We start from the raw sequence: 1,030,814 nt of genomic DNA, 5'->3' as shown, positions 1-1,030,814 counted from the left end.
AGACCATTCACTGTGAAAAACACATCTACGACACACCCCAGGGTCAGACCATTTACTGTGAGACAATCTCTACCACACTCCCCAGGGTCTGACCATTCACTGTGAAACACTCTCTGAAACACTCCCCAGCGTCAGCCCATTTACTGTGAGACAATCTCTACCACACTCCCCACGGTCTGATCATTTACTGTGAAACACTCTCTACCACACTCCGCAGGGTCAGAATTTTCACTGTGAGACACCACTCACCCTCACTCCCCAGGGTCAGACCAATAACTGTGAGACACTCTCTACCACACTCCGCAGCGTCAGACGATTCACTGTGAAAAACACACTCTACCACACTCCCCAGGGTCAGACCATTCACCGTTAAACACTCCTCACCCACAATGCCCAGAGTCTGACCATTCAGTCTGAAACACTCTCTACCACATTCCCCAGGGTCAGACCATTAACGATGAAACACTCCCACCCACACTCTCCAGCGTCAGACCATTTACTGAGAAAAACTCATCTACCACACTCCCCACTGTGAGACCATTTACTGTGAGACACTCTCTGCCATCCTCCCCAAGGTCAGAACATTCACTGTGAAAAACTCCTCATTCACACTCCCCAGGGTCAGACCATTCACTGTGAAACACTCTCTACTACACTCCGAAGCATCAGACCATTCACTGTGAAAAATACATCTACGACACTCCCCAGGGTCAGACCATTCACTCTGAAACACTCTCTACCACACTCCCCAGGGTCAGTCCATTCACTGTGAAACACTCTCTACCTCACTCCCAGTGTCAGACCATTCACTGAAAAACAGTGCTTACCCACACTCCCCAGGGTCAGACCACTCACTGTGAGACACTCCCTACCATACTCCCCAGGGTCAGACGTTACACAGTGAATCACTCTCTTCCACATTACCCAGGGTCAAACCATTCACATTTAAACAATCTCTTACCACACTCCCCAGGGTCTGACAATTCACTGTGAAACACTCCTCTACCACAATCCCCACGGTCAGACTATTTACTGTGGAACACTCTCTACCACACACCGCAGGGTCAGGCCTTTCACGGTGACAACCTCTCACCCAGACACCCCAGGGTCCGACCATTCAATCTGAAACACTCCCACCTACAATCTTCAGCGTCAGACCACTTACTGTGAAAAACTCATCTACCACACTCCCCACTGTCAGACCATTTACTGTGAGACACTCTCTGCCACCATCCCCAGGGTCAGAACATTCACTGTGAAAAACTCCTCACCTACACTTCCCAGGGTCAGACCATTCACTGTGAAACACTCTCTACCACACTCCGAAGCGATAGACCATTCACTGTGAAAAACACATCTACGACACTCCCTAGGGTCAGACCATTTACTCTGAAACACTCTCTGCCACACTCCCAGGGTTAAGCCTTTCACGGTGACAACCTCTCGCCCAGACACCCAGGGTCCGACCATTCACTGTGAAACACTCCTCACCCACACTCCTGAGGGTCAGACAATTCACTATGAAACACTTGTCTACCACACTCCCCAGGGTCAGACCATTCACTGTAAAACATTCCTCATCCACACTCCTCAGGGTCAGAGCATTCACCGTGAAACACTCTCTACCACACTCCTCAGGGTCAGGCCATTCACTCTGAAATACTCTCTACCACACTCCCCAGGGTCAGTCCATTCACTGTGAAACACTCTCTACCTCACTCCCAGTGTCAGACCATTCACTGAAAAACAGTGCTTACCCACACTCCCCAGGTTCAGACGACTCACTGTGAAACATTCGTCTACCACACGCCCCAGGGTCAGACAATTTACTGTGAGACAATCTCTACCACACTCCTCAGGGTCAGACCATTCACTGTGAAACACTCTCTACAACACTCCCCAGGGTCAGACCATTAACTGTGAAAAACACATCTAAAACACTACCCAGGGTCAGACCATTTACTGTGAGGCAATCTCTACCACACTCCCCAGGGTCAGATCATTTGCTGTGAAACACTCGCTACCACACTCCGCAGGGTCAGAATTTTCACTGTGAAACACCACTCACCCTCACTCCCCAGGGTCAGAGCATTGTCTGTGAAACACTCTCTACCACACACCGCAGCGTCAGACTATTCACTGTGAAAAACACATCTACAACACTCCCCAGGGTCAGACCATTTACTGTGAGACAATCTCTAGCACACTCCTCAGGGTCAGACCATTTACTGTGAAACACTCCCTGCCACACCCCCCTGGGTCAGGCCATTCACTGTGAAAATCTCTCACCCACAGACCCCAGGGTCCGATCATTCACTGTGAAACACTCCTCACCCGCACACCCCAGGGTCCGACCATTCACTGTGAAACACTGCTCACCCACACTCCTGAGGGTCAGACAATTCACTATGAAACACTCGTCTACCACACTCCCCAGGGTCAGACCATTCACTGTAAAACACTCTCTACATCACTCCCAAGGTCAGACCATTCACTGTAAAACATTCCTCATCCACACTCCCCAGGTTCAGACGACTCACTGTGAACATTCGTCTACCACACGCCCCAGGGTCAGACAATTTACTGTGAGACAATCTCTACCACACTCCCCAGGGTCAGACCATTAACTGTGAAAAACACATCTAAAACACTACCCAGGGTCAGACCATTCACTGTGAAACACTCTCTACCACACTCCCCAGGGTCAGACCATTAACTGTGAAAAACACATCTAAAACACTACCCAGGGTCAGACCATTTACTGTGAAACAATCTCTACCACACGCCCCAGGGTCAGACCATTCACTGTCATACAACCTCTACCACACTTCCCTGGGTCAGACCATTCAATGTTAAACACTCTCACCCACACTCCCCAGGGTCAGACGTTACACTGAGAATCACCCTCCACAATTATCCAGGGTCAGACCATTCACTTTTAAACAATCTCTTCCCCACTCCCCTGGGTCAGACCATTGACTCTGAAACAATCTCCACCATACTCCCCAGGTCAGACCATTTACTGTGAAACACTCGCTACCACAGTCCCAGGGTAAGGCCATTCACGGTGAAAAACACTCACACACACAACCCAGGGTCCGACCATTCACGGTGAATCACTCTCTATCACATTCCCCAGGGTCAGGCCATTCACTGTAAAACACCCTCTACCACACTCTGCAGCGTCAGACCAGTCACTGTGAAAAACACATCTACCACACTCCCCAGGCTCAGACCATTTAATGTGAGACAATCTCTCTCACACTCCCCAGGGTCAGACCATTTACTATGAATCACTCTCTGCCACCCTCCCATGGTCAGGCCATTCAAGATGAAAAACTCTCACCCACACACCCCAGGGTCCGACCATTCACTGTGAAACACTCCTCACCCACACTCCCAGGGTCAGACAATTCACTATGAAACACTCGTCTACCACACTCCCCAGGGTCAGACCATTCACTGTAAAACACTCTCTACATCACTCCCAAGGTCAGACCATTCACTGTAAAACATTCCTCATCCACACTCCTCAGGGTCAGAGCATTCACCGTGAAACACTCTCTACCAACACTCCTCAGGGTCAGGCCATTCACTCTGAAATACTCTCTACCACACTCCCCAGGGTCAGTCCATTCACTGTGAAACACTCTCTACCTCACTCCCAGTGTCAGACCATTCACTGAAAAACAGTGCTTACCCACACTCCCCAGGTTCAGACCACTCACTGTGAGACACTCCCTACCATACTCCCCAGGGTCAGACGTTACACAGTGAATCACTCTCTACCACATTACCCAGGGTCAAACCATTCACATTTAAACAATCTCTTACCACACTCCCCAGGGTCCGACAATTCGCTGTGAAAAACTCCTCACCCAAACTCCCCAGGGTCAGACCATTCACTGTGAAACACTCTCTGCCACACTCCCCAGGGTCCGGCCTTTCATTGTGACAACCTCTCATCCGACCATTCACTGTGAAACACTCCTCACCCATACTCCTCAGAGTCAGACAATTCACAGTGAAACATTCGTCTACCACACGCCCCAGGGTCAGACAATTTACTGTGAGACAATCTCTACCACACTCCTCAGGGTCAGACCATTCACTGTGAAACACTCTCTACAACACTCCCCAGGGTCAGACCATTAACTGTGAAAAACACATCTAAAACACTACCCAGGGTCAGACCATTCACTGTGAAACACTCTCTACTACACTCCCCAGGGTCAGACCATTAACTGTGAAAAAACACATCTAAAACACTACCCAGGGTCAGACCATTTACTGTGAAATAATCTCTACCACACGCCCCAGGGTCAGACCATTCACTGTCATACAACCTCTACCACACTCCCCTGGGTCAGACCGTTCACTGTTAAACACTCTCACCCACACTCCCCAGGGTCAGACGTTACACTGAGAATCACTCTCTACCACATTATCCAGGGTCAGACCATTCACTTTTAAACAATCTCTTCCCCACTCCCCTGGGTCAGACCATTGACTCTGAAACAATCTCCACCATACTCCCCAGGGTCAGACCATTTACTGTGAAACACTCGCTACCACAGTCCCAGGGTAAGGCCATTCACGGTGAAAAACACTCACACACACAACCCAGGGTCCGACCATTCACGGTGAATCACTCTCTATCACATTCCCCAGGGTCAGGACATTCACTGTAAAACACCCTCTACCACACTCTGCAGCGTCAGACCAGTCACTGTGAAAAACACGTCTACCACACTCCCCAGGCTCAGACCATTTAATGTGAGACAATCTCTCTCACACTCCCCAGGGTCAGACCATTTACTATGAATCACTCTCTGCCACCCTCCCCATGGTCAGGCCATTCAAGATGAAAAATTCTCACCCACACACCCCAGGGTCCGACCATTCACTGTAAAACATTCCTCACCCACACTCCCCAGGGTCAGGCCATTCACTGTGAAAAAATCTCTACCACACTCCCCAGGGTCATTCCATACACTGTGACACAATCTCACCCACACTTCCCACGGTCCGAAATTTCACTCTGAAAAACTCTCACACAAACTACCCAGGGTCAGACCATTGACTGTGATACAATCCAACTCACACTCCCCAGGGTCAGACAATTCACTGAGAAAAACTCCTCTACCACACTCCCCAGGGTCAGACCATTTACTGTGAAACAATCTCTACCACATTCCCCAGGGTCAGACCATTTACTGTCAAACAATCTCTACCACACTCCCCAGGGTCAGACCATTTACTGTGAAACACTCTCTACCACACTCCGCAGGGTCAGAATTTTCACTGTGAAGCACCCCTCACCCTCACTCCCCATGGTCAGAGGATTGTCTGTGAAACACTCTCTACCACACTCCACAGCGTCATACCATTCACTGTGAAAAACACATCTACAACACTCCCCAGGGTCAGACCATTTACTGTGAGACAATCTCTACCACACTCCTCAGGGTCAGACCATTTACTGTGAAACACTCTCTGCCACACCCCGCAGGGTCAGGCCATTCACGGTGAAAATCTCTCACCCACAGACCCCAGGGTCCGACCATTCACTCTGAAACACTCCTCACCCACACACCCCAGGGGTCCGACCATTCACTGTAAAACACTCCCACCCACAATCTTCAGCGTCAGACCACTTACTGTGAAAAACTCATCTACCACACTCCCCACTGTCAGACCATTTACTGTGAGACACTCTCTGCCACCATCCCCAGGGTCAGAACATTCACTGTGAGACACTCCCTACCATACTCCCCAGGATCAGACGTTACACTGTGAATCACTCTCCACCACATTACCCAGGGTCAGACCATTCACCTTTAAACAATCTCTTACCACACTCCCCAGGGTCCGACCATTGACTGTGAAACACTCCTCACCCACACTCCCCAGGGTCAGACCATGCACTGTGAAGCAGTCCTGATCCACACTCCCAGGGTCAAGCCATTCACTGTGAAAAACTCTCTACCACACTCCCCAGGATCAGACCATTCACTGTGAAACACTCCATGAAACATTCCCCAGGGTCAGACCATTTACTGTGAGACAATCTCTACCACACTCCCCAGGGTCAGATCATTTACTGTGAAACACTCTCTACCACACTCCCCAGGATCAGACCATTCACTGTGATACAATCTCACCCACACTTCCACGGTCAGACATTTCACTTTGAAAAACTCTCACACAAACTACCCAGAGTCAGACCATTGACTGTGATACAATCCAACACACACTCCCCAGGGTCAGACCATTTACTGAGAAAAACACATCTACCACACTTCCAGGGTCAGACCATTTACTGCGAGACAATCTCTACCACACTCCCCAGGGTCAGACCATTTACTGTGAAGCACTCTCTGAAACACTCCCCAGGGTCAGACCATTTACTGTGAGACAATGTCTACCACACTCTACCACACTTCCCATGGTCAGACCATTTACTGTGAAACACTCTCTACCACACTCCGCAGGGTCAGAGCTTTCACTGTGAAACACCCCTCACCCTCACTCCCTAGGGTCAGAGCATTGTCTGTGAAACACTCTCTACCACACTCCCCAGGTCAGACATTAACTGTGAAAAACACATCTAAAACACTGCCCAGGGTCAGACCATTTACTGTGAGACAATCTCTACCACACCTCCCAGGGTCAGGCCATTCATGGTGAAAATCTCTCACCCCACACACCCCAGGGTCCGACCATTCACGGTGAAACACTCCCACCCACAATCTTCATCGTAGTACCACTTACTGTGAAAAACTCATCTACCACACTCCCCACTGTCAGACCATTTACTGTGAGACATTCTCTGCCACCATCCCCAGGGTCAGAACATTCACTGTGAAAAATTCCTCACCCAAACTCCCCAGGGTCAGACCATTCACTGTGAAACACTCTCTGCCACACTCCCCAGGGTCCGGCCTTTCATTGTGACAACCTCTCATCCGACCATTCACTGTGAAACACTCCTCACCCATACTCCTCAGAGTCAGACAATTCACAGTGAAACACTCGTCTACCACACGCCCCAGGGTCAGACAATTTACTGTGAGACAATCTCTACCACACTCCTCAGGGTCAGACCATTCACTGTGAAACACTCTCTACCACACTCCTCAGGGTCAGACCATTAACTGTGAGACACTCTCCACCACACTCCACAGTGTCTGACCATTCACTGTGGAAAACACATCTAAAACACTCCCCAGGGTCAGACCATTTACTGTGAGACACTCTCTACCACACTCCGCAGCGCCAGACCATTCACTGTGAAAAACACATCTACAACACACCCCAGGTTCAGACCATTCACCGTTAAACACTCCTCACCCACAATCCCCAGAGTCTCACCATTCAGTGTGAAACACTCTCTACAACATTCCCCAGGGTCAGACCATTAACGGTGAAAAACTCATCTACCACACTCCCCACTGTCAGACCATTTACTGTGAGACACTCTCTGCCACTATCCCCAGGGTCAGAACATTCACTGTGAAAAACTCCTCACCCACACTCCCCAGGGTCAGACCATTTACTGTGAATCACTGTCTGCCACACTCCTCAGGGTCAGGCCATTCAAGATCCAAAACTCTCACCCACACACCCCAGGGTCCGACCATTCACTGTGAAACAATCTCTACCACACTCCACAGGGTCAGACCATTTACTGTGAAACACTCCCTGAAACACTCCCCAGGGTCAGACCATTTACTGTGAGACAATCTCTACCACACTCCCCAGGGTCAGACCATTTACTGTGAAACACTCTCTACCACACTCCGCAGGGTCAGAATTTTCACTGTGAAACACCCCTCACCCTCACTCCCCAGAGTCAGAGCATTGTCTGTGAAACACTCTCTACCACACTCCCCAGGGTCAGACCATTAACTGTGAGACACTCTCTACCACACTCCGCAGTGTCAGACCATTCACTGTGAAAAACTCCTCACCCACACTCCCCAGGCTCAGACCATTCACTGTGAAACACTCTCTAACACACTCCAAAGCGTCAGACCATTCAACTGTGAAAAACACATCTACGACACTCCCCAGGGTCAGACCATTTACTCTGAAACACTCTCTGCCACACTCCTCAGGGTCAGGCCTTTCACAGTGACAACCTCTCACCCAGATACTCCATGGTCCGACCATTCACTGTGAAACACTCCTCACCCACACGCCCCAGGGTCAGACCATTCACTGTCATACAACCTCTACCACACTTCCCAGGGTCACACCCCAGGGTCCGACCATTCACTGTGAAACACTCTCTATCTCACTCCCAGTGTCAGATCGTTCACTGTGAAACACTCTCACCCACACTCCCCAGGGTCAGACGTTACACTGTGAATCACTCCCTACCACATTACCAGCGTCAGACCATTCACATTTAAACAATCTCTACCACACTCCCCTGGGTCAGGCCATTGACTCTGAAACAATCTCCACCATACTCCCAGGGTCAGACCATTCACTGTCATACAACCTCTACCACACTTCCCAGGGTCAGACCATTCACTGTGAAACACTCTCTACCTCACTCCCAGGGTCAGGACCGTTCACTGTGAAACACTCTCACCCATACTCCCCAGGGTCAGACGTTACACTGTGAATCACTCCCTACCACATTACCCAATCGTCAGACCATTCACTTTTAAACAATCTCTACCACACTCCCCTGGGTAAGACCATTGACTCTGAAACAATCTCCATCATACTACCCAGGGTCAGACCATTTACTGTGAAACACTCGCTACAACAGTCCCAGGGTATGGCCATTCACGGTGAAAAACTCTCACACACACAACCCAGGGTCCGACCATTCACGGTGAATCACTCTCTATCACATTCCCCAGGGTCAGACCATTCACTATAAAACACCCTCTACCACACTCTGCAGCGTCAGACAGGTCACTGTGAAAAACATATCTACCACACTCCCCAGGCTCAGACCATTTAATGTGAGACACTCTCTTCCACACTCCCCAGGGTCTGACCATTTACTGTAAATCACTCTCTGCCACACTCCCCAGGGTCATGCCATTCAAGATGAAAAACACTCACCCACACACCCCAGGGTCCGACCATTCACTGTGAAACATTCCTCACCCACACTCTCCAGGGTCAGACCATGCACTGTGAAGCACTCCTCACCCACACTCCCCAGGGTCAGGCCATTCACTGTGAAACACTCTCACCCACATTCCCCAGGGTCAGACGTTACACTGTGAATCACTCTCTACCACATTACCCAGGGTCAGACCATTCACATTTAAACAATCTCTACCACACTCCCCTGGGTAAGACCATTGACTCTGAAACAATCTCCACCATACTCCCCAGGGTCAGACCATTTAATGTGAAACACTCGCTACAACAGTCCCAGGGTAAGGCCATTCACGGTGAAAAACTCTCACACACACAACCCAGGGTCCGACCATTCACGGTGAATCACTCTCTATCACATTCCCCAGGGTCAGACCATTCACTATAAAACACCCTCTACCACACTCTGCAGCGTCAGACCTGTCACTCTGAAAAGTACATCTACCACACTCCCCAGGTTCAGACCATTTAATGTGAGACAATCTCTTCCACACTCCCCAGGGTCAGACCATTTACTGTGAATCACTGTCTGCCACACTCTCAGGGTCAGGCCATTCAAGATGCAAAACTCTCACCCACACACCCAGGGTCCGACCATTCACTGTGAAACAATCTCTACCACACTCCACAGGGTCAGACATTTACTGAGAAACACTCCCTGAAACACTCCCCAGGGTCAGACCATTTACTGTGAGACAATCTCTACCACACTCCCCAGGGTCAGACCATTTACTGTGAAACACTCTCTACCACACTCCGCAGGGTCAGAATTTTCACTGTGAAACACCCCTCACCCTCACTCCCCAGAGTCAGAGCATTGTCTGTGAAACACTCTCTACCACACTCCCCAGGGTCAGACCATTAACTGTGAGACACTCTCTACCACACTCCGCAGTGTCAAACCATTCACTGTGAAAAACACATCTACAACACTCCTCAGGGTCAGACCATTTACTGTGAGACAATCTCTACCACACTCCTCAGGGTCAGACCATGTACTGTAAAACACTCCCTGCCGCACCCCCCTGGGTCAGGTCATTCACGGTGAAAATCTCTCACCCACAGACCCCAGGATCCGACCATTCACTGTGAAATACTCTTCACCCACACACACCAGGGTCCGACAATTCACTGTGAAACACTCCCACCTACAATCTTCAGCGTCAGACCACTTACTGTGAAAAACTCATCTACCACACTCCCCACTGTCAGACCATTTACTGTGAGACACTCTCTGCCACCATCCCCGGGGTCAGAACATTCACTGTGAAACACTCGCTACAACAATCCAGGGTAAGGCCATTCACGGTGAATCACTCTCTATCACATTCCCCAGGGTCAGACCATTCACTGTAAAACACCCTCTACCACACTCCACAGGTTCAGACCATTTAATGTGAGACAATCTCGCCCACTCTCCCAGGGTCAGTCAATCACTGAGAAAAACTCCTCTACCACACTCCCCACGGTCAGATCATTCATTGAGAAAACACATCTACCACACTCCCCAGGGTCAGACCATTTACTGTGAAACAATCTCTACCACACTCCCCAGGGTCAGACCATTCACTGTGAAACACTCCCTGAAACACTCCCCAGGGTCAGACCATTTACTGTGAGACAATCTCTACCACACTCCCCAGGGTCAGACCATTTACTGTGAAACACTCACTACAAAAGTCCCAGGGTAAGGCCATTCACGGTGAAAAACTCTCCCACACACAACCCAGGGTCCGACCATTGACGGTGAATCACTCTATATCACATTCCCCAGGGTCAGACCATTCACTGTAAAACACCCTCTACCACACTCTGCAGCGTCAGACCAGTCACTGTGAAAAACACATCTACCACACTCCCCAGGCTCAGACCATTTACTGTGAATCACTCACTGCCACACTCCCCAGGGTCAGACCATTTACTGTAAATCACTCTCTGCTACACTCCCCAGGGTCAGGCCATTCAAGATGAAAAACTCTCACCAACACACCCCAGGGTCCGACCATTCACTGTGAAACACTCCTCACCCACACTCCCCAGGGTCAGACCATGCACTGTGAAGCACTCCTCACCCACACTCCCCAGGGTCAGGCCATTCTCTGTGAAAGTCTCTCTACCACACTCCCCAGGGTCAGACCATTTAATGTGAGACAATCTCGCACACTCTCCCAAGGGTCAGACAATTCACTGAGAAAAACACATCTACCACACTCCCCAGGGTCAGACCATTTACTGTGAAACAATCTCTACCACACTCCGCAGGGTCAGACCATTTACTGTGAGGCAATCTCTACCACACTCCCCAGGGTCAGATCATTTGCTGTGAAACACTCGCTACCACACTCCGCAGGGTCAGAATTTTCACTGTGAAACACCACTCACCCTCACTCCCCAGGGTCAGAGCATTGTCTGTGAAACACTCTCTACCACACACCGCAGCGTCAGACTATTCACTGTGAAAAACACATCTACAACACTCCCCAGGGTCAGACCATTTACTGTGAGACAATCTCTAGCACACTCCTCAGGGTCAGACCATTTACTGTGAAACACTCCCTGCCACACCCCCCTGGGTCAGGCCATTCACGGTGAAAATCTCTCACCCACAGACCCCAGGGTCCGATCATTCACTGTGAAACACTCCTCACCCGCACACCCCAGGGTCCGACCATTCACTGTGAAACACTCCCACCCACAATCTTCAGCATCAGACCACTTACTGTTAAAAACTCATCTACCACACTCCCCACTGTCAGACCATTTGCTGTGAGACACTCTCTGCCACCATCCCCAGGGTCAGAACATTCACTGTGAAAAACTCCTCACCTACACTCCCCAGGGTCAGACCATTCACTGTGAAACACTCTCTACCACACTCCGAAGCGATAGACCATTCACTGTGAAAAACACATCTTCGACACTCCCTAGGGTCAGACCATTTACTCTGAAACACTCTCTGCCACACTCCCCAGGGTTAAGCCTTTCACGGTGACAACCTCTCGCCCAGACACCCCAGGGTCCGACCATTCACTGTGAAACACTGCTCACCCACACTCCTGAGGGTCAGACAATTCACTATGAAACACTCGTCTACCACACTCCCCAGGGTCAGACCATTCACTGTAAAACACTCTCTACATCACTCCCAGGGTCAGACCATTCACTGTAAAACATTCCTCATCCACACTCCTCAGGGTCAGAGCATTCACCGTGAAACACTCTCTACCACACTCCTCAGGGTCAGGCCATTCACTCTGAAATACTCTCTACCACACTCCCCAGGGTCAGTCCATTCACTGTGAAACACTCTCTACCTCACTCCCAGTGTCAGACCATTCACTGAAAAACAGTGCTTACCCACACTCCCCAGGTTCAGACGACTCACTGTGAAACATTCGTCTACCACACGCCCCAGGGTCAGACAATTTACTGTGAGACAATCTCTACCACACTCCCCAGGGTCAGACCATTAACTGTGAAAAACACATCTAAAACACTACCCAGGGTCAGACCATTCACTGTGAAACACTCTCTACCACACTCCCCAGGGTCAGACCATTAACTGTGAAAAACACATCTAAAACACTACCCAGGGTCAGACCATTTACTGTGAAACAATCTCTACCACACGCCCCAGGGTCAGACCATTCACTGTCATACAACCTCTACCACACTCCCCTGGGTCAGACCGTTCACTGTTAAACACTCTCACCCACACTCCCCAGGGTCAGACGTTACACTGAGAATCACTCTCTACCACATTATCCAGGGTCAGACCATTCACTTTTAAACAATCTCTTCCCCACTCCCCTGGGTCAGACCATTGACTCTGAAACAATCTCCACCATACTCCCCAGGGTCAGACCATTTACTGTGAAACACTCGCTACCACAGTCCCAGGGTAAGGCCATTCACGGTGAAAAACACTCACACACACAACCCAGGGTCCGACCATTCACGGTGAATCACTCTCTATCACATTCCCCAGGGTCAGGCCATTCACTGTAAAACACCCTCTACCACACTCTGCAGCGTCAGACCAGTCACTGTGAAAAACACATCTACCACACTCCCCAGGCTCAGACCATTTAATGTGAGACAATCTCTCTCACACTCCCCAGGGTCAGACCATTTACTATGAATCACTCTCTGCCACCCTCCCCATGGTCAGGCCATTCAAGATGAAAAATTCTCACCCACACACCCCAGGGTCCGACCATTCATTGTAAAACACTCCTCACCCACACTCCCCAGGGTCAGGCCATTCACTGTGAAAAAATCTCTACCACACTCCCCAGGGTCATTCCATACACTGTGACACAATCTCACCCACACTTCCCACGGTCCGAAATTTCACTCTGAAAAACTCTCACACAAACTACCCAGGGTCAGGCCATTGACTGTGATACAATCCAACTTACACTCCCCAGGGTCAGACAATTCACTGAGAAAAACTCCTCTACCACACTCCCCAGGGTCAGACCATTTACTGTGAAACAATCTCTACCACATTCCCCAGGGTCAGACCATTTACTGTCAAACAATCTCTACCACACTCCCCAGGGTCAGACCATTTACTGTGAAACACTCTCTACCACACTCCGCAGGGTCAGAATTTTCACTGTGAAGCACCCCTCACCCTCACTCCCCATGGTCAGAGGATTGTCTGTGAAACACTCTCTACCACACTCCACAGCGTCATACCATTCACTGTGAAAAACACATCTACAACACTCCCCAGGGTCAGACCATTTACTGTGAGACAATCTCTACCACACTCCTCAGGGTCAGACCATTTACTGTGAAACACTCTCTGCCACACCCCGCAGGGTCAGGCCATTCACGGTGAAAATCTCTCACCCACAGACCCCAGGGTCCGACCATTCACTCTGAAACACTCCTCACCCACACACCCCAGGGTCCGACCATTCACTGTAAAACACTCCCACCCACAATCTTCAGCGTCAGACCACTTACTGTGAAAAACTCATCTACCACACTCCCCACTGTCAGACCATTTACTGTGAGACACTCTCTGCCACCATCCCCAGGGTCAGAACATTCACTGTGAGACACTCCCTACCATACTCCCCAGGATCAGACGTTACACTGTGAATCACTCTCCACCACATTACCCAGGGTCAGACCATTCACCTTTAAACAATCTCTTACCACACTCCCCAGGGTCCGACCATTGACTGTGAAACACTCCTCACCCACACTCCCCAGGGTCAGACCATGCACTGTGAAGCAGTCCTGATCCACACTCCCCAGGGTCAAGCCATTCACTGTGAAAAACTCTCTACCACACTCCCCAGGATCAGACCATTCACTGTGAAACACTCCATGAAACATTCCCCAGGGTCAGACCAATTACTGTGAGACAATCTCTACCACACTCCCCAGGGTCAGATCATTTACTGTGAAACACTCTCTACCACACTCCCCAGGATCAGACCATTCACTGTGATACAATCTCACCCACACTTCCCACGGTCAGACATTTCACTTTGAAAAACTCTCACACAAACTACCCAGAGTCAGACCATTGACTGTGATACAATCCAACACACACTCCCCAGGGTCAGACCATTTACTGAGAAAAACACATCTACCACACTTCCCAGGGTCAGACCATTTACTGCGAGACAATCTCTACCACACTCCCCAGGGTCAGACCATTTACTGTGAAGCACTCTCTGAAACACTCCCCAGGGTCAGACCATTTACTGTGAGACAATGTCTACCACACTCTACCACACTTCCCATGGTCAGACCATTTACTGTGAAACACTCTCTGCCACACTCCGCAGGGTCAGAATTTTCACTGTGAAACACCCCTCACCCTCACTCCCCAGGTTCAGACGACTCACTGTGAGACACTCCCTACCATACTCCCCAGGGTCAGACGTTACACAGTGAATCACTCTCTACCACATTACCCAGGGTCAAACCATTCACATTTAAACAATCTCTTACCACACTCCCCAGGGTCCGACAATTCGCTGTGAAAAACTCCTCACCCAAACTCCCCAGGGTCAGACCATTCACTGTGAAACACTCTCTACCACACTCCTCAGGGTCAGGCCATTCACTCTGAAATACTCTCTACCACACTCCCCAGGGTCAGTCCATTCACTGTGAAACACTCTCTACCTCACTCCCAGTGTCAGACCATTCACTGAAAAACAGTGCTTACCCACACTCCCCAGGTTCAGACGACTCACTGTGAGACACTCCCTACCATACTCCCCAGGGTCAGACGTTACACAGTGAATCACTCTCTACCACATTACCCAGGGTCAAACCATTCACATTTAAACAATCTCTTACCACACTCCCCAGGGTCCGACAATTCGCTGTGAAAAACTCCTCACCCAAACTCCCCATGGTCAGACCATTCACTGTGAAACACTCTCTGCCACAATCCCCAGGGTCCGGCCTTTCATTGTGACAACCTCTCATCCGACCATTCACTGTGAAACACTCCTCACCCATACTCTTCAGAGTCAGACAATTCACAGTGAAACATTCGTCTACCACACGCCCCAGGGTCAGACAATTTACTGTGAGACAATCTCTACCACACTCCTCAGGGTCAGACCATTCACTGTGAAACACTCTCTACAACACTCCCCAGGGTCAGACCATTAACTGTGAAAAACACATCTAAAACACTACCCAGGGTCAGACCATTCACTGTGAAACACTCTCTACTACACTCCCCAGGGTCAGACCATTAACTGTGAAAAACACATCTAAAACACTACCCAGGGTCAGACCATTTACTGTGAAACAATCTCTACCACACGCCCCAGGGTCAGACCATTCACTGTCATACAACCTCTACCACACTCCGCTGGGTCAGACCGTTCACTGTTAAACACTCTCACCCACACTCCCCAGGGTCAGACGTTACACTGAGAATCACTCTCTACCACATTATCCAGGGTCAGACCATTCACTTTTAAACAATCTCTTCCCCAGTCCCCTGGGTCAGACCATTGACTCTGAAACAATCTCCACCATACTCCCCAGGGTCAGACCATTTACTGTGAAACACTCGCTACCACAGTCCCAGGGTAAGGCCATTCACGGTGAAAAACACTCACACACACAACCCAGGGTCCGACCATTCACGGTGAATCACTCTCTATCACATTCCCCAGGGTCAGGTCATTCACTGTAAAACACCCTCTACCACACTCTGCAGCGTCAGACCAGTCACTGTGAAAAACACATCTACCACACTCCCCAGGCTCAGACCATTTAATGTGAGACAATCTCTCTCACACTCCCCAGGGTCAGACCATTTACTATGAATCACTCTCTGCCACCCTCCCCATGGTCAGGCCATTCAAGATGAAAAATTCTCACCCACACACCCCAGGGTCCGACCATTCACTGTAAAACACTCCTCACCCACACTCCCCAGGGTCAGGCCATTCACTGTGAAAAAATCTCTACCACACTCCCCAGGGTCATTCCATACACTGTGACACAATCTCACCCACACTTCCCACGGTCCGAAATTTCACTCTGAAAAACTCTCACACAAACTACCCAGGGTCAGGCCATTGACTGTGATACAATCCAACTTACACTCCCCAGGGTCAGACAATTCACTGAGAAAAACTCCTCTACCACACTCCCCAGGGTCAGACCATTTACTGTGAAACAATCTCTACCACATTCCCCAGGGTCAGACCATTTACTGTCAAACAATCTCTACCACACTCCCCAGGGTCAGACCATTTACTGTGAAACACTCTCTACCACACTCCGCAGGGTCAGAATTTTCACTGTGAAGCACCCCTCACCCTCACTCCCCATGGTCAGAGGATTGTCTGTGAAACACTCTCTACCACACTCCACAGCGTCATACCATTCACTGTGAAAAACACATCTACAACACTCCCCAGGGTCAGACCATTTACTGTGAGACAATCTCTACCACACTCCTCAGGGTCAGACCATTTACTGTGAAACACTCTCTGCCACACCCCGCAGGGTCAGGCCATTCACGGTGAAAATCTCTCACCCACAGACCCCAGGGTCCGACCATTCACTCTGAAACACTCCTCACCCACACATCCCAGGGTCCAACGATTCACTGTGAAACACTCCTCACCCACACACCCCAGGGTCCGACCATTCACTGTAAAACACTCCCACCCACAATCTTCAGCGTCAGACCACTTACTGTGAAAAACTCATCTACCACACTCCCCACTGTCAGACCATTTACTGTGAGACACTCTCTGCCACCATCCCCAGGGTCAGAACATTCACTGTGAGACACTCCCTACCATACTCCCCAGGATCAGACGTTACACTGTGAATCACTCTCCACCACATTACCTAGGGTCAGACCATTCACCTTTAAACAATCTCTTACCACACTCCCCAGTGTCCGACCATTGACTGTGAAACACTCCTCACCCACACTCCCCAGGGTCAGACCATGCACTGTGAAGCAGTCCTGATCCACACTCCCCAGGGTCAAGCCATTCACTGTGAAAAACTCTCTACCACACTCCCCAGGATCAGACCATTCACTGTGAAACACTCCATGAAACATTCCCCAGGGTCAGACCATTTACTGTGAGACAATCTCCACCACACTCCCCAGGGTCAGATCATTTACTGTGAAACACTCTCTACCACACCCCGCAGGGTCAGGCCATTCACGGTGAAAATCTCTCACCCACAGACCCCAGGGTCCGACCATTCACTCTGAAACACTCCTCACCCACACATCCCAGGGTCCAACGATTCACTGTGAAACACTCCTCACCCACACACCCCAGGGTCCGACCATTCACTGTAAAACACTCCCACCCACAATCTTCAGCGTCAGACCACTTACTGTGAAAAACTCATCTACCACACTCCCCACTGTCAGACCATTTACTGTGAGACACTCTCTGCCACCATCCCCAGGGTCAGAACATTCACTGTGAGACACTCCCTACCATACTCCCCAGGATCAGACGTTACACTGTGAATCACTCTCCACCACATTACCCAGGGTCAGACCATTCACCTTTAAACAATCTCTTACCACACTCCCCAGTGTCCGACCATTGACTGTGAAACACTCCTCACCCACACTCCCCAGGGTCAGACCATGCACTGTTAAGCAGTCCTGATCCACACTCCCCAGGGTCAAGCCATTCACTGTGAAAAACTCTCTACCACACTCCCCAGGATCAGACAATTCACTGTGAAACACTCCATGAAACATTCCCCAGGGTCAGACCATTCACTGTGATACAATCTCACCCACACTTCCCACGGTCAGACATTTCACTTTGAAAAACTCTCACACAAACTACCCAGAGTCAGACCATTGACTGTGATACAATCCAACACACACTCCCCAGGGTCAGACCATTTACTGAGAAAAACACATCTACCACACTTCCCAGGGTCAGACCATTTACTGCGAGACAATCTCTACCACACTCCCCAGGGTCAGACCATTTACTGTGAAGTACTCTCTGAAACACTCCCCAGGGTCAGACCATTTACTGAGAAAAACACATCTACCACACTTCCCAGGGTCAGACCATTTACTGCGAGACAATCTCTACCACACTCCCCAGGGTCAGACCATTTACTGTGAAGTGCTCTCTGAAACACTCCCCAGGGTCAGACCATTTACTGTGAGACAATGTCTACCACACTCTACCACACTTCCCATGGTCAGACCATTTACTGTGAAACACTCTCTACCACACTCCGCAGGGTCAGAATTTTCACTGTGAAACACCCCTCACCCTCACTCCCCAGAGTCAGAGCATTGTCTGTGAAACACTCTCTACCACACTCCCCAGGGTCAGACCATTAACTGTGAGACACTCTCTACCACACTCCGCAGTGTCAAACCATTCACTGTGAAATACACATCTACAACACTCCTCAGGGTCAGACCATTTACTGTGAGACAATCTCTACCACACTCCTCAGGGTCAGACCATGTACTGTAAAACACTCCCTGCCGCACCCCCCTGGGTCAGGTCATTCACGGTGAAAATCTCTCACCCACAGACCCCAGGATCCGACCATTCACTGTGAAATACTCCTCACCCACACACACCAGGGTCCAACAATTCACTGTGAAACACTCCCACCTACAATCTTCAGCGTCAGACCACTTACTGTGAAAAACTCATCTACCACACTCCCCACTGTCAGACCATTTACTGTGAGACACTCTCTGCCACCATCCCCGGGGTCAGAACATTCACTGTGAAACACTCGCTACAACAATCCCAGGGTAAGGCCATTCACGGTGAATCACTCTCTATCACATTCCCCAGGGTCAGACCATTCACTGTAAAACACCCTCTACCACACTCCACAGGCTCAGACCATTTAATGTGAGACAATCTCGCCCACTCTCCCCAGGGTCAGTCAATTCACTGAGAAAAACTCCTTTACCACACTCCCCACGGTCAGATCATTCATTGAGAAAAACACATCTACCACACTCCCCAGGGTCAGACCATTTACTGTGAAACAATCTCTACCACACTCCCCAGCGTCAGACCATTCACTGTGAAACACTCCCTGAAACACTCCCCAGGGTCAGACCATTTACTGTGAGACAATCTCTACCACACTCCCCAGGGTCAGACCATTTACTGTGAAACACTCACTACAAAAGTCCCAGGGTAAGGCCATTCACGGTGAAAAACTCTCCCACACACAACCCAGGGTCCGACCATTGACGGTGAATCACTCTATATCACATTCCCCAGGGTCAGACCATTCACTGTAAAACACCCTCTACCACACTCTGCAGCGTCAGACCAGTCACTGTGAAAAACATATCTACCACACTCCCCAGGCTCAGACCATTTACTGTGAATCACTCACTGCCACACTCCCCAGGGTCAGACCATTTACTGTAAATCACTCTCTGCTACACTCCCCAGGGTCAGGCCATTCAAGATGAAAAACTCTCACCCACACACCCCAGGGTCCGACCATTCACTGTGAAACACTCCTCACCCACACTCCCCAGGGTCAGACCATGCACTGTGAAGCACTCCTCACCCACACTCCCCAGGGTCAGGCCATTCTCTGTGAAAGTCTCTCTACCACACTCCCCAGGGTCAGACCATTTAATGTGAGACAATCTCGCCCACTCTCCCAAGGGTCAGACAATTCACTGAGAAAAACACATCTACCACACTCCCCAGGGTCAGACCATTTACTGTGAAACAATCTCTACCACACTCCGCAGGGTCAGACCATTTACTGTGAGGCAATCTCTACCACACTCCCCAGGGTCAGATCATTTGCTGTGAAACACTCGCTACCACACTCCGCAGGGTCAGAATTTTCACTGTGAAACACCACTCACCCTCACTCCCCAGGGTCAGAGCATTGTCTGTGAAACACTCTCTACCACACACCGCAGCGTCAGACTATTCACTGTGAAAAACACATCTACAACACTCCCCAGGGTCAGACCATTTACTGTGAGACAATCTCTAGCACACTCCTCAGGGTCAGACCATTTACTGTGAAACACTCCCTGCCACACCCCCCTGGGTCAGGCCATTCACGGTGAAAATCTGTCACCCACAGACCCCAGGGTCCGACCATTCACTGTGAAACACTCCTCACCCGCACACCCCAGGGTCCGACCATTCACTGTGAAACACTCCCACCCACAATTTTCAGCATCAGACCACTTACTGTTAAAAACTCATCTACCACACTCCCCACTGTCAGACCATTTGCTGTGAGACACTCTCTGCCACCATCCCCAGGGTCAGAACATTCACTGTGAAAAACTCCTCACCTACACTCCCCAGGGTCCGACCATTCACTGTGAAACACTCTCTACCACACTCCGAAGCGATAGACCATTCACTGTGAAAAACACATCTTCGACACTCCCTAGGGTCAGACCATTTACTCTGAAACACTCTCTGCCACACTCCCCAGGGTTAAGCCTTTCACGGTGACAACCTCTCGCCCAGACACCCCAGGGTCCGACCATTCACTGTGAAACACTCCTCACCCACACTCCTGAGGGTCAGACAATTCACTATAAAACACTCGTCTACCACACTCCCCAGGGTCAGACCATTCACTGTAAAACACTCTCTACATCACTCCCAAGGTCAGACCATTCACTGTAAAACATTCCTCATCCACACTCCTCAGGGTCAGAGCATTCACCGTGAAACACTCTCTACCACACTCCTCAGGGTCAGGCCATTCACTCTGAAATACTCTCTACCACACTCCCCAGGGTCAGTCCATTCACTGTGAAACACTCTCTACCTCACTCCCAGTGTCAGTACATTCACTGAAAAACAGTGCTTACCCACACTCCCCAGGTTCAGACCACTCACTGTGAGACACTCCCTACCATACTCCCCAGGGTCAGACGTTACACAGTGAATCACTCTCTACCACATTACCCAGGGTCAAACCATTCACATTTAAACAATCTCTTACCACACTCCCCATGGTCCGACAATTCGCTGTGAAAAACTCCTCACCCAAACTCCCCAGGGTCAGACCATTCACTGTGAAACACTCTCTGCCACACTCCCCAGGGTCCGGCCTTTCATTGTGACAACCTCTCATCCGACCATTCACTGTGAAACACTCCTCACCCATACTCCTCAGAGTCAGACAATTCACAGTGAAACATTCGTCTACCACACGCCCCAGGGTCAGACAATTTACTGTGAGACAATCTCTACCACACTCCTCAGGGTCAGACCATTCACTGTGAAACACTCTCTACAACACTCCCCAGGGTCAGACCATTAACTGTGAAAAACACATCTAAAACACTACCCAGGGTCAGACCATTCACTGTGAAACACTCTCTACTACACTCCCCAGGGTCAGACCATTAACTGTGAAAAACACATCTAAAACACTACCCAGGGTCAGACCATTTACTGTGAAACAATCTCTACCACACGCCCCAGGGTCAGACCATTCACTGTCATACAACCTCTACCACACTCCCCTGGGTCAGACCGTTCACTGTTAAACACTCTCACCCACACTCCCCAGGGTCAGACGTTACACTGAGAATCACTCTCTACCACATTATCCAGGGTCAGACCATTCACTTTTAAACAATCTCTTCCCCACTCCCCTGGGTCAGACCATTGACTCTGAAACAATCTCCACCATACTCCCCAGGGTCAGACCATTTACTGTGAAACACTCGCTACCACAGTCCCAGGGTAAGGCCATTCACGGTGAAAAACACTCACACACACAACCCAGGGTCCGACCATTCACGGTGAATCACTCTCTATCACATTCCCCAGGGTCAGGCCATTCACTGTAAAACACCCCCTACCACACTCTGCAGCGTCAGACCAGTCACTGTGAAAAACACATCTACCACACTCCCCAGGCTCAGACCATTTAATGTGAGACAATCTCTCTCACACTCCCCAGGGTCAGACCATTTACTATGAATCACTTTCTGCCACCCTCCCCATGGTCAGGCCATTCAAGATGAAAAATTCTCACCCACACACCCCAGGGTCCGACCATTCACTGTAAAACACTCCTCACCCACACTCCCCAGGGTCAGGCCATTCACTGTGAAAAAATCTCTACCACACTCCCCAGGGTCATTCCATACACTGTGACACAATCTCACCCACACTTCCCACGGTCCGAAATTTCACTCTGAAAAACTCTCACACAAACTACCCAGGGTCAGGCCATTGACTGTGATACAATCCAATTTACACACCCCAGGGTCAGACAATTCACTGAGAAAAACTCCTCTACCACACTCCCCAGGGTCAGACCATTTACTGTGAAACAATCTCTAGCACATTCCCCAGGGTCAGACCATTTACTGTCAAACAATCTCTACCACACTCCCCAGGGTCAGACCATTTACTGTGAAACACTCTCTACCACACTCCGCAGGGTCAGAATTTTCACTGTGAAGCACCCCTCACCCTCACTCCCCATGGTCAGAGGATTGTCTGTGAAACACTCTCTACCACACTCCACAGCGTCATACCATTCACTGTGAAAAACACATCTACAACACTCCCCAGGGTCAGACCATTTACTGTGAGACAATCTCTACCACACTCCTCAGGGCCAGACCATTTACTGTGAAACACTCTCTGCCACACCCCGCAGGGTCAGGCCATTCACGGTGAAAATCTCTCACCCACAGACCCCAGGGTCCGACCATTCACTCTGAAACACTCCTCACCCACACATCCCAGGGTCCAACGATTCACTGTGAAACACTCCTCACCCACACACCCCAGGGTCCGACCATTCACTGTAAAACACTCCCACCCACAATCTTCAGCGTCAGACCACTTACTGTGAAAAACTCATCTACCACACTCCCCACTGTCAGACCATTTACTGTGAGACACTCTCTGCCACCATCCCCAGGGTCAGAACATTCACTGTGAGACACTCCCTACCATACTCCCCAGGATCAGACGTTACACTGTGAATCACTCTCCACCACATTACCCAGGGTCAGACCATTCACCTTTAAACAATCTCTTACCACACTCCCCAGGGTCCGACCATTGACTGTGAAACACTCCTCACCCACACTCCCCAGGGTCAGACCATGCACTGTGAAGCAGTCCTGATCCACACTCCCCAGGGTCAAGCCATTCACTGTGAAAAACTCTCTGCCACACTCCCCAGGGTCAGGCCATTCACTGTGAAACACCCCTCACCCACACTCCCCAGGGTCAGACCATGCACTGTGAAGCACTCATCACCCACACTCCCCAGGGTCAGGCAATTCACTGTGAAAAACTATCTACCACACTCCCCAGGATCAGACCATTCACTGTGAAACACTCCATGAAACATTCCCCAGGGTCAGACCATTTACTGTGAGACAATCTCTACCACACTCCCCAGGGTCAGATCATTTACTGTGAAACACTCTCTACCACACTCCCCAGGATCAGACCATTCACTGTGATACAATCTCACCCACACTTCCCACGGTCAGACATTTCACTTTGAAAAACTCTCACACAAACTACCCAGAGTCAGACCATTGACTGTGATACAATCCAACACACACTCCCCAGGGTCAGACCATTTACTGAGAAAAACACATCTACCACACTTCCCAGGGTCAGACCATTTACTGCGAGACAATCTCTACCACACTCCCCAGGGTCAGACCATTTACTGTGAAGCACTCTCTGAAACACTCCCCAGGGTCAGACCATTTACTGTGAGACAATGTCTACCACACTCTACCACACTTCCCATGGTCAGACCATTTACTGTGAAACACTCTCTACCACACTCCGCAGGGTCAGAGCTTTCACTGTGAAACACCCCTCACCCTCACTCCCTAGGGTCAGAGCATTGTCTGTGAAACACTCTCTACCACACTCCCCAGGGTCAGACCATTAACTGTGAAAAACACATCTAAAACACTCCCCAGGGTCAGACCATTTACTGTGAGACAATCTCTACCACACCTCCCAGGGTCAGGCCATTCATGGTGAAAATCTCTCACCCACACACCCCAGGGTCCGACCATTCACGGTGAAACACTCCCACCCACAATCTTCATCGTAGTACCACTTACTGTGAAAAACTCATCTACCACACTCCCCACTGTCAGACTATTTACTGTGAGACATTCTCTGCCACCATCCCCAGGGTCAGAACATTCACTGTGAAAAATTCCTCACCCAAACTCCCCAGGGTCAGACCATTCACTGTGAAACACTCTCTGCCACACTCCCCAGGGTCCGGCCTTTCATTGTGACAACCTCTCATCTGACCATTCACTGTGAAACACTCTTCACCCATACTCCTCAGAGTCAGACAATTCACAGTGAAACACTCGTCTACCACACGCCCCAGGGTCAGACAATTTACTGTGAGACAATCTCTACCACACTCCTCAGGGTCAGACCATTCACTGTGAAACACTCTCTACCACACTCCTCAGGGTCAGACCATTAACTGTGAGACACTCTCCACCACACTCCACAGTGTCTGACCATTCACTGTGGAAAACACATCTAAAACACTCCCCAGGGTCAGACCATTTACTGTGAGACACTCTCTACCACACTCCGCAGCGTCAGACCATTCACTGTGAAAAACACATCTACAACACACCCCAGGTTCAGACCATTCACCGTTAAACACTCCTCACCCACAATCCCCAGAGTCTCACCATTCAGTGTGAAACACTCTCTACAACATTCCCCAGGGTCAGACCATTAACGGTGAAACACTCCCACCCACACTCTCCAGCGTCAGACCATTTACTGTGAAAAACTCATCTACCACACTCCCCACTGTCAGACCATTTACTGTGAGACACTCTCTGCCACTATCCCCAGGGTCAGAACATTCACTGTGAAAAACTCCTCACCCACACTCCCCAGGGTCAGACCATTTACTGTGAATCACTGTCTGCCACACTCCTCAGGGTCAGGCCATTCAAGATGCAAAACTCTCACCCACACACCCCAGGGTCCGACCATTCACTGTGAAACAATCTCTACCACACTCCACAGGGTCAGACCATTTACTGTGAAACACTCCCTGAAACACTCCCCAGGGTCAGACCATTTACTGTGAGACAATCTCTACCACACTCCCCAGGGTCAGACCATTTACTGTGAAACACTCTCTACCACACTCCGCAGGGTCAGAATTTTCACTGTGAAACACCCCTCACCCTCACTCCCCAGAGTCAGAGCATTGTCTGTGAAACACTCTCTACCACACTCCCCAGGGTCAGACCATTAACTGTGAGACACTCTCTACCACACTCCGCAGTGTCAGACCATTCACTGTGAAAAACTCCTCACCCACACTCCCCAGGCTCAGACCATTCACTGTGAAACACTCTCTAACACACTCCAAAGCGTCAGACCATTCAACTGTGAAAAACACATCTACGACACTCCCCAGGGTCAGACCATTTACTCTGAAACACTCTCTGCCACACTCCTCAGGGTCAGGCCTTTCACAGTGACAACCTCTCACCCAGATACTCCATGGCCCGACCATTCACTGTGAAACACTCCTCACCCACACGCCCCAGGGTCAGACCATTCACTGTCATACAACCTCTACCACACTTCCCAGGGTCACACCCCAGGGTCCGACCATTCACTGTGAAACACTCTCTATCTCACTCCCAATGTCAGATCGTTCACTGTGAAACACTCTCACCCACACTCCCCAGGGTCAGACGTTACACTGTGAATCACTCCCTACCACATTACCAGCGTCAGACCATTCACATTTAAACAATCTCTACAACACTCCCCTGGGTCAGGCCATTGACTCTGAAACAATCTCCACCATACTCCCCAGGGTCAGACCATTCACTGTCATACAACCTCTACCACACTTCCCAGGGTCAGACCATTCACTGTGAAACACTCTCTACCTCACTCCCAGGGTCAGACCGTTCACTGTGAAACACTCTCACCCATACTCCCCAGGGTCAGACGTTACACTGTGAATCACTCCCTACCACATTACCCAATCGTCAGACCATTCACTTTTAAACAATCTCTACCACACTCCCCTGGGTAAGACCATTGACTCTGAAACAATCTCCATCATACTACCCAGGGTCAGACCATTTACTGTGAAACACTCGCTACAACAGTCCCAGGGTATGGCCATTCACGGTGAAAACCTCTCACACACACAACCCAGGGTCCGACCATTCACGGTGAATCACTCTCTATCACATTCCCCAGGGTCAGACCATTCACTATAAAACACCCTCTACCACACTCTGCAGCGTCAGACCAGTCACTGTGAAAAACACATCTACCACACTCCCCAGGCTCAGACCATTTAATGTGAGACACTCTCTTCCACACTCCCCAGGGTCTGACCATTTACTGTAAATCACTCTCTGCCACACTCCCCAGGGTCATGCCATTCAAGATGAAAAACACTCACCCACACACCCCAGGGTCCGACCATTCACTGTGAAACATTCCTCACCCACACTCTCCAGGGTCAGACCATGCACTGTGAAGCACTCCTCACCCACACTCCCCAGGGTCAGGCCATTCACTGTGAAACACTCTCACCCACATTCCCCAGGGTCAGACGTTACACTGTGAATCACTCTCTACCACATTACCCAGGGTCAGACCATTCACATTTAAACAATCTCTACCACACTCCCCTGGGTAAGACCATTGACTCTGAAACAATCTCCACCATACTCCCCAGGGTCAGACCATTTAATGTGAAACACTCGCTACAACAGTCCCAGGGTAAGGCCATTCACGGTGAAAAACTCTCACACACACAACCCAGGGTCCGACCATTCACGGTGAATCACTCTCTATCACATTCCCCAGGGTCAGACCATTCACTATAAAACACCCTCTACCACACTCTGCAGCATCAGACCTGTCACTCTGAAAAGTACATCTACCACACTCCCCAGGTTCAGACCATTTAATGTGAGACAATCTCTTCCACACTCCCCAGGGTCAGACCATTTACTGTGAATCACTGTCTGCCACACTCCTCAGGGTCAGGCCATTCAAGATGCAAAACTCTCACCCACACACCCCAGGGTCCGACCATTCACTGTGAAACAATCTCTACCACACTCCACAGGGTCAGACCATTTACTGAGAAACACTCCCTGAAACACTCCCCAGGGTCAGACCATTTACTGTGAGACAATCTCTACCACACTCCCCAGGGTCAGACCATTTACTGTGAAACACTCTCTACCACACTCCGCAGGGTCAGAATTTTCACTGTGAAACACCCCTCACCCTCACTCCCCAGAGTCAGAGCATTGTCTGTGAAACACTCTCTACCACACTCCCCAGGGTCAGACCATTAACTGTGAGACACTCTCTACCACACTCCGCAGTGTCAAACCATTCACTGTGAAAAACACATCTACAACACTCCTCAGGGTCAGACCATTTACTGTGAGACAATCTCTACCACACTCCTCAGGGTCAGACCATGTACTGTAAAACACTCCCTGCCGCACCCCCCTGGGTCAGGTCATTCACGGTGAAAATCTCTCACCCACAGACCCCAGGATCCGACCATTCACTGTGAAATACTCTTCACCCACACACACCAGGGTCCGACAATTCACTGTGAAACACTCCCACCTACAATCTTCAGCGTCAGACCACTTACTGTGAAAAACTCATCTACCACACTCCCCACTGTCAGACCATTTACTGTGAGACACTCTCTGCCACCATCCCCGGGGGCAGAACATTCACTGTGAAACACTCGCTACAACAATCCCAGGGTAAGGCCATTCACGGTGAATCACTCTCTATCACATTCCCCAGGGTCAGACCATTCACTGTAAAACACCCTCTACCACACTCCACAGGCTCAGACCATTTAATGTGAGACAATCTCGCCCACTCTCCCCAGGGTCAGACAATTCACTGAGAAAAACTCCTCTACCACACTCCCCACGGTCAGATCATTCATTGAGAAAAACACATCTACCACACTCCCCAGGGTCAGACCATTTACTGTGAAACAATCTCTACCACACTCCCCAGGGTCAGACCATTCACTGTGAAACACTCCCTGAAACACTCCCCAGGGTCAGACCATTTACTGTGAGACAATCTCTACCACACTCCCCAGGGTCAGATCATTTACTGTGAAACACTCTCTACCTCACTCCCCAGGGTGAGACCATTCAGTCTCATACAATCTCTACCGCACTCCTCAGGGTCAGACCATTCACTGTGAATCAATCTCTACCACATTCCCCAGGGTCGAACCATTCTCTGTGAAACAATCTCTACCACACTCGTCAGGGTCAGACCATTCACTGTGAGATACTCTCTACCACACTCCCCAGGGTCAGACCATTTACTGTGAATCACTCACTGCCACACTCCCCAGGGTCAGACCATTTACTGTGAATCACTCACTGCCACACTCCCCAGGGTCAGGGCATTCACGGTGAAAAACTCTCATCCACACACCCCAGGGTCCGACCATACACTGTCAAACACTCCTCATCCACACACCCCAGGGTCGACCATGCAATGTGAAACACTCCTCACCCACACTCCCCAGGGTCAGACCATGCACAGTGAAGCATTCCTTACCCACACTCCCTAGGATCAGGCCATTCTCTGTGAAAAATTCTCACCCACACACCCCAGGGTTCAACCACGCACTGTCAAACACTCTTCACCCACATTCACATCCACTGTGAAAAGCACATCTACGACATACCCCAGGGTCAGACCATTTACTGTGAGACAATCTCTACCACACTCCCCAGGGTCAGATCATTCACTGTGAAAAACTCCTCACCCACACTCCCCACAGTCAGACCATTCATTGAGAAAAACACATCTACCACACTCCCCAGGGTCAGACCATTTACTGTGAAACAATCTCTACAACACTCCCCAGGGTCAGACCATTTACTGTGAAACACTCCCTGACATACTCCCCAGGGTCAGACCATGTACTGTGAATCACTTTCTGCCTCACTCCCCAGGGTCAGGCCTTTCACGGTGGTAACCTCTCACCCAGACACCCCAGGGCCTGACAATTCACTGTGAAACACTCCTCACCCACACTCCTCAGGGTCAGACAATTCACTGTAAAACGCTCATCTACCACACGCCCCAGGATCAGACCATTCACTGTTAAACACTCCTTACCCACACTCCCTAGAGTCAGGCCATTCTCTGTGAAAAATTCTCACCCACACACCCCAGGGTTCGACCACGCACTGTCAAACAATCCTCATCCACACTCCCCAGGGTCAGACCATGCACTGTGAAGCACTCCTCACCCACACACGCCAGGGTCAGACCACTTACTGTGAGACAATCTCTACCACACTCCCCACGGTCAGACTATTTACTGTGAAACACTCCCTACCACATACCGCAGGGTCAGAATTTTCACTGTGAAGCACCCCTCACCCTCACTCCCCAGGGTCAGGCCATTAACTGTGAGATACTCTCTACCACACTCCGCAGCGTCAGACCATTCACTGTGAAAAACACATCTACGACATACCCCAGGGTCAAACCATTTACTGTGAGACAATCTCTACCACACTACCCAGGGTCAGATCATTCACTGTGAAAAACTCCTCACCCACACTCCCCAGAGTCAGACAATTCACTGTGAAAATGTCGTGCATCACACTCCCCACTGTCAGACCATTTACTGTGAGACACTCTCTGCCACTCTCCCCAGGGTCAGGACATTCACTGTGAAAAACTCCTCACCCACACTCCCCAGGGTCAGACCACTCATTGTAAAACACTCTCTACCACACTCCGAACCGTGAGACGATTCACTGTGAAAAACACATCTACAACACTCCCCAGGGTCAGACCATTTACTCTGAAACACTCTCTGCCACACTCTCCAGGGTCAGGACTTTCACGATGACAGCCTCTCACCCAGACACTCCAGGGTCTGACCATTCACTGTGAAACACTCCTCACCCACACTCCTCAGGGTCAGGCACTTCACTGTGAAACACTCGTCTACCACACGCCCCAGGGTCAGTCCATTCACTGTCATACAACCTCTACCACACTTCCCAGGGTCAGACCATACACTGTAAAACACTCTCTACCTCACTCCCAGGGTCAGACCATTCACTGTGAAACACTCTCACCCACACTCCCCAGGGTCAGATGTTACACTATGAATCACTCTCTACTACATTCCCCAGGGTCAGACCACTTACTGTGAAACACTCTCTACCACACTCCGCAGGGTCAGAATTTTCACTGTGAAACACCCCTCACCCTTACTCCCCAGGGTCAGACCATTAACTGTGAGACACTCTCTACCACACTCCGCAGCGTCAGACCATTCACTGTGAAAAACACATCTACAACACTCCCCAGGGTCAGACCATTTACTGTGAGACAATCTCTACCACACTCCTCAGGGTCAGAACATTTACTGTGAAACACTCTCTGCCACACGCCCCTGGGTCAGGTCATTCACAGTGAAAGTCTCTCACCCACAGACCCCAGGGTCCGACCATTCACTGTGAAACACTCCCACCTACAATCTTCAGCGTCAGACCACTTACTGTGAAAAACTCATCTACCACACTCCCCACTGTCAGACCATTTACTGTGAGACACTCTCTGCCACCATCCCCGGGGTCAGAACATTCACTGTGAAAAACTCGCTACAACAATCCCAGGGTAAGGCCATTCACGGTGAATCACTCTCTATCACATTCCCCAGGGTCAGACCATTCACTGTAAAACACCCTCTACCACACTCCCCAGACTCAGAACATTTAATATGAGACAATCTCTACCTCACTCCCCAGGGTCAGACCATTTACTGTGAAACACTCTCTACCACACTCCCCAGGGTCAGACCATTTACTGTGAAACACTCTCTACCTCACTCCCCAGGGTCAGACCATTCAGTCTCATACAATCTCTACCACACTCCCCAGGGTCAGACCATTCTCTGTGAAACACTCTCTACCTCACTCCCCAGGGTCAGACCATTCAGTCTCATACAATCTCTACCTCACTCCCCAGGGTCAGACCATTCACTGTGAAACAATCTCTACCACACTCCCCAGGGTCAGACCATTCTCTGTGAAACAATCTCTACCACACTCGTCAGGGTCAGACCATTCACTGTGAGATACTCCCTAGCATACACCCCAGGGTAAGACGTTACACTGTGAATCACTCTCTACAACACTCCCCAGGGTCAGACCATTCACTGTGAAAATCACATCTACCACACTCCCCAGGGTCAGACCATTTACTGTGAATCACTCACTGCCACACTCCTCAGGGTCAGGGCATTCAGGGTGAAAAACTCTCACCCACACACCCCAGGGTCCGACCATACACTGTCAAACACTCCTCATCCACACACCCCAGGGTCCGACCATACACTGTCAAACACTCCTCATCCACACACCCCAGGGTCGACCATGCACTGTGAAACACTCCTCACCCACAGTCCACAGGGTCAGACCATGCACTGTGAAGCACTCCTTACCCACACTCCCCAGGGTCAGGCCATTCACTGTGAAAAACTCTCACCCACACACCCCAGGGTCCGACCATACACTGTGAAGCACTCCTCACCCACACTCGCCAGGGTCAGACCACTTGCTGTGTGACAATCTCTACCACACTCCCCACGGTCAGACTATTTACTGTGAAACACTCCCTACCACATACCGCAGGGTCAGAATTTTCACTGTGAAACACCCCTCACCCTCACTCCCCAGGGTCAGACCATTAACTGTGAGATACTCTCTACCACACTCCGCAGCGTCAGACCATTCACTGTGAAAAACACATCTACGACATACCCCACTGTCAGACCATTTACTGTGAGACACTCTCTGCCACTCTCCCCAGGGTCAGGACATTCACTGTGAAAAACTCCTCACCCACACTCCCCAGGGTCAGACCACTCATTGTGAAACACTCTCTACCACACTCCGAAGTGTGAGACGATTCACTGTGAAAAACACATCTACAACACTCTCCAGGGTCAGACCATTTACTCTGAAACACTCTATGCCACACTCCCCAGGGTCAGGCCTTTCACGGTGACAACCTCTCACCCAGATACTCCAGGGTCCGACCATTCACTGTGAAACACTCTTCACCCACACTCCTCAGGGTCAGACACTTCACTGTGAAACACTCGTCTACCACACGCCCCAGGGTCAGTCCATTCACTGTCATACAACTTCTACCACACTTCCCAGGGTCAGACCGTTCACTGTGAAACACTCTCTACCTCACTCCCAGTGTCAGACCGTTCACTGTGAAACACTCTCACCCACACTCCCCAGGGTCAGACCATTCACTTTTAAACAATCTCTACCACACTCCCCTGGGTCAGACCATTGACTCTGAAACAATCTCCACCATACTCCCCAGGGTCAGATCATCCACTCTCATACAACCTCTACCACACTTCCCAGGGTCAGACCGTTCACTGTGAAACACTCTCACCCACACTCTCCAGGGTCAGACGTTACACTATGAATCACTCTCTACCACATTACCCAGGGTTAGGCCATTCAAGATGAAAAACTCTCACCCACACACCCCAGGGTCCGACCATTCACTGTGAAACACTCCTCACCCACACTCCCCAGGGTCAGGCAATTCACTGTGAAAAATTCTCTACCACACTCCCCAGGGTCAGACCATTCACTGTGAAACAATCTCTACCACACTCCACGGGGTCAGACAATTTACTGTGAAACACTCTCCACCACACTCTGCAGGGTCAGAATTTTCACTATGTAACACCCCTCACCCTCACTCCCCATGGTCAGAGCATTGCCTTTGAAACACTCTCTACCACACTCCCCAGGGTCAGACCATTAACTGTGAGACACCCTCTACCACACTCCGCAACGTCAGACCATTCACTGTGAAAAACACATCTACAACACTCCCCAGGGTCAGACCATTTACTGTGAGACAATCTCTACCACACTCCTCAGGGTCTGACCATTTACTGTGAAACACTCTCTGCCACACCCCCCTGGGTCAGGCCATTCACGGTGAAAGTCTCTCACCCACAGACCCCAGGGTCCGACCATTCACTGTGAAACACTCCTCACCCACACACCCCGGGGTCCGACCATTCACTGTGAAACACTCCTACCCACAATCTTCAGCGTCAGACCACTTACTGTGAAAAACTCATCTACCACACTCCCCACTGTCAGACCATTTACTGTGAAACACTCTCTACCACACTCCCCAGGGTCAGGCCTTTCACGGTGACAACCTCTCACCCAGACACCCCAGGGTCCGACCATTCACTGTGAAACACTCCTCACCCACACTCCTCAGGGTCAGACACTTCACTGTGAAACACTCGTCTACCACACGCCCCAGGGTCAGACAATTTACTGTGCGACAATCTCTACCACACTCCCCAGGGTCAGACCATTCACTGTGAAACACTCTACCATACTCCCGATGGTCAGTCAGTTGACTGTGAAACACTCCCTACCACACTCCCCAGGGTCAGACAGTTGACTGTGAAAATCTCGTATACCACACTCCCCAGGGTCAGACCAGTCATTGTGATACAATCTCTATCACACGCCCCAGGGCCAGAACATTCACTGTCAAACACTCGTCACCCACACTCCCCAGGGTCAGACAATTAACTGTGAAACTCTCATGACCCACACTCTCCAGGGTCAGACAATTCACTGTGCAACACTCTCACCCACACTCCCCAGGGTCAGACCATTGACTGTGAAACACTCTCACCCACACTCTCCAGGGTCAGACGATTCACTGGGAGTCATTCTCTAGCAAACTCTCAGGGTCAGACCATTCACTGTGAGACATTCTCTACCACACTCCCCAGCATCAGACCATTCACTGTGAAACACTCTCTACCACACTCCCCAGGGTCAGACCGTTCACTGTGAGACACTCCCTACCAGACTCCCCAGGGTCAGACGATACACTGTGAAACGCTTGTCTACCACACTCCCCACCGTCGGCCCATTCAATGTGAAGCACTGCTCACCCACACTCCCCAGAGTCACACCTTTAACTGTGAAACACTCGCACCCACTCTCCCCAGAGTCAGTCAATTCACTGTGAAAATGTCATGTACCACACGCCCCAGGGTAAGACCATTCACTGTGAAACACTCTCTAACACGCTCGCCAGGGTCAGACCATTCATTGTGTCACATTCTCTACCATGCTCCCCAGGGTTAGACCATTCACTGTGAAACAATCTCTACCACTGTCCCCAGGGTCAGACAATTCACTGTGAAACACTCTCACCCACACGTTCCAGGGTCAGACCATTCACTGTTAAACAGTCCTCACCCACACTCCCCAGGGTCAGACCATTCACTGTGAAATACTCTCTGCCACACTCCCCAGGGTCAGGCCATTTACTGTGAGACACGCTCTACCAGACTCCCCAGGGTCAGACCATTTACTGTGAAGCACTCTCTGCCACACTCCCCAGGGTCAGACCACTCACTGTGAAACACTCCTCACCTACACTCACAGCGTCAGACGATTCACTGTGAGACACTCTCTACCACACTCCCCAGGGTCAGACCATTCACTCTGAGACACTCTCTCCCACACGCCCCAGGGTCAGACGATTCACTGGGAGACATTCTCTCGCAAACTCCCCTGGGTTAGACCATTCACTGTGAAACACTCTCTACCACTCTCCCCAGGGTCAGACCATTCACTGTGAAACACTCCTTACCCACACTCCCCAGGGTCAGACAACTTACTGTGAAAATCGCGTGTACCACACTCCACAGGGTCAGACCATTCACTGTGAAACAATCTCTACCAATCTCCCAAGAGTCAGGACATTTACTGTGAAATACTTTCTACCTCACTCACCAGGGTCAGACCATTCACGGTGAAACACTCACCCATACTCCCCAACGTCAGACCATTCTCTGTGAAACACTCCACCTGGCCGATGGTCAGACAATTCATTGTGAAACACTATCTACCACTCTCCCCAGGGTCAGACAATTCACTGTGAAACACTTGTCTACCACACTCCCCACGGTCGGCCCATTCACTGTGAAGGACTCCTCAGCCACACTCCCCAGAGTCAGACCATTCACTGTGAAACACTCTCACCCACACTCCCCAGGGTCAGACTGTCCACTGTGAAATGCTCTCATCCACACTCCCCAGTGTCAGACCATTCACTGTGAAAGACTCTCTACCATAATCCCCAGGGTCAGACCATTGACTGTGAAGCACTCTCACCCACACTCCCCAGGGTCAGAACATTCACTGTGAGACAATCCCTACCAGACTCCCCAGGGTCAGACGATACACTGTGAATCACTCTCTACCACACTGCCCAGGGTCAGACCATTCACTGTGAAAAACTCTCTACCACACTCCCCAGGGTCAGACCATTCACTGTGAAAAACTCTCTACCACACTCCCCAGGGTCAGACCATTCACTGTGAAAAACTCTCTACCACACCCCCCAGGGTCAGACCATTGACTGTGAAACAATCTCTACCACACTCCCCAGGGTCTGACCATTCACCGTGAAGCACTCCTCATCCACACTTCCCAGGGTCAGACAATTCACTCTGATAATCTCATGTACCACACTCCCCAGGGTCAGAGCATTCACAGTGAAACACATCCTACCAGACTCCCCAGGGGCAGACCATTTACTGAGAAACATTCTCTGCCACACTCCCCAGGGTCAGATCATTCACAATGAAACACTCTCAACCACAGACCCCAGGGTTCAACCATTCACTGTGAAACACTACTAACCCACAGTCCCCAGGGTCAGACAATTCACTGTGAAACATTCGTCTAACTCACTTCCAGGGTCAAACCGTTCACTGTGAAACACTCTCTACCACATTCCCCAGTGTCAGACCATTCACTGTGAAACACTCCCTACCACACTCCCCAGGGTCAGACAGTTGACTGTGAAAATCTCGTATACCACACTCCCCAGGGTCAGACCAATCATTGTGATACAATCTCTATCACACGCCCCAGTGCCCGAACATTCACTGTCAAACACTCCTCACCCACACTCCCCAGGGTCAGACAATTCACGGTGCAACACTCTCACCCACACTCCCCAGGGTCAGACTGTTCACTGTGAAACACTCTCTACCACAATCCCCAGGGTCAGACCATTGACTGTGAAACACTCTCACCCACACTCCCCAGGGCCAGAACGTTCACTGTGAGACACTCCCTACCAGACTCCCCAGGGTCAGACGATACACTGTCAATCACTCTCTACCACACTCCCCAGTGTCTGACCAATCACTGTTAAACACTCCTTAGCCACACTCCCCAGGGTCAGACAATTCACTGTGAGACACTCCCTACCACATTCCCCAGGGTCAGACAATTTACTGTGAAACATTCTCCACCACACTCCCAGGGTCAGACCGTTCACTGTGAAACTCCCTCTACCACACTCCCCAGGGTCAGACAATTCATTGTGATACAATCTCTACCACACTCCTCAGGGTCGGACTGTTCACTGTGAAACTCTCTCTGCCACCACTCACCAGGGTCAGACCATTCACTGTGAAACTGTCGTGTACCACACTCCCCAGGGTCGGACCATTCATGTGAATCACTCTCTGTCACATTCCCCAGGGTCAGACCATTCACTGTGAAACACTCTGTACCACACTCCCAGGCTCAGACCATTGACTGTGAAACACTCTCTACCACACTCCCCAGGGTCAGACCATTCACTGTTAAACAGTCCTCACCCACACTCCCCAGGGTCGGACAATTCACTGTGAAACACTCTCACCCACACTCCCCAGGGTCAGACCATTCACTGTGAAACACTCTCTACCACACTCCCCACGTTCAGACCATTCACTGTGAAACCCTCTCTCACACACTACAGGGTCAGACCATTCACTGTTAAACAGTCCTCACCCACACTCTCCAGGGTCAGACCATTCACTGAAAAACACTCTCTACCAGACTCCCCAGGGTCTGACCATTGACTGTGAAACACTCTCACCCACACTCCCCAGGGTCAGACTGTTCACTGTGAAATACTCTCATCCACACTCCCCAGGGTCAGACCATTCACTGTGAAAATGTCGTGTACCACACGATCCAGGGTAAGACCATTCACTGTGCAACACTCTCACCCACCCACACTCCCCAGTGTCAGACCATTCACTGTGAAACAATCTCTACCACAGTCCCCAAGGTCAGACCATTCACTGTGAAACACTCTCTACCACACTCCCCAGGGTCAGACCGTTCACTGTGAGACACTCCCTACCAGACTCCCCAGGGTCAGACGATACACTGTGAATCACTCTCTCCCACATTCCCCAGGGTTAGACCATTGACTGTGAAACAATCTCTGCCACACTCCCCAGGGTCTGACCATTCACTGTGAAGCACTCCTCAACCACACTCCCCAGGGTCAGACAATTCACTGTGATAATCTCCTGTACTACACTCCCCAGGGTCACACCATACACTGTGAAACACATCCTACCACACTCCTCAGGGGCAGACCATTCATTGTGATACAATCTCTACCACACTCCCCAGGGTCAGACCATTCACTGTTAAACACTCCTCACCCACAAACCCCATTGTCTGAGCATTCACTTTGAAACACACTCTACCACACTCCCCAGGGTCAGGCCAGTCACGGTGAAAAACTCTCACCCATACCCACACTCCCCAGGGTCAGACAATTCACTGTGAAACGCTTGTCTACCACACTCCCCACCGTCGGCCCATTCAATGTGAAGCACTGCTCACCCACACTCCCCAGGGTCAGACCTTTAACTGTGAAACACTCGCACCCACACTCCTCAGGGTCAGACCTTTAACTGTGAAACACTCGCACCCACTCTCCCCAGAGTCAGTCAATTCACTGTGAAAATGTCATGTACCACACGCCCCAGGGTAAGACCATTCACTGTGAAACACTCTCTAACACGCTCGCCAGGGTCAGACCATTCACTGTGAAACACTCTGTACCATCACTCACCAGGGTCAGACGATTCACTGTGTCACATTCTCTACCATGCTCCCCAGGGTTAGACCATTCACTGTGAAACAATCTCTATCACTGTCCCCAGGGTCAAACAATTCACTGTGAAACACTCTCACCCACACGTTCCAGGGTCAGACCATTCACTGTTAAACAGTCCTCACCCACACTCCCCAGGGTCAGACCATTCACTGTGAAATACTCTCTGCCACACTCCCCAGGGTCAGGCCATTTACAGTGAGACACGCTCTACCAGACTCCCCAGGGTCAGACCATTTACTGTGAAGCACTCTCTGCCACACTCCCCAGGGTCAGACCACTCACTGTGAAACACTCCTCACCTACACTCACAGCGTCAGACGATTCACTGTGAGACATTCTCCACCACACTCCCGAGGGTCAGACAATTCACTCTGAGACACTCTCTCCCACACTCCCCAGGGTCAGACGATTCACTGGGAGACATTCTCTCGCACACTCCCCTGGGTTAGACCATTCACTGTGAAACACTCTCTACCACTCTCCCCAGGGTCAGACCATTCACTGTGAAACACTCCCTACCACACTCCCCAGGGTCAGACAATCCACTGTGAAAAACTCCTCTACCACACTCCCCATGGTTAGACCATTCATTGTGATACAATCTCTACGACACTCCCCAGGGTCAGACCGTTCACTGTGAAAGAGGCTGTACCATCACTCAACAGGGTCAACCATTCACGGTGAAACACTCTCTACCACACTCAGCAGGGTCAGACCATTCACGGTGAAACACTTTACTATACTCCCGATGGACAGACAATTCACTGTGACGCATTCTCTACCACGCTCCCCCGGGTTAGACAATTCACTGTGAAACACTGTCACCCACACTCCACAGGGTCAGGCAATTTACTGTTAAACACTCCTCACCCACACTCCCGAGTGTCTGACAATTCACTGCGAAACACTCTCAACCACACCCTCTAGCATCAGGTGATTCACTGTGAAACTTTCTCTACCACACTCCCCAGGGTCAGACCATTCACTGTGAAAATCTCGTATACCACACTCCCCAGGGTCAGACCATTCACTGTGAAACACTCTCTACCACACTCCCCAGGGTCAGACAGTTGACTGTGAAAATCTCGCATACCACACTCCCCAGGGTCAGACCAATCATTGTGATACAATCTCTATCACGCCCCAGGGCCCGAACATTCACTGTCAAACACTCCTCACCCACACTCCCCAGGGTCAGACAATTAACTGTGAAACTCTCGTGACCCACACTCCCCAGGGAAGACAATTCACTGTGAAACACTGTCACCCACACTCCACAGGGTCAGGCAATTTACTGTTAAACACTCCTCACCCACACTCCCGAGTGTCTGACAATTCACTGTGAAACACTCCCCACCACACCCTCTAGCATCAGGTGATTCACTGTGAAACTTTCTCTACCACACTCCCCAGGGTCAGACCATTCACTGTGAAACACTCTCTACCACACTTCCCAGGGTCAGGCCAGTCACAGTGAAAAACTCTCACCCACACACCCCAGGGTCAGACTGTTCACTGTGAAACACTCCTCTCCCACACTCCCCAGGGTCAGACTGTTCACTGTGAAATACTCTCATCCACACACCCCAGGGTCAGACTGTTCACTGTGAAATACTCTCATCCACACTCCCCAGGATCAGACCGTTCACTGTGAAACACTCTCTACCACACTCCCCACGTTCAGACCATTCACTGTGAAACCCTCTCTCACACACTTCCCAGGGTCAGACCATTCACTGTTAAACAGTCCTCACCCACACTCTCCAGGGTCAGACCATTCACTGAAAAACACTCTCTACCAGACTCCCCAGGGTCTGACCATTGACTGTGAATCACTCTCACCCACATTCCCCAGGGTCAGAGTGTTCACTGTGAAATACTCTCATCCACACTCCCCAGGGTCAGACCATTCACTGTGAAAATGTCGTGTACCACACAATCCAGGGTAAGACCATTCACTGTGCAACACTCTCACCCACCCACACTCCCCAGTGTCAGACCATTCACTGTGAAACAATCTCTACCACACTCCCCAGGGTCAGAGCATTCACAGTGAAACACATCCTACCAGACTCCCCAGGGGCAGACCATTTACTGAGAAACATTCTCTGCCACACTCGGCAGGATCAGGCCATTCATGCTGAAAAACTCTCACCCAGACACCCCAGGGTCCGACCATGCACTGTGAATCACTCTCACCCACACTCCCCAGGGTCTGACCATTTACTGTGAAATACTCTCTGCCACACACCCCAGGGTCAGATCATTCACAATGAAACACTCTCAACCACAGACCCCAGGGTTCAACCATTCACTGTGAAACACTACTAACCCACAGTCCCCAGGGTCAGACAATTCACTGTGAAACATTCGTCTAACTCACTTCCAGGGTCAAACCGTTCACTGTGAAACACTCTCTACCACATTCCCCAGTGTCAGACCATTCACTGTGAAACACTCCCTACCACACTCCCCAGGGTCAGACAGTTGACTGTGAAAATCTCGTATACCACATTCCCCAGGGTCAGACCAATCATTGTGATACAATCCCTATCACACGCCCCAGGGCCCGAACATTCACTGTCAAACACTCCTCACCCACAATCCCCAGGGTCAGACAATTAACTGTGAAACTCTCATGACCCACACTCCCCAGGGTCAGACAATTCACTGTGCAACACTCTCACCCACACTCCCCAGGGTCAGACTGTTCACTGTGAAACACTCTCTACCACAATCCCCAGGGTCAGACCATTGACTGTGAAACACTCTCACCCACACTCCCCAGGGTCAGAACGTTCACTGTGAGACACTCCCTACCAGACTCCCCAGGGTCAGACGATACACTGTCAATCACTCTCTACCACACTCCCCAGTGCCTGACCAATCACTGTGAAACACTCCTTAGCCACACTCCCCAGGGTCAGACAATTCACTGTGAAAATCTCATGTACCACACTCCCCAGGGTCAGACCATTCACTGTGAAACACTCCCTACCACAGTCCCCAGGGTCAGACCATTCATTGTGATACAATCTCTACCACAGTCCCAATGGTCAGACCATTCACTGTTAAACACTCCTCACCCACAAACCCCATTGTCTGAGCATTCACTTAGAAACACACTCTACCACACTTCCCAGGGTCAGGCCAGTCACAGTGAAAAACTCTCACCCACACACCCCAGGGTCCGACCGTTCACTGTGAAACACTCCTCTCCCACACTCCCCAGGGTCAGACTGTTCACTGTGAAATACTCTCATCCACACACCCCAGGGTCAGACTGTTCACTGTGAAATACTCTCATCCACACATCCCAGGGTCAGACCATTCACTGTGAGACACTCTCACCCACACTCCCCAGGGTCAGGCAATTAACTGTGAAACTCTCGTGACCCACACTCCTCAGGGTCAGACAATTCATTGTGAAACACTCTGTACCACACTCCCCAGGGTCAGACCATTCACTGTTAAACAGTCCTCACCCACACTCCCCAGGGTCGGACAATTCACTGTGAAACACTCCACACCCACACTCTCCAGGGTCAGACCATTCACTGAAAAACACTCTCTACCAGACTCCCCAGGGTCTGACCATTGACTGTGAAACACTCTCACCCACACTCCCCAGGGTCAGACTGTTCACTGTGAAATACTCTCATCCACACTCCCCAGGGTCAGACCATTCACTGTGAAAATGTCGTGTACCACACGACCCAGGGTAAGACCATTCACGGTGCAACACTCTCACCCACCCACACTCCCCAGTGTCAGACCATTCACTGTGAAACAATCTCTACCACAGTCCCCAAGGAAAGACCATTCACTGTGAAACACTCACTACCACACTACCCAGGGTCAGAGCATTCACAGTGAAACACATCCTACCAGACTCCCCAGGGGCAGACCATTTACTGAGAAACATTCTCTGCCACACTCCCCGGGATCAGGTCATTCACGCTGAAAAACTCTCACCCAGACACCCCAGGGTCCGACCATGCACTGTGAAACACTCCTCACCCGCACTCCCCAGGGTCAGACCGTTCACTGTGAAACACTCCTCTCCCACACTCCCCAGGGTCAGACTGTACACTGTGAAATACTCTCATCCACACACCCCAGGGTCAGACCATTCACTGTGAGACACTCTCACCCATACTCCCAGGGTCAGACCGTTCACTGTGAAACACTCACTACCACATTCCCCAGGGTCAGACCATTCACTTTGAAACTCCCTCTACCACACTCCCCAGGGTCAGACAATTTACTGTGAAACATTCTCCACCACACTCCCAGGGTCAGACCGTTCACTGTGAAACACTCTGTGCCATCACTCACCAGGGTCAGACCATTCATTGTGAAACAATCTCTACTACATTCCCCAGGGTCAGACAATTCACTGTGAAACACTCTCAGCCACACTTCCCAGGGTCAGACAATTAATTGTTAAACAGTCCTCACCCACACTCCCCAGGGTCAGATCATTCACTGTGAAACACTCTCACCCACACTCCGCAGGGTCAGACCATTTACTGAGAAACTCTCTCTGCCACACTCCACAGGGGCAGCTCATTCACTGTGAAACACTCTCACCCACACTCCCCAGGGTCAGAACTTTCACTGTGAAACACTCTCACCCACACTCCGCAGGGTCAGACCATTTACTGAGAAACTCTCTCTGCCACACTCCACAGGGCCAGGCCATTCTCGTTTAAAAACTCTCAACCACACACCCCAGGAACCGAAGATTCACTGTGAGACACTATCTACCAGATTCCACAGGGTCAGAAAAGTCACTGTGAAACACTCTCTACCACACTCCCCAGGGTCAGACCACTCACTGTGAAACATTCCTCACCCGCACTCCCCAGGGTCAGACCATTTACTGTGAAACACTCTGTACCACGAACGCCAGGGTCAGACTGTTGACTGTGACACACTCTCTGCCACACTCCTCAGGATCAGGCCATTCACGCTGAAAAACTCTCACCCACACACCCCAGCGTTTGACCATGCACTGTGAAACACTCCTCACCCGCACTCCCCAGGGTCAGACCGTTCACTGTGAAACACTCCTCTCCCACACTCCCCAGGGTCAGACTGTACACTGTGAAATACTCTCATCCACACACCCCAGGGTCAGACCATTCACTGTGAGACACTCTCACCCATACTCCCAGGGTCAGACCGTTCACTGTGAAACACTCACTACCACATTCCCCAGGGTCAGACCATTCACTTTGAAACTCCCTCTACCACACTCCCCAGGGTCAGACAATTTACTGTGAAACATTCTCCACCACACTCCCAGGGTCAGACCGTTCACTGTGAAACACTCTGTGCCATCACTCACCAGGGTCAGACCATTCATTGTGAAACAATCTCTACTACATTCCCCAGGGTCAGACAATTCACTGTGAAACACTCTCAGCCACACTTCCCAGGGTCAGACAATTAATTGTTAAACAGTCCTCACCCACACTCCCCAGGGTCAGATCATTCACTGTGAAACACTCTCACCCACACTCCGCAGGGTCAGACCATTTACTGAGAAACTCTCTCTGCCACACTCCACAGGGGCAGCTCATTCACTGTGAAACACTCTCACCCACACTCCCCAGGGTCAGAACTTTCACTGTGAAACACTCTCACCCACACTCCGCAGGGTCAGACCATTTACTGAGAAACTCTCTCTGCCACACTCCACAGGGCCAGGCCATTCTCGTTTAAAAACTCTCAACCACACACCCCAGGAACCGAAGATTCACTGTGAGACACTATCTACCAGATTCCACAGGGTCAGAAAAGTCACTGGGAAACACTCTCTACCACACTCCCCAGGGTCAGACCACTCACTGTGAAACATTCCTCACCCGCACTCCCCAGGGTCAGACCATTTACTGTGAAACACTCTGTACCACGAACGCCAGGGTCAGACTGTTGACTGTGACACACTCTCTGCCACACTCCTCAGGATCAGGCCATTCACGCTGAAAAACTCTCACCCACACACCCCAGCGTTTGACCATGCACTGTGAAACACTCCTTACCCACACTCCCCAGGGTCAGACAATTCACTGTGAAACACTCGCTACAACAATCCCAGGGTAAGGCCATTCACTGTGAAACACTCCCTACGCCACTCCCCAGGGTCAGACAATCCACTGTGAAAAACTCCTCTACCACACTCCCCATGGTTAGACCATTCATTGTGATACAATCTCTACGACACTCCCCAGGGTCAGACCGTTCACTGTGAAAGAGGCTGTACCATCACTCAACAGGGTCAACCATTCACGGTGAAACACTCTCTACCACACTCAGCAGGGTCAGACCATTCACGGTGAAACACTTTACTATACTCCCGATGGACAGACAATTCACTGTGACGCATTCTCTACCACGCTCCCCCGGGTTAGACAATTCACTGTGAAACACTGTCACCCACACTCCACAGGGTCAGGCAATTTACTGTTAAACACTCCTCACCCACACTCCCGAGTGTCTGACAATTCACTGTGAAACACTCTCTACCACACCCTCTAGCATCAGATGATTCACTGTGAAACTTTCTCTACCACACTCCCCAGGGTCAGACCATTCACTGTGAAACACTCTCTACCACACTCCCCAGGGTCAGACAGTTGACTGTGAAAATCTCGCATACCACACTCCCCAGGGTCAGACCAATCATTGTGATACAATCTCTATCACACGCCCCAGGGCCCGAACATTCACTGTCAAACACTCCTCACCCACACTCCCCAGGGTCAGACAATTAACTGTGAAACTCTCGTGACCCACACTCCCCAGGGAAGACAATTCACTGTGAAACACTGTCACCCACACTCCACAGGGTCAGGCAATTTACTGTTAAACACTCCTCACCCACACTCCCGAGTGTCTGACAATTCAGTGTGAAACACTCTCTACCACACCCTCTAGCATCAGGTGATTCACTGTGAAACTTTCTCTACCACACTCCCCAGGGTCAGACCATTCACTGTGAAAATCTCGTATACCACACTCCCCAGGGTCAGACCAATCATTGTGATACAACCTCTATCACACGCCCCAGGGCCCGAACATTTACTGTCAAACACTCCTCACCCACACTCCCCAGGGTCAGACAATTAACTGTGAAACTCTCGTGACCCACACTCCTCAGGGTCAGACAATTCATTGTGAAACACTCTGTACCACACTCCCCAGGGTCAGACCATTCACTGTTAAACAGTCCTCACCTATACTCCCCAGGGTCGGACAATTCACTGTGAAACACTCTGTACCACACTCCCAGGCTCAGACCATTGACTGTGAAACACTCTCTACCACACTCCCCAGGGTCAGACCATTCACTGTTGAACAGTCCTCACCCACAATCCCCAGGGTCAGACAATTCACTGTGAAACACTCTCACCCACACTCCCCAGGGTCAGACCATTCACTGTGAAACACTCTCTGCCACACTCCCCAGGGTCTGACCATTGACTGTGAAACACTCTCACCCACACTGCCCAGGGTCAGACTGTTCACTGTGAAATACTCTCATCCACACTCCCCAGGGTCAGACCATTCACTGTGAAAATGTCGTGTACCACACGACCCAGGGTAAGACCATTCACTGTGCAACAATCTCTACCACAGTCCCCAAGGTCAGACCATTCACTGTGAAACACTCACTACCACACTCCCCAGGGTCAGAGCATTCACAGTGAAACACATCCTACCAGACTCCCCAGGGACAGACCATTTACTGAGAAACATTCTCTGCCACACTCCCCAGGATCAGGCCATTCACGCTGAAAAACTCTCACCCAGACACCCCAGGGTCCGACCATGCACTGTGAAACACTCCTCACCCGCACTCCCCAGGTTCAGACCATTCACTGTAAAACACTCTCTACCAGACTCCCCAGGGTCTGACCATTTACTGTGAAATACTCTCTGCCACACTTCCCAAGGTCAGACAATTCACTCTGAGACACTCTCACCCACACTCCCCAGGGTCAGAACGTTCACTGTGAGACACTCCCTACCAGACTCCCCAGGGTCAGACGATACACTGTCAATCACTCTCTACCACACTCCCCAGTGCCTGACCAATCACTGTGAAACACTCCTTAGCCACACTCCCCAGGGTCAGACAATTCACTGTGAAAATCTCATGTACCACACTCCCCAGGGTCAGACCATTCACTGTGAAACACTCCCTACCACAGTCCCCAGGGTCAGACCGTTCATTGTGATGCAATCTCTACCACAGTCCCAATGGTCAGACCATTCACTGTTAAACACTCCTCACCCACAAACCCCATTGTCTGAGCATTCACTTAGAAACACACTCTACCACACTTCCCAGGGTCAGGCTGTGAAAAACTCTCACCCACACACCCCAGGGTCAGACTGTTCACTGTGAAACACTCCTCTCCCACACTCCCCAGGGTCAGACTGTTCACTGTGAAATACTCTCATCCACACACCCCAGGGTCAGACTGTTCACTGTGAAATACTCTCATCCACACTCCCCAGGATCAGACCGTTCACTGTGAAACACTCTCTCACACACTTCCCAGGGTCAGACCATTCACTGTTAAACAGTCCTCACCCACACTCTCCAGGGTCAGACCATTCACTGAAAAACACTCTCTACCAGACTCCCCAGGGTCTGACCATTGACTGTGAAAATGTCGTGTACCACACAATCCAGGGTAAGACCATTCACTGTGCAACACTCTCACCCACCCACACTCCCCAGTGTCAGACCATTCACTGTGAAACAATCTCTACCACACTCCCCAGGGTCAGAGCATTCACAGTGAAACACATCCTACCAGACTCCCCAGGGGCAGACCATTTACTGAGAAACATTCTCTGCCACACTCGGCAGGATCAGGCCATTCATGCTGAAAAACTCTCACCCAGACACCCCAGGGTCCGACCATGCACTGTGAATCACTCTCACCCACACTCCCCAGGGTCTGACCATTTACTGTGAAATACTCTCTGCCACACACCCCAGGGTCAGATCATTCACAATGAAACACTCTCAACCACAGACCCCAGGGTTCAACCATTCACTGTGAAACACTACTAACCCACAGTCCCCAGGGTCAGACAATTCACTGTGAAACATTCGTCTAACTCACTTCCAGGGTCAAACCGTTCACTGTGAAACACTCTCCACCACATTCCCCAGTGTCAGACCATTCACTGTGAAACACTCCCTACCACACTCCCCAGGGTCAGACAGTTGACTGTGAAAATCTCGTATACCACATTCCCCAGGGTCAGACCAATCATTGTGATACAATCCCTATCACACGCCCCAGGGCCCGAACATTCACTGTCAAACACTCCTCACCCACAATCCCCAGGGTCAGACAATTAACTGTGAAACTCTCATGACCCACACTCCCCAGGGTCAGACAATTCACTGTGCAACACTCTCACCCACACTCCCCAGGGTCAGACTGTTCACTGTGAAACACTCTCTACCACAATCCCCAGGGTCAGACCATTGACTGTGAAACACTCTCACCCACACTCCCCAGGGTCAGAACGTTCACTGTGAGACACTCCCTACCAGACTCCCCAGGGTCAGACGATACACTGTCAATCACTCTCTACCACACTCCCCAGTGCCTGACCAATCACTGTGAAACACTCCTTAGCCACACTCCCCAGGGTCAGACAATTCACTGTGAAAATCTCATGTACCACACTCCCCAGGGTCAGACCATTCACTGTGAAACACTCCCTACCACAGTCCCCAGGGTCAGACCGTTCATTGTGATGCAATCTCTACCACAGTCCCAATGGTCAGACCATTCACTGTTAAACACTCCTCACCCACAAACCCCATTGTCTGAGCATTCACTTAGAAACACACTCTACCACACTTCCCAGGGTCAGGCCAGTCACAGTGAAAAACTCTCACCCACACACCCCAGGGTCCGACCGTTCACTGTGAAACACTCCTCTCCCACACTCCCCAGGGTCAGACTGTTCACTGTGAAATACTCTCATCCACACACCCCAGGGTCAGACTGTTCACTGTGAAATACTCTCATCCACACATCCCAGGGTCAGACCATTCACTGTGAGACACTCTCACCCACACTCCCCAGGGTCAGGCAATTAACTGTGAAACTCTCGTGACCCACACTCCTCAGGGTCAGACAATTCATTGTGAAACACTCTGTACCACACACCCCAGGGTCAGACCATTCACTGTTAAACAGTCCTCACCCACACTCCCCAGGGTCGGACAATTCACTGTGAAACACTCCACACCCACACTCTCCAGGGTCAGACCATTCACTGAAAAACACTCTCTACCAGACTCCCCAGGGTCTGACCATTGACTGTGAAACACTCTCACCCACACTCCCCAGGGTCAGACTGTTCACTGTGAAATACTCTCATCCACACTCCCCAGGGTCAGACCATTCACTGTGAAAATGTCGTGTACCACACGACCCAGGGTAAGACCATTCACGGTGCAACACTCTCACCCACCCACACTCCCCAGTGTCAGACCATTCACTGTGAAACAATCTCTACCACAGTCCCCAAGGAAAGACCATTCACTGTGAAACACTCACTACCACACTACCCAGGGTCAGAGCATTCACAGTGAAACACATCCTACCAGACTCCCCAGGGGCAGACCATTTACTGAGAAACATTCTCTGCCACACTCCCCGGGATCAGGTCATTCACGCTGAAAAACTCTCACCCAGACACCCCAGGGTCCGACCATGCACTGTGAAACACTCCTCACCCGCACTCCCCAGGGTCAGACCGTTCACTGTGAAACACTCCTCTCCCACACTCCCCAGGGTCAGACTGTACACTGTGAAATACTCTCATCCACACACCCCAGGGTCAGACCATTCACTGTGAGACACTCTCACCCATACTCCCAGGGTCAGACCGTTCACTGTGAAACACTCACTACCACATTCCCCAGGGTCAGACCATTCACTTTGAAACTCCCTCTACCACACTCCCCAGGGTCAGACAATTTACTGTGAAACATTCTCCACCACACTCCCAGGGTCAGACCGTTCACTGTGAAACACTCTGTGCCATCACTCACCAGGGTCAGACCATTCATTGTGAAACAATCTCTACTACATTCCCCAGGGTCAGACAATTCACTGTGAAACACTCTCAGCCACACTTCCCAGGGTCAGACAATTAATTGTTAAACAGTCCTCACCCACACTCCCCAGGGTCAGATCATTCACTGTGAAACACTCTCACCCACACTCCGCAGGGTCAGACCATTTACTGAGAAACTCTCTCTGCCACACTCCACAGGGGCAGCTCATTCACTGTGAAACACTCTCACCCACACTCCCCAGGGTCAGAACTTTCACTGTGAAACACTCTCACCCACACTCCGCAGGGTCAGACCATTTACTGAGAAACTCTCTCTGCCACACTCCACAGGGCCAGGCCATTCTCGTTTAAAAACTCTCAACCACACACCCCAGGAACCGAAGATTCACTGTGAGACACTATCTACCAGATTCCACAGGGTCAGAAAAGTCACTGGGAAACACTCTCTACCACACTCCCCAGGGTCAGACCACTCACTGTGAAACATTCCTCACCCGCACTCCCCAGGGTCAGACCATTTACTGTGAAACACTCTGTACCACGAACGCCAGGGTCAGACTGTTGACTGTGACACACTCTCTGCCACACTCCTCAGGATCAGGCCATTCACGCTGAAAAACTCTCACCCACACACCCCAGCGTTTGACCATGCACTGTGAAACACTCCTTACCCGCACTCCCCAGGGTCAGACCGTTCACTGTGAAACACTCCTCTCCCACACTCCCCAGGGTCAGACTGTACACTGTGAAATACTCTCATCCACACACCCCAGGGTCAGACCATTCACTGTGAGACACTCTCACCCATACTCCCAGGGTCAGACCGTTCACTGTGAAACACTCACTACCACATTCCCCAGGGTCAGACCATTCACTTTGAAACTCCCTCTACCACACTCCCCAGGGTCAGACAATTTACTGTGAAACATTCTCCACCACACTCCCAGGGTCAGACCGTTCACTGTGAAACACTCTGTGCCATCACTCACCAGGGTCAGACCATTCATTGTGAAACAATCTCTACTACATTCCCCAGGGTCAGACAATTCACTGTGAAACACTCTCAGCCACACTTCCCAGGGTCAGACAATTAATTGTTAAACAGTCCTCACCCACACTCCCCAGGGTCAGATCATTCACTGTGAAACACTCTCACCCACACTCCGCAGGGTCAGACCATTTACTGAGAAACTCTCTCTGCCACACTCCACAGGGGCAGCTCATTCACTGTGAAACACTCTCACCCACACTCCCCAGGGTCAGATCATTCACTGTGAAACACTCTCACCCACACTCCGCAGGGTCAGTCCATTTACTGAGAAACTCTCTCTGCCACACTCCACAGGGCCAGGCCATTCTCGTTTAAAAACTCTCAACCACACACCCCAGGAACCGAAGATTCACTGTGAGACACTATCTACCAGATTCCACAGGGTCAGAAAAGTCACTGGGAAACACTCTCTACCACACTCCCCAGGGTCAGACCACTCACTGTGAAACCTTCCTCACCCGCACTCCCCAGGGTCAGACCATTTACTGTGAAACACTCTGTACCACGAACGCCAGGGTCAGACCGTTGACTGTGACACACTCTCTGCCACACTCCCCAGGATCAGGCCATTCACGCTGAAAAACTCTCACCCAGACACCCCAGGGTCCGACCATGCACTGTGAAACAATCCTCACCCACACTCCCCAGGGTCAGACCATTCACTGTAAAACACTCTCTACCAGACTCCCCAGGGTCTGACCATTTACTGTGAAATACTCTCTGCCACACTCCCCAGGGTCAGATCATTCACAATGAAACACTCTCAACCACAGACCCCAGGGTTCAACCATTCACTGTGAAACATTACTAACCCACAGTCCCCAGGGTCAGACAATTCACTGTGAAACATTCGTCTAACTCACTTCCAGGGTCAAACCGTTCACTGTGAAACACTCTCTACCACATTCCCCAGTGTCAGACCATTCACTGCGAAACACTCCCTACCACACTCCCCAGGGTCAGACAGTTGACTGTGAAAATCTCGTATACCACACTCCCCAAGGTCAGACCAATCATTGGATACAATCTCTATCACACGCCCCAGGGTCTGAACATTCACTGTCAAACACTCCTCACCCACACTCCCCAGGGTCAGACAATTAACTGTGAAACTCTCGTGACCCACACTCCCCAGGGAAGACAATTCACTGTGAAACACTGTCACCCACACTCCACAGGGTCAGGCAATTTACTGTTAAACACTCCTCACCCACACTCCCGAGTGTCTGACAATTCACTGTGAAACACTCCCCACCACACCCTCTAGCATCAGGTGATTCACTGTGAAACTTTCTCTACCACACTCCCCAGGGTCAGACCATTCACTGTGAAACACTCTCTACCACACTTCCCAGGGTCAGGCCAGTCACAGTGAAAAACTCTCACCCACACACCCCAGGGTCAGACTGTTCACTGTGAAACACTCCTCTCCCACACTCCCCAGGGTCAGACTGTTCACTGTGAAATACTCTCATCCACACACCCCAGGGTCAGACTGTTCACTGTGAAATACTCTCATCCACACTCCCCAGGATCAGACCGTTCACTGTGAAACACTCTCTACCACACTCCCCACGTTCAGACCATTCACTGTGAAACCCTCTCTCACACACTTCCCAGGGTCAGACCATTCACTGTTAAACAGTCCTCACCCACACTCTCCAGGGTCAGACCATTCACTGAAAAACACTCTCTACCAGACTCCCCAGGGTCTGACCATTGACTGTGAATCACTCTCACCCACATTCCCCAGGGTCAGAGTGTTCACTGTGAAATACTCTCATCCACACTCCCCAGGGTCAGACCATTCACTGTGAAAATGTCGTGTACCACACAATCCAGGGTAAGACCATTCACTGTGCAACACTCTCACCCACCCACACTCCCCAGTGTCAGACCATTCACTGTGAAACAATCTCTACCACACTCCCCAGGGTCAGAGCATTCACAGTGAAACACATCCTACCAGACTCCCCAGGGGCAGACCATTTACTGAGAAACATTCTCTGCCACACTCGGCAGGATCAGGCCATTCATGCTGAAAAACTCTCACCCAGACACCCCAGGGTCCGACCATGCACTGTGAATCACTCTCACCCACACTCCCCAGGGTCTGACCATTTACTGTGAAATACTCTCTGCCACACACCCCAGGGTCAGATCATTCACAATGAAACACTCTCAACCACAGACCCCAGGGTTCAACCATTCACTGTGAAACACTACTAACCCACAGTCCCCAGGGTCAGACAATTCACTGTGAAACATTCGTCTAACTCACTTCCAGGGTCAAACCGTTCACTGTGAAACACTCTCTACCACATTCCCCAGTGTCAGACCATTCACTGTGAAACACTCCCTACCACACTCCCCAGGGTCAGACAGTTGACTGTGAAAATCTCGTATACCACATTCCCCAGGGTCAGACCAATCATTGTGATACAATCCCTATCACACGCCCCAGGGCCCGAACATTCACTGTCAAACACTCCTCACCCACAATCCCCAGGGTCAGACAATTAACTGTGAAACTCTCATGACCCACACTCCCCAGGGTCAGACAATTCACTGTGCAACACTCTCACCCACACTCCCCAGGGTCAGACTGTTCACTGTGAAACACTCTCTACCACAATCCCCAGGGTCAGACCATTGACTGTGAAACACTCTCACCCACACTCCCCAGGGTCAGAACGTTCACTGTGAGACACTCCCTACCAGACTCCCCAGGGTCAGACGATACACTGTCAATCACTCTCTACCACACTCCCCAGTGCCTGACCAATCACTGTGAAACACTCCTTAGCCACACTCCCCAGGGTCAGACAATTCACTGTGAAAATCTCATGTACCACACTCCCCAGGGTCAGACCATTCACTGTGAAACACTCCCTACCACAGTCCCCAGGGTCAGACCATTCATTGTGATACAATCTCTACCACAGTCCCAATGGTCAGACCATTCACTGTTAAACACTCCTCACCCACAAACCCCATTGTCTGAGCATTCACTTAGAAACACACTCTACCACACTTCCCAGGGTCAGGCCAGTCACAGTGAAAAACTCTCACCCACACACCCCAGGGTCCGACCGTTCACTGTGAAACACTCCTCTCCCACACTCCCCAGGGTCAGACTGTTCACTGTGAAATACTCTCATCCACACACCCCAGGGTCAGACTGTTCACTGTGAAATACTCTCATCCACACATCCCAGGGTCAGACCATTCACTGTGAGACACTCTCACCCACACTCCCCAGGGTCAGGCAATTAACTGTGAAACTCTCGTGACCCACACTCCTCAGGGTCAGACAATTCATTGTGAAACACTCTGTACCACACTCCCCAGGGTCAGACCATTCACTGTTAAACAGTCCTCACCCACACTCCCCAGGGTCGGACAATTCACTGTGAAACACTCCACACCCACACTCTCCAGGGTCAGACCATTCACTGAAAAACACTCTCTACCAGACTCCCCAGGGTCTGACCATTGACTGTGAAACACTCTCACCCACACTCCCCAGGGTCAGACTGTTCACTGTGAAATACTCTCATCCACACTCCCCAGGGTCAGACCATTCACTGTGAAAATGTCGTGTACCACACGACCCAGGGTAAGACCATTCACGGTGCAACACTCTCACCCACCCACACTCCCCAGTGTCAGACCATTCACTGTGAAACAATCTCTACCACAGTCCCCAAGGAAAGACCATTCACTGTGAAACACTCACTACCACACTACCCAGGGTCAGAGCATTCACAGTGAAACACATCCTACCAGACTCCCCAGGGGCAGACCATTTACTGAGAAACATTCTCTGCCACACTCCCCGGGATCAGGTCATTCACGCTGAAAAACTCTCACCCAGACACCCCAGGGTCCGACCATGCACTGTGAAACACTCCTCACCCGCACTCCCCAGGGTCAGACCGTTCACTGTGAAACACTCCTCTCCCACACTCCCCAGGGTCAGACTGTACACTGTGAAATACTCTCATCCACACACCCCAGGGTCAGACCATTCACTGTGAGACACTCTCACCCATACTCCCAGGGTCAGACCGTTCACTGTGAAACACTCACTACCACATTCCCCAGGGTCAGACCATTCACTTTGAAACTCCCTCTACCACACTCCCCAGGGTCAGACAATTTACTGTGAAACATTCTCCACCACACTCCCAGGGTCAGACCGTTCACTGTGAAACACTCTGTGCCATCACTCACCAGGGTCAGACCATTCATTGTGAAACAATCTCTACTACATTCCCCAGGGTCAGACAATTCACTGTGAAACACTCTCAGCCACACTTCCCAGGGTCAGACAATTAATTGTTAAACAGTCCTCACCCACACTCCCCAGGGTCAGATCATTCACTGTGAAACACTCTCACCCACACTCCGCAGGGTCAGACCATTTACTGAGAAACTCTCTCTGCCACACTCCACAGGGGCAGCTCATTCACTGTGAAACACTCTCACCCACACTCCCCAGGGTCAGAACTTTCACTGTGAAACACTCTCACCCACACTCCGCAGGGTCAGACCATTTACTGAGAAACTCTCTCTGCCACACTCCACAGGGCCAGGCCATTCTCGTTTAAAAACTCTCAACCACACACCCCAGGAACCGAAGATTCACTGTGAGACACTATCTACCAGATTCCACAGGGTCAGAAAAGTCACTGTGAAACACTCTCTACCACACTCCCCAGGGTCAGACCACTCACTGTGAAACATTCCTCACCCGCACTCCCCAGGGTCAGACCATTTACTGTGAAACACTCTGTACCACGAACGCCAGGGTCAGACTGTTGACTGTGACACACTCTCTGCCACACTCCTCAGGATCAGGCCATTCACGCTGAAAAACTCTCACCCACACACCCCAGCGTTTGACCATGCACTGTGAAACACTCCTCACCCGCACTCCCCAGGGTCAGACCGTTCACTGTGAAACACTCCTCTCCCACACTCCCCAGGGTCAGACTGTACACTGTGAAATACTCTCATCCACACACCCCAGGGTCAGACCATTCACTGTGAGACACTCTCACCCATACTCCCAGGGTCAGACCGTTCACTGTGAAACACTCACTACCACATTCCCCAGGGTCAGACCATTCACTTTGAAACTCCCTCTACCACACTCCCCAGGGTCAGACAATTTACTGTGAAACATTCTCCACCACACTCCCAGGGTCAGACCGTTCACTGTGAAACACTCTGTGCCATCACTCACCAGGGTCAGACCATTCATTGTGAAACAATCTCTACTACATTCCCCAGGGTCAGACAATTCACTGTGAAACACTCTCAGCCACACTTCCCAGGGTCAGACAATTAATTGTTAAACAGTCCTCACCCACACTCCCCAGGGTCAGATCATTCACTGTGAAACACTCTCACCCACACTCCGCAGGGTCAGACCATTTACTGAGAAACTCTCTCTGCCACACTCCACAGGGGCAGCTCATTCACTGTGAAACACTCTCACCCACACTCCCCAGGGTCAGAACTTTCACTGTGAAACACTCTCACCCACACTCCGCAGGGTCAGACCATTTACTGAGAAACTCTCTCTGCCACACTCCACAGGGCCAGGCCATTCTCGTTTAAAAACTCTCAACCACACACCCCAGGAACCGAAGATTCACTGTGAGACACTATCTACCAGATTCCACAGGGTCAGAAAAGTCACTGGGAAACACTCTCTACCACACTCCCCAGGGTCAGACCACTCACTGTGAAACATTCCTCACCCGCACTCCCCAGGGTCAGACCATTTACTGTGAAACACTCTGTACCACGAACGCCAGGGTCAGACTGTTGACTGTGACACACTCTCTGCCACACTCCTCAGGATCAGGCCATTCACGCTGAAAAACTCTCACCCACACACCCCAGCGTTTGACCATGCACTGTGAAACACTCCTTACCCACACTCCCCAGGGTCAGACAATTCACTGTGAAACACTCGCTACAACAATCCCAGGGTAAGGCCATTCACTGTGAAACACTCCCTACGCCACTCCCCAGGGTCAGACAATCCACTGTGAAAAACTCCTCTACCACACTCCCCATGGTTAGACCATTCATTGTGATACAATCTCTACGACACTCCCCAGGGTCAGACCGTTCACTGTGAAAGAGGCTGTACCATCACTCAACAGGGTCAACCATTCACGGTGAAACACTCTCTACCACACTCAGCAGGGTCAGACCATTCACGGTGAAACACTTTACTATACTCCCGATGGACAGACAATTCACTGTGACGCATTCTCTACCACGCTCCCCCGGGTTAGACAATTCACTGTGAAACACTGTCACCCACACTCCACAGGGTCAGGCAATTTACTGTTAAACACTCCTCACCCACACTCCCGAGTGTCTGACAATTCACTGTGAAACACTCTCTACCACACCCTCTAGCATCAGATGATTCACTGTGAAACTTTCTCTACCACACTCCCCAGGGTCAGACCATTCACTGTGAAACACTCTCTACCACACTCCCCAGGGTCAGACAGTTGACTGTGAAAATCTCGCATACCACACTCCCCAGGGTCAGACCAATCATTGTGATACAATCTCTATCACACGCCCCAGGGCCCGAACATTCACTGTCAAACACTCCTCACCCACACTCCCCAGGGTCAGACAATTAACTGTGAAACTCTCGTGACCCACACTCCCCAGGGAAGACAATTCACTGTGAAACACTGTCACCCACACTCCACAGGGTCAGGCAATTTACTGTTAAACACTCCTCACCCACACTCCCGAGTGTCTGACAATTCAGTGTGAAACACTCTCTACCACACCCTCTAGCATCAGGTGATTCACTGTGAAACTTTCTCTACCACACTCCCCAGGGTCAGACCATTCACTGTGAAAATCTCGTATACCACACTCCCCAGGGTCAGACCAATCATTGTGATACAACCTCTATCACACGCCCCAGGGCCCGAACATTTACTGTCAAACACTCCTCACCCACACTCCCCAGGGTCAGACAATTAACTGTGAAACTCTCGTGACCCACACTCCTCAGGGTCAGACAATTCATTGTGAAACACTCTGTACCACACTCCCCAGGGTCAGACCATTCACTGTTAAACAGTCCTCACCTATACTCCCCAGGGTCGGACAATTCACTGTGAAACACTCTGTACCACACTCCCAGGCTCAGACCATTGACTGTGAAACACTCTCTACCACACTCCCCAGGGTCAGACCATTCACTGTTGAACAGTCCTCACCCACAATCCCCAGGGTCAGACAATTCACTGTGAAACACTCTCACCCACACTCCCCAGGGTCAGACCATTCACTGTGAAACACTCTCTGCCACACTCCCCAGGGTCTGACCATTGACTGTGAAACACTCTCACCCACACTGCCCAGGGTCAGACTGTTCACTGTGAAATACTCTCATCCACACTCCCCAGGGTCAGACCATTCACTGTGAAAATGTCGTGTACCACACGACCCAGGGTAAGACCATTCACTGTGCAACAATCTCTACCACAGTCCCCAAGGTCAGACCATTCACTGTGAAACACTCACTACCACACTCCCCAGGGTCAGAGCATTCACAGTGAAACACATCCTACCAGACTCCCCAGGGACAGACCATTTACTGAGAAACATTCTCTGCCACACTCCCCAGGATCAGGCCATTCACGCTGAAAAACTCTCACCCAGACACCCCAGGGTCCGACCATGCACTGTGAAACACTCCTCACCCGCACTCCCCAGGTTCAGACCATTCACTGTAAAACACTCTCTACCAGACTCCCCAGGGTCTGACCATTTACTGTGAAATACTCTCTGCCACACTTCCCAAGGTCAGACAATTCACTCTGAGACACTCTCACCCACACTCCCCAGGGTCAGAACGTTCACTGTGAGACACTCCCTACCAGACTCCCCAGGGTCAGACGATACACTGTCAATCACTCTCTACCACACTCCCCAGTGCCTGACCAATCACTGTGAAACACTCCTTAGCCACACTCCCCAGGGTCAGACAATTCACTGTGAAAATCTCATGTACCACACTCCCCAGGGTCAGACCATTCACTGTGAAACACTCCCTACCACAGTCCCCAGGGTCAGACCGTTCATTGTGATGCAATCTCTACCACAGTCCCAATGGTCAGACCATTCACTGTTAAACACTCCTCACCCACAAACCCCATTGTCTGAGCATTCACTTAGAAACACACTCTACCACACTTCCCAGGGTCAGGCCAGTCACAGTGAAAAACTCTCACCCACACACCCCAGGGTCAGACTGTTCACTGTGAAACACTCCTCTCCCACACTCCCCAGGGTCAGACTGTTCACTGTGAAATACTCTCATCCACACACCCCAGGGTCAGACTGTTCACTGTGAAATACTCTCATCCACACTCCCCAGGATCAGACCGTTCACTGTGAAACACTCTCTCACACACTTCCCAGGGTCAGACCATTCACTGTTAAACAGTCCTCACCCACACTCTCCAGGGTCAGACCATTCACTGAAAAACACTCTCTACCAGACTCCCCAGGGTCTGACCATTGACTGTGAAAATGTCGTGTACCACACAATCCAGGGTAAGACCATTCACTGTGCAACACTCTCACCCACCCACACTCCCCAGTGTCAGACCATTCACTGTGAAACAATCTCTACCACACTCCCCAGGGTCAGAGCATTCACAGTGAAACACATCCTACCAGACTCCCCAGGGGCAGACCATTTACTGAGAAACATTCTCTGCCACACTCGGCAGGATCAGGCCATTCATGCTGAAAAACTCTCACCCAGACACCCCAGGGTCCGACCATGCACTGTGAATCACTCTCACCCACACTCCCCAGGGTCTGACCATTTACTGTGAAATACTCTCTGCCACACACCCCAGGGTCAGATCATTCACAATGAAACACTCTCAACCACAGACCCCAGGGTTCAACCATTCACTGTGAAACACTACTAACCCACAGTCCCCAGGGTCAGACAATTCACTGTGAAACATTCGTCTAACTCACTTCCAGGGTCAAACCGTTCACTGTGAAACACTCTCCACCACATTCCCCAGTGTCAGACCATTCACTGTGAAACACTCCCTACCACACTCCCCAGGGTCAGACAGTTGACTGTGAAAATCTCGTATACCACATTCCCCAGGGTCAGACCAATCATTGTGATACAATCCCTATCACACGCCCCAGGGCCCGAACATTCACTGTCAAACACTCCTCACCCACAATCCCCAGGGTCAGACAATTAACTGTGAAACTCTCATGACCCACACTCCCCAGGGTCAGACAATTCACTGTGCAACACTCTCACCCACACTCCCCAGGGTCAGACTGTTCACTGTGAAACACTCTCTACCACAATCCCCAGGGTCAGACCATTGACTGTGAAACACTCTCACCCACACTCCCCAGGGTCAGAACGTTCACTGTGAGACACTCCCTACCAGACTCCCCAGGGTCAGACGATACACTGTCAATCACTCTCTACCACACTCCCCAGTGCCTGACCAATCACTGTGAAACACTCCTTAGCCACACTCCCCAGGGTCAGACAATTCACTGTGAAAATCTCATGTACCACACTCCCCAGGGTCAGACCATTCACTGTGAAACACTCCCTACCACAGTCCCCAGGGTCAGACCGTTCATTGTGATGCAATCTCTACCACAGTCCCAATGGTCAGACCATTCACTGTTAAACACTCCTCACCCACAAACCCCATTGTCTGAGCATTCACTTAGAAACACACTCTACCACACTTCCCAGGGTCAGGCCAGTCACAGTGAAAAACTCTCACCCACACACCCCAGGGTCCGACCGTTCACTGTGAAACACTCCTCTCCCACACTCCCCAGGGTCAGACTGTTCACTGTGAAATACTCTCATCCACACACCCCAGGGTCAGACTGTTCACTGTGAAATACTCTCATCCACACATCCCAGGGTCAGACCATTCACTGTGAGACACTCTCACCCACACTCCCCAGGGTCAGGCAATTAACTGTGAAACTCTCGTGACCCACACTCCTCAGGGTCAGACAATTCATTGTGAAACACTCTGTACCACACACCCCAGGGTCAGACCATTCACTGTTAAACAGTCCTCACCCACACTCCCCAGGGTCGGACAATTCACTGTGAAACACTCCACACCCACACTCTCCAGGGTCAGACCATTCACTGAAAAACACTCTCTACCAGACTCCCCAGGGTCTGACCATTGACTGTGAAACACTCTCACCCACACTCCCCAGGGTCAGACTGTTCACTGTGAAATACTCTCATCCACACTCCCCAGGGTCAGACCATTCACTGTGAAAATGTCGTGTACCACACGACCCAGGGTAAGACCATTCACGGTGCAACACTCTCACCCACCCACACTCCCCAGTGTCAGACCATTCACTGTGAAACAATCTCTACCACAGTCCCCAAGGAAAGACCATTCACTGTGAAACACTCACTACCACACTACCCAGGGTCAGAGCATTCACAGTGAAACACATCCTACCAGACTCCCCAGGGGCAGACCATTTACTGAGAAACATTCTCTGCCACACTCCCCGGGATCAGGTCATTCACGCTGAAAAACTCTCACCCAGACACCCCAGGGTCCGACCATGCACTGTGAAACACTCCTCACCCGCACTCCCCAGGGTCAGACCGTTCACTGTGAAACACTCCTCTCCCACACTCCCCAGGGTCAGACTGTACACTGTGAAATACTCTCATCCACACACCCCAGGGTCAGACCATTCACTGTGAGACACTCTCACCCATACTCCCAGGGTCAGACCGTTCACTGTGAAACACTCACTACCACATTCCCCAGGGTCAGACCATTCACTTTGAAACTCCCTCTACCACACTCCCCAGGGTCAGACAATTTACTGTGAAACATTCTCCACCACACTCCCAGGGTCAGACCGTTCACTGTGAAACACTCTGTGCCATCACTCACCAGGGTCAGACCATTCATTGTGAAACAATCTCTACTACATTCCCCAGGGTCAGACAATTCACTGTGAAACACTCTCAGCCACACTTCCCAGGGTCAGACAATTAATTGTTAAACAGTCCTCACCCACACTCCCCAGGGTCAGATCATTCACTGTGAAACACTCTCACCCACACTCCGCAGGGTCAGACCATTTACTGAGAAACTCTCTCTGCCACACTCCACAGGGGCAGCTCATTCACTGTGAAACACTCTCACCCACACTCCCCAGGGTCAGAACTTTCACTGTGAAACACTCTCACCCACACTCCGCAGGGTCAGACCATTTACTGAGAAACTCTCTCTGCCACACTCCACAGGGCCAGGCCATTCTCGTTTAAAACTCTCAACCACACACCCCAGGAACCGAAGATTCACTGTGAGACACTATCTACCAGATTCCACAGGGTCAGAAAGTCACTGTGAAACACTCTCTACCACACTCCCCAGGGTCAGACCACTCACTGTGAAACATTCCTCACCCGCACTCCCCAGGGTCAGACCATTTACTGTGAAACACTCTGTACCACGAACGCCAGGGTCAGACTGTTGACTGTGACACACTCTCTGCCACACTCCTCAGGATCAGGCCATTCACGCTGAAAAACTCTCACCCACACACCCCAGCGTTTGACCATGCACTGTGAAACACTCCTCACCCGCACTCCCCAGGGTCAGACCGTTCACTGTGAAACACTCCTCTCCCACACTCCCCAGGGTCAGACTGTACACTGTGAAATACTCTCATCCACACACCCCAGGGTCAGACCATTCACTGTGAGACACTCTCACCCATACTCCCACGGTCAGACCGTTCACTGTGAAACACTCACTACCACATTCCCCAGGGTCAGACCATTCACTTTGAAACTCCCTCTACCACACTCCCAGGGTCAGACAATTTACTGTGAAACATTCTCCACCACACTCCCAGGGTCAGACCGTTCACTGTGAAACACTCTGTGCCATCACTCACCAGGGTCCAGACCATTCATTGTGAAACAATCTCTACTACATTCCCCAGGGTCAGACAATTCACTGTGAAACACTCTCAGCCACACTTCCCAGGGTCAGACAATTAATTGTTAAACAGTCCTCACCCACACTCCCCAGGGTCAGATCATTCACTGTGAAACACTCTCACCCACACTCCGCAGGGTCAGACCATTTACTGAGAAACTCTCTCTGCCACCTCCACAGGGGCAGCTCATTCACTGTGAAACACTCTCACCCACACTCCCCAGGGTCAGATCATTCACTGTGAAACACTCTCACCCACACTCCGCAGGGTCAGTCCATTTACTGAGAAACTCTCTCTGCCACACTCCACAGGGCCAGGCCATTCTCGTTTAAAAACTCTCAACCACACACCCCAGAACCGAAGATTCACTGTGAGACACTATCTACCAGATTCCACAGGGTCAGAAAGTCACTGGGAAACACTCTCTACCACACTCCCCAGGTCAGACCACTCACTGTGAAACCTTCCTCACCCGCACTCCCCAGGGTCAGACCATTTACTGTGAAACACTCTGTACCACGAACGCCAGGGTCAGACCGTTGACTGTGACACACTCTCTGCCACACTCCCCAGGATCAGGCCATTCACGCTGAAAAACTCTCACCCAGACACCCCAGGGTCCGACCATGCACTGTGAAACAATCCTCACCCACACTCCCCAGGGTCAGACCATTCACTGTAAAACACTCTCTACCAGACTCCCCAGGGTCTGACCATTTACTGTGAAATACTCTCTGCCACACTCCCCAGGGTCAGATCATTCACAATGAAACACTCTCAACCACAGACCCCAGGGTTCAACCATTCACTGTGAAACATTACTAACCCACAGTCCCCAGGGTCAGACAATTCACTGTGAAACATTCGTCTAACTCACTTCCAGGGTCAAACCGTTCACTGTGAAACACTCTCTACCACATTCCCCAGTGTCAGACCATTCACTGCGAAACACTCCCTACCACACTCCCCAGGGTCAGACAGTTGACTGTGAAAATCTCGTATACCACACTCCCCAAGGTCAGACCAATCATTGGATACAATCTCTATCACACGCCCCAGGGTCTGAACATTCACTGTCAAACACTCCTCACTCATACTCCCCAGGGTCAGACAATTAACTGTGAAACTCTCATGACCCACACTCCCCAGGGTCAGACAATTCACGGTGCAACACTCTTACCCACACTCCCCAGGGTCAGAACGTTCACTGTGAGACACTCCCTACCAGACTCCCCAGGGTCAGACGATACACTGTCAATCACTCTCTACCACACTCCCCAGTGCCTGACCAATCACTGTGAAACACTCCTTAGCCACACTCCCCAGGGTCAGACCATTCACTGTGAAACACTCCCTACCACAGTCCCCAGGGTCAGACCGTTCATTGTGATACAATCTCTACCACAGTCCCAATGGTCAGACCATTCACTGTTAAACACTCCTCACCCACAAACCCCATTGTCTGAGCATTCACTTTGAAACACACTCTACCACACTTCCCAGGGTCAGGCCAGTCACAGTGAAAAACTCTCACCCACACACCCCAAGGTCAGACTGTTCACTGTGAAATACTCTCATCCACACACCCCAGGGTCAGTCCATTCACTGTTAAACAGTCCTCACCCACACTCCCCAGGGTCAGACCATTCACAGTGAAATACTCTCTGCCACACTCCCCAGGGTCAGAACACTCACTGTGAAACACTCCTCACCTACACTCCCCAGGGTCAGACGATTCACTGGGAGACATTCTCTCGCAAACTCCCCTGGGTTAGACCATTCACTGTGAAACACTCTGTACCACTCTCCCCAAGGTCAGACCATTCACTGTGAAACACTCTCTACCACTCTCCCCAGGGTCAGACCATTCACTGTGAAACACTCCTTACCCGCACTCCCCAGGGTCAGACAATTTACTGTGAAGATCGCGTGTACCACACTCCCCAGGGTCAGACCATTCACTGTGAAACAATCTCTACCAATCTCCCAAGAGTCAGGACATTTACTGTGAAATACTTTCTACCTCACTCACCAGGGTCAGACCATTCATGGTGAAACACTCACCCATACTCCCAAACATCAGACCATTCACTGTGAAACACTCTACCTGGCCGATGGTCAGACAATTCATTGTGAAACACTATCTACCACTCTCCCCAGGGTCAGACAATTCACTGTGAAACACTTGTCTACCACACTCCCCACGGTCGGCCCATTCACTGTGAAGGACTCCTCAGCCACACTCCCCAGAGTCAGACCATTCACTGTGAAACACTCTCACCCACACTCCCCAGGGTCAGACTGTCCACTGTGAAATACTCTCATCCACACTCCCCAGTGTCGGACCATTCACTGTGAAAGACTCTCTACCATAATCCCCAGGGTCAGACCATTGACTGTGAAACACTCTCACCCACACTCCCCAGGGTCAGAACATTCACTGTGAGACAATCCCTACCAGACTCCCCAGGGTCAGACGATACACTGTGAAAAACTCCCCAGGGTCAGACCATTCACTGGGAAACACTCTCTACCACACTCCCCACGGTCAGACCATTCACTGTGAAAAAATAATCTACCACACCCCCCAGGGTCAGACCATTGACTGTGAAACAATCTCTACCACACTCCCCAGGGTCTGACCATTCACTGTGAAGCACTCCTCATCCACACTTCCCAGGGTCAGACAATTCACTCTGATAATCTCATGTACCACACTCCCCAGGGTCAGAGCATTCACAGTGAAACACATCCTACCAGACTCCCCAGGGGCAGACCATTTACTGAGAAACATTCTCTGCCACACGCCCCAGGGTCAGATCATTCACAATGAAACACTCTCAACCACAGACCCCAGGGTTCAACCATTCACTGTGAAACACTACTAACCCACAGTCCCCAGGGTCAGACAATTCACTGTGAAACATTCGTCTAACTCACTTCCAGGGTCAAACCGTTCACTGTGAAACACTCTCTACCACATTCCCCAGTGTCAGACCATTCACTGTGAAACACTCCCTACCACACTCCCCAGGGTCAGACAGTTGACTGTGAAAATCTCGTATACCACACTCCCCAGGGTCAGACCAATCATTGTGATACAATCTCTATCACACGCCCCAGTGCCCGAACATTCACTGTCAAACACTCCTCACCCACACTCCCCAGGGTCAGACAATTAACTGTGAAACTCTCATGACCCACACTCCCCAGGGTCAGACAATTCACGGTGCAACACTCTCACCCACACTCCCCAGGGTCAGACTGTTCACTGTGAAACACTCTCTACCACAATCCCCAGGGTCAGACCATTGACTGTGAAACACTCTCACCCACACTCCCCAGGGTCAGACAATTCACGGTGCAACACTCTTACCCACACTCCCCAGGGTCAGAACGTTCACTGTGAGACACTCCCTACCAGACTCCCCAGGGTCAGACGATACACTGTCAATCACTCTCTACCACACTCCCCAGTGCCTGACCAATCACTGTGAAACACTCCTTAGCCACACTCCCCAGGGTCAGACCATTCACTGTGAAACACTCCCTACCACAGTCCCCAGGGTCAGACCGTTCATTGTGATACAATCTCTACCACAGTCCCAATGGTCAGACCATTCACTGTTAAACACTCCTCACCCACAAACCCCATTGTCTGAGCATTCACTTTGAAACACACTCTACCACACTTCCCAGGGTCAGGCCAGTCACAGTGAAAAACTCTCACCCACACACCCCAAGGTCAGACTGTTCACTGTGAAATACTCTCATCCACACACCCCAGGGTCAGTCCATTCACTGTTAAACAGTCCTCACCCACACTCCCCAGGGTCAGACCATTCACAGTGAAATACTCTCTGCCACACTCCCCAGGGTCAGAACACTCACTGTGAAACACTCCTCACCTACACTCCCCAGGGTCAGACGATTCACTGGGAGACATTCTCTCGCAAACTCCCCTGGGTTAGACCATTCACTGTGAAACACTCTGTACCACTCTCCCCAAGGTCAGACCATTCACTGTGAAACACTCTCTACCACTCTCCCCAGGGTCAGACCATTCACTGTGAAACACTCCTTACCCGCACTCCCCAGGGTCAGACAATTTACTGTGAAGATCGTGTGTACCACACTCCCCAGGGTCAGACCATTCACTGTGAAACAATCTCTACCAATCTCCCAAGAGTCAGGACATTTACTGTGAAATACTTTCTACCTCACTCACCAGGGTCAGACCATTCATGGTGAAACACTCACCCATACTCCCAAACATCAGACCATTCACTGTGAAACACTCTACCTGGCCGATGGTCAGACAATTCATTGTGAAACACTATCTACCACTCTCCCCAGGGTCAGACAATTCACTGTGAAACACTTGTCTACCACACTCCCCACGGTCGGCCCATTCACTGTGAAGGACTCCTCAGCCACACTCCCCAGAGTCAGACCATTCACTGTGAAACACTCTCACCCACACTCCCCAGGGTCAGACTGTCCACTGTGAAATACTCTCATCCACACTCCCCAGTGTCGGACCATTCACTGTGAAAGACTCTCTACCATAATCCCCAGGGTCAGACCATTGACTGTGAAACACTCTCACCCACACTCCCCAGGGTCAGAACATTCACTGTGAGACAATCCCTACCAGACTCCCCAGGGTCAGACGATACACTGTGAAAAACTCCCCAGGGTCAGACCATTCACTGGGAAACACTCTCTACCACACTCCCCACGGTCAGACCATTCACTGTGAAAAAATAATCTACCACACCCCCCAGGGTCAGACCATTGACTGTGAAACAATCTCTACCACACTCCCCAGGGTCTGACCATTCACTGTGAAGCACTCCTCATCCACACTTCCCAGGGTCAGACAATTCACTCTGATAATCTCATGTACCACACTCCCCAGGGTCAGAGCATTCACAGTGAAACACATCCTACCAGACTCCCCAGGGGCAGACCATTTACTGAGAAACATTCTCTGCCACACGCCCCAGGGTCAGATCATTCACAATGAAACACTCTCAACCACAGACCCCAGGGTTCAACCATTCACTGTGAAACACTACTAACCCACAGTCCCCAGGGTCAGACAATTCACTGTGAAACATTCGTCTAACTCACTTCCAGGGTCAAACCGTTCACTGTGAAACACTCTCTACCACATTCCCCAGTGTCAGACCATTCACTGTGAAACACTCCCTACCACACTCCCCAGGGTCAGACAGTTGACTGTGAAAATCTCGTATACCACACTCCCCAGGGTCAGACCAATCATTGTGATACAATCTCTATCACACGCCCCAGTGCCCGAACATTCACTGTCAAACACTCCTCACCCACACTCCCCAGGGTCAGACAATTAACTGTGAAACTCTCATGACCCACACTCCCCAGGGTCAGACAATTCACGGTGCAACACTCTCACCCACACTCCCCAGGGTCAGACTGTTCACTGTGAAACACTCTCTACCACAATCCCCAGGGTCAGACCATTGACTGTGAAACACTCTCACCCACACTCCCCAGGGTCAGACTGTTCACTGTGAAACTCCCTCTACCACACTCCCCAGGGCCAGACAATTCATTGTGATACAATCTCTACCACACTCCTCAGGGTCGGACTGTTCACTGTGAAACTCTCTCTGCCACCACTCACCAGGGTCAGACCATTCACTGTGAAACTGTCGTGTACCACACTCACCAGGGTCAGACCATTCACTGTGAAACAATCTCTACCACAGTCCCCATGGTCAGACCATTCACTGTGAAACACTCTCACCCACACTCCCCAGGGTCAGACTGTCCACTGTGAAATACTCTCATCCACACTCCCCAGTGTCGGACCATTCACTGTGAAAGACTCTCTACCATAATCCCCAGGGTCAGACCATTGACTGTGAAACACTCTCACCCACACTCCCCAGGGTCAGAACATTCACTGTGAGACAATCCCTACCAGACTCCCCAGGGTCAGACGATACACTGTGAAAAACTCCCCAGGGTCAGACCATTCACTGGGAAACACTCTCTACCACACTCCCCACGGTCAGACCATTCACTGTGAAAAAATAATCTACCACACCCCCCAGGGTCAGACCATTGACTGTGAAACAATCTCTACCACACTCCCCAGGGTCTGACCATTCACTGTGAAGCACTCCTCATCCACACTTCCCAGGGTCAGACAATTCACTCTGATAATCTCATGTACCACACTCCCCAGGGTCAGAGCATTCACAGTGAAACACATCCTACCAGACTCCCCAGGGGCAGACCATTTACTGAGAAACATTCTCTGCCACACGCCCCAGGGTCAGATCATTCACAATGAAACACTCTCAACCACAGACCCCAGGGTTCAACCATTCACTGTGAAACACTACTAACCCACAGTCCCCAGGGTCAGACAATTCACTGTGAAACATTCGTCTAACTCACTTCCAGGGTCAAACCGTTCACTGTGAAACACTCTCTACCACATTCCCCAGTGTCAGACCATTCACTGTGAAACACTCCCTACCACACTCCCCAGGGTCAGACAGTTGACTGTGAAAATCTCGTATACCACACTCCCCAGGGTCAGACCAATCATTGTGATACAATCTCTATCACACGCCCCAGTGCCCGAACATTCACTGTCAAACACTCCTCACCCACACTCCCCAGGGTCAGACAATTAACTGTGAAACTCTCATGACCCACACTCCCCAGGGTCAGACAATTCACGGTGCAACACTCTCACCCACACTCCCCAGGGTCAGACTGTTCACTGTGAAACACTCTCTACCACAATCCCCAGGGTCAGACCATTGACTGTGAAACACTCTCACCCACACTCCCCAGGGTCAGACTGTTCACTGTGAAACTCCCTCTACCACACTCCCCAGGGCCAGACAATTCATTGTGATACAATCTCTACCACACTCCTCAGGGTCGGACTGTTCACTGTGAAACTCTCTCTGCCACCACTCACCAGGGTCAGACCATTCACTGTGAAACTGTCGTGTACCACACTCACCAGGGTCAGACCATTCACTGTGAAACAATCTCTACCACAGTCCCCATGGTCAGACCATTCACTGTGAAACACTCTCTACCACACTCCCCAGGGTCAGACAATTCACTCTGAGACACTCTCACCCACACTCCCCAGGGTCAGACGATTCACTGTGAGTCATTCTCTAGCAAACTCCCCTGGGTTAGACCATTCACTGTGAAACACTCTCACCCACACTCCGCAGGGTCAGAACGTTCACTGTGAAACAATCTCTACCACAGTCCCCATGGTCAGACCATTCACTGTGAAACACTCTCTACCACACTCCCCAGGGTCAGATGATTCACTGTGAATAACTCTCTACCACACTCCCCAGTGTCAGACAATTCACTGTGAAAATCTCGTGTACCACACTCCCCAGGGTCAGACCATTCACTGTGAAACAATCTCTACCACAGTCCCCATGGTCAGACCATTCACTGTGAAACACTCTCTACCACACTCCCCAGGGTCAGACCGTTCACTGTGAGACACTCCCTACCAGACTCCCCAGGGTCAGACGATACACTGTGAATCACTCTCTCCCACACTCCCCAGGGTCTGACCATTCACTGTGAAGCACTCCTCACCCACACTCCCCAGGGTCAGATAATTCACTGTGATAATCTCGTGTACTACACTCCCCAGGGTCAGACAATTCACTGTGATAATCTCCTGTACTACACTCCCCAGGGTCACACCATACACTGTGAAACACATCCTACCACACTCCTCAGGGGCAGACCATTCATTGTGATACAATCTCTACCACACTCCCCAGGGTCAGACCATTCACTGTGAAACACTCTCTACCACACTCCCCAGGGTCAGACCATTCACTGTGAAACACTCCCTACCACAGTCCCAATGGTCAGACCATTCACTGTTAAACACTCCTCACCCACAAACCCCATTGTCTGAGCATTCACTTTGAAACACACTCTACCACACTTCCCAGGGTCAGGCCAGTCACAGTGAAAAACTCTCACCCACACACCCCAGGGTCCGACCGTTCACTGTGAAACACTCCTCACCCACACTCCCCAGGGTCAGACTGTTCACTGTGAAATACTCTCATCCACACACCCCAGGGTCAGACTGTTCACTGTGAGACACTCCCTACCACATTCCCCAGGGTTAGACCATTCACTTTGAAACTCCCTCTACCACACTCCCCAGGGTCAGACAATTTACTGTGAAACATTCTCCACCACACTCCCAGGGTCAGACCGTTCACTGTGAAACTCCCTCTACCACACTCCCCAGGGTCAGACAATTTACTGTGAAACATTCTCCACCACACTCCCAGGGTCAGACCGTTCACTGTGAAACACTCTGTGCCATCACTCACCAGGGTCAGACCATTCATTGTGAAACAATCTCTACCACATTCCCCAGGGTCAGACAATTCACTGTGAAACACTCTCAGCCACACTTCCCAGGGTCAGACAATTAATTGTTAAACAGTCCTCACCCACACTCCCCAGGGTCAGATCATTCACTGTGAAACACTCTCACCCACACTCCGCAGGGTCAGACCATTTACTGAGAAACTCTCTCTGCCACACTCCACAGGGGCAGCTCATTCACTGTGAAACACTCTCACCCACACTCCCCAGGGTCAGATCATTCACTGTGAAACACTCTCACCCACACTCCGCAGGGTCAGTCCATTTACTGAGAAACTCTCTCTGCCACACTCCACAGGGCCAGGCCATTCTCGTTTAAAAACTCTCAACCACACACCCCAGGAACCGAAGATTCACTGTGAGACACTATCTACCAGATTCCACAGGGTCAGAAAAGTCACTGGGAAACACTCTCTACCACACTCCCCAGGGTCAGACCACTCACTGTGAAACCTTCCTCACCCGCACTCCCCAGGGTCAGACCATTTACTGTGAAACACTCTGTACCACGAACGCCAGGGTCAGACCGTTGACTGTGACACACTCTCTGCCACACTCCCCAGGATCAGGCCATTCACGCTGAAAAACTCTCACCCAGACACCCCAGGGTCCGACCATGCACTGTGAAACAATCCTCACCCACACTCCCCAGGGTCAGACCATTCACTGTAAAACACTCTCTACCAGACTCCCCAGGGTCTGACCATTTACTGTGAAATACTCTCTGCCACACTCCCCAGGGTCAGATCATTCACAATGAAACACTCTCAACCACAGACCCCAGGGTTCAACCATTCACTGTGAAACATTACTAACCCACAGTCCCCAGGGTCAGACAATTCACTGTGAAACATTCGTCTAACTCACTTCCAGGGTCAAACCGTTCACTGTGAAACACTCTCTACCACATTCCCCAGTGTCAGACCATTCACTGCGAAACACTCCCTACCACACTCCCCAGGGTCAGACAGTTGACTGTGAAAATCTCGTATACCACACTCCCCAAGGTCAGACCAATCATTGGATACAATCTCTATCACACGCCCCAGGGTCTGAACATTCACTGTCAAACACTCCTCACTCATACTCCCCAGGGTCAGACAATTAACTGTGAAACTCTCATGACCCACACTCCCCAGGGTCAGACAATTCACGGTGCAACACTCTTACCCACACTCCCCAGGGTCAGAACGTTCACTGTGAGACACTCCCTACCAGACTCCCCAGGGTCAGACGATACACTGTCAATCACTCTCTACCACACTCCCCAGTGCCTGACCAATCACTGTGAAACACTCCTTAGCCACACTCCCCAGGGTCAGACCATTCACTGTGAAACACTCCCTACCACAGTCCCCAGGGTCAGACCGTTCATTGTGATACAATCTCTACCACAGTCCCAATGGTCAGACCATTCACTGTTAAACACTCCTCACCCACAAACCCCATTGTCTGAGCATTCACTTTGAAACACACTCTACCACACTTCCCAGGGTCAGGCCAGTCACAGTGAAAAACTCTCACCCACACACCCCAAGGTCAGACTGTTCACTGTGAAATACTCTCATCCACACACCCCAGGGTCAGTCCATTCACTGTTAAACAGTCCTCACCCACACTCCCCAGGGTCAGACCATTCACAGTGAAATACTCTCTGCCACACTCCCCAGGGTCAGAACACTCACTGTGAAACACTCCTCACCTACACTCCCCAGGGTCAGACGATTCACTGGGAGACATTCTCTCGCAAACTCCCCTGGGTTAGACCATTCACTGTGAAACACTCTGTACCACTCTCCCCAAGGTCAGACCATTCACTGTGAAACACTCTCTACCACTCTCCCCAGGGTCAGACCATTCACTGTGAAACACTCCTTACCCGCACTCCCCAGGGTCAGACAATTTACTGTGAAGATCGCGTGTACCACACTCCCCAGGGTCAGACCATTCACTGTGAAACAATCTCTACCAATCTCCCAAGAGTCAGGACATTTACTGTGAAATACTTTCTACCTCACTCACCAGGGTCAGACCATTCATGGTGAAACACTCACCCATACTCCCAAACGTCAGACCATTCACTGTGAAACACTCTACCTGGCCGATGGTCAGACAATTCATTGTGAAACACTATCTACCACTCTCCCCAGGGTCAGACAATTCACTGTGAAACACTTGTCTACCACACTCCCCACGGTCGGCCCATTCACTGTGAAGGACTCCTCAGCCACACTCCCCAGAGTCAGACCATTCACTGTGAAACACTCTCACCCACACTCCCCAGGGTCAGACTGTCCACTGTGAAATACTCTCATCCACACTCCCCAGTGTCGGACCATTCACTGTGAAAGACTCTCTACCATAATCCCCAGGGTCAGACCATTGACTGTGAAACACTCTCACCCACACTCCCCAGGGTCAGAACATTCACTGTGAGACAATCCCTACCAGACTCCCCAGGGTCAGACGATACACTGTGAAAAACTCCCCAGGGTCAGACCATTCACTGGGAAACACTCTCTACCACACTCCCCACGGTCAGACCATTCACTGTGAAAAAATAATCTACCACACCCCCCAGGGTCAGACCATTGACTGTGAAACAATCTCTACCACACTCCCCAGGGTCTGACCATTCACTGTGAAGCACTCCTCATCCACACTTCCCAGGGTCAGACAATTCACTCTGATAATCTCATGTACCACACTCCCCAGGGTCAGAGCATTCACAGTGAAACACATCCTACCAGACTCCCCAGGGGCAGACCATTTACTGAGAAACATTCTCTGCCACACGCCCCAGGGTCAGATCATTCACAATGAAACACTCTCAACCACAGACCCCAGGGTTCAACCATTCACTGTGAAACACTACTAACCCACAGTCCCCAGGGTCAGACAATTCACTGTGAAACATTCGTCTAACTCACTTCCAGGGTCAAACCGTTCACTGTGAAACACTCTCTACCACATTCCCCAGTGTCAGACCATTCACTGTGAAACACTCCCTACCACACTCCCCAGGGTCAGACAGTTGACTGTGAAAATCTCGTATACCACACTCCCCAGGGTCAGACCAATCATTGTGATACAATCTCTATCACACGCCCCAGTGCCCGAACATTCACTGTCAAACACTCCTCACCCACACTCCCCAGGGTCAGACAATTAACTGTGAAACTCTCATGACCCACACTCCCCAGGGTCAGACAATTCACGGTGCAACACTCTCACCCACACTCCCCAGGGTCAGACTGTTCACTGTGAAACACTCTCTACCACAATCCCCAGGGTCAGACCATTGACTGTGAAACACTCTCACCCACACTCCCCAGGGTCAGACTGTTCACTGTGAAACTCCCTCTACCACACTCCCCAGGGCCAGACAATTCATTGTGATACAATCTCTACCACACTCCTCAGGGTCGGACTGTTCACTGTGAAACTCTCTCTGCCACCACTCACCAGGGTCAGACCATTCACTGTGAAACTGTCGTGTACCACACTCACCAGGGTCAGACCATTCACTGTGAAACAATCTCTACCACAGTCCCCATGGTCAGACCATTCACTGTGAAACACTCTCTACCACACTCCCCAGGGTCAGACAATTCACTCTGAGACACTCTCACCCACACTCCCCAGGGTCAGACGATTCACTGTGAGTCATTCTCTAGCAAACTCCCCTGGGTTAGACCATTCACTGTGAAACAATCTCTACCACAGTCCCCATGGTCAGACCATTCACTGTGAAACACTCTCTACCACACTCCCCAGGGTCAGATGATTCACTGTGAATAACTCTCTACCACACTCCCCAGTGTCAGACAATTCACTGTGAAAATCTCGTGTACCACACTCCCCAGGGTCAGACCATTCACTGTGAAACAATCTCTACCACAGTCCCCATGGTCAGACCATTCACTGTGAAACACTCTCTACCACACTCCCCAGGGTCAGACCGTTCACTGTGAGACACTCCCTACCAGACTCCCCAGGGTCAGACGATACACTGTGAATCACTCTCTCCCACACTCCCCAGGGTCTGACCATTCACTGTGAAGCACTCCTCACCCACACTCCCCAGGGTCAGATAATTCACTGTGATAATCTTGTGTACTACACTCCCCAGGGTCAGACAATTCACTGTGATAATCTCCTGTACTACACTCCCCAGGGTCACACCATACACTGTGAAACACATCCTACCACACTCCTCAGGGGCAGACCATTCATTGTGATACAATCTCTACCACACTCCCCAGGGTCAGACCATTCACTGTGAAACACTCTCTACCACACTCCCCAGGGTCAGACCATTCACTGTGAAACACTCCCTACCACAGTCCCAATGGTCAGACCATTCACTGTTAAACACTCCTCACCCACAAACCCCATTGTCTGAGCATTCACTTTGAAACACACTCTACCACACTTCCCAGGGTCAGGCCAGTCACAGTGAAAAACTCTCACCCACACACCCCAGGGTCCGACCGTTCACTGTGAAACACTCCTCACCCACACTCCCCAGGGTCAGACTGTTCACTGTGAAATACTCTCATCCACACACCCCAGGGTCAGACTGTTCACTGTGAGACACTCCCTACCACATTCCCCAGGGTTAGACCATTCACTTTGAAACTCCCTCTACCACACTCCCCAGGGTCAGACAATTTACTGTGAAACATTCTCCACCACACTCCCAGGGTCAGACCGTTCACTGTGAAACTCCCTCTACCACACTCCCCAGGGTCAGACAATTTACTGTGAAACATTCTCCACCACACTCCCAGGGTCAGACCGTTCACTGTGAAACACTCTGTGCCATCACTCACCAGGGTCAGACCATTCATTGTGAAACAATCTCTACCACATTCCCCAGGGTCAGACAATTCACTGTGAAACACTCTCAGCCACACTTCCCAGGGTCAGACAATTAATTGTTAAACAGTCCTCACCCACACTCCCCAGGGTCAGATCATTCACTGTGAAACACTCTCACCCACACTCCGCAGGGTCAGACCATTTACTGAGAAACTCTCTCTGCCACACTCCACAGGGGCAGCTCATTCACTGTGAAACACTCTCACCCACACTCCCCAGGGTCAGATCATTCACTGTGAAACACTCTCACCCACACTCCGGGGGGGGGGGGGGGCGGGGGGGGGGGGGGGGGTCAGTCCATTTACTGAGAAACTCTCTCTGCCACACTCCACAGGGCCAGGCCATTCTCGTTTAAAAACTCTCAACCACACACCCCAGGAACCGAAGATTCACTGTGAGACACTATCTACCAGATTCCACAGGGTCAGAAAAGTCACTGGGAAACACTCTCTACCACACTCCCCAGGGTCAGACCACTCACTGTGAAACCTTCCTCACCCGCACTCCCCAGGGTCAGACCATTTACTGTGAAACACTCTGTACCACGAACGCCAGGGTCAGACCGTTGACTGTGACACACTCTCTGCCACACTCCCCAGGATCAGGCCATTCACGCTGAAAAACTCTCACCCAGACACCCCAGGGTCCGACCATGCACTGTGAAACAATCCTCACCCACACTCCCCAGGGTCAGACCATTCACTGTAAAACACTCTCTACCAGACTCCCCAGGGTCTGACCATTTACTGTGAAATACTCTCTGCCACACTCCCCAGGGTCAGATCATTCACAATGAAACACTCTCAACCACAGACCCCAGGGTTCAACCATTCACTGTGAAACATTACTAACCCACAGTCCCCAGGGTCAGACAATTCACTGTGAAACATTCGTCTAACTCACTTCCAGGGTCAAACCGTTCACTGTGAAACACTCTCTACCACATTCCCCAGTGTCAGACCATTCACTGCGAAACACTCCCTACCACACTCCCCAGGGTCAGACAGTTGACTGTGAAAATCTCGTATACCACACTCCCCAAGGTCAGACCAATCATTGGATACAATCTCTATCACACGCCCCCAGGGTCTGAACATTCACTGTCAAACACTCCTCACTCATACTCCCCAGGGTCAGACAATTAACTGTGAAACTCTCATGACCCACACTCCCCAGGGTCAGACAATTCACGGTGCAACACTCTTACCCACACTCCCCAGGGTCAGAACGTTCACTGTGAGACACTCCCTACCAGACTCCCCAGGGTCAGACGATACACTGTCAATCACTCTCTACCACACTCCCCAGTGCCTGACCAATCACTGTGAAACACTCCTTAGCCACACTCCCCAGGGTCAGACCATTCACTGTGAAACACTCCCTACCACAGTCCCCAGGGTCAGACCGTTCATTGTGATACAATCTCTACCACAGTCCCAATGGTCAGACCATTCACTGTTAAACACTCCTCACCCACAAACCCCATTGTCTGAGCATTCACTTAGAAACACACTCTACCGCACTTCCCAGGGTCAGGCCAGTCACAGTGAAAAACTCTCACCCACACACCCCAGGGTCCGACCGTTCACTGTGAAACACTCCTCACCCACACTCCCCAGGGTCAGACTGTTCACTGTGAAATACTCTCATCCACACACCCCAGGGTCAGACTGTTCACTGTGAAATACTCTCATCCACACACCCCAGGGTCAGACCATTCACTGTTAAACAGTCCTCACCCACACTCCCCAGGGTCAGACCATTCACAGTGAAATACTCTCTGCCACACTCCCCAGGGTCAAGCCATTTACTGTGAGACACGCTCTACCAGACTCCCCAGGGTCAGACCATTTACTGTGAAGCACTCTCTGCCACACTCCCCAGGGTCAGAACACTCACTGTGAAACACTCCTCACCTACACTCCCCAGGGTCAGACGATTCACTGGGAGACATTATCTCGCAAACTCCCCTGGGTTAGACCATTCACTGTGAAACACTCTGTACCACTCTCCCCAAGGTCAGACCATTCACTGTGAAACACTCTCTACCACTCTCACCAGGGTCAGACCATTCACTGTGAAACACTCCTTACCCGCACTCCCCAGGGTCAGACAATTTACTGTGAAGATCGCGTGTACCACACTCCACAGGGTCAGACCATTCACTGTGAAACAATCTCTACCAATCTCCCAAGAGTCAGGACATTTACTGTGAAATACTTTCTACCTCACTCACCAGGGTCAGACCATTCACGGTGAAACACTCACCCATACTCCCCAACGTCAGACCACTCACTGTGAAACACTCCACCTGGCCAATGGTCAGACAATTCATTGTGAAACACTATCTACCACTCTCCCCAGGGTCAGACAATTCACTGTGAAACACTTGTCTACCACACTCCCCACGGTCGGCCCATTCACTGTGAAGGACTCCTCAGCCACACTCCCCAGAGTCAGACCATTCACTGTGAAACACTCTCACCCACACTCCCCAGGGTCAGACTGTCCACTGTGAAATGCTCTCATCCACACTCCCCAGTGTCAGACCATTCACTGTGAAAGACTCTCTACCATAATCCCCAGGGTCAGACCATTGACTGTGAAGCACTCTCACCCACACTCCCCAGGGTCAGAACATTCACTGTGAGACAATCCCTACCAGACTCCCCAGGGTCAGACGATACACTGTGAATCACTCTCTACCACACTGCCCAGGGTCAGACCATTCACTGTGAAAAACTCTCTACCACACTCCCCAGGGTCAGACCATTCACTGGGAAACACTCTCTACCACACTCCCCACGGTCAGACCATTCACTGTGAAAAAATAATCTACCACACCCCCCAGGGTCAGACCATTGACTGTGAAACAATCTCTACCACACTCCCCAGGGTCTGACCATTCACTGTGAAGCACTCCTCATCCACACTTCCCAGGGTCAGACAATTCACTCTGATAATCTCATGTACCACACTCCCCAGGGTCAGAGCATTCACAGTGAAACACATCCTACCAGACTCCCCAGGGGCAGACCATTTACTGAGAAACATTCTCTGCCACACTCCCCAGGGTCAGATCATTCACAATGAAACACTCTCAACCACAGACCCCAGGGTTCAACCATTCACTGTGAAACACTACTAACCCACAGTCCCCAGGGTCAGACAATTCACTGTGAAACATTCGTCTAACTCACTTCCAGGGTCAAACCGTTCACTGTGAAACACTCTCTACCACATTCCCCAGTGTCAGACCATTCACTGTGAAACACTCCCTACCACACTCCCCAGGGTCAGACAGTTGACTGTGAAAATCTCGTATACCACACTCCCCAGGGTCAGACCAATCATTGTGATACAATCTCTATCACACGCCCCAGGGCCCGAACATTCACTGTCAAACACTCCTCACCCACGACTCCCCAGGGTCAGACAATTAACTGTGAAACTCTCATGACCCACACTCCCCAGGGTCAGACAATTCACTGTGCAACACTCTCACCCACACTCCCCAGGGTCAGACTGTTCACTGTGAAACTCCCTCTACCACACTCCCCAGGGCCAGACAATTCATTGTGATACAATCTCTACCACACTCCTCAGGGTCGGACTGTTCACTGTGAAACTCTCTCTGCCACCACTCACCAGGGTCAGACCATTCACTGTGAAACTGTCGTGTACCACACTCCCAGGGTCAGACCATTCATGTGAATCACTCTCTGCCACATACCCCAGGGTCAGACCATTCACTGTGAAACACTCTGTACCACACTCCCCAGTGTCAGACCATTCACTGTGAAACAATCTCTACCACAGTCCCCAAGGTCAGACCATTCGCTGTGAAACACTCTCTACCACACTCCCCAGGGTCAGACCGTTCACTGTGAGACACTCCTTACCAGACTCCCCAGGGTCAGACAATACACTGTGAATCACTCTCTCCCACATTCCCCAGGGTTAGACCATTGACTGTGAAACAATCTCTACCACACTCCCCCAGGGTCTGACCATTCACTGTGAAGCACTACTCAACCACACTCCCCAGGGTCAGACAATTCACTGTGATAATCTCGTGTACTACACTCCCCCAGGGTCACACCATACACTGTGAAACACATCCTACCACACTCCTCAGGGGCAGACCATTCATTGTGATACAATCTCTACCACACTCCCCAGGGTCAGACCATTCACTGTGAAACACTCCTCACCCACAAACCCCATTGTCTGAGCATTCACTTTGAAACACCCTCTACCACACTCCCCAGGGTCAGGCCAGTCACGGTGAAAAACTCTCACTCACACCCACACTCCCCAGGGTCAGACAATTCACTGTGAAACGCTTGTCTACCACACTCCCCACCGTCGGCCCATTCAATGTGAAGCACTGCTCACCCACACTCCCCAGGGTCACACCTTTAACTGTGAAACACTCGCACCCACTCTCCCCAGAGTCAGTCAATTCACTGTGAAAATGTCATGTACAACACGCCCCAGGGTAAGACCATTCACTGTGAAACACTCTCTAACACGCTCGCCAGGGTCAGACCATTCACTGTGAAACACTCTGTACCATCACTCACCAGGGTCAGACAATTCACTGTGTCACATTCTCTACCATGCTCCCCAGGGTTAGACCATTCACTGTGAAACAATCTCTACCACTGTCCCCAGGGTCAGACAATTCACTGTGAAACACTCTCACCCACACGTTCCAGGGTCAGACCATTCACTGTTAAACAGTCCTCACCCACACTCCCCAGGGTCAGACCATTCACTGTGAAATACTCTCTGCCACACTCCCCAGGGTCAGGCCATTTACTGTGAGACACGCTCTACCAGACTCCCCAGGGTCAGACCATTTACTGTGAAGCACTCTCTGCCACACTCCCCAGGGTCAGACCACTCACTGTGAAACACTCCTCACCTACACTCACAGCGTCAGACAATTCACTGTGAGACACTCTCTACCACACTCCCCAGGGTCAGACCATTCACTGTTAAACAGTCCTCACCCACACTCCCCAGGGTCAGACCATTCACAGTGAAATACTCTCTGCCACACTCCCCAGGGTCAAGCCATTTACTGTGAGACACGCTCTACCAGACTCCCCAGGGTCAGACCATTTACTGTGAAGCACTCTCTGCCACACTCCCCAGGGTCAGAACACTCACTGTGAAACACTCCTCACCTACACTCCCCAGGGTCAGACGATTCACTGGGAGACATTCTCTCGCAAACTCCCCTGGGTTAGACCATTCACTGTGAAACACTCACTACCACATTCCCCAGGGTCAGACCATTCACTTTGAAACTCCCTCTACCACACTCCCCAGGGTCAGACAATTTACTGTGAAACATTCTCCACCACACTCCCAGGGTCAGACCGTTCACTGTGAAACACTCTGTGCCATCACTCACCAGGGTCAGACCATTCATTGTGAAACAATCTCTACTACATTCCCCAGGGTCAGACAATTCACTGTGAAACACTCTCAGCCACACTTCCCAGGGTCAGACAATTAATTGTTAAACAGTCCTCACCCACACTCCCCAGGGTCAGATCATTCACTGTGAAACACTCTCACCCACACTCCGCAGGGTCAGACCATTTACTGAGAAACTCTCTCTGCCACACTCCACAGGGGCAGCTCATTCACTGTGAAACACTCTCACCCACACTCCCCAGGGTCAGAACTTTCACTGTGAAACACTCTCACCCACACTCCGCAGGGTCAGACCATTTACTGAGAAACTCTCTCTGCCACACTCCACAGGGCCAGGCCATTCTCGTTTAAAAACTCTCAACCACACACCCCAGGAACCGAAGATTCACTGTGAGACACTATCTACCAGATTCCACAGGGTCAGAAAAGTCACTGGGAAACACTCTCTACCACACTCCCCAGGGTCAGACCACTCACTGTGAAACATTCCTCACCCGCACTCCCCAGGGTCAGACCATTTACTGTGAAACACTCTGTACCACGAACGCCAGGGTCAGACTGTTGACTGTGACACACTCTCTGCCACACTCCTCAGGATCAGGCCATTCACGCTGAAAAACTCTCACCCACACACCCCAGCGTTTGACCATGCACTGTGAAACACTCCTTACCCACACTCCCCAGGGTCAGACAATTCACTGTGAAACACTCGCTACAACAATCCCAGGGTAAGGCCATTCACTGTGAAACACTCCCTACGCCACTCCCCAGGGTCAGACAATCCACTGTGAAAAACTCCTCTACCACACTCCCCATGGTTAGACCATTCATTGTGATACAATCTCTACGACACTCCCCAGGGTCAGACCGTTCACTGTGAAAGAGGCTGTACCATCACTCAACAGGGTCAACCATTCACGGTGAAACACTCTCTACCACACTCAGCAGGGTCAGACCATTCACGGTGAAACACTTTACTATACTCCCGATGGACAGACAATTCACTGTGACGCATTCTCTACCACGCTCCCCCGGGTTAGACAATTCACTGTGAAACACTGTCACCCACACTCCACAGGGTCAGGCAATTTACTGTTAAACACTCCTCACCCACACTCCCGAGTGTCTGACAATTCACTGTGAAACACTCTCTACCACACCCTCTAGCATCAGATGATTCACTGTGAAACTTTCTCTACCACACTCCCCAGGGTCAGACCATTCACTGTGAAACACTCTCTACCACACTCCCCAGGGTCAGACAGTTGACTGTGAAAATCTCGCATACCACACTCCCCAGGGTCAGACCAATCATTGTGATACAATCTCTATCACACGCCCCAGGGCCCGAACATTCACTGTCAAACACTCCTCACCCACACTCCCCAGGGTCAGACAATTAACTGTGAAACTCTCGTGACCCACACTCCCCAGGGAAGACAATTCACTGTGAAACACTGTCACCCACACTCCACAGGGTCAGGCAATTTACTGTTAAACACTCCTCACCCACACTCCCGAGTGTCTGACAATTCAGTGTGAAACACTCTCTACCACACCCTCTAGCATCAGGTGATTCACTGTGAAACTTTCTCTACCACACTCCCCAGGGTCAGACCATTCACTGTGAAAATCTCGTATACCACACTCCCCAGGGTCAGACCAATCATTGTGATACAACCTCTATCACACGCCCCAGGGCCCGAACATTTACTGTCAAACACTCCTCACCCACACTCCCCAGGGTCAGACAATTAACTGTGAAACTCTCGTGACCCACACTCCTCAGGGTCAGACAATTCATTGTGAAACACTCTGTACCACACTCCCCAGGGTCAGACCATTCACTGTTAAACAGTCCTCACCTATACTCCCCAGGGTCGGACAATTCACTGTGAAACACTCTGTACCACACTCCCAGGCTCAGACCATTGACTGTGAAACACTCTCTACCACACTCCCCAGGGTCAGACCATTCACTGTTGAACAGTCCTCACCCACAATCCCCAGGGTCAGACAATTCACTGTGAAACACTCTCACCCACACTCCCCAGGGTCAGACCATTCACTGTGAAACACTCTCTGCCACACTCCCCAGGGTCTGACCATTGACTGTGAAACACTCTCACCCACACTGCCCAGGGTCAGACTGTTCACTGTGAAATACTCTCATCCACACTCCCCAGGGTCAGACCATTCACTGTGAAAATGTCGTGTACCACACGACCCAGGGTAAGACCATTCACTGTGCAACAATCTCTACCACAGTCCCCAAGGTCAGACCATTCACTGTGAAACACTCACTACCACACTCCCCAGGGTCAGAGCATTCACAGTGAAACACATCCTACCAGACTCCCCAGGGACAGACCATTTACTGAGAAACATTCTCTGCCACACTCCCCAGGATCAGGCCATTCACGCTGAAAAACTCTCACCCAGACACCCCAGGGTCCGACCATGCACTGTGAAACACTCCTCACCCGCACTCCCCAGGTTCAGACCATTCACTGTAAAACACTCTCTACCAGACTCCCCAGGGTCTGACCATTTACTGTGAAATACTCTCTGCCACACTTCCCAAGGTCAGACAATTCACTCTGAGACACTCTCACCCACACTCCCCAGGGTCAGAACGTTCACTGTGAGACACTCCCTACCAGACTCCCCAGGGTCAGACGATACACTGTCAATCACTCTCTACCACACTCCCCAGTGCCTGACCAATCACTGTGAAACACTCCTTAGCCACACTCCCCAGGGTCAGACAATTCACTGTGAAAATCTCATGTACCACACTCCCCAGGGTCAGACCATTCACTGTGAAACACTCCCTACCACAGTCCCCAGGGTCAGACCGTTCATTGTGATGCAATCTCTACCACAGTCCCAATGGTCAGACCATTCACTGTTAAACACTCCTCACCCACAAACCCCATTGTCTGAGCATTCACTTAGAAACACACTCTACCACACTTCCCAGGGTCAGGCCAGTCACAGTGAAAAACTCTCACCCACACACCCCAGGGTCAGACTGTTCACTGTGAAACACTCCTCTCCCACACTCCCCAGGGTCAGACTGTTCACTGTGAAATACTCTCATCCACACACCCCAGGGTCAGACTGTTCACTGTGAAATACTCTCATCCACACTCCCCAGGATCAGACCGTTCACTGTGAAACACTCTCTCACACACTTCCCAGGGTCAGACCATTCACTGTTAAACAGTCCTCACCCACACTCTCCAGGGTCAGACCATTCACTGAAAAACACTCTCTACCAGACTCCCCAGGGTCTGACCATTGACTGTGAAAATGTCGTGTACCACACAATCCAGGGTAAGACCATTCACTGTGCAACACTCTCACCCACCCACACTCCCCAGTGTCAGACCATTCACTGTGAAACAATCTCTACCACACTCCCCAGGGTCAGAGCATTCACAGTGAAACACATCCTACCAGACTCCCCAGGGGCAGACCATTTACTGAGAAACATTCTCTGCCACACTCGGCAGGATCAGGCCATTCATGCTGAAAAACTCTCACCCAGACACCCCAGGGTCCGACCATGCACTGTGAATCACTCTCACCCACACTCCCCAGGGTCTGACCATTTACTGTGAAATACTCTCTGCCACACACCCCAGGGTCAGATCATTCACAATGAAACACTCTCAACCACAGACCCCAGGGTTCAACCATTCACTGTGAAACACTACTAACCCACAGTCCCCAGGGTCAGACAATTCACTGTGAAACATTCGTCTAACTCACTTCCAGGGTCAAACCGTTCACTGTGAAACACTCTCCACCACATTCCCCAGTGTCAGACCATTCACTGTGAAACACTCCCTACCACACTCCCCAGGGTCAGACAGTTGACTGTGAAAATCTCGTATACCACATTCCCCAGGGTCAGACCAATCATTGTGATACAATCCCTATCACACGCCCCAGGGCCCGAACATTCACTGTCAAACACTCCTCACCCACAATCCCCAGGGTCAGACAATTAACTGTGAAACTCTCATGACCCACACTCCCCAGGGTCAGACAATTCACTGTGCAACACTCTCACCCACACTCCCCAGGGTCAGACTGTTCACTGTGAAACACTCTCTACCACAATCCCCAGGGTCAGACCATTGACTGTGAAACACTCTCACCCACACTCCCCAGGGTCAGAACGTTCACTGTGAGACACTCCCTACCAGACTCCCCAGGGTCAGACGATACACTGTCAATCACTCTCTACCACACTCCCCAGTGCCTGACCAATCACTGTGAAACACTCCTTAGCCACACTCCCCAGGGTCAGACAATTCACTGTGAAAATCTCATGTACCACACTCCCCAGGGTCAGACCATTCACTGTGAAACACTCCCTACCACAGTCCCCAGGGTCAGACCGTTCATTGTGATGCAATCTCTACCACAGTCCCAATGGTCAGACCATTCACTGTTAAACACTCCTCACCCACAAACCCCATTGTCTGAGCATTCACTTAGAAACACACTCTACCACACTTCCCAGGGTCAGGCCAGTCACAGTGAAAAACTCTCACCCACACACCCCAGGGTCCGACCGTTCACTGTGAAACACTCCTCTCCCACACTCCCCAGGGTCAGACTGTTCACTGTGAAATACTCTCATCCACACACCCCAGGGTCAGACTGTTCACTGTGAAATACTCTCATCCACACATCCCAGGGTCAGACCATTCACTGTGAGACACTCTCACCCACACTCCCCAGGGTCAGGCAATTAACTGTGAAACTCTCGTGACCCACACTCCTCAGGGTCAGACAATTCATTGTGAAACACTCTGTACCACACACCCCAGGGTCAGACCATTCACTGTTAAACAGTCCTCACCCACACTCCCCAGGGTCGGACAATTCACTGTGAAACACTCCACACCCACACTCTCCAGGGTCAGACCATTCACTGAAAAACACTCTCTACCAGACTCCCCAGGGTCTGACCATTGACTGTGAAACACTCTCACCCACACTCCCCAGGGTCAGACTGTTCACTGTGAAATACTCTCATCCACACTCCCCAGGGTCAGACCATTCACTGTGAAAATGTCGTGTACCACACGACCCAGGGTAAGACCATTCACGGTGCAACACTCTCACCCACCCACACTCCCCAGTGTCAGACCATTCACTGTGAAACAATCTCTACCACAGTCCCCAAGGAAAGACCATTCACTGTGAAACACTCACTACCACACTACCCAGGGTCAGAGCATTCACAGTGAAACACATCCTACCAGACTCCCCAGGGGCAGACCATTTACTGAGAAACATTCTCTGCCACACTCCCCGGGATCAGGTCATTCACGCTGAAAAACTCTCACCCAGACACCCCAGGGTCCGACCATGCACTGTGAAACACTCCTCACCCGCACTCCCCAGGGTCAGACCGTTCACTGTGAAACACTCCTCTCCCACACTCCCCAGGGTCAGACTGTACACTGTGAAATACTCTCATCCACACACCCCAGGGTCAGACCATTCACTGTGAGACACTCTCACCCATACTCCCAGGGTCAGACCGTTCACTGTGAAACACTCACTACCACATTCCCCAGGGTCAGACCATTCACTTTGAAACTCCCTCTACCACACTCCCCAGGGTCAGACAATTTACTGTGAAACATTCTCCACCACACTCCCAGGGTCAGACCGTTCACTGTGAAACACTCTGTGCCATCACTCACCAGGGTCAGACCATTCATTGTGAAACAATCTCTACTACATTCCCCAGGGTCAGACAATTCACTGTGAAACACTCTCAGCCACACTTCCCAGGGTCAGACAATTAATTGTTAAACAGTCCTCACCCACACTCCCCAGGGTCAGATCATTCACTGTGAAACACTCTCACCCACACTCCGCAGGGTCAGACCATTTACTGAGAAACTCTCTCTGCCACACTCCACAGGGGCAGCTCATTCACTGTGAAACACTCTCACCCACACTCCCCAGGGTCAGAACTTTCACTGTGAAACACTCTCACCCACACTCCGCAGGGTCAGACCATTTACTGAGAAACTCTCTCTGCCGACACTCCACAGGGCCAGGCCATTCTCGTTTAAAAACTCTCAACCACACACCCCAGGAACCGAAGATTCACTGTGAGACACTATCTACCAGATTCCACAGGGTCAGAAAAGTCACTGTGAAACACTCTCTACCACACTCCCCAGGGTCAGACCACTCACTGTGAAACATTCCTCACCCGCACTCCCCAGGGTCAGACCATTTACTGTGAAACACTCTGTACCACGAACGCCAGGGTCAGACTGTTGACTGTGACACACTCTCTGCCACACTCCTCAGGATCAGGCCATTCACGCTGAAAAACTCTCACCCACACACCCCAGCGTTTGACCATGCACTGTGAAACACTCCTCACCCGCACTCCCCAGGGTCAGGACCGTTCACTGTGAAACACTCCTCTCCCACACTCCCCAGGGTCAGACTGTACACTGTGAAATACTCTCATCCACACACCCCAGGGTCAGACCATTCACTGTGAGACACTCTCACCCATACTCCCACGGTCAGACCGTTCACTGTGAAACACTCACTACCACATTCCCCAGGGTCAGACCATTCACTTTGAAACTCCCTCTACCACACTCCCCAGGGTCAGACAATTTACTGTGAAACATTCTCCACCACACTCCCAGGGTCAGACCGTTCACTGTGAAACACTCTGTGCCATCACTCACCAGGGTCAGACCATTCATTGTGAAACAATCTCTACTACATTCCCCAGGGTCAGACAATTCACTGTGAAACACTCTCAGCCACACTTCCCAGGGTCAGACAATTAATTGTTAAACAGTCCTCACCCACACTCCCCAGGGTCAGATCATTCACTGTGAAACACTCTCACCCACACTCCGCAGGGTCAGACCATTTACTGAGAAACTCTCTCTGCCACACTCCACAGGGGCAGCTCATTCACTGTGAAACACTCTCACCCACACTCCCCAGGGTCAGATCATTCACTGTGAAACACTCTCACCACACTCCGCAGGGTCAGTCCATTTACTGAGAAACTCTCTCTGCCACACTCCACAGGGCCAGGCATTCTCGTTTAAAAACTCTCAACCACACACCCCAGGAACCGAAGATTCACTGTGAGACACTATCTACCAGATTCCACAGGGTCAGAAAAGTCACTGGGAAACACTCTCTACCACACTCCCCAGGGTCAGACCACTCACTGTGAAACCTTCCTCACCCGCACTCCCCAGGGTCAGACCATTTACTGTGAAACACTCTGTACCACGAACGCCAGGGTCAGACCGTTGACTGTGACACACTCTCTGCCACACTCCCCAGGATCAGGCCATTCACGCTGAAAAACTCTCACCCAGACACCCCAGGGTCCGACCATGCACTGTGAAACAATCCTCACCCACACTCCCCAGGGTCAGACCATTCACTGTAAAACACTCTCTACCAGACTCCCCAGGGTCTGACCATTTACTGTGAAATACTCTCTGCCACACTCCCCAGGGTCAGATCATTCACAATGAAACACTCTCAACCACAGACCCCAGGGTTCAACCATTCACTGTGAAACATTACTAACCCACAGTCCCCAGGGTCAGACAATTCACTGTGAAACATTCGTCTAACTCACTTCCAGGGTCAAACCGTTCACTGTGAAACACTCTCTACCACATTCCCCAGTGTCAGACCATTCACTGCGAAACACTCCCTACCACACTCCCCAGGGTCAGACAGTTGACTGTGAAAATCTCGTATACCACACTCCCCAAGGTCAGACCAATCATTGGATACAATCTCTATCACACGCCCCAGGGTCTGAACATTCACTGTCAAACACTCCTCACTCATACTCCCCAGGGTCAGACAATTAACTGTGAAACTCTCATGACCCACACTCCCCAGGGTCAGACAATTCACGGTGCAACACTCTTACCCACACTCCCCAGGGTCAGAACGTTCACTGTGAGACACTCCCTACCAGACTCCCAGGGTCAGACGATACACTGTCAATCACTCTCTACCACACTCCCCAGTGCCTGACCAATCACTGTGAAACACTCCTTAGCCACACTCCCCAGGGTCAGACCATTCACTGTGAAACACTCCCTACCACAGTCCCCAGGGTCAGACCGTTCATTGTGATACAATCTCTACCACAGTCCCAATGGTCAGACCATTCACTGTTAAACACTCCTCACCCACAAACCCCATTGTCTGAGCATTCACTTTGAAACACACTCTACCACACTTCCCAGGGTCAGGCCAGTCACAGTGAAAAACTCTCACCCACACACCCCAAGGTCAGACTGTTCACTGTGAAATACTCTCATCCACACACCCCAGGGTCAGTCCATTCACTGTTAAACAGTCCTCACCCACACTCCCCAGGGTCAGACCATTCACAGTGAAATACTCTCTGCCACACTCCCCAGGGTCAGAACACTCACTGTGAAACACTCCTCACCTACACTCCCCAGGGTCAGACGATTCACTGGGAGACATTCTCTCGCAAACTCCCCTGGGTTAGACCATTCACTGTGAAACACTCTGTACCACTCTCCCCAAGGTCAGACCATTCACTGTGAAACACTCTCTACCACTCTCCCCAGGGTCAGACCATTCACTGTGAAACACTCCTTACCCGCACTCCCCAGGGTCAGACAATTTACTGTGAAGATCGCGTGTACCACACTCCCCAGGGTCAGACCATTCACTGTGAAACAATCTCTACCAATCTCCCAAGAGTCAGGACATTTACTGTGAAATACTTTCTACCTCACTCACCAGGGTCAGACCATTCATGGTGAAACACTCACCCATACTCCCAAACATCAGACCATTCACTGTGAAACACTCTACCTGGCCGATGGTCAGACAATTCATTGTGAAACACTATCTACCACTCTCCCCAGGGTCAGACAATTCACTGTGAAACACTTGTCTACCACACTCCCCACGGTCGGCCCATTCACTGTGAAGGACTCCTCAGCCACACTCCCCAGAGTCAGACCATTCACTGTGAAACACTCTCACCCACACTCCCCAGGGTCAGACTGTCCACTGTGAAATACTCTCATCCACACTCCCCAGTGTCGGACCATTCACTGTGAAAGACTCTCTACCATAATCCCCAGGGTCAGACCATTGACTGTGAAACACTCTCACCCACACTCCCCAGGGTCAGAACATTCACTGTGAGACAATCCCTACCAGACTCCCCAGGGTCAGACGATACACTGTGAAAAACTCCCCAGGGTCAGACCATTCACTGGGAAACACTCTCTACCACACTCCCCCACGGTCAGACCATTCACTGTGAAAAAATAATCTACCACACCCCCCAGGGTCAGACCATTGACTGTGAAACAATCTCTACCACACTCCCCAGGGTCTGACCATTCACTGTGAAGCACTCCTCATCCACACTTCCCAGGGTCAGACAATTCACTCTGATAATCTCATGTACCACACTCCCCAGGGTCAGAGCATTCACAGTGAAACACATCCTACCAGACTCCCCAGGGGCAGACCATTTACTGAGAAACATTCTCTGCCACACGCCCCAGGGTCAGATCATTCACAATGAAACACTCTCAACCACAGACCCCAGGGTTCAACCATTCACTGTGAAACACTACTAACCCACAGTCCCCAGGGTCAGACAATTCACTGTGAAACATTCGTCTAACTCACTTCCAGGGTCAAACCGTTCACTGTGAAACACTCTCTACCACATTCCCCAGTGTCAGACCATTCACTGTGAAACACTCCCTACCACACTCCCCAGGGTCAGACAGTTGACTGTGAAAATCTCGTATACCACACTCCCCAGGGTCAGACCAATCATTGTGATACAATCTCTATCACACGCCCCAGTGCCCGAACATTCACTGTCAAACACTCCTCACCCACACTCCCCAGGGTCAGACAATTAACTGTGAAACTCTCATGACCCACACTCCCCAGGGTCAGACAATTCACGGTGCAACACTCTCACCCACACTCCCCAGGGTCAGACTGTTCACTGTGAAACACTCTCTACCACAATCCCCAGGGTCAGACCATTGACTGTGAAACACTCTCACCCACACTCCCCAGGGTCAGACAATTCACGGTGCAACACTCTTACCCACACTCCCCAGGGTCAGAACGTTCACTGTGAGACACTCCCTACCAGACTCCCCAGGGTCAGACGATACACTGTCAATCACTCTCTACCACACTCCCCAGTGCCTGACCAATCACTGTGAAACACTCCTTAGCCACACTCCCCAGGGTCAGACCATTCACTGTGAAACACTCCCTACCACAGTCCCCAGGGTCAGACCGTTCATTGTGATACAATCTCTACCACAGTCCCAATGGTCAGACCATTCACTGTTAAACACTCCTCACCCACAAACCCCATTGTCTGAGCATTCACTTTGAAACACACTCTACCACACTTCCCAGGGTCAGGCCAGTCACAGTGAAAAACTCTCACCCACACACCCCAAGGTCAGACTGTTCACTGTGAAATACTCTCATCCACACACCCCAGGGTCAGTCCATTCACTGTTAAACAGTCCTCACCCACACTCCCCAGGGTCAGACCATTCACAGTGAAATACTCTCTGCCACACTCCCCAGGGTCAGAACACTCACTGTGAAACACTCCTCACCTACACTCCCCAGGGTCAGACGATTCACTGGGAGACATTCTCTCGCAAACTCCCCTGGGTTAGACCATTCACTGTGAAACACTCTGTACCACTCTCCCCAAGGTCAGACCATTCACTGTGAAACACTCTCTACCACTCTCCCCAGGGTCAGACCATTCACTGTGAAACACTCCTTACCCGCACTCCCCAGGGTCAGACAATTTACTGTGAAGATCGTGTGTACCACACTCCCCAGGGTCAGACCATTCACTGTGAAACAATCTCTACCAATCTCCCAAGAGTCAGGACATTTACTGTGAAATACTTTCTACCTCACTCACCAGGGTCAGACCATTCATGGTGAAACACTCACCCATACTCCCAAACATCAGACCATTCACTGTGAAACACTCTACCTGGCCGATGGTCAGACAATTCATTGTGAAACACTATCTACCACTCTCCCCAGGGTCAGACAATTCACTGTGAAACACTTGTCTACCACACTCCCCACGGTCGGCCCATTCACTGTGAAGGACTCCTCAGCCACACTCCCCAGAGTCAGACCATTCACTGTGAAACACTCTCACCCACACTCCCCAGGGTCAGACTGTCCACTGTGAAATACTCTCATCCACACTCCCCAGTGTCGGACCATTCACTGTGAAAGACTCTCTACCATAATCCCCAGGGTCAGACCATTGACTGTGAAACACTCTCACCCACACTCCCCAGGGTCAGAACATTCACTGTGAGACAATCCCTACCAGACTCCCCAGGGTCAGACGATACACTGTGAAAAACTCCCCAGGGTCAGACCATTCACTGGGAAACACTCTCTACCACACTCCCCACGGTCAGACCATTCACTGTGAAAAAATAATCTACCACACCCCCCAGGGTCAGACCATTGACTGTGAAACAATCTCTACCACACTCCCCAGGGTCTGACCATTCACTGTGAAGCACTCCTCATCCACACTTCCCAGGGTCAGACAATTCACTCTGATAATCTCATGTACCACACTCCCCAGGGTCAGAGCATTCACAGTGAAACACATCCTACCAGACTCCCCAGGGGCAGACCATTTACTGAGAAACATTCTCTGCCACACGCCCCAGGGTCAGATCATTCACAATGAAACACTCTCAACCACAGACCCCAGGGTTCAACCATTCACTGTGAAACACTACTAACCCACAGTCCCCAGGGTCAGACAATTCACTGTGAAACATTCGTCTAACTCACTTCCAGGGTCAAACCGTTCACTGTGAAACACTCTCTACCACATTCCCCAGTGTCAGACCATTCACTGTGAAACACTCCCTACCACACTCCCCAGGGTCAGACAGTTGACTGTGAAAATCTCGTATACCACACTCCCCAGGGTCAGACCAATCATTGTGATACAATCTCTATCACACGCCCCAGTGCCCGAACATTCACTGTCAAACACTCCTCACCCACACTCCCCAGGGTCAGACAATTAACTGTGAAACTCTCATGACCCACACTCCCCAGGGTCAGACAATTCACGGTGCAACACTCTCACCCACACTCCCCAGGGTCAGACTGTTCACTGTGAAACACTCTCTACCACAATCCCCAGGGTCAGACCATTGACTGTGAAACACTCTCACCCACACTCCCCAGGGTCAGACTGTTCACTGTGAAACTCCCTCTACCACACTCCCCAGGGCCAGACAATTCATTGTGATACAATCTCTACCACACTCCTCAGGGTCGGACTGTTCACTGTGAAACTCTCTCTGCCACCACTCACCAGGGTCAGACCATTCACTGTGAAACTGTCGTGTACCACACTCACCAGGGTCAGACCATTCACTGTGAAACAATCTCTACCACAGTCCCCATGGTCAGACCATTCACTGTGAAACACTCTCACCCACACTCCCCAGGGTCAGACTGTCCACTGTGAAATACTCTCATCCACACTCCCCAGTGTCGGACCATTCACTGTGAAAGACTCTCTACCATAATCCCAGGGTCAGACCATTGACTGTGAAACACTCTCACCCACACTCCCCAGGGTCAGAACATTCACTGTGAGACAATCCCTACCAGACTCCCCAGGGTCAGACGATACACTGTGAAAAACTCCCCAGGGTCAGACCATTCACTGGGAAACACTCTCTACCACACTCCCCACGGTCAGACCATTCACTGTGAAAAAATAATCTACCACACCCCCCAGGGTCAGACCATTGACTGTGAAACAATCTCTACCACACTCCCCAGGGTCTGACCATTCACTGTGAAGCACTCCTCATCCACACTTCCCAGGGTCAGACAATTCACTCTGATAATCTCATGTACCACACTCCCCAGGGTCAGAGCATTCACAGTGAAACACATCCTACCAGACTCCCCAGGGGCAGACCATTTACTGAGAAACATTCTCTGCCACACGCCCCAGGGTCAGATCATTCACAATGAAACACTCTCAACCACAGACCCCAGGGTTCAACCATTCACTGTGAAACACTACTAACCCACAGTCCCCAGGGTCAGACAATTCACTGTGAAACATTCGTCTAACTCACTTCCAGGGTCAAACCGTTCACTGTGAAACACTCTCTACCACATTCCCCAGTGTCAGACCATTCACTGTGAAACACTCCCTACCACACTCCCCAGGGTCAGACAGTTGACTGTGAAAATCTCGTATACCACACTCCCCAGGGTCAGACCAATCATTGTGATACAATCTCTATCACACGCCCCAGTGCCCGAACATTCACTGTCAAACACTCCTCACCCACACTCCCCAGGGTCAGACAATTAACTGTGAAACTCTCATGACCCACACTCCCCAGGGTCAGACAATTCACGGTGCAACACTCTCACCCACACTCCCCAGGGTCAGACTGTTCACTGTGAAACACTCTCTACCACAATCCCCAGGGTCAGACCATTGACTGTGAAACACTCTCACCCACACTCCCCAGGGTCAGACTGTTCACTGTGAAACTCCCTCTACCACACTCCCCAGGGCCAGACAATTCATTGTGATACAATCTCTACCACACTCCTCAGGGTCGGACTGTTCACTGTGAAACTCTCTCTGCCACCACTCACCAGGGTCAGACCATTCACTGTGAAACTGTCGTGTACCACACTCACCAGGGTCAGACCATTCACTGTGAAACAATCTCTACCACAGTCCCCATGGTCAGACCATTCACTGTGAAACACTCTCTACCACACTCCCCAGGGTCAGACAATTCACTCTGAGACACTCTCACCCACACTCCCCAGGGTCAGACGATTCACTGTGAGTCATTCTCTAGCAAACTCCCCTGGGTTAGACCATTCACTGTGAAACACTCTCACCCACACTCCGCAGGGTCAGAACGTTCACTGTGAAACAATCTCTACCACAGTCCCCATGGTCAGACCATTCACTGTGAAACACTCTCTACCACACTCCCTAGGGTCAGATGATTCACTGTGAATAACTCTCTACCACACTCCCCAGTGTCAGACAATTCACTGTGAAAATCTCGTGTACCACACTCCCCAGGGTCAGACCATTCACTGTGAAACAATCTCTACCACAGTCCCCATGGTCAGACCATTCACTGTGAAACACTCTCTACCACACTCCCCAGGGTCAGACCGTTCACTGTGAGACACTCCCTACCAGACTCCCCAGGGTCAGACGATACACTGTGAATCACTCTCTCCCACACTCCCCAGGGTCTGACCATTCACTGTGAAGCACTCCTCACCCACACTCCCCAGGGTCAGATAATTCACTGTGATAATCTCGTGTACTACACTCCCCAGGGTCAGACAATTCACTGTGATAATCTCCTGTACTACACTCCCCAGGGTCACACCATACACTGTGAAACACATCCTACCACACTCCTCAGGGGCAGACCATTCATTGTGATACAATCTCTACCACACTCCCCAGGGTCAGACCATTCACTGTGAAACACTCTCTACCACACTCCCCAGGGTCAGACCATTCACTGTGAAACACTCCCTACCACAGTCCCAATGGTCAGACCATTCACTGTTAAACACTCCTCACCCACAAACCCCATTGTCTGAGCATTCACTTTGAAACACACTCTACCACACTTCCCAGGGTCAGGCCAGTCACAGTGAAAAACTCTCACCCACACACCCCAGGGTCCGACCGTTCACTGTGAAACACTCCTCACCCACACTCCCCAGGGTCAGACTGTTCACTGTGAAATACTCTCATCCACACACCCCAGGGTCAGACTGTTCACTGTGAGACACTCCCTACCACATTCCCCAGGGTTAGACCATTCACTTTGAAACTCCCTCTACCACACTCCCCAGGGTCAGACAATTTACTGTGAAACATTCTCCACCACACTCCCAGGGTCAGACCGTTCACTGTGAAACTCCCTCTACCACACTCCCCAGGGTCAGACAATTTACTGTGAAACATTCTCCACCACACTCCCAGGGTCAGACCGTTCACTGTGAAACACTCTGTGCCATCACTCACCAGGGTCAGACCATTCATTGTGAAACAATCTCTACCACATTCCCCAGGGTCAGACAATTCACTGTGAAACACTCTCAGCCACACTTCCCAGGGTCAGACAATTAATTGTTAAACAGTCCTCACCCACACTCCCCAGGGTCAGATCATTCACTGTGAAACACTCTCACCCACACTCCGCAGGGTCAGACCATTTACTGAGAAACTCTCTCTGCCACACTCCACAGGGGCAGCTCATTCACTGTGAAACACTCTCACCCACACTCCCCAGGGTCAGATCATTCACTGTGAAACACTCTCACCCACACTCCGCAGGGTCAGTCCATTTACTGAGAAACTCTCTCTGCCACACTCCACAGGGCCAGGCCATTCTCGTTTAAAAACTCTCAACCACACACCCCAGGAACCGAAGATTCACTGTGAGACACTATCTACCAGATTCCACAGGGTCAGAAAAGTCACTGGGAAACACTCTCTACCACACTCCCCAGGGTCAGACCACTCACTGTGAAACCTTCCTCACCCGCACTCCCCAGGGTCAGACCATTTACTGTGAAACACTCTGTACCACGAACGCCAGGGTCAGACCGTTGACTGTGACACACTCTCTGCCACACTCCCCAGGATCAGGCCATTCACGCTGAAAAACTCTCACCCAGACACCCCAGGGTCCGACCATGCACTGTGAAACAATCCTCACCCACACTCCCCAGGGTCAGACCATTCACTGTAAAACACTCTCTACCAGACTCCCCAGGGTCTGACCATTTACTGTGAAATACTCTCTGCCACACTCCCCAGGGTCAGATCATTCACAATGAAACACTCTCAACCACAGACCCCAGGGTTCAACCATTCACTGTGAAACATTACTAACCCACAGTCCCCAGGGTCAGACAATTCACTGTGAAACATTCGTCTAACTCACTTCCAGGGTCAAACCGTTCACTGTGAAACACTCTCTACCACATTCCCCAGTGTCAGACCATTCACTGCGAAACACTCCCTACCACACTCCCCAGGGTCAGACAGTTGACTGTGAAAATCTCGTATACCACACTCCCCAAGGTCAGACCAATCATTGGATACAATCTCTATCACACGCCCCAGGGTCTGAACATTCACTGTCAAACACTCCTCACTCATACTCCCCAGGGTCAGACAATTAACTGTGAAACTCTCATGACCCACACTCCCCAGGGTCAGACAATTCACGGTGCAACACTCTTACCCACACTCCCCAGGGTCAGAACGTTCACTGTGAGACACTCCCTACCAGACTCCCCAGGGTCAGACGATACACTGTCAATCACTCTCTACCACACTCCCCAGTGCCTGACCAATCACTGTGAAACACTCCTTAGCCACACTCCCCAGGGTCAGACCATTCACTGTGAAACACTCCCTACCACAGTCCCCAGGGTCAGACCGTTCATTGTGATACAATCTCTACCACAGTCCCAATGGTCAGACCATTCACTGTTAAACACTCCTCACCCACAAACCCCATTGTCTGAGCATTCACTTTGAAACACACTCTACCACACTTCCCAGGGTCAGGCCAGTCACAGTGAAAAACTCTCACCCACACACCCCAAGGTCAGACTGTTCACTGTGAAATACTCTCATCCACACACCCCAGGGTCAGTCCATTCACTGTTAAACAGTCCTCACCCACACTCCCCAGGGTCAGACCATTCACAGTGAAATACTCTCTGCCACACTCCCCAGGGTCAGAACACTCACTGTGAAACACTCCTCACCTACACTCCCCAGGGTCAGACGATTCACTGGGAGACATTCTCTCGCAAACTCCCCTGGGTTAGACCATTCACTGTGAAACACTCTGTACCACTCTCCCCAAGGTCAGACCATTCACTGTGAAACACTCTCTACCACTCTCCCCAGGGTCAGACCATTCACTGTGAAACACTCCTTACCCGCACTCCCCAGGGTCAGACAATTTACTGTGAAGATCGCGTGTACCACACTCCCCAGGGTCAGACCATTCACTGTGAAACAATCTCTACCAATCTCCCAAGAGTCAGGACATTTACTGTGAAATACTTTCTACCTCACTCACCAGGGTCAGACCATTCATGGTGAAACACTCACCCATACTCCCAAACGTCAGACCATTCACTGTGAAACACTCTACCTGGCCGATGGTCAGACAATTCATTGTGAAACACTATCTACCACTCTCCCCAGGGTCAGACAATTCACTGTGAAACACTTGTCTACCACACTCCCCACGGTCGGCCCATTCACTGTGAAGGACTCCTCAGCCACACTCCCCAGAGTCAGACCATTCACTGTGAAACACTCTCACCCACACTCCCCAGGGTCAGACTGTCCACTGTGAAATACTCTCATCCACACTCCCCAGTGTCGGACCATTCACTGTGAAAGACTCTCTACCATAATCCCCAGGGTCAGACCATTGACTGTGAAACACTCTCACCCACACTCCCCAGGGTCAGAACATTCACTGTGAGACAATCCCTACCAGACTCCCCAGGGTCAGACGATACACTGTGAAAAACTCCCCAGGGTCAGACCATTCACTGGGAAACACTCTCTACCACACTCCCCACGGTCAGACCATTCACTGTGAAAAAATAATCTACCACACCCCCCAGGGTCAGACCATTGACTGTGAAACAATCTCTACCACACTCCCCAGGGTCTGACCATTCACTGTGAAGCACTCCTCATCCACACTTCCCAGGGTCAGACAATTCACTCTGATAATCTCATGTACCACACTCCCCAGGGTCAGAGCATTCACAGTGAAACACATCCTACCAGACTCCCCAGGGGCAGACCATTTACTGAGAAACATTCTCTGCCACACGCCCCAGGGTCAGATCATTCACAATGAAACACTCTCAACCACAGACCCCAGGGTTCAACCATTCACTGTGAAACACTACTAACCCACAGTCCCCAGGGTCAGACAATTCACTGTGAAACATTCGTCTAACTCACTTCCAGGGTCAAACCGTTCACTGTGAAACACTCTCTACCACATTCCCCAGTGTCAGACCATTCACTGTGAAACACTCCCTACCACACTCCCCAGGGTCAGACAGTTGACTGTGAAAATCTCGTATACCACACTCCCCAGGGTCAGACCAATCATTGTGATACAATCTCTATCACACGCCCCAGTGCCCGAACATTCACTGTCAAACACTCCTCACCCACACTCCCCAGGGTCAGACAATTAACTGTGAAACTCTCATGACCCACACTCCCCAGGGTCAGACAATTCACGGTGCAACACTCTCACCCACACTCCCCAGGGTCAGACTGTTCACTGTGAAACACTCTCTACCACAATCCCCAGGGTCAGACCATTGACTGTGAAACACTCTCACCCACACTCCCCAGGGTCAGACTGTTCACTGTGAAACTCCCTCTACCACACTCCCCAGGGCCAGACAATTCATTGTGATACAATCTCTACCACACTCCTCAGGGTCGGACTGTTCACTGTGAAACTCTCTCTGCCACCACTCACCAGGGTCAGACCATTCACTGTGAAACTGTCGTGTACCACACTCACCAGGGTCAGACCATTCACTGTGAAACAATCTCTACCACAGTCCCCATGGTCAGACCATTCACTGTGAAACACTCTCTACCACACTCCCCAGGGTCAGACAATTCACTCTGAGACACTCTCACCCACACTCCCCAGGGTCAGACGATTCACTGTGAGTCATTCTCTAGCAAACTCCCCTGGGTTAGACCATTCACTGTGAAACAATCTCTACCACAGTCCCCATGGTCAGACCATTCACTGTGAAACACTCTCTACCACACTCCCCAGGGTCAGATGATTCACTGTGAATAACTCTCTACCACACTCCCCAGTGTCAGACAATTCACTGTGAAAATCTCGTGTACCACACTCCCCAGGGTCAGACCATTCACTGTGAAACAATCTCTACCACAGTCCCCATGGTCAGACCATTCACTGTGAAACACTCTCTACCACACTCCCCAGGGTCAGACCGTTCACTGTGAGACACTCCCTACCAGACTCCCCAGGGTCAGACGATACACTGTGAATCACTCTCTCCCACACTCCCCAGGGTCTGACCATTCACTGTGAAGCACTCCTCACCCACACTCCCCAGGGTCAGATAATTCACTGTGATAATCTTGTGTACTACACTCCCCAGGGTCAGACAATTCACTGTGATAATCTCCTGTACTACACTCCCCAGGGTCACACCATACACTGTGAAACACATCCTACCACACTCCTCAGGGGCAGACCATTCATTGTGATACAATCTCTACCACACTCCCCAGGGTCAGACCATTCACTGTGAAACACTCTCTACCACACTCCCCAGGGTCAGACCATTCACTGTGAAACACTCCCTACCACAGTCCCAATGGTCAGACCATTCACTGTTAAACACTCCTCACCCACAAACCCCATTGTCTGAGCATTCACTTTGAAACACACTCTACCACACTTCCCAGGGTCAGGCCAGTCACAGTGAAAAACTCTCACCCACACACCCCAGGGTCCGACCGTTCACTGTGAAACACTCCTCACCCACACTCCCCAGGGTCAGACTGTTCACTGTGAAATACTCTCATCCACACACCCCAGGGTCAGACTGTTCACTGTGAGACACTCCCTACCACATTCCCCAGGGTTAGACCATTCACTTTGAAACTCCCTCTACCACACTCCCCAGGGTCAGACAATTTACTGTGAAACATTCTCCACCACACTCCCAGGGTCAGACCGTTCACTGTGAAACTCCCTCTACCACACTCCCCAGGGTCAGACAATTTACTGTGAAACATTCTCCACCACACTCCCAGGGTCAGACCGTTCACTGTGAAACACTCTGTGCCATCACTCACCAGGGTCAGACCATTCATTGTGAAACAATCTCTACCACATTCCCCAGGGTCAGACAATTCACTGTGAAACACTCTCAGCCACACTTCCCAGGGTCAGACAATTAATTGTTAAACAGTCCTCACCCACACTCCCCAGGGTCAGATCATTCACTGTGAAACACTCTCACCCACACTCCGCAGGGTCAGACCATTTACTGAGAAACTCTCTCTGCCACACTCCACAGGGGCAGCTCATTCACTGTGAAACACTCTCACCCACACTCCCCAGGGTCAGATCATTCACTGTGAAACACTCTCACCCACACTCCGCAGGGTCAGTCCATTTACTGAGAAACTCTCTCTGCCACACTCCACAGGGCCAGGCCATTCTCGTTTAAAAACTCTCAACCACACACCCCAGGAACCGAAGATTCACTGTGAGACACTATCTACCAGATTCCACAGGGTCAGAAAAGTCACTGGGAAACACTCTCTACCACACTCCCCAGGGTCAGACCACTCACTGTGAAACCTTCCTCACCCGCACTCCCCAGGGTCAGACCATTTACTGTGAAACACTCTGTACCACGAACGCCAGGGTCAGACCGTTGACTGTGACACACTCTCTGCCACACTCCCCAGGATCAGGCCATTCACGCTGAAAAACTCTCACCCAGACACCCCAGGGTCCGACCATGCACTGTGAAACAATCCTCACCCACACTCCCCAGGGTCAGACCATTCACTGTAAAACACTCTCTACCAGACTCCCCAGGGTCTGACCATTTACTGTGAAATACTCTCTGCCACACTCCCCAGGGTCAGATCATTCACAATGAAACACTCTCAACCACAGACCCCAGGGTTCAACCATTCACTGTGAAACATTACTAACCCACAGTCCCCAGGGTCAGACAATTCACTGTGAAACATTCGTCTAACTCACTTCCAGGGTCAAACCGTTCACTGTGAAACACTCTCTACCACATTCCCCAGTGTCAGACCATTCACTGCGAAACACTCCCTACCACACTCCCCAGGGTCAGACAGTTGACTGTGAAAATCTCGTATACCACACTCCCCAAGGTCAGACCAATCATTGGATACAATCTCTATCACACGCCCCAGGGTCTGAACATTCACTGTCAAACACTCCTCACTCATACTCCCCAGGGTCAGACAATTAACTGTGAAACTCTCATGACCCACACTCCCCAGGGTCAGACAATTCACGGTGCAACACTCTTACCCACACTCCCCAGGGTCAGAACGTTCACTGTGAGACACTCCCTACCAGACTCCCCAGGGTCAGACGATACACTGTCAATCACTCTCTACCACACTCCCCAGTGCCTGACCAATCACTGTGAAACACTCCTTAGCCACACTCCCCAGGGTCAGACCATTCACTGTGAAACACTCCCTACCACAGTCCCCAGGGTCAGACCGTTCATTGTGATACAATCTCTACCACAGTCCCAATGGTCAGACCATTCACTGTTAAACACTCCTCACCCACAAACCCCATTGTCTGAGCATTCACTTAGAAACACACTCTACCGCACTTCCCAGGGTCAGGCCAGTCACAGTGAAAAACTCTCACCCACACACCCCAGGGTCCGACCGTTCACTGTGAAACACTCCTCACCCACACTCCCCAGGGTCAGACTGTTCACTGTGAAATACTCTCATCCACACACCCCAGGGTCAGACTGTTCACTGTGAAATACTCTCATCCACACACCCCAGGGTCAGACCATTCACTGTTAAACAGTCCTCACCCACACTCCCCAGGGTCAGACCATTCACAGTGAAATACTCTCTGCCACACTCCCCAGGGTCAAGCCATTTACTGTGAGACACGCTCTACCAGACTCCCCAGGGTCAGACCATTTACTGTGAAGCACTCTCTGCCACACTCCCCAGGGTCAGAACACTCACTGTGAAACACTCCTCACCTACACTCCCCAGGGTCAGACGATTCACTGGGAGACATTATCTCGCAAACTCCCCTGGGTTAGACCATTCACTGTGAAACACTCTGTACCACTCTCCCCAAGGTCAGACCATTCACTGTGAAACACTCTCTACCACTCTCACCAGGGTCAGACCATTCACTGTGAAACACTCCTTACCCGCACTCCCCAGGGTCAGACAATTTACTGTGAAGATCGCGTGTACCACACTCCACAGGGTCAGACCATTCACTGTGAAACAATCTCTACCAATCTCCCAAGAGTCAGGACATTTACTGTGAAATACTTTCTACCTCACTCACCAGGGTCAGACCATTCACGGTGAAACACTCACCCATACTCCCCAACGTCAGACCACTCACTGTGAAACACTCCACCTGGCCAATGGTCAGACAATTCATTGTGAAACACTATCTACCACTCTCCCCAGGGTCAGACAATTCACTGTGAAACACTTGTCTACCACACTCCCCACGGTCGGCCCATTCACTGTGAAGGACTCCTCAGCCACACTCCCCAGAGTCAGACCATTCACTGTGAAACACTCTCACCCACACTCCCCAGGGTCAGACTGTCCACTGTGAAATGCTCTCATCCACACTCCCCAGTGTCAGACCATTCACTGTGAAAGACTCTCTACCATAATCCCCAGGGTCAGACCATTGACTGTGAAGCACTCTCACCCACACTCCCCAGGGTCAGAACATTCACTGTGAGACAATCCCTACCAGACTCCCCAGGGTCAGACGATACACTGTGAATCACTCTCTACCACACTGCCCAGGGTCAGACCATTCACTGTGAAAAACTCTCTACCACACTCCCCAGGGTCAGACCATTCACTGGGAAACACTCTCTACCACACTCCCCACGGTCAGACCATTCACTGTGAAAAAATAATCTACCACACCCCCCAGGGTCAGACCATTGACTGTGAAACAATCTCTACCACACTCCCCAGGGTCTGACCATTCACTGTGAAGCACTCCTCATCCACACTTCCCAGGGTCAGACAATTCACTCTGATAATCTCATGTACCACACTCCCCAGGGTCAGAGCATTCACAGTGAAACACATCCTACCAGACTCCCCAGGGGCAGACCATTTACTGAGAAACATTCTCTGCCACACTCCCCAGGGTCAGATCATTCACAATGAAACACTCTCAACCACAGACCCCAGGGTTCAACCATTCACTGTGAAACACTACTAACCCACAGTCCCCAGGGTCAGACAATTCACTGTGAAACATTCGTCTAACTCACTTCCAGGGTCAAACCGTTCACTGTGAAACACTCTCTACCACATTCCCCAGTGTCAGACCATTCACTGTGAAACACTCCCTACCACACTCCCCAGGGTCAGACAGTTGACTGTGAAAATCTCGTATACCACACTCCCCAGGGTCAGACCAATCATTGTGATACAATCTCTATCACACGCCCCAGGGCCCGAACATTCACTGTCAAACACTCCTCACCCACACTCCCCAGGGTCAGACAATTAACTGTGAAACTCTCATGACCCACACTCCCCAGGGTCAGACAATTCACTGTGCAACACTCTCACCCACACTCCCCAGGGTCAGACTGTTCACTGTGAAACTCCCTCTACCACACTCCCCAGGGCCAGACAATTCATTGTGATACAATCTCTACCACACTCCTCAGGGTCGGACTGTTCACTGTGAAACTCTCTCTGCCACCACTCACCAGGGTCAGACCATTCACTGTGAAACTGTCGTGTACCACACTCCCCAGGGTCAGACCATTCATGTGAATCACTCTCTGCCACATTCCCCAGGGTCAGACCATTCACTGTGAAACACTCTGTACCACACTCCCCAGTGTCAGACCATTCACTGTGAAACAATCTCTACCACAGTCCCCAAGGTCAGACCATTCGCTGTGAAACACTCTCTACCACACTCCCCAGGGTCAGACCGTTCACTGTGAGACACTCCTTACCAGACTCCCCAGGGTCAGACAATACACTGTGAATCACTCTCTCCCACATTCCCCAGGGTTAGACCATTGACTGTGAAACAATCTCTACCACACTCCCCAGGGTCTGACCATTCACTGTGAAGCACTCCTCAACCACACTCCCCAGGGTCAGACAATTCACTGTGATAATCTCGTGTACTACACTCCCCAGGGTCACACCATACACTGTGAAACACATCCTACCACACTCCTCAGGGGCAGACCATTCATTGTGATACAATCTCTACCACACTCCCCAGGGTCAGACCATTCACTGTGAAACACTCCTCACCCACAAACCCCATTGTCTGAGCATTCACTTTGAAACACCCTCTACCACACTCCCCAGGGTCAGGCCAGTCACGGTGAAAAACTCTCACTCACACCCACACTCCCCAGGGTCAGACAATTCACTGTGAAACGCTTGTCTACCACACTCCCCACCGTCGGCCCATTCAATGTGAAGCACTGCTCACCCACACTCCCCAGGGTCACACCTTTAACTGTGAAACACTCGCACCCACTCTCCCCAGAGTCAGTCAATTCACTGTGAAAATGTCATGTACAACACGCCCCAGGGTAAGACCATTCACTGTGAAACACTCTCTAACACGCTCGCCAGGGTCAGACCATTCACTGTGAAACACTCTGTACCATCACTCACCAGGGTCAGACAATTCACTGTGTCACATTCTCTACCATGCTCCCCAGGGTTAGACCATTCACTGTGAAACAATCTCTACCACTGTCCCCAGGGTCAGACAATTCACTGTGAAACACTCTCACCCACACGTTCCAGGGTCAGACCATTCACTGTTAAACAGTCCTCACCCACACTCCCCAGGGTCAGACCATTCACTGTGAAATACTCTCTGCCACACTCCCCAGGGTCAGGCCATTTACTGTGAGACACGCTCTACCAGACTCCCCAGGGTCAGACCATTTACTGTGAAGCACTCTCTGCCACACTCCCCAGGGTCAGACCACTCACTGTGAAACACTCCTCACCTACACTCACAGCGTCAGACAATTCACTGTGAGACACTCTCTACCACACTCCCCAGGGTCAGACCATTCACTGTTAAACAGTCCTCACCCACACTCCCCAGGGTCAGACCATTCACAGTGAAATACTCTCTGCCACACTCCCCAGGGTCAAGCCATTTACTGTGAGACACGCTCTACCAGACTCCCCAGGGTCAGACCATTTACTGTGAAGCACTCTCTGCCACACTCCCCAGGGTCAGAACACTCACTGTGAAACACTCCTCACCTACACTCCCCAGGGTCAGACGATTCACTGGGAGACATTCTCTCGCAAACTCCCCTGGGTTAGACCATTCACTGTGAAACACTCTGTACCACTCTCCCCAGGGTCAGACCATTCACTGTGAAACACTCTCTACCACTCTCCCCAGGGTCAGACCATTCACTGTGAAACACTCCTTACCCGCACTCCCCAGGGTCAGACAATTTACAGTGAAAATCGCGTGTACCACACTCCCCAGGGTCAGACCATTCACTGTGAAACAATCTCTACCAATCTCCCAAGAGTCAGGACATTTACTGTGAAATACTTTCTACCTCACTCACCAGGGTCAGACCATTCACGGTGAAACACTCACCCATACTCCCAAACGTCAGACCATTCACTGTGAAACACTCTACCTGGCCGATGGTCAGACAATTCATTGTGAAACACTATCTACCACTCTCCCCAGGGTCAGACAATTCACTGTGAAACACTTGTCTACCACACTCCCCACGGTCGGCCCATTCACTGTGAAGGACTCCTCAGCCACACTCCCCAGAGTCAGACCATTCACTGTGAAACACTCTCACCCACACTCCCCAGGGTCAGACCATTCACTGTGAAACACTCTCTACCACATTCCCCAGTGTCAGACCATTCACTGTGAAACACTCCCTACCACACTCCCCAGGGTCAGACAGTTGACTGTGAAAATCTCGTATACCACACTCCCCAGGGTCAGACCAATCATTGTGATACAATCTCTATCACACGCCCCAGGGCCCGAACATTCACTGTCAAACACTCCTCACCCACACTCCCCAGGGTCAGACAATTAACTGTGAAACTCTCATGACCCACACTCCCCAGGGTCAGACAATTCACTGTGCAACACTCTCACCCACACTCCCCAGGGTCAGACTGTTCACTGTGAAACTCCCTCTACCACACTCCCCAGGGCCAGACAATTCATTGTGATACAATCTCTACCACACTTCCCAGGGTCAGACTGTTCACTGTGAAACTCCCTCTACCACACTCCCCAGGGCCAGACAATTCATTGTGATACAATCTCTACCACACTCCTCAGGGTCGGACTGTTCACTGTGAAACTCTCTCTGCCACCACTCACCAGGGTCAGACCATTCACTGTGAAACTGTCGTGTACCACACTCCCCAGGGTCAGACCATTCATGTGAATCACTCTCTGCCACATTCCCCAGGGTCAGACCATTCACTGTGAAACACTCTCTACCACACTCCCCAGGGTCAGACCGTTCACTGTGAGACACTCCTTACCAGACTCCCCAGGGTCAGACAATACACTGTGAATCACTCTCTCCCACATTCCCCAGGGTTAGACCATTGACTGTGAAACAATCTCTACCACACTCCCCAGGGTCTGACCATTCACTGTGAAGCACTCCTCAACCACACTCCCCAGGGTCAGACAATTCACTGTGATAATCTCGTGTACTACACTCCCCAGGGTCACACCATACACTGTGAAACACATCCTACCACACTCCTCAGGGGCAGACCATTCATTGTGATACAATCTCTACCACACTCCCCAGGGTCAGACCATTCACTGTGAAACACTCCTCACCCACAAACCCCATTGTCTGAGCATTCACTTTGAAACACCCTCTACCACACTCCCCAGGGTCAGGCCAGTCACGGTGAAAAACTCTCACTCACACCCACACTCCCCAGGGTCAGACAATTCACTGTGAAACGCTTGTCTACCACACTCCCCACCGTCGGCCCATTCAATGTGAAGCACTGCTCACCCACACTCCCCAGGGTCACACCTTTAACTGTGAAACACTCGCACCCACTCTCCCCAGAGTCAGTCAATTCACTGTGAAAATGTCATGTACAACACGCCCCAGGGTAAGACCATTCACTGTGAAACACTCTCTAACACGCTCGCCAGGGTCAGACCATTCACTGTGAAACACTCTGTACCATCACTCACCAGGGTCAGACAATTCACTGTGTCACATTCTCTACCATGCTCCCCAGGGTTAGACCATTCACTGTGAAACAATCTCTACCACTGTCCCCAGGGTCAGACAATTCACTGTGAAACACTCTCACCCACACGTTCCAGGGTCAGACCATTCACTGTTAAACAGTCCTCACCCACACTCCCCAGGGTCAGACCATTCACTGTGAAATACTCTCTGCCACACTCCCCAGGGTCAGGCCATTTACTGTGAGACACGCTCTACCAGACTCCCCAGGGTCAGACCATTTACTGTGAAGCACTCTCTGCCACACTCCCCAGGGTCAGACCACTCACTGTGAAACACTCCTCACCTACACTCACAGCGTCAGACAATTCACTGTGAGACACTCTCTACCACACTCCCCAGGGTCAGACCATTCACTGTTAAACAGTCCTCACCCACACTCCCCAGGGTCAGACCATTCACAGTGAAATACTCTCTGCCACACTCCCCAGGGTCAAGCCATTTACTGTGAGACACGCTCTACCAGACTCCCCAGGGTCAGACCATTTACTGTGAAGCACTCTCTGCCACACTCCCCAGGGTCAGAACACTCACTGTGAAACACTCCTCACCTACACTCCCCAGGGTCAGACGATTCACTGGGAGACATTCTCTCGCAAACTCCCCTGGGTTAGACCATTCACTGTGAAACACTCTGTACCACTCTCCCCAGGGTCAGACCATTCACTGTGAAACACTCTCTACCACTCTCCCCAGGGTCAGACCATTCACTGTGAAACACTCCTTACCCGCACTCCCCAGGGTCAGACAATTTACAGTGAAAATCGCGTGTACCACACTCCCCAGGGTCAGACCATTCACTGTGAAACAATCTCTACCAATCTCCCAAGAGTCAGGACATTTACTGTGAAATACTTTCTACCTCACTCACCAGGGTCAGACCATTCACGGTGAAACACTCACCCATACTCCCAAACGTCAGACCATTCACTGTGAAACACTCTACCTGGCCGATGGTCAGACAATTCATTGTGAAACACTATCTACCACTCTCCCCAGGGTCAGACAATTCACTGTGAAACACTTGTCTACCACACTCCCCACGGTCGGCCCATTCACTGTGAAGGACTCCTCAGCCACACTCCCCAGAGTCAGACCATTCACTGTGAAACACTCTCACCCACACTCCCCAGGGTCAGACCATTCACTGGGAAACACTCTCTACCGCACTCCATACGGTCAGACCATTCACTGTGAAAAAATAATCTACCACACCCCCCAGGGTCAGACCATTGACTGTGAAACAATCTCTACCACACTCCCCAGGGTCTGACCATTCACTGTGAAGCACTCCTCACCCACACTTCCCAGGGTCAGACAATTCACTCTGATAATCTCATGTACCACACTCCCCAGGGTCAGAGCATTCACAGTGAAACACATCCTACCAGACTCCCCAGGGGCAGACCATTTACTGTGAAACAATCTCTACCACACTCCCCAGGGTCAGACCATTCACTGTGAAACACTCTCTACCACACTCCCCAGGGTCAGACCATTCACTGTGAAACACTCTCTACCACACTCCCCACGTTCAGACCATTCACTGTGAAAAAATAATCTACCACACCCCCCAGGGTCAGACCATTGACTGTGAAACAATCTCTACCACACTCCCCAGGGTCTGACCATTCACTGTGAAGCACTCCTCACCCACACTTCCCAGGGTCAGACAATTCACTCTGATAATCTCATGTACCACACTCCCCAGGGTCAGAGCATTCACAGTGAAACACATCCTACCAGACTCCCCAGGGGCAGACCATTTACTGAGAAACATTCTCTGCCACACTCCCCAGGATCAGGCCATTCACGCTGAAAAACTCTCACCCAGACACCCCAGGGTCCGACCATGCACTGTGAAACACTCCTCACCTACACTCCCCAGGGTCAGACAATTCACTGTGAAACACTCGTCTAACTCACTTCCAGGGTCAAAACATTCACTGTGAAACACTCTCTACCACTTTCCCCAGTGTCAGACCATTCACTGTTAAACAGTCCTCACTCACACTCCCCAGGATCAGACCATTCACTGTGAAAAAATCCTCTACTAGACTCCCCACGGTCAGACCATTCATTGTGATACAATCTCTACCACACTCCTCAAGGTCGGAAATTTCACTGTGAAACACTCTCTGCCACCACTCACCAGGGTCAGACCATTCACTGTGAAACACTCACCCACACTCCCCGAGGTCAGACCATTCACTGTGAAACACTTTACCATACGCCCAATGATCAGACATTTCACTGTGAAACACTCACTACCACACTCGCCAGCGTCAGACGATTCACTGTGAGACACTCTCTACCACACTCCCGAGGGTCAGACCATTCACTGTGAGACGTTCTCTACCACATTCCCCAGGGTCAGTCCATTCACTGTGAAACAATCTCTACCACACTCCCCAGTGTCTGACCATTCACTGTGAAACACTCCTTACCCACACTTCCCAGGGTCAGACAATTCACTTTGAAATACTCTCACCCACACTTCCCAGGGTCAGACAATTCACTGTGAAACACTCTCACCCACACTACCCTGGGTCAGACAATCCACTGTTAAACAGTCCTCACCCAGACTCCCCAGGGTCAGACCATTCACTGTGAAACACTCTCACACACACTCCTCAGGGTCAGACCATTCACTGTGAAACACTACTAACCCACAGTCCCCAGGGTCAGTCCATTCACTGTGAAACAATCTCTACCACACGCCCCAGGGTAAGACCATTCACTGTGCAACACTCTCTACCACACTCCCCATGGTCAGACAATTCACTCTGATAATCTCATGTATCACACTCCCCAGGGTCAGAGCATTCACAGTGAAACACATCCTACCAGACTCCCCAGGGGCAGACCATTTACTAAGAAACATTCTCTGCCACACTCCCCAGGATCAGGCCATTCACGCTGAAAAACTCTCACCCAGACACCCCAGGGTCCGACCATGCATTGTGAAACACTCCTCACCCACACTCCCCAGGGTCAGACAATTCACTGTGAAACACTCTCTGCCACCTTCCCCAGGGTCAGACCATTCACTGCGAAACACTCCTCACCCACACTCCCCACGGTCAGATAATTCACTGTGAGACACTCCCTACCAGTTTCCCCAGGGTCAGACCATTTACTGAGAAACACTCTCTGCCACACTCCCCAGGATCAGGCCATTCACGCTGAAAAACTCTCACCCAGACACCCCAGGGTCCGACCATGCACTGTGAAACACTCCTCACCCGCACTCCCCAGGGTCAGACCATTCACTGTGAGACACTCCCTACCAGTTTCCCCAGGGTCAGACCATTTACTGAGAAACACTCTCTGCCACACTCCCCAGGATCAGACAATTCATTGTGATACAATCTCACCCACACTCCTCAGGGTCGGACAGTTCACTGTGAAACTCTCTCTGCCACCACTCACCAGGGTCAGACCATTCACTGTGAAACTGTCGTGTACCACACTCCCCAGGGTCAGACCATTCATGTGAATCACTCTCTGCCCCCCAGGGTCAGACCATTCACTGTTAAACAGCCCTCACCCACACTTCCCAGGGTCAGACCATTCACTGTTAAACAGTCCTCACCCACACTCTCCAGGGTCAGACCATTCACTGAAAAATACTCTCTACCACACTCCCCAGGGTCAGACTGTTCACTGTGAAATACTCTCATCCACACTCCCCAGGGTCAGACCATTCACTGTGAAACACATCCTACCACACTCCCCAGGGTCAGACTGTTCACTGTGAGACACTCCCTACCAGACTCCCCAGGGTCAGACGATACACTGTGAATCACTCTCTCCCACATTCCCAGGGTTAGACCATTCACTGTGAAACAATCTCTACCACACTCCCCAGGGTCTGACCATTCACTGTGAAGCACTCCTCACCCACACTCCCCAGGGTCAGACAATTCACTGTGATAATCTCTTGTACTACACTCCCCAGGGTCAGACCATTCACTGTTAAACACTCCTCACCCACAAACCCCATTGTCTGAGTATTCACTTTGAAACACACTCTACCACACTCCCCAGGGTCAGGCCAGTCACGGTGAAAAACTCTCACCCACACACCCCAGGGTCCGAACGTTCACTGTGAAACACTCCTCACCCACACCCACACTCCCCAGGGTCAGACAATTCACTGTGAAACGCTTGTCTACCACACTCCCCACCATCGGCCCAATCACTGTGAAGCACTCCTCACCCACACTCCCCAGGGTCAGACCATTCACTGTGAAACACTTGCACCCACTCTCCCCAGAGTCAGTCAATTCACTGTGAAAATGTCATGTACCACACTCTCCAGGGTCAGACCATTCATGTGAAACACTCTGTACCACACTCCCAGGCTTAGACCATTGACTGTGAAACACTCTCTGCCACACTCCCCAGGGTCAGACCATTCACTGTTAAACAGTCCTCACCCACACTCCCCAGGGTCAGAGAAATCACTGTGAAACACTCTCACCCACTCTCCCCAGCGTCAGACCATTCACTGTGAAACACATCCTACCACACTCCCCAAGGTCAGACCGTTCACTCTGAGACACTCCCTACCAGACTCCCCAGGGTCAGTCCAGTCACGGTGAAAAACACTCACCCACACACCCCAGGGTCCAACCGTTCACTGTGAAACACTGCTCACTCACACCCACACTCCCCAGGGTCAGACAATTCACTGTGAAACGCTTGTCTACCACACTCCCCACCGTCGGCCCATTCACTGTGAAGCACTCCTCACCCACACTCCCCAGGGTCAGACCATTCACTGTGAAACACACCTCGCCCACACTCCCCAGGGTCAGAAGATACACTGTGAATCACGCTCTACCACATTCCCCAGGGTCAGACCTTTAACTGTGAAACACTCGCACCCACTCTCCCCAGAATCAGTCAATTCACTGTGAAACCACATGCCCCAGGGTAAGACCATTCACTGCGAAATACTCGCTACAACACTCCCCAGGGTCAGACCATTCATTGTGATACACCTCTATCACACTCACCAGGGTCAGACCATTTACTGTGAAAAAATAATCTACCACACATCCCAGGGCCTGAACATTCACTGTGAAACATCCCTCACCCACACTCCCCAGGGTCAGACAATTCACTATGAAACACTCTCTACCACACTCCCCAGGGTCAGACCATTCACTGAGAAACACTCTCTACCACTCTCCCCAGGGTCAGACCGTTCACTGTGAAACACTCCTCACCCACACACCCCAGATTCAGACAATTCACTGTGAAAATGTCGTGTACCACACTCCCCTGGGTCAGACTATTCACTGTGAATCACTCTCTACCACACTCCCCAGGGTCAGACCATTCACTGTAAAACACTCATCACCCACACACCCCAGATTCAGACAATTCACTGTGAAAATGTCGTGTACCACACTCCCCAGGGTCAGACTATTCACTGTGAATCACTCTCTACCACACTCTCCACGGTCAGACCATTCATTGTGATACAAACACTACCACACTCGCCAGGGTCAGACCATTCACGGTGAAACACTCAGCCACACTCCCCAACGTCAGACCATTCACTGTGAAACACTCTCACCCACACTTCCCAGGGACAGACTGTTCACTGTGAAATACTCTCATCCACACTGCCCAGGGTCAGACAGTTCACTGTGAGACACTCCCTACCAGTCTCCCCAGGGTCAGACCATTCACTGTGAAACACTCTCTACCACACTCCTCAGGTTCAGGCCGTTCACTGTGAAATATTCTGTACCACTCTCCCCAGAGTCAGGCCAATCATTGTGAAACACTCTCTACCACAGTCCCCAAGATCAGACCATTCCTGTGAAAATCTCATCTGCCACACACCCCAGGGTCTGTCCATCTACTGTGAGACACTCTCTACCACACTCCCCAGTGTCAGACCGTTCACTGTGAGACACTCCCTACCAGACTCCCCAGGGTCAGACTGTTCACTGTGAAACACTTGTCTACCACACTCCCCACGGTCGGCCAATTCACTGTGAAGCACACCTTGCCCAGATTCCCCAGGGGCAGAAGATATACTGTGAATCACGCTCTACCACATTCCCCAGGGTCAGACCTTTAACTGTGAAACACTCGCACCCACTTTCCCCAGAGTCAGACCATTCACTGTGAAACATTCCTCACCCACACTCCCCAGGGTCAGACCATTCATTGTGAAATACTCTCTTCCACACTCCCCAGGGTCAGGCCAGTCACGGTGAAAAACTCTCACCCACACACCCCAAGGTCCGACTGCTCACTGTGAAACATTCCTCACCCACACTCCCCAGGGTCAGTCAATTCACTGTGAAAACGTAGTGTACCACATGCCCCAGGGTCAGACCATTCACTGTGAAACACTCTCTAACACACTCCCCAGGGTCAGAGAATTCACTGTGAAACTCTCGTATACCACACTCCCCAGGGTCAGACCAATCATTGTGATACAATCTCTATCACACGCCCCAGGGTCAGACCATTCACTGTTTAACACTCCCCACCCACACACCCCATTGTCTGAGCAATCACTGTGAAACACTCTCTTCCACACTCCCTACCGTCAGACCATTCATTGTGAAAAAATAATCTACCACACTCCCCAGAGTCAGGCCAGTCACGGTGAAAAACTCTCACCCACACACCCAAGGGCCCGAACATTCTCTGTCAAACACTCCTCACCCACACTCCCCAGGGTCAGACCATTCACTGTGAAACAATCTCTGCCACGATCGCCAGGGTCAGACCATTCGCTGTGAAACACTCGTCACCCACACTCCCCAGGGTCAGACAATTCAATGTGAAACTCTCGTGACCAACACTCCCCAGGGTCAGACCATTCACTGTGAAACACTCCTCACCCACACTCCCCAGGGTCAGATCATTCACTGTGAAACGCTCTCCACCACACTCCCCAGGGTCAGACCGTTCACTGTGAGACACTCCTTACCAGATTCCCCAGGCTCAGACCATTAACTGTGAAACACTCTCTACCACACTCCCCAGGGTCAGACCATTTACTGTGAAACACCCTCTGCCACACTCCCCAGGGTCAGGCCATTTACTGTGAAACACCCTCTGCCACACTCCCCAGGGTCAGGCCATACACGTTGAAAAACACTCACCCACACTCCCCAGTGTCAGACAATTGACTGTGAAACACTCGTCTACCAAACCCCCCAGGGTTAGACCGTTCACTGTGAGACACTCCCTACCAGACTCCCCAGGGTCAAACCATTCACTGTGAAACACTCTCTACCACACTCCCCAGGGTCAGATGATACACTGTGAAACAATCTCTACCACACTCCCCTGGGTCTGACAATTCACTGTGAAACACTCCACACCCACACTTCCCAGGGTCAGACCATTCACTGTGAAACACTCGTCTACCACACTCCCCAGGGTCAGACCATTTACTGTGAAACACCCTCTGCCACACTCCCCAGGGTCAGGTCATACACGTTGAAAAACACTCACCCACACTCCCCAGGGTCAGACAATTCACTGTGAAACACTCGTCTACCAAACTCCCCAGGGTTAGACCGTTCACTGTGAGACACTCCCTACCAGACTCCCCAGGGTCAAACCATTCACTGTGAAACACTCTCTACCACACTCCCCAGGGTCAGATGATACACTGTGAAACAATCTCTACCACACTCCCCTGGGTCTGACAATTCACTGTGAAACACTCCACACCCACACTTCCCAGGGTCAGACCATTCACTGTGAAACACTCGTCTACCACACTCCCCAGGGTCAGGGAATACACGTTGAAAAACACTCACCCACACTCCCCAGGGTCAGACCATTCACTGTGAAACACTCGTCTACCACACTCCCCAGGGTCAGGGAATACACGCTGAAAAACACTCACCCACACTCCCCAGGGTCAGACCATTCACAGTGAAACACCCTATGCCACAATCCCCGGGGTCAGACCATTCACTGTGAAACACCCTGTACCACAATCCCCACGGGCAGACTATTCACTGTGAAACACTCTCTACCACACTCCCCAGGGTCAGACCACTCATTCTGAAATCCTCCTCACCCGCACTCCCCAGGGTCAGACAATTCACTGTGAGACACTCTCTACCACACTCCCCAGGGTCAGACCATTGATAGTGATACAATCTCTACCACACGCCCCAGGTTCAGGCCATTCACTGTGAAATACTCTCTACCACAGTCCCCAAGGTCAGACCATTCCTGTGAAAAACTAATCTACCACACACCCCAGGGACCGTCCATCTACTGTGAGACACTCTCTACCAGACTCCCCAGGGTCAGACCATTCAGTGTGAATCACTCTCTCCCCACATTCCCCTGGGTCAGACCATTCACTGTGAAACACTCCTCACCTACATTGCCCAGGGTCAGACCATTCACTGTGAAACACTCTCTGCCACACTCCCCAGGGTCAGGCCATTCACGGTGAAAAACTCTCACCCACACATCCCCGGGTCCGACCATTCACTGTGAAACGCTCCTCACCCACACTCTCCAGTGTCAGACAATTCACAGCGAAACACTCGTCTACCACAATAACCACGGTCAGACCACTCATTCTGAAACCCTCCTCACTCGCACTCCCCAGGGTTAGACAATTCACTGTGAAAATCTAGTGTACCACACGCCCCAGGATCAGAACATTCACTGTGAAACATTCTCTACCACACTCCCCAGGGTCAGACCATTTACTGTGAAACACTCCTCACCTACACTCCCCAGGGTCAGACCATTCACTGTGAAACCTCCTCACTCACACTCCCCAGGGTCAGACAATTCGCTGTGAGACATTCTCTCCCACACTCCCCAGGGTCAGATCACTCACTGTGAAACCCTCATCACCCACACTCCCGAGGGTTAGACCATTGAGTGTGAAACACTCTCTACCAGCCTCCCTAAGGTCAGACCATTTACTGTGAGAAACTCTCTACCAGACTCCCCAGGGTACACCATTCACTGTGAAACACTCTCTACCACATTCCCCAGGGTCAGACCATTCACTGTGAAACTCTCTCTACCACATTCCCCAGGGTCAGACCATTCACTGTGAAACTCCGTCTACCACACTCCCCAGGGTCAGACCATCCATTGTGATACCATCTCTACCACACTCCCCAGGGTCAGACCGTTGACCGTGAAATACTCTCTACCTCCACTCCCCAGGGTCAGACCATTCACTGTGAGACACTATCTCCCACACTCCCCAGGGTCAGACAATTCACTGTGAGACACTATCTCCCACACTCCCCAGGGTCCGACCACTCACTGTGAAACACTCCTCACCCACATTCCCCAGTGTCAGACCATTCACTGTTAAACACTCGTCTACCACAGGCCCCAGGATCAGAACACTGTGAAACCCTCTCACCCACAGACCCCAGGGTCAGACCATTCACTGTGAAACTCTCTCTACCACATTCCCCAGGGTCAGACCATTCACTGTGAAACTCCGTCTACCACACTCCCCAGGGTCAGACCATCCATTGTGATACCATCTCTACCACACTCCCCAGGGTCAGACCGTTGACCGTGAAATACTCTCTACCTCCACTCCCCAGGGTCAGACCATTCACTGTGAGACACTATCTCCCACACTCCCCAGGGTCAGACAATTCACTGTGAGACACTATCTCCCACACTCCCCAGGGTCCGACCACTCACTGTGAAACACTCCTCACCCACATTCCCCAGTGTCAGACCATTCACTGTTAAACACTCGTCTACCACACGCCCCAGGATCAGAACACTGTGAAACCCTCTCACCCACAGACCCCAGGGTCAGACCATTCACTGTGAAACACTCTCTACCACACTCCCCAGGGTCAGACCATCCATTGTGATACCATCTCTACCACACTCCCCAGGGTCAGACCGTTGACTGTGAACTACTCTCTACCACCACTACCCAGGGTCAGACCATTCACTGTGAAACACTCCTCACCCACACTCCCCAGGGTCAGACAATTCACTGTGAAACCCTCTTCACCTACACTCCCCAGGGTCAGACCATTCATTGTGAAACACTCCTCACCCACACTCCCCAGGGTCAGACAATTCACTGTGAAACACTCTCTACCACACTCCCCAGGGTCAGACCATTCGCTGTGAAACACTCCTCACCCACACTCCCCAGGGTCAGACAATTCAATGTGAAACTCTCGTGACCAACACTCCCCAGGGTCAGACCATTCACTGTGAAACAATCTCTACCACGATCGCCAGGGTCAGACCATTCGCTGTGAAACACTCCTCACCCACACTCCCCAGGGTCAGATCATTCACTGTGAAACGCTCTCCACCACACTCCCCAGGGTCAGACCGTTCACTGTGAGACACTCCCTACTAGATTCCCCAGGCTCAGACCATTAACTGTGAAACACTCTCTACCACACTCCCCAGGGTCAGACCATTTACTGTGAAACACCCTCTGCCACACTCCCCAGGGTCAGGCTATACACTTTGAAAAACACTCACCCACACTCCCCAGGATCAGACAATTCACTGTGAAACACTCGTCTACCAAACTCCCCAGGGTTAGACCGTTCACTGTGAGACACTCCCTACCAGACTCCCCAGGGTCAAACCATTCACTGTGAAACACTCTCTACCACACTCCCCAGGGTCAGATGATACACTGTGAAACACTCTCTACCACACTCCCCAGGGTCAGACCATTCACTGTGAAACCCTCATCACCCACACTCCCCAGGGTTAGACTATTGAGTGTGAAACACTCTCTACCAGTCTCCCTAAGGTCAGACCTTTTACTGTGAGAAACTCTCTACCAGACTCCCCAGGGTCAGACCATTCACTGTGAAACACTCTCTACCACATTCCCCAGGGTCAGACCATTCACTGTGAAACTCTCTCTACCACATTCCCCAGGGTCAGACCATTCACTGTGATACCATCTCTACCACACTCTCCAGGGTCAGACCGTTGACTGTGAAATACTCTCTACCTCCACTCCCCAGGGTCAGACCATTCACTGTGAAACACTCCTCACCCACACTCCCCAGGGTCAGACAATTCACTGTGAGACATTCTCTACCACACTCCCCAGGGTCAGACCACTCACTGTGAAACCCTCTTCACCTACACTCCCCAGGGTCAGACCATTCATTGTGAAACACTCCTCACCCACACTCCCCAGGGTCAGACAATTCACTGTGAAACACTCTGTACCACTCTCTCCAGGGTCAGAGCATTCACTGTTAATCACTCCTCACCCACAATCCCCAGGGTCAGACAATTCACTGTGAAACACTCTCTACCACACTCCCCAGGGTCAGAACATTCACTGTGAAACACTCTCTACCACACTCCCCAGGGTGAGACCATTCACTGTGAAATACTCTGCCACACTCCCCAGGGTGAGACCATTCACTGTGAAAATCTTGTGTACCACACTCCCCTGGGTCAGACCATTCACTGTCAGATCACTCCACTGTAAAAGCACATCTTTTATTGTCATCTGTAAACATACGTATTGTGCTGAGCACAATTACATCCTATTCATAGTTACAATGCGAACAACAGAAGCCTCGACTGTTTAGTCCCTCCACATGTAATATTTCGGCCATCCAATTAACCAGTCTGCTGAATCTTTCACTGTGTTCTCGCTGAGGTAGAGAATAAATTGTGCTTGTTCCAGGTGTGTTTCACCTCCCCCGTATAAATGCAGAGGACAGCTTTACCCTTTCATTCAAATCTTGTTGTAATATAAGCCAACGTTCTACCTGACTCCTGAATTGCCTTCCGTGTCTGGTTACATTCAGAGACTGGGGACAGAGACTTGTCATGTGGCAGATTCATTTAGGTCCTTGAGCGGAGTCTCATTAACTGGCTCAAAGCAGTCCTGAATTTGCTGCTCGGCCTGTGCTGCCCCGCTCTTTGTTCTCTTCGATGATGCTGTGCTCCTCAGTCTTGTCTGTACACAGGCAGGAGAAACAGAGCTAGTGCAGATAAATAATGGTGTGACAGACGTTCTTGACGGTGCTATGATGATGATGGAGAAACATAATTCATCCCCTTCTTTTGGTACATGTTCTGAAATGTCTTGCCACAGTCTCTACCTGCTCTGCTCAGTGATTCCTGGGATTTCTGGTTTTGTTTCAGATTTCCAGCACCTATAAAAAAATTGCAGCCATGGAAAGCCCAAGAAGGTTTTTGTACCCGAGGGAAACCTATTTCTTTCTTGCATAACTTACACACAGGAATATCCCACACTGTAATGAGCCAATGAGCAGGTAGCCTGCACTAGTGAGGAACAAATATTGGCCTGGGTACCAGGTATAACTCCTCTGCTCCTTTTGATAAATATTCTCTTCCCAAGAGACAGTGAGGGACAAGACCTGCTGAGCAATGCAGCTCTCCCCAGCGTGGCATCTGGAATATCAGAATGAGTGTTTGTGCTCAGCTCTGAACGGGCCAGCCCCACGACCTCCTGCCTGGGTGCTAATAGTCTTCTCACAGAGCCTGAGCTGAAAGCTGGCTGAAGTCGTGGCTCGGCTGACATCATCCACATTCCCAGCAAACCTCTGCAGAAATGTCCAACCCTAACAACGCAGGTGGGTGTGTGACAGGATTCTCCACAACCTCTGGAAGTACATCTACTTTATGGCAGAGTTTTATTTGCTGCTGGTAATCAGTCAGTGTTTTATTAAAGCGAGGTTCTCTGTACTCTGCTGAAGTAGTTCAAGATGGGGAGTGTTAATAGTTACCATCTACATCAGTCTTGAAATAAAGGAAGCCATTGACTGCAGAAAGTCCACAAACACTTGTGGTATCGTCAGGCCAGCCAAAACACGGGAGCCCTTCCCATCCTGCATCCGGGCTGCTTCAGCAAATCTGTTCATCGTGGGACGAAAACAAAGTGGTATTAACTGCAGAAGTGAAGGGCTGAGGTTTAGCAGACAGCTGACTCATAGGTACATCTGGTCTTCAGACAAAAGGCCTGCACCTGGGTCCCAGCAAAGCAGACGTGGAAGGAATGCGATTGATGTACTGCGACAAAAAATCACCTTCTCAAATACTGAAGCATAGCATGCAAAAAGACAAATCCTGTATCATCCAAACACACCCATCCACACAATCTAAACACACACACACACTCGCCCATCCACACAATCCACACACACACTCACCCATACACACAATCACCACACACACACACTCGCCCATACACACATTCCACACACACACACACACACACACACTCACCCATACACACATTCCACACACACACTCACCCATACACACAATCCACACACACACACACACACACACTCACCCATACACACTCACCCATACACACAATCCACACACACACACTCACCCATACACACAATCCACACACAGACACTCGCCCATACACACAATCCACACACTCACCCATACACACAATCCACACACTCGCCCATACACGCACTCACCCATACACACAATCACCACACACACACACTCGCCCATACACACATTCCACACACACACACACACACACACACACACACACTCACCCATACACACATTCCACACACACACTCACCCATACACACAATCCACACACACACACACACACACACACACTCACCCATACACACATTCCACACACACACTCACCCATACACACAATCCACACACACACACACACACACACACACTCACCCATACACACATTCCACACACACACTCACCCATACACACTCACCCATACACACAATCCACACACACACACTCACCCATACACACAATCCACACACAGACACTCGCCCATACACACAATCCACACACTCACCCATACACACAATCCACACACTCGCCCATACACGCACTCACCCATACACACAATCCACACACACACTCACCCATACACACAATCACCACACACACACACTCGCCCATACACACATTCCACACACACACACACACACACACACACACTCACCCATACACACATTCCACACACACACTCACCCATACACACAATCCACACACACACACACACACACTCACCCATACACACTCACCCATACACACAATCCACACACACACACTCACCCATACACACAATCCACACACAGACACTCGCCCATACACACAATCCACACACTCACCCATACACACAATCCACACACTCACACTCACCCATACACACAATCACCACACACACACACTCGCCCGTACACACATTCCACACACACACACACTCACCCATACACACTCACCCATACACACTCACCCATACACACATTCCACACACACACTCACCCATACACACAATCCACACACACACACTCACCCATACACACAATCCACACACAGACACTCGCCCATACACACAATCCACACACTCACCCATACACACAATCCACACACGCACTCACCCATACACACAATCACCACACACACACACTCGCCCATACACACATTCCACACACACACACACACACACACACACACACACACACTCACCCATACACACATTCCACACACACACTCACCCATACACACAATCCACACACACACACACACACACACACACACTCACCCATACACACATTCCACACACACACTCACCCATACACACAATCCACACACACACACACACACACACACTCACCCATACACACATTCCACACACACACTCACCCATACACACAATCCACACACACACACACACACACACACACACTCACCCATACACACTCACCCATACACACAATCCACACACACACACTCACCCATACACACAATCCACACGCAGACACTCGCCCATACACACAATCCACACACTCACCCATACACACAATCCACACACTCGCCCATACACGCACTCACCCATACACACAATCCACACACACACTCACCCATACACACAATCACCACACACACACACTCGCCCAAACACACATTCCACACACACACACACACACACTCACCCATACACACATTCCACACACACACTCACCCATACACACAATCCACACACACACACACACACACTCACCCATACACACTCACCCATACACACAATCCACACACACACACTCACCCATACACACAATCCACACACAGACACTCGCCCATACACACAATCCACACACTCACCCATACACACAATCCACACACTCACACTCACCCATACACACAATCACCACACACACACACTCGCCCATACACACATTCCACACACACACACACTCACCCCTACACACTCACCCATACACACAATCCACACACACACACTCACCCATACACACAATCCACACACAGACACTCGCCCATACACACAATCCACACACTCACCCATACACACAATCCACACACTCACACTCACCCATACACACAATCACCACACACACACTCATCCATACTCACATTCCACACACACACACCCATACACACAATCCACACACTCACACTCACCCATACACACAATCCACACACTCGCCCATACACACACTCACCCATACACACAATCCACACACACACTCACCCATACACACAATCACCACACACACACACTCGCCCATACACACATTCCACACACACACACACACACACACTCACCCATACACACATTCCACACACACACTCACCCATACACACAATCCACACACACACACTCACCCATACACACAATCCACACACAGACACTCACCCATACACACAATCCACACACTCACCCATACACACAATCCACACACTCACACTCACCCATACACACAATCCACACACACACACACTCACCCATACACACAATCCACACACTCACCCATACACACAATCCACACACACACACTCACCCATACGCACAATCCACACACACACTCACCCATACGCACAATCTACACACACACACTCGCCCATACACACAATCACCACACTCACACTCACCCATACACACAACCACCACACTCACACTCACCCATACACACAATCCACACACACACACTCGCCCATACACACAATCCACACACACACACTCACACACACACACACTCACCCATACACACATTGCACACACTCACCCATACACACAATCCAAACACACACACTCACCCATACACACAATCCACACACACACACTCACCCATACACACAATCACCACACTCACACTCACCCATACACACAACCACCACACTCACACTCACCCATACACACAATCCACATACACACACTCGCCCATACACACAATCCACACACACACACTCACACACACACTCACCCATACACACATTGCACACACTCACCCATACACACAATCCACACACACACACTCACCCATACACACATTCCACACACACACACCTATACACACAATACACACACACACACTCACCCATACACACAATCCACGCACTCGCCCATACACACACTCACCCATGCACACAATCCATACACACACACACTCACCCATACACACAATCCACACACACACACACTCGCCCATACACACAATCCACACACACACTCACCATACACACAATCCACACACACACACTCGCCCATACCCACAATCCACACACTCGCCCATCCACACACTCACCCATACCCACAATCCACACACACACTCACCCATACCCACAATCCACACACTCGCCCATACACACAATCCACACACACACACACTCACCCATACACACAATCCACAAACAAAAACTCGCCCATACACACAATCCACACACACACTCGCCCATACACACAATCCACACACACACACTCACCCATACACACAATCCACACACACACACTCACCCATACACACAATCCATACACACACACACTCACCCATACACACAATCCACACACACACACACTCGCCCATACACACAATCCACACACAAACTCACCCATACACACAATCCACACACACACACTCTCCCATACCCACAATCCACACACTCGCCCATCCACACACTCACCCATACCCACAATCCACACACACACTCACCCATACCCACAATCACCACACTCACACTCACCCATACACACAATCCACACACACACTCGCCCATACACACAATCCACACACACACACACTCACCCATACACACAATCCACACACACACACTCACCCATACACACAATCACCACACTCACCCATACACACACTCACCCATACACACAATCCACACACACACTCACCCATACACACAATCACCACACACACACTCATCCATACTCACATTCCACACACACACACTCACCCATACACACAATCCATACACACACACACTCACCCATACACACAATCCACACACACACACCCATACACACAATCCACACACTCACACTCACTCATACACACAATCCACACACTCGCCCATACACACACTCACCCATACACACAATCCACACACACACTCACCCATACACACAATCACCACACACACACTCGTCCATACACACATTCCACACACACACACACACACTCACCCATACACACATTCCACACACACACTCACCCATACACACAATTCACACACACACACTCACCCATACACACAATCCACACACAGACACTCGCCCATACACACAATCCACACACTCACCCATACACACAATCTACACACTCACACTCACCCATACACACAATCCACACACACACACACTCACCCATACACATAATCCACACACTCACCCATACACACAATCCACACACACTCACTCACCCATACGCACAATCCACACACACACACTCACCCATACGCACAATCCACACACACACTCACCCATACTCACATTTCACACACACTCACCCATACACACAATCCACACACACTCACCCATACACACAATCCACACACACACACTCACCCATACACACATTCCACACACACACACTCGCTCATACACACAATCCACACACTCGCCCATACACACAATCCACACACACACACTCGCCCATAATCACATTCCACACACACACTCGCCCATACACACAATCCACACACACACACTCACCCATAATCACATTCCACACTCACGCTCGCCCATACACACAATCCACACACTCGCCCATACACACAATCCACACACACGCACTCACCCATACCCACAATCCACACACACTCACCCATACACACAATCCACACACACACACTCACCCATACACACAATCCACACACACCCACCCACCCATACACACAATCCACACACTCACCCATACGCACAATCCACACACACTCACACTCACCCATACACACAATCCACACACACACTCACCCATACGCACAATCCACACACACACTCACCCATACTCACATTCCACACACACACACCCATACACACAATCCACACCCACACACTCACCCATACACACATTACACACACACACTCACCCATACACACAATCCACACACACACACTCACCCATACACACAATCCACACACTCACCCATACGCACAATCGACACACACACACCCACCCATACGCACAATCCACACACACACTCACCCATACTCACATTTCACACACACTCACCCATACACACAATCCATACACACTCACCCATACACACAATCCACACACACACTCACCCATACACACATTACACACACACACTCACCCATACACACAATCCACACACTCACCCATACGCACAATCCACACACACTCACACTCACCCATACACACAATCCACACACACACTCACCCATACGCACAATCCACACACACACTCACCCATACTCACATTCCACACACACACACCCATACACACAATCCACACCCACACACTCACCCATACACACATTACACACACACACTCACCCATACACACAATCCACACACACACACCCGCCCATACACACAATCCACACACTCACCCATACGCACAATCGACACACACACCCACCCATACGCACAATCCACACACACACTCACCCATACTCACATTTCACACACACTCACCCATACACACAATCCATACACACTCACCCATACACACAATCCACACACACACACTCACCCATACACACATTACACACACACACTCACCCATACACACAATCCACACACACACACTCACCCATACATACATTCCACACACACACACTCGCCCATACACACAATCCACACACTCACCCATACGTACAATCCACACACTCACACTCACCCGTACACACAATCCACACACACCCACCCTCCCATACACACAATCCACACACTCACCCATACGCACAATCCACACACACTCACACTCACCCATACACACAATCCACACACACACTCACCCATACTCACATTCCACACACACACACCCATACACACAATCCACACCCACACACTCACCCATACACACATTACACACACACACTCACCCATACACACAATCCACACACACACCCGCCCATACACACAATCCACACACTCACCCATACGCACAATCCACACACACACTCACCCATACTCACATTTCACACACACTCACCCATACACACAATCCATACACACTCACCCATACACACAATCCACACACACACACACTCACCCATACATACATTCCACACACACACACTCGCCCATACACACAATCCACACACTCACCCATACACACAATCCACACACTCACCCATACGCACAATCCACACACACACACTCACCCATACACACATTCCACACACACACACTCGCCCGTACACACAATCCACACACTCGGCCATACACACAATCCACACACTCACCCATACGCACAATCCACACACACACACTCACCCATACGTACAATCCACACACACACACACACTCGCCCATACACACAATCCACACACACACACTCACCCATAATCACATTCCACACACACGCTCGCCCATACACACAATCCACACACTCGCCCATACACACAATCCTCACACTCACCCATAATCACAATCCACACACACACACTCACCCATATGCACAATCCACACACACACTCACCCATACACACAATCTACACACACACACACCCATACACACAATCCACACACACACACTCACCCATACACACAATCCACACACACACTCACCTATACTCACATTCCACACACACACACCCATACACACAATTCACACCCACACACTCACCCATAATCACATTCCACACACACGCTCGCCCATACACACAATCCACACACTCGCCCATACACACAATCCTCACACTCACCCATACGCACAATCCACACACACACACTCACCCATATGCACAATCCACACACACACTCACCCATACACACAATCTACACACACACACACCCATACACACAATCCACACACACACACTCACCCATACACACAATCCACACACACACTCACCTATACTCACATTCCACACACACACACCCATACACACAATTCACACCCACACACTCACCCATACACACATTACACACACACACTCACCCATACACACAATCCACACACACACACCCGCCCATACACACAATCCACACACTCACCCATACGCACAATCCACACACACACATTCACCCATACGCACAATCCACACACACACCCACCCATACTCACATTTCACACACACTCACCCATACACACATTCCACACACACACACTCACCCATACACACAATCCACACACTCACCCATACGCACAGTCCACACACACACACTCACCCATACACACATTCCACACACACACACTCGCCCATACACACAATCCACACACTCGCCCATACACACAATCCACACACTCACCCATACGCACAATCCACACACACACACTCACCCATACACACAATCCATACACACACACTCACCCATACGCACAATCCACGCACACACACTCGTTCATACACACAATCCACACACACACTCACCCATAATCACATTCCACACACACGCTCGCCCATACACACAATCCACACACTCGCCCATACACACAATCCTCACACTCACCCATACACACAATCCACACACTCACCCATACGCACAATCCACACACACACACTCACCCATACGTACAATCCACACACACACACACACACTCGCCCATACACACAATCCACACACACACACTCACCCATAATCACATTCCACACACACGCTCGTCCATACACACAATCCACACACTCGCCCATACACACAATCCTCACACTCACCCATACGCACAATCCACACACACACACTCACCCATACGCACAATCCACACACACACACTCACCCATACACACAATCCACACACACACTCACCCATACACACAATCTACACACACACACACCCATACACACAATCCACACACACACACTCACCCATACACACAATCCACACACACACTCACCCATACTCACATTCCACACACACACACCCATACACACAATCCACACACACACACTCGCCCATAATCACATTCCACACACACACTCGCCCATACACACAATCCACACACACACACTCACCCATAATCACATTCCACACTCACGCTCGCCCATACACACAATCCACACACTCGCCCATACACACAATCCACACACACGCACTCACCCATACCCACAATCCACACACACTCACCCATACACACAATCCACACACACACACTCACCCATACACACAATCCACACACACCCACCCACCCATACACACAATCCACACACTCACCCATACGCACAATCCACACACACTCACACTCACCCATACACACAATCCACACACACACTCACCCATACGCACAATCCACACACACACTCACCCATACTCACATTCCACACACACACACCCATACACACAATCCACACCCACACACTCACCCATACACACATTACACACACACACTCACCCATACACACAATCCACACACACACACTCACCCATACACACAATCCACACACTCACCCATACGCACAATCGACACACACACACCCACCCATACGCACAATCCACACACACACTCACCCATACTCACATTTCACACACACTCACCCATACACACAATCCATACACACTCACCCATACACACAATCCACACACACACTCACCCATACACACATTACACACACACACTCACCCATACACACAATCCACACACTCACCCATACGCACAATCCACACACACTCACACTCACCCATACACACAATCCACACACACACTCACCCATACGCACAATCCACACACACACTCACCCATACTCACATTCCACACACACACACCCATACACACAATCCACACCCACACACTCACCCATACACACATTACACACACACACTCACCCATACACACAATCCACACACACACACCCGCCCATACACACAATCCACACACTCACCCATACGCACAATCGACACACACACCCACCCATACGCACAATCCACACACACACTCACCCATACTCACATTTCACACACACTCACCCATACACACAATCCATACACACTCACCCATACACACAATCCACACACACACACTCACCCATACACACATTACACACACACACTCACCCATACACACAATCCACACACACACACTCACCCATACATACATTCCACACACACACACTCGCCCATACACACAATCCACACACTCACCCATACGTACAATCCACACACTCACACTCACCCGTACACACAATCCACACACACCCACCCTCCCATACACACAATCCACACACTCACCCATACGCACAATCCACACACACTCACACTCACCCATACACACAATCCACACACACACTCACCCATACTCACATTCCACACACACACACCCATACACACAATCCACACCCACACACTCACCCATACACACATTACACACACACACTCACCCATACACACAATCCACACACACACACCCGCCCATACACACAATCCACACACTCACCCATACGCACAATCCACACACACACTCACCCATACTCACATTTCACACACACTCACCCATACACACAATCCATACACACTCACCCATACACACAATCCACACACACACACACTCACCCATACATACATTCCACACACACACACTCGCCCATACACACAATCCACACACTCACCCATACACACAATCCACACACTCACCCATACGCACAATCCACACACACACACTCACCCATACACACATTCCACACACACACACTCGCCCGTACACACAATCCACACACTCGGCCATACACACAATCCACACACTCACCCATACGCACAATCCACACACACACACTCACCCATACGTACAATCCACACACACACACACACTCGCCCATACACACAATCCACACACACACACTCACCCATAATCACATTCCACACACACGCTCGCCCATACACACAATCCACACACTCGCCCATACACACAATCCTCACACTCACCCATACGCACAATCCACACACACACACTCACCCATATGCACAATCCACACACACACTCACCCATACACACAATCTACACACACACACACCCATACACACAATCCACACACACACACTCACCCATACACACAATCCACACACACACTCACCTATACTCACATTCCACACACACACACCCATACACACAATTCACACCCACACACTCACCCATAATCACATTCCACACACACGCTCGCCCATACACACAATCCACACACTCGCCCATACACACAATCCTCACACTCACCCATACGCACAATCCACACACACACACTCACCCATATGCACAATCCACACACACACTCACCCATACACACAATCTACACACACACACACCCATACACACAATCCACACACACACACTCACCCATACACACAATCCACACACACACTCACCTATACTCACATTCCACACACACACACCCATACACACAATTCACACCCACACACTCACCCATACACACATTACACACACACACTCACCCATACACACAATCCACACACACACACCCGCCCATACACACAATCCACACACTCACCCATACGCACAATCCACACACACACATTCACCCATACGCACAATCCACACACACACCCACCCATACTCACATTTCACACACACTCACCCATACACACATTCCACACACACACACTCACCCATACACACAATCCACACACTCACCCATACGCACAGTCCACACACACACTCACCCATACACACATTCCACACACACACACTCGCCCATACACACAATCCACACACTCGCCCATACACACAATCCACACACTCACCCATACGCACAATCCACACACACACACTCACCCATACACACAATCCATACACACACACTCACCCATACGCACAATCCACGCACACACACTCGTTCATACACACAATCCACACACACACTCACCCATAATCACATTCCACACACACGCTCGCCCATACACACAATCCACACACTCGCCCATACACACAATCCTCACACTCACCCATACACACAATCCACACACTCACCCATACGCACAATCCACACACACACACTCACCCATACGTACAATCCACACACACACACACACACTCGCCCATACACACAATCCACACACACACACTCACCCATAATCACATTCCACACACACGCTCGTCCATACACACAATCCACACACTCGCCCATACACACAATCCTCACACTCACCCATACGCACAATCCACACACACACACTCACCCATACGCACAATCCACACACACACACTCACCCATACACACAATCCACACACACACTCACCCATACACACAATCTACACACACACACACCCATACACACAATCCACACACACACACTCACCCATACACACAATCCACACACACACTCACCCATACTCACATTCCACACACACACACCCATACACACAATCCACACCCACACACTCACCCATACACACATTACACACACACACTCACCCATACACACAATCCACACACACACACCCGCCCATACACACAATCCACACACTCACCCATACGCACAATCGACACACACACACCCACCCATACACACATTTCACACACACACACTCGCCCATACACACAATCCACACACTCGCCCATACACACAATCCACACACTCACCCATACGCACAATCCACACACACACACTCACCCATACACACAATCCATACACACACACTCACCCATATGCACAATCCACACACACACACTCGTTCATACACACAATCCACACACACACTCACCCATAATCACATTCCACACACACGCTCGCCCATACACACAATCCACACACTCGCCCATACACACAATCCTCACACTCACCCATACGCACAATCCACACACACACACTCACCCATACGCACAACCCACACACACACTCACCTATACACACAATCCACACACACACTCACCCATACACACAATCTACACACACACACCTATACATACTATCCACACACACACACTCACCCATACACACAATCCACACACACACTCACCCATACGCACAATCCACACACACACTCACCCATACACACAATCTACACACACACACACACCCATACACACAATCCACACACACACACTCACCCATACGCACAATCCACACACACACAGTCACCCATACACACAATCCACACACACACTCACCCATATGCACAATCCACACACACACTCACCCATACACACTATCCACACACACACTCAGCCATATCCACAATCCACACACACACTCACCCATATACACAATCCCACAATCCACACACACACACACACCCATATGCACAATCCACACACATACTCGCCCATACACACAATCCACACACTCGCCCATACACACAATCCACATACACACACACACACACAACCATACACACAATCCACACACGCACCCATACATACAAAATCCACACACACACTCACATCCACACACACACACACACACACACACACACACACACACACACACGCACACACACACACACTCATACACAATCCACACATAGAGTCCACACAACCACAAACAACCTGTATACATAGACACTCAAACACCATTCATGGTCTGGAGTTAGTGTACGTGTGGAGGCTGATGGTGACTGTGTCAGAGGCTTCTTCTCCCACATGATGGCTGTCTTCTCCATTCGGGGCCCACCGCAACAGGAGAAGGGGATATGTTGAGCTTGACAGCAGTAGGTAGGGATGGTCCTTTGCTCCATTGAAACTGTGCTGAACATCAACACCCAACTGTTTTCCTCAGTCCTCCGTCTGCAGCAAGCTTCCTGCAGGGTGAAGGCCCTTTTGTTGTTTAGTTCAACTCATGAGGCCTCATTCCAGCACAGGGGTCATTAATACTGTCTCCCCTCCACTCCTCTCTCTCCCCTCTCTGTTGCCTGAAGACCCTAGCACTAGGAGTGTAAGGCCTGCTGTCCAAAGCCTCTCTCAGTGTTCATTGCTAAAGCTCACACAGAGACACTTCATCAAGATATGTTGATGAATGTTTCTATGTTTCTATAACAAGATGGTCACATACCCCATAGAGTTGCACAACACTGAGTCAAACTTCAGGAGAGGAACAGGGAGCTCTTTCAAAGGAAATTAAACAAGAACTTTTTTTAACTGAAACTCATGGAGGGTGAAAGAGGGATTATTAGATTAATGACAACTGGAATTGCGTCACATGGGGATCTGCATCATCCAGGCCCTGAGGGAGAGCTGCTGCTGCTTCACTCCTTATGCATCAGTGGAAAGCAGGGGTGTGGGGTCGAGGTGGCACCCACTGTGCTTGACACCAGCCCTTTGTTGGGAGCTCCAGCCAGCACCTCTGGCTGGAGCGATGAAACCTTGCTTGACTGGTAGTGAGAGGTGCCCTCCCAATCAGACCTTTGCTGTACAGACAAAATATCTCCCCCCCCACACCCCTGTCCTCGGAACGACTGTGGAGGGGAGGAGACAGTCACCTAGCTCTTTGCAAAGTCAAAGTCCGGTATATTGTCATGTATACACAGGTGGGGCAAAAAAAATTACTTGCAGCAGAATTATAGACACATAGCATCATATAAGCGGCATTCACAATAAAACTATAAACTAAACATAAACATGTTTTGTACAGTTGTGACCTGTACAAAAGGGATGGGTTGTACTTGAATCTGAGGGGGACCAATATTCTTCAGGACAGGTTTACTAGAGCTTTTGGGAGTGGTTTAAACTAATATGGCAGGGGGATGGGAAACAGGATGATAGAGCTGAGGATGAGCCAGCAGGTTTACAAGTAGGTGATGGGTGTAACATGAATGTTAGGAAGGACAAGCCAATGATTGGGTACAAATGCAGACAGAGCAAAGAGCTAAATTGTACCACAGAGGCAAAATTCAAAAGGGTGAAGAATGCAGGACTGAAGGTGCTGTATTTAAATGTGCATAGCATTCAGAATAAAGTGGACAAACTCATGGTGCAATTACAGATTGGTCGGTATGGCGTTGTGGGCATCACTGGGTCATGGATGAAAGGAGGCCATAGTTGGGAGCTTGACATTAAAGGATATATTTTGTATCGAAAGGACAGGCAGGAAGGCATAGGGGGTGGTGTGGCTCTGTTGGTAAGAGATGGAATTACATCTTTAGAAAGAGGTGACATAGGGGCAGAGAATGTCAAATCTATGCAGGTGGAGTTAAGGAACTGCAAGGGTTAAAAAACCATTATGGGAATCATATACGGGCCTCCAAATAGTAGCCAGGATGTGGGATTGAGATTGCAAAGGGAGCTGGAAAAGGCTTGTAATAAGGATAATGACACAATTGTAATGGGAGACTTCAATATGCAAGGGGATTGGGAACATCAGGTTGATGTCAGATCGCAAGAGAGGGAGCTTTTTAGAGCAGCTTGTGCTTGAGCCTACTCAGGGAAAGGCTGTCATAGATTGGGGGTTGTGTAATAAGCCAGACCCTATTAAGCAGCTTAATTTAAAGGAACCCTTAGGATCATAATATGATTAAATTCATACTGCAGTTTGAGAGGGAGAAGCATAAGTCACATGTATCAGTATCGCAATGGAATAAAGGGAGTTACCGAGGTATGAGGGAGGAGCTTGCCCAGGTAGATTGGAGGAGGATGCTGGTGGGGATGATGGCAGAGCAGAGATGGCTGAAGTTTCTGGGAATAGCTGAGGATGAAGTTTCAGGGTACAAGGCGCAGGATAGATATATCCCACAGAAAAGTTCTCAAATGGCAGGGGAGGCAACCGTGGCTGACAAGGGAAGTTAAGGACTGCATAAAAGTGAAGGAAAGGGCATATAAGGTAGCAAAAGTGAGTGGGAAGTTGGATGATTGGGAAGCTTTCAAAATCCAACAAAAGGCAGCTAAAAAAGCTATAAGAAGGAAAAGATGAAATATTAGGGCAAACTAGCCAACAATATAAAGCAGGATACTAGAAGTTTTTTCAGTTATATGAAGAGTAAAAGGGAGGTGAGAGTTGATATTGGGCCACTGGAAAATGATGCTGGTGAGGTATTAATGGGGACAAAAAAATGGCAGATGATCTTAATTAGTACATTGCATCAGTCTTCGCTGTGGAAGACACTAGCAGTTTGTCAGAGGTCTATGAGTGTCAGGGAGCAGGAATGAGTGCCATTGCTATTACAAAGGAAAAAGTGCTAGGCTAACTCAAAGGTCCTAAGGTGGATAAGTCACCTGGACCAGACTGACTACATCTCAGAGTCCTGAGAGAGAGGTTGCTGAAGAGATAATGGATGCATTGGCCATTATCTTCAAGAATCACTTGATTCTGGGATAGTCCTGGAGGACGGTAGTGATAGGGGACTCAGTAGTGAGAAGAACAGACAGGAGATTCTGTGGATGTGAACGGGACACCCGAATGGTATGTTGCCTCCAAGGTGCCAGGGTCAGGGATGTCTCAGAACGTGTCCATGGAATTTCGGAGAGGGAGGGAGAGCAGTCAGATGCCTTGGTACATATCGGTACCAATGACACAGGAAAGAAAAGCAATGAGGTCCTGAAAAGAGACTTTAGAGAGCTAGGTAGAAAGCTGAGAAGCAGGACCTCCTGGGTAGTAATTTCTGGATTGCTGCCTGTGCCACGTGCCAGTGAGGGTAGAAACAGGATGATTTGGTAGATAAATGCGTGGCTGAGAAGCTGGTGCAGGGGGCAGGGCTTCAGGTTGTTGGATCACTGGGATCTCTTCTGGGGGATGTATGACCTGTTCAAAAGTGACAGGTTGCACCTGAACTCGAGAGGGAACCAATATTTCCCCAAGTTTGTTGGAGCTGTTGGGGAGGGTTTAAACTAATTTGGCAGGGGGGTGAGAAATGGAGTGAAGGGACTCAGGAAAGGACAGATGGTAAAAAAGTAAAGATAGCGTGCAGTCAGACTGTCAGGAAGGGCAGGCAGTTGATAGGACTTAGTTGCAGCCAACAGGCTGAGTGTCAAATCATTAGGGATGCAGAGTCAGAAAGGATAGCAAATACGGTACTCAAGGTGTTGTATCTAAATGCGCGTAGTATAAGAAATAAGGTGGATGATCTTGTTGCACTAATAGAGATTGCCAGGTATGATGTTGTGGCCATCACTGAATCGTGGCTGAAGGATGGTTGTAGTTGGGAACTGAATGACCAAGGTTACACGTTATATTGGAAGGATAGGAAGGTAGGCAGAGGGGGAGGTGTGGCTCTACTGGTAAGATATGGCATCAAATCAGTAGAAAAATGTGACATAGGATCGGAAGATATTGAATCCCTGTGGTTTGAGTTAAGAAACTGCAAGGGTAAAAGGACGTTGATGGCAGTTATATACAGGCCTCCCAACAGTGGCTGGGAGGTGGACCGCAGGTTACAACAGGTAATAGAAAAGGCAGGTCAATAGGGCAATGTTATGGTAGTCATGGGAGATTTTAACATGCAGGTCGATTGGGAAAATCAGCTTGGTAATGGATCTCAAGAGTGTGAGTTTGTTAGATGCCTAAGAGACAGCTTTTTAGAACAGTTTGTCATTGAGCCTACTAAGGGATACTGGATTGGGTGTTATGTAATGATCCAGAGGTGATTAGGGAGTTTAAGGTTAAAGAACCCTTAGGAACCAGTGATCACAATATGATTGTGTTCAACTTGAAATTTGATAGGGAGAAAGTAAAGTCTGATTTCAGTGGAGTAAGGGAAATTACAGTGGTACGAGAGAGGAGCTGGCCAAGGTAAATTGGAAGGAGGTGCTGGCAGGGATATCAGCAGAGGAGCAATGGCGCGCGTTTCTGGGAAAAATAGGAAGGTGCAGGACATGTGTATTCCAAAAATGAAGAAATATTAAAGGCCTATGACAACATGCCACACATGAGGCTGCTTACTAAGTTAAGACGCCATTGTATTACAGGAAAGTTATTAACATGGTTAGAGCATTGGCTGATTGGTAGCAGGCAGTGAGTGGGAATAAAAGGATCCTTTTCAGGTTGGCTGCCAGTGACTAGTGGTGTTCCACAGGAATCGGTGTTGTGACCACTTCTTTTAATGCTGTATATAAATGATTTAGATGATAGAACGATGGCTTTGTTGCCAAGTTTACAGATGATACAAAGATTGGTGGAGGGGCAGGTAGTGTTGAGGAAACAGGTAGGATGCAGAAGGACTTAGGCAGATAAGAAGAATGGGCAAGAGAGTGGCAAATGAAATACAATGTTGGAAAATGCATGGTCTACCACTTTGGTAGCAGACATAAATGTGCGGACTATTTTCTAAACAGGGAGAAAATCCAAAAATCTGAGATGCAGAGGGACTTTAGAAGGATGAGGAGAGGGGGATCTCATTGATACCTTTTGAATGCTGAAAGGCCTAGACAGAGTAGATGTGGAAAGGATGTTTCCCATGGTGAGAGAGTGTAGGACAAGAGGGCACAGCCTCAGGATAGAGGGGCGCCCTTTCAAAACAGAGATGCAGAGAAATTTCTTTAGCCAAAAGGTGGTGAATTTGTCGTATTTGTTGCCACATGCAGCTGTGGAGGCCAGGTTGTTGAGTGTATTTAAGGCAGAGATTGATAGGTTCTGGATTGGACATGGCATCAAACGTTACAGGGAGAAGGCCAGGAACTGGGGTTGCGGGGGAGATAGAAAAAAAAGGATTAGCCATGATTGAGTGGTGGAGCAGACTCAATGGGCCAGATGGCCTAATTCTGCTCCTATGTCTTATGACCTTATGGACTGAAAGATTGCAGATGTCACTCCACTCTTTAAGAAGGGAGGGAAGCAAAAGAAAAGAAATTATAGGCCAGTTAGCCTAACCTCAGTGGATGGGAAAGTGTTGGAGTCTATTATTAAGGACGAGGTTTCCAGGTACTTGGAGACTAATGATAAAATCAGTATGGTTTCTGTGAAGGGAAATCTGGCCAGTTAGAGTTTTTTGAGGAAGTAACAAGCAGGGTGGACAAAGGAGAGGCAGTGGATGTCGCTTACTTGGATTTTCAGAAGACATTTGATAAGGTGCCACACATGAGGCTGCTGAACAAGATCCAGTTGCATTACAGGAAAGATACTGGCATGGATAGAGGAATGGCTGACAGGTGGAGAGTGGAAATCAAAGGGTCCTTTTCTGGTCGGCTGCCAGGGACTAGTGGTGTTCTTCAGGGGTCAGTTTTAACATTGTTTGTTGATGATTTGGACAAAAAGAAATGATGAATTTGTGGTAATGTTTGTGGATGATATGAAGATAAGTGGAGGGGTAGGTAGTGCTGAGGAAGCAATGTGATTGCAACAGGACTTAGACCAATTGGAAGAAGGGGCAAACATGTGACTGATGGAATACAGTGTTGGGAAATGTACATTTTGACAAGAGGATCAATCATGCAGACAATTATCTAAATGGGGAGAAGGTTCAAATATCAGAGATGCAGAGGGACTTAGGAGTCCTCGTGCAAGACTCCCAGAAGCTAGCTTACAGGTTGAGTCTGTGGTAAAGAAGGCAAATGCAGTGTTGGTATTTATTTCAAGGGGAATAGAATATAAAAGCAAGGAAATAATGCTGAGGCTTTATAAGACACTAGTCAGGCTGAACTTGGAGTATTGTCAACTGTTTTGGGCTCCATATCTCAGAATGGCTGTGTTGACATTGGAGAGAGTCCAGAGGAGGTTCATGAGGCTGAGTCCAGGAATGAGTCCTCCAATTACCTGAAAATTGTGCCTGCCCTGGTATAAACTATTTTCAGCCTGCGACAAAATTCTCTGCCTATCCATTTAATCTACAACTCTTATTGACAAGAAGCTCAGAGACCTTGGCCTTGGTCCTGCCTTGTGCAGCTGGATGCTGGGCTTCCTGTCAGATCGCTGGCAGGTTGCAAGAGTAGGGTCCCTCACCTCCAACCTTCTGACTCTCAATACAGGAGCCCCTCGGAGCTATGTATTGAGTCCCCTCCTTTACTCCCTGTATACCCATGACTGTGTCGCCACCCACAGCTCTAATCTGCTAATTAAATTTGCTGACAGCACTACATTGATTGGCCTTATCTCAAACAATAACAAGGTGGGCTACAGGGAAGAAGTCATCACCCTGACACAGTGGTGTCAAGAAAACAACCTCTCCCTCAATGATACAAAAACAAAGGAGCTGGTTGTGGATTACAGGAGGAATGGAGACAGACTAACCCCCATTGACATCAATTGATCTGGGGTTGAGAGGGTAAACAGCTTTAAGTTCCTCAGCACCCACATCACTGAGGATCTCACGTGATCTGTACACACCAGCTGTGTGGTGAAAAAGGCATAATAGCACCTCTTTCACCTCATGTGGTTGAGGAAGTTTGGTATGGGCCCCCCAAATCCTAAGAACTTTCTACAGAAGGCACAATTATGAGCATCCTGACTGGCTGCATCACTGCCGGGTATGGGAACTGTACTTCCCTCAATCACAGTTCTCTGCAGAGAGTGGTGTGGATAGCCCAGCACATCTGTAGTTGTGAACTTCCCATGATTCAGGACGTTTACAAAGACAGGTGTGTAAAAAGGGCCCATAGGATCACTGGGGACCAAGTCACCCCAACCACAATCTATCCCAGCTGCTACCGTCCAGGAAACGGTACCGCAGCATAAAAGCCAGGACCAACAGGCTCCGGGACAGCTTCTTCCACCAGGCATCAGACTGACGAATTCACGCTGATTTGAGTGTACTCTACATTACATTGACTGTTCTATTTATTATAAATTACTATGATTGCACATTCCGATGGAGAGGTAACATAAAGATTTTTGCTCCTCATGTATGTGAAGGATGTAAGAAATAAAGTCAATTCAATTCAGTTATCATCTTGTACACGTATTAAGTCACCTGTCATCCAAAGAGAAAACCTCCAGCTTGCCCAGTGTATGCTCATAAGGCATGCTCTCTAATCCAGGTAGCATCCTAGTAAATCTCCACTGCACCCTCTTCATAGCTTCCACGCTATTCATACAATCAGGTGACCTGAATGCAACACTACGCATATTCCAAATGCAATCTAATAAGAATTTTATAGACCTACAACATTACCTTGGGCCTCTTGAAATAAATCCCCTGATTAATGAATGCTTACACACCATCCAACTTCTTAACCACCCTATCAACCAGCGCAGCAACTTTGAGGAATCTATGACCATGGACTTCAAGATATTGCTATTTCTCCAGAATACTGCCATTAACCCTGTACTCTAACTTCAAATTCGACCTTCCAAAGTGAATCACTGCACACTTCTTCAGGTTGAACTCCATCTGCCGCTCCTCAGCCCTAGATCTGTATCTTGTCAATGTTCTGTTGTAACCTATGACATTCTTCTACACTATCTACAGACGTACAACAGCACCACCTTTGTATCGTCTGCAAACTTACTAACCAACCCTTCCACTTCCTCATACAAGTCATTGATAAAAATCACTGAAGAACAGGGGTCCCAGAACATCATTGATTACCAACATCCAGACAGAAAATACACCACTTACAACAGCAAGCCAATTCCGAGTGCGTATCACTGAACATAGGAACAGATTTGAGGGATGACTAACTGCTGCTTCAGTCTCTTCTTGAGACTATCAATGACTACAAATTTCTTGACTCAACTTTCCTTTCATCTAGGAATTGAGCATACTAATAGTGGAGTAAAAATAACCTGTCTCATGATGGTCTGTTGTACCTCAAAACTTTCCTAATCAAGACTCAGACTAACTTTATGAATTGAATGCTGTCACTCATGGTAACATTGATTATCCTTCTGAGAGTGTATGATGTATTAGAGCCTGGATATTCCGGATTAGTTGCACATCTATTATGATGGAATGGTGGAGCAGACTCAATTGGCTGAATGGCCTAATTCTGCTCCTATGTCTTATGGTCTACGTGTTCAGGTTCCCAGAGTATACCCTACCCCAGAATAATTGGGTCACACAACATTGGGCTTGAATGAAGAAATGTTTATTGTAGGCTACATTTCAGATTTGCAAAGCTGTACCTAAATGTAACCCTCCAGTCTCGGGCAGCACATATTCGTCTAGGGGAAGACAACTTCTGGCCCCGCCAAACTGAGAAATCTCGTTCGTGTGGATGCTGCGTGATGTGTTGCCCGGTTACAAATCTGCGCCGCAAAATATCAGACAGTACACCATATGCAATTAAATAACTGAACTTTATAGATCTTAGTCTGAATACAGGGTTAGTAAAGAAAATAAAAAGAAAAAGGGCCCATTTTAAGAGAAAAGTCAAAAGTGCACATTGGAGCTCACTGACATGGCCATTCATCGACCATCGACCTCCTCCGAGTGTCACCGGCCTGCGGACCCTCGCTCCCAGTCCACTCCATCTGGTGGTCTACCAGCTCTCTCCACAGGAGTCTTCCTTCTTCTCTCGCCGACAGAAGACCGCGAAAATCCCTCTTCCAGACTCACAAGAAAGAACAACATTGGATAGTCCCCACATTCCAAAGCCCTGTTATCTCTAGTCACAACACAAACATTGCTGCTACAGAGAAACCATTACATTAGCAGTGAAACATTACAGCATGTTACACTCTCCCCCCACCAAATTTAGTCATGTCCTCATGACGTTGAGATAATTTGCCAACCCTTCCTGCAAAACACAAAGCCCAATCGAGGTGTAAAAGGCAGTGACATAGCTCCCCAGAATGGTAGGAGTCACGCTCTGTTCCCCTGGTGCTATGTAGGCCAGCCTATATGGTGGTCTCCTAATTCTGAGACCTCCAACCTCTTCATCTAACTCTTCTGGTTCAAACACTACTGGGGATACTTCTGGTCTACCTAGCGAGTCCTCCCAAGATCTATCACTTGTGCCCACCTACAACTCGGAGCCCTCTGTCCCGTGGCCAAACCCCACTTCCTCCCCGCAGAGCCCCGCTGCAACCCAGGCTGCCCATAGTTAGCACCCCCCCCCCCACTTCACCTGACTCAGCGGAAGGAGGGTCGGGAGTCTCTTCCTCAATCACTGGGGAGTTAGCGAAAGGCAGCATATACCACACATCCAGGTCCTCATCCTCTGAATCAGTATCCGTCTCAGGTAGGGGCCGGCCTAACCTCGTCCGCTGGGGGCCCTGCAGTGGCCCCGCGTTTCTGTAGAGTCCTCTACTATGTGTAGGCTCCAAGTCGGGCTCTGCGTCTACCTGCACCTCTTGACCTGGGGCAGCAGGTGGTTCCGATGGAGAATCTTGACAGGCCCATTCCCATCCTCTGGTTTCACCCGGAAAACCGGTAGGTTTGGCATCTGACTCTCCACCACATTGGGTGCAGCTGCCCAGCGGTCAGCCAGCTTGTGCTTTCCAGGTAGCCCTAAATTCCTTATGAGGACTCGGTCTCCCTGCAGGAGTTGGGAGAACCTCACCTTTTGATCGTACCTTCTCTTATTTCCTTGATTCTGCCGGGCAGCCGCGACTCCAGCTAATTCATAAGCCCTTTTCAACTCTCTTCTCATGTCGGACACGTGCTTCAGATAAGCCTTCAGTGGTAAGTCACTCTTGTCAGTCCCGAAACAGAGGTCAATGGGCAACCTCGCCTCACACCCAAACATCAGATAATATGGCAAGTATCCAGTAGCTGCATTTCATGTACAGTTGTAATTGTGAACCAGATGCCCAATATGTTGACTCCACCTGCTCTTCTTGCTGATCTCCAGGGTCCCGAGCATGTCTACCAAGATCCGATTAAACCTCTGAGGCTGAGGATCGCCCTGTGGGTGATAGGGAGTGGTCCTCGATTTCTCAAATCCCAGCATGCGCAGTAACTCATAGATGAGTCTGCTCTCGAAATCCCGCCCCTGATCTCTATGTATCTGCCTGAGAAGGCCATAATGCATGAAATACTTCTCCCATAACACTTTGCCACTGTAGGTGCCTTCTGGTCCTTGGTAGGAAAAGCCTGAGCATATCTAGTGTAGTGGTCTGGGTCCGTGATAACTATGACATTCGCCGTGTTGCTGGCATCGGGATCTATGGACAGGAAGTCAGGGTGCTAGAGCAGGGATCCAATAGCAGACCCAGTACTGAGCACACAGTGATATTAACTGTCAGGGTGCTGGAGCAGGGACCCAGTATATGAAATCTGTTATCTGTCAAGTAGGGTGCCGTGCACAATCCTGATTTGATGGAGACAGAAGTGAGAGCACGGAGGGACATCAGAAGAAACTTCTGAAATGCCTGCTTCACTGCCGCTGCTACTGTGTGGTCCAGAATCTCCGGAGGAGAAGGCCCTGAGTCCTCGGCTTTGTTTGTTGCTCGGCGGCCGGGGTGAGGTCGAAGCGCTCGGCAGAGGATGGTGCTCGGGATGCTGTATTGGAGGAGCTGGTCAGAGGCTCGAAGTTTTCGGACAGACTCAGAGTCGGCTGTGGTCAGGTGCTTCCAATGCATCGCCAGTTGTCGGCGCCTGGAGGTTTATGGCAGGGAGAGTTTCTCCCTTTTGCCACCTGCTATCAGGACTATCGGGAGTTAATCGGAACTTTGAGACTTCTTTCACCGTGCCCATGGTCTGCTCTTTATCAAATTATGGTATTGCTTTGCACTGCTGTAACTATAATTGTGTGGTCTTGTCAGTGTTAGTCTTTGGTTTGTCCTTTTTTTTGTGATATCACTCTGGAGGAACATTGTATCATTTCTTAATGCTTGCATTTCTAAATGACAATAAAAGAGGACTGAGTGTCCTCATAATCTAATCTAATCAATACTGTGCACACAGTGACATTAATTGAGTAACAAATCCCAAGATGCAAACAAAGTCAGCATCAAAATTCAGGCAGAGGTCAAAACATCCAGAGAAATCCAAAAACTAGAATCGGGAAACAGGTAGAGTCAATACTCAGACAGACAGAGTACAGGTACAAATGTTAGAAAGACTCAGAAAAATTCACTGGCATGATCTGGGAACAAACAGGTGAAAACACAGGACTGAAATACACTGAACAATAAACAGAGAGGCAGATGATAGGTGGAGCACAATGAGACACAGGTGGCAGCAATACAGGTAATAATGAGAAACAGGTGAGAGACGGAGTACTCAGTAATACAGGGGCCGGAATAGAGCAGGAGCACGTGGCAATACAAAACCACGGACTGACAGCTGGGGGAAAACACAAAAAGACAAAGTTCAACTGGACGTCCTGACACAGGAAATTCATACACACCAGGTCCAGGGGCCCCACACTCTGCAAGTGGGACAAGGGAGCTGCCCACGTAGGCAGTGTCTTCCTCCGTATGCATCGAATGCACGACTTACGGTATTCTTCAACCTCCAACTTCATTCGGGGCCAGTAAAACCGGTCTCTGAGCAATCCATAGGTCTTTTCCATCCCCAACTGTACAGAATCATCATGAAGTGACTTTAACGCAATCCTCCGATACTTCTCAGGCAGAACCAGCTGGCAACGCCGAGGTCGGCCTGGGGGGTGACGTGACCCGGTATAAGATCCGGTTCTTCAACTCCAAGTGAGGCCATTCCTTGCAGTAATGGAGGCACCGACAAATGTTTTGTCTTCTCTGCCTGAGCCATGTCTCCCTTTTCGACTGCTGCCCAAATGGTACCAATGCCCAGATCATCTCGCTGAGCAGCTGCCACTTCCCCAGAACTCAATTCTGGCAGCTAATTTGTCTTCAGAGTAGTCAGGTTACAATAATCTTGGGGAATGGCATCATCAGGAGCTCCCAATTGATCTACTGCTCACTCCTGCCCCTCCTTTCCCTCTGCCTTCACGGTGATGGAAAACTGACACATGACCTTCACCCCCAGGGAAGGAATGCTCTCCCACTCCTCGTCTCTGTCCAGTCCCTCATTCGCTTGTTGGGACAAAGCATCAACATCAATGTTCCTGCCTGTACTTCAGGATGAAATCACAGGCAGACAACGTCGCCAACCACCGATGGCCTATGGCATCCAGTTTCGCCGATGTCAGGATACAAGTGAAAGGATTGTTGTCTGTCCTCACCTCGAACTTGGCCCCGTAGAGGTGGTCACTCAGCTTATCCACTACCGCACATTTTAATGCCAGAAATTCCAATTTGTGCATGGGATAGCTTTTCTTGGAGGGCAACAGACTCCAGCTGACAAATGCAATGGGTCTCAACCCGGTGCCCTGGTCCTGATACAGGTCGCCCCCCAAGCCCTCCTGGCTGGCATCCGTGCGCAGTACATACGGCAATTGGGGGTCCACAAAAGCCAGCACCGGCGCATGGGTCAGCAGCTCCTTCAGCGACTGAAAGGCCTCTTCATAGTTTACATCCCACCTCGGTCCAAAGGGCTCCGACGGGTTAAGATACTCTTCATCCTCCTGTCTCTTTTCCCCCTCCCTTTCTTCCCCAAGGGAGGGTAACCACACAGAAGCTGATTCAACGGGTGACTCACTTTCGCGTAGTCTTTCATAAACCTTCAATAGTAACCACAGAGCTCGAGGAACGAGTGCAGAGTGCTCACAGTCTGGGGTCTTGGCCAAGCAGAAACTGCCTCTATCTTAGCTGGATCTGTAGCTACTCCATCCCATGAGACTAGCTCCCACAATTGTGACCCTCAGTCTCGCCCAGCACGTGTTCCTCTAGGGGAAGACAACTTCTGGCCCCGCCAAACTGAGAAATCTCGTTCGTGTGGATGCTGCGTGATGTGTTGCCCGGTTACAAATCTGCGCCGCAAAATATCAGACAGTACACACTATGTGCAATTAAATAACTGAACTTTATAGATCTTAGTCTGAATACAGGGTTAGTAAAGAAAATAAAAAGAAAAAGGGCCCATTTTAAGAGAAAAGTCAAAAGTGCACATTGGAGCTCACTGACACGGCCATTCATCGACCATCGACCTCCTCAGAGTGTCACCGGCCTGCGGACCCTCGCTCCCAGTCCACTCCATCTGGTGGTCTACTAGCTCTCTCCACAGGAGTCTTCCTTCTTCTCTCGCCGACGGAAGACCGCAAAAATCCCTCTTCCAGACTCACAAGAAAGAACAACATTGGATAGTCCCCACATTCCAAGCCCCGTTATCTCTAGTCATAACACAAACATTGCTGCTACAGAGAAACCATTACAGTGGTGAGTGGGGTGACTCAGAGGTCAGTGCTGGGCCTGCAGCTGTTTGCCATTTACATTGATGATTTGGAAGAGGGCACTAAGAGTAGCGTAGCAAAATTTGCTGATGACCTTAAACTGAGTGGAAAAGCAAATTGTACAGAGGATGTGGAGAGTCTGCAGAGGGATATAGATAAGTTAAGTGAGTGGGTTAAGGTCTGGCAGATGGAGTACAATGTTGGTAAATGCGAGATCATCCACTTTGGAAGGAATAATAGAAGAGCAGATTATTAATTAAATGGTGAAAGATTGCAGCGTGCTGTTGTGCAGAGGGACTTGGGAGTACTTGTTCATGAATCACAAAATGTTGGCTTGCAGGTAAAACAGGTTATTAAGAAGGCAAACAAAATGTTGGCCTTCATTGCTAGAGGGATTGAATTCAGGAGCAGGGAGGTTATGTTGTAACTGTACAGGGTACTGGTGAGGCCGCACCTGGAGTACTGTGTGCAGTTCTGGTCTCCATACCTGAGGAAGGATATACTGGCTTTGGAGGCAGTGCAGAGGAGGTTCACCAGGTTGATTCCAGAGATGAAGGGGTTAACCTATGAGGGGAGATTGAGTTGCCTGGGACTATACTCTCTGGAATTCAGAAGAATGAGAGGAGATCTTACAGAAACATACAAAATTTTGAAAGGGATAGATAAGATAGAAGTAGGAAAGTTGTTTCCATTGGTAGGTGAGACTAGAACTAGGGGACATTGCCTCAAGATTCAGGGGAAAAGATTTAGGACGGAGATGAGGAGAAACTGTTTTTCCCAGAGAGTGGTGAATCTGTGGGATTCTCTGCCCAGGGAAGCAGTTGAGGCTTCTTCACTAAATATATTTAAGGTGCAGTTAGATAGATTTTTACATAGTAGGGGAATTAAGGGTTATGGGGAAAAGGCAGGTAGATGGAGCTGAGTTTGCGGACAGATCAGCCATGATCTTATTGAATGGTGGGGCAGGCTCAATGGGCCGGATGGCCTACTCCTGCTCCTATTTCTTATGTTCTTAGCAGTGAAACATTACAGTGTGTTACATAAACTATAAGGCTGTGTGTTTTCAGTTAAAGGCAGTGGGCATCAGATTTCTCTGCATATGTCCCACTCTGGAGATAAGTCCAGGACCCAGGCAGTGCCTGATTCTTGGTAAAACTGTCCTTTGGATGAGATGTTAGACAGAGGCTCTGCCTGAACTTGCAGGACCAATGGTATTAGGTACAGTATCGTGGGTAAGGGCAGTTCAGTGCAATAGGTCACAGAACAGCCAATGTCTATGACTACAGAAGCCCAGCATATTGTGTTAATTTTATTGAAATGCTTTAATTCATAGAGGGCCTTTTACATCTCTTTCAGGATTTGAGAAATGTTTTACAGACAAATGAATAATTTTGGAAGTGTGGAGTCATTGGTAACATGACAGTCAATTTATTTACAGTAAGATACCACAAATAACTGCATGGTACTGACTGAAGAGCCGGTTTTTCTAGAGATACCTTTTTCCACTGGGACCATTAGGCCAGTAGGACCTGGCTTTTCCACACAAAAATTGCAGCAGATTTGTGTTTTGCTTTAGACTGTAGAGCAAAGAACTAGGGATTGCATTTTCCTTATCAATCTTGCTTTAACTTTCAAGGTCACACAACAGCAATCCAGCCCAGTCATTCAAGCCTGCTGTCCAATCAGAGAGAGGAGCTGTCAATGCTATGTGACTATCGCGGAATGTTCAGGCATTGGCTTATTTAACACATCACTGTTAGCGGTTTCCAGCCCAGCACTCCTTTAGCCAACACCCCTTTTACATTCCACTTCACTTACTTCACAACTGTAATTGCGTCAGGACACTTCGCAAATGATCCCCTATGAGTCTTAACTTCAGCTTTACTTTGGCATACTCCTTTGAAGATCTTTGGGCATTTATTAAAGATATATCTGCTGTGGTTCAGCAGGTCATCTCTTAGCCCTGGGCCGGGCAGCTGTGCGTACGAGGGTCACACCTTCCCCAGGGATGCAGAGTGGCGTTCCGTTCCACTCGGTGTTCCAGTGTCTTTTGCTATGGGACCACTCATTGTTGGAAGGGATATTTAAATTATTATCTCTTTCACCTACATGTAACTTTGGTCCTAAGGGACCATTTCAATCAACAATAGAAGCCACTTCTTATCCTTCAGTCAATGTCACCAGAGCAAATTCTCTGATCGTTACTAATTGTGGGATCCTGCTGGGATAATGAAAGGTGCTGTGGGAGCACAGGTCTTCCCTTTCTAATTCTTGGGTGAGGCTTCTAATTGTTGCTGACAGATTCTAATTGAACAAGCATTGAGATTAGCGCGATGCTATTGCAGCTCAGGGCACTCCAGAGTCCAATTCTGGAGCCATTCATTAAGGAATCTCTGTACGTCATTCCTGTGGAGTGTGTGGGTTTGCCCTAGATGTTCCAGTTTCCTCCCACCGTCCAAAGATGGACAGTGTACGCCATCGTAAATTGTCTTGTGATTAGATTCGGTTTAATCTGGGTTGTGATGTTGCTGGGGCAGTGTGACTCAAAGGGTCAGAAGGACCTGCTCCGTGTTGTATCACTAACTAACTAATTAAATAATTAACTACAGATATTGTATCACTAACTAACTAATTAAATAATTAACTACAGATGTTGTATCACTAACTAACTAATTAAGTAATTAACTACAGCTGCATTGTGAATTTTTAATCAGTGTTACAGGACAGAGCCTAAACAAGCCACCTTTATTATGGAAGATGCCCCTGATATTCAAATTGCTCCTGTATCTGGATGTGTGAGGGCTAAACAGTTTGCATCAGAACAAGACAATCCCCTCACCAATCTCCCTGCAGCCAATTACTGTCAATTTTCCTTGTGTGGCGATGGTCTAATTGGCCAGTGTAACTTGGCAGGGACTGTGAAAACTCTGTTTGTATTGAATAATACAACCACCAGAGACCCCATAACTCCCTCCGAGATATTCCCCAGGTATATTCCTCTGAACAGATACCCCAATTGCCACTCAGCATATTACGGAAAGGTGCAAAAACAATGGGTGTTTTTGTGGGTGACATCAATTTCCCCAATGTAGACTGGGACCTCCTTAGTGCAAGAGGTTAGATGGGGCAGGATTCGTTAGAGGTTTTCTTCAATTAGTATGTAGATAATCCAACTAGAGGAAGGGCCATATTGAACCTGGCCAGATATCTGACCATTCAGTGGTAAAGTACTTATGAAACAGTGATCCCAACTCCATAGGTTTTAAAGACGCAAACATGAGGAATTCTGCAGATGCTGGAAATTCAAGCAACACACATCAAAGTTGCTGGTGAACGCAGCAGGCCAGGTAGCATCTGTAGGAAGAGGTACAGTCGACGTTTCGGGCTGAGACTCTTCGTCAGGACTAACTAAAAGGAGAGCTAGTAAGAGATTTGAAAGTGGGAGGGGGAGGGGGAGATCCGAAATGATAGGAGAAGACAGGAGGGGGAGGGATGGAGCCAAGAGCTGGACAGGTGATTGGCAAAAGGGGATATGAGAGGATCATGGGACAGGAGGCCCAGAGAGAATGAAAAGGGGGAGGGGGGAAACCCAGAGGATGGGCAAAGGGTATAGTGAGAGGGACAGAGGGAGAAAAAAGAGAGAGAAAAAAAGAAAAAGAATATGTGTATATAAGTAAATAACGGATGGGGTACGAGGGGGAGGTGAGGCATTAGCAGAAGTTTGAGAAGTCAATGTTCATGCCATCAGGTTAGAGGCTACCCAGATGGAATATAAGGTGTTGTTCCTCCAACCTGAGTGTGGCTTCATCTTTACAGTAGAGAAGGCCATGGATAGGCATATCAGAATGGGAATGGGACGTGGAATTAAAATGTGTGGCTACTGGGAAATCCTGCTTTCTCTGGCGGACAGAGCGTAGGTGTTCAGCGAAACAATCCCCAGTCTGCGTCGGGTCTTGCCAATATATAGAAGGCCACATCGGGAGGTTTTAAGATGGCTATGAATATGGATGTGTATGGACCTTGCAGAAGACTGGGGTTGGGCAAATCTTCAGTGGAAGCAGGGACAATTAATTGGGAACAGCTGCATTTGGCAATTCCATATCTGCCATGTGGAGGCTGCTTAAGGACAAATTGCACAGAGAACAGGACAGATATGTTCCAATAAGAAAGAAGGAAGGAAGGTTAAGAATGGGAAGGTAAGGGAGCCTTGGGTGTCAAGAGAGGTTGTGAATTTAGTCACCAAGAAATGGAAAATTATGTAATATTTAGGAAGCAAACATGCCCATGAGTATTATAAAGAACCTAGAAAAGAATTCAAGAAGGAAATTAAGAGAGCCAGGAGAGGCTATGAAAACTTCTTGGCAAGTAGGATTAAAGAAATTACCAAGGCATTCCACACACATACCAAGAGCACAATGATAACTAGGGAGAGGTGTAGGACCACTAAAGGATTAAAAAAGGAACATGTGCTTAGAGGAAGGGGATGTGGGTGAGGTCTGAAATGAGTACTTTGTGTCACTATTTACCAAGGAGAAGGATGTGGAGGAAAGGGAAATCAGTGTGGAATGTGCTAGGGCATTTTGGGATAAAGAAAGGAGTAGTGTTGGGTGTCCTAAAGAACATGTATAAGTTCCATAGGCTTAATACCACGGCATTAAGAGAGGGAAGAGATGAGATTGCTGGGACTTTGACCAAGATCTATATGTCCACTCTAGCCATAGGTGAGGCTCCAGAGGACTGGTGAGTAGCCAGTGCTGTTCCATTTTTCACAAATGATGATCTACTGAGAGGGTGTGAGAGATCTTGGTTAGATGTCTCTTTCAGAATGAATCAGGTAAAATAAAATCAGGCCATATTTCAGTTATTAGAATACACAGAGATATAGTTTCTCAAACACAGTCTTGATGAGTATACAGGGTTGATGACAAAATATATTCTGCAGTGCAAAATATTTCAAACCAAGCTCCCAGAACAAACAGCCACATACTGAACTGGCAAAAGGACACACCGTCAGTGATCACAAAGCAACTGAATGACATTGTATTACCCAGCCACAGAAACTGACATAAAGATTAATCATCAGCACAACTCTTCCAGTGTGCCAGGCAGTTTTGTCTGAACTCATGTATGGTCAGCTTATTCTAAAAGGATTGGTGTACAGATCAACAATGCACGGTAATTAGTTTAATATTCTAGTGTTTTATTAAACTGAAGCATGATTTTGTGAAACAACAGGCCCATTGGATTGGTTGGTAGAGTAGGTATGAGCCCACTGGATTGGTTGGTAGAGTAGGTATGAGCCCACTGGATTGGTTGGTAGAGTAGGTATGAGCCCACTGGATTGGTTGGTAGAGTAGGTATGAGCCTATTGGATTGGTTGGTAGAGTAGGTATGAGCCCACTGGATTGGTTGGTAGAGTAGGTATGAGCCTGTTGGATTGGTTGGTAGAGTAGGTATGAGCCTATTGGATTGGTTGGTAGAGTAGGTATGAGCCCACTGGATTGGTTGGTAGAGTAGGTATGAGCCTATTGGATTGGTTGGTAGAGTAGGTATGAGCCCACTGGATTGGTTGGTAGAGTAGGTATGAGCCCACTGGATTGGTTGGTAGAGTAGGTATGAGCCTATTGGATTGGTTGGTAGAGTAGGTATGAGCCTACTGGATTGGTTGGTAGAGTAGGTATGAGCCTATTGGATTGGTTGGTAGAGTAGGTATGAGCCCACTGGATTGGTTGGTAGAGTAGGTATGAGCCCACTGGATTGATTGGTAGAGTAGGTATGAGCCCACTGGATTGGTTGGTAGAGTAGGTATGTAACCAGGCTGGTTCAAGGCACGGTGCAGCTGAGTTGGCAGCACACATCCAGTATGATATTAAAGGTTGCCATTCAACCAACCTCAGCACCTTTCTGTAGCGATGAAGGAAAATTTGCTATGATTTCTAGTCCTTATTGTTATCCAGAGAGACTACTGGAAAATTCATTTCAACGTCAGGGAGAAAGTTGTCATGTCAGCTCACTTCACTCACCAGAGCTAAATAGGGAGCCGTTGTAATAATGGCACAGTTGGATGAGGTTTCATAAACCAACCAATATCCATGACAAGAGATTGTGGATGCTGGACTCTGGAGTAATACATAAAATGCTGGAGGAACGCAACAGCATCTGATGCAAGTTTTAGACCTAAAATGTTGACAACTCATTTCCCCCACAGATGCTGCTCAACTGCTGAGTTTCTGCAGCAGATTGCTGCTCCACAACAGGGAAGACAGGGTAGACACAGAAAGCAAAGGCTTGTGTATCCATGAGAAAGGGCAACATGGACAGGAGCAGAAAGGGAGACTGGTGCACAAAGAATATTGAATTGCATTAGAGACCTTGTGACACATTACTGAAGGAAGGGCAGAGACCTTGTGACACATTACCGAAGACAGGGCAGAGACCTTGTGACACATTACTGAAGACAGGGCAGAGACCTTGTGACAAATTACTGAGCCGCAGGCGCTGCTTGGTGTAGCTGTTAGCGCAAAGCTATTTTGGCACCTTTCTGTAAGGAGTCTCTGTACGTCCTCCTCGTGGAACATGTGGGTTTTCCCCGGGTGCTCTCTGGTTTCCTGCAAAAGGCATACCAAAGGGTAGGTTAATTGGTCACTGTAAATTATTCTGTGATTAGGTTAGGGTAAGATTGGGGTTGTGGGGTTGCCGGGGTGACGTGGCTCTAAGTGCTGGGAGGGCCAACTCCACACTCATTCGATGAATAACACTCAATTGTGGAACATGGAGGAGATATTTGTCCCACTCTCTAAAAGCTGGGAAAAAGAGAAGGATTGGAGGGGCATCTAAAAGATGGAGAAGAGCAAACAGGTCTCAGGAGACAGTTCTGGAGCTTCAGTCAGCAGATAAAGGCACAGATGTCAAAAGTGGAGGACTTAAAATTGGGAATGATGAAGAGGTCAGAACTAGAGATGACAGTAGGACAAGAGATGTTATACAGTTTAGTCATGACAAGACTACAGAGTCATAAATAGCTTATAGAACCATGAAGAGGTTATAGAGTGTCAATGAGGTTTTCAACATTGTACAGCTAACCCTGAAGCTATATTCCTCAATTGCAAACCCTTTTATTCTACTTGAGAATTTATGTCTGTCATTTTGGCTGGTGTGTACATAACCCCACAAGCTAAAGTGCGCGAGGCATAACAAGTGCTTGCTCATCAAATTACAGAGGCAGAAAAAGCCTATCTGGACTCTTGTTATTATCACAGGCGATTTTAACCATGCTACTTTAAACCAAGAACTTCCCTCTTTTAACTAACAGATTAAATGTGCTACTAGAGAGGTAACATTCTGGATCATTGCTACGGCTTGATTAAAGATGCCTGTCACACCACATCCTGTGCCCCCTTGGACTTTCTGACCATGCTATGATCCAGCTCATTCCTGCTACAGGCAAAAACTGAAAACCACCAAGTTCACTAATAAAGTTCTAATAATATGTTCTGGTAAAGCCACAGAGATGCCAGGACTGCTTTGATTCCACTCACCAGGACTGGAAAGGAAGGGGGAAGAATGCAGAATATGAAGGTGGGGGGAGGGGAAGGAGAACAAGGTGGAAGGTGACAGGTGAAATCAGGTGAGGGGAAGGTGGTGGTTGGGAGAGGGGAAACGAAGTGAGGTGATCGGTGGAAAAGGTAAAGGGCTGAAGAAGAAGGAATCTTACAGAAAAGGAGAGTGGATCACGGGAGAAAAGGAAGGAGGAGGGGCTCCAGGGGGAGGAGATAGGCAGGCGAGGGGAAGAGAAAAGGTAACAGGGGACCCATAATATGGAGTGGAAGAAGAGAGAGGGTGGGTGTGGTAGAAATTACTGGAAGTTCGAGAAGTCAATGTTCATGCCATTAGGCTGGAGACTATCCAGACAGAATATAAGGTGTTACTCCTCAAATCTGAGAGTGACCTCATCATGGCAATAGAGGAAGCCATGTTGGAATGGGAATGGAGATTCGAATCAAAATGGTTGGCCATCAGGAAATGCTGTTGGTTGTGGACAGAACAAAGGTGCTTGAAAAAGCAGTTCCCCAATCTATGGTGGGCTTCATCGACATAGAGGAGCCACACCAGCTGCACCAGATACGGTAGATGATCCCAGCAGACTCACAGGTGAAGTTTTGCCTCACCTAGAAGGACCGAATGGAGATGAGGGAAGAGGTGAATGGACAGGTGTAACACTTTTCCTGCTTGCAGGATCAAGTGCCAGGAGAGAGATCACTGGGGAGGGATGAACGAACAAGGAAATCACAGAGAGCGGAGTGCGAGGGGGAGGTAAAGATGTTATGATATATCAGTCCATGGACTCCTCTATTACCATGATGAGGCCACTCTCATGTTGTGGAGCAACACCTTATATTCTGTCTGCTAGGTAGCCTCCAACCTGTCAGAATGAACACCAATTACTCTAACTTCTAGTCATTTCTCCCCTCCCCCAACTCTCTTCTTCCATTCCCCTTTCCCGGCCTCCTCTTATCTCTTTTCTTCTTCTCACCTGCCTATCACCTCCCTCTAGAGCCTCTCCCCTTTTTCTTTCTCCCATGGTTCACTCTCCTCTCTTATCAGATTCCTTCGTCTTCAGCCCTTTACTTCTCCTACCCATCACCTCCCAGGTTCTCACATTACTTTCCCCTCACTTGGCTTCACCTATCACCTTCTAGCTTGTACTCCTTACACCATCAGACCATAAGATATAGGAGCAGAACCAAGCCATTCAGCCCATCGAGTCTGCTCCACCATTTCATCATGGCTGATCCTGGATCCCATTCAACCCCATACACCATATCTTTTGATGCCCCAACCAATCAGGAATCTATCAACTTCCGCTTTTAATATACCGCAATCTGTGGCAAACCACTCTTTGGCCAAAAAAAATTCCTCCTTACTTCTGTCCTAAAACATTGCCCCTCAATTTTGAGGTTGTGCCCTCTAGTTCTGGATACCCTCACCAGAGGAAATATCCTCTCCACATCCACCCTATCGCTGCCGCTGCTACTGTGTGATCCAGGGTCTCTGGAGGAGAAGGCCCCGAGTCCTCGGCTTTGCTTGTTGCTTGGCGGCCGGGGCGGGGTCGAAGCGCTTGACAGAGATGGTGCTCGATGCTCAGTGTCGGAGACTCAAAGTTTTCGGACGGACTCAGAGTCGGCTGCTTCCAATGCATCGACAGTTGTCGGTGCCTGGAGGTTTATGGCAGGGAGAGTTTCTCCCTTTTGCCGCCTGCTAGTGGGGCTATCGGGAGTCGATTGGAACTTTGAGACTTTTTTTTACCGTGCCCATGGTCTGCTCTTTATCAAATTATGCTATTGCTTTGCACTGCTATAACTATATGTTATAATTATGTGGTCTTGTCAGTGTTAGTCTTTGGTTTGTCCTTTTTTTTTGTGATATCACTCTGGAGGAACATTGTATCATTTCTTAATGCATGTATACATGTCTAAGTGACAATAAAAGAGGACTGAGTGTCCTCATAATCTAATCTAAACTAATCTAGTCCTTTCAACATTCGGTAGGTTTCAATGAGATCCCCACATATTCTTTTAAATTCCAGTGAGTACAGGCCCAAAGCTGCCAAACGCTCCTCATATGTTAACCCCTTCATTCCTGGAATCATCCTCGAGAAACTACTCTGGACTCTCTCCAAAGACAATACATCCTTTCTGAGATATGGGGCCCCAAGCTGCTGACAATACTCCAAGTGCAGCCTGACTAGTGTCTTACAAAGCCTCAGCACTATCTCCTTGTTTTTATATTTTATTCCCCTTGAAATAAATGCCAACAATTGTATTTGCCTTCTTTACCACAGTCTCATCCTGTGAATTAACCTTCTGAAAATCTTGCATAAAAAGTCTTAAATCTCTTTGCACCTCTGATGTTTGAATTTTCTCCCCATTTAAATTATAGTCTGCACTATTGTTCCTTTTACCAAAATGCATTATCATACATTTCCCAGCACCGTATTCCATCTGCCACTTTTTGCCAATTCTTCAAATTTGTCTAAGTCCTGCTGCAAACTTAAGGTACTTAAATTCAGAATGCAAAATATCAAGGAGGTTGCTGGTCCTTACTCTGTCTCCCCTGCCATCCTTAAACACTGCACTGACCATATGTCTACAGTCTCTTAAACTATACACTGTTCCAACATGTTTCATGTAATCTGTCGTTATTCCAGTCACCAAAAAAAAAACAAAGATTACTGGACTCAATGATTACAGTCATAATGAAGACTTTTGAAAGACTAGTTACTTCATTTCTTAAATCCATAACTACAGAATTTCTAGATCCGTTGCAGTTTGCCTACAGAACAAACAGCTCTGTAGATGATGCAGTTAACACGGGTCTGGAGCTCATATTGTAGTGCCTCAGCTCCCTTGGTGTCAGAATTCTCTTCAATACCAAGATCCCAGAGCCTCTGCAAGAGAAACTTTCTAAACTTAACATTCAGAACCCAGGGGCTGGCGGATCACGATCTTCCTCTCTGACAGGAGGCCGTACGTGAGACAGGGCAAGGACATCTGCACTTCCCGCCCACTCAGTGCTGGTGTGCTATAGGGTGTATTCTTTCCTCTCTCCTATTTTCTCTATACACTGTAGGATTTTGTGAATAAAATATATGAGTCATTTTACATGCTTAACAAAAGTCGTAGTCCTTTACTTCCATTACAAACAAAACAAAAGCAGTCACTTTACACAGACAGCATCTCTTATAGTGAACACAACACCTCAATGATGGTGTTTGTAAATGTTTCTATTATGAACAGCCTGTCACCCCTTACTTTACCTGCACATGCACTCCCAGAATCCGCCAAAAGCAGCATTGTGCTAGTACTGGCCTGGCTTGGGTCGCAGTAACTGCAGGTGCCTCAGTCTTGTCCAGAGGTGTGCTGACACACACATGGCCATGTCTCGATGCAGGGAGTATGATAGTGGAACTATCCAGAGCCAGCCTAAGGTGATATACAGAAATACATTAAAATTTACCCTTCCTGTCTATCTACAATAGAAGTCTTTTCACCCCATTCCAAAACACGGAATGGGCCATCGTAAAGGGGTTTAAAAGCATGCTGATGTGCATCATATTAAAAATGAACACAGTAGAATGAAGGTCAACTGGACCCAGTGGTGCTGTACACCATGACAGGAGGTAGGAATAGGTGTAATAGAATTCGAGTTTACTGAGGAGGGCAGAGTGCTGCAGAGTTTCTGACCCGGCAGTTGTGGAGACAGGAATAAAATCTCCCAGCTGCCTGTACACCAACTGAGTTGCAGGGGACTGCAGGTTCTGTTTTGCAATTGTTCTGAGACCCAACAAGATACTTGGGAGATGATCATGCCAACACTCATCCATCAGTGAAGTCGTCAGAGCAGCCTTTAAGGAACGGTGAAACCGCTCATTGGACTGTGGGTGATATGCTATGGTGTGTGATGCAATTTAACTGTAAGGTTTTGGGCCATTGTGGCCCAGAGGGCTGATGTGAATTGGGGACTGCAGTCAGAAGAAATATCTCATGGGGTGCTGAACCAAGCGGCCCAGCTGTTGATGAATGTCAAGTCAGCCATCATCGATGCTAGAGGGACAACATCTGGCCACTGGTGGTATGGTCCCCCATGGTAAGGAGATGCATGAAACTGCGGTGGGGGAGGGGGGGCGGGCGGAAGAGGACCAACCGGGTCTACATTGATAAGGTCAAACCGTCAGTCAGGGACCTCAAAAGGTGCTGATGGTGCCAAACATGATGGTTAATTTTTGCCTGGCATATAACACAGGATGCACTTCAGTCTCACACAGCCTCCCTCAGGCTGTGCCACACAGGCTTTTTTCTTTCCAATATTTTTATTAGTTTCTACATAGAAGAATACAGAGTACAAGAAAGTATATATTAAAGGTCAAAAAAGATTAAAGAAATTAACAATTACATTATATCTATTCATAATAACAATCTCATTACCCCGTATTCATGTAAGTTAATCAATAGTTATATTGAAATATACTAATTTATTACAAAAAAGAAGAATCTAACCCCTACCAAGACCGAAGCTGTTTATTAAGGAGAAAAAAGGTAAATACTTTCTCATATAATAAAAAATAATAATAGCCAACATCTGAACTTAAACAATGAATTGAAGGTTTTGAAAATAATTCAGAAAAGGTCCCCACAATGTTTGAAAGTCTTGACAAGATTCAGAAATTGAACAAGGAGTCTTCTCTAAATCTAAGCATGACATAGCGTTGCATAATCATTGAGCATGAGTAGGAGGAAAAACATCTTTCCATTTAAACAAGAGGGCCCTCCTAGCTATAAGAGAGCTAAAGGACAAAATATGTAAATCAGATGTCTTCAACTTGATACCTTGTCCTGTAACAATACCGAATAGAGCCGTCAGAGGATCAGGCTTAAAATTGACTTTGAAAAGTAAAGAGAAAGTTTGAAAAACTTCTTTCCAATATTTTTCAAGACTCAGACAAGTCCAAAACATATGAATTAATGAAGCTTCTCCGTTATTACATCTGTCACAGTAGGGAGATATATCCGAATAAAAACGAGGTATCTTATCTTTAGTCATATGGACTCTATGTACCACCTTAAATTGTATGAGGGAATGGCGAGCACATAACGATGAAGTATTAACCAGTTTAAATATTTCATTCCAAGTTTCCTCAGATCTTGTTCCCAGAGATTCTTAATTTTGTCTAAAGGAACATTCCTCATCTGCAGTAACATACCATAAATATTAGATATTGAACCATTATGAAAAGGTGTCAAATTAAAAATTACGTCTAGTAAGTTCTTATCTGAGCTTATAGGAAATGTGCATAATTGTGATCTTAGAAAGTCTCTGATTTGTAAATATCTAAAAAAGTGAGTTTTGGGTAAGCTATATTTAGCTGACAATTGCTCAAATGAAAAAAGATTTCCTCCAACAAACAGATCCCCAAAACATTTAATACCTAACCTGTCCCATTCTTTGAAAACTAAATCAGCCATGGAGGGTTTAAAAGAAAGTTAGAATAAGTGGGACTTGAAAGGGAAAATCTCAATAAACCAAAGTGTTTTCTAAATTGTATCCAGATCCTCAGAGTATGTTTAACTATTAAATTATCAGTTAGTTTACTTACAAATAAAGGAAGAGAGGATCCAAGAAGAAAGATAATAGAGAATTTATTAACAGAGTTAGCTTCTAAAGAAACCCATACCAGACGGTCTACACAATTAATATAACATAGCCAAAACGTAAGATACGTATATTAACTGCCCAGTAATAAAACCTAAAATTAAGTAAGGCTAAACCTCCAGCCTTTTCAGATTTTTGAAGATGAACTTTATTTAATCGAGGACATTTACTTTTCCATTTATAAGACGACAAAATAGAATCAAGAGAGTCAAAAAAGGATGTAGGAATAATAACGGGTAAAGCCTGAAAAAGATATATAAATTTAGATAGAATATTCATTTTAATAGAATTAATTCGTCCAATCAACGATATTGAAAGAGGTGACCAATTTAATGATATCCTTTTTACATGGTTCAATAAAGTAAGAAAGTTTTCTTTAAACAGGTGTTTGTAATTTTTAGTGACTGTTACACCCAAATAAGTTAATTGATTCCTTACAATTTTAAAAGGGAGATTAGTATTAATTGATACCAAATTATTTAAAGGAAATAATTCACTCTTATGTAAGTTCAATTTACCTCCTAAAAACTGGCTAAAACGGGAGAGTAAAGAAAGTACGCAAGGTAACAAAGTCTCAATGTTAGAGATAAAAAGCAATATATCATCAGTGTAAAGCGAAATTTTGTGAGTAATACCTCTCCTTAAAATACCACAGGTATCATTAGATTCTCGAAAAGCAATGGCTAGGAGTTCTAAAGCTAAATCAAAGAGCAAAGGACTCAACAGACAACCTTGTCTAGTTCCGCGGTGAAGTTTAAATGGTTTGGAATTTTGAAAATTAGTAAGAACCCGAGCAGAAGGAGATAGATAAAGTAATATAATCCATTGAATAAAATCTGGTCCAAAATTAAATTTTTCTAAGGTTTTAAATAAATAATTCCATTCAACCCGATCGAAGGCCTTCTCAGCATCGAAGGATACCACACATTCCGATATGTCCTAAGATGGAGAGTACTATTACTACTACTACTAGTACGTCGACTCAGGCCTAGGGGGCCGGCGTCAGGCACGATAATGGACTCTCCACTTCTCCCTCTCCCTCATCAGTGTGTTCAGTTCATCTACATTAGCCGCGCCGCTGTCTTCTAGGGCCGTGCTGACCATAGTCTTGGGAGGGCACCCAGGGTTCATCCTCCCATGTTTGGGCTCCCATATGATGACTGGGCTGGCAGGTAGCTCGGGGTGGCGTAGACAGTGCCCCATTAGTTGCAGTCTTCATGCCTCGATTTTAGTGGTGAGCATTGGTAGGTCGTCATAGAGCTCGACATAGGAAAGTAAATAACATTTAATACATGGATTATATTAAAATGGGAATGTCAGTTTTTAATAAATCCAGTCTGATCATCAGAAATAATAGAAGGTAAAATATTTTCAATCCTATGAGCCAGAACTTTAGAAAGGATTTTAGAATCAACATTGAGTAATGAAATTGGTCTATATGAAGAGCATTCATTTGGGTCCTTTTTCTTTTTTAGGATAAGCCAAATAGAAGCTTCATAGAAAGATTGAGGCAAACTACCCAATTTGAAAGAATCCAAAAAGACTAAGTGTAACTGCGCTATAATTAACGAGGAAAAAGCCTTATAAAATTCTCCCGAAAATCCATCTGGACCCGGAGCCCTATCTGTAGAAAGTGCAGGGATATTTAATTGATCTAGAAAATTATTCATTACAGTATTATCTTAAGGGGAATTAGAACTATGAAGTTTAGAATAGAATTCTTTAAAGGTATCATTTATTTCAGAGTGACCAGTTGTCCTATCACCATTAGTTTTACAAATTTCTTTAATTTGTTGTTTAACTATAGAAGTTTTTAATTGGTTGGCCAATACTTTGCCTGATTTATCTCTGTGAATATAAAATTGAGTTTTATCTTTAAGAAGTTGAGTTTCAATTGGATATGTTAACAGAAGATCATATTCCGTTTTAACTTCAACACGTCTTTTATATAAAACAGGACCTGGAGTTATAGCATATTTTTGATCTAATTGTTTCAATTGATTGGCGTGGTTAATTCAGTTCTTTCTCTGTTAGCTTTATTCTTAACACTCGCAGTATAAGGAATAATTTGTCCTCTAATACAGGCCTTGAAAGTATCCCATACAATAAGATTAGAAGTCTCTTCCTTTTTATTCTCTTCAAAAAACGAAATAATATGCCTCTCTAGAAATTTTAAAAATTCCTTATCAGATAACAAAGTTGTATTAAAACGTCAAAATCTGTTTGTTTGAGGAAGACCAGAGAGATTTAAGGATAGAAATACAGGAGCATGATTTGAGACAGCAATCTCTTTATATTCACAGGAACGAACTGATGAAATCATTTGACTATTGATAAAAAAATAATCAATCCTGGAACATGTATGATGCACATGGGGGAAAAAATGAGTACTCCCTATCTAAAGGATGTAAAAAATGCCAAACAGCAACAATACCACACTTCAATAAAAAAGATCGAATAAACAAGGCTGATTTATTAAGAGACGCTGGTTTAGAAGATGATTGGTCTAAAATTGGGTCTAGCCAACAGTTAAAATATCCTCCCATCACCAGAGAATAAAGACTCAGATCTGGTAAAACCGAAAAAAGAAATGCTCAAAGAATCCTGGATCGTCTACATTTGGGGCATACACATTGGCAAATATTATTAATTTATTGTCTAGTTTTCCTGAAACTATAACAAAACGTCCATTGGTATCAGACACTGCTTTATGTTGGACAAAGGAAAGTGTATTATCTATAAGAATCAAAACTCCTCTAGATTTGGCCTGAAAAGAAGAATGAAAACAAAGTCTATTCCAATGGCTAAAAAAATGTAAATTATCACATGTGAGTGAGCATATTTGAGTTTTTTGTAAGAAAATAATAGGGATCTTAAATTTCCTAATTTTAGCAAAATTCTTATTATGATTAACAGGGTGATTTAACCCTTTCAAGTTAAAACTGAGTTAATTAATAGTTTGGTCCATTTTTAATAATATTTGAACGAAGGGATAAAATATAAGTTAAAACCAACTCATAAACCTTGAGAAATGGTAACTGAGCAACAAAAGTTAGCTAAAAATTCGAAAACAGCTTTAGATAAAAAAAACCATACCCCCACCCACCTCCCAAAGAAAGAAGGCCAACCAATAGAAAGCCAGCATCTACAACTACAGACAACTCCCCAAAAAACCTGGTGATCGCTCCAATTAGTTTCAAGGTTATTTATATTCCAACCTAGACAAAACAATATCCAAACAAGAAATTCAATTCTCGTATATCAAAATTAAAGTATTAAAAAATACAAAAGGAAATTAGTTACAAAGGTTTACCAAAAGTAAAAGATGCAATTATTCATACAGAAAGACATTAAACATTGATCTTATACCTTCATGAAAAAACAGACAAAACAGTTAGCCTTCAAATTTAAAAAAATTTTGTGCTTCAGCATTCAAACGAAGCCATTCGAAGGATCCATCCTTAATGAGATTCTCAGTCAAACTGGATAGCCAGGAGGCGGCTTGAAACCCTTGTTAAAAAAATCCAACAAAGCTTGTTTAAACTTAGCATGTTCCTGCATAACCTCAAGCAAATAACCTTTGAGGATCTTAATATTCCAACCTATAACCAATCATGCCCCTTCGACGGATCCGTGAATTGAAAGTTTCTCATTTAATCTTGTGTCTTCATGTAAAGACAAATTAAACAGCTAGCCTTCGGATTTTAAAAACCTTTGTGCTCCAACAGTTGGACTGAACCATTCCAAAGATCCATCTTTAAGTGTGATTCTGAGTCGGGCTGGGTTGCGAAGGGAAGGCTTGAAACCCTTGTTAAAAAACTTGGACATATCTTCTTTGAACTTAGCACATTCCTGCATAACCTCAGGTGAGTAATCTTCGACAATTCTAATCTTACGACCATTATAGTCAATCATGCCTCTTTGATGAGATTCGTGAATTAACAATTCCTTTGTTTTAAATTCATGAAAACAGATTATTACTGATCTTGGTCTATCTCCCTTAGGAGATGTAAACACGGGAGATCTGTGAACTTGATCAATCATAGGCAAAGATGTCAAAATTTCCGGAAATAATTCTTGCAAAAAGTTTGCAAAAAATTCCATAGGATGATGACCTTCGATTAATTCTTCGAGACCCAGAACCCGTAAGTTGTTTCTTCTACTTCTATTTTCCAGGTTGATAATCTTCTGTCCTAACTTTTCATTGGACTTCGATTGCTTTTCACAAAGCTTTTGCAATTCCTCCACTTCCGTTTCCAGACCACAAAATTGCTTCTTTTTTTTATACATTTATGGTGTTCATTAAGAGTTTGTTGAATATAATCCAATTTACCATCTATTTGTTTAAACAGAGTTGAATTGTTGAAACTTCTCAGAGGCTTATTGTGTATGACTTTGCAGCAAATCCATTATAGAATCCAAAGAAGCAGGGAGATCATCCTTTTTAGTACCTCTGGCACTCCTTGTAGTCATAATGAAAGAACATCACACTTAAAAAAGAAGTTTCAAGACAGGTTGGAAATAGCACAATAACTAAAGTTGGAGCAACAGCAGATTGCTGTTACTCCATCAGCCACCACCAGGAAATCTCCCAAGCTTTAAAGCAACCTGTTTCTGTGAAGCCTTCCCATCTGGATGCGAGAGGCCGTGAATAGACAATGGACAATGGACAATAGACAATAGGTGCAGGAGTAGGCCATTCAGCCCTTCGAGCCAGCACCGCCATTCACTGTGATCATGGCTGATCTTCCACAATCAGTATCCAGTTCCTGCCTTATCCCCATAACCTTTGATTCCACTATCTTTAAGAGCTCTATCCATCTCCTTCTTGAAAGCATCCAGAGACTTGGCCTCCATTGCCTTCTGAGGCAGAGCATTCCACATATCCACCACTCTCTGGGTGAAAAAGTTTTTCCTCAACTCCGTTCTAAATGGCCTACCCCTTATTTTTAAACTGTGGCTTCCGGTTCTGGACTCCCCCATCAGCAGGAACATGCTTCCTGCCTGCAGGGTGTCCAATCCCTTAATAATCTTATATGTTTCAATAAGATCCCATCTCAGCCTTCTAAATTCCAGAGTATACAAGCCCAGTGGCTCCAATCTTTCGACATATGACAGTCCCGCTGTCCCGGGAATTAACCGTGTGAACCTACGCTGCACTCCCTCAATAGCAAGAATGTCCTTCCTCAAATTTGGAGACCAAAACTGCACACAGTACTCTAGGTGTGGTCTCATCAGGGCCCTGTACAGCTGCAGAAGGACCTCTTTGCTCTTATACTCAATTCCCCTTGTTATGAAGGTCAGCATGCCATTAGCTTTCTTCACTGCCTGCTGTACCTGCATGCTTACTTTCAGTGACTGATGTACAAGAACACCTAGATCTCGTTGTACTTCCTCTTTTCCTAACTTGACTCCATTTAGATAATAATCTGCCTTCTTGTTCTTACCACCAAAGTGGATAACCTCACATTTATCCACATTAAACTGCATCTGCCGTGCATCTGCCCACTCACCCAGTCTGTCCAAGTCACCCTGCATTCTCATAACATCCTCCTCACATTTCACACTGCCACCCAGCTTTGTGTCATTGGCAAATTTGCTAATGTTACTTTTAATTCCCTCATCTAAATCATTAATATATATTGTAAACAGCTGCTGTCCCAGCACTGAACCCTGCGGTACCCCACTGGTCACTGCCTGCCATTCCGAAAGGGACTCGTTAATCGCTACTCTGTTTTCTGTCAGCCAGACAATTTTCAATCCATGTCAGTACTCTGCCCCCAATACCATGTGCCCTAATTTTGTCCACTAATCTCCTGTGTGGGACTTTATCAAAGGCTTTCTGAAAGTCCAGGTACACTACATCCACTGGCTCTCCCTTGTCCATTTTCATAGTTACATCCTCAAAAAATTCCAGAAGGTTAGTCAAGCACAATTTCCCCTTCGTAAATCCATGCTGACTCGGACCGATCCTGTTTCTGCTATCTGGATGCGTGGTAATTTCATCTTTTATAATTGCATCCAGCATCTTTCCCACCACCGACGTCAGGCTAACCAGTCTATAATTCCCTGTTTTCTCTCTTTCTCCCTTCTTGAAGAGAGGGACAACATTAGCCACCCTCCAATCCACAGGAACTGATCCTGAGTCTATAGAACATTAGAAAATGATTACCAATGCGTCCACGATTTCTAAAGCCACCTCCTTAAGTACCCTGGGATGCAGACCATCAGGTCCCGGGGACTTATCAGCTTTCAGACCCAACAGTCTATCCAACACCATTTCCTGCCTAATATAAATTTCCTTCAGTTCATCCATTACCCTAGGTCCTTTGGCCACTATTATATCTGGGAGATTGTTTGGAGTTAAAAACAGTATGCCTCCAGTTTGCAGGCACTGTGGGGTGAGTGCACCTGCATCCCCAAACTTGACATCAGCCAACCACAGGCCTGTGAATGCTGTCCTGTAAGCCCGGACCTCTGGATCAGTAACTTGGTCAGCATCCATGCTGACACAGCCAACCCCGATTGACGGCGGGCCACAAGAGGCAGACAGCCACAGCATTATTTTTCCTCTCGATGTTGGTTGTGAATTCTGAAGTGTAGTCCTGGTGGTGTTGCTGCCACGCAGACCAAGGGACTGGCGCTTTGGCCATGCGTGCATGGGGGGGGTTTGCGGTCAACGAACGCTGTGAAATGCTGATCCTCCAGTAGAAAACGAAAATGGCAGACAGCCAGATAGGGAGGCAGCATACAGAGAGGAGGTCATCATCCTGACACAGTGGTGTCAAGAAAACAACCTCTCCCTCAATGTCGCAAAAACAAAGGAGCTGGTTGTGGATCACAGGAGGAATGGAGACAGGCTAACCCCTATTGACATCAATTGATCTGGGGTTGAGAGGGTGAACAGCTTTAAGTTCCTCAGCATAAGCATCACTGAGGATCTCACGTGAACTGTTCATACCGAATGTGTGGTGAAAAAGGCACAACAGCACCTCTTTCACCTCAGACGGTTGAGGAAGTTGGGCCCCCAGATTCTAAGAACTTTCTACAGGGGCACAATTGAGAGCATCCTGACTGGCTGCATCACTGCCTGGTACGGGAACTGTACCTCCCTTAATCGCAGGTCTCTACAGCGAATGGTGTGGACAGCCCAGCCTATCTGTAGATGTGAACTTCCCATGATTCAGGACATTTACAAGGCATGTAAAAAGGGCCCGAAGGATCATTGGGGACCCCAATCACCCCAACCACAAACTGTTCCATGTGCTACCATCCTGGAAACGGTACCACAGCATAAAAGCCAGGACCAACAGGCTCCGAGACAGCTTCTGCCACCAGGGCATCAGACTGATACGATTCTATTTCTATGTTATATTGACTGTCCTGTTGTACGTACTATTTATTATAAATTACTATAAATTGCACATCGCACATTTAGACAGAGACATAACGTAAAGATTTTTACTGCTCATGTATGTGAAGGATGTAAGAAATAAAGTCAATTCCATTCAATTCAATTCTATCTGGGTGCATTGTGGCTTGGTGCGGTAACTGCTCTGCACGTGACACCTGCCCACACGAAACTGCAAAGAGTTGAGGGCTCATCATGGAAACACCATGTCCATACTTACCCTGCCCGAGTAAAGGTCCCTTTTCCCCTCTCCCATTGGGTAGAAGAAACAAAGGCCTGAAAGCACATTCCCACAGACACAAAGGCAGCATCTACCCCATTGTTATAAGACAATTGAATTATTCTACAGTACGATAAGATAGACTCTTCTCCCAACAATCTACCCGATTATGATCTTGCACCTGAACTGCACCTTCTCGACAGCTGTTGTGCTTTATTCTGCATTTTGTTATTGTTCTACTTTGTACTACCTTAATGTGCTGTGTACCGAAGGATATGCGAGACAAGCTTTTCACTGTATCTTGGTACATAGAAACATAGAAAATAGGTGCAGGAGTAGGCCGTTCGGCCCTTCGAGCCTGCACCGCCATTCAGTATGATCATGGCTGATCGTCCAACTCATACATATGTCAATAATAAAACAATTCTAATTCTAAATACAAAGATCATTTGACTTCCCTATGTTTTGCATATGGCCCATTGGAACAGCACTAAAGGAGCCATTGATGACGTGGAGCTTGCCTTGCGTGTGTACATATTCTAGTGTAATTGCAAGCTGTAATTTCTTTGACTGGAGTTGGGTCTCCTGGTTCTTAGGTGGAGATAATGAAGATTGAGTAGCGCCTTACTTGCTCTGTAGACCAGCTTCTTTCCAGAGTTGCAGTGAGGAAGGATGAGAAGATGACGGGAGCAATGGTAGAACTTTCGTTGACCCAATCTGCATTCGACTGGCTCTGTGGTGAACCTGTGGTTAACACCATGGCTTGCATGACAACAAGTAGTTGTGCAGAAGAGATGAATTTTCAATACAGCCATAGCTATCTTGAAGGCTTTGAAGGTCATATGTAGTGGTTGATGGTGCTTCCTACTTTGGTCTTGGATTTGACACACTGTGGAGTTTCTACACAGCAATTGAGAATCCAACAGCAACTCTGGGAGAAGGTGTTCCTTCACTGGAAGGAGGAAGCTAGAGGGGGGAACAATAGGGAAAACCCTTGGTAAATGCCACAAAGAAATTAGTTTACTTGAACTAACTGCACATCTGAGCTCTCAATATTACTCCACAGGCAGAGTCAACAGCATAAATATGTGATACTGCTGGGTATTCCAGGGATCATGGCTGTCAGCACACAGATGGATTATTACTTAACACAGCATTTTATTTTAAGATGTTTCTCATTCACATAGAGCTAAAGAGGAACACTGAGAATAGAGTGACCTGCACTATAGTGGGCAGGTATTTTCCTCCTGAATCAGAAAGTTGTGAGTTCAAACCCTTCTCAGATACTCGTTTTAAATATGATAAACCTACAATCTTGATTGAGGAGGTGACAAAGAACAGAGTCAATTGTATCTACATAAACACGTGTTTGATAAGTTCCCTCAAGGTAAGTTGATTGATAAGATAAGGATGCATGGGGTCCAGGGTGATTTACAGGCTTGTCCATAGAAGACAGAGGGGAGGAAGGCCATTATTCCGGCTGGAGGTCTGTGACCAGTGAAATTCCGCAAGATTCAGTGGTGGGACCTCTATCGTTTGTGATATATACCAACGATTTGCATGAAAATGTAGACAGGTGGGTTAGCAAGTTTATGGATGGCACCAAGATTGGTGGAGAGTGACAGTGTAAAGGACTATCAAATACAACAGGATATAGATCAGTTAAAGCTATGGGCAGAGGAGAGGCAGACAGAGTTTAACCTGGGTTAGTATGAGAGGTCAAATGCAAGGAGAAAGTATACAGTTGATGGTAGGCCCCTTAATAGCACTGGGGTACAGAGGGATCTGGAGTCGTGGTGCATAGTTCACTGAAAGGAAGGAAGTCATACTGTAGTGGGATAAATCTTTAGTCAGACCACACTTGAAGAATTGTCTGAAATACTGGTTGTCCGATTATAGGAAGGAGTTAGAATAGGATACCAGGCATAGCAGTGAAATCAAAGAGTTTGGTGGAGTTCAAGAGGCTTTCAGCCACACACGTGAATATTAAGGGAATAGAGGGATATGGATGATACACAGGACGAGGGCATTTGGTATAAATTGGCATCAAAATCAACACAAACTCATGGTTCAAGCAACCTGTCCAGTGCTGTATCATTCTGTTCTATAACTTGTCCAGTGCTGTACTGTTCTGTTCTATAACCTGTCCAGTGTTGTATCATTCTGCTCTATAACCTGTGTAGTGCCGTACTCTTCTGTTCTATAACCTGTCCAGTGTTGTATCATTCAGTTCTATAACCTGTCCAGTGCTGTACTCTTCTGTTCTATAACCTGTCCAGTGCTGTATCATTCTGTTCTATAACCTGTCCAGTGCTGTATCATTCTGTTCTATAACCTGTCCAGTGCCGTATCATTCTGCTCTATAACCTGTGTAGTGCCGTATCATTCTGCTCTATAACCTGTGTAGTGCCGTACTCTTCTGTTCTATAACCTGTCCAGTGTTGTATCATTCTTTTCTATAACCTGTCCAGTGCTATATCATTCTATTCTATGACCTGTCTAGTGCCGTATCGTTCTGTTCTATGACCTGTCCAGTGCTGTATTGTTCTGTTGCATAACCTGTCCAGTGCTGTACTGTTCTGTTGCATAACCTGTCCAGTGCTGTACTGTTCTGTAACCTGTCCAGTGCCATGTCGTCCTGTTTTGTAACCTGTCCAGTGCCGTGTCGTTCTGTTCTGTAACCTGTCCAGTGCTGTATCGTTCTGTTCTGTAACCTGTCCAGTGCTATATCATTCTGTTCTATAACCTGTCCAGTGCTGTATCGTTCTGTTCTATAACCTGTCCAGTGTTGTATCATTCTGCTCTATAACCTGTGTAGTGCCGTACTCTTCTGTTCTATAACCTGTCCAGTGTTGTATCATTCTGTTCTATAACCTGTCCAGTGCCGTATCATTCTGCTCTATAACCTGTGTAGTGCTGTACTCTTCTGTTCTATAACCTGTCCAGTGTTGTATCATTCTGTTCTATAACCTGTCCAGTGCTGTACTCTTCTGTTCTATAACCTGTCCAGTGCTGTATCATTCTGTTCTATAACCTGTCCAGTGCTGTATCATTCTGCTCTATAACCTGTGTAGTGCCGTACTCTTCTGTTCTATAACCTGTCCAGTGTTGTATCATTCTGTTCTATAACCTGTCCAGTGCCGTATCATTCTGCTCTATAACCTGTGTAGTGCCGTACTCTTCTGTTCTATAACCTGTCCAGTGTTGTATCATTCTGTTCTATAACCTGTCCAGTGCTGTATCATTCTGTTGCATAACCTGTCCAGTGCTGTATCATTCTGTTCTATAACCTGTCCAGTGCCGTATCATTCTGCTCTATAACCTGTGTAGTGCCGTACTCTTCTGTTCTATAACCTGTCCAGTGCTGTATCATTCTGTTCTATAACCTGTCCAGTGCTGTATCATTCTGTTCTGTAACCTGTCCAGTGCTGTATCATTCTTTTCTATAACCTGTCCAGTGCTATATCATTCTATTCTATGACCTGTCTAGTGCCATATCGTTCTGTTCTATGACCTGTCCAGTGCTGTACTGTTCTGTTGCATAACCTGTCCAGTGCTGTACTGTTCTGTAACCTGTCCAGTGCCATGTCGTCCTGTTTTGTAACCTGTCCAGTGCCGTGTCGTTCTGTTCTGTAACCTGTCCAGTGCTGTATCGTTCTGTTCTGTAACCTGTCCAGTGCTATATCATTCTGTTCTATAACCTGTCCAGTGCTGTATCGTTCTGTTCTATAACCTGTCCAGTGTTGTATCATTCTGCTCTATAACCTGTGTAGTGCCGTACTCTTCTGTTCTATAACCTGTCCAGTGTTGTATCATTCTGTTCTATAACCTGTCCAGTGCCGTATCATTCTGCTCTATAACCTGTGTAGTGCTGTACTCTTCTGTTCTATAACCTGTCCAGTGTTGTATCATTCTGTTCTATAACCTGTCCAGTGCTGTACTCTTCTGTTCTATAACCTGTCCAGTGCTGTATCATTCTGTTCTATAACCTGTCCAGTGCTGTATCATTCTGCTCTATAACCTGTGTAGTGCCGTACTCTTCTGTTCTATAACCTGTCCAGTGTTGTATCATTCTGTTCTATAACCTGTCCAGTGCCGTATCATTCTGCTCTATAACCTGTGTAGTGCCGTACTCTTCTGTTCTATAACCTGTCCAGTGTTGTATCATTCTGTTCTATAACCTGTCCAGTGCTGTATCATTCTGTTGCATAACCTGTCCAGTGCTGTATCATTCTGTTCTATAACCTGTCCAGTGCCGTATCATTCTGCTCTATAACCTGTGTAGTGCCGTACTCTTCTGTTCTATAACCTGTCCAGTGCTGTATCATTCTGTTCTATAACCTGTCCAGTGCTGTATCATTCTGTTCTGTAACCTGTCCAGTGCTGTATCATTCTTTTCTATAACCTGTCCAGTGCTATATCATTCTATTCTATGACCTGTCTAGTGCCATATCGTTCTGTTCTATGACCTGTCCAGTGCTGTATTGATCTGTTGCATAACTTGTCCAGTGCTGTACTGTTCTGTTGCATAACCTGTCCAGTGCTGTACTGTTCTGTAACCTGTCCAGTGCCATGTCGTTCTGTTTTGTAACCTGTCCAGTGCCGTGTCGTTCTGTTCTGTAACCTGTCCAGTGCTGTATCGTTCTGTTCTGTAACCTGTCCAGTGCTATATCATTCTGTTCTATAACCTGTCCAGTGCTGTATCGTTCTGTTCTATAACCTGCCCAGTGCTGTACAGTTCTGATCTATAACCTGCCCAGTGCTGTACAGTTCTGTGCTCTATCCAGTGCTGTAGCATTTTGTTGTATAACCTGTCCAGTGCTGTGTTCTAAATATTTTATTTATTTAGAGATACAGAACAGAATATGTCCTTCCAGCCCTTCAAGTGGAGGCACACCACCCAGCCCCAATTTAACCCCAACTTAATCATGTAACAAATTATTATGACCAATTAACCTATTAACTGGTACATTCATTTCAAGAGGTCTAGCGTTCAAGAGCAGGGATGTGATGCTGAGGCTTTATAAGGCACTACTGAGGCCTCACCTTGAGTATTGTGAACAGTTTTAGGCTCCTTATCTAAAAGATGTTGCTGGCATTGGAGAGGGTTCAGAGGAGGCTCACAAGGATGATTTTGGGAATGAAAGCGTTATCATACGAGGAACATTTGATAGCACTGGGCCTGTACTCACTGGAATTCTGAAGGATGAGGGGGAAAATCATTGAAACCTTTGGAATGTTGAAAGGCCTAGACAGATTAGATGTGGAAAAGATGTTTCCCATGGTGGGAGAGTCTAGGACAAGAGGGCACAGCCTCAGGATAGAGGGGCACCCTTTCAAAACAGAGATCCAGAGAAATTTCTTTAGCCAAAGCCTGGTGAGTTTGTGGAATTTGTTACCATAGGCAGTGGTGGAGAGCAGGTTGTTGGGTGTATTTAAGGCAAAGGTTGATAGGATCTTGATTGAACACGTCATCAAAGGTTATAGAGGGAAGGCCAGGGAGTTGGATGAGGGGCAAACAAAGGATCAGCTATGATTGAGTGGGGAGCAGAATTGATAGGCCAAATAGCCTAATTCTGCTCACATGTCTTATATTGAGAGCTCCCTACCATAATATTGACTCTCTACTGTAATCCTGTAGTATTGTAATATGGCGAGCTCGCAAGTAAGTCTTCAGATAAAATGTTAAACCCTGCCTTCTTTCTTGGGTGAACATTAAGTATTCAGAGCTGCTTTTTCCAATTAAGACCATGATGTACAGAGTAATCCCACCATTGCCGATTCTGAAACAGATGATCTGATCAGTATCATTGGCTGCTCCTGTACGCTTACTGTGACGCTGGATTCCTGTATTACAGTGGCAGCATGGCAAAAACTACTTCGCTGGGGGTGAAGAACCTTGGAATGGCACGAAGATGTGAGAGACACGCCAGGGTTTTGTCTCTATTCCTCTGACCATCTATTTCTGCTGGGATGTCATCAAGCAAGGAAATCACTACTCTGAGATGTTTTTGAAGGTGTAACCTGTTGATAAGCCATTTCTGTAATCAGTATGGGTAATGCAAGCAATAGTGCCCAGGTCTGCTGGAGTTGTATGGCACAGAGTCTATCAATCCCAGCTAGTCGTAGCTCTATGTTTTCCTACAAGTTGCCGAGAAGTCATGGGGGAAGGGAAGTGCACATACTGTTGAAAATGAAGGAAACCAGACTGCTGGGCTCCCTTTATATCCAGCAGGCGAACAGCAGGGACTCTCCGCAGCCCAGCTTTCCCCTGTCAGTAGCAGAATTCTTTCATGTATTCTCTCTCAGGCAGGCAATCTGATCCTGCTGAGCCAAGTCCACGCCATCCCACCAGCTTTATCGTTCTTACATCCAAGATCTTAATCTTCTGATAATAGAGTGGAAAAAAAGAGGTCCAGTTTAATAGTGCATTAGCTACCAGTGGAAAGCCTTTATGAGTAACTGATTTGCTCCACATCACAAATGCAAAGTGTAGGCAATCACTACAAAGCAACATATCTGTAACAATCCTAAAATCTAACGTCATGAGTGACTTGATGGCTTCCTAATGGCTTAATTTAATGGTCTTTTATTTGGACAAAGCGCCAGTCATAGTTTCCTAAATCATCTGCAAGATTTTTTAAAATCACTTTCAGCTCCATGGTGTGTCAGGTCTCCTCAGTGTTAGAAGCAGAGCCCAACTTTTGTCACAATTGCCTCTGACTTTTACCATATTTGCCAGCTTGTGTCTGACACCCAAAATACCTATTGTTTATCAGTCCCACTGTATTCAAACAACCAAAAAGAAAAGGAAAATAAAAAGGCAGTTTAGCATTCTTTCTGTATTTAATTTAATAAAATTAGTTATACTGAAATCCTAATAAATATTGAGTGGTTAAATCCAAAGAGCAGCAAATTAATTCATCTTGCACTTTAATTGGCTTGTTACTCCTATCTGAATTGCAGCTGCCGCATCACCTACTCTGAGAAGCATATATCAATCTGCCTCGTCTGCACCAGGTTATATTTCCCAGAGAAAAAAATTGTAGTGTTTCCTTTCTGTTTAACTTCCTTTTATGTGTAGAGAGAAGACAGTATTCTCGCAGAGAGAGGCGGCAGCAAAGTGGGCCCTGCTTTTATTCCATCAATGTGATTTCTCTTGCTGATTTCAACAGCGAAAGAACATTGAAACAAAGATGGCGCAGGTTAAGTTTGTGCAGGCGAATGTTATTTTAATATGCGCAGAGGAAAGATGGCGAAGGCTTTGGTTGGGGGGTGTGAGTGGGGAAAGAGAAAAAAGAAAGGTGCAGTTTTCACAATATAATGAAGAAACGCGTACAAGGCAAGGATTTCATTGTCAATAATACATAAACACAGATGAATTCTGTCTTTGGTTTGTTCATGGTTTTCACTCTGCACAGCAGGGATGTTCTTAAGAACTTGCCCTCTGCGTAATTTCTCTAAACAGAAGCCACAGACCTAGTGAGATGTGATTATATTCAGATCAGCTGTTCACTTCCTACGAAAAGTGTTATAATTTGAATCGATGGATAAGTCGTACATTTTCACGTTGCCGGGGAGTTATAAATACGCACTTATAACTATACCATTTTCTTGAGATGCTGGGTAGCTTTGCTGTTCAAAATATATTTAGTGATTGACAAGAACGTGTCTACTGCCTGCAGTCTCCGCAATAGCTCACCATGTTGTCTGCTAACCAGAAGATCAAAAATTATCGATTTCATGCAACTGCGTGCTCTGGATACGTAAGTAAGTTTTAAACGTGGCTAGTCCGTAAAAACATGAACAATACATTTTGTAAAAACAATAAATTGTCTGATTAATGTTGCATTTCAGGTGGGGTTCTTCGATTTTATTTTTAACAAGCTTTGACTTGAAATATTCTCACAAATTATTGAAACATTTTGTCGCAGTCCACATCTGCAGTCCCAGAATCCTTTGTGTATCTAATCTTTCTTGCATTTGCAATGTCTTCAATCTTTTCAAGGATTAAAGACTCAAAATGTGAGAGACAGAAAATAATAACTAAAAATTAGGGCATTCTTCTTTCGTATTTGGCAGCAAACAAGTAAAAAATATTTAACAGATAATGGGATATGAAAGTATTTCCCATTTTTCTTTTGATAATCATCGAAATACATCACATCCTTTTCATTATTTTTCTTTGTCAAGTTGGTTGCACGCTACTTTTGGTTTTAGTTCAAATATGCGGTGAACACAATATTCCAAACATGTGCTCTACCTTGAAATTAATTTCTAAATATTAGACTCCGGGACTGCTTTTCCAAAGCTGATCTTGGACATCTGAATAAAGGCATTGGTCATTGCCGCAGTCAGTCTCTTTGTGCGCAGGCGAGAGTATTTTACCAACTATTGCCGTACAGCATTCAGAAGGTACGTTTTCAGTTGCACAACTTTCAAAATATCGTAATTCTCTGTAGTCATAACATTTCAAATGATGAATATAAATTGAAAAACCGCATAGTGTGTTACAATACAAATATCACCCAATTGGAATTAATTAAAAACTATTCTTGGAACATTAGCGGAGTTAAATAGGGGGCTATGCGGAATTTATTAATAATCTTTACGTGAAGCTTACATAGCCCATGTCTGAAGACTTCCTTTCAATATTTATGCACAGTAGGTACCGAATGAAAATGTGAAATGCGTTTGATGATATGAATGACATAAAGTTTATTTGTCCTTAACATAAATGAAGATATTTATTAGGAGAAAAAGCACTATCTTGCTAAAACTACACATATGCTTTCAGAAATTTTATCTGCTTTGTAACCAAATTGAACATCTGCCATAGCTTTTTAAACAACTCTAAAACTTCATGTTTGTCTTCATCAGCACAGTTACATGCATTGTGGTAACATGAAATCTGTGAAATAAGTTTTATTATTTATTCTTAAGTGGTGTTTGTTCAACAGAAATTAATCATCATATCTCTACAACCTTTGATGCATTAGCATGGAGAAAGCTTTGTCAGTAAATGTGAATATTGTTAGTTCATTCAGGTAGGTCAAAGACATTAATACTTAGATACGTAAAAATATATCAATATGTGGTATCTAGTGAACAGTACAACAATGCTTCATAACAGTAGATCCATCAAAGGATAAATAGGGTTGGGGTAAATAATTTATTTTAAAGAATGTTAAGACATTCATAAGCTGTTTAATTGCTTTAGATATATAAATGTTTTTCAATTAGCTGTGTAGAATATTTTACAATTTTGAATAAAATGAGCAGTTAATACATTTAAGCAGAAATATTTGTGAGATACCATTCGTGATATACACGAATAATGTAACTTTACATTTTAAAATATTATTTTGTGTAATGTTTATGTCATAAAATACTATTCTCCTCGTTTTGCAGGTGTTGTGTCGTTTCTTTCCTGTTTTAGAGAATATATGTGATAAAATCTGTTTTTGCTTTAAACTATAGAGTAAAAGAGAGATTTTTTGACAATATTTTGCAGAAAGTTAAAAGGAACATATTTATAATCCTCGAAATAGCAAAGAACAGCAATATATGCCTGCAAAGCCTTCACTTAGCACTAGCAGAACTATTATAGTAAAATCTAAGCAGTACTATTTTTGGAGAGTTAATGCATAGGCAGTGTTGTTATTAACAAGTTTAGTAACAAAAGTTTTAAATACTGACTGATTTTATTGTTCCAACCTTCAGCATGCATGACATTGAGTTGAAACATAGTCTATGCTTAACTTGATTATTTTGCTCAGTATTACATTATATCTGAACCATCTTTAACCAAATATAACAATTTTGAATATTCAAATTTGAATAACCAAATGTTATATATTTAATGTTTCATGATAGCTAAAAATTCCAATTCCAAACATATTAACCTAAATTAGTAATTATAATAAGCAACTAATCTGATTCAATTACACATCTTGATGTGAGATACAATCTCTCTTTGTGGAACCAGAGGAAAATGTTACCGAATTTAGTTGGGCTATACTTAAAGCCAGTGTTGTAATGAATGAATATTATCATTGAAAAATTGTGGCAAATCTTACATTACAGTGAGAAATCACATAATCAATATTGAACATTAGCAACAAACGGTTATAATCACCCCCATTAGAATTAAATTATTAAATTAGAATTCACTAATATCATCAGTGAAAATACCATATGGGTACTATATTAATATGTTTAAGTTGGATGTGAGCTATGTCACAACCTATTGAAAATCATAGCGCATTAACAATCCTAATTCTGTATAATCCACAATGGCTCGGACTCACACATTCTCTCTGTGAGAAAATTGAATACTGGGAAAAACTATTTCAGAAATAACAATTTATTTTATAACTGATAAAACTCCCTCATGATCTTGATCACTTGATTATGTGGAGAGTATTCTGACAGGCTGCATCACTGTCTGGTATGGAGGAGCTATTGCACAGGACCGAAAGCTGCAGAAGGTTGTAAATCTAGTCAGCTTTATCTTGGGCACTAGCATACATAGTACCCAGGACTTCTTTAGGGAGTGGTGTCTCAGAAAGGCAGCATCCATTATTAAGGACCTCCAGCACCCAGGACATGCCATTTTCTCACTGTTACCATCAGGTAGGAGGTACAGAAGCCTGAAGGCACAAACTCAGCGATTCAGGAACAGCTTCTTCCCCTCTGCCATCTGATTCCTGAATGGACATTGAAGCTTTGGACACTACCTCACTTTTTTAATACACAGTATTTCTGTTATTGCACATTAAAAAAAAATCTATTCAATATACATAATTGATTTACTTGTTTATTTATTATGTTTTATTTTGATTTATTATTTTTTCTCTCTCTGTGCTAGATTATGTATTGCATTGAACTGCTGCTGCTAAGTTAACAAATTTCACATCACATGCTGGTGATGATAAAACTGATTCTGATCCTGATTAATCTCTGATCGCGGTATCTTACGTCAGATTCAGATTTACATGGAAACATACCAGCGCCAATGTTCTGTCACTCAAGTTTTTAAAGAATGAGAACTTCTATTAAGGGTCGGATCTTATGGCTTCCATGAAAGGACAATGCTATGGTTGGATGGAATTTAATCTTTCTTCGCATTGGATCACATACATTCACTTTAGACAAAAATAATTTATTTTCTTGTGAATCCTACCTTAAAAGATTTGCATTTATTTGGCGGTATTCAGGTCTGACGGTGTGATTTGCTGTGATGAAGCTCTTTCTCAAGTCTGATCATTGTTGCAGTGTAAGAGAGAATAGCAGCTATTTATGCTCAACAGGATTTCATAAATCAGTGTTACAAGAAGCAGACGATCCTGTAATGCTGGTCAGGAGATAGATAATGGGCTGTACACAGTTGAAAAAATACTGGCTGGACAGAGAGCTTTTCACTTTTTTATGAGCACTTTGTGAGTAGACAAGGCTCTGGTTTCACATCTCATGTGCATGATCCAGTCCTCCCTGCTGCACTCTATCTTTCTGCTCAAATCTCTGGCGCTGGAACTGATTCGACAACCTCCTAACCAACCGAAAAGCTACTTATCCATCACTGGGAACTTACCAACATATCAAAATAGGAGGCTTAGAAATCCATTATCTTCATCTAATCCTGGGTGATTTGGGAAATGTGCCTTGTCTGATTTATCTCATCTTGGAGATGCCAACAGAGGTCCAAGCTCTTCAAACTGAGAAATAGTTGTCAGAAGGCAGTAACCTCTTGCTAATCTTCTCCCATTATCTGGATGGAGGGCAGCAGCCGCAGAGAATCTTGACAGGAGGGAAAGATGGTGGGAAGAAAAGTAATTATTTAAATACAACTTCCAAAAAGATCTCAGTACAACACTCAGGAATGGAATAGGTTGTCAGCCAATCCATTTCATAACAAACACAAGGAGATTCATTGTCATTGGCTGTGACATGCTGCAGGTGTCCCTGATTGAGAGCCTGGATCACAACTTGTCATTTCCCACAGCGTGGAATCTCACGGGCTAACACCTATTATGTCATTTCATCGGACCGACTCAACAAACACTAATTGAACATCAAGAAGAAAACTGCTTGGAAACCTGAAATAAAGGCACGGCAGGTCAGACAGCATCTGTTGGGAGAGAACCCGGGTGTTCTGAAGGAGGGATATTGACCTGACAATTTTCTCCCTCTATAGATGCTCCTTGACCTGCAAAGTATTTCTGATACTTTCTGTTCTTATTTCAGAAATTCAGCATTGCGAGAGAGATTTCTACTTTAAAATTGCAAGTTCTTGAAAAATTGTGAAGGTTGGATTTGCATTAAATTACGAATTATCAAGGGAACAGTTGTTACAGTAAATACATGCTCTGGCATATGCTCCATCCTCACTTGTTCCAGGTCTAAACCGTGGCATTCCCTCTCCAACAGCACAGACGACCTCCACCAGGTCTGCAGCAGTTCATGAAGGCACTCACCCACCTTCTCAAGGGCAATTAATGCTGGCCTTGCCCGTGAGACATTGTTCTTTCAATAAGTTAATCTGCCACTCAACGTCAGACAGATTTTAAATTTATTATTCAACTTCATATACCTTTTAATTAACTTCTTGTGGCATAAAATTAAATTTTCAACACGTTGCCACAAATATATAAAAATCAAAATCTAAAACCTGCTCTAGTATTTCCCATATGAAATAATTTTGATCCCAGCTCCTAGTTCTGATGAAGGTTTCGTTTACCAGAGGTTATTCTTCGAGCATTTGTTCTGCTTTCGGAATCCTGCATCCGCATGTTTTTTTTTGTTTAGATTGTTGTTTTAATGTGTGATGTTTTCATGAGGGCTAAAGTAGAATTTATGCCATTATCAAATAGAGAAATTGAGACACAAGTACTTTTGGCTTTTTATCGTCCGAAAGCAGGATGTTGTTTTTCACCATTTAAAAATAAATCACTTTTGTTTTCGGTAGTAAGAATGTAACTTGGAAGGTATTTGAACGCCAGCAACAATGCTCCACGCACGCTCTCGTGTTTTCCTTTGTGTGAGAGGTTGTAACCGAAGCCTTTAAGCGAGTATTTCCGCAAATTTCCTCCAGCAAGGAATTCTTTCTCACGTACAAAGGATTTGAAAATAGTTGGAGCATTAAAAAAAAATGAACGAAACCGATTAACGATGCATATAACAAAACTTAAAATTGCCTAAAGTGCAAGGAATGCACTGAGTAGTTTTGTTTACCGTAACTCCGCAATACTTGCCGTCTTTTGTGTTGCAAAGCGAACTCTTTGAAGTTCGGAGTATACTTTTAAACTAAGTACAAAAAACCTCTCGATCTAGTAACAAACTTGTGCAAAAACTGTAAAAATGAATAAATAAATTGAAAGCAAGACAGTGCGAAAAATGGAGGCTGAGATGCGGACGGGGAATATAAACAGGACGAGGACTACCGCCCTTTTGCACAAGGCTGGAGTTTACAACTTGCGCACCTCGCCAGCCACTTCGCGAGCTGTTACCGGCATTTCAGCGCTCGGTGGGAGGCCGCAGCACCGCGCCCCGCGCCCCGCATTCAGCCGCTACCCCCGACCCGGGAACAGAGTTACCGGGGGAGGGGAGGGCAAAAAGAAGTAGAGTGGGAATGATAGATTCCTGACGCAGAACATAATTCTGTCTCTGATTAAAATGAAATATAATGTTCCATTTTATATTCTCTGATCTGACTGTTCTGGGAATCAATAGCTATAGGTCAAGTTTCTTCATCCGTGCAGTTGCCCAAAACCCCCTTCTTTGAGCTATTGGTTTAGCGCTGGCACTACTTGTCGCTGCGGAGGCGCACGACCGTGCAGTCGTCCCTTTAAAAGCAGCGCTCCTGCCGGTCGCCATTTTGGTTGGTGTGGGTGTCGGTGGCAGAGGCTGGCGGAGAGGGAGCGGCTGGATTCACGTCGTACGGTGAGGCTGGGTGCCGCTGATCGGCAGTCGCATGGCTGGGGGAAAACCCCTATCTAGGCCCCCGCGCAGAGGCCAGGTTTCGTCGTTGTTGCCGGCCCCGGGCGCCCAGAGTGTGATGACCAGGAGTAAGGCTGAACCCGGGAGGTGCGGCCTCAAGACGGACGGCCGCTCCAGTTCCTCCCGCGGGGCATGGGCGAAGGCACCGGGTCGCTCTCGGCGTCGGGGAAGTCGGGAAACCGGCCGTCCGGAGCGGGAGGAAGGAAGAAGGGCTATTTATCGGAGGGTGTGTGGGGGGAAGAAGAAAAGTGGGTACTTACGGGAATGGGGGACAAGGTGTTTACGGAGGGAGGGGTTGAAGAAGGGCACTGGGTGTTTACCTGGCGCTGGGTGTTGAGGGTATTGGACCAGACACTCACTTGGCCGGGGTCCTTACTGGAAACGACAGTGTATGTGTGGGTTGTTTATTTGTCCCTTGGCAGTCTATATTCATCTGGCCGGGGTGCAGGAGGTGTGATCCTGTGTAAGGGTACGATGAGGTGACGAGCGCTAGGTGCGGTTTTAGAGGACCTGGTTATGTTTTTTTTGGGTTGGGTTGCAAGTAATTTAAATACACATTGCCGAGGAGTTGTGGCGCACCTGCTCCGGCATGTCGGCATATATATGCTGTGGAAAGAAAAGGGATAGGTATTGTCCCGCCCCTTAAGGAAAATCCTGCTGGTGGAAGAAATAGTTTCAAATTATAACCAAACAGAGAATTTTTTAATGTATAGTTTTAAGTAGTGTCATCGTTCAAAGAGTAGGCTGATAATTTTGTACGCTGTTAATACAATATTTACATGTCCTTTTAAGTGGAATGGATTTGTTTCTGTTCAGTTCTTCCTCGGCGTTCCCAGTCTGCGAGTAACCATTAACCGAACCGTGAAGTGTATTAGAGAATTACCCACGATCTGGCCTTACCCAGGAAGGGCGCAGGTTGTGGCATGGATTTACTTTTTGGCTTGGAGCTGGACGGGGAAGTGTGTGATTTAAATTGCAGTGGGGCAAAATGAAACTTGCTCATTAACCTGGAGTTTGCATTTTAAAGGAGTTTTTGTTATTGAAGGTAGCTTCAGGTGCAATGTAAAATGCTTGGTTTAAGATCCATGCCTGAGTTCATTTGGACAGAAATAAATTTTAAAAGTTTGTGCCATTTTCTCTTGAAGTTCCTTAATGTTTTCTTGTGAATTAATTTCGTATGTCAGAGGTGAAAAAAATTTCTTGTCCAAGTTTAGTTGGAGGAAACTGATTTAATTCCTTGGGGAAATGTGTATGTAAGAATCTGAGTTTGAATTTGTTTTAATTTACATATTTAAGAAGTTTCATTAGTTTTAAGAATGGTTGGGAAAGCAAGGATATATTTTGAATAAGGAAGTAGTATATATTTCAGCGCATTCTGCTCCAAAATATGTAACTTTAATGTGAACACATTTGATTTATAACTGTTGAAATGTGGAGTTGTTGGGCTTGATGGTTTTCTTTGTGAAATTTTTGATGAAATTTGTTATGATATTTACCTGTTGCCTCAAAAATGTAACCACAAATTTTAAAATCTAAAAGGCTTATTTTTAACATTCTTGCAACCCCTTATATTTTCTGTGATCATAATTAAAGGTTTTAGTTTTGACTGTGGTTCATGGCATAATTTTATATGGTTCAATTATAAACAGTTCATTAAACAGATGTTTCCGATCTTCCAAATATCTCTTAGTTTTTGTTTGTGCTATTATTTATATTTGCATAGTTGCAAATTGTGCTCATACCTCACTAATTGAGGGATTCATTATTGAATGAATATTAGGCACTCTATATTCTGTGGTGCATTGCCCAGACATAGTTTTTGAAAATACTGCTTTACTGTAAAGGAGTGATGTAGGTCTGTGTTAAATTGGCTGAAAGTTGATTTTCATTTAGTTTAAATTAATTTTGTTGGAGCAACACATTTTAACATGTTTAAGTTTGGGATGTGGTTGGAGAGTACAAATGTATTTCTGGAAACTAGATGAACAAAACTTGCAACTCTTGGAGCTAAGTTTTCATTTTAACCCTCATTGCTTGTTTTGTCTTAATTCTCCCAATTGAATGTGAATTTCTAGAGAAAGTATTTAAAAAGAAAATCAGTGTAGTTTCACCATCATGAAGGTTACTTGAATCTAGTGCAATGTCACATCAGAGTTGTGTGAATTGAAAGCACATTACTGTTTTGTGTAACTTGAATTATCTCTGTCTAGTGTGATACTGCACAGGTATTTTGTACAGTTTGAAATCTAATTTTATTACTTATAACATAGATATTATTTATACATTATATAAAAATTTGAAATATGGCAGTTGAGAGAGTAAAAAGCCATTTTTGTTCTTGTTGCATTCTTGTAGCAAAAGTTAGGTGGTTCTGTCAAAAATAACCTGGAGAACAAACAACTCTGCTAAAGAGTTTGACTTACTTGTTAATAATGTCAGTGATTTTTACGAATGTAGTCACCTTTAGATAATTTGTTGCCAGGTAGGTAATTTGTTTTTCATTCTTTTACTACTTAATGTCTACATCAAGCTGGACAATTTTCATTGTGGCTAAGATTTCACAATGGTGCCTGGTAGACACAAATTCTAACTTCATTTAGCTGAACTGCTCAGTTATGCCATGTTGTCAATGTTGATAAAAACATTGGGCTTGAAAATATGGAATTCATTTAAAGTCTTTGGTCAGAGTATTTTGTTTAACTTGGTGGGGTTTTGAACTTTAATGTCTAGTCCAGACTGACAGGAGTGAAGTACCTTTTGACATAATGCACACCTGGTTGTTTACATAAAGGATTTTGAGCTGAAATTTCCACTATTTCCTTATTGAATTCTGCCTAATCTGAATTCCTTCAACTCTGAGTGTTCCTAATAGTTGCAGATTGTTTGTTCAAAGGAAACATTCCTTCAGCCAAGATTGCTGGCCTTTAATATCATTTGCTGTTGCATGCTACTTGACAGCCATATTTGACCATATGTAACTGCACGTCTTGTTTTCTTAAAGGCATAAACAAAGAAGCTTGAAACTTTAAACATAAACCAAGATGTGAAATGTTACCAGTAAGCTTTGGTTGGTGAAAGGATTGGTTTTGTTTGCAAATTGATTCAAATTTCATTAGATATGAGTTATTCATCTGTCTGTTCTGAGATGATACTATTTCTTTCTACTGTTCACTATTTTAAAAGAAATTCAGATTTGTAAATACTTTAAAGCCAAAATGTTCTCACATTTTCAGTAAAGGAGACTGATTTTTGGTGGATTGATAGGTGGACATTCATATGTAATCCTGGTTAGTACCAGACTTAGTGTCTGCAATTTGGTCAAATCTTTCTCTGCAAAAATGGACCTCATTGGAACATGTAATAATTGAAATAAACTGCTGAGATGCAGTTGAGCGGAAGCTAAATAAACAGGTGATAGAAGACTTGGAATGGCTTGTGTGTGCTTTAGGTTTTATGCTACGAAACTTCGGGAATGATTGGCCAAGGTATATTGTAGTGAGATGATATGGCGGATACTTCATATGGCCCTGGTAATGTATTTAAATGCAACACTCTTTTGAGGTAATGAAATGTAAATAGTTTCCAGCCTAGTTATCTTTATGCCTGTAAACAAAAAGTAGGTTGATGGCATCTGCCAGAAATACAGAGCAGAATATGTAGTTAATATAGCTCTGTGAAATATTTTGAAGTGAGTCAAAATTGATACAAACATACTATTTGCAAGCATACACCCTTTCAATATCTGAAAAAGTGGCCTTGGTAGGGTGCCTTGAACTGAATGTCTCAAGCATACAGGAATATTTTGCTATATGAAGGTTGCATAATGTTTGTGACAGAAGCCATTGAGCCTGTTCCTTTGCTGGTGAAACTGGGCCCTTCTTGGCCAAGCCCCTCATAATTTTATAATGCTCAATTAATTCTCCGCTCAAAAATAAAATACGTTTCAAAGTAAATAGTTCTAGCTTCTCCAATCTGAACATGGTTACATATGCCAATGAAGGAAACATATGAAATGTGGCATTGAGTACAAGAGTTAGGATGCCATGTTACACCTGTACAAAATGTTGGTTGGCTGTACTTAGTGTATTGTGTGTATTTCTGGTTGTCATATGCGAAGGATGTGATTAAGCTGAAGGCGCGGATTATATTGTTGCTGGGACTGGAGGGCGAATTGGGTAGATTAAGTGTTCACTGGAGGAAAGAAGGCTGAGGGGTGACTTTGTAGAGCTGTATGTCAGGGGCATAGAAAGGGTAGTTTTTTTTAAGGTGTGAAAGGGAAGATTTAAAGGAAGTCTGATGTCTGAGTCTTTACATTTAGAAAGTAGTAGGTATTGTCGTGGCTATTCCTCGGTCGAGGATGATGGTCTTCGTTCTGAAGTGGCCCACAGAGTGAAGACGCCTGTGCGCATATTTGTTTAACGTATACTTGATGTTGCACTCCAAGAAGCACACGATACTTCACAAATCAACCAACTGATTCCAATGGCATGGAAACCACGACGATTGGAGCTGATGGATTTGTTGCAGCCTTCATCTGCCTTCACAGCCGTTGAGTTCGAAGTAACTTCGTCCGCCTGTTCCACCGTTGAGGTCTTGGTTGGACTGTTCTTTGTCAGGGACCTCACCCTCGACCTTACCGCCATGGGTGACCCTACCAGGAGCATAGCTCCAGACGGCATCGCTCTCGGGATCACAGGACCACACAAGCTTCTCCACCATGACAAGGTGACAATCCACGGAGAAGGGTAGTGGTCCAGAATAGGTACATGAGAATGATCCTGGGAATGAAAGGTTTAATGTATGAGGAGTCACAAATAAGAGAGAATCTGCAGATGCTGGAAATCTGAGCAACACAAAATGCTGGAGGAACTCAGCAGACCAGGCAGCATCTGTGGGGGTGGGGGGGGGGAGTGCAGTCAACGTTTCAGACCGAGACCCTTCAGCAGGACTGTAGATGCTGCCTGGCCTGCTGAGTTCCTCTAGCATTTTGTGAATGTATGAGGAGTGTTTAACTCTGGGCCTGTATTTGAAGTTTAGAAGAATGAGAGGAATCTCATTGAAGCCTATTGAATATTGAAAGGCCTAGAGTGGATGTGAAAATGATGTTTCTTACAGTTGGGGAGTCCAGGACCAGAGGGGACAGCCTCAGAAAAGAAGGGTGTCCATTTGGAAAAGAAATGAGGTGTTTTTTTTGCCAAGAGGTTGATGAATCTGGAATTCATTGTTAAAAATGTCTTTGGAGGCCAATACATTGGGTATATTTAAAATGGAGGTTGGTTAGGCTCTTAATTAGTAGGAATATCAAAGGTTATGGGGAAAAGGCAGGACAATGGGGTTGAGAGCAATAATATATCGGCCATGACGGAGAGCCCTGATGGGCTGAATGGCCTGTATTTGGTCCTATGTCTTCTGGTTTGCATCATCTGAAAATGTCCATGATTATGCTCCTCTGTTTAAGAGTTAAATCATAATGTATACTGTGGGAAACAATGGACTGTGAGTACTGAGCCCCTTACAACCCCAACAAAAATGTTAAAAGCTTCCTGGCTTGAGCTAATTTTTGGATCCAGTTTTCCACACTCCCATTGAATTCATGGGCTTCTGCTCTTGAACATCTTGTTTTGTGAAACTGGTCAAAGGTCTTGCTGAAATCCATGGTTTTTGTGGCTCAGAGTTTCTTTGCATGCTGAAACTTTTACCACTATTTTTTGTAATCGTGAAGAAAACCTTTGTGCATGGGAATTAACTGTTTCAAAGTTGAATTCAGCCCTGGATAATTATTTTGTAAGCAGTTGGGATGGGATCATGGTGAACTAATAAAATGCAGACTGTCTCACTGATAATCTTGTCATCTTGGTATTAATTTTGTCAAGCTTTATTTTTAAAGATCAACTTCAGTTTGATTTTCAGAATTCAGTCGTCTAAGTTGTCATGCTAGTGTCGTTTGAACTGATTTCAAGTTAATCCAGACTGCTTTCATAGTTCATTTTCGTAATGGCTTCCTGCTTTGCTTTTTTTTAAGGCTGTAAAATTGATCTTTTTACAATGCCTACTTTATTTCAGAGAATGTTTAACTTGTGCCAATACCAGTGGAAGACTGCCTTTAAAGTTGTGGTTCTGGAAATCCAATCAGTATGGCACACTGGAAGGAATGTAGTGTTGTGCGCTTGCAGTGAGGTGTACAGAGACTGCTGGTCCTTTGAAGTTTGTAAGATGAATTCCATATGTGTGGAGGAGTAATGACATAACAGTGCAGAGTAATGCACATTGTTTGGACCTAAATGGTTTTAATACCACATTCTAATCACTATAGGGGCTTCAAGGATGTGGGTAGTTTGTAGTCATTGTAATATTTCTTACCTGGTCTGAGTGCCCTGCAAATACCTTAAGGGAAGTTAGAAAATGGATTCAGTATGTTTAATTGACTTAATTATGACCATCACTACAAAATTCACCAAGGTATATTTGTAATTTTCTTAATTACAATACCTTGATCTAAAATAGTATTATTGGCATAATTTTACATCCCGCACATCTGTCAGGGCATCTCTGCCCAGTTTGATTTTAGTTGACCTCAAGGCCGAAGGTTTTTTGATCTAAGTTCATTATTCTATTAGCTTGGTGACACCTTTAATGGTAACTTGCTATTTTACATTTTGTGTTTGCATCACTTAGGTTCCTTGAAAATATTTAACATTTGGAAAATTACAAAATGTGTTGAGGGTTTATTTAAATTTTGTGGATTGCTTTCCTGATACTTGTGTAACTTCAGTTACTCTTGAATATCATACTGTGTTATGTTGCACCGTGGAGGACTGGAGTGTTTTAGTTGGCATTCGGAGAGGAAATAGGTGCGACATGCTTTTAAAAACCTGTTTAGATTGTATTTTTAGAACAGGACTAGCAATCATTGCTGCTAAGATCATTGAGTTAATTTTCAAAGCAGAGAGGGGAAAACACGCAGAATATATTTTCTAATATCTGTCTGTATTCCTATTTGATGTGGCTTGTTAAGTATGCTATGTTTTTTTTGGTTCATACTTTTGTGGTAAGTGCGTACTGTCAAGAATTTCTGTAAAATGTAAAACTTGCCATGGAAAACTGGATGATTTTTCTCCTTTCTAATTCATGATTTCTTGTGCCTTGTTGTGTCCAGGGTCCTTTACTAACTTTTTAATCAAACCTTGTTGATTTGAAACAAAATGCTTTTCTGCTGAAGGTGGTTTTAGAATATGTATTCACTTTTGTTTCAGCTGAGAGATCGATCACAGGGTTCTGGCATAGTTTTGTTTTGGCAAATTTGTGCTGAAGTACTTCCGGGCTAGCCACGTTGCAGTGACTTGGGCCAGCATTCCTTTTCCCCCCAAACTTGGATTTCTGGAGGGCTTGTATCTTATGGTAAATGGCAAGTTGAATGTTTTCTGCTAATTTGCTACCTACTCAGTGAGTAAGTATTGTTCAGGGCAGTATACATTGGTCTTGCATACAATTGGATTTGAAAGTGGCTGGGGATATGGAATATAAAGTAGTTTTGACTGACACAGGATTTTGCATTGAAAACATTTTGTTCTTATTAGTAGCTTTAGTCATTATTTTATAACTAAAGCATTTTGAATGTAATACATCTGAATTTTCACAGAAGTGCTTCAGTTACTAAAAGTACTGTAAGTTGATTAACTAAAACATCGGTCAATTGTGACTGGGATTTATTTTTGTACCGGTTTAACTTGTACAGAATTCTAAATCTTGCCATTTCTGGTCTGTGGTGACAGTAAATTTTGGACCAAAGAATCAGAATCACAATCAAGTTTAATATTCCTGGCATGTGTCTTGAAATCTGTTTTGCGGCAGCAGTACAGTGCAATACATAATAAAAGAAACAAAGCTGTTTTTAAAAAAAATTTAAATAGTGGGAAAAGCAAAAAAGTAGTGAAGTAGTGTACATGGGTTTATTGAAAACTGACGGCAGAGGGGCGGAAGCTGTTCCTAAAATGTTATGTACAAGAGTACAAAGTAAATTTATTATTAAAGTATAATGTCGTCATGAGATCAATTTTCTTGTGAACATAATAAGTCTGAGAACTGTAATCAATGAAAGACCGTCCCCAACAGGATGGACTAACAACCAAAGTACAAAAGATGACAACTATGCAAATACAAAATAAAATAAAATATTGGGAACATGAGATGGAAGAATCCTTGAAGTGAGTCGATAGGTTGTGGGAGCAATTCAGTGATGAGGCAATTAAAGTTATCTCCTGGTTCAAGAGCCTGCTGGTTGAAGGGTAATAACTGTTCCTGAACCTGGTGGTGAGAGTCCTGAGGCTTCTGTATTTTTCTCAATGGCAGCGACAGGAAGTGAGCATGACCTGGGTGGATGCTGCTTTTGTATGACAGTGCTCCTTGTAGGGCATTACCTGTGATGAATTGGGTCATTTCCACTACCATTTTCCATTCAAGGCCATTGGAGTTTCCATATCAGGCTATGATGCAACCAATCAGTATACTGTTAACACAGGGGTCCCCAACTTTTTTTGCAACACGGACCAGTTTATTATTGACAGTATTCTTGCAGACCGGCTGGCGGGGGGGGGGGGGTGTTGCCAACGGACAAGAGTAGCAGTCAAATACTTTGTGTTTACCCCAAAAAAGACTACAATGACCATGAAACCTTGCGGGGGCACCAGTGCGCATGTGTGTACATGCTGATTTTTTTTCTACAAATCATTTTTGGCGATTCTGTTCGGGGGGGGGTTGGTAATCATGACTGGAATATAGGTGATAAGTGGCTAATACACTCAATTTCGTTTCTAAAAGGGTTTATCTAATGAATTTAATCAGCACATATTTTCCTCGCATGAATATAGTGATAAGTCAATTATCAGGGGAGGACAGAGGAGCTTGAAGTAAGTGTTGAACGACTTCCAGTAGAAGTGGTAGAGGCAGGTTCGATATTATCATTTAGAAAAATGGGATAGCTCTATGGACAGGAAAGGAATAGAGGGTTATGGGCTGAGTGCAGGTCGGTGGGACTAGGTGAGAGTAAGAGTTCGGCACGGACTAGAAGGGCCGAGATCGCCTGTTTCTGCGCTGTAATTGTTATATGGTTACATAAGTTATTTATAAGTCAATATCATCTTAACATTTTAAGTAACGTTTGGATATTAAACACACAGCACATATTTTCCCCGTATGAACATATAAAATCATTGCAACACACCAATGTCGCTGAATCAGTGGGAGCCCCGGGCTTGTTTCCCTGCAACAAGACGGTGCCATCGAGGGGTGACGGGAGACAGCGATACTCGAAGGGGGTTCCTTATGTCCAGTCTATTCCACAATTTAGTTTTCGTTGCATTCATTGCAGAAAACTCCGCTTCGCAGAGATATGATGTTGGAAATGGAAGCAACATTTTCACTGCTTTTGTGGCTATCTCAGGATATTTAGCCTTGACTTTGATCCAGAATGCTGGCAGAGATGTTATGTCAAACATACTTTTCAGCCCGTCATATGCAAGCTCAAGGAGTTGATCTTCCCGTGCTGACATGGATGACGCGCGGGTAATGACCTTGCGTGCGTTCAAGTTCAACAGTGCGTGACAGAGCATGGGAAAAGGAGCAGCTGACTCATATTGCCAAATCATATCGTTTCCTCGCAGCCTGGTAGCACATGCTTCGTGGCTTAGTAGTTGGGGACTGCTGTGTTAACACACCTATAGAAGTTTGTTGAAGTTTCAATGTCCTGGCGAATCGTCACAAACTTCTAAGGTAGAGGCACTGCCATGCTTTCTTTGTAAGTGCAGTTCTGCACTGGGCCCAAAACAGATCCCCTGAAATGATAGCACTGAAGAATTTAAAATTGCTGACTCTTTCTGCCTCCGATTCCTCCAGTGAGGACTGGCTCATGAGCCTCCGATTCCCTTCAGGCTCCTGTGCCACCATCTCATTGGTGGAGTCGAGAAGAGGGCATGTCCTGGGTGATGGGTACCAACTTTTTGAGGCATCTCCTTTTGATGTCCTGGATGCTGGGGAGGCTCGTGCCCATGATGGAGCTGGCGGGGTTTGCAGCTTCCTGCTGCTCTTTCTGATCCTGTGCAGTGGTCCTTCCAAACCAAACGATGATGCAGCCTGTTAGAATACACTGCGTGGCACAGCTGTAGAAGTGTGCGAGTCTTTAGTAACGTACTAATTCTCCTCAAACTCCTGAGTTACAGTCGCTGTCATATCGTCTTTGTAACTGCATCTACATATTGTGCTCAGGATAGATTTTCAGAGAAGCTCAAACTGCTCACTCTTTCCACCGCAGATCCCTTTCAGTGTGTGTGCGGGGGTGTTTCCTTAACTTTCTTTTGAAGTCCACGGTCTTGGTCTTACTGACAGAGTGCAGGGTGGTTATTGTGACACCATCCAGCTGATCTTTCCCACTCCTGTATGCTGCCTCGTCACCATCTAAAATTCCGCCAACAATAGCAGTGCCATTGGCAAATTTGTAAATGGTGTTTGAGCTGTGACTAGTCTCACAGTCGTCGGTGTAGAGCGCAACACCCGTCCTTTAAGTGCGCCAGTGTTGATTGTCAGTGAGGAGATGCTATTTCTGATCTGCACTGACTGTGGCCTCACGAGGACTAAGGATCCAGTTGTTGAGGGAAGAACCGAAGTCCAGATTTTGGAGCTTGTTGATTAGAACTGAGGTATGTTGACCACTGAGCTGTAATCAGTAACCAGCCTGACGTTGGTATTGCTGTTGTCTGGGTGGTACAAAGCAGAGTGGAGGGCCAGTGTTTTAGACCAGACCTATTGTGATAAGTAAATTGTAGTGGGTCCAGGTCCTTGCTTAGAAACATAGAAAATAGGTGCAGGAGTAGGCCATTCGGCCCTTCGAGCCTGCACCGCCATTTATTATGATCATGGCTGATCATCCAACTCAGAACACCGTCCCAGCCTTCCCTCCATACCCCCTGACCCCCGTAGCCACAAGGGCCATATCTAACTCCCTCTTAAATATAGCCAATGAACTGGCCTCAACTGTTTCCTGTGGCAGAGAATTCCACAGATTCACCACTTTCTGTGTGAAGAAGTTTTTCCTAATCTCGGTCCTAAAAGGCTTCCCCTCTATCCTCAAACTGTGACCCCTCGTTCTGGACTTCCCCAACATCGGGAACAATCTTCCTGCATCTAGCCTGTCCAATCCCTTTAGGATCTTATACGTTTCAATCAGATCCCCCCTCAATCTTCTAAATTCCAACGAGTACAAGCCCAGTTCATCCAGTCTTTCTTCATATGAAAGTCCTGCCATCCCAGGAATCAATCTGGTGAACCTTCTCTGTACTCCCTCTATGGCAAGGATGTCTTTCCTCAGATTAGGGGACCAAAGCTGCACACAATACTCCAGGTGTGATCTCACCAAGGCCTTGTACAACTGCAGTAGTACCTCCCTGCTCCTGTACTCAAATCCTCTCGCTATAAATGCCAGCATACCATTCACCTTTTTCACCGCCTGCTGTACCTGCATGCCCACTTTCAATGGTGTCTAATGACACCCAGGTCTCGTTGCACCTCCCCTTTTCCTAATCGGCCACCATTCAGATAATAATCTGTTTTCCTATTTTTGCCACCAAAGTGGATAACTTCACATTTATCCACATTAAATTGCATCTGCCATGAATTTGCCCACTCACCCAACCTATCCAAGTCACCCTGCATCCTCTTAGCATCCTCCTCACAGCTAACACTGCCACCCAGCTTCGTGTCATCCGCAAACTTGGAGATGCTGCATTTAATTCCGTCATCCAAGTCATTAATATATATTGTAAACAACTGGGGTCCCAGCACTGAGCCTTGCGGTACCCCACTAGTCACCGCCTGCCATTCTGAAAAGGTCCCGTTTATTCCCACTCTTTGCTTCCTGTCTGCTAACCAACTCTCCACCCACACCAATACCTTACCCCCAATACCGTGTGCTTTAAGTTTGCATACTAATCTCCTGTGTGGGACCTTGTCAAAAGCCTTCTGAAAATCCAAATATACCACATCCACTGGTTCTCCCCTATCCACTCTACTAGTTACATCCTCAAAAAATTCTATGAGATTCGTCAGACATGATTTTCCTTTCACAAATCCATGCTGACTTTGTCCGATGATTTCACCGCTTTCCAAATGTGCTGTTATCACATCCTTGATAACTGACTCCAGCAGTTAGAGAGGAATTGATTCTGTTCGTGGGCAAACTCTCAAAGTACTTCATCACACAACTGGACAATGGTTAAGGCAGTTCATGCTACTCTGCTTGGGCACGAATATGATTGTTGCCCTTTTAAAGCAGGTAGGATCCTCCAACTGCAGCAGTGAGATTGAAGATGTTCTTGCACACTCCCACAAGTTGGTGCAGGTTTTCAGTACCCTACCCAGATAAATCACCAGGGCTCTCCCTCTGAAAGATATTTTGCAGTCAGTCTCCAAGATAGACATCAGAATCACCAGATGTTAGAGGGATTCACACAGGTGTAGTTTTATTCTGCCTTTCAATACATGCATAAAAGGCATTGAGCTTATCTGGGATCGAAGCATCACACCCATTCATATTAGATTTTGCCTTATAAGAAGTAATATTCTGCAAACCCTGGCAGAGCTGACAAGAATCCTCTTAATTCAGTCTCTATCATCAGTCGGAATTGTTTCTTTGCTCTTTAAAATGATCGTCTGTGGTCTGTACTGTAGAAAAGAAGCATCCATCATCCGAGATCCTCACCACCAGATCATGCTCTTTCTTGCTGCTGGCATCAGGTAGAAGGTACAGGTGCCTCAGGACTCACACCGCTAGGTTCAAGAACAGTTACTACCCCTCAACCATCAGACTCTTGAACAAAAAAGGATAACTGATCTGCTTAAGCAGTCTTGTTATTGCTATTTGTATCTGCTTTTGCACAATTTGTTTACAGCATAGTTTCTGTTCTATAGATTTGCTAGGTATGCCCACAGAAAAAGAATCGCAGGGTTGTATGTGATGACATGTATGTAATCTGATAATTATACTTTGAACTTTGAGATCAAGCCCTCTGCAGACTATGAATCATCCACAGCTTTTGGTTTGGGTATGTTCACAAAGGCACACATCCACCCACACAGGTCTTGAAGTATGGCATATTATTTCAGATTTGAAGATGAATCCCTGAATATTGACTAGTTCACTGGCTCAAAGCAGTCCCTTAAGTGCTCCTCTGCCTCTCATGATCACACCTCTTGGTCTTTGCCACTGGTGCGTAGTCTTTATGTACACCAGAAATAGAAGTGCAGCTAGGTGATTGAACTTCACAAAGTGTGGGTGAAGGATGGCATGGTAAGTGTTGTTGATTGTGGTAAAACAGTGGTCAAGCGTGTAGGCTCCTCTGGTTCCACATGTGGTATGTTGGTGATAGTTGTTTCGAGAATTCTTCAAGCGGGCCTGATTGAAATGCACTGCAATGATAGGGGAGGCATCATGTGTACTGTTTTGTGACTACTGATCACAGTGCTCAGATCCTCCGGTTCCTGCCTGAAGTTGGACAGAGGTGCAGTGTACACCACTACCAGGATGATGATGGAAAACTTGGCAGATAAAATGGATGTCACTTGACAGCTATGACAGGTAGATGTTCCAGGTCGGGTGAGCAGAATAGACACAACCGCCATGTTTGTGCAGCAGAATGAATTAATCCATTGTAGACTCCACTTCTAATTTTGAAGGTTCAGCTGTTCAGTCTTTGTGGTGAACGGTGAACCCCTCAGGCTGCAGCATTGCCTCCAAAATGGGTTGTGTTTCTGTGAAGCATTCAACACTCCCTGACATCCCTGTGGTACTGCAATATTGCTAGGTCTTCAATTTTATTTTCCAGACTAGTTGGGAGTGGGGGTCTAAAGGCACTGTGTTTCAATCGTTCCTGCATCCCAGCATGCCTTCTGCACCTCCTTTTTCTTAACTGGGAACTGCATTCATGACACGGTTAGGAATATTTGATTGCCATCAGAGCTGCACGCAAAGAGTCTCCACTTACAGCCTTTTAAGATTCTGAGCTCTTAATTGTTCCTGTGGTTTTTAAATAGTTTCGACCATTGTTTTTTGAGGGGAACGCAAATAATTCCCACTGAATTCAAATTTTTTAATGCTTATCTAGCGTTCAGTTGTAGGGCTCAGTAAATACTTCTACACGTTCTTTTTACCTTCTTGGAATTTTTAACTGTTTCCCTTTTATGGAGCTTTTTTAGTAGCAGGCCTATCTGTCAGCTGGGGGACGAGGCAGCCTGTTGAAGAGTTCTTTTGCTGTTGGTTGTCAGCTTTTGTTCTCAGCATTCCAGGGTTTTTGGAGATCTGCCTTGCTTTGTGGCATGCTTCACTTTGTAAGGGGGTGGGGGCAAGAGCAGGAGTGCTGGTATAGACTCAGGATTCAAACTAATTGCTACTAGTTGATTTACTGGAAATTTGACTTCAAAAGAAAATTCTGGCTGTAGTGAGATGCATTCTTCATTTGTAACAATTGCCAAAATACATGGTTCAATTAGTTAGTTATTTTAAGAATAGGATTGGAAATTCTTGCTTTGGCGTTGATGGTGGAGTTTCATAGCCTAGCACAGATATTGTAGCTGAAATAAGTTAATTGTTTTTTCAAAAGTAATTTTCCAGATAGTAGAAATCTGAAATAACAAAAATGTTCGAAATGGTCTTGAGATTTTACAAAGAGAAGTGTAAGTTTCCTGTTGAAAACTTCAGATAGTGATCAACCTATAATGTTAACTGCCTGTCTCAAATTGTTGCCTGACTTTGTAACTTCTAGGGTGCTTTGGGACAGCCAAAAATGCTAATGTAATTTTAGGCAATGCAATTAAAATTGTACATCCCATTCTTAAAATCCTTAATTCCTAAATTACATTTCTAATCTGTAACTGAATTTCTACTGGCCTTATAGTTTGTTTTATTAATTTGATTCTGTGCTCTAACTAGAATTCACATTATGAAGATTCATGTATACACTATTCTATGGTGCTTTTTAAAAATAGATTTTGTATTCTCAAGCCTCTAGTATTTTACTCTAAAGTAACCTATTTACCATTTTATGCATTACTGACTACGCAGAGGAAAGCAGCGGAAACTGTACCAGTGATGCCTCCCTCCCTTGAAGCTCTAACGGCTTTTATGCATGCTTCGAAGCATGCAGCGCCATGCCAGCCGTGCAGTATAGCTCCACCCAGGTGAGCAGCCCTTGCGTGTGACAGCAGCAGATACAAGGAGGGCTCTGCCGAGTCAGCCCCCCTCCCATAAGGTGGCCAGGTCAGACAAGATCCCAGGCTGAGTACTGTACTCGGGGAGTGTGCACGCCAGCTTACTGTCTTCACTGGCATCTTCAACACTTCACTCTCCAGACTGCTGTCCCCACATGCTTCAAATTAACCATCTTCCCTGTACCAAAGGGATCAACCTCTGCCTTAAATATACCCAATGACCAGGCCAAATTCCTCATCTCTGTTCTAAATGGATGTCCCTCTATTCTGAGGGTATGTCCTCTGGTCCTAGACTCTTCCCCATTGGAAACATCCTCTCTACATCCACTCTATTTAGGCCTTCCAACATTTGGTAGGTTTCAATGCATTTCCTCTTGTTCTAAGTTCCAAGTAAATTTTATTATCAAAGTACATATATGTTCCCTTATATAACCTTGAGATTCATCTTCCTGTGGGTACGCTCAAATTACTAAAATAATAACTTTTATCAGAATCAATGAAAGACTGCCTAACTGGGACATTCAGCCAAAGTGCAGGAAGAAACAAACTGTTCAAATGCAACAAGAAGAAACAATAAATAAGCCATATCAAAACATAAGATGAAGAATCTTTGAAAGGGGGGCCATTGGTTGTGGGAACATTCCAGTGATGGGGCAAGTGAAATTGAGTGAAGTTATCCCCTTTGATTCAAGAGGCTAAAGGTTGAGGAGCAGTAACTGATCCTGAACCTGGTGGTGTGAATCCTGAGACTCTTGTACCTTCTCTTCTCATTCCTGCCATCAGGAAGAAGCCTGTCCTCGGTTGTGGGGGTCCCTTATGATGGATGCTGCTTTCCTGCGAGATGTGTTCAATGGTGGGGAGGACTTTACCCATGTTGGACTGTGGCATTTCTGCTAATTTTTGTGGGATTTTCCATTCAAAGGCATTGGTGTTTCCATACCAGATTGTGATGTAGCCAGTCAATATACTGTCCACTACACATCTATAGAAATTAGTCAAGTTTTAAATGTCATGCCAAATCTTCACAAACTCCTAAGGAAGTAGAGGTGCTGCTGTGCTTTCTTCATAATAGCACTTGCGTGCTGGCTCAGGGCAAGTCCTCTGAAATAACACCTTGGAATTTAAAGTTGCTAAACTCTCCAATGAGATCTGTCTCATTGACCTCCTGAGGTCTGTAATCAGTTTCTTGGTCTTGCTGACATTGAGAGGTTATGGCATCATTCAGTAAATACCTGAAAATAGAAGGAATAGAAATAGGTGGTATCAGCAAATTTGAATATTGCATTGGAGCAGTGCTTCGCCACACGTCATAATTATAAAGCAAGTAGAGCAGGGGATAAGTCCTTTTACAGCCTCTGTTTCCTCAACACTTCCTCCCCCTACCTATCTTTGTATTGTTTTCAAACTTGGCCACAGAGCCATCAATTCCATCACCCAAATCATCGTCATATGTAAAAAGAAGCAGTTCCAGTGCTGACCACTGTGGAACACCAGTAGTCATTGGCAGCCAACCAGAAAAGGCTCCCTTTAGTCCCACTCTTTGCCTCCTGTCAATCAGCCAATCCCCCTATCTATGCTAGTTTCTTTCCTGCAATTCCACTGGCTTTTATGTTAAGAGTCTTCATGTGCAGCACCTTGTCAAAGGCAGTCTTAAAAATCCAAGAACACAACATCCACCATTTCTCATTTGTCTTATGTTGTTTGTTGTTTCCTGAAAGAATTCAAACAGATTTGTCAGGATAAGTTTTCCTTTAAAGAAACCAAGCTGACTTTGGCCTATTTTCTCAAGTACCTTAAAGTACTGCGACCTCATTCTTAACAGTCAACGCCACTGGCCTGTAATTTCTTTTTTTCTCCCTCCCTTCGGAGTGACATTTGCAATTTTCCTGTCTTCTGAAACCATGAATGAAAGATCATTACTAATGTCTTCACAATCTCTTCAACTGCCTGTTTCAGAACGAAGGGTTGTAGTCCCACCTAGTTTAGGTGACTTGGACTTTTCAGCTTCCCAAGCACTTTCTCCCTAGTATTAGCAAATGCACTCACTTCTGCCCCCTGATACTCTCGAACTTGCCAATCAGTCAGTGTTCTATCCATGATGGTATCTTTCCATTAATGCCATGGACTCATATCTTGTTAAGCAGTCTCGTGTGCCACCATGTCAAATGCTTTCTGAAAATCCAAGTACACAACATCCACTGATTCTCCTTTGTCTCTGCTGCTTGATATTTCTTCAAAGAATTCTAACAAATTTGTCAGGCAAGATTTTCCCTTCAGGAATCCATGATAACTTTGGCCTATTATACCACGTGCCTCCTAAGTACCCTGAAACCACATCCTTAACAATCGACTCATCATTTTCCCAACCACTGAGGTCAGGCTAACTGGCCTATAATTTTCTTTCTTCTGCCTTCCTTTCATTTGCAATTTTGCTATCCTCTGGAATCATTCCAGGATCTTGATTTTTGAAAGATTATTACTAATGCCTCCACAATCTCTTCAGCTACCTCTTTCAGAACCCTGGGTGTACACAGTCTGGCCCAGGTGACTCATCTCCTTCACACCTTTCAGTTTCCAAGCACATTCTCCCTAGTAATAGCAACTGCACTCACTTCTACCCTTGACACTCTCAAAATTCTAGCATACAGCTAGTGTCTTCCACACTGAAGACAGATGCAATATACTTATTCAGTTCATTTGCCATTTCCTTGTCCACCAATATGACCTCTCCAGTGGTCTGATATCTACTGTCACCTCTCTTTACTCTTTATCCATATATTAAAAAAATTGATAATCCTCTTTGATATTGTTGGGAAGCTTACCTTCAAGTTTCATCTTTTCTCTCATGGCATTTTTAGTTACCTTGTGTTGGATTTTAAATGCTTCCCAATCCTGTAACTTACAACTAATTTTTTCTCTCTTGCCCCCTCTTTTGCTTTAATGTTTTTGATTTCCCTTAACAGCCATGGTTGCATCATCCTGTCTTTAGAGTACTACTTTGGGATATATATTGGGGTTCATGTTCTGGAGACAAAATAGAAAACTTAGCTATAGTGTATATGTTATTGTAGAGCAGTGTTCATTTCTTTTAATGAATCAAACTTGTGTTACCTTTTTTCATGTTTGTAGTGCTGAAATGTAGGTATGTTGATTATCATGGCAATGTTGCTGACAATAAGGGAATGTTAAGAGAACGAATGCTTAATATCTTTGGCTCTTAATTGTCAAGTATATTGTTAGGTTTAACAAATAGCATAAAACCTGGGTTCATTGCAATTAAGGGCAATAAATACCTGACTTGGCAGTGGAGTCATATCTGTGACAGAATGAATAAATGTTTCTATCTGCCCTCATGACTAATCAGTATCTGAGACTATTGTGCCATTTCCTTTTGGGAGAACACATGCATAACAAAATGATTACTCAGTCTTGTAGTAATCTTTATTTGCATTTATTTTGAATCTGTCTGTTGATTGAGTTGAGTGTATTACTTCACTGAAAAATTATGATTAATGTCCAGTAAGTTGATAATTTTGAATGGTTGTATAGCATTTGTTGCTGAGTGAGTAACCTATGTGAAATTAAATCTGTACATTGGAGTTGTGGATGGTGATTAATAAGGGTGTGGAGAGATTTTTGCAGTGGAATTCAAAACTGGGGGTGAAACTGATTTTAAGATCTAAACATGATTACCTTTTAAATGTCAGATAAAAGGAACTGCCATGTTAAAGTAGATCTGACTGAATTAGTAATAGCTGGTAATAAGTTGTGATAGAAGTATGTGCTGATTTGGGAATTTATATCGACTTAAGTCAAGTAAGCCATGCATACTTTCAAATGCTTATTAGGCTTGGTTCTTCTATTTTCAGGTATTTTGAGCTTGACCCCTCTGTATAGAAATCACATGTTGGAGAATTTGGAGAGATCAAACAGGAGTTTTTCATGCCTATCAATGTAAAATTCATAATTATCACCCCCTCAGCCTCCCGAATGATCTGAAGTTCATTCAGTTTCAGCGCCAATTCCTTAAGGCAGAGTGTTCGAAGCTTCAGGTTAAGTCATCGGGCGTCAGAGATCCCTGCTTTTCCCACATCCCCAAGAGGAGCATTCAACTGTCCAGCCTGACGTTCCCGCTCGATCATGGCTGACTTGTAGAATAAAGTATGACTGGTTTGGCTGGTTTGGTGCTTTTTAAATCAGTCTGCAGAATTCTTACATTTAGCATGTAAACAAAGTGTGACAGTTTGATAATCTAGCTACAAGCATCAATTAAGTTATTTTGATGGTGATCCTGCTTGTGATGTTTTGACAGCAGGTATGAGGGAATTCTGCCTCTTGTTTTCCTCCTTTAATGCAGATATCGAAGCCATTTGTAGTCCTGATGCTGTCTGACAGATTAAGACTGATTTATACTTGTGCGTACGGGCTGTGTGGTAGCCTACACAAGTGGCCTACGCCGTTGTGAGCATTTATACGTGTGTACTGGTGTGTCCGCGTCGCTCTGCAATTCACTGCCAAAACGCTCGTTGGCGGTGGGGTTTCTATGCCACTGTGTTGAGTTTCTTCCTGTACTCCAAACAATGGCGACTGAAACTGAGCGCATCATGTTGCAGTTGGAGCTAATAAATGTTGAACAAGAGTTCTTCTCTCTCAGTTCTGAAATGGCGGAGAAGCAGCAGCAACCGGAAATGCGTAAGAGGAAATGCGATGCTACCAAACGGACCAATCACAGTCGTTGCGGTCTGCGTTGCTGCGACGCGTTGTTACATTTTGGGAGAGGTGTGCGTTAGGCTACGGCGTACATTTGATGCAGAAGTATAAATTGGGCTTTAGTCAAATGTGCATGCTATTGAAACACTGCTCGCCCAGGCTCACTATCCCAGTAACATGTTCTTCCTGGGGACTTGTCTCTGCTGAAGTATGCCTGCTGGTTAGACATTTTCATTGGCTATTTGAATCAACTGGAAAATGGTATCACTATATGCATAGATACGTGGAGCAGTGAAAATGTGCATTTGGATGATGGCTATGTTTTAACTGGTGTAACAAATAGACAAGCAATTTCAAAACTTCCAAGTTTTGAAACTCTGTACTTTGGGCCAAAACTTAATTTATAACTACACTTACACTGCCAGTAATGGTAGTGGAGGCAGATAGCATTGTACCATACAAAATGGAGCTGGTTGAAAACCTGAGAGGAAATAATTTGCATGGGAATAGGGAGAGGGCAGGAAATCTGGCTAGCCTGATTGTTGTTGCCTCAAGCCAATATAGACATGACAGACCAGTGCCTTCCTGTGTGATGTAATTGCTCTATAAAAACCAGTGAATTCTATTTCTCTTGCACTACACCCTCCGCTCATTCCCCCTCCCCACTTCTGAGACCGAATACCCCTCCCCACCACCCACTTCTAAAAATGTTTTCGTAAATTTAAACACCAGAGTGATAGACATGTAGCTGGTGTTGAGCTGCTAGTAAGTGGAAAGGTGACCACTGTACTGGTTTTAGTCAGATATGCATGTACGTTTGTACTTTCAATATTTACTTTCATTGCCTACTGTTGTATTTAACCTCTTCTGATTTGCTTTGAGTCATCCAGTTTGCATAGAAAGCAGCGATGGAAATGAAGCTCAGAATCAGATTGATAATCACTGACATGCTGAAATAGTCTTGTGAGAACAGTACAGAGTTAAGCCATAAAAATCTAGAAATTACAACAATATTAGTGCAAAAAAAGGTAGTGTTCATGGGCATGAGAGGAAAAAATTTGTTCCTAAACTGAATGTTGGTCTTGAGGCTCCTGTATCTCCTCGGTGGTGTTAGTGAGAAGAGGTGGTGAGGGTCCTTAGTGATGGATATTGTCAGCTTGAGGTGGGAAGGGTTGTGCCTGTGATGAAGTCTACACCCTCTATGGCCTCTTGTGATATTGTGCATTGGAGCCTCCAGTCAGAATGCTTTCCTCAATTATTCTGTCATTAGGTAGAGCTTGCTAGTGTGCTGCCTTCATTGCATCAATGTATTGGGCCAATGAGAGATCTCTTGAAATGTTCACATTGAGGAGCTCAAAGTTCATCCTTTCCACTGCTGACCATTTGAAAGATTGTTGAGTGTTCTCCTGATTTCGCCTTCCTGAAGTTGTAAGCGGTTCCTTGGTTTGCTGAGGTTGACCGTGTATTGTTGGTCTCAACTAGCTGATTTAGCTAACATCTCTAATCCTTCATTGTCATGTAAGGTACTGCCAACAGCAGTGCAAATCATTAGTTGAAGTTTGAGCTGTGCTTAGCACAACAGTCATGAATGCACTTGCTTCCTAGGGAGAGATACTGCCAATCCAATTGATGTGGTGGCCTGAATCCAAATCTTATTGCCATACAGTATTGAGTGACTAAAAATATAAAACAAAATACAAGTGTCTTTTGCATTTGTTAAATTCTATTAGTACAAATTGCAGGAAAGATAGCAGGATTTATTGAAGATGGGCCGACTGGCAGGAGGAAGTGTCAATAAAGGGGCCTATTCTGGCTAGCTGTCAGTGACAAGTTCCAACAATTTAGATGACAGAATTAATGGCTTTGTGGTCAAGTTTGCAGACGATACAACAATATGAAGGGGTAGATAGTGTTGAAGAAGCAGGGTGTCTGCAGAAGGACTTGGACATATTGGGAGAATGGGGAAACAAGTGGCAGGTGGAGTATAGTACAGGTTAAAATATAGTATAGTTACACACTTTGGTAGAAGGAATAAAGGTGCTACATGTTCAGGGATAAAATTTAAAATTGACTTTTGATGCAAGCCTGGAATGTGGCTGCCAGGAAGATGGTAGAAACAGAACAATATTGTTTGCATATCAAATACATGCTGTTATTTATTTATGCACATTTTATTCTGTATCTTTCCTTTAACTTTTTTTAAAACACATTTTTTATCGTTGCTGAATGCTGTGTTTTGTTGCATGTCACACCACACCAGCAAATTGCTAATAGCTGTAAATCTATATGATGAATAAAGCTGATCCTTGACATTTGATGTGTTTGGTTAGGCAAATGAACTGTCAGAATGGAGGAATATATAGATCACGGTAGGCAAATTGGATCAGTTTGAACTGTCATCACATTTTTGATACAGAATTCATGGCTGAAGGACCTGTACTGTTCTGTTATATATCCTTCCATTTGCACATACTGAACAGAAGTTAGTGAGTTTTAAGTAGGATAACAAAATTTTGTAAAACACCAGAGGAGTTGTTCCCTCCTCGACCTAAAGACAGGATCACATTTGCAGACTCAATGTTTGAGGAAGTCAAATATTTGACCTCTGTGCCTGGTGATGAAATCTGTACGCGTTTCAAGTTACCAGCTTCTTTAGATAATGAATAAAATGATTTGAAGCAGTTTCCACCAGACTGATACCTTGATCAGTTGCAGATTAATTAGTGATGGGTTTATCAGATTGACACGATTGTTCATTAGGTGAAAAGACTTGTGTTGTCAAATTTATTACTAAATTGGCTCTTGTTAGAGAATTCGATTAGTTTGTGTTTGAATTTCCCTTCCATAGGTGTGTATTTTTCCAAGTCATGAACTGAAGCAGAATACTTATGTGAAAAGGATAGCTTGGTGATATTTTCCAGAGTATTACGTTTATGGCGTGTGCAGTATAGAATTACCACTGGTTGTAGTGATAATCTTAGTCATAGCTGTACAGCACAGTAACAGGCCTTTGACCCGCAATGTAAATGCTGACATTTTTGCCTTGCCTATTTGTTTGTCTAACAGGCCTAAGTGTAGTACAGGTCGACCGTCTATAATCCGGCACCATTGGGACCTGAAGAGTGTTGGACTAGTGGAAATGTCGAATTACAGGAGGATCACATTAAGCAACAGCTAACTGCCTCATCATACCATTAAAATATCATGTAAATCAGTACAAGTTAGATAATGAAACAGAAATATTAAATGAGTAGCAAGTGAAATTTTAGTGAAGTAATATACTGTACAGGCACAGATAAAATAAAGGGTGCAGGTAAACATACAGGAATTAACTTGTACAGAACAGTTGAGCACTTCTAAAGTAAGATGTTTAATATACCTTCAGGCAAAGTTACATGTTTGCAAGTGTGGGGTTGTCAGGATCATCAACGTCTTCATCTTGAAAAATGAGTGAAGCATCAGGAACTGGTGCTGAAACTGGCACGACAGTTTCTCCAAAAACTGTTGATGTTGGTGGCAACACATCTGGGTGAGCAGAAGCGGAAGTTGGAGAAAGGAGGTCTTCTATACGCCTCACTTCACACGACTGCCAGGCGGCCGGGGATTCGGCACTGGGCTCTTCCCTCTTCACTTGCAGTCACTGAGGGAATCCTTGTTAGTTTCTTTTCCTCCGCTTAGTAATATGCTTAAATTCAGCGGGTCTGATCTGAAGTCGTAGGCAGAAGAGAACAGAGTGCCCGTTGGGCGACGCCGGAGGGCAGTGCCGACTGCTGGCAGGTGGGCGGATACTGGGCGGCCGCACCTCACGAAAATGTTATTAATGCAGGAATCGCCTGTCTGTGCTTACAAGAGCGCACCAACATGTGAATAGATCTAGCGCAACCAAAACAATTGTCAGCAGATTGGTACGTTGGGCTGGGAAATTTGACATTACAGTTGTGCGGAAAATTTGAAATCTGTGCTGGATTATCGAAGGAACCAGATTACAGGTAGTCAGATTAGTGAAGGTCAACTGTAATTGTGTATATTTAAATTTTCACCTCTCACCTTATGATGATGCCTCTTGTTTCTGATACCCCAACCATAAGGGAAAATACTTTCACCATCTACTGTCTTCCATTATCAGGGTTCCCTTTGAACCACATACAACCTATTCAGTTTCTCCCCATAATTAGTCAACCTGGTGATTCTTCTCACTCCCCTTCATGTAAAAACTAATACTAAAACCTGCTTCAAAATTGATTTATTAAAATCATTTCAGACTTCAAAACATTGTGATGTAGACTATTAATGGGGGGGGGGAGATGACAGTGCTGCTGAGAACAGGGCAATAATGTCTTTCAGCACCTGTGCCCAGGTTCATTCCTGGCCTTGGGTGAATTCCGAGCATTCTTGCCATCACCATGTGGCTGTCCTCAGTGCTCTGGTTTCTTCCTACGTCCCAAAGACATGACTGCTGGTTAATGGCAATTGTAAATTGCCCTTAAATGTGGGTGGTAGAATCTAGGAGAATTGAGAATGTGGGTGGAGTAAAGATTAATATTGGAATTGGTTTATTATATAGAAGAAAAATTTGATATGAAATTATCTGTATGGGTGGATTGAAGAACTTAATTAACTTAGTAAAATGGGAAAGTACTGCACAATCTAGTGTTCGTTGCAGGAAACGTATAGTGCAGGTAGACATGGTGCAAAAAAACTGAGGTAGATTGAGGGTTACAGTTCATTTTTAATTTACAGGTGGTCCATTGAATAGCCGTTTTGAAATGACAGCTTCTATTTGGAGTCAGTGTAAATGAGTAGTTAATGATCAGCATATTTGAGGTATTTTTGTGTATTTCAATTACTAAATTATTGAGCATGCCATGTACCCTTTTTTTTTAAACTGATGGTACACTTTGAAGTCAACTGCATATCTTTTATGTCTTGGTGATCCTAAAGGCCTTCATTTGAACTGGTAGTGCAGTTTAATTTGGTTCATAACATTAGTCAAACTTAATAAATTCTGGTCATTATTTTGAATAATGTAAGCAGATCTTTTGTTTCCTCCCAAATTTTGTTTTTTTTTCATGGCGTTCTAATGGAATGGTTTGTTTGAAGCAAAAATAAATGCAGATGGTGAAAGTACGAAAACAGAAATGATGTGATATATACAGTGGACCAGGCAGCATTTATTGAGAGATCAAATAGTTAACTTGAGTCTTAAGTTTATGTGGAGCTTGAGAATGTTGGAGGTTACAAAAATTGGAGACTTTTCATAGTCCCGAGTCTAGTTTTTGTAGAAAAAATCCTGTTTTTTTTACTTGGAAAAAAATTTTGCATTAAGGGCATCTTTTAATAAAAAATACAATTTTTATCATTCAAAGAATGCATTTACCTTGCCAACTGTGTACCTGTGAGTAAAACCCTACTCCACGGAGACTATTTTGGATTCATTTGTATATATCTATGGACTTTTATTGGCCCTTCTATGTTGGGGGCATTCACAAATGCTGCTTCGGATTTTGCTTTGTGTTAAAATGTGACAAATGTCAGTATAATAATTCTATCAGAACTATAATTTGTCAATGTACAAAAATGATATTTATAAAACTGGTAAAGGCTAGTGTAAACTGTTTAGCAAATATTAAACCTCCAAGCAAGCATTTATTTACCACAATTTTGATTATCTGTTCGCTATGCTTTAATATTTTGGTATATAACATAATCTATCAAATCAGGAGAATTGTGTAGAAGTGATGGGCTATCAGTTAAATCTTAATGAGGATGCATTATATACTTACGCAATATTGAACTTTATATTTTGCCCATAGTCTTGTTGATGTGGTCTAGGGTGTTGTTCATATACTTGTCCAAAGTCATAACTGCTGCTGATGCAATGAGATGTGTTCTGATGAACGGTCTCGGCCCAAAACATCTACTGTTTACTCCTTTCCATAGATGGTGCCTGGCCTGCTGAGTTCCTCAGTCATGTCTTTGGGATGTAGGAAGAAACCAGAGCATTAAGGACAGCCACACGGTGATGGCAAAAATGCTCAGACATCACCCAAGGCCAGGCTGAGTGTGTTGAATGCAACAAGGTGAATTTGTTTGGATTGCAGGACAAGTGATTCTCAATGGTTCCTTGAATCCTGTTCTGAGTCCTGGCAAAGATTAAAGTTGGGCTCCACTGATCATTGGTGTACATGTATTCTCTACTTGTAATTGGTAGTTATTCTGTTGTTTTTGTATTTCAGGGATTGGAAGTAAAAGGCTAAGGCTGAATTGAGCTGAAGAGATGACTACATCAGGTACAGAATTTTTTGGCTTCTTGTGCCCCATATCTTCACAAGACAAAAGAGCAGAAGTGGGCCATTTGGCCCATCAAGTCTGCGCTGCCACTCCACCATGAGCTAAACTATTCTCCCATCTAGTTCCAATTTCCAGCTTTTTCCCCATATCCCTTGATACTCTGACTAAATAGATACCTGTCAATCTCCTCCTTAAACACTCTCACTGATTGGGCCTCCACAGCTGTATGTGGCAATGAATTCCACAAATCCACGACCCTCTGGCTGAAAAAATTTCTCCTCATCTCTGTTTTAAATGGATACCCTCAAATTCTAAGACTGTGTCCTCTTCTCCTGGACTCACCCACCAAGGGAAACAGCCTTTCCACATCTACTCTGTCCAACCCTTTCAACATTCGAAATGTTTCTATGAGATCCTCTCTCATTCTTCTATACTCTAATGAATACAGTCTAAGAGCCGACAAACGCTCCTCATATGTTAGCCCCTGTATTCCAGGAATCATCCTTGTAAATTTTCTATGAACTCTCTCCAACATCCAAACATCCCTTCTAAGATAGGGGACCCAAAACTGCACACAGTATTCCAAATGAGGTCTTACCAGTGCCCCATAGAGCCTCATCAACACCTCCTTACTCCTGCACACTATTCCTCTTAAAATGAATGCCAACATAGCATTCGCATTCCTTACTGCTGATCCAACCTGGTGGTTAACCTTTAGGGTATCCTGCACGAGGACCCCCAAGTCCCTTTGCACTTCCAATTTTTGAATTTTCTCCCTATCTAAATGATAATCTGTCGGATTATTTCTTCTTCCAAAATGTACAACTGTACGTTTCTCAACATTGTATCTCATCTGCCATTTCTTTGCCCACTCTGCTAAACTAACCAAGTCTCTTTGCAACCTTTCCGTTTCTTCAACAATTATACAATTAAAATCAGTCAGTTGGAGGTTTGATACATTTACATATTTTTGCTTGCTGGACTGGTTAATTCTGCGTACTGACTGCTGCTGCCTGGATCATCTGTGTGCCACTTGTTGCCTGGAAAGCTAGGTAGGATTATTGATTTTTAAAAAAAGAGTTTCTGTCAATCAATTTACATATACATATGCCACTGATTTTGGCATGAAAGCAGTTTGTTAGTCAAAATGTTAGGTTTCTCTGATTAGAGATAATTCAGTTCCAGAGTATGTAATTTTTCAGGATTTCAGTTGCTTTAAGTAGATTCACTTGTATTGATATACTATGCCTATATGCTGTCAGTGGGTGAGCCTCTAAGGCTTCAAGGGCTGGGAGACCTGAGACAAATGGGTGGTAATTTGTAATTGCTCCATTAGGAACTATGAAATGCAGCTTCATTGTATTTTACAACTGTAAAAAGAGCAGTTCAGCTCATTGAATCTATAATAGGTCTCAGTAATATGATCAATTCTGCTGAATTCATAATTCAGATGCCCCCCCCGACCCCAGCCCCAGGTTCTCCAGGGTTAGCAACCATCATGTCTTTAGGATGTGGGAGGAAACTAGAACATACCGGGAAACCAGCTGGTCACAGGTTGTGGATTTTTTTTTAAGTTGCTTCTGTCAATGCAGTTTACATACACTCATGCTACTGAGTACAAACTCGAAGGTACCGGTGGTCAGGATTGAACTGAAGTTGCTGGAGGTGTGTGAAAGCTGCATTACTGGCAATGCCACTGTGTTGACTAAAGTGGGGAATGGAGACACTAAGTTTTGGGTGAGTGGGAGGTTTGTGAGCTTGGTGAGTCAAGTGTGGGGCATAACAGCATGAATACTTAGCTGATAGCTGGCACGTTGGTGCGGGTTGGGGGAAGGGGTTTTGGTTTGAACCAGCAGAACTTATACTTTAGAACATCGGAGCAGAAGTCAGCCACTTGGCCTCTCTATCTTGTTGTGCCCTTTGATGAGATGGATGATCAGCCCCAGGCGCCATCTGTGTCAGCTTCCCATCATCCAGTAATGGTAATGTGCATCTCCATTTTATGATTGTTTCATCATTCGCTGCTTTTCCCCAGTGAAAGGGGCTACCCTTTCCAGTCCCTAAAGATCTGGCTTTAGTTAATAAGACTAAGTTAAGTTAATTTTAGTTAATTGTTCATCTAACCTTATGACGTAGAAATACATTTATTGAAGTCTGAAAGTCAGATAAGCCCCCGGTAATATGTTGAGATTTTGAGGTAGATCTGCATGTTGTCATTGTGCCGATCGGTTTGCTGGTTTGTAGGTATTGCACCCATGGTAGTATGCATAATGAAGGGAGGACCAACAATTTGTCCTGGTTTGTTGGGACTAATTGTACGTAGATCCATGAAGTGCTGACATTTCTGGAGATACTCTGAGCTAATTATACTGAGGTACATTAAGTAACAATGCATTGTAAATAAAATCTTCACTTTTTTCTACTTTGGGCAACAGCTGATTTGATGGAACTGGATATGGCCATGGAACCAGATCGTAAAGCCCAGGTCAGTCACTGGCAGCAGCAGTCATATTTGGATTCAGGCATCCATTCTGGGGCCACGACTACTGCTCCTTCACTAAGTGGCAAGGGTAATCCAGAAGAGGAGGAAGTGGATACCAGTCACGTGCTGTATGAATGGGAGCAGGGTTTCTCCCAGTCCTTCACACCAGAACAAGTAACTGGTAAGTATGATTCCTCAAATGTTTTTAAGTGCTACTGCTATAGTCAGTGATACAGAATTAGATTCCAGTGAATTGAAATAATTAATTGTCTTGTTCTTCAGATGTTCCATGGTGCAGTGGAATGACTTCATACTTTTCATTTAGTTAGTACTGGTTGAAATAGTGATTCATAGTTACATTTAGCTGTTTCACAAGTTTGATTTTTTTCCTTCCCAATTGTTATTATGTTCTCTTGTGACTTAGATATTGATGGACAGTATGCTATGACAAGAGCCCAGCGGGTTCGTGCTGCCATGTTCCCTGAAACACTAGATGAAGGCATGCAGATCCCATCCACACAGTTTGATGCAGCACATCCAACCAATGTGCAACGCTTAGCTGAACCTTCACAGATGCTGAAGCATGCTGTTGTTAACCTAATTAACTATCAGGATGATGCAGAACTGGCTACACGAGCTATACCTGAGCTGACAAAACTGCTCAATGATGAGGACCAGGTAAAGGAACCTTTATAACCTATTTATTTTATTTAATTATACAACACAGAGTAGGTCCTCCCAGCTCTTAGAGTCATGCCACCCCAGCAGCCCCCGACAAACCCAGTTAACCCTATCCTAATCACAGGACAATTTACAATGATTAATTTACCCAGGGATGACCTAGAAAAGACACCATACAGAAAAAACTTTGAACTTCAGGGGTCCCTAACAGTTGATTCCAACAACTTCCCAACCACTGATGTCAGGCTAACAGGTCTACAGTTTCCTTTCTGCTGCCTCCCACCCTTCTTAAATAGCGGAGTAACATTTGCAATTTTCCAGTCTTCTGGTACAATGCCAGAATCTGTCGATTCTTGTAAGATCATTGTTAATGCCTCCGCAGTCTCTGCAGCTTCTTCCTCTAGAACCCGAGGGTGCATTCCATCAGGCCCAGGTGATTTATCCACCCTCAGACCATTAAGCTTCCTGAGTACCTTCTCAGTCATAATTTTCACTGCACATACTTCACTTCCCTGACGTTCCTGAATGTCCGGTATACTGAAGGTGTCTTCCACTGTGAAGACTGATGCAAAATATGCATTCAGTTCCTCTGCCATCTCTGCGTCTCTCATTACAATATCTCCAGTGGTCATTTTCTGTTGGTCCTATATCTACCCTCAACTCTTTTACCTTTTATATATTTGAAGCTTTTAGTATCATCTTTGATATTAGTCGCCAGCTTCCTTTCATAATTCATCTTTTCCTTCCCAATCACCTCCTTAGTTTACTTGTGCAAATTCTTATAACCTTCCCAATCGTCTGTCTTCCCACTGGCTTTGGCTTCCTTGTATGCCCTCTCTCTTATTTTTATTTTGGCTCTGACTTCAGTTGTCTGCCACGGTAGTGTCCTCCTTATATTCGAAAATTTCTTCTTATTTGGAATATATGTGTCTTGCACTTTCCTCATTTTTCGCAGTCTAAAGTTGCTACTGATCCATAAACTTCTAATTTAATTGTAATTGAAATTTGAAGTCTACATCTACTATATGCAAATATCTTTTTAATTTGTATTTCTCCAGGTTGTGGTAAATAAAGCTGCTGTGATGGTCCATCAGCTGTCGAAGAAAGAAGCCTCTCGCCATGCCATTATGCGGTCCCCTCAGATGGTATCTGCTATTGTCCGTACCATGCAGAACACTAATGATGTAGAAACTGCACGCTGCACAGCTGGAACATTACATAATCTGTCACATCATCGTGAAGGCTTATTGGCCATCTTCAAATCTGGAGGCATCCCTGCTCTGGTGAAAATGCTGGGGTGGGTATTAGTTTAAAACTACTTTAAACCAAAACTATAGAACTGTATTTGTTGTTTCTTGTGGATGATAAGTATATCTTATAATGCATCATTTTTGTAACTCTGCCATCCATGTCAGTGTAGGCCTTTTCTAGTTTGCTCCTTATGCCACACACAAGGCAGAAAATGGACACTTTGTATCACTTTACAACTTCAATGAATGTTCACTGGGGGGGGGGAATGTAGACCTCAAAAACTACTTGGGTGGGCTATTGAATCCAAGTTCTCACTTAAATATTGTAGCATTAACAGATAAACTTGGATTAATTTTTGTAGATCTCCAGTGGATTCTGTTCTGTTCTACGCTATAACGACCCTTCACAATCTTCTGCTGCACCAGGAAGGAGCCAAGATGGCAGTGCGTTTGGCTGGCGGGTTGCAGAAAATGGTTGCCTTGCTAAATAAGACCAATGTCAAATTTCTGGCCATCACGACAGATTGCCTTCAGATTTTGGCATATGGCAACCAAGAAAGCAAAGTAAGTGCTTTAATAATAAAGCAGAAAGCAGCCATGTCTTAGCACATTTACACTAAAGGCCTTATTTGTTCTGTAGTTGATCATTCTGGCAAGTGGAGGGCCCCAGGCACTTGTCAACATCATGAGAACCTACACCTATGAGAAATTGTTGTGGACCACCAGCCGTGTACTCAAGGTGCTGTCTGTCTGCTCCAGCAATAAGCCAGCAATAGTGGAAGCTGGTGAGTGCCTCAGCTGCTCTGCTGTTATTCCTGTGATTTCAGGCAGGTCGATAACATTTTCATTATTTTGCACTCCTTTCTAGGTGGAATGCAGGCCCTTGGATTGCACCTTACAGACCCAAGTCAGCGACTTGTTCAGAATTGCCTCTGGACCTTGAGGAATCTGTCAGATGCTGCTACTAAGCAGGTAACAATGAATTAATTTTGATTTAAGTGTGAAAGGGAAGCTTGGGTTTCATAGCTTTCATAAGAATAATTCTTAAAGCTGAACATTAATTGTTTTCTAAATCAGTATCTGTATATCAGTGCAATTGAGTTAGATTTCAAAATGTGGACATTTAGTTGATTGTATTGGCCATACTTAACCAGGGATTAATGTTGAATAGGTAGTCCAACGTGTCACAGTATCTGGTGTTTTCTGATTATTTCTGGTAATTCAGATATCTTAAGGGCTCCTGTTGAATTACTTTCAAGCATCTTTTAATATTTATTTTGTTAGGAGGGAATGGAAGGTCTTCTTGGGACACTTGTTCAGCTCCTGGGATCAGATGATATCAATGTTGTGACATGTGCAGCAGGTATTCTCTCCAATCTGACATGTAACAACTACAAGAACAAGATGATGGTTTGTCAAGTTGGAGGTATTGAGGCTTTGGTCCGCACTGTCCTTCGAGCTGGTGACCGAGAAGATATCACTGAACCTGCCATTTGTGCCCTTCGTCATTTAACAAGTAGGCACCAAGATGCAGAGATGGCCCAAAATGCTGTCCGACTCCATTATGGGCTTCCTGTAGTAGTTAAACTCCTGCATCCTCCATCTCACTGGCCTCTGATTAAGGTAATTTCCTACAGATGAATTTTTCATTCATCTATGTGCACCATCTATGTTTTGGAAAATAAGGCTTGTGTTTATAAGGTGTTTCTTTAGGATTTTCCAATGAAGGAATGAAATATAGCCACTGATTTAATATAGGAAAGGTGTTAGCCAACATGCACATATCCTGACAGCAATAAGAAAATCATATTAGAGAGTTAGATATGAAAAAAAAACTGACCTGAACCAGAGAATATAGCAGGTTTGAGTCGGGTATCAAATATTCTAAGTTTAGTTAGATCTTGTTGAGCTTAGATTGAGTAGCTAGATTCTAAAGCAGGTGCTTCAGTAATGTTGAAAGAAATATTCCTGACTTGGGGATGACTATTTGCTATTAAGTAGTTTCGCAGGATTTTGTTCACCCTTGAGGGCATATGAAGCTCTTGACAGTGCTGCTTTTCCATGCTATTGCATTTTATGACAATAGTTTCTTGTCCCCTTAAATTTCTGCAATAGAGCATGACTGCTACCCTTTGAGGTACTAATTTAAAAATAGGATATACTGCTTTTGCAGCCTCTGCCCTCTGTCCATTTTTTGGTTTAAGATTTCTACTTGCGGAATCGGTTTCATACTTATTACCATGAAAGTCTCCTGTTTCACCAAAGACTTGCTGTCAGAGGATTTATCTCTCCAAATATCGGGGTTTTGTGGTTGGGCTGTACTTGTGAATACTTCCATCTCTATGGACAAGAATTAGCCATGAGGATCTCTAAGAACAAATATTGACCATGAGTTTCTATCAGAATTTGCTCTGCCTGTACAGCAGTTGCCCTTGGGAATTGAGTTCGCACTTTCCTGGTCTTTGAGCTTCGGCTTCAGAAACTGAGCTACACACAGCCCAACAAGTATTAGGTGCCAGTAAATTTGATACCTCGTGTTTTCCATGTTTAGCCAGTAAGACATCAGATAGGACTAGATTTCTCATTCTTGCACTTAATTTTATTCTTTGAGATTTTACCTCTTCAGTTGTGGTATAAGTGAGCTTTACTTCACGAAGTCCATTATAGCATCAAACTTGACATGAGTCATTCCATAATGTCATTTGCTTTACGATCCTTTCCACAAATTTACTGCATGAAATTCAGCTAGCAACTGAGAATACAGCTATACTTAATATGCCCAGTGGGGATATTTGAAACTGTATTGCTTGAAGCATTATATTGTTACTGAGAGATTTGGGAGCTTCACTTAACCATGGTTATGTACATTCTGGCTTCCTGATTTCTGCCTTGATTAGGCTACTGTTGGTCTGATCCGCAACTTGGCATTGTGTCCAGCTAACCATGCTCCACTTCGTGAGCAAGGTGCTATTCCGAGGTTGGTTCAACTGTTAGTGAGAGCACACCAGGATACTCAGCGCCGTACATCGATGGGAGGTACACAGCAGCAGTTTGTGGTGAGTTTATCTTTCAACACGCTTAAAAGTATATTCCAAATCATGGGAGTATATGGTTACAACTTCTGATTTTGATTTGGTAGGAGGGAGTGCGAATGGAGGAAATTGTGGAAGGTTGTACTGGAGCCCTTCATATTCTTGCCCGTGATGTTCACAACAGGATTGTTATTAGAGGACTTAATACCATTCCACTCTTTGTCCAGGTAATTTTTTTCCCTTATCATATGCTCCTGTAAAGTTTGAATTCGTCACTGGGTTGGTGGATGAATGGTGGCATCCTCTGGCAGGACCAGGTGGCCAGCATGGTTCAGGTGTAGACTGTGCAAGCTTTGTAGAATAAGCAGGTGTACAGTTATATTGCACTCCCTGGTGCTAATCCAAACTGTGTGGATGGTGTCAACAAAGTGCGGAAGTGGAATGGAACCCATGGATAAGGTGCTGAACCTTTTGGTCTTCCTCGTTAAATGTATTGACTACATTTTGTCCCACCAGTCTTACTGAATTTGATTCACCAAGCTTGTCCAGACATCAGTGATTGATCATGTTTCAATCTGATCTTTCCAATTTTTTTTATTAATTTATATATTAAGAATACAGAGTACAGGAAAAAATACATATATATCATTACATTAAACTAAATCGCATATAGACTCCTTACCCTATATTCATATAAGTCAATTAGTTCGTAACATTGAAAAATAATAATTTTATTGTATAGAAAAAAACTAACCCACTACTAAGACCGAAGCTGATTAGTTTAAAAAAAAGAAAGATTGTTGGTCATCATCTGCGCTTCAACAGCAAATCAAAGGTTTTGAAAATAATACAGAAAAGGTCCCCACAATGTTTGAAAGTCTTGATTAGATTCAAAGATTGAACATCGAATCTTCTCTAAATTTAAACATGACATCACATCACGTAACCATTGGACGTGAATAGGAGGGGCTGCATCTTTCCATTTAAGCAAAAGCGTCCTTCTGGCCATAAGAGACATAAAAGCCAAAATGTGCAAATCAGATGGCTCCAAAATAATATCCTTTCCTCCAACAATACCAAATAAAGCAGTCAAAGAATTAGGCTTGGAATTTACTTTAAAAAGCATCGACAAGGTTTGAAATACTTCTTTCCAATATTTTCCAAGACTCGGACATATCCAAAACATATGAATGAGTGAAGCTTCTCCATTATTACGTTTATCACAATACAGAGATATATCTAAATAAAAACGAGACAACTTATCCTTAGTCATGTGGGCCTCAATCTGATCTAAGGTTATGAACATGTTTAGACCACTGGCTGTTGGTATATACTCAGAATTCCACAATTTTATATTAGTTTTCATGCAGTAAACCAGTTTTTTTTCCCCTAGTGATGAGCCAACTTACAGGAAACAATTTTATATGTATGACCTGTCTTCTGTGAAATTTGAAAAAGTGTTGATTTCTGAGCATGTTATCATGATTCCTGCGGTGTATGCAGAGGTGGTTATCCATGCACGCAGCAGGCTCTCATTAACAGCAGTATGAAAATCCATCTGATTTCAGCTAAGTGATAACTTGAACAGAGTACCAGTGGGATATTTTATTTGAGAGATTGTTTAATGCCTGGTGATGTGATAAATCTTAAATCTGCACAACCAATTTTAAAAAGTGTTTCAGTCTGAAGTGTATGTTACAACAGCCATACACTGCACTCTTGTACCTCTGGGCAATTGTACCTGATCATATGAATTAAAAACAGTTAGCCGCTCAGCCCCTCAAGCCCAGTCTGCCAGTTAATGGGTGATGTGATTGTAACCAACTCCACCTTCCCATTTACCACTCCTATCTGCCTCTGTCTTTGTATTCAAAGCCTCTACTTCCACTACTCTTTAACAAAGAATTCCAGGGAATCATACTCAATAAAAGGGCCCAGTAATCTTGGAGACAATGACTTCTGTCTTAACTACTTTAGAAGTGGTGCCTTACAGTGGGCTCTTGTTTCTCCCCACGAGAAAGCATCTTGTTCACATCGCCCTGCTCAGACCCATCAGGGTGCAGTGTTTTTGTCTAGATGTCAATTACAAACATTGGCTGATCCATTTGGTGATTAGATAATTACAAAAATGCCTACTTAAATTTTAATCTTCGCGATGAATGAAATAACCTTTTGGTAAAATGTTTTCTTTCAGCTGCTGTACTCCCCAATCGAAAATATCCAGAGGGTGGCTGCTGGTGTGCTGTGCGAACTAGCTCAGGATAAAGAAGCAGCTGAAGCCATTGAGGCTGAAGGAGCAACCGCTCCGCTGACAGAGCTACTGCACTCAAGAAATGAGGGTGTTGGTGAGTGCAGTCTTCGGTTTGTTGGGAAACGGCTGTTTGTAAAAGACCTGACTGATTGCTGCCTATTAATGAGTATAACAAGGTGAATTGGACTGTTCTGCCAAATGAGCCAAGATTCCCATTAATGTGAATTTGCCACATCAAACTCCAAGCCCCTGGTGTGGTAATGTGATCTTTAATGATCCTATAATAGACATAATGGAATTTATGACACTAGACTTGCATATTGGATTCACAAACACGAGGAAATCTGCAGATGCTGGAATTTCAAGCAACACACAAAAGTTGCTGGTTAACACAGCAGGCCAGGCAGCATCTCTAGGAAGAGGTACAGTCGACGTTTCGGGCCGAGACCCTTCGTCAGGACTAACTGAAAGAAGAGCTAGTAAGAAATTTGAAAGTGGGAGGGGGAAGATTCAAAATGATAGGAGAAGACAGGAGGGGGACAGATGGAGCCAAGAACGGGACAGTTGATTGGCAAAAGGGTTATGAGGGGATCATGGTAGGAGGCCTAGGGAGAAAGGAAAGGGTGATGGGCGGGGGGGGGGGAAAGCCCAGAGGATGGGCAAGGAGTATAGTGAGAGGGACAGGGAGAAAGAGAGATTCTTTTTCTCTCTCTCCTTTTTCTCCCTCTGTCCCTCTCACTATGCCCCTTGCCCATCCTCTGGGCTTCCCCCCTCCTCCTTTTCTTTCTCCCTAGGCCTCCTCCCATAATCCTCTCATATCCCTTTTGCCAATCAACTGTCCAGCTCTTGGCTCCATCCCTCCCCCTCCTGTCTTCTCCTATCATTTTGAATCTTCCCCTCCCGCTCCCACTTCCAAATCTCTTACTAGCTCTTCTTTCAGTTAGTCCTGGCGAAGGGTCTCGGCCCGAAACGTCGACTGTACCTCTTCCTAGAGATGCTGCCTGGCCTGCTGCGTTCACCAGCAAATTTTACTTGCATATTGGATTCTGTATTCTCCTGCAGTTTGTGGGGTGCTAATGGCTTAACTGTTTAAGTACACCAGAAAATAGTAGGAGAAACAGACCACCTGCCCCACCATTCAGTATGATTGTGGCTGAGAATGGGCAAGAAAGTGGCAAATGAAATGCAATGTTAGAAAATGCATGGTCATGCACTTCAGTAGTAGAAATGTGTGACTATTTTCTAAATGGGGAGAATATCCAAAAAACCTGTGATGCAAAGGGACTTGGGAGTCATTGTGCAGAACAGCCTAAAGGTTAACTTGTAGTTAGAGTCAGTGGTGAGGAAGGTAAATGCAATGTTAGCATTCATTTCAAGAGGCCTAAAATACAAGAGCAGGTTGTCATGCTGAGGCTTTAAAAGGCTCTGGTGAGGTCTTACCTTGAGTACCGTCAGCCCTCCTTATCCGCGAGTTCCGCATGTGCGAATTCAGCCAACCACGAATCGGGAAAACCCGGAATTTCTCTCTCTAGCACTCGGAGAATTGTTCACCTCGCATCTCGTTCGTTTCCTACCTTGTTTCTGTGGAAAAAATGGCTCCTAAAAAGCAATTATGTGGTCAAAGCAATTCCTCAAAGGCTAAGAGGGAGTGTAAAGTGCTATTAGAAATATTAGACCTTTTGAAAAGTGGCATGTCACATTCCGAAGTGAGCTGCAAGGTCGGTAAGAACGAATCGAGCATTTGTACAATAAAGCAGAAAGAAGCTGAAATTCGTGCAAGTGTTAGTGCCAGGGATGGCTGGCTAGCTATGTAAAGCGCTACAGCCTCAAGAACTTAAAGATCACGGGAGAATTGGCATCGGCGTTCCCAGAAGAGCTACGATGATTGTGTCTGTACCAAACACATACAGACTTCTTTCCTTGTCATTATTCCCTGAACAATACAGCATAACAACTATTTACATAACACTTACAATATATTAGGTATTATAAGTCGACGGAACAGAAACACTGAAGGCGGCTGGTCCTATGCTGCCCTGGGTCCTAAAGTCCACCCGCACTGAGACAGGTTAAATAAGGGACTTGAGCACCGCGTTTCTTGGTATCCGTGGGGTGGGGGGTGGGGGGGTCTCAGAATCAGTCTCCCGCGGACAAGGAGGGCTGACTGTATTGTAAACAGTTTTGGGCTCCTCTGAGAAAAGATGTGCTGGTGTTGGAGAGGTTTCACAAGGATGATTCTGGGAATGAAAGGCGTATCATATGAGGAACGTTTGGCTCTGGGTGTGTACTCACTGGAATTTAGAAGGATTTTGGGGGGCGGGGGGAGGATCTCATTGAAACCTTTCGAATGTTGAAAGGGCTGGAGAGCGTAGATGTGGAAAGGATGTTTCCCATGTGGGAGAGTCTAGGACAAGAGGACACAGCCTCAGGATAGAGGGGTGTCCATTTGAAACACAAATTTCTTTAGCCAGGGGGTGGTGAATTTGTTACCACAGGCAGCTGTGGAGGGCAGATTGTTGAGTGTATTTAAGGCTGAGCTTAATAGGTTTTCAATTGGACACGGTATCAAAGGTTACGGGGGGGGGGGAAGGCCCGGGAGTGGGGCGGGGGTGGGGGGTGGAGGATCAGGCGTGATTAAATGGCGGAGCAGACTCTTTGTGCCAAATGGCAAAATCCTGCTCTTGTGTCTTCTGGTTTCAAGGCTGTTTGCCTTGAACTACTGGTTGGACCTGCTCGTTAGTATTGTGATTTATGTACTCAAGTCTGAGCTTCACCACTCATTTGCCATTATTTTCCATAACAGTAATCTGCCTTTTTGTCTAACTGAAGTGGATGACCATATTTCCCCACATTAAACTCTGTTTGCGAGTTGTTTTTTGCCCAGTCACAATGTTCTTATCACAGTATACTTTTTCACCTATTTTTGTATCATTGACAACTTTGAAAACCTTGCATTTTATTTCCTCCTTCAGGTCATTAATGGATATAGTGAACAATTGAGGGCCAAGAACCAATCATTTGGGCACACTCGTTACATCCTAGCAATCTGAATGGAACCTATTTTTTACTTCACTTTGTGACAGCCAGTTTTCAGTCCAGGCTGACCCACTTTCACCAGTACCTTTGCTCCTAATTTATGGATCAGCTTCTTATGTGGCATTATATCAAATGCCATTTGTTAGTTAAATGCATGACATCTACAGGTTACCCTCAATCAATTTCCAACCTTTCATAAAGCCATGTTGACCAAGTTTGATTGTACTCAGTTTATTTCCTCTGGTTTTTGTCTCTTGCATATGACAAACAATAGATGTTATACTCACTAACCTACAGTTCCCTGCCTTCTATCTTTTCAAATATGGGAGTCACATTGGCTGTCCTCCAATCTTTCCCCTATCCTTCTGGAGCTCAGCAAGTTTTGAAAAAATTCAGTCAGTGGGTCCACTTTGTCCCTAATCCTTGGGTGCAAAGAATTTAAATAGATTACTTTGGCGTTTACAAGAATGAAAGAGCAAGACCCTTAATAGATTGGACAAAATAGATATAAGGAGGATGTTTCTCTAACTGTGGTATCACAAAGCATGTCTTAAAATGGTTTGGTCATTCACAATGGATTCTTGAGAAATTCTTCACCCTGCTGTTGGTTTTTTATCCAAAAGAGCTTGGTATACTTAAGCCAGGTCCATATGTGAATCAAGGCATAATGGTTATTGCTCTTAAGAAATGCTGAGGTGAATATTCATGAAGTCAACAATAATGCAAGCTCCGGTAGCCAATTCATCCTTGTCTGTTTGTTATATCTTTAATAATTTTTTTGATATAAAGTTTTTTTTGGAACACCAGTGTGTGTTAAATATGGCAGATAAAATTGGAATGGTTTGTATGACCCCATCTTCTCTTTCCATAGCTACCTATGCTGCAGCTGTGCTGTTCCGTATGTCTGAAGACAAGCCACAAGATTATAAGAAGCGTCTGTCAGTTGAGCTTACGAGCTCTCTGTTTAGAACTGAGCCCATGGCTTGGAATGAGGTAAGGTTACCAGGACTGACTGGCCATGGATTGCACACTCACTTTTTGAATGCTAACTTAGCATTTTTAAAAACAACGGGTTAATATTATTGTGCGGGTTCACATTTTCCCATTGTTCCTTCAGGGGAAAATCGACAAGTGTTTGGAAGGTTATCTGCAATAGCAAATATAATGTTTCTTACAACTTTGTTCAAACAGACTGGAGATCTTGGAATTGACATGGGAAGCCAGGGGGAGCCTCTTGGATACCGCCCAGATGGTACGTCTGCTTTATCCCAGGAGTTAGTGTTTTAGCTATAGACTTCCAAAAAGAGCAAACAGAAATGATTAAGATATTCAAACTAATGAATATATAGGTGTACAAGATGATGAGAGGCATTGATCATCTGGATAGTCAGAGGCTTTTTCCCAGGGCTGAAATGGCTAGCACGAAAAGGCACAGTTTTAAGGTGCTTGGAAGTAGGTACAGAGGAGATGTCAGGGGTAAGTTTTTACGCAGAGTGGTGAGATCGTGTGATGGGCTGCTGGCAACAGTGGTGGAGGTGGATATGATCTTGTCTTTTAAGAGTCTCCTGGACAGGTACATGGAACTCAGAAAAAGAGAGGACTTTGGGTAACCCTAGGTAATTTCTAAGGTAGGGCACAGCTTTGTGGGCCAAGGGGCTTGTATCGTGCTGTTGTAGGTTTCCTATGTTTCTGTGAAACAGCATATTGCTATAGCTTTCCGTCACATTGGTCCCCGGGTGAACTGTAAGCTTACTTTTGAAATTATCTGATTTGTAATTCAGTGTTGAAGTTGGGTGAATTTAGACATTAGACCTTTCTCCTTTTAGAGCTATCCCCTTCGTAATGCGTTTTCATTTTCCCTACCTCTCATTTCTCCATACTAACCTTTTCTGTGCGTTTGCCCATCTGTTACAATCCTGCTCCAGTTTAGCACCAGCCTCTGAAGTTCACAAGTATTAAGTTTGGTGTCTACAAATTTAGAAATTGTTTTTTTCCCCCCGATTGTCTGATTCATTAATATGTATTTTAAAAATCTGGACACAGTCCCTGTGGAAATGCCATTATTATCTTTATTCTGTAAAGTAACTTCATGGCCCTTTGCTCTCAGGTTAGCTGGCATACACTTTAGAAACAGTTCACGGCGCTGCTAAGTTTTGCTCTTCTCTATGCATCTCCCTACGCCTTGCTCTCTTACATTTGTTGGTCACCTGTAGGATACACCCAGCTGTTGTGGCTCTGTTCCTGCCCATGCCACCATTCTCCAGCGCTAATACTGTTAATCAGCCATGCTTCTCCTTTTCTGTATCCTCCACTGGTGCTGTGTTAGCCACAATGCGTGTATGCAGCCACTGAAGTAAGAGGAAAGGCTGCTCAGCTCAGCCATGGACTAAGTGAGCAGGGAATGTAGCCTTGGTCTTGTCTTGGCTGAAGTGTTGGGAGGTAGGGAAATGTTTTCTCCATGTGATGTATTTATTGTCTAATTTGTTCTCTGCCTTTTTTGTTTGCCACCTTACCCCAACCACTTTCTTAAACCCTTTCATGAATGTAGATCCTAGTTTTCGTTCTTACCACCCAGGCGGCTATGGACAGGATACCATGGGCATTGACCCGATGATGGAACATGACATGAGTGGTCACCATCCTGGTGCTGAGTACCCAGTCGATGGGCTCCCAGACCTTGGACATGCCCAGGACTTGATGGATGGCCTTCCTCCTGGTGACAGTAATCAGCTGGCCTGGTTTGATACAGACTTGTAAATATAACCTGCATTATAGGTATGGCAATCATTTAAAGGTATGGGAAGATATCACCTTTACTATTTGGGTTTGCAACTTACAACTCCATTTAAATCTGTCAACTTTTTCTATTTGTAGTCACATAACTTCTTTTCTTCTTTCTGCAGTTGTACTGTCTGAATGAACTTGCATTGTGATTGGCCTGTAGAATTGCTGAGGGCTCAAGGGGTGGGCTAGTATCTCAGAAAGTGCCTGACACTAACGAAAAGCTCAGTTTCCTATGGGAACAGTCAAAGTAAACTTTTTGTTCTGGTCCTTGTGGTCGAGTATCAAAGCAAATGGATTTGGAAACGGCTGCCTACTTTTAAAGAATGCTGAAGATGGAACATTAAAAACTCTAGCCTTGCCTGTTAATTATTTTTATTATTTTTTTAAATCTCTGTAATTGTACTGATGTAGCTTGCTTTGAAGTAGAGTAGACCAGTAAATGATATTTTTTACACATAGTCTTGTAGTCTTAAGTTATAGTGGCATTGCAATAGCCGTTCTGATTTTTAAAATCTGAAGTAATTGTGTAGAGCACTAATTCATTCATAATAGATTTAATTGTACTCTGAAGTGTAACACTGTGTAGCTTTTTGTATAAAAATGTGAAATTAGATAAAAGTCCACTCTTAATACGAGCAGGTGAGATGGCGTGTTTGATCAATATTGCTTTATACTAGGGATTTTCAGAAGGGTTTAAGTAGAACTGTCATTTGGCAATGGTTGTAATAGTTTAATGAAAGGACACTCTTCCACCCACCTCTTCGGAGTTATTGTATTCTGCAACACATGCTTCATGGAAAAATGCGATTGTAGAAACAGAATTAAACTGGACTGATTTCATTTTTGTGTGAGTGGCTTAATTACTAGAGCACCAATATTAAGTTTATATGCAGTTTAAGGAACTTTGTCTCTTACATAATTTTATGTATAAGTTGATAAAATAAAAATGGTTGGAATTTGCTGTTGTCTGTCTTCAGGGTGTTTATTTGTACACAGTATATTCGTCATCTTTGACATTGACAACTGTTCCTCAATATGTGTAAAACTAAAATTCATCTTCACTTCACTCCAAATGCTACCAGCAGTTCCAATACAGGCATTTGAGTCAAGTATTCACCATCCCTTTACCTCTGTAAGTGCTGCAGAGCTTTAAGTTCTTCCAGCGGTATTCTTTCCTGTGGGAGTTATTTGCGTCCAACTTTTAAACCTGGAACGTGAGGTATCTTTGACATTTGCAACAGTTTGTTGCAAGTAAATTGTTTTATTACCACCACGTGTACAGTGGAAAAACTTTTATATGCTATGCAAATTGTTTCATTACAACAAGGTATTGAGGTACTACAAGGGAAAATAATAACAATGCAGAATAGTGTTATGATAAGATATAGAGGCAGAATTAGGCCATTTGACCTATTGAGTCTGCTCTGCCATTTCATCATGGCTGATCCATTTCCTCTCCCAAATCCCTTATTGTCCTGACCAATCAAGAATCTATCAACTTCTACCTTTAATATCCATAAAAACTTCGCTTCAGGATGGGTGGGTCGTTGATTAGGGTGGCTGCTTTACTGAGGCAGTCCATGGAGCGGAAGCTGGTTTCCATGATTGAATTTTTTGAGGATGTGACTAAACACATTGAAGGTAGAGTAGTAGATGTAGTGTATATGGATTTCAGCAAGGCATTTGATAAGGTACCCCATGCAAGGCTTATTGAGAAAGTAAGGAGGCATGGGATCCAAGAGACCTTGCTTTGTGGATCCAGAACTGGCTTGCCCACAGAAGGCAAAGAGTGGTTGTAGACGGGTCATATTCTGCATGGAGGTCGGTGACCAGTGGTGTCCCTCTGGTATCTCTGTGATTTTTATAAATGACCTGGATGAAGAAGTGGAGGGATGGGTTAGTAAATTTGCTGATGACACAATGGTTGAGGGTGTTGTGGATAGTGTGGAAGGCTGTCGGAGGTTACAGCGGGACATCAATAGGATGTAAAAACTGGGCTGAGAAGTGGCAGATGGACTTTCAACCAAGATAAGTATGAGCTGGTTCATTTTGGTGGGTCAAATATGGTAGAATAAAGTATTAACAGTAAAACTCTTGGCAGTGTGGAGGATCAGAGGGATCTTGGGATCTGTGTCCATAGGACACTCAAAGCTGCTGCACAGGTTGTCTGTGTGGTTAAGAAGGCATATGGTGTATTGGCCTTCAACCGTGGGATTGAGTTCAAGAGCCCAAAAGTAATGTTACAGCTATTTTGAACCCTGGTCAGACCCCAAATGGAGTACTATGCTCAGTTCTGGTCACCTCACTACAGGAAGGATGTGGAAACTATAGAAAGGGTGCAGAGGAGATTTACAAGGATGTTGCCTGGATTGGGGAGCATGCCCTATGAGAATAGGTTGAGTGAATTTGGCCTTTTCTCCTTGGAGTGACAGAGGATGGGAGGTCACCTGATAGTGTAGGATGAGAGGGCAGAGTTTTAAGGTGCTTGGAGGTAAGTACAGAGGAGAAGTCTGGGATAAGATTTTTTATGCAGTCTGGTGAATGCGTGGAACGGGCTGCTGGCGACTGTGGTGGAGGTGGATACGATAGGGTCTTTTAGGAGACTCCTGGATAGGTACATGGAGCTTAGAAAAATAGAGGGCTATCGGTAACACACATCAAAGTTGCTGGTGAATGCAGCAGCAACTTTGATATGTCTTGCTTGAATTTCCAGCATCTGCAGAATTCCTGTTGTTTGGGCTATGGGTAACCTGAGGTAACTTCTAAAGTAAGTACATGTATGGCACAGCATTGTGAGCTGAAGGGCCTGTATTGTGCTGCAGGTTTTCTATGTTTCCATGATGCACTGAGCTGTGTTCCCATCTGCAGTTTCTTGTGGTCATGAGCAGAGCATTTGCTGTACTGAACTGTGTGGGTGGAGTGGGAATCTCACTTAATATTGGAAAGCCGAGTCAGTGGATGTGGAGAGGATGTTTCCTACACTGGGGGAGCCTAGGACCAGAGAGCACAGCTCAGAATAGGATGTTCCTTTAAAACAAACATGAGGTGGAATTTCTTTGAAATCTGCGGAATTCATTGCTACAGATAGATTAGGAAGGGTGTAAAAGGACAAGGAGGAAAGGCAGGAGAATGGGGTTGAGGGATAGTAAATCAGTCATGGAATAACTTGGGCCAAATTCCACTCCTGTGTTGTGGTTTAATTGGGGGAGGGAGAATTGTGATGCTATTAGACAGGAACTTGGGAGGGCAAATTGGGAACAGACATAGAAATGTAGAAAATAGGTGCAGGAGTAGGCCATTCGGCCCTTCGAGCCTGCACCGCCATTTATGATCATGGCTGATCATCCAACTCAGAACCCTGCTCCAACGAGTACAAGCCCAGTTCATCCAGTCTTTCTTCATATGAAAGTCCTGCCATCCCAGGAATCAATCCGGTGAACCTTCTTTGTACTCCCTCTATGGCAAGGATGTCTTTCCTCAGATTAGGGGACCAAAACTGCACACAATACTCCAGGTGTGGTCTCACCAAGGCCTTGTACAACTGCAATAGTACCTCCCTGCTCCTGTACTCGAATCCTCTTGCTATAAATGCCAGCATACCATTTGCCTTTTTCACCACCTGCTGTACCTGCATGCCCACTTTCAATGACTGGTGTATAATGACACCCAGGTCTCATTGTACCTCCCCTTTTCCTAATCGGCCACCATTCAGATAATAATCTGTTTTCCTATTTTTGCCACCAAAGTGGATAACTTAACACTTGTCCACATTAAATTGCATCTGCCATGAATTTGCCCACTCACCCAACCTATCCAAGTCACTCTGCATCCTCTTAGAATCCTCCTCACAGCTAACACTGCCACCCAGCTTCGTGTCATCCGCAAACTTGGAGATGCTGCATTTAATCCCCTCATCCAAGTCATTAACATATATTGTAAACAACTGGGGTCCCAGCACTGAGCCTGCCATTCTGAAAAGGTCCCGTTTATTCCCACTCTTTGCTTCCTGTCTGCTAACCAATTCTCTATCCACATCAATACCTTACCCCCAATACCATGTGCTTTAAGTTTGCACACTAATCTCCTGTGTGGGACCTTGTCAAAAGTCTTTTGAAAATCCAAATATACCACATCCACTGGTTCTCCCCTATCCACTCTACTAGTTACATCCTCAAAAATTTCTATGAGATTTGTCAGACATGATTTTCCTTTCACAAATCCATGCTGACTTTGTCCGATGATTTCACCGCTTTCCAAATGTGCTGTTATCACATCTTTGATAACTGACTCCAGTAGTTTCCCCACCACTGACGTTAGGCTAACCGGTCTATAATTCCCCGGTTTCTCTCTCCCTCCTTTTTTAAAAAGTGGGGTTATATTAGCCACCCTCCAATCCTCAGGAACTAGTCCAGAATCTAATGAGTTTTGAAAAATTATCACTAATGCATCCACTATTTCTTGGGCTACTTCCTTAAGCACTCTGGGATGCAGACCATCTGGCCCTGGGGATTTATCTGCCTTCAATCCCTTCAATTTACCTAACACCACTTCCCTACTAACATGTATTTCGCTCAGTTCCTCCATCTCACTGGACCCTCTGTCCCCTACTATTTCTGGAAGATTATGTCCTCAGTGAAGACAGAACCAAAGTAGTTATTCAATTGGTCTGCCATGTCCTTGCTCCCCATAATCAATTCACCTGTTTCTGTCTGTAGGGGATATTTAGGAAGCTGCCCAACAGAAAAGCCGACATTCTTTAAGGGGCATTTGCATGGGGCTCTGGAAATATTAGTTCCACTGAGGCAGAGAAAGGAAGGTAGGGTGAAAGAACTGTAGTGGACAGATGTGGAACATCTTGTCAAGAAGATGAAAAAGATGACTTCAGGTTTAGGAAGCAAGGATCAAGCAGGGCTTTAGAGAGTTGCAAGGCAGTCAGAAAGGAGCTTAAGAAGGGACTTAGGAGAGATAGAAGGGGGCATGAGAAGACCTTAGTGAGCTGGGATTAAGGAAACAAAAGGACAGAAGGATAATGGCTTGGATGGTGGGACTGATCAGGAATAAAAGAGAGAATGTGCTTGGACTGAAAGGTAAGGGAGGTCCTTAATAGTTTGCTTCTGTATTCAGCAATGAGAGGTACTTTGTTTATGAAGGCACCATAAAACAGGCTGATGTGCTACAGCATGTCAATGCTGGAACTTCTGGAAAACATTGCAAGTCCCCAGGTTACTAAGGGAAATGAGGGAAGAGATTGCTGCGCCTTTGACAAGATCCCTCTGCATCCTCACTGGTGGTTGTAAATGATTGGAGGGTGGCAAATGTTACTCAAGAAAAGGAGTAGGGCTAAATCTGGGAATTATAAACCAGTGATTTTTTTTCCAGAGGTGGGCAAATTATTATTGGAGGTATTAATTATGAGCATTTGAAGAAGCATGGTCTGAAGTATAGGCAGCATAGCTTTGTTAGGGGCAGGACATGCCTTATGAGCCTGATTGAATTTTATGAGGTTGTGACAAAGTACCTTGAAGGTAGAGCAGTGAATATGATGTATGTAGATTTTTGTAAGGTGTTTGAGGCTCCCTGTGGTAGGCTCATTCAGAATGAAAATCATGGGATCTTTGCTGTGTGCATACAGAATTAGCTTGCCCCTAGAAGGTAGATGGTGTTTGTAAATGGAGCACATTCTGCCTGGAGGTCGGTGACCAGTCATGTTCTACGTGGATCTGTTCTAGGACCCCTACTCTTTAATTTTTATAAATAACTTGGGATTAGGAAGTGCAAGGGTGGGTTAGTAAGTTTGCAGGTGGCACGAAGGTTGGTGGAGTTATGGATGGTGGAAAAAGTAGTCATAGATTACAACGGAATATTGAATGCAGAGTTGGGCTGTGACAGATGGAATTCAACACAAGTGTGAAGTGATTCACCATGGAAGATCAAATTTGAAGACTGAAGTCAAAGTAATGGGAGGATACTTGGCAGTGTAGAGGAACAGAGGGATCTTGGGGCCCACATCCCTAGATCCCACAAAGTTGCCACACAAGTTAAGAGGTTTGTTGAGAAGGCATATGGTGTGTTGCTTTCATTAGTCAGGGAACTGAGTACAAGCACTGAGGATAATGTTGCAGCTCCATAAAACACTGGTTAGATCACACCTGAAATGTTTTCATTTCTGGTCACCTTATAGGAAGGATGTTAAAGCTTTGGAGAGGATGCAGAGAGATGCTGCTTGGATGAGAGCATGTCTTGTTGAGTGAGCAATGGCTTTTTTCACTGGAGCACAGGAGGACAAGAGGTATAGATTGAGTGGGCGACCAGAGACTTTCCCAGGGCATAATTTTAAGGTGGTTGGATAATAGTATAGGGTGATAATAAAGTTAGGTATCAAAAACAAGAAATCACTTGGCATTTGCTGCCAGTGGAGCTGATTGAATGAGACACAATCATTGTTTAATCAACAATGGGAGCTCTGCTGGGGGAGGTATGACTTATACAAAAAGGATGGGTTACACCTGAACCCAAAGGGGTCCAATATCCTAGTGGGCACATTTAATAGAACTGTTCGGGAGGGTTTAAACTAATTTGGCGGGGGTGGGGGGTGGGGAGAGAACCAGAGTGATAGGGTTGAGGAAGGGGAAAAGAGAAATAAAGATGGCTTGCAACTGAGATTATAGAAAGAACAAGCAGGAGATGAGGCTTAATCACAGCCAGTGGCATGAGTTACAGGGCAATGGAAGTGTGGTGCAGTTAAAACAGAAAGCAACAAATTTTGTGTGTATTTGAATGCACACAGCATAAGGAATAAAATGGACGATCTTGAAATTCATCTACAGATTGGCAAATATGAAGTTGTGGCCATCTCTGAAACTTGGTTAAAGGATGGCTTCCATTGGGAGCTGTACATCCAGGGATATATGGTGGATCAGAAAGATAGGTTAGTAGGCAGAGGGGGTGGTGTGGCTCTGTGTATAAGAAATATTAAATCATTAGAAAGAGATGACATGGGATTAGAAGGTGTAGAGTCTCCGTGGGTTGAGTTAAGAAATGGCAAGAGTAAAAGGACCCTAATGGCAGTTGTATGCGAGCCTCCAAACAGCAGCTAGGATGTAGATTTCAATTTACAGTAGGAGATAGAGAAAAGTGTGTCCGAAGGGCAATGTCATGATAATCGTTGGGAGATTTTAACATGAACGTGGATTGGGAAAACCAGGTTGGTACTGGACCTCAAGAAAGAATTTGTAGAATGTCAAATGGATGGCTTTTTAGAACAGGTTGTTGAGCCCACTAGGAGATCAGCTGTGCTGGATTGGGTGTTGTGCAATGATCTGAGGTGATAAGAGAGCTTAAGGTTAAGGAACCCTTAGGGAACAGTGATCACAATATGATTGAGTTCACTTTGAAATTTGAGGGAAAAAATAAAATCCAATGTGTCAGTATTTCAGTGGAATAAAGGAAATTACAATGGCATGAGAAGGGAGCTGGCCGAAATTGACTGGAAGGGAACATTTGCAGGAAGGACAGCAGAGCAGCAATGGCTGGAGTTTCTGTGAAAAATAAGGAAAGTGCAAGATGTATATTCCAAATAAGAAATTTTCAAAGGGAAGGACACTACTGTGGCTGACTAGTGAAGTCAGAGCCAAAGTAAAAACAAAAGAAAGGGCATATAAGGAAGCCAGAGCTAGTGGGAAGATAGAGAATTGGGAAACATTTAAAGACTCACAGAAGGAAACTAAGAAGGTCATTAGGAAGGAAAAGATGAATTATGAAAGAAAGCTGGTGACTAATATCAAAGAAGATACTAAAATCTTTAAGTATATAAAGAGTAAAAGAGTTGAGGGTAAATGTAGGACAAATACAAAATGAAGCTGGAGATATTGTAATGAAAGATGCAGAGATGGCAGAGGAACTGAATGTGTATTTTGCATCAGTCTTCACAGTGGAAGATATCTGCTAGTATAGTGGACATTCAAGAGTGTCAGGGAAGTCAGCACACATACAGATCAATACACGCCTAATAGCGCACGCAACGATGTGTTACTAAAACAAAGTAGTTCCTTATTGTAATGTGTGCTATACAGTACACTTATAGTTTATCAACTTTTATTTTACTGGGGCATTATGCTAAACAAATATGTTTACCCTTAACATACAAATGCCTACCATTTGTTTACTTAGCAACTTAATAATATCAAATTATAACAAAGTAACATCATAATATCAAACTATAACAAGCCTTTTTTTTTACTTTTGGTCTAAGACCCATTTATAACTCAAATCTCTGGGGGGTGGGGTCTTCTAGATTGTCCGGTACTGAAGCAAATAGGTCTTCACTCTATTGTCTGGGATAAGTTGAACAATCCACAAATTGGCAGGTTCCAGCCATAAAGAGTGGTCACCTCCATCTTGCAAAGATGGCGAAAGCAAAGTGAAATCCGTGAAAAGCTGAATGTTATTCTTAAAAATATTACAATCATCAAAACTGAGATGGCATTGGAAAGTGTCTTCAAATAGTGTGTTCTTCAGTCTGTCAATAAACTTGTTCGTTTTAATACAGATTTCCATATAAAAGTCATGAACAGTTGACCTCTGAGTATAGGGAATTAAGAAGATGTGCGCCTCCAACTTGGTAAGAGTTCTAGGCAGCAGATCGCCTCTGTATAATGAAGACTCCGTGCAGCTGCCCTAGATATACACGCATCTTTGTGCTATCACTTGTCTTCCTTACCCATATCTCATTTGTTTCAAATGATCTAATTACACAGCCAATCTTCGTATTCTCCTTAGATTCCAAACAGATAACCTGACCTTTATGATACCATCTCTTATCGTAATATAACTTTCCACCTTCTATCGTGCTTCATACCTTTGTGCTGGTAATTCAGCAGGAGTGCTGGGAAGATGCTCAGGAGAAGATGGAGATGCTGGTCTTTTTGGAGATTTAAGCTTATTGAGAGTTCGCAGATCTTCCATTATCTGTTCATCTGTTAACAAGTAATTTAACTGCGCAGGTGCAGATTTTCATCTTCTGTCTGTAATTGGAACAGGGTCATTAGGTCTCCTCCTTAGTTTCCTAGTCATTATTGGCTTTACCTCCATCGAATCTCCTGTGAGTTCCATTGTTAGCCTCTCATTCTCAATCATCTTTTTCTTTTCTTCCAACTCAATCTTATCTTCAAATTCCTTCACTGCTGCTTCCTTCTCTTTAATATAATTCCTTTCCACTTGTTCTGTCTCCAGGTGCAGAAAAAACTCTGCATTTCATATTCTTTCCTTGTATTGTTGATCTAGTTCCTTCATCCTTTTCTGATACTCCTGCAAAGTGCCTTCCTGTAACTGCTGTAGCTGTCTTTTGAGAGATGTCAATTTCTCCTGGTACATCTGCTCTTTCATGCTGTGAAGTTGCCGACAAGACAATTCACTTTCGTCAGAGTTGTTTTCATCAGAACTGCCTTCTTTCATTTTGTGTACATTGTATTTTCCTTTCTGGGGTTTCTTGTTTCTCTGTATTTTGCCCTTTTTCTGCTGTTGACTAGCTTTGCATATTCTGCCAATGTGACCCTGTTTGCCACAGTTTCTGCATTATTGTTTTTAAACCAACAGTTATCCAGTTCATGTGATCTGTTCCCACAACGGTAACATTTCTTTCCTTCAGTTCTGTTCAGTGACATTTTATTTGTGGCATATTCCAGAAGTGGGGAGTCCATCATCGTGCCTGACGCCGGCCCCCTAGGCCTGAGTCGACATAGTAGTAGTAGTATATTCCAGAGATTTTTGTTGTATCTTGGAAGTACCCCGTGCCGCTGTTTCCGTTGATATTTCAATGTTCAGCGCCTTCTCTAACGTAAGGTCTTTTTCACCCGGGAGCAGCTTCTGTGTGGTTTCACAGCGCATGCCACACACTAACCTGTCCCTCAATGAGTCCGATAGACCAGCTCCAAATTGACAATGTTCTGATAACTTGCGCAATTCAGCACAATATTCAGAAATGCTTTCATTTTTGCTCTGATTCTGATTGTGAAATTTAAATCTTTCAGCAATGACCAGTGGTTTGGGGTTTAAATGCTGTTGGAGAGCGTCTACTATTTGATTGTTTTGTCAGCTGGCTTTTCAGGGGTTAACAAGGTCCATAGCAGGCCGTATGTTTTTGTTCCCGTAATACTGAGTAAGACGCTGGCTGTCTTTTCATCCTTAACACCGTTAGCCTCACAATATAACTCCACTCTCTCAATGTAAGTTGCCCAGTCTTCAATGCCACTATCAAATGCTGTAATGGTTCCAATCATCGCCATCTTTGTTATGTTAATTAAGCCCAGTTCTCCACTTATTTTCCTTTTTGACTCACGTGTCCTTTTTGCTAGCGCCACAAGTGCACTCCGTCTAGGCGTGTGTGTCGCCCTTTTTATCTCCCTTCTGGGGCAGGCAGACCCTCAGCTCCTGGGGGTCAGAGCCGGCTGTGGTCTTGCCTGGACGTGCTGCGGCTCAGACTGCATCTCTTGGTCTCCCAACATTCCCGACCCCGGCTGTGCTCCCGCTTCCTTTCAGACTCGCGGCCTCACTCTGCCTCCTTCTCCCGCTCCTTGGCTTGTTCCTTGCACTCTTCTTCCAAGTGTTGTTATCAATTAAAACATGGTGTTCCGATATGATGTAGGTTCATTAACCTTGTCACCAATTTGTTGTGTATGCGGCCTGGTTACACAACAATACTATTAATAAAAACACTGGAGACGGAAGCTAAGGTTCATGGTTCTTTACTGGCAGAAACTGAACTTGGCACACGGCATACAGATCAATACGCGCCTAATAGCGCATGCAACAACGTGTTACTAAAACATAAAGTAGTCTCTTATTATAATGTGGGCTATACAATGCACATGCAATAAAGGGTAGCATGGTAGCGTAGTGGTTAGCACAATGCTTTACAGTAAAGGTGACCCTGACCCACGTTCAAATCCCACTGCTGCCTGTTTTGAGTTTGTACTTTCTCCCTGTGACGCATGGATTTCCTCTGCGTGCTCAGATTTCCTCCCACAGTGCTAAGACATGCTGGTTGGTAAGTTAATTGGTCATTGTAAATTGTCCCATGATTAGGCTAGAGTTAAATTGGGGGATTGCTGGGCAGCGTGGCTCAAGAGGTTGGAAGGACAGTATCTCAATTTTTTAAAAAAATGCAAATATAATACAATCATCTCTGTGGTAAAGCAAAACATTAATAACACCAACATTGTTTGCCTTAGCAGGGCCTGTTTGGATAGCAAAACTGCACTTTATGCCACAATCTAGAAAGCTATGGACTATGAGTAGGTAAATGAGAATGGTGTAATGGAATGGACCAAATGAGTGATTTGATCTGAAATCAGGAAAGATTTTTGCAGCATGTGGAAGAGAAAGGACAAATTTTGGTACTGTCATCAGTCAAAAATAAATAAATTGTTGTCTCTACTTGGAAGGTCTATAACGCCAGGTATAATTCAATAAAGTAACCTGGTGTGATACTGTTAAAGAAATTATTGTGTGATAGTAGGTCACCTTAACTTGCCTGACCAATCTTACAGCAGGTACAACATGTTAGGATTGAGATTAACTGTATCCATCTAAACCTGTGTTGCAGCATCACTCGGGCACCTTTCACCACTTGCCAATGGCCCTGATGTCATCACCAGGTTAGCACACTATTCCACTTACCCTGAATTTCTCTTGCACCTCTAGATCTCACAAGTCAGTTCAGTATCTATGCAAAGCAAGCTTCAATAGGTTGAAATAAAGGGGCTTAATTGAGCAATGTCCGTCCACTTGCTCCATCCAGCGTAAGGGAACATTCAATGGTGAGGCCCCACACCGACAAAAACCTGATAACTTCCAACAGGAAGTATTGCTAAAGGCAGATTGTCTCCGGTCAGAGCAGTCAAAATTCCACAGTGGATTTTAAGTGTATCTAATGTTCCAACACATTAGTATATAAATTAAATAATTAAATTAAAGTAATTCTAAAGATTTGGTTAATTAAAATACTGTGAAATAATTGAAAACATCAAAGTAAAAAGTAAACATTGATTATACTTGTGGAATTCACAGACTGAGAATCAAATGACTGAAAGACAGGTGAGTGAACCATTCAGTTCTGGTGCTTAGTGTCCGAGCCACTGACCATAAAGCTGGCTCCCAGGCTGTTCCAGGTGATTCTGGGACAGGTAAATTTCTTGACAGCTTGATTGGGCACACAACCCAGGCGTTTCCCTGTGATCACAACAAAATTATGGGCTTTCTTGGAAGCAATGGAGAGAGAATAGCCTTGATCTCAGTTTAATGGCTGCAGCAGCACCACGCTCCCTTGGCACCGTACCGCAACATCAATCCAGTCTCTGGCTTTGGACTCCTGGAGGTAACAACACAATCTAGAAATAAGCAAGTGGAAGTCACCAAACCATAACTGCTGTGGCAAATCTTTGAAGTCATTTCCAAAGCCAGTGGCTTGACCCAAAAGGAATTCACAGGTATGTTTCCAGGAATGGAGGACTTGAGTTGCAAGAAGAGACCAGATTAGCTGGGACTTTTCCCTGGATCAAAGGAGGCAGAGGGATGATCCTATAGACATTTTAAAAAGGGGCATGGATAAGGTACCCTTTCCCAGGGTACGGGTGTCTAAAACTAAAGAGCATAGGTCTGAAGAAGGGCTTCTCAATCTTCTTTTGTCCTGGGTCCTGGGGCACTAAGCAATCCATGGACTCCAGGGTGAGAGGGAAAAGAATTGAAAGGGCAGGTTTCACAAGCAGAGGGTGTTGAGTATATGGAATGAGCTGACAGGAAGTGGTAGAGGTGAGTACAAAAACCATATTTGAAAGGCATTTGGACACATAAATGGACAGGAAAGGTTAATAGGGTTATGAGGCAACTGGGACTAGCTCAGGAAGACATTGTTTGGCATAGATGAGTTGGACTGCAGTGCCTGTTTCTTTACTGTATGACCCTAAGAGTATGATACAGCCACAGCCAACTGCAGTCCCAACTAAATATCAAATAATAGTTGATTATAATGAGAACATGTAAGGAAGGTACATATAGAACCATAGAACATTACAGCACAGAAACAGGCCTTTTGGCCCTTCTTGGCTGTGCCGAACCATTTTCTGCCTAGTCCCACTGACCTGCACCTGGACCATATCCCTCCATACACCTCTCATCCATGTACCTGTCCAAGTTTTTCTTAAATGTTAAGAGTGAGCCCGCATTTACCACTTCATCTGGCAGCTCATTCCATATTCCCACCACTCTCTGTATGAAGAAGCCTCCTAATGTTCCCTTTAAACTTTTCCCCGTCACCCTTAACCCATGTCCTCTGGCTTTTTTCTCCCCTTGCCTCAGTGGAAAAACCCTACTTGCATTCACTCTATCTATACCCATCATAATTTTATATACCTCTATCGAATCTCCCCTCATTCTTCTACGCTGCAGGGAATAAAGTCCTAACCTATTCAATCTTTCTCTGTAACTGAGTTTCTCAAGTCCCGGCAACATCCTTATAAACCACCACTGCACTCTTTCAACATTAATATCCTTCCTGTAATTTGGTGACCAAAACTGCACACAATACTCCAGATTCGGCCTCACCAATGCCTTATACAATCTCACCATAACATTCCAACTCTTATACTCAATATAAAGGCCAACGTACCAAAAGCTCTCTTTACAACCCTATCTACCTGTGACACCACTTTTAGGGAATTTTGTATCTATTCCCAGATCCCTCTGTTCTACTGCACTCCTCAGTTCCCTACCATTTACCTTGTATGTTCTACCTTAGTTTGTCCTTCCTAAGTGCAATACCTCACACTTGTCCATATTAATTCCATCTGCCAATTTTCAGCCCATTTTTCCAGCTAGTCCAAATCCTTCTGCAAGCTTTGAAAAGCTTCCTCACTGTCCATTACACCCCTGATCTTTGTATCATCAGCAAATTTGCTGATCCAGTTTACCACATAATCATCCAGATCATTGATATAGATGACAAATAACAATGGCCCCAGCACTGATCCCTGTGGCACACCACTAGTCACAGGTCTCCACTCAGAGAAGCAATCCTCCACTACCACTCTCTGGCTTCTTCCATTAAGCCAATGTCTAATCCAATTTACTATCTCTCCATGTATACCTAAAGACTGAATCTTCCTAACAAACCTCCCATGTGGGACCTTGTCAAAGGCCTTACTGAAGTCCATGTAGACAACATCCACTGCCTTCCCTTCATCCACTTTCCTGGTAATCTCCTCGAAAAACTCTTAATAGATTGGTCAAACATGACCTACCACGCACAAAGCCATGTTTATCCCCCCTAATAAGTCCCCGTCTATCCAAATACTTGTAGATCCTACCTCTTAGTACTCCTTCCAATAATTTACGTACTACTGACGTCAAATTTACCGGCCCATAATTTCCCGGATTACTTTTAGAGCCTTTTTTAAACAACGGAACAATATGAGCTATTCTCCAATCCTCCGGCATCTCACCCGTAGATACCGACATTTTAAGGTGGATGAATTGAAAGTGCAGATTGTTATTAATGATTATGATATAGTTGGGATCACAGAGACATGGCTCCAGGGTGACCAAGGATGGGAGCTCAATGTTCAGGGATATTCGATATTCAGGAGGGATAGACATGAAGGAAAGGGAGGTGGGGTGGTGTTGCTGGTTAAAGAAGAGATTAACACAATAGAAAGGAAGGACATAAGCCAGGAAGATGTGGAATCGATATGGGTAGAGCTGCGTAACACTAAGGGGCAGAAGACGCTGGTGGGAGTTGTGTACAGGCCACCTAACAGTAGTAGTGAGGTCGGAGATGGTATTAAACAGGAAATTAGAAATGTGTGCAATAAAGGAACAGCAGTTATAATGGGTGACTTCAATCTACTTGTAGATTGGGTGAACCAAGTTGGTAAAGGTGCTGAGGAAGAGGATTTCTTGGATTGTATGGGCGATGGTTTTTTGAACCAACATGTCGAGGAACCAACTAGAGAGCAGGCTATTCTGGACTGGGTTTTGAGCAATGAGGAAGGGTTAATTAGCAATCTTGTCGTGAGAGGCCCCTTGGGTGAGAGTGACCATAATATGGTGGAATTCTTCATTAAGATGGAGAGTGGCATAGTTAATTCAGAAACAAAGGTTCTGAACTTAAAGAGGGGTAACTTTGAAGGTATGAGACGTGAATTAGCTAAGATAGACTGGCAAATGACACTTAAAGGATTGACGGTGGATATGCAATGGCAAGCATTTAAAGGTTGCATGGATGAACTACAACAATTGTTCATCCCAGTTTGGCAAAAGAATAAATCAAGGAAGGTAGTGCACCCCTGGCTGACAAGAGAAATTAGGGATAGTATCAATTCCAAAGAAGAAGCATACAAATTAGCCAGAGAAAGTGGCTCACCTGAGGACTGGGAGAAATTCAGAGTTCAGCAGAGGAGGACAAAGGGCTTAATTAGGAAGGGGAAAAAAGATTATGAGAGAAAACTGGCAGGGAACATGAAAACTGACTGTAAAAGCTTTTATAGATATGTAAAAAGGAAAAGACTGGTAAAGACAAATGTAGGTCCCCTACAGACAGAAACAGGTGAATTGATTATGGGGAGCAAGGACATGGCAGACCAATTGACTAATTACTTTGGTTCTGTTTTCACTAAGGAGGACATAAATAATCTTCCAGAAATAGCAGGGGACAGAGGGTCCAGTGAGATGGAGGAACTGAGCGAAATACATGTTAGTAGGGAAGTGGTGTTAGGTAAATTGAAGGGATTGAAGGCAGATAAATCCCCAGGGCCAGATGGTCTGCATCCTAGAGTGCTTAAGGAAGTAGCCCAAGAAATAGTGGATGCATTAGTGATAATTTTTCAAAACTCGTTAGATTCTGGACTAGTTCCTGAGGATTGGAGGGTGGCTAATGTAACCCCACTTTTTAAAAAAGGAGGGAGAGAGAAACTGGGGAATTATAGACCGGTTAGCCTAACGTCGGTGGTGGGGAAACTGCTGGAGTCAGTTATCAAAGATGTGACAACAGCACATTTGGAAAGCGGTGAAATGATCGGACAAAGTCAGCATGGATTTGTGAAAGGAAAATCTTGTCTGACGAATCTCATAGAATTTTTTGAGGATGTAACTAGTAGAGTGGATAGGGGAGAACCAGTGGATGTGGTATATTTGGATTTTCAAAAGACTTTTGACAAGGTCCCACACAGGAGATTAGTGTGCAAACTTAAAGCACATGGTATTGGGGGTAAGGTATTGATGTGGATGGAGAATTGGTTAGCAGACAGGAAGCAAAGAGTGGGAATAAATGGGACCTTTTCAGAATGGCAGGCGGTGACTAGTGGGGTACCGCAAGGCTCAGTGCTGGGACCCCAGTTGTTTACAATATATATTAATGACTTGGATGAGGGAATTAAATGCAGCATCTCCAAGTTTGCGGATGACATGAAGCTGGGCGGCAGTGTTAGCTGTGAGGAGGATGCTAAGACGATGCAGGGTGACTTGGATAGGTTGGGTGAGTGGGCAAATTCATGGCAGATGCAAATTAATGTGGATAAATGTGAAGTTATCCACTTTGGTGGCAAAAATAGGAAAACAGATTATTATCTGAATGGTGGCCGATTAGGAAAAGGGGAGGTGAAACGAGACCTGGGTGTCATTATACACCAGTCATTGAAAGTGGGCATGCAGGTACAACAGGCGGTGAAAAAGGCGAATGGTATGCTGGCATTTATAGCGAGAAGATTCGAGTACAGGAGCAGGGAGGTACTACTGCAGTTGTACAAGGCCTTGGTGAGACCACACCTGGAGTATTGTGTGCAGTTTTGGTCCCCTAATCTGAGGAAAGACATCCTTGCCATAGAGGGAGTACAAAGAAGGTTCACCAGATTGATTCCTGGGATGGCAGGACTTTCATATGAAGAAAGACTGGATGAACTGGGCTTGTACTCGTTGGAATTTAGAAGATTGAGGGGGGATCTGATTGAAACATATAAAATCCTAAAGGGATTGGACAGGCTAGATGCAGGAAGATTGTTCCCGATGTTGGGGAAGTCCAGAACGAGGGGCCACAGTTTGAGGATAAAGGGGAAGCCTTTTAGGACCGAGATTAGGAAAAACTTCTTCACACAAAGAGTGGTGAATCTGTGGAATTCTCTGCCACAGGAAACAGTTGAGGCCAGTTCATTGGCTATATTTAAGAGGGAGTTAGATATGGCCCTTGTGGCTATGGGGATCAGGGGGTATGGAGGGAAGGCTGGAGCAGGGTTCTGAGTTAGATGATCAGCCATGATCATAATAAATGGTGGTGCAGGCTCGAAGGGCCGAATGGCCTACTCCTGCACCTATTTTCTATGTTTCTATGTTTCTATGTATATCTGCCAGGGCCCCTGCAATTTCAACACTAGTCTCCTTCAAGGTCTGAGGGAATACCCTGTCAGGTCCTGGGGATTTATCTACTCTGATTTGCCTCAAGGTAGCAAGCACCTCCTCCTCCTCAATCCGTATAGGTTCCATGATCTCACTACTTGTTTGCCGTATTTCCATTGACTCCATGCCAGTTTCCTTAGTAAATACAGACACAAAAAAACCATTTAAGAACTCCCCCATTTCTTTTGGTTCCATACATAGCCGACCACTCTGATCTTCAAGAGAACCAATTTTATTCCTTACTATCGTTTTGCTCTTAATATATCTGTGGAAGCTCTTTGGATTATCCTTCACCTTGACTGCCAAAGCAACCTCATGTCTTCTTTTAGCCCTCCTGATTTCTTTCTTAAGTATTTTTTTTTGCACTTTTTATACCCCTCAAGCACCTTATTTGCTCCCTGTTTCCTATACATGTCATACATCTCTCTTCTTCTTTATCAGAGTTACCAAGGTTCCATATTCCTATTCACTTTGTCTTTAATCCTGATGGGAACATACAAACTCTGCACTCTCAAAATTTCTCCTTTGAAGGCCTCCCACTTACCAATCATATCCTTGCCAGAGAATAACCTGTCCCAATCCACGCTTTTTAGATCCTTTCTCATTTCTTCAAATTTAGCCTTTTTCCAGTTTAGAACCTCAACCTGAGGACCAGATCTATCTTTATCCATGATCAAGTTGAAACTAATAGTGTTATGATCACTGGAACCAAAGTGTTCCCCTACGCACACCTCTGTCACCTGTCCTAACTCGTTTCCTAATAGGAGATCTAATATAGCATCCTCTCTAGTTGGTATCTCTATATATTGATTTAGAAAACTTTCCTGAACACATTTTACAAACTCTAACCCATCTAGACCTTCAACAGTATGGGAGTCCCAATCAATATGTGGAAAATTAAAATCCCCTACTATCACAACTTTATATTTCCTGCAGTTGTCTGCTATCTCTCTGCAGATTTGGTCCTCCAATTCTCACTGACTATTGGGTGGTCTATAATATAACCCCTTTAATGTGGTCATACCTTTCCTGTTTCTCAGCTCCACCCATATGGCCTCGGTAGACAAGCCCTCTAATCTGTCCTGCCTGAGCACTGCTGTAACATTTTCCCTGACTAGCAATGCCACCCCACCACCCTTCACTCCTCTGCCTCTATCATGCCTGAAACATCGGAACCCTTGAAGTCCTGCCCTCCTGTATCCAAGTTTCACTAATGGCTATAATGTCGTAATTCCATGTGTCAATCCACACCCTCAGCTCATCAGCCTTCCCCACAATACTCCTTGCATTGAAATAGGCACAGCTCAGAAGATTATTATCACCACATACAACCCTTCTATTTGTCACTTTGCATGAACTTTTAACATCATTTATTTTCACCCAGTTCCATTATCTGCTCTGGCACTCTGGTTCCCATCCCCCTGCAAATCTACGTTTGTAGTTTAAACCCTCCCCAATAGCACGAACAAACCTCCCTTATCAACTTGTTTCCTTCTTCCAAAGCGACTGGCTCCCTGCTTACTGAGGACACCATGTTGTCTTGAGTGGTCTGACGTTACAGTTGATGTCACAGACACCCCAGAGTAGATCACAGGCTATACAGCAGATGTGGGACCCGTCAGACCATTTCAGGGAAACACGGCCAGACAGGGCATCTCTATGAGTACACTGGCCAAGCCGGAATTGTGACATCTGTCTGGCTCTGCATGGATATGGGGAAAGTAGAAACTGTTATTTCCAATCTATTTTACTTAAAATGATAAAGATGAATCAATAATGTTCCTGAAACACATATTTTCCTGACATACAGTATTTTGATGTTTGTTTCAGCAATGTGTTCTGGGAGTAATATACTGATGAATGAATGGAATCCTAGGAGCTGTCAGCCTCTCGATGACTGAAAGATTGATTGGTTGAAATGGTTTAAAATCAATTTATAAATTCCAGATCCAGAGCAGACAAAAAACTGAGACATCAACAGCAATCAAATTAATACACATTTATTCTCTGCCAAAGATGCTAATGATTATCCATTTGCATTGGAAAAGAGCAAAATTTCAGTAAACATTCATCCCCAAACAGAAATTCACAACTCTTCAAGTATCAGAACAATTCCAGCAGAATGGAAGTCTCTGTTACAGACTGACGAAAGAGCACATAAAAATAATTGCTGAGATATTTGCCTTTGGACAGTCATACTAAACATGCAAGCCAGGTTTCAACATTTCTATTCTGCTGACTTCAAGCATTACAAAATGCATATTATTGTATTTTGAGTATATTAATGTAATTGTATTTAGTTGGCTGAATTTTAGCTTCAGTTGTACCTTAATGATTTCAAAGAAGATTGCAAGATGTTTTTAAGAAGGAATATGTTTTAAATTATTTTTGATACAGTACCTTCCCTCCAACTCTACTTCAGTTTGCTTGAAGAAAACACCCTTGTTTTGGCTTTCCTTGAATCCCTGACAAAACCAGTCAAAGAACAAGACATTGGAATGTAACTCTCCTCTATCAAGACGCTCCTTTTATTTCACTTTCCGTCCTGACGGCTGTGAGTACCGATTCTGGAGTTGTCAGTGGTTCTGCGGTGCGGTGAGTGTGAGAATGCTGATGGTACTTGGTGATTATGGAGTCTCAAGTGAACAGAGATCCTGCAGCAGGTCAATGGCTCAATGGCCAGTGAGCTTCAGTATTTCAAAGGCTAACGATGCACTGGCAATATCGGCATGAGAACTAGGATAAGAACAAAGAAAATGCTGTCAGTGATTGAAACCACATCACACAGGACAGAATTAAACAGGTTTGTAGAGATTAATCCTGAAAGTACAATGATTTGGGTTTGTAGGGCAGCTGAATAACACCTCTGATCCTCTCTGTCTTACCGCTGAAACACCACATAGATAGAAAGCAGACCGATTTTCTGGCTGGAGAACACAGAAATAAGGGCCAGAGTCCAAAACATTAAAAAAAAAGTCTTTTGGAATTAAACTGGGGAACATTTGTACTTATAGGGGTGGGTGAAATTTGTAAGTTGCTTTTATATGCTGGAGTCTCAAGATCCCGCAGATAGTGGAAACTGTAGCAAAAAAAAAAGCTGGAAAAACTCAGTAGATCAGGCAACATCAATATGGTGAGTTTGTCCAGCAGTTTTGCTACTCAGTCAATTGCTAACTTTAAGCTGTGGCCTGACAGACTTTTGTTAAATAGAGTTACAATGTTTCATTCATAACCAAGCTTCATATTTAATGCCCACAGCAGTGAAATGAATTGCTTTATTGTACTTCCTTTCATTAGATATTCAACATGTTTATGAATTTGCTTTTCTTTCAGGAGCATGTAGATCTGAAAAACAGTTCATCTGTTTTTATCAATGGATCTTTCTGTACCCAGTGTAGAAACTAGAGTACTGTTCATGGGTGACCGACTGTGGCTGCGGACTTGGGGGTAGAGTTGCAGTGATCCACGAGGCTCTAGGGACTGCCTGCTGTGTGGGAACAGGTGAACATCAGACAGATCAAAGAACAGCTCGAGCAGGCAACTTACTCCCTTTCTCTGCTCTGAGGATGGGGAGAGCAGTGGTTCACTGACAGACTGAGCAGTTCCAAAAGCAAGCTCATCTATACATGGAGGATGGGGAGCAAAAAGAAACCAACGGTGACAAGCGACTCTATCATCTGGTGGGGCAGATAGACACAAGAGACTGCAGGTGCTGGGGTCCAGATCAACATATGAAATTCTGAAGGAATTCAGCAGTTCACCAGCATCTCGGGGCGGGGGGGGGGGCGGAGGGTGTGAAAGAATTGTCAACATTTTAGGCAGAGACCCTACATCACATCTATGTGTACACATATGTGCATGGGTTGTCTCCCTATTTAAGGAGGGATGTTGTGTAATAGAGATAAGGAAAATTGGGGATTATCCCATAAAGAAGGATTAAGCTGGCTGGGTTGGTACTCTCATGTGTTTAGCAGAATGTGAAGTGAACTTACTGAAACATACAATATCCTTTAGGAAAAGCGGTGATGAGGTTCTGCTGGTAAGGTGTCTAGAACCAGGAAAACCAAATTTAAAGGGTTAGGCAGCAGGATAACGAGAGGAAAAATTCTCTCACCCAGAGTGTCATGGATCTTTGGAATGTTCTATCCAAGAGAGTTAGTTGCAGAGGCTCAGTCACTGAGCATTCAAGACATCCATCAGTAGATGTTAGGATATCAGGGGATATGGAATTACTGCAGGAAAGTGGTACTGCAGTAGTTTTGCACTGTGCATCTTCGAGTGCACGGGTCTCTGAGTGTGGTCTTTGGTGAGCAAGGAGCTTTGGTGCGGAAGGCTCACAGAATCTCCTTAGCACTGACCTTTGGATTGGCATTGTGACGTTGCTAGTAGTCTTGGTATTGGGTGCTTGGTATTTCCATGTTTATAGTTCAAATTGTGGGAATAGATTGGATTACCATTTCAAAGGGCCCTTCCTAAATTAAAAGCATTGCTCCAATTTGACCAGTTTGAATGCCAGGCTTTGGAACGTAAGTGCCCATTGCATGTACAACACCTCTGTGAGGCTGAAGCTCCCATGGAGGTGGTCACTTTTAAAGGCATTCCCAGAGGCAGCTGGAGGACAGAAAGAAAACCAAGATTACAGCACTGTGGGTGGTTCAAATATATAAGGGGAAGGAGCAAGAGTACAAAGGACCAGTAGGGAGGCCTGATAATAAGGGGAGTAGACTTCTGTGGCCATGGATGTGAACCAAGGCCGATGGAACCTGGGTTACGGATGTCATAAAACAGTCCTAGGGAAAGGTAAACAACCAGATGTTGTCATCCACATTGGTACTGATGACATCAGTGAGAAGAGAGACGAGGTCTGTGATGTGGGTTCAGAGAGCTGGGTCACAAACTATAGAGCAGGGCCTGTAAGGTTGCAGCCTCTGGACTACCTGTGTTAGTGAGTCAATATGAATAGGAAGAGAGATGAATGTGTGGCTAAATGGGTTGTGTAGGAGAAAGCTATAGAGTTTTGTATTATCGGGAATGTCTCTGGGAGAGGTGGGACTTTTAGAAGCCGGATGGTTCTGCCTGAACTGAAATGGATCCAACATCCCTGCAGAGAGGTTTACAGAGTGTTTAAACTAATTTGGCAGGTGAACAGGACACAGGATGGCCCTACATGGAGGTACAGCCAAATAAAGAAAGAAAATGGAATCAGTCCAGTAAGCAGAGCAGACATGGGCATATACCGAGCCTATAAAAAGTTTTCATGTTTTACTGTTTTACATTGAAAACAGGATACTCTTAGAACAGAGAAGACTGAGGAATGGAGGTATACAAAATTGAGGGGTGTAGATGGGTAAATTCAGGCAGGTTTTTCCACTGAGGTTGGGTGGGACTACAACTAGAGGTCATGAGTTAAGGGAACATGAAGGGATACTTCCTCACTCCGAGGGTTGTGACGGTGTGGAATGAGCTACCAGCACAAGTGGTGCATGCGAACGCAATTTCAATGTTTAAGGGAAGTTTGGATAAGAGGAGCATGGAGGGCGATGATGGAGCAGGTTGATGGGAGTAGGCAATTTAAATGGTTTGGCATGAACTAGATAGGCTGAAGGACCTGTTTCTCTGTTGTAATTTTCTATGACTCTATAACGTTGAATCACAGTGGAATGAATTTGGCTTTTTTATGCTGATCAACAGAAAAAGACACACGTCAAAATGAAAACAGATCTCTGCAAAGTGATCTAAATTACAAATATAAAACACAAAATAATTGATTACATAAGTATTAACCCTCTTTAATACGACACACCAAATCACCACTGGTGCAGTTAATTGGTTTTAGAAGTCACATAATTAGTTAAATAGAGTGGAGATGTGTGCAGTCACAGTGTTTCAATTGATTGTAGTAAAAATACACCTGTATCTGGAAGGTTCAACTGCTGGTGAGTCAGTATCCTGGCAAAACCTACACTATGAAGACAAAAGAACACTCCAAGCAACTCTATGAAAAGGTTATTGAAAAGCACAAGCCAGGAGATGGATGCATGAAAATTTCTAAGTCACTGAATATCGCTTTGAGTACAGTTAAGTCAACCATCAAGAAATGGAAAGAATATGGCACAGCTGTAAATCTGCCTGGAGCAGGCCGTCCTCAAAAACTGGGTGACTGTACAAGAAGGGGACTAGTGAAGGAGGCCAACAACAGATCCATGACAGCTCTGGAGGAGTTACAAGCTTCAGTGGCTGAGATGGGAGAGTCTATGCATACAACAACTGTTGCCCGGGTGCTTCACCAATCGCAGCTTTATGGAAGAGTGGCAAAGAGAAAGCCAATGTTGAAAAAAAACACACATGAAATCTTGGCTAGAATTAGCCAGAAGGCATGTAGGAGACTCTGAAGTCAGCTCGAAGAAGGTTCTATTGTCTTATAAAACCAAAATTGAGCTTTTTGGCCATCAGACTAAATGTTATGTTTGGCGTAAGCCAAGCACTACACATCATCAAAAACGCATCATCCCTACCGTGAAGCATAGTGGTGGCTGCATCATGCTGTGGGGATGCTTCACTGCAGCAGGATCTGGAAGGCTTGTGAAGGTAGAGGGTAAAATAAATGTCACAAAATACAGAGGAAACCCTGTTGCAGTCTACAAGAAAACTGCGACATGGACAGTAACTCTGAGCATAAAGCCAAAGCTACACAGGGATTGGCTTAAAAACAACAAAGTTAATGTCCTGGAGTGGCTGAGTCAGAATCCAGACCTCAATCCAATCCAGAATTTGTGGCTGGATTTGAAAAGGGCTGTTCACTCATGGTCCCCATGCAATCTGACAGAGCTTGAGTAGTTTTGTAAAGAAGAATGGGGACAAATTGCAGTGTCCAGATGCGCGAAGCTGATAGAGACCTATGCACAAAGACTCAAGGCTGCAATTGTTGCTAAAGGTGCATTTTCTAAATACTAACTTGAAGAGGTGAGTAATTATGCAATCAATTATTTTGTATTTAGTAATTGTAATAAATTCTGACCAATTTGTAGACATTTGTTTTCACTTTGTCACGGAAGAGTGTCTTCTGTTGATCAGAGTCAAAAAAGCCAAATTAAATCCACTGAGATTCAATGCTGTAAAACAATAAAACATGAAAACTCCCAAGGGAGTGAGTACTTCTTATAGGCACTGAAAGATATGTATGAGGACTGGAAGGCTAAATTTATCCTTTTTAACACATGGAGTTTGACTGCTAAGGCAAAAAAACTTAAAAGTATTGATCAGTGTGAATTTGAAATGTGTGCAATTACTCTGATGTGGTTAAAAGAAGGGTGTTACTGGCAACTCAGTGTTTCAGGATACTTGAGTTTCAGCAGTAACATGCTGGGTGGGGAAGGGCTAAAAGAGAGGAGTACAGAATCCAGTACTGTGGTAACAAGGAAGGGCGTTGTCAAAAGTTCTTCAAACTGGGGAATTTGAAATGTAAAAGGTTCAGGAGGAATTTATGTGCATCCAGAAGAGTCTTTTGAACCAGTACAAATATTAACCATGATTTTCTTGGATGGGAAAGAAAGCTTTATTCCTGTGTGGAGAGAGTTCTTTAAGTGATAAGCATGTGGTTAGAAATGTTGCAGTAACCCAGTTGAAGTGGAATGCATGACTGATGTCACTGCAGCAAAGCTGTGGTGTGAATCTGTGCTTTGTGATTGATTTTAAGGTTCTCCTGGTGGTTTATAAAGCTCCCTGCTATATCGCAGACATTCTAACCCCTTATTCTACTTCCAGGTCCCTCAGGTCGGCTGACTTGGGGCTCCTGGCTGTCCCGCAATCTAAATTTAAGTTCGGGGTGACCACGCCTTTGCTGTTGTAGCCCCTAGACCAGGGGTGTCAAACTCATTTTAGGTCACGGGCCGGATTGAGCCAACTGCGACTTCATGCGGGCCGGATCAGTTGTGCGCGCACGTGTGCTCCCACAGCTTTCATTGCCTTTGATTTTTCAACCTGCTCTCATGTGTCTCAGTCTCTGCTATAACTACAAGGTGTTTCACTTTACCAATTTCATTTCTTATGTATAAGATTGCCTAGCAAGCATTATCTTTATGATTGGTATTAACTTATAGTCATAGGCTACGAGAAAGTTGTGATGAGAGAGAGAAAAACCGATGCTATTTTGGCTAAGATTGTTTTGGGAGCCACACCCTTTCCATTAATAACCATTTGAAATCGAACATTAGCAGACACAAATGTAGACCTAACGAAACAAATTGTAAATGTAGGCTACGCAACTGCATCTAATCTTTATTAGCCTGCTTCCAGCAATCAAATTCAGACAATGACCACAGTTAGCCTCTAATTTTTATTGAAGTGATCACACTTACAATAATAGAAGTCAGAAAATGAATGAATCACAATATTATGACACCCAATATTTCATAATGCATTTTGTTTACATGTCGCAGTGCATCGAAGAGTGTCACTCATTTTTCACTTGCTGCTTCCAGACACCTGACATCTCTTGGCTTTAACCAGCCTGTCAACATCAGGGACCAGTTTCTGAGCAGTTGTGATTTGTTAATGTTCATCATGGAGAACGCCTGCTCACAGAGATATGTTGTCCCCAACACGCAAAGGATCTTTGAGGCAAAGTCTGTCATCTTGGGGTACATCGGTCCCAGGTATTGATAGAATGAGTCCAGATCCACAGTCTCAAATTTATATTTCAAAGCCGAATTACACTGAATTTCAATTAGTTCCATTTGGAATTCCTCCGGCACATCTGATGCTGCGTTGACGGCAAACGGCGAGCAAAATAGTGAGAATTCCTTCTTGAGCTGAGTGAAGACTTGGAAACGATTCTGAAACTCACTTTTCAGCCGTGATATTTTGTCCTTGTACCTGTCCATGTTGTCATTATTCCCATGAGCGACACGCACAGACTGCAAAGAGGGGAAATGAGCTGGGTTGCTCTGGGATAGTTGCATCTCCCACAAGCCTAATTTAATTTGAAAGGCACAAATGCCGTCGTAGCATTCCGTAACAAGTTTGTTGCGGCCTTGCAAGTTAACATTAAGCACATTTAAGTGCTCTGTTATATCCACCAAAAAAGCAAGATCATGAAGCCAGTCTGGGTCATCCAACTCTGCCACTGGCTTCCCTTTCTCGTTCATGAATATTCCAATCTCCGCACGTAATTGAAGAAAAACGTCTGAGCACAATAAATATTCCCATTTGAGCTACATCAGTCACGTCGGTGCTCTCATCAATTGCAATAGAGAAGGCAATAAATTTCTTCACTTTGTCTTTTAGTTGACTGTTCAAATCTCCTGCAAGGTCCCCGATTCTCTCTGCCACAGTATTTCTTGACAAGCTGATATTACCAAAACCCTGTCTCAGGGCACACCAGCTCAGCCGCCGTCAGCATGCATGCTTTGATGAATTCCCCCTCTGAGTATGGCTTCGACGCAGCAGCTATGTTGTTGGCAATAATATCGCTGGCCTTGACATCATGAGTCTCTCGACTTCTGGTGAACACTGATTGCTGTTTTTTCAGAACTGCTTCAAGCTCGTTTACCTTTTGCGTTCTTGTCATATTTTTCTCCGTGTGACGTCTCATAGTGTCGTTTGATATTGTACTCTTTTGCCACGGCCGTTTGTTGTGAGAATATCAGACACACAGGTTTGCTGTTGACCTCACAGAAGGAAAAACGATCTTTCCAATTATCGTTGAATATCCGACCTTCGATGTCAACTTTTCTTGGAAAGCATTTTGAACCACAGCAGCAAACAGTCTCAGCCTTGCTACAGGTGTTACTTACCTGAGTACTCTGTGTGTTTATACTGTGTCTGACGACGTAAGTGGGACCCTAGTGGTCTTCAGTGCAGAGTGGTAGGTGCTGACGCAGAGCGGGTGGTTAACTGCCGCCTATTGTTTTCTAAGTACACACAACAAGCTGCCGGCGAAGCAGCCAGCACAGACAGCGGTGGGAGAGAGAGCGGTTGCTGTACAGATACATAATAAATGGTTGTGAATATACTTCTTTTTCCCCAAACAAGCCCGCGGGCCGGATGCAGCCCGTGGGCCGGTAGTTTGACACCCCTGCCCTAGACTGTGAACAGCATTCCCCTCCCTATCAGATCTGCCCCCTCCATTGACTCTTTTAAGTCCAGGCTCAAAACTTACCTTTATTCACTAGCGTTTGAATTTTCCTGATGTGGCTGATTTTTGGCTTGTGCCTAGGCTTGTGTGTTGTTTATTTTGTGCCTATAAGCTGTGTGCCTTGTTGTTTATATCTGTGTTTCTTGTAGTTGTGATTTTAGCTACCTTTTATGGCTTGTACAGCACTTTGGTCAACATGGGTTGTTTTTAAATGTGCTTTATAAATAAATTTGACTTGACTTGTGATTGGTGTGGGCTTCAGCTGCAGAAGATCTTTAAAGAAGGTGAAGAGTGATCCTCTATTGCTGGAGGGGCTTCTGAGCATCAGCTCCTGATGTCACTCATCTACCACTCTAGGGCAAATTTGCCCCAATTCATCACCTTGATCCAAAGCGGCTGCTCCATGCGTGGAGGTCACGCTACAAGGTTCACGTTTGTGCACTTGATGCATTGTTGCTCACACCTGGGAATTACACTTGCAGTGCGCCTCATCGTAGATTTATAAATCTAGCCACACGTAGTGTAGTATAATGCTGCTTCAATGTGTCATAGAATATACAGAACAGATAACCAGGGACTTTTTACAAGGGCAGAAATGGCAAATATGAGGGGGAATAATATCAAGCTGATTGGAGGAAAGTACAGGAGGGGATGTTAGAGGTAAGTTTTTTTTACACAGAGATGAGTGCATGAAATACTCTGCTAGGGGTGGTGGTAGAGGCAGATACATTAGGGACATTGAAGAAATGCTTAGATAGGTATATGGATGACAGAAACATGGCTATATAGGAGGGAAGGGTTAGGTTGATTTTAGAGTAGCTTTTAAGGTTGGCTCAATATTGTGTATTATACCGTAGTGTTTTACCTTTAGTGTCCATTTTATTAGATACCATTAGACCTAGGAGAAGAAGTAGGCCATTTGGCCCATTGAGTCTGGTCCACAATTTCATAATGGCTGACATATTATCTCCCTCATTTTCCTGCCTCCTCCTTATAACTTTGCACACCCTCATTAATCAAGAACCAACCAACCTCTGCATTGGATATACCAAATGACTTGCTTTTCACAGCTATCTGTGGCAAAGAATTCCACAGATTCACCACCCTATAGCTAAAGAATTTTTCCTCACCTCTAAATGGATGACCCTCAATTCTGAAATACTGAGGTTGGGCCATCTAGTCCTAGACTCCCCCACTATAGGAAACATCCTCTCCATGCCCACTCTATCCAGACCTTTTCAATATTCAATAGGTTTCAATGGGTTCTCCCCCCATTCTTCTAAACTCCAGTTTGTACAGGCCCAGAGCCATCAAATGCTCCTCATATGTTAACCCTTTTATTCCTGGCATCATTCTCATGAACCTCCTCTGGACTTTCTCCAAAGCCAGCACAACCCTTTCTTAGATAAGGGATCCAAACCTGCTCACAATACTCTTAAGTGTGGTCTGGCCAATGTAAATCCTCAGTATTATATCGTACTTTTGTATTCTGGTTTTCTCAAAATAAATGCTAACATTGCATTTGCCTTCCTTAACACTGATTCAACCTGCAAGTTAACCTTAGAGAATCCTGCACGAGAATTCCCAAGCCCTTTTGCACCTCTGATTTTTGAATTTTCTCCCCATTTATGTAATAGTCCATGCCCTTATTACTTCTGCCAAAGTGCATGACCATACACCTCCTTACATTATATTCCATCTGACACTTCGTGGCCCATTCTCCCAGTCTGTCTGTAAGTCCTTCTGCAGACACCCCACTTCCTCAACACTACCTGCCCTTCCACCAGTCTTAATATCGTCCACAAACTTGCCATCAATTCCTTCATTCAGATCAGTGATAATGTGAAAAGAAGCAGACCACACCAGCCCCAGTGGCACACCACTTGTCACCAGAAAAGACCCTGTTCATTCTGACTCTTTGCCACCTGCCAGTCAACCAATCCTCCATTGACTCTAGCATCTTTCTTATAATATCATGACTCTTATCTTGTTAAGCAGGCTCATGTGCAGTACCTTGTCAAAGGCCTTCTGAAAATCCAAATAAACAACACCCACTGACTGTCCTTGTCTATCCTGCTAAGCTTTCACAACTCTTCAGCCACCTCTTGCAGAATCTGGGTTGTGGTCCATCAGGTCCAGGTGACTTATCTACCTTCAGACCTTTCACCTTCACAAGCACCTTCTCCCTAGTAATGGCAACGCCACTCACTTCTGCCCCCCGACACTCTCGCATTTCTCGCATTCTGCTTGTGTCTTCCACAGTGAAGACCTGACACAAAATACTTATTATATGCAAACTTGAGAAAATCTGCAGATGCTGGAAATCCAAGCAACACACACAAAATGCTGCGGAAATTCAGCAGGCCAGGCAGCATCCATGGAAAAGAGCAACAGGGTCTCAGCCTGAAACGTCGACTGGTTGCTCTTTTCTAAGGATGCTGCCTGGCCTGATGAGTTTCTCTGGCATTCGGTGTGCGTTACCTGTTATCTGCCCTCCCTTTTGCTTTTATGTTGTCTTTGATTTCCCTTGTCAGCCATGATTGCCTCATCCTATGTTTAGAATAATTCTTCATCTTTGGGATGTATCTTTCCTGCACTTCCAAATTCCCCCAGAAACACCAGCCATTGCTGTTCTGTTGTCATCCCTGCTAGTGTCCCCTTCCAATCCACTTTGGTCAGCTCTTCTCCCATACCTCTGTAATCCACTTTACTCACTGTCATACTGAAGGACCCCACGCACTCTTCATATAAACTCTTCTCCCTTCTGCCATCTGGATAAAGGCACCGAAGCATTCAGGCTCTCGTGACCAGACTATGTAACAGTTTCTTCCCCCCAAGCCATCAGACACCTCAATACCCAGAGCCTGGCTTGACACCAACCTAATATACCCTCTACTGTGCCTACTGTCCTGTTTATTATTTATTGTAGTGCCTGCACTGTTTTGTGCTCTTTATGCAGTCCTGGGTAGGTCTGTAGTCTAGTGTAGTTGTGTGTTGTTTTACATAGTTCAGTGAAGTTTTTGTATTGTTTCATGTAGCAACATGGTCCTGGAAAACGTCTCATTTTTACTATGTTCTGTACCACCAGTTATGGTTGAAATGACAAAAGTGACTTGACTTGACCTGAATTATGGGTAACTACCTCCCTGTAGCTCCTATCTATCACCTCCTCATTCTTCCATATGAGCTGAAGGTCATTGAACTACAGATCCAGTTCCTTAACACAGTCCCTATGGAGCTGCAGCTCGATGCACTTCATGCAGATGTAATTAGCAGGGAGACTGGAGGTCTTCCAAATTTCCCACATCTCATACAAGTAACATACCACTATCTTCTGATCTATTTTCAGCACACTAGCTATGTACTGATAGAGATAAAAGAAAAACTTACTAGGAACGTTCTTACTTACTCAGAACCTCCGTCTGTGCGTGCCCAAGCCTGTTCTTGCATAAACCTGTTGAGCCAAACCAAATCAATCTAAGAATGCCCCACTCCACCAATGGCCGCCCCACCTACACCCCCTTTCTTTTTATTAGTCCCGCGTTGTTGCCCACTGAGGGGTAAAAAACTGAAAAGCACTTGAGCTCTTTTTAAACCTCGCACTGCATTGCCAATGATCGACCTCTCGCGCTGTTGACTGCCTGCCAAGATAAAAGCCAAAAAGGGCCTGAGCTCTTTTAAATCTTGCTCCGCATCACCAACAAACAACCTTTTGCACTGATTGCCCCCATTGAGAAAAACATACCTGTACATTTGCTCATTAATGCAAATATCTAACCACCCAATCGTGTGGCAGCGATTCAATGCATAAAAACATGCAGATATGCCCAAGAGGTTCAGTTGTTCAGACCAAACATCAGAATGGGGAAGAAACGTGCTCTAAGTAACTTTGACCGTGGAATGATTGTTGGTGCCAGATGGGGTGGTTTGAGTATCTTAGAAACAGCTGATCTTCTGGGATTTTCACACACAACAGTTCCGGAATTTACAGAAAATGGTGCGAGAAACAAAAAGAAAATCCAGTGAGCATCAGTTCTGTGGGTGAAAACATCTTTTTAATGAGAGTGGTCAGAGAAGAATGGCCAGACTGGTTTAAGTCAGCAGGAGGGCGACAGTAACTCAAATAAACACGTGACAAAAGTGGCGTTCAGAGGAGTGTCTCTGAATGCACAAAATGTTGAACCTTGAAGTGGACGGGCTACAGCAGCAGAAGATCACAAACATACACTCAGTGGCCACTTTATTTGGTACAGGAGGTACTTAATGTGTATAAATCAAATAAAATACATTCAAAATAGTGAGAGAGAGATAACAAACCCACATTGTTACGCAAGAAATTACATGCATAGTCCAAGTCCCTGAGCAACATGCAGATTGTTGGTACAGCTCCTGGCAATCCAGCCTGTCATACTGGTCAAACACTGGAGAGCAGCACTGATGGGAGAGGTGAGCTCCCAAATGAGCATGGACACGATGTTACATCGCCTCCAGTGTCTTCTCACTTGGACTGCAGAAGCAGGTAAGCCTGTGGTTTGAGGCCTAGTCCTCACTATAACCAAGGCCATGCTGCTGCCACGTCGCCTGTCTCTCCACCAAACAAGGAAACAGGCCTGCAGCATCTTACATTATCAATATCCAACAGGGTCTTGCAATGGCAAGAGAAACGTCCAAGTTGTACTGCTTTCGCACACCAACTCCGATGTCTTCAACATAGAAGGAAGCATAATTGTCTGCACCCATGTCAGCTCCTACTTTCTCCAGTCCGAGGACCGGCTTCTCCGTCTCCCGGCCCGAGTACCGGCTTCTCTGTCTCCCGGCCCGAGCACCGGCTTCTCCGTCTCCCGGCCCGAGCACCGGCTTCTCCGTCTCCCGGCCCGAGCACCGTCTGCTTTAACACTCCAGCTGGCTGCTCTGAATAATGAACAGGCCACTGACGTGATAGACCTGCTGTACCTATTGTACGTCATCTAAATTGGAGGAAGACCAGTTCTGGTGGTTTCAGAAAGGATCTGGCAGGTGTGGATTGCGATAGACTGTTTTCTGTCAAAGGTGCACTTGGTAAGTGGGAGGCGTTTAAAAGTGAAATTTTGAGAGCACAAAGTTTTATGTGACTGTCAGAATAAAAGGTAAAGAATAACAGGTGTGAGGAACCTTGATTTTCAAGACATATTGAGGCCCTGGTTAAGAAGAGAAAAGGAGGTGGATTGCAGGTATAGGCAGGTAGGAACAAATGAGGTACTTATGGAGTGTAAGAAATGCAAAAGAAGACTTAAGGGAGGGCTAAGGCATGAGGTTGCCATAGCAGACAAGGTGAAGGAGATTCCTGAGTGATTCCGTAGATATATTAAAGCGAAAGGATTGCAATCAACAAAATTGATCCCCTGGAAGACCGGGATGGTATGGTAATCGATTCCTGGAGGTAAAAGAGATGGGGGAGATCTTAAATGCATTTTTTGCATCTGTATTTACTCAGAAGACTATAGAAGTAAGGCAAAATGGCATGAACTTCACAGAATCCTTACAGATTACACATATAAGTGTTTGTTGTCTTGAGGCAAATCAGAGTGGATACATTCCCAGAGCCTGACAAGGTATTCCTTTGGACCATGCAGGAAGGAGGGCAGTGCAGAACTGTGGGGGCTCCAGCAGAGATATTTAACTCACCCTTAGCAACAGCTGAAATGCCAGAACATTGGGGGATTGCCAATGCTGTTCCGCTGTTTAAGAAAGCTCTAAAAATAAACCAGGAAATTATAGGCCGGAAATTGGACACCTACCTACAGGAAAGATGTAAATAAGATTGAAAGAGTACAGAGAAGATTTACAAGAAGTTTGCCAGGTCTGGGGGACCTGAGTTATATGGCAAGATTGTAAAGGTTAGGACTTTATTTCTTGGAACGTAGAATATTGAGAGGTTATTTGATAGAGATATAGGCAGGGTAAATGCAAGCAGGCTTTTTCCACTGAGGTTGGGTGAGATTACAACTAGAAGTCATGATTAAGGGTGAAGGGAGAACAATTTAAGGGGAACATGAATTAAATTCAGTCAGAGGGTTGTGAGACGGTGGAATGAGCTGCCCATGCAAGTGGAGCATGTGAGCTCGATTTCAACGTTAAGAGTCGTTTGGATAGGTGCATGGATGGCAGGACTATGGAGGGTTACGGTCCCGGTGCAGGTTGATGGGAATAGACAGTTTAAATGGGTCAGCGTGGACTGGATTGGCTAAGGACCTGCTTCTGCTCTTTACCTCTCTATGAACACAGGTGGCTGGAGCTTAATAGCATTACTCCAACCACCAAGCTACCATGACCCTGGGGAAAAGGTACTGGCTGTCCGTTCTACTGATCCATGTCATAATTTTTTCAGGTCTCCCTTCAGCCTCCATCATTCTAGAGTAAATAACCCTAGATAGTCCAGCCTCTCCTTTTATCACATGCCCTCTAATCCAGGCAGCATCCTGTTTAACCTCTTCCGCACCCATTCCCATGCCTCCATATCCTCCCTATAACAGGGCAACTCTGAGCACTTCCCAGCCTACAAGGCTGTAGATGACACACTGTCTCACAGCTCCAGAGACACTGGTTTGATCCTGGAGTGCACATGGGTCTTATTGGGATATTCTGGTTTTCAGTCATAACTCAAGTGAGGGAGGGGTTATAGATTAATTGGATGCTGTAAATAGTTCCTAGCATGCAGTTAGTGATGGAAACGGGGAGTTTATGAGAATACGTGGGGAGAATACAATAGGTTTATTGTAGAATTATTGTAAATGGGTGACTGTTTCTGTGCTATATCTAATGATCTATGCTATTATTTGTTGTTAAACATATAAACACTACCTTTGTCAAAGACACATGTGGGTTTGAAGAATTTTCATGCCCTTCTAGTACTTCAAAAATTGTTCAGTTTGCAATGGTACAAGTTCTATTCAGAAGTAGCAATCAGGAAACCTGCAACTGGCTACGAATGAAAGCACAAGCTTTGGGGAGCTTTCATCGTGCAGTTAATACTGACTTCCTGCTGCAATTAATCAAAGTCAGTCTCAGTAAAAAGCTGCAGGCTGGATCTTGTATAGTCTTACCCAGAACCAAGACACTTCAACAGACCCGAGTATGAATCTGGTACATTAAACAGAAGACGGATACTCATTCAAGGGTTTGTAAATTCCTTAAACCTCAGGGGCCTCACCTGGCACCTTGAGCCAGTCTTTTAAGGATTTCAACAAGAACGTCTCCTTCACTTCTGATGCCTTCTCCATGTCTTTCACTGGACATCACCTGAGTAACAAAACCAGAAAAACAACATTTGCCAAGTGAATGGGAGAGCGTTCACTGATAATATGAATCCATTTATGTGATATAAGAAACTGCTGGGACACCACTTCCTTGCTGGAATTTCAATGAAGGGGAAAGAAAAAATCCAAAATGATTTTAATACTATTCATATCTAGTAGGTTATAGCAGTTGTTATAGTAGAAGACTTTAACTTTCCATATATTGACTTGGACTCTCATACTATAAAAGGACTAGATGGGATAGAGTATTCAGGGAAGTTTTCTTAATCAGTACACAGAAGTTCCAATGAGAGAGTGACCAGTACTTGATCTGCTGTTGGGGAATGAGACAAGGCTGGTGACAGAGGTTTGTTTAGGTGAGCACTTTGCATCTAGAAACATAGAAAACCAACAGCACAATACAGGCCCATCGGCCCGCAAAGCTGTACCCAACATGTTCTTACCTGAGAAATTACCTAGGGTTACCCATTGTGCTCTATTTTTCTAAGCTCCATATACCTATCGAGGAGTCTCCTAAAGGACCCTATCGTATCCGCCTCCACCACCGTCGCCGGCAGCCCATTCCACACACTCACCACTCTCTGTGTAAAAAAACTTAACCTCGACTTCTCCTTTTACCTACTTCCAAGCACCTTGAATGTATCTCATGCTAGCCGTTTCAGCCCTGGGAAAAAGCCTCTGACTATCTACACGATCAATGCCTCTCATCTTATACACCCCTATCAGGTCACCTCTCATCCTCCATCGCTCCAAGGAGAAAAGGCCGAGTTCACTCAACCTATTCTCATAAGGCATGCTCCCCAATCCAGGCAATCCTTGTAAATCTCCTCTGTACCCTTTCTATGGTTTCCATATCCTTCCTGTAGTGAGGCGACCACAACTGAGCACAGTACTCCAAGTGGGGTCTGACCAGGGTCCTATACAGCTGCAACATTACCTCTCAGCTCTTAAACTCAATCCCGTGGTTGATGAAGGCCAATGCACCGTATGCCTTCTTAACCACAGAGTCAACCTGCGCAGCAGCTTTGAGTGTCCTATGGACTCGGACCCCAAGATCACTCTGATCCTCCACACTGCCAAGAGTCTTACCATTAAACTATATTCTGTCATCATATTTGACCTACCAAAATGAACCACTTCACACTTATCTGGGTTGAACACCATCTGCCACTTCTCAGCCCAGTTTGCATCCTATCAATGTCCCGCTGTAACCTCTGACAGCCCTCCACACTATCCACAACACCCCCAGCCTTTGTGTCATCAGCAAATTTACTAACCCATCCCTCCACTTCTTCATCCAGGTCATTTATAAAAATCACGAAGAGTAGGGGTCCCAGAACAGATCCCTAAGGTACACCACTGGTCACCGACCTCCATGCAGAATATGACCTGTCCACAACCACTCTTTGCCTTCTGTGGGCAAGCCAGTTCTGGATCCAAAAAGCAATGTCGCCTTGGATCCCATGCCTCCTTACTTTCTCAATAAGCCCTGCATGGGGTACCTTATCAAATGCCTTGCTGAAATCCATATACACTACATCTACGGCTCTACCTTCATCAATGTGTTTAGTTACATCCTCAAAAAATTCCATCAGGCTCGTAAGGCACGACCTGCCTTTGACAAAGCCATGCTGACTATTCCTAATCATATTATCCCTCTCCAAATGTTCAAAAATCCTGCCTCTCAGGGTCTTCTCCATTAACTTACCAACCACTGAAGTAAGATTCACTGGTCTATAATGTCCTGGGCTATCTCTATCCCTTTTCTTGAATAAGGGAACAACAGCCACAACACTCAAATCCCCCGGAATCTCTCCCGTCCTCACTGATGATGCAAAGATCATCGCCAGAGGCTCAGCAATCTCCTCCCTTGCCTCCCACAGTAGCCTGGGGTACATCTTGTCTGGTCCTGGTGACTTATCCAACTTGATGCTTTCCAAAAGCTCCAGTACATCCTCTTTTTTAATACCTACTTGCTCAAGCTTTTCAGTCCGCTGTAATTCATCCCTACAATAACCAAGGTCCTTTTTTGTAGTGAATACTGAAGCAAAGTATTCATTAAGTATCTTTGCTGTCTCCTCCGGTTCCATACACACTTTTCAACTGTCACCCTTGATTGGTCCTACTCTTTCACATCTTATCCTCTTGCTCTTCACAAACTTGTAGAATGCCTTGGGGTTTTCCTGAATCCTGTCCGCCAAGGCCTTCTCATGACCCCTTCTGGTTCTCCTAATTTCATTCTTAAGTTCCTTCCTGCTAGACTTATATTCTTCTAGATCTCTATCATTGCCTAGTCTTTTGAACCTTTCTAGTGATCACAATGCCATTAGTTTCAAAGTAAATATGCAAAAAGATAGGTCTGATAAGCGGGTTGAGATTTTTAAGTTGGAGAAAGGCCAATTTTGATGGTATCAGCAAAGATTTGGCAAGTGTGGATTGGGACATGGCCTGTTTTCTGGCAAATGTGAGCTTGGAAAGTGCGAGGCCTTTAAAAGTGAAATTTTGAGAGCACGAAGCTTTGTGTGCCTGTCAGGAAAAAAAAGCTAAAGATAACAGGTGTCGGGAAGCTTGGTTTTCAAGAGATATTAAGAAGAAAAAAATAGGAGGTGCATAGAAGGTACGGGCAGGTAGGAACAAATGAGGTATTTATGGAGTACAAGAAATTCAAGATAATGCTTAAGAAAGAAATCAGGGGGGCTAAAAGAAGGCATGAGGTCGCCTTAGCAGAGATGATGAAGGACAATCCTCAGGGAATCTACACATATGTTAAGAGCAAAATGATTGCAAAGGCCAAAATTGGTTCTCTGGAAGATCAGAATGTTAATCCATGTTTGGAGCCAAAAAAGATGAGTGAGATCTTCATACAGATGCAGAAGCTGCATTTACTCAGGAAACATACACAGAGTCTACAGAAGTAAGGCAAAATGGCATCAACTTCATCAACTCTTTACAGATTACAGAGGAGGAGGTGCTTGCTGTCTTGAGGCAAATCAGGGTGCATAAATCCCCCAGGGCCTGACAAGGTGAACCCTTGGACCCTGTGGGAGGCAAGTGCAGAAATTACGGGGGCCCTAGCAGTAATATTTAAATCATCCTTAGCGACAGGTGAAGTGCTGGAGGACTGGAAGATAGCCAACGATGTCCCACTGTTTAAGAAAGGCTCGAAAAATAGACCAGCAAATTTTAGGCCGCTGAGCCTGACATCAGTAGTGGGAAAACTATTGGAAGGTATGTGAGTATTTGGATAGATATAGACTGATTAAGGATAGTCAGCATGGCTTCATGCTTGATAGATTGTGTCTTACCAATCTTACAGAGCTTTTCGAGGAAGTTTCCAGGAAAGTAGATGAAGGCAAGTCAGTGGATGTTGCCCACATGCTGGTAATAAATTGGTAATAAATTTATTACCACCTACATGCTGGTAATAAATTGGATTAGACATTAGCTTTGCAGGAGAAGCCAAAGGGTGGTGGTAGATGGTTGCCTCTGTGAACAGAGGCCTGTGACTAGTGGAGTGCCGCAGAGATCAGTTCTGGATCTGTTGTTGTTTGTCATCTATATCAACGATCTGGATGATAATGTGGTTAACGGGATCAGCAAATTTGTAGATGCCAGCAAGAACAAGGTGCAGTGAACAGCGAGGAAGACTATCATAGCTTGCAGCAGGATCTGGATCAGCTGAACAAATGAGCTGAAAAATGGGAGATAGAATTGCAGACAAGTGTGAGGTGCTACACTTCATTTCAGTGGGACTAACCAGGGTAGGTCTTACACAGTGATTGATAGGACACTGAGGAGTGTGGTAGAACACAGAAATCTGGAAATACAGGCACATAATTCGTTGAAAGTGGTGTTAGAGCCTGACAGGGTTGTAAAGAAAGTTCTTGGCATATTGGCCTTCATAAATCGAAGTATTGAGTATAGGAAATGGGATGTTATGTGGAAGTTGTAAAAGATACTGGTAAGGCCTAATTTGGAGTATTGTGTGCAATTTTGGTAACCCACCTACAAGATAGATGTAAATAAGGTTGAAAGAGTACAGAGAAATTTACAAGGATGTTGCCCAGTCTGCAGGACCTGATTTATAAGAAAAAATTGTTTAGGTTAGTACTTTATTTCTTGGAACATAGAAGACTGAGAGGTTATTTGATAGTGGAAAAAGCCTTCTTGCATTTACCCTGGCTATACCTCTGAGGTTGGGTGGGATTACAACTAGAGTTCATGGGTTAAGGGTGAAACGTGAAAAGTTTAGTGGAAGTCAAAAGCAAAAGAGAGGGCATGATGTGGGAGCTGGTGGACTCATTGTGGTTCCTAGTGACCACATCTGCAGGAAGTGTTGGCTGCTTGAGGAACTCAGGCTCAACATTGATGACCTGGAATCTGAGCTTCAAACACCACAACACATCAGGGAGGGGGAGAGTTACCTGGATTCAGGAGGTAGGCACCATTAAATTAGCTGCCTCAAATTCGGTCTGTGGTCAGAGACAAGAGGGTGTGACTGCAAGTGAAGCAGGTAGTGGGATCCAAGAGACAGTACTGGAGGAGCCTCACCCCTTGATTTTGCCCAACAGATTTGAGATTATTGCTCCCTGTGAGGGTGACAGTGGGGGCTGTAGGAAGGATGAGCAACCGAACTGTGACACCATGGTACAGGGAGCCATTCAAGGGGGTGGGGGTGGGGAGAGAATAGAAACGTAATGGTAATTGGGGAGTAGACAAAGTTCTCTGTTGCAGGGATAGAGTGTCCCAGAGACTGTGCTGCCTGCCTGGTGCCCAGGTTAGGGACATCTCATCTGACCTGCAGAAGAATTTGCCATGAGAGGGGAAAGATCCAGTTGTTGTGGTCCATGGGGTATCCATGACATAGGTAGGACGAGGAAAGAGGTTCTGCTGAGGGAATTTGAGCAGCTAAGGACTAAATTAAAAAGCAGAACGAAAAATGGTGGTGATCTCTGGATTATTACCTGAGTCACATGCAAATTGGCACAGGTTTAAGAAGATTAGAGAGTTAAATGCATGGCTCGAGGATTGGTGTGGGAGAAGTGGGTTTGAATTCATGGGGAACTGGCACTAGTATTGGAGAAGGAGGGACTTGTTCCACTGGGACGGGCTCCATCTGAACTATGATGGGACCTGGATCCTGGCGAATCACTTAACTAGGGTTCTGGATAAGGCTTTAAACTAAATAATAAGGGGGTGGTTCAACAGATTGGAGAAGTATGGATAAAGTAAAAAAGAAAAGTGTGGATAAGAGAAAGTAAAAGCAGAAGTTAAAAAAGAGAAAAGTAAGGGTGGAGTGCAAAAGAGACAAAGGTTACTAGATTTTAAAGGCAGAATGAGTGGAAGAGCACTTCATCTGAATGCCCGTAGTATTTGTAACAAGGTCAATGAACTTGTGGCACAAATCAGTATAAAGTGGTATGGTTTAGTGGCCATTATATAAAATTGGTTGCAGTGTGGAAAGGATTAGGAATTAAATATCCAAGGATATCAGGTAATACGGAAGGATAGGCAGGAGGTAAGGGAGCTGGGGTAGTGCTCAATTAAGGGTGAGATCAGAACGAAAGTGAGAGACGACATAAGAGCTAAGGAGCAGAATGTTGAATCCATCTGGGTAGAGATTAGGAATAGTAAAGGGAAAAAAATCACTGGTGGGAGTTGTCTATAGGCCACCTAATAGTAACAGGCAATAACCTGGACACATCTGAGGCATGTAAGAATGGAACAGCAGTTATCGTATTTCACCGGCAGCCCCGGAGGGCCTCCCACTTATTCTACACCTCTCATGTCTCTTCACAGTGCCAGACTAGAGTCAAGCTCAACAGGGTCTTCTTTCCCCGCTGATTCTGCCAAGCCCGTTCCCTTGGCTGTGGTTTCGCTAGATAGTAGGTAGGGACGGTGGGAATCTCGTTCATCCATTCATGCGGGTCACTAATTAGATTACGAGGCATTTGGCTATTAAATACACATCAGCCAGAAGCTGATTAAGTGTACATTTCGTGGCTTTAAGTGTCAAGTCCACAGAATAAATGCATGGTCCCTACCTACCCTCAGCGGGGAATGGTTACTGCCCGGTGGAATGGGCTATCAGATTTGTCTTGATCGTACTCTCCCAAGGGTTGACAATGGGGGATGTGAAGCTTCTGATTTGCTTTTAAAGGAAAACGTGAGCTTTGTAAAGACCACTTGACATGCACCATGACTAAAAACACAGTAATGTGCCATTGTCGTGAATTTTACTCTATGTGCCTATCTTCTCTGAACATACCCGGACAAGCCAAGATACGCCAGGAAGTTATGGCACCCTCTCATGGCAAGCAGTCACACAGTGTTCCTTACCTGACTGTTGCCCATTTCCTCTATCCGTCCATGAATGTTTGCAAGGTGTCAATTGTCAGCCAGATCGTTAGACTGCAAATCTGCCTCGCAAACATCTTGGACCCCTTCAAGCTGATGAAGTTCAGCAACCTTTCATTTTCTTCTGACCAGAGACCCTTCGCTCCAACAACGAAACCAAAGTACTCCACTGATTCTGCACCTGTAAGTTCTCTTATCTGGTGTGTGAGGTGTTTGTACTTTCCCTCCTTCTCCTTCCACGCTCTTTCTAGGGACTGATGGTTGTCCTCATACCTATTGGTAATGTCGACTACGGCCGCTTTCCCTTTCTTCACTAAGATCAGGTCCGGCTTCCATAACGATCCGTCCTCTGCTCTAATATGAGGCTGGACATGCGCACCCCATCCATGCTTACAGACTTTGTCCTTCAACCTTTCCACCACCTTGTTGTCCCTCTTAATCCGGCTCCTTTTCACCTCCACGCATCACCTGGAGATGTGGGCCAGGGTCTCATATCTCCTGCAGGTTTTCACTCGTTCTTTGTCCCCTTTATTCCTTGTACACCATGTTGGATACTGTCCACATCTCAGCAGCAAAGCATCCACTATCTGGTAGCCCTTCCAGCCTTTGTGATTCTGCAGCCACCAATTGGACGGCTCGTTATTCCTGAAGTCTCTGATTCCTTATCTCTGTATAGTTAGCTGGGCCGATTTGTTGAATTCGGCCGTCCGCCAGTCTAACTCGAACTTGGGTGGCCCTCTCACCTCCTCTTCCATCATCTCCCCAAAGACGTCGTAACCTCCACCAGGAGCTCTCCGTCCGTCCACCATGTCAGACTCCTGCTCCCCCATGACATTCTTCAGCACCTCAAGACTAGCCAGACTCCTGATCTTAGCCTGGTTGTCCTCGTTGGCCATGGTGAACGATGCTTTGATAATCCTGTCCTCCGAGAGCTCCAACGCCAGCCTCTTCCTGACTACGGCTATCGGAATCAGTGCCTCCAGCTTTGGCAGGAACACCCCTCCGTCCTTATTCCGGGCATACAGTATTCCATCTGCTGCATCCTGGGGTAGGTGGAGGATCTCCTTTGCTGTTGTCCTGATCAGCCAGTCCAGATCTCTGAGTTCTGCGACGCTTCAATGAGGGTCAGATGGTAGTAGATCCTTAGAATCATAAACGTCCTCAGGAGCTCAATCTTCTGTAGTGGCTTGAGCTTCGCTGCCTTCAGACTGTGGAACCACTTATCCAATTTGTCGTTCCATCTGTCATCTCTAATACCACACCACGGGTCAATCTTCGCCCCGAGGTACTTTTCAGTATCTCTCGGTGGGACAAACTGTATGTTCTTCCCCTCCAGGCTCCATTCCTCCTTCGCGTTATACAAGTAGGTCTTCCTTTTGCATTCACAGTAAAAACCCTTCATCTTTCTCACATTCACCTCAAGTCCGGTTGCTCTGCAGAACCTGTTCAGGATCTCCAGGCTTTCCACCAGCCCTTCATCATAGGAGCTGCTTAGGAGTGCTATATCATCCGCAAATACCAGTGTCGTGCACCTGACACCTGCTCCCACTTCCACTCCTCTCCCGTCTCTTTCCAGTGTGCTTATCAGCGGGTCCATGGCAACGTTAAAGAGAACTGGTGACATGGGGTCTCCTTGTTTGACCCCTTTTCTCACAGCAATTTTTGTCAGTCCGTTCCTCGCTGACCTCCACCACCGATGTTGTGTTGGTGTACAGGTCTTCGACTAGCTTTCTGAACCACTGTGGCGTCCCCACTCTTGCTAGTGCCATCTGGATCAGCTTGTGGCCCACTGAGTCAAAGGCCTTCGCTAAATCCACAAACACCACTGACAGATCTTTAACTTGCACATAGATTGGGTGAATCAAGTTGGTCGGGGCAGTCTTGAGGAGGACTTCATAGAATGCATACATGATAGTTTTCTTGAACAGCATGTTACTGAACTGACAAGAAGACATGCTATCTTGGATCTGGTCTTGTGCAATGAGACAGGTACAATTAGCAATTTTGTAGTTAGGGATCCTCTTGGAAAGAGTGATCACAGTATAACTGAGTTTGTCATACAGATGGAGGGTGCAAAACCAGTGTATTATGCCTAAACAAGGGAGACTACAATGGGATGAGCGAAGAGTTGGATAGGCTAAACTGGGAACACAGGCTAGATGGTGGGATGGTTGAGGAACAGTGCAAGACTTTCAAAGAGATTTTTCACGGTGCTCAACAAAATTATATTCCAGTTAAAAGCAAGGACAGTAAGGGTGGGGAGAACCAGCCATGGATAACTAAGGAAATAAAGGAAGACATCAAACTAAAAGCTCGTGTGTATAAAGTCACCAAGAATAGTGGGAAATTGAAAGATTAGGAAAATTTTAAAAAGCAACAAAGAACCATGAAGTGGGCAATAAAGAAAGGGAAGATAGGTTATGAAAATAAACTAGCACAAAATATAAAAACGGATAGTCAAAGTTTTTATAATTATACAAAGCAGGAAAGAGTGGCCAAAGTGAATGTAGGTACTTTGAAGGACAAGAAGGGGAATTGATATTGGGTAATGAGGAAATAGCCGAGTCTTTGAATGACAATTTTGAGTTGGTTTTCATGGTGGAGGACATGTCTATCATGCCGAAGAGAGATGATATGGATGCGATGGGAGGTGAGGACCTGGATACAATAGCGATCACAAAAGAGGTACTGCTGAGCAAACTTGTGGACCTAAAGATAGACAAGTCCCCTGGTCCTGTTGGAATGCATCCCAGGGTACTGAAAGAAATGGCAGGAGTTGTAGTTGAGACTTTGATGATAATTTACAAAAATTCTCTGGACTCTGGTCAGGTCCTGGCAGATTGGAAGATGGCAAATGACATGCCACTGTTCAAAAAGGGATGTAGGGAAAAGGCAGGTAACTATCGGCCAGTTAGTTTAATATCTGTAATTGGAAGAATGCTTGAAGATATCATTAAGGAAGAAATAGTGAGGCACCTGGAAAGAAATGGATCCATCATGCAGCGTCGATTCATCAGAGGTAGATTTTGTTTGACAAAAATTCTTCGAGGATATAACAAACACATTGAATAAAGGGGAACAGCTGGACATTACTTACTTGGATTTCCAGAAGGCATTTGATAAGGTGCCACATAAAAGACTTGTCCATAAGATAAGGATGCATAGAATTGGGGGTGATGTATTAGCATGGATAGAAGATAGTTAACCAGAAGAAAAAGATGGGTTGGGATACATGGATGTTTCTCTGGTTGGAAATTAGTGGTGAGCAGTGTGCCACAGCTCGGTGCTGGGTCTGCAACTGTTTACAATATATATTAATGATCTGGAAGAGGGAACTGGGTGCAGTGTATCTAAATTTGATGTTGACTCTAAATTGAGTGGAAAAGCAAATTGTGCAGAGGATACAGAAAGACTGCAGAGAGATATACAGTGGCTTGCAAAAGTTTGGGCACCCCAGTCAAAATTTCTGTTACTGTGAATCGCTAAGCGAGTAAAAGATGACCTAATTTCCAAAATGCACAAAGTTAAAGATGACACATTTCTTTAATATTTTAAGCAAGATTACTTTTTTATTTCCATCTCTTACATTTTCAAAACAACAAAAAAGGAAAAGGGCCCGAAGCAAAAATTTAGGCACCCTGCATAGTCAGTACTTAGTAACACCCCCTTTGGCAAGTATCACAGCTTGTAAACGTTTCTGTAGCCAGCTAAGAGTCTTTCAATTCTTGTTTGGGGGTTTTTCTCACCCATTCTTCCTTGCAAAAGGCTTCTAGTTCTGTGAGATTCTTGGGTTGTCTTGCATGCACTGCTCTTTTGAGGTCTATCCACAGATTCTCGATGATGTTTAGGTCGGGGGACTGTGAGGGCCATGGCAAAACCTTCAGCTTGCGCCTCTTGAGGTAGTCCATTGTGGATTTTGAGGTGTGTTTGGGATCATTAACCTGTTGTAGAGCCATCCTCTTTTCATCTTTGGCTTTTTTACAGACGGTGTGATGTTTGCTTCCAGAATTTGCTGGTATTTAATTGAATTCATTCTTCCCTCTACCAGTGAAATGTTCCCCATGCCACTGGCTGCAACACAAGCCCAAAGCGTGATCGATCCACCCCTGTGCTTAACAGTTGGAGAGATGTTCTTTTCATGTAATTCTGCACCCATTTTTCTCCAAATATACCTTTGCTCATTGTGGCCAAAAAGATCTATTTTAACTTCATCAGTCCACAGGACTTGTTTCCAAAATGCATCAGGCTTGTTTAGATGTTCCTTTGCAAACTTCTGACGCTGAATTTTGTGGTGAGGACACAGGAAAGATTTTCTTCTGATGACTCTTCCATGAAGGTCATATTTGTGCAGGTGTCGCTGCACAGTAGAACAGTGCACCACCACTCCAGAGTCTGCTAAATCTTCCTGAACGCCTTTTGCAGTCAAATGGGGGTTTTGATGTGCCTTTCTAGCAATCCTACGAGCAGTTCTCTTGAAAAGTTTTCTTGGTCTTCCAGACCTCAACTTGACCTCCACTGTTCCTGTTAACTCCATTTCTTAATTACATTACAAACTGAGGAAATGGCCACCTGAAAATGCTTTGCTAAACAGCCTTCTCCTGCTTTGTGGGCATTATTTACTTTAATTTTCAGAGTTCTAGGCAGCTGCTTAGAGGAGCCCATGGCTGCTGATTGTTGGGACAAGGTTTGAGGAGTCAGGGTATTTATAAAGCTTTGAAATTTGCATCACTTGGCCTTTCCTAACGATGACTGTGAACAAGCCATAGCCCTAACAAGCTAATTAAGGTCTGAGACCTTGGTAAAAGTTATCTGAGAGCTCAAATCTCTTGGGGTGCCCAAACTTTTGCATAGTGCTCCTTTCCTTTTTTTTTACACTCTAAAATTGTACAAAACAAAAATAATACACTAATCTTGCTTAAAATGTTGAAAAGAATGTTTCATCTTTAACTTTATGACTTTTGGAGATCAGTTCATCTTCTGCTCACTTAACTATTCACAGTAACAGAAATTTTCACCAGGGGTGCCCAAACTTTTGCATACCAGTGTAGATAGGTTGAGTGAGTGGGCAAGGGTCTGGCAGATGGAGTACAATGTTGGGAAAATGCGTGATCATCCGTTTTGAAAGGAAAAATGGAAGATCAGATTATTATTTAAATGGTAAAAGATTGCAGCATGCTGCTGTGCAGAGGGATTTGGGAGTGCTTGTGCATGAATCACAAAAGGTTGGTTTGCAGGTGCAGCAGGCTGTCAAGAAGGCAAATGGAATGTTGGCCTTCACTGCTAGAGGGATTGAGTTTAAGAGCATGGAGGTCATGCTGCAACTGTACAGGGTACTGGTGAGGCCACATCTGGAGTACTGCTGTACTGGGTTTGGAGGCAGCGCAGAGGAGGTTCGCCAGGTTGAATCCAGAGCCGAGGGGGTTAGACTATGAGGACAGACTGAGTCGCCTGGGACTGTACTTGCTGGCATTCAGAAGGATGAGAGGACATGGAATTATTTTAGACAGCAAGGACCTATTTCCCTTTACCGAGAGGTCAATAATCTAGGATGTGTATTCAGGTGATTGGCAGAAGTGATAGGAAGGAGTTGAAGAATGATTCTTTCAAACAAAGTGTGGTGGAGACTGAAACTCACAGCCTGAAAGGGTGTTGGAGATGGGAAGTTTGGTTACACCTCACCATTGTGTGTCTACAGTTCAGTGGGTTTAGCCTTAAGAGGCCAACTGGTCTCCATCTCTTCCTGCAATGAACAAAAGCCTGGTCTTCAGCCTGTGAATACTGGTCAATTCTTCAGTCTGCATCTATCTGGTGACCATGCTGGAAATCATTACAGATGTCAGTAGGCTTGGCTGTGGTCAGAGCTCCAGTAGACTGAGAATGACAACTAATGTGTAGCTGCAAAAACTCAAAAGAAATGTGGAAAAAGACCTACTTCCTCAACATGGTAGAGATCCAAGGGAAGAGCAATCTGCTTTTTCTGGAGAATCTCAGAGATTTGGTCCCTTACAAAAGACATAACAGACCTTTCTCAGACACTAGAAACTGATATCAGACACTGGGAAAGATGCCTTCCTGGATCTAGATGCAAAACAAATCCAAGTGAACCTTCCTGATTTATTCATGGAATATAGGCTCTGCAGTCATTGAGTATCTCTGATTAGAGTAGTGGAGTTAATTTCCGTGTAAAAATACCAAACCAACAGACCAGTGTAAAATTTTCACTGCCACAGGTGTTGGATATCATCGGGTCCTGGAATTACAGAGTAGAGGAATGGGCCCTTAGGCCCACCATGCCCATGCTGACCTGTTCTCGTTGTGATGTCGTGAAAGTCTCCTCCACATTCAATTACAATAATCCCACTTGCAAACAGTAGGTCCATATTTTTTGTACACCTTGCCTATTTAAGTGTTTATCTCAAAGCATTTTAAACATAGTAAATGCATCTGATTCTAACACCTCCTCTGGCAATGAATTCCAGACATCAACCACTCTGTTTAAAAACCCGTTCCCTCAGATCCACTTTAAAATTCACTCCTCTCATCTTCAACCTTTGCCCATCTATAATGGGACAAACCTGTGAAAAAGTGGGAATAAACGGGACCTTTTCAGAATGGCAGGCGGTGACTAGTGGGGTACCGCAAGGCTCAGTGCTGGGACCCCAGTTGTTTACAATATATATTAATGACTTGGATGAGGGAATTAAATGCAGCATCTCCAAGTTTGCGGATGACACGAAGCTGGGTGGCACTGTTAGCTGTGAGGAGGATGCTAAGAGGATGCAGGGTGACTTGGATACGTTGGGCGAGTGGGCAAGTTCATGGCAGATGCAATTTAATGTGGACAAGTGTTAAGTTATCCACTTTGGTGGCAAAAATAGGAAAACAGATTATTATCTGAATGGTGGCCGATTAGAAAAAGGGGAGGTGCAACGAGACCTGGGTGTCATTATACACCAGTCATTGAAAGTGGCATGCAGGTACAGCAGGTGGTGAAAAAGGCGAATAGTATGCTGGCATTTATAGCGAGAGGATTCGAGTACAGGAGCAGGGAGGTACTACTGCAGTTGTACAAGGCCTTGGTGAGACCACACCTGGAGTATTGTGTGCAGTTTTGGTCCCCTAATCTGAGGAAAGACATCCTTGCCATAGAGGGAGTACAAAGAAGGTTCACCAGATTGATTCCTGGGATGGCAGGACTTTCATATGAAGAAAGACTGGATGAACTGGGCTTGTACTCGTTGGAATTTAGAAGATTGAGGGGGGATCTGATTGAAACATATAAGATCCTAAAGGGATTGGACAGGCTAGATGCAGGAAGATTGTTCCCGATGTTGGGGAAGTCCAGAACAAGGGGCCACAGTTTGAGGATAGAGGGGAAGCCTTTTAGGACTGAGATTAGGAAAAACTTCTTCACACAGAGAGTGGTGAATCTGTGGAATTCTCTGCCACAGGAAACAGTTGGGACCAGTTCATTGGCTATATTTAAGAGGGAGTTAGATATGGTCCTTGTGGCTACGGGGGTCAGGGGGTATGGAGGGAAGGCTGGGGCGGGGTTCTGAGTTGGATGATCAGCCATGATCATAATAAATGGCGGTGCAGGCTCGAAGGGCCGAATGGCCTACTCCTGCACCTATTTTCTATGTATGTTTCTATGTATGTTTCTAAATACTTTGACTATGCTCTTTTTTTCAGGTCAGCCCTCAGCCTCCTTCACTTCAGGGAAAACAAGTCCAGCCTATCCAATCCCTCCCCATAACTAAAGTACTCCAAATTCAGAAACATCCTACTGAACATCCTCTGCACTCTCCCTAGCACCGTAACACCCTTCCTATAGTGTGGTTATCAGAACTGCAGACAATACTCCCAAGTATGGTCCAAGCAGTGTCTGTAAAGTTGTAACATAACACCCCAACTTTTACATATTCTGTGTCCCGACATGTGACAGCATGTACCTTCTTCACTACATGTATGGCCGCTTTCTGGGAGCACTGGACTTCAACCTGAATGTCTGCCTGTTTAACAACATTCCTTAGCCCTACCACTTCCTACTTTAAAATATGACTTCCCAAAATGTATAATTTTGTAGTTGTCAGGATTAAATTCCATCATGTTTGGCAATCGTGTTTGCAAAGCTATGTGCTTTCTTCTAAATTTCACCTCTGTATTACTACATACATTTAACTTGGTTTGCAATTTGTATTACATTAGCCAGCCTCTCATTACCCCCTTTCTATCCTGATACAGCCTGTTCAGGCTTTTATTTTGAAAAATATCCCTGCCAACTTTTGTTCTGATTGTGCTGCCACCTTTACATTTGAAAGTAAGTTGGACCATGTAAGGAGAGCAGCCATTTTGTTTTGCCGAGGTTTTTAGTCAGACTGAAGCACATTTACACAATTTGATGTTGTCTTTGCGCCATTGTAAATCATTGTCTGTAAGCGTTGGCTTAGTTCATAAAGGAGAATGCTACCTGAGCAATATTTTGTGTTAATATTTAAGTAAAAGCTTATTCTGGTTATCGGTGTAGTGTTTGACCAGCCTTGGTAATTTAATGAATGCTTACATGATGCTAATCTTCTTGCATACTTTAAAATTCTGCTTACTCATTTTGTGTATAATTTTAGATAATTTACATGGGTCTAGCTTCATATATTACTAATTTCTTATGAAGGTGTGACTCAATCATCATATGTTTGCTGCATTAAGTACTTACAGTATTTTTCTGGTTTGTTCAGTTTTACACAATTGTATGCGTATGTGCTGTGCAAATTAAGCATCCAGAGCTTGGACTCTTGTGTTCAGTTGAGTGGAGTTTGGCCTCCTGCTGAATTGTGTACTTGCTACTCCACACACAAGAACAGCAGAGTAAAAGATGAGAATGCAGCTAGCCAGATAGCGCCCAAACACTCAATGGCAGTGAGTAACAAGCATTATGGATGAGAGGTACTCAAAACATCCAACATCACAGAAAAGACAAACCTCACCAGCAGAGCCTCTGACAACAGTTCTCACTGCAGTCCATTGTGATCGTTCAGATCATCAGTTGATACTGCAGAAGAACGAGCCAAAGCAAAGGCAGACGCTGCCCGAGCGCATGCTATGTTTGTAGAGAAGGAGGTTGCCATTAAAACAAATAAAGCTTGGATAGAGGCTAATTTGGAAGTGCTGCATCTTCAAAAAGAGGCAGCAGTTGCTATCATCTTGGCAGAGATACTAGGGGCAGCAGCAGAGCTAAAGAGAGAGGAGCTGTACAGGAGCTTGGATGGTATATCCTGACTGAGTGGAGTCTGCCTTACTTCTGAATTGTGTACTTGCTACTTCACACACAAGCAGACCAGTACATAGCCTGCAAGGTAAGTGTATACCCAGGGTACCAGTACAATTTAACAATGCAGGAAATACTCAGAGGGTCAAGGGTACAGAGAAACGCAGAGTTGAAGTTGCAGATCGATGACCCTGAAAACCTGTGCCAACCAACTGGCTGGAGTGTTTAAGGCCATCTTCAACCTCAAACTGTTGCAGTCTGAGGTTCCCACTGGGTTTCAATCATACTGCTGTTGAAGAAGAGCAGGGTGAACTGCCCCAGATACTATTGCCCAGAAGCACTCACGTCTACAATGATGAAGTGCGTTAAGTGGTTCTATCTAGCCCTATCAACTTTCGATAGGTTTCAAAGAGATCCCCCCACCCCCATCTAAATTCCAGCGAGTACAGACCCAGAGCCATCAATCGCTCCTTGTACGATAACCCTTTCATTCCTGACATCGTTCTTGTGAACCTCCTCTGAACCCTCTCCGATGTCAGCATATCCTTTCTTAATTAAGAGGCCCAAGACTGCTCAAGTGAGGCCATGCCAGTGCCTTAAAAAGCCTCAGCATTATATCCTTGCCCCTTACACTTATATTCCAGTCCTCTCAAAACGAATGCTAACACTGCATTTGCCTTCCTCACCACTGACTCAACCTGCAAATTAACCTTTAGGGAATCCTGCACGAGGACTCCCAAATCCCTTTGTACCTCAGATTTTTGAATTTTCTCCCCATATTAAAAACAGTCCATGCTGTTATTCCTTCTGCAAAGGTATGTGACCATAACACTATATTTCACCTGCCAAGTCCTTCTGTAGCCTCCCTGCTTCCTCAACACTACCTGTGCCTCCACATATCTTTGTATTGTCCACAAACCTGGCCCACAGAGTCACCAATTCTGACCATCCAAACTATTGACTTACAATGTAAAAAAAAGCGGTCCCAACGACAACACCTGTGGAACGTGGACCACTAGTCACTGGCAGCCAAGCAGAAAAGGCTCCCTTTTCTCACTCTTTCCCTCCTGCCAATCAGTCAGTGTTCTATCCATGATGGTATCCTTCCATTAATGCCATGGGCTCATATCTTGTTAAGCAGTCTCATGTGTGCCACCTGTCAAATGCTTTCTGAAAATCCAAGTACACAACATCCACTGATTCTCCTTTATCTATGCTGCTTGATATTTCTTCAAAGAATTCTAACAAATTTGTCAGGCAAGATTTTCCCTTCAGGAATCCATGATAACTTTGGCCTATTATAGCACGTGCCTCCTAAGTACCCCGAAACCACATCCTTAACAATCGACTCATCATTTTCCCAACCACTGAGGTCAGGCTAACTGGCCTATAATTTTCTTTTTTCTGCCTTCCTCTCATTTGCAGTTTTCCTGTCCTCTGGAACCATTCCAGAATCTATTGATTCTTGAAAAATCATTACTAATGCCTCCACAATCTCTTCAGCTACCTCTTTCAGAACCCTGGGTGTACACAGTCTGGTCCAGGTGACTCATCTCCTTCAGACCTTTCAGTTTCCAAGCACATTGTCCCTAGTCATAGCAACTGCACTCACTTCTACCCTTGACACTCTTAAAATCTCGAAGTGTCTTCCACAGTGAAGACTCATGCAAAATACTTATTCAGTTCATCTGCCAGTTCCTTGTCCACCCATTACTACCTCTTCAGTGCCATTTTCAAGCAGTCCAATATCTACTTTCGCCTCTCCTTTTCTATATCTGAAAAAAACTTCTGGTATCCTCTTTGGTTTTGTTGGCTAGCTGATGTTCAAATTTCATTTTTCCTTCCTTATTGCTTTTTTAGTTGCCTTCTGTTTTTTTTTCAAAGCTTCCCAATCTTCTAACTTCCCACTAATTTTTGCTCTTGCAACCTGAGATTACCCTCATTGTGACACGGGGTAACATGTTGGAATGGGAATGGGAAGTAGAATTAAAATGGATGGCCACTGGGAAATCCTGCCTATTGTGGATGGAATGAAGGTGTTCAACAAAAGTTTCCCAAACCACATTGGGTTTCACTGATGTAAAGGAGGCCGCAACGGGAGCACCAAGTACAGCAGATGACCCCGACAGATTTCCAGTTGAAATGTTACCTCACCTGGAAGGACGGTTTGGGGCCCTGAATGGTGGTGAGGGAGGTGTAGCACTTGTCCCGCTCTCAGGGATAAGTGCCAGGAAGAAGATCAGTGGGGAGGGACAAATGGACAAGGGAATAACAGAGAACGATCGATCCCTGCAGAAAGTGGAGAAAGGGTGGTGGGGGGTTGGGGGAGGAAGGAAAGAAAGATGTGTTTAGTGGTAGGATCCCATTGAAAATGGTCATGGAGAAATTTCATCTGTGTGGAAGAAAATCAGCAGTTCATGACTTTTCTTCATTTTACAAGGTTGTTTGAGATTAGATTTTAAAGTTGAAGCATTTGTAGTGTGGTTTTATGAGAGGACCTCCTATGTAGCCTCCTATTGAAGAAGACTATTTTATATTCATTTCCAATGCAGTGACTTTAGATTGAACCTTTCTTTCATAGATGAACATTAAGTGTTTGAAAAAGATGCAGACTTGAACCTACTGTGTACAACCTTAGAACATAGAACACAGCCTCCATAGAACTTTTGGCCTACACTTTTGTGCCAACTTTTTAAACTACTCCAAGATTAACCCTTTCCTCCCATATAGCCCTCCATTTTTCTTTCATCCCAGTGGCTATCTAAGTGTTTCCTACTGTCCCTAATATATCTGTCTGTACCACCACCCCAGCACCCAGCACTCTTTGTGCAATGAAACAGCCTCTGACAGTTTCCCCTTGTACTTCCCTCTTATCACCTTAAAATTATGCCCAGTGGGGGAAAAAGGCACTGGGTATTCATTCTATCAAAGAATGTTATCTTCTTATACACTTTTATCAAGTCACCCCTCATTCTTCTTCATTCTAACCTTTCCTAATAAGGGGGGGGGGACGTCCACTCAGACCATGAGAGGTCTGCATCGGGCACTTTCATGCCTCACAAGGAGCAGATTGGAAGTCTGTGTGGGGCGTCACTGCTCACACAGACACTAGAGCAATGTGTGGTTAAGTGCCTTGCTCAAGGACACAAAACACGCTGCCACAGCTGAAGCTTCAACTAGTAACCTTCAGATCACTAGACAAACGCCTTAACCTCTTGGCCACGTGCCAACACATAAGACATGTGTTTCCTAATAAGACATGCCCTCTAATCTAGGAAGCATCCTGGTAAATCTCCTCTGCATCTCTCTAAAGCTTCCACATCCTTCTTATAATGAGCAGAAATGAACACAATACTCCAATCCTGCTGAAGGGTCTTGGCCCAAAATGTTGACTGTACTTTTTTTCCACAGATGCTGCCTGTTGAGTTCCTCCAGCATTTTGTGTGTGTTGGCTGGATTTCCAGCATCTGCAGATTTTCTGTTTACAACTGGACAATTCTCCAAGTGTGGTCTAACCAATGTTTTACAGGGCTGCAATATTTGCATTTACTAGACAGTATAACAGTTAGTCATGGACTGGATGGGCCAAATTACCTGTTTCTGTGTGGTAAGACTTGGTGATTCTATGACTTTAAAAGCAAACGTGTTCATTTTCCTGCCATTTTTGTCAGGCACTGCACAACGTGTTCATACAGTGTTCAGCACAGGGAAAGCACAATTTGCCTCAAGGTGTAAAGTTGTTGACATCCAATGCAAAATTCCAGCGGCTGGAAATTACCTGCTACTTTTAATTCAAGCAGCTGCTTGACATCGATAAATCTGTTTGGCTCAGGAACTATGGCAGGAGAACTGTGCTTATAAGCTTACTTTCAAAACAATTATTTTTCCTTTTAACTTGGGAAGGGATAAGGGCAGGTCATTAAAAAATTTAAAGCTATATTTCAAAGCCATAATTATTTATTTGATCCTTTTAACTCTTTGAACATTACAGCAGAACATTCACGAGAACTGAAAAAATCCACAACAGATAATTCAACAACAAACCTGCTACCTGCATCCTTCAATCCTTCCAAGATTAATTTTAATGAAGAGTTTGACTTTATTTCAATGCTTTGAATTGAATTTTAAATATCTAAGCGACGTTTAAAATTTTTAATTGAAAATGGTGTCAGCTATGCTTCAGTGGTTAGCACTTCGGCCTTTCAGCGAAGTTCTATTCTGAGGAAGAGTAGCACTCTGATATCCCCTGCAATAATAATCCTGTTGTGTCTGTGCACAGCTACTTAGCGATTAAATAAAAGCATGCACGCGGGAGATGACTAACTGTTGTATTCACATTGCAGCGAGAGGGAGAATAGTGTACATGTGCAGACAACAGATCAATATGTAGTGCTGGGGGGGGGGGTGGTCATTGCTCTAAAAGAAATGGGTCCATACATTACATTTCCTCTCCTTTTATATTAATGCAACATAAAACTGTATATGTACAAAACATTCAATTTCCCTTTCATAAACCCATGTTCCAAATAAACATGTTTTCACAATAACAGTGCAGAACTAACTTTACTGTTCTAAAGATTCAGTTTTTTAAGTGGCACTCTTTCTTTCAGGATAGGGCCTCTGACCTGTGTTATGGCATCAGGTCTGGCAGGTGTCTTGTCAACGATAACGTTCTCATTATGTCTCTAGACCTGTGGAGTGGCATCATGTTTGGTTGGTTTCTTGTTTAAGACAACGCTCTGTTTCTGGTGCAAAGCTCCTCATACGATAAACCTTCCAATCCTGGAATCATTCTCAAAACCTCCTTTGAACCCTCACCAATATTAGCACATCCTTTCTTAGATAAGGGGCCCAAAACTGCTCACACTACTCTGTGAGGCCTTGCCAGAGCCTTATAAAGCCTCAACATTAAGTCCTTATTTTTATATTCTAGTTCTCTTTAAATGAATCTAACATTGCATTTGCCTTCTTCACCACCAACTCAAACGGCAATTAAGCTTCAGGGATTCCTGCATGAGGACTCCCAAGTCCCTTTGCACCTCGGACTTTTCAGATTTTTCCTTGTTTGGAAAATAGTCTATGCTTTTATTCCTTCTACTGAAGTGCATGACTCTCCACTTCCTGAAACTGTACTCCACTTGCCACTTCTCATCTCTCTAAGTCGTCCTTCAGCCATCCTGATTTCTCAACAATACCTGCCCCTCCACCTAAACAACTTGGCCATAAAGCTATCAATTCCGTCATTCCAATAATTGAGATAAAATGTAAAAAGCGGTTCCAACACCAACCCCTGCAGAACGCTGCCAGTCACTGGCAGCCAATCAGAAAAGGCTACCTTTATTCCCACCCTTTGCCTCCTGCCAATCAGCCAATCCTCTATCCATGTCAGTATCTTTCCTGTAATACCATAGGCTGTTAGCTTGCTAAGCAGCCTCATGTGTGGCACCTTGTCAAAGGCCTTTTGAAAATCCAAGTACACAACATCCATTGATTCTCCTCTGTCTGTCAATCTTGTTACTTCCTCAAAGAATGCAAACAGATTCGTCAGACAAGATATTCCCTGAAGGAAACTATCCTGATTTCTGCCCATTTTATCCTGTGCCTCCAAGTACACCAAAACCTCATCCTTAACAATTGACTCCAATATCTTCCCAACCACTGAAGTCAGGTTAACTGGCCTATAATTTCCTTTCTTCTGTATCCCTCTATAGTTGATGAGTGGTGTAACATTTGTAAATTTCCTGTCTTCTAGAACCATGCCCAAATCTGATGATTCTCGACACATCATTACTAATGCCTCCACAATCTCTTCACCTATCTCTTTCAGAGCCGTGGGGTGGAGACCATCTGGTGCAAGTAACTTATCTACCTTCAGACCTTTCAGCATTCCCAAACAACTTCTCCCTTGTAATTGCAAATGCACTAACTTCTGCCCCCTGACATTCTTGAACTTCCAGTATACTGCTAGTGTTTTCCATAGTCATAGTCATACTTTATTGATCCCGGGGGAAATTGGTTTTCGCTGCAGTTGCACCATAAATAATTAAATAGTAATAAAAGTCTTCCACAGTGAAGACTGATACAGAATAATTAACTCAGTTCATCTGCCATTTCCTTGTCTCCTAATACTATCTCCCTAACATCATTTTCCAGCGGTCCAGTATCTACTCTCACTTCTCTTTTACTCTTAAAATATCTGATAAAACTTTTGATATCCTCTTTGATATTATTGGCTAGCTTGCCTTCAATATTTCATCTTTTCCCTCTTTATGGCTTTTTTAGTTGCCTTCTGTTGGTTTTTTAAAAAATTCCCAATCTCTAAATTCCCACTAATTTTGGCTCTATTATATACCATCTCTTTTGCTTTTATGTTGGCCTTGACTTCCTTTATCAACCACAGTTGCGTCATCCTGCCTTTAGAAGACTTGTTTTTCTTTGAGATGTATCTATCCTGCGTTTTTCAAATTCCTCCCAGAATTTCCAACTATTGCTGCTGTGCCGTCATCTCTGCTAGAGTCTCCTAGAAATCAACTTTGGCCAGCTCCTCTCTCGTGACTCTGGAATTCCTTTTACTCCACTGTAAAACTGATACATTTGTCTTTAGCTTCTCTCTCTGAAAATGCCGGGTGAATTCTATCATATTATGATCACTGCCTCCTAAGGATTCTTTTATCTTCAGCTCCCTAATCAAATGTGGTTCATTACACAACACCCCATCCAGGACAGCTTTTTCCCTAGTGGGGTCAACCACAAGCTGCTCTGAGAAAAGGCAATCCTGTAGGCATTCTAGAAATTCTTTCTCTTGGCACCCAAAATCAGCACCATCTGATTTTCCCAATTACCTGCATATTGAAATCCCTCATGACTATTGTAACACTGCCCTTTTGACATGCATTTTCTTTCTTTCATTGTAATTTGTAGCCCACATCATGGCTATTATTCAGAGGCCTGAATAATTCCCACCGGGGTACTTTTTTAATCCTTGCATTTCCTTAATTCTACCCACAACAATTCTACATCTTCCGATCCTATGTCACCGTTTCTAAGAATGGCTCTGCCATCTTCATCAGGGATGATGCCTAGGCATGGCTAGTGCAGTAGTATACATACTCAACACCTGTCATCTGTCCATCCTGATTGGTTAGTCCTCAGCCAATCAGGTTTCTGCTGTCTCACCTTGTTTAAAATCATATTCCAGTCCTTACTTAGAGTTAGATCTTTGAATAACTGTGCGAACACTATTTTGAGACCTGTACAGTCTCCATGAGGAATTAAGATATTCCTATAATCCATCAGGAGGGATGGACGATAAGAGTTGAGTATATATACCACTGGACTAGACATGCATCCCTAGGCATCATCCCTGATGAAGATGGCAGAGTTTATCATCGAAACATTGGTTAAGAAGAGTTTATGTGTATCCTTGAATGTTAAGTTCCTAATATAATTTTCTTTCAGCCACTTATGACATTATGACATCTGCCACTTCTCAGCCCAGTTTTGCATCCTATCAACAACACACTGTAACCTCTGACAGCCCTCAACACTATCCACAACACCTCCAATCTTTGTGTCATCAGCAAATTTACTAACCCATCCCTCCACTTCCTCATCCAAGTCATTTATAAAAATCACAAACAGTAGGGGTCCCAGAACAGATTCCTGAGGCACACCACTGGTCACCAACCTCCATGCAGAATATGACCCATCTACAACCACTCTTTGCCTTCTGTGGGCAAGCTAGTTCTGGATCCAAAAAGCAACGTCCCCTTGGAACCCATGTCTCCTTACCTTCTCAATAAGCCTTGCATGGGGTACCTTATCAAATGCCTTGCTGAAATCCATATTCACTACATCTACTGCTCTACCTTCGTCAATGTGTTTAGCCATATCCTCAAAAAATTCAATCAAGCTCAAAAGGTACAACCTACCTTTCTCAAAGCCATGCTGATTATTTCTAATCATATTTTGCCTCTCAGGATCTTCTCCATCAATGTACCAACCACTGAAGTAAGACTCACTGGTCTATAATTTCCTGGGCTATCTCTACTCCCTTTCTTGAATAATAGAACAACTTCTGCAACCCTCCAATCCTCTGGAACCTCTCCCGTCCCCATTGATGATGCAAAGATCATCACCAGAGGCTCAGCAATCTCCTCCCTCACCTCCCACAATAGCCTGGGGAACACTTCATCCGGTCCTGGAGACTTATCCAACTTGATGCTTTCCAAAAGCTCCAGCACATCCTCTTTCCTAATATCTACATGCTCAAGCTTTTCAGTCCACTGTAAGTCATCCCTACAATCGCCAAAATCCTTTTCCGTAGGGAATACTGAAGCAAAGTACTCATTAAGTACCTCTGCTATTTCCTCCAGTTCCATACACACTTTACCACTGTCACACTTGATTGGTCCTATTATCTCACACCTTATCCTCTTTCTCTTCACATACTTGTAGAATGCCTTGGGGTTTTCCTTAATCCTGTTTGCCAAGGCCTTCTCATGGCCCCTTCTGGCTCTCCTAATTTCTTTTTTAGGCTTCTTGCTAGCCTTATAGTCTTCTAGATCTCTATCATTACCTAGTTTCTTGAATCTTTCATAAGCTCTTCTTTTCTTCTTGACTTGATTTACAACAGCCTTTGTACACCACAGTTCCTGTACCCTACCATCCTTTCCCTGTTTCATTGGAACATACCTATGCAGAACTCCACGCAATATCCCCTGAACATTTGCCACATTTCTTCCATACATTTCCCTGAGAACATCTGTTCCCAATTTATGCTTCCAAGTCCCTTCCTGATAGCCTCATATTTCCTCTTACTCCAATTAAACGCCTTCCTAACTTGTCTGTTCCTATCCCTCTCCAATGCTATGGTAAAGGAGATAGAATTGTGATCATAATCTCCAAAATGCTCTCCCACTGAGAGACCTGACACCTGACCAGGTTCATTTCCCAATACCAGATCAAGTACAGCCTCTCCTCTTGTAGGCTTACTTACATATTGTGTCAATAAACCTTCTTGATCACACCTAACAAACTTCTCCCCATCTAAACCCCTCGCTCTAGGGACATGCCAATCGATATTTGGGAAATTAAAATTAATATAAAGGACCTCACCTCCCTTCTTTGCCTCCCAGTTAACAGCTCCACTGACATTTGTGAGAGATGATCACCCACCATAAACAACAGCGAACCTCAGTCAGACTGGACTCCGCTGCTGGATGCCTTGTGGACTTCAGTGGCAGAGTAATCTGACAGACACCAGGATGCCACTATGTGGGATTTGTGCTGAGAAACAAATCCAGTATTCTCTGTTTTTGTGATATGCCCATGGAGGGATTGTCTGATTTAAATAGTTAAGATACTTCCCAAAGTGTAGGTTATACATTATTTATTAATTGTAGTTATTAAACCATGTGGATTTTTAAACATGATCTGCTAATGGAGTGTCATTGTTCTTTCCTGGTGAGTGAGTTGAGAATTAAAGTCTGTTTTTCACAACATGTTCAATTAATTTAATTAACAAATCAGGATAGATAAAGGGGACAAGGTTACAAATCTTGCAGCTAAGATGATATTACTATTTACAGCATGACAGATTGTCAGATGATGTCATGATTTCTCTATGCAGACATACTGTACATGGAAGAAAAAATCAAGCAAACCAGTGCACTGCACAGAATGAGCTGGTAGAGCTCATCGCTACAAATACTATTAGATTAGTGTTGGTACTGAAGAAAAGCTCCCTGTAAAGCACCATATCCCTCTTGAACTGATATTAATATTATACACTCTCCTGAGAAAAATTATATTGCTAAGGCATTGAAGATATATGTTAGGAAGATGTATTGTAAGTAGCTGATAGGTTGTGTGGTACCCAACCCCTCGTGTTCAGGGATGGGTTTTCCAGTTTGACAATGCAGTCCTAACATCTCTGAACCCCCTCTCCAGAACAGTTCATACTTCCATTCATACAAAGATAAGACTATTACCTCTACGACTCTTAATGACCCTATTGTGATTGCTATACCTTTCATCAACTCACAGAGTTAATAGGCTGTTAAACTATGGATCAGAACTGAAGAAGCCTCTCTGATGAGTGGTGAAACATTTTCTGGACAACATAGCCAGTCCAGTTGCTTTAATCTACTATTGCTTGATAAATTCACTGAGCAGCCTCCTCAACATTGTAGTAAGTTTCAGACTTATAATCAGTTCTATGCACAAGCGAGAGCAATGCATGGAACACAGAGAGACACAAGCTGCAAGGCTCTTTGCTGATGGTCACTGTTCTAAGTTTGCGACTGTATTAGTTTGCCTTCCTATTTCCACTTCTAGCTCTCTCTGAGCTCGTCTGCTGTTATAGTACCCATCCATGTTTTTCTAACCTTTTAGTCTTGACAAATGCAGCACACTCCTGGCTGACCGCCCACTTCCTATTTTGTTTCAAAATTTTTACCCTTTTTGCCCTTGCACTTCAGTCTTCCGGAGACCTTATTACTCTCTTTAGTGGAAACCCCTCCAGATCTACAACCTAACCAATCTGCACTTATTTCACTCCCTCATGTTGATGACCCACACAGGTGGTTTTAGCTACTCAGCTCTTAAACCCTGGAGTCCCCTTTTGAGAGCTCTTCATCTCAAAACCTGTCTTTGCACTTAGCAGATTTTCTTTGGTATTTTTAATTAATTTTTTGGACTCTGGGCTTCATTGGTGAGATCAGCATTGATTGCTCTTGGAGAATATGACAGTGAAGTGCCGTTGTTAGAGTAACAGCCACTGTGTCCATGACGATATTTTGTCAATCTACACTAATCGGATTCACCACCTTCTCTTGCAGCATGTTCCTTTAAAACTCATTCCTCTCACTCTAAACCTATACCTGTTGTTTTTGATATACCTACCATGGGAAAATGATTTTGACTGTCTACTTCATCTGCCCTATGTATGCCTTTCACAATCTTCTGTACTTCTATCAGATCACCTTTTCAGCCTACTTCACTCCAGGGAAAGCAATCCCAGTCTATCCCATCTCCAAAATGTAAAGTCCTCCAATCCAGGCAACATTCTGGTAAATCTCTTCTGCATCCCGTCCAGCACAATTACATCTTTCTTACACTGTGGTGACCAGAATTACAAAAAATGTCATTGGTTGAGCCTACCTAGTGTTTTGAGAAGCTGCAACGTAACCACCCAGTGTTAAGATTGTATGTCCCAATCTATGAGGGCAAGCATGGCACATGCATTCTTCACCACCCTGTCTACCTGTGTTGCTACTTTCAGGAGCTATGCTTGAATTCCAATGTCTCTCTGTTCATCGACATTCCGTTGTACCCAACCATTTACTGTATGTGTTCTACCCTTATCTGATTTTCCAAAATGCATCACTTCACATTGTTGGATTAAATTCCACCTTTCACTGAATTAACCAATGTTCAACTTTATTCACAACCTTCCTCACTGTTCATAACACCATTAATTGTTGTGCCTTCTTGACTTGCTCCAGTCAGGTGAAGGTGCTAATGGGGAGGGAGTTCCAGGATTTAGACTCATGAATGATTGGTGTTATAATTCCTTGTTTGGATAGCTTGTACACTGGTGGGATTATGCATGTGGAGGTGTTTCCATATATCTCTTGTACTCATCCTTCTCGAAGGTAGGAGTTATCCGTACCAGACCTTGCTCCGTGCAGGCATAGGCTGTCATTTGCTGAAGAGTTGTGAGTGGCTTTGAACATCGTTCAAGCATCTCTAAGAACTCCTGCAGTTACACCTTGGGGCTGGAATGATCGATTTCCAACAACTACGGCCATCATCCTTTATGTGAGTATGATTCCTACCACTGGAAGTTTTTCCCTTTGAAGCCACACTCAATCAAATGCTGCTCTGATGTCAAGGGAAGTCACTCTCATCTCACCTCTGTAATTCAGCTCTGTGGGCTATATTCGGACAAAGGCCAAGGTGAGATGTGGAACCAAGTGGTCCTGACAAAACCCAGCTGGGTATTGGTGAACAGATTGTTGATTAGTAAATGCCACCTGATAGTATTGTACATGACACCTTCAAGCATTTTACTGAGATACCTAATGCTGGTAAACAGCTGGATTTTGAGAAAATTTCTCAGATATGTCCTCTTCACAAAAGGACATATCTGCCTTTGTAAACAGGAGGTACTGTATCTGGAAAATTTTCAGATCAATGTCAGTGTGGTAACTATAGTGAAATAGCTTGACCAGAGACATAGCTAGTTATGGAGCACAGGCCTTCAGGAGTACTGCTGGAGATCTAGTGCCATCCCTTTCCTGTGCTCATTGTTCTAAGCCATTTCTTGAAGTCGTGCAAACTGTTACGATTGGCTTCTGTAATGGTGGAAATCTCAGGAGGTTTATCCTTTTGGCTGGCTGAACTTCATTGTAAATGCTACTTGGGATCTCCTGGGCTAACTGAGAAAGAGTGGTTGGCATTCCTGATCCTAATGATTTCTGCTTGCCTAGTCCTAGAGTCATACAGCACAGAAAAAGGCCCTTTTGCCCTACTCATCTATGTCAACCAAGATGCTGACCTCAGCTATTTACCTGCATTTGGCTCGTATCTCTTAATATCTTCAGCTCCCTGATCCACATTATGTGAAGCTCATTGGAATTTTTTTTTTAACCAGCACTAATCAAGTAAACCAGGGAGTGCAGATTGTGTCTGGGTGTGGATCCCAATGTTAGCCAATGGATAACTGTGCCAGTCTAACAGAAGGTCAAGGTATAGAAGAGTTCAATCCTGAAAGGTGTGTTTATAAATTTACTGCTAACAATGCTGATCTCTGCCGTTGTCCTTTGAAAAAGGGGGTGTCCAAGCTATAACTTTGAGAGGAGCTTTCCTGTTTCCTTTGTACACTTGTCCAATTAGACTGCATTCTGCCAGTTTGAAAGCAGAAGACATTTCTGACATGACACAGTTTTTGACCTCTAACAATAATCTTCATTTTACTCAGAAACATGAGCACAAGTGAGTTATTTAACCTTTGAGCTTGCTCTGCCATTCAATATGGTCATGGTTGATTGTCTATTTTAATACCATAATTCCACTCTCTCCCTACGGTACTTTTGTGTCTGCACATTGAGCTATTGTCTTCTCAAATATATTCAGCAACTTAGCCTCCAGTGCATTCTGTGGTAGAAAACTCTACAGTTTCACTACTCTCTGAGTGAAGACTTTTCTCTTCATCTTTGTCCTAAAAGTCTTACCCTGTATTGTGTAGAAATGCACACTCAGACACAATACAACCGTTAACTTTGTTCTCTCCTGCATGCATTTCTCAATAACTCTTCTGACCAGACAACTAAATTCAAGCTGGGAATCAAATCTCATTGATTAGATACTGTATTCATTCACCGGAATTTGCAATAATGAGTGGACATGTCCTAAGGTTTCCAATTAAATTAATTGTACGAATTTTAATCTTTAAACATTTTGAATTAACTTCTATTGATGCCTATTAAATTGTCTGATTTCAATAGCAGGTCTCTACTTGTAGACTTTTAACATAATGCCTGGGATAGACTTAAATTTCAGCATTTTTACATCTCCTCCACACTGAAACAGTGTCTCTGCAGATCATAATCCTCCCCACTTCACACAGCTCATTACAACTTAAAGGAGAACAGCGTTACATCTTTGATTCTTGTGATTCATTTTTTGACCCTCAACAGCAGCTGTTGGAAGTTTGGAAAACATGCAGCTGGCTTGAGCAGGATCCAAGCATTAGCAACAGGTTGTTTAAGTGATTAAAGAGGCAACATATTTGCCCTTGAGTTAGAAGGTCATATCTTCATAGACTCTAGAATGTAAACACAAGGAGCTATACATATACATTACTGAGGAGCTTTCATTCAAATACAGCATTTAAAAAACCTATCTACTGTCTTGGATGGATACAAAAGATCCTATCTCACTATTCTAATAAAAGCAGAGTGCTATCCTCGCTGTCCCAGAAATTTAGAGGCATAAGTCATATAGGCTCTTTGGCTCACTGACTCCATGTTTTCCATCAGCATTCTATTTACAATAATCCTACACTAATCCCATTTCAGTTTCCCCACATTCCCATCAACTTTTCCCAGATTCTATCATTCAACCAAACCCTAGGGGCAATTTATAATAACCTTGTGTATTAGGACCATGAGAGGAAACCGGAACACCAGTTGGAAATCAGTCTATAACGTAAACCAGCCTTCTCCCTATTAACTCCACTTTCTCCACTCAGGAAAGCAGACAACATATTCAAGGACCATTCCCAGCCCGGTCATTCTCTCTGTTCCTCCCTCCCATTAGGCAGAATTAGAATTGGAATACTGTCACATGTACCAAGATACAGTGAAAAGCTTGTCTTGCATACTGTTCATACAGATCAATTCATTAGACAGTGCATTGAGGTAGAACAAGGTAAAACAAGAACAGAATGCAGAATAAAGTCCAACAGCTACAGAGAAAATGCCATGCAGGTAGAAAATAAGGAGCAAGAGCATACCAAAAATGTATTGCGTGATTAACCTTCTATTTCATTGTATTAGGGAACTACTCAACAGTCATAACAGTGAGGTAGAAGCTGTCCTTGAGCCTGGTGTTTGAAAATATAAAATACCACGTTTGTTACCTACTTCATCAAGACCCATGTGGATGAGTGTGTGCCTTTGAGAGTATACTGGACACACCAAAACCAAAAACCGTGGATGAACCAGGAGATTTGTAGTCTGCTGAGGGATAGATCTGTGGCATTCAAGACCGGCAATCCAGAACTATACAAGAAGGCCAGGTACAACCTTCAGAAGACTATTTTAAGATCTGATTAAAGCTACAGATGGAATTGGATGCATGTCAGCTCAGGCAGTGTTTGCAGGTTGATTTGAAAGGGCAAAAATCATTCCAGTACCCAAGAAGAGCAGGGTGAGCTGCCTCAGTGACGAGAGCCCGGTTGCATTCACATCTATTGTGATGAAGTGCTGGTACTGGCCATAATCAACTCCTGCCGAAGCACAGACCTGGATTTTCTGCAATTTGTCTATTGCCACAATAGGTCCACAGCAGATGCAATCTCACTGGCTTTCCAGTTGAACTTAAGAAAGGAGCATTCACTGGCTTTTGGTATTTTTCCAGCGGTCCAGTCGAATCGGGAGAGAGGAGGCAACTCACAGGTCCATGAGTAAGATGTGAAAAAGGATTGTTCTTGCGCTTGCTTTATTTTTCCAGAGACCAAACCAAATTGGCAAGGGAAATGAAAATTAGGCAGAGACAAGCGGTGCGGCCATTGTGTGAGTGGACCAGTGTTAGAGCGGGAAGGCTTTGGCGAGAATAGGCTTAGGTTAGGGACGTATCTGCTAAGTTTCTTCTTCTTTATTCTTCGTCTGTTAGTACATCATGAAAGAAGTAAGGAAGGCTCCAGGGGCTGTGTTATGTTCTTTGTGCGAGATGTGGTAACTCTGAAAGACATTGAGCCTCCTGGATAACCACATCTGCACCAAGAGCACTGAGCTGCAGCTCTTCCGAGACTGTGTTAAGTAACTGGAGCTGTAGCTCGAAGACCTTCGTGTCATGCAGGAAAGTGAGGAGGTGATAGATAGAAGATACAGGGAGGTGGTCACCCCTAAATTGCAGAGGACTGGAAAATTGCAAATGTCACTCCACTGTTCAATAATGGAGGGGGGCAGACAAAAGGAAATATAGGCCAGTTAGCCTGACCTCAGTGGTTGGGAAGATGTTGAAGTTGATTGTTGAGGATGTGGTCTTGGGGTACATAGGCCAAAGTTAGCATTGTTTACTTAAGGGAAAACATTGCCTGACAAATCTGTTGCAATTTTTTCAGGCAATAACCAGCATAATAGAAAAAGGAGAATTGGTGGATGTCATGTACTTGGATTTTCAAAAGGCCTTTGACAAGGTGCCGCATATGAGGCTACTTAGCAAGATAAGAGCAATGGTATTACATGAAAGATACTAGCATGGATAGAGGATTGGCTGATTGGCAGGAGGCAAAGAATGGGAATAAAGGGAGCCTATTCTGACTGGTTGCCAGTGACAAGAGCTGCTGCACGGGGGTCTGCTTCTTTTTATGCTATATGTCAATGATTTGGATGACAAATTGATGGATTCATGACCATCTTTGCAGATGATACAAAGATAGGTTGAGGGGCAAGCAATGTTGAGAAAGCAGGGTGACTGCAGAAGAACTTGGACATACAAGGAAAATGGACAAACAGGTGGCAGATGGAGTACAGTGTTGGGAAGTGTATAGTCATGCACTTTGCTAGAAGGAATAAAACCATAGACTATTTACCAAACGGGGAGAAAAGTTCAAAAGTCCGAGGTGCAGTATTATCTAAAGGTTAACTTGCAGGTTGAGTTGGTAGTGAGGAAGGCAAATGCAATGTTAGCATTCATTTTGAGAGGACTAGAGTATGAAAACAAGGATGTAATGTTGAGACTTTATAAATCACTGGTGAGGCTTCACTTGGAGTATCGTGAGCAGTTTTGTCCCTTAGCTAAGAAAGGATGTGCTAACATTGGAGAGGTTTCAAAGGAGCTTCACAAAAATGATTCCAGGGATTAAAAGCTTATCATATGAGGAGCATTTGATGGCTCTGGACCTGTACTCACTGGAATTTAGAAGAATGGTGGGGGGGGGGGAATCTCATTGAAACTTATCGAATCTTGAAAGGCCTAGATGGAGTGGATTTGGAGAGGACCAGTGGGCACAACCTCAGGATAGGTGGACATCTATTTAGAAAGGAGCTGAGGAGGAATATTTTTTGACGGGATGGTGAATTTGTGGAATTTGTTGCCACAGGCAGCTGTGGAGGTAAGGTCATTGGGTGTATTTAAGGTGAAAACTCATAGATACATGATAAGTCAGGATGTGAAAGTTTATGGGGAGAAGGCAGGAGAATGGGGTTGAGAGGGAGATAGATCAGACATGATCAAATGGTGCAGCAGTCTCAATGGGCCAGATGAGCTAATTCTGCTTCAGTGTCTTATGTATTCATATAGATAATAGCAATATCTTGCCTGACAAATCTGTTGGCATTCTTTGAGGAAATAACAAGCTCGATAGACAAAAGAGAATCGGTGGATTTTGTGTACTTGGATTTTCAGAAGGCCTTTGACAAGGTACCACACATAAGGCTGCTTAACAAGCTACAAGCCCAAGGAATTACAGGAAAGATTTTAGCATGGATAAAACAGTGGCTGATTGACAGGAAGCAAAGAGTGGGGATAAAGGAAGCTTTTTCTCGTTGGCTGCTGTTGACCAGTGGTGTTCCACAGGGGTCTGTGTTGGGACCGATTCTTTTTACATTATATGTCAATAATGTGGCTGATGGAATTGATGACTTTATTGCAAAGTTAATAGATGATATTAAGATAGGTGGAGGGGCAAGTAGTTTTGAGAAAGTGGAGAGGCTACAGAAGGATTTAGACAGAATAGGACAATGGCAAAGAATAAGACCATCAGACCATAAGACATAGGAACAGAATTAGGCCATCTGGCCCATCAAGTCTGCTCCCCCATTCAATCTTGGCTGATCATTTTTTTCCCTCCTCAACCCCAGTTCCCGGCCTTCTCCCCCATAACATTTGATGCCACGTCCAACTAAGAACCTATCAATCTCTGCCTTAAATACACCCAGTGACCTGGCCTCCACAGCTGCATGTGGCAACAAATTCCACAAATTCACCACCCTTTGGCTGAAGAAATTTCTCCACATCTCTGTTTTGAAAAGGTGCCCCTCTATCCTGAGGCTGTGCCCTCTTGTCCTAGACTCTCCCACCATGGGAAACATCCCTTCCACATCTATTCAATCTAGGCCTTTCAACACTTGAAAGGTTTCAATGAGATCCCCCCCATCATTCTCCTGAAATTCAGCGATTCCGGACCCAGAGCCATCAAACGTTCCTCATATGATAACCCTTTCATTCCTGGAATCATCCTTGTGAACCTCCTCTAGACCCTCTCCAATGCCAGCACATCTTTCTAAGATGAGGAGCCCAAATGTTCACAAAATTCAAGATGAGGCCTCACCAGTGCCTTATAAACCCTCAGCATCACATCTTTGCTCTTGTATTCTGGACCTTTTGAAATGAGTGCTAATGGCAGATGGAATACTGTGTCGGTCATGCACTTTGGTAGAAGTAATGAAAGGGTTGACTATTTTCTAAATGGAGAGAAATTACAAAAAACAGAGATGCAAAGGGACTTGGGAGTCCTTGTGCAGGATTCCCTAAAGGTTAATTTGCCGATTGAGTCTGTGGTTAGGATGGCAAATGCAATGATAACATGACATCCTTACTTTTATACTCTAGTCCTCCTGAAATGAACACAGACTTTACAAGGCACTGGTGAGGCCTCACTTGGAGTATTGTGAGCAGTTTTGAACCCTTATCTAAGAAAAGATGTGCTGACGTTGGAGCGGGTGCTGCAAGTTAATTTACCTTATTCCATATACGGCGTGCATTCAAATATACCACCTTTAGTCCTGTATTAAAAGACCATAAGACATGAGAGCAGAATTAGGCCATTTGGCCCATCATATTCATCCTTTATGATTTTTGTCTGCCTTTTATGTTGCAGCTCATCCTGTTGACTGTCAATTTTGCCCTATCAACAGTCTCCCCTCACTATACATTGCCTCTGTTTGTAAACCAGCTACCTCATCTTCAGTGACATTATCTGCCTTTCCAACGATACTTCTTGCATTGAAATATACACAGCTCAGGGCAGTAGTCTCACCATGCTCAACCTTTTGATTCCTAACTTTTTCTGAGGTCTTACCAACATCTGCCTGCACAATCTCTCTACTAGCTGTTCTGGCACTCTGGTTCCCGTCCTCCTGTAACTCTAGTTTAATCCCCACTGTGCAGCATTAACAAACCATCCCTTCCATACAGGTCCCACCTTCCCTGGGAGAAAGCCCAATGATCCAAAAACCTTATGCCTTCCCTCCTACACCAACTCCTTAGCTACATATTAATCTCCCTCGTTCTAGCCTCACTAGCATGTGGACTGGTAGCAATCCTGAGATCACAACTCTGGAAGTCTTGCCCTTTAATTAGCACATAACTCCCTGAACTCCCTCTGCAGGAAATCGTCACTCGTCCTACCCATGTCATTGGCACCTATATGAACCAAGACTTCTAGCCATTCATCTTCCACTTAAGAATGCTGAGGACTCGATCTAAGATATATCCCAGACCCTTGCACCCGGGAGGCAATAATTCATCTGGGAATTTCATTCTCGCCCACAGAACCTGCTGTCTGTTCCCCTAACAAATCCCCTATCACCTCTTCTCACTCCTTCCCTGCTGAGTCACAGAGGCAGACTCAATGCCAGTCTGAGAGGATTATTAGCCTCCTCCTGTGTTACCTGAAGAGATTTTGGACCATTGGGCTCTCTTCCAGGGAAGGTGGGATTTGTAAAAATGGCTCTGTTTGCACCTGAATTTATGGGGGACTAATGTTCTTGCAGGAGGGTTTGTTAGTGCTGTTCCAGGGGTGTGGGGCAGGGGGTGGTGGTTTAAACCAAAGTTGCAGGGGGATGGGAACCAGAGTGTCAGAGTGGAGTAGTTGTGGGGAAAGTAGATGTTAAGCAGACAGAACCGGAAGGCTGAGAACGGTGAGACTATTGTTCTGAGTTGTGTCTACAAGGAGTATGGTAGGTAAGGCAGATAAACTTAGAGCTTGGATCAGAATCTGGTTTGATATGAATGGCACTTGTTGTGAAATTTGTAGTTTTGCAGCAGCAGTACATTGCAATACGTAGTAAAAACTGTAAATTACAATGAGATATATAGCAAAAAAGAGAAAAAATATTGAGGTAGTGTTTGTGGGTTCAATGTCTGTTCAGAAATCTGATGGCAGAAGGGAAGAAGCTATTGCTGTCTTGAATCATTGAGTGTGTGCCTTCAGGCTCCTGTACCTTCTCTTTGACGGTAGCAATGAGAAGAGGGCGTGTCCTGTGTGATGAGGGATGTCGCCTTTCTGAGGCATCGCTCTTTGAGGATGTCCTGAATGCTGGGGAGGCTTGTGCCCATGATGGAGTTGACTAAGTTTACAACCTTCTGTAGCTTACTTCAATCCTGTGCAGTGCCCCTCCACCCATACCATATGTGATGCAGCCAGATAGAAAGCTCTCCATGGTACATCAGTAGAAATTTGTGAGTGTCTTTGGTGGCATACTGTATCTCCTTAAACTCCTAACGAAGTATAGCCACTGTCACACTTCCTTTGTAACTGCATTGATATGTTGGGTCCAAGATAGATTATGAAAATTAACTAGCAAAAATATAAAAACTGATAGTAAAAGTTTTTATAATTATATAAAGCAGAAAAGGGTGTCTAAAGTGAATGGTGAATGTAGGTCCCACAGAGGACAAGAAGGGGGAACTGATATTGGGTAATAAGGAAATGGCAGACTATTTTGTGTTAGTCTTCACGGTGGAGGACGCGTCGAACATGCTGAAGAGAGATGATATGGATGTGATGGCAGGTGAGGATCTTGATACAATAGCTATCACTGAAGGAGTAGTGCTAAATAAACTTGTGGGCCTGAAGATAGACAAGTCCCCTGGTCCTAATAGAATGCATTCCAGGGTACTGAAAGAAATGACAGAGGTTATAGTAGAAGCTTTGGTGATAATTTACCAAAATTCTCTGGACTCTGGGCAGGTCCTGGCAGACTGGAAGAAGGCGAATACCACACCACTATTCAAAAAAGGATGTAGCAAAAGGCAGTTAACTATAGGCCAGTTAGTTTAACATCTGTAGTTGGGAAAATGCTTGAAGCTATCATTAAAGAAGAAATAGTGAAGCACCTGGAAAGAAATGGATCCATCAGGCAGACGCAGCATGGATTCAGCAAAGGCAGGTCCTGTTTGACAAACTTACTGGAGTTCTTTGAGGCTATAACAAGCGCAGTGGATAGAGGGGAACAGATGGATGTTATTTACTTGGATTTCCAGAAGGCATTCAACAAGGTATCGCATAAAAGACTTATCCATAAGTGGAGCAACACCTCATATACCATCTAGTAGTCTCCAGCCCCTCGGTATGAACATTGAATTCTCCAACTTCTGGTAATTCCCTCCCCCTCCCTTCCTCTATCCCTATTTCACTCTGCCCCCTCCCCCAGCTGCCTATCAGCTTCCTCTTGGTTCCGTCTCCTTCTACTACCCATTGTGTTTTCCCCTATTCCTTCTTCACCTTTCCTGCCTATCACCTCCCTGCCTCCCCTCCCCCACCCCTTTATCTTTCCCCTTACTGGTTTTTCACCTGGAACCTACCAGCCTTCTCCTTCCCACCCTCCCCCCACCTTCTTTATAGGGCCTCTGCCCCTTCCCTCTTCAGTCCTGACGAAGGGTTCCGGCCCGATATGTCGACTGATCGTTTCCACAGATGCTGCCCGACCTGCTGAGTTCCTCCAGCGTGTTGTGAGTGTTCCATAAGATAAGGATGCATAGAGTTTGGGGTGATGTATTAGCATGGATAGAGGATTGGTTAACTGATAGAAAACAGAGAGTTGGGATACATGGGTGTTACTCTGGTTGGCAATCAGTGGTGAGCGATGTGTCACAGGTGTCAGTGCTGGGCCCGCAACTGTTCACGGTATACATTAATGATCCGGAAGAAGGGGGCCGGGTGTAGTGTATCTAAGTTTTCTGATGACACTATATTGAGTGAAAAAGCAAACTGAGCAGAAGATACGGAAAGTCTGCAGAGAGATATAGATAGGTTAAGTGAGTGGGCAAGGTCTGGCAGATGGATTACAATATTGGTATATGTGAGGTTTTCCACTTTAGAAGGGAAAATGGAAGATCAAATTATTATTTAAATGGTAAAAAATTGCAGCACGAAAGACTTGGGAGTGCTTGTGCATGAATCACAAAAGGTTGGTTTGCAGGTGCAGCAGGCTATCAAGAAAGCAAACGCAATGTTGGGTTTCATTGCTAGAGGGATTGAATTTAAGAGCTGGGAGGTCATGCTGCAACTGTACAGGGTACTGGAGAGGCCGCACCTGGAGTAATGCGTGCAGTTCTGGTCTCCTTACTTGAGGAAGGATATACTGGCTTTGGAGGCAGTGAAGAGGAGGTTCACCAGGTTGATTTTAGAGATGAGGGGGTTAGACTATAAGGAGAGATTGAGTCACCTGGGACTGTACTCACTGGAATTCAGAAGGATGAGAGCAGTTCTCATAGAAAAACATAAAATTATGAAAGGGATAGATAAGATAGAGGCAGGAAAGTTGCTTCCACTGGTAGGTGAGACTAGAACTAGGGGACATCGCTTTAAGATTCGGGGTAGAAAATCTATGATGGAGATGAGGAGGAACTGCTTTTCCTAAAGAGTGGTGGATCTGTGGAATTCTCTGCCCACTGAAGCAGTGGAGGCTATCTCAGTAAATATATTTTCTGGCTCAGCGGGCCAAATGGCTTACTTCTGCTCCTATTTCTTATGTTCTTATGTTCTTTCCACAGCTGATCCCTCGACGAGGACTGGTGTGTGCTCCCTCATCCTACTATTTCTCAAGACCACAATCAATTCTTTGGTCTTACTGACATAGGGTGCAATGTTGTTGCTATGACACCATTCAACTAGCTGATCAATTTCAATCCTATATGCCTTCTCGTCACCATCAGAAATTCTGCCAAAAATAGCCGTGTTGTCAACAAATTTATAGATGGAATTTGAGCAGTGCCTAACCACACAGTCATGGGTGTAGACAGATTAGAGCAATGGGCTATGCACACATCTTTGAGGTGTGCCAGTGTTGGTTATCTGTGAGGTGGAGATGTTATTTCCAATATACAGAGATGGTGGTCTTCCAGTGAAGTAGTTGAGAATCTATTTACAGTGGGAGCTACCGAGGCCCAGGTTCCTGAGCTTTTTGATCAGGACTGTGGAATGATTGTGTTAATTGCTGAGCTGTAGTCAGTAAACAGCAATCTGACAGTGATCCAAGGCCACATTGAGATTGTGTCCACTGTAGACCTATGAGAGTGATAGGCAAATTGAAGTGGGTCAGGTCTTTGCTTAGGTACGAGTTGATTCAAGTCATGACCAACCTCTCAAAGCATTTCACCGCTGTAGGTGGGTGATAGTCCTTAAGGCAGCTCACACTGCTTTTCTAGGGCAGTGGTATGATTGTTGCCCTTTTGAAGCAGGTGAGAACTTCCAACTGTAGCAATGAGAGATTGAAAGTGTACTTGAACGTACCCGCCATTTGGTTGGCACAGGTTTTCTGTGCCCTGCAACATACACCACTGGGGCCTGTTACCTTGCAAGAGTTCCCTCTTGAAAGATGTTCTGACGTCAGCCTCTGAGACAGAGACCACAGGGTCCCCAGAGCTGTAGTTTTATTCTTCTTTTCAAAGCATGTATAAAACAAGCATTCAGCTCATCTGGGAGTGAATCATCACTCTCATTCAGCTCAGCTGAGAGTGAAGCATCACTCTCATTCAGCTCAGCTGAGAGTGAAGCATCGCTCTCATTCAGCTCATCTGGGAGTGAATCATCACTCTCATTCAGCTCAGCTGAGAGTGAATCATCACTCTCATTCAGCTCATCTCGGAGTGAATCATCGCTCTCATTCAGCTCATCTGGGAGTGAAGCATCACTCTCATTCAGCTCATCTGGGAGTGAATCATCACTCTCATTCAGCTCATCTGAGAGTGAATCATCACTCTCATTCAGCACATCTGGGAGTGAAGCATCGCTCTCATTCAGCTCATCTGGGAGTGAAGCATCACTCTCATTCAGCTCATCTCGGAGTGAAGCATCACTCTCATTCAGCTCAGCTGGGAGTGAAGCATCGCTCTCATTCAGCTCATCTGAGAGTGAATCATCACTCTCATTCAGCTCATCTGGGAGTGAAGCATCGCTCTCATTCAGCTCATCTGGGAGTGAATCATCACTCTCATTCAGCTCATCTGGGAGTGAAGCATCGCTCTCATTCAGCTCATCTGAGAGTGAATCATCACTCTCATTCAGCTCATCTGGGAGTGAAGCATCGCTCTCATTCAGCTCAGCTGAGAGTGATGCATCGCTCTCATTCAGCTCATCTGGGAGTGAATCATCACTCTCATTCAGCTCATCTCGGAGTGAATCATCACTCTCATTCAGCTCATCTGGGAGTGAAGCATCGCTCTCATTCAGCTCATCTCGGAGTGAATCATCACTCTCATTCAGCTCATCTGGGAGTGAAGCATCGCTCTCATTCAGCTCATCTGGGAGTGAAGCATCACTCTCATTCAGCTCAGCTGAGAGTGAAGCATCGCTCTCATTCAGCTCATCTGGGAGTGAATCATCACTCTCATTCAGCTCATCTGGGAGTGAATCATCACTCTCATTCAGCTCATCTGGGAGTGAAGCATCGCTCTCATTCAGCTCAGCTGAGAGTGAAGCATCGTTCTCATTCAGCTCATCTGGGAGTGAATCATCGCTACCATTCAGCTCATCTCGGAGTGAATCATCACTCTCATTCAGCTCAGCTGAGAGTGAAGCATCGCTGCCATTCAGCTCATCTGGGAGTGAATCATCACTCTCATTCAGCTCAGCTGAGAGTGAATCATCACTCTCATTCAACTCATCTGGGAGTGAAGCATCGTTCTCATTCAGCTCAGCTGAGAGTGAATCATCACTCTCATTCAGCTCAGCTGAGAGTGAAGCATCGCTCTAATTCAGCTCATCTGGGAGTGAATCATCACTCTCATTCAGCTCAGCTGAGAGTGAAGCATCGCTCTCATTCAGCTCATCTCGGAGTGAATCATCGCTCTCATTCAACTCATCTGGGAGTGATGCATCGCTCTCATTCAGCTCATCTGGGAGTGAATCATCACTCTCATTCAGCTCATCTCGGAGTGATGCATCGCTCTCATTCAGCTCATCTCGGAGTGAATCATCACTCTCATTCAGCTCATCTGGGAGTGAAGCATCGCTGCCATTCAGCTCATCTGGGAGTGAAGCATCGCTCTCATTCAGCTCATCTGGGAGTGAATCATCGCTCTCATTCAGCTCATCTGGGAGTGAAGCATCGCTCTCATTCAGCTCAGCTGAGAGTGAAGCATCGCTCTCATTCACCTCATCTGGGAGTGAAGCATCGCTCTCATTCAGCTCATCTGGGAGTGAATCATCACTCTCATTCAACTCATCTGGGAGTGAAGCATCACTCTCATTCAGCTCATCTCGGAGTGAATCATCACTCTCATTCAGCTCAGCTGAGAGTGAAGCATCGCTGCCATTCAGCTCATCTCAGAGTGAATCATCACTCTCATTCAGCTCATCTGGGAGTGAAGCATCACTCTCATTCAGCTCATCTCGGAGTGAATCATCACTCTCATTCAGCTCAGCTGAGAGTGAAGCATCGCTCTCATTCAGCTCATCTGGGAGTGAAGCATCGCTCTCATTCAGCTCATCTCGGAGTGAATCATCACTCTCATTCAGCTCAGCTGAGAGTGAAGCATCGCTCTCATTCAGCTCATCTGGGAGTGAAGCATCGCTCTCATTCAGCTCATCTCGGAGTGAATCATCACTCTCATTCAGCTCAGCTGAGAGTGAAGCATCGCTCTCATTCAGCTCATCTGGGAGTGAAGCATCGCTCTCATTCGGCTCATCTGGGAGTGAATCATCACTGTCATTCAGCTCATCTCGGAGTGAATCATCACTCTCATTCAGCTCAGCTGAGAGTGAAGCATCGCTCTCATTCAGCTCATCTCGGAGTGAATCATCACTCTCATTCAGCTCATCTGGGAGTGAAGCATCACTCTCATTCAGCTCATCTGGGAGTGAAGCATCACTCTCATTCAGCTCATCTCGGAGTGAATCATCACTCTCATTCAGCTCATCTGGGAGTGAATCATCACTCTCATTCAGCTCATCTCGGAGTGAATCATCACTCTCATTCAGCTCAGCTGAGAGTGAATCATCACTCTCATTCAGCTCAGCTGAGAGTGAATCATCACTCTCATTCAGCTCAGCTGAGAGTGAAGCATCGCTCTCATTCAGCTCATCTGGGAGTGATGCATCGCTCTCATTCAGCTCATCTGGGAGTGAAGCATCACTCTCATTCAGCTCATCTGGGAGTGAAGCATCGCTGCCATTCAGCTCAGCTGAGAGTGAAGCATCACTCTCATTCAGCTCATCTCGGAGTGAATCATCACTCTCATTCAGCTCAGCTGAGAGTGAAGCATCGCTCTCATTCAGCTCATCTGGGAGTGATGCATCGCTCTCATTCAGCTCATCTGGGAGTGATGCATCGCTCTCATTCAGCTCATCTCGGAGTGAATCATCACTCTCATTCAGCTCATCTCGGAGTGAATCATCGCTCTCATTCAGCTCATCTGGGAGTGATGCATCGCTCTCATTCAGCTCATCTGGGAGTGAAGCATCACTCTCATTCAGCTCATCTGGGAGTGAATCATCACTCTCATTCAGCTCATCTGGGAGTGATGCATCGCTCTCATTCAGCTCATCTCGGAGTGAATCATCACTCTCATTCAGCTCATCTCGGAGTGAATCATCGCTCTCATTCAGCTCATCTGGGAGTGAAGCATCGCTCTCATTCAGCTCATCTCGGAGTGAATCATCACTCTCATTCAGCTCATCTGGGAGTGAAGCATCGTTCTCATTCAGCTCATCTGGGAGTGATGCATCGCTCTCATTCAGCTCATCTCGGAGTGAATCATCACTCTCATTCAGCTCATCTGGGAGTGAAGCATCACTCTCATTCAGCTCATCTCGGAGTGAATCATCACTCTCATTCAGCTCAGCTGAGAGTGAAGCATCGCTCTCATTCAGCTCAGCTGAGAGTGAAGCATCGCTCTCATTCAGCTCAGCTGGGAGTGAAGCATCGCTCTCATTCAGCTCAGCTGAGAGTGAAGCATCGCTCTCATTCAGCTCAGCTGAGAGTGAAGCATCGCTCTCATTCAGCTCATCTGGGAGTGAATCATCACTCTCATTCAGCTCATCTCGGAGTGAATCATCACTCTCATTCAGCTCAGCTGAGAGTGAAGCATCACTCCCATTCAGCTCATCTGGGAGTGAAGCATCACTCTCATTCAGCTCATCTGGGAGTGAAGCATCACTCTCATTCAGCTCATCTCGGAGTGAATCATCACTCTCATTCAGCTCAGCTGAGAGTGAAGCATCGCTCTCATTCAGCTCATCTGGGAGTGAAGCATCGCTCTCATTCAGCTCATCTGGGAGTGAAGCATCACTCTCATTCAGCTCATCTGGGAGTGAAGCATCACTCTCATTCAGCTCATCTCGGAGTGAATCATCACTCTCATTCAGCTCATCTGGGAGTGATGCATCCCTCTCATTCAGCTCATCTGGGAGTGAATCATCACTCTCATTCAGCTCATCTGGGAGTGATGCATCACTCTCATTCAGCTCATCTGGGAGTGAATCATCACTCTCATTCAGCTCATCTGGGAGTGAAGCATCACTCTCATTCAGCTCAGCTGAGAGTGAAGCATCGCTCTCATTCAGCTCATCTCGGAGTGAATCATCACTCTCATTCAGCTCATCTGGGAGTGATGCATCCCTCTCATTCAGCTCATCTGGGAGTGAATCATCACTCTCATTCAGCTCATCTGGGAGTGATGCATCACTCTCATTCAGCTCATCTGGGAGTGAATCATCACTCTCATTCAGCTCATCTGGGAGTGAAGCATCACTCTCATTCAGCTCAGCTGAGAGTGAAGCATCGCTCTCATTCAGCTCATCTGGGAGTGAAGCATCGCTCTCATTCAGCTCAGCTGAGAGTGAAGCATCGTTCTCATTCAGCTCATCTGGGAGTGAAGCATCACTCTCATTCAGCTCAGCTGAGAGTGAAGCATCGCTCTCATTCAGCTCATCTGGGAGTGAATCATCACTCTCATTCAGCTCATCTCGGAGTGAATCATCACTCTCATTCAGCTCAGCTGAGAGTGAAGCATCACTCTCATTCAGCTCATCTGGGAGTGAAGCATCACTCTCATTCAGCTCATCTGGGAGTGAAGCATCACTCTCATTCAGCTCATCTCGGAGTGAATCATCACTCTCATTCAGCTCAGCTGAGAGTGAAGCATCACTCTCATTCAGCTCATCTGGGAGTGAAGCATCGCTCTCATTCAGCTCATCTGGGAGTGAAGCATCACTCTCATTCAGCTCATCTGGGAGTGAAGCATCACTCTCATTCAGCTCATCTCGGAGTGAATCATCACTCTCATTCAGCTCATCTGGGAGTGATGCATCCCTCTCATTCAGCTCATCTGGGAGTGAATCATCACTCTCATTCAGCTCATCTGGGAGTGATGCATCACTCTCATTCAGCTCATCTGGGAGTGAATCATCACTCTCATTCAGCTCATCTGGGAGTGAAGCATCACTCTCATTCAGCTCAGCTGAGAGTGAAGCATCACTCTCATTCAGCTCATCTCGGAGTGAATCATCACTCTCATTCAGCTCAGCTGAGAGTGAAGCATCGCTCTCATTCAGCTCATCTGGGAGTGAAGCATCGCTCTCATTCAGCTCATCTGGGAGTGAAGCATCACTCTCATTCAGCTCATCTGGGAGTGAAGCATCACTCTCATTCAGCTCATCTCGGAGTGAATCATCACTCTCATTCAGCTCATCTGGGAGTGATGCATCCCTCTCATTCAGCTCATCTGGGAGTGAATCATCACTCTCATTCAGCTCATCTGGGAGTGATGCATCACTCTCATTCAGCTCATCTGGGAGTGAATCATCACTCTCATTCAGCTCATCTGGGAGTGAAGCATCACTCTCATTCAGCTCAGCTGAGAGTGAAGCATCGCTCTCATTCAGCTCATCTGGGAGTGAAGCATCGCTCTCATTCAGCTCAGCTGAGAGTGAAGCATCGTTCTCATTCAGCTCATCTGGGAGTGAAGCATCACTCTCATTCAGCTCAGCTGAGAGTGAAGCATCGCTCTCATTCAGCTCATCTGGGAGTGAAGCATCCCTCTCATTCAGCTCATCTGGGAGTGATGCATCGCTCTCATTCAGCTCATCTGGGAGTGATGCATCGCTCTCATTCAGCTCATCTGGGAGTGAAGCATCGCTCTCATTCAGCTCAGCTGAGAGTGAAGCATCGTTCTCATTCAGCTCATCTGGGAGTGAAGCATCGCTCTCATTCAGCTCATCTCGGAGTGAATCATCACTCTCATTCAGCTCAGCTGAGAGTGAAGCATCCCTCTCATTCAGCTCATCTGGGAGTGAATCATCACTCTCATTCAGCTCATCTGGGAGTGATGCATCACTCTCATTCAGCTCATCTGGGAGTGAATCATCACTCTCATTCAGCTCATCTGGGAGTGAAGCATCACTCTCATTCAGCTCAGCTGAGAGTGAAGCATCGCTCTCATTCAGCTCATCTGGGAGTGAAGCATCGCTCTCATTCAGCTCAGCTGAGAGTGAAGCATCGTTCTCATTCAGCTCATCTGGGAGTGAAGCATCACTCTCATTCAGCTCAGCTGAGAGTGAAGCATCGCTCTCATTCAGCTCATCTGGGAGTGAAGCATCCCTCTCATTCAGCTCATCTGGGAGTGATGCATCGCTCTCATTCAGCTCATCTGGGAGTGATGCATCGCTCTCATTCAGCTCATCTGGGAGTGAAGCATCGCTCTCATTCAGCTCAGCTGAGAGTGAAGCATCGTTCTCATTCAGCTCATCTGGGAGTGAAGCATCGCTCTCATTCAGCTCATCTCGGAGTGAATCATCACTCTCATTCAGCTCAGCTGAGAGTGAAGCATCGTTCTCATTCAGCTCATCTGGGAGTGAAGCATCGCTCTCATTCAACTCATCTGGGAGTGATGCATCGCTCTCATTCAGCTCATCTGGGAGTGAAGCATCACTCTCATTCAGCTCATCTGGGAGTGAAGCATCGCTCTCATTCAGCTCATCTGGGAGTGAAGCATCGCTCTCATTCAGCTCATCTGGGAGTGAAGCATCGCTCTCATTCAGCTCATCTGGGAGTGAAGCATCGCTGCCATTCAGCTCATCTGGGAGTGAAGCATCGCTCTCATTCAGCTCATCTGGGAGTGAAGCATCGCTGCCATTCAGCTCATCTGGGAGTGAAGCCTCGCTCTCATTCAGCTCATCTGGGAGTGAAGCATCGCTGCCATTCAGCTCACCTGGGAGTGAAGCATCGCTCCCATTCAGCTCATCTGGGAGTGAAGCATCACTCTCATTCAGCTCACCTGGGAGTGAAGCATCGCTCTCATTCAGCTCATCTGGGAGTGAAGCATCGCTGGCATTCAGCTCATCTGGGAGTGAAGCATCGCTCTCATTCAGCTCATCTCGGAATGAATCATCGCTGGCCTTCAGCTCACCTGAGAGTGAATCATCACTTTTATTCAGCTCATCTGGGAGTGAAGCATCGCTCTCATTCAGCTCATCTGGGAGTGAAGCAGCACTCTCATTCAGCTCATCTGGGAGTGAATCATCACTCATTCAGCTCATCTCAGAGTGAATCATCACTCTCATTCAGCTCATCTGGGAGTGAAGCATCGCTGCCATTCAGCTCATCTGAGAGTGAAGATCGCTCTCATTCAGCACATCTGGAGTGAATCATCACTGTCATTCAGCTCATCTGGGAGTGATGCATCGCTCTCATTCAGCTCATCTGGGAGTGAAGCATCGCTCTCATTCAGCACATCTGGGAGTGAATCATCGCACTCATTCAGCTCATCTGGGAGTGAAGCATCGCTCTCATTCAGCTCATCTCAGAGTGAATCATCGCTCTCATTCAGCTCATCTGGGAGTGAAGCATCGCTCTCATTCAGCACATCTGGAGTGAATCATCACTGTCATTCAGCTCATCTGGGAGTGAAGCATCCCTCTCATTCAGCTCATCTGGGAGTGAATCATCGCACTCATTCAGCTCATCTGGGAGTGATGCATCGCTCTCATTCAGCTCATCTCAGAGTGAAGCATCGCTCTCATTCAGCACATCTGGGAGTGAAGCATCGCTCTCATTCAGCTCATCTGGGAGTGAAGCATCGCTGCCATTCAGCTCATCTGGGAGTGAATCATCGCTGGCATTCAGCTCATCTGGGAGTGAAGCATCGCTCTCATTCAGTTCATAAGGGAATGAAGCATCGCTCTCATTCAGCTCATCTGGGAGTGAAGCATCGCTCTCATTCAGCTCATCTGGGAGTGAGGCATCACTCTCATTCAGCTCATCTGGGAGTGAATCATCGCTGGCATTCAGCTCATCTGGGAGTGAAGCATCGCTGCCATTCAGCTCATCTGGGAGTGAAGCATCCCTCTCATTCAGCTCATCTGGGAGTGAAGCATCGCTATCATTCAGCACATCTGGGAGTGAAGCATCCCTCTCATTCAGCTCATCTGGGAGTGAAGCATCGCTGGCATTCAGCTCATCTGGGAGTGAAGCATCGCTCTCATTCAGCTCATCTGGGAGTGAAGCATCACTCTCATTCAGCTCATCTAGGAGTGAAGCATCGCTGGCATTCAGCTCATCTGGGAGTGAAGCATCGCTGGCATTCAGCTCATCTGGGAGTGAAGCATCGCTCTCATTCAGCTAATCTGGGAGTGAAGCATCGCTGGCATTCAGCTCATCTGGGAGTGAAGCATCGCTCTCATTCAGCTCATCTGGGAGTGAAGCATCGCTCTCATTCAGCTCATCTCAGAGTGAAGCATTGCTCTCATTCAGCTCATCTGGGAGTGAAGCATCGCTCTCATTCAGCTCATCTCAGAGTGAAGCATCGCTGGCATTCAGCTCATCTGGGAGTGAAGCATCGCTGGCATTCAGCTCATCTCGGAATGAATCATCGCTGGCCTTCAGCTCATCTGGGAGTGAAGCATCGCTAGCATTCAGCTCATCTCGGAGTGAATCATCGCTCTCATTCATGAATTAGGTTTCACTCTAAAGGAAGTAATAGCCTGCAAACCCTGCCAGAGTTAACATGCATCCAATTCTGCCTCTAACCTCAATCGGAATTGTTCTTTTGCTCTTCAGAGAGCCCTCTGTAAGTTATACCTGGCTTTCTTGTATATTCCTGGATCACCAGTCCTGAATGCCACAGGTCTAGCCCTCAGCAGACCACAAATCTCCTGGTTCATCCATGGCTTTCAGGATTTGGGAATGTACACACTCAACCACACAGGTTTTAATGAAGTCAGTGACAACTGTGGCATATTCATTCAGACTCAAAGATAAATTCCTAAATACCGTCCAATCCACTGACTCAAAGTAGACGTCTAAGCACTCCACTAAGCTTTCCTTGTCCTATCTTCTTGGTCCTCTCCACTGGTGCTGCAGTCTTCAGTCTCTGCGTATTCTCAGGGTGCAGAAGTCCAGCCAGGTGATCCGACTTCCCAAAGTGTGAGTGTGCAACGGTAAGGTAATCGTTCTTGATAGTAACATAACAACGGTCCAGTGTGGTGGCTCCTCTGGTCCCACAAGTGATATGTTGATGATAATTATTTAGAGACTTTTTCAAGCTGGCCTGGTTAAAATCCCACAAAATTATAGGGAAGGTATCAGCGTGCATGGTTTAATTACGTCGACACGTGGAATTATGATACACAATCAGCACCTGGAGTTATGATTCTGTTGCCATTAGTGAGACTTAGTTACAGGAGGGGCAGAGTCCATAAAACTGAGGCAAAACAGTCATGAACTGTAAGCAGATTACAGAAGAGAAGAATGTTCTCGATCTCTTCAACAACTTAGAACTCGCTGGCCCTGTGCCTCATTTTCACCATGGCATCCAGTCCCTACACACATCTATCCTCCAATCAAGAAGGCCTGAAAGCTCACTGCTTCTTGCTGGACAACAGACACAACCAGTTCCCCTCCATCTTTACCCTCCATTTGGCAAAACTGGTCCTCATTCTCAACAATTTCTCTTTCGTTTTGCTTTTAAAAATGCAAGGTGTAGCCATTAGTATCTACATGGGTCCCAGCTATGCCTATCTTTTCAGTGGCTACATGGAACAGTCCATGTTGCAAGCCTTCACTGGTAATGTTCCCCAACTCTTACTGTGCTACATTGATGACTGCATTGGTGCTGTTTCATGCAGCCATGCTGAGCTCATCAATTTCATCAACTTTGCCTCCACCTTCCACCCTGCCCTTAAATTCACCTGGTCCATTTTTGATACCTCTCTCTCCTTTCATGATCTCGTTGTCCCCATCTCTGGTGACAAACTGTCTTCTGATATATATATATATATATATATATATATAAATAAATAAAACATTTCTATGTTTCTATATCTTTTATAAACCTACTGGCTCTCATAACCAACTTGACTATATTTCTTCCCATCCTGTCACTTGTAAGAATGCCATTCCCTTTTCTCATTTCTTTCATCTCCGCCACATCTGTTCCCAAGATAAGGCTTTCCTTTCCAGGACATCAGAGATTTCCCTCCTTCTTCAAATGATAGAGTTTCCCTTCCTCCATCAATAACACTGCCCTTGCCTGCATCTCCACAATTTCCTGGACATCTGCCCTCATCCCATCTTTCTGCCACCTGAACAGGGGTAGAATTCCTCTTGTCCTCACCTACCACCCCTTGAGCCTCCGCAGCCAGTACATCATTCTTCACAACTTCCACAACCTTGAGCTGGATCCTGCCACTGAATCCCCTCTCACCTACCCCTCCCCCCCCCACCAATCTTTGCTTTCCACAGGGATTGCTATCTCCTTGATGCTCTAGTCCAGTAATCTCTCTCTCAGCATTTGCCTCTGCACCTGCCCATTCACCTCCATTCAGGGTCCCAAACAGTCCTTCCAGGTGAGGCAATACTTCACCTGCAAGTCTGCTGGGGTTGTCTACTGCATCCAGTGCTCCCATCGCGGCCTCCTACATATCAATGAGTGTCGGCGTAGATTGGGGTATTGCTTTGCTGAGCACTTTCACAACAAGCTGGACTTCCTGGTGGCCAACCATTTTAATTCCGAAGCTCATTCTCATTCCAACATAGCCTCCTCTAATGCCACGATGAGGCCACCCTCAGGATGGAGAAGCAACACCTCATATTCCGTCTGGGTAGACTCCAACCCAATGGCATGAACATTGATTTCTCTCATTTCCGGTAATGTTCCCTCTTCCTCCTTCCCTCTTCTACCATTCCCCATTAGGGCTCCCCTTTTACCTCTTCTCTTCTGACCAACTCATCACGGTGCCCCTTCTCTTTCCCTTTAACCCATGGTACATTCTCCTCTCCTATCAGATTCCTGCTTCTCCAGTCACCTTTTCCACCCATCACCTCCCAGCTTCTTACCTCATTCCCCTCCCGCACCCATCGGGCTTCACCAAACACCTTCCAGCTTGAATTCCTTTCCCTACCCCCACCCTCTTATTCTGGCTTCTTCTCCCTTCCTTTCTCGTCCTGATGAAGGGGGTCAGCCCGAAACGTCAACTATTTATTCATTTCTATTTTGTGTGTGTTCCTCTGGATTTCCAGCGTCTGCAGAATCTCTAGTGTTACAGGCGCTTGGGGTCTTGAGGTAAGTTCCCAGGGCCTGAGAAAGTGTACCCTTGGAACGTGTGCAGAAACTGCACGGGCACTGGCTGAGGTACTTTACTGTCCTTAGCCTTGGATGAGGTGTTCAAGGACCAGAGGATAGCTAATGTTGTTCAAGAACATCCCTAAGAATAATCCATGAAATTGTAGGCCAGTGAGCTTGGTATCAGCTGTGGGTAAGTTATTGCAAGGGATAAAATGTATAATATTTGGGGATAGACAGGGCCTGATTAGAGATAGACAGCATGGCTTTGTGCGTGGTAGGTCATGCTTAACTAATCTTGTAGAGCTTTTAGAGGAGGTTAACAGGAAAGTTGATGAAGGTTAAGGGTGAAAGTTAAAATATTTAAAGGGAACCTGAGGGGGATCTTCTTTATTCAGACGGTGGTGAGAGTGTGGAATGAGCTGCCAGAGGAAATGGTAGACACAAGTTCAATCGCAAAATTTGGGAGAAGTTTGGATAAGTACATGTATGGGAGAGGTATGGAGGACTATGGTCCAGGTGTGGGTTGATAGGACTAGGCAGAATAGCAGTTTGGTATGAACTCGATGGGCCTGTTTCTGTAGTGCTCTATGACTCCATGAATGTATCTGCATTCTTCCTGATTTAGTCATTTTTCCTAAACTGGCTGTGTTCTTTCAGTTTCTTTTGAAGACCCTGACCTGGAGTTACACGCTGACTACAGATCTTTGAGGGAATGGGACCTGCTCTCAGGGTTTCACAACCGACCGATGTTCATTGGCACTCCAAAGGCTCGGCCTAAAAGTCCGGCTTGGATTCGGTAGCCTGGAATCTCGGGGTTCTGGAGACAGGCGGATCGAGGGTCGGTGTCATGACAGGGGAACCATGTGTCGTTGGGGGAGTTGGGATATCTGGGGGTTGGGGGAGTTGGGATTTTTTGGGCACGGAGCGCGAAAAAAGTGACGTGGCGGACTTTTAACATCGTAAACCAGCGAGTTGTTTGTTATGTCTCCCTGCTCGCTGGGAAAATGTAGACATCTCTTTTTTCCTTATTAGGGAAAGGGAGAACCTGTGGTATGTTGAATACCGGGTGAAACGCAAAGTCCTTGGGGTAACTGTACGTCTGTGTCTTTGCTCACGTTTTGAGTGCTCAGTGGTGGTGCTGATGCTTTTTTTGCCAGTGGGGGGAGGGGGGATTGTTGCTCACTGCCGCTGGCACGTGGGGGGGAGCTGGGGGGGGTGCTTTGGGGTTCTAACATTTAAATGTTGTTCATTCTTTGGGGCACTCTGTTTTCATGGACGGTTGAGAGAAAAAGCATTTCAGGATGGAAAATGTATACATTTCTCTGACATTAAGTTGTACCTTTGAACCTTTGTGCCTTCACTACCACAGTTACAGAAGATAAGAATGCTTGACAATACAAACCATTAAGCTGAAAGACAGCTCCTATTCATCCCACTGTTATAAGACTCTCGAATGGATCTCTTGTACTATAAAGATGGACTCCTGATCTCTGAATTTATCTTGCCTGGCCCTCGTGTTTTATTGTCTGCCTGCAACTTTCTCTGCAATATTTTCTGTATTCTGTTAATGTACCTCGATGTACTTATGAACAGAATAATCTGTGGTATGGGCATACAAAAAAAGCCATTCACTGCATCTTAAAGCATGTAACAGTAATGAACCAATGACCAATTCGGTCATGGGGAGAACATGCAATGCCACACAGAGATGGCTCCTGGGAACGAGCACAAGTTAATGCTGGGGCACAGACAACTTGACTTGTGCTCATCACACAAATGTTTGGCAAATGAAGCAATGACATTGCAAAATTCCCAGCCATTTGACTTCTCCCCCACATCCACTGCTATTTGGCAAAGTAGTATTGTTTTTATCAGCACCAATCTGGATTCTGTTGCAAATAAAATATCTCATCTGTTTTTCTGCTAATATCCTAAAAAGCTTGCAGCATGAAAAAGTAAAAACATGTGGTTTAACAGATTACAGATTTTGCGATTATTTTAATTACTCTCCTTTACCGGCATAGACAATATGTCAAAGAAAACATTTGAAACCCAGGTCTCAGAGGCCAAAGAGTGGTCTACTATTGGCCAGTAACTAAGTTTTGAAGAACCTGGTGTCTCTGATTACAAACTCATATTTGAAACATCAGAAGACACTTGCTATTCGCTCCATTAGTCTCTGACAGATTTAATGTAACGCCAAGATCTGTAAGGTAGCTAAGATAAAACTATCATTTTGGTTCAGTTTTGCAGACAACACAATTAATAAGCCAGTTTTATTTCGGGAGAATGGAAATGAGTAGGTTTGAGGTGCAAGTTGATCTGTGCCTGTAGCAGGAAGACTATTGAGTATCATTTTCCTGTCGAACTGATGAGACTGAATAACTCCCTATCTTGATGGGAAGATTTGACTGTGGATCTTGAAATCTACCCTGTTGCCAAAGATGGCAGTGAGTAAGGGCAAATCATGATGGGGACAGCAAAGTTAGTAATTGATCACAGTAGTTCACTAAGAACCTATGATCAGTACTGGTTAGTTTAACACTGAATCAGTAGAGATTTTGTTAGTGGAGGTTTATTTGAGGAGTGCAAGAGGACTCTCCTTGGGTGTTAAATTAAATCAAGTTCCCAAGATCTTGCAAAGGGGAAAGAAGTTAGTTGATGTTATGTTAATGATAAGAATGCTTTACAATAGTGCAACAATTTCACTGGATTTCATGAAAAATAATAATGGAATGAGGTAAGAAGCTCTAAATTTAGAAAGTTATTGGAGTGCTAGGTCATGTATCTGAGAAATTAAATCTCAGGAAATGAGTGATTCAGAAGGCAAGTAATATGTTCGTCTTTCTTGAAAGAGGGTTGGGCAAAAAGAAAGTGTCTTGCCATGTTTATATAGAACTTTAGTGAAGCCATTCCTAAAGTGTTGTGTTCTGGTTTCCTACCAAAGGAATGTCTTATTTGCCTTGAATACCATGCAACTTAGATGCACAATACTGTTGGAACAAGTTCATCTTGCTTCTTTCGCTCTCTCTAATTATTTTTCTTAGCTCTTATGAGGTTTCTTAGAGGGGCACCAAAGGGACCTTGGTAAGCTTGTGTCTTACAAACCATTTACAGTGACTCCTGTGCTTCTCATTAATGGAGATACAAATGACATACTGAGCAATATTTTAGGTAGCAAAGAAATCCCAACAGATACAAAAGTATCTGCTAATAATAAAGCCAACCAACATATAGTTGGGGATAAGAACAGGAGTGATAGGGCTGAGGATGAGACTGTTGGTTTATAAGCAGGGGCAGCATGTAGTGAGACTGTCAAGAAGCTCAGGCAAACTGCAGTCAGTTGGACAAGTGCAGTGTAAATGGGGGAGAAAATCAAAAAAAGATGATGAATACAAGATTGAAGTAGTTATATTTGAATGCATGTAGTATACAGAATAAGATAGATGATCTTGTAGCACAGATAGAGATTCATAGGTATGAAGTTGTGGGCATTTCTGAGTGGTAAATGAAAGAAGATTATAGTTGGGAGTTTAGCATCCAAGGATACACATTGTATTGTAAAGACAGGCAGGCAGGCAGAGGGGATGGTGAGGCTCGGTTGGTAAGAGATGAAATCAACTCCTTAGAAATAGGTGACATAGGGTCAGAAGGTGCTGAATCATGTGGCTAGAGTTTACAAACTACAAGGGTAAAAAGCTCTAATGTGAATTATATACAGGCCTTCAAACAGTAGCCAGGATGTGGGTTACCAAATTACGATGGGAGATAGAAATGGCATCTCAAAAGGGCAATGTTAAAATAGTAATAGGGATTTCAATATGCAGACAGATTGGGAAAATTAGGTTGGTGCTGCATGCTGAGAGAGTATTTGTAGAATGCCTACGAAATGGCTTTTTAGAGCAGCTGCTGATTGAGCCCACTAGGGCAGCGGTCCCCAACCACCAGGCCGCGGACCGGTACCGGGCCGCAAAGCATGTGCTACCGGGCTGCGAGGAAATGATATGATTTGACGATGAGTCAGCTGCACCTTGCCTCATTCCCTATCACGCCCACTGTTGAGCTTGAACACACATGAGGTCATGACCCATGCGTCATCCATGTCAGCGCGGAAAGATCAACTCCTCGAGCTTGCAAATGACAGTGGGCTGAAAAGTATGTTTGACATAACATCTCTGCCGGCATTCTGGATCAAAGTCGAGGCTCAATATCCTAAGATCGCCACGAAAGCACTGAAAATATTGCTTTCATTTCCAACATTTTTCTAAGAAGCGGAGTTTTCTGCAACGAATGCAACGAAAACTAAATTGCGGGATAGACTGGACATAAGGAACCCCCTTCAAGTATCGCTGTCTCCCATCACCCCTCGATAGGACCGTCTTGTTGCAGGGAAACAAGCCCAGGGCTCCCACTGATTCAGCGATATTGGTGTGTTGCAATGATTTTATATGTTCATGCGGGGAAAATATGTGCTGTGTGTTTAATATCCAAACGTTACTTAAAATCTTATGATGCTATTGACTTACTTATATAACCCTATAACAATTACACCACGGAAACAGGCCATCTCGGCTCTTCCAGTCTGTGTTGACCGCTACTCTCACCTAGTCCCACCGACCTGCACTCAGCCCATAACCCTCCAGACTTTTCCTGTCCGTATAAATACCTATCCAATTTTTCTTTAGATGATAATATGGAACCTGCCTCTACCACTTCTGCTGGAAGTTCGTTCAACACTTACTTCAAGTTCCCCTGATAATTGACTTATCACTATATTCATGCAGGGAAAATATGTGCTGTGTGTTTAATATTAAATTAGTTAGATAAATCCTTTTAGAAACGAATTTGAGTGTATTAGCCACTTATCACTTATATTCCGGTCGTGATTAACACCCTCCCCCCCCCCGAACAGAATCGCCAAAAACAATTTCCAGAAGAAAAAGGCAAGTACATGCATGCACACTGGTGCCCGCGCAAGGCTTCATGGTCATTGTAGTTTTTCTTGGGGCAAGCTCAACAGATTTGACTGCTACTCTTGTCCATTGGCAACCCTACCGTCCCCCCCCTCCCGGTAGGCCGGTCTGCAAGAATATTTTCAATATTAAACCGGTCCGCATTGCAAAAAAGGTTGGAGACCCCTGCACTAAGGCATCAGCTATTCTGGATTGGGTGTTGTGTAATGAACCAGATTTGATTAGGGAGTTTAAGGCAAAGGAACCCTTATGAAACAGTGTTCATAATATGATAAAATTCACCATGCAGTTTGAGAGAGAGAAGCTAAAGTCAGATGTATCAGTATTACATTGGAGTTTCTGGGAGCAATTCAGAAGGTGCAGGATAGATACTGTACATCCCAAAGAAGAATTCTAAAGGCAGGATGATGCCACTTTGTCTGACAAGGGGCATCAAAACCAACATGAAAACAAAAATTAAAGGGAAGTTAGAGGATTGGCAAACTTCTAAAAACCAACAGAAGGCAACTAAAAATCCATAAGGGAAGAAAAGATGAAAAATGAAGGTAAGCTAGCCAAAACTATGAAAGAGGATGCCAAAAGTCTTTTCAGATATCTATAAAAAGAGGCAAGAGTAGATATTGGACTGCCAGAGGTCCAATCAACATCAGGAGCAAAGTTCTGCAAATTAAATAAAAGTACAGAAGGGGCAAGCAGGCTGGCCATTGTTGGGAGTAGGCCAGCGGTGAGAGTAGGAGTGTCAGGCTTTGACTCAAGAGGCTTCGACAAGAAGAGGCTGAACTCAAAAAAACAGGTTAGAAGATTTGGTCTTGGTGACCCATTGTACAGTGTAGGCAGGATGGCAGATATGGCAGATATGGCAGTGGAGTGCTCCTCCTGTAGGATGTGGGAATTCATGGAACCTGATAGTCTCCCTGATGACTACACCTGCGGGATGTGCAGCCACTTCCAGCTCATGAAAGACCACATTCAGGAGCTGGAGCTGGAGTTGGATGAACTTAGGATCATCTGGAAGATAGATACGACTTTTGAGCAGGTGGTTACACCCAGAGTGCAGAATTCGGGGAGTAGATGGGTGAACACTGAGAGAGGTAAAGGAAGAAAGAAGTCAGTGCAGGGTCTCCTTGTGTCCATTCCCCTCAGCAACAGGTAGACCCATTTGGATACCACTGAGGGGGATGCCCTATCTGGGCAAGGCAGCAGTAGCCTAAACAATACCACTGTGGTTGGCTATGAGCCTCAGAAGGGTAGGGTGAAGTCAGATGGAGCAATAGTCATAGGGGACTCGATAGTTAGGGGAACAGACAGGAGATTCTGTGGCAGCAAAAGAGACGCCAGGATAGTGTGTTGCCTCCCGGGTGCTAGGGTCCAGGATGTCGTTGAGAGGTTGCAGAATATTCTTGGGGGGGGGGGTGTGCAGCTGGAGGTCGTGGTACATGTTGGTACCAATGACATAGGCAGGAGAGGGGCAGTGAGTTTGGGGAGTTAGGAAAAAGGCTGAAGAGCAGGACCTCCAAGGTGGTAATCTCCGGATTACTCCCAATGCCACGAGCTGGGGAAGGTCAGAACTAGAAGATAACGCAGATGAATGAGTGGTTGAGGAGATGGTGCGGGGGCAGGATTTTAAGTTCTTGGATCGTTGGAACCTTTTCTGGGGAAGTGGTGACTTGTACAAATGGGACGGGTTGCTCCTGAACTGGAGGGAACCAATATCCTGGCCAGGAGGTTTGCTAATGCCATTAGGGAGGGTTTAAACTATATTTGCAGGAGGTTGGGAGCCAAAGTGAAGAGGCAGAGGATGAGGTATGGTGCACAAGTACAGGAAGTTTGTGAGAAAGGATAAGCAGATGACAGAGCAAAGATACACTCAGCCAGATGGTTTGGGATGTGTCTATTTCAATGCAAGGAGTTTCATTAGCAAGGCGGATGAACTTAGAGCGTGGATCAATACGTGGAACTATTATGTTGTGGACTTGAATGTCTCAGGTGCAGGATTGGCTGCTGAGTGTGCTGGGCTTTAGATGTTTCGAAAAGGACAGGGAGGAAGGCAAAAGGGTGGGGGAGTGGCATTGCTGATCAAGGATAGTATCACAGCTGCAGAAAAGGAGGAAGACATGGAGATTTTGTCTACTGAGTCATTGTGGGTGGAAGTCAGGGCAATAATTTTACTCAGTGTTTTTTATAGACCCCCGCAATGGTAACAGAGACATCAAGGAGCAGATAGGGAGGCACATTCTGAAACAGTGCAATAATAATAGGGTTGTTGTGACGGGTGATTTTAACTTTCCTAATATTGACTGGTATCTCCTTAGAGCAAGGGGTTTAGATAGGGTGGAGCTTGTTAGGTGTGTTCAGGAAGGTTTCCAGATGCACTATGTAGATAAGCCAACCAGAGGAGAGGCTGTACTTGATCTGGGATTGGGAAATGAACCTGGTCAGGTGTCAGATCTCTCAGTGGAAGAGCATTTTGGAGGTAGTGATCACAACTCTATCTTCGCTGGAGAGGGATAGGAGCAGACTGTTTAGGAAAACATTTAATCAGGGTAGGGGGAAATATGATGCTATTAGGCAGGAACTTGGGAGCATAAATTGGGAGCAGATGTTCTCAGGGAAATGCACAGCAGAAATGTGGCAAATATTCAGGGAACATTTGCATAGCATTCTGCATAGGTACAGTCCATTGAGGAAGGGAAAGGATGGTAGGGTAAAAGAACCATGGTGTATAAAGGATGCAGAAAATCTGGTTAAGAAAGGAAAAGCTTACGAAAGGTTCACAAAACTAGGTACTGTTAGAACTCTAGAAAATTAAAAGGGGCCATGAGAAGACCTTGGCAAGCAGGACTAAGAAAAACCCCAAGGCATTCTACAAGTACGTGAAGAACAAGAGGATGAGCCTGTGAGAATAGGACCAATCAGACGTGATAGTGGAAACGTGTATGGAGCTTAGGAGGTACTTAATGAATACTTTGCTTCAGTATTCACCAGTGAAAAGGACCTTGGCAATTGTGGGGATGACTTACAGCGGACTGAAACACTTGAGTGTATCGACATTAAGAAAGAGGATGTGCTGGAGCTTTTGAAAGGTATTAACTTCGATAAGTCACTTGACCAGATAAGATATACCCCAAGCTACTGTGGGAAGTGAAGGAGGAGATTGCTAAGCCTCTGGCAAAGATCTTTGCAGCATCTATAGGGACAGGAGAAGTATCAGAGGATTGGAAGTTGCAAACGTTGTTCCCTTGTTCAAGGTAGAGAGTAGAGATACCTCAAGAAAATATAGACCAGTGAGTCTTACTTCAGTGGTGGGCAATTTGTTGGAGAAGTTCCTGAGAGGAAGGGTTATAAGCATTTGGAGAGACATAATCTGATTAGGGATAGTCAGCATGGCTTTGTCAAGGGCAGGTCATGCCTTATGAAGCTGATTGAATTCTTTGAGGATGTAACAAAACTCATTGATGAAGGTAGAGCAGTGGATATATGGATTTCAGTAAGACATTTGATAAGATCCCCATGCAAGGCTCATTCAGAAAGTAATGAGGCATGGGGTCCAAGGAGACCTTGCTTTGTGGATCCAGAATTGGCTTTCCCACAGAAGGCCAAGGGTTCGTATTCTGCCTGGAGGTCGGTGACTGGCGGTGTTCTGCAGGGATCTGTTCTGGGACCCCTCCTCTGTGATTTTTATAAATGACCTGGATGAGGAAGTAGACAGATGGGTTAATAAGTTTGCTGATGACACAAAAGTTGGGGGTGTTGTGGATAGTCTGGAGGGTTGTCAGAGGTTACAGCAGGACATCGATAGGATACAGAACTGGGCTGAGAAGTGGTAGATGGAGTTCAACCCATTAAATGTGACATGGTTCATTTCGATAGGTCAAATTTGAAGACAGAATATAATATTAATGATAAGACACTTGACAGTGTGGACGATCCTGTGGATAGTCAGAGGCTTTTCCCAGGGCTGAAATAGCTAACATGAGGAGGCATAATTTTGAGATGCTTAGAAGTAGGTACAAGGGGAATGTCAAAGGTAAGTTTTTCACACAGAGTGGTAGGTGCGTGTCAGTATCAAAACTGAGTATTGTGAATAGTTTTGGGCTCTTATTTAAGAAAGGATGTGTTGATATTGGAGAGAGTTCAGAGGAGGTTCACGAGGATTGTTCCAGGAATAAAAGGGTTATCATATGAGGACCATTTGATGGCTCTGGGCCTGTATTCACTGGAATTTAGAAGAATGGAGGGGGGAACCTATCGAATGTTGAAAGGCCTCAATAGAGTAGATGTGAAGTGTCTGTTTTCTATGGTGGGTGAGTCTAGGACCATAGGGCACAGCCTCAGAATAGAGGGACGTCTACAGAGAATACAGATGAGGAGGGATTTCTTTAGCCAGAGGGTAGTGAATCTGTGGAATTTGTTGCCACAAGCAGCTGTGGAGATCAAGTCATTGGGTATATTTAAGCTGGAGGTTGATAGGTTCTTGATTAGTCAGGAAGAAGGCAGGAGAATGGAGTTGAGAGGGAAATGGATCAGGTGTGATGAAATGGCAGAGCAGAATCGATATGCTGAACGGCCTAATTCTGGGGCTATGTCTTATTGTCTGATATAGTTTAAAATGTTGTAGCAATATGCAGAAAGTGCTAAATAAATCTGTTTTTGCTGAAGGCCTTTACTGACTAGGAAGCCCAGGTCGATATTTCAACAGGATGTACCGGTGGGCTGTTCCTCTCCCTGCGATGCTCATCCTGGAAATTCTGTACCCATTAGTGTCAGGTTGATCGATCACGCCATATCTCTTTTGCCCTGGTTGATATGTCACAACTCCTTGGCTAAAGCTGCTCAACTGTGCAGTTCATTGCACCAGACTGCCTCCTGCCCACCCACCTGTTAGTTGAGGCAGTGGACTATATTTATTGTAAATAAAACTTGTGTTTTTCAAAAGTATGATCTCATTTATGCAGAGAAAATCACTTGCTATGTCTAGACTACCCATTGAATCTCAGAAAGTTTCCTTGATTTGTCAAAAAAAGGAAGATAAACAAGCGAACAGAAAAGTCTCAAATCATTCAAACTTGTGTGACAGTCGGAACTATTTAAAAGGTTATTAAAAATATACAATAATCTTTTGAAGATGCAACAGCTTTAGAGCACAGATAAAGTAACTCTCCTCACTACTTGCATTTGATGCAATTAACAATACAGTTTATATAACAGACTCACTGGTCTGGGATTATCAGCCCAAGATGAAGAATTCAAAGTCTGATCACTCCTGCTATTAAACTGTTCTCACAATCAGAGCAATGTGTCTTTCATGGCTGATAAGATAACTTTTGATTAAGCCTTTATGTAAATTTCTTTAATTTGTCAATTGCAAAACTGGTCAAATTCACCTGATAATGCATCTGGATCATTTTAAAGAATAAGGATTAACAAGAGTACATTTCTGCCTCCACTACCTTCAGTTCTAATTCCAAGGACAATTTGCAAGAAAACCAGCCACTGGAATATAAAACATCATTGATAACACACATCAAAGTTGCTGGTGAACGCAGGAGGCCAGGCAGCATCTCTAGGAAGAGGTACAGTCGACGTTTTGGACCGAGACCCTTCGTCAGGACTAAATGAAAGAAGAGCTGGTAAGAGATTTGAAAGTGGGAGGGGGAGGGGGAGATCCAAAATGATAGGAGAAGACAGAAGGGGGAGGGATGGAGCAGTGAGAGATGGTTTCACTGAACTCCTGTCGAAGAGAAGATTTAAACTTCTTCAGTGTAGGCATCACCGGAAGAGGCTTCGCAGTAGTGAATTTAAAAATGCAAACACAAGGAATTCTGCAGATGCTGGAAATTCAAGCAACACACATCAAAGTTGCTGGTGAACACAGCAGGCCAGGCAGCATCTCTAGGAAGAGGTACAGTCGACGTTTCAGGCCGAGACCCTTCGTCAGGACTAACTGAAAGAAGAGCTAGTAAGAAATTTGAAAGTGGGAGGGGGAGGGGGAGATCTGAAATGTTAGGAGAAGACAGGAGGGGGAGGGACGGAGCAGTGAGACCTGTTTAGACTCTAATGTAGCAGCACATAAGGTGCTTCAGTGGAGTGCACGAAACAATTTGACACCAAGCAGACGAAGAAGGACAGCCTTATAGGATAAAGTAAAGGTGGAAAGGAATAATAATAAATGAATTCCAGGGGGTTGGAACTAGACAGCTGTAAGACAATAGTGCAACGATATAATTCAGCGTCAACCAAGAAGGCTGCAGATATTTCTTAAGAAAGGTATGAATGCATTTTGGCTATTAAGAGAATCATGTGATATGGGGTCAGTGCAGGAAAATAGCACAAGGTGGAAGTTCAAAGTTCTAAGTACATTTATTATCCCAGTATGTATACTACATACAACCTTGAGATTCATCTTCTTGCAGGCAGGCACAAAACAGAGAAACACAATAAAACCCATTAAAACCCTACACAACAAAGACCTTGCTGAATGGTGGAACAGGTACCAGGGTCTGAATAGTCTGTTGCTGCTTCTAGCTCTTATGTTCTTTTACAGATAAGCACAAACTACATTTAAAAACAACACATAAATGCAAAATATCACAGTTTGAGACAGGTACAGTTCAAACCTCGAAATTATCATAAAAATCATCAGACGTTGGTTATCTGAAACACCAGAAATATTCAGTAGGTCAGGCAGCTTCTGTGGAACAGATTCCGCCTTCATTCTGTAATCCTTCCAAGAACAAAGTGGAAAGGAATAAGCTGCAGAAGTTGGAAATCAGAAGGTCAGGAAGCAACTGTGCAGAGAGAAACAGAGCTACTGTTGCACACTGACTCAGTTTTTTTTCTCTCTCCACAGATACTGCCCAGTTGCTGAGTTATCACCACCAGTCTCTGGTGAACAGAATGAAAGCTTACTCATTGCTCATGGTAGGGCATATTTCCTTAAGGCATAATGAGGGGCAACTTGTGCCTTCTCTCTCAAACACAGGACGTCAGATCAACCTGAGAAAGGTGAGAAAATTAATTTAAAAAGCAGAAAGAGATTCTGTATGAGATATTGAAAATTTGAAACCACCCTTACTTCAAACTGCATTGAATTTTGCTCAGCCCAGTCATGCTAATATCTGAATTATTTATGAAGGCAGCATTTCCACTTCTCTGTTGGATAGTCCTTATTTATTGAAAGTTCAAGAAAGGTCACATGCTAAAGGCAATGTGTCTCTTGGCCACTATATTTAGCAGGTTGGAACCGAACAATGTTTGTTAAATGTGAAGTAATGCATTAGGACTCCACAGGGAGTTGGGACAGGAAGATTAGCTCCACTCACTGGGATTCAGCTGACTATGGGCCATATTTTATCACTAATCTACTCTCTGCATAAATAGTTTTGATAAGCACGAATGCAACTTTCACTTCTAATAAATATGAAGATCCTGCAGAATAAGATTTTTTAAAACAGTCCCATTATAATTCCTTGGTGACTTCATTTATTAACTGAAAATACAAGTGCTTATTAGGAGAATGCTCATCAGTGATTACTTAGTCAGAACTGTAGAGTGCTGAGAAATAAACTGTCTATTCCAGTGAGAGAAACATAGAACAAGGTCTCCATTTGTTACATGTAATGTTGCTAAAGCAAAAGAGGAAAGCAGAAAGACCTGCATTTTGATAGCACCTTTCACATCTTTTCCAGAGAGCATTCTAGGCATAATGAATTTCTTTTGAAATGCAGTCAAATTGCACTTTCATCAGCTGCTACGATGTTGTGGGAATGGCAGCCAGTTTGCACATCACACACTCCCACAAAGGGCAAGGCGATGATGGCCAAGATATTAGATTGTGTTTATTTTGACACCATGTGATTGAAAATGTACTTACCATAGAGTGAAACATGATAGCAACCAGTTCCCTGTTACTTCACCCAAGCTGGAAATTCGATCAGGCACTAATTGCATCAAGTGTCAACAAGATTTTCATGCCAGTGAGACATCAAATTACCTTGTGCAAAATCCCTTGTGTAACATTCCTATTGGTTCACTGCAGAGGAAGTCAGATAATCTTGCCCCTGGAGCAACCATCTGAAGTCCTGGGACTACCAAGTTTTGTGAGCCAGCCAAAATAAAACACATATTTAACTTCTGCACTTCAAGGAAACTCTCATAACAGTAACAACCTCTGATTACTGATTTCCACTGCAACCTGTTGGTCCCAGCTCTTCCTCTCACCCGCCCCCCCCCGCCCCCAGTCTCTGGTCCTGAGGGATCTCAGGGGCCTGATAAAAGTCCCAATCTCTACCCTTCCTACCCAGACTGCGTCTTCATTTGGCCAACAGTTATTCTTCATCCAGTCCCATCTGATCACCAACCTTTCCCTCTCTATCTCCTCAATGCCATCCTACTCTCTTCAGACATCCTGTCTGATTTCCTGATTCTGGATTCGAGCACTGTTCAGTTACGTCAATACAATGAGCTCAGATGTATGTTTTATATCCAATTCAGAGAACTATCATTCTTTGTTTTAAAATTTCAGCTGAAGGCTGGCACCACTGGTGGTGTGTGTCTCTTAATACTTCAGATGCTGGCAGCCAAAACTTTTGCATTCAATTAGAAATAAATAAGGATTATAAGATTTAACAAAGACAGTATATAATGTGTGCAGCAATTATTCAACAGAGGAATGAATTACAATAAAGGCCTGCACTACCAATGAAATTCTGCACACCACAGTTGGATTATGCAGCGAGAGAGTTAAAAAGCAGCAAGTGGGGACAGTCGGGACATTCTACACACTGCAGTTTCCGAGGAGACACTAGATTGTACATAATTAGGTACTTGGCAAGGGTTAAAAAAAGGAGTTAGGTTTAAGCTGAGTGGCCATTGTAGGAGTGACCATAGTGAGATTGGGCGAGTGTTAGAGTGGGAGGCTCAGGCTTTGGCTGATTAAGGCTTCAGAGAGGAGAGGTGGAGGCTGTAGGTAGATTTTTTCATTTAATTTTTCTTTATTTATTTCTTATTGCATAGTTAGAGCAGTGGGGATACAAGGCAGGATAATGGAATGCTCCTCTTGCAGGAAGACGTCCAGTGTTCCTGAGAACTACACACGCAAGAAATGCATCCAGCTGCAGCTTCTTTCAGACTGTGTTAAGGAATTGGAATTGGAGCTGGAGCTGGGTGAACAGATCATTTGGGAGGTTGAGGACATACGGGGACAATAGGAATTCTGCAGGTGCTGGAAATTCAAGCAACACACATCAAAGTTGCTGGTGAACGCAGCAGGCCAGGCAGCATCTCTAAGAAGAGGTGCAGTCGACGTTTCAGGCTGAGACCCTTCGTCAGGACTCACGGGGAGATAGTTACACCTAAGGTGCAGGCCACAGGTCCCCCTGACTGTCAAGGGGGAAAGGCAGCCTGTGCAGACTACCCATTCAACAACAGATATACTACTTTGAATACTGTTGGTGGCGGGGGTGGGGGGTGGGGGGGGGTAGAGGAATGACCTAGCAGAGAAAAGCCACAGCAGTCAGGTCTCTGGCATTGAGACTGGCTGTGTGGCTCAGAAGGGGAGGACAGAGAAGAGGACTGCAGTCATGATAGGGAATTCTATAGAGAAGCAGACAGGATATTCTGTGGATGTGAAAGAGACACCCAGATGGTAAGTTGCCTTGCAGGTGCCAGGGTCAGGGATGACTTGGATCGGTTCCACAGCATGCTAAAGGGGGGAGTGAACAGCCGGATGTCATGATACATATTGGTACCAAACTCATAGGTAAGAAAAGGGAGGAGGTCTTGAAGAAAGAGTTTGGTAAAAAGCTGAAAAGCAAGACCTCCAGGGTAGTAATCTCTGTGTCAAGCACCAGTGAGAGTAAGAATAGAATGTTTTGACTGATGAATGCATGGCTGAGGAATTGGTGCAGGGGGCAGCACTTCAGATTCTGGGGAAGGTAAGACCTATACAAAAAGGATGGGTTACACCTGGTGCCACCATAGTGTATTGGTTAGTGCAACACTATCACAGCTTGAGGTGTTGGAGTTCCGGGTTCAAATCTGGTATCTTCTGTAAGCAAGTTCTTTTCTGTGTGCACGTAAGTTAATTGGTGATTGTAAATTTGTCCTGAGGGTTTCTGGACAGCAAGGTTCAAAAGGCATGGGGCCTATTCCATGCTGTATCTCTAAATAAGTAAATAAAATAACCCGAAGGGGACCAATATCCTTGCGGGGAAGTTTGCTAGAGACCTTGGGGAGGGTTTAAACTAGTTTGGCAGGGGGATGGGAAACGAAGTGATAGGGCTAAGGATGGGGTGGTTGGTATAAAAGTTGATGCAGTTTCCAGCGAGGTGGTGAGGAAGGACAGGCAGGTGATAGGACAAAATTGCAGTCAGTAGGAGGATTTGAAGTATAACGTAGCAGCATTATTGAAAACAGTGATGAATACAGTACTGAAGATGTTCTATTTGAATAGTATACAGAATGAATAGATGATCTTACAGCACACTTAGAGATTGGGAGGTGTGACGTTATGGGCATCACTGAGTTTTGGCTGAAAGAAGATCATAGATGGGAACTTAACATCTGAAGATGCACATTGTTTCAAAGGTGGGGGGGGTTAGCTCTATTGGTAAAAAATGAAATCAAATCCTTAGAAAGAGGACTGGAAAATGTAAAGTCCTGTGAGTAGAGTTAGTAGACTGCAAGGGTAAAAGGACCCTGATTAGATGCCATATACAGGTCTCTGAATAGGATGCGGGCTACAAATTACAACTGGAGATAGAAAAGGCTGCAGAAAGGGCAATGTTGTGATAATCATGGGGGATTTCAATATGCAGGTAGATTGGGAAAATCTGAGTGGTGTTGGATCCCGAGAGAGGGAATTTGTAGACTGCCTATGAGATGGCTTTTACCAGTAGCTTGTGGTTGAGCCCACTAGGGGAAAGGCAATTCTGGATTGGGTATTGTGTAATGAATCAGATTTGATTAGGGAGCTTAAGGTAAAGAAACTCTATGATTCAGTGACCATAATATGATAAAATTCACCCAGCAATTTGAGAGGCAGAAGTTAAAAGTCAGGTGCGTCAGAATTACAGTGCAGTAAAGGGAATTACAGAGGTACGAGAGAGGAGTTGGCCAAAGTTGATTGGAAGAGGACTCGCGTACAGGGATGATGGCAGAACAGCATAGGACTAGAATTTCTGGGAGAAATTTGGAAGTATTCTAAAGGGAGGATGATGCAACCGTGTGTGACAAGGGAAGTCATTGCCAGCATAAAGACCAAAGAGGGGCATATAATACGGCAAAAAAAGCCATAAGGGGAGGAGAGACAAAATACAAAGGTGAGCTAGCGAATAATGTAAAAGAGGACAACAGAAGTAATTTTCAGACATATAAAGAGTAAAATAGAGGTGAGACTGCACATCAGACTGCTGGAAAATGATGCTAAAAAGGTAGTATTAGAGGACAAAAAATGATGGACGAACTAAATAAATATTTCATGTGAGAAATTCAAGTGTCGTCAGGGAGTGTAGTTACTCTTACCAAGGAGAAGGTGCTTAGGCTGCTGGAGGGTTTGAAGGCAGATAAGTCACCTGGACCAGATGGTCTACACCCCAGGGTTCTGAAAGAGGTACCTGATGAGATTGTGGAGGCATTAGCAATGATCTTCCAAGAATCACTAGATTCTGGAATGGTTCCAGAGGACTGGGAAATTGCAAATGTCACTCCACTCTTCAAGAAGGGACAGAGGCAAAATAAAAGGAAATTATAGGTCAGTTAGTCTGATTTAGGTGGTTGGCAAAATGTTGGAGACCATTATTAAGGATGATGTCTCAGAGTACTTGGTGCCTCGAAATGATAAAATAGGCTGGTCAGCAAGGTTTTCTTAAAGGAGAAATCTTGTCTGACAAATCTGTTAGAATCTTTTGAGGAAATAACAGCCAGAATAGACAAAAAAAGTGTCAGTAGATGTTGCTTACTTGGATTTTTGGAAGGCTTTTGACAAGGTGCCTCACATGAGTCTGCTTAACATGATATTACAGGAAAGATACTAGCATAGACAGAAGATTAGCTGTACGCCAGGAGGCAAAGAGTGGGATTAAAGGGGGCTGGTTGGCTGCTGGCGACTAGGGATTGGTGTTGGGACCACTTCTTTTCATGTTGTATCTCAATGGATTGGAGGATGCAATTGCTGCCTCACTTGCATTATCCAGCATACGTTTACATTAATTTCATTCAGCGTTCCAATTAAATTATATATATTCATTTATATATTTTAGTAAAAGTTCACTAAACAGTAAACTTGTCATGGTCTATTCAGAAATGCCTGTGGTCCCCCCACTCTCTTGTTCTTTATTTGTAGCCCCTATGAAATCAGTCTTCACTCCTGGGAAGCCATATGGCCCATGTTGAGAACTACTGGATTAGAATAGAAAAACAAGGATGTAATGCTGACGCTTTATAAGGCAATAAGGCTAGATTGCAGTTGGGGTATTGTGAGCAATTTTGGGACCCTTTCCCAGGGAGAGATGTGCTGGCATTGGAGAGGTCCAGTGGAGGTTCATGAGAATCATTCCAGGAACGAAAGGTTTAATATATGAGCATCGTTTGATGGTGCTGGGCCTGCACTCTCTGGAGTTTGGAAGAATGGGTTGGGGGGGGGGAGGGGGAATTCTCATTGAAACCTATCGAATATTGAAAGGCCTAGATAAAGTGGATGTGGAGAGATTGTTTCCTATAGTGGGGGAGTCTACCACCAGAAGGAACAGCTTCAGAATAGAGGGCCATCCAAGATGAGGAGGACTTTCTTTAGCCAGAGGTCAGTGAATTTGTGGAATTCATCGCTACAGACAGCTGTGGAGGCCAAGTCTTTGGGATACGTAAAGCTGGGTAGGTATGTTCTTAATTAGTCAGGGTGTCAAAGGTTACAGGGAGAAGGCAGGAGAATGGGATTGAGAGGGATAATAAGTCAGCCATGATGGAATGTCAGAGCAGACTCGATGGGCCAAATGGCCTGTTTCTGCTCCTTTGTATTATTGGTGTCTTATAGAAATTTTACAATGGAATTAAAAAGCATTTTTACCCAAAGTTCTATGAATAGTGAAATTTTAAATCTTGGAACATGGAACTTGCTCATTTGTGTTTTGCTTTTGCGGGAAATAGACAGTACTTACAACTTTTACAAAAACTCCGCCCCCTTGTCTGCTGAAGGTACAGCCTACTAATGGTTGCAATGGACACCCATTGCCTTCCCACACAATGCTGGAGGAACTCAGCAGGCCAGGCAGCATCTATGGAAAAAAGTTCAGCTGATGTTTCGGGCCGAAACCCTTTGGCAGGACTGGAGAAAAAAAGCTGAGGAGTAGATTTGAAAGGTGGGGGGAGGGGGAGAGAGAAAGGTCAGGTGATAGGTGAAACTTGGAGGGGGAGGAATGAAGCAAAGAGCGAGGAAATTGATTGGTGAAAGAGACAGAAGGCCATGGAAGAAAGAAAAAAGGGGGATTGATAGGAGAACCAGAGAGAGGCGATGGGCGGGCAAGGAGATAACATGAGAGGGACAAGGGGATGGGAAATGGTGAAGGGGGGGTGTGGAGGCATTATTGGAAGTTTGAGAAATTGATGTTCATGCCATCAGGTTGGAGGCTACTCAAATGGAATATGAGGTGTTCTTCCTCCAACCTAAGTGTGGCCTTATCCCGACAGTGCAGGAGGCCATGGATGGACATATCGGAATGGGAAAGGGAAGTGGAAATAAAATGGATGACCACTGGGAGATCTCACTTGCTCTGACGGACAGAGCATAGATGCTCGGTGAAGCAGTCTCCCGATCTATGTCAGGTCTCACTGATATACAGAAGGCCACACCAGTAGCACCAAACACAGTACATGACCCCCAACAGACTCACAGGTGAAGTGTCGCCTCACCTGGAAGGACTGCTTGGGGCCTGGAACGGTAGTGAGGGAGGAGGTGTAGGGGCAGGTGTAGCACTTGTTCCACTTACAAGGATAAGTGTCAGGAGGGAGATCAGTGGGGAGGGACGAAGGAACAAGGGAGTTGTGTAGGGAGCAATCCCTGCAGAAAGGGGAGGGAAAGATGTGTTTGCTGGTGGGATCCAGTTGGAGATGGTGTAAGTTTTGGATAATTATGTGCTGGACTCTGAGGTGTCCCTCTCCCCTCCCTCCACCTTTCAAATCTACTCCTCAGCTCTTTTTCTCCAGTGTGTCGAAGGATTTTGGCCCAAAATGTCGACTATACTTTTTTCCATAGATGCTGCTTGGCCTGCTGAGTTCCTCTAGCATTTTGTGTGTATTGCTTGGATTTTCATCAGCCTCTGTGTCCAGCACATAATTCTCCGAAGCTTTTCCAAGCCTACTTCTTTGGCCAGAACTCTCCACACAGCACCGATGACCCCAACTCCCCATCTTCAACCCTCCTCCTCTTCCTGGACACGTCATCCTGGTCTTCTGCCTGCTCTAGACCTTTTCATTGCCAAATGCTGATGAGACATCAACCTCTCTACAACTCCAATCTCACTCCTTCTGAATGCTCTGCTCTCCTCTCCCTCCGCAGCAATCTTACCCTCACCATCAAACCCGCAGATTAGGGAGGTGTTGTAGCAGTCTGGCAAACTGACCTCTACCTTGCTGAGGCCCAGCGCCAACTCTCAAACACCTCCTCTTACTTACCCCTCGAACAAGACCCCACTAAGGAGCACCGGGCCATCGTCTCCCACACCATCACCAACCTTATTGACTCTGGGGATCTCCCACCTATTGCCATAAACCTCATAGTTCCCGCACCCTGCACCTCCCATTTCTAGAAACATAGAAAAACTACAGCACACTACAGGCCCTTCAGCCCACAATGCTGTGCTGAACATGTACTTACTTTAGAAATCACCTAGGGTTACACATAACCCTCTATTTTTCTAAACTCCATGTACCTATCCAGGAGTCTCTTAAAAGACCCTATCGTATCTGCCTCCACCACCATTGCCAGCAGCCCATTCCACGCACTCACCACTCACTGCGTAAAAAACGTACCCCTGCCATCTCCTCTGTACCTACTTCCAAGCACCTTAAAACTGTGCCCTCTCGTGTTAGCCCTGGGAAAAAGCCTCTGATTATCCACACCATCAATGTCTCTCATCATCTTATACACCTCTATCAGGTCACCTCTCATCCTCCACCGCTCCAAGGAGAAAAGGCTGAGTTCACAACCTATCATAAGGCATGCTCCCTAATCCAGGCAACATCCTTGTAAATTTCCTCTGCACCCGTTCTATAGTTTCCACATCCTTCCTGTAGTAAGGCGACTAGAACTGAGTGCAGTACTCCAAGTAGGGTCTGAACAGGGTCCTATATAGCTGTAACATTACCTCTCGGCTCTTAAACTCAATCCCACAGTTGATGAAGGCCAATACACCGTACGCCTATGCTTCCTGCACAAGATCCACAAACCCTCTTGTCCTGGTAGACTCATTGTTTCAGCATCTTCTTGCCCCACTGAACTCATATCTGCATACCTCAACTCTGTTTTATCTCCCATAGTTCAATCCCTTCCTACCTACATCCATGACACTTCACACTCTAGATTTTTTCAATGATTCAAGTTCCCTGGCTCCCATCATCTTATTTTCGCTATGGATGTCCAGTCCCTATACACCTCCAGCCCCCACCAGGAAGGCCTCAAAGCTCTCCGTTTCCTTCCAGACACCAGACCCAACCAGTTCCCCTCCATCACCAGTCTCTTCCACCTAGCTGAACTAGCTGAACCCAATCAGTTCCCCTCCACTATCACTCTCTTCCATCTAGCTGAACTTGTCCTCACTCGAAATAATTTCTCCTTTGGCTCCTCCCACTTTCTTCAAACAAAAGCTGTAGCCATGGGCACTTGCATGGGTCCCAGCTGTGTCTGCCTGTTTGTCAGCTATGTGGAACAATCCATGTTCCAGGCCTACATTGGTGTCCGTCCCCCAATTTTCTTATGCTACATCAACAACTGCATTGGTGCTGCTTCCTGCACCCTTGTTAAACTAGTCTACTTCATCAACTTTGCCTCTAACTTCCACCCTGCCCTCAAATTTACCTGGTCTATTTCTGACACCTCCCTCCCCTTTCTCAATCTCTCTGTCTCTATCTCTGGAGACAGCTTATCTACTGATGTCTATGATAAACCCAAGGACTCTCACAGCTACCTGGAATATACCTCTTCTCGCCCTGTTACTTGTAAAAACGCCATCCCCTTCTCTCAATTCCTCTATCTTCACCACACCTGCTCTCAGGATGAGGCTTTTCATTCTAGAATGAAGGAGATGACCTCCCTTTTCAAAAGACTTTGCCTCCTCCACCATCAATGCTGCCCTCAACCACATCTCTTCCATTTCACGCATGTCTGCTCTTACCCCATCTTCCTGCCACCCTACCAGGGATAGGGTTCCTCTAGTCCTCAACTACCACTCCATCAGCCTCCACGTTCAGCACATAATTCTCTGGAACTTCTGAAATCCCCAACGGGATCCCACCACCAAACACATCTTTCCCTCCTTCCCACTTTCCGCAGGGATTGCTCCCTACACGACTCCCTTGTCCAATTGTCCCTCCCCACTGATTCCCCTCCTGGTACTTATCCTTGCAAGCGGAACAAGTGCTACACCTGCCTCTACACCTCCTACCTCACTACCATTCAGGGCCCCAAACAGTCCTTCCAGGTGAGGCGGCATTTCCCCTGTGAGTCTGTTGGGGTCATACCGTATACTGTGTCTGGTGTTCCCAGTGTGGCCTCCTGTATGTTGGTGAGACTCAACGTAGATTGGGAGACCGCTTCGCCGAGCATCTTTGCTCCGTCTGCCGAAACAAGCGGGATCTCCCAGTGCCCACTCATTTTAATTCCATTTCCCATTCCTATTCCGACATATCAATCCATGGCCTTCTCAACTGTCACGATGAGGCCACACTAAAGTTGGAACACCTTGTATTCCGTCTGGGTAGCCACCAACCTGATGGCATGAACATCGATTCCTTGAACGTTCAGTAATGGCCACTCACCCCCACCCTCTGATTCACCAGTCCTCATCTCCTTTTCCCTATCTCACCTTATCTTCTTGTCTACCCATCGTGTCCCTCTGGTGCTCCTCCCCTTTTTCTTTTTCCCACGGCCTTCTATTCTCACCTTCTATCTCTTTCACCGTTCAACTCCCCAGCTATTTGTTTCATCCCTCCTCCTCCTGGTTCCACCCATTACCTTGTATTTCTCTCTCCCCTCCCCCAGCTTTTAAATCTGCTTTGCATCTTTCATCTCCAGTCCTGCCGAAAGATCTCAGCCCGAAACGTCGACTGTACCTTTCTCCATAGATGCCGCCTGGCCTGCTGAGTTCCTCCAGCGTGTTCCTTGTTAGTACTGTACATACCACTCAACGTCAGGAAACTTTACTTACCAGCCTTTTGATGACCCTAAGTAGAAGCTTCTGCTGTTTTGGATCTCTCCTACATTTCAGTGCTTCTGCAAGTGACTGCACATTTTCAGGAGACAGACTGTCTTGATTTTCACCTCCGTACAGCTGAAGGATGAGGGACAGAGAATGCAGAGAACTCTCCTGCACATCTGGGTCATCACTAGAGAGCTGAAGATTGACAGGGGCTAGTTAGAGCACAATTTAGATTAAGTATTTCTTACAGAGTAATGATTCCCTTCTCAAAACTGCTCCCACGTTCTCCTGTGATTGCACCTCCTCTCAAAAATTCAGAGGAAAAACGAATCACTCTTCCTTTAATGTTCCCGGCAATTGTAATCTTAATCTTCAATCTAAGACAACTATTGTCTCTGTCCTGAAATACATTGATAGACTTGCAACCTTCACCCCTCACTACATTATAAAACCTGCTTAATTACTTCTATTCTAGGTCATGAATTGTTCATCCTGTTTCTGCCTGGCCATGAAAATTTCGAGCATATTATTACATATTTGCAGCATTTGTAGTACTTTACTTTTAGGGAAATACCATTCTTATGGATTGTCTAGTGAAAAAACTGTCGATATTGTCGAGTTGAGTGGAAAGGCAGTAATTTTTCATCCCAGGGTTTGTGGAGGAAAGAAGATGGTAAAGCCGGTATACCAGTCTATTTTGTTTTGAGAGGCAGCATTATAAAGCACACTGCTCTGGGTGTTAAGCTATTAAAATGTCAGAGTAATCAACTACCCTGATCTTAGTCAGATGTGGATCATAGAAATTCATGGCTTAGAAGGAATCCACTCAACCCATCATGTACATTGTGAGCAAAATAGACTTTAGATTAATCCTACTTCCTAAGTCTTATTCCTCGTCCCTGCAGTTCATGGTTCTTCAAGGATTCATTCAGAGACTTTGTAAATGTGATAACGGTTTCTTCCTCCCTCATCCTGTCTGGCGTTCCAGAACCCCACTATTTTCTGAGTAAAGTAATTTTTCCTCAACATCTCACTACAATTAATTTAATGTCTTCACTCAAAGGGTGATGAACCTTTTTGGAATTATCTATCCAAGAGAATTGTGAAGGCTGAGAAAATGATTATATTCACAAAAGAAATGGTTAGATTTTTGTGTATTGAGATAAGTGATGAATATGAAGTTAATGTAGGACAGTGATGATCAGTAGTGGAGAGTCTCCCTTCGCTCCTATTTCTTGTGATCATGTGTTCCAGCTTAAACCTATTCCTTTTGATGTTATTCTGTATTCTGAAGACTTCAGGAACATCTCCTTCACTCCCATTCCTTTTTCCACCACGCTGGGAATCTACCACTCAATCCACAACCCTAGTTATGTGATTCACCGGGACCCTATACTCTATAATTCAATGCTCAATATGAATCATTCTATCTGCCCTTAACCAGAGAATTTAGGCTCACAAATGAACAACCTGATAACATGAGGTTTTCCACTGAGGTTGCATGAACTACAACTAAAGGTCATGTGTTAAGGGTGAAATGTTTAAGGGGAACATGATGGGGAACTTCTTCATTCAGAGGGTGGTGAGAGTGTGGAATGAGCTGCCAGAGCAAGCGGTGGATGTGGGTTCGATTTCAACATTTAAGAGAAATTTGGATAGGTACATGGATGAGTGGGGTATGGAGGGCTATGATCTGGGTACAGGCTATTGGGACTAGGCAAGTTAATAGTTCAGCATAGACTAGATAGGCCGAAGGGCCTGTTTCTGTGCTGTAGAGTTCTATACTCTACATCCAGTAGTTATTACAGTAATACTGGACAGTGAGTCACTAACTTCAAAGACAATGAAAAGAAGGGAAACTGGAAGGAAAATCGGAACTGCTATTTTCATCAAGTATCTATTTACCAGCTTCAAAATTTGTCAAGTAAAAATTGTTCCTAAACTGAATTATTTATCTCCTGGCTGTAAATAGAATGATATCATGCTTCGATTTAACTGAAGTCATTCTTCAGATAAAATTATACAGATTTTAAATAATTGTAGCCACTGCTTTGTGGAGGACTAGATACAGGATTGAGGCCACAAGAGTGACAACAGGAACTGTAGATCTCTTGTTCCATGTTCCAGTGGATGCCGGTGGAGTCATATCAAAATTCTGATTGAATACTCTTCAAGAACATGTTGCTGTGTCAGCCCAGCCACTGAATCAGTAAGCATTCTTAAATTATTTCATGCTGGTTTCCACTACCCTTAGATGAGTTGCAAAAATAGAGTCATTTCGGGTGTACCACTCTATTGAATTTGATTTTATCTAAATTTGAAAAAAAAAACAAAAATAATGTTTGTCATTAGAATCATAGAGTTATAGAAATGTACAACACAGAAACAGGCCCTTTGGCCCATCTAGTCCATGCTGAGCCATTTAAACTGCCTACTCCCATTGACCTGCACCTGGACCATAGCCCTCCTTTTCCTACCATCCATATACTTAAATGTTGAAATTGAGCTCACATGCACCACTTATGCTGACAGCTTGTTCCACGCTCTCACGACCATCTGAGCGAAGAGTGAATTATTGTTTAAAAAAACATAATTTATCTGAAATCTAGCTGAAAATTCTCGTTTCTGCTGATTCTACCTGTGAACAAGTTCAGTACATGTACACTTTGGCCAAAATCTCCTAAAGATTCCTTCGTACTAGAAAGGAAGCAATTTCTTACCAGTTGAATAAGCAGGCTAGTTAAGTTTGTCAGGGGTTTGTTGATAAGCAGAAGGTCTTCAGCAGCTTGGGTGTCCCCTCCCATGCCTGATTTTTGTGCCTTAGTGAGAAAATAGAAATAATATATTACAGTGTTTCCTCCTTTGAGGTACAAATGAGTGGCAGCAGTGATGAAAAATGTCAGTGGATGACAGCGAGAAACAAGCCATAGCATTTTCAGGATGGTCAAAATGTTTCAACCCATAATTAGTTTGCTATTCATTTATGGTATTTTATCAATATTTGCATAGAAAAAACGATCATCATCTGGCAACTTCTCAGACAGTAAAACATGACAAATAGAAACTGGGTGATAACAGGACGAGCATTTATGAAGGAAAGCAGTGATCTCATATGAATATGTTTAGAGCTAGGAAATTCAAAGCAATTGAAAAATAAATGCTGGCAATGATAGAAAACTTTAAAATATTTTAATCAAAAATAGCCCCTGACACTTCAAGAGAACCAGAGTCAGAATCAGGTTTAATATCACTGGCTTATGTCATGAAGTTTGTTGTTTTACACCCAGTGGATTCCAGTTAATTGGGATACATTGGGACCAGTACTTTTTGGCCCAATTAAGTGGCTGTCCCAATTAACTAAAGTTTCATGGAAATTATTTAAAGGTATAAAAAAGACAAACTACTGCTCAACTAAATAGCCATTTATATATTTAAATAAAGTATAGAACAAATTAGAATACTACCTCTACAGTACTATAAAACCGCGTATTAGTTCCTGATAGTTATCGATGGAGGAATTCATCTGACCAAAATCAGCGCAGACACCTAGTGCAGATAATGGACTGCCTTCATACAGTGCTTTAGTTGATTGCATCCTCCAAATCTCCATTTTCATTGTAACATTGTTGATACCTTCAAATTCTTCATTTCTAGTGAAACTGTTTCCTTTTCATTCACAGGCATTTCTGGCATTTTCAAGCCTGAATGTTTGGAGCCATGGTGAGCGAAACATTTCTGAACAGTCTAACTGCTTAACTCTCACCAACTCTCAGTGATAAGATCACTGCTTTTGAACACAAACAAATACAACTGACACTATTCAAGAACTGATTGTTCTAGCCATGGTGTAGTGTCTATTAGCCAACCATGTGCACATGACTGACGCTAGTTAGAAATTGTTTGGCAACAACTTCCTGCCCCAATTAAGAAGTATAATGTCCCAAATAAACAGTTATTTTCTTGATTTAATTTTTGTTCTTTAAGAGATGTCTCAAATAATTGGCTGCCCTGATTAACTGATGGCCAAATTAACTGGAATCTACTATATGAACAAGAGAAAATCTGCACTTGCTGAAAATCCAAGCAGCACACCCAAAATGCTGGAGGAACTCAGCAAGCTGGCAGCGTCTATGGAAAAGAGTACAGTTGATGTTTTTGGCCGAGACCCTTCATCAGTCCCGAAACGTTAACTATTTACTCTTTTCTATAGATGCTGCCTGGCGTGCTGAGTTCCTCCAGCATTTTGTGTGTGTTGCTTGGAATCTACTGCATACGTACTGTAAATTAAATTAAATCAGTAGTGCAAAAGGATGAGGAGAAACAACACTGCGGCAGTGTTCATGGGTTAATTGTCCATTCGGAAACTGATGAGGGAGTCTACAAGGGTTAATTGTCCATCCAGAGACTGATGAGGGAGTCTACAAGGGTTAATTGTCCATCCAGAAACTGATGAGGGATTCTACAAGGGTTAATTGTCCATTCAGAAACTGATCAGGGAGTCTACAAGGGTTAATTGTCCATTCAGAAACTGATGAGGGAGTCTACAAGGGTTAATTGTCCATTCAGAAACTGATGAGGGAGTCTACAAGGGTTAATTGTGCATTCAGAAATCTGTTGGTGAAGGGGAAGGAGCAATCTTGAGGTAGTGTAGATGGGTCCAATATCTATTTAGAAATCTGATGGCAGAGGGGAAGAAGCTGTTCCTGAACGCAGCAGTTGTATCTTCACATTCTGTACCTCCTTCGTGATGGAGCAATCAGAAGAGGGCATCTCCTGGCCGATGGGGGTCCTTAATGATGGATACTGTCTTTCTGAGATATTGCCATTTGAAGGTATCCTGGATGCTGGGGAGGCAAGTACCCATGACGGACCAAGCTGAGTTTGCAACTTTCTGCAGCTTTTTCTGATCCTGTGCAGTGGCCCTTCCAAACCAGACAATGATCCAACCTGTCAGAATGCTCTCCACAGTACATCTGTAGAAATTTGCTAGTCCTTGCTGATATACCAAATCTCCTCAAAATCCTAATGAAATGTAACCACTCTTGTGCCTTCTTTGTAATTGCATCAATATGTTAGGCCCCCGATCAATCTTCAGAGATGTAGATACCCAGGAACTTGAAACTACTCACCCTTTCCACTGTTGATTACTCGATGAGGACTAGTGTGTGTTCCCTTGACTTTCCTTCCTGAATCCACAATCAATTTATTGGTCTTACTGACACTGAGTGCAAGGTTGTTGTTGTGACACCACTCAACTAGCTGATCTATCTCACTCCTGTATGCCTCCTTGTTACGTCTGAAATTCTGCCAAAAGTAGTTGTATCATCGGCAAATTTATAGATGGTGTTTGAACCATGCAGTCTGGGTGTAGAGAGAGTAGAGCAGTGGACTAACCACGCACCCCTGAGGTGCACCAGTGTTGATTGTCAGCGAGGAGGAAATGTTATTTTCTATCTGCACAGATTGTGGTCCCTGATGAAGAAGTCAAGGATCCAGTTGCAGAGGGAGGTACAGAGACCCAAGCTTTGGAGCTTGTTGATTAGTACTGAGGGTTCAACACTGAGCTAACGTAGAAACCTGATGTAGCTATCGCTATTGTCCAAGAGGAGAGTGGAGAGCGAGTGAAATTGTATTCACCTTAAACCTACTGTGGTGACGGGCAAACCGCAACGGGTGAGGTCCTTGCTTAGGCAGAAGTTGATTCTGTCATGATCAACCTCTGGTAAACATAGAAACATACAAAGTAGGTGCAGGAGTAGGCCATTCGGCCCTTCGAACCTGCACTGCCATTCAGTATGATCATGGCTGATCATCCAACTCAGAACCCTGTACCAGCCTTCCCTCCATACCCCTGATCCCTTTAGCCACAAGGGCCATATCTAACTCCCTCTTAAATATAGCCAATGAACTGGCCTCAACTGTTTCCTGTGGCAGAGAATTCCACAGATTCACCACTCTCTGTGTGAAGAAGTTTTTCCTCACCCCGGTCCTAAAAAGCTTCCCCTTTATCCTCAAACTGTGGCCCCTCGTTCTGGACTTCCCCAGCATTGGGAACAATCTTCCTGCATCTAGCCTGTCCAATCCCTTTAGGATTTTATACGTTTCAATCAGATCCCCCCTCAATCTTCTAAATTCCAACGAGTATAACCCTAGTCGATCCAGTCTTTCATCATATGAAAGTCCTGCCATCCCAGGAATCAAACTGGTGAACCTTCTTTGTACTCCCTCAATGGCAAGGATGTCTTTCCTCGGATTAGGGGACCAAAACTGCACACAATACTCCAGGTGTGGTCTCACCAAGGCCTTGTACAACTGCAGTAGTACCTCCCTGCTCCTGTACTCGAATCCTCTTGCTATGAATGCCAGCATACCATTTGCCTTTTTCACTGCCTGCTGTACCTGCATGCCCACTTTCAATGACTGGTGTATAATGACACCCAGGTCTCGTTGCACTTCCCCTTTTCCTAATCGGCCACCATTCAGATAATAATCTGTTTTCCTGTTTTTGCCACCGAAGTGGATAACCTCACATTTATCCATATTAAGTTGCATCTGCCATGAATTTGCCCACTCACCTAACCTATCCAAGTCACACTGCATCCTCTTAGCATCCTCCTCACAGCTAACACTGCCACCCAGCTTCGTGTCATCCGCAAACTTGGAGATGCTGCATTTAATTCCCTCATGCAAGTCATTAATATATATTGTAAACAACTGGGGTCCCAGCACTGAGCCTTGCGGTACCCCACTAGTCACTGCCTGCCATTCTGTAAAGGTCCCGTTTATTCCCACTCTTTGCTTCCTGTCTGCCAATCAATTCTCTATCCACATCAATACCTTACCCCCAATACCATGTGCTTTAAGTTTGCACATTAATCTCCTGTGTGGGACCTTGTCAAAAGTCTTTTGAAAATCCAAATATACCACATCCACTGGTTCTCCCCTATCCACTCTACTAGTTACATCCTCAAAAAATTCTATGAGATTCGTCAGACATGATTTTCCTTTCACAAATCCATGCTGACTTTGTCTGTTGATTTCACCGCTTTCCAAATGTGCTGTTATCACATCTTTGATAACTGACTCTAGCATTTTCCCCACCACCGATGTTAGGCTAATCGGTCTATAATTCCCCGGTTTCTCTCTCCCTCCTTTTTTAAAAAGTGGAGTTACATTAGCCACCCTCCAATCCTCAGGAACTCGTCCAGAATTTAACGGGTTTTGAAAAATTATCACTAATGCATCCACTATTTCTTGGGCTACTTCCTTAAGCACTCTGGGATGCAGACTATCTGGCCCTGGGGATCTATCTGCCTTTAATCCCTTCAATTTACCTAACACCACTTCCTTACCCACATGTATTTTCCTCAGTTCCTCCATCTCACTGAACCCACAGTCCCCTACTATTTCGGGAAGATTATTTATGTCCTCCTTAGTGAAAACAGAACCAAAGTAGTTATTCAATTGGTCTGCCATGTCCTTGCTCCTCATAATCAATTCACCTGTTTCTGTCTGTAGGGGACCTACATTTGTCTTAACCAATCTTTTTCTTTTCACATATCTATAAAAGCTTTTACAGTCAGTTTTTATGTTCCCTGCCAGATTTCTCTCATAATCTTTTTTCCCCTTCCTAATTAAGCCCTTTGTCTTCCTCTGCTGGACTCTGAATTTCTCCTAGTCCTCAGGTGAGCCACTTTTTCTGGCTAATTTGTATGCTTCTTCTTTGGAATTGATACTATCCCTAATTTCCCTTGTCAGCCATGGGTGCACTACCTTCCCTGATTTGTTCTTTTGCCAAACTGGGATGAACAATTGTTGTAGTTCATCCATGCAACCTTTAAATGCTTGCCATTGCATATCCACCGTCAATCCTTTAAGCGTCATTTACCAGTCTATCTTAGCTAATTCACGTCTCATACCTTCAAAGTTACCCTTCTTTAAGTTCAGAACCTTTGTTTCTGTATTAACTATGTCACTCTCCATCTTAATGAAGAATTCCACCATATTATGGTCACTTTTACCCAATTATGGCCTCTCACGACATGATTGCTAATTAACTCTTCCTCATTGCTCAATACCCAGTCTAGAATAGCCTGCTCTCTAGTTGGTTCCTCGACATGTTGGTTCAAAAAACCATCCCGCATACATTCCAAGAAATCCTCTTCCTCAGCACCCTTACCAATTTGGTTCACCCAATCTATATGTAGATTGAAGTCACCCATTATAACTGCTGTTCCTTTATTGCACACATTTCTAATTTCCTGTTTAATACCATCCCCAACCTCTACTACTGTTAGGTGGTCTGTACACAACTCCCACCAGCGTCTTCTGCCCCTTAGTGTTATGCAGCTCTACTCATATCGATTCCACATCCTCCCGGCTAATGTCCTTCCTTTCTATTGCGTTAATCTCCTCTCTAACCAGCAATGCTACCCCACTTCCTTTTCTTTCATGTCTATCCCTCCTGAATATTGAATATCCCTGAATGTTGAGCTCCCATCCTTGGTCACCCTGGAGCCATGTCTCTGTGATCCCAACTATATCATATTCATTAATAATAATCTGCACTTTTAATTCATCCACCTTGTTACGAATGCTCCTTGCATTGACACACAAAGCCTTCAGGCTTGCTTTTACAACACTCTTAGCCCTTATACAATTATGTTGAAAAGTGGCCCTTTTTGATTTTTGCCCTGGATTTGCCAGCCTGCCACTTTTACTTTTCACCTTACTACTTTTTGCTTCTACCCTCATTTTATACCCCTCTGTCTCTCTGCACTGGTTCCCATCCCCCTGTTGTGAACTAACCTCCTCTCTCCTAGTCTCTTTAATTTGATTCCCACCCCCCAACCATTCTAGTTTAAAGTCACCTCAGTAGCCCTCGCAAATCTCCCCGCCAGGATATTGGTCCCCCTAGGGTTCAAGTGTAACCCGTCCTTTTTGTACAGGTCACACCTGCGCCAAAAGAGGTCCCAATGATCCAAAAACTTGAATCCCTGCCCCTTGCTCCAGTGGTACTTCATCACCGTAAATGCTTCTGGTTTGAGATGGCACTGGTGAAGCCTAACGGCTACTCACTAGCAGCAAATAAAACAAAAACAAGGAATACAACTAAATACTTTACTAATAACACTTTTTTATACAAAAAGATTTTTCAGGTATATGGAGGAATTTAAGGTGGGGGCTTATATGGGAGGCAGGGTTTGAGGGTCGGCACAACATTGTGGGCCGAAGGGCCTGTACTGTGCTGTACATGTTCTATGTTCTAAAATTTATGCTAAATGATCACTGCAAACAATGGAGAGGTGAGCAGAGGTGAGCAAAGGTGAGGCAGAGTTGAGAGTTGAAGTGTGCAGGTGCAAAGCAAAATCGAGGTGAGATTCAGGCATGTTTGAGGCAAAGTCGGGGTTGGCGGAGCAGAGGAGAGGCAAATTTGAGATTGCCCACCTAAATTGAGTAAACTGAGAGTGAGGTTTGAGTGATCTAAGCACCGGGCTGATTTGGAAAGTTCAGGTAGTGGCGGTGTCCAGAACCAGAGCATATCGATGCAATGGGGCCTGGATCCTTGTGCAAGGAACAACCCGATGTCTGGACAATTTAAAAGCCTGGCCAGATGGATTGAAAGGGCAGGACGTCGGGACAAGAGACAACGATTGGTTGGTTCTGCTCACTGTTCCACAACATTTACTCGGTTCTGCGCTGAACTGAGGTTTAGGCTATGGCCTGGTCTGGCTGCTGTAGGATCCGTGTCTGAGGTCTTCGTGATGTTTAATCGGCCCTGCACTGAACTGAAGCTGAGGCTGTGGCCTTCTTTGGCCTTCATAATATGGACTCTTTGTTCATAATGCTACTTGCTTACTTCTATTGTATGCACAATTTTTGTTTCTCTCTGCACACTGGCTGTTTGACAGCCTTCTTTTTTATGTGTTCTTCTGGGATTCTTTATTTTGTGGTTCCCTGTAAAAAGACAAACCTCAGGTTGTATAATGTATACATACTTTGAACTTTGAATTTTCATGTGATTGTAACTGGGTGATGGTCATAGAAGCAGCTCTTGGCACTGGTGTGATTGTCTCCCTTTTGAAGTAGGGTGGAAACCTCCCACTGCAGCAGTGTGTGATTGACGATGTTGTTGAACATTTTCTTCAGTTGGTTGGCATAGGTTTTCAGGGCCCTACCAGGTATACCGTCAGGGCCTGACGCTTTGCAACAGTTTACCCTCTTGAATGATGATCTGATGACAGCGTCTGAGACAGAGATCACACAAGTGGCATGCAAAAGTTTGGGCACCCCTGGTCAAAATTTCTGTTGCTGTGAATAGCTAAGCGAGTAAAAGATGAACTGATTTCCAAAAGGCATAAAGTTAAAGATGACACATTTCTTTAATATTTTAAGCACGGTTACTTTTTTATTTCCATCTTTTACAGTTTCAAAATAACAAAAAAGGAAAAGGGCCCGAAGCTAAAGTTTGGGCACCCTGCAAGGTCAGTACTTAATAACACTCCCTTTGGCAAGTATCACAGCTTTAAAATGCTTTTTTTAGCCAGATAAGAGTCTTTCAATTCTTGTTTGGGGGTTTTTCTCACCCATTCTTCCTTGCAAAAGGCTTCTAGTTCTGTGAGATTCTTGGGCTGTCTTGCGAGCACTGCTCTTTTGAGGTCTATCCACAGATTTTCAATGATGTTTCGGTCAGGGGACAGTGAGGGCCATGGCAAAACCTTCAGCTTGTGCCTCTTGAGGTAGTCCATTGTGGATTTCGAGGTGTGTTTAGGATCATTATCCTGTTGTAGAAGCCATCCTCTTTTCACCTTCAAGCAACACATATCAAAGTTGCTGGTCCTGACGAAGGGTCTCAGCCTGAAACGTCAACTGTACCTCTTCCTAGAGATGCTGCCTGGCCTGCTGCGTTCACCAGCAACTTTGATGTGTGTTGCTTGAATTTCCAGCATCTGCAGAATTCCTGTTGTTTACTCTTTTCACCTTCAGCGTTTTTACAGACGGTGTGATGTTTGCTTCCAGAATTTGCTGGTATTTAATTGAATTCATTCTTCCCTCTACCAGTCAAATGTTCCCCGTGCCACTGGCTGCAACACAAGCCCAAAGCATGATCGATCCACCCCCGTGCTTAACAGTTGGAGAGGGGTTCTTTTCATGAAATTCTGCACCCTTTTTTCTCCAAACATACCTTTGCTCATTGCGGCCAAAAAGTTCTATTTTAACTTCATCAGTCCACAGGACTTGTTTCCAAAATACATCAGGCTTGTTTAGATGTTCCTTTGCAAACTTCTGATGCTGAATTTTGTGGTGAGGACACAGGAAAGATTTTCTTCTGAAATATTTGTGCAGGTGTTGCTGCACAGTAGAACAGAGCACCACCACTCCAGAGTCTGCTAAGTCTTCCTGAAGATCTTTTGCAGTCAAACGGGAGTTTTGATTTGCCTTTCTAACAATCCTACGAGCAGTTCTCTCGGAAAGTTTTCATGGTCTTCCAGACCTCAACTTGACCTCCACCGTTCCTGTTAACTGCCATTTCTTAATTACATTACGAACTGAGGAAACGGCTACCTGAAAACACTTTGCTATTTTCTTACAGCCTTCTCCTGCTTTATGGGCATCATTTATTTTAATTTTCAGAGTGCTAGGCAGCTGCTTAGAGGAGCCCATGGCTGTTGATTGTTGGGACAAGGTTTGAGGAGTCAGGGTATCTATAAAGCTTTGAAATTTGCATCACCTGGCCTTTCCTAATGATGATTGTGAACAAGTCATAGCCCTAACAAGCTAATTAAGGTCTGAGACCTTGGTAAAAGTTATCTGAGAGCTCAAATCTCTTGGGGTGCCCAAACTTCTGCATGGTGCTCCTTCCCTTTTCTTTTCACTCTAAAATTGTACAAATCAAAATGAATACACTAATCTTGCTTAAAATGTTGAAAAGAATGTTTCATCTTTAACTTTATGACTTCTGGAGATCAGTTCAACTTCGAAATTTTGACTGGGGTGCTCAAACTTTTGCATGCCACTGTAGTGTTATTCGCCTTTCCAAAACATGCATAAAGACGTTGATCTCATCCAGGAAGGCATCATCACAGGCATTCATGACTTTCTGAATGAGCCTTCCATGGGAGAACTTGTGAGGCACAAACTTCCTCTCACAAAGCCACGTTGACCATCCCTAATCAGACTATACTTCTGCAAATGCTCATAATTCCTGACTCTAAGAACCTTCTCCAATCATTTGCCCACCACACACTGGTCTATACTTCCCAGGATTATCCCTATTACATTTCTTGAACAAAGGAATAAGATTTGTCGAAGTATGCAGGTGTTTCCAACAAGTGGACAGTCATAAGGCTGCAGGACTGGACGGCATCCCAGGGCGAGTACTCAGAGTGTACGTAGCACAAGTGGTAGGTGTGTTTACAGACATTTTTAATCTCTCCCTCTCCCAGTGTAGAGTGCTCTCCTGCTTCAAAACATCCAGCATTGTTCCAGTACCAAAAAAGACCAAGGTACCATGTCTGAATGACTAGTGTCCTGACACACTCACCTCAATAATAAGCAAATGCTTTGAGAAGCTGGTCAAGAACTACATCTGCAGCTTGCTGCCACCCACACTCACCCCACAATTGCCTACCAACACAACCGATCGACAGATGACACAATATTCACAGCTCTACACACTGTCCTTACACATCTGGTGAAAAAGGATGCTTATGTGAGAATGCTGTTCTTGGACTACAGTTCAGCATTCAACACCATAATTCCCTCCAGGCTCGACAAGAAGCTCAGAGACCTCGGCCTTCACCCTGCCTTGTGCATCTGGATCCTGGACTTCCTGTCAGATTGCCAGCAGCTTGTAAGAGTGGGCTTCCTCACCTCTGTCCATCTAACCCAACACAGGAGCCCCTCAGGGCTGTGTCCCAAGCCCCCTCCTTAACTCTCTGTGTATCCATGACTGTGTCACCACCCACAGTTCCAATATGCTAATTAAATTTGCTGACGACACTACATTGATTGGCCTAATCTCAGATAATAACAAGGTGACCTACAGAGAAGAAGTCATCACCCTGACACAGTGGTGTCAAGAAAACAACCTCTTCCTCAATGTGGCAAAAACAAAGGAGCTGGTTGTGGACTACAGGAGGAATGGAGACAGGCTAGCCCCTATTGAAATCAATGCATCTGGGGTTGAAAGGATGAACAGCTTTAAGTTCCTCAGTATAAACATCACTGAGGATCTCATGTGGTCTGTACATACCGGCTGTGTGATGAAAAAGGCACAACAGCGCCTCTTTTACCTCAGACAATTGAAGAAGTTTTGTATGGGTCCCCAAATCCTAAGAATTTTCTATAAGGGCACAATTGAGAGCATCCTGACTGGCTGCATCACTGCCTGGTATAGGAAATGACTTCCCTCAATCACAGGACTCTGCAGAGAGTGGTGCGGACAGCCCAGTGCATCTGTAGATGCGAACTTCCCACTATTCAGGACAGGTGTATAAACAAAGTTGCCTGGATTGGGGAGCATGCCCTATGAGAATAGGTTAAGTGAACTTAGCCTTTTCTTCCTGGAGAGACAGAGGATGAGAGGTGTCCTGATAGAGGCGTATAAGATGGGAGGCATTGATCATGTGGATAGTCAGAGGCTTTTTCCCAGGGTTGAAATGGCTAATATGAGAGAGCACAGTTTTAAGATGCTTGGAATTAGGTAACAGGAGATGTCAGGGGTAAGTTTATTATGCAGAGAGTGGTGAGTGTGTGGAATGGGCAGCCGGCAATGGAGGTGGAGGCGGATTCAATAGGGTCTTTTAAGTGACTCCTGGACAGGTACATGGAGCTTAGAAAACTAGAGGGCTATAGGTAACCTTAGGTAATTTCTAAATTAAGTACATGTTCGGCACAGCATTGTGGGCCGAAGGGCCTGTATTGTGCTGTAGTTTTTCTATTTTTCTGTTTCTAAACCTGGATGACAATGTAGATGGGTTGGGTAGTTAGCTCACAGACAATATAAAGATTGGTGGCATTGTAGAAAGTGTAGAAGATTGCCAAAGGATACAGCAGAATATAGTTCAGCCATAGATATGAATGGAGAAATGGCAGATGGAGTTTAATCTGGTGAGAGGTGAAGCATTGCACTTTGGGAGATCAAACGTAAAGGGACAGTAATGGCCAGATCTTTAACAGTGTTGATGTACAGAGGGATCTTGGGGTTGAAGTTCATAGCTCCATGAGAGTGACTACATAGCTTGGTAGTGTTAATGGGGTGTTTAGCAAGCTAGCCTTTACTAGTCAGGCACTGTGATCCAAAGTTAGGGGCTTATGTTGCAGCTTTATAAAACTCCAGTTAGGCCACATTGCATTCAATTCTGGTTATCCCATTAAAGGAAAGATATCAAGGTTTTGGACAGATGCAGAAGAGGTTGACCGGGATGCTGCCTGGATTAGAGGGCATGTGCTACAAGGAGAGGTTAGACAAATCCAGATTGTTTTCTCTAGCGTAGCAGAGGCTAGAGATCTAATGGAGGCTTATAAAATTATGCAAGACAAACATAGACTTCAGTTCTCCTCTTTCCTCTTTGTACCGTACCCCTGAATACACTACGCTCCAGTCTCTCTGTACCAATCCCAACCTTATCATCAAACCTGCAGGCAAACCTAGAGCTGTTGTAGTGTGGCGGACTGACCTCTGCCTTTCTGAGGACAGGCAGCAACTCTAAGAACACCTTCTCATATCTACTGCGTGAAGATGACCACACTGTCATCTGACACCATCACTGATCTCATCCACTTTGGAGAACTCCCATCGACTACCACATAGATCCCAGCTATGCCTGCCTTTTCATTGGCTACACAGAACAGTCCATGTTCCAAGCCTTCACTGGTAATATTCCCCAATTCTTCCTCCGCTACATTGATAACTCCATTGGTACCGCTTTATACACCCATGCTGAGCTTGTTAATTTAATTAACTTTGCCTCCCACTTCTACTCTGCCGTTAAATTCACTTGGTCCATTTCTAACATCCCCCGCCTCTTTCTTGAACTCTGTGTCTCCATTGCTGGAGACAAACTGTTTGTGGATATCTTTTATAAACTGATTCCCACTGTTACCTTGACCACACCTCTTCCCACCCTGTCTCCAGTAAAGATATTATTCCCTTGCATTGTCTTCACCACATCTGTTCCCAGGATGTGTTTTCCTTTTCCAGGACATTAGAGGTGTCCTCCTTCTTCATAGAACATGGTTTCCTTTCCTCCACCATTGATGCTGTCCTCACCTGCATCTCTTCCACTTCCCAAACATCTGCGCTCACCCCATCTTCCTGCCACCTTAATAGTGATAGAGTTCCTCTTGTCTGTACCTACCACCCCATGAACCTCCACATCCAGCACGTCATCCTCCGCAACTTCCGCCATCTCCAAAGGGATCCTACTACTAAACATATCTTACAACACCCCCTCTCTGCTTTCCACAGGGATTGCTCCCTTCGTGATTCCCTTGCCCATTCGTCCCACCCCACTATTCTTCCTCCCGTCTCTTATCCCTGCAATGGGCAAGTCACCTCCTCCCTCACCTCTATTCAGGGCCCTAAACAGTCCTACCAGGTGAGGCAACACTTCACCTTTGAATGTGCTGGGTCATCTATTGTTTCAGGTGCTCCCGACGTGACCTCCTCTACACTGGTGAGACCCATTGTAAATTGGGGAACTGTGTCCTTGAGCACATCTGCTCCATCCACCAAAAGCGTTACTTCCTTGTGACCGAACATTTAAATTCCGTTTCCCATTCTCATTCCATGACCTTCTCTTGTGCCACGGCGAGACCACCCCCAGGGTGAGGGGAGCAAATCCTTGTATTCCGCTTGGTTAGCCTCCAACCTGATAGCATGAATATCAATCTCTCCTTCTGGTAAAGAATTGAATTGAATTGACTTTATTTCTTACACCTTTCACATACATGAAGAGCAAAAATCTTTGTGTTACGTCTCTGTCTAAATGTGCAATGTGCAATCATAGTAATTTATAATAAATTGAACAGTCACTGTAACATAGCAATATACTCAAATCAGCATGAGTTAATCAGTCTGATGCCCTGGTGGAAGAAGCTGTCCAGGAGCCTGTTGGTCCTGGCTTTTATGCTGCAGTACCATTTCCTGGAAGGTAGCAGCTGGGATAGTTTGTGGTTTGGATGACTTGGGTCCCCAGTGATTTGTTTCTCCAATGAGCTGTTTCCCTCCACCTGCCCTCTTCTTCTATTCCCCACTCTGGTCTCTTCCCTCTTCTCACCTGCCTAACACCTCCCCTTGGGCCCCCTGCTCCTTCCCTTTCTCCTATGGTCCACTATTCTCTCCTGTCAGATTTCTTCCTATCCAGCCCTTTACCTTCCCCCTCCACCTGGCTTCACCTACTACCTTTTAGCTATCCTCCTTCCCCTCTCCCCACCTCCTATTGTGGCATCTTCCCCTTTCCTTTCCAGTCCTGAAGAAGGGTCTCACCCCGAATTGTTGACTGTTTATTCCTTTCCGTTGACACTGCCTGACCTGCTGAGTTCCTCCAGCATTTTATATGTGTTGGTCTGGATTTCCAGTATTTGCAGAATTTCTCATGTTAAAGATGGAGTAACAATTGGTATCTTTTGCCCCAGAGCCGAAATGTGTAATACTAGACAGCATGTATTTAAAGTGAGGGGGAGTAAATTCAAAGGAGATGTGTGGAGCAAGGTTTTTACATCGAGAGTGACTGGGTGACTGAAATAAGCCGCCGGGGTGGTGTGGAGGCAAATGTGATGGAGGCATTCAAGAGGGTTTGCATCTGCACAATAATGGATGGATAAAGGATAAAGGTTGAAAGGGTTAGTTCAGTTAGGCATTAATTACTATTTTAATTAGTTCAGCACAACACCATTGGATGAAGGGCCAGTTCCCTGTGCTGTGCTGTTTTGATGTCCTATCTGTCTCCACCATCACACTCGCAGTGCATTCCAGGCATCCACCCCTCTGAAAGAGGCCCTTCAGCCCCTCGTTCCCATCCTTACTATCAAGTGTCTATTTATGCTAATCCCAGAATTTGGTCCATTATTGAAAGTTAAATGGGGCAGCTGCTTATTTGGGGTAACTCTTAAAGAATAAAACCTAATTGAGAAATTAAACAGGATTCTCTTAGTTTATTTGGGACACTATGCTGCTTAATTGGGACAGGAGAATGTTGCTGAACAGTTTCTAACTAGTGTTAGTGGTGTGAGCAGAATTATCTGCAGCTTAATGTGAAAAAGACTAAGGAGCTGATGGTAGACCTGAGGAGAGCTAAGGTACCGGTGACCCCTGTTTCCATCCAGGGGGTCAGTGTGGATAAGGTGGAGGATTACCAATACCTGGGGATACGAATTGACAATAAACTGGACTGGTCAAAGAACACCGAGGCTGTCTACAAGAAGGGTCGAAGCCGTCTCTATTTCCTGAGGAGACTGAGGTCCTTTAACATCTGCCGGACGATGCTGAGGATGTTCTACGAGTCTGTGGTGGCCAGTGCTATCATGTTTGCTGTTGTGTGCTGGGGCAGCAGGCTGAGGGTAGCAGACACCAACAGAATCAACAAACTTATCCGTAAGGCCAGCGATGTTGTGGGGATGGAACTGGACTCTCTCACTGTGGTGTCTGAAAAGAGGATGCTGTCTAAGTTGCATGCCATCTTGGTCAATGTCTCCAATCCACTACATAATGTACTGGGTGGGCACAGGAGTACATTCAGCCAGAGACTCATTCTTCCGAGATGCAGCACAGAGCGTCATAGGAAGTCATTCCTGCCTGTGGCCATCAAACTGTACAACTTCTCCCTTGGAGGGTCAGACACCCTGAGCCAATAGGCTGGTCCTGGACTTATTTCATAATTTACTGGCATAATTTACACATTACTATCTAACTATTTATAGTACTATTACTATTTATTATTTATGGTGCTACTGTAATGAAAACCAATTTCCCCTGGGATCAATAAAGTATGACTATATGTTGACTTGTGCAGCTGTTAGACACTACACCGTGCTTAGAGCGAACAGATTTTAAAATAGTTTCAGTTACGTGTGTTTGTGTTTAAAAAGCAGTGAGTTTTATTACTGATAGTTGGCGAGAAATAAGCAGTAAGACAATTCAGAACTGTTTGCTCACCTCGGTTTCAAGATTTTAGGCTTGGAGATGCCAGAAACGACTGGGAGTGAAAATAAAACAATTTCACTACTTCAACAAGTTAGAAAGTATGGAGTATTTGAAGGAATTGACAATCACGTTTAACGTTACAATAAGAATGAAGATTTGGAGGATGCTTTGAATGAAGACAGTCTATTATCTGCACAAGGAGCCTGTGCTGATTTTGTTCATTTACAGTCAATCAAAAGATTATGGCAGTGTACGCTAGATGAATTCCTCTGTCAATAACTATTAGGAACTAATACTGTGTTATAGTACAGTAGTAATATCGGTAGTTCTAATTTGTTCCGTATTTCAATTAAATGCATAATTTATTACTCAGGTAAATGGTAGTGTGTCTTTTTTATACCTCTGACAACTTCCATGAAACTTTGGCTAATTGGGGCAGCCGCTTAATTGGGCCACACTGTACCGATTCCAAAGTGTCCCAGTTAACTGGAATCTACAATAATTGTATATAACATATTATGGGAGCAGCTGCCTACATCACCATTTAAGGCAGTCCCAGATATCCTTGGCAGATAAGATAGAATATCTTTTGAGATTCTCTATGTATTACACTATTTTATAAGTATTTTAACCCCCGGTTAAGATTTTTACTGCTATGTTGTAGGTATTTCATTTTAGCAGGTCTGTAAGAGCAGTCTGTTCTGCTTTTGGCATGTTTGGGTTTGAGCTAAAGATAAGAGGTTGTGATGTTCCTGCTTAGGAATGTAGTGTCATCCAATCAGGATGGCGGAACTGGGAGAGGTTCTGGAGGATGCTGGGTGGAGAGGTTTTTGTGACGGACACTACTGTGAGTCAATGTACTAAGGAGAGGTTTTTGTGACAGACACTACTGTGAGTCGAGGTCTTTTTGGCAGGAGCTGGGAGAAGACAGGAAGAAAGATGACTGAGGATGCTGTTCTTATTGCACAAGGTGCTTTGTGCAGATGAATAGCTTCAAGGAAGAAGCACCAATACTCCAATGGGGCAGCCTGTTTGTTTGAGCGACATTTGGAAGGTGGTACGTGCTCTCATGCAGACCGTAGTTGGAGCAGTGGGCTGAGTACACATCCCTGTGGAGTGCCAATGTTGATTGTCTGCAAGGTGGAGATGTTATTTCCAATCCATACAGATTGTGGTCTTCGGCTAGGAAGTTGAGGATACAGTTGCAGAGGGTGACACAGATGCCTGGGTTCTGTAGCTTTTTGATCAGGACTGTAGGAATAATGGTGTGATGATATTAAATGCTGAACTACAGTCAATAAACAGCATCCTGAAATAGGTATTTGCACTGTCCAGGTGATCCAAGGCTGCATGCAGAGCCATTGAGATCAAGTCTGCTGTAGACCTATTGTGGTGGTAGCCAAGACCAACCCCCTGAAGCATTTCATCACTGTAGATGTGAATGCTACTGGCCGATAGTTGTTAAGGCAGCTCACACTTCTCTTCTTCTGCACCAGTCTAATTGTTGCCCTTTTGAAGCAGGTGGGAACTTCCAACTGTAGCAGTGAGAGATTGCAAATGTCTTTGAATATTCCCGCCAGTTGGTTGGCACAGGTTTTCAGAGCCTTACCGGGTAAACATAGAAACATAGAAACATAGAAAATAGGTGCAGGAGTAGGCCATTCGGCCCTTCGAGCCTGCACCGCCATCTATTATGATCATGGCTGATCATCCAACTCAGAACACCGCCCCAGCCTTCCCTCTATACCCCCTGAACCCCGTAGCCACAAGGGCCATATCTAACTCCCTCTTAAATATAGCCAATGAACTGGCCTCAACTGCTTCCTGTGGCAGAGAATTCCACAGATTCACCACTCTCTGTGTGAAGAAGTTTTTCCTAATCTCGGTCCTAAAAGGCTTCCCCTCTATCCTCAAACTGTGACCCCTCGTTCTGGACTTCCCCAACATCGGGAACAATCCTCCTGCATCTAGCCTGTCCAATCCCTTTAGGATCTTATACGTTTCAATCAGATCCCCCCTCAATCTTCTAAATTCCAACGAGTACAAGCCCAGTTCATCCAGTCTTTCTTCATATGAAAGTCCTGCCATCCCAGGAATCAATCTGGTGAACCTTCTCTGTACTCCCTCTATGGCAAGGATGTGTTTCCTCAGATTAGGGGACCAAAACTGCACACAATACTCCAGGTGTGGTCTCACCAAGGCCTTGTACAACTGCAGTAGTACCTCCCTGCTCCTGTACTCAAATCCTCTCGCTATAAATGCCAGCATACCATTCGCCTTTTTCACCGCCTGCTGTACCTGCATGCCCACTTTCAATGACTGGTGTATAATGACACCCAGGTCTCGTTGCACCTCCCCTTTTCCTAATCGGCCACCATTCAGATAATAATCTGTTTTCCTATTTTTGCCACCAAAGTGGATAACTTCACATTTATCCACATTAAATTGCATCTGCCATGAATTTGCCCACTCACCCAACCTATCCAAGTCACCCTGCATCCTCTTAGCATCCTCCTCACAGCTAACACTGCCACCCAGCTTCGTGTCATCCGTAAACTTGGAGATGCTGCATTTAATTCCCTCACCCAAGTCATTAATATATATTGTAAACAACTGGGGTCCCAGCACTGAGCCTTGCGGTACCCCACTAGTCACCGCCTGCCATTCTGAAAAGGTCCCGTTTATTCCCACTCTTTGCTTCCTGTCTGCTAACCAATTCTCCACCCACACCAATACCTTCCCCCAATACCGTGTGCTTTAAGTTTGCACACTAATCTCCTGTGTGGGACCTTGTCAAAAGCCTTCTGAAAATCCAAATATACCACATCCACTGGTTCTCCCCTATCCACTCTACTAGTTACATCCTCAAAAGACCCCGTTGCCTTGCAAGGGTTCACCCTCTTGAAAGACTACCTGATATTGGCCTCTGAGACAGAGGTCACAGGGTCATTGGATGCTGTAGGGATCCTCATAGCTGTGGTTTTATTCTCCCTTTCGAAGCGAGTGTAAAAGGCACTGAGCTCATCTAGTAGTGAAGCTCTGCTGTCATCCATGATGTTGGGTTTGCTCTGAGGGAGAAATGTCCTGCAAGCCCTGCCAGAGTTGATGTGCATCTGATATCGCCTCCAACCTCCCCCGGAATTGGTTCTTGGCTCTTGAAATAGCCGTCTGCAAGTCATACCTGGTTTTCTTATGCAGACCTGGATCACCAGACTTAAATGCCACAGATCTAGCCCTCAGCAGACTATAAATCTCCTGGTTTATCCACGGCTTTTGGTTTGGGAATGTACAGTAGGTTTTCGTAGACACACGCTCATCCACACAGGTTTTAATGAAGTTGGTGACAACCGTGGCATACTCATTCAGGCTCAAAGATGAATCCCTGAATACAGTCCAGTCCAGTCCTGTAAGTGCTCCTGTGCTTCCCTGGTCTATATCTTCTTGGTCCTTACAACTGGTGTTTCAGTCTTCAGTCTCTGCCTATACTCAGGGCGCAGGAGTACAGCCAGGTGATCAGAGTTACCCAACTGTGGGTGTGGGATAGCATGGCAGGCACTGTTGAACTTAGTGTATCATTGGTCCAGTGTGTTACTTCCTCTGGTACTACAAGTGATATGTTGATAATAATTATTATTTAACATCTTTATCAAGCTGGCCTGTTTAAAATCCCCCAAAATGATGGGGCAGGCATCAGGATGTGCTGTTTCATGCCAGCTGATTTTATCACTCAGTTCATCTAGAGGCTGTTTGACATTGGCCTGGGATGGACACTGCTACCAAAAAAATTGATGAAATCTCCCATGGCAGGTAAAATAGGCAGCACTTAATTTCAAGGTGTTCCAGATCTGGTGAGGAATATTGCGACATCACCGACACATTAGTACACGATGAGGAGTTAATCATGAGGCATATATCTCCAACTCTGCTTTTGAGATACTTGACCAACCTATCTTGATGGTGTATTGTGAACCTGTCTATTCGAATCGTTGCACCCAGCACAGAAGGGGTTAACCAACATTCCATAAAACTAAGGTCCCTCTGAGATGATCAATTCTATTTACCAGAGGCTGTACGTTTGCAAGCAAGATAGTTAGTATCGAGAGTCGAAAACCTCATTTTTTTGAATGCACCATCAGACCAGCACGTTGATCCCTCTTTGATCGGCGGCATTTTAAAGGGGCAATGTGCAGGCCACAGTCCAGTCTATTTCTGTCAGTTTTAAGCAGCGATACGGCATTAAAACTTCATCACTGACAGTACACATCATAGATACAGTTATGGTTCTCAGCCGTAGCAGACTAAAGTGAGAACATTTGATGTTTTCCACCGTTTTCAATGAGAGCTGCTGTCCATGATGTTGGCTCTCCAGAAGTGGGAAAATTTGCCTACCATCACAAACAGAGAAAGAATTGCCTCTCTTCAAGATTCTATTGAATCTCTCCCCACTCATCTTAAACCTATGTCTTCTATTTCTTGATTGCTCAATCCTGAGAAAAAGAATGTGCAAATCAACCCCATCTATGCCCCTCATGATTTTATACAGTTCAATAATATCACCTCTCATTCCTGCAAAAAAAGTCCCAACTTGCTCAGCTTCTCTCCATAATTTAGTCTCGAGTCCCAGTGACATCCTTGTAAATGTCCTCTGTACTCTTTCCAGCTTAATGACATCATGCCCATAAAGACACCAACTCTGAATATAGTATTACAAATACAGCCTTACCAATGCTTAGTACAACTGCAACATAATATTTAATCTTCTACACTCAGTTCCCTGACTGATGAAGGCCAGCATGCCAAAAATCTTCTGCACCATGTTTACTCCCAGCTCCCTCTGTTTTGCAATACTCCCCAGAGCCTTACCAGTCACTGTGACAGTTTTACCCTCATTTATCTTCCCAAAATGCATCATCACATAGTCATAGTCATACTTTATTGATCCCAGAGGAAATTGCTTTTCATTACAGTCGCACCATAAATAATTAAATAGTAATAAAACCATAAATAGTTAAACAGTAATATGTAAATTATGGCAGGATAATTATGTAAATTATCACACATCTAAATTAAACTCCATTTGCAATTTCTTGGCCCATTTACCCAACTGATCAGGATCCCTTTGTAAATCCTGATAACCATCTTCACCTGTGTGCTTTTGAAACATAGACCATCTACAACAAGTATCTCAAACCAATATTATAGCTGCAAAGTCTTCCAAATCCACCTGAGTGTATCAGTGTCAGGGTCCTTTCCCAGGCCAATATTCCCAGAAATTAGGCTCAAATCTGATGGGCATGTAATATCCTCCACATGTCTGGTTTCAAACTCCCAAACAGGTGGTCTTTTCTGTGCATTATCACAGCAAGATCAGATGTAAAGAGAGAATGATTTAAGCATGTTCTCAAAATCTCCTTGAAAATCTACACCAACCCTGGAAAGCCCTGGTTTATTATCAAAATACAGAAGCCACTTTCAGAATGATGGCCTGTACTTCATTATTCATTGGAAGTACATAGTTGCTTGATGTTAATGTTTGAAGAGTACAATATCTCATAAGCTAACACCCCGTTCAACCAATCAAGTGCCTTCTGCTTTACCTGTGGCAGAGTCTGCAGGTTCCACATTGCCCTCATCAGGCACCTGAGAACCCGCAGAACTAGAGTGGAAGAAGGTTAACTCCTGAGCCTGTACCTAAGTAGAGGAAGGTTGGCCATGATCACTCACATGAAAAGGAAATAAAATACCAAAATTGAGAAAAATATTAGCTAAGCCTAAGAACAGGAAACTAGAAATTCAAACAGGAATGACTACATCATCTTACCTGCAAAGCAAAGCGGACAATACCGGATACGTGCTTTAACATCATGTGTAGTGTACCAATTAGGGATAACAACACACTGCTTGTAGTGTGCACATTTCGTTTATCATCCGTCGCTAGGTAGAGGGCTGTGACTTCAATTATTAAGTTGTGGATATGATCAACAAGACCTGCAGGAAGGGGAAAAAACAGCAATTAGCTGTGATATTTCAATACAGACCCATCGGCACTGATCTTTTCACACATACTACAAAGCATAATAGAGCTGATAGTTGTGTACATTAGAATTAACCGTAATGTTAACTATGCCCTGGTGCTCTGCTCTGTGCCACACTATCACCTCCACTCCTATGGCTGTTCTTGAGGATTACAATTAAATTGATATGACACACTTTGAAGTATTACTGAATCAACAAACTTCTGTAGGGGTTAACCTGAAACATCAACAGTTCCTTTGCCCCCCACCCCACAGATGCTGCTCAACTGCCTCAGGAAGGTGGCGTCCATCAATAAGGATCCCCACCACCCAGGCCATGCCCTCTTCTCACTGTTACCATCAGGAAGGAGGTTCAGGAGCCTGAAGGCACGCACTCGGCGATTCAGGAACAGCTTCCTCCCCTCTGCCATCTGATTCCTAAATGGACATTGAGCCCTTGGACACTACCTCACTACTTTTATTACTATATTATCTTAACTGTTTCATAAACATATATATACTTAATGTAGCTCAGTTGTTTTCCCTATATTTATTTATCATGTATTTCATTGTATTGCTGCTGTAATTTCACGACATATGCCAGTGATATTAAATCCGATTCTGATTCCTCCAGCAGACTGCGTGTTGCTCAATTCCTGCATTTGCAGCATCTTCTGTCACCAAAGAACTACTGGAGTTTGCTTTTGAGGATCTGATATATATATGAGAGTGTGGAATGAGCTGCCAGCGCAAAAGGTGCATGTGAGCTCAATTTAAACGTTTAGGAGAAGTTTGGATAGTAGAGGTATGGAGGGCTATGGTCCTAGTGCAGGTCAATGGGAGTAGGCAGTTTAAATGGTTTGGCATGGATTAGATGGGCTGAAGGGCTTGTTTCTGTACTGTACTTTTCAATGACTCTGACTATTATCAAAGCTTATTTCTAAAGCTATGCTTTCTCATACGTTGGGTTTGAAAAAAAAGATTACACCTCCTCCCCAAAAAACTACTGTAGGTAGAATCATATGCTTAGACCAATCCTTGAAGCACAGACACATCAAGTTCAAGTTCAATTTCCAACTCAATTTATTGTCATTGAACTGTACACATGCATACTGCCAAAACAAACCGATCCTCTGGACTAGGGTGCACAACACAGTACACAAAACTCACACACACAACACATAAAATAGTATTCTTTATAAAGTAATATCCTCCTGCAAGACCATCCACAGGGGCACCATTGACAGCACCCTGACTGACTGTATCACTGCACCAGCCTTGATCATTGGGCACTGCAGAGACTGGTATGGACAGCCCAGTGCATCTGTGGACGTGAATTTCCCTCCACTGAGGACATTCACAGCAGCTAGTGCGTAAAGATGGTCTGGAAAATCATCGGGGACACCAGTCACCCCAACCATAAACTGTTTTAGTTGCTTCCGTCTGGCAAACGGTACCGCAACATTAAAGCAACACACGTCAAAGTCAGACGAAGGGTCTCGGCCCAAAACGTCGACTGTACCTCTTCCTAGAGATGCTGCCTGGCCTGCTGTGTTCACCAGCAACTTTGATGTGTGTTGCTTGAATTTCCAGCATCTGCAGAATTCCTGTTGTTACCACAGCATTAAAGCCAGGATCAACAGGCTACAGGACAGCTTCTTTTTACAAGCCATTAGACGTATGAATTCACATGTCTATACACTGCAACGGAGTTGTAACACGAAGATTTTACTCCCTCATGTTGTGGGACGGATGTAAGATTTAAATAAATTCAAATTTTTACCACAAATAAATTAAGAAATAATAAGGTACATTTACAACACAAGTTAAAAAGTAAACAGTATAACACTACTGGGACTTCATGCACGATGAGACCTGGGTGATGCGCGGGAGTTCAGCGGTGTTACGGCCTGAAGAAAGAAGCTGTTTCTTATCCATGCTCTTTAAATTCTACTCAAATTTCATTCTGCCACGGGTGATCACATGTTGAATTACCAGATCTGTAAACTCTGGAATCTCATCTTTCATTATCCTTGCCATTCTTTCTCATTAAGGTATTCTGTAAAAGTGACACTTTTTTCAAGCTTTGCCATTTTGTTCTAATATGATCTGTGCGGTTCAGCATCAACTTCCTCTGCAGAATGTATTAAAGTCACAATATAAATGTTCAGTTCAGTGTTAGATTCAAATGGAAGATGTCACGCGTTGCTGGGTTGAATCAGCTCTTTATATGTTATATATTCAACATGGAAAAAGGTAATAGATTCATGAAGCGTCGTCGAGTCACAGAGAACAGCAACAGGCCATTTGGCCTTCCATGCCATCAAGTCAGACAGCATCTGGACAGTCAACATTTCAGGCTGAGACTCTTCATCTGCACTGAACCATGTGCTAGCAAATAGGAATAATATGGATGATTACATGGTGGTCAGCACGAACATGGTGTCACAACCACGGATTCGGCAGCGCAGTAGATATGGCAATTGCGCTTATGAATATGTATGTGTCAGCTAATTATTATTTCATTGTGATAGTATTTAACTCCATTCTTTTTGTTGTAGTGCTTGTGTAAGGGGTTTCTTCTTTTATGTTACTGCTGAGGCTAATCAAAATGGCTTCTTCGTTATGTTAGAATAAATGGCTTCTTTGTTATGTTAACTACTGAGAAAGTTCTCTCTCTAGCAGCTTGTTGGGTTACATTACTGATAAAGAGAATTGTATTCATTTGCTAACCAATTAGGATAGATGTTATTCTTTCTTGTGTGTCTGTAAGCTATTGTTTTTCGTGGGCTTTGGACCAGAAGGCATGATGGGGACAGGGAGAGGAGATGCGATGCTGTAAGCTGGGTGGTGGGACAGACCCCGAGTGGGAGTCCGAGGCCCAGGGTCTTCGGCGAGGAGAGGAGACGAAGACAGACTTGTGTGGAGTGTCTGGTCGACCACCGTGGTTGGTCCCAGGCGACGGGTCGAGGGGGTCGGAGGGGATCGAATGGTGGAAAGAAGACTCCATTACTTGAGCTCCAACTGTTGTGCACGAAGTGGTTGAACTTTGATAAGTTTGGCGCCTTTTACTTTCCTTTTATATTTTATCTCTATTAATTACCTAGTTCTAGTAAGATCTATAAAGTGTAATCATTTAATCGCATATGGTGTGCTGTCTGTTATTTGGCGTGGTGGGGTACATCATACAGCATCCACAAACTTGATTACCCAGTGTGGTGGGGCCGAAGGCTGCTCCCCCTAGATGACAGCGAGCTAAGCGAGCCTGAGGCTTACCAGGGGGCTACACTTGTCTTCTTCTTATCATGTACACGGACAGTATATACATGGCCCAGCCAGAACTGGACACATTTTTGTGGCTTGTTGTTGAATTCAGCAAGATCTGCAACAGTACAGGGTTCCTCTAGCAATGAGCATTGCAGGAGATGTTGTATAGTTCGTGGCTCAGTTCCACATTCACAAGTTGTCGGGCTGGTTGGATATCCCAATTTGCTTAGTGACACCTTTGAACGACCTACTCCAGTACTAAGTCTGTTAAGGCACTTCCAGGTTGCCCGGTGGCAATTAGCTCCTGGGGGAAGGCTTTCATCCAGTGGAATTTCCATCGCTTGGCGTTGTTTGAGACTGGTGAGCCGGTCTTTCCACAAGGTGATGTGCGCTTCAGATGGGGTTGATTGTAATGGAACAACACTGTTCATGAAGATCTTCCTTGACCTTAGGCGGCTGGGTGTAGGTGAGTGACCATGTAGAGGGTGCCTCTCATCTGATGTTTGACGGAGTCAGTCTTTCTTGCTGGCTACCGTTCTTCTCATATCAGGGGGAGCGATACCCGCCAGGATATATAGGCTGTTGGTTTTAAATAATCTGTGGTAAGTTGGCAGCTTGCATTCAGAATGGCATCCATCTTCAGTGCTTGTCCAGACTTGGACACAGCATAGCAATGCTTCGCTGCCATTTGCATTTGGCCTTGCCTGAGAAGTTGGACTGTCGAGTCAACAGATTGGCAGTATTCATTTTATATTTAGTTGTTCTTTTCAGCCGCAGTGTAGACCTTGTTTGCCATTTGAGAATTTTAGTTAACAGCCCTGTTTGGCCTAATGTTTATTGTTTTTTTTTCCCTTTAACATTGTTTGCATTAAAGTTTTGTGAGCTATCGACCTGCTTCAGTGTCTCTCACTCCGCACTTGGGCCATATCCAAAGCAGGTGACACATGGAGGACGAGAGGGTCTGTTGCTGTCCTCTGTGACTCTACTACTCAATGGCATGAAAACAGACTCTTTTGGCCACTGAGTCCACACTAAGCCATTAGTACCTACTTTACATTCGTCTTATGACTATCCATTCCTATCGACTTCCCCGGATTCCACCACACAGCTACAATGGCCAAGCCCCATGTCTTTGAGATGAAGGACGAAACGGAAGCAACTGGGGAAAAGCCATGCAGAACAGGGAGAACAGGACAATTGCACAGAGACAGATTCTGATATCAGCTTTCAACGAGGGCTGTTGGGGCTGTGAGGTAGCAGCATCCCACGGTGAATGTCGTTGGTTTTATCCAATCTCTCAAATTGTACCACCACACACTTACCATCTGTCATTGTTCTGCACATCTTACCAACTAATCAATATCACCCAGTAGCCTAAGACTACTCTTATTATCAACACCACCTCCAATTGTCATGTTATCTATGAAGTTACTAATCAACCCTCCTATATTCAGATCCAATCGTTAATTATCTGCATGTAACAGTGATGATCCCAGCATCGATCCTTGTGGTATACCACTGGCCATAAGCATCCAATCACAAAATACAACTTCCGCTCTCTGTTTTTTACTACCAAGCCAGTTTTGGATGTTTTCCAGCATGCTCTGGATCCTATGGGCTCTAACCCTGTAGACAAGTCTCCCAAGTTGGACGTTGTCCAAGGCCTTATTGAGGTCCATGTAGACTAATCAACCATACTGCCTTTGTCAGTACAATTTTTGCCGATCCTCCAGTCATCTAGCACCACATACAGTATGTAACCAGAAAAGAAAAATAATCTCTCAGGTGCCAGCTATCTCCTCCTTTTCTAACCACAGCATGTTGTGATACATCTCATCAAGACCAGGGGGTTTATCCATTTTTAAGCTTGCTAAGAAATCTTATATTTCCTTCTTTTTAATGATAACTTTCTAGAATATGGAGTATTTCATGCTTATCTTCACTCTCCTAATTTCTGTTTTAAATACTCTCTAGAGCCTCTACATTTCTGAAGGGACCCTCCCCTACCCATCACCTTTCAGTATTTATTCCTGCCCGTGAATGGTATTCCAGTGAGCAAAAGATCAGTAGGAGGGAAATTACTAAAGGGGATTGTAAAGGGCAGCATGCACTGTATTTGGAAAGGCAATGAATGATTAGGGATAGTCATCGTGGCTTTGTGTATGGCAACTGGTGGTCTCACCAATTTGATTGAGTTTATTTTTCAAGCACTAATGAAGAGGATTGATGAGGGCAGGGCAGTGGATGTTGTCCATATGGACTTTAGCAAGGCCTTTGGCAGGATCCTGTACGGTAGGTAGGCTGGTCTAAAAGGTTTGATCACATGGGACCCAGGGTGAGCTTGCCAATTGGATAAAAAAATGACAGTGGTGGGAGTCAGAGGGTTGTTTTATAGAATGAGGTCTGTGCTCCTTGAATCAGTGCGGCGGCACTTGTTTGTCAGCTATATTAATCTTGATGAGAATATAGTTGGCATGGCTAGTAAGTTGTGGATGCCACTAAAACAAGTGGTGCAGTGGATAGTGAAGAAGGTTGTTTAAGGATTTAGATGAACTGGGAAAGTAGGCAAAGAATGACGGGTGGAATGTGTGAGGTGTTGCACTTTGGTAGGTTAACCCAGGACAAGACGTACACAGGGCCACAGAGAACAGCAAGACCTATGAGAATAGAAAAAAAGAAAAAATCTGCAGAAGCTGGAAACCCAAACAACATGCACAAAATGCTGGAGGAACTTAGCAGGTCAGGCAGCATCTAGGAAAACAGTACAGTCGATGTTTCGTGCCGAAACCCTTGTAGAGAAAAAAGCTGAGGAGTAGATTTAAAAGGTGGGGAGGGGAGAGAGAAACACAAGATGACAGGTAAAACCTGAATGGGGAGGGGATGAAGTAAAGAGCTGGGAAGTAAATTGATGAAAGAGACAGAAGGCCACAGAAGAAGGAAAGGGGGAGGAGCACCAGAGGGAGGTGATGGGTGTCGGGATAAGGCCACACTTAGGTTGGAGGAACAACACCTTATATTCAGTTTGGGTAGCCTCCAACCTGATGGCGTGAATATTTCTCGAACTTCTGGTAATGCCCTGTAGTCCCTCTTCACTATTTCCCATCCCCTTTTCCCTCTCTCACCCTATCTCCTTGCCTGCCCATCATCTCCCTCTAGTGCTCGCCCCCCTCTTTTCTTTCTTCCATGGTCTTCTGTCTCTTTCACCAATTTACTTCCCAGCTCTTTACTTCATCCCTCCTCATTCAGTTTCACCTGTCACCGTGTGTTTATCTTTCCCCTCCCCCTACCTTTTAAATTTATTCCTCATTTTTTTCCCTCCAGTCCTGCCGAAGGGTTTCGGCCCAGAACGTTGATTGTACTCTTTTCCTAGATGCTGCCTGTCCTGCTGTGTTCCTCGAGCATTTTGTGTGTGTTCCTATGGGAAGAGAGCCATAGTTCCCTGACAGAGCAGACACAGGCAGACAGGGTGGTGGAGAAGGCACGCTGTATGTTTGCCTTCATTGGTCAGGGAATTCAGTTGGGATGCCATATACAATTTGTTGGTGAGAACTGTGCATAGTCTGGTTGCCCAGCTAGAGGAAGGATGTCATTGTGCTGAAAAAAGTCATTTCACATTTGCTCTAAACTCATTGCTTCACTTTTAAATGAAACTCCCACTTCAAACATTTCACATGTCTACAAATGTAGAACCTTTCAAAGAGTGGGGACATCAGGATAGATTAGATTAATGGATTATGAGGACACTCAGTCCTCGTTTATTGTCATTTAGAAATGTATACATGCATTAAGAAATGATACAATGTTCCTCCAGAGTGATATCACAAAAAAAACAGGACAAACCAAAGACTAACACTGACAAGACCACATAATTATAACATATAGGTACAGCAGTGCAAAGCAATACCATAATTTGATAAAGAACAGACCATGGGAACGGTAAAAAGAAGTCTCAAAGTTCTGATCAACTCCTGATAGTCCCCGATAGCACGTAGCAGAAGGGAGAAACTCTCTCTGCCATAAACCTCCAAGCACCGACAACTGTCGATGCATTGGAAGCACCCGACCCCAGCCGACTCTGAGTCCGTCCGAAAACTTCGAACCTCTGACCAGCCCTTCGACACCGAGCACCATCTCTGCCGAGCGCTTTGACCCTGTCCCGGCCGCCGAGCAACAAGCAAAGCCGAGGATTCAGGGCCTTCCCCTCCGGAGATTCTGGATCACACAGTAACAGCGGCAGAAAAAAAGGCATTTCAGAAGTTTCCCCAGATATTCCTCCGTTCCCTCACATCTGTCTTCATCAAATCAGAATTGTGCACGGCACCCTACTTGACAGATTACAGATATCATTCAACGGAGTGGCCGCGCAAGCTGTGTCGCGTCGCCATCTTCTCCTCCTCCCTGAGGGAGATCAACCCTCTCTTCATATTATTACATTTAAATAGCTGCATCATCACTTTTTTTTGGAGGGTAGAATAATGTGTTTGTTGGTGGTGGCTGAAGCTTTTATCAAATTGTGCTGCAAGTTCTTATTTACAGCTGATTGTTCTTATTTTCAGAACTTCAGATAGAGCCTGAATCACTTACATTGAATCATGTGCTTCAACCAGATTTATTGCGAAAGAAACTTTATTTCACCATGAGGAACATGCACCAGTAGACAGGATAATGGTCATTGTGAAAGATGGTGGCCTTCCAGACGTGACTTTTATTGAAAGAGGTGACAGGGACTCAATCAAACATAGTATCACTATTGTAGAAAGAATTGGAAAGTGCACTGTATGATGTACAATATTATTACATGATAATAAAACTAGTTTGTGAGATGTTGTAGATTCTGAGGCAGATAAGCCCCGATAAGAAATTGCTGCATCGAGGCTATCTGGACATGTATGACAACATTTAGCTAATTATAGAGCTTAAATATGTCAGCAACAGTATATAGGTATTAGTTAAAATGTAATTGTGAATATATGTGCACTCAGAATTAGCATGTCGATAACAGAGGCACTGGCATTTACTTAACCTATTCATATGCTACCTGTCATAAATATGGCAGATTGATTTTTAGCATTTCGCATTAGGATTCCAGCAGTAGACTTAAAGAGATGCCAGAGCCTGAGTTCAGAAAAGAGAACTTTTTCAGCAAAATCAATTTTGCCACTTCACAGTCATGGTAACATACAGTTCCTTGGATATGACATTAACCAATGAGGGATTAATTTTTGTGCTTTAAACCTTCACTTCAAAAGTAACTTGTTGGCTGAAAAGCATTTGGGAACACCCAGGGGACGAAAAGATGCTATATGAATACTTAATGGAAAGGAAGTAACGAGCAGCAACTGTAACAGAATCAATACAGCACAGAATGAGCACATTTGGCTGATCAAATCCATGCTGGCCCCTGTAATCTTTAAATTATTTTTCCTCAAGTGTCTATCCAATTTTCTTTCAAAGCAAAAGAAAGAACAAAAAGAACTGCAGTTGCTGGGAACACTGTTATCTGCATAGGGTCCATGAAGTTGATGCTGCTTTGCCTCACTTCTGTGTCTGTCTCCTGAGAACATACAGATGCAAAAAAATCCACTTAAGATGTTCTCCATCTACCTTGGCTCCACACATGGATTGCCATTCTCATCTTCCACCCTTGCACTCCTTTTCCTCTTTAACACTTCTGTAGAATCCCTTAGGATTCTCCTTCACCTTGTCTGCTAAGGCAACTTCAAGGCTTCTTAAAAACACAAACACGAGGAAATCTGCAGATGCTGGAATTTCAAGCAGCACACATGCAAATTGCTGGTGAACACAGCAGGCCAGGCAGCATCTATAGGAAGAGGTACAGTGTGTTGCTCAAGGCTTCTTTTAGCTTTCTTGATTTCTTTCTTAAGTGTCCTTTTGGATTTCTATACTCAATAAGTATCTAATTTGTTCCTACCTGCCTATACCAGCTGTGCACCTCCCTTTTTTTACTTAATCAGGGCTTCAATATCTCTTGAAAACCAAGGTTCTCTGCATCTGCTATCTTTATCTTTTATTCTAGCAGGCACATGCAAGCTTTGTACTTTCAAATGGCATTATAACACCTTAAGACATAGGAGCAGAATTAAGCCATTCAGCCCATCGAGTCTGCTCTGTCATTCCATTATGGCTGATCCCAGACACCACTCAACCCCATATACCTGCCTTCTCGCCATATCCTCTGATGCCCTGACTGATCAGGAAACTATCAATTTTCACTTTAAATATACCCACGGTCTTGGCCTCCACAGCTGTCTGTGGTAGAGCATTCTACAGATTTCCTGCACTCTGGCTAAACATTATTTCTCCTTACCTCTGTCCTAAAGGGTCACCCCTCAATTTTGAGGCTACACCGTCTAGTTCTGGACACCCCGACAATAGGAAACATCCTCTCCACATCCACCATATCCAGTCCTTTCAACATTCGGAAGGTTTCGAAGAGATCCCACTGCATTCTTCTAAATTCCAGTGAGTACAAGCCCAAACCTGCCAAACACTCCTCTTATATTAACCCCTTCATTCCTCGAATCATCTTTGTGAACCTCCTTTGGGCTCTCTCTAATGATAACACATCCTTTCTGAGATATGGGGCCAAAAACTGTTGACAATACTCCAACTAGTGTCTTATGAAGCTTCAACATTATCTCCTTGTTTTTATATTCTATTCCCCTTGAAATGAATGCCAACATTACATTTATGATTACTAGATGTATAGTGTTCCCGTAGACATACCTCTGTCACCGGTCCTGTTTGATTCCCTAGTAGCAGATTAAGCATCACACACTCTCTCATTGGGATTGCTATGTACTGATTAAGGAAACTTTACTGAACATTTGACTCTATCCCATCTAGTCCTTTTATAGTGTGGGAGCTCGTCTGCCTTTCCTACAATATTTCTTGCATCGAAATATATGCAGCTCAGGACACTATTTGCACCATGCTCAACCTTTTGATTCCTGTTTTCGTCTGAGGTCTTAACGACATTTACCTCTACAACCTCCTCACTAACTGTTCTAGCATTCTGGTTCTCAACACCCTACAACTCTACTTTCATCCCCCACCCCTTCTCCGTGCAATACTAGCAAACCTTCTCGCTAGGATGTTAGTCTCCTTCAAGTTCAGATGCAAACCTTCTCTTCTGTTCAGGTCCCACCTTCCCTAGAAAAGAGCCCTATGACCAAAAATCTGATGCTCTCCCTCCAACACCAATGCCTTGGCCACGTGTCAAAATGTATAATCTTCCTATTTCTGGCCTCATTAGCACATGGCACAGGAGACAATCCTAAGATCACAACCCTGGACGTCCATGCGCTAAGATCACAACCCTGGAGGTCCTGCCCTTTAACTTAGCACCTAACTCCCTGAATTCACTTTGCAGAACTTTGTCACTCTTTCTACCTATGTCGTTGGTATCTACATGGACCATGACCTCTGGCTGCTTACCCTCCCCCTCGAGAATGCTGAAAACTTGATCCAAGATGCCCCAGACCCTGGTACCCAGGAGGCAATATAACATCCGGGAATATCAGTCTCATCCACAGAACCTCCTTTCTGTTCCACTAACTGATGAATCCCCTATCACCACATCTCACTTCTTTTCCCCCCTTCTCTTCTGAGTCACAGAGCCAGACTCAGTGCCAGAGATCTGACCACTGTGACCTTCAAAGTAAAACAAGTTCAAAGTAAAATTTATTATCAGAGTACACACACGTTACCACATACAACCCTGAGATTCTGTTCCCTGCGTGCATACTTAGCAATCTATAGAACAGTAACCGTAAACAGGATCAATGAACATCAAACAGTACAAATGCAAGTATAAATAAATAGCAATTAATAACGAGCGTAAAATAACAAAATAAGGAGTCCTTAAAGTGAGACGATCGGTTGTGGAACACCAGAAATAGAATGGGTGTAGTTACCCTCTTTTGTTTGGGAGCCTGATGATTACCCCTCAGTAGTAACTGTTCTTGAACCTGGTGGTGTGAGTCCTGAGGGACTTGTACCATCTACCTGATGGCAGCAGCGAGAAAAGAGCATGGCCTGGATGGTGAGGATCTTTGATGATGGATGCTGCTTTTCTATGGCAACATTTCATGTAGATGTGCTCAATGGTTGGGAAAGCTTTACCACTGATGTACTGGGCTGAATCCACTACCTTTTGAAGGACTTTCTGCTGAAAGGCATTGGTGTTCCAATACCAGGCCTTTGTCAAGTCATCCCACCCAACATTATCCTAAGTGGTACACCTGCTGTTGAGGGGGTGGCCACAGGGGAAATCTGCACTGGCTGTTTAACCACTTTCCCCTTCCTGACTGTCACCCAGTTTCCTGTGTCCTGCACCTCAGGTGTAACTACCTCTCTATATGTCCTATCTATCACCTCCTTAGCCTCCTGAATGATCCCGAGTTCATCCAGTTCCAGCTCCAATTCCTTAACACGGATTGTTAGAAGCTACAACTGGATGCACTTCTTACAGGTATAGACATCAGGGACACTAGAGGTCTCCCTGCTTTCCCACATCCTGCAAGAGGAGCAATCAACTATTTGGGATGGTGGTGAATATAGAACTACCACGGCAACCACCCAGCCTGCATTCGCGCCTTAGTTAAGAGAGCACGAACATGCTGCAGCACCACTGAACTTCAGGCCAGGGAAGAGAAGCACTTATTCAATATGCTCCAGAAAAACAGTTACCCATGGAATTTCATCAGCAGATGCTTACTAAGGAGAGAAAATTGTGCAAAACTTACTCCACGCACATTGAAACGCACAACCCTTCCCTACATCAAAAATATCTCAGAAGTGACAACTCAACTGCTTGAACCTAATGGGATCACAATCACTCACAAACTTTATGGAAGCTTGTCTCAACAACCAAAGTACTAATAAGGACAGCAAACAAAAGCAATGTGTATAGGACCATCTGTAAAGACTGCAACAAGAACTACCTCGGCCAGACAAGATGTAAACTCTTAACTCATTTACCGGAACACAAACTGATCTCGGTACATGAAGACTAAGAAGGACACCGCCTTAACTGGGACACCACGGAAGTTCAGGCGCAGACAAATACAAAGCAAGCATGAGAATTTTTAGAAGCGTGGTTCTCTTCTGATAACTCTGTAAACAAACATATCGAAATAGCTGTCATCTGTGAACCCCTAAGTGCCAAAGAAACGCAAGCCAATAGAATTCAAAGGTCAACTGAAGGGTAGCCAATCAGGACCGAGGCAAGCAAATGAATATAAACATGAGCTCTCCCAGACAGAAGCACCAACAAGTGTGCACGGAGGATGTTATTCTGACTGGTGATGAATCGTCTGCAAGCTCGGCAAATACTTCAACATCAACGTGTTCAACTATCCTGCCTGACATGCCTACTGTTCTAACTGAGCAAATATAATGAGGAAAAACAATAAATAAACTGTGGGAAAAAAATTCTACAGACAGCTTTTTGCTTTCTCTCACTCAAGCCTCCCCTCACTGAAGACTCGAAGAACTAAAGTCCCAAATAACCACTCTAAGGTGGGAGGAGGAGATAGCAGCGCACTGCACGCGTGCAGCCCTCCGGTGAAAATGATATCGTATCCGTTAAATAGGGGCCGTGAACAATTCTGATTTGATGGAGACAGACGTGAAAGCACAGAGGAACATCTAGAGAAATTTCTGAAACGCAGGTTCGCTGCTGCAGTTACTGGGCGATCGAGAGTCTTCTGAGGGAAGGCCCCGAAATCCCCGGCTTTGCCTGCTGCTGGCGACTGAGGTTGAGGTCAAATCGCTCGGATAGAGATGGTGCTTGGTACTTGGTTTCGGAGGGCTGATCGGAGGCTCGAAGCTTTCGGACGACTCAGAGTCGGACTGTGGTCGGGCATGGCAGGGAGAGTTTTCTTCCTTCTCCCACCTGCGTGAGATGTGGGACATTTGAGAGACTTTGAACTTTTTTTACTGTGCCATGGACTGTACTTCATCAAGTTATGGTATTGTTGCACTGTTGTAACTATATGTTATAATTATGTGCTTTTGTTAGTTTTTTCAGTCTTGGTCTGTCCTGTGTTTTGTGATATCACACCGGAGGAAATATTGTATCATTTCTTAATGCATGCATTACTAAATGACAATAAAAGAGGACTGCGTGTCTTCATAATCTAACACTGTCCACTCTAACAATGGCTGCTCTGCTTCTCCCTGCCTTATTTTAATTTATTCTTGCAATCCTGATTGCTGATTGGCCACTGCTCAAAACACCAAACTGCCACGAGTTGATGTCTTATGTACTTAGTGAACCAGAGTGAGCAATGTTTTCTCACGCTTCAGGTCTCCAATTGTCCGCTGCTCAATTTCTGTCTCATATTCATGTGGTATCTTTAATATCCTAGGATAATCTCAAAGTAATTTTCAACTACATTTGAAGTGAGATTTGAAACCTAAATGTGATTGTTAATTAGTACAAAATAAAATCATAAGCATTGGTTAATGCCTCATCCAAAAGATGGCACATTGGTGCTAAAGTGAAGTACCTTAATTGATTACAAAGTTATTTCTCTAAAAATAACACCAACTCTCTCTTTTTCCAAAGTTGCTACTTTCTGTAAGTTGTGGTTGATTGCTCCCATCACCACCGTGAATGCCAGATCATAATTACTCTACAAAAATAGCTTCTCTCCACAACGTGCCTTTCAGAATCATAGCCACAGAGCTGTAGAACATAGTTACAGGCTTTTTGGTGCACCATCTCTATACTGAATATCAAGTACCCATCTACACAAATCTCATTTACATGCACTTGGTTTGTAACCTTCTCTAACTTGGCCATTCAAGTAGTCATATAGATACTTCTTAAATGTTGTGACAGCACCTACCTCTACCACCCACTCAGGGAGTGTGTTCCAGCCATCAACCGTCCTCTGTGTGAAAAAAATCCTTAGATCCCCTATAAACTTCTTAGCAATTACAGGTTTCCCCCGCCACCTGAAGATAGAGCGTTCCTATGAAACGGTTCGTAAGCCGAAATGTTGTAAAGCGAAGAAGCAATTACCATTTATTTATTTGGGAAAATTTTGTGAGCATTCACAGACCCAAAAATAACCTACCAAGTCATGCCAAATAACACATAAAACCTAAAATAACAGTAACGTATAGTAAAAGCAGGAATAATATGATAAATACACAGCCTATATAAAGTAGAAATACTTTTTCACAATCATTGCCGGCACTGTTCGCCGAAGCGAAAATCTCACACAAGCGCTGTTGGCAAAAACACTCTCTCCAGTAACCTTTAAGCGATGAAGCTGCCAAATCATACCAAATAACACGTAAAAATACACAGCCTATATAAAGTAGAAATAATGTATGTACAGTGTAGTATCACTTACTGGAATTGGGAAGACAGCGCCGAGCACACTGATGATGGTGTGTTAAACTGAGTCGTCTCAGGTTGGCTGGTGCAGTGGCCCCCACTCTCCCAGCTGCCAACCGATACATTGCTGCGAAGCATGCAGGGGTCCAGGGGTAGCTGGAAGACATACAGCACATCTTTAAGAAAAAAGCCGAAATAAACATGCTAATTAATTAGGTCCCACCCGCCATGTAATTGTCGGCCCAGATCAGTGCCGATTTCCGATTGCATCGCCTCTGATCTGGGCTGACAATTACGTGTCTGGCAGCACCTAATTAATTAGCATGTTTATTTCGGGCTTTTTCTTAAAGATGTGCTGTGTGCCTCCCGGATACTGCAGCATGCTTTGCAGCAATGTATCGGTCGGCGGCCTGGGTGTTGGGGTGGTGGGACACTGGGGTATCATCTCGTCATCTGTTTCCACTAGAGCAGGTGGCTCATCTTCTCCTATGACTGCCCACCTCGATGTCAAAAATCGAGGTTCGTCATCTGCTGTGGCTGATGTGGAAGGCTTGCTTGATTGCTGAGCCTCGCGCATTTTTCTATCATACAGTTGTTTGTAAGCACTCAAACCATCCTGCAAATATCCCCTAAACCCACGTACCTTTTCAAAATTAAAGTTGTACTTTATCATTGCAGCGAAAATCTCATGCAGTTGCTTCACGTTCATTTTGCTACTGCATTCGGTTTCGATTGTTGTCCTTTCCTCTTCCAATTGCATCAGCTCTTCATCTATCAGTTCTTGGTCATGGGATGCCAAAACCTCTTCAACATCATCTTCGTCAGCTTCCTCAAGCCAAACTCACTTAGTCCTTACTTCGTTCACCACGATCAAAATGCTTAATTAAGTGTAACACCCTTATGAGCTCTTTCAGGCATTTCCAATACCTCAGAACTCATCTTGCAAACGGCTGCTCACAGGCACGTGTTTAAGCAACGCCGGCGAGAATGCAGTTCCGAATCCGGGGGAGAGCGGCTGCTCGGGGCGCGCGCTGATTTTTTATTGCGTGCTGATTTTTTTTTGGTAACAGTGAAAACACCTTCTGTTAGCAGAAACAGGGTACTGATGTAGGTCTTTCGTAACAGTGAGGTTTTGTAAAGCGAACGTTCGAAAAGCGGGAGACACCTGTACCTTAAAAGCCAATCTCTCTTTCTTTCTTTCTAAATCTTTTTATTAATTTTCAAAATTATAAACACAGTAACAATGTTGATACAAAGAGATTGGAATAATCTTAATAAACATATACAAAAAAGATTTTAAGTAACATGGGTATAATAGACTTCCAAACTCATAACGAAATTAGTCATAAAGAGAAAAAAGAAATAAAAAGAAAAAATATATATAAACAAAGAACCCCCCCCCCACAAAAGAAAAAGAAAAAAAAAACTTAATACTAATCCCAAAAAAAAAGCAAACAGAACAAAGCAGGGCTAGACCAATATCTTGAATCAGACACGTTCAGTAATGTCATCAACTCCGCTCCTCTATTCATATATTTTAAGTTAATAAAGAAGATTTGGAAAGGTCAAATTACATCATATGAAAATGTTGCATAAAAGGTTTCCAAGTTTCTTCAAACTTAACCGAAGGATCAAAAATATCACCTCTAATTTTTTCTAAATTTAAACTTAATATAGTTTGGGAAAACCATTGGAATGTAGTAGGAGGATTGGTTTTCTTCCAGTTCAACAAAATAGGTCTTCTAGCCATCAAAGTAACAAATGTTATCATCCGACAGGCTGAAGAAGACAAAGATCTATGTTCTACCATTGGCAATCCAAAAATTGCCATAATAGGATGGGGTTGTAAATCAAAACATAGAACTGTTAAGATAATATCAAAAATATCCTTCCAATATTTTTCCAAAAGAGGACAGGACCAAAACATGTGAGCTAAAGAAGCCACCTCAGAGTGACATCTGTCACAAATAGCGTTTATATGGGAATAAAAACGGGCTAATTTATCTTTAGACATATGGGCTCTATGCACTACTTTAAATTGTATTAATGTATGTTTAGCACATATAGAGGTACTAACTAATTGAAAAAATTTATCCCATTTCTCTATAGGTAGACAAAGTAGAAGTTCCTGTTCCCATTCATTTTTAATTTTATCAGATATACCTGGCTGTAATTTCATAATTATATCATAGACAACTGCTATTAATCCCTTCTGGAAAGGATTTAAACCTAAAATTTCATCAGTGATATCAGTAGGATATGAAGTCGGAAAGGTAGGCAACATAGTATTTAAAAAATTTCTTATTTGTAAGTATTTAAAAAGACATAAAACAGTTATCTAGAAATAAGTCATGAAAACATGTTATACTTTTCGCTTTCCATATCAAAAAGGCTTGGTCCATAACACCAATCTCTCATTGTAACTGAAACATTTCATATATCCTGATGAATCAAAACAATCATGCCCTCCAAACATGTACAGTAACCAGAACTGTACACATTACTCCAGCTGTGGCTTGAATAATATCTTATAAAATAGTACCATCATTTCCTGACTCTTAATTGATGTGATCTATATGGATTTTAGTAAGGCATTTGACAAGGTTCCACACGGTAGGCTTATTCAGAAAGTTAGAAGGCATGGGATCCAGGGAAGTTTGGCCAGGTAGATTCAGAACTGGCTTGCCTGTAGAAGGCAGAGGGTTGTGGTGGAGGGAGTACATTCAGATTGGAGGATTGTGACTAGTGGTGTCCCACAAGGATCGGCTCTGGGACCTCTAATTTTCGTGATTTTTATTAACGACCTGGATGTGGGGGTAGAAGGGTGGGTTAGCGAGTTTGCATACGACACAAAGGTTGGTGGTGTTGTAGATAGTGTAGAGGATTGTCAAAGATTGCAGAGAGACATTGACAGGATGCAGAAGTGGACTGAGAAGTGGCAGATGGAGTTCAACCCGGAGAAGTGTGAGGTGGTACACTTTGGAAGGACAAACTTCAAGGCAGAGTACAAAATAAATGGTAGGTTACTTGGTAGTGTGGAGGAGCAGAGGGATCTGGGGGTACATGTCCACAGGTCCCTGAAGGTTGCCTCACAGGTAGATTGGGTAGTTAAGAAAGCTTATGGGGTGTTAGCTTTCATAAGTCGAGGGATAGAGTTTAAGAGTCGTAAACACATCGTAACATGAACTACAGAGTCCAATCCAGAGTTCAATGCAGCTCTATAAAACTCTGGTTAGGCCACACTTGGAGCACTGTGTCCAGTTCTGGTCGCCTCACTATAGGAAGGATGTGGAAGCATTGGAAAGGGTACAGAGGAGATTTATCAGGATGCTGCCTGGTTTAGAGAGTATGCATTATGATCAGAGATTAAGGGAGCTAGGGCTTTACTCTTTGGAGAGAAGGAGGATGAGAGGAGACATGATAGAGGTGTACAAGATAATAAGAGGAATAGATAGAGTGGATAGCCAGCGACTCTTCCCCAGGGCACCACTGCTCAATACAAGAGGACATGGCTTTAAGGTAAGGGGTGGGAAGTTCAAGGGGGATATTAGAGGAAGATTTTTTACTCAGAGACTGGTTGGTGTGTGGAATGCACTGCCTGAGTCAGTGGTGGAGGCAGATACACTAGTGAAGTTTAAGAGACTACTAGACAGGTATATGGAGGAATTTAAGGTGGGGGGTTCTATGGGAGACAGAGTTTGAGGGTCGGCACAACACTGTGGGTCGAAGGGCCTGTACTGTGCTGTACTATTCTATATTCTATGTTAATTTCTCCTGCTAATAAAGGCAAGTATTTCATATGTCTTCTTTAACATCGTATTGGCCTATGCTGTCATCTTCCAAGATTCTGGAATTTGTACCACTGGGTCGTTCTGTTTTTTTAACTCTCTCTAGGATCACGCTGACCATCTTTGATTAATTGCTGTCTTCTCAGGATACGGCCTGAAAGAGGAAATGCGCTTCTTCTTGTAATCTTTGATGCCTTTACTTATCAAAAACCTATCAATCCCCGCTTTAAATATACCCAGTAACTGGTGTCCACAGCTGAATGGGGCAATGAATCCTCAGGCTAAAGAAATTCTCTCTCATCTCTGATCTAACTGTATTCTGAATCCTTATATTCCGAGGCTGTGTCTTCTGATCCTAGATTCTCCCATCACTGGAAATATCCTCTCCATATCCACTCTATCTGGGCCTTTCAATATTTGGTAGTTCAATATCCAAATACATTCAATATCTGGACAGGCCTGGAGCGATCAAATGCTCCTCATATGTTAACCCTTTCATTCCTGGGAATGACGAAGATCGCAGCAGCAAACAACGTGGCCAAGGGCGACATCCTTCAGATAGTTCACAAAATGACTTCTTCTACCTCTTCTACATCTTATGTTTCTTTGAAATGTGGTTCTGCTATTGTTGAAGCCTGTGATCTACATTTTGGTGGTGTGTTTATGGGCCGGTTGAGGGATATGGCGCTTTGCTGTCTCCAAGGGTGATCAGCGAAGTTTCAAGCAAAGTGTGCAGCCTCAAGACCAAGAAGCCTGAAGACAGGGTGGGAGCCCATGATCAACTGCATTTCTCACTGATTAAAGTGTCGAGGAAGATTGAAATCATCAAAGCAAGGGTGGAACGCATGCGTGTGCTCAGCACTATCTATAAGCCTCTCATTTGTGTCTGCGTCTGATGGTCTCTCTCTCCCCCTCTCGCTTGCTGCTCCCAAGGGAAGGTCCCTGCATTTGAATAGCCTATCTCTGCCTCTTGCTCAATGCTGCAGGAGGATTGTGCTGGAGTCCTGGGTCTCGGGCAAGGTTTAATTGATGCAGTTTGTGGATTGGACTCTGTAGTTCATGTTATGATGTGTTTCTGTTTTATGGTTGCTCTGTTTTTCATTGTAATTTTGGGTGATTTTGATCGGGATTGTCTGCAGATCATGAATGACAATGCTAGATTAGATTCTACTGAGCTGAACTGAATATGCCAGGACTCTTTCAATTTTGTGTTTTATATTCAGTGTTTTTCACTCCTTTGTTTGCTGTTTGCATGATTTGTTTTTTTTTGCACCTTGCGGGGAGGGTGTTTAATGTTTCTCTTTGTTTCTGTGGGGAGGTTGTAAACTGCATACATACTTTGATAATGAATGTACTTCGAATCCTTAAATCATTCAAAGTAAATCCCCTCGGAACCCTAGAACTATTCTTGGTAAACCTTTTTTACACCCTTTCCAGGAGTTAACTTGCTAATAGAGAAAATTAGTTTATATATCAGGTCAATGTCAATGAGTTAAAATCATTTAACTCTTCTTCCTTATCCTAAACGTATGCCCTGTAGTTTCACACACTTCTGTCTACCCTATCTATATCTCTCATTATTTTGTACATCACTACAGGGACCCCCTCACACCTTCAGGTCAATGGATCACAAGTGCAATGTCTCATTATAAAAGCAACTTTCCATCTCAGCAAACTCCTTGATGAATCTCTTTGGCAACCTTTCCAATGCAACCACCTCCTTCTTATGGTGTAGTGATCTGAACTGTACACAGTTCTTCAGCTGTGCGGTAACCAAAGTTTAATAAACATTTAAAAGCACAGCAAAGTAAAATACCATGAAATCTGATTAATCAAAATAACATCTGGAAATCTGAAAAATAAATGTTGGAAACACTGTATATTTAGAAACATAAATGGACAGTTAGTATATTGCGTAACGTCCTTTACAGAACCAGCTGAACATCTTAGCTTACATATTAACATGTATTTCCAGATGACAATTAATCAGCTTTATATTTCAGTATTTTTGCTTTTAATTTTGTAATTTCATTTCCAGTTTTGTCATACTTTTTAAAGATCTGTTCATTTCATGGTGCAAAGAAATAGTTCTACAGTATTACAGAAATTTGTTTCCCTGTGGATGGTATTGCTATCCCATCCATCTCTGAGACACCAGCCAAGAGCTTGGGGAAGGTCTTTGGCTGCAGCCTAAGAGATGCGGCTGCCATCTGGAAGACCACCAAGGAATTAGAAGTCTGGCTCACCAGTGTGGACAAATCAGGCCTACCTGACAAGTTCAAGGCTTGGATCTACCAGCATGGTCTCCTCACCTGAATCCTCTGGCTCATGTGGTATATGAGGTACCTATATCAACAGTTGAGGCTCCTGAGAACAAGGTCAATGGCTACCTTCTAGATGGCCGGGCCTCCTACGTAATCTAAGCAGCATTGCACTATACGGGAAGAGAAATAAACTGCAGCTGTCCTTCGGCTGCCTGAATAAGGAATTCATGGTTTCCCATACAAGAGAATTGCTGCTGTGCAGAGATAACAGAGACCCCAAAGTTTCATGAGCAGGTAGGAAATAGAAGGCCAAGAACGTACTGGAGATGGCTGAGGCACAGGAATCTGGTTGGGACAGTGGTGACTGGACAGGTAGGGCTGGGCAGCTTCCCTTCAACCCGCATCAACTGGCTCAGTGCGGGGACAGACGCAAACCAATCCCGGAAGGGGTGTCAAGGAAGTGAGTTTCACCAGGATGGTAGGAATGGGGCAGCAGGGTGCTTGGACAAGGTGGGAGAGTGTGCTAAAGGGAAGATTTCCTGGTCCAACGTCTGGAAGGCAGAACCCCAGCACATCAAGTTCATGATCAAAGCTGTGTATGACATCCTGCCTAGTCCTGTGAACTTTTCTGCTTGGGGCAAGAGTGAACACCATCATATCTTCTCTGCCTTGGCAGAATGACCCTGGAACACATACTCAGCAGCTGTCCAAAAGCCTGGGGAGAGGGACGCTACCACTGGTGCCATAACCAGATGCTGAAGGCAGTTGCATAAAGTATCTCCTCAGCCATTAACAACAGTAGGCATCTCTGCCAACACAAAAAAGCCCTTTGTCAGAGCTGGAGACCAAGCACAGCCTCAGCCCAGATCACCAGTGTCTCACTGGCAACTGAAAGTTGGTCTTGGCAAACAACTAGCTCCTCAACTTCATCACATCATTATCACCAAGGCCTGACATGGTTATTGTCAGAAACCTCAAAGCAGGTGGTCATGGTAGAACTGGCAGTGCCTTGGGAAGACTGGATTGAGGAAGTGTTTGAGTGTACGACAGACAAATGCCAGGAGCTGGTAGAGCAGAGATGGGAGTGGAGTGCACAATGTGAGCCTATAGAGGTGGGGTGTAGAGATTTTGCTGGATGCTCGTTGTGCAGAACCTACTCTCTCCTTGGCATTACAGAAGCTGCAAGAAGAGCCATTAGGACTGTCACAGAGACTGCTGAGTGAGCTTCCAGATGGCTATGGATCAAGAGGTGTGACCTGTGGACCAGTGCTGCTGGGACACAAGCCAGGGTCTGATCAACCCTGGCTGGTTCGCCTGGGTGAGGGTGTCTGCTGTTGAAGGATCTGAAACACCTGATGACCCCAGGTTACATCACTAATGATGTGTCCCAGCACATCCTAGGATGCATCTCAGCATCAACCACATTATATAGACTTGCCTATTCTGTTAATTAGAATGGATCTGAGCTGACAGGTAGTGTGTGAATACTGCAAATCACAAGCAACCTAAAATAGAGTGAGAATGAAATCACAGTTACGGTATTCACAGGGAGCTGACTGAAATTTAATTGGAGAAAAAGAACATTGACTTTGATGGCTTTCTGATGTATTAGGTGATAGAATCCAAGGACTTGAAGAAGTCTTGATCTGTTAGTACAGTACATTTACTGGTGCTCACTTCAGGCAGAACAGCTCAGGTAGGAGTTGTGAATGGTTTGCCAATCAAATGACCAAGCTTGTCCTGGTTGCTGTTGAGACTCTTGAACCATACAGCATAGAAACTGTCCCATCAGGCCACAATACCCTAAACTGATATTTTTGTTCATCTACATCATCCTATTTGCCCATATTAGGACTGTATCCTTCTTTCTTTTCTTTTGGCATGTGCCTGCGTGCGTGCAAGTCTGTGCGTGTGCGTCTGCGTGCGTGCATGATGATGTCTTTTTCATGGCTTTTTACAAGGTGCGGAGCGAGTGAGAGACTGTGTGGTGTGCCACTCCTCACACAGACATTTTTTTGCAGTATTTTTCCCTTTTATTTTACGAGGTCGAGTTCCGATCTCGACACTCAACCCGGTACGGATGGAAAGTGTAGTCGGGAGCGGCCCTGACTGAGTTCAAACCTGGGAACCCCCGCTCCTGGGTCCGGCGCCAATGTCATTGCGCCACCAGCCGGCCCAGGACTGTATCCTTCTATGTCTTGCCTATTTAAATAGCTGTCTAATCACAGTGATTGTATCTAATTCCACAAACTCCTCCGGTAGCAAGTTCCTGACATCAACCACTCATTGTTGAAAAAAAATTATCCCTCAAAATCTCTTTAAAACTCCTTGCTGTCACCTCGCATCAATGCCCTCTTGTTTTTAGTCGAGAAGACTAGAATATAAAAGCAAGAACGTAATGCTGAAACTTTATAAGGCTTTGGTCAGAGCACATTTGTAAGCAATTTTGGACCCCATATCTAAGAAAGGACGTGCTGGCATTGGAGAGTGTCCAGAGGAGATTTACAAAAATGATCTCGGGAATGAAGCTGTTAACATACAAGGATAATTTGATGCCTCTGGGCCTGCACTTGGTGGAATTTAGAAGAATGGTGGTGGTGTGGGGAGGGGATTCTCATTGAAATGTACCACAATTGAAACACCCGGACAGAGTAGACTTGGAGAAGGTGTTGCCAATACTTGGAGAACCCAAGACCAAAGGGCACAGAATCAGAATAGGACATTCCTTTACAGCAGAGATGAGGAGGAATTGCTTTATGCAGAGGTTAGTGAATCTGTGGAATTCAGTGCCAATGACAGCTGTAAGTCATTGACAGCAAGTCATTGGGTATCATTAAAGCGAGGTTGATAGGTTCTTTATTAGTAAGGGAGTGAAAGGTTACAGGCAGAAAGCAGGAGAATGGGGTTGAGAGGGAAAATAAATCAGCCATGATTGAATGGCGGAGCAGACTCAATGGGTTGAATGGTCCAATTCAGCTCCCGTTTTATTGGCTTTATGGTCTAAACTGCTGGAGTAACTCAGCCGGTTGATCAGCATCTATGGAGAATTAATGCTACTTAAAGTTAATGCTTTCAGCTCGAAACTTTTGGACCTGAAATGTCGACGATTCCTTTCCTCGCACAGATGCTGCCTGACCTGCTGATTTTTTCCACCGAATTGTTTGCAGTCTAGATTTGAGCATCTGCAGCAACACATTGTGGTCAAATACAATCCAGCTGTTTCATTGACAGCGTCTCAAAGATGCCCAGTTATAAGTGGATCGAACTGTTCCTAATCTATCTGCTATATGCAGGGAAGCTGGGACTTTATTCTCCACAAACGTGGCACAGTGGCCACACTTGCTACACAGTCCCAGGCAGTCCCTTTGCATTGGTTCTTTTATCACCTGTTGAAGCCTAACCGGGGAGTTCTGCCCTTCAAGACATGGCCTGCTTGATGAGTCATGTAACTGACTTCTTTCACAATTGATCTCAACAGATGTCCCTTGGTTATAGCATTGCCTCATGAAATATTAACCTTATCATTGCTGGAGAAATGCAGAGGAAATTCACTGGGATGTTGCCAGACCAGAGAACCTGAGATAGCTAACGATGATAGTGTATTCAGGGAACTGCTGAGAAGAGGTTTGCAGATCCCAATATTGTGGCAAAATTTTGAATGATTTCTGATGCAGTGCAGTTTGCATTTGGAAATTTTGATCTTTTTTTTCCTCATGTTGACATCCTACAGTAGGAAACGACTGCAAAGCATCTGAGTAGGCAGTACAATGAAACAACTCCAGCTGTCTCGGGTGAATGGAGCTAGCATGGAGTTTCAATACTTCCCCTGCAATTCTGCCATTACAAGTTAACCAAAAGGTTTCCAATAAAAACAGACATAGTTTTGTTTTTTCCAATGGACAGGATAATTTTGATCTGCATTTTTAATTTTGTCCATAAGATTCACTACATTATTTGATACCTCGCCACAAGCATATCCTCAACCTCAACAATTTTTCCTCCAGCTCTTCACACATTCTCCAGATTTGAGGGGTAGCGATGGGCACCCAGCTATGCCTGCCTCTTCATCGGCTATGTAGAACAGCCCATGTTCCAAACCGTTCCCATTAATGCTCTCCAACTCTTCCTCTCCTACACTGATGACTGCATTGGCACAGCTTCACGCACCCATGCTCATCAATTTCATCAATTTTGCCCCTCACTTCCACCGTGCCCTTAAATTCACTTAACCCACTTCTGACACCTCCCTCTCCTTTCTTGATCTCTCTGGCTCCATCTCTGGAGACAAACTGTCAAACAACACCTTTTATAAACCTACCGATTCCCATGTTTATATTGACTATACCTCTTCCCACCCAGTCTCCTGTAAAAATGCTACTTTTCAGTTCCTTCTTCTCTGCCACATCTGTTCCCAGGATGTGGTTTTCCTTTCCAGGACATCAGTGATTCTACCACCAAACATATCTTCACCTCCCACCTCTCTGCTTTCTGTAGGTATTGCTCCCTCAAGATTCCCTTGTCCATTCGTCCCTTCCCACTAATCTTCCTCCATGCAATTATCCCTCGAGCAGCCAAAGTGTTACACCTGTCCATTCACCTCCTCTCTCACCTCCATTCAAGGTCCTAAACAGTCCTCCCAAGTGAGGCAACACTTCACCTGCGAATCTGCTGGGGTCATCTATTGTGTCTGGTGTTCCTGATGCAGCCTCCTCTCCTCTGGTGAGGCCTGTTGTAAATTGAGGGACTGCTTTGTGGAGCACTTCCACTGCATCCGCTAGAAGTGGAACTTCCGGTGGCCAAACATTTTAATTCCAATTCCCATTCCTGTTCCGACATCTCGTTCCATAGCCTCCTTTTGTGCCAAGATGAGACTTCCCTCAGGGTGGAGGAGGAACACCTTACTGCATCTTCTGTCTGGGTAGCCTTGAACCTGATGGCATGAGTATCAATTTCTCCTTCCGGTAATTTTCCCCTCTCCCTTCCCTATTCTTCTATTCCCCACTCTGGGCTCTTACCTCTTTTCACCTGCCTATCACCTCCCCCTGGCACTCTCCCCCTTTTCCTTCTCCCACGGTCCACTCTCCTCTCCTATCAGATTCCTTCCTCTCCAATCCTTTTCCTTTCCCACCCACCTGGCTTTACCTATCACCTTCTAGCTATCCTCCTTCCCCTCTCACCTCCTTTTTATTCTGGTGTCTTCCCTTTTCCTTTCCAGTCCTGAAGAAGGGTCTCATCTTAAAACGACTGGTTATTCCTCTTCATAGATTGGACTGGCTTACTGAGTTCTGCCTGCATTTTGTGTGTTGACATGCATTTTTTTTTGAATTATCACATAATCTTCCTGTGAAGCACCTTGGAATGCATTACTACATTAAAAATGCTTTTACAGCTGTCTGAAGATGCTTAAATGGCTCTGTGTAATGTCTCTATGTAATTGATGCCTGTGGAACAGTTGGACTGAAGGTAAATCAATTCTTTTATGTACAGCATCAACCGGACTGGAAACAGTAGTGAACTCTGACTGTTTTCATTTACTAATTAAGAAAATGATGCATTGAGGCTACGAATGCAGCCTATTTATAAATTTTACTGCATGTATTATTGCATTTTCTAAGACTATGTTTGCATTTTAAGATCACAAAACATGGTTTTTGGTGCTTGCATAAATCACTTTCAATACTTTAATCTGTTTTGAATATCTATCCCCCAGCTGCATTGGCATCTTCAAATTATGTACCAAACAAGGTAAATGAAAGGTAATGATTAGAACTTCATAGTAACACGAAAAATGCACTCATACTACATCATTATGGTGGGAATTATGGTGGGTAATTTACACACACTGAGCTTTCACAATCATGGTCAAGTAAGTAACCTTCCAGTGAGAGAAAACAGTGATCACAGCCCCAGAAGTTTTAAGACAGTTATGAATAAGGATAAATATGGCATAAAGGAGAGCTTTAAATAGGAGCAGGGCAAATTACAGGAGTATCAGGCAGGAACTAGTGCAGGGGCTCCCAAGCTGGGGTCCACGGATCCCTCGGTTAATGGTAAGGCTCCATGGTTGGGGACCCCTGAACTAGTGAAGTTGATTGGGAACAGCTGTTTTTGGGCAAGTTCACATCTGATGCATGGAGTATGTTTAAAGACCAACTACACAAACTACAGAACAGATATGTTATAGCAAGAAGTAAAGATAAGAATGGCAAGATATGAGGGAACTTGGAATATGAGAAGGGTGGTGAATTTTTATACGAAGGAAAAGGAAATGTATTTATGTATTAGGAAGCTAATGGAGCCCTTGAGGATTATAAAGAAACAAGAAAAGAACTCAAGAAGGGAATTGGAAGAGGCAGGAGGGGTCATGAAAAATCCTTAGTAAGTTTGATTAAAGAGCATCCCAAGTAATTCTATGCATACATGCAAGAGGATAACGAGGGAGAGGATAAAGAATGAAATATATGCTTGGAGATTGAAGATGTAGGCGAGGTCCTTTGCATTGGTATTTACCAAATAGACATATATGAGGGATTGTGAGAGTAGTCTAGAGTGTGCTGAAATGCGAAGGCATTTTGAGATAAAACAAGAGGTAGTGTTGGGTCTCTTGAAGAATGGTTAAGCCCACATCCTGACGGGATATACCACAGGTTACTGTGAGAGGCAAGAGGTGAGATTCCTAGGACCTTGACCAAGATCTTCATCTCCTCTCTAGCTACAGACAATATCCCAAAGCCCTGGCAAGTAGCGAATGGTGTAATGGTGTTCCATTGTTCAAGAAAGGAAATGGGAATAATTCTGGAAATTATAGATCAAAGAATCACGTGTCGGTGGCGGGAAGGTATTGTCATATGAGGGCGGGCACTCGGAATGGACCCAAATGCAAGACACAGACACTGAAGTACTAGGAACAGGACTAGGTGTGTCAAGAAAGCAAGAGAAATGGGGAACTAACGACGCTGGACAAGACACAGGCCCTGGACGAGACTTGGATACAAGGCCTGGGCTAGGACTAGACTAGGAAAGCGGGACCTGGACGAGGAACAAGGAACTTGAAATCTGGACAAGGACTCCTAGTCAGAGACTGGACAGGGACCCGGAACCTGGGTCTTGACTCGGGCTCGGACCCCGGATCTAGGCGAGGACTAGACATGGCTACAGGACGAGGAGCGGCAACAGGACTGGATGTGAGACTTCTGGACAGGACGAGGGAACCTCAGCACCGGGCTGGGTGAGGCACATGGACAGGATGAGAACACGAAGCTTTGACTTGGTTGAGGGAGAACAGGAACGCAGAGCCTTGGTCTTGATAGAACAGGAATATGGAACACAGAGCTGGGACCCCTCCTTGGGAACAGGACTTGGGGCCGGGGCTCTACACAGAGTCAGGACCCCTCCTAGGGAGCAGGACGTAGGGCCAGGACTCATACACAGAACACTGAGAGACAGATCTCCACTCAAGGTAGCAGCAAACAGCCAGACCTATCCAGCGGAGGTGAGGGCACAAAGAGATGGTTCTCAACACAAGGTAGCGGCAAACAGCCAGACCTACCTAGCAAAGGCGTGGATACAGAGACAGCTCCCAACTCAAGGTAGTGGCAAACGGCTGGACCTACCTAGCGATTGTGTGGACACAAAGAGACAGTTCCAAACAACGAAAGAGAGTTTCTTATCTAGACACAGAAAGGCTCCAGTCTTGCTCCAGCGGTAGAACTTGACAGCAATACAGGCGAGGACGCGGGCGAGGTTGCAGACAAGTCTTCAGGCAGAAGGGGAAGGGAAGAAGTCTTCAGGCAGAAGGGGAAGGGAAGAGAACAGTCCAGCAACTGAAGCTGAACCCAGGAGCTGTTTATGTAGCCAGCCCAAAATGAGAATCATGTACCTCAATTAATGCACCAGCAGAACAAGGGAAAACCGGAAAACCTGGAATAAGGATCGATGGACCAGTCCGTGAACTGGAATGCGGGCTTCACGGACCGGATCATGACAGGTATTTGGAATGAGATTTATAAGTACTTGGAAAATTATGGCCAAATTAAGGTTGGTCGGCATGGCTTTGCAGTGGGTCTTACTAGCTGATAAGAGTTTTTCAAGGAGGTGACAAAGATGACTAACAAAGATAGAGCTGTGGATTTATGGTGTAAGGTGTTTGACTTGATTATTTCTATTAAGAATTGGCTTGTCCATGGAAGACAAAGCATAGTGATTGACAAGACCTATTCTGGCTGGAGGTATGTGAATACAGGAATCTTTACTGCGACTTCTACTACTTGTGATAAACACTCAGTGGCCACTTTTTATTAGGTACACCTGTACCCTTGCTTGTTGATGCAAATATCTAATCAGCCAGTCATGTGGCAGCAACTCAATGCATGGTGAAGAGGTTCAGTTGTTGTTCAGACCAAACATCAGAATGGGAAAGAGATGTGATCTAAGTGACTTTGACTGTGGAATGAATGTAGAAATGAATGCTAGATGAGGTGGTTTGAGTATCCCAGAAGCTGCTGATCTTCTGGGATTTTCATGCACAACAGTCTCTGGAATTTACAGGAATAGTGCAAAAAAACAAAAACAAAAACAGTGAATCGCAGTTTTGTGGACAAAAGTGCTGAGTTAATGGAGAGAGGTCAGAAGTGAATGACCTCTGACAGGCTGACAGGAAGGTGACAGTAACTGAAATAACCATGTGTTACCACAGTGGTGGGGAAAGGAGAATCTCTGAATGCACAACACCTCAAACCTCGAAGTAGATGGGCTACAGCAGCAAAATACCCACTGGGTTCCACTCCTGTACCCAATAAAGACGCCACTGTGTGTATATATAAATGACTTGGATGAAAATGTGGATGGGTAGGTTAATAAATTCATGAGTGATGCCAAGATCGGTGGTGTTGTGGATAATTTAGAAGATCACCAAAGATACAGCAGAATACAGATCAGTTACGGAGGTGGGTGGGAAAATGGCAGATGGAATTTAATCAGGTCAAACTTGAGGTGCGGCACTTTGCAATATCAAATTTAAAGAGGCAGTACATCGTTAATGGCAGAACGCTTTAACAGTGCTGATGTACAGAGGAATCGTGGGCCCAAAGTGCATAGCTTCTTGAAAGTGTCTGTACTAAAAAGATAGATGGCATGCTTGCTGTCATTAGTCAAAGCACTTAGTTTAAAAGTCAGGAAGTTTAGTTGCAGGTTTATACTCTGATTAGGCGTATCTGGAGCACGGCATTCAATACTTGACCTGGAGAGCATGTGCTATAAGGAGAGGCTGAATACATTAAACAAAACTTAGGTTGCTTTCTCTGCAGGGCTGAGTTTGAAGCCTGGAGTTTAGGGTCCTATTATCAGTGAATTCGGTACTGGAGATCGAATCCCAAAAGTCGATCGGAACTCTGGAGGTCAAGGCCCAATGGCCGAGCCCTGGGTCTGTGAATCCACTGGGGAAGTCAGGAGCCCAATGTCTACGAGTCCACAAGTCCACTGGAGGCTGGAGACTCAAGAGGTGGCCTGTCCTGGGTTGGAGGAGTAGTGTATGACTGGGTGGAAAGGGGCTTATTTTGTTATTGTTTTGTTTCTGTTGTTGTTTATGTTGTTCTGCTGAATATTGTGGACATGCTATGTTGGCACAGAATATCTGGTGATACAGTGGGTTGCCCCCAGCACATCCTTAGGTTGTGTTGATTAATAATGCAAATTATGTGTTTTATTGTCTGTTGCTATATATATGTACATAAATAAATAAATCTGATTATGAGAATCTTGTATAAAGTTATGAGGGGCATGTCTTTCTCCCAGGATCAAATTCCACAGGGCATGAATGTAAGGTGAGATGAGCCAAGTTTAAGGGGGAGTGGGAAGTCAATTTTTTACGTACAGAATGGTGCATGCCTGGAATGGAATTTGAAGAAATGAGAAAGGATCTAAAAAGCGTGGATTGGGACAGCTTGTTCTCTGGCATGGATGTGATCGGTAGGTGGGAAGCCTTCAAAGCAGAAATTTTGAGAGTGCAGAATTTGTATGTTCCTGTCAGAATTAAAGGCAAAGTGAATAGGAATAAGGAACCTTGGTTCTTAAGGGATATTGCAACTCTGATAAAGAAGAAGAGGGAGTTGTATGACGTGTATAGGAAGCAGGGAGTAAATAAGGTGCTTGAGGAGTATAAGAAGTGCAAGAACATACTTAAGAAAGAAATCAGGAGGGCTAAAAGAAGACATGAGGTTGCCTTGGCAGTCAAAGTGAAGGATAATCCAAAGAGCTTTTACAGGTATATTAAGAGCAGAAGGATTGTAAGGGATAAAATTGGTCCTCTTGAAGATCAGAGTGGTCGGCTATGTGCGGAACCAAAGGAAATGGGGGAGATCTTAAATAGGTTTTTTGCGTCTGCGTTTACTAAGGAAACTGGCATGAAGTCTATGGAATTAAGGGAAACAAGTAGTGAGATCATGGAAACCGTACAGATCGAAAAGGAGGAGGTCCTTGCTGTCTTGAGGAAAATTAAAGTGGATAAATCCCCGGGACCTGACAGGGTGTTCCCTCGGACCTCGAAGGAGACTAGTGTTGAAATTGCAGGGGCCCTGGCTGAAATATTTAAAATGTCGCTGTCTACAGGTGAGGTGCCGGAGGATTGGAGAGTGGCTCATGTTGTTCCGTTGTTTAAAAAAGGATTGAAAAGTAATCTGGGAAATTATAGGCCAGTAAGTTTAACGTCGGTAGTAGGTAAGTTATTGGAGGGAGTACTAAGAGACAGAATCTACAAGCATTTGGATAGACTGGGACTTATTAGGGAGAGTCAACATGGCTTTGTGCATGGTAGGTCATGTTTGACCAATCTACTGGAGTTTTTCGAGGAGGTTACCAGGAAAGTGGATGAAGGGAAGGCAGTGGATATTGTCTACATGGACTTCAGTAAGGCCTTTGACAAGGTCCCCCATGGGAGGTTAGTTAGGAAAATTCAGTCGCTAGGTATACATGGAGAGGTGGTAAATTGGATTAGACATTGGCTCGATGGAAGAAGCCAGAGAGTGGTGGTAGAGAATTGCTTCTCTGAGTGGAGGCCTGTGACTAGTGGTGTGCCACAGGGATCAGTGCTGGGTCCATTGTTATTTGTCATCTATATCAATGATCTGGATGATAATGTGGTAAATTGGATCAGCAAGTTTGCTGATGAAACAAAAATTGGAGGTGTAGTAGACAGTGAGGAAGGTTTTCAGAGCCTGCAGAGGGACTTGGACCAGCTGGAAAAATGGGCTAAAAAATGGCAGATGGAGTTTAATACTGACAAGTGTGAGGTATTGCACGTTGGAAGGACAAACCAACGTAGAACCTACAGGGTTAATGGTAAGGCACTGAGGAGTGCAGTGGAACAGAGGGATCTGGGAATACAGATACAAAATTCCCTAAAAGTGGCGTCACAGGTAGATAGAGTTGTAAAGAGAGCTTTTGGTACATTGGCCTTTATTAGTCAAAGTATTGAGTATAAGAGCTGGAATGTTATGATGAGGTTGTATAAGGCATTGGTGAGGCCGAATCTGGAGTATTGTGTTCAGTTTTGGTCACCAAATTACAGGAAGGATATAAATAAGGTTGAAAGAGTGCAGAGAAGGTTTACAAGGATATTGCCGGGACTTGAGAAACTCAGTTACAGAGAAAGGTTGAATAGGTTGGGACTTTATTCCCTGGAGTGTAGAAGAATGAGGAGAGATTTGATAGAGGTATATAAAATTATGATGGGTATAGATAGAGTGAGTGCAAGCAGGTTTTTTCCACTGAGGCAAGGGGAGAAAAAAACCAGAGGACACGGGTTTAGGGTGAGGGGGGAAAAGTTTAAAGGAAACATTAGGGGGGCTTCTTCACACAGAGAGTGGTGGGAGTATGGAATGAGCTGCCAGATGAGGTGGTAAATGCGGGTTCTTTTTTAACATTTAAGAATAAATTGGACAGATACATGGATGGGAGGTGTATGGAGGGATATGGTCTGTGTGCAGGTCAGTGGGACTAGGCAGAAAATGGTTCAGCATAGCCAAGAAGGGCCAAAAGGCCTGTTTCTGTGCTGTAGTTTCTATGGTTTCTATGGAATGTGCTGCCAGAGGGAGTAGCACAGGCAAATTGATAGAGGTGTTCAAAAGGCTCTCAGATAGGCACATAAATGTGCAGGAAATGGAAGGCTATGAACATTGTCTAGGCACTAGAGATGACTTTAGTTAGGCATTTAATTGAGAGTTTAATTAGTTTGGCACAATTTTGTGGGCTTATTCCTGTGCTGCACTGTTCTATGTTCTATGTTGATGTGAGATGAATAGAACTAAATGAGCTCAAAATACCATTAGCTTTTTATTCATGCAACTTAATACATACTAGACAGCATATTGTTTAGAAATAGAAGGAACATTATTTCTTTCTATTTACTTCCCAAGCCCAATTCTTTCTCTTGAAAGCACTGATTCATAACAAGTTAAGATGTGGAATCCACAGGAATTGGCAACTATTAAATACCTTTTCTTATTGTCCATTTCAAGGTGACATTTACACAGTGTTTTTGCTTGGGCCTGTCAGCTTCACCAACAGATAAACATAAGATAGCAAGTAATGCACCTAACAAACAGGTGTAAAAATAACAGGGTTGTCATGGTGGAAGACTTTAATTTCCCAAATATCGATTGAAATGTCCCTAGAGCAAGGGGTTTAGATGTCCCCTAGAGCAAGAGGTTTAGATGTCCCTAGAGCAAGGGGTTTAGATGTCCCCTACGGGTTTGTTAGGTGTGTTCAGGAAGGTTTCCTGACACAATATGTAGGTAAGCCTACGAGAGGCTGTACTTGATCTGGTATTGGGAAATGAACCTGGTCAGGTGTCAGATCTCTCAGTGGGAGAGCATTTTGGAGATGGTGATCACAATTCTATCTCCTTTACCATAGTATTGGAGAGGGATTGGAACAGGTAAGTTAAGGAAGTGTTTAATTGGAGTAAGGAGAAATATGAAGCTATCAAGCAGGAACTTTGAAGCATAAATTGGGAACAGATGTTCTCAGGGAAATGTACTGAACTTCAGATCATTTGGGAGGCTGAGGGCTTGATAGACAGGACATACTGTGAGAAAGTTACACCCAAGGTGCAGGACACAGGATAGGGACCATCAGGACAGGGGATTCGCAGCCAGAGCAGTGTACCCCTGTGGCTGTTCCCCTTAATAACAGCAGGTGCACTGCTTCGGATACTGTTGGGGGAAGGAGAGGACATACTTTTGTGGAGAAAGGTGTTGGAAAGCCACAGCGTTCAGGTCCCTGGGGCTGAGACTGGCTCTATGTCTCAGAACGGAATGGGTGAAAAGGTAAGCTATAGTGATAAGCAATTCATTGGTTAAGGGGACAGAAAGGATGTTCTGTGGGTGATTCCGAGATTCCTGGGAGGTTAACTGCCTCCCAGGTGCCAGGGACAGGGCCATCTCTGATCCAGTCCTAGCATTCTTAAGTGGGAGGGTGAGCAGCTAGAGATCGCAGTCCACATCAGTATCAATGACATGGGTGGAATAGGTGACGAGGTCCTGCAAAGTGAGTTCAAGGAGTTAGGTGCTAAATTAAAGGACAGACCTCCAGGGTTGTGATCTCAGGATGCCAGTGAGGCCAGAAATAGGAAAATCATGCAGTTTAATACGTGGCTAAGGAGTTGGTGTAATGGTGCAGGTGGCTCTGAGCACATTTGCAAACAGAAACAGCGACACTGTCAGTCACATGACTTCAAACTTTACTTCAAAAAGACAGAGGCACTCAGTACGACAGCTTTGCCACATTCACTTGTTCAAATTCCAGCTGAAATACACAGGCAACAAAAAAGTTCACAGATAATTCATAAAGGCTTCAGATAAGATCCAAGGCTTCAGGCAAAAATCGGGCAAGCCAGTCCACAAAGCTAGATCCCAGTTAAGTCTTTTCACAGAACTGACACAGGCAAGTAATTCCACTAATCCTAGGAATTGATCCTAACAAGCAGAGCAAGCATCAAGACTGTGCAAGTGGTAGATGCAGCCACCAACCTTAAGCACCTCTCAATCATTCTCAGATGTCTTGTAATCCGATTGAGATTCCTCCTTGTGATGAGGGGTGAGGATCTCCACCCAGACAGATGACATCATTGCTCTTGCTGGGCACCTCGGGTGTTACAGCACCCCCCTCCCCACCAACTATGGCAGACTCCAGGCAGCCCAGGATGGTCTGGGTGATCCTGATGGAAATCTCTAATGAGGGAAGGGTCCAAGATGTGACCCAGGAGTGTTCCTCAGGACCGTAGCCTTCCCAAGCCGCAAGGTATAGGATACCTCAGGCCACCTGATGCAAGTTAAGCAGTCTCAGAACCGTGTAAGCTGGACCAAATGGTGGGGTGGAGCAGGGAAACAGGAGGAGACTGAGGACAGGTGAAAACTGGTTTAAATAGGGAGACATGGAAAACAGCTCACCCGGAGGGACCCCGGCAGGCCAGCTTGTAAGCCACTGGGTTACCCTGTCTCGCTAGCTTGAAAAGTCCGTCATAGCGAGGGAGAGTGTCTTGGAGTCTGTGTGGAGAGGCAGATGCTGCGTAGACAGCCAACACCCGCTGACCAAGTTGGAAGGAGGGAGCCGGTCTGTGTCTATGGTTGGCCTAGTGTTGTTGGCGTGCTGAGGCATGACTGAGTGCTGCGTGGGCCTTTCGCCAGGCCCTTCTGCACCTTACTACTACTGCCCCAGCAGAGTGAACAGCAACCTCTGGCTGCTGTCTCAGAAAAAATGGAGGAACAAAGGCATATTGGGTTTCAAAGGCTGACCTATCCATTGGTGTGTTGACCAGTTAATTGTGGGCCACTTCTGCCCATAGCAGCGTCGAGCTCTAAGTCCCCGGGTTGTCTGAGGTAAAACAGCGCAGGTTCTTCTCCAGCTCCTGATTGGCCCTCTCAGTTTTCCCACTGGACTGAGGATGAAAATCCGAAGACAAACTCACAGAGCTAAAGGCCTTCTAAAACCTGGAGGCAAACTGCGGGCCCCGGTGTGACACGATGTCCTCCGGAATTCCATGAGCCCACAGCACCTCTGTCACCGCAAGTCCGCCCTCTGCTTGGCTTGGATAGTGGAACAAAATGCACACCTTTGGAATAACAGTCAGCCACGACTAAGATGACTGTGTTACCTCACGGGGGAAGAGTCATGCCCCCACCTCAGGGCAAACAGTAGCTGGAACATAGAGTCACGCTAGCAGGCCCTTCCCTGAGTCAGGATCCGTCTGTTGGGCCTGCAGTGTTCCAGTGACAGTCACACTTGTCCCACCATCTGAGTAAGAGAAATGATGTTCTCAGCTTTGGGCTCCTGGGCAGATGCGTCGATTTGGCGTGACCGTGTACCTGCCTTCATATTCTTAGATCCTGGATGATATGGAAGGACAAACTCAAATCTGTTTAAAAAAAAACAGAGCTCACCTAGCTGGCTTGGATTTAATCGCTTTGCCTCCCTCAGAAACTGTAGGTTCTCATGGTCTGTCAGGATCTGGAAGGGATGGGCCGCCCCCTCCAGCCAGTGCTTCCACTCCTCCAGGGCAAGTTTGACGGCCAACAGCTCCCTGTCACTGTCTGTTCTGTGGGTGAACACTTTTGGGAGAAGGTACAAGGGTGGGTCTGACTGTCTACCGCAGATCTTTGTGACAATATTGCACCCACTCCCACATCAGAGGCATCCACCTCCACAGTCAATGGTTGAGTGGAGTCAGGGTGTGCCAGAATGGGAGCAGAAGTTAACCAGGATTTCAACTTTGCAAATGCTTCCTGGGCTGCAGGAGTCCACTAGATGTCAGTTCTGGCGCCACGGGTGAGCGCTGTTATCGGTGCTAGAACAGAGCTGAAATTCCGGGTGAAGCATCTATAAAAATTTGAGAACTTCAGAAAAAGCTGAACCTGTTTTAGAGTTGAGGGTTGGGGCCAGTTGAGAATGGCTTGGACCTTGGCCTGATCCATGGACACACCTGCAGGTGAGATCCAAACCCCAAAAATGAGGTATGAGACACATCAGACTCACATTTCTCAACTTGACGCACAGCTGGTTGCCCAGGAGATGCCGTAAAACTTGCGGACACGGAGGATGTCATCAAGGTACACAAAGGCTAACCAGTTCACCATGTCACGAAGAACATCGTTTATAGAGGCCAGAAAAACTGCTGGCCAGTTGGATAACCCAAAGGGCATGATCAGATAATTCATAGTGGCCACTCGGGGTGCTAAAAGCAGTTTCTCATTCATCCCTTTCCTTTAGTGAACTAAGTGGTAGGCATTATGGGGCAGGGACTGGTGAAGACAGTGGCCTCTCTGAGGAAGTCAAAGGTGGTTGATGGGAGTGGGAGGGGATACTTATTCTTAACAGTGACCCTGTTTAACCCCCTGCAATCGATACAGGGCCTCAGCCCTCCATCCTCCTTAAAACACACTAAAAATAAACCCTGCAGAGGCTGGTGGAGGGGCGAATGAGACCATTCTATAACACCTCGCCAATATACTCCTCCATTGCCCAAGTCTCAGGGACGGAGAGTGCGTAAACCAACCTCTGAGGGGCATTGCTCTGGGCAGCAAGTTAATGGCAAAATTGTAGAGCCCGTGCGGAGGCAGGGATGAGGCCTTGGAAAAACCTTCTGCCAAGTCGAGATATGGTTTGGTTCAGACCTCCAAAGACCTGACCTCTGTGTGTCCAATCCAGTCGCTGAATATTCATCCTCATCCTTCTCCTCTTCATCACTTTCACCATCTTGCCCATGTCCCTCCTCCTCTTCTGCACTGATTTCATCGGTGTCATCTTCCCCTTCTCTGGTCCTCCCAACAGTAAGACCTGGAGTGTCTCCCAATGAGAGCCGCCTTCCCTCAGACCGGGCAAACTGAGGACCATGAGCACGAAGGCATATTGAACCTAAAGCTAGGTGCTTTCTCACAGGGTCTACTGAAAAGAATGAAACCAGTTCAGAGTGATTTCCTATCGACGTTTTAACAGGTCTGGTCATGTGCTTGACTTTTTCTGACTCCAGAGGGCACCCACCTAAGGCTTGGACCAAGAGTGGATGAGGGCTGATCTTGATGGACAGGTTGAGCTGTCTGGACGAGATGAGGTCCATTAGGCTCCCCTCTGCAGCTGAATCCACCAGTGCTCGGGGCCAGACCTCATTCTTCTACGCCTCACCCCAGGTCAACTGTAGACGTGCGAGCAATCTAGACATTCTCACTAGTCCAATGGCCAGAGACCCTTGCTCTTCTGGTGAGCGCTGGCTTTTCCCTGAAGTTCTCTGGACACTGGGTGTGGAAGCAGCCAGTGCTACCATAGTAAAGGCACTTCCCCTGATGTCCTACAATCCCAGTCCTCTCGGGGAAGGCAAGACCGGCCCAGTTGCATCTTTAGGTTGAATGGCCCAAGCTGGGGGTGACCTCACAGGGGACAAGGCGGTACGTTCTCGAGCCCACTCTCTCTCACTTTTACGTTGGTCCAGTCAAATGGGTGTAGAAATCAACCCCCTCCCCTAGTCAAGACTGGCCAGCTCACCCTTCACTCTTTCAGACTGTCTATTATAAAAAGCTGCGAGGAGAGCCTCTCTTTCCAACCGCTCTCGGTTCCCAGAGTGCAAAATTCAATGGCACAAGTTGCTACTGTGTGGGACCCTGTTTCAGATTTGTCACCTCTCTGCTGCTTCTCGTACACTAACAGAATGGTCAAACACCTGGCACAGGGAGGTGGTGAATGTCTCCCGACTACCACATACAGCGGACTGCTGCTCCCGAAGAGCGGCTGCCCACTCAGGCGTTCGGCCAGAAAGAAGTGAGATCCTGTACTGTAGGTGACCTAGAGCCTCTGAGTGCGAAGCAGGTCGACTGCAGCTCACGACAAGAGAACACCGAGTCACAAAGCCACGGCATGTCTCTGGTGGGCCACCAAAGTTAGTTGGGTGAGAAGGGGGGTTCTCTGGAGTCAACGACCAATGAAGCTGGTTGCCGTGGTGTGTCACTCGTGGGACCTGTTGGGGCCGGAAGAGTTGCAGTCGCTGGAGCTGAGGGCGTTGGGAGATGGTCGGGCTCACAGCTCCTGGACCGCCTCTGCCACCTGTGGGTGGGTAGCTGTGAGCTGCTGCATTTGCTCTTGTTGTGCACCCAGGAAAGTCCCTGGTTGCTGAGCACCACTCGAAAGCTCTCATTGTCTGCTGCACTCATGTTGTGGCTCAGTCTTGCTATAACGGTGCAAGTGGGTCTGAGCATAAATGCAGACAGAGACAGTGCTGGTCAAATAACTTCAAACTTTACTTCAGCAGTTAGAGGTTCTCAGTACATCAGCTTTGTCACATTCACTTGTTTAACTTCCAAATAAAATACACAGGCAACTAAAAAGTTCACAGATAATTCACAAAAGCTTCAGATAAGATCCAAGGCTTCCAAACCTAATCAGGCAAGCCAGTCCACAAAACAAAGGGAGTGTTTCCTTATGCTCAATCCCAGCTAAGTCTTTTCACAGAACTGACACAGGTAAGTAATTCCACTAACCCGAGGAGCTGATTCTAACAAGCATCAAGACCGAGAAACTGATAGCCACAGCCACCAGTCTTAAACCTCCCAATCAGTCTCAGGTGTGTCTCGTAATACAATTGAGGTTCCTCCCAGTGATTAGGGGTGAGAATCACCTCCCAGACAGATAACATGGTTAGGGAGGCTGGCTGAGTTGGCTCAACTGGAAGCTGGCTGTGTTTTGCTTGATGTGTGAATGTGGTTTGGAACCTGTTGAGGGAAAGAGAGTGGGGAAGGAATGGAACTTGCTGGGAGGGGGTTGTGTGGGTCCGGTAATGGCTGACAAGATAAGAGACGGGGTTGAGGGAAAGAAAGTGGAGAAGGAGAGGGATAGAGACTTGGGACCAGAGGTAGGCAGCTGGGGAGAGGTGAATTATTGTGAAGGGAGAAATAAAGGGAATGAGGAGGTAGCGAGGGGTCAGATGAATTAAAAACCAAGACAAAGGGAATAAAAGAATAAGAAATGATAGTGGAGAAAGCTCTGAAAGTGAGGAAGATGAACAAGCTCAGAGAGGAGGTGTTGTCATAATTAGGTTTAATGAAAAGGCTCAGGGACATATGAAAAAAATTAACCCGTTTGTGCTAACAACAACTCTGACAAATAAGGTAGGGGAAATAGTATTTGCAAAAGTCCTTAATGATGGCAACTTATTGGTAAGATGTGCGAATGAGGAACAACTTGAGAAAGCACTCAAGCTAAAAGAGATAGGAAAATGCAAGGTGGAATACACTGGGAGGGTGGGAGCACAAAACAGTGGTTGTAAAGGAGTGATCACGGGGATACCAATGAGTATAAATATGGAGGAGATAAAGAGGAATATCAAAGGAGGGAAAGTAATTAATGTTCAAAGACTGAAAACAACAAAGGAGGGAGTGAAAAAGGAAAGTGAATCAGTATTGATTGAATTTGAAGAAGAAAGAGTGCCAAGGAAGGTGTTCCTGGGTTTCATGAGTTACCCAGTAAGGGCGTATGTGCTGAGGTGCTATAATTGTCAAAGGTTTGGACATGTGGCTAAAAACTGTAAAAGGCAGAGGAGATGTGCTAGATGTGGGGGTGATCAAGAATATGGAAAATGCGGAACAGGAGTTCAACCAAAATGCTGCGATTGTGGAGGAGCTCATAATGTTGCACATAGTGGGTGTGAGGTTGTCAGACGGGAGACTAAAATTCAAGAAATAAGAGTGAAAAGAAAGATCACATGCAGAAGCTGTAAGAACGTCAAGAGAACAGAATAATGCTCCCAATGAACAGGGAGCAATAGGGATACGAGAGATGTAACAAAGAACAAATGACAGGATTTATGTAGACAAAAAGGCTCTAGTAACATTCATTACAGGAGTGATTAATAGTACGGCTGAGGTAAAGTCAAAAAGTGACAAAATTCGGCTGGTGGTAAAAGCAGCAGTAAACCATTTAGGGTTAGTAGGACTGACATGGGAGGAAGTGAGGGAGAACCTCAGTAATCAGTCAAGCCAGGAAGTGTCATGTGTTGGTTAATACTAATTATGGTGATTCTTTTACAATGGAATGCAAGGAGCTTACTGGCCAATAGCCAGGAATTCAAGCACTTTATTAAAGAAATGGTTGTAAAACTGCATGTAGTGTGTATTCAGGAAACTTGGTTAAAACCAACTTTAGACTTTGTGGTATATGGGTATACAATGATAAGGAAAGATAGAAATCTAGGGGGAGGAGGGGGTTGTGCTATGTTAATCAAGCAAGGTATACCATATAGGGTACTGGAAAAAGGAGATGATCAGGAATACATAGTGGTGGAAATGTGGGAGAGAGGGGAGGGAGTGGTTATAATTAACTATTACAATCCATGTAAAAGGTTGGATTTGGACAGCCTATTAAAGATACAAGGACAAAACAGACATAAAGTAGTGTGGTGTGCAGATTTCAATGCTCATAGCACAATATGGGGGGATCAGATTACAGATCCAAATGAAAAGGTAATTGAAGATTTGATGGAAGAAAGGGATTTGGTGTGTATGAATGATGGTAGCGGCACAAGGATAGATATAACAACAGGAACTGAGTCAGTGTTAGATATTACGTTAGTGTCTAATACCTTGGCTGGCATTAGTAACTGGGGAGTTTGGACTGCTTCAACAGTAGGCAGTGATCACTACCCAGTTTTGTGTTCAGTGGGTGAAAGAGTTGAAGTAAGACCAGGTGGCGGAACCCCAAAGTGGGTGTTTGAAAAAGCTGATTGGGGTAAGTTCCAGAAATTGAGTGAAGAAGGGTTGATAAAGATTGATATTTCTGGAAATGTAGATGAATTAAACAGTCAGGTGACTTCAGTAATTATCATGGCAGCAAAAGGATCTATACCTAGGAGTAAAAATAGGATGAATAGAAAACTGGTACCATGGTGGACAGAGGAATGTTGTCAGGCTGTAAAAAACAGAAATCGAGCATTCAGGCTAGTTAAAAGAACCCATAATATGCAGCATTTGGTTCAATAAAAGAAAGCACAGGCAGTTGTGAGAAGAACTATACGTCAAGCTAAAAGGGCAAGTTGGAGGAGTTTTTGTGACAAGGTAGGAAGAACAACACCTGTGGGAGAGATATGGGGAATGATTAAGAGGATGGGAGGAGATAGAAGGGAATGGGAATATCCAGTAATGATATCTGAGGAGGAAACTGCAGTCTCCAGTAGGGATAAGGCTGAGGTCATGGCCAAGTCATTTGTACTGATACACAGTTCAGAAAATTTGTCTGAAGAAGGGAGAAGAAGAAGGGAAAGAATAATGAGCCAACATCCAGGTGTGTTAAGCAGGAGGGAAGGAACAGATGATATAATTAATGATCCATTTACATTAGCAGAAAGGGTGACAGCAATAAAGAGATCGAGACCAACCTCCCCAGGGAAAGATCTGAAATGCTCTGTGATGCTAAAAAATCTAGGAGAAGGAGCGCTCTTGAAGTTGCTGCATTTTTATAACAGAGTGTGGGAGGAGGGAAGATTACCAAGTGCATGGAAAGAAGCAGTAGTAATTCCAATAAGGAAGCCTGGCAAGGATCTGTCAAAACCCACTAGCTACAGACCAATTGCATTAACATCAAGTATATGTAAGATAATGGAAAGGATGATAACAGAAAGGTTATCATATGAGCTTGAGAAAAGGGGAATGCTGGCAAGTTATCGGAGTGGTTTTAGAAAGGGAAGGAATTCCATGGACTCAGTGATTATGTTAGAGACTGAAATAAGGAAGGCCCAGGCAAATAAAGAGTCAGTAGTGGCAGTGTTCTTTGACATTGAAAAAGCCTATGATATGATGTGGAAGGAAGGATTATTAATTAAACTGCACAAGATGGGGGTTGGTGGGAGAGTTTTTAATTGGATTAAAGATTTTTTGTTTGGTAGAAAAATTCAAGTTCGGATTGGATCAGAATTATCAAAACAGTACATAGTGGAAAATGGCACACCTCAAGGTAGTGTGATTAGCCTGTTACTTTTCATCATTATGATCAATGATGTCTTCACAAAGGTACCAGTGGATATAGGTAGGTCACTGTTTGCGGATGATGGGGCCTTGTGGAAAAGAGGCAGGAACATGGACCATATAATCAGGAAACTACAAGAAGCAATTGATGAAGTGGTGGAGTGGGGTTATGATTGAGGACGTAGATTTTCAGTAGACAAAACTCAAACTGTATTTTTTACTAGGAAAAGGGTTGAGGTAGGGAAGAAGTTAAGGATGTATGGGGTTGAATTAGAAAGGGTTGCATCATTTAAATTTCTGGGAGTTATATTTGATTCACGATTAACATGGGCAGACCATATCAGGAAAGTTGAGGAGAAATGTAAAAAAGTAATAAATGTGATGAGATGTTTGACTGGTAGGGAATGAGGAGCAAGTTGTTCAGCTTTGAAGAGAATGCATGTGGCTTTAGTAAGATCTGTATTGGATTATGGAAATATAGTATATGGATCAGCAGCTAGGTCTCTTATAAAGAAACTGGATGTGATTCAGGCTCAGGCCTTGAGAGTGTGCAGTGGGGCTTTTAAAACGTCACCATTGTCAGCCCTACAGGTGCAACTGATGGCAAACTACTGGGCTAACTTGCAGGGGCACAATGATTCTCACCCTACTAAAGGAGTGTTGCAGGAGTGCTGAGAAAATGGGAGGTTTCAGAGGGATACCCCTAGTCGGGTAGGGAATGATATCGCGAAAGAATGTGGAGTATTTGATCTGAGGATAAGTCCTTCAGTAGTTTATCCGGTTGTAGCTCCATGGAAGCTTGTATGGCCTGACATAGACTGGCATTTGTTAGAGGTAAAAAGGAAATAAAGATATAAAACAGATTTGGTAAATGCATTTAACTGTCATGTGATGGAAAAGTATAGTGATTATACTCACATTTATACGGATGGTGAGAAGGAACCTGAAACAGGAGTGACAGGGTTTGGGGTGGTAATACCAGCAAAAGAAATTGGAATCAGCAGAAGAACATCTAATAAGTTAGGGGTGTTTACAGTGGAGATGCTGGCAGTGTTGGTTGCGTTGCAATGGGTGCAGAAAGCCAGACAAGCCAAAGCATTGATATGTTCAGATTCATCCTCAGTTCTAGCAAGTTTAAGATCTTTTCACACAAACAGTCGGCAAGATGTACTTTATGAAGTCCTTCAGTTAGTTACAAGAATTGCAAATCAGGGAGGTCAGGTAAAATTTCTATGGGTTCCAGCACATGTAGGGGTGAAGGGGAATGAGAGGGTGGATGAGTTGGCAAAGAGGGCGTTAAAGAAAGAAAATGTGGAAATGCACATTAGTATCAGTAAAGCAGAGGTTAAGTGTGTAATCTGGGAAAAAGCCAACCGAATGTGGCAAGAAAGATGGGATAGGGAGGGGAAAGGGAGGCATTTATATCAAATACAAAAGAGTGTTGCAGTTACTAGGGTAGGTAATGGAAACAGAAGAGAGGAAATTGTGTGGACTAGGTTAAGGCTGGGGCATTGTGCATTAAACAAAACATTGAAAATGATAGGGAAACACCAGACAGGATTGTGTGAGGAATGTCAGGAAGAGGAGTCAGTAGAACATGGTAGTTTTGTGTTGCAGGAAGTGTGGGATACAGAGAGAGATGATGAGAAATAAATTAAGGGAGTTGCGGATGCAGGAATTCACATTAAAAGGATTGCTGGGCATGGGTGAGAGAGCACAAGTCCGGGTATTTTTAGCGTTTTTAAGGGGTACAGGGGTTTTTTATAGAATATGACGAATAAACAGGAATAGGATACTAGGATGGTCAAAGATGGGAGGGTGAAGTGTAGGTTTGTGTGTGTGTGTGCGTGTGCGCGCGATTGGGTGAAGGGATTTAGAATGTATGTCTAGTGCACATTCTGGAGCAGAGGGTGGTGGTAATGCACCATTAAACTGGATGCCAAGCGCCGTAAAACAAGATACAGAGAGAGAGAGAGAGAGAGAGAGAGAGAGACAGATGACATCATTGCTCTTGGAGGTGTCAGTGTCGCCTGGTGGGCGCTTCCAGTGTTACAGTTGGTGCAGGAAGGAGGACTTCAGATTTTTAGATCATCGGGCTTTCCTCCATGGAATGTGGGACCTGTACAAGAAATGATTTGCACCTGACTTATATCCTAGAAGAAAGGTTTGCTAGTGCTGCACAGGGGCGTGGGGGTGTTTAACTAGAGTTGCAGGGGGTTGGGAAGCAGCGCACCAGAATAGATAGTGGCGTGGCTGTGGAGAAGGAAGTTGTTAAGCCTACACGCAAAGTCAGGAAAAGACTGACTATGGTCTGAGCTGTGGGGAGCTAGTGCAGAAACTGCAGGGGCCTTAACAGAGATATTTAAAATGTCCTCAGCCATGGTTTGGAGGGTACCTGATGTTATTCCATTGTTTAAGAAAGGTTCTAAGAATAAGCCAGGTAATTATAGGCTGGCAAACCTTAAGGCTATGGTGGGAGAGTTATTGGAATTATTCTAAAAGATGGGATATATAAGTATTTGGATAGGGACGGATTAGGGATTGTCAAATGGCTCTCTGCTTGTGCCTAACCAATTTTATAGAGTTTTTCGAGAAAGTTATCCATATGACATGTCAATAAGACAAAGGAGCAGAAGTCGGCCATTCGGCCCATCAGGAAAGTTGATGAAGACAAGGTGGTGGATGATGTCTACATGGACCTTAGCAAGGCATTTGGCAAGGTCCTGCTTGGGAGGTTGGTCAAAAAGGTTCAGTTACTTGGCATTCAAGGTGAGGTAGCAAATTGGATTAAATATTGGCTTATATTGTTAAGGCTTCAGACAAAGTCACAAATCAAAAGGTTGAACGTGGTGGGAGTAATGCTTTGAGTTGTGTATATTTCAATGCAATAAGTATTGTAGGAAAGGCAGATGAGCTCAGGGCAAGGATCAAGACATGGAAGAATAATATTGTAGCCATTAAGTGAGACGGTTGCAGGAGGAGCAGGACTTGCAGCACACTACTCTGGGATTCCACTGTCTGAGACTGAGACGTGATAGATGGGAGGGATTAAAAGAAGAGGGCCAATGTTACTAGTCAGGCAAAATGTCAAAGTAGTGCTCAGTTAGGAAAGACTGAAGAACTTATCTAGTGAGGCTTTATGGGTGGAAATTAGGAATAAGAAAGATATGACCATGTTAATGGGGCTATATTATAGACCACCCAACAGTTCACGGGATTTAGAACAAATTGTAGAGCGATTGCAGACATGATTGTGATAGTAGATGACTCCAATATTTTAAAAGGACTAGATGGGATAGAGTTTGTCAAATGTGTTCAAGAAAGTTACATTCTGGAAGGTCCCAATGAGAGCGTGTAATACTTGATCTGCTATTAGGGAATAAGATAGGGCAGGTGACTGAAGTTTGTGTAGGGGAACATTTGCATCTCGAAAACATAATGCCATTAGTTTCAAGGTTATGGAAAAAAAGATAGTTCTGGTCCTCAGGTTGAGGTATTAAATTGTAGAAGAGCTAATTTTGATGGTGTCAGAAAATATCTAGCAAGTGTGGATTGGGCCAGGTTGGTTTCTGGCAAAGGTGTATTGGTAAGTGGAAGGTGTTCAAAAGTGAAATTTTGAGAGTACAAACCTTGTATGTGCCTGTTTGAATAAAAGGCAAGGAAAACAGGTTTAGGGAACCTTGGTTTTCAAGAAATATTAAGGTTCTGGTTTAAAAAAAAATGAGGAGGTGCATAGCAGGTATAGGCAAGTAGAAATAAATGAGGTACTTGAGGAGTATAAGAAATGTAAGAGAGCATTTAAGAAAGAAATCAGGAGGGCTAAAAGAAGGTATGAGGTTGCCCTAGCAGACAAGAACATGAATCCTAAGGGATTCGACAGATAAGTTAAGAGCAAATGGATTGCAAGGGATATCATTGGTCTTCTAGAAGATCAGAACGTGTGGAGCTAAAAGAGATTGGGAAGATCTTAAATTGATTTTTTTGTATCTGAATTTACTCAGGAGATAGACACAGAGTCTATAGAAGTGAGGCAAAGTAGCATCATGGACCCTATAAAAATTACAGAGGAGGAGGTGTTTGCTGTCTTGAGGGAAATTAGTTGGACAAATCCCCAAGGACTGACAAGATGTTCCCTTGGATTCTGTGGGAGGTAAGTGAAGAAACTACAGGGGCCCTACAGAGATATTTAAATCATCCTTAGTGATAGGCAAGGTTCCGGAGGATTGGAGGGTAGCTAATGTTCTGCTATTTAAGAAAGGCTCTAAGAATAAAATGGGAAATTACAGTCCAGTGAGTCTGACATCAGTATTGGGAAAATTATTGGAAGGTATTCTAAGGAACTGGATATATGAATATTTGGATAGACATGGACTGATTAGGGATAGTCAGCAAAGTTTTGTGCTTGGTAGGTCAAGTCAAGTATAGAGTTTTTTCAGGAAGCTACCAGGAAAGGTGATGAAGGCAAGGCAATGGATGTTTTCTACATAGATTTCAGCAAGGCATTTGACAAGTTTACGAATGGGAGGTCAGTCAAGAAGGTTCAGTTGCTCCGCATTCAAGATGCGGTAGTAAATTGGATTAGACAATGGCTTTGTGGGAGAAGCCAGGGAATGGTAGTAGATGGTTGCCTTTCCAACTGGAGGCCTGTGATTTGTGAAGTTCTGCAGGGATTGATGTTTGTTGTTTGTTTGATGTCCATTGTTGTTTGTCAATGATCTGGAGGATAATGTGGTTAACTAGATCAGCAAATTTGTGAATGGCACCAAGATTGCGGGTGTTGTGTACAGTGACGAGGGCTATCAAAACTTGCAGTGGGATCTGAACCAGCCGGAAAAATAGGCTGAAAAATGTCAAATGGAATTTAATGCAGACAAATGGGAGGACCAACCCGGATAGGTCTTACACAGCAAATGCTAGAGTACTGAGGTGTGGTAGAACAAAGGGATCTGGGAATATAGGTCCACAATTTATTGAAAGTGGCATCACAGGTAGATGGGTTCATAAAGAAAGCTTTTGGCACATAGACCTTCATAAATCGAAGTGCTGAATACAGGTGTTGGGATGTTATGTTGAAGTTGTATAAGACATCAGTGAGGCCTAATTTAGAGTATTGTTTGGATCGGTACAGGGATGGAAGAAGTATGGAGAACTATTGTCCAGGTGCAGGTCGCTGGGACTAGGCAATTTAAATGTTCGGCATGGACTAGATGGGCCAAAAGGCCTGTTTCTGTGCTGTCATTTTCTATTACTCTAGGTTATCATATTCTTGATTATCAAAGGGGTGAAAAATTATCATAGATAAACAGTAGAGCAGAGTAGAAATTATAAACAAATCAATCATAATTTTATTCAATGGATTGGTAGACTTTCATATCTGAGTGGCCTGCTCCTGCTCCAATTCACTCCCGAGTTCTAAACACAGTATTCAATGCAGAAAATTAAATCGACTGAAAGTTTTTTGTTTACATTTCTGGTGTCACTTACAAGCTTTAAAATTTTTTTAAAAATGCGAACGCTGACAGATTTAGAAATGAGCTTCAAGTTTTCAAAGCCTTGTGTGCTGTTCAATTGCCACTGACATTCAAAGATGTACTTGTAAATTAAATTACATTTTTATGAACTATTAGTTAACTCCAGTTCTGAAGAGAACTGACCCCACTGCCCCCAGAACCTTGACTTCAGAAGAGGGTTCAGAATTTGCAGAAAGGAAGTAGTGAATGTCTTAGAAGCAATCATCAGAACAGTAGAATGCTTCCCAATGCATGATACAGATCAAGAACTTATGGACTAACTCAACTAAAAATGTGAAAATATATTTTGAAATAATTTTAGTACGTTAAAACTAATGAAATAACAATACTAGGAATGATGACTTTTATGACTGAAATTTCAGATGGTCGATAGGTTAATTTTTAAAAGTCCTGTGTAAATATGTATTTGTGGTATATTCCAGCAGTTAAGCAAATTGTGATCAAGTGGAACATTCACCAAACCAACTTGCAAGAATTGCATATATTCTTCTCTGAACAGCTTAATATGAATCTGTGAAACATAATGTGCTTTTGATATGAAGCCAAAAAATATCATTAACATAAGGAGACAAAACCCACTGCATACCTTGCTTGTAAAGCAGTTCCATGTTGACATCCTTATAGGCAACTAAGTTGTTGATCAATAATACCACACTCTGGATGGCAGTACCTAGAAGATTATCTTGTTGTTCCTGTGAATGAGAAAAACAAGTTGATAGAAAAAGTTATAAATGCAATCCAAGAAGTATATAGGTTCATAGTCCGACAATACAGTAGATGAATGCTTGAAATCCACAGTCTGTGTACATATATGGTATTATAGGAAAAATACATCACGGGACGCCTTACAAAAACTAACTAACCTACCTGGTACATCCTTGGACTGTGGGAGGATATCAGGGCACCCGGGGAAAACCTAAGCATTCTGTAGAGAGGATGCTGTGTGGAAAAAGGGTTTAGCCCTTTCAACAACAACCAACTTTTCTGATTAAGGCGTTGCCAGCCTTATTGTTAACTCTGTTTCTCCTTCCACAGATGCTGAGTGCTTTAGTTTTTATTCCTGTTGCAGTCAACTGGTATCAACTTTCAGTTCAGTAAATTTTGGATTTTGCTCTCTATTCCAGTATCAAACCTATATATCAACATAGTACTAGTGCTGACCAGGAAATACCACTTCCTGCCATCTCCAGTCAGAAACACAATCACTTACCATCAGTTGATGATTTCAGTTCTTAAGCCAATATTTGATTCAATCTGACACTGATCCTTCTATTCCATGAGTCCAGTATTGTTAATCAACCTTTTATGTGGTGCTTTGTCAAATGCTTTCTTAAAATTCATGTGGCAAACTCCCAGCACAAACCTTTCATTAATATTCTCCATTGCTCAAAAAAAACCTCAATTAGATCATTCAGAATTTATATGGCTTTCACAAATCCATCTGACCCTCCTTTATAACTTAAACTTCATCAAGTGCTTACTAGTCTTTCTCTGATCACTTTTTCTAAAACCCTTACTCACCACCAATGATAACCTGAGTTGTCTCACTTAAGCCCAGTGAATCTGATCCGGGTTGCATCATGGCTGATTATTATCCCTCTCAGCTCTATTTTACTGCCTTCTCCCCATAATTTTTGATACCCTGACTAATTAAAAAAAAACCTATCAAACTCCATTTTAATTATACCCAATGACCTGGCCTCCACAGATGTCTGTGGCAATGAATTCCACAGATTCACCACCCTCTGGCTAAAGAAATTCCTTTTCATCTCTATTCTAAATGGATGTCCATCTGGTCTGAGGCTGTGCCCTCTGGCTCCAAACCTCCCACTATAGGAAACATCCTTTCTACATCCACTCTATCTTGGCCTTTCAATATTCAATAGGTTTCAATGAGATCCCCCCCTCATTCTTTTAAACTCAAGTGAGTACTTGCCCAGAGCCATCAAGTACTCCTCATACATTAACCCAATCATGCCTGGAATCATTCTCATGAACCTCCTCTGGACCCTCTACAATACCATCACATCTTTTAGATAAGGGGTTCAAAATTGCTCACAACTCCCCAAGTGCAGTCTGATCATTGCCTTGTTAAGCCTCAGCATTGCTTTTATATTCTAGTCCTCTTGAAATGAATGCTTACATTGCATTTGCCTTCCTTACCACCAACTCAACCTGCAAGTTACCCTTCATGTAATCCTACATGAGGACTCTCAAGACCATTTGCACCTCAGATTTTTGAATTTTCTGCCCATTTATGTAATAAATGTGTTGCGTCCTTGAGCAAGGCACTTAATCACACATTGCTCTGCGACGACACTGGTGCCAAGCTGTATGGGTCCTAATGCCCTTCCCTTGGACAACATTGGTGTCGTGGAGAGGGGAGACTTGCAGCATAGGCAACTGCTGGTCTTCCATACAACCCTGCCCAGGCCTGTGCTCTGGAGAGTGAAGACTTTCCAGGCGCAGATCCATGGTCTCGCAAGACTAACAGATATGTAATAATCCACACCTTTATTACTTCTGCCAAAGTGCATGACCATGCAGTTACCGGCATTATATTCCATCTGCCACTTTGCCCATTCTCCCAATCTGCCTCAGTCTTTCTGCAGACTCCCTGCTTCCTCAACACTACCTGTCCCTCCATCTATCTTCGTATCGTCTACAAAGCCATCAACTTCACCTTCAAAACACTGACATATAACGTGAAAAGAAGTGGTCACAATATCAACCCCTGTCGAACACTGCTAGTCACTGTCAGCCAACCAGTAAAAGCCCCCCTTAATTCCCACTCTTTGCCCCTGCCAGTCAGCCAATCTTCTATCCTTGCTAGTATCTCTCCTGTAATAACATGGGCTCTTTTCTTGTTAGGCAGCCTCATGTGCAGCACCTTCTGAAAATCCAAGTATATAACAACTATCCTATTTGCTATTTCCTCAAAGAATTCCAACAGATTTGTCAGGCATGATTTTGCCTTAAGGAACCATGCTGATATTTTCCTGTTTTATCATGTGCCTCCAATACCCAAAATCTCGTCAATAATAATGGACTCCAACATCTTGCCAATTACTGAAGTCAGGCTACCTGGCCTATAATTTCCTTTCTTCTGCTTCCTTCCCATCTTAAAGAGTGGATTGAGATTTGTAATTTTCCAGTCCTCTGGAACCATTCCAGAATCTAGTGATTCTTGAAAGATCATTATTAAAGCCTCCACAATCTCTACAGCTACCTCTTTCAGAAACCTGGGGTGGGCTATCGTCCATCTGGTCCGGGTGACTTATCTACCTTCAGACCTTTCAGTTTCCCAAGCGTCTTCTCCTTAGTAAGAGCAACTACGCTCACTTCTGCCCCCTGACACTCATAAATTTCTGGCATTCTGCGAGTGAAGACTGATGAAAAATACTTATTAAGTTCATCTGCCATTCCTTTGTCTCATATTACTATCTCTCCAGCATAATTTTCAGCAGTCTGATAACCATTCTTGCCTCTCTTTTACTCTTTATACATCTGATAAAACCTTTGGTATCCTCTTTTATACTATAGGCTAGCATACTTTCATATTTCATTTTTTCTGTCCTTATGGCTTTTTAGTTGCCTATTAAAAGCTTCTCAGTCCTCTAACTTCCCATACATTTTTGCTGTATTATACACACCCTTCTTTGCTCTTATGCTGTCTTTGACTTCCCTTGTCAGCAATGGTTGCATCATCCTCCCTTTGGTATACTTCTTCACCTTTGGGAGGAATCTATCCCACGTCTTCTGATTTGCTCCCAGAAACTCCAGCCACTGGCATCCTGCTGTATTGCTTGCTAGTGTCCCCTTCCAATCAACTTCGTCCATCTCCTCTCTCATGCCTCTATAATTCCATTTACTCAACCGTAATACTAACACATCTGACTTTAGCTTCTCCCTCTGAAACTGCAGGGTGAGTTCTATCATATTGTGACTACTGTCTCCTCAGGAATCCTTTACCTTAAGCTCCCTAATCAAATTGGGTTCATTACACAACACCCAATCTAGAATTGATGTTCCCCTACTGGAATGAACCACAAGCTGCTCTGAAACTCAATCTCTTAGACATTCTAATAAATTCTATTTATTGGGATCTAGCACTAGCCTGATTAGCCTTTATCAATCAGTTGCATTCACACCCATTGTGATGAAGTGCTTTGAGTGGTTGGTCATGCCAGAATCAACTGCTACCTAAGCTTGGACCTGGATCTGCTGCAATTTTCCTATCTACAGATATCAATAGGTCTACAGAGGATTCAACCTCGATGGCTCTCCACTCAGCCTTGAGTCAGATGGACAATAGCAATACCTATGTCAGGCTGCTGTTTACTGATTGCAGCTCAACATTCAGCACAATCAAACCCTCAGTTCAACTCAACAAGCTCCAGAACCTGGGCTTCTGTATCTCCTTCTGCAACTGGATTCTTAACTTCCTCACCAGGAGACCACAATCAGTGTGGATCAGAAATAATGTTTCCTCCTTGCTGCGAATGAACACTGACACACATCAAAGATGCATTCTTAGCCAACTGCTCTGTTTTCTCTACACCCCCAGCTGTATGACCAGGCAAAGGTTAAACAGTATCTATAAATTTTCCAATGGCTCAAATATGGTTGTCAGAATTTCAGATGGTGATAAGGAAGCATACAGGTGTGAGATAGATCAGCTGGTTGAACAGTGTCGCAACAACAACTATGTACTCAACATCAGTAAGACCAAGGAATTGATTGTGGACTTCAGGAAGCGGAACTCGAGGGAACACACACCAATCCTCAACATTGGATTAGAAGTGAAAAGGATGAGGAGTTTCAATTTCCTGATATTGGTATGGAGGGGCCACTGCACAGATCAGAAAATTGTAAACTCAGCCAGCTCGATCATGGGAACTCGCCTCCCTAGTGGTAAGGACAACTTCAAAAGGCAATGCCTCAAAAAGGTGTAAATTCATCATTAAGAATCCCCATCAACCAAGACATGCTCTCTTCTCATTGCTACCGTCGAGGAGGAGGTACAAGAATGGACAATGACCCCATGAATACTACCTCACTATTTTTTTGCTCACTTTTTGCACTATTTACTTAATTTTTAAACATATTTCTTATTGTAATTTAGTTTTTTCATTGTTATGCATTTGCAATGTACTGCTGCTGCAAAACAACAAATTTCCCAATATATGCCAGTGATATTAAACCTGATTCTGAATATATACCTGCATACTGAAATCCCCCATGACTATCATAACATTATGATAGTCCAAAGTTGACTGGAAAGGGGCATTTGCAGGAAGGACAGCACAGCAGCAACGGCTGGACTTTCTGCGAAAAATGAGGGAAGTACAAGACAGATATATTCCAAATAAGAAGAGATTTTCAAAGGGAAGAAGGACACTACCATGGCTGACAAGTGAAGTCAGAGCCAAAGTAAAAGCAAAAGAGAGGGCATACAAGGAAGCTAGAGCTAGTGGGAAGATGGAGGATTGGGGAGCTTTTAAAAACTTGCAGAAGGAAACTAAGAAGGTCATTTGGAAAAAATAGATGAATTATGAGAGGAAATTGGCGACTAATATCAAAGAAGATACTAAAAGCTTTTTTAAGTATATACAGTAAAGGGTAAAAGAGAGTCGAGGAAAGATATAGGACCAATACAAAATGACACTGGAGATATGGTAATGAGAGATGCAGAGGTGGCAGAAGAACTGAATGTGTATTTTGCATCAGTCTTCACAGTGGAAGACACCTTCAGTATACCGGACATTCAAGTGTGTCAGGGAAGTGAAGTTTGTGCAGTGAAAATTGCGACTGAGAAGGTCTGACTAACCTACCGGAAATCTTGAGGAAATTACAAGCAGGGTAGACAAAGGAGATGCAGTAGATGTGGTGTACTTGAATTTTCAGAAGGCCTTTGACAGGATGCCGCACATAAGGCTGCTTAGCAAGATAAGAGCCCATGGAACTACAGGGAAGTTACTAGCATGGTGGAGCATTGGCTGGCTGGCAGAAAACAGAGAGTGGGAATAAAAGGATTTATTCTATTCTATTCTGGCTGGCTGCTGGTTACCAGTGGAGTTCCACAGGGGTTGGTGTTGGGACCGCTGCTTTTTATGATGTATGTCAATGATTTGGACTACGGTATTAATGGATTTGTGGCTAATTTACTGATGATACAAAGATAGGTGGAGGAGCGGTAGTGTTGAGGAAACAGAGAGCCTGCAGAGAGACTTAGATAGTTTAGGGGAATGGGCAAAGAAGTGGCAAATGAAATACAATGTTGAAAAGTGTGTGGCCATGGACTTTGGTGGAAGAAATAAACGGGCAGACTATTATTTAGATGGGGAGAGAATTCAAAATGCAGAGATGCAAAGGGACTTGGGAGTCCTTGTGCAGGATATCCTAAAGGTTCACCTCCAGGTTGAGTCGGTTGTGAAGAAGGCAAATGCAATGTTGGCATTCATTTCTAGGAGCATAGAATATAAGAGCAGGGATGTGATGTTGAGGCTCTATAAGGCACTCGTGAGACCACACTTGGAGTATTGTGTGTGGTTTTGGGCTCTTAACTTTAGAAAGGATATACTGATTGTTAGAGTGAGTTTTTTTGGGTAGGTGATTTGTTTACACTTAAATGACTTTGGCCACTAGACTTCTATTTTAACTGTTTGACAAAGTGCTTTCTAAAAGGGTGTGAATACCAGATGCTTCTGGCGCCGTATATTGACCTGATGCTGTAGTTTCAAAGACAATATTATCTATACATTATGAACATTAATTGTCTTCTATGTTAGCACGGGAAATGCCAAATAAATGTATCGTAGACTTAACTTACATTCCTAAAGGCTGTGGATACCAACCCAGACATGTTGGCATCGGAAGGAAAGGATGGTGTGATATTTTGTATGTAGCTTCAATAGGATGCATTGTCTATGCATTGTCTATAACTTTTTAAGTAGAGATTGCCTTTGTGTTTAGCATATAAATATCAAGCCCACATTGAGATAGCAGACCTTTCTGCGGAAAGCGTCTCCGTCCGTATGATGCCTGCTGTACCTTGTGTCGAATAAAGAAGCTGCTTTGTATCTTCCAGTGACTCTGTCTCTGCGGGGATTTCATCCACGCTACAACATTGATATTGGAAAGGGTTCAGAGAAGATTCACAAAAATGATTCTAGGAATGAAAAGGTTACCGTATGAGGGGGGAATCTCATAGAAACATTCCGAATGTTAAAAGGCCTGAGCAGATTTGATATGGCAAAGTTATTTCCCATGGTAGGGGGTTTCTAAGACTTCAGGGTTGAAGGACGTCCATTTAGAACAGAGATGCGTAGAAATTACTTTAGTCAGAGGGTGGTAAATCTGTGGAATTTGTTGCCACGAGCAGCTGTGGAGGCCAAGTCATTGGGTGTATTTAAGGCAGAGATAGGTTCTTGATTAGCCAGGGCATCGAAGGGTGTGGGGTGAAGGTAGGGGAGTGGGGATGACTGGAAGAATTGGATCAGCGCATGGTTGAATGGCGGAGCAGGCTTGATGGGCCGAATGGCCTACTCCTGCTCCTATATCTTATGGTCTTATTCGTTTAACATGCCTTTTCTATCTCCCATTGTAATTTGTACTCCAGATCCTGGTTACTCTAGACAGGAGAGTCACACAAGTTCCTATCAGTACTGCGCCCCTCTTCTCTCCCCTCCTCTTCAGAGCCACAGAGCCAGATTCAGTGCCAAGGACCTGACTCCTGTGACTTTCCTTTGCTCGGTCATCCACCCCGTACAGTATCCAAAGCTGAGGGGAACAGTTACCTGTGTCCTGTACCTAATCCTAACAATTGTTGATCAATGCCCTCAGCCTCCAGAATGACCTGGAGTTCATCCAGTTACAGCTCTACTTCCTTAACATGGTCCGAAAGAAGCTACAGTTGGATGCATATTTTTCAGGTGTAATTGTCAGGGGTGCTGCAGGTCTCCATGCCTTCCCATATCCTGCAAGAGAAACATTCCACTATCTTGCCTGGCATCCTCACTGCTCTAACTGTGCAATAAGAAAGAAAGAAAAACCAAACAAAAAAATCTACCTGCAATCTTCGCCTCTCCTCTCCAAAGCCTGAGCTCCCACTCTAACAATGGCCCTGATATAAGCATCTTCACTGTCCAGATGTTCCAGGGTTGAGTGAATAGTCAATCAGTGAGATGCCAGCAAGGTCTTCAGTACTTGGCCAGATACCCTATCTGGGCCAGGTGCTTTCAATGCATTTACTCTCTTGAAGAATGCTCTCATGTCATCCTCAGACTGAAAACGTTGTGGGCTTCGGGAGTTTGTGAAGGAGCCTCCATGTTTTGTTGGTTAAATCGAACATAAAAGGCATTGAGCTTATCTGGGAGTGAAACTTTGTTGCTTGGTTTCACTTTAAGAGGTGATGGCATTCAATCTGTGCCACAGTTGTCGAGCATCCTCAGTCCAGAGTTGACACTTTGCATGTGAGATAGCTTTCTGGAGGTTGTACCTGGACCTCTTATATTCTACTCGGTCGTCAGAGCTGAATGCCACTGATCTGGCCCCCAGTAGATTGCGCATCTCTTGGTTCATACAGATCTTCTAGTTGTGGACGACTCTGAATGATTTTGTGGGTCATGCTCGCCCATGTCTTCATAAAGTATGTGGCAACCGTGGCATATCCCTGAATTGTCCTGAACATGGCTCAGTCTATTGACTCAAAGCAATTCCATATCTGTTCCTGCAACGTTGTTCCTGGACCTCATTGTTGTCCCTATCTCTGGTGCCTGACTCTTTAGCCTCTGCCTGTATGCAAGTAGGAGGAGGACGGCCAGGTGATCAGATTTCCCAAATTGCAATCTAGGGATTGAACCCACCATTCCAAATCATCGTAATAACAGTGGTAGAGTGCATTGGCACTGCTGGTGCTGCATTCATTGTTGATGATAATTGGGCAGAGATTTCTTCAAACAAGCCTGTTTAAAATCCCTGACAATGATTTGAAAGGCGTTGGGTAGACGGTTTCTTGTCTGGTACTCAAAACCTCGAGTGCTTGATTAACATCGGCGACTTAGTTATTACTGCTTGTGACATAGCAAGCAGACTGAACCTTGAATAACTAGCTTTATGTGAAAAACTAGCTGATCTCCTGCTCACTAAGCAACTGAGAAAGTAGTGCTGGTATTGCAACAGCACAGCACAGAAAACAAACATTTCATCCAATAAATCCATACTTCACTCAAACTTCTTTTCACCCTTATCGTCTCACACCATCAAATCCTTTCTCCTCGCCTGCATTTTGCTGCTTCCTAAATAGAAACATAGAAAATAGGTGCAGGAGTAGGCCATTCGGCCCTTCGAGCCTGCACCGCCATTCATTATGATCATGGCTGATCATCCAACTCAGAACCCCACCACAGCCTTCCCTCCATACCCCCTGACCCCCGTAGCCACAAGGGCCATATCTAACTCCCTCTTAAATATAGCCAATGAACTGGCCTCAACTGTTTCCTGTGGCAGAGAATTCCACAGATTCACCACTCTCTGTGTGAAGGAGTTTTTCCTAATCTCGGTCCTAAAAGGCTTCCCCTCTATCCTCATACTGTGACCCCTCGTTCTGGACTTCCCCAACATCGGGAACAATCTTCCTGCATCTAGCCTGTCCAATCCCTTTAGGATCTTATACGTTTCAATCAGATCCCCCCTCAATCTTCTAAATTCCAACGAGTACAAGCCCAGTTCATCCAGTCTTTCTTCATATGAAAGTCCTGCCATCCCAGGAATCAATCTGGTGAACCTTCTTTGTACTCCCTCTATGGCAAGGATGTGTTTCCTCAGATTAGGGGACCAAAACTGCACACAATACTCCAGGTGTGGTCTCACCAAGGCCTTGTACAACTGCAGTAGTACCTCCCTGCTCCTGTACTCGAATCCTCTCGCTATAAATGCCAGCATACCATTCGCCTTTTTCACCGCCTGCTGTACCTGCATGCCCACTTTCAATGACTGGTGTATAATGACACCCAGGTCTCGTTGCCTTTCCTGCCCCTGGTTACCTTGCAAGATTGACGAGGCTTTGTTTTCACTTTATTTTCTGTGGTTTTGAGATGACTGAGGTGTTGCAGATCACCCCAGGTGGGGTAGTAGTCGATCCAAAGGGTTGGTATGTAATGGGGCAGGTGAATGGCAAACATAAAAAGTGATGCAATTACTCCCTTTTCATTTGAACCCCCCTTTTACTGGGTGTCTTTAGAGATGCGACTTGCTATCCCCTGGCTAATAGCCACCGGACTCAGTGGTGAGAAAACCACCTTTCTCAAACTCTGCACGTCTAGGGTCAATATGATTTGGGTCCCACCAGAACAGGGATGTTGGGATGTCTCACCCACCTGAACCCCGATCTGTGTGAATACTGCCTCCATGCAATTAGCCGCCAGCAAGAAATAACAGAATGCACACTCAGCTTTACTGAACAGTTAGTTGAAAAAAGAAAAGGAAGAAATTAAAAACAGCCCATTGAGTTAACCAATCCAAATGTGTACCTAAGTTGGAGCTCATCTTGAAGTTGTCTTTAACTCACATGCTGGACCCATGGTCTACGTGAAAGCATGCACCACCTCCTGAATGTCGCTCGAAATCAATCTTCAACAAGTGGGCTCCTCCTCCTTGCAGCCATTCATCTGCACAAAGCACCTTGTGCAACAGGGATGGCATCCTCAGCCATCTTCCCTCCTGTCTTCTCCCAGCTCCCACCAAAAAAACACCTTGACCCACATCAGTGTCCATCACCAAAACCTCTTCACCCAACATTCTCTAGAAGCTTCTTCCAACTCCACCAACCTGATTGGCTGACATAACAACCCTAAGTTCAACAACATAGCCCCTTATTTTTAGCTCAAACCCAAACATGCTAAAAGCAGAACAGACTGCTCTTACAGAACAGCTGAAATGAAATACCTACAGCATAGCAGTAAAATCTTAACCGGGACATCACACACTGATCACGAAAGATAGGACAAATCCAGTTTCACTAATCAGTCTTTTCCCGATCATCAGCCTGTGGTATGTATTCACGAATAAACTGTTCATGCATAACCAGTGCGGATTTTAAAAGGACCACTTGATTTCTGTTAAAGCTTGTTTCTGTTCAAAGGAGCCGAGTTTCAGACATTAAATGAGAATGACATTGGCCACATGTGGCATCAAGGAAATTTGGTCAAGCTGAACTCAAATGCATCAAGGCAGAACGTTCTAGTGGTTGAAATCAAACCTGCTAAATGATGGTTGTGTTAGTTGAAAGTCAATCATCCTAGCCCGAGAACTTGACAGACAGGTGACAAGTAATGTTCATGTCAAAAAAGTACTGTGCAATGACCATCGCTAACAAGGCAATGTCTAAGGCATGTCAAGACATGGTTCCAGATGACTGGAAAATTGCAAATGTCGCTCCGTTCTTCAAGAAAGGAGGGAGGCAGAAGAAGGGAACTTATAGGCCAGTTAGCCTGACCTCAGTGGTTGGAGTCAATTGTTCAAGATGAGGCCTCCGGTTATTTGTAAGAACGTGATAAAATAGGCCAAAGGCAGCAAGTCCTCAAGGGAAAATCTTGCCTGATAAGTCTGTTGGAAGTCTTTGAGGAAGTAATAAGCAGGATAGACAAAGGAGAATCGATGGATCTTGTGTACTTCGATTTTCAGAAGATCTTAGACAAGGTGCTGTACGTGAGGCTGCTTAACAAGCTGAGAGCCCATGGTTATTACAGGAAACATAGATAGAGCATTGGCTGATCGGCAGGATGCAAAGAGTGGGCATAAAGGGAGCTTTCTCTGGTTGGCTGCTGGTGGACTAGTGGCGTTCTGCAGGGGTTGGTGTTGGGACTGTTTCTTTTAAAAGTCAGAATCAGGTTTATTATCACCGGCATGTGTCGTGAAATTTGTTAACTTAGCAGCAGCAGTTCAATGAAATATATAATATAGAAGAAAAAAAAGCAAAATAAAATAATAATTAAATAAATAAGTAAATCAATTACAGTATACATATATTGAATAGATTAAAAATTGTGCAAAAAACTGAAATAATATATATTAAAAAAGTGAGGTAGTGTCCAAGGGTTCAATGACCATTTAGGAATTGGATGGCAGAGGGGAAGAAACTATTCCTGAATCACTGTGTGTGTGCCTTCAGGCCTCTGTACCTCTTACCTGATGGTAACAGTGAGAAAAGGGCATGCCCTGGGTGCTGGAGGTCCTTAATAATGGACGCTGCCCTTCTGAGACACTGCTCCTTGAAGATGTCCTGGGTAATTTGTAGGCGATTACCCAAGATGGAGCTGACTGAATTTACAACCCTCTGTAGCTTTTTTCGGTTGGTCCTGTGCAGTAGCCCCTCCATTCCAGACAGTGATGCAGCCTGTCAAAATGCTCTCCACAGTACATCTGTAGAAATTTTTGAGTGTATTTGTTGACATATCAAATCTTTTCAAACTCCTAATAAAATATAGCTGCTGTCTTGCCTTCTCTATAATTGCATCGATTATGTTGGGACCTGGTTAGATCCTCAGAGATCTTGATACCCAGGAACTTGAAACTGCTCACTCTCTCCACTTCTGATCCCTCTATGAGGATTGGTATGTGTTCCTTCGTCTTACCCTTCCTGAAGTCCACAATCAGCTCTTTTGTCTTACTGACGTAGAGTGCCAGGTTGTTGCTGCGACACCACTCCACTAGTTGGCATATCTCACTCCTGTACACCCTCTCATCACCACCTGAGATTCTACCAATAATGGTTGTATCATCAGGAAATTTATAGAGGGTATTTGAGCTATGCCTAGCCACACAGTCATGTATATAGAGAGTAGAGCAGTGGTTATATATTAATGATTTGGATGATGGGATTGATGGCTTTGTTGCAAAGTTTGCAGATGATATGAAGACAGCTCGAGAGGCAGGTAGTGTTGAGGAAGCAGACAGACAGGAGGACTTAGACAGATTAGGAGAATGGGCCAAGAAGTGACAGACAGAATACAGTGTTAGGAGGTGTATGGGAATGCACTTTGGTAGAAGGAATAAAAGCATGAACTATTTTCTCAACAGGACGAAAGTTCAAAAATCTGAAGTCCAAAGGGATTTGGGAGTTCTCATACAGGAATCCCTAAGAGTTAACTCGCAGGTTGAGTCGGTGATGAGGAAGGCAAATGCAATGCTAGCATTCACTTCGAGAGGACTAGAATATAAAAGCTAGAATGTAATGATGAGGCTTTACAAGGCACTAGTGAGGCCTCACTTGAAGTTTTTGAGCAGTTTTGGGCCCTTTATCTAAGAAAAGATGTGCTGACGTTGGGAAGGGTTCAGAGGAAGTTGAGGAGAATGTTCCCCAGAATGAAAGGGCTATGATATGAGGAGCAGTTTGATGGCTCTGGGCCTGTACTCTCTGGAATTTAGAAGAATAATGGGAGATCTCATTGAAACCTATCAGTTGTTGAAAGGCACAGGTAGAGTACATGTGGAGAGGATGCTTCCTAAAGTGGGGGAAGTCTAGGATCAAGGAGCACAGCCTCAGAATAGATGGATGATGAGGAGGAATGTGGATGAGGAGGAATTTCTTTAGCCAGAGGGCGGTGAAGCCATGGAGGCCAGGTCAATGGGTGTACAAAAGGTGGAGGTTGATACGTTGTGAAAGGTAATGGGGAGAAGGCAGAAGAACTGGGCTGAGTACAAATCAGCTATGATGAAATAGGCTAAATGGCCTAATTCTGCTGCTGTATCTCATGGTCTAAGGTCTAACCATATACCTTGGACTTTGAATAACATTAACTCTTTGTCCCACCATCAACATCCTGGAGATCACCATTGACTAAAAATTCAATTGCATCACCCACATCAATACTGTGGCTACAAGGCTGAATCAGATTCAAACGATTCAGCACCCCAGTACTTAACAACCACTTAGAAAGAACAATTCTGGAGTGTGGTGGAATGCCTTCCACTGCTTGGATGTGTGCAACTAAAGTAATCCTCAGAAAGTTTGACAACATCGAAGAAAAGTGACCAGATCTATTGGGTCCCCATACGGTGCCCTTAACTCTCTCCCTCAGCCTCTGGTGCATTGTGGCAACCGGGTGAATGCGCTGAAACTACCCTGAAAACTGCCATCTGAAGCCTTGCATCATGAAGGAGGCCGACCGTTTTAAGTACATGGGTGCACTGTCACTTCATGTTCTCCGTCAAACTGCACACCATCCTGACTTAAAAGTAAATAATCACTGCTTCATTACGGATGAGTCTAAATCTATGTTGAATATTTTTAAATGAAGTGAGAATATCTTTGAACAAGGAGGATCAACAGGTTCAGCTTTATTCACCAAAGGCATTTACATGTATTAGGACCTTGCTGTGGCGTGCCAAAATTTATTTGATAATAGACAAGGCTGGAAGACCATAAGACATAGTAGTAGAATTAGACGACTTATTTCACTGAATCCTCTCTGCCATTCAATCATGGCTGACTTATTATACCTCTCAGTCCTGTTCTCCTGCCATCTGCCCATAACCTTTAACACCCTTACTAATCAACAGCTTATCAAGCTCCGCTTTAAATATACTCTCCCTATATAAATATACCCAGGGCAGCATGGTGACGTAGTGCTTAACACAACACTTTACAGTACCAGCAACCTGAGTTCAATTCCCACTGCTGCCTGAAAGAAGTCTGTACGTTCTCCCTGTGACCGCGTGGGTTAACCCGTGACCGCGTGGGTCTCCCTGTGACCGTGTGGGTCTCCCTGCGACCATGTGGGTTACCCCACGACTGTGTGGGTCTCCCTGCGACTGCGTGGGGTCTCCCTGTGATTGCGGGGGTCTCCCTGTGATCGCGTGGGTCTCCCCGTGACCGCGTGGGGTTCCCGTGACCGAGTGGGTTTCCCGTGACTGCGTGGGTTTCCCTGTGACCGTGTGGGTCTCCCTGCCACCGCGTGGGTCCCCCTGTGACTGCGTGGGTTCCCCTGTGACTGCGTGGGTTTCCCATGACTGCATGGGTTACCCTGCAACCGCGTGGGTTACCCTGAGACCGCGTAGGTCTCCCTGCAACCACGTGGGTCTCCCTGTGACTGCGTGGGTTTCCTCTGGGTCTTTTGGTTTCCTCCTACAGTCTAAAGATGTAGCAGTTTGTAGGTTAATTGATCATTGTAGAATGTTCCATGATTAGGCTGGGATTAAATCAGTAGTTGCTGGGCAGCGTGGCTGTATCTGTATCTCAATAAGTAAATAAATAATTTGGTGCCCACAGCCAAGAAGCAATGATTTACCGCCTTGTGGCTAAAGAAACTCTTCCTCGTCTCTATTTTTAAAGGGATGTTCTTGTATTCTGAGGCTGTGCGCCCTGGTTCTAGACTCCCCCACTACTGGAAACATCTTCTCCAAATCCACTCTATCTGGGACTGCTTGGCTATACTAATAGACCCAGCTCTAACCACATCACTGATGACAGTACAGTGGTTGGTCTCATCAGCAATGACGATGAGTCGGCACACAGAACTGAGGTAGAATGGCTTGTTCACACAACAACTTGAGTCTCAATGTGACAGGACTAAAGAAATGATTGTGGACTTCAGGAAGGTGCAGGCTGGACATCAATGTCTCCTCTACAGGGAGATTCAGGAGCACCAAGTTTCTTCAGGTGAACATCATGGACGATCACACCTGGTCCCTCAACACCAGCTCCTTAGCCAGGAAAGTACAGGAGACTGAGGTGAATGAGGCTCCCTGTCCCGACTCTAAGCACAATCTACTGGAACACCATCAAAAGTGTCCTGGGCAGATGAATTACTGTCTGGTATGGGAATTGCACGGAGTCTGACTATAAGACCTTGCAACAGGTTGTGAGGACCACTGAGAGAACCATCGTTTTCACCCCCCCTCCCTGCATTACGACATATACTGGAAGCATGGCTTTGCAAAACTCTCAGCATTATCAAGGATTCCTCCCATCCGTCTCACAATCTCTTTGACCTCCTACTGTGAGGCAGAAGGTACTGCAGTACAATAAAGACTGTTAGGCTGGGATCTTCCCCTAGACTGTGAGCTCTCTGAGTACCCTGGTACCACCCTGTACACATTATTTATGACAGTGGCAGTAGCATTAAATTGTTGTTTATTTAACTATATGTCATATATGCACTTTATGTAAACTTGCACACCTACTGATTTTTTAAATTGTTCATTAATATTGTGTTAATAACATTTTATGTGCTATATGTTTTGCACTTTGGTTCAGGAGGAGCATTGTTTCATTTAGTTATGTATGGTTGAGTGACAATGAACTTAAACTTGAGTACAGGTCCCCAGAGCCATCAAACTTAAGTCCTCAGAACATATAACATCTTCGGAAAGAATTACAGCTAATGTTTCAGGTCTGGGCTCCTCATTCAGAACTGCTCCTAGCTCTAAACCGCCACATCTCCATCTTAATACTTTGCCCAACACAATGGTGAACTTTTCCCCTACTTCCATGTCCATTCTTAAAAAAAAAACTGGGTAAGTAATTTCTCCAGAATTCTCACCAGAACTCAGTATTAACTCTTGTATTTTTGGCCTCTTGTCCTGTTCCGCATACAGAAAGAAACGTCTATCATTCGCAGTTCTTACATAATTTTACAGGTCTACTGTTGAACTAATTCATTTGTATGATTTATCCATACATATAAACTAAATCAATATTTAACCACTCAAATTTTCAAGCACAAAATTATTCCTCTAAGTGCTTCATACATTTCAAACTGAAGGCTATCTCAAGAGATATTTTGTTCATCTAAATAGGCTGAAATGTCAGCAGCATTATGCCTGATAAGATAATGATAGTGGAAAAGGTTTTAAAAAACACAAGGAAGTCTAAAATATCTGCAAGTCTACGTCACCAGTGAACTGGATCACGAAGATGCTGTGCGGTTAAGGCTTAATGTTTGGAGCGGGCACTCACCCCATGCTGCTGCCCACTACAGCCACTCAAGGAAGCTGCACAGTGTCGGAAGTGGTGTGCGAGGACGCAGAAGCATGGCAAACGTGCTGGTATTCACACAAGATTTAAAGTGGGTCCCTGCAAGCCCGCTCTCCTGACGATTCTATTTGCTAACATCTGATCCCTAGAAAATAAACTGGATTATCTGCATCTGCATCTGAACCAGTGGGAGATGAGGGACTGCTGCCCATTCATCCTGACAGAAACGTGGCTCCAGGACACCATTCCAGACTAGAAGGCTTAATCTTCATTTGGGCGGACAGAAATGCTGTGTCCTCCGGTAAGACCCGTGAAGGAGGTCAGTAAGAAGTGGCGTGTGATTGCCCTGGTAGTAACAGCCCACTGCTCACTGCAGATAGAGATTTTAATGGTGAATTGCAGGCCCGTCTACTTACTGAGGGAATTCTCTGCCATTGTGAATGTTGCTGGTTACATTCGCCTTCCCCCCATCCCTGCCACCTGTGCCAGCATTGGGGAAGCCCTACAGAAGCTCATCAGAAAGTGCAATCTGCAACCTTGAAGCCACTCACCCTGATGGTTTCTTTATTGTTGCTGGTGACTTCAATCATGCCAAATTAAAAAAAAGCCCTGCCAAATCAACTTCGCAACTAGAGGAGAGAATATATTAGATCTGGTCTACACTAATGCTCATGGAGCCTACAAGGCTGATTTCTGCCCTCACCTTGGGTACTCAGACCACATATCCATTTTGCTAATCCCTGCATACAGACTACTGGTTAAGTGAGTCAAACCAGTTTACAGGGAGATTAAGATTTGGCCAGAAGGTGCCACCTCAGCTTTGCAGGATTGTTTCGAAAGCACGGACTGGAGCATGCTCAGGGAGGTGGGATGAATATGTGGGATTGGTGACTGACTACATAGGAAAACGCATCGAGGACGTTACCATCATTAAGCACTACACTGCCAGAGCAAACCAGAAACCAAGGTCGACATCAGAGGCTCATGCACTGCTTAGGAATTGGGATACTGCCTTCAGATTGGGGTATAAAACAACTTTTAAGTTTAGTAAGAGCTGTGCTCTCCCATGCCATCAGGAAGGCAAAGTGAGAGTACTCACAGAAAATCTACAGGCGCCTTTGTGACACCAGGGACATGCAGTGCATGTTCTGAAAGTCCCTTTGACCTGAAAGATTAACTCTAACTCACTCTCCACAAATGTGTCAAACCTGCTAAACATTTCCAGCATTTTCCTTTTCATCATAGTATGCATTTCGTTTGCCACAGTCCCAAGGAGACACCGGATTGCTTGGAGGGAGCACGAGTTTAAAAGAAACAAGCAGGGACAGTCGGCACGTTTTGCGTGCCTCAGTCCTGAGAAGACACTGATTGTTTGGAGGGAGAGAGAGTTTAAAAAAAAGAGAGCAGAGGCAGTAAACACATTTGTTTGCTACAGTCATGAGGAAACATTGGATTGTGCATAATTAGGCATTTAGCAAGGTAAAAAAATAGTTAGGTTTATGCGGGGCAGCCATTGTGTATGTGGTCCTGCATTGAAGTGGGGATTTGAGGCTTTGGTTTATTGAGATTTTGGCGAGGAGGATCTAGGCCGTAGGTAGATTTTTTTTTTTATTTATTCTTTCTTTATTTTTTATTGCATATTTAGAGCAGTGGGGATCCATGGCAGGATACTGGAATGCTCCACTTGCGGGATGCGAGAAGGTAGGGAGATCTCCAGTGTTCGTGACTACACGTTCAAGAAGTGCATTCAGCTGCAGCTGCTAACAGACTGTGTTAAGGAGGTGGAGCTGGAACTGGGTGAACTCCAGATCATCCGGGAGGCTGAGAGGTTGATAGATAGGACGTACAGGGAGGTAGTTACACTCAGGGTGACGTTCAGGATTAGGAAAGGGGAAAGGGAGCCTGTACAGAGTACCCGTGTGGCACTTACGCTCAACAGCACTTTGGATACCGTTCAAGGGAATGATCTAGCAGAGGAACGCAACAGCAGTCTGGGCTAGAGCACTGAGTCTGGCTCTGCGGTTCAGAGGGGAGGTGGGGAGAAGGAGGAAAGCTATAGTGATAGGGGAAAAGAAAGGATGTTCAATGGATGAGAATGAGATTCCTGGGTGGTTTGTTGACTCCTGGACGCTAGGATCAGGGTCATCTCAGATCCAGTCCACAGCATTCTTAGCTGGGAGGGTGAGAAACCACAGAACGTGGTCCATGTTGGTACCAATGACATGGGTAGGAAGGGTGATGAGGTCCTGCTGAGTGGGTTCAGGGAGTTAGGTGCTAAGTTAAAGGACAGGACCTACGAGGTTGTGATCTCAGGATCGCTACCTATACCATGTGCTGGTGAGGCCAGAAATAAGAAAATTATCCAGTTTACCACAAGGCTACAGAGGGAGGGCTTCAGATTTCTGGATCATTTTGCTCTCTTCTAGGGAAGGTGGGATCAGTACAGAATGGATGGTTTGCACCTGAACTGGAAGGGCACTAACGTCCTAGCAGGAAGGTTTGCTGTGCTGCACGGGGTGGGGCGGGGGGGGAGTGGTTAAACTAGAGTTGCGTGGTGATGGTAACCACAGCACCAGAACAGATAGGAGAGCAGTCGTGGAGAAGCAGGATGCTGTTAAGCCTTAATACAAAATCAAGAATTGAAAAGTTGAGCATGGTGTGATTAATGTCCAGAGTTGCATATATTTCAATGCAAGGAGTACTGTTGGAAAGATGGATGAGCTTAAGGCACGGATCGGGACGTGGAATTACGGCATTGTAGCCTTTAGTGAGCCTCGGCTGCAGGAGGGGAAGGACTGGCAGCTTGGTGTTCTTGGGTTCCGTGGCTTCAGATGTGATAGAATGGGAGGGATTAAAGGGGGAGGGTGGCAATTACTGATTCAGGGAAAATGTCATAGCAGTGCTCCGTCACGACTGTTATCTACCAGCAGCAATAGATCACAAATGAGTCAGGTTTTGATGTTAAAACCACTATCTTTATTAGTATCTACTCCACATATAAACGATTAAATGAAATAAACAGTATTATGTGTGTATGTATATATATAGCTCCCAACTATCAAACTTGGGAAACAATGCTTAAAGTCTTAAGATGGTAAAGTAGAAAAGTTCAGTAATCCATGGAATAAGTGAGAGAGGGGAGAGATTTGTAAAATGTAGACAGAAGGCGATTACGAAGAAATTCCACAGGTTCCACGCTGGGTAAATGAAATAACAGTTGCCGAAGATCTTATCCGTCGAGTCGTTCCGAAATCCATTTAGAAATATCACCAGGTGACAGTCACAAGTGGTTACCACGTAACACCCCCACATCCAGGTAAGGGTTAACAACAGTGGTCCCACAGGATACTCCAACAAATCCACACATATGGATTATACGAAGTGACAGTCACACATCCGTTGTGCACTGCATGCCAATGATCTCCCCAATCTTTTGGGCGTAGGAGAGTTCCAACCCATAGTGATGACAAGCTAAAGTTCCAACAGCCTGTCTCTCTCTTTCTCTCCTTACAAACTGAAGGTCCCAGTGGTCTGTCACAACTTGCTATACTGATATCATAGTTCTGCCTCATCCAGGCGTCTCTTAAAGTGACAGTCCACAGTGAACGAAACCTGTGGTCTCGTAACAGGACAGACCCGAGAGCTCGTCTAGTGAGGCTTTATGACTAGAACTGAGGAATAAGAAAAGTATAACTACATTAATGGGATTACACACCAGTCCAGGGGATGTAGAAGAACAAATTTGTTGAGTGATCAAAGTTTGCTTTAAGAAACATTGAGATCATGATATTGTAACTTTCTATAGATTGAGTGAGAATCCCATGCTGTAAAAGGGCTAGATGGAAAAGAGTTTGTCAAATGTGTTCAGGAAAGGTTCCTTGATTGGCACATAGAAGTTCCAACTACAGAGAGTGTGATACTAGATCTCCAATTAGGGAATGAGACAGGGCAGGTGACAGAAGTTTGTGTAGGGAAACATTTTTCATTTAGTACTCATAATGCCATTAGTTTCAATGTAATTGTGGAAAAGGATAGCTCTGGGTCCTCAATTGTAAATTGGAGAAAGGCCAATTTTGATGGTATCAGAAAGTATCTGGCAAGTCAGGATTGAGACCGGTTGTTTTCTGGCAGAGGTGCACTTGGTAAGTGGGAGGCCTTCGAAAGTGAAATGTTCAGAGAACAGAGTTTGTATGTTCCTGTAAGAATAAAAGGCAAGGTTAACAGATTTAGAGAACCTTAGTTTTCGAGAGATATTGAGGCCCTGGTTGAGAGAAAGAAGGAGGTGTGTAGCGGGTATAGGCGGGCAGGAACAAATGAGGTACAGAAGGAGGATAAGAAATGCAAGAGAACACTCAAGAAGAAATCAGGAGTTTGCTCTAGCGGACAAGGTGAAGGTGAAAGAGAATCCTAAGGGTTTCTACAGATATGTTAAGAGCAAAAGGACAGCAAGGGAAGTTCAGAGTGGTAATTTATACATGGAGCCGAAAGAGATGGAGGAGGTCTTAAATGTATTTTTTGCATCAATATTTACTCGGGAGACTGACACAAGGTTTATCGATGTGAGACAACGCATAGCAAGGTCATAGACACCACACAGGTTACAGAGGAGGAGAGAATTATTGTTGTAAGGCAGATCAGGGTGGATAAGTCCCCAGAATCTGGCAGATCAGGGTGGATAAGTCCCCAGAATCTGTTCCCTCGGACTCTGTGAGAGGCCAATGCAGAAACTGCAGGGGCTCTGGAAAAGATATTTAAAACATCCTCAGCCATGAGTGAGGTGCAGGAGGATTGAAGAGTAACTAACGTTGTTCCATTGATTCAGAAAGGCTCTAAGAATAAGCCAAGGAATCACAGGCTGGTGAGCCTGACATCAGTAGTGGGAAAGTTATTGGAAGGTATTCTAAGGGAATGGATATATGAGTATTTGGACAAACAGATGGTTTAGGGATAGTCAGCATGGCTTTGCATGTGGTAAGTTGCGTCTAACCAGTCTTATAGGAGTTTTTAGAGGAAGTTACCAGGAAAGTTGATGAAAGCAGGACAGTAGATGTTGTCTACGTGGAGTTTAGCAAGGCCTTTGACAAAGTCAGCACCTACAGGAAGGATATAAATAATCAAAAGGGTGCAGAGAAAATATACAAAGATGTTGCCGGAACTTGAGGACTTGAGCTATAGGGAAAAGTTGAATAGGTTAGGACTGTATCCCTTAGTATGTAGAAGATTGAGGAGAGGTTTGATAAAGGTATACAAAATTATGAGGGGTAGACAGGGTAAATGCAAATTGACTTTTTCTACTGAGGTTGGGTGAGACTTGATGGGCGGAAGGTAAAAGGGTTAAGGGCACATGAGGGGAAACTTCTTCACTCAGAGTGTGGTGAGAGTGTGATGAGATGCCAGAGCAAATGGTGGATGAGAGGTCGATTTCAACATTGGATAAATTTGGATAGGTACATGGATGGAAGGAGTTTGGAAGGCTATAGTCTGGGTGCAGGTTGATGAGAGTAGGCAGATTAATAGTTTGGCATGGACTAGATGGGCCAAAGGGTCTGTTTCTGTGCTGTGGTGTTCTATGACTCTATGTGACAAGGTATACTAACCATAACAGAGTATAGGTCCACCCTTTGTGTCAATGACAGCAACTCCTCCCTTCCTGATAGGCTGAATGCCTTCTATGCACGATTTGATGCAATAAATGATGTGACATCGAGGAAAGCACCCTCTCTCCTCGTGGAACAGGTATCCTTTCTTGCCGTAGCTGAGGTGAAGCGCATACAAAGCTGTAGGCAACATACTTTACGTGTTCAGGTGCTGAGAGATTGTGCAGTACAGCTAACAGAGGTCATAACGGACATCTTTAAAGTATCTTTGCAACAGTCCACTGTCCCTGCAGGCTTCAAGGCAGCCACCATCATTGTTGTGCCCAAGAGAGCAACAACATCTGCCCTAAATGATTACTGCCCAGTGGCACCAACCTCAATAATCATGAAGTGCTTTGAGAGGCTGGTAATGGATCGTGTAAAATCGCACCTTTCAGCTACATTTGACTCTCTCCAGTTTGCCTACTGCTCAAACTGGTCCACTGATAATGTCATAACCTTGGCTTTCCACTCTTTCCTGTTGCACCTGGAAAATGATGCCTCATGCACAAGGATGTTGTTGATTGACTCCAGCTCAGTGTTTAATATGATCATCCCTCAGAGGCTGGTGGATAAACTGCCCTTGTCGGGACTCAGCATCTTTCTCTGTAACTGTACCTTGGACTTCTTGAGAGAAAGACCCCAGTCAGTCCGAGTTGGCAGCAACATCTCAAGTTCCATCACGCTAAGCACTGGTGCCTCCCAGGGCTGTGTGCTCAGCCTGCTGCTGACTCACGACTGCACTGCCAGATCCAGCTCAAGTGGCATCATCAAGTTTGCTGATGATTCCACAGAGGATGGCCTCATCAGCATACAGAGAGGAGCTAAAAAGGCTTGTGAAATGTTGTGATTGGTGTGGAAAGAGTGAAGAGCACAAAATTCCTTGATGTGCACAGAACAGATGATCTAACCTGGACCCACAATACCTCCTTATTAGTCAAGAAAGCACAGTAGCACCTAGACTGGGGTGTGCAAGACTCCCTGGCCCCACTCTAATAACTCTACATTAGCAATGGGGGTGTCCTGTATGGCTCAGTCATTGTGTGGTACAGAAGCTGCAAGGCATTGGGCTTCAAGTCTCTACAGAGGATAGTAAAAACTGCTCAGAAGATCACCAGGGTCTCCCTCCCCAGCCCTATGATTTGTGACATTCACTGGGAGTGTTGTACATGAAGGGCCTGACCGCCCATTCCACAATCTCTGTGACTCACTACCATCAGGAAGGAGATACAAGAACAGCAGGACTAGGATTGCCAGACTAGGTAACAGCTTCTTCCCCCAGGCCGTGAGACTAATAAATACCCTGCAACCACCGAGATGTTGTCACTAGTACAGTGGGCCGTTTACTGCTTCTGTTTACTGTTTACCTGTGCTGCACACTTCCCATGCGTTTTGAATTATACTCTATTAACTGATTTTATTTGTGGTAATATTTTTATGTGCTGTGTGTGATACATGTGCACCATGGTCCAGAGGAACGTTGTTTCATTTGGTTGTATACAGTATATGTACAGTCAGATGATAATAACTTGAAATTGAACCAAATTAAATTTGCTGTATGACAATTTTATTTAATTCTGTGCTGTTCCCCTTGCATAAATTGCTGAAATTACTGCTGTGTGTGATGTGACTCAGAGATATCCGACTAAAATTTATGTAAATGCAATACTCATGAAAGCAGTCCCCTCATTGTTGTGCAAGGACGATGTATGAAGAGTGCAGTAATCATACAGGTGAGGATCTTTTTCTAATTCCTTTTAGTCTTTTCTTTCAAATAGAGAGGCTCATAAAATATGCAGCCTTCAATTATTAAACAAATTGGCACTGATCACGACAGATGAGACAAAAGTGAACATTTTATATTAACAAAAAATATTGTACGATTGAATTCCTTTTATCACCTATCTGGTGTATTAATAACACTTTTTACACAAAGCCAAGTCTTTCTTTAAATGCTTGATATCTACTCAGTTTGAAAGCATGACATTTCTATTGTACTCTCAGAACAGGGATCTAACAAAAACATGAAAGTTGGTTGCTTTGAATTGACATGACCCATGCAGATAAGTTCTAATTAAATAATTTTAAATTGTTAACGGATGTTTTGACTTAACTTGCATTAGTTTAAAACTTGAGGATTTTGATTTTTCTACATTTCTCAAGATGAAGATCCAGTCATATATTGTATCCACTTCTTCATCTCAGCATGGTATCTACACAAGTATTTTATTGAATTAGATGTTACTTGGACCTGAAACCTTACTCTATTACTCTCCCCGCAGACAATCCTTGACCTGAATGTTTCCAACCTTCTTTTTGTATTTATTTAATTTTAAAGGAGGTTGAACTGCACGAAAAATAGACCATGAAAATAGATGTACTAGTGGAATGATAGATATTTACATGAATTTTATTCAGTCAACTCCAAATCACATTACACAAAACAACAATATTAGTAAAGATGAAATCTTATACTAAGAAGTGGGAAATGTAACCGTTTGGTGGGAAAAATGAGAGGAGGCAATACAAAGGGAACATGTGCATAGTTCATGATATGGTAAAACCGCAATGAGAAAGTAATTAAAATGTATATAGGATTCTGGTCTTTATTTACGAGCTAGATTTATGAGCATTTAGAGAAGCATAATCTGATTAGGGATAGTCATCATCTTTGTGAGGCGTAGGTCATGCCTTACAAACCTGACTGAATTCATTGAGAATATTACAGAGCACTTTGATGAAAGTGGAGTGTATACTGATTTTAGTAAGATGTTTGATAAGGTTCCCTGTGGTAGGATCATTCAGAAGAACAGGGGGCATGGGATCCAGGGAAACTTGGCTATGGACTTGCCCATAAAAGGCAGAGGGTGGTTGTAGATGGAACATATACTGCCTGGAGGTCAGTGACCAGTGGTGGTCTGCAGGGATCTGATCTGGGATCCCTGCTCTTTGTCATTTTTTATAAATAACTTGCACAAGGAAGTGGAAGGGTAGGTTGGTAAGTTTGCAGACGACACAAAGTGTTGGCGGTGTTGTGGGTAGTGCAGATCATCATAGATTACAACAGAACATTGATAGGATGCAGAGCTGGGCTGAGAAATGGCAGAAAAAGGTCACTCCAGAAAATCATACCCTCTAATCCAGGCAGCATCCTGATAAACTTCTTCTGCACATTTTTCACAAGCTCCTTCTTATACTGGTGTGACCAGAACTGCACACAATACTTCAAGTGTGGTCTGACTACAGTTTTATATACAGCATCTGCAGCATGACTTCCTTATTCTTATACTTATCAGCACCACAAATGAAGGCAAGCGGTCCATGCCCTTCTTTACTTCCTTATCCACTTACACAGCCACTTTCAGTGAACGATGGACCTGGAACTCAAGATTCCTCTGTAGACAAATGCTATTCAGGGGCCTACCATTAACTGTATACTTCCTCCTTTCACCTGACTTCGCAAAGTGCAACATCTTACATTTGACTCCATTGAACTTCATCTGCCAGTTTTCTGCCCATATCTCCTTAGTTGCTTCTTTCAATATTCAGAGATATACATTCATTGGCGACTTTATTAGGTAGACCTGTACACTTTTTTGTTAATGAAAATATTTAATTAACCAATCATATGGCAGCAACTCATTGCATAAAAGCATGCAGACATGGTCAAGAGGTTCAGTTGTTCAAACCAAATATCAGAATGGGGAAGAAATGTGATCTAAGTGACTTTGAACATGGAATGATTGTTGGTACTAGATGGGGTGGTTTGTGTATCTCAGAAATGGCTGATCTCCTGGGATTTTCATACAGAACAGTCTCCAGAATTTACAGAGAATGGTGTGAAAAACAAAAAAAAACATCCAGTGGCAGGTCTGTGAGCGAAAACACCTTGTTAATGAGCGAGGTCAGGAGAATAGCCAGACTGGTTTAAGCTGACAGGAAGGCGACAGTAACTGAAATAACCACGTGTTACAACAGTGATGTGCAGAAGAGCATCTCTGACCACACAACTCATCAAACCTTGAAGTGAATGGGCTACAACAACAGAAGACCACAGGAGTTATCGAATAAAGTGGCCACAGAGTGTATGTCATCAGGCCCTGGGGACGTATCCATCTTAATGCTTTTCAGAAGATCCTGCTTCTGAATTGTTAATCTCAAAATGTCCCAGCACATTAGCATGCCCCAGTCTGTCTTCACTATCATTAGTAAGTTCTTCTCTTTGATAAATTCCTACACAAAGTAAAAAGACAGAGCACATGGCGTTTAACTGAGACGAAAGTACTCTCAAGACCGTGAGAATGATACCATTAAGAAAGTCTTTGACTACAAGTACTTCGGGTCAAAAATGATGAGTTTGGAGAAGGACATAAAGATACGGAAGGCGCTGGCATGGAGGGCTATGAACGACATGAAGAAAATCTGGAAGTCGAACCTGACCAGAGGGCTTAAAAAGAGGATTTTCGTAGCAGTCATAGAGTCCATTCTCACGTACGGATGCGAGACGTGGACACTCACCAAGACGATGCGAAAGTCTCTAGGTGGTTGCTTTACACGATTGCTCCGGATGGCTCTTGACGTGAGTTGGCAACAGCACATGACGAACTTCAAGCTCTATAACAACCTACCGATGCTCAGCACTAAAATCGAGGCGAGAAGACTGCAACTAGTGGGGCACTGTCTACGCCACCCCGAGCTACCTGCCAGCGTAGTCATCATATGGGAGCCCAGGCACGGAAGGATGAACCCTGAGCGCCCTCCCAAGACTATGGTCAACACGCTCCTAGAAGACAGCAGCGCGGCTAATGTAGATGAACTGAACACACTGATGAGGGAGAGGGAGAAGTGGAGAGTCCATCCTCATGCCCAACGCCAGCCCCCTAGGCCTGAGTCCTCGTAGTAGTAGTAGTACACAAAGTACTCAATTAGTCATTTGCTCTGACTCCAAGCGCAAATACCATCCTTTGTCTTTGTCGGACCTAACCTCTCCTTGGTTGTCCTATTTTTGTTAATAGAAGCATAAAATGCCTTGGAAAGGAACATTAGGACTACTGGTATGACCACTCTGCATATGAAAGGTTAATGTACAGTATAGATAAATTAGAGAAACCAAGTTGTTCTCCTGAGAGGAGAAATGATAGCAGTGCCAGAAAGCACAAATTTAAGGTTCGAGTATTGGAGGTGAGAAGAATAATACAACACAGAAACCAACTCTTTGGCTAACCATGTACACACAACTACATTGCTCATCTACATTAATTCCATCAACCCACAATAAATTCATCTTCTTCTGTGCCATGCCTATTCAAGTGTCTATCTAAAGTTTTGTTAAATTTAGTAACTGTGAATTTAGTAAACTTCGCACGTTCCAGATATCATATACTTTCTGTATGGCAAACTTACCCCTCCAATCTCCTCTAAATCACCTTCCTGTTACTTTAAACCTACACCATAGAAACCATAGAACAACTACAGCACAGAAACAGGCCTTTTGGCCCTTCTTGGCTGTGCCGAACCATTTTCTGCCTAGTCCCACTGACCTGCACACAGACCATATCCCTCCATACACCTCTCACCCATGTATCTGTCCAATTTATTCTTAAAAGTTAAAAAAGAACCCGCATTTACCACCTCGTCTGGCAGCTCATTCCATACTCCCACCACTCTCTGTGTGAAGAAGCCCCCACTAATGTTCCCTTTAAACTTTTCCCCCCTCACCCTTAACCCATGTCCTCTGGTTTTTTTCTCCCCTTGTCTCAGTGGAAAAAGCCTGCTTGCATTCACTCTATCTATACCCATCATAATTTTATATACCTCTATCAAATCTCCCCTCATTCTTCTACGCTCCAGGGAATAAAGTCCTAACCTATTCAACCTTTCTCTGTAATTGAGTTTCTCAAGTCCCGGCAACATCCTTGTAAACCTTCTCTGCACTCTTTCTTTCTTTTGAAATCTTTTTATTAATTATTATTGAAAATCAACAACAGAGGAAAATACATCAAAATAATCAAGACAACATATCCATATGTAGAGTAAAAGTTAAACTATCAACCAGGCTGAACAGTATATCAATAATAATCAAAAAACAAAGTATTAAGTGTTTTTTTATGGAAAAGAGGAAAGAAAGAGAAAAAAGAATCCCTACTAACTAAAAGAGAGAAATCCCCTAATAACTAAAAAAAATGGGAAAAACACCCATTTGGAGCACAAACCCGGAGCTATACGCCATACAAGTTTCCATAAAAAAAAGACATCAATCCGCCAACCAAATCCATATACCCAAGCATCAGAAAAGGACCATCTTTATTAACTCAAATCAAATGATAACAATGGGCCAAAGAACCCCACCTTTTCTCGAAGTCAAATTTAGGATCAAAAGTTTGGCTTCTAATTTTTTCCAAACGAAGACATAACATCGCCTGAGAGAACCATTGTATCAAAGTGGGAGCAGAGGCATCTTTCCATTTTAATAAAATAGCCCTTCTAGCCAATAATGTGACAAATGCAATTACGTATTGGTCAGATATAGAAATACTGTGAATATGTTGAGGAATTATACCAAACAAAACTGTCAATTTATTAGGTTGTCAATTGATTCTTAAAGCTTTAGAGATTATAGAAAAAATAGATTTCCAAAATTGTTTCAATACAGAACACGATCAAAACATATGTGTCAATGTAGCTATCTCAGTTTTGTATCTATCACACTGACTATTTACATTAGGAAATATTTTAGACAATCTCTCCTTCGTCAAATAATAACGATGTACAATTTTAAACTGAATTAGAGAATGACTGGCACAAATTGAAGAAGAGTTAACCAGCTTCACCCATCCTCTGTTATCAAGGTCATATTAAGCTCTCTTTCCCAATCTTGCTTGATCTTAAGGATAATTATCCTGTTGTAATAGTAAATTATAAATTTTCCCAATAAAGCTTTTCACTAAAGGGTTCATTTTTAAAATAATGTCTAACAGGTCAGAATCTTGTATGTATGGAAAATTACTTAAATATTCTTGTAAAAAATGTCTGACCTAAAGATATTGCAAAAAATGTGAATATGAGAGAGAGTATTTAGTTACTAATTTCTCAAAGGACATCAATCGACCTTCTTGAAACAAGTCCATAAAGGAAAAAATTCCTTTATTCCTCCAAAGAGAAAAGGTAGGATCATTAAGTGAAAGTTTAAATAAATAGTTTCGATAAATTAAACTAAAAAGGTTAATTTTTCTCTGCACTCTTTCAACCTTATTAATATCTTTCCTGTAATTTGGTGACCAAAACTGAACACAACACTCAAGATTCGGCCTCACCAATGCCTTATACAACCTCATTATAACATTCCAGCTCTTATACTCAATACTTTGATTAATAAAGGCCAATGTACCAAAAGCTCTCTTTACGACCTTATCTACCTGTGACCCTCTTGTGTTTAATACCATTACCATGGAGAAAAAGATTCTATCTCTACTATCCATATCTTTCATAATTTTATTTTACCAAGTTACTCCTCAGCCTCTTTCAGGCCAGGAAAACAAGCCCAGACTATTATCTCTCCATAACTAAAGTACTCCAATTCGGATAACATCCTGGTGAATCTTCTCTGACTGTCTACAGCATATTATTATCCATCCGAACTTTGGATTCAATTAGCCAACCCACTTTAGATGCCATGTGTCTTGACCTTCTGACCATCTGCCTTTGGAAGTTGATGTGTGGGCACCATGGCCGGTTGAGCCCAAAGGTCTGCATCTGTGCTCTATTACTCTATGACTCCATCATGTGGGATTTCGTCAAAGGCTTACTGAAATCCATGCAGACAATGTCCACTGCCATTATCCTTCTCAATAATCTCAATCAATTTAGTGAGACAATTAGTGTTATAATTTATGTAATAAGGAACAGCTTTATTAAATATGTAATTAGGATTTGGATTCAATTAAAATAGATTTAATAGCAGCATTCCAAAAGGAAATTGATTTTTGACAGAGAAAAAAAATCAGAAAAATGGGTAAAGAACACAGGAGTGGGAATAATTGGATTGCCCTTAGAGCTTGCAGAGACCAGTCGGACAGAACAGCCTTCATCTAAGCATGTATCATTTTATTTATCAAATTGCTTCTGAAAGGCATTATTGAATCTATTCCCAGCATTCCTTTAGGCCCTGCACGCTCAATATGAGACCATAAGACCTAGGAACAGAATGAGGCAACTCAGCCCATTAAGTCTGCTCCACCACTCCATCATGGTTGATCTATTATTCCTCTTAATCCCATTCTCCTGCCTTCTTCCCGTGACCTTTGATACCATGCTGTTTAAGAACCTATCAACCTACTTCTAGCTAGATGCTGTATTCCATACGAACATATGGAACTCTACTTACTTATGACAAACATAAATTTAAAAGCTGGGATGAATCATTTTAACTCTGAGTGATCCTTAGTAGTTCCATAATATTTCAGTGGAGGTGGAGTTTTCCTCCTTATCCTGCTCAAGATTTAATGTCCGTTTTAATAAGCTGGGGCCATTGTGCCCGCACATGTTAATGTTTGGTGAACAATTAACTACTTAAAAACTTTACAAAATTCAACATTATAAGAAACTGTTGCTCTAACAACAGACTATGTTATAAATAGAGGCAAAGAAATTGCTTTCGGCTCTGCTCTTGGTGTAATAATTATCCAAAATGGTCTCATCATTACATAATTCTTACTGGAGCTGGCTTCCTGTGCAGACTTACGGAAAGGCTTTAATTCACACAGAGCAGCACATTGCTATTCAAGATGAAAATCCATGGCCCAGAAATGATATCATGACCAAAGCAGGTCAGATATCAATTTTGGAAGTGGAACAAGACTTTGCAGAATAGAGGTGTTGAAAAAGGAATTACACCTTAGTAGGGATGAAATAACATAATTTCTGAAGGGAGGAAAATGACTGAGGTACAAAGACCATTTTGAATGCAAGGCCAAGGACGTAGGGAACTGTACTCAAGGAATAACTGTATTCAGACATGGCAAGCAGGGAGAGAAAGCAAGAATTTTATAGTTTCAGGGCTAGAGCAGGATGAATTCTTGCAGGGGCATTTGTGATGTGGAATGATGTGGAGGGGTTGAGGAGGAAAAAACAAAGCAACAGAGATAGTTTAATTTAATGAACTCAGTCTACTTCTTCATAAACAGCCAGGATTGGCTGTGGAGCACCTCAGTACCTCAACACTGGCGCACCTCAACACTGGCACACCTCAGCACCTCAACACTGGCGCACCTCAGCACCTCAACACTGGCGCACCTCAGCACCTCAACACTGGAGCACCTCAACACTGGCACACCTCAGCACCTCAACACTGGCGCACCTCAGCACCTCAACACTGGCGCACCTCAGCACCTCAACACTGGAGCACCTCAGCACCTCAACATTGGCGCACCTCAGGGGTGTATGCTTAGCCCAGTGCTCTACTCTCTGTATACACATGACTGTGTGGCTAGGCATAGCTCAAGTACTTCTTTCTTTGCTTAACTCTGAGTGGAGTCATTGGGACGCTGTCATGACGGCATTTTTTTAGCAGGCTTTCTTATTTTTACGAGGCCGAGTTGCTAGCTCGACACTCAACCCAGCATGGATGGAAAGCGTGCAAGGGAGCCGGATGGATCCATCTACAAATATTCTGACGATACAACCTTTGTTGGTAGAATCTCAGATGACGACGAGAGGGCGTACAGGAGTGAGATATGCCAACTAGTGGAGTGGTGCCGCAGCAACAACCTGGCACTCAACATCAGTAAGACGAAAGAGCTGATTGTGGACTTCAGGAAGGGCATTATGTACAAGAGCTGATTGTGGACTTCAGGAAGGGCATTATGTACCCCTAGGGTTCATATTTTCTGTGGACTGTGACTTTAAAATGCCGGGAGAATGAGATTGACTTTTGGACACTGTTTGGGGGGGGGGGGGGGGGAGAGAGAGACAGAGAGAGAGAGAGAGAGAGAGAGAGAGAGATATGGAGTTATTTGATGGACAATCAATGTTATGGTTTCTCTGCAGCTTGTTTTGAATATACAAGGACACACAGACATACACAGTTAGAGTCAAGATGGATTTGCTCAATGAAAGACACCAGTGAGTCAGTCACTGGTTTAATCTTTCAGTAGCCCAAAAGGGATGAGTTGAGATCGATCCCGAGTATTGATAAATGACTCTCACAAGTTTTCTGCAACTAGAACAAGTTTGCAGGAAGAGAAGAGAGGAGAGATAGGTTTGAAACAGGAGAAACCTAGTGATAAAGAGATCACTGTTTGGACTCTCTCTCTAAGAAGGTGAGTTTGTTTCCACTCGACTACGAAAGTGTGATTGTCACGTAGTTAATCCACAGGAGTGGGATCTCTGGTGAGGGGAAAACCTTTGTGAATACCACGTGTGTGTTTACCCTTGTCTGGGTGTGGTAGTTCACTGAAGAAAGGCACCCCTGTGGCAAATCACTGTTGGAGTTATTTCGTATGTCGTGGAACTGGATAAGTGGCTACCATGTTGTGTGTTTGGGGTAACCTTGTGAAATCTACTGGTGTGTCGACCCTTGCCTGGGTGGTGGTTCCCTTGAAGAGGGTCCCCTTTGTGATAAGCTACTGTTGGTGATAATCCATATGTGGATTCATGTTTGAGTATCCTGTGGCCACCACTTTGAGATGTCCCGTAGCTGAATTCGGGTGTGGTACCACTTGTGTTGAAAGGATATTCGCTGAAGATCACTGTCAGTGATATTTTGTGTGTGGATTGGAACAACTTGGGAGATAAAACCTACTACTATTGTTATCTTGTATTGCTGTCGTGGAATCTGTGGAAGATCGACGTAATTGCCTTCTCACAACATTCGCCTTTGGATTACAAACACCTCACATTAATTAACCTGTGCATCTGAACTGAACTGACTTCGCTTACATACCATCGTAAGACTGTATCAATTACCACCTAAGTTTGAAGAAGTTTGGGTTTATATTTCCACACCTATATATATGCATAAGCTCTGTTAACCTGTTTGACTTATCTAGTTTTATATTACTGTATTGCGTAGTTACTAATAAAACAGAATTAGTTAACAGCAAAAACAGACTCCAGGTGTGTTCCATTTCTGCTGGTTCTTTTAACCCGTCCTGGGGTACGTAACAAGAGTAAAACGAAGGAACACATACTAATCCTCATAGAGGGATCAGAAGTGGACAGAGTGAGCAGCTTCAAGTTCCTGGTTGTCAAGATCTCTGAGGATCTAAGCTGGTACCAACATACTGATGTAGTCATAAAGAAGGCAAGACAGCGGCTATATTTTATTAGGAGGTTGAAGTGATTTGGAATGTCAACAAATACACTCAAAAACTTCTATAGTTGTACCATGGACAGCATTGTGACAGGCTGCATCACTGTCTGGTATGGAGGGGCTGCTGCACAGGACCAAAAGAAGCTGCATAAGGTTGTAGATCTAGTCAGCTCCATCTTGGGTACTAGCCTACAAAGTACCCAGGACATCTTTAGGGAGCGGTATCTCAGAAAGGCAGCATCCATTATTAAGGAATCCAGCACCCAGGGCATGCCCTTTTCTCACTGTTACCATCAGGTAGGAGATACAGAAGCCTGAAGGCACACACTCAGCAATTCAGGAACAGCTTCTTCCCCTCTGACATCCGATTCCTAAATGGACATTGAATCTTTGGACACTACCTCACTTTTTTTAATATGCAGTATTTCTGTTATTGCACATTTTTAAATAACCTATTCAATATGTGTAATTGATTTACTTGTTTATTTATTATAATGTTTTATTTTATTTATTATTATTTTTTCCTCTCTCTGCTAGATTATGTATTGCATTGAACTGCTGCTGCTAAGTTAACAAATTTCACGTCACATGCTGGTGATAATAAAGCCGATTCTGATTCGAGGATGGTCAGTGTCAACCACTTTGCAAGTGAGCTTGTCTCCAACAATCATGTCAGTACACTTGACCTCCTGCTCTGCCAATGGTGCAAGTAGCTTTGAAATGGGATGCCCAGTTATGAAGGTAATTGCTGTGAAAAGGTTTATTCTTTGTTTATATTATTATTGTCCTTATTTTGGTATTAAATATATTTCTAATAGTTTCTTTCAAATAATATTTTAAAATGATTTAAATCTATTTGAACTGTTGTTAAATTTCTGATTATCGGAGACACTAATAAACTAACAAAGGCCATTAGGGCACCCCTGTATTTGTTCGGGGTTTTTTGCGGTTTGAGATGATAATCCCAGCCAAGGCTCCAGGTTAATAGCTGACACAAAGCTGTAGAAGTTATGAAGTTATGTGCTGCAGTGGGAAAGTCACAGTGGATGAATGCAATTGGCAGTCATAGTATACATAATCAGACCCAATATTATTTTACTCTAATTTTAACTAATCAAGAAGGCACAGCAGCGTCTACACTTTCTGAGGAGACTGAGGCATGCAAGGCTTCCCAACACCATTTTAACAACTTTCTACATGAGCATGAGCAGACAGGCTGCATCATTGCAAGGTACAGAAGCTGCAAGGCATCAGACCGCAAGATCCTACAGAAGACAGTAAAATCCGGCCAGAGGATCATTAGTGTCTCCCTCCCCCAAGTTGTGACATTTTTCCAGCAGTGTTGCTGACAAAAGGCCCAAAGTATTGTTGAGGATCACTAGCACCCATCCCACAAGCTCCTTCACCCACTACCATCAGGAAGGAGGAGCAGAAGCATCAGGCCTGGAACTGCCAGACTGGGAACAGCTCAGGCTGTGAGACTGACGACTGCTGAGTACCCCGCCACCACCGCGGTCTCATCACAGGGCCAGTGAGCTCTTTACTGTTTACTGCTTGTTTGTGCTGTGCTTTACTAGATGCATTTCGAATTAAATTTTATTAACTTATTGATAATGTAGCATTTTGTTTTATGTGCTGTATGTATGTTGTGTGTGTGTATATATATATATATATATATATATATACATACATATATATACATATATATACATATACACACACACACACACACACACACACACACACAATCAGATGACAATAAACGAACTTGAATTTTTAATTTAGAGATACAGCGCGGAATAGTTTCTCCAGCCCTTCGAGCCTCACTGCCCAACAACCCACCAATTTAACCCTCGTCTAATCATGGGACAATTTACAATAACCAATTATCCTAGCAACCATCACGTGTTTGGGCTGTGGGAGGAAACTGGAGCACCCGGAGGAAACCCATGCGTTGATGGGGAAGACATACAAACTCTTCACAGGCGTCATTGGAATCGAACTCCAAACTCTGACACCCCTACTTGTATTAGCGCTGCACTAACCGCCTCGTTACCATGTGCAATAATGAAAGATGATTGATGAGGGTAGGGCAGTGGATGTTGTCCACATGGACTTTTAGTAAAGTACTTAACAAGGTCCCTCATGGTAAACTATATGATTAAAGGTATACAGGACATACAATGACTTAGTGGCTTTTATTTAAAACTGGCTTAGCCATAGGAAACTGAGAGTAGTGGTGAAGGAGTGTCATTCTGACTGAAGATTTGTGACCAGTGGTGTTCCAATGGGATTTGTGTTGGAACCTCTCTTTGGATAAATGATTTAAATGAAATGGTTTGCAGGGGGATGGGAACCAGAGTGATAGGTCAGAGGATGGGACAGTTGGTGTCAAGTTAGATACAGAGATCATTTAAGGAAGGATAGGCAATGGATAGGGCATAATTGTAGTCAGCTGGATGGGTTGCAATGTGTCTACTTTAATGTGAGAAACATCAAGAACAACTTAGAGCATGGGTCAGTAGACGGAACTATGATGTTGTGGCCATTTCACAAGGGCAGGAATAGCTGCTAGATGTTCCGGGGTTTTAGATGTTTCAAAAGGGACAAGGACGGAGGTAAAAGAGTTGGGGGAGTGGCATTGCTAATCAGGGATAGTATCACAACTGCAGAAAAGGAGGATGTCGTGGAGGGATCATCCACTGTGTCAGTTTGGCAGCAGGAAACAGGAACGGAGCAATGACTCTATTGGGAGTTTTCTATAAACAACCTCAACTTCTCAACAGCAACAGAGACACCAAGCCAGGGATCGGGTGGCAAATTTTGGAAAGATGCAAAGGTAACAGCCTTATTCGCATGGGAGACTTAAACTTCCCTATTTTCCTAATATTGTTTGGCACCTTCTTAGTGCAAAAGGTTTAGATGGGGCAGAATTTGCAAGGTGCATCCAGGAAGGATGATTGACGCAATATGTAGAAAGGGCAATTAGAAGAGAGGCAATGCCGGATCTGGTACCAGGCAATGAACCTGGTCACGTGACAGCTTTCTCAGTGGATGAGCACTTTGGAGACTGACCACAACTTCCCGACATTAGCCTTGCACAGTGATAACAGCAGATGGTATACAAAATGTTTAATGTAATCCAACCTCACTCCTGGTCCAGCAGTACAGGCATTGTATCTCTATCTGCAACAATTCATCCCCCAAACTCTCCTCGCCATCACTGAACTCTTCACTGTTTGCGGCAATAATTTAACACAATTTACCTTCAAAAAGGTATTTTCAGTGATGCTTTTAGTTGGATTTCTTAGCTTTCTGATGACCAGGAAGCTGTCGCACGCGTTTGGTAGTGCCATCTTCTGTTTGCAGATGACACACGAAGGTTGGTGGTGCTGTGGATGGTGTAGAACTTGCCAATGGGATGTTGATAGGATGTAATGCTGGACTGAGAAGTGGCAAATGGAGTCCAATCTGGAAAAGTATTAAGTGAAACACTTTGGGAAGTTGAATTTGAAGGCAGAATACAGGGTTAATGGCAGGATTCTTAGCAGTGTGAAGGAACAGGAGGATCTTGGGGTCCACATCCATAGATACAGAATGGCTTTTTGGAGCAGCTCATTGTTGAGACCCCTAGGGTATCAGCTACTCTGGATTGGGTGTTGTGCAATGAACTAAGACTGATTAGAGTGCTTCAGGTGAAGGTACCCTTAGGGCCAGTGATCATAATATGATAGAATTCACCGTGCAATTTGAGAAGGAGAAGTTAAGTCAGATGTATCGGTATTGCAGTAGAGTAAAGGGAATTACAGAGGCACGAGGGAGGAAGTGGCCAAAAATGATTGGAAAAGAACACTAGCAGGGATGATGGCAGAGCAGCAATGGCTGGAATTTCTGGGACAATTCGGAAGGCACAGGATATATACATCACAAAGAGGAAGAAGTATTCTGAAGGCAAGATGACACAACCAACCATGGCTGGCAAGAGAAGTCAAAGCCAATATAAAATTCAAAGAGAGAGTGCATAAAATAGAGTAAAACGTAGTGGGAAGTTAGAGGAATAGGAAGCTTTTAAAAACCAACAATCATAAATAAGGAAAAGATGGAATATGAAGATAAACTAACCAGTAATATTAAAAAGGATACCAATGTTTCTTCAGACATATAAAGTGCAAAAGAGAAGCGAGAGTGAATATTGGACTGCTGAAAAATGATGCTGGAGAGGCAGTAATGAAGGACGAGAAAATGGTGGGTGAACTTAATGAGTATTTTTCATCAGTCATCACTGTGGAGACACCAGCAGTATATCCAAAGTTCAAGAAGGTCAGGTGGCAGAAGTGTGTGAAGTTACCATTACTAGGGAGAAGGTTCTTGGGAAACTGAAAGGTCTAAAGGAGATAAGATGGTATATATCCCATAGTTCTAAAAGAGATGGCTGAAGAGATTATGAAGGCATTGGTAATGATCTTCCAAGAATCAGCTGATTCTGGCGTAGATTGGGAGGACTGGAAAACTGCAAATGTAACTCCACTCTTCGAGAAGGGAGAGAAGCAGGAAGAAAGGAAGTTATAGGCCACTTAGAGTGATCTCAGTGGCTGAGAAGATGCTGGAGTAGATTGTTAAGGATGTGGTTTCAGGGTTCTTGGAGACACATGATAAACAGACCAAACTCAGCATGGCTTCCTTAAGGGAAAATCTTGCTCGACAGATCTGTTGGAATTCTTTGAAAAAATAACAAGTAGTGAGGCCTCACTTGGAGTATTGTGAGCAGTTCTGGGCCTCATATCTAAGAAAGGATGTGTTGGCATTGGAGAGGGTTCAAAGAAGATTCACAAAAATGCCTCTGAGATTGAAAGGTTTGTCATATGAGGAGTGTTTGATGGCTCTGTGCCTCTACTCACTGGAATTCAGAAGAATCAGAGGTGACCTCATTGAAGCCTATCAAATGCTGAAAGGCCTTAATAGAGTGGATGTGGAGAGGATGTTTCCTGTGGTGGGGGAGTCTAAGACCAGAGGACACAGCCCATAATAGAGGGGTGTCCTTTTAAAATGGAGATGAGGAAGAATTCCTTTAGCCAGAGAGTGGTTAATCTGTGGAATTCATTGCCACAAGCAGTTGTGATGGCCAAGTCACTGGGTATATTTAAGGCACAGGTTGGTAGATACTTGATTAGTCAGAGCATAAGGGGATACAGGGAGAAGGCAGGAGATTGAGGCTGAGAGGGAAAATAGATCAGTCACGATGAACTGGAGGAGCGGACTTAATGGGCCAAATGGCCTAATTCTGCTCCTATATCTTATGATCTTATGGTCTTATACCTCAAAGTTGCAGCGCAAGTTGATAGGGCAATTAAGAAGGCATATGGCTTGCTGGCCTTCAATAGTCAGGGGTTTAAGTTCAAGAGTTGCAAGGTAATGCTGCAGCTCTATAAAACTCTGTTTTGACCACATTTGGAATATTTTGTTCAGTTCTGGTCACCTCATTATAGGAAGGATGTGAAGTTTTAGAGAGGGTCTAGAGAAGGTGTACCAGGATGCTGACTGGATTAGAAAGCATAGACTAAGTGAGCTAGGGCTTTCTATTTTTGAGCGAGGAGGATGAGAAGTTACTTGAAAGAGGTGTAAGAGGCATAGATCGAATGGACAGTCAAAGACCTTTTCCCAGGGTGGAAATGGCTAATATGTGGGGCATGATTGAAGGTGATTGGAGTTAAGTAGAAGGGATGCCAGAGGTAGAGTGATCAAAGTGTGGAATGCGCTGCCGGGGTAGTAGTCGAGGCAGATCCATTAGGGACATTTAGCAACCTCTTTGATAGGCACGTGGATGAAAGAAAAATGGAGGGTTATGTGGAAAGGTCAAATTAGTTTGATTTTAGGTTAAAGGATCTGCAGAACATCGTGGATCAAAGGGCTTGTACTGTGCTGTGCTGTTCCATGAAAATGTAGATAGACTCATTAGTAAGTTTGCCAAAGACACAAAAATTGGTAGCGTTGTAGACAGTGAGGAAAGTTTTCAAAGGATACGTCCGGATACAGATCGGTTTGAGATTTGGGTGGAGGGACGGCAGATGGAGTTTAATCCAGAAAAAAATGTGAGTTGTTATACTATGGTGGGTTGTGTGTAAGGGAAATATATACATTAAATGGCAGGATCCTTAGGAGAATTGATATACGGAGCGATCTTAGATAGGTAGATACTATATTGATCCCAAAGGAAATTACAGTGTCAGAGTAGTGTTACAAGTGAACAGATGTACAAATATAAGAAGAGAAGTATGAAAGAATAAAAAATAAGTAACCTCAAACAGATTGACAGGAGGGGTGTCATCATTTTCCCGGCTATTGGTTGACTCATTATGGATCCTAATGGCAGCGGGTAAGAATGACCTCATATAGCACTCTTCGGAGCAGTGCAGTTGTCTTAGTCTGTTACTGAAAGTGCTCCTCTGTTCAGCTAATGTGGCATGCAGAGAAACATTGTCCAGAATTGCAAGGATTTTCTGTAGGGTCCTTTGTTCTACCACTGCCTCCAATATGTCCAGTTGACTCTTATAAGAGAGCTAGCCTTTCTAATCAGTTTATTGAGCCTGTTGGCATAGCCTGTGTTGATGCCATTGTACTGGCATTAACAGACTGGTAGAACAATGAAGGAGAAGCCTATAATATTCAGAGCTGTGTGTCTGACATGGCTATAAGCAGCCTGTGGGGCCCCAATGTCTGACACACAGCTCTGAAGTTGCACAAACTGATCTGCCAGTCAGGCAGTCCGTTATCCAGGATACAGTGGAAGTTCCAACCTGCATTGAATAAAGCTTTTCCCCCAGCAATGAGGGCTGTATGGTATTGAAGGCATTTGATAAGTGAAAAAACATGATCCTCACATGACTCTGTTCAGCAGGTAGATGACAGCATCGTCAACTCCAAGGTACTCCTGGTAGGCAAACTGCTGGGGATCGAGGGCTGATCTGACCAGGGGTCGGAGGTAAGCCAGAACCAGCCTCTCTAGGGTCTTCATGATGTGTGAGGTCAGGGCCACTGGACGGTGGTCATTCAGGACTTTTGGTTGGCCCAGACTGAAAATGTGCTGGAGAACTCCACACAACTGCTAGCACACTCCCTCAGGACCTTGGGGTTCCCACCATCCGGTCCCAATGCTTTGCCATCTGAGTTTCCCCAGAGCCCTCCTCACGTGTTCAGTAGTGAAGGTGAGTCCATGATGACAGGGGAGTTGGTGGAAGTTGGGAGCTAGGGGAGGTGGAGATGGGGATGATAGCAGTCAGTATGTGAAGGTGTGGATGGTAGGTGCAGGGCAAGGACAGGCCTGTGTTGTTCATCCAAGTGTCGAACTGAAGTGGGGAGGAGGGAGGAGGGAGGGGGGAGGCATTGGAGTTGAGGAAGCATTGGCTGCATCAGTACCTGGACTGGTGTGCTTGGGGGGGGGGCAGTGAACAGGAGGGCAATTGGCAAACCTATTGAAGAATTGGCTTAATTCATTAGCCCATTCGTGGTTGCATTTCAAATCTCTACAGCTAGGCTGATCGAAGCTAGTGAGGATCTTTGTGCCTCTCCACACCTCCCGTGTGCTACTCTACATCTTGGGGTGTAAGTCCATAGCATTTTGAAAGTCGCAATATAAGCAGAGCTTTTTGTAAAGCAAGTGTGTAGCATGCTTTACCAACAGTCAGTGTATTAAAGTTGCAAAGTCATCTTGAAGCTGTGGAAGGAGTGCAGAGGACGTTCACCAGGAGCGTATTAGCAATAAAAAGAGGTTGGACAAGGTTGAAATGTTTTCTCTGTAACATCAGAGGCTGAGCGGAGACCTGAGTGAAGTTTATAAAATTATGAGAGGCATACGTAGAGCAGAAAGTCGAGAGTCTTTTTTCAAGGTAAAAATATCATATTCTAGAGGCCATGTCTCTAAAGTTAGAAGGAAAAGTTTTGAGAAGGTGTGAAAAGCAAATTTTTTTTTTACAGAGAGTGGTAGGCGTTTGGCACTTGCTGCCAGAGGTGGTGGTGGATACAGATATAAAAACTACATTTGAGTTGCAATTTGGATAGCGCAGGAACAGGTGGGGAATGGAGGGATATGGATTATACGCAGGCAGATGGGATTAGTTTACATTGGCATTATAGTTAGCACAAACATTATAAGTCGAGGGCCTGTCCTGCACTGTATTGTTCTACGTTCTTAGTAATGGTCAGTGGGATGAAACATTAACTCTGTTTCTCTGTTCTCAGATGTTATCTAACCTAATCCGTACTTCCGAAATTTGCAGCTTTTTACCAATTTCCAGCACCTGCTGTGTTTTGCTATTTCATATTTATTCCACTTGCTTTCCCCATTTGGATAATTTCCCCATATTTATTTCACCCTCAAAAAAGACTCTTAAGAAGAAGCTGCTTCTCTAAACCCTTACTGTTGGTGCTCATTTACTTTCCACCTCACTATCTTACTTCAAGAATACTTTCCATTTATCTATTGCCAGCAACTCTCACTGCTGCAGAATGACTTCATTTCCCTTTTGAAAGTACACCTGTTTACTTTGACAGTTTTGACAATGTGTGAAGCAGGTCAGGAGCTGTCAAGGGTACTCAGGAGCGAGAACCAGCCATTTTCAAACGGAATAACCTCGTGCTGGCATGGTGCTGGAAGACTGAGCCTGGGAAAACAATGAATGAACAGTGCTCTCCTGGGGCTGTCAGTCATCCAGCTCAGTAAGTAGTTGACACCAACCACAGCATTGCATTAGGTAATACATTTGGTGTCAGTGCTAAGAGAAAATCTAAGTGTCTCTCAGTGACAACTACTTGAATTGAATTGACTTTATTTCTTACATCCTTCACGTACATGAGGAGTAAAAATCTTTACATTACGTCTTCATCTAAATGTGCAATGTGCAATCATAGTAATTTATAACAAATTGAACAGTCAATGTAATATAGAGTACACTCAAATCAGCCTGAATTCATCAGTCTGATGCCTGGTGGAAGAAGCTGTCCCGGAGCCTGTTGGTCCTGGCTTTTATGCTGTGGTACCGTTTCCTGGATGGTAGCAGCCGGAATAGATTGTGGTTGGGGTGACTCGGGTCCCCAATGATCCTACAGACCCTTTTTACACACTTGTCTTTGTAAATGTCCTGAATCATGGGAAGTTCACAACTACAGATGTGCTGGGCTGTCCGTACCACTCTCTGCAGAGTCCTGTGATTAAGAGAGGTACAGTTCCCATACCCGGCAGTGATGCAGCCAGTCAGGATGCTCTGAATTGTGCCCCTGTAGAAAATTCTTAGGATTTGGGGGCCCATACCAAACTTCCTCAAGTGCCTGAGGTGAAAGAGGCGCTATTGTGCCTTTTTCACCACACAGCAGGTGTGTACAGACCACGTGAGGTCCTCAGTGATGTGGATGCTGAGGAACTTAAAGCTGTTTATCCTGTCAACTCCAGATCCATTGATGCCCGACTCCATTTCTCCTGTAATCCACAACCAGCTCCTTTGTTTTTGCGACATTGAGGGAGCGATGCACATGATTTGGATTACAGGTATACTGGGGTCAGTTGAGAATGTGAGGCTCTCAAACAGAGTGTGGAAAGTTGGAGAAGATACTGGAAGCCATGTAAGTCTACGTAGAGCAAATTTTCTGCCCTTTAGGTTTGAAAAAGACAAAGACCAACTTAAGAGAAAAAAATTTCAGGTCCTGCTTGGGTAATGAATGCCAGACTTATGTACAGCCTGTACATCTGAACCTGCATCTGGCAGCATAGATTTTCCAGTTGTTTTAGGGATGTAAATATCTTCTGCAACCTGTAAACTCAGTTTGTGGTCAAATTTCTAACTTGGGAACTGTCTGGCTTATGAACAGTTCACAGGGACAGACCTTGCCATAACCAGGGGAAGAGGTAAGTCACTGTAAAAAGACTTCCTTAAGGATTAAAATCTGAATTTCCAATATTAGTGCAACCAAGTACAACTCAGCATATTTTCCCTATTGACTGTAAATGAGTGGTTGCCACAGATCAGCAAGGTCTGGCTACTATCCTTTCTTTAAAGCCATATGCCAAAGTGCCCATTGCTCCTACAACTTTGAGAGACAGAGATTCTTCCTAACTTTCTCCTTTGTTTCTCTAGCGATCTTCTTGGTCCATAGCCATTTGATAGTTTAAGCCATTATAAGAATGACTTCTGTAACATGCTTGAAAAAATATTATTAGTTCAGAAATATTGCAGCATTCTACCAACAAGGACAGAAGCCATATGATGAAGTACTTTCTGTCAGGTAATAAAAGAGAAGTTGAATGGAAGAATGAAGGGGAGGGATTTGGGGAAGAGGGAGAGGGGTCTGAGGACAAGCAGGAGAGAAGCCAACTCATTAGTCCTGATGCAGGGCCTTGACCCAGAATGCTGACATCCCTTTGCCTTCACAGATCCTGCTTAACCTGCTGACTTCCTCCAGCAGTTTAGTTTTTAACTCCCCCACTCACGTATTTAACCTGCCTCTTCAAAAATGGTCATCTTAAATCCCAGCGTGTGAAGTTATATAATACTAAGACAAGAAAATATCTGGAACTCACCAATATAATCTGGAAAATATTGGGCACAACTTGACTTTCTTCAACGAATCTGAAAATGAAAATTATTAGCATTATATTAATTACAAGATGTAAATAGCTTCATTTTCATTAAAGGCACATTAAACTGCTGCTGAAATGAAAGGGTGTTCTGCCAAGATCTATTGAGAGCACTGACCCGTTACTAGAGCAGCTTGTAATTAAGCTTCTACATACCTAATAAAAGTGAGCAATGCCAGAGTTTATTAGAAATGACTTACTGCATGCCTTATTGATCAAAGTTAGTAAGTCAAGACATACTGTAGCACCAGCAATGGGTGAAAAATCAGTCAAGATTAAAATGTAAAAAAGGTACAAATTGTAAATGAGATAAAAACCTGGTTTTGCAACAAGGTTCTTAAGATATGCTAATAGAACAATTCTTTTACGAGAGATATATGAAGCCCATTTTTACCAGGCATTTCTAGAAACATGGTTGGTTAGCCCCTCGCTAACAAAGCAATGGGCTCAGCAGTGAGAAAACCACCTTTCTCAAACTCTGTCCATGTAGGGTCAATATGACCTGGGCCCCACCAGACTGGTGTTTCCCATCCTGAAACACTTTCGACCACAGAGACCCCAATCTGAGTGAATACTGTGTAAATGCTGCCCACTTGCACCTGACAGCAAAAAATAACAGATTGTACACTGCATACATTATAAAGAAAATATATTTACAAATTTCAGCTTTATCGAACAGTTAGTAAGAAAAAGAAAAGAAAAAAAAGGGCCCATTACAGTTAACACTGTCCAAATGTGCACAAAAGTTAGAAATCATCTTGAAGTTGTCTTTAACTCATGCGCTGGACCCACAGTCTGTGTGAAAGCACACACCACCTTCCAAATATTGCTCAAAATCCATCTCGAACAAATGGGCTCCCCCACAGGAGTATTGGTCCTTCCTCCTTGCAGCCATTCACCTGCACAAAGCACCTTGTGCAACAGGGACGGCATCCTCAACCATTTTCCCTCCTGTCTCTTCCCAGCTCCCGCCAAAACAACCTCAACCCACACTAGTGTCCGTCACCAAAACCTCTCTGCCCAGTGCTCTCTAGAACCTTCTCCCAATTCCACCATCCTGACTGGCTGACACAACACTCCTAACATGAATGACATAGTCCCTTATCTTTAGGTTCAAAAAGTGCTTAAGGCAGAATAGCCTGCTCTTACAGAACTGCTAAAATGAAATAGCTACAGCATAGCAGTAAAAATATTAACCAAGGTGTTACATATATCACAAACTTCATTTGGAAACTATATAAGAAAGTCACTTCAATTGTTGCTTTCTATGAGATCTCATTGCACACAGATTAGCTGAAGCAACGCTAACAAAAATAAAATTAATGTACAAGCATTGGACACACCAAAGGAAATAGAAAGTGTTATAATACTGAAAAACTTTTTTCATAACATGGGGGTCTAAAATGTCTAATCATCCAAGCAGCTGCAGCTTGCGGCTGATGATGAAAACATTAATTCAGTTCCCCACCACAACCCCATCTGGCTAGGTGGATGGGGATGATGTTCATATTACATTATATTATGGAAGGAGGCTACATGGTCTGGAGTATATGCCAGTCACCAGAGCTTTCCCTTCAGTCCAATGTCCTACATATTCCTCTGTAACCTCCTCTCCCACATGTCCATCAACAGCTGGTCCTTCTGTCACACACCAACACTCAATTTACAGCTGTCAGTTAGCCAAATCAAGTCTTCGCAGAGAAATCAGAGCGCCAGGAAAAGCCCACGTGGTCACAGGCAGAATATATAAACGCCACACAGACAATACTGGAGGTCAGGATTGAAGCTCAGTCACTGGAGATGTGAAGCAATGGCACCAACTTCTGTCCTGGCATGCAGACCTCCAAAAAACACTGATTGCATGCTAAGCCTGACATGGAACCGAAAGGTTTTACTTCTTTGCCCAGGAAAGAAAGAAACACCAAGCCACCCTTCATAGCATTGAGTAGTCCACATGCCCCTTCTACCTGGGATGAATTTCTAGCTCCCCAAGGCTGAGTGCTCAGCCCACTGCAGTTCACACTACTGAGGATTCACGACTGTGTCGCAGGATCCAGCTCAAACCCTGTCATCAGGTTTGCGGATGACACAACAGTGGCTGGACTTATCAAGAACGATGATGAGGCGGAGTATAGAGAGGAAGTGGAGCGGCTGGTGGATTGGTGTCAAAAGAATGTAGCGAAGACAAAGAAAATTATTGTGGATTTCTGGAAGGTGCAGACGAACCAGCCCTCTGTGAATACATGGAATTACATTAAGTGTATATTTACATGTGTGTGTGTGTATATATACATACACACATATGTAAACAAAATAGTTATACTAAATAAGTAGTGCAAAATAGAAGTAGTGAGGTAGTGTTCACAGATTCAATGTCCATTCAGAAATATGATGGCAGAGAGGAAGAAGCTGTTCCTGAATCACTGAGTCCTTCATGATGGTAGCAATGAGAAGAGGGCATGTCCTAGCTGATGGGGGTCCTTAATGATGAATGCCGCCTTTTTGAGGCATTGCTCCTTGAAGATGCCCTGGATGCTGTGGAGGCCAGTGCCCGTGATGGAGCTGACTGAGTTCACAAGTTTCTGCAGCTTCTTTCGATCTTGTGCAGAAGGTCCATGGGAGTGCAATGGTGAGGGAACCAGTAGGGAGATTAGTATCGGGAAGGGTGAGGTAACCTATGTGAGGATGGAAATTATATAATTTACTAACACTAGAAGATGATTCAGATGGAAGTCTCTGTCAGGAGTCCCAAAGTGGGTCATGAGATTTGGTCAGTACTCAGATCAAGGGATGGTGTTGTTGGAGAAAAGGTAAATTAAAGACATTATATTAGGGTTATAATCTAGTAATAAAAAATGTTTGTTTCAGAGTTACAATTGATTAGTCTAAACTCCTTTATTAGATTAGATTAGATAATTTTATTGGCAGTGTGCAACGAAATTCCTTATTTGTAGGGACTGTAATCCCTGGGAAACAATTTCAATCCATGGAGAACTGTTGAGGAAATTGAGACACAAGATGCTGAATTCTGGTGGAACAGACTATCTACTGGAGGAACTCAGCATCTTTGGGAGGAAAGGATCTGAACATTTCAGGTTGCAACACTGCATCCTGTGAGAGTGGAGAGGGGGAGGGTGGGACAGGAGCCCAAGATAGTTGGTGCCCTGAGGAGGGATGAAGCACGACTCGCAGGTTGCACCAAGTAGGTGGAGTTGGGAGACAGTTGTAGCTGGATGATGGAGTGAGGCGAGGGAAGCGGTGAGAGAAGATTAGAAACAGCTTTTGGAGGAAGATAAGCAGGAACTCAGAAGGCTACACGTGCTGAAATCTGAAAGTAAAGGACACAAGAATGGGAGCCATTAAGGAAGAGCCAAATGACAGATGGAACTAGAACCAGAGAGGGAGCAGGGCAGGGAGCACGTGGGTAAACTAAGTGTGTAGTTGGTGTATGGAATCAGGAGGGGAAGGGAGATGAGGATGGATAGTAGTGGGACTGGAGGAGGGTTTGAGAGAAAGGGGCAGAAGTGAAAGGACCAGGATTGGAATGAACATAGAACATAGAATATAGAAATCTACAGCACATTACAGGCCCCTCGGCACACAATGTTGTGCCGACCATGTAATCTACTCTAGAAACTGCCAGAATTTCCCTAGCGCACAGCCCTCTATTTTCCTAAGCTCTAAGCTATTTTTCTAACAGTCTCTTAAAAGACCCTGTTTTATCTGCTCCCACTGCAGCTGCCGGTAGTGCATTCCATGCACCCACCACTCTCTGCATAAAAGAACATACCCCTGACATCCCTTCAGTACAGTTCCTATTTCCAAGCACCTTGGAACAATGCCCCCTTGTGTTAGCCATTTCAGCCCTGGGAAAAATCCTCTGGCTATCCACACGATCAATGCCCCTCATCATCTTATACACCTACAAGAAGACAGAGAACAAGGGAAAAAGAATGGGGAGGGCTAGAAGTGGGGGGCAAGAAATGATTGAAGGAAGGATTATCTAATTTTGACCATCCCCACCAGGCTCTACCCAACCCTCCTCAAGTCTTCCCACTTTTGCCCCCTTTTCCTCACAGCCTCCTTCAGCTCTCCCTGCCCATCACCGTCTTTGTCCCCTTCCCCTCATAGTTCCATTCATTCCACTACATATATAGACCACTCACCAAACACATAGTTCACCCAGAGGCTTCTTCATCCCCTCCCCCTCCCTTATTTGATTCTGTTCCATCTGCCATTCACCTATTCCCAAATGTTCCCATTATCCCCTCCTATACTTACCAGACTCCAATACTGGCAACCCTTTGTGTTCCTGCTTTTAAACTCTCCAATCTGTTTCTGCAGTTATCTCCAATATTTATTTCCTCACCCCCCAACTTATTTTATTTTTACCTCTTTTATTTTTCTCTTTGTCTGCCTTTATCTGATTCACCTGCTAATGTCTCCTCACTCCACCATCTCCCATCCCTACACAGCACAAGCTGCTTATCATCTCACAGTCCAGTAATCACCTTGGGTTTCAGTCTTACCTTTTCCCTCTCCTCTATATACTGACCATCTTACCTCTCTTCTCTCAGTTCTAATGCAGGAATTCAACCCAAAATGTCTGCAATTCTTTTCATCCCTGAGATGTTGCTTGACTCCTTGAGTTACTCCAGCAGATTGTTGGAGTATTTCTAGAGTGAATTTCAGGTGAATTTCTAGAGCGCTATAAAACAATCCAGATAATATACTGCTATGAATTTGAATTTCAAGCAACTGTTTTTCAAATGATTAAAAGCTTGTCAGTGATAAAAATGTCATTTATGACTTCATATTTTCAGTTTAACAGACAAAGGCTACCATGATACTTAATTCTGGAAATACATTTGTGATGTCTTGTCAGCACTCCGGAACATTTTGGATTATGGAATTTCAGGTAACCGGTACTGAACCTGCAGCTTTCATTGAGAAGCGGCTTCTCTTATTATTAATTACACTCAGTCACCACTTTATTAGGTACACCTGTACACCTGCTCGTAATGCAAATATTTAATCATGTGGCAGCAATGAATAAAGATACTGTTGATCTCCTGGGATTTTCACACACAACAGTCTCTGGAGTTTACAGAGAATGGTGTGAAAAACAAAAAAACATCTAGTGAGCGGCAGTTCTCTGGGTGAAAATACCTTGTTAATGAGAAAAGTCAGAGGAAAATGGGCAGACTGGTTCAAGCTGACAGGAGGGCGACAGTAACTCAAATAACCATGTGTTACATCCGTGGTGTGCAGAAGAGATCTCTGAATTCACGTCAAACCTTAAAATAGATGGGCTACAGCAGCAGAAGACCACATCGGGTTCATTCCTGTATCCAAGTGGCACACCCAACCACCAATTTTGAACTTGTCTGACTTTCAAAAGAGATTTGCATTTAATTCACAGAGTAATGATAGTCTCTAAATCTGTTTTTGCAAAATAATGCATCTGTGGTCAGACAAACTGTGTCTTACACCAGTCTCTGAATCAGAAGTTTCAAAATTCCCCTTCTTATTAATACAGCTAACTAACGCGCATGAGTAATCAAAATAGCGCATACTCCTTTCTCTTATGGGATTTCACAACCTCCGCATTATTCTGAATACTGTAATAAAAACAGTATAAGCTAATGTATCTGGAGATCTCCCGATGAATAAAATACAAGAACTTCAAAGCAATTTAAAGAAACTGAAATAAGAGTTTGGTGCTGTTTGTTTTCATCAAAATCAAAACCTTTGTCTGAATAAAACCACTAGAATAGGAATTCAGTGCATTCAAAGACAGTCCAATGCCAAATGGGAAGCACTTGTGAAGATAGAACTCTGAGCAGCATACTATCTGGCTGTCATATGTCACAGTGAAGGCTGTACTTGTGCTTGACTCAGATACTATATTTGTTGCAGTCAATCCTCTGGAGATAACTGATATTGGTGGCAGTATTATACTATATTGGAGGTGGCAGACACATACCCCGAGCACAACATTATTGAATGAGATAGATGAAGCCATGTTAGGGAGAGATGGTAGCCAACATATTATTCTTTGGAAATGCCAAAGGCCAGTGGTAAAGCGGTTTGAAAGCAATACACTTCACGTGTAACCACCTACACACTCTTACGTTCCAATCACACTTACTCAGGTGCTCATTGTTGCCATAGGTGATCCATGTCATACAAATCATACAAATTCAAACACCAAAGGTAGAAATTCATCCTCAAATGCTTAATACCAAATACTTGATACAGTAAATGCACAACACACTATGCTTCTGAAATTTTGTTATTTGAAAATAATGTTGCTAATGACAAAGGACAAATTCTACCCACAATAGCCTTTCCTATAAGCAGATAAGACATTATGTCATTAGTACATTTATGTCATATATGTCACTTATATCATTCATCGGTGAACCACCCCATCTAACTGCTGCTGCAGAGTGCTACTCATTTACTAAGTTTTTTGGGGAGTTGGTAAAGCTACATTAAAGTAACAAATTTCCTTTCCTGATGTGCATTATACTTAGACTTTACCCTCATTGAAAACAACTTCAGTTTGAACATCAAATGATGGTTAAAATGTATCTGAAAAGTTGTCGCGAGACCTTCAGCAACAGGTCATTTTGTCAAACTGACTAAACCCCTTATCCACAGGATCATACCAAAATTCATTCCCCCATTTAAGCTTGTTTTTTTGCCTCCCTTGTGATTCTAATAACTAAAACTTTCTACCATTATTAGCATAATGACAACCTAAAGATAAATAAAAGCAAAAAAAAATTACAATAAACACTGAACAATACAGCACTGGATGAAACACTTTGGACCAACATGTCTGGTCCAACCACAAACTAATCCTATCTGTATCCCTCCATTCCCTGCCTGTTTATGTCTCTGTTTAAATGCCTCTTAAACTTTGCTATTGTATCAGCTTAGGTACCTTCCATGGCAGTGTGTTCCTGGTACCTACCACTTACCGTGTAAAAAACATGCTTTGCAAATCTCCTTTAAACTCACGCCCTCTCACTTTGAACACCTAACCTCTAATATTTTGTATTTCCAAATCTGGGAAAAATAGTCTACCTATGCCTCTCATAATTTTATAACCTTCTATCTCGTTTCCTCTCAGCTTCTGATGCTCCAGAGAACACAACCCAAATTTGTTTATATTTGTCTTATAGCTAACATTTTCTAATCATTATGCTTTCAGGCTAAAGTAGCCAACTGGATCCAACGTTATTGTTTATCTTTTATATTAAAGATTTAAATGATAATGTGGTAAACTGGATTAGCAAATTTGTAGATGACACCAAGTTTGGGGTGATGGAGAGTGAGGAGGGCTGTCAAAGTTTGAAGCGTGCTCTTGACTAACTGGGAAAATGGGCTAAAAATTGGCAAACGGAATTGTCCAGTGTAGGCTGTTGCACTTTTGGAGAACAAACTAGAGGACGACATACACAGTGAATGGTGGGACTCTGAGGTATTAGGTAGAACAAGGGGACTTGGAATACAGATTCATAATTACTCAAAAGTGGCATCGCAGGTAGATAGGTTCATAAAAAAAAGCTTTTGGCACATTGGTCTTCATAAATCAGGACACTGAGTATGGAGTTACGATGTTATGTTGCATATGTACAAGTAATTGGTGAGGTCAAATGTAGTGTACAGTATAGTGCATACTTCTGGTCACATACCTATAGGAAATCTATCAATAAGATTGAAAAAGTGCAGAGAAAATTTACAAGGATATTGCTTGGATCTGAGTGCCTCAGTTATAGGGAAAGGCTGCATAGGTGAGGGCTTTATTCCCTGCAGTGCAGCATAAGAACATCAGAAATAGGAGTCGGAGTTGGCCATCTGGCCCGTCGAGTCTGCTCCGCCATTCAATAAAATTATGGCTGATCTGGCCGTGGACTTGTCTCCACCCACCTGCCTTTTCCCCATAACCCTTAATTCCCCTACTTTACAAAAATCTATCCACCCTTGTCTTAAGTGTATTTACTGAGGTAGCCTCCACTGCTTCATTGGGCAGAGAATTTCACAGATTCACCTCTCTGGGAAAAGCAGTTCCTCTTCATCTCTGTCCTAAATCTATTCCCCCAAATCTTGAGGCTATGTCCCCTAGTTCTAGTCTCAGCTACCAGTGGAAACAACTTTCCTGCCTCTATCTTATCTATCCCTTTCATAATTTTATATGCTTCTCTAAGATCTCCCTTCATTCTTCAGAATTCCAGCAAGTACAGCCCCAGACAACTCAATCTCTCCTCATAGTCTAATCCTCTCATCTCTAGAATCACCTGGTGAACCTCCTCTGCACCGCCTCCAACGTCTGTATATCCTTCTTCAAGTAAGGGGACTGGAACTGCACACGGTACTCCAGGTGTGGCCTCCCCAGTACCCTGTACAGCTGCAGCATAACCTCCCAGCTCTTAAATTCAATCCCTCCGGCAATGAAGGCCAACATTCCGTTTGCCTTCTTGACAGCCTGCTGCAAATGCAAACCAACCTTTCGTGATTCATGCACAAGCACTCCCAAATCCCTCTGCACAGCAGCATGTTGTAAATTTTTACCATTTAAATAATAATCTGCTCTTTCAATTTTCCTTCCAAAGTGGATAACCTCACATTTACCAACATTGTACTCCATTTGCCAGACCCTTGCCCACTCACTAAACCTATCTATATCTCTCTGCAGACTCTCCGTATCTTCTGCACAATTTGCTTTTCCACTCAATTTAGTATAATCAGAAAACTTAGATACACTACACCCGGCCCCCTCTTCCAGATCGTTAATGTATACCGTGAACAAGTGCAGGCCCAGCACTGACCCCTGCGGCACACAGCTCACCACTGATTGCCAACCAGAGTAACACCCATGTATCCCAACTCTCCGCTCTCTATTAGTTAAACAATCCTCTATCCATTCTAATACATCACCCCCAACTCTATGCATTCTTATCTTATGGATACGTCTTTTATGTGGCAGCTTATCAAACGCCTTCTGGAAATCCAAGTAAATAACGTTCATCTGTTCCCCTCTATCCACTACACTTGTTATATTCTCAAAGAACTACAGTAAGTTTGTCAAACAGGACCTGTCTTTGCTGAATCCATGCTGCATCTGCCTGATGGATCCATTTCTTTCCAGATGCCTCGCTATTTCTTCTTTAATGATAGCTTCAAGCATTTTCCCAAATACAGATGTTAAATTAACCGGCCTATACTTAATCTGCCTTTTGCCTACATCCTTTTTTGGACAGTGGTGGGACATTCACTGTCTTCCGATCTGCCGGGACCTGCCTAGAGTCCAGAGAACTTTGGTAAATTATCACAGAAGCCTCTCCTATAACTTCTGCCATTTCTTTCAGTACTCTGGGATGCATTCCATCAGGACCAGGGGACTTATTTATCTTCAGGCCCACAAGTTTGCTCAGCACTACCTCCTTAGTGATAGCTATTGTATCGAGTTCCTCACCTCCCATTGCAACCATAACATCTTACTTTGGCATGTTAGATGCATCCTCCATTGTGAAGACCAACACAAAATAGTCATTCAAAGCCTCAGCCACTTCCTCATTATCCAATATCAATTTCCCCTTCTTGGCCTCCGAGGGACCTACGTTCACTTTAGATACCTTTTTCCACTTTATATAATTATAAAAACTTTTACAATCCGTTTTTATATTTTGTGCTAGTTTATTTTCATAATCCATCTTCCGAAGGGCCGAATGGCCTACTCCTGCACCTATTTTCTATGTTTCCCTTCCTTTATTGTTCGCTTAGTAGTACTTTGTTGTTTTTTTAAAGTTTTCCCAATCTTCCAGTTTCCCACTACTCTTGGCAACTTTGTATGCACGAGGTTTTAGTTTGATGCCTTCTTTTATTTCCTTAGTTTTCCAAGACTGGCTCTCCTTACCCTTAGGTCCTTGCTTTTAACTGGAATACTCTTTTGTTGAGCACTGTGAAAAATCTCTTCGGAAGTCTTCCACTGTTCCTGAACTGTTCCATCATATAGCCTCCTTCCCCAATACTGCTGCCAATTTCCCATGAATTCAAACCCACTTCTCCAAAACCAATCCTTGAACCATGCATTTAACTCTCCAATCTTCTTGACCTTATGCCAATTTGCAAATGGCTCAGGTAGTAATCCAGAGATTACTACCTTTTTGTTCTGCTCCTTAATTTAGTCCCTAGCTGCTCAAATTCCCCCAGCAGAAGCTCTTCTCTCATTCCACCTATGTCATTGGGACCCACGTGGACCATGAAAACTGGATCTTTCCCCTCCCACAACAGAATGAGGGGAGATCATACAGATGTATTCAAGATTATGAGGGGTATAGACAGGGTCCGAGATTGAAGGTCCAAGTATTTTAAAATCTGAAGTTCGTAATGCAATAAATAAGATGAAGAAAGGAAAGGCAGCAGGTCCTGATGAATTAGTAATAGAACAAATTATCGCCCTTGAAGATTATGAAATTGAAAAACTTACTGATTTAATCAATGACATTTATGAGACTGGAATAATACCAGAATAGATGAAAAAATCAGTATTTATCACTCTTCCTAAGAAACCTGGAGCAATAGAATGTGAATTACATAGGACCATAAGTTTAATGAGTCATATCACCAAGATACTTCGAAGAATTTTGATGACAAGAGCTAAAAGTAAGATACAAGCTGAAATAGGCAAAGAACAATGTGGTTTTGTGAAAGACAAAGGTACAAGAAACACGATATTGATGTTAAGGATACTATCAGAACGAGCTATTCAAGTGCAAGAAGATTTGTTTGTCTGTTTTATCGACTACACAAAAGCATTTGATAAAGTGAAGCACAATAAATTATTTGAAATATTACAGAAAACTCTAGATCTAGATTCGAAAGACCTCCGCCTAATCAGAAATCTGTACTGGGAACAAACTGCCGCTGTAAGAATAGATGGAGAAATGAGTCAGTTTACGAAAATCAAGAGAGGCGTTTGACAAGGGTGTGTTTTCTCCCCTGATTTATTTAATGTGTACAGTGAAACAATATTACAAAAAATAAGAGACATCTTGGAAATCAAAGTTGGCGGTGAAAACATCAATAATTTCAGATATGCAGATGACACTGTGTTAATTGCAAGTACGGAGGAAGAACTACAAAACTTAATTAATATAATTGCTGAAGAAAGTGCAAAAGTGGGTCTATCTATCAATTGCAAAAAGACAGAATGTATGGTGATACCCAAAAAGAAGGAGAATCCTATCTGCAGGCTGAGAATAAACGGGGAAGACATAAAACAAGTACAGAACTTTTGCTACTTAGGAAGCTGGGTGACATCAGATGGCAGGTGCGACATGGACAGCAAAAGAAGAATAGGGATGGCAAAAGACACCTTTACGAGAATGAAGAATATACTGACCAACACTAAACTAGGCATGACAACCCGCCTCAGAGTATCGAAATGTTATGTTTATCCAGTTATGTTATATGGCTCAGAATGTTGGATAATATCTAGTAACATGAGGAAACGAATTGAAGCAGCAGAGATGTGGTTTTTGAGGAGGATGCAAAGAATATCATGGACGAAATGAATATCTAATGAGGATGTCATGAACAGAGCAAACACAAAAAGAGAAATAATGTATGAGATCATGAAAAGGCAACGTAACTTCATTGGACATGTGATTAGGAAAGAAGAGTTAGAATGCACGGTAATTATGGGAAAGATTGAAGGGAAGAAAGCAAGAGGAAGACAAAGACAAATTATGATGGAGACAGCAGCCAGAGAACTGGAAATGAATACCAATGAGCTGATCCACTTGACCCAAGACAGGAGTGCGTGGGCCATGGCAGTCAAAGCTCAAACTGGGCACGGCACCTGATGATGATGATGATAGATAGGGTTAATACATGCAGGCTTTTCCCCTAATGATAGTTGAAACTGGAGCTAGAGGTAGTATGTTTAGGGTGAAAGATACAATATCTAAGGGAAATCTGAGGGGAAATGTCTTTAAATCAAGAGAGTGATGCGAGTATTGAAAAAGCTGCCAATGGAAGTAGTAGATGCAGGTTCAAATGTAACAGCTAAGAGAAGTTTTAATAGGTACGTGGATGAGAGAGATTTGGAAGGATATGGTTTGGGTGCAGGTTGATGGAATTGGCAGAAGAGCACTTTGGCACAGACTAGATGGGCCCAATGGCCTGTTTCTGTGCTGCAGTACCCCATGACTCTAATCCACACAAATATCCTGGTGAACCCCCACCACACACTCTCCAACATCTTCATGTGCGTCCTGAAATGTGACGATCAGAACGGCACACAATACTGCAAATATGAGCCTATTAGAGTTTCATACAACTGTAAGTTTTATTTTCTCACTTTCATATTCAATATCCTGACTAACGAATGCCATACAACTTACTTTGCCTTATTTACTCATGTGGCCACTTTCAAAGAACTATGGGCATGCACATCAAGATCCCATGGTTATCCATGCTCCTAAGGGTCCTGCCATTTACTGTATATTTATACTTTATAGTTTACTTTATACTTTATTGTCGCCAAACAATTGATACTAGAACGTACAATCATCATAGCGATATTTGATTCTGCACTTCCCGCTCCCTGGATTACAAATTGATAGTAAATATTAAAAATTTAAATTGTAAATCATAAATAGAAAATAGAAAAATGGAAAGTAAGGTAGTGCAAAAAAACCGAGATGCAGGTCCGCATATTTGGAGGGTACGGCCCAGATCCGGGTCAGGATCCGTTCAGCAGTCTTAGCACAGTTGGAAAGAAGCTGCTCCCAAATCTGGCCGTACGAGTCCTCAAGCTCCTGAGCCTTCTCCCGGAGAGAAGAGGGACGAAAAGTCTGTTGGCTGGGTGGGTTGTGTCCTTGATTATCCTGGCAGCACTGCTCCAACAGCAGGAGTCCAAGGACGGAAGATTGGTTTGTGTGATGTGCTGCGTCGTGTTCACGATCCTCTGCAGCTTCTTCCAGTCTTGGACAGGACAACTTCCATACCAAGTTGTGATGCAACCTAGAAGAATGCTTTCTACAGTGCATCTATAAAAAATTAGTGAGGGTTTTAGGGGACAGGCCAAATTTCTTTAGTTTCAGGAAGTAAAGGCACTGGTGGGCCTTCTTGGCAGTGGACTCTGCTTGGTTGGACCAAGTCAGGTCATTTGTGATATTGACCCTGAGGAACTTAAAGCTTTTGACCTGTTCCACTTGCGCACCACCGATGTAAGTTGGGTTGTGCGGTCCGCTACTCCTTCTGAAGTCAACAACCAATTCCTTCGTCTTGCTGACGTTGAGGGATAGGTTATTGTCTTCGCACCATGCCACCAGGCTCTTAATTTCCTCTCTGTACTCAAACGCATCATTACCCGAGATGTGGCCTACAATTGTTGTATCATCAGCAAACTTACATATTGAGTTTGATGGAAACTTGGCTACACAATCATGGGTGTACAGTGAGCACAGCAGGGGGCTGAGTACACAGCCTTGTGGGGCACCGGTGCTCAGAGTGATTGTAGATTGCCAGATCTGCAGCTGGATCTTCAACTTCCTCACAGACAGGACCCAGGTTGTGAAAATAGGGGACAAGCTCTCCTCTACAATCACTCTGAGCACCGGTGCCCCACAAGGCTGTGTACTCAGCCCCCTGCTGTACTCACTGTATTTTCTCTTGCATTTGACCTTCCGCAATGTGATACTTCATTCTCATCTGGGTTATTTTGCCATTTCTCTGCCTACATTTCTAACTGGTCTATATACTGCTGTATCTTTTGCCAACCTTTTGCACTAACCACAACCATGCCCAATTTTTGTGTTGTCTACATATTTACTAATCAGCCCATTACTGTACATACAAAATGCTGGAGAAACTCAGCAGGCCAAGCAGCATCTATGGAAAAGAGTAAACAGTTGACGTTTCGGGGCCGAGACCCTCCTTCAGGCATCTTTGAAAAGAGTAAACAGTCGATGTTTCGGGCCTAGACCCTTCTTCAGTTTTTTTCCCATAGACGCTGCCTGGCCTGCTGAATTCCTCCAGTATTTTGTGTGTGTCCCTTTGGATCTCCAGCATCTGCAGATTTTCTAGTGTTTGTACACCTACTGTAGATTTCCATCCAGATTGTTTATATTTAACAGTGGTCCTAGTACTGATCCCTGAAGAACTCTACTGGTCACAGAGTCCAGTCAGAATAATGCCCCACTATCTTCTAGGAACTCATGACATAACAAAGAAACGAACTTGAAGTGATAAAGTTCTTCAGCTTTGTAAACTGATCTACAACAGTTCGCAGCTCAGGCAGCAATTGAAAACACAATTATATGCTCCAGGACAGAAGACACAATATGCATAATTGACTTTAAGCACTAGTGATAAAGCAGTTTGACTTTTCTAACAAGATGCAACAAGATATCACCAATTGAGGAATATCAAGAGCTCTGGAATGTGTGGCATATGTTACTCACTAGCTCATTCCATTCATAGCACAAAGCATTTCAGTCATCTGCTGAATATAACAGTATCTTGCCATATAGAGAACCCAGATAGACAGCTGTAGATGCATTCTTTCAGAGAACATCAGAAACTTGGAATCCCAAATAAATTGGTTAACTTTCTTGCAAATACATAACGAGAATTACAGAGGGTCAAAATAACTGGTCACTAAAGAAGCAACAAGAGCAGTTCAGATGAGAATTTTATCCTTCCATCAGCCAACTGTTTAACGGGAGTTGACTGCACACTGGAGGGTAATTCATGGGATTTAAAGGGCATCTCCCTGGAAACAGCATCTCTGATAGCTCTGTGCTTAAACTGAGGAATTTTTTGAGGAATGAGCAGTATCTGCATTCCACAAAAGATCTGCTGTGCTTTATCTTGCACATGCTTTTAACATTGCTGTCACCAAAGCTGCTACTCCAAGCACCTTGCATATTATTTGTTTGGTGTTTCCTAAAGCATAGCCTGCCGAAAGTTAATGTTATTGATGATTATTGTGTCAACAGAAAGAATTGGTTGGAATGAAAATGCCTTTTATATTAACTGAAATTTTTTCTGACCAATGTTGGACAGAAAAAACTACAGTCTGCAAATCGGTGAATTTGAATGAATCAAGAACAGTGGAAGCAGACGGACCAATTGTCTTTGTTTCTGCCATATGCTTGGAGATGGAGGCTGCCATTTTGTGGAACTGTTTCACGTTCTCCATTTTGTGTGTTAGTTGTTTGGCTTGATCAGTGTTTTAAAGAAGGCCCAATAATTCCTCAGGTAATCTGCTGAACTAAGGATCATTTCCAAATAAGGAGTTATTTGTGATGTGTTCTTTGGTTGGATATAACATGCAGGTTTGTGAATGTTGGCCTGTGTGATTCAAGCTGATTGAGAACAAAGAGCCACATATTACTGATTGTCACTTATTGGGAAGAGGGCAATCAATGGATGCTGGCCTGGAGCAGAGTTAAAGGTCAGAAACATGATCTACAGACACTGACAATGGAATGCAATATTTGAATTGGTAAGAAATAGATATAAAAGCAGATGCTTTAAGTGTGTTGGCAGTGGTAACTCTGTATGAGAACAAGGATCGTGCATGTGAACCCCACGGATACATGGAGATTCGAAATGGAACATGTGGCCAGCAGCAGAAACTCCATTTTAACTGGTAATATCGTTTCTGTGTTTGACTGCTCATGGAAGGTCAGGAAAACTCGGTAGGTGTGCACACAGCTATTGATTGCGTAAGTTTACATGTTCTTTCGTTAGGACAATAAAGGTACTTGTCAGTAATTACAGATCTCTCTGTGCCTCTCTGATTATTATTACAAGGGTAGATTCGTGTAATACTAGCCATGGTACTGACATTACAATAGTGCCATCGTTTACAAGCAGAAACACAGGAAACTGCAGATACTGGAATCTGGTGCAAAAACAAGCAGCTGGAGGAACCTGGGTAGCAACTGTGGGGACAGAGGGATGGTTGATGGTTCATGTTGAGATCCTGCATCAAGACTGAGATCAGGGCAGTATAAAGAGATGAGAGGCAGGGATGAAGCATCACCTGGCAGGTGATAGGTGGACCCAGGCAAGGAGAGGGTGATGGACTGATGGAGCCAGGTGGGGGAGAGGAGGATGGAGGTAGAGACAAAGGATGAGTGAATTAATGGGACTGGCTACCATGTGGTTAAGTTATGGCAAAGTTGGTGGGAAGAACCTACATTCGTTACTTGTTTCAGATGTGGGTAAAGGGGGGGGGCTGCTGCTTGTTGACATTTGATGCACTTCAAGCTAGAAGTGTGTGCATGTTCCATATCCAAGAACTTACAGACACTGGGTGGATATAGCTTTATAAAAATTATAAAGATATATTGGAAATGCACCTCATTATGTTTTATGTGTTTTTATGTTTAGGCACAAAAAAAAGTCTCACCAAGAAACATTGAAATTAAAATGACCACTTCAAAAACATCAATTCATAATCCATAATAACACGAGAGAAAAAGTTACACTCTACATAATAACTATGACATTCCTTCAACATGTAATGAAAATAATACAATCGTGGTGTGAGCAGTATCACCATACTAGTGGAATATGTTGCTATCTCTGAAATGCTTCAAATAATATTGTAACATGCTGTAAGGTTTCACTGCTAATGTAGTGGCCTCTCTGTAATGTTTCACTGCAAAGGCTGAGGTAATGGTTTCTCTATAGCAGCAATGTTTGGGTTATGACTAGTGATAACAGGGCATGTTACCTAATGAGTGGGATGTTGTTCTTTCTTGTGTGTCTGACAGAGGGATTTTGCGGTTTTTGTTGGGGAGCAATGACGAGAGAGGACGCGAATGGAGAGAGTTGGTAGACCGCTGGATGGAGTGGACTGAGGAGCGAAGGTCCGAGGGTCGGCTACACTCGGAGGAGGTCGACGGGAACAAATGGATGAACTGTGAGCTCCAACGTTTGTGCATTAGACTGTTTCATGAAAATGGGCCCCTTTTCTTTTCTTTGTTTCTTTACTAACCACATAGTCAAATTAAGAATTATAAAGCTCAACCAGTTAATTGCATATTGTGTACTGTTTGTTATCTCGTGGTACTGATTTGTAACAGGAGACACATCGTACAGCATCCACCCAAACAAGATTTCTTAAGCTTGGCTGGGCCGGGGGCTATCATCCCCTAGATTAAGCTGTTAGCCGAATTGAGGGTTACAATTGTGGGGCTACGTTTGGGATTGATTTCGTTGGATGCTGTGTGATTACCCTGAGCATTGAACCAGTGGGGTAGTTACTCGTACTCTGGATGAATTGTTAACTCGTCTGTTAAGTCCTGTTAAAGTTGCGATTGTGGGTGGAGGTTTGATAAAATGACTGGCGCAGCTCTCATTTTAATGCAGACCAGCGCTGAGATTTCAAAGACAGGGTTCTATCGTTTCTGAGGAGTGAGGGGAAGGAGTGGTCGGATTTGAAATGTCTAGTTAGTTCCCGTCCCCCAGGGGAGAGTGAGAGTTCTGATTTAGTATCCACCCTTACCTCTCTGGTGAATAAATGGAAAAATGCTCAGGTTCAAAGCCCCGGTTATGGCAGGCTCTACCTATTCTCTGGAATTACGCCCACCCCTAAAGGGGAGGACTATGAGACTTGGGCGGAGCAGACTTCTCAGTTGTTAGATGAGTGGCAGTGCTCTGATGACGCAAAATGACAGAGATTGGTTGAGAGGTTGAGTGGGCGGGCTGCTGATGTTGTGAGAGCCGTCAGGTTGTGGTATACCCTGGCAACTATGAGTGATTACATACAAGCACTGGACAATGCTATTAGTACGACAGGAAGCCCAATGGAGCTCAGTACATGTGTCAGGAGAAGGGGGAGAAGCTTTCTGCTTATATTTTTCGGCAAGAGAGGCAGCTAAATTGCTTGCAGCGCAGAGGGGTCATTCAGGCGGCTGAGGTGGATCAGTTAAGAATGGATCAGATAGCCAAGGACACCCAGTCCCAAGGCCTGATTGCTTGGGGTCTCCGACAGTCTCGTAAGATGTGCCCCCTCCCTCTTTTGTTGAGTTGATCAGAGAGGTACGGGAAGAGGAGAAGGCATCGGAGGTGCAGGAAGCCTCCGTCAGCAGGGTACAGTCCTCGGGAGTGGTAGAGGTGATTGTGGCAGAGTTGAGAACGGAGATGTTTCGGCTATTGTCAGAGGTGTGGACACCCCCCACCGCCCCCACCATATGATGGAGCTGATAGAGGGGCGGATCCTCTAAGGGAATGGCCTGGTGTCTCTGGGGGAACACGTTCCCAGCAATGTACCAAGGAAAGCGAAACGCCCAGTTTCTGAAGGCTTGGTGGGACCATGCTCCAGTGTGTTGCTACAGATAAAGGGTACTTATGCTAAAGCCATACTTGACACCAGGTTGCAGGTTACATTGTTGTACCGTTCATTTTACAACTAGTATCTGAAGCATTTACCATTGAACCCATTCAGGGCACTGGAGATCTAGGGGCTTGGTGCTAGTGATTATCTGTACAATGGTTATTTGTCAGTGAAGTTGGAATTCTTGGAGGCTGATGTGGGAGTGTCTGAGGTCCTTGATACATTAGAGCTGGCTTGTCCGGACCCCGTTGAGAAGGGCGACATTTCAATTCTGGTGGGAGCCAACACTCCTCTTGTGAGGAGGGTCATGGGGGCCTGTAAGGAGAAGGCTGGCAAGGGCTTTCTGGGAACATTGTCTGTGCACCCGGTGTTTCGAGCTGCTTTTGAGGGAGTCAGTGGCTGCATTGGGCTGGATACCAAATTCAGATGAGGGACTGTGGGGTTCGTAAACACAAAATACTCTGCAGATGCTGGGGTCAAAGCAACATGCACAACACGCTGGAGGAACCCAGCAGGTCGGGCAGCATCCGTGGAAAAGATCGGTCGACGTTTCGGGCCGGAACCCTTCATCAGGACTGTAGAGGGAGGGGGCAGGGGCCCTATAAAGAAGGTGGGGGGAGGGTGGAAAGGAGAAGGCTGGTAGGTTTCAGGTGAAAAACCAGTAAGGGGAAAGATAAAGGGGTGGGGGAGGGGAAGCAGGGAGGTGATAGGCAGGAAAGGTGAAGAAGGAATAGGGGAAAACACAATGGGTAGTAGAAGGAGGCGGAACCATGAGGGAGGTAATAGGCAGCTGGGGGAGGGGGCAGAGTGAAACTGGGATGGGGGACGGGAGGGGGAGGGAATTACCGGAAGTTGGAGAATTCAATGTTCATACCAAGGGGCTGGAGACTACCCAGACGGTATATGAGGTGTTGCTCCTCCAACCTGAGTTTGGCCTCATCTTGGCAGTAGAGGAGGCCATATATGGATATATCTGAATGGGAATGTGAAGCAGAGTTGAAGTGGGTGGCAACCAGGAGATCCCATCTGTTGTGGCGAATGGAGAAGAGGTGCTCGACGAAGCGGTCCCCCAACCTGCGTCGGGTTTCACCGATGTAGAGGAGGCCGCACCGGGAGCACCGGATGCGATAAATAACCCCAATAAACTCACAAGTGAAGTGTTGCCTCACCTGGAAGGACGGTTTGGGGCCCGGAATGGTGGCAAGAGAGAAGGTGTAGGGACAGGTGTAGCATTTACGCTTACAGGGATAAGTGCCAGGTGGGAGATCCATGTGGACCAGGGAGTCGCAGAGGGACCGATCTCTGCAGAAAGCCGAAAGGGGTAGAGAGGGAACGATATGCTTAGTGCTGGGGACCTGTTGAAGGTGGCGAAGTTGCAGGGGATAATGTATTGGGTCTGGAGGCTGGTGGGGTGGTAGGTAAGGACAAGGGGAACTCTGTCCCTGTTGTGGTGGTGGGAGGATGGGGTGAAGGTTGAAGTGCGGAAAATGGAGGAGATGCGGGTGAGGGCATCATTGATGACGGCAGAAGGGAAACCACGATCCTTAAAGAAAGAGGATATTTCAGATGTCCTGAAATGGAAAGCCTCATCCTGGGAGCAGATGTGGTGGAGACGGATGAACTGGGAACAGGGAATAGCATTTTTGCATGTGGCAGGGTGGGAAGAGGTATAATCGAGGTAGTTTTGAGAGCCAGTGGGCTTATAGAAGACGTCAGTGGACAGTCTGTCACCAGAGATGGAGACTGAGAGATCGAAAAAGGGGAGAGAAGTGTCCGAGATGGACCAAGTGAATTTGAGGCTGGGTGGTTCACCCAGTCGAAGCCAGTGGTGGTACGGCTCAGGGAAGTAGCAAGAGTGATGGGGATCCCCAAATTTCCCGGAGTTCCTGACAGCAAAGCCCTCTTAGTGGGTGCTCCAGAAGACCACGAGGGGGAGTTGGGATTTCCTGCTGGGGTACTGGTGAGAACCGAACTGCAGAAGCCTTTGGTTGTGCAGGTGAGCAAGATGGCAGTGATTGTCAGGAACACTGCAAAGAGAGAGGTCACCTTCAAGTGGGGGATGCCCCGGCGCATCTTTTCCCAGTGACGGTAATGTCTAGTGTCTCTGTGAGACAAGCCAGGGAGAAACTATTGGAAAAAGTGGGAAAGTTGACCGCTGAGTCATTCAATTGCAGGGATTCTCCGGTTCCTGCGGGTTGGAAGAGGAGGACGGTGGAGAAAATGTTGAAGCTGGAAGGTGTCTTTTCCACTGACGAGTTTGATGTGGGTCGTTCCAAGAGCACGTGTCACACTATCCGGGTGACCGAGGATGCCCTGTTCAGAGAAGGGTTGCGGCAAATGGTCCCTGCAGAGGTAGAGGACATTTAGAAGCATTTGTGTAAGTTAAAGGAAGCTGGGATCATCACGAGTCCTGAAGCCCCTATGTTTCCCCAATAGTAGTGGCCTGAAAGAAGAAGAATGGGAAGGTACAGATGTGTGTGGGCTATAGGTCTCTGAACAGGCGCACCGTCCCTGACCTGCCTGTGTGGTGCGAAGTGGTTCAGTGTGCTGGACTTGAAGAGTGGATATTATCAGATCCCCATGAGTGAAGCCAACAAACAGAAAATGGCATTTATATGTCCCCTGGGAGTTTTCCAATTCGAAAGGATGCCTCAGGGCATCTCGGGAGCTCCTGCAACCTTCCAGTGGGTCATGGAGAAGACGGTGGTGGACATGAACTTGCTTGAGGTATTGGTGTATCTGAATGACCTCATAGTGTTTGGATCCACCTTGGAAGAACATGAAGCAAGGCTGCTGAAGGTGCTGGGCTGCCTGAAAGCTGAAGGGTTAAAACTTTCCCTGGACAAGTGCCAGTTCTGCCAAATATCTGTTAGCTATGTTGGGCACATAGTCTCATAGCTGGAGTAGATACAGATCCAGCTAAGATAGACGCTGGAGCTTGAAGAAACACTCAATATTTTAGGAACGGCTTCTTCCCCTCTGCCATCAGATTTGTGAACTATCAATATATGTACAAAACAACATGTCATGACATATGTCAGAGATAATAAACCTAATTTTGATTCTGATTCTGTTGCAATTTTATACTGCAAGTTGTCAATATTCTGTTTTACCATGAATATCAATATTTCCAGAATACAGTAAGATCCTTGGTACCAACAATAGACCAGTTTATAAGGAGAGAGGCAAAACATTGTGGCACTCCAGGAGATTGGTCAACAGCTTGCCCCAGAATTACTAGTGGCTAGCGCTACATATTGTTTTTGCTTTAAAATGTATTCATGGAACTATGGTGAGATGAATAAACTTTATTTGGGCTTCCAGCCGGGTACAGGTAATTGTTTATAATCAAATTCCAGTTCTTACTTAGAGTGAGACCTTACTCTTTGCTAAGATACTTTTCTTCTAGTTTTATTTCAATGGCTTTCTTTATCAGGCGGTCTCAAAAACCACTGTTGTGTCACAGTAGTTTTGTGCCGTCAAAGCCAATCCTATGGCCACTGAGAATGCAGTGTTCTGCTGCAACCGATTTCCCCAGGTAAACCAAAAGGATATACGTCTTGTGCTCCTTGATGCGGTTTCCACCATGCATCCCGTCTGGCCAAAGTACACTCTTCCGCATTCACAGGGAATCCTGTAAACACCAGCTAACCTGGGTCCCAGGTCATCTTCGACCTGCATAAGCTGTGATTTGAGCTTCCTTATGGATTTGTGTATTGTGTATTTCTTCAGGGCCCTGGCAATTCTTCCAGAAACCTTGGAAATATAGGGGAAACTGGCGGTAGAGATGGGTTCCTCCTTGTTGTTAGGTTTCCCGGTTTTTCTGTCAGCCCTTTTAAGAGCTCGATTAATTTCCTTCACCATTCTGTAGGAATGTCATGTGTAATCCTCTTATTTCCTTGGGGAGACTCTCAGGGTCCGAAAGTTTTTACATGGTTAATCAAAGTAGAGAGAACTGCTCTACCTTGGGAGGCGTGATGATGGCTGTTATTGTTGAGGTATAAGTCCGTGTGAATGGATTTTCAATAGACGCCATGTCCAAGGCTACCATCCAGTTTCTGTCATGCTAGAATGTCCAGGAACGAGAGGCACCCATTCTTCTCCATCTCCATTGTAAATTGAATGCTTGATGTACACTGTTCAGAAGTCATGGAACTGTTGGAGTGCCTGGAGTCCATTTGGCCAGACTACGAAGGTGTCAATGATATATTTGAAGAAGCATTTGGTGCGTAAGGGCAATGAACTCAGAGACCTCTCCTCAAAGTCCTCCATGTAGAAATTAGCAATAGCCTGTGACAAAGGCGAACACATGGCCAATCCGTCTGTCTGTTCCGAGTATTTCCCCTCATACAGGAAGTACGCCGATGTAAGGATGTGTTCAAAAAGGTCAGCGGTACCCTTATCACCTTGGCTACAGGAGGATCAAGCTGTCTTTAATGGGAACTCTCATGAACAGGAAGACCACGGCAAAACTGACCATATGTCCTGCAAGGTCAGGGGGATGTTGGTTATTGTTTTAAAGCAATCGGTCGAATTCGTGATGTGATTCTCAGCCCCCAACAAAGGGAGACAGCATGGTCGTTAAACGCTTAGCTAGGCAGTAAGTTGGAGAATCTATCCCACTGTCAACAGGCCTCATGGGAGAACCCTCCTTGTGTATCTTAGGGAGCTCATTAAGTCATTGTGGTATCATCGCCTGAGGCAGAAGTGTCTTGCATAGTGCCTACTGGCAGTCCAGATTTCTTCAGTAATGCACGGGATCCTGCTGAAGAATTCCTTAGGCGGGTTTGTCCAGAATCTGTTGGACTTTCCTGTGGGGTAGATTCTCTGACTTACTACCTCACAATAAATTTGGTACTTGAGATGAATGAGCTCTTCTTGTCCATCACCATGAACTAAATGCTTGCCACATTCGTGTCAGAAATGGGATTAGAAGTTGACGGTGAGATTGAAGAGCTATGATGTCAGATGGAGCACCTTAAGACTCAGGGAATGAGTCGAGGGACCAAGTGGTATGCCTCCCCCACCTCTGGGCTGGGCTCCTGAAGAGATGATGCTGACCTGGAGGGAGAACCTGGGAACTGAACAGTTCCCAGGGAACCCCGATAAGGCGAGTGTACCCAGGCTCCCAACCCGGGTTACATGGTGGAATGCATCACCTGCCTACCTTGCGGCCAGTGCCAGGGAACCCGAGATGCTACAGCCGTGGGAGGACGGGAACGCAGTAGGCACCTACGCCGCCGGAGAAAGAGGAGGACTAATGGGCCCCAGCAATTAATGCCACAAGGTCCACCCTGAATCCCTCCTGATACAATGGTACCAGCTGCCTGGAATCTATTCTGGCACAAGTCAAACTTGCTGCATGGCACAATGTGTTGATGTACAGGGGGATCTTGAGGTCCAAATACATAACTTCCTGGAAGTGGCCACACAAGTTGATCAGGTACCTCAATTAATAAATGCGTGCTTGCTTTTATTATTTGAGGCACTGATTTAAAGAGGTAAGTTACATTACAGCTTTACAGTTCAAATTTCAAAGTAAATTTGTTATCAAAGTGCAGATATGTTACCATATACAACCCTGAGATTCATTTTCTTGTGAGCATACACAGCAAATACAAAGAAACACCAAAAAGCAGCCAAAATAATAATAATACATAAATAAGCAGTAAATATTGAGAACATAAGATGAAGTATCCTTGAAAGTGAGTCCATAGTGTTGGGGTGAGTGAAGTTGCGTGAAGTTAACCTCTCTTGTTCAAGAGAGGTAATAACTGATCCCGAGCCTAGTGGTGTGGGTCCTGAGGCTCCTGTACTTCCTTCCTGATGGCAGCAGTGAGGAGAGAATATGACCTGGATGGTGAGAATCACTGATGATGGATGCTGCTTTCCTGTCACAGTGCTCCATGTAGATGTGCTCAGTGATGGGGAGGGCTTTACCTGTGATGGACTGGGCTGTATCTACTACTTTTTGTAGGCTTTTCCATTCAAGGGTATTGGTGTTTCCATATCAAGCCATATAGAACTCTGGTTAGGCTGTATCAAGCCATATAAAAATCTGGTTAGTCTGTATGTGGAGTTCTGTTTTCAATTCTAGTCACCCTATTATAGGAAAGCTGTGGAGGCTTTGGAGAGGGTGTGGATGTTGCCTGGACAAGAGGGCATATACTATATGGAGAGGTTTGACCTGTAATGATGGGGACTTGATGGAAGTTTTAAAAAAAAATCAGAGTTATAGAGTATATAACACGTGGTATTCTTTTTCTCAGGGTCAAAATATCTAATACCAGAGGGCATGTGTTTAAGAGGAGAGAGGGGAATTTAAAGGATATGTATGGGGCACGGTTTTTTTTATCACACGGAGCTTGGTGGGTACCTGGAATGCACTTCTGGAGATAGTGGCAGAGATAAACATGACAGAGGTGTTTAAGAGGCTCTTAGATAAGCATTTATTATGAGGAGAACGTAAATATATGGACCATGTACAGGCAGAAGGGATTTGTCTAATGAGGCATTATTACCTTAGTTAGTTGGCAGAAGATTATGGGCTGAAGGGCCTGTTCATATGCTGTAGTTCCATAAGTTAATATCTATAGCAAATACATTCCCTTCTTTAACTGCACGGCAAGAAAATAGCATATACATTCCATATATATATATCTATAGCATATACATTCCCTTCTTTAACTGTACGACAAGAAAATTGCTCTGTGTTACGGAGCTAAATTTGAGCTATGAATCTAAGTTGATTTCTGAAACAGCTGGGCCATCCAACACAATATATTCTCCTCTTTACCACCCTAAGAATGAATTGCCCCATTGAAATCACTCCCCTGTTCAAAAAGAATGTAGGCAAAAAATGGGTAACTATAGGCAAGTTAGTTCAATGTTTATAGTTGGGAAGTGCTTGAAGTGCATTAAGGAAGAAACGCAAGACATTGGAATAGATGTGGCTCCATCAGGCAGACACAGCATGGAATCATGAAGAGCAGGTGCTGTTTGACAATCTTCCTCGAGTGCATTGATGATATAATGAGCTCAGTGGATAGAGGGGAACAGTCGAATGTTGTATACCAGAATTTCTAGCTCTTCAATAAGGTGCTGCATCAAGGACATCCATAAGTTAAGGATGCATGAAGTTGAAAAAAGCTGAAGGTTAGCTTTATTTGTCACATGTACATTGAAACATACAGTGAAATGCATTGTGTGTGTTAAATCAAATCAAATCAGTGAGGATTACCTTGGCAAGGATGTAAGTGTTGCCATACTTCTGGTGTCAAAATAGCATGCCTATAGCTCAGTAACCTTAACCGTACAATGTTTGGAATGTGGGAGCACCTGGAGGAAACCATGCAGCCACGGAGAGAACAACAAATGTTTTGCAGACAGCGGTGGGAATTGCACTCCGATCTTACAGCTGCTGTTGAAGTCATGTTATGCTAAACGCTACACGACAGTGCTGCCCGCACAGTAGTGGACAGAAATCAGTAGAAGGCGGAGAGTCGGAATCAATGGCTTTTTCTCTGGTTGGCGATCAGTGGTGACCAGAGTGCCCCAAGGGTCAGCACTGGGGCTGCAACTGTTTAGAACTACATCAATGATCTGGAAGAGGGGGCAGAGTGTACCTTGTCTAAGTTTGCTGATGACACTAAATTGAGTGGAAAATTGGGAGAGTCTGCAGAGAGAAACAGATACATTCAGTGAGTAAGGGAGGAGGTCCTGAAAACAGACTACAGGGAGTTAGGAAGGAAGTTGAGAAGCAGGACCTCAAAGGTAGTAATCTCAGGATTACTGCCTGTGCCACCCGACCATGAGTATAGGAATAGAATGAGATGGAGGATAAATGTGTGGCTGAGGGATTGGAGTAGAAGGCAGGGATTCAGATTTCTATATCATTAGGACCTCTTTTGGGGCAGGTGTGACCTATACAAAAAGGACCGGTTGCACTTGAATCCCGGGGGAGCAATATCCTGGCAGGGAGGTTTGCAAAGGCTATTGGGGAGAGTTTAAACCAGAATTGCTGGGGGGTGGGAACTGAACTGAAGAGCTGGAGAAAGAGACGGTTGGCTCACAAATTGAGTAGGCTTGGAGACAGTGTGAAAGAGAGGATATGCAAGTGATAAAGAAGAGATGCACTCAGACCGATGGTTTGAGATGTGTCTATTTTAATCCAAGGAGTATTATGAACAAAGCGGATGAGCTTAGAGCATGGATCAGTACTTGGAGATATGATGTTGTGGCCATTACAACATAGCACAGGGGCAGGAATGATTACTTCAAGTGCCAGGCTTTAGCTGTTTCAGAAAGGACAGGGAGGGAGGCAAGAGAGGTGGGGGCATGGCATAGTTGATCAGAGATAGTGTCACAGCTGCAGAAAAGGAGGAAGACATGGACCAATTGTCTATGGAGTCTCTGTGGGTGGAAGTTAGGAACAGGAAGCAGGCAATTACTTTACTGGGTGTTTTTTATAGGCCACCCAACAGTAACAGGGACATCGAGGAGAAGATAGGGAGACAGATTCTGGAAAGGTGTAATAATAACAGGGTTGTTGTGGTGGGAGATTTTAATTTCCCTAATATCGATTGGCTTCTGCCTAGAGTGAGGGGTTCAGATGGGGTGGAGTTTGTTAGGTGTGTTCAGGAAGGTTGCTTGACACAATATGTAGATAAGCCTACAAGAGGAGAGGCTGTACTTGATCTGGGGAAATATAAGGCGATCAGGCAGGTACTTGGAAGCATAAATTGGAAACAGATGTTCTCAGGAAAACGTACTGAAGAAATGTGACAAATGTTCAAGGGATATTTGCGTAGAGCTCTGCATAGGTACGTTCCAATGAGACGGAAAGGATGGTAGGGTACAGGAACCGTGGTGTACAAAAGCTGTTGTAAATCTAGTCAAGAAAAGAGGAGCTTATGAAAGGTTCAAGAAACTAGGTAATGATAGAGATTTAGATTATAAGGCGAGCAGGAAGGGGCTTAAGAATGAAATTAGGAGAGCCAGAAGGGGCCATGAGAAGGCCTTGGTGGACAGGATTAAGGAAAACCCCAAGGCATTCTACAAGTATGCGAAGAGCAAGAGGATAAGATGTGAAAGAATAGGACCAATCAAGTGTGACAGTGGAAAAGTGTGTATGGAACCGGGGGAGATAGCAGAGGTACTTAACGAGTACTTTGCTTCAGTATTCACTACCGAAAAGGATCTTGGCGATCGTAGTGATGACTTTCAGCGGACTGAAGAGCTTGAGCATGTAGATATTAAGGAAAGGGATGTGATGGAGCTTTTGGAAAGCATCAAGTTGGATAAGTCACAAGGACTGGATGAGATGTACCGCAGGCTACTGCAGGAGGCGTGGGAGGAGATTTCTGTGTCTCTGGTGATGATCTTTGCATCATCAATGGGGATGGGAGAGATTCCAGGGGATGGGAGAGGTTCCAGAGGATTGGAGGGTTGCGGATGTTGTTCCTTTATTCAAGAAAGGGAGTAGAGATAGCCCTGGAAATTATGGACCAGTGAGTCTCATTTCAGTGGTTGATAAGTTGATGGAGAAGATCCAGCGAGGCAGGATTTATGAACATTTGGAGAGGTATAATATGATTAGGAATAGTAGGCATGGCTTCGTCAAAGGCAAGTCGTGCCTTACGAGCCTGATTGAATTTTGTGAGGATGTGACTAAACACATTGATGAAGGTAGAGATGTACTGTATATGGATTTCAGCAAGGCATTTGATAAGGTAACCCAAGGGGACATTGCTTTGTGGATCCAGAACTGGCCTGCCCACAGAAGGCAAAGAGTAGTTGTAGACGGGTCATATTCTGCATGGAGATCGGTGACCAGTGGTGTGCCTCAGGGATCTGTTCTGGGACCCTTACTCTTCGTGATCTTTATAAATGACCTGGATGAGGAAGTGGCAGGATGGGTTAGTAAATTTGCTGATGACACAAAGGTTAGAGGTGTTGTGGATAGTGTGGAGGGCTGTCAGAGGTTACAGCGGGACGTTGATAGGATGTAAAACTGGGCTGAGAAGTGGCAGATGGACCCAGATAAGTGTGAGGTGGTTCATTTTGGTAGGTCAAATATGATGGCAGAATATAGTATTAATGGTAAGACTCTTGGCAGTGTGGAGGATCAGAGGGATTTTAGGGTTCGAGTCCATAGGACACTCAAAGCTGCTGCGCAGGTGGGCACTGGTTAAGAAGGTGTATGGTGTATTGGCCTTCATGAACCGTGGTACTGAGTTCATGAGCCGAGAGGTAATGTTACAACTATATAGGACCCTAGTCAGACCTCACCTGGAGTAATGTGCTCAGTTCTGGTCGCTTCACTATAGGAAGGATGTGGAAACCATAGAAAGGGTGCAGAGGAGATTTACAAGGATGTTGCCTGGATTGGGGAGTATGTGTTATGAGAATAGGTTGAGTCAACTCGGCCTTTTTTCCTTGGAGCGAGGGAAGATGAGAGGTGACCTGATAGAGATGCACAAGATGATGAGAGGCATTGATCATGTGGATAGTCAGAGGCTTTTTCCCAGAGCTGAAATGGCTGACACGAGAGGGCACAGTTTTAAGGTGCTGGGGAGTAGGTACAGCGGAGGTGTCAGGGGTAAGTTTTTATGCAGAGAGTGGTGAGTGCGTGGAATGGGCTGCCGGTGACAGTGGTAGAGGCGGATATGATAGGGTCTTTTAAGAGACCCTAAGGTACATGGAGCTTAGAAAAATAGAGGGCTATAGGTAACCCTAGGTAATTTCTCAGGTAATGACATGTTCAGCACAGCTTTGTAGGCCAACGGGCCTGTATTGTGCTGTAGGTTTTCAATGTTTCTTTGTTTTTATGAGTGGACAAGGGTCTGGCAGATAAAGTACAATGTTGATAAATGTGAGGTTATCCAGTTTGGAAGGATCAGATCATTATTTAAATGGTGAAAGATTGTAGCAGCACTCTACTGCTGTGGTGAAGAGCAACTAAGGAGTGCTGGTGCATGAATCGCAGAAGGTTGGTTTGCAGGTGCAACAGGTTATCAAGAAGGCAAATGGAATGTGGCTTTTCATTGCTAGAGGGATTGAATTTAAGATCAGAGAGGTTATGCTGCTACCATACAGGGTACTGGTGAGGCTGCATCCGGAGTACTGTGTGCAGTTCTGGCCTCTTAACTTGAGGGCAAATATCCTAGCTTAGCAGGCACTGCAGAGGAGGTTCAATGTGTTGACCTTGAGATGAGGAGGTTAACCTATGAGGACAGAATGAGTCGGCCAGGACTATACTCACTGGAATTCAGAAGAATGAGAGGTATCTTATAGAAACATATAAAATTTTGAAAGGGATAGATAGGATAGAGGTAGGGAAGTTATTTCCACTGGTAAGTGAGACTAGAATTAGGAGAACATAAAACATCGAAAATAGAATAGTACAGCACATTACAGGCCCTTTGGCCAACAGTGTTGGTGCCGACCCTCAAACCCTGCCTCCTATATAACCCCCCCCCCACCTTAAATTCCTCCATATTACCTGTCTAGTAGTCTCCTAAACTTCACTAGTGTATCTGCCTCCACCACTGACTCAGGCAGTGCATTCCACGTACCAACCACTCTCTGAGTAAAAAACCTTCCTCTAATATCCCCCTTGAACTTCCCACCCCTTACCTTAAAGCCATGTCCTCTTGTATTGAGCAGTGGTGCCCTGGGGAAGAGGCGCTGGCTATCCACTCTATCTATTCCTCTTATTATCTTGTACACCTCTATCATGTCTCCTCTCATCCTCCTTCTCTCCAAAGAGTAAAGCCCTAGCTCCCTTAGTCTCTGATCATAATGCATACTCTCTAAACCAGGCAGCATCCTGGTCCCGGTAAATCTCTTCTGTACCCTTTCCAATGCTTCCACATCCTTCCTATAGTGAGGTGACCAGAACTGGACACAGTACTCCAAGTGTGGCCTAACCAGAGTTTTATAGAGCTGCATCACTACATCGCGACTCTTAAACTCTATCCCTCCACTTATGAAAGCTAACACCCTATAAGCTTTCTTAACTACCCTATCTACCTGTGAGGCAACTTTCAGGGATCTGTGGACATGTACCTCCAGATCCCTCTGCTCCTCCACACTACCAAGTATCCTGCCATTTACTTTGTACTCTGCCTTGGAGCTTGTCCTTCCAAAGTGTACCACCTCACACTTCTCTGGGTTGAACTCCATCTGCCACTTCTCAGCCCACTTCTGCATCCTATCAATGTCTCTCTGCAATCTTCGACAATCCTCTACACTATCTACAACACCACCAACTTTGTGTCGTCTGCAAACTTGCCAACCCACCCTTCTACCCCCACATCCAGGTTGTCAATAAAAATCACGAAAAGTAGAGGTCCCAGAACAGATCCTTGTTGGACACCACTAGTCACAATCCTCCAATCTGAATGTACTCCTTCCACCACCACCCTCTGTCTTCTGCAGGCAAGCCAATTCTGAATCCACCTGGCCAAACTTCCCTGGATCCCATGCCTTCTGACTTTCTAAATAAGCCTACCATGTGGAACCTTGTCAAATGCCTTACTAAAATCCAGATAGATCACATCCACTGCACTACCCCCATCTATATGCCTGGTCACCTCCTCAAAGAACTCTATCAGGCTTGTTAGACACGATCTGCCCTTCACAAAGCCATGCTGACTGTCAGTGATCAGACCATAATTCTCTAAATGCCCGTAGATCCTATCTCTAAGAATCTTTTCCAATAGCTTTCCCACCACAGGCGTAAGGCTCACTGGTCTATAACTACCCAGACTATCCCTACTACCTTTTTTGAACATTCGCCTCCCTCCAATGCTCTGGTACCATGCCCGTGGACAACGAGGACATAAAGATCCTAGCCAGAGGCTCAGCAATCTCTTCCCTCGCCTCATGGAGCAACCTGGGGAATATTCCGTCAGGCCCTGGGGAGTTATCTGTCCTAATGTATTTTAACAACTCCAACACCTCCTCTCCCTTAATATCAACGTGCTCCAGAACATCAACTTTCCTCATATTGTCCTCCCCATCATCGAGTTCCCTCTCATTGGTGAATACCGAACAGAAGTATTCATTGAGGACCTCGCTCACTTCCACAGCCTCCAGGCACATCTTCCCATCTTTATCTCTAATCGGTCCTACCTTCACTCCTTTTTTTCTTCACATAACTGAAGAATGCCTTGGTGTTTTCCTTTACCCTACTCGCCAAAGCCTTCTCATGCCCCCTTCTTGCTCTTCTCAGCCCCTTCTTAAGCTCCTTTCTTGCTTCCTTATATTCCTCAATAGATCCATCTGATCCTGGCTTCCTAAACCTCAAGTATGCTGCCTTCTTCCACCTGACTAGATTTTCCACCTCACTTGTCACCCGTGTTTCTTTCACCCTACCATTCTTTATCTTCCTCACTGGGACAAATTTATCCCTAACATCCTGCAAGAAATCTCTAAACATTGACCACATGTCTATAGTACATTTCCCTGCAAAAACATCATCCCAATTCACACCTGCAAGTTCTAGCCTTATAGCCTCATAATTTGCCTTCCCCAATTAAAAATTTTTCTGTCCTCTCTGGTTCTATCCTTTCCCATGATAATGCTAAAGGCCAGGGAGCAGTGGTCACTGTCCCCCAGATGCTCACCCACTGAGAGATCTGTGACCTGACCCGGTTCATTACCTAGTACTAGATCTAGTATGGCATTCCCCCTAGTCAGCCTGTCCACATACTGTGACAGGAATCCATCCTGGACACACTTAACAAACTCTGCCCCATCTAAACCCTTGGAACTGCTCAGGTGCCAATCAATATTAGGGAAGTTAAAGTCACCCATGATAACAACCCTGTTATTTTTGCACCTTTCCAAAATCTGCCTCCCAATCTGCTCCTCGGTATCTCTGCTGCTACCAGGGCGCCTATAGAATATCCCCAATAGAGTAACTGCTCCCTTCCTGTTCCTGACTTCCACCCACACTGACTCAAAATAGGATCCTACTACATTACCCACCCTTTCTGTAGCTGTAATAGTATCCCTGACCAGTAATGCCACCCCTCCTCCCCTTTTTCCGCCCTCTCTATCCCTTTTAAAGCATTGAAATCCAGGAATATTGAGAATCCATTCTTGCCCTGGTGCCAACAACAGGAATTCTGCAGATGCTGGAAATTCAAGCAGCACACATCAAAGTTGCTGGTGAACGCAGCAGGCCAGGCAGCATCTCTAGGAAGAGGTACAGTCGACGTTTCAGGCCGAGACCCTTCGTCAGGACTAACTGAAGGAAGAGTTAGTAAGAGATTTGAAGAGACTTCAAATACATCATAATTCCATGTATGTATCCAAGCTCTCAGTTCATCACCTTAAGATCACCTTAGGAGACAAAACCTCAAGATTCAGGGGAATAGATTTAACATGGAGAAGAGGAGAAACTGCTTTTACCAGAGAGTAGTGAATCTGTGGAATTCCCTGCCCAGTGAAGCAGTGGAGGCTAACTCATTAAACATATTTAAGACACAGTTAGATCGATTTTTGCCTATCAAGGGAATTAATAATTATGGGGAAAAGGCAGATGGATAGATCTCATATACACCAAGATCAGCATGATGGCAGAGCAAGCTCGACGGGCTAGATGGTTGGCTTCTGCTCCTGTTTCTTATGCTTTTACTGTATGTAACTGCATGACTATCTTAAATAGCTAAGAAGAACTGTTGGTTAAATTATCTGCTCTGCTTCTAGGTCATACCTAAATTAACAGTAAAGCTGCAGCTGCTTTCACTAAAATTCTTCAGTAACTGAAAATATAAGAGCGAAGTACTGGTGAAATCCACCTATTATTCATTTTATTAATTTACCCATTGACATTAAATATGGGATTTCCATGATAAAGCTTGACTGATGTTATAGGAAGATCTCAGAAAATTTCTGCATCATACCCCAAAACAGATTTTCAGTAATCTTTATTCAACAAACACAAAATGTTTATAGAATAGAGCATCTAGTGCAATAGAATGCTTTCCATATTGGAGTAAATTGTACCTTATTCTGTGACAAGCTCTTTCAGCTGGCTGCTGTTGTAGTCTGGTGGACTGACCTCTACCTTGCTGAGGCAATTCTCAGACACCTCCTCTTACTTTCCCCTTGAACAGGACCCCACTAAGGAACAGCAAGCTATTGTCTCCAACATCATCATGAACCTCATCGACTCTGGAGATCTCTCCCATCCACTGCCACCAACCTTATAGTTCCCTTACCCCGCACTGCTTGTTTCTACCACCTACCCAAGATCCATGAACCTGATTGTCCATATAGGCCCTTTGTTTTTGCCTGCTCCTGCCCCACAGAATTTGGCTGCATTTTGTTGCCCATGGTTCAGTCTCCTCCCACCTATATCTGTGACACTTCACATGCTCTTGATCACTTCAATCACTTTAGGTTCCCTTGCTCTGACTGTCCAATTTTCATTAAGGACGTTCCAGTCCCTCTATACTTCAATCCCTCATCAGGAATGTCTTAAAGCTCTCTGCTTTTTTTTTGGACAACAGACTTAACCAGTTCCCCACTACTGCCACTTTCCTCTATGTGGTGGAAATGGTTCTCACTCTCAATAATTTCCCCACTTTCTTCAAACTCAAGGCAGAGACATGGGCACCCGCTTAGTGTCCAGCTGTACCTGCTTTTTTGTTGGCTTCGTATTTCCAGCAACTCTATGCTACACTGATGACCACATTGGTGCTGTTTCCTGCACCCATGCTGAGCAATTTCATCAACTTTGCCTCCAGCTTTCACTCTGCCTTCCAATTTGCTTGGTCCAGCTTTGATACCTCCCTCCCATTTCTCAACCTCTTTGTCTCTATCTCTGGAGATAGATTATCCACTGATATCTTTTACAAACCTACTAACCTTTGCAGCTATTACATCTTTCCATCACGTCACTTGTAAAAACGCCATCCCCTTTCTCAGTTCCACTGTCTCTGCCTCATCTGTTCTCAGGATGAGGCTTTCCATTTTACAATACGTTTCCTCCTTATGAAAAAATGGGATTTCCCTCCCACCACTATTGATGCTGCTTTCATCCACATCTCCTCCGTTTCCCACACATCTGTCCTCACCGTCAAAACTGGGCTACAGTCCCTCTTGTCCTTATCTCGTACCTCACGAGCCTCCTTATCCAGCACTTCATTTACCATAACTTACACCATCTATGACTAAGCACATCTGCAACCACCCCCCCGACTCTTCACTTTTTGTAGAGATCATTCTTTACGTTACTCCCTGGTCCACTCGTCCCTCCCCACTGATCTTCCTCCTGGCACTTAATTATCTCTGCAAGTGGGACAAGTGTTACACCTGGTCCTACATTTCCTCCCTCAGGGCACCGAACAATCCTTCCAGGTGAGGCGAGACTTCACCTGCGAGTCTGTCAGGGACACATAGAAAACATAGAAACATAGAAAATAGGTGCAGAAGTAGGCCATTCGGCCCTTCGAGCCTGCACCACCATTCAGTACGATCATGGCTGATCATCCAACTCACAACCCTGTACCAGCCTTCCTTCCACACCCCCTGATCCCTTTAGCCACAAGGGCCATATCTAACTCCCTCTTAAATATAGCCAATGAACTGGCCTCAACTGTTTCCTGTGGCAGAGAATTCCACAGATTCACCACTCTCTGCGTGGAGAAGTTTTTCCTCATCTTGGTCCTAAAAGGCTTCCCCTTTATTCTCAAACTGTGATCCCTCGTTCTGGACTTCCCCAATATCGGGAACAATCTTCCTGCATCTAGTCTGTCCAATCCCTTTAGGATTTTATATGTTTCAATAAGATCCCCCCTCAATCTTCTAAATTCCAGCGAGTATAAGCCTAGTCGATCCAGTCTTTCATCATATGAAAGTCCTGCCATCCCAGGAATCAGACCACTCCTTCCCCTCGCTCCACAGAAACGAGAACAACTTACTGTATCCAGTGCTCCTGATGATGTCTCCTCCTCTACATCAGTGAGACCCACGTAGATTGGTGGACTGCTTCATCTCGCACCTTTGCTCCATCCACCACAAAATGTGGGCTTTCCTGGTGGCTACCTATTTCAATTCAAGTTCCCATGCCCATTCCCATTCTGTCCAAGGGCCTCCTCTACTACCACAATGAGACCACACTCAGGGTGGAGGAGCATTCTGACATGCATTCCACTACGTATCGGCTTTTGTGCAACTAGTAGCACTCTTGTCTCATTCAGAAGGTTACGTATACAACAGCCACATCCTAAACGAGACCACTGAAACCTGGGTCAGAAGAGCAATGCAGTCCTAGGAAAATATTGCTCACGTTGGACGAGACATTCAATCAAAATCTCTTACTCAGGCAAACATAAAAGATTCCATTGTACTATTTTGAAGATGACCTGGGAGCTGACTAATATCCTGTATGATAGTAATTCCTCACAACATTTAGTTACGGGGAATTTCAAAATGACAAATAAGTGTATTATCCGAGCAGGATGTCATGTAGCAAGGAAACAGGCTCTTCAGCCCAACTCATCCGTGCTGATCAAGATGACCGTGTTTGGCCCATAACTCTCTGAACATTTCCTGTCCATATACCAGTCCAAAGATCTTTTAAACATTGTAATTGTACCCATTTCAAACACTTCTTCCGGCAGCTTGTTCCATATACCTATCACCCTCTGTGTGAAACAGTTCTCCATCAGGTCTTTTTTAAACCTTTCTGCCTCACTTTAAAGTTACATGTCCTCTAGTTTTAGACTCCCCTATCTTAGGGAAAAGACTGACCACACACCTCACATGAATTTAGAAACTGCTATAAGGTCACTCTTCAGCCTCTTACCCTTCAGGGTTAAAAACGTCCCAGCCTATCCAGTCTATCCTTATAACTCAAGTCCTCCAATTCTGGTAACATCCTAGTGAATCCTTTCTGCACCCTTTCAAGCTTAATGACATTCTTCTGTTCTCCAAGCATGGCCTCAACAATCATTTGTACAGTTTGAATGCAACATCCCAATTTCTTTATGAAACACTCTGGTTTCCTTGGCTGCGTAAGCCTCGGGAAGACAATCTCCGTCCCCGACAAACGTGTGAGATTGAGGTGTGAGCCCCCCCGCCAATCCTTTCTGTGTGGATGCAGGGTAATTCGCTACCCTGTTACAAGTTAATGCCATGAAATAACACAGTACACTGCATATGATTAAAGGAATTATATTTATGAATGTTAACTAAAGAGTTAGTAAAGAATAACAAAAAGAAAAGGGCTCATTCTAATTAAACAGTCAAATGTGACAAGTTGGAGCTCATCTTGAACTTGTGTGTTACTCACACGCTGGGCCCTCGGTCAGTGTGAACACCCTCACCACCTTCTGAACGTCACTCACAATCCATCTCCAACAAACGGGTCTCCCACTGGATCATAGGCTGTGACTGGTTTTCCCCAGCATCTTCTCTCTTCATCTCCTCTCGATCAAAAGCCCAAGACCAACCTTATTGTCCCTCAACAAGAAAACCCTCCCGCTAGTTGGATGGCACACATTCCACATCGTCCCTTATCTTCAACAATAATCCAAACAGGCTGACAGCAGAACAGACTGATCTTACAGAGCTGTTAAATGAAATACCTACAGCATACCAGTAAAGATGTGAACTAGGGCATTATCCTCTCCTCCCTCCACAAATAGTCATGTCCTCCTGACTTTGAAATAACTTGTCATCCCGCCCTTAATAACACTGTTTTCAAAGGAATTTTGTGGTCAGAACCTCCAATCCATTTGTAAATGGTGGTGACATATCTCACTAGGGGGATAGTCGTAACCCCCTCTTCCCCAGCGGCCAGCTTATCGGGGGGATCTGCTGACTCTTTGAGACCTTCTTATCCCATCGTCTACGCTTTCAGTTTCAGACACTCCTTGGGATACTCCTGGTCTACATGGCGAGGCCTCCCCCGGTCTATTACTCGCGCCGTCCGGCAACTCAGGTCCCTCTGCCACCGGGCTGAGCTCAGCTTCAATCCCATTACTTTAGAACCCAGGCCCCCTTCAGGATCCAGCTGTAAACCTGCCTGTCCACAGATAGACCCCTGATTTCACCTGCCTCAGCGTGAGAAGGGTTGGGAGTCTCCTCCTCAACTAGTGGGGAGTTAGCAAAAGGCAGCATATGCCACACCCCCATTTCCTCATCCTCTGAATCCATATCCCATTCAGGGGCAGGGGCCGGCCTCACTTTCCTCCTGCTGGTCCTTCAGTCTCTCCACGTTACTGCAGAGTCTCCTTACTAGGTGTAGGGTCCAGGTTGGGCTCTGGGTCTAACTGCACCTCTTGTCCTGATGCAGAATCTTGACAGACCCATCCCCATCCTCTGCTTTCACCTGGAAAACTGGTACATTTGGCATCGACTCTCCACTACACAGGTCATGGCCGCCCAGTGGTCAGACAACTTAATGCTTCCCAGGTAGCCCCAAATTCCTTATGAGGACTTGGTCTCCAGGCATGAGGTGGGAGAATCTCACCTTTTGATCTTACCTCCTCTTATTTCCTTGATCCTGCTTGGCAGCCAAGACCTTAGCTAATTCATAAGCTTTTTTCAGCTCCCTTCTCATATCAGACACATATTTCAGATAAGTCTTCTCTTTATCAGCCTCACTCATGGGTATCTGGTAATACTCACTCCTCAATTCCAGCACACTGAACCACATCCCATCACTCAAGCAGGCCAGCACGACCTCGATTCTTGGGACTGTATACTGGCCGGGGACTGTACGCCTGTTCAGAGTCTGATAGTCCACCCACATTCAGACCTTCCCATTCTTCTTCCTGGCCACCACTTTTGGAGGTTTTCTGGACTCAGTGATGATCCTAGCTTCCTTCAACTCCCACAGATGCTGTCGAATGGCCACCACTTCTGCAGGTGCCAGTCGCCACGACCTTTCTCCGAATGGGGTGTCCTCTGTCATCGTCCAGCCCAGTGCAGACACACACTTCCTCAAGAGCAGCTCGGAACACAGGCTGAATGGACAATGTTTCAGAAAGCTCTCTCCAACTTTCTCCTTGCAGGCTCCCACTAGCTCCTGACAATAGGAGTATTTATCCCCCCAAGAATTGAAGCTTTTCCCCTCTCAACTGAACACTACCAAACCAGCACTATATATCAAGGACCTCAGCTACTCCCACATCTGCCTCCGAAAACTCCAGCTTCAAAGACAAGTAACCATCGTGCGGATAGTCATGCACACTGAGACCCCAGACCTCTGGCACACGGAGTGGCATTACTGGTAAATACGTCGAATACCGGTTGTAAAATGAACGGTACAGCAGAGTAACCTGAGAACCGGTGTCAAGTATGGCTCCAGTATGAATACCTCAATCCATAGTGATACACTGGAGACTGGCCCATTTGCTTTGGGGGTTCCTGGATATATTGTTGGGCACGTGTTCCCCCAGAGATGCCAGGCCGTTCCCTCACTGGGTCTCTCCAATTAGGTACCCAGGAGCTCACTCTCTGAGGGGTTTCCCCTCATTCACAGTCCCAGCTCAAGTGTCCCTCTTCACCACAGTTATAACAGACAATACCAGCCGTTCCCCTTCTCGCGGGATCCCGGCCACTAGCAGCGCTCTGCGTGGTCCGTCCCCTTAGGGGATCCACCTATCCACTCCGTCATACGAGGTGGGGTGCACACAGTAATAACAACCAGGACACCTCAGTCCTAAACTCCACTACGAGCTCCTTCACCACTCCCCGGGTTATCAGCGGATCATCAGTGTTCACCTCAGCCAAGGGGACCACTACCAAGGACTGTACCCTGCAGACAGAGCCCTCCCGTGCCTCCATTGCATTCTCCGCCTCTCTTACCTCTCTGATCAGCTCGACAAAGGAGGGAGGGGGCGCATCTTACGAGACATTCGGAGACCCCCAGCTATCAGATCCGGCGAATGGGCACCTTTTGCCACTAGATCCATTCTTAACTGATTCACCTCAGCCGTCTGAATGACCCCTCTATGTCACAAGCAATTTAGCTGCCCCTCTAGCAGAAAAATGTAAGCAGAAAACATCTACACCTTCTCCTGAAACCCTGTCATAAGCTCCAACGGGCTTCCTGTCACGCCAAACACCTTATCTAGCGCTTGCTTGTAGGCTGCAGGGGTAGCAAAGGGTTCTGTGTCTTTATGGATCTCGCTACGTCAGCAGCCCCTTCAAACTTTCAACCAATCGCTGTCTTTTTTCATCACCTGAACACCGCCAGTTGTCCAGCAACAGAGAGGTCTGCTTTGCCCAAGTCTCATGCTCCTCTTCCCTTTCAGGGGTGGGCATTATTCCCGAGAACAGGCTGAGCCTACGATAGCTGGGACTTTGAACCTGGGCACCTTGTCATTTATTCACCAGGGAGGTAAGGGCTGCTACCAACTCAGAATGCCCAGCCCTCGCTGGAGGACTCATTACATCCTCTACATCAGGCCATACCTTCCCCTTGCTCCGCAGAAACGAGAGCAACTTGTCTTTAAAGTCTCCGTCCCCCGCTACGGGAAACTCGACTCGCTCACCTTCACTCCCCTCCTCCCGGAAAGTATGGACAGCCCACGGCCCCTCTCTCCCAGGGCCCTAATAGTACCTCACCTTCACTCCCCTCCTCCCGGAAAGTATGGACAGCCCACGGCCCCTCTCTCCCAGGGCCCTAATAGTACCTCACCTTCACTCCCCTCCTCCCGGAAAGTATGGACAGCCCACGGCCCCTCTCTTCCAGGGCCCAATAGTACCTCACCTTCACTCCCCTCCTCCCGGAAAGTATGGACAGCCCACGGCCCCTCTCTCCCAGGTCCCCAATGGTACGTCACCTTCACTCCCCTCCTCCCAGAAAGTATGGACAGCCCACAGCCCCTCTCTCCCAGGGCCCCAAGAGTACTAGGCAGTTCTACTGCTGTTACGTCTGTGCTAGTCTGAACAAGAACAAAGTCTTTGCCCGCCATTTTATCAAACCTCCGCTCCACCCCATGCAGCGTCCATAACCATGTATTGTAATCACTTTACCAAACAATATTTTAACACAGACTTAAACACACAACCCACTGGATCAATGTTAAGGGCAATCACACAGCATCCAACGAAACTGATCCCAGACGCTATCCCCACAATGAAACACTCCGGTTCTATCGGCTGTGTAAGTCTCGGGAAGACTACCTCCAGCCCACCGAACGTGTGAGACCCCCCCCCAACCCCCTGTCTGTGTGGATGCTGCGTTATTTGCTACCCTGTTACAAGTTAGTGCCATGAAATGACAGACAGTTCACTGCATACAATTAAAGGAATTATATTTATGAATCTTAACTAAATGGTTGGTGAAGAATAACAAAAACAAAAAGACTCTTTCTAATTAAAGTCAAATGTGCACAAGTTGGAGCTCATCTTGAACTTCATGTCACTCACGCTCTGGGCCCTCGGTCAGTGTGAACACCCTCACCACCTTCCGAACGTCACTCGCAATCCAACTCAAACAAACGGGTCTCCCACCGGATTGTATGCTATGACCAGTTCTCCCCAGCGTCTTCTCTCTTCATCTCCTCTCAATCAAAGCCCAAGACCAACCAACCAACCACAAAAGCACACCCGCAAATTGGATGGCACACATTCCACATCATCCCTTTTCTTCATCAAAAACCCAAACAGGCTGAAAGAAGAACAGACCGATCTTACAGAGCTGCTGAAGGAAGTACCTGCAGCATAACAGTAAAGATGTGAACGAGGGCACTATATTTACTCAGTGATTGGACTGATGAAGGCAAATGTGCCAAATGCTTTCTTTACCATCTGTCCAATTCTGTCACCACTTCCAGGGAATTATGCACCTGTATTCCTAGGTTTCTGTTCTATAACACAGTCCAGGACCTACTTTTTACTATTACACTTCCGCCTAGTTTAATTGACCAAAATACAATACTTTGCACTTGTCAAAGTTAAATTTCCTTTGGCCCACTTCCCCAGTTGATCTAGATTCTGTTGTACTCTCAAGATAACTTTCTTCACTGTCCACTACAGTGCCAATTTTGGTCTCATTTGCAAACTTGCTAACAATGTTAACAACGTTTCTGCTACTTAGGAAAGGTGGGACGTAGAAAGGAAACTATAGATCTATTAGCCTGGCATCAGTGGTTGGGAAGTTGTTGGAATCAATTGTTAGGGATGAGATTACAGAGTACCTGGGGGCACATGACAAGACAGGCCAAAGCCAGCATGGTTTCCTGAAAGGAAAATCCTACCTGACTAACCTACTGCAATTATTTGAGGAAATTACAAGCAGGGTAGACAAAGGAGATGCAGTAGATGTGATGTACTTGGATTTTCAAAAGGATTTTGACAATGTGCCGCACATGAGGCTGCTTAGCAAGGTAAGAGCCCATGGAATTACAGGGGAGTTACTTGCATGGATGGAGTATTGGCTGGTTGGCAGAAAACAGAGAGTGGGTATAAAGGGATCCTATTCTGGCCGGTTACCAGTGAGTTCCACAGGGATCGGTGTTGGGACCGCTGCTTTTTATGATGTATGTCAATGATTTGGACTATGGGATTAATGGATTTGTGGCTAAATTTGCCAATCATACAAAGATAGGTGGAGGAGTGGGTAGTATTGAGGAAACAGAGAGCCTGCACAGAGACTTAGATAGTTTAGGTGAATGGGCGAAGAAGTGGCAAATGAAATACAATGTTGGGAAGCATATGGTCATGCACTTTGGTGGAAGAAATAAACAAGCAGACTATTATTTAGATGGTGAGAGGATTCAAAATGCAGAAATGCAAATAGACTTGGGAGTCCTTATGCAGGATGCCCTAAAGGTTAACCTCCAGGTTGAGTCGGTGGTGAAGAAGGCAAATGCAATGTTGGCATTCATTTCTAGAGGTATATAAGGTACTCGTGAGCGAAAACTGTATTGTGTGCAGTTTTGGGCTCCTTATTTTAGAAAGGATGTACTGACATTGGAGAGGGTTCAGAGAAGATTTATGAGAATGATTCCATGAATGAAAGGGTTACCGTATGAGGACATTCTGGCAGCTCTTGGGCTGTATTCCCTGGAGCTCAGGAGAATGAGGGGGGATCTCATAGAAACATTGTGAATGTTAAAAGGCCTGAACAGGTTAGATATGGCAAAGTTATTTCCCATGGTAGAGAAGTCCAGGACAAGAGGGCATGACTTCAGGATTGAAGGACGTACATTTAGAACTGAGATGCAAAGAAATTACTTTAGTCAGAGGGTGGTAAATCTGTGGAATTTGTTGCCATGGGCAGCTGTGGAGGCCAAGATATTGAATGTATTTAAGGTAGAGATAGATAAGTTCTTGTTTAGCCAGGGAATCAAAAGGTATGGGGAGAAGGCAGAGAAGTGGGGATGACTGGAAGAATTGGATCAGCCCATGATTGAATGGCAGAGCAGACTCGATGGGCTGAATGGCCTACTTCTGCTCCTATATCTTATGATCTTCATCCAGATCATTGGTACAAATGACAGTAGGCCTATCACTGATCCCTGCGAGACACCACTGATCACAGGCCTCCAATCTGAATAAATAGCCTTCATTATCACTGTTTCCTTCCACCAAATTAATTTTGTACCAACATATCTAGCTCACCCTGGATCTTATGTGATCTAACCATCTAGACTCTGTCAAAAATCTTGACCACATAGACCTCTACTGCTCTGTCTTCATCGTTCTTCTTTGCTACCTCTTTAAAATCTCAGTCAAAATTGTGAGGCATGATTTCCAATGCAAAAAGCCCCGCTAACCAAAAGCCTCATCAATACCTGCCTTTCTAAATGTTTGTAGATCCTGCCCATCAGAAACCCCTTCGATAATTTTCAGACCTCTGGAATTAGGGTCTCCATCCTGTAGCTCTCTGGCTTGTCCTTGTAGTTCTTGATTAAGGGCACAAATATTAGCCATCCTCCAGCATTTCAGTACCTGAGCCAAGGCTAAAGATGATGCGAATATCTTTGTTAAATATCTCTTCAATTTCTTTCCAGATTTCCCACAGCATGCTAAGGCACATTTGATCAGGGCCTGGGGTTTAATTTGTCAAAAGATGACATTAATTTGCTGTAAGACTGCCAGCAGCTCCTCTGTTGTTATGTGGAATACATTACTACTTATTCCCCTTAATTTGCGAGCTTCTATAACCTTCTCCACAGTAAATACTAGATACTCCACAGTAGATATTTATTTAAAACCTCACCCACCACCTCTGGCTCCAACACAGATGACTACAATGATTTCTAAGGGGACCTTCTCTTTCCTCTTTGCTCTAAATATATTTTACCTTATCTACCAAAGCTATCTGATGTCCTCTTTTTATTTCTACATCTCCTGTATTCAACGTAGCCCCTCTTGCCAGATATCTCTTTACCTGCAGTAAACTCACCCAATCAACCTTTGCAAGATTCAATCAAATATTATCACAATTTGCCTTGCCCCAATTTTGGATTTTAAATTGTGAAAAGGTCCTATTTTTCCATAACTATTTTATTAGAACTAGTAGAATTATAGTCAATGGTCCCAAGTGCTTGACCATTGACACTTCAGTCAGTTGTCCAGCCTCATTTCCCAAAAGAAGGTCCAATGTTACCTTCTCTAGCAGCGTCATTTATTTACCAGTATGGGAAAAAAAACCCTGAATGCACTTCACATATTCTGCCCCATCTAATCTCTTTGTACTATGCTAGTCCGAGGAAATAGGCGAGAAGTTCACCTACTATTAGGACCATCTTATACCTATAGTCATCTGTGATCTCCCTACATACAGTACCTGTACCTTTAATTTCTGCTCACTGTCAGAGCCTAGTGATGATGAAACTATGTACAGGGAGGAGGTCAAACACCTAGAGAGCTGGTGCAGGGATAACAACTTGATGCTTAATGTCACCAAAACCAAGGAGATGATGGTCTATTTCAGACGGTCTCAGCCTGAGCACACACCCCTCAGCATCAGTGGCTCCACAGTGGAGAGAGTGGAAAACATCAAGTTCCTTGGAGTGCAGATCTCGGACAATCTCACCTGGTCCAGGGACACCACTGGGATTGTGAAACGGGCCCAGCAGAGATTGCACTTTCTGAGGAAGCTTAAACAAGCATCACTCCCCACTAACATCTTAACTACATTCTACACAGGCGTGGTTGAGAGTGTGCTGACCTTTTGCATCACAACCTGGTACTCCAGCTGCAGTGCTGTCGACAAAAAAGCCTTGCAGAGGGTGGTTAGGGGAGCAGAGAAGGTTATTGGGGTCTCCCTACCTTCTGTCCAAGACCTCTTTCAGAGTCGATGCCTCCAGAAGACACGGTACATCATTAAAGACCCCTCACACCCTCTCCATGAACTGTTTGTTCTTCTGCCAGCAGGCAAACATTACAGGAGCATCAAAACTAAAACCACAAGGCTACTAAACAGCTTCCTCCCACAGGCAGTCAGACTGCTAAATATCTGCTCTACCTGACTCTGCTTTGGACACTTTTAACTTGCACTGGACACTTATAACTGATTTTAACTGACATGTGCCTGTTGTGTTTTACTATTTATTGTTATGTTTATTATTTAGTGTTGCGTTTGTTATGTTATGATTACACTGCCCCTGAGAAACGCTGTCTCATTCTGCCCTGAAGAGCTGATGTATGGTTAGAATGACAATAAAGTTTTTCGAATCTTGAATCTTGAATCTATAATACAATTCCACCAAAGTGACCATCCCCTTCTTATTCCTAAATTCTACCCATATAGTCTCGGAGGATGATAATCCAAGAATATCCTCCCTGGGTACTGACATGATGCTCTCTCTTACGAAAAACACAGCTCCCCTTTCTTTTATATCTCCCCCTCAACAGTCACGCCTATAGCACCTTCACTCTACAATAATGCCTCCCCCTCAGCCTGTAATATCCCAAGCCTATGTACAATTCATACCCTGAATTCAAGGTGGCACTGGCGATACACGGAGATGTTTAATTACTATTGCTGCAATCTGCAGCCTGTAATTCACCTTCAAGAAACATACTTATGAACCGTCAATGAAATAGCAATTTTACGATCCCCCGAAGGACTCAGTGAACTTGAAGGTCGGTCGTCACCAGAAGTGAGAGTGCCAGGGCAGAGTTCAAGCCAGACTAAAATCAGCATGAAACTACCTCTCAGCATTTTGTTCGCTAACGTGCAGTCACTGGGGAACAAGATAAAAGAGCTAAGGAAAGATTGCTACGTCGGAAAGAAATGAGGGATTGCTGTGTTCTCTGTTTCACTGAGGCATAGCTCACTCCCGGCATGTTGGATATAATGCTGCAGCCGAAGGGGTTCTAGGTCCACTAGAAGGACTGAGGTGCCAATTTGAAAAGGCAAGAGGTGGGGCACTGTGTTTCATGATAAACTCTTCATGGTGTTTGGACACAGTGGTCTCGTCACACTCTTGTTCTCCTGACCTAGAATATCTAATGATTAAGTGCCAATCGATCTAGTTACCAAGACAGGTGTAGTATGCAGACTACATACAGCCAGAGACAGATGTTAAGCAAGCACTTTATGTATTGAGTTCCGTGATCAGTAAACAAGAAACGACCTACCCCAACACCTTTCATGTTCCTGCCAGCGACTTCAATCAGGCTAGCTTGAGAAAAATCTCTGCCCGATTACCATTAACATATCAGGCGCAACACCCAGGGTCCCTACACACATGACCATTGCTGTACTCCCAATAGGAATGCTTATCATTCTATTTCTAGACCACATTTCGGGAAATCTGATCAGGCACAGGTTAAAGAGCATGGCACCAGAGGTAAGGACAATGAGGAAGTGGTCACAGCAGGCAGAGGAGCAGCTATGGGACTGCTTTGAGTTGGAGACTGGGACATGTCCAACGACCCTTCAGAGGGTCTGAATGAATACGCCACATTGATACAGACTTTATAAAGACACTCATGGATGAGTGTGTCTCCCCAACTTGAAGCTCTGGATGAACCAGAAGATTTGCATTCTGCTGAGGGTTAGATCAGGCAGAAAGGTCTGGCGACCAAGGAAAGTACAAGAGGTCGAGGTATGACCTCCAGAAAGCCATCTCACATGCGAAGTGGCAATTCCGGACCAAACCTGAGAGACAGAAGGCTGCTTGACAGCTGTGGCAGTGCTTGGACGCTATCAGCTCCTACAAAGTAAAACCAAGTGACATACAGTACATGGCAACAACGTTTCACTCCCAGATGAGTTCAATGCCTTTTATGCTTGCTTTGACTGACAGAAAATGAGGCACCTTCATGACCTCCCACAGCCCCTGATGACCCTGTGATTTCAGTCCTCGAGGCCGATAGGAATGCATCCTTCTGGAGGATGAACCTACGGAAAGCATCTGGCCCACACAGTGTACCTATCCGAGTACTGAAGACCTGTGCTAATCAACTGGCTAGAGTGTTGGCCGACATCCTTAACCTTCGGCAGTCTAACCTTCCCACCTGCTTCAAACAGGCTTCAATCATACTGGTGCCCAAGGAGAATGTGGTAACCTGCTTCAATGAATATCACCCAGTAGCACTTACATCCACTTTGATGAGGTGCTTTGAGGTTTGTCATGAAGCATATCAACTTCTGTCTGAGGAGTGACTTGGATCTACTCCAATTTGCCTACTGTCACAACAGGTCAACAGCAGATGCCATTTCACTGGCTCTTCAGTCAGTGAAGGTACAGACATCATGAGGCTCTTCATTGACTACACCTCTGTATTCAACACTATTATCCCCTCAAAACTAATCAGTAAGCTCCAAGATCCAGGCCTCAATACTACCTTGTACAAATGGATCCTCAATTTCCTCAGTCAGGCCCCAGTCAGTTCGGATTGGCAACAACACCTTCTCCACAATCACCATCAACACAGGTGCACAGCAAGGCTGTGTGCTTAACTCCCTCCTGTACTCACTTTATACTTAACGACTGTGAGGCTAAGTACAGCTCCAATACAACAGTCAAGTTTGCTGACGATACCACTATTGTTAGTCCATTTAAAGATGTTGATGAATCGTCATGTAGGAGGGTGATTGAACATCTGGCTGAATGGTGCCACAACAATGACCTCTCTCTCAACATCAGCAAAACCAAAGAGCTGATTATTGACTACAAGAGGAGGAAACTAGAGGTCCATGAACCAGTCCTGATCAGGAGATTAGAAGTGCAGAGGGTCAGTAACTTTAAATTCCTTGGCGTCATCATTTTAAAGCATCTGTCCTGACACCAACATGTAAGTGTAAATATAAAGAACACGCAGCAGCACCTCTACTTTCTTAGATATTTGCACAGATTCAACAATTCATTGAAAATTCTGACAAACTTTTATAGATGTACAGTGCAGAGTATCCTGACTAGTTGCATCATGGCCTGGTATGGAAACATTGATGCCCGTGAGCAGAAAGGCCTACAAGAATAATGGATACAGCCCAGTCCATCACAGGAAAAGTCCTTCCCACCATTGAGCACATCTATAAGAAGCACTGCCACAAGAAAAGCAACATTCATCGTTCAGGACTCCCACCATCCAGGCCATGATGCTGCTGCCTTCAGGAAGTTGGTACAGGAATCTTAGGACCCACGCCACCAGGTTCAGTAACAGTTATTGATCTTTAACCATCAGGCTCCTGAACCAGCGTGGGTCAGGCTCACTGACCTCACAGTGTACTGATTTCATAACCCATGGATTCACTGGTAAGGACTCTACAACTCGCGTTCTCAATATTGTTTATTTTTCTTTATTTTGTATTTGCAGTTTGTATTCTTGATTTTGTATTTGCAGTTTGCCCATTGATTGTTCGCTTGTCTTTCTGTGTAGTTTTTTCTTTGTATCTACTGTGAATGCCTGGTAGAAACTGAATCTCAAAGTGGTATATGGTGACATATGTGCTTTGACAGTAAACTTACTTTGAACTTGGAGTTCCTCTGCCTTGCCTGACAGGCTTCTTGTATTAAATAAACACAGTTCAGTCTGTTAGAGCTTCCTCACTCCCTGTCTTGCCCCTGCTTGTCCTGTCTACTGAACTTGCTCGCTTACTATTTAAATTTAATTCATCTTGCTCTTCTGCTACACTAGTGCTTTGGTCTTCACAACCCCCCCTCTTGTCAGACAGGCTTCACCCTCATAGAACATAGAACAGTACAGCACAGTACAGGCCCTTCGGCCCACAATGTTGTGCTGACCCTTAAACCCTGCCTCCCATATAACCCACTACCTTAAATTCCTCCATATACCTGTCTAGTAGTCTCTCAAATTTCCCAAATAGCATTCGCAAATCTTCGCATCAGGACAGCATCCCTCTTGCAGGTGCAGTCCATCCCTCTTGTACAGGTCACCTCTGCCTCAGAAGAAATCCCAATGATCCAGGAACTCCTCGGATCAGCTCTTCAGCCTTTTCCTTCAGGAGCACACAGCACAAGGAGCAATCTACACGTATTGCTTATCAGAGCGTGCTGTGTGTAATTGACTGCTGGACTATAATACACAGTATTTCAATGATTATAAAGTAATTTGGAAATTTTGGAAATCTTGGCAATTGCAAAATGCCAAGATTTCCTCTTAAATTTTCCATTATAGAAAATTCTTTTTGACATTCAGCTCCACTTCCCACTTTTTCCCATTGGTGTCCATGACTTTCAATTGTACTTGAAACATTCTACATAATCAATTCAATGTGCTACCTAGTTTACCTCTATAAAGTCCTACCAGCTTCTATAAATCAATCATTCACAAGATCCATATTATTTCTAAGTGTTTCTCTCCTTCATAGTGCAATGGAACTGGCAACAATGAGATAAAACTAAATGAAATGCCTTGGAAATCAAGATTTAATGTAGTTATGACCTTGTTTATGGAAAATGTCAGCCTTAAACAAGAAAATCTGTCAATAGGCTCGAACTATTACCTTCAAACCCCTCTAGCCCATGGTCTAATCTCATCAAGACAATGCAGCCAGAAGGAATGTCAATAACCCAATTCTTCATCAGCTTTGAAAGAAAACGCTAGCCCTATAAATTTCTTCTGCTTGTCAAAATCCACACATAGCCCTGTTGCAAAGGTGGGTGAACCCACTTCCCATCACTGTGTTAGTGTTCAGACTTCCTGGTCATACACACATTACATCCAAATGTTTACTCCTATCTACTTAACCTATTTATAAGAATGAGATAGTTAAAGTGACATGATAGCAATAGAACAGTGTTACTATTTGTGCTTTGTTTTGGTTTGCTCATTTCTACACATTCTTCTGCTCCACATTTCTAACACAGACACCCAATAGTCTTATGTTAAAAACTTTGGTTAGGTTGCATTTAGAGTATTTGTTGCCCCATTACAGGAAGGCTGGAGACTTGGGGATGGTGCAGAAGAGATTCTTTAGGATGCTGCCTGAAATGTAGAGCATTAGCTGTAAAAAGAGATCAGACAAACTTGGGTTATTTTCTCTGGGGTGGCAGAGGCTGATGGGAGACCTGGCAGAAGTTTATAAGATTGTGAGAGGCATAAATATGTTAAGATGGTCAGAATCTTTTTCCCAGGATGGAAATGTCAAACACTAGAGGGTATAGCTTTACGGTGAGAGAAGGAAAGCTTTAAGGAGATTCACTAGGCAAGTGTTTTTTTTTTACACAGAGTGTGGTAAGTCCATTGGATGCACTGCCAGGCAAGGTGGCAGAAACAGATAGGATAGTGACATTTAGTGATAGTGATAGTAGACAGATACATACACTTGCAGAGAATGGACAGATACAGACCATGTGCAGGCAGATCAGATTAGATTGACATCATGGTCAGCCAAAGGGCCTGATCCTGCACTGTTCTCAGTTCTGCTCTTCCCAAATGCAGCCTGACCTACCGAGTGTTTCCAAATTCATAAAAAGCATCTGAGGATGATTTTGAAACAGTATGTAAAGAACCTTAAAATAAATTCAGAACATTCAGCAGGTCAGGCTGCATTTGTGAAAAAAGAAACAAGGTTACTGTTTCATGTCAAAGCAGTTTCATTATTTTTGGTTTTGTTTTAGATTGTCAGCAGAAGCAGTTGAAAATTTTACTTATTTACATGTGCATTGTCCTACTAGGGAGGGGACTACTAGACTTTAGGGAATGAGGATGGGCAAATGATATGTGACTCGTTGGTCCCCTAGGCAGGGTCCTAAACTCGGGGAAGGCAGAATTCGATAGTATAGAACAAGACCTGGGAGTGGTTGATTGGGAACAGCTGCTGGAGGGGAAAACATCATACAATAAGTGGGAGACATTCAAAAACAAGAGTAAAGATTCAGAGACAGCCTGTAAAGATGAGAAGCAAAGATGGTAACTTTAAAGAACCCTGGCTAACAAAGCATATTGAAGGTTTAGAAATATAGAAGAAAACAAGAAATAAACTAGGAGGTTACAAAGCTGGCATGAAATGACCTTGGCAAGTAGGGTTAAGGAGAAACCTGAAATCTTTCTCACTATAGTACAGCTAAGGAAAGTGAAGATTCTCTGAGAGACTAAAGGGATAATCTATTTGTGGAGACAGGGGACATGAATGAGATCATCAGCATTTCCCAAATAGATGTATGCGGAGGTTACACAGACAAGTGAGGGGTTCTCCGATACCTTGGAACACAGCTGCATAGTGTTAAAATATTGGAGCATTTATCCTTGGGTGGATAAATCCCCAAGATCTAATGGATCTATTCCAGGATGCAAAAAGAATCAATGGAAGAGTTTGCTGGAGATTTTTGCATCTTCAATAACCTCGGGTGAGGTACCAGGAGAATGGAGGACAGTCAACAAGGGTTATACAAATGTGAGAGTGAAGAACTTAAAGGAGATATGAGGGTTAAAGTTTTTACACAAAAAACTGCGGTTATCGGGAATGAGTTGCCAGAAGAGAAGGTACAGACAGGTACAATTACAACATTTACAAAGGAATTTGAACAAGTACTTAGATAGGAAATGGGTCTAGTGCAGACAAATGTTATTAGTGTAGATTGACATCAAGGTCAGCACGGACAACAGGACTGAAGGTGTGCTGTAAATTCTATGATTCTATATAACTGACCAATGCTGAATGTTATCCCATCCAAACTAATTCCTAAATAATTGCTAAAGTCAGATTTTTTTAATATGCCTGCCTGTTTTGCTACAAATTAAAAAAGGCTTTGAACTCATCAAGGTACAATGCCGGAAATTAGAGTAATTTTGTTGCTAATCTTTGCACTGGCTGCAATAATTAAGTACCACAATCATCTGGCAGGTCAGATGTAGAGTAAAACTTGTCTAGCCAAACAAATGATGTAATTTGGCCTGATCTCATAAAAACATGGGATAGGCATATGGAACTCGCACGCAATGGCACTACAGTCGGTATGGGCAAGGTGGGCTGAAAAGCACCCTTTCCTGTGATGCATGAAGAGTGTTTGCTGCAGTTTAGAGAATGAGGAGGGATCTCACTGAAACCTATTAAATAGTGAAAGGCCTCGACAGAGTGGATGTAGAGAAGGTGTTTCCTGCAGTGGGGGAGTCTGGGACCAGAGGACACAGCTTCAGAATGGAGGGACATTTTGAACAAAGTCCATTTTGAACACAGATGAGAAGGAATTTCTTTAGGCAGAGGCCAGTGAATCTGTGGAATTCATTCCCATAGACTGCTGTGGAGACAAAGTCATTGGGTATACTTAAAGCGGAGGCTGATAAGATTCTTGATTAGTCAAGGCATCAATGGTTACAGGGAAAAGGCAGGAGAATGGAGTTGAGGGGAATAATAATCAGCCACGAAGGAATGGTGGGGCAGACTCAATGGGCCAAATGGCCCAATTCTGCTCCTATGGCTTATGGTTTTATGCATAACCTCTACGATTATAAGAAGAACTCAGCTGACAAAATTAAGCTCTCTATGTCCTGCGGTATGTATACAACAACTCAAATCTCACAATTGCTCAGAATTAAACTCCAGGCACTCATTTCCTAAGGAAATTTCATCAGAACTTTCTTACAAATTCTTTAAATACTGTCCTACATGGTGGAAAGGGCAGAGTGCAGTTGAAGCATCAATAGCTGATTTTTATGAAAAGCTGCATTAAGTTAAGCAAGTAAAAAACCAAAGGTGAGCTTTGGGGTATGAGCTAGCTGATTAATTGATTGATTATTTATTTATTGGTTGATTGATTGATTGAGATACAGCACCACCAATTTAACTATACCCTAATTATGGGACAATTTACAAGACGAATTAACCTCCCAACTTGCATGCCTTTGGAAAGTGGGAGGAAACTGGAGCACCCGGAAGAAATCCACAGGCTCACGGGGAGAATGTACAAACTCCTACAGACAGCGGCGGTTACACAAACTATAGTCTACATTGTATGACACACACAAAATGCTGGAGGAACTCAGCAGGCCAGGCAGCATCTATGGAAAAAAGTACAGTCAACATTTCGTGCCGAAACCCTTCGGCAGGACTGGAGAAACATGTATACATTTGTATACATAAATACGTTTGTTTTCCCTTTTATATCTAGTACCCTTTCTTCTCTGCAATCTTTAACTTTCCATCAAAACAAACTCTGGTTAATGTGTGAATATAGAGTGCCAGGAGGAAGGAACTGAAGTGTGGCATTTTCAATCTATGTGATAAATACTGAGGCACCTTCTACAGTGATGTTCAGCCAAGATAATGTCCAGGTCTGAAAGAAAGATACCTTCTTCTCTTCTATGACATCCCACATTTTTAGGCAAAATAGATTTAAAAAATCAAAATCCACCTTGTCACGAGAAAATCTGCAGATGCTGGAAATTCAAGCAACACACACAAAATGCTGGTGAACGCAGCAGGCCAGGCAGCATCTATAGGAAGAAGTACAGTCGACGTTTTGGATCGAGACCCTTCGTCAGGACTAACTGAAAGAAGAGATAGTAAGAGATTTTAAAGTGGGAGGGGGAGGGGGAGATCTGAAATGATAGGAGAAGACAGGAGGGGGAGGGATGGAGCCAAGAGCTGGACAGTTGATTGGCAAAATGGATACAAGGCTGGAGAAGGGGGAGTATCATGTGACAGAACGCCTTGGAAGAAAGAAAGGGGGAGGGGAGCACCAGAGGAGGATGAAGAACAGGCAAGGAGTCATTGTGAGAGGGAAGTAGAGAGAGAAAAATAAATAAACAAACAAATAAATAATAAATTAGGGATGGGTAAGAAGGGGAGGAGGGGCATTAACAGAAGTTAGAGAAATCAATGTTCATGCCATCAGGTTGGAGGCTACCCAGACGGAATATAAGGTGTTGTTCCTCCAACCTGAGTGTGGCTTCATCTCAACAGCAGAGGAGGCCATGGATCGACATATTGGAATGGAATATAGGACGTGGAATTAAAATGTGTGGCCACTGGGAGATCCTGCTTTCTCTGGCGGACAGAGCGTAGGTGTTCAGCAAAACAATCTCCCAGTCTGCGTCGGGTCTCACCAATATATAGAAGGCCACATCGGGAGCACCAGACACAGTATATCACCCCAGCCGACTCACAGGTGAAGTGTCGCCTCACCTGGAAGGACAGTCTGGGGCTCTGAATGGTGGTGAGGGAGGAAGTGTAAAGGCATGTGTAGCACTTGTTCCGCTTACAAGGATAAGTGCCAGGAGGGAGATTGGTGGGGTGGGATGGGGGTGGGGGACGAATGGACAAGGGAGTCGCGTAGGGAGCAATCCCTGCGGAAAGCGGGGTGGGGGGGGAGGGAAAGATGTGCTTAGTGGTGGGATCCCGTTGGAGGTGGCGGAAGTTACGGAGAATAATATGTTGGACACGGAGGCTGGTGGGGTGGTAGATGAGGACAAGAGGAACCCAATCCCTAGTGGGGTGGCGGGAGGATGGGGTGAGAGCAGATGTGTGTGAAATGGGGGAGATGTGTTTGAGGGCAGCGTTGAAGGTGGAGGAAGGGAAGGCCCTTTCTTTAAAAAAGGAGGACATCTCCTTCATCCTGGACTTCGGTTTCTATCAAGGAGGAATATAAAATACACACACCAGTGGATGGCCCCAGGAATTTCATAGGCCTAAGTAGAGTTTTGATTAATTTTACTTTATCTTCATGGGTAAAATTGAAGGCCATAGGTTTGTTCTCGATTTTAAAATTAATTATATAGTATACCGTACCCTACTTCCAGAGAAGTATTGGCCAATGATATTGGACTATGCCACAACACTACAATGAGGAAGGAAGATACTTTAAGGGGCATCTTTTAAAAAAACTGAAAGATGATGTAGTTCAAGGCACATTAAAGAAAGAAGGTAGAACAGTACCGCACAGGAGCAGGGTTTTCGTCCTAATATATCTACACTGACTATGAGGCCAAATTCAACTAATCCTATCTGACTGCTTTTTAAATGCTACTATCATATCTGCTTCCATCAACTCTCTTGGTAGCCTGTTCCAAGCACTTACTATTCTTTGTGTAAAATTAAACTTGCCTTCACATCTCCTCTAAACTTTCCAACCCTCGTCTTAAAACTACATCCTCCAGAGTTTGACAGAACCCCAACACTGATGACCTACCCTGATGTAGTATCAACCGTCTATTTCTCTTCATAGATACTGCCTGATCCAGGGCTTCTCCAGCATCTTGTGTTTTGCTGAAGATTCCAGCATCTGCAGTCCTTTGTGTTTCTACCTTGTCTATACTTCTCATAATCTAAAATACTATCAGGTCAACCTTCTGATGCTGAGGGCTGATTGACTTACTCTGAGCCCTATCTTCCCAGCAAACCGACAACCATTCACAAATGCAGCAATGATGGTAACAAATAATGAGCTGAGAAATACTTCCTCCTTTCCCATTTGCAATAAAAATATCATACCTTATGAAAACTGGACTGCAATCAGTCAGGGTGACAAGCAGCTTCAAGGCATAGAGAGGTACTGGATCAGGATCCATCAAGATCTGCTCATAACTGAAATAAAAAGAAAATCTAAAGTAGTTTGTGAAAAGAATATTTTTCCTTCACAGATTATCATTGGTAATTCATTCAGCTAACAGGCTACATTGCCTATCGTGCCAGTAAGCTCCGTATGGCTAGATATTTCAACATTCTAACTGAGTTCCTCATAAACCGATTGAGGTCAAACTTTACCTCAGCACTACTTTCTCTTTCTTTACTAGATCCAGATCCCACCTTTGTAGTCAAATATCTTCTCAGCCCTTTTAGGTAGAGAAATCCAATTGCAAAAAAAAGTCAACATGCTGTTTGCCTATTTAACTACAGGCTTGAAAACCTTTTATGATTTAGGCACCAGACCACCTAGATCACTCTGAACTTCACTCATTTGCAGTTTCTCTCCAATTAGATAATAATCTGTCATTTGACTCTACTTGCCCACATTAGACTCCACTTGTCAGGGTCCCTGGGTTATTCATGGTTTTAATGAGTAAATCAGCATGGAAACAGGCTACACACATCAAAGTTGCTGGTGAACGCAGCAGGCCAGGCAGCATCTCTAGGAAGAGGTACAGTCGACATTTCAGGCGGAGACCCTTCGTCAGGACTAACTGAAGGAAGAGTTAGTAAGAGATTTGAAAGTGGGAGGGGGAGGGGGAGATTCCAACCAGAGGTGGGTTTTCCCCCTAATTCCCATTGACTCTAGTTAGGGCACCTTGATGTCATACTCAGTCAAATGCTGCCTTGATGTCGATGACTATCACTGTCACCTCTCCTCTGGTATTTAGCTCTTTGGACCATGTTTGGACTAAGGAGGTGATAAGGTCAGGAGCTGAGTGGCCTTGACGTAACCCAATCTGAGCATCCGTAATCAGGTTATTGCTGAGTAGGTGCTGCATGATAGCACTGTTGCTGATCCCGTCCATTGCTTTGCTGATGGTTGAGAGTCGGCTGACAGGACGGTAACTGTCTAGGTGGGACTTGTCCCGTTTCTTGTGTACAGGACACACCTGGGCAATTTTCCACATTGCCGGGTAGATGCCGGTGTTCTAACTGTACTGGAGCAACTCGGCCAGTGGCACAGCAAGCTCTGGAGCACAAGTCTTCAGGACTATTGCCGGGATTCTGTCTGCGCCCATCGCCTTCATAGTGTCCAGTGCTTTCAGCCGTTTATTGATATCACGTGGAGTGAATCGGATTGGTTGCATACTGACATCTGGGATGCTGTTGGCTTCTGGACGAGGCCGAGCTGGATCATCTACTCGACACTTCTGACAGAAGATTGCTGCAAATGCCTCAGCCTTACCCTGTTCACAGGGGTGCTGGGCTCCTCTATCATCGAGGATGGGGATAGTTGTGCAGCCTCCTCCTCCAATGAGTTGTTGGATTGTCCACCAACACAGGGTAAATGCAAGCAAGCTTTTACAACTCAAGTTGGGTGACTCTAGAACTAAAGCTCATGGGTTAAGAGTTAAAGGTGAAATGTTTAAGACAGTGGTGAGAGTGTGGAATGAGCTGCCAGTGGAAGTGGTATAATGTGAGTTTGATTTCAACATTTAAGAAAAATTTGGACAGGTATCTGGCGGTCTGGAGGACTTTGGTACATATGCAGGCAGAATAATAGTTCTGCATAGACTAGATGGGCTGAAGGACTGGTTTCTGTGCTGTAATGTTCTATTACTGTACAATCTTGGCTGAGAAGAGAAGTGGAATATCTGGTCAAGAGGAAAAGGGAGGAAGAGTTTATGAAGAAGGATCAGACAGGGGTCTTGAGAGTGTAACACGCAGTAGGGTTTCACTGCTAATGTAATGGCCTCTCTGTAATGTTCCACTGTTGAGGTAATGGCTTCTCTGTGGCAGCAATGTTTGGGTTATGACTGGAGATAATGGGGCCTGCTAGCCAATTAGCAGGATGTTGTTCTTTCTTGCGTGTCTGGGAGCTGGGAATTCAGGGGTTTTTGGTCGGGGGGAGATGAGGAGAGAAGACACGAATGGAGAGAGTTGGTAGACCGCTGGACGGAGTGGACTGAGGAGCGATGGTCCAAAGGTCAGCGACGATCGGAGGAGGTCGATGGTGGACGAACGGCCTTATCAGTGAGCTCCACATTGCACAATAGACTGTTTCATGAGAATGGGCCCCTTTCTTTTTTGTTTCTTTACTGACCACACAGTCAAATTGAGAATTATAAAGCTTAATTGTTTAATCGCATATTGTGCATTGTTTGTTATTTTGGGGTACTGATTTGTAACGGGACACATTGCACAGCATCCATCCAAATGAGATTTTTTAAGTTTGGCCAGGACAGGGGCTATCATCCCCTATATTAAGCTGCTAGCGAAGCGAGAGTTACAAGATTTATAAGGTAGCCAGGAATGAGCTTAATCAGGTTCTTAGGAGAGTTAAAAGGTGACATAAGAAGGCCTTGGCTAGTAGAATTAAGGAAAACCTAAAGGCATTCTACAAGAACAGGATGATGACTAGTGAGGGTAAGAATGATCAGAGATGAAAGGGGAAATATGTGCCTGGAGTCAGAGAAGGTACGTGAGGTCCTTAATGAATACTTTGCTTCAATATTCACACTGACAAGGACCTTGATGACTGTGACGACAGCATAGATCAGGCTGGAATATGTTGACTTTAAGAGGATGCGTTGGAACGTTTCGGAACATTAGGATAGATAAGTCGCAGGGCTGTATGGGATATACAACTCCGCAAAGTAAGGGGAAGAAATTGATGCGCTTTTGTCATGATCCTTGTACCATGAAAGGCCACAGGAGTTGCACCAGAAGATTAAAGGGTTGAAACTGTTATTCCTTTGTTCACAAAAGGTACAGGGATAATCCTGGGAATTACAGACCAGTGAGTTTTAAATCAGTGGTGAGCGAAGTATGAGAGAGGATTCTTAGAGACAGCATGGCTTTGTGAGGGGCAACTCCTGCCTTACAAGCCTCATTGAATTCTTTAAGTAAGTGGTAAAACAAATTCATGAAAGTAGAGCAATGGATTTAGATTAAACATTAGCTTTATCACATGTATATTGAAACATACAGCGAAATGCGTGGTTTTCATCAATGACCAACACAGTCTGATGTCTGAGATGTGCTGCTGGCAGCCCACGAGAGTTACCATGCTTCTGATGCCAACATAGTGTACCCACAGCTTACTAACCCTAACCCATATGTCGTTAGAATGTGGGTGGCAACTGTGGCACCTGGAGGAAACCATGGGGAGAAGGTACAAACTCCTTACAGACAGGTCACTAGCACTGCAATAACATTATTCTAACAGCAAGATGTGGTGTATATGTATCTTAGTAAGGCATTCAACAAGATTTCACATTTCAAAAAGGATGGGATCCATGGAAAGTTTGCTGCTTGGAATCAGAATTGGCTTGCCCACAGAAGGTATTTGGTATTATTATTATTATTCCTCTCCGCGCCCTATGGCATGTTGGTCAGCAACCTTGCTGTTTGGTTCTTTAGCATTTTGTCTGGTTTTTTATGAAGTTGAGTTGATAGCTCGACGATCAACCCAGCACAGATAGAAAGCGTGCAAGGAGCTGGCCAGATTCGAACCCGGGACCTCTTGTCTCGAAGTCCTGTGCTGATGCCATCACACCTCCAGCTGGCTATTTGGTGGTAGTAGCTGGGGTGTATTCTGCCTGGAGGTTGGTGACCAGCAGAGTTCTGTAGGGATCTGTTCTGGGATTCCTGCTGTTTGTGAGTTTTTTAGAAATAACTTGGAAGGGCAGGTTAGTAAGTTTGCAAATGACATGAAAGTTGGTGGTATTATTGATAGTGTAGAAGATAGTCCTAGGTTACAATGAGAGATTGATAGGATACGGAGCTGGGCTAAGATGGAGTTCAGTCTGGAAAAGTGCGAAATGATTCACTCTGGAAAATTGAGCTTGAAGAACACAGGCCAAATAGCAGCATACTTAACGGTCTGGAGGAACAGAGGGATCCTGAGGTCCATGTCCATTTATCATGCATAGGCATGTGGTGCATTGGCTTTCATTAGTCAGAGGACTGATTTCAAGAACTGTGAGGTAATGTTGTAGCTTTATAAAACTCTGATTGCACCATACTAGGAATATTGTGTTCATTTCTGGTTGCCTCATTATAGGAAGGAAGTAGTAGTATTACAGAGAGTGCAAAGGAGATTTCTCAGGATGTTCCCTGGATTAGACAGCATGTCTTATGAGGAAAAGTTGAATGAGCTCGGGTTTTTCTCTTTGGAATGAAGGGGGATGAGAGGTTACTTGATAAAGGTGTATAAGATTATAAGAGACATAGATAGAGTGGACAGCCAGAACCTTTTCCAGGGTGGAAATGGCTATTATGAGAGGGCATCATTTTAACATGAATGGGGTAAAGGGGAGATGTCAGAGGTAGGTTTTTTTTACAGAGAGTGGTGGATATGTGGAATGTGCTACCTGGGGCAGGGTAAAGGCAAATACATTTAGATAGCACCATGGATGAAATAAACACGGAGGGCTATGTGTGAGTGAAGCATTAGGTTGATCTTGGAGTAGGTTAAAAATTCGGCACAACATTGTGACTAAAGGGTCTGTGCTATCCATTCTACATTCCAGATGGCCCACAACTCTCAGTGGGAATTTATCCCAGTTAGAATGAGGGATTCAATAAAAAAGAGGCGTCATCTGTAATTAACAAAGGAGGTCAAGAATACCATTAAATTGAAAAGCTCATCTGTTAATATGTATTTATGTATTTTAGATATTCGCTCTATTCCTAGTACTGCCATTCAGGGATGTACTCAATTCTTCCTTGAAGAATATTATTTCCTTGTCCCCTGTGCATCTCTGGCCCATGACTGTCCCAAGCAGAGAAAAAGCAATTGGAATTACATTGAGAACCCTAAAGCCATGCATGCAGAGCACAAAAAGCCTTGCCTAAGCAACAGAAGGAATGCACTCTCTGACAAACCAAAAATAATCATGTACCTCCTACCCCATCTGTGCAAAAATCTGCGAGTCCCACACCTAATTCATCAGCCAGTGCAGAACCCACAAAGTTAGAGTGGAATTAAGTAACCCTCAATCCAGCAGATTTGCATAAAGAAGGAAAAAAAAACAATGCTCATATGCTATTTCCCCCTTTCTTATCAAGTCCTGGCCCTCTTAAGTTAAATTCTGATTTTTTTTTCTGTCCCCAGGCATTTTGGCAACATAACAATCAACATCAAGCATTTGGCATGCTTGCCTTCATAAGCCAAGAAGCTCAGAATAAGAGTTGTGACATTCTGCTGCAGTTAGAAAACATCAGTTAGACTATATCTGGAGCTCTGATTGTCACACCACAGGAAGGATGTGAGCAATAAGGAGTATCCACATGAGATTACTAGGATGTTACCTGGAATAGTCTGAATTTATTCTCACTGGAACATAAGAGGCTAAACAGTGAACTTACAGAGGTTTATAGAATTATTAAGAGCTTAGTTTAAATAGATATAATAATTTTCCTATGCAGGGGAGTCTAGTACTAGAAGGCACATTTGAGAAAATACAGCAAAAATGTTAAAGAGATAGAACAGTACTTGAATAGGTCCTTTGGGTTCATGATACCAATTTAAACTCATCCCATCTGCCTGTATGTGATCTCCTTCCTGTTTATGTGTCTCTCTAAATGCCTCCTAAATATTGCTATCATATCTGTTTCTGCCACCTCATCTGGCAGTACATTCCAGGCAACCACCACTCTTTGCGTGTCAAAAAAAATAGTGCTTTGCAGATTTCCGCCCTGAAAAGAAAGACAATTTGCCTTATCTACAATATTGTACAAAAGTCTTAGGCACATATATATGGCTAGGGTGCCTAGGTCTTTTGCAGTACTGTATTTGTCAACGTGGAGAGGAGAGTGAGTTTGTAAACCTGGCAGGAGCAAAGGATGTTGTGGATGGTGAGGGTGGATCTCCGCAGAAGGGGCAGGGAAGGAGATGGAGGAGATGGTATGGATGCAGGCACACACACTCCTGAGACACCAGGCAAGATCATTTGATTCCAAACAATTGCTTTATTGATCATTACAGAATGCCTCTCTGGTGCTTCCTGCTCTCTTCTCTCTCCCTTCCCCTTTTCCCAACCATCATTCCCCTCTCTCTGCTCCCTTCCCACTCTCAGTCCACAATAGAGACCCATATCAGAATCAGGTTTACCATCACTCACATATGCCATGGAAGTTGAATTTTTTTCCCAACAGCAGAACAATGCAATACATAAAATTACCACGGTATTGTTCGAAAGTCTTAGGTACCCTAGCTACATACTGTATATATGCTTAAGACTTTTGCACAGCAATGTATATCTCATACCTTTATAGACTTTTGTCAAAACTCCCCTCAGCTCCAGAGCAAACAGTCAGGTTTCTTCAGTCTCTCTATATAGTCTGGACTCTGTAAACTAGGCAACGTCCTGGTGAATTTTACCAGCCACGGTCCTTTCACTCTACTGCCTTTATTTTCATGGTCATTGTTTCACTTTGCCTATCTCTGAGGTTTCACAAAATACCTAATTCCCAACTTGGTTCATTTTGCAAAGATGTCCTTGCAGCAGCTGTTAGAATGGGCCCACAGTATTTATTTCAATACAAGGCAATAATCTACCTACATTGTTAATATTCTGTGTATGCAGATAAAGAACCAACTGTTTGCTCTGTAGATTACGGGGTTCAGCAGGCATAAAGAATGAATTACATGCGAATTTATAATTTTAAACTTCACTATCAGGTCTGTCCAAATTTGGTCTGTGCTAAAATGAGACTTTACTACTGTTACATACCTCATAACTGACAGCCTGAAGCATCTTTAGGGGGCTCAGTCACTATAACCACTGGTCTCTGACACACGGTGTTATACTTGGTCCACTGCCCTGCACTGTTTGACTTGCACAGCTGCAACCAAATGGTCTCTACTTAACACTGATTTGATCTAAGGTGCTCCCTGATTATTTCCTTCTCCTTGTCAAATTCACACAGTTTGTGGATGGGAACCAATTTTGGACATGTATGCTTCCTCAGCATGGCATAGGGTCTTAAAATGTGATTAGGACACTTTTACATGTTAACAAAATTGATTTTGAGTGATCTAGAAAATGCAAGAATCTGAAATTTATACCTTGCCTGCCAGGAGGGGTCTCCATCCATTCAATTTTATGAAGCATTATTTCATTAGGACGAACATTCTTTATTAAGGAAAATTCTGTACTAAGGCAAATAATTAATGCACCATATCATGTGCACAAAATAAAATAATTTTGTACCATCATACAACTTCAGAGAATATCTTAGCTTTGATGTCTGATTTGCATTGGATCACAGGGCAGCTTGTGTGGCTGTGCGCAGGCTTTGTATTTCACTATGTAATACAGAAATAGAAATATAGACAAACAGTAGTCTTAGAATAACCCAGGAATATTTTCAATTGTTCTCATTACAATTTTCAGATCACTGGGGTAGCTTGCAGTCAAAAAAGTATAAATCAAAGCTGGCTTCCAGGTTCTTCCTTTTTAACATACTGCCAGCATCAAAGGCTCAGGCAATTCACATTAAGTGTAGAAAACTTCATCATGCAGAAACATTTCTCCAGAGTGTGTCAGCAATATTTTGACTGACAGAAAATTTGAAAGAGAAAGCCAATTACTAAAGATTTCAATATATGTAGCATATAACAGTTATTAAGCTTCCATCTTGTAACAAAATATATGTAAAGCATATTGCAAAGCTTAATTAACACATGCCTACAATTTAATCTTAATCCAACCTGATGAATATTGACAGGACAGTAGATATGGAATATCATTTTCTGGCAGGAAATATAAAATATCAAGTAGTGCAATATATGTAGCCCACAATTTGAAGCTTTAAGGGCTCCAAGTACTAGAGTATATTTCCTCCTCTCCATTTCCTCTTCTTATGGTGAAACTGCCAACATATGTCCCCTCTCTGCACATCCATCTAACATTAGTCTGTCCAAGTGCCCTTTGGTTCTTCCTTCCAGACAAACCTCCTTCACTACCTCAGAGTTCACTTGGCTGAACTTGTTTTCACACTGAAATATTCCTCCTTCAACTAATTATCACAAAATCCAAGCTGCCCATTTATCAGCCCACACCGCTGTGTAGAACATTTAGATACAGTATATCCTTCTCTTAATTCTGCACAGGCCCTCTCCGATCATTCTTTCCAGCAGATGAATGGACGTACTAGCACTGCTAACTACTTTTCTATATACCTAGAAGTTTACACCACCTTCCATCTCACTCTCACTTCACAAGGTCCGTTTCTGACTCTTCCCCTTCTTTACCAAACTTCTTACCTCTTTGGTCTCCCTCCATTTTTACAGTACCCCATTCTAACCTGTAAGAAACTACAGAATTGTGGATCATGGATACCTCTTTCAGTTTTCTGGAGCAGATCACCAGGCCAAGGAATTTATCTGCTTTCTGTGCCATTAACTCCCCCTGCCCTTTTCCCACTAATATTAATTGATTTTAATTCCTTATTTTCATTAGAATCTGGATTCCCCAGCATTTCTGGGAAGACGTTTGTGTCCTTTTCTGAATATATATTATAGAACATTGAACAGTACTACAAGGAATGGGCCCTCAGCCTTTGACGTCCGTACCGACCAAGATGTCAAACTAAACCAGTTCCATCTGCCTGCACATGGTCTATATCTGTTTATCCTCTGCTTGTTCACGTACCTTACTAAATTCCTATTATACATTACTGATATCATATCTGCATTCACCACCTCCTCTGGCACCACATTCTAGCCTCCTACCATTCGGCATAAAAAAAATGCTCTTTAAAGCTGATTTTAACTTTCTCATCTTCAAACGGTACCCTCTAATATTTGACAGTTCCACCCTGAAAAAATTACTCTGGCTGTCCACCCTATCTATGGTTCTCATAACTTTATAAACTTCTACCAGATCACTCCTTAGCCTACAACTCTAAGAGAAAATAACCCAAGTTTGTCCAACCTCTCCTATAGCTGATAACCCAAATAACAACGTGATGAATCTTTTCCATCCTCCATCCATACTAGTACCGTTCCTGTAATACTATGGGCTCTTATCCTGTTAAGCAGCCTCATGTGTGGCACGTGTCAAAGGCCTTCTGAAAATCCAAGTTCACAACATCCACTGATACTCTTTTGTTTATCATGCTTGTTATTCCTTCAAAGAATTCTAACAGAATTGACAGGCAGGATTTTCCCTTAAGGAAACCATGTTGACTATGGCCTATTTTATCATATGCCTCCATGTACCATAGGACCTCATCCTTAACAATTGACTCCAACATCATCCCAAACACTGAGGTCAGGCGAACAGGTCTACAATTTCTTTCTTCTATCTCCCTCCCTTCTTGAAAAGTGGAGTGACATTTGCAATTTTCCAGTCATCTGGAATCATGCCAGAATCTAGTGATTCAAGAAAGATCATTACTAATGCCTCCACAATCTCTCCAACAACCTCTTTCAGAACCCTTGGGTATAGTCCATCTGGTGCAGGTGACTTATCCACCTTCAGACCTTTCAGCATCCCAAGCTCCTTCTCACTTACTTCTGCCCACTGACACTCTCAAACTTCTGGCATACTGCTAGTGTCTTCCATAGTGAAAACTGATGCAAAATACTTTTTCAGTTTTTCTGTCATTTCCTTGTCCCCCAATACTGCCTATCCAGCAGCATTTTCCAGTGGCCTGATATCTACTCTCACCACTCTTTCACTATTTATACATTTGAGAAACCATTCTCTGGTATTACTGGTTAGCTTACCTTCATATTTCATTTCTTCCCTTCTTTGGCTTTTTTAGTTGTCTACTGTTGTTTTTTAAATGCCCATTAATTTTTGCTCAATGATATGCCCTATCATTTGCTTGTATGTTGGCTTTGACTTCCATTGTCATCTTGCCTTTAGCATACTTCTTCTTTGGGATGTATCTATCCTGCACCTTCAAAATTTCTCCCAGAAACACCAGCTATTGCTGCTTGCTGTCATCCCTGTTAAAGTCCCTTGCCAATCATCTCTGGCCTTTTCCTCTCTCATGTCTCTGTAGTTCCCTTTACTCCACTGTAATAATGATCCATTTGTTTTTAGTTTCTCCATCTCAAATTGCAGGGTGAATTCTATCATATTATGGTCATTCTCTCCTCAGGGTCCCTTTACCTTAAGATCCCTAATTAAACCCAGTTCATTACACAACACCCAATCCAGATAGCTGATTCATTGGTGGGATCAAACACTAGATGCTCAAAAAAGCCATCTTACAGGCATTCTACAGATTCTCTCTCTTGGGATCCAAAATCACCATCAACATAATTTTTTCTATCTACCTGCATACTGAAATCCCCTATGGCTATTGCAACATTGCCCTTTTGAAATGCATTTTCTATCTCCCACTGTAATTTGTAGCCCACATCCTGACTACTGTTTGGAGGCCTGCATATAACTCCCATGAGTGTCTTTTTACCCTTGCAGTTTCATAACTCTACCAAGAATGTTTCATCTTCCAATCCTGTATCACCTCTTTTTATGGATTTTTTTTTATCAACAGAGCCACCTCGCCCTCTCTGCCTACCTGCTTCTCTGTTTGCTTGGATGTTAATCTCCCAACTATAAACTTCTTTCGGCCATGATCCACTGATGCCCACAATGTCATACCTGCTAATCTCTTAACTGCACTACAAGATCATCTAGTTTATCCTGTATCCTGTGTGCATGCAAATATAATATGCCAATATATTCATCACCCTTTTTGATTTTGTCCCCATTACACTGCAGTTCACTCCACTGACTGCAATTTTGCCCTATCATCTGCCTGCCTTTCCTGGTTGTCTCACTACACAATGCCTCTGCTTGTAAACCAACTGGTCCATCTTCAGCCCTATCACTCGGTTTCATATTATTGTTCCTCTCCGCGCCTTGTTACCTTAACATTTTTTGTTTACTTTTTACGAGGCCGCGTTGCTAATTCAACACACAACGCTGCACAGATGGAAAGCATGCAGGGAGCCAGCTGGATTCGAACCCGGGACCACTCGCCTTGAAGTCTGGTGCAGATGCCACTACAACACCGGCCGGCTTTCAGTTTGCATCCCTTTGCCAAATTACTTTAAGCCCCTCCCCAACAACTCCTTGAGTTCAGGTGTAACCTGTCCCTTTTAGACAGATCATACCTTCCCCAGATCTGATGCCCCCTGCATCAGTTCCTCAGCCATGCATTCATCCGCTGAATCATCCTATTCTTATCCACATTGGTGCGTGGCAGAGGCAGCCAATCCAGAGATTACTACCCTAGAAGTCTGCTTTTCATCTTTCTACCTAGCTCCCTAATTTCCCTCTTCAGGACGTCCTCCCCTTTCCTCCCATTTCCTCCCAATGTTATTGGTCTGAATATGTACTGGAACTTTTGGCTGTTGACCCTTCCCCTTGAGAATGCCATGGACCCAATCCGAGATGTCCCCTGCCACATGGGAGGCAACATACCATTCGCGTGTCTCTAGCGCGTCCACTGAATCTCGTATCTACTCCTCTAGCTATGGAACTATGGAATCCCCTATCACTACTGCAGTCACCTTCTCCCCCTTTTCCCTTTTGAACCATAGTGCCAGAGACCCAGTCAATACAGCTTTCCCCGCTGGGTTGTTCCCCCCCACAACAGTATCCAAAATGGTATATTTATTATTGAGGGGGGACAGCCACAGGGGTACTCTGCACTGGATTCCCATTTCTTTTCTCTCTCCTGACAAGTCACCTGGGTACTTGCTTCCTGCAAATCAGGGTGACTACCTCCCTGTAGCTCCCACCAATCACCTCCTCAGTTTCCTATATGAGCCAAAGGTCATCAAGGTGCAGCTCCAGTTCCTTAACCCGTTTTCTGAGGAACTGCTGCTCGGTGCACCTGGTGCAGATGTGGAGGTCTCCCAGAGTTCTCACATCTCACACAAAAAACACAACACAGCCCCCGGAGCCATTCTCACTGCTCTATGTAGTAATAGAATTAGAAAGAAAAATGAAGAAGAAGAAGCTGAGCAGATACTTACCTTGCCCATGTCTGTTTTCACCGAAGCCTGATAAGCCAAAGCCACCCGAGTCTAACATTGGCCCACTCACACAATGGCCACTCTGCTTGTTCCTGCCTTATTTGCCCTTTTATTAAAAACTGCAACTCCTACTGTTTTTGATGAAAGCACTCTGAGAAGCATTTGGAATTTGTCAAAGTAATTCAGGTAAGTTTAAAAATAAAATCCAATGCCTTTAAACTTTTCTTGTCTTTAAATATTTCAAAACAAATTTACAACTATTTCATTAAAACTGTGCCCCAATTCTTGATTACTCCACTGAGGGAGACATATTTTGTTTCCACTTCATCAAGGCCCTTCATAATTTTATTCTCCTTAGTTACATCTCTTCTCTGTTGTTGACAACATCAGCATTGCAATACCTTTGCAACTGTCCTCCACACCCATCATAGTTCCATTGCATTCTTCCTGTTTCTTTTATATTTTTAGTGCCCTAACACCCAGCACAATTAGATGAGCTAATTTTGACAATGGAGCATTCACTTACTGAGGGAGCAGAGATTCTCGGATGAGGGACAGCCATTTGTTGTTTGTAGCAAGATACTCCTCTTTCTCTCCCAACATGGTCTCATGGTTTGCCACAACAGATACGGTTTCTGACAGCAATCGCAAGCTAAAGATCCGCCACTCCACTTCAAAAGTGCAGGCACATAAAAAGGAGATAATAAAAAGTCAGAAAACATGTAAGGCAGAGGTGATGGGAAATTTAATGACTACTGCACTTCATTTCTGGTCGTCCTTACCATTCTGACTAAGCACCAGAGACACTAAGGGAGGGAGAACACAGTCAACAATCTGAAAAGCAGAAACAAGCAAAGATTAAAGGAAAATGTGTGGCTAATTTGACTATATTAACTCAAATATAACACATTGGAAAGAATTGCCTTTACTTTGATGTATCTTGGCCAATTTTCATTGACATTTGTTCTTCTTTTCCTCAAAGATGCAGCCTCTTGCTGAGATATGATTTCACAGATCCTTACTCAATTGGGCACTGGTGTCATAAAGTCGTACAGCACAGGAGCAGGGCCTTTGGTCTAACTGGCCCATGCTAACCAAGATTCCCATCTGATGATAACATGGCATAGTCACTGCCAGAAGTGACTCTGTGAGGGCAAACTGTAACTGAACCTTCTTTCACAAACACAAGAACACTATTGCACTTTGGCAACCAGATAACAATTAGGAACAGTCGACATTCCTAGACTGCATCCACACTCATTGGTGGGAGCTCTTACACCATCCAACCTGCATCTGTTCCAAAACAAAGGCAAGGCTTGCCAATCTATACTCAGCTGTAGGCTTCATCACAGTATGGAGTTGTTCTTTTTGGAATGAAAGTATGATTCAATTGTGCTGTAACAAATAATCACAGCCTCACTGATCAACCTTAACCCTTTGAAGAGTCAAACAGGAACTGTGAAGCACTCTCTTCAAATTCAGATCCCTCCAAAGACTCATCTTCATTTTATCATTGCTTCATGGAAGCCATGCTGCTAAAACAGTCAAGTTCAGTGAAGTCCAGTGTCAAACGAGGCTCCACCATTGCCCCACTGCCACACCTAACTGTCAACAAAACTATCCAGGCCGTATAGCTAACCTTTAGCACTAATGAGAAATTGTTTAACTTGCAGCAACTACATTCCAGAACCAAGATTATTCAAACCTCGGTAGTTAAATCACAGTATGCAGACTATGTCTTGGACACAAAGGCTGACCTTCAAGCCAACTTCGTCCCTACTCTTCTGGTCATATCTGAAGGAGTAGTGAAGGCAAAGATCCACATCACAGTTAAAAGGTATATAGATGAGTTCCTAAAGTGTGAATTCTAGATGACAGGTTAAACAACCTATTATTCTGCCCTTTCAACAGGAGTACTGTACTATAGAATCCCAAAAGCAGCTCTATGTAACAGCAAATCAACGAGTACCACTCCCACCCTTCGACAATTCTTTCTTTCATTAGCTGTGAACTACAGTAAAAATTTTTGTTGGTAATTTTCTTTATGACAGTCTCATTACCTTAAATAAACATTTTTTGATATAATAATTTTCTCTCAGCAAGGTTATATCAAACTCAAATGCTGGTATGGCTCAATTTTTAAAAAAAGGGATGAGGTAAATGCAACACACATCAAAGTTGCTGGTGAACACAGCAGGCCAGGTAGCATCTGTAGGAAGAGGTACAGTCGACGTTTCAGGCTGAGACCCTTCGTCAGGACTAACTGAAGGAAGAGCTAGTAAGAGATTTGAAAGGGGGAGGGGGAGATCCAAAATGATAGAAGAAGACAGGAGGGGGAGGGATGGAGCCAAGAGCTAGACAGGTGATTGGCAAAGGGGATATGAGACGATCATGGGACAAGAAGCCCAGGGAGAAGGAAACGGGAGCGGGGGGAAAACCCAGAGGATGGGCAAGGGGTAAAGTCAGAGGGACAGAGGGAGAAAAAGGAGAGTGAGAGAAAGAATGTGTGTATGTAAATAATGGATGGGGTACGAGGGGGAGGTGGGACATTAGCGGAAGTTAGAGAAGTCAATGTTCATGCCATCAGGTTGGAGGCTACCCAGACTGAATATAAGGTGTTTTTGTATGTGTTGCTTGGATTTCCAGCATCTGCAGATTTTCTCTTGTTTGCGATTAGATTATTACTCTGGGAAAACTCTTCCAGGGATGCCTACCTTGAAGAAGTTTAAATCTTTCCTTCGACGGGAGTTCAGTGAAACCCTCTCTCACCGCTCCCCCACTGTGATTCCTGCTGACCGCGAGCTTACCCAGACCCACTGCTCTCCTTGCCCACCTATCACCTCCCTCTGGAGCTCCTTCCCCCTTTTTCTTTCTTCCATGGCCTTCTGTCTCTTTCACCAATCAACTTCCCAGCTCTTTACTTCATCCCCACCCCCCCAGGTTTCACCTGTCACCTGGTGTTTCTCTCTCCTCTTCTCCACCTTTTAATTCTACTCCTCAGCTTTTTTCCTCCAGTTCTACCTAAGAGTTTCGGCCCGAAATGTCAACCGTACCCCTCTCCATGGATGCTGCCTGGCCCGCTGAGTTCCTCCAGCATTTTTGTGTGTGTTGCTCGGATTTCCAGCATCTGCAGATTTTCTCTTGTTTGTGCCTGAAGTAGTGTGTCTGTTTTGGAAGTTGCTGTGAAATTATGCTTTGAATGCACATGAAGTTGCACCAGATGGGTTACAATCACAATAGAAATTAGAAATGGGATATCTATAACCTAATGCAAACACCATGTCCGAGGATTATAGACCAAACAGGAAGGACTACTGTTGATAATTCTGAAGGGAGCTGCTTGTGTTCAGCTATTCACTGACAAGTATGCTGATCCTCAGTGAATCTAGGTTGAACTCCAACATTCGTCCTTTCATTTATTATCTTGAGTATTCTGGTTCTTGACTCAGCATTGGAAGCAATCTTTCATTTCTTTGTCTATTAAAAATGTGTATAATCATTGTCTCATCAAATCTCTCAAACTTCTCCGCTTGGAGGAGAACAATCTAAAATTTCTCCAGTTACTGAATACTTCTGACTTAAAATATTCCAATCCAGCTGCCATTTGGTCAGCCTTTCAAGGAGAGCTGCATGGGTGTACTGGGACTACAGACAGAGCACTGGTGGGGAGCTCTTTGGCTAAGCTGAGTGAGTTGAAGAGGGTTTGGACAAGTAGAACTCCTTGAGACAGAGAAGAAGGATGAAGTGAATGCATGGTGTTACATGGTAGGTAATAAGAAGCAGACTGAATGAGAGGAACAAAAAGTCTATCAATAATACTCCTGCAAAAAGTCAAAGCCGAGGAAAATGGTGTTTACGAGCCAACTTCAAAGGTTGTTCATTTGAATACACAGATTATCTGCAACAAGATAAGTAAACTGGTTTCTAAAGCAGAGAATAAACATCTCAGAGACATCATTGACTAAGGCTGGACAAATCAGGATAAGGGAGATAATTTAAAATAGAGATATTTTAATATTTTAATAATATGAGGAAAATGCATTTAATTGACCCCAATAATAACTCATAATAGTCACCAGAAAACATTTCTCTCACATAGTTTAGCACCTGATTTCGACTCAGTTACTCGTGTAGAACAACCATCTTAGAAATTACCTGATAGAATTTAATATAAAATCCAGTTGTACAGCATACTTTGAGAATTCCTGTGCTGCTGCTACAAAAAGCTAATTTTCTTAGCATTTATAACCTTTGATGTATGCCCTTGACAACAATAAACTTGAACCTATTGGGAAATTCTATCAGCCTCTATTTATACAATTTAAAACATAGAAAAAGAACAGCTCTTTGACCTTCAATATTGAACTAATTAAACTAGTAATTAAATGCCGAATTAAACTAATCCCTTCTACGTACACAATGCCAATATCCTTCCATTCTCTACACATTCATGTGTCCCTCTAAGAGCCTTTTAAACCCATTTTGTCACATTTCCCTCCACTACTACCCCTGGCAGTAAATTCCAAGCACCCAACTATGTAAAAAGGTTTGCCCCATACATGCCCTTTCAACTTAAATGCATGCCCTTTAGTTTTCAACCTTTTCACTCTGGAGAAAAGATACCAGTTGCCTCCTCTACCTATGCCTCTCATAATCTTATAAATTTAGAATCTTTTAATCAGGTTTCCCATTAGATTATGAAACTCCAGAGAAAATAAGCTAAGTTTGTCCATATGCTCTCTAATCCAAGCAGCGTCCTGGTAAACCTCTTCTGCACTCTCTTCATGATCGTCACATCATTCCTATAATGGAATAAGAATTCAATGTAATACTCCATATATGGTCCAATCAAAATTTTATAAATCTGCAACATATATTCATGACTAATAATTGCATGCATGCCATATGCTTTTTCTACCACCCCATCAACTTGTGCAGCCACTTTCAGGAAGCTGTCAAATTGGACTCAACGACTCTTTCAAAATCAACACTGATCTGCCATTAACTGTATTCTGACCCTTTACAGTTGATTTCCCAAAGTGCAAAACCTCACACTTGCCAAGATTAAGCTCCGTGTGCCACTTCTCTGGTCTATATCTGCAAAAGACACATTTCTGATTGCATACTTTGGCAAGCTTCTACACTATCCACACCACTACCAATCTTTGCATCATCTGTTAACTTCCCAATAACCCATCCATGCTTTCATTTACATATAACAACAAAGGTCCCAGTATGGATCCTGTGGGACTTCACTAGTCACGGACCTCCAGTTGGAAAAAGTTCACCAACCACAGCCAAGTCACTGCAGATACCATGCATCTTATTTTCAGCGAGCCCACCATGAGGGACCTTGTCAAATGCCGTACTAAGATCAATGCAGACAACATCTGTCGTTCATCACCTTCATCATTCAAATAAACATGCATAGAATGCATGTGCATTCATGGGTGCATTTGCATCTAGTCAATTGATTTACAAAACACCAGTGCAGGAACTGGATTAGTCTAATGTGAGGACATGACTCTTATCAATCGGAAGACAAGAATTTTACTAAAGGATGCCATTCTATTCAGATGCAGTTTCCTTAAGAACTCTTGCCATAATAAATCACAATAACTTGCACTCATAAATCAAAGTATTGAGTATAGGAGTTGGGATGTTATGGGGAGGTTGTATAAGACATTGGTGAGGCCAAATTTGGAGTATTATGTACTGTTCTGGTCACCTAACTATAGGAAGGATATCAGTAAGATTGAAAGAGTGCAGAGAAGATTTACTAGGATGTTGCTGGGTCTTCAGGAGTTGAGTTACCGGGAAAGATTGAACAGGTTAGGACTTTATTCCTTGGAGCATAGAAGAATGAAGAGAGATTTGATAGAGGTTTACAAAATTATGAGGGGTAGACAGAGTAAATGTGAATAGGCTCTTTCCACTTACATTAGGAGAAATAACGAGAGGACATGGCTTTAGGGTGAAAGGGGAAAGGGGGAACATTAGGGGGAATTTCTTCACTCAGAGAGTGGTGGGAGTGTGGAATGAGCTGCCATCTGACATGGTAAATGCGGGCTCACTCAAGTTTTAAGAATAAATTGGATAGGTACATGGATGGGAGAGGTCTGGAAAATTATGGACTGGATGCAGGTCAATGGGACTAGCGGAATAATGTTTTGGCACAGACTAGAAGGGCCAAATGGCCTGTTTTCTGTGCTGTAGTGTTCTATGGTTCTAATAAAAATGCACAGAAGCAAAGTTGATTGCCAAAGTATAAGGTGCAAAATTAGGTTTTAATGCATACTATAACTTTTCAAAATATGTGTATTAGATACTACACTCCCAAAGCCTTGAACAAATCATTGTAGGAACCCAGCACAGAGCCCATTCAGTGTATGCCACTTCATGTTAAAGAACTCTCAGATGACTGCAGATAGGAATGTTATGCTGAGTGTGACATTGTGCACGGCAAGAAGAGTTGCTGCCACACAGCTCCTGCAACCTAGGTTCAATCCTCAACTTCAACGCACATTCTCAGTGTGATCACATGGGGTTTCCCTGGGTCTTCTCACATCCCAAGGACACACGGTTTGGTAGATTAATTTGCTACTGTAGATTACCACTAATCAGTAGGTGAGCGGTAAAATTTGGGGGAGTTAACCAGAATATCAGAATCAGAATCAGATTTATTATCACCAGCATGTGACATGAAATCTGTTAACTTAGCAGCAGCAGTTCAATGCAATGCATAATACAGCAGAGAGAGAAAAAAAACTAAATAAAACAAAATAATAAATAAACAAGTAAATCAATTACGTATATTGAATAGATTATTAAAAATGTGCAAAAACAGAAATACTATATATTAAAAAAGTGAGGTAGTGTCCAAAGCTTCAAAGTGCATTTAGGAATTGGAGGGCAGAGGGGAAGAAGCTGTTCCTGAATCGCTGAGTGTGTGCCTTCAGGCTTCTGTATCTCCTACCTGATGGTAACAGTGAGAAAAGAGCATGCCCTGGGTGCTGGAGGTCCTTAATAATAGATGCTGCCTTTCTGAGACACCGCTCCCTAAAGATGTCCTGAGTACTTTGTAGGCTACTGCCCAAGATGGAGCTGACTAGATCTGCATCTTCTTTCAGTCCTGTGCAGTAGCCTCTCCATTCTAGACAGTGATGCAGCCTGTCAGAATGCTCTCCACGATACAACTATAGAAGTTTTTGAGTGTGTTTGTGAACATGACAAATTGCTTCAAACTTCTAATAAAGTATAGCCGCTCTCTTGCCCTCTTTATGACTACATCAATGTGTTGGGACCAGGTTAGATCCTCAGAGATCTTGACACCCAGGAACTTGAAGCTGCTCACTTTCTCCACTTTTCTTTTGGCGCGTGCCTGTGTGCTTGCGAGTCTGTGCTGACGTCTCTTTCATGGCTTTTACAAGGTGTGGAGTGAGAGAGAGACTGTGTGGCGTGCCACTCCTCACACAGACATTTTCGCAGTATTTTTCCCTTTATTTGATGAGGTTGAGTTGTGATGGAAAGCGTATTTGGGAGCAGACCCGAATAGTTTAGAACCCGGGAACCTCCGCTCCCGGGTCCGGCACCGATGTCATTACGCCACCAGCTGGCTCACTCTCTCTACTTCTGATCCCTCTATGAGGATTGGTATGTGTTCCTTCGTCTTACCCTTCCTGAAGTCCACAATCAGCTCTTTCGTCTTACTGACACTGAGTGCCAGGTTGTTGCTGTGACACCACTCCACTAGTTGGCATATCTCACTCCTGTACACCCTCTCATCACCATCTGAGATTATACCAACAATGGTTGTATTGTCAGCAAATTTGTAGATGGTATTTGAACTATGCGTAGCCACACAGTCATGTGTATACAGACAGTAGAGCAGTGGGCCAAGCACACACCCCTGAGGTGCACCAGTGTTGATCGTCAGCGAAGAGGATATGTTATCACCAATCCGCATAGACTGTGGTCTTCCAGTTAGGAAGTCAAGGATCCAATTACAAAGGGAGGTACAGAGGCCCAGGTTGTGCAACTTCTCAATCAGGATTGTGGGAATGATGGTATTAAATGCTGAGCTATAGTCGATTAGCAGCATCCTGACGTAGATGTTTGTGTTGTCTAGGTGGTCTAAAGCCATGTGAAGAGCCATGGAGATTATTAAGACCAGTGTAAAATGGGTGAATCAAAGTGCCCAATCTCAATAGACAATAGACAATAGGTGCAGGAGTAGGCCATTCGGCCCTTTGAACCAGCACCACCATTCACTGTGATCATGGCTGATCGTCCACAAGTACCCTGTTCCTGCCTTCTCCCCATATCCCTTAACTCCACTATCTTTAAGAGCTTCTATCTACTTCTTGAAAGAATCCAGAGAATTGGCCTCCACTGTCTTCTGAGGCAGAGCATTCCACAGATCCACAACCCTCTGTGTGAAAAAGTTTCACATTCCTGAGTGTGGGGCTCAGGATCTACCCTGTGCCCAACACAATGATGCAATTACAAAGAAGGTGTTACTACGTTAGGAGTTTGAGGAGATTTGGTATGTAACCAAAGACTTTGGCAAATCTCTACAGATGTACTGTGGAGAGCATTTTAACAGGTTACACCGCTGCCTGGTATGGAGTGGCCACTGCACAGGTTTGGAAAGCTGCAGAAAATTGTTCAGTCAGCTCCACCACAGGCACTAGCCTCCTCAAGTTTGAGGACACCTTCAGAAGGCAATGTCTCAAAAAGGTATCATCCATTATTAAGGATCCGCACCATCCAGGACATGCTTCCTTTTCATTGCTACCATCACGGAGGAGTTACAGGAGCCTGAAAACACACACTCAACATCTCAGGAATAGCTTCTTCCTCTCCGCCATCAGATTTCTGAACAGACAATGAACCCATGTACATTACCTCACTATCCTGTCTCTCTTTTTGCACTACTTATTTAATATAATTTTATATATATATTTCTTACTGTAATTTATAGTGTTTTTTTATATATTGCACTGTACTGATGCCCCAAAACAACAAATGTCATGACATATGCAAGTGATATTAAACCTGATTCTAAAACTGAAATCTATCAAATTTTGAAAGACCTAGATAGAGTGGACATGAGAGAATGTCCTACAGAAAGGGAATCTAGAACCAGAGGGCACAACTTCAGAATAGAAGAACATCCCTTTAGAACAGAGATAACAAGGAATTTCTTCAGGGAGTGGATGATGAATCTGTGGACTTCATTGACTTAGAGGCCAAGTTATTGAGTATATTGAAAGTTTGATAAGTTCTTGATTAGTCGGGGCATCAAAAGTTATGAGGAGAAGGCAGGAGAATGGGGTTGAGTGGAATAACAAATCAGCCAAGTTGGAATGGCGGAGCAGGCAGCCTAATTCTGCTATGTTGATTTGTCTCGATTATGACTCAAATATTCTCCTCTCCAATCTTCATCCCCATAAAAATGTCTGCTCACACATATCTCTGGTGTCAGCCGTGAAACACGCCACGTCTGTTCTCCTCAATTGCTCTTGTTATTCAGATATCTCAAATTTAAGTTTCACCCAAAGATCTGTGGCTCTGTTTTGGTTCAACTATGTAAATCTCTCCATTCCCATAGCCCTGTAAGTACTCCCAATTCCTTCAACTCTGGGCTTCTGCCACCTGCACCACTGGGCAATTTTGATTTGAAGTAAGTTGGGGCGGCTTGCAGATAAACACTGAGCTGAACTGAATTTGCCTGGACTCTTTCCATTTTGTGTTTGATATTCTGTGCTCTTTCGCTCTTTTGTTATTTGCACCATTTTGTTTTGCACGTGGGGTGTGGTTTTGATGTTTTTTCTTTGAACGGTTCCATAGCTTTCTTTGTTTTGTGGATATCTGTGGGTAAGATGAATGTCAGGGTTGTATATTGCACACTTACTGGGGTACACATTTGGTCCATGATGACAGACAAGAAAAATTCGGTTATCTCCACTGCCCTGTTTATTGCGACAAGCACAGTAACAGACCAAGCTCAAAGACCCAGGGAGAGAACTACTCAGTCACAGACAGATGGGAGAGCTGATTATAACACACCCTGGTTGCAATCAGGGTGACCCACCAACACCCAAGTGAACAACTGTATAACAAACTAAAATGCAACAATAAATGAACTTGAACATGTCATCATAATTCCATGAACACATTTTATAACAGAACAACTAGTAGCACTGCTCAGCTGGCACTAGGTTGAGGAGGCATCATGGCGAGGTGCACCTCTGTCTTGGTGGAGCTCCACCTGTTGTACCATGTGGCAAGTATGTCTTGTGCCAGGTAAGGCTCCAGGTGTCTGGTAGAGTTGTTTCTGGGGAGTTTCAGGATGGGTCTTGTGGCTTTAATTGCTGGGGCCCGTTGGTCTTCCTCCTTCTCCGGCGGCTTTGCTGGTGCTTCCACGTTGCCCGTCATCCCAGCATCGTGGGTTCCCCACCACAGGTGGGTGATGCACACCGCCATATCCCCTGGGTTGAGGAGCCTAGGTACACATGCTCCGTCGGAGTTCCCTGGGAAGGTACGATGCTCGGACCCTAGATTTTCCGACTCTGGGTCGGTTTTCCTGGCCTAGCCTGGGAGTGCAGGGGATGCATACCCTTTGGTCCCTTGACTTATTCCCTGGATCTTAAGGTGCTCCATCTGATGTCGTAGCTCTTCAATTTCACCATCAATTTCTAATCCCACTCCTGACACCGATGTGGCAAGCATTGGTTCATGATGACAGAGGAGAAGAACGCGTTTATCTCCAGTGCTGTTTTTATTGCGACAAGCACAATAACAGCCCAAGCACAAAGACCCGGGGAGAGAACCAATCAGTCACGTACAAACAGGGATGGTGATTATTCCACACCCTGGTTACAGTCAGGTTGACCCACAAACACCCAAGGGAACCTGAGTGAAAATTTAACAATAAGTGAACTTGAACATCTCACCATAATTCCACGAATGCATTTTAAAACAAGAACAGTGCCTATGAGGAAAATCCATGTGTCCTGGCCTTCTAGCAAGCAAAGCTTCAGTAACCTATAGAAAGGGTATACAACTTCATTCCTGACCTGTGAATTGGTATCCTGTTTACCTGCACTGAAAATATTTTTATTTGCGTGGAGTACCTTATCACATATAGAAAATCAAAATATCTTTCGGTAACAAAATTGATATAATGTAAATAAAGTCTGTTCAAGTCAAGGCAAGTCAAGTTGCTTTTTATTGTCATTTTGACCATAAGCTGCTGGTACAGTACACAGTAAAAACAGAACAACGTTCCTCCAGGACCCTGGTGATACATGAAACAACACCAAAACTACACTAGACTACAGACCTGCACAGGACTGCATAAAGTGCACAAAACAGTGCAGGCACTACAATAAATAATAAATAAGACAATAGGCACAGTCGAGGACAAATTACAATATAATAATAAATGATGTAGATGTCAGTCTAGACTCTGAGTATTGAGGAGTCTGATGGCTTGGGGGAAGAAACTGTTGCAGAGTCTGGTTGTGAGAGTCCGAATGCTTCGGTACCTTTTGCCAGATGGCAGGAGGGAGAAGAGTTTGTATGAGGGATACCTGGGGCCCTTCATAATACTGTTGGCTTTACGGGTGCAGCGTGTGGTTTAAATGTCTGTAATGGCGGGAAGAGAGACCTGATGATCCCTTCAGCTGACCTCACTATCCGCTGCAGGGTCTTGCGATCCGAAACGGTGCAATTTCCGAACCAGGCAGTGAAGCAGCTGCTCAGGATGCTCTCAATACAGCCTCTGTAGAATGTGGTGAGGGTGGGGGGGTGGGAGATGGACTTTTCTCAGCCTTCGCAGAAAGTACAGATGCTGCTGGGCTTTCTTGGCTATGGAGCTGGTGTTGAGGGACCAGGTGAGATTCTCCACCAGGTGAACACCAAGAAATTTGGTGCTCTTAATGGTCTTAACAATCTTCCTGTGTGCCTCACTAAAACAAAACTGTCAAGTTGTGTTAATTTGTGTCACAGTTGAATCTTTGTTTTAGAATATTCTACCCCTCACTTGTTGGTTTCCTTTCAGGTCCCAGACAATAACTTGGCAGAACTATTTTTACCCCACAGATGAATGTATGAAAAATAAGGTATTAAGCCTCTCTGAAGTTTGGCAGCAACTTCAAAGTGATGTTGCTGATCAAAGAATCATGATAACACTGGTCAGTCAAGCACACATTGAGTAGATTGAACAGTGTTGTGACAGAGAGAATTCGGTGGGGGATGGTGGGAGAAGCAAACAGCCATGTTTACTGAGAAGAACTTGCTGGAGAGGAGAAAAGATTTGATTACCCTCAGCACTGTTCCTTGACAATATTTGTGCCCTGTCTAATCATTTGTTGCATTTGATCAAAAAGTAAATAAAATTATTTTTCATGATGCAGTAACCTAAATTCTCTCTGAATGGGAGGTTTCATAACTTTCTGTTATCTTATGAAACCCCTTTTTACTAGGCATCTCTAAAGATGTGGCTTGGTAGCCCCTGGCTAACAGCCACCAGACTCAGCATTAAGGGAACCACCTTTCTCTAACTCTATACGTCTAGGGTAGATATGACTTGGGTCCGGTCAAATCCATGAGGTTGTCTTGCACACCCAAACCCCGGTTTGTGAGCATATTGTGATTTACTACTCCATGCAATCATCTCCTGCAAGATACAACAAATTGTACACTGCATACAATTATAAAGAAAGTATATTTATGAATGTTAACTTACGCAGTTATTACCAGAGCATTACACTTACCAATTGATCATTTTGTTCCTTTGCCAAATTTTCTACAGTTCTTTGAGAGTGAAATAAACTGGGTAGATAAAGAGGATGGATAGATCATCTTGTCATCTTTCCTGATCAACAAGAAGTCAGGAAAGACATCCCAATTTACAAGCAGCAAGGCTGTGGGAGCGTGCAGTGTCCCTGCTGAAATTCTGAAACTAGTTGATTAAAAAAAAACTACAGTCACAGATTATTGCCCACATTAAGGAATGACAAGACATTCTAAGGGATCTTCGAGATGCTGTAATCATGACTGCCTTCAAGAAAGAAGACTCGTCCAACTGTGGTAACTATAGAGCTCCATGTTGCATACTACAGGGAAAGCCATTGCCACATCCACCTGAAATACCTCCTCTCAATGGCCAGAACACTGTTCTTCAAATTGCAATACCAGAAAAAGTACAGAGAGCAGCCATCAACCACTGGACATGGCCTTTCTCAACCTTACAAACATCTTGATTCCATCAACCAAGCGATAAGTGGAGCACTCTCCTCAAATTTAATCACAGAAAATTCTCTCCATTTTATACTTGCTTCTTGAAGATGTACAAGCTGTGAGTAAACCAGTGGGTCTCATCTGAATAAAAACTATAAAAGATTCCTGATGCAATCCTGAGAAACACAGGCCACCACCCCATATCTCAGGAGCCACCTCTCGATGAAGACATATATTGATGGTGGAATTACCATAATTTTGGAACGACTGAGGGAAAAGGTCCTGCACTCAGAATTGGCACAAAAGTCACTGTCTGTTGGGCAGTGGTGATCTTTGCTTTCCTCTGTGCACTTCAGATTTGCGCCATGTAGAGTTATCCTGCAGTAGGGCACAGAAACAGTCCCTTTGGCCGATCCTGTCCCTGCATCAATATTAATCCCATTCACTAGCACGGTCTCCAGCCTTCTGTGCCTTGGTGATTAGAGAGTATCTGCTTCCACTACCTCTACCACCGGGGTAGAGACGTTAGGAAAACCCATCCCTGAACAGAGGGGGTGGGATATGACACCTCCTATCAGCTACTTATAATGCAGTCCAAACATCTCTACCCTGGTGTCTCCACAACAGTTCACACCTCCAGTCATGCAAAGGTAAGACTAATAACCCTCTCATTCCCTCTACGACTCTTAACAACCTTCATGTGATTGCTCTACCTTTAAACAACTCACAGAATAAATAAGCTGGAAAACTAGCCACCATGGATCAGAATTGAAGAAGCCTTTTGGGTGAGTGATGAAATGTCTTCTAGAGAGCACATCAAGTCTAGCTGCCTTTATTTATTACTGCTTAAGACACAATGACCTGGATGACTGAGAACCTTCATAGACTTATCCTCTAGTTCAGGAGTCTGATGCTTAAGGTCTTGATCCTGATGGTATGAGTTCCGAGGCTGACCTGAGTGGTGTGGGTCCATGATGATGGAGGCTGCTTCGCTGCACAGCTTTCCATGTAGATGTGCTCAATGGTGGAGAGAGCTTCACCCGTGATTTCCACTACCTTTGTAAGATTTTCCGTTCAAGGGTGTTGGTGTTTCCATACCAGGCAGTGATACAGCCAGTCAATATACTCACCACTACACATCTATAGAAGCTTGTCAAAGTTTTAGATGTCACGCTGAATCTCTGAAACTCCTAGGGAAGTAGAGGTGCTGCCGTGTGATTTCTTCAGAATCACACTTACAAACATTTCTCATACAAATAGAGGGTGCAATAGTTTGATCTAAAATCAGTGTATTATGCTCAAACAATGGAGACTACAATGGGATGAAGGAGGATTTGGCAGTGTAGACTGGGAACACAGGCTATATGGTGGGACAGTTGAGGAACAGTGGAAGACTTTCAAGGGGATTTTTCACAGTGCTCAACAAAAGTATTTTCCAATTAAAAACAAAGTTGGGGAGAGCCAGCCTTGGATAACTAAGGAAATAAAGGAAGGCATCAAACTAAAAGCTCGTGCATACAAAGTCACCAAGAATAGAGAGAAACTGAAAGATTGGGAAAACTTTAAGAAGCAACAAAGAACCAATAAGCGAGCAATAAAGAAAGGGAAGCTAGATTATGAAAATAAACAAGCACAAAATATTAAAACAGATGGTAAAAGTTTTTATAATAAGTGGAAAAGGGTGGCTAAAGTGAACGCAGATTCCTTGGAGGACAAGAATGAGGAATTGATATTGGGTAATGTCGAAATGGTAGAGGCTTTGAATGACTATTTTATGTCGGTCTTCATGGTGGAGGACACATCTAACATGCCAAAGAGAGATGTTATGGATGCGATGTGAGGTGAGGACCTCAATACAATAGCTATCACTAAGAAGTTGGGTCTGAAAATAGATAATAAAACCCCTGGTCCTGGTGAAATGCACCCCAGGGTACTGAAATGGCAGAAGTAGTAAAGGCTTTGATGATAATTTACCAAAACTCTCTGGACTTGGGGCAGGTACTGGCAGATTGGAAGTCAGCGAATGTCCTGCCACTGTTCAAAATAAGGATGTAGGCAAAAGGCAGGTAACTATAGGCCAGGTAGTTTAACATCTGTAGTTGGGAAAATGCTTGAAGCTATCATTAAAGAAGAAATAGCGAGGCATCTGGAAAGAAATGGATCCATCAGGCAGATACAACATGGATTCAGCAAAGGCAGGTCCTGTTTGACAAACTTATGGAGTTCTTTGAAGATATAAGGAGTACAGTGGATAGAGGGGAACAAATGGGTGTTATTTACTTGGATTTCCAGAAGGATCAATAAAGTGCTGCCTAAAAGACTTATCCATAAGATAAGGATGCATAGAGTTTGGGGTGATGTATTAGCATGGATAGAGGATGGTTAACTAGTAGAAAGCAGAGAGTTGGGATACATGGGTGTTACTCTGGTTGGCAATCAGTGATGAGTGGTGTGCCGCAGGGGTCGCGATATACATTAATGATCTGAAAGAGGGGACCGAGTGTAGTGTATCTAAGTTTGCTGATGATACTAATTGAGTGGAAAAGCAAATTGTGCAGAAGATATAGAGAATTTGCAGAACGACGTAGATAGGTTAGCTGGCTGGTGGCGTAGTGGCATCAGTGCCGGACTTCGGAGTGAAGGCTCCCGAGTTCGAATCCAGCCGGCTCCTGTGCACACTTTCCATCCATGCTGGGTTGAACATCGAGCTAGCAACTCGACCTCATAAAAAAGAAATTGCCTGCTACAGAAACATCAACAGCAAAAAAGTTGATGGCCTATGCTCCCCATGAGTTGAAAGGCAATTTCTCTCTTTCTCTAAATAGGTTAATTGAGTGGGCAAGGGTCTGGCAGATGCAGTACAATGTTGGTAAATCTGACCTCATCCACTTTGGAAGGAAAAATGAAAGAGCAGATTATTATTTAAATGGTAAAATTTTGCAGCATGCTGCTGTGCAGAGGGACTTGGGAGTGCTTGTGCATGAATCACAAAAGGTTGGTTTGCAGGTGCAGCAGGCGGTCAAGAAGGCAAATGGAATGTTGGCCTTCATTGCTAGAGGGATTGAATTTCAGAGCATGGAGGTTATGCTGCAACTGTACAGGGGGACTGATGACGCCACACCTGGAGTACTGCATGCAGTTCTGGTCTCCTTACTTGAGGAAGGATATACTGGCTTGACTGGTGAGGAGGGTGGCTATACACCCTGCAGGATGAAAAACAATACCTGTCAAAGGGTGGATGAACCCTCTCGTAGGGTCAACGGCTATCTAGCAAACACGTGCCATGAAGTGCGGAAAGGGCATCGAAGCTTGGTCTGGCCATTCACTGCAACAGAACTTCCCTTAGCCATCTTGGACCCCACCATGCTGCTGGATTCGAGAGGGGACATCGAGAGGGTGGGTCTGGACCTGTGCAACCCCCTACTCCCTAAAATCCACTCACGCACACGCTGTTCCTTTCTGAGGAGTGGGGTACTGACTGAAAGGAACCATCATCATCCTATGGGATGGATAGCAAGAGAGAGACTGGCTTGGGAGGCGCTGTAGAGGAGGTTCACAAGGTTGATTCCAGAGATGAGGGGATTAGACTGTGAGGAGAGATTGAGTCACCTGGGACTATACTTGCTGGAATTCAGAAGAATGAGAGGAAATCTTATAGAAACATAAAATTACGACAGGGATAGATAGGATAAGAAAGTTATTTCCACTGGTAGGTGAGACTAGAACTAGGGGACATAGCCTTAAGATTTAGGACAGAGATGAGGAGGCACTGATTTTCCCAGAGAGGTGAATCTGTGGAATTCTCTGCCCAATGAAGCAGTGGAGGCTACCTCAGTAAATATATTTATGACAAGGCTGGAAAGATTTGTGCATAGTAGGGGAATTAAGGGCTATGGGGAAAAGGCAGGTAGGTGGAGATGAGTCCATGGCCAGATCAACCATCGAATAGTGGAGCAGGCTCAATGGCCAGTCGGCCTCCTGCTCCTGTTTCTTATGTTCTTATGTTGGGCCTGGGACAGGTCCTCTGAATTGATAACACTGAGGAATTTAAAGTTGCTGATCCTCTCCACCACTGATTCCCCGATGACCTCCAGTTTCCTACTCCTGAAGTCAATAATCAGCTTGTAAAGTTGTACCATAATTATATTCTGTTGTATGCTCAGCGAGAAAAGGCATGTATCCTGTAAGTCTTCTTCACCACCTTATTTATCTGTGCTGCCACATTCAGGTTCCTTAGATGTGTACACTGAGGTCTGTCTGTTGTTCAATGCATTCTATGGCCCTGCCACTCATTGTGTATGTCCTGCTTTTATTAAGTTTCAAAAAGTACGTCACCTGACACTAAATTCCATCTTTGATTGCTGTACCCATTTTACCAACTGATCAATATCATTCTGTCGTCAAGTCTGTTCACCTGCTTTCACATCTAAATTGTCAATATATGTATGTATGAAACTTGCACATACAGTACTGCTTACAGTTTCAGTCTTCATATTTCAGGAAAGATTGCATTAGGGTTACTTCAGAGAGGTTCACAAGAAATAAAGGGTTGATGTATGAGGAGTGGTAAACAGGAAGGACTCATTGAAATGATGAAGAATGAGAAGTGATCTTATTGAAACAAACAAGATTCTGTGAGGGATTAACAGTACGTGCTGAGAGGGTGTTTCTACTGTCAGAGTAATTGGCTGCAATAAGTAACTAGCTGTAAAGACCTCCTTTAATTAGAACTCGGCAACATTGTTTCAGAATAAGGGTTGCTTATTTCAGACGCAGGAGGAAAAGAATTTCTTCAGGAAAACTGATATTGAGACTAAAATTGTTCTGCCATATCATACTGGACACTGGAGCAGTGTCAAGGAATCAAATGGTTTTCATCTCCTTCCGTTTCTTTTGGAATCATGGAGTCACACAGCATGAGATGACACAAAGCTGGGTGACAGTGTGAAATGTGAGGAGGATGTTATGAGAATGCAGGGTGACTTGGACAGGTTGGGTGAGTGGGCAGATGCAGTTTAATGTGGATAAATGTGAGGTTATCCACTTTGGTGGCAAGAACAGGAAGGCAGATAACTATCTGAATGGTGTCAAGTTAGGAAGAGGGGAAGTACAACAAGATCTGGGTGTCCTTGTTCATCAGTCACTGAAAGTAAGCATACAGGTACAGCAGGCAGTGAAGAAAGCTAATGGCATGTTGACCTTCATAACAAGGGGAGTTGAGTATAGGAGCAAAGAGGTCCTTCTGCAGTTGTACAAGGCCCTGGTGAGACTGTGCAGTTTTGGTGTCCAAATTTGAGGAAGAACACCCTTGCTATGGAGGGAGTGCAGCGTAGGTTCACTGGGTTCCAGGGATGGCGGGAATGTCATATGTTGAAAGATTGAAGCGACTGGGCTTGTATACACTGGAATTTAGAAGGATGAGAGGGGATCTCGTTGAAACATATAAGATTATTAAGGGATTGGACACGCTAGAGGCAGGAAACATGTTCCCTATGTTGGGGGAGTCCAGAACCAGAGGCCACAGTTTAAGAATAAGGGGTAGGTCACTTAGAATTATTATTTCGTACATTATTATTGCACATTGGAAAATCATTGTGTATATTATTATTCTGTACTTCATTATTAGTCAAGTCTGCACACTGCTAAGTGTGTTTATAAATGTTGCTGCTGTAATGAAAGAATTTCTCATTCAGGATCAATAAAGTATTTGTTATTATTATTATCATCATCAATCAATCTCACTCCTGTATGCCTCCCCATTAATTCTGAAATTCTGCCAACAGTAGTTGAGTCATCAGCAAATTTATAGATGGTGTTTGTGCTGTACCTAGCCACACAGTCATTGGTGTAGGTATACAGCAGTAGCCTAAGCACACATCGTTGAGGTGTGCCAGTGTTGATTGTCAGTGAGGAAGAGAAGTTATTTCCGATCTGCACTGACTATGGTCTCCCGATGATGAAGTCAAAGATCTAGTTGCAGAGGGAGATACGGAGGCCCAGAATTTGGAGCTTGTTCATTGGTACTGAGAGAATGATGGAGATGAAGTGTCTCAACCTGAGTGTCAGCTATCCATTTCCCTCCACATAAAGGAGGTAATAGAGGGTATCACACATCAAAGTTGCTGATGAATGCAGCAGGCCAGGCAGCAACTTTGATGTGTGTTGCTTGAATTTCCAGCGTCTGCAGAATTCCTGTTGTTTAGGTAATAGAGGGTCATGGTTTATGTGTAGGCAAGTGTAATTAGTTTAATTTGGCATCATAGTTGGCCCTGCTAAATGACACTGTGATTCTTCAAAATAGCAGAACATTTAAGGAAATTCTTAGAATCTGCATAAACAGAAGAGAAGCAAATATCTTCCCAGAAAAGATGTAGGGAATCAATACTCTGAAGGAGAGCAGCAAATATCAAAATTAGTATAACTTAAAAAAATTGTCTCTTTATCCTGATTAGCTGCATTTTACAATTCTAATAAATACCATTTCAATAATGAATGCATTGCTTGTCATGTTTTGAAATTCTGTAGTTTATGGAACACTTCCTGAAAGATTAAACCCTCAAACTATAAAGTTTCAAAGTACATTTATTATCGAAGTACGTATATAGTGTACAATCCAGAGATCTCTCCTCCCACAGGCAGCCACGAAACAAAGAAACACCATGGAAACCATTTAAAGAAAGCATTGAACACCCAACATACGGAAACTGTCAACAGCAAACAAGTAACAGACAGAGTATTAAACATCAAACCACAGAGTCCCTGAAATTGTACTGGAGCCACAGCCACCAAGTCAGTTCAGTTTGGCGTTGTGTCAATGACTGCAGGCCTCAGCCGCAGAGCCAGTTCTGCGCCAAAGTGCCTCGATCAAATCATGCAAATAGCAGAAAAAGAGTAACCAGAAAAACATGGAACATGAACGGCAGAGTCCTTCAAAAACGAGTCCACAACCGTGAAGCACATTCAGCACTGAGGATTTTAAACATCAAACTGCCGACTCCACTAAAAAATAAGTCCCACAGCCACAAACTGTGTCGAAAATACACATGATTTTTAAAGCATCAACAATCATATTGGAAAATGCTGTAAATAGTCTAGCAATGTAAAAAGAATTTCCATGCAATGAATCTTTGAAAGAAATGTAAACTCTTAGATACTGTAGGTACATGGATCATTGAAAAATAGAGGACTATGTGGGAGTGAAGAGTTAGAGTAGAGTTTGTTAAAAAATGGACACATCATTCTGGACTGAAGGTCCTGTACTATGTCGTAGTGTTCTATGTTCTACATTGAATGAAACAAATAATCCTGAAGGCTAGAGGAAGGAGATAAAGGTCATTATTAACAAAGGGGAATATGCAGGTAGGTTCGCTGGCATAGTTCGGGAGGGTTTAAACTAATTTGCAAAGGGGATGGGACCCGGAGCGATAGAGCAGTGAAAGAAGTGCATGGAATAAAACCAAATCTAACATATAGAGAGGCTTTGAGGAAAGAGAAGCAGAATAAAGGGTATAAAGGTAGTAAGGCAGAAGGGCTGAAATGTGTGTACCTCAATGCAAGAAGCATCAGGAACAAAGGTGATGAACTGAGAGCTTGGATACATACATGGAATTATGATGTAGTGGCCATTACAGAGACTTGGCTGGCACCAGGGCAGGAATGGATTCTCAATATTCCCGGATTTCAGTGCTTTAAAAGGGATGGGGGGGGGAGGGGAGGAGGGGTGGCATTACTGGTCAGGGATACTATTATAGCTACAGAAAGGGTGGGTAATGTAGCAGGATCCTCTTTTGAGTCAATATGGGTGGAAGTCAGGAACAGGAAAGGAGCAGTTACTCTACTGGGGATATTCTATAGGTCCCCTGGTAGCAGCAGAGATACAGAGGAGCAGATTGGGAGGCAGATTTTGGAAAGGTGCAAAAATAACAGGGTCGTTATCATGGGTGACTTTAACTTCCGTAATATTGATTGGCACCTAATTAGTTCCAAGGGTTTAGATGGGGCAGAGTTTGTAAAGTGTGTCCAGGAGGGATTCCTGTCACAGTATGTGGACAGGCCGACTAGGGGGAATGCCATACTAGATCTAGTACTAGATAATGAACCGGGTCAGGTCACAGATCTCTCAGTGGGTGAGCATCTGGGGGACAGTGACCACTGCTCCCTGGCCTTTAGCATTATCATGGAAAAGGATAGAATCAAAGAGGACAGGAAAATTTTTAATTGGGGAAGGACAAATTATAAGGCTATAAGGCTAGAACCTGCGGGTGTGAATTGGGATGATGTTTTTGCAGGGAAAAAAACTATGGACATGTGGTCGATGTTTAGAGATCTCTTGCGGGATGCAAGGGATAAATTTGTCCCGGTGAGGAAGATAAAGAATGGAAGGGTGAAGGAACCATGGGTGACAAGTGAGGTGGAAAAGCTAGTCAGGTGGAAGAAGGCAGCATACATGAGGTTTAGGAAACAGGGATCAGATGGGTCTATTGAGGAATACAGGGAAGCAAGAAAGGAGCTGAAGAAGGGGCTGAGAAGAGCAAGAAGGGGGCATGAGAAGGCCTTGGCGAGTAGGGTAAAGGAAAACCCCAAGGCATTCTTCAATTATGTGAAGAAAAAAAGGATGACAGGAGTGAAGGTAGGACCGATTAGAGATAAAGGTGGGAAGATGTGCCTGGAGGCTGTGGAAGTGAGCGAGGTCCTCAATGAATACTTCTGTTCGGTATTCACCAATGAGAGGGAACTTCATGATGGTGAGGACAATATGAGTGAGGTTGATGTTCTGGAGCATGTTGGTATTAAGAGAGAGGAGGTGTTGGAGTTGTTAAAATACACTAGGACGGATAAGTCCCCGGGGCCTGACGGAATATTCCCCAGACTGCTCCATGAGATGAGGGAAAAGATTGCTGAGCCTCTGGCTAGGATCTTTATGTCCTCGTTGTCCACGGGCATGGTACCGGAGAATTGGAGGGAGGCTAATGTTGTCCCCTTGTTCAAAAAAGGTAGTAGGGTTAGTCCAGGTAATTATAGACCAGTGAGCCTTACGTCTGTGGTGGGAAAGCTGTTGGAAAAGATTCTTAGAAATAGAATCTATGGGCATTTAGAGAATCATGGTCTGATCAGGGGCAGTCAGCATGGCTTTGTGAAGGGCAGATCGTGTCTAACAAGCCTGATAGAGTTCTTTGAGGAGGTGACCAGGCATATAGATGAGGGTAGTGCAGTGGATGTGATCTATATGGGTTTTAGTAAGGCATTTGACAAAGTTCCACAGGGTAGGCTTATTCAGAAAGTCAGAAGGCATGGGATCCATGGAAGTTTGGCCAGGTGGATTCAGAATTGGCTTGCCTGCAGAAGGCAGAGGGTCGTGGTGGAGGGAGTACATTCAGATTGGAGGACTGTGACTAGTGGTGTCCCATAAGCATCTGTTCTGGGACATCTACTTTTCGTGATTTTTATTAACAACCTGGATGTGGGGGTAGAGGGGTGGGTTGGCAAGTTTGCAGACGACACAAAGGTTGGTGGTGTTGTGGATAGTGTAGAGGATTGCCGAAGATTGCAGAGAGACAGTGATAGGATGCCGAAGTGGGCTGAGAAGTGGCAGATGGAGTTCAACCCGGAGAAGTGTGAGGTGGTACACTTTGGAAGGACAAACTCCAAGGCAGAGTACAAAGTAAATGGCAGGATACTTGGTAGTGTGAAGGAGCAGAGGGATCTCGGGATACATGTCCACAAATCCCTGAAAGTTGCCTCACAGGTAGATAGGGTAGTTAAGAAAGCTTATGGGGTGTTAGTTTTCATAAGTCGAGGGACAGAGTTTAAGAGTTGCGATGTAATGATGCAGCTCTATAAAACTCTGGTTAGGCCACAATTGGAGTACTGTGTCTAGTTCTGGTCGCCTCACTGTAGGAAGGATGTGGAAGCATTGGAAAGGGTACAGAAGAGATTTACCAGGTTGCTGCCTGGTTTACAGAGTATGCATTATGATCAGGGATTAAGGGAGCTAGGGCTTTACTCTTTGGAGAGAAGGAGGATGAGAGGAGACATGATAGAGGCGTACAAGATAATGAGAGGAATAGATAGAGTGGATAGCCAGCGCCTCTTCCCTAGGGCACCATCGCTCAATACAAGAGGACATGGCTTTAAGGTAAGGGGTGGGAAGTTCAAGGGGGATATTAGAGGAAGGTTTTTTTACTCAGAGAGTGGTTGGTGTGTGGAATGCACTGCCTGTGTCAGTGGTGGAGGCAGATACACTAGTGAAGTTTAAGAGACTACTAGACAGGTATATGGAGGAATTTACAGTGGGGGTTTATATGGGAGGCAGGGTTTGAGGGTCGGCACAGCATTGTGGGCCGAAGGGCCTGTAATGTGCTGTAATTCTATGTTCTATGTGCGGAGGTGTAACCAGGAGAAAGAGAATGAAATTTGAAATTATCTGGAGAAGGAGAGAACCTGAATGCTGGAAATATGAAGTGACTGAGTTATGCTTGAGTTGTAACAAGCTGTTATAAGGTTTCAAAGGTTTCAAAGGTACATTTAATGTCACAGAAATGTATACAATATACATCCTGAAATGCTTTTTCTTCGCAACCATCCACGAAAACAGAGGAGTGTCCCAAAGAATGAATAACAGTTAAATGTTAGAGCCCCAAACCACACCCCCAGCTCCACCCTCCCTCCCATGTGTAAACAGCAGCAAAGCAACAATCCCTCCCCCCCACGAACAAAAAAGCATCAGCACCCCCACTGAGCACCCAAGCATGCAGCAAAGCATCAATAAAGTCACAGACTTGCAGTACCCCAAAGACTACTCATTCACCTGGTAATTCGACATACCACAGACTCTCTCTCTCCCTAATAAGGGAAAATGAGGTGTCTCTGTTCCACTGATTTACAATGTTAAAAGTCCGTTGTGTGCTTTTTCCAAGCTCTGTGCCCAAAGAACTCGGGTCTCTGGGCACACAGCCAGCAGCCAGCTTACCGCTTTTGATCTTCTGTCTCCCACGACACACTGATTCCCTGCAAAGGCACCGACCTCGAGTCCACCCGCCTCCAGAGCCACAAAATCTCAGAACTCTTTTTCTTGTAATTTATTTTTTTATTGAAATTTATCATCAAACAAACATTTCCATAAGATGTATTTCAGATATTGTACATATATATCATATAATGTCATGGTCCGGATCAGGGTCCCTTTAAATTTACCTTGTTTATGTTACGATCCGGACCATTGATTCCCTGTTTTCCCGTGTCCCTCGACTTCGGTGATTAGAGGCAATTAACACTCGGCTGAACCGGTAGTTTATAGTCTCTGGCTTTCAGCCGTTCGGCATGGGAGCGTCTGCAAAGTCATCCAAGGTACGGTGTGCCGATGTCATCTGGCCGGAGCAAGCCTAGTCTCTGCCGAAGCGAGTGCCGGTTATTCGCCTTTTCCTCACCGGAGCAACCCTGTTCAGTTACCTCGCCAAAGCGAGCCTGCAAAATTTCCTCACCGAGGTGGGTCCGTCAGTTAACCCGCCGGAGGGAATCAAGAACCGCTGTCTACTGTTCCCGGGCCGAGTCAAGATATCGCCACTACCCGGAGGCTCCAAGTCAAGTCCTGGCCCTGGCAGCATTCAAGCACCAAGTCCTGTCCTGGCCCTGGCGGCATTCAAGCATCAAGTCAAGTCCTGGCCCTGGCGGCTTCCCAGTTCTGAGTCAAGTCCTGGCCCTGGCGGTCTGTGATTCCTGTCCTACCCCCTTGTCTGAATCCCTTCTCTGCCCCTCTCGCCTCTAGCCCTCGTCTGCAGCCCCCGCCTGCACTTCGGTCTAGTTCCATCACCGGAGCTAGATAGGTACTGTCTGGCGTTCATTCGTGTTGGTCTTGTCTTGTCTTGTCCTCATCTCCGTGGGGGTAAGTCAGGCTGTCTTGCCGTTGCTCTACGGGGAGTCATGTCTTGTCTTGTCTTGTCTTGTCCTTGCCTCCATGGGGCAGGTCAGGCTGTCTTGCTGTTGCCCTGCGGGGGGTCATGTTCTGTCTTGTCTTGTGCTCGCCTCCGTGGGGTAAGTCAGGCTGTCTTGCCGTTGCTCCACGGGGAGTCATGTCTTGTCTTGTCTTGTCCTCGCCTCCGTGGGGCAGGTCAGGCCGTCTTGCTGTTGCCCCGGGGGGGGTCATGTTCTGTCTTGTCTTGTGCTCGCCTCCGTGGGGTAAGTCAGGCCATCTTGCCGATGCCCCGCAGAGTGTCATGAGTCCCGGCCCTATGTCCTGTACTCAAGGAGGGGTCCCGACTCTGTGTTCTGTGTATGTGTCCATGGTTCCATGTACCTGCTCCCCGAGACCGAGGCTCTGTGTTCCCATGTTCCTCCTCTCCCTAGCCCATGTCATGTCCTTGCCTGGTTCTGGGGTCCGAGCCCGAGGCAAGACCCAGGTACTGGGTCCTTGCCCAATCTTTGGCTCGGAGTCCATACCTAGCCTCTTCATGTCTCCTCTAGTTCTGGGAGCCAATTCCGAGTCCAAGCCCAGACCCTTGGTCCCAGCCTAGTCGTAGTCCTGAGTCCTTGTCCAGTTCGCTATTCCTGCTTCTGCTTTGCTCTCCTGGTATCGAACAATAAACTAAATTTTAATTAACCTCACAAGATGTGTCTTGCATTTGGGTCCACCCTTGCTCCCAAAGCCCCCGTCAGTGTGACATATAATCATATTTGCCACAAATCTCCACATAATATTTATCTGAGGTATACACTTATAGAGAAGAGAGGAAAGAAAGAACAAGCAAAAGGAGAGAACTATGTACAAGTAGGAAGTGATCTTTTTTTTACAACATATTCATTGATTTGTGAGAATAAAATCAGGCCTGTGAGGTGTTATGTAGTTGAACCATTTTTCCCAGCATGAATCAAATTGTTCCAACTTATGATTAACAGATGCTGTTATCTTCTCCATTTTGTAAATGTCCATTGTAATTTCCATCCATGCGTTTAAAGTTGGGCTCTCCTGTGATAACCATTTCCTGGTAAGGGTCTTTTTACCAGCCACCAGCAGTATATTCATTAAATATTTATCTCTTTTCAACCATTCTTGAGGTACATATCCAAAATATATGGTCTTACTTTCTAAAGGTATTTCACATTTAAAAATGTCTTGTAGGGCATTTTGTATCCCACTCCAATAGTCTTTGATAACGGGGCAATCCCAGAAAATATGATAATGGTTTGCATTTTGATTTCCACAATTTCTCCAGCAAACAGGGAGATTACTATTATAATGGGATTTCTGAGAGGGTGTAATAAAATATTTTATCAAGTTTTTCCATCCAAACTTCCTCCATTTCTGTGAGCTGGTACACTTCCTTCAATACCCCCATTGGGAGGAGAAGATGGCAGTGTGCAGCCCTCCGGTGAAAAGTGACATCGTATCTGTTAAATAGGGGCCGTGGACAATTCTGATTTGATGGAGAATGGACATGAAAGCACAGAGGAGCATCTGGAGAAATTTTTGAAATGCCTGTTCGCTGCTGTCGTTACTGTGTGGTTGTGAATCTTTCGGAGGGTAAGCCTCAAAATCCCCGGCCTTGCCTGCTTTTGGCGACCGAGAAGGAAGTCGAATCATTTGGACAGAGATAGCGCTCAGTACTCGGTGTCGGAGAGCTGATCAGAGCTCAAAGTTTTCGGATGACTCAGAGTCGGATTGTGGTCAGCATGGCAGGCAGAGTTCTTCCTTCTCCCGTGTGTGTGAGATGTGGGATATTTGAGAAACTTTGAACTTTACTATGCTCACAGACTTCTTCATCAAGTTACGGTATTGTTACACTGTTTGTAACTATATGTTATAATTATGTGGTTTTGTCAGTTTTTTTCAGTCTTGGTTTGTCCTGTGTTTTGTGATATCACACCGGAAGAAATAATGTTTCATTTCTTAATGCGTGCATTACTAAACGACAATAAAAGAGGACTACGTGCCTTCAAAATCATATATTGTCCATTCTTCCTCAGTTATAATTATCCCTCCTTCCTTCTCCCATTTTGTTTTAACGTATGAAGTCGAATGTGTTTTAAGATTTGACAAACCCTTATACTCGCTTGAAGTGATTCTACTACCGTTATCTGAATTATATGCTTTTCTAAATAGCTCTATCAGACATGTACTTGCCTTGGTTACATTTTTAACCCTCCTATTAACATACTATCACATCTGTAGATACCAATAAAAGTCTTGTTTTTCTAATGTGTTTCTCTTTAAGCATTTCAAAACTGAACAGTGTTCCTTCTTTCATTATATTGCAAATAGCTGTTATTCCTTTAGCTGTCCAGTCCTTAAATCTAGCATCCAGTTTATTCGGCGTAAAATCCGAGTCATATGCACACCATTTAAGAATTGCAATATCTCCCTCTAGTTTATATTCTTTTATAATAGTTTTCCATATTTTCAGAGTCCATTTCACCCATGGATTATCAATAGTATTTATGTACCTTTGTAGGTTGTTAACAGCCAAAATGGCCTTTATGGGAATGGGAAGTATCCCCTCCTCAATGTTTTTCCATTGAGCGTCATATGATGGGTTGCACCAACATATCACAGCTCTCAACCGTGCTGAAAAATAATAATCTCTAAGAGAAGGTAGGCCCCATCCCCCCTTTTCCTTGGCTAATTGCAAAGTTTTGAGATGAACTCTAGGCCTTTTACCTTGCCATATATATTTTCATAACATTTTGTTCCATTCATTGAATTGATTTTGGTTCATCTCTATTGGTAGGGTCTGAAAGAGATATAATAGTCTGGGCAATAGAGTCATTTTAATAGATTCAATCCTTGAACTGAGACTGAAAAAAGGAATTAGGTTCCATCTTGTTATATCTTCCTTAATTTTTTTATATGTAGGCTGATGATTGCATTTTGATAATTTTGACAAATCTTTTGGCATAATGATGCCCAAATATTTGAAAGACTGTTTGCCATGCCCAGGGATATCTACTTTCAATTTCTCTTGGTGGGCTATAGTTATATGAAAGTAGTTGGGTTTTATCTATGTTGATCTTGTATTCTGATAATTGGTCATATTGTTCAAAGGATTGCATCAATTTAAGTAAAGAGTATGTTGGTTGCCCTAGATAGATCAAAATGTCATCCGCATAACAGGCCAATTTATGCTCTATCCCTTTAATAGTAAATCCCCTGATATCTTCATTTTGTCTGATGTATTGAGCTAATGGTTCCAGATATAATGCGAAGACTAGCGGTGACCATGCACAACCCTGTCTCGTGCCCTTTTCTAGGGTAAACCTATTTAATAAATATCCATTGATTTTAATCCTAGCAGTAGGGTTGTCATATAGTGCCTGTATAGTTTTAATAATTGTGTCATGGAAACCAAGTCTATGTAAAACTCTGTAAAGAAAATTCCAATTAACCGAATCAAATGCCTTTTCAGCGTCCACGCTTATCACTATTGCTTCAATTTCATTTTTTTGTATATGATCCATAATGTGAAGTGTCCTTCGTATATTGTCTTGTGTTTGGCGTTGTTGTATAAAACCTGTCTGATCCTTATGTATCAGTATGGGTAAAAACTCTTCTAATCGTTTGGCCATGATGGAGGTAAATAATCTATAATCTACATTAACAACGATACTGGTCTAAATGACCCACATTCCATTTTATCCTTGCCTTCTTTCGGTATGCTGAGATTATCGCTTCCTTCCAGCTGGGAGGCATTTGTGCCTTTTTTAGAACCCAGTTCAGTGTGGGGAGTAAGACAGGAATTAACTCATTTTTAAATTATTTGTACCACTCTGCCGTATGCCCATCTGGTCCTGGTGACTTGCTTAATTTAAGCCTACTAATTGCAGTTTTTAGTTCAGCTTCAGTTACGTCAGCAGTCATCGTTCTATTTTGTTCTTTGCTTAAAGTGGGTAACTCTAGAGAATTCAGGAAGGTGTCAATTTGGGTTATGCTTCCCCTGGAACTTTGCAATATAGAGTTTTGTAAAATATTTCAAAAGCTTCTTGAATTTCACTTAGCTTATTTTTTATCATTTTTGTCCTTGGATCCCTAATTCTATGAATTGTATTTTCTGCTATCTCTTTCTTCAGTTCCCATGCCAGTATTTTCATAGACTTAAATCCACTTTCATAATGTCTCTGTTTCAGAAACATTAAATTTTTCCTGATTTCTTGCGTAGCCAAACTATTAAATTTAGTTGGACCAAAGACAGTGAATCTCATGCAGTGATGTTCTTGGGCTGAGGTGATTTGCTCACCAGTCACAATAATCGTCCTTTGTGCGACGTGTTATTGCACTCAAAGGAACATTCACATTGACTTCAATTTCACCAGAGCTCCTTGATGCCAATCTTTTTACCCATTTTTAAAAACACAATCACTTTCATCTCAGATCTTTTTACAGGGTTGTTACATAGTCTTCAACCAATTAGTCTTGTTGAAGCCCAAATCAAGTATCAGGGAACAAACGCTGTGAACTAATACTCTCAGTAACACTTTCTAGCTATTGATTGTAGACTAATTGACTAGCAATCAGATGGACTAGACTTATTCCACCTTTGTTTCACACACCCTCTCTGGGCAATTTTCCATACAGTATGACAGATGCCAGCATTGTAGCTGTACAGAATTAGTTTATGTAGTCGCATGGGTGGTGTACGTGTGTTTAGTAATACAGCTGGTATATTGTCTGGTCCCACAGTTTTTACAGTCTCTATTCATTTGTGATGTTTCTTGTGTCGTGTACAATGATCACAATCTTAAAACCTGGCAGTGTGATTGTAGGAAACTCAGAAAGACACCAGGTTGAAACATCCAGTCAACATTTCTGGCTGAAGATGACTGCAAATATTGTTTACTCTGCATATATTCCAGTAGCTTCAGAAGGCTAACTAAAGCAGTCCGCCTCTTAACCTTCCCACGCTTTCTACACTCTTCATTGAACGAAGGTTGGTCCATAGCAAAGTGAGGGATCTTAATGTAGTAGATTGTGATTAAAAAGAAATTGCTATTGTTAATGCAATGAAAAACTTGCTTGCTCTAACAATACAGAATATACAATAGGCATAAAATTATATCATACTCTACAGTGGAAAAAAGCAAATGTTTAGAAGTCATAGAGCCATATAACAATAAAGTACAGAAACAAGCCTTTCAGCTCATCTAGTCCATACAAAATTATTATTCTGCCTTTTACCATTGACCTGTACATGGACCATACCACTCCCATCCCATCCATGTACCTATATGAATTTCTCTTCAATGCGGAAATCGAAACAACATCCATCATTTTTGTTGGCAGCTCATTCCATGCTCTCACCACCTCCAAATGCAGAAGAACCCCCACACGTTGCTCTTAAATATTTTGCCTTTCATCCCTAACCAATGATCTCTAGTTGTAGTCTCATTCAACCTCAGTTGAAAAAGCCTGCTTGCATTTACCCTCTCTCCACCCCTCATAATTTTGTATACCCTCTGCCCATTTTCCTATACTCTAGGGAGTAAAGTCCTAACCAAGTCAACCTTTCCCTGTAACTTGGGTTCTCAAGCCCTGACAACATCCTTGTGAATTTTCTGTGCACTCTTTCAATCTTATTGATATCTTTCCTGTAGATAGATGACCAGAACTGCACATAATACCCCAAATTATGCCTCATCAACCTCTTATCCAACACCTCAAATTCCTGTACTTGATACATTGAATACAGGGGCGTGTTATATTGACATCAGAGTATGTGGCAACACTTGCAGGCTATTCCCAGCACATCCTTAACACAAACAACTTAATTAATTGTATCTTTTTACATACATATGATAAATAAATCTGCATCTATAGTTACTGAGATAGGGTTGTGCAGATAATTTAAAGTACCTGAAGGCCTGCAAAGTTTTTTGGAACACAATTTTATCTGCTTGGTCTGTTTAAAATCCTTTTAGCGTGGTAGTGGTGCCACATAAAACGGTGGAAGATCAGTAGAAGGCAAGATTTGTTCTGCCAACTAGCCATTGCAAGCAATTCTGCCATAGATGGTTGCATTTGGTAAAGGAAAGTCAAGTTGGCATTGGAACTATAAAAGAAGGATTACTTTATGTGATTACACAGGAGGGCTGAAGAAAAGTAGGATTTGAAATTGACGTCTCAAATATTTAATCAGGCGAGATGAGATTGCTGTTGCTGGAGCATCAGAAGTGACCCTAAAGTTAAAGTTAAACTCACTCAAGATAAGTTTTTAATTGATGCATTTATGTTAATAGCTTGTAATTAGGATTCCATTAATGTCTACAAAACTATGCCCAATGTGTTAATTTAAATGTAATGTGGTCAAGTGTGTTTTAAAAATGGAGTTATATCAGAGGTTCTACTCCAGTAAATTGAAGTTTAAACATGATATATGTTTAATTAAAACATCCAGCCCAAGGTCACCTCCCGTTGGGTTTCTTGATCTAGAGCTCTTGGCCGGCTGCCAAAATAATATCTGATCTCTGGCACTAAGTCTGTCTCTGTGGCTCAGAATAGATGGGAGGAGAAGAGGAGAGCAGTAGTGATAGTGGATTCCATAATTGGAAGAGCAGAGAGCAGATTCTGTGGATGTGAAAGAGACACATGGATGGCATGTTGTCTCCCAGGTGTCAGGGTTGGGGATGTCCAGAATTGGGTACACAGCATTCTATGGGGGGGGGGCGGGGAAAGAGCTGGAAGTCATGGTCCATATTGGCACCAATGACATAGGTAGGAAGAGGGAGAAGGTCCTGAAGAAAGAATATAGGTGGTTAGATAGAAAGCTGAAAAGCAGGACCTCCAAGGTAGAAATCTCTGGATTGCTGCCTGTGCCACGTACCAGTGAGGGTGAAAATAGGATGATTTGGCAGATAGATGTGTTGCTGAAGAATTGGTGCAGGAGGCAGTGTTTCTCTTCTGCCAGTATTATGACTTATATGAAAAGGGATGGCTTACACCTGAACCCTGAGGGGGACCACTGTCTTTACTTGAGCTTTTGGGGAAGATTTAAACTAATTTGGCAGCGGATGAGAACCAGAGTGATAGGGTTGAGGATGGGGCAGTTGGTATACAATTAGTATATGCAGTATGAAGTGATACTGTGAGAAAGGACAGGCAGATGATAGGACAAAATTGCAGTCAGTGCGATGAGTTAAAGTGTAACAGGGGGCCAAAATCAAAAAGAGTGATGAAGAATGGACAGAAGGTGTTATACTTGAATTCATACATTATATGGAATAAGGTGGATGTAACACAGTTCAAGATTGGCAGGTACGATGACGTGAGCGTCGCTAAATCTTGGCTGAAAGAAGATCATAGTTGGGAGCTTAACATCTAAGGATATTGAAAGGATAGGGTGGTGGGCAGAGGGGCTGGGGTGGCTCTGTTGGTAAAAAAAAAAATGAAATTAAATCCTTAGAAAGGGTTTTTTCTCCTTGGTGTATAAGATGATGAGAGGCATTGATTGTGTGGATAGTCAGAGGCTTTTTCCCAGGGTTAAAATGGCTAACACGAGAAGGCACAGTTTTAAGGTGCTTGGAAGTAGGTACAGAGGAGATGTCGGGGTAAGTTTTTTACGCAGACAGTGGTGAGTGCGTGGAATGGGCTGCCGGCGACGGTGGTGGAGGCAGATAGGATAAGAGTCTCCTGGATAGGTACACGGAGCTTGGAAAAATAGAGGGCTATGGGTAACCCTAGGTAATTTCTAAAGTAAGTACATGATAGGCACAGCATTGTGGGCCAAAGGGCCTGTATTGTGCTGTTTTCTGTGTTTCTAAAGGGGTAACATAAGATCGGAAGATGTAAAATCCCTTGTGGGTAGAGTTAAGAAACCGCAACAGTAAAAAGATCCTGATGGGGGTTATATATAGGCCTCTGAGCAGTAGCCAAGATGTGAGCTGCAATTTACAATGGGAGATAGAAAATACATGTTAAAAGGGTGATATTGCAATAGTCAGGGGGGATTTTAATATGCACGTAGATTGGAAAAATGGTTGGTGCTGGATCCCAACAGAAGGAATTTGTAGAATGCTTACAGGATGGCTTTTAGAACAGCTTGTTGTTGAGCACACTAAGGGAATGTCAATGGTGGATTGGGTGCTGTGTAATAACCTAGACTTGATTTGAGAGCTGAAGGTAAAGGAATCCTTAGGAGACAGTGATCATAATATGATAAGAGTTCACACTGCAGTTTGAGAAGGACAAACTAAAACAGGATGTATCAGTATTACAGAGGCATGACAGAGGAGCTGGCTAAAGTTGATTGGAAGGGGACACTAGCAGGGATGACAGCAGAACAGCAACAACTGAAGTTTCTGAGAGCATTTCGGAAGGTGCAGGAAAGATGCATCCCAAAGATGAAGAAATATTCTAAAGGGAAGATGAGGCTACCATGGCTCATCTGCCTCTACCACCACCACCACTCCTGGCAGAGTATTCCAAGCACCTACCATTCTCTATGTAAAAAAACCCTCTCTGATATTTCCTCTATACACTCCTCCAATCACCTTAAATTATGCCCCCTTGTATTAGCCAATTCTGCCCTCAGAAAAAGTCTTTGGCTATCCACTCTATCTATGCCTCTTATCATCTTGTACATGTCTATCTAATCACCTCTCATTCTCCTTTGCTCCAAAGTGAAAAGCCCTAGCTCACTCAACCTATCCTCATAAAAATTAAGACTTGTCCTAGGTATATTCTATTTGCATTCCCTGACCCACTTCATAAATTTGTGGGCGGGGTTAAGAAACTGCAAGGGCAAAAAAAACATTATAGGAATCATATATAGGCCCCCAAATTATAGCCAAGATGTGGGGTTGTTTGCAAAAGGGAGCTGGAAAGGGCATGTAATAAGAGTAATATCCCAATTGTAATGGGGACTTCAATATGCAAGGGGATTGGGAAAATCAGGTTGATTTCAGATTGAAGGAGAGAGAACTCATTGAATGCCTATGCAATGGCTTTTTAGAACAGCTTGTGCTCAACCCTGCTAGGTGAAAGGCCGTCTTAGATTGGGTGTTGTGTAATAACCCAGATCTTATCAGGAAGCTGAACGCAAAGGAACCCTTAGGAGGCAGTGATCATAATATGATTGAATTCATATTTCAGTTTGAGAAGTAGAAGCATAAGTCACATGTATCAGAATCACAATGGAATAAAGGGAATTTCAGAGGCATAAAAGAGAAGCTTGCCCAGGTGGATTGGAAGGGGATACTGGCAGGGATGACGGCAGAACAGAGGAGACAAAGTTTCCGAGAGTAGTTCACAAGGCACAGGATAGATGTGTCTCACAGAAGAAGACGTTCTCAAACGGCAGGGGTAGGCAACCGTAGCTGACAAAGAAAGTTAAGGACTGTATAAAAGCCAATGAAAGGGCATATAAGGTAGCAAAAGCGAGTGGGAAGTTGGATGATTGGGAAGCTTTTAAAATCTAACAAAAGGCAACTAAAAAAGCTATAAGGGAAATGATGAAATATGAGGGCAAAATACTCAATAATATAAAGCAGGACACTAAAAATTTTTCCAGTTATATAAAGAATAAAAGGGAAGTGAGAGTTGATATTGGATCACTGGAAAATAATGCTGATGAGTTAGTAATGGGGAACAAAGAAATGGCAGATGAACTTACTAAGCCCTTTCCTTCAGTCTTCACTGTGGAACCAGAGGTCTGTGAGTGTCAGGGAGCAGGAGAGAGAGCCAGTGCTATTTCAAAGAAAAAAATGCTAGGCAAACTGAAAGGTCTTAAGGTGGATAAGTCACCAGGACCAGCTGGACTACATCCCAGAGTTCTGAAAGAGGTTGCTGAAGAGATAACTAATAGTCATAGTCATAGTCATAGTCGTACTTTATTGATCCCGGGGGAAATTGGTTTTCGTTACAGTTGCACCATAAGTAATTAAGTGGTAATAAAACCATAAATAATTAAATAGTAATATGTAAATTATGCCAGGAAATAAGTCCAGGGCCAGCCTAACTAATGCTTTGGTCATGATCTTTCAAGAATCACTTGATTCTGACATGGTTCAGTAGGACTGGAAAATTGAAAATGTCACTCCACTCTTTAAGAAGGGAGGAAGACAAATGATAAAATAAGTCAAAGTCAGTATGGTTTCTGTGAAGAGAAATCTTGTTTGACAAACCTGTTAAGAGTTCTTTGAGGAATTAACAAGCAGGGTGGACAAAGGAGAGGCAGAGATCATCATGTACTTGGATCTTTAGAAGGCATTTGATAAGGTGCCACACATCAGGCTGTTTAACAAGATAAAATCCTATGATATTACAGGAAAGCAAATGGCATGGATAGAGGAATGGCTGACAGGCAGGAGGCAGTGAGTGGCAATAACGGGGGCCTTTTCTGATTGGCTGCCAGTGACTAGTGGTGTCCTCAGGGGTCAGTATTAGGACCGCTACTTTTCACATTATTTGTCAATGATTTAAATAATGGAATTGATGGCGTTGTGGTAAAGTCTGTGGATGATACAAAGATAGGTGAAGGGGTAGGTAGTGCTGAGGAAGCAATGCGATTGCAGCAGGACTTAGATGGGCAAAAAAGTGGCAGATGGAATACAGTGTTGGGAAATGTATGATAATACATTTTGGTAAAAAGAACAATAGATTATTATCTAAATGAGGAGAAGGTTCAAACATCAGAGGTGCAAAGGGACTTAGACGTCCTTGTGCAAGACTCCCAGAAGGTTAACTTACCGGTTGAGTCTCTGCTAAAGAAGGCAAATGCAACGTTGCCATTTATTTCAAGGAGAATAGAATATTATAGCGAGGGGATAATGCTGAGGTTTTATAAGACATAGTCGGCCTACCCTTCGACTGCTGTCAACAGTTTTGGGCCCCATATCTCATAAAGAATGTGTTGTCATTGGAGAGAGTCCAAAAGAGGTTCACGAGGATGATTCCAGGAGTGAAGGTGTTAACATATGAGGAGCATTTGGCAGCTTTGGGCCTGTACTCACTGGAATTTAGAGAAATGCAGGGGGATCTCATTGAAACCTACCAAATGTTGAAAGGACTAGATAAGGTGGATGTGGAGAGGATGCTTCCTATGGTGGGGTATCCAGAACTAAAGGGCACAGCCTTAAAATTGAAGGATGACCTTTTAGAACAGAGGTAAGGAGGAATTTTTTTAGCTAGAGTGTAATGGATTTGTGGAATCCTCTGCCACAGACTGCAGTGGAGGCCAAGTCCGTGGGGATATTTAAGGCGGAAGTTGATTGTTTCCTGATTGGTCAGGGCATCAGAAGTAAATGGTTGAAGGCAGGTGTATGGGATTGAGTACGAGAAGGCAGGTGTACGGGATCAGCCATAATGGAATGGCAGAGCAGACTCGATGAGCTGAATGGTCTAATTCTGCTCCTATGCCCTATGGTCTTACATCACCAATACTGGTGTCATCCACAAACTTGATAAACGTATGATCAACATTATTGCACAAATCATTATTATGTAAGACAAATGAATCCAGGATTGTACAGCACACCACTGGTCACAGTACCCAAATCTGAAAAACAACTCTCCAATACCATCTCCACTGGCTCCTTCCACCAATCCAATTTTCAATCCCATTGTGTAGCTCTCCCTGGATGTAATTTAACCTTGCAGACCACCCTGTCGTGTAGGACCTTATCAAAAGTCTTGCTAAGGACAACGCAGACCAAGTCTGCCCCCTTACCGTCATCAAACCTCTTGGTTGCTTCTTCAAGAAACTCGATCAAATTTATTAAACACTACTGCCCACGCACAAAGCCATTGCAACTATTTCTATTTAGTCCTTGCCTTTCCAAATGCTGGTACATTCTGCTCTTCATAACCCTCCCCAGAAACTTTCCCACTTCTGATCATAGGATCACTGCCCTGTTGTCCCCTGGAAGAAGAGTAGCCGTGGTCTATTCGATACCGACGTACCTAATAAAACGGTCACGAAGTGTATGTGCACGGTCTTCTGATGCTGTAGTCTATCCACATCACCCTTCAACAGGAAGAAGAGATGCTCTTCTGCACACTATTGTTGTAAAGCGTGATTATTTGAGTTCCTCTCGCCTTCCTGTCAGTTTGAACTAGTCTGGCCACTCTCCTTTACAAGGCATTTTCTGCCATAAAATTGTTGCTCACTGGAAGTTTTTTGGTTTGAGCACCATTTCCTGTAAACTCCAGAGACAGTTGTGCATGAAAATCCCAGGAGATCTGCAGTTCCTAAGATACTCAAACCACCCCATTGGGCACCAACAATCATTCCATGAACAAGTTATTTAAGATCACATTTCCTTCCCATTCTGCTATTTGATGTGAACAACAACTGAACCTCTTGATAAGTCTGCATGATTTTATGCATTGAGTTGCTGCCACATCATTAAGATAGAAATATAGAAACATAGAAAACATACAGCACAATACAGGCCCTTCGGCCCACAAAGCTGTGCCGAACATGTCCCTACCTTAGAACTACCTAGGCTTTACCCATAGCCCTCTATTTTTCTAAGCTCCATGTAGCTATCCAGGAGTCTCTTAAAAGACCCTATCATTTCCACCTCCACCACCGTCGCCAGCAGTCCATTCCACGCACTCACCACTCTCTGCGTAAAAAACCTACCCCTGACATCTCCTCTGTACCTACTTCCAAGCACCTTAAAACTATGCCATCTCGTGCTAGCCATTTCAGCCCTGGGGAAAAGCCTCTGACTATCCACATGATCAATGCCTCTTATTATCTTGTACACCTCTATCAGGTCACCTCTCATCCTCTGTTGCTCCAAGGAGAAAAAGTCAAGTTCACGGGATCTATTCTCATAAGGCATGCTCCCCAATCCAGGCAACATCCTTGTAAATCTCCTCTGCACCCTTTCTATGGTTTCCACATCCTTCCTGTAGTGAGGCGACCAGAATTGAGTACAGTACTCCAAGTGGGATCTCACCAGTGTCCTATATAGCTGCAACATTACCTCTCGGCTCTTAAACTCAATCCCACGGTTGATGAAGGCCAATGCACCGTATGCCTTCTTAACCACAGAGTCAACTTGCATTGCAGCTTTGAGTGTCCTATGGACTCAGACCCCAAGATCCCTCTGATCCTCCACACTGCCAAGAGTCTTACCATTAATGTTATATTCTGCCATCATATTTGACCTACCAAAATGAACCACCTCACACTTATCTGGGTTGAACTCCATCTGCCGTTTCTCAGCCCAGTTTTGCATCCTATCAATGGCTCATTGCAACCTCTGACAGCCTTCCACACTATCCACAACACCCTCAACCTTTGTGTCATCAGCAAATTTACTAACCCATCCCTCCACTTCCTCACCCAGGTCATTTATAAAAATCACAAAGAGTAGGGGCCCTACTGAGATAACTGATTAATTATTTGCATTAAAGAGCAGGTATACAGGAGGGCCAAATAAAGTGGCCACTTCGTGTCTAATACATAAAGTATATACTTTTCAGCTGTTTGAGCACCAGAGCTATACCGCATTTGAAGGTCAGCAGGGACTTTCTGCCGAATTTGAGATCATTGAGGTTAATCGGCACTTGGTAAGGGCCAGTAATGTGCTTCTCACATTTCCCTGATAGCTCTGTACGTCTGCGAGAAGCGTACCTGGGTACAGCTCCTCATTGGCCATGTTAGGGAATTGTAGCTGCAGCTGGATGACCTACGGCTCATTTGGGCGAATGAGGGGGTGATACGTAAGAGCTACAGGGAGCTAGCCACACCTGAGATGTGGTAAGCAGGTAGCTTGCAGGTGGGTGATTGTCAGGAGAGGAAAAGGGAATAGTCAGATACTAATTATTATGGAGCACGAACTCGAAGTGGACAAATATCCTTGGCAGGTTTACTCAAGCTGTTGGGGAGGGTTTGAACTGGTTTGGCAGAGGAATAGGAATCAAGAGTGATAGGTCAGATTACGGGGCAGTTAGTGTAAAGGTTTATAGAGTGTATAGACAGACTGTGAGGAAGGATAAGCAGCAGAATTGGCATAATTGCAGTCAGTTGGATGGGTTGAAATGTATCCATTTTAATTCAGGAAGTATCCAGACAAGGGCAATGAACCTCGAGCACACAAATAAGATGTTGCCATTACAGAGACTTGGCTGTCACAAGGGCAGGAATGCCTGCTGGATCTTTCAGGGTTTGGATGTTTCAAAGGGCAGAAGCAGGGAGGTAAAAGAGCTGGGGAGTGGCATTGCTAATAAGGGATAGTATCACAGCTCTAGAAAGGGAAGATGTCCTGGAGATTTCATCTACAAAGTCTATGTGGATGGAAAAAAGAGATACTAAGACACTGAGTTATCCTGACTTGATAGAGGTATACAAGATGATAAGAGGTATAGGTATAGAGGACAGCCAGAGATACTTTCCCAGGGTGGAAAAGGCTAATACCAGGGGGCATAACTTTAAGGTGTTTACAGGAAAGAATAGCAGGGTAAGTTAGACTTGATTTTTTTAACACAGAAAGTGGTAGGTGCACGGAATGAGTTACCAGGAATGACGATAGGGATACATTAGGGAAATTTAAAAGACTCTTAAATAGGTACATCGATGAAAGAAAAATAGAGAGCTATGCAGGAGAAGGGTTAGAAGGAGTAGGTTAAAGGGTCCGCACAACTGTGGGCCTAAGAGCCTTTACTGTGCTGTACTGTTATGTTCAATATCCCTTAATTCCTTAGCTTCCTTAACAAGATTTTCTTATTCATATCCCTTAGGAAGTGATATCTTGGAACATATCAAAATTATTATATGAATACTTCTTACCTGCATTTATCAGTAAATTGCTTGATTGCAGCTACCTACAACTGCCAGTCTTGATGTTAATTCTAACGGGAACACGCTGACCCTGAATTTTTCGAAAAGCTTTCCACCAGCAGTCCCTTTACTGGCAAGCAGCCTCTGCCAGTCAACGTTTGCAAATTCCCATTTCATACCTTAAAAAAATTGTCTTGTCCCACTCTAAGACTTTAACAATCATGTGCATACATATGCACGTGAAAACCAGATTTGGAACAGAAGAAAAACTGTGAAGCTGTGATAGTATTGTAGTTAACCTGGCAAGGAGGTTATCAGATCCAAAGTTGGAAGGAAGGCTTTTCAGATGTAATAATTAGCTTAGAGAAGAAAATAACAGAAACTAAGGAAGCAGAACCGGAGCAAATGTTGTCCAAAATGTTAGTACAGTACTTTAGGAGATGAACAGGCTATACCAGAGAGTGGTGCAGGCATGGCGGTGTGTATGTTTTGTGCAGAAGGATGTGAAGGATGTGGTAGTTCAGCAGCTAGCAATGGTAACTTCAGAAATCCAGTCTGGGGAAATGCTTGCTTACCTAACACCAAGGAGCTAGAACAGCTGTCGGAAGTTACAGGAAAATTATTAAAAAAAACTCGCAGGGGAAGCAATGGAAGGGACACTAGCTCAGCAGTAAACCATCTGTCTTGAGACAGAGGGGAAATGATGCAGGGGTGAGCTGAAGGGCAGAATGACTAATAATACCATCTTTCTGCCAAAAGGAAGTGAAGGCTTAATGAATACCGAGCTTGAATTGAAATGCTGATATATTGAAAAACATTAATTACAGTACCTCACTGAAAAACAACACATCTCTCATTGAAGAAAAAGGATATGAATCAGGATACTGGAAGTGTGAGGCAGCAGCTCAACTAATGGCATTACTCTGCCACCCAAGTGATCTACTGTCACCTCATTAACCTCATTCCCTAGAGCCCTGCAATAATTGTTTAGGTTTTCGAGAGCTGTTGGGAGTGGTTTAAACTAACACAGCAGAGGGATGGGAACCAGTACGATAGAGATGGGGATCAGCCAGCAGGTTTACATGAAGAATAATTTCAGGATGTATATTGTATACATTTCTCTGACATTAGATGTACCTATTGAAGTAAATGATGGGTGTAACATGGATGTAAGGAAGGACAAGCCAATGATCGGTTACAAATGCAGTCAGTGCAAAGAGTTAAAATGTACCACAGACGCAAAATTCAAAAGGGCAAAGAATTCATGACTGAAGCTTCTATCTTTAAATGCACATAGCATTCGGAACAAGGTGGACAAACTCATGGCGCAGTTAGAGATTGGTTGGTATGACGTTGCGGTATCACTGAGTCGTGGCTGAAAGAAGGCCATTGTTGGGAGTTTAACATCAAAGGATCTACTTTGTATCGAAAGGACAGGCAGAAAGGTGTGGCTCTGTTGGTAAGAAGTGGAATTACATCTTTAGAAAGAGGTGACATAGGGTCAAAGAATGTGGAATCGTTGTGGGTGGAGTTAAGAACCTGCAAGGGTAAAAAGAAATTATGGAAATCATATATAGGCCTCCAAATAGTAGCCAAGACCTGGAGTTGAGATTGCAAGTGGAGCTGGAACAGGCTTGTAATAAGGGGACTTATTAATGGGGGACGTCAACATGCAAAGGGATGAGGAAAATCAGGTTGATCTCGGATCGCAAGAGAGGGAATTTGTTGAATGCCTACAAGATGCCTTTTTAGAGCAGCTTGTGCTTGAGCTTACTCAGGGAAAGGCTTTCTTAGATTGGGTGTTGTGTGATAACCCAGATCTTGTCAGGAAGCTTAACGCAAAGGAACGCTTAGGAGGCAGTGATCAATTCATACTGCAATTTGAGAGGAAGGAGCATAAGTCACATGTATTTGTATCGTAACAGAATGAAGGGAATTACAGAAGCACGAGAGAGGAGCTTGCCCAGGTGCATTGGAAGGGGCTACTGGCAGGGATGACAGGAGAGCAGAGATGACTGAAAAAGTGCTAGGCAAACTCAAAGGTCTTAAATTTGATGTCACCTGGACCAGATGGACTACATCCTAGAGTCCTGAAAGAGGTTGCTGAAGAGATAATGGATGAATTAGTCATGATCTTTCAGGAATCACTTGATTCTGGAATGGTCCCAGAGAACTGTAAGATTGCAAATGTCACTCCACTCTTTAAGAAGGGAGGAAGGCAAAGGAAAGGAAATTATAGGCCAGTTAGCCTAACCTCAGTGGTTGGGAAAATGATGGAGTCTGTTATTAAGGATGAGGTTTCGAGGTATTTAGAGACTGATGATAAAATAAGTCAAAGTCAGCATGGTTTCTGTAAAGAGAGATCTCGTCTGTCAAATCTGTGAGAGTTCTTCGAGGAAGTAACAAGCAAAGTGGACAAAGTGGATGTAATTTACTTGGATTTTCAGAAGGTGTTTGAAAAGGTGCCACACATGAGCCTGCTTAACAAGATAAAATCCTATAGTGTTACAGGAAAGGTACTGGCATGGATAGCAGAATGGCTGATAGGTAGGAGGCAGCAATTAGGAATAGCGAGTGCCTTTTCTCGTTGGCTGTTGGTGACTAGTAGTGTTCCTCAGTGGTCAGTATTGGGATCGCTACTTTTCAAATTATTTGTCAATGATTTGGATAATGGAATTGATGGCTTTGTGGCGAAGCATGCAAGTGATACAAAGATAGGTGGAAGGGGTAGGTACTGCTGAAGAAGCAATGCCATTGCAGCAGGACTTAGAACAATTGGAAGAATGGGCAAAAAAGTGGCAGATGGAATACAATGTTGGGAAATGTATGGTAAAGCATTTTGGTAAAAGGAACAATGGTGTGGACTATTATCTAAATGGGGAGATGGTTCAAGCTTCAGATGTGCAAACGGAATTACGAGTCCTTGTGCAAGATTCCCAGGTTAATTTACAGGTTGAGTCTGTGGTAAAAAAGGAAATTGCAATGTTGACATTTATTTGAAGGGGAGTAGAATATAAAAGCAAGGAGATAATGCTGAGCCTTTATAGGACACTAATCAGCCAGCACTTAGATTATTGTTCACAGTTTGGGCCCATCTCTCATTGGAGAGAGTCCAGAGGAGGTTCACGAGGATGATTCTGGGAATGAAGGGGTTAACATAGGAGAAGCGTTTGGCAGCTTTGGGCCTGTACTCACTGGAATTTTGAAGAATGCGGGGCAATCTCATTGAAACCTACCGTGTTGAAAGGACTAGATAGGGTGGATGTGGAGAAGATGTTTCCTATGGTGGGGGTATCCAGAACTAGAGGGCACAGCCTCAAAATTGAGAGGTGACCTTTTAGCACAGAGGTGAGGTGGAATTTTGTAGCAAGAGAGTAATGAATTTGTGGAATGCTCTGCCAGAATCTGCAGTGGAGGCCAAGTCCATGGGTATATTTAAGGCGGAAGTTGGTTGTTTCCTGATTGGTCGGGGCATCAAAAGCAAATGGGAAGAAGGTAGGTGTATGGAGTTGAGTGGGATCCGGGATCAGCCATGATGGAATGGCAGAGCAGACTCGATGGGCTGAATGGCCTAATTCTGCTCCTAGGTCTTATGGACTTAGGTTCATTTCCTTCTGGAGTGTTACTGCTCAGTTTCTCACCACCACCAAACTCAGGCTCTTATGATAACCAGGTCAAGACACACAAAATGCTGGAGGAACTTAGCAGGTCAGGCAGCACGTGTGCATGGGAAAGAATAAACAATCGATGTTTTGAGTCGAGACCGTTCATCAGGACTGGAAAGGAAAGGGGAAGAAGCGAGAATAAGCAGGTGGGAGGAGGGGAAAGAGTACAATCTAGAAAGTGAAGCCAGGTGAGTGGGGGGAGGTAATGAAGTTAAAAGCTGGGAGGTGATAAGTGGAAAAGGTAAAAGGAGAAAGAATATGATCAGAGCAGAAAGTGAACCATTGGGGAAAGGGAGGAGGAGGAGCACAGAGGTGGAGGTGATAGGCAGCTGAGGAGATAGGAGAGAGAAGATAGAATAGTACAGCACAGTACAGGCCCTTCGGCCCACAATGTTGTGCCCACCCTTAAACTTTGCCTCCCATATAACCCCCCACCTTAAATTCCTCCATATACCTGTCTAGTAGTCTCTTAAATTTCACTAGTGTATCTCCCTCCACCACTGACTCAGGCAGTGCATTCCATGCAGCAAACACTCTCTGAGTAAAAAACCTTTCTCTAATATACCCCCTTGAACTTCCCGCCCCTTACCTTAAAGCCATGTCCTCTTGTATTGAGCAGTGGTGCCCTGGGGAAGAGGCACTGGCTGTCCACTCTACCTATTCCTCTTAATATCTTGTATACCTCTATCATGTCTCCTCTCATCCTCCTTCTCTCCAAAGAGTAAAGCCCTAGCTTCCTTAATCTCTGATCATAATGCATACTCTCTAAACCAGGCAGCATCCTGGTAAATCTCCTCTGTACCCTTTCCAATGCTTCCACATCCTTCCTATAGTGAAGCGACCAGATCTGGACACAGTACTCCAAGTGTGGCCTAACCAGAGTTTTATAGAGCTGCATCATTACCTCATGACTCTTAAACTCTATCCCTCTATCTCTATCCCTCTGTACCCCCAGATCCCTCTGCTCCTCCATACTACCAAGTAACCTGCCATTTACATTGTACTCTGCCTTGGAGTTTGTCCTTCCAAAGTGTACCACCTCACACTTCTCCGGGTTGAACTCCATCTGCCACTTCTCAGCCCACTTCTGCATCCTATCAATGTTTCCCTGCAATCTTTGACAATCCTCTACACTATCAACAACACCACCAACCCTTATGTCATCTTCAAACTTGCCAACCCACCCTTCTACCCCCCACATCCAGGTCGTTAATAAAAATCACGAAAAGTAGAGGTCCCAGAACCGATCCTTGTGGGACACCACTAGTCACAACCTTCCAATCCGAATGTACACTCTCCACCACGACCCTTTGCTTTCTGCAGGCAAGCCAATTCTGAATCCACCTAGCCAAACTTCCCTGGATCCCATGCCTTCTGACTTTCTGAATAAGCTTACCGTGTGGAACCTTGTCAAATGCCTTACTAAAATCCAAGTAGATCACATCCACTGCACTACCCTCATCTATATGCCTGGTCACCTCCTCAAAGAACTCTATCAGGCTTGTTAGACACAATCTGCCCTTCACAAAGCCATGCTGACTGTCCCTGATCAGACCATGATTCTCTAAATGCCTATAGATCCTATCTCTAAGAATCTTTTCCAGCAGCTTTCTCACCACAGATGTAAGGCCCACTGGTCTATAACTACCCAGACTATCCCTACTACCTTTTTTGAACAAGGGGACAACATTCGCCTCGCTCCCTCCAATCCTCCAGAACCATTCCCGTGGACAATGAGAAAAAGAGGTGAGAGGGTAGCCAGAGTGGGGAATGGAAGAAGAGGGAAGGAGGAAAGGGGAAAAATTACCAGAAGTTAGAGAAATTGATGTTCATGCCATCAGGTTGAAGGTTACCCAGATGGAACACAAGGCGTTGCTCCTCAAACCTGAGCATGGCCTTACCATTGCAGTAGAGGATGTCATGTCAGAATGGAAATGGAAATTAGAATTAAAATGGCTGGTCACCAAGAAAACCTGATGGTCACCAGATGGGGAAATTGATGTCTATGACGACCAGTTCCACCAGCTGAGGAGGATGGTGGTGGAGGAGAACTGTTTGAGTCTGTTGTCAAGGAAGAAGCAGAGAGATTTAAGTCTTTCTTGATGGAAGATCAAAGTGAATAGGGACGGGACATCCATGGGGAAAATAAGGTGATCAGTGGCAGGGAATTGAAAACTTGTTGTAGGGTGTCCTGATGAAGGGTCTCAACCTGAAACATCAACTGTTTGCTCTTTTTTACATAGATGCTGCTTGGCCTGCTGAGTTCCTCCAGTATTTTGTGGGTATTGCTGAAGAGATCAAGAACATGTTAAATGTCACAGATGTAAGTGGGGACTGAACCACAGGGATAAAATGGAGTAGAGGTTTGCAGATGCAACTTGATTGCAGTATTCACCATGGATGCCCAGCCCCTATAAGAAGTCTCTTTCGGCTCCTCCCACTTTCTCCAAAAGCAAGGTGTAGCCATGGGCACCCCCATGGGCCCCAGGTATACCTGCCTTCTCAATGGCTACATGAAACAGGCCAAGTTCCATGCCTTTCCTGCTCATGCTCCTCAACCGTTTCTGTGCTACACTGATAACTACATCAGTGTTGTTTCATGCACCATGCTGAGCTCGTCAATTTCAATAGACAATAGATAATAGGTGCAGGAATAGGCCATTCGGCCCTTCGAGCCAGCACCACCATTCACTATGATCATGGTTGATCATCCACAATCAGTACCCCATTCCTGCCTTCTCCCCATATCCCTTGACTCCGCTATCTTTAAGGGCTCTATCTAACTCTCTCTTGAAAGCATCCAGAGAATTGGCCTCCACTGCCTTCTGAGGCAGAGCATACAACTCTCTGGGTGAAAACGTTTTTCCTCAACTCCGTTCTAAATAGCCTACCTCTTATTTTTAAACCGTGGCCTCTGGTTCTGGACTCCCTCAACACCGGGAACATGCTTCCTGCCTCTAGCATGTCCAATCCCTTTATAATCTTATATGTTTCAATCAGATCCCATCTCATCCTTCTAAATTCCAGTGTATACAAGCCCAGTTGATCCAATCTTTCAACATATGACAGTCCCGCCATTCCGGGAATTAACCTTGTGAACCTACGCTGCACTCCTTCAATAGCAAGAATGTCCTTCCTCAAATTTGGAGTCCAAAACTGCATGCAATACTCTAGGTGTGGTCTCACCAAGGCCCTGTACAACTGCAGAAGGATCTCTTTGCTGCTATACCTGCATGCTTACTTTCAGTGACTGATGAACAAAGACACCTAGATCTTGTTGTACTTCCCCTTTTCCTAACTTGACACCATTCAGATAGTAATCTGCCTTCCTGTTCTTGCCACCAAAGTGGATAACCTCACATTTATCCACATTAAACTACATCTGCCATGCATCCGCCCGTTCACCCAACCTGACCAAGTCACCCTGCATTCTCATAACATCCTCCTCACTTTTCACGCTTCCACCCAGCTTTATTTCATCTGAAAATTTGCTAATTTTACTTTTAATCCATTCATCTAAATCATTAATGTATATTGTAAATAGCTGCGGTCCCAGCACCGAGCCTTGTGGCACCCCACTGGTTACTGCCTGCCATTCTGAAAGGGACCCGCTAATCCCTACTCTTTGTTTCCTGTCTGCCAACCAATTTTCTATCAATGTTAGTACCCTACCCCCAATACCACGTGCTCTAATTTTGCCCACTAATCTCCTATGTGGGAACTTATCAAAGGCTTTCTGAAAGTCCAGGTACTCTACATCCACTGGCTCCTTGTCCATTTTCATAGTTACATCCTCAAAAAATTTCATCAGCTTTTCTCTCTTTTCTTGATCTCTCTGTGTCCATCTCTGGAGGCAAACTGCCTATTGATATATTTTATAAACCTACTGATTCCCATGGCTATCTTGACTATATCTCTTCCCACCCTGTCTCCTGTAAAACCGCCATTCCCTTCTCTCATTTCCTTCATCTCTACCACATCTGTTCCCAGGATGAGGCTCTCCTTTCCAGAACATCAGAGATGTCCCCCTTCTTCAAAGAACAGGATTTCCCTTCCTCCACTATTGATGCTGCCCTTACCCGCATCTCCTCCGTTTCTGGGCATTCACCCTTACTCCATCTTTATGCTGTCTTAACAGGGATACAGTTCCTCTTGTCCTTACCTACTACCCCATGATTCTCTGCATCCAGCACATCATTCTTGGAAACTTCTTCCATCCTCAATGAGATCCTACTGCCAAATACATCTTTACCTTAGCCCCCCGCCCCACTTTTCAAGGGATTGCTACTTCTGTGATTCCCTTGTCCATTCATCCCTTTCTACTAATCCCTCTCCTGGCACTTATCCCTGCAAGTGGAAGAAGTGCTACACCTGCCCATTCTCCTCCTCCCTCACCTCCATTCAAGGCCCCAAAAAGTCCTTCCAGGTGATGCAATGGTTCACTTGCAATTCTGTTGGGGTCATCTACAAGGTGACAAGGCATCTCTGTGTGTTTGTCTTAACGTTATTTAACGAGTTTCTTTCATTTGTTTTTGTACTGGCTCACAATACTGCGAAATAACAATGGATATTAATCTGCTTAAGAATGCTTTCACCATCCTTCTGGCTCTTGGAATACTTTATTCCACTGAGTATGTTAACGACAGTAGTGGAGGCAAAATTGTGTGTACGCGGGAGCAGCTACTAGCAGCCGGGAAGCAGCATTTGGTTGTCCAGCAGAAGCTGGATATTTCGGATGAACTGAAACGGGGATACTGAGACTGCAGATCGGGTAAAAAGCAGCGCAACAAGAGATGGAGATATAAACCATATCTCTCATCTATCATTATGGGGAACGTAAGATCACTGGCAAATAAAATGGAGGAACTGGCAGTACTCAGGAGGACACAGAATCGATATCGGGAACGGAGTATTATGTGTTTCACGGAGATATGGTTACACAAGCAAATCCCGGATTACAGCACTGCTGTGAATGGGTTTACAGTGATACGAGCAGACAGAGTCAATCCACAGTGTGGTAAAAGGAGGGGAGGTGGGCTTGCTGTGCTTGAGAACAACAGACAGTGTAATCCTGGTCACATTTCTGTAAAAGAACGAATCTGCAGTCCGGACACCAAACTGCTTGCTGTGAGTTTGAGTCCGTTTTATCTACCGCGTGAGTTCAGCTGCGCCATACTACTTGTTGTGTACATTCCGCCTTCCCAACAGAGTCCCAATGCTGTGTGAGATGTCACATACACTACCATCATGAGACTCCAGACTTGCCACCCCAAGGCATTCACTGCAGTACGTTCAGACTTCAACCATGTTTCTATCTCGACAACCCTACACCACCTTCAATCAGTCTGTAAGTGTCATACAAGAGAAAATAAAACACTGGATCTCTTGTATTTGTATGCAAATGTTAAAAGATGCATACATCTCTACAGCTTTCCCCCCACTTGGAAGATCACAACCTGGTTCACTTCATGCCCTTGCATAAGCCCAAAGTACAGCAACAACTAGCTACCACTTAGACAGTAAAGAAATGGTCTCCAGGTGCAATCAAGGCTTTAAGGGGCTGCTTTGAGGTTACTGACTGGAATGTGCTTTGTGAACCATATCGGGAGGATAGTAATGCACACTGATTGCATCACTAGCTACATCAACTTCTGTGTGGACACTGTTCGCTGCTTCCCACAACAAGCCATGGGTCACCAGTGATTGGAAGGCTCTTCTCAACCACAAAAAGATCAGGAGACAGGGAGGAATTGAAACATGTGCGGAGGGAGCTAAATGAGAAGATCAAGGTGGCTAAAGAGGAATACAGGAGACAGGTGGAGAACAAACTTGGCAGAGTAGCACACGGGAGGTGTGGAGAGGCATGAAGAACATCCCTGGCTTCAATCAGCCTAGTTGTAGAACATCAGAATGCAGCCATGAATGGGTTAATGAGTTAAACCATTTCTTCAATAGCTTTGACAATTACCCTCCTGTTCACACCACACCAGTCCAGGAACAGAGGCATCCAATGCTCCCTCAGCACTAATGCATCGCTTCCTTCCCCATTCAATTCAACAAGTGGATGAACAACACAGGCTAACACTATCTACAACCCCTCCATGCCCGGCACCTACCATCACACCTCACATACAAACTGTTATTATCCCAATCTTCACTTCCCCCTGCCCCCATCTTCCATCAGCTCCCCCGTCACCTTCACTACTGAGCAGGTGAAATGGGCTCTGGGGAACTCAGACACGGAAAAATCAGACAGGAACCGGACAGTGTGAACCCCAGGGTCCTGAAGTAGAGCGCTAAGCAGCAGTGTGGAGTTCTCCAGTGCATTTTCAATCTAAGCCTCAGCCTGGAAAAGGTCCTGACTCTGTGGAAAACATCACACAGCATGAAGACCCCAGAGAGGCTGGTCCTGGCTCACTGCCGACCCCTGGTCAGATCTACTCTCACTCCCCTACAGTTTGCCAACCAGGAGCACAATGGAGTTGATGATGCTGTCATCTACCTGCTGAACAGAGGCTACTCCCATTTGGATAAGCAAGACAGCACTGTGGGGATCGTGTTTTTTGATTTTTCAAGTGCCTTCAATATCATACAGCCCTCAATGCTGGGGGAAAAAGCCCCGTTTAATGCAGATTGGGACTTCCATTGTACCCTGGATAAAGGACTGACTGGCAGACCACAGCATATGCAGCTTCAGAGCTGTGTGTTAGACATGATTATAAGCAGTACTGGGGCCCCACAGGGGACAGTATTGGCTCCCTTCCTATTTACCCTGTATACCTCAGACTTTAGGTATAATACTGAGTCATGTCATCTGCAGAAATTTTCTGATGCCTCAGCAATAGTTGGGTGTATAAAGGGAGGATGGGAGGATAAATACAGGGCCCAGGTGGAGGTCTCTGTCAAACGGTGCAAGCTGAATCATCTGCAGCTCAACATCAGTCAGACAAAGGAGATGGTGATGGACTTTAGGAAGACTAAGCCTGCATTTCTCCCCATTATTATTGATGGTGAGGACGTGGATGTGGATGTGGTGAAGACCTACGATTAAATGGAGGTGCACTTGGATGACAGACTTTAACACAGAGGCTGTGTGCAAGAAGGGACAGAGTTCCCTGTGTTTCCTGAGGATACTGAGGTCCTTTGCAGTACGCAGGCCTCTCCTTCACATGTTCCATCAGTCTGTTGTCGCCAGTACAATCTTCTCTACCGTGGTGTGCTCGGGGAATGGTATCAACAGACTCAATGAACTGATTAGAAAGGCTGGCTCTGTTATAGGAGTCAAACTGGACACATTGGAGGTTGTGGTAGATCAAAGGACCCTATGGAAAATCCTGGCAATTCTGGACAATGTTTCTCACTCTCTGCATGCCACCTTGGCTGAACAAAAGAGCATTTCACAAAAGTGTTATATGAGTTTATTCTTACCCTCGGCCATTAGGCTCTATAATGAGTCAACCTATAACCGGGGAAGTGATGGACACCCTGCTGTTAATTGCTTGTGGTGATATTTTTTATTCTTTTTACTTCTCTTCTAATTTTTCTCGTTGTGCACTTATAATGCCACTGTGACACCTGTAATTTCCTTTGGGATCAATGAAGTATCTATCTCCATCTATCTATTTACTGTATCTGGTGCTCCCCCCTTACCACTTCTCTTCTCCTCACCTTCCATTATCCCCCTCCCCCTTCTCTGTCTCTCATTGTCCACTCTCCTCCTATCAGATACCTTCTTCTTGAACTTTTTCTTTTCAGCCTATCACCTCCCAGCTTCTCACTTCATCCCTCCCCCACCTACCTGGCTTCACCTGTCACCTTCCAGCCTGTACTCCTTCCCTTCCTCCCACCTTCTCATTTTGGCTTCTTTCCGCATCCTTTCCAGTTCTGGTGAAGGGTCTTGGATCAAAGCGTTGACTGTTCATTTCTTCCCACAGATGCTGTCTGACATGCTGAGTTCCTCCAGCACTTTGTGTCTGTTGTTCTGGATTTCCAGCATCTGCAGAATCTCTTGTGTTTGTAATAACCAGGTTATTATGATTCACTTCTTATATTACCTTCACAGGTTTTGCCATTTATCTTAAATTAGTGTTTTCTGATTACTGACTCTCCAGTAAGCGACAACATTGTTTACACTATCAAACCCTTTCATATTAATTTTTTTAACCTGTGTTGCAACTGTTTTAATAAATTTCCTTTGCACTATCTCCAAAATCTTGCTTCCTAACAAGTGCTACAAATAACTTAAAGGTCAGTATCATTTGGCCCAATGGCTTAACATAATTATTGTGGTCTGCACTCTCACTTATGACTCATAGATCTTTAATTAAAAAAAAGACATTTACTATCCTTTCCTCTCACCTACAAAGGGTTATCTGGGTAAACAGTTTTCTTCCTTTACTCATTCAGAGATTTTTATGGGAGAATAAACCTACAATATGCTGTTTACCTGAGGAACGTAAACTTATTAAAATGGAAGAAATAATTCCATCTGGAGTCACCACAGAGTATCAGGCAAATATTCACTGAACCATGTTGGAGTCAGTCCATCATCACGACAACTCTCACAACATGCTGGAGGAACTCAGCAGGTCGGGCAGCATCCGTGGAAACGATCAATCAACGTTTTGGGCCGGAACCCTTCGTCAGGACTGAAGAGGGAAGGGGCGATTGTGAGTGTTGCTTGGACCCCAGTATCTGCAGATTATTTTGTGTTTACGTCATCATGACAAAGTGGGCAAATCAGTGTTTCCGTTGTCTAATATAATGGTCTCTTTTTATGAGGAGTTTTGAAGAACAATTATCTGATAGGATTCCATTTCTTCCTCACCTTCTAAGCAGTTCCAACGTTCTAACAATCAATACAGAATGGTACAGCACAGCAGAGGCACTTTCAGGCTACACTGTAGTGATGACCTAGAGAACCTACTCCAGAATCAACCTCGCCCTCCTCTCCTACACACACTATAATATTCCATTTTTCTTTCATCATGTGCCTAAGAATCTCATAAATGTCCTCTACCGCCACGCCCGCAATGTATTCCATCTCCATTAAACTTCCCTCCACTCACCTCAAAGAGATTTTATTTCAGGCTCCAGCATTGGCAATTTTTTTGCTTTTTGGTATTTCCTTCCTATGTTTACTCATGACCACACCTCAAGGTGGTGAAGGGAATTCAATATCTGGAAGCACATTTGTTTTATTTTGTATGACAAAGGCAAATAGGTTTGTTTGAAGCAGCTTTATTGTCCTCAGACGGTTGTTATAATGCTTTAAGTGATCCGAAATAAAACTGACTCACTTTTTTGCTAGAACCAAAAAGATTTTAAAAAACAGTTCCTCATTGTTGCAAATTCTCAGACATGATAATCTGACAATAATCCTGTGTCACAGGGTTCCTTGCCTGGATTTGCCCTTATCTTTTAGGTACTGCAAACAGTAACACAGAAATAAATGTAGACTAATAGTTTGTATAATAAAAAATCAATAAAAGCTCATCTTCTCCACAAGGATCAGGTTATCTATTAAAGCATATTACTTCAAAGTAACATTTCAGCTTGCATTGCCTGAATTACTCAGAAACATCCAAATCAAATGTTACGTTATGTTTACTAATGCTCTGCAAACACTATGCTGAATGATGTTCCCTTCACCTTGAAGAGATTCTTCAAACAACATTTTTCTGATACAAAGCCCATTAGTCTATATGAAAGCAGATCACACAGAAAGTTGGATCAGGGTATTAGATCCAGAATGCTAAATAACAGAAGGGCAATTGTAAAAGGAAAAAGGATCATTAATTACCATTTTAATAAGCACTGATAAGTTAAAAGACTAGTTCAAAGTCATGTTGAAATGCATCATATTGAAAGTCATAAAAACTTCCCTATAATGGTTGTTACATAGGCTTACACACAACATTTTGGACCAGAAGAAGTGATCCAGAAGAGATGTATGGAAACTATTACTAATCCACTATTATTACTACTTTCCTTAACAATTAACACCATTACTTAGCCTAATAGATTAGAATTTCTACTGTACATAATTATCTATTTAAGTGTCTAATTTCTTTTTATATCATCTCAATGTGTACTTAAGAACATATAAATATAGTTTTATACATATAAAAAATGGAAAAGGTTATACATGTGAAAAAAGTACATGATGCTTGTGAATTCCTTATCCAAATAAAAGAAAATTTAAAAAAAAGTCATAAAAACTTCAGCCTTCATTTGAAAGGCTTATACTGGAAATTTTCAGTCAGTCTCGGCACAGCTCAAGTTCAAGGCAATCACAAATGCTGAAAAGAAGTTCCATAAAAATGACAAAACTATGCTCAGGATGACTCGGGCAGCATCTCAAGAATGATCTGTGTGCCTGAGATGCTGCTGCAAGTACTCTGTGCAAACGTGTACTGTGCACATTTCGGTCCGAAACGTCAATTGTACTCTTTTCCTAGACGTTGCCTGGCCTGCTAAGTTCCTCTAGCATTTTGTGTGTGTATCTCAGGTTTCCAGCATCTGCAGATTTGCTCTTGTTTTAGAGTGCGGGCCATACTTGATTTGGAATGACGCAGATGTCTTGGTGGGTCAGCATTTTAGAGACTACGATTCAACTCGCTAAACCTTACCATAGCCTTGGATAGGAATATGAGCAGATGGTATGAGAAAAGATTTAATTGAGAGTAAGGTGAATTGATGCTATTAGGTAGGAACATTAGAAGCATAAATTGAGAATGGATGGACTAAGTGAAATGAAAATGGAAAAGTGCAGGTTGTTTAGGGAGCACCTACGTAGGGTTCTGGATAGGACAGTCCCCTTGATTTGGAGCATCCAGTCATTTTACACAGGGAATGTAAGTGTGTGGAATGTTTTGCCAGGGTGGTGGTAGAGGCAGAAACGTTAGGGAAATTTAAGAGACTCTTAGATAGTTTCATGATTGAAAGAAAATGAAGGGTTATGTGGGAAGGATAGGTCAGAGTGATCTTGGAGTAGGTTAAAGGGTCACATAACATTGTGGGCGAAAAGCCTGTTCTGTGTTCTATGTTAAGTTCAAGTTTAAGATTAATTGCCGTACACATGTATGTAGCTAAACGAAACAGCATTGCTCCAGGTCAAGGTGCAAAACAAAGTACATACAGTCACACACAGCACATACAGTTATGATAGCACATATAGTCACAAAATAATATCTGCACAAGTCCCTGAGTGGAATAGCCTGAAGGTTGATGGGGCCTGTTCTTGCAAGAAGAAGCACACAGTAGTTCTTCATATCATGTTGGGTCAGCCACAGATGAACAATATCCAGCTTGTCTTCCAGGCAGTGCACACTGGGGTGCAGCACTGATGTGAGAGCTGGCCTTCAGGGCCAGCGCCCAAACCAACACAAATTCCAGCGCACATTTTGCAGCATTTTGTATTACTGAGGTCCGATAGAGTCTTGCAATCACAAAAAATAATGTTTAAAACAGCTACTTTCACCACTTGTTGGACCCGGAGAGGCTGTTGTGACCAAGCGTGCCACTATCTACTGGACGTGACACCATCAATCTGTAAACTCATTGCCACTATCTCACTGGACGTGACACCATCAATCTGTTAACTCATTGCTGCTGCTTATTTGATTCCAGAATAATTATTGACAGACTATTTATGCAGTACAATAATAAACTGTACAGTTTGATAGATGTAAGTAACTACAACATTATGCTACTCATCGTGTCTTAAGTTTTTAGTTGCTGCCCCATCGTGTCTTAAGTTTTTAGTTGCAGCCCCATCGTGTCTTAAGTTTTTAGTTGCTGCCCCATCGTGTCTTAAGTTTTTAGTTGCTGCCAGTTTTATAAGTGATTGCTTCTGAGAGCTCTTATTAGGTGAGATATTATTCAGAGGTCCAGTACCAAAGATATAGGAGGAAAAGATACTTTATGAATCTCTCCTCTTATAAATGTATCTTACTGTGTGCTCAGCAAACAACAGGAACAAGAAAGGTCAGAAATTCTGAAGAACTGCCGTGGAGAAAAATGACAATGATGCAGTCAGAAGACACTAAAAGATTGTTATAATTTAAAGAGCATTGTAAATTATGCCAGAAAATTATGAAATAAGTCCTATCGGCTCAGGGTGTCTGACCCTCCAAGGGAGGAGTTGTAAAGTTTGATGGCCACAGGCAGGAATGACTTCCTATGACGCTCTGTGTTACATCTCGGTGGAATGAGTCTCTGGCTGAATGTACTCCTGTGCCCACCCAGTACATTATGTAGTGGATGGGAGACATTGACCAAGATGGCATGCAACTTGGACAGCATCCTCTTTTCAGACACCACCGTCAGAGAGTCCAGTTCCATGCCCACAACATCACTGGCCTTACAAATGAGTTTGTTGATTCTGTTGGTGTCTGCCACCCTCAGCCTGCTGCCCCAGCACACAACAGCAAACATGATCGCACTGGCCACCACAGACTCGTAGAACATCCTCAGCATCGTCCAGCAGATGCTAAAGGACCTGAGTCTCCTCAGGAAATAGAGATGGCTCTGTCCCTTCTTGTAGACAGCCTCAGTGTTCTTTGACCAGTCCAGTTTATTGTTAATTCGTATCCCCAGGTATTTGTAATCCTCCACCATGTCCACACTGACCCCCTGGATGGAAACAGGGGTCACCGGTACCTTAGCTCTCCTCAGGTCTACCACCAGCTCCTTAGTCTTTTTCACATTAAGCTGCAGATAATTCTGCTCACACCATGTGACAAAGTTTCCTACCGTAGCCCTGTACTCAACCTCATCTCCCTTGCTGATGCATCCAACTATGGCAGAGTCATCAGAAAACTTCTGAAGATGACAAGACTCTGTGCAGTAATTGAAGTCCGAGGTGTAAATGGTGAAGGGAAAAGGAGACAAGATAGTCCCCTGTGGAGCCCCAGTGCTGCTGATCACTCTGTCGGACACACAGTGTTGCAAGCACACGTACTGTGGTCTGCCAGTCAGGTAGTCAAGAATCCATGACACCAGGGAAGCATCCACCTGCATCGCTGTCAGCTTCTCCCCCAGCAGAGCAGGGCGGATGGTGTTGAACGCACTGGAGAAGTCAAAAAGCATGACCCTCACAGTGCTCGCTGGCTTGTCCAGGTGGGCGTAGACACGGTTCAGCAGGTAGACGATGGCATCCTCAACTCCTAGTCGGGGCTGGTAGGCGAACTGGAGGGGATCTAAGTGTGGCCTGACCATAGGCCGGAGCAGCTCCAGAACAAGACTCTCCAGGGTCTTCATGATATGGGAGGTCAATGCCACCAGTCTGTAGTCATTGAGGCCGCTGGGGCGCGGTGTCTTTGGCACAGGGACGAGGCAGGACGGCTTCCACAGTACAGGAACCCTCCGGAGCCTCAGGCTCAGGTTGAATACAATGGCGAAGTACTCCACATAGCTGAGGGGCACAGGCTTTGAACACCCTGGTACTGACACCATCCGGTCCTGCAGCCTTGCTTGGGTTGAGACATTTCAGCTGTCTTCTCACCCTTTCAACCCTGAAGCCCACCGTGGTGGTTTCGTGTGGGGGAGGGGTATAGTCATGAGAGCAGGGTGGGGGACTGCGAGGAGGGGTAGGAGGGGAGAGTGGAATATGTGTTGGTTGGGGGCCGACAACAGATGGCTCATGTGGGGGATGGGCAGGGGTCACAATGTCAAATCTGTTAAAGAACAGGTTAAGTTCGTTGGCCTGTCCACACTGCCTTCAGCTCGTCTGTTGCTAGTTTGCCGAAACCCAGTGATGGTCCTCATCCCACTCCAGACCTCTCTCATGTTGTCTGCTGGAGTTTCCACTCAAGCTTCCTCCTGTACCTGTCTTTAGCCTCCCTGATCCTGGCTTTCAGGTCCCTCTGTATTGCCCTCAGCTCCTCCCTATTTCCATCTCTAAATGCCCTCTTTTTAGCGTTTATGATGTCCTTAATGTCCTTTGTCACCCATGGCTTGTTATTTGAATAACAAAGGACAGTTCTTGTTGGAACATTGCAGTCCACACAGAAGTTGATGTAATCAGTAATGCACTCTGTGAGCCCATCAATATCCTCTCCATGTGGCTCACAGAGTGCCTGCCAGTCTGTCACCTCAAAACAACCCTGGAACGCCTCATAAGCCTCCTCCGACCATTTCCTCACTGTCCTCGAGGTTGCAGGTTTACTCTTCACCAGAGGCACATAGCAGGGTTTTAGATGCACCAGGTTGTGATCTGACCTTCCCAGTGGGGGGAGGAGAGAGGAGCTGTATGCATCCCTAATGTTAGCGTACATCAAATCCAGAGTCCTCTTCCCTCTGGTTGTACAGCTCACATACTGCGTGAAGTTGGGCAGTGTTCTAGCCGTGGTAACCTGGTTGAAGTCACCTGAGATGGTAGTGAGGGCACTCGGGTGCTGGGTTTGTAGTTTGGCTATGACGGTGTAAATGATGTTACACGCCGACATCAGGTTGGTAGAGGGAGGGATGTACACAACAACCACAATTGCATGCGGGATTTCCCTTGGCAAATAATATGGCCGGAGTTCAACAGCAAAAAGTTCAATATCCGGGCTACAGACACGTTCCTTGATCGTAATATGCCCAGGATTGCACCATCTGTTATTTACCAGAACCGCCAGCCCCCCTCCTTTACGCTTACTGCTTTCAGTGCAATTCCGGTCAGCTCGAACGGTCTGGAAGCCCTCTATAGAAACGCTTTGATCGGGTATGTCCTCGTGCAGCCACGTCTCAGTAAAGCACATGACACTGCTCTCCCAAAATAGATAGATAGATAGATAAGCCATAAATATTGAGAACATGAGATGAAGAATCCTTGAAAGTGGGAGCAGTTCAGTGATAGGGCAAGTGAAGTTGAGTGAAATGATCCCCTCTGGTTCAAGAGCTGGATGGTTGAGGGCTAACAATTGTTCCTGAACCTGGTGGTGTAAATGCTGAGGCTCCTGCACCTTCTTGCTGATGCCAGTAGTGAGGAGAGAACATGACCTGGATGGTGGGGGTCCCTACGTTCCTGTGACAATGCCCCATGTAGAAGTGTACATTGGTGGGAGGGACCTCACCGGTGATGGACTGAGCCATATCCACAAATTTTAGTAGGATTTTCTGTTCAAGAGCATTGGTATTTCCATACCAGACAGTGGTGCAGCTAGCCAATATACTCTCTACCACATAGCTACAGAAGTTTGTCAAAGTTTTTGATGTTATGCCAAATCTTTGCAAACTTCAAAGAAATTAGAGGCACTGTCATGCTTTGCTCGTAATTGCACTTATGTGCTGCGCCCAGGACAGGTACTCCAAAATAATAACACCAAGAAATTAAAGTTGCTGACCTTTCCACTTCTGATCCTCGGATGAGGACTGGCTCATGGACTTGCAGCTTCCTCCTCCTGAGTTCCATAAGCAGCTCCTTGGTCTTGCAGACATTGAGTAAGTGGTTTTTGTTGTGGCACCACTCAGCCAGACTTTCAATCTCCCTTCTATATGGTGATTTGTCACCACCTTTGATTCAGCCAACAACAGTGGTGTCGTCAGCAAACTGAAATATGGCATTGCAGCTGTGCTGAGCCACACAGTCAGAAGTGTAGATCAAGTAATAAAAACAGAAATAAAAAACAAGAAACTGGGGCCATAGGAGTTTTGAATGGGCAAGATAATTTTGCTACTATATATATATGAAATGAAAAATATGCTGGCTGGCGCTGTGTGTGTTTGTGCGTAGGCGCGCGCGCGCCCATGCACAAGTGGGAGACATGGTGTGCGGCACATCCATCACTATCTCTGCTCCTGCTTGACCACACACAAACACACAAATCACCGTTCACACCCTGCAGGGCGACCCACTGAACCTTGCTCTACATCCATCCCCAAATCACAAACTGCAGCTTGGGCGAGGCTGTCTGCAGCAAGGCCAGTCAGAGAGGGTGCAGCAAGAGGCTGGCATCCATTCAACTTACAAAACATAACAAAGGCTATTTCTCTTTGCCTTCCACTGACTTGTGCACATTATAATACTTATAAAACATGACATGACGGTTGCAGTTACTGCAGTGGGGTCATCTGCCAGAAACAGCTAAACCAGGGGTGTCAAACTCATTTTAGGTCACGAGGCGGATTGGGCAAACTGCGACTTCATGCGGGCCAGATCAGTTGTGCTCCCACAGCTTTCGTTGCCTTTGTTTTTTCAACCTGCTCTCATGTGTCTCAGTCTCTGCTATAACTACGAAGTGTTCCACTTTACCAATTTCATTTCTTATGAAGAAGATTGCCTAGCAAGCATTATTTTTATGATTGGTATTAACTTACAGTCGTAGGCTACAAGAAAGTTGTGATGAGAGAGAGAAAAAACGATGCTATTTTGGCTAAGATTGTTTTGGGAGCCGCACCCTTTCCATTAATAAACCATTTGAAATCTAACATTAGCAGACACAAATGTAGACCTAACGAAACAAATTGTAAATGTATGCGACACAACTGCACCTAATTTTTATTAGCCTGCTTCCAGCAATCAAACTCAGACAATGAACACAGTTAGCCTCTAATTTTTATTGAAGTGATCACACTTACAACAATAGAATAGTCAGAAAATGAATGAATCACAATATTATGACACTCAATATTACATAATGCATTTTGCTTACATGTCGCAGTGCATCGAACAGTGTCACTCATTTTTCACTTGCTGCTTCCAGACACCTGACATCTCTTGGCTTTAACCAGCTGGTCAACAAGCTGCAGAAGATCTTAAACACGGCGCAGCACATCACACAAACCAATCTTCCATCCGTGGACTCACTTTACACCGCACGCTGTTGGAGCAGTGCTGCCAGGATAATCAAGGACATGACCACCCAGCCAACAGACTTTTTGTCCCTCTTCCCTCCGGGAGAAGGCTCAGGAGCTTGAAAACTCGTACGGCCAGATTTGGGAACAGCTTCTTTCCAACTGTGATAAGACTGCTGAACGGATCCTGACCCAAATCTGGGCCGTACCCTCCAAATATCCAGACCTGCCTCTCCGTTTTTTTGCACCACTTTACTTCTTATTTTTCTATTTTCTATTTATGATTTATAATTTAAATTTTTAATATTTACTAATTTTAACTATTTTTAATATCTTTAATATTTAATATTTGTAATCCAGGGAGTGTGAAGCGCAGAATCAAATATCACTGTGATGATTTTATGTTCTAGTACCAGTTGTCTGGCGACAATAAAGTATAAAGTATAAAGTACATCAGGGACCAGTTTCTGGGCAGTTGTGATTTGTTAATGCTCATTATGGAGAATGCCTGCTCACAGAGGTATGTTGTCCTGAACATGCAAAGGATCTTTGAGGCAAAGTCTGTCATCTTGGGGTACATCGGTCCCAGGTATTGATAGAATGAGTCCAGACCCACAGTCTCAAATCTATATTTCAAAGCCAAGTTACACTGAATTTCAATTAGTTCCATTTGGAGTTCCTCCGGCACAGAATTTCTTCCCGTGCTGAGTGAAGACTTGGAAACGATTTTGAAACTCACTTTTCAGCCGTCATATCTTGTCCTTGTACCTGTCCATTGTCATTAATCCCATGAGCGACACGCACAGTCTGCAAAGAGGGGTTTCTCCAGGATAGTTGCATCTCCCACAGGCCTAATTTAATTTGAAAGGCACAAATGCTGTCGTAGCATTCCGTAACAAGTTTGTTGCGGCCTTGCATGTTAACATTAAGCACATTTAAGTGCTCTGTTATATCCACCAAAAATGTAAGATCATGAAGCCAGTCTGGGTCATCCAACTCTGCCACTGGCTTCCCTTTCTCGTTCATGAATAGTCCAATTTCCACACGTAATTGGAAAAAACTTTTGAGCACAACCCCTCTGCTCAACCAGTGGACTTCAATGTGGTAGGGTAGGCCGTATCCAATATTACTTTTGGACAAAAGATTGTCAAATTGCCGATGGATGAGTCCCTTGGCTCTAATAAAGTTAACCGCTTTGATTACTACATCCATGGCATTGTCCATTTTCAGGCTCCTGCTACATAACGCCTCTTGGTGTATAATACAATGAAAATTCCAGAATTCCTGCTCTGGATTCTCTGTCTGAACTTCCCCTCTGAGTTTCACAACAACGCCTGCATTTTTCCCCACCATGGATGGTGCGTCGATCTGTTGCCACGCTGACAGCGTGACTCCAGTCAACTCCCAGTCTGTCCAAGGCCTCAACGAGGCTGGAGAAAACGTCATTCGCCGTTGTGGTGTTTGTCATGGGCACTATCTCCACAAACTGCTCGGTGACGGTCAAAGATGCATCAACACTACGAATAAATACTCCCAATTGAGCTACATCAGTCACATCGGTGCTCTCATCAATTGCAAAAGAGAAGGCAATAAATTACTTCACTTTGTCTTTTAGTTGACTGTTCAAATCTCCTGCAAGGTCCCCGATTCTCTCTGCCACAGTATTTCTTGACAAGCTGATATTACCAAAAGTCTGTCTCTTCTCAGGGCACACCAGCTTAGCCTCCATCAGCATGCATGCTTTGATGAATTCCCCCTCTGATTATGGCTTCGACACAGCAGCTATTTTGTTGGCAATAATATAGCTGGCCTTGACAGCTCCATCATGAGTCTCTCGACCTTTAGGGAACACTGATTGCTGTTTTTTCAGAGCTGCTTCAAGCTCGTTTACCTTTTGCGTTCTGAGTCGTCCTGCGTTCTTGTTATATTTTTCTCCATGTGACGTCTCATAGTGTCGTTTGATATTGTATTCATTTGCCACAGCCACTTGTTGCCGTTGACCTCACAGAAGAAAAAATGATCTTTCCAATTATCGTTGAATATCCGACCTTCGATGTCAACTTTTCTTTTCTTGGAAAGCATTTTGAACCACAGCAGCAAACAGTCTCAGCCTTGCTACAGTTACTTACCTGAGTACTCTGTGTGTTTATACTGTGTCTGACGACGCAGTGGGGCCCTAGTGGTCTTCAGTGCAGGGTGGTAGGTGATTATGCACAGCGGGTGGTTAACTGCCGCCTATTGTTTCCTAAGTACACACAACAAGCTGCTGCCGCAGCAGCCAGCACAGACAGCGGTGGGAGAGAGAGCGGCTGCCGTACAGATACATAGTAAATGATCCTGAATATACTTTTTTCCCCCCAAACAATCCTGCGGGCCGGTAATTTGACACCCCTGAGCTAAACTGAAGAGAGGCAAGAATGCATAAAGTCTACCAGTACATCACTATCTACTACTACAATTTACGTTAAATCCACAATAATTGCCACATAGAATATGCATGTATAATAGCATTTTAAAAAATCCTCTAAAAACTTAAGTAATTAGAAAACCTGCTTAAAAAACTAGTTTTATTTTATATGTACAGGTATCCCCCACTTTTCGAATGTTCGCTTTACGACACCTCGCTGTTACGAAAGACCTACATTAGTTACCTGTTTTCACTAACAGAAGGTGTTTTTACTGTTACGAAAAAAAAGCAGTGCACACCCCGAGCAGCCGCCCCTCCGCCGGATTCGGAACGGCATTCTCGCCAGCATTGCTTAAACACGTGCCTGTGAGCATCCGTTTGCAAGATGAGTTCTAAGGTATCGGAAAAGTCTAAAAGAGCTCGTAAGGGTGTTACACTTAGCACAAAACTAGACATAATTAAGGGTTTCAATCATGGTGGAACAAGTAAGGACAAAGTGAGTTTGGCTTGTGGAAGCTGACGAAGGTGATGTTGAAGAGGTTTTGGCATCCCATGACCAAGAACTGATAGATGAAGAGCTGATGCAATTGGAAGAGGAAAGGATAACAATTGAAACTGAATGCAGTAGCGAACGGACCGAAAGTGAAGTAGTCCAGGAATTGAACGTGAAGCAACTGCGTGAGATTTTCGCTGCAATGATAAAGTACAACTTTAATTTTGAAAGGGTACGTAGGTTTAGGGCATATTTGCAAGATGGTTTGAGTGCTTACAAAGAACTGTATGATAGAAAAATGCGCGAGGCTAGCAGTCAAGCAAGCCTTCCACATTAGCCACAGCAGATGACGAACCTCGACCTTTGACATCCAGGCAGGCAGAGATAGAAGAAGATGACCTGCCTGCCCTGATGGAAACAGACGACACCTCAGTGTCCCGATACCCCAGCCCCCGGGCCGCGGACAGATACTGATTCACGGAGAATGCAGCGGTAGCCGGGACGCATCCAGCACACCTTTAAGAAAAAAAGCTGAAATAAACAAGCTAAATGTCGGCCCAGATCAGAGGCGATTGGCTTTCTTCTTAAAGATGTGCTGGGTGCGTCCCGGCTACCGCTGTACCACTGCATTCTTCGCGGATCGGTATCGGTTTGCTGCCCGGAGGGTGGGGGCCACCACACCACACCAACCTCCGATGACTCAGCCATCATCAGTGTGCTCTGCGCTGTCTCCCTGATTCCAGTAAGTGATACTACACTGTACATACATTATTTCTACTTTATATAGGCTGTGTATTTTTATGTGTTATTTGGTATGATTTGGCAGCTTCATAGCTTAAAGGTTACTGGAGAGAGTGTTTTTGCCGAGAGCGCTTGCGCCGTGTTTTTGCCGAGAGCACTTGCATGAGATTTTCGCTACGGAGAACAGTGCAGGCAATGATTATAGAAAAGTATTTCTACTTTATATAAGCTGTATATTTATCATATCATTCCTGCTCTTACTATATGTTACCGTTATTTTAGGATTTACGTGTTATTTGGCATGATTTGGTAGGTTATTTTTGGGTCTGCGAACGCTCACAGAATTTTCCCATATAAATTAATGGTAATTGCTTCTTCGCTTTACGACATTCCGGCTTATGAACCATTTCATAGGAATGCTCTACCTTCGGATGGTGGTGGAAACCTGTATATTCAATACTGATACTTTTTCATGAGGTTACACTTATTATAATTATTCGATGTTTACTAATTTTTTATAGAGCCTACTTACACAATTGTATTGTACTGTCTATATATATATTTTGAAATTTTTCTTTTCTATATACATCTGACTACCCATGGTTACTGCAGCAAAAAAAAAGATCTTGTGCATGGTTTTATTCCACGCTCACGTGACAAAATGATGGCGCTGTGTCCAATTTGTATGACAACACTTTGTATTTGTCACAGCGATCTCATTAAATATCCAAAGTAACAATAGTAAGTGCTTTTTCAATGCTGGTTGGAAGAATATTATATATATTATAAAGGAATTCTATATTCAGAGCTTTGAAATGGTTTCATTTTTCAAATATACCTGTAACATTACAGATAACATATAATACCTATAATGCCTAAAATCTGCTAAAACATCAATATTGACTGTATATTAGAATAATTAGTACAGTTGACCAAAAAAAACTAATGGAGACTATGGAGGGTAGAGGCCACAAAGGCAAATGAAAATCAAAAGTGGGCCATGAGTAGTAAAGAGTTGAGAACCACTGGTATAAACTTATTTGGAAGAACAAAACCAGAGCTGTTGCTGTTAGGTAGTAGAAGCTTTATCCAATCAGTGGTGAGAACATGGAAATTACTACCAAAGGCAGCAGATGAGATGACCGATGGAAATGCGGTTCGTGGTAGGTTTAAGTTCAAGTTTATTGTCGACTGACTGTACAACCATACAAGACAAAGTACCTTCAGGCGACGGTGTACCCGCAAAAACAATTATTACACACAGCGCATTGAACACAATATTACCACGAATCATCATCATCATCATCAGGTGTCATGCCCAGTTTGAGCTTTGACCGCCATGGCCCACACACTCCTGTTTCGGGTCAAGTGGATCAATTCATTGGTATTCATTTCCAATTCTCTGGCTACTGTCTCCATCATCATTTGTCTTTGTCTTCCTCTTGCTTTCTTCCATTCAATCTTTCCCATAGTTACCATGCATTCTAACTCTTCTTTCCTAATCACATGTCCAATGAAGTTACGTTGCCTTTTCATGATCTCATACGTTATTTCTCTTTTTGTGTTTGTTCTGTTCATGACATCCTCGTTAGATATTCATTTCGTCCATGATATTCTTTGCATCCTCCTCAAAAACAACATCTCTGCTGCTACAATTTGTTTCCTCATGTTACTAGATATTGTCCAACATTCTGAGCCATATAACATAACTGGATAAACGTAACATTTCAGTACTCTGAGGTGGGTTGTCATGCCTAGCTTAGTATTGGTCAGTATACTCTTCATTCTCGTAAAGGTGTCTTTTGCCATCCCTATTCTTCTTTTGATGTCCATGTCGCACCTGCCACCTCCCAGCTTCCTAAGTAGCAAAAGTTCTGTACTTGTTTCATGTCTTCCCCATTTATTTTCAGCCAGCAGATAGGATTCTCCTTCTTTTTGGATATCACCATACATTCTGTCTTTTTGCAATTGATAGATAGACCCATTTTTGCACTTTCTTCAACAACTATATCAATTAAGTTTTGTAGTTTTTCCTCCGTACTTGCAATTAACACAGTGTCATCTGCCTGCATATCTAAAATTATTGATGTTTTCACCGCCAACTTTGATTTCCAAGCTGTCTCTTATTTTTTGTAATATTGTTTCACTGTACACATTAAACAAATCGGGGAGAAAACACACCCTTGTCTAACGCCTCTCTTGATTTTCGTAAACTGACTCACTTCTCCATCTATTCTTACAGCGGCAGTTTGTTCCCAGCACAGATTTCTGATTAGGCGGAGGTCTTTCGAATCTAGATCTAGAGTTTCCTGTAATATTTCAAATAATTTATTGTGCTTCATTTTATCAAATGCTTTTGTATAGTCGATAAAACAAACAAACAAATCTTTTTGCACTCGAATAGCTCGTTCTGACAGTATCCTTAACATCAATATCGTGTTTCTTGTACCTTTGTCTTTCACAAAACCACATTGTTCTTTGCCTATTTCAGCTTGTATCTTACTTTCTGCTCTTGCCATCAAAATTCTTAGAAGTATCTTGGTGATATGACTCATTAAATTTGTGGTCCTATGTAATTCACATTCTATTGTTCCAGCTTTCCTAGGAAGAGGGATAAATATTGATTTTTTCATCTCTTCTGGTATTATTCCAGTCTCATAAATGTCATTGATTAAATCAGTAAATTTTTCAATTGCATAATCTTCAAAGGCAATAATTTGTTCTATTACTAATTCATCAGGACCTGCTGCCTTTCCTTTCTTCATCTTATTTTTTGCATTACGAACTTCAGATTTTAAGATTTTCTTAATTTCTGGTTTTTTACTTCGATCGTCTTCAAACAATTCCTGAATATACTCAGTCCATCTGTTCATAATCTCATCTTTTTCCATGATAATGGTACTGTCCTTTGCTTTCAAACATCCACCTGAATATTACTATGAATAAGTCAACAAAATATAATTCAAAAGTGCACAGCACTGGCAAGCAGTAAACAGTACAATAAACAGCTCAGTGTCCTAGTGATGGCAGGTTCACATTCTCACAGCCTGATGGAAAATTTTGTTAGCCAGTCTGGCAGTCCTAATCCTGATGTTCCTGTAACCCCTTCTTGATGGTAGTGGGTCAAAGAGATTGTGGAATGGGATCCCTAACCACATCTCGGCCCCTTCATCTACAATGCTCCCAGTAAATGTCACAAGCAGGGGAGAGGGAGGCCCCAGTGATCCTCTCACGAGTTTTTACTATCCTCTGTAAGGTCTTTCAGCTTCCATACCACACAACGATGCAGCTAGGCAGGGCACACGATAGTGCTCCTGTAGAAAGCTGTAGGGCAGGGAGCCTTGTATGCCTCAGAAAATATAGATGTTGTTGTGCCGCCTCGACTAATTAAGAGGTGTTGTGGGCCCACGTTAGGTCACATGTTCTGTGCACACCAAGGAACCTTGAGCATAGCAGAGCCATTGATTTGTAATGCAGAGTGGTCAACCGGCGTCTTCTTGAAGTCCACTATAATCTCTTTTGTCTTGTCCATATCGAGACTCAGGTGGTTGTTCTCACATTGGATCAGCTTTTCGGAGAAGAAAGCAAAGGATATGCTGAGAGATTTAAAGAAGGGGTATGATGGCAAGAGGCTTTCATTGAACGTATATGTCGGAAAGAAGCAGATTAAAGAAATGTGTAAAAATAATAGAGTTGTTGTCACGGGGGATTTCAGCTTCCCAAATATAAACTGTGTAAGAGGTTTAGATGGGGCTGAACTTGCTAAGTGTATCCAGGAAGGTTTCCTAAGTCAATATGTGGACAGTCCAATGATAGGAGGGGCCAAACTGGACCCAGCGTTGGGTAATGAGCCTAGCCAGGTAACTGACCTTTCAGTGGGTAAACAGTGATCACAGCTCCTTAACTATCACGGTAGCTATAGATAACGATAGGTATGACCTTGCAGGAGAGTTTTAAATTGGGATAGGGAAAATTGTGAGGACATTAGGCAGGAACTAAGAAGCATTAATTGGGAACACCTTTTCTCTGGCAAGTCCACATCAGACATGTGGAGGGGTGTTTAAAGACCAATTGCACAGAGTACAGGAAAGGTATCTTCCTGTTAGAAGGAGGAACGGGGATAGAAAGATAAGAAAACCTTGGAAGTCCAAAGAGGTGTTGGATTTAGTCAAGAAGAAAAAGGAAAAGTATGTAAAACTTTAGTAGTCAGGATCAAACGAAGCACATGAGGAGTACAAGGAAACCAGAAAAGAACTAAAGAAGGGAATTAGGAAGGTCGAGAGGGGCCATGAAAAGCCCTTGGCAAGTAGGAATAAGCTGAATCCCAAGGGTCAAGGAAGAGGAAGTGTTGGGACCTCTTAATGGGTAGTTCGTGGATAAGTAGTTAAATGGGATTTACCACAGGTTATTGAAGGAGAGAAGAAAGAAGATTGCTGGGTTCTTGACCAGTATCTTTGTGTCCTCTCTAGCTGCAGGCGAGATCCCAGAGAACTAGTGAGTCGATAATACTGTACCTCTTTTAAAGAAAGGAACAAGGGAAAAATCTGGGAACTATAGACCGGTGAGTCTCACGTCAGTTATAGGGAAATTGCTGGATTAAATTCTTAGGGTTGGATAAATGAACATTTGGAAACCCTAACAACAGGAATTCTGCAGATGCTGGAATTCAAGCAACACACATCAAAGTTGCTGGTGAACGCAGCAGGCCAGGCAGAATCTCTAGAAAGAGGTACAGTCAGGTCCTGGCGAAGGGTCTCGGCCTGAAACGTCGACTGTACCTCTTCCTAGAGATGCTGCCTGGCCTGCTGCGTTCACCAGCAACTTTGATTTGGAAACCCTAATCAGGTTGTGCCTTAGTAACTTGATTGAGTTTGTAGACAGGGTAGGGAAGTGGATGCAGTCTACATGGATTTTAGTAAGACATTTGACAAAGTCCCTCATGGGAGGCTAATCCAGAAGATTGGGATGCATGGGATCTGTGGCAAAGTGGCTGTTTGGATTCAGAATTGGCTTGCACAGAGAAGACAGAGGGAAGTGGTCGAAGGGACTTATTTGAGATGGCACTGTGTAATTAGTGCAGTTCCTCAGGGATGTGTGCTGGGCCCTCTGCTGTTTGTATATAAATCATCTGAATGAAAGTGCAGATGGGCAGGTTAGTAAATTTACAGATGACACCAAGATTTGTGGAGTTGTGGATAGTGCAGAAGACTGGTAAAGAATACAACACGATATAGATCAGTTGCAGATATGGCTGAGATATGGCAGATGGAGTTTAAACTAGAGAGATGAGAGGTGTTGCTCCTTGGTAAGGCAAATGCAAGGAGACAGTACACTATTAGGGCAAAGTTGTTAACAGTGTTAACAGTGGGATCCAAGTTATAGCTCTTTGAAAGTGGCCACACAGGTTGATATGGTGGTTAAGAAGGCTTATGGAATGCTTGCTTTTATAGTCATAGTCATACTTTATTGATCCCGGGGGAAATTGGTTAAGTCAAGGTATGGAGTTGAAAAGTCAGGAGGTTATGTTGCAACTTTACAAAACTCTCAGTAGGCCACATCTGGAATATTGCGTACAGTTCTGATCGTCCCACCATAGGAAGGATATTGAGGCTTTGGTGAGGGTGCAGATTTACCAGGATGCTGCCTGGTTTAGAGGGCAGATGCTATCACTAAAGGCTGGATAAATGAGGCAGCTTAAGGAATGAGGTAAAAAATGAGCTGATGACTGAAGCTGCAACTCTGAAGTACAGACTGTAAATAATCAGGGTCCCAAAAGTGCCCTGAAGAAAGATGGCACCAATTTCTCTGTTGATGCAGTGTACTTCATTTGCCCTCTGACAAATGCCTCAGTATCTAAAAGTGGGAGAGATTTGCATATTAAGGAGGCCAATCTTATGAAATTTGCTGAAGATCTGATACGAGCCTCTATAATGATGATTCATACATTCAACAAGGATAGAGAAAAATAAAGATAGCTTGTGAAACTCTTGGCAAATACATTGATAACATATGCAATAACCCCAGTGAAGAAAAGTACAGAAAGATCAAGTTGCAGAACAAAGTCTTTCAGGAAAGGATATCTGAACTAGAAGGAACACATGAATTTTTACAGTCAATTGGATTTGAAAGAAAGATGTTGCAGGTACCTAGGCAAGAGAATGAAGATGAGTTTTATGTGTTCAATGAGGGTTTTCTTACTACATACGAAGAGCTCAGACAATATAAGAATGAACTTTTAAATGCTGAGCCAGTTAGAGCACAGCTGGATCGACAGGTCAGAGTTTTACAACCTTCACCCCAGGCAGCTAAATTTGAATTACCCAATGACTTCTATAATCTAACAGCTGAAGAAGTTAAATGCGAACAACAGGTGAGATCAGAAGCTGTTGAAAAGACAACCATGCTAAGAACCAAAGCCATGAGAGAGAGAGAAAAGCGGAGGGAGTTGAAGAAATATAACTACACGCTATTGCGTGTTAGATTCCTGGATGGATACATTTTGCAAGCAACATTCTATGCACGAGAAGGTTTTAGCTCTCTGTGAATTTGTTCACAGTGTTCTTGAAAAAAAAGGACTGTGTTCCAAATTTGGTTTCTTTTCTCTGGAGTGTTGGAGGCTGACAAGAGATCTGACAGAGGTTTGCAAAATTATGAGAGGCACAGATAGAGTGGACAGAGAATATCTGTTTCCCATGGTTGACGTGCCTAATTCCAGAGGGCATGCATTGAAGGTGAGATGGGTAGGTTCGAGGATGTGAGGGGTATGCTTTTTTACTCAGGGAGTGGTGGATGTCTGGAATGTGCTGCCTTATATGGTGGTAGAGGCAAATACATTTTAGGAGACATTTGGATAGGTTCATGGATGGAAGGAAGATGGAAGGATATGGACATAGTGAGGATAAGATGGATTAGCGTTTGGGTCTTCAAAAGTTTGCCTTTTAGCTGGTTCAGCACAACATTGAGGGCTGAATGGCTTGTTTCTGCACTGTACTCTTCAATGTTCTATGTGAATCTGTAGAGTCCAGGGAAGTAGAGGAGCCTACCTCATTAAATATTTTGAAAACATTGTGAAAATAAGTGTTGTAGGGAAAGGCACGTGGGTGGACCTAGTACATGGACAGATCAACCATTATCTTATTGGATGGCAGAGCAAGCTTGATGGGCTAGATGGCCAAGTGCTGCTCCCATTTCTGCATGTTCTTTAATTCCACTTAAAATGCCAACTATTCTGTGACTCCTAAATGAAGGCAGAAGGGATCAACTTGTTGACTGAGTATTCCAACATTAGATATGGCATGAAGTTCAACAGAGGAGCATAAGGTTATTAGAATTTTCTGCTTTGCTGTGGCAAAGCTGCCTGCTGTACCTACATCAGTAAATCTATCAGAATCAGGTTTAGTATCACTTACATACTTTATGTCATGAAATTGGTTATTTTGTGGCAGCAGTTCAGAGCTGTGTTACAATGATAGATAAATACATACTACATACATAACTAGATAGTGCAAAAGATGAATAGCAACATAATGTTTATGAATCATTTAGAACTCTGATGGTAGTGGGGAAAAAGCTGTTTCTAAAATGTTGAGAGTGAATCTTGTTTTGTGTACCATCTTGCCAATGGTAGTAGTAAGAGGGAACGTCCTCAGTGACGGATGCTGCCTTTGTGAGGCACAGCCTTTTCAGAAGCTGTCAGTGAGACGAAGACTTGTGCCTGTTCTGAGTCCCTTTGCAGCCTTTTTTGAACCTGCACATTGGAGACTCCATACCAGGTCAGAATGCTTTCCACCATACATCCATAGAAATCACAGGGTCAACAGATGTTGTGGGTAATTGCGCAGGTGTGTTATTCTCCTTTCAAAGAGAGCAGAAAGGGCATTGAGCTCATTGTTGATTGAACCATCAACATAATTTATATTGTTAGGTTTCAGCTTAAAGGAAGAAATAGGACACATAAACTGTTATTGCTTCTGTGCATCCAATTGTGTCTCTAACTTCACAGAGGAGTGATTTTATGGTAGGTTTCTAGATTGGTCCTCTTCAACATCACAGATGTTCCCTCAGCAGACTGTAAATCTCCTGGTTAATTCAGGGATTCTGGTTTGGGAAAACATGGTATAGGCAGGTGACAGAGAAGGGACGCGCTCAGACTGATGGTTTGAGATGTGTCTATTTTAACGCAAGGAGTATTATGAACAAAATGGATGAGCTTAGAGTGTGGATCAGTGCTTGGAGCTATGATGTTATGGCCATTACAGAGACTTAGATGGCTGAGGGGCAGGAACGGTTACTTCGAGTGCTGGGCTTTAGATGTTTCAGAAAGGACAGGGATGGATGCAAAAGAGGTGGGGGTGTGGCACTGTTGATCAGAGATAGTGTCAAGGCCGTAGAAATGGAGGAAGACATGGAGGGATTGTCTACAGAGTCTCTGTGGGTGGAAGTTAGGAATAGGAAGGGGTCAATAACTCTACTGGGTGTTCTTTATAGACCACCCAATAGTAACAGGGACATCTAGGAACAGACAGGGAGACAGATTCTGGAAAGGTGTAATAATAACAGGGTTGTCGTGGTGGGAGATTTTAATTTCCCAAATATCTGTTGGCATGTCCTTAGAGCGAGGGGTTTAGATGGGGTTGAGTTGTTAGGTGTGTTCAAGAAGGTTTCTTGACACGATATGTAGATAAGCCTACAAGAGGAGAGTCTGTACCTGATCTGGTATTGGGAAATGAATATGGTCAGGTGTCAGGTCCCTCAGTGGGAGAGCATTTTGGAGATAATGATCACAATTCGACCTCCTTTGCCATAGCATTGGAGAGGAATAGAAACAGACAAGTTAGGAAAGTGTTTAATTGGAGTAAGGGGAAATATGAGACTATCAGGCAGGAACTTGGAAACAAATGTTCTCAGGGAAATGTATGGAAGAAATGTGGCAAATGTTCAGGGGGTATTTGTGTGGAGTTCTGCATAGATACGTTCCAATGAGACAGGGAAGGGATGGTAGGGTACAGGGACCGTGGTGTACAAAGGCCGTTGTAAATCTAGTCAAGGAGAAAAGAAGAGCTTGTGAAAGGTTCAAAAAGCTAAGTAATGATAGAGAGCTAGAAGGTTATCAACCTAGCAGGAAGGAGCTTAAGAAAGAAATTAGGAGAGCCAGAAGGGGCCACGAAAGGCCTTTGCGGACAGGATTAAGGAAAACTCCAAGGCATTCTACAAGTATGTGAAGAGCAAGAGGATAAGACGTGAGAGAATCAAGTGTGACAGTGGAAAAGTGTGTATGGAACCGGAGGAGATGGCAGAGGTACTTAATGAGTACTTTGCTTCAGTATTCAGTACTGAAAAGGATCTTGATGATTGTAGGGATGACTTAGAGTGGACCGAAAAGCCTTAGCATGTGCAGGAGCTTTTGGAAAGCATCAAGTTGGATGAGTCACCAGGACCGGACGAGATGTACCCCAGGCTACTGTGGGAGGTGAGGGAGGAGATTGCTGAGCCTCTGGCGATGATCTTTGCATCATCAATGGGGACAGGAGAGGTTCTGGAGGATTGAAGGTTTGTGGATATTGTTCCATTATTCAAGAAAGTGAGTAGAGATAGCCCAGGAAATTATAGACCAGTGAGTCTTACTTCAGTGGCTGGTAAGTTGATGGAGAAGATCCTGAGAGACAGGATTTACGAACATTTGGAGAAGTATAATATGATTAGGAATAGTCAGCATGGCTTTGTCAAAGGCAGGTCATGCCTTAAGAACCTGATTGAATTTTTTGAGGATGTGACTAAATACGTTGATGAAGATAGAGCAGTAGATGTAGTGTATATGGATTTCAGCAAGGCATTTGCGAAAGTACCCCATGTAAGGCTTATTGAGAAAGTAAGGAGGCATGGGATCCAAGGAGAAATTACTTTGTGGATCCAGAACTGGCTTGCTCACAGAAGGCAAAGAATAGTTGTATACAGGTCATATTCTAATGGAGGTCGGTCACCAGTGGTGTGCCTCAGGGATCTGTTCTGGGATCTCTACTCTTCGTGATTTTCATAAATGACCTAGATGAGGAAGTGGAGGGAGGGGTTAATAAATTTGCTGATGACACAAAGGTTGGGGTGTTGTGGATAGTGTAGAGGGCTGTCAGAGGTTACAGCGGGACATTGATAGGATGCAAAACTGGGCTGAGAAGTGGCAGATGGAGTTCAACCCAGATAAGTGTGAGGTGGTTCATTTTGGTAGGTCAAATATGATGGCAGAATATAACATTAATGGTAAGACTCTTGGCAGTGTGAAGGATTAGAGGGATTACGGGGTCCGAGTCCATAGGACACGCAAAGCTGCTGCACAGGTTGACTCTGTGGTTAAGAAAGCATACAGTGCATTGGCCTTCATCAATCGTGGGATTTAGTTTAGGAGCTGAGAGGTAATGTTGAAGCTGTATAGGACACTTGGAGTACTGTACTCAGTTCTGGTCGCCTCACTACAGGAAGGATGTGGAAACCATAGAAAGGGTGTAGAGGAGATTTACAAGGATGTTGCCTGGATTGAGGAGCATGCTTTATGAGAATAGATTGAGTAAACTCAGCCTTTTTTCTCTGGAGCGACAGAGGATGAGAGGTGACCTGATAGAGGTGTATAAAATGATGGGAGGCATTGATCGTGTGGATAGTCAGGGGCTTTCCCCAGGGCTGAAATGGCTAACACGAGAGGGCACAGTTTTAAGGTGCTTGGAAGTAGGTACAGAGGAGACGCCAGGTAGGTTTTTTTACACAGAGAGTGGTGAGTGTGTGTGATGGGCTGCTGGTGACGGTGGTGGAGGCGGATACGATAGGGTCTTTTAAGAGACTCCTGGATGGATACATGGAGCTTAGAAAAGTAGAGGGCTGTGGGTAAGCCTAGGTAATTCTAAGGTAAGGAGATGTTCGGCACAGCTTTGTGGGGCAAAGGGACTGTATTGTGCTGTAGGTTTTCTATGTTTCAATGTTTCTCAAAGACACAAAATCATCCATGTAGGTTCTGATGAAGTTGGTGGTAGCTGTAGCATATTCAGAATCAGAATCAGGTTTACTATCACCGGCATGTGTCATGAAATTTGTTAACTTAGCGGCAGCAGTTCAATAATTGTGAAAGAAAAAATAAATAAATAAGTAAATGAAGTACAGCAAGTGTGTGTGTGTGTGTGTGTGTGTGTTTTTTATATATATATATATATATATATATATATATATAAAATATATATATATAGTGTGTATATATATGTATATATGTGTGTAATATATATATGTATATATCTGTCTGTGTGTGTATAATATGTGTATATATATGTATGTGTGTGTAAAATATATTTATGTATGTATACATTGAATATATTAAAAATAGTGCAAAGACAGAAATAATATAAATACAAAAAGTGAGGTAGTGTTCATGGATTCAATGTCCATTTAAGAATTAGATGGCAGAGGGGAAGAAGCTGTTCCTGAATCGGTGAATGTGTGAATTCAGGTTTCTGTACCTTCTTCCTGACAGTAACAATGAGAAGAGGGCGTGTCCTGGGTGATGGGACTCCTTAATGATGGACATCATCTTTCTGAGCCACCACTCCTTGAAGGTGTCTTGGATACTACGGAGGCTGGTAGCCAAGGTGGAGCTGACTAATTTTACACCTTTCTGTAGCTGTTTATGGTCCTATGCAGTAAACCCCCTCCCCCCCCATACCAGACAGTGATGCAGCCTGCCAGAATGCTCTCCATGGTACATCTATAGAACTTCTTGAGTATTTTAGTTGAGAGATCAATCTCTTCAAACTCCTAGTGAAATATAGCCACTGCCTTGCCTTCTTTACAGCTGCATTGACACTCTGCTGCCATCCTTCACCATTCCTCATGGATTTTACCACTGGTGTTATAGTCAGTCTGTGCCTACATGCCAGGAGTAGGTACAGACAGGTGATTGGTCTTGCCAAAGTGCAGGCATGGGAGAGCATGCTAGGTGTTCTTGATGGTGGTCAAGTGTGTTAGCTTCTTGGTTCCACTGGTGATATGTTGGCAGTAGTTGGTCAGAGACTTCTTCAAGTTGGCCTGGTTGATGTCCCCCACAAAAATCAGGAAGTCATCAGGGTGTACTCTTTCGTGACCATTGATCAAGGTGCTCAGCGCCTCTAGTTCCCGCTTGACCCTTGCCAGGATGAAATGTACACTGCACCAGGACAAAGCTGGAGAGCTCCTCGGCAGATAGAATGGATGACATATGTTCCAGGTCAGGGACCAGTAGTGAGACAGAGCTGTCCACAGTGCTGTGCTTGAGCCATGTCTCTGTGAAGCAGAGTACAATCTTGCAATTACGTCTTCACTTTTATTTTCCACAGACTGTGCGTTAGGCAGGAGAATGGTAGGGGTGGGCCTCGAGAGCCCTACAATCCAGTTATAAATGCAGCCCTCCTCTGCACGTTTCCATAGACAATGGAGGCTTTACTGACCCTTCCGCTGCTGCACTCACTCCCTCGATGGTCTGTAGGCCCAAGTTTGCCAGATATGACAACGTAATGTCATTTGCCGCAGTGTCTGTGGCAGGCGATTTCAGTTGTAGTTGTTGTTAGTGGAAGTATTTGATAATTCCTTTGGAAATCGCACTTATAGTACCATTGTAAGTTCCTATCAGAGAAAAGTGAAGTATTTGCTAAAAGTTAACAACCAAAGAGACCTGAAATCCAAGATGCAGGTGCAGCGAGAGATCAAGATGGCAAATTATACATCAACGTAACAGGATCTGAGTTACCAGAGTGAAGATGTCTTACTGCAATTATACAGGCCCTTGGTGAGACCACATCTGAAGTATTAAGTGAAATTTCAATCCCATTATCTAAAGAAGGGGGAATTCCCATAGGAGTGTTGTAAAGATTTACCTGACAGGTTACAGGGATGACAGATTTGACAAATGATTGATTGGACTAGCGTTGCATTCCTGAGAATTTAGTTTAGAGATCTTACAAAATGCTTCCAGGCATTCTTGCTGAAATAAATGGGGGAGACGGAGGGTGGACACTTTCCTGCTGCTTGTGTGTAGGAGGAGGGAGGAGGGAGGTGGGAGGTGGGGGGGCTTTGGGATTCTAACGTTTTTACTGTCATTCATTCTTTGGCGTACTCTTCTATTTTCATGGACATCTGTGAAGACCAAGAATTTTAGGTTGTCTATTGTATACATTCTCATATTAAATGGAACTATTGGAACTAATGAACTATTGCGTTGTTGGTCAGGAAAGCAAATGCAATGTTAGCATTTATTTCAAAAGGACTAGAATATAAAAACAATGATATAATGCTGGGGCTTTATTAAGCACTGGTGAGGCCTCACTTGGAGTATTGTGAGCAGTTTTGGGCCCTTATTTAAGAAAGAATTTAAAAAAAAATGAGGGGGGATCTCATTTAAATCAATCAAATGTTGAAAGGCCTAGATTGATTGGATGTGGAGAGGATGTTTCCTATAGATATATAGATACCTTATTGATCCCAAAAGAAATTACAATGTCACAGTAGCATTACAAATGCACAGATATACAAATATTAGAAGTAAGAAATGCACAGTGCCCCAGTCTTAACCTAGTCCACACAGCTTCCTCTCTTCTATATCCACTACCTACCCTAGTACCCGCAACACTTTTTTGTATTTGATATAAATACCTCCCTTTCCCCTCCCTGTCCCATCTTTCTTGCCACATTTGGTTGATTTTTTCCCTGATTACACACTTAACCTCTGCTTTACTGATACTGATATATTCTTTCTTTAACACCCTCCTTGCCAACTCATCCATCTTCACCCCTACATGTGCTGGAACCCATAGAAATTTTACCTGACCTCCCTGATTTGCAATTCTTGTGAATTCATTGAAAATGATAGGGAAACACCAGACAGGATTGTGTGAGGAATGTCAGGAGGAGGAGTCAGTAGAATATGTAGTTCTGAGTTGCAGGAAGTATGGGATACAGAGAGAAATGATGAGAATTAAACTAAGGGAATTGGGATTGCAGGAATTCACATTAAAAGGGTTTCTGGGCATGGGTGAGAGAGCACAGGTCAGGGTATTTTTAGCTTTCTTAAGGGATACAGGTTTTTTTTTATAGGATATGATGGATAAGCAGGAATAGGGTACTAGGGTGGCCAAAGATGGGAGGATAAAGTGTAGGTTAGGGTATGTGTGTGTGTGATTGAGTGAAGGGATTTAGAATGTAAGTCTATTGCACATTCCGGAGCAGAAGGTGGCGGTAATGCACCATTAAGCTGGGTGCCAACCGCCGTAAAACAAGACGGAGAAGAAGAAGAAGAAGTAAGAAAAAATAAAAAACAAGTTACTTCAAACAGTCTAACAGGAGGGGGTCATCACTCCCCCAGCTATAGGTTGACTCATTATAGAGCCTAATAGCCGAGGAAGAATGACAACATATAGCGCGCTTTGGAGCACTGCAGTTGTCTTAGTCTATTACTAAAAATGCTCCTCTGTTCAGCCAAGGTGGCATGCAGAGGGTGAGAAACATTTGTCCAAAATTGCCAGGATTTTCCATAGGATCCTTCGTTCTACCACAGCTGCCAGAGTGTCCAGATTGACTCCTATAACAGAGCTAGTCTTTCTAATTAGTTTATTGAACCTCTTGGCATCACCCACGTTGACGTCATTGCCCCTGCCCCTGTACAGGCAACAACAGACTGGTATAACATGTGAAAGAGAGGCCTGTATATTCCAAAGAACCTTAGTCTCCTCAGGAAGTAGAGGAGACTCTGGCCTTCTTGGTTGTGGAGGAGTCTAGGACCAGAGGACACAATCTCAGATTAAAGTCCATTTAGAATGGAGATAAGGAGGAATTTCTTTAGCCAAAGGGTAGTGAATCTGTGGGATTGATAGGAAGCTGTGGATGCCAGGTCACTGAGTGTACTTAAGGCGGAGGTTCATACGGTTTTGATTATCCGGGCATGAAACGTTATGAGGAGAAGGCAGGAGAATTGGACTGAGAGGAAAATGGATCAGCCATAATCAAATGGCAGAGAAAACTCGATTGGCTGTATGGTCTAATTCTGCTCCTATGTCTTATGGTCTTATAAAATTATTACCAAAAGATGTGCAGGTATACCCTCCAGAAAGCTATCTTACAGGTGAAGTGGAGGTTACGGCCTAGACTGGAATCAACAAGGGATGTTTGACCGTTGTGCCAGGGTTTGAATACCCTAACCTCCTACAAAGTTAAATCTTGCAACATAAGGCTCAGCAGAGCTCCGCTTCCAGATCAGCTCAGTGCCTTCTATGCTCACTTTGACCACCACAAGAAGGAGGAACCATTGCATACCCCCATGTCTCCCGATAATCCTTTAGTCTCAGTAACTGAAGATGACATGCGGCTGCCTTTAAGAGGGTGAATCCAAGGAAAGCATCCAGTCCGGACAAAGTGACTGAGTAATGAAAACCTGTGCTGACCAACTGTCTGGTGTATTCATGGATATCTTCAACCTCTCGCTCTGGCAGTATGTGGTGCCCACCTGCTTCAAGCAGGCTTCAATCGTACCGGTACCCAAGAAGTCTCAATGACCATTGCCCAGTGGCACTTACATCCATAGTGATGAAGTGATTTGAGAGGCTGGTGTTGAAGAATTTCAGATCCAATTAGCCTACCAAAGCAACAGGTCTACAGCAGCTGCCATCTCACTGGCTCTTCATACAGCCCTGGAACATCTAGACAGTAAAGCTGCATAAATAAGGATGCTCTTTATTGATTACAACTCAGCAATTAACACCATTATCCCCTCAAAACTCATCAGTAAACTTCAAGACCTGGGCCTCAATTCCCCCTCGTACAATTGGATCCTGGATTTCCTCACTTGTAGACCCCAGTCAGTTTGGATGTGCAAAAACATCTCCTCCACAATCTCCATCGGCACAGAAGCACCACAGGGATATGTGCTTAGCCCATGTTCTGCTCACTTTACACCTGTGTAGCTAAGTACAGCTCTAACACCATAGATACATTTGCTGATGACACCACTGTTGTGGGCTGTATCAAAGATGGTGATGAATCAGCATACAGGAAGGAGATAGAAAATCTGGCTGAGTGGTGTAATAATCTGTCATGAATCTGTCCTGTTGGATTTAAAATTATACTTATTCATACAACATGACCTTCCTTACTTACTGTGGATAGATGTGAAGTCAGGAGTGATGGATGCTGTGTCACAGCCTCCCATGAGGAAAAGGCTATTCTGATAAGTTCTTCTGAACCAGTGTGACCTAAAATTGAATCAACAAAAATATTGCAATATCTGAGAAGTCAACTTTCTGACAGTACTAAATAGTATTTGGACATCTGATTGAAATGCACTCTTTTCAAACTTTACCCACCATATAGAAACATAGAAACATAGAAAATAGGTGCAGGAGTAGGCCATTCGGCCCTTCGAGCCTGCACCGACATTTATTATGATCATGGCTGATCATCCAACTCAGAACACCGCCCCAGCCTTCCCTCCATACCCCCTGACCCCCGTAGCCACAAGGGCCATATCTAACTCCCTCTTAAATATAGCCAATGAACTGGCCTCAACTGTTTCCTGTGGCAGAGAATTCCACAGATTCACCACTCTCTGTGTGAAGAAGTTTTTTCTAATCTCGGTCCTAAAAGGCTTCCCCTCTATCCTCAAACTGTGACCCCTCGTTCTGGACTTCCCCAACATCGGGAACAATCTTCCTGCATCTAGCCTGTCCAATCCCTTTAGGATCTTATACGTTTCAATCAGATCCCCCCTCAATCTTCTAAATTCCAACGAGTACAAGCCCAGTTCATCCATTCTTTCTTCATATGAAAGTCCTGCCATCCCAGGAATCAATCTGGTGAACGTTCTCTGTACTCCCTCTATGGCAAGGATGTCTTTCCTCAGATTAGGGGACCAAAACTGCACACAATACTCCAGGTGCAGTCTCACCAAGGCCTTGTACAACTGCAGTAGTACCTCCCTGCTCCTGTATTCAAATCCTCTCGCTATAAATGCCAGCATACCATTCGCTTTTTTCACCGCCTGCTGTACCTGCATGCCCACTTTCAATGACTGGTGTATAATGACACCCAGGTCACATTGCACCTCCCCTTTTCCTAATCGGCCACCATTCAGATAATAATCTGTTTTCCTATTTTTGCCACCAAAGTGGATAACTTCACATTTATCCACATTAAATTGCATCTGCCATGAATTTGCCCACTCACCCAACCTATCCAAGTCACTCTGCATCCTCTTAGCATCCTCCTCACAGCTAACACTGCCACCCAGCTTCGTGTCATCCGCAAACTTGGAGATGCTGCATTTAATTCCCTCATCCAAGTCATTAATATATATTGTAAACAACCGGGGTCCCAGCACTGAGCCTTGCGGTACCCCACTAGTCACCGCCTGCCATTCTGAAAAAGTCCCGTTTATTCCCACTCTTTGCTTCCTGTCTGCTACTCAACTCTCCACCCACACCAATACCTTACCCCCAATACCATGTGCTTTAAGTTTGCACACTAATCTCCTGTGTGGGACCTTGTCAAAAGCCTTCTGAAAATCCAAATATACCACATCCACTGGTTCTCCCCTATCCACTCTACTAGTTATATCCTCAAAAAATTCTATGAGATTCGTCAGACATGATTTTCCTTTCACAAATCCATGCTGACTTTGTCCGATCATTTCACCATTTTCCAAATGTGCTGTTATCACATCCTTGATAACTGACTCCAGCAGTTTCCCCACCACCGACGTTAGGCTAACCGGTCTATAATTCCCCGGTTTCTCTCTCCCTCCTTTTTTAAAAAGTTGAGTTACATTAGCCACCCTCCAATCCTCAGGAACTAGTCCAGAATCTAACGAGTTTTGAAAAATTATCACTAATGCATCCACTATTTCTTGGGCTACTTCCTTAAGCACCCTGGGATGCAGACCATCTGGCCCTGGGGATTTATCTGCCTTCAATCCCTTCAATTTACCTAACACCACTTCCCTACTAACATGTATTTCGCTCAGTTCCTCCATCTCACTGGACCCTCTGTCCCCTACTATTTCTGGAAGATTATTTATGTCCTCCTTAGTGAAGACAGAACCAAAGTAATTATTCAATTGGTCTGCCATGTCCTTGCTCCCCATAATCAACTCACCTGTTTCTGCCTGCAGGGGACCTACATTTGTCTTTACCAGTCTTTTCCTTTTTACATATCTATAAAAGCTTTTACAGTCCGTTTTTATGTTGCCTGCCAGTTTTCTCTCATAATCTTTTTTCCCCTTCCTAATTAAGCCCTTTGTCCTCCTCTGCTGAACTCTGAATTTCTCCCAGTCCTCAGGTGAGCCACTTTCTCTGGCTAATTTGTATACTGCTTCTTTGGAATTGATACTATCCCTAATTTCTTTTGTCAGCCACGGGTGCACTACCTTCCTTGATTTATTCTTTTGCCAAACTGGGATGAACATTTGTTGCAGTTCATCCATGCAACCTTTAAATGCTTGCCATTGCATATCCACCGTCAATCCTTTAAGTGTCATTTGCCAGTCTATCTTAGCTAATTCACGTCTCATACCTTCAAAGTTACCCCTCTTTAAGTTCAGACAGCATCCTGACTCTTCAGTTGCTAAACTGTCCGTGTTTGAAGAGTTTTTCTGATTTTACTGCTTTTCTTTTGCAGCTGCAAAATGTTGCTGACCATCAAGTTCTTTTTCCCGTATTGTTTCATCAGTTATTTTTTATTTCTGTCTAACCCGCTGTTACTGTATGGAACAATCCCAAAAAACAAGTGGTAGACTTGCTTGAACAGTGAATGCTGTTAAAACTGGAACCAACAGCAAATCAAAGATAATGAGAAACTTGCCATAATTTAAGTTCTTGGGTGTCAACATTTCCACCGCTCTGTTTTGGGCCCAACACATTGATGCAATCACTAGCGGCTCTACTTTGTAAGGAGTTTGAGGAGATTTGGTATGTTACCAAATATTCTTGCAAAGTTCTTCAGATGTACAGTGAAGAGCTTTCCAATTGGTTACATCACAGCCTGGAATGGAGGCTTGCAAGTAGCTGCAAAGGGCTGTGGACCCAGACAACTTCATCAAAGACACAATTCTCCCCATCATTGAGGACTTCTTCGAGAAGCAGTGCCTTGAGAAGGTACCATCCATCATTAAGGATCCTCCAGAACATCTTTGTCTTTTTATCCATTATTTTCATATTTATTTTTATTTTTTCTTTTATTTTTATGTTTGCACTTTATTCCATTGTTAAGCACTTTAAACTACATCACCTGTATGGAAAGTGCTCTATAAACAATTATCTTCTTATCAATGCCATTGAAAAAGAGTTACAAAAGACTTAAGGCCCACACACAATGATCAGGAACAGCTTCTTGTCTCTGCCATCAGATTTCTGAACAGTTCATGAACCCATGAAAGCTACTTCATTATTTTTTATAGACGTATTATTTTATAATATATATTAATTTTATGTCTTTGCACTTTACTGTTACCGCAAAACAACTTTCACATCATTTAAATCAGTGATAATTAACCTGATTCTGATTCTTCTGATTTGATTCTTTACTTTTGTGTCTATAAGATCTTTGGTGTTGTCATGACCTTAGGTCATTGGTAGAGTATGTTAAGAGCTCTGAGTTTTACACTGTTGGCTTTTTTGTACTCTCTGCATTTTATTAATTATAATTATCTGTATTGTTGCACTTCAGGCTTTTTATGTATTATTGTTATGTCTTTGCTAGTTTACATTTAAGTTGTAATTGTTCTTGGATACTTCCAATTAATTCTCCGATACTTTGCAGGTGTCCAATTAAGTATCCTTGGACTTTTGTCTCCTACTAGGATAGTTACTCGTAAGCCCACTATGAGTCTGGGGTCTTATCAGCTTGGCACAGATTCCTATGTGCTCTGGAGTATATTTAAAGGGGCAGTGCTATCCCTCAGGGTCTCAGTCATCCTGATTTTGCCTAGCGATATTTTGGATGAGTTATCTAGGACTCTGTAAGTTCTAGTGTTTTGTTTTGTCTCATTTGTTAATAAAATTCCTAGTTTTGTTTAACTCTTCTGAGTCTCTGTGATCCTGTGCCTGGGTTTGAGGATACAGCGTGACAGGTGTATTTTAACATTATTTATGAGATTAATTTTAATTGCATTTCACTGGTTTTATCTGCCACAAAATTTGTTTTGGAATGTTTTAGCACTTTGTGGCTATAAGTTGGTCATATGGTTCCTGTCCATGAACTTCACTTTCTGCTTAAATGGAATTGTGATTTTTTTTTTCAGATTCACATCTTCTTCCCAGCTTCCCAGACAGACCAAAAGACTGGAAAGACACATTTATACCGTGCAACACACATAAAGTGCTGTAGGAACTCAGCAAGTCAGACATTATCTATGGAAGTGAATAAACAATTGACATTTCAGGCTGAAACCTTTCTTCAGGTTTGAAAAGGAAGGAAGAAGGCATCAAAATGAAAAGGTGGGTGGGGGCAAGGGGAAGGAGGATAGCTAGAAAGTGATAGGTGAAGCCAGGTGGGTTGGAAAGATAAAAGGCTAGAGAAGAAGGAACCTGATAGGAGAGGGGAGTGGGCCATAGGAGAAAGAGAAGGAGGAGGGGACACAGGGAGAGGTCATAAGCAGGTGAGAATGGGAAATAGAAGCAGAGGGGAGGGGGAAGAAATTCTTTTAATCCAGAAGGAGAAATCAGTATTCATGCCATCAGGTTGGAAGCTACCCAGATGGAATATAAGGTGTTGCTCCTTCACCCTGAGGGTGGCCTCACCTTAGCACAAGAGGAGGTCAAGGACTGATATGTTGGAACAAGAATGGGAATCTAAAGTAACACGTTAGGCCACTGGGAAGTCCTGTTTTTGGTGGGTGGAGTTGAGGTGTTCAATGAAGCGATCTCCCAATTTATGATGGGTCTCACCAACACAGAGGAGGCCAGATTGAAAATACCATAAAAGGCATAATAGACAACCCCAGGAGATTCACATTTGAAGTGTTGCCTCACCTGGAAGCACTGTTTGAGGCCCTGAATGGAGGCGAGGGGGGAGCTGAATTGGCAGGTGTAGGTTGCTTGCAGAGACACTCTTGGTGGGAGATTGTGGGGAGGGATGAATGGACAAGGGAATCACAGAGGGGTCAATCCTTGTGGAAAGTAGAGAGGAGGGGGAGATTAAGACATGTTTAGTGGTAGGATCTCTTTGGACATGGCGCATTGCGGAGGATGAGATGTTGGATGTGGAAGCTCATGGGGTAAGAGGTAAGGATACTGTTGAGGAGGTGAGGGCAGATGTTTAGGAAATAGAGGAGATGCAGGTGAGGGAAGCAAGCTATGTTCCTTGGAGAAGGACGACATATCTGATATCCTGGAAAGAAAGGACACCTCATGGAAACAGATGCTGAGGAGGTGAAGGAACTGAAAACAAGGAAATTGCACTTTTACAAGAGATAGAGAGGGAGGAGGTATGGTCAAGATAACAATAGGAATCAGAAGACCTATAAAATATGTCGACAGTTTGTCTCCAAAGATGGAGACAGAGAGATTGAGAAAGGGGAGGCATGTGTCAGAAATGGGCCAAGTGAATTTAAGGGCAGGGTGGAGTCAGAGGTAAAGTTGATGAAATTGATAAGCTCAGCATGGGTGCATGAAGTACTACCAATGCAGTCATCAATGCAGGAAGAGTTGGGGAGCATTACCAGGGAAGGCTTGGAACATGGACTGCTCTACATAGCCAACGAACAGGCAGGCATAGCTGGGGCGCATGTGGGTGCCCATGGCTACCGCTTGAGTTCAGAGAAGGTGGGGGGAGCTGAAGGAGAAATTGTTGGGGTTGAGAACCAGTTCTGCCAGACAGAGGAGGGTGGTGGTGGAGAGGAACTGGTTGGTTCTTTTGTTGAGAGAGAAATGGAGAGCTTTGAGGACTATTTGATGCGGGATAGAAGTGTATGAACATCTACGGTGAAAATGAGGCGGTCAGGGCCAGGGAACCGAAAGCTACTGATGAGATGAGAATGTTGCAGATGTTTGAGGGAAGACTCTGAACCAAGCAGGATAGAATGGAATTGAGGAATGAAGACAGGAGTTTAGTGGAGCAGAAGCTGGCAGACACAATAGGCCGACCCCACAGTCACATTTATGGATCCTGGGTAGGAGGTGGAAGCGAGTAGTGTGGGGCAGGGGAACTATGAGATTGGTAGCAGTGGATGGAAGTTCTCCAGAGTTGATGTGGTACATGACAGTGTCGGAGACAGTTTTCGGATGGTCTGGAGTGTGGTCCTTTTCAAGGGGTAGTTATGAAGAGATTTCTGAGAGTTGCTGCCTTGATTCAGTAAGGTTGAGGTCAGTGCACTCCACTATAACAGCAAACCCTTTGTCTCTGGGCTTGATGGTAAGGTTGGGATTGAAGCAGAGAGTGTGGAGGGCAGTGTGTTCAGAGAGGGTAAGGTTGAAGAGGAGAGAGAAGTGCTGAAGTTGAGGCAGTTGATACCTCATCGGCAATTTGAGATGAAAAGATCCGGAGCAGGCAGAGAACCAAAGTGAGATGTCCAAGAAGAGGAGCAGGGTTGGAGACGAGAGAAGGGATCATCAGTGTGGAGTATGGAATTATTGCTAAAGAAGTGGGCTGGAAGATGGAGACGATGGAAGACAAACTCTCTGTCATGGTGGGCATGGAACTCACTGAGGTGCAGGTGAAGGGGAAAAAAGGTAAGGCCCTTGTTGATGACAGAATATTCTGCCTCACAGAAGAGATGGTCAGAGGGAATGGTGAAGACATGGCAAGGATTAGAGCTGGGATTGGAAAGGGAAGGAAAGTTGGTGGTACAAGAGTAGAGAAGAGGGTTGGTGGGATGGGAGGAAGATGGAAGCTCCAAGGACCTCAGAGGTGATGGTGGAGCCTGAGAGAGACAGTAGTGGCAGGGAAAGAGGGGTCTGGGGGCCTAGCGGCAGTGGAGGCGCTTGTGGTCAAGGTCTAGTCTGGAGCTGGAGCTAGAGACTACACAATTTGCAGTCTGAATGTGTCCAGGTTGTAGGAACCAGCATTGGGGGTGGTGGAGTCAGGGTTCTGGATCCACTTGGGGTTGTTGGACTAGTCCAGAGGCGTCCAGTGCCACTGGAGCACAAGATGGAGTCAGTGAGATCTGGGGTCTGGGGTGTCCACTTATACCATTCATCCCATGGCCTAAGGCTATCTCAAAACTTTTTAAAACTTCTTTAAGAATCGCCTCCATTGAAAGATAGGAAATATGGAAACTAGTTTGCATGCGGCAAGATCTCACAAATGCCAAGTTAATGGCCAAACCACAACTGAGAACCAATAAACAACAGTTGCAAGCGTTTTCAAAAGTGTGGCAGAGTGCTTCAGCTGAAACCTATCCAGATCGTGAAGTAGCAATAACTTACTGAAATGGTAATCTGCTTCAAACTTTCCCCCAATCCACTATAGCTAGAGATCAGCTTGAAAGAATGAGGAAGAATAAAATTAATATCACTTTAAAATTTGAAATGATGCACTTACCCACTGCACTTTCTAAATTTATTTCTCCAGAATCAATAGATTTGATATGACTCTGTAAACAAACACAGATTTAATATTAAGCAGTTTGAAAAATAAAGTTTGCATTCGTACATCCGTAATTTGTAAATGATTCTGGAAGCATGATTAGGAAGAGTTTAGGAGGGAAACGGGCCAGACACAGGCAACTGGAACTAGATTTAGTGGGGTCCTCGATTAGCATGGGCACATTGGGCTATAGGCTGCGTCCGTGCTTTATTATACTATGACGTTCACTGGGATCCTGATTCTGGTGCAAGACACCCACCCACCATGGCTTGAGTTCCCACACACCCCATCCTGAGCCCTATCTCCCACATTACCCATACTTTGGAGCTCTTCCCACACACCTACCATGGCCCCATCTCCCTCTCTCTCCACACACCCATCACAGTCCCAGTCCCCACATTCCCTATCCACCTACCATAGTCACAATTCTTACCTTCCTCACCCACCACTACCCCAGTCTCCGCATTTCCCACCCACTCGCTACAGCTCCACTTCTCAAATTTACTTTAAACTAACCTGGTTCAGTTGGCCAAACTCCCTTAAAACCTATTAGCACATCGAGTTATTACTGTGTAACAACTTTTTGAAAACGTGAATTAAAAGCGTGTATCCAGAAAACCTGCTAGTCTGGCAGCACTGACATCCAGACTGTGTTGAATCAATGGAGTCTGAGGTACTGCCCACCCCTATACAACTCCTCCTCATGAAATATGTAAAATTGAACACAAATGTAAGAAATGAAAGAGAAGATTGGTACCTCGGGTTGTTCGGCAAGCCTGGAGATTAGGTTGCAAATGTTTTGTCACTAGTCGAGATGACATCATCAGCGTGTAATTGAGTGTTGTTTCTGCCAAGTGCTTGCAGTTGTATTGGTCTGACTTATTGTTCGTTGTTCTTCATTCACTCGTTTCCCTGGTTATTGGTGATTGTGAGTGTTGGCTCCTCGGGTGTTCAGCTACCTGGTTGGCTAGGACCAAATGGAGACTAGTGATGGGTGCGAAAGGCAACCAATCAAAACAATGAGTCAGACCAATATAAATGAGAGCACTTGGCAGAAACAACACTCAATTGCAGACTGATATTGTCAACTTGACATGATGAAACATTTGCGACCTAGCCCGCAGACTCGGTGAACAACCCTACAAGCAAGAATTAGTTTAGACAGATATTGGGGCTGCATAGTTCAATGGGATCTCATCCAATTAACCACCAATGGTAACACTCAGCTGCTCACCTCTGATGGAAAGGAAATAGAAAATGCTGATGAAGATCATGCACCCAAATATTACCTCTGTTCCTCTTTTTACAAATGCTGCCTGTTTATTGACTATCCCCAGCATTTTCTGTTTTTACATCAACTCCTGTATATATGCAATGTTTTGCTTTTTGATTGCCTACACATAAAGTACTATGCAAAAATCTTAGGCCCATATATATAGCTAGGGTTCCTAAGACTGTTGCACAGTTCTCTAATTATCCATGTGGAGCAGACAGCGAGTTTGTAAATCTGGCAGAAGCAAAGGATGTAGGGACTGGTGAGGATGGAGCACCATGGGAGGGGTGAGAGACAGGGGGCAGAGAAGGGGTAACAAGGACAGGGGATGACACAGGGGCAGACACACCCAGCCCTGAGACACCAGGCAAGGTCATTTGATTCCAAACAACTGGTTTATGGATCATTACAGAATGTCTCTCTGGTGGTTCTCGCTCTCTCCCATCTCCCTTCCCCTTTTCCCAAACATGATTCCCCTCTCCCTGCCCCTTCCTACTCTCAGTCCACAATAGAGACCCATATCAGAATCAGGTTTATCATCACTCGGATATGTCATGAAAAGTGCAGTACAGTGCAATAAATAAAATTACTACAATACTTAGGCACCCTTGCTCTATTTGTGTCTAAGAGTTTTGCACAGTACCATATATCACAATGAGGCCAGATTCTAATGGGATACATTACTGGTGCTACAGAAGAAATCAAGGTAGCAGGACTGATGGTGGGCAAGTCACATGTTCACAGAGGCATACTGGTATCCCAGTGATAGAGATGGGGCCCAGAGGAAAGCCCAGTTTACCAGGGATACAGGGGACCCATCAAGGTTATTTTCAAAGACTCTGGAAGGAGGTGGCTATTAGTTAACTGCAGAAGTGAGAGTCCCCATTTAATGGAGAAAAGGTGGAAGAAATTAAATGATATCACAAGAAAATATGAAATCGTACACACGAACAGCCCAGGGATCTCCAAGCCACATACCACTGGTGCCACTTGTGAAATGCAATCTGCCAGATTTGCTCTCTGATGTTTCATTTCTGTCACCGTATCCCCTTTAATTTGACCACCAGAAGACACCTTCATGACCCTTTTGAACACAAGCACAGTAATTTGTCCTTTAACCCATCATGTGATTGTTCAGAGGGTTCAGGGCAGGTTGTGGAGGAAAAATTAAGTTTGAAGACTGGGGGTTAATCGTCATGGGGATGGTGTGATGGGAAGCAGAATGAGTCGATCTTCCTTGGACTAACTAAGAAAAGATCACATCATCAATGAGGAACTGATTGTATCGGTGCTAACTGTCTGAGAGGCAACGTGATTTACAGAATGTTTAGTATCCTGAGCAATGAAAAACCCATTGTATAGGTGCTAATTTTGTGGCAATTGTGGAAACAGTGTCTGAAGACCAGCTGACCTAGTGTGATTAGATTTACTGTATAAATTGGAAAACTTATCCTTGCATTGGTTGAGGTGTTGTGAGGAACGGCTCCCCGTGAATTCATGAAATAAAGATGGTAACTAATTTCAAGGTCTTTGCCTACTTCGTTGGTGTTCGGTCGATACTAAATTCTTCAACACAGGGTTACAGCAAGAAAGTAAATCAGCTACAACTGAATGGGTTAAATGCCCTAATTCTGTTTCCATATCCTGTGGTCTTATAATGGTCTTGTGACTGCGCTAGCCTTGATGCCAAACTAACTAGTCCCATCTGCCAGTAAGGATGATGAGCTGAAGGGTCTGTTTGTGTGCTGTATGAATCTGGTTTCTACTACACAAGTAAAGCCCAAAGTGTGAACAGTACCATACTACCAGGCAGCAGTGTAGTGTTCTCATTACGCATACAGATGCCATTCATAAGCAGCCTGGTGTTTTCAGTGGACAGAGAGCTGCAAAGCACAAACAGCTCACAGTCCTCCAAGAACAAAAGGAGTATCTCATTGTTCTTCATGAACAGAGAGATGTTGCTCACGAGTAGGTTGCTCTTCTGCAAGAGCAGAGAAAAGGCAGTTAAGAACACATGTCTTTAAAGCAGAAATGGAATTATGCTTCCTACCACTCACATCCTTCTTCACAAGCAGAGTTCTGCTCGGAACAGTGGGAAATGGACTCGAGATGAGGTGTCAGCTGGCTCAGCACATGTTGGAGGCCAAAACACTAATAAAGCAATTTAATTGGCAGGTCACTGAGAGATTCCAGTTGCCAGCAGCCCCTTAACAACAGCACCAAGTCTGTTCCTGTACAGTCATTACACTGATGCACACCAGACTGTATGAAAATTGCTCAGGTATATCACATTCACTAAACAGGACAAATACAATCCAACTAAATACCATACGCTCAGTTTACTCTCAATATGGTGGAAGGTATCATCAATAGTATTATCAGAAGAACTTCACGGCCAATAATCTTATTTTAAATCAATGATTACTTTGGTTTTCTCAGTACCACTGTGACCTCATAACAATTTTGGTTACAGCATGAATTTCAGAGGTGAGGTGAGAGTGCATATCCTTGACAAAGGGCAATATTTGACGAAGTGGTAAAAATGAAGATAATTGGCATCAAAAGCTAAATGATCTCCATGGTTGGACTCATAAAAGAATGCATAAAAGAATGGATGTGTAGACCCTATCGTTCTTGGCTGTTACACCAATGCCCATTATTCAATCATAAAGGTAGAGGTGGGGATGTCGTAATATCAGCTATATTGGGTCTCCATGCATACAACCAGTCCACCCCCGCCTGCAACAAAACCTTGTAAAAATGAGAGATGGGCTGATTGGTGGTGAGTGACATACCTACCACATCAATGCCAAGCAATAAGTACCTCCAACAAGACAATGTTGTACAGTTGATATCCGACTCATTACCATCATCAGTATCCTAGGCATTACCACAGACCAGAAACATAAAGGGACCAACATACAAATACAGTGCCAACAGAAACAAATAAGAATAATGTCAACTCTCACCACAGCCTCATCTGTGTCATAACCAACCATCCTAGATTACATCCTCATTTAGCCCCAGATAGCACTCCATGCAGTAACTTCCTGAGGGTCATTGGCACATGCAGAATCAAAGTGAGAATGTGAGGCCTTCTAGCAGCCAGACAACATTCATGCAGAGAAATCTGTGACATAGGACAAAAGCTTTAAACACACGTAAGGCAACGAAGCTCAAAGACATTGAGGCGTGTACTGTTATTACTTTTGACTCATCATTAGTGATGTTAAACATACCATCAGTATTGAAGTTCTCATTTAGAGAAAGTAATACCCTTCATTATGCAGGAAAATAGAGATCAGTGTAGCATTTGTTGGTATTACTGCAGACTGTGACAGTCATATAGAAATACAGGCCCTTCATCCCAACCAGTCCTTGCTGACTGTAGTGCCCACCCATCTTGACCCACTTTCCTGTGTCTGGAAAGATATGCATACTTTACCTCTCTAAACTCCACTTCTGCCTGTATCTAATCAAGTGCTTCTTAAATTATACTACTGTATCTGCCTCATCCACTCCCCTGGCAGTTCATTCCACAATGAATTCTGGTTAATTGGGACCTTGGTTAGTTGGTACAGCCGTTTATTTGAATCAACTCTTAAGGAACAAAAGCAAATTAAGAAAATAGCTGGGATTCCCTTTGTTTATGCTGCTTAGTTGGGGCAGGAGACTTACTGAACAGTTTCTAAATAGCAGCAGTCGCATGCACTTGTGTGGCTGTTAGACACTACACCGTGCTTAGAGTGAACAGTATTTAAAGAGCATTAGTTGCATGTATTTGTGTTCAAAAAGCAGTGAATTTTCCCCACTGATAGTTCGTGAGAAATAAGCAGTAAGACAATTCAGAACTGTTTTGCTCACTGCATTTTCAAGCATTCAGGCTTGGAGTTGCCAGAAACAGCTGGGAGTGAATATGAAAAAAATTCACTACTTCAACAGATTAGCAACTATGAAGAATTTGAAGCTAGCACAGTCATCTTGTTACAATAATAGTGAAGATTTGGAGGATGTAATAGTCGAGAGGACCGTATGAAGACAGTCCATCATTTACACAAGGTGCCAGCACTGATTTTGTTCATTTCCAGTCAATCAAAAGAACACAGCAGCATACACTAGATTAGTTCCTCCGTTGAAAACTATCAGGACCTAATACACAGTTTCATAGTACTGTAGCGGTATTGAGAGTGCTTTAATTTGTTCCGTATTTCATTTAAATACATAATTTGTTACTCAGTTAAACAGTAGTTGGTCTTTATTTCACTAATGAGAGAAGATCTGCTGATGCAAATGCAGATGTCTTTATTTTATACATTTTTAACTATTTCCATGAATCTTCGGCTAACTGAGGCAGTCCCTTAATTGGGCCAAAATGTACCGGTCCTGAGGTACCCCAAATTAACCGGAATCCAATGTACCTACTACCTCCTGTGTGGAAAAAACTGCTCCTCAACCCTCCAGAGATAATGTTTTTACTCCAAATTCCACCATCTGCCATCTCTTACATCTCTTTCCAAATTTTCCCAGCATTTTTTATTTTTATATCATGTTGGCTCGATTTTTCTTATCTCACTCATACTGACTGGCCTGCCGTTAATTACACAGACCAAGTGGCTCAATGCACTGGTAAATACCTCCATTAAATCACTTGGACTCTCCCTATCACCACCATTCCCTTCATTCTATACAGCCCTCCACACCTTGTCTTACTAAAAACTACCTATTGGTCCTTTTGAAATGGTTTTGGCCTGAAACATTGACTGCACTCTTTCCCTACATGCTACTTGGCCTGCTGAGTTCCTCCAGCATCTTGTGTGTGTTGCTCGGATTTCCAGCATCCACAGATTTTCTCTTGTCTCTATCTCTCTTTCCCAGTTCTGATGAATGGTCTCAGACCAGAAGCATTGACTGTTTCTCTCTCCACAGATGTTGCCTGACTTGCTGAATTTACCTGAGATTTCAATCATCTGCCGTTTCCATCTACTGTGATTTCATGGTGGTATTCCAGTAACCCTCACTACATGGTCAGAAGCTACATGGGCAGGAAGAGATTTCTGGAGGAGGGCCGACTTTATCAGTATTGTCTAGATGATCCAAGGCTGCATGACGAGCCAATAAGCTAGTATCTGCTGTAGACCTGTTGTGGTGATAGGCAAATTGCAGTGGGTCCAGGTCCTTGTGGAGACAGTAGTTGATTCTAGCCATAGCCAAAGTCTCAAAACACTTCATCACCATAGGTGTGAGTGCTACTGGATGATTGTTGTTGAGGAGCTCACCCTGCTTTTCTAGGGCACTGGTATGATTGTAGCCCTTTTGAAGCAGGTGGAAACTTCCAACTAGAGCAATGAGAGATTGAACATGTCTTTGAACACACCCTCCAGTTGGTTGGCACAGGTTTTCAGAGCCCCACCACCTTGTGAGGGCTTCACCCTCTTTAAAGCCAATCTGACATCAGCATCGGAGACGGAGATCACAGGGTTATGGGGTGTTGTGGGAATAGTCACAGCTGTAGTTTTATTCTCTCTTTCAAAGCATGCTTAAAAGGTGTCATTGTACACCAGTCATTGAAAGTGGGCATGCAGGTACAGCAGCCGGTGAAAAAGGCGAATGGTTTGCTAGCATTCATAGCAAGAGGATTCGAGTACAGCAGCAGGGAGGTTCTATTGCAGTTGTACAAGGCCTTGGTGAGACCACACCTGGAGTATTGTGTGCAGTTTTGGTCCCCTAATCTGAGGAAAGACATACTTGCCACAGAGGGAGTACAAAGAAGGTTCACCAGATTGATTCCTGGGATGGCAGGACTTTCATATGATGAAAGACTGGATCAACTAGGCTTATACTCGCTGGAATTTAGAAGATTGAGGGGGGATCTGATTGAAACGTATAAAATTCTAAAGGGATTGGATAGGCTAGATGTAGGAAGATTGTTCCCAATGTTGAGGAAGTCCAGAACAAGGGGTCACAGTTTAAGGATAAAGGGGAAGCCTTTTAGGACCGAGATGAGGAAAAACTTCTTCACATAGAGAGTGGTGAATCTGTGGAATTCTCTGCCACAGGAAACAGTTGAGGCCAGTTCATTGGCTGTATTTAAGAGGGAGTTAGATATGGCCCTTGTGGCTAAAGGGACCAGGGGGTATGGAGAGAAAGCAGGTACAGGGTTCTGAGTTGGATGATCAGCCATGATCATACTGAATGGCGGTGCAGGCTTGAAGGGCTGAATGGCCTACTCCTGCACCTATTTTCTATGTTTCTATGTGCTGAGCTCATTTGGGTGTGAAGCATCACTGCCATTCATAATGTTAGGCTTTGCTTTGTAGGAAGTAATGGCCTGTAAATCCTGCCAGAGTTGATGTTTGGGTTCATCAGCTAACTATGAATCTCCTGGTTCATCCACAGATTTTGATTTGGGCATGTATAGCATGTTCTTGTAGTGACACACTCATCCACACAGGTTTTAATGAAGTCAGTGACAACTATGGCGTACTCACTCAGACTCGAAGATGAATCCCTGAACACAGTCCAGTCCAGCAACTCAATATAGTCCCGTAAGTGCTACTGCCTGTACTCAGGGAGTAGATGTACTGCCAGGTGATCAGACTGTCCAAAGTGTGTGTGTGGGGTGGCACAGAAAGTGCTCCTGATGGTAATATAACAGTGGGTCCAGAGTGTTGGCTCCTCTGGTTCCACAAGTGATACGTTGGTGGTAATTATTTATAGAATTTTTCAAACTGACTATAGAAGGAGAAGATGGAATAGGAAGGTAAGCTAGCCAGTAATGTTAAAGAGTACACCAAAAGTTTCTGCAGATAAATGAAGAGTAAAAGAGAAGCAAGAGTAGATATTTGGACCACTGGAAAATGATGCTAGAGAGGTAGTTATGTTTGAGAAGGAAACGGCAGCCACTAGCAGTATGCCAACAATTTGAGAATGTCTGGGGGCAGAAATGAGTGAAGCTGCCATGACTAGGGAAAAGATGGTTGGGAAATTGAAAGGTCTGAAGGTAGATAAATCACCTGGACCAGATGGTCTGCACCCCAGGGTGTGATAGAGGTGGCTGAAGAGATTGTGCAGACATTACTAACGACCTTTCAAGAAGCAATAGATTCTGGCATAGTTCTGAAGGACTGGAAAATTGTAAATGTCACTCCATTCTTCAAGAAGGGAGACAGGCAGAAGAAAGGAAGTTAGTCTGACCTCAGTGGTTAAGAAGATGTTAAAATCAATTGCTGAGGATGTGGTTTTGGGGTAGTTGGAGGCACCTGATAAAATAGACTGTAGTCAGTGTGGTTTCTTCAAGGGAAAATTTTGCCTGACAAATCCATTGGAATTCTTTGAGGAAATGACAGGCAGGATAGACAAAGGAAAATCTGTGAATGTTGTGTACTTGGATTTTCAGAAAGCCATTGACAAGGTGCCAAAAATGAAGCTGCTTAACAAGTTAAGAGTCATGGTATTAAGGGAAAGATACTAGCATGGATAGAGCATTAGCTGAGTGGCAGGAGGCAAAGGGTAGGCATAAAGGGAATCTTTTCTGGTTGGCTGCCCGTGACTAGTGGTGTTCCACAGGGATCTATGTTGGGATCATTTCTTTTTACGTTATTCATCAGTGATTTGATGATGATGAAATTGATGGCTACGAAGCTAAGTTTGTGGACAACACCAAGATAGGTGGAGGGGCAGGTAGTATTGAGAAATCAGAGAGGCTGCAGAAGGACTCAAACAGATTAGGCGAATGGGCAAAGAAATGGTAGATGGAACACAGTATCGAAAAGTGTGTGGTCATACACTTACATAGACTATTTTCTAAATGCAGAGAAAATTCAAAAACCTGAGGTCCAAAAGTCCTTGTGCAGGATTCCCTAAAGGTTAATTTGCAGGTTGAGTCAGTACCAAGGAAGGCAAATACAATGTTAGCATGCATTTCGAGAGGACTAGAATATAAAAGCAAGGATGTAATGTTGAGGCTTTATAAGGCACTACTGAGTCCTCACTTGGAGTATTGTGAGTAGCTTTGGGACCCTTATCTAAGAAAGAATGTTCTGATACTGGAGAGGGTTCAAAGGAAGTTCACAAAAGCGATTCTGAGATTGAAAGGCGTACCATATGAAGAGCGTTTGATGGCTCTGGGCCTGTACTCGCAGGAATTCAAAAGAATGGGGGGGAGGTGGTGAGGGAAATCTCACTGAAACCTACTGAATGTTGAAAGGCCTCAACAAAGTGAATGTGAAAAGGATGTTTCCTGTGGTTGGCGAGTCTAGGACAAGAGGACACAGCCTCAGAATAGAGGGATGTACATTTAGAATGGAGATGAGGAGGCATTTCTTTAGGCAGAGAGTGGTAAATTTCTGGAATTTATTGCCACAGGTGGCTGTGGAGGCCAAGTTATTGGGTATATTTAAGGCAGAGGTTGATAGATCTTGATTTGTCAGGATTCTAAGTTCATTTGCTATTAAAGTATGTATCCATATACAACTCTGAGATACATCTTCTCCAGATAGTCATGAAACAAAGAAAGAACATGGAGGCCATTCAGAGAGAAACATCAAACCCACTCCCCACACAATAAAAGAACGTTATCCTCATCATCAACCCCCAAACCCCCTTCCTTCACTCAAAACAAGAACATTGACCCTAAAACACCCCCCACACAGAACACAACAAGAATATCGACCCCCCCCCAAACAACCCCTTCCCAGCACAAAGATCTAACAAACTGCATCAAGAACATCAATCCCCAAACAACCGTTCCAGCACAAAAATCTAACAGATTGGAACAAGAACATCAACCCCAAACAAGCCCTCCTCTGCACAAAAATCTAACAGATTGGAACAAGAGTATCAACTTCCTCCAAACAGCCCCTCCCCAGCACAAAAATCTAACAGCGCAAGAACATCAACCCCAAAACAACCCCTCCCCAACACAAAAATCTAACAGATTGCAGCAAGAACATCAGCCCTCAAAACCCCTCTCCCTGTACAACAAAATGGAAAGGAATGGCAGAAAAAACACAGAATATGATAACCATTCATCTGAAAAAGTCCATAGTCCTTAAAGCAGTAATCCAATCATAGATGCAGAATCATGAAACATCCTCCAACATCACGAACAGTCTTTGAAAGAGAGGGACACCACACGAGGCAGAGGTCTACCTGGCTGTCACAGCTAGCCACCACAAAGAGATAAGCTGCTCACAGACAAGGTGGGCAATTGGCACTGGACTATTGCTCACCCTTCGCATTTACTTCAATGTATTAACCTTCCTCGATACTTTAGTTAGTTCGTGTTTCTAAGTCTCTTTGCATTGAGGCTTTCCGAGCACGTTTGCTTCCTGGACTCTTTGCAGAGACAGCAAAGCGCTGGATCACTCAATCGAATTCCAAACTGTAAATCAAAGGTTCTAACGGTCCCAGAAACACACTTCAGGTGAAAATCAGATGTAAAAGAAGTAAAATAGACATTTTTGTGGGCTATCTGGAAGATGTCGACCAAGGGAGCATTGGTGCCATCTTGACCACGTTGAAGGGTTATTGAAGAATGCAGGAGATTAGGACTGGGAGGGAAATGGATGTCATGATGAAACGGCAGAGCAGACTCCATATGCCAAATGATTTAATCCTGCTCCTATATCTTGTCATCTTATGGACAGTCACTTCTACCCTGACACTCTGGCATTTCTAGCATTCTGCTAGTGACTTCCACAGTGAAAACTGATGCAAGGTACTTATTAAATTTATCCATCATTTCTCTCCCCCCCCCCCCAAGTTACTATCTTTCCTGCATCATTTTCCAGTGATCCGATATCCATTCTCATCTCTCTTTTACTCTTTAAGTATCTGAAAAAAAATTGTATTCACCTTTAAATTGTTGGCTAGCTTACTTTCATATTTTAACTTTTCTCCCTTCATGGCTTTTTTTTCCAGTTGCCTTCTGCTGGTGTTTAAAAGCTTCCCAATCCTCTAATTTCCCACTAATTGTGCTCTATTATAAGCCCTGTGTCTTGCTGTAATGTTGTCTTTAACTTCTTTTGATGGCCAAGGTATGCTCGTCCTCTCTTTAGAATACTTCTTCATCTTTGGGATGTATCTTTCCTGCACCTTCTGAATTACTCCCAGAAATTCCTGCCATTGCTGCTCTACTGTCATCCCTGCCAGTGTCCCTTTCCAATCAACTTTTGCCAGTTCCTCTCACATGCCTCTGTAATTCCCTTTACTCCACTACAATACTGATACATTCAATTTTAGCTTCTTCTTCTCAAGGTATAAGGTGAATTCTATCATTTCATGATCTCTGCCTCCTTAGGGTTCCTTTATCTTAAGCTCCCTAATCAAGTCTGGGTCATTATATAACACCTGATCCAGAATTGCTGTTCTCCCAGTAGGGTCAACCACATCCTGATATAAAAAACAAAATCATAGGCGTTCTACAAATTCCCTCTCTTGGAAGCTAGCACTAACTAGCACCAATTCTTCATCCATGCATTCATCTGCCAAATCATCCAATTCTAATTCTCACTGGCACATATCAAGGGCAACAATGCAGAGATAGCTACCCTGGAGGTCCTGATTTTCAACTTTCTACCTTCTATAACTCCCTATATCCTATCTTCAGGACCTCCTCCTTTTCCTAACTATGTTATTGGTATCAATATGTACCACAAACTCTGGCTGTTCACCTTCCTCCTTTAGAATGCTGTGGACCCAATCTAGGACACCCTTGACTCTGGCACCTGGGAGGCAACATATCATCCAGGTATCTCTTTCACACCCACAGAATCTGCTGTTCGCTCCTCTAATTAGCGAATCCCGCATCACTACTGCATTCCTCATCTGCCCCTGCAGTTCTGAGCCTCAGAGACACTGGCAAAGATCGGGTTGCTACAGCTTCTCTCTGGCATGCCGTCCCCCTCAACAGTATATCCAAATCTATCTTAATTGTCCCTGATGCCTTTATTTTTTTATTTCTTTAACCTTTATGACTCCATCACTATAACTCCTCGCTGACGATCAACACTGGTGCACCTCAGGGGTGTGTGCTTAGCCCACTGCTCTACTCTCTCTATACCCATGACTGTGTGGCTAGGCATAGCTCAAGTACCATCTATAAATTTGCTGATGATACAACCATTATTGGTAGAATCTCAGGTGGTGATGAGAGGGCGTACAGGAGAGAGATATGCCAACTAGTGGAGTGGTGCCGCAGAAACAACCTGGCATTCAATGTCAGTAAGATGAAAGAGTTGATTGTGGACTTCAGAAAGCGTAAGATGAAGGAATGTATACCAATCCTCATAGAGGGATCAGAAGTGGAGAGAGTGAGCAGCTTCAAGTTCCTGGGTATCAAGATCTCTGAGGATCTAACCTGGTCCTATGCAGTTATAAAGAAGGCAAGACAGCCACTATACTTCATTAGGAGTGTGGTAAACCATGTGTATAGGTTGTAACTGGGTTACCTGTCTGGACATGCCCCTCTACTGACTGCTCCTGTGACTCCTCCAACAGACCCCTGAATAAAGGCGATTGTGTCATTGCTCCTCCCACAGTCCAGGACAGACATACAGCATGGATGTGGATCCATTTTACTGTTAATAAAAGCCTTTCAGTATTTACTCTACTTCCAGTCTTTTGGAGTTATTGATAGTGCATCAAGGAATTTGAAGGGATTTGGTATATCAACAAATACACTCAAAAACTTCTTTGTATGTACTGTGGAGAGCATTCTGACAGGCTGCATCACTGTCTGGTATGGAGGGGCTACTGCACAGGACCAGAAAAAGCTGCAGAGGGTTGTAAATTCAGTCAGCTCCATCTTGGGTACTAGCCTACAGAGTACCCAGGACATCTTCAAGGAGTGGTGTCTCAGAAAGGCAGTGTCCATTATTACGGACCTCCAGTATTCAGGGCATGCCCTTTTCTCACTGTTACCATCAGGAAGGAGGTACAGAAGCCTGAAGGCACACATTCAGCGATTCAGGACCAGCTTCTTCCCCTCTGCCATCCAATTCCTAAATGGACATGAACCCTTGAGTACTACCTCACTTCTTTTATATTATTTCTGTTTTTTACATGATTTATTAATCTATTCAACATAAGTATACTGTAATTGATTTACTTATTTATTATTATTTTTTTCTTTCTTCTATATTATGTATTGCATTGAACTGCTGTTGCTAAGTTAACAAATTTCACGACACATGCCGGTGATAATAAACCTGATTCTAATTCTGATTCAGATTCTGACTTTAGGAAAATTGCTAAAATTTAATGTTCCCAGATAGTGATCAGTTATTCAGAGCTTCAAACTCAACATAATTGTTCAATTACAAACTCACATGATCAACCTATTTCTGCTTGATAATAAACATGTATTAATGTTAAATTTCAGTAACATACTGGTAATGAATTTTCCATTCTGAAGGATGGTAAGAAAATATCCAATAAAATTGAAGAATTCTGAAATAAATGTATTCTGGAACATAAGAACATAAGAAATAGGAGCAGGAGTAGGCCACCTGGCTCATCGAGCCTGTCCCGCCATTCAATAAGATCATGGCTGATCTGTCCGTAAACTCAGCTCCATCTACCTGCCTTTTCCCCATAACCCTTAATTCCCTTACTATGTAAAAACCTATCTAACTGTATCTTAAATATATTTAGTGAAGAAGCCTCAACTGCTTCCCTGGGTAGAGAATTCCACAGATTCATCAGTCTCTGGGAAAAACAGTTTCTCCTCATCTCCGTCCTAAATCTCCTCCCCTGAATCTTGAGGCAATGTCCCCTAGTTCTAGTCTCACCTGCCAATGGAAACAACTTTCCTACTTCTATCTTATCTATCCCTTTCAAAATTTTGTATGTTTCTATAACATCCCCTCTCATTCTTCTGAATTCCAGACAGTACAGTCCCAGGGGACTCAATCTTTCCTCATAGGTTAACCCCTTCATCTCTGGAATCAATCTGGAAATGTGTACTTGCTTCGTTTTCATGAAAATCAGTAACTATATAAGAAAACCAAATACTTCATAGTTAGCAATGAGTAGGGTCTGAATTCTTCAACTTTAAAACCAAAAAAAAAAACACTACCACCCAAAGGTCTCCTTGGATCAAATCTGGCAACTGTGCAGAATCTTTAATTTACTGTCAGAATGCTTCACATGGCCAATCAAATCTATCACTGAAGTGTTAGTCTCTGGGTGAATGATGCCAGTGAATAGAGAAACAAAATAATACAAGTGTCAGTGGGACAATATAACAATAAAAGTTCAATTATATTAAAGAAAGCATGAGTTAGTGGTTTAGCAGTTTTCGTATTCAACCAAGCAATAACCAACCTCAGTAAATAGAAACCCATGAGACACAGTGAATGTCAGAATCACGTTTGAGAAGAAAACCACTTTGCAAAAAATTGCAAAGTAGTGTTGTTTCAATCCATGTGAAAATTTGCATTAAGAACCAGCACAAGCAACAAAGTCCATGACATCATTAGACACAGCATTAATAAGACCAGCAGAAGTTAGAAATTTCAGCACTCTCCATACTAAGTCCTTCAAAGCAAGCAGATTTCAAAGCATGGGAAAGTACACGCTAAAGCTGCAGAATCAATGTAGAGTCATAATACTGTATATTAGCCAATGACTTGCTTGGCATTTTATTTGACTACAGTTGATGAAAATAAGTGTTAATAAATTTGATTGGTAAACATTTTGGATAACTAAAATAAATCATACTTTGTGGATAATAATTAAAACGTTAAAAAATCAAATCAAAGCTGACGTGGACATTAACATTCAAATCCTAGAAATATAATTATCCACAAACACTAGCACAACATTACAAATATTTAGCAAATGAGCTGTGATAGAATTGCTACACTAAAAAATAGCAAGAATAGCACTTGATAGATCACTCAGCAGTGATCAACGCACCAAATTCAGATGTGCTGCTCTCTGTGCTCTCAACCAAGTCAAAAATTTTGAGTTGTCCTTGCAAATATCTGGGGCTGGTCTCTAAACTGGGAGAACTGCCCAACAGACACTTTCAGCAGTATGATATAACAGTAACTTTTAAAGTCCCTTTGTTCCCCTTCACAGTTCGCTGGCAAGTACGGTCTCACTATCAGTTCGGATGTACAAGAGGTGGACACACATTCGTATACGGTCAGAATGTAATTCTAATAAAGGAAGGGCACGTAGCATCAATAGTGGGGCCCTAGGCAGCATTGAGGAACAGAGGGTTCCAGTTGCACAACCTGAAGATCCCTGTAGGTAGCAGCACAGATAGATGAAGTATAATGAGGGCATATAAGAATAAACTTTTCTCAGGCTTCCAGCCAGTTATGGGTATCAATTATAAACTCTGACGAAGGTGGAAATGTCAGTAATAATCAATACTGGTACCCGGCTAGAAGCCCAAGAAGAGTTTATTCGTTATACACGCAGGGAAAGCACGAGACCATTTTTTGCCTGCAAGAATGTTCGCTTTCATTACACAGAATATAAGGCAGGGAACTATGGTACAACTTTATCAAGTACTGATTTGGCCAGAACTGGACACTGTGTACATTTCTGGTCACCAAAGTCTGGGTTTGTTTTCAATGGAGCACAAGATGTCGAGGAGAGGATCTGATATAAGTGTAAAAATCACCAAGACAAAAGTAGCAAGTCTATATAAATCCAATGTTCATTCCCATCTTCTATATAGTCAGTTACAATAAAATCCATTACTTACAAGCAATGCTCCACAGTTGATAAGAAATTCCTCATTGATAATCCGTGGTCTAAATACCTGAAAATAGATAATTAATAATTCACGATTTTTGTAAATAATTGCCAGTGCCAAATTCCTGAATATATTGATGCTACTAAAATGCACATATGTACCTATATGACAGTGGCAAAATCCTATTAATTAATCTCCATGTATTTGAGAGATCTGTTAAAGTGTGCATAAAACTTGAATCCACATGAACAGTACAGATTTGGATAAACATTCCAAATGCTTTCTTTCTGCTAGAAGCCAAGAAGCTGGTGCATAAATTGCATTTTACAGACACAAACAAAGCCTATCAAACTTGAGACAGTTTAAACTAGTCTCCTTCAGCTACTTACTCCAGACCAGTTAGAGTCATAGAGTCATACAACATAGAAGGTAATCTTTTGGCCCAACTAATCCATGCTGATTTAGTTGCTCGGGGAGCTAGTCCCATCTCCCCATCTTCTTTCTATCCATGTGCTTTATCTAGATGTTTTAAAAATATTTCTAATATGTCACCCAAGCATCTTTCTGGTAGTTCATTCTAAACGTGCACCATCCTTTGTGTGAAGAAACTCTACCTGAAACCTCTTTTAAATTTCTTGCTGCTGATCTTAAACCTATTCCCTCATGTTTTAGCATCCCCTCCCTGGGAAAAAATTAGGTGCTCTCACCCTGTTAATGTCCCTCATGATCTTACATAGTTTATCAGGTCATCCCTTAATATCCTACAGTTCAGGAAATCTACGTAACCTTTCATTGTAACTGAAGCTCCCCAAGTCCAGGAAATATCCTGGTAAGTCTTATCTGCACTCTTTCCACTATCAGAACATTTTTCCTATAACAGGCTGACCAAAATGTAAAACAATATTCCAAGTGCAGCCTTGTCGAGTGCATCGATCATAACTTCCCCAACTCTTATACTCAGTGCCCTGACCAATGAAGGCCAGGGTGCCAAACAGGCTTTTTAGCACCTATCCAACTGTGACACTTCCTTCCGTGAACTATGCACTTGCACTCCGAGGTTCCTCTGTTCCATTACACTACCCATAGCCCTATCATTCACTGTACGAGCCCTACCCTAGATTGATCTCCCAAAATAGAGATCATTTGTTTTTCTCTTCGGCAGTTGAACGGGGCACAACTGTGCAAGTGTGTCTAAGTCGGACCGTGAGGCAGCGGGAGTGTTTAAAAGAGCAGATTAATGGAGGGGGCGACAGAGTAGAGAGAGTAGGAAGGCTTTGGCTCCTGAGGCTTTGGCGAGCAGAGGCTGAGGAAGAGCTTCACTCCAAGTGAGGTAAGGCCGGGTAAGTTCCATTACTAAATCTAATTACCTTAAGAGTAGGTAATGGAGGCAGTAGTTAGGGCAGTTGAGTGCTCCGTTTGCAGTATGTGGGAAGTCAGGGCGAGCACAATTGTCCCTGATGACTACACCTGCAAAAGGTGCATCCAGCTGCAGCTCCTGACAAACCGAGTTAGGGAACTGGAGCTGGTTGAACTTCGGATTATTCTGGAGGCAGAGGCAGAAATAGAGAGCAGTTACAGGGAGATAGTCACCCCTAAGAGTCAGGAGACAGGTAGCTGGGTGACTGTCAGGAGAGGGAAGGGGAATAGACAGAATGAGCAGAGCACCCCTGTGGCTATTCCCACCAATAATAAGTACATCGTTTTGGATACTGTTGATGGGGACGACCTACCAGGGACAAGTTGCAGTGGTTGCGTCTCTGGTACCGAGATGGGACCCTCAACTCAGAAGGGAAGGAGGGAAAAGAGGAGAGCAGTAGTGACAGGGGATTCAATAGTTAGGGGGACAGATAAGAGGTTCTGTGGACGAGATCGAGAATCCGAATGGTCTGTTGCCTCCCTCGTGCCAAGGTCCGCGATATCTTGGATCGAGTTCTCAAGAGGGAGGGTGAGCAGCCGGATGTCGTGGTCCATGCAGGGACCAATGACATGGGTAGGAAGAGTGAGGAGGTCCTGAAAGGTGAGTTTAGAGAGTTAGGCGCCAAGTTAAAGGACAGGACCTCCAGGATAACAGTCTCAGGATTGCTACCAGTGCCACGTGCAGGCATGTTTAGAAATAGTAAGATAGCTCAGATCAACATGTGGCTGAAGACATGGTGCAGAAGGGAGGGCTTCAGATTTATAGATAATTGGGCAGTTTTCCAGGGAAGGTGGGACCTGTTCCGGTGGGTCGGTTTACATCTGAACTGGAGGGGGACAAATATTCTTACAGGTAGGTTTGCCCGGTGGGTCGGTTTACATCTGAACTGGAGGGGGACAAATATTCTTGCAGGTAGGTTTGCTAGAGAGGCTCCGGTGGATTTAAACTAGATGGGGGGGGGGAGCAGAACCAGAGAATAGGAACAGATGTAGGGGAGAAGGAAGAAAAAGAAAATAGTAAAGTTGTTTGCACCGTTAGTGATAAACAGAGAGTAAGAGGTGGAAAATTTCTTAAATGCATTTATTTTAATGCTAGGAGCATTATAAGAAAGGTGGATAAGCTTAGAGTATGGATTGATACCTGGAAGTATGACATGGTAGTTATTAGTGAAACAAGGTTATAGGAGGGGTGTGACTGGCAACTAAATATTCCTGGATTTAGTTGTTTCAGGTGTGATAGAATCGGAGGGACAAGAGGGGGAGGTGTTGCATTGCTTGTCAGAGAAAATATTACAGCGGTGCTCTGGCAGGATAGATTAGAGGGCTTGTCAAGAGAGCCTATTTGGGTAGAATTGAGGAATGGGAAAGGTGTAGTAACACTTATGGGGAGCAAGAATTGGAGGAGCAAATTTGTAAGGAGATAGCAGATATTTGTAGTAAGCACAAGGCTGTGATTGTGGGAGATGTTAATTTTCCACACACAGACTGGGAAGCTCATACTGTAAAAGGGCTGGATGGTTTGGAGTTTGTAAAATGCGTGCAGGATAGTTTTTTGCAGCAATACATAGAGGTACCAACTAGAGAAGGGGTAGTGTTGGATCTCCTGTTAGGGAATGAGATAGGTCAGGTGACGGAGGTATTTGTTGGGGAGCACTTCGGGTCCAGTGATCACAATGCTATTAGTTTCAATATAATTATGGAGACGGATAGGTCTGGACCCAGGGTTAAGATTTTTGATTGGAGAAAGGCTAACTTTGAGGAGATGTGAAAGGATTTAGAAGGAGTGGATAGGGACAATTTGTTTTATGGGAAGAATGTAATAGAGAAATAGAGGTCATTTAAAGGTGAAATTTTGAGGGTACAGAATCTTTATGTTCCTGTTAGGTTGAAAGGAAAGGTTAAAAGTTTGAGAGAGCCATGGTTTTCAAGGGATATTGGAAACTTGGTTTGGAAAAAGAGAGATATCTACAATAAATATAGGCAGCATGGAGTAAGTGAGGTGCTCAAGGAATATAAAGAATGTAAAAAGAATTTTAAGAAAGAAATTAGAAAAGCTAAAAGAAGATAAGAGGTTGCTTTGGCAAGTAAGGTGAAAATAAACCCCAAGGGTTTCTACAGTTATATTAATAGCAAAAGGATAGTGAGGGATAAACTTGGTCCCTTAGAGAATCACAGTGGACAGCTATGTGTGGAGCCAAAAGAGATGGGGAGATTCTGAACAATTTCCTTTCTTCGGTATTCACTAAGGAGAAGGATATTGAATTGTGTAAGATAAGGGAAACAGGTAGAGAGGTTATCGAAACTATGATGATTATAAAGAAGAGGAAGTACTGGAGCTTTTAAGGAATATAAAAGCGGATAAGTCTCCGGGTCCTGACAGGATATTCCCTAGAACCTTGAGGGAAGTTAGTGTGGAAATAGCAGGGGCTCTGACAGAAATATTTCAAATGTCATTAGAAACGGGGATGGTGCCAGAGGATTGGCGCATTGCTCATGTTGTTCCATTGTTTAGAAAGGGTTCTAAGAGTAAACCTAGAAATTATCCTGTGAGTTTGATGTCAGTGGTGGGTAAATTGATGGAAAGTATTCTTAAGAGGTGGTATATATAATTACCTGGATAGACAGGGTCTGATTAGGAACAGTCAACATGGATTTTTGCGTGGAAGGTCATGTTTGACAAATCTTATTTGAAATTTTGAAGAGGTTACTTGGAAAGTTGACGAGGGTAAAGCAGTGGATGTTGTCTATATGGACTTCAGTAAGGCCTTTGACAAGGTTCCACAGAAGGTTAGTTAGGAAGGTTCAATCGTTAGGTATTAATATTGAAGCAGTAAAGTGGATTTAGCAGTGGCTGGATGGGAGACGCCAGACAGTAGTGGTGGATAACTGTTTTTCAGATTGGAGGCCGGTGACTTGTGGTGTGCCTCAGGGATCTGTACTGGGTCCAATGTTATTTGTCATAAACATTAATGATCTGGATGATGGGGTGGTAAATTGGATGAGTAAGTATGCAGATGATACTAAGATAGGTGGAGTTGTGGATAATGAAGTAGGTTTTCAAAGATTGCAGAGGGATTTATGCCAGTTAGAAGAGTAGGCTGAAAGATAGCAGATGGAGTTTAATGCTGATAAATGTGAGGTGCTACATTTTGGTAGGACTAATCAAAACAGGACATACATGGTAAATGGTAGGGCATTGAAGAATGCAGTAGAACAGAGGGATCTAGGAATAATGGAGCATAGTTCCCTAAAGGTGGAATCTCATGTGGATAGGGTGGTGAAGAAAGTTTTTGGTATGCTGGCCTTTATAAATCAGAGCATTGAGTAGAGGAGTTGGGATGTGATGTTGGAATTGTATAAGGCACTGGTGAGGCCAAATTTGGAGTATTGTGTACAGTTTTGGTCACTGAATTATAGGAAAGATGTCAACAAAATAGAGAGAGTACAGAGAAGATTTACTAGAATGTTACCTGGGTTTCATCACCTAAGTTACAGAGAAAGGTTGAACAAGTTGGGTCTTTATTCTTTGGAACGTAGAAGGTTGAGGGGAGACTTGATAGAGGTATTTAAAATTATGAGGGGGATAGATAGAGCTGACGTGGATAGGCTTTTTCCATTGAGTGTGGGGGAGATTCAAACAGAGGACATGAGTTGAGAGTTAAAGGGCAAAAGTTTAGGGGTAACATGAGGGGGAAATTTCTTTACTCAGAGAGTGGTAGCTGTGTAGAACGAGCTTCCAGCAGAAGTGGTTGAGGCAGATTCAACGTTGTCATTTAAAGTTAAATTGGACAGCTAGATGGACAGGAAAGGAATGGAGGGTTATGGGCTGAGTGCAGGTCAGTGGGACTAGGTGAGAGTAAGAGTTCAGCACGGACCAGGAGGGCCGAGATGGCCTGTTTCCGTGCTGTAATTGTTAGATGGTTAATGTAATACCTTATGCTTATCTGTATTGAAAGACATTTGCCAATCCTCTGTCCACATATCTTGCTGATCAAGACAACTGTAATTATTCATTACAATGTAGTAGAACAAAAGAATCTGAGAATACAAGTCCATAAATCATTGAAAGTGGCAGCACAGATTGATTGGGTTGTAAAGAGAGCTTTTGGCACATTGGCCTTCATATATCAAAGTACTGAGTACATGAGATGGGTTGTTAAATTGAAGTGGTATAAGACATTGGTAAGGCCAAATTTGGAATATTGTGTGCAGTTTTGGTCACCTACCTACAGCAAAGATGTTAATAAGGCTGAAAGAGTACAGAGAAACTTTACAAGGATGTTGCCAGGTCTAAGGGATCTGAGTTATATGGTAAGATTGAATAGGGGTTAGGACTTTATTCCTTGAAATGTAGAAGATTCACAGGAGATTTCATAGAGGTATACAAAATTACGAGGGGTATAGATAGGGTAAATGCAAGCAGGCTTTTCCGCTGAGGTTGGGTGGGACTACAACTAGAGGTCACATGGGTTAAAGGTGAAAGGCGAAAAGTTTAAGGGGAACAGAGGGGTGAGACAGTTTGGAATGAGGTGCCAGAGCAAGTGGTACACATGAGCTCAATTTCACCATTTAAGAGAAGTTTAGATAGGTACATGGATGAAGGGCTATGAGGGCTATGGTCCCAATGCAAGTCGATGGCAGTAGGCAATTTAAATGGTTCGGCACAGACTAGATGGGCTGAAAGGCCTGTTTCTGTGCTGTACTTTTCTATGACTCTTTAACCTTCTACACGATCTATTTTAGAACCATCTGTAGTCTTACTAACCTCGCCTTGCACATCACATCCAAATTGTATACCTAGATTACAATTAACAAAGGTCTCAGCCTTAGGTGGCATTAATAAACAAATTAAGGGTAAATTTTGACCTTGATGTCATGTAAATTGGACAACAGTAGAGCAGTGAATGGAATTCTTTTCCATTGAAGTCTCTAGAAATTAGGATAAGGAATCAGCCAACTAGAATGCAGTGGCAGACATTTAAGGCAACCTTTCAAAACACAGAATACATACATTACAACAAGAAAGAGCAATTTAAAGGGGAGGAGCCACCTGATTTGCTGGGCATTTCCTAGACCAATGACCTGCACATCTCAGCTTCTACACAATCCTGTGTCTTCTATGCTTTGTCCACAGCATACTCCCAACTACAATTCCAGCTTCACCTTATAAAAATATTCCCTTTGCACTACTCCTACCTCACTGGAATTTAAAGTAAACTTGTTACTTTCCATCTCAGTTCTAACAATGAGTCTTCGATCGAATATATTAACCCTCTTACTCTTTCCACAAACGCCACCTGAACATTTTCTGTTTTTATTCTAGATTTCCAGTATGCAAAGTTATTTGATTTTCGGAATATTATGGTTTAGTCGAACTCTTGGCCTTCGCGTGCCCGGTGGAACTGTTTCTACTGACAGGAGAAGGGGCGAAGGCAGGTCCTCGCACCTTAAGACCAGTGCTTCGGGTAGATGGAGCTCGTCAGCCTGGGAAGGCAGTCCATCTAAGAGAGGGAAAACTCTGATTTCAAACCTCCGCTGCCTTGCAGCCATACCCACTTATGGGAAAGGCTTCGGGAGTAAACCCTGAGGGCAAATCCAGAGCTGGAGTCCCTAAGGCAGTCTAACGTTGCTTTCAACCTTGCTCTGGCAACTCCTGCGGCGTCACCGGTGCCAAGCTGTATCAGCCCTTGCAACTTCCCTTGGACAACATTGGTGGTGTGGAGAGACTTGCTGCTTGGGCAGCTGCCTGTCTTCTGTACAACCTTGCCCAGGCCTGCGTCCTGGAGAGACTGAAGCAAGACTTTCCAGGCGCAGATCCATGGTCTCACGAGACTAACGGATGCCATCTATGGTTTAGTACCAGATAAATTTAATACAATGCCAGAGGACCTGTTTCAGTTACATAGGGCATGACTCCATCTGGAGTAATGTGTAGGGAACTTATCTCATAATTTAAGGAAGAGAGTTACGCTATTAGAGAGAAGTTTAATTTGACAAGCCTTCAACCCACTGGAGTTTGGAAAAGCGAGAGGTGGCTCGACTTGAATATAATAAGTGTTTTCTGTAAGTCATATGTAAAATAAACCTGGTATGCATATACTGCTTGTGAACAAGGGTTTATAAACCATGGCAGTTTACAACTGGATGCCTAGACAATAGTTTGTGGGGAAAGCCCAAAATTCAAATTGCTATATTTTTCTGTGACCAGTCCAAAGCACATCATGAGTTTTACTCAACATCTGACCCGCAGTATGTAACATTTGTGATACTTAACTGTTGCACTGGATGCAATAAATAATGACAAAATTGTTTAAATATCCCACAATTTACCCTAATAAACTCAAAACCCTTCTAACTTAGAGCAAAACCAGCAGACACAAAGTTTCTCACTTTACCAACTACATAGGAAGTAAGGAATCTAATAAAGTGGAGCTTTGGCCAGCTACATAGAATCATCATTAAATCATTCAGCATTGAAAAAGGATTTTTGGCCCACCTTTTCTATGCTGACTGTATTGCCTATCTACTCTAATCCTACTGGCCTACATGGAGTCATGGGCGGCACAAAAACGTAGCGGTTAGCATAATGCTATTACAGCGGCAGTGACCCATGTTCAATTCCAATCACTGTCACGGGGAGTTTGTATGTTTCCCCTGTCAGCTCCAATCCCAATGGTAAGGGTGAGTAGGTTAATTAGTTACATGGGTGTAATTGGATAGCATCGGTTCGTTAAGCCATGAAGGCCTGCTACCATGCTGCATCTCTAAAACAAGTATAATACAGTACATAATCAGGCTTTTTGACCCATCTGATCGGTGCTGACCTGTTCTTCTGTCTAGTCCCATCTACCTGCACCTGGCCTATAGCTCTCTACATCCCTCTCATCCGTGTACCTATCCAATCTGCTCTTAAAGGGTTGCTATTGACCACTTCTACTAGCAGCTCTTTCCACACTTGTACCATCTTCTGAGTGAAGAAGTTCCCCCTCAGGTACCCTTTAAGTATTTCACTATTCACCTTAAAGCTGTGACCTCCAGTTGTAGTTTCACCTAACCACAGGGGAGAAAACCTACATGGTCATCTGTTCCCTAAAGTATCGGTGCTTCAATCAGGGTTCACAGCTATGTGTGGAACTCCCACCGGATTTCAGTCTAACATCTTAAGCGCTTGGCCTTCACACTTGTGGCTATCTGACTCTTACAATTGATCCATATCCCTCCTCTGCATCTATCTTAAGTAAATACCTGTCAAAATTCCTTTTGAAGGTTTTAACTGAATATACCTTTAACACCTGCCCTGGCAGCCTATTCCAGATAATCTCCACCTTTTGTGTGAAAAAAACTTACCCCTCACATCTCCTTTAAAATTTCTTCCCTCTCACCTTAAATCTGTGTGCTCTAATTCTAGACTCTCCTGCCCTTGGAGTTCTATGATCCTATCTATGCCCCTTATAATTGTATAAAAACTCTATGGTCACTGCTCATCTTTCTATGTTTCAGTGAGAGTAAACATAGCTTATCCAATTTTTCCATTCCAGCCAACATCCTGGTAAATCTCTTCAGTACTCTGTCAATTGAACTCCTGCCTCAGCAAGGACCTGAACCCATTGCAATTTGCCTTTCACCACATATATCAACGGCAGACACAATCTCAATGGCTCTCCACATGGGTTTAGACCACCTGGACAACACATGCACCTATGTCAGGATGTTGTTCATTGACTATTGCTCAGTATTTAATACCATCATTCCCACAATCCTGATTAAGAAGTTGCAGAATCTGGGCCTCTGTACTTCCCTCTGCGACTGGATCCTCGACTTCCTAGAAGACCACAGTCTGTACAGATTGGTGATAACATATCCTCTTCGCTGACGATTAACACTGGCGCACCTCAGGAGTGTGTGCTTAGCCCACTGCTCTACTCTCTATATACACACGACTGTGTGGCTAGACATAGCTCAAATACCATCTATAAATTTGCTGATGATACAACCATTGTTGGTAGAATCTCAGGTGGTGACGGCAGGGCGTACAGGAGTGAGATATGCCAACTAGTGGAGTGGTGTCGCAGCAACAACCTGGCACTCATCGTCAGTAAGATGAAAGAGCTGATTGTGGACTTCAGGAAGGGTAAGATGAAGGAACACATACCAATCGTCATAGAGGGATCAGAAGTGGAGGGAGTGAGCAGTTTTAAGTTCCTGAGTGTTAAGATCTCTGAGAATCTAACCTGGTCCCATCATATTGATGCAGTTATAAAGAAGGCAAGACAGCGGCTATGCTTTATTAGGAGTTTGAAGAGATTTGGGATGTCAACAAATACACTCAAAAACTTCTTTAGTTGAATCGTGGAAAGCATTCTGACAGGCTGCATCACTGTCTGGTATGGAGGGGCTACCGCACAGGACCGAAAGGAGCTGCAGAGGGTTGTAAATCTAGTCAGCTCCATCTTGGGTACTAGCCTACAAAGCACCCAGGACATCTTTAGGGAGCGGTGTCTCAGAATGGCAGCGTCCATTATTAAGGACCTCCAGAACCCAGAGCATGCCCTTTTCTCACTGTTACCATCAGGTAGGAGGTACAGAAGCCTGAAGGCACACACTCAGCAATTCAGGATCAGCTTCTTCCCCTCTGCCATCTGATTTCTAAATGGACATTGAAGCTTTGGACACTACCTCACTTTTTTTTAATATACAGTATGTCTGTTACTGCACATTTTAAAAAGTCTGTTCAACATACATAATCGATTTACTTGTTTATTTATTATTATGGTTTATTTTATTTATGTTTTTCTCTCTGCTGGATTATGTATTGCATTGAACTGCTGCTGCTAAGTTACCAAATTTCACGTCACATGTCAGTGATAATAAAGCTGATTCTGATTTGGTACCACATCCTTTCTATAGTACCGCAACCAGAAATGCACAGAATACTTCTATATTTTAATATTTCTTGAATAAGCTGAGACTGTTTTTTCTGGAGCAAGGGGGACTAAAGAGTGACCACATAGAGGTTTATAAAATCATGAGGGGCATAGATAAGGTGGATGGTCACAGTTTTTGTATCAGGATAAGACAGAGCATAGGTTTAAGGAAAAGGGAAAAAGATTAAAAGAGAACTTGAGGGCCACATTTTTTTACATGGGTGATGGGTATATAGAATGAGCTGTCATAGGAAGTGGTAGAGATAGGTACAATTACAACTTGAAAACATATTTGAACAGGTTTAAAATAGATATGATCCAAACACAGGCAAACGGGACCAGTTTTGTTAGGCACCTTGGCTGGCATGAAGGTGTGGACCTGAAGTGCCCGTTTCCATGTTATATAACTAACTCAATGATTCTAAAATAATTCAAGCATACAGTATGTACAAATCTCAGTCAGGGAAACCATCGGTTGGTTACCTGCAGAAATGGAAAATGAATTTTACAGTAATATACAAAAGAGGTACCCTGCTAAATTTGAGGCTGAAGCTTGTTGTAGGGATACAAGCAAAGGAAACATTTTGTTTGTAACATACATGTCAGTGGCTGATGTTGGCACAGCACACACTGAATGAAAAGAATTTCGTTCACCAATCTATGAGTTTTCTTTTTGACAAATAAAAAACAAATTAACCAGCAAATTTCACCCTCCCTCACAGAGAAATTTTGTAATCACAACCCAAATGAGCTTCCACGCTCACCATCCAGCAACTATGAACATCACAGAAGGTGTAGACCACTACAGCGCAGAGGCGAGCCTCATGGCCAATGAGTCCAAGCTGACCATCAACCGACACTAATGCCATTTTATTACACAGAGTATAAAACCGTATGGCTCAAGAACAGGCCATTTGACCCACAATGTTGTGTCGAACCAGCTAAAAAGCAAATCAAAAACATCTAACCATTAATCCCTTCTACCTACATGATGTCCAGATCCTTCCATCTTCTGCTCATCCATGTGCCCGTCCAAACATCTCTCAAAAGCCTCTAATGTATTTGCCTCTACGAACATACCAGGCAGCGCATTCCATGTGTCAACCACTTTCGAAGTAAAAAATTCACCCCTCACATCCCTTGAACATACCCCCTCTCACCTTCAATGCATGCCCTCTGGTATCATACATTTCAATCTTGGGAAACAGATACTCTCTGTCTACTCTAGCTATGTGTCTCATAATCTTGTAAACCTCTATCGGATCTCCCCTCAGCCTCCGGCACACCAGAGAAACCAACCCAAGTTTATCCAGCCTCGTAATAACACGTTCTCCATACCAGGCAGCATCCTGCTAAACCTCTTCTGCACTTTCTTCAAAGCCTCAGTATCCTTCCTGTAGTGGGGCAACCAGAACTGCTCACAATACTCCAGATGTAACCTAACCGGAGTGAAGCTGCAGCACAACTCCCTGACTTTGGAACTAAATGCCTTAACTGATAAAAGCAAGCATTCTATAAACCTTCTTAACCACCCGATCGACTTGCATAGCCACTTTCAAAGAGCTATGATCTTGGATCCCAAGATCTCTCTGCTCAGCAACACTGTAGAGGACCTTGCCTTAACAGTGTACTGTCTCCTTGCATTTGCCCTACCTCACATTTATCTGGGTTAAACTCCAACTACCATTTCTCAGCCACACCTGTGCTCTATTTTTTGCCAGTCTTCTACATTATCCACAACTCCACCAATCATCTGTAAACTTACAAACCCATCCAGCTACATTTTCATCCAGGTCAATTATATTCATCACAAACAGCAGAGCTCCCAGCATGGATCCCTGCAGAATTCCACTAATTACAGAATTCCAGCTTGAATATGCCCCTTCAACTGCTACCCTCTGTCTTCCATGCAAAAGGCAGTTCTGAAACCAAACAGCTAATTCAACATGGACCCCATACACCTTAATCTCCTAGATTATCTTTGCATGAGGGGTTTTGTCAAACACCTTACTAAAATCCATGTTGACAACATCCACTATCCTACCCTCATCAATCTCTCTCATCAGCTTGTCAAAAATCTCAATCAAGTTGGTAAGGCACGGCCTGTCACACACAAAGTCATGCTGGTTCTTCCTCATTAGATCTTGGGTATCCATATGTTCATATATCCTATCCCTATGAATTTTCTCCAGCAATTTCCCCGCAACTGACCAAGACTTACTGGTCTACTTAGTCTTCCCACATTCCCATTAAATCCCCACCATGCAGCTGCAAACCAGAGGCAATTATCAGTGACCAATTAACCTGTCAACCCACTTACATAAGGGATGTGAAGAGATACTGGAGCACCAATCGTTCACACAAAGAATTTGCTAAGTGCACATACTACCAACATTCACGCTCAGGTCTGAAATTACAGGAGATGTTCTAATGATCAGGGAGAAACTGCAGGGAGAAATAGAGTCAATGCTTCAGTACATGGACTCTCAGCTGAACTGATGAAAAGTCATTAATCTGAAATGTTATATAATTTTCTCTCACTATCAATGCTGCCTGATCTGAGACAATCCCTTGTTTCAGCAATTCAATGATAGCAACTCTTTCCAGAACATCTTTTTTCTGTTCTCTTTCTACACTTTCCCACTCCCTCTTTTCTCTCCAAAGTCTTCCTTCCCATTTGCTTTGACCTATACCTCTTGTTCAAATATTAGCTGCTCTGACTACAGATCTGACATTTTGTTTAATCTTGAGCAAAGCTACTGAAATTGTTTTTTTACCGGGTGTCTCTAGAAATATGGCTGGTTAGCCTGTCGCTAACAAGTCAATGGACTTAGCAGTGAGAAAACTCTTTTCTCAAACTCCATACGTCTAGGATCGAAATGACTTGGGTGCCATCAGATCAGGAGAGCTGGGATGTTTCGACCAGCTGCACCCCAATCTGAGCATATAAGATCTAAGACCACAAGATATAGGAGCAGAAGCAGGCCATTCGGCCCATCGAGTCTTCTTTGCCATTCAATCATGGGCTGATCCAATTCTTCCAGTCATCTCCACTCCCCTGCTTTCACTCCATACCTTTTGATGCCCTGGCTAATCATGAACCTATCTATCTCTGCCTTAAATACACCCAATGACTTGGCCTCCGCAGCCACTCGTGGCAGCAAATTCCACAGATTTACCACCCTCTGACTAAAGTAATTTCTCCGCATTTCAGTTCTAAAAGGATGTCCTTCAATCCTCAAGTCGTGCCCCCTTGTCCTAGAATCCCCTACCATGGGAAGTAACCTTGCCATATCTAATCTGTTCAGGCCTTTTAACATTCAGAATGTTTCTATGAGATCCTCCCTCATTCTCCTGAACTCCAGGGAATACAGCCCAAGAGCTGCCAGACAGTCCTCATATGGTAAACCTTTCATTCCTGGAATCATTCTCGTGAATCTTCTCTGAACCCTCTCCAATGTCAGTATATCCTTTTTAAAATAAGGAGACCAAAACTGCACACAATACTCCAATTGTGCTTTCACGAGTGCCTTATAGAGCCTCAACATCACATCCATGCTCTTATATTCTATATCTCTAGAAATGAATGCCAACATTGCATTCGACTTCTTCACAATCGGCTCAACCTGGAGGTTAACCTTTAGGGTATCTTGCACAAGGGTTCCCAAGTCCCTTTGCATCTCTGCATTTTGAATTCTCTCCCCATCTAAATAATAGTCTGCCCATTTATTTCTTCCACCAAAGTGCATGACCATACACTTTCCAACATTGTACTTCATTTGCCACTTCTTTGTCCATTCCCCTAAACTATCTAAGTCTCTCTGTAGGCTCTCTGTTTCCTCAACACTACCCGCTCCTCCACCTATCTTTGTATCGTTGGCAAATTTATTTCCATTAATACCGTAGTCCAAATCATTGACAGACATCGTAAAAAGCATTACTGTGTAAATGCTGCCCACTTGTAATTACCTGTTGTAAAGAAATAACAGATCATACTCAGCATAAAATTATAAAGAATGTATATTTACAAATTTCAGCTTTATTGATCAATTAGTAGGAAAAAAGAAAAAATAAGAAGGGCCCATTACAATTAACCCAGTTCAAATATGCACATAAGTTGGAGCTCATCTTGTTTTTAACTCAAACGCTGGACCATCGGTCTGCATGAAAGCGCACACACCACCTTCCGAATGTCACTTGAAATCCATCTTGAACAAACTGGTTCCCCAGTGGGATTATTGGTCCCTCCTCCTTGTAGTCATTCATCAGCAAAGCACCTTGTGCAACAGGGACGGCATCCTCAGTCATCTTCCCTCTTGTCTTCTCCCAGCTCCCACCAAAAAGACCTCGACCCTCACCAGTGTCTGTCACCAAAATCTCTCCACCTAGTATTCACTGGAACCTTCTCCCAATTCCACCATCCCGACTGGCTGACACAACATTCCTAAGTTGATCTTTAGCTCAAACCCAAACATGCTAAAAACAGAAGGGACTGCTCTTACAGTCCATGTAAAATGAAATACCTACAGCTTTGCAGTAGAAATCTTAACCATGAATGATCAAACTATAATGTGGAAGTCACTAGCAGTATGCCAGAAGTTCAAGTGTGTCAGGGGCAGAATCGAGTGAAGTTGCCGATACTAGGGAGAAGGTGCTGGGGAAACAGAAAAATCTGAAGGTCGATAAATCACCTGGACCAGGTGGTTTACACCTTGGGGTTTTGAAAGAGGTTCCTCAAGAGATTGTGGAGGAATTAATGATGATCTTTCAAGAATCAGTCGATTCTGGCATGGTTCTGGGGGACTGGAAAATTGCAAATGTCACTCAGCTCTTCAAGAAGAGAGAGAGGCAGAAAAAAGGAAATTATAAGCCAGTTAGTCTGACCTCAATGGTTGGGAAGCTGTTGGAGTTGATTGTTAAAGATGCGGTTTCAGAGTTCTTGAAGGTATATGATGAATAAGCCAAAGTCAGCATGGCTATCTAAAGGGAAAATCTTACCTGACACATCTGTTGGAATTCTTTGAAGAAATAACAAGCAGGACTGACAAAGGAGAATGGGATAATGCTGTGTACTTGGGTTTTCAGAAGGCCGTTGTCAAGGTGCCACACTTGTGGCTGCTCAAGAAGTTAACAACCCATTACTTGTTACTTACACCTGTTAGGGTGTATTCTCCAGATACCTTATAACGTAAATGTAGCCTTCAGCCAGGAGCAGATGTCATCAGGTGGTTCCTAACCTTCACTGAGTGTTTCGACCCTTAACCACGACACTCTCCAGTTGGTGGGCCGGCAGTGGTGGCCAAATCACTGCCCGTCTGCTCCTGGCTTCCAGTTCCCCTCCTCTCGCCTACTCCAAATCCAACAAGAGGTTCGTTCTGCCTTTTCCCTCATCCTACGAGCTGCTTGTTTTTTGCTCCTTTCGTCCAGGCCTAGATCTGACAACAACCACCATGCTGATTTGGCTGGGAAACCTCTGCAGCCGATCTCCACAGGGAACAACCATGCCCGCCATCCCTTGCCTTTGCACTCCTGCACTAAGGGCTGGTACTTCAAGGCCTTTCTCTCGTGGGCCTCTTCCCATCCCTCCTCTCATAGTACAGTCAGCTCAACCAGAATTATTTTCCTGTCTTCAGTTGACCACAGTACAATGTCTGGGCGTAGGGTTGTGTGTGCCACATCAGGCTTTGGTGGTTTGGTTACGACAGGCCTGGTTCTCTCTTTGATGAAGGTGATGACCTTCCTCAAATCTGTGCCAGCCGTCCTCTTCTTGCATCTCCCCTCGCTCTAGTGTGTCAGCAAGAGCCAGAAGCACCTTATCAAGGACCTATACCATCCTTGAGTTAGAGCTGTTTTGCACCCAGACAGTATATGAGCCAGTGTTCCCTTTTGACCACAGAGCTTACAGTTCAGGTCCTCTCTTATCCCCCATGTGTACAGATGTAATGGCAAAGGAAGGATGTCATACACGGATCGTAAGAGGAAGGAAATACAGAAGGGCTCCAGTCTCCATAACGCTGCCCATGATATCTTGCGCTTGGGCAGATCCCATTTTGTCCAGGCACCCTGGGACCCTTGTTCCACAGCCTTTGACATCCGCTTCTCTTCCTCGCGGATCCGTACTTCTGCCTGTACCATGTCTCGCCTGTTCCTTATGCTTGCATTTCTCCACTGTTGGAAGTGAACTGAGCCGAGGCCGTGCCGCCCAACGCAGGGGTTGCCGATGAAATCTTGCAGCTTCAGAGAACACACTGCCTGCTCCACAGCTGCGCTGGCTGCCCACTTGCACCCAGATCTGGTTGTAATGCCTGCTTGCTTTACCAAGACGTCATTGGAATTTCTCAAGCTTAATAAGGTTCTGCATTTTGCCACCTTGAATTCCTCCACAACAGATGACAGGGGAAGCTGCAGTTGCCCAGATCAAGTATAGAGGCCCACTGAAGAGAAGCTTGGGGAAACTCCCAACCATCTCCGCAGGTGCTTGTTGGTTTTCCTCTCGATGCCCTCTACAGCAATCATGGGGAACTCATAAAGTGTGAAGAACCAGTAAAGCCTGGGCAGAAGACCGAATTGGTACAGCCAGGTCTTGAATTTACTAGGAAGTCCGGATCTGTCGATCTTCTTTAGCCATTAGTCTGTCTGCTTCACAGCATTGGTGACATTGGCCCCATCTGTCAGTGACACATTAAACCACTTCCCCAAGCATTTTATCAGGTTATCTTCGATGGAAGGGATGACCTCACCCTTTACCTGGAGGCTAAACTTGCCAGTAACTTTGCCCTTTCTGATCACCATGCACCTGGACTTCTTGGTCTTGAAGGACGTCCTCGCCCAAGTGGCCACATTGTCCAGGGTTTCCAATACCCATCTTGCTTGGACATGTTCTTATAGTGATGTCATCCATGAACCCTCACAGAGCCGGCTGAACAATGCCTGACTCCAACATCGGGCCGCGGGTTACACCTTCTGCTGCTGATAATAGGAGGTTCCCATTCCTATAATAAATAGGATGGGGGAGATGGTGCACCCTGTTGGAATCCCCTTCTGGAGGTCCTACCAACTAGTTGTGAAATCAGCTGATGTAAATCTGAGTTTGAATCCTCCTAGGTAGCTGGTGATCATGTCTCGAATAGCCACTGGGATGTGGTAGTGGTCAAGTCCTTCTCGGATGAGGTCATGTGGAATAGACCCGTAGGCATTCGCAAGGTCTAACCAGACAACTGTTAGGTCACCTTTTTCCCGCTTGGCCTCACGGATCAAATGGTTAATCATTGAGGTGTGTTCCAGACACCCCGAAAAGCCCAGAATACCGCCTTTCTGGATGGATGTGTTGATATAGCGGTTCTGCGTCATGTAAGAAGTCAGCCTTCTTGTGAGCACAGAAAAGAAAATCTTACATTCCACATCCAGGAGAGAAATTGTCCTAAACTGGGTAGTTGTGGAAGAATCCTCTTCCTTTTGAATAAAGCATCCCTCTGCCAATTTCCAACTTGATGGAATAGTACCTTTGGCCCAGATCTTTCTCATGACCTTCCACAGCCTCCGAAGAAGTTTTGGGCATTTCTTATACACCTTATAAGGTATGCTGCTTGGGCCTGGGGCAGCTGATGCTTTAGCTTTCTGGATGATGTCCTGGATTTCCTGCCATGTAGGCTCCTTCACATTCAGCTCAGTTGACGGATTTTCCAGTCTACACACAGCCCGATTGGTTCTGAGCCCCTGACCCCTCCGGGGGTCGCTGTGTGCCTCCCGCAGGAACTCTTCCACCTCTGGCTTCGAGCTGGATAGTATACCAGATCTTTGTTGGCCGAGAAGAGTCCTGGTGAAGCTGAATGGATCTCTCACAAACTGCGCTCGCCTTTTCTCTTTCTTCCTTCTTCTCTGTCACAGATGTTCCGCCCTCCGGAGTTTGCACAGCTTTTCCCGCAGCATACTGGTTAAGTCCTTGATACCTTCTTTTTCGGCCGGTGAGCTGGTTTTAAACCTCTTGTTGAGCGTCTTTAATTTGCCTCTCAAGCGACGAACCTCCCTTTCCCTCCTATTTGGTTGCCGTGGTAACTCCGGCTGGCTTTTCCACTCCGTTGGGTCAAATCGTTCCTTAGCTAGATTGTACGCTATGGCTGTGAGTGAGTCGATCTTTCTGTGTAGTGGACCTGCTAAGGCAACTTCCAGGATGCCGTCTAGATCATCATCGAACTGCATCCAGGCGATGTTGTCTGACGATCTAGGCGATTTGATCCTGTCTTTCCTTGACAAATGGATTGGGGTAGCCGAAGAGGAACTGACTTGGTCTGTTGTTTGGTGCTGAGGTTACTCAAGTGCAGGGAGATCTCCAGCTCTGTGGGGTGCTTCCTGGCTGGAATTCTCCTTCGTCGCACCAGACACTAAGTCCGTGCGCTGCACTTGGGTCACCATTGATCCACATCTAGACCTGCTCTGGTGTATCTTGAGCCCTCTGATGTTCTTGCAGACTTTCCCGCAATGACACCTCACCGTGAATTCCTCTCCGGTCAATGTTGTTTGCTTTAGCTTCCTTGTAGTCGTGTTTCCTGTCCTGGCCGTTGCCGGTATGAGCGTCCTGTTGAGTCTCTCATCCTCCCCCCATCTCGGGAGACTCTGGGGGTATTGCTCTTCGTGTTCAGTCATAGCTTGAGTGGTGCCCTCTTGCGAGTGCTGCCCACAAGGTTGCTAGCCTTGTGAGCCCGTACCAGTCTTTCCTGGAGGTCAGCTGTCTCTCCAGCTTCACTGACCTTCCTCAGTTGTCATCCAGTCTTTCCTGGAAGCCACTGGTACAGACCAGAAATTACTTGTTACATACACCATGATATTACAGTTAAGGTACTAGCATGGAGAGAGTATTGGCTGACTGGCAGGAGGCGAAGAGTGAGATTAAAGAGAGCCTTTTCTGGCTGGCTGCCGGTGACTGGTGGTGTTGCACAGGGCTCTGTGTTGGGACCATTTCTTTTTATGTGTTATGTCAATGATTTGGATGATGGAAATGATGACTTTGTGCCCAAGTTTGTGGACAATATGAAGATAAGTAGCAGTGCAAGTAGCGTTGAGGAAGCAGAGAGGCAGCATAAAGACCTAGACAGATCAGGAAAATGGGCAAGGAAGTGGCAGATGGAATAGTGTTGGGGAATGTACGGTCATGCGGTCTGGTCGAAGAAATAATAGCATAGACAAAATGTAGAGACAATTCAAAAATCTGAGGTGCAAAGGAACTTGGGAGTCCTTGTGCATGATTCCCTAAAAGTTAATTTGCGTTGAGTCAGTGATGAGGAAGGCAAATGCAACGTTAGCATGCATTTTGAGAGCACTAGAATATAAAAGCAAGGATATAATGTTGAGGCTTTAGAAGAGGCTGGAGAGGCTTCTATGAAGAGTATTGTGAGCAGTTTTCGCCCCGTATCTAAGTAAATAAATTTTGACACTGGAGAGGGTTCAAAAAATGTTCACGAAAATGATTCCAAGATTGAAAGGCTTATCATATGAGAAGTGCTTGATGGCTCTGGGCCTGTACTCTTTGGAATTCAAAAGAATGAGGGGAGATTTGCTGACATGGTAGAAGGTTTAGAGGAGGTTCACAAGAATGAATCCGGGAATGAAAGGGTTACCATACAAGGGCAGATTCGCGGCTCTTGGTCTGTACTCCCTGGAATTGAGAAAAACGGGGGGTGGGGAATGTCTCGCTGAAACCTATTGAATGTTGAAAGGTCTCGACAGAGTGGATACGGGAAGGATGATTCCTATAGTGGGGGAGTCTAGGACCAGAGGGCACAGCCTCGTAACAGAAGGACGTCGATTTAGAATGGAGCTGAGGAGGAATCTCTTTAGCCAGAGAGTGGTGAATCAGTGGAATTCGTTGCCACAGGCAGCTGTGGAGGCCAAGTCATTGGGTATCTTTAAAAGAGAGGTTGATAGATTCTTGATTAGTTGGGGCATGAAAGCTTATGGGGAGAAGAGAGGAGATTGGGCCTGAAAGGAAATGGATTAGGCACAGATCAGCTTGATGGGCCAAATAGCCTAATTCTGCTCCTATATCTTATGGTCTTATAATCAAAACCATGAAGTTCCTAACAGACAAACCTTTAGCACTTTATAGTAACATTACATTTAACTTAAAATGAAGGGGTAATTGGCTTTACTTCAAAACACCTTTTCAAATATTAGTTTTGGCATTTTCTGAATAAAACCATTCATGGTTTTATACTGAGTCAGTGCACAGAAAATCAATAGAACTATTTTGAAGAATTTTCCTCAGAAAGTTCCTCTCTCAATTGCATAACTACCATGAATATTTCCCTATATAATTTTCTAATATTATTTTTGGTATCTTTTCAATGAAGTAGAAACAACAAACTTGACACTGCAGTTCAAAAAATTGTTTCAGAGTGCTTTGTAAAAACATTGGATTGGAACTTTTCTAGTTGTTTTGCATGAGGACTTATGGAAATCATTAGGATAACACACAACTATAAGACTTGTTCAAAAATTGTAAGAAATGTTAGTTGCCATAGAATTTTTTTTTAAATTTTCTTAATTTTCTACTTCAAATGTATAGATCATAAGGTTTCCAAAAGTCTTCTAAACCCTCACTCAAATTACAGGTATCAAGATGGAAAACATCAACATTGAACAGAATGTAATGTGTTTAAAAAAAAAAGAATGCATTGGATTCAGCTAGTTCAGGAATTGCATTGGAACTTGAAGGAAAACCTGCTGAAACACTTCTTGACATGGAGTTGAAACAAAACATAACCAAGAGCTCCCATGTCTAACTTAAGAACCTTGTAAGTGTGGATTTCCAGTGAAAAATGATGGCCAGGCAGAGATTGGCAAGGGAAATAACGATCTGCCTCCAGCATTTCAGCACAAGTGCTGTGTGAGCATTGGTGCATTTGAAGGATGGTATATGGACAACAGATGAAATGCTGAAGTCAGCTTCCAATAATGAGCTTAGAATTTAAATTGAGATTATCATGGGGAAATTAAATGTAAAAACAGAGTAGTCATCAGTAACAATGACTAAAAAAATCCCACTTAGGTTACCAATTACTTTCAGTAAAGGAAATCTGTACTAGTCCAGCCTCTACGTGACTCCAGACACCCCAGTCTGATTGACTCAGAAAACCAATAGGTTGTAGTGTAGATGCTACACTTAAGCAGAGAAGAAACACACCAAACATCAACCTAGCTACCAAGTTTAGGTGTGGCAGATGTTGTAAAATAATAAAATACAAAAATTTCCAAGGGGGTGAATACTTTTTATAGGCACTGTACATCATCCAGTGGTAGGTAGGTAATGAGAGAGTTAACTCGGGACAAACCCAATTGGTTATCGATGTACCTGTGCAAATGCATCTGCCCAGAGTGGCATTAGTAGAAACGATCACTGGGCAGTCCTTATGGAGACCACATCCTGTTTTCACATTCTTATATGCTCCATCATCTTCTGAGGTACAATTGTGCAAAACGAGTAAGACTCACCTGAGGTCAGGTAGATCAAGTATGGGAAAAAGGAGGCGGTGTGGACCTTCATCAGCAGCAGAAACACACAACACCATGATCAGCAAACTCATGGCAAGCATATACCTCTCTCCACCATCCATCAAATCAAAAAGAACAACCAGATAAATCCCAGAAGTAAGGTTACAGATATTACACTTGACAACAACACAGTATTTAACTGAATCAGGCTATAAAGACTGCTAGTTAAACTGCTTGCAAAATGTTTCAATGTTTGGTCATACATCATACAAAAATGGTTTCAGATGTTGGAGGCAAACACAATATTAGGACATCACAGCAGGAGCTCTTCAGGACAGTTTCTAGGCACTGCTCTTTAACCTACGACCTCTCTTCCATCATAAGGTCAGAGTGGGATAATTTACTGACGACTTCACAACATTCAGTTCAGTTTGAAACTCTTCAGCAACTGAAACATTCTCATGTGTAAGTTCCGCAAGACCTATACAACATTTAGGCATTGATTGATAAGTGCAAGTAACGTTGGAATCAGAGAAGTGATAGATGAAGGCTATTTCCAACAAACAAGACTATAACTACCTACCTGGACATTCAATGGCATTATCTTTGCCAGATCCCCCAACATCATCAATGACCAGAAACTCAATTGGAGCTCCCATATAAATACCAAGACTAAGAGAGCAAGCCAGAGAGTGAGGAACCTGTAGTTAGGGACTTATGCCCTGACATCCCAGAGTCTTTCCACCATCTGCAAGTAAGGAGTCTGTTGGAATACTCTCCACTGGTCTGGTTCAGTGCAGTTCTGACAATGGTCAAAAATCTCAAATCAGGACAAAATAACCAGATGATAGGTAACTTATCCACCACCAATGCATAGCGGCTAGAGCTTGCAATATCTTTAAAGCACCCTCCACATTTGTGACCTCAACCACCAAGGACTGCAGGTGCAAGGCAATAAAATCACCTCAAGTTCTCCTCCAGGTCACAAACCACTCCGACCTGGCAATAAACTGCCATCCTTTTCTTCCACATTAATTTGAGATCCTAGAATTTCCTCCCTAATGGCATTGTAGAAGCATCTTTACCAGAAAGACTACAGCAGTTCAAGGTAGCTTATTACCACGTTCTCAGTCTATTTGGGAAAGGGAAATAGATGCTGGCCTTGCTAGCAATGACCAGATTTTAAACATGAATAAATGCAAAAAACTCTCTTTACTCTGCATTAGAAGTCTAACACTCTCCAATCTCCATGACCTTCTCTACATACACAAACATCAATTTTTCAAGCTTCGCGATCTTATCTACCACTAGCTACCATCTTCTGAGCAGGTTTGATATTCTGGAATATTCTGTGATAACTTCTACTTTGAAAAAGGACCACTCAACAACTTCATGCCCAAAGAAACAACTTTATCTGGGCCGGCAAAACAGATATTTACATACAGGGACTTTCACTGAACCATACTGCATGGCAGAGAAGTGATACACATGCGCACTGGACAAAAAAACACAGGAGTAAAACCCCCTAAACCCCGGAAACAGCCCCTCTTTACAAACAGCTTCCCCTCGTGGGAGCATTGCTATATTACCATTATCCTAATAAGTATTAACTTATTTTTATAATGCTCACATTACAACACTTCACCCCCTTTAAATTCCAACATTCCCCAAATGTAAAAGAACTGGGAAATAAAAACAGTGATGTCATTAGCTTGCGTACCCCTGAAACTTATACCAGTGTCTCAGCAACAGCTTACCAATACAAAACACCTGAAAAACGTAGCAGATTCAACATTCAGTCAAACGAAAGAAAACTGTCCAATCAAACATTCAGTCTGTCAGGAGGTTTGCGAGTGCACTGTGATCTGCACACTACCCCTGGTGACCCAGCAGGCACCGCTGGTGAGGGTGTTTTGGGTGATCTGGTTTTGGGGGCATGAGAGGGGTCTATGTGTCCATGTTGGATTGTCCATCCTCCTCAGGGGACCCCGACTCCTCTGCCAGCGTCTCGCCCTCTGGCAAAGTCACCGGTGGACATGCTCCCACAGTAGTCTATCTCACCACTGGAAACTCCGTGGAACTGTCGGCCTCTGAGCCGGTATCATGATGCAGATGTACATGGTCCTGATGTCTGCGGAAAACACGCCCATCAGTCAGCTTAACAATATAGGAGTCTGGACCACTCTGCTTAAGAATAACCCCAAGTAGCCATTGCCGATCATTGCTACTGCTGAAGTTTCTCACATAGACATTGTCATCTGGTTTTAACTGTCTCTCTCGCATATGTTGATCATGTCCCTCCTTCTGCTTTTCCTGCTTTCTCTCCACTTTCGCCTTCATGTCCAGGCATAGCAGGCCCAATCTTGACTTAGGCCTACGCATCAGCATCTCTGCTGGAGTGCGTGCAGTTGTAGTCTGTTGTGTGAGGTGGTATTTAAACAGGAAACATGAAAGCAGCATGCTAAGAGAGTCCCCTGTCATCCACTTCAGGCCTTCCTTCACTGTCTGAACAGCCCACTCAGCCAAGCCATTTGAGGCTGGGTGGAAAGGGGCCGTCCAAATGTGATGAATGTCATTGAATGTCATTCTGCTGCATGAACTCACTGAACATCTCACTAGTGAACATCGGGCCATTATCAGTGACCAGAGTCTCAGGCAACCCGTGAACTGCAGACACTTGCCTGAGTTTGCCTATGGTTGAGTCCTTATACTCTCCATTTTAACATGCTCTCCATTTTACGACCCTTCCCTATTATTCACTTCTTGACCCATTTTTTTCATTCATTACACATTACTTATCTTAACAACAACTTGGGTTCAATCCTGACCTCTATTGTTGTCTGAGCAGAGTTTTCATATTCTTCCTGTGAGTTTCTCCCTAGTGTTTTGGTCTTCTCCCAAATGCCACAAATGTGCTGGCTGGAAAAGTTAAGTGGCAAATGGTAAATTCTCCCTCGTGTACATAAGATGGTGGGAGTAATGGGGGGGGGGGTTTAATAAAGATATGTGAAGGAGAATAGGTTAGTGGGAAATAATTGCAAGCAAAGGATTGGTCTCCCATAGACAATGAGCCAAACACCGCTACCTGCATTATAAGGGAATAGGAAAAATGAAGAACGTGTTAGAAAGTTAACGTTATTGCTTGCAGAGCAGCACTGGATTTACTTGAATTGGCTTCTGACTTGCTGATTTCCTCCTAAGCAAAAAGGTAGATAGCTATCACCCTTGCACAGTAATATTACAGAAAGATTCCACTCCAAAAGCAGAGATGAACAGAAATACATGGCTTTGATGGAATGGAGGAGGCCAGAAGTGATAGCTTCCTTTTAAGTTGTACAAGATAACATATCCTCTCAATCACAAATCAACTCCTTCCTGGATCTAGTCCAACTTGACTTCTGCCACAACAGCTCAACAGCAGATGGATTTCCCTGCCTTTTTGCTCTGCACACGACACCTGGGCAACAGAAATTCATATGTCCAGCTGCTGTTCATCGACTACAGGTAAAAATAATTATGCCAACCAAACTCATCATTCAGCTTCAACAGGTGCAGCTCTCTACTTCTCCCTGCAACTGGATGCTCAATTTCCTCTCTGACAGAACTCAGTGAGTGGGGATTGGTAACAAAATCACCTCCTCACTAATGATCAACACAGGTATGCCTCAAGGCTGCATGCTTAGCCCTTGCTTTACTCTCTATACACACCTGACTGTATGACTAAATTCAGCTCCAATGCCATCTTCAAAATTGCCATCTACACTAGTGATAGAACATAGAACGTAGAACAGCACAGCACAGGAACAAGCACTTCAACCAACTAGATTTGTAATCAAATGGTTAACTAATCTCTTCTGCCTACACAATACCCATACCCTCCTGTTTTCCTAACATTCATGTGCTTATCTGAACATCTCTTAAACTTCTCATATGAATTTCTGTTGCCCAGGTGTCGTGTGCAGAGCAAAAAGGCAGGGAAATCCATCTGCTGTTGAGCTGTTGTGGCAGAAGTCAAGTTGGACTAGATCCAGGAAGGAGTTGATTTGTGATTGAGAGGATATGTTATCTTGTACAACTTAAAAAGAAGCTATCACTTCTGGCCTCCTCCACTCCATCAAAGCCCTGTATTTCTGTTCATCTCTGCTTTTGGAGTGGAATCTTTCTGTAATATTACTGTGCAAGGGTGATAGCTATCTACCTTTTTGCTTAGGAGGAAATCAGCAAGTCAGAAGCCAATTCAAGTAAATCCAGTGCTGCTCTGCAAGCAATAACGTTAACTTTCTAACACGTTCTTCATTTTTCCTATTCCCTTATAATGCAGGTAGCGGTGTTTGGCTCATTGTCTATGGGAGACCAATCCTTTGCTTGCAATTATTTCCCACTAAGCTATTCTCCTGCATAAATCTTTATTAACACCCTCCCCCATTACTCCTATCATCTTATGTACACGAGGGGTAATTTACCGTTTGCCACCTAACTGTCCAGCCAGCACATTTGCGGCATTTGGGAGAAGACCAAAACACTAGAGAGAAACCCACAGGAAGAATATGAAAACTCTACTCAGACAATACTAGAGATCAGGATTGAACCCAAGTTGTTGTTAAGATAAGTAATGTTTAATGAAAGAAAAAAATGGGTCAAGAAGTGAATAATAGGGAAGGGTCGTAAAATGGAAAGCATGTTAAAATGGAGAGTATAAGGACTCAACCATAGGCAATCTCAGGCAAATGTTTGCAGTCCAAGGGTTGCCTGACACTCTGGTCACTGATAATGGCCAGACATTCACGACACCACGGTGGTTGGCCTGATCAGAAGGGATGACGAGACGGCCTACAGGGACGAGGTCCAGCACCTGACCATGTGTTGTGCCGACAACAACCTGGCCCTTAACACCCAGAAGACCAAGGAGATCATTGTGGACTCCAGGAATGCCAGGAGCCACACTCACGTCCCCATCTACATCAACGGAGCTGTAGTGGAGCGTGTATCAAGCTTCAAATTCCTTGGTGTCCACATTTCCGAGGATCTCACCTGGTCCCTGAACTCCTCCATCCTGATCAAAAAGGCACAATAGCACTTTTATTTCTTGAAGAACATCAAGAAAGCTCACTTCTGTCCCAGGACACTGACGGACTTTTACTGCTGTACCATTGAGAGCATACTCACCAACTGCATCTCAGTGTGGTATGGCAATTGTCCCGTATCGGACTGCAAAGCACTCCAGCGTGTGGTGAAAACTGCCCAGCGGATTATTGGCACCCAATTGCCCACCATTGAGAACATCTACCACAAATCTGCCTGGGCAGGGCGAAAAGCGTTATCAAGGATGTATCTCACACTAACCATGGACTTTTTACTCTCTTCTGATCTGGTAGGCGCTACAGGAGCCTCCGCTCCCGCACCAGCAGGCACAGGAAGAGCTTCTTCCCTGATGCTGTAACCCTGCTGAACCTCACATCACAGCACTAAGCAGTATTACACCCATACTGGACTGTCTCAGAACTTTTATATTGTGTGCTGTAGCACTTACTTTTTATTCACAATTATTTTGTAAATAACACTATTCTTTGCATTTCTGTTCAGATGTTAGCTGCATTTCATTGGCTTTGTATCTGAACTCCGCACAATGACAATAAAGTTGAATCTAATCTAATCTAATATTTCTGCCTCTACCACCACCCCAGGCAGTGTATTCAAGGTACTGTACCTACCACCTTTTGTGAAACTTGCCCCTCAAATATTCCTTTGAACTTACCCACCTTAAATGTATCCCCTCTGCATTTCAACATTTCAACCCTTGGAAAAAGATACAGTCCATCAACTCTATCAATGCCTCTCATAATTTCATAAACCCCTATCAAATCTCCTCTCAGCCACTGCCACTCCAGATAAAACAACCAAAGTTTGTCCAATTTCCCTCGAATACAGGCAACATCCTGGTAAAGCTCTTTTATCCTGTCTCAAAAGCCTCAACACCTTCCATTAAAGGCTGGAACTGCATACAATATACCATATGTGGCCTAACTGTAGTTTTATAAATTCATTTCTGAATCCAATTGGCCAATTCACCATGGATCCCAGGCATCTTAATCTTCTGGATGAGCCTCCCATGAGGGACTTTGTCAAACGTCTTACCAAAATCCATGTAGACAGCATTCACATCTCTAGCTTCATCAATCACACTCGTCACCCTGACAAAAAAACTCAATCATGTTAGTAAGACACACAAAACCCTGCTGGCTCTACCTAATTAGGTCCTGGTTTTCAAAATGCTCATAAATCCTATCCCTAAGAATTCTCTCAAGTAACTTCCCTACCACTGACATGAGGCTCACCAATTTATAGTTTCCAGGATTACTCCTCATTCCATTTTGAATAATAGAACGATATTAGCTACTTGCCAGTTCTCCGGGACCTCACCTATGGCTAGAGAGGACACAAAGATATTTGTCAAGGCTCCAGCAATCTCTGATTTTGCCTCTTTCAACACTTAGGGTATATTCCATCTGGCCTTAGAACTTATCCACCTTAGTGCTTTTTAAGAGACCTAACATTACCTCTTCCTTTACCTTGAAATACCTTAGCACATAAATACAATCAGCACTGATTTCCCTTTCTTCCACATCCTTCTCCTTGGTAAATACTAATGTAAAGTATTCATTAAGGACCTTATTGACATCCCCTGGATCCAAGCAAATGGCCCCCCTTTATCTTTGAGTGGTCCTAACCACTTGATCCTCAAGTTCTCCTCTTGCATCTGATGTACAGTATGTATAGAATACCTTGGGAATGCCTTTAATGCTACTTCCATAATCCTCCTGGCTTTCATAATCCCTTTCTTGATTTCTTCTCAGGCTTCTTTATAATCCTGAAGTGCTCTGTTTGATTCTACCATCCTCAGCTTTACATACCTCTCCTTTTTTTCTTTACTAAATTCATCACCTCTCTCGACATCCAGACCATGATGTAACCAGTTAAGATACTTTGTTGACTTTGAGATATCCTCAAAGTTCAAAGTAAAAGTAAATTTATTATTAAAGTACATTTATGTCATCATATACAACTCTGAGATTTACTTTCTTGATGGCAATCACAGTAAATCCAAGAACCATAAAAGAATCAATGAAAGACTGTACCCAACAGGGTAGACAACCAGTGGCAAAAGACAACAAACTGCAAATACAAAAGAAAAAAGAAATAATAAAAACACAAAAAAAGAGCAATAAATATCTAGACCATGAGATGAAGATTCCTTGAAAGTGAGTCCACAGGTTGTGGGAACAGCTCAGTGACGGGGCAAGTGAAGTTGAGTGGAGTTATCCCCACTGGTTCAAGAGCTTGATGGCAGAGGGATAAAACGGTTTCTGAACCTGGTGGTGTGAGTCCTGAGGCTCCTGTACCTTCTTTCTGATGGCAGCAGCAAGAAAAGTGTATGACTTGGATAGTGGGGTTTCCTGATCAGGGATGATGCTTTCCTGCAATAGCACTCCAAGCGGATCTGCTCAGTGGTTTTACCCATGATGGACTGTGATACATCCACAACTTTTTGTAGGAGTTTCCGTTCAAGGACATTGGTGTTTCCATACCAGCCTATGATGCAACCGGTCAATATATTCTTCTCTACACATCTATAAAAATTGTCAAAGTTTTAGATGTCATGCTGAATCTTCGCAAACTTCAAAGGAATTAGAGGCACTGCTATGCTTTCTTCATAATTACTCTTACATGCTGGGTCCAGAACAGCTTCTCTAAAATGAAAACACTAAGGGATTAAAAGTTGCCAACTCTTGCCGACTTTGATCCCACTCGATGTGGGCTGGTTCATGGACCTTCAATTTCTACCTCCTGAAGTCAATAATCAGCTCCTTGGTCTTGCCGAAATTGAGAGAGAGCTTGTTGTTGTGGCACCACTCAATCAGATTTTCAATCTTCCTTCCGTATGCTGGTTCAGCCAACAACATTCGTGTCATCAGCAAACTTAAATATGACATTGGAGCTGTGCACCTGTGCTGATGGAGATTGTGGAGGAGGTGTTGTTGCTAATCCGAACTGACTGGAGACTGCAAGTGAGGAAATCCTGGATCCAACTGCACAAGTATGTATTGTGGCCCTGTTCATAAAGCTTACTGATTAGTGCTGAGGGGATGATAGTATTGAATGCTGAACTGTAATCGATAAAGAACATCCTGATGTATGCATCTTTGCTGTCCAGAAGTTGAAGGGTTGAGTGAAGAGCCAATGAAATTGATTTTACTGTGGACTTCTCCAAGTAGACAAATTGGAGTAGATCCAAGTCAGGCAGGAGTTCCTCAAACAGGCAGCTTCATGAATGCACCCAAGAGAAAACAAAATACTTGAGAATTTGGCAAGCTTCCAACAAGCCATACAGAAGTCACATGATACTACGTTAGGTGGAAAAATCCTTTCCTTCATAATATTCTTCCATCGTAAAGGTCTCAGAAGAAGTGAGTTGAGGAAAGGTGGTAAGTAGGAGGGAACACAAAATATTCTGCAGATGCTGGAAATCTTGAAGAACATACACAAAGTGCTGGAGGAACTCAGCAGGTCAGGCAGCATCCATAGGGAGGAATAAATTGTTGATGTTTTGAGCCAAGGCCCTTCATCAGGACTGAAAAGGATGAGGAAAAAGCCAGAATAAGAAGGTGGCAGAGGAGAAAGAGTACAAATTAATGGGTGATAGGTAAAATAAAGTGAGGGGCAAGATGAGTGAGTATGGATGGGGGAATGAAGTAAAAAGCAGGGAAGTGATAGGAGGAAGAAGACAGGGGCTGAAGGAGGAATCAGATAATTAGGACAGTTGACCATGGACAAAACAGGAGGAGGAGGGAGACCACAGGGAGGTGATGGGCAGGAAAGGAGTAGAGTTGGTATAAAAGGGGAGCCAGAATGGGGAATGAAAAGAGAGAAGAGGGAAGGGATAGAAATTACCAGAAGTTCAAGAAATCGATGTTTATGCCATCAGGTTGGAGGCTACACACACAGAATATGAAGTGTTATTCCTCAAACCTGAGAGTGGCTTCATTGTGGCAGTAGAGGAAGCCACTGGCCAACATGTCAGAATGGAATGGGAAATCAAATTGAAATGGATGGCCACTGGGGAAACCCTGCTTTTTGCGGCTGATGGAGCGATGGTCATCGACAAAGTAGTCCCTCAATCTAAGTCGGGTCTCACCAGTATAGAGGAAACTGCACTGGGAGCACTCAATACAGTATATAATCCCAATAGACTCAAAGGTCAACTGATACAACTATGAGGTTGATTCACTGGGGGTAGTGGGAGTGGGGAAAGAAACCCAATTGGAGATCAGATGGCATCAATAGTAAGGGGAGGTAGGAGTGGTGATGTTAAAGATGACATCCAATTCTCTGGCAAGGGCCCAGGAAGGGTGGCACACTCCAGCTAATACCAGTCAATCCACAGATTAAGCCGAGTTTCATTGACTGAGAATCAGATATAAAGCAAATATGCTCAATTTATTACAACTACGGTGTCAGGCTGTGTTTCTGATAAAATAGTGACATCAATTTTCACAACAATTACTGAATTTACTGTTATTGGTACATATATAACCCCTGTAACACTTTGAACCAATTCCCCATCTCCCTTACCACCACCCTCTTCTGCATTCACCCATCTAGAGGCAGTGCAAATATTTAATAATTAAACTTTGCCTTCCTCAGCTACTAATTAAATGCCAAGAAGCTGAATTACCTGAGCTGTCACAAGGTGGAGCATTATAGGCATCATTGGAAGGCACATCTTCAAATGTTTGGCTTGAATTGTTGAAGGATGTCTGCGTCCAGAAACATTACACAGAGCGCAGAGTACATCACCTAGATGTCAAACAAGTATTTATAAATTGATCGCCAAACCAGTTTCATGAACAAACTTATGGACAATGCAGTAGTCCAGCTAGCAGAGCTGATGATGTACAGCAGCAGTAAACTGAGTTCAATCTAAACTTCAAATAATGTTCTCCCTATGAATACATCGTATTCCAAAAACAAAGTAATATTCAGCTGGCAAAATAGTCCAACTATGACTGACAAGGGAAGTAAAGCTAATGTAAAAACAAAAGAGAGGACATACGACAAAGCAAAGATTAGTGGGAAGATAGAGGATTGGGAAGCTGTTAAAAATCTACAGAGAGCAACTAAAAGAATCGTTAGGAGGGAAGAGATGAAAAGATGCCAACAAGGATAACAGATTGCAAGTAAATTGATACTTGTCACTAGAGGAATCCAACACAATCACAAATTGTAAATAAGGTAAAAAAAAACTGCTGTCCTACTTTTCACATCTTATTTTATAATCTTACCTATAATTCCTGGCAGTTCATGAACAATGTGACAGATTAGCAGATCCAGACATCTGGACAAGTATTCATTGTTGATTTGCTGTTCTTTTCCTTTTCTGCTGTCTCTTTCAATATACATAACTAACCTGCAATTACCAAAGCAGAATTGATTAATATCAATAACTCTTTAACACCCTTAAGTCACCAAAGCCATACTAATAATTTTGGTTTACATGTCAGAGTGCAATGGCATATAATCTGATAATATACATTTACAGTGGCATGCAAAAGTTTGGGCACCCTGGTCAAAATTTCTGTTACTGTGAATAGTTAAGTGAGTAGAAAATGAACTGATCTTCAAAAGTCATAAAGTTAAAGATGAAACATTCTTTTCAACATTTTAAGCAAAATTAGTGTATTAATTTTGTTTTGTACAATTTTAGAGTGAAAAAAAAGGAAAGAAGCACAATGCAAAAGTTTGGGCACCCCAAGAGATTTGAGCTCTCAGATAACTTTTACCGAGGTCTCAGACGTTAATTAGCTTGTTAGGGCTCTGGCTTGTTCACAGTCATTGTTAGGAAAGGCCAGGTGATGCAAATTTCAAAGCTTTATAAATAGCCTGACTCCTCAAACCTTGTCCCAACAATCAGCAGCCATGGGCTCCTCTAAGCAGCTGCCTAGCATTCTGAAAATTAAAATAAATGATGCCCACAAAGCAGGAGAAGGATATCGGAAGATAGCAAAGTGTTTTCAGGTAGCCGTTTCCTCAGTTCGTAATGCAATTAAGAAATGGCAGTTAACAGGAACGGTGGAGGTCAAGTTGAGGTCTGGAAGACCAAGAAAACTTTCCGAGAGAACTGCTCGTAGGATTGCTAGAAAGGCAAATTAAAACCCCCGTTCTCAACTTTCAGGGGAAGATTCCTTAATGCCAACCAGACCTCTTCTCCTGGCTTGAATGGCCTTACCTGTTGAGGGAGCCGATCAGCCTGCCAGGAATGCTGTTTCTGGGCGCACAGCAGAGAAGCCCTGGCTTATCTCCAGGTGCACTTGTAGCGCTGGATCAGCTGTTCGGCAGCAGGAACTCCTACGTCGATCTCCTGATCAGGGAAGAGCAGGGGCTGGAATCCCTTCTGGCATTCAAAGGGAGACATACCAGTGCAGGATGACTGGAGGTTATTGTGGGCGACCTCTGCCCAAACCACTTGGGAGCTCCAGGACCTAAGGTTGCGTAGAAAGGTGGATGTGGCCGGTTCCAGAGGTCGACCGTCCAGCACCTTGACGTTAATCTTTTCTCTTAATTCCTGAGTTAGCGAGAGAGATGTCCATGAGATTCCCAGCTGCACCAGAGTCAATAAATGCCTGAAGTTCATGGTCTGAGACCCCCACGACAAGGAAGCTGCGAGCATTACAGAATTGGGGGAAGCTGACTGAAGAGGAAACCGACCCATCAGGATTCCCCTCCCTGCTGACGGGTATTCTCTTTTACCGGACGCTTGGAACATGCCGCCCGGAAGTGTCCTGGATCACCACAGTAGAGGCAGGAACCTGTTCTCCGGCGCCGCTCTCTTTCCTCCTGAGACAGGCACATGCGCCTCACTTGCATGAGCTCCTCTGTGGGCTGGGTGCTGAGTTCCTCTGCCTTGGCGCAGGACAGCCTCCTGACCCCGGACTGTAAGATCAAAAACACTCCTTAAGTCCGCCATGAAATGTCGGAATGACTGGGCTGCGGGGTATCTTTGCTCCCATAAAGCATTGAGCAGGCTGAGTGGAAGTCCGTCAAGAAGATTGACCATGTACCATGATGTGTTGGGCAAGTTTAACCCTCAGATCTGCCACAGTGCATTTTCATACTGCACTGTGTGACGCTGCAAGTCAGAATGCTCTCAACTGTCCATCTGCAGGAGGCGGTGAGTATTAATGTGCTCAGCAGCTTGGTATGGCAACTGCTCTGCATGTGACTGCAAGAAACCGCAGACAGTTGTGGACAAAGCTCAGCCATCACAAGAACCAGGCTCCCCTCTATGGACTCTATGGACTTCCCACTGCCTCAGTAAAGCAAAAGCAAAAACCATATCCACCTCAGGAATTATCTCTGCTCCCCTCTCCCATCGAGCAGAAGATACAAAAGCTTGAAAGCATGTACCACCCAGCCCAAGGCCAATTTCTATCCCACTGTTACCAGACTCTTGAACAGACTTCTTGTATGATAAGGTGGATTTTTGGCATCACAACTTACCTCGTTATGATCTTGCGCTGTATCATTTATCTGCACTGCATGTTTCTCGGTAGCATTTACACTTTATTCTGCATTGTTATTGTTTTACCTTGTTCTACCTCAATGTACTGTGTAATGATTTGATCTACATTAACAGTATGCAAGACAAGCTTTTCACTGTACCTTGGTACATATGACAATAAATAACCAATTCCAATTTTAAAAAATGAGAATATTCACATTTGGAAATAATCATGTTTTTTAAAATTTATGTGTTTTGTCCTGACCTATGGCATAATGCAGAGAAAGACAATCATGTAGTAATTATATATACAATATTTTTGCAAACCAGGAGGTATTTTTGATGCCAATTTATGATGAAAGAGTAAACTGCACTGTAGGATGTTACACGACTAAAAGGTCAGATTTCATTCTTCTGAAAAACTATTTAATTTTAGTTCTTACTATATCTTCTGTCTTTATTTTAGATTTCCAGCATCTGCAGATTTTAAAAAAGTTTTCATTCATTCTCTGTAGTCAAATAATATAATACTGGGCATCCAAAAGGCTTGCCTGTGAAGAAGTATCAGGCTGCAGAGGTATGAGAGAGTGCAGACAAAGGGTACACGAGTAATGAATAAGGTGGTCACTCAGCGTACACATGTACAGGTTATCTGCTTCATTTTCAAATATTACCTAAAAAGAAAATGTAAGAGAAAAGCCCCAGCAGATTAGTGTGGCACTTGAGCTAAACATTATTCATAATGTTCTTTTGATATATGTCAGTGTCAATGCAGCACCTGCATTTTGCAATTGCAGTTAATGAATAATCATTTGATCTTATAAAGATGCATAAAACCATAATGGGCATAGATAGGTAGCCTTTTGCCCAAGCTTGGGAAATCGAGAACAAGAAGTAAGTTTAAGGTGAGAGGCAAAATATTTAATAGGAACTTGAGGGGTACTTCTTTCATTTTACATAGAGGATGGTACCTATGTAGAATGAGTTGCCGAGGAAGAGGTTGAAGTAGGTACAATAACAACTTTTAAAACACACTTGGATAGGTGCATGGATTGGAAAGATTTATAAAGTATGGGCCAAGCACTGGTAAAAGGGCAAGCTTGAATGCGGCATCTTGGTCAGCACGGACCAGTTGGAGCAAAGGGTCTGTTTCTCTGCTCTATTATTTCACTCTATTTAGTAAAGATGTGCAATCAGAATAATGTGAGAAAATTTCAGTATAAGTGGGGATTTACCAAGAAAATATTGAAAATAGTATTTGCATGGAATTGTACCCTCTGTGATTGCTTTTCTTTTACTTAATATTGTCCATTAACCACTAAGAACTGGATGAAAATGCAGGTTCTATCCTGAACTTTAGTACTACTTGTGTGTAGTCTGCACATTCTCTCTGTGACTGCATGGGTTTCCTGCAGGTACTCCAGTTTCCACCCACATCCCAAACACATGTAGGCCGGCAGGTTAATTGGAATTTGCAAATGGGTGAGCAGGGGAACCTGGGGAAAACTGATATGAATGAGAAGTTTAAAAAATGAAATTAGTATAGAACCAGTGTAAATGGGTGCTTGATGACTGGCATGGATTTGGTGGGTCAAAGGGTCTTTTCCCATGCTGAAGAGCTATACCACTTTCACAATCCTACAAAGAATAATTAATATGAAGTTTGATCATATATCATTCTGAAAGTAGAGAATTCTGTTAATTTGAACTGTCTCCCTGGGGCAATGCTTTTATATTTTGTAAATCTCCCAGTTCAATAAATTAATCATTTAAGAACTAACAGCCCAGAGCAATGAACTCTGTGCTAATATCTTCAGGTCCCATAGGCTTTGATCTGGAGACTCAATGCTGCAGCTGCCTATGCTGGCTTCCAGCCACCTGTTAGGTTGGGTGTACTTCGCCCACTATTTTTTTAAGGAAATGATATCTACACCTTGAGCCATTACTCCTTCCCCCCCCCCACCAGTAACTGGGTCCCAGTGATTGTAATGAACAGTCCCACAGTGAGCAGCACAAATGTGACAACAGCTATCAAATGTCAAAGGGCAAGTCAAGTTTTAATGCTTCTTCAAGGGAGTAACCACAATGATAAATTTTAAAATCCCTATTTTGCAATTTTCTATGGTGACCACTAACTGGGCCCAAGGGCAACTGTACTACACAACAAAACTGAATAAAAATTCAATTTCGAAGCTACTATCATTGCGTTTCTATTCAAGGATATTGTTATTTATCAACATTGGTCATTGTCCAAATGGCAGCTTAGTCAAGCAATTCAATTCCCACTTCAGAGATAGTCTTGGCTAACGCTCCGGGGCAGTGCTGAGGGCAACTATATTGTCTGCAGCGCCTCTTCTCAAATGAGAAGTTCAACTAAGATATTGCTTATTCTCTCAAACGAGTACAGAAACACCTTTCAAACCTTCTCAAAAGAACAGGATATTATTTCTAAGCTCTAAGAATATTCATGCTATCTCAAATTGGCGGCTTTATTTCCTACAATAAAATTGTTAAATCTATTTAATAATGATAAATGTTTACTCTCAGCCATGGGGACTGAGAGGAGTGGGGGGAGAATGCTGCTGGAAAAAATATACATCACACTCTAGTATTCACACTATTATTCAACGTATAAGTCTTCAAATAACTTCCAAATGACCTGTCATCTCCTTCCCCTTTTTTAAATATCGAATGGCAATGTAAACCATTGTTAAGGTTAAAAAGTACTAATGTAAAAATTACAGCAAAAATAAATCAAATGGATGCCACCAAATGGAACAGCAAATCTTGGGAGGATGGTGCTGTTGATCAGCCTACATCTACACTGCCCAAATGTATACATATAAATAAATGTATACATGCAAACACTCAACACAAAAGTGCTGGAGGAACTCAGCAGGCCAGTCCTGTCAATGGGGTTCGGCCCGAAATATCGATGGTACTCTTTTCCATAGATGCTGCCTGGCCTGCTGTGTTCCTCCAACATTTTGTGTGTGTTGCTCCAATTTCCAGCATTTGCAGATTTTCTCTTGTTTATGATTTAAAAACACTTAATTTGAATTTGCCCAGTATTCTCAGTAATCTCAGGCAGCTGCATGTGAATTCCAGATATATATACTGTATATTAAATGAGATTACTGCAATTGGATATTTTGAGTTCAGGGAGCACTTTAAAAGGGAAGTGAGGGAAAATAGCAATACATTTCATTTCATTTTCCAGAGTTCAAATCATTGAAGGCATGTGTTAAGTCCAACCCTGAATACAAAAGAAGCTTCTAGATATCACATGATTCTGAGTGTTCTTATTTCAAAAACAGACAATAGCAGAATGAACAGGAGTGTTTCCCTGGCTTCAAGAAAACAGCATGCCCCTCATTTCCCTACACTCTGGTGCTATTCAATTGCTAACCCCACCCCACAAACTTGGTATTTTTCTATTTTTATTCTTGGTTATATATGGAAGTTCCACATTTACAAAGCAAGCAATGGAAGATTGAAAACCCCATGTTATCCTGTTAATGCTCTCCATCATTAATGTGCAATTACTCGAATGAAACAAATTTATAAATTATTTCCTTCAGGTTGACTGGAATTCAGGCATTGAAACCCCATCTTGATTTCACAATAAACACATTTCTTGCATAAAATTTAAAAGAATCATGAATAATATTTTATGTACATAAAAATGATATAATTAATTCAACTGCAGCTAAACAGATACTCAGAGTACATTCAAAATATAGACATAATCACAATTTGTGGAAAAATATCTTCCACATCATAATTAGCAGTTGAATCAAACCAGTGGTTATTTATACTAAAGCAATATACGTAGAAATGCTCAACAAAAATAAACTTTGGGTGCTGAAACTCTAAAATAAAAACAGAAAAATGCTGAAAACACTCAGGCACCATCTGTAGAAAGAGAAATTGGGTTAATGTTTCAGATTAATTAACAACCATCAGAGTTGATGAACTATGGACCTGAATTGTTAATCCTATTTCTCTCTCTATTGATGCTGTCTGAGTATTTTCAGTATTTCCTGTTGTTATTTCATATTACTAATCAAGCTGGAAATATTCAGAAAGGTCATTAGACTAAAGCTCTAACTGTTCTCAGCACAGATATTGCTGGACCTGGTGAGTATTTAAAACAGTTTAGATCTTAATTCCAATTTTCATTTGTATCGCTGCTCCCCTTACCTGGATTGGCAACAAAACAAAAGCATTTCCTTGTTATTCCGCAAAACTTCTAGTAAGACAAGAAAAGCTTTTGCACGGATTACTGTTAAAGGACTTTCCAATAAGCGGACAACCTTTGTGACAAAATCCTGCAGAAAAGGAACAATTCTAGTGAGATAAAGTTGGATCAGTCTCAATGTGTACAGTTCCTTAACAACAATAATGCTTATACAAATGAAAATATGAACCTTTGACAGTATATTCAAAGTTCAAATTTCAAAATAAATTATTGAAGTACATACATGTCACCATATCCAGGGGTCCCCAACCTATTGCGCATCGCGGACTGGTTTGATATTGACAATATTCTTGCGGATCGGCTGACAGGGGGGTGGGGGGTGGGGGGTGGTGTTCAAGTTCAACAGTGCATGACAGGGAATGAGGAAAGGTGCAGCTGACTCATATCGTTTCATATCGCCAAATCATATCGTTTCCTTGGGGACCACTGCCATATACAACCCACCGATTTGTTTTCAATAAACTCAATGAAAGACCGCACCAACCTGGGCGTTTAACCAGTGTGCAAAAGACAACCAATGGTGCAAATACATAAAGAAAGAAATAATAATAATAAATAACTCAATAAGCAATAAATATTGGAGGAGGAGCTTAGGAGAACAAAAGCGCCTAATGGCGACTCCTTTGTTTGCATCTTTGGAAACAGCTCCAGTCCCATCTTTAATATCTCTAATTTTCCCTTTCAGGGTTCTTTTGAAAACCCTGTCCTGGAGTTACATGCTGAATTCAGTTCTTTGTGGGAATGGGACCCGCTCTTGGGGGTCTCATGACTGGCTGCTATTCGATATGCCAAGGATATGGCCTAGAAGAGTAGCGCACCTTCAGGGGTTCTGGGATTTCGAGGTTCTGGAGACGGGCGGACTCGAGGTCAGTGCCACTGTAGGAAACTGGCATGTGGTGGGAGACAGAAGATCGAAAGCAGCAAGCTGGCTGCTGGCTCTGTACCCAGAGCCCCGAGTTCTTTGGGCACAGAGCTCGGAAGAAGCAATGCAACAGACTTCTAACATCGTAAATCAGCGAGTTCTTATGTTTCCTCTCTCGCACAGAGACACCTCTTTTTCCCTCATTAGGGAGAGAGAGCCTGTGGTATGTCGAATTACTGGGTGAACGAGTAGTCTTTGGGGTACGGCAAGTCTGTGACTTTGCTGATGCTTTGCTGCACGCTTGAGTGCTTGGGGGGGCACTGATGCTTTTTTTTGCTGGTGGGGAGGGGGAGGGATCTTCGGGGTTCTAACATTTAACTGTCATTCATTCTTTGGGGCACTGTTTGTGAAGAAAAATTATTTCAGGATGTATATTGTATACATTTCTCTGACATTAAATGTACCTTTGATACCTTTGATATCAAGAACATGAGATGAAGAGTCCTTGAAAGTGATTCCATAGGTTATGTAAACATTTCAATGATGGGGCAAGTGAACTTAACTGAAGTTATCTCCTTTGGTTCAGGAGCCTAATGGCTGAGGGACAATAACTGTTCCTGAACCTGGTGGTGAGAGTCCTGAGACTCCTGTTCCTTCTTCCTGATGGCAGCAGTGAGTACGAGCACGAGCTGGCGGGTGGGTTCCCTGATGATGGATGCTGCTTTTCTGCAACACCACTTTCTATAGATGCGTACCTCTTTTTGTAGAATTTTCTGTTCAACTCATTGGTGTTTCCATACCAGGTTGTGATACAGCCAGTCAATATACTCTCCACCACACAGCTACAGAAGTTTGTCAAAGATTTAGATATCATGCCGAGTCGTCACAAACCCGTACGGAAGTAGACGCATCGCTGTGCTTTCTTTATAATTGCACTTCCGTACTGGGGCCAGGCCAGCCCCTCCAAAATAATAACACCAAAGAACTTAATGTCTCTAACTCTCTCCACCTCTGACCCTCCGATGAGGACTGGCTCATGAACCTCTGGTTTCCTCCTCCTGAAGTTAATAATCAGTTCCCTGCTCTTGCTGACATTGAGTTGTTGTTATGGCACCACTCAGCCAGATTTTCAATCTCCCTCCTATATGATGATTTATCACCACCTTTGATTTGGTCTACATCAGTGGTGTCATCAGCAAACTTGAAGAAGGCATTGGAGCTGTGCTTAACCATGTAGCTTCAAGCATTCTTTGAAGAAAACAAGTGCCTTCATAAATATAATCAGCAGAAGTGCTTATAAGAGATGGACTACCTACACATTTTTCCTATTTGCATAAAGGGACAGATCTAGAGCAATTTATATACCATGGAAACAGGCACAACTTGTCCATGCCAATCAAGTTGCCTACTTGAGCTAATCCTATTTACCTGCATTTGCCCATATCTCTCTAAATCTTTCCTATTCATAAACCTGTCCAAATATCTTTTAAATCTAATAGTACCCACCTCTACTACTTTTTCCAGCAGTTTGTTCCATATATCACTATGCTCTGCATGAAAAGGTTTCCCCTTAGGTCCCCTTTATATCTTTCCCTTTTCACCGTAAACCTATGCCCTACAGTTTTACGCTCCCCTATACCGGGAAAAAGACTATGACCAATCACCTTATCTATGCCTTGATCTCAGTCTAGAATATGTTAAAAACTGAGATCTCCATCCTCTTGAGGAAATAATTGCAAAGACTGTGTTGTACTCAATGCTGAGCAGGTCAATAAGAAACAATGGTGATGTTAAAACACCAAATACTCGCACCTTCAGGAAGGCGAAATGGGAGCATTCTCAGAAAATTTACAGCCACTTCTGCAATACCAGAGACATGAGGCACATGTGGCAGGGAATTCAGAGGATTACAGACTACAAATCTACCCTGTACGTCAGTGACCAGAATGCTTCACTCTCTAAGAGGCTGAATGCCTTCTATGCCTGGTTAGATGTGCAGAATAAAGTGCTGGCAAGAAAAGTACACCTACCCCCTGGAAGAGATATTCTGGAACAATCCATTGTCCCCTCGGTTTTCAAGGTGGAAACCATCACTCCAGTGCCAAAGAAGGCGACAGTAACCTGCCTAAATGACCATCGTCAGTGGCATTAACATCAACCATTATGAAATGCTTTGAAGCTTGTTATGGAGCACATTAAAACCTTTCTCCTGGCTAATTATACCATTTCCAGTTTTCTTATTGCTCAAATCGATCCACTGACAATGCAATAGCCTCTGCCCTCCACTCTGTCCTGTCCCACCTGGAAAATGGGGTCTCATATGCCAGACTGCTGTTAATAGACTTCAGTTCAGTATTCAGCACCATCATACCCCAGAAACTGGTGGGGAAACTGTCCTCGCTGTGCCTCAACACCTCCTCTGTAATTGGATACCGGGCTTCCAACAGTAAGTCTACAGTCAGTCAGTCTGTGTGGGCAGCAACGTCTCTGGTACCATTACACTGAGCACTGGCGCTCTCCAATACTGTGTGCTCAGCCTACTGTTGTTCACTCTACTGACGCACGACTGTGTTTCAGGATCCACCTCAAACTGTGACATCAAGTCTGTGGTTTGCACAATAATAGTTGGCCTTATCAAAAACGATGATGAGACGGATATAGAGGGGAAGTGGAGCGTATGGTGGATTGATGTGAGAAGAACAATCGAAGCCTGAATGAGGAGAAGGAAAAGAAAATCATTGTGGACTTCAGAAAGGTGCAGAGAAACCATCCCCCTCTGTAAATACATGGCTCTTCCATAGAGAGTTCCCGGGAATTCACATTACGGATGACCTCACTTCATCCCATAATATCACCTCCCTAAACAAGAAGACACAGCAGTGCCTCCATTTCCTAAGACTGAGGCAAGCAAGGCTCCTCCTCCCATCTTAACTGCATTTACAGGAGCACCACTGAGAGCATCCCGACAAGTTGCATCTCCATCAGGTATGGGGGCGATCAAGAATCAGACCAGAAGTCCCTACAAAGGACTGTGAGAACAGCTGGGACCATCATAGGGCCTACCATCTATCAGGGACATTTAACAGGAGCACTGCGCATGCAGAGCCCTTAGTATTATTAAGGATCCCACCCATCCATCCAGCATCCTCTTTGACTTCCTACCATCAGGAAGGAGGCTATGATGCATAAAAACAAGGACATGCAGGATGAGGAACAGTTTCTTCCCCCAGGCCATGAGGTTCTGAACACTTTGCATCATTGTATTCAAGGTGTCACTGGTTAGTCTGTTCAAGACCTTACAATATTTAATATGAATGCACTTTAGTTCGTTATTTATGTGTGATTCATCTGTAGATTTTATCCTTACTTCATAAGTTCATAAGTTATCAGGTGCTATGTGTTTTATGTGTGTTACTGTGCTTTACAAACTGATTCGAAGAAATGTTGTCTCATTTCCATATACATTATACTGTTATGTTATATACAAGTATATAGTTAAATGACAATAAACATGACGACACGAAATGCACTAAGTGCTGCATTTTTGTTCCAAATCCGCTTCTGTTCATGCACTACTCCAAGGGGACTACTCAGGGCAGGGGTCCCCAACCTTTTTAGCACCGCAGACCGGTTTAATATTGACATTATTCTTGCGGACTGGCCAACCAGGGGGTGGGGAGGGTGTTCAAGTAGGGTTAAACTCACCTCAACATGTCTTCTACAGTTAGGGTTGCCAACTTCCTCACTCCCAAATAAGGCACAAAAGTAGCAGTCAAATCTCGGGACACTTTACCCCAGGAAAGCCTACCATGACCATGAAGCCTTGCACGGGCACTTGTGTGCACATGCCTGCCGTGCACATGTGATGTGCGCATGCGTGCACGTGCTAGTTTTTCCCCATGAATCGGTTTTGCCTTCATCTTCCCGACTATACTGTACATACATTATTTCTACTTTATATAGGCTGTGTATTTATCATATCATTCCTGCTTTTACTATATGTTAGTGTTATTTATTTTAGGTTTTATGTGTTACTTGGTATGATTTGGTAGGTTATTTTTTGGGTCTGGGAACGCTTAAAAATTTTTCCCATATAATTAATGGTAATTGCTTCTTCGCTTTACGCCATTTCGGCACAAAAGGTTTCATAGGAACGCTCTACCGGGAGAAGGGCGGTCCCGTTTGGGACAAACCAATTTAGTCCAATCTACAGGATGTCCCGGCAAATACAGGACAGTTGGCAACCCTATGTTCAAGTTCAACAGTGCGTGACAGGGAATGAAAAAAGGTGCAGCTGACTCATATCATACTTCATTATTTCAGATGAACTCTCAGTTATTTCCTCCCTTCTAGCCTATGGTGTAATTTCATTAATTTTTTTTTTGAGTACTTTTATTTTTTCCATCTTGTGACCCAGTTTTGGGAGAAACTTTTCTCTAAACCTAGTGTATAACAGAGAGCCTTACTGAATTACTGTATCAGGCCAGCTCTTTTTTATTTACATTTTGGGAACCAATGGTGTGTTTTTTAAAACCACTTTCTCTGGCTAAGTGATGCAGTTAAGAATTCTCAGGTCAGTTTCACTGATGTTAAAATTGTGCGTCTCCACAATATGCACTACAACAGCAACATCTATTTTAGATAATTTACTTGTTATCATGGTGAAGCATAGGAGTTAATCTGTAGGAAATAATGTAGCTCCGTGAGTACAGTGACAGATAGGGTGACTCTTAATAATCACTTTTTAACATTCAAGATAACGTAAATGACAGCCCCATATGATCCGTTTTCACCAGTATGTATTATGCTGGGCAAAAATAGGGACTTATATTTGAAACAGCAGCATTTTAAAAGATTCACCATTCTGTTTGGGGGAATGGATACCAAGGTTTCTGATACAAACTCAAGTGCATCTGTTTCAGAGTGGCTCAGCTGTTGAGTGATGCTTTCACTCAGAGGCAGAGAGCACAGAAAACATTCAGTGCACCATGTCCATGCCAGTTGATCTACAGCCTTGTGCACCTTGTCCATTCAAGTGCTGCCTAGATCCTTCTTAAATTTTGAGAGATGACCTGTCTCCACCATCCACTCCTGATGAGAAAACCTTGTCCCTCACAGCCCCTCTGTATCTTTTACCCCTTCCCTAAACTGGATTTAATTGTCTCTGCAGTGGTGAAAATCTTCCTACTAGCTACCACATCTATGCTCCTCCTAATTTTACGTACCTCTGTTAGCTCCCTCATCAGGTTCACCCATTCCAAGGAGGACAAACTGAGCCAATTCACTTCAGCGTAACTCAACTGAGGTAACGCCTTGAAGAAATATACATTGTACTAACCAGAACTATACATGAGACTCCAGTTGTGATCTAACCCAAGTTTTATAAAGTTGTCCCTGCTCTTACATCTAATGCCCCAGGTAATGAAAGCCAGAATTCCACTGATGCACACAGAGAAGAATTCATTTCAGACGTTACCTATGCCCTCTGCTGCCACACACAGGCTGCTATTTTGAATGCTAATGCAGCCCACGCTTTCCCTGGGTGCTCTCATGCCCTTTTAAACTGCTTTGGCATTTTCTTTAATCTTGTCTGCTAGTCATATTTATTGCCCTTCATAATTTCTATTTTAAGAATTCCCTTCTTTCACTATTTAAGTATTTTCCCCAATCACTGCACTATTGTGCTGTCGCTGCACAGATTGCTTGTCTCTAAATAGCATTCTTTGCATTCCTCCAGCAAACAAGAAGGAAAAATCGTTGCTGAATGTCAGCTCTGGCAACTTCCCATAGTCAAGCAGCTTTTTATAACTGCAACAGTGGTGAGGTTTGACCATCCTGCCCCCCCATCCCCACCAAGCAATGATCTAGGATCTCCACTACAACTGAAGACTTTTCTACCACTGTACTTGGTTTCTTCCGGCTTTAATGCTCTCCTGCATTTCAATATAGTAATGCTTCAGCTGAAAAGTGCAGATCTGGACATGGTTACATACTGAACAATTTGCATACATTGCTTAGAGATGAAAGTTTTGAAGGAGACACTCCTCATTGTACACAGCACATCATGAACTAGCACTGGACTCAAATGAATATGTCCCACAGTATCAAGTGGACATCAAAATCAACAAGTTATCTAAAGTTCTATCCTCTTGATGAGGCATTATCCTGAAGGCTGTCAGTTCAACAGGATACAAAAGATCCCATGGTTCTACTTGAAGAGGGAATAAAAGTTTCCCGAATTCTTGGTAATCAGCTTATACAGTAGACACGTATGTGGTCCTGTTACATATTTAATAACAGCAATGCATCTTGATACCTCAAGCTTGATTAGATATAATAACAAATTGATTCTCCTATATGTAGTTTGGTGAGAAAAGTGGCTCTGATAAAAATAACTTCTTCATTTGTGGCAGACAAAATCATGCAGAAATATCTTAAAACAAAAACCAAGCGCATGGTAGCTTGGAAGCTGCACAATATATTAAAGTCATCATGCAATCACTCTTTTTAAGTTGGCATTATGGTCTTTCTGCAACAGAGTAAAACCCTTGGCAGTGAAATATCACACTGATGCTGAATATAGAACATAGAATAGTACAGCACAGTACAGGCCCTTCGGCCCACAATGTTGTGCCGACCCTCAAACCCTGCCTCCCATATAAGCCCCCACCTTAAATTCCTCCATCTACCACTCTAGTAGTCTCTTAAACTTCATTAGTGTATCTGCTTCCACCACTGACTCAGGCAGTGCATTCTACGCACCAACCACTCTCTGAGTAAAAAACCTTCCTCTAATATCCCCCTTGAACTTCCCACCCCTTACCTTAAAGCCACGCCCTCTTGTATTGAGCAGTGGTGCCCTGGGGAAGAGGCGCTGGTTATCCACTCTATCTATTCCTCTTATTATCTTGCACAACTCTATCATGTCTCTTCTCATCCTCCTTCTCTCCAAAGAGTAAAGCCCTAGCTCCCTTAATCTCTGATCATAATGCATACTCTCTAAACCAGGCAGCATCCTGGTAAATCTCCTCTGTACCCTTTTCAATGCTTCCACATCCTTCCTATAGTGAGGTGACCAGAACTGGACACAGTACTCCAAGTGTGGCCTAACCAGAGTTTTATAGAGCTGCATCATTACATCGCGACTCTTAAGCTCTATCCCTGGACGTATGAAAGCTAACACCCCATAAGCTTTCTTAACTACCCTATCTACCTGTGAGGCAACTTTCAGGGATCTGTGGACATGTACCTCCAGATCCCTCTGCTCCTCCACACTACCAAATATCCTGCCATTTACTTTGTACTCTGCCTTGGAGTTTGTCCTTCCAAAGTGTACCACCTCACACTTCTCTGGGTTGAACTTCTCAGTCCACTCCTGCATCCTATCAATGTCTCTCTGCAATCTTTGACAATCCTCTACACTATCTACAACACCACCAACCTTTGTGTCGTCTGCAAACTTGCCAACCCACCCTTCTACCCCCACATCCAGGTCGTTAATAAAAATCATGAAAAGTAGAGGTCCCAGAACAGATCCTTGTGGGACACCACTAGTCACAATCCTCCAATCTGGATGTACAACAAACAGTTCTAACCTTTTCACCACTCAAGTCAATGCTTCCTTACTTAACAACTTTATTTAACAATTTGGTACAACAAATAACAATTTGTCATGTACATTTTATCCACCACCACCCTCTGTCTTCTGCAGGCAAGCCAATTCTGAATCCACCTGGCCAAACTTCCCTGGATCCCATGCCTTCTGACTTTCTGAATAAGCCTACCGTGTGGAACCTTGTCAAATGCCTTACTAAAATCTATATAGATCACATCCACTGCACTACCCTCATCTATATGCCTGGTCACGTCCTCAAAGAACACGTGAAGGAAGATAAGATTGGCCAAATGATCTTATCAACTCTTCAAGCATGAGGAAGGGAATAGAGACTGGCATGGCCTTGTGGAATGAGCTTGCTTAGGAACAGAGCAATGAATATTACTTTCTACAAAGTGAGAACAGACAAGGTGATTAGAAAGAACCTCAGGACTGAGATTAATAGACTGATTCTTGAGAATTTGGATAAAACAGGTTTTAATTTTGAAAAGAAAAAATTTTAAATGTTAAGAAATCTAAACTTATATGTTTATAGAACAAGGTCTCAGCAATCAAGCAATATTTCAGTGAAACCTCCTTATTTTGTAATTTATTCATAAAATGTGTTTTTCCCATCATTCCTTAGTTTTTGTCAACACAGTCAGACAGAATAAAAAGCTAATCATTCCTATTTATTTAGTCTTATATAGATTTAGAGCTTTTAAATCATTGTGCCTACACCATAGGTACACATATATGCTGTTAGATATTGAATATTCACTTTTGATAATTTTTTATACTATTTCACGTGTGTTCCTTTAAAAACTTACATCAAGCAACTTTTATCATTAGCATTAAATATACACAATAACAATTTTGGACATAAAAACACATTTTTAATTTTAAAGAGACAATTATTTTAATAAATCAACTGTTTTGGAGGAACAGATTGTAAGCATATTAATTTAAAATAAAGAAAGTTCCATCTGACGGTGGTGGCAGTGGCCTAATTACAACAAACAGTTCTAACCTTTTCACCACTCAAGTCAATGCTTCCTTGCTTAACAACTTTATTTAACAATTTGGTACAACAAATAACAATTTGTCATGTACATTTTATCCTTCCGTAAATACTAACAACAACGGTAAACAGCAAAATAAAACCTACAGTACAACTGCAATGTTTAAGCATAAACATCAGAAAACACACCAGGGACTAAAAAAAAAATTCTATCCATTTCTGGGCTTGAAAATCTTCAAAAAAGTTCAGTCAGCTTTATCAGGAAGTAGACGATTAATAAGCTCCTCCTCTATAAGGTCCATGACTTCAGCAGATAGGTAGTAGATTTCCCTCGTCCTGCTTGCATGACCCGGTGATGATGGCTCCACCAATCTGACCAGAATATCTTCAACGGGTACGAAGCACATATCCTTTCCATCTGGTTTTGGATGGAAGCACGTGTTGGGCCCATGAGGGTGGAAAACTCCACTTGATGATTAGCATCCGCAGTGACAGCCTTTGCTAACCACCAATTTTGGTCATAAATGACTACAAGCCAATCTCCACAATTAATGACACCAGCAGATATATCTGTCGTATTTCTAGTTTGCTCTCGTTGCCAACGCTTTTTCAGTTTGTTCCTATCTTTTATTATCTCTTGAAATTTATTTTTCAAAGCTTTCATCTCCCTCAAGTATCTTGCTCTTGTCTTCTTTTTTTCCCTTTCCCCTGCTGTAGACTGCCTACTGCTATCTGGCTCCTGAATAGTCTGGTCTAATGGACTATCTGGGGGAGTTTCTGGGCGTTCTGGGCCCTTTCTCTTACGCTCTCTTGACTCTTGCTGTCTATGTTTCCACGCCTTTCTCTTACTCTCTTTTCCCTTTCATTCAAATCACTGATAGTTTTTATCTTCCCATCCTCTACTCTCTTCTTCCATCTTTGCATTTCCTTTCTCAGGCATTCCTCCTTTAACTCTGGCTCACTATATATTTTCTCTCTCCGCTTTTTTTGGTATTCCCTGTTTCTTCCCCTTCGCTCCTCCACTGATAGCTGCTGCCTAGCCATAACTTCCTAAATTACATAAAAGGAAGGTCAGAATTTAATGGAATTACTATGAAATTGTGCAAAATTACTATGAATTTAATTATGTTTAATTTGATGAAATTTTATAAAATGATTATGAAATCGTGCAACTAAATTCATTTACGGTTTTAGTCCTTTAGTAAGGAAATATTGTAGGCCTATGTGTGGAAGAAATAATGGGGAAATTATGTATATTATAAATAAAGAGATTAATGAAACATTACGAGCCATATTACTGTTTATTGTGATCATAAATTATATTCAAGCCTCCATTGAGGATGAATTGGATGTTTTTGTCACCACCGTCAGACAGAAAACCCGACGGTGTTGACGTCTGACAGTGGTGACAAAACACACTTTTTTACATGACATGCATGAGTTGTATACAGGAGCAATCTTGTTTTCCCTCTGTTGCTACCTGCCTCTGGCCTCTACTTAAAATGCATAAATTTATGTCATAATTTAAAATAATTCTTTCTATACAGAAGAGACAGTGTCATGGTTGTGACAGTAGCAACATCAATAAAATGCATAAATTTATGTCATAATTTAAAATAATTCTTTCTATACAGAAGAGACATGTCATGGTTGTGACAGTAGCAACATCAATAAATACGTAAAAATTATTGAAAAAAATAGCAAACTTACAGGAGCTTGTTTGACCTTGTTGCATTTAGCAGATGTGGAGGGTGGAAAGGGGGTCCTCAGGAATATAGTTGACCATGTGGTTGCCTGATTTTATTGCTTTTTTATAAATATCTGATGGTGCTGACAAAAACTTGGGACGCATTTTGAATAACCCCAAAATAAGAGTAAATATTGTTGAAAATACACTGTTTTTAGTTTTAAAGAGGTTTTTCACTCTACTCTTTCATCTGGCATACATATTATACATTTTAAATGATTTTTTTTCACACTTTTTATCAAATTGAAATGATAATCTCTTGTCTGAGGACAACTGATTTTGTGGGTACTGGGCTATTATATAATCATATAATTTATAAAATTAAAAACAAACATATGAAAAAATGTTGCATTTGTGCAAAAGACCCTCAGATGATCAACCCTGATTATTTTAAATAAGAAAATGTTATTCATTTTCAACGGAATTAGCACTTTCCTTAGCGGGACATGTTTTTGCCGAAGTCTCAAGAATCGGTGAATAATTAGAAACATTGACAAGGTTATAGACATAAGAATTTAACAGAATAGTTTGGAGGTCACTACCTGAAAATGAGCTAGAAGGAAGAATCCTCCTCATCCTTAAAAGTTAGCTGGATGATTACTGTGAATGCAGTATCTCACAAAACTGCAGGCCAAAGCTGAAAGCTTGGATGACTTTCAATTAACTTTCTCCATGAGCATAGTCGAAGTAAGATTAATGGGTGAATATCCCTGTGATTTCTTAATATATGGACAAAGAAGTGCTTGCAGTATGTGCTGAGATAAAAATGCTAACAGAACTTCTGTTAAGAGATGAGAGAACATCATAACACCATTGGTATGAGGTTTGGAGATTAAACAGAAATGTAAGCCGACGCGAAACCTTTCACCTCTGCTGAAATGAAGTGAGGAAAGAGTCAATACGTGGTTGAAAGGATAACAATAATGTAAATCTCCCTGTGCAATATATCCTAAACACCCTGTTGCACAGATAATAGTTAGAACTTGGTTCCTCAGTACAATTATACAAGCTATGAAATCAACTACAGCTCCAACTTCCGACTTTACTGATAATGAGCAAACTAAAATATAAAGAAATTAAAATATTTCCTGTTCCCTGGTAGTGAAAAGCTATGAACTACTGAATGACTCAAGGCTACAACTCACCATCATCTTCCCCGGGGAAATTAGAGATGGATAACTATGGTTTTGGAAGCAATATTTACAGCTTGTGAATGAATGTATGAAAATTACATCTGATGACAGTTTGCAAACACATACGAAGGAACAGTAAATATTAACTAAATGAAAGTAATCTTATGCCATACCTTTTCCTGTACCAGTCTTTGTAAGTGCACACCAGATGACAGCATCGCAATAAACATAGTCAATATATACTGTTGGACACGGCTCACTCCTGCCTGCAGAGAGTTCAGCACTGCCGTGAGGCCAACCTTCTCAATGACACTTTGAAAAGCACTAGCAGAATGGCGAGTAATTCTGCACAGAGCCTGCAGGGAGCAGAGAAATGTTGCACAGGTTCAGTCTGATTATACACCAAATATATAGACTCAAAAACTTCCAGTCTAAATGATGTGATACCATGTGGTTCAGTTCAACTTTAAAACAGCTGATCTATATGGAATGGTCATCTTTTGACCGTAACTGCTTTATAAGAAATTAATTAAATGCTAAGACCAGGTGAACAACTGAGATTGTAAGCATCTTTAGTACTGTTTTATTTAAATAAATTTTACTGCGTTGTTTTTTTTTTCTTTCCCCTTTTATCACAATATTATAGCCATTATGGAAAGACACAGACTCTAGATGGTTGGAAAGCTGGAACGACACACAAGATGCTGGGGAAACTCACGGGGTCAGGCACCATCTATTGAGGGAAATGGACAGTCAATGTTTTGGTTGAGTTCCCTCATCAGGAATGGATAGCCAGTGTAAAAAGTTGGGGAGAAGGAGTGGAGTGAGAGCTGGCCGTTGATATTCAGATAGGTGGATTCAGATGTGGAGGGTAATGACAGGCGGGTGAAGGGGGGAAGGAGTGGGAATGATGTAAAAAACTGGGAGAAGATAGATGGAAGACGGTGAATCTGACAGGAGAAGACAGTGAATCATGGACTTCCGATTCAAGCATCAGAAGCACAGTGGTAATTTGCTAGCAGCAAAACTAACTATTAATTTCTTTATTAATCACACTTTTTGTCAAAAATGATCATTGCAATAAATAGCCTGTAACTTCCCTTTCGGAGTACAGCTTTCGAACCTCCTGTACGACCAGGCATTTTTTGAGGTGCGAACTGAAGTCTCGAAGGTGCAGGATGGTTGTGGTGTGGTCTGTACAGGCTGAATTGATGCAGTGGGCCCAGGCCCAAGAGTGGGGAATTAGCCAATGTTTGCCTGCCGGCGCAGACTTGGAGGTGATTCGAAGCAGCAGAACAGAGGTGAGACACACCCGAGGCGGCTGGGCCTAGCCCCAAGAGCGAGAAACAAGCTGAGGTTTGAATGATTTAAGCCCTGGGCCAAATTCAGAAACAAGATGAATCAGGATGGTGGGCTCCGGGCTCGAGAGAATATCAAAGTGGCAGAGCCCAGGTCCGAGATCAGGGAACGACCCACTGTTTGGACGATTTAAACACTGGGCTAGATTGAAAAGTCCAGTGTGTCGGGCTGGAGGCAAGGGGCGAGCCAGTGTTCAGCTGGCTGCTCTGCGAGTTTTATTCCTCTCTGCATTGAACTGAGGGTGTGGCCTACAACTAACAGGCTCCTGGATCGGCTGCGGTGATGACTGGCTTCATGGCTGTGGACTCACTTTTGTGAACTTCAGTTCTGAATGTCATTTGTCTACTTTTATTGTTTGCATGATTTTTTTTGTACATTGGGTGTTTGACAGTCTTCTCTTGTTTTAATGGGTTCTACTGGGTTTCTTTGTTTAGAGGTTGTCTGTAAGGAGACGAATCTCATGGTTGTATATACGTTGATAATAAATGTACCTTGAATTTTGAGTAAAGGGAAATAGGTGAGGAGAGGAACTAGAGGGAGGAATATGTAGGTGATGTCCCCTCTCATCTTCTCTAGCTCTTTGTCATGTATATCTATCACTTCCCAGATTCTTATAACAATCCCACTCTCTCCCCTCCAAAACCCTATTATCCCCTTGGATCCACCTCTCACCCACCAGCTCTTGCTCCATCCCTTTCCTCAACCTTCTCATTCTGGTGACCTCCTCTTTCTTTACAGACCCAGTGAAGGGAATCAATCCTGAACATCAACTGCCCATTTCCCTTCATAAATGTTGCCCGACCCTATGAGCTCTTCCATCATTTTGTACGTAAATGCCACTGTGGAGAGATTACAATATTAGAACCATGACAGAAACGTGGCATCTCAATGTTTCAGGATACAATATTCCAGCATGAAAGAGGTAAAAAAGAACAGAGAGTTGTACTGTTAACTAGGAAGAATATTTCAGCAATACTCAGAGAGGATATCCTGGTGGGGAGGTCAGGTGGAATAACCCAGAGAGGCCATTTGGATAGAATTTAGAAATAAAGAAAGTGAATTTAGAAATAAAAAAATACACAAGGGGCCCCAATAGTTAATGGGCATTAGAGATGCAAATACGTAGGGAAATCCAAGAAAAGTGTAGGTAGGAATAATAGGAGTGCAATAGTAAGTGATTTTAATTTCCCTAATATAGACTGGGACTGCCATTGTGTTAAGGAATTAGATAGGACAGAATTTGTTATGTGTATCCAGATCAGTTTTTTTTTCTATGCACCATGAAGATTAAGAAATGAGGCAAGGTAAGTGGCTATATGTCAGTGGGGAAGAACTTTGGGACCAATGATCAGAATTCTATTAGCTTCAAGGCAGCAGAAGGTAGCGCTGCTCCACAAATTCCAAATTGAGCCAAAGCAAATTTTGATGGCACTAGACAATAACTTGCAAACATTGATTGGGCAAGGCAGAAGGACATCCAGCAAATAGGGAGAGTTCAGAATCAATATGTCCCTGTGCAAAGGCAGGGCTGGCAGGATTAGGGAGCCCTGCCTGGTGAGTGATATTGAGGCTCTGGTCAGAACAACGAGGCATATGTCAGGTATAGGCAGCTGAAATCGTGAGTCCCTCGAGTCAATGTTGTTGGAACTACGTGGACACCTGATGTAGATAATGGACTCCCTTCTCACAGTACTCCTGATGATTGCATCTTCTGAATCTCCATTTTCATTCTAACAGAATCAGAATCAGCTTTATTATCACTGGCATGCTTCGGGAAATTTGTTAACTTAGCAGCAGCAGTTCAATGCAATACATAATATAGAAGATACAGAAGAGGAAAAAAATAAAATAAAATAATAACAACAACATTAAATAAATCAATTACAGTACAGGTATATTGAATGGATTAAAAATCGTGCAAAAAACCCCCAGAAATAACATATATTAAAAAAGTGAAGTAGTGTCTTAATGGGTTCAATGTCCATTTGGGAATCAGATGGCAGATGGGAAGAAGTTGTTCCTGAATCGCTGAGTGTGTGCCTTCAGGCTTCTGTACCTTCTACCTGATGGTAACAGTGAGAAAAGGGCATGCCTTGGGTGCTGGAGGTCCTTAATAATGGATGCTGCCTTTCTGAGACACCGCTCCTTGAAGATGTCCTGGGTACTTTGTAGGCTGGTACCAAAGATGAAGCTGACTAACTTTACAACCCTCTGTAGCTTCTTTTGGTCCTGTGCAGTAGCACCCCCCCTCCCGCCATACCAGAATGCTCTCCACAGTACTTCTAAGAAGTTTTTGAGTGTATTTGTTGGCATGCCAAATCTCTTCAAACTCCTAATGAAGTATAGTCGCTGTCTTGCCTTCTTTATAGCTGCATCGATATGTTGGGACCAGGTTAGATCCTCAGAGATCTTGACACCCAGGAACTTGAAGCTGCTCACTCTCTCCACTTCTGATCCCTCTATGAGGATTGCTGTGTGTTCCTTCATCTTACCCTTCCTGAAGTTCACAATCAGCTCTCTTATCTTACTGATGTTGAGTGCCAGGTTGTTGCTGTAGCACCACTCCACTAGGTGGCATATCTCACTCCTGTACACCCTCTCGTCACCAGCCGAGATTTTACCAACAATGGTTGTATCGTCAGCAAATTTATAGATGGTATTTGAGCTATGCGTAGCCACACAGTCATGGGTATAGAGAGAGTAGAGCAGTGGGCTAAGCGCACACCCCTGAGGTTCACCAGTGTTGACAATCAAGATAATTGTCGAAATCTTCAAATTCTTTGTACTGTAATTACTAACTTGTTGAAGTAGTGAAATCATTTTATTTTCACTCATGGCCAGTTCTGGCATCTCCAAGCCTAAATGCTTGAAACTGCAGTGAGCAAAATAGTTCTGAATTGTCATACAGTTTATTTTTCACCAACTATCAGTGACAGAAATCATTCTTTTTTGAACAGAAATGCACACATCTGGGCACTATTTAAAAACAGTTCACTCAAAGCATGGTAGTGTTTAGCAGCCACACAAGTGCACGCAACTGATTCTAGTTAGAAACTTGGGCCACAACTCGTGAAATTTAAGAGACTACTATACAGGTACATGGAGGAATTTAAGGTGGGGGGTTATATGGGAGGCAGGGTTTAACATTCATGTTCTATGAATACACTTAACAAGAAAACCGGGGCAAAATAAGGTAAATGGGAATCCTGAAAGATTCTGTAGGTATATTAAGAGCCTAGAGGTAACTAGGGGGAAGAGAGATTTGCTAAATCCCCTTAAGCATCTGTGTGTGGAGATGGGTGAGATCTTAAATTAATACTTTTCATCTGTATTTAGCATGGAGAAGGGCATGGAAATTAGTGAGTTCAGTGAAGGGAAGAATAACCTGTCAACAATAGAAAAAAGGTGTCCGCAGTCCCGAAGAACATGAAGGTGCATGAAGCAGGTGTTTCCACAGACACTCTGGGAAGGAAAGGAAGACATTTCTGAGACTGTTGTATCTTTGTTATCTGCCAGTGAGGTAGCAGAAGTCTGGAGGATTTCTGAAAAGGGCTGTAAGGACAAGACAAGGCTAGGAACAACACGCCAGTGAGCCCTATATCCGTGGTGGTAAAGTGAGTGGAAGGGATGGAACTTATCTGCACATGGAAATATCAGAATTGATTAGGGATAGTCAACACACATCAAAGTTGCTGGTGAACGCAGCAGGCCAAGCAGCATCTGTAGGAAGAGGTGCAGTCGACGTTTCAGGCCGAGACCCTTCATCAGGACTAACTGAAGGAAGAGTGAGTAAGGGATTTGAAAGTTGGAGGTGGAGGGGGAGATCCAAAATGATAGGAGAAGACAGGAGGGGGAGGGATGGAGCCAAGAGCTGGACAGGTGAAAGGCAAAAAGGGATACGAGAGGATCATGGGACAGGAGGTCCGGGGAGAAAGACGGGGGGGGGGAACCCAGAGGATGGGCAAGGGGTATACTCAGAGGGACAGAGGGAGAAAAAGGAGAGAGAGTGAGAAAAAGAATGTGTGTATAAAAATAAATAACGGATGGGGTACGAGGGGGAGGTGGGGCATTAGCGGAAGTTAGAGAAGTCGATGTTCATGCCATCAGGTTGGAGGCTACCCAGACGGCATATAAGGTGTTATTCCTCCAACCTGAGTGTGGCTTTATCTTTACAGTAGAGGAGGCCATGGATAGACATATCAGAATGGGAATGGGATGTGGAATTAAAATGTGTGGCCACTGGGAGATCCTGCTTTCTCTGGCGGACAGAGGGTAGGTGTTCAGCAAAGCGGTCTCCCAGTCTGTGTCGGGTCTCGCCAATATATAGAAGGCCACATCAGGAGCACCGGACGCAGTATATCACCCCAGCTGACTCACAGGTGAAGTGTTGCCTCACCTGGAAGGACTGTCTGGGGCCCTAAATGGTGGTAAAGGAGGAAGTGTAAGGGCATGTGTAGCACTTGTTCCGCTTACAAGGATAAGTGCCAAGAGGGAGATCAGTGGGGAGGGATGGGGGGGACGAATGGACAAGGGAGTCGCATAGGGAGCGATCCCTGCAGAAAGCAGGTGGGTGGGGAGGGAAAGATGTGCTTAGTGGTGGGATCCCGTTGGAGGTGGCAGAAGTTACGGAGAATAATATGTTGGACCCAGAGGCTGGTGGGGTGCTAGGTGAGGACCAGGGGAACCTTATTCCTAGTGGGGTGGCGGGAGGATGGAGTGAGAGCAGATGTGCGTGAAATGGCGGAGATGCGTTTGAGAGCAGAGTTGATAGTGGAGGAAGGGAAGCCCCTTTCTTTAAAAAAGGAGGACATCTCCCTCGTCCTGGAATGAAAAGCCTCATCCTGAGAGCAGATGCGGCGGAGACGGAGGAATTGCAAGAAGGGGATGGCATTTTTGCAAGAGACAGGGTGAGAAGAGGAATAGTCCAGATAGCTGTGAGAGTTTGTAGGCTTATAGTAGTCATCAGTGGATAAGCTGTCTCCAGAGACAGAGATAGAAAGATCTAGAAAGGGGAGGGAGGTGCCAGAAATGGACCAGGTAAACTTGAGGGCAGGGTGAAAGTTGGAGGCAAAGTTAATAAAGTCAACGAGCTGAGCTCAGCATGCATGCAGGAAGCAGCGCCAATGCAGTCATCAAACAGTCGTTGTTGAGATGCTGCCTGGCCTGCTGCGTTCACCAGCGACTTTGATGTGTGTTGCTTGAATTTCCAGCATCTGCAGAATTCCTGTTGCTCCCCGGACCTTCTGTCCCATGATCCTCTCATATCCCTTTTGCCAATCACCTGTCCAGCTCTTGGCTCCATCCCTCCCCCTCCTGTCTTCTCCTATCATTTTGGATCTCCCCCTCCCCCTCCCCCTCCCACTTTCAAATCTCTGACTAACTCTTCCTTCAGTTAGTCCTGACAAAGGGTCTCGGCCTGAAACGTCGACTGTACCTCTTCCTAGAGATGCTGCCTGGCCTGCTGCGTTCACCAGCAACTTTGATGTGTGTTGCTTGAATTTCCAGCATCTGCTGAATTCCTGTTGTTTAGGGATAGTCAACATGGCTTTGTGTATGAGATGTCATGCCTCCCAAATTTGATTCAGTTCTTTAAAGTGACCAAGAGGATGATAAGGGCAGAGTAGTGGACACTGTCTACATGAACTTTAGCAAGGCCCTTGACAAGGTCCTACATGGTAGGCTGGCCCAGAGGGAGAATGCATGGGATCTGTGGTGAGATAACAAATTGGCTTGGTAAAAAGAGACAGACAACTACTCACACATTATGGTATTCTTTGACACCGAGTTGTTAAATTAGATGTAGTTTCATCATAGAAGATGGTATACCACACAGAATGAGAGTGCAGTGTGCTGTAGCACTTAAGTGCAGCACCAGCCTTGCAGATGGAATCCCCACCCTGCCAAGATATTACAAGATATAATGGTGCCGGAGAACATAATGGCTAAAATTAAAATGAAAAGTGCTACAAAAGCTCAGTGGGTCAGGCACATCTGGAGAATGTTAATCTGTTTCTCTTTCCACAAAGGCTGCTGAACCTGCTGAGTGTTCCCAGCATTGTTTCTATTTTCAGCCCACCAGCAGCTGTCTTTTTTCCTGTTCCAGTGAAGTCTGCTAACTTCACTGGTATGGATAGAAGGGAGGTGGAGAGGAAACAACAGGACGAAGATATTAAGCCGCATCTTCTTTCTTGTCTATTGTCAAATAGCAAAAGTAACACTGCCAATAATACAGGAATAGAGTACCTGGCCCTCTCTTTCCTGGAAAGGTTTTGGAAGAAAAAGGGAGAACAAAGAATTAATAACCACGGTGTTAACAGAAGATTCATGCCCCAAGATTAAAATTGAACGTCATTTGAAACAGCTGAAATTTATTTCATAAGACTTATTTTAACAGATGTGCTGTAAGAAATTATGGGCACGGAAAGCTTACCGAAATGGCTGTCACTCGTAAAGAGTCCACCGTGGAATGTGTAAACAGGTACCAAAGCAATTGACCAAACTCTCCAGTAATAAATCCTTGGACTGGCAATGAATTTGTGGTGCAAACATTCTCCACAATCTTTGCCGCTAAATGATTAGTAATAGGATCTCCCTAAAAGAGGAAAAAATGAATCATTTAACAACTGTGGTAAACTTGAAACAGTAGCAATTGCCACCAATAGACAACATACATATTTTGTTCAAACTGTAACTTCTGAGTTGTACACCAAACACATGCATATCTTTCAGAATGCATAGCCCCATTGGTTCAGATGGCTGGTGTAACTCTTCTGCAAGCACACATGCAACCTCATTACTTTTTATTAAAACTTTTAAATAGCTGTCACAACTTTAAGTCATTCACAAGATGTGTATTGCATTGGCAAGTCCAGCAGTTGAGGCTATCCCTTATTGCCTAAAACACTTAGCGGACAGCACTTCTAACAACTGAGTGGCAGTTTCAGATAGCAGCATCAGTCACCTTGCTTCAATTATGGAATCAGCACTCAATGGCCACTTTTATAGGTACGCCTTTACACCTTCTCATTAATGCAAATATCTCATCACCCACTCATATGACAGCAACTCAATGCATAAAAGCAATGTCAAAAGCACTGTCAGAAGAGGGAAGGGAGAACATCAGATAGTGGAGAGCACTCCTGCGGCTGTCCCCCTCAACAATAAATACTCCATTTTGGGTACTGTTGGGGAAAACGACCTACCTGGGTGAAGCAACAGCGGCCATGCCTCTGGCACTGAACCTGGTTCTCTGGTTCAGAATGTTAGGCAACTGAAGAGGATGGCAGCAATTTAATAGGGGACTCTATAGTTAGAGTGGCAGGTCGGTGGTTCTGTGGACATGAAAATGAAACACGGATGGCTCCCAGGTACCAGGGTCCAAGATCTTTCTGGACGTGCCCACAATATCCTGAAAAGGGAGGGTGATATACTTTGTATCGAAAGGACAGACAGGAAAGCATAGGTGGTGGTGTGGCTCTGTTGGTAAGAGACAGAATTACATCTTTAGAAAGAGATGACATAGGGTTAGAGAATGTTGAATCTTAGTGGGTGGAGTTAAGTCATTGCAAGGGTTTAAAAACCATTATGGGAATCAAACATAGGCCTCCAAATAGTAGCCCAAGATGTGGGATTGAGATTGCAAAGGGAGCTGGAAAAGGCATGTAATAAGAGTGTTGACACAATTGTAATGGGGGACTTCAATATGCAAGGAGATTGGGAAAATCAGGCTGTGTCAGATCGCAAGAGAGGGAATTTGTTGAATGCATACGAGATAGCTTTTTAGAGCAGCTTGTGCTTGAGCCTACTCGGGGAAAGACTATCTCAGATTGGGTATTGCGTAATAACTCAGATCTTATTAGGGAGATTAATGTAAAGGGAGGCAGTGTTCATAATATGATCGAATTCATATTGCAATTGCAATTTGAGAGGGAGAAGCATAACTCACATTTACCAGTGTCGCAATGGAATAAAGGAAATTACAGAGACATAAGAGAGGAGCTTGCCCAGGTGGATTGGAAGAGGATACTGGTGGGGATGATGGCAGAGCAGAGATGGCTGAAATTTCTGGGAACAGTTCACAAGGCACAGGATAGACATGTCCCAAAGAGGAAGAAGTTCTCAATTGGCAGGGGTAGGCAATCATGGCTGTCAAATTAAGTTAAGGACTACATAAAAGCCAGAAAAGGGCATATAAGGTAGCAAAAGTGAATGGGAAGTTGGATGATTGGGAAGCTTTTAAAATCCAACAAAGGCAACTAAAAAAGCTATAAGAAGGGAAAAGATGAAATATGAGGGTAGACTCACCAATAATATAAAGCAAGATACTAGAAGTTTTTTTCAGTTATATAAAGTGTAAAAGGGAGGTGAGAATTGATATTGGACCACTGGAAAATGATGCTGGTGAGGGAGTAATGGGGAAATGGCAAATGAACTTAATGGGTTCATTACATATCTTCACTAGCGTGTGTCAGAGGTCCGTGAGTCCCAGGGAGCAGGAGTGACTGCTATTGCAATTACAAAGGAAAAAGTGCTAGGCAAACTCAAAGGTCCTAAGGTGGATAAGTCAACTGGACCAGATGGACTACATTCCAGAGTCTTGAGAGAGACTGCATTGGTCATGATCTTTCAAGAATCACTTGATTCTGGCATGGTCCCAGAGGACTGGAAGATTGCAAATGTCACTTCACTCTTTAAGAAGGGAGGAAGGCAAAAGAAAGGAAATTATAAGCCAGTTTGCCTAACTTCAGAGGTTGGGAAAGTGTTGGAGTCTGTTATTAAGGATGAGGTTTTGTGGTACTTGGAGGCTAATGATAAAATAAGTCAAAATCAGCATGGTTTCCGTAAAGGGAAATCTTGCCTGACAAATTTGTTCAAGCTCTTCGAGGAAGTAGCAAGCAGGGTGGACAACAGGTGTTTTGATAAGATGCCACATATGAGGCTGCTTAACAAGATAAAATCCTGTGGTGTTACAGGAAAGATACTGGCATGGATAGTGGAATAGCTGACAAAGGAGGTAGCGAGTGGGAATAAATGGGGCCTTTTCTGGTTGGCTGCTGGTAACTAATGGTGCTCCTCAGGGGTCGGTATTGGGGTTGCTAATTTTCACATTGTTTGTCAATAATTTAGATAATGGAATTGATGGCTTTGTGGCAAAGTTTGTGGATGATACGAAGATAGGTGGAGGGGTAGGTACAGCTGAGGAAACAACACCATTGCAGTAGGACATAGACAAATTGGAAGAATAGGCAAAAAAATGGTGGATGAAATACAGTGTTGTGAAAAGGAACAATAGTGCGAACTATTATCTAACTGGGGAGACAGTTCAATCAGAGGAGCAGAGGAACTTCGGAGTCCTCGTGCAAGACTCCCTGAAGGTTAATTTACAGGTTGAGACTGTGGTACAGAAGGAAAATGCAATGTTGGCACTTATCTCAAGGAAAACAGAATATAAAAGCAAGGAGATAATGCTGAGCCTTTATAAGACACCAGTCAGCCTGCACTTGGAGTGTTGTCAACGGTTTTGAGCTCCACATCTTAGAAAGGATGTGTTGTCTTTGGGGAGAGGGTTTGGGTCAGAGCAGATTCACAAGGATGATTCCGAGAATAAAGGGGTTAACATAAGAGGAGCGTTTGGCAGCTTACTTACTGGAATTTAGAAGAATGTGAGAGGTTCTCATTGAAATCTGCAGAATGTTGAACGGACTATATGGGTAGATGTGGAGAGGATATTTCCTGTGGTCAGGTATCCAGAACTAGAGGCCTCAAAACTGAGGGGTAACCTTTTAGAACAGAGGTAAGGAGGAATTTTTTTTAGTCAAAGAGTAGTGAATCTGTGGAATGCTCTGCCACAGACTGCAGTGGAGGCCAAGTCCGTGGGTATACTTAAGGCGGAAGTTGATCGTTTCCTGATCGGTCAGGGCATCAAAGAGTATGGTGAGAAGGCAGGTGCATGGGATTGAATGAGATTCGGGATCGGCCATGATGGAATAGCGGAGCAGACTTGACGGGCTGAATAGCCTAATTCTGTTCTATGTCTTAAGCCCTTACAGTCAAGAGCTACAGTTGTTGTTCAACCAAAACATCAGAATGAGGAAGAAATATGATTTAAGTGACTTTGACTGTGGAATGATCGTTGGTGCCAGATGGGATAGTTTGTGTATCTCAGGAACTGATGGTCTCCTTGGATTACTATGCACAACAGTCTCTTGAGTTTACAGAAAATGTTCAAGTTTAGACTTATTGTCATTCAACAAGTACATGCGAATCGAAACAACCTTCCTTTGGAGCAAGGTGAGCATCACAATACATTTAACTCACTCATAACATTTAAAATAATATTACCACAAATAAATTAACAGATAATAAAATATACTCCAGAAGATTGAGGTGCACATAGGATACAGGTTAAAAAGTGAACAGTATAACGCTGCTAGTGTTCCATAAGTGATGAGAACTAGGTGATGGCAGAGAGTTCAGTCGTCTCAAGGCCTGGGGGAAGAAACTGCTTCCCATCCTAACAGACTTTGTCCTAATGCTATGGTACCTTCTGAACTCCTGCCTGGTACTCCTACGTGGAACAGATGAGAGGGATCCTTGACCTGACATACACAATGCTCCAGATAGATATCTCAGATGGGTGAACGAAAGACCCCGGTGACCCCGTCAGCACCCCTTGTAAAGCAAAACAAAAAATATCCTGTGATCGGCAGTTCTGTGAATGAAACCACCTTGTTAATGAGAGAGGTTAAAGGAGAATGGTCAGACGGGTTCAACGGAAAGGAAAGTGACACTAACTGAAATGACCGTGGTGAGCAGGGAGCATCTCTGAATGCACAACATGTGAAACATTTAAGTGGATGGGCTACAGCAGGAGAAGACCACTGATGTACACTCAATGGCCACTGACTGCATATGGACCAGATATGGTGAATCAATTGAACCTCTTCAAATTTACAGTAGTATAATCATCACTAATACTAGTTTTAATTCCAAATTAATCAATGGACTTGTAATTTCATATTGGACAGATCACAGTTCAATATGTACCTCCAGGTAATCTGTACAAAGTTCAAAGTAAATTTATTACCAAAATACTTATACATCACCATATACAACCCTGAGATTCATTTTCTTGTGCGAATACAATTCATAATAGAAATAGAATTAGGCCATTTGGCCCATCGAGTCTGCTCCACCATTTCCTCATGGGTGATCCAATTCCCTCTCAGCCCCAATCTCCTGCTTTCCCTCCTATATCCCTTCATGCCTTGACCGATCAAGAATCTATTAACCTCTGCCTTAAATATGCATAAACACTTAGCATCCATGGCTGTTTCCACAGATTCACCACTCTCTGGTTACAGAAATTCCTCCTCATCTCTGTTCTAGAAGGATGCCCCTCTATTTTGAGGCCGTGTCCTCTGGTCTTAGACTCTCCCACCATAGGAAACATTTTCTCCACATCCACTCTGTCGAGTCCTTTCACCATTCTATAGGTTACAATGAGGTCACCTCTCATTCTTCTGAATTCTAGTGAATACAGGCCCAGAGCTATCAGATGCTCTTCAAATGACAAGCCATTCAATCCTGGAATCATTTTTGTGAACCTCCTTGGAACCCTCTCCAGTTTCAGCACATCCTTTCGAAGTTAAGGGGCCCAGACCTGCTCACAATACTCCAAGCAAGGCCTCACCTGTGCTTTATAAAGTCTCAACATTACACCCTTGCTTTTACATCCCAGTCCTCTTGAAATGAATGCTAACATAGTATTTGCCTTCCTCATCATAGACTCAATCTGCAAATTAATCTTTAGGAAATCCTGCACAAGGATTCCCAAGTCCCTTTGCACCTCAGTTTATTGCATTTTCTCCCCATTTAGAAGATAGTCAACCCTTCATTTATTTACCAAAGTGCATAACATACATGTCCCAACACTGTATTCCATCTGCCATTTCTTTGCCCATTCTCCTAATCTGTCTAAGTCCTTCTGCAGCATCACTGCTTTCTCAAAACTACCTGCCCCTCTAGCTATCTTCATATCATCTGCAAACTTTGCAACAAAGCCATCAAGCCCATCATCTAAATCATTGACATATCATGTAAAAAGAATATATCCCAACACAGACCCGTGTGGAACACCACTAGTCACCGGCAGCCAGTCAGAAGAGGCTCCTCTTATTCCCACCTTTTGCCCCCTGCCAATCAGCCACTGCTTTATCCATGCTAGAATCTTCCCTGTAACATCATGCTTGTTAGGCAGCCTCATGAATGATACCTTCTCAAAGGCCTTCTGAAAATCCAAATACACAACATCAACTGATTCACTTTTGTCGATCCTGCCTATTAGTTCTTCAAAGAATTCCAACAAATTTGCCAGCAAGATTTTCCTTTGCGGAAACCATGCTGACTATGGCCTATTTTATAATGTGCCTCCAAGTACCCTGAAATCTCACAGAACATAGAACGTAGAATAGTACAGCACAGTATAGGCCCTTCAGCCCACAATGTTGTGCCAACCCTCAAACCCTGCCTCCCATGCACACATGCACACACAAGGACTCAAATACTTGCACTAACAGCACTTTGTGCATTACTGTGACATTCTGGTGCTGCTGCAGCTTATTTCCTGCTACTTACCTATTTAATACTGTTTTTCTATTACTGTCTTGTTTTTATCTACCACTTTATTTAATTGCCTGAGAGGAAGCCAAACAGAGCTTCATTGTACCTATGCATAATGACTATAAAGATCATTCAATTCAATATAACCCCCCCACCTTAAATTCCTCCATATACTTGTCCAGTAATCTCTTAAATCCTTAATATTCAACTCCAACATCTTCCCAACCACTGAAGTCAGACTAACTGGCCTATAGTTTACTTTCTTCTGCCTTTCTCCCTTCTTGAAAATGGAGTGCCATTGCAATTTTCCAGTCTTCCGGAACCATTCAAGAATCTAGTGATTCCACGATCTCTTCAGCCACCTCTTTCAGAACTCCGGGGTGTACACCGCCTGGTCCAGGTGACTTATCTACCTTCAGAACGTTAAGTTTCCCAAGAACCTTCTCTCTGGTTATGGTAGCTTCACATACTTCATGCCTCCTAACACCTGGAACTTCCACCATACTGCTCGTGTCTTCCACAATGAAGACTGATGCAAAACTCTTATGCAGCTTGTCCGCTATTTTGCTGTCCCCTGTTACTACCTCTCCAGCATCATTTTCCAGTCGTCCACTATCCACTCTCACCTCTCTTTTAGACTATATGCATCTGAAGAAACTCTTGGTATCTTCTTTAATATTGTGGGCTAGCTTATTTTCGGATTTCAACTTTACCAACTCAATGAATTTTTTAGTTGCCTTCTGTTGGTTTTTAAAAACTTCCCAATCCCATAGCTTCCCACTAATCCTTGCTCTATCATATGCCCTCTCTTTAGCTTTTATGTTGGCTTTGACTTCTCTTGTTAGCCATGGTTGTGTCATCTTTCCTTTAGAATACTTCTTCCTCTTTGGGATGTATATATATCTTGTGCCTTCCGAATTGCCTCCAGAAATTCCAGCCATTGTTGCTTTGTCATCATCTCTGCCAGTGTTCTTTTCCAATCAATGCTGGCCAACTCACCTCTCGTTCATCTGTAGTTTCCTTTACTCCACTGTAATACTGATAAATCTGATTTTAGCTTCTCCTTCTCAAATCTCAGGATGAATTTGATCATATTATAATCACTTTCCTATAATGGTTCTTTTACCTAATCAATTCTGGTTCAATGCACAACACTCAATCCAGAGTAGCTGATCCTCTAGCGGGCTCAACTACAAGCTGCTCTAAAAGCCATCTCATAGGCACTCTAGAAATCCACCTCTCTGTAATCCAGTACCAACCTGATTTTCCCAACCTACCTGCATATTGAAGTTCCCCATGACTACTGTAACATTGCCCTTTTGGCATGCATTTTCTATCTCCTGTTGTAACTTGTATGTAACATCCTTATTACTGTTTGGGGGTCTGCATACAGGGTCTTTTTACCCTTACTGCTCCTTAGCTCTTTCCATAATGATTCAACACCTTCTGACCTCTTTCTAGTGATTTGATTTCATTTTTTTTAAACCAACAGAGCAAAGCCACCCCCTCTGCATTCCTGCCTATCCTTTTGATACAATATGTATCCTTGGACATTAAGCTCTCACTTATAATCTTCCAGCTATGATTTCATGATGCCGACAATATCACACCCGCCAATCTGCAACTGTGCTGCAAGTTCATCTACCTTATTCTGTATATGTGCATTCAGATACAACACCTTCAGTCCTGTTTTCACCCCTTCTGATTTTGTTGCAACAGGCTCAATTTTCTGATTCCTACCTTTGTCTGAGGTCTTACCAACATCTCCACGAGCTGTTCCGGCACTCTGGTACCCATCCCCCTGCAACTCTAGTTTAAACCCCATCCTGCAGCATTAATAAACCTTCCTGATAAACCTGCCAATCTGACTGACCAGGGTCTGGAAGTGAGGAAATCAAGGATCCAATTGCACAGAGAGGTATTGAGGCCACAGTCTTGAAGCTTATGGATTAGTTTTGAGAGAATGTTGGTATCAAGTGTTGAGCTATAGTCAATAGAGATGTATGTATCTTTGCTGTCCATATGTTCCAGGGTTGAGTAAAGATCTAATGAGATGGCATCTGCTATGGACCAGTTGCTCTGGTTGGTAAAGTGGAGTGAACCAAATCGTTTCTCAGACAGGAGTTGATATGTTTCATTACCAACCTCTCAAAACAGTAAATCATTGAGGCAGCTTAGCAGGTTCTTCTCAGGCACCAGTACAAGTGAATCCTGCTTGAAGAAGATGGGTACCTCAGACTGCTGAAGCGAGAGGTTAAAGATCTCAGTGAACACTCCAAATAGTTGATCAGCACAGGTCTTTAGTAATTGGCCAGGTACTCTGTCTGGGCCAATTACTTTTCATGGGTTTGCTGACATGTCAGAGATTGATCGGGGCTGTGGCTGTTCTTGATGGTTCCTCCATGCTTTAACAGTCAAAGCAAGCATAGAAGGTATTGAGCTCATCTGGAAGCAAAGCCCTGTCATTGCCTACGTCGCTTGATTTTACTTTATAAGGTGACAGTATTCAAGCCCTGCCACAGTTGTGAAGTATCCTTTATTGATTCATGTTTAGTCTGGAGTTGCACTTTACCCATGAGATGGCTCTCCAGAGATCATACCAGGACTTAATTTTTTTTTTAATTTTTAGCAATACAGTACAAAGTAGGCCTTTGAACCACGCCACCCCAGCAACCCCCGACAAACCCGATTACCCCAAAAGTAATCATGGGACAGTTTGAAATGACTAATTAACCTAGCCAGTACAGCTTTGGATGGTGAATGGAAACCTGAGGACACAGAAGAAACCCAAACAGACTACGGGGCGGAGTTAGAGATTACTTACAGAACGGTGCCGGAATTGAATTCTGAACTCTGGGATGCCCCAAGTTGTAATAGTGCAGCGCTCTCTGCTACGCTATCGTCCACTGTATTGTAACTTTCTTTGTCACCAGACTTGAATGCCTTTGACCCAGCCCTCAGCAGATTGCAGATCTCATGGTTCATCCAGAGTTGTTAATTTTACTGGCTCAGTAGTGAAATTATGAAGATACCATAGCACTTACTATGGTACTTCGCTGAATACAATTAACGGTAAGATGTTCAGCAGACACTGCAGTTATCCACTCATCAATGAAACTTGAACTTCATGCTTAGGGATAGAGAATACCTATAAATGAGCTGCTTATGGTGCCAATAGCACAAAACAATCCTTAGGTAGTGTCAAAATCTTTCCAGGAAAATAATTTTAGTTTCATATCTTGCGAGGAAGTATTGGCACTGCCTTATAGTCCAGTAAGAATACTATTAAAAAAGAAAATCTATGAAAAATAGAAGTGATTTTTTTGTCTTTTTCTATAATGTCTGATCACAACTCATTGACAAAATGTCTCTTAAGGCTCTCTAAGTTGAAACATTACAATGTAGCCCCAAGCACTACCCTGACTAAAAGAAAATTGGTATTGGTTATTTTTTTAACAAGCTGCAAAGGATGAAGAGCTTTAGGAATATGTAACACAATATAGATAATAAAGCATATATCATTTCAGATAAAAATTTGGAAGTAAAATTAAAAGTAGTACTTCAGCTTCTTATCTCCTGCTTGGAACTGTGCAATGTATTGTCTAGTTTGGAACTTAATAAGAATATAGCTGTTTGGATCCGTGAAAAACACTGTACATTAATCTGCAATCTCACTTTCATGTATGTTTGTTCTTCAGACTGAAGCAGTGCAGAATCTTGCTGGAGGACGTCAGACTGTCCACTTCCCTCCACAAATGCTGCCTAACCCACTGAGTTCCTCTAGCATTTTGTTTTTTCATTCCAGATTCCAGTATTTGCAGTGCCTCTATCTCACTTGTAACCTGTTGTTTAAGCCCATCATCGTGTCTATCACAATACTCCTCGTTTCTTACCCCCAAAATCTAATCACTACCTCTGTCAGTTTCAGGCCCAACTTTCATGATCATATGAGCGATACGAAAATATCTGGCACCTTGAAGCTATCGGGTCAACTAATTTTAATTCACTGCTATTTCAGATTAATGACAATATTGGACAAAATCCTCCTCCTTATTAACCACTTCACTACATCAATATATCTTTTGTATTTGACCTACACATTCAGTTGCCCTTTAAGCGTATCTACCTCCAGCACACCATTTGTGTACTGAAGTTTCTTATTATTTTATGATCAATTTTAATGTTATTTTATATTCCTGATTTATAGTTTTGAACTTTCCTCCAAGTTATCCTTTCTATATTTCCAATAGTCATACTGATAATTACAGAATTGGAGAAAGAGCATAACAATAGTGTTATCTCTTGCTTGATTTGGATTGTTACTTTATTTCTAGTTAATAGATCTCACTAAATGTAAGCTCACAGCTGTTGCTGATTCCTCATTATCACATTGTTAAACAATTAGCTTTCATCATCAGATCGGCCATTTTATATCATTTCGTTCAGTAAGAAGCAACTTGCTGGAGTTTTAATCAGTGTTTGAATCTACCTTTCATGAGAATGCTGGCGTACTGTCTTTTTAGACCAAATCCTTACATACTGTAATATGCTGGTGAATAATAAAACTGCCTTTGACGGGACTGGAGTTATCTAGCTTGAGAAAACAGGTGAGGGCAGAATAGTAAAAAGACACTCTCCATGTGATTCTATCCACAGTGGATTTGATATCGATTCCTGCACAACATAAAGTTGAAATGTTGTCAACAGTGAAGAGAAGCCTTGAAAACAAGTTAATCTATTCAATAAATTCATCTAGATTATCTGGACAGTCTAACAGATCTGTGGCAAGGAAGGGCTGAAGCAGTGCGAGCCAGGGCATCTTTTGCAGAAAGAAAAAGTGCTGTTAATGTGAGACAGGCTGAATTGAACATAGACAAAGCCCCTCTGGAAGCCACATTAGATGCACTACAGAATGAAAAAGACGCAAACACAAGGAAATCTGTAGATGCTGGGATTTCAAGCAACACACATAAAAGTTGCTGGTGAACGCAGCAGGTCAGACAGCATCTCTAGGAAGAGGTACAGTCAACGTTTCGGGCCGAGACCATTCGTTCTGAGACGTCGACTGTACCTCTTCCTAGAGATGCTGTCTGGCCTGCTGTGTTCACCAGTAGTTTTTATGTGTGTAGCATGAAAAAGAGGTGCTTTTAACTGGGGCCAAAGTCTTTAAGGCAGACGTGGATCAGGTAAATGACAATGATGATGTAAAATTAAACTCACCTTGTCATTTAGCTGAGAGAACTACAAAATATTTTCAAGACCAATCTGTTTATGCTTATACCCAGCTCCAGCAGACACTGAAAACTTAGGCCAGCCAACAAAGATTAAAAGGGGGGCTCCTCTTCCACAAGATAACACACTGCAACTTGACACCTTTTACCCAAACGGGACAGGACAGAGACCACATCCCTCATGTGCTCAAGGCTCCTACGTACCGTGACATAACTCAGATGGTGACACTGCTCAGCCTACTGGTAAGGTGCACTACATGCCCAATCATGATGTGTCAGATCTTGCGAGATTCCTAGCCCATTGTGACCTACTGACAGCTAGACTCATTAAATCTGGTAATGAACTAAAAAATTACTGTGCTTGGATGTGCACATTCTCCAATGCCACTGAAGACCTCAACCTCAAGCCCTGTGAAGGACTTGACCTGCTGGTGAGGTGGCTTGGACCCAAGTCTCCTGAGCAACAGTTCGTATCAAACATCCCAGTGCTGCTCACAGATTAGTCTGGCAAAGACTGGATCCGTGGAGGCAATGGAAACTATTCTCTTCAACAAATTTGAGTCTTTCCCCAACATTTCTAACAGGGAGCTGCAACGTCTGCAAGAACTAGGAGACCTGTGATTGGAGTTGGAGGCATTCAACGCCGAAGGTTACTTATAAGGTTACTTACCTCAACTCAGCATGAGGAATTCATCCCATCTTGGATAAACTTTGCTTTAGTCTGCAGAAGTGGAGGTCAGAGGGAACTAGAGACAAACTGGAAAAGGGAATCAGCTTCCATTCTTTTCCTTCATTTCTAGTTTCATCCAGGATGAAGCCAAAATGAACAATGACCCAAGCTTTATTGTGACCATCTCTAGCTCAGCACCTCTAAGATCAGAGAAACCTGTTACAGGCTGTGTCATGGTGCACAAAACTGAGGTGGACAATTCTGTTCAAAAGGATAATTCTAAAATTTCACAAGATCCTACCATACAGTGCCCTTTATATCGGAAACAACACCCTCTCCGGGAGTGTAAAGGCTTCAGGCACAAGGCACCAGAGGAGCAAAGGGCCTTCTTCAAAGAGTACTCCATATGTTTCTGCTGCTGTTCTTCGACCAGCAGGGGACTGCAATGCTGTCATCCAGTGCTCTGACTGCGATAGCAACAAACACATATTGCAGCACTTCATGTTGGCCCACCTCCCTGGTCAGTGAAAAACAACATAAGTACCTCCTTGCAGAATGGCAGGGAGGGAGATAAATCACCATCCTCTCTTCCTGTACTGAGGTCTGTGAGGAAAGATCCACCGGTAAATCAGGTTCAATGACCTGCCTCGCCAATGTTTACCCCGAAGGCCACTGTAAGAAGAGAGGCATGTTGTCTTAGATGATCAGAGCAACAAGTCTCTAACTAAATCATCTTTTTCAACATTCAACATAACCGATGGTACCACACCTTATACCAGCCTTTCTCAACCTTTTTGCCCTAGAGGAACCCTTGAAATAATCTTTAGGTCTCTGGGAACCTCTGCGTATAAATTATTATATCTACAACTCACGGTATGTTGCATGATCGGAGGGTTATAGATATAATAATCTAAAAATAATTGTCAATGCTATTCTGAATAGGGAATGAATTTTTACCCAATGTCTCTTGAAAAAAAGAACAGGTAGTTAAGCTTAACTCACCTTTCTTGATTAGGGAAACATAATAAATTTTTGTTAAATAACTAGCTTAAGCCAAAATGGGATATAATTTTTCTAAAGGTAGGTTCAGTAGATTTAATTTAAAGGTAGGTTGTAAATTGATTTTAATTAATGCTATTTACAACATGAAAATTTATTGACAATGTTGAATAGTAAAGTTACTAAAAACCATAAGCCAAAGCAACATGAATAAAAATGTGGTCTAAGACACAATTTTATACAAAACTTTGAAAAAATATTTTCTTACTAAGTGACGTGATCAGAATCAAATATAGGCGTAGCATGTGTAATTTATGCTTGTGTTTTGCTGCACAAATACTCATTTCTGGGTTGAACTTGAAATAAGCACGCATGGATTTCACCTTCTACTGAAATTAAACAATTTCTATCCTTGCTCTTGATGCTTGTTAAACAAGAAAAAGCTTGCTAACACATGTAAGAAGTTGAAAACTGCAGAAAAATGTTCATTGCTTTCCCATGAATGGCAGGATACTCTTTCACAGTCCACAATTTGTCCAGGGGGAGGTCAGTAAATCCCATCTTGAGTGTACGATCAGACTACAGCTCACAAAGTTCTTCCTCTCTTCTCAAAGTCATAAAAAATACAAAAACTTAACAGTACAATTCACTTCAAACCTACACAATCCATCTTTTGCAATGCTTATAATATCAGTAAAGCAGCAGGCCGACAGCTGAGTTGTGGCATGTATAACTTCCTTCTTTAGAATGAAAATTGTCATCCAATTTTCTAATACACTGGTAGAGTTTGTTCGCTCCCATAACTCAGTCGATGGCGTACAAGGGGAAGTTAAGGGGAGTTAATTCCGTAGGGAGATGCTGACATCACAGCTCAAGTTGGGCAAGACCATTCAATGCTTGGAAAACGCACTTCACCCTCCTCATCAGCCTAGCGTCCTCCCCTCTTGCAATATAGTACTCACCAATTATCAATGGCCTCTCCTATCTCATGTCAAAAACTGAGAATGGACTCAACCAAATAAACACGGTCCTACTGCGCATTGCCATACCTGGCCAAGAGGCCTCAAATGAGGTTGCTAACAGGCTACTCGGTCGCTGCCCACCACTACAAGTGCTAGAATTACGCATTGCGCTGAGTTCAAAAAAACTTTTTTTTTAATCATGTTCTCTCGCTGAACCCCAATTCAGAAACCCTGCCTTATACACTTATGACATGGCTTTCTTGTTGAATGTGTTGATGGAAAGACTCATTTAGCTCTTCTCATGCTCATCGAGTGTGATGAACTTCCGGACAACAGGAAGGAAATCCCTAATCCGGAAGCAGTGACTCACCATCCTCACCACAAGTCCCTAGCCAGCAAAATACCATCACTCCACCCAAAGGCTGAGATCCTGCTCCAGCCACAAAGAGATATCATACAGGTACACAAAGTACTCGAGCAACGTAATGGGCCTCCAAACGCTCCCACTCCACAGACGTCAGCCCTGCATGGGTCATAGTAGGATATATCTGCCTAGGAAGTGCACGTAAAACTCTCACCTGTGAACGTCTTCAGAACTACCAATCTGGAAAACGTGCGCTCCAGACGCATGACCTCCTGCCTTAGCAGCATTCACGTCAAGGAGAGCTTCGGCCAGTCCTGCCAGCCTCCTGTCTCTCCCGCCTTCACCGCAACAAAGGTGTTTGACAAGCAACACAGCAAGCATGGGTGTACCTGTCTTTGTCCATATGAGTGCAAGCCAGCTCCTTCAATGGATGACCTTACTTCCATCAAGACAGTTCAAACATCTGGGTAGCACTGCGACCCTCCCGCAGCCCCCAACAACCGTGAGCAAACAAGCAGAGACTTTCCTTTACTTACATGCATACTTAAGAAGCATCTTGAAATTACTTAGGAAAAAATAAACAGAATAATGGAAAAATAGACTGTTGGAAAATGATTGAAATGTGAACTCTGGTTATAAATCTGTAAAAATTAAGACAGTATTTTAAGTTAGAATCTGTACAAGATTTCTTTTGGATTCTCTGTTGTATATTTGATACAAATCTAATTGGCTTATTTCAAAGTTTAGTTAGTCATCCTGTTGAATAATTTTCAACATCAAATCGGCCATTTTGTATCATTTGTAGATTTCATTCAATTAAAAGCAATTTGTTGGGAATCGAGTGAGTTTGAATCTACATTTCATGAGAACGCAGAGAAGTACTGTCTTTTTAGATCTGCTCCTTGCTACTGTAACATGTTGGTGAATTATAAAACCGCTTTCAACTATAACTACAACTGGGACGAGATATCTACCTGTCTAGCTTGAGAAAACGGGGAAAACTCTTGAGTGAGGGCAGAATAAATTCTATTAGCAAGTGCCAATCAAAATTCATACTGCAGTAGTAAGAATTAAAACAACACTTGGCACCAGGTAAAATGTGTTGCAAACAAAACTGGAAATTTTATATTCATCTGACTTTTAGCTAGATAGAATCTAGTCAGTGCTGACTGATATTGCAGCCATTCGTGAGACTTGGTTGCAGGAGGGGCAGGACTGGTAGCTCAAAGTTCCAGGGGTCCAATTATTTGGATGCAACAGACCAGAAGGGATGAAAGGAAGAGGGTCAGGGATACCAGTCAGGCAAAATGTCACGGCAGTGCTCAGTCAGGACAGACTGGAGAACTTGTCTAGTGAGGCGTTAGGGGTACAACTGAGGAATAAGGAAGGTATAACCATATTAATTAGCCTACAGTACAGTCCACCAAACAGTCCATGGGATTTAGAGGAACAAATATGTAGAGATTGCAGACTGTTGCAATCTCTTCGTGATTTTTATAAATGACCTGGATGAGGAAGTGGAGGGATGGGTTAGTAAATTTACTGATGACACAAAGGTTGGGTATGTTGTGGATAGTGTGGAGGGCTGTCAGAGGTTACAGCGGGACATTGATAGGGTGCAAAATTGGGCTGAGAAGTGGCAGATGGAGTTCAACCCAGATAAGTGTGAGGTGGTTTATTTTGGTAAGTCAAATATGATGGCAGGATATAGTATTAATGGTAAGACTCTTGGCAGTGTGGAGGATCAGAGGGATCTTGGGGTCTGAGTCCATGGGACACTCAAATCTGCTGCACAGGTTGACTGTGTAGTTAAGAAGGCATACGGTGTATTGGCCTTCATCAACTGAGAGGTAATATTGCAGCTATATTGGACTCTGGTCAGACTCCACTTGGAGTACTGTGCTCAGTTCTGGTCACCTCACTACAGGAAGGATGTGGAAACTATAGAAAGGGTGCAGAGTAGATTTACAAGGATGTTGCCTGGATTGGGGAGCATGCCTTATAAATGAACTCGGCCTTTTCTCCTCAGAGCAACGGAGGATGAGAGGTGACCTGATAGAGGTGTATAAGATGAGAGGCTTTTCCCAGGGCTGAAATGGCTAATACGAGAGTGCACAGTTTTAAGGTTCTTGGAAGTAGGCACAGGGAAGATGTCAAGGGTTAGTTTTTTTTTTACGCAGAGTGGTGAGTGCGTGGAATGCGCTGCCGGCGATGGTGGCGGAGGCGGATACAATAGGGTCTTTTAAGAGACTCCTGGACAGGTACATAGAGCTCAGAAAAATAGAGGGCTACGGGTAACCCTGGTAATTTCTAAAGTAAATACATGTTCGGCACAGCATTGTGGGCTGAAGGGGCTGTATTGTGCTGTAGGTTTTCTATGTTTTCTAAGACTTGTTTCCACGTATTGACAAACATTCCACATATTGACAGGAAGTTCCATACTGTAAATGGACTATATTGGATAGGGGGTTTAAGGACCCTATACAGATTACGGAGGAGGCTCTGAGGCAAATTATGGTGGATAAATCCCCAGGGCCTGACAAGGTGATCCCTCAGGTTAGGTAGCTGAGGATTGGAGGATAGCCAATGATGCTCTGCTGTTTAAGAAAGACTCAAAAATAAACAAGAAAATTATTGCAACACACACAAAATGCTGGAGGAACTCAGCAGGCCAGGCAGCATCAATAGGTCTGTGAGCTTAGCATCAGTAGTGGAAAGGTTATTGGAAGGTATTCTAAGGGATGGGATATATGAGGATTTGGATAGACATGGACTAATTAAGGATGGCAGCATAGCTTTGTGCATGGTAGATCATGTCTGAACAATTGTATATAGTTTTATGAGGAAGTTATCAGGGAATTGTCAAGGTCCCACATGTAAGGTTGGTTAAGAATGTTCAGTCACTTGGAATTCAAGATGAGGCAGTAAAGATGCATGGTGAGCATCTTCTGGAGGATGAGGTGCTCGGACCCTGACAACTTCTGCACTTGTCACCTACAGGGTCAGAGGAAACACCTTGTCAAGCTCTGGGGATAAGACCATAAGACACAGGAGCAGAAATAGGCCATCTGGCCCATCGAGTATGTTCTGCCATTCAATCATGGCTGATCCTTTTTTCTCCTCGTCCTCAACACCAATTCGCGACCTTCTCCCCATAACCTCTGGCCATTTCCAATCAAGAACCTATCAATCTCTGCCTTAAATACTCCCAACGACCTGGCCCCCACAGCAAAATGTGGCAACAAATTCACCACCCTTTGGCTAAAGAAATTTCTCCGCATCTCTGTTTTGAAAGGGCGCCCCTCTATCCTGAGGCTATGCCCTGTTGTCCTAGACTCTCCCACCATGGGAAACATCCTTTCCATATCTACTCTGTCTAAACCTTTCAACATTTGAAAGGTTTCAATGAGATCCCCCTTATACTTCTGAATTCCAGCGAGTACAGACCTAGAGCCTTCAAATGTTCCTCATATGATAACACTTTCATTCCTAGAATCATCCTCCTCTGGACCATCTCCAAAGCCAGCAAATCTTTTCTAAGATGAGGGGCCCAAAACTGTTACAATACTCAAGGTGAGGTGTCACCAGTGCCTTATAAAGCCTCAGCATTACATCCTTGCTCTTGTATTCCAGACCTCTTGAAATGAATACTAACATGGCATTTGCCTTCCTCATCACTGACTCAACCTGCAAGTTAACCTTTAGGGTGTTCTGCACAAGGACTCCCAAGTTCACTTGCATCTCAGATTTTTGGATTTTCTCCCCATTTAGAAAATAATCCACACATTTCTTCTACCAAAGTGCATGATCATGCATTTTCCAACATTGTATTTCATTTGCCACCTTTTTGCCCATTCTCCTAATCTGTTTAAGTCCTTCTGCATCCTACCCATTACCTCAACACTACCTGCCCGTCCACCAATCTTTGTATCATCTGTAAACTTGGCAACAAAGCCATCTATTCCATCATCTAAATAATTCGTATACAGCATAAAAAGAAGTGGTCCCAACACCGACCGCTGTGGAACACCACTAGTCACAGCCAACTAGAAAAGGATCCTTTTATTCCCACTCGCTGCCTCCTACCAATCAGCCAATGCTCTAACCATGTTGGTAACTTTCCTGAAATACAATGGGCTCTTAACTTGGTCAGCAGCCTCATGTGTAGCACCTGTCAAAGCCTTCTGAAAGTCCAAATATACAACATCCACTGCATCCCAGTTATCTATCCTGCTTGTAATCTCCTCAAAGAGTTCCAACAGGTTCATCAGGTAGGATTTTCCCTGAAGGAAACCATGCTGATGTTGTACTATCTTATCCTGTGTCACCAAGTACACCATAACCTTGTCCTTAGCAATTGAATCTTAACATCTTCCCAAACACTGAGGTCAAGCTAATAGGTCTATAATTTCCTGTCTGCTGCCTTCCTCCTTCTTAAAGAGTGGAGTGACAGTTGCAATTTTCCAGTCCTCTAGCACCATGCCAGAGTCCAATGATTTTTGAAAGATAATGTCTAATGACACCACAATCTCTAACTCTAACTCTTTCAGAACCCTAGGCTGCAGTTCATCTGGTCCGGGTGACTTATGTACCTTCACGTCATTCAGCTTTTTGAGCACCTTCTCTTTTGTAATAGTAACTGCATCCACTTCTCTTCCTTCACACACTACAACATCAGGCATACTGCTAGTGTCTTCCACAGTGAAAATTGATGCAAAATACTCAGTTAGTTCATTCAGCCATCTCCTTGTCCCTGGTGATTATTTCTCCTGCCTCATTTTCTAGTGGTCCACTCTCATTTCTCTTTCATTTTTAACATACTCGAAAAAACCTTTACTATCCACCTTGATATTATTTGCTAGCTTGCTTTCACATTTCATCTTTCCCCTTCTAATGATTTTTTTAGTTGCTTTCTGTAGGTTTTTAAAAACTTCCCAATTCTCTATCTTCCCAATAATTTTGGCTTTGTTGTATGCCCTTTCTTGATTCATCCACACTAATTTACCTCAGGACAGCAAGCACCCCTACCTCCATAAGATTAAGGTGCATGGGTTCCGCAGCAAATTGGCTGTTTGTATTCAGAACTGGCTTGCACAGAGGAGACAGAGGGTAGTGGTTGGAGAGACTTATTTGAGTTGGAGATCTGTAATTAGTGGAGTTCCAGAGGAATCCGTGCTGGGACCCCTGCTGTTTGTGATGTATATGAGTGACCTGGATGAAAATGTAGATGGGTGGATTAGTAAATTTGCAGGTGATACCAAGATTGGTAGAATTGTGGGTAGTGTAGATGACTGGCAAATAATGCAAATAAATCAGTTGCAGACATGGGCTGAGAAATGGCAGGTGGCGTTTAACCCAGAAAAATGTGAGGTATTGCACCTCGTCAGGGCAAATGCAAGGAGACAGCACGCTGTTAAGGCCAAGGTGGTTAACAGTATTGCTGAGCAGAGATATCTTGGGATCAAAGATCATAGCTCCTAGTAAGTGGCCACACAGGTCGAGAGTGTGGTTATGAAGGCTTATGGAATGCTTGTTTTTATCATTCAAGGCACTGAGTTCAAAAGTCAGGAGGTTATTTTGCAACTTTATAAAACTCTGGGGAGGCCACATCTGGAGTATTGCATGTAGTTCTGGTTACCCCCTATAGAATGGATGTTGAGGCTTTGGAGAGGGTGCAGAAGAGGTTTACCAGGATGTTGCCTGGTTTAGAGGGTATGTGCTATCACGAGAGGCTGGATAAACTTGGGTTGTTTTCTCTGGAGTATCGAAGGCTCAAGGGAGATCTGATCGAGACTTACAAGATTATGAAAGGAAGATATAGAGTAGACAGAGAGTACGCATTTCCCAGAGTCGAAATTTCTAATACCAGACTTCATGCATTGAAGGTGAGAGGCAGTAGGTTCAAGGGTACGTGAGGGGTAAGCTTCTTGCTGGAGTTGTGGATGCCTACAATGCGCTGCCTGGTATTGTGGTAGAAACAAATACATTAGAGAATTTTGAGAGATGTTTGGATAGGCACATAGATGTCAGAAAGACGGAGGGATATAGACATGGTGTAGGTTGAAGGGATGAGTGTTCGGATGCTTTTGATTTGTTTTGCACAACATTGTGGGCCGAATAGCCTGCTGCTGTGCTGTGCTCTTCTGTTTTAAGTTCTAAATTGGATTAGACATCAACTCTGCAGAAGAAGCCAGAGAGTGGTAGTAGATTGTTGCCTCTCCTGTCTGGACGCCCGTGACCAGTGGTGTGCCGCAGACATGGGAACTGGGTCCATGTTGTTTGTCACTTATATCAACAATTTGGATGACAATGCCGTTAACTGGATGAGCTGGACAGCGAGGAAGCCTGTCTTGGGTTGCAGTGGGATCAGGACCAGCTGAAAAAATGGGCTGAAAAATGGCAGCTGGAATTTAATGCAGACAAGCACAAAATGTTGTATTTCATAGGACCAACCGGGTAGGCCTTACACAGTGAACGGTAAGGCACTGAGGAATGCAGTAGAACAAAGGAAGCGAGTCCACAATTCATTGAAAGTGGTGTCACAGGTAGATAGGGTCATAAAGAAAGCTTCTGGCACATTGGCCTTCATAAATCAAAGTATTAAGTAGAGAAGATGAGATGTTATGTTAAAGTTGTATAAGACATTTATGAGGCCTAATTTGGAGTATTGTGTGCAGTTTTGGTCACTTACCTAGAGTAAAGATTATAGGCATCCGTTAGTCTTGTGAGACCATGGATTTGCGCCTTGGAAGGTTTCCAGGGCGCAGGCTTGGGCAAAGTTGTATGGAAGACTGGCAGTTGCCCATGCTGCAAGTCTCCCCTCTCCACGACACCGATGTCGTCCAAGGGAAGGGCACTAGGGCCGATACAGCTTGGCACCGGTGTCGTCGCAGAGCAATGTGTGGTTAAGTGCCTTGTTCATGGACACAACAAATGAAGATTTGTTAATAAAGATTAAGGATGTAAATAAGGTTGAAAGAGTACAGAGAAAATTTACAAGGATGGTGCCAGGTCTGGAAGACCTGAGTTATATGGGTAGATTAAATAGGTTATTGCTTTATTCCTTGGAACGTAGAAGACTGAGAGGAGATTTGATAGAGGTATACAAAATTATGAGGGGTATAGATAGGACAAATGGAAGCAGGCTTCTTCCACTACGGTTGGGTGGCACTCCAACTAGAGGTACGAGGTTAAGGGCGAAGGGTGAAAAGTTTAAGTGGTGCATGAGGGGAAACTTCTTCATTGAGAGGGTTGGTACAACCAGCAAAATTGGTGCATGCGATATTAATTTCAATGTTTAAGAGAAGTTTGGGTGGGTACATGGACGGGAGGGGTATGGAGCGTTGTGGTCCCGGAGCAGGTCGATGAGAGTCGGCAGTTGAAGTGGTTCACCACGGACTAGGTGGGCCTCATGGGACTGTTTCAGTGCTGTCCGATGAAAACCAACAAAGTATCAGCACTTAGCTTCAGGAAAATAGTTGGTGTGACACTATCGAAAGACCCGGCTGAACAAGTAAGAATAATACTTTGAACCACAATGTGGATGGTTTCCCAAATTTTAAAATCATAACTTCCTTTCAATATTAAACTTCATTTCTGGCAAAGCAGGCCCAACTTTTAAAAGTAAAATGAGAACTAAAGAGATGTCCTCCTTCTTCAAAGAAAGGGGCTTTCCTTCCTCCACCATCAACACTGGCCTCACCCACATCTTTTCTATTTCGCACACACCTGCCTTCATCCCATCTTCCCACCACTCCACAAGGGATAGGATTCCTCTTGTCCTCACCTACCACCCCAGTACCCTCCGTGTTCAGCACATAATTCTGCATAACTTCTACCACCTCCTACGGGATCCCACCACCAAGCTCATCTTTCCCTCCACCCTACTTTCTGCAAAGATCGCCCCCTACATGACTCCCTTGTCCTTTCATCCCTCCGCATTGATCTCTCTCCTGATACTTACCCTTACAAGTGGAACAAATACCATACCTGCCCCTACACCTCCTCCGTCACGACTACTCAGGACCGCAAACAATCCCTCTAGGTGAGGCGACACTTCACCGAGGCAACATGTCATCTAGTGTATCCGGTGATCCTGGTGTCATTTCCTGTAGATTGGGAGACCGGTTCATCAAGCACCTATGATCTGTTTGCCAAAAAAAGCAAGATCTCCTGATAGCCACCACTTCAATTCTACCTCCTATTCCTATTCTGCCATGTCAGTCCATGGCCTCCTCTACTGTTGCAATGACACCGCACGCAGGCTGAAGGAGAAACACCTTGTATTCCGTCTAGGTAGCCTCTAATCAGATGACATAAACACCGATTTCTCGAACGTCTGGCAATTGCACCCCACCCACCATTCCCATTTGCGTTTCCCTCTCTCACCTCATCACCTCCCTCTGGTGCTCCTCTCCCGCTACCCTTTCCTGTCAGTTTCCCTCTTCTCCAGCCCTTTATCTCTTTCACCTATCAGCTTCCCAGCTCTTTACTTCTCCCCTCACCTTCTCCTGGTTTCATGTACCACTTACCAGCTTGTACTTCTTCCTCCTCTATCCCCACCTTCTTGCTCTAACTTCTCATCTTTTTTTCTCGGTTCTGATGAAGGCTCTCGGCCTGAAATACCGACTGTTCACTCTTTTCCATATATGGTGCCTGGCCTGCAGAGTTTCTCCAGCATTTTGTGTGTGTTGCCAGGAGTGTCAGTAATTGACATTGTGTGTGGTCACCTTGAATTGTCAGCATGTGAGTTACTAAACCTACATTTATAAAGGATCCATCAAAATGGAAAACACCATGGATTTTATGCAGTTTTGAAAATCCATGACTTTGAGCTGTGTCAGCCTTTAGTGGGTGTATTATGAAAGTGAAGTGAAGTTGAGCAGATGATGGTTAAAAGGAAGATCTTGTGCCTGAAGCTGCATCTTTATTGCCTTGTATGGATGCTGAATGATCTATCAGGTTAATCCAACAATTTCCACCTTTGTTGTGGATTTGCAGTATCTGCAACAATTGTTCATTCTAGCAAAACTGTTTTTAAAACTCATCATGCATCAGATGATGGAGAGGAACAGTAGGGTAAAGGAGCCCCATTCATATGCATCAGTAATAGTCTAATCATACACATGCATTTTTAATCAACCATCTGTAATGTCTGTTCATTGAGCTCTTTGGGGAGAATGAGATGATTAACCATTAAGTAGAAAACTGAAAGACACAACCTTTAACACTACTAACAGATGCTGTCAGTTTAGTTAATTGTGGACTAAAATATGACTGAATAAAACTTTTATGCAGACAGCACAGCGGGGGCTCATCACGTTAAATCTGCTGCAGGAATGTAATAAGATACTGCCATAATTAGTACACAGGGGAGTACTGTACTGGCTTCCAATGTGGTATTAATAAAGAACAGTTGGCTTCATTATCCTACCCACTCCTCTTAAGTGTATACTTGTTAAAGGAGCATTAAGCATATACGTACGATATTTCAAAAGCCAATTATTTTTTATTTCAATCTATGCAATGTTGTTCCATTAAATTTGCCAGTAAAAAGCACACTGTTTAAATACACAATATTTGTTAATTATCATGATTTAAATTGTGCTTACAGGCTGACTAATTTTATCTACACATGCTGCTTTTAGATCTGATTAGAGTTTGCACTTTTTGCTTACACATGACAATAAATCTGAACTGGGTTCATTGTATATAAAAATGACCATGGTGTCCCCTGCCTTGTTTTTCATCGGAATTGTAAAGAAATCCAATAAAGCATTGTTTTCTCTCTGTCTAGGACCCACCTGCTCCAGTTGTTGAAAGAACCTGGATATAGGTGATCAGCACTCTGGGACCTCATTAGACGAAGCAAAGCAGAACCCCCTAATGTTTAGATGACTTATGTGTCTTTTCTCCCTTCAGGACAACACAATGCTCCTGGCATCGCAAACTATCCACTGCTCCAAGCAGAAATCAAGCACCAAGTATGTACCTTTAAGGAGTACATTGGTTGCCATGCATTATAATGAAGATGTGCTTTGGTATTTTCTTGGCATCAGAATGAGACCATAATTGCTCCACAGAGGTCCGCTTAAACATCATCAGATGTATTATGTTGTATTTCTGCTGCTCGTTCTCTCAGGCACAGCCCGACCTCTCTGACCAAGTCCTGCCACCTCAGCTTTAAAAACACATTTTACCACTCCTGGAATGCTGGCAACACATTGTTTATGCTGGAAGCTTTCCACTTCCATGCTAATAATAAACCTGACCATCAAAAGCAGTTCCAACCTATTGCTAATGATATCATCTGCACATTGGAAATGGTCCATCACTAATGGAATAGAATGTTCGATTACAAAATCATGGCTATGCCTTAGGGTAGGTGGGTCAATCAATCCCTTTTAATCCCCATAGTGTATATTTATTTTTCCCAATTATTTTCCATTCACAGTGTTTATATATTTACAACACTTCAGACACTGAAGTAGCTCACATCAATCTGCAAAAGATCTGGATAACGTTCAAACACAAACTGATATGTGGTACATAATGTACGTGCAACACAAGTCCCAACATCTCTGACAAGAGCAAGTCTAACAACTACAAATGTTCCATTTGCTGAACCCTCCACTTACAATCAACATTCTGGGAGTTATCGTTATCCAAAAACTTGGTGAGGCATCTGTATAAATAGTTTGGCTACAAGAGAAGGTCAAAGGCATGTCACAGTCAGGCATGTGATAGGATACACTCCACTAACATGATAAGAGAATCTCTGAACAAAATGAAGTGAACTATTTGGGCAGCAACCCATTTTGAGTCTTCTACCAAAATACTGGGGTTGTAGCGTCCCCTCTATCATTCCCACAGAAGTAACTGTTCAAGCCACCATTAACAGTAGCACCCGTACTTGCAATCTCACTCACATTAGTCATGAGTAGTCTTCTTCATGTGTAGCAAAAGGGCTTTGATGATGATAAAGACATCATACCATTATTATGGTAAATAAACAGACAAGCGAGGATCTAGAGTCTCAGTTTTAAGGTAAAGCACAGTGAAGTCTCTGTTAGATTTCAGGGGATAGCTAAATTTCCCTGAGAACAGGGTGCATCAAACAGACTGCCACCTTCTAAGCTGGATCACAAATCATTCCATTCCTTTCCACAATAGCTGAACCAGTTTCTGATTAAGCCAGGATGACAAGGTGATCCTGATAGATCACAAAGGAAGTCACTATTTTTTTTCTTTCTGAAATTAGCTTCGGTTTTCAGGTTTTCATGTACACATTGAGATAAATAAGATGTTAACATTGTGTGATCCCAAATATCAAGGTGGATTGGACTACTGATGTAACTGTGGAGCAACATATCCATTTATAGACTCCTTCAATCTAATAAAAGATACTCTGTTTAATTCATTACCCACTTATCCCATTTACAAAGCATCAGTAGGCCCCAAATTATAGGCATCAACCCTCAACTTACCTTTTATATGGCAACATCTAATGGCATTTTACCCTGTACTTCCTCCTGAAGCATCAAGAGGGTATTTAATGACTTACAGTCATGGAGATATACAGCACCGAAACAAGCCATTCAATCCAATTGGTCCATGTTGACGAAAATTTCAATCTAAGCTACTCCCATCACTCTAAACCTTTCCTCTCCATGTACCTGCCTCAACCACTGTCACGGTCCAGTCCGTTGATTCCTCATTTCGGTTAATTTCCTTTCCCCGTGTTCTACCGGGCTCCTTGATTAGGGCACCTGATTTTCATCCGAACCGGCAGCCTAAAAACTCCGGCTTACATCTACTCAGGGCTGGACCGTCATCTCAGCCAGTGAAGCAATGCACGTTCCGGGCTGTCGAGAATAGTTAAGTTGCTTCGGTGCCTGGGTTGCTTTGGGGAATTCTGTCATTTTCGTGTCCAGCTGAGAATTGCCGGCTGTTTGCCGCTACTCCGAGTCAAGATATGAATTCTGTCGTTTTCGTAGCCAGCTGAGAATTGCTGGCCGTTTGCCGCTACTCCGAGTCGATACGAATGGACTGTCGTTGTTTGGTTTTGCCATCTCGTGTCCAGCTGAGGATTGCAGGCCGTTTGCTGCTACTCCGAGTCGATACGAATGGACTGTCGTTGTTTAGTTTTACGATTTACCTGTCGTTTGGTTTTGTCGTTACAAGCCCGAGTCCTGGCTCCGTGTCCAAGTTCGAGTCCCGGCTCCGTGTCTAAGTCCGAGTCCCGGCTCCGCGTCCAAGTCTGGGCTCCGTGTCAAGTTCGAGTCCCGGTTCCATGTCCAAGTTCGAGTCCCGGTTCCGTGTCCAAGTTTGAGTCCCGGCTCTGTGTCCAAGTCCAAGTCCAGGCTCCGTGTCTAAGCTCCTGCGGTTAGTTGTCCAATGTTCATGTCTGCGTAAGCACCTAATCCTCTCTCCCCGGTTTTCCTTGCAACTATTAATAAACACACTTCAGTTAATGCTACCTACGTGACTGTGTCCTGCACTTGGGTCCACTCCCTACGCTCCTTGTAACAACCACCTCCCCTGGCAACTCATTCCAGATACTGACTAACTTCTAAGTGGAAAAAGTTCCCCTTTGAGTTCCTATTAAACATCTCCCCTCTCTTCTTAAACCAAGATTCTAAACTTAGGAGGTTAGGAGGAGCTGAAGGGAGGAGCTTAAGAGACAACGGTGCCTAACGGCTACTCCTTTGCTCGCATCTTCGGAAACAACTCTATTTCTACCTTTGATATCTCTATTTTTCCCTTCAGGCTTCTTTTGAAGACCCTGACCTGGAGTTACAAGCTGACTTCAGTCCTTTGCAGGAACGGGACCTGCTCTCGGGGTCTCACGACTGGCTGTTATTCGATATACCAAGGACACGAACATTAGCTGGCCTTCGGAGTTTCAGGATTCCGTGGCTCTGGAAGCAGGCAGACTCGAGGTCAGTGCCTCTGCAGGAAATTGGTATGTCGTGGGAGTACACGGAAGATTGAAAGCAGCAAACTGGCTGCTCGCTGTGTGCCCAGAGACCCGAGTTCTTTGGGCACAGAGCTTGGAAAAAGCGACGCAAGGGACTTTTAACATTGTAAATAAGCGAGTTGTTTGTTATGTCTCCCCTCTCACTGTGAAACGGAGACGCCCCTTTTTCCCTTATTAGGGAGAGATAGAGAGCCTGTGGTCTGTCGAATTGCCAGGTGAATGAGTAGTCTTTGGGGTACTGCAAGTCTGTGTCTTTATTGATGCTTTGCGGCAAACTTGAGTGCTCCATTGATAACTATTAGGAACTGTTTTAACGTACCGTAATAGTATTGTTAAGTGTTCTAATTTGTTTTGGATTTCATTTAAATACATAAATTGTTACTCAGTTAAAATTAGTTTGTCTTTTTTTGAACCTTTTAACTATTTCCATGAAACTACAGATAATTGAGGCAACCGCTTAATTGAACCAAAATGTACTAGTCCCAATGCGTCCCAATTAAGTGGAATCCGCTATAATTGTAAAGCTCTTCTGCACTCTTTCCAGTTTAACGGCATTTTTCCTATAACAGAGTGACCAAAAATGAACTCAATACTCCAAATATGGCTTCACCTCCACCTTGTACAACTGCAAAATAACATCCCATAAGAACGGAAGCTATGAGCAGAATTAGGCCATTAGGCCATCGAGTCTGCTCCGCCATTCCATCATGGCTGATTTATTATTCCTCCAACCCCATTCTCCTGTTTTCTTCCCATAGGGTTTGGCACCCTGACTAATTAAGAAATATCAGCCTCTGCTTTAAATATACCTAATGACTTGGCCACCACAGCCGTCAGTGGCAATAAATTCCACAGATCAACCACCATCTGTCCAAAGAAATTCTTCCACATCTCTGTTCTAAATGGACATCCCTATATTCTGAGACTGTGCCCTCTGGTCCTAGACACATCCAAGACAGGAAACAACCTCTCCAAATCCACTCCAAGGCTTTCAATATTCAATAGGTTTCAAGGAAATTCCCCTCATTCTTCTAAACTCCAACAAGTACAGCCCAGAGCCATCAAAAGCTCCTCAAACTGTATGTTATGCCTTTCATTCTCAGAATCATTCTCATGAACTTCCTCTGGACCCTCTCCAAGGCCAGCACATTTTTTTCTTAGATAAGGGGAACAAAACTGCTCATAACACTCCAAATTGGTCTAACCGATGCCTTATAAAACCTCAGCATTACATCCTTGATGTTATATTCTAGTCCTCTCAAAATGAATGCCAACAGAGCATTTAGGTTCTTTACCACCCAATCAACTTACAAATTAACCTTTAGGGAATCCTGCACAAGGACTCCCAAGTCCCTTTGTACCTCTGTTTTTTTTAATTTTCTCCCAATTCAGAAAATAGTCTACATCTTTATTCCTTCTACCAAAGTGCATGGCTACACTTCCCTACACTATATTCCTTCTGCCACTTCTTTGCCCATTCTCCCAATTTGTCCAAGTCCTTCTGCAGACACCCCGCTTCCCCAACACTACCTGCCCCTCCACCTATCTTTGTATCACCCGCAAACTTGGTCATCCTACCCATCTAAGATCATCTGCCAGAATCCAATAAAAAGACATTATTAATTCTTTAATGATGTTAATTAAAATCAGATACTTCTTCAAAGTATTCATAAATATGCAGATATATACATATATTGTACTTATTACCAACACAATTCTCCAAAATACTTTTCCTTCTACCTTAGGCTGCTACTATCAATAATTGTCAGCAAATCTTGAAACACAACATCTGAATCCCTGTTAATGACGATCATTTATCGCTGATGGAAAAAAAGGTCAAAGTCGGTTTCACTCACCACATACTCAGTAAGACTGTCACACAAATTCAATTTGACACCACTTGAGATTTTTTTTTGCAATCCTTTTGGGATTAAAATTTCCTTAGCCTGTAGGAACACTAACCACCAGAACATTTTTGCTTAATTATATCTGGTGAAATATCTTCAGGGCAAATTTCGCTTCTCTGCCTTGAACATGATAAAATAAAATCAGTTTAAAAGAGCAAACATGTCATTGTGCAAAGATTAAATATTATATTAAAATGCTGTTGGATCAAAGAGTAAAATTGTTATTTTTCTTATATTGTTCTTGTCATTTAATTTTCAAATGCTTATATTTTTATATAATCACATATACTCAATCACCCCTATATTAGGTACACCTATATACCTGCGTGTTAATTTAAATATCTAATCAGCCAATCATGTTGCAGCAGCTCAATGCATAAAAGCTAGCAGACAAGTTCATTTGTTGTTCGGACCACGTCAGAATGGGGAAGAAATATGACCTAAGTGACCTTGACATGGGACAGTGTAGTTTAAGTATGTCAAAAACTACTGATCTCTCGAGATAACAGTGTCTGGAACAGGGGTTCCCAACTTGGGGTCCACAGACTCCTTGATAATGGTATTGGTCCATGGCATAAAAAACGTTGGGAAACCCTGCTTCAGAATTTACAGAGAAAGATACAAAAAACAAAAAACACCTAGTGAATGGCAGTTCTGTGGGCAAAAAGGCCTTGTTAATGAGAGAGGTCAAAGGAAAATAAAGATTGGTTCAACTTCAAGTTCAAGTTTATTGTCATTCAGCTAAATACATGTATGCTGCTAAAGAAAACATTCCTCCAGACCAAGGCGCTGACCACAGTACATATAACTCACAGAAAGCATTAAGTAACATCAGCACATATAAATCAACAAGTTAAAAAGTAAACAGTATAAAGCTACTGGCACTTCTTACATGACAAAACCAGGGTGGAGGCAGGGAGTTCAGCTGTCTCACAGCCTGCGGAAAGAAGCTGATACCCATTCCAATAGTCTTTATCCTATTGATATGGTACCTCCTGCCTGATGATAGGGGGTCAAAGAGATTGTTGGATGGATAGGCGGGATCCTTGACAATGCTAAAGGCCCTGCTATTCAGCACCTCTGATAATCTCAGATAGGTTGAAGAGAAACCCCAATGGTCTCTTCCTCAGCTTCCTGACTTCAAACAGACAGGAAGGTGACAGTAACTCAAACAATCACACATTACAACAGTGGTTTGCAGAAGGGCATCTCTGAACACACTTGTTGAACCTTGAAATGGATGGGCTACAGCAGTGGTCCCCAACCTCCAGGCCGCGAAGAATGCAACGGTGCAGCGGTAGCTGGAACGCAGCCAGCACATCTTTAAGAAAAAAGCTGAAATAAACAAGCTAATTAATTAGGTGCCGCCCGGCACGTAAATGCCGGCCCAGATCAGAGCCGGGCGGCACTGACATGACAAAACCTTCTTGACTAACCACCCATGCGGGACCTTGTCAAATGACTTGCTAAAGTCCACAACATCCACTGTCTTGTCTTCATCAACTTTCCTAAATTTCTTAAGTTATTTATCATCATTGAAATATGCTTTACCTCTCTAGTCTGAGCTAGTTTTTAGTATAGGATGACCACGACTTTTCTCCCCCCTATCTTTTGTTCTACTTGTTCATTTTCTCTCTCTTTTATATGTAGAGTGAGTTGATTCCCATTAATCATTATGAACAGCTATAATCACAAAATTTATGCCTCATTCTTGACTTCCAAAGATAACAGTATCACTAGATCCAACATTATAATCAACAAGTTGCTTAATTAACTAACATTGAACCAGACATATTCTATACCTTTAAAATCCAATAACAATAATTTAAGTTATTTGCATTTAGGAAGCATTTCACAAATCCCAGTTATAGTTACAGTACACTTGGTCCGGATCGGCAGCTTATGACCAGAAAGGAAATAAGTCTGTATCTAAATGATACTCAACAATGTTAACCACAGTCATAACTTGGTACAGAAACAGTTTAGCACATTAGCATAAAATTGGTTCAAAATTCTTACATGCATCGCTGATGGTTTCTTTTAGCAAACGTATCTGTTTATACTTTCAGAAAAACTTCCTATTATTCTGATAAATTCATAATTCTTGCACTCATAATGGGATTTTGAAACATCTGTATTTATTTTATTAAAGCTGAATGTTCACAAACAGATATGGCTAAGACAGAGAAAGAACACTTCTGGGACTTGGCAAGTGGGAATCTCCCTAGACAATTCTAATTCAGCAGATTATAAACCCAAACTATTTATGTGCAAATATGAAGAGTAAAATATTAAGAACAAAGAATATTACTTGTTTCTCAGGAGACAAGAAACAGCCTTACCCCTTCCCGAATACATCTCATTACCACAGAATAGGCCGCAGAGGGGATAGTCCAGTGGTCTCCTGAATGAGGTCCTCTCTCCTCCTACAACGAAGGAAATAAAATGTCAATTCAAATGAAATTAGTTTCCAGATTTTTCTCGAAGATATTTAAAAATGTTATTTTTTGAAAAAAACACTACTAACATAATTCACAACTTTTTCAAGAAAGGAGATTATTCAACAAAGACAGTAGTTCAGCTGGGATAGAAACAACTAGAAATGTAAGAGAACTAAGATATGCTCCTGTGGGGTTAATGTAAGATTAAAAACATAGAAATCTGATGAATAGAAAATAATATGGCTATCATATCAATGCCAAACAAGATAGACCTAGAGGTGAACCTCATTTTGCCCCTTCTGATGTTCCAACATATCAAATATTTATACAAGATACTTTATAAATCCATTAACTATTTCTGCTTCTGCCACTCTTTTCGATCAAGTTCAGACTCCAACAGTCTTCGGGTGAAAGCATATTTCCTTTCTAACCCTTCAGTTAAATACACTGGAGGAGATACCTATTTCCTATCAACTCCACCTGGGACACTCAACATTTTATACACATCAATGAAACTTCTCTTCAGCCTCAAGTATACAAAAGCAACAAGCCAAGTCTCACCATTGCTGGCCTGTAGCTAAAGTTTTCTAGCTCTGGCAATTTACTCTTAAGTTTCCGAGGAAGAGGTAATCTTCACCTTTAACTCCACCTTCTCTTCAGGTAACTCTGACATATATATGTATCAAACTGTCAGAGGAAGTCACAGAAGCACATACAATGATGATATTTAAAAAGCATTTGGACATAGATGGAAAAGATCAAGGAAGATTTGGGCCAAATGCAGACAAATGGTAATGATTTGGGCCAAAGGGCCAGTTTTCACACAGAATAGTTCTTTTGATTCAATGACTCAATATCCTTTTTCAAAATGAATGCACTGTAGGTCACACCAGAACCTGAACATTAGTATTTATTAACCCTGGCAGAGGTGACCGGAAGGGCATTGCCATTTTGATTTGGTATGTTTTTTGAAAGACTTCAGGAAGGAAGAAATTTAGTTTGGTGCAGAATCTCACAAAACCATGGCACTTTAGTAAATCTTTATTGTGTATTTCTCTGTGAAAAGCTTCTAAATTCTCAGTTTACTATGCTGAGCAGGCCACATAGCTTATATGCACGAACATGACATAAGATTCCTGAAACAGATGCTTTCTTCTGAGCTGTGGTAGAAATTACCAGGTGGTTGGAGGAAGTGATCTGAGAACTTGCCCAAAGCCCCTTGGAAGAAATGCATCACCCCCCGTGACTTCTGAGATCCCCTGGACCATGGCAGCTCAATGATCCAAAGGGATGGTACTCAGAATCTCAAGGCCATGCATTAGATGCACACCACCTCACATATTACACAAATGCTTCCTTCTCCTGTCAGACATCTCCTGCCTTTTGATGGAAGGATCTGTAGACTCATCAATAACATCAGAGGTCACAAAACAGCAGGAGTAGCAAGTCCGCCTTGAACTCAAGAGACTGCCCATGAACGAGAACCAGGTGGTTTAATATACAGGAAGGATAATGTGGATCTGGTGCCCATTTAACCTCAGTGCCAGAGGAACACCACTTGCAATGGTATGTATTTAGAATATTCTCATTTCTGTAGATCCAAAACCACCAAAGATTATTGGTAAAACCTCAAAAATGATACGTCCTTTCTATTAACTTCAAGGTCTCAGTTGTAGTTTTTCCTACATTTGCAAAATATCATAGAGTACTCCTTACACTGCCAGGAAACAGTTTGGTCAATCCAGAACAATATGCCAAATAATATTTCTGGTTTTACTATCTTGACTCATGAACTTAGTAGCATTTGTCATTATTTTATTTATTTATTTATTAATTGATAGTGTGAAATAGACCCTTCCAGCGGTTCAAGCTGCATTGCCCAGCAACGCCCTGACTTAATTCTGGTCTAATCACGGGACAATTTACAATGACCAGTTAACCTACCAACCAGTTTGCCTTTGGACGGTGGGAAGAAACCAAAGCACCTGGAGAAAATTCACACAGTCACAGGAGAACGTACAAACCTCCTTACAGACAGTAGCAGAAATTTATTTTATTTTACTTAGAGATACAGTGTGGAATAGGCCCTTCAAGCTGTACTGCCAAACAACCCCTGATTTAACCCTGGCCTAGTATAGGACAATTAACAATGACCAATTAAGCTACTAATCCGTATGTCTTTGGACTCTAGGAGGAAACTAGTAGACCTAGAAAAAGCACACACGTTCTACGGCGAGGAAGACTCCTTACAGATGATGTCGAAACTGAACTCTGAACGCCCTGAGCTGTAATAGCATCATGCTAACCTTTACACTACCATGACTTATAAAAAGTTTTCAAAGGAATTCAGGTATTTTCAAACATTCAATACATTTGATTAAAAGAAAACGCATGCATTCAGATACTCTGTTGCTCAAAGTCACATCCCCATCAAACTTTTTGCTTATATCATCAGACGTGCAATTTCATCTTTTAAAGTTAAAACATTGATTTTTCAGTGAATGGAAGAAAAAAAATTGTAGCTATGAGGGAAATGGCACTCAGATTACTGGGTTGAAAATTCAGCACTCTACCATGATCACTGAGGATTGTGCGTGTACTCAAATGCTGAAAACCCGATGCAAACAGGAGTTGATGTGCAGTTTAAACTCATCTTACTTTCTTTTAGCCAAGATGTGTTAAGAACAGGCATGGGCAAACACAGGCAACCAGTCCAACTCAACTCTGGCAACTCTGGCAGGGTTTGCAAGGCATTACTTCCTGCAAAGTGAAACCCAATAGCATGAATGGCAGTGATGCTTCACTACCAGATGAACTCAATGCCCTCTCAGACATCCCACCTCTCCCGGAAGTTCCGGGATTCTCCCGCATATTGATAGTGGCTCCCTGATGCCCGCAAGTTATATACAATATCCTGGAAATCGATTTTTTTTTTGAGAGCGAGTGAGCGAGAGAGAGAGAGAGAAAGAGAGCAAGACAGAGCGCGAGCGAGAGAGAGAGAGAGAGAGAGAGAGCAAGCGCCATGGCAGAGTGTTCTAAAAAAATATATAAAACGTACGTCACCCCAGACTACACTAAAGTGAACCCCTGCCTAATAGGGGTCAAAAATAATGACAGTGTTGCTCGCTGCACTGTTTGCAACAGTGAGTTTTCCATTGCCCATGGTGGGTTAAGACTGTAAAAGACATGTTGAGATGAGTTTAACAGGTGTCATTCATTTATTAGCACAGCTAATATTATTTAAACTAGCTGGCTAGCTGCTAAGGAGCTACTCTATCGCAGACATCCCACCTCTCCCGGAAGTTCTGGGAGTCTCCTGCAAATTGATGGAGCTACCTCCATGAAATGAGTTTTTGCAGGGTGGGATGTCTGCCTTCTATGCACACTTTGAAAAGGAGAACACAACTACAGCTGTGAAGATCCCTGCTGCACCTGATGACCCTGTGATCTCTGTCTCAGAGGCCAATGTTAGGTTGTCTTTAAAGAGAAGGTCCCGATGGAGTACCTGGTGAGGCTCTGAAAATCTGTGCTAACCAACTAGCAGGAGTGTTCAAGGACATTTTCAACCTCTCACTGCTACAGGCGGAAGTTCCCACTTGCTTCAAAAACAACAATTGTACCAGTGTCTAAGAATAATAATGATTATTAATATAATAATCAATAGTAATCACATTGACAGTGATGAAATGCTTTGAGAGGTCGGTCATGACTAGACTAAACTCCTGTCACAGCAAGGACCTGGACCCATCGCAATTTCCTATCGCCACAATAGCTCATAGGCAGACACAATCTCAATGGCTCTCCACAAACACCTATGTCAGGATGCTGTTCATCAACTATAGCTCAGCATTTAACACCATCATTCCCACAATCCTGACTGAGAAGTTGCAGAACCTGGGCCTCTGTACCTCCCTGGAAGACCACAATCTGTGCGATTTGGTGATAACATATTCTCCTCGCTGACGATCAACACTGGTGTACCTCAGAGTTGTGTGCTTAGCCTACTGCTCTACTCTCTATATACACATGACTGAGTGGATAGGCACAGCTTGAATACCATCTATAAATTTGCTGACGATACAACCATTGTTTGTAGAAGCTCAGTTGGTGTCAGGTGGTATCTAATAGGAGCAAGATATGCCAACTAGCGGAGTGGTGTCGCAGCAACAACCTGGCACTCAACGTCAGTAAGACAAAAGAGCTGATTGTGGACTTCAGGAAGGGTAAGACGAAGGAACACATACCAATCCTCATAGAGGGATCAGAAGTGGAGAGAGTGAGCAGCTTCAAGTTCCTGGGTGTCAAGATCTCTGAGGATCTAACCTGATCCCAACATATCGATGTAGTCATAAAGAAGGTAAGACAGCGGCTGTACTTTATTAGGAGTTTTGAAGAGATTTGATATGTCAACAAATACACTCAAAAACTTCTATAGTTGTACCGTGGAGAGCATTCTGACAGGCTGCATCACTGTCTGGTATGGAGGGGCTACTGCACAGGACCAAAAGAAGCTGCATAAGGTTGTAGATCTAGTCAGCTCCATCTTGGGCACTAGCCTACAAGGTACTCAGGACATCTTTAGGGAGCGGTGTCTCAGAATGGCAGCGTCCATTATTAAGGACCTCCAGCACCCAGGGCATGCCCTTTCCTCACTGTTACCATCAGGGAGGAGATACAGAAGCCTGAAGGCACACACTCAGCGATTCAGGAACAGCTTCTTCCGATTCCTAAATGGATATTAAATCCTTGGACACTACCTCACTTTTTTTAATATACAGTATTTCTGTTTTTTTGCATGTTTTTTTAATCTATTCAATATACTTGTTTGTTTACTTGTTTATTTTTTATTATTAATTTTATTTTTTTTTCTCTTTTAGATTATGTATTGCATTGAACTGCTGCTGTTAACAAATTTCACGTCACATGCCAGTGATAATAAACCTGATTCAAAAGAAAACACAAATGAAACATAAATGATACAAAAGGAACACAATTACAGCAAGAATAAAGTTAATCTTTCTGTTCCTTTTCAAATAAACCTAAAGGTACTGTCACAAAGCAAAGGCATGTGGTTCAGCAGTTGTAATGGAAATCCTGGATTTTTTGTTCCAGGTGAAAACTGGCCCAAGTGAACAATTACAGCACTGTGCCTGATGCTAACCAGTACAATGCATAGGAACTCTAATGCAAGGCCAGGTAAATGCAGGCTTTTTCAAGAGTAATCGTATATCACTTTCCTTGAAGAATAATTTTATAAAGATTAAGTTTCGTCTACTGTGCAAGATAATCTCAGTTTTTCCCAATCAAAGTTAACATCCACATAGCTCTATCCTTACAGGATTCCATGAGTCAGAATAGGAGTATAAAATGCCATATTAAATTTAATTTTTAGTGCTTCCTACCTGGATGGCCACGAGGTAAATAAGTTCTCCTAGGGGAGCTAAGAGGCATTGCTTCAGTTTGGTGTTCCTGAAGTTCTCTCGAATCAACTCAGTTAGTATGGTGATGGTCTGAAGTACAACAGAGAACAACATAAGTTACATTTTTGCCGATACTGTCATTAAAAGGTTAAAAATCTATATTTCTTACAGTTAACCATATTCCATATGTCAAAATTGGCTACTTTATTTGAATACACATGCATTCTTTAACCCAGTGATCCTCAACTGTTTTTTGGCCACGGCCCCCTTAGGAGCTCTTCTCAGGTTCCAGGGCCCCCCTTTCAAACAGGGATACAACACGAACAGATAGACAGGTTTCCCCCGCCATCCGATTCCGAAGGTACAGCGTTCCTATGAAATGGTTCGTAAGCCGGAATGTCGTAGAGCGAAGAAACAATTACCATTTATTTATATGGGAAAAATTTGTGAGCGTTCACAGACCAAATCATGCCAAATAACACATGAAACCTAAAATAACAGTAACACATAGTAAAAGCAGGAATGATATGATAAATACACTGCCTATATAAAGTAAAAATACTTTTCTACAATCATTGCCGCACTGTTCTCCGTAATGAAAATCTCACGCAAGTGCTCTCGGCAGAAACACAGCGCGAGCGCTCTCGGCAGAAACACTCTCTCTAGTAACCTTTAAGCTATTGTAACACTCAGTTATATTGGCTCGTATATGTCTAGAGGAAATCCCACCCAGCACCTGCCTCAACACTCCCCACAGGGTCGGTTACCACCCGAATCAATCACAAACATCAATCATCAGCCAGCACACCCAGTAAATTTTACCAAACACATTTTATAGATATTACTAATTCTATGATATTAATATAAATTTGATACAGAAAAGGAAGTAATGCAAAAAAAAGGCACCAACACTTATCAAAGTCCCAGTTCTTCGTGCACAACCATTGGAGCTCAATCGATTCCTGACCACCCGGATCCTGTCGACTCACGGCTCGGGACTACCCGAAGTGATTGACCGGAGCCTTTCCGCATGTCCGCCGTCCTCCCCGTCTCTCCTCCGACTCCCCGTCTCTCCTCCGTCCTTCCCGTCTCTCCTCCGACTCCCCGCCAAAACCCCGTCCACAGTCATATGATACAGCATTATATCCGAAAGCAAAATGATACATGAACACCCATTGGCTAATAGCACCCTGCTATCTCTAATAACCCAAGCAACTGTCTGGCTAGAGACTTTCTCAGCATTTAACATAACAAAGCAGCATTCCCCAGTTTAACATAACATAGAAGCCATTTTAAATTTAACATTAAAAAAGAAAGACCCCGTACACTATGAAGCTGCCAAATCATACCAAATAACGCATAAAAATACACAGCCTATATGAAGTAGAGATAATGTATGTACAGTGTAGTATCATTTACAGGAATCGGGAAGACAGCAAGCACACTGATGATGGTGTGTTAGGCTGAGTCGTCGGAGGCTGAGGTGGTGCAGTGGTCCCCAACTGCCAGGCAGCGAACCGATACTGATCCGTGAAGAATGTAGTGGTAGCCAGGACGCACCCAACACATCTTTAAGAAAAAAGCCGAAATAAACAAGCTAATTAATTAGGTGCCGCCCGGCACGTAAATGTCTGCCCAGATCAGAGGCGACGTAATCAGATCGGTATCGGTCCGCAGCCTGGGTGTTGGGGTGGAGGGACACTGGGGTGTCATCTCATCGTCGTCTGTTTCCATCAGGGAAGACAGGTCATCTTCTTCTATGTCTGCCTGCCTCGATGTCGAAGGTCGAGGTTTGTCGTCTGCTGTGGCTGATGTAGAAGGCTTGAAAAACGACAGTATGCTTGACTGCTTAGCCTCGCGCATTTTTCTATCATACAGTTCTTTGTAAGCACTCAAACCATCCTGCAACTTTGCCCTAAACCTACGTACTCTTTCAAGATTAAAGTCGTATTTTTCTGCAATTATTGTTGTCAATTGCAGCGAAAATCTCATGCAGTTGCTTCACATTCAGTTCCTGGACGACTTCGCTTTTGGACCGTTCGCTACTGCATTCGGTTTCGATTGTTATCCTTTCCTCTTCCAACTGTATTAGCTCTTCATCTATCAGTTCTTGGTCATGGGATGCCAAAACCTCTTCAACATCAGCTTCGTCAACTTCCACAAGCCAAACTCACTTTGTCCTTACTTCGTTCACCACGATCGAAACGCTTAATTATGTCTAGTTTTACGCTAAGTGTAACACCCTTACGAGCTCTTTTAGGCTTTTTCGATACCTTAGAACTCATCTTGCAAACAGATGCTCAAAATAAATCGGCATAAAGCACAGATGCTCACAGGCACGTGTTTAAGCATAGCCAGCTAGAATGCAGTTCCGGGGGAGGAGCGGCTGCTCGGGGCGCGTGCTGCCTTTTTTCGTAACAGTGAAAACACCTTCTGTTAGCGAAAACAGGTAACTAATATGTAGTCTTTCATAACAGTGAGGTTTCATAAAGCCAATGTTGGAAGAGCGGGGGACACCTGTATTATTGAACACCAAGAAAACTTGAACATTCCCACATACAGGACAAAATTTAAAAAAAGACTGCATGAAATTAAACATTTATCAGATCTAATGCGATCCTTGGGCTTGGTGCTTTTCTGCAAGTTTCATAATATCGAGCTCCAAATTAGACAATGACAGTTGGAGGTCACCTCTTGTTGTGATATCAATTCTGTTCCTGGATTTTGTCAAGGAAACTACCTTGCAGAATTCACTCTCAACCAAATATGTTGAGGGAAAGGCAATAAAAAATCTTTGGACAACACACACAAAAAATGCTGGTGAACGCAGCAGGCCAGGCAGCATCTATTGGAAGAGGTACGGTCGACGTTTCGGGCCGAGACCCTTCGTCAGGACTAACTGAAGGAAGAGATAGTAAGAGGTTTGAAAGTGGGAGGGGGAGGGGGAGATCCAAAATGATAGGAGAAGACAGGAGGGGGAGGGATGGAGCTAAGAGCTGGAAAGTTGATTGGAAAGAAGATACAAGGCTGGAGAAGGGAGAGGATCATGGGACAGGAGGCCTAGGGAGAAAGAAAGGGGGAGGGAAGCCCAGAGGATGGGCAAGGAGTATAGTGAGGGACAGAGGGAGCAAAGAGAGAGAGAAATTTTTTTTAACAATTAATAATAATAAATAAATAACGGATGGGGTATGAGGGGAGGTGGGGCATTAATGGAAGTTAGAGAAGTCAATGTTCATGCCATCAAGTTAGAGGCTACCCAGCCAGAATATAAGGTGTTGTTCCTCCAACCTGAGTGTGGCTTCATCTTGACAGTAGAGGAGGCCGTGGATAGACATATCAGAATGGGAATGGGACGTGGAATTGAAATGTGTGGCCAGTGGGAGATCCTGCTTTCTCTGGCGGACAGAGTGTAGGTGTTCAGCGAAACGGTCTCCCAGCCTGCTTCGGGTCTCGCCAGTATATAGAAGGCTGCATCGGTTTGGCTTTTTCCCACAGAGTTGTAAATTTATTCGGCAGATCGCTCTTGATCCAAAAATCTTTTTGAAACTGACTGAACTGACGATGTGCAGTTATATCACTCTGAAGATCAATCAAACTCCCTTGAATTTCTGCCTTAACTTGGGTGGGTTGTACTTCAAATGGATTCAAAATCCAATCTGGGATACCGAGGTTTAACAGGTCATTAAATCTTTCTTGCATATCCTTGTGTATCTGCTTGAGATGTTTCACATAAACGGTAAAGAGAATTTCTTGGATTGTAATGAACTGACCAATCCCTCTTCAATGTCCCGTGCCATCTCATTGATTCTTCTGGCAACAGTAGAATTACCCAAAGGAATTGCCTGAATTGTTTCTTTGGCACTCAAGTTCATGACATCAGACATTATTATGGACACTGAAGGCAGGATAAGCGACTCACCAATGTTGTGAGCATTTCCAGTTTTAGCAATCAGTTTACTAATTTTGTATGATGCAACAAGACCCTTCTCTAATTTTTGTGATGTTTGAGTAAGCATTTGTTTCAGCATTGGCCTTCTCTCGAAATTATCTCGGAGGTTTTTGAAGAAATCTAAGTGTTTATCCTTTTTCTCTGGATACGAGGTATCCAAATGTTCTTTTCAATTTGCTTAGCTTCATGCTTTCATTTGACAATATAGTCATGCAGTTCAAACACATAGGCAAAGATGGGTTTTGCGGAGATGTGTTGAAACCATACAATAAGTATTCCACTGATACTGCTGACACTTTTTTTTCGCTAAGGAACTCATGGGTAGAATTATTTCTGAAAATAATAAGCGCGCGAAGTTCAGATACATTACTGACGAATAGTGATGTCACCCGGCGCCAGGGATTTTTTTTTTCGGTGACTTCATATACAGAAATAAACACTTTTCACAACCTACCTTAACGTATAATATATCCAAACACATATACTTTAAAGTTACTAGGCTAAAAAAGGCCTAGCAAGACACGCTGATCTTCGGAGAATGAAGTATGGCGATAATGGATGTGAGAACCCTTGACTGAATACATTGACCCGGTGCAGTCTGATTCACAACTGACTCTGAAGTGAGGCTGTGTGGGAGGAGCTTAAGCAATGACTTTACCAGGTGCGCCGAATTCAAACGGAGTGTTGGAAAGATATTATAAATAGGAGGGAAACTGTTGACTCCAATGAAGGCTGCTGCTTGGGTATCTCATTGGTTCAGTTACAAGGGCTCCCATAAACCCTTGGGGCTCCCCTTCTCACAGTTTTCAGTCAGTGGCCCCCTTCAAATGTGCCAGGGCCCCCAAGGGGCCACATGGCCCCCATTCAAAACGGCTACTTTAAGATGCCCAATACAGGTGACACCCCACCCCGCATAGCGGGCACTCAGGATATGAAAATTTGCCCTTACTATTCAAAAATGTGATATGGAATAAAATTCTCTCTCATGGGACTTGTACAGAAAAATATCAATAATCTTTATTCATCTTGAGTTTTTTCATATATTCGCAGATGAAGTGGCTTTGCATCACATTAAGCCATGATACCAACCAGTTTCTAGGGCTTAAACACCCTCCTTCAAATGCAGTGATCACCTGTACCATGTCAGGGGAGCAGCACAGAAATCATCAATTGCTGCTGTTCAGTTGAAATATTCCATCAATTTATATTTTGATTTATTTTATAAGGAAACACTGCTATGTAATTTTCTCTGTAAAGAAAATTACACAGCTCTTTTCATATTTTCACTAACACTATTGACTAAGTTTGGTAACACTGCACAATTGACAATGTTCTGATGCCATTTCCATGAAAAAGTAACCTTATGAGTCTCCTTGCTTTCCAGATATAAATAAATCCTATCCTAAATCCTTATAACTTTCCTTCATAAACCTAGATATTTTGATTCCTTTGATATCCTCAGTTTTTCTTTCTTGTTCCTTTATGCAACTCCATAATCATAGGATTGATATAGCATGTAAGATGACAACTTAGGCAAAGTATTTCTGTTTTTATAAACAAAGAATTGGACATACTCAGCAAGTCAGGTCGCATCTTGTCAAAAGATAACATTTTAAGTCAATGACCGTACACGAAAACCTCTCAGTTTCTAAAACAGTAATGGTCTCTCTTTTCACATATGCTGCATTTGTTTTCATTTCAGAATTCAGCACATGCTGTATTTCTTTTTTTAATTTTTTGTTTTTTCTTTTAAATGATTTCCATATTTCAACAATTTTTATTCTCAGTTGCCTAAAATCAAGCATTTCTTTTCAGCTTATGCTATCTCTTCCTTTGTCATGCTCACTGCAAAAAAGGTGTTCTATAAGATATCCAACATTTCCTTCTGATTGCTTCCCAATGCTTACAACCGTAATTATGATATTCCAATAAGTTTAGAACAAAAAACTACTACTAGTGCGTCAACTCAGGCCTAGGAGGCCGGCGTCGGGCACGATGATGGACTCTCCACTTCTCCCTCTCCCTCATCAGTGTGTTCAGTTCATCTGCATTAGCCGCGCCGCTGTCTTCTAGGAGCATGCCGACCATAGTCTTGTGAGGGCACCCAGGGTTCATCCTCCCATGCTTGGGCTCCCGTATGGTGACTAGGCTGGCAGGTAGCTCGGGGTGGCGTAGACAGTGCAGTCTTCTCGCCTCGTCTAGATATTCTATGTAGTGAATTTCGGTTATATGTGCTTGTGTGTTCAATTTACAGTGGCATGCAAAAGTTTGGGCGCTCCGATCAAAATTTCTGTTACTGTGAATAGCTAAGCGAGTAAAAGATGACCTGATTTCCAAAAGGCATAAAGTTAAAGATGACACATTTCTTTAATATTTTAAGCAAGATTACTTTCTTATTTCCATCTTTACAGTTTCAAAATAATAAAAAAGGAAAAGGGCCCAAAGCAAAATTTTGGGCACCCTGCATGGTCAGTACGTAGTAACACCCTCTTTGGCAAGTATCTCAGCTTCTATATGCTTTCTGTAGCCAGCAAAGAGTCATTCAATTCTTGTTTGGGGATTTTCGCCCATTCTTCCTTGCAAAAGGCTTCTAGTTCTGTGAAATTCTTGGGCCGTCTTGCATACACTGCTCTTTTGAGGTCTATCCACAGATTCTCGATGATGCTTAGGTTGGGGGACTGTGAGGGCCATAGCAAAACTTCAGCTTGCGCCTCTTGAGGTAGTCCATTGTGGATTTTGAGGTGTGTTTAGGTTCATTATCCTGTTGTAGAAGCCATCCTCTTTTCATCTTCAGCCTTTTTACAGATGGTGTGATGTTTGCTTCCAGAATTTGCTGGTATTTAATTGAATTTATTCTTCCCTCTACCAGCGAAATGTTTCCTGTGCCACTGGCTGCAACACTAGCCCAAAGCGTGATCGATCCACCACTGTGCTTAGCAGTTGGAGAGGTGTTTTTTCATGAAATTCTGCACCCTTTTTTCTCCAAACATTCTTTTTCTCATTGCGGCCAAAAAGTTCTATCTTAACTTCATCAGTCCACAGGACTTGTTTCCAAAATGCATCAGGTTTGTTTAGATGTTCCTTTGCAAACTTTTGACACTGAATTTTGTGGTGAGGACACAGGAAAGGTTTTCTTCTGATGACTCTTCCATTAAGGTCATATTTGTGCAGGTGTTGCGGCACAGCAGAACAGTGCACCACCACTCCAGAGTCTGCTAAATCTTCCTGAACGTCTTTTGCAGTCAAAAGGGGGTTTTGATTTGCCTTTCTAGCAATCCTACGAGCAGTTCTCTCGGAAAGTTTTCTTGGTCTTCCAGACCTCAACTTGACCTCCACCGTTCCTGTTAACTGCCATTTCTTAATTGCATTACGAACTGAGGAAATGGCTACCTGAAAACGCTTTGCTATCTTCTTATAGCCTTCTCCTGCTTTGTGGGCATCATTTATTTTAATTTTTAGAGTGCTAGGCAGCTGCTTAGAGTATCCCATGGCTGCTGATTGTTGGGACAAGGTTTGAGGAGTCAGAGTATTTATAAAGCTTTGAAATTTGCATCACCTAGCCTTTCCTAAGCATGACTGTGAACAAGCCATAGCCCTAACAAGCTAATTAAGGTCTGAGACCTTGGTAAAAGTTATCTGAGAGCTCAAATCTCTTGGGGTGCCCAAACCTTTGCATGGTGCTCCTTTTCTTTTTTCACTCTAAAATTGTACAAGACAAAAATAATACACTAATCTTGCTTAAAATGTTGAAAAGAATGTTTCATCTTTAACTTTATGACTTTTGGAGATCAGTTCATCTTCTACTCACTTAACTATTCACAGTAACAGAAATTTTCACCAGGGGTGCGCAAACTTTTGCATGTCACTGTATATTTATTTGCTTTTAGATTACAAATTGGAATCCTGACTCAAGGACTTCTTTCAATTGACTGCAAGCAGAATTTAAACACTTCAGTTCACTGAGGCTTGGGGCGAGGAAGATCCAAAGTACATTAAGTAGAGACTTTAATTACATCTCACAATTCCATTGCCTGTATTGATGCCAGTGTATTTTGTTTCATTTTCCATCTTTCAAGGATTCTTTAAAAAGATCTGAGACTTTCAGCTGATACAGAGCATCTTGTATCATTGATATATTCAGGTAGATGCCTATCCAAATGAGTTGTGGGTAGAAGTTTGCATACTTCCTTGTCTCTCCAAGCCAGTCAATCAATCAATTCAGCAGAATTTCTGAAAGTTTCATAAACAGGCAAGCTATTCATTTACATTACTTGAAGTGGTTTCAGTAACTTCTTTCCTTAAGGGCAATTTTATTACCAGACTTACATAAAGCCTGAATATAAAAGCTCCAAATTTTAGACCATAAGATATGGAAGCAGAATTAGGCCACTTGGCCCATCATCTCTTCTGTCATTTCATCATGACTGATGCATTTCCCTCTTAAACCCAATCTCCTGCCTTCTCCCTGAAACTCTTCATGTCCTGACTAATCAACAATCTATCAAACTCTGCCTTATATATACCCAATAACTTAGCTTCATATACCTAATTATTTGGTGCTAACCAAGCTCTTTACTAAATACACTTTTAATTTTAATTGACCTTTTCCAGATCCTTTTGTAGTGATAACAGACTGCATGTTCAATTTTTTTTATGGGTAGGGATGAACAGAAGGGTGAGGGAACAGCTGCAGAAAACTTCAACAAACAGCTAAGGTTATTTAGTCAGCTGTGGAATCTGTCAAACATTTCTAATGGATAAGAATGTTCCTGATATTCATACTTCCATGAACTACTAAAATCAAACAAAAATGATATGTTCAAAAGAAAACAAATGGCTTAAAGCATATAAGAACATGCAAAAACATTTAACAAAATTTACAGTTGCAGAGCACAGTAGCAGGCCCACACTGTACATGGCACCCATTGTATCCATCTACACTAATCCCATTTACCTGTATCAAATCCATAGCCACCTATGTCTTGGCAATTCATGTATTTGTCTACATTTTGTGGAAATATCTGCCTCCATCACCTCTTTACATAGTGTGTTCCAGGCTAAAATTACCCTGTGATAAAAACTTCCCTCACATTCCCTCTACGGTCCTTTCAATATTGGCAAAGTTTCAATTTTGACATCCAGACCATTGACATATAACGTGAATGAGGTGTGCTGAAGCACTTACTTCTTATTTGCAGTTATTTTGTAAATAACACTATTCTTTGCATTTCTGGTTAGATGCTAACTGCATTTCATTGGCTTTGTATCTGCATTCGGCACAATGACAATAAAGTTGAATCTAATCTAATCTAAAAGGAGCCAACCCGTGGGGAACACCACTAACAAAGGCCCCCTTTGTTCCTGCTCTTTGCCTCCTGTCAGTCAGCTAGTCTTCCATCTATGCAAGTACCTTACATGTAATATCACTGGCTTCTTGTTCTTCTTTGGCAGCATGTGTGGCATTTAATCAAAAGCCTTCTGAAAATCAAACTAAACAAAATCCAAGCCAACTGACTTTTCTTTCTCTACCCTGATTGTTATTTCCTCAAAAAATTCCAACAGATTTGTCAGGCAAGTTCTCCACTTGAGGAAATCATTGCTAACTTCAGCCTATTTTATCAAGTGCTTCCTAGTACCTTGAAACCTCATCCTGAATAGACTAAAATTTTACTAACTACTATAGTCATGATGACCAACCTATAATTTCCTATCTTTTAGATTAGATTAGATTATGAGGACACACAGTCCTCGTTTATTGTCATTTAGAAATGCATGCATTAAGAAATGATACAATGTTCCTCCAGAGTGATACCACAAAAAAAAACAGGACAAACCAAAGACTAACACTGACAAGACCACATAATTAGATTAGATTATGAGGACACGCAGTCCTCTTTTATTGTCATTAAGAAATGATACAATGTTTCTCCAATGTTTTGAGGTGGGAGGAGAAGATGGCGCGCGACACAGCGCGTGCGGCCGTTCTGAACGATATTGTATGTGTTAACTAGGATGCCGTGCACGATCCTGATTTGATGGAAACAGTCGCGAGAAGCACGGAGGAACACCTGGAGAAACTTCTGAAATGCCCGCTTCGCTGCCGCTGCTACTGTGCGATTGAGAATCTCCGGAGGGGAAGGCCCCAAATCCTCAGCTTTGTCTATTACCTGTTGCCGGGGCCGGGGTCGAAGTGCTCGGCAGAGATGGTGCTCGGTACTTGGTGTCGGAGGGTTGGTCAGAGGCTCAGAGTTTTCGGACGGACTCAAGAGTCGGCTGTGGTCGGGTGTTTCCAGAATGCTACATCAGCAAGTTTGCAGCGCTTGGAGGCTCAGGGCAGGAAGAGTTTTTTTCCTTCCTTCTACCGTCTGCATGAGATGATGGGACTTTCGAGAGACTTAGAGACTTTTTTTACTGTGTCATGGTCTGTTCTTCATCAAATTATGGTATTGCTTTACACTGTTGTAACTATATGTTATAATTATGTGGTTTTTGTCAGTTTTTCAGTTGGTTTGTCTTGTGTTTCTGTGATATCATTCTGGAGAAACATTGTATCATTTCTTAATGCATGCATTACTAAATGACAATAAAGGAGGACTGCGTGTCCTCATAATCTAATCTAATCTAATTATAACATATAGTTACAGCAGTGCAAAGCAATACCATAATTTGATAAAGAGCAGACCATGGGCATGGTAAAAAAAATTCTCAAAGTTCCGATTGACTCCCGATAGCCCCGCTAGCAGGTGGCAAAAGGGAGAAACTCTCCCTGCCATAAACCTCCAGGTGCCGACAACTGTCGATGCATTGGAAGCAGCCGACCACAGCCGACTCTGAGTCCATCCGAAAACTTTGAGACTCCGACCACCCCTCTGACACCGAGCACCATCTCTGCCGAGCACTTCGACCCCGCCCCGGCCGCCGAGCAACAAGCAAAGCCGAGGACTCGGGGCTTTCTCCTCCGGAGATTCTGGATGACACAGCAGCAGTGGCAGTGAAGAAGGCATTTCAGAAGTTTCTCCAGATATTCCTCCCTACTCTCACGTCTGTCTCCATCAAATCAGAATTGTGCACAGCACCCTACTTGACAGATTACAGATACCATTCACCGCAGTGGCCACTGCGCGCTGCGTCACGCCGCCATCTTCTCCTCCCTCCCTTTATGGGGGGGGGGAAGGGGGGGAACGTCAACTCAGACCATGAGAGGCCTGCCTCGGGCATTTTCATGCCTTACAAGGCACAGATTGGAAATCTGTGTGGGGTGCCACTCCTCGCACAGACATATAGTGAATCCTTTATAGAGAATGGAGTGATATTTACAACTTCACAGCCCACTGGAGCCATTTCTGACTCCAGTGATTCTTGAAAGATATCTACTGCCTCCACAATCTCTTCAGTTACCTCTTTCACAGTTCAAAGTAAATTTAATGTCAATGTACAAATGATGGTTGTCCATTGCCATCATCAATGACAGGAGTGCAGTGCAGCAGAGTGTTTAAATGGAAAAGCCGTTGCACTGGGCAGTTCAGATATGAGATTCATTTTCTTGCAAGCATTCACAGTAAACACAAAGAAACAGACAGAACCAATGAAAAAATCGCACATGACAGAGATGTACAAACAATATGAAAAAGACAATAAACTGTTCAATAAAAAAGTAAAGAAAATAATAATAATAATGACCTCTTCACAGAAATAGAAGGGTTCCTTGTGGCAATACAGGACCAGGTGGCGGTTAAAATTGAAACATCGCAAATAATGAAAGGATAATTACTGTAATTATCCTACGTATTAACAACCAAAAAACAACCACTGCTATCAAAATAAACCAAGGCATTTTCCAAAGCGACCCTCTAAGTCCACTATGGCTCTGTCGAGCTTTAAATCTGCTCTCTAAATGACTGAATCGGATGGATTGGGTATCAAATCAGAAACAATGAAATAATTTATACCTCAACACACCTTCTATACATGGATGATTTGAAATTATACGCTCTTCATCAGTAAAGTTAAAGCAATTAATTTAAATAGTAAAACTATTTTCGAAAGATATATGAACTTTGGACTGGATATTTGCAGCACATGAAACATAAAGAAAAGTGCAACAGAATACAAAACAAAGCAGGATAAAATACAATCAATGGATGAATTTGAAACATATAAGTATTTGGGATATCAACAAGCAAAGGAAATAGATCACAGTGCAATAAAGGAAGAACTTCAAACAAAATGTACTTTAAGGCTTAAGAAAATCTGCCAAACAAAGCTCAACAGTAAAAATATAACAAAGGCTATAAACACTTTCACCGTACCTGTATTAACATATTTTTGGCAGAATTTTAGATAAGTCCAAAACAAAGAAAAATAATAACTGAAATGACAAATTTTAAAAGACATTATGTACACTCGAATGCACTTAGATTAACACTACTCAGGATAGAAGGGGTTGAGGAATAACAGACAGATAAAGCTTCTAAGGATATATTTTCATCAACGAAAACAGGATTCAGAACTCCACATGAGCATATGCAATTCTGATAAGAAGGATATAACCACTAAACTTAAATGAGAGTACAACCCAGAAAAATGAAGAAATTATCACTATTGAAGACAAAGTTATCAGTGGAAGCGCACGACCCTCCATGGAAGACATCCCCATGATCTGAGCAGACTAGATGTCGACAAGGAAGCAATCAACACCTGGCTCAGAGTTGGAGACATCTTCCCAGAAACAGAAGGGTTCCTTTTGGCAATACAGGACCAGGTGATTAACACAAAAATAATCAAAAATACATAATAAAAGACCAATAAATGTAGAAAATGCCAAGAGAAACCAGAAACAATCCAACACATTACAGGATCCTGTGGCAGTTTAACTCAATCTGATTACTTACACAGGCACAATCAAGTGGGAATCATCATTCACTATAATATTACTTCACAATACAAACTCATAAAATAAATCATACCTTACTATAAATAGAATCAGAATCAGGTTTATTATCACCGGCATGTGTCGTGAAATTTGTTAACTTAGCAGCAACAGTTCAATGCAATACATAATATAGAAGAAAAAACTAATAATAAATAAATCAATCAATTACAGTACGTATATTGAATAGATTAAAAATTATGCAAAAGTCAGCAATAGATATTGTGACGTTCTGAGGTGGGGTGTGGTCGACAGCCCACCCGCCCCTGCATTTCTAATGACCAGTACTGTTTATTGTTCTTGTGTTAATTTGCCTTTGTGGGATTATGGTGGGAAGTTTCAGTTCATTTATTGTTACATATTAGCTTGGGTTATACAGTTATTTGCTTGTGTATTTGTGGGCCTCACTAACTGTACTTGGGATGTGTGATAGTCACCTCCCCCGTCGGTGTGAGACTGGTTGGGTTCACTCTCCGGGTCATGGTGCCCGGTCTGTTTTGTGTCTAACACAATAAAACAGTTGTTGAGTTAAAAAGCTTCCTCGTCTGTCATTATGGACCAAATGCTTGCCACATTGGTGTCAGGAGTGGGATGTGAGATTGAAGAGCTATGACGTTGGATAGAGTGCCTTAATACCCAGGGAATAAGACGAGGGACCGAGCAGTATGCCTCCCCACACTCACGGGCAGGGCTCATGCAGTTGAGACCCAGAGGGAGGACCTGGGAACCGAGCATTATACCTTCCCAGGGAGCCCTGGTGGAGCAAGCGTACCCAGGCTCCCCAACCGGGGGGATACAGTAGAGTGCATCACTTGTCTCCGTAGCAACCCACACCAAGGAACCCAAGACACCATAGCCATGGGAGGATGAGCATCATGGCAGACGCCACCGGAGCAAGAGGAAGATCAAAGGGCCTCAGCGATTTGCACCTCAGGCCTACCCTGAAGCTCCCCAGATATGACAGTACCAGCTGCCTGCAGCCTTAGCTGGTGCAAGTCAGACTTGCCGCATGGCACAACGGGTGGAACCCCACTGAGAGGCCCTGGCACTGGAGGGAGATGCCCTGCGGGCCTGCCTCAACCTAACGCCGGCAAGCAGCGTGACTACAGAGCGCTTGAGCGGCGTTTCGAGCAGAGGCGATGGGTGGAAGTAATGAGGGAAGAACTGTTCAGCAGACAGCGCCGTATGGGAGAAAACTCGGGGCTGCTTGCAGCAGATCTCCGCCACTGTGCTCGGTATGGCTACCCTCACTTAACCTCCCGCGGCCCAGGAAGAGCTTGCCCTCCACGCCTTTGTAAGGGCGCTGACGCCAGAGCACCTTCGGCAGCATGTTCGCCTGATGTCGCCATCCTCGCTGGACGATGCGCTGCCCGAGGCGGAGAGAGCAGAAGCGATCTTGCCCCTCCCTCCCAGAGTGTTCCAGCATCACCCCGCGTGCAGTAAACCCGGGTTTGTGTCACCGGGGGTGAGGAGGAGCCCCTGAGACAGGTCCGACAAGTGCTGCGCCGACCACGAAATGACCTCCGCTACCAGTGCGTCGAGGCAGGTCATCTGGCCCAGGACTGGCACCACGCCACAGCTCAGAGCAGCAACTGGGAAACATCGATCGGGCAATGCTGCCCGAATCCCCCTCTCAGAACCCCTCCGGGTGGGCAAGGCTAGTACGTGGATAGCGTAGTGGAGGGCATCAGATGCTGTGCTTTGGTGGACATGGGGTCAACCATCACTATCATCCGTACCGGTGTTCTCCCCGACACAGACCTGCCATCCCTGCCTTGGAATGGCGACAGTCGCCGATGACAGTGCGGCGATGCGAGGGAAGAGGAGGCTGCGCATCAGAGTGGGGAGAAACGCAGTGGAGCACGAGGTATGGCTCGCTGACATCCGAGAGCCCTGCATCACTGGCCTGGACCTGCTGTCCCGCTGGGGAGCCTGTGTGGATGTGTCTGGGGCAACACTCTACCTTGGTGCTGAAGGTGTGGCTCTCAGCAGGGCAGCTTGAGGAAGCGGTCCCAGCGGGAACAGCGGCCCGCGGCAGTGCAGCACACCCGGCCCAACGCAACACAAATGAACCACGGGCAAGTGACACTGATGGCACTTCCGGCGACACCCAACAACCACCTCCCCACCACGGACCAGCAGCTGCGTAGTGATCCCATGTTGGCCCGGGTGAGGGAATGGCTGACTGGGACGACGGCCGGAGTGGGCAGAGGTGTCCTCCCTGGACCTGGAGACCAAAGCCCTATTCTCGCGGTAGGGAATGCTGGAGGTCCACGACGGGTTGCTGTTCAGGCGGCGGCAGTTGTCCGATGCTGACAGACATTTCTTGCAGCTGGTGGTCCCCCTGGGGCTTCGTGCCACAGTGTTGCAGTCAGTGCACGGGCTGGTGGGGGCTGGCCATCTCGGAGTGGCAAAGGCACTGGGCAGGCTGCGTGAACGCTTGCACTGGCCTGGGTACAGGCAGGACATGGAGCTGTTTGTGCACTGCTGCGACACTTGCAAGTCCCAGAAAGGGCTGGGCCGCCAGTCTGAGATGCCAATGCAGCAGTACATGGGGGGGGGGGGGGGGGGCAGTAAGTGTCTACTGCCCCTCCCAGAAGAAGGGACTATCCCCCTATCCCCTAGGCATGGAAGCCACTGGAAGGATTAGGAGAGGTGCTCGACCACATCTCTGATGTGGCATATCGGGTGCGGTTACCTGAGTGACGAAAGGCAGTCGTGCTGCACTGGGACCGGTTGGCACAGTGTCAGCCCTTGGCCACCACTAACCCAGCGAGGCTGGAGGAAGGAAGGGACACTCCGGGTGCCCTGCCTCTTGCCTCACACGAACAGGCGGCAGTGTTGATGCCCACTGGAACTTTCGGACTTTGCTATGGACCCTGGGGTTGCCGGGGACAGCTGACCCCTCGGGTGGGGGCAGCGTGACGTTCTAGGTGGGGCATGGTCAACAGCCCGCCCCTGCATTTCTAACAACCAGTACTGTTCATAGTTCTTGTGTTACAATGCTTTTGTGAGATTATGGTGGGAAGTTCCAGTTTGTTTATTGTTTATTTAGCTTGAGTTATACAGTTATTTGCTTGTGTATTTGTGGGTCACCCAGACTGTAACTGGGGTGTGTGAGACTGTTTGGGTTCACTCTCCGGGTCACGGTGCCCAGTCTGTTTTGTGTCTATCACAACAAAGCAGTTGTTGAGTTAAAGAGCTTCCTCATCTGTCATTATGCACCAAATGCTCGCCACATTATTGAAAAGGTGAGATAGTGTTCACGGGTTCAATGTCCATTTAGGAATCGGATGGCAGATGGGAAGAAGCTGTTCCTGAATCGCTGAGTGTGTGCCTTCAGGCTTCTGTACCTTCTACCTGATGGTAACAGTGAGAAAGGGGCATGCCCTGGGTGCTGGGGTCCTTAATAATTGACACTGCCTTTCTGAGACACCAATCCTTGAAGATGTCCTGGGTACTTTGTAGGCTAGTACCGAAGATGGAGCTGACTAAATTTACAACCCTCTGCAGCTTCTTTCGGTCCTGTGCAGTAGCCCCTCTGTACCAGACAGTGATGCAGCCTGTCAGAATGCTCTCCATGGCACATCTACAGAAGTTTTTGAGTGTATTTGTTGACATACCAAATCTCTTCAAACTCCTAATGAAGTATAGTCACTGTCTTGCCTTCTTTATAGCTGCATTGATATGTTGGGACCAGGTTAGATCCTCAGAGATCTTGACACCCAGGAACTTTAAACTGCTCACTCTCTCTAATTCTGATCCCTCTATGAGGATAGGTATGTGTTCCTTCGTCTTACCTTTCCTGAAGTCCACAACCAGCTCTTTCGACCTACTGACATTGAGTACAAGGTTGTTGCTGCGGCAACACTCCACTAGTTGGCATATCTCGCTCCTGTACGCCCTCTCGTCTCCTTCTGAGATTCTACCAACCATGGTTGTATCATCAGCAAATTTATAGGTAAGCTATGCCTAGCCACACGCTCATGGGTATAGAGAGAGTAGAGCAGTGGGCTAAACACACACCCCTGAGGTGCACCACTGCTGATCATCAGAGAGGAGGAGATATTATCACCAATCCGCACAGATTGTGGTCTTCTGGTTAGGAATTCAAGGTTCCAATTGCAGAGGGAGGTACAGAGGCCCAAATTCTTTAACTTCTCAATCAGGGTTGTGGGAACGATGGTATTAAATGCTGAGCTATAGTCGACGAACAGCATCCTGACATAGGTGATTGTGTTGTCCAGGTGGTTTAAGGCCATGTGAAGAGCCATGGAGATTGCATCTGCCATTGACCTACTGTGGCGATAGGCAAATTGCAATGGGTCCAGATCCTCGCTGAGGCAGGAGCTCAATCTAATCATGACCAACCTCTCAAAGCATTTCATCACTGTCGATGTTAGTGCTACAGTGTGATAGTCATTAAGGCAGCCCACATTACTCTTCTTAGGCACTGGCATAATTGTTGCCTTTCAGATCCAAGTGGGAACCTCTGTCCATAGCAGTGAGAGGTTGAAAATACCCTTGAATGCTCCTGCCAGTTGGTTGGCACAGGTTTTCAGAGCCTTACCAGGTACTCCATCAGGACCTTCCACCTTGCGAGTGTTCACTCTCTTTAAAGACAGCCTAACTTTGACTTCTGCGACAGAGATCACAGGTGCAGCAGGGATCTTCACAGCTGTAGTTATATTCTCCCTTTCAAAGTGGGCATAGAAGGTGTTGAGTTCATCTGGTAGTAAAGCATCACTGCCATTCATGCTATTGTGTTACAAGCTTGCTCGAGTTTTAGAGCCAGAATACCACAAATTATATTACAACTGATCAGTTATTACAGATAGGACATTCATAATAACCAGCCAGATATAATAATAACAGGATAAACAAGCAAGAACAATTTACTTAAAAGATATAGCCATTCCAAACACACATAACATACAGAAATCAGTCAGTGAAAAACATCAGAAATATGTTGAATTAAAGGAAGAAATTGAAAGACTTTGGAACATCATTGTCCCAATAGTAATATCTACAACTGGTGTCATCCCAAAGGCTCTACATAATAGCATTAAACAATTAGGGCTGCATGGCAATATCTATGTAAATCTTCAGAAAGCCACAATACTAAACACCACCAGAATAGTTAGAAAGTTGCTGAGAAAAAAATAAGAATAATAAATAAGCAATTAATATTGAGATCACAAGTTGTAGAGTCCTTAAAAGTGAGCCCATAAGTTGAGGAATCAGTTCAGTGTTGGTGTGTTTGAAGTTATCCCCACTGGTTCAAGAGCCTGATAGTTGAAGGGCAATAATTGTTACTGATCCTGATGATGTAGAAATATAGAAACATAGAAAACCTACAGCACAATACAGGCCCTTTGGCTCACAAAGCTGTGCCGAACATGTCCCTACCTTAGAACTACCAAGGCTTTACCCAGAGTCCTCTAATTTTCTAAGCTCCACCCTATTGTTTCCGCCTCCACCGTCGCCGGCAGCCCAATCCACGCACTCACCACTCTCTGCATAAAAACTTACCCTTGACATCTCCTCTGTACCTACCTCCAAGCACCTTAAAACCGTGCCCTCTCGTTCTAGCCATTTCTGCCCTGGGGAAAAGCCTCTGACTATCCCCACGATCAATGCCTCTCATTATCTTGTACACCTCTATCAAGTCACCTCTCATCCTCCATCGCTCCAAGGAAAAAAGGCCGCGTTCACTCAACCAATTCTCGTAAGGCATGCTCCCCAATCCAGGTAACATCCTTGTAGATCACCTCTGCACCCTTTCTATGTTTTCCACGTCCTTCCTATAGTGAAGCAACCAGGGTCCAATATAGCTGCACTATTACCTCTTGACTCTTAAACTCAATCCCACAGTTGATGAAGGCCAATGCATCGTATGCCTTCTTAACCACAGAGTCAACCTGCGCAGCAGCTTTGAGAGTCCTATGGACTCGGACCCCAAGATCCCTCTGATCCTCCACACTGCCAAGAGTCTTGCCATTGATACTATATTCTGCCATCATATTTGACCTACGAAAATGAACCACCTCACACTTACCTGGGTTGAACTCCATCTGCAACTTCTCAGCCCAGTTTTGCATCCTATCAATGTCCCGTCGTAACCTCTGACAGCCCTCCATCAACTTACCAACCACTGACGTGTAGGTCCTAAGGTTCCTGTACCTCCTTCCTGATAGCAGCAGCAAGAAGAGAGCACAGCCTGGATGGTAGGGACCCTTAATGAGGGCCAGTGCTTTCCTGCACAATGCTCCTTGTAAATGTGCTCAGTGGTTGGGAGGGCTATACCTGTGATCTATCCACTACTTCTTGTATTTTTTTTCCAATTCAAGGCATGCGTGTTTCCACACCAGGCTGTGATGAAACCAGTCAATATACTCTCCACTACATATGCTCTCTCCTTGCTGTTGCCATCAGGAACTACAATCTATGGATTCACTTTCAAGGACTCTTCATCTCATATTCTCGATATTTATTGCTTGCTTATTATTAATTTATTTATTTATGTTGTGCTTGCCGTTTGTTGTCTTTTGCACAATGGTTGTCTGTCCTTTTGGGTGAGGTCTTTTATTGATTGTGTTTCTTAGATTTACTGTGTATGTCCACAAGAAAATGAATCTCAGGGCTGTACAGGTGACAAATATGTACTTGATAATACATTTACTTTGAATTATATCAGTTTGTCAAAGTTTTAGATTACATGCCAAATCTGCACAAACTTCTAAGAAAGTGGAGACGTGCCTGTTTACACGCTGCACCCGGGAGAGAGAATCTGAAATGATAGTGCAGAGTAATTTACAGTTGCTGACTCTCTCCACCACTTATCCACCGATGAGGACCTTTGGTTTCCTCCTCCTGTAGTTAATAATCTGCTCTTTATTTTTGGTGACATTTAATGACAGGTTGGTGTCAGGGCAACATTCAGCCAGATTTTCAATCTCTCTTCCACATGCTGATTCATCATCACCTTTGATTCAGCCAACAACAGTGACATCGTCAGCAAACTTAGCCTCACGGTCATAAGCATCATCAGTACAAAGTGAGTAGAGCAAGGAGCTAAGCACATAGCCTTCTAATGCACTGTGCTGATAGAGATTGTGGTGGAAATGTTGCTGCCAATCCGAATTGATGGGGATCTACATGTGAGGAAATTAAGGATCCAATTGCACAAGGAGGTATTGAGGCCAAGGTCTTGAAGCTTTTTGATTAGCTTTGAGGGGATGATGGCATTGAATGCAGAGATGTAGTCAGTCAAGAGCATCTTGATGCATGTTTCTTCACAGTCCAGAGCTGAGTGGAAAGCCAATGAAATAGCATCTGATGTTGACTTGTTGTGACAGAACCCTAGGATATCATCCAGTACAGTCCAGGTGACCTATCCACCCTTTGGACTATTCACCTTCCCAGGCAGCTGCACCTCATTAATCAGGACTACATTTGTTTCTGCCCCAGCTCTAGAATTTCTGACACAAAATATTTATTCAGCTCGTCCGCCATCTCTTTGTTCCTCATTACTAATCCTCCAGCATCATCTCTCATCAGTCAAATGTCCACTCTTTCCCCTCTTTTCTCTTTATATACAGTGCCTGAAAAAGCTTTTGGTATTACAGGAATCTTTTATATTATTGTTTTGCTTACATCCATATTCCATCCTTTCTCCCCTCATTGCCTTCCATAAGACCACATGATATAGGAGTAGAATTAGGCCAATTGACTCATCAACTCTGCTCCACCATTTCATCATGGCTGATCCAATTTTTCTCTCAGCCCCAGTCCCCTGCCTTCTCCTCATGTCCCTTCATGCCCTGATCAATCAAAAATTTCTCAGCCACTGCCTTAAATATACATAAAGACTTGGCCTCCACAGATGCCTGTGGCAAAGAACTCCACAGGTTCACTAAACTCTGGCTAAAGGAATTCTTCCTCATCTCCACTCTAAAAGGAGACCTCTCGATTCTGAGTCTGTGTCCTCTGGTCTTAGACTCTCCCACAACAGGAAACATCCTTTCCCTATCCACTCTATCAAGTCCTTTCACCATTCGATAGGTTTCAATGTGGTCACCCCTCATTCTTCTGAATTCTAGTGAATACTGGCCCAGAACCATCAAACGTTCTTCAAACACAATTTAATCAAAAAATGATTTGCGTAAATCTCCTTTGAACTCTCTTCAGTTTCAGCACATCCCTTCTAAGATAAAGGGCTCAAACCTGCTCACAATACTCCTAGTGATGCCTCACCAGTGTTTTATGAAGTTTCAACATTACAGTCTTTTTTTTTACATTCTTGTCCCCTTGAAATGAATGCTAACTGCACCACCAACTCATCCTGCAAACTAATCTTTAAAGGATCCTACAGAAGGACTTCCAAGTCCCTTTGTACCTCAGTTTCATGTATTTTCTCCCCATTTAAAAAAGTCAGCCCCTTGATTTCTTCTTCCAAAGTGCATGACCAATGATTCCATCTGCCATTTCTTTGCCCATTGTCCTTCTATACCATCACTACTTCCTCAAAATTATCTGCCACTCCAGCTAGCTTCATATCGTCTGTAAACTTTTCAACAAAGCCATCAATTCCATCATCCAAATCACTGACAAATAACATAAGAATCGATCCCAGAACAGACCCTTGTGGAACACCACTAGTCATCGACAGCAAGCCAGAAAAGGCTCCTTTTATTCCTACCCTTTGCCTCCCGTCAAACAGCCACTGCTTTATCCAAGCTAGAATCTCTCCTGGAATACCATGGACTCGTAGCTTGTTAAGGAGCCTCATGTAGAGCAACTTGTCAAAGGCCTTCAGAAAATCCAAGTACACAACATCACCAGATTCTCCTTTCTCTATTGTGCTTTTTATTTCTTCAAAGAATTCCAATTGATTGGTCAGGCATACTGACCATGGCCTAAACACGAGGAATTCTGCAGATGCTGGAAAATCAAGCAACACACATCAAAGTTGCTTGTGAACGCAGCAGGCCAGGCAGCATCTCTAGGAGGAGGTATAGTCGATGTTACGGGCCGAGACCCTTCGTCAGGACTAACTGAAGGAAGAGCTAGTAAGAGATTTGAAAGTGGGAGCGGGAGGGGGAGATCCAAAATGATAGGAGAAGACGGGAGGGGGAGGGATGGAGCCAAGAGCTGGACAGGTGATTGGCAAAAGGGATATGAGAGGATCATGGGACAGGAGGCCCAGGGAGAAGGAAAAGGGGGAGGGGGGGAAGCCCAGAGGATGGACAAGGGCTATAGTCAGAGGGACAGAGGGAGAAAAAGGAGGGAGAGAGAAAGAATGTGTGTATATAAATAGATAACGGATGGGGTACGAGGGGGAGCTGGGGCATTAGCGGAAGTTTGAGAAGTTAATGTTCATGCCATCAGGCTGGAGGCTACCCAGACGGAATATAAGGTGTTGTTCCTCAAACCTGAGTGTGGCTTCATCTCCACAGCACAGGAGGCCGTGGGCAGACACATCAGAATGGGAATGGGATATGGAATTAAAATGTTTGGCCACTGGGAGATCCTGCTTTCTCTGGCGGACAGAGCGTAGGCGTCCAGCAAAACAATCTCCCAGTCTGGGTCAGGCCTCGCCAATATATAGAAGGCCACATCGGGAGCACCGGAAGCAGTATATCACCCCAGCCGACTCACAGGTGAAGTGTCGCCTCACCTGGAAGACTGTCTGGGGCCCTGAATGGTGGTAAGGGAGGAAGTGTAAGGGCATGTGTAGCACTTGTTCCACTTACAAGGATAAGTGCCAGGAGGGAGATCAGTGGGGAGGGATGGGGGGGGGGGGGGATGAATGGACAAGGGAGTCGAGTAGGGAGCCATTCCTGCGGAATGCAGAGGGGGGGGAGGGAAAGATGGGCTTAGTGGTGGGATCCCGTTGGAGGTGGCGGAAGTTACAGAGAATTATATGTTGGACCCGGAGGCTGGTGGGGTGGTAGGTGAGGACCAGGGGAACCCTATTCCTAAAGGGGCGGCGGGAGGATGCGTTTGAGAGCAGAGTTGATGGTGGAGGAAGGGAAGCCCCTTTCTTTAAAAGAGGAGGACATCTCCCTCGTCCTGGAATGAAAAGCCTCATCCTGAGAGCAGATGCAGCGGAGACGGAGGAATTGCGAGAAGGGGATGGCATTTTTGCAAAAGACAGGGTGAGAAGAGGAATAGTCCAGATAGCTGTGAGAGTCAGTAGGCTTATAGTAGACATCTGTAGATAAGCTGTCTCCAGAGATAAAGGGAGAAAGATCTAGAGAGGGGAGGGAGGTGTCGGAAATGGACCAGGTAAACTTGAGGGCAGGGTGAAAGTTGGAGGCAAAGTTAATAAAGTCAACGAGTTCTGCATGCGTGCAGGAAGCAGCACCAATGCAGTCGTCGATGTAGCGAAGGAAAAGTGGGGGACAGATACCAGAATAGGCACGGAACATAGATTGTTCCACAAACCCAACAAAAAGGCAGGCATAGCTAGGACCCATACGGGTGCCCATGGCTACACCTTTAGTTTGGAGGAAGTGGGAGGAGCCAAAGGAGAAATTATCAAGAGTAAGGACTAATTTCGCTAGACAGAGCAGAGTGGTGGTAGAGGGGAACTGATTAGGTCTGGAATCCAAAAAGAAGCGGACAGCTTTGAGACCTTCCTGATGGGGGATGGAAGTATATAGGGACTGGACATCCATGGTGAAAATAAAGCGGCGGGGGCCAGGGAACTTAAAATCATCGAAAAGTTTAGGAGCGTGAGAAGTGTCACGAACATGGGTAGCAAGGGATTGAACAAGGGGGGATAAAACCGTGTCGAGGTATGCAGAAATGAGTTGGGTGGGGCAGAAGCAAGCTGAGACAATAGGTCTGCCAAGACAGGCAGGCTTGTGGATCTTGGGTAGGAGGTAGAAACGAGAAGTGCGAGGTGTGGGAGATATAAGGTTGGCAGCAGTGGATGGGAGATCCCCTGAGCGGATAAAGTTGGTGATGGTGTGGGAGACAATGGCCTGGTGCTCCTTAGTGGGGTCACGATCGAGGGGTAAATAAGAGGAGGTATCTGCGAGTTGTCGCTGTGCCTTGGCAAGGTAGAGGTCAGTACGCCAGACTACAACAGCACCCCGCTTATCGGGGGGTTTAATAATAAGGTTAGGATTAGTGCGGAGGGAGTGGAGAGCACAGCGTTCGGAAAGAGTAAGGTTGGAATGGGAACAAAGTGCGGTGACGTCGAGATGGTTGATGTCCCTTCGGCAGTTAGAACCATAGAACCATAGAAACTACAGCACAGAAACAGGCCCTTTGGCCCTTCTTGGCTGTGCCGAACCATTTTCTGCCTAGTCCCACTGACCTGCACACGGATCATATCCCTCCATACACCTCCCATCCATGTATCTGTCCAATTTATTCTTAAATGTTAAAAAAGAACCCGCATTTACCACCTCGTCTGGCAGCTCATTCCATACTCCCACCACTCTCTGTGTGAAGAAGCCCCCCCTAATGTTCCCTTTAAACTTTTCCCCCCTCACTCTTAACCCATGTCCTCTGTTTTTTTTCTCCCCTTGCCTCAGTGGAAAAAGTCTGCTTGCATTCACTCTATCTATACCCATCATAATTTTATATACCTCTATCGAATCTCCACTCATTCTTCTACGCTCCAGGGAATAAAGTCCTAACCTATTCAACCTTTCTCTGTAACTGAGTTTCTCAAGTCGCGGCAACATCCTTGTAAACCTTCTCTGCACTCTTTCAACCTTATTTATATCCTTCCTGTAATTTGGTGACCAAAACTGAACACAATACTCCAGATTTGGCCTCACCAATGCCTTATACAACCTCATCATAACAGTCCAGCTCTTATACTCAATACTTCGATTAATAAAGGCCAATGTACCAAAAGCTCTCTTTACGACCCTATCTACCTGTGACGACACTCTTGGGGAATTTTGTATCTGTATTCCCAGATCGCTCTGTTCCACTGCACTCCTCAGTGCCTTATCATTAACCCTGTAGGTTCTATGTTGGTTTGTCCTTCCAACGTGCAATACCTCACACTTGTCAGTATTAAACTCCATCTGCCACTTTTCAGCCCATTTTTCCAGCTGGTCCAAGTCCCTCTGGTCCAAGTTCCTCTAATATCCCCCTTGAACTTCCCACCCCTTACCTTAAAGCCATGTCCTCTTGTATTGAGCAGTAGTGCCCTGGGGAAGAGGCGCTGGCTATCTATTCCTCTTATTATCTTGTACAACTCTATCATGTCTCCTCTCATCCTCCTTCTCTCCAAAGAGTAAAGCCCTAGCTCCCTTAATCTCTGATCATAATGCATACTTTCTAAACCAGGCAGCATCCTGGTAAATCTCCTCTGCACCCTTTCCAATGCTTCCACATCCTTCCGAAAGTGAGGTGACAAGAAATGGACACAGTACTCCAAGTGTGGCCCAACCAGAGTTTTATAGAGCTGCATCATTACATCGCAACTCTTAAACTCTATCCCTCAACTTATGAAAGCTAACACCCCATAAGCTTTCTTAACTACCCTATCCACCTGTGAGGCAACTTTCAGGGATCTGTGGACATGTACCCCGAGATCCCTCTACTCCTCCACACTACCAAGTATCCTGCCATTTACTTTGTACTCTGCCTTGGAGTTTGTCCTTCCAAAGTGTACCACCTCACGTTTCTCCGGGTTGAACTCCATCTGTCACTTCTCAGCCCACTTCTGCATCCTATCAATGTCTCTCTGCAATCTTTGACAATCCTCTACACTATCTACAACACCACCAACCTTTGTGTCGTCTGCAAACTTGCCAACCCACCCTTCTACCCCCACATCCAGGTCGCTAATAAAAATCACGAAAAGTAGAGGTCCCAGAACAGATCCTTGTGGGACACCACTAGTCACAATCCTCCAATCTGAATGTACTCCCTCCACCACGACCCTCTGCCAATTCTGAATCCACCTGGCCAAACTTCCCTGGATCCCATGCCTTCTAACTTTCTGAATAAGCCTACCGTGTGGAACCTTGTCAAATGCCTTACTAAAATCCATATAGATCACATCCACTGCATTGCCCTCATCTATATGCCTGGTCACCTCCTCAAAGAACTCTATCAGGCTTGTTAGACACGATCTGCCCTTCACAAAGCCATGCTGACTGTCTCTGATCAGACCATGATTCTCTAAATGCCTATCGATCCTATCTCTAAGAATCTTTTCCAACAGCTTTCCCACCACAGACGTAAGGCTCACTGGTCTGTAATTACCCGGACTATCCCTACTACCTTTTTTGAACAAGGAAACAACATTCTCCTCCCTCCAATCCTCCGGTACCATTCCCGTGGACAACGAGGACATAAAGATCCTAGCCAGAGGCTCAGCAATCTCTTCTCTCGTCTCGTGGAGCAGCCTGGGGAATATTCCGTCAGGCCCCGGGGACTTATCTGTCCTAATGTATTTTAACAACTCCAACACCTCCTCTCCCTTAATATCAACATGCCCCAGAACATCAACCTCACTCATATTGTCCTCACCATCATCAAGTTCCCTCTCATTGGTGAATACCAAAGAGAAGTATTCATTGAGGACCTCGCTCACTTCCACAGCCTCCAGGCACATCTTCCCACCTTTATCTCTAATCGGTCCTACCTTCACTCCTGTCATCCTTTTTTTCTTCACATAATTGAAGAATGCCTTGGGGTTTTCCTTTACCCTACTCGCCAAAGCCTTCTCATGCCCCCTTCATGCTCTTCTCAGCCCCTTCTTAAGTTCCTTTCTTGCTTCCCTATATTCCTCAATAGACCCATCTGATCCTTGCTTCCTAAACCTCATGTATGCTGTCTTCGTCCACCTGACTAGATTTTCCACCTCACTTGTCACCCATGGTTCCTTCACCCTACCATTCTATATCTTCCTCACCGGGACAAATTTATCCCTTACATCCTGCAAAAGATCTCTAAACATCGACCACATGTCCATGGTACATTTCCCTGCAAAAACATCATCCCAATTCACACCCGTAAGTTCTAGCCTTATAGCCTCATAATTTGCCTTTCCTCAATTAAAAATTTTCCTGTCCTCTTTGATTCTATCCTTTTCCATGATAATTATAAAGGCCAGGGAGCGGTGGTCACTATCCCCCAGATGCTCACCCACTGAGAGATCTGTGACCTGACCCGGTTCATTACCTAGTACTAGATCTAGTATGGCACACCCCCTGGTCAGCCTGTCCACATACTGTGACCGGAATCCATCCTGGACACACTTAACAAACTCTGCCCCATCTGAACCCTTGGAACTAATCAGGTGCCAATCAATATTAGGGAAGTTGAAGTCACCCATGATAACAACCCTGTTATTTTTGCACCTTTCCAAAATCTGCCTCCCAATCTGCTCCTCTGTATCTCTGCTGCTACCAGGGGGCCTATAGAATACCCCCAGTAGAGTAACTGCTCCCTTCCTGTTCCTGACTTCCACCCATATTGACTCAAAAGAGGATCCTGCTACATTACCCACCCTTTCTGTAGCTGTAATAGTATCCCTGACCAGTAATGCCACCCCTCCTCCCCTTTTTCCACCCTCTCTATCCCCTTTAAAGCATTGAAATCCAGGAATATTGAGAATCCATTCCTGCCCTGGTGCCAGCCAAGTCTCTGTAATGGCCACTACATCATAATTCCATGTATGTATCCAAGCTCTCAGTTCATCACCTTTGTTCCTGATGCTTCTTGCATTGAGGTACACACATTTTAGCCCTTCTGCCTTACTACCTTTATACCCTTTATTCTGCTTCTCTTTCCTCAAAGCCTCTCTATATGTTAGATTTGGCTATATTCCATGCACTTCTTTCACTGCTCTATCGCTCTGGGTCCCATCTCCCTCGCAAATTAGTTTAAACCCTCCCGAACCATGCTAGCAAACCTACCTGTCCCACCTTCCCCAGAAGAGATCCCAATGATCTAAAAATCTAAAACCCTGCTCCCTACACCAACTCCTCAGCCACGCATTCAACTGCCATCTCCTCCAATTCTTACCATCACCGTCACGTAGCACTGGCAGCAATCCTGAGAACGTCACCCTTGAGGTTCTGTTCTTCAGCCTTCTGCCTAATTCCCAAAACTCACACTTCAAGACCTCATCCCTCTTCCTGCCTATGTCGTTGGTCCCAACATGTATCACGACTTCTGGTTGCTTTCCCTCTCGTACCAGGATGTCATGCACCCGGTCAGAGACATCCCGGACCCTGGCACCCGGGAGGCAACAAACCATGCGGGTGTCCTTCTCACGTCCACAAAATCTCCTGTCTGCTCCCCTGACTATAGAGTCTCCAATGACGACAGCTCACCTCTTCTCCGTCCCACCCTTCTGCACCACAGGGTCAGACTCAGTGCCGGAGGCCCTGCCACCGTGGCTCACATCTGGTCGGTCGTCCCCGCCAACAGTATCCAGGATGGTAAACTTATTATTCAGGGGAATGGCTACAGGGGTGCTCTGCACTACCTGTCTGCTCACCTTCGCTTTCCCCCCTCTGACAGTCACCCAACGACCTGCTTCCGACAGCCTAGGTGTGACTACCTCCCTGTAGCTCTCATCTATGACTGTCTCATTCTCCCTTATGAGTCGAAGATCATCCAGCTGCTGCTCCAGATTCCTTACATGCTCTTCCAGATCGCCCAGCCGTAAGCACTGGCAGATGTGACTCTGCGGGAGAGGGGAGTTCCCCCAAGACTGCCATATCTAACATGGGAGGCACATCACCGTCTCAGGAGACATTGTAAAAACTAACTGCGAGCTAGCTTGTCCTCCGCCTCTTCTCGTCAAAGCCTCTCGAGTCAAAGCCTCAAAGCTCCACTCCTTTACCGGCCCACTCACGCTCTGGCCACTATCAACAGCTTCTCCTCACTACACATTGCCTCTGTTTGTAAACCAGCTACCTGTTCTTCAGTATTATTATCCGCCTTTCCTACGATACTTCTACCATTGAAATTTAGGCAGCTTAAGACACTAGTCACACCATGCTCAACCTTTTGTTTCCTAACTATGTCTGCCTCCACAGCCTCTCAACTAACTATTCTGGCTCTCTGATTCCCGTTCCCCTGCAACTCCAGTTGAACCCCACCATGAGCATTAACAAACTAGGATATGAGTACCCTCCAGTTCAAGTGCAAACTGTCCCTTCTGTACAGGTCCGACCTTCCCTGGAAGAGAGGCCAATGATCCAAAAACCTTATGCCCTCCCTCCTACACCAACTCCTTAGCCCTGTATTAATCTGTATAATCTTCCTAGTTCTAGCCTCACTAGCAAGCGGCATGGATAACAATCCTGAGATCACTACCCTGGAGGTCCTGCACCTAACCCCCTGAACTCTCTGTGCAGAACCTTATCACTTGTCCTACCCAGGTCACTGGTGCCTATATGGACCACCGCTTCTGGCTGTTCATCCACCCATTTAAGAATGCTCAGGACTCGATCCAAGATATCCTGGGCCCTGGCGCCCAGGAGGCAATATAACATCCAGGAATCTCATTCTCACTCACAGAACCTTCTGTCTGTACCGCTAACTAACGAATCCCCTGCTACCACAGCATGTCTCTTCCCACCACCCCCCCACCCCCCGCACTTCCCTTCTGAGTCCAAGAAGTAGACCACTATAACTCTTCTATGTTAAGCCATCTCTCCTGACAGTATCCAAAGTAATACACCGGTTGTTGAGGGAGATGGCCACGGGGGTACGTTGTACTGGCTCCTTAACCCCTTTCCTCTTCCTGACTGTCACCCAGTTTCCTGTGTCCTGTATCCTAGCTGTATACTCTGTATATCCTACCTATCACCCCTTCAGCTTCCCAAATGATCCGGAGTTCATCCAGTTCCAGCTCCACTTCCTTAACGCAGTTTGTTAGAAGCTCGATGCACTTCTTGCAGTTGTAGTCATCAGGGACACTGCAGGTCTCCCTGCCTTCCCACATCCCGCAAGAGGAGCATTTTACTATCCTTCCTGTCAACCTTACTGTTCCTAGCTGAGCAGATATAAAGAGATCAAAAAAAGCGAGGTTTTCTTTCCTTTGCTTTCTTTGAATGAAGCCTCTCTTCACTGAAGCCACAAAGAGCTAAAGCCTCAAGATCACCACTCGACTATGTCCACTCGACAATGGCTGCTGGGCCTGTGCCTGCCTTCCTTTAATTTGCTCTTATTAATCAATCCCAGATGCCAAATGGTCACTGGTCAAAGTCTAGTACACTACTGTGACCTGCTGCTGTCTCTTATCCTCGGGCAGTGGGCCTGATCGAAGTCTCCTCCTCTCCAAATTTCCGATGTCTGGGTTGGCCTCTGGTCAAAGCTCCATTACACTTCCGTGGGTTTTTAAAAAGCTTCACAATACTTTAGTGAGTTCAGCCACAAGCTGTTCTATAAAACCACCTCAAAGGCATTGTACAAAATCTTTCTTTGCCTGGGATCCAGTGCCAAAAAGATTTTCTAAGCCCAGCTGTATAATGAAGACCCCATGACCCCCATACCATTGCCTCTCTTACACACCGTTCTATTTCCTGCCGTACTTTGTACCACACATCTTGATTCTATTTGAAGACCTGTATATAATTCTCATCGTTTTTTTTTAATCTTTGCAATTTCTTAACTTAGTCCAATAGGATTCTACATTTTCTGATCTTATGTCCTTCTTGCTAAGGATTTAGTTTCATTTCTTATTTTTGATTTTATTTTAACTGGTTTCATAACTATAATGCTCCAACCCAGGGAAAATCTGGGGTGTCTCCTCTGCACCCTCTCCTGCACAATTACATCCTTCCTTTAGTGAGATGACCAGAACGGCACATGATATTCCAGGTGTGGCCTGAACAGCATTAAACATTTGAGGTTTCTACTCTTGCCAATGAACACCAGCATCTCACAGACCTTCTTCACTATCCTATTCACGTGATGCCACCTTTACTGATCTGTATGCTCGTACGCCAAGGTCCCTCTATTTATCAACACTTCACTCAGGTTCTACCAGTCACAGTGTACATTCTCACCCTGCTTGTCTTCCCAAAATGCATCACCCTGTATTTGTCAGGATTAAATTCCACTTGGCACAGTTCTACTTAATTTTCCTGCAGTGGTCTTAAACAAACTTCCTCACCATCTGAAAGCATTCTTATTTATACATTCAAGTCATTCTTGTACATCACAAACATCCAAGTTCACAGCAATTCCCTGTAATATACCATTGGTCACAGTTTTCCAATCAGAACAGCACTCCTCCACTACCACCCTCTGTCTCCTATCACAAGAGCAATTTGAATTAGCAGCCTGCCCTGTTTAACCTCTGTGTCCGAAGACACCCTTCACCTCCTTGTTCCTACTGTTGACACAGAGCATCACCCTCCCAGCCTTTGAACTCCTGCGCTATCATATCCTTCTCCTCGGTGAATAAAGACATTAAATGTTACATTCAGAGCCGTACAGCAAGAAACAGACCCTTTGTGTCCACCTAAACTAAGTCCATTTGCCTATATCCTTATTCATTTCGGACATTATCCACATTCTCCAGATCCATCATTAGTTTGCTCGTGGTCCCAAAGGGACCTGTTAGTCTATCCCTTTTAACATATTTATAGAATGCCTTGGGATTCACCTCAATCTTTTCATGGCATCTCTTTGCCCTACTAATTTACTTTTTAATTACTTCCCTACACTTTCCACATTGTTCATGGAACTGCCATTTTACTATCAAGTTCTACCTTTTTCTGTCATATGCTCCTTGACATTCAGGACTCCCTGATCTTGCCATCCTTATCTTTTATTCCCATGGGAACATGTTGTCTCTATAACCTTTTACTATCTCCCTTTAAAAAAACTCCTAACAACTGCATGTTGTTCTATTCTCTAACAGCTGTTACCAATCCATTTTCACCAGGTCCTGACATACATTATTGAAATCAGTCCTCTCCATATAGAAACAGAATTTGCAACTAGCCTTATCCACAACTCCCTTGAAACTTGCAGAATTATTTCAACTGTTGCCAAAGATGTGTTCTTAGCCCACTGCTCTCTTCTCTCTACACCCATGACTGTGTGGCTAGGCACAGCTCAAATGCCATCTAGAAATGTGCTGATGTCACAGCTACTGTTGACAGGAGGAGGCATACAGGAGCAAGACAGATCAGCTGATTGAGTGATGTCGCAACAACAACTTTGCACACAACGTCAGTCAGACCAAGGAATTGATTGTGGATTCGGCAAGGTGAAGTCAAAGAACACACACCAGTCCTCATCGGGGGATCAGCAGTGAAAAGGGGGAGCAGTTTCAAGTTCCGAAGTGTCAACATCTCTGAAGATCTATCCTGGGTCTAACATATTGATGGAACTACAAAGAAGGCACCACAACAGTTATATTTCATTAGGAGTTCGAGGAGACTGCATATGTCACCAAAGACTCTCGTGAATTTCTACAGGCATACCGTGGAGAGCATTCTAACTGGTTGCTTTACCATCTGGAATGGAGGGGCTACACAGAACTGGAAAAAAACTGCAGGAAGTTGTAAACAAAGCCGGCACTATCATGGGCACTAGCCTCCCCAGTATCGAGGACATCTTCAAAAGTTGATACCCCAGGAGGATGCATTCATCATTAAGGACCTGCATTATCCAGGCCATGCCCATTTCTCATTGCTACCAGAAGGAGCTGGTGCAGGAGTCTGAAGACACACACTCAACATTTCAGGAACAGCTTCTTCCTCTCCGCCATCAGTTTTCTGAATAGACAATGAACCAATGAACATAATAATTTTTTTGCTCTCTTTTTACACTACTTAAATAAATAAATTATATATATATTTCTTCTTGTCATTCATATGTTTTCTTTTAATTATTATGTACTGGGATGCACTGCTGCCGCAAAATAGCAAATTTCACAACATATGTCGGCGATATTGAAACTGATGCTGATTCAGTACTGCTCCTTCTCCCACAGGACTCCTACCTACTCCCTCAAAGAACTCTCCTGGATGCTTTTACAAATCCCTCTGTATCCAAACCCTTAGTGCTAACGTTGAAAGGCTGAGTGAGCTAGGGATTTTCTCTTTTGAGTGAGGGAGGATGAAAGGTGAATTGATAATGGTATATAAAATTATAAGAGGCATAAATAGCCCGGACAACCTACGTCTTCTTCCCAAGGCAACAACAGCTAATACCAGAGAACGTCCTTTTAAGATGAGTGGAGGGAAGTTCAGGGGAGATGCCTCTTGTTTTAGAGAGGTAGGTACTTGGAATGGAGTGCCCAGGGTGATGGTAAAGGCTGATACATTAGGGATATTTGAGAGAATCTTAGATACATAGATCAAAGAAAAATGGAAGGTTATGGGCTATCTAGGAGGGAAGAATTAGATTGATCGTGGAGCAGGTTAAAAGATCTGCATAACATCGAGAGCCTAAAGGTCTTACTGTGCTATATTGTGCAATGCTCAATCCCAAGTCAATATTCAAGAAGCTGTTGGTGTGTAGTGGCATCAGCACCAGAATTCGAGGCCCCAAGTTAGAATCCGGCTGGCTCCTTATACGTCCATGCTGGGTTGAGTGTTGAGCTAGCACCTCGGCCTCATAAAAAATAATCAAATGCTGTGGAAATGGGAAAAATGCTACCCAATGTGCCGCAAGGCGTGAAAAGGAACCACAACAACAACAACCCAGATTGTTCATTTCAGGTTCCAACTCCTCCTCTGGATCTCATGGTCAGATCAACATTCGAGTACAATTGGAAAAAATCTGCTGAAGACCAGCAGACTCTCATGGAAAGTCAAAGGTCTTCTGAATAGTCTCCAAGCTGATGCCATGAACATTGATTTCTCTAAATTTTGGTAATTTCTCCCCCTACTCCTTCTCTCTTTTGCCAATCCCCATTCTGGTTCCCTTCTCGCCCCTTCTCTTCTCCTCACCTGCCCATCAGCTCCGTCTGGTGCCCCTCCCCTTCCCTTTCTTCCATGGTCCACTGTCCTCTCCTAACAGATCCCTTCTTCTTCAATCCTTCACTTCCTCTACCTCTCACCTCCCAGCTTCTTAATTCATCCCCTTTCCCCACCCACCCACCTTCCTCACCTCACCTGGTCTCACCCATCATCTGCCAGTTTGCACTCACTCTCCACCACCCCCCCACCCCAACTTCTTATTCTGGCTTCTTCCCTCTTCCTTTTCAGCTCTGATGAACAGTTTCAGCCCAAAAAGTCAACCGTTTATTCCCTTCCATAGACACTGCCTGACTTGTTGAGTTCCTCCAGCACTTCTTGCATATAGCTCAAGATTTCCAGCATCCGCAGAATCTCTTCTGTTTATGAAAATAATTCCCGGGCTGAACACCGAGATAAATTAGAAACATCTGTCTGCCTACTTATTTATTTGAGGTACAGCACTGTACAGGCTCTTCTGGCCCAGTGAGCTCTCTCTGCCCAATTACACCCATGTGACCAATTAACCCACTAAACCACACATCTTTGGAGTGTGAGGAAACTGGAACACCCAGAGGAAATGCATGCAGTCACAGAGAGAACGTGCAAACTGCTCACAGACAGTGGCAACTTGAACTTGGGTCACTGGTGCTGTAACAGTATTATACTAACCACTAGCTACCATGCTATCTTTAAGTTGTGACTGCTTAGAGAAGGAGCAAATGAAATCTAATAGAAGAACCTAAGAGGATAATGAGCGAGTAATGGGAAGTATTCCCTATGGTGGAGGGATTGAGGACTAGAGGTCCTCATAATAAAAAGAATTAAGAGTAGCTTGAGGAAAATACTTTTGCGCAGTATGTTTGTTGGAATCCAGACTGCAAGATGTGGAAAAGCAGTTGGATGAATATTCATCAAAACACACACTATAGAAACAGACCATTCGGCCCACCATATCCATGCCAACCAATGGACACCCATCATCTGGCCCTTGGTCTATAGTCTTCAATGCCCAGACCATTCAAGTTCTCATCTGAACACCCTTTAAATGCTGTCACAATGACTCTGCTTCCACCACTCTCTCAAGCAATGTATTTCAGGTACTTACCACCCTATGCGTGCAAAAGGCCCTGCTCAGATCCTCTTTAACTAGATTCATAGAGCATTAAAGCACAGAAACAGTCCCTTCAGCCCATCTAGTCCATGCTGAAATATTATTCTGCTGAGTCCTGTCAACCTGCACCTAAACCATCGCCCTCCATACCCCTCCTACCCATGTAGCCATCCAAACTTCTCTTAAATGCTGAAATCGAACCCACTTCCATACCTCCTGCTGGCAGCTCATCCGACAATTTCACCACCCTCTGTGTGAAGGAGTTCCCACTCATGTTCCTCTTGAACATTTCACCTTTCATGCATAATCCATGACCTCTAATTCGAGTCTCACCCACCCTCAGTGGAAAAAGCCTGCTTACATTTACCCTACAGTGGCATGGAAAGGTTTGGGAACCCCTGGTCAAAATTTCTATTACTGTGAATAGCTAAGCGAGTAAAAGATGAACTGATTTCCAAAAGGCATAAAGTTAAAGATGGCACATTTCTTTAATATTTTAAGCAAGAAAACTTCTTTATTGCTATCTTTTACAGTTTCAAAATAATAAAAAAGGAAAAGGGCCCGAAGCAAAAGTTTGGGCACCCTGCATGGCAGTACTTAGTAACACCCCCTTTGGCAAGTATCACAGCTTGTAAATGCTTTCTGTAGCCAGCTAAGAGTCTTTCAATTCTTGTTTGGGGGATTTTCACCCATTCTTCCTTGCAAAAGGCTTCTAGTTCTGTGAGATTCTTGGGCCGTCTTGCATGCACTGCTCTTTTGAGGTCTATCCACAGATTCTCGATGATGTTTAGGTCGGGGGACTGTGAGGGTCATGGCAAAACCTTCAGCTTGCGCCTCTTGAGGTAGTCCATTGTGGATTTTGAGGTGTGTTTAGGTTCATTATCCTGTTGTAGAAGCCATCCTCTTTTCACCTTCATTTTTTTTACAAACAGTGTGATGTTTGCTTCCAGAATTTGGTGGTATTTAATTGACTTCATTCTTCCCTCTATCAGTAAATGTTCCCCGTGCTACTGGCTGCAACACAAGCCCAAAGCATGATTGATCCACCCCTGTGCTTAACAGTTGGAGAGGGGTTCTTTTCATGAAATTCTGCACCCTTTTTTCTCCAAACATACCTTTGCTTATTGCGGCCAAAAAGTTCTATTCAAAAGGTTCAAAGGGACATCTAAACAAGCCTGATGCATTTTGGAAACAAGTCCTATGGACTGATGAAGTTAAAATAGAACTTTTTGGCCGCAATGAGCAAAGGTATGTTTGGAGAAAAAAGGGTGCAGAATTTCATGAAAAGAACACCTCTCCAACTGTTAAGCACGGGGGTGGATCGATCATGCTTTGGGCTTGTGTTGCAGCCAGTGGCATGGGGAATATTTACTGGTAGAGGGAAGAATGAATTCAATTAAATACCAGCAAATTCTGAAAGCAAACAGCACACCGTCTGTAAAAAGATGAAGATGAAAAGAGGATGGCTTCTACAACAGGATAATGATCCTAAACACACCTCAAAACCCACAATGGACTACCTCAAGAGGCGCAAGCTGAAGGTTTTGCCATGGCCCTCACAGTCCCCCAACCTAAGCATCATCGAGAATCTGTGGATAGACCTCAAAAGAGCAGTGCATGCAAGACGGCCCAAGAATCTCACAGAACTAGAAGCCTTTTGCAAGGAAGAATGGGCGAAAATCCCCCAAACAAGAATTTAAAAGACTCTTAGCTGGCTACAAAAAGCATTTGCAAGCTGTGATACTTGCCAAAGGGGATGTTACTAAGTACTAATCATGCAGGATGCCCAAACTTTTGCTTCAGGCCTTTTTCCTTTTTTGTTATTTTGAAACTGTAAAAGATGGAAATAAAAAAAAAAGTTTTCTTGCTTAAAATATCAAAGAAATGTATCATCTTCAACTTTATGCCTTTTGGAAATCAGTTCATCTTTATTTCGCTTAGCTATTCACAGTAACAGAAAGTTTGATTGGGGTGCCCAAACTTTTGCATGCCACTGTATCTCTACCCCTCATAATTTTGCATACCTCTATCAAATCTCCCCTTTTTCTCTTACGCTCCATATAATAAAATCCTAACCTATTTAACCTGACACTATGGCTCAGAACCTGAAGTCCTGGCAACATCCTCATAAATTTTCTCTGATCTCTTTGAATTTTATTGATATCTTTCCTGTAAATAGGTGACCAGAGCTATACACAAGACTCTGACCTTGACTGATGCCGCTGAAGGCCAGAGTGCCAAAAGCCTTCTTCACCAGCCAGTTAGCCCATGACTCCACATACAGGGAACTATGTACTTAAACCCCAAGTTCTATAACACTTCCCAGTACCATCTTGATTTGACTTTGTAAAACGCAACACATTGGTCTTATCTGAATTCATCTCCATTTGTAGTTCCCCAGCTCACTTATTCAACTGATTAAGATCCCCGTAACTTTCAATAATCTTCTTGACTGTCCGTTGTATCACCTATTTTAGTATAACCTGAACATTTACTAACCATGCCTTATACACTGTTATCCATATCACTGTGACAGTAATAATCGATTCCAAATGTGTCTGACATCCAAAGCAGCCTGCAGACCATTTCCTGCTCCACCGTCTTCAGCCCTCTGAAGCACATTACTTTATTTTGCAACTTTTATGTGGAGTAGAATGTTCATCATTTTATACTGACTTCTATTGAATGAATTTTATTTACATAGATTCTGTTAATCTCAAGGTGTTTTCTATGTACCACAAAAACATTTACAAGTGGATCACTACTTTTCTTAAAGCAGCTCTTCAATTCAATTCAATTTTCCTAACAGCATTCATTTGGACCAAATAACATTTTAAAATAGAACAGCAAGCAGAAAAGAGGCAAATTATACTGTAATCATAGCAGATTTCAGTGCAGGAACAAGGATGTCTTGTGACAATTATGTTAGGCCTTTGGCAGATCACACCTGAAATACTTTGTACAGTTTTAGTCTCCTTACTTAATAAGGGATATTACTGTCACAGAAAGACAACAAAAAAGTTCACCAGACTGATGGTAGAGCCACTGTTTGAGGTGTGTTTATTTGAAGAAGTCAGACTTACCAGAGTTTAGAAAAATCAGAACAGATTTCATTAAACCATTTTAAAATTTCTTCTGAACCCAGACAGAGTGGCTGCAGGAGGATGCTTCTCCTGGCTGGGTAGTCAGAACAAAGTGGGGAAATAGAGTGAGAAATTCAGTATGAGGATTAGGAGATTTTTTAAATTCAGAGGCTGTGGAATGTCTACTCTATCAAGACCTTTAAATATTTGCTAGGTTTCAATGAGGTCCCTCTTTCATTATTTTAAACTTTGGCGATTACACAGCCAGAGCTATCAAACCCTTTCATTCCCACAATCATTCTTGTGAACCTCCTTTTGATCCTCTTCAATACCAGCACATTCTTCCTCATATATAGGGTCCAAAATGCTCAAAATACTTCAAATGTGGTCTGTCCAACACCTGATTATATCCTTGCTTTTATATTCTAGTCCTCTCAAAATGTACGTTGACATTGCATTTGCCAGCTTTACTACCAACTCAACCCGTAAATTGACTATTAGGGAATCCTGCACTAAGACTCCCATGTCCCTTTGCACCTCCAATTTCTGAATGTATTCCCCATTTAGAAAATAGACTGCACCATTATTTTTTCTTCCAACATGCATGGTCATATACTTCTATGTGCTGGATTCCATCTAACACATCCCCTAATTTCCTAAAACTTCTCCTACTCTCTCCTAATCCATTCCATTCCTGTTTAGGTCCTTCTATAGACTCCCTGTTTCCGCAACACTACCTGCTCCTCCACCTATCTTTGAACATAAGAACATAAGAAATAAGAGCAGGAGTAGATCATCTGGCCCGTTGAGATCTGCTCCACCATTCAATAAGATCATGGCTGATCTGGCCATGGACTCATCTCCACCCCCCTGCCTTTTCCCCATAACCCCTAATTCCCCTACTATGCAAAAAACTATCCAAACTTGTCTTAAATATATTTACTGAGGTTGCATCTACTGCTTCATTGTATCATCCCTAAACTTGGTCACAAAGCCATCAATTTTGTTATGCAGATCATTCACATATAACATGAAAAGCAGAGGATATAACACCAACCCCTGCAGATCACAAACAGCTGTGAAGGCTAAGTTACTGAACATACTTAAGGAGGAGATAGATAGCTTTATAGATGCAGTACGCATCTAGGACTATGAGGAGAGACCAGGAGTAAATGCCTAGGTAATGTTTGCATTGTACTGAATGTTGGAAAAGTACCAAGGGCTGAATAGTTTAATCCTGCTCATATTCTCAATGTAAGAGAAGACTTGAGTATGCCTGTTTTCATGCTGTTTGCAAGACTCAAAGATTTACTGCGGTATAGTGATACTACTACTGGAATTAGTCCAAGTCAGTGCTGTAAAGTACTGTAACCACCTGCTTTATCACACACTCTCAGAATCTAAGAAAGGCAAAAGGGAACCATAAAAATTGAACTAAGAACTGTTACTGACATTTCTTATGTCACATATTTAGAGTGACATTACACCATAAATAGTCCTATTATTTTATATATGGCTAATATTCACAAAGAAGTGGACAAAAGAATCTTAGGTGTCTGCATTGACTGTCCTCTTATTTCGCAACAGCAATTTCTTGGCTCATGATGTTTTTAGGTTTAAGCTCTCAAACTGGAATTAGTATATCTGTACATTGTCTAAGGCTGAAAGTGCTAAATATCATATGCAGTGATTCATTCCTGATAAAATTAGAGAGCAGCAATTTACTAGGTGACGGTCACAGCCACATACAAACTACGAAATGTTAAATGGTTTTACTTCAAGTTCAATTATGCTCCATAGCTGTGTAATACAATACACAACAGGAACAATGAATAGTCTAGAAAGTAAAGAAGAGAATGTCAAAAATAGAAACCAGCAGCTCAACACAACCTGCTAAAGAGAGGCATTAAATGGCCTGACCAATCATGTTGTATTCCAGACATTGTTTCATAACCTGACATGTTCTCCTAAAGAGAGGCATTAAATGGCCTTACCAATCATATTGTATTCCAGACATTAAGTTTCATAACCTGACATGTTCAGTTACAAGTTTCAACTTTCCTCTTACAAAGTGAACACATCCATTGTAACACTTTTTCAAATAGCAACCAAAGATTTGCAAGACAAATCATTCCTTATACTGTTTTAAGAATGTTATCTTACAAAGAAGATAAATGTCAAGAGATCATCTAATAATACAAAGATGTTGCTGGGACTTAGGGACCTCAGTTATAAAGAAAGACTGAACACATTAGGATGATTTTCTCTGGAGCACAGGAGAATGAAAGGAGATTTGAGGGGAAATTAGATTAGATAGATTAGATTCAACTTTATTGTCATTGTGCCGAGTACAGATACAAAGCCAATGAAATGCATTTAGCATCTGACCAGAAATGCAAAGAATAGTGCTATATACAAAATAATTGTGAATAAAGAAAGTGCTACAGCACACAAATATAAAAGTACTGAGATGGTACAATATGGGTGCAATACTGCTTAGCGCTGTGATGAGAAGTTCAGCAATGTCACAGCCTCAGGGAAGAAGCTCTTCCTGTACCCGCTGGTGCGGGAGCGGAGGCTCCTGTAGCGCCTACCGGATGGGAGGAGAGTAAGAAGTCCATGGTTAGGGTGAGATACATCCCTGATAATGCTTTTCACCCTGCCCAGGCAGTGTTTATGGTAGATGTTCTCAATGGTGGGCAATTGAGTGCTGATAATCCGCTGGGCAGTTTTCACCACACGTTGGAGTGCTTTGCGGTCCAATACGGGACAATTGTCATACCACACTGAGATGCAGTTGGTGAGCATGCTCTCAATGGTACAGCGGTAAAAGTCCGTCAGTGTCCTGGGACAGAGGTGAGCTTTCTTCACGCTCCGCAGGAAATAAAGGCGCTGTTGCGCCTTTTTGATCAGGATGGAGGAGTTCAGGGACCAGGTGAGATCCTCGGAAATGTGGACACCAAGGAATCTGAAGCTTGATAAATGCTCCACTACAGCTCCGTTGATGTAGATGGGGACATGAGTATGGCTCCTAGCATGCCTGAACTCCACAATGATCTCCTTGGTCTTCTGGGTGTTAAGGGCCAGATTGTTGTCAAATAATGAGGTGTATAGATAGGGTAAGTGAAAACAGGCTTTTTCAACTGAGTCTGGATGAGACTAGAACCAGAGGTCATAGGTTAAAGGTGTAAGGTGAAATATTTAAGGAGAACTTCTTTACTCAGAGAGTGGTATGATTGCGGAACGAGCTGTCAGCAGAAGTGGTGGACAAGCAACACACACAAACTGCTGGAGGAACTCAGCAGGCCAAGCAGCATCTATGGAAAAGAGTACAGTTGATGTTTCAGGCCAAGACACTTCAGCAGGACTGTACTCTTTTCCATAGATACTGCCTGGCTTGCTGAGTTTCTCCAGCACTTTGTGTGTATTGCTTGGATTTCCAGCACCTGCAGATTTTTTCTTGTTTGTGAGCGGAAGTGGTGGATGCAGGTTCCATTTCAACATTTGAGAAAAATTTGAATAGGCAAATGGATGGGAGGGGTATGGAGTTCTCAGTCCAGGTGTGAGTTGATGGAACTAGGCAGAATAACAACTTGGCACAGAATAGACAGGCCAAAGGGCCTGTTTCTAAGCTATAGTGCTCTATGGACTAAGACTCTTTCATAATATTCTGTATATTACTCTCAGTTCTATCACTAATGGATAGTCTATTTACATTGAGACTGCTTAGCTTTATATTCGGAACTAACCTTTAAAGACTTTTTTTTTCTCTTTTGAGCCAATTCTCAGGTTCTCTGTGATCTGAATAGATCTACCCTGAGGTCAACTTCAAAGAAAGCAATTTAGCAGCTGGTTTTAAAACCTTGCCCAGGATGTTAAAGTCAATCAACAGCAGTAATTATTTAAATTCTTTTGTTAGTGGATGGCAGAAAAAGTAATCAAGATATTTTTGAAAATGTTAAAAATCATCAATCCCAAGATGGAAATGGGCAGGTCAGGAAAGGGAAGGGAACACTCAGATATGGATAAAGATAGACAAAGGACGTTTATGTAGTTGGATTTTCAGAAGGCCTTTGATAAAGTGCTGCACACGAGGCTGCTTAACAAAATAGGAGACCATGGTATCACAGGAAAGATACTAGCACGGATAGAAGATTGGCTGACTGGCAGGAGGCAAAGTGTGAGAGGAAAGAGGGCCTATTCTGGTTGGCTAGCTGTGACTCATGGTGTTCTGCAGGGCCAGTATTAGGACCACTACATTTTACATTAAATGTCAATGATTTGGATGATGAAATTGATAGCTTTGTGGCCAAACTTATAAACAGTTTGAAGAAAAGTGGAGAGGCAGGTAGTGTTCAGCAAGCAGTATCTGTAAAAGGACTTCAACAGATTGGGAGAATGGGCAAAGAAGTGGCAAATGGAATATAAAGTGGGGAAGTGTGTGGTCATGCATTTTGGTAGAAAGAATAAAGGCATAGACTATTTTCTAAACAGGGAGAATATTCCAAAATCAGAGGTGCAATGGGATTTGAGAATCTTTGTAGGATTCCCTAAAGATTAACTTGTAGATTGAGTCAAAGGTAAGGAAGGCAAATGCAATGTTAGCATTCATTTCGAGAGCATTATTCATAAAAGCAAGTCTTTATAAGACCACACATGGAGTATTATCTAAGAAAAGATGTGCTAGCATTGGAGAGGCTCCAGAGGAGGTTCAGGAGAATGATTTCAGAAATGAAAGGTTCGTGTTTGAGGAGCACTTGATGCCTCTGTGCCTTTACTCGCTGGAGCTTAGAAGAATGAAGGAGTATCTCATTGAAACCTATACAATACTAGATTGAGTAGATGTGAAGAGTATTTTTCCTATAGCATGGGAGTCTAGGAGCAGAGGGCACAGCCTCAGAATAGAGGGGTGTCCCATTAGAAAAGAGATGAGGAGGAATTTCTTTAGCAAGAAGATGCTGAATCTGTGGAATTCACAGCCACAGGTTTCCTGTGGAGGTCAACTCATTGAGTATATTTAAAGTTGACGTTCTTGATGAGTCAAGGTGTCAAAGGTTACGGGGAGAAGGCAGAAGAATGGGATTGAGAAGAATAATAAATCAACCATGATGGAATGGCAGAGAAGACTCCATGGATCAAATGGCCTAATTCTGCTCCTATTTCTTATGGTTATACATAAAAGTGAGAGCGGGATAGAAACCGGCAGCAAAACTAAAGTTTCAAGTTCTTTATAAACACATGATACAGCACCAATGACTGTAAGTCTTTAGTACCTCTCTACATCCTTCCAAGCCAAACATTAGCTCAAGAATCACAACCTCCTTTTCTAACTGGGCAACGTTTAGCCATCAGGATTCCGCATCCAATTCAACAATTTCTGAATACCACCTTTTCTTGTTGTGTCTGAAGTGGCCAGTTATGATGCACAGTAAATACACACAAAATGCTGGAGAAACCCACCAGGCCAGGCAGCATCTATGTAAAAAAGTACAGTCGACGTTCGGGCCGAGACCCTTTGGCAGGGCTTGCCGAAGGGTCTCGGCCTGAATGTCGACTGTACTTTTTTCCATAGATGCTGTCTGGCTGAGTTCCTCCAGCATTTTGTGCATGTTACTTGGATTTCCAGTATCTGCAGATTTTCTCTTGTTGAAGATGTACGGTCATCTACCTTTAACATTAACTCTCTTCTGGGTCAAGTCAAGATGGCCAAATTAGAATCTGAACCAGGCATGACATCATAGAACGGCAGGGAGGTGACTATTACCTTACTGAAGTTTAAATTGGTAAACAATATATAAAATTACATCCAAAAGATTTGTATAGAAGAAATTGGACCAATTGTGTCCAATTCATGGGGACACTCTGAAGGGAAAGGAGAGTACTGCTTTGTTGCAACCATGCCAGGAACAATTTGCTGAGAAATAACATAAATATAGGCAGGTTTTACACTAATTAAGGATTAGAAGTTTATTAAATCATTAAAAAATGAGACAGTAGAGGCACAGGATAGTTAAAGAGAGAATGACAATCAGAGTTGACAGGAAGTGACAGAAAATGCCAGTCTGTATATAAATTAAATTAGAAGTTAATGAAACATGCAAGAAATCGAAGTATTAAGGATGTTTCTCTGAATGAATGCTTGTAGCCTTTGAAACAAATTAAGATAAGTTGATAACACAAAACAGTGCTTGAATTAACAGCTATTACAGATATCACTGCAAGGCAATCAGGACCGGGAATTCAGTATTCCAGAATATTCAATGCTTCAACAGAAACACAAATGGAGAGACAGATGCTGCGACTATCAATGCCTCTCATAATTCTATATACAGGTTTCCCCCGCTATCCGAAAGTAGAGTGTTCCTATGAAACATCTCGTAAACCAAAATGGCATAAAGCAAAGAAGCAATTACCATTAATTTATATGGGAAAAATTTTTGAGCGTTCCCAGACCCAAAAAAAACCTACCAAATCATACCAAATAGCACATAAAACCTAAAATAACATTAACATATGGTAAAAGCAGGAATGCTATGATAAATACACAGCCTATATAAAGTAGAAATAATGTACGTACAGTGTAGTTTCACCTATCGGAATCCGGAAGATTTAGCCAAAACCGATTTGTTGGGAAAAAATCAGCATGTACACGCATGCGCACACATCTGCCCGCGCAAGTTTTCAGGGTCATGATAGTCTTTCTCGGGGTAAACATAAGTTTAAAGTGGACGCCTTTTCTCGTAAAAGCGAAAATCCTCTTCGGATTTCTTTCGGTTAGCGAAAACAGGTAGGTCTTTCGTAAAAGCAAAGTGGTGTAAAGCAAACTTTCGTAAAGCGGGGGACACCTGTATTTCTATCAAGTGCCCCAGCCTCTGAAACTGCAGAGGACACAATCCTAGTGAGTCAACTCTGCTTATAGCAAACACTCACAAATCTAACCCACCCTAACCCACCCTAATAGTCCTCCTCACTATTAAAATGAGTTCTAACACAAGCTTGTGGAACAGCACTTCATTTTCCATTTGGGCACACTGTAGATATCTGGATTCAATATTGGAGTCCACAACTTCACACTTTAGCCCTCTTTTCTCAATTTTTCAGCCTAATGAAGGGTCACAAATAGGAAACATTTAGCCTCACTCATCACAGACACTGCTGAACATTTCCAACATTTTATGTTGTAGTTGTTACCATTGCTGAGTTTCATCTACAGCTCATGGAAAATAAGTTATTCATATGAGCAAAGTGTTTATAACTGCACTAAACATCAATGATGAGGTAATTACTAGCATTCTACATGACATCAGAATATCCTGATGACCTTAAAAGCTGCCTGTAGCTTCTGTATGTATCTGCAACATTTAATCAACTTTGTATTACTATAGTACAAAAGAAGGTAAAATGAATTTTATTTCATGGAAACTTCATTTATGCAAAATAAATTCACAATTGTGAATTTTTCAATACCCACTTTGCACCAGGAATGACCTTGAGTAATCACATTTTAAAAATAGAAAAATAATCAATTATGCTTTGAACAATATGTCTGATGATATTGCCATCTTGCTAAAATTAAAAAGGAATTTCACTCCTTGGTTGTTAATGAATAGACAAAAGATTTGATTAAAACCATCATAAGCAATCTGCTGCTACAAATTCAACACCAGTCCAAAGGCTGAGCCTATTAAAGCAGCAATTTGGATTTCTACAATAAAAAATTTAAAAATAGTTACTCAAAGCATTTAACCAAAAAAAGTTACTCTGAATGGAGAAGAACATTGAATTCCTGAGTACACATATTCATAAGTGTGGAATTACAAATATGTAATTGAAGATTTTGATCATCTCTCTTTTCCACAGAAGGTTCTTCTAATAATTCATTTAATTAATGACTGGAAAATTGGATTGTTATTGCACATAAAGAATGCAAGACACAAGTTGCAGCATTAAAATGACTAAGGGGTACCAATGAGTCTTAAATGGTTTAAGCAGTTTAAAAGAACTGTAACAATGCACTAACTTATTTACAATATCTTATTTATATAGAAATTGCTTCCTTTCTGTAGCCCATTATTGGCACAAAATTACCAAAAATTCAATGGTATTAAGTTGATTTATGATTCCAGTATTATAAAAGATCACAAAAAAGGATTAAGTTTATCATAAAGTCCTCTGAAGAAAATCCTCAAGTTTAAAACTCTACAGGAATAAATGTTTTTTATCTCCAAATAATCAATTTTAGTAATAAATTAAACATATTCACAAAATCTTCTGTCCTCAAAGATGAAATTAACCAACATAACTTTTTTAATATAAAAATCAGGTATGGATTGGACTTGCATTTGGATCCTTCAGTTAGTCCTGACGAAGGGTCTCGGCCTGAAACGTCGACTGTACCTCTTCCTAGAGATGCTGCCTGGCCTGCTGCGTTCACCAGCAACTTTGATGTGTGTTGCTATTCAGCCCATCAAGTCTGCTCTGCCATTCTATCATGGCTGATTTATTATCCCTCTCAAACCCATTCCCCTGCCTTCTTCCTATTAGCCTTGAAACCCTGACTAGTCAAGAACCCATCAACCTCCACTTTAAATGTTTCCAATGACTTGGCCTCCACAGCCATCTGAGGCTATGAATTCCACAGATATACCACCATCTGGCTAAAGAAATTCCTCCTCATCTCTGTTCTAAACAGATGTCCCTCTATTTTGAGGCTGTGCCCACTGGCCTTTTCTGGCTGGTTGCTGGTGGCCAGTGATTGGTGTTGGGGCCACCTCTTTTCACATTATATGTCAATCAATTGAACGAGGGAATTTGGCTTTGTGGCTGAGTTTACAGACTATACAAAGATAGGTGGAGGGGGTATGTAGTTTTGAGGAAGCAGGGAGTCTGCAGAAGAACTTAGTTGAGAAAATGGGCAAAGAAGTGGCAGATGGATTATAATTTGGGGAAGTATATGGTCATGCACTTTGGTAGAAGGAATAAAAGAATAGACTAATTTCTGTGGGGAGCGAATTCAAAAATTAGAGCTGCAAAGGGACTTGGAAGTTCTTGTGCAGAATTCCCTAAAAGTGAACTTGTGATAAGGAAGGCAAATGCATTGTTAGCATTCATTTTGAGAGGACTAGCATATAAAAACAGGGATGTAACAATGAGGCTTTGTAAAGAATTGATCAGACAACAGTTGCCATATTGTGAGCAGTTTTGAAACCTTATCTAAGAGGAACTATGCTGGCATTGGGGAAGGTCCAGAGGAGGTTCATGAGAAAGATTCTGGGAATGGAAGATTAATGTATAATATGAGGCGTCTTTGATGGCTCTGGGTTTGTACTTGCTGGAGTTCAAAAGAATGAATGGGGCGGGGATCAAATTGAAACCTATTGATTAGTGAAAGGCCTAGATAGAGCCTCCTGGCAGTCAGCCAATCTTCTATCCATTCTAGTACCTTTCTCATAATAATATGGGCTCTTATCTTGTTTAGCAGCCTCACCTATAGCACTTTGTCAAAGGCCTTCTGAGAATCCAAGCATACACTATCCGCTGACTCTCCTTTGTCTATCCTACTTGTTATTTCGTCAAAGAATTCCAACAGATTTGTCAAGCAAGATTTCCAATTCAGGAAATCTTGCTGACTTTGGCCTATTTTATCATGTGCCTCCATGTATCCTGAAATCTCATTATTAATAATCGAGTCCAACATCTTCCAAATATACAACATACACTGCATCCCCTTTATCTTGCAATCTCCTCAAAGAATTCCAACAGGTTTGTTAGGCAAGATTTTCCCTTTCATATTTCATCTTTTCTCTTCTAATGATTTTTCAGTTGCTCTCTGTAGGTTTTTAAAAACTTCTGAATCCTCTATCTTCCCGCTAATTTTTGCTTTGTGCATGCCCTTTCTTTTGCTTTTACAATAGCTTTGACTTCCCTTGTCAGCCATGGTTGTACTATTTTACCATTTGAGTATTCCTTCATTTTTGTAATACATGGGTCCTGCACCTTCCTCATTTTTCCCAGAAACACACGCCACTGCTGCTCTGCTGACATCCCTGCCAGCAGCACCTTCCAATCTGCTTTGGCCAACTCCTCCCTCATACCACTGTAATTTCCCTTATTCTACTGAAATACTGCTACATCAGACTTTACTTTCTCCCTATCAAATTTCAAGTTGAACTCAATCATAATGTAATCACTGGTTCCGAAGGGTTCTTTAACCTTAAGCTCCCTAATTGCCTCCGGTTCATTACATAACACCAATCCAGTACAGCTGATCCCCTAGTAGGTTCAATGAAAAACTGCTCTAAAAAGCTATCTCTTAGGCATTTAACAAACTCTCACTCTTGAGATCCATTACCAACGTGACTTTTCCAATCCACCTGCATGTTAAAATCTCCCATGACTACTATAACATTGACCTTTTGACTCACCTTTTCTATTACCTGTTGTAACCTGTGGTCCACCTCCCAGCCACTGTTGGGAGGCCTGTATATAACTGCCATCAACATCCTTTTACTCTTGCAGTTTCTTAACTCAACCCACAAGGATTCAACATCTTCTGATCCTATGTCACATCCTCCTACTGATTTGATGCCATTCTTTACCAGTAGAGCCACACCACTCCCTCTGTTTACCTTCCTATCCTTCCGATACAACGTGTAACCTTGGACATTCAGCTCCCAACTACAACTATCCTTCAGCCACGATTCAGTAATGGTCATAACATCATACCTGGCAATCTGTATTAGTGCAACAAGATCATCCACTTTATTTCTTATACTACATGCAATTAGATACAACACGTTGAGTACTGTATTTGCTGGCCTTTCTGACTCTGCATCCCTAATGATTTGATACTCAGCCTGTTGGCTGCAACTAAGTCCTATCATCTGCCTGCCCTTCCTGACAGTCTGACTGCACGCTATCTTTACTTTTTTACCATCTGTCCTATCCTGAGTCCCTTCACTCCGGTTCCCACCCCGCTGCCAAATTAATTTAAACCCTCCCTAACAGCTCTAACAAACCTGCCCACGAGAATATTGGTCCCCCTTGGGTTCAGGTGCAACCCGGAAGTCTTGAACAGGTGCTCAAAAGAGATCCCAATGATCCCAAGTTATACCTTTTCCAGAAGAGATCCCAATGACCAGAAACCTGGGGGGGGGGGGGGGGACACACAATATCCTTACGGGTAAGTTTGCTGGAGGGTTTAAACTAATTTGGCGGGGGGGGGGTGGGAACCAGAGGGCTGAGGATGGGGTAGCTGGTATACAAGTAGCTGCAATGAGAAAGACAGTGGGAAAGGACAGGCAAATAATAGGGCAAAGTTGTAGTCATAGTCAGAGCGATGAGTTAAAGAGTAACGGGGATCAAAATCAAAAAGGGTGATGAATACTAGACAGAATCAGGTAGATGATCTTATGGTGCATCTAGAGATTAACAGGTATGATGCTGTGGGCACCTCTGAGTCATGGCTGAAGGAAGATCATAGTTGGGAGTTCAAAATTCAAAGAATACACACAATCGAAAGGACAGACAGGTAGGCAGAGGGGATGAGGTGGCCCTGTTGGTAAAAATGAATTCAAATCCTTAGAAAGAGGTGACACAGGATGGGAAGATGTTGAATTCTTTTGGGTAGGGTTAAGAAACTGCAATGGAAAAAAGACTCTAATGGGAATTACATACAGACCTCTGAACAGTAACCAGGATGTGGGCTACAAATTACAACAGGAGAGAGAAGAGGTATGTAAAAAGGGTAATGTTGCGATAACCATTGAGGATTTTAATATGCAGGTAGATTGGGAAAATCCAAGTGGTGCTGGAACCCATGAAAGGGAACATAGAAAACCTACAAAATGGCATTTTAAAGCAGATTATGGTAGATCCCACTAGGGGAATGAACAGCAATTTTGGATTGGATGCTATGTAATGACCCAGATTTGATTCGAAAGCTTAAGGTAAAGGAATCTTTAGGTGACAGTGATTGTATCAGTCTTACAGTGGAGAAAAGGGAATTACAGAGGCATGAGAGAGGAGCTGGCCAAAGCTGTTTGGAAGGAGACACTAGAAGAGGTGATGGCAGAACAGCAATAGCTGGTGTTTCCGAGGGAAATTCTCAAGGCACAGGTCAAAGATAGCATTAAAGCAAAAATGAAGATATATAAAATAGCAAAACTTAGTGTGAAGGTGCAGGATTGGGAAGCTTTTAAAAACCAACAGATAGCAACTAAAACGTTATAATAAGAGAAAACATAAAATGTGAAGGGAAGCTAGTTAATAATATAAAAGAGGACACAAAATTTTTTTTTCAGATATATAAAGAGCAAAAGAGAGATGAGTGTGGATATCAGACCCCTGGAAAACGATGCTGGAGAGGTAGTAATGGGGGACAAAGAAACAGTAAATGAACTTAATAAGGATTTCGCTCCAGCTTTCACTGTGGAAGACAACAGTGGTATGGCCTTAATTCAAGAGTGGTCTGGGGCAGAAGTGAGTGTAGTTGCTATCATAAAGAAGGTGGCATTTGGGAAACTCTAAGGATTGAAGGTACATAAGTCACCTGGACCAGATTCTGAAAGAGGTAGCTGAAGAGATTATGCAGTCATCAGTAATGATCTTTCAAGAGTCACTAGATTCCAGAAAGGTTCCAGAGGACTAGGAAATTACAAATGTCACTCTATGCTTTAAAAAGGAGGGAGGCAGAAGAAAGGAAATTATAGGCTAGTTAGCATGACTTCACTGGTTTGGAAGATGTTGGAGCCAATTACTGAGGTTTCGGGGTACTTGGAGGCACATGATAAAACAGGCTAAAGTCAGCATGGTTTTCCAAAGGAAAATCTTGCCTAACAAATCTGTTGAAATTCTTTGATGAAATAACAAGCAGGATAGACAAGGAAGAGTCAGTGGACGATGTTTATTTGTATTTTCAGAAGGCCAAGGTGCTGCACATGAGGCTGCTTAACAAAATTAGAGCCCTTGGTATTACAGGAGAGGTACCAGCATGAATAGAGATTGGCTGACTGGCAAGAAGCAAAGAATGGGAATAAAGGGGGCCTTTTTAGTTTGGTTCTTTGTGGGAATGGGACCCGTACTCGGGGTTTGATGATTGGCCGCTATTCGACATGCCAAGGGTTTGGCCTGAGAATCTCGATCGTGTTTGGAAGCCTAAGATCTTGGGGCTCTGGAAATGGGCAGATCGAGGGTCAGTGTCACGGCCGGAGACTTGTGTGCCGTCGGGGAGGCCGAAAAATCTTTTGCTGTGGGCCCGAAGACCCGAGGTCTTTGCAATCTTCGGACACAGAGCTCGAAAAAAGTGACGAAATAGACTTTTAAGATCGTAAATCAGTGGGTTGTTTTATATCTCCTGCTTGCTGTGAAAATGGGGGACACCTCCCTCTCCCTTGCCAGGGAGAGAGAGAACCTGTGGGTTGTCGAATTTAAGATGAAATGTGAAGCTTTTGGGGTAACTTTGGTCTGTGTCTTTGCCATTGCTTAGCACACGCTTGGGCTTGCTGATTGTACCATTTATTTTTGCTGGTGGGGGAAGGGAGATTGTTGCTGGCTGCCGCTTATGCGTAGGAGAGGGGTGCTGGGGGGGGTACTTTGGAGTTCTCACGTTTAACTGTTGTTCATTCTTTGGGGCATTTTTCTGTTTTCATGGATGTTTTGCAAAGAAAAAGCATTTCAGGATGTATATTGTATATTTTACTCTGACATTAAACTTGACCTTTGAACCTTTGAATTCATTACCACAGACAGCTCAGACCAAGTTATTTGGTATATTTAAGATGGAGGTTGATAGATTCTTGATAAATTAGGGCATCAAAGGTTGTGGGAAGAAGGCAAGAGAATCGGATTTGGAGGGATGCTGGATCAACAATGATAAAGTGGCACAGCTGACTCGAGGGCCAAATGGCCTAATTGTGCCTCTATGTCTTACGAATCAGTCCAGCCAACTAATCAGAATTCTCCCATCTATTTCCCACACCTCCACTCTTACCTCTTCTCCTCCGGATGGAAGAAGAAAAAAGTTCCCCTAGTACTTACGTTCCATCCCACAAGCCCCTGCATTCAATGGATCATCCTTCACAACTTCTGCCAGATTCAACAGGATTCTATCAATACATACATTTACCCCTCACTCCCCTTTCATCACTTCCAAAATGATCAGGCCCTCTTCCAGTCCTAGTCTTTGTGACATCTGTTCCCAGCTACCACTGTCTACCATATGGCATATTTCTGCCATTTCACCTCTTCCCTTCCAACCATCCAAGGACACAAATATTCCTCTGAGGTGAAGCCTTAATACACATGCACTTCTCCTAATACAGAATACTGCACTTGGTGCTCACAATATGAACTCCTTTATGTTGGAGAAACAAAACATACTTTGGTTGCTTTGCAGAGCAACTGCACTCAGGTTACAGAAATGACTGAGCTTTCAGTCTGCTGCTGTTTAATATTCCATCCACTCTGACTTTTGTCTGTAGCCTCCTGCACTGGTACAGCAACACCACAGCAAACTGGAATGACAATATCATCCACCTGAGCACATGGCAGTCTTCTGGACTTAACACTGAATCCTCTGTCTTTAGACAAAGTGTACTTTCTTCCTGATTATATGAGAACCATTTCCACCTCTATCCTGCCTTTCTTTTATTTTCCCCTCTGTGTCACCTCTGGGCAACAGAACATAAGTATGACAGAAAAACATCAGCCACAAATTAAACCATCCATCTATTATCTGTTATTTATTTATTGATTGGCTGATTGAGATACAGCATGGAATCTGTCTTTCCAGCCCTTCAGCTGCCCAGCAACCCCGATTTAACCCTAGCCTAATCACGGGAGAATTTACAATGACCAATCAACCCACCAAAAGGTATGTCTTTGGACTGTGGGAGGGAACCAGAGCACCCAGAGGAAACCCACACGGTCACAGTGGAGAACATACAAACTCTTTACAGGCACTAACGGGAATATGTGTTCATTCTGTCAGGAAAAAAACCTCTTGGTTGCATCCACACAGACTAACTTGTTTTTTGTTCCTCCCTCTTTCAAGTCTAAGAAAGGGTTGTTGATCTAAACCTTGAATTTTCTACAAATACCGCCTGACCAACTTGACATTTCACTGTTCCTTATCCATTCATGAAAGTCTTGCATACCAGGCAAGTCTCATCATTATCAGGTGATTACACAGACCTTGTGGCTTGCTTAATGGGGTGATGACTGACACTATTATACCATCTCAACTCATCGCAGAAACTCCCCCTCAATGAAAACTATTAATTGTTCTGGATTTCCAGCAGCTGCAGAACTTCTTGTTTTTATGCTTCATGCTCTTTCCCAGTGCTAGCAAAGGGTTTCAGGTGCAAAAAATTGACTGTTTTTCTTTCTACACTCTCTGGCTACATCCCCACCACACCGGATAATTTTGAAAATGCCGATTTCGCTTAAAAACGATAGGCATCCACACCAGGCGTTTTTGAATATACCTCCCTCCACATTAAAACGAGTATTTGGGCGAATCTCCTCCTACTGGGCATGTGCAGGACACATCTACGGAAAACAAGCGAAGAGGAAACGGTATACTAATTCCGTTTCCATGGCAGTGTTGTGCTATTTCCATTGGTCAAAAACTAGAGTACCTACAACAACAGCGAAAGAAAGTTTTCAACAATGTCTTCGAGTAATACAAAGAAAACCTCCGCTGGAAAAAGCAGACCGGACTTCTTCGTTTGGACAGATGATGAAGTCCAGCTGCTTCTGCGAGTTACATAGAACATAGAATAGTACAGCACAGTACAGGCCCTTTGGCCCACAATGTTGTGCCGACCCTCAAACCTTGCCTCCCATATAACCCCCCACCTTAAATTCCTCCATATACCTGTCTCATAGTCTCTTAAACTTCACTAGTATATCTGCTTCCACCACTGACTCAGGCAGTGCATTCCACGCACGAACCACTCTCTGCGTAAAAAACCTTCCTCTAATATCCCCCTTGAACTTCCCATCCCTTACCTTAAAGCCATGTCCTCTTGTATTGAGCAGTGGTGTCCTGGGAAAGAGGCACTGGCTATCCACTCTATCTATTCCTCTTATTATCTCGTACACCTCTATCATGTCTCCTCTCATCCTCCTTCTCTCCAAAGAGTAAAGCCCTAGCTCCCTTAATCTCTGATCATAATGCATAATGCAAACCAGGCAGCATCCTGGTAAATCTCCTCTGTACCCTTTCCAATGCTTCCACATCCTTCCTATAGTGAGGCGACCAGAACTGGACACAGTACTCCAAGTGTGGCCTAACCAGAGTTTAATAGAGCTGCACCATTACATCGCGACTCTTAAACTCTATCCTTCGACTTATGAAAGCTAACACCTCATAAGCTTTCTTAACTACCCTATCTACCTGTGAGGCAACCTTCAGGGATCTGTGGACATGTACCCCCAGATCCCTCTGCTCCTCCGCACTACTAAGTATCCTGCCATTTACTTTGTACTCTGCCTTGGAGTTTGTCCTTCCAAAGTGTACCACCTCACACTTCACCGGGTTCAACTCCATCTGTCACTTCTCAGCCCACTTCTGCATCCTATCAATGTCTCCCTGCAATCTTTGACAATCCTCTGCACTACCTACAACACCACCAACCTTTGTGTCGTCTGCAAACTTGCCAACCCACCCTTCTAGCCCCACATCCAGGTCGTTAATAAAAATCATGAAAAGTAGAGGTCCCAGAACAGATCCTTGTGGGACACCACTAGTCACAATCCTCCAATCTGAATGTACTCCCTCCACCATGACCCTCTGCCTTCTGCAGGCAAGCCAATTCTGAATCCACCTGGCCAAACTTCCCTGGATCCCATGCCTTTTGACTTTCTGAATAAACCTACCGTGTGGAACCTTGTCAAATGCCTTACTAAAACCCATATAGATCACATCCACTGCACTACCCTCATCTATATGCCTGGTCACCTCCTCAAAGAACTCTATCAGGCTTGTTAGACACGATCTGCCGTTCACAAAGCCATGCTGACTGTCCCGGATCAAACCATGATTCTCCAAATGTCCATAGATACTATCTCTAAGAATCTTTTCCAACAGCTTTCCCACCACAGTCGTAAGGCTCACTGGTCTATAATTACCTGGACTATCCTTATTACAAACAGCTACAAAGTCAGCAGAGCAGTGGAGAATGTGGGACTGGGAGTCGTGCCAAACCAAATACAACGACATCCTCGACCGCTGTAAAGAACACTATATGCATTCAAGAAAACAATGAAATGCTGCGCTGCCACCACCATCTGTTCTGGCACGTCCTGACAGCGTTTTTAAAAAGCTCCAGTTACCCCGTACACACTACACCGCCCAACCAGTGTTTTCAGATTTACACACTCTGGAGATTGTTTTAGAAAAGCTCTGTTTTCGGGGGAGGTAAATGCCGTTTCAGTGTGGACGGAGGGTCAAAACGTAGAGAAAAAGCTTCAGTTACGGATTTATCCGGTCTAGTGTGGATGTAGCCTCTGACTAGCCTGGTGATATTTTTTCTAGCATTTTATGTTTTTTTTAATTCCAACCCAGTATAATCAGTTTGTAGATCTGACGTATTAAAACTGAGGCACACTAATTAAGAATTGTATGTTGCAGTATCAGATATTTTAAAAAATCCTTACTTCAGTTATTGGGACATCATCCTTCAATACAGTTGTGTGGCAGGCCAGTAAGCCAATCAGACGGACCATTTTAACACGGCTGGAAACAAGAGGATATATGTTAACTATTGGAGACACAAGGCCACAATTCCAAGGGTATCCTTCTACAAACATTTATCACTCAATCAATATTGTCAAAATAGTTTCATCACCGTACTACCCTTTTTGATCTCTGGGGACAGCTCATCTGCTGATGTCTACTATAACCCCAAACAGGAGAAATTCTGCAGATGCTGGAAATCCAAGCAACACACACTATTATAACCTCACTGACTCTCACAGCTACTTGGATTCCACCTCTTCCCACCTTGCTACTTGTAAAAACACCATCCCTTTCTATCAATTCCTCCACCTCCACCACATCTGCTCTCAGGATGAGGCTTTTCATTCCAGAACTAAGGAAATGTCTTCCTTCTTCAAAGACAGGGGCTTCCCTTCCTCCACCATCAACACTGCCCTCAACCACCTCTCATCCATTTTGTGCACATCTGCCCTCATGCCATCACATAATTCTGTAACTTTCGCAACTTCCATCATCTTCAATGGCATCCCACCACCAAGAAAATCCCCCCCACACCACTTCCTGCTTTACGCAGTAATCACTCCTTACGCAACCCCCTTGTCCATTCGTCCCTCCCCAGTGATCTCCCTCCTGACACTTATCCTTGTAAGAGGAACAAGTTCTACATCTCACTGCCATTCAGGGCCCCAAACAGTTCATCTGGCAGCACTTCACCTGTGAGTCTGTTAGGGTCTTGTACTGTGTCCGGTGCTCCCAATGTGGTCTCCTGTATATCGGTGAGACCCAACGTAGATTGGGAGACCGCTTCGCCAAGCACCTACACTCCATCCACCAGAAAAAGCAGGATCTCCCAGAGGCCACCCATTCTAATTCCACTTCCCATTCCCATTCTGACACGTTAGTCCATGGCCTCCTTTACTGTCGAGATGAGGCCACACTGGAGCAACTTGATATTCTGTCTGGGTAGCCTCCACCTGATGGCATGAACGTTGATTTCTTGAATTTCCAGTAATGCCTTCACCATTCCCCATCTGCTTTTCCCTCTCTCACCTTATCTCCATGCCTGCCCATCACCTCCCTCTGGTGCTCCCCCCATTTCCTTTCTTCCATGGCCTTCTGTCCTCTGCTATTAGATTCCCCCTTTTCCAGCCCTGTATCTCTTTCACCAATTTCCCAGCTCTTTACTTCACCCCTCCTCCTTCCAGTTTCACCTATCACCTTGTGTTTCATTCTCCCCTCCCTCCACCACTTAAATCTACTCATCTGTTTTTCTCCAGTCCTGCTGAAGGGTCTTGGCCCGAAACATCGACTGTACTCTTTTCCATAGATGCTGCCTGGTTTGCTGAGTTCCTCCAGCATATTCTGTGTGTTATCTGCAGATTTTCTCTGGTTCAAAATAATTACACTGTTGTTTTTGGTATCATGCTGAATTCAGCAGTCTGCTGGAGTTCCAGTTTCCAACACCAAAATTTGCTTATAATGGAGCACTTCATTGTGTCCAAAAAAGGAGCATGAGAGCAGTGTAGAAATCTTCCCTTCTTTTCTGCTTAGCTATGCTGGTGACCACAGGGAGGTTGTTTCCATTTACTTTAGTACATATTTATATTAAAATGGAGTTTTCAGCAACCCTAAAATTATTTTTATAGCTTGCTTGTATTTATGCTAACTTTTCTGAGGTAGGAAAATAAACTTGGAAAACTTTCTTGGAGTTATGGCACAGCCACAACGCCCGTTGTTGCAAAGTACATCTTATAAAGTTGTTCATGACAAAGGCCTTCAAGCAAAGGAGGCAAAGCTAACATAGGCCTTTCAACACCAAGTTATTACTGCCCTCAAGTGGTCAAACTGAATATATAGTTTACAACTATGTTCCTGAAATTTAGGAAGTTCAGAGGTCATTAAGGATGACAATATCAATCCTGTTGACCATCTTCACGAACAGGCATAACCTTTGAAAAATAATGCATATTTCATTCAGAATCAGAGAGTCATAGCACGGAAGTAGGACCTTTGGCCTATCAAGACCCTGCGGATCTGTTTTTAATGCCTAGCCCCATCTACCCACACCCGGAACTTAAACATCCAAACATCTCTTTTAAGTGCTGCAATCAAACCCTCATCAACCACTTCCGCTAGCAGCTCATTCCACACTCCCACCACCCTGAGTGAAGTAGTTTACCCCAGATACCTGTTAAATATTTTACCTCTGAATATGCTTGACAGTTGTGGCAGGACTTCAATACTATCAACTCTTACAAAGTTAAATCAAGCGACATAGGCAACGACAAGGCTTGGCTTCCAGATGCCTTCTACTGTTGCTTTGAACATCAGAACATGGAGGAGCCATCATGAAATCCCCCAGCCCCCGATGATGCAGTGATCTCAGTCTTTGAGGCTGACATGCAAATAGTCTTCAGGAGGGTGAACCCATGAGAAACGTCCGACCCAGACTGGTACTTGCCCAAGTACTAAAGACAAGAGGTGATCAAGTGAGTGGAGTGCTCACTGAATTCAGCAGTCTGAGGTAAGCACCTGCTTCGAGCAAAGCTCACTTATACTGACACTTAAGAAGATTGTGGTAACCTGCCTCATGACTATCACCTAGTAGCACTCACATCCACAGTGATGAAGTGTCTTGTGAGATTGGTGATGAAACATACCGACTCCTGCCTGAGAAGCAACTCTGAGCAATGGGTCCAGAGCAGATGCCATTTCACCAGCTCTTCACTCAACTCCTGAAACATCTAAATAGCAAAGACTGATACATCAGAGTACTCCTTATCATTTACAACTCAACATTCGATACCATCATCCCCTCAAAACTAACCAATAAGCTTCAAGACCTTGGCCTCAATACACCTTTGTGCAATTGGATTCTCTATTCCCTCACTGGCAGACCCCAGTCAGTTCAGATTGGCAACATCTCCACCACAATCTCCAACAGCACAGGTGCACCACAACACTGTGCGCTTAGTTCTCTACTCTACTTGATCTACACTTATGACTGTGTGGCTCAGCACAGCTCCAATGCCATGTTCAAGTTTGCTGATGACATCACTGTTGAAGGCTGAATCACAGGTGGTGAAAAATCAGCATAAAGGAGGGAGATTGAAAATCCGGCTGAGTGGTGCCATAATAACAACCTCTCACTCAATGTCAGCAAGACCACAGATCTGAATATTGACTTCAAGAGGAGAAAACCAGAGGTCCGTGAGCCAGTCTTCATTGGAGGATCAGAGGTGCATAAGGACAGTAACTTTCAATTCCTTGGTGTTATTATTTCAACGGACCTGTCCCAGACCAGCACGCAAGTGCAATTATGCAGAAAGCACAGCAGCACCTCTACTTCCTTAGGAATCTGCAAAGGTTCAGCATATCATCTAAAGCTAGATGTATATAGTGGAGTATATTGACTGGCTACATCACAGCTTGGTATGGAAGTACCAATGACTTTGGATGGAAAATCCTTCAAGTAGTACTGGATATGGCGCCATCCATCATGGGCAAAGCCCTCCCCACATAGAGCACATCTATACAGAGTGCTGTCTCAGGAAAACACCATCCATCATCAGGGACCCCCACCATCCAGGCCATGCTCTCTTCTTGCTGTTGCCATCAGGAGGAAAGTACAGAAGCCTCAGGACTTACACCACCAGGTTTAAGAATAGTTATTAACCCTCAACCATCAGGCTCCAAAGCAGATAACTTCACTCAATTTCATCATCATTGAAATGTTCCCACAACCAATGGACCCACTTTCAAGGACTCTTCATCTCATGTTCTGATATTTATTGCTTATTTTTATTATTTTTAATTCTTTCTCTCTTTTTTTATTTACACACTGGTTGAATGCCCAAGTGGTCTTTCATTGATTCTATTATGGTTATTATTCTATTATTGATTTATTGAGTATGCCTGCAAGAAAAATGAATCTCAGGGTTGTATATGGTGATATGTACTGTACATTGATAATAAAATTACTTTGAACTTTCACCCTAAACCTAAGGCTTCTGGTTCTAGTCTCCCACAGCCTCACAGGAAAAAGCCTGCATGTATTTATCCCTCATAATTCATACATCTCTAGTGTAGCAGTCAGCATGATGCTACTATAGCTCAGAGCGTCAGAGTTTTGGAGTTCATTTCTGGTGACCACTGTGAGAAGTACAGTATGTAAGTCTGTTCTTCTTGTGAGCCTGTGGGTTTCCTCCCACAGTCCAAAGGTGTACTGGTTAGTAGGTTAATTGTCCTGTGATTAGGCCAGGGTTAAACGTAGGTGGGTTGCTGGGTGGTGCGGCTCGTTGAGCCGGAGGGGCCTGTTCTGCACAGCATCTCTAAATAAATAAAAATAGATCTCCTCTCATTCTCCTACACTCCAGGGAATAAAGCACTAACCTATTCAACCTTTCTCTAGAACTCAGGTCCTCTGGTCCCAGCAACATCCTTGCTACTCTTCTCTGCACTCTTCCAAGCTGACTGATATCTTTCCTGTCAGTAAGTAACCAGAAGTGCACACGATACTTCAAATTTGGTCTCATTAACATCTTGTACAACTTCAACATAACATCCCAATTCCCAGACTGAACGGTCTGATTTATGAAGTCCAATGTACCAAATTGTCTCTTTACGAGCTTATCAACCTGTATGCTACTTTCAAGGAATTATGGATCTGTATTCCTGGATCACTTCTTTCTACCACACTCCTCAGTGCCCTGCCATTCACTGTTTAGGTGGTACACTGCTTTGCCCTGCCTACCAACACCTCATTTCAGTGATAATCTTTGTTGGATCTGTGGTATTGGTCCAAAGATTCTTCAGAAGTCAAGAATGAGGCATAAAACTTGGTGGTTACAGTAGTTTTATTAAGTGTAACAAGCACAATGCACAAACAAGAGAAAAAGAAATTGTCTCCTACTCAGACTAGAGATAAAAGCATAGTCATTGGTAACAACTGTTAGAGTGTGCGAGTGTTAGAGCAGTCAAGACTTGGCTCAACGGGCTTCGGTGAGAACAAGCAGAGGTTAAGGGTGCTGAGTTGTGTGTTATCATTTGTTTTTGATTGTGAAACTTGGGCTTGAGTAAACAAAGTAAAACAAGCTCAGCGAGAAGAGACTGAGTAAGTAACCTAGGTAAGTGTGAAGCTTTCAGAGGGAAGAATGGGTAAGCTTTTCTTTTATCTATAAATCCTTTGTCCTAAGCTCGGTGTGGGCAGGATGGTTAAAGCGGTGGAATGCTCCTGTGAGACGAGGGACTTTGAGGTATCTAACAGTCTTCTCAATGACTACATCTGCAGGAAGTGTATCCAATTTCAGCTCCTGACTGATAACGTCAAGGAACTGGAGCTGGAGCTGGATAAACTCAGGACCATCGGGACGCTGAAAACTTCATAGGTGAACCTTTTACCGATGTGGTCACACCCAGAGCAAAAGCTTTGGAAAGAAGATGGGTGACCACCAGGAGAATTAAGGAGAGAAAGTAGTCAGTGCAGAGTTCCGCCGTGGCCATTCCCCTCAGCAAAAAGTGTACCCCTCTGATACTGATGGTGACCTATCAGGCACAGCAGCGGCCAGGAGAGTGGCACTCTGGCCAGCTCTATGGCTCAGCAGGGAAGGGAAAAGTCAGGCAGAGCAATAGTGATAGAAGACTCAATAGTGAGGGGGATGGACAGGAGATTCTGTGGCTGCAAGACAGATGCCAGGAAGGTGTGTTGCCTGCCAAGTGCTAGGGTGCAGGACGTCTCAGAACGGCGGCAGAATACACTTGGGGGTGGGGGGGGGGGTGCATGCAGCCAGAGGTCTTGGTGCACGTCAGCACCAAGACATGGGTAGAGAGGGGTAAGAGACCTTTACGATAGTGGCTGAGGAACAGGGTTTCAGTTTCTTAGCGTACTGAAACTTCTGCAGGGGCAGAGGTGAGCTGTACAAGGGACAGGTTGCAACTAAACGGGAGGGGGAGGGAGGATCAATACCATAAAACCATAAGACCATATCCTGTCCAGGAAGTTTGTTTGTGCTACTGGGGAAGGTTTAAATTAGTTTGGCATGGGGATGGAAACCAGAGCACCAGGTCAGAAAGTGGAGGGAAGGAGAGGAAGGTTGCTATTATGACCAGTAAAAACAGACAGGAGCAAAGTAATAGATGCCACAGGGTGGATAGTTTAAAGTGTGTGTATTTTAATACTGAGAGCATTATGGAAAAGGTGATGAACTTAGAGCATGGATCTGTACGTAGAACTATGACGTGGCCATTACACAGACTTGGTTGACAGTGGAGCAGGAAGTGGGGTTTAAAGTTCCAGGTTATCAATGTTTTAGAAAAGATAAAGGGGGGTAAGGGGAAGGGGGAAGAGCTGCACTACTAATATCACAGCTGCATTCTAAGGGTGGACATTCACTATATGGGTAGAACTCAAAAATAATTAGGGCGCAATCACTCTGGTGGGATTGTACTACAGACGCCCCAATAGCCACCGGGTTATTGTGGAACAAAAGACAGGTAGACTAAGGTGTAAAAACAATAGGGTTGTTATCAAGGGGGACTTCAACTTCTCTAACATAAACTTGAACCTACTTAGTGCAAAAAGTTTAGATGGACCAGAATTTATTAGGTGCATCCATGAGGGTTTCTTAAATCCTCATGGGTTTAAGTCCTACAAGAGGAGGGGCTGTACTGGATCTGGTGTTGGGTAATGAGCCAGACTACGTGACCAAGATCTCAGTGGCTGAACAATTAGGAAACAGAGACCACAACTCCTTAAATTTTAAGATGGTTAAAGATAAATATGGGCCTTGCAGGAAGGTATTAAATTGCAGCAGGGTAAAGTTTGAGAGCATTAGGCAGGAACTAGGAGGAGGTAATTGGGAAGCAGCTGTTTCTGGGCAAGTCCATATCTGACATGTGCAGGGTGTTTAAAGACCAACTGGACAGAGTAAAGGGCAGGTATACTCCAGTTAGAAGGAACAAAAAGGATGGTAAGACAAGAGAACCTTGGATGTTGAGGGAGGTAATAAATTTAATTCAGAAGAAAAAGGAAAAGTATGTAAAATTTAGGAAGCTAGAATCAAACAAAGCCCTAGAAGATTATACAGTGCCTATAAAAAGTATCGAATCACAGTGAACTTAATTTGGCTTCTTTTGACTTGATCAACAAGAAAGATGCTTTTGTGTCAAAGTGAAAACAGATCTCTACAAAGTGATCTAAATTAATTACAAGTATGAAACACAAAATAATTGATTGCATTAGTATTCACCCCCTTCAAGTCAGTATTTAGAGGATGCACCTTTGGTAGCAATAACAGCCTTGAATCTGTGTGGATATATCTCTATCAGCTTTACACATCTGGACACTGCAATTTTTCCACATTCTTCTTTACGAAACTGCTCCGGCTCTGTCAGATTACATGGGGATCATGAGTGAACAGCCCTTTACAAGTCCAGCCACAAATTCTCAGTTGGACTGAGATCTGGACTCTGACTTGGCCACTCAAGGACATTATCTTGCTGGAAAACAAATCTTCTCCCTGCATCAGGTTTTCCTCCAGGATTTCCCTGTGTTTTGCTGCATTCATTTTACCCTCTACCTTCACAAGCCTTCCAGGGCCTGCTGCAGTGAAATATCTCCACTGTATGATGCAGCCACTGCCTCAACTGCCTCAACAAATCCCACCATCTGTAGAAGAACACTGGAATCAATTGAAGAACGCTATCATCACATCCTGCAAAGAAACAATTAGGTTCAAGACGAAAAAACATCAGGATTGGTTCGATGATAATGACAAACTACTCCAACAACTCACCGACGAAAAGAGAAAAGCTTTCATTATCTTACGAAATGACCAACAATTGGCTACCAAAAGGAAACGCTATCAGGAATCCAAGGCTGCAGTCCAGAAGAGCACCCGAAACCTGAAAAACCAACGGTGGAGGAAGAAAGCTCAGGAAATCCAACAACTAGCAGACGCCAATAACACTCGAGGCTTTTTCAACACAACTAAAGCTATTTTTGGCCCATCCACTCACGGTCAAGTCCCTCTCAAAAGCAAAGATAGTTCAACCATCCTGAAGAGCAATGCTGACATCAATTCTAGATGGAGGGAGCACTTTGAAGATCTTCTAAATCAAACCATCTCATTTGACAGAAATGTGATTAACAACATTCCAAAACAGCCCATTGACAACTCCCTAAGCAAAATACAAACACTTGAAGAAGTCAAGGAAGTCAAGGAAGTCTTGAAAAAAAACAAGGCCGCTGGACTCGATGGAATACCAGCCGAGGTGTACAAAATTGGAGGTAACCAGCTTCATTATCAACTGCATCAACTTTTCATCAAGATCTGGATAAATGAAGACGTACCAGCAGACCTCAGAGACTCAGCAACCGTTACCACCTACAAAAGGAAAGGTGATCGATCCGAATGCGGAAACCATCGTGGAATTTCCCTGTTAGCAACAGCAGGAAAGACCCTTACCCGCATCATGAACAACCAGTTCAAGCCTTTAGCTGAGAAGATCCTTCCGGAGACACAAGCTGGTTTTAGACCATCATGTGGAGCAATCGACATGATCTTCACAATGCGACAACTACAAGAAAAATGTCGTGAACAACTTCAACCTTTGTACATGGCATTCATCAACCTCACCAAAGCCTTTGACTCGGTATCAAGGGAACTCCTATGGGATGTCCTATCCACCTACGGATGCCCTGAAAGGTACATTCGAATCCTGAGACTCCTCCACGTTGGCATGCTTGCCACAGTCATGGTCAGCAACAGTAACTGTGAGCCTTTTTAAGTTCGATCAGGAGTAAAACAGGGATGCGTGATTACCCCAACTTTGTTCACCATCTTCATTGCGACAATCAAGGATGACCTACCCCTAGGAATCGAAATTGTCTACAGAACAGATGGCAGACTTTTCAATCTTGCCCATCTCAAATCCAGAACGGAGACATCCACGAGTTCCCTCATCGAGTTCCAATACGCAGATGACAACAGTGTTGCAGCTCTTTCAGAAAACCACCTACAACAGATTCTGACTTCAACCGTGCATACATGAAACTTGGACTTACCATCAATTTCAAGAAGACTCAGATCATCTATCAACCATCACCAATTGAGACAAATCGGATAGAACCATCAATTCAACTTGGCGAAACAACCCTGGAAAATGTGGACCACCTTCTGTTTCTTGGAAGTCACCTCTCCTACAATGTCAACCTTAATGACGAGATCCAACATCGTCTTAAATGCGCTGGAACAGCTTTTGGACGTCTCCGAACAAGAGTCTTTCATGATAGTGACATCCGAACAGACACCAAAATCTTAGTGTACAAAGCAGTGGTAATCTCAACACGCCTGTATGTATCAGAAACCTGGACAACATACCGACGACATCTGAAGGCACTTGAAAAGTTCCATCAAAGCTGTCTTCGAAACATCTTAAATATCAGCTGGGAAGATAGAAGAACCAATGTCAGTGTGCCAAATGAAGCAAAAACAAGAAGCATTGAAGCCTACATGATCAAGAACCAACTAAGATGGAGAGGTCATGTTGTTCGGATGAAAGACGAACGTCGCCGAAACAAATCTTCTACTCCCAGCTTAAAGAAGGCAAACGTAAAAGAGGCAGACAACAGAAGAGATTCAAAGACGTCTTAAAAGCCAACATGAAGAAATGTAACATCGACATCAACAATTGGGAAACCAATGCCAAGGACAGGAAACTCTGGCAAGCCATCATCCAAGAAGGAACAGCAACTTTCGAAGCCAACAGATGTGCAGAATTAGAAGAAAAGAGAAGAAAATGGAAAGAGAGGCAGTAACAACAAAAGCCTGATCTGCCATCTGGATCGACCTGTCCTGAATGCCGAAGAACTTTCAAAGCCAAGATTGGACCCATAAGCCACTTGAGAGCCCATAAATAGATCAACAGAATGAAGACCATCATCCTCGACCTCGAGGGATAACCACGATCATGATGCAGCCACCACCATGCTTTATGGTAGAGATGGTGTGTTTTTGATGATGTGCGGTGTTAGTCTGATGGCCAAAAAGCTCAATTTTGGTTTCATCAGACCACAGAACTTTCTTCCACCTGACCTCAGAATCTCCCACATGCCTCTGGCAAACTCTAGCCGCGTTTTCATGTGAGTTTTTTTCAATGGTGGCTTTCTCTTTGCCACTCTCCCATAAAGCCACAACTGGTGAAGCACCCGGGCAACAGTTGTTGTATGCGCAGTCTCTCCCATCTCAGCCACTGAAGCCTGTAACTCCTCCAGAGTTGTCATTGGTCTCTTGGTGGCCTCTCTCACTAGTCCCCTTCTTGCACGGTCACTGCGTTTTTGAGGACAGCATACTCTAGGCAGATTTACAGCTGTGCCATATTCTTTTCATTTCTTGATGACTGTACTCAATGGGATATTCAGTGACTTGGAAATTTTCTTGTATTCATCTCCCTGCTTGTGGTTTTAAATAACCTTTTTACAGAGTTGCTTGGAGCGTTCTTTTGTCTTTATGGTGTAGTCTTTGCTCGGATATTGACTCGCCAGCAGTTGGACCTTCCAGATACAGGTGTATTTTTATTACCATTAATTGAAACACCTTGACTGCACACATCTCCAAAAACAGATCTCCATTTAACTAATTATGTGACTTCTAAAACCAACTGACTGCACCAGTGATGATTTGGTGTGTCATTTTAAAGGAGGGTGAATACTTAACAATCAATTATCTTGTGTTTTATATTTGTAGTTAATTTAGATCACTTTGTAGAAATCTGTTTTCACTTTGACACGAAAGGCTTTTTTTGATGCTGATCAGCAGAAAAAGACTTTCGTGTCAAAGTGAAAACAGATTTCTACAAAGTGATCTAAATTAACTACAAATATAAAACACAAGATAATCAATGTTGTAAAACAATAAAACATAAAAACTTCCAGGGGATGAATACTTTTTATAAGCCAGAAAAGAACACAAAAAGGGAATTAGGAAAGGCAAGATGGGCCAAGAACAGACCTTGATAAGTAGGATTAAAGAGACAGTCTATAGATATACCAGGAGCAAGAGAATAAGTAGGAAGAGGATAGGACCATTCAAGGATAAAGGAAGGAATATTTGCTTGGATGCAGAGGATGTGGTTGAGGTCCTTAATGAGTATTTTATGTCAGTATTTATCAAATAGAAAACATACAGGGTAAGGAGCTCAGTGCCAAGAGTATTAAAACGCTGGGGCATTTTGAAATGAAGGAGACATGAGGAAATCTGCAGATGCTGGAAATTCAATCAACACACACAAAAAATGCTGGTGAATGCAGCAGGCCAGGCAGCATCTATAGGAAGTGGTACAGTCGACATTTCGGGCCGGGACCCTTGATGAAAGGTCCCGGCCCGAAATGTCGACTGTACCTCTTCCTATAGATGCTGCCTGGCCTGCTGCGTTCACCAGCATTTTTTGAAGTAAAGGAGGAGGTATTGTTGGGAGCCTTAAAGAGTGATAAGGTGGTGCATAAGTCCTCAGGCAAGTGAAATTACTGCTACACACATCAAAGTTGCTGGTGAACGCAGCAGGCCAGGCAGCAACTCTAGGAAGAGGTACAGTCGACGTTTCGGGCCAAGACCCTTCGTCAGGACTAACTGAAGGAAGAGCTAGTAAGAGATTTGAAAGTGGGAGAGGGAGGGGGAGATCCAAAATGATAGGAGAAGACAGGAGGGGGAGGGATGGAGCCAAAAGCTGGACAGGTGATTGGCAAAAGGGATATGAGAGGATCATGGGACAGGAGGCTCAGGGAGAAGGAAAAGGGGGAGGGGGGAAATCCCAGAGGATGGGCAAGGGGTATAGTCAGAGGGACAGAGGGAGAAAAAGGACAGAGAGAGAAAGAATGTGTGAATATAAATAAATAAATAACGGATAGGGTACGAGGGGGAGGTGGGGCATTAGCGAAAGTTAGAGAAGTCAATGTTCATGCCATCAGGTTGGAGGCTACCCAGATGGAATATAAGGTCTTGTTCCTCCAACCTGAGTGTGGCTTCATCTTTACAGTAGAGGAGGCAGTGGATAGACATATCAGAATGTGAATGGGATGTGGAATTAAACTGTGTGGTCACTGGGAGATCCTGCTTTCTCTGGCGGACAGAGCGTAGGTGTTCAGCAAAATGAGCTCCCAGTCTGTGTCGGGTCTCGCCAATATATAGAAGGCCACATCGGGAGCACCGGACGCAGTATATCAAACCAGCCAACTCACAGGTGAAGTGTCGCCTCACCTGGAAGGACTGTCTGGGGCCCTGAATGGGTGGTAAGGGAGGAAGTGTAAGGGCATGTGTAGCACTTGTTCCGCTTACAAGGATAAGTGCCAAGAGGGAGATCGGGGAGGGACCAATGGACGAGGGAGTCGCGTAGGGAGCAATCCCTGTCGAAAGCAGGGTGGGGGGGGGGAAGGAAAGATGTGCTTAGTGGTGGGATCCCGTTGGAGGTGGCGGAAGTTACGGAGAATAATATGTTGGACCCGGAGGCTGGTGGGGTGGTAGGTGAGGACCAGGGGAACCCTATTCCTAGTGGTGTGACAGGAGGATGGAGTGAGAGCTATACACAGCCTCCTCTACTGTAAAGATGAAGCCACATTCAGGTTGGAGGAACAACACCTTATATTCCGTCTGGGTAGCCTCCAACCTGATGGCATGAACACTGACTTCTCTAACTTCCGCTAATGCCCCACCTCCCCCTCGTACCACATCCGTTATTTATTTATATTCACACATTCTTTCTCTCTCTCTCCTTTTTCTCCCTCTGTCCCTCTGATTATACCCCTTGCTCATCCTCTGGGCTCCCCCGCCCCCCCCCCCACTTTCCTTCTTCCTGGGCCTCCTGTCCCATGATCCTCTCATATCCCTTTTGCCAATCACCTGTCCAGCTCTTGACTCCATCCCTCCGCCTCCTGTCTTCTCCTATCATTTTGGATCTCCCCCTCCCCCTCCCACTCTCAAATCTCCTACTAGTTCTTCCTTCAGTTAGTCCTGACGAAGGGTCTCGTCCCGAAACGTCGACTGTACCTCTTCCTAGAGATGCTGCCTGGCCTGCTGCGTTCACCAGCAACTTTGATGTATGTTGCTTGAATTTCCAGCATCTGCAGAATTCCTCATGCTTATGAAATTACTGCTGGAGCCTTTGCCAATATCTTGGCGTCCTCTCTAGCCACAGGTGAAATCTTGAAGGACTGCTGAGTCGCTAATGTTGTTCCATTATTCAAGAAAGGAACCAGGAATAATCCTGGAAACTATAAACCGGTGAGTTGCACCGGTGAGTTACTGGATAGAATTCTTAGGGATAGGATTTATGAGCATTTAGTTAACCATGGTGTAATTATGAGATTCACCATGGCTTTGTTGTGTCTTAATAATTTGATTGAGTTTTTTGAAGGGGTGACGAGGGTGAGAAATGAAGGTAGAACTGTGGATGTTGTCTACATAGATTTTAGTAAGGTATTTGACACATTGCTCATGGCAGGCTCATCCAGAAGATTAAGACGCATGGGATCCATGGTGAATTGACCGTTTGGATTCAGAACTGCCTCTCCCAAATTATAGACCAGTGAGTCTTACATCAGTGGTTGGTAAGTTAATGAAAAAGATCCTGAGAGGCAGGATTTAAGAACGTTTGGAGAGGCATAATATGATCAGGAATAGTCAGCATGGCTCTGTCAAAGGCAGGTTGTGTCTTACGAGCCTGATTTAATTTTTTGTGGATGTGACTAAACACATTGATGAAGGTAGAGCAGTAGATATAGTGTATATAAATTTCAGCAAGGCATTTGATAAGATACCCCACGCAAGGCTTATTGAGAAAGTCAGGAGGCATGGGATCCAAGAGGTCCTTGCTTTGTGGATCCAGAACTGGCTTACACACAGAAGGCAAAGAGTGGTTGTAGACGGGTCATATTCTGCATGGAGGCTGGTGAACAGTGGTGTGCCTCAGGGATCTGTTCTGGGACCCCTTCTCTTTGTGATTTTTATAAATGACCTGGATGAGGAAGTGGAGGGACGGGTTAGTAAATTTGCTGATGGTATAAAGGTTGGGGGTGTTATGGATAGTGTGGAGGGCTGTCAGAGGTTACAGTGGGACATCAATAGGATGCAAAACTGGGCTGAGAAGTGGCAGATGGAGTTCAACTCAAATAAGTGTGAGGTGGTTTATTTTGGTAGGTCAGATATGACGGCAGGTTATAGTATTAATTGTAAGACTCTTGGCAACGTGGAGGAACAGAGGAATCTTGGGGTCCAAGTCCATAGGACACTCAAAGCTGCTGCACAGGTCGACTCCGTGGTTAAGAAAGAATATGGTACATTGGCCTTCATCAACAGTGGGATTGAGTCCAAGAGCCAAGGGGTTATGTCACAGCTATATAGGATCCTGGTCAGACCCCTCTTGGAGTACTGTGCTCAATCCTGGTCGCCTCACTACAGGAAGGATGTGGAAACCATAGAAAGAGTGCAGAGGAGATTTACAAGGATGTTCCCTGGATTGGGGAGCATGCCTTATGAGAATAGGTTGAGTGAATTTGGTCTTTTCTTCTTGGAGCGACAGAGGATGACAGGTGACCTGATACAGGTGTACAAAATGATGAGAGAATTTTTCCCAGGGCTGAAATGGCTAACATGAGAGGGCACAGTTTTAAGGTGCTTGGAAGTAGGTACAGAGCCGATGTCAGGGGTAAGATTTTTTATGCAGAGAGTGGTGATTGCATGGAATACACTGCCAGCGATGGTGGTGGAGACGAGTACAACAGGGTCTTTTAAGAGACTCTTGGGTTCGTACACGGAGCTTTACAAAACAGAGGGCTATGGGTAACCGCAGGTCATTTCTAAAGTAAGAACATGCTTGGCACAGCATTGTGGGCCAAAGGACTTGCATTGCGCTGTTGGTTTTCCATGTTTCTATGTCCATAAGATGCCAAGAGCAACACCCCTCCATCTCTGGGAATAGCTTTCATTGCCCTGGCAGAGGAGTCATGTAGATTTTGCCAGACCATCACAGACGCAAGATTCCTGGCAGTAGTGGATGCAGCTACAAAGTGACCGGAAGTCACGGAGGATATAACAAAATAGATTGATGAAGGTGGAGCAGTGGATGTAGTGTATAAGGATTTGAGTAAGGCATTTGATAAGGTTCCCTGTGCAAGGCTCCTTCAGAAAATAAGGAGGCATTGGATCCAAGGACACCTTGCTTTGTGGATGCAGAATTGAATTGACTACAGAAGGCAAAGAGTGGTTGATGGTTTGTATTCTGCATGGAAGCCTGTGGTGTTCCACTGAAATCTGTTCTGTGATCCCTCCTCTTTGTGATTTTAATAAATGACCTGGATGAGGAAGTAGAAGGGTGAGTTAGTAAGTTTACTGATGACACAATGATTGGGGGTGTTGTAGATAGTCTGGAGGGTTGTCAGAGGTTACAGCGAGACATTGATAGGATGCACAACTGGGCTGAGAAGTGGTAGATGGAGTTCAACCCAGGTAAGTGTGAAGTACTTCATTTTAGGTGGTCAAATTTGAAGGCAGAATATAATATTAATGATAATGGCAGTGTGGAGGATCAGAGAGATCTTGGGGTCCGTGTCCATAGAACACTAACAGCTGCTGCACATGGTGACAGTGTTGTTAAGATGGTGTATGATGTGTTGGCCTTCATCAACCGTAGGATTGAGTTCAAGAGCCGTGAAGTAATGTTACAGCTATACAAGAACTTGGTTAGACTCCCCTTGGAGTACTGAGTTCACTTCTGGTCATCTCACTACAGGAAGGATGTGAATACTATAGAAAGAGTGCAGAGGAGATTTACAAGGATGTTGCCTGGATTGGAGAGCATGCCTTATGAGAATAGGTTGAGTGAACTTGGCCTTTTCTCCTTGGAGTGACAGAGGATGAGAGGTGACCTGATAGAGGTGTATAAGATGTTGAGAGGCATTTATCATGTGGATTTCCAGAGGCTTTTTCCCAGGACTGAAATGGCTAACATGAGGGGGCACAGTTTTAAGGTGGTTGGAAGTAGCTAGAGAGATGTCAGGGGCATGCTTTTCCACACAGAGAGTGGTGAGTGTATGGAATGGGCTGCCGGCATCAGTGGTGGAGGCAGATACAATAGGGTCTTTTAAGAGACTCTTAGATATGTACATGGAGCTTAGAAAAATAGAGAACTATGCAATAGGGAAATTCTAGGCAGTTTCTAGAGTAGGTTACATGGTCGGCACAACATTGTTGGGCTGAAAGGCTTGTAATGTGCTGAAGATTTCTATGTTCTATAAAAGGTAGTGGTTGAAGGGACTTATTCTAATTGGAGGTCTGGGTTTAGCATTGTCCACATGGCTTTGTACTGGGACTTCTGCTGTTTGTGATATACGTAAATAACCTGGATGAAAATTTGGATGGGAGTTTCCAGATGGTACGTAGATTGGTGGTATTGTGGATAGCATAGAAGACTGGCAAAGAATGCAGCAGAATAAGGATCAGTTGCAGATATGGATGGAGAAATGGCAGATGGAGTTTAACTCAGCCAAATGTGAAGTGTTGCACCTTGGTGGGTCAAATGTAAAGAGATAGTGCACTGTTAAGGGCAAGACAATGCAGAGGGATCTTGGAGTCCAAGGTTATAGCTCCCTCAAGGTTGGTAGGCTGACTGAGAAGGCATATGGTCTGCTTGTCTTTATTAGTCAAGGCATTATATTCAGAAGTCAGGGAGTCATGTTGCAGCTTTATAAAACTAGATAGGCTGCATTTGGAGCACTGCATACAGTTCTGGTCACCCCATTTTAGGAGTTGTGTCAATGTCTGGAGAGGGTACAGAAAAAGTTTACCAGGATGATGCATGGATTAGAGGGCACGAGAGGTTCGACAAATTTGGGTTGTATCCTCTGGAGTGACGGAGGCTGAGGGGAAATCTGATGGAGCTTTGTAAGATTATGAGGGGAATAGACAGACAGTATCTTTTTCCCCCAGAGTTGAAATGTCTGAAGCCGGGCAGTATGCACTTAAGGTGAGAGGGGGTAATTTCAAAGGAGGTGTGAAGGGCAAGTTTTTCTTTACACAGAGAGCACTGGGTGCCTGGAATGCACTACCTACGCAGGTAGTAGAAGCCAATACAATAGAGACTTTTGAGAGACGTATAGATAGGCACATGAATGTGAGGAAAATGGAAGGACATTCCCATTGTGCAGGCAGAGGGAATTAGTTTAGTTGGCCATTTGATGACTAATTTATTTGGTTTGGCACTACATTGTGTGTCAAAGGGCCTGTTCCTATGCTTTACTGTTCTATGCTCTGAAGGATGGGTGAAGGATGGGTGAAGGATGGTTGTAGTTGGGAGCTGACTGTACAAGGTTACATGTTATATCGGAGGGATAGGAAGGTAGGCGGGGGGATGGGTGGCTCTACTGGTAAGGAATGGCATCAAATCAGTAAAAAGATGTGACATAGGATCGGAAGATGTTGAATCCTCTGTGGGTTGAGTTAAGAAACTGCAAGGCTAAAAGAACCTTGGCGGCAGTTATATACAGGCCTCCCAACAGTAGTAGGGATGTGGACCACAGATTACAACAAGAAATAGAAAAAGCATATCAAAAGGCAATGTTATAATAATCTCCTTTGAACTTACATCCTCTCACCTTTCAGCATGGCCTCAAGTACAAGATATTTCAACCGGAGGGTAAAGTCACCATGACCAACACCTAAGGGTTATAATGTAAGTGACTGCGAAAATAGGAGAGCCAATGGTTGAAGTTTTCCTTATTTATTGAGTTCTGATGGGATACTAGTGGAATGGAAAACAGCAAACGTTCAAGCAGGCAGGGAAACAATAAGCCAAAAAACTTAAGACAGTGAGTTTAACATTCATTATTAGTGAAATGTTACAATTAAAGAAAAACAGGTAGTCAGTTAATACACTCAAAGCCAGATGTATTAATTTATGGAAAGGATGTCATGTTTGAAAGTCATGTTGTGTAGAGCAAGCTCCCACCAACAAAGATGATCATTTACACCCCTAATGACTTGGATTGAGGAACAACTCCTCTGCTTTCCAAATTGGTGTCACGAGAGAGCAGACAATGTTGAAGTTTAATTTCTTGTGTAGCACTTCCAAGTCAAAGTAAATTTATTATCAAAGTCACCATATACTACCTTGCGACTCATTTTCTTACAGGCTTTTATAGGAAAATAATGAAAATGAATCTCAAGGTTCTATATGGTAACAAGTAGGTATGTTGATGATAAATTTACTTTGAACTTTGAAATACAACAATATTTACAAAAATCTATACATAAGCAAAAGACTAACAAACAACCAATTAGGCAGCTCAGCAAGAAGCAGCAGTCTACATTTTTGTGCTCAACTCTGGAATAAAACAATTTGATTAAGCAAGTACCAAACTAATCTTAGTGCCAACACGAGGACTCACTATTAAATGTCAGTCATTCAGCATCTTCTACTGCCTGAAACACAAATCCTATTCTCTGGTTTACTGTATCTAATCAGCTTCTTAAAGACAAGTTTAGAATGTAGCTATTCTGCTTTATGTAGCTGTTAAATAAAAAAGAGAATGTTAAGCATCAAATGCCCAAAGCTAAGTGGTACTTGCACCCCAGTATATCCCTCTTTACAACTCTGTCATGCCATGTCTGAGTAGTATTTACATCACAACTGTGGCATCAGTGTGAAATAAAAATGAAAGAGAATCCCCTTTGGTAATGAACATGTACTTAAGGAATAATTCACCTTCGCCCCGCCATACCTCAAGTGTATGTAAATTTCTGTGACACACTGGGCAGATGAATAAGTAGGGGACATGCACGGTGAATAGTTGTATCCTGTAGAGTACAGAGAAACACATGTTCATTTTCAAGAATCCCTGAAGGTGGCAACACAGGTAGATAAGGTGGTAAAGGCATATGAGACACATGCTTTCATTCACCTCAGAAAACAAGAGCAGCCAGTACAGTTTTATAAAATTGTCTCAGCAACAGCCGGAACTCCTTGATCACCACAGCAGGAAGATTTGTGATTGCAGAAGAGCTTCACCAGTAAGTTGCCTGAGATTTCAGTTATCCCGGGATGCTGGATAGGCTAGACTCATTTTCTCTGGAATGGTAAGAGGCAAGGGGAGATCTGATACAGGTATACAAAATTATGAGTGGCATATATAGTATGACAATACTATCAGACTACAGCTCTCTCTTTCTCTCTCTCTCAACATTCAACAAAAATTATTGTTTATTCCTCTTTGTTATATTGTACCCATGCAAGTAATGTAAAATTTATGTATGATAAGCTTATCGTAACTATATTCGCTCACACCTTTTAATGTACAGTATTGCTGCAAAAAGCTAATTTTCATTATTTCCATGGTATTTCAAGTTCAAGTTTAATTGTCATTGAACCATACACATGAACACAGCCAAACAAAACTGCGTTCTTCTGGGGCCCTTCAGTCACACAGCACGTAGCACATATAGCAAGCGTGTAATTACTACAGCAGGAAACCAAACACTCACTGGAAAATAAAAAATAGTCCAGGTCCCTGACTGTCATGGCCTGTAGATTGTTGGTGCAGCAGTCTTCATCACGCACTAGTGCAGCCACAGATGAATGCAATCCAATTCATTTTCCGCCAAGCGAAACCGGAGGGAAGCATCAATGGAAGGAGCCTGCACCCAACCCAGCATGGACACCAGCTTCTCCACAGTGACACTCCCAACCCAGCATGGACACCAGCTTCTCCACACTGGAACCCCCAACCCAGCATGGACACCAGCTTCTCCACAGTGACACTCCCAACCCAGCATGGACACCAGCTTCTCCACACTGGAACCCCCAACCCAGCATGGACACCAGCTCTCTCTACACCGGCTCCCGTGGCTCCTTCCGAGCATCTGCATCAAGCGATCATATGGCATGAGAGCTTGGTCTGTGCAACAACCAAGGCCACACAGTTCCCCACAGTCGGTCTTATCAATGAACCAGTGAATTGAATTGAATGAATAAAGATCCTTTCTCTCCCAGGTGGAAAGACCTCTACCTAGTGCTGCTGATGACCCGTACAGCCGCTAAGGTGAAGCAGAAATCATGGGGGTGACAGCATCATGTTGTGGGAGTGCTTTGCTGCAGGAGGGACTGGTGCACTTCACAAAATAGATGGCATCATGAGAAAGGAAAATTATGTGGATATATTGAAGCAACTTCTCAAGACATCAGCCAGGAAGTTAAAGCCCGGTCGCAAATGGGTCTTCCAAATGGACAATGACCCCAAGCATACCTCCAAAGTTGTGGCAAAATTGCTTAAGGACAACAAAGTCAAGGTATTAGAGTGGCCATCACAAAGCCCTGACGTCAATCCGATAGAAAATTTGTGGGCAGAACTGAAAAAGCGTGTGTGAGCAAGGAGGCCTACAAACCTGACTCAGTTACACCAATTCTGTCTGGAGGAATGGAACAAAATTCCAGCAACTTATTGTGAGAAGCTTGTGGAAGGCTACCCAAAACGTTTGACCCAAGCTAAACAATTTAAAGCCAATGCTACCAAATACTAACAAAGTGTATGTAAACTACTGACCCACTGGGAAAGTGATGAAAGAAGTAAAAGCTAAAATAAATCATTCACTGACCCACTGGGAAAGTGATGAAAGAAATAAAAGCTAAAATAAATCATTCTCTCTACTATTATTCTGACATTTCACATTATTAAAATAAAATAGTGTTCCTAACTGACCTAAGACAGGAGGGAATATTTTCTAGATATTTTCTAGGACTAAATGTCAGGAATTGTGGAAAACTGAGTGTAAATGTATTTGGCTAAGGTGTATGTAAACCTCTGACTTCAACTCTGTGTGTATGTATATATATATACACACACACATACACACACACACACACACACACACACACACACACACACACACACACACAGTGATTATTAACAAAATACATACTCAATAGAGGACTAACATGAAGGAAGTAGTGGTAATAATCATATAAGGGGAAGGATTGATTAAGTGTCTAACAGCACCCGAGGGCAAATACAAAGCAATAGGGGAGTGGAGAAGAAGTTTTGAGCCTGTGAAGAAGGGACAGAGTCACCCACACTTATACAATACATGGTGGCAGTTTGCTAGTCATATGGTCTACCATGCAAATTTAACAAACTGCCGCATTTGTGTAGCAGTTCCCCATTCCACGCAGAATCGAATCTTAAACCCCTGCCGATTGGAAGAGAATTCTCGCAGTGTATATTGGTAGGATTACAGGCCTATACTATTTCAGGCAATAAGTCTGCTCAAAATTGTCTTGACTCCGTAAAGTATTTGGTTATGAATAGTCTTAAGTTATGGGGAAGTACCACCACTAACTTTACAGCAGTGTGCTCCTCCTACTGTCTCCAGCCTTGGGCCTTAGGTAGTAGCTCCAATAGTACCACTGTGCCAAGAGAAATGTATGTAAAAACATACGTAGCCTCGGCTCCAGTCTGTTTGTGTTCTGGACCAGGGTTTAAGAACAACTGGTTAAGGTTTTCCTTGTGTGATACCTCCTTTGAACCCCTAATGCAGCGGCCTGATCAACGTGAACACCAGAGAGTATTGAACAAGTAAAAGTTGGACCAACGTTACTGGACACCGCCTCGATAGTACATGGACGGCTATGGGAATATATGGGGTGCCCAGAATAAGCTGGATTTGTGGGTGTAGGGCGTATCCATGGCTCCATAGGCAATGGGCTGGTGCTGCTATTTGGGAAAATTGTCAACCTCTGTTCCAACTATAGTCTTGCCATCATTGTTTCTCATGAAGACCACCTACACTCACGAACTAGACATGTCTTTGGATTCTGCGGGGAATAAGATTTTGGCAGGATTACTCCCCTGGTGGGGTGCGGTAAATAATGCCCATACAATAGACAATATAAGTTTAGAACTAGAACAGTGGACAACAGACTATATAGGGATTTGCCATTCTGAACCAGGAAATGCAAAACCTTCGACTGGAACACAATAGCCCTAGACTACGTATTAGCCAGAGAAGGAGGGGTCTGTGCGTTGGTAGGGAAAGAACGTTGCACCTACATACCTGATGCTTCAGAAAATATGACCCATGTGTTAGAACACATGACCCAGTTGCGAGGTGAAATACATGGACTGAACTCTCAAGCCCCTCCAGAAGGCTGCCGTTTCTTTAGATGGGTTAAGTCAGTGTTACATAGAAACATAGAAAACCTACAGCACAATACAGGCCCTTTGGCCCACAAAGTTGTGCCGAACATGTCCCTACCTTAGAAATTTCTAGACTTTCCCTAGCCCTCTATTTTTCTAAGCTCCACGTACCTATCTAAAAGTCTCTTAAAAGACCCCATCATATCCGCCTCCACCACCGTTGCCAGCAGCCCATTCCACGCACTCACCACTCTCTGAGTAAAAAACTTACCCCTGACATCTCCTCTGTGCCTACTTCCAAGCACCTTAAACCTGCGTCCTCTTGTGGCAACCATTTCAACCCTGGGAAAAAATCTCGGACTATCCACACGATCAATGCCTCTCATCATCTTATACACCTCTATCAGGTCACCTCTCATCCTCCGTCACTCCAAGGAGAAAAGGTCGAGTTAACTCAACCTATTTTCATAAGGCATGCTCCCCATTCGAGGCAACATCTTTGTAAATCTCCTCTGCACCCGTTCTATGGCTTCCACATCTTCCCTGTAGTGAGGCGACCAGAACTGAGCACAGTATTCAAAGTGTGGTCTGACCAGGGTCCTATAAAGCTGCAACATTACCTCTCAGCTCCTAAATTCAATTCCACAATTAATGAAGGCCAATACACCATATGCCTTCTTAACCACAGCATCAACCTGCGCAGCTGCTAGGAGAAGGAATATTTTCTTAGTTACAACCCCTCTTTTGAGGTCTCATTGCCCTGGTCTGCTTAGCAGTGGCAGTTTAGTGTGTCATACAACTATGCATTCGCTGGGTCTGCGCCCCTCCACAGTCAAAGCCAGTGGAGACGGTAGCATTACTCTATGCGCGATCTCACATCACAGGAGAGGGGGAAAAGGGCATAGTTATGATGAAGAGGAATGTTTAAGAATGCGTCCTTACCCAGTGAGTTATGAGCCCCCTTTTCCGAAAGAAGGGAATACGAATCTTTACGAAGGATCAACAAGGAGGGATTTATGGTCGAAATGGTTAAGACTAGTGTATGATGGGATACTTGACCATTCTGGAGCAGCTGGGCTCAAGACTGCTGATGTGTGTCGAGAATAACCCTGGATGATAAGCGCAGTACCAGGAACTCCAATAAATAAGATACTAGGCCCCTGGAACCGGGAGGAGGATGCCTCTGGAGGTAAATTATGAGCCCTGATAACAGGAAGCAGGAAGAACTGTTAGACTTACACTGAGAGATAATTGACACGAATTTCAAACAACTGCTCATTTGCTGACTGTGGGATGTCAAACAAAGTTATGTGAAAATTTTTGTCTTGCTGTACAAATATGAGCTTGTTATAACCTAAAAAATCAGAGTTCTGGTGGTAGTGGAGACTGCCACAGACTCTCCATGATACCATGTAAATAAGCTCTTAAAACAAAACTTGAAGTCACTCTGGTGTTCTTAGTTAGTGTACCTACAACACCCAGTCAAGTGAGGTACTGGCAACTCCTTAATGCAAAAGGAGGAGGAGTAAAGTGAGGGTAGGACTGATCAGGGATAGAAGAGGAAACGTGTCTGGCATCGGAGGAGGAGGTGGGGAGGCCCTTAATGAATACTTTGCTTCAGTATTCACCAGTGAAAAAGGCTGTTGACCTCTGTGAAGACAGAGTAAAACAGGCTGATATGCTACAATACGTTGATATTAATAAAGATGATATGTTGGTATTTTTGAAAAACATTTGGATAGATAAGTCTCTGGGCCCAACGGGAAATACACAGGTTACCACAGGAAGCAAGGGAAAAGATTGTTGTGCCTTTGGCAATGGTCTTTGTGTCTTCACAGGCCACAGAAGTCATGACAGAAGACTGGAAGAGGGCAAATATTATTCCTTTGTTCAAAGGGAGTAGAAATAACCCAGGAATTATAGACCAGTGTGTGCAATGGTGTGCAAATTCTCAGAGACAGGATATATGAACATTTGGAGAAACATAGCCAGCTTTCTGAGGGGTGGTGATGCCTCACAAGTCTGACTGAATTCCTTGAGGATGTAACAAAACATATTGATGAGGGCAGAGCAATGAATGTGGTGAATATGGATTTTAGTAAGGCATTTGATATAGGTTCCCAATGAAAAGTTCATTGAGAAATCAGAAAGCATGGGATCCAGGGAACCTTGACTGAGTGGATTCAGAATTCGCTTGCCCACAGAAGAATATTTTGCCTGGTGGTTAGTGACCAGTGGTGTTCAGTAGCAATCTGTTCAGGGACCTCTGCTCTTTCTGATTTTTATAAATGACTTGGATGAAGAATAAGTCGGTGGAGTTGTGGATAGTGTAAACTTTGTCATAAGTTACAATAGAACATTGACAGGATGCAGAGCTGTGTTGGGAAGTGACAGGTGGAGTTGGAAGGTTGAATTTGAATGCAGAATACAGGGATAATGGCATGATTCTTAGCAATTTGGGTCCTCTTTCATAGATTTCTCCAACTTGCTGTGCAAGTTGATAGTGTGATTAAGAAGGCGTATAGTGTGTTGGCCTTCATTAGTCGGGGGTTGAGTTCAAGACCCGTGAGGAAATGTTGCAGCTCTGCAAAATCCTGGTTAGACCACAGTTGGTCTAATTCTGTACAGTTCTGGTCACCTCATTATCAGAAGCTTTAGTGAGGGTGCAGTGGAGATTTATCACGATGCTACCTGGATTAGAGGGGATGTCTTATGAGGAGTGCTTTCTTCTTTGGAGTGAAAAAGGATGAGAGCTGACTTGATAGAGGTGTACAAGATGATAAGAGACATAGATTGAATGGATAGCCAGAGGCTTTTTCCCAGGGTGGAAATGTCTAATACCGGGGGTTAGTGGCTAATAGTTTTAAGGTGATTGGAGGAAAGTATAGCGGGAATGCCAGAAGCAGGTTTTTTTTTTTTAAGAACAGAGTGGTGAGTGCCTGAAAACACCATGGTAATAGAGACAGATACATTAGGGGCATTTAAAATAACTCTTAGATAGGCACAGAGATGTTAGAAAAATGGAGGGTTACGTAGGAGGAAAGAGTTAAATCGATTTTAAGAGTAGGTTAAAAAGTCGGCACAACATTGTGAGCCAAAGAATTTGTACTATGCTATATGTTCTATATTCTATATATAACTTCAGTCAGATCATGCTTGGAGTATCGCATGTAGTTCTCATTGCTCCATTATATGAGGAATGTGGAGATGGTACAATAAAGTTCTACCATGATGCTGCCTGCATTAGCAGGCAAGGGCGAAGGAAAAGCTGGACTAACTTCAGTTGCTCTCCCGAGAGCTTGCAGGATGAGGGGAGATCAAATGCAAATGTTTTAAATTATGAAAGACACAAATAGGGTATATGATCAGAATCTTTCCCTTAGGATAGCAATTCAATCACCAGAGGACATGCTTCTAAGGGTTAGAAGAGCAGTGAGATTAAAGATGATGTGAGGTGCGTTTTTTCTTATATAGAGTACAGCAGCGGCCTGGAATAGGTTAGCAAGGGTAGTAACATAGGCTGTTTGTTTGTTTACTGGAGTGGGCCCTTCCAGCCCTTTGGGCCACGTGGCCCCAGCAACCACACAACCCTGATTAACCCTAACCTAACCACAGGATAATACACAATGACCAATTAACCGACGTGGTATGTCTTTGGGCTGTGGGAGAAAACCAGAGCACCCGGGGGAAACCCATGCATTCCACGAGGACGTACAGAGACTCCTCACAGAACAGTGCTGTAATTGAACTCCAAACTCTGGAACGCCCCGAGCAGTAATAATAAAGCTCTAACCCCTACCCTACCACAACATTCACACTTTATGGAGTTTGAGAGCTTTTTATACAGACTCGTGAATATGAAGGCAATGGAGGGATATGGGTGACACACAGGAGGAAGACATTTAGTAAAAATCGGCATCAAGATCAGTACAACATCATGGGCTGAATGCCTGTCCAGTGCTACGCTAGTCTATGCTCTCGCTGCCAACATAATCAAAGACATAACCCACTCCAGATATCTTCTCTTCTCCCACTTCCACTGGGTTGAAGTTACAGAAGTCTGAAATCACATACCAGCAGGCTCAAGGATAGCTTCCATCCCATTGTTATGACTACTAACAATATTATTAACAGTATTAATTATTAAGGCTAGGCTATTAACAATACCAGCAGGTTGAAGGAAAGCTTCTCTACCATTGTCGTAGGAGTACTAACAGTTCCCTCATAGGAAAAGGATAGACTTGTCAAGGCTTGCACCTGAGTGTCTGCCTGCACTGCACTTTCTCCATGACTGTAACACCTTACTCTGCATTCTGTTACTATTTTCCCTTGAACCTCCTGAATGCACTGATGTTACCTAGATCTGTGTAAATGACATGCAAGACAAAATTTTTCCTCTGTCGATATGTATGACAACAATGAACCACGTTACCAATTTATAAATGATCGTCACAGACTTCATCTAAGCATTCCACAAATCCTGTAAACTTCTAAGGTATTCAAACACCTCTGATAAAGCATAAAGGAGCATAAAATGCTCCTTAAACCCACATTTATGACTAAATTGTTGAAAATCTGCCCTAGTATCTATATTTAGCTTGCTATAGGTCCTGTGATTCACCTTAGGACTTCTTGTGAAGTTGAAAGATTTAAATACAAGTTGTCCTTGTTATTTAAGCAACACACATCAAAGTTGCTGGTGAACGCAGCAGGCCAGGCAGCATCTGTAGGAAGAGGTGCAGTCGACGTTTCAGGCCGAGACCCTTCGTCAGGACTAACTGAAGGAAGAGTGAGTAAGAGATTTGAAAGTTGGAGGTGGAGGGGGAGATCCAAAATGATAGGAGAAGACAGGAGGGGGAGGGATAGAGCCAAGAGCTGGACAGGTGATAGGCAAAAGGGGATACGAGAGGATCATGGGACAGGAGGTCCGGGAAGAAAGACGGGGGGGGGGGGGAACCAGAGGATAGGCAAGAGGTATATTCAGAGGGGCAGAGGGAGAAAAAGGAGAGTGAGAGAAAGAATGTGTGCATAAAAATAAGTAACAGATGGGGTACGAGGGGGAGGTGGGACCTTAGTGGAAGTTAGAGAAGTCGATGTTCATGCCATCAGGTTGGAGGCTACCCAGACGGAATATAAGGTGTTGTTCCTCCAACCTGAGTGTGGCTTCATCTTTACAGTAGAGGAGGCCGTGGATAGACATGTCAGAATGGGAATGGGATGTGGAATTAAAATGTGTGGCCACTGGGAGATCCTGCTTTCTCTGGCGGACAGAGCGTAGATGTTCAGCAAAGCGGTCTCCCAGTCTGCGTCGGGTCTCGCCAATATATAAAAGGCCACATCGGGAGCACCGGACGCAGTATATCACCCCAGCCGACTCACAGGTGAAGTGTTGCCTCACCTGGAAGGACTGTCTGGGGCCCTGAATGGTGGTAAGGGAGGATGTGTAAGGGCATGTGTAGCACTTGTTCCGCTTACACGGATAAGTGCCAGGAGGGAGATCAGTGGGGAGGGATGGGGGGGACGAATGGACAAGGGAGTTGCGTAGGGAGCGATCCCTGCGGAATGCAGGGGGGGGAGAGAAGGGAAAGATATGCTTAGTGGTGGGATCCCGTTGGAGGTGGGGGAAGATACGGAGAATAATATGTTGGACCCAGAGGCTGGTGGGGTGCTAGGTGAGGACCAGGGGAACCCTATTCCTAGTGGGGTGGCGGGAGGATGGAGTGAGAGCAAATGTACGTGAAATGGGGGAGATGCGTTTAAGAGCAGAGTTGATAGTGGAGGAAGGGAAGCCCCTTTCTTTAAAAAAGGAAGACATCTCCCTCGTCCTAGAATGAAAAGCCTCATCCTGAGAGCAGATGCGGCGGAGACGGAGGAATTGCGAGAAGGGGATGGCGTTTTTGCAAGAGACAGGGTGAGAAGAGGAATAGTCCAGATAGCTGTGGGAGTCAGTGGGCTTATAGTAGACATCAGTGGATAAGCTGTCTCCAGAGACAGAGACAGAAAGATCTAGAAAGGGGAGGGAGGTGTCCTCTTCTCACTCTCTTAAACTTTTTGATGATTTTAAGTTCCCTGGCCCCCACCGCTTTATTTTCACCATGGATGTCCAGTCCTTATATACTTCCATCCCCCATCAGGAAGGTCTCAAAGCTCTACGCTTCTTTTTGGATTTCAGACCTAATCAGTTCCCCTCTACCACCACTCTGCTCCGTCTAGCGGAATTAGTCCTTACTCTTAATAATTTCTCCTTTGGCTCCTCCCACTTCCTCCAAACTAAAGGTGTAGCCATGGGCACCCGTATGGGTCCTAGCTATGCCTGCCTTTTTGTTGGGTTTGTGGAACAATCTATGTTCCGTGCCTATTCTGGTATCTGTCCCCCACTTTTCCTTTGCTACATCGACGACTGCATTGGTGCTGCTTCCTGCACGCATGCAGAACTCGTTGACTTTATTAACTTTGCCTCCAACTTTCACCCTGCCCTCAAGTTTACCTGGTCCATTTCCGACACTTCCCTCCCCTTTCTAGATCTTTCTGTCTCTGTCTCTGGAGACAGACTACTGACTCTCACAGCTATCTGAACTATTCCTCTTCTCACCCTGTCTCTTGCAAAAACGCCATCCCCTTCTCGCAATCCCTCCGTCTCCGCCGCATCTACTCTCAGGATAAGGCTTTTCATTCTAGGACGAGGGAGATGTCTTCCTTTTTTAAAGAAAGGGGCTTCCCTTCCTCCACTATCAACTCTGCTCTTAAACGCATCTCCCCCATTTCACGTACATCTGCTCTCACTCCATCCTCCCGCCACCTCACTAGGAATAGGGTTCCCCTGGTCCTCATCTACCACACCACCAGCTTCCGGGTCCAACATATTATTCTCCGTAACCTCCAATGGGATCCCACCACTAAGCATATCTTTCCTTCCCCCCCTCTCTCTGCATTCCACAGGGATCGCTCCCTACGCAACTCCCTTGTCCATTCGTCCCCCCCATCCCTCCCCACTGATCTCCCTCCTGGCACTTATCCGTGTTATCGGAACAAGTGCTACACATGCCCTTACACCTCCTCCCTTACCACCATTCAGGGCCCCAAACAGTCCTTCCAGGTGAGGCGACACTTCACCTTTGAGTCGACTGGGGTGATATACTGCGTCCGGTGCTCCCGATGTGGTCTTTTATATATTGGCGAGACCCGACGCAGACTGGGAGACCGCTTTGCTGAACATCTACGCTCTGTCCGCCAGAGAAAGCAGGATCTCCCAGTGGCCACACATTTTAATTCCACATCCCATTCCCATTCTGACATGTCTATCCATGGCCTCCTCTACTGTAAAGATGAAGCCACACTCAGGTTGGAGGAACAACACCTTATATTCCGTCTGGGTAGCCTCCAACCTGATGGCATGAACATCGACTTCTCTAACTTCCACTAAGGCCCCACCTCCCCCTCGCACCCCATCTGTTACTTATTTTTATGCACACATTCTTTCTCTCACTCTCCTTTTTCTCCCTCTGTCCCTCTGAATATACCTCTTGCCCATCCTCTGGGTCTCACCCCCTCCCCTTGTCTTTCTTCCCGGACCTCCTATCCCATGATCCTCTTGTATCCCCTTTTGCCTATCACCTGTCCAGCTCTTGTTCCATCCCTCCCCCTCCTGTCTTCTCCTATCATTTTAGATCTCCCCCTCCCCCTCCAACTTTCAAATCCCTTACTCACTCTTCCTTCAGTTAGTCCTGACGAAGGGTCTCGGCCTGAAACGTCGACTGCACCTCTTCCTACAGATGCTGCCTGGCCTGCTGCGTTCACCAGCAACTTTGACGTGTGTTTGAATTTCCAGCATCTGCAGAATTCCTGTTGTTTGCATTGTCCTTGTTATTTAAATAGCTTTTCAAATAAAACCTTATGGAGATTTACTTTATTTGAATCTCCTCTGCTAGCAACGTGAAGTAAATTAACGCACACTAAATGCTGGAGGAACTCAGAGGTCAGACAGCATCTATGGAAATGAATAAAAGTCAGCGTTTCAGGCTGAGACTCTTCTTCGGGACTGGAAAGGAAGGAGGAAGACACCCGAATAAAAAAGCTGTGCAGAGGGGAAGGAGGACAGCTAGAAAGTGATATAGGTGAGGCCAGTTGTGTTGGAAAGGTTAAGGGCTAGAAAGGAAGAAATCTGATAGGACAGGAGAGTGGGCCACAGGAGAAAGGGAAGGAGGAAGGGAACCGGGGGAGGTAATAGGTAGGCAAGAAGAGATAACAGGCTAGAGTGGGGAATAGAAGTGGGGAGGAGGAGGGAATTTTTTTTTTACCAGAAGGAGAAATCGATATTCATACCATCAGGTTGGAGGCTACCTGGAAGGAATATAAGGTGTTGCACATCCACCGTAAGGGTGGCCTCATCTTGGCAGAAGAGGAGTCTACGGACCAACATATAAATTAAATCTGAAAAACTGATGTCAGCTTTACTGCTTAAACATTACACATTAAACAGATGTTTTCTATTCTTGATTGAGGCATTCAATACTTACATATCCCAGTTTGAAGCTGCACGCAATTGCTGAGTCAGCAGCAGGAACTGAGGGGGAAAAAACATTTTTTAAATGAGTTTCACATCCATTACATTATTTCTAACTCATTCCAGCAGTATTTAAAGATAAGACATACAGTTGGAGCAATGACATGGCCTCCACATTCCTGAGGTTCACCATCCTCTGGCTAAAGAAATTCCTCATTTCCATTCCAAAGGGAAGTCCCTCTATTCTGACACTGTGTTCTCTGGTCCTAGACTCCCCCACTATAGGAAAAATCCTTTCCACATCCTCTCTATCTAGGCCTTTCAATGTTCAATAGGTTTCAATGAGATCCCCACTCATTCTTCCAGACTCCAGCGAGTACAGACCCAGACCCATCAAACGGTCCTCATACGTTAACCTTTTCATTCCTGGAATCATTCTCATGAATTCCCTCTGGACCTTGTCCAATGTCAACACATCTTTCCGAAGATAAGAGACCCAAAACAGCTCTCAATACTCTGCGTGGTCTGAACAATGCCCTCAGGATTACATCCTTGCTTTTATATTCTAGAACTCTCAGTGAATGTTAAAGATGCATTTGCCTTCCTTACCACCGACTCAACCTGTAAGTTAGACTTTATGGAATCCTACATGAGGACTACCAAGTCCCTTTGCACCTCAGATTTCTGAATTTTCTCCCCATTTAGAAAATAGCCTTGGCTATTCCTTCTGGCAAAGTGCATGACCATACACTTTAAGGGTCAGCACAATATTGTGGGCTGAAGGGCCTGTACTGTGCTGTACTATTCTATGTTCTACACTATATTCCATCTACCACTTCTTTGCCCATTCTCCTAATCTGTATAATTCCTTCTGCAAACTCCATTTCCTCAACACCACCTGCTCCTCCACCTATCTTTGAATTGTCTGCAAATTTGGCGACAAAGCCTTCAAGCCCGTCATCCAAACCATTGACATATAACGTGAAAATAAGTGGTCTCAACACAGACCATTGTGGAACACTACTAGTCACTGGAAGCCAACCAGAAATGGCTCTTCATATTCCCACTCTTCTTCTCCTGCCAATCAGCCTATTGTCTATTTATGTTAGTACCTTTCTTCTAATACCATGTATTCTCGTTAATCAGCCCCATGTGCGCCACCTTGTCAAAGGCCTTCTGAAAATCGAAATAAACAATATCCACTGGCTCTCCTTTGTCTATCCTGCCTATTATTACTAGGTGCTGTCCATATCAAGGTCCAGAAGTATTTCTATTGTGGCCATTTGTGGGGCTAAAATATTGTCTTTAAGTCCATCATATTCACTCAATGCCAATTTATTAGGTACACCTTGAAAGTGGGCATGCAGGTACAGCAGGCGGTGAAAAAGGCGAATGGTATGCTGGCATTTACAGCGAGAGAATTCGAGTACAGGAGCAGGGAGGTACTACTGCAGTTGTACAAGGCCTTGGTGAGACCACACCTGGAGTATTGTGTGCAGTTTTGGTCCCCTAATCTGAGGAAAGACAACCTTGCCATAGAGGGAGTACAAAGAAGGTTCCTGGGATGGCAGGACTTTCATATGAAGAAAGACTGGATGAACTGGGCTTGTACTCGTTGGAATTTAGAAGATTGAGGGGGGATCTGATTGAAACATATAAGATCCTAAAGGGATTGGACAGGCTAGATGCAAGAAGATTGTTCCCGATGTTGGGGAAGTCCAGAACGAGGGGCCACAGTTTGAGGATAGAGGGGAAGCCTTTTAGGACCGAGATTAGGAAAAACTTCTTCACACAGAGAGTGGTGAATCTGTGGAATTCTCTGCCACAGGAAACAGTTGAGGCCAGTTCATTGGCTATATTTAAGTGGGAGTTAGATACGGCCCTTGTGGCTAAAGGGATCAGGGGGTATGGAGGGAAGGCTGGCGCAGGGTTCTGAGTTGGATGATCAGCCATGATTGTACTGAATGGTGGTGCAGGCTCGAAGGGCCGAATGGCCTACTCCTGCACCTATTTTCTATGTATGTTGCTATGTATGTTTCTATGTACTGGGTGGCACCATCCACTTCAAGGTTCGACATGTTATGTATTCAGAGAATGCATTTCTGCATGTCACTGTTGTAACCCGTAGTTATTTGAGTTACTGTCAGCCTCCTGTCACCCTCCTGTCACCATAAAATAGTCTGGCTTTTCTCCTCAGAGATCTCTCATTAACAAGGCATTTCTATCCACAGAACTGCCCTCACTGGATGTTTTTTTGTTTTTTTGAATCATTCTCTATAAATTCTAGAGACTGGTGTTAGTGAAAATCCCAGGATCAGCAGTTTCTGAGACACTCAAACCACGCTGTGTGGCACCAACAATCATTCCACGGTCACAGTCACTTCAATCACATTTGTTCCCTATTCTGATGTTTGGTCTGAACAAAAACTGAACCTCTTGACCATGTCTGCATGATTTTATCCATTGAGTTGCTGCCACACGATCGGCTGATTAGATATTTGTATTAATGAGTAGGTGTACAGGTGTATCTAATAAGGTGACCACTGAACGTACAATTCCTCATCAACATAGATACTGTATTTAATATTTCAAAACTAAGCTTCAACATTTTCAGCAGTTTGATGCATGATGTTTCTCCAGAAATACGAAGTCAGTTGGAGTCGGTAGCTGGGTAGCAGAGTTTACGGTCGTCACATTGTGCCCAATTATCTGGCCTGACACCCATTAATTACCACCGCAGTAATACAATGCCGCTCAAAATTAATAACAGATTGCATCCCACAAAATAAAGATCTGGTTGTTTCTCACCAAAATTTATCTTAAATGACAATTCAGCAGCAGGAAATTGCAATATGGATGTCCATCTCTATGTGGGGGTGTAATACGGCCAGCTCATATGGTTACTTTCCACAGTATGGTGATTCAGTCCATTGGCTTTTGGACCTCCTCTTTTTGATTTATTCACTAAAGTTAAATGGACATCATTGTCAATGCCAATGCTTAATGCCGAACACCTAATACCCCTGAATTCAGAAGGCAGTTAACAGCTAGCCACGTTGGTGAGTGGCTCCTCATCTCCTTCTTTGATATATGCAATGTTTTAATTTTTAGCTTCAGCTTCGAATCAATTACTGGTGAAGTGCTCAGACACGCGTTAGGTTAACTGCTGTCCTGGTACATCCTGCATCCCAAAGTAAAAGCAAGAAATTTACAACTCAGTTGTACATGGAAATGGGCCCTTCAGATCACCACAGCCATGCCAACCCTTTTTCTCCATCTACACCAATCCTCATTTGATCTGCATCGTTTGAGGCTTTGCCTATTTCTTATGCTTGCCTAAATGTCACTTAAACAGCGACTGTTTTGAACTCCATCGCTACCACTGTCAGCAAGTTCCAGATACCAACCATGCCCTGTATAAATTCCCTTTAAATCTCTTATCTCTTCCCTTAAACATCTACCCTCTTGTTTTTGATAGCCCTACCAATAGAAAAAGATTCTGTCAACAGATTTCAAATCAGTCAAGGTAGATAGCGACACGTCCGCCAGGGTTATTCTAAGTACCGATGCTCCAGTAGACGTTGCATCCTAAGCCCCCTGTGCTCCATGCACACTCATGTCTGCATGGTCAGATCCTGTTCTATCTCCATCTACAAAGTCTGCAGATATACTGTACTGGGTCATATCTCAAATAATGATGAGTCTGAGTACAGGAAGGAGATGAAATTTATTATCACAGTAAAACAAAAAAGTTGGTCATTGACTTCGGAAAGGGAGCAATATTTACCGATGCATCATACGAAGTATTCTATCTGGATGCATAATGGCTTGGATCTGGCAATTGCACTTCACCTGACTGCAAGAAACTGCAGATAGTTGTGGACACAGCTCAGCACATCACAGAAACCAGTCTCCTCTCTATGGACTTTGTCACTGCCTTAGTGAAGTGTGAAGCAGCCAGCATAATCAAAGGCCTTACCCACCCCAGACATTCTCTCTCTCCCCTCTCCCATCTGACAGAAGATACAAAAAACCTGAAAGCACGTATCACCAAGCTCAAGGATAACTTCTATACCACTGTTATCTTGTATGATAAGCTGGATTCCTAACCTCACAATTTACCCTGATATGATCTTGCACTTTATTGCTTACCTGCATTGTACTTTCTCTGTAGCTTTTGCACTTCAATCGTTTTACCTCATTCTACCTTAATGCCCAATATAAGGATTTGATCTGTTTTAACAGTATGCAACACAAGGTTTTCATTGTATCTTGGTATATGTCGCAATAATAAACTACAGCAACACACAAAATGCTGGAGGAACTCAGCAGGTCAGGCAGCATCTATGGAAAAGAGTAAACAGGCAGCGCCTATGGAAACGAGTCAACAGTAGATGCTTTGGGCCGAGACCCTTCATCAGGACTGGTAGGTGCCCAGTCCTGATGAAGGGTCCCAGTCCAAATTGTCAACTGTTTTCTCTTTGCCATAGATACTGCCTGACCTGCTGAGTTCCTCCAGCATTGTGTGTGTGTTGCTTTAGATTTTCAGCATTTGCAGATTTTCAGACGTTTGTAATACTAAACAAATATCAATATCCCATACCAATACCTCCTACAATTTTACACATCTCTCACAGGTCGCTCATCAGTCGTCTTTTCTCCAAGGAGAACAAACCCTTCCAAGCAAACTCATCATTAAACTCGGAGACCTGGGAGTTTACACCTCCCATTGCAACTGGATCCTTGACTTCCTGTCAGAAAGACTGCAGTCAGGAAGAATAGGCAGCAACATCCCTGCCACAATTATTCTCAACACTGGTGCTCTACAAAGTTGCATCCTCAGTGCCCTAATCTACACCCTGTACACACACAAATGCATGGCCAGATTTTATTTTAATCCATCTACAAGTGGGTCGTATCTCAAATAATGATGAGTTGGAGTATAGGAAGAAGAGTGTTCAATAACATGCTATCATGAGAACAGCCTTTCTCTCAATTTAAGTAAAACAAAAGAACTGATCATTGACTTCAGGACAGGGGCAAGGAACATGGTCCTGTCCACATCAAACATGCCAAGATTAAGGGGGGGTGGAGAGCTTCAAGCTCCTATGAGACAGCATTGCCAATGTTTCTTCCTACCTATGTTCGTGATTTATCCCCCCTTGTTCAATCCCTTCCTACTTATGTTCATGATTTATCCCCCCTTGTTCAATCCCTTCCTACCTATGTTCGTGACACTTCTCACGCTCTTAAACTTTTCGATGATTTTAAGTTCCCTGGCCCTCACCGCTTTATTTTCACCATGGATGTCCAGTCCCTATATACTTCCATTCCCCATCAGGAAGGTCCCAAAGCTCTACGTTTCTTTTTGGATTCCAGACCTAATCAGTTCCCCTCTACCACCACTCTGCTCCATCTAGCGGAATTAGTCCTTACTCTTAATAATTTCTCCTTTGGCTCCTCCCACTTCCTCCAAACTAAAGGTGTAGCCATGGGCACCCGTATGGGTCCTAGCTATGCCTGTCTTTTTGTTGGCTTTGTGGAACAATCTATGTTCCAAACCTATTCTGGTATCTGTCCCCTACTTTTCCTTCGCTACATCGATGACTGCATTAACGCTGCTTCCTGCACGCATGCTGAGCTCGTTGACTTTATTAACTTTGCCTCCAACTTTCACCCTGCCCTCAAGTTTACCTGGTCCATTTCCAACACCTCCCTCCCCTTTCTAGATCTTTCTCTCTCTATCTCTGCAGACAGCTTATCTACTGATGTCTACTATAAGCCTACTGACTCTCACAGCTATCTGGACTATTCCTCTTCTCACCCTGTCTCTTGTAAAAATGCCATCCCCTTCTCGCAATTCCTCCGTCTCCGCCGCATCTGCTCTCAGGATAAGACTTTCCATTCCAGGACGAAGGAGATGTCCTTCTTTTTTAAAGAAAGGGGCTTCCCTTCCTCCACCATCATCTCTGCTCTCAAACGCATCTCCCCCATTTCACGCACATCTGCTCTCACCCTATCCTTCCGCCACCCCACTAGGAATAGTGTTCCCCTGGTCCTCACCTACCACCCCACCAGCCTCCGGGTCCAACATATAATTCTCCGTAACTTCTGCCACCTCCAACGGGATCCCACCACTAAGCACATCTTTCTCTCCCCCTTTCTGCTTTCCGCAGGGATCGCTCCCTACGTGACTCCCTTGTCCATTCGCCCCCCCATCCCTCCCCACCAATCTCCCTCCTGGCACTTATCCTTGTAAGCAGAACAAGTGCTACACATGCCTTTACACTTCCTCCTTACCACCATTCAGGGCCCCAGACAGTCCTTCCAGGTGAGGCGACACTTCATCTGTGAGTCGGCTGGGGTGATATACCGTGTCCGGTGCTCCCGATGTGGCCTTCTATATATTGGCAAGACCCGACGCAGACTGGGAGACCGTTTCACTGAACACCTACGCTCTGTCCGCCAGAGAAAGCAGGATCTCCCAGTGGCCACACATTTTAATTCCACGTCCCATTCCCATTCTGATATGTCTATCCATGGCCTCCTCTACTGTAAAGATGAAGCCACACTCAGGTTGGAGAAACCACACCTTATATTCCGTCTGGGTAGCCTCCAACCTGATGGCATGAATATTGACTTCTCTAACTTCCGCTAATGCCCCAGCTCCCCTTCATACCCCATCCATTATTTATTTATATACACACATTCTTTCTCTCTCTGTCCTTTTTCTCCCTCTGTCCCTCTGACTATACCCCTTGCACATCCTCTGGGTTTTCCCCCCTCCCCCTTTTCCTTCTCCCTGGGCCTCCTGTCCCATGATCCTCTCATATCCCTTTTGCCAATCAACTGTCCAGCTCTTGGCTCCATCCCTCCCCCTCCTGTCTTCCCCTATCATTTTGGATCTCCCCCTCCCCCTCCCACTTTCAAATCTCTTACTCACTCTTCCTTCAGTTAGTCCTGACGAAGGGTCTCGGCCTGAAACGTCGACTGTACCTCTTCCTAGAGTTGCTGCCTGGACTGCTGCGTTCACCAGCAACTTTGATGTGTGTTAATTGCCAATAACCTGTCCTGGTCCTACCACATAGATATCACTGCCAAGAAGGATCACAAATGCCTCTACTTTGTCAGGAATGGCCCAATTAACCCTTACAAATTTTTATTGATGCTTCAAAGAAAGCACCCTATATTTCGCCCTATTTTTTTTATCAGTTTGATAATGTGGTAAAGTGGACACGCAAATTTTTCAGATGACATCAAGACTGGGGGCATATTGGACAACAAAGCACGATCTTGATCAGATGAGAAAATGGGCAGAAAGATGGCATTTGGAATTTAATGCAAATGAGTGTGAGGTGTTACACCCTGGGAGGACAAACCAGGGCAGGACTTACACAGTGGACAATAGGGCACTGAGGAAAGTGATAAAAAGAGGGATCTGCAATTCCTTGAAAGTTGTGTTACAGACAGATATGGTCATAAATAGAGCTCTTGGCACATTGGCCTTCATATATCAAAGTATTGAGTACAGGATTTGAGAAGTTATAATGAACTTTATGTCATTGGTGAGGCCTAATTTGGAGTATTGCATGCTGCTCTTTTCACATACCTTCGAGAAACGTATCAATAAGATTGAAAGAGTACAGAAAAAATTTACAAAGATGTTGTCAGGACTTGAGGACCTGAGTTATAGGGATTTTATTTCCTAGACTTAGGAGAATGAGAGGCGATTTTATAGAGGTACAGTATACAAAATTACTGTGGGGGGGTGGTATAAATAGGATAAATGAAAGTAGGCTTTTTCCACTGACGTTAGCTAAGACTAGAACTAGAAGTCATGGGTTAAAGATGAAATGTGAAATGTTTAAGGGAAGCTGAGACAGAAACTCTTCACTGAGAGGGTGGTGAGCCTGTGGAATGAGCTGTCAGGGGATGTGCTGGATGCGGCTTCCATTTCAACGTTTAAGCGAAGTTTGGATATGTACATGGACAGGAGGGGTACGGAGGGCTATGTGCAGGTTGATAGAACGAGGCAGAACAATGATTTCTCATGACCTAAGAGGCTGTTTTTATGCTGTAGTGCTCTATGACTCTATCTGGAGGCATTATGATGTTTTATAGCAACTGCTCCATCCATGACTCCAAGAAACTGCAGGGAGTTCTGGACACAGCCCAGTAATCACACAAAGAAGCCTCCACTCTTTGGCCCTGTCAATACTCCGTCAGTAAAGCAGCCAGCCTAATCAAAGAGCCCACCCGCCCTGGACATCCTCTCTTCATCCCTCTTCCCTGGGCAGAAAATACAAAAGCATGGCTCAAGACAGTTTCTAGTTTATTGGATGCACTTTATTTTGCATCCAATCCCATTTCCATTCATAACACTATGGAATGTGGAACTGATATGTTATCACATTCCGACAGCACTACAGGTTTCCCCCGCCATCCGAAGGTAGAGCGTTCCTATGAAACGGTTCGTAAGCCGGAGTGTCGTAAAGCGAAGAAGCAATTACCATTTATTAATATGGGAAACATTTTTGAGCGTTCCCAGACTCAAAAAATAACCTACAAAATCATGCCAAATAACACACAAAACCTAAAATAACAGTGTTCTCCATTTTGTGAGCCAAAGTCATTTGGTTTGATCAGTATTTTAAAGCAGACGCAATGATATCTCAAGTAATCTGCTGAACCAGGAATAATTTCCAAATAAGAATTACTTGTGCAGAGTTTTTCGGCTGGATATAACATGCAGGTTTGTGACTGCTGGGGACTGTATTTGCCCTGCATGATTCAAGCTGGTTGTTGATTGAAGACAAACAGCCATAAATTAGGGAGAAGATGGTGGCGCGACACAGCTTGCGCGGCCACTCCAGTGAATGATACCTGTAACCTGTCAAGTAGGGTGCCGTGCACAATCCTGATTTAATGGAGACAGACGTGAGAGTACGGAGGAACATCTGGAGAAACTTCTGAAATGTCTTTTTCGCTGCCGTCGTTATTGTGTGATCCAGGATCTCCGGAGGAGAAGGCCCCGAATCCTTGGCTTTGCTTGTTGCTCAGCGGCCGGGTCGGGGTCGAAGAGCTCGGCAGAGATGGTGCTCGGTGCTTGGTGTCAAAGGGCTGGTCGGAGGCTCCAAGTTTTTGGACAGACTCAGAGTCGGCTATGGTTGGGTGCTTCCAATGCATCGAAAGTTGTCAGTGCCTGGAGGTTTATGGCAGAGAGGGTTTCTCCCTTCTGTCACCTGCTATCGGGGACTATCGGGAGTCAATCGGAACTTTGAGACTTTTTTTTACCGTTCGCATGGTCTGCTCTTTATCAAATTATGGTATTGCTTTGCATTGCTGTAACTATATGTTATAATTATGTGGTCTTGTCAGTGTTAGTCTTTGGTTTGTCCTTTTTTTTTGTGATATCACTCTGGAGGAACATTGTATCATTTCTCAATGCATGCATGCATTTCTAAATGACAATAAACGAGGAGTGAGTGTCCTCATAATCTAAAAAAATAAATAAATTACCGATTGTCACTTGCTGGCAAGAGAGCAATAAATCGGTGCTGGTCTGGAGCAGAGCCAATAAAAAGGTGTTAAAGGTCAGACTCTTGACCCACACCCAATGTCGGTGGAATGCAATATTTGAATTGGTAAGGAATGAATATAAAAGTAAATGCTTCAAGTGTGCTGCAGCGATGACTCTTCAGCAACTAGAGAACAATCATGGATGAGGAGAACCCCACAGACATGTGGTGATTTGAAATGGGATGACAAGGAACATGGAAGGTCAAGGAAAGCTTGGTAGGTGTGCACACAGCTATTTCACAGTGTAAGTTCACATGTTCTTCTTTTGAGACAATAAAGGCACCTATCAATAATTAAAGATTCTCTCTGTGCCTCCCTGTTCATAATTACAAAGGGTGGCTCTGGTAACAGAATTAGCAGCTCTGTTGTGGACTTGAGAATAAATCTCTCCATCAGCAGGAGACTCAAACCAGACCATGTGGGTGAGAAACATAGAGATCTGGGGCTGGGTAGTTAGTTAGTACAGACCCCGGAACAATAATTTGGGGAATTCTGTAAGTCCAGTGGGCTTGGATTGTTTTGACTGGAGGGGATTCCTCCAGAAATAGGTATTGAGGAAATGGCCACGATATGGGGAGTAGCTGGACACAGCAGTGTGCTGAAGGAGGTGAAGCTCTTTATAAAATTGCCCAAGGGAAATCGTTAGTCAAGGAATTTAGCAGCTACTGAAGACTGAGGACTTAAAAGGATATCAGCAAAAACCTGACACTGAACAAGATAGGTTACGACAGGAAATCCTGCAATGCTGGCAAAAAACTGAAACCGAGACACAGATTACAGCAGAAAATGCTGGAATATCACTGAGAAACTAAGGATAGATTAGAGAAGAAGGGAAAAACCCTTAAGGGAAAAGTTATTGATTTGCAGGGACAGAGACGTAGGGATTCAGTGCATTTGAACCAATTGCAGCTGGTGTGAGAAGTTAGTTAAAGAGAGGAACAAAAGGGAAGAAGCAGCCAAGAGCCAGGTGAAGGAATTAAAGGAATAGTGCAGTGATTTAAAAGCAGCGACAAATGTGACACAGAAATCAGATTCCGTAAAGAGAAGTAAGACTACTGATCATACAAAGTGTTTAAAACAGGTACAAAAGCTGTAGGACCAACCTGCTACACAGACAGGAATAACATTTGCTTGTGGATCTGAAAGAGAGAAGGAGGATGAATACAGAGATAATAATTGGCATGATTTAGAAGATAAGGCAACCAGATACGTTCTTGATGAGAAGCCTCCATCCAAATACTTGCCACTGATCTTACTGACATTCAGTCAGTCAGAGCCTATGCTACTGACAGCATGATCAACTCCCCTAGAGAGGGTGGAGCTGGGGCAGGAATCAAAACCAGAATATAACATACATTACACCGTTTGGGATACAGCAGCTGAGGGATATTGCTAAGGATATCAGGACTTAAATGCCCGGGGACAATCCTAGGGAACTGCTCCAAACAATTAAGTTAGGAGAAAGCAACACGTGGGCTTGATGGTGCAAAACAAAGAAGATAGATTATAATGTGCTTGCATCTAAACATACATTCCGCTTTTCCAGAAACACAGTGACACGTTGGGGGGACAAATGAGGAGTTAAAGAATGTGATACTGACAACTATGGGTAATAACAGCAAGGACATAATATTTCAGTTACATAAATGTTACCAGAAAAAAGGAGACCAGTCCGTGCACTTTCATCCCATCTGTGGATGGTGTTCCAAGGGGTGTATGAATCAACATTAGATCACAGCCACTTAGAGCTGGAACTCACAAATAGATGATATTCCCTTCAAGAAAATACTTGGGCTACCATGTGGGGAAACGCCGATCAGGACAAAACCAGCGAAGAAATTGTAGAAGGGAAGTAACACAGTGCTGGAATGTACCTTCGCTCAATCAAGGAAGCTGTTGTCGGGGGTAGTACAGCACTCAAATCTGCAGTTTCAGATGTGGTCATATGGGTTATTATGCTTGGAACTGTACAGCAGACAGTTCATGTAATTAAAATCCGAACAAAATCAGACATTGGAAGTTACAGAAGAATCAGCATATGTTGGAATTTTGATTAACGTGGGGATTTCATGCTTTAAACATGAATGTTATTTATTTGTGCATGATGAATAACTTCCAAATTTCTTTGTTTTAAAGGCTTTGTAACTCATTTCCTCAGTTTTGTCAGACTGTAACTGAATATGTTAGTAACGGTTTAACCCCCTATCAGCAAGAGGTTTTCCAAAATGTTTTAAACTGTAAATGGTTAGCATGTTTCAAGTCTGTAAAGTATGGCCACACTAAGTTCCTTCTAGAGGGGGGAGAGGGGGGAGAGGCGGGAGAGGCGGGAGAGAGGAGAGGGGAGAGTGGGAGAGGGAGATGGAAAAGGAGAAGGAAAGAGCTGTTGCATCAATGAGTTAATGTGTCAAGGGCCCATACCCAGCAGTTTTTTTCTCACTCTTTGGTTCTTTGAAAACAGTGTGCAAGTTTTCATGGAAGATTTTTGTTTGTCTGTCTGTGTTTCTATGGAATTGAATTTAGAGAAACTCAGATGGCACACTGGCAAGATTTAATCAGGGTTGGGAAAGAAATTTGTGCATCTCTGTTCTGGATAAGAGATGCCCACATTTCTAAGAGAAATGGGCATTTAGGGAAATTTCCTTTTAAAGGGCAGTTAAATTTGGAATTTGAATTTAACATGTTGGGAAGAAATCCTAAAAGTTGCTTTTACTAACAAAAGTAAAAACCCTATTTTAATATTTTTGTAGATGGCTCCTCCTCAGTACAGATGGGTGGGAGGAGAACTGGGTGCAGTATTCATGTAGAGGATGAAGATGGCCAGGAAAGGTATAGTATAGCCTTAAATTAACCTGACATCATGAATACACAGGCAGTGGAATTGGCAGCCGTGGCATATGTGGTTAGCCACTCACAATGTTTTCTGCCCTGATCAGTCAAACACTCTGATAGTATATGTGTTTGCAATAGCCTTACAGAACATTTGCCTCTGTGGGATGCAGGAGGGTTTGTTTCAACTGATAGAAAGCCCCACCCACCAGCTGCTCTGCTGTAGTGTACATCTGAAGAAGCAAAGGAGAAAGAGTAGTCAGTCATAAAGGTAAAAACCTAGTCTAAATTGTCTCCTGAGGAGAAGAAGGTGGTTGATGAGTTAGCGAAGCAAGGTGCTTTAGATGGGCAGGAATGGCAGCTGCAGATTGGGGAGGTGGGAAGGCATTAGGAACAACAAGGTTAAGGATTTAACCAAGGAGCAGAAAAAAGATAAAGGTAATTTTTTGTGGTCCCATAGGGAGGAAGAAATCAGATGATTAATTGGTACCTTGATCTATGGGGGCACCAAGGAGCCGAAAGCACCAGGGAAAAGATAAAGGAGGTGTGTTTGTGGCATAGGCTGGAGGACGATGTGGAGCACTATGTCAAGAATAGGTTGATCTGTGCACAATATAATCCTGATAGAAATATAAAAAAAGACCCTCCCCCCCTCCCCCGACATGCCAGACCAGTGAAAGGGCCTGGGACTAATTTCTGGATATATTAAGTTGGACCTTTTCCAGAAGGGTTCAAATATATTCTTGTCATGGTAGATACTTTCACCAAGTGGATGGAAGCTTTCTCTGTTAAGACAAACACTGTCAAGGCCACTGTAAAAATCTTACTGGAAAGGATTTTAACTCCCTGGGGATTACCTCAGAGTACAGAATTAGATAAAGGCACACATTTTACAGCCCAGATAATGCAAGGTATCATGGCACTTTTAGGGATCAAGCAGAGACTTCATATACCCTATAGGGCAGTGGTCCCCAACCTCCGGGCCGTGGACCGATACAGAGCTGTGAAGAATGCAGCGGTACAGCGGTGGCCGGAACGCACCCAGCACATCTTTAAGAAAAAAGCCGAAATAAACGGCAATCGCCTCTGATCTGGGCGGACATTTACATGCCAGGCGGCACCTAATTAATTAGCTTGTTTATTTCGGCTTTTTTCTTAAAGATGTGCTGGCTGCGTTCTGGCTACCACTGCACCCCTGCGTGCTTCACGGCCCGGAGATTGGGGACCACTGCTATAAGGCACAGTCTAGTGGAATTGTGGAAAGGATGAACTGAACATTAAAAAATATGATGGCCAGAATGGTGCAACAACATGGAACAACAGGGCGGGTAGTGTTGCCTTATTTACTGATGATAATAAGGAACACAGTGGCATCATCAACAGGTTACGTCCACTATAAACTCATGACCAGAACAGACATAAGAGGGTTGGAGGAGTTGTTAAGATTGGATTTGTCAGAACCCAAAATAGATGGGATTGTGACAGAAAAGGGTGTACAAATATTGGTAGAGATAGTGAAAGTAGGCAATTGTGTGGCAGCTCATCAACTAGGAAAGAAAAGGCAACAGAGTAAAGCCTACTTTGACTCAAAAGTCAGTCTCATAGAATTAAGTCCAGGAGAAAGTGATTATTAGAACACAATAACCCACCTCATTTTTAAATTCAAGGTTTGCAGGGCTCTATGAAATTACAGACTAAGCAAATCCATCAGGGTACTGATTTCTCCAGATAAATGTGGATAGTACCAGATCACCCAGTTGAAAGTACTGGAGAAAAAACCCAGGAATGTTATCATCATTCACACGTAATAATTGATGTACACGATGGTCCCAATTTTGGAGACTTGATAATCGACGTATATGGTAATCTTAATTTGGAAGATTTGAGGTTGGAACAGCTGTTCCAAGTAGATGGCGACAGATTTGACTGAGGAATTTTCTATTCTCTCAGTCTGAGAATCAGGGGAGTTTTGTCAAGAAAATAAAGACAAGAAAAAAAAAACATGCTGGTTACTGCCTCCCCTATCCTGAAATGAAATTTGCTGAGGAAAAGAAAAATGAAGATTAATGACTTGAGTCCAAAGACAATTGGGAGTCTAGATTGAAAGGGCTAGAAAACAGAAAATATGGACTTAAAATTATTTATAATTGAAACTTTAAACTAGAAATAAAAACAGAAATTACACTTGTGTTACAGGTTTAATTTGACATGATGAAAATAATGTACAATTGACTACCCCACAACCTCAAGTAGCTGGAACTCTACCAGTCTAAATGTAGTGAGACCCAGCATAAAATAAAAGGGTAGGATTAGTTTTGGGAGATACGGGGGAATTTGTTACTTTAGTATCAGGGTACCAGCAAGTGCTGATAGTTTTTAACTTAACTGAAATAATGGTGCCTGAGTGGTCTACAATGAGACAGATATTTGCTCATTTTCTTGGGAGACAACTAAGTAGAAGTGAGTTTAAGTCGGTCAAAAATAGAAAAAGAGAGGACTATTGGAATTAGTGAAAGCATGTTAAGCATCAAGGTCTGCAATGGTCAATACGTTAGATTCAGCAGAATTAGGAAACCTTCAGTAGAAAAGGCGGGATATTACCGGAGGAAATTATCATCCCATCAAGTACCTAATTGGGTACCAGATGAGCAACTAAAACAAGGGGTTGGGAAAAGTACCCTTGTGTCATATTACAAGTCTCACACTAACCAACAGTTCTGGAATTATGTGATGATGGTAAAGGAAGGCTATATATCAGTGTAGTATTTTATATACCCCAATATGGAAATAATTTAACCTACTCATTGAAACCAGTTCACAATGTGGGCAAGTATCATGAGGAGACTTGGATATTCTCAGGTAACCCACCAACACCTGCTATTGTTATCAATGGTACTGGGAAAGGGATAGATTTTTCAAGATGTCATAAAAGGGGGAAACCACCAGGCTTGTCCAAAAGAGATGACAAGACAGAAACATTCTCAATTGTGGTTTTAGTACTTATGAGAATTGCTTTTTGTATATTCTGCCTGTAAATTATGAGTTTTTTTTTTACAATATTCATTGGTGGAACAGACATATAGCAATAGCAACAACATGTGATACCAAGGGATGGAAACTGTGTCTTTTGGAAAGTCATAATGTCTTTAGGAACATGACTTTAGATTTGACTGTTGAAGGACGAACTTTGTCTCAGCCAGCAATAAATGCAGAAACGAAGGAAAACCTTTCAATGCAACGAACTGATCAGATCGATATTTGTGGGACTATGTTACCAAGTTGCCACTAATTCCTTATTTGACTGAAGACTGGACACAAGTTGTGGAGGAGGCAAAGGAGATAACCCATCAATGGACTAAACATACAAAAGCTATTAAGACATGCTGATAAAACATGACTCAGACTCTCGGAATAAGTTTTGCAGTGGGGGATCAAATGCTCAAATACATCCATGGGTGAGAATAGCATTGTATGCTGCTGTAATATGAATTTCATATACCTTCATTGTTTAATGTGTAAAGGCTGGAGTTGAGCAAAAGGAAGAGGATGATAGTTTTGTAATACAGAGAAAGCGATTGCCTGTATACAGAGTTAATGAATTCAGTAAGTAAATGATGCCTTTCTCTTTGTATAAGTGTCACAACTACTGGGACTCACAGACATCCTATAAGTAGTCAATCGAACAAAGGAGGATAGTGATCCTGAAATAAGTATCTTTGGATCAAGAAGGAGGAGATGTGGGCTAGGAAGAACTAGAGTTTACAGGTCAGTGAATTCAAATGAATCAAGGACAGCAGAAGCAGACAGACCGATTGTCTTTGTTCTTTCCATAAGGAAGGAGGTGGAGGTTCTGTTCTTCATTTTGTGAGTTAAAGTCACTTGGCTTAATCAGTGTTTTAAAGTAGGCATAAAGATGCCTCAGATAATCTGTTGATCTAGGGATCATTTCCTAGACCTTAAAGTCTAGGAGGCAATGCCATAAGAAGATAGAATTCACCATGCATCTTGACACGGAGAAGATAAAGTCAGGTGTATCAGTATTAGAGTGGAGTAAAGGGGATTACAGAAGTATGTGACTGGAGCTGACCAAAGTTGATTGGAAGGAAACACTAGTAGGGATGACAGCAGAACAGCAATGGCTGAAGTTTCTAAGGGCAATTTAGAAGGATAGATACATCCCAAAGACAAAGTAGTATTCCAAAGGGAGAATGAGACAATACCTAGAATTTCTGGGAGCAAATTGGAAGGCACAAGATGGAGAAGTCCCAAAGATGAAGAAGCATTCCATAAAAAGTTGACAAGCAAAGTCAAAGACAGCATAAAAGCAAAAGAGGGGGCTTATAACAGAAGAAATATTAGTGGGAAGCTTTTAAAAGCCAACAGAAGGGAACAAAAAAAACATAAGAGAAAAGTTAGCCAATAATTTAAAAGAGGATATCGAATCTTTTTTTTCCCCAGTATATAAAGAGTAAAAAGAGATGCGAGTGTGGATATTGGACCGCTGGAAAATGATAAAGAGATCGTAATAGGGGACAAAGAAATGGCAGAACTTTTAGTAACTTGCACAAGTCTTCCCTGTGGAAAACACCAGCAGTATGCCAGAAATTCAAGAGTGCTATGGGGCAGAAATGAGTGTAGTTACACTCACTAAGAAGAAAGTGCTTGGGAAACTAAGGACTGAAGGTAGATAAGTCACCTGGACCAGATTAACTACACCCCAGGATTCTGAAAGGTATCTGAAGAGATTGTGGAGGAGTTAGTATTGATCTTTCAAGAATCACTAGGTTCTGGAACGGTTACAGAGGACTGCAATATTGCAAATGATAATCCACTCTTCAAAAAAAGGAGGGAGACAGAAAAAAGAGAATTTTAGGCAAGCTAGCCTGACCTCAGTGGTTGGGAAGAAGTTGGAGTTCATTGATAAGAGGGTTCATGGCGGAGATGCATGATAAAGGAGGCTGAAGTCAGCAGTGTTTCCCGACAGAGAAATCTGGCCTGATAAGTCTGTTGGAGTTCTTTGATGAAACAAGTTGGGTAGGCAAGGAGAGTCAGTGGATGCTGTTTACTTCGATTTTTCAGAAGGTGTTTGTCAAGGTGCTCCACATGCGGCTGCTTTACAAGATAGGAGTCCATGTTGTTACCACAACATACGAGCATAGATAAAGCATTTGCTGACTGGCAGGAGGCAAAGAGTGGAAATAAAGGGAACTTTTTCTGGCTGGCTGCCAGTGACTAGTAGTGTTCTGCTGGGGTCTGAGTTGGAACAGCTTCTTTTCACATTATATGTCAACGATTTAAATGCTGGAATTGATGGCTTTGTGGCCAAACTTGTAGACGATACAAAGATACGTGGAGGAGCAATTCGAGCTGAGGAAGCAAGAGGTCTGGAGTAGGACTTGGAGAGATTGGGATAATAGGCAAAGAAGTGGCAGATGGAATATAATGTATGGAAGGTATGGTCATGCACTTTGGTAGAAGGTATAAAAGTGTAGACAATATTCAAAATGGGAAGTAAATTTCAAAATCAGAGGGGCAAAGGGACTTGGAAAACCTTGTGCAGGATTCTCTAAGGGTAAACATAGAGAGTGGTGGGTGCGTAGAATGCACTGCTGGCTGCAATGGTGGAAGCAGATACAATAGGGTCTTTTAAGACCCTCTTAGATGGGAATATGGAGCTTAGAAAAATAGAGGGCTATGCGCTAGGGAAATTCTAGGCAGTCCCTAGAGTAGGTTACATGGTTGGCACAACATTGTGGGCTGAAGGGCCTGTAACATGCTGTAAATTTCTAATGTTCTATGTTCTAAACTTGCAGGCTGAGTCAGTGGTAAGGAAGGCAAATGCAATGTTAACATTCGTTCTGAGAGCACTAGAATACAAGAGCAAGGATCTGATACTAAGGCTTTATAAGGCATTGGTCACACTGTACTTGAGTATTGTGAGCAATTTTGCACCCATTATCTTGGAAAATATGTGCTAGCATTGGAGTGGGTCCAGAGTAGAATCAACAGAATAATGTTGGGAATGAAAGGGTTGATGTATGAGGAACGTTTGATGGCTCTGGACCTGTACTCGCTAGAGTATGGAAGAATGAGGAGGGATCTCATTGAAATCTATTGAATGTTGAAAGGCCAGGGAGCAGATGTGGAGACTATTTTTCCTATATTGGGGGGAGTTCACAGCTTCAGAATAGAGGGACGCCCATTTACAACAGAGTTGAGGAAGAATTTCTTTGGTCAGAGGGTGGTGAATCTGTGGAGGCCAGTCATTGAGTATATTTAAAGCAGAGGTTAATAGATTGTTGATTAGTTAAGGCGTCAAAGGTTACAGAGCGAAGGTGGGAGAATGGGGTTCACAGGGATAATAAGTCATGATGGAATGGTGGAGTAGACATGAATGACTGAGTGGCCTAATTCTGCTCCTACTGCCGCTAAGATGGTGGCACACTCAGACACAACAGTTTCTCAGGGGCCAACTGAAGGTGATATTATCTTTTTAAACATATTTGTTCAATCACAAGACTCTACAGGTTAAAGTTCTGCAGGTCTATCCCATAAGCAAGTTGCTCATTGGTGGAGAAATTGAAGGAGCTGAGCTTTGTGATGCTGCCTGTATTAGAGAGGCAGTTTAACAGTGAGTGATTGCCTTAGTTGCTTTTCTTCTGATGGTAAGACCTTGTTGGGCATTGTTAATGTAGAATGCTGCAAGTCTAGTACACTGGTTTACTGGTGAACGGCAGGGGAGTTGCGGGACTTCAGTCGTAGTGAGGACTGGGCCTCAAACTGCAGTGTCACTTATTTGCAGCCACCCACTAGGGAGACATTGGAATGGGTTGCACTCCAGTAGAAGTAGTGTGGCGCACTGTCCATGCTGGAGGCAGTGCTGCCCTCCAGAGGTCGCTCAGCTAAAGACAAGATGCATTGTGCTTGATTGTAGACTGCTGAACATTCATTGTCTCAGGAACTTGGACTGTATTTTTTCTTTGTATGATTGTATTTTACTGCTGTCTTGTATGTGCTATGTGTGCCTTGTGCTGTGAATGACTGTTGGTGCTGTGTTTTACACCTTGGCTGCAGAGTTTGCTCTTTCATTTGGCTGTATGAGTATTGATGTATGAGTCAGTCATAGAAAAATATAGCACAGAAATGGCCCATATAACCAGTGCCAAACTATTTAAACTGCCTAATCCCATTAACTTGTATGGGGACCACAGCCCTCCATAGCGCCACCATCCAGCTATCTATCAAAACTTCTCTTAAACGTTGAAATTTCTTCCACACTCTCATGACCTTTTGAGTGAAGAACTTTTCCGCTATGTTCCCCTTAAACTTTTTACCTTTCACTTTTAATCTACGATCTCAACTTGTAGCCCCACCCAACCTCAGTGGAAAAAGACTCCTGCATTTATCCTATCTATACCGCTCATAATTTTGTATGCCTAGAACAAATCTTCCCTCGGTCTTCTACGTTCCAAGAAATAAAGTACTAACCTATTCAATCTCTCCTCATAACTCAGGTCTTTCAGTCCTGGCAACATCCTTGTAAGTTTTCTCTGTACTCTTTCAACCTCATTTACATCTTTCCTGTAGGCAGGTGACCAAAACTGCACACAGTATTCTAAATAAGGCCTCACCAACATCTTATCCAACTTCAACATAACACCCTATCTCCTGTACTCAGTACTTTGAATTGTGAAAGCCAATATACCAAAAGATTTCTTTACAAGCCTATCTACCCGGGATGCCACTTTCAATTAATTATGGACCTGTATTCCCAGATCCCTTTGTTCTGCCACACTCCTCAGTGCCCTATTGTACACTGTGTAAGACCTACCCTGGTTGGTCCTACTGAAGTGCAATAATTCACACTTGCCTGGATTAAATTCCATCTGCTATTTTTCAGCAGGTGAGAGAGGGAAACAGAAATGGGGAATGGAGAAGGGGCAGTGGGGGAGGGGGAATCGCCAGCAGTTTGAGAAGTCGATGTTCATACCATCAGATTGGAGACTACCCAGACAGAGCGTAAGGTGTTACTCCAGCAACCTGTGTGTGGCCTCGTTGCGGCGGACAGGAGACTATGTACTGACATGTCGGAATGGGAAAAGGAAGTATAATTGAAATCAGTGGCCATTGGGGAATCCTGCTTTTGAAATCAGTGGCCATTGGGGAATCCTGCCTTTTTGGTGGACGGAGGTACTCGGTGAAGCGGTTTCCCAATCTACATCGGGTCTCACTAATATATAGGTGGCTACAACAGGAGCACCAGGTACAGTAGATGATATCAACAGACTGACAGGTGAAGTGTTGCCCCACCTGGTAGGACAGTTTGGGGCCCTGAATTGTGGTGAAGGAGCAAGTGTAAGGGCCAATGTGGCACTTGGTCCACTTGCATTGATAAGCACCAGGAGGAAGATCTGTGGGGAGGGATGAGTTGACAAGGGAGTCAAGTAGGAAGTGATCCCTGTAGGAAACAGAAAGTGGAGATGGGAGGAAGGACAGATGTGCTTGGTGGTGGAATCCTGTTCGAGATGGCAGAAACTACAGAGAATTATGTGCTGGGCATGGAGGCTCGTAGGGTGGCAGAGGAACCCTATCCCTGGTGTGGCGGCAGGAGGATGGGATGAGGGCAGAAGTGTGGTTTCCCAAACATTGATTTCTCAAATTCAGGGTCTCCCACTTCTCCTTTGCCAATCCTCATTCCTGTTACCCTTTCTCGCCCTTTCTTAACTCCCCACCACCTCCCTCTAGTGCTCCTCCTTCTTCCCTTCCACGGTCTTTCATCTTCTCCTATCAGATTCTCCCTTCTCCAGCCCTTTATCTCTTTCACCAATGAACTTTGTAGCTCGTTACTTCACCACCTTTCCCCTCCCAGTTTCACCTATCACCTACCACCATGTACTACTTCCTCCCCTCCATCCCCTCCACCTTTTTACTCTGACCACCTCTTTCTTTCCAGTTCTGATGCACGGAACATTGACTTCACTCTTTTCCACAGATGCTTCCTGGCCTGCTGAGTTCTTCCAGCATTTTGTGTCTGTTGCTTGGATTTCCAGCATCTGCAGATTTTCTTGTGTTTGTGATACCTTTCATATTACTCAGTTCCACCCATAATGCCTCACTGGAAAAGTTCTCCCATCTGTCCTGACTGAACACTGCCGTGATATTTTCCCTGACTAGTAACACCACCCCTCCTCCTTTAATGCCTCCCACTCTGTCCTGTCAAAAACAGAATACTCAACTTCCAGTCCTGCCCCTCCTGCAACCAAGTCTCACTAATAGCTACAATATCATGATTCGAAGTGTTGATCCATGCTGCTACATACTTCATGGATATCTTGTGACTGTCTTATGAGGATGATGTAATGGTCTTGCGGAGGTCACATGATGTAATTTTCCCGCTGATGTGAGGTCACGTGATGACCTGTTCTCACCAGGTATATAAGGGTAGACTCCTGGTGACGCAGTTAGTTTTTTCAGTTAGATCGTCAGTCAGATACTCCACTATGCTGTGTATTTGTCCCATGACGCAGTTTAGTTTTAAAACGGAGTTTTACTTTCTATTGTAAGGTACAGAAGTGTGGGGCCGACAGTTTCACCAATAGCTGCCAGCTTTGTTGGTGTACTTTTTCAGTAGTATTGGAGAGTGAAGACATTACTAAGGTACGGAACCTGAAGGAGTCAAGTAAAGCTGATATCGTTTGGTGGTATTGGAGAAGATTGACCATTATTGAATCTTCGTTCAAGAAAGTGATCTGCATGAGATGACCACTGCTAAAGCAGAAAAGGTTGTGCAGTGTCTATTCTACAGTGGAAAAGGTCAGTTCCCTTAAACCGTTTTAATTCCGTCGTCGTGAATCCTGCGGACAAGGCAGGTTCCAGCTGGGATCAGCAGTAATGTGACGTCTTCGAGGAATTCTTTACTTCAGGAAAGTCTCTCCTAAATGACTGTATAAATCTCTTGGACTTTCGAATTTACCATTCTAAGAACTGTGTTCGAATTTACCACTTTAAGAACTGTTTTCGCATTTACCCTTTTAAGAACTGATCCAGAGTTGCCGTATAGCAGTTAACTTCTGATTAAGTTAGTCGTTTAAATACATTTCGATATTTTTGAGCAGAGTTTAATAAATGTTTGTTTTTATAAAACCTGACTTTCATTGTTATATTCATTGTTGCCGATCACGTGACAATGCACTGAGCTCATCTGCCTTACCTATGATGCTACTTGCATTGAAATATACACAACTCAGGCTATTAGTTCCACCATGCTCAAACTTTTGATTCCTGACTTTCTCTGAGCTCTTAACAAGATTTGCCTCCACAACCTCTCCACTATCTATTCTAACACTCTGGTTCCTATCTCCCTGCAATCCCAGATTGAACGATAATTGAATTTGAACTGTCTTGTAGTGTTATGGATTGCTATGTGTGATCTGACCATTCAGAAAAGTTTTGATGGACTAATGGATCTGTCCTTCATTTCTGTATGCTGCTAATACATGCAACTTCACAGCAGTAATTAATACATTAGTTGTTTTTACTCTTCAGCAGCACTTTCTTTGCCAGGTTATTATTGCCTTAATGAGCAAAATAAATAAATAGAAATATTTCAATCTGACCAATAGCTGGAAAAACAACTCTTCTGTTTTCAAGTACCTGCACAGCAATAGATTCTGACGCAATGTTACTGTACATGCCTGCAAAAATTAAATATGTGGAGACTATGTTGAAAAAGACAACACTTACCAACTGAGAGTCCATCATTCTTGTGGCCACTTCCCTGTGGCTAGCGACCATGCAGAGATAACACATTAGGTTCAACTTGGCTCTTGGTGGCCCTGCAGCCTTCTCCCCAACAGCTGTCAGCGAGCACAGTTGCTGCATGAAAAGATTCCAGTCCTGTCCCTTTAGGGACACCAGTTTCTCAGCTGCAAGTTAAAAAGTCTCAAGTTAATTTTATTTTTACCCTTGTGATGCAGTGGGCATCAGAAGCAGGCCTCATGCATTCTTCAACTCAAACTCTGCCGTCAATGAATATACAGATGCACAATGAATATGCACAATACAATACAGATGCAAGGGGACAATATTAACATCCACGATATATGCAAGCGAAATTTCCTCAACGGTCTACAGCATATTTCCATTTAGTACGTTCTGGCAACAACATTTCCTCAACCAGGGCTGTGTGCTGAACCCCACTTTATACTTATGATTGTGCAGCTAAGTACAGCTCCTACACCATATTTTGCTGATGACAGCACTGATATTGGCTGAATCAAAGTGGTGACAAGTTGGCATATAGGAGGGAGTATGAAAATCTGGTTTAGTGGTGTTACAACAAGAACCTCTCAATCCACATCAGCGAAACCAAAGAGCTGATTATTCATTCATTACAAGAGAAAGACGCTGGAGCTCCATCAGCCAGTCCTCATTAGGGGAATGGAGATGGAAAGGATCAGCAACTTTAAATTCCTTAGTATTAACACATCAGATAATCAGCCCTAGCACCAGTACGTAAAGTGTCATCGCGCCAGACAAGAATGACTGACTGTCTGGTGTGACACACAAAAAAAAATCACAAAGAAGGCATAACAGCACATCTGCTTTCTTAGATGTCTGCGTAGATTCCACATATCACCAAAATTCTAACAAACTCCTATAGATTTAACGGTGGAGACTATCCTAACAGGTTACCTCATGGCCTAGTAAGGAAACACCAATATCAGGAATACACAAGGCTACAGAATGTGGTGGAAACAACCCAGTCTAACACAGGCAAAACACTCTCCCCCATTGAATACATTTACATAGAGCATTGCCTCAAGGAAGCGGTATCCATCAACGAGGAGCCCCACCATCCAAACCATGTTCTCTTCTCACTACTACCACTGGGCAGGAGGGACAGAAGCCTTAGGTTCTACATCACCAGGTTTAGGAACAGATATTACCCTACAACCATCAGGCCCCTGAACTGGAATGAATAACTTCAATCACGACTACTCTGAATTGATTCGATGAACTACCAGCTCATTTCCAAGGACTCCTTGTAAATCATGTTCTCAGCAGAGTCATAAAACACTACAGCATAGAAGCAAGGCCTTTGGCCCATCTAGTCCATGCTGAAACAGTAACTTGCCTAATCCCATCGACCTGCACCTAGACCATAGCCCTCGGTACCCCTCACATTTATATACCATATGACCATAAGACATAGGACATGGGAGCAGAATAGGCCATTTGGCCCATTGAGTCTGCTGTGCCATTTGATCATGGCTGATTCATTTCCCTCTCAACTCCATGCTTATACCTCTCCCCGGAATCTTTCACACCCTGACCTATCAAGAATCTATCAACCTCCGCCTTGAATACACCCAATGACCTGGCCTCCATAGCTCTTTTCCATTGCTGGAGAAATGGTCCAGCATTCACTTCCATAAGTCAGGACAGAATAAATGTAGCACTGCAGTATTCTGTTTTTAGTGTGCGTGCTCATCTTTCTGTCTGTTAATATGGTCTTCATTTTTTGGAAAGCTTCTTTCGCCAGTGCTATTCTGTATTTGATATCTGTGTCGCACCTGCCATTACTTGTTATTAGGCTGCCAAGATATTTGAATTTGGCTTGTTTGGTGTTTGTATTTCTGATCTTGATCACACATTGTGGGATGTTTGTCTTTCTGGAGATGACTATGCTTTCTGTCTTCTTGGTGTTGATTGAGAAGCCTCTGCGATTACTTTCTGCTGCCACTATAGTGAGTAGTTCTTGAAGTTTTGTTTCTGAGTCAGCTATTAGTACGATGTCATCAGCATATCTGATGTTATTTATATTATGGCCTCCAATTGTGAATCCTTTAATGTCTTTGATATTTCTCAAGGTATTTTCACTATACAGGTTGAATAAGTCTGGCGAAAACACATAACCTTGCCTCTCATGATATCCACAAACTCATGCACTTCTCCTTCTATTCTGATGGATGCTGTCTGGTCTCAGTATAAGTTTCTTAAGAAACGTATATCGAGACTTCTGGTAGAGCTCATGGAGTGAAGGCGTGCTCTTGACTCGCTCCATTACCTCTGAGTTTTTTTTCTTATGATCAGCTATATTTAACTGACCATTAAGGCATCGACCTTTATAATAATCTGAAATAAATTGGGCCTTTTGATATTCGGATGTTTTTAAGGTCCGCTATGTCCAAGAACGGAAAAAATGGGAAAGACGGCAAACCTCCGGTTAGACCGAAAGGTACCGATCTCCCTTCGACTGAACCACCGTTGACTCTGAAAGCTATTTCGGATCTAATTCAAAGGGAAATTTCAACCTCTATAACGGAGCTGATTCGTGCAGAAATTTCAATTAATTTCCAGAAAATTGCCGACTCAATCAATAAAATGCAAACAAACATCAGTCGGCTATATCTAATCTTCAAAAATCCACTCAACAAAATGAACTCAAGATGAAGAAAATTGAAGAAACAATTACTACAATGAAGAAAAAACTGGACTTTCTGACTTTTAAAAACTCTGACTTAGAATCCAGAATGCGACGGCAGAATATTTGAATTATTGGTGTTCGTGAAGCTGTTGAATCTGACAACCCTATAAAGTTTTTTTCTCAACTTTTAAAAGATGCATTCCCTACTGTATTTCCTGACCAACCACCGTTATTGGATCGGGTTCACAGAGTTACATCATATTCGTCTAAGTCAGATAAACCTCGACATGTTATTTTACGCTTTCATTACTTTCAAGACAAGGAGAAATTGCTTCGATTTGTCCGATCTAAAGGTTACATTGATTTTTTGGATCTTCAGTTCCGATTCGTGGAGGACTTCAGCAAACAGATTCAGGATCAACGGGTTCGTTACAGATCTGTGATGTCGGAACTCTACAAGATGGATTTAAAACCAGCGCTGCTCTACCCTGCGCGTTTAAGGATCCGCACGCCTGATGGAGCTTTTCGTTTTTTTGAATCTCCATCGGATGCCCAGAGTTATCTGGATCAATTTTCACCTTCAACATCTTAATCATAATTTTTAATTATCTCCGTTTGATCGGAGGTTGTGAATCTGTCGGGTTTAATTTTTCGTTGCTTTATACGGGCAGAAAAGTTTATTTTTGATTAATTAATATGGTTGCCAAACTTTCTTTCTAACTGCGTCATCCCTTTCTTTTTCGTTGGGGATTCTGGGTGGTTATTCCCTCAGCATCATTTCGTGTATTTCCTTTGAGGCCTTAAATTTCATAGTCTTTAATTGTACTCTTTTCTGTAGGTTTTCCTAACTAGTTTATATTAATAATTTCGTTCCTTTTTTTTGGTTATCATAGGGTCTGTGGTTTGTTATGGTTTTCTTTATATTTTCTGGTTTTTTCTCTGTTTTATATCGTGTTTGTCTTAACTGATCTTTGTTTTTTTTTACTGTTTTATAATTAGCTGATCTTTTTTATATTTACACTATTTTTAGGGAGCGTCTATCGGAAGTCATGGGGGTAGTTTTAGTGCTTGCTTCTTTCCGGCGGGTCTGCTTTAGATTTAGCCTTGGGGTCATGGGGTGGGGGGTGGTGGGAGGGGCTTCACATTTTAGTTTTTTTCGTCTTGGGCTATTTACATTACTGAAGCATTGGTTGCGTTCTCCTTCCCGTTATCTCTGGTTTGTTCTGTTCCCTTTCTGGGTTCGTGGGTCAAACCTATCGTCAATCCTCTTTTTTGCGGGTTGACTTTAGGGTTTATGGAGTCTATTATTAATTTTGTCTCCTGGAATACTAATGGTCTTAAACATCCTATTAAAAGAAAAAAAGTTTTTAAAGTATTCCGGAGACTTAAAGCACATGTTCTATTTTTACAAGAGACCCATGTGCGGAGAGGGGACAGACTTCGTTTCTTTAAATTCTGGAAGGAACAACAGCTTCATTCGAATTCTAACGCTAAGATTCGAGGCGTCTCTATTTTTATAGACTCCTCTGTTACTTTTGTACAACATGATATTACCTCTGATCCGAATTGTAGATTTCTACTGGTTAGTGGTCTACTATTCAATAAAAAGGTAGTTTTGGTTAATGTTTATGCTCCCAATATGGACTGTCTGGAATTTTATAAATCATTATTTAATCGGTTCCCGAATTTGAACGAGTTTTCATTGATCTGGGGCGGAGATCTTAATACCTGTTTATCTCCAGCTTTGGACCGTTCGGCTCCTCTACGGACCTTACCTAATAAATCTGCAACTTTGATTAATTCATTCCTCTCTGATTCTGGGTCGACGGACATTTGGCGTTTTTTGCATCCTCAGGAAAAAGATTTTTCTTCTTTTCCACATGTTCACCATTCCTATTCAAGAATTGATTTTTTTTTATTGACTCTCGGTTTATCTCTTCAGTGATTAAATGTGATTATGATTCTATAACCATTTCGGACTATGCTCCACTCAAGCTTTCTATTAAAATTCAGGTTAATACACAAAATAATAGACAATGGCGTTTTAACTCGTTGCTGCTTCAGGACTCAGATTTTGTTAACTTTATGAATGAACAGATTGATCTCTTTTTTACAATCAACTACACAGAGGATATTTCTGTGAACATTCTTTGGGATACTTTTAAAGCTTATATTCGTGGTCAGATTATCTCGTATCCTGCTGCTTTGAGGAAGAAGTTGAAGCAGGAGGAGTTGGTAATTGTGGACAAGATTAAGGAAATTGATAAGAAATATGTTACTGCTCCCTCTGAGTAGTTGTATAAACAAAGAACTGAACTTCAAATGGAACACAGTTTATTACTTTCGTTCTCGATTGTAAACCAATTAAAGAAAACAAGAAGTGAATTTTATGTACACATTAACCAACAGTTGGTAAACTGTTGATTAACCAATTGAAGTCTAATTAAACTAAATCTCAAATTAATCAGATTTATAATCAAAATGATCGACTGATATTTGATCATGCGGATATCAATCAAACCTTCTTTGATTTTTATTCTTCCTTATATCAATCTGAGTCTTTACGAGACTCTAAATATATGAATAACTTTTTAGATAACCTAGATTTCCCTGAGATTTCACAGGATATGTCTTCTATGCTTGATACTCCCATTACTACTGATGAGATTAACAATGTTATTTCCTCTATGAACCTGGGGAAAGCTCCTGGCCCTGATGGGTTTACCGTGGAATTTTATAAGTTTTTTGCACCTTCATTAATCCCTTGGTTCTGTAGGGTTTTGGAGGCTTCACTAAAACTTGGTAAACTTCCTGAATCCTTTTATAGAGCGTCAATCTCTCTAATATTAAAGAAGGATAAAGATCCTGCTCAATTTGCATCTTATAGACCAATATCTTTATTAAATGTTGATTCTAAAAGCTTTTCTAAATTATTAGCAAACAGATTAGAAAAAATACTCCCTTTTATTATTTCGGAAGACCAAACGGGTTTTATTAAAGGTCGTTACTCTTTCTATAACATTCGCACACTGTTAAATATTGTTTATACCCCCCCTCACAAAATGTTCCTGAGTGCGTTATCTCTTTAGATGCTGAAAAAGCCTTTGATAGAGTAGAATGGCCTTACTTAAATTTAAGGTGCTTGAAATGTTTAACTTTAGCTCGAAATTTATATCCTGGATCAAACTGTTATATCATTCTCCTATGGCCTCGGTCCATACTAACACTTTAAGCTCACCTTTTTTCCCCTCTTTTTCGAGGTACTCGACAAGGTTGTCCTCTTAGTCCTTTATTATTTGATATTGCATTAGAACCTCTTGCAATTGCCATTCGAGAATCACCAAATATTACTGGGATAACTCATGGTTTAAAGTCCCATAAAGTATCACTCTATGCTGATGACTTACTTTTATATATTTCTAATCCTCAAAAATCTACTCCTGCTGCTTTAGATTTATTAGCACAATTTAGTCTTTTTTCAGGTTATAAATTAAATCTTAGTAAGAGTGAACTTTTTCTGATTAATAAACAACCTCCATTGTATGATAACTTTCCATTTAAATTGACTAATAATTATTTTTCATATCTTGGGATTAAAATTACTTGTAAACACAAAGATTTATTTAAGACTAATTTTTTACCCTTAATTGATCATATTACTCAACTTTCATCTAAATGGTTTCCATTATATTTAACTTTGATTGGTCGTATTAATGCAGTTAAGATGTTTATTCTGCCAAAATTTTAATATATATTTCAGGCATTACCAATTTTTGTTCCAAAATCTTTTTTTGATAAAGTTGACTGTAAAATTTCTTCATTTATTTGGCAAAATAAAAACCCGAGATTGGGTAAAATACATTTACAGAAAGCCAAGAGAGATGGAGGTCTAGCTTTACCTAACTTTAGATTCTATTATTGGGCAATTTATATTCGACATATGAAATTTTGGTTACTTGACCAAGATACACTATCCATTCCTAAATGGGTAGTATTGGAATTACAATCTGCTCAGGGCTATGCACTTGGCTCTATTTTAGGTTCCTCTCTTCCTTTTGATTTGAAACGCCTCAAACTGGTCTTTAACCCGATAGTTAAATATACCTTGCGTATTTGGTATCAATTCAGAAAATTTTTTGATCTCAACCAATTTGGGCTAGCGATCCCTATTTTAGGTAACATATTTTTTCCTCCCTCTTTCACGGATCATGCGTTTCAAATTTGGAAGACTAAGGGTATTTCACGGTTTTTGGATTTATTTTTAGATGGTTCTCTTATGTCTTTTGAACAATTATCTAATAAATATAATTTACCAAGAATACATTTTTTTAGATATCTTCAAGTTAGAAATTTCCTAAGTACTATACTTTCTTCCTTTCCAATGTTCCCTTCTACAAATATTTTAGATACTATAATTAACCTTAATCCATGTCCGATGGGTGCAACGGCTATTATTTATAATATTATTATGAAACTTAGGAAAGCTCCATTTGATAAGATTAGGTCAGGTTGGGAACAAGAATTGGGTTCTATTATTTCCGTGGATGACTGGGGGCAGATTTTACAATTAGTCAATACTTCTTCTATCTGTACTAAACATTCCCTAATTCAATTTAAAGTTGTTCATAGAGCACGTATGTCCAAAGATAAATTAGCTCGTTTTTATTCTCATATTAATCCTTTTTGTGATAGATGTCCGGGGCAGATAGCCTCTTTAACTCATATGTTTTGGTCTTGTCCTACTCTGGAAACTTTTTGGAGAGACATTTTTAATATTATCTCAAAGGTATTGAATATAGATATCTCTCCTCATCCTATTACTGCTATCTTTGGATTACCTAAAATTTCCAGTAATCTCTCCCCTTCAGCCCGTAGATTGATTGCATTTCTTACTTTAATGGCGAAAAGATGTATCTTACAACATTGGAAAGAGCCTAATGCTCCAACTACCTTTCTTTGGTTTTCTCAGACGATATTACGCTTGAATTTGGAGAAAATTAGAAGTAATCTTTATGATTCCTCACTTAAATTTGAACAGACCTGGAGATCTTTTATTCAATATTTTCATTTAATGTAATTTTTTTTTCTCTTTTGTTGCATATTTATATTCCCTTCTTGCTTTTTTTTAAACTGTTTTTAATGGAGGTTGGGTTTGAGGACATGATTTTAAGTTCTTTAACTCTATTTGGTTCCAAGTTAGCCCATTGCTTTGCTTTGCTTTTAGTTAGTTTCACGGTGGGTTTTTTTTTGGATTTTTTTTTCGGGGTTTTTTCCTTTTCTCTATTGATATATATATATATATAAAAATTAGTATACTATTATTTTACCATATTATTTTTTGTTTAAATTGCACTGTTTGTATCAATTTTTTCTTCTGTATTAATATCTCCTGTAATTTCTAACAGTGTATTAGTGCCTTTATGGTTTACCCTTCGTATACTTATTCAATAAAAAGATTTAACAAGAAAGAAACGTATATCTTTCCCATCTATGTCAAGATCTTGAAGCATTTCTAGAAGATCTTGCTGTCTGACAGTGTCAAAAGCTTCTGTATAGTCAATGAAACATAGGTAAATGTCTTTTTGTACCTGGATGGCTCGTTCACAGATCATCCGTAGCATGAAAATTGCATTTCTGGTTCCAGTGTTTTCCACAAAGCCGCATTGTTCTTTACTGATTTCTGGTTTTATACAGTGTCTTGCTCTCATCATGATTACTCTGAGAATAATTTTTACCACGTGGCTCATCAGGCTTATTGTACGATGTAACTCACATTCTGTTGCTCCCTCTTTCTTTGGAAGTGTGATGAACACTGATTCACTTAAATCACCAGGTATCTCCCCATGATCATAGATTTCATTTGCTATTTCTGTTATTTTCTCTATTCCAAAATCTTCTAAGGCCAGTACCATTTCAACAGTGATGTTGTCTGAACTAGTTGCTCTGTTATGTTTTGTTTTATTTACGGCTGCTCCAATTTCTGATTTTAGAATGCTAGGTTCAAGATTCTTCTTTATGTTCGGTTTTTCTCCTCTTTGGTCTTCAAAAAGTTCTTTTATGTATTCTGTCCATCTGTTTAGGATTTCCTCTTTGTTCATAATTAAGCTGCCATCTTTTGCCTTGATGCATCCACTTGCTGAGCAAGCTAATTTCCCCGTTAGTTCTTTAATCTTATTGTGCACCAACTTTCTTCCAGGGTTATGGGTTTGTAGCATTTCTATCTCTGAGCATTTCTCACTTAGCCATCTGTCTTTAGCTTCTCTGCATTTTCTTTTAATTGTCTTATCAAGTGGTTTGTATTCTTCGCTGTCTCTTAGTTTGATGGTCTGTTTTTGTTGCATCAATTGTGTAATATCCTCAGTTATCCATTTCTTCTTACTTTTCCGGTCTTTTCGTGAGATGGTTTTCTTTTGCAGCTACAACCATGGATTCCTTCAGTATGTCCCAGGAAGATTTGCCTCCTTCATTCTGCAGCAATTGAAAACTGTTTTTCACCTTCATTGTGTATTCTGTTTTCAGATGAGGGTTGTTTTGTAGTTGTTGATAATCCAGTGGTTCTGATCTTTTTGGTTTCTTTTATTTTCTCATCTTTATTTTCATTTTGCAAATGACTGGTATGTGGTCGCTTCCACAGTCTGCTCCAGGGTAGCTTTTAGATTGAGTTTTGTATCTGTTATTGATCGTTATGTAGTCGATTTGATTTTTGTTGTTCCCATCTGGGCTTCTCCATGTCAGTTTCTTCTTGGATGTTGTTTAAACGAAGTGCTGGTGATTATCTGATTGTTTGTTTTACACCATGATATAAGCTTTTCTCCTCTTTCATTTCTTCCTCCCAATCCCTGGTCTCCAACAATATGGTCTTCTCTTCCCTCACCAACTTTTGCATTGAAGTCGCCCATGACTACGATGGCTTCTTGTGATTTGCATTCTTCTAGTGCTTTGTCTAGGGGGTGGTAGAAGGCATCAATTTCTTCCTCTGAGCTTGCCATTGTGGGTGCATATACTTGGGTGATAGAGATGTTGTTTTGTTATCCTTTTAGTTTGATTAGCATCATTCTGTCTGAGATATGCCAGTATCCTAGCAGGCTTTTGGATGTTTCTTTGTCTAAGATGATTGCAACACCCTTTTCATGCTTATCTCCACCACAGTATATCATCTTGTAGTCGTCTGATTGGAATACTCCAGTGTCTTTCCATCCTATTTCACTTAGGCCTAGGATGCTGACTTCTAGCCTCTTCATTTCTAATTTTATGTTTTCTAGCTCACCAGCTTGGTGCAGGGTTCGAACATTCCAAGTGGCAATTCGCAGTCTCTTGTTCTTGCAGACAGTAGTGGTATGAAGATTCGGGCTCACCTGTCTGTTTACATGATATCCCGTACCGAGCGAGGTGTCTGCACTATTTGGAAGTGGGCTGCCATTTACGCTGTTGTCTTTTACATTTGTGTCTGTATTAGCCATGGTTGTACTAGGGATAAAATACAAGAAGTAGCTTCCCCTTGTTTGCTTCCGATGCAGTGTCTTTACAAGACGGGTGACCCTGAACATTGTCCTATTAAAAGGATCTACTGCTCAGCGTCTGAGAAGCAGGAACTATCGATTGTGTTACTCACAACTTGCCTTCTGCTTCCTCCACCACCTGCATTCCGTGGCTTCACTGTAACCCAAGCAGGAAGACTGACAGGTGCTACACCTTGCCTAAGGGTGACCTGGAGGTAGCTGTGGTTAATGGTAACCTCATTACCTAAAGCAAATGCTCCACAGCCGGATGTAGTTTATCCTCAAACCCAGGAGAAGTTGTAATAGTAAATTATAAATTTTCCCAATAAAACCTTTCACTAAAGGATTCATTTTTAAAATAATGTCTAACAGGTCAGAATTTTGTATATATGGAAAATTACTTAAATATTCTGGTAAGAAATGTCTGACCTGAAGATATTGCAAGAAATGTGAGTGTGAGAGAGGATATTTAGTTACTAATTTCTCAAACGACATCAATCAACCTTCTTGAAACAGATTCATGAAGGAATAAGTTCCTTTATTCCTCCAAAGAAAAAAGGTAGGATCACTAAGTGAAGGTTTAAATAAATAGTTTTGATAAATTAAACTAAGAAGGTTAAATTTTTTAAGATTAAAAAAATTACGAAACTGGTACCAAATTCGTAATGACTGCTTAATCATAGAATATGGATTTAGAATAGAAATTTTGGCTATTTGTACAGGTAAAGAGGCTCCTAATAATGAAGTTAGGTAAAATTGTTTCACAGATTTCAATTCCAAATCAACCCAAGGTGGTCGTTCCTTTTTATCGGTCCAGTATAACTAAGAACACACATATCGTATATTAACCGCCCAATAATACATTCTTAAATTAGGCACAGCAAGACCTCCATCCTTTTTTGATTTTTGTAAATGATATTTTCCAATTCTTGGTCTTTTATTATTCCAAACAAAAGATGAAATAATAGAATCAACCTGATCAAAAAAACTTCGTAGTTAAAAAAAAAAGGAATATTTTGAAATACATATAAAAATTTTGGTAAAATCGTCATTTTAACTGCATGAATTCGGCCAGCTAAGGAAAGTGTAAGTGGATTCCATCTATAAAATACTTGCTTCATAGAATCCACTAAGAGAACCAAATTAGCTCTATAATTTTTAGTGATAATAATACCTAAATATTTGAAAGACTGCGTTACTTTAAAAGGAATGTCATCATATATATAGAAGCAGAATCATTTAGAGGAAATAATTCACTTTTATTGAGGTTTAATTTATATCCTGAAAACTTTCCAAAGTCATTTAATAATTTCAATAAACTAGGAATGGATTCTTCAGGATTCGAAACATAAACTAAGAGATCATCAGCATAAAGGGAGCTCTTATGAATAGTCCCATTTATGGAAATTCCTTGAATACCTTTAGCTTCACGAAATGCATTGGCCAAAGGTTCCAACACCAAATTAAATAACAGGGGACTTAACAGACATCCTTGTCTCGTACCCCGCGAAAGTCAAAAAAAAAGATCTGCAATTATTAGTAATAACAGCGGCAATAGGGCTTTTATATATCATTCTAATCTACTTATTAGAATTAGTACCAATGTTGAATTTCTCTAAAACGTTAAATAAGTATTTCCATTCAACTCTATCAAATGCTTTTTCAGCATCAAGAGAAACAACACATTGGGGAGTCTTAGAAAGAGGTGAGTATATAACATTTAACAGTCTCCGGGTATTAGAGAAGGAATAACGGCTTTTTATAAAAACCTGTTTGGTCCTGAGAAATAATTTTAGCTAGAATTAGCCATTACTTTTGAAAGAATTTTAGCATCCACATTTAATAGTGAAATAGGTCTATATGATGCACAATCAGTAGGTCTTTATCCTTCTTAAGAATTAAAGAAATAGAAGCTTCATAAAATGTGGGAGGTAACTTTCCTAACAAAGAATCTTTGAGCATTTCCAACATACATAGAGAAAGCAATTGTTCAAATTTTTTATAAAATCCTACAGAAAAACCATCCAATTCAGGAGCTTTACCAGATTGCATTGAAAGAACAGCTTTCTGAATTTACTTTTCAGTAATAGGAGTATCAGGAGTTTGTTGATCTTCAACAGATATTCTAGGAAAATCAATCTTTTGTAAAAAGGCATTCATTTTAGAAGGATCAGATGGAAACTGAGATTTATAGAGTTCACTGTAAAAGTCTTGAAAAATTTTATTAATGTCTTCATAATTACAAGCTAAACTACCATCTCCCTCACGAATTTTTAAAATTTGTCTTTTAGCTCCAGCTGCCTTTAATTGGGATGCTAATAGCTTATTATTTTTATCTCCAAACACATAAAATTGACTTTTTAGTTTAAGCAAATTTCTTTCAATAGGGTAAGTTAATAGTAAATTATATTGTGATTGAAGTTCAACCCTTTGTTTAAATAAATCAATGTTAGGAGAGCCTGCATAAATATCATCCAAGTCTTTAATTTGTTTTGAAATCCTATCTAACTCTATTTTTGTCTGTTTCTTAAGCTTAGCCAAATAGGAGATTATCTGACCTCGCAAATATGCTTTAAGTGTATCCCATACAATCAATTTCGACACACCTCCCATATTATTAAAAAGAAAAAAATCTTTTATTTGACTCTCAATAAAATTGACAAGGTCCGAACTTTGTAATAAATTTTCTGGAAAACGCCAAGGCAAATTTACAATACCAACATCATTCAATTCAAAAGCTAAGCTTAAAGGCACATGATCCGAAACAGCGTTAGCGTCATGTTCACATTTCTGGACTTTGGATAAAAATCGGAAATCAGCTATAAGATAATCAATTCTCGAATATTTTTTATGAACATGTGAATAAAAAGAATAATTTCTATCATTAAGATGTAAATTTCTCCAGATTTCGATCAAACCATAATCAATTAAAAAAGAGTTAATAAGTGATGCTGAACAACTCGGAAGTCGCTGATTGGTTGAACTCTTGTCAAACAAATGATTTAAACAACAGTTAAAATCACTACCCATTAACAACATATATTCATTTAAATCTGGCAATAAACCAAATACATTTTTAAAAAAGGATCATCTACATTAGGTCCATATAGATTAACCAGGACAATTTTTCTATTACAAATTGTTCCTTTGACAATGAAAAATCTACCGTTAATATCTGACACGATATCTTCTTGGATAAATAAAATATTAGTTTTAATAAAAAATAGATACGCCCTTTGTTTTATTTTGACAAGTGGCATGATATTGAAGGCCCTTTCACGTTTTAAAAAATGTATTTTGATCGCCCGTTCTGATATGCGTTTCTTGAGCAAAAATTATATCGGGCTGGAATCTATTAATTTTAAAAGTCTTCTTTCACTTTATAGGGTAATTCCAGCCACGTACATTCCAACTAATAACGTTTATCTGTTTAACTGCTATAAAATATTTTTTTAAACACGAAAATACACGCATATCAATGCGGGCTAATCAAGAGTGGCAGTGATAAGTATAACCATATAGAAAACACACATGCTCCGGAACTCCGTAATGGGAAAAAATACAAGAGAAGAAAAAAACAGAAAAAAATAAAATTAATCCAACAATAAGACCTATAATTCAAAACTACCCCCAATCCTCCCACCATCCCAAAAGACAGAATTCCAGCAAAAAGAAGAAATAAGCCGGAATGCGTCCCCACAGAAAAAGAAAGAAACAGAACTCGGTAAGCGGCTCAATTTAAATAGTGATTTTAAAAGTTTTTCTTAATTCCCCTCTCCCCTTTACAAAAAAAAACACAGCCCTAAGATAAGAAAACCCTACAGAGAAAAAAAAATGTTTATACTTAATCATTAAAAATAAACTAGGGAATGCAAAAACAATCTCCAGAGACGTCAAAGCAATAAAATTAAACCTAAACAATATATTCTAATGAAAAAAATCGGCACCATTATCCCTTTGGCTTACTGCCTGATGAAAAAGTAGTTTTTAACAGAAAAACTAAAACTAATTATCTATTTACTAAGCACTCCTCGCTATACATACAAGAATAAGTCTATATAAACTATAACAACTATCACTTAATTAATGAAAAGGAAAAATAAAAACAGATAATCAAACCAGTTAACAATCTGTCCGTTGTATTAATTCACTCAGTATACCAAACAGACTTCAGAGAAGTCATCCATCAGTCAAATCAAGAAGTTCACATCTTCTTTAAATAGTCCATCAATCAAAGGATACCTTCAGCATATCAGAAATCTTCAAAGCCTGTTTTCTTTCGGAAAATTATTCAGCAGACCTAATACCATTAAGACCTTGGCCACCTCCAAAATACAAACGTTTGTAGAATTAACATAGTCCAGTGCCGCTTGGGGATCCAAAAAAGCACATGGAGTCGAATCTTTAGGAAATAACTTTAATCGGGCCGGATAGCGAAGTGATGGGAATAATCCCTTAGCATGGCTATCTTCATAGCTGGAACAAATTTGATCCGCTGTTCTATAACTTCCCGTGGTTAGTCTTCATAAAAACGAATCTCGGAGCTGTTAAATTTAAAAACTCTCTGTTTCCTTGCACATTTTACGATTTGGTCTTTAACTTTAAAAAGAAGAAAACTGACCAAAATTGCCCGTGATTTAGTTGAATCTTAAAGATTTCGAAGTGAAAATTCTATGTGCTCTTTCAATAAGGGGAGACTAAGGTAGAATATCCGGAAACAGCAATTGAAACAAGTTAGCAAAATAGTCCAATAAACTCTCACTCTCAGATCCTTCCTACAGTCCAACAATTTGAATGTTATTCCGACGAGACTTTGCTTCCAAATCGATTATCCTGCATTGAGCCTGTTCCAAGCGGGCTGAAATACCCACTATCTGATGCTTCAACTCTTTAAGCTCAGTATTCAAGGAAATAATATTTTCCTCTACAAACTGAATACTCTGTTGGAACAACTTCATCTCAGAAGTGTTATTGTCTATTTTCTTGCCGATAGCCATCAACACATGTTCTAAACGCTCAGCCCAGACAGGCATATCTTCTGATTTTTCTTTTGAAGTTTTTCCCTTTCCATTGCTGGATTCAGAAAGCCGCTTTCCATTTCTGAAAGATTGTGCCATAATGCCAACTATTCCCCTCCAAGATCCGACAAATAGAAGTTAAAAATTCGAAGTTTAAACTGGGGAAAAGGAGGAATTAAAGGCAGCCACAAAATTTGTGTGTTACTCCATTGAGCTGCAGGTGAAAGTCCCTAACACTGACTTCTCTAACTTCCGTTAATGCCCCACCTCCCCTTCGTACCCCATCCGTTATTTATTATTATTTTTCTCTCTCTCTCTCTCCTTTTTCTCCCTCTGTCCCTCTCACTATAACTCCTTGCCCATCCTCTGGGCTTCCCCCCTCCCCCTTTCTTTCTCCCTAGGCCTCCCGTCCCATGATCCTCTCATATCCCTTTTGCCAATCAAATTTCCAGCTCTTAGTTCCATCCCTCCCCCTCCTGTCTTCTCCTATCATTTCGGATCTCCCCCTCCCCCTCCCACTTTCAAATCTCTTACTCGCTCTTCCTTCAGTTAGTCTTGACAAAAGCCCGAAACGTTGACTGTACCTCTTCCTATAGATGCTGCTGGCCTGCTGCGTTCACCAGCAACTTTTATGTGTGCTGCCTGCCATTTTTCAACTTACTTTTCCAGCTGGTCCAGATCCCACTGCAAGATTTGATAGCCTTCCCCACTGTCCACTACAACCCCAATCTTAAGTGTCATCCACAAATCTGCTGATCCAGTTTATTATGGACTCAGCACTGATCCCTCTGTCACACACTAGTCACAGGACACTAGTCAGAGGCAACTATCTACTACAACTCTCTCACTTTTCCCACAAAGTCAATGACTAATCCAATTTCCCTCATCCTCCCATGCAGGACCTTTTCAAAGGTCTTGCTAAAGTTCATGTAGACAACATTCACTTCCTTGCCTTCATCAACTTTCTTGGTAATTTTCTCAAAAAAACTCTAAAGATTGGTTTGACGTGACCTTCCACACACAGAGCCACACTGAATATCCCTAATCAGTCGCTTGGGACACCTTCCAATAACTTACTCACTGCTGATGTTAGGTTCACCAGCCTACAACCTACCAGTTTATTCCTAGAACTTTCCTTAAACAACGGAACATTAGCTATCCTCCAATCCTCCAGCACCTCACCTGTTGCCAAGGGTGTTTTACATATCACTGCTCAGGCCACTGTAGCTTCTGGAATACCCTTCCACAGGATCAGAGGAACAGCTTGTCAAGCCCTGGAGTTTGCCTCAAGTCAGCAAACATCTCTTCTTTTGGAATCTCTATATGGTCCATGACCTCCTTGCTGTTTTGTCTCACATCTATAGACTCTGTGTCTGTCTCCTGAGTAAATAGAGACGCAAAATATCCATTTAAGATCTCCCCTATCTTTTTGGCTCCATGCAGTGGATGATCACTCCAATCTTCAAGAGAACCAATTTTGACCATTGCTATCCTTTTGTAGTTAATATAGCTGTAGAAGCAGTTGGGATCCTCCTTCAATTTATTTGCATAATTTGTATTCCTTTGCACATTTGTTAACCGTCAGACTTTGCTATGTATAGCTTTTTGTAAATACTATTTTTTTTTCCTGAAAATGCCTGCAAGAAAATGAATCTCAAAGTAGTATATGGCAACATATATTACTTCGATAACAAATTTACTTTGAATTTTGAATATTTTCATGACAGAACTTTCCAGTCACTAAGTCTTCAATACAAATCATTTCACAGAATTTCAAATTCTTCACAAAATATATTGTTCCCTCCTCAGTATTGTGGTCATAAACTCAGGTCTGTAGCATTTTGCTGGGAGAATCACGGCCTCCCTGTGATGATGGAATAACTGGGTGCAGCTGAGCAAAGGGAAGACACAACACTAAGTTGTAAGGTCCCACACTGAGCATGGCTACCTCGCTGGATTCACCCTGGTGGTATATTTCACACCTGTCTCACACACATCAGCCTTCACTGTGGAAGACATTAGCAATACGCCAGATGTTGAAGGCTGTGAGGGAAGAGAAGTGAGTGCACTTACTATTTCAAGGGAGAAGATGCTCAAAGAGCTGAAAGACCTAAGGGTACATAAGTCACCCAGACCAGATGAACTGCACCCTAGAGTTCTGAAAGAGGTAACAGTAGAGATTGTGGAGGCATTAGTAATGATCTTTCAAAAATCGTTGGACTCTGGCATGGTGCCAGAGGACTGGAAAATTGCAACTGTCACTCCACTATTTAAGAAAGGAGGAAGGCAGCAGAGGAAATTATAGACCAGTTAGCCTGACCTCAGTGGTTGGGAAGATGTCGGAGCCAATTGTTAAGGATGAGGTTATGGAGTACTTGGTGACACAGGAAAAGATAGGACAAAGTCAGCATGGTTTTCTGAAGCTGAAAATCTTGCCTGACGAACCTGTTGGAATTCTTTGAGATTACATGTTGGATAAAGAGGATGCAGTGGACGTTGTATATTTGGACTTTCAGAAGGCCTTTGACAAGGTGCCACACATGAGACCGCTTACCATGTTAGGAACCCAAGGTATTACAGGAAAGTTACTGGCACGGTTAGAACACTGGCTTAATGGTAGGAGGCAGCGAGTAAGAACCTTCTCTGGTTGCCTGCCGGTGACTAGTGGTGTTTCACACAGGTTGTTGTTGGGACCACTTTTTTTTTGTTGAATGTCAATGATTTAGATGATAGAATAGATGTCCACTTAAACAGAAAAGTGGAGAAATTTTTTTAGGCAGAAGGTGGTGAATTTAAAAATGAAAACACGAGGAAATCTGCAGATGCTGAATATTCAAGCAACACACACAAAAAATGCTGGTGAACGCAGCAGGCCAGGCAGCATCTCTAGGAAGAGGTACAGTCGACGTTTCGGGCTGAGACCCTTCGTCAGGACTAACTGAAAGAAGAGTGGTGAATTTGTTGCCTGAGGTGGCTGTGGAGGCCAGGTCGTTGGAAATTTCTGAATAATTGCGCATGCGCCGGTCGTGCATGCAGCCTGGTACAGCCGTTCCAATCTATTCTTACTTTCTTCTTCTTACTTTTTAATTCACGTTATTTTTTGTTTTTTTTTCTCAAGGTAACACGTCGAAGCTGCACCCTCTCTAACATGCTGGTAGAGAGAGTTTTATTTGGGTTTTTTTTAAGCGCTGGAAATAGTTACATCCCGACATGCGGGACAGAAGCAAGGTCGCATTGCGTATTCCAGCTAATGGCGGCCGGTTTAGCGAGCAGAGTGGTGGACACCCCTGCTGAAATCCAGAGGAAAACACACAGAGGATGCAGAGGGGGAATCACAAAGCCGAGGAAAGAGGACCGGGTTGAGACAACAGAGACTTATGGAGAAGAGGAGTTCGGTGGGTAATACCATTCCGGCTGACCGGAAGTGCACTGAGAGCGGTAAGTGTAAAGGAGTTGGGTGCTTACTGTTCTGGTTAACAACAGATGGTGCAATCCGGGTCATATTACAATCGAGGAACGTGTTTGCAGACCAGATATTGAACTTCTTACTGTTGGACTTCGGCCACATTCCACCGTGATACGACACTCGGCGGCACGGGAGGTCATTCCTGCCTGTGGCCATTGAACGTGCAGCTCCTCCCGTGGAGGGTCAGACACCCTGAGCCAATAGACTGATCCTGGACTTATTTTCCATCTGGCATAGTTTGCATTTTGCTGTTTGATTGTTGGTGGTTTTTGTATTGCTATATTTACACTCTATTCTTGGTTGGTGCGGCCGTAACGAAACCAAATTTCCCTCAGGATTAATAAAGTATATCTATCTATCTATCTAATTACCACCAATATATACCTGAGGAGACAACACACTCATACCACTGTTATACTACCAACAAGTACACTTACTATGTCATCCCACGCCCGCAGTTTGGAAAGTTTAATCACCTGGCTGTACTTCTACTCCCAGCGTATAGGCAGAGACTAAACACAGCAGCAACAGTGTTGAGGACCAAGGCAGCATTGTAAAGGAAAGCAGAGGAGCACTTAAAGGACTACTTTGAGTCAGTGGACTCAACAAAAACCAGGAATTCATCTTCAAGTCTGAATGAATATGCCACAGTTGTCATCAACTTCAAGACCTGAGTGAATGAGTATGAGCCTTCAAGAATATACCAAACGTACCCAAACCAAAAGCCGTGGATGAACCAGGAGATTTGTAGTCTGCTGAGGGCTAGACCTGTGGTATTCAAGACTGCTGATCCAGAACTATACTAGAAGTCCAAGTACAACCTTTGGAAGGCTATATTAAGAGCGAGAAAACAATTCTGATTGAGCTTATAGACAGAACTGGAGGCACATCTGCTCTGGCAGGGTTTGCAGGCCATTAATTTCTATAAACTGAAACCCTTGAGCTCAATACCTTTTATGCGCACTTTGAAAGGGGGATTAAAACTACAACTGCGTGAATCCCTGTAGCATCTGTAATCTTTATCCCAGAGCAACATCAGAATATTTGTTAAGAGGGTGAACCCTCATAGGGCGTCAAACCTTGATGGTGTACCAGGAAGGCACTGAAAAGCTGTGTCAACCGACTGGTGGGAGTGTTCAAGGACATCATCCGTCTCTTACGGATGCAGTCGAAGGTTCCCACCTGCTTCAAAAGGTCGTTGATCATTCCAGTGCCCAAGAAGAGCAGGGTGAGCTGCCTCAACAACTATCGCCAGTTGCACTCTCTTCTACTGTGTTAAAGTGATTTCAGAGGTTGCTCATGGTCAGACTCAACTCCTGCCTAAGTAAAGAAACTGGCCATATTACAATTTGCCTATCACAATAGGTCTACAGTGGATACAATCTCGCTGGCTCTCCACTCTGCCTAGGATCAGGTGGAAAATGGCAGTACCTACGTCAGGCTGCTGTTTATTCATTACAGATCAGTGTTCAACACAGTCATACCCTCCATTGTAATCAATAAGCTCCAAAACCTGGACCTCTGTACACCTCTCTGCAACTGGATTCTTGACTTCCTCACTGGGAGACCAATCCAGTGCAGATCAGAAATAGCATTTCCTCCTCGCTGACAATCAACACTGGCGCACCTCAAGGATGTGTGGTTAGCCCACTGCTCTACTCTCTCAACACCCATGACTGTATGGCTAGGCACAGCTCAAACACAATCTACAAATTTGCTGTTGACATAGCTATTTTTGCCAGAACTTCAGGTGATGATGAGGTGGTGTACAGGAGTGAGATAGATCAGCTAGTTGGCTGGTGTCACAACAACCTTGCACTCAATGTCAGTAAAACCAAGGAATTGCTTGTGGACTTCAAGAAGGGGAAGTCGAAGGATAAGCAGTAATGAGCAGCTTCAAGTTCCTGGGTGTCAACATCTCTGAAGATCTATCCTGAGCCCAACTATTAATGTGATTACAAAGAAGGAATGCCAGTGGCTATTTTTCATTAGGTGTTTTAGGAGATTAGCTATGTCAACAAATCCAAAAACTCTCACACATTTCTGCAGATGTACCACGGACAATATTCTAACTTGTTGAGAATGACTACCTGACTTTTTTCGCTCTCTTCTTGCAGTACTTATTTAATTTATATATACACTTCTTATTGTAATTTATATTTTTTATTATGTATTGCAATGTACTGCTACTGCAAAACAACAAATTTCATGATGTATGTCAGTGATATTAGACTAGATTCTGATTAACTTTTCATGCTAATGACTCTGATCTTCTATAGGAGTTAACAGGGTTTCAGCCATATCTTCTCTATTTCTTGCTCCTTCACTCTTACCAATCTGCTCCCACTAAAAAGAAAAATAGGGCTCTTACTGTACTCCAAAGATGAGAAAATTTCCAGATGTTGCAAGTCCAAGCAACACACAAAATGCTGCAGGAACTCAGCAGGCTAGGCAGCATTAACCCTAAGCTTAACCCCAACGCCTCGATGGAAAAGAGTAAACAGATTTGATGAAGGGTCTCAGCCTGAAATGTCAAATGTTTACGCTTTTCCATAGATGCTAGTTTACTCGCCTTCCACCTCAAGAGTCATCATATCCTCCTTAATTTCCACCAGACACATCTTCCTGCCCCCTCCTTTTTCAACTTTTTGACTGTTGAGAACATAAATGATAGAACAAACAAAATTTCAAGCTTGCTACATATCGTAATGCAAAATTGCCAGCTATTAAGAGTTTAGATGTAAAAGTATCCCTTAAGATAAATGAGAGTATGGTACAAATCTGAATGCTGTTTTATATATTTCGAACAATCCACATTTTCACAAATGTAAATTGCAACTTACTTCCGGTCTATTGAATTAATTATTCTCACCAACCAAAATTACCAGATGATTTCTTTCAAATTAAGTTGACTGAAGAATTTGTTCAGCAGGCAATTAACAAATTACTTTGACATTTCCACGAATCCTTAATGTGATTAAACAAAGCCTGCACTGAGCCCAGATTGTCCAATTAGCTGATTAGCATTAGTTTAATGGCTTTCCCTTTCGAAGGCAGGGATTCTAACCTTTTCTCTGACCTGACAGAGCAGGGATATCTCAACAAATTATAGAGAAGGTGCCACTAAATTATCAGCTAAATTATAAAACACCAATTACAGTGGATTGATTTTTGAAATAATAATGTAGCCATCACTATATTAAATAATTAAATTATTCTTATCATTAGTGCTTGACAATCATATTCAGAAATAGCTTCTAAGTACATCAATTTTGAAGCATGATTCAAGAAGCTTGTGTCCAATGAACATTAAAATACAACATTTTTTTGGAGTGCTCTGTTTAATTTTCTTTCTGGCTGTGAAAATTTATAGAAAAAGGACAGCGTGGGCTGAAGGTAAACAGCACCACTATCGATAAACATCAAACTGTGTCACAGTTTAAACGCTAGTTTACCGGTAAAACTGCACCAGATTACAATGTTGATACAAATATTATTTGTGTTTAATCATAAACACAGCAAATGCTATTTGAAAATGTAGTGCACTAATTCTATAAAAATAATTGCATCAGTCAGGACTTTAAAATACCAAGACAAGACATTATTATTTGATTTAAATATTAAAGTTAATCGATGACAGAAATAGCACTACACTAGTTCAATTTTTTTTATATAAAGAATTCAATTATCAATTCATAGATTTATTTAAAATGAAAAAAGGAAAAACAAATCTATTAACTTTACTTATCAACCTCACGAATTTTCTATCTGTTTGGCAATTTAAATTTCAGATTTCTGCTTTTCCTATGTGCTCCATCAAATACACAAGTCTGAGACAATCGAATAATATATGGTGCCACAAATCATTGTGCTTCATGTGAAGTCCAGTCATGGGCCCAGACTGGTTGGCATACCCCAGTTCGGCACATTCGCCCTGATCTTGTATCAGATGACATCTCAAGAAGAAAGAATCCAATAATTTTATTGAAGACAGTGAGCATAGGAATAGTGAGGTGGAGGATAAATGCATGGCTGAGGGATTGGAGCAGGGGGCAGGGATTCAGATTTCAGGATCATTGGGATCTCTTTTGGGACAAGTGTGACCTGTACAAAAAGGACAGATTGCACTTGAATCCGAGAGGGACCAATATCCTGGCAGGGAGGTTGCTAAGGCTATTGGGGAGTTTAAACTAGAACTGCTGGGGGATAGGAACTCAACTGAAGAGACGGAGGAGGGGGTGGGTGGCTCACAAATAGAGAAAGTTTTGAGACAATGCAAGAGGGAAGATAGGCAGGTGATAGAGAAGGGATACACTCACACCGATGATTTGAGATGTATCTATTTTAACGCAAGAAGCATCATGAACAAAGCGGATGAGCTTACAGTGTGGATCAGTACTTGGAGCAATAGTGTTGTGGCTTACAGAGACTTGGATGGCTCAGGGGCAGGAATGGTTACTTAGAGTGCCAGGCTTTAGATGTTTCAGAAAGGACAGGGAGGAAGGTAAAGAGATGGAGATGTGACACTGCTGATCACAGATCGTGTCACAGCTGCAGAAATGGAGGAAGTCATGGAGGGATTGTCTACGGAGTTTCTGTGTGTAGAGCTTAGAAACAAGAAGGGGTCAATAAATCTACTGGGTATTTTTTTATAGACCACCCAATAGTAACAGGGATATTGAGGAGCAGATAGGGAGACAGATTCTGGAAAGGTAATAATAACAGGGTTGTTGTGGTGGGAGATTTTAATTTCCCAAATATTGATTGGCATCTCCCTAGAGCAAGGGATTTAGATGCGGTGGAGTCTGTTCGGTGTGTTCAGGAAGGTTTCCTGACACAATATGTAGATAAGCCTACAGGAGGAGAAGCTATACTTGATCTGCTATTGGGAAATGAATCTGGTTCAGGTGTCAGGTCTCTCAGTGGAAGAGCATTTTGGAGATAGTGATCACAATTCTATCTCCTTTACCATAGCATTGGAGAGGAATATAAACAGACAAGTTAGGGGAACGTTTAGTTGGAGTAAGGGGAAATATGAAGCTATCAGGCAGGAACTTGGAAGCATAAATTGGGAACAGATGTTCTCAGGGAAATGTACAGCAGAAATGTGGCAAATGTTCAGGGGATATTTGCGTGGCATTCTGCATAAGTGTGTTCCAATGAGACAGGGAAAGGATGGTAGGGTACAGGATCTGTGGTGTACAAAGGCTGTTGAAAATCTAGTCAAGAAGAAAAGAAAAGCTTACAAAAGGTTCAAAAAACTAGGTAATGATAGAGAGCTAGAAGATTATAAGGCTAGCAGGAAGGAGCTTAAGAATTAAATTAGGAGAGCCAGAAGGGGTCACAAGAAAGCCTTGGTGGACAGGATTAAGGAAAACCCCAAGGCATTCTACAAGTATGTGAAGAGCAAGAGGATAAGTCATGAGAGAATAGGACCAATCAAGTGTGACAATGGAAAAGTGTGTATGGAACTGGAGGAGACAGCAGAGATACTTAATGAACACTTTGCTTCCGTATTTACTAATGAAAAGGACCTTGGTGATTGTAGGGATGATTTACCATGAATTGAAAAGCTTGAACATGTAGACATTAAGAAAGAGGATGTGCAGAGCTTTTGGAAAGTATCAAGTTGGAGAAATCTCCAGGACCAGATGAGATAAATTGTGGGAGGTGAGGGAGGAGATTGCTGACCCTCTGGCGATGATCTTTGCATCTTCATTGGGGATGGGAGAGGTTCCGGAGGATTGGAGGGTTGCAGATATTGTTCCCTTGTTCAAGAAAGGGAGTAGAGATAGGCCAGGAAATTATAGACCAGTGAGTCTTACTTCAGTAGTTGGTAAGTTGATGGGGAAGATCCTGAGAGGCAGGATTTATGAACATTTGGAGAGGCATAATATGATTAGGAATAGTCAGCATAGCTTTCTCAAAGGCAGATCGTGCCTTACGAGCCTGATTTAAGTTTTTTGAGGATGTGACTTAGCACGTTGATGAAGGTAGAGCAGTAGATGTAGTGTATACAGATTTCAGCAAGGTATTTGATAAGGTATCCCTTGAAAGGCTTATTGAGAAAGTAAGAGGGAATGGGATCAAAGGAAACCTTGCTTTGTGGATCCAGAGTTGGCTTGCCCACAGAAGGCAAAGAGTGGTTATAGACATGTCATATTGTGCATAGAATTCTGTGACCAGTGGTGTGCCTCAGGGATCTGTTCTGGGACCCCTTCTCTTCGTGATTTTTATAAATGACCTGGATGAGGAAGTGGAGGGATGGGTTAGTAAATTTGCTGATGACACAAAGGTTGGGGGTGTTGTGGATAGTGTGGAGGGCCGTCAAAGGTTACAGCGGGACATCAATAGGATGGAAAGCTAGGCTGAGATGTGGCAGATGGAGTTCAACCCAGATAAGTGTGAGGTGGTTCATTTTGGTAGGTCAAATATGATGGCAGAATATAGTGTTATTGGTAAGACTCTTGGCAGTGTGGAGGATCAGAGGGATCTTGGGGTCCAAGTTCATAGGACACTCAAAGCTGCTGCGCAAGTTGACTGTGTGGTTAAGCAGGCATACGGTGCATTGGCTTTCATCAACCGTGGGATTGAGTTTAATAGCTGAGAGGTAATGTTACAGCTATATAGGACCCTGGTCAGACCCCATTTGGAGTACTGTGCTCAGTTCTGGTCACCCCACTACAGGAAGGATGTGGAAACCATAGAAAGGGTGCAGAGGAGATTTACAACTGGGAAGCATGCATTATGAGAATAGGTTAAGTGAACTCCGCCTTTTCTCCTTGGAGCGATGGAGGATGAGAGGTGACTTGATAGAGGTGTACAAGATGAGAGGCATTGATCATGTGGATAGTCAGAGGCATTTTCCCAGGGCTGAAATGGTTAACATGAGAGGGCACAGTTTTAAGGTGCTTGGAAGTAGGTTCAGAGGAGATGTTGGGTAAGTTTTTTATGCAGAGAGTGGTGAGTGCATGGAATGGGCTGTCGGTGACGGTGGTGAAGGCGGATACAATAGGGTCTTTTAAGAGACTCCTGGATAGGTACATGGAGCTTAGAGGGCTATGGGTAACCCTAGGTAATTTCTAATGTAAGTACATGTTCCGCACAGCATTGTGGGCCAAAGGGCTTGTATTGTGCTGTAGGTTTTCTATGTTTCTATTGTAGGTCCACATTTAACTTGGATCAAATGTTTTGGGTAGCCTTCCAGAAGCTTCTCACAGTAAGTTGCTGGAATTTTGTTCCATTCCTCCAGACAAAACTGGTGTAACTGAGTCAGGTTTGTAGGCCTCCTTGCTCGCACACGCTTTTTCAGTTCTGCCAAGTTAAACAATTTAAAGGCAATGCTACCAAATACTAACAAAGTGTATGTAAACTTCTGACCCACTGGGAAAGTGATGAAAGAAATAAAAGCTGAAATAATTCATTGTCTCTACTATTATTCTGACATTTCACATTCTTAATATAAAGTCGTGATCCTAACTAACCTAAGACAGGGAATGTTTTCTAGGACTAAATGTCAGGAATTGTGAAAAACTGAGCTTAAATATATTTGGCTAAGGTGTATGTAAACTTCTGACTTCAAGTGTATCTGCATTTTCAGTCAAAACCTGTTGGAGGAGTTCAAGTACACAGGCTCACCATAGCTAAGTAAGAGGGTCAGTGGAGTCAATATGTCAGTAACTGATCCTGAAGGATGAGTGGTGACTGTTGTATTGTTCAGAACAGTGGGCTAAGTGATAAATCTTATGGGCAACACAATAGCAGATATGACTTTGTAATCAATAGCATCCAATTTTAATAATCTGCTTATTCAATAATGGTTACTTGTTGATTAAATCAGTAATTTTGACAGCAAATCTAATTCTAGCTATTCCCTATTTTTTAAAGATTAGAAATAGAGAAAAACTATGAGAAAGTGGATATCCCATGTACACAGGCAGAGAGTGTCGATTGTTCAATTTCCTCCATGATATAAGAGGAATCTCACCCTTAAATCAGGTTACAAAATCAGGTCCGACTTCAGGTTCAAGCATAAAGCATACAGTACATGCTGATACTCACTGTCGAGTGCTGCATTGCTAAAGATGCAAATTTTTTAGATTTTAACTGCATTTTTCAGTTTAGTGAGGGAATAAAAGACAATTCAAATTAAATTGTGCCCTGTGTCCTATCTAATATTATACTCAAGTATTTATTTTTCAACCAAGCAAAATCCAACACTTCCAGAACCAATTCTATACAGTGTCATATCCTCCCAAATAGTCATGATGATAAAGCTAAATCTATAGTTTTGAGTAAATCAGGTTCGTTAAGGTTGACATAGCCAGAAGCAGGGATGGGGGAGCGGGGACCATAGTGGGGATAAGCTTCCACTATCTATTAAAAGCTTCCAATGGCATGCATCTCTAAAAGACTCTAACAACCAAGTCCAGCTCCTGGGCTTCACTTATGGCTTAGCTACTAAGCCCGATGGAACCATTTCTACTAACAGAAGGGGCAGAAGCAGGTTAATGGTGCCTGAAAACCAGTTGCTTTGGGCAGATGGGGCTCATCAGTCATGGTTGGCAGCTCATCTTGGAGAAGCGCAGACAACTCTGATCTCAAACCTCTGCTGCCTTGCAGCTATACCCACTCATGGGGAAGGCTTCAGGAGTAAAGCCGGAGGGGAAAAAATCCAGAGGTAGAGTCCCTACGGCACTAGATTGAACACTGGCAATTTCTGCGACGCCGCTGGTGCCAAACTGTGTGTCTCTGCCATTCATGAGCTACATAGAGGGGGAGCCTGCTGCACGGATAACAGCTTGCTCTCCATATCGTACTGCCCTTGCTTGCGTACTGATGGCACTGTATCAACAATGCAGATAGCTAAGACGCAATTTCCATGGTCGACCTCCACCAATGGAGGGCCTCTCGAGTAAGTTATCAACTCTGTTGCTTTGCCAGTGAAAATTTCACCTCCCTCAGCTATTAACTCGGGCCAAATCATGCAATGTAGCAGTTTTCCTGGAGACCCAAATTTCAAATTTCATCAGTTCTCAAAGATATGGTTTTCCACCCCAATATTCCTCCTTTATTCATCCGTCCATTTCCTTTAATCTCAAACTTTCCAATACTCTTCTCAGTTCAGGAGAAAGTATGTATTACAATTAAAAAGGAACTGAAAACGGGAAAATTTAAGGTATAGTATAACCTCAATGTGAGCTGTTATTAATACTTACCAGAATAGGCTGGGACACTGAGAGTTTTAGCATCGAACTTTATGGGTGCTGGCTTCAATATCTGTAACATAAAATGCACGAAGAAGTACATTAATCATGACAACTTACAGCTTAACAGGCTCTTAGACAAGCACATGAACATGCAGGGGTGAAGAGATAAAGATTATATGTAGAGAAAAGGACAAATAATTTTCCATCATGTTCGGCATAGACGTCATGGACCAAAAAGCCTGTTCCTATGCTGTATCTTTCTATGTTCTATTAAGATCAAAGTTCTAAGTAAATTTATTATCAAAGTACATATTACTGTAAACTACCTTGAAGTTCATTTTCTTGCAGGCATTTGCAGACACAAAACACAAACTGAGTGACTGCCTTGCACATTTCGTTGAGTCTGCAGTAAAGATCTTGAGCTTCCAGCTGCCTGCCACTGTAATTCTCTAGTCTTGTCTCTCTCTAATTTTCGTGAGTTGCCTCCTGCACTGCTCTGACAGGACCCAATGATAGTTCAAGGAACAGCAGTTTGCTTTCCGTTTGGGATTGGGACTCAATGTTGAATTCTATGACTTTAGGTAACTTGCCTTTCTTTGAATCAGAGCAGTCCATCTGTATAATTAACTGATCAACTGAATATTTTTTCAGGTTTTTTTTTTTTACAGATTTCCAGTAACTGCTATGTCGCTGTTCCTACAGGTGTCTTTATTTTCTCAGTCTCTAACTACCAGCACTGGAAGTAATTGATCTCAGAAAAACCCTTGGCCTCCACCGTAACACAAAAATGTTCTCCTTTCTCTTGACCTGAAACATCAACTCCACAAATACTTATCATTGTCAGCATTTCTGCTTTGTTGTAGGTCTACCTGCATCTTAGTTGGCCAGGATCAAGAGAAAAAGAGTTGACCAAGGATAAGAAAAATCAGTGTGATTTTCTTTTATATATTAGTCCTCCACGTCTGGACAAGAAAGTAGCAAGTTATGATAGGAAGAGATCTGATCATTTACCTCAAACAAAGTAGCTCAATAGTAATCTTATTTTGTCAAAACGCTGTCAGCTCACCTTCCAAAAAGCTGAAGAGCACTTTGTGTACAAAAGAAAAAATATCCCAGGACAGGCCAGATGAAGATACCATTTTTATAGCCCAATCTCTAACAAGGCTTTTTTGTATTTTTAGAAATTCGATCATTTGACTGTCCTCCTCTTACCTACAGTACGTTTAGGCAGAGATGAAAGAGCAAGGCACCAGAGGTAAGGACAATAGAGGTGGTCACAGAGGCCGAGGAGCAGCTAAGGGACTGCTTCTAATTGGTGGATTAGGCCATGTTCAGGACTTACCAGAAGTCCTGAATGAATACATCATAGTTGTAACAGACTCCTGACTGAGTCTTCCCCACCCTGAAGTCCTGGATAAAGCAAGAGGTCCACAATCTGCTGAGGGCTAATTCGATGTTGTTTGGGACTGGTCAACCAGGAAAGTGCAAGAGATCCAGGTATGACCATCAGAAAGCAATCTCACATGCAAAGAGGGAATTCTGAACTAAACACGAAGGAAGCACGACAGCTATGACAGGGCTTGAATCTCATCACCTCCTACAAAGCAAAACCAAGTAACAAAAACAACAAGGTTTCATTCCCAAATAAGCTTTTTTATGCTTGCGTTGACCGACAGAACATGGAGTCAACACAACCCTATGAGTTTAATTTCTAAGGCCAACATGGATAACTTAGATAAAAAAAGAAAAGCAAGTAAAAAGAAATCTTTAAATTATATTAAAGCAATCTCTTAATTACCTTGGGGTTGTCAATGATGGGCGTCACTATGAGATCAGCATCAGTGTATGTAAGTCCTTTGATTTTGGAGCTCATATCCTAATGGTTGGTAAAGATAAAGATTCATGAGAATAAAACTGCATAAAACACACAATGAAATTAATCTGCATTCAATAACCACATATACATTAAAAAGTTACAAATTGCTGTGAATATTACCTGTTATTATTCATACCTTCATATTTACAATGGAAACAGTTTGAACAACTATATTAAACTGAAATTACAGGTTCAGACCTTGAATCATTGATTTACAGGTTAAGATAAATTCCTGACGTGGGCATAGCCATTCCAAGGAAATCCCATTTTGTTAATATTATAAAACTGTCATATTATCTGAAACACTCAAGGAAACATAGAACTACAAATGAACACAACAAGAAAGATGAAAGAGCTTTGACCTGAAACACTAACTTGGATTCTCTTTCCACATACGCTGCTTGACTTGCATTGTATCTCCAGTCTTTTCTGTTCCAAATTTCCAGCATCATCGCCCAGCACCCACCCCAACTACCATAAATCTAACTAATGCCCTCCACAATACACAGAACCTGCTGCTCTTCCCAGAGTATCTACCAACCCAACTCACCTGGGCAATATAATCAAGAACTTCACCATTCCCAACACCCACGCCAGGCCTTCCCCACCCCCAAATGCCTCTGTCGTTAGACCTCTGCTGGTTTTTAAAACACCCAACAGGTAAGTACTTTTAACTACAGTTACTAACTTTAGAGTGTTCCCAAACGTTTTAAGGACATGCACTGTAGAAAATTAATTGTCTTCTAACTTTCAACAACAGACACTTAATAATACTGTACTACTAACATTTAATTGTAGGACCATGTAACAGGCAGCATTTACTACAATTTCTATTTTTACAATTATGCTGTCTTTTATTCTTGAAGCTTTATGGTTTCTTCAATGAAAATAAACTGGTTTGTATCTAAACACATCATTAGAGATTGACAGGCAATACAGTGTCCAAAATATTTTCAGAAACTTTATTTCTCCCAATTTTCACATCAACCTGCTACCTGCCCAGAAAGACAAAGGACATATTTCACCGCTGCAAGCAACATTCAGCCATGCAAACTGTAGCAAGTTACAAACTTAAACAGTCATGCTGTCAGTCCAGAACTTTGCCACATTAAAAATACCGAAATATTTCAGTTTGCTTCACTGCTGGATACTGCAGGATTATGCTGAGGAAAATCACTTATCAGATCACCCGATGCCCCACTATACTATCTGAGAAAAAAAAAAACTGCCATTAGGAATGGCAAAGTATTCAATCCAAATAAATTCAGGCAGATGGGGACCAGGAGCAGGATTCTGAATGTTGAATTGGGTCCAACAAGAGATTTATTTATTTATTCAATTTGTTTAGAAATACAGCAAGGCGTAGGTCTTCCCAGCCCTTCGACCAGCACCGCTCAGTTTAACCCTAACTTAACCACAGGACAATTTACAATGGATCATCAAGTTTCCTGGCTGGTTGAATGAATGACACATTAAAATAAATTATAAAGTGCTTCCGGTCACTTCAGCTACCATTTGCATTCACATGCAAAAGTGTCCTGATCTAAATACAATATTTTCTCTGAAAATTATATTATTTCAAACTGGATCTTGAATTCAATCACTCATTGTAAAATTTTCACTCTTACAGTAGCACTTCACTTTGAATATACAACTAAGTGACTGAATCCTTTTGTAGTAGCAATTTGCACTTTGGGTTTTATCTCTTCAAATAAGTCCTTGTTTTCACTTAAAATGCTCATTTTCATGACCACAGAAAGCTTTCATAAAAAAACTTTACAATATTTACTTAGCCTAAAACTTCACAATTCACTTAAACAATGTCAATCTTGATATTATGATTTACATTTCTAAAGTACCTTTCACAGCACAGCCTTAGGATATTACAAAATCCATTTATAAATAATCAAATTCAGCTGAAGTATAGTTAGTGATGTAATGTTGGAACATAGCAGCCAATTTCCACAAAACAAGCTTGTACAAGTCAGAGAAGCCAGAATTCTTGGTACATGTTTCGGCACGGACTAGAAGGACCGAGATGGCCTGTTTCTGTGCTGTAATTGTTATATGGCTATATGTTGGCACCAATGACATACTTGAGGTCCTGAAGAGAGATTTTAGGAAGCTAAGTCGAAAGCTGAAAAACAGGACCTCCAAGGTAGTAATCGTAGATTGCTGCCTGAGCCACATGCTATTGAGAGCAAGAATAGGATGATTTGGAAGATGAATGTGTGGCTGAGGAACTGGTGCAGGTGGCAGGGGTTTAGATTTCTGGATCATTAAAATTCGTTCTAGAGAGGGAACGACCTGCACAAAAGGGATAGGTTACACCTGAACCCAAGGGGGTCCAACATTCTTACGGCTAGGTTTACTGGAACTGTTCAGGAAGGTTTAAACTAATTTGGCAGGAGAATGGGAAATGGAGTGATTGAGCAGAGGATGGGGTAGTTGGTTTACAAACAGGGGCAGTGCGTAGTGAGATTGCTAGCAAGGAGAAACTGACGATAGGCCCAAATTGCAGTGAATGGGATGAGTTGTAATGTAAAAGGGGGAACAAATCGAAAAGGGTGATGAATACAGTACTGAAGATGTTATATTTGAATGCACACAGTATACGGACACAGTAGATGAACTTTTAGCACAGCTACAGATTGACATGCATGACATTGTGGCCATCACTGAATCATGACTGAAAGAAGATTACACTTGGGAGTTTAGCATCCAAGGATACACATTGTATTGAAAGGACATGCAGGCAGGCAGAGGGGTTGGGGTGACTCTGTTAGAAGAAGGTGATTTAAGACCGGAAGGTGTAGAATCATTGTAGATAGAGCTAAGCAACTGCAAGGGCCTTTTTACCCTGATGGTAGTTATAAATGTGTCGGACAATCAAAAGTGCAACAAGTTGCCATTACTCAGGAGAAGGTGCTCGGGAAACTGAAAGATCTGCAGATAAATAGGTTACTTGGATGGCACAGTCTACACCCCAGGGTTCTGAAACAGATAGCTGAAGAGATTGCGGAAGCATTAGTAATGATCGGCAATCGCCTCTGATCTGGCCGACACTTACGCGCCAGGCAGCACTTAGTTAATTAGCTTGTTTATTTCGGCTTTTTTCTTAAAGATGTGCTGGGTGCGTTCCGGCCACCGCTGTACCGCTGCATTCTTCGCGGCCCGGTGGTTGGGGACCACTGCGTATCTAATTTAATTGGTCACTTTGATGCAGCACAAGCTACACTGAAAATGCAGTTCATGGCGAGGGAACTACACACATGAGCACTGGGCAGAAAGAACAGAACTAAAACCCCGCAACCTGGAAACAATCTCTCTTTACAAACAGCTTTGTAGCAAAAGTATTGCTATATTACCATTATCCTAATTAGTATTACTTATTTTTATAATGCTCACATTACAACAGTATTTGTGTATTTATTTTTGATTTTTTTCGGGATCTACTGGGAAAGTCTCAAAGATCAACCGGTCGATTACGATCGATGGGTTGGCGACCCCTATTTTAAACCTTCATAGATGGTGTTTCCCACTTATCAAAGTCTTTTTTATTGACACTGGCAATGACATGAGAAATATTTCCTCACTCTTCCAGTGCCCTTCAACATTTTGTGCCTCATCCTGCTCAACTTTATAAAACTATATTTTTAAAGAGAGCCCAATTAGTTAAACTATCTTCTCCAAATCTAAATAGCATGTTATCCCTCACGCACTCTTATATCCAAATATACAAAGCAAACTATAAATTTAGTACAAACAATTAAGTGACAAGTTTTAAAGTACCTTTATTGAAATGGAGGCACTTTTTGATGGAGCATCCTGGGTCCCAATGTCATTCTGGCTTACATTCAAGCTAGTTCTTGGTCTTGGATGAGAACTGTTTCAAATTAAAGAAACATGAGCTGAATCTGCTTTTACTCCCCTCCATGTTTTAAAATAAATAAATAAGCCACAACAAATCATATGATATTTGCCGGTACAGTTTCATATTCCTGAATAAGACCTTTTCATTCTGATGAAAGCATATTCCCATACCAGCATCTTAGCTGAACACTGTCCAACTGACTGAATATCCGAAGTACCTAGGTTCAGGTTCTGGAATGATTTTCCTTGTGAGACCTTGTATCTGATAACCCAATTCTGGTATTAAAAATGGTCCAGTACTACAAAGGCATGTAAATACCTGAGTAAGAAGATGGACTCCTTGGAATTTATATCGAGAGCATTCCTTGGCTGCAAATCAGTACAATTTTCTGCAAATTAAAGGAGGATATAAATTAGCACTGAAACTTTCAACTGTAGGAAGGTAATGTATTCATAGAGAATTTAACATTTCTGGAAGTAAGCAAAATAAATGACTCAGCATGACAGAATTCTTTTGAGATCTAGAGGAAGAATGACCAGTTTTTGTAGGACACTATTAATATTTTTTTCTCACATTTGAAAACTCAATCACAAAAACAATCACGAACATCCTCTTTCACCTCAGACAGTTGGTATGGGCCCCCAAATCCTAAGAGCTTTCTACAGGGGCACAGTTGAGAGCATCCTGGCTGGCTGCATCACTGCCTGGTATAGAAATTGTACTTCCCCTCAATTACAGGATGCTGCAGAGAGTGGTGCAGACAGCCCAGCACATCTGTAGATGTGAACTTCCCACTATTCAAGATATTTACAAAGACAGGTAAGAAAAAGGGCCCGAAGGATCATTGGGGACCGAAGTCACCCAAACCGCAATCTATTCTAGCTGTTACCTTCCGGGAAATGGTACCGCAGCATAAAAGGCCAACAGGCTCCGGGACAGGTTCTTCCATGAGGCCATCATATTGCTTAATTCATGCTGACACAACTGTATTTTTACATTATATTGACTATCCTGTTGTATATACTATTTATTATAAATTGCACATTTAGACAGATAGGTAACGTAAAGATTTTTATTCCTCATGTATATGAAGGATGTAAGTAATAAAGTCAATTCAATTCAAACTCTGTCTCCTATCACTAAGCAAATTTTGTACCTCATCTGTAAACTTGCCCTTCCTAACCCCTTATACCAGTCTTCCAAGTGGGACCTTGTCAAAATAAAACAAATCCACTAGTATAGAATCAGCATCAGGTTTATTATCACTGAAATAAATTTAATAGCTTTATAGGAGCAGTACAGTGCAAAGACAAAAACAAACTATAACTTACAAAATAAACAGTGCAAAAAATGAGGTAGTTTTCATGGACAGTTTAGAAATGGAATTGAATTGGCTTTATTAATTACGTCCTCCATATACATGAGGAGTAAAAATCTTTACGTCACGTCTCCGTCGAAATCATAGTAACTTATAATAAATAGTATGTACAATAGGACAGTCAATATAACATAGAAATACAATTGTTTCAACATGAATTAATCAGCCTGATAGCCTGGTGGAAGAAGCTGTCCCGGAGCCTGTTGGTCCTGGCTTTTATGCTGCAGTACCGTTTCCCGGATGGTAGCAGCTGGAACAGTTTGTGGTTGGGGTGACTCGGGACCCCAATGATCCTATGGGTCCTTTTTACACACCTGTCTTTGTAAATGTTCTGAATCATGGGAAGTTCACATCTACAGATGTGCTGGGCTGTCCACACCACTCTCTGCAGAGTCCTGCGATTGAGTGAAGTACAGTTCCCATACCAGGCAGTGATGCAGCCAGTCAGGATGCTCTCAATTGTGCCCTTGTAGAAAGTCCTTAGGATTTGGGGGCCCTTACCAAACTTCTTCAACTGCCTGAGGTGAAAGCAGAGCTGTTGTGCTTTTTTCACCACATGGCCGGTATGTACAGACCACACATGATCTTCGGTGATGTGTATGCTGATGTCAATAGGGTTTAGCCTGTCTCCATTCCTCCCGTAGTCCACAACCAACTCCTTTGTTTTCTTGACACGACTGTGTCAGGGTAATGACTTCTTTGTAGGCTGCCTCATTATTATTTGAGATTTGGCCAATCAGCAAATTGTCAGCAAATTTAATTAGCAGATTGGAGCTGTGGGTGGCGACACAGTCATGGGTATACAAAGAGTAAAGAAGGGGGCTTAGGACACAGCCCTGAGGGGCAGCTGTGTTGAGGGTCAGAGGGGCAGAGATGAGGAAGCCCATTCTCACTACCTGCCGGTGATCTGACAGGAAGTCCAGGATCCAGCTACACAAGGCAAGGTGAAGGCCAAGGTCTCTGGGCTTCTTGTCGAGGCTGGAGGGAATTATCGTGTTGAATGCTATACAGCATTCTCACACAAGGCATCCTTCTTCTCCAGATGTGCAAGGACAGTGTGTAGAACTATGGCTATTGCATTATCTGTTGTGTCGGTAGGCGAATTGTAGGAGATCCAGTGTGGGTGGTAGCATGCTGCAGTTGTAGTCTTTGACCAGCCTCTCAAAGCATTTGCTTTTTATTGAGGTGAGTGCGACAGGATGCCAGGCCAGTCATTCAGACATGTACCTTTTTAGGTATAAGAAGAATGGTAGATGTTTTGAAGCAGGAAGGCACTCTACACTGCGAGAAGGAGAGATTAAAAATATCTGTAAACACACCTGCAGTTGTGCTGCACACACTCTGAGTACCCGCCCTGGGATGCCGTCTGGTCGAACAGCCTTGCAACTGTCCACTCGTCAGAAACACTTCAGCCTCAGACCAAGCTGCAGGCCACATCAGTGGCTCTCCTCAGGGACTCGGTGTTGGCAATGTCAAACCGAGCATTAAAAAAAGATTTAGTTCAACTGAGAGACAGGCATCGACGTTTGAAGTCTGCGATGTTGTGCAGACCTTGCCATAAGCTGCATGTGCTGTTGGTGGAGCTCTGATGAAGCTGTCACTGACTTCTTGAGTGGGTGTTTGCATGCTCCTGTATTTCTTCCCCAGTGGTAAGGCTCTTTAATGATGGATGCCGAGTTCTTGAGGCACAGCCAGAAGTTCTCCAGTGATGGAGCTGGCTGAGTTTACAAAACTCTGCAGCCTCTTGCAATGAACTGCCATACCAGCCTGCAATGCAACCTGTCAGAACGCTCTCCACCATACATCGACTGAAATTTACAAGCATCTTTGGTGACATACCACATCTCCTCAGAGCAGCCAGCACATCTTCTTTATGGTTGTCTCAATTGTTGAGCCTGGGACAGATCCTCAGAGAATTTGACATCCAGGAAAATACAACTACTCACTCTTTCCACCGTTGACCCCTCAATGAGGACCGGTGTCTGTTCTTTTGACGTCCCTTCCTGAAGTCCACAACCAACTCCTTGGTTTTGCTGACATTGAATACAAAGTTGTTGTTGCAACACAATTTAACAAGTTGATCTCTCACTTCTATATGCCTCCTCATAGCCATCTGGGATTTTACCAACAATGGGGTGCCATCTGCCAATTAATTGATGACATTCATGCTGTGCCTAGCCACACAGTAATGTGTGTAGAGAGAGTAGAGCAGTGGGATAAACATGTACCCTTGAGGTGTATCCGTGTTGGACATGGTGAAGAGTCATCATTGATCTATACTGAGTGTAGGCTCCCGATGAGGAAGTCGATCATCCAGTTGCACAGTCACAAGATTTGGAGATTAGTGATTAATACTTAGAATCATAGAGCACTACAGCACGGAAACAGGCCCTTCAGCCCATCTAGACCATGCCAGATTGTTAATTTGCCTAATCCCTTTAACTACACCTGGAGCATAGCCCTCCATAGCCTCACCATTCATCCATTTATCCAAATCTCTCTTCAATGTTGCCATCAGACCCGCATCCACAACTTGTGCTGGCAGCTTATTCCACACTCACACACCATCTGAGTCAAGAAATTCCCCCTTCAATATATTTTAACTTTCACATTCAAACTATGGGCTCTAGTTCTAGATTCACCCAACCTCAGTTGAAAAGCTTGTTTATATTTACATCTGGTAGTCTCCTAAGTAAGTGTATTCCGCATTCTGCAGTACCCTGCCATTCACAGTGCAAGGCCCGCCTTGGCTTGTCCTCCTAAAGTGCAACACTTTCACACGTCTGCTTTAAATTCCATCTGCCATTCTTCAGCTTATTTTTCCAAGTGGTCCAGATCCCACTGCAAGCTTTGATAGCCTTCCCTGCTGACCACTAGATCCTCAATCTTTGTGTAATCCACAAATTTGTTGAACCAATTCACCACATTAACATTCAAATCATTAATATAAATGACAAAAAGCAATGGATCCAGCACTGATACCTGCAGCACACCACCAGTCACAGGCCTCCAATCAGAGAGACAACTATCTATGACCACACTCTGGCTTTGGCCAATGTGACATCCAATTTGAAAGAAGAGACAGTAAGAGATTTGAGAGAAGGAGGGGGATTTCCGATATCCCCTTCCCCCTCCCACTTTCAAATCTCTTACTTTCTCTTCTTTCAGTTAGTCTTGACGAAGGGTCTCGGCCCGAAACGTCGACTGTACCTCTTCCTAGAGATGCCGCCTGGCCTGCTGCATTCACCAGCATGTTATGTGTGTTGCTTGAAATTCCAGCATCTGCAGATTTCCTCGTGTTTGCGTGACATCCAGTTTACTACCTTATCTTGAATGCCAAACAACTGAACTTTCAGGACCACACTCCCACAAGGGACTTTGTCAAAGGCACCGCTGAAAGTCCATGTAGACAACATCCACTGTCTTGACTTCCCACAAACGAGAAAATCTGCAGATGCTGGAAATCTAACCCTTTTTCTACTTTCCATAGGGATCACTCCCGACTCAACTCCCTTGTCCATTCGTTCCTGTCCACTGATCTCTCTCCTGGCACTTATCTTTGAACACAGAACAAGTGCTACACCTGCCTCTACACCTCCTCCCATTCAGGGCCTCTCCTTCCATTCAGGGCCCCAAACAGTTCTTCCAGGTGAGGCAACACTTCACCTGTGAGTCTGTTAGGGTGATCAACTGTATCTGGTGCTCTGGTGTGGCCTCCTGTATATTGGTGAGACCCAACGTAGACTGGGAGACCACTTCACCAAGCACCTGCACTCTGTCAGCCAGAGAAAGCCGGATTTCCCAGTGGCCACATTTTAATTTCACTTCTCATTCCCATTCTGATATGTCTATCCATGGCCTCCTCTACTGTCGTGATGAGGCCATACTCTGCTTGGAAGAGCAACACGTTATATTCCGTCTGGGTAGCCTCCAGCTTGATGGTATGAACATCAATTTCTCGAACTTCTGGTAAAGCCCCCCTACCTCCTCCACCACTCTCCTTTCCCTTTTCCCTCTATCATCTTATCACCTTGCCTGCCCATCAGCTCCCTCTGGGGTACCGCACCCTTTTCTTTCTTCCATGGACTTCTGTCCTCTCCTACAAGACTCCCTCCCCCTTCTCCAGCCCTGTATCTCTTTCACCAATCAACTTCCCAGCTCTTTACCTCACCCCTCCCGATTTCACCTATCACCTTGTATTTCTCCCTTCCCTCCCTCCACCATTTAAATCTACTCATCTTTTTCCCTCCAGTCCAACTGAAGGGTCTCAGCCCAAAACATTGACTGTACTCTTTTCCATTGGTGCTGCCTGGCTTGCTAAGTTCCTCCAACATTTTGTGTATGCTGCATTAATTTCATCAACTTTCCTAGCAACATCATCAAAAAATTCTATAAGATTGGTCAAACACAATATAGCACACACACAGCCATGTTGACTATCCTAATCAGAGCCTGCCTATTCAATCTGTTTTGAGTACTCTGATTTGATGTTTAATATTCTGTGTGTAATTAACTCGTTTTTTGCTGTTTGCATGATTTATTCTTACTTTTGAGGGCTGGGTGTTTGATGTTTACTTTAAACAGTTTCCATAGTGTTTCTTTGTTTCGTGGCTGCCTGCAGAAAGATGAATATGTCGGGGTTGTATACCAAATACATTCTTTGATAATAAATATAATTTGAATCTTTGAAATATCCTGTCCTTTAGAACACAATGGAACAGTCCTACAGCATCTCAACTGTGTCTAAGAATGGTTTAAATACCTAGCCAGATCCCCTGAAGTTTCTTCACTAGCCTCCCACAAGATCTGAGGGGACACCTTATCATCCCAGGGACGTATCCACCCTAACTTGCCTTGAGACAGCAAGTAACCTTCTTCTGGAATCTGGATATATCCCATAACGTCACTATTTTGCCTCAGTTCTGTAGACTGTGTCCATCTCTTAAGTGAATATACAGTTGAAGTCAGAAGTTTACATACAGCTTGGCCAAATACATTTAAACTCAGTTTTTCACAATTCCTGACATTTAATCCTAGAAAACATTCCCTGTCTTAGCTCAGTTAGGATCACTACTTTATTTTACGAATGTGAAATGTCAGAATAATAGTAGAGAAAATGATTTATTTCAGCTTTTATTTCTTTCATCATTTGTTAGTGCTATTGGGGAGGCTTTAAACTAGATTTGCAGGGGGATGGGAACCAGAGTGCCAGAGCTGACAGTGTGGCTGGGGTGAAAATAAATGATGTTGAAAGTTTAAGCAAATCCACTGATAGAAAGGTTGTGAGTGGTGGCAAAAATCTTCTGAGGTGTATATATTTCAATGCTAGGAGTATTGCAGGGAAGGCGGATGAGTTGAGGGCGTGGATTGACACATGGAATTATGAAGTTATAGCAATTAGTGAAACTTGGCTGCAGGAGGGGCAGGACTGGCAGCTTAATATTCCGGGGTTCCAATGTTTCAGATGTGATCGAGGCAGGGGAATGAAAGGTGGGGGAGTAGCATTGCTTGTTAGGGAAAATATTACAGCAGTGCTCAGGCAGGACAGATTAGAGGGCTTGTCTACTGAGTCCTTATGGGTGGAGCTGAGAAACAGGAAGGGTATGGCCACATTAGTGGGATTGTATTACAGACCACCCAATAGTCAACGAGACTTGGAAGAGCAAATCTGCAGAGAGATAGCGGGCAACTGCAGGAAACATAAAGTTGTGGTGGTAGGGGATTTTAATTTTCCATACATTGATTGGGACTCCCATACTGTTAGGGGTCTAGATGGTTTAGAGTTTGTAAAATGTGTTCAGGAAAGTTTTCTAAATCAATATATAGAGGGACTAACTAGAGGGGATGCAATATTGGATCTCCTGTTAGGAAACGAATTAGGGCAAGTGACAGAAGTCTGTGTAGGGGAGCACTTTGGTTCCAGTGATCATAACACCATTAGTTTCAATTTGATCATGGACAAGGATAGATCTGGTCCTAGGGTTGAGGTTCTGAACTGGAAGAAGGCCAAATTTGAAGAAATGAGAAAGGATCTAAAAAGCGTGGATTGGGACAGGTTGTTCTCTGGCAAAGATGTGTTTGGTAGGTGGGAAGCCTTCAAAGGGGAAATTTTGAGAGTGCAGAGTTTGTATGTTCCTGTCAGGATTAAAGGCAAATTGAATAGGAATAAGGAACCTTGGTTCTCAAGGGATATTGCAACTCTGATAAAGAAGAAGAGGGAGTTGTAGGACATGTAAAGGTAAATCAGGTGCTTGAGGAGTATAAGAAGTGCAAGAAAATACTTAAGAAAGAAATCAGGAGGGCTAAAAGAAGACATGAGGTTGCTTTGGCAGTCAAAGTGAAGGATAATCCAAAGAGCTTTTACGAGTATATTAAGAGCAAAAGGATTGTAAGGGATAAAATTGGTCCTCCTGAAGATCGGAGTGGTCGGCTATGTGCGGAACCAAAGGAAATGGGGGAGATCTTAAATAGGTTTTTTGCGTCTGTATTTACTAAGGAAACTGGCATAAAGTCTATGGAATTGAGGGAATCAAGTAGTGAGATCATGGAAACTGTACAGATTGAAAAGGAGGATGTCCTTGCTGTCTTGAGGAAAATTAAAGTGGATAAATCCCCGGGACCTGACAGAGTGTTCCCTCGGACCTTAAAGGAGACTAGTGTTGAAATTGCGGGGGCCCTGGCTGAAATATTTAAAATGTCGCTGTCTATGGGTGAAGTGCCGGAGGATTGGAGAGTGGTTCATGTTGTTCCGTTGTTTAAAAAAGGATCGAAAAGTAATCCAGGAAATTATAGGCCGGTACGTTTAACGTCGGTAGTAGGTAAGTTATTGGAGGGAGTACTAAGAGACAGAATCTACAAGCATTTGGATAGACAGGGACTTATTAGGGACAGTCAACATGGCTTTGTGCGTGGTAGGTCATGTTTGACCAATCTATTGGAGTTTTTCGAGGAGGTTACCAGGAAAGTGGATGAAGGGAAGGCAGTGGATATTGTCTACCTGGACTTCAGTAAGGCCTTTGACAAGGTCCCGCATGGGAGGTTAGTTAGGAAAATTCAGTCGCTAGGTATACATGGAGAGGTGGTAAATTGGATTAGACATTGGCTCGATGGAAGAAGCCAGAGAGTGGTGGTAGAGAATTGCTTCTCTGAGTGGAGACCTGTGACTAGTGGTGTGCCACAGGGATCAATGCTGGGTCCATTGTTATTTGTCATCTATATCAATGATCTGGATGATAATGTGGTAAATTGGATTCAAGTTTGCTGATGATACAAAGATTGGAGGTGTAGTAGACAGTGAGGAAGGTTTTCAGAGCTTGCAGAGGGACTTGGACCAGCTGGAAAAATGGGCTGAAAAATGGCAGATGGAGCTTAATACTGACAAGTGTGAGGTATTGCATGTTGGACGGACAAACCAACATAGAACATACAGGGTTAATGGTAAGGCACTGAGGAGTGCAGTGGAACAGAGGGATCTGGGAATACAGATACAAAATTCCCTAAAAGTGTCGTCACAGGTAGATAGGGTCGTAAAGAGAGCTTTTGGTACATTAACCTTTATTAATCAAAGTATCGAGTATAAGAGCTAGAATGTTATGATGAGGTTGTATAAGGCATTGGTGAGGCCGAATCTGGAGTATTGTGTTCAGTTTTGGTCACCAAATGACAAGAAGGATATAAATAAGGTTGAAAGAGTACAGAGAAGGTTTACAAGGATGTTGCCAGGACTTGAGAAACTCAGTTACAGAGAAAGGTTGAATAGGTTAGGACTTTATTCCCTGGAGCGTAGAAGAATAAGGGGAGATCTCATAGAGGTATATAAAATTATGATGGGTATAGATAGAGTAAATGCAAGCAGGCTTTTTCCACTGAGGCAAGGGGAGAAAAAAACCAGAGGACATGGGTTAAGGGTGAGGGGGGAAAAGTTTAAAGGGAACATTAGGGGGGGGGCTTCTTCACACAGAGAGTGGTGGGAGTATGGAATGAGCTGCCAGAAGAGGTGGTAAATGCGGGTTCTTTTTTAACATTTAAGAATAAATTGGACAGATACATGGATGGGAGGTGTATGGAGGGATATGGTCCGTGTGCAGGTCAGTGGGACTAGGCAGAAAATGCTTCGGCACAGCCAAGAAGGGCCAAAAGGCCTGTTTCTGTGCTGTAGTTTCTATGGTTCTATCACTTTCCCAGTGGGTTAGTAGTTTACATACATTTTGTTAGTCTTTGGTAACATTGCCTTTAAATTGTTTAACTTGGGTCAAATGTTTTGGGTAACCTTCCAGAAACTTCTCACAATAAGTTGCTGGAATTTTGTTCCATTCCTCCAGACAGAACTGGTGTAACTGAGTCAGGTTTGTAGGCCTCCTTGCTTGCACACACTTTTTCAGTTCTGCCCACAATTTTTCTATCAGATTGAGGTCAGGGTTTTGTGATGGCCACTCCAATACCTTGACCTTGCTGTCCTTAAGCAATTTTGCCACAACTTTGGAGGTATGCCTGGGGTCATTGTCCATTTGGAAGACCCACTTGCAACTGAGCTTCAACCTCCTGGCTGATGTCTTGAGAAGTTGCTTCAATATATCCACATAATTTTCCTTCCTCATGATGCCATATATTTTTGTGAAGTCCCTCCTGCAGCAAAGCACCCCGACAACATGATGCTGTCACCCCCATTCTTCACAGCTGGGATGGTGTTCTTCAGCTTGCAAGCCTCATCCTTTTTCCTCCAAACATAACGATGGTCATTATGGCCAAACAGTTCAATTTTTGCTTCATCAGACCAGAGGATATTTCTCCAAAAAGTAAGATCTTTGTCCCCATGTGCACTTGCAAACTGTAGTCTGGCTTTTTTATGACGGTTTTGGAGCAGTGGCTTCTTCCTTGCTGAGCAGCCTTTCAGGTTATGTCGATATAGGGCTTGTTTTACTGTGGATACAGACACTCGTCTACCTGTTTCCTCCAGCATCTTCACAAGGTCCTTTGCTGTAGTTCTCAGGTTGATTTGCACTTTTTGCACCAAAGTACGTTCATCTCCAGGAGATAGAATGCGTCTCCTTCCTGAGCGGTATGACGGCTGTGCGGTCCCATGATGTTCATACATGCGTACTATTGTTTATACAGATAAACGAGGTACCTTCCGGCATTTGGAAATTGCTCCCAAGGATGAACCAGACTTGACATTACCTTCTGACCTCAATCCGACAGAAAATTTGTGGGCAGAACTGAAAAAGCATATGCGAGCAAGGAGGCCTACAAACCTGACTCAGTTACACCAGTTCTGTCTGGAGGAATAGAACAAAATTCCAGCAACTTACTGTGAGAAGCTTCTGGAAGGCTACCCAAAACATTTGACCCAAGTTAAACAATTTAAAGGCAATGCTACCAAATACTATCAAAGTGTATTTAAACTTTTGACCCACTGGGAAAATGATGAAAGAAATAAAAGCTGAAATAAATCATTCTCTCTACTATTATTCTGACATTTCACATTCTTAAAATAAAGTAGTGATCCTAACTGACCTAAGACAGGGAATGTTTTCTAGGATTAAATGTCAGGAATTGTGGAAAACTGAGTTTAAATGTATTTGGCTAAGGTGTATGTAAACTTCTGACTTCAACTGTAGGTGCAAAAATATCAGTTTAAGATCTCCCCCATCTCTTTTGGCTCCATCCAGAGATAACTTTGCTGAACTTCAAGAGGACCAATTTTGTCCTGTTATCCTTTTGCTCTTAATACAGGCCCTCGGGAATCTCTTTCACCTTCTCTGCCAGAGAAACTTCATGCTTTCTTTTAGCCCTGCTGATTTCCCTCTTAAGTAGTCTCTTGCATTTCTTATACATCTTAAGAGCTTCATTTGTTCATTTTAACCAGTCTCTCAAACATCTTCATAATGGTAGATCTGAATCCTACTGGGCGATAGTCATTGAGACAGCTCATCCTGCTCTTCTTGGGCACCAATATGATAGATGCACTTTTGAAGCAGGTGGGAACTTCACACCACAGTATTGAGAGGTTGAAGATGTCCTTGTAAACTCCAGTTAGTCTGCCAGGGGTCTTCCACCTCGCAACAGTTCATCCTCTTGAAGGATGTTCTGATGTTAGCCTCTTAAACAGAGATCGCAGGGTCACCAGGTGCTGTGAATATTCTGACTATGTGCCTAATTTCATACAGAAATACCTTCTTTGGTAAGGCAAATCAATATGGTCTCAAAAACACGCACTCATCTCCACAGGTATTGATAAAATTGGATACAGAGGACGTATCGAGAGTATCCTGAGCAGCTGCATTACTGCCTGGTTCGGAAATTGCACCATCTCGATCACAAGACCCTGGACCGGATAGTGAGGTCAGCTGAAGGGATCATCGGGGTCTCTCTTCCCACCATTACAGACATTTATACCACACGCTGCATCCGCAAAGCTAACAGCATTGTGACGGACTCCATGCACCCCTCATACAAACTCTTCTCCCTCCTGCCATCTGGCAAAATGTATCGAAGCATTCGGGCTCTCACGACCAGACTGTGTAACAGTTTCTTCCCCCAAGCCATCAGACTCCTTACTACCCAGAGTCTAGTCTGACACCAACCTACACACACTCAACTGAACACCACTCCACTCCCTTTGCAATTTTTGCTCATTTCTTTTTCGATTCCTGCTCAAACATTGTTTACATTTACAACATTTATTATAATTTGTCCTTTACTGTGCCTATTGTCTTGTTTATTAATTATTGTACTGTCTTGCACTGTTATGTAGTCCTATGTAGGTCTGAAGTCTAATGTAGTTTTGTGTTGTTTCACGTAGTCTAATGTAGTTTTGTGTTGTTTCATGTAGCACCATGGTCCTGGAGGAACGTTGTTTCATTTTTACTGTGTACTATACCAGCAGTTATGGTTGAAATGACAATAAAAGCGACTTGACTTGACAGTTGTGGCATGTTATTCATTTGCAAAGATGAATCCCTGAATATTGTTCAGTCCACCAATTCCAAGTACTCCTGTAAACATTCCTGTGCTTCCCTTGACTATACCTTTGCCACCCTCACCACTAGGTCTGCAGTCTTCAGTCTCTGCCTACATGTTAGGAATAAAAATACAGCTAGGTAATCAGGCTTGCTGAACAGAGCTGTCCGATGACCTGGTGAGCATTCTTGATGGTGGCATAGGAGTGATTAAGTGTGTTAGCTCCTCTGGTTCCATAGGTGATATATGCTGGTGGTAGTTTGTTAGAGACTTCAAGCTGGATTGGTTGAAGTCATCCACAACGATCGGGAAGGTATCAGGGTGTGCTGTCTCATGACGGTTGATAAAAGTGCTAAGCTCCTCCAATGCCAAATCAATTCTTGCCAGGGGTGGAATGTATACTGCAACTAGGATGACGGTGGAGAACTCCTTCGGCAGGTAGAATGGACGACACTTGACTGCCATATACAGGTGTCCCCCGCTTTTCGAGCCTTCGCTTTACAAAACCTCACTGTTACAAAAGACCTACATTGGTTCCCTGTTTTCACTAACAGAAGGTGTTTTCAGTTACGAAAAAAAGCAGCGCGCAAAAAAAAAAACAGCGCGTGCCCCAAGCAGCCGCTCTCCCCTGGACTCGGAACGGCATTCTCACCGGCATTGCTTTAACACATGCCTGTGAGCAGCCGTTAGCAAGATGAGTTATAAGGTACTGAAAAAGCCTAAAAGAGCTCGTAAGGATGTTACACTTAGCGTAAAACTAAACATAATTAAGCGTTTCAATCATGGTGAAACAAGTAAGGACAAAGTGAGTTTGGCTTGTGGAAGCTGACGAAGGTGATGTTGAAGAGGTTTTGGCATCCCATGACCAAGAACTGACAGATGAAGAGCTGATGCAATTGGAAGAGGAAAGGATAACAATCGAAACCGAATTAAGTAGCGAAAGTGAAGTTGTCCAGGAACTGAACGTGAAGCAATTGCATGAGATTTTCACTGCAATGATAAAGTACGACTTTAATTTTGAAAGGGTACGCCGGTTTAGAGCATATTTGCAAGATGGTTTGAGTGCTTACAAAGAACTCTATGCTAGAAAAATGCACGAGGCTCGGCAGTCAAGCAAGCCTTCCACATCAGCCACAGCAGACGACGAACCTTGACCTTTGACATCGAGGCAGGCAGACATAGAAGAAGATGAGCTGGCTGCCCTAATGGAAACAGACGACGATGAGATGACACCCCAGTGTCCCACCACCCCAACCCCCCGGCCCAGACAGATACCGATTCGTGGAGAATGCAGCAGTAGCCGGAGGCACCCACCACATCTTTAAGAAAAAAGCCGAAATAAACATGCTAATCAATTAGGTGCCCCCCGGCACGTAAATATCGGCCCAGATCAGAGGCAACGCAATCGGCAATCGCCTAATTAATTAGCTTGATAATTTCGGCTTTTTTCTTAAAGATGTGCTGTGTGCGTCCCGGTTACTGCTGTACCCCTGCATGCTTCACTGATCAGTATCGGGTCGCTGCCCGGAGGGTGGGGTCACTGCACCACCCAAACTCCGATGACTCAGCCTAATGCACCATCGTCAGTGCGCTCGGTGCTGTCTTCCTAATTCCGGTAAGTGATATTACACTGTACATACATTATTTCTACTTTATATCGGCTGTGTATTTTTACGTGTTATTTGGTATGATTTGGCAGCTTCATAGCTTAAAGGTTACTGGAGAGCGCTTGTGCCGTGTTTTTGCTGAGAGCGCTTGCATGAGATTTTCGCTACGGAGGACAGTGCAGTAATGATTGTGGAAAAGTATTTCTACTTTACATAGGCTGTGTATTCATCATATCATTCCTGCTTTTACTATATGTTACTGTTATTTTAGGTTTTATGTGTTATTTGGCATGATTTGGTGGGTTATTTTTGGGTCTGCAAACAATCACAAATTTCTCTCATATAAATAAATGGTAATTGCTTCTTCGCTTTACGACATTCCGGCTTACGAACCGTTTCATAGGAACGCTCTACCTTCGGATGGCGGGGGAAACCTGTGTTCCAGTTTAGGAGAACAGAACTGAGACATAATTGCCATTTCTGTACACGACGATGAGTTATCATAAAGCAGATGTTGCCACTTCTGTCTTTAACAGATGCTACTGTCTGCTGGAGGCAAGTTATGCTTCCGTGCAGCAGAGTACATAGTTCCTGATGTCCCTCTGGTACTGCAGTCATGCTCTAAGGTCTTGAATTCTATTTTCCAGAGACTGTCCATTAGCTAGAAGCATGGTTGTGAAGTGGGGAGGGTGCCCAGGGTTCCACCTTTCAGTTTTACCTGGTGCCCTCCCAGGCAGCCATATTTCCTGAGACAATAGAGATGTTCTCTGAGCTTCCAGCTGCTGTACTCAACTTCTGGCATGGTCTGGAGTCCCACAATTCAAAAGATTTGTTTTTTTTTTGAGATTTGAAACAATGCAACTTACTGCAGTGTCTCTGCTGGCTGATTTTAGCTGGAGAAGTTCCAAATGGGAGTATTTGATGATTCCCTTGGGAGCTCCACACACAAAAAATTGTCTGCCCTCTGTTGCCATTTTGGAAATTGTGGCTTACATTATATAATACATTGTATAATTCCTCATTATTACTTCCTAACAGAGTAAGATTCAAATTTATTAACCTGTACATGTAATCTTAAAACTTCCTAATCAATTTAACCTCAATAGGCTGGAAAAAAATCTTGCGACACTCAGACAACACATTGTCAACATGCTTCTTGCCTTCATATCTCTGCATCTTGGAGACTCTGTACTGTCATTGACATGAATCTTCTGTACTCAGACTGTCAATTATAGAAAACTGAAACCAACCAAAAAGGAAGAGCAGGAGCTTAGGAGAGGCAATGGCACCTAACAGCAACTCTTTTGCTTGCATCTTCAGAAACAGCTCTACCTCTATCTTTAATATCTCCATTTTTCCCTTTCAAGGTTCTTTTGAAGACCTGACCTGGAAATACATGCTGCCTTCAGTTCTTTGTGGGAATGGGGCCCACTCTCGGGGTCTCACGACTGGCTGTTATTCAATATGCCAAGGACACAGCCTAGAAGATCAGCTCGTTTTCGGAGTTTCGGGATTTCATGGCTCTGGAGGCAGGCAGACTCGAGGTCGGTGCCTCTGAAGGAAATGAGGCTGTCATGGGAAAGGGAAGATCTCTGTCTGTGTACCCAGAGACCCAAGTTCTTTGGGCACAGAGCTTGGAAAAAGCTACACAATGGACTTATAACATCATAAATCAGCAAGTTGTTTGTTATGTCTCCCCTCTCGCTGTGTCATTCATTCTTTGGGGCACTCCTCTGTTTTCACAGCTGGTTGCAAAGAAAAAAGTGTTTCAGGATGTATATTGTATGCATTTCTCTGACATTAAATGTACCATTAAAATCCTACAATTTAAATACAATATGGGCGTACTTCTTGTTGTAAAGCAAACAGCTTTCAGGAGGAGTTTGCTGAGGCTCAGTAATTGTACTTAAGATTGAGTTGGAGAGGGTACAGAGGAGATTCATCAAGATGTTCCCTGGGAAGGAACATTTCACTTATGAGGAGACAGGATAGGTGGAGTTTGTTTTCCTTGGAATGAAGGCCAATGAGGGGCCGGAAGAAGGTGTACAAAATTCAGGGCATAGACAGGGTAGATTTTTAAAGATTTTTTTTTCATAGTGGAGGCACTTTAGACTACTTAAATTTAGAGGATCTGAGGGTAAAAATCTCCGTGAGGGCATCATAGAGTTTGACAGTGTGGAGGAATGTCCATGCTAACCATCCAGCATCCAGTAACACAAATGCAACATGAATCTCATTGTCTATGAAATTCTCCCCAGTATCCAATTCACCTATCAATTTATATGTCTGTGATACGAAAGAAAATTGGAGCACCCAGAGGAAACCCACACACTCAGGGAACGTGCAAACTCCACACAGAGAGCACCAGAGATCAGGATTGAACCCAGCTCTAAAACTGCACACTGTGCCACCAATTAGTTAGAATCTGATATATACAGCTTGAATTGATGGTGGAACTGGGTATGCTCACAACATTTAAGTCATATCTGGAACACCTGAATCACCAAAGCAATGAAGTGCTGGGAAATGGGATTTGTCTTACTCATTCACATTGAAAAGATTTGCTTCATTTGTCAACTTTACAACAAAACATGAAATGAGGATTGTAGAGGCAGCCCACAAGTATTGCTATGCTCCAAGTGTCAAGGTACCATGCCCACCAACCCAAATCGCATGTCTTTGGAATGTGTGAGGAAAGCAGAGCACCTGGGGGTATCACACTCAGTCACAGGGAGAACGTACAAACTTCATGCACACAGAGGCGAGAATCAAATTCTGATTGGTTTTACAGCTGCCTCAACAGTCTATTTTTGTTCTGCACTCTATTTTCACCAGGCAGTGAAAAATTCAAATCCCTTTCCAGAGACTGAAGCACAATACGAACATACTAACACTCCAATATACCCCTAGCTTGAAAAAAAGATTTTGTCTCTCTCCCTTATTTCTGGCTCATATAATTTTATGTTTCTTTTGTTAATTTCCAATCTCCTTCGATTAAGGAAACACAAGCTCAGCCTATCCAATCTGTTTCCATCAATAAATGGCTTGAGATCATTCCACGTTGATTTACAAGTATTTGAAACTACTTGTATACATTAAAAATGAACCAGCACATTGAGAAAAAAAGAATAATTTGTTTTCTTTTTACAGACACTTCACACAGACAAAAACCCATTATTTTACCTAATTTGTATGATGGCGGTTGATGGTTGCTGTTCTTCTTGATGCTTGATGCTTGCAGATTTTTGCTTCCTCTGCTGAGTTGCAATTCACTAGAGGTGATTGAGGAAGAAACCTCACTGTTACCACTAAAAATAAAATCAGAATCAATATGTGAGACTATTTCTAGAGTTTAAAATAAAGTAAAACTTATTCTGTTATATATTGAAAATCGGCATCTTTATGTGTAACCTTCTGTCATGATCCCTGACTTGAGAGATCAATACTCATAATAAAATCAAAATATCCTCCATTAAAAATAAAATTGAACCAAAATGAACTAACTTGCATTAGCAACGTTTTGTAGTAATGGTTATTTTCAAAGGTCTGCTCCATTTGAAGTGGACAAATGAAAAGAATAACAGAGTGGTGAGTGCATGGAATGGGCTGCCAGCAACAGTGGTGGAAATGGATACGATAGGATCTTTTAAGAGACTTTTGGATAGGTACATGGAGCTTAGAAAAATAGAGGGCTATAGGTAAGCCTAGTAATTTCTAAGGTAGGAACATGTTCGGCACAACTTTGTGGGCCGAAGGGCCTGTATTGTACTGTAGGTTTTCTATGTTTCTACAGAGCAAACACTTGCGATGGCTTTCGATAATTAAACAAAATATTGCAGGAGGGAGGAGAAGATGGCGGCGCGACGCAGTGCGCGCGGCCGTTCCGAATGAATATCGATGTGTAACTAGGGGTGCCGTGCGCAATCCAGATTTGACGGGGACAGCCGTGAGAAGCGCAGAGGAACATCTGGAGTAACTTCTGAAATGCCTGCTTTGCTGCCACTGCTTCTGTGCGATCGAGAATCTCCGGAGACGAAGGCCCCAAATCCTCCGCTTTGCATATCGCCTGTTGCCAAGGCCGGGGTCGAAACGTTCGACAGAGATGGTGCTCGGTGCTAGGTGTCGAAGAGGTGGTCGGAGGCTCGGAGTCAGACTGTGGTCGGATGCTTCCGGGATGCTACATCGGCAAGTTGGTGGCGCTGGAGGTTTACCGTCTGCGTGAGATGATGGGACTTTCAAGAGACTTTGAGACTTTTACAGTGCCATGGTCTGTTCTTATCAAATTATGGTATTGCTTTGCACTGTTGTAACTATATGTTATAATTAAGTGGTTTTTGTTAGTTTTTAGGTCGGTTTGTCATGTGTTTTTGTGATATCATTCTGGAAAAACATTGTTATCATTTCTTAATGCATGCATTACTAAATGACAATAAAAGGGAACTGCGTGTCCTCATAATCATAATAATATGTGTCTTTAACTGAATTTGGAACTGTCCGACAGAAGGAGTTGAAACAAAAAACTCAAAGAACTCGTTAGGAAGAACATAGCAGTCAGGCAGCATTATTGGAAAATGAAACAGGGCTAACATTTTAGGATAAAGACCCCTCATCCTTTCTGATTTCCATCCTCAATTAAGAAGTACCTACAATCCAAATGACTAAGGCTGAAGCATTTGAGTCATGCAACACAAAAGGCAGCTTGTCAGCCATTATATCTGTGCTGATCAAACAGACATCTACACTAACCCCATTTTTACTCTTCCTTTCCTCGCTAATTCTCTTTGCATCCACAGACACTAGGGACAATTTACAGAAGCAAATTAACCTAGCAGCCAGCCCATTTTGGGATGTGGCAGGACATGCAGGGTATAGTGTGCAATTCTGTTCACCACACTATGGGAAGAATGTGGCTCACTGGAGAAAATACAAAGCAGATTCATCAGGGTGTTGACTGGAATGGAGGACCTTTTTGTGGGAAGAGATTGCGTAGGCTGGGCTTCTTTTCCCTTGATCATAGGAGACTAACAATAGAAACATATAAAATAATAAGAGCCAGAGATAGGAGAAACAGTCAAAATCATATTCCCATGGTAGGAGTATGAAAAACCAGAGTGCATAGGTTTAAAGTGAAAGGAATAAGTTTTGCATGGGATTTGAAGATATTGTTTCACACACAAGGTGGCTAATATCTGAAAACTGCTGTCAGAGGAGGTGGCGGCATCAGAAATAATTATTATGTTTTACAGATTCTTGGGCATTTATTTAAGGCAAAGGAGAATATAATCCTAGAGTCACAAGAGTCTGCAGGTGCTAGAAAGTGGAGCAATAAATAAACGGCTGGAAGAACTCAGCACATGACAGCAAAGATATGATCCCATTGCAGGCAAATGTGATTTAGTTTATATGGGTAAAACATCCGCATGGACATTGTGGGCTGATGGCCTGCTTCCCCGCTATTCCACTCTATGATTTCATCCAGAACCCTGTTTCCACCACTGTCAGTGCCAGTTCCTATGACCCTGGACACCTTCAGACTGTTGTGCAACCTCTAGCTCCAGCTCTAGCCTAGACCTTAACTGTCTGCAGCTCTAGGTCAATATTTTACTTGCAGCCGCTGGACCACCAGTCTCCCCTACCCCATCTCCGCTCTGCAACCCCATGTCTCTCAGGCCCCATCATAAGCTCACAGATCCTTGGAGCCTCCATCTTCCTCCCACCTACCTTTCCTGAACACCCCAACCTTCCTCTCCCCTCTGACACCACCAGCTCTCTTTCCCCCATGATGCCAGCTCTGAACCTTGCAATGTCCTCACTATTCCCTCCAAACTACCCATCTCTCAGGCAGAATGTCCTGACATCAGTAAGGGCCTCACCTTTGTCCCCCTAGGCCCACACCTCAGTGAGTTCCACACCCCCCACGATATCAAACTCTTCTTCCATCGCCTCCATCTCTGAGCCCACTTCTTTGGCAAGGGTTCCACACCCCGCACTGATGACCCGTTCTCCCATCTTCAACCCTTCTCCTCTTCTTGGACACCCCACTATGGTTCCCTGCCTGTTCTTGAACTTTTCATCTCGAACTGCCGACGAGACATCAACCGTCTCGACTTCAGCACTCCCTTCTCCTCCTACAACCTTATCCTCTCTGAACACCACTCTCTCTGCACCAATTCCAACTTTACCATCAAACCCACAAAGGGGGTCCTGTTGTCATGGGGCACACCGATTTCTACCTTGCTGAGCCCAGGTGGCAACTCTCAGACATCTCCACATACCTACCCCTCGAGGTGGATCCCACTCCACACCATCAGAACACTGTTTCTGGCACCATCATTGACCTCATCCACTCTGGAGAACTCACTTCCACTGTCACCAAACTCACTGTTCCCTTACAAGAGAATATCTGCAGGTGCGGGAAATCCAAGCAACACACACAAAATGCTGGAGGAACTCAGCAAGCCAGGCAGCATCTATGGAAAAAACAGGTTGAAACGTCAACTGTACTTTTTTCTATGGATGCTGCCTGGCCTGCTGAGTTCCTTCAGTATTTTGTGTGACATAGTTCCCTTACCCGCATTGTTCGCTTCTACCTCCTACCCAAGATCCACAAACCAGAATGTCCGGGTAGAGCTATTGTCTCTGCCTGCTCCTACCCTACTGAACTTGTGCCCTCGTAACTTAATTCCATCCTATTCCCCTTGGTTCAGTCCCTTCCCACCGACATCTGCAACATTTCTCATGACCTTGATCTCCTCACTTACTTTCAGGTCCCTGGCCCTAACCACCTCATCTTCACCATGGATGTTCAGTCCCTATACACTTCTATCCCCCATCATAAAGGCCTCAAAGCTATGTGTGTTGTTCAAAGCTCTCTGCCTTTTTTCTTGACAAAAAAAAGAACCAATCCCCCTCTTCCACCACCCTCCTCCATCTGGCAGAACTGTTCCTCACCATGAACAATTTTTGTTTCAGCTCCCCGCATAGATCCCAGCTACGCCTGACTCTTTGCTGGCTATGCAGAACAATCTATGTTTGAAGCCTTCCCAGTTTATACTCCCCAACTCCTCCGCTATATTGACAACCACAATGACACTGCTCCATGCACCCATGCTCAGCTTGTTAATTTCATCAACTTTGCCTCTAACTTCCGCCCTGCCCTTAAATTCACTTGATCCATCTCTGACGCCTCCCTCACCTTCCTACATTTCTCTGTCTCTCTGGAGACAGACCGTCAACCAACATCTTTTATAAACCTACTGATTCCTACAGTTATTGCGACTATACCTCCCCACTCCTGTAAAAATGCTATTCCCTTGTCTCAGTTTCTTCACATCCGCCACATCTGTTTCCAGGATGCGAGTTCCATTTCAGGACATTAGAGATGCCCTCCTTCTTTAAAGAATGGGGTTTCTCTCCCTCTACTATTGATGCAGCCCTCACCCACATCTCCTCCATTTCCTGTACCTCTGCACTCACTCCATCTTCCTCCACCTGAATAGTCCTTCTTGTCCCTACTTCCACAACTAACACAATATCCTCCACAATTTCTATCATCTCCAATAGGATCCTACCACTAAACATATCTTTACATTCCCTCCTCTGCAATTCTCCGCGATTCTATGAGACCATCAGATATAGGAGCAGAATTTGGCTATTTGATCCATTGAGTTTGTTCAACCATTCAATCATGGCTGCTCCTTTTTTCCCCTCCTCAGCCCCACTCCCCGGCCCTCCCCGTAACCTTTGATGCCATGGCCAATCAAAAACTTATCAATCTCATCTTTAAATACACTCAATGACCTGGCCTCCACGGCTGTTTGTGGTAATAAATTCCACATATTCACTACCCCTGGCAAAAGAAATTTCTCTGCATCTCAGTTTTAAATGGATGCCCCTCTATCCTGAGGCTGGGTCTCCCCTACCATGGGAAACATCCTTTCCACATCTACTCTGTCAAGGCCCTTCAACATTCAAAAGGTTGATCCCCCCTCATCCTTCTAAATTCAAGTGCAGGCCTAGAGTTATCAAACGTTCCTCGTATGGTAACCCTTTCATTCCCAAAATCATCCTTCTGAACATCCTCTGGACTCCCTCCAATGCCAGCACGTCTTTTCATAAATAAGGAGCCCAAAACTTCATAATAGTCAGGGTGAGGCTTCATCAGTGCCTTATAAGGCTTCAGCATCACATCCCTGTTCTTACATTCTGAACCTCTTGAAATGAATGCAAACATTGCATTTGCCTTCCTCACCACTGACGCAACTTGCAAGTTAAATTTTTGGGAGTTCTGCAAAAGGACTCCCAAGTCCCTTTGTATCTCAGATTTTTGGATTTTCTCCCCATTTGGAAAATAGTCTGTTATTTATTTCTTTTACCAAAGTGTATGAGCATGCATTTTCCAACATTGTACTTCATTTGCCACCTTCTTGCCCATTCTCCTAATCTGTCTAAGTCCTTCTGCAGCCTACTTGTTTCCTCAACACTACCTGCCTCTCTACCAATCTTCATATCATCAGAAAAACTTGGCAACAAAGCCATGTATTCCATCATCTATATCATTGGTATACAGCAGAAAAAGAAGTGGTCCCAACACCGATCCCTGAGGAACACATCTACTCACTGGCAGCCAACCAGAAAAGGATCTGTTTATTCCCACTCATTGCCTCCTACCAACCAACTAATGCCCTAACCATACCAGTAACTTTCCTGTAATATCATGGGGTCTTAATTTGGAAAGCAGCCTCATGTGTGGCAAGCAAGATTTTCTCTTAAGGAGACCAACCTGACTTTGTCCTACCTTGTCCTGTGTCATAATCTCATGCTTAACATTTGACTCCAACATCTTCCCAACCACTGAGGTCAGCTAACGGGTCTATAATTTCTTCTCTGTAGCCTCCCTCCTTTCTTCCAGAGTGAGCTTACATTTGCAATTTTCCACTCCTCCGGAATCATGCCAGAGTCCAATGAAACTTGAAATAGCATTACTGATGCCTCCACAATCTCTACCACTGCCTCTTTCAGAACCCTAGTGTGCAGTTCATCTGGTCCATGTGACTTAAGCACCTTTAGGTCATTCAGCTTTTGACACCTTCTCCCTTGTAATAGTAACTGCACTCTCTTCTCTTCCCTCACACCCTCCAAGGCCTGGCACACTACTAGTATTTTCCACAGTGAAGACTGATGCAAGATACTCATTTAATTCATCCGCCATCTCCATTACTATTTCTCCAGCCTTATTCCCTTGTCCATTTGTCCCCACCCACTAATCTCCCTCCAGGCACTCATCCCTGCAAGCAGCCTAAATGTGAAAGCTACTCCCTCACCTCCATTCAGGGCCCCAAATAGTCCTTTCCGGTGAGACAACACATCACCTGCGAATCTGCTGGGGTCGTCTATTGTATCCAGTGCTCCCTATGCAGCCTCCTCTACATTGGTAAGACCGATTGAAAACTAGGGGACCACTTTGTTGAGTATCTCTACACCATCACCACAAGCGGGACTTCCCGATGGCTGAACATCTTAATTTGGATTTGCATTCCCGATCCAACATGTGCCAAGATGAGGCCACCCCCAGGGTGGAAGACCAACGCCTTATATTCCATCTGGGTGCCCTCTAGCAAGATGGCAATTCTCCTTCTGGTAAACAAACTCCCCCACATCCTCTGTTCTCCACTCTGGATGTTTACTCCCCCCTGGATCCCCTCCTCCTTCCTTTTCTCCCATGGTCCGCTTCCCTCTCCTATCAGATTCTTTCTTCTCCAGCCCTTGAGCTTTACCACCCACTTCAACTATCACCTTCCAGCTAGCCTCTTACTCCTCTCTCCACCTTTTTATTCTGACATCTTCCCCCTTCCTTCTCAGTCCTGAAGACAGGTCTTGGCTCAAAATATTGACTGTTAATTCTTTTCCATAGATACTGTCAGGCCTGCTGAGTTCCTCCAGCAATTTGCGTGTGTTGCTTTAGATTTCCAGCATCTACAGACTTTCTCATGTCTATGATTTCATATTTAAGGACAAGGGGTATGTGTGAACTGTGTACAGGCAACACCCATAGTCAGGATCAAACTTGGAGTCTCTGGAACTGAGAGTCAAAATCTCTAACCACTTTGTCACTTTGAAATGACAAGTAAATGCTCACAGAAACCATATGACCCAAAAGGAAGCCCATTCAGCTCATTCTGATTGTGCCAGTTGACAAAAGGTGACCAATCCCCAGAGTACACGTTTTTGCATGCCACACTTCCCAAGAAGACATTGGATTGCGGAGAAGGAAAGAGTTTAAATGGAGCGAGCAGGGCAGACGGCACTTTTTGTGCACCACAGCTCCCACGGAGACATTGGATTCCATAAAGGGAGAGGGAGCTTAAAAGAAGTGAGCAGACGCAATAGGGCATTTTTGGCACACTACAGTTCTCGAGGAAACAATGGATTCTGCATAATTAGGTACTTGGTAAGATCCAAGAAACAGTTAGATTTACGTGGAGTGGTCACTGTGTGATTAGGCCAGTGTACAGAGTAGGGAGTCGAGGCTTTGGTGAGGAGAAGCGAAAGCTGTAGGAAGATTTCTTTCTGTTATTACTCTTTCTTTCTTATTGCACATTTAGAGCACTGTGAATGCCCCACAGGGTATTTGAATGCACCTCTTGCCGTATGTGAGAAGGTAGGGAAACCTCCAGTGTCCCTGATGTCTATGCCTGCAAGAAGTGCATCTAGCTGCAGCTTCTAACAGATCGTGATAAGGAGTTGGAGCTGGAACTGGATGAACTCTGGATCATTTGGGAGGCTGAGAGGTTGACAGACAGGGCTTACAGGAAGGTAGTTATACCCAAGGTAACTGGGCGACTGTAAGAAAGGGGAAAAGGTTAGACAGCCAGTGCAGAGTGCCCCTGTGGCCATTTCCCTCAACGACAGGTATACTATTTTGGATAGTACTGGGGGAGAGGACCCAGCAGAGGAAAGCCACAGCAGTCAAGTCCATGGCACTGAGTCTGGCTCTGTGGCTCCAAAGGGAACTGGGACAAAGAGCTGAACAGTGGTGATACTGGATTTGTTGGTTAGGGGAATAGAAAGGCGGTTCTGTGGATAAGAACGAGAATCTCGGATGCTATGTTGCCTCCCTGGTGTCAGGGACATCACAAATCAAGTTCACAGCATTCGTAAGTGGGGAGAGTTGAGCAGTCAGAGGTCATGGTCCATGTCGGTAGTACGGGTGACGAGGTCCTGCAAAGTGAGTTCATGTAGTTAGGTGCTAAGATAAAGGACAGAGCCTACATGGTTGTGATCTCAGAACTGCTACCTATGTCACGTGCTAGTGAGGCCAGAAATATGAAAATCATACAATTTAACATGTGGCTAAGGAGATGGTGCAGGAGAGAGGACTTCAGAATTTTGAATCTTTGGGCTCTCTTCCAGAGAAGCTAAGATCTGTACAAAAGCAACACACAAAATGCTGGAGGAAGTCAGCAGGCCAGGTAGCATCTATGGAAAAGAGTAGAGTCGATATTTCAGGCCAAGACCCTGATGTAGAACTGAGGAATAAGAAAGGTATGACTACATTAATGGGATTACGTTATAGACCACAAAAAAGTCCACAGGATTTAAAGGAGCAAATCTGTAGAGAGATCGTAGACTGTTGCAAGAAACGTAATGTTGTCATCGTAGGTGATCTTAACTTTCCACATATTTACTGGGACTCCCATACTATAAAAAGACTAGATGGGATAGAGTTTGTCAAATGTACTCAGGAAAGTTTCCTTTATCAATACATGGAAGTGTGACAGGGTCCTGAATTACCCCTATGAACTGTGCTCGTGACGTGAAATTTGTCAACTTAGCAGCAGCAGCTCAATGCAATACATAATATAGAAGAGAAAAACAAAAATAATAAAAAATAAACCTGATTTTTATTTCGTTTCTCTACTGACCATATAGTCAAAGTAAGAGTTATAAAGCTTAATCACTTAATCGCATATTGTATACTGTTTGTTATTTTGGGGTACTGATTTGTAACAGGGGACACATCGCACAGCATCCACCCAAACTAGATTTCTTAAGCTTGGACGGGCCAGGGGCTATCGTCCCCTATATTAAGCCGCTAGCCGAAGCGAGAGTTACATTTATAACTACATCGATATGTTGGGACCAGGTAAGATCCTCAGAGATCATGACACCCAGGAACTTGAAGCTGCTCACTCTCTCCACTTCTGATCCCTCTATGAGGATTGGTATGTGTTCCTTCGTCTTACCTTTCCTGAAGTCCACAATCAGCTCTTTCGTCTTACTGACGTTGAGTGCCAGGTTGTTGCTGCGACACCACTCCACTAGTTGGCATATCTCACTACTAAACTCCCTCTCGTCACCACTTGAGATTCTACCAACAATGGTTGTATCGTCATCAAATTTATAGATGACATTTGAGCTATGCCTAGCCACACAGTCATGTGTATAGAGAGAGTAGAGCAGTGGACTAAGCATACACCCCTGAAGTGCACCAGTGTTGATCGTCAGCGAGGAGGATATGTTATCACCAATCTGCACAGATTGTGGTCTTCCAGTTAGGAAGTCGAGGATCCAATTACAGAGGGAGGTACAGAGGCCCAGGTTCTGCAACTTCTCAATCAGGATTGTGGGAATGATGGTATTAAATGATGAGCTACGGTCAATGAACAACATCCTGACATAGGTGTTTGTTGCCCAAGTGGTCTAAAGCCGTGTGGAGAGTCATTGAGATTGCGTCCGCCGATGACCTATTGTGGCAATAGGCAAATTGCAATGGGTCCAGGTCCTTGCTGAGGCAGGAGTTCAGTCTAGTCATGAGCAACCTCTCAAAGCATTTCATCACTGTCCATGTGAGTGCTACCGGGCGATAGTCATTAAGGCAGCCCACATTATTCTTCTTAGGCACTAGTATAATTGTTGCCTTTTTGAAGCAAGTGAAAACTTCCGCCTGTAGCAGTAAGAAGTTGAAAATGTCCTTGAATACTCCCACTAGAAGGGGTCAATAACTTTACAGGGTGTTTTTTTTTATAGGCCGCCCAATAGTAACAGGGGCTTGGAGGAGCAGATAGCGAAACAGATCCTGGAAAGGTGTAAAAATAACAGAGTTGTTGTGATGGGAGATTTTAATTTCCCAAATATCGATTGGCATTTCCCTAGAGCAAGGGGTTTAATTGGGGCAGAGTTTCTCAGGTGTGTTCAGGAAGGTTTCTTGACACAGTATGTAGATAAGCCTACAAGAGGAGAGACTCTACTTGATCTGGTACTGGGAAATGAACCTGGTCAGGTGTCAGATCTCTCAGTGGGAGAGCATTTTGGAGATAGTGATCATAATTCTATCTCCTTTACAATAACATTGGAGAGAGATAGGAACAGACAAGTTAGAAAAGCATTTAATTGGAGTAAGGGGATTTATGAGGCTATCAGGCGGGAAATTGGAAGCTTAAATTGGGAACAGATGTTCTCAGGGGAAAGTATGGAAGAAATGTGGCAAAAGTTCAGGGGATTTTTGTGTGGAGCTCTGCATAAGTACGTTCCAATGAAACAGGGAAGTTATGGTAGGGTACAGGAACCGTGGTGTACAAAGGCTGTAATAAATCTAGTCAAGAAGAAAAGAAATGCTTACAAAAGGTTCAGAGAGTTAGGTAATGTTCAAGATCCAGAAGATTATAAGGCTAATAGGAAGGAGCTTAAGAAGGAAATTAGGAGAGCCAGAAGGGGCCATGAAAAGGCCTTGGCGGACTGGATTAAGGAAAACCCCAAGGCATTCTACAAGTATGTGAAGAGCAAGAGGATGAGACGTGGAAGAATAGGAGCTATCAAGTGTGACAGTGGGAAAGTATGTATGGAACCGGAGGAAACAGCAGAGGTACTTAATGAATACTTTACTTCAATATTCACTATGGAAAAGGATCTTGGTGATTGTAGCAATGACTTGCAGCAGACTGAAAAGCTTGAGCATGTAGATATTAAGAAAGCGGATGTGATGGAGCTTTTGGAAAGCATCAAGTTAGAGAAGTTGCCGGGACCGGATGAGATGTACCCCAAGCTACTGTGGGAGGCAAGGGAGGAGATTGCTGAGCCTCTGGCGATGATCTTTGCTTCATCAATGGGGACGGGAGAGGTTCCGGAGGATTGGAGGGTTGCGGATGTTGTTCCTTTATTCAAAAATGGGAGTAGAGATAGGCCAGGAAATTATAGACCAGTGAGTCTTAACTTAGTGGTTGGTAAGTTGATGGACAAGATCCTGAGAGGCAGAATTTACGAACGTTTGGAGAGGTATAATATGATTAGGAATAGTCAGCATAGCTTTGTCTAGGGCAGGTCGTTCCTTACGAGCCTGATTGAATTTTTTGAGGATGTAACTAAGCACATTGATGAGGGAAGAGCAGTAGATGTAGTGTATATGGATTTCAGCAAGGCATTTGATAAGGTACCCCATGCAAGACTTATTGTGAAAGTAAGGAGGCATGGGATCCAAGGGGACATTGCTTTGTGAATCCAGAACTGGCTTGCCCACAGAAGGTAAAGAGTGGTTGCAGATGGGTCATATTCTGCATGGAGGTCAGTCACCAGTGGAGTGCCTCAGTGATCTGTTCTGGGACCCTTACTCTTCGTGATTTTTATAAATGACCTGACTGAGGAAGTGGAGGGCTGGGTTAGTAAGTTTGCTGATGACACAAAGGTTAGAGGTGTTGTGGATAGTGTGGAGGGCTGTCAGAGGTTACAGTGGGACATTGATAGGATGCAAAACTGGGCTGAAAAGTGGCAGATGGAGTTCAGCCCAGATATGTGTGAAGTGGTTCATTTTGGTAGGTCAAATAGGATGGCAGAATATAGTATTAATGGTAAGACTCTTGGCAGTGTGAAGGATCAGAGGGATCTTGGGGTCCGAGTCCATAGGACACTCAAAGCTGCTGCGCAGGTTGACTCTGTGGTTAAGAAGGTATACGGTGTATTGGCCTTCATCAATCATGGAATTGAATTTAGGAGCCGTGAGGTAATGTTGCAGCTATATAGGACCCTAGTCAGACCCCACTTGGAGCACTGTGCTCAGTTCTGGTCGCCTCACTATAGGAAAGATGTGGAAGCTATAGGAAGGGTGCAGAGGAGATTTACAAGGATATTGACTGGATTGGGGAGCATGCCTCATGAGAATAGATTGAGTGAACTCGGCCTTTTCTCCTTGGAGTGACAAAGGATGAGAGGTGACCTGATAGAGATGTACAAGATGATGAGAGGCATTGATTGTGTGGATAGTCAGAGGCTTTTTCCCAGGGCTGAAATGGTTGCCACAAGAGGACACAAGTTTAAGGTGCTGGGAAGTGGGTACAGAGGAGTTGTCAAGGGTAAGTTTTTTACTCAGAGAGTGGTGAGTGCGTAGAATGGGCTGCCGGCAACGGTGGTGGAGGCGGATACGATAGGGTCTTTTAAGAGACTTTTGGATAGGTACATGGAGCTTAGAAAAATAGAGGGCTATAGGTAAACCTTGTAATTTCTAAGGTAGGGACATGTTCGGCACAACTTTATGGGCCAAAGGGCCTGTATTGTGCTGTAGGTTTTCTATGTTTCTATGATTGGCACAGGTTTTCAGAGCCTTACTAGGTACTCCATCAGGACCTTCCGTCTTGCAAGGGTTCACTCTCTTTAAAACAGCCTAACTTCAGCCTCTGAGACGAAGATCACAGGGGCATCAGGTGCAGCAGGGATCTTCACAGCAGTAGTTGTGCTCTCCCTTTCAAAGCGTGCATAGAAAGCATTGAGTTCATCTGGTAGTAAAGCATTGCTTCACTATAATTTTATATGTTTCTACAAGATCTCCTCTCATTCTTCTGAATTCCAGTGAGTACAGTCCCAGATGACTCAATCTCTCCTCACAGTCTAATCCCCTCATCTCTGGAATCAACCTGGTGAACCTCCTCTGCACTGCCTCCAAAGCCAGTGTATCCTTCCTCAAGTAAGGGGACTGGAACTGCACGCAGTACTCCAGGTGTGGCCTCCCCAGTACCCTGTACAGCTACAGCATAACCCCCCAGCTCTTAAATTCAATCCCTCTAGCAATGAAGGCCAACATTCCATTTGGATTCTTGACAGCCTGCTGCAACTGCAAACCAACCTTTTGTGATTCATGCACAAGCACTCCCATGTCCCTCTGCACAGCAGCATGCTGCAATTTTTTATTATTTAACTAATAATCTTCTCTTCCACTTCTCCTTCCAAAGTGGATGACGTCATATTTACCAACATTGTACTCCATCTGCCAGATCCTTGCCCACTCACTTAACCTATCCATATCTCTCTGCAGATTCTCCATATCTTCTGCACTATTTGCTTTTCCACTCAATTTAGTACCATCAGCAAACTTCGATACACTACACTCAGTCCCCTCTTCCAGATCGTTAATGTATATCGTGAGCAGTTGTGGGCCCAGCACTGACCCCTGCAGCACACCACTCACCACTAATTACCAACCAGCATAACACCCATGTACCCCAACTCTCTGCTTTCCATTAGTTAACCAATCCTCTATCCATGCTAATATGTCACCCCCAACTCTACGAATCCCTATCTTATTGATAAATCTTATGTGGCACCTTATCAAATCCTTTCTGGTAGGTCGTGTTTAACCAATCTGATCATTTTTCCAGGATGTTACTCGGCAACTTGGTGAAGGCAAGGCAGTGGATGCTGTCTACATGGACTTTTATCAAGGCCATTGACAGGGTCCCACATGGGAGGTTTGCTAAGAAGGTTCAGTTGCTTAGCATTCGAAATGAGGTGGTAAATTGGATTAAAAATTGGCTTTGTGGGAAAAGCCAGAGAGTGGTACTAGATGGTTGCCTCTCTGACTGGAAGCCTGTGACTAATGGTGCTGGCTCCACTCTGTCATCTATATCAACGATCTGAATGATAATGTGGTTAACTGGATCAGCAAATTTGCAGATAACACCAAGATTGGGAGTGTAGTGGACAGCACGGAAGACCAACACAGCCTGCAGCAAGATCTGGACCAGCTGGAAAAATAGGCCGAAAAATGGCAAACAGAATTTAATGTAGGCAAATGTAAGGTGTTAATTTTGTAAGGACAAAGCAGAGCAGGATTTAAACAGTGTATGCTAAGACACTGAAGTGTCAGGTAGAACAAAAGAATGTGGGAATACAGATCCATAATTTCTTGAAACTGGCACCGTAAATGGGGTCATAAAGAAAGCTTTTGGCACATTGGCATTCAGAAATCAATGTACTGAGTACAGGAGTTGGAGTGTTATGTTGAAACTGTATAAGATGATGGTAAAGCCTAACTTGGGTCACCTACCTACAGGAAGGATGTAAACAAGATTGAATGCGTGCAGAGAAAATTTACAAGGATGTTGCCGGGACCGAGTTATAGCAAAAGGTTGAATAGGTGAGGACTTTATTCCCTAGAACATAGGAGAATGAGAGGAGATTTGAAGGAGGTATACAAAGTTATGTAAAGTATGGATAAGAGTAAATACAAGCAGGCTTTTTCCAGAAGTCAGATGGGATACAATTAGAGGTCATGGGTTAAGGATGAAAGGTAAAATGTTTAAGAGGAACATGAGGGGAAACTTCTTCACTTAGAGGGTCACGAGCGTGTGGAACAAGCTGCCAGTGCAAGTGGTGGGTGCAGGTTCGATTTCAACACTTAAGAGAAAGTTGGATAGGTACATGGATGGGAAGGGTATAGGTGCAGGTTGATGAGACTAGGCAGATTCATGGTTCAGCACAGACTAAATGGGCCGAAGAGCCTGTTGCTGTGCTGTAGTGTTCTACAACTCTAACCTCATTACTACAGAAACCAATTTTCAACCAATTGGATGGACTTCTATGATATGATGAAAAAGCTGATGAAACCACAGGCTATACACATGACTGTGTGGCTAGGCATAGCTCAAATACTATCTATAAATTTGCTGATAATACAACCATTGTTGGTAGAATCTCAGGTGGTGACGAGAGGGCGTACAGGAGAGATATGCCAACTAATAGAGTAGCGCTGCAGCAACAACCTTTCACTCAACGTCAGTAAGACTAAAGAGCTGATTGTGGACTTCAGGAAGGGTAAGATGAAGGAACACATACCAATGCCCAGAGGAATTAAAAGTGGAGAGAGTGAACAGTTTCAAGTTCCTGGGTGTCAAGATCTCTGAGGACATAACCTGGTCCAAAACATATCGATGCAGTTATAAAGAAGGCAAGACAGTGTCTATACTTCATTAGGAGTTTGAAGAGGTACGCTCAAAAACTTCTATACATGAACAATGGAGAGCATTCTGACAGGCTGACAGGCTGTATCACTATATGGTATGGGGCGTGGGGGGGCTACTGCACAGGACCGAAAGAAGCTGCAGAGAGTTATAAATATAGTCGGCTCCATTTTGGCTACTTTGTTTACAAAGTACCCAGGACAACTTCAAGGAGTGGTGTCTCAGAAGGGCAGCGTCCATTATTAAGGACCTCCAGCACTCAGGGCATGCCCTTTTCTCACTGTTACCATCAGGTAGGAGGTACAGAAGCCTGAAGGCACACACTCAGCGATTCAGGAACAGCTTCTTTCTCTCTGTCATCCGATTCCCAAATGGATATTGAACCTGTAAACACTATCTCATTTTTTAAAAATATATTATTTCTGTTTTTTGCACAATTTTTAATCTATTCAATATATGTATACTGTAATTGATTTATTTATTTTTATTATTTCATTATTTTTTCTTCTGGTATACTATGTTTTTCATTGAACTGCTGCTGCTAAGTTAATGAATTTCACAATACACGCCAGTGATAATAAAGCTGATTCTGATTCTAAATTAAGATACTAGAGATGCACACAAACTAGCTGTACCTCTAACCAACGTACAAAAAATGTGAGAAAAATTCAGCAGGTCAGGCAGGCCTATGGAGAGAAATGAACAGTCAATGATTCATGCCAAGACCATCCAAACATGAACAGCTCATTGCTTCCATGATGCTGTCTGACCTGCTGAGTTCCTCCAGCATTGTGTGTGTTGCTCAAGACCTGCAGCACCTATAGAATCTCATGCATACCTTGCACCAATACAGGTAGGGTAGGGGGTGGTTGGGTCGTATTCCTTAAAAACTAACTATATCACAGTTTTGTACAACACAAAATTTTCATCAGTGCATGGATCAAGAAAAACATTAAAAATAAAAATATTTATCATTTTTTCACACAAATTCTGTGAGATCAAATTTTATTAAGTTGCAACACCATTTCCCATTATTGTATTTTTGACCCAGCTAATGAAACACAGCATGTGCCTTCTTCACCACCTGTCCTGTAACTTTCAGGAAACTCTGGACTTAAACACTGAAGTTACTCCTCAAAATTTGGGCCCCACATTGATAAGTGTCAACTCTTGCAAGCAGCATAATGTGCACTTAGCAGTATTAAATTCCATCAGTTATTGCTCTGCCCATTTAAACAAGTAATCACTATCATCCTGTAACCTGTGACTATCCTCTTGAACATCAACACCACCAATTTTAGGGCTTTTGCAAACTTATTAATCATACTCCGACACTGATATACAAATTGTGAATTAATGTAACAAATGAAAGGGATTCAAGCCTCAGATCTAAATGGCTCCCCACTGCTCACTGGGTTCCAATCACAAAATAACCTTCCATTATCATCATCTGCCTCCTATTCACAAGCCAATTTTTGGATCTATTATGATAATTTGCCTTGGATACCACAACTTGCAACCTTTCCACCAGTTTCCAATGTGAACTCTCCTCAAAGGACTTATTGTAATCTAAGTATATTACAAAAATGTCATGAGTCTATTTTGTTATCTCATCAAAAAGTCAATCAAATTCATCACATAGGATCTCCTGCTAATAAAATCAAGCAGACACTTTTTGATTGGTCACATTTCTAAGTGCACTTAATCCTGTTCATCAATTGTTTTTTCCAAATAACTTCCCCAGCCTCTTATTACTTGGACAGTCCTGTTGTGTTTCTTCAATACAAGATACCATACTGGAACAAGAATTTCTGATTCTTTTCCATTTCTGACACCTCCCTCCCCTTTCTCTGCATTTCCGACACCATCTTCTCCTTTCTCAATCTCTCTCTCTCCATCTCTGGAGACAAACTAATACAGGCATCTTAAATAAACATACTAATTCCCACATTTATCTTAACTATACCTCTTCTCACCCATCTCCAGTGAAAAAAAAGCTATTCCCTTTTCTCAGTTCCATCGTCTACGCTGCATCTGTTCAGGATGTGGATTTTCTTTCCAGAACATCAGAGATAGAACATAGAACATAAGAAATCTACAGCACATTACAGACCCTTCAGCCCACAAAGATGCGCCAACCATGTAACCTGCTCCAGAAACCGCCTAGAATTTCCCTACCACATCGCCCTCTATTTTTCAAATCTCCATACATCTCTAAGAGTCCCTTAAAAGACCCTATTGTATCCACCTCTACCACTGTCACTGGCAGTGCATTCTATGCATGCACCACTCTGTGTGTGAGGCACTTACCTCTGGTATCCCCCCCCCCCCCCGTACCTACTTCCACCACCTTAAAATTATGTTCCCTCATATTAGCCATTTCAGCCCTGGGAAAAAGCCTCTGGCTATCCGCACAATCAATGCCTCTCATTACCTTATATACTTCTATCAGGTCACCTCTCATCCTCCGTCAGTCCAAGGAGAAAAGGCCAAGTTCACTCAACCTATTCTCAAAAGGCATTATCCAAGCAATCCAGGCAACATCCTTGTAAATCTCCTCTGCACTCTCTCTATAGTATCCACATACTTCCTGTAATGAGGTGACCAGAAATGAACACAGTATTTCAAGTGGGGTCTAACTAACATACCTCACAGCACTTGAACTCAATCCCAAGGTTGATGAAGGCCTACACACCATATTCCTTCTTAACAACACTATCAACCTGTGCAACAGCTTTGTGTCCCCTAGGGACACGGACCCCAAGATCTCTCTCATCCTCCACACTACCAATATTATATTCCATCTTCAAATTTGACCTACCAAAATGAACCACCTCACACATCTGGGTTGAACTCCATCTGCCACTTCTCAGCCGAGTTCTCCCACTTTCAAATCTCTTACTATCTCTTCTTTCAGTTAGTCCTGACGAAGGGTCTCAGCCCGAAACGTTGACTGTACTTCTTCCTAGAGATGCTGCCTGGCCTGCTGCGTTCACCAGCATTTTCTGTGTGTGTTACCCAGTACAGTTATTGATCACTTCCTGTTCCTAACTTCCACTCACAAAGACTCCGTAGACAATCCCTCCATGTCTTCCTCCTTTTCTACAGCCGTGACACTATCTCTGATCAACAGTGCCACGCCCCCACCTCTTTTGCCTCCCTCCCTGTCCTTTCTGAAACATCTAAAGCAAACTCAAAGTAGCCATTCTTGCCCCTGAGCCATCCAAGTCTCTGTTATGGCCATAACATCATAGCTCCAAGTACTGATCCACACTCTACGTTCATCCGCTTTGTTCATAATATTCCTTGCATTAAAATAGACACATCTCAAACCATCGGTCTGAGCGCGTCCCTTCTCTATCACCTGCCTATCCTCCCTTTCGCACTGTCTCCAAGCTTTCTTCATTTGTGAGCCAACCGCCTCTTCCTCTGTCTCTTCAGTTCGGTTCCCAGCCCCCAGCAATTCTAGTTTAAACTCTCCCCAATAGCCTTAGCAAACCTCCCCACCAGGATTTTGGTCCCCCTGGGATTCAAGTGCAACCCATCCTTTTTATACAGGTCACTCCTGCCCCCGAAGAGGTCCTAATGATCCAGAAATCTGCATCCCAGCCCTCTGCTCCAATCCCTCAGCCAAGCATTTATCCTCCACCTCATTCTATTCCTATACTCACTGTCACGTGGCACAGTCAGTCATCCCGAGATTACTACCTTTGTGGTCCTGCTTCTCAACTTCCTTCCTAACTCCCTGTAGTCTGCTTTCAGGACCTCCTCCCTTTTCCTGCCTATATCGTTGGTACCAAAATGTACCATGACATCTGGCTGTTCTCCTTCCCACTTCAGGATATCTTGGACGCGATCAGAAACACCCCGGACCCTGGCACCTGGGAGGCAAACTACCATCCGTGCTTCTTTCCTGTGTCCACAGAATCGCCTGTCTGACCCTCTAAGTATAGAGTCCCCTATCACTGCTGCCATCCTCTTCCTTTCCCTACCCTTCTGAGCCACAGGGCCAGACTCTGTGCCGGAAGCGCGGCTACTGTTGCTTCCCCCAGGTAGGCCGTCCCCCAAATAAGCAGGAGTACTTATTGTCAAGGGGCACAGCCACAGGGGTACTCTCTGGCCTCTGACTCCTGCCCTTCCCTCTCCTGATTGTTAGCTACTTATCTGTCTCCCCAGGCCCCGGTGTGACTACCTACCTATAGCTCCTCTCTATCATCTCCTCATTTTCCCTGACCAGACGAAGGTCACCGAACTTCAGCTCCAGTTCCCTAACATGCTCACTAAGGAGCTGTAACTCGACGCATCTGACGCAGATGTGGACATCTGGGAGGCTGGGAGTCTCCAGAACTTCCCAATCTGACACCGAGCACAGAACACTGGCCTCACACACATTCTTCCTGTCTGTATTCTACTCAGGTAACCTGCCTCACCTCAACCCATTAACACCTAAGCTCCGTTGAGCCAAAGCCTTCCTACTCTGTCTCCCTTGACTCCATCGCCTACTCCCCTGAGCCCGCTCTATAAGGCTCTCTCCTTTTAAACTCTTCTCGCTGTTCTCACAGGCTGACGTCCATGTGTTTGCGCAGTTGCACCCCGATCAAACCGTTGAAGAAATAAGTAGAATTTATTATCAGAGTACACGCATGTCACCACATACAACCCTGAGATTCTTTTTCTTCCGGCATACTTAGCAAATCTACAGAACAGTAACTGTAAACAGGATCAATGACAAGAAATTTGTAAATACAAATATAAATAAATAGCAATAAATAATGAGCATGAAATAACAAGATAAAGACTTCTTAAAGTGACACTATCAGTTGTGGAAACACCAGAAGTAGAATGACTATAGTTATCCCCACTAGTTTAAGAGCCTGATGGTCGAGGGGTAGTAACTGTTCATGAAACTGATGTTGGAAGTCCTGAGGTACCTGTACCTTCTGCCTGATGGCAGCAGCGAGAAAAGAGCATGGCCTGGGTGGTGAGGATTTTTGATGATGGATGCTGCTTTTCTGCTGCAACATTTCATGTTGATGTGCACAATGCTTGGGAGTGTTTTAAGGTGGGGGGTTATACGGGAGGCAGGGTTTAAGGGTCGGCACAACACTGTGGGCCGAAGGGCCTGTACTGTGCTGTACTATTCCATGTTCTGTTTTACCCATGATACGCTGGGCCAAATCAACTAGTTTTTGTAGGATTTTCCGCTCAAAGGCATTGGTGCTCCCATACCACACACTTTCCACCACACATCAAAAGAAGTTTGCCAAGGATTTTGATGACATCTCCGCACACTCCTGAGGAAGCAGAGGTGCTGTTGTGCTTTCTTTACAATTATATTTATATGATGGGTCCAGGACATGTCCTTTGAGTTAATGACTGTGACAAAAGTACACATAGACTAAGATGTTAACTGTCCTGCGCTATCACCAGTGGGATCATCAGTTGATCTGCCACCTGTCTTCAGGAGAGAGAGATAAGTAAGACAATGGAGCAGCATTTGGAAATGTTAATGAGGAGACGAGAGAGTTTAACGGAAGGAGACACCGGTCTGAGTATTGTCAAGACCGGCTGCTTGAATCCTGAACTGTTTGAAGTCTGATGGACAGGCGATACCCCAACAGGGGGGATAAAAAGGGACAGGTTCGCTAAGGCAACAGACACCACACACGACACCACGAGGTAACGAGACCCTGGAAGCGGTGCGTCCCCACAAGTCGGTGGGAGTTTTGGAGGTCTGATCGCAGGACCAGCCATAGACGCACAGGGTGCAAAGATACGGTCTGCGGGAACCTGGTGTGTGTCCGCCCTTGCCTGGGTGCCGGGTTCACCACTGAAGAACGATCGTGTCTGGAATGGAGGGGTCACAGTCGGTGACCTCAGAAGACATTACAAAGGGCTCACCCGAAAGCTAACTGCGAGGAATATCGAAGGTCTGTTTGGAATCCGATTTGCATATTCATTCGTTCTCTCTCTCTCTCCCCAACGGCACGACGGGCGATTACTGCGAACTGAACTAAACTGAACTCTGTCACTTGTGATTGAACATCTTACCCCTAGACTGCGATAGAGCTTGATGGACCCTATTATCCTAGTTGTGTGTACATGTGTGTTTATTCATTGCTAACCTGTTGCATTTATATCCTCACTATTAGAGTACTGTGTTGCTTATTTCTTTCATAAAGCTTTCTTAGTTCCAGTAATCCAGACTCCAACTGAGTGGTCCATTTCTGCTGGTTTGGCAACCCAGTTACGGGGTACGTAACAATGACACTCAGGTATTTAAAGTTACTGACCCTCTCCATCTCTGATTCTCCAATGATTACTGGTTCATGGGCCTCCTGAAGTCTTACTGACATTGAGTGAGAGCAGTCCACACAACAGAATTCAGTTTTGAAGATGCAATGTCAATTCCATCTCTGGAGTTGAATAACGTAAAGAATTGTATTCAAATATCATAATTGCCTCCATTAAATGACTAGAAATCTAGGTATTGAGCTTCTTTTCAAGAACAAGCATACACATACAAGCATGCTTTTTGTCCTGTAGTTCTTAATCTGGAGAGAACTGCAAAGTACCTTTCACACATTCAGTACTCAGGCAGATTTAACTCAAATTGATTTTGTTTTGTTTAGATAGGTAGATGAATGTAAGGAGGGACATAGACTAGTTTAGTTAGCCATTTGATTACTAATTTAATTGGTTCAGCACAACATTGCGTGCCAAAGGGCCTATTCCTGTGCTGTACTGTTCTATGTTCTACATATGTTAAAATCATAGCTTCTGAGATTATTTATTCTAAAGTCATAATGGAATTGATACTAAGCTAAAGCAAAAGGTTTCTTTTTGTTTCAATTCTCTTTTAAATTTATGAGCGCCATACTGACTACATTGGCAACAAATTCTTTCACTTCGAATGTGGCAATTCAACAAAAGAAGTTTTTAATCAATGTTTGAGCAAATCGATAGATACAAAGAAACCTACAGCTAAATACAGGCCCTTTGGCCCACATTGTTGTGCCAAACATGTAATTACTTTAGAAGTTACCTCAGGTTACCCATAGCCATCTATTTTCTCTCTTAAAAGACCCTATTGTATCCGCCTCCACCACCATCACCCCATTCCACGCACTCACCACTCTCTGCGTAAAAAACTTACTCCTCTGTACCTACTTCCAAGCACCTTAAAATTGTGTCCTCTCATGTTAGCCATTTCAGCCCAGAGAAAAAGCCTCTGACTAGCCACACGACCAATGCCTCTCATCATCTTATACATCTCTATCAGGTCACCTGTCATCCTCCGTCGCTCCAAGCAGAAAAGGCCGAGTTCACTCAACCTATTCTCATTAGGCATGCTCCCCAATCCAGGCAACATCCTTGTAAGTCTCCTCTGCACCCTTTCTATACGAGGAGTGATTGATAAGTTCGTGGCTTAATGTAAGTCAATTTTAGAAAACCTAGCACATTTGTTTTTCCTACATTTATACACTTAGTCTAGCGGTTGTGGAGCATACGGATCCCTTCTTTGTAGAAGTCGGTATCTTGGACCTCCAGAAGTGGTCGACAGCAGGGGTTATGGATAAGTAGGAGGAGATGAGTTATACAGCTCTCGTTACATGCACATGCAGTTCAACTCTGAGTGATTATGCAGAAAGTTTGAAGTTAATAACTCATCTCCTTCTACCTTAGGCCACAAACTTATCAATCACCGCTGCTGTGGACACTTTCTGGAGATCCAAGACTCCAACTTCTACAAAGAAGGGATCCGTGTGCTCCATGACCGCTGGACTAAGTGTGTAAATGTAGGAAAAATAAATGTGCTAGGTTTTCTAAAATTGACTCCTTCTACCTTGGGCCACAAACTTATCAATCACCCCTTGTAAATTCCACAATCCAGAAATGAAAATAAAAGTAGTTTCCAGAAGACAAAAGATCAAGAGAAAAAGACCAAGACCAAGGCAATGACCAAGTGTGTCATTTCCTCATGACATTAACAACATTCATTTTGCAGTTCAAAAGGAAGTGATCCTCTAATTTTGCACCCTTATCAAGCCAAGGTGTTTCAAATAGAAAAACAGTTCAATCAAGGTAAGTAATGAGAGTTGGAAAAGGTAAGGTTAAGCCACAAATATGCAAGATTGCTTATACTATTACTCCCTTTGTACTTTTGTACCGGGGGGGCAGACAGGGTGGGGGGGGCGGGCATTTGAGGGTGGCGGGGTGGGCAAGAGTGTCGCAGGGAGGGGGCGAGTAAGACAGAGAGGGTGAGGCCGAGAGACAGAGGACAGCGAGGGAGTCATCGCCAGAGGTGGTGATTGAAGGTTGTCGGGGGAAGCAAGGGAGACGGATGGGTTAGCAAGAGGGGCAAAGGGGTGGGCGAGAGGGGCAACATCCTCCAAAAATGTTTAAAATCAATCTTGCCCAGCTAATGTTATTACAATATTTCTGTATAATCAAGTTCTGGTTCAATATAGGGAAATCCCAGTTGTAAATTCCCATGACTAAACACTCAGTAATAACATCAACCAGGCAACAATAAAGAAAATACCATAGCAACAGCAACATATTTGTACACAGACATCACAACAATCTGGCAGCTTACTCATAACATTCTCCACTTTTTAACAGTCCTAAAGTTCATAAAAATTCCAACTTTCCAGCCTTACAGAATAATGTAGTGTGCTTCGTCACTTTGTTATTCATATTTCTTAACTATAAGATATCCAAAGTTATCACTACAAATGCACTAAAAAATTACAATTGTGTTAAAATTAACTTGAATTATTAAGCATTAAATTGGAACATAATATTTAAGGCCAACAGGATTTTTTTTTGATATTGAGGAAAACATCCCCATTCAGAAAGTTTCAAAAGGAAAGGAACCAAATAACTGGGCAATTCTGTGAGCACGACATTAATAACCCTCATCCCACCCCACCCCACCCTGTTACTAACCTCATGCTGATGCTGCTGTTCTTATTATCACTGAAGGCCTTTTCAAATCCAGCAAAGGACCTTTGCCAGAAAGGATGCTCCAATAAGCCACTCCATGTTAGCCTATAAATTAAGAAGAATAATCTCCATTCATACCACTGAAGTACATGGAATTTTGTGCAAAATTTTTCAGTGATGTTTCCCCTGGGTCAGTTTTAAGACCCTGCTCTTTTTAATCATGAACGGAACAGGAAGAGTATTATCTGTATTAAGTTTAAAGATAGCATTAAACTTGAAAATTTAGTACAGTATAATAAAAACACTATTAACCCAAAGCTTCTCCTAATTTTATAATTTTCCATCGTCCCCCCTGAGCCTCCAAGGTGCAGGAGATAACAACTCAAGTTTATCCAATTTCTCTGTCTAACAGACACTCAAATCCAGGCAGCATTTTTGTGCAGGAGAAGTTTACCTTCTCCAAAGCCTCCACATTGTTCCTGTAATGGGGCATTGATAATTAAATAGAAAACCCACTATGCCTTCCTTACCACCAAGACAGGGGAGAAAGAACTGGACTGCAGAAGTTTAAGGTGAGGGGGAGAAATTTAAAAGAAATTGAGGTAGTATTTTGTCCACAGAGGGTGGCAGTTTTCTGGAACAGGCTGCCGAGGAGTTGGAGAACGCAGATACAACTGCACTGGGATTTGCACAGGTTCTTAGATACAAAAGGAATAGAAGAATGCATGCAAATGAGATAGTATCACAATTGTCATGCAGTCTAATTCCCAAAACATATTCCACACAATCAGGAAAGCTCTCCAACACCTCTACTTTCTGAGGAAGCCAAAGAGAGCTGGAGATGAAAGACGGATTGTGAAAACCACATCACCAGCACACCCACCACCAATGACATACAGTGGCATGCAAAAGTTTGGGCACTCCTGGTCAAAATTTCTGTTACTGTGAATAGCTAAACAAGTAAAAGATTACCTGATTTCCAGAAGGCATAAAGTTAAAGATGACACATTTCTTTAATATTTTAAGCAAGATTACTTTTTTTATTTCCATCTTTTACTGTTTCAAAATAACAAAAAAGGAAAAGGGTCTGAAGCAAAAGTTTGGGCACCCTGCATGGTCAGTACTTAGTAACACCCCCTTTGGCAAGTATCACAGCTTGTAAACGCTTTCTGTAGCCAGCTAAGAGTCTTTCCATTCTTGTTTTGGGATTTTTGCCCATTCTTCCTTGCAAAAGGCTTCTAGTTCTGTGAAATTCTTGGGTCGTCTTGCAAGCACCGCTCTTTTGAGGTCTATCCACAGATTCTCGATGATGTTTAGGTCGGGGGACTGTGAGGGCCATGGCAAAACCTTCAGCTTGCACCTCTTGAGGTAGTCCATTGTGGATTTTGAGGTGTGTTTAGGATCATTATCCTGTTGTAGAAGCCATTCTCTTTTCATCTTCAGCTTTTTTTTACAGACGGTGTGATATTTGCTTCCAGAATTTGCTGGTATTTAATTGAATTCATTTCTCCCTCTACCAGTGAAATGTTCTCTGTGCCACTGGCTGCAACACAAGCCCAAAGCATGATCGATCCACCCCGTGCTTAACAGTTGGAGAGGTGTTCTTTTCATGAAATTTTGCACCTTTTTTTTTCCCCAAACATATCTTTGCTCATTGCGACCAAAAAGTTCTCTTTTAACTTCATCAGTCCACAGGACTTGTTTCCAAAATGCATCAGGCTTGTTTAGATGTTCCTTTGCAAACTTCTGACGCTAAATTTTGTGGTGAGGACACAGGAAGGGTTTTCTTCTGATGACTCTTCCATGAAGATCATATTTGTGCAGGTGTCACTGCACAGTAGAACAGTGCACCACCACTCCAGAGTCTGCTAAATCTTCCTGAAGGTCTTTTGCAGTCAAGTGGGGGTTTTGATTTGCCTTTCTAGCAATCCTACAAGCAGTTCTCTCGGAAAGTTTTCTTGGTCTTCCAGACCTCAACTTGACTTCCACCGATCCTGTTAACTGCCATTTCTTAATTACATTACGAACTGAGGAAACAGCTACCTGAAAACGCTTTGCTATCTTCTTATAGCCTTCTCCTGCTTTGTGGGCATCATTTGTTTTAATTTTTAGAGTGCTAGGCAGCTGCTTAGAGGAGCCCATGGCTGCTGATTGTTGGGACAAGGTTTGAGGAGTCAGGGTATTTATAAAGCTTTGAAATTTGCATCACCTGGCCTTTCCTAACAATGACTGTGAACAAGCCATAGCCCTAACAAGCTCATTAAGGTCTGAGACCTTGGTAAAAGTTATCTGAGAGCTCAACTCTCTTGGGGTGCCCAAACTTTTGCATGGCGCTCCTTTCCTTTTTTTTCACTCTAAAATTCTACATAACAAAAATAATACACTAATCTTGCTTAAAATGTTGAAAAGAATGTTCTATCTTTAACTTTATGATTTTTGGAGATCAGTTCATCTTCTACTCACTTAACTATTCACAGTAACAGAAATTTTGATCGGGGTGCCCGAACTTTTGCATGCCACTGTATATAAAGAAAGGCCAGTAACATCATGCATGATCCTACCCACCTTGCTCGTGGACCGTTTGTCCCACTCCCTATGTATGTATGTATGTTCTGACAGACATATACACATATTTCATTATTACATTCTCCTTTACACTTGTGTACTGGAAATGACATTAAACTGAATCTTGAATCTATGACAAACTGCAAGCCCACTTGAAATAAATACTGCAGTAACAATCACATATTTCACAATAGGATGACTTTTCTTAAAACCTCAATTCATTCAAACCTTTTGGAAGGGTCCTTCTGAAGCAATTCTCCAATCAAACCAACTAATGCAGGAGAAGGTTTTTGTCCAGTGGGTCCTAGGAGAAATAATATGCATTTTAAACTTGATAGTGGCTTGTTCTGGTTCTTGTAGTTGGTAAACATTTTCCAAGTCACCTCTCTGCAAAACTAGGCCAACTGGTAAACTCAGTTGCTGCAGCTGAAGAGACAGCAGTCACACAATTCAGGCAATATTCGATTCAGAAAACTAGACTGCTGCTCATGGAGAGAATCACATTTGCAAGTTCAGTACATCATTGTGCACATTCATTGTTTACTATGTTACAATAGTGAGTGCACTCAGCTGTGAAGCATATAAAGAAATAAATTACCATGATGCTATGGACCATCCCCAGATGAAATGGGCTCCATTTTTACAGATGTTCAGAAGCTTATTTCATCTTTAAAGTGAAAAGGACAAAGTCATTTAATGCAGTAGCCAGTACTGTAATGAATGACTGTTGAAGAACGCCAACTTAGATGAACATTTACATATAGACTTCCCCTGCTTAGTTGCAAAGGTACAGAATCAGAATGTTCCACATTTAGTGACTGTTTTTAATGTGCTTGAAATATTAGTGGATGTCTCATTGTTTAATGGAGCATCATTGCACAAGTTCCAGTAGAAGCAACTACTTGTCAGTTTCCTTAGAAATTATCTTAAATGGCCTCCCATGGTGAAATTGGCAGCCTGTGTTAAGAAGCAATGATGTCTGATTACTAAGGGAAGGTTACATTAATAAACAATAGACAACAGGTGCAGGAACACACATCAAAGTTGCTGGTGAACGCAGCAGGCCAGGCAGCATCTCTAGGAAGAGGAGTAGGCCATTGGGCCCTTCGATCCAGCACCACCATTCACTGTGATCATGGTTGATCATCCACAATCAGTACCCTGTTCCTGCCTTCTCCCCATATCCCTTGACTCCACTATCTTCAAGAGCTCTGTCTAACTCTTTCTTGAAAGAATCCAGAGAATTAGCCTCCACTGCCTTCTGAGGCAGAGCATTCCACAGATCCACAACCCTCTGTGTGAATAAGTTTTTCCTCAACTCCATTCTAAATGGCCTACCCCTTATTCTTAACCTGTGGCCTCTGGTTCTGGACTTCCCCCAGCATTGGGGACATGTTTCCTGCCTCCAGCATGTCCAATCCCTTAATAATCTTATATGTTTCAATCAGATCCCCTCTCATCCTTCTAATTTCCAGTGTATACAAGCCCAGTCGCTCCAATCTTTCAGCATATGACATTCCCACCATCCCTGGAATTAACCCAGTGAACCTACGCTACACTCCCCTCCATAGCAAGAATGTCCTTCCTCAAATTTGGAGACCAAAACTACACACAATACTCCAGGTGGGGTCTCACTAGGGCCTTGTACAACTGCAGAAGGACTTCTTTGATCCTATACTCAACTCCTCTTGTTATGAAGGCCAACATGCCATTAACTTTCTTCACTGCCTGCTGTACCTGTATGCTTACTTTCAGTGACTGATGAACAAGGACACCCAGATCTCGTTGTACTTCCCCTTTTCCTAACTTGACACCATTCAGATAGTGATCTGCCTTCCTGTTCTTGCCACCAAAGTGGATGACCTCACATTTATCCACATTAAACTGCATTTGCCATGCATCTGCCCACTCACCGGACCCGTCCAAGTCACCCTGCATTCTCATAACATCCTCCTCACATTTCACACTGTCACCCAGTTTTGTGTCATCTGCAAATTTGTTAATGTTACTTTTAATCCCTTCATCTAAATTATTAATGTATATTGTACAAACGTTTGTAAATAGCTGCGGTCCCAGCACCAAGCCTTGCAGTACCCCACTATTAACTGCCTGCCGTTCTGAAAAGGACCCGTTAATCCCTACTGTTTGTTTCCTGTCTGCCAACCAATTTTCTATCCATGTCAGTACCCTACCTTACCCTACAGGGATTTTTTTTTTTAAAAACAGGTTCTTATTTGAATTTACTAATATTTATGAGAGCTAGGTTGTAGTTTTGTGGTGTTCATAGGTAGTGCCTACATAAAAATACAAACCACTTTAAATTAAAAACATTACACATCTGAAAGGCAATATTCTGTGCTGGTCAATAATGGCTCAACATGGTTCATTTCAACTATGTCAGAAGGACAAGAAAAGAAGTGACAAGACACATTGATCTGACAGCAGTACAACGGGGCAGTGATCAAACTCACCCTGCAATATGAGAAGGACAAGATATAATCAGAAAAGACCATAAGACAGAGGAGCAGAATTAGGCCATTCAACCCATCGAGTCTAAGCCATTCCATCGTGGCTGATCCCAGATCCCACAACCCCATACACCTGCCTTCACACCATATCCTTTGATGCCCTGACTGATCAGTAAACTATCAACTTCTGTCTTAAATATACCCACAGTCTTAGCCTCCACTACAGTCTGTAGCAGAGTATTCCACAGATTCACTGTTCTCTGGCTAAAAAAAATTATTCCTCACCTCTGTTCTAAAAAGCCTCAATTTTGAGGTTGTGTTCTCTAGCTCTGGATACCTCCACCAGAGGAAATAGCTTCTCCATATCCACCCTATCTAGTCCTTTCAACATTCGGTATTTTTCAATGAGATCCCCCCTGCATTCTTCTAAATTGCAGTAAGTACAGTCCCAAAGCTGCCAAACACTCCTCATATGTTAACTACTTCATTCCCAGAATCATCCTCGTGAACCTCCTCTGGACTCTCTCCACTGACTACACATCCTTCTCCCCATTTAGATAATAGTCCACACTATTGTTTCTTTTACCAAAATGCATTATCATACATTTCCCAGCACTGTATTCCATCTGACACTTTTTGGTCCATTCTTCCAATCTGCCTAAGTCATGCTGCAATCGCATTGCTTTCTCAGCACTACCACCTCTCCACCTATCTTCATATCATCCACAAATTTTGCCACAAAGCCATCAATTCCATTATCCAAATCATTGACAAACAATGTGAAAAGTAGCAGTCCAATACTGACCCCAGAGGAACACCATTAGTCACTGGCAGCCAACCAGAAAAGGCCCCCTTTATTCCCACCCTCTGCCTCCTGCCTGCCAGCTATTCTTCTATCCATGCCAGTATCTTTCCTGTAATGCCATAGGATTTTATCCTGTTAAGCAGCCTCATGTGTGGCACCGTATCAAATGCCTTCTAGAAATACAAGTAAATGACATCCACTGCCTCTTCTTTGTCCACCTGGCTTGCTACTTCCTCTATCTTGCAGGATAAAGGGAATTACAGAGGTGTGAGAGAGGAGCTGGCCAAACTTGACTGAAAGGGAATACTAGCAGAGATGATGGCAGAGCAGTAATGGCTGGAGTTTCTGGGAGCAATCTGGAAGGATAGAATAGATACATCCGAGAAGTAGTATTCTAGTAGAGATCTGAGTTGAGACTGCTTCTTTTTACATTACATGTCAAAGATCTGTATGACAGAATTGATGGCAAAGTTTGCGGACGATACGAAGATAGGTGGAAGGGCAGGAAGTGTTAAGGAAGCAGATGGAGTACAGAAGGACTTAGACAGATTAAGATAATGAGCAAAGAGGTGGCAGATAGAATACAATGTCGGGAAGTGAACGATCATGTACTTTGGACTATTTTCTAAATGGAAGAAAATTCGAAAATTCAAAAATCCGAGGTACAAAGGGACTTGGGAGTCCTTGTGCAAGATTCCCTAAAGGTTAATTTGTAGGTTGAGTTGGTGTTGATGACAGCAAATGCAATGTTAGCATTCGTTTCAAAAGGACTAGAACATAACAGCAAGGTTGTAATGTTGAAGCTTTATATGGCACTGGTGATACTCACTTGGAGTATTGCGAGCAGTTTTGGGCCTCTTATCCAGGAACAGATATGCTGACATTGGAGAGGGTTCAAAGGAGGTTCACAAAAATGGTTCCTGGATTGAAAGGCTTATCATATGAGGAGCATTTGATGGCTCTGGGCCTGTACTCACTGGAATTCAGAAGAACAGGGGAGATCTCATTGAAACCTATCAGATGTCGAAATGCCTCAATAGAGTGGATGTGGAGAGGATGTTTCCTATGGAGGAGAATCTAGGAAGGATTCCATTTAGGACATCCATAATATAGGGACATCTATTTAGAATGGAGATGAGGAGGAATTTCTTTCACCAGGGAGTGGCAAATCTGTGGAATTCGTTGCCAGAGGCGTCTGTGGAGGCCAAGTCATTGGGTATATTTAAGGCGGAGGTTGATAGATCCTTGATTAGTCAGGGAATGTAAGGGTACAGGGAGAAGGGAGGAGATTGGGGCTAAGAGGGAACCGTTCCTATATCTTATTGTCATATGGTCTAATACAGGACACTGGGCCCACAACATCTGAGCCAAGCACAATACCAAATTAAACTAATTCCTTCTACCACAATATGTTCCATATACTTTAATTCCCTGCATAATCATATGCCTATCTAAAAGGCCTCTTGAATGCCATAATCACATTTCCTTCCATAAATACACCTGGCAGTCACTTCCAGCACCAACCACGCTCAGAATTTAAAAACTTTCCTTGCCTTCCTACTTTAAATTACCCTTTTTTACCTTAAAGCCATGCTTCTCAATTTTATAAACTACCACCAGTTCCAACAGTCACAGAAAGCAAGCCAATGTTTTCAAAATCTCCTAAAAGCTAATTCCCTCTAATCCAGGTTGTATCCTGGTAAACTTCTTCTGAGGCTTTCTACACCTGGACATCCTTTCTATAATGGGCTAACTAGAACTACATGCAGTATTCTGATTACAGTCTGAGCAAAATTTTATACAGCAGTAGCATGACCTCCTTACTCTCATATACAATGCCCTTAGCAACGAAGGCAAGCATACTATATCCCTTATTTACAACTCCAGCTTCTATATTCCCATTTTCAGGGAGATATAGTCTTGGACCTCAAGACTCCCCTGAACATTAATGTCGTTAAGGGCACTTCCATGAACTCTTCCATTACATTTAACCCATGTGCAACTCCTCACACATCTGGATTAAACTCCATTTTTTTGCCCATATTTATAACTGATCGATATAGAGTCATAGAAAAGTACAGCACAGAAACAGGCTTTTTCGGCAATCCAGTCCATCCCAAACCATTTAAACTGCCTACTCCCAGCAGACCTGCACCTTTGTCCTCCATACCCCTACCATCCAAATACTTATGCAAACTTCTCTGAAAACATTTGAAAGCAAGCTTGCACGTTCCACACTCTCACGATCCTGAGCGAAGAAATTTCCGCTCAACAAATTTCATGAGATATGCAGGTGATATTAAACCTGAGTCTCATCCATCTTCCTCTTAAACTTTTCACCTTTTACCCTTAACCCATGACCTCTAGTTGTAGTCCTACCCAACCTCAGTGGAAAAAGCCTGCTTGCATTTACCCTATATAATTTTGTTTACCTCTATCAAATTTCTCCTCAGTCTTCTATGTTAGAAGGAATAAAGTCCTAACCTATTCAATCTTTCCTTGTAAGTCAGATCCTCCAGCCCCAGCAACATCCTTGTAAATTTTCTCCATTTTTTTTTCAAGCTTATATACGTTTTTCCTGTATGTAGGCGACCAAAGCAGCACACAATACTCCAAATTAGGACTCACCAATGTCTTATACAACTTTAACACAACATCCCATCTCCCGTACTCAATATTTTGATTTGTGAAGGTCAATGTGCCAAAAACTTTCTTTACAACCCCATCTACCTGTGATGCCAGTTTCCATGAATTATGGACCTGTTCTCCCAGATCCCTTTGTTCTGCAGCGATCTTCAGTGCCCGACTATTCACTGTGGAACATCTACTCTGTTTGGTCCTACTGAAGCACAACACCTCGCACTAGTCTGCATTAAGTTCCATCTACCATTTTTTAGCCCATTTATCCAGCTGGCCCAGATCCCAACGCAAATTCTGATAGTCTTTCTTGCTGGGCATTACAACCCCAATCTTGGTGTCATCAGCAAAGCTGCTGATCCAGTTAACCACATTATCATCCAAGTCACTGATATACCTGACACTCCACTAGTCACAGGTCTCCAGTCAGAGATGCAAGCATCTACTCCCACTGTCTGGCTTCTCCCACAAAGCCAACGTCCAATCCAATTTACCACCCTATCTTGAATGCTGAGTGACTGAATCTTCTTGGTTCAGTAGAAGGGGATCAGTGATATCCCATGGTATCACTTTATGCCCTTCTTCACCCTGCATAAACCCACCAATCTTTGTGCCAGCAAACTTACTTACTAACCAGCTCATCCATATTCACATTCAACAACATACACAAAATGCTGGAGCATCTCAGCTGGTCAGGAAACATCTATCAAGGAAAATAAACAGTTAACATTTTAGGCTGATCAAGACCGGAAAGAAAGGGGCCAGAAGTCAGAATAAAGTGGTGTGGATGGGGTGGGGGGGGGGGGGTTGAGAAGGTTTTGGATAGGAAAGGACAGTGGAATAAAGGGAAGGTGAAGACAGAAAACATAGAAAATAGGTGCAGGAGTAGGCCATTCGGCCCTTCGAGACGGCACCGCCATTCAGTATGATCATGGCAGATCATCCAACTCAGAACCCTGTACCTGCCTTCCCTCCATACTCCCTGATCCCTTTAGCCACAAGGGCCATATCTAACTCCTTCTTAAATATAGCCAGTGAACTGGCCTCAACTGTTTCCTGTGGCAGAGAATTCCACAGATTCACCACTCTCTGTGTGAAGAAGATTTTCCTAATCTTGGTCCTAAAAGGCTTCCCCTTTATCCTCAAACCGTGACCCCTTGTTCTGGACTTCCCCAACATCGGGAACAAGTTTCCTGCAACTAGCCTGTCCAATCCCTTTAGGATTTTATACATTTCAATCAGATCCCCCCTCAATCTTCTAAATTCCAACGAGTACAAGCCCAGTTCATCCAGTCTTTCTTCATATGAAAATCCTGCCATCCCAGGAATCAATCTGGTGAACCTTCTTTGTACTCCCTCTATGGCAAGGATGTCTTTCCTCAGATTAGGGGACCAAAACTGCACGCAATACTCCAGGTGTGGTCTCTCCAAGGCCTTGTACAACTGCAGTAGTACCTCCCTGCTCCTGTACTCGAATCCTCTCGCTATAAATGCCAGCATACCATTCGCCTTTTTCACCGCCTGCTGTACCTGCATGCCCACTTTCAATGACTGGTGTATAATGACACCCAGGTCTCGTTGCACCTCCCCTTTTCCTAATCGGCCACCATTCAGATAATAATCTGTTTTCCTATTTTTGCCACCAAAGTGGATAACTTCACATTTATCTACATTAAATTGCACCTGCCATGAATTTGCCCACTCACCCAACCTATCCAAGTCACCCTGCATCCTCTTAGCATCCTCCTCACAGCTAACACTGCCACCCAGCTTCGTGTCATCCGCAAACTTGGAGATGCTGCATTTAATTCCCTCATCAAAGTCATTAATATATATTGTAAACAACTGGGGTCCCAGCACTGAGCCTTGCGGTACCCCACTAGTCACTGCCTGCCATTCTGAAAAGGTCCCTGAAAAGGAAGGAGGTAATAGACAAACCATGAGGGCAGGTGGTGTCAGAGCTGGTAAATTTGAGGGCAGGGTGGAAGTTCGAGGCAAAGTTAATGAAATTTACGAGCTCTGCATGGTGCAAGAAGCACCAATGCAGTTTCAATGTAGCAGAAGAGGACTTGGGCAGCATTGCAATTGTAAGCTTGGAACATGCACTGTTCCATGTAGCTGACAAAAAGACAGGCAGAGAGGAGAACATCAAGCGCCCATGATTGCACCTTTGGTCTGGTGAAAGTGGAAAGAGCCTGAAGAGAAATTGTTGAGGGTAAGTACCAGTTCTGCCAGACAGAGGAGGGTGATGTTGGAAAGGAACTGGTTAGGTCTGTTGTCCAAAAGGCCTTCCTGAAGGGGATTTAAAGTGTACAGAACTGGACATCCATAGTGAAAATAAGACAGTCAGGGCCAGGGAACTAAAAGTTGTTGAATTATGGAGTGCAGATGACATGCCAGAGATGCAGATGGGAAAGGACTGAATGAAGAGCTACAAAATGGAGTCAAAGTATGTGGGCAAGAGTTCAGTGGGACAAGAACAGGAAGAAACTACGGGTCTACCAGGACAGCTAGCTTTGGGATCTTAGGTGGGAATCAGAAGCAAGCCGTGCAGAGTATGAGAACTACGAGGTTGGCGGCAGTAGAGAGATCTCCAAAGGCCGTGAGGATGGTGATGGTGCAGGGCATAATGTCCTGGTGCTTCTTAGCAGGGTCCTGTTTAAGGGGTAGTTAAGAGGAGATGTGAAAAGATGCCCACCTGCTTACTTTCCCCTCATTCAGTCAACTATCACCTGCGAACTTGTACTCCTCCCACTCCCTCCACCATCTTATTCTGCCTTCTTCCTCTTTTCTTACCAGACCCGATGAAGAATCTCAGCCCAAAACATCAACTGCTTTTGTCCCCCCATGGATGCTGCCTGACCTGCAAAGTTCCTGCTGCTTGAACATTTTGTGCGTGTTGGGTCAAGATTTCTAGCACCTGCAGAATTTCTTGTATCTCTACTTTTTCATCCAAGTAATTTATACAAATCAATACAGACGTCTCAGCACAGACCATTGCAAAATACCAATGATCACAGATCTCCAGCCAGGGACGCATCCCAGGGCGAGTACTCAGGATGTGCATGGCATAACTGGCAGGTGTGTTTATAGTCATTTTTAATCTCTAACTCTCCCAGTGTAGAGTGCCCTCCTGCTTCAAAACATCCACCATTGTTCTTGTGCCTGAAAGGACCAAGGTAACATGTGTGACTGGCATCCTGTCACAATCACCTCAATAATAAGCAAATGCTTTGAGAAGCTGATCATGGACGACACCTGCAGCATGCTGCCACCCATACTGGACCACCTACAACTCAACACCATGAGGGAGGGAGGAGAAGATGGCGGCGCGACGCAGCGCGCGCAGCCTCTCCGGTGAATGATATCTGTAATCTGTCAAGGAGGGGACCGTGCACAATTCTGATTTGATGGAGACGGACATGAGAGTACAGAGGAACATCTGGAGAAACTTCTGAAATGCCCACTTCGCTGCCGCTGCTACTGTGTGGTAACCGGAATCTCCGGAGCAGAAGGCCCCGAATCCTTGGCTTTGCTTGTTTCAGCAGCCGGGGCAAGGTCAAAGGCGCTCGGCAGAGGATGGCGCTCGGGAGGCTTTATCAGACTGATCGGAAGCTCGATGTTTTCCGACGGACGGACTCAGTGTCAGCTGCGGTCGGCTGCTTCCAAGGTATCAGCAAGTTGATGGTACCTGGAGGTTTATGGCAGGGAGTTTCTCCCTTTTGCCGCCTGCTATCGGGGACTCGGGAGTCGATCGACTCGGGGACTTTGAGACTTTTTTTTACCGTGCCCATTGTTTGTTCTTCATCAAATTATAGTCTTGTTTTGCACTGCTGTAACTATATGTTATAATTATGTGGTTCTGTCAGTGTTAGTCTTTGGTTTGTCCTGTTTTCTGTGATATCACTCTGGAGAAACATTAGATTATGAAGACACGTAATTATTGTCATTTAGTAATGCATGCATTAAGAAATGATACATTATTTCCTCTGGTGTGATATCACAAAAACACAAGACAAACCAAGACTAAAAAAAACTGACAAAACCACATAATTATAACATATAGTTACAACAGTGCACAATACCATAACTTGATGAAGAAGTCCGTGAGTTCAGTAACATTCAAAGTTTCTCAAATGTCCCACATCTCACGCAGACGGGAGAAGGAAGAACTCTCCCTGCCATGCCGACCACAATCCGACTCTGAGTCATCCGAAAACTTCGAGGTCTGATCAGCTCTCCGACACCGAGTACTGAATGTCATCTCTGTCCGAGCGATTCGACCTCTTTCTCAGTCGCCAAAAGCAGGCAAGGCCAGGGATTTTGAGGCCTACCCGCCGAATGATTCCCGACCGCGCAGTAACAACAGCAGCAAACGAACGTTTCAGAAATTTCTCCAGATGTTCCTCTGTGCTTTCACGTCCATTCTCCATCAAATCAGAATTGCCCACGGCACCTATTTAACAGATACAACATCATTTTTCACCGGAGAGCTGCACACACGCAGTGCGCTGCCATCTTCTCCTCCCGCCATTGTAACATTGTATCATTTCTTAATGCATGTGTGCATTTCTAAATGACAATAAAAGAGGACTGAGTGTTCTCATAATCTAATTCGTCTACTGACACAACCGATCGACAGATGATGCAATAGCCTCAGTTCTACACACCGTCCTTACACATCTGGAGAAGGATGCTTATGTGAGAATGCTGTTCTTGGACTACAATTCAGCATACAACACCATAATTCCTTCCAGGCTTGACAAGAAGCTCAGAGAGCTCGGCCTTAATGCTGCCTTGAGCATCTGGATCCTGGACTTCCCATCAGATTGCAAGCAGGTGGTAAGAGTGGGCACCCTCACCTCTTCCTCTCTGACCCTCAACAAAGGTGCTCCTCAGGGCTGTATCCTAAGCCCCCTCCTTTACTTTCTATATACCCATGACTGCGTCACCACCCACAGCTCCAAACTGCTAATTAAATGTGCTGATGACACTACATTGATTGGCTTTATCTCAAATAATAATGAGGCAGCCTACAGAGAAGAAGTCATCACCCTGACACAGTGGTGTCAAGAAAACAACCTCTCCCTCAGTGTCACAAGAAGAAAGGAGCTGGTTGTGGATCACAGGAGGAATAGAAATAAGCTAACCCCTATTGACATCAATGGATCTGGGGTTGAGAGGGTGAACAGCTTTAAGTTCCTCAGCATACCCATCACCGAGGATCTCACGTGGTCTCTACATACCGGCTGCGTTGTGAAAAGAGCACAACACCACCTCCTTTACCTCAGACAGTTGAGGAAGTTTAGTATGGGCGTCCACATCCAAAGAACTTTCTACAGGGGCACAATTGAGAGCATCCTGACTGGCTGCATCACTGCCTGGTATGGGAACTGTACCTCCCTCAATCACAAGACTCTGCAGAGAGTGGTGTGGACAGCCCAGCACATCTGTAGATGTAAACTTCCCACTATTCAGGACATTTACAAAGACAGGTGTGTAAAAAGGGCTCAAAGGATCCTTGGGGGCCCGAGTCACCCCAATCATTAACTGTTCCAGCTGCTACCATCCAGGAAACAGTACCGCAACATGAAAGCCAGGACCAACAGGCACCCAGACAGCTTCTTCCACCAGGCCATCAGACTGATTAATTCCCGCTGATACAATGGTATTTCTACGCTATACTGACTGTCCTGTTGTACATCATATTTATTACAAATTACTATAAATTGCACATTACACATTTAGACTGAGACGTAATGTAAAGATTTTTACACATGTATGTGAAGGATGTAAGAAATAAAGTCAACTCAATTCAAAAGAATAACAGTCTACCACGACTACCGTCTGTCTTTTGTAAGCAAGCAAATTTCAAATCCAGACTACCAAGTCACAGTAGATCCCAGGCATCTTAATCATCCCAATCAACCTACCTTGAGGTACCTTGTCGAAAGCCTTACAGAAGTCGATATAGACAGCATCCCTTTCCTTATCCTCAATCACCTTGCTCACCTCCTCAAAAAGTTGTGAAGGAGAAGGTGGACGGTTAAGAGGAAGGCGGATGAAGTGAGAAGCTGATAGGTGGAAGAGGTAAAGGGCTGAAGAGGGAGGGATCTGATAGGAGAGGAAAGTGGACCATGGGAGAAAAAGGAGAGGCACGAGAGGGAGGTGAGAAGAGAAGGAGTGAGAGGGGAGTCAGAGTGGGAAATGGAAAAAGAGAGAAGGGGAGGGAGGGAAGAGAAATTACCGGAAATTTTGAGAGATCAACATTCATGCAATCAGGTTGAAGGCTACCTCAACAGAATACGAGGTGTTACTCCTCCAACCTGAGAGTGGCCTCATTGTGGCAGTGGAGGCTATAGGCCAACATATCAAAATGGGAATAGAATGTAGAATTAAAATGGATGGCCACTGTGAAAACCTGTCTTCTGTTATGGATAGAGAGAAGGTGCTTAACAAATTGCCCCCGTCCCGATCTACATTGTGTCTCAGTGTTGTACTGGAGGCCATAATGGAAACACATGCTGCAGTGAAAAAGCCCAACACACTCACAGGTGAAGTGTCGCCTCATCAGGAAGAACTATTTATGGCCCTGAATGGTGGTGAGAGAGGAGGTGTGGGGGCAGGTCCAGCTCATCCTGCTTGCAGGGATAAGTGCAGGGAGGTAAATCAGTGGGAAGAGATGAATGGAGAAGGAACTTCTGGAGGTGGAGCGGAGAAACGATGGCGCTAAATGGCGACTCCTTTGCTTGCATCTTCAGAAACAGCTCTATTTCCATCTTTAATATCTTTATTTTTCCCTTTCAGGGTTCTTTTGAAGACCCTGACCTGGAGCTAAATGCTGACATCAGTTCTTTGCAGGAATGGGACCCATTCTCAGGGTTTCACAACTGGCCGCTGTTCAGCACGCCAAGGGCTCAGCCTAAGAGTCTCGCTCAGATTTGGAAGCCTGGGATCTAGGGGCTTTGGAGATGGGTGGATCGAGGGTCCGTGTCACGGCAGACCTGTGTGTCTTCGGGGGTGTCGAAATATCTACAGCCGTGAGCCCAGAGACCTGAGATCTTTTGAGATCTTCAGGCACAGAGCTCGGAAAAAGAGACGTCACACACTTTTAACAACGTAAACCACAAGTTGTTTATGATGTCTCCCCGCTCACTGGGAAAACGGTGACACCTCTTTCTCCCTCATTAGGGAGAGAGAGAGCCTGTGGTATGTCGTATACCGGGTGAAATGCGAAGTCTTTGGAGTAACTGCAAATCTGTGCCTTTGCTCATGTTTGAGTGCTCAGCGGCGGGTGCCGATGCTTTTTTTAATGCCAGTGGGGGGGAGGGGGGATTGTTGCTTGCTGCCGTTTACATGCAGGAGGGAGGGGAGCTGGGGGGGGACTTTGGGGTTTTAACATTTAACTTTGGGGCACTCCTCTGTTTTAGTGGATGGTTGTGAAGCAAAAGCGTTCCAGGATGTATATTGTATACATTTCTCTGATATTAAATTGGACCTTTGAACCTTTGAAGTCACTCAAGTATGGATGTAGTTAAGTCAAGAGATACAAAAATCACAAACGAGCATTTTGCCAGTAATTATGGAGTCAGAGAGATACAACATGGAAGCAGAAGGCTGAATCCATGCCAATCGTCACCACTTATTTTCACTTATTACACATTATTCCTATATTTATATATACACCACATTCTCATCTTCAGATCCTATCACTTAGACACGAGAGGTAATTCAAAGGGGCCACCTAACCTACCTACTAACCCAAAAATCTTGGGGAAATCGGAAGAAACTAGAGCACCTGGCGGAAACCCACATAGTCACAGAGAGAACATGTAAACCAGACCACACAGGCAGAACCAAACATAGTACTGAAATAGGGCTCTGGTAATGTGAGGCAACTGTTCAGATGAGGCAGTGCAGGACAGTTACCAAGCATTGGCTTAAACAATTCACAAAATATTTGAAGATTTACTGAACCTTGAGGTCTGAGTGGTGGTGGATCTTCATGCAAAATCATCTCCACCAACGCAGACAAATTTTCTGAGAAAAATGGTGGTTTTCCTGTTGATTTAAAAGACAATGAACAAATTTGAATGCCATCAACAACACGTCTCTATATGATCACAATTTCCCTGCATCAATCCAAAAAACACCTTTCATTCGTTTTCTGTCTCTACAAATTATAGAATAATTTAATTACGTTGCAGAATTACACAAAAGCATAGTTTAGGGCTGTTTATATCTATCCATCAGCAGTTTTTTTTTATTTCTGTGCTCAAAAAATCAAATATGATAACGGTGGATCATTAAATTTTTCCCATAAAACCACAAGTCTTAGGAACAGAATCAGACCATTCAGCCATTCAAGTCCATTCCACCATTCCATTATAGCTGACCTATTATCTCTCTCAACCTGTTCTCCCATCTTCTCCCCGTAACCTTTGACGCCCTTACTAATCAAGAACCTGCCAGCCTCCACCTTAAACATACGCAATGACTTGGCCTCTTCACCCGTCTGTGGCAATGAATTCAATAGATTCACCGCCCTCTGGCAAAAGAAATTCCTTCTTATCTCTGTTTTAAAGCGATATCCTTCTATTCGGAGGCTGTGCCTTCCCAATTTACCTCAGAATAGCATCAGTTATTCCATGATGAATAAGGTAAAACAAGTTGCACAGTAAGTGCTGAGGTAAAATGTCCAATGTCCCCCAGCCCCAAAGGTTCAGCTTTATTGTAAGCTGGGGCATTTCTCCAATTTCCCATGGATGGAATTGTTAATTATAGATTAGTGTCAATAGTCATTGAATTTTATTTTATTTAGCTGTATGAACATTACATAACTATGAAATGCAAAAACAGAATTATGTAATGCATTATTTGTGTTATCCTTCTGTTGTAACAAACCAATCACATGCACACAAGATTTTAACTTTCCATTCACCAATTGTATTTGACGTTTTGTATTTTAAGCATCTTTAATTACAACAATACAAGTCAGCAGTCTCCCACCTCAGAACTTCAAAAATTGCAAAGATCAAAATGGTTTTATGAATTGTCACCAATAAACAAGACAATATAAACCCTTTATGAATCTGCCTGAGAGAATAGAAGTGAACATGTATCAAAACAAACCTGTAAACATTTCATAAAGTACACAGCCTAGAGACCATAAATCACTGATTGGAGAGCAATCTTCACCCTTCACAACTTCAGGAGCCATATACAGTGTAGACCCTATTAGGACAGATAATTCAAATGACATGTCAAAATACCATGAATAGCACTCAGTTTCTTGAAACCAAAGAATGCGATTTCCCTTCTCCACCATTGATGCTGCCCTTACTCACATATCTTTCATTTGTCAGACATCCACCCTCACCTTAACAGTGAAAGAGTTCCTCTTGTCCTCACCCATCACCCCATGAACCTCCACTTGAACACATCATTCTCTGCAACTTGATTGGATACTTTGCAAAGTCATCTTCAGTATCACTTTAATCTTTGGGTTATTCTGGAAATGATTCATTGCTTAACTAGCTGTTCAAGTTGTCCCTCTTCACCCTATAGACCTCTCAATCTTTTTAGGTGATCATTTTAGAGAATATGCCATGCAATTTTATTATTTTGAAGCGCAAAGTACTTCACAAATGACCTTCATAGGTCAAGGTATTGACTGTAAGAGTTGGGACATCATCATGCAGCTGGTCAAAATTTTGCAGTATTATATACTGTTCTCATTGCCACACAGTGGGAAGGGTGTGACAGCAATAAACAGAGTGCAGAGGAGATTCGCCACGATGCTGCATGGAATAGAATGCAGAGTTTATTCTCACTGGATCATAGGAGACTAAGGAATGAGCTTATAGAAGTTTACAAAATTATGGGGGACATTTGGAGAATAGAAAGAATCACTGCCCTACGGCAAAGGAGTCTACAACAGAGGACACGGGTTTAAGGTGAGATGTGAGAAGTTTAAAGAAGATCCGAAGAGTATATTTTTCAAACAAAATGCACTGAAAATATGAAGTGCCTGAGGTGGTGCTGGGAGCAGATACATTATAATGCTTAAAAGGTATTTGGACAGATTCTAGGGTAGGAAAGGCATAGAAGGATATAAGCATATGGAAATAATGTAGATAGGCATAAAATTCAGCATGGATGAGGTAGATCAAAAAGGCCCATTTCTGTGTTGAACAATTCCATGATGACATTTCCCACGCTAGTCTTACTGATTGATCGACTGAGATACTGTGTGGAACAGGCTCTTCCAGCCCTTCGAGCTGCACTGCCCAGCAATCCCCCAATTTAATCCCAGCCTAGTCACGGGAGAATTTACAATGACCAATTAACCTACCAAAAGGTACGTCTTTGGACTGTGGGAGGGAACCAGAGCACCCAGAGGAAACCCACACGGTCACAGGGAGAACATACAAACTCCTTACAGGCAGCATCAGGAATCGAACCTGGGTCACTGGCACTGTAAAGCATTGTGATAAACACCAAGCTACTGCGCTGGCCTGTCTGAACTAAATGTATAATGCCAATGTTACACGTCATTCACAACACAAAAAATATATATCCACGCCTCTAAAATAGAAACAAGGAAAGTCTTACGTCCAGAACCTTGGCAATATAATTGCTCAAATCTGATTCTGAAGAAGAGGAAACAATGCTGAAAATGTTCAAGTTGGGATTGGACATGGTTGTGAATGAGACCATGGAAACGCAGCTCACATGAGTTATGAAAAAAACTTAAAATGCTCCAAGAATATAATCCTGATATTTATGATTCATGAGCACCTACATGGATAATAGCAAAGGCTACAGGATCAAACAATACAAACACGAAGAAATATGCAGATGCTGGAATTTCAAGCAACACTCATAAAAGTTGCTGGTGAACGCAGCAGGCCAGGCAGCATCTCTAGGAAGAGGTACAGTCGACGTTTCGGGCTGAGACCCTTCGTCAGGACTAACTGAAAGAAGAGCTAGTAAGAGATTAACAATAACTCAGTTGCAATGCCTGGGCCTTATGCTTCAGATAAATACTAGTTACAACACCTGCCTTTTTATTTTGCAATGCAAAATGTACTTTATGTACTAGTGTCATATGTATTATTGACTGACTCACTAATCAGCCTGGCATCTGAGCAAGCATTGAGCCCCACTCACATTCCAGAGTGCGAATGGGGTGTACTCCTAGCCATGAATGTGGGGTGCAGCAAGATCCAGGGTTTGGTCCCACAGCTTCATGCATCAGGAGTGTAGGTAAGTTTGTGACCAGAGCTGGGATCCAGAGTGAATGCATACTTCCCACTCCCTTTAAGCTCTCCAGATACATATGATTCTTTTACACTGCTGTGTTACTTGTAAAGTTAGATAGAGTTCTTTGAGGAGGTGACCAGACATATAGATGAGGGAAGTGCAGTGGATGTGATCTATATGGATTTTAGTAAGGCATTTGACAAGATTCCACATGGTAGGCTTATTCAGAAAGTCAGAAGGCATGGGATCCAGAGAGGTTTGGCCAGGTGGATTCAAAATTGGCTTGCCTGTAGAAGGCAGAGAGTCGTGGTGGAGGGAGTACATTCAGATTGGAGGATTGTGACTAGTGGTGTCCCACAAGGATCTGTTCTGGGACCTCTAATTTTCGTGATTTTTATTAATGACCTGGATGTGGGGGTAGAAGGGTGGATTGGCAAGTTTGCCGACAACACAAAGATTGGTGGTGTTGTAGATAGCATAGAGGATTGTCAAGGATTGCAGAGAGACATTGATAGGATGCAGAAGTGGGCTGAGAAGTGGCAGATGGAGTTCAACCCAGAGAAGTGTGAGGTGGTACACTTTGGAAGGACAAATTCCAAGGCAGAGTACAAAGTAAATGGCAGGATACTTGGTAGAGTGGAGGAGCAGAGGGATCTGGGGGTACATGTCCATCCCTGAAAGTTGCCTCACAGTTGGATAGGGTAGTTAAGAAAGCTTATGGGGTGTTAGCTTTCATAAGCCGAGGAATAGAGTTTAAGAATCACGATGTAATGATGCAGCTCTATAAAACTCTGGTTAGGCCACACTTGGAGTACTGTGTCCAGATCTGGTCACTTCACTATAGGAAGGATGTGGAAGCATTGGAAAGGGTACAGAGGAGATTTACCAGGATGCTGCCTGGTTTAGAGAGTATGCATTATGATCAGAGATTAAGGGAGCTAGGGCTTTACTCTTCAGAGAGAAGGAGGATGAGAGGAGACATGATAGAGGTGTACAAGATAATAAGAAGAATAGAGTGGATAGCCAGCGCCTCTTCTCTAGGGCACCACTGCTCAATACAAGAGGACATGGCTTTAAGGTAAGGGGTGGGAAGTTCAAGGGGGTTACTAGAGGAAGGTTTTTTTACTCAGAGAGTGGTTGGTGTGTGGAATACACTGCCTGAATCAGTGGTGGAGGCAGATACACTAGTGAAGTTTAAGAGACTACTGGACAATTATATGGAGGAATTTAAGTTGGGGGCTTATATGGGAGGTAGGGTTTGAGGGTCGGCACAACATTGTGGGCCGAAGGGCCTGTACTGTGCTGTACTATTCTATGTTCTATGTTAAAGAAAGTGTGTTTGGATGGTAACATGAGTAACATAAAATAAATAAGATTTGCTAGGCCACCTGAAGATTATTATTAATAAATTTAGTCATGTTAAACTGTAAAGGGCAGATTTTAGTTGGCAAGCAATTTGGTCTTCTTATTAAATCCATCTTTTGCCCTGAATATAGAAGATTTGTTATAAATCGCAACAAATCATCAATCTAAATTTTGAGTTCCAAATTTTATAACGGCTGCAATTTCACCAACCTGAATGCTGCATTTAAGAGAAATTAACTCTTTTATTTAACTTATTGTTAGAAATGGAATTTAGTAAGTACAATTCTTTAGAATGCTTATTTAACTATAACAACAAGAAGTTTTGTGGGATACTATGAAAGTCATCAGGCTCAGATAACCTACATAACAAATACTCCACAAGGAGCAAATGCATAGTGAGATTCAGTTCAGTTTCAATGGTGTCCAAATTTCTTGCCACATTTCAAGTAAACCACAATTTCTGCTGAAGTCTGCTTTCACAATAACTCAGCTTGGCAAATACTTAAACTTAAAGGATAGGCACTCTCTGTTTTGAAATACTCAGTCTCAAATAGAATGACTGCAGAGCTTATACAATATCCCTTGGAGTTCCTTTACAGATAATCCCTGCATTACAGTGGAATCACATTTTCAGAAAACAGTCTATTTCACAATTCTCCAGAAAACAAAGTTACATTATATCCGCATGCTCCAAGAAATGTGGGTTGAAAAGGAAACTGTGGAGACTATTTTATCCCCGAATAAATTCCATGAGAGTGAACCTATTCAACATCTCAAGCTTTGGGTAGTGATTTCTGAATCCTATAAGGGCAATTTTCAGTGATTAGAACAGCCATAACACAGTGCCTGTATTCAAAAGGTACAACAAGAACTGTATGTATGGCCAATAAACAAAAGGATAACATCATGCAAACAGCATGATAAACAAAGGGCAGTAACCTGAAAGTAACACTGTGGTCCCCCCCACAGTTGTTGTCTAGCCTGCTGAGTATTCCACTATTTACTGTATTTCACGGTTAGCTATGATTGGACAACCGCATCTCTTATGTCCCAAGTTTAACAGGGAATCTCAAGTTTTCCCATCACCTATGAAACTTATTAAGACAGGAGGTTTTTTTTTTAAAACAAATTGTTACCTTGAGTTCGACTTTTGGGTTTTTTCTGTGCCTCTTCATTACTTTCACTTACATCATCATCTGTGCCAATCAGTGCAAAGAATTCCTCTAGATTCTCTCCTTCTGCCTTAGCAAGACTGAAGTTACTGTACTTCAGAGTGCCTGGTCCATCGACCAATATCTACAGAAGAGTATCAGAAATTTCAAGAACATAATAATGTAGTAGGTGTAAAATGTTTTTGTAAAATGTCCATAAAAACAACTTTTGTGCCACATAATGATTTTTATAGCCATGAATCAGACAAACCAGTATTTTATATCCTCTTAGAGCAATAATTCCCAAAGGGGCCAGTTACATGTCCTAAAGGGGCGTTAGAGGGAATAGAAGTCATCAGGGGAGGAGTTCAATATTCTTGGGGGAGCGGGTGGTAAGCGGCACCTTAACTTGAGGCATGAGACCTGACCGACCGTTAGTAGAGCAAGCACTTCCAAAATAAAAGGATGAAGCACTGGAACACAGGAAGGGCCACAGGTCTGCAGGCAGTGAGCACTCGTCAGCACAACGCATCTGAAACTCAGCAATCTCATCCAACCTTACCAACCAAACAGACGTTATTGGGGGTGCATAAATTAGCAACCAGGGTGCCCAACGGTTCTCCTTGACTTGCGGCACAGAATGAGTTCATGCAATTTAACAGTTGGTAAGTTAAGTACGCCCTCTTAACTTTCTCTACAGATCTATGAAAACAGGTTGCGCACTGATACAGTACTGGCCGGAACCAAATGGTGCAATTTGAACCTGGTGAACCTGCCAACCCCAAGGATTCCTCTTGAGGTGTTCAAAGCGACCTTGGCTTCATATGTGCGGTCAAGAACCATCTTTGAGGATTATGATACCTTAGATGATTGGTCAATCACGCTGACTAGAACAGTATAAAGGTAGCTTGCCGAACACCAGCTCTGTCCTAACTAACATTCAGCTTCCAATCTGAATCCTTGTCAACATAATTTTCGCTATTGTGATCTTCTACATCTTCGCCTCGCCTTTCCTCTGTGTGCAGCTACCATCACTCTAACCGTGTCAACTCGCTTCTGTTGTCAACATCCGACAGGCATTCCCAGTTTGTGTTAATTTTTTATTTTAATTTAACCCCGTTAATGAATAACGAAGCACCCTCTATGTGTCTGAAGTGGTTTTATTCTGATCCTGTTAGATCAACAACGCCACATGCATCTTATTTGTAATACTGTGCTATCTAATGAAGCCATAAAACCATCAAGTTTGTTGGAACACTTTTGTAAAAAAAACCCCCTAAAAATGCTTATGGTTTTATTCAATTCCAGAAGATGAAAGAAGCATTTGAAAAGCGTGGCACACTCAAGTCATTTGCCAAAAAAGCCAAAAATGACCTTGATAGTGGTCTCATTGCTTCTTAGAACATTTCCAAAATGCTAACAAAGTATACAACTGGTAAAAGATTAATAATGCCTGTTCTATCAGAAGTGCTCACCACTGTGCTCAAAATGGATACCAGGATTTTAGTATCAATTCCTCTGAGTAATAACTCTGTAGATCGTCGTATGACAAAATGATGAAGACATTGAGTATTAACTACGCCCAGATCTACAAAAAAAAAATAGAATTTGGTATACAAATGGATGAATCAACTGTGTGAGACAACAAGGCATTGCTGCTGGCATATACACGGTTTATCAAAAATGGAAAAGTTTATGAAAAGATCCTCTTTTGTAAAAATTTAAAATCAAATATCAATGGAAAACCAATCTACAACAAGCTCAAAATGTATACTGAGGATAAAAGTGTTCTGATTTGGAACATAATTTCTTGTGCAGCAGATGGAACACCATATATGACAGGTCACCATGCTGATTTCGTGACACTTATGAAAAAGAAATTCCAAGTTTGTTTGTAATCCGTTGTGCAATTCATCGTCACAATCTCACAGCTAAAATCCTCAGCCAGCGACTTTTTTTGAGCATGACTCTTGTATTATCTGCTATCAACAAAATTAAAGCTCATCCATTCAATAGCAGGATATTTCACCAGTTATGCCAAGATAACTATGAAGAGTTTGAACGCTTGCTTCTTCACACCGAAGTGCATTGTCTGTCAAAAGGCTGCTGCTGAAAATGTTTCTTTGGTCTTTTTGAAACTGTGGTTGAATTTTTGCTCAAAGTCGACAGGAGCTTGGGAAACGAGATTGAACTTCTACATGGATATGTGGCATACTTAGTTGATCTGTATGACAAAACAAACATTCTAAATATGAATCAGCAGGGTGAGAATTTTAATTTAATCCAGGCAAAAAGTGCAGTGTCCACTTTTATTGGAAAATTGTAAATATAGGTAAGCAAAACATTGGGAGAAGAATGTTCTTACAGTTTCCCTGCATGGAAAGTTTGGCACTCTCTTTCATAGACAGTGATTTGCAGGAGTATTGCTTCCACCTGCAGCAACTGAAGAAGGATCTTCAGAATCGATTCAAGTATTTGAATGATCTGGAAGTTCCGAACTGGGTAATTAACCCATTTCTTTGCAAGATGGAAGAACAGGAAGAGAGCTTGCAAGAAAAAATTATCGAATTTCAGAATAATGAAAAAGCAAAATTGCTTTAAGAATCAAACAACAGGAATACTGCAGATGCTGGAAATTCAAGCAACACACATCAAAGTTGCTGGTGAACGCAGCAGGCCAAGCAGCACCTCTAGGAAGAGGTACAGTCGACGTTTCAGGCAGAGACCCTTCGTCAGGACTAACTGAAGGAAGAGTTAGTAAGAGATTTGCAAGTGGGAGGGAGAGAGGGAGATCCAAAATGATAGGAGAAGACAGGAGGGGGAGGGATGGAGCCAAGAGCTGGACAGGTGATTGGCAAAGGGGATATGAGAGGATCATGGGACAGGAGGTCCGGGAAGAAAGACAAGGGGTATAGTCAGAGGGACAGAGGGAGAAAAAGGAGAGTGAGAGAAAGAATGTGTGTATAAAAATAAATAACGGATGGGGTACGAGGGGGAGGCGGGGCATTAGCGGAAGTTAGAGAAGTCGATGTTCATGCCATCAGGTTGGAGGTTACCCAGACGGAATATAAGGTGTTGTTCCTCCAACCTGAGTGCGGCTTCATCTTTACAGTAGAGGAGGCCGTGGATAGACTTTAAGAATGTCGACTTTTGTGGTATGTGACTACAGTATCATACAAAGTTTCCTGGTCTTTCCATCCTCCTGACTTGTTGAAAGAGGCTTTAATGCAGTGAACCATATATTCACAAAAAAAAACAGAAACCCCTTGGATATTGTTACATGTGGGGACTTAAGGCTTTTGCTGTCACAACCTAAACCAGATATTTCAACTCCTGATAAAAACCATCAAGCTCAAGGATCACATTGATAGCGAAGCTGCTGTACAGCGCACAAGTACTGTGTAACCTAGGTTTAAAAGGCAAATAAAAATTTAAAGCAGAATCATTTTTATCATGGTAGCATATGATAGACATGTTCTTACACAATGGGAGTGCCAAAAAGTATATTGTGCCTAAGAGGAACATTGGCAAATATGAAGGTGCTTTGGGGGGGTGGGGGGGGGGGGTGTTGGGCTATAAAAGGTTGGGAAACACTATCTTAAAATTTTTACTTAGGTCTAGCATATAACAAGGTCATGACAGTAGCACAGCAGTTAGTGCATCACTATTATAGCTCTGAGGGTTTCAGAATTTCGGTACCATACTATAAGGAATCTCTGTACGTCCTCCCCATAGAATGCATGCGTCTTCTTCAAGTCCTTCTGTTTCATCCCACACTCCAAAGACATACCAAGTAGGTTAATTGGTCATTGTAAATTGTCCCATTAGGTTTGGCTTTATCAGGTATGTCAGGGTTTGCTGGGGTGGTGTAGCTCAAAGGGCTGGAAGGGCCCACACTGTGCAGAAAATAACAAAATGTCAAACTGCATTTCAGAAGTACAAGTAAGAGGGAAAAAATAATGCCCATCAAAGAAGATATTGAGAGGAATGCCCAAAACCTTTTTGCTTTGGTTAATTTATCAACACCTTTAAAAAGATAAAGTGACTGATAGAATGAATAAAGGAGGGAATTCCAAAGTGAGGGTCACAGGACAATTGAAAATGTGACTATTAATTCTGAGATTCAAGGCAAAATGTGGAAGGTATCCAAGCCAAAGCTAGGTGGACTGTCAGGTTAACAATCAGTCTTTTGTGGAAACAAAATCTGGCCATTTCATTAGGGATTGAAAAAAACTCCAGCATAAATAAGGTCATTAACAAAAGAAATCATATTTATTTTCTAATTATAGCTCTAATTAACTCATATATAATTCAAAACTGTCCATTTACCTTAGCAGGATTAAGATCACCAAACACGATGCCCAACTCATGGATATGGTGTAAACCCATTACTAGATCGATACCAAACTGTCTAACAACATCCTCATGTAAGTATTCATCTTGGGTGATAATCATTGCCAAAGAACCTCCTGCAATAGGCACAACAGACTGGATGCAGCAAAATCAAAAATGAATACAACACACATCTTTGAGTAAAAACTGAGAAGAGGTAGAAATACTCAACAAGTCAAGCAATATTTGTAGAGATAAAGGTAGAATTAATAACAGGTGGCTCAGTCATTAGGTGATAGGACAACAACTTGAAAAGTTAACTTTTTCTGTCTCTGGACTTGCTAAGTAGTTCCAGCATTTTCAGCCTTAAGTTCACATTTCTTAAACCTACAGTACTGTCTTAGGCACACATATTGCTAGGGTGCCCAAGAGATTTGCACAGTACTGTATCCCTCAATGTCGACTGGAGAGCGAGCTTGTAAATCTGGCAGGAGGAAAGGATGTTGGGAATGGCGAGGCTAGAATGCTGTGGGAGGGATGTGGGACAGGTGCCAGAAAGAGTGCTAGGGGTGGGATGGGAAGAAACAGATGCAGACACACCCAGCCCTGAGACACCAAACAAGGTCATTTGATTCCAGACAATTGGTTTGTTGATCACTGCAGAATATCGCTTCCCACTTCTTCCATTCTCCCCGCCCCCCCCTCCCGTTTTCCCAACCATGATTCCCCTCTCCCTGCCCACTTCCCACGCTCAGTCCACAACAGGTTTATCATCACTCATCAATGTCATGAAGTTAGTTTTTTTTTTGCGGCAGCAGTACAGTGAAATACATAAAATTACTACAATACTGTGCAAAAGGTTTAGGCTCCCTTGACAAGGACTTTTGCACAGTACCTCATATTGAATCTTGAATAAATCTCTTCAAATGAAATAAAACTCAGAGGGGAGGAGAAGATGGCAGCGCGTGCAGCTGCTCCGAAATGATATTGTATTTGTGAACTAGGTACCGTGCACAATCCTGATTTGATGGAGGCAGCTGTAAGAAGCATGGCGGAACATCTGGAGAAACTTCTGAAATGCCCGGTTCGCTGCCACTGCTACTGTGCGATCGAGAATCGCCGGAGGGGAAGGCTCCAAATCCTCGGCTTTGCCTATTGCCGGGGCCGGGGTCAAAGCGCTCAGCAGAGACGGTGCTCGGTGTCGGAGGGCTGGTCGGAGGCTCGAAGTTTTCGGACGGACTCAAGAGTCGGCTGTGGTTGGGTGCTTCCAGGGTGCTGCATCGGCAAGTTTGCGGTGTTGGAAGCTCATGGCAGGAAGAGTTTTTCTTCCTTCTACCGTCTGCGTGAGGTGATGGGACTTTCAAGAAACTTTGAGACTTTTTTTTTACCGTGCCCATGGTCAGTTCTTTATCAAATTACGGTGTTGCTTTGCACTGTTAGAAACATAGAAACATAGAAAATAGGTGCAGGAGTAGGCCATTCGGTCCTTCGAGCCTGCACCGCCATTTATTATGATCATGGCTGATCATCCAACTCAGAACCTTGCACCAGCCTTCCCTCCATACCCCCTGATCCCCGTAGCCACAAGGGCCATATCTAACTCCCTCTTAATTATAGCCAATGAACTGGCCTCAACTGTTTCCTGTGGCAGAGAATTCCACAGATTCACCACTCTCTGTGTGAAGAAGTTTTTCCTAATCTCGGTCCTAAAAGGCTTCCCCTTTATCCTCAAACTGTGACCCCTCGTTCTGAACTTCCCCAACATCGGGAACAATCTGCTTGCATCTAGCCTGTCCAATCCCTTTAGGATTTTATACGTTTCAATCAGATCCCCCCTCAATCTTCTAAATTCCAACGAGTACAAGCCCAGTTCATCCAGTCTTTCTTCATATGAAAGTCCTGCCACCCCAGGAATCAATCTGGTGAACCTTCTTTGTACTCCCTCTATGGCAAGGATGTCTTTCCTCAGATTAGGGGACCAAAACTGCACACAATACTCCAGGTGTGGTCTCACCAAGGCCTTGTACAACTGCAGTAGTACCTCCCTGCTCCTGTACTCGAATCCTCTCGCTATAAATGCCAACATACCATTTGCCTTTTTCACCGCCTGCTGTATCTGCATGCCCACTTTCAATGACTGGTGTATAATGACACCCAGGTCTCGTTGCACCTCCCCTTTTCCTAATCGGCCACCATTCAGATAATAATCTGCTTTCCTATTTTTGCCACCAAAGTGGATAACTTCACATTTATCCACATTAAATTGCATCTGCCATGAATTTGCCCACTCACCCAACCTATCCAAGTCACCCTGCATCCTCTTAGCATCCTCCTCACAGCTAACACTACCGCCCAGCTTCGTGTCATCCGCAAACTTGGAGATGCTGCATTTAATTCCCTCATCCAAGTCATTAATATATATTGTAAACAACTGGGGTCCCAGTACTGAGCCTTGCAGTACCCCACTAGTCACTGCCTGCCATTCTGAAAAGGTCCCGTTTATTCCCACTCTTTGCTTCCTATCTGCTAACCAATTCTCTATCCACATCAATACCTTACCCCCAATACCGTGTGCTTTAAGTTTGCACACTAATCTCCTGTGTGGGACCTTGTCAAAAGCCTTCTGAAAATCCAAATATACCACATCCACTGGTTCTCCCCTATCCACTCTGCTAGTTACATCCTCAAAAAATTCTATGAGATTCATCAGACATGATCTTCCTTTCACAAATCCATGCTGACTTTGTCCAATGATTTCACCGCTTTCCAAATGTGCTGTTATCACATCTTTGATAACTGACTCCAGCAGTTTCCCCACCACCGACGTTAGGCTAACCGGTCTATAATTCCCCGGTTTCTCTCTCCCTCCTTTTTTAAAAAGTGGGGTTACATTAGCCACCCTCCAATCCTCAGGAACTAGTCCAGAATCTAACGAGTTTTGAAAAATTATCACTAATGCATCCACTATTTCTTGGGCTACTTCCTTAAGCACTCTGGGATGCAGACCATCTGGCCCTGGGGATTTACCTGCCTTTAATCCCTTCAATTTACCCAACACCACTTCCCTACTAACATGTATTTCCCTCAGTTCCTCCATCTCACTGGACCCTCTGTCCCCTACTATTTCTGGAAGATTATTTATGTCCTCCTTAGTGAAGACAGAACCAAAGTAATTATTCAATTGGTCTGCCATGTCCTTGCTCCCCATAATCAATTCACCTGTTTCTGTCTGTAGGGGACCTACATTTGTCTTTACCAGTCTTTTCCTTTTTACATATCTATAAAAGCTTTTACAGTCAGTTTTTATGTTCCCTGCCAGTTTTCTTTCATATGTTGTAACTATATGTTATAATTATGTGGTTTTTGTCAGTTTTTCAGTCTTGGTTTGTCTTGCATTTCTGTGATATCATTTTGGAGGAACATTGTATCATTTCTTAATGCATGCATTACTAAATGACAGTAAAAGAGGACTGCGTATCCTCATAATCTAATCTAATAATATACTTTAAAATGCTCTAGGAAATGGAGGAACATCATTTTCGTATTCCAGCTTTTATATTCCTGCTCCTTTCTATCAACTACTTGAAATCCATGTTTTGGTTCTGTTCCACTTACTTCATCTAGCGCCTTTTAACTTCATGTATGTCATTTGTAACTCTTCTCAGCTTCCTCTTCTAAAGAAATCAAGCCGATCTTAATCCAAAAACTTCATCATCCTTGGCAACATTATTTCAAAGCAATCTAAGATACCAAAGATTAGACCTTTCCCATAATGTTCTGCCTTTGATCATCAATACCAAATTCCACCTTGCATTCTCCACCAGATTCTGACATACGATCTGGGAAAGAGTCAGGAAGAAACACGGACAACAATGCAAAGAAAGGAGTTTGTTGACTCCGGGTCAGCAACCATCAGAAGAGGTTACAGAAGATAAGCATGGTGAAATGCCTGTGCAGGTTTAAGGGAATCAACTCATCTTTTTTAGGAGAGAAAGGGGCAATCACCGAGCTGGTCAGAATTGCTCCTGGAATTTGATCAGGCCACATGTTTGTACTATGCCTCCTACAGCTTTCTTTCACCCCTGGTGAGCCTGAAGTCTGGAGCAAAACTAGGTGCTATTCAGATGGCATCATGAATGAGTAGTAGCTTTTAAAACTACGGCCAAAATTATGCACTAACACTCAGAAATTCAAATTCAATTATTTGTAATGTACTAAACAGGACTTTACAAACATGTCATGATAAACGACATGATTTGTGTTAGGCACATGGCCAAGTGGTTAAGGCGTTCGTCTAGTGATCTGAAGGTCGCTAGTTCGAGCCTCAGCTGTGGCAGCGTGTTTGTGTACTTGAGCAAGGCACTTAATCACACATTGCTCTAGTGTCTGTGCGAGGAGTGGCACCCCACACAGACTTCCAATCTGCGCCTTGTAAGGCATGAAAATGCCTGACGCAGGCCTCTCATGGTCTGAGTCGACGTTCCCTCCCTCCCCATGATAAGCAAATAATTCTTATTGCAGTTCTCTGTTATTTCTATTCCGGGTGACGTTAATCCTATGGCCATTGTGAATCCATGCCACAGGATTGACTTCGACAGCACGAAACTACTGTGCTGCACCAGTGGTTCTAGGACCACCTTGTAAAGGAAGCCTTTGAAATAAAACTAGAGAAATAGAGTTTTAACAAAGGTGAAGGTCTCACTCCAAGTAAGAACCGGAATTGACTGTAAAAATGATGCAACATCAGAAATCTGATTGGATGAGGATGACCCAATCAGAAGAGGCGGACAATGGAGATCTATATACCTCTGAACTAGACATGCCTAGGCATACCTGTAACTGGCTAGAAGCCAGAGAAGAGTTTATTCGTTATCTGTGCTGGGAAAGCACTAGATCCTTTCTCATGTCATGATGAAAGTAAAAAAATAAGAATCTCTTACTATCAGTGGTTTCTCAAAATATCTTAGACAATAAATACTCTAAACAACAGCCTTATTCCTCAAACATTTTTCCCAGAAATTGATGACAGAAATTATGAATGGAGTTTATTGTTGACTCACCCCCCACTATATAACAAAAGATCCTGGGAAAAGCAGAATTTCAATTAACCAAACTGTCTTCCTTAACCTTGGAAACAGTATGTCATGAAACAATCTTAAGCAGATGAAAAAGGGGATAGAAAATATCATACATGATCTGATAGTTCGGTATTGTTGAAACCTGACTATTGTTAAAAGCATTGCTATCCTCAACTGTCTATTATCAGCTTGTGCCCGTGAAAAGGCTACACCCACCTATACTACATCTATGCTAGAGTAACCCTCCTGCCACTTGGTGAGGCCCCAAAAGTGGCCAGCGTTAATAGCAAAAAGGCCCCAGCAAGTGCCAGTGACTAAGCGCAGCATCGCGGGCCCACAGTCTGGGTGAACACCAACTGGATCCGTATACTGGCACTGAAAACTCTCCTAGCACCTCTATCACAGGTGGACATCAGATAAGCCTCTAGTTTAGTCCCTGTTGGCACTCACCAATCTTAAAAGGTACGTCATAGAAAGCATCCTATCTGTGTGCATCATGGCTTAGTGTGGCAACTGCTCTATCTGAGACGACAAAGAAAGTACAGAGAATTGTAGAGATAGCTAGTACATCATGGAGCACAGCCTCCTTTCCACTGTTATAAACCACTATACAGTCCCCTTATACAAGATAAACTCCTGACCTCACATTGCCTGACCGCACTGCATTTCTTTGTAAATGTAACCAACATTTTATTTAGTATTCTTATTGCCTTTCCCTTATACACTTCAGTGCACTCATATGATGAAATTATCTGTTTACATGGCATGAAAAACAAAGTTCTTGTCTTTTGAAGGAGTTTTTGCATCAATGATAAACCTCACACACTGTCACATCATATGTTGCAGGACTGCATCGTAAACTGAATGTCAGTCACCTTGTTTGACTTTTAAAAGTTGGGGATTGAACAGTTGAGTAGTTTCAAGTTCCTGGTGCCAACATCTTTGAAGATCTATCCTGGGTCCAACATACTGATGAAATTACAAAGAAGGCACAACAGCAACTATATTTCATTTGGAGCCTGAGGAGGATTAGTATGCCACCAAAGACACTCACAAATTCCTACAGACAGACCATGGGGAATATTCTAACTGGTTGCATCACCATCTGGTATGGAGAAGCCCCGGGTTCAGCAAGAATAGAGAAAGAAAAGATGAGTAGATTTAAAAGGTGGGGGGAGAGGGAGGGGAGAAACACAAAGTGATAGGTGAAATCAGGAGGGGGAGGGGTGAAGTAAAGGGCTGGGAAGTTGATGAGTGAAAGAGATACAGAGCTGGAGAAGAGCGAATCTAATAGGAGGACAGAACATAGAATAGTACAGCACAGTACAGGCCCTTCGGCCCACAATGTTGTGCCGACCCTCAAACCCTGCCTCTCAAATAAGCCCCCACCTTAAATTCCTCCATATACTTGTCTAGTAGTCTCTTAAACATCACTAGTGTATCTGCCTCCACCACTGACTCAGGCAGTGCATTCCACGCACCAACCACTCTCTGAGTGAAAAACCTTCCTCTAATATCCCCCTTGAACCTCCCACCCCAGAAGGCCATGGAAGAAAGAAAAGGGCAGAGGAGAAACACCAGAGGGTGGTGATGGGCAGGCAAGGAGATAAGGGGAGAGAGGGAAAAGGGGATGGAGAATGGCAAAGGGATGTGGGGGGACATTACCGGAAGTTTCAGAAATCAATGTTTATGCCATCAGGTTGAGGCTACCCAGGCGGAACATAAGGTGTTGTTCCTCCAACCTGAGTGTGGCCTCATCGCAACAGTAGAGGAGGCCGTGGATAGACATATCAGAATGAGAATGGGACGTGGAATTAAAATAGGTGGCCACTGCGAGATCCCACTTCTTCTGGAAGAAGGAGCGCAAGCACTCGCCAAAGCAGTCTCCTAATTTACATCGGGTTTCACAGATATACAGGAGGCCACACAAGGAGCACCGGATACAGCATATGACCCCAACAGACTCACAGGTGAAGTGTCACCTCACCTGGATTGGAATGTTCAGAGTCCTGAATGGTAGTGAAGGAGGTGGTGTAGGGGCAGGTGTAGCACTTGTTCTGCTTGCAAGAATAAGTGCCAGGAGGGAGATCAGTGGGGAGGGACAATTGGACAAGGAAGTCGTGTAGGGAACGATCCCTGCGGAAAGCAGAAAGTGGGGTGGGGAGGGAAGGATGTGTTTGGTGATGGGATCCCGTTGGAGATGGCAGAAGTTCCGGACAATTATGTGCTGGACACAGGGGCCAGTAGAGTGGTACGTGAGGACAAGATGAAGTCTGTCTCTGGTAAGGTGGCAGGAGGATGGGGTGACAGCAGACGTGCATGAAATGGAAGAGATGCGGTTAAGGGCAACATGGATGGTGGAGGAAGGGAAGCTCCTTTCTTTGAAAAGGTAGGACATCATTTTCGCTCTGGAATGAAAAGCCTCATCCTGAGGGCAGATGCAGTGGAGACGAAGGAATTGAGAGAACAGGATGGCATGTTTACAAGTAACAGGGTGGGAAAAGATATAGTCTAGGTAGCTGTGAGAGTCCATGGGTTTCTAAGAGACATCAGTAGATAAGCTGCCTCCAGAGATGGAGTCAGAGAAATCGAGAAAGGGGAGGGAGGTGTCAGAAATGGACCAGGTAAATTTGAGGGTTGGGTGAAAATTGGAGGCAAAGTTGATGAAATTGACGAGCTCCGCATGTGTGCAGGAAGCCTCATCAATGCAGTCAGCGATGTAGCGAAGGAAAAGTGGAGGATTAACGCCAGTTTAACACAGATTGTTCCATGTAACCAACAAAAAGGCAGGCATAGTTAGGACCCACGCGAATGCCCATGACTACAGCTCTTGTTTGAAGGAAGTAGGAGGAGCCAAAGGCAAAATGATTAAGTCTGAGGACAAAGTTCCACTAGATGGAGGAGAGTGGTAATGGAGGGGAACTGGTTGGGTCTGGTGTCCAGAAAGAAACGGACAGCTTTGAGGCCTTCCTGTGGGGGATGGAGGTGTTTGGGGACTGGACATCCATAGTAAAAATAAGATGATGGGTGCCAGGGAACTTGAAATCACTGAAAAGATCAAGAGCGTGTGAAGGTAGGAGGAAGGAAAGGTCTGAACTTGGGGGGGGGGGAAGGGGGAGGATAAAACAGAATCAAGGTATGCAGATGAGTTCAGTGGGGCAGGAACAAGCTGAAACAATGGGTCCACCTGGACAAGCGGGTTATGGATCTTGGGTAGGAGGTAGAAACGGGAAGTGTGGGGCGCAGGAACTATGAGGTTGGTGGCAGTGGAAGGAAGGTACCCAGAGCTAATAAGGTCAGTGATGGTGTGGGAGACAATGGCCTGGTGCTCTTTATTGGGGTCCTATTCGACGGGCAAGTAAAAGGAGGTGTCTGAGGGTTGTCGCTGGGCCTCAACATGATAGAGATCAGTACACCAGACTACTAATAGCACCCCCTCTTATCTGTAGGTTTGATGGTGAGGTTACGATTAGTGTGGAGGGAGTGAAGAGCTGAGTGTTTGGAAGGAGTGAGGTTGATTGGAAAGAGGAGTGTTGAAGACTAGAAGGTTGATGTCCTGTCGGCAGTTGGCAATAAAAAGATCCAGAGCAGGCAGAAGATGAGGGTGGGGTGTCCAGGGAGAGGAGGAGAGTTGAGGATGGGAGAAGGGGGGTGATTGGAGAGTTCTTACCAAAGAAGTAGGCTCGCAGACAGAGGTGCCGGGAGAAAAGTTCAGCTTCATGGCAGGCGCAGAACTCACTGAGGTGTGGGCACAGGGGAACAAAGGTGGTGAGGCCCTTACCGAGGACAGAATGTTCTACGTCAGAGACGTGAAGACCCAGTATGGATGAGAGCTGGGATCAGAAGGGGGAAAGAGGTTGGTAGTGTCTGAAGAGAAGGGAGGTTGGGGTGTTCAGGAATGGTGAGGTGAGAGGAAGATGGAGTCTGAGGACCCAAGACCTGGCACTGAGACGGGGTTGAAGAATGGTGATGGGGTAAGGGGAGATGGAGGTCCAGCGGCAGCACATGAAGACCCGGGTGGAGGTCAAGGCTGGAGTCAGAGTTGGAAGTTGTGCAATCGGTACTTTGAAACTGTTCGAGGTCGTTGGAACCCGCATCGATAGCAGTGGAGTTCAGGTTTTGAGTCTGTTCTGGATCATTAGATTCGTCGAGGTCGGTAACAAGGGTCGTGGTCTGGAGATGTCCAGGCCTACCAGCATTGGAGACAGCAGGTTCTGTGGTCTGTAGCTGGACGATATTCTGACACTTGCAGGACATGAGAAAGTCAAAGAACCAGCAATTGAAAGCGTGGCTCCAGTGGAGGATAAAGTAGCGGACAGGTCTATTATAGGCGGTGGAGACAGAATCCCAGAGTTGTAGAAGTGACTGGGATAGGGACACCAGATATCTCCTCATGGCAGAAAGTGTCGCACTTAGAACGCAGTGGGAGAAGCAGTCAATTGAATGTGAATATCTGGGGTCCGCAGAGGGTGAAAATCGAGAAGCTTGACAACAGATTTGGAAGCCACGTGGAAAGTTGCAAACGCAATCAGTTCCATCATGGGTACTAGCCTCCCCAGCATCGAGGACATCTTCAGAAGGCAATGCCATCAAAAAGGGGTCCATCATTAAGGACCCCTATCACCCAAGACATGCCCTCTTCTCATCGTTACCATCAAGGACACACATTCAAAATTTTAGGAGAAGTTTCTTCCCTACTGCCCTTTGACTTCTGAATGGACAATGAACTCACGAACACTACTTCACTAATTTTCTTCCTTTTTTGTCCTCTTTTGCACTATTTATTTAATTTTTTCATGTCTATTTTTTCCTGTAATGTATAATTTTTTTTATTACGGCTGCCGCAAAACAACAAATTTCATGGCGCATACCAGTGATATTAAACCTGATTTTGACACTAACTACTTTGATGTAAAGTGAAGCTGTGACAAAATCATGAAGGAAAGCTACCCAACTATGTCAACTATTCAAGACAAACAAAAATGTTAAATTAATTACCAATCTCTCACCTTTCAAAATCTCATTAATACCTTAAACAGTATTTAGCAAAGGAAAGGTAGTGATGGGCATATTTTGTGTTACAGATTTTACAAAGCTAATGATCATTCCCTGTTTTCTTGAATGCATTCAGAGTTTAAACAGATATGCAAGTGACAAAATAAAGGTTGAAGATTACAAAAGAATTATATTAAATAGTTGATGGGGAGGAAGAAAACCTTCAATGACTTAATTAGTTTGCTTGAAAGTGACATGAGAAGGACAAGGGATATATTGAGAAACCATGGGAGTCTAGGAACACAGATTCTTGACATAGATAGCAGTTAAAAGGCAAACATAAATCTTGGCTTTAACAGCAAGGCAATGAATACAATAGCTGGGATTTATGATAGAATGATATACAATGCTTGCTAGGCTACAGCTCAAAGGTTGCCTGCCTGGAGAAAGATAAAATTATACAAGAAAGGTTACCAAGAAGATTTATGAGTACCTTGTCAGCACTGGAAAATTACAGCTGCAAGGAAACAATGATAAAGTCGGTTTCTTGGAAACAGATGGCGTTGTGGTGAGAACTAATTGAGGTGGACAAAATTATAGGGTGCTTATACAGAGTAAATGGGAAGGATTTACTTCTCTTTAACTAAAAGGTGAAAAAACAGAGAGCATAGATTAAATGTTTTTGATTGTGGAAAAACATTTCCACCCAGAAGTTGGTGAGGGTCTGCATCTCACTGCTGGAAAGGACCAGCAAGGCAGAAATTTCTCACCATATCTAAAAAGTACCTAAATAAGCCTTGACCTGGAGGATCATAGAAAGGATTAAGTTGGCTAACTTTCAACCAGTCAATCTGTTTTATGAATTTCTAACTTTTATTTCAATGATTTGAATTCTTACCTGTGCACAGCTCTACCACAAGCCATAAGTGATTGCTTGTCTCATACCACTCATGAAATAGTACGATATTCTGGTGTTCAATACCATGAGTAAGTCGTACCTATATTAAATACATATTTTAAAGTATTTACATTGTATAATATGAAAACCAAATACGAAGTATCTTATATAGTCATTACTTGTACCAATAAAGCAACACCTCAAACAAACTCAGTGATAGGCTTAATGCAAACCCAGGACAAACCTTCAAATTTGACAGATTTGCATATTCCTATGCAATCATAGTGCCTAATGAATGCAGGTATTATGAGAAACTCACCCTATTTGTGATCTCTGGCCTTTTTGATTTGTCAATACATAAAATAGCCACAAAATTAACAGTTCCCTTCCTTCTGCCTTTGTAAACAGTAGATTTATTTCCTTTTCCAATTTCTTCATAAAGGACAAAGTTTTCCATTTTGATAATTCTGAGAAAATGAACTGAAATTTTAAAAAAACACAATTACTCACATATACTCACTATTTACAACCAATATTCCATCACAATAGTTATTAAAAAGAGCATTTTTCCAAGGTGCTTTAGATACATTTAAAATAAAGTCAAAAATGAACTGGAGCTATTAGAAAAAAAAATGGACTAGTTTTAGGAATTGTCAGAATATGGGGAAAATCACCTCAAATCAGCATGAGAATGAGAAGTAGGGCCTGCAAGTGGTGACTCCAGAGTTGAGAGAAGCAAAAATATTACTAATTTAAACTCAAGCATAACTTCAAATTTTCAACATTAAGAACCGATAAACCAACTAACTGTCAGGGCTGAACGGCATGCAAGAACTACAAAACTGGATTAAAGCTGTAAAGATTTACGACAATGTGGCCAGGACTGGAGCATTATAGTGACAATGAAAGAGGAAGTCATGGTGCCATTCTGAAAACTGAGTTAAATTTCACAGTAAAAGACGAATAAGAGTGCTGCACCAAGTTTCAAAGTGCATTTATTATCAAAGAATGCTTAAATTATACAACCTTGAGATGTGTTTGCTTACAGGCAGTCGCAAATCATGGAACATGAAAGAACCCAATTTAAAAAAAAGACCAACCCCAGTACCCACAGAGAAAGAGAGAGAAAATGCAAAACAAATCATGTAAACATGTGTAACGTTCCGTTATATTAGCTCGTGTATGTCTCGGGGAAATCCCACCCAGCACCTGCCTCAACACTCCCCACAGGGTCGGTCGCCGCCCGAATCAATCCCAAACATCAATCATCAGCCAGCACACCCAGTAAATTTTAACAGGTACACTTTATAGATATTACTAATTCTATGATATTAATATACATTTGATACAGAGAGGAAAGTAATGGAAAAAAAAGGCGCCAACACTTATCAAAGTCCAAGTTTTTCACGCGCTACCGTTGGAGCTCAATCGAATCCGGACGACCACCCGAATCCTGTCGACTCACGGCTCGGGACCACCCGGAGTGATCGACTAGAGCCTTTCCACACGTCCGCCGTCCTCCCCGTCTCCTCGTCTCTCCTCCATCTCCCCATCTCTCCTCCGTCCTCCCCGTCTCTCCACCGTTCACAGTCATATGATACAGCATGGTATCGCATTTCCACCGTCCTCCTCGTCTCCCCTCCGACTCCCCGTCTCTCCGCCATCCTCCCCGTCTCTCTGCCGTCTCCCCGTCTCTCCGCCGTCCTCCCCGCCAAAAACCCCCGCACATCCGCCGTCCTCCTCGTCTCTCCTCTGACTCCCCACCAAAAACCCCGGTCCACGGTCATATGATACAGCATGGTATCCGAAAACAAAACGATACATGACCATCCATTGGTTAATAGCACCCTGCTATCTCTAATAACCCATGCAAATGTCTAGTTAGAGACTGTCTCAGCATTCCTCAGTATAACATAACAAGAGAAGCCATTTTAAATTTAACAAAAAGAAAGACCCCGTACACATGGCAACAACTGCAGCATTCCGAACCAAATGGAGTCCTGAGATGTCCAGGGCAGCCGGAAGTAGGCCCAAAGCCTCGGTATTCAGTTGATCATATAAGCAGGGCAAATCATTGCAAAGTTCACAGACACAAAGCACAGCAGCCAGGGGCAGTCTCACAACCTTAGCGTCACGGAGAGAAGAGCCCCAGTCTATCTGGGCCAGTGTTTAAATTGTCTGAACCTCCCAATAGGAACCAGGACCCACTGCCAGTGAATCACCCCGGGCCTTGATCTTGCTGCCAGAGAAGTTGTTCTCAACCTATCCAAATCAGCTTAATGCCCAGAGCGATCTAACCTTGCTCGACTCGCAACACCCTGCCTTTCTAGTCTATCTGGACCGACGTTTAGATTGCCCAAACAGTCTACTGCACCTTGCATCAGGACCCTGGCCTTGCTCAGCAAATCACTTTGGGGATAGAGGTACCACCTCTCAGTTGAGATTACCACACAGGGGAGTCATTCAGCTCATTGTTTCCATGCTGACCAAAAGTGGGCATTATCTTCATCCCACTTCTCATCTCTAGGCTTATAGTTTGTGGTTCTTCATTTCACCCAGGTACTTATAATGTGATTTGAAGGTTTCTGCCTCCACAAGTCTTTTATACAGTGAAACTCAAGACCATCATCACTTATTCAAAAAGTTTTTTCCCCTCGAGTTCCAATGCATTCCATCACCCCAATGTCCTGGCAATTAAATTTATAAGCAGCCTCATGTAAGGCACCTTGTCAAAAAGGCCTTCTGAAAATCAAACTGCACAACATCTCCTATGTCTATCCTGTTCATTATTTCTTCAAAGAATTTCAACAGATTTGTCAGGCAAGATCTTCCCTGAAGGAAACCATTGTGACTTCAATCTATTTTATCATGTGCCTCTAAATAGCCCAAAACCACATCCTTAACAATCGACTCCAACATCTTCCCAACCACTGAGGTTGACTAAATGGCTTATAGTTTCCTTTCATCTGTCTCTCTTCCTTCTTGAAGAGTGGAGTGACATTTACAAATTTCCAGTCCTCTAGAACCATGCCAGAAACTACTGATTCTTGAAAGATCATGATGAATGCCTGCACAATCTCTTCAGCTACTCTTTGAGAATCCTGGGGTGCACACCATCTGGTCCAGGTGATTTATCTACCTTCGGATGTTTCAGTTCCCTCGCACCTTCTCCCTAGAAATGGCAAATTCACTCATTTCTGCTCCCCGACACCACTGAACATCTGGCATACTGCTAGCATTTTCCACAGTGAAGACTGATGCAAAAAAGCTATTCAGTTTGTCCATCATTTCTTTGTCCCCCATTCTTACCTCTCCAGCATCATTTTCCAGCGGTCCAATATGTACTCTCATCTCTCTTTTACATTAGAAACTTTTGGTATCTTTTTAATATTATTGGCTAGCTTACCTTTGTTTTCCATCTTTTCCTTCTTTATGATTTGCTTTTTAGTTGTGTTCTGCTGGTTTTTAAAAGCTTCCCAATCCACTAATTTTTGGTCTATTATATGCCCTCTCTTTTGCTTCCATTTTGGCTTTGACTTCCCTTGTCAGCCACAGTTGCGTCATCCTGCCTTTAGACCAGTGGTCTCCAACCAACGGGCCGCAAAGCATGTGCTACAGGGCCGCGCGGAAACGATATGATTTGGCGATATGAAACGATGAGAGTCAGCTGCACTTTTCCTCATTCCCTGTCACACTGTTGAACTTGAACACCACCTCCCCCACCCCCGTCCACCAGTCCGCAAGAATATCGTCAATATTAAACCGGTCCGCAGTGCGAAAGAGGTTGGGAACCCCTGCTTTAGACTACTACTTCTTTGGGATCTATCTGTCCTACGCTTTCTGAATTGCTCCCAGAAACTCTAGCCATTGCTACTCTGCTCTCATCCTTGCTAGTGTCCCCTTCCAGTCATCTTTGACCAGCTTCTCTCTCATATCTTGTAATTCCCTTTACTCCACTGTAATACTGGTACATCTGACTTTAGATTCTCCCTCTCAAATTGTAAGGTAAATTCTATCATATTATGATCACTGTCTCCTAAGGGTTCATTTACCTCAAGCACTCCAAGCATTTCTGGTTCATTGCATAACACACCATCCAAAAGAGCTGAACCCCTAAATGGTTCAACCACGAGCCGCTCTAAAACGCCATCACGTAGGCATTCTAGAAATTCCCCCCTAGGGATCCAGCACTAATCTGATTTTCCCACACGACCTCAATATTACAGTACCCCATGACCATCATAACATTACCCTTTTGACACACAGGTTCTATCTCCAATTGTAATTTGTAGCCCACATCTTTGCTACTGTTCGGAGGTCTTCCATGAGGGCCTTTTTACCCTTGCAGTTTCTGAGCTCTACCCACAATAATTCTACACCTTTTGATCCTATGTCACCTCTTTCTAAGGATTTTGATTTCATTTTTTAACCAACAGTCATCCCTCCCCCTTTGCCTATCCTTTAGATACAATGTATATCCTTGGATGTTAAACTCCAAGCTATAATCTTCTTTCAGCCATGATTCAATGATGACCATGTTATACATGCCAAACTCTAACTGTGCTACAAGTTCATCCACCTTATTCTGTATACTGCATGTATTCAAATATGACACATTCAGTTCTGTATACATGACCCTTTTTGATTTTGTCCCCCTTTTACACTGCAACTCATCCTGTTGACTGCAACTTTGCCATATCATCAGCCTGTCTTTGCTAGCAATCTCACTACACACTGCATCTCCTCAGCCCTACACTGCGGTGTCATCCCCCCTTGCCAAATTAGTTTAAACCTTTCCTGAATAGCTCTAGGAAACCTGCCTGCAAGGATATTGGTCCCCCTCAGGTTCAGGTGTAACCCAGCCCTTCTGACCGAGTCGTACCTTCCCCAGAAGAGATCCCAATGATCCAGAAATCTGAACCCTGCCCCTCAGTTCCTCAGCCAGGCTCACTGGCATGTAGCACAGGCAGCAATCCAGAGACTACTACCCGGAGGTCCTGCTTTCAAGTTTTTTAACCTGGCTCCCTAAAATCTCTACAGGACCTCCTCACTTTTCCTGCCTATGTCATTGGAGCCAATATGTAGCAAAGCCCCTGGATGCTCACCCTCACCACTTAGAATGCCGTGGACCTGATCAGAGACATCTCTGACCTTGGCACCTGGGAGGCAAAATAACATCCACAGAATCCTGTCCCTATTCCTCTGACTATGGAATCTCCTATCACTAATGCAGTCCTCCTCACCTCTCCTCTTCTAAGCCACAGCACACGACTCAGTGCCAGAGACCCGGTTGCTGCAGCTACCTCCCCCCTTCAGGTCGCCCCCTTCAACTTCTGCCGCTTGAAGCAATAAGTGTCAGGAGGGAGATTAGTGAGGAGGAACAAATGGACAAGGGAATCATGGAGGGAGCGATCCCTGCAGAAAACAAACCAGATTCCCAACCAGGGGTCCTGGATGAACCATGAGATCCACAATCTACCAAAGGCCAGATCAGAGGCATTCAAGTCTGGTGACCAGGAAAGTTATGAGAGGTCCAGGTACAATCAGCAGAAAGCCATCCCACGGGTGAAGTGGCATTTCCTAACTAAGTCTGAATCGATGAACGGTGCTCAACAGTAGTAGCAGGGCTTGAACACTACCACCTCTTATAGGCTTAAATCAGGCGGCATAGGTGACAACAGGGCTTTGCTTCCAGATCTCAATGTCTTGTATCTTCGCTTTGACCATCAGAACATGGAGGAACCTTCATGAATTCCCACATTTCCTTGATGATCCTATGATTTCAGCCTCTGAGGCTGATGTGCAAGCAACCTTCAGAAGGGTGAACTAACAAAAAGCATCTGGCCCAGACAGGGTACTTGGCCAAGTAATAAAACCTGTGCTGATCAACTGGCTGGAGTGTTCACAGAGATCTTTAACCTCTCGCTTCAGCAGTCTGAGGTATCCACCTGCTTCAAGCAAGCTTCAGTTACACCGGTGCCCAAGGAGAATAGAAACATAGAAAACCTACAGCACAATACAGGCCCTTTGACTCACAAAGCTGTGCCAAACATGTCCTTACCTTAGAAATTACCTAGGGTTACCTATAGCCCTCTATTTTTCTAAGCTCCATGTATCCATCCAGGGGTCTCTTAAAAGACCCTATCGTATCCGCCTCCACCACCACCACCGCCGGGAGCCCATTCCACGCACCCACCACTCTTCTGCATAAAAAACTTACCCCTGACATCTCCTCTGTACCTACATATGTTGTAACCTGCCGTAATGACTATCCTCCCGTGGCACTTACATCCACAGTGATGAAGTACTTAAAGAGGTTGGTGAAGGAATGTATCAGCTCCTGTCTGAGAAGTGGCTTGCGTCAGCTCCAGTTTGTCTAAAAAAGCAACAGTCCACAGCAGAAGCCACCTCACTGGTTCTTCATTCAACCCTGGAACATCTGCACAGCAATACATCAGGATACTCTTTCTTGGCTGTAGCACAACATTCAATACCATCATACCCTCAAAACTAACCAATAAGCTTCAGGACCTTGGCCTCAATATCTCTTTGTGCAATTGAATCAATTTCCTCACTTGCAGACCCCAGTCAGTTCAGATTGGCAACATCTCTTCCACAATCTCCATCAGCACAGATGCACCACAAGGCTGTGTGCTTAGTCTTCTGCTGTACTCATTCTACACTTATGACTGTCTGGCTACGCACAACTCGAATGCCACATTCAAGGTTGCTACAAACACTGATGTCGTATGCTGAAACAAAGTTGGTGATGAATCAGCATATAGGAGGAAGACTGAAAATTTGGCTGATTGGTGCCACAACAACCACCTTTTACTCAATGTTGGCAAGACCAAAGATCTGATTATTGACTGCAGGAAGAGGAATCCAAAGGTTCATGAGCCAGTCCTCATCAGAGGATCAGAGATGGAGAAGGTCAGCAACTTTAAATTCCTCAGTATTCTTATTTCAGAGGACCTGTCCTGGGTTCAGCAGTTAAAAAGAAAGCACAGCAGCACCTCCACTTTCTTATGAGTTTGTGAAGTCTCGGCATGACACTTAACACGAAGAAACTTTGATAGGTATGTCGTGGAGAGTATATTGACTGGGTGCATCACAGTCTGGTATGGAAACACCAATGCCCTTGAATGGAAAATCCTACAAAAGGTAGTGGATATGGCCCAGTCCCTCCCCACCATTGAGCACATCTATATGAAACATTGCCACAGGAAAGCAGCATCCATCATCAGGGACCCCCACCACCCAGGACATGCTCCCTTCTCACTGCTGCCATCAGGATGGTGGTACAGGAGCCTCGGGACTCACATTACCAGATTCAGGAACAATTATTACTCCTCAAACATTAGGCCACAGAGAGGATAATATAGACTTACTTTCAAGGGTTCTTCATCTCACGATCTCAATATTTATTGCTTATTTGTGTATTATTATTCTTTTTTTCCATATTTGCAGAGCTTGTTGTCTTTTGCACACTGGTTGAGCACCCACGTTGATGTAGTCTTCCTTTGACTCTATAATGGTTATTATTCTATTCTGAATTTATTGAGAATGTCCACAAGGAAATGAATCTCAGGGTTGTATACAGTGACACATATGTACTTTGATAATAAATTCACCTTCAATTTGTAGAACAAAGATTGGGGTGGAGGAGGTAAAGAGATGTTGGTGACAATGTCCTTGACGATGGCGCAAGCTACAAATAATTATGTTTTAAATAAGGAGGGTCACAGGGTAGCAGATGAGAACAGGAGGAAGTCTATCCTTGGTAAGGCAACTGGAAGACAGGGTGAGCACGGCTGTCCGGGAAATGAAGGAGACGCAGGTGACGGCCGTATCAACGGAAGAGGAAAGTAAACCCTATTCTTTGAAGAAGAGGGACATCTCCGATGCTTTGAAGAACCAACTATTTGGTCTGTAAGTCTCACCTCATCTTGAATTGTTCCTAAGCTCCAAAATTTGAAATATCTCCTTTCTTGAATCATTTTTCAGTTGCACTGTTCTATTTCAGTGTTTACTGGTACACATGACAGCAATGGTAATTAAAAGAAAACGATCTGTAAAATCCAGTTAGAGGGCTCCTATAATCTGCCTGCAGGAACTCATTCCACTTTTCAGTCATGTCACTATTGCTACAAAGTGCATTACAAATTCTGATCACTCTCCGACCTCCCCAAATGCTTGGCAAAGCCTTCCGTGCTCTATTGGGTGAATGTAAACATCCAGCCACAAAATACCATCAGAAGCCTCTCCAGTGAGACGATCAATATTTGTTCCACAACTAACCTTAAACACAGCAAGCCCCAAAGTACTCAAGAGTTGTTCCAAAAGCAGGACCAGCATTACCAGAGTACACAGTACACCGTACTGGTTAGGGTTACGGTCCTTCGGCCGTCACTCATGCTCTGTCCCCCACCATCCGAGAGAGCGAACAGGGACCCCTCACCCCTCAGCCCTCAGCCCTGCTTCTCCCTCCTCCTCGCTGACCAAGGAAGCCCGACCGCGGCCTCGGTAGACGGGGCCCGATTCAGAGAGCAGATGCCCGCCGGAGTTCGGCCCCCATCAGCCGGAGCCCACTCACCACCGCCGACGCCGCACAGACGCGGCCCGGCCCGGCCTCCAACGGCCGGAAGTGCGGGCAGCCAGGACACTGGCTGCGACAGGAGGGAGAATAATCTCACCGTACACTCGGTTCCCGGCCTTTAGGCCCCCCAGTTTCCATCACTCCGGCCTCCTCTTCAACAATAATTGCTTACTGTTTGGTTGTGGGTCATCACTTGCCGGTTTCACAAGGCTGGCCTCTGCTGGGCTGCGTTTTCAGGAGCGTTTTCCCCTCACCGTGTGGAAGAATGGCTCCATTCCGTGGTTACAGCTGAGGCCGTTGCCCCGGTAACCGAGGCCGGGTACCGTCATTGAAAGCTCCGGCCTCAGGCATTACAGCTTTTAAATCTGCCCACTTAAAAACATGTAGACAGTCATGGTGCTGTAATATAAATGGTTTAAAGTCAAACATCACGGTGGGCAGTTTAAATGATTCGGCGCGGGGCGAAGACTAACAGAGAGACGTGGCCTTCAGCACATCAAGAACACCCACCATTATTTACAATAATCCTACTCCATCCCATTTTATTCTCGGCGCAGGACCCTCAAATTCCCGTCCCTGGATCCTTCTAAACACCTAAACACAGAGTCATCGAATCAAAGAGCACTGAAACTTCAACTCAATGCCAATCTTTTTGCCCATCGACACTAGTCCCATCTGCTCACATTAGGACTACATATATCCTTTCTATGCCTGTCCAAATGCTCCTTAAACATAGTAAGATTCCACCAGCTTTTCTGGCTATACATTCCAGACATCAACCAATCTCTATAAAAAAAAATACCTCAATATTCCCTTTAAAATCCCTAACCCTCACCTTAAAACAATGCCATCTTGTTTTTGATACATTTATCATGGGTAAAAGGCTTCCCACACAGATGGCAATTCAGAGTGTCCAATTAGGTGTATTAGATGATGAGAGGCATTGATCATGTGGATAGCCAGAGGCTTTTTCCCCAGGGTTGAAATGGCTAACACGAGGGGACGCAGTTTTAAGGTGCTTGGAAGTAGGTACAAGGGGATATCAGAAGTAAGTTTTTCAGGGAGAGTGGTGGGTGCGTGGAATGCACTGCCAGCAACAGTGGTAGAGGTGGATACAATAGGATCTTTTAAGAGTATAAAATTTTATATCTTTTAAGAGCTATGTGGTAGGGAAATTCTAGGCAGCTTCTAGAGTAGGTTACATGGTCGACACAACATTATGGGCCGAAGGGCCTGTAATGCGCTGTAGATTTTCAATGTTTCTATTAACATATCAAATTGCCTGTGTGTGGAGAAAGCCAAAGCACCCAGAGGCAACCCAGGGCAAACATGCCAAACTCCATAAACAGCACCCAAGGTCAGGACTGAGTCTCTGTGAGGCCCAAACAATCTCATCCCTTACCTCCCAGTCTCAGATATATCTCATTACGTACATTAGATTTTACCAATTTTTTATCTACTAAGACATCATATTTCTCAGCTTTTGTGATAATATGTTCTAGAATTGCATCATCTCCCTCCCGGATATCTCCAGCAACAATGTCTTTTTCCTCAGTGAATACAGAAGAGGTATATTAATTTCAGACCTTGCCCACTTTCTGTGGCACAATGCACAAATGGACTGTATTTGTTCCCTGGCTGCCCTCTTGCTTTTAACATGCATTAAAAAAATGCCTTTGCATTTTATTTGATCTTGTCTGCTCACAATATTTCACAGCCTCTCCATGTCTTCCTTGTTCCTTTCAGTATTCATCTGCACTCTACACCCAACACAAGAGATGGTTATTTAAACCTCTGAACCCTCTCCAATGTCAGTATATCCTTTCTAAAATAAGGAGCCCAAAACTGCACACAATACTTCAAGTGTGGTCTCACGAGTGCCTTATAGAGCCTCAACATCACATCCCTGCTCTTATATTCTATACCTCTAGAAATGAATGCCAACATTGCATTTGCCTTCCTCACTACCGATTCAACCTGGAGGCTAACCTTTAGGGTATCCTGCACAAGGACTCCCAAGTCCTTTTCCATCTCTACGTTTTGAATTCTCTCCCCATCTAAATATTTGTCTGCCAGTTTATTTCTTCCACCAAAGTGCATGACCATACACTTTCCAACATCGTACTTCATTTGCCATTTCTTTGCCTATTCTCCTAAACTATCTAAGTCTCTCTGCAGGCTCTCTGTTTCCTCAACACTACCCACTCCTCCATCTATCTTTGTATCATTGGAAAATTTAGCCACAAATCCATCAATCCCATAATCCAAATCATTGACATACATCGTAAAAAGCAGTGGTCCCAACACCGACCCCTGTGGAACTCCACTGGTAAGTGGAAGCCAGCCAGAATCAGATCTCTTTATTCCCACTCTTGGTTTTCTGCCGATCAGCCAATGCTTCACCCACACTAGTAACCTCCCTGTAATTCCATGGGCTCTTATCTTGCTAAGCAGCCTCATGTGTGGCACCTTGTCAAAGGCCTTCTGAAAATCCAAGCACAGCACATCTACTGCAACTTCTTTGTCTACCCTGCTTGTAATTTCCTCAAAAAATTGCAGTAGGTTAGTCAGGCAGGATTTTCTTTTCAGGAAACCATGCTGGCTTTGGCTTATCTTGTCATGTGCCTCCAGGTACTTCGTAATCTCATCCCCAACAATTGACTGTAACAACTTCCCAACCACTGATGTCCAGCTAACAGCTCTATAGTTTCCTTTCTGCTGCCTCCCAACCTCCTTAAATAGTGGCGTAACATTTGCAATTTTCCGGTCATCCGGTACAATGCCAGAATCTATTGATTCTTGAAAGATCATTGTTACTTCCTTCAGAACCCGAGGGTGCATTCCATCAGGTCCAGGAGATTTATCCACCCTCCGACCATTCAGCTTCCTGAGCACCTTCTCAGTCGTAATTTTCACTGCACGTACTTTTTCACTTCCCTGACACTCTTGAATGTCGGGTATACTGCAGATGTCTTCCACTGTGAAGACAGATGCAAAATATGCATTCAGTTCCTCTGCCATCTCTGCGTCTCTCTTTACAATATCTCCAGTGTCATTTCCTATTGGTCCTATATCTACCCTCAACTCTCTTTTACCCTTTATATACTTAAAAAAAGATTTTAGTATCTTCTTTGATATTAGTTGCCAGCTTCCTTTCATAATTCATCTTTTCCTTCCTAATGACCTTCTTAGTTTCCTTCTGATGAAGGGTCTCGGCCTGAAACGTCGACTGCACCTCTTCCTAGAGATGCTGCCTGGCCTGCTGCGTTCACCAGCAACTTTTATGTGTGTTGCTAGTTTCCTTCTGCAAATTTTTAAAAACTTCCCAATCCTCTATCTTCCACTAGCTTTGCCTTCATTGTATGCCCTCTCTTTTGCTTTTACTTTGGCTCTGACTTCGCTTGTCAGCTACGGTAGTGTCCTTCTTCAATTCAAAAATTTCTTCTTATTTGGAATATATCTGTCTTGCACTTTCCTCACTTTTTGCAAAAACTCCAGCCATTGCTGCTCTGCTGTCCTTCCTGCTAGTGTCCCTTTCCTGTCAACCTTGGCTAGTTCCCCTCCCATGCCATTGTAATTTCCTTTACTCCACTGAAATACCAACCAGATTCTAGCCATACCTGTCTACCATGCTCCACCCATTGAACTCATCCCTGCAGATCGGGAAGAAATGGCAATGGAGAAAGAAGTGTGAAGTGGTTTTCAAAATGGTAAAGAAAATGGTGACATCAGACACTGTACTCACACATTATGATCCATATCATTCAGTGAAGCTTGCCTGTGATGCCTCGCCTTTTGGTATAGGTGCATTCATGCTGTGAGTGATGAAGGTGAATGCCCCACAGCCTTTGTATCATGTTCCCTGAAAACTGCAGAGAAAAATTACACACAGATTGACAAAGAGGCCTTACGTCTGGTTTGGGGTGTGAAACATTTCAACCAGTACTTTAATGGGAGAGAGTTTACCCTCATTACTGATCATCAACCACTGGTGTCCATTTTCAATCCACAGACAGTGTTCCACTAACAGCAGCAACACGAATTCAGAGATGGGCTCCGTTTCTTGGAGGACACAAGTACAAGATCGAATTCAAGAGGACAACTAATCATGGAAATACTTATGGATTGTCCCATTTACCTTTGGAAAATATAATATCTGGAGAATTTACAAAACAGGGAACTCCTCTTGACGTATGATCCCCAATGCCAATTGAAAGTCTCCCTATTCCAGTAGAGGTGATCCAAAGGGAAACCAGGAAAGTCTTCACATTGTCTCAGGTCTATATGGGAACCCAAAATGGCTGGAATGTGCTGCAGAGATCCTAGTGCCCCCATTTTACCGGCGCTGGAATGAACTTGCCCTTGACAGATTTGCCTTATGTGGGATTGAGAGTTGTTGTACCATCCAGCTGAGAGCTAAAGTGCTAGACGAGCCACAGTACCATCTAGGCTTGGTGCTGTAGATGGTACTGCATCTTCTCGGCGTGGTCAAAATGAAAGTGTTGGCCTAAAGCTGTGAAGCTTTATCTGGTGGCCTGGGATTGATCAGCAGATCAAGCAGCTCGCCAGGCACGGCTCAGGATGCCAGCACATCCACAGGAAAGGTGTCCAGAGCTGTCAGAACAACTTGGGCAGTGCCAGAGTCAACTCCTATAACCACCACGGAGGAGGCCCCAGAACCTGAGATTATTTCACAGCCACATTTGCCAAGCAGAGTGAACCCTCACCCCTTGTCAGGAAAGATTTCTATCTTGAAGTAAGAAATCATCCTCAGTGATTAAATCTTCAGGCCTAAATGGGACAATTTAAAATTTACTGTGTTGTGGATGTCTGTTTATAGTGGTTGTATTACATAGTATACTGTGTATATAGTTGAGATGCATTCCATATTGGATTGGAGTTTGCAGTAAAGCAGGGAGAAGTGTTATGAATTTAATGTTACAGTAACATTTGAGTAATGTAAATACATCAGCATTCTTTGTTGTTTATTAATTCACTATAGGTTATATGTAAAAGTACGTAAATGACATACGTCATCATGCCACCATGTTATATGACCGTGCCTCACTTAAAGTAAAAACGAAACTAATTACACAGATCTCCCAACTCCCTTGTTTTTCCTTCAGTTCATTTTATGTTTTGGTGTTACAAAACATAACAGACACTGATGCCATCTTAAAAAATATCTCCACATTCTTAGATTCTACCATTCACTAAGGGCAATTGTCATTGTGCAATTAATCTCCTGACCCGTACATCTTTTGGATGTGGGAGGAAATCAGGGCATGGAGGAGAAGCCCGTACAGTCACAGGGAGAAAACACCACCTCCACATATAGAGCACTGAAGGTCAGAAATTAACTCAGGTCACAGGCACTGTGAGCCAGTGGCTTTACCAGCAGCACTTGAAGAGGCTCCTCCACTTCTCCAATAGATTTCCTTGTTTATTGTCATCATACTCTCAATGTCGCCTAACATCCAGGATTCTGCGGTGTATCGTGGAATAAATAAATAAATAAACAAATAAAATTCCATGGTTTCTTCTTTTGTTTAGTTCTCAGTCCTCTGCACCTCTGATGTTTGAATTTTCTCCCATTTATATAATAGTCTGTACTATTGTTCCTTTGTCCAAAATGCATTATCATACATTTCCCAACACTATATTCCATCTGCCACTTTTTTGTCCATGCTTCTATTGTGTCTAAGTCCTGCTGCAATCACATTCCTCAGCACTACCTACTCCTCCACCTATCTTCGGATCATCAGCAAACTTTGCCACAAAACTATTTCATTATCTAAATATTGATAAATGATCGGAAAAGTCCCAATACTGACATCTGAGGAACACCAACAGTCACTGGCAGCCAACCGGAAAAGGTCCCCTTTACTCCCACTCACTGCTTCGTGCCTGTCAGCCATTCCTCTATCCATGCCAGTATCTTTCCTGTAACACCATAGGATTTTATCTTGTTAAGCAGCCTCATGTATGGCACCTTATCAAATGCCTTCTGAAAATCCAAGTAGATGGCATCCACTGCCTCTCCTTTGTCTATCGTACTTGTTATTGCCTTGAAAATGCTAATAGATTTGTCAGGCAAGATATCCCTTTACAGAAACGATGCTGACTTGATCTTATTTTTATCATTAGTCTCCACATACCCCTGAACCTCATCCTTAAGAATAGACTCCAACACTTTCCCAACCATAGAGGTTAGGCTAACTGGCCTATAATTTCCTTTCTTTTACCTTCCTCCCTTCTTAAAGAGTGGAGTGACATTGCAATTTTCCAGTCCTCAAGGACCATGCTAGAATCAAGTGATTCTTAAAAAATCATGACCAATGCATCCATCATCTCTTTAACAACCTCTCTCAAGACTCTGGGATGTAGTCCATCTGGTACAGGTGACTTATCCACATTAAGACTTTAGAGTTTGTCTTGCATTTTTTCCTTTGAAATAGCAATGACACTCACTCCTGCTCCCTAACACTCACGGACCACTGGCACATGGCCGGTGTCTTCCACAGTGAAGACTGATGCAAAGTACCCATTAAGTTCATCTGCCATTTCTTTGTTCCCGTTTACTACCTCACCAGAATCATTTTCTAGTCGTCCAATATCAATTCTCACCTCCCTTTTTTTCTTTATATAACTGAAAAAACTTTTCGTATCCTGCTTTATCTTATTGGCTAATTTGACCTCATATTTCTTGTTTCCCTTCTTGTAGCTTTTTAGTTGCCTTTTGTTGGATTTTAAAACTTCCCAATTTTCCAACTTTCCACTCACTTTTGCTACCTTATATGCTCTTTCCTTGCCTTTTATGCAGTCCTTAACTTCCCTCGTCAGTCACGATTGTCTACTCCTGCCATTTGAGAACAACTTCTTCTATGGGACGTATCTATCCTCCGCCTTGTGAACTTTTCCCAGAAACTTCAGCCATCTCTGCTCTGCCATCATCCCACCAGTATCCTCTTCCAATCCACCTGGGCAAGATCCTCTCTCATGCCTTGGTAACTCCGTTTATTCCATTTCAATACTGATATATGTGATTTATGCTTCTCCCTCTCAAGTTTCAGTATGAATTCAAGCATATTATGATCACTGCCTCCTAAGGGTTCCTTTACATTAGCTCCCTGACAAGATCTGGGTTATCACACAACACCCAATCTAAGATAGCTTTTCCCTGAGTAAGCTCAAGCACAAGCTGCTCTAAAAAGGCATCTTGTAGGCATTCAACAAATTCCCTCTCTTGCGATCCGAGATCAACCTGATTTTCCTCATCCCTTTGCATGTTGACGTCCCCCATTAATAAGTCCCCTTATTACAAGCCTTTTCCAGCTCCACTTGCAATCTCAACTCCACGTCTTGGCTACTATTTGGAAGCCTGGTTCCCATCCCTCGGCCATATTAGTTTAAACCATTCCCAACAGCTCTAGTAAGTCTGCCCACAAGGATTTATTGGGAATGGGTGAAAAGGTTGGGACTCTCCTCCCTGCTGCATAGGAAAATGAGTAGTGATTTGATTGAGGTGTGCAAAGTCATAAGGGGTGTATATAGGGTAAATACAAGCATGTTTTTGGTTGAGGTTCCAGGTGAGACTGGAACTGGAGGTCATAGGTTAAGGGTAAAACATGATATATTTAAGCAGAAGCTAGGGGGGATCTTCTTCACTCTGAGGGTGGTAAAAATGTAAATGAGTTGCCTGTGGATGTGGTGGATGTAGGTTTGATTTGAATTGAATTGACTTTATTACTTACATCCTTCACATACGTGAGGAGTAAAAATCTTTACGTTATGTCTCCATCTAAATGAGCAATGTGCAATTTATAGTAATTTGTACTAAATACTTTATACAACAGGATAGTCAATATAATATAGAAATACAGTTGTATTAGCATGAATTAATCAGTCTGTTGGCCTGGTGGAAGAAGCTGTCCCGGAGCCTGTTGGTCCTGGTATGCTGTGGTACTGTTTCCCGGATGGTAGCAGCTGGAACTGTTTGTGGTTGGGGTGACTCGGGTCCCCAATGATCCTTTGGGCCCTTTTTACACACCTGTCTTTGTAAACGTCCTGAATAGTGGGAAGTTCACATCTACAGATGCGCTGGGCTGTCCACACCACTCTCTGCAGAATCCTGCGATTGAGGGAAGTACAGTTCCCAACAAGGCAGTGGTGCAGCCAGTCAGGATGCTCTCAATTGTGCTCCTGTAGAAAGTTCTTAGGATTTGGAGACTCATGCCAACCTTCTTCAACCGTCTGAGGTGAAAAAGGCGCTGTTGTGCTTTTTTCACCACACAGACTACGTGAGCTCCTCGGTGATGTGTATGCCGAGGATATAGGCTGTTCACCCTCTCAACCCCAGATTCATTGATATGAATAGGGATTAGTCTGTCCCCATTCCTTCTGTAATCCACAATCAGCTCCTTTCTTTTTATGACATTGAGGGAGAGGTTGTTTTCTTGACACTGTTGTGTCAGGGTGATGACTTCTTCTCTGTAGGCTGCCTCATTATTATTTGAGATTAGGACAATCAGTGTAGTATCGTCAGCAAACTTAATTAGCAGACTAGAGCTGTAGGTGGCGACACAGTCGCGGGTATACTGCGAGTAATGGAGGGGACCTAGTACACAGCCCTGAAGGGCTCCTGTATTGAGGGTCAGAGGGGCGGAGGTGAGGGAGCCCACTCTTACCACCTGTCAGCTATCTGACAGGAAGTCCAGGATCCAGCTGCACAAGGCAGGGTGAATGCCGAGGTCTCTGAGCTTCTTGTCGAGCTTGAAGGGAATTATGGTGTTGAATGCTGAACTGTAGTCCAAGAACAGCATTCTCACATAAGCATCCTTCTTCCCCAGATATGTAAGGATGGTGTGTAGAGCTGTGGCTGTTGCATCATCTGTGGTCGATTGTGTCAGGAGGGGATTATAGATGGTCCAGTGTGGGTGATAGTAAGCTGCAGATGTAGCCCTTGACCAGCCTCTCAAAGCATTTGCTTATTATTGAGGTGAGTGTGACAGGACGCCAGTCGTTCAGGCATGCTACCTTGGTCTTTTTAGGTACAGAGACAATGATAGATGATTTGAAGCAGGGGGGCACTCTACACTGGGAGAGTGAGAGATTATAAATGTCTGTAAACACACCTGCCATTTGTGTTGTGCACATCCTGAGTACTCGCCCTGGGATGCCGTCCGGTCCCACAGCCTTGCGACTGTCCACTTGTTGGAAACGTCCGCGTACTTTGGCCTCAGAGATGACCAAGGTGTAAATCACTTCAGTGGCTCGCCCTGGGAGCTCAGTGTTGGTGACGTCAAATCGAGTGTACAAAAAGATTTAGCTCATCTGGGAGAAAGGCAGCGATGTTGGAAACTCCACTGTGTTTAGCTTTGAAGTCTGCCATAAGCTGCGTGTGTTGTTGGTGGAGAGTTGAGTCTGAATCCGTCTCTGTATTGTTGTTTCGCTGCCTTGATGACTTTGTGCAGATTGTAGCTGCATTTCTTCAGCTGCTGCTGATTACCAGCAGTGTAAGCTCTACCTTGCACAGTAAGTGCTGCTCGCACGGACCTGTTGATCCAGGGTTTCTGACTTGGGAAGACTCTGACTGATTTCTGGGGGACAACATCCTCGATACACTTTCGGATGAAGCTCGTGACCCCTTCCGTGAACTCGGAGACATCCTCATCATGAAAGACTTTCCATTTGATGTCATCAAAGCAGTCCTGTAGCATGGAGACCAAATGGTCAGACCAACAGTGAACAGTTTTAACTAAGGCCGTGAAGCACCTTCAATAACTCCAAAAGACGGAGGTTGGGTAAAATACTGAAAGGCTTTTATTCGCTGTACAATATGACCTCCATGGTGAGTGTCTGCCCCCCCCGACTGAGGGGGAGGGGCAAGGCGAATCACCTTTATACAGCATTCTGTGGGAGGAGCCACAGGGGCAGTCAGCAGAGGGGCGTCTCCAGACAGTTAACCCAGTTACAGTATATATATGGTTTACCACATTCACCCCTCCTTTTTTAAAAAAACAGTCCCGCTGGGTGAAGTGACTGACAATATTTACAAGAAGTATATTTACAGGTCAAGTCTATCAGGCGGTCGAGTCCGTCGCTGTGATCTATGTAGCACCAGTGGTGATTGCATTGGCGACGGTGGTTGTGCTGGCTCCGGCCTGACTTCAGGTGCCAGCATGTTAGGCGTCGGTAATCCCTCGTGCGTGTGCGTCGCGCCCGCTATGGGAGTGTCGTGTGGTGTCTGTGTAGGGTTTGGAGTGTGTGGTGTCTCGTGGGTACATACGTTGGTGGGTACGGGGTCAATAGTCACCACGGAGTGTTCAGTTTAGGGGCCCGGTGCTCCTGCGGGCGCCAGGTCGTGGATGGAGACCGTGTCCTCCTGCCCATCAGGTAAAACCACATAGGCATACTGAGGGTTCGCATGAAGTAAATGAACCCTCTCGACCATCGGGGAGTATTTATTGCTCCTCGCATGTTTCCGAAGCAGCACTGGCCCCGGGGACGTCAGCCAAGTTGGCAGGGTGGTTCCAGTGGTCGACTTTCTGGGAAATGAAAAGAGCCGCTCATGAGGGGTGGCATTGGTGGCCGTGCATAACAGGGAGCGGATGGAGTGGAGTGCCTCGGGAAGGACCTCCTGCCAACGGGAGACCAGCAGTCCCTTTGATCTGAGGGCTAAGAGTGTGGCTTTCCACACTGTGCCATTCTCCTTCTCCACCTGTCCATTCCCCTGGGGATTATAGCTCGTGGTCCTACTAGTTGTAATTCCCCTAGCCAGTAGATATTGGCGCAGCTCGTCACTCATAAACGAGGACCCTCTGTCACTGTGAATATAGCATGGGTATCCGAACAGAGTGAAGAGCTTGCGCAGGGCTTTTATAACTGACGTAGTAGTGGTGTCGGGGCAGGGGATGGCGAAGGGGAACCGCGAGTACTTGTTGATAACGTTAAGATTGTGGTCGGTGGAGGGAAGGGGGCCCTTAAAGTCAACACTCAGTCACTCAAAAGGGTGGGTGGCCTTGATGAGTTGTACCTTTTCGGGTCAGTAGAAGTGCGGTTTGCACTCTGCGCAGACTTGGCAGTCCCTGGTCATCATCCTGATCTCCTCAAGGGAGTAAGGCAGGTTCCGGGCTTTCATGAAATGGAAAAGCCAGGTGATCCCCAGGTGGCAAAGATCTACATGTAGGGCGTATAGCCGGTCGATCTGCGCACTGGTGCACGTTCCCTGGGATAGGGCACGGAGGGCTCGTTGAGCTTCCCAGGTCTGTACATGATGTCATAGTTGAAGGTGGAGAGTTCGATTCTCCACCTCAGAATTTTATCATTTCTGATTTTGCCCCGCTGTTAGTTACTAAACATGAATGTGACTGAGCGCTGGTCAGTCAGCAGGATGAACCTTTTGCTTGGTAAGATAGTGCCTCCAGTGCCTATTAGCTTCCAGTGCCTAATAGCCTGGGCCTCTTTCTCCACTGCGGAGTGCCGAATTTCAGGGCCTTGAAGGGTACGGGAGAAGAACGCCACCGTTCTTCCTGCCTGGTTGAGGGTAGCAGCCAGCGCAAAGTCAGAGGCTTCACTCTCTACTTGGAAGGGAATGGCCTCATCCACCGCATGCATTGCTGCTTTGGCAATGTCCGCTTTTATGTGGCTGAAGGCCGCACGGGCCTCGGCAGAGAGGGAGAACGTGGTGGACTTGACCAGGGGCAGGCCTTGTCTGCGTAGTTAGTGACCCATTGGGCGTAATATGAAAAGAAGCCCAGGCACCCTTTGAGGGCTGTGAGGGTGTTGGGAAGAGGGAGTTCCAACAGGAGGCGCATACGGTCGGGATCAGGGCCAATGACTCCATTCCCCACGACACACCCAAGGATAGCAAGTCGGGTGGTCTCAAATACACACTTGTCCTTGTTATAGGTGAGATTGAAAGCTTTGGCCGCTTGGAGAAATTTTTGGAGGTTGTTGTCGTGATCCTGCCAGTCATGACCGCAGATGGTGATGTTATCCAGATATGGGAACGTGGCCTTCAGTTGGCACTGGTCCACCATCCGGTCCATTGCCCTCTGGAAGACAGATACACCATTCGTGACACCAAAGGGGACGCGCAGGAATTCATAAAGCCTGCCGTCCGCCTCGAAGGCAGTGTAAGGGCGGTCCTCCCGGCGGATGGGGAGCTGATGGTAAGCGGATTTTAGGTCTATGGTTGAGTACACCTTGTACTGTGCTAACTGATTGACCATATCCGCGATGCGGGGTAGAGGGTATGTGTCGAGCTGCGTGAACCTATTGATGGTCTGGCTATAGTCCACGATCATTCTATTCCTCTCCTCGTTCCGAACAATCACCACCTGCGCCCTCCAAGGACTTGTGCTCGCCTCAATGACCCCCTCCCTGAGCAGCCGCTGCACCTCCGACTTAATGAAAGCTCTGTCCCCCGCGCTGTACCTCCTGCTTTTAGTTGCCACAGGTTTACAGTCGGGGGTCAGGTTGGCGAACAGCGGTGAAGGAGGGATCCTGAGGGTGGAGAGGCCGCAAGTGGTGTCGGTAGTGTGTCAGTTGGCATGATGTTGGGTGGGATGTGCGGGTCGGTGTGTGTGTGTGGTCAGTAGCGGGGTACGTGACATATCTCTACAAAACAGGGGATTTACGACAGTGATTGGTGGGAGGGGCCCATCATACTTCATTGTTACGCTTTTCAGTTGGCTCTGGAAGTCGAGCCCCAACAGCACAGGGGCACACAGTTGAGGCAAGACCAGTAACTTAAAGTCCCGATATTCTGTGCCCTGCACCACTAGTGTCGCTACACAACACCCCTCCCCCCCGGATGTCTGTTGTATGCGACCCGGAAGCCATGGTGACCCTCTGATTTACCGGCCATGTCATGAGTCCACAATGCTGCACCGTGTCCGGGTGGATAAAACTCTCCGAGCTGCCTGTGTCAAACAGGCAGCTTGTCCTGCGCCCCTCCACCAGGATGTCCATCATTGACCTTGCGAGCTGGTGGGGAGCGCTTTGGTCGAGGGTCACGGAAGCCAGGGTTGGGTCGCTGTCTTGGTCCGGCACGGTGGGGTGGCCCGTGAGCACCCATTGGAGGTAGGCGGTGGGAGATGGCGCCAACCAAGGTGGCCGCCCCCATGTCTCGCACATAGTGGCAGCGTGCAGGGAATATGGCAGCCCCATGTCTCGCACGTGGTGGCGGCGTACAGGGAAGATGGCGACCCCCATGTTTCGCACGCGGCGCTGCTTGATCCCGCTCGCGGTTTGGACTTACAGACCTTCGCAAAGTGGCCCTTCTTTCTGCAGCTGGAGCAGGTAGCTTGTCGGGCTGTGCAGCATTTCCGGGGGTGCTTCTCCAGTCCGCAGAAGTAGCACTTCCCTGACTCGCGACTGGCAGCAGCCGAGGTCGATTCGCCGCAACCCGGAGGCAACCTCTCTTTACAAGCAGCCTTCCGTAAGGGAGTATTGCTATACGTATTACCATTATTCTAATTTGTATTAAGTTATCTTTATAATGTTCACATTACAACACTTCTCCCCCTTCAAATTTCAACATTCCCCAAATGTAAATAACTGGGAAACAAAAAATAGTGGTGTCATTATCTTGCGTACCTCTGAAACTTACACTAGTGTCTCAGTAACAGTTTACCAATACAAAACACCCGAAAAACGTGGCAGATTCAACATTCAGTCTAACAAAGGAAACTATCCACTCAATATTCAGTCTGTCAGGAGGTTTGCGAAGGCGCTGTGCTGCAACAGATGAAAATGATGAAATCTAAGTAGAGGAGCTGTCTTACTGACAGACACCTCACATTCTGTCTCAGACTGGCTGTCTGTAGCTATGAGCCAAATTTCAGGGAACTAACAGAAAGTATTCAGCCCCAGTCTTCACACTGAGTGCAACAGTCAATTTTTATTCATTTATTTTTCATCTTGAAATAAAATTAAATAAGAATTAAAGGTGCTGTAATGTGAGCATTATGAAAATAAGTAATACTTATTAATATAATGGTAATATAGCAATACTCCCGCTATGGAAGGCTGTTTGTAAAGAGAGGTTGTTTCCGGGTTGCGGGGTTTTACTTCCAGTCTTTTCTGCCTGGTGCACGTGTGTGACTAAACGATTTAGTAGGTCGATTTTGCCTTTCACTAGGGCTGAGGTAGGGGAGCTTGGGCTTAAAAAGATTGGCAACCACTAATCTACGCAAACGTGAGACACAGTTTGGTGGGCAGATGGCGGTTTCCCTTAGACGAACGTGGGTTGATAGAGATGAGTGTTACACTTAGATTTTCAGAAAGCCATTGACAAGGTGGCATACATGAATTTGCTGGGCAAGCTAAGAGCCCATGGTATTACAATAAAGGTGCTAACATGCATAGAGGTTTGGCTGACAGTCAGAAGGCAAAGAGTAGAATCAAAAGTAGCCTTTTCTGATTGGTTGCCTGTGTCTAGTGATGTTCCACAGGGGTCTGCAGCTTCCATGCTAATGTCATGGACGATGGAATTGATGGCTTTATGGCCAAGTTTGCAGATAATACGAAGTGCAGAAGTGGCAGATGGAATACAGCTAAAGCAGACATCCCACCTCTCCCATAAGTTCCGGGAGTCTCTCGCATATCAATAGTGGCTCCCCGACGCACGGAAATTATATACAATATCCCGGAAATAGATTTTTTTGAGAGGGAGAGCGAGCATCCTGATTGGTCGCTCTTCGTGCTAAGAGTGGTCCCCAACCACCAGGCTGTGAGGAAACGATATGATTTGGCGATATGGAACGATACGAGTCATTTGCACCTTTCCTCATTCCCTGTCACGCACTGTTGAATTTTAACACATGCGAGGTCATCAGTGACCCAAGACATGCAAAAGGATGGGTCCGTGACCCATTTGTGAACGTCCCCGGTGAATCGTCCACGTTATCTATGTCAATGATCCGGATGATAATGTGGTAAACCCGATTAGCAAATTTGCTGACGACACAAAGATTGGAGGTGTAGTGGACAATGAGGAAGGTTTTCAAAGCTTGCAGAGGGATTTGGACCAGCTGAGAAAATGGGCTGAAAAATGGCAGATGGAGTTTAATACAGACAAGTGTGAGGTATTGCACTTTGGAAGGACAAACCAAGGTAGAACATACAGAGTTAATGGTAAGGCACTGAGGGGTGCAGTGGAACAGAGAGATCTGGGAATACAGATACAAAATTCCCTAAAAGTGGCGTCACAGGTAGATAGGGTCGTAAAGAGAGCTTTTGGTACATTGGCCTTTATTAATCAAAGTATTGAGTATAAGAGCTGGAATGTTATGATGAGGTTGTATAAGGCATTGGTGAGGCCGAATCTGGAGTATTGTGGAGTATCTGGACTCCTGACGAAGGGTCTCGGCCTGAAATGTTGACTGTACCTCTTCCTAGAGATGCTGCCTGGCCTGTTGCATTCACCAGCAACTTTGATGTGTGTTGCTGGAGTATTGTGTTCAGTTTTGGTCACCAATTTACAGGAAAGATATTAATAAGGTTGAAAGAGTGCAGAGAAAGTTTACAAGGATGTTGCCGGGACTTGAGAAACTCAGTTACAGAGAAAGGTTGAATAGGTTAGGACTTTATTCCCTGGAGCGTAGAAGAATGAGGGGAGATTTGATAGAGGTATATAAAATTATGATGGGTATAGATACAGTGAATGCAAGCAGGCTTTTTCCACTGAGGCAAGGGGAGAAAAAAAACAGAGGACAGGGGTTAAGGGTGAGGGGGAAAAAGTTTAAAGGGAACATTAGGGGGGGCTTCTTCACACAAAGAGTGGTGGGAGTGTGGAATGAGCTGCCAGATGAGGTGGTAAATGCAAGATCTTTTTTAATATTTAAGAATAAGTTGGACAGATAGATGGATGGGAGGTGTATGGAGGGATATGGTCTGTGTGCAGGTCAGTGGGACTAGGCAGAAAATGGTTCGGCACAGCCAAGAAGGGCCAAAAAGCCTGTTTCTGTGCTGTAGTTTTTCTATGATTTCTATGTCAGCACAGGAAAAAGATGAACTCCTTGAGCTTGCAAATGATGGCGGGCTGAAAAGTATGTTTGACATAACATCTCTGCCGGCATTCTGGATCAAAGTCAAGGCTAAATATCCTGAGATAGCCACGAAAGCACTGAAAACGTTGCTTCCAGTTCCAACATATTTCTGCGAAGCGGAGTTTTCTGCAATGAATGCAATGAAAACTAAATTGCAGAATAGACTGGACATTAGGAACCCCCTTTGAGTATCGCTGTCTCCCATCACCCCTCGATAGGACCGTGTTGTTGCAGGAAAACAAGCCCAGGGCTCCCATTGATTCAGCAATATTGGTGTGTTGCAATGATTTTATATGTTCATACGAGGAAAATATGCGGTGTGTTTAATATCCAAACGTTACTTAAAAATGGTATGATGCTATTGACTTATAAGTGACTTATAATTCAGTGGTCCCCACCCTCCGGGCCACGAAGAATACAGCGGTGGGCAGAACGCACACAGCACATCTTTAAGAAAAAAGCCGAAATAAGCAAGCTAATTAATTAGGTGACGCCCTGCACGTAAATGTCGGCCCAGATCAGAGGTGATTGCCAATTGCGTCGCCTCTGATCTGGGCCCACAGTTACATGCAGGGCGGCACCTAATCAATTAGCATGTTTATTTCGGCTATTTTCTTAAAGATGTGCTGGGTGTGTCCCGGCTACTGCTGCATGCTTCGCAGCCCGGAGGTTTGGGACCACTGTTATAATTGACTTATCACTACATTCATGCAAGGAAAATATGCGCTGTGTGTTTAATATTAAATTCATTAGATAAACCCCTATAGAAATGAAATTGAGTTTATCAGCCACTTGCAAGTGACTTATAGTTAACTTATCACCTATATTCCGGTGGTGTTTAACACCCACCCCACCCCCCAACCCCTGGTCAGCTGGTCCTCAAGAATATTGTCAATATTAAACAGGTCCGCGGTGCAAAAAAGGCTGGGGACCCCTGATTTAAACTAGCTGGCCAGCTGCCAAGGAGCTATGCTATTGATGTTCTACGCGATGAGGCCAAACTCCCTGTAGACTTGCTTAAAGTTGTAATAGAATAAACATGATAATATAATATAATATAAGTACATATTTTAATGTCACATTTGCTGCATATACCCAACTTGGTTTACAGATTAGACAAAATCACTAAACAAAGTATTACATACACCCTTGGAGGTTGATGGGGGGGGGGTGCTACCTCTCTGAAATGGTGGAGCTACCTCCCTGAAATAAGTTTTTGCAGGGTGGAATGTCTGGCTAAAGGAAGTGTCAAAGATTCATAGAAAAACACCACACAAAAACAGGCCCATCAGCCCATCTAGTCCATGCTAAATCATTTAAACTGCCTACTCCCATTGACCTGCACCAGGACCATAGCCCTCCATAACCTTACCTTCCATGTACCTATCCAAACTTCTCTCAAACATTGAAGTTGAGCTCACATGCACCACTTGCACTGGCAGTTCATTCCACACTCTCATGATCCTCTGAGTGAAGATGTTTCCCCACATGTCCCCTTAAACTTCTTACCTTTCACCCTTAACCGATGACCTCTAGTTGTAGTCCCACCAAACCTCAGTTGAAAAAGCCTGCTTGTATTTACTTTATTTGTACAACTTATAATTTTGTATACCTCTATCAAATCTCCTTTTAGTCTTCTATGCTCAAAGAAATACAGTCCTAATGTATGGAATCTTTCCTTATAAGGAGAGTAGTGGTGGATAACTGTTTTTCAGATTGGAGGCCGGTGACTTGTGGTGTGCCTCAGGGATCTGTACTGGGTCCAATGTTATTTGTCATATATATTAATGATCTGGATGATGGGGTGGTAAATTAGATTAGTAAGTATGCAGATGATACTAAGATAGGTGGAGTTGTGGATAATGAAGTAGGTTTTCAAAGCTTGCAGAGAGATTTAGGCCAGTTAGAAGAGTGGGCTGAAAGATGGCAGATGGAATTTAATGCTGATAAATGTGAGGTGCAACATTTTAGTAGGACTAATCAAAATAGGACATACATGGTAAATGGTAGGGTATTGAAGAATGCTGTAGAACAGAGGGACCTAGGAATAATAATGCATAGTTCCCTGAAGGTGGAATCTCATGTGGATAGGGTGGTGAAGAAAGCTTTTGGTATGCTGGCCTTTATTAATCAGAGCATTGAGTATAGGAGTTGGGATGTAATGTTGAAATTGTATAAGGCATTGGTAAGGCCAAATTTGGAGTATTGCGTACAGTCCTGGACACCGAATTACAGGAAAGATGTCAATAAAATTGAGAGAGTACAGAGGAGGTTTACTAAAATGTTGCCTGGGTTTCATCTCCGAAGTTACAGAAAAAGGTTGAACAAGTTAGGTCTTTATTCTTTAGGGCGTAGAAGGTTGAGGGGGGCTTGATGGAGGTGTTTAAAATTATGAGGGGGATTGATAGAGTTGACGTGTATAGGCTTTTTCCATTGAGAATGGGGGAGATTCAAACAAGAGGACATGAGTTGAGAGTTAAAGGGCAAAAGTTTAGGGGTAACATGAGGGAGAAATTCTTTACTCAGAGAGTGGTAGCTGTGTGGACCGAGCTTCCAGCAGAAATGGTTGAGGCAGGTTCAATGTTGTTGTTTAAAGTTAAATTGGACAGCTATATGGACAGGAAAGGAATGGAGGGTTATGGGCTGAGTGCAGGTCGGTGGGACTAGGTAAGAGTAAGAGTTCGGCACGGACTAGAAGGGCTGAGATGGCCTGTTTCCATGCTGTAATTATATGGTTATGGTTATGGTTATAACTCAGGTCCTCAAGAACAGGTAACATCTTTGTAAATTTTCTCTGTACTCTTTCAACCTTATTTACATCTTTCGCGTAGGTAGGTGACCAAAACTGCACACGGTATTCCAAATTAGGCTTCACCAATGTCTTATATCACTTCCACGTAACAATTCTTTGATTCATGAAGGCCAATGTGTGAAAAGCTTTTTTACAACCCTATCTACCTTTGATGCCAGTTTCAATGAATTATGGACCCGTTCTCCCAGATCCCTTTGTTCTACAGCAGTCTTCAGTGCCCGACCATTCACTGGGTAACACCTCACACTTGTCTGCATTAAATTCCATTTGCCAATTATCAGCCCATTTATTCAGCTGGCCCAGATCCCAAAGCAAGTTCTGATAATCCTCCTTGCTGGGCACTATACCCCAAATCTTGATGCCTTGCCTTCATCAACTTTTCTGGTAACTTTCTTGAAAAAGATTGGTAAGACATGACCTACCATACACTAAGCTATGCTGACTGACCCAAATCAGTCCATGTCTATCCAACTACTCATATATCCAGTCCCTCAGAATACCTTATAATAACTTTCACAACTGATGTCAGATTCACTGACCTGTAATTTCCTGGTTAATGTTCAGAGCCTGTCTTAAACAATGGAACAACATTGGCTATCCTCTAATCCTCTGGTACTTCACCTGTTACTCAGGATGATTTAAATATCTCTGCTAGGACCCTGGAAATTTCTTCACTTGCCTCCTACAGTGTCTGAGGAAACACCTTGTCGGACAGTGGGGATTTTTCTGCTATATTTGACTGCAAATGAAAGGAGGAGTAAGCTTATGTGGAGCAGCCATTGTTGGAGTGTGCCAGTGACAGAGTGTGAAGGCTTTGGCTTAACAGGCAGAGGCACAGTTAAAAAGAGGCGAGCCTTTTTTTCAGTACAGAGTAGTCAGGATGGAACGCTCCTCCTGTCAGAATGTGGGAATTCGGGATACCTGACGGTTTCGCTCATGACTACATTTGCCGGAAGTGCACCCAACTTCAGCATCTGGCTGACCGGGTCAAGGAGTTGGATTTACTCAGGACCATCCAGGAGGCTGAAGATATTTTAGACGAGACTTTTGAAGAGGTGGTCACACCCAGAGTACAGGCTTTGGACAGTAGACGGGTGACCACTAGGAGAGGTAAGGGGATTAAGAAGTCAGTGCAGGGTTCCCCTGTGGCCATCCCCCTCAGCAACGAGTTTCCCCTATGGTGCAGGGTTCCCCCGGGGCCGTTCCCTTCAGCAGTAAGTGTACCTCTTTGGATACTGCTGGTGGGGGGGGGGTGATGACCCATCAGATCATGGCAGCAGCTGCCAGCTTGGTGGCACTGTGGCTGGCTCTGAGCCTCAACAGGGATTGGTAAAGTCAGGCAGTGGAGTGGATAAAGGGGACTTGGTAGTTAGGGAAATAGAAAGGAGATTCTGTGGCCTCAAGAGAGAGCAGGATGTGTGTTGCCTCCTGGGTGCTAGAGTCCATGATGCACTGGAGTGGCTGCAGGATATTCTCAAGGGGAAGGGGTAACAGACGAAGGTCGTGGTGCACATTGGCAGCAATGACAAAGGCAAAACAGGGAAAGAGGTCCTATGCCAATGAGTACACAGAGTTAGGAAAGGGGCTGAAGAGAAAGACCTCCGAAATTGTAATCTCCAGATTATTCCCTGTGCCATGGGCTAGTGTGTGCAGGGCTGAGGTGACAGCACGGATGAATGAGTGGCTGCGACGGTGGTGCAGGGGGCAGGGTTTCAAGTTCTTGGATCATTGGAACCTTTTCTGGGGAGGGGGTGACCTGTACAGGAGGGACGGGGGTTGCACCTGAACTGGACAGGAACCAATATCCTGGCCGGGAGGTTTGCTGATGCTACTCAGGAGAGCTTAAACTAGTTTTTCAGGGGCCTGGGAACTGGAGCCCCAGGTCAGTAAGCAAAGGATCAGACAGGAAGGTAGATGCCAGGGAAAGTATTGAAAGACAAAATTGAAATAACAGGTATGATGGGTTGGATAGTTTGAAGTGTGTCTATTTCAATGCTAGGAGTATTATGGGTAAGGTGATGACATTAGAGCATTAATCAGTACAATGCTGTAGCCATTATTGAACCTTGATTGAGAGGTAGTCAGGAGTGGGTGATTAATGTACCAGATTTCTGATACTTTAGAAAAGATAGAGGAGGGGGTAAAAGAGGTAGTGGGATTGCACTACTAATCAGGAACAATATCACTGCTGCACTCGGGGGTGGGGGGTGGGGATCAGACACTGGGCACATTTGTGTGGGTTCAGGAACAAGAATGGTGCAATCACTGATGAGATTGTTGTCCAGACCCCATAATAGCCACCAGGCCATTGAGGAACAGATATGTAATCAGATTCAGGAAATATGTGAGAATAATACAGTTGTTGTTATGGGATTTCAACTCCCCTAATATAGATTGGAACCTTCCTAGTGTAAGGGGTTTAGATGGGGCAAAATTTGTTAAGGGTATGCAGGAAAGTTTCTCAAATCAATATGTGGACGGTCCAACGAGAGGGGGGCTGTACTGGACCAGGCTCTGGGTAATGAGCATGGCCAGGTGACTGACCTTTCAGGGGGTGAACAGTTAGGGAACACTGACCACAACTCCTTAATTTTCAGATAGCTCTCAATAAGGATAGGTATGGTCCTATGGGAGAGTTTTAAATTGGAGTAGGGCAAATTACGATGGCACTTGGCAGGAACTAAGAAACGTTAATAATTTGGGAACACCTTTTCTCTGACAAGTCCACATCAGATATGTGGAGGGTGTTTAATGATCAATTGCACAGAGTACAGGAAAGGTATGTTCCTGTTAGTAGGAAGGACGGGATGGAAAGATAAGCAAACCTTGGATGTCCAGAGAGGTGATGAATTAGTCAAGAAGAAAAAAAAGTATGTAAAGGTTCTGAAGTCAGGATCAAACAATGCAACAAGGAATATGAGGAAACCAGAAAAGAACTAAAGAAGGGAATGAGGAAAGCCAGGAGGGGCATGAAAAGTCCTTGGCGAGTCGGATTGAGGTGAATCCCAGGGCATCAAGAGCAAGAGGATAGGTAAGGAGAGGGTGGGACCATTGAAGGATAAAGGGGGGAACATTTGCTTTGCTTCAGCATTTACCAAGGAAAAGCATATGGAAGACCAGGAGATCAGTGCTGAGTGTACAAACACTTTAGGGCAATTAAAAGTCATGGAGGAGGAAATGCTGGGCATCCTAATGAGTATGAAGGTGAATAAGTCTCCAGGGCCTGATAGGATTTACCCTGGGTTATTGAAGGAGGTAAAAGATGAGATTGCTGAGCCCTTGACCGGTATTTTTGTGTCCTCTCTAGCCACAGGCGAGGTCCCGGAGGACTGTAGAGTGGCCAGTGTTATACCTCTATTTAAGAAGGGAACAAGGGAAAGTCCTGGGAACTATAGATCAGTGAGTCTCTTGTTAGTTGTAGGGAAATTGCTGGAGAAAATTCTTTGGGATAGGATATATGAGCATTTGGAAACCCGTTGCTTAATTAGGGAAGGCTTTGTATGGGCAGGTAGTGTCTTAGCAACTTAAATGAGTTTTTTGAGATAAGATGACACGAGAGATTGATGAAGGTAGGGCAGTGGATGTTATCTAAATAGATTTTAGTAAGGCATTTGACAAAGTACCTCATGGGAGGCTAATCCAGAAGATTAAGATGAATTAGGTCTGTGGTGAATTGCCTTTTGGGATTCAGAACTGGCTCGCATGTAAAAGACAGAGGGTAATAGTTGAAGGGACTTATTTGATCCGGAGATCTGTGATTAGTGGAGATCTTCAGGGATCTGTGACCTCTGCTATTTGTGATGTATATAAATGACCTGGATGAAAATGTAGATGGGGGGGTTAGTAAATTTGTGGATAATACCAAGACTAGCGGAGATGCGGATAGTGTTGAAGACTGGCAAAGAATACAGCATGATATAGATGAGCTGCAGATATGGACTGAGAAGTGGCAGGTGGAGTTTAACCCAAATAAATGTGAGGTGTTGCACCTCAGTAGGACAAATGCAAGGAGACAGTACACTGTTAAGGGCAAGGTCCTTAGGAGTGTGGCTGAGCAGAGAGATCTTGGCATCCAAGTTCATAGCTCCTTTAAGGTGGCTACACAGGTCGATAGGGTGGTTAAAAAGGCTTATGGAATGCTGCTTTTATTAGTCGAGGCATGGAGTTTAATTCAAGAAGTTACGTTGCAGTTTTGTAAAACTCTGGTTAGGCCTCATCTGGAGTATTGCATGCAGTTCTGGTTACCCACTATAGGATGAATGTTGAGGCTTTGGAGAGGGTGCAGAAGAGGTTTACCAGGATGCTGCCTGGTTTAGAGAGCATGTGCTATCACAAGAGGCTGGATAAACTTGGGTTGTTTTCTCTGGAGCGCCAGAGGTTGAGGGGAGATCTGATAGAGGGTTACAAGATTATGAGAGGTGTACATAGAATGGACAGAGAATACCTGTTTCCCAGGGTTAGAAAGTCTCATGTCAGAGGGCATGCATTGAAGATGAGAGGAGGTAGGTTCAAGGGGTAAAGGGTAAGTTTTTTACTTAGAGAGTGGTGGATGCCTGGAATGTGCTGCCTAGTATGTGGTAGAGACAAACACATTGGAGGCTTTTAAGAAACGTTTGAATAGGCACATGGATGTAAGAAACATAAGGTAGATCTGGACATGGTTTAGGTAGGAGGGATTAGTGTTTGGGTGTTTTTGATTTGGTTCTTAGCTGGATTGGCACAACAAATAGCCTGTTCCTGTGCTGTACTGTTCTGTGTTCTATCATTGGCCACAGAACAGCAAACACCTCCACTGCAATGAAGTTGATTCTGTTTGCCTCACTTCCACAGATTCTGTGCCCATCTGCTGAGTAAATACAGATGCAAAAATTAATTTAAGATCTCCCCCATCTTTATTGGCTCCACGCATAGATCCTCCAGGAAACCAATTTTGTCCCTTGTAATCCTTTTGCTCTTAACATATCTGTAGCATCCCTTGGGACTCTCCTTCACCTTGTTTGCTTGGGCAACCTCATACCTTCTTTCAGCCCCCTGATTTCTTTGTTAGGTGTTCTCTTGCATTTCTTATACTCAAAAAGTATCTCATTTGTTCCTACCTGCCTGTACTTGGAATGTACCTCTTTTTTTCCTCACAAGGGCCTCAATATCTCTTGAAAATCAGGGTCCCCTACACCTGTTATATTTACCTTTTATTCTGGCAGACACATACAAACTCTGTACTCTCAAAATATCATTTTTGAAGGCTTCTCACTTACCGATTACACCTTTGCCAGAAAACAGCCTTTCCTAATCCACACTTGCTAGATCCTTTCTGAAACCATCAAAGTTTGCATTTTTCCAATTTAGAACCTCAACCCACAGGGCAGATCTATGTTTTTCCATATGTACTTTGAAACTAATGGCATTGTGTTCCCCTACACAAACTTCTGTCACATACCCTGTCTCGTTCCCTAAATAGCAGATCAAGTATCACACACTTTCTCATTTGGACTTCTACATAATGATTAAGGAAACTTTCCTGAGCGTATTTGACAAACTCTGTCCCATCTAGTCATTTTTACAGTATGGGAGTCCCAGTCAACATGTGGAAAGTTAAAAATCACCTATAACAACCTCATGGTTCTTGCAACAGTCTGTGGTCATGCACTCCAAATTCATCAACTTTACCAGTCAAACCAGCCTTGCCAGGTTAAATTTTGCATACCCATCCTGTTACACATTTTTTCTGCCCCAAGAGCTTTAACCTGAAGTTGACAGCTAACCTACATTATTCCAATGTGCCAGAGGCTGATCACCAGTGAATGCTGCCACAAGACTCACATCAACTCCCCAAGATTTTCACAGCAATGAAAACTCACTGGATGTTACTGAAAGCACAGAAATTTCCAGGGGTTAAGATTGCATAAGGAGACCACAGAAGAACGGGTGAGTATTCCCACTCAGTTCTTCCATTTTTCCATCCTCATCTCCCTCAAATGCATGTGCCGGCTCCTCATTCAGCTCCTCTGTGCTGGGTGGTACTACATCTGATGCTAGCACAACACTTCCAGTAAAGAGACTCCCTGTGAATCCTTCATTGCAGTTCCAAGAGACCTTCTGATGACCTGTCATTCTGCTATTCCACATAACATAAAAGGTACTCCATCAAAATCTTTTCATCATTTCAGGGACATCACAGAAGTTATCATTAATTCTCCCCAAGAGAAAAGAGATAATCATATTTACTTAAAATATTTGCTTTAATTTCCCAAATAATGATTGGCTTGTCCCTGGAGCAAGGGGTTTACATGGGGTGGAGTTTGTTGGGAGCGTTCAAGAAGGTTTATTGATGGTAAGGGTACAGGAACCATGGTGTACCAAGGCTGTTGTAAATCAAGTCAAGAAGAAAATAAGAGCTTACGAAAGGTTCAAAAAACTAGGTACTGATAGAGATTTCAAAGATTATAAGGCGAGCAGGAAGGAGCTTAAGAAAGAAATTAAAAGAGCTAGAAGGGGCCATGAGAAGGCCTTGGTGGACAGGATTAAAGAAAACCCCAAGGCATTCTACAAGTATGTGAAGAGCAAGAGGATAAGACATGAGAGAATAGGACCAATCAAATGTGACAGTGGAAAAGTGTGTATGGAAATGGAGGAGGGAGCAGAAGTACTTCAGTATTTTGCTTCAAGATGCACTACGGAAAAGGATCTTGGTGATTGTAGGGATGACTTACAATGGACTGAAAAGCTTGAGCATGTAGATATTAAGAAAGACGATGTGCTGGAGCTTCTGGAAAGCATCAAGTTGGATAAGTCACCAGGACCAGACGAGATGTACCCCAGGCTACTGTGGGAGGTGAGGGAGGAGATTGCTGAGCCTCTGGCAATGATTTTCGCATCATAAATGGAGACAGGAGAGGTTCCGGAGGATTGGAGGGTTGCGGATGTTGTTCCCTTATTCAAGAAAGGGAGTAGAGGTAGCCCAGGAAATTATAGACTAGTGAGTGTTACTTCAGTGGTTGGTAAGTTGATTGAGAAGACCCTGAGAGGCAGGATCTATGAACATTTGGACAGGCATAATATGATTAGGAATAGTCAGCATGGCTTTGTGAAAGGCAGGTCATGCCTTACGAGCCTGATTGAATTTTTTGAGGATGTGACTAAGCACACTGATGATGGTAGAGCAGTAGATGTAGTGTATATGGATTTCAGCAAGACATTTGATAAGGCTTGTTGAGAAAGTAAGGAGACATGGGATCCAAGGGGAAATTGTTTTGTGGATCCAGAACTGGCTTGCCCACAGAAGGCAAAGAATGGTTGTAGATGGGTCATATTCTGCATAGAGGCTGGTGACCAGTGGTGTGCCTCAGGGATCTGTTCTGGGACACCTACTCTTCGTGATTTTTATAAATGACCTGGATGAAGAAGTGGAGGGATGGGTTTGTAAATTTGCTGATGACACAAAGGTTGGGGGTGTTGTGGATAGTGTGGAGGGCTGTCAGAGGTTACAACAGGACTTTGATAGGATGCAAACATGGGCTGAGAAGTGGCAGATGGAGTTCAACCCAGATATGTGTGAAGTGGTTCATTTTGGTAGGTCAAATATGATGACAGAATGTAGTAGTAATGGTAAGACTCTTGGCAGTGTGGAGGATCAGAGGGATAATTGGGGACTGAGTCCATAGGACACTCAAGGCTGCTGCACAGGTTGACTCTGTGGTTAAGAAGGCATACGGTGCATTGGCCTTCATCAATTGTGGGATTGAGTTTAGGAGCCGAGAGGTAATGTTGCAGCTATATAGGACCCCGGTCAGACCCCACTTGGAGTACTGTGCTCAGTTCTGGTTGCCTCACCACAGGAACGATGTGGAAACTATAGAAATGGTGCAGAGGAGATTTACAAGGATGTTGCCTGGATTAGGGATCATGCCTTATGAGAATAGGTTGAGTGAACTCGTCCTTTTCTGCTTGGAGTGACGGAGGATGAGAGGTGACCTGATAGAGGTGTATAAGATCATGAGAGGCATTGGACGTGTAGATAGTCAGAGGCTTTTTCCCAGGGCTGAAATGGCTAGCACGAGAGGACGCAGTTTAAAGGTGCTTGGAAGTAGGTACAGAGGAGACGTCACTCTCTTTTTTTACGCAGAGAGTGGTGTGTGTGTGGAGTGGGTTGCCAGTGTGGTTTGGAGGCGGATAAGAGATTCCTGGACAGGTACATGGAGCTTAGAAAAATAGAAGGCTATGAGTAACCCGAGGTAATTTCTCAGGTAAGGACATGTTTGGCACAGCATTGTGGGGCAAAGTGCCTGTATTGTGCTGTAGGTGTTCTATGTTTCTAAAAGAATTGTTGACAGAAACCATAACATGATGCATCGAAAATTTAATATATATCAGAGAGCTGAAACAAAAGATCCAGGAAACACTCTGCTTGTCAGGCAGCATCTGTGGAAAGAGAAACAGAATGAATGTCTAAGGTCAAAGACCCTCCATCAAGTTAGGGAAAAAGAGAAAATAATTTATTTGGAAGTTGCAGTGAGAGTGGCAGCTGGAAAAAAACCTCTCACAGGGCAGATTTGCCATGTGAATAAGCTGCCGTGTTGTGATCTGGTTGACCGGTTAATGAGAGCACATGGAGGGAGAAGACATGAACAAAGCAATATTTAAGAATGTGAAATGAAGATTCACAGCTTTCAACATTTCATAAAGTTATCATGTCATCTGCCAACAAGCAATGTGTTGACAGATGACATGATAACTTCTTCCCGAGTTTGTTCCAAAAATCCTTGTAAAAAAATTCGATCTTTTGTTGATTGATAGCAATATCATTTAATCAACCCTAAAATTATCAATGCAACACTCACAACACACTGGAGGAACTCAGCAGGTCGGGCAGCATCCGTGGAAACGAACAGTCAACGTTTTGGGCCAGAACCCTTCATCAGGACTGTAGAGGGAAGGGGCAGAGGGTCTATAAAGAAGGTGGGGGGAGGGTGGAAAGGAGAAGGCTGGTAGGTTCCAGGTGAAAAACCAGTAAGGGGAAAGATAAAGGGGTGGGGGAGGGGAGGCAGGGAGGTGATAGGCAGGAAAGGTGAAGAAAAAATAAGGGAAAACACAATAGGTGGTAGAAGGAGGCAGAACCATGAGGGAGGTGATAGGCAGCTGGGGGAGGGGGCAGAGTGAAATAGGGATAGAGGAAGGGAGGGGGAGGGAATTACTGGAAGTTGAAGAATTCTATATTCTTACCAAGCGGCTGGAGACTACTTAGACGGTATATGAGGTGTTGCTCCTCCAACCTGATCAGGTCAAAGAGCTGGAGCTGGATATACTCGGGAACATTCAAGAGTCTGAAAACCTGAGGAGGTGACACCCAGAGTGCAAGCTTCAGAGAAAAGATGGTTGACCACCAGGGTAAGTAAGTAGGGTTAACCAGTCAGAGCAGGGTTCCCCTGTAGCCATTCCCATTAGCCGCAATATACCCCTTTGGATACTTCCAGGCGAATGACCTGTCTGGACACAGCAGCTGCAGCCTGGCCAGTGGCTCTGTTGCCAGCTCTGAGGATCAGAAAGGAAGAGTAAAGTCACGCAGAGCAGTACTGATGGGAGACTCGATAGTTAAGGGATGGACATGAGATTCTGTGTTTGCAAAAAGGATACATGGATAGTACAGGGTATTGCCTCCCAGATGTTGTGGTGCAGGATGTCTCAGAGCAGCTGCAGAATATCCCCAAGGAGGAGGGTAAGCTGTCAGGGGTCATGTTGACTTAGGTAGAAAGAGGCAAGAGGTCCTGCACAGAGCATGTAGGCAGTTAGGAGAGAGACTAAAGAGCATGACCTCTAAGGTAGTAATCTCTGGATTACTCCTGGTGCCATATAACAGTCAGGGCAGGAATATGATGACAGTAGAGATGAATGAGTGGCTGAGGGGCTGGTGCAAGGAGCAGGGTTCAGGGTTTCAGGGTTTCAGGTTATTAGATGATTGGAACCTCTTCTGCGGCAAGTGTGACAGATTGTAATAAGCTGGAAGGGAACTAACATCCTGGCTAGGAGGCTTGCTAATGTCACTGGGGAAAGGTTAAACGAGTTTGTCAGGGGGCTGGGAGCCAGAGCACCAGGAAAGAAAATGGAGGGATGGAGAAAGAGAGCAGAGGTCCAGCGCAGTGAGTATCGGCAGTTAAGAAAGAGGCAAGGTAGATGTCAGGGCCAGTAATAGATATGACAGGATGGATAATTTGAGGTGTATGTAATTTAATGCTCGGAGTACTATGGGTAAAGGTGATGAGCTTAGACCATGGATCAGTACATAGAACTATGATGTTGTGACCATTACAGAGAAGAGAGCAATGAAAGGGTGGTTAGTGTCCCAGGATTTTGATGTTTTAGAAAAGATTAAGGTGGAGCTAAAAGAATGGGGGAAGGGGAGCTACACTAGCAATCAGGGACAATCTCACAACTACACTCAGAGAGGGGACATAATGGATGGTTCGTCCTCTGCGTCTATTTGGGTAGAACTCAAAAATAGGAAGATGGAATCACTCTGGTGGAAATGCACTGGAGACTTCATAAGAGCCACCAGGACATTGAGGAACAAATATTCAGGCAGATTAAGGAAAGGTGTAAAAACAATAGTATTGTTGTCATGGGGGACTTCAACTTCCCTTATGTAAACTGGGACCTTCTTAATACAAGAGATTTTAGTGGGGCAGAATTTATTCATTTAAGTCAATATGTAGATAGTCCAACGAAAGGAGAGGCTGTACTGGACCTGGTGTTGGGTAATGAGCCTGGGCAGGTGACTAAACTTTCAGTGTGTGGGCATTCAGGGAACAATAACATAACTCCTTAAGTTTCAAGGTAGCTATAGATAAGGATAAGACCTTGCAGGAGAGTTTTAAGTTGGAGCAGGGCTAATTATGAGAGCATTAGGATGGAACTAGGGAGAATTCTTTGGGAATTCCTGTTTCTGAGCAAGTCCACATTTGATATGTGGAGGGGGGTTTCAAGACCAACTGCACAGAATACTAGACAGATATATTCCAGTCAGGAGGAAAGGCAAGATGGCATGGTAAGGGAACCTTGGATGATGATCAAGAGAGATGATGAATTTCGTCAAGAAGAAAAGGGAGTCAGGGGCTTTTCCCCAGGGCTGAAATGGCTAACACGAGAGGGCACAGTTCTAAGCTGCTTAGATGTAGGTACAGATGAGCTGTCAGGTGTAAGTTTTTTACGCCGAGAGTGGTGAGTGCGTGGAATGGTCTGCCGGCGACTGTGGTGGAGGCAGATACAATAGGGTCTTTTAAGAGACTCCTGGATAGGGACATGGAGCTTAGAAAAATAGAGGGCTATGGGTAACCCTCTCTCTCTCTCTCTCTCTGGCTATCCATCCCATAGGATGATGATGGTTCCTTTCAGTCAGTTAGCGGGGTGGTACCCCACTCCTCAGAAAGGAACAGCGTGTGCGTGAGTGGATTTTAGGTGAGTAGGGGGTCGCAGAGGTCCTGACCCACCCTCTTGACATCCCCTCCCGGATCCAGCGGCATGGTGGGGTCCAAGACGGCTGGGGGAAGTTCCGTTGCGGTGAATGGCCAGACCAAGCTTCGATGCAAGGGATGCCCTTTCCGCACTTCACGGCACATGTTTGCTAGGTGGCCGTTGACCCTACGAGAGGGTTCATCCACCCTTTGACAGGTCTTGTTTTTCATCCTGCAGGGTGTCTAGCCACCCTCCTCATCAGGCAAGCCTGGTGGGGGAGCCGGTTTAATCGCTGACCACCCGATCATGAGACAGGTGGTATTGGGTTACGTGGTACCAGTAGCGCTCAGACGAGTGACCTGACGAGTAACCCTAGGTAATTTCTAAAGTAAGTACATGTTCAGCACAGCATTGTGGGCCAAAGGGCCTGTATTGTGCTGTAGGTTTTCTATGTTTCTATGTTCTAAGTATGTAAAGCTTAGGAAGCAAGAATCAAACAGAGCCCTTGAGGATTATACAGAAGTCAGAAAGTAACTCAAGAAAAGAATTAGGAAAACCAGGTGGTGCCATGAAAAGTCCTTAGCAAGCAGGATTAAAGTGAATCCCAAGGCATTCTTTACATACATTAGGAACAAGAGGATAACTAGGGAGAGGTTAGGGCCACTCAGGATGAAGGCAGGGATGCGGAGGATGTGGGTGAGATACCTAATGAAGTACTTTATATCAGTATTTACCAAAGAGAAGGGCGTGAAAGGTAGGGTGATTAGTATCGAGCACACTAATATGCGAGGGCATTTCAACGTAAAGGAGCAGGTAGTGTTGGGCCTCTTAAAGAGCATTAAGGTGGATAAGATCCAAGGGCCTGATGGGATATATCTCAGGTTATTGAGAGAGAGAGAGTTTTTTAAGGTTGTCATAGCCAGGGGAGAAAGTGTAGATAAGCTCCCACTGCTTATTAAATGCTCCCAATTGTGCATCTTATAGCCTCCGACAATGAAGTCCAGCTCCTGGCCTTCATGTGGGCTTAGCTACTAAGCCCGGTGGAACTGTTTCTACGGGCAGGAGAAGGGGCAAAGGCAGGTTACTGGTGTCTTGAAACCAGCTGTTTTGGGCAGACGGGACTCATCAGCTGTGGTTGGCAGCTCATCTAACAGAAGAAAAACTCTGATCTCAAACCTCCACAGACTTGCGGCTATACCCTCTCATGGGGATGGTTTCAGGAGTAAACCCTGAGGGAAGTATCTGAAGCTGCAGTCCCTAAGGCAGTCATACGTTGAATTCAATGCTGACTGACAACTCCTGTGATGCTGCTAGTGCCAAACTCTGCCATTCCTTTGGATTCTTCAACTGCATGGGTAACAGCTAGCTCTCCGTATCACAGTCCCCAGCTTGCATATCATGCAAACAACTAGGATGCAATAGGCATGGTTAATCCTGACCAAAGGAGGGCCTCCTTAATTGAGAGAGATGGGATTGCTAGAGCTTTGACCAAATTCTTCATGTCCTCTCTAGCCACAGGCAAGGTCCTAGAGGACTGGTGAAATATAATGGTTCATTGTTCAAGAAGTAGGCATGACAACCCGCCTCAGAGTACTGAAATGTTACGTTTATCCAGTTATGTTACATGGCTCAGAATGTTGGACAATATCTAGTAACATGAGGAAACGAATTGAAGCAGAAGAGATGTGGTTTTTGAGGAGGATGGAAAGAATGTCATGGACGAAATGAATATCTAACGAGGATGTCATGAACAGAGCAAATACAAAAAGAGAAATAATGTATGAGATCATGAAAAGGCAACGTAACTTCATTGGACATGTGATTAGGAAAGAGGAGTTAGAATGCATGGTAATTATAGGAAAGATTGAAGGGAAGAAAGCAGGAGGAAGGCAAAGACAAATGATGATGGAGACAGCAGCCAGAGAATTGGAAATGAATACCAATGAATTGATCCACTTGACCCGAGACAGGAGTGTGTGGGCCATGGCAGTCAAAGCTCAAACTGGGCATGGCACCTGATGATGATAATGATGATGATTCAAGAAGTGAATGGGGATAATCCTGGGAACTATAGACTGGTGACTCTCACATCAGTGGTAGGAAAGTTATTGGAGAGAATTCTTAGAGATAGGATTTATGAGCATTTGGAAAACCATGGCCTAATTAAGGAGCCAGCATGGTTTTGTGGAAGTCAAATCGTGTCTTACTAAGTTGATTAATTTTTTTGACAAGGTGACGAGGGTGGCTGATGAAGGTAGAGCTGTGGACGTTGTCTACATGCATATTAGTAGGATGCTTGACAAGGTCTCTCAAGGAAGGCTCAAACAGAAGGTTAATTAGCATGGAATCAATGGTGAATTGGTGATTTGGATTCAGAACGATTTGCCCATAGAAGTCCGAGGGTAGTGGTTGAAGGGACTCAAGCTGGAGGTCTGTAGTTAGCGGAGTTCCACTGGGATCTGTGCTGGAATCTCTGCTGTTTGTGATGTATATAATTAACCTTGATGAAAATGTAGGTGAATGTGTTAGTAAGTTTCCAGATGATATGAAGATTAGTGGTGTTGTGGATGACACGTAAGACTGTAAAAGAATACAGTGGGATATAGAGCAGTTGCAGATATGGGTGGAAAAATGGCAGATGTGAAGGGTTGCACCTTGGTAGGTAAAGAGACGGTACTCTCTTCAGGCCAAGCCCCTTAACAGTGTTGATGAGCAGCTGGATCTTGGGGTCCAAGTTCATAGCTCCCTACAAGTGGCTACACAGGTAGATCAGGTGGATACCAAGGTTTATCACATGCTTGCCTTTATTAATTGAGGCATTGAGTTCAAACTCAGGAAGTTATGTTGCAGCTTTATAAAACTCTGGTTCGGCCACATCTGGAATACTGCATACAGTTCTGGTATTATAAGAAGTTGAGGCTTCGGAGGGGGTGCAGGAGAGGTTTACCAGGATGCTGCCTGGATTAGAGAGCATGTGCTATACAAGGGGTTGGTCAAACTTGTGTTGTTTTCTCTTCAGCAGCGGAAGCTGATGGGAGATCTGATAGAGATTTATAGGACTGTCAGTGGCATAGATAGAGTAGACATGAGTATGTTTTTCCCAGGGTTGAAACATCTAAAACCAGAGGACATGCAATTAAGATGAGAGGAGGTAAGTTCAAAAGAGATGTGAGAGGCAACTTCTTTTATACAGACCGGTGGGTGCTTGGAATGTGCTGCCTTGGGCAGTAATAAGGCAGACATATTGAAACTTTTCAGAGACATTTTGATAGGCACCTGACTATGAGGGAAATGGACGGATCTGGATATTGTGCAGGCAGAAGAGATGAGTTTAGTTGGCCATTTGATAATTAATTTCATTGGTTAGGCACAACATTGTGAGCGGAAGGGCCTGTTCCTGTGTTGTACTCTTCCCTGTTCTACGAGAAGGCATTCTTTCAAGGAAAGATAGACAAAGGTGCTCTCTTTTATGACCAAAGAGGAGACAACAATAGAAAATAAAACATTAAACAATTGAAATACTGTTTCAACTGTTCACTCTGCACTCCAGTGACTGCAGTGGCCAGCAGTAAGGGAACATCTTTGCTCTAGTGTGATTTAAGAATGTGAAACGCAATGTAAGGCCAGCGCAGTGGCTGTGATGGTGGCGAGATCACAGCCCCAGGGACGTGGGTTCAAAATGGAGCTCGGGTGCTGTTTGTGTGGAGATCACACATTCTCCCTATGACCGTGAGGCGGGGTGGAAGTGTTGCATTTGGTGTGGAAATTGATGAGAATAAGTGAAGAATAAAGTGGGATTGGTATAAGATTAAGGTAAATTTTGGTGGTTGATGGTTGGTGTGGACTTTGGCGGCAGAAGGATCTGCTTCCATGCTGTATGAAACCATGATTCAATGTCCTTTTCTAATTTAAATGCAGTCAACAATAAAGTAAATGGCGTAATGTGTAAGGAACATTTAAATTCATCAGTAAAACACACAAGAGACATTCAATTTGTGAACCTCCTTGAAGAATGCTAAAAATAAAACAAATAATTCTGGGAACGCTAGTGGGCCATGAAGTGAGAAACACAGTTAGCATTCAGTTTGAGATATCTTCATCAGAACTCAGAAAAGTAAGAGATAAAAATATTCGAAGTTGCAGAGAAGGGCAGAGAGAAATCCCAAGTGAGGTGGAAGGCAGGAAAAGGAAAACTGATTAAAGAGACTGATGATTAAATCTCCCTGGCCACCTTATCTTGACCTCTCATGTTCTTCTCTCTGCCTCCCTCCTTTTCTCTGTCAGCTAAATTTAACTTAATATGTAACTTTCACTAAGTTCTGATGTAGATTATAGACCCCATCTCTCCCCCCACCCACACACATACATTCTGTTTGCTATATACTCTTCTGCATTTTCTGTAATATTTCAGATTTCTATTACCAACTGATACTTTTTTTTGTTGATATCTATCCACAATTGTTTGCAATATTCCTTAACATTTAAAATCCAACTGATATCAGACCACCCAAAATCTAGTTGCTTGAGCACTCCTGACACATTGTTTCTTTTTTATTAGAAACATGGAAAACCTACAGCACAATACAGGCCCTTCGGCCCACAATGCTGTGCTGAACATGTCCCTACCTTAGAACTACCTAGGGTTACCCATAGCCCTCTAGATTTCTAAGCTCCATGTACACATCCAGGAGTCTCTTAAAAGACTCTATCATATCTGCCTCCACCACCGTCGCCGGCAGCCCATTCCACACACTCACCACTCTCTGGGTAAAAAACTTACCCCTGACATCTCCTCTGTACCTACTTCCAAGCACCTTAAATCTATGCCCTCTTGTGCTAGCCTTTTTAGCCCTGGGGAAAAGCCTCTGACTATCCACACGATCAATGCCTCTCATCATCTTGAACACCTCTATCAGGTCACCTCTCATCCTCCGTCGTTCCAAGGAAAAAAGGCCGAGTTCACTCAAACAATTCTCATAAGGCACGCTCCCCAATTCAGGCAACATCCTTCTAAATCTGCCCTGCACCCTTTCTATGGTTTCCACATTCTTCCTGTAGTGAAGCGACCAGAATTGAGCACAGTACTCCAAGTGGGATCTGACCAGGGTCCTATATAGCTGCAACATTACCTCTTGGCTGTTAAACTCAATCCCAATGCACCGTATGCCTGCTTAACCACAGAGTCAACCTGCGTAGCAGCTTTGAGAGTCCCATAGATTCAGAGCTCAAGATCCCTCTGATCCTCCACACTGCCAAGAGTCTTACCATTAATACTATATTCTGCCATCATATTTGACCTACCGAAATGAACCACCTCACACTTATCAGGGTTAACTCCATCTGCCACTTCTTAGCCCAGTTTTGCATCCTATCAATGTCCCGTTGTAACCTCTGACAGCCCTCCACACTATCCACAAAACCTCCAACCTTTGTGTCATCAGCAAATTTACTAACCCATCCCTCCACTTCCTCATCCAGGTCATTTATAAAAATCACGAAGAGAAGGGGTCCCAGAACAGATCCCTGAGGCATTCCACTGGTCACCAACCTCCATGCAGAATATGACCCATCTACAACCAGTCTTTGCCTTCTGTGGGCTAGCCAGTTCTGGATCCACAAATCAATGACCCTTGGATCCCATGCCTCCTTACTTTCTCAATAAGCCTTGCATGGGTTATCTTGTCAAATGCCTTACTGAAATCCATATACACTACACCTGCTGCTCTACCCTCATCAATCTTCAAAAAATTCAATCAGGCTCATAAGGAATGACCTGCCTTTGACAAAGCCATGCTGACTATTCCTAATCATATTATGCCTCTCCAAATGTTCATAAATCCTGCCTCTCAGGATCTTCTCCATCAACTTACCAACCACAGAGGTAAGACTCACTGGCCTATAATTTCCTGGGCTATCTCTACTCCCTTTCTTGAATAAGGGAACAACATCTGCAACCCTCCAATCCTCCAGAACCTCTCCTGTCCCCATTGATAATGCAAAGATCATTGCCAGAGGCTCAGCAATCTCCTCCCTCGCTTCCCACAGTAGCCTGAGATACATCCCATCCGGTCCCGGTGACTTATCCAACCTGATGCTTTCCAAAAGTTCCTTCACATCTTCTTAATATCTACATGCTCAAGCTTTTCAGTCCACTGCAAGTCATCCCTATAATCACTAAGGTCCTTTTCTGTAGTGAATACTGAAGTAAAGTATTCATTAAATACCTCCGTTATTTCTCCCGGTTCCATACACACTTTTTCACTATCATAGTTGATTGGTCCTATTCTCTCACATCTTATCCTCTTGCTCTTCACATACTTGTAGAATGCCTTGGGGTTTTCCTTAATCCTGTCCACCAAGGCCTTCTCTTGGTCCCTTCTGGCTCTCCTAATTTCATTCTTAAGCTCCTTCCTGCTAGCCTTATAATCTTCTAGATCTCTATCATTACCTAGTTTTTTTAACCTTTCGTAAGCTTTTCTTTTATTATTGACTAGATTTACAACATCCTTTGTACACCACAGTTCCTGTGCCCTACCATCCTTTCCCTGTCTTATTGGAATGTACCTACTCAGAACCCCACGCAAATATCCCTGAGAAAATCTGTTTCCAATTTATGCTTCCAAGTTCCCGCCTGATAGCTTCATATTTCCCCTTACTCCAATTAAACGTTTCCCTAACTTGTCTGTTCCTATCCCTCGCCAATGCTATGGTAGAGGAGACAGAATTATAATCACTATCTCCAAAATGCTCTCCTACTGAGAGATCTGACACCTGACCAGGTTCTTTTCCCAATACCAGATGAAGTACAGCCTCTCCTCTTGTGGGCTTATCTACATATTGTGTCAAGAAACCTTCCTGAACACACTTAACAAACTCTACCCTGTCTAAACCCCTCACTCTAGGGAGATGCCAATCAATATTTGGGAAATTAAAATGTCCCACCACAACAGCCCTGTTATTGTTACTCCTTTCCAGAACCTGTCTCCCTATCTGCTCCTTGATGTGCCTGTTACTATAAAAAAAACACCCAGTAGAGTTATTCCTATTCTTAACTTCCACCTACAGAGACTCCATAGACAACCCCTCCATGATCTCCACCTTTTCTGCAGCCGTGACGCTACTTCTGATCAAGGGTGCCACGCCCCACCTCTTTTGCCTCCCTCCCTGTCCTTTCTGAAACATCTAAAACCCGGCACTTGAAGTAGCCATTCCTGTCCCTGAGCCATCCACATCTCTGTAATGGTCAAAACATCATAGTTCCAAGTACTGATCCACGCTCTGAGCTCATCCGCTTTATTCATAATACTCCTCGCATTAAAATAGTGTCACGTGACCAGCAACAATGAATATCAATTGAGTCAGGTTTTATAAAAACAAACAAACATTTATTAAACTCTGCTCAAAAATAGCAAAAAAAATTCAATGTCTAATTTTATCCGGAAATTAACTGCTATACGGCAACTCTGGGTTAATGCGAAAACAGTTCTTAAAGTGGTAAATCCAAACAAATTTCTTAGAATGGTAAATTCGAAAGTCCAAGAGATTTATACAGTCAATTAGGAGAGACTTTCCTGACGTAAAGAATTCCTCGAGACGTGACGTTGCTGCTGATCCCAGCTGGAACCTGCCTTGTCTGCAGGATTCACCACGACGGAAATAAAACGGTTTAAAGGAACAGACCTTTTCCTCTGGGGAATAGACACTCCATAATCCTTCCTGCTTTAGCAGAGGATATCTCAAAATGCAGGTCACTATTTCTTGAACGAAGATTCAATAAAGGTCGACCCTCTCCAAAACCGCCAAACAATATCAGCTTTACTCGACTCGGTGAATTCCTGTACTTTGGTAAGGTCCTCACTCATCAATACTACTTACAATTGAAAGTAGAACTCCACTTTAAAATGAAGCTGGGTCATAAGATGAATACGCAGCATAACAGAGTATCTGACGAATTAAATAATGAACTAAATTCAAAACTCAGCTGGAAAAACTAACTGCGTCACACCAGGGGTCTCCCCTTATATGCCTGGTGAGAACATGTCATCACATGACCTCACATTAATGGGAAAATTACATGATGTGTCCTCCAGAAGACCATTACATCATGCTCATCAGATACTCAATTACATCATGGTCATAAGACAGTCACAAGATACCCACGAGGTATGAAGTGGAGTATAGACTGTTTCACATAACCAGCGAAGAGGCAGGTATAGCTGGGGCCCATGTGAGTGCCCATAGCTACACCCTTCGTCTGAAGAAAGTGGGAAGAGCCAAAAGAGAAGTTATACTGGTACTGCTCTATGCTCCAAACCTATTCTGGTACTGCTCCCCAACTTTTCCTCCGCCACATTGACGACTACATTGGTGCTGCTTCCTGCACCCATGCTGAGCTCATCAATTTCATCGACTACTTCTAATTTCCACCCAGCCCTCAAATTCACTTGGTCCATCTCGGACACTTCTCTTCCCTTCCTAGATCTCTCGGTCTCCATCTCCAGAGACAGACTGTCCACTGACATCTTCTATAAGCCCACTGACTCTCATAACTACCTCGACTATATCTCTTCCCACCCCGCCACATGCAAAAATGCCATTCCCTATTCCCAGTTCCTCCGTCTCTGCCGCATCTGCTCCTAGGATGAGGCTTTCCGTTCCAGGACATCTCAAATGTCCTCTTTCTTTAAGGATCGTGGTTTCCCTTCTGTCGTCATCAATGATGCCCTCATCCGCATCTCCTCCATTTCCCGCACTTCGGCCCTCACCCCATCCTCCCGCCACCACAACAGGGACAGAGTTCCCCTTGTCCTCACCTACCACCCCACCAGCCTCCGGATCCAGCACATTATCCTCCGCAACTTCCGCCACCTTCAACAGGACCCCAGCACTAAGCACATCTTTCCCTCTCCACCCCTCTCCACTTTCCGCAGGGATCGTTCCCTCCGCGACTCCCTGATCCACACATCCCTCCCGACAGATCTCCCACCCGGCACTTATCCCTGTAAGCGTAAATGCTACACCTGTTCCTACACCTCCTCTCTTGCCACCATTCAGGGCCCCAAACAGTCCTTCCAGGTGAGGCAACACTTCACTTGTGAGTCTGTTGGGGTCATCTATTGCATCCGGTGCTCCCGGTGCGGCCTCCTCTACATCGGTGAAACCCGACGCAGATTGGGGGACCACTTCGTCGAGCACCTCTTCTCCATCCGCCACAACAGACAGGATCTCCCGATTGCCACCCACTTCAACTCTGCTTCACATTCCCATTCGGATAGGTCCATACATGGCCTCCTCTACTGCCATGATGAGGCTAAACTCAGGTTGGAGGAGTAACACCTCATATACCGTCCGGGTAGTCTCCAGCCCCTTGGTATGAACATTGAATTCTCCAACTTCCGGTAATTCCCTCCCCCTCCCTTCCCCCATCCCAGTTTCACTCTGCCCCCTCCCCCAGCTGCCTATCACCTCCCTCATGGTTCCACCTCCTTCTACTACCCATTGTGTTTTCCCCTATTCCTTCTTCACCTTTCCTGCCTATCACCTCCCTGCCTCCCTTCCCCCACCCCTTTATCTTTCCCCTTACTGGTTTTTCACCTGGCACCTACCAGCCTTCTCCTTCCCACCCTCCCCCCACCTTCTTTATAGGGCCCCTGCCCACTCCCTCTTCAGTCCTGATGAAGGTTTCCGGCCCAAAATGTTGACTGATCATTTCCACGGATGCTGCCCTACCTGCTGTGTTCCTCCAACATGTTGTGAGTGTTGCTAAAAACATTAGCTATCCTCCAATCCTCCGGCACCTCACTCATGGCTAAAGACATTTAAAATACCTCTAAGTCTCCACTAAGATCTGTGGGGACACTTTGTCTGGCCCTGGGAATTTATTCACCCTAATTTGCCTCAAGACAGCAAGCTCCTTCTCCTCTATAATCCATATATGGTCTATGACCTTACTGTAGTTTTGCTTCAGTCCTTTAGATTCTGTGCCCATCGACTGAGTAAATACAGATGCAAAAAATCCATTTAAGATCTCCCCCATCTCTTTTGGGTCCATGCATAGATGACTACATTGGTCTTCAAGTAGACTAATTTTGTCCTTTGCAATCATTTACTCTTAATATATCTGTATAGCTTTTGAGATCCTCTTTCACCTTGTCTGCTTGAGCAACCTTGGCTTATTTTAGCTTACCCGATTTCCCTCGTAAGTGTTGTCTTGCATTTCTTATACTCAAGTACATCATTTATTCCTACCTGCCGATACCTGCTATGCACCTCCACCTTCTTCCTAACCATGGCCTTAATAATGCTGAAAAGCCAAGATTCCTTAAACCTTTTAGCCTTTTATTCTGACAGCAACATACAAACTCTGTCCTTTCAAATTTTCACTTTTGAAGGCCTCCCGCTTACTAAGTATCCCTTTGCTAGAAAACAACCTGTCCCAATCCACACTAGACAAATCCTTTCTCATACGATAAAATTGGCCTTTCTCCAAAATAGAATCCCAGCACAAGGATCAGACCTATCCTTCTACATATAGTAATTTTCTTGAAACTAATGCAATTATGATGACTAGATCCAAAGTATTCCTCTAAATACACCGCTGTCACCTGCCAGTCCTGAAAGAGGCTCTCAGCTTGAAGCATGAAGCGTTTACTCCTTTCCGTAGATGCTGCCTGACCTGCTGAGTTCCTCCAGCATTTTGTATGTGTTGCTTTCGATTTCCAACATCTGCAGGTTTTCTCATGGTTTTGATTATGCAAACATCCCTGAACACATATGACAAACTCTATCAAAACCTGCCCTCTTACAATTTGGGAGTCCCAGTCAATATGTGGAAACTTAACATCACCTCCTCTCACAACCTTAGGTTTCGATCCCTCTGTAAACTTGCTCTTCTAAATCGCACTAACTATTGGGTGATCTATCATATAATCCCATTACTGTGTCATCCCTTTCTTCCTCCTCAGTTTCACTCATATAGTCTCACTAGACAAGCTCTCCAGTCTGTCCTGACTGAGCACTGCAGTGACATTTTTGCTAACCAGTAATGCCACCCCTTCCCTTTAATCCCTCCCACTCTGTCATATCACAAACAATGGAACCCCAGAACGTTGAGCTGTCAGCCCTGCCCCTCCTGTAACCAAGTCTCACTAATGCCTACAATGTCACCATTCCATGTGCTGACGCATGCTCTATACTCATCCACCTTACCTACAATACTCCTTGCATTGATACAGATGCAGCTCAGAACATTATCCCCATCATACTCAAACATTAGATTTCCGTCTTTGTATGTAAGTTTAACAACTCCTTTCCCCACAAACATCCACTAGTTCCTCTGACACCCTGGTTTTCATCTCCCAGTAACTCCCTGGTGCACAACTAGCAAATGATACCACAAGGATTTTCGACCCCTTCGGCTCAGTTGCAAGAGATGCCCTGGAAACGAGCTCAATGTCTGTAAGACGTAGGAGCAGAATTAGGCCATTTGGCCCATCATGTCTGCTCCACCATTCAATCATGGTTTTTTCCCCCTCCTCAGCACCACTCCCCAGCTTTCTCCCTGTAACCTTTGATGCCATGTCCAATCAAGAACCTATCAAGTTCTGCCTTAAATACACACAACTTCCTGGCCTCCACAGCTGCCTGCGGTAACAAATCCCATAAATTCACCACCCTCTGGCTTAACAAATTTCTCCCCATCTCTGTTTTAAATAGATGCCCATCTAACCTGAGCACCTGCCCTCTTGTCCTCAACTCCCTGACCATGGGAAACTTCCTTTGCACACCTACTCTGTCGAGGCCTTTCAACATTCGAAAGGTTTCAACGAGATTCCTCTCTCATCCTTCAAAATTCCAGCGAGTACAGACCCAGAGCTATAAAATGTTCCTCGTATGATAACCCCTTCATTCTCTGAATTATCCCTGTGACTCTCCTCTGAACCCTCTCCAATGCCAGCACATCTTTTCTAAGATGAGGAGCCTAAAACTGTTCACAATACTCAAGGTGAGGCCTCACCAGTGCCTTATAAAGCCTCAGCATCTCATCCCTGCTCTTGTATCCTAGACCTCTTGAAATGAATGCTAATGTTGCATTTGGCTTCTTCACCTCTGACTCAACCTGCAAGTTAACCTTCATTATGTTCTGTATAAGGACTACCAATTTCCTTTGCATCTCAGATTTTTGGATGTTCTCCCCATTTAGAAAATAGTCTACATATTTACTTCTTCTACCAAAGTACTTGACCATGTATTTTCCAACATTGTATTTCATTTTCCACTCTCTTGTCCATTCTCCTAATCTGTCTAATTAACATTCGGACACGTCTCATTAGCGGGGCAGCAGTATGGTCGCATTGTTTATTCCAGGGACCAGCTGCTTGCGCTTATGCCGGCCGGTTTAGCGAACAGAGCGGCGGACACCCTGACTGAAATCTGGAGGAAAACACACAGGGGATGCAGAGGGGGATCACAAAGGCGAGGAAAGAGGACCGGGTCGAGACAACAGAGACTTATGGAGAAGAGGAATTCTCCACTTGGACTGCACGTGGACATACCCGACCAAAGCTTTTCATGGATGGCTTCCAGACAGTTCGGGCTGACCGGAAGTGCACTGAGAGCGGTAAGCGTAAAGGAGTCGGGGGCTTGCTATTCTGGTTAACAGCAGATGGTGCAATCCTGGTCATATTACGATCGAGGAACGTGTTTGTAGACCGGATATTGAACTTTTTGCTGTTGGACTCTGGGCATATTCCAACGAGATACAACACTGGGCATCAGGGGAGGTTGTTCCTGCCTGTGGCCATCGAACTTTGCAGCTCCTCCTGTGGAGGGTCAGACACCCTGAGCCAATAGGCTGGTCCTGGATTTATTTCCATCTGGCATAGATTGTATATTGTTGTTTGATTGTTTGTGGTTTTTGAATTTCTATACTTATGCTCCATTCTTGGTTGGTGCAGCTGTAATGAAACTCAATTTCCCTTGGGATCAATAAAGTATGTCTATGTCTATGTCTATGTCTAAGTGCTTCTACAGCCTACCTGTTTCCTCAACATTACCAGCTCCTCCACTAATCTCATATCATCTGCAAACTTGGCAACAAAGCCATCTATTCCATCATCTAAATCATTGATATACAGCATAAAAAGAAGTGGTCCCAACTCTGACCCCTGCAGAACAGTGGCAGTCAGAAAAGGATCCTTTTATTCCCACTCACTACCTCCTACCAATCAACCTATGCTTTAACTCTGCCAGTAACTTTCCCGTAATACCATGGGTTCTTAATTTGGAAAGCAGCCTCATGTGCGGCAACTTGTCAAAGGCCTTCTTAAAGTCCAAATATGCAACATCCACTGCATCCCCTTTATCTATCCTACGTGTATGACCTAAAAATCTGAAGCCCTCCCTCCTGCACCATATCCTAAGCCACATGTTAAATGGTATTATCTTCCTATTTCGGCCTCACTAGCATGTGGCATGGGTAGCAATCCTGAGATCACAACCCTTGAGGTTCTCTCCTTTAACTTAGTGTCTAACTTCTTATACTCACTTTGCATGGCTTCATCACCCTTCCTGCCTATGTCATTGGTACCAATGTGGACGGCAACCTCCCATTTAAGAGTGCTATGGGCTCAATTTAAGATGTGTCTGACCATGGCAGCAGGGAGGTAACATACCCTCTGGGATTTTCATTCACGTTCACAGAAACTCATGTCTGTTCCCCTAACCAATAAATCATCTCATTACTGCTCATCTCTTCTCTCCGCTTCCCTTCTGAGCCACAGAGCTCAGTGCCAGAGACCTGACCACTGTGGTGTTCCTTTGCTAGGTCCCCTCCCCCCCCCCACCAACAGTATCCAAAGCGGTACGTTTGTTATTGAGGGCAATGGACACCATAGTATCTTGCACTGACTGCGGATCCTCTTTCTCTCTCCTGATGGTCACCTGTGTACTGTACCTTAGGTGTAACTACCTCCATGCATCTCCTGTGAATCAACTCTTCAGCCTTCTGAATGATCTGGAGTCCATTCAGCTCCAGTTCCAGTTCCCTAACATGGTCTGTAAGAAGCTGCAGCTGGGTACACTTCTTGCAGGTACAGTTGTCAAGGCCATAGCATTTCCCACATCCTACAAGAGGACTATTGCATTATCCTGTCTGTCATTCCCAATACTCTAATTGCACAAGTAAAAGGAAAGAAAGGAGCCTACCAGAAACCTGCCTTAGCCTTTGTCGCTTCTTGCTGAAGCTTCTTGAGCCAAAGCCTCAAGATCGCCACTCTAACACAGTCCCACTCACACAATGGCCACTCACACAATAACCGCTCCGCTTAAACCTAACTGACCTTATTGATTTTTGCAAGGTGCCTAATTACTCAATGATCTCAAGCCTGTTGAATGTCCTTACTGGCCCTGCTTGTTCTTTCAAATTTTGCGCTTACAATCCACAAGCCAATGGCTCTGGTGATCTGAAGCCTTCTGAATGATGAATGGTCTCAGCCTGAAACAGCGGTTGTTTCATTGCCCTCACTGATACTGCCTGACTGGCCGAGGTCCTTCAGCACTTTGTGTGTGTTGCTCAAGATATCCAGCATCTGCAGAATCTTGAGTCTATGATTCGCTGGTCCATTGCGATAGAGGTATGCCTATCTTGAGGAAGAGGGTTCCACCTAGGAAAAAAAATCTCCTTGTATCAGTCTTAAGTGGATGACCCCTTATTTTTAACCAGTGATCCCTATTTCAACATTCTTGCACAAGAGCAAACATTCTCTTCCCACCCACCTGATCTTATACATTTCAGAAAAGTCCTGTTTCAGATCTCTGAATTCCAGCAGATGCAAGAAAACCTATTCAGTCATTCCTCACAAGACAACCCAACTTTTCTTGGTTTTAGAATACCATCTCTGAACTTTGTCTAATGAAATAACACTTTAATCTCCTTGTATTTGTGTTCAATTATCTGGCAATGAACAAAGATTCTGTTATTTCACTAATTACTTTCTGTTCCTGCATACTAGCCCTTTGAAAATCATACACTTGTGCACCCAGATCCCTCTGTATATCAGAGCTCTGCAATGTTTTGCAAGCAGTGACCTTTAGGAAGGAATGCGGATTGATCAATACTGACCAAAAAATTAACCAAAATTCTAACCAGCATACAATGAGGGGCCATGTTTAAAGCTAATTTTACAAACAGAACATTCTTGGACATGAAGAATCTACAGCAAATAGTTCTTTCCATGCACAATCCAGATTTACATAAAGAGTAAACTTACATTATCTGCTCTCTGTACAATCTCTCTATCTGCAGAATCTCAGCAGAGCAGGAATTTTCAAGTGGCTGATAAACTCAGACTTCCTACCAATCAAAACAACTCTTCTTTGAAAATTAATGATGCAGAACAATTTGGATGTGACTCATGGTGCATGGCAGTAAAAGGAATCAATTGGTCACAGAAGGAGCAATTAAAAAGGGAGGAAATTATATCAAATGTGATCCCTTCATAAATGGTCTTTGGGGAGCGATCTCGGGCAATAAACTGTACCATCTTTGACGTTGGAGTAGATAAAAATTTGTTATATTTTATAGTAATTCTTATCATTTTATTTTCTATAATAATTCTCTTTTAGTTTCTTAGAATAGCTTATGTAATACTATTTGTCATATTTTTCATTATTGCCATACTAACTTCAAAAAATGTTGATTTAGAAGCTCAGAATTGTACAGCTCTGAGATATAGTTGTCTTTACACCACCCAGGTGGGTTCAGGTCTGAACACAAATAACATGTATCAGTGAGATCTGCCTATCATCTCATCTTTTAGATATTATGCTTCTTTTATTTTATCCTCAGAAAGAGTATTTTTTTATTTGACCACATTTGGCACATCTTTTTCCACTCAATTACCACTAATCTACATGGCCCTGTAGCACCCTTACATGCATGGCTTACTTAACTTACCTATCTTACTATCAACGGCAATTTCAGGTCTGATATAAATTGTATAAATGTTTATCAGTCACCACTTTGTTCATGATACCTTGCCAACTAGAGAGAAGACCCACTTATGCCAACTCTTCCATCCCTATTGGTCAGCCTTTCTTCGATCCATGATAATACATTTCCTCCTGTGCCATCAGCTTCTAATTTCTTCCCTGATCACTGGTGAGGTTATTTATCAGATGTCACTGGAAATCTAAACAAGGTCCATCCATTGTCTCTGCAGCACATGGTCTTCAAAGAGATCCAAGAAACTGGTCAATTGACTGTTTCACAAAACCACTGCCTGATTACCTTGATGGTTTCCAAACAGCCTACTATGAAGCTTTTAATAATGGCATCTAACATTTTCCTTCAGACAGATGTTAAGTTAACTGGCCTGTAGTTCTCAGCATCCTGTCTTTAAGTATTCAAACATGAAGGAATTATTTCACCATTTTTGATTTTATGGAATCTTTCCTTGGAAAATTAAAACCATCATCAACCAAGTTTTTAAGATCAAGGTCTGTGAGGACCCAAAAACATTTGTTCAGCCCACACTAAAGTTTCCAAACTTCCTCCCTCCTTTTTAATTCCCAATTACTGTTCTTCTTGGTATGTTATACTCCACAGTGGATATTCACGAAAAATATCTACTTAATGTTTACCCGACATCCATTGTTGCAGAGAGGCGGACGGAGTTTAGACTGAAAGGTAAGTGGGGTAAGATTAGTGTGGTCACCTTTACCTTCAGACATGATGCCACATTTTGTGGAGCAGCTGAACAAGCACATCCACATTCCCTGATTTTCCTAGTCTGGATGAGCTGCATCACACGCCACGGAATAAACAGGGGAAGCCACTGCCCTACACAGAGAGTGGAGTGCGATCATGATTTGAGAACGTGATTTTAATAGAAATTGAAGCTACTAATTTTACGCTTGTGTAATAAGGTAGGGATATTTTTGGCACAAACATCTGCTCTAATAGCCATGACAATGGCTGCAAGGGTATCAATGAAGGAACATAATATTCCTGGATATTTAGAGTCATCTGTGGGATCCATTGTACCTGTCTAACTAATCCCATTTACAGTAGTGCTGTAGCCTTCTCTGTCTTGGTGATTCAAGTACTCATCTAGATGCCTCTTAATACTCTGAATGTATCTGCCTCCACTACCCATTCAGGAGGTGCATTCTTGACTCAAACCACCCTCTGTGTACAAAAATACCCCCTCATATTTCCTCGAAATTTCCTCTCTCTCATCATAAGCCTTTATCACCATTATTTAAAAGCCACCCTGTCTATACTCTTTATGTACTACATCCCTGCCATGAATCCCATGGGCTCCAACATTCTGCCATTATTTGGGACTTTGTCAAGTTTAAGTTCAAGTCGATGATCTTTCAGCCATACATGAATAGAGACAAAGGAAATAGCACTCCTCCATGGCCAAGGTGAGAAACACATTACCAGCAGCACACAGCACACTGCATATAGCAAATAGCAGAATATGGCTATGATTTCAGAGAAACATAGTCATAAAGAAAAATAAATAATATAGCCCAAGTCCCTGAGTGGTATGACTGGCATGGCGTGGTAAGTCGTCCTGGTCCAGCTTGTTATTCCACTGATCATACACTGGAGTGCAGCACCGTGAGAACATTGGAGACAGCACCGAGTGAACACCAGAAGGCAACATGGAACAAATCCTGGGGAGCAGTGCCGAGTGAACACTGGAGAGCAGTACAAACGGACGGACCAGACCCAACATGGAATGAATTCCAGCGCACCCACAGAGGCCTCTCCTACTCTGCCTCAGCGTTTCCTCCCTGGGCGACTGCAACAGGTGACCCTGCAGCCTAGGGCTAGTCCTTGCCACAATTGAGGCAACACAGTTCCCCTGCTGTTGGTCTTGCCAATGAATTAGTGAGTTGAACTTGCAGTATTTTACATTACAAACATCCAAAAGAGTCTTGCAATCATAATAAAAACATCCATGACAATCACTCACTCCTCTTTTTTGACAGTGCATCATCCAACTGTGCACAAGTTCAGGCGACAGCGTAACAGTGGTTTGCAATAATTCCATTTCTATAGCTATCAAACAATTTGCTGATGGGATAGTCCTGCAGTACTTGATGTTGTTAGTATTCAGCAATGACTTGATATTGTAAAAGAGACATACAGGAAGAACAAATACACCTTTGATTCAACCTGGAGTGGCTGCTATGTCTAAGCATGCTTCCATCTTACTGGGAGAAAAGATGCCTTAAAGTGTCATGTGTTTCATTTTTTCCCTTTCTCATCTGGGGTTCCCTAACCTTGTCATCCTCACCTTTCACTCTCACACTCTCATGTTAAAAGATTCAAGTTTTTTGGATTTTTAAAAATCCACAATCATCTACTAACAATCGATTTTCACCAGGTCCTGTAGATGTTATTGGAATTGGCTCTTGCTGTTCCCAAATTATCACCTAGTGACACTCCCACTACTTGCTGACTTCATTTCCGAAGATTAAATCTGGTATTGCTCCTTCAGGACTCTCCACATGCTGGCTCACAAAACTCTCCTAGATGTATTTTACTAATGCCTTTCCATCTAAGCCCTACACTAAAGCAATCCCATTCAATTTTGGGGAAGTTAAAATCCCTCAAACATCTTCTTGTGATATATCTTCTCCTCCATCTCCCACTGATTGTTGGGAGCCCTCCAGCTAAGTGAGAACACCATTCTTATTTCTTATTTTTACCCAAATAGCCTCATTACCAGCCTTCCAAGTACTGTCATGATGTTCTCCCTAATCAATATTGTGAGCCTCTCCTCTTTTATCCCCTTGCATCTCAGACCAGGAACTTCTCTACCCTAGAATGCTGAGCTGCTCGTCCTGCCCTTCTTGCAATGACATTCCTGTGAAGAGAGGGAAAATGAAGAATTTGGACAAACAGGCAAGGAGTATAAAAAACACACAATAATAGTTTCTTCAAGTATTTAAAAAGCAAGGGAGATGTCCATAAGAATAATAGTGCACTAGGGAACAACACTGGAGAAAATGACAGTGAACAAAGAAATAGCAGAGAAGTTAATCAATCTTTACTGTGGAAAACATGGCAAACATCCCACTAGAGCTGAATTATGCTGGACAGAAATTAAATCCAATCGTCATCTTTAGACAAATGATGAGCTAAACGACAATAAGTCTTTTGGATTTATTTTCATTCTGTATCATGTTGTCATATTACTTAAAGGTTGTTTGGATACCACTGGGGTGGGGTTGGGGGGGAATGGTGGTAGATTTGTTGTGTTTTAGATTTATTGTCCAAGTACCCCTTTAGATACTCCTGGGGGCGGGGTGACCTATCAAGGCACAGCAGCAGCAGCTCTGTGATACTGTGGCCAGCTCTGAGGCTCTGCAAGGAAAGGTAAAGACAAGCAGAGCAGTAATCATTCGAGACTTGATGGTTATGGGATGGACAGAATGTTCTGTGGCTGCAAAAGAGACGCCAGGATAATATGTTGCCTCCCAGGTGCTAGAGTCCAAGATGTCTCCGAGCGTCTGCAGAGGATTTTCAAGAGAGAAGGTGAGCAGCCAGAGGTTGCAGTACACATTGGCACCAATGACAAAGGTAGACAGAGGGAAGGGATCTTGTGCAGTAAGTACAGGGAGTTAGGTAACAGGATCTCCACGGTAGTAATCTCTGGCTGACTCCCAGTGCCATGTGCTTGTCAGAATAGGAATAGAAAGAAGGAACAGATGAATGAATTGCTGAGAAACTGGTGCAGGGGGTAGGGTTTCAGATTTCTGGATCATTGGGATCTCTTCTGCGGAAAGTGTGACTTGTATAAAAAAGGTATACACCTGAACCCGAGGGGAACAAATATCCTTGCGGACAGGTTTGCTCGAGCTGTGGGGGAGGATTTAAACTAAGTTAACATGGGGAGAGGAACTGGAGTGATAGGGCTGAGGCTGGGACAGTTGGTGTACAAGTAGATGCAGAGTGTAGTGAGACTGAGGACGGATAAGCAGATAATGGGGTAAATTCGCAGTCTGTGGGAAGAGTTGAAATGTAACATGGGAGCAAAATCAAAATAGGTGATGCGTAGAGGATTGACGGTATTATATCTGAATGCACGCAGCATATGGAATAAAGTGGATGATCTTGCTGCGCACTTAGAGATTGGCAGGTATGATGTGGTTGAAAGAAGATCATAGTTGCAAGCTTAACACGGATACAACTTGTATCGAAAGAGCAGGTAGGTAGGCGGAGGGAGTGCCATGGGTCTGCTGAAAAAACATGAAACCAAATTCTCGGGAAGAGGTAACACAGGATCGGAAGAGGTAGTCTCCTTGTGGGCAGAGTTCAGACACTGCAAGGGTTAAAAAAACCCTGAAGGAGTTATGCACAGGCCTCTGGCAGTAGCCAGGATGTGGGATATAAATTTCAATGGGAAGTAGAAAAGGCATGTAATAAGGGGAATGTCAGTCAAGTCAAGTGAAGTTTATTGTCATTTAACTACATACATGTATATAACATATTGTTACGTGCCCCGTAACTGGGTTGCCAAACCAGCAGAGATGGATCACTCAGTTGGAGTCTGGATTACTAGAACTAAGAAAGTTTTATTAAAGAAACAAGCAACGCAGTACTCTAATCAAACGGATAATAAATGCAACAGTTCAGCAATGATAAACACACATGTACACAGAATTAGGATAACAGGATCAATCAAGCTCTATCGTCGTCTAGGGGTAAGTGACCAGTTTCAAAGTGACGCAAAGTTCAGTTCAATTGAATTCAGTTCAGTTCGCAGTAATCACTGCCGTGGGAGATGGACAGTAGGGCAAGGAGAGAGAGAGCAAAACGAATGAATATTCAAACGACTTCCACACAGACCTTCGATACTCTTTGCAGTCAGCTTTCGGGCGAGTCCTTTGTGATGTCTTCTGAGGTCACCGACTGTGACCCCTCCGTTTCCAGATACGATCGTTTCTCTGCGGTGAACCGGGCACCCAGGCAAGGGCAGACACACACCAGGTTCCCGCTGATCGTGCCTTTCCACCCTGTGCGTCTATGGCTTGGTCCCGCAATCAGCCTTCCAAAACTTCCCACCGACTTATGGGAGGCGCACCGCTTCCAGGGTCTCGTTACCTCGTGGTGTCGTGTGCGTCTTGCCTTAGCGAACCTGTCCCTTTTTATCCCCCTGCTGGGGTATCGCCTGTCCATCACTTCAAACAGTTCAGGGTTCAAAGGGGGAGCCGATCTTGACAGCTCTCCTTCCGTTAAACTCTCCCATCCCTTCATTAACATCTCCAAATGCTGCTCCATTGTTTTCCTTATTTCTCTTTCTCCTGAAGACAGATGGCAGACCAACTGCTGATCCCACTGGTGCTAGTCCAGGCCAGCTAACATCCTAATCTATGTGTATTCTCGTCACACCTCCCACCTTTAAGGGTTTTTACCGGGGTAAAAATTACAAACATGAATACATTATTTGATACCACAAATACACATCTTTATCAGCTATTTGGCTAATACAGCGAATTTGAAGTTGTCAACACCTGACAGACAGTCAGCCATCACATTGTCTGTTCCTTTTATATGTGTTATTAATAATCCCTTAGACCAGGCTCCAACTTAGCAAACTTCATAGTGGCCAAAAACACTGATGAATTGTGATCAATGTAACCTCTCATTTGGTTTTGTCCCGGACCACAATAACAAGGGTCGTCCCATCCCGACTTAGTTTTCTATCGCAAGGGCTTAGTAGGAGGGGGAGGGGTAGTAACCGCAGAGTTATTGCAAGACTTCCTACAGTACCCCACCATCTCCAAGAGCCTTCTGAGGGTCCTCTTGTCTGTCGGGGTTGGGATGTCAGAGATAGCCCGCACTTTAGCTTGCATCGCTGCCAGCTGCCCCTGTGTCACCACAATTCCCAGGTAAGTGACCTTCGTGTGGCCGAACTCATTTTTTTCAGGGTTCACTATCAAGCTGGCTTCAGACAGCCGTATGACATCGTCATTACACAGCCCTTTCGTCACTGAATTACTCATTCTATAGGATTGTTGCTCGCTAGGCTAGCCTAGCGTAACGACACCACCCAACGTCCCAGTTCTTTGCATCGCCTCGGGACAATCAAACACACGTGTGCGAGTTGTTTAATTACTTCTCCTAAAGAGTTGCTTTGTTCGGGGATTAAGGGAGAGACCTTATCAGCGAGCTGGCCAAAACAATAGCCTTCTCCCATCTGGTCAATACCATACTCATCTTTTCAAAATGGTTTTTTTCTCTTATCAGGGAGACCCTAGCTTCATTGATTTCCGCGCTAACACCGACTAGGTTTGTTAGCATATCAAAAGCCTGTGACCGTCTCAGTTCGCGTCGGCCATAATCAATAACATCCTTCCTCCTGTGCAGCCGGTAAACCTCTTTCATGATTCCACCAACTGTTTCCTCCAGCACCTCAAAATGTCCACCGGGGGGTATCTTGTGGGCCAGGTTAAAAATCTCATCCCCATAACTCTTTTGCACCACCCCCCATTCCTCATCTGCGGGTACGGTACTTGGTCTCCCTTTCTTCCTTAGCACTTCCTCCTCCACACAATAGTCTACTGGTTCCCTTGTTAATTCTGTGTCAGAGGGAGCTGTCTCTGCCAAAACCATCGGCCCCTCGTTTTGCTCCTGCACCTGCACAAATTCTTTCCTGGCTAATGCTAAGTCTGTCTCAGCTCCCTCACTACCTCTTATTTCACTACACTCCTTCTTTTCACTTTCTACCCCCTTCTCATACAAGGCTGGCAGAAACGTCTCAGCTAAATTTACTGCCGCAGTCCCGTGATGAACCTGTGAGTCCATGGGCGGGGCCTCAATGCTGGCAGGCTGACCTGTCAATCTCACGGCTGGGAACACGATTCCCCCGGTGAGGTCATTACCGAGCAAGACTTCCACGCCTTTTATCGGTAATTCGGGACTCACCCCGATCGTGACTAGTCCAGAGACCAGGTTGCTTTGTAAGTGTATCTGGTGCAAAGGGACGGCCTCTGTCTCTTCCCCAACACCTTTGACCTTGACCTCCCCAGTCTGGGTCTCTGAGCTAAACTCTAATACACTCTTCAGTATTAGTGACTGACACGCTCCCGTGTCTCTCCAGATCCGCACTGGAACTGGTTTTAACCCCTCCTTCACCGACACCAATCCGGCCGAGATAAACCTCTCGCGCCCTTCCTGTACTTTGGCAGACCTTTCCTCTCCTAGCGGTTCGTTTACCAGCTCGATACAGCCAGTCAAAATCGCCGTTTTTCCTTTTCCCGTCTCCTTCTTTGGGGCAAAACACCTGGAAGCAAAGTGTCCGACTTTCACGCAATTATAACGGACGACCCCAGGAGACTTCCTACCAGACTGCTCCCGGTCTACCATATCCTTCTCACTAGTCCCCGGCTTACTTTCTGACTTTTCCGGCGAACTCTCCCCGCCGTCCTGACTACCCTTCTGGTAGCCTTTACTCGGGGCAAACTTCATTTTATGTGTCAACGCATACTCATCCGCTAACTTAGCAGTTGCGGCTAACGTGGCTGCCTCTTTCTCATCGAGGTAGGGTCTCATACCCTCAGGGACACAACCTTTAAACTGCTCAATCAGGATCAGCTGCAGCAGTCTGTCATAATCCCCTTCTACCCTCTTCGAGGCGCACCAACGCTCACAATATGTCTGCATCTCACGGGCAAACTCTAAATACGTGCGGTCCCACTGCTTCCTCGCATTTCGGAACCTCTGCCGGTATGCCTCCGGGACCAACTCATAAATCCTGAGGATGGCCTCTTTCACCACGTCATACCTCCGGGCATCTTCCGCGGACAAAGCTGAGTAAGCTTGTTGGGCTTTCCCTTTCATTACACTCTGAAGCAAAACAGCCCACTTATCCCTCGGCCAGTCCTGACTTGTAGCAACTTTTTCGAAATGGAGGAAGTACCGATCCACGTCGGTATCGTCAAATGGGGGAACCAGCCTAACCTCCTGGGTCGCCCGGAACCCTCCACCTTGGTTCAGCACGGGCCCCTGCTCTGCCCTTATCTTTAACTTCTCCAGCTCAAATTCCCTTTCCCTCTGTTTCTCCTCTCGCTCCAACTGTCTCTCTCTCTCTCTCTCCTGCCTTTCTAACTCTTTCTCTTTCTCCGGCCTTTCTAACTCTCTCTCCTGCCTTTCTAGCTGCTTCTCTTCGTTTTCTAATTGCCGTACCCGGAACTCGTGCTCGAGTCTCAGTTTTTCAAGCTGCACCTGTACCGCGTCTCCAGCAGGTTTTTCAATAGACACCACCCCCAGCTCGCCTTGGGGAAACACACCTTTAGATAGATAGTGCTCTACAATAGCTCTGTGTATCTCCTCTCTCCTCATTGTCGACTTCCCCTTAGCAAGATTCAACTGTTTGGCCACAGCTACCAATTCCGCTTTCCTGGCATCCTCTAATGCCTCCAAGGTCAGCGCCTTTATAAATTCCTCAACCTCCATTTCTGCTGTTTGTCTTTTCTTTCTTTCAGGAATTTTAACCCAATCAATTTACTCCGTCCCAAATTTAGCGTTCAAAATCGCGGACGAGCACCCCACTTATGTTACGTACCCCGTAACTGGGTTGCCAAACCAGCAGAAATGGATCACTCAGTTGGAGTCTGGATTACTAGAACTAAGAAAGTTTTATTAAAGAAACAAGCAACGCAGTACTCTAATCAAACGGATAATAAATGCAACAGTTCAGCAATGATAAACACACATGTGCACAGAATTAGGATAACAGGATCAATCAAGCTCTATCGTCGTCTAGGGGTAAATGACCAGTTTCAAAGTCACGCAAAGTTCAGTTCAATTGAATTCAGTTCAGTTCACAGTAATCACTGCCGTGGGAGATGGAGAGTGGGGGGAAGGAGAGAGAGAGCAAAACGAATGAATATTCAAACGGCTTCCACACAGACCTTCGATATTCTTCACAGTCAGCTTTCGGGCGAGCCCTTTGTGATGTCTTCTGAGGTCACCTACCGTGACTCCTCCGTTTCCAGATATGATCGTTTCTTTGCGGTGAACCTGGCACCCAGGCAAGGGCGGACACACACCAGGTTCCTGCTGATCGTGCCTTTCCACCCTGTGCGTCTATGGCTTGGTCCCGCAATCAGCCTTCCAAAACTTCCCACCGACTTGTGGGAGATGCACCGCTTCCAGGGTCTCGTTACCTCGGGGTGTCGTGTGTCTCTTGCCTTAGCGAACCTGTCCCTTTTTATCCCCCTGCTGGGGTATCGCCTGTCCATCACTTCAAACAGTTCAGGGTTCAAAGGGGGAGCCCATCTTGACAGTTCTCCCTCCGTTAAACTCTCCCGTCCCTTCATTAACATCTCCAAATGCTGCTCCATTGTTTTCCTTATCTCCCTTTCTCCTGAGGACAGGTGGCAGACCAACTGCTGATACCACTGGTGCCAGCACAGGACAGCTAACATCCTAATCTATGTGTATTCTCGTCACAATATATAACCGCATAATGTATATGGAAATGAGATGTTTCTTCAAACCAGGCTGTAAAGCACATAACACACAATAACTTACGAAGGTAAGGATAAAATCTACAGATGAACCACCCATAAATAACAAACTAGTTATTAGTATTAAATATTGCAAGGTAGGGAACAGATTAACCAGTGAAACTTCAAATACGAACAGGCAGGAGTCCACAAGCCGAATGGCTTTGGGGAAAAGACTGTTTCTCATCCTGACCGTTCTTTTTCATGCCTCATAGTCTCCTGCCTGATGGTAGAAAGTCAAAGAGATGCTAGATGGATGGGTGGGATCCTTAATAATACAAAGGTCCCTGCTATGCAGTGCTCCTGATAAGTATCCCCGATGGATGGTAGGGAGACCCCTGTGATTGTCTCAACTGTTAGAAACATAGAAACATAGGAAACCTACAGCACAATACAAGCCCTTGGGCCCACAGGGCTGTGCTGAACATGTATTTACCTTAGAACTACCTACAAGACCACCTTGGCGTTTTCCAGAACATTTGTTACAAAGTTCAGATTTTGTTCAGTTTATTGAAACTCAGATAAAGGAGCTTTTTCTCTTTAATAATACAGGAAACATCAAAATTAGTAATTTTGGATACATTAAAAGCTTATTTACCTGGTTAGATTATTTCTTGTTTAGCTAAGTTGAAGAAACAGACAAGAATGGAATTAGATAAAATTGCTAAACAAATTAAAGATTTAGATAATAACAATGCAATCTTTCCAAATGTTGTTTCAAAGAAGAGTGGAATTACAATCATGATATAATTTATTATTAACTTATCCTATTGAAGGATATTCGCTTAAATTAAAAAGTCAGTTTTATATTTTTGGGGATAAAAATAATAGGCTCTTAGCTTCCGAAATAAGGGCTGCTGGAGCTAAAAGACAAATTTTAAAGATTCGTAAAGATAATGGAGATATAGTAAGTAATTATAAAGACATTAATAATATTTTTCAGGATTTTTATTCCGATCTTTATAAATCTCAGTTTCCTGCAGATCCCTCCAAAATGAAGGCTTTTTTATATCAGATTAAATTTCCTCAAATTACTGCCGAAGATCAACAGACCCCTGATGCTCCAATTGTTGAACTTGAAATTCTGAAAGCTATATGATCAATGCAATCAGGTAAAGCTTCTGGACTCGATGGTTATTCGGTCGGATTTTACAAAAAAATTGAAAAATTACTTTCTCCATACCTTCTGGAAATATTTCACAAATCTTTTGAGAAAGGTAATTTACCCTCTTCTTTTTATGAAGCTTCTGTTTCTTTAATCCTTAAGAAAGATAAAGATCCTACTGAATGCTCATCTTATAGACCTATTCCGTTATTAAATGTGGATGCTAAAATTCTTTCCAAAATAATGGCTAACCGTTTGGAAAACATTTAATCTAAAGTTATCTCTATGGATCAAACAGGCTGTATTAGAGGCTGTTATTCTTTTTCTAATGTTCGGAGATTGATGAATATTATATATTCACCATTATCCAAAACACCCCAATGTGTTATTTCTTTGGATGCAGAAAAGGGATTTGATAGAGTTGAATTAACTTATTTGTTTAATGTATTAGAGAAATTTGGCTTTGGTAATAATTTTAATAATTGGATTCAAATGATCTATAAGAACCCTATCGCTACCATAATTACTAATAATTTTTCACTTTCACGAGGTACTCGACAAAGGTGTTCATTAAGTCCTTTATTATTTAATCTCGCACTGGAGCCTTTGGCTATAACAATTTGTGAAGCTAAAACCATTCATGGTATTTCTATAAATGGGACCATACATAAGAACTCTCTTAATGCAGATAATCTTTTGGTTTATATTTCGAATCCTGAAGAATCTACTACTAATCTTTTGGAATTATTAAATGATTTTGGAAAATTTTCAGGATAAAAACCTAATTTAAATAAAAGTGAATTGTTCCCTTTAAATGTTTCTGTTTTTATATATAATGATATTCCATTTAGAATTGTGAGTTCTTTTAAATATTTGGGTATTAGCATTACAAAAAAAAAAGATCTTTTTAAAGCTAATGTAGTTCCTTTATTGGACTCTGTGAAACAATTATTTTCTAGATGGAATCCTCTTACACATTCTTTAATAGGTCGTATTCATGCCGTGAAAATGATGATTTTACCTGGATTTTTATATATTTTTCAAAATATACCTTTTTTTAACTAAAAACTTTTTTGATCAAATTGATTCTACTATTTAGTCCTTTATTTGGAATAATAAAAAAACAAAGAGTTAATAAGTTTCATTTACATAAATCCAAAAAAGATCGTGGACTTGCGTTCCCTAATTTAAGATTGTATTATTGGGCTGTTAATATTTGACAACTGTGTTTTTGGCTATATTGGCTTGATAAGAGCCAAAAACCAGCTTGGACTGATTTGGAATTAAAAGCTATTAAACAATTTCATTCAACTTCATTTTTAGGAGCTCCATTACCTTTACAAATTGCTAAAATTCCCAATTTAAATCTCTATCCTGTTATTAAACAGTCCTTACAGATTTGGCTTCAGTTTCGCAACTCTTTTAATTTTAAACAATTTAAATTGTCTAGCCCTGTATTTTGAAATTTGCCATTTAAACCTTCAACTACTGATCCCAGTTTTCTTTTATGGAGAAATAAGGGGATCTGTTCTTTTGCAGATTTATTTAGTGATGGTCCAGTGATGACTTTTGAAGAGTTAATTAGCAAGTATTCTCTCTCTCATACACATTTCTTGCAATATGTTCAGGTTAGACATTTTTTACAAAAATATGTTTCTACATTTCCATATATGCAAGAATCTGATTTGTTGGATACTATTTTGAATATGAATCCTTTAGTGAGAGGTTCCATTGGTAGAATTTATTATTTATTTTTACTACAAAAAGATAACCTCTCACTAAAGATTAAACAAGATTGGGAGAGAGAAATTAATATGACTTTTGTTAACGAAGATTAGTTGCGAGTTCTGAAAATGGTTAATTCTTCTTTGATATGTGCCAATCATTGTTTAATTCAGTTTAGAATTGTTCACCGTTATTATTTAACAAAGGAGAGGCTATCCAAAATATTCCCTAATATAGACAATTATTGTGATAGATGTAAAAATGAAGTAGCTACTTTGTCACATATGTTTTGGTCATGCCCCTCATTGAAATCTTTATTTTCTACAATTTCTAAAGCTTTGAAAATTAATTTACAACCTAATACATTGACTGCTCTATTTGGAATAGTTTCACGTCATATTCAGGGTATTTCATTTTCAAACCAACATGTAATTGCATTCATTACATTGTTGGCAAGAAGGGCTATTTTATTGAAGTGGAAAGATAGCTCTGTTCCTACACTAACTCAATGGTTTTCCCAAGTAATGTTATGTCTTAGTTTGGAAAAAAGTAGAAGTAGAACTTTTGATACCCGATTTGATTTTGAGAGAAGTTGGGGCTCTTTTGCCAAATATTATCATTTAATTTGAATTAATTTACATGGTTTCCTTCCAATTTTATGTTATATAAATGTGATTTGGCGGTTGTTGTTTTTTTTTCTCTTTTATATATATAATTGATTGTAAGACGTATTGCTCCGGGAGTTGGTTCATAACGGTTTTTTTTGGTAGTTAGTAGGTTTTTTTTAGTTAGTTGGGGTTCTCTTTTTTCCTTCTTTTTTTTTATATAATTTTTTTTTCATTAGCGTATATGAGTTTTTTCTTCAGCTTTATTAATTATATATATACTAATTAGTTGAACTTGTGTATTTTATAGCTGTAGAAGATTATATATCAATAAAAAGATTTTTAAAATGAAAATGAAAATTGAGAACTACCTAGGCTTACCCATTGCCTTCTACATTTCTAAGCTCCATCTACCTATCCAGGAATTTCTTAAAAGACCCTATCGTATCTGCCTCCACCACTACCGCTGCCGGCAGCCCATTCCACGCACTCACCACTCTCTGTGTAAAAAAACTTACCCCTAACATATCCTCTGTACCTACTTCCAAGCACGTTAAATCTATGCCCTCTCATGCGAGCCATTTCAGCCCGAGGAAAAAGCCTCTGACTATCACTGCCTCTCATTATCTTGTACACCTCTATCAGGTCACCTCTCATCCTTCGTCATTCCAAGGAGAAAAGGCCAAGTTCACTCAACCTATTCTCATAAGGAATGCTCCCCAATCCAGGCAACATCCTTGTAAATCTCCTCTGCACCTTTTCTATGGTTTCCACGTCTTTCCTGTAGTGAGGCGACCAGAAATGAGCACAGTACTCCAAGTGGGGTCTGACCAGGGTCCTATATAGCTGTAACATTATCTCTCGGCTCTTAATCTCAATTCCACAGTTGATGAATGCCTTCCCAACTACAGAGTCAACCTGTGTAGCGGCTTTGAGTGTCCTATGGACTCGGAACCCAAGATCCCTCTGATCCTCCACACTGCCAAGAGTCTTACCATTAATGCTATTTTCTGCCATCATATTTGACTTACCAAAATTAACCACCTCACACTCATCTGGGCTGAACTCCATCTGCAACTTCTCAGCCCAGTTTTGCATCCTATCAATGTCCCGCTGTAACCTCTGACAGCCCTCCACACTATCCACAACAGCCCCAACCTTTGTGTCATCAGCAAATTTACTAACACATCCCTCCACTTCCTCATCCAGGGCATTTATAAAAATCACAAAGAGTAGGGGTCCCAGAACAGATCCCTGAGGCACACCACTGGTCACCGGCCTTCATGCAAAATATGACCCATCTACAACCACTCTTTGCCTTCTGTGGGAAAGCCAGTTCTAGATCCACAAAGCAAAGTCCCCTTGGATCCCATGCCTCCTTACTTTCTCAATATGCCTTGCATGGGGTACCTTCTGAAATCTTCAAAAAATTCAATCAGGCTCATAAGGAATGACCTGCCATTGACAAAACCATGCTAACTATTCCTAACAATATTATGCCTCTCCAAACGTTCATAAATCCTGCCTCTCAGGATCTTCTCCATCAACTTACTAACCACTGAAGTAAGACAGACTGGTCTATAATTTCCTGGGCTATCTCTACTCCCTTTCTTGAATAAGGGAACAACATCTGCAACCCTCCAAACCTCCGGAACCTCTCCCGTCTCCATTGATGATGCAAAGATCATCGCCAGAGGCTCAGCAATCTCCTCCCTCACATCCCACTGTAGCCTGGGGTACATCCGTCCGGTCCCAGTGGCTTATCCAATTTGATGCTTTCCAAAAGCTCTAGCACATCCTCTTCCTTAATATCTATATGCTCAAGCTTTTCAGTCTGCTACAAGTCATCCCTACAATTGTCAAGATCCTTTTTGGTAGTGAATACTGAAGCAAAGTATTCATTATGTACCTCTGCCATCTCCTCCGGTTCCATACAGACTTTCCCACTGTCAAACTTGATTGGTCCTATTCTCTCATGTCTTATCCTCTTGCTCTTCATATACTTGTAGAATGCCTTGGGGTCTGTCCGCCAAGGCCTTTTCTTGGCCCCTTCTGGCTCTCCTAATTTCATTCTTAAGCTCCTTCCTGTTAGCCTTATAATCTTCTAGATCTCTGTCATTACCTAGTTTTTTGAACCTTTCATAAGCTCTTCTTTTCTTCTTGACTAGATTTACAACAGCCTTTGTACACCACAGTTCCTGTACCTTACCATCCTTTCCCTGTTTCATTGGAACGTAACTACTCAGAGCCCCACGCAAATATCCCCTGAACATTTGCCACATTTCTTCCATACGTTTCTCTGAGAACATCTGTTTCCAATTTATGCTTCCATGCTCCTGCCTGATAGCATCATGACTTCCCCTTACTCCAATTAAATGTTTCACTAACTTGTCTGTTCCTATCCCTCTCCAGTGCTATGGTAAAGGAGATAGAATTGTGATCACTATCTCCAAAATGCTCTCCCACTGAGAGATCTGACACCTGACCAGATTCATCTCTCAATAGCAGATCAAGTACAGCCTCTCCTCTTGTTGGCTTACCTACATATTATGTCAAGAAACCTTCCTGAACACACCTAACAAACTCCACCCCATCCAAACCTCTCACTCTAGGGAGATGCCAATCAATATTAGGGAAATTAAAATCTCCCACCACAACAACCCTGTTATTATTACACCTTTTCAGAATATGTCTCCCTATCTGCTCCTCGATGTCCCTGCTACTATTTGGTGGTCTATAAATACACCCAGTAGAGTTATTGATCCCTTGCTATTCCTAACTTCCACCCACAGAAACTCTGTAGACAATCCCTCCATGACTTCCTCCTTTATTGCAGCCATGACACTATCTCTGATCAACAGTGCCACACCCCCACCTCTTTTGCCTCCCTCCCTGTCCCTTCTGAAACATCTAAAGCCTGGCACTTGAAGTAGCCATTCCTGTCCCTGAGCCATCCAAGTCTCTGTAATGGCCACAACATCATATCTCCAAGTACTGATCCACGCTCTAAGCTCATCCATTTTGTTCATAATACTCCTCGCATTAAAACAGACGCATCTTAAACCATCGGTCTGAGCATGTCCCTTCTCTATCACCTGCCTATCCTCCCTTTCGCCCTGTCTCCAAGCTTTCTCTATCTGTGAGCCAACCTCCCTTTCCTCCATCACATCAGTTCGGTTCTCACCCCCCAGCAATTCTAGTTTAAACTCTCCCCATTAACCTTAGCAAATTACCCCGCCAGGATATTGGTCTCCCTGGGATTCAAGTGCAATCTGTCCTTTTTGTACAGGTCAAACCTGCCCCAAAAGATGTCCCAATGATCCAGAAATCTGAATCCCTGCTCCCTGCTCCAATCCCTCAGCCATTCATTTATCCTCCACCTCACTCTATTCCTAAACTCACTGTCACATGGCACAGGCAGTAATCCCGAGATTACTACCTTTGAGGTCCTGCTTCTCAACTTCCTTCCTAGCTCCCAGTAGTCTGTTTTCAGGACCTCCTTCCCTTTCCTACCTATGTCGTTGGTACCAATATGTACCACGACCTCTGGCTGTTCTCCTTCCCACTTCAGGATATCATGGACTCGATCAGAAACCTGGGAGGCAAACTACCATCCCCGTTTCTTTCCTGTGTCCACAGAATCACCTGTCTCACCCTCTAACTATAGAGTCCCCTAACGCTGCTCACATTGGACTTCAGGTCCGATGCTCGACTGCTCCCAATCGAGATGGAGATGCAGTGTGTCAGGGCACTCTCAATGGTGCTCCATTAAAACGCAGTTAAGATTGAGGTGGGAACCTTCCTTGCCTCAATCTTCTGAGGAAGTGGAGGCGCTCCTGTGCCTTCTTGTTTCGGAAGGTGATCGTAAGGGACCAGGTGAGGTTCAAAGGTTTCAAAGGTACATTAAATGTCAGAGAAATGTATACAATACACATCCTGAAATTCTTTTTCTTTGCAACCATCCACGAAAAAGAGGAGTGCCCCAAAGAATGAATGACAGTTAAATTTTAGAACCCCAAAGTTCCCCCTCGCTCCCCTCCTCCCATGCATAAGCAGTGCCCTCCACCGAGCACTCAAGCGTGCAGCAAAGCATCAATAAAGACACAGACTTGCAGTACCCCAAAGACTACTCGTTCACCCAGTATTCAACATACCACGGGCTCTCTCTCTCTCCCTAATGAGGGAAAAAGAGGTGACCCTGTTTCACAGTGAAAGGGGAGAATAACAAACAACTCATTGATTTATGATGTTAAAAGTCTGTGGCGTCACTTTTTCCGAGCCAGCTTGCTGCTTTCGATTTTCCGTGTATTCCCACAGCACATCAGGTGGCGGCACTGAGCTCGGGTCCTCCACCTCCAGAGCCACGAAATCCCGGAGCCCTGAAAGCGCGTTACTCTTCTAGGCCATGTCCCTGTTATATCGAATAACAGCCAGTCGTGAGACCCTGAGAGCGGGTCCCATTCCCGCAAAGAACCGAAGTCAGCGTGTAACTCCAGGTCAGGGTTTTCAAAAGAACCCTGAAAGGTAAAAATAGAGATATTAAAGATGGAAATAGAGCTGTTTCCAAAGATGGAAACAATGGAGTTGCCGTTAGGTGCCATCAGCTCCTAAGCTCCGTGAGGTCATCAACGATGTGAACTCTGAGGAACTTGGTGAACTTAAGCCTCTCTGCAGAGCAGCCATGCATTCACAGAGGGGGATGGTTTGTCTGTACCTTCCTGAAGTCCGCAATGATTTCCTTTGCCTTCTCCACATTCAGGCTTAGGTTGTTCTTCTCACACCAATTCACCAGTCTCTCCACTTCCTCTCTATACTCCGTCTTGTCATCTTTCTTGATAAGTCCAGCCACTGTTGTGTCATCCGCAAACCTGATGACAGGGTTTGAGCTGGGTCCTGCTGTACAATCATATGTCAGCAGTGTGAACTGCAGCAGGCTTTGTATACTGCCTTGGAGAGTACCAGTGCTCAGAGTAATGGGACCAGTGACATTGCTTCCCACACAGACTGACTGACTGTGGCCTTACTTTTAGAAGTCCAGTATCCAATTGTAGAGGGAGGTGTTGAGACCCAGTGAGGACGGTTACCCCACCAGTTTCTGGGGTATGATGGTGTTGAAAGTTATGATAGTCATGAAGGAATTCAATATCAGGTAGATTGGGAAAATGAGGTTGGTGCTGGATCCCAAGAGAGGAAATTTGTAGAATGACTTTTTAAAGCAATATGTGGTTGAGCCCTCTATGGGAAAGGAGCTTTTCAGAACCAGTAACCATAATATAGAACCATAGAAAAACTACAACACAGAAACAGGCCTTTTGGCCCTTCTTGGCTGTGCCGAAGCATTTTCTGCCTAGTCCCACTGACCTGCACACGGACCATATCCCTCCATACACCTCCCATCCATGAATCTGTCCAATTCATTCTTAAATGTTAAAAAAGAACCCGCATTTACCACCTCGTCTGGCAGCTCATTCCATACTCCCACCACTCTCTGTGTGAAGAAGCCCCCACTAATGTTCCCTTTAAACTTTTCCCCCTTCACCCTTAACCCATGTCCTCTGGTTTTTTCCTCCCCTTGCCTCAGTGGAAAAAGCCTGCTTGCATTCACTCTATCTATACCCATCATAATTTTATATACCCCTATCAAATCTCCCCTCATTCTTCTATGCTCCAGGGAATAAAGTCCTAACCTATTCAACCTTTGTAACTGAGTTTCTCAAGTCCCAGCAACATCCTTGTAAACCTTCTCTGCACTCTTTCAACCTTATTAATATCCTTCCTGTAATTTGGTGACCAAAACTGAACACAATACTCCAGATTTGGCCTCACCAATGCCTTATACAACCTCATCATAACATTCCAGCTCTTATACTCAATACTTTGTTTAATAAAGGCCAATGTACCAAAAGGTCTCTTTATGACCCTAGCTGCCTGTGACGCCACTTTTAGGGAATTTTGTATCTGTATTCCCAGATCCCTCTGTTCTACTGCACTCCTCAGTGCCTTACCATTTACCCTGTATGTTCTACCTTGGTTTGTCCTTCCAAAGTGCAATACCTCACACTTGTCTGTATTAAACTCCATCTGCCATTTTTCAGCCCATTTTCCCAGCTGGTCCAAATCCCTCTGCAAGCTTTGAAAACCTTCCTCACTGTCCACTACACCTCCAATCTTTGTATCATCAGCAAATTTGCTGATCGGGTTTACCACATTATCATCCAGATCATTGATATAGATGACAAATAACAATGGACCAGCACTGATCCCTGTGGCACACCACTAGTCACAGGCCTCCACTCTGAGAAGCAATTCTCTACTACCACTCTTTGGCTTCTTCCATTGAGCCAGTGTCTAATCGAATTTACCACCTCTCCATGTATACCTAGCGAGTGAATTTTCCTAACTAATCTCCCATGGGGGACCTTGTCAAAGGCCTTACTGAAGTCCATGTAGACAACATCCACTGCCTTCCCTTCATCCACTTTCCTGGTAACCTCCTCGAAGAACTCCAATAGATTAGTCAAACATGACCTACCATGCACAAAGCCATGTTGACTCTCCCTAATAAGCCCCTGTCTATCCAAATGCTTGTAGATTCTGTCTCTTAGTACTCCTTCCAATAACTTACCCACTACCAACATCAAACTTACTGGCCTATAATTTCCCGGATTACTTTTAAATCCTTTTCTAAACAACGGAACAACATGAGCCATTCTCCAATCCTCCAGCACCTCACCCGTAGACACCAACATTTTAAGTATATCTGCCAGGGCCCCTGCAATTTCAACACTAGTCTCCTTCAAGGTCCGAGTGAGTACCCTGTCAGGTCCTGGGGATTTATCCACTTTTAATTGCCTCAAGATAGCAAGCACCTCCTCCTTTTCAATCTGTACAGTTTCCATGATCTCACTACTTGTTTCCCTTAATTCCATAGACTTCGTGCTGGTTTCCTCAGTAAATACAGATACAAAAAACCCATTTAAGATCTCCCCCACTTCTTTTGGTTCCGCGCATAGCCGACCACCCTGATCTTCAAGAGGACCAATTTTATCCCTTACAATCCTTTTATTCTTAATGTACCTGTAAAAGCTCTTTGCATTATCCTTCACTTTGACTGCCAAGGCAACGTTATGTCTTCTTTTAGCCCTCCTGATTTCCTTTATTTTCTTGCACTTTTTATACTCCTCAAGCACCTTATTTACTCCTTGTTTCCTATACATGTCATACAATTCTCTCTTCTTCTTTATCAGAGTTGCAATATCCCTTGAGAACCAAGGTTCCTTATTCCTATTCACTTTGCCTTTAATCCTGACAGGAACATACAAGCTCTGCACTCTCAAAATTTCTCCTTTGAAGGCTTCCCACTTACCGATCACATCCTTGCCAGAGAACAACCTGTCCCAATCCCAATATGATCAAACTCACCCTGCAGTTTGAAAGGGAGAAGATAAAGTCAGGTGTACGGTATGAAGTTACAGTGGAGAAAAGGGAATTACAGAGGCACTCGAGAGGAGGTGGCCAAAGTGGATTGGGAGGGGACACTAACAGGGATGATGGCAGAACAGCAATGGCTGGAGTTTCTGGGGACAAGTTGGAAGGTGAGGAATAGATATATGCCAAGATGATGAAATATTCTAAAGGGAGGATGAGGCAACCATAGGTAACAAGGAAAATCAAAGACAGCATTAAAGCAAAAGAGCAGGCATGTAATATAGCAAAAAATAATGTAGAGGATTGAGAAGCTTTTAAAATGGAAAACATCCATAAGAAAAGAAATGATGAAATATGAAGTTAAGTTAACCAAAATATCAAAGAGGATATCAAAAGTTTTTCAGATGTATAAAGAGTAAAAGAGAAGTGAAAGTGGGTATCAGACCCCTGGAAAATGATGCTGGAGAGGTAGCAATGGAGGACAAAAAATGGTGGATAAACAATAAGTATTTTGCGTCAGTCTTTACTGTGGAAGACACTTGGAGTATGCCAGAAATTCATGAGTGTCAGGTGGCAGAAGTGATGTAGTTGCTATTACTAAGGAGAAGGTGCTTGGGAAGCTGAAAGGTCTGAAGGTAGATAAGTCACCTGGACCAGATGAACGACAGCCCACCCCAGGTTTCTGAAAGAGGTAGCTGTAGAGATTGTGGAGGTATTAGTAATGATCCTTCAAGAATCACTAAATTCAGAAATAGTTCCAGAGGACTGGGAAATTGCAAATATCACTCCACTCTTTAAGAATGGAGGGTGGCAGAAGAAAGGAAACTCTAGGTCATTTAACCTGACCTCAGAGGTTGGGGAGATGTTGGAATCCATTATTAAGGATGAAGCTTTGGGGTACTTGAAGGCACATGATAAAGTTAGCATGGTTTCCTTGAGAGAAAATCTTGCCTGACAAATCTGTTGGAATTCTTTGAGGAAATAACAGGCAGGATAGACAAAGGAGAGTCAGTGGATGTTATTTACTTGGATTGTCAGAAGGCCTTTGACAAAGGGCTGCACGAAGCTACTTAACAAGATAAGAGCCCATTGTCTTAAGGGAAAGATACTAGTATGGATATAAGATTGACTGATTGTCAGGAGGCAAAGAATGCTGAAAAACAGGACTCAGGGTTGTAACCTTTGGAATGCTGCCTGTGCCACGTGCCAATGAGGGTAAGAATAGGATGATTTGGCAGGTGAATGCGTGGTTGAGGGACTGGTGCAAGGGGCAGGGGCTCAGATTTATGAATCATTTGGATCTCTTCGGAGAAGGTACAACCTGGACAAAGGAGATGGGTTGCATCTGAACCTGAGGTGGACTAATATTCTTGAGGGAAGGTTTTCTAGAACTGTTTGGAAGGATTTAAACTAATTTGGCAGGTGTATGGAAACCAGAGTGATACCATTGAGAATGAGAATGACATAGTTGCTTTACAAACAGAGGCAGTGTGTAGTGAGACTGCGAGCAAGCAGAGGCTGGGACAGGGCAGAATTGCAGTCAACAGGATGAGCTTCAATGTAAGAGGCAGACAAAATCGAAAGAGAAAATACCGGACTTTAGCCAGCTGGAGGTATAGTGACATCATCAACGGACTTTGAGGCAAATGGTCCCAAGTTTAAATCGGGCTGGCTCCTCGCACGCTTTCCATCTGTGTTGGGTTGAGCATTGAGCCAGCAACTTGGCCTTGTAAAAAACAGTCAAATGCTCAAGGAACAGCAAAAGATGCTGCCCAATACACCACAAAGCGTAAAAAGGAACAACAACACAGAACTGAAGATATTATATTTGAATGTACATGGAGTAAGGTTGGATGAACTTTTAGCACAGTTACAGAGTGGCATGAATGGCATTATGGGCATCACTGAATCATGGCTGAAAGAAAATTACTCTTGGGAGCTTAACTTCCAAGGATACACATTGTATTGAAAGGACAGGCAGGACGGCAGAGGGGTTGGAGTGGGTCTGTTAGTAAAAATCAAATCAAATCAATAGATAGAGGTGACATAGGATCAGAAGGTGTTGAATTGTGTGTATAGCGCTAAGGAACTGCAGGGGTAAAAATACAAAAATACTCAGATGAGAGTTATACTATATACAGACCTCCTATTGGTAGTAAAGATGTGGTCTACAAATTACAATGGGAGATAGAAAATGCAGAAGGGTAATGTTACAATAGTCATGGGGGATTTCAATACGATGGTAGATTGGGAAAATTAGGTTGATGCTGGATTCTAAGGGGAAGAATTTCTAGAATGCCTATGAGATGTCTTTTTAGAGCAGTTTGTGGTTCAGCCCACTAGAGGATCAGCTATTCTTGATTGTGTGTAGTGCAATGAACAGGAATTGATCACAGAGCTTAATGTAAAGGAACCTTAGGAGCCGGTGATCATAATAGGATAGAATTCACCCTGCAATTTAAGAAGGAGAAGCTAAAGCCAGATGTTTCAGTGGAGTAAAGGGAATTACAGAGGGATGAGAGAGAAGCTAGCCAAAATTATTTAGAAAAGAACGCTAGCAGGGATGATGGCAGAACAACAATGGCTGGAATTTCTGAGAGCAATTTGTATCTATGTATGCTAAGGAGGAAGAAGTATTCTCAAGGTAGGATGACACAACTGTGGCTGACAAGAAAGGTCAAAGCCAACAAAAAAAGCCAAAGAGAGGGAATATAATAGTGCAAAAATTAGTGGGAATTTAAAGGATTGGGAAGCTATTAAAAACCAACAGAAGGCAACTGAAAAAGTAATTCAGAAGGAAAAGATGGAATACGAAGGTAAGCTAGCCAATATAAAAGAGGATACCAAAAGTTTCTTCAGGTATTTATAGTATAAAAAAGATGTGAGAGTTGATATTGGACTGCTAAAAAATGATGCTGGAGAGATAGTAATGATAACCAAGGAAATGGTGGATGAACTGAATAAGTATTTTGCATCAGTCTTCACTGAGGAAGAGACTGGCAATATGCTAGAAGTTTCAGGTGTCAGGGGGCAGAAGTGTGTGAAGTTGCCATTACTAGGGAGAAGGTTCTAGGGAATTTGAAAGGTCTGATAAGTCACCTGGACCTGATGGTATACATGCCAGGTTTCTGAAGGAGTTGGTTGAAGAGATTGGGGCAGCATTAGTAATTACCTTTTAATAATGAATTGATTCTGGCATGACTTGAGAGGGCTAGAAAATTACAAATGTCACTCCACTCCTCGAGAAGGAAGAGACGCAGAAAAAACGGAAATTATAGGCCAGTTATTCTGACCTCAGTGGTTGGGAACATGTTGAAGTTGACTTTTAAAGATGTGGTTTTGGGGTACCTGGAGGTACAAGGTAAAATAGGTTGTAGTCAGAAAATCTTGCCTGACAAATCTGTTGGAATTCTTTGAAGAAATTACAAGCAGCATAGATAAAGGAGAATTGGTGGATTTTGCGTACTTTCAGAAGGCCTTTCACAATATGCCACAAATGAGGCTGCTTAACAATCTACAAGCCCCTGGTGTTACAGGAAAGACACCAGCAGGGATAAAGCATTGGCTGGTTGGCAGGAGGCAAAGAGTGGGAATAAAGGGAACCTTTTCTGGTTGGCTGCTGGTGACTAGTGGTGATCCACAGGGTCTGTTTTGGGACAATTTCATTTTATTGTATATGTCAATGATTTGAATGACAGAATTGATGGCTTTGTTGCAAGGTTAGTGGATGATATGAAGATAGGTGGAGGGGCATTAGTAGTGAAGAATAGAGAGAAGGATTTTGACAGATTAGGAGAATGGGCAAAGAAGTGGCAGATGGAATATAGAGTTGAAAAGTATACGATCATCCACTTTGGTAGAAGAAATAAAAGCACTGCCCATTTTCTAAATGGAGAGAAAATTCAAAAAATTTGAGACGCAAAGGGACTTGTGAATCCTTGTGTAGGATTCCTAAAAGTTAACATTACCAGTAGGCCAGGGAATCAACCCTGGTTCAACGGAGAGTGCAGGAGGGTATGCCGAGAACATATTGAGGTATGCCTGGTGTTGAAGTGTCTCCCTGGTGAAGCCACAGTACAGGACTACTCTCATGCCAGGCACCATAAGCAGCAAGTAACAGACAGAGCCAAGTGATGCCTCAACCAACAGATCAGATCTAAGCTCCGTAGTCCTGCACATCCAGCCGTGAATGGTGGTGGACAATCAAACAACTCACTGGAGGAGGAGACTCCACAAATATCCCCATCCTCAATGATAGAGGAGCCCAGCACCCCTGTGAACAAGGTAAGGCTGAGGCATTTGCAACAATCCTCAGTCAGAAATGCTGAGTAGATGATCCAGTTTGGCCTCCTCAGAAGTCCCCAACATCCCAAAAGTCAGTATGCAGCCAATCTGATTCACTCCACGTGATATTAATAAACGGCTGAAAGCACTGGACACTGCAAAGGCTATGGGCCCAGACAGAATCCCGGCAATAATCCTGAAGACTTGTGCTCCAGAACTTGCCTCGTCACTAGCCAAGCTGTTCCAGAATCTCAATGCGTGAAGTATAAAAAATAAAGTGGATCATCTTGTTGCAATAGTACACGTTGCCAGGTGTGATGTTGTGGCCATCACTGAATCGTGGCTGAAGGATGGTTGTAGTTGGTTACACGTTGTATCGGAGGGATGGGAAGGTAGGCAGAGGGGGAGGAGTGGCTCGACTCGTAAAGAATGGCATCAAATCAGTAGAAGGATGTGACATAGGATCGAAGATGTTAAATCCTTGTGGGTTGAGTTAAGAAACTGCAAGGGTAAAAGGACGTTGATGGCAGTTATATACAGGCCTCCCAACAGTGGCTGGGAGGTGGACCACAGATTACAACAGCAAATATAAAAGGCCTGTTAAAAGGGCAATGTTATGAAAGTCATGAGAGATTTTAACATGCAGGTCGATTGGGGAAAACAGGTTGGTAGTGGATCTCAAGAGAGTGAGTTTGTTGAATGCCTAAGAGACGGCTTTTTAAAGCAGTTTATCATTGAGCCGACTAGGGGATCGGCTATACTGGATTGGGTGTTATGTCATGAGCCGGAGGCAATTCGGGAGCTCAAAATAAAAAAAAAACCCTTAGGAACCAGTGATCCCAATGTGATTGAGTTCACCTTGAAATTTGGTAAGGAGAAAGTAAAGTCTGATGTAGCAGTATTTCAGTGGAGCAAGGGAAATTACAGTGGTATGAGAGAGGAACTGGCCAAAGTAAATTGGAAGGAGCTGCTGGCAGGGATGACAACAGAGCAGCAATGGCGTGTGTTTCTGGGAAAAATGAGGAAGGTGCAGGACATGTGTATTCCAAAAATGAAGAAATGTTCAAATGTCAAAATAGTACAACCGTGGCTGACAAGGGAAGTAAAGCTAATGTAAAAACAAAAGAGAGGGCATACAACAAAGCTAAACTTAGTGGGAAGATAAAGGATTGGGAAGTTTTTAAAAAATCTACAGAGAGCAACTAACAGCAACTGGAAAATTGCAAATGTTACTCCACTCTTTAAGAAAGGACGAAGGCAGCAGAAAAGAAATTTATAGACCAGTTAGCCTGACCTCAGTGGATAGGAAGATGTTGGAGTCAATTGATAAGGACGAGGTGATGGAGTACTTAATGACACAGGACAAGATAGGACAAAGACAGCATGATTTCCTTCAGGGAAAATCCTACCAGATGAACCTGTTGGAATTCTCTGAGGAGATTACAAGTAGGATAGATAAAGGGGATGTAGTTGATGTTGTATATTTGGACTTTCAGAAAGCTTTTGACAAGGACCCACACATGAGGCTGCTTACCGAGTTAAGAGCCCATGATATTACAGGAAAGTTACTAACGTAGTTAGAGCATTGGCTGATTGTGTCATGGTCCGGTCCGTGAAGTCCGCTTTCCAGTTCACAGTCCGGTCCATGGACTCCGGACTCCAGGTCTTCTGGCTGTCCGTTGTTTCAGTTGGGCTTAATCATAGGCACCTGATACTTGTCTTGGGGCTGGGAATATAAGTGGGCCTGGGTTCAAGTGTGGGTGCTGGTTTGTCCTGTCAGTATTCTGTCCTTGTGTCTGTGGGGTAAGGGAGGCTGTCACCCTGTGATTGGATCTGTTGGGTAAGCTAGGCTGTCTTTGCCGTTACCCTGAGGCTGGACTGTTCCCTTCCCTTCCTTTCCCCTTCCTTCTGGAGCCTCGCCCCGCAGCCAGTGTCTGGAGCCTTGCCCTGTCAAGATAAGGAACTGACTATCCTCGTGTTGGGAACTATCTCTGTGTCCATACCTTTGCTAGGTAGGTCTGGCTGCATGCTGCTACCTAGTGTTGGGATCTGTCTTGTCCTCTTCAGCATTCTGTGTAGAGCCACAGCCCCAAGTCCTGTTCCCAAGGAGGGGTCCTGGTCTGTGTTCCATGTTCCTGCCTCTCAAAACCAAGGCTCTGTGTTCTGCGTTCCTGTCTCCCAAGATTACCAAGGCTCTGTTCTGCGGTCCTGTTGTCCCAAGTCCAAGGCTCGGCTGCTCCTGAGCACCAAGTCAAGGCTTCGTGTTCTCGTCCTGTCCCTGTTGCCTCGCCCAGTTCCAGAGTCTGAGCCCGAGTCAAGACCCAGGTCTCTGGCTCAGAGTCCAAGCCCAGGCTCTTAGTTCCCAGTTCCTTGTCCTGGTCCCGCTTGCTTAGCCAATGTCCTAGCCCAAGTCTGTGTTCTTGTCCCAGCTTTCTACTCAAGTCCTGTTCCTAGTACTTCAGTGTTTGTGTCTTGCATTTGGGTCTGCCGTCAGCGTCCCCTTGTATGACAGATTGGAAGAAGGCAGCGAGTGGGAATAAAAGGATCCAGAAGGCAGAGGGTGGTGGTGGAGGAAGTACGTTCAGATTGGAAGATTGTGACTAGTGGTGTCCCATCAGGATCTGTTCTGGGACCTCTACTTTCTGTGATTTTTATTAATGACCTGGATGTGGGGGTAGAAGGGTGGGTTGACAAGTTTGCAGATGACACAAAGGTTGGTAGTTTTGTAGATAGTGTAGAGGATTGTTGAAGATTGCAGAGAGACATTGATAGGATGAGAAGTGCAGATGGAGTTCAACCCAGAGAAGTGTGAGGTGGTACACTTTGGAAGGACAAACTCCAAGGCAGAGTACAAAGTAAATGGCAGGATACTTGGTAGTGTGGAGGAGCAGAGGGATCTGGGAGTACATGTCCACAGATCCCTGAAAGTTGCCTCACAGGTGGATAGGGTAGTTAAGAAAGCTTATGGGGTGTTAGCTTTCATAAGTCGAGGGATAGAGTTTAAGAGTCGCGATGTAATGATGCAGCTCTATAAAACTCTGGTTAGGCCACACTTGGAGTACTGTGTCCAGTTCTGGTCACCTCACTATAGGAAGGATGTGGAAGCATTGGAAAGGGTACAGAGGAGATTTACCAGGATGCTGCCTGGTTTACAGAGTATGCATTATGATCCGAGATTAAGGGAGCTAGGGCTTTACTCTTTGGAGAGAAGGAGGATGAGAGGAGACATGATAGAGGTGTACAAGATAATAAGAGGAATAGATAGTGGATAGCCAGCACCTCTTCCCTAGGGCCCCACTGCTCAATACAAGAGGACATGGCTTTAAGGTAAGGGGTGGGAAGTTCAAGGGGGATATTAGAGGAAGGTTTTTTACTCAGAGAGTGGTTGGTGCGTGGAATGCACTGCCTGAGTCAGTGGTGGAGGCAGATACACTAGTGAAGTTTAAGAGACTACTAGAGAGGTAGATGGAGGAATTTAAGGTGGGGGGTTATATGGGAGGCAGGGTTTGAGGGTCGGCACAACAATGTGGGCCAAAGGGCCTGTACTGTGCTGTACTGTTCTATGTTCTATCCTTCTGTGGTTGCCTGCCAGTGACTAGTGGTGTTCTGCAGTGGTTGGTGTTGGGACCACTTCTTTTTATGCTGTATATCAATGATTTTGATGATGAAATAGATGGCTTTGTTGCCAAGTTTGTAGATGATATGAAGATTGGTGGAGGGGCAGGTAGTGTTGAGGAAACAGGTTGGATGCAGAAGGACTTAGACAGATTAGGAGAACAGACAAGAAAGTGGCAAATTAAATACAATGTTGGAAAATGCATGGTCATACACTTTGATAGTAGAAATAAATGTGTGGACTATTTTCTAAATGGGAAGAAAATCCAAAAATCTAAGATGCAAAGGGACAACACTCTAAAGGTTAACTTGCAGGTTGAGTTGGTGGTGAGGAAGGCAAATGCAATGTTAGCATTCATTTCAAGAGGTCTAGGATACAAGAGCAGGGATGTGATGCTGAGGCTTTATAAGGCACCGGTGAGGCCGCACCTTGAGTATTGTGAACAGTTTTGGAGTCCTCTTAGAAGAGATGTGCTGGCATTGGAGGGGAATTGAAAGGCTATCACACGAGGAACATTTGATGGCTCTGGGTCTGTACTCATTGGAATTTAGAAGGATGAGGGGAGGTCTCATTGAAACCTTTCGAATGTTGAAAGGCCCAAACAGAGTAGATGTGGAAAGGATGTTACCCCTGGTGGGAAGAATCTAGGACAAGAGGGCACCGCCTCAGGACACAGGCATGCATTCAAACAGATGTGGAGAAATTTCTTTAGCCAGAGGGTGGTGAATTTGTGGAATTTGTTGCCACATGCAGCTGTGGAGGCCAGGTCGTTAGGTGTTCTTAAGACAGAGATCGATAGGAATTGGGGTTGAGGAAGAGGATTGAATGGCAGAGCAGCTCGATGGGCCAAATGGCCTAATTCTGCTCTTTTGTCTTATGGTCTTATAGTATGGCTACAACACCAGTATCCTGCAATGTGGAAAATTGTCTAGTTATGCCCTATAGACAAGAAACAGGACAAGTCCAACCCAGCCAATTACCACCCTAGCAACCTACTCTGTCATCAGCAAAGCAATGGACGGGATCAGCAACAGTGCTATCATGCAGCACCTACTCAGCAATAACTTGCTTACAGATGCCCAGTTTGGGTTACGTCAAGGCCACTCAGCTCCTGATCTCATCACCGCCTTGGACCAAAGATGGACGAAAGAGCTAATTACCAGAGGTGAGGTGAGAGTGATAGTCATCGATATCAAGGCAGCATTTGACTGAGTATGACATCAAGATGCCCGAGCTAAAATGGAATCAATGGGAATTGGGGGGAACCCTCTGCTGGTTGGAATCATACCTGACACAAAGGAAGATAGTTAGAGGTCAGTTATCTCATCCTCAGGACATCACTGCAGGAGTTCCTCAGGGAAGTGTCCTCGGACCAACCATCTTCAGCTGCTTCACTAATGACCTTCCTTCTTCATAAGGTCAGAAGTGGGGATGTTTGCAGATGACTGCACAATGTCCTGCACCATTCATGACTGCTCAGATAGTGAGGCAGTTCATACCCAAGTGCAGCAGGACCTGGGAAAATGTCCAGGCTTGGACTGACAAGTGGCAAGTATCAACTGAGCCACGCAAGTGCCAGTCAATGACCATCTCCAACAACAGAGGCTCTAACCATCTTCCCTTGACATTCAGTGGCATCACCGTCACTGAATCCCCTACTATCAACATCCTGGGGGTTATCATTGACAGGAAACTGAACGGGTCTAGCCACTTAAACACCGAGGCTACCACAGCAGGTCAAATGCCAGGAATCCTGGTGGTGTGTAATTCACCTCCTGACCACAAAAGCCTGTCCACCATCTACAAGGCTCAGGTCAGGAGTGTAATGGAATACTCACCACTCTCCAGGATGAGTGCAGCTCCATCAACACTCAAGATGCTTGACACCGTCCAGTACAAGACAGCCCACTTGATTGTTCCCCCTTCCACAAGCACACAACCCCTTCACCATCAACGAACAGTTGCATCAGTGTGTACTATCTACAAGATGCACTGCAACAACACACCAAAGTTCCTAAGGCAGCACCTTCCAGACCCACAACCACTACCATCTAGAAGGACAAGAACAGCAGATACCTGGGAACACCACCACCTGGAAAGCCCCTCCAAGTCACTCACCATCCTGACTTGGAAACATTTCACCATTCCTTCATTGTCACTGGGTCAAAATCATGGAATTCCCTCGCTAACAGCACTGTGGGTGTACCTACACCTCAGGGACTGCAGTGTTTCAAGAAGGCAGCTTGTCACCACCTTCTCAAGGGCAACTAGGGATGAGCAATAAATGCTGGCTGAGCTAGTGACACCCACATCCTGTAAATGAATTTTTTAAAACCATATGGTCTTTATTGATTGGTGCATTGAATATTAATAAGGAAATCACATTGCAGCAGTATAAAATTTTGGTTATGCTGCACATGGGGTGCAGTGTGCATTCCTTGTTGCCCCAGTACGGGAGAATTGTAGAGGCTTTGAAAAGGGTACAGAAGCGGTTTACCAGAATGCTTCCTGTAGCAGTAGGTATTAGCTAGGAGAGGTTTGATAAACTTCGATAAACTTGTTCTTTTTCCTCTCCTGGAGGCTGAGGGGAAATCTGACAGAAGTTTGTAAAATTATGAGGCTTCTGATGGTCAGAATCTTTCTCCCAGGGCAGGAATGTCAGATATTAGAGGACATACACTTGAGAGGAGAAAGTTTAAAGGGGATGTGCAGGTCAATTTTTTTGTCAGAGGGTGGTAGGCATCCGCAACAGGTTGTCAGGAGTAGTGGTAGAAGTAGATATGTTAGTGGCATTTCAGAGGGTTTCAGACAGGCATGTGAAGATGCAAGGAATGGAGGGATATGGATCATATGCAGACAACAGATGTAGTTTAATTTGGCATTGTGTTCAGCACAGACATTGTGTGCTGGACACCCTGTTCCTGTGCTGTGTTGTTCTGTGCTGTAACTGGGGAAGTGATCCATTGAATTGCAAACCAAATTTAACAATGGACAAATGCAAAGTTAATTAAAATAAGGCAGGACTTGCATGTTTTAGAAAAGACAGCCCTTTAGGCACAAGTACATTGTTCTCTCAAAGTGATGATATACAGAGACAGGGAAATACAGTGGATTCCAGTTAATTGGACCATCGGTTAATTGGGGCAGCTGCTTATTCGAGACAATTCTTAAAAAACAATAACTAGTCGACCACTTCATTTACAATAACTAGCATGCACTTATGTGGCCATTAAACACTACACCATGTTTAGAGTGAACAGTTTTTTAAACCTGAAGCAAGGTCTCAGCCTGAAAGGTCAACTGTTTATTCATTTCCATAGGTGCTGCCAGACCTGCTGAGTTCCTTCAGTATTTTGTGTGCATTGCTCCAGTTTTTAAATAGTGTTTAATGAAATATGATATTGTTAATGTCTGGCGTTTTTTTCAGCCAGCGGGTAAGGAGTATTCATTCTTTTCTCATGTCCATCATTCCTATACCAGGATTGATTATTTTTTTATTGATAGTCAAATGATTCCCTAGTTTGATCCATTGAATATAAAGAAATAGCTGTATCTGACCATTCTCCTGTATTTCTATCTTTAAATCTTCCTGGTTTCACTCCTATGAACAGATCCTGGCATTCTAATTTAACTTTGTTATCTGATAAGGACTTTCTCTAAAATTTCTGGAGAATCAAATTACTCTTTTTTTGATGAAAATGCATTGGAAGAGACTTCTAGTCTTAACATTTGGGATACTTTTAAGGCATATATTAGAGGACAAATTATCTCCTATACTGCATATATTAAGAAAAAAAGCTAATAGAGAGAACTGATTCAGTTAATCAATTAAACAATTAGACCAGAAATACACTTTGGCACCAGGCTATACAAAAGACGCATTGAAATTAAAACTAAATATGATCTTCTTATAAAGTATCCAATTGAAAGTCAAACTTTAAAAAGATAGAAGCCAATTCTATGTACATGGAGAAAAAACTGGTAAACTATTGGCTAATCAATTGAAGACCTTTATAGCTAAACGGCAAATTAAAGAAATTCGCAAAACCAATGGTGATGTGACAACTGACCATTTTCAAATAAATGACACTTTCAGAGAATTTTATTCTAAACTGTATAATTCTGATTTTGTTAAAGATAATACTGCAATGAATAACTTTTTAGACCAATTAAATATACCTGGACTTTCAGTTGATAATTGATAGCAGTTGGATCAACCTATTTCTCAGGAGGAAACCACTGAGGCTATATGTTCATTGCATTCTGGGAAATCTCCAGGACCTGACAGATTCTCTGGAGAATTTTATAAGGCTTTTTCTTCATTGCTTATACCTTATTTACGTTCTACCCTTACTGATTCCTTCAAGGTGGGTAGGTTGCCACAGTCTTTTTATGAAGCTTCCATTTCGCTTATTCTTAAAAAGAATAAGAATCCCACTGAACGCTCGTCATATAGACCAATCTCTTTACTCAAGGTTGATGCTAAGATCCTATCTAAAGTTTTGGCCCGTAGACTCGAATATTATACCTTCTATAATATCTGATGATCAGGCAGGATTTATTAAAAATCAATATTCCCATTTTAATACACAGGGACTGTTAAATGTTATGCATTCTCCATCCAAGGAAATATCGGAATGTGTGATTTCTCTGGATGCGAATAAGGCTTTTGACCGAGTTGAATGGAATTACCTATTTAAAACCTTAGAAAAATTTAATTTTGGGCCCAATTTTATTCATTGGATTAAATTACTTATCTCCCTCTGCTCGGGTCCTTACTAACTTTCAGGATTCTAAACCAATTAAACTCCAACGTGGAACCAGACAAGGATGTCTGTTGAGCTCTTTCCTTTTTGATTTGGTATTAGAACCTTTAGCAATTGTCTTTCGAGAGTCTAAATATATCACCAGTATCTTAAGGAAAGGTACTATTCATAAAGTCTCGCTTTATGCTGATGACCTATTGCTTTTTATATCTAATGTTACAACTTCTTTACCCTCTAAGTTTCTTTTACTGACTAATTTTAGTCGGTTTTCAGGATACAAATTGAATTTACATGAGAGTGAATTGTTTACTTTAAATAATTTGGTACTGATATTAACCTTCCTTTTAAAATTGTAAGAAAACAATTTACATATCTGGGTGTAACAATCACTAAGAATTATAGAGATCTATTCAAAGAAAATGTTCTAACCTTAATGAATTATGTGAAAAAGATACTTTCTAATTGGTCGTCCCTCTCTTTATCATTGATTGGTTGAATTAATTCTATTAAAATGAATATTTTACCTAAATTTATATACTTTTTTCAAGCTGTACCTGTTTTTATTCCTAAGTCTATTTTTGATTCTTTAGATTCGATTCTTTCTTCCTATATATGGAAGAACAGAAAACCCCGATTAAATAAAGCCCACCTTCAAAAAATTAAAAATAATGGAGGCCTTGCTCTACCCAATTTTAGGTTATATTATTGGGCAATTAACATACGAAATCTTACATTCTGGTTATATTATATTAATCGTGAGGATTGTCCAATATGGGTCGTTTTGGAAGCCAACTCTGTTACAAAATTTTCTATTATTTTTCTTCTTGGATCCCCTCTTTATCTTTAAATAAATTAACTGACAGTTTGGTGGTTAAACACACGTTGAGGATCTGGCTACAGTTTAGAAAACATTTCGGTTTATTGAGATTTTCCCTTTCTAGTCCTATTTTTTTCTAATTTTTTTTTAAAACCATCTACGACCGATCTATTTTTTAGAATGGGATAGATTAGGCATTAAATGATTTCAGGGTCCGTTTGTTGGAGGGGATCTTTGTTCTTTTGAGCAGCTCTGTGAAATATAACCTATCAAATATCCACTTTTTTTGCTATCTACAGATTAGAGATTTTTTAAGATCTAAACTACATATATTTCCTACCAGCCCAGATAAGAGCATATTAGATGGAACTTTCAATTTGAAACCTTTTGAAAATGGCTCAATATCTTATATTTATGGTCTGTTGTTGGGACTGAGAATGGCTCCTTTAGACAAAGTTAAAAAAAGATTGAGAAAAGGATTTACAGACTTCAGTGTCTGATGAGATCTGGAGGGCTATTTTCAAAATGGTTAATTCTTCATCATTATGTGCTCGTCATTCCCCCCTACAATTTAAGGTGGTACATAGGGCTTATACGTCTAAAGACAAGCTCTCTCGTTTTTTGCAGGTATATCTCCTTACTGTGACAGATGTAATAATGGAGAGGCTTCATTAATTCATATGACTTGGTCATGTTTGAGCCTTGAAAAATATTGGAAAGATGTATTCCAAACTTTTTCTGTACTTTTTAAAGTTAATTTTAAGCCCAATCCTTTGACTGCCTTATTTGGTATTGTTGAAGAAAGACTATAATTTTGGAGCCTCCTCATTTGTGGGTACTGGCTATTATTTCTCTTATGGCTCGGAGGGCGACCTTGCTTAAATGGAAGGAGGTTGCCCCCCGCCACACATGCTCAATGGTTATGCGATGTTATGTCATATTTAAATTTAGAGAAGATTCCTCGTACGATTTCTGATTCTAATCAAGATTTTCAAACACTATGGGGACCCTTTCTGCACTATTTTAAAAATCTTTGAATTGTTATTGTTATTAAAATATAGATCTGGACCATTATTATAAAACACTATATGGTAAAGTACTCTTGTTTTTTTGTTGTCTTGTTCTTTTTAACCAACCAGCTTTGTCTTGGTAGTGGGTGTAGATTTTTTTTTATATAATATAATTAACCATATTATTGTATTTCATAATTCAGTTTATTTTATTTGATTATGAATATGGGATACCATGATTGTATCAGTGTGACTTTTATATATAGTGCATTTTGTGCTATCTTATAATTTTTTTAGATTGAGGACACTCAGTCCTCGTTTATTGTCATTTAGTAATGCATGTATTAAGAAATGATACAACGTTCCTCCAGTATGATATCATGGAAACACAAGACAGACCAAGACTAAAACTGACAAAAACACGTAATTATAACATATATTTACAACAGTGCAAAGCAATACCGTAATTTGATAAAGAGCAGACCATGGGCACGGTAAAAAAAGGTCTCAAGTCCTGATAGCCCCATCATCTCACGCAGACGGTAGAAGGGAGAAACTCTCCCTGCCATGAACCTCCAGCGCCGCAAACTTGCTGATGCAGCACCCTGGAAGCACTCGACCACAGCCAACTCGGAGTCCGTCCAAAAACTTCAAGACTCTGACACTGAGCACCGAGCACCATCTCTGCTGAGCGTGTCGACCCCGCCCCGGCTGCCAAGCAACGAGCAAAGCCGAGGGCTCGGGGCCTTCCCCTCCAGAGATTCTGGATCACACAACAGAAGTGGCAGTGAAACAGGCATTTCAGAAGTTTCACCGGATGTTCCTCCGTTCTGTCACGTCTGCCTCCATCAAATCAGGATCGTGCACGGCACCCTACTTGACAGATAACAGATATTGATCACTGGAGTGGCTGCTGTGCGCTGCATCATGCCACCATCTTCTCTTCTTCCAATAATTTAATAAAAATATTGGAAAATGAAAGAAATAGTGTCAGTTGCATGTGTTTGTGCTCAAAAAGCAGTTATTTTTGTTACTGATAGTTGGCAAGAAATAAGTAGTAAGACAATTCAGAACTGTTTCGTTCATCACAGTTTCAAGCATTGAAGATTGGAGATGCGAGAAATGGCTGGGAGTGCATTTGAAATGATTTGACTACTTCAGCAATTACGAAGAACTTGAAGGATTTGACAATCATCTTGAATGTTGTAATGAAAGTGAAGATTTGGAAGATTCAATCATTGTATGAAGGCAGACCATTATCTGCACTAGGTTTCTGAGCTGATCTTGTTCATTTAGAAGAACACAGCAACATACAATTCCTCCATCAATAACTATTAGGAACTAATACAGTCTTATAATATTGCAGTCTATTGGTAGTCTTCTAATTTGTTCTGTATTTTATTTACATAATTTGTTACTCAATTAAAATTAGTTCATGTTTTTATACTTTTTTAACAATTTTCATGCAACTTGGGCTAATTGAGGCAACTGCTTAATTGGGCCAAAATGTACTGGTCCTGATGTGCCCCAATTAACTGGAATCCACACTTTATCAAAATGTACTGGTCCTGATGTGCCCCAATTAACTGGAATCCACACTTTATCAAAATGTACTGGTCCTGATGTGCCCCAATTAACTGGAATCCACACTTTATCAAAATGTACTGGTCCTGATGTGCCCCAATTAACTGGAATCCACACTTTATCAAAATGTACTGGTCCTGATGTGCCCCAATTAACTGGAATCCACACTTTATCAAAATGTACTGGTCCTGATGTGCCCCAATTAACTGGAATCCGCACTTTATCAAAATGTACTGGTCCTGATGTGCCCCAGTTAACTGGAATCCACTCTATATCAAATACATAAGTAGTGCACAAAGTGAGCCAAAAAAAAGAAAAAAATTGTGTGATGGAACATTGTCCATTCAGAAACCAAATGGCGGTGGAGGAGAAGTTGTTCTTAAAACACTGAGTGTGTGCCTTCAGGTGCCTGTACCTCTTCCTTGATGAGAAGAGGACATGTTCTGGGTGATGGAGACCTTTAACGACAGATGAGGTCTTTTTGAGGCATCGCCTTTTGAAGATGTCCCTAACGCCAGGGAGGCCAGTGCCTAAGATAGAAATGGTTGAGTTTGCAACTTTATGCAGTTTTTTATAATCCTGTGCGGTGGGCCCTCCAGATGGGACAGTGCTGCAAACAGAATGTTCTTCATACACCTGAAGAAATTTGCGAGAGTCCTTGGTGACATACAAAGTCTCCTCAAACCTAAATGGAACACAGCGGCTGTTGTGCCATCTTTGTAATTGGACCCAGAACAGATCTTCAGAGACGGTGACACACAGGAACTTGAAACTGCTCACCCTTTCCATTACTGATCTCCAGATAAGGACTGATGTGTGATCCCTTGACTTCCCCTTCCTGGAATTCACAATCAATTCTTAGGTCTTGGTTGAGTGCAAGATTATTGTTTCAACACCACTCAACCAGCTGTTCTCTCTCACTCCCACAACCTCATTGTCACCATCTAAAATTCTCCAACAATAGTTGTGTCATCAGCAAATTTCTCGATGGCATTTGAGTTGTGCCCAGCCACACAGTCATGGGTGTAAAGGAAGCAGTGTAGTGGGCTAAGCATGCATCCTTGAGGTGTGACAGTGTTGATTGTCAGTGAGGAGATGTTATTTCTGATCTGCACTAACTGTGCTCTCCTGATGTGAAAGTCAAGGACCCATTTGCAGTGTGAAACACAAAGGCCCAGGTCCTGGAACTTGTTGATTAGTACAGAGGGTATGATGGCATTGAACACTGAGCTGTGATCAA

The 1,030,814-nt window shown here is 43.9% G+C and overlaps 2 protein-coding genes and 1 pseudogene across 10 annotated transcripts; 2 read left to right on the top strand and 1 right to left on the bottom strand.

Moving 5' to 3' along the window:
* The first annotated feature begins 183,196 nt into the window (after positions 1 to 183,196).
* ctnnb1 (catenin (cadherin-associated protein), beta 1) lies at positions 183,197 to 225,961 on the top strand. Of its 2 annotated transcripts, XM_072283798.1 has the most exons (16): positions 183,197 to 183,295; positions 209,551 to 209,604; positions 212,041 to 212,268; positions 212,512 to 212,765; positions 213,827 to 214,065; positions 214,381 to 214,582; positions 214,659 to 214,803; positions 214,887 to 214,990; positions 215,303 to 215,641; positions 216,916 to 217,074; positions 217,158 to 217,277; positions 219,245 to 219,395; positions 223,209 to 223,330; positions 223,529 to 223,589; positions 224,886 to 225,112; positions 225,241 to 225,961. In XM_072283798.1, exons 2-15 carry the CDS (start codon positions 209,592 to 209,594, stop codon positions 225,092 to 225,094), a joined length of 2,346 nt encoding a protein of 781 aa, XP_072139899.1. In that variant the 5' UTR covers positions 183,197 to 183,295; positions 209,551 to 209,591; the 3' UTR covers positions 225,095 to 225,112; positions 225,241 to 225,961. The 2 variants fall into 2 exon arrangements, with proteins under 2 accessions (XP_072139899.1, XP_072139898.1); XM_072283797.1 differs by having other exon boundaries at positions 224,886 to 225,961.
* An 18,600-nt stretch (positions 225,962 to 244,561) lies between these two features.
* ulk4 (unc-51 like kinase 4) lies at positions 244,562 to 946,817 on the bottom strand. Of its 8 annotated transcripts, none has more exons than XM_072283788.1 (39): positions 946,492 to 946,817; positions 938,510 to 938,670; positions 938,191 to 938,290; positions 927,217 to 927,356; positions 922,873 to 923,032; positions 918,239 to 918,340; positions 917,084 to 917,167; positions 903,425 to 903,500; positions 900,635 to 900,736; positions 876,642 to 876,766; positions 859,833 to 859,902; positions 859,433 to 859,526; positions 855,563 to 855,640; positions 853,774 to 853,834; positions 825,887 to 826,068; positions 802,752 to 802,798; positions 772,001 to 772,079; positions 716,332 to 716,439; positions 710,831 to 710,914; positions 679,186 to 679,347; positions 671,570 to 671,752; positions 662,396 to 662,611; positions 658,982 to 659,109; positions 652,563 to 652,687; positions 651,956 to 652,077; positions 620,405 to 620,461; positions 604,365 to 604,416; positions 596,991 to 597,085; positions 517,571 to 517,622; positions 517,315 to 517,459; positions 504,641 to 504,733; positions 449,382 to 449,430; positions 405,479 to 405,584; positions 356,484 to 356,650; positions 335,235 to 335,333; positions 332,524 to 332,709; positions 259,885 to 259,973; positions 256,105 to 256,149; positions 244,562 to 245,296 (listed from the first exon to the last, which is right to left on the bottom strand). In XM_072283788.1, the coding sequence occupies exons 2-39, from the start codon at positions 938,645 to 938,647 to the stop codon at positions 245,233 to 245,235; spliced, it is 4,065 nt and encodes a 1,354-aa protein (XP_072139889.1). In that variant the 5' UTR covers positions 938,648 to 938,670; positions 946,492 to 946,817; the 3' UTR covers positions 244,562 to 245,232. The 8 variants fall into 8 exon arrangements, with proteins under 8 accessions (XP_072139889.1, XP_072139890.1, XP_072139891.1 ...); XM_072283789.1 differs by having other exon boundaries at positions 946,787 to 946,814; XM_072283790.1 differs by lacking the exon at positions 256,105 to 256,149.
* On the top strand, positions 527,306 to 596,220 carry LOC140212672 (UBX domain-containing protein 6 pseudogene; annotated as a pseudogene).
* Positions 946,818 to 1,030,814: the final 83,997 nt, after the last annotated feature.

This window comes from Mobula birostris, chromosome 19, assembly GCF_030028105.1.
Source record: "Mobula birostris isolate sMobBir1 chromosome 19, sMobBir1.hap1, whole genome shotgun sequence".
Classification (NCBI taxonomy): Eukaryota; Metazoa; Chordata; class Chondrichthyes; order Myliobatiformes; family Myliobatidae; genus Mobula; species Mobula birostris.
The sequence above is the reverse complement of the archived record's forward strand: the minus strand, read 5'-3'. Positions and strand labels throughout refer to the sequence as shown.

Bases quoted from the DNA above. Each gene is read 5' to 3' on its own strand.
- ulk4 (XM_072283788.1), bottom strand. From the start codon at position 938,647: ATGGAAAACTTTGTCCTTTATGAAGAAATTGGAAAAGGAAATAAATCT. The intron at 449,431-504,640 runs GTATGATATTTT...TTTCATTTTCAG, and splicing joins TGCAGTCCAGTTTTCATAAG to ATTCGTTGAAGAAAGTCAAG. The intron at 356,651-405,478 runs GTATGCAGTGGG...CCCTTCCTGCAG, and splicing joins GGAACTGCTTTACAAGCAAG to GTCTTGTTGATCATATCCAC.
- ctnnb1 (XM_072283798.1), top strand. The intron at 212,269-212,511 runs GTAAGTATGATT...CTTGTGACTTAG, and splicing joins CACACCAGAACAAGTAACTG to ATATTGATGGACAGTATGCT. The intron at 212,766-213,826 runs GTAAAGGAACCT...GTATTTCTCCAG, and splicing joins TGCTCAATGATGAGGACCAG to GTTGTGGTAAATAAAGCTGC.